This window comes from Crocodylus siamensis, chromosome 7 (genome assembly GCF_052110815.1).
Source record: "Crocodylus siamensis isolate JL-2025a chromosome 7, ASM5211081v1, whole genome shotgun sequence".
Lineage (NCBI taxonomy): Eukaryota > Metazoa > Chordata > Crocodylia > Crocodylidae > Crocodylus > Crocodylus siamensis.
In genome coordinates, this window is record NC_143401.1 from 81,881,708 (window position 1) to 83,035,140 (window position 1,153,433).

Genomic DNA, 1,153,433 nt, shown 5'->3' on the forward strand with positions numbered 1-1,153,433 from the left:
CAGTGGGGTCCCTCAAGGCTCTGTCCTAGAGCCTATACTGTTTAACATTTTCATCAGTGATGTGGACATTGGTGTCAGAAGCAGAATGGCCAAGTTTGCCAACAACACCAAACTCTGGGTTAAAGCATCCACACCTGAGGACAGGAGGGTGATCCAGGCTGACCTGGACAGGCTCAGCAAATGGGCAGATGAGAACCTGATGGTGTTCAACACTGAAAAATGCAAGGTTCTCCACCTTGGGAGGAAAAACCTGCAGCATACTTACAGGCTTGGTAGTGCTCCGCTGGTTAGCACTACAGATGAAAGGGATTTGGGGGTCATGGTTGACCACAAGATGAACATGAGCCTTCAGTGTGATGCTGCAGCTAGTAAAGCGAGCAAAACACTGGCTTGCATCCATAGATGCGTCTCAAGCAAATCCCGGGACTTCATTCTCCCCTTGTACTCAGCCTTGGTGAGGCCACAGCTGGAGTACTGCATCCAGTTTTGGGCTCCACAATTCAAAAAGGATGTGGAGAAGCTTGAGAGGGTGTAGAGGAGAGCCACAAGAATGATCAGAGGTCAGGAAAACAGACTTTCTGATGAGAGGCTGAGAGCCATGGGGCTCTTTAGCCTGGAAAAGTGCAGGCTCAGGGGTGATCTGGTGGCCACCTCTAAGTTTATCAGGGGTGCACATCAGGATCTGGGGGAATGTCTGTTCACCAGAGCACCCCAAGCAATGGCAAGCTCGAACTGTCACAAACTCCACCATAACTGATTCAGGCTGGACATAAGAAAGAACTTCTTCACTGTCTGAGCCCCCAAGGTTTGGAATAGACTCAAGCACCCACTTTGAATGCCTTCAAGACACATTTGGATGCTTATCTTGCTGGGATCCTATGAGTTCATAGACATTAGGGCTGGAAGGGACCTCGGAAGATCATTGAGTCCAACCCTCTGCCCAAAGAGCAGGAAGTCAGCCGGGGTCATGGGATCCCAGCAACATAAGCATCCAATTTGCTCTTGAAGGTGTTCAATGTAGGTGCTTGACCCACCTCCAATGGCAGACTGTTCCAGACCTTGGGGGCTCAGACAATGAAGAAATTCTTCCTGATGTCCAGCCTGAAACGGTCTTGTAGTAGTTTATGACTGTTCGACCTCGTCATCCCTTGGGGCGCTCTGGTGAACAAACATTCCCCCAGATCCTGGTGGTCACCCCTGATAAACTTATAGGTGGCCATCAGATCACCCCTGAGCCTGCGCTTTTCCAGGGTAAAGAGCCCCATGGCTCTCAGCTTGTCATCGTAAGATCTGTTTTCCTGACCTCTGATCATGCGTGTGGCTCTTCTCTGGACTCTCTCAAGCTTCTCCACATCCTTTTTGAATTGTGGAGCCCAAAATTGGATGCAGTACTCCAGCTGCAGCCTCACCAAGGCCGAGTACAAGGGGAAAATGACGTCCCGGGGTTTGCTTGAGAACCATCTATGGATGGAAGCCAGCATTTTGGTCACCTTACTAGCCACACCATCGCATTGCAGGCTCATGTTCATCTTGTGGTCAATGATGACCCCCAAGTCTCTTTCTTCCGTAGTGCTAGCCAGCATACCACTGCCGAGCCTATAAGGATGCTGCAGGTTTTTCTTCCCAAGGTGGAGGACCTTACATTTTTCAGTGTTAAACACCATCAGGTTCTCGTCCGCCCATTTGCTGAGCCTGTCCAGGTCAGCCTGGATCACCCTCCTGTCTTCAGGTGTGAATGCTTTGCCCCAAAGTTTGGTGTCATTGGTGAACTTGGCCAGTCCGCTCCTGACACCAATGTCCACATCATTAATGAAGATGTTGAACAACATGCCCGCTGACTTCCTGCACCTGGGGCAGGGGGCTGGACTCGATGATCCTCCAGGGTCCCTTCCAGCCCAAATGTCTATGAAAATCTATGAAAAAAAAATCTTAAGTGTTACATGTGCCAGGGGCTTTAGAGAAATTATTAAAGAAAGGCAATTAAGAGGAATAGAAATATTTACCTTGGTGCTTAGCTCAGAAGAGAAAAAGGTAGAGACTGGTGAAGTTGCAGACTGAATAGATAGAAAAGGAGGACAGATGGCATGAGTGGGGGGTGGTAAACTCAGCTGAAGAGACAACTTCTAGGAATGTGCCAGGGATCAGGGAGGTCTCTGACTGGGAGTAACAGCCTTTTTCCTTGTTCTCATGTTTTCATTCTGAGTCCTTAGCTACATCAAGTGGCCATGTAAAGTGACTCCAATCTTTATATGCATCATGGGCATGTCTCCTTGCCTTCCTAGTACAGTACTGCTATGAAGAATGGGGGATGTAGGTGTACATGTGCAGTACAGGCAAAGAATCTCATGGTACACAATAGCCTCAGTTAACAGCAGAGGAGGTGCAGAGAGGCAAATTCCCATGAGCTCTTACCCATAATTTCTGCTGTAATAACAAACAAGCACTCTGAAAAGAATAAAGCAGAACGTAGCTGAGCAGATAATACCAGCAACTTCCCTGTAGACACTCCACCCCCTGTGAGAGCACTGCCACAGCAAGGATTCATTTCCACGGTGCTTCACTTCATCCAGGAGACTATCTCCAGAACCCTGACCATGGTGAGCCTTTCCTGAGGCTGCGGTGGCCTCACCACATCCAAGCTGACTGCACACAACCTGTGTATCACTCATGTCCCAGGAATCATCACAGACTGTTTCCTAGTGTCCTTCATAATAAATCTGAACCCAGCCTTCACAACTACTACTTCCATTCTCCAGCCTTAGTGACATTTCTGTGAAAAACAGAAGAAAATCTTATCCTTCACTGGCTTTTATATTTTATAATTAGCTAACAAAATTTATCTTAAAAAGATTCAGTAATAATTATTAATCTATGTATGAATTAAAGATGTTTTTCATTCTGGACTAGCGCTTGTAGTTGGTTAAGCCCCCTAAGATGAATATTCATAAGTATTCTGCATAATAGAGCTATCCTTTAGGTAAACCCATAGTCAATAGCTGGACCTTACTTGCCTCAGGATATCCATTAAATTGAATTTTTAATTAAGTTTGCATACTTGAGCATGTGCACTGGCTTGGTTCACTTCATTCTTTATAACGGTACAAAGTTTTGGAAGATTAATAAAGAAAGAGATATTCCCCTGAAGTGGGTGAATGAGTAACATTCTCTTCATGTTTGTTGTTGTGATCATAAAGAAAGGCCAAGATATTTAGGACTTTAGTCTTTTTGAAGTATTTTTAATTGAAAAAACCGTTCAAATGAGAGCTCAGCTTTCAATATAGAAACCACCATTGTTCGCATAGGCCAAAAGGATTATTTTGCACAGGCGGGGATGGTGTAGCCAAGATGCTTTCTAAGCTGCCAACTTTCCCAAGTTCTGTGCACCTCATGCAGTAGCACAAGATCCTAACCCACACCCCAATATTGTAATTTCACTGTGATCCTTGGCAGAAACCCATAGAGACAAAACAAAGAGGCTATTCTGCCTTTGGCAAAAAAGAATTTTCTCATTTGAAGGTACTTAATACAAGTATAAAAGAACAAACAGAAAGCACTCCACAGCCAAAAAGAAAAATACCTTCCACATGTGCACTGAGAGGAGATGGTCAAGCCATAAAGGGGAGGAGATAATAGTGGCAGATTTTGGTTATGACAGAAGAAGAGTAAGGAAAATGTTGCGAAGGAGTGGGACTACACGTGGGGTCTCAGGTCAGAAGAAGGGGTGGAGACTATTGTAGAGGAGAGGACTGAGGGTGTTGGGCTATAGGAGAGGTAGCATGGGTTGGTTTGCTAAGGTGAGTGGGGCAGGAGGTTCTCCTGTTGGAACACTGAACTGGAGGGACTCTTTCCTCCTGGGGATATCTGGGCCACTCTTCCTGCCTGTGCCAGGATCTCTGCATATAAAACAGTCAAGACAGAGTCCTGCACTGTTAATATGTAACTGGGGAAATGTTGCTACCATTCCCTGAATCAAATCCTCTAGCTTACTACCCTAGAAGCATATCAGAGGTGAGGATGCACATGAGGACTGGGCATAAGATCCAAATCGTACTTGGCCACAGTTTGCTAAGCCTACTGCACAAATTTTAGTGTATTACAAAAGTGACAAGAAAATCTTACCTCGTATGCTAAGGTTTTCATATTGGCTACTGAGATCTCTCTTAGAAAGTGTAAAAGAAAATTCATAATCCATGAGCAAAGTAAGGTTGCTGGGGGTGTATTTACATCTTCCCTGCTTGCTCCCCCGGGACAGTGCTGGCACTCACAGGTGAGCTGGGGCAAGGGGGCTGGTGAGAAGGGACCTGGGATGCCAGGGCTGATTCAGGTTGGTGGGAGGTGTGCCCAATGTGGGCTGGTGGAGGGCTGGGGGGCCACCTGCTCCCCCCAGTCCTCTGCTAGCCCAAATCAGGTGGCAGCAAGATCTTCCTGGTGGGGGGCTGGGCTGGGCTGCACTCAGGGCAGGTGATGGTAGCACTCAAATGGGAGTTATGGGGGCGGGCTGCAGCTGCCCCCAGATTTTCTGTAGCTCCCCTCCCAGTGCTGCCACCACCTGCCCAAGTGCAGCCCTGACCCAGCCCTCCCCAATGGAAATATCCTGGCACTGCCCCTGGCTCCAGCCCACAGTAGGAGCCCACGCACACCCGATGCACAGATCCAGGGGCACACACCCCCATGCCCTACGGCATGACCCACCCTGGCTGTGTAGCACTTGCCCCTTCCCCAGCTCCACTTCCTCCCTCACCACTGGGGCCTTGATCTGCCCCCCTCCATGCCTCTTCCCTTACAACAGATTTACTAGCTGGACCTGGTTGCTCTCCACACTGTCAGGTTGCCCTGGTGTGCAGACACTCCTGGTTTAAGGTCCCTTAAGATATGTTTAAGCAACCAAATCACAGATCTCTTCTGAAAATTTTCCCCATGGACTTGGGGATATTTAGTTCCTTTAAACATGTGCTATATCTTTTTTTTTAGCTTTGGTATCAGTAGATTTTGAACATGTCAAACAGTTATTTAAAAATTAAACATGGTCAAATAAATGGAAAACTTACATGGTGCTTCAGTTCTTTCATGAGCTGAAAATTTAAAAAAATCTATACTTTTTCATTCTAAAAGTATCAATATTTCCAAAGTTAGAATTCTAAAGGCATATCCAAAATTTGACCTTGAAATTGATCTTTATAGGTCATAGGAAAGATTGGGAAGTTCTGAGAGGGATGACAGCATCTTGAATGGTTGAATACGATGGACCTTTTGAGACCCATATTTTACTTTCTACCAGATGATAAGAGGTGGGGGAGCAGTCATACAAATTTCTTCCATTCTTTATGTGTATTGTAGAATTTTTCCTCCCATAGGTCCTATAAAGACTATTGAAGGATACAGTGATTGGAGAGCTAGGCAAAAAGCTCGTGAGTTAACAGAGGGCCAAGTTACATTGCTCCAGCAACTTCACTATACCACCCAAGCGATGCAGATGTTGGCCATAATATTGTATTTACTGCTTCTGCAACTATAACTCTCACTGTGCAGCATTACAATGAAGGAAATAAAGCAGAAAGTACCTGAACAGATGACACCGGCATCTTCCTGGTGGGCACAGTTATGGATACCCCAGGCCCTGTGAGAGCATTGCTCCAGGGAGGATTCATCCTCTCTGCACTGCACATCATCCAGGAAAATATTTCCTGAGCCTTGACCATAGTGAGCATTTCCTGGAGCTGAAATGGCTGAGCCACATCCAAGTTGACTGCAAACAACCTGTGTATCATTCATGTCCCAGAAGTCATCACAGACTGTGCCCCACTGTCCTTCATAATACATTTCAACACGGCCTTCAAATTATGAAAGATGATTATCCCAGAGTAGTGCTTGGTGTAGTTTTGTAATGCTGAATAGGTATTCTAAATAATAGGGCTGTGCGAAGCTTTGGTTGCTGACTTGATTCAGAGGCGATTTGGTGGCTGAATCTCTGAATCGGAATTGAATTGGCAGACTAAATAAAAGGTCTGAATAGATTCAAAGCCTCCAAATCAATTTGGAAAAGATTTGGAGAAGATTCAGAGATTTGGGCAGTCACTCCTTGCCACCACAGGGAGCTGGACCTGGGCCCTGTGCCAGTAAGTAGGGAGTGGGAGGGGGTTGGAGGAGGGGGAAAGGGACCACAGGGGGGATGCCTACTAGGACCCATCTTCTGCCTGCTCTCCCAGCCCCCCTGAGTGCCCCCTGAACCCTGCCCACTTTCCCAGCCCTGTCAATGGCTGCCTCGTCTGGCCCCAGCATCTCAGTCTTTTTTTTTAAAAAAAAAAAAGCCCCACACTCACTGGCTGCTGTAGCGGCCATTGGGGCCTCTGGGAGCTTGTGCTAGTGCCCCCCCATGCAGATCAGAGCAGTGGGGGGCAGTGGAGATCACCCCCCTGCCTGGCAGGAGCCAGTGAGCGGTGGCTTCTTCTTCTTTTTTTTTTTTTTAAAGTGCCAGGAGGGGGCCGGGCAGGGCAGCCATTGACAGGGCTGGGAGAGTAGGCAAGGGATGGGACCTGTTCAATTCAGCTGATTTGGTAGCAGCTGAATCTCTACATCAGATTCAGCTGAATCAATTTGGGACAGTGATTCGAATCACCGAATCACATCACTGTCCCCTAAATCAGCTGAATCTGAAGCAAATATTAGCTGCTTTGCACAAGCCTACTAAATAAGTGCTTACTTCCATCCTCTAAAATTCAAACCTCTTTCATTTTCTCTCAAGTTAGTTGACAAAAACTGAGGAACCCATTAGTGTCTTTGAAAACTGAGGCCAGAGGCTTGTAATGAAGTATTCCCCTAAACTGTGTTGTATTTTTCCTCAACTTTTGCATTAGTGAATTGTTTAACATCTCAGAAGAAAACATATTTTGACACTAAAATGATCAAGTAGAGAGATATGACACCTACCAGGTGCATCAGTTCTGTCAGGACCTGTGAATGAAGAAGAACAAGATAAAATCTTAGTGGCTGTAATTAAATGTTCCCAAATGTTGAGGCAATTTGCACTGGACTTGCACACGAATTTCGGGCCTCAGCTTTTTTTTCTCACTAGCCACAGTCATTCATTCTACCTTCCATAACCTTTTCCAGACTCGATGATCTATTGAGGTCCCTTCCGACCCTAGCATCTATGAATCTATGAATCTATGAATTTTCCAAAATTGCATTTATATGTAGAACCGTGGCTGAACTTGATCTTTAATTGTGCTAAATGAAGTTTTATAGTTGAAATTGTATTAAAAATGCTAGTGTAAAAGAGAATGCACTGGAATTCACTTCCTTGACAAGATCATTTTTAAGACAGTAGGAGGTGGGTAGCTTTAGGAGACATGCAGTAGCATTTGATCCTGATTAACAACTGAGCCAGTCAGTTTGGGAAATCTGGAATTAACAAACAATGAAAGGCAACATGTTTATTCTGAGGCAATATAATTTGAGATCAGTAGGAAATTCAGGCATTCAGGCCACTTAAGCAAAAAAATTATCCTTGTGAATAGGTAGTGGGAAGGGACAGAAGGGAGATTAACAGACAGTGGAGTCAGAGGGGAAAGGGGAAGATGATTTTGGTGCAGTGGTACAGCGGCTAAGGGAAACTGGTGAAGGAAGAGGGAATGATGAAGGTGAAGAACAATGGAACAGAGTGGAACTGAAGGCCTCTGGTCCGAGTGGGCAGACGTTAAAAGAACTGGAGTGGCAAAGGAGGTTTAACATGGCATTGGAAGAAGGATGAATGGGACCTTGGCTCTAGGTGCCTACTAGACACCCATATGCCTCCCATGGTGGTTCAGGGTCTTAAAGAAAGGCATTTAGTACATTATGCAAGGTACCTGCACATATGATGTGCGCTGTAGAAAATGTCTCTCCCTGTATAAACTGCCTCAGAGAAATGTGATGTGGGAATTGGGTACACATGCAGGGTTGGCAAAGGATGCACATAATACATAGCTCCCAGGGCATCAACACACCACAGGAGTGTAGTGGCAATTTGTTTCCCAGGGTATTTTCATAATGATCTTTCATAATGCAAAATGTAATTCCCACTTAAGATAAAGGAAATGAAGCATAAGCTACCTAAACAGACAATGCCAGCATCTTCCTGGTGGCCACAATTATGGAAGGACCAGCCCCTGTGAGGGCACTCCCATAGGTAGGATTCCTCTCCATCGCAGTGCAGATCATCCAGGAAAATAGTTCCTGAACCCTTGCCAAAGTAGGCATTTCCTGGTGCTGAAATGGCCTGGCCACATCCAAGCTGATTGCACACAACCTGCGCATCATTCAGGTCCCAGGAATCATCACAGACTGTTCCCCAGTGTCCTTTGTAATATATTTCAATACGGCCTTCACATGCATTACTCCCATTTTCTAATCTCAGTGATATTTCTATGAAAGACAGAAAAAAATCATATCTTAGATTAGCTAACAAAAGATTTCTTATACAGTGGTAGATAGGAGCATTTGCACTGTTTAGATTAATGGAGTTCCCTTTACTCAAAAACACTGGAAAATTACTAGATAAATATGAATTTCTTTTGATTGGTCTGCACAAATAACATCTTTAATCTTTTGTAGTGATTACCATAAGTATAGACCAACATTTTTAAGTCACTAGTAATTGTTAGAGCTCAGCTTGAGATATCTTGAAGCAGTAAGTGCCAAGTATCCATTCTCCCAAAGAATCATGCTTTTCTAGGGTTCTTTTGAGGCGCATGTTCAAAATTGGAGACATTCAGTATCACAGAGCATTTAAAAAAATGCTGGCAAAGAGCTTGGAACTGTTCCTTCCCCTCCAACATGTGCTTTTTTTTTGGTGAATAGTTAAAGATCAGTTTTTAAACAAAAAACATTCTGAGAAAGTAATCGGAGATTGGACTTACCAGGAGTATCATGCCCTCTAGAACCTGTGAACAAAAGACAAACACAACAGGTTTACAGGTTAGTTACTTCCAGTTTATTTTCAAGGATAAACTTGATTTTTTTAAAAAGAAAATGAAGTCATTCCCCCAACTCCCTGCAATATAGTGTTCAAATATAGCTGCAGCTCCTACATTCATCCTCCTTGGTGTTTCTGACTCGGTCCATCAGTCTCTTTCACTGAAGATTTGGGGCTGAGAGAAATCCTTCCTCCAGGAATCTGCAAACATTTTAACTAGTCCCCTCTGCAAGGGGCGAGAGAGAGACTAGGACCAGGATTACTTATGCTCTGCCCTTCTTTGGCCCACTGCAGTACTGCTCTTGTGTTCGCCACGTAACAAAGTGTTCTGGTTTCGTGTGAGCGGCAGGACTTCTGCATAAATATTAGATTCACAAGACTGTCTTGGACATAGATATGAAAAATCAGAAAGTACCTGAGCAGAGGACACCTGCATCTTCTTTGTGACTACAGTTATTCACAGCCCATCCTCTGTGGGAGCAACACCATAGGTAGGATTCATTCCCTTGGCACTGTACATCATCCAAAAGAATAATTCCTGAACCTTGAGAAAAATGGGCATTTCCCATGGCTGAGACAGCCTCTCCACATCCAAGCTGCCTGCACACAACCTGTGCAACATTTATGTCCCAAGAATCATCATAGACTGTTCCCCAGGTTCCTTGGTAAAATACCTCAACTCGACCTTCACATCTATGTCTTCCATTTATCAGTCTCAATGATGCTTCCGTGAAAGATAAAAGAGTCAATGTAAATGGGAAATAAATAGCAAACTAATAGCAAACTTGCCAACAAAACCTCCTTTCGACTCTTTCTGGAGTTGATTCAGGTATTTTATTATATGTGGTTTTGGAACTTCTCTTACTGCTTATCTGTCACGGTTTTAATAATCAGACACAGGAAAAAATATTTCTAAATTATGCTGAAATCTGGCAGGCAAAGATGTGAGGTTATAGCGTGAATTTTGTCTCTCTCAGGAGATTTTTAATTCACCGTAGTGATAGACACATTCAGGCATGTGTGGTTTGTGGCGCTGCAAATCTCTTTGCAGTGCCACAAACCGCACAAGTTGCACATTAATGAGTGTGCGGTGCGGCTGATTTGCAGTGCTGGGGCCAGATTTGCTACTGGGACTGCCCGGTAGCAAAAAAATAAAACCTAGAAAAAAAGCACAAACCACACCAAAGTGGCAGGATCCAGGACAAATGCAGAGACAGGGGAGAAGGCAGACCAGGGTATCCTGCTCGTCTCTGCATGCTGTAGAGCCCATGTGTTGAGGCACCCTACACCCCAGCCATCCACTCCCTGGCTGGGTGGATGCAGGGTGCCTCGAGACAGAGAAGCTGGCAGGTAGGCAGGTGCAGCCCCTGTGCTGAGACAAGGGAGCAGCCCAAGGCTGCCTTCTCCTCCGTCTCAAGGTCCACTGTGCCCAGCCAGGTGGGGAGCACCTCCCCCACCCCCATTTGCTGTTCCCTGGCTGGCAGGGGCACAGGGTACCTCAGTGCAAAGGATGACTAGCCCATGCTGAGGCATCCTGTGCCCAGCCAGCCCCCTCCCGCATCCTGCAGCACAAGGAGAAGCGGGCAGGGGTGCCCACTATGGCACAAAGTAGTGGCATAAATTTGCGCCACTACTATTTGTGCTGCTGTACAGGCACACCCTTGCTGGTGTGGAACCAGCCTTTGTGCCAATAGACTAAATCACATTCTGGGATACAGACTGCTGTCCAATACATGATCATTTATTGTTTCATGATTCATTTTGTGAAACTGAGGCACAGTCATTCAGGTGTGTAGTAGGGTTTGAGTGCTGTTGTAGCGGTGACGGTCCAGGAAATGTATGAGGAGCATTTTTTATGATATATTTGTCATATCAAGCATGTAGTCATGGTTAGCACTTATTTGGGTGTATCTACTCAGTTTTTAACTCTCCAGCTCAATTTTGCTACTGTAATTAATAGAAAAGGGGGGCTGTGTAAGCAGGTGCTGTGATCTTCCCTTGTAATTAAAATACACAGAACTTCCAAAAGTCACTTTCTTCTAGGAATAAAGTTTAAATAATTAAATATTATTAAAATCGGTGATCACTAGGACAACAAGTTATTTCATATTTTAACATATTTTTACAATAGAAGTAATTAAATAAATATGAAAAAAATACCAGCTATTTCAGTTCCCATGGAAGCTGTGAATAAAAAAATACAAAAAAGTGTATATTTCAGTCATAGCCTTTGCTATGATTACTATATCATAGCAACTAAATATTTAAACTAAATATTTCACCCCATCTTATACATATTTTTGTCTTAGATAGTTTTAAATGACAAGGTTACCACCTAAGATATGCAAAACAATGAATTATTTTCTCTAATGATTGGGTAGCTGCAGAAGGTAAGCATGAAACTATGAGCTGGCTTTCTTTCCTAACAAACTGAAAGCCAGTGGACAAGAATATATTTTGCAACTCCTTTGGCACCTGGCAGACATGAAGGACACTTTTACACACGCTCCCACTCTGTGAGCCCCACAGTGTCTCATTTATCAATGTGCCCATGCTTCAAGCTGGTGGCAGGGGCCCTTGAACTAAAGCTCATTCAGTGAGCTTTAGATAAAGCTTTAGATAAATTACAAAGATGAATCAAGCCTCCACGCTCATGTATAGGCACTGAAAAAGTTTCAATATTAGCTACATTTTGGATCAGTATCAAGAAGCTCCAAGAACTCTGCGCAAATCACTTCCTTCTTAGAAGCTGTGGGTCTGCAAAAATCTGAGGCTCTTAATATCCTTAATATGGCAGGTCCCGACTGCCTTACTCGAAAAATCGCTCTAGAGGTGTCAATGGCCATAGTAAGTAAAAACATTCTTAATCTCTTCCTCCTTCCTCCTGTCTTGGAGGATTATGGAGCCCACGTTACTACCGTATGAAAAGGTGTCAGTTGTGTAAGGATGGAATGCCAGTCGCAGGTAGGGCTGACTTCCAGCTCGTTTCCATAACTTGGCATTGCCAAAAACAGATTGATGGCTAGCAGGTGAAGTAATGCAATGGTCTTTCAGAATGAAACAGTTGAGGATAGCAGAGTGACATCTTGCCAGAATTCCTTTGAGGCATAAGCAGAGCATACTCCTTGTGGGTAAAATAGTCTTGTAAGTAAGGGGAAACAGGAAAACTGCTTCCATATCCACATTAAACAAAAATCTGGGAAACATTCAGGACTGGAAAACCTAGGATTATTGATAATTAAGCCAGTAGATTAAGCTTCAGTATACAGTATCCTAATAATCACAAAATAAAAGCTCTAAGGAAATATTTTCCATAATGATAGTCATACTATAACTTGGAAATTAAGTGATTTTACAGCATTCAGTAGTATAAATAATGAAAAGAAATCCAAGAGAACTTGAACACATGACACTGGAACCCTCATGGTGGAGACAGTTATGTCTGTCCAGTTACGAGAGCACTCCCATAGGTAGCGTTCATTCCCTCTACACTGCACATCACCAATGAAAATACCTCCCGTGCTATGGGGAAAGCTGATGTATCCTGAAATTGATACAGCATGTCCACATTCAAGTTGATTACATAGGACTTCTGCATCATTTATATCCCAAGAATCCTTGCAAATGGGCCTCCAGTTTCCTCTGTAATGAGTTTCAACTCAACCTTCCCATCTGTTCCATCCATTCATCAGTCTTGGCAATATGTCTTTGAAAAAGAGACGATAGTTTCATTGAAAGTGGATGCTTGCTAGACATGATTCATGCTTCTGTAGAATCAAAGAAATTTCTTTTCAAGGAGTAGATTAAGTTAGTCCTGTGCCGAGCAGGTGAGTAGTGAGATTTGGCATGAGCATGCGTTTAAAGTAATTGTGGAAGCTTTTGACTTTCATGGACAGACATGGAGCAAGGCTATAAGCTCAAAGTTTATGCCACTGTTGTCTCGAGACATGTCAGATTCATAAGCGTGAACAAGATGAGTCATGTGACTCAGAAATGATCTACATCTTGACTGCAATGAATGAACTGGGGCTGAGCTCATTCTTTCTTTCTTTGCCAAGCTTCACGTGCCCAGGTCCAGTCCTTGCTTGGATTTATTTACAATTTGGATTGATTCTCAGCTTAATTTTGCTATCAAGACTATCAGAACAGAGAGTCTGATGTACATTTAATTCTTGCACTACTCTGACATAAAGGAGAGTAACTTCAGAGGTGAAGAAAAGCATGGCCTGGGTTGAAGGCTGTAAGTTATGAAATGTTAGGAATCTTCATTCAATCATCAACATCCCTGGTCACTGTAATTAAGTTCAACTCTTTCTGTGCCTCATGGAGAAGACTTGAGAGATCTGTGTTGCCATGCCTTAGCAATGTATCTAGGAAGAGATCTTGATAAGACAGACAATGGCCAAGGGTAACCAAAGGTTGAGCTCACTTCTCTGCAATTTGTAGTGCTGATATCCAAGCTTTCCTGTTGCCTGCCTAGCCTTCTCCTACAGCCAGATACTCACATGCATAGCTCATTTTTTTCCATGCAGGATTCAGAATAAGGATAATTCAAACTCTCTCCATCTCTTTTCTGCTTGAGTCACTGCAGTGACTTGCAGAGATTGTAATTATAATCCCTTCTCCCACTGTTTGCTTTATGGACCATGGCCTATCTCATACGAAATCCATAACATCTGATGCCCTCCATTCTCTTCTTGTGATTTTTTTTTCTTATGAAAAATTCAGTTTCAGTGAGATTACAATTTCCAAATGTGCTGTTCGAAATGGATTAACCCTTTCAAATGTTGATAGCAAAAGCAATTACATAAATATGAAAAAATTACCAGAGGCTTCCCATCCTGTGGCAGCTATGAATGCAAACAATATGACAAGTTCACATTCAGGAAGCATCTTCAGTTACATTTTGCAGTAACAATTAAATCTATTGATTAAAGATTGGTATCTTGCCTGATGTTGAAAGTATTAATGAAACAGGGCTGAACAGTATATTGTATGTTCATGTATGTCAGGACTATTACAAAGGTCTTCGATAGCAATGAAGTTTATTCATTTAGAAATCAGCTTATGATTTCAGAGAAATATGTATTTTTGGTGTATTTGGTGTTCAGAAAAAATATGCATGATGCAATTACTAAAAAAAATCAGTTGTCACAAAGCAAAGGCACAGAGAACAATTTGGCAAAGTCTTGTTTTGAAGTTTGCTGATGGAAATTACAGGAAGGTAAATATTGTTCAAAAAAGCATGGTGGCTAATTGTTCCACTGCTATAGTTGCTTGCTAATATGTGAAAGATCAAAGTTAGGAGAGAACTGAAGCATCTTGTAATGACAACAGAATTTGACTCTCCAGGGTACACCAGTGGCTCTTATTTGAAGCCAATGAGTAAAGTGGACTTGCATCACAAAGTAAATGACAGAATAATGCCAGGGTAACTCAACTCTAATCAATAGTCCTTTTTACAATATGTACAGTTCCTGAAGGTTTACCATCAGTTAAATGAATGACGAGGACATGGCACGATTTGTTGCATATAGAACCCAGTGTATCGATTTCCAAACAAATGGTTACTTCCTGTAATTCCCCCAGGTCACTATGTTTACTCCACTTCAAGGACAATAAAACTGTCGTGTTAAAATTCTCACAGTCATGCCTCACTAGGTAACTGTGTGGTGTCAAATGAAACTATCGTCTATGCCTGTGCTGGCAATTCTCCATTGAAAGAGAGAGCCACTTACTCACCTGCCAATTAAAAATGTACTTTTTCCGATGCTTACATTTAAGAGGACTCTGCCCTAGAAGATGTAAACATGAAAGCTCACAATGGGCAGCTTTCCCCTTCCTGGGGCTCTCCCCGCTGCTCCTTCACCCTTAAAGTAACAAGCTTCCAGCCCTCTGTTACACTGGTCTTAAGGTAATTGCACAATGAACCAGTTAGTAGCACGATACCTGTAATGTGGAGACGAGGCCTTACAGTCACTTAGGAGCTCAGGGAGGCATCGTGCTTTCCTGAGACCTCTTAACCAAAGATTTCCAGGAAGCTGCAACACGGCCCTACCCCAATGTTAAGTTGTGTCTTACAGTGTAACTGAATATTAAATAGATGATTAACAAGGGCTCTACTAGGTAGGAGTTAAAGTAAATAGGCCAGGCTTCCAGAACATAAGATTAATATGAATGCTTTTTTTCCCTGTAGTAATAAATTAAAATTTATACTCTATTTTTAAACTAAGGCCAAAAACTTAAGTCTGCCTGAACACCCCAGATCCTGTAGTGAATCACTTTAGCTCCTTGTCCTACAGCTTCCCAGGATGCCTTGTGGCACCCTGCTCACCCCCTCCCCCTTGCAAAATGGCAGCCTAGCTTGCTCTGGCCGACACAGGCTGGTTTCACCCCCAGGCTGTCCTATAGCTGAGACAACCGAGTCTTGCTCCCAGCCTGCATCCTGCCTGTGTCTCAGCCAGGCAGTGAGTGGGGAGTGGAGGTTTGTGTCCCATCTTCCACCCAGCCAGAGCTACTGGGGGGCACGCCATGAGGGGTTTCCTTCCCTTCTGTGCTGACTGGCTTGGTTCTGGCTGGGTTGGGGGGAGCTGGGCAAGCCAGGCTGCGGCGGAAGAGAGAAACCCCCCCGTGGTGCTCTCCCCACAGTGGTTCTGGCTGGGTCAGGGGGCACCGGGGTGGAGGCCTTTCCTTTCCACCCCCACATACCGCCCTCCCCACCCACTGCTGTGGGCAGCTGCTGGGGGGCAGAACTGGGGAGAGATTGTGGGGAGAAAATTGGCTGGGTTTGGCTGTTTTTGTGCCTGTCAGGCATGATGGGAAGGGCACATGGGCACTACCAGCATCCTGGCTGGGACTAGTGCAGACACCCTTCGCACCCCCCACTGATGGCAGAATGTGTTTTATTCCTTCCTGATCTATGTTTCACAGCTTAGAAAAACCTGCAAAGTTTTGATGGATTCCACCTTGGGCTTTTTGGTTGTCTGTACTTAGCCTAGAAGAACATAAATTTTAATTATAGGCGGTATGTAAACACCCTCTATGACTTTTTCAAGTATGCTGTAATTTATAAGGTTTGTAAATATTCCTTCTCATCAACTATACAGTAGTAATAACATCATTTTTCAACAAAAATTTTAAGCCAGATGTATTTTGTCAATGGAATCAATCAAAAAATTAAGTAAACATTACCAGGTGTATTAGGTCCCATGGAAGCTGCAAAAAAAATGTATGAAAAGATTACTTTTTGGTGTCTTCTGCTCAACTGAATAAGGACAAAGATATTATGTTTAATAAGAATCAGCATTAGCAATGTACTGTACTTTTGGCTTTTTACTTTTTCTAGTAAGTTTATGAGACCGTATTAGACCTGAAGATAATTTTTTATACAACCTAAATCAAACTTTCATTATTTTCTCAGTAACATGCGTTTTTAATCAATTTAATTAATCATGCAATTAAAAATGGTGTTGTGAGGAGTTATGTAGATGGCATGGTACTAATTAATGATAATGGATGGACTGGATCAAATAGCATAAAAACAACAATTCTGAATTCAAAAGAAATCTAAATATGGAGATTTATGGATCATTTGATTGTCATGCTCTTAAAAATTGTTTGCTAAAATGTGGAGAAACAAAAATAGTGAATATCAAACTTCAGTGAGCTAAGGAGGATAGTTGGGGATGCGCTGAGGTTCCAGAGGGGAGGGGAGCCAGATGTCCAAGGAGAGTGGTTGCTCCTTAAGGGGGCGATCCTCCAAGCACAAAGGAAGGTAATCCCAATGAGGATCAAAGGGAGCAGGAGAGGACACAAGCCTCCATGGTTCACCAAGAGCATCCGGGAATGTCTCCTTGCTAAAAAGGAGGTGTATACCCAATGGAAGGAAGGGGTCATCACCAGGGATGACTATTCTGCAGTTGCTCAGGGTTGTAGGGGAGAAGTTAGGAAGGCCAAGGCAAAGATGGAATTAGGACTAGCTTCTCAGATCAAACACAATAAGAAGTCCTTTTTTAAATACATAAGGAGCAAAAAGAAGGTCCCGGGTAACGTGGGGCCCTTGCAGGATGCATTAGGAAATTTGGTCATCACACCAGATGACAAAGCTAACATGTTTAATGATTTCTTTGCCTCCGTCTTCCTAAGTAGGGACCAGAACAGCCACCTCCCTGCTTGGCCCCCCTCGGGCCCCAGGGGAGGCACACCTGGGCCAAAGGTTAGCGTGGAACTAGTTAGGGGGCTTCTGGAGGGGCTGGATGTGTTTAAGTCAGCTGGCCCGGATGATCTTCACCCTAGAGTCCTAAAGGAATTGGCCGAGGTCATTGCAGGACCCCGGCACAACTTTACGAGCACTCGTGGTGCTCTGGTGAGGTCCCAGAGGACTGGAAGAGGGCCAACGTGGTTCCAATCTTCAAAAAGGGGAGGAAGGAGGACCCAGAAAACTATAGGCCAATCAGTCTTACCTGGATCCTAGGCAAGCTGTTTGAGAAAATTATGCTGGCACACATCCGTGAGGGGCCAGCTGGGGACTGCATGCTTAGGGGCAACCAACATGGGTTCATCAGTGGCAGGTCCTGTCAGACCAACCTGGTGGCTTTCTATGATCAGATCACCAGATCATTAGATGCAGGGGTAGCAGTGGACATAGTCTTCCTGGACTTCTAGAAGGCTTTTGACACTGTCTCTCACCCTGTTCTCATTAAGAAGCTGGGGGATTGTGGTGTTGACGCCCACACAGTCAAATGGTTCGCCAACTGGCTGGAGGGCCGCACGCAGAGGGTGGTAGTGGATGGGTCCTTCTCAACCTGGAAGGACGTGGGCAGTGGGGTTCTGCAGGGCTCGGTCCTTGGGCCCGCACTGTTCAACATCAGTGATTTAGATGAGGGAGTAAAAAGCACCCTGTTCAAATTTACTGATGACACTAAGATGTAGGGGGATGTGGGCACACTAGAAGGAAGCATCAGGCTTCAATCAGACCTAGACAGGCTACAAGGGTGGGTGGATGAGAATAGGATGGGATTCAACACAGACAAGTGTAAGGTGATGAACCTCGGGAGGAACAACCGGCACCACACCTACCGGTTGGGGAACTCCCGTCTTGTCAGCATGGAGGCAGAAAAGGATCTTGGAGTCATAATTGACTCCAAGATGAACATGGGCCGGCAGTGTGGGGAGGCAGTCAGGAAGGCCAACCGCACCTTGTCATGCATCCACAGATGCATCTCGAGCAGGTCCAAAGAGGTGATCCTCCCCCTCTATGCGGCACTGGTCAGGCCACAGCTGGAGTACTGCGTCCAATTCTGGGCGCCGCACTTCAAGAGGGATGTGGACAACATGGAGAGGGTCCAGAGGAGGCCACTTGCATCATCAGGGGGCAGCAGGGCAGGCCCTACGAGGAGAGGCTACGGGACCTGAACCTGTTCAGCCTCCACAAGAGAAGGCTGAGGGGGGATCTTGTGGCCTGTTATAAACTAGTCAGGGAGGATCAGCAGGCACTGGGGGAGTCCCTGTTCCCCCGAGCACCGCCAGGAGTGACCAGGAATAACGGTCACAAGCTGGCAGAGGGTAGGTTTAGGTTAGATATCAGGAGGCGCTACTTCACGGTCAGGGCGGCTAGGGCCTGGAACCAACTTCCAAGAGAGGTGGTCCTGGCTCCTACCCCGGGGGTTTTTAAGAGGAGGTTGGATGAACATCTTGCTGGGGTCGTTTGACCCCAATATTATTATTTCCTGCCATGGCGGGGGGTCGGACTAGATGATCTGCTCAGGTCCCTTCCGACCCTAGAAACTATGAAACTATAAAAATTTAAACTTTAATATATTTGTAGCATGTTATTACCCTGCAGACATAAATACATTACAATGTACCTGCACAGATGACACCAGCATCTTCATGATGAAAGCAGTTATGTACGGACCACCCATTGTGAAAGCACTGCCAGAGGTAGGCTTCTTTCCCTGTGCACTGCACTTCGTCCAGGAGAATTGTACCTGAGCCTTCACCAAAATGAGCCTCTCCTGGTGCTGAAATGGCCTGTCCACATCCAAGCTCGCTACATACGACTTCTGCATCATTTGTGTCCCAGGAATCATCACAAATTGTTCCCCACATTCCATTGTAAGAAATTTCAACACGACCCTCACATCTGTTCCCTCCATTCACGAGTCTCAACAACTCCCCTTTGAATAATAAAATCACATGACCTCAAATTAGAAAACATGGTTGCGTTCTCAATGCCAGTAGCTTTTCAAAATAACTGAGTGAGCATTAAGAATAGCTTGGTAAGTAAAATTTGGTCCAGATTGGTTCCTTGGCCACCTTAAAATTTTCTATTTTACCAAGTTAAAGTTCATTCAGAGTATGGAGAGTAGCGCCAATGAAATCAATGGATTTATATTTATATAAAACCAAAATCCTAAATGGGACTCATATATGCATGTATGTATTTTTCTGATTAGGGCTGTCTGGGGCTCTAATTAAGGAAGCTAAAATACACTAAAAATGTAAAAGGAATAGTAGCGAGGGCCTAATGTTGCTGTAGGAAGTAATGGGACAGTGGTGAAGGAGTGGTGGAAATGTGGGATGCGCTTCAGGCTGTCATGAGCATTGGAATGAGGGCAGACCATGAATAACAGAAAGAATCTACCCATTGGTGAAGAATCCTCTACATCCCAGATGTTTGATTGCATTACCATAGCAACCCTAGTCACAAACAAGAACCCTAGTCACAAACAAGGATCTCATTGTGCTAGAAGTTGTATAACTAAAGAACAAAAGGTGACTCTTACCACAGAACAGGAAGAGAAGTTGGGAGGAGAGAGCAAAGGATCAGAGTATGGAATGGGAACTTGTAGCGGGGAGAGGGAATGTCTTAAATGTTTGAAAATTCAGCTAAATTGTACTTCTCGATGAGCAAAGACCTCAACTATGGTCCTTAAATTCACTGTGCAACATACCACCATAATGGTAAATATCACTCCTTCTATATGCCAAGTCTTACATAAAAATACTACAGACCAGTGAATTATTTATGGTTTTAAAAACCAGTTTTACAGGAAAATTAACTAAATATAAATGCAGTAATTATTACATGACCTCGAGCTCATCAAACCTGTTAAAAAGTAAAAAAAAATTAATTCACATTTTAGGCAGCTCTGCTGAATGAATAAAAGTTTCAATCACCTCTCTCTCAAGAATAAGTTTTGGATATTTTCCACTAAAAAAACCTTTCTGAAACCCAAAAGACGTATTTGTTTACTTAATCAGCATTTTTTTCTCTTTATATGTGTAAGCGACCTGTAAAATGAACTCATTACAATTTGCCAATGTAAAATAAGAATGTATTCCTTCATTGGTTGTTGAGTAGGTTTCTGTGTGAAACTTAAGCTAAACCAGACACTTCATACTAGAATAAAGACACAATATTACAGAAAAATAACATTGCAGCTTCTTCAAGTCTTCAAGTACATATTTTCTAATTACATTTCTATGGCACGTTAATAATAGTGGTCTCTTACCGAGTCTACTTGTTCCATCCATGATGTTTCCTACAAAATAATAAAAATCTCAAAGCAACTTTGGCAGTCCTCATAGTCTTTTCTTTAGAGGTTCAGTCAATATAAGCTGGATGTATTGCCATAAGACTTACCCACATATCTTTTTTGACAATATCAAAATATACCTGATGTACTGAAGCTTATTAGTTAAGATCAGGTTTTGTTGAGAAAAGACAGATTGTGCGCTTAAAAAAAAGAGGTATAATCTATGAGTTAGGGCTAGATTCTGCCACAGTCAGGCATATCAGAGGAGCTATGAACACAAAACAAGAAGCTAAATACTAAATGAGAATTTTGATGGACTTTGAAGAGAAGCAGTTAGATAGCATTTAATTAGCTTAATAGCCTCAAGGCTGTAATTCTTAATTTAGTACGCTGATGAGGAAAAGAATGAGCAACAGAGGGGAGAGGTTCTGAACAGGGAATAGCTCAGCAGGGTCAAGCACAATCTGCAAACAGCCGGTTTCCTACAAAAAAACAATAGCATGCTCTACACTCAGTAATACAAATACTGGAGAGCTGGGAGATTGCCCATGAGTCCAAACTCACCGGCACTGTTCCCTTAGATTCATGGAGCCTCTCCTGCACTTAGCTGGGCTCCCAGGCTAGTGCTAATGAGAGTAAAAAATCTGTATCCTGCCCCGTTCCTGTGTAAGTGCTCTGCTGGACAACAAGCTACCTGATCACTCTGCCCTTCAAGCTCTTTTGCAAGCCCAGACAGATTTTAGCTCTTTGTTTTGTATTTGGTTGATGAATTCATTTCTTGAGTCCTGAAGGCCAAATCCAGAGCCCATTAACATTTAAAAAGACTCCTACTGATATCGATAGGTTTAGCACCTGTCTCCAGCAGCTTTTGGGGAACGGAAAAGATAAGAGAGGGAAATGGATAATTTTTATATACAGTACCTGACCCATGTAGATATCCTCCATGTGACAGCAGTATCCAAATACAAATCTGCATGGAACTCATTTTGATGAGGTTTCTTGTAATATTAATGAAAACTTGGTTCAGAATTTATATGCAGATAGATAATGAAGCGGAGTGGTTTGCAACTTGATCTTCCATTTCTAACATACCGGCTCCACACAACAGAAGCTCTTTCATTTAAAAAAAACATGCTTATCATTCTCTGGCAAAGGTGTGTTCACAACAGCTCCATCTTTTTGTATTCTTATTTATTTTCTTTAACAAAAAAGATTTCCTCCTCAATGGAAACAGAATTATACCTTCCCTTCAGTACCCAAAGAGCGGCCACAAACATCAACGGGAACTTGATACATCTACAAGAGTTATTAAAACATGAGACCCTCTTCAATTTACACCCTTTTTATTTCTTTTTAATTTTTTTTCTTCTTTTTGCTTTATCCTTCAGTGGCTGACTGCCTTCATTTCACCATCCTCCCCCCACCCTCATTTCCTTTCCACCTCCCATTTCATTACCTACCTCCATCCCATTAACTTTCTGCCTCCCAGCTTCATGTTCCCATCCACCCCCAACCCCTCTTTCACATCCCACCCCTCTTGAGCAGGGCTAGAAGCCTGTTCTGGTTCACCAGGCCTGTAGTGGCAACCCACAGCCCTAACATCTAATCAGACATGTGCTCACCAGCCCTCTAGTGGTAAGTCACAGCTGTGCAGATGAATGACAGTTCGAAAAGGTTCTTAGTTTCATAGTTTCATAGTAGCTAGGGTCAGGAGGGACCTGAACAGATCATCTAGCCTGACCCCCTGCCACAGGCAGGAATGAATGCTGGGTTCAGAAGACCCCAGACAGGTGATCATCCAACCTCCTCTTGAATTTGCCCAAGGTAGGGGCGAGGACCACTTCCCTGGGAAGCTGGTTCCAGATTTTGGCCACCCTAACTGTAAAATATTGCCTTCTGAGCTCTACCTTAAAACTATTCTCTATCAGCTTATTACCATTGTTCCTTGTCACCCCAGGTGGTGCTGGGGAGAAAAGGGCTCTTCTTATTTGCTGCTGATCTCCCCTGATGAGTTTGTAGGCAGCCACCAGGTCCCCCTCAGCCTCCTCTTGCTGAGGCTGAACAGGTTCAGGTTCCTCAGTCTCTCCTCATAGGGCCTCTCACCAAGCAGGTGGCCCTCCTCTGAACCCTCTCCAGGCTGGCCACGTCCCTCTTGAAGTGCGGCACCCAGTAGTGGATGCAGTACTCCAACTGTGGCCTGACCAGTGTCGCATAGAGGGGGAGGATCACCTCTCTGGAACAGTTTGAGATGCACCTTTGGATGCATGACCAGGTATGGCTGGCCTTGCTGGCTGCGGCTGGCCTAGCTTTAAGGTGTGACTACTCCAAACTCAAGCTAGCACTAACACCAATCAACATCTGAGCAGATCAGAGTGCAACATGTAACAAGGCCCTTAAATGAAGTTGCACCTATTTACACTAGCTGAGAACTGGCCCACTGTCTAAAAAGTCTACTGGGTGATGCCTGCTAGTACTGTCTTCTGTGCAAGCACAGACACTTTTCCCTTTCTAATTCAGCAGGCCATTTCTGGAAGGAGCACTGAAGGCTGTATACTGCAATATGTGGAGCTCATCTGCTGATCCATTGCCAACATTTTCAACTCACATTTTGCCTTCATGAGGGCTGAGCATGATCATTAGCTTTGAAGAGGCATTCAGAGTTAGGTTAACAAGTGGGCTTAGGCTTCAGTTGTAACACTTAACTCTTGGCCGCTCTGTCACCTAATGCAATTAATAACGTTGAGTCAGATGTCCAGGCTCCCCTACATAATACTGGGGTAGAGTTGGGCACTTAACAAAAGGATTCACGGGACCCACTTGAAACCACCCAAGCTACTCAGTTCAAATTCTGATGAGAGACTTGAGGCTGAAGACCTCTCATAGAATCATAGAAAATCAGGGTTGGAAGGGACCTCAGGAAGTCATCTAGTCCAACCCCCTGCTCAAAGCAGGACCATCGCCAACTAGATCATCCAAGCCAACATTTTTTGTCTAGCTGGGTTTTGAAAACCTCCAAGGATGGAGCTTCCACCACCTCTCTGAGTAACCTATTCCAGTGTTTTACTACCCTTCTAGTGAGAAAAGTCTTCCTAATATCTAACCTAAACTTCCCTTGCTGCAACTTGAGACCATTGCTCCTTGTTCTCTCATCTGCCACCACCGAGAACAGTCTAGCTCCATCCTCTTTTGAACCCCCCTTCAGGGAGTCACAGGCTGCTATTAAGTCCCTCTCAGGCTCCTCTTCTCTAGACTAAATCAGCCGAGTTCTATTCATCCAGCCCATACTTCCTTAGCTTGCCTGGGAGAATACTGTGGGAGGCCATATCAAAAGTGTTGCTAAAATCAAGGTATGCCACATCCACCAGTCTCCCCACATCCACAGAGCCAGTCATCTCATCATAAAAGGCAATCAGGTTGGTCAGGCATGACTTGCCCCTGGTGAATCCATGCTGACTGTTCCTAATCACCATTTTATCCTCCAAGTGTTTCAAAATGGCTTTCTTGAGGAACTGCTCAATGATTTTTCCAGTGACTGAGGTGAGGCCCACTGATCTGTGATTCCCTGGATCCTCCTTTTTTCCTCTTCTTAAATATGGGCACTATAAAGGCATTCAGGCCCTTTTCCAATCATCCAGGACCTCTCCTGATCACCATGAGTTTTCAATGATGAAGGTCAGGGGCTCTGCAATCACATCAGCCAGCTCCCTCAGCACCCTCGGGTGCATCCTATGTGGCCCCATGGACTTGTATATGTCCACTTTTTCTAAGTAGTCCCTAACCTGTTCTGTCACCACTGAGAGCGCTCACTTCCTCCCCAAACTGTGTTGCCCAGTGCAGTAGTCTGAGAGCTGACCTTGCCTGTGAAGACTGACGTGAAAAAGGCATTGAGTACGTTATCCCTTTTTGCATCCTCTGTCACTAGGTTGCCTCCTCCATTCAGTAAGGGACCCACACTTTCCCTGATCTACCTCTTGATACCGACATACTTGTAGAAGCCCTTCTTGTTACCCTTCACATCCCTTGCTAGCTGCAACTCTAATTGTGCTGTGGCCTTCCTGACTTCATCCCTGACTTCTTTAAAGCCTTATTGACACTTTAAATTCTCCTCAAGGATTCCTGTACCTACATCCAGGCCAAGGAAAGACACCAGTTTGCACTTGGGATTTACACTTGTGGACCCCCTCCTGGCATGAAGCAAATATACCTGCTTTGAAAATAATAAGACTTTAATAATACAAGGGGGCAAAATAGCAAATGTCTAGTCTATGGTTTACAAAACAGCAAAGTAGAAGTTTTAAATGATTAAGTTCATATTTAATTTTTTAGTTAAATTTTGCTTTCTCAAGAGGAAGCATTGCATGTGACATTTAGATTGATTTTTACACTGTTGGCGTATAACAGCTTGCTTCTCTCCCTTAGTAACAGATTTCATTGGGAAATCCATCAAACAAAGGAAGCCTGTTTACTGTGTGACCTATTGAAGAGTGCAACTTAAGTGCTTTGCACAACACATATACAGAACAGTTCTGTAGAAAAGGATCTGGGGGTTACAGTGGACAATAAGCTGAATATTAGCCAACAGTGAGGCTTTGTTGCCAAGAAGGCTAATGGCACACTGGGCTGCATTAGTAAGAGCATTGCCAACAGATTGAAGGAAGTGGATTGCCAACAGATTCCCCTCTATTCCATACTGGTGAGGCCACCTCTGGAGTACTATGTCGAGTTTTGCGCCCTCCATTACAGAAAGGATGTGGATAAATTGGAGATAGTCCAGTGGAAGGTAGCGAAAATGGTTAGGGAGCTGGGGAAAGTTACCTGGGGAAGGGGGAAAGGCTTCATTATGCTTTTATTTATGTTAAACTGAGAGAGGAGTTGGGTGTCTGCCACAGGGCTAAGGTGCTTTTTATTGAAGTTGCACAAGTAGTGTAACCTGGAGCTTGTTTGGGGTCAGCTCAAGGCCTACTCAGAGACCCAGTAGCACAGGAGGGGCTGTTAGTGGGACCTGAGGGTCCACAACCCCAGGGGAAAGACTATCAACAGAGATTGCCAGGACCAGGGCCCCTGGTGATCCCAACTGGCCTAGAGCAGGGACAAGGCCCAGGAGGGGCCAAGCATGTAGGAGGGGCCACTGCTGGAGACCAAGTCCAGGGGGAAAGTTGAGTCAGGGAGCCTGGAGGGCTCAACTGGCCTGAGAGTGGGGTCAGGGTCAAGGAGGGCCTAAAGGTCAAGGAGGGACCACAACTGGGATCTACCAGAACAGGGGAACCTAGATCTCAACTGGCCGAAGTTTGGGGCGAGGGCCCAGGAAACTGATAGGGTTAGGGACCTGCAGTCAGGGAGGCTGGAGCCTAGAAGCCTGGTCCAATATTGTGGGGTGCGGCAAGAAGACCCAGAGAGAGGGTATAAGGGGAGGAGGCCGATAAAACTAAGACCCCTTTAAAGATTGTACAACAATACCCACAAGGCATGGGTTGTGGTGTATGGAAGGATGGAGCTACACAATAATCCCATAAGGCTGCAGGTGCCCTGTTGAGGCATGGGTAGGCCAAGGGGGCCTATTGAACTTAAGGACTAAATTGAGAATAGTGTGGTCTGGGAGGTACCGGGTAGTGACATGAATGGACTAAGGCTCACTCTGTGGACAGCCTCCCTTACTTAATCTTCAGTAAGACCAAGGTGTGGTGGGCAAGCAACCAAAGGAGGGCTACAGTAAAGACTGAGCTAGACAGGAGCCACACAGACACCAGGGGGCATCAGTGCCACCCCTGGGGCTTCAACCTGCCAAAGCAGCCTTCAACCACCAGAAGGGTGATTATGAAGAGGATGGAGCTAAACTGCTTTCAATGGTGGCAGATGACAGGACAAGAAGCAATGGTCTCAAGCTGAAGCAAAGGAAGTTAAAGTTAGATATCAGGAAAAACTCTCTCATGAGGAGGGTAGTAAAAAACATTGGCACAGGGTACCCAGACAGGGTATGGATTCTCCAACCTTGGAGGTTTTTAAGGGACCGCAGAAGGTCATATAGTCCAACCCCTTGCTCATAGCAGGACCATCCCCAACTAGATCATCTGAGCCAGGGCTTTGTCACTGGAATGGTCTAGTTGGGGATGGTCCTGCTTTGAGCAAGGTGTTGGACCAAAAGGAAGTACTAACAGACAGCACGGTAACCAAGGCACCACAGGGACACATGTAGATGCGCCCAGTGTAATCTACAAGTTTTAGTGAGTTCATATTTCGTGAGATAGCGTGCATAGCTATTGCCTTCCGTATACTCTTTGAAGTATTAGAGAGAAATGGAGATGATTTCAGATACACTATCTGAGTAATGTGGATATCCAGCATTTAACAGTAGCATTCAAATCAAGGTTATCTGGCTACTAGGTTTTTTATCTTCTATTTCTTGTAAGATATCAATGTAGAAGAACTGTTTTAAGAGCCCTATGACTGTTTATGATCAATCTCTCACACACACACTTTTACTTATCTTGGTCACTGGGGGAGTTTCCTTTTATAACCTCCTGGGCCTAGACTGGCTCCACCCTCTTGTAATGGCTTTTGTTAGACACAGGTAGCAATCACCCAGCTAGCAGCATTCCCAGCTGCTCAGAGCACAAGACCAAACCCACAACCCACTGAAAGAAACATTGAGCAAGCCAAACACAGACAGCTCTGGCTCACTTACCTTCTCAAAGAAGGATCTGGTACCTGGTGGTTGGCTCCTTTTCTTCTTCCCCTTCCTCCTCTCACTCCCAGTGAATTGCTTGCAAACTGCTCTGTTTGCTGCCCCTGTTTGCTTGCTGATAAGCATCTATGATATGATACACATCCCACCTAACCAATGCTGTGTAGAGAGGTGCTATCGCCTCCCTTGTCTTGCACCCTATGCTTCTATTGATGTAGCCCAAAACCACATTTGCATTTTGTGTGGCAGCCTTATGCTGCAGACTCATATTGAGCCTGTGACCTACCAAGACTTCCAAGTCCTTTTCCATAGCACTGCCATTCAGCCAGGTGTCCCCCATTTCATGTTTTTGATTATTCCTCCAGAGGTGGAACACCTTGCATTTGTCCATATTGAACTTCATTCCAGTAGCTCTAGCCCGACTTTCTAATCTGTCAAGATCTTTCTGAATTACTCTTACATCCTCCATGTTCACTATCCTTCCCAGTTTCATGTCATCCTCAAACTTGTTCAAGAAGCTTTCTATGCCAGCATCCAAACTGTTAATAAACACGTTGAACAGCACCGGGCCCAGGACAGACCCCTGTGGGGCTCCACTTGGAACTTTCTGCCATTTTGACACAGAGCCATTACAAGCAACCCCGTGTAGTGCTCTGAATTGGTTTCTGAAAAACCAAGTGTTAAGCAAAACAAGCGTTAAGTGAAACCAAAGGTACTTGATGATCCAAGATGGCAACCACAAGGGTTTTTAATTACCCAAGATGGCAACCGCGAGCAGTATAACAAAACTCACTGAGCGCTAAGTGAAATCAGGTATCAATCTGAAACGAGTGTTATAGCAAAATGGCACTAAGCGGAACAGCGTTAAGCGGGGGTGCCTATAATAAGTGTCTTTTGCTTAGAGCTATTGAGACAGTTATCTATCCACCTTGTAGTAGTTTGATTCAGCCCATATTTCTCCAGCTGTTTATTAGAGAGTCATGTGGGATCTTGTCAAAAGCCTTGCTGAAGTCTAGATACAGAAAGAACAACATAGTAGCATGTTCTTAACTCCTTTTCTGTATAAGTAGTTAATTTGCATTCTGATCTTTGAGGGTCTACAAGTCACTTATGCATTGCATAAAAAATGTCTTTCTGTATGAATGTTGATGTTTAAATGTCACCTGATAGGTAACCTGATAAGTAACGTTCATAACAAAGGAACCACCATTTCATTTACCCTTGTTTACACGTTGTAAGAAAGGCCAAATAAGACTCTTCCCTCTGTATCCCTTCTCTGTGCTAAATGGTACCAGGCTGTTAATGGATGAAAGTCTTCTTATGTCTCAGATCACTTTCATTTAAGCACATGGGGCACATGCTTTCATTGCTTGGTCCCTGGTGATATTTGGTCTTTTCTCTGAATGTTTATTGTTAATCTAGAAATCCAGTGCTCTGTGAGGCCAGTGTTGTGTATATCAACCTATTATCCCTTCCAATATGCAGTATAACCATCTTGTATTAGAGAACAGCAGATTTAATTTACCAGTGTTATTCACCTAGGAATCAATGTTACTCACCACCAGTGTTGATTCACCTAGGAACATTAGGACTTCTGAAAGTTTTTCACGGTGAACAGTGCACAAAACTAGATGCTATATTTTTATGATAAGCCCCAAAGAAACTTACATATAAAATATTAGGGCAGATGATACAGACATTACATGGAAGAATGCTTCTCTTCAGAGTTCTTAACTAAACACGTCAGGGAACTGGCCATTTGTTATTATGCACTTTTATAAGCTTGTAAATGGGAAAGTTTCCATAATAGAGCTGTCAGTTTTAGATCCCTCCTGCAAACATGTACATGCCATGAATAGTGTCACAGAGGGTGAGCAATGGAATTTCAACAATCACAAAGTGGGGGCAATAGAGTAAACTGTATTCATGAGACTGGTTTTGCTCCATCAGAAGTAAATTGGCAAACTCAGGGCTGCACCTATTTTTATTATAGTCTTAATTATTAAAATGCTTGTGTACTTGGTGATGTGCCCACCATAAGTGGCAGGAGGAAATATTATTTGGGGGGGCTGGGAGTGTGGGGACAGTGCAGGGGGCACCTGCTTGACCCCTGCCCCTCCCCCTCCTGCAGGGCTGTTGCGGAGGAGCATGTGGAGGTGGCGCTGGAGCAGTGTAGCCGTGTTTGGCCGTGGTAAGCCCTGTTAGCCTTGGCCTTCCACTGCCTATGGTACCCACAGATGGGGATTGGTAGAAAACTAGCTACAAGTTCCTATTAATTAAAATTATATAATACTTATAACTGATTTCCTTTTAAAGTTCATATGCCAATATTTAAGGACTTTTTTTTTGCTCTTTGCTTTAAAGGACTCCTTTATAAAATAGCGTGCATACTGCATTGACAATGTTTTAGGATTTTAATAGATTTCAGATTTGCATTTCAACCAGAAACAAAACATACATTTCATACAAATTTTCACTAGTGATTACATCATCAGGTCATTCATAGCTTGGCGCTAGCAGGACTCTGCACACCTAAGAAGCTGCATGGAAGCATATAATAATAGTGGAGGAAAAAATACAAATGGTCACACAGCTAGAAAAATCTAGTTTCATCCGGTAGAAAATATGCATAAAATGGGAAGAGAGATGAGACGGAAAGTAGGAGCTAATACACATGGGGAAAAGAAAGTAGAGGAAAGATATTATTATCTGTTCTAACAAAGAATCAGAGAAGTTCTGAAGTGACCAATGCGGCCTGGTAGGTTGGACATCCCTAGGGATTTGTGGACCAGTACCAGGTTCCTTGTGTCTCTAAGTAAATAGGTAGCATACATTCATGTTATGTAATAAAATCTGAGTCAGCCTAATCTGCTGTGTTGCTGATCCATCATTATTTCTAAACACTTTCCAGCGTGTTAATGAACAGGCTTAGAATGATGCCTTTGTATTTTTGGTTCACTAACAAGACATTCACTAGACATACAATAAGTGCTCACCAAATCCTACATCAATCAAGTTGTTATATACATATCTCCAAGCTGTACATCTACCCACTTCAAAACTTAAACATTTGCTTGTTAGTCAAAAGCAAGTTGCAGCCAAAGCAACTGATGCATGTATACTTTTGTACCCAGCACCTGTACCTTATGAATCATTTGATTCTTCAGTCCGATTTAAGTGTGTGCAAATTATTTTGTGAACTGTATGTCTGCAAACTATAGCAGGATCTTAGTATTTATTGCAGGAGTTTTATTTATTACAGGTACTTTGAAAGACAAGTACTCTCCTTTTAAATCACTGATATAGCCTTTGTGCTGCCATAAAATATTTACAGCAGCACAAAACCCAAGCAAAGAGACATCAATGCCCTTTGTCACCCCTCAAGTCTTCACATTTGTGGTTGTGGCAATTTGTGGTAACAGTTGTGCTGCTTTTTTGTGGCTGAGGTCTGTTAGTTTGTGGGAGGAGAGAGAAGGCAACCCAGGACAGGCACTTTAGGGACCTGATCCTGCGAACCCCAGGAATCCCTCTGCAGGAAGATTTCCAGGGCATGTGTTTCAGACTGCTGTGCCCCAGGCCAAGCGCCTGAAGCCCTGGGAGAAACAGATCCCTAACCCTGTGGGAAAACGGTGACATTTGTTTTGGCTAATCAGATTAGTTGTTCTGGGACACACGCTGGTACAGATGATGCCACAACAAAAATGTCTGGTTTTAGCCTGAGGATTTTAAAGAATAAGACAGAGTAACCTGAAGCAATGGTTTGTGGTACTGTTCCTCACAGCAGCTGATGCTTATTTCTTCCTTTCAGTTTACTTCTCAAAAGGATCCCAGTAAGAACCAACACAGTTAGTGCCAAAAACAAAGTGGCAACAAAAAATGGGCCATGGATATTCTGTGTTCCCAGAAGCATGCTGTTGTCTGAACCTGCAAATGAGAAATGCAGTTTATTTGATTTGGTGTCATACAGTTATTGTCAAAATACCCGGGAAGTGCAAATTGGATAGCATGCTGAGATTTATAGGTAAAAATATAACCACTCTTTAGGATAAGAGTAACCTGACCAAATAAATGTGAAATAAATAGGCAATTGATTAATGCATGTTATATTAATACATTTTATGTGCTAGTTTAGTGTAAATTGCATTAGCTGCGAGAGTATCCTAGCTGGGAGTAATAGCCAGGAGGTTAATATCTTGTGGAAGGTATAGCACAAATAGCGATGCAAAAAGGTAAAGAACTTGACATATAGAAAAATGAGAGTTAAAAATGATATGGCAAAGTTATACTTAAAGTTATATGTAGCTGTTCATAAGAATAAGTTACCCAGTTTGGTGTCCTCTGTTTTTCTTTGAAGTTGAACTGGCCCCACAATGACATCCATTTTTTTCTGATAGGAACTTGTATCCCTCTTGTATCTAGCAAGACATCCCTGGTAGCATCGAGAAGAAGGATCATTTTCGGTGCATACAACCATCTTGCACTGCAAGTAAACTTCAGAATGTCTGTTCAGAAACTTGAAGGCATTAAATTTGAAACGAACAATGTTGCTGCTTGGCGAGTAGTATGTGTTGTAGGTGGGATCTATTGGGCAACTAACAGAAAGAAAAGACAAAACAAATCAAAATTCCTCCATGAACCGTAGAAAGGAAGCAATCAGAGTAATATTTCTGCAATGCAAATCATGTTCTTGATCAGTAGTATAAAACAAAATGAAAGATGTTTTAAGCTTTTTTTCTCATTTAAGACTAGAAGTCCTTACCCACTCTTGATTAAATCGTAAGTCAGATTTCTGAAGTTATCAGGATATGGAGATGCCACACACGTGTCTATAAATATCACCAGATTTGGATCAGAACTATAGAGAGTTGCTTGAAGAAACAAATCCTGATTTAGGTTAACGTAGTATGGTGAAGTATTAACTTGTTTCAAGAAATATGACGACTCAAAAAATGAAATGTTCACGTCAAATTTGCCATACTGGGTTTCTTGTATGTAAATAGCATCTTTGGCAACATATTTTATTTCTGACACTGTGTTCTGATTCATTATGCAGGTAACATGAAACTGAAAGCCTTTTTCCCTCATGATAACGTTACCAGACAATGATGCACTGATTACATTGGAGTAGGTGATAGTGTTATTTATTCCTTGCTAAAATATAAAAGAGAATAAAGTAAAAGTTAGGCATGTATTTTGTCAATATATTATAGTTAACATAATTGATTTAGATAAAGATATCAAGTCAATTTCACTTAAAAAAAAATCAATTTTCCAACTCACACCCTTTAAATATTATTTATCATTTAACAATTTTTAATTTTTAGTTCTTTAAAAATATATCCATATTTTTTTTGTTTTGTTTCTCTGTTGATGTTTATGGTCTTTGGAAAAAGAAAGAAATTCTGCCAGGAAACAGTTGTACCCAAAGTAATATTTCATGCTGAAAAAGTAGAGGTAAGTCATGTTTTCCCCCATCAACGTTTTTCAGATGAGTAATCTGGGATATCATTTAGGTGATATTAGGTATGACGTATAAGGTATGTCATTTTCTAACAAACAAAATTTTCAAATTAATGCCACAATGGTTGTGTCAGAACTGAAAGTTCAGAAAATGGCGTAGTAGTAAACTAGGCAACTGAATCTGACTTTTTATTATCCTTTTCAAAATAGGTTCTGTCTTTTCAATGCCTCCTAGGTTCCAGGAGAATAGGAAGTTTGACTTCATGGTTAATATCAATTTTGTGGTTTAGCAGGCATTATAGCCGAGCACTGGTTTTGATTATTTTTCACGTTCTTCAGTAGGCTTATGAGATACAGAGCTCTACAGACTGAAAGCTGCTTTCACACAGTGATCTACCACCATGATCCCTGAGAAGGACCACTTTTAGGAGTGAGAGTAGATTACTACCCTCTTGAACTGCTACTGGCAGGTTGTCACCACATTTGAAAACGAACAGAAGAATGTATACAGCTTTCACAGAAGCTGGTATTAAAAGATAACCATTTCCTCCTAAAAGACAAAGGAATTGGATTCTCATTTTTACCAGGTTCCCCTTCCCCCCTGACACTAGCATCCAGGTGGATAGCAGCATTCATCCTGGTGACCAAGATGTCAAAGGCTGTTGAACCGTGCACATTTCCATGACCAAAAGTCATCCGTGATAAATAAGAAGTGACAGGATTTAATGTCCCTCTGATGTAACAGATTTTTAAAAAATCTTGATCTAGTAAGGCACCAGTGATACAAAACAAACAGGCACACCAACTCGAACGAAGAAGGAACATTACTTCAACCTATACCCCTTACTTCATTTCGAACATTATTTGCTGTGGTGTGCCAGAATGATCTGTCTGAAGTCCAAGGCAGGCTGGTGCTAAGATCCAGCCATTCCTGTTTCTCCCTGTGAACCAGCTATGGCATGAGTGAAACCCAATATCTCTTGGTGATAGGGTGGGTGAAGACTGCTCCTGATGAAAGTTGCTGAAGCCCCATACCACTGAATACCACTAAAATCACTGCCACCTTTGGTCCTGGGTTTGCCAACTCTCTTTGAATCTATCAAGGGAGGTTTCCAGAACACCAGTGTGTCCACGACACACTGCACAAATGTGCCTATATACTTGCGTATGTATTTGTTATAGATTACAATGTGTAGACGTTACATCAGGAAGGCAAATGCACATTACTATTACATTTTGAAAGCCCACTGGAATACTGTATAAATCGGATTCAACATTTAATATTTATTTGAATGAATGTCCTATCATTTATCTCTCAGGTGACTCTCAGCAGTCTCCTGGAGATTTATATCTAATTCCTGGAGGCTCCAGGGCAATCCTAGAGGGTTGGTCCACAGGCTGAATCTAATGGCTTTGTAGGCCGGATCCAGTCCCTGGGCCATAGGTTGCTGACCTCTAATTTAGAACACTTAAACATTATTTCCAAATCTGAAGTATAGTCTTCTGAGTTTTGGTGAATCTAAAATATAATGATTTTTGTCCAAAGCTAATTTTAAATTACTGTGTCCAGTGAAAGATATCACTGTACACAGACGTGACATATGAATAAACCATTTCTTACCTCTTTCACTGTCCCACATCCATCCAGTGGTATATTGAATATAATATAGTTTTCTGTATACCTTGGCACACAGGAGGTGTCATTCATATGAACATCCCATGCTTGGTAGCCCAATGATAGGAGATAGGTTCTGTTAACAAATGCATGCATATATTCTCCAGAACATGTCAATGCTGACAGAGAGAGAAGAAAAAATAAATACTTTTAACATGAAATATGCACCAAACATTATTATGCGATTAATCCATGACTTACAGCTTGATCTAATGTCTGTTAAATAGAAAACTGTTCACTGAATTCAAAGGCACACAATCAGGATTTTACAGGCCAATTGCAATGGTTTAGGTAAGCCTACCTGTATCATTGTTGTTTTCTGGAACAGAGTAATAGTAAGCGCTGAATCCGCCCGCAGAGTAGTCAGAAACACTTGAAAACAGAACAGTCATTGTATTTGAAGTTGATGTAAATGAGTAATCTGAGCCATCACAAATCTTCCCAAGTAGAGGTGATGTATATAGAGGACCATCATAGACTTCGATGTAGTCATAGAGACAATTATATGAATCTCCTAGACTGTGGATTGAAATTATCATGTTACTATAAAATAGTGTCAAGGTTATACAACACTTTACATTTTCAAAATGGTGAAATGGAGCTTTAGCTAAATCACTCCCACTGATTTCAGTGGGAATCCAAACTCTTGAACACTGTACTCCCTTATTTGTATCATAGGAGACACTTCTGTCTGGTAGCAATACTTGGGGTAAGCAAACGGTTTGATGAACTAATGCACATCTGCAGTAAATTTCCCCTCCCAGATCTGCCATTATGATCTCTTTTGCATAATCACAGTAATGGAGACTCACAGAGAGAATTGGGGAAGAATGCTTACACAGGTTAAAAGGGTATATGTAGATACTCTTACTTTCCAAGCCATCCTTTTTAAAGTGAATTTGTTATTTTGGAAAGTATTGGACTGATAGCCATAGAGCCTAAAGGACCATAAACAGAAGTTATTTTAAAACAAGGTGTGCATCTACGCATGCTATTAGCGTGATGAAAAACTCTGGCTTAGTTTGCGACAGTCAGCTGCTGCTGGGCTCAGTGTTTACATGTGCACCCTGGACTGCAGCACTGGGAGGCAGGGTAGAGCAGGCCTGGGCTGACATGAGGCCCAGGGGGTCAGGCCCAGGCTCGAGGTGATAGCATCAGGTGTCAGAGAGGCTGGCTGGGGCATGAGCCCTACAGTACAGAGGTAGGCAGCAGGCAGCCCCCGCATTTTAGCACCCTCATGCCCCAGCCAGCCCCTGTCATCACCCACACCTGTGTTTCAGCAGAGTATTTTACTCGGCCATAGGATAATACTGACAGTACTATCCTATGATGGAGTTAATTAATTTACTGAGCCCTAATGCTGGCACATGTGTAGACTGTGATGCCTTACTGTCATGAACGGCTAGTGCCCCCGGCAGCTGGGGGAGCACAGCGGTGGTGGGAGCGTGGTGGCAGTAAGTGGGGGATCTCCTACAGACGCTGCCAGTAAGTGGCAGGGGAAAGGTAGCAAGTGCCAACCAAGGGTTGGCTCCTAGCCACAGCCACCAGCAGTGTCAGCAGCGGCCAGCAGGAATCACAGACCATCCGCAGACATTAACAGCGGTCCCGCAGACCACCCGCAGGCACTGCCTTCTTGCAGGGGGTGCACTGCCATGCTCAGGGGGTGCACGTGCACCCGTGTGCACCCCTACGTGTCGCCCCTGCTTACTATGGAGCTAATTAATCAACTCCACAGTAAAGGGCACATGTAGATGCACCCAAGTAATGGAGTTTAAGCTTATTCACAGACTAGTGCCTTCTTGTACTGAGTTGGTGTTTTCCCCTCTATGCAGACCAAGTTTGGATTCAGTGACAAAAACCTGCCAGATCATTGCTACAGTAAATTAACATGTACTAGTTGTTTAACATCTCCACCACCATCCACAATGTGTAGGTCTATAAAGTGAATCCATCCCATTAGCTGCTTTAAAACCAGAAAAGTACAGATTCAACATTTTTTGCCAGAATCTAAAACAATGTTTTTTTAGCATTGTTAGAACTGTGTTTCTCCCCCTGTGAGCTATTCCTCCTCTGTTTGATTATTCTGAAAATCTTTTTACTTCTGTTAGCCTAATTTCATCTACCATCAAGGGTTCAAACTGTGTAGCGATCCTTCTTGCCAATTCCACATGGTGAGGTGGCTTCAGGTATGAACATAGGGCCTGACTACAGCAGTCATGAGATAACAAATATGTATCTAATTTTTAGTGTCTGAATTATCTCATAGGTTACTTGTAGGAGAGAGTCCAGAGAATTTAAACCAACAAACAAAATGTACTGTGTTAAAAGGAAGGGCACTTAGTGTACATAAATGGATCCATAGTAGCTATGGCTGTTCTATTCCTTGGAAAATGAAATTAAATGCATGTCATAAAGCAGGTCCAGGTCTATAATTTTTGGATGTGGACAGATGAGCAAAATATACCAAGTTAAATGGAGGAGGATGTACATACTGTGTATCATCTGATCAACAGATACCTGCTTTGAGTATTTATTCTATCCTATGGCTAATAAAAGCTACATCATAGTAATTTAGACGCATTTCTTTTGGTTAACAAAAGGTACGAAAGACACATGAAATAGTAATTATAGAGCAGCTAATAAACATTACATCCTGCTTCCCACCCTTTGAACTTGATGTGGTATGTGGCTTCTGTGATTAAGCATTCTAATTTCCAGCCATGCCAGGAGTAAGGGAAACTTTAATATGATAGTAATTGCAACACTGCTACCAGATTGGCACCCTTCCTCTCTATTTGTTTGATAGGCTAGAATGAAATTAAATATAAACATAATTATAAACATTGGAAGATCTGGCATTTCTTTAAATAGTTTAAGGAAATAAATTAAAATGGGAGATTTTTCTGTGAAAGGGCAATCAAAATATAAACAAATGCATATTAATTATAAGATGGCAAGTTTGTGTTAAATGCTTAACAATTTACTTACTTAAGGTCTTGAAAGGTGAGTCTTATGTAGCAATTGTCCTGTATTTCTATTCTCCACACACATTGTATATTTTGTGAATAGTTTCCAGGATAGGAAGGACTAGAGAATGACCCAGAAGACCTGGTAAGGAAGCCACCACAAGAGATGGGAGTTTCTGGAAGAGAAAATGCACAGTACTATTTAAAATGCCATTTCTTTTTAATCCTGTGCAGATATCCAGGCATCTAGAATAAGATCTAAGGCTTTTGATGGGGGAAAGGTACCAATCAACCCATGCCTTGGCTTAAGTTACAGCCACCTAAGGGCTGCTTTAACTTTCACTAAATTGTAGAAACTGCTACCGTATTGCCTGGTGTATAAGACACAGATTTTTCCGGGAAAAAATAATTTAAAAGGAAGGAAGGCAGGCAGGCAAGGATTGCTGTACAAATATTCATGAAATATAATCCAATTTATGTTGAAATCTTTTCATCATATTTTTATCCTCTCTCAGAGGCTTACCATATACTGATTTATCTTATATGCCAGAATATATAGCATTATGGTTGAGAACTGCTAGTAAACATTGCTTTTCAGTTCTTCTTTCTCCAGCTGACACCATCTCCTGTTACTGTGTACAGCAGGGGCAAGGCTGGGTGGTATGGCATGAGTTAGGGTGGCTTGACATTAGCTGAATAGAATTATATCAAGAAAATTCCCAGATGCTCTCTTCAGAGGAGTTGCCATTGATTCTGCATGAAGCAAGTAGAATAAGAGTGGATGATGCACTTACCATATTTTCTCACATGCCACCTGCCCCCAAATAAAACACATACCTTGTTTTTGGGACGGCAGAATGAAGAATAAAATTATTTTTCCAGAGTTACGGCTGAATTTGGGTTATCACTGTGCAGCCAAAGTTTTTAACGCTCTCCTAACCGCTGCTGAAAAGGCAGCAGCTTTTGGCTGCTCAGCCAAAAGCTACTGCCAATTCAGCAGTGGCTGTAAAATGGTTAAAACTGTGACACTGCAGGTTGGACTTCCCTCTCTACAGCCATAGAGAGGACAAAAGTCCCAGCATCCATTACAGCACTCCTATGCTTCTATTCCAGTGCAGAAATCAGTTTCGCTGCTTATGACATGCAGTCCAATTTTGGAGAGCTGATTTTTGGGACACCTGATTTTTGGGACAAGAGTGCATGCAAGTTTGCACAATCAAAAAAAGAATGTGCACCTGTGTGTATAAATCAACTCCATAAAAAACAAAATGTATTTGGTGCAAGAAAGGTTCCCAGCAATGACTAATTTGTCCATCACAAGTCTTTCAGATACATTTCAACCTGTGGCTGAATGTTTATTCTGTTTTATGTGATGGACAAATACACAAAAAGACTCTGGAAAGTTTGGTCCAAGAGAATCTACCTAATCAGGTTGTGTTCCTATTTGCTAAGGAAATATCCAGCTATGCTCTTGGCTCCTTCCTAATGGCCTTTAGCTCACTCAGATTTACACATTCAAAACTCCACTTACATGTTTCCCCTGCACATCTATGTTTCTTGCAGAGCCCATTAGCCATCTGGCTTGGCCACAAGCCATTCCAGTTTGCATTTTGTAAGCTCTGTACAGCTGACTGTAATGCTAGAACTAACAAGTTGTAATGTATGGGCAACCTAGATGTAATATGTAGGGACATTAACTCCATAGTTGACCTTAAAATCCAAACAGGACAACAGTCATGTATAAACCGTTAGAAGAAAGGGGGTGTTAGAGCTTTGTGCAATTTTTCAGGCAAAATTATTTTCTGCCAAAAATGCCTACTTAAATTATTAGCAAATGCATGTCAAATCATTAAAGTACCAGGAAAGAGGAGGTAGAGAGGGGGGAAGAATTGGGAAAAAGAAACACAATTTTTTTTACATTTTGAAAAAGAATAAACTTTTTCATTTTAAAACAAACTTTAATCTAAGAATTTACCTACCGTGATCTTTTTTTAAAAAAGTAAGAAACCTTAAAATAAACATTTCACCTCAGGTTGATTGAAACAGTTAATTCAACTCAATCTGAAATAATGCTTGATTCTTTTTCCAGCAAGATGCTGAAGAAAAACCCCCAACCCTTTGCAGAGTCCTTTTCCATTTCAAAATTCAGCTACTGACCCAAGATTCAATTTTTCTAAAAGTTCCAGAAGTTAAAATTGTTACAAAAGACACTGCATGGAAAAGTAATGATTCACTGATGAAGGGGCTCCACAGACTTGGAAGAAAGCAGTAAAATCAACTTAAAACCTTCCTGCAACAGTCAACAAAATGACAAAATAACTAAAAAGAACAAAATGAGGAGCCCAAATACCTAAATGTTATGAAACTTACGATTTACAGGATGTTCTGATGTAGTTGCTACTTTAGCTGTTAATGAAAAAAAGTTATTAGTCAAATAAAAACTATTTCCCACTTTATCCATTTATTATGTACTAGCTACTTGCCCATCAAGAATGACAGGGGGTTGGGGGGCTGGCAGAGACAGGGTGCCACCACCCACTGGCCCGTGCTGCCACCATTGTGCCTCTGGCCCTGTGTGCCCACCCTGCCATCTGGCTCTGTGCACGCCCCCAGCCACCTGCTGCCCCACCCTGTGGTGCCACTACCTCCCAGGTGTGCACGTGAGGGGGGGAAAGCTTGAAGCTTGCACTCGATGGCTGCAGCAGCTGCCCAGCACCCCATGGTGCTGCCGGTGTGCGTCCATCCATGTGCAACCCTCTTCCCCCGGCTGCTCTCAAGGCCCAGTGGCAGCAGTGGGACAGGAGCAGTAGAGTGTCCATCGTCCCCTCCATCCCCCTCGGCCAGCAGCCCAGCCACCTCCAGGAAGCAGGGCCGGTGCGGGGAGGGGGAGGCCAATGGTGCCACCTCCAGGGACCAGGGCCACCGCTGCCTCCTGTCTGGAATGCTCTTGGAGCATTCTGATTGGTTGTTTCAGACAACCAATCAGTGTGTGAATAAAGTGTTATGGACAGACAGACAGACAGACAGACTAAGGCTTTTATAATATTACAAATTCTTCCAGATGAAGCTTCTACCTTGCTATATTCTAGGCCCAAATTACATAACTGAGGGACAAAAAGAAAGTGTAAAATGGTTAGTTACGGACTGATGCTCTATAGATCATGTAGCAGTTCTTCTTCCTTTACTTTCTTGCCCAAAATAAAGACATGAATAGCAATATGTGAAAACAGCAAATGTTAATGGCATAACATTGCTGACGGTACTGGGGTTCGATTTGCAGCTCAGGCAAACATCAGGTGTCCGTTTTCTTTTGTTTTGATCTAATCCATCCACTGAATTTACCCCACAGCCAAGGATTGACCACTTACTTGATGAAGTAAACCCCAGTGTGGTGGTGGATATAGCTGACCTTGTCAATACTGTTGTTTCTGCTGGCAGAAAATAATATATAAATAGTCATCTAGAAGTGGTATTCAACTCTTTACATTTATCATTGATTTATGTAGCTGAATTCACTACTGAATAAGTTTTGGGCAATAACATTTCAATAATTACTTAATAAATAAAAAACAAGATAAATATGGTGACATAATTAATTAATCCAGAAGCCTGATTTAGTTCTGGCTGTGTGTTTCTTCTCTGGCAGTGAAAAGATAAGTTATACCAACTGAATACAAAGGGATCTCCATTCACTACTGTTACCCAAAAAAAGTTGGTGGCATTTTTATTGCCTCCAGCCAAAGAAGGTATAAGCATGAAGCTATCTGTGAGATGGATGCAAATAATAAAAACCAAGAAATATATATTAGAGGAAATACCAGAGTGAAACGCTTGTAAATATTCCTGTGGGCAGAGGGAGGCATGTAACAAGAACAAGAGAAAATCGAAGATCCCTTACTGATTCCCCTAGTAGCCATTTAAGAGAAGTCTGAAATGATGTAAGATTGGCACCTTGTATTCCAGGATTCAGGCTAAATAAGAAAGGCATCCAATGACCTCTGGCAAAGCCAAGTATCTACCTTGGCCAAGTCTAAGCGGGGAGACCGCAATGACTAACTTTCCTGAAGGACTTTCAGTACTTTGTACATACAGATTTACTGGGCTTTAGTAGTGATGGCAGCTCATGGCAAGATGAAGCTGCCAGAATTCCTACATCTATACCAGAGATAACAAGTTAAAAAAGACAAAGAGAAAAATTTACATTTCTCCTAGCTTGCAAATTTGCATAGCCAGCAATCAGGTTTGACAGCTAAATATGATATCTGCACTGAAACAAAATGTTACACCTAAGTGACATGCATGGTTAAAAAATAAAAAACAAAATACAGGTATTGGCAAATGACAGCTAATTTGTGGTAAAAGTAGCTTTGCTTTTAATACATCATTTAGAGGAAAGATTTAATTTTGAAAAATTTTTCTCTACTTGAAAAAAATTATGAAAAATGTTTAGAACTACTGAAATGGTTCATTTTGATATTTTCAGAACAAAAAGATCTGATTTTTTTAAACAACATTTTTAATATTACAGTAAAAATAGACTTACAATAAAAACAGTTATAGTAAAAAAATGAGTAATGAAGCATGTCAAAATCACTTAAATGAAATATTTTGATTGGCCTGATCCAAACCTGGTTTGGAGTTTTAGTTTGTAACATTTTTTTCAATTTCTACTTCTCAGGCTGAGTTTGGATTGCAACTTTTTTCAATACTTCAAAAATGTTTATGGGATGAAAAGTTCAGGGTCTGCCATCCTCTGCTCAGAACCATTCAGAATTTGGTTCCCTAGTATAAAAAAAAGAGCTTTTACTTACGATTTGTAGTATTCTCTGTGGTGGTTGCTGTAGCAGCTGGCTCATGCAAAAAGACAATAGTAATATGGATGAGTTAGACAGGTTTATTTTCAAGCGTTAACTTAAAAAAAAAATAAATAAGTTTTGAAATGATATTTAAAAATGAGAAATAAAAGCCCATGTCTTGTCCACCTCTATTCAGAACTCTGCAGGCCTTCTATAATGAAAAAAATGACCTATGCTCTGTAACTTCTATCATACTCCATGGTGGCTATCAAGAGGCCTGTTCATATTAAAGGACAATAGGGTTATTAGAAGTAACTCCAATCCCTGTTAAGTTATATCTCATATTGAGATATGAAACTGATTGTTCCACCTTTAGATGTGTAGGCCACCTATCTGAATGAAGAATATACACTAAGATAGCAAGTAAGGAAAGAAAATAGAACCTAGCCACAGCACTAGAAGCCACACGAGATGTCGGCTCTGGGAGAGATGCTAATACAGATGGTAAAAATGACAAAATTAGAAACTGTTTTAAACGTTTGATTAATATTGTTGATTCTTATGAGGCAGTGGATTACCAAAAAGACAGAACAGCGTAGTTTGCCAAGGATTCATGTTAGACACAAAGAGTATTTCACAAGAATGTCTTAGAGTTTTTGTGGGACCTCGGTTCACATCTCTTCACCTGGTCTTGAAGCAATTTCTGGTTGAGAATTACTTTCTTAACTAAACTTTACCAAAGAAACATTAAATAAACACTCCAAAATATCCGTAATAAGGAATATTTTTGCTTTGATTAGAAGAGAGACAAACAGAAGAGGGTGTAAGAAAAAGCCAAACTTAAAAAGGGGCATAAGAAAATAGTTAATTAAAGACGAAGTTGTTAAACCTGAATGTAGCATGTATCCCCTGAAAATGAGAAGACCATGTTTTTATACTATGTTTTAACTGGTTAAAACCATTCTGTTTAAGTGAAGCTAACAGGAAAATCTGACCAAAAGGCTTGTTTGGGGTTTTTTGTTTGTTTGTTTGTTTGGTTTGTTTCTTTTTCTATTTTTCAGCAGAAAGTCGCATTCAACTTTGTGGGTTATTATTATAACCGAATAATACAGAAACAGGAACAAAATGATTAATTACAGCCTCATTTTAGGAAGTGTATGCAGAAAGTATTGTAAGATGCAGAAAACTAAGGTGATTATTTATTTTATTGATACATAATGAATTATTACCCTATTCAATAGAAATGTTAATGAGATATGTATATGAAAATATGTGTGATTACCACTAAAATAATCTTTTTCATACAGGCTTAAAATAATCATACTATATTGTGGCACATGGATATCATCTTTCAGTAGCATGAATGTAGCAAAAATGGATATTAAAACTAAGGACTAACTGTAAGAACCTGTTTATGCCCCTCCTGCCTTGACTTGCCATTCAGTTCAGTTAGTGTCATGTTGTTGGGAAAGTAGTAGCATCTCTCACACATGTGAAGTGTTAATATTATGTAGTGCATTGAATAGCATCAAGCTGTAATGAAGGAAAGCCCTAGAGTAAGAAGTGGAAATTGTTATCATTATCATATTAGTCACATTTTCAATAACAATTAATTGCGATATTATTTAAAGATCGAATGCAGAAGACCATGACCTTCAGGACAGTAAAGAACATCCATGATACAAGTTCAGTTTTAACCTGGTAATATTAAATGCTCAACAGCAATCTGGACAAGAGCAAGTGCAAGAGAGATGAAAGATTTTAGTTTAACATAGCTACTACATAGCTACATAATAGCATTCCCAGCGCATTTCCTGGAGTAGAAGGGAAACTATGTTCTTTTATTTTTAATGTTCAGTTTTCCATCCCCTGCCTGCTCTCCTCTTAACCTTAAATAACAGAAGCAGAGAATATCAACAAAGCACAAAGAATAATTTGTACTTATACAGGGCCTGATTCTCCTTAAATTCCTAGACATGAAGTCCATGGAGTTAGAGAAGTATATAAGATCATAGAATCAGGTCCATAGATTCAGCAAAATAAGAATTTAAAAGATGATTTTAGTTCAACGATCTAGGCTGCTAACATTTGTATCCAAATATTTCTCTCCTCTGGCAATTTAAATATTTCTTCAACTCTTTTATAGGCGAGAAAAAAAGTGGGAGAAAAATCATCATTTTAGTTCCAATACCTGAGTATAAAAGTAGCACCCAAACGAAGATCAGAGTGTTACCCATGTTGACTGGGCTTGGAGGTGAAAGAAAAGAAATGGACTGAAAGATATATCTTGCTTGAAAATATATAGAGGAGGCTGCCCTTGAAATTGGATCTTTATTTTATCATTAAATAAATTAAAATATTTCACATACATTTTTTAAAAGGCTTTGATGCCAATCTCTTTGAGTAAGCACGATAACAGTACAGGTACAGCCACTGCTGTTTTGATTTCTTATCATTCATTTTTGCTACTTCCTGTAAAAATTGCCAGCATTAAAAGTGAAGCTGAATTGCTATCTTATATTTCCCTATAATTTCTCCTTGCTTTTCTCAATAATTTTTAAGGCCAAGCTAGAAAGTTTGAGGATTATGGAACAGAAAGAGCTGCATGAACTAGAAAGAGCTTCAAACTAGGTTTGCTGGGGCGGAAAACTAGGTTTGCCCAGGCGGGGGTGGGGGAGGGAGTCAACGGTGGAGGCCTTTTCATTCTTCCTGACAAAATAGGGCAATGGGCTAGTTACTCTTGGTGTCTATACACAAATGCATGGACCCTGGGAAACAAGAAAGGACTGGAAGTCAAAGCACTATGATGTGATTGGAATAACAGAGACTTGGTGGAATAGCTTGCATGACTAGAGCACTGTCATGGATGCAGCTTTCTTCAAACAACTAATGGAAGTTTCCCAATTACAAGCTCTGGTTCTCACGGGGGACTTCAATCTGACATCTTCTGGGAGGGCAATACAGCAGTGTGCAGGCAATCTAGGAAGTTTTTGGAGAGTGTTGGGGACAACTCTCCAAACTAAAGTGTTGGAGATGCCAGCTGAAGGCCATGCTCTTCTTGACCTGCTGCTCAGCCTGGGGAGAATTGGTGGGAGATGTAGTAGTGGATGGTAACTTGGGCAGCAGCAACCACAAGATAACTGAGTTCAGGATACTAAGGAAAGGAATAAAGGAAAGCAGTGAAGTAAGGACCCTGGATTTCATAGTTTCTAGGGTCAGAAGGGACCAGAGCAGATCATCGAGTCCGACCCCGTGCCATGGCAGGAAAGAGTACTGGGGTCAAACGCCCCCAGCAAGGTGTACCTCTAGCCTCCTCTTAAACACCCCCAGGGTAGGAGCCTGCACCACTTCTCTTGGAAGTTGGTTCCAGACCCTAGCCGCCCTGACCGTGAAGTAGCGCCTCCTGATATCTAGCCTAAATCTACCCTCTGCCAGCTTGTGACCATTATTCTTGGTCACTCCTGGTAGTGCTCGGGGAACAGGGACTTCCCCAGTGCCTGCTTTTCAGAAAAGCAGACTTCAGTTTGCTCAGGAAACTCATGGGCAAGATCTCCCGTGGGACCAGTCTGAGGGTAAAAGGAGCCCAGGAGAGCTGGCTGTATTTTAAAGAAACTTTACTGAGGGTGCAGGAATGAACCATTCTGATGTACAGAAAGACTAACAAGTATGGGAGAAGATCAGTCTGGCTTAGCAGGGAACCCTTCAGTGTGCTAAAACACAAAAAAGAAGCTTACAGAAGTGGAAGCTTGGACAAACAAGTAGCAAGGAGTATAAAAATAGTGCTTGGGCATGCAGGGTTGAAATCAGGAAAGACAAAGTACACCTGGAATTGCAGCTAGCAAGGACATGAAGGGTAACAAGAAGGGTTTCTACAAGTTGTAATGGCCAAAATCAAAAACATTAATAAGCAATAAATATGTGCTTCTTGGAGGCATTTGGAACTTTTGTCTAATATGCAGCTTGTATTTTTGTAACCCGCAAATGTAACTTGTAACTGTTTGTGGAAATGACTAGGCCTCAAAGACAAAGCTCTAGCTGTGAAATTAGCTGACCTAATACTTCTTTCTCGCTCAAATTTTAGCCTTGATGATGATAAAAACTGGATTCAACTGCTCAGCTTATCTAGTGCATTTCAAAAAGAACAGCTCAAAAAAAGCATGGTCAAAGAGTTTTGAAGGGGACAGATTTATGTGGAGTAATGCTGATTTTAAACCTAAAGATGTTGTGTTGCAATTTGCTTATTAGATAAACCCCAGCTTAGGCAGTAAGTTATTATAATAATTTCTAACACCTTTTAACCCCGTAAGATAATAGCTATAAAGCAATCTTATGAATGGCTATATAACTAAAAAATTAGCGTTTAGAATATAAAAGAACACACACGTCATAGTAATCCTCGAGAAGGACGGAACAGAAGGGTCATTGCTGTCCCAGACCCCATAGATATCTCTTACTCCCTGTGAGAGTGAGGCCAAATCCTGACTGAGGGGCTTCCACCGGTATCCTTCGAGCAACCCAGTTCAGAGACGTCTGACTTCTCTGATTCAACTTGCCGTGCATCTTCTAACCGAGGGACTACCGATAAGTTACTAACCAAGTGGGAACTCTTAGTTAATTTCTTTATCTGTTTTATTATCACTGTCAATTTTAGTCTGTATTGTTATGTTGTCTGCTTATTAACTTAACCTTTTTATTAACTATTATATATGCAAACTATATCTTTTGTTGTCATAAGTAAAATTCATTCTTTTTTGTAAATGAAACTTGTCATTTCTTTCCTTTCCAACATCACCTTCTCGATCCCGAACCAAATAGCCCAGTGGCTAATAAAGTTGCAGTGCTCAGTCAGTCTGCAACTAAACTGATATACTCACAGTGCCCAGCTAGCCTGTGACAACAAGTATGTCAGCAACAAGAATATCAGGGAAAGTGTGGGTCCCTTACTGAATGGGAGAAGCACCCTGGTGACAGAGGATGCAGAAAAGTCTGGAGTACTTAATACCTATTTCACCTCTGTCTTCACAGGCAAGGTCAGCGGCCAGACTACCACATCTGGCAGAACAGTTCAGGGAGGAGGTAAGCAGATAACAGGTGTGGAAGAACAGGTTAGGAACTATTTAGAAAAGCTGGACGTGTACAACTTAATGGGGCCAGATGTGATGTACCCGAGGGAGTTGGCCAATGTCATTACAGAGTTTCTGGTCCTTATCTATGAAAACTCATAGTGATTGGGAAGGGTCCCAGTTGACTGAAAAAGGGCAAATATAGTGCCCATCTTTAAGAAAGGTTAGAAGGAATTCATCCACGGAACTAGAGACTGGTCAGCTGACTATGAGCCAACAATGTGCCTTTGTTGAGAAGAAGGCTAATGGCATACTGGGCTGCATTAGTAGAAGTGCTGCTAGCAAATCGAGGAAAGTGATTCTTCCCTTCTAATCAGCACTGGTGAGGCCACATCTGGAGTACTATGTCTAGTTTTGGATCCCTCCACTATAGAAAGGATATAGACAAATTGGACAGAGTCCAGCAGATGGCAACAAAAATGGTTAGTGAACTGGGGCACATAACTTCTGAGAAAAGGCTGAGGGAACTTGGCTAATATAGTCCGGAGAAGAGAAGACAGGGGGGATTTAATAGCACCATACCTGAAAGGCAGTTACAGAGCAGATGGAGCTAAAACAGGGGCCAGCAATGTTTTTGGGCAGTGCACCAAAAGCACTCACAACCTCTACTTGGAAGATGTTGGCATGCCAGGGGTGGATGGTGGGAGGAGCTGTGAGGAGCCTAGTCCTTATTGTGGCAGTACAGCCTGGGCCCCCTCCCTGCCATCTGCCCCAAGGCATGCATGCACCTGCCACTGGCTACAAGCCAGGCTGGGGCTCTGTAGACCCTAGTATAGCTGCTTGCAGCCTCACCCCTGTATGCTGCAAGCAGCCTGGACTCCATGGAAGATGGCTAGGGCCTGCCCCAGCTGGCTGCTTGCCACAACCAGGAGGGTGCAAGTGGCTGCACCAGGTCCACAGAGTGGCTCATTGCAGGCAGCAGGTGCATGCACACTTCCGGGCAGAGAGCAGAATGGGGTTGGGGCTGCACTGCCACAACAAGGATCTGGCCCCTCGCTGCTTTCCTGCCTTCTGCCACAGGTGTGCTTGCACCCACAGTCAGCAACAAGCCAGGCTGAGGCTCCGTGGACCCTCATGCAGGTTCTCGCAACCTCCCAGCTAAATATCACACCTGGCCTGGGCTCTGAGAAGACCCCTGCTGCCCCCTATGGCTTCTGGGCTGCTCACGGCACGTGTCAGGGAGGGTACAAGCAGCTGCACTAGGGCTGACAGAGCCCCAGCCCAGCTTGTTGCCAGTGGTGGGTGCACATGCATATCTGGGTGGATTGCAGGGGAGCTGTGAGGGGCCCAATCCTTGTTGTGGCATTGTAGCCCTCGTCCCTTCCCCACCATCCACCCCGAGGTGCATGTGCCAGGCAAAATACCTTTGTATGCCATGCTTTGGCACATGTGCCAGAGGTTGCTGACCTCTGAGCTAGACTGTTCTTAGTGGTGGCAGATGACAGAACAAGGAGCAATGGTCTCAAGTTGTGGCAAATGAAATTAAGGTTAGATATTAGGAAAAACTCTTATGTAGAGGGTAGTAAATCATTGGGACTGATTTCACAACTCAGAGAGGTTGTGAAATTTCCATTCTTGGAGGTTTTTAATAACCAGCTAGGCAAATCCTTGGCTGGGATGACATAGTTAGAGATGGTCCTACTGGAGCAGGGACTAGATGACATCCTCAGGTCCTTTCCAACACTAATTTTCTATGATTCTATTATTCTATTTTAGGGACAAAACCTTGCACACCAACTTCAACTCTGAACCAAGAAACTCCATCAGCTGTTCATGCATACATTGGTATGCAGCTACTGCAATTTCAACCACTTACTTGGAGTTAAGCTTTAAAGGTTTAAAGCATTATAAAAATTCTCTGTACCCTGGGAAAAACAGGCCATCCTGGCCTCTCAACATGAATGGTATTCAAGTAATGCAGACTTTATCTTCTCTCCCACATAAATGCGAAGCCTTCAATCACTATAGTAACAACACTATTGGAGCATCTATGAGAAAAAAAGAATAATTTTGAATTCAGTACTGGGTTTGGGTTGTAATTAATTTGCCAGAATCTGGGGTCAGATTCTGAGCGGAGAACAATACAAATAAACATTAAAAACTGTTTACAGAATGAGAGTGATGTCCCATGAAGGAAAACTAATTATGAAATTAAGGGCTAGTGTAACACACATATACGCCACATTGACACGAGACACTGACTGTGCAGTAATTTAGAACTCATACAAATGAGTACTAAGTGACTGCAGTCATCTGGGTTACTGTGCAGTAGCACCGACAAATAACTTCTTTGTGATGCTGACAGCACAGTAGCATCGCGTCACAGTTTCTGCCATGCAACACTGCTGTGCAGTAGCCATGGGGTACTGCGCAGTCAGCGACTTGTGTAGATACAGCCATAGAGTGGTAGAATTCAGCTTGTATGGCCAACATTCAGTTTGGCATTTCCTAATGATTAAGTCCTGCCTTTTTCACCTTTAATGTATTTCAATGAATCAATTCTGTATAATTTTAAATACCAGCTCTATATTTGAGGGTCTCAAGAGCATCCCCAAGTTTTTAGTTGGAAGATATTTTTGCATATGGATTTCTTTCTCTTTGTCCATGAAACATCCGGACCATTTCCTAAGTCTGCTTAACCACACAGGTCAAGACCTAATGTACAGCTCAATGTGGCATCTCTTCGAAATGTAAGTAGCTACCAGTTTCAGAACTCCAATAAATATGTTTGCTATATTTCCCTGAATCCAAGATGTGTTCAGTTTTGGGCCCCCGATTACAGAAAGGATGAGGACAAATTGGAGAGAGTCCAGTAGAGGGCAACAAAAATGGTGAGAGGGCTGAAGCACATGACTTATGAGAAGAAGCTGAGGGAACTGGGCTAGAGAAGAAGAGAATAATAGGGGATTTAATAGCAGACTTCAACTCCCTGACGGGGGGTTCAAAAGAGGATGGAGCTAGACAGTTCTCATTGGTGGCACATGAGAAAACAAGGAGCAAAAGTCGCAAGTTGCAGCAAGGGGAGTTTAGGTTAGATATTAGGAAAAATTTTCTCACTAGGAGGGTAGTAAAACACTAGAACAAGTTACCCAGAGAGGTAGTAGAAGCTCCATCCTTGGATGATGGTCTAGTTGGGGATGGTCCTGCTTTGAGCAGGGGGTTGGACTAGATGACCTCCTGAGCTCCCTTCCTAGCTAAATTTTCTATGATTCTAACATCTGACTACTTCCTAAGTCTGCTTAACCACACTGATCAAGACTTAATGTACATCTCAATATGACAGTCTTCAAAATTTTAGTAGTTATCAGTTTCGGAACTCTGCCAATGAATGTGTTTACTGTATTTCCCTGAATCCAAGATGACTCTGAATTTAACACGGCCTCCCAATAATCAGATTCCAGAAACAGAAAATCTATTAATGTTATTATATTCCATGTCTAGAATCTAAATATAGGAAGATTGCCTTAAATTCGTGCCCTATACTGCTGTAGTGGGGCAGCAAGGGAGTAGGGATTTAGCAGAGAATTAGTCTTAAGAGAAAGAAAAATAGTCTTGTTTTGTCTGTATGTATTTGTAATAAGGAAGTAGATTATATTACTTGTTTATAATTCTGCCTAATATGAAACACTTGATATAATTTCTGTATATTCAGTTATGAGATTAGGGGTCAGGCATACACAGGCATTACTGAAAGCTAATGTAAACAACTAAAGTGCTAATGGAAAATATCAGTTGGTCAAACTCTTTTTACTGACTGCAATGCCTGGTACTACCAAGATCAGTTCTGCAAGGTTTCCTGTCAAAATTTCCATTGACTTAAATAAGGGACATATGAGTAGGGCCAGGCTTAATGCTTGCAAGATTAATCAGAAGGATGTTGGAAAGACCATATGAATAGACTACTCTGTATCACTTGATTATTACAGTCTGACAAATAACCTTTAAAAATTCCACATATGATCAACATTGTTCCCTTCTTTCTTCTCCCTATTCTAGTGTGCCTTTTACTTGATTATACAGATTTTGGAAAGAATAAAATGAAAAACTGAAACCCATGTAGGAGCAACATGCCAGACTTTTCCCTATATTTTTGTTGCAATGTTAGTGTACTTTTGGGGCAGGACCCATTGTCTTCCTTGCTTGTACACTGCTTAGCATAATGGGATCTCGGCCCATTTGTAGCAGGGATGTGCAAAGCTTTGGGTGGTGATTCAATTCAGAGGAGATTTGGCCCAATTCAGTGGCCGAATCTCCAAATCTGAATTGAATCAAGGGACCAATTTAAAAGGCTGAATTGATTCAAAGCTCTCCAAATCTTTGGAAAAGGTACAGAGAACTTTGATGATTTGGGTAGTCCCTGGTGGCTACAGCAGGGAGCTGCTGTCAACTTGGAGCTAGTAAGTACTGGGGGCTGGGAAAGGGGGGTCAGGAGCATGGGGGGACCCTGCCAGCCCCTCCGACCCCTCCCCACTCTCCCAGCACCCCCAGCCCCTGCACACTTTCCCAGCCCCCGCCCATGGCTGTCCTGCCCACCCCAGTTTGGTACTTTAAAGAAAAGCCCCAGTGCTCACCTGGTGCTGCTGGGTAGGGAGGCAATCCCCATGGCCCTCCACTGCCCCATGCTGCATGGGGGGCTCTGCATGGCCCTCCCACCCCCCTGCTCCCCCAGTTCCCCAACAGGTGCCCCGCCTAGGCCCACTCTGGTTCTTTAAGGAAAAAAAAAAGCTGGAAAAAGCCTCAGGACTCACCACTCTTTCAGCAGCCTCAGGGTTTTAGGGGGTCATGCAGAGCCCCACAAATGGTGCAGGGCAGGAGTGGTGAGTCTGGGGGGAGTTTCAGGTGTTTTTGTTCTTAAAGAGCCGGATCTGGCCTGAGCAGGGCACCCATGGAGCGGGGGCTGGGGAACAAGGGAGGGGTCGGGGGGCTCATGGAGAGTCTCCCATGCAGTGGGGGAGCAACTAAGATCGCCCCCCCCACCTGGCAGCATCTGCTGAGGTAGGGCTTTTTTTCCCCTCAAGTGCTGAAGTGGGTGGGGCAGCCATTGCTGGGCTGGGAGAGCGGGTGGTGGGTGGGCCTGGCCTGGCCTGGCTGATTCAGAGATTCGGCAGCAGCCAAATCCCTGAATCAGATTAGGCCGAATCGAATCAGGACAGTGATTTGAATCACCGAATTGAATCACTGTCCCCAATCAGCCGAATTCAAACCCGAAGCAAATACTAGTTGCCTCACACAGGTCTAATTCTTAGGACCTGTAGACATTACAAGAATACAATAAATAATTGTCAAATAAGTTAGTGTTAAAATATAGAGAAGCAGAGAAAACAACAGAGAGAAACCAACAGAGAACACAAAAATCAAAGGATCAATACACGAGTCATCACAATTCAGAAAATCAAGAAGCAAGTATTTCAGGGGCCAGGTACAGAGAGAAGTAGGAAGACTGTAGAACGCAGTTTAGATTATGAAAAGGAAAAATATGCCAAGAGCAAAGAACAAAAAGAAATGAAAGCAAAAAGGACTGATTGAGCTAATAGGGGTCCTTTTCAAGGAAAATTTAAGGCAAGGGTAATTTAAAACGCAAAATGAAGAGGCATCTTAACCTAAGGAAGCTGCAAAAGAGAAAAATTGCTTCTACTATTTCTAGAAATGGGAAAAGAAAAATTTCAATCATGCTAGAGCCAGTATGGAAGTTTATGGAACTGGAACATCTTAGTGATTCTCATAGGGATATGGCATCAGACAAAAAGCAATCTGTGGCTTACATCTCCACTTACACTAAAATGGGCCCCTGCCCCTTACTGTAGTAGTTGAGTGACAGGCAAGTGCTTTCACTTCTCTGTGGGATAGAATCACCTCGTTAATCATTTTTACCTGAATCACTAAATTACAACAACTGATTATTAACTATGTTACCTACAGGCCCAGTCCAATAGACTTAGAACTTTACAGTCTCTAAAGCATACAAATCCATTGAGGGAGAATATTGCATTATTCCCTAGATTTCTGTTTGCTTTTCCTTATCTCAGGACTTCTCACACCATCAAGACTTTACCCCTTTCCTTCCCACTTGCACTGGTGCAGATCCTTCCCAACCGTATCTATGATGACACTTACTTTTGGCATGGCAAAGTTTTCATGTAAAGGTAAAAATAATATTATAGGTTCCTTTAATATGGTTTCATATCTAGATATTAGGGCTGTGTGACGCTTTGGGTGCCGATTCAATTTGGAGGAGATTCAGCCCAATTCAGTGGCTGAATCTCTGAACTCAAATCGAATCAGGAGACCAATTAAAAGATCTGAATCAATTTGAAGCTCTCTGAATCAATTCAGATCCAGAGAGCTTCAGGGATGTAGCAGTCCCCACTTGCTGCAGCAGGGAGTTGGACCCGGACTGTGTGCTGGTAAGTAGGGGGCGGGGGGGTGGAGAAAGGGGGAGGGGACCATGGGGAGACCCCTTCCAGGCCCCATCCCTGCCAGCCCCCTGACCCCCGCTTGCTCCCCCAGCCCCCACATGATTGCCCCGCCTGTCCCAGCTCCCAGCCCTTTAAATAAAAGCCCCTATTCACCAGCTGCTGCCAGGCAGGGGGGCTGCCCCCACACTGCCCTGATTCCCCCAACTGCCCCACACTGCATGGGGGGCTCTGCCATGAGCCCTCGGACCCCCGCCTGCTCTCCCAGCGCCCCCATGGCTGCCCCACCCCAGCTCCCGGCTCTTCAAAAAAGAAAAAAACAAGCCCCAACTCACCAGCTGCTGCAGCAGCCATTGTGGCTTCTGGGAGCTTGTGACAGAGCCCCCTCATGCAGCACAGGGCAGTGGGGGGCAGCAGGGATCGCCCCCCACCTGGCAGAAGCTGGTGAGTGGGGGCTTTTTTTTTTTTAAAGAGCCAGGAGCTGGGAGAGTGGGTGGGGCTGCAGTTGAGGGTGGGCAGGAGATGTTAGCCGAATCTCTGAATCAGATTTGGCTGAATCGATTTGGGGCACTGATTCAAATCACTGAATTGAATCTCTGCCCCCCAAATCAGCCTAATCTGAATCTGAAGCAAATACTAGCTGCTTTGCACAAGCCTACTGGATATATTGGTGACTAACCACAAGCAAGTGCTCTGAAGATCAGTGAGAGGACTCCGCCTTTTTTCTACACTAATTTACTTTTCCTTCTCCATAGAGATTAAGAGGACTTGTCTCCCACTAACACTCCATCACCACTACGGGATTTCCTCCAATCCTCCACCCAATCACCTCATGAAGTCCCACCTCTGAAAAGAAGAATTCAGGCCAGGTAATTGGTAGTGGAGAGATTAGAAAAACTAGCTTGTTACCAGTCTGGTCCTCTATGAGGCCCTCCTTTCAAGAGGACATGTGCCTTCATTTCTCTATGGGATGGGATCACTTGATGAGCCATTCTCCAGCTGGATCTCTGAGTTAAACCTGCATTCTCAAATTGGTTCTCAGACAGGCCCAGGGGATTTAGCTCTTGCAAATATTCTCCTTCAAAGGTCTGCGCTTGGCATGAATCTCAAGCCTGTAGGAAGTCAAGATTTTAACTTGGTGTTCTCATTTTCTTGTTGCAGCTCCTTACTCTCCCTACATCTGTCTCAGCATGCATCTGCTGACTGCTTCCCGGCACGCCTCTCTGTAGGCCAGACCTCTAAACAGATCTGAGTCTTTCCAGCTCCAAGTTCTCAGGTTTGGTGCACAGAACCTGTTACCAGCCCTTGGCTGAGGAGTGCCTTTCACAGCTGGGAGACTAGCTATTGTATCTGGGGAAATTCCTTATCCAGGACATTGTTTAATGTTTGCTGCTAGTTTTCTTTAAGCATCTTTCTGCTGGAACTCAATGCCCAATACCCAATAGAAAAACAAACATATGTATGAACATCATATAAAACAGTGCAATCCCCCTGTTCTCCATAGCATCAGCAAGATCCAGGTATTTTGTAGGAAAAGTCATCTGAAATACGTTAAAAAAACAGGGAGATGTGATTTGGTTATTTGGCAGTTCATACTGCCATTTTGACTGTCTGTCTTTGACCAATGATCACACCTGAGAGGCTAATGGAAAAATTAAAGGCAAAAAATTATAAAATAAACATCAGAAACAACTAAAACATCTATCCCCTAATATATCCAGGTCTTCAAGACAGTTTCTCCAAAATTCTATATGGCAGGAGAAGGAACAGACATAGCTCAATGTGCATTTTGTAACACCCCTGGGATATACACATGTAAGAAACCAGTACAAAGTGTTGCTTGGCAAAGCTTCTTAATGAGGGACCTAGGTCTGCAACAGGACAAAGCATGAGTCAGAAGTTTAAATGTATACACTGTATTTTTGCTGATGTACTCAGAGAAGTGCTTTATGACCAGCGTCTCTTCTGGTTTTCATTTAGACAATTTTTTTAACTAGAAATGTTACACATTAGGACAAATACTTTATATTTGTTGCTGTAAGTAATTTAAATTTAAGAGGCCCGTGCTGAAAATAATTTTGATATTATATTTGAGCAATGTAACCAGAGTATGCAATTTTAGATATCTGATATGTTAAGAGGAATGGGCCTTTGGCAGGAAACCTGTGTTTGAATCCCAGTAGGATATTTGGATATTCAGATGCAGAGTGAAATGGAGTTTAAAACTATTACATATTTGACTGATGTAGTTGTGCCTAAAAGTTATATTTAGAATATATAATAGAACATATATGTGTGTGCGCACTTTCCTGTCAAGGTGGTAAATTCATGAGATAGCATAATTTCATGCCAGTGCATTCAGGTTCAATTCAATTAGCAGGGATAAGGAGCTGAACTCCTCTGTTTCCACACACAGATGCTATCTTGGAATAAATTGCCCAGTTCTCACATAAAGTCCAAGAAACCCATCAAATATTCACAAGGAAATGAAGTGCTCTTAGGATAATCTCAGTTTCTACAGGTTATTGGACCACTATCAGACTAATGCTTAGAAAGGTCCTTTGGACCGTTTTGTTTTTATAAGCTGTCCTAGACAGGAATTTCTTAAACCACTTTGAAAGTGACTTCTTCTAAATGTAACTTCCGAATGCCCTGTTCTAATATTAACTTAGTTTAATTATTTTGGCCTTTCACTCTGTTTATTTTCCATTATTTTTATACACCTGGAATACCACAGCAAATTAAAAGATGTACATTGACAGCAGGAGCTGGTGGACATTTTTAAACAGTAAATTCATATGCATTTCAACTTCAACAATGCTGTCCCTGGAAATGTTCATGCAATTAGGTAACATTCATTTTGGTTGGAAAAAGAAAATTTGCAGAGAAAGACTCACAAAACTGTTGGGGAGATGATGGTGTCATGTCCCTTTCCCCACTGCAGCTATAGTTGGATTCCAAACAGTTACCCACCATGTAAAAGACCTATGTTAAAAATGTCCTGCTTTGATGAGTGTCCTTCCACTGACATGGTCCCGAGGTATAAAAATCAAACATTCAGTGGCTATTATCTACACTTGAGGCTAGTTCTATTCAAATTCTTCCAAAAATAAACACAGAAGTTAAAAAAAACCCCCAAACCTCGCCCACAACTGCAAATAAAGAAATTTTAACTGAGGAAGTCCTTACCCATGCCTGATTATATCATATGTCTCGGTTGTAAAATCACTGGGATCAGGGGATGCAACACATGTATCCACAATCACCATCAGATTTGTGTCAGAGCTGTGAAGATAAGCTTGAAGGTATCAAGTCTGGTTCAAATCAACGTAGTATGGAGAGTCGTAGATTAGCTGCGAGAATTATGACATTTCATAAAAAGTCAGGTTCACATCATATCTGGTGTACTTAGTTTCACTGACCTCTATAACATTGGCAGCAAGATACAGGACTTGTATCCAGGTGTTTTGGGGCATTTTGCAGTTAACATGCAAGTGAAGATCCTTTTGTCCTTTTGATTGTGTTACCAGAAGAGGTTGCTTTGATTAGATTAGTGTAAGTGATAGTATTGTTGTTTCCCTATTAGGCATGTTAGAGAAAGAGCACAGAATTATTTCATGCAGGTAAGTTAACAGTATGCATACTAAAATTTGGATGGACCCCTCTGCTAACACACTGCATACCACACAACACCAAACAAGACATGCACCTTGTTTTTTGGGCAGAAAACATAAAAAAAAGATATTTCTAGGGTGATGGTTGACTGCGTGGAGCAGCTCCCTTGCCCTCAGCCCATTCCATGGTTGCTTTAGGCACAAGCTACAGTGTTAAGCCTCTAACAGCTGCTAAAGATTGGTAGCAGCTTTAGTCTGTGTGAGGGTTAACTCTGGACTCCACCTGTGCTGCTTCCTGGGCCAGAGAGAAGCACAACCATCTGGGCGGTCATTCAGACACATTGTCTCCATGTTTCCATTCCAATTAAAAAATAAGCCTCCTTGTTTCAGACATGTATTGTAATTTTTTAGGGCTGAATATGGGAGGGAAAAGTACATGTGGTTGTGTGAGTGCATATGATATAAGATAATCATGTTGCTTCTATAGGAAGTCTTTCAAAGACTAGTAGACATTGGGATGGAAACGCAAAGTCTATTCAAGGGGATATTAAACAACCTTGTTGACTACATTGCATATAACCACCCATTATGTGAAAGATATTTAAACTGAATCCAAAGATATCTTTTGAAAGCTTTGAATACATAATATATAAAGGTTCCAAAATGTTCCAAAGCAGCGAGGTATTTTACAGCACATGTGAGTAATCTTAAAGAAGTGAATTGTAGTACTTAAGTGTTTACTGTTATTCATGAAGATCTTCTCATGCTTAGGAGATGTCATAAACTTGTTTTTATTTCTTTTTTTACACAAGTCTCTCCTATAATTTAATGTTTAAACCTTCAAACATCCTGCAGCCTTCGGTTCACTCCTCATCGTTGTGAATGGTGGTGCATGTTTCAATTCGCAGACCTGCAGAAGATGAGTTCTGCTTTTTAAATAGATCTGTTTATGCAGGTAGGTGTTCGGTATCATACCTCTCTCCTTGCACCACAGCCCTTGTCTGGTATATCGAATATGACATAGTGTGGTGTGATCTTTGGTTTACTGTAAAGGTCATTCAAGCTGATATCTGTAGAGTAGCCTTGTGAGTGGAGATAGTCTCTGCTAATTGCCACATGCATGTGTTCTGGCACGCATACAAGTGCTGGGTGATAAGGAAAAACAGATATCATTAATATAGCCCAGTACCTGGTAATGATAAACTACTGCAATTAGGCAAGCGCTGTTATTCATTACATGTGTAAATTGTGTGGGAAGGAGAGCATAGGCCAAACCACATGTTTTCACTTCTGTTCTCTTAAAACATTTTAACTCTTAAACAGATTAACTTTTTTAATGAAATCCAGCAAATTAGGCCTTCTGTCCTTGTGAACAGTGTGTTTCATCAGTGGCAATCACTATGGGCCTGGTAGACCTTCAGCTGGAGGACTCCAGTGTGTCTCTGTGCAGCTAGGGCTTATGTAGATTAAATGGGGGTCCTAAATTGAAGCAGTGGGCTTTTAAAATCACTGCTTTAATTTAGGGCTCTTTAAACCCTGCTGTCATGCATATACCCTAACTTACCTGCCTCGCCCATGGCAGGGAGGGGAGAGTGAGCTGCCGGCGGGTGGAGCAGTCCCTGGGCTGTGGTGGGGGCTGGTGCTTCCTTCCACAGCAGCGGTGGCCCCCCTAGGCAGCACCCACCCACAGGCACCCAGTCTGGGGGGCACTGCAGCCATGGAGGCAAGCACCGGCCCCTCACACACCTCAGGCAGGCTGCCGTATTTGCTACGAAGGTTGGAATTACTGCACAATATGCCGCTGACTTGTGCAGACACCAACGCCATTAAAGCGGTGCAAAAGCATTTAACTTGCTGTAAAGTGTAATGCACACAAGCCCCTCATTTTGTCTACACACGACCCTAGTCTCTAATTTGATAGCTGGAGAGCTCTTGGGAACTGAGGGAAAGAAAGAGGGAGCTGTGGGTTTGAATCCCCCTTGCCTGACACGGCCTCCAACACAGACTCCCTCTTCCTGCATGAATGCTCTAACCACTTGGCAGCCCCACTGCTAAAACCATTTTTGTGTGCCCAGGAGAGGGACTTGGTATTCTAGATCTCAGGCTGGCAGAGGAACCTACTTTAGGGCCTGAATTAGGTAAAGTTTAAACTTCAGCTCTGGGTTCATTTCAAGGGTTGCCTCAAAATATCCCAAAGGCATTCAAGCCACCCTCCTCTTTGTATTACTATTCTGTTCTGATTTTGTGACATAGGGAAACATTATACAGAGACCAGTGTCCTAGAAGGAAAGGAACAGGAAATTCAAGAAGAGTCCTTCTAAGATCCATGCCTTTTACTTGTCTCTCCTGCTGTGGTGGTGATTATTGGTAATGGAAGTGGAGTACAGAAGAATCACTGGCAGACCTCCCGTGACTCTCTCATCTCCAGTCAGTACAGAGCTCACAGCAAGGGAGCAGAGGGGAAGCTACAGGAAAGTTCAGCCTTGAGATCTGGTGCTGAGATGATCTTTACCCGATGTGGTGGATGGTCACTTTGAGGTGATGATTGGTAAATTAGGGCTGGAGAGTCCTTACTGCAGACTAAATCCTTTACTCAGACAAACCAATATTGTTTTTAAAAAGCATATCCTCAGATAAATGATAATGAATTAGTTAGGGGAAGGCATGCAGCCATCTCATACAGTGCAAAACAAGATGAGTCCAACTCCAATGGACATTTCCCTGGATTAGGACTAGGATCTGACCCAAAAAGCAGCACAAGCAAATATATATCATTTTATTAATCTGATTTTAAAGAAAAAAATTAGGCTGAATAACTTAAAAACTGTAAAAATAATTCGTGTTATACAAACTTACAGTTAGATCCTTTAAAATGTAGAGCTAATTATTACCTAAGAGTAGCAAATTGGTGATCAAATAGTGAATGTTTGGTCAAGGAATGGTCGCTATTCTACCAAACCTTTCAGTAGCAAAAAAATGACCAAATATTCTTATTCACTGAGAATCAAGGTACGGTAATGAACAGGAACTTACAAGGATTCTGATCTGCTGGTGTGGAGTAATAGTTAGCATGAAACCCACTGCTTGTATAGCTGTCGTCAGTGTGGAAGAGAACAGCCACCAAGTTTAAGGATGATGTGTAGGTGAAAACAGAGCCATGACAAATTCTCCCAAGCAAAGGAGAGAGATTTAGTGGGCCATTATACACTTCAATGTAATCATATTGGCATCCAACTCCTTGCATCCTGGGGAAGCAACATGAATATGCTGTAGTATGCATTGTGTGAAGTACAATTTAACCTCTTATCACAAAACAGTCTGTTAATATGGGATGACATTTTTTCAGACTGTAAAATCTATGGGGACAAGAAATTTTTCCCCTTTTGGGATTGATATGGAAGCAAACATATTTTTAAGGCTCAACAAAAGGCAAGAACAGAAATTATCAACAGCAGTATTTTCATTTTAAGAGTTATAGACACCTATAATTTTTTAACAGGATGAGCAAAGTGCTTAAACAGAAGAGGGTACGAATATCAAGAATCCAAGATTTTGACCCTGTCCATTGCCCAGGATGTCTGCCCTATACTTACACAACATCTCTGAAACCGAGTGTTATATGTCTATTGCTGTCTACTTGTATTTCCCATACGCAATCAGCACTGTTTGGATAATTTCCAGGATAGAATGGGCTAGTAAATGCCCCAGATGAGTTGGCAAGTAAGCCACTACAAGAATAATTTGCTGCAGAATGAAGAGGAGAAAAAAAGCAGACAGATAATTTACATTAATTTCTGTGCATACTTGCATAGATCCTGGAAGTCTGATCCAAAGCTACTAAAGCTAAAAGGAAAGTCTTCAATTGACATGAGTGGCCTTTAGGTAGGTTCTGCATGAAAGGAGTCAACCAAAGAGCTGCTGGAGTCTATACCAATCTATTTAATGCTCGTTAACGCTCCAGATTAGGCTCTAAATATATGTAAGTGAAGACAGGGAATATATATCAAAGAATATAACTTTCACTAAAGAAAAATTATGAATTTTTAAATAATGTTCTGATAGCTGAAGTCCATTTGTGAAGTCCAATTGCCATTCTTTTCCATTAATTTGATATCCTATGTGCCAAATCAATGAATATGGAATTTACCCTAGAACTGTTAATGTATTTTTAACTGGGCTAGTCTGTTTTTGTGAGCTGGGTGCTCTCTACCACTTCAGCATAAATGAAGCCCATCCTTACAATCTGAGATGCTGTTTGGGCTACTATAAAAATGTCCGGCTTAAAATACTTATCCTAGTAGCTTTTCAGGTTCTCACACCACTGGCTGGATCGTCAGACTCGAAGGGTAGTAGTCAATGGCTCAATGTCTAGTTAGCAGTTGGTATCAAGTGGAATGCCCCAGGGGTTGGTCCTGGGGCCAATTTTGTTCAATATCTTTATCAATGACCTTGACTGGGGCAAAGTGAAGCCTTCAGCTGCTGTGATAACAACACTATTGGAGCATATATGAAGAAAAGCAATAATTTTGCATTCAGTACTGGTTTTAGATGTAATTAACTTGTCTTGGGGTCAGAGTCTGAATGCGGAATGATACAAAAAAGCATTAAAACGTGCACAGAATGAGTGTGATTTTCCACAGGAAAAAAAATGATTATGAAGTTAAAATCTAGTGTAACACACACACTCTCTCTCTCTCTCTCTCTCACATACACGAAAGCACAGACACACACACACACGTAGAATTAGGGATGTAGGGCCAACCTTCATTTTGACATTTCCTAATGGTTAAGTGATGCCTTTTGAAACTTTAAGGAGAGCTGGCTGTTCATAGAAACCTTACTGAGAGTGCAGGAGCAACCCATCCTGATGCACAGGAAGACTAGTTAGTACAGCAGAAAACCAGGTTGGCTTAGCTGGGAATGCTTGAGTAAACTAAATCACAAAAAGGAAACTTATAACAGGTGGAAGTTTGGAAAAATAACTAGGGATGAGTATAAGAGCAGTGCTTAGGCATGCAAGGATGAAGGCAGGAAGGCCAAAGCACAATTGGAGTTGCTACTAGGGATGTGAAAGGTAACAAGAAGGGTTTCTACAAGTAGGTCGGTAGCAAGAGGAGGATCAGGGAAAGTGTGGGTTCCTTACTGAATGGGGGAAGCAACCTTGTGACAGAGGATGCAGAAAAGACTGAAGTGCTCAATGCCTTGTTCACCTCAGTCTTCACAGGAAAGGTCAGCTCTCAAACTATTGCACCAGGCATCACAGTTTGGGGAGGAGGTGAGCAGGCAACAGTGGCCAAAGAACAGGTTAGGGACTATTTGGAAAAGCTGGATATGTACAAGTCCATGAGACCAGGTGGGATGCATCCAGAGGTGCTAAGGGGTTGTTCAATGTGATTGCAGAGCTGCTGGCCATCATCTTTGAAAAGTCATGGCATTTGGGGGAGGTTCCAGATGAAAAAGGGCAAATATATTTCCCATATTTAAGAAAGGGATGGAGGAGGATCCAGGGAACTACAGACTGAACAGCTTCCACTCAGTCCCTGGAAAAATCATGGAGCTGGTCCTCAAGAAATCCAATTCTAGGTACTTGGAGGAAAAGAAAGTGATTAGGAACAGTCATCAAGTCATGCCTGACCAACCTGATTGCCTTCTGTGATGAGATAATTGGCTTTGTGGATACAGGAAGACCAGTGGATGTGATATACCTTGACTTTAGCAAGGCTTTGATGCAGTCTCCCACAACACTCTCAAGCAAGTTAAGGAAGTATGGGTTGGATGAATGGACTGTAAGGTGGATAGAAAACTCACTGGAGCATCAGGGTCAGAGGGTAGTAATCAATGGCTTGATGACCAGTTGGCAGCCAGTATCAAGTGGAGTACCCCAGGGGTTGATCCTAGGGCTGGTTTTCTTCAATGTCTTCATCAAAGACCTGGAAGATGGCATAGAGTGCACCCTCAGCAAGTTTGCAGACAATACCAAACTGGGGAGAGTAGTAGATATGCTGGAGGGTAGGGCTAGGATTCAGAGTGACCTAGACAAATTGGAGAATTAAGTCAAAACAAATCTCATGAGGTTCAACAAGGACAAGTGCAAAGTGTTATATTTAGATGGAACAGTCCCATGCACTGGTACAGGCTGGGGGCTGTCTGGCTGGGCAGCAGCTCTGCAGAAAGGACCAGGGGGTTACAGTGGAAAATAAGGGTTACAAGGGTGGGCGGACGAGAATAGGATGGGTTTCAACACAGACAAGTGCAAGGTGATGCACCTTGGGAGGAACAACCCGCACCATACCTACAGGTTAGGGAACTCCCCTCTTGTCAGCACGGAGGCGGAAAGGGATCTGGGGGTCATCATTGACTCCAAGATGAACATGGGCCGCCAGTGTGGGGAGGCAGTCAGGAAGGCCAACCGCACCTTGTCATGCATCCACAGATGCATCTCGAGCAGGTCCAAAGAGGTGATCCTCCCCCTCTATGCGGCACTGGTCAGGCCGTAGCTGGAGTACTGCATCCAGTTCTGGATGCCACACTTCAAGAGGGAAGTCGACAGCATGGAGAGGGTCCAGAGGAGGCCACTCGTATGATCAGGGGACAGCAGGGCAGGCCCTATGAGGAGAGGCTACGGGACCTGAACCTGTTCAGCGTCCACAAGAGAAGGCTGAGGGGGGATCTTGTGGCCTGTTATAAACTAGTCAGGGGGGATCAGCAGGCATTGGGGGAGTCGCTGTTCCCCCGAGCACCGCCAGGAGCGATCAGGAATAACGGTCACAAGCTGGCAGAGGGCAGGTTTAGGTTAGACATCAGGAGGCGCTACTTCACAGTCAGGGCGGCTAGGGTCTGGAACCAGCTTCCAAGAGAAGTGGTGCTGGCTCCTACCCTGGGGGTGTTTAAGAGGAGGTTAGATGAACACCTTGCTGGGGTCATTTGACCCCAGTACTCTTTCCTGCCATGGCATGGGGTCGGACTAGATGATCTGCTCAGGTCCCTTCTGACCCTAGATACTATGAAACTATGAAACTATAAACTGATTATGAGCCAACAGTGTGCCTTTGTTGACAAGAAGGCTAACAGCATACTGGGCTGCGTTGGTAGGTGTGTGGCCAGTAGGTTAAGGGAAGTGATTATTTCCCTCTACTCAGCATTGGTGAGGCCACATCTGGAATACTGTGTTCAGTTTTGGGTCCCCCCCTACAGAAAGGATGAGGACAAATTGAAGAGAGTCCAGCACAGGGCAACAAAAATGGTGAGAAGGCTGAAGTACCTAACTTATGAGGAGAGGCTGGGAGAACTGGGCTTATTTAGTCTAGAGAAAAGGAGACTGAGAGGGGATTTAATAGCAGCCTTTAACTACCTGAAGCGGGGTTCAAAAGAGGATGGAGCTAGACTGTTCTCGGTGGTGGCAGATGAGAGAACAAGGAGCAATGGTCTCAAGTTGCAGCAAGGGAAGTTTAGGTTAGATATTAGGAAGAATTTTCTCACTAGGAGGGTAGTAAAGCACTGGAACAAGTTACCCAGACAGGTGGTGAAAGCTCCATCCTTGGAGGTTTTAAAATGTGGCTAAACAATGCTTTGGCTGGGATGATCTAGCTGGGGATGGTCCTGCTTTGAGCAGGGGGTTGGACTAGATGACCTCCTGAGGTTCCTTCCAAGCCAAATTTTCTATGATTCTAACATCCGACTACTTCCTAAGTCTGCTTAACCACACGGGTCAAGACCTAATGTACATCTCAGTATGGCACTTCTTCAAAATTTTAGTCGTTATCAGTTTCAGAACTCTGCCAATTTACTGCATTTCCCTGAATCCAAGATGACTCTGAATTTAACATGGCCTCCCGATAATTAGATTCCAGACACAGAAAAATTATGAATGTTATAATATTCCATGTATAGAATCTAAATATTGGAGGATTGTCTTAAATTCATTTCCCTCACTGTTGTATTGGGGCAAGCTGTGGCAAGGGGAGAGGTAGTAGGGAGGTCGGCAGCATGGGAGCCAAGTAGCCTGCTCCCTGACCACTTTGCTGCCTGCCCTCCTATGGTACTGGCATGCCCCATACTGCCCCCCTGCAATGCTCGTACCTCCTGCCGTCTGCCTGACTCACATACCCCCTATAGGGTGCCTGCATTCTGCCACACCTTGCTGCTCACCACTTGCACCAACTACCTACCGCCACTGCCTGCCCCTGGGGCAGGGAGCACAGAGCACGTGCTACCTCTGGTCCCAGTCCAGTCATGCAGCAACAGTAGCAGTGGCAGCAACCCCAGCCCAGGCCCCAGCCATGATCCCAGAAAAAAGACCAGGGCCAGGGCCAGAACTGCTACTGTCACTGCATGAGCAAGAGCAGGGCCCCAGCCAGAGCCAGAGCTCTTATAAGAAGTGGCAGCAGCAAGAGAAACGGGGAGGAACAAAATCTTCAGGGAGAGCTGCAGCTGCAGCTCTGACTCTGATCCCAGGCTCTGGGACAGAATCAGAGGTCAAAGCCACAGCCGCCACCACCCACTGTGTGCTTGAATCTACAATGAGGGACTTTCTTCCCCTTATTGAATGGTGAGAGAAACCTCAGCTTGGATTTGTGTATATACAGTGCATTTAGTAGGGAATTAGTCCAAGAGAAAGAAAAATAGTCTTGTATTGTCTATATATTTATAATAAGGAAGTAGATTATATTACTTGATTATAATTCTGCCTAATATGAAACACTTGATATCATTTCAGTATATTCAGTTATGAGATTAGGGGTCAGGCATACACAGGCATTATTGAAAGCTAATGTAAACAACTAAAGTGCTAATGGAAAGTATCAGTTGGTCAAACTCTTTTTACCAGACTGCAATGCCTGGTACTACCCAAGACCAGTTCTGCAAGGTTTCCTGTCAGAACTTCCATTGACTTAAATAAGGGTCATATGAGTAGGGCCAAGCTCATAGCTTGCAAGATTAGTCAGAAGGGACATTGGAGAGACCATATGAATAGATTACTCCACATCACATGATTACTACAGCTTGACAAATAACCTTTAAAAATTCCACGTATGAGCAACACTGTTCCCTTCTTTCTTCTCCCCATTATACTGTGCCTTTTACTTGATTATACAGATTTTGGAAAGAATAAAATGAAAAACTGAAACCCATGTCAGAGCAACAGCCCAGTCTTTCCCCCATATTTTTGTTGTAATGATATATAAAGAGTTTAGTTGGTGTACTTCTCGGGGCAGGACCCGTTTCTCTTCCTTGCTTTCATGCTGCTTAGCATAATGGGGTCTTAGTCCATTCCTAGGACCTGTAGGCATTACAAGAATACAATAAATAATTGTCGAATAAGTTAGTGTTAAAATACAGAGAAGCAGAGAAAACAACAGAAAGAAACCAACGGAGAACACAAAAATCAAAGGATCAATACACGAGTCATCACAATTCAGGAAATCTAGAAGCAAGTATTTCAGGGGCCAGGTACAGAGAGAAGTAGGAAGACTGTAGAACACAGTTAAGTTTATGAAAAGGAAAAGTATGCCAAGAGCAAAGAACAAAAAGAAATGAAAGCAAAAAGGACTGATTGAGCTAATAGGGGTCTTTTTCAAGGAAAATTTAAGGCAAGGGTAATTTAAAATGCAGAATGAAGAGACATCCTAACCTGAAGCAATTGCAAAAGAAAAAAAATAGCTTCTACTATTTTCTGGAAAAGGAAATATAAAAATCAGGATCATGCTAGAACCAATATGGATGTTAATGGAACTGTGACCTGGGGTCCAGCAACCAGGGACTGCCAAGAGGGGAGCAGTTTGCAGGCAGTTTTGTGGTAGGAGTACACACTATGTAGGAGTACATAGGAGCTTCTGACAGAGACTTCAGGTAAGTGAATGAGGAGGGGGCTACTATAGGGGTGGTGAAATGGAGCACATCCAGGGCCCCTGCCCTGCTGCTGCCTCCGGCCCGGAGCTCTTGTGAGGCGTCCACCCAGACAGGCCCCTTGGTTGGGTCAGCAGTTCCCTGGCCCCCTGTCTCTGGGGGTTACCTAGCAGGACCTCTGAGGCCTGGGGTAGCGTGGGGACTGGGGGTTCCCTTGCCTGTCCCATATGTGCCCAGATTGAGGCCCTGGAGGGGCAGATGAGGGAACTCCAGGCAGAAGTGAGCAGGCTGTTGGGGATCAGGGTTGCAGAGGATGAGACTGATGGATACGTTCATTCTGTGCAGGACTAGATATCTAGTACAGAGACATCATGGGAGAGTCCCAAGACAGCTGAATGGAGGATGGTCACTTCCAGAGCCAGACAGTGTTCAGCTGTGACTGCTTCCCCAATGCAAATGGAGAACAGATACAAAGTCCTGGCAGCAGTGGAGGATGATGCAGCAGAGGAAGCGGCAGGGGAAGACATGTCCTCAACAAACACCAGGCAGGTTGAGCAACAACTGAGCAGCCGGAGGAAGTGGCTTATTGTAGTGGGTGACTCCCTGCTGAGATGCAGAGAGGGGCTTGGGAAGTTTGCTGCCTACCCGGAGCCAGGATCTGGGACATCATTGTGAGGATTTTTTACCTCATCCAGCCCTCTGATTACTATCCCACGGTTCTCATCCATGTGAGCATGAATGATGCAGCCAGAAGTAGTCCGGACTGCATCATGAGTGACTACAGGGGGCCAGGTTACAAAGTCAGGAGCACAGGTGGTCTTCTCATCCATCCTTCCAGTCAGTGGTAGCCATCAGCATCAGGATGCCTGCATCAGGGAAGTTAACCTGTGGCTCTGGAGTTGGTACCATTATGCAGGTTTTGGCTTCTATAACCACGATTAGCACTTCCATGAGAGAGGAATCCTAGGACAAGATGGTGTTCATCTCTCTTCTAAAGGTAAGAGTCTGCTCTCTTACAGGTTGGCTGATCTCCTTTGAAGGGCTTTAAACCAGGTTTGTCATGGGATGGGGAATCAAAGAATAAGGAGAACCAAGAATCAGAAAGCCACAAGCATGCACTGGATCTGCCCAGGTAAGAACTAAGGTAAGCGCTAAGGAGCCTGATAGACATCAGGACAGGCGGGTACCAAGGGCACACATCAAGGGGCTTAAATGTCTCTACACTAATGCTAGGAAAATGGCGAACAAGTAGGAGGAACTTGCACTCCTGCTTGCAAACAGCAACTCTGTCTTGGTTGGGTTAACTGAAACCTGGTGGAACCCTGTTCATGATTGGGCAGTAGGCATTGAGGGTTACGGGTTGTACAGATAGGATAGAGTGGGGAAAAAGTGGGGGGGTATTGCTCCCTATATTAAGGAACAATATACATCCTCTTTAATCAAGATGGGATCAGAGGAAGGCCAAACTGAGGTACTGTGGGCCAGGATACAAGGGGGATAGGTGGAAAAGGGATTTGGTAGTGAGGGTGGGGGTCTACTAAAGACCACCACACCAGGAGAATGAAATAGACCTGGAATTCTCCAGACAGCTCTCAGAGGCCATACAGTTGAGAGATATGGTTGTCATGTGTGACCTAAACTACCCTGACATCTGCTGGGAAGAGGTGTCAGCCAAATCTAACCACTCATGTAGGTTCTTACCTGCATACAGAACTTCCACCTAATGTAGGAGGTAAACAAACCCACTAGGGGAAACACCTTGCTGGACTTGGTGTTAACTACAGGGGATGACCTGGTGGAGAATGTGCAAGTACAAGGTAACCTAGGGGATAGTGACCATTGATTGATTGAATTTGCTATCCAGTGAAGGGTGAGTAAATTAAAGAGCAGGGCTGGAGTGCTAGACTTCAGAAAGGCTAACTTCAGTGTGCTCAAGAGATTAGTTAATGAAGCATTAAAGCTCAAGAGCACTGGCAAAATGGAGGTCCTGGAAGGGTGGTCGCTCCTCAAGGGGACAATCATACAGACACAGAGGGAGACAATCCCATTGCACAGAAAAGGGGGCAAAGGGGCCAAGAATCCTTCTTGTCTGAACAGGGAAGTCCAAGAAAGCCCAAAGGCAAAGAAGGAGAGATACAGGTTATGGAAACAGGGGTTAGCTACCAAGGAGGAGTATACCTCCTTGGCTCACACTTCCAGAATCAGTTAGGAAGGCCAAAGCAGGATTAGAACTTAGGATGGTGAGAAAAATTAAGGACAACAAAATGTCCTTTTTCAGGTATATAGAGAGCAAAAGGAAGGTGCAGGGTAGCAGGTGCAGGACCCCTACAGGACAAACTAGGACAATCGGTGACAGAGAGGGGGGGACAAAGCTGAGCTCTTCAATGAGTTCTTTGCACAAACCAAGACAAATCTCCCAATTGGATCATAGATAGACACAGGAGGGACACCAGCCCACCAACTGTTAGTGCAGACTTAGTGAAGGGGCACTTGGAGGGACTGGATGTGTTCAAATCTGCGGGCCCTGATGAACTTCATCCAAGGGTGCTGAACGAATTGGCCAATGTCATACAGAGCCACTGGACAGTTGTTCAAGCACTCACAGTGCTCCAGTCAGGTCCCAGAAGACTGGAAAAGGGCCAGTGTGGGCCCTATTTTCAAGAAGGGGAGGGGGAAGGAACCAGAAAACTATAGGCCAGTTAGCCTCACCTCTGTTCTTGGGAAGACTCTGGAAAAAAGCATTAAGGATCACATTTGTGTGAGCCCAGCAAGGGCTCACACAAGGAAATCAACAGGGGTACATTGCAGGTATATCCTGTCTGACTAACCTTATTTCTTTTTATGACCAAGTCACAAAATGCTTAGATGCAGGAGTCAAGGTAGATGTCATCTACCTAGATTTTAAGAAGGCCTTAAATATGGTATCTCATTCTGTTCTCATAAATAAACTGACAGTCTGTGATGTAGATGATTACACGGTCAGGTGGGTGGCAAATTGGCTTGGGGTCACACCGGAGAGTGGTGGTGGACAGGTCGATATTGGTCTGGAAAGATGTGGGCAGGAGTCCCACAAGGCTTGGTCCTTGGACTAGTGCTATTCAATGTCTTCATCAATGACTTGGACAAGGGCATGGAGAGCACCCTGTCCAAGTTCGCAGATGATACCAAATTATGGGGCAAAGTTAATACACCAGAGGGTAGGGAATGGATCCAGGCAGATCTGGACAGGTTGGAAAAATGGGCAAAATGAAATAGGATGCAGTTCAACAAAGACAAGTGCAAAGTGTTGCACTTGGGCAAAAAGCACCACCAACACACTTACAGGCTGGGGGAGGACCTCTCAGCATCACAGCAATGGAAGTGGATCTTGGAGTCATAGTTGACTCCAAGATGAATGTCAGTCATCGATGTGACAAAGTGATCAACAAGGCTAACCATACTTTATCATGCATTAGCAGATGTATGATGAACAGGTCCAGGGAGGTGATGCTTCCCCTTTATACGGTAATGGTCAGGTTGCAGTTGGGGTACTGTGTCCAGTTTTGGACACTGCACTTCAAGAAGGATGTGGAGAATCTTGAGAGGGTTCAGAGAAGGGCCACTCATATGGTCAGAGACCTACAGGCAAGGCCCTATGAGGAGAGCCTGAGGGACTTAGATCTCTTCAGCCTTCACAAAAGAAGGCCAAGAGGTGATCTTGTGGCTGCCTATAAATTCTTCAGGGAAGGGCAGCAGGGAATAGGAGATGTTCTATTTACTAGGGCACCCCTTGGAGTAACTAGAAACAATGGCCACAAATTGACAAAGAGCAGATTTAGGTTGGACATTAGAAAGAACTTCTTCACAGTAAGGATTGCCAGAATCAGGAACGAGCATCCAAGGGACGTGATGCTCTCCCCTGCCTTGGGGTTCTTCAGGAGGAGAGTGCACAAGCACCTACCTGGGGTCGTCTGACCCCAGCACTCTTTCCTGCCCAGGGCAGAGTGTTGAATGCGATGACCAGAAAACAATGCAGTTGAGGGGAAAGAGTTTTAATGGTGACGGTCTACTACAGACCACCCAACCTAGGCGAAGAGCTAGGCCAGGGATTGTTTAGTCAGCTCACGGAGGTAGTTAGGTCAAAGGACGTGGTCATCATGGGTGACCTGAAGCTTCCAGACATCTGCTGGGAAGAGCAGACAGCCAGGTCTGACTACTCACATAGGTTCCTAGCCAGAATGCATGGAGAGGGTCCAGAGGAGGCCACTCGCATGATCGGGGGCAGCAGGGCAGGCCTTATGAGGAGAGGCTGCGGGACCTGAACCTGTTCAGCCTCCATAAGAGAAGGCTGAGGGGGGATCTAGTGGCCTGTTACAAACTAGTCAGAGGGGATCAGCAGGCACTGGGGGAGTCCCTGTTCCCCCGAGCACTACCAGGAGTGACCAGGAATAATGGTCACAAGCTGGCAGCGGGTAGGTTTAGGTTAGACATCAGGAAGCGCTACTTCATGGTCAGGGCGGCTAGGATCTGGAACCAACTTCCAAGAGAAGTGGTGCTGGCTCCTACCCTGGGGGTGTTTAAGAGGAGGCTGGATGAACACCTTGCTGGGGTTGTTTGAGCCCAGTACTCTTTCCTGCCACGGTAGGGGGTCGGACTCGATGATCTGCTCAGGTCCCTTCCAACTCTACAACTATGAAACCTACTGAGGTCCTTTCTGACCCTAACATCTCTGAATCTATGGAATATCTCAGTGTTTCCAAGATTCTTCCAAGGTCTTCCAGGAATTTCAGGTTTAACATTAGGAAAAACTTCTTCACAGCTAGAGTGTCCAGACTGTGGAATAAGTTCCCTCCAGAGGTGATGCAACTGCCTACCCTGGAAATCTTCAAGAGGAGACCGGACAGTCAGCTTTCTAGGGTCAGCTGACCCCAGGTGTCTTTCCTGCCTGGTTTCGTGTTAAGTCTATGTGGTAGAAGAAGGAATAGACACATCTCATACCTAAAAGTGCATTTTGTAACATCCTTGGTCTGTACACAAATAAAAGAACAGCACAAAGTGTTGCTTGGCAAAGCTTCTTTATGAGGGACCCAGGTCTTCAGCAGGACAAAGCATGAGTTAGAAGTTTAAATGTATACATTGTATTTTTGCTGATATACTTAGAGAAGTACTTTATAACCACTTCCTCTTCTTGTTTTCATTTAAACTGTTCTTTAAATTAGAAATGTTACAAATTAGGACAAATACTTTATATTTGTTGCGGTGAGTAATATAAAGAAACTTTCAATGTTGTATCTGAGCAATGTAATCATGGTTTGCAATTTTAGGTTTCTGCTCTGTTGAAAGGAACGGGCCTTGATAGGATGAGAGAAACCTGTGCTTGCATCCAAACATCATATTTGTATATTCAGATGCAAAGATTAATGGAGTCTAAAACGATTATGTATTTGGCTGATGTAGCTGTGCCATAAGTGATATTTAGATCATATAATAGAACACAGGTGTGTGTATGTGTGTCCTATACATCCACACCCACAAGTCTGATTGGGATTTATTATGGCTAAGATGTTAAAGCCCCATAGTGCAGGGATGCAGCTGAGCACCTAGGGGGGTGTTGACTTCCAGCTGGCGGCACCATCATGACTGCAATCACATGGCTGCCAATAGCAGTCATTTTTTTCATGCTCCTCTCTCCCCATGAGCAGTTGCCCCATTCATCCCACCCTAGTTATGCCACCGATCAAAGCAACTTCCTTAGGTACTGACATGGCTCCCATCCCACCAGGCCTAACAAACTTGAGAGTATTCATGTCCTCGCAGCACTTCCATGAGGTTATCTCCATGTTAATGATCATCAGGAATGTGGAGACTGTTTTGCCCACGGTCACAGCTCGTGTGACCACTCTAGCTCATGTGACCACTCTAATTGCTGTGCCATCCTTCCTGCATGCTCAGGCAATACTTTATAAGGGTTCTCACATATACCCTGTGGAATGGCATTACAAAATACCAGGAACATGAAGGTAGAATAATTTCCATTTATCTAGATTAGAGATAGCTTTTGTGTTGCAAAGTCTAGACTTACTATGATGAGAGGGAGCTGGTCGCTGAGATACAGGCTTTGCATTGAGCCCATTATTAGAGATAGCAGCTGATTGAACAAAGGGATGCGGAGTCAAACTTTCCTGAGTCTCCAGCCTTTGTCAGGTGCAGATATTTTAGTCTCAGACCCATTTCTAGTCTGAACTTGTAAAAACAAATTCTTACACCTTTGCTTTTCATCTTTCTTTAAAGGTTTATTTGGCATTTAAAGGTAACAAGCACATAGGCTAGAAAATGTACCATTGGGAAATGCATATGCACTAACTTCCTATGTCCTTTACGTTTCTCTTCATCATCTCATAAAGAATCTCTTTCTTGAATTTCCTTCCCAAAAGAAAACTAGCAAAAGTGATAACAATAATTGCTAAGTCCACGGTACTAACTATAAGCAGCCTGTAATAGCTATAAGCGGAGATTATCAGCAGAAGGAATAATGAACGATGGGAATCCATGTCTTCCAGAAGATCTGTTGGGCCCAGCTCTGTGAGTGAAGAGAAAAATAGTTTGTTCAATTTGCTTTCCTGCTCTAGCTCTTTCCAAAGATATCAGATCAAAGGCAATGTACATTAAAATAATGAGTCCAAGATCAAACTTGGATATCGTTTTCTTTTGTCTTATTTCATACATGATCATAGAGACATGTAAAACAAGCTATAGATTAGGAAGGATTACTACAAAAAAACATAACTAGAAGTGGGGCGGTGGTTTAGGTTGAACATTGGAAAGAAGAGTTAGAGAATGAAGATTTTTCCAGGAATGAGAAAGGTATTTTTACTGGAATTATTAAAGACTCTCATGAACAGGGGTAATGAATTCAGTGGAGTTATGATATGGAACTGGAGTAAACATTGTAACTCTGACTCAATTAACATTTTTATATGTGCAGATTAAATCATTTGAAATTGCTAAATGGGGAATACTTTCTATAAAAAAAAATGAGTTAATATACAAATCCCTCATGTTTAACGTCAAACCGTCAATAAATCATAATAATTTGCAAAACTCCACTATTAAGTACAAAGAAGGTTATGCAACTTTACCTGCATTTCTACTTTTGAAGCTTCAGTGGCCCAACAACAAAAGGCAGTTCTTCCTCAGAAGAGCTAGTTTCTCTCCTGGCACGTCTGAGACAGCCCTGGTAGCATCGGGAGGAATAATCACCGTTCCTGCACACCACCATCTTACACTGCAGGTAAATAGATGGATGCCTGCCAATAAACTTGAAGGCATTAAATTTAAACCGGGCCATGTATGTGTGGGGTGAATAGTATGTAGCATAGGAAGAGTCTCTAACACACCTGAAAAGGAAGAAAAAAAATAAATCTAGTAAGGGTGAAAACACAAAATAATGAATCACTTGCAGCAAATAGATACATTTAAGCCCAAGTATAGAACATAAAATACAATATGAACAGCAAAGAGAAAATGTGTATTTATATGAAACAGTCAATAAGACTTGTAAAACTAGAAGTGATGGCTTCTCTGAAAGCAAAATGGGCAACACTGATTGCTCCATCCAGTAAGGCACAACCTTAAGAGTGAGTAGCCTTGCTGCATTCACATGTTTAAAGTTAAACCTATGCACAGATGAGGACAAGGACTAACAAATTGCAAAGAGGTGCCTTGGAAATATCTTGGCAGCTAATCTAACAGAGGAACCTGGTGCTGGGGATTCAGATATTTAGGCTGCCACATGAATGATCCCTATGTCGCAGCTGAAACTGAGGCAGATCTAACTTTTACTACTGGGAGAGAATGTGACCTTGATTTATGCTCTTAAATGCAGGAACAGTTTCATTACTAAGTGTTTATACAATGTTCCAACCTCTTATCTCGCTTGCCTCCACCCTTTCGATTTCTGTGTAGGGTGTGGGAAGAAAGTGAGCCTTTCAGTGGAACAAGGTTTCGACATGATCAGCTACAGAAGTACTTTCTATTCTCTTTTAAGTTTCATTTTCCTGTCAAGGTGGTAAATTCATGAGATAGTATAATTTCATGCCAGTGCATTCAGGTTCAATTCAATTAGCAGGGATAAGGAGCTGAACTCCTCTGTTTCCACACGCAGATGCTATCTTGGAATAAATTGCCCAGTTCTCACATAAAGTCCAAGAAACCCATCAAATATTCACAAGGAAATAAAGTGCTCTTCGGATAATCTCAGTTTCTATAGGTTATTGGACCACTATCAGACTAATGCTTAGAAAGGTCCTTTGGACCGTCTTGTTTTTATAAGCTGTCCTAGACAGGAATTTCTTAAACCACTTTAAAAGTGACTTCTTCTAAATGTAACTTCCACATGTTCTGGTTTTATATTACCTTACCTGAATTATTTTGAACTTTCACTCTATTTTCCAGTATTTTTAATTATTTTTATACAACTGGAATACCACCACAAAAAAAAAGTTGTTCATTGACAACAGAAACTCATTCTTAGACAGCTGAAATTTCATAAGAACATAAGAAACACCATACTGAGTGCGTCTACATGTGCATTAATGCACTTTTCCTAATGCACATTAAATTTACTACCTCCAAAGTGAGGTAATAAATAAATGCATATTCGATTGCCCTAATGCACAGTACTGAAAGCACACAGTTTTTAATGTGATGCTTAATGTACAGTAGCCTATTTACAGCATATTAGTGTAACTGTATTTTTTTATGTGATGCTTTAATTCTCCGTAAAATAGGCTACTGTACATTACTGCACACGTGTAGATACACCCACTATGTGCAAACAATGATCATTCTCCAGCCCAGCCTCCTGTCCCCAACAGTGGCAGGACTGGATGCTTTAGAGGGAGAGCATATGACCAGAGTTTCTATCCACTGTTATACCTGTCCTCACATCTACCATCATTGGTTTAGAGATACCAGAATATACATCCCTGACTGCTCTGATAGCTATATGTAATATCTCACCCCATATGCAGAAAAGTACAGGTTTTAGACTCTTTAAACACATGTCCTTGCAAGCTATGTCCTTGCAAGCATGGGAACACATGAACAGCCATGCTACTGTACTCATGCCAAAGTAGGGCGTAGCCTAGACAAGCTCATTGCTCTCTGAACAAGTTAGTGTCTGTAAAGAGCCACTTTGCCCTGCTTTCTGTCTTACTTCAGACTAACCCAGATCTTCTCCTCTATCCGAATTTTCCAGGTTACATGTTACATAGCTTTTAAAAATAGAGCAGGGTTTAAGCCAAATCAGATAAATCATTCTGTCACTGGAACAACAATAAACACTTTGATTTCAGCTGCAAACAAAAGTGATCATGAAAATAAACTGATAAGGTGTTTTAAGGCAGGTATAGAAAAGATGGCAAGATCAAACACAACACTACATATCAGCAGAAAGATATACACTTAGTTGAAATAGAGTTTTCAGTATTCTGCAAGGTATTCAGCCCCCAATACACCTGAATAATTAACAAAATAAAGCAGCAGGATAGTAGGAAAAAGCATAACTGGATTCCAGAGATAAACTCTTTGAAAAGAAATTCAATTGTGATCATAGATGAGCAACATTTTTAAACAGTAAATTCATGAACATTCAGTTTCAACAATTCTGGAAGTGTTCATACAGTTAGGTAAAATTAACTGGACTGTTTTGGTTGGAAAAATAAAATTTGCAGAGAAAGGTTCACAAAACTGTTGGGGAGATGATGGTGTCATCTCAGTTTTTTCCACTACAGCTAGGGATGGATTCCAAAGACTTACCCACCATGGAAGAGACCTATGTTAAAAATGTCCTGCTATAACAGAGCGTCCTTCCACTAACATGGTCCCACAATATAAAAATCAAACATTCAGTGGATACTAGCTACACTTGAGGCTAGCGCCATTCAAATTCATCCATAAATAAAAACAAATGCATAAGTCAAGAAAAAAACAAACTTCCACACAACTGCAAATAAAGACAAATTTTGATTGAGAAAATCCTTACCCATGCTTGATTATATCATATGTCACTGTTGTAAAATCACTGGGATCGGGGGATGCAATACACGTATCTACAACCACCATCAGATCTGGGTCAGAGCTGTGAAGATAAGCTTCAAGGTATAAAGTCTGGTTCAAATCAACATAGTATGGAAAGTCGTAGATCGGTTGTAAGAATGACGACGTTTCATAAAAAGTCAGGTTCACATCATATCTGCTGTATTGAGTTTCGCTAACCTCTATAACATTGTCAGCAAGATACATGACTTGTATCCAGGTGTCCTGGAGCATTTTGCAGTTGACTTGCAAGTGAAGATCCTTTTGTCTTTTAATTGTGTTACCCGAAGAGGTTGCTTTGATTAGGTTAGTGTAGGTAATAGTATTGTTGTTTCCCTGTTAGGCATGTTAGAGAAAGAGTACAGAATTATTTAATGCAGAAAATTTTTCCAAGGGAGATATTTGACTGCATGCAGCAGCTCACTTGCCCTCAGCCTGTTCCATGGTTGCTTTAGGCACATGCTACAGAATTGACCCTCTCACAGTTGGTAAGGATTTGTAGCAGCCTTTGTCTGTGTGAGGGTTAACACTGGACTCTACCTCTGCTGTTTCCTGGACCAGAGAGAAGCACAACCATCTGGGCAGTCATTAAACCACATTGTCTCTGTGCTTATATTCCGGTGAGGAAAGATCAGCCCCCCTCTTTCAGACATGCACTGTAATTTTGTATGGCTGAATTTTGGGGGAAATGTTTGTGTGGTATGTGTGTATTTTGGTATAAGATAATCATGTGGCTTCTATAGAAAGTCCCAATAAGTCAATAAGTGATATTGGGAATAAAAAAGTCTAGTCAAAAGGCTTTTAAACAACCTTGTTGGCTACATAGTATATAACCACAAGTTATGTGAAATATATTTAAATTGAATCCAAAGACATCTGTTGAAAGCTTTGAATACATAATGCATAATTTAGTTTAAAAAAAAAAGTTTCCAAAGCAATGAGGTACATACAAGGTATTTATGAAGACCTTGTGCAACTTTAAATTTGAACGATGTATCACAAAAGATGGCAGTTATGTCTAAGTCTAGAAATTTGCGCTGTATTGTGTTAAAGCCTAATGAATTGTGCTTTCAGTTGCCATTGATAGTTTGCTTCTATCGTGTGTACATCCACAGTTAAGAAAATTAAAGTTGCACAAGGACTTTAAACACTCTGTATTTTAAAGGGCATGTGAGTAATCCTAAAGAAGTGACTTAATTATTATACTTAAGTGTTTACTGTTATCCATGAAGAACTTGTGCTTGGGAGAAGTGCTTAAAAATGTTCTTACTCCTTTTTATACAAGTCCTTCCTACACTTAAATGTTTCAATCTGAACCTTCAAATATCCCTGCAGTCACTGGTCCACTTCTCATCCCTGTGTCTAGTGGTGCACATTTCAATTCGCAGACCTTCACAAGATGAGTTCTACTTTTAAAACAGATCTGTTTCTGTAGGTAGGTATTCAGTATCATACCTCTCTCCTTGTGCCACAGCCATTGTATGGTATATCAAATACGACAAGGTATGATGTCACCTTTGGTTTACAGTAAAGGTCAGTCAAGCTGATATCCTCTGTAGAGTAGCCATATGAGTGGAGATAGTCTCTGCTAATTGCCACATGCATGTGCTCTGGCATGCACACAAGTGCTGGGGGAAAAGGAAAAACACATATCATTAGTATAGCCTGGCATCTGATTATGATAAATTGTTCATAGATTTTATAGACATTAGGGCTGGAAGGGTCCTTGCAAGATCATCGGGTCCAGCCCCCTGCCCAAGGGGCAGGAAGTCAGCAGGGATCAGATCACCCCAGCAAGATAAGCATCTGAGCATTTCTTAAAGATATCCGGAGTAGATGTTTGCACCACTTCCATGGGGAATCTATTCCAGACTCTGGAGACTTGGAAAATAAAGTTTTTCCTTATGTCCAGTACTACATTTAAGCACGTTATCCATTGCATGTGTAAGTTGTGGGGGAAGGAGAACATAGACCGAAACGCATGTTTTCACTTCTGTTTTCTTAAGCATTTAAGGCATCTGATTAACTGTTATAATGAAATTCAGCAAATTAGGGTTTCTGTCTTTATGAGCGGTGTGTTTCATCAGTGGCAATCGGTATGGGCTGGGCAGAGCTTCAGCGTGCAGCGCGTCTCTGTGCAGCTATCCTCTAGTCTGACAGCTAGAGTGCTCTTTTGGACTGGGGGAAAGAGGGAGGGAGCATTCTAGATCTCAGGCTGGCAGAGGCATCAAATTTAGAGCCTGATTTAAGGAATGTTTAAACTTTAGCTTTGGGTTTATTTCAAGGGTTGCCTCCAAATATCCCAAAGGCCTTCAAGCCACCCTCATATTATGATTAATATTAGGCCAGTGCAAAGCAGCTAGTATTCGCTTCAGATTCGGATTCATCCAATTCGGAGGACAGTGATTCGATTCAGAGATTTGGCTGCTGCCCTGCCGACCCCATCTCCTGGCACTTGTTAGAAAAAAGCCCTGACTCAGCGAGTCCTGCCAGGTGGGGGGCAATGCCTGCTGCCCCTCACTGCCCCACGCTGTGTGGGGGGCTCTCTACAAGCCCTCCGACTTCCCCCATGGCTGCTCCACCCACCATGGCTCTGGCCCTTTAAGAACCCCCCCCGAGAAATCTCCAGACTCACCACTTCTGCCAGCAGGGGGGGCAACGGGCTTCCCGCACCATGTGTGGGCTCTGCATGAGCCCCCAGAAGCCTCAAAGCTGCTGCAGAAGCAGTGAGTCCAGGGGCTTTTCTCATTTATTTTTTCTTAAAGGGCTGGAGCTGGCCCAGGCGGGGCACTCATGAAGGGGTGGGGGAGTGGGGCAGGCATCGGGGGAGGTTCATGCAGAGCCCCCCATGCAGTGTGGGGCAGTGGGGGGGCAGCGGGGATCGCCCTCCTGCCTGGCAGCACCTGGTGAGCACTGGGACTTTTTTTGTTAAGTGCCAGGAGATGGGGCAGGCAGGGCAGCCGTGGGGGGGCTGGGGGAGCGGGCAGGGATCGGGGGGGGGCTAAGGGAGCAGGCAGGCGATCGGGTCTGGCAAGGGTCCCCCCCATGGTCCCCTCCCCCCTCCTCCCGCCCCTAGTACTTACCAGCTCGGAGTCGGCTGCAGCTCCCTGACTGCCTGAATCATCAAAGCTCCCCGAATCTTTTCCGAAGATTCGGAGAGCTTTGAATAGATTTTGATCTTTTAATCATTCCCCTGATTCAATTCAGATTTGGCAATTTGGCCACCAAATCAAGCTGAACCTCCTCCAAATTGAGTCACCACCCGAAACTTTGCACAGACCTAATTAATATGCTATTCTGATCTTATGACATATGGAAACCATAGACACCAATTTTTATTTTTTCAAGGAGGCAGGGAGGCTAACATGTGGAAAGTTTTACATATTTGAGATGATAGCCATCTTCCTGAGTGGGGGAGGGCCCTCAGGTTCCCATGTACTCGGCATGTCTTATGGAAACATTAGAAAAATAGCAATGTCCTAGAAGGAAAGGAGCAGGAAATTCAAGTAGAGTCCTTCTAAGATCCATGCCTCTTACTTGTCTCTCCTCCTGTTGGACTGATTATTGGTAATGGAAGTGCAGTGCAGAAGAGTCACTGGCAAACCCCCTGTGCCTCTCTCATCTTCAGTGATTACAGAGCTCACAGCAAGTGAGCAGAGGGGCAGCTAGAGGAAAGTTTAGCCTTGGCTTCTCATGCCCAAATGAGCTTTACAGTCACTGGGAGGTGATAATTGGTGAGTTAGAACTAAAGAGTCCTTAGTGTGGTCTGAATCCTTTACTCGGGCAAATCAGTGTTGTGATAAAAAGCATATCTTCAGATAAATGAGAATGAATTAGTTAGGGAAAGGCATGCAGCCATCTCATATAGTGCGAAACAAGTTGAGTCCAACTCCAATGGATATTTCCCTGGATTAAGACTAGGATCTGACCCAAAAAGCAGCGCAAGGAAATATATATCATTTCATTAATCTGTTTTTAAGAAATAGGCTGAATACCTTGAAAATTGTAAAAATAATTCATGCTATACACAGTAACATTCATATTCTTTAAAATGTAAAGCTAATTATTCGCTAAGAGTAGTAAATTGACAACCAAACAGTGAAAGTTGATGGTTGTTCAAGGATGAGTTGCTATTCTACCAAACCTTTCACTAGCAAATGAAATCAACAAGTGTGCTTATTCACCGAGAATCAAAGTACTGTAATGAACAGGAACTTACTAATATTGTGGTCTGCTGGTCTGGAGTAATAGTCAGCCTGAAACCCACTGCTTGTGTAGCTGTTGTCACTGTGGAAGTGAATGGTAATCAAATTTGAGGATGATGTGTAGATGAAAACAGAGCCATGACAAATTCTCCCAAGCAAAGGAGAGGTAGTTAGTGGTCCATCATACACTTCAATGTAATCATATTGACATCCACCACCTTGCAACCTGGAGGAAGCAACATGAACGTGCTGTATGTAGTATGCATTGTGTAAAGTACAATTTAACCTCTTATCACAAAACAGTCCATTAATATGAGATGATATTTTTCATACTGGAAACTCTCTGGGGACAAGGATTTTTTCTATTTTGGGATTTATATGGAACCAAAGATATTTTTAGGGCTCTACAAAAGACAGCAAGAAAAACTATCACCACTAACATTTTCATTTTAGAGTTTTATACACTTTCAATTTTTGAACAGGATGAGCAAAGTGCTTAAACAGAAGAGGATATGAATATCAAGAATCCAAGATTTTGACCCCATTTCTTGCCCATGAAACCTGCCCTATACTTACACAACATCCCTGAAAGTCAGTATTACATGGCTATTGCTTTCTACTTGTATTTCCCATATGCAATCAGCACTGTTTGGATAATCTCCAGGATAGAATGGGCTAGTAAATGTCCCAGATGAGCTGGAAAGTAAGCCACCACAAGAATATTTTCCTGAAAAATGGAGAAGGGGAAAAAACAGACAGATAATATATATTAATTTCTGCACATATTTATATAGATCCTGGAAATCTGATCCAAAGCTACCAAAGCTAAAAGGACATTAGTGGCCTTTAGGTAGTTTCTGAATGAGGAGGAGCCAACCAAAGAGCTGTTAGGTACTATACCAATCTATTTCATGTTCAGTAGCTCTCCAGATTGGGCTCTAAATATACATATATAAATGAAGACAAAGGACATACTTCAAAGAATATAATTTTCACTGATGGAAGACTATAATTGCCCGTGATAAGAATTGGGATCATGGCAATCCCCTATGTCCAGTAATCCCTCAGCATCAACAAAGCTGAGAAAGATCTGCTTCATTCCCCACATCCTTCTTTCCCAGCCAAAAATAACAGCTAGAGGCTGCCTACACATGGGCTCAGGTATGTGTATGTGTGTGTTCGGTGGGGTGCAGTTTAAATAGAGTAGCTACTGGACAACCACTCCAGTTAAAATGGCTCACCGTATTAAGTCCCTGTATGTTTCAAGATTACTGCAGGGCATTTTATCTGAAGCTGATTTGATGAGGTTTAGATAAAGTGCCCTCATGGCCGCCTTGAAATGTGCAGGGACTTAATACACATGACAGGGAAGCGATACTGGAGCACTCTAATTAGAACAGGAATGAGCATGTCTATAGGCACCCACAAGGAACAAACAACTTAACTAGAACTAATAATAACCCATTAACAAAAGGGAGTCAATGGGTCCAAAGTTCAGCACGATTAAGTGAACTACCCAAGGCCAGGGAGAATGCTGTCATGCAGGTCAACTCTTAAAATCTGAGACACTAAGTGGGCCATCGCACCAGTGTCCATCTTAAAATACTTGTCCCAGTGGCTTACAGGCTGCCTGCCCAATCGGCCCGTCTTCCAGCATGGCCCCCTACTCCAGTGGAGAATTCTTCTCAGCTCGTAGTGCTTTCATCCTCCTCATTGCCAGGCTGTGCTTGCTCTGCTGAGGCCTGAAAAGGCTATCCAAAGGATTGCATACCTGTGCTTGGTGCCCCTCTGTGTCCCAAGGCCCAGCTTTGCGTGGCCTGTTGTTGTGGCCACTGTGTGTACTATCCACATGGCAGGGGGGTTTTTTCCTGCTACAGCCTTAGTTCCCCAGGCCTCTCTTTGGAAATCAGATTGGATTCGCCCACGTGTAAGACTCAGAGAATTGCCTGATCTCCACAGGCTTCAGCTTGCATAGCCAAACCTGCAGCCCAATCTATTTATTCATGTATCTACTTTCTACAAGCCAGGTCCCATCTGAGAGGTGTTCTAATGTTCCCGAAATGGAAATAGCTTCCCTAACAGAGACAGCTGCCCCCTAGCTCATTCACATTCATTGCTTTTCCTGCCCTCTCCAAAGACTTTGGTGAATTTCAGACGGAGCAAAGAATTAAGGAAAAAATCATCTGTAGCTGGGAGAGCCGTAGTAGACAGTGCTGAGGTACGCATAAGTGGCGCTGCAATAGTCATAATAGGTGCTGCCGGGGCACTCATAGTAGGCAGTCCAGTGGTACTCCTACCTGTCTGTGCTGGGGTCCTTGTAGGAAGCAGGCTGATGGCAGTCATACCAGATGGCTGTGGGGTACTCATAATAGGTGAGGTGACCATACTAGTCATATGTAGTGGTGGAGTACTTACACTAGAAACTCCTGTTAAGACAAAGGGAAAAACAGGAAGGGAATGAAAAACCCTTTTTCAACTGGAGACGAAAGCTTGTGGACAAGGTACCAAAGTCATTATGGTGAAAGTAAAATCAGAAGGCCAATCTGGGGTAGCCCATTCAGAGAGGGACGATGCAAGCAAAAGCAAGTGAAATGAGAACAAAATAAAGCTTTATTTATCTCCATTCCATAACTGCAAGGCTGAGAAGCAAGCGTACAAGAAGGAAACACCAGTGGCAAACGGGAGAGCAGCACAAGCTAGCACCAGGGACTGGCAGTCTAGTGTCGTACCTCTTGAGCTGGCTTGGGGAGCAGGCACTGCCCTTTGGGAGCAATTCTATTTTAAGGCCAATGGTGCAGGGCTGTGCTTAACTTTTCTGCAGGGGACATTTTCATTGAAATCTAAGGGACTAATCATAGCTGTCAACACAAGCGTGCACCTGAGCCTCTGCTAGAGTGTGGCTTGAATTATTTGTCTCACATAGCTGGAGATGGGCATGCGTCCTCTGCCAACTGCCCATGGCCACTCCTGCTCTCACCATCCTCTCCTTCTCGCCTGATGTACCTTCTCCTGTTGCTCCTGCTCCATCTTCCACTCTCGTATGCTCCTGTCTCCCTTTTGGCATTGCCACTCTCATCAGTGCTGTCTCTGCCATTGTTCTTGCTGTCACCTTCTTTCTTCTCCGCCTTCATCCACTCTCCATCTGTCTCCAGATCTTCATTTCCACTCTTCAACTCTTTTTCCACCTTGTGCTCACTTGCTACCACTGCCATTATTCTGAGCTTCAGGTGTCCCTCCTCTACTCCTTACACCCTGATGCTTTGTTGATCCTTTTATCTGCCTTTAAGGTTTAGATTAGGAGTCTAATGCTCATGAGAGCCCAACACAAGAGCAGGCTAATGAAGCCAATCTAAATAAAATACAGTGCCCATTGTGCTCAGTCCCCCTTCAGTACCAACTCTTTTTTTTCCAAGTCAGGGTGACCCAGTACATCAAATACATTTAGATTTCCTCTTCATTCCCACAGCTGAGCAGTGCCTTTCTATCCCATTTCTGATGATTCCTGTTTCTCCACGAGCCTTAAACGCCTGGCAAACAGCAACAAACTTACGTGTAGCTGAGAGGCTCTGTTGCCCTTTCTCTCAATCTGTCGTATGTGATTATCGTGTTCCACCTTTTATGGGGTGAAGATGAACCAGGCAGTCCTGCATTGCATCTTCATATAAGTTTTGCAAGTGTCCCAGGATTTGTGACAAGAACACCTGGTTTCAGCCACAAGTAGAGGGTGGGGGTGGGCATTCATTAGCACGTAGCTGATTTGTGGGAAGTATCCGGAATTCACACACATACTGAGCAGTGCTGGGCTGTGGCATCACCGGGCTTGGAATGCTGTTGGCTCGCTGGGGACCATCCCAATGAACTATATGATCGGTCACGAGCTTTTTGCCTCTGGACTAATATTATGTACAGTTTGTACAATGGAGCTCCCCCTCCAGCTACTATTTTCCTTGCTATAGCAATTGAGGGATGAATCCAAGACAACACTGATCATTAGATTCTACACCTGGAGAAATATAACAAATTTGTAGATTTTCCAGATATAGAATCTAACTACTGGGGGGTCGTCTTATATTCAGGGTCATCTTGTATTTGCACAAATACAGTACCATGCAGGAATTCTCTACCTTGCTCATAAATCGATAAGAACATGACAACAGTATTTACCTTAAGTTGCCTGTTTTTGTGGGTTGATCTATACTTTCCCCATTATTCACCTAATAAAATGTTATTATCCCTGATTAACTGGGATCATGGCAATCCCCTATAACAGCATTGATATAAATGGTAATTTTTTCTAAAAAGCATAACATGGTTCATTCTAGCAGTTTACACAACATTAAAATGGAACATAGCGCATGATGATGATATAAAAGTTAAAAGGAAGCAGTGGACTGTAAGACAAAACAGCAGAATTCCATTTCATATTAGAGCCATGATTATATGCACACTGGTTTACCATTTATTTTCTTTTGCTCAGTGTGCCTACTCACAGATTACATAGACAGGCAAAAAGCCCAAGGCTGAATCGATTGGATCTTCACAGGTTAGTCTAAGCTGCATAGATTGAACCGGTTAGTAAAGGACCAGACATTCACTTTGGATTCTGGAAATGTAGTCACATGTCTGTAGTGATCCCGGCCACCAACTGGGGTGGTGGGGTGGTGGGGCACTAGAGCACAGCTCCCTACCCAGCTGGAGCAGACAGCTTGGGTCAAGGCTACCCCTGCACACCCTGCAAGGAAGGAGAGGGTTGGGAATTGCATGGGAGATACAAAGCATCCTGGGATGTCAGGGGACAGAGTTAACTTGAATCCGGAGTGTATCTGGCACAGAAGTTCAATAAACCAATTTAACTTAAATTAGTTAAGCCTGATACTACATCAGTCCAGGGTTATCTGAAACTTTTAGCTATTCTGAAAGCAATTTATGTTCACTGACCTTATGTAGTGTTACAGATTTGGACCGGTTTCTGATTGCCTGTGCCAGTTTACATATAATTTCTGTTCCTCACCTTATTGTCCAGTAATCCCTCAGCATCAACAAAGCTGAGAAAGATCTGCTTCATTCCCCACATCCTTCTTTCCCAGCCAAAAATAACAGCTAGAGGCTGCCTACACATGGGCTCAGGTGTGTGTATGTGTGTGTTGGGTGGGGTGCAGTTTAAATGGAGTAGCTACTGGACAACCACTCCAGTTAAAATGGCTCACCGTATTAAGTCCCTGTATGTTTCAAGATTACTGCAGGGCATTTTATCTGAAGCTGATTTGATGAGGTTTAGATAAAGTGCCCTCATGGCCGCCTTGAAATGTGCAGGGACTTAATACACATGACAGGGAAGCGATATTGGAGCACTCTAATTAGAACAGGAATGAGCATGTCTATAGGCACCCACAAGGAACAAACAACTTAACTAGAACTAATAATAACCCATTAACAAAAGGGAGTCAATGGGTCCAAAGTTCAGCACGATTAAGTGAACTACCCAAGGCCAGGGAGAATGCTGTCATGCAGGTCAACTCTTAAAATCTGAGACACTAAGTGGGCCATCGCACCAGTGTCCATCTTAAAATACTTGTCCCAATGGCTTACAGGCTGCCTGCCCAATCGGCCCGTCTTCCAGCATGGCCCCCTACTCCAGTGGAGAATTCTTCTCAGCTCGTAGTGCTTTCATCCTCCTCATTGCCAGGCTGTGCTTGCTCTGCTGAGGCCTGAAAAGGCTATCCACAGGATTGCATACCTGTGCTTGGTGCCCCTCTGTGTCCCAAGGCCCAGCATTGCGTGGCCTGTTGTTGTGGCCACTGTGTGTACTATCCACATGGCAGGGTTTTTTTTTCCTGCTACAGCCTTAGTTCCCCAGGCCTCTCTTTGGAAATCAGATTGGATTCGCCCATGTGTAAGACTCAGAGAATTGTCTGATCTCCACAGGCTTCAGCTTGCATAGCCAAACCTGCAGCCCAATCTATTTATTCATGTATCTACTTTCTACAAGCCAGGTCCCATCTGAGAGGTGTTCTAATGTTCCCGAAACGGAAATAGCTTCCCTAACAGAGACAGCTGCCCCCTAGCTCATTCACATTCATTGCTTTTCCTGCCCTCTCCAAAGACTTTGGTGAATTTCAGACGGAGCAAAGAATTAAGGAAAGAATTATCTGTAGCTGGGAGAGCCATAGTAGACAGTGCTGAGGTACACATAAGTGGCGCTGCAATAGTCATAATAGGTGCTGCCGGGGCACTCATAGTAGGCAGTCCAGTGGTACTCCTACCTGTCTGTGCTGGGGTCCTTGTAGGAAGCAGGCTGATGGTAGTCATACCAGATGGCTGTGGGGTACTCATAATAGGTGAGGTGACCATACTAGTCATATGTAGTGGTGGAGTACTTACACTAGAAACTCCTGTTAAGACAAAGGGAAAAACAGGAAGGGAATGAAAAACCCTTTTTCAACCGGAGACGAAAGCTTGTGGACAAGGTACCAAAGTCATTATGGTGAAAGTAAAATCAGAAGGCCAATCTGGGGTAGCCCATTCAGAGAGGGACGATGCAAGCAAAAGCAAGTGAAATGAGAACAAAATAAAGCTTTATTTATCTCCATTCCATAACTGCAAGGCTGAGAAGCAAGCGTACAAGAAGGAAACACCAGTGGCAAACGGGAGAGCAGCACAAGCTAGCACCAGGGACTGGCAGTCTAGTGTCGTACCTCTTGAGCTGGCTTGGGGAGCAGGCACTGCCCTTTGGGAGCAATTCTATTTTAAGGCCAATGGTGCAGGGCTGTGCTTAACTTTTCTGCAGGGGACATTTTCATTGAAATCTAAGGGACTAATCATAGCTGTCAACACAAGCGTGCACCTGAGCCTCTGCTAGAGTGTGGCTTGAATTATTTGTCTCACATAGCTGGAGATGGGCATGCGTCCTCTGCCAACTGCCCATGGTAAGAATTTGGATCATGGCAATCCCCTTGCCTTGCAAAAGAGACAGTTGAACCCATTTATATTGCCCATTATTTTCCTAATGAATATGCTGAATTTTATGACTAAAAAGTGCTACTTTTCCCTTGACTGTCGGCCTTCATTAACACAGTACCAGACCGTTTAAGGTAAATGAGAAGGCACCACGTAAATGATTGGTATTTAGTAAACATATCTGCTGCTTATGATGTGTTACTGGGAGTACAACATATGGAAGAAAAGGGGGAGAGGGGACACTAAAAGCCACTCATCTCTATGAGAACATACAGAGAATTGATTTGCTCAGTTAAAAGTGCCACAACTTCAAAGTACAACTACTTATAAAAAATGAAATGTATTCCTAATGCCATTCAAACTGGTAAAAATATTCCATTGTTTCACTATCAGTAGCAGTCTTTTTGATCATAGGCATAAATATACGTAGGGCAGGCTCTTCAGATTAAACCATTAATTTAAAAAAATCTGTTGGCAAAGGCCAACAGAAGCAAATTAGAAACAAGTTCTAATTTAAACATTTCCCTCCTGTTGATTCAGAACTATAAAGACCTCAAAGAGAAATGACAAAAAGTACCTGAACAAACGACACCGGCGTCTTCTCCATGGTTACAATTGTGTGAGCCCCACCCTCTGTGCCTACACTGCCAGAGAGAGATTTCATCCCCTCTGCACTCAACATCATCCAGAAAAATAGTCCCAGTGCCTTCACCAAAACGGGCGCTTCCCGGTGCTGAAATGGCCCGTCCACACTGAAGCTGCCTGCAGACAACCTGAGCGTCGCTGTTATCCCATCCATCATCACAAACTGTGCCCCAGGATCCGTCACGATTAATTTCTACGCGCCCCTCACATGCATGCCTTCCATTCACCAGTCGGAGACTGGCACCTTGAAAAAACACAGAACACAAACATGTTTTATTACAAGCTTACAAACACTTACTGTCAGTTGTATATTGGCATATTTATAACAGTAGCAACTATATTCCTGGCTCTTAATTCTCCTACTATTTCATGCCACCTATCTAACAGCCTGTTTCCCATTTAAATACAGCAGAAGCAGTAAACTGGCCTTCTACAGATGAAAAACTTGAAATATTATATGGAATTTTTTTGTCTCACAGACTTGAGTCTGTAATACTTGATTTAAACAAAACTAACTCCTCTCTGTATGTCTAAATCCAATAGTACCTAGTCTTCTTAACAGTACTCAGACTGGATTTGACATTATTGCATATGAATGCATTTACTTTCATATCCATTGGTGCCTGATATAATACTGATTTTTGCTGCTCCTATAAAAGATACATCTGACAACAATGCCAGCTTAAGCTGGGGCAAAGGAAGGGCATTTACCAAGGAGATTTCTGCAAACTGGATCTTTAAAAAGAGAAACTTCTGCTGGAGAAGCATACATATTTGTATGTGCTAACTTGCAAATGCCAAAGAGCAGTTCATGGGCAAGACTGTATACACAGAAGGGATTCTTAAAAGCAACACAACAACCTGAAATGATCAGCTTGCCGTGACAGATGTACTCAAAGTTTTCTTCATTTCCATTGCTCTTTGAGAGTTCTGCAAACTCAGCCTGAGTTATGGCCTAGCCTTTGCAGGTCCCCAGCAGCACTGCACAACCTTGGCAGCTTCCATGGTTTGGCACATCCATAACGTACTGGTATGTACTAAATCTGCTGATATTGAACTGGTATCATATGTTCAATATGTAAATTTTTGTGATCACTGAAATTCACAGACTTCTCTGAGGACTAGTAGAAGCTTAAGTCCAGCTTCTGCCCAAACAGTACAATAAAATGAACACTAAATTTATTTATATAGAATAAAGTAACAGCATTTATATAAATGGTAATTTTTACTAAAAAGCATAACATGATACATTCTAGCAGTTTACACAAAATGAAAATGGAACATGATGATATAAAAGTTAAAAGGAAGCAGTGGACTGAACAAAACAGCAGAATTCCATTTCATATTAGAGCCATGATTAACTGCACATGTATTCTTGAAGCGGATGCTGTCCCAAGGACCTTAAATAGGTCTTATATTGCGAATGATACATTGCTATTTGATCATGTGCAACTTCAGAGCTCACAAATACAAGCTGTTTCATTTTTGCTACACTGCACTCATGAAAATATTTACTCTAAATTGAGAAAAAGAAAACTATAGTAGAAAAATGTGATGGTTAAGATTTTAACACCTGACCCTTCAACACACATGAATGATGTTATAATAATTTCAGGCAGCAAGTTAGCAAATCAATTAAAGCAATTAAACAGGAATTTAACTTAGGTGAGCGCGTTTTTAATTCCTTTGCTAATCAGAGTTTGTTCTCAGCATATCCTTAAACATAAGCCTAAATGTCCTTTCAGAGCACCTGATGAAGTGAACTGTTGCTCACAAAAGCTTATGCAGCTCTGATTTAATTGCTCTATACAGCACACCTCTACAGTGCCACAAACCTCAATAGATGTCTGAACTGGGACTCAAGTAAGCAACATTTTCATAAGGTATTACTGCCTGAGGATCATAAACTAAGTGGGAAATTCATAATTTTTGTATTTTATATTTCACAGTATTTAGAGCTTGCATGGTACATTGAAATCAATGTGATTTAACCTCCTTCCACCACACCTACAAAGCCTTATGCATATGGTAATAGTTTAATTGCATGTGAAAAAAATAAAATATATGCTTAAGCCTTAGCTATGCTTAAACAATAGTATATGCTTACCCTCAATATGGGTGTAAAAGCAACTCATCTTACATTCACATACCAGCAACCTCCCCCCACCCCAAGCCATTAGGTACATTGGCTATCATTCAACTGCAGCTAGAAGCAGCATTTGCTCAGTCATGTAAACCAGCTGTGATGTTGACTGAATATAGCCAAGCTGAGCATGCCCATAAAACACATAGCCCAATTTGGCAAACATGCTGATAGGCACCTTTTTTATGCAAACACAAGTATTACCCTACACTTACAAAGTTTCGCATACTGAGCATCTGTGTTTTACCAAAACTTCACGTCTCAAAAACAACTACATATCCAAAAACATACAACTACATATGTTAAACCCTTAAACAACATACATCAGCTTCCCACAAAAAACCCTTACAGAACCCTTTTTCCTCCCCCCACCGAACCCCATGCAAAATCCATGAAAAAAGAGGAAGTCCCCTACTGTTATCTGCAGTCTCCCTCCAACCATATAAACTGCTAGCTTTCTAAGCAGAGCCTTCCTGTTCTCCACTGTGGTGGTGCACACACACTGAAAACTTCTAATTCTGCTCTCGTGACTGATAGTTGTATTGACTGTCTGTACACATGGTCATTCGCATGCATCAGAAAGACTCAATTAACTGTGTCTGCTCCACATTCTAATTAGAATACTTCAGTGTCACCTCACCATCACCTGTATTAAGGCTCCACGAGTCTGGGCACAACGCTTTAGGAAGGATGTGCAGAAGCTCAAAAGAGTCCAAAGGAGGGCCATGCATATGGTTAGGGGCCTAGAGACCAGGTCATATGAGGAGAGGCTGAAAGACTTGGGACTGTTCAGCCTGGAGAAGAGAAGACTCAGGGGGAATTTGGTGGCAGACTATCAAGATATCAAGGGCATATGTCAGGGCCTGGGGGAACATCTGTTCACCAAGGCCCTCAGGGAAGGACAAGAAATAATGGACACCAGCTAACTGAGGATAGCTTCAGCCTAGACATAAGGAAAAATATTCTTTACAAGTAGAGTGCCAAGGGTTTGGAACAAGCTCCCCCCCAGAAGTGGTACAGTTACCCACACCGGCAATCTTCAAAAAGCGTCTTGATGCCCATCTTGCTGAGATCATCTGATCCCATCAGTCTTTCCTGCCCAAGTGCATGGGGGGGAGGCAGGGGGAGGGTGGACGCAGTGCTCTGTAAGGTCCCTTCCAGCCCCTAACAATTGTGAAACTATGAAAAGTTCCCATACCCTTCTCCATCCCAGTAAATCAATTCCCAAGTCATTCAATCTGAGAAAGTAATCTTGTTGGTGAGATGCCATCTGCACCTCCAAAGTCCTAAACGGTACTTTTTCCAGGAAATCATATCTGTCAGTTGTTGATCCTGTCTGTCTCCCATCTCTGGTTAAAGTTGCCTATATCCACAGCCTCCACTCCTCTCCAACTGCTTTTGGTGCCTTTTCCATGTTTTCCCACTGTGCCACTCCTGCTCTCACCATCCTCTCCTTCTCGCCTGATGTACCTTCTCCTGTTGCTCCTGCTCCATCTTCCACTCTCGTATGCTCCTGTCTCCCTTTTGGCATTGCCACTCTCATCAGTGCTGTCTCTGCCATTGTTCTTGCTGTCACCTTCTTTCTTCTCCGCCTTCATCCACTCTCCATCTGTCTCCAGATCTTCATTTCCACTCTTCAACTCTTTTTCCACCTCATGCTCACTTGCCACCACTGCCATTATTTTGAGCTTCAGGTGTCCCTCCTCTACTCCTTACACCCTGATGCTTTGTTGATCCTTTTATCTGCCTTTAAGGTTTAGATTAGGAGTCTAATGCTCATGAGAGCCCAACACAAGAGCAGGCTAATGAAGCCAATCTAAATAAAATACAGTGCCCATTGTGCTCAGTCCCCCTTCAGTACCAACTCTTTTTTTTCCAAGTCAGGGTGACCCAGTACATCAAATACATTTAGATTTCCTCTTCATTCCCACAGCTGAGCAGTGCCTTTCTATCCCATTTCTGATGATTCCTGTTTCTCCACGAGCCTTAAACGCCTGGCAAACAGCAACAAACTTACATGTAGCTGAGAGGCTCTGTTGCCCTTTCTCTCAATCTGTCGTATGTGATTATCGTGTTCCACCTTTTATGGGGTGAAGATGAACCAGGCAGTCCTGCATTGCATCTTCATATAAGTTTTGCAAGTGTCCCAGGATTTGTGACAAGAACACCTGGTTTCAGCCACAAGTAGAGGGTGGGGGTGGGCATTCATTAGCACGTAGCTGATTTGTGGGAAGTATCCGGAATTCACACACATACTGAGCAGTGCTGGGCTGTGGCATCACCGGGCTTGGAATGCTGTTGGCTCGCTGGGGACCATCCCAATGAACTATATGATCGGTCACGAGCTTTTTGCCTCTGGACTAATATTATGTACAGTTTGTACAATGGAGCTCCCCCTCCAGCTACTATTTTCCTTGCTATAGCAATTGAGGGATGAATCCAAGACAACACTGATCATTAGATTCTACACCTGGAGAAATATAACAAATTTGTAGATTTTCCAGATATAGAATCTAACTACTGGGGGGTCGTCTTATATTCAGGGTCATCTTGTATTTGCGCAAATACAGTACCATGCAGGAATTCTCTACCTTGCTCATAAATCGATAAGAACATGACAACAGTATTTACCTTAAGTTGCCTGTTTTCTTCACAAAAGCCATCTTTTGTGGCTTGATCTATACTTTCCCCATTATTCACCTAATAAAATGTTATTATCCCTGGTTAACTGGGATCATGGCAATCCCCTATAACAGCATTGATATAAATGGTAATTTTTTCTAAAAAGCATAACATGGTTCATTCTAGCAGTTTACACAACATTAAAATGGAACATAGCGCATGATGATGATATAAAAGTTAAAAGGAAGCAGTGGACTGTAAGACAAAACAGCAGAATTCCATTTCATATTAGAGCCATGATTATATGCACACTGGTTTACCATTTATTTTCTTTTGCTCAGTGTGCCTACTCACAGATTACATAGACAGGCAAAAAGCCCAAGGCTGAATCGATTGGATCTTCACAGGTTAGTCTAAGCTGCATAGATTGAACCGGTTAGTAAAGGACCAGACATTCACTTTGGATTCTGGAAATGTAGTCACATGTCTGTAGTGATCCCGGCCACCAACTGGGGTGGCGGGGCACTAGAGCACAGCTCCCTACCCAGCTGGAGCAGACAGCTTGGGTCAAGGCTACCCCTGCACACCCTGCAAGGAAGGAGAGGGTTGGGAATTGCATGGGAGATACAAAGCATCCTGGGATGTCAGGGGACAGAGTTAACTTGAATCCGGAGTGTATCTGGCACAGAAGTTCAATAAACCAATTTAACTTAAATTAGTTAAGCCTGATACTACATCAGTCCAGGGTTATCTGAAACTTTTAGCTATTCTGAAAGCAATTTATGTTCACTGACCTTGTATTGTGTTACAGATTTGGACCGGTTTCTGATTGCCTGTGCCAGTTTACATATAATTTCTGTTCCTCACCTTATTGTCCAGTAATCCCTCAGCATCAACAAAGCTAAGAAAGATCTGCTTCATTCCCCACATCCTTCTTTCCCAGCCAAAAATAACAGCTAGAGGCTGCCTACACATGGGCTCAGGTGTGTGTATGTGTGTGTTAGGTGGGGTGCAGTTTAAATGGAGTAGCTACTGGACAACCACTCCAGTTAAAATGGCTCACCGTATTAAGTCCCTGTGTGTTTCAAGATTACTGCAGGGCATTTTATCTGAAGCTGATTTGATGAGGTTTAGATAAAGTGCCCTCATGGCCGCCTTGAAATGTGCAGGGACTTAATACACATGACAGGGAAGCGATATTGGAGCACTCTAATTAGAACAGGAATGAGCATGTCTATAGGCACCCACAAGGAACAAACAACTTAACTAGAACTAATAATAACCCATTAACTAAAGGGAGTCAATGGGTCCAAAGTTCAGCACGATTAAGTGAACTACCCAAGGCCAGGGAGAATGCTGTCATGCAGGTCAACTCTTAAAATCTGAGACACTAAGTGGGCCATCGCACCAGTGTCCATCTTAAAATACTTGTCCCAGTGGCTTACAGGCTGCCTGCCCAATCGGCCCGTCTTCCAGCATGGCCCCCTACTCCAGTGGAGAATTCTTCTCAGCTCGTAGTGCTTTCATCCTCCTCATTGCCAGGCTGTGCTTGCTCTGCTGAGGCCTGAAAAGGCTATCCAAAGGATTGCATACCTGTGCTTGGTGCCCCTCTGTGTCCCAAGGCCCAGCATTGCGTGGCCTGTTGTTGTGGCCACTGTGTATACTATCCACATGGCAGGGGGTGGTTTTTTCCTGCTACAGCCTTAGTTCCCCAGGCCTCTCTTTGGAAATCAGATTGGATTCGCCCACGTGTAAGACTCAGAGAATTGCCTGATCTCCACAGGCTTCAGCTTGCATAGCCAAACCTGCAGCCCAATCTATTTATTCATGTATCTACTTTCTACAAGCCAGGTCCCATCTGAGAGGTGTTCTAATGTTCCCGAAATGGAAATAGCTTCCCTAACAGAGACAGCTGCCCCCTAGCTCATTCACATTCATTGCTTTTCCTGCCCTCTCCAAAGACTTTGGTGAATTTCAGACGGAGCAAAGAATTAAGGAAAGAATCATCTGTAGCTGGGAGAGCCGTAGTAGACAGTGCTGAGGTACACATAAGTGGCGCTGCAATAGTCATAATAGGTGCTGCCGGGGCACTCATAGTAGGCAGTCCAGTGGTACTCCTACCTGTCTGTGCTGGGGTCCTTGTAGGAAGCAGGCTAATGGCAGTCATACTAGATGGCTGTGGGGTACTCATAATAGGTGAGGTGACCATACTAGTCATATGTAGTGGTGGAGTACTTACACTAGAAACTCCTGTTAAGACAAAGGGAAAAACAGGAAGGGAATGAAAAACCCTTTTTCAACCGGAGACGAAAGCTTGTGGACAAGGTACCAAAGTCATTATGGTGAAAGTAAAATCAGAAGGCCAATCTGGGGTAGCCCATTCAGAGAGGGACGATGCAAGCAAAAGCAAGTGAAATGAGAACAAAATAAAGCTTTATTTATCTCCATTCCATAACTGCAAGGCTGAGAAGCAAGCGTACAAGAAGGAAACACCAGTGGCAAACGGGAGAGCAGCACAAGCTAGCACCAGGGACTGGCAGTCTAGTGTCGTACCTCTTGAGCTGGCTTGGGGAGCAGGCACTGCCCTTTGGGAGCAATTCTATTTTAAGGCCAATGGTGCAGGGCTGTGCTTAACTTTTCTGCAGGGGACATTTTCATTGAAATCTAAGGGACTAATCATAGCTGTCAACACAAGCGTGCACCTGAGCCTCTGCTAGAGTGTGGCTTGAATTATTTGTCTCACATAGCTGGAGATGGGCATGCGTCCTCTGCCAACTGCCCATGGTAAGAATTTGGATCATGGCAATCCCCTTGCCTTGCAAAAGAGACAGTTGAACCCATTTATATTGCCCATTATTTTCCTAATGAATATGCTGAATTTTATGACTAAAAAGTGCTACTTTTCCCTTGACTGTCGGCCTTCATTAACACAGTACCAGACCGTTTAAGGTAAATGAGAAGGCACCACGTAAATGATTGATATTTAGTAAACAAATCTGCTGCTTATGATGTGTTACTGGGAGTACAACATATGGAAGAAAAGGGGGAGAGGGGACACTAAAAGCCACTCATCTCTATGAGAACATACAGAGAATTGATTTGCTCAGTTAAAAGTGCCACAACTTCAAAGTACAACTACTTATAAAAAATGAAATGTATTCCTAATGCCATTCAAACTGGTAAAAATATTCCATTGTTTCACTATCAGTAGCAGTCTTTTTGATCATAGGCATAAATATACGTAGGGCAGGCTCTTCAGATTAAACCATTAATTTAAAAAAATCTGTTGGCAAAGGCCAACAGAAGCAAATTAGAAACAAGTTCTAATTTAAACATTTCCCTCCTGTTGATTCAGAACTATAAAGACCTCAAAGAGAAATGACAAAAAGTACCTGAACAAACGACACCGGCGTCTTCTCCATGGTTACAATTGTGTGAGCCCCACCCTCTGTGCCTACACTGCCAGAGAGAGATTTCATCCCCTCTGCACTCAACATCATCCAGAAAAATAGTCCCAGTGCCTTCACCAAAACGGGCGCTTCCCGGTGCTGAAATGGCCCGTCCACACTGAAGCTGCCTGCAGACAACCTGAGCGTCGCTGTTATCCCATCCATCATCACAAACTGTGCCCCAGGATCCGTCACGATTAATTTCTACGCGCCCCTCACATGCATGCCTTCCATTCACCAGTCGGAGACTGGCACCTTGAAAAACTACAGAACACAAACATGTTTTATTACAAGCTTACAAACACTTACTGTCAGTTGTATATTGGCATATTTATAACAGTAGCAACTATATTCCTGGCTCTTAATTCTCCTACTATTTCATGCCACCTATCTAACAGCCTGTTTCCCATTTAAATACAGCAGAAGCAGTAAACCGGCCTTCTACAGACGAAAAACTTGAAATATTATATGGAATTTTTTTGTCTCACAGACTTGAGTCTGTAATACTTGATTTAAACAAAACTAACTCCTCTCTGTATGTCTAAATCCAATAGTACCTAGTCTTCTTAACAGTACTCAGACTGGATTTGACAATATTGCATATGAATGCATTTACTTTCAAATCCATTGGTGCCTGATATAATACTGATTTTTGCTGCTCCTATAAAAGATACATCTGACAACATAAGGAAAAATATTCTTTACAAGTAGAGTGCCAAGGGTTTGGAACAAGCTCCCCCCCAGAAGTGGTACAGTTACCCACACCGGCAATCTTCAAAAAGCGTCTTGATGCCCATCTTGCTGAGATCATCTGATCCCATCAGTCTTTCCTGCCCAAGTGCATGGGGGGGAGGCAGGGGGAGGGTGGATGCAGTGATCTGTAAGGTCCCTTCCAGCCCCTAACAATTGTGAAACTATGAAAAGTTCCCATACCCTTCTCCATCCCAGTAAATCAATTCCCAAGTCATTCAATTTTAGAAAGTAATCTTGTTGGGGAGCAGAGGAAAACAGGGTCACTTGACCACCACTCCCCCTCCAGCTACTATTTTCCTTGCTATAGCAATTGAGGGGGATGAATCCAAGACAACACTGATCATTAGATTCTACACCTGGAGAAATATAACAAATTTGTAAACTTTCCAGATATAGAATCTAACTACTGGGGGGTTGTCTTATAGTCAGGGTCATCTTGTATTTGCGCAAATACAGTACCATGCAGGAATTCTCTACCTTGCTCATAAATCGATAAGAACATGACAACAGTATTTACCTTAAGTTGCCTGTTTTCTTCACAAAAGCCATCTTTTGTGGCTTGATCTATACTTTCCCCATTATTCACCTAATAAAATGTTATTATCCCTGGTTATTTAAAAAAATGTAAAGTAAAAAAATCCCCTTAGCATATGTGAACACCTTTATTCACAGCTATGATTACACTGAAATCAGTGGGACTCATGTGTTTTAATTTACCTGTGTGCAGAAGCATCTACAGGATTGTGCCCTTAAGCTGATTTTCTATACTATGCTGCTAATTCTTAGACTTCTATTCTCATTGTGGAGGAGCTTGTCACCGCCCTACTCTCACTGCAGAGGGAATGTCTCTTACCTTTCACTATTCCCTTCAGTTCTAACTAAAATGTTATTAACCGTGTCTAAAGAATATTTCCCTTTGTAAGCAGGAAACCAGTAAAATATGCATTTAACTTATACACAGCAAAGTGTTGTATGTTGAGGGTGAGAGAAGCATGAAATTTTCCTGATGTTATATTCAGGTACAGCGAGTAAAACACAGGTCCTGTGGTTTATCAGATTAAATATGCTTAGCCCTAAAATATTCTGATGTGATATACAGGTACAAGTCTTACCTGAGAAAAATATCAGTAGACACAACAGCAATATTTTTGTGGGACCAAAGTAATGCAGGTGCCAGTCTAGATTAGGGCAATGCCAGAGAGATGATTTGTGTCTTCTAGAATATGCATCCTGAGGGAAAACATTTCCTGGGCTTCAACCAAAATAAATATTTCGTTCCTTACAGGAACTGTCCACATTCAAGCTCCCTGCCTACAAGCTCCACTTTATTTATGTTGCAGTAATAGTAAGAAATAATTCCCTAATTTCCTTTGATACTAATGTTCAACAAATCTGTTCTATTCATTCACCAATCTTACAGATATACCCCTATGTGGAGAAATCCTATCACCAAAGGTGTTTAAAAGAAATTGCCTGGAGCTCATCCGCATAGTCTTACTTCCCTGTTTTAACATAATTATTCATACATACACTGAGAGGATAAGAGCAATTCAAAACATATTCATCAGTCACAAAACTCACTTAACAAAAGGGCTGCTGCCCGCAAATAATGATAACGTAGCTGAAATGCTACTTGTGAACATTACCTGAAGTGCTTTCAGGGACAAAAAGTCTATTCTGCATAACTTGACCATAATAGGATTATTTACTATAGAGCCACTTAAAAAGGTTAGATAGGTTACTCAAACTAAACAGATCATAAAGAAAGAGAAACAGACACTGACAAATGTAAAGCAAATTTGATGCAGACATGTCTGCAATACTTCATTTGTTGTCATTGTAATATGATAACCTGTCACTGCCCTAACTTATAATTACATTTCTTAAAAATGAGAACTGGTAGTGGTTCAGTATGCACCTGGAAATAGTAATTTGTGCCACTTGAAAATAAATATGCATTGTGGCAAGAGAAACCACCTTGCTCCTCAAATCACACCCTGGACACAAGGATTTGGAGACATTAAATAATTAACCTGCAGCATTGTGAACAGCTTGTTCATTTGGTTTTAGTTGTGGTACAAATAGCTATGGCAGAATACTGGATGGTGAGAAAAACTTTAATTTTATTGCACTAAGGACTTTATTAAATAATAACTATTAATTAGTTGGACTGACTGCCTTTTTTTTCCACAGAAGAAAGCTGAACCAGATGCCAGAATAGACCACCAGTGGGGGGCGGGGTGCAGGCATCTACCCTGGAGAACTTCAAAATGAAACTGGACGTACGCCTTGCTGGGGTTATTTGATCCAAGGGTCTTTCCTGCCCAGAGCAGAGGGACTGGACCCGGTGATCTCACAAGGTCCCTTCCAGCCCTAAACTTCTGTGAATCTGTCCAAATTGGTGCTACAGTGCTGTTTAATTGTTGCACAAAGTTCCTGTTGTCTGAAGGTGAGCTCTGTCTCTACAAAACCAGAAAAAAGGAGCAAAACTGGTCTTTATAGGTTTGCAAAAACAACTTTGTGAGAATGTTAAGAATTTACCTGTGGAAGCCTGCAGGATTCCTGGACTCAACAGTAATGTCCAAGTGAGGATCGTGGCAGTGTCCATCTCACCAGAATTCCCTGCAGAAAGAAGCATCAGAATTTATAGGCTCTATCTAAAAGGGGGCATGGCTAAATAACTGGTTTGGTCTCTATGATGAATAAATATAACGTGCATTTCCTAAGTGACTTTACTTCATTCACAAATGAAGGCAACTTCCTGTTCTCCATGCAAAGAAACTTGAACTATGACATTTTTCACTCTCTGGATAAGATTACTCACTGTTATTGTTCAAAGTATTCCGATCATGCATTTGAAGGATGTGTGAACCTAAGCATACCTTTGGCATCTGTATGGTGGTTGCACATGCTTTATTTTTCCTGCTTATTGCTGAAGGGTACAGAGTATCTGCAAGGCAGATGAGAAGGTTAGGTGGGCTTGCAGACAGGCCTCCAATTTCCCTGGCCTTCCTCTTAAAGGGGAGCCCATCCTAATCCTTGAAGGGTTTCAGGGAGTACAAGTGTTTAATTCCAGATAGTTTCACCTTGTAATTCTGAACATGCTGCTCAATAACTTGTTAAACTTCACTGGAGAACCAGTGCCAGTGGGTATCCTTGCACAAAAAAAATCATAAAAATCTGTGAATTCTATATAATATCAAGTGAATCCCAGAAGAATAGGTGGTTAACCTATTGCTTGACACCCAACATAAAGCACCAGGAGATTGCTCTTCATTTCATAGAATCATAGAAAATTAGGGTTGGAAGGGAGCTCAGATGGTCATCTAGTCCTGGACCATCCCCAATGAGATCTGTTCAGCCTAGGTCCATCCTCTTTGGAACCACCCTTCAGGTAGTTGAAGGCTGCTATTAAATTCCCTATCAGTCTTCTCTTCTGCAGACTAAATAAGCGCAGTTCCCTCAACCGCTCCTCACAAGTCATGTGCCCCGGCCCCCTAACCATATATGTTGCCCTCCACTGGACATCCAATTTGCCCAGATCCTTTCTGTAGTAGGGGGCCCAAAACTGGACACAGTACTCTAGATGTGATCTCACCAGTGCCAGAGAGAGGGAAATGGGATTCTTCGGTCCTAACTGCAGGACTTTGCATTTGTCCTTGTTGAACCTCATGAGATTTCTTTGGCCCAATCCTCCAATTTCTTTATGTCACTCTGAATCCTAGCCCTTCCCTCCAGCATATTTACTACACCTCTAAGCCTGGTGTCATCTGAGAACCTGATAAGGGTACAAGCTAGCCCATCTTCCAGATCGTTAATAAAGATATTGAACTATTGGCCTCAGGACTGACCCCTGGGTCACTCCAAGTGAAACTGGCTGACAACTAGACATTGAGCCACTGCTTGCTACCCATTAAGCCCAACAATCCAGCCAGATTTCTATCCACCTTACAGTCCATTCATCCAACCCATACTTCCTCAGCTTGCTAGCAAGAATGCTATAGGAGACTTTACCAAAAGCCTTGCTGAAGTCAAAGTCTATTATACCCACTGCTTTCCCCACATCCACAGAGCCAGTTATTATCTCATCATAGAAGGCAATCAGGTTCATCAGGCATGACTTGCCCTTGGTGAATCCATGCTGACTGTTCCTTGTCACCTTCTTCTCCAAGTGCTTAGAAATGGATTATTTGAGGACCTGCTCCATGATTTCTCGGGGGACTGAGGTGAGGCTAACTGATCTGTGGTTACCTGGATCATATTGGGCTCTGCCCTTTTCACAGTTAAGACTGTGGCCATGTCTAAACTTCAAGCTCCCTAGGCCTGACCATGGCACCCTCAAACATATTGCACTGCTTTGTATGGGCTGCCACATAGACTTAAATCAATGAAACCATGCTCATGAGACACCAGGGGCGAGTTAATTAACAGGATGTGTTAGAGGGTAGTTCTGCAGTTTGAACATTGCTCATGTGCCCTTTAAACCTCAAATTCGGAGTCAATAAATTAGAGGCTGAACTGAAACTAAGAAACAATTTGGTCTGAGCCCTCATCTAGCACTCTGAGGCAAAGTGTGGGGTGGGGGGGAAGAGAGAGGGAAGACTGCTTACGTGGACTGCATTCATCTGTTGATAATATGGAGCTTTTCGATCTCCAGTTCCCAGCTTTTTTCTACTGTCTGCACCAAACTGAAAGCACTCACAGGTCACTTTCATTTCAAACCAGGTCATTTCTCACACCTCTCTCTGTCCCCTGTTGAACACTGACAAATTGCAGCTTTGAAGCAAGCCAGCAGCCAGCAGGGAGTTTATCAGAACACAAAACTTACCAGCTCTTCAAGCCCTACATAAGAAAACAAAAGCATCTCTCTCATTAGCTTCAAGCTCTTCTTATCTGCAGGGTACATTTGCACTTGTAAGCCACTGGCTTCTTGGCTGCAGCCCTGATTAGTTCCAGAAAGCCCTAAGCAGATACTGTTCTGTCTGCCTTTGTTCCAGTGAAATTGGTGACACACACACACAGACACTTCCCAGCATTAACTAGCATAGGGAGGGGAGGGCACAGGCAGATGCTGGCTGGGGTCCATGCTGCTGGGGTCCCTGCCATGGGAGAGGGGTAGGAGGGGAGAATTCCTGCTTGAGCAGCAAGCAGGGGCAGGGGGCACAGGGGAAGCCTGGCAGATGTTGCAACCCACCACCTCCTTCTCAGCCAGCTGGAGCTCTGGCTAGTGAGGAGAGGGTTGGGGCCAGCCAGCTCAGCCCAGAGCTGAAAAGCATGCTGGGATGCTGGGGGATTTTGATTTAACTTAAACTAGGAAGGGGTCAAGGACACAAGTTCCACGAACTGGTTTAACCCTAACCAGTTAAGTCTGATACTGCATTGAACCAATTTATCTTAAACCAGTTTCAGCCATTTTGAACCTGGTTTATATGCACTGAACTTATGTTCTGTTACAGGTTTAAACCAGTTTCTGATTACTTAAACCTGTTTATGTGCAATTTCTGTCCCTAGCCATGCTGGTTTATTAAACCTTCCTGCTACATCAAGGGGCAGTCCAGAGGGAAGGAGATCAAGTGCCAAAGGGTAGAGTGAGGTGAGGCAAGAAAATAAGGAAAATACCCCAGACTTCCTCCCATAGTGAACTGATAATCTTATTGAACATCTTCATTTCTGGATTTTTGTATGTTCTAAGAATTAGTGTAGAGTATTATGAAGACAGCCTCCTTTCAAGTCTGGACCAAGTTTCCCCACATCATGACGCCAGACTTGTAAGGGATTTGTAAGCCTTTGGAGGAATTAAGAGGCTAAACCTAAAGTTTTAAATTCTATTCTGGAGGCCCGAGCTAAAAAACCTTCGGTTCTGTGGCACTTCCTTGAAGGCACCCGTGACAGGAGTATTACTGCTGGAGTCATTCTAGGGATGACTCCGCCCTCCTGTTATGGGCCAGCCACCTGCTTACTCGCTGCCATGCCTTGATCTTAATTGATTGAAAGATGTAATTAGTGGGAGGCTGCCCACCTTCTATGCCCCAGTGCCAGGGGACGCGATCTGCGGCTCCTTTCCTCCCCTACACTGCAGCCCAAGCCTCGCAGATTGTACTGCCAGGATCTTGACCTGGGCCTTGCTGTAATTCGGTCTTCTCCTTTACCTTGCTCTGGGGCTCCTCGCTGCCCCCTCCCACTCTGGGGCTAGGGCCAATGCACGCCCAAGATGCTGTGCCCTTTCTGGCGCCAGGACCCCCACGCTACCGTGGGGTCCCTATGAGGCCTCCTCCAACGCCTAATAGCCTCACCCGGTCCTCTGGTAAAACAGTAAATACAAAGCACAAAGCCCCTGGGCTATAACATAAAACTAAACCGTACGGTCAAACAACATTTGATCCCTACCGGGAAAAGTACTCCAGCCCATGGCAGCAAACCAGTGGATGCTCATGCAGTCAATCCCTGGCCCTCTCTGCACTGGCCAAGCTCCCCACTCCTTGGCTGCCAGAAGGGAATTGCCACCTTGGCCTCCTGCCTGGGCTTAAGAAGGGCTAAGCCCTGCCCCTTCCTGTCAGCAGGTTTTGCTGGTTGGCCCAGCAACCAGCACCTATGCTGCCCCGGTGACTGGCAGCTGCACCTCCCCCTTCTTACCGGTAGGGGTGTCTCTTGAGGCTTCTCTGTTCTTCAGGCACAGGGCACCTAAGTGCTCTGCGACAGCACCCCAGGCTTTCTTTGAGGGCTGCCCAAAAGGACACATGAAATATATAACAAATCCAGTACTGTGTTGAAGAGTGCACCATGGTATATAACCAGTGAGAGTAAAAAAAAATATAAAAAGAGGGAGAAAGTATAAATGTCACAGTGAAAAAACCACATGGCTACTTCCTTAGATGTACACACAGCCTATTGACTTAATACATTTTGGCTGTCATCTTTACCATCTTCAATGAAAGCAGAGGATAGAAAGATTTAAAAGTGCATGACGAAGATGTCAAACAAGTTTGGGGATGTGTGATATATTTCAAAACCTATAGAAAATACACACAGGCAAAAGACAGCAATATTGTTAGAAGGACAAAAGCTGGCATTATATTGGAAGGAGGAAATATAATTGGTCAAAAGTCAGAGATGCAGTTAGAAGACTTCCGTGCAAGTATAAGGAGATTAACACTAGGGAACAACCAAGGCTGAAATAAGGAAAATGCTCAAAAGAGCAAACAAGTAAGATGATAGCTCTATGATACCACTGTACTCCCACAGAAATGAGGAAATGTATGTGCCAACAATGAGACTGTTCACAATTTTCTGACATCTTGATGAAATGCAAAACTATACCACAAGCTTAGCAGCCTGGGCATTCTTTCTAACGAACTCAGAACAACCTCTCAGCCTTTTAAATAAATTAATAAGAACAAAAGCAACTCAGAAATGAGTCAAGCTGAAGGACTGCATTGTCCAGTTAATAAGATGTCAGTCAGTTCTATTCTTCACTCTGTACTTCAAAGGGTCGTACTTGTTTGGAGAACAGAGAATTTCATTGCCAGGTAAAAAACTGCTTTCATGCAAATTTGTAACTAAACATGCAAGTGAGCAGCCTGCTGACCCATGCACTGAGACTAGGCTGAGGGACAGCAGCCTACTGTTCAAGATGTCACCAATCCAGGTTCCCCACCCGCAAAGCTCTCCTCAGGACCAGAGCCTAAGTGCAAACATGCCCCATAGCTTCCCCCTCAGCGCAGCGTGTTCAAAATGCTTCCGGGCACTGCAAGCTACAAAGGGAGGCTTATCAGCAAGAATCTCATGACCTCCAGCCCTCCCATACCACACTTGCTTGTGCACATGAATGAAACACCTCTTGAGGATAACAGTCTCCCATGTGCCAATAAGTCACTTAGGGCAGTGTAGCTCAACCTTTTCCAATGCAAGGCACACCTATACTAATAAAAATTTTCTGCAGCACACCTGTTAAGGCATTCCCCACTCTCATACCTATTGTAGCTCATTGCCATGGCAAAATTCAGTGGAATACTTGTTCATTTGTGACGGCACACTGGTTGGGAAACACTTACTTAGGGCATGTCAATACTTAATTCAAGTGGTGTAACTAGAGTGGGGAGACCAAGGTGATTGCCCCAGGTACTGATGTGGAGGAGGAGAAGCAAAAAGTAAAACAAAGGCTATTGCCACACACAGTAAATGCCAAAGTATGTCATGTAAGCATTACTTGGCACATGCAAAATACCATTCTCAAACTTTGAGTCAGAGGGGTTCAATATTAGAGCAGTTCTGGGTACACACCAGTGGCAACTGCATTACCTTGTTTTCAGCATTTGGAGTGTATGGCCACAAGTGAATGGATAGGGAATATTATCATGGCAGCCCTGCAAAGCACAGTTGCAGAGGATATACACATGGGCTTAACAGGCCAGTCTGTAGTGCAATCTGTCCCAGAGACAGATCCATAACAATGAATGAGGGGGGGAGGGAAATATTTTGGAAAAAAAAGTCAAAATAAAGTCTAAAAAATGTGAAAGAATCTCATAGCAGAATGAAGCTGAAAGGTAATAATTAAGAAAGAACTGAGAGAACTTTACATGGCTAAAATAAAATTAAAAAAAAATAAAATACATAGAGGAACAAGAAAAACAAAATTGAAGAAAGGATTTTGTAAGGCACACAACCATGCTCTGTGTGGCCTGCAAAGCCTCCATGTTGAACTGAGGCTGTTACATAAAACAGTGGTCTCCAAAGTGGGGTGCGCTCAAGATAATCCATTGGGGTGCAGGAAGAAAATACTAGAACTTCTATTTATATTTATATTTATATAAATATACATATACATATATTGGGGGGGTGCGTGCTCAAAATTGTTTTACTGATAGGGGTGCGCGAATATAAATATACATATATTGGGGGTGCATGCTCAAAAATTTTTAACGATGGGGTTTGCGATCAAAAAACTTTGGATACCACTGACATAGAGGACAGGAACAGGAAGCGTATGATGTCCTTTCTCTTCAGCTCAGAAAGTGCAGAAAAGCAGTGTGTGTGCGTGCTGTGCAAGTATAGCCATGGCAATGTGTTCTCCATGCTCAGGTGCTAGAGGTGTATGTGCATTCTCAGTGGAAATGTGCAATAAGGTAGAGCACACACTTAGCAAATTTGCAGATGGAACCAAGTTGGATGGCATTGCAGACGGTCTGGAGAGCAGGGCAGGATCCAGAATGACCTGAATAGATTGGAATGGTCTACAATCAACCACATGAAATTCAACAAGGACAAGTGCTAAGTCCTGCACTTGGGCCAAAATAATTTCATGAACAAATACAGACTGGGGAATGACTGATTAGGGTGCAGTATTGAAGAGAAGGACCTGGGGGTTACAGTAGACCATCAACTCAGTACAAACCAACAGTGTGCTTTTGTTGAAGAAAAAAAAAGTCAACAGTATACTGGGTTGCATTAGCAGGAGTGTCACTTGCAAATCAAGGGAAGTAAATCTTCCTCTCTATTCAGCGCTGGTGGGACTCCACCTGTAATGCTCTGTCCTGTTTTGGGCTCCACATTTCAAGAAGGATGTGGGACATATTGGAAGGAGTCCAACAACAACAATGATTAGAGCCCCAGAAAACATGATTTATGAGGAAAAGCTGAAAGAGCTCAGGTTATTTAGTGTGGGGGAGAGAAGACTGATGTGGAACTTGATAGCAGTCTTCAAATGCCCGAAGGGAAATTATAGAGAAGATGGAAATGCATTTTTCTCTGTGGCCCTAGGAGACAGGGGACAGGACTAGGAGCAATGGATTCAAGTGGTAGCAAAGGAAATTTAGGTCAGAGATAAGACTTTTCTGAATGTGAGGATGGTCAAGCACTGGAACAGGCCACCCAGGGAAGCTGTGGAGTCTCCATCCCTGGAATTTTCAAGACATGGTCAGACAAACACTTGGCTGGGATCCTTTATCCAGGAGTGATCCTGCCTTAAGCAGGGGGCTGGACAAGATGACCTTGCAACATCCCTCCAGCTTTACTTTCCTACGATCCTATGTGAACATGACCTCAGAAGGGGAAGCTAGCCTACTACTCATCTTACCTACTGTGGAAAGGTCTTACCTGGATGACTGTTTAACCTTTACAGAGTTTCTTTAGTCCTTTTGATCTAATTCCAAAGCCAACCAATGTGCACAAGGAGTCATGCATAATAGTCATTCAAGATGTTTTCCAATTTTCCATAGTAGCATCAGGAAAACCTTTGTATTTTACAGAAAAGTCAACTAAACTATTTTTATATATAATTTTGACCATATGTTCAGGAAAAGGATCCATTCAGGTGTTTTTATAAGAATTTCTTTGTTTATAAAAAGAAAACATCATGTAAAAAGACACCTTACTTGCAAGGTATAGTTTTTGCATATTATCGTAGGTGATTTCTTTAAAAAAAAACATCATGTAGAAAGACATCTTACTTGCAAGGTATAGTTTTTGCATATTATCATAGGTGCTGGAAAGCTGCTAATTATTTTTCTTGACCTTGGGCAAGTGTCATTCTGCTACAGGCACTCCCTGCAGCCCATGCCTTAGATGCTATAAACTGGGAGATGTTGGGTATATGGAATATGGGACCAGTATACCTCAACTGTGTGGGGATGTAGTCAGAAAGGCCAACCGCACCTTGGCATGCATCCACAGATGCATCTCAAGCAGGTCCAGGGAGGTGATCCTCCCCCTCTATGCAGCACTGGTCAGGCTGCAGCTGGAGTACTGCGTCCAGTTCTGGGCGCCGCACTTCAAGAGGGATGTCGACAGCATGGAGAGGGTCCAGAGGAGGCCACTCGCATGATCAGGAGACAGCAGGGCAGGCCCTATGAGGAGAGGCTGTGGGACCTGAACCTGTCCAGCCTCCAAAAGAGAAGGCTGAGGGGGGATCTTGTGGCCTGTTACAAACTAGTCAAGGGGGACCAGCAGGCATTGGGGGAGTCCCTGTTCCCCCAAGCACTACCAGGAGTGACCAGGAATAATGGTCACAAGCTGGCAGAGGGTAGGTTTAGGTTAGATATCAGGAGGTGCTACTTCATGGTCAGGGCGGCTAGGGTCTGGAACCAACTTCCAAGAGAAGTGGTGCAGGCTCCTGCCCTGGGGGTGTTTAAGAGGAGGTTGGATGAACATCTTGCTGGGGTTGTTTGACCCCAGTATTATTTCCTGCCATGGCGGGGGGTTGGACTAGATGATCTACTCAGGTCCCTAGAAACTATGAAACTATCCTTGAAAGCTGGATGACTGTGAGGACTATAGACAGCTGGCAGGCTTTAGACTTTTTCACTTTGCAATTTTACTTTGCAATTTTTTCTGTCATACCAAAGACAACACAAGAATGTTAAAAGAATTTCTGAGTCAAACATCAGTGACTTACAGACTTGAAACAGCTGGCTATTTAAAACCAAGTTTTCCATAATTTCACATGGTGAATAAAAGGAGAGATATCTATCATTTCCTTATAGCAGCCTACACAAGCACATTTTTAACATCCATGAGTTAGGAATATATAAAAGCGACAGTACACATTGTTGTTGGGACAAGTTTATGACAGAATGGGCTCTCTAAAGAAACAAAATGGAAGTCTGGTGTTCATGTACCAGATCAGCAGTACTTTCATTAAGTTAACAGGAATATTGCATTTTCCCTTCTATTTTTAAGCACAGAACTTACATAAGAGATGTATTTAATCTATAAAACATTCCACATTACAAATAGCACAAATATGTTACAGTTGTCTCAATGAGAAATTTAAACATAAAGCACCTATGGTAGAACTGGGATGGAACTACATCTCCTGGAGCCCTGCGCAGTCTTGCTGCAAAATGCCAGGTGATTTCAATCTATCTAGGTGTGATTACAAAATAGCATGATAATTTCAGTCCACCTAGATTAGAGAAAGCCCGAAGCTGTAATTTCGAGGTTTCTGAGGCCAGGGAGCTGGTTGGTAGGATTTGGGATTTACACTTAGCCCATTATTGGATGTGGTAGTTGACTAGATAGAAGGGGTCTGCAGCCAAATTTTCAATAGCCACCAGGCTTGTTTGCATGAAGTAATTTTGAGTATAGGCTCAACTCTATTTTGAATTTACGACAACACAGGGAGTTAACTTGTTACAGTGAGTTTTTCACACTTTTTCATAAAAATTTGAATTGTCGTGTAAAAGTTGAAATATAAATGCAGAAAACTGAAACTCTAACAAATCTCCTGAGATTCTGCTGTCTGTTGAGGACCAGTGCTTCTTGCATCTCACATCATTATCTTGTAGGGGATCTCTTTCTTTACTTTCCTTTTTAGAAGAAAACCAGCAAGAGTGATAACAATAACCGCCAGGACCACAGCAGTAACAATAAATGGAGCATGGAAATTATCAATAGGAACGATAACGGAGCGATGGGTATCCATATTTTCCTGAAGATGTGAAGAATCCATTTCTGTGAGGAAAAAGGAAGGAGAGTTTATTACATTTTCTTGCTGCTCTGCTCTAGATAATGCCAAAGATAACAGAGAGAATTTGAATTCAAATTTTGAATCTTAGATTATATATGAATATTAATGAGGTTTTTCACTCCATTTCATATCTGATACACTATAGACACATGAAATAAGCTTCATATTAATACGGGTTACTTTAACAACTTATTCAGAAGCATGACATTTTTAGATTAAACATTAAGAAATTATCTTAACTAGGAAAGGAAATAGGGAATGTATGTTTTGCAAGGAAGGTGAATGGTCTGCTTTTACTGGAGACATTCAAGACTGTTATAATGACAATTTGGACAAAATGGGCTGTTATACAGAGATAAACTATATCTAATTTCTCTCTGATGTAATCGGCCTTTGACACACACAGATTAAAATGATAGATTTGAAAGGTGCTCAACAGAAAATAACTTGTAGATATTAGTCAACGATCAACGCCTTCATGCTTATTATTCTTAAGTTGCCAATAAACTAGTTAAGTCATGAATCAGTACTAGAAATCAGAAGAAAACTGACCTGCAAAGATATCTTTATGAAATGTAAACTGATTAAAGAGTCTTATATTGAGTACAAAAGAAGTTTATTTAAATTTACCAGCATTCCTATTTTCGATGCCATCACTCTGAAGCTGAATGGGTCCAACGACTACATCTATTTGTTCCTGGTAAGGTCTGGCACCTCTTTTGGAACGAAAGAGACATCCCTGGTAGCATCGGGAGGAATAATCATATGCCCTACACACCACCATCTTACACTGCAGGTAAACAGATGAGTGTCTGCTAATAAACTGGAAGGCATTAAATTTAAACCGGGTCATGTAATTGTAGGGTGAATAGTATGTATAGTAGGAAGAATCTCTAATGCACCTAGAAAGAAAGCAAAATAAAATGAGTCCTTGTGAACATATGAAGTAATACATTACTTATGTCAAACAGATAAATCTATATCCATATATAGAACAGAAAGTCTAACAAGAATGGAGACAAAAAAGGGAGAAAAAAGTGCTCTTGTAGTAAGACTAGAAAAGCAAGATGTAAAATCAGGGGCAATGACTTAACTTACAAAATGTACAACATGAATGGCCCTGATCTAACGAGTAAATTGTGCATGTTCTAACGTCAAGGGTGTGAACAAGTGTTCATATGGCCCAGCTTAGTGTAAGGATCACTGCATCCAAGAATTCCTCACTTGCAAGGAAGATGCACATAGGCAGCCGAAGGGAAGTAAGTTGGGGCTGGCGGGGAAGGGAAAGAGTTGGCAGGATTAAGGGGAGGTGGTAGAATTGAGGGGGTGGGGACTAGAGTGTCCAGGGGTGGGGGCTTCTGTGTTCAAGGGGGTATTGCCCAGCCCAGAGGTTGGTGGGGGGAAACAGCATAGCCTGAGTGTGGTGGAGTATGATTGGGCTTTCCCAGACCCAGGGATGTCTGGGGGATACATGCAAGCATTTGTTTGATTGGGTCAACCCATTTTAGATTGGATGAACCATGCCAATCTAAAGTTCTTTCTCATTTGATAAGAATTAACTTTAGATCAGGTGCACCATTTTTAGGATGACTTAAGCCCTGTGAACTCAAGCATTTAGGTCACTCTAAACTTTGTTTAAAGTGATCTAAATGCAATGCTTGTACACACCCAAAGAGTGTAAGCAGCCTCACTGCACTTGCATGTGTAAAGTTAAGCCTCTGGTCAAAGCTTTGCAAGATCAATTCCCAAGACTGCCAAGTTGCAAAGAGATCTCTGGCAACTGATCTACAAAAGGATCCTAAAGTTACTTGCATCTTTGGACTGAAGGATGAATGATCACCATGTAGCAGCTGAAGTAGAGGTGGCTATTAAATTGTTACTGTTATGTAGAAAACTGTAACTTGGCTTATTTAAGCTCTTAACTGCAGACACAGTCTCCTTACTAAATGTTTATGTACCGGAGCAAAGGGGGTCCTGGTACCCATTGGTTCTCTTTGTATTATTTACTAGAACATAAATAACAACCTTCCTTCTTCCATTAAGTACCTCTTTGCTAACTCACTCCACAGCACTGATTTCTATTTAAGACATGAGAAAAAGGCAAGCAATCACAGTCACGGATATGATTTCTAAGTAGTCAGAGCCACTGGCGGTCTGAAGAACAAGGTTCTATTAAGCTTTACTTTCCTACTTTCCAGTCAGTGATGTGCCCCTAACAGAAGCCACAATTTCATGCCAATACATTTAGATTTAATTAAACTAACAGAAATAAGGAATGTAAGAATTGTGTGTAACCAGTGAAATTATTTCACAATAATGCACAATGTTCTATATCCTCTGCCTTATTTCCTTTTATATACCTTTCTTCTTGTCATCTTGGTTTATACAGTATATTATTAAAGGTCTCATTATGAATACATTTTAAAAAAATACAGTGCAAGGCATAAATGCCTAGGTAGAGTACTAAATAACACTAAATATGACATCTAGACCATGCATCTGATTATTCCTCAGCTTCTGATTGAATGCACTTGCATGCTCTCTCTCCTTCCCTCGCTCTCTCACAAACATACACAATGAAATTATTTTAAAAAGTAAAGTAGCAGAGTATTATTAAAAAAGCATAGCTGAGCACTATAGATGAACTGTTTCTGGCTAATCAACCCCAATTTGGGTTCGGCAATATATTTTTGTTGAATAGTAAATTTACATACATGGTATCTCCATAACCAGGGAGAACTGATTTACACTGGGTCTCCCTACCTTCCAGGTCTGTTGTCTAACCATTCAGCTGCTAAAGGGTTTTTTGAGGTAGGTCTTTCTCAACCTGTCTTGTCAAAGCAGTGCCACATTGTATAAAATACTTTTAAAAACCTTGAAACAGATAAGGACTCTTTAGCCACGTGATTAAGACATTCAGTCAGAAGCTGAGGAATAATTAGATTCATGGTCTAGATGTCCTATCTAGTGTTATTTAATACTCTACCTAACCACTTATGCCTTACAGTGTATTTTTAAAACTGTATTCATAATGGGACCTGAAGTCAATTCACATTGGCTGTATTCTCTAAATAAAACAGATACAGAACTACAGCTACGGAAACAAGACTGCAAATACAGAACCTTTTTTCACAAGTATTGAGAAAGTCCTTACCCATTCCTGATTATTTCATAGACCACAGTTGTAAAATCATTGGGATCAGGGGATGCTATACATGTGTCCACAAACAACACCAGATCTGAGTCAGAGCTGTGAAGATTAGCTTGAAGGAACAGATTCTGGTTCAAGTTAACATAGTATGGCGAGTCATAGACTGGCTGTGAGAATGATGATGATCTATAAAATGTAAGGTTCACGTCATATCTGCTGTACTGAGTTTCATTGACCTCTGTAACCTTTTGGGTATCAACAAGATACATTGCTTGTATCCAGGAATTCTGGAGCATTTTGCAAGTGACACGCAAATGAAGAGGATTTTGTCTTGTGATCAAGTTGCCAGAAGAATTTGCTTTTATCATATTGGAGTAGCTGATTGAATTGCCGTTTCCCTGTTAGAACATCAGATAAAATGCATAATTACCTCATTCAGTCATGTTTATGTTATGCATACTAAATTAAAGTAACACAGAGTGTAATAATGTCACTTCTAGTAAACAGGTATGAAGAGAAGTGCGATTTGGGTAACTTCTACCCTCAAGGCATTTTAAACAACTTGGTTGACCACATGGTATGTGACAAAATTGAGTTCTGTGAAAAACATTTCAATTGAACCCAAAGACCATCCAGTTAGTTAACATGCATGCAGAGCTTTGAACATCTGATGTATAAAGTTTCCATTAACATTCATATCTAATTTAAAGCATGCAGGCAGTCCTACTGAAGTCAGTGCTTTAAGTACCTTGTTCAGCTAGGGCCTGTGTAAATGGCAAGTCTTGATACTACTTATGAAGATCAGAAAATGTTCAGAAAAAAAAGATCTTAACGTTGGAGTTTTTTCACAAAAGCCTCTACTGCACACTGTGTGTCATAAAAGCCATCTACAATAAACAGAATCTCCGCAGAGGTGGGAGTACTTAGTTAGTTTGAATCTTTAAATGTACCTGCTGTCTCTGTTCCCTTTCTAGTCCCCACAAACAGTGCTGCATGTTACAATTCATAACCTTTCACAAAATGAGCTCTGCGATTTGAACCGGCTTATACAGGTTGCTAAATCATTCAGCATCAGCATCATCATACCTCTCTTCTGGTGCCACAGCGGGTGTATGGTATATCAAAAATAACAGAGTACGGTGTAATTGTTGGTCTACAGTAAGGGTCATTCAAGTTGACATCCCATGCAGAGTAGCCTTGTGAACTGAGGTAGGCTCTGCTAACAACTGCCTTCATGTATTCTGGCAAGCACAGAAGCGCTGGTGAACAGGGAAAACCAAGTATTAATGAAGTCAGGCATCTGATAGGGATTAGAAACTGCAATTTAAATAAATATTATCTATGGTATGTGTCAGTTTTGGATGGGAGGGGTTCATAAACCAGAGCACATAATTTTACCTCTGTTATTACTGAAATATTTAATACGCACTAGAGGTCTGATTAAGTTTCCTAGGTGTTGTATTGTAATTACAATGAACATCACACCATTAGGATTTCTGTCCTTGAAAAGCTACAGCATTTACTGACATTCACCATCTCCTGGAAGTGATTTAACTCTGGTTGGTCCCAGGTCATTTTTTTCCTTCAATGGCCAGTTTTACTCTTGGAGAATAAGCCAGAATATCTGTACAATCACAGTTTCTCCTGGGAGAGCAGTAACTCTCCCAGGAGAAACTGAATGTCTGTATGAGGCTCTTGTGATCAATATCATCAGTGGTAAAGACTATTACTGAGATTCAGATTGAACGTATGCAGTTTATTTTATGTCTCTATTTTGGACTGCACATTCTATAGGTGCCACACTGTTCTAAAGAAATCCTGTTTGATTAATTAACCTACTAACTCCTACCTCAGATAAACTGGGTTTCAGATTGGTACTGAACTGATGCTTAAATCCCTGGAAGTTCCCAATCCACTAGATGCTTTTGAAGTATATGTCACAGAAACAGTGGACTATTCAGTTTAAAAACAGGCTAGGAGTGATGTTAACCATATTATGCATAATGGGCTAGTGATCTGAGTGCTCACCCAGGATGTGGGAAACTACTTTCACCTCACCGTAAGGAGATTCACAGCTATATCTTCCACTTTGAAGAGAGGGCCCTAACCACCACTATCAAGCAGAAAAAGTAGAATAGGCATATATCATGTAATTTTCTTGTGTAATAAATTTCTTGAATCTAGGGTAAAGTTAACCTTGGAAAATGTGTTATAACTTCATTATGTAATCAAGTTACTAAATAGAAAATGCCATATGTCCACTTCCATAGACAATTTCATACCACCATAGAGATTTCCCCAATGCAAACTGACTCTTCACCAGCTAATGACATGGCATTGTCATAGTACCTACAGGAGACAGCTAAGCTTGCAAGAGATAGATATGTCTCTGATCCTTAGGAATAGATTTAGTACTAGTTACAATCTGGGATAGGTTACTCCATAGTGGACACATCTATATGAGACTTTTAATGTGCCTAATTAGCTCCACAGTAAAGTCTCAGTGTCTACATGTGCAGCCCTATTAACTCTGCCATAGGTTCATACTTGTAAATGCAAGTACTATCATGCGGTAATTCTTTAGTGTGCAGCAACACATTTGTAGTTGCAGACAGGGCTGGCTGGGGCATGAGGGTGCTTCAGCAAGAGAACTATCTGCTAGCTAGCGCCACACTAGAAAGCACTCTCATGCCCCAACCAGCCTCTCTGCAGTTTGTTGAGCTGGGTTGGAGCAGCCCTGGGCTGGCTGGCTGACCCCCCAAGACCTTCTGCCAGCCAGGGCTGCTCTGACCCAACTCAACATGCTGTGGTCCCAGGCCCACATGAAGACATGGTGCCAGGAGCAATAAACTCTGGCACAATATGCATCCAAGTTTAGTCACTTGAATTAATTTCACATGTAGACACACACACTAATTCTGTTGTGTGTTCACACTATGAAATTAAGGCTGTAATATCTAGCCTGTTATTAAGGCTACCAATCTATCAACTTTTGGAGAACAATATTTTGAACCACACTGACACAAGAAGAAGAGTAAAGACAGGATTGTGGTAAACTGATAAATAATAACAAATTGGGTTTCATAGTTTCATAGTTTGTAGGGTCAGAAGGGACCTGAGCAGATCATCTAGTCTGACCCCCCGCCATGGCAGGAAAGAGTACTGGGGTCAAATGACCCCAGCAAGATGTTCATCTAACCTCCTCTTAAACACCCCCAGGGGAGGAGCCTGTACCACTTCTCTTGGAAGCTGGTTCCAGACCCGAGCTGCCCTGACCATGAAGTAGCGCCTCCTGATATCTAACCTAAATCTACCCTCTGCCAGCTTGTGAACGTTATTCCTGGTCACTCCTGGCGGTGCTCGGGGGAACAGTGACTTCCCCAATGCCTGCTGATCCCCCCGACTAGTTTGTAACAGGCCACAAGATCCCCCCTCAGCCTTCTCTTTTGGAGGCTGAACAGGTTCAGGTCCCGCAGCCTGTCCTCATAGGGCCTGCCCTCTGTCCCCTGATCAAACGAGTGGCCCTCCTCTGGACCCTCTCCATGCTGTCCACATCCCTCTTGAAGTGCGGCGCCCAGAATTGGACGCAGTACTCCAGCTGCGGCCTGACCAGTGCCGCATAGAGGGGGAGGATCACCTCCTTGGACCTGCTCGAGATGCATCTGTGGATGCACGACAAGGTGCGGTTGGCCTTCCTGACTGCCTCCCCACACTGCCGGCCCATGTTCATCATGGAGTCAATGATGACCCCCAGATCCCTTTCTGCCTCCGTGCTGATAAGAGGGGAGTTCCCCAACCTGTAGGTATGGTGCCGGTTGTTCCTCCCGAGGTGCATCACCTTGCACTTGTCTGTGTTGAAACCCATCCTATTCTCGTCCGCCCACCCTTGTAACCTGTTGAGATCTGATTGTAGCCTGTTGCATCCTTCCAATGTACTCACGTCCCCCCACATCTTAGTGTCATCAGCAAATTTGAACAGGGTGCTTTTTACCCCCTCATCCAAATAGCTGATGAAGATGTTGAACAGTGCAGGCCCGAGGACCGAGCCCTGCGGACCCCCACTGCCCACGTCCTTCCAGGTTGAGAAGGACCCATCTACTACCACCCTCTGCGTGCGGCCCTCCAGCCAGTTGGTGACCCATTTGACTGTGTAGGTGTCTACACCACAGCCCCCCAGTTTCTTAATGAGAACGGGGTGAGAGACAGTGTCAAAAGCCTTCCGGAAGTCCAGGAAGATTATATCCACTGCAACCCCTGTGTCTAACGATCTGGTGATCTGATCGTAAAAGGCCACCAGGTTGGTCTGACAGGACCTTCCACTGATGAACCCATGTTGGTTGCCCCTAAGCATGCAGTCTCCTGCTGGCCCCTCCTGGATGTGTGCCAGCATCTTTTTCTCAAACAGCTTGCCTAGGATCGAGGTGAGACTAACCGGCCTATAGTTTCCCGGGTCCTCCTTCCTGCCTTTTTTGAAGATGGGGACCACATTGGGGCAGGACATGGAACTGTTTGAAAGGAAATGAGTGATGGAAGTTTTATCTGTAGTAGGACAATGATCAAGCCCAAAGGACAGTGGAAGAAAATAGAATAAAACCTAATTACAAATTCCAATGGGACTGAAAATAAATCTCATTTAAAGAAGGTGTTGGCTACAACGGGATTAGTCAGTTTGCTGCTTCATTCTAATGCAATAAAGCATAGGGCTGTTATAAGTAGGGTGTGTGTTAACATGAGCTTGTACTAGATAAGTAACATTAATGAGATGATGAAAAAGCAAATTTAAGATGAGTTTCAGAGAAAATATCTAAAAATAATTCCTTTGATAAAAGCTTCCACTCAGAACTTTTTTAATTGTTAAACTAAATATTGCCTGAAATAGGTCAATGCTCAAACAATATGAAAGGTGATAGCTACTAGTTGTTTAAGGAACAAATACATAAATACACTTATATTTAAAATCAACAATTAGGCTTGTCTCATTAGGAACAAAGTTCTTCATTGAATATAGACTTACTAGTATTCTGATCTGCTGGTATGGAGTAATAGTCAGCCAAAAACCCTCTGTTTGTGTAGCTGTAGTCACTGTGAAATCGAACGGTCATCAAATTTGAGGATGATGTAAAAGTGTAAGTGGAACCATAACAAATTCTCCCAAGCAATGGAGATGTATATAGTGGCCCATCGTACACTTCAATGTAATCATCTTGACACCAACTACTTTGCATCCTAGGGAGTAAACATGAGATTGTCATATTGTGTGAATTCCAATTTAACACCACAAAATAGGCTATAACACTTGCATTAAACCCTTAAAATCAAAAGACTTTGAGACAAAGATTATTGTAATTTGTGAGCATACATGGTACCAGCTATGCCGGGCAGGCAATTATTTTGAGCAGAGGGCTGCTTACCCAGTTTTGGCAAGCTGTAAAGGGCCACATGGGTAGCCCCACCCCTTGACAGGTGCCCCACCCCCTGGTCCTCATCTTGGGACCAATGTCCCAAAGTCTTAGGACCAATGTCCCAGGGCCAGCACTGGTGGGGCCCAGAGCAGGGCGCAGGCTGGCAGGGGTCTATGGAGTCAGGCTGGGCTGCATCAGCAGGGAGAGGGGGGAGCTGGCCCAGCTCCATAGAGCCCCTGCCGGCCGCAACCCTGTACCCCTGCCCTGGGCCCCATTGGTACAGGCCCTGTGCTCCTGTGCCCGCTTACTCTCAGTGCCGACCAATCCCACGGTACAGGTGGGGGGCAGCGCACAGCCCTGGCTCCCTTCTCAGTGGCAGGGAACAAGCTGGTGCACAGCATGGGGAAAAGCGGTCCCTCTCCTACCCAGTGGCTGGTGCCCTGCACTGCAGCCACTTGCAGCCTGTGCAGGGCAGTCCTGAGGCACAGGCAGCCCCACATGGGCTGTGAGCAGCTGCTGCACGGGGTGCCAGCCATGGGATGGGTGAAGGGACACTCTTCCCCCATGCTCAGCACCAGCTTGTAAACCTCCCCCACTGCCAGCCTGGGCCCCACGCTTTCTCTGGGCTCACCCATTGGGGCTTTGCTGTGGTGGCAGCAGCTGTGCCCCCCCCCGCTTGCTGCACTGGGCAGAATTTGCTGCTGCTGCCAGCCTGGAGCTCACACGCTGGGCAGCCCAGAGGCGGCAGTGATAGCTGCACTGCAGCCTACTGAGGCACAAGCTCCAGGTGGGCAGTAGCAGCAAACGCTGCCCAGCGCAGCAAGTGGGGGGGGGGGGCGCAGCTGCTGCTGCTGCCATGTGCAGCCTCAGTGAGCAAACCCAGAGTTGGCACGGGGCTCAGGCTGGCTGCGGGACCAGATTACAAGAGTGTGGCAGAAAACAACCCCTTGCCTGCCCTGTGGCTAGTGCCCTGCACTGCATCCATTTGCAGCCCACCTAGGGCTGCCTGTGCCTGCTCAGGACAGCCCCATGCAACCTGCAAGTGGTTGCAGCAGGGAGTGCCAGCCATGAGGTGGGTAAGGGGCCACTTTTTCCTGCGCTCCACACCAGCTCCTTCCCTGCCTTTCCACGCCCCGCTTACCTGAGCTTCCCACTCCAGGGCAGCCATGTGGTCCCAAGCCAGAAGCCCCTCCCAGGGCCTCTGGCTGGGGAGTGGGGCCAGGTGGGCTTCCCCTGGGTTTCCCACTGGGCTTCCCCTGGTTCCTGTCATTTTTGACAGGAACCAGGGACTGATCATTTTTAAGTTTCAAAAAAAATTTTAAGGGGTCCCACGGGCTGGATTGAATGTCCTCACAGGCCAGGCCATATTTTGCCCACCCCTGAGCTATGCAGTTAGGAAAGGTTTACAGTTTTAGATATACAGCTTATTTACAGTTTTTTAGAACATACTGAGAGACATCTTTGAAGAGGAGACAATATCAAATCTTAAAAAGTCCAATAGTAACAGCATTAATTATCCATGAAGTTAGTGCTGTGCTTTCATAACATCTCTGGATACTTACATAATATTTCTGAACGTGACAGTTATACGGAAATTGTTCATTACTTCTATTTCCCATACACAGTTGGCATTGTTTGGATAATATGCAGGATAGAATGGGCTGTGAAATGTCCCAGATGAGTCTGAAAGTACGCCACCACAAGAATAACTTGCTGTGGAATGAAGAAAAGATAAAAGGTATATATGCAGGTATAATTTCTGCTTATAGCTATATTATGTTGAATCCAAAGTCACTGAAAACTCAAGGGGGAAACTGAAGGGTCCATTAACAGAAGTCAACCTCAGTATGATCAAAACCAAAAAAGCTGCTGAGCATACAAACTATTATTTCAGACTCAACACCTCTTGAAATTAAATTAAATAAATTAAATGTATTAAACTATATTGAATTAGGTATTGAATGTATAAACAGAAAACCAGGAATTTGTGCTAAGGAATATATGTTCAGTGAAGAAAAATTATGATTTTTTTCCAGGTAACATTGTGGTCTTAATGTGGCAAGACATGGTGTGTGTAGATGAAATGGGGGCCCTAAATTGAAGTAGTGAGTTTTAAAAAACACCACTTCAATTGAGGGCTGATTAAACCCCCGTGTTGTGCACTTACCTGCCTCTCCAGCAGGGAGGGGAGGGCGAACTGCTGGTGGGCAGAGCAGTGCCTGGGCTGCAGGGTGGGGCTGGTGCTTCCCTCTGTGGAAGTGGTAGCCCCCTCCAGGCACCTTGCTCAGGGTGTCCTGGTGGGGCACCACAGCTGCGGAGGGAAGCACCGGGCCCCTGTGTAGCTCAGGCAGGCAGGCTTGGGGAGAGGGGAGGAAGGGGCAGGGGGATCAGGCTTGCTGCTTTTCTTGGGTGGAGCCTGCCTTCCCAGGCTGCTGCCTGCAGAGCTGCACGGACCCCAGTGCTTCACTCCATGGCTGTAGGGGCTGCAAACTAAAACTCTGCAAAGGCGTTTTAGTCTGCTGTGCCCCAAGTTGTTTAAGGGGCACTACACTACTAAATTTCCTACAGCAGCTGGAATTAATGCACAGTATGCTGCTGAGGCATGAAAACACCGACACCATTAAAGCAGTACAAAAGCATGTAACCCTCTTTAAAGTGTCATGCACACATGCCTCTTGTTTCATCTACCAACGGCCACAGTACATTTTTAAAGAAAAACCTAGTGAGTATGAGGCAAAATTGTGTTATGCCAAAATATCCCAGACCTGCAAAGAGCTTCAGTGAAGATGCTGAGACCAGTCACATCAGCATAGTTAAGCATGTGCACAGTGTCGGCACAGGTCAGGGACCTAACTGCTTATTCAGAAGAAGAACTACTTAATCACAGGACTATAGTTCAAAGGAAAAAGAACTATTTTCCTAGTTAGAAGCATGAGCTGTCAAAATGAAGAGTGTTCTCAAGAAGTATAACTTTTTATTAGCATACGATATATCACTATTTTCCCATCAAAAATTGGCACAATTTATACCCCCAAAATGGTATATATTGTGATGACATAGGAGAAAAATAAACCAAACAGCTGTAAATTACCTGTTGTAAATGGCCATGAATTTCTGGTAGTCTCTAGCAACAGAAAAGAACAACCATACATAAATGGAATATACCTTTACACAGAAAACTATACAACTTTCAGGGTAACTGGGTTATTCAAGATAATGCCAGGAAAAAGGTTAAACCAACCTTGGACCATAACCCAGTGCAGAAGAGAGTTTGAGAAAGAGATGAGAGCTATATTTCAGATGGCCCAAGAAAATACCAATAGTTCTCTCATCCTGTAAATATTTTACAAATAGAGATTTATACCCAGATATATAATGCACTAAGCCAATAAAGCCTGTGCTGTGTCTAGCTCATCTGATTAATAAAATAAAATTAGTTAAAGAAACAGTGAGCTAGGAAACAGCAATAAGAAATGCAGTGGTAAACTCTGTTGGGAAAAAATCCTGAAATAAATCTAGTAACATAAATGACAATACTCTCCAAAATAGTCCACCTATCCATTATAGGCCATTCATCATCATCATCATCATTTACTCTAGTGCTATGAGCCTAGTCATGGACCAAAGCATTATTGGCTGTAGAGGTGTACAAAGTGGGAACAAAGAGGAGTATTTGTATCACAATAGTTCATAAATGTTTTGATAGCAGTGCCTGTTTTGGTACACTGAACATACATGGTACTATCATCTCTCAAATGCTATGGCATTATAATATGTTTGCAAACCTCATTGATTTTCTTTCAAATGTTAGTTGCCTGCTTTGTGAAATGATTTCTAGGAATGGACATTTTTTCTTATAAAAGACAAAAACTAGAGAAAAGTTTTCAACAGTTCAAAAATTTTCTTACTTCCATATTAGTAAAGCAAACGAGAATTGCCTGTTCTGGTTACCCGTAATGGTAAGGGAAGTATCAGTGGTAGAAACAGTTGCTAAAACAAGAGAGAGCAGCATGCAAATGAGGACAATTTCATTCAAGATATATGCCTCATATACCAAAATCATTAAGATGGAAGGAAAAAGCAGAAAACAAACCTAAAGCACTGTATGTAAAACAGACAGGAAACAGATGGGTAAAAATGAAGAAAAAACATTTTTGTCTACTGTCTATAATATCAAGGCAGCAAAGGAGCTAGTTCACCAAAAGTTAAAGCAGGGTTATTATAATTAACTTGGGTCTAAAGAAGAATATACAGTTATACCTGTAAAGACACAAGGGTTTAAAAAACCTGCATATCTTCAAATCAATTTATTTGGGAATGAGAGGCTTGCAATGATCAACTGTAAATGTCTTCTGCAATCTGATAAATGCATGTGTTTAAGTTTAGGTGGAAGTCTTCCTAGATTCTGGAAGCCAATAGGATTAACAAAGTGTTGACAATAAAGTATGTGTTTAGTATTCAACTCAGCTGGGACCTTTTCAGAATCCTTGACATCCAAATATGCCACAAATATAAGCAACTGGTGGTTTAAGCCCTCAACAGGTGTATTAGTCAAAGCACTCCAAGCCCCTTCGAAGCTCTCCCAACTGTGAGCGTAGAGATGCTTGCAGCTAAAATATGTTTCAAAAAATGGTCACTGCACTTCAAAGAGTGATCCTCATAAAATGAGGAACATATTTGAAATGTTTCTATTTGAAGTGCTTTCTGGAAAATCTAAATGTTCCAGAGAAAAATGACAGGGGGAGGCTCAGTCTGCCAGTATCCCACAGTCCTCTGCTGTGGCAGACAGTCATTGCATTCTCCTCTACACTGGGCTGCCTTCAGGCACCACTAAAGACTGGATGCTGCGAGGCACGCAGTGAATCCTTCTCTATAACTCCATGGGCTGGAGATCAGGAATCCCTGCGTGTCTCAGCCTCTGCTCTCCAGAGGATGGCAAAGTACACAGGACAGCACCTACTGTCTCCCCACTTCTGCCCCCTGCTCCCCATAGAAGTGGAGCACTGTAGAATAAGAAAGGATCTAGCAACCCCACAGTGTGCCGCCTGGCTAGAAAGCACCCCTCTGCATGCCACTGTAGTGATTTTGAAGCCCTTTGGCAGGATTAGGAGGGTGGGATGAGTAGGCAAGAGGAACAGGACCTATCTGTACAACACCACAGCACTCCAAAAAGAAGCAAAATTTGGAGTGCTTCACATGCACATTTGTCCATGGCCTTAACTTCCTTACTATTCAAAGATAAGCACTTTAGTGTTTTCGAAGTTATTCCCCAAAGCTATAATGAGTGGATCTTTTAAATACATGACACAAACTATAAGGAAAAGAAAACAAATATTCAGGCTTTATTCAAATGCCTTGCTAAATATAATGTAGTAGTCTTTCTTCCCAAGATTATAAGGAAAATGGTTGTCTTATTTCCTCAAATCTGGTCTGGCAACCAAACTCCTTTTTCTACACAATCACCACAAAAGGAATACTAGGTATAAATTGGTCCCTTACTGACCCAGACGCAGCCCTGTTGACATTGGTTCCATTGGGCAGGCAGAGAAGAGGGAAGCCAAAAGGGGAAAAAAGAGAGTAAAAGTGAAGGAAAACTAAATGAAGCTACAGTCAATAAAAAGCAAGGCAGCAAACTCCTATTTAAACCTATTTTAACTTTCTATCATTGACCTTCCTTCTGACCTGCTGCTGCCATTCTCAAACCGCTATTCTTCCCCGGGGGTGTGAGAACTGCACAGAACTTTAAAAGTTACAAACTTTCATACGTTGTGAATTTCTGCAGAATTAGGGATGTACTGGAACAGTGTACAAAAGGTACTACATCCAGATCAGTCAGTATATCCTTGTTGGTAAACTGGATCCTAAAGAACTTCTATTATGTCTCTCGGGCCCTGCCAGATGTGGAAGTGGAGGTCCAATGGGATCTGATGTGGGATCCCCACAGGCAAGATCCTGCCATGCATGACAGAAGGTGTGATCCTAGGATTCAGCATCAGATCCCATGATGCCTTATTGCTAGTGATCATGATCCCACACTTTCCCTTCACTAGAAAGTATCAGGCTCCTACAGCTGCCAGCCCCCTCAGCTGATTCTGACTCCCTGTTGTGGGGCACACGGTGCATCCCCATGGGTGGGAGCCCCATTAGCTGATGTAACTCCTGGCGTAGGGGCATACCCCGTGCCTGGGAGCCCCCATCAGCCTGGCCACATTCAATTCAATTGTTAATTGAATAATTAATAGTGTGATAGGAAAAATAACACAAAGTTATTATATGTTTTCTGTATAACTTCATACCTTATGCCTTGTTTTACACACCATTAACTGCATTAGATATGTTCAGACACATCTTAAGATATGATAAACTGGTCCTTAGGATAACTTAGGCTAGGGGTCTCAGGCTGAAACACAACCTACCACATATCTGCTAGAATGCATCCGTAAAACATGAGAAAGACCTGGTGCAGAAATACATGGTTGATTTATGCTTGAATACATGTCGTTGTCACCTCTTAATGCAAGAATCAGCAACATGAAAAATAAGAAAATTTCACTCACAAGATATATATTTTCAAGCAACCTGCCAAAGTCATTAAGGTAAAAGTAAACTCAGAAAATCAAATGAAGGGAAGGAAGAGGAGACTATGAATAGTAAAAATAAAGAAAAACTAAGATTATTTACAGTTGGAAACAATTACAATGGCATAAGGCAGATTCTGGCTGTAAACTCATGGTCTCAGAGCAAAGCTAGCTTCCTCAACAGACCATATATACTTCTTCATAAATCTAACATAAAATAATACAGCTCTGAGTCTGAAGGACTGTTATACTTGGACCTGGACATACCCTTCTCCTGTTTCCAAAATCATTGACTTTCCCCCTTCTATTTCCCAGTCCTAGCTCTCTGGTATAATTAACATTTGAAGGGGTTGTAATAGTTCTTGTAAAAGCTTCTAGGTCCACACTACTGGGGAAACAGAGAAGGATGCAGCTAATTAGACTGCAAAAAGGAGAGGAAGAAATTGGAATTACCTCTTGTGGTAGTCCATGTTGGCCTCGTGGTTGTGTGTGGTGCATAACCACCTATAAAAGGAAAACAGAATAATATGCAAGTGAGAAACAACTGTATTATGCGGACAGTGTCATTAAGGGGGAAAAGAAATCAGAAATCAATCTAGTGTAGTGTACAAAAAAAAGAAGAGAATTCAGCTCACTGTCAGCTGTGCTGACTTCCTAAGTTAACTTGAAGTGAAGACAGGGAAGGAAGAAGTTCAGATCTTGATTGGCATGGAGGGAGTGTATCTCAGTGACAAGGTACCCACGATCAGTGACACTCTTGCTTTGCTGTTGTCAAATAACACATAAAAAGTGAAAGTCTCCACCTCAGCTCAACAACTCTCTTTTGATTCTGCAAGAGCAGCACACAAAACAAGACTGCTACACACACACGGCAAAACCCATTTTTGGCATAAAGTGATAGAAGGGAAGTGATAGAAAAGTGCTCTCAGGAGCTCAAATGCTAATTCATAAAGCAGAAGGTAATTCACAGGAAAATATTCTGAAATAAAACACAGAAATACCTGAACAGATGACACCAGCATCTTCACTATGTCCACAGTTATGGCTTCCCCAGCCCCGGTGAGGGCATTGCCAGAGATAGCACTCATTTCCTCTGCACTGCACATCATCCAGGTGAATATGCCCTGAGCCTTGACCAAAGTAGGCACTTTGTGGGGATGAAGTGGCGGAGCCACATCCAAGCTGCCTGCACACCACCTCCGCATCGCTGACATCCCAGGAATCATCACAAACCGTCCCCCAGGCTCCGTTGTAACTGATTTCAACACGGCCCTCGCATCTGTTCCTTCCATTCACCAGTCGGATGCTTATTCCTTCAAAAGCACAGCAAACAATATGTCATCTATCACAAGGCCTCACACTCACTTGCATCTTGGCATGTTCTTACCCATGGCAACCACAGTCCAGGAGTTCAGTCCCCTTCCAAAGAAAGACACTAACAATACCTCTGGAAATGGGTGTCATTTGTATTCTTGAATTAACCCGAACAGAGAACAGCTCCTTTCCCACCTCACCAATAAAATGTTCTATGGATTTTCACTGTTTTATTCATATAGGCCTCTAGGAAATGCCTACAGATGTGAACCACCCACTGAATGAATTCTCTGTACCTCCATGGGACTAGCTCAATAGTACTCTAGTTTGGTTTGAAATACGATCACCTTACTGTGCTGTCACAGCCCCATCTGCCTATCACTGATTTGTCTGAGGGTTTATGGAGACTGCCGGCCTTCAGTACTTGTTCTGCAACTACACCGGTCAACAGCAGGGGAGCGAGCCCCAGTGGTTGAGAACATGCACAGAGTGCAAGGCTCAGTAGAGTGGGAAGGCACCTCAAAGATCAAGCTCAGCTCCCTGAACAAATACAGGAGGAAATATTTCTAAGCCATTTGATCCCAATGTCTACCAAACACTTCTTGACAACCTCCAATGAAGGGGATACTGCATCCTCTCTCAAGGAATTTGATAGATTGTTGTACAGTTCTGACAGCAAGGAAGTTTTGAGGATACTTAATCTAAATAGGTTTTGCCTAATATCTAGGAATCCTGGTTTTCCATTTAAGAGAGAAAACCAGGATCCCTGTGTTATATCCTACCCCGATGGCAATTGCACACATCAGAGAAAACCACAGATTTCCCATTTTTATCAGAGAAAATGCAGATTTCTCCTTTTAGCAGAGAAACCTGTGGATGCCCTGCTTTTGCAAAGAGCTCTTCAGGTTGGTACAGCTCCAGCCTGCAAGAGCTGTTTGCAAACAAGGTGAGAAACCCCTAGCCCTGTCCAGAGAGGACGGGGGAGGAAGAAGGGTGGGGCCTGAGGCTCTCAGTCGGCCTCAGCACCGGACTCAGCTCAGCTTAGCTTCATTCTTCCGTCCTGGAGCCTAACTAGTCTTTATAGTGACCAATCAGTAAAGACTAGAGATTATAAATATAAATAATGTAAGCAAAACTAATGAGAATTACCTGTGGGAGTTGGCCATGGGTCAAAAGTGCCTGTAGTACGTCTGCCTGATAAAAGACAAGAGGGCAACATTCATACAAAGTTCAGTTTTATTATATGGGAACGTACCTTGGTGCTCAACACTGAATCCATTACGGCAAAAAAAAAATGGCTATACTCTGCATCCATCTGCCTGCAAAGCAGGCCTGCCTGATACAAACTCCTGCTTTGATAGCATATCACTGTAACAGTCAATCTGGAATCAATATTCTCAGGCCACTGGCTTTTCCTGAAGCCTGTGAATTAGCACAGGACTTTTTAAGTTGCGCTCTTTTCAATACTCTGCCCTTTCTGAAACAGCTGACGCAGGGCATCTCGTCCAAGTATGTGGTATTACCACAGTTTGTACTGAATCCTGAGTCCTTGCAGTATTAGAGTTTACATCCTGTCTTTAGGTAGCAACTGATATGGATTCTTCTAGATACTCCATCATATAAAGCTACATAACAGAGCTAACTATCTCTCTCCTTAGGTCATGTATGATAGTAAATAGTAGAAAAGCGCCTGAGATTTACCTGTTGTAGTCATCCATGGTGGAAATGTAGTGGTAACCCCTGTCAGTGCAATAGAGAACAACATGGAAATGAGGTCTACAAACTAATATTGCAAAGGACAGATTCCTATACCCAGTAACGTATCAATATAGCCTTCCTTCCAGCACCGACATTCTCTAGGTCTGGCTCTTTCCTGGGTGCTTTACGCATGCATATCATGTTGAGAAAAACAGGATTTTAGGCTTCCTCATTAGCGACCATGTTCCAGACATGCTTACTCACATTATGGGCAGTCTCATCCAAATCTATGAGGCTCTTGTTACTTAAATCTATGAAAACTACTTTCAGGAATTGGGGTTCAGGGCACAGGGCATTTGGATATCTTGTAATCCTGTAATCCATTTTTCTCCAGATGGGGGCTTTCAAACTCCTTGGCTCAGGTAGCACCAAGCCAGTCATTCATGCCATCTATTCCCCCTTATCGTTCATTTGGTAACTGCTAGCACCTCCCCATGCTTGCCAGCAGTGTAAAGTGCAAGGTTCAACAAGCTCCAGCTCTCTGCTCTACCCAAGCTAAGCAGAGGAATTTACTTCTTCCAAGTATTTTTGGAATTTCAAAGTAACTTTTGCAATTAGTACCCAGACTTTTTTGTTTCCACTTTATATATGATCACTGGTAATGATATTCTATACATTAAGTGACATTTTAACTGAGCCATATATGACCCCTTTGCTTTCTGTAGCATCTCCCATAGGAAGCGGACTGAAATTCAGTACACAATTCTGGTGACAATGCAGGAGGAGGAAGAGAACGGAGCTAACTTTATCTTCCCTGCTGATTGGGATTAATGACGGTGGTGACATCCCCACTCTTTTTGACTATATGCAGGGGTAGGTCTATTTAGAGACCAAGTGCCTATAAACAGCTGCACTTTTCCTTCTTTGATGTAAAACACAAAGTAACAAAATTAAGTACTCAGGTTGCATGATCCAAGCTGTACAAAAGCATCTTCCTTTGCAAAAACTGTACATCAAGTAGCCTACTGCACAAACTTGACAAACACCCCATTGGTGGGAGCCCCATCAGCTGACACACCCCGTGCCTGGCCGGACTCAATTCCACTGAAAACTGAATAATTAAAGGCGTGATAGGAGCCAACCACAAAGTTATTGTACACTTTGTAGTTTATGCCTTTTTTATAACGCCATTAGCTGAATTAACACAAGACCAGATACAAGACATGATTAACTGGTCTTTAGTGTCACATAAGCCCACGGCCTAAGGTATTGTATGGTGAGGAGCCTTGCTGAAATACCAGATATCTGCTAGAATGCATAAGTAAAACATGAGAAAGATCTGGTGCAGAAATACATGTACGATTTCTGCTTGCATGCACGCACACCCTTCTGCTGCTTCCAAAATCATTGAGTTTCCCCCTTCTACTTCTCAGGCCTAGCACTCTGGTACCATTAACATTTGCTGTGCTTGGAATGTCTTCTTGGTCCACACTACTGTGGAAACAGAGGAGGATACTGCTAATTGGACTGCCAACAGGAGAGGAAGAGATTGGAATTACCTCTTGATGTAGCCCATGTTGGCCTCGTGGTTGTGTGTGGTGCATAAGCACCTATAAAAGGAAAACAGAATAAAATGCAAGTGAGAAACAACTGTATTATGGGGACAGTGTCATGAAGGGGAAAAAGAAATCAGAAAATCAATCTGCTGTAGTGTACAAAAAAAGAAAAAGAGAGACAATGAAGACCCTTGTCAGCCGTGCTAGCTTCCTCAATTAAGTTGAAGAGAAGACAGGGAAGGCAGAAGTTCGGATCTTGACTGGCACAGAGGAAGAGTGACAAGGTGACAAGGAATGACAAGGTTCCCACCATCAGTTACACGCTCACTTTCCTGTTGTTATACAACACATGGAAAGTGAAAATCTCCACCTCAGCTCAGCATCTCTCTTCGCCTTCAGCAAGAGCAGCACACAAAACAAGACCGCTACACACACACGGCAAAACCCATTTATGACATCAATCTTAACTGGGAGTAAATGAAAAGTCCTCTCAGGAGCAACAATGCCAATTGAAAAAGGAGAAAATCGGAAAAGATTCTAAAATAAAAATAGGAAGATAGGAATATTCTACAATAAAAAACAGAGGTTACCTGAGCAGATGACACCAGCATCTTCACTATGTCCACAGTTATGGCTTCCCCAGCCCCGGTGAGGGCATTGCCAGAGATAGCACTCATTTCCTCTGCACTGCACATCATCCAGGTGAATATGCCCTGAGCCTTGACCAAAGTAGGCACTTTGTGGGGATGAAGTGGCGGAGCCACATCCAAGCTGCCTGCACACCACCTCCGCATCGCTGACATCCCAGGAATCATCACAAACCGTCCCCCAGGCTCCGTTGTAACTGATTTCAACACGGCCCTCGCATCTGTTCCTTCCATTCACCAGTCGGATGCTTATTCCTTCAAAAGCACAGCAAACAATATGTCATCTTATCACAAGGCCTCACACTCGCTTGCATCTTGGCATGTTCTTACCCATGGCAACCACAGTCCAGGAGTTCAGTCCCCTTCCAAAGAAAGACACTAACAATACCTCTGGAAATGGGTGTCATTTGTATTCTTGAATTAACCCGAACAGAGAACAGCTCCTTTCCCACCTCACCAATAAAATGTTCTATGGATTTTCACTGTTTTATTCATATAGGCCTCTAGGAAATGCCTACAGATGTGAACCACCCACTGAATGAATTCTCTGTACCTCCATGGGACTAGCTCAATAGTACTCTAGTTTGGTTTGAAATACGATCACCTTACTGTGCTGTCACAGCCCCATCTGCCTATCACTGATTTGTCTGAGGGTTTATGGAGACTGCCGGCCTTCAGTACTTGTTCTGCAACTACACCGGTCAACAGCAGGGGAGCGAGCCCCAGTGGTTGAGAACATGCACAGAGTGCAAGGCTCAGTAGAGTGGGAAGGCACCTCAAAGATCAAGCTCAGCTCCCTGAACAAATACAGGAGGAAATATTTCTAAGCCATTTGATCCCAATGTCTACCAAACACTTCTTGACAACCTCCAATGAAGGGGATACTGCATCCTCTCTCAAGGAATTTGATAGATTGTTGTACAGTTCTGACAGCAAGGAAGTTTTGAGGATACTTAATCTAAATAGGTTTTGCCTAATATCTAGGAATCCTGGTTTTCCATTTAAGAGAGAAAACCAGGATCCCTGTGTTATATCCTACCCCGATGGCAATTGCACACATCAGAGAAAACCACAGATTTCCCATTTTTATCAGAGAAAATGCAGATTTCTCCTTTTAGCAGAGAAACCTGTGGATGCCCTGCTTTTGCAAAGAGCTCTTCAGGTTGGTACAGCTCCAGCCTGCAAGAGCTGTTTGCAAACAAGGTGAGAAACCCCTAGCCCTGTCCAGAGAGGACGGGGGAGGAAGAAGGGTGGGGCCTGAGGCTCTCAGTCGGCCTCAGCACCGGACTCAGCTCAGCTTAGCTTCATTCTTCCGTCCTGGAGCCTAACTAGTCTTTATAGTGACCAATCAGTAAAGACTAGAGATTATAAATATAAATAATGTAAGCAAAACTAATGAGAATTACCTGTGGGAGTTGGCCATGGGTCAAAAGTGCCTGTAGTACGTCTGCCTGATAAAAGACAAGAGGGCAACATTCATACAAAGTTCAGTTTTATTATATGGGAACGTACCTTGGTGCTCAACACTGAATCCATTACGGCAAAAAAAAAATGGCTATACTCTGCATCCATCTGCCTGCAAAGCAGGCCTGCCTGATACAAACTCCTGCTTTGATAGCATATCACTGTAACAGTCAATCTGGAATCAATATTCTCAGGCCACTGGCTTTTCCTGAAGCCTGTGAATTAGCACAGGACTTTTTAAGTTGCGCTCTTTTCAATACTCTGCCCTTTCTGAAACAGCTGACGCAGGGCATCTCGTCCAAGTATGTGGTATTACCACAGTTTGTACTGAATCCTGAGTCCTTGCAGTATTAGAGTTTACATCCTGTCTTTAGGTAGCAACTGATATGGATTCTTCTAGATACTCCATCATATAAAGCTACATAACAGAGCTAACTATCTCTCTCCTTAGGTCATGTATGATAGTAAATAGTAGAAAAGCGCCTGAGATTTACCTGTTGTAGTCATCCATGGTGGAAATGTAGTGGTAACCCCTGTCAGTGCAATAGAGAACAACATGGAAATGAGGTCTACAAACTAATATTGCAAAGGACAGATTCCTATACCCAGTAACGTATCAATATAGCCTTCCTTCCAGCACCGACATTCTCTAGGTCTGGCTCTTTCCTGGGTGCTTTACGCATGCATATCATGTTGAGAAAAACAGGATTTTAGGCTTCCTCATTAGCGACCATGTTCCAGACATGCTTACTCACATTATGGGCAGTCTCATCCAAATCTATGAGGCTCTTGTTACTTAAATCTATGAAAACTACTTTCAGGAATTGGGGTTCAGGGCACAGGGCATTTGGATATCTTGTAATCCTGTAATCCATTTTTCTCCAGATGGGGGCTTTCAAACTCCTTGGCTCAGGTAGCACCAAGCCAGTCATTCATGCCATCTATTCCCCCTTATCGTTCATTTGGTAACTGCTAGCACCTCCCCATGCTTGCCAGCAGTGTAAAGTGCAAGGTTCAACAAGCTCCAGCTCTCTGCTCTACCCAAGCTAAGCAGAGGAATTTACTTCTTCCAAGTATTTTTGGAATTTCAAAGTAACTTTTGCAATTAGTACCCAGACTTTTTTGTTTCCACTTTATATATGATCACTGGTAATGATATTCTATACATTAAGTGACATTTTAACTGAGCCATATATGACCCCTTTGCTTTCTGTAGCATCTCCCATAGGAAGCGGACTGAAATTCAGTACACAATTCTGGTGACAATGCAGGAGGAGGAAGAGAACGGAGCTAACTTTATCTTCCCTGCTGATTGGGATTAATGACGGTGGTGACATCCCCACTCTTTTTGACTATATGCAGGGGTAGGTCTATTTAGAGACCAAGTGCCTATAAACAGCTGCACTTTTCCTTCTTTGATGTAAAACACAAAGTAACAAAATTAAGTACTCAGGTTGCATGATCCAAGCTGTACAAAAGCATCTTCCTTTGCAAAAACTGTACATCAAGTAGCCTACTGCACAAACTTGACAAACACCCCATTGGTGGGAGCCCCATCAGCTGACACACCCCGTGCCTGGCCGGACTCAATTCCACTGAAAACTGAATAATTAAAGGCGTGATAGGAGCCAACCACAAAGTTATTGTACACTTTGTAGTTTATGCCTTTTTTATAACGCCATTAGCTGAATTAACACAAGACCAGATACAAGACATGATTAACTGGTCTTTAGTGTCACATAAGCCCACGGCCTAAGGTATTGTATGGTGAGGAGCCTTGCTGAAATACCAGATATCTGCTAGAATGCATAAGTAAAACATGAGAAAGATCTGGTGCAGAAATACATGTACGATTTCTGCTTGCATGCACGCACACCCTTCTGCTGCTTCCAAAATCATTGAGTTTCCCCCTTCTACTTCTCAGGCCTAGCACTCTGGTACCATTAACATTTGCTGTGCTTGGAATGTCTTCTTGGTCCACACTACTGTGGAAACAGAGGAGGATACTGCTAATTGGACTGCCAACAGGAGAGGAAGAGATTGGAATTACCTCTTGATGTAGCCCATGTTGGCCTCGTGGTTGTGTGTGGTGCATAAGCACCTATAAAAGGAAAACAGAATAAAATGCAAGTGAGAAACAACTGTATTATGGGGACAGTGTCATGAAGGGGAAAAAGAAATCAGAAAATCAATCTGCTGTAGTGTACAAAAAAAGAAAAAGAGAGACAATGAAGACCCTTGTCAGCCGTGCTAGCTTCCTCAATTAAGTTGAAGAGAAGACAGGGAAGGCAGAAGTTCGGATCTTGACTGGCACAGAGGAAGAGTGACAAGGTGACAAGGAATGACAAGGTTCCCACCATCAGTTACACGCTCACTTTCCTGTTGTTATACAACACATGGAAAGTGAAAATCTCCACCTCAGCTCAGCATCTCTCTTCGCCTTCAGCAAGAGCAGCACACAAAACAAGACCGCTACACACACACGGCAAAACCCATTTATGACATCAATCTTAACTGGGAGTAAATGAAAAGTCCTCTCAGGAGCAACAATGCCAATTGAAAAAGGAGAAAATCGGAAAAGATTCTAAAATAAAAATAGGAAGATAGGAATATTCTACAATAAAAAACAGAGGTTACCTGAGCAGATGACACCAGCATCTTCACTATGTCCACAGTTATGGCTTCCCCAGCCCCGGTGAGGGCATTGCCAGAGATAGCACTCATTTCCTCTGCACTGCACATCATCCAGGTGAATATGCCCTGAGCCTTGACCAAAGTAGGCACTTTGTGGGGATGAAGTGGCGGAGCCACATCCAAGCTGCCTGCACACCACCTCCGCATCGCTGACATCCCAGGAATCATCACAAACCGTCCCCCAGGCTCCGTTGTAACTGATTTCAACACGGCCCTCGCATCTGTTCCTTCCATTCACCAGTCGGATGCTTATTCCTTCAAAAGCACAGCAAACAATATGTCATCTTATCACAAGGCCTCACACTCGCTTGCATCTTGGCATGTTCTTACCCATGGCAACCACAGTCCAGGAGTTCAGTCCCCTTCCAAAGAAAGACACTAACAATACCTCTGGAAATGGGTGTCATTTGTATTCTTGAATTAACCCGAACAGAGAACAGCTCCTTTCCCACCTCACCAATAAAATGTTCTATGGATTTTCACTGTTTTATTCATATAGGCCTCTAGGAAATGCCTACAGATGTGAACCACCCACTGAATGAATTCTCTGTACCTCCATGGGACTAGCTCAATAGTACTCTAGTTTGGTTTGAAATACGATCACCTTACTGTGCTGTCACAGCCCCATCTGCCTATCACTGATTTGTCTGAGGGTTTATGGAGACTGCCGGCCTTCAGTACTTGTTCTGCAACTACACCGGTCAACAGCAGGGGAGCGAGCCCCAGTGGTTGAGAACATGCACAGAGTGCAAGGCTCAGTAGAGTGGGAAGGCACCTCAAAGATCAAGCTCAGCTCCCTGAACAAATACAGGAGGAAATATTTCTAAGCCATTTGATCCCAATGTCTACCAAACACTTCTTGACAACCTCCAATGAAGGGGATACTGCATCCTCTCTCAAGGAATTTGATAGATTGTTGTACAGTTCTGACAGCAAGGAAGTTTTGAGGATACTTAATCTAAATAGGTTTTGCCTAATATCTAGGAATCCTGGTTTTCCATTTAAGAGAGAAAACCAGGATCCCTGTGTTATATCCTACCCCGATGGCAATTGCACACATCAGAGAAAACCACAGATTTCCCATTTTTATCAGAGAAAATGCAGATTTCTCCTTTTAGCAGAGAAACCTGTGGATGCCCTGCTTTTGCAAAGAGCTCTTCAGGTTGGTACAGCTCCAGCCTGCAAGAGCTGTTTGCAAACAAGGTGAGAAACCCCTAGCCCTGTCCAGAGAGGACGGGGGAGGAAGAAGGGTGGGGCCTGAGGCTCTCAGTCGGCCTCAGCACCGGACTCAGCTCAGCTTAGCTTCATTCTTCCGTCCTGGAGCCTAACTAGTCTTTATAGTGACCAATCAGTAAAGACTAGAGATTATAAATATAAATAATGTAAGCAAAACTAATGAGAATTACCTGTGGGAGTTGGCCATGGGTCAAAAGTGCCTGTAGTACGTCTGCCTGATAAAAGACAAGAGGGCAACATTCATACAAAGTTCAGTTTTATTATATGGGAACGTACCTTGGTGCTCAACACTGAATCCATTACGGCAAAAAAAAAATGGCTATACTCTGCATCCATCTGCCTGCAAAGCAGGCCTGCCTGATACAAACTCCTGCTTTGATAGCATATCACTGTAACAATCAATCTGGAATCAATATTCTCAGGCCACTGGCTTTTCCTGAAGCCTGTGAATTAGCACAGGACTTTTTAAGTTGCGCTCTTTTCAATACTCTGCCCTTTCTGAAACAGCTGACGCAGGGCATCTCGTCCAAGTATGTGGTATTACCACAGTTTGTACTGAATCCTGAGTCCTTGCAGTATTAGAGTTTACATCCTGTCTTTAGGTAGCAACTGATATGGATTCTTCTAGATACTCCATCATATAAAGCTACATAACAGAGCTAACTATCTCTCTCCTTAGGTCATGTATGATAGTAAATAGTAGAAAAGCGCCTGAGATTTACCTGTTGTAGTCATCCATGGTGGAAATGTAGTGGTAACCCCTGTCAGTGCAATAGAGAACAACATGGAAATGAGGTCTACAAACTAATATTGCAAAGGACAGATTCCTATACCCAGTAACGTATCAATATAGCCTTCCTTCCAGCACCGACATTCTCTAGGTCTGGCTCTTTCCTGGGTGCTTTACGCATGCATATCATGTTGAGAAAAACAGGATTTTAGGCTTCCTCATTAGCGACCATGTTCCAGACATGCTTACTCACATTATGGGCAGTCTCATCCAAATCTATGAGGCTCTTGTTACTTAAATCTATGAAAACTACTTTCAGGAATTGGGGTTCAGGGCACAGGGCATTTGGATATCTTGTAATCCTGTAATCCATTTTTCTCCAGATGGGGGCTTTCAAACTCCTTGGCTCAGGTAGCACCAAGCCAGTCATTCATGCCATCTATTCCCCCTTATCGTTCATTTGGTAACTGCTAGCACCTCCCCATGCTTGCCAGCAGTGTAAAGTGCAAGGTTCAACAAGCTCCAGCTCTCTGCTCTACCCAAGCTAAGCAGAGGAATTTACTTCTTCCAAGTATTTTTGGAATTTCAAAGTAACTTTTGCAATTAGTACCCAGACTTTTTTGTTTCCACTTTATATATGATCACTGGTAATGATATTCTATACATTAAGTGACATTTTAACTGAGCCATATATGACCCCTTTGCTTTCTGTAGCATCTCCCATAGGAAGCGGACTGAAATTCAGTACACAATTCTGGTGACAATGCAGGAGGAGGAAGAGAACGGAGCTAACTTTATCTTCCCTGCTGATTGGGATTAATGACGGTGGTGACATCCCCACTCTTTTTGACTATATGCAGGGGTAGGTCTATTTAGAGACCAAGTGCCTATAAACAGCTGCACTTTTCCTTCTTTGATGTAAAACACAAAGTAACAAAATTAAGTACTCAGGTTGCATGATCCAAGCTGTACAAAAGCATCTTCCTTTGCAAAAACTGTACATCAAGTAGCCTACTGCACAAACTTGACAAACACCCCATTGGTGGGAGCCCCATCAGCTGACACACCCCGTGCCTGGCCGGACTCAATTCCACTGAAAACTGAATAATTAAAGGCGTGATAGGAGCCAACCACAAAGTTATTGTACACTTTGTAGTTTATGCCTTTTTTATAACGCCATTAGCTGAATTAACACAAGACCAGATACAAGACATGATTAACTGGTCTTTAGTGTCACATAAGCCCACGGCCTAAGGTATTGTATGGTGAGGAGCCTTGCTGAAATACCAGATATCTGCTAGAATGCATAAGTAAAACATGAGAAAGATCTGGTGCAGAAATACATGTACGATTTCTGCTTGCATGCACGCACACCCTTCTGCTGCTTCCAAAATCATTGAGTTTCCCCCTTCTACTTCTCAGGCCTAGCACTCTGGTACCATTAACATTTGCTGTGCTTGGAATGTCTTCTTGGTCCACACTACTGTGGAAACAGAGGAGGATACTGCTAATTGGACTGCCAACAGGAGAGGAAGAGATTGGAATTACCTCTTGATGTAGCCCATGTTGGCCTCGTGGTTGTGTGTGGTGCATAAGCACCTATAAAAGGAAAACAGAATAAAATGCAAGTGAGAAACAACTGTATTATGGGGACAGTGTCATGAAGGGGAAAAAGAAATCAGAAAATCAATCTGCTGTAGTGTACAAAAAAAGAAAAAGAGAGACAATGAAGACCCTTGTCAGCCGTGCTAGCTTCCTCAATTAAGTTGAAGAGAAGACAGGGAAGGCAGAAGTTCGGATCTTGACTGGCACAGAGGAAGAGTGACAAGGTGACAAGGAATGACAAGGTTCCCACCATCAGTTACACGCTCACTTTCCTGTTGTTATACAACACATGGAAAGTGAAAATCTCCACCTCAGCTCAGCATCTCTCTTCGCCTTCAGCAAGAGCAGCACACAAAACAAGACCGCTACACACACACGGCAAAACCCATTTATGACATCAATCTTAACTGGGAGTAAATGAAAAGTCCTCTCAGGAGCAACAATGCCAATTGAAAAAGGAGAAAATCGGAAAAGATTCTAAAATAAAAATAGGAAGATAGGAATATTCTACAATAAAAAACAGAGGTTACCTGAGCAGATGACACCAGCATCTTCACTATGTCCACAGTTATGGCTTCCCCAGCCCCGGTGAGGGCATTGCCAGAGATAGCACTCATTTCCTCTGCACTGCACATCATCCAGGTGAATATGCCCTGAGCCTTGACCAAAGTAGGCACTTTGTGGGGATGAAGTGGCGGAGCCACATCCAAGCTGCCTGCACACCACCTCCGCATCGCTGACATCCCAGGAATCATCACAAACCGTCCCCCAGGCTCCGTTGTAACTGATTTCAACACGGCCCTCGCATCTGTTCCTTCCATTCACCAGTCGGATGCTTATTCCTTCAAAAGCACAGCAAACAATATGTCATCTTATCACAAGGCCTCACACTCGCTTGCATCTTGGCATGTTCTTACCCATGGCAACCACAGTCCAGGAGTTCAGTCCCCTTCCAAAGAAAGACACTAACAATACCTCTGGAAATGGGTGTCATTTGTATTCTTGAATTAACCCGAACAGAGAACAGCTCCTTTCCCACCTCACCAATAAAATGTTCTATGGATTTTCACTGTTTTATTCATATAGGCCTCTAGGAAATGCCTACAGATGTGAACCACCCACTGAATGAATTCTCTGTACCTCCATGGGACTAGCTCAATAGTACTCTAGTTTGGTTTGAAATACGATCACCTTACTGTGCTGTCACAGCCCCATCTGCCTATCACTGATTTGTCTGAGGGTTTATGGAGACTGCCGGCCTTCAGTACTTGTTCTGCAACTACACCGGTCAACAGCAGGGGAGCGAGCCCCAGTGGTTGAGAACATGCACAGAGTGCAAGGCTCAGTAGAGTGGGAAGGCACCTCAAAGATCAAGCTCAGCTCCCTGAACAAATACAGGAGGAAATATTTCTAAGCCATTTGATCCCAATGTCTACCAAACACTTCTTGACAACCTCCAATGAAGGGGATACTGCATCCTCTCTCAAGGAATTTGATAGATTGTTGTACAGTTCTGACAGCAAGGAAGTTTTGAGGATACTTAATCTAAATAGGTTTTGCCTAATATCTAGGAATCCTGGTTTTCCATTTAAGAGAGAAAACCAGGATCCCTGCGTTATATCCTACCCCGATGGCAATTGCACACATCAGAGAAAACCACAGATTTCCCATTTTTATCAGAGAAAATGCAGATTTCTCCTTTTAGCAGAGAAACCTGTGGATGCCCTGCTTTTGCAAAGAGCTCTTCAGGTTGGTACAGCTCCAGCCTGCAAGAGCTGTTTGCAAACAAGGTGAGAAACCCCTAGCCCTGTCCAGAGAGGACGGGGGAGGAAGAAGGGTGGGGCCTGAGGCTCTCAGTCGGCCTCAGCACCGGACTCAGCTCAGCTTAGCTTCATTCTTCCGTCCTGGAGCCTAACTAGTCTTTATAGTGACCAATCAGTAAAGACTAGAGATTATAAATATAAATAATGTAAGCAAAACTAATGAGAATTACCTGTGGGAGTTGGCCATGGGTCAAAAGTGCCTGTAGTACGTCTGCCTGATAAAAGACAAGAGGGCAACATTCATACAAAGTTCAGTTTTATTATATGGGAACGTACCTTGGTGCTCAACACTGAATCCATTAAGGCAAAAAAAAAATGGCTATACTCTACATCCATCTGCCTGCAAAGCAGGCCTGCCTGATACAAACTCCTGCTTTGATAGCATATCACTGTAACAATCAATCTGGAATCAATATGCTCAGGCCACTGGCTTTTCCTGAAGCCTGTGAATTAGCACAGGACTTTTTAAGTTGCGCTCTTTTCAATACTCTGCCCTTTCTGAAACAGCTGACGCAGGGCATCTCGTCCAAGTATGTGGTATTACCACAGTTTGTACTGAATCCTGAGTCCTTGCAGTATTAGAGTTTACATCCTGTCTTTAAGTAGCAACTGATATGGATTCTTCTGGATACTCCATCATATAAAGCTACATAACAGAGCTAACTATCTCTCTCCTTAGGTCATGTATGATAGTAAATAGTAGAAAAGCGCCTGAGATTTACCTGTTGTAGTCATCCATGGTGGAAATGTAGTGGTAACCCCTGTCAGTGCAATAGAGAACAACATGGAAATGAGGTCTACAAACTAATATTGCAAAGGACAGATTCCTATACCCAGTAACGTATCAATATAGCCTTCCTTCCAGCACCGACATTCTCTAGGTCTGGCTCTTTCCTGGGTGCTTTACGCATGCATATCATGTTGAGAAAAACAGGATTTTAGGCTTCCTCATTAGCGACCATGTTCCAGACATGCTTACTCACATTATGGGCAGTCTCATCCAAATCTATGAGGCTCTTGTTACTTAAATCTATGAAAACTACTTTCAGGAATTGGGGTTCAGGGCACAGGGCATTTGGATATCTTGTAATCCTGTAATCCATTTTTCTCCAGATGGGGGCTTTCAAACTCCTTGGCTCAGGTAGCACCAAGCCAGTCATTCATGCCATCTATTCCCCCTTATCGTTCATTTGGTAACTGTCAGCACCTCCCCATGCTTGCCAGCAGTGTAAACTGCAGGGTTCAACAAGCTCCAGCTCTCTGCTCTACCCAAGCTAAGCAGAGGAATTTACTTCTTCCAAGTATTTTTGGAATTTCAAAGTAACTTTTGCAATTAGTACCCAGACTTTTTTGTTTTCACTTTATATATGATCACTGGTAATGATATTCTATACATTAAGTGACATGCTAAATGACCCATATACGACCCCTTTGCTTTTTGTAGTATTGTATGATGAGGAGCCTTGCTGAAGTACTAACTAACAGATATCTGCTAGAAGGCATAAGTAAAACTTGAGAAAGATCTGTTGCACAAATACATGCATGATTTCTGCTTGCATGCATGCCTTCATCACCGCTTAATGCAAGAATTGACAACGCGGAAGTTAAGAAAATTTCGCTGACAAAATACATATTTCAGAGAGACCTGCCAAAGTCATTCAGGTAAAAGTAAAATCAGAAAATCAAATGAGGGGAAGGAAGAGGAGAATATGAATAGTAAAAATAGAGAAAAAGTTTCTCTACAGATGGAAACCATTAAAACAGCCTAAAACAGATTCTGGCGGTAGACTCATGGCCTCAGAGCAAAGCTAGCTTCCTCAACGGACCATATACACATCTTCCTAAACCCACCAGAACATAATCCAGCTCTGAGACTGAAGGACTGTTATAATTGCAGCTGGACACACCCTTCTGCTGTTTCCAAAATCATTGACTTTCCCCCTTCCACTTCCCACGCCTAGCACTCTTGTGTGAGCACATTTGCAGTGCTCGGAATGGCTTCTTGGTCCACACTACGGTGGAAACCGAGAAGGATACAGCTAATTAGATTGCAAACAGGAGAGGAAGAGATTGGAATTACCTCTTGATGTCGCCCATGTTGGCCTCGTGGTTGTGTGTGTTGCATAAGCACCTATAAAAGGAAAACAGAATAATATGCAAGTGAGAAACAACTGTATTATGCGGACAGTGTCATTAAGGGGAACAAGGAATCAGAAAATAAATCTGCTGTATTATACAAAAAAAGGAGAGACAATGAAGATCCTTGTCAACTGCGCTGGCTTCCTCAATTAACTTGAAGAGAAGACAGGGAAGGCAGAAGTTCGGATCTTGACTGGCACAGAGGAAGAGTATCGCAAGAACCAGATTCCCACCATCAGTTACACACTCACTTTCCTGTTGTTATACAACACATGGAAAGTGAAAATCTCCACCTCAGCTCAACAACTCTCTTCTCCTTCAGCAAGAGCAGCACACAAAACAAGACTGCTACACACACACGGCAAAACCCATTTATGACATCAATCTTAACTGGGAGTAAATGAAAAGTCCTCTCAGGAGCAACAATGCTAATTGATAAAGGAGAAAATCGGAAAAGATTCTAAAATAGAAATAGGAAGATAGGAATATTCTACAATAAAAAACAGAGGTTACCTGAACAGATGACACCAGCATCTTCACTATGTCCACAGTTATGGCTTCCCCAGCCCCGGTGAGGGCATTGCCAGAGATAGCACTCATTTCCTCTGCACTGCACATCATCCAGGTGAATATGCCCTGAGCCTTGACCAAAGTAGGCACTTTGTGGGGATGAAGTGGCGGAGCCACATCCAAGCTGCCTGCACACCACCTCCGCATCGCTGACGTCCCAGGAATCATCACAAACCGTCCCCCAGGCTCCGTTGTAACTGATTTCAACACGGCCCTCGCATCTGTTCCTTCCATTCACCAGTCGGATGCTTATTCCTTCAAAAGCACAGCAAACAATATGTCACCTTATCACAAGGCCTCACACTCGCTTGCATCTTGGCATGTTCTTACCCATGGCAACCACAGTCCAGGGGTTCAGTCCCCTTCCAAAGAAAGACCCTCTGGAAATGGGTGTCATTTATATTCTTGAATTAACCTGAACAGAGAACAGCTCGTTTCCCACCTCACCAATAAAATGTTCTATGGATTTTCACTGTTTTATTCATATAGGCCTCTAGGAAAGGAAGGCCCAGGGAGGAATAGGACCTCTGCTAAATGGGCAGAAACAATTGGTGACGGACAGAGGGGACAAGGCTGAACTCCTCAACGAGTTCTTCGTCTCAGTGTTCCTAAGCGAGAGGCATGACAAGTCTCCCACTGGGAGTGTAGGGAGGCAGCAGCAAGGCACCAGACTTCCATGCGTGGACCCTGAGGTGGTGCAGGGTCACTTGGAAGAACTGGATGCCTTTAAGTCGGCAGGCCCGGATGAGCTCCATCTGAGGGTACTGAAGGAACTGGCCGACATCATTGCAGAGCCACTGGCGGGAATATTTGAACGCTCGTGGCGCACGGGTCAAGTCCCGGAGGACTGGAAAAGGGCCAATGTGGTTCCCATTTTCAAGAAGGGGAGGAAGGAGGACCCGGGCAACTATAGGCCAGTTAGTCTCACCTCCATCCCTGGCAAAGTCTTTGAAAAAATTATCAAGGCTCACATTTGTGAGAGCCCGGCAGGACAAATTATGCTGAGGGGAAACCAGCATGGGTTCGTGGCAGGTAGATCGTGCCTGACCAATCTAGTCTCTTTTTATGACCAGGTTACAAAACGCCTCGACGCAGGAGGAGGAGTGGATGTCGTATACTTGGACTTCAGGAAGGCCTTTGATACGGTATCCCACCCCATACTGGTGAACAAGTTAAGGGGCTGTGACTTGGATGACTGCACAGTCCCGTGGGTGGAGAATTGGCTGGAGGGTCACACCCAGAGAGTCGTGGTGGATGGGTCGGTTTCGACCTGGAAGGGTGTGAGCAGTGGGGTCCCGCAGGGCTCGGTCCTTGGACCGATACTCTTTAATGTCTTCATCAGCGACTTGGATGAGGGAGTGAAATGTACTCTGTCCAAGTTTGCAGATGACACTAAGCTATGGGGCGAAGTGGACACGCCGGAGGGCAGGGAGCAGCTGCAAGCAGACCTGGAAGGTTAGACAAGTGGGCAGAAAACAACAGAATGCAGTTCAACAAGGAGAAATGCAAAGTGCTGCATCTAGGGAGGAAAAATGTCCAGCACACCTACAGCCTAGGAAATGACCTGCTGGGTGGCACGGAGGCGGAAAGGGATCTTGGAGTCCTAGTGGACTCCAAGATGAACATGAGTCGGCAGTGTGACGAAACCATCAGAAAAGCCAATGGCACTTTATCGTGCATCTGCAGATGCATGACAAATAGGTCCAAGGAGGTGATACTTCCCCTCTATCGGGCGCTGGTCAGACCGCAGCTGGAGTACTGCGTGCAATTCTGGGCGCCGCACTTCACGAAGGATGCGGATAACCTGGAGAGGGTCCAGAGAAGGGCCACTCATATGGTTAAGGGCCTGCAGGCCAAGCCCTACGAGGAGAGACTAGAGAAACTGGACCTTTTCAGCCTCCGCAAGAGAAGGTTGAGAGGCGACCTGGTGGCTGCCTATAAGTTCATCGGGGGGCACAGAAGGGAATTGGTGAGTATTCATTCACCAAGGCCCCCCCGGGGGTTACAAGAAATAATGGCCACAAGCTAGAAGAGAGCAGATTTAGATTGGATATTAGGAGGAACTTCTTCACAGTTCGAGTGGCCAAGGTCTGGAACGGGCTCCCAAGGGAGGTGGTGCTCTCCCCTACCCTGGGGGTCTTCAAGCGAAGGTTAGATGTGTATCTAGCTGGGGTAATGTAGGCCCAGCACTCTTTCCTGCTTATGCAGGGGGTCGGACTCGATGATCTATTGAGGTCCCTTCCGACCCTAGTATCTATGAATCTATGAAATGCCTACAGATTTGAACCACCCACTGAATGAATTCTCTGTACCTCCATGGGACTAGCTCAATAAGTACTCTAGTTTGGTTTGAAATACGATCACCTTACTGTGCTGTCACAGCCCCATCTGCCTATCACTGATTTGTCTGAGGGTTTATGGAGACTGCCGGCCTTCAGTACTTATTCTGCAACTACACCGGTCAACAGCAGGGGAGCGAGCTCCAGTGGTTGAGAACATGCACAGAGTGCAAGGCTCAGTAGAGTGGGAAGGCACCTCAAAGATCAAGCTCAGCTCTCTGAACAAATACAGGAGGAAATATTTCTAAGCCATTTGATCCCAATGTCTACCAAACACTTCTTGACAACCTCCAATGAAGGGGATACTGCATCCTCTCTCAAGGAATTTGATAGATTGTTGTACAGTTGTGACAGCAAGAAAGTTTTGGGGATACTTAATCTAAATAGGTTTTGCCTAATATCTAGGAATCCTGGTTTTCCATTTAAGAGAGAAAACCAGGATCCCTGCGTTATATCCTACCCCGATGGCAATTGCACACATCAGAGAAAACCACAGATTTCCCATTTTTATCAGAGAAAATGCAGATTTCTCCTTTTAGCAGAGAAACCTGTGGATGCCCTGCTTTTGCAAAGAGCTCTTCAGGTTGGTACAGCTCCAGCCTGCAAGAGCTGTTTGCAAACAAGGTGAGAAACCCCTAGCCCTGTCCAGAGAGGATGGGGGAGGAAGAAGGGTGGGGCCTGAGGCTCTCAGTCGGCCTCAGCACCGGACTCAGCTCAGCTTAGCTTCATTCTTCCGTCCTGGAGCCTAACTAGTCTTTATAGTGACCAATCAGTAAAGACTAGAGATTATAAATATAAATAATGTAAGCAAAACTAATGAGAATTACCTGTGGGAGTTGGCCATGGGTCAAAAGTGCCTGTAGTACGTCTGCCTGATAAAAGACAAGAGGGCAACATTCATACAAAGTTCAGTTTTATTATATGGGAACGTACCTTGGTGCTCAACACTGAATCCATTAAGGCAAAAAAAAAAATGGCTATACTCTGCATCCATCTGCCTGCAAAGCAGGCCTGCCTGATACAAACTCCTGCTTTGATAGCATATCACTGTAACAATCAATCTGGAATCAATATGCTCAGGCCACTGGCTTTTCCTGAAGCCTGTGAATTAGCACAGGACTTTTTAAGTTGCGCTCTTTTCAATACTCTGCCCTTTCTGAAACAGCTGACGCAGGGCATCTCGTCCAAGTATGTGGTATTACCACAGTTTGTACTGAATCCTGAGTCCTTGCAGTATTAGAGTTTACATCCTGTCTTTAAGTAGCAACTGATATGGATTCTTCTGGATACTCCATCATATAAAGCTACATAACAGAGCTAACTATCTCTCTCCTTAGGTCATGTATGATAGTAAATAGTAGAAAAGCGCCTGAGATTTACCTGTTGTAGTCATCCATGGTGGAAATGTAGTGGTAACCCCTGTCAGTGCAATAGAGAACAACATGGAAATGAGGTCTACAGACTAACATTGCAAAGGACAGATTCCTATACCCAGTAATGTATCAATATAGCCTTCCTTCCAGCACCGACATTCTCTAGGTCTGGCTGTTTCCTGGGTGCTTTACACATGCATATCATGTTGAGAAAAACAGGATTTTAGGCTTCCTCATTAGCGACCATGTTACAGACATGCTTACTCATATTATGGGCAGTCTCATCCAAATCTATGAGGCTCTTGTTACTTAAATCTATGAAAACTACTTTCAGGAATTGGGGTTCAGGGCACAGGGGATTCGGATATCTTGTAATCCTGTAATCCATTTTTCTCCAGATGGGGGCTTTCAAACTCCTTGGCTCAGGTAGCACCAAGCCAGTCATTCATGCCATCTATTCCCCCTTATCGTTCATTTGGTAACTGTCAACACCTCCCCATGCTTGCCAGCAGTGTAAACTGCAGGGTTCAACAAGCTCCAGCTCTCTGCTCTACCCAAGCTAAGCAGAGGAATTTACTTCTTCCAAGTATTTTTCGAATTTCAAAGTAACTTTTGCAATTAGTACCCAGACTTTTTTGTTTCCACTTTATATATGATCACTGGTAATTATATTCTATACATTAACTGACCCATATACGACCCCTTTGCTTCTGTAGCATCTCCCATAGGAAGCGGACTGAAATTCAGTACACAATTCTGGTGACAATGCAGGAGGAGGAAGAGAACGGAGCTAACTTTATCTTCCCTGCTGATTGGGATTAATGATGGTGGTGACATCCCCACTCTTTTTGACTATATGCAGGGGTAGGTCTATTTAGAGACCAAGTGCCTATAAACAGCTGCACTTTTCCTTCTTTGATGTAAAACACAAAGTAACAAAATTAAGTACTCAGGTTGCATGATCCAAGCTGTACAAAAGCATCTTCCTTTGCAAAAACTGTACATCAAGTAGCCTACTGCACAAACTTGACAAACACCCCATTGGTGGGAGCCCCATCAGCTGACACACCCCGTGCCTGGCCGGACTCAATTCCACTGAAAACTGAATAATTAAAGGCGTGATAGGAGCCAACCACAAAGTTATTGTACACTTTGTAGTTTATGCCTTTTTTATAACGCCATTAGCTGAATTAACACATGACCAGATACAAGACATGATTAACTGGTCTTTAGTGTCACATAAGCCCACGGCCTAAGGTATTGTATGGTGAGGAGCCTTGCTGAAATACCAGATATCTGCTAGAATGCATAAGTAAAACATGAGAAAGATCTGGTGCAGAAATACATGTATGATTTCTGCTTGCATGCACGCACACCCTTCTGCTGCTTCCAAAATCATTGAGTTTCCCCCTTCTACTTCTCAGGCCTAGCACTCTGGTACCATTAACATTTGCTGTGCTCGGAATGGCTTCTTGGTCCACACTACTGTGGAAACAGAGGAGGATACTGCTAATTAGACTGCCAACAGGAGAGGAAGAGATTGGAATTACCTCTTGATGTAGCCCATGTTGGCCTCGTGGTTGTGTGTGGTGCATAAGCACCTATAAAAGGAAAACAGAATAAAATGCAAGTGAGAAACAACTGTATTATGGGGACAGTGTCATGAAGGGGAAAAAGAAATCAGAAAATCAATCTGCTGTAGTGTACAAAAAAAGAAAAAGAGAGACAATGAAGACCCTTGTCAGCTGTGCTAGCTTCCTCAATTAAGTTGAAGAGAAGACAGGGAAGGCAGAAGTTCGGATCTTGACTGGCACAGAGGAAGAGTGACAAGGTGACAAGGAATGACAAGGTTCCCACCATCAGTTACACGCTCACTTTCCTGTTGTTATACAACACATGGAAAGTGAAAATCTCCACCTCAGCTCAGCATCTCTCTTCTCCTTCAGCAAGAGCAGCACACAAAACAAGACTGCTACACACACACGGCAAAACCCGTTTATGACATCAATCTTAACTGGGAGTAAATGAAAAGTCCTCTAAGGAGCAACAATGCTAATTGATAAAGGAGAAAATCGGAAAAGATTCTAAAATAGAAATAGGAAGATAGGAATATTCTACAATAAAAAACAGAGGTTACCTGAGCAGATGACACCAGCATCTTCATTATGTCCACAGTTATGGCTTCCCCAGCCCCGGTGAGGGCATTGCCAGAGATAGCACTCATTTCCTCTGCACTGCACATCATCCAGGTGAATATGCCCTGAGCCTTGACCAAAGGAGGCATTTTGTGGGGATGAAGTGGCGGAGCCACATCCAAGCTGCCTGCACACCACCTCCGCATCGCTGATGTCCCAGGAATCATCACAAACCGTCCCCCAGGCTCCGTTGTAACTGATTTCAACACGGCCCTCGCATCTGCTCCTTCCATTCACCAGTCGGATGCTTATTCCTTCAAAAGCACAGCAAACAATATGTCATCTTATCACAAGGCCTCACACTCACTTGCATCTTGGCATGTTCTTCCCCGTGGTATTATCACTTTCTCTTAAAGACATCTGAAGTGCCCTAGGATAGCCAACTCAGTATGCCTTCCTGCTGAGATACTGCGGGCCCCAGAATTATTTATTCTCGTTGTTTCTACAACCATATCACCAAACTGACACGTTAGACTTGACACTTGTATTAAATTCTTTTCTGTGAGCAATCAGTGAAGACTATCGATTAGAAATATAACTAATGTGAGGAATACTAATGAGAATTACCTGCGGTAGTTAGCCATGGGTCAGAAGTGCCTGTTGTACGTCTGCCTGACAAAAGACAAGACAACAACTGTCATACACAGTTCAGTTTTACTATAGGCGAATGCACCTTGGTGCTCAACACCGAGTCCATTCAGGGGAAGCAAGAAATGGCCATACTCTGCATACATCAGCCTGTAACGAAGGTCTGTCTTAAACTCAGCCCCCTGGCCAAATGCAATGGGAAGTTTTTCTAAGGCACTTGAGCCCAATGCTTATCCACCACTTCTTGATGAGCTCCAATGAAGGCGAGTCTACAGCCCCGCCTCCCTCCAGGAAGTTTTGAGATTTACTCGAAATTGGCTTTGCCTTGTATCCTGTCCCTTTTCAACACTCTGGCCCTTTCTGAAGCAGCCAACACAGGGCATCTCGTCCAAGTATGTGGAATTACCGCAGTTGTGTACTGAACCCTGAGTCCTTGCAGTATTAGAGTTTACGTCCTGCCCTTACGTAGCAACTGATAAGGATTCTTCTGGATACTACATCATATACAGTCGCATAACAGAGCTAACTTTCTCTCTCTTTAGGACATCTATGATAGTAAATATTACTAAAGCACCCGAGGCTTACCTGTTGTATTCATCCATGGTGGTAATGTAGCGGCAACACCTGTCAGTGCAATAGAGAACAACATGGAAATGAGGTCTACAGACTATTATCACAAAGGACAGATTCCTACACCCAGTAATGTATCTACAGTGCTAGTTGTAGGCATGCATACCATGTTGAACATTATAGGATGTTATGCTTCCTCATCTGGAACCATGTTACAGACATACCGACTCATTCTATTATGGGCCATATCCTCCAAACACTGAAACTACAATGTAATTATGTTACATACAAGAATTACCTGTTGCATTGAACCATGGTGAAATTGTGGTTATGCCAGCACCTGTTGATACAGAGGGAAGTATGTGGAAACGAGGAAATATTTCAATCATTTTGAATACAGAAACTCATAAAGGTAAAAACGGACTCCAGCAAAATATCATACTCTTAAGAGAGAATGAGACAGGATGAGAGAGGATGAGAGAGCAATGAAGATTAAGCCAAGCTTATGCACAGTTTGCAATAAGTTAGGCAATAAAATACAGATACTGAACACTAACTGCAAATGTCTCTAACATCTTCCTTGTAACGGCTTCCTGCGCTTTCCTTCCCCAAGCAAAGGACCTGGACTCTGTCCCTACACACCTTTACTTTAATCCCTCCACCAAGTCTTTTTCTCTCCTGCTACCATTGTGTGTGTGTGAATGTGAGTGCAGGAACCAATAACTTTGTGGAGCTGTGTAGTGTGTTCTCTGTTTAATAAACCTGTTATTTTGAAACCCCAAGTTGGGTTTCATCTTACTTACCTCCCAGCCCTACTCCAATCTCTGCTTTCTGCTCCTCCGAGAGGGAGAGAGAGAGAGAGAGAGAGAGAGAGACAAAGATCTTGGCTTCCCCTCTGTGCCTCCCAGCTATCTGCTCACCGATCCCTGGACTTGCCTCTCAAGTAACCCTGGGGCACAATGAATAACTCCAGGGGCCACTTTAATTTTAAATAACTCTATTCTCAAGTGACCCCAAGTAACCCCGGGGTACACTGACCTCCAGTAACCCCAGGCGTCACCTGACCTTAAGTAACCCCAGGTCCCTTTCCAGTCTGCCAGTTCTAATCCTGGCACCAGCAACTTTCACTCTCTTATTTTTCCCACTCTCATCTTAACCCCCATCCATCTCCCTCCTTATGGAAATCTTCGACCCTTGACTCCCCTTCCCATAGTCACCAAGCAACCTAGTACCCCAAGCACACACATACCACACTACCCAAGTTAGGAACTCACTTGTGTGTATGTGCTTGAATTGGTAATAGGTGGACATGTGTTTAGACAGGGAATCTTGGATGTGCACCGAGTGCATGTGTGTGTGCCTAATTGATTTTGGTGTTTGTAGTTGTGCAATTGGATCACACCCTCCCAGCGAACAGTGCAATTTTGAGATTGTGAGAGTTGGCCTTAAGTAACCCCAGTTCAGGACAACATTTCTATCCCAGTAGAGGTATTTTTCTCTTTGTGGTATTTATTATTAGTGTTGCTGTTCTAGGAGTTATTAACCCACACCTGCCCTCCAAGCATTCTTCTTGTGGGGAGAAGATCAACACTCTAAGTCCCGAGTTTACTGCTTTCCCTTCCGTTGCCTATAGTTTCTGTTTCAGCGTTTATTCCACTTTTTCTAGCACCGCCGGTGATTGTACATTAGTGACCAGCAGCAATGGCAGCAGTTCTGATTTTAAATACATCAAAGGAAAAGATGTTTTCAACAACAAGAGATCACATACACAGCCACACACCTACCTTTCGGTGTTAAACAACACATGGAAAATGAAAGCTTCAACGTTTTCCCAAGTAAGGTGTGCACAGATCTGCATCAGTAAGAGCAGCACAAAAGAGAGGAACAACCAAATGGACCCACATTTCCGGCATAGAAATAAAAGGTGCAAATAAAAGGTGAGACAGTAGCAGGAATTCTGAATTCACATGCACACATAGACAAAAGATATAATGCACAGGAAAGTATTCTATGAGAAAAAGGAGATCACCTGAACAGATGACACCAGCATCTTCATAGTGGCCACAATTATGTGAGCTCCACCCTGCGTGAGGACATTGCCACAGAGAGTATTCACTCCCACTGCAGTGTACATCATCCAGGTGAATGGATCCTGAGCCTTGGCCGAAATAGGCACTTCCCACTGCTGATGTGGCCCAGCCACATTGAAGTTGTCTGCATACAACCTCTGCATCACTTAGATCCCAGAAATCATCACAAACAGTCCCCCAGACTCCATTGGAATAGATTTCTATACGGCCCTCACATCGGTTCCTTCCATTCACCAGTATAAGGGTGGCACCTTCAAAAAGCAAAGAAACGATATGTTGAGTGATTCAGAAGCATTCACATTCACTTTCACACTGGCATATTGTTCAGTGCCAGCAACTTTTTTACACCATCTCATTTCCCTTTCCAACACACCCTGCTTATCAACATAGTTAGAAGTCAGTGTCATTTCTATTTAAAGGACCCTGACTAGAGAACAGCTTCCTTAGTGTCTAATCAAATAAACACACAACAGATTTTCATTTTCTTACAGATATAAACCCCTAGGAAGCACCTTATAGAAATAACCTCTCCTTTGGATTTCTTCTATGACCCTCCGTGAGTACATATCAATACTACTCTAATTTGATTTGAAAACAGAGCACCAGAATAGCTAAGTACAGAGGTTCACAAAGCATGAGGCAGAATCGATTCAACCTTCACGGGTTTTTTAAGCTGTGTAGACTGAACCGATAACAAACTCTACAGACGCTCAGTGTTCTGGTGGCCAAAGCAGGCAGGAGCCTGGAGAGGCTCATACATGCCTCACGTCATGCTGAACACTGCCAAAGGCTGCCAAACCCAGGGATGGGCAGCCCATGCCTGAGTAGCTGCTGGAGGAATGGGGAGAGCCAGCAGGTAATCTCTCCCCAGGCCCACCCCCTGCCTCTCAGAGGTGGGAGACAAGGAGGGGAACGTGCCCCTGGGCCGCCCACCGGGGGTCTGCATGTTATAGAGTGAGAAAGAAGCCCTATGGCAGTGCTTTTCCTACCCTGCAGTTTCTCAGCCTCCTACCTCCCATTTATTCTCACAATAATATTTTATGATAGAAGTATCATCGAAAGGAGCTGTGGTACTCAGTTCCTCCTGCTAGTGTAGCATCTACCTCCTACAGCTACAGTACAAAACCTCTAGCTGCTTCTCCTCCTGTTCCCAGGAGGGTTTTCTTCTTAGCTGCTCCATGGTACAGCTTGTGTTGTTCTGAATAGGCTACCATACGAATGAAGTAGGAGGTCAGAGCTAGATCCCTAATGAGGAGGCTGCCTAAGAACTAGGCTCCACTTTAGATCTCCTCTTCCCAAGAAACTTATTCTAATCAGTGGGCTGTCTGGGCAAAAGCTGTGCTGAACAGCACACACACAATTGTTTCTTTTGGTCAGCTCTAATTTCACACCTATTAACCCTTCTGTGCACACAGAAAGGGTTGCTCTTCTAATGTTGTCCTCCGAGCAGCGCCCATGCAACAATTGTTCTGCTCACCCATGCAACAATTGCCAAGTGATGGACTGCACGGCATCTTATTTCCGATTCCCAGACAGCACTGTAGGCTTGGGCTGTTGGCTATGGCATGCAGAGCTCCAAATGCCATTTCTAACCCAGGTTTGCCCTCAATTTACCTTTCAACCTCTGGGGCTGAGCTTCAGTGTGTTACGGGGATACCCAGGCCATTTATACTTCTCATGCACTAACTACGTCATGACTAAGGTTTGAGTCGCAATGGCAGCGTGATATCCAGAACTTGATACCCCACTCTTGAGGACAGTCTGCTGGCCCTCAAATTAACTATCATTTCTACTGCCTTATCCCAGAAGTCTGGTACTCTAGGACTTAGCAGAGGTGTCAACATCTCTTCTGCATGCATGCAGACAATTGCAGCCTATACACATTATTAAAGTAAGAGAAACAGCTAAGAATTACCTGCTGCCCCTCCTGTTGTGGTTCTCGTAGCCCTAGGGGTAGCTGACAGGAAAAAAAACAACATTAGTACAAGGGACAATTTAATTCTGAAGGAATGTGCCTTGGAGCAATATGTCCCTGTAGGGTAAGGGCTTCTACTACACCTCCCAGGTAGCATCTGAGGAGGATTCTTACTGAAACACAAACGGTGAATACAAACTGGACTCTAGCAAAAATGTCATGACTGATCATCACTAGCTTTGCTTTGCACAGTGTAGAAAAATAGAGCAAAATTATTTCACATCTCCACTGCAGGCCTTTCCAAGACCAAAAGGGGCCAGTATAGGCGTTTGTACTGCACCCTGCGCTATACCACCTAGTTCCCGGCTAGAACTTCTGGGCACTACTACAGCAGAGCTCCATGACAAAGAAAGCTGGAATCCAATACCTTGGGAACTAAATCTGTGATTTTCCTTGTTACTGGAAACAAAGTAAAGCTAGTCCTATTCTGGAAATGCTTTCTGCTTACTCTAAAATGGCCAGATCCATGAGCCTCTCTAGTCCTTTTTATTGTCTTTCCCTTCAGGTCAAGGAAATTCTTCAAATGAGTGGGAGGGTAGGATCTTTGGGCTCTCTCAGCTCTGCTCAGTCATCTATAAACAATGAAATAAAAGGCATATCTTTTCCAAGGATTATGGTTTCACATACTTAGTCCATGTTCTCTCTTTGTGTGATGATGTAGCAAAACCCCTAGTGTTTTCTTCTTTTTTCAATTTTTAAAATGCATTCCCTTCTCTTCCCCAACCATTTCTGGATTTGTCTCTCCCTCACTATTTCCTATAGATAAATATAAGTGAGCTAAGACATAAGATTAGCTTCAGCATTTTATTTTGGTAGCAAGTTGTATTTTTTTTGCTTTTTCTCCTTCTTTATATTGATGTTTACTCCTCTATATTACTGTTTTAATGATACTTTATGATTTAGGCCTACATATGTAAGTTAGCATAAGTCATGTCAGGTTTCCATCCTGAAATGTCAGGCCTCTATCTTATCCCCATGCCTGGCTGTGTAATCTATGACTCATACCTACCCCTCCAATGTAACTTGGATCCCGAATGAAGGGGGATGAATGAGGGTGCAGGAGGAATAAAAATAACTCCCTCTGACAACACAGGAGGAGGAAAAGAATGGAGCTAACTTTATCTTCCCCGATGAATTTCAAGGGCAGATTGCGATTAATGACGGTGGTGACATCACCATTCTTTTTGACTATATGCGGGGTATAGGTCTACTTAGAGACAAAGTGCCTATAAACAGCTGCACTTTTCCTTTTTTCATGTAAAACACACAAAGTAACAAAATTAGTTACCCAGCTTGCATGATCAAAGCTGTACAAAAGGATCTTCATTTGCAAAGCCTACTGCACAAACTTGACAAACACCCCATTGGTGGAAGCCCCATCAGCTGACACACCCCCTGCCTGGGAGCCCCTATCAGACTGGCCAAACACATTTCCACTGAAAACTGAATAATTAAAGGTGTGATAGGAGCCAACCACAAAGTTATTGTACATTTTCTGTATAACTTTGTAGTTTATGCCTTTTTAAATGCCATTAGCTGAATTAACATGTGACCAGATGGAAGACAATTCACTGGTCTTTAGTGTCACATATGCCCAGGGCCTCAGGTATTGTATGATGAGGAGCCTTGCTGAAATACTAACTAACAGATATCTCCTAGAATGCATAATTTAACATGAGCAAGATCTGGTGCAGAAATACATGCATGATTTCTGCTTGCATGCATGCCTTCATCACCGCTTAATGCAAGAATTGACAATGTGGAAGTTAAGAAAATTTCGCAGACAAAATATATATTTCAGAGCTACCTGCCCAAGTCATTCAGATAAAAGTAAAATCAGAAAATCAAATGAGGGGAAGGAAGAGGAGAATATGAATAGTAAAAATAGAGAAAAAAATTCTCTACAGTTGGAAACCATTAAAACAGCTTAAAGCAGATTCTGGCGGTAGACTCACGGCCTCAGAGCAAAGCTAGCTTCCTCAACGGACCATATACACATCTTCCTAAACCCACCAGAACATAATCCAGCTCTGAGACTGAAGGACATTTATAATTGGAGCTGTTTCCAAAATCATTGACTTTCCCCCTTCTACTTTTCAGGCCTCTGGTACCATTAACATTTGATGCGCTCAGAATGGCTTGTTGGTCCAAACTACTGTGGAAACAGAGGAGGATACTGCTAATTAGACTGCAAACAGGAGAGGAAGAAATGGGAATTACCTCTTGATGTAGCCCATGTTGGCCTCGTGGTTGTGTATGCTGCATAAGCACCTATTAAAGGAAAACAGAATAAAATGCAAGTGAGAAACAACGGTATTATGGGGACAGTGTCATGAAGGGGAAAACAGAATTAGAAATCAATCTCCTGTAGTGTAGAAAAAAAGAAAAAGAGAGACAATGAAGACCCTTGTCAGCTGTGCTAGCTTCCTCAACTAACTTGAAGAGAAGACAGGGAAGGCAGAAGTTCAGATCTTGACTGGCACAGAGGAAGAGTGACAAGGTGACAAGGAATGACAAGGTTCCCACCATCAGTTACACGCTCACTTTCCTGTTGTTATACAACACATGGAAAGTGAAAATCTCCACCTCAGCTCAGCATCTCTCTTCTCCTTCAGCAAGAGCAGCACACAAAACAAGACTGCTACACACACACGGCAAAACCCGTTTATGACATCAATCTTAACTGGGAGTAAATGAAAAGTCCTCTAAGGAGCAACAATGCTAATTGATAAAGGAGAAAATCGGAAAAGATTCTAAAATAGAAATAGGAAGATAGGAATATTCTACAATAAAAAAAAGAGGTTACCTGAACAGATGACACCAGCATCTTCATTATGTCCACAGTTGTGGTTTCCCCAGCCCCAGTGAGGGCATTGCCAGAGATAGGACTCATTTCCTCTGCACTGCACCTCATCCAGGTGAATATGCCCTGAGCCTTGACCAAAGGAGGCATTTTGTGGGGATGAAGTGGCGGAGCCACATCCAAGCTGCCTGCACACCACCTCCGCATCGCTGATGTCCCAGGAATCATCACAAACCGTCCCCCAGGCTCCGTTGTAACTGATTTCAACACGGCCCTCGCATCTGTTCCTTCCATTCACCAGTCGGATGCTTATTCCTTCAAAAGCACAGCAAACAATATGTCATCTTATCACAAGGCCTCACACTCACTTACATCTTGGCATGTTCTTCCCCGTGGTATTATCACTTTCTCTTAAAGACATCTGAAGTGCCCTAGGATAGCCAACTCAGTTTGCCTTCCTGCTGAGATACTGCGGGCCCCAGAATTATTTATTCTCGTTGTTTCTACAACCATATCACCAAACTGACACGTTAGACTTGACACTTGTATTAAATTCTTTTCTGTGAGCAATCAGTGAAGACTATCGATTAGAAATATAACTAATGTGAGGAATACTAATGAGAATTACCTGCGGTAGTTAGCCATGGGTCAGAAGTGCCTGTTGTACGTCTGCCTGACAAAAGACAAGACAACAACTGTCATACACAGTTCAGTTTTACTATAGGCAAATGCACCTTGGTGCTCAACACCGAGTCCATTCAGGGGAAGCAAGAAATGGCCATACTCTGCATACATCAGCCTGTAACGAAGGTCTGTCTTAAACTCAGCCCCCTGGCCAAATGCAATGGGAAGTTTTTCTAAGGCACTTGAGCCCAATGCTTATCCACCACTTCTTGATGAGCTCCAATGAAGGCGAGTCTACAGCCCCGCCTCCCTCCAGGAAGTTTTGAGATTTACTCGAAATTGGCTTTGCCTTGTATCCTGTCCCTTTTCAACACTCTGGCCCTTTCTGAAGCAGCCAACACAGGGCATCTCGTCCAAGTATGTGGAATTACCGCAGTTGTGTACTGAACCCTGAGTCCTTGCAGTATTAGAGTTTACGTCCTGCCCTTACGTAGCAACTGATAAGGATTCTTCTGGATACTACATCTTATACAGTCTCATAACAGAACTAACTCTCCCTCTCTTTAGGTAATGTAGGATAGTAAATATTAGAAAAGCGCCTGAGATTTACCTGTTGTATTCATCCATGGTGGAAATGTAGTGGTAACACCTGTCAGTGCAATAGAGAACAACATGGAAATGAGGTCTACAGACTAATATTGCAAAGGACAGATTCCTATACCCAGTAATGTATCAATATAGCCTTCCTTCCAGCACCGACATTCTCTAGGTCTGGCTCTTTCCTGGGTGCTTTACGCATGCATATCATGTTGAGAAAAACAGGATTTTAGGCTCCCTCATTAGGGACCATGTTCCAGACATGCTTACTCACATTATGGGCAGTCTCATCCAAATCTATGAGGCTCTTGTTACTTAAATCTATGAAAACTACTTTCAGGAATTGGGGTTCAGAGGACAGGGCATTTGGATATCTTGTAATCCTGTAATCCATTTTTCTCCAGATGGGGGCTTTCAAAGTCCTTGGCTCCGCTTACACCAAACCAGTCATTCTTGCCTTCTGTTCCCCCTCATCATTTGGTTGGTAACTGCTAGCACCTCCCCATGCTTGCCAGCAGGGTAAAGTGCAAGGTTTCACAATCACCACCTCTCTGCTCTACCCAAGGTATACAGGGAAATTTACTTCTTCCAAGAATTTTTTGAATCTCAAAGTAACTTTTGCAATCAGTACCCGGACCTTTCTGTTTTCACTTTATATATGATCACTGGTAATGATATTCTATACATTAAGTGACATGTTAACTAACCCATATATGACCCCTTTGCTTTTTGTAGCATTTCCCATAGGAAGCGGACTGAAATTCAGTACACAATTCTGGTGACACTGCAGGAGGAGGAAAAGAACGGAGCTAACTTTATCTTCCCTGTTGAATGTCAAGGGCAGATTGAGATTAATGCTGGTGGTGACATCCCCACTCTTTTTGACTATATGCAGGGGTAGGTCTATTTAGAGACAAAGTGCCTATAAACAGCTGCACTTTTCCTTCTTTGATGTAAAACACAAAGTAAAATACTTAAGTACCCAGCTTGCATGATCAAAGCTGTACAAAAGGATCTTCATTTGCAAAAACTGTCCATCAAGTAGCCTATTGCCAAAGAAAGACACTAATAATACCTATGGGAATGGGTGTCTTTTGTATTCTTAAATTAACCTGAACAGAGAACAGCTCCTTTCCCACCTCACCAATAAAATGTTCTATGGATTTTCACTGTTTTATTCATGTAGGCCTCTAGGAAATGCCTACAGATTTGAACCACCCACTGAATGAATTCTCTGTACCTCCATGGGACTAGCTCAATAGTACTCTAGTTTGGTTTGAAATATGATCACCTTGCTGTGCTGTCACAGCCCCATCTGCCTATCACTGATTTGTCTGAGGGTTTTTGGAGACTGCCGGCCTTCAGTACTTGTTCTGCAACTACACCGGTCAACAGCAGGGGAGCGAGCCCCAGTGGTTGAGAACATGCACAGAGTGCAAGGCTCAGTAGAGTGGGAAGGCACCTCAAAGATCAAGCTCAGCTCCCTGAACAAATACAGGAGGAAATATTTCCTCCACCTTAGATCTCCTCTTCTCAAGAAACTTATTCTAATCAGTGGGTGTCTGGGCAAAAGCTGTGCTGAACAGCACACACAATTGTTTCTTTTGGTCAGCTCTAATTTCACACCTATTAACCCTTCTGTGCACACAGAAAGGGTTGCTCTTCTAATGTCGTCCTCAGAGCAGCGCGTGTTCTGCTCACCCATGCAACAATTGCCAAGTGATGGACTGCACGGCATCTTATTTCCAATTCCCAGACGGCACTGTAGGCTTGGGCTGTTGGCTGTGGCATTCAGAGCTCCAAACGCCATTTCTAACTTCAGGTTTGCCCTCAATTTACCTTTCAACCTCTGGGGCTGAGCTTCAGTGTGTTATGGGGATACCCAGGCCATTTATACTTTTCGTGCACTAACTATGTCATGACTAAGGTCTGAGTCGCAAAGGCAGCATGATATCCAGAACTTAATATCCCCCTCTTGAGGACAGTCCGCTGGCCCTCAAATTAACTCATCATTTCTACTGCAGAAGTCTGGTACTCTAGGACTTAGCAGATGTGTCAACATCTCTTCTGCATGCATGCAGACAATTGCAGCCTATACATATAATTAAAGTAAGAGAAACAACTAAGAATTACCTGCTGCCCCTCCTGTTGTGGTTCTCGTAGCTCTAGGGGTAGCTGACAGGAAAGAAAACAATCTTTTCTCCTATGCCTGAAGAAGGGTGCCTGTCCCTGAAAGCTTCTAATTAAAGATTTATTTATTTTTTGGAGCAAAAATAGAGATGGTCTAACAAAAGATGCCATCTCTACCATGAGGTCTCATTCCTTTTGCCTCTAGACCAATACAGCTACAACCTAGATACCTTTCTTCTTCATTTACATTTGATTGTTCTTGTACTATACTGCAAAGCAGGTAATGCAAGGCCCTGTGAAATTCAGAACTGAAAATACCCTACCCTCCTGCTGGCCCCAAATTTATTCTCACTTATCTCTTCTGCTTCTCCAGCCCAAGTCTGATGCAATAATACTTTGGATTGTTTCAGCTGTGATCTTCTGTATGTAGAGGGCTTACTTTTAGCAGGCATCTTCATACCCTTCCATAACTAGTGCAGTCTCTTGCCCTGTTCACAACTGCACCTATGTGGGGAGTCCAGGGGCACCACATTCCTAGCCTAACAGAGGCAACTCTCTTTCAGTGGGAATTCTTACAAACTGACTGTTTTCCTAGGAAGTATTTATGACAGCTGTGCGAATAGGGAACTATTCAATTCAGGTTTGGAATCCGCCGAATCAGATGCCAGCGATTTGATTCGGCACTCCAAATTGGTTTTCCGCTTCGCTTTGGCCAAATCAGCTCCGAAGGTTGGGAGCCTATTCAGAGAGTCAGCCATAGGGTATAACAGGGAATCAATGAAATATCTATACCTTTGTTGTTTTTTGTCTGATTTGGATGAAACTTTCAGGGGTGGTAGCCTCGCTGAGAGCATGAAGCCTGCCAAGTTTCAAGATAGGTGCAGGGGTTTGGGGGGAAACTGCACCCCAAATTCTTGTAAGCAATACTCATGTCACACTTACGTATTACACCACAGGGGGGTGAAAACTGGATAGATTGTAGCCCCTGCTGAGGCCAAAAACCCTGCCACATTTTAGGGAGATAGGTGTAGGAGTTTGGGGGAAACTGTACCTCAAGCTGCATACAAGCAAAACTCGTGACATGGGGGTGACACTGTGGGTGTTAAGGCGCAGCAAAGTGAAAGCTGTAGGCCAAGGAAAAGGAAAAAAGAAGAATGAGTGAATGAAAAACTAAATTTACCTGCAATCTATAAAAAACCAAGACTGACAAAAAGGCATGTGAGGCAATCTCATATTTTAAATAGTCCATCATTATAGCCATCAGCCAGGCAGTGCATGTGGTGCATCTTTCCCTGGTGTGGGCGGGGGGGGGGGGGGGGGGGGGGTTGAAACAGCTTTGGAAGCAAAGTTAAAATAAGCCTACTAACCCTTCACAGACTTGCAGACATGCTTACATTTCCTGCAGTCCGACCGAAATTGTAAACTGTAAACTGAAGCTTATGCTGAAAGTCTCCCAACAGCTAAGACTTCTACTTTGCCTGTCATAAAGCATGCTTGCTAAAACTCTACATGTTGCTGTACACATAATCTCTAGGAAGAATTTCATAACTCATCATCAACATCAGCACTTGTGATGGAATGGAGAATACACAAGACAAAAGATCTGTACAACAGCACTGCCCCTCTCTCCAAAGCCAGAAATGCTCTTCTAGCCTGCACTTTGGGTGAGGACACTCTCCAACAAGCGCGAGCGGGGGAACTTAATAGTTTATAGTTAAATTTGCCAAGATGGGGGGGACCCCGCCAGCCCTTACATTTATTTGTACATCTATTTTATATGAGCCAGGTTGAATTCTGAAAGAGGCTATTCAAAATTTAAGCTATTCCAATTCAGCTATTAAAGATAGTCAGAATTTGAAATACTCTCCTGCAAACGGCATGATTCACTATCACCACTTCCTACTTTCCCAAAGGACTTTGGTCCAGTTAAGGCTTGGCAGGTAAATATCCTGGTGCATTTTACAGTGGATACAGAAAACAGTACAGCTTCCAAAGAAATAAAGGTCAATGACATAACTGAGAATTGTCAGTTGTTGTTGGCTGTCCTGTAGGATGACTAGAACAACTGTTCATGCCACAGAAGAACAACTGTTCATGCACTATACCAATGAGAAGCATTTTCATTAAGGGGCTGTATTTTCTGGCAAAATCCAAAAATGACTTAAAGACACACTCAAAAAGGAAGAGAGAAGATGCAAAACGTAAGAGGCAAGACAGCAAGAAAAGTATACCAAACAGATTCCAATTAATATACCTATTTTCCCCAGACTATGGCTGTGTGTAGTCAAAACAAGGGGCACGTGTGCACGACACTTTAAAGTGGGTTAAATGCTTTTGCACTGCTTTAACGGTGTTGGTGTTTGCATGCATCGGCAGTCTATTGTGCAGTAATTCCAGCTGCTGTAGCACATTCGGCAGCATAATGTGCCTTAAATGACTAGGGGTGCAGCAAACTAAATATGACCTTCGCCTGCCAGCAGCTTGCCCTCCCCTCCTCACTGCTGGAGAGGCAGGTAAGTTCAGGCATGTGCACGACCTGCGGGGTTTAAAGGGCCCTAAATTGAAGCAATGTTTTTAAAAACCCACTGCTTCAATTTAGGGCCCCTGATTTGGCTACACATGCCCTAATATTCTGAACCCCACACTCATTCTGTTACAGGCAGCTTTTATAATACTTGAAGTAATAATGGTTTAAACTTACTAATACTATAGATGGACATTGTATGTGTTAAGAAATAATTCAGTAGCTCTCTTGTTACGACACTGAACTTATTGCAAATGTTTTGGTCTGAATGTAATTGCAAACAAACGGCTCCGACAAAATAGTGGTTGGTGGGAACAAGTTAAATTTCTCACCAAGCAGATTATTAAACAATAGTAACAATTAATGAGTTTAGTTAACTCACATTATTCAACAGAACCCCCAAATGCCATTTAATCGTTGCACAAAATCACTGCAGGTATGAGTTCTCTCTGTGGAATCAGAACCAAAACAGTTTTTTTATATTTTTGTTATAATGACTTTTTTTTCAAATGTAGCAATTTACCTGAGACGTGCTGTAGAATTCCTGGGCAGAAGAGTAACATCCAAGTGAGGACCTTGGCAATGCCCATCTTGCCAGAGCTCCCGGCAAAAGGGAGCATCAACTTTTATAAGCTCCATCTGGAAAGGGGCATGGCTTCTTTGTATCATCACAGTAAATCAATGAAAAGTTCATTCCTAAGGTTATTCCAAGTTATTTTTAATCATAATTGACTGTTACTTCCTTGTCACCGAACAAAAGTACTATTTGAGCAACAGTATTTTCACTCCCTGGAGAAAAACCTTGGTGCTGCTGTTATTGCTATAAATTATACCAGTCATGCTGTGACATCAAAAATACCTTTGGAGCCTATGTAATGGTTCAAGATGCTTTGTTTTTGCAAGTAACTGCTGAAGACATGAAAGTGGGGGTTATCCTCAAGGCAATGTGAAAAGGCTTGGAGGGCTTGCAGAAGGGGTTCCAGTTGACTTGGCCTTCCTCTGAGAGGGATTCCCTTTCGGGTGCCTGAAATGTCCCGTAGAGTATAAACATATAAGTTTCAGCTAGCTTTACCGTGTACTTGTGAACATGTTGCTCTTGTGAACGAGTGATTACTTGTTAAACCTTATATACCATTCCAGAGAATCAAGGAGTTCTTGGAGACCAGACTCTGAGAAGCAGTATTTTATATCATATAGGACTGTATACAGATCAGCTGGAGTCACTGTTTAAGGAATGTATTGCTCTTTCTTTCCCTGGGCACTCAGAAAGATAGCAAGGGTGAGATTCAAAGAAAGACATGGGCAAACTTGAAACACCCGAGTCCAAAATCATGATCCAAAAAGCATTGCTTCAACAGTTGCTCCTCCTGCTCCTCCTTAACATGCAGCCTTTTTGAATTGTCATCCTGAAGTCCTAACTCTCCCACTGCACCCTATGTAGAGACAAGGTTTCTAACTCTAGAGTCTTTGGATTTCACTCTGGGGTCCTAACATCTAAAAGTTTTTCAAGTACTTTCTAATGAACTTCACAAGGGCTTATGAGTCAGGGGCACAAGGAGGGGGAATCCTCCATTCTGTCAGTATTTCATGACCTTAAACAAGTGATCATTGGTAGCACCTTTTTCTCGTCCCAGTGTCTTCAGTAGAGTTCACATGGGAACCACTTTAAAGAGCATATGAGATTACCCAGCTATTATCCTCTATTATGTTAATACAATATTCTTGCTTGGAAGAGGTAATTCACAATCTGTATTACTGGGGAATGGCACCCGAAATGCCTGTTGGGAGCCATCTCTATGACAATGTGCTGTGGCACTGTGATCTAGCAGTTACAGCATGGAGGTGGCAGTCTCTTGGTTTCTGCCCTGGTTCTGCCTGACTTTACTGGGCAGTAATCCCAGTAGCAAAGGGTGCCTATACATGAGCAGTGAGGTTGCAACATGCTTTGTTAACAGCGTGTCGGAGCAGACTCAATTAACTGCTGGAGCATGGTAATTACCACGCTCCAGTGGACTCAAGCATTTCATGCATCAGTGTTTCCGCACTGAAAAATGGCATTGGGGGCACTTTAACTAAAGCTTGTTCAGTGAGCTTTAGTTAAAGCACCCCCAGCACCATTTTTCAGCATGGGGATGCCGACATGCAAGACTTTAATTAAAACGGCTCTTGGAGCTGTTCTAATTAAAATACGCCCTCCCCCCCCCACTCTCGGAGCATGTGAATAAACATCTAAAATGACCTTGAGCACATCACTTCAATTGAAGTCATTGAAGACACTCCTGCTGAGAAAGCCCACGGGGACTTCAACCATACCAATAAACTTTATATGTTGTGAAATCCCGATTAGCAAGTCTGGCAGTTTATTTGAAGATACGTCACTGGAAGGCAAGGAAATCAACTTGGAAAAACGTTGATTACAGACATATCAGAGTCCATCCCTGATGAGATATCAGGAATCTGTGCTCCTAGAACGTCTATCTGGGTCAAAGCAAGTGGAGGTAATTTAGGAGAAAAGACATGACAGTGCTATGGAACATCCATTTTAAAACAAGTATCTAAAAAAAAAAAAACCTGCCCGCACAATACAAACATCTTCCAGCACAATTTACTCCATATAGTTATTTATCTCAGTCTGCCCTTTACTGGATCTATCTTAAAGTAATAAATGCTGCTTTATGAATGACTAGTAAAATGATTCAGCAATGACACATTTACAACAGTCCCAGGACATCAATCAGACTTTTGTACTGAACTGACATCTTCATCAAGCTGGTCTGGCTATAGAAAGAGATGCTTTTCCCCTTTGTGGCTTAGGCAGGGGGTTGGACTAGATGACCTCTGAAAGTGCCTTCCAGCCTGACTTCTCTATGATTCAATGATTCTCTACCAGTTTGAGAGGTGGAAAGAATCTGGGCAAAGACTAATTTCCCCTACAAGTCAACTGCTGAGACCAGGAATATGGTAACAATTTTGCAGATAATCGTTTTTGGTCACAGGTGTGATTTTTTACACAGAGAGTCATACCATTAAGGCCCCAGTGTTACTACAGTTATACCTGAGTAAATATGGCTTATGCTTGTATAATAGATCATTACCTTTCCCATATAGGAGTAAGTCCTACAGGTGTATAACTGTATCCACACTGAGGAGAAAAGGGGGTTGCAATGTTATCTGTGCTAGAATAATTATTTGTATAACTTCTTAATGTAGACATGTCCTGAGTAATATTCTGTGGTTTATAGAGGACAGCTAGGACTTAGCTAACAGAACATTTAAGCAAAACATCTGGTTTGCTGTAGTCTCATCACAAGGAAACATGCGCCTAAGGGACAACTCTCAACACTCTAAGGGACACTCTTTCAACCATACATACATTGTGTTGTAGGGGTATGTGGTAGTTCTTTGTCCAGCCTGCTTGTATGCAAAGTTATAACTGCTCAATTGTAAGAAAGCAGCCTGCTCACTCACTCATGTTCTGAGCCTAGGTTGAGAGATAGTAGCCTATAGTTCACGGCAGGAGGCAGAGGGGTCCAGGCCACACATTGCAATGTGGTGCCATGCAGGGGAATGGGAAAGGCAATGTAAAGTAGGTTATGGAGGCATGCTGATGGTCCAAAGGCCTCTGCCACCCAGAGGCCCTCACCAGTGCTGCTATGGGGCTGCAGGAGGATGCCTCTGACATGAACCTAACCCAAGCAGGGGAGGAACTGGAGTTCTTTGCGAACTAGGAACCTCCTTTTGCCTAGATACCATGTAAGGACTGAACTTGTGTCTTGGTGAGCCAAACACTTCACAGGTTTCCACCCTCACTAATCCCCACTGACAACACATGCTCCTTCCCCCACCATGCAGCACTCCACTCTCCTACCATATTTCAGAGCATCTGAATAAACTGATTAGATTATGCTGATCAGTCAATGACCTGGTTTCTTGCATCTTACTATATGATTCAGTTTTCTATTATAGTAATAAATATTACTCGTAAATATGCCATGTGCCACAGACAAAATGACATCTCTACAGGGGCTTTGCAGTCCTTCTTACAATCTCTGCCACCCTACCACTCTTCACTCACACTGAGTACTCCCAGCATTAAAGTATCCTTACTTTCAGCCAGGCATCTCAGAGTCCCAAGAGCCAGAGGCAACTGAGTAGAGGCTAGCTGCACCGCAACAAGCTGGCTGCGTAGGCCAGAATCCAGGCAGCCTGAGGGAAGCCACAAGTAGCTGGATGGAGCTGTAGCAGGGAGTGGCAAGCTGACCATTAAGCCCAAGGGGAAACCCTTGTGTTTAATTAGAGTCACCTGATTGGAAGGGGACATAAGCCCACACTAGAAGCAAGGGGTAGGCAGTCATGCTACAGGGAACAGATCTGGGAGAAAGGGACTGTAGCAGGCAGCCTGACAAGCATCCTCACCACCCACAAGAGGTGGGAGGTAGGGCTTGCAGGAAGGCATCAACCCAGAGTAGGGGGAAAATTTGTTGTAAGTAGTTTTTTGTATTTGTGTTGTGTTAAAGTTGAAACCAGAGGACCCAACTGTGGTGAAAAGATGGCAGGGAGGCCACAGGAGCACCTGAGAGGTACCCCACAAAGAGCCCTGTGGAGGGGGGGGCGGTCAAAAGGGGGCTGGCACCAGAGAAAGAAGGTGCAGCCTTGCCTGGGTCTGGGACCACAGCAGACCCAGAGCCCAGGAAAGCCAAAGCCAAGACTAGGAGCCCAGAGACAGACATAAGGAGAGAGCTGAGGCTGAAAAAGCCAGGCTGGAATAAATGGGCCACGGCTGGAGGCGAGCAGACAGAATACCAGTGGGCTAAAGCCAAGAAGGCAGATGCTCCAACAGGAAGGTCCAGGTCAAAGCGGACTAGGGCTTTCTCAGGGACCATGGGGCAGCCTTCCTTCTACAATAAAAACAACTGCATCAAGGCATGGCAGGCAAGGGGAAAAGGGAGGGTACCCTGAAAATTCAGAGCATGGCCGAAGTCATGTAGCCACCAGGTGGCGTCACAGCGGCCTCTTGGACCCAGTCTCACTACAGGGCATTTCTCCAGTTGTCCATGCTTTAAAAGCTAGTTTAGTAACATTTTCCTTTTTTTTTTCTTTGACTCAGCTGCAATATTTGGCTTCTACCATCAGTTCAAGTCCCAATATCTGTTTGTTTCAAGCAAGGCTTCATGTCATAACAACAGTGCTACTGAATTACATGTGAACACCTACACTAGTGCCAATATCTAGTGCCCTGCAAGTGTAAGGTGGGACTATTCAAAATGCCAATGTAACCTAGGAATGCAAACTCAAGGGAAGCTCAACTTGTACTCCAAAGTCATTTGGTTGCTTTAAAAAATGCCACCAAGAGATTTCATTTTATGCAGAGATGAAGAAATATCCAGTTCAAACATTTCTTTGTCATCATTCTAGAGTCAGCAGTCAGTATAAACAGCCTGAATAGCTTAGCTTCCTGCCTAGATATACCACATCATATTTCCCCCTTATGTTATAAGTTTCTCATCTCCAACTCAACCTGTTCATTATTTAAGGTATTTTCATAACTAAATTTCTACAATTACCAGTTTTAAGGTAATAGAAAAAACAACAACAACAATCCAAAGAAAATACAACAGTAGACAACCTGTAAGGTACTTGGCCATGGAGGTTCACACCAACACTACATGGATCTTTGAATGACCCCCTGACTCTACTGTAAGCACCTAGAATATCCCATATTCTCCAAAGCAATGATCTTACCAGTGGTGCTGAACTACATCTCTTCAATTCCAGCAATGCCTGCTCTCTAAATTTCCACTCAAAGATCCCTTAAAATACGTTAAAGTTTCAAGCATTACAAAAGTGCTTTATTATTCTGCATTATTGTACGGAGGGGGCAGTGGTCTCTAAAAATTCTCTCTGAAGGTCCTGTTCTTCTTAGCAAGTGCGGCACAAGCCTGCACTGAAGTTTTGTAAGCTTTACTTAATGTTGATGAAGGCACATAGGCACCATTCAAAACGCTGGATCCTGGGCCATTTGTAAGTAGGGCCCCTCTACATACAGAAATAGTGAAGGAAAATCTAGCTCTGCTTAAGAAATAGTTGGTTAGGAGTGGGTGCTAGAAGAAAGATGTAGTTAGCTGTGTCTGTTTGAAGTCAGGCAGAAGGCAAGGCAAGGCAACAGCTTCAGAAAGAAATTAAGAGAATGAGGTGGGAGGGGGGTAAGCTGAAAATTCTTAAACCTGTGAATTGATTTAGTTTATCAAATGTAATACACAAACATTTGTTTTAGTGATGTCTCAGGTTCAGAAAGTTTGGTTAATATGGAAAAGAGATTGGCTAGGATTTTCAGTCATATGAAGGTCCAGAGTAAAATGAAAAACAACTCTGTCATAACAGAAGGCCTGCAGAAACATGGAGCAGCAGCAAGACTTCCGTACAGGAAAGCTGTTTCTTCAGTTCCCATTACTGACTCTGAAATACAACACAGCCTCATAACCACAAGATGAAAATATAGCAATAATCATAAGAGTCTTCCATTAATCTTTTATAAGTAACTCCACCTCAAAATTAAAAATGAGAACTAGTCTTCATTGAAACCATTATTACAACCCAGGAAATTATGTGCATAAAAATTCAAAATTATACACAGAAAAATTCAAAATGATGTGCAGAAAATCTGAAATTATGCGAAATAATTATATTTATGTTTTTAGAAATTAAATAACACTATTTGAACCTTCTTTCGAAATATATGCAGGTACTTGTATGTGGGAGGTGGGGGCATCAGGTGCGCCTGGGTGTGGGAGTTTGTGAAGATGTTGGGGGTGTGTGGAGGGTTGTGAATAGGTGTGGGGTCCCCCACCACACACCCCTGCCACATGCCTCCTCATGTATAGCCTTCAGTACAGTCCCCACTGCCACATGTCACGCCCATGCACAGCCCCCCACCACATGCTTCCCCAGTACGGCCCCTGCCACCACCCCCCCCAAGCTCAGCCCCTGCAACTACATGCCCCACTATGCATAGCCCCCACCACCACACACCAACCCCATGCACAGCCCTCGCCAGCACAGCCCCACTGCCCACCATATGCCCCTCTCCCTGTGCACAGCCCCCCACCACATGCCCCCTTTCTTCCCATACACAGCCCCCACCACCACACACCTCCCCAGCACAGTCCCTGCCACCAGCAGGCCCTCAGGGAGCTCAGGGCCACAGCAGGCAGAGTCCCCAGCAGTGTGCAGCTCTGGCAAATCCTGGGGGCTTTGCATGGTGGCCCACACCCACTCCCCTCTCCTGCAGGCAGGACCTTCCCTTCCCACTCATCAGCTACACCCCCAGGAATTATGCAATATTATGCAATTATTCACAGTCATGAATTTTATGTGCAAAATTATGCAGATGCATAATACCCTGGGGTGTACATTATCTCTGAATGCATTCATTTGATACTGAATTAATACTTTACTACTTGTGAAATCCCTTCATACAGCTGTAACCTGCATTAATCTAATCTAATCAAGTATTTTTATTGACCGTTATCATAGACATTTCCCTAAATCCCACATTGTGTAACATCAGTACTACTGGTTACTTTTTAATACATATCCTGTTTAAAGGGCACATTTATAACAGCCATTTATTATACTGAATTGCCATGGATTTAAAACTGTCACCAACAGAAAACTTCACCAGCAACTCTAGCAAAGCATGAGTGACAGTTAAGCCAACCATCATTACAGAAAAGAAAATTTCCTGAGAGCATGTTACCCCACATATGCCTCTGAAGCACCTGGTACTGCCCATTGTGGCACTAAATATGGCCATAGAGACTGGTATGGTAATTCATAGAATCATAGAAGTCGGGTCGGAAGGGACCTTGTAGATCTTCAAGTCTGACCCCCCCGCCCGGGTGGAAGAAAAACTGGACTCAAATGAGTCCAGCCAGGTAGGCATCAAGCCCCTTCTTAAAGATCCCCAGGGCAGCAGCCAGCACCACCTCCCTAGGAAGTTGGTTCCAGCTGCTAGCCGCCCTAACTGTGAAGTAGTTCTTGCGGATGTCTAATCTAAACCTACTCTCTAATAATTTGTGAACCCATTGTTCACGAGGGGGCATTGTTCATGCAAGGGGGCGCTAGGGGAAACAGTGTCTCCCCCAAACCCTTCCAGTCCCCACTAGTGAGTTTATAGACAGTCACCAGGTCCCCCCTCAGCCTTCTCTTGTGAAGGCTGAACAGGTTCAGGTCCCGCAGTCTTTCATTGTAGGGTCTGCCCTATAGTCCCCAGATCATGCAGGTGGCCCTCCTCTGGACCCTTTCAGTGTTGTCCACGTCCCTCCTGAAATGGGGCGCACAGAACTGGACACAGTACTCCAGCTGTGGCCTGACCAGCGTCGCATAGAGGGGGAGGATCACCTCCCTGGCTCTACTCGAGATGCACCTGTGGATGCAGGACAAGGTCCAGTTAGCCCTGCCAACCATGACCTCGCATTGTCAGCCCATGTTCATCTTGGAGTCAATAATGACTCCAAGATCCCTTTCTGCCTCCATGCTCTCAAGAAGGGAGTTTCCTGTTCTATAAGTGTGCTGCTGGTTTCTACTGCCTAAGTGCAGCACCCTGCACTTGTCAGCATTGAAACGCATCCTGTTTATGTTAGCCCACTCCTGTAACCTATCCAGATCTTGCTGCAATCTTTCCCTCCCTACTAGCACGCTCACGTCACCCCAAATTTTGGTATCATTAGAGAATTTAAACAGGTTGCTTTTCACTCCATCATCCAAATCGGTGATGAGGAAATTGAACAACACAGGCCCAAGGACTGAGCCCTGGGGGACTCCGCTGCCCACTTCCTTCCAGGTTGAATATGACCCCTCCACCACCACCCTCTGAGTATGATCCTTGAGCCAATCTGCAATCCACCTGACTGTGTAGGCATCAATGCCACAGTTGCCTAGTTTTTTAATGAGGATGGGGTGGGAGACGGTGTCAAAGGCCTTGCTGAAGTCTAGAAACACTACGTCCATGGCGACACCTGCATCCATTGCCTTTGTGACCTGATCATAAAAGGCAATCAGGTTGGTCTGACATGACCTGCCCCTAATGAAACTGTGCTGGTTGCCCTTGAGCATCATCCCTGAAACTGGCCCATCACAGATGTGCTCCTTGAGGATCTTCTCAAAGAGTTTCCCTAGGATTGAGGTAAGACTGACAGGCCTATAGTTGCCTGGGTCCTCTCTCTTCCCTTTTTTGAAGATGGGGACCACGTTAGCTATCTTCCAGTCATCTGGCACCTGGCCGGAGCACCACGAGCACTCATAAAGCCATGCCAAGGGCCCTTCAATAACCCCAGCTAGCTCCCTCAACACCCTGGGGTGGAGAGCATCTGGACCCGCTGACTTGAACACGTCCAGCCCCTCCAGAAGCTCCCTAACCCGGTCCTCCCCAGCCTGAGGTCTGGAGGCGTTCCCCTTGAGTCCGTCTGGCATCACAGTGGGGAAGTCCCGGTCCCTGCACAAGAAAACGGAGGTGAAGAATTGGTTAAAGAGTTCCGCTTTCTCCTTTGGGGCATGCTGCCACTGCTCAGTCCAAACGAGCGAGTGCAGGGTACGAGGTTGGGGCTGCACGTGCTGGTCCCCACCTGTAGCGCAGGCCAGAGGGGATGTCTGTATGGTTACAAATGGACTTAACCTAGCCACGTTAGACAAACCTGCAAGGATTGAATCAATTCAGGCTCAGGCTTTTTGAATGTCTGTCCCTAGCCTTCCTGTAGCATGTTCAGAACCAAGTCAAACATAGGCAGTCCATCAGCAACAGTGCTACAGCTTCCACAATTGACTTTCACTCTGCTGTACACCACTTTTTCATGCATGTGATCTTGTGGTTCTTTTCTAGTCCAGCTGATGTCTGCACACACTGCCCCATGGCTGCAGCCTCCCACTGCTTGGCAGAAGCAGCATGCAGGGAGGTCAGGGTGCTTGTGCCCGGCACAGGCACAGCTCTGGCTAGCACTGAGGTAGGGGAGAGAGTGGAGCCTGACTTATCTCCCACCGGGGCTCTGAGCCTTAGCCTGAGCTTGCAGCTTCAGCACTGAAGTCAGGTGCTTCTCCCACTCCCCGCTGTGCAGTCCTGCACTCACACTCTGCTAAGACTGGAGGGAGCCCCACCTCTGCTTCCCTGTAGCATCCAGCACAGGGTTTCTCCTCCATCAGAGACTGAACTTCAGGCACAGCACAGAGCTGTGGGGATAGAAATGGCTAGGCAGGTTGCACAGGGCTGCACTCCTCACCGACCCCCACCCTGCGCAGCTGAGCTCCATATTCAGGGCCAGAGCCATGTGGGGGGAGTCCCCTACACCCCCACGCTGTCCAGCTGAGCTCCATGCTCAGGGCTGCAGCCATGGGGGGGAGTGTGCAATCTTGGGGGGAGTGAGCAGTGGTCCCTACACCCCCCCCGCACACCCCTCCCACCCAGCTGAGGGCTGTACTGCCACTGTCCCTGTGGAGGGAGGGGGGAGAATTATCCCCAGCATGGAACAGAGCCTCCCTCTGCCCTGGGAGGGAGGAGTGTGGGGGGGAAGCATCCCCCTCTGGGGCTGGGCAGCTTCACAGAGTCCCCCTCCCCACCCCACGGTGCTGGCAGGAGAGGAGGAGGAGAAGAGTGCCCCACACCAAACAAGGCCCCCCTCCTGGCCCCATGGCAATGGGGGAGAGGGAGGAGGAGGAGGAGGAAGAGTTCCCTTCTGGGGCCGGGCAGCCCTGTGTGCCCAGATTGCTCCCAGCCCCCTCCTTAGCTCAGCTTCCCTGTGGAAGGGAGGGCTGTTTTAGTGCCCCCAGGCTTCTGGCTTGAACTACTGCAGGCATGTGCCGAAAATCTATCCATCTGTAAACTGGTTCACTCTCTGCAGGTTACACTAACCTGCAAAGATTGAATCAGTTCAGGCTCAGGCTTTTTGAATGTCTGTCTCTAGCCAAGGTGGTCAATAGCTACTTGAGGGCCATAGCCAGCTGGCAGGATTTAACCGATTCCTGCTCCTACCTTGACCGTTCACCTTTTGTCTGTTATACTACGGAAGACATAAGAAAAAAGTGTCGGTGACCTAATTCTGCAGACACAGCTGTTTTTTTAAAACCAGGTTCTCCATAATTTCACGTGGTGAATAAAACAAAAGGTGTCTTTCACTTTCTTGTGTTTGCTTGTGTTTTACATCTCTAGTTTTAAATTTATAAAAACAGCAGCACAAATTGATGTTTGACAAAGCTTCTTTATGACAGAGGCAGTTCTCCAATACAATGAAGCGTGAGTTTGTGTTAAAATGAAAAGGTGGTATATTTTTGCAAGTTTATAAGCAGAAATAGTGCATTATAATTCTTTCCCCTTCTGATTTTGAATCACAGCATTTTCCCCAATTCATTTAGACGAGAAATCACCCCACACTGCAAATTAGCACAAAACTTTTACCATAAGAAATTTAACCTTAAAGAACCTTGCTGGAAATAATTCAACACATTGTAGTCAAGTATCTCCCCAGATAACTGTAGGTACTATTTTGTATTCTGTTCCCAATCATGCCTGATTACCAAAATATTTCTGCTAAATTAAATCTCTCTCTTGTGTAACTACCCATGCCACACGTATTTCATCCCCATCTCTGAATTTCTGAGGTCTTAGTACAATGGGCTTTGAAGGGATGTGAGGAAAAGGGAAAACTTGAGCTTGCATTCAAGTATCTTGGCTATCTGCAGTTACTAACAATATCTGAAACCATGACATAAGAATTAAACACGTCTTTGTATGCATGAAAGGTTCACTTTGAATTATTTGTTGTATCCAACTGGGCTTTATTACTGATGAAGATATCAGAGTAACTCTCCAAGTTACTTACATGACTCCCACACCACTGAAGAAACTGAGCTCTTCACAACTTTCACTATTTTACCATCGTCACAACACTTCTGTGCTCTTATCCCCATTTACCAGATCAGGGACTTGGAGAGTAAGTGACTCTGGAGGTTTGACATCAGGCAAGCTGCTGGGCTACTTGTCCTGCATACACAAATAATCCTTCAAAGGATGCCCAAACCTACTCTATGGAATCTCACTGCAGTACACTAAAAATGCTGGGAGTAATAGCTGGGTCTAGTTTGAGGAGGTGGAGCGAGTTGCTGAGATAGAGGATTTGCATTGAGATCATTATTGGAGATGGCAACTGATTAGGGAGACAGAGTCTAGAGACAACGTTTTGCTGAACTCCAGGGGTCTTTACGTGCAGGGCTTTCCTGCTCAGACCTCTCTAATCCAAGCTGAGTAGCTAAAACATCGGGTGTACAGTATGTTTTTCATACATTTCATGAAACCTTGATTTGTTGTGTAAAAGTGAAGAACAAATGCTAGAAACTGAATTGTTGAGTCAGCCTCCTAATATTCTGGTGTCTGTCCGGAGCCGGTGCTTTTTGCATCTTACATCATTATCTTGTAGGGAACCTCTTTCTTCTCCATTTTGTTTTTCAAGAGAAAACCAGCAAGAGTGATAGCTGCAACTGCCAGGACCGCAGCAGCAACGATAAATGGAACATAGTGATTATCAACAGGAGCAATAAATGAATTATCTGTATCCACATTTTTCTGAAGGTCTGACAAGTCCGGTCCTGTGAGCAAAGAGAAGAGTGTATTACATTCTCTTTCCCACTCTAATATTTGCAAGGCAAAGAGAATTTGAAATGATTCATTTTAGATGAGAACTGGAAATCAGTCAATCAAGTCTCTGACCACAGTTCATAGATGATGCTGTAAACGCATCAGACAAGGTTGAAGTGAATTCAAGCCCAGACATTAAAACTACCTAGAATAAACATGGGTAACAAACTCGATTGAATTAGCACACCGAGACAGATTCTTTTTTATCTAATTCAAGAAAATAAATGGATTTGAAACATGCCAAAATGAAATCGTGTACATCTTATTAGTCATTAAATGGTCCCATCATGTTTATTTTGGATCTACCATAGTACAAATATACTTCAGTGCTTTGCAGTAACCTACAGAGATAATGCTTCTCCTGCAATATGAAGTGATTTACAGACTCTTACACTAAACACAAGAGAAGTTTATTTAAATTTACCAGCATTCCTGTTCTGGCTGCCATCACCCTGAAGCTGAATTGGGCCAACAACAACAGTCACTTTTTCATGAGAAGAGCCAGCATCTCTCTTGAACCGAGAGAGGCAGCCCTGGTAGCAACGGGAGGAATAATCATATGCCGGGCACACCACCATCTGGCATTGCAGGTAAACAGTGGGATGCCTGTTAACAAACTGGAAGGCATTAAATTTAAACCGGGCCATGTAATTGTAGCCTGAGTAGTATGTAGTGTACGAAGAATCTCTAATGCAGCTGGAAAGAAGGAAAAAAAAAGCAAATGAGTCATTATGAATACACAAAATAATAAATCATGTTCAGGGGAGGGGAAGAAGAGTTGCTTTCAGTCTTTTCTATTAACAGTATCCTGTTGTACATATAACTAAGCATTCACTGGGAGAGGGACTATGCCAGGGACTATGCCAGACTGGCTGGCATGTATAGGTGTCCCATCTCTTCAATAATCGACCAGATTGAAGAAAAATTTTCTCTCTCTCGATGACAGGGGTACAGGAGGACACTCACTCAGGAGCACCCAATACTTCAGTTGGTAGGCCACAGCTTGGGAAGTGGGAGACCTTGCTTCAAATCCCTGCCCTGAAAACAAATCCACTTAAATTCCTGAGTGGATTTCAACTTGGCTAGGAGATTCACTTGGACTGTAAGACACGATCAGAGTCAAAGGTATCACAAATTCATTGGAAGAGGAGAAGAATCTCTGTACAAGTGGCTGAGATATTCAGCCCGTATAGGGGAACACACAATCCAATCCCTGCTCCTGGGAATATGTCTAATTACTCATATAAAGTGGAATGAATGTCTACAGAAAGGCAGAGCTCTCCATCCCAGAATCTCTTTGGCATATTGTCTGTGTCTGTCCTGTGTACTGCAGGATTCAGGTTCAAATCCTTCATGAATAGAAGGGATTTGCCCCCGTATCTCCCAGATTTTAAGTGTTCTAATGATGGGGAAACCAGTCCTTCATTTCTTTTGCTTTCTTTACAAGTGCACAAAATAACATCTCATTTCATGTAGCACAGAATAGATATTATCAACAATTTTTAAAAGGGCTTGTTTTAACAAAACAACTCCCAAAACAATATGATTCAAATAGATTTTTCCCCCAATATAGTTCCTAAACTGAAATATCAATTATTCACATAGCCATAGGTCTGTAAATGGATGTGAATCCTTTGATTTCCATGGAATTGCAACCCTTTGCATCAAAAGTAGCAATATTAGCTCCCTGAGTGGAATAACTGGTGCATAATCTAAATACCATTTCTAGAGTTATATATTATGTCTAGCCAAGTTTTGCCAAATGTTCTTGTCTCCTGCTAAATTTAAAAAATGTCTGGATAGCAAGAACTGAAATCAGTACAAATGGCTTCTAATCCACTAGTCAGATTCCTCCTTAAATAAAAGCTATGCGATACTTCATATCCAAAAGAATTTTTTTCATTACTGAGAAAGTTCTTACCCATTCCTGATTATATCATATGATACAGTTGTAAAATCATTGGGATCAGGGGATGCTACACATGTGTCCACAAACAACACCAGATTTGAATCAGAGCTGTAAAGATAAGCTTGAAGGAACAGATTCTGGTTTAAATCAACGTAGTATGGCGAGTCATAGACTGGCTGTGAGAATGATGATGATCTATAAAATGTCAAGTTCACGTTGTATCTGCTGTACTGAGTTTCGTTGATCTCAATAAAATTGTCAGCAACATACATAACTTGTACCCAGGTGTTCTGGAGCATTTTGCAGTTGACGTGCACATGAAGGTCCTTTTGTCTTTTGATTATGTAACCAGAAGAGGTTACTGTGATCTGGTTGGTATAAGTGATTGTATTGTTGTTTACCTGGTAGAAGGACATATTAGAAGGACAATACAAAATTATCTCATAGTCATTTTTATATTATGCATACTAAATTCTGATGTACCCCTAAGCCCCTGGCAGATGTAACCAGTAATTAAGATGTCATTTACCAGTTTGTTAAGTCATAAGTAGTAACCCAGCCACGCGTTCATGTAATTAATGGTGCGATAGAACAGGGAATAAGCCACAGAAGTTATTACACAAAATGCTTTTTAAAACTTTGTGGCCGTGTACCTTTTCTGTAATAACTTTTGGCTGATTCCCATTGTGCCTTAAATTGAACATGTGGCCAGGCAAATCAGCTGATAGGGGCTCCCAATCTCGGGGGGAGGGGGACATATCTGAGCCCTTGATTCTGGGGCATTCCCAAGGCTGGGAGCACCAATCAGCTTACTGGTTTGCTACCTGCCAGTGCAGGGGGAGCCCAGCAACATGATCCCATGCTCCCCCTGCAATGACAATATGGTATGATTGATACATTCCCTGGGTGCCCTGCATCGCTTACCCATAAAGCCCCCTGCAGAGAAGCACCCCTGCCCTCAGCAACAGGACCTGCATCTGGCTGCGGCGTGCCGCCTGGGGCCAGCAGCACCCACCACTCCCTCAGCCCCCAGGCACCTTCCCCAGCCCGGCCCCACAGCACCCAAGCCCCACTTACCTCTAGGATCCAGGGGCAAAGGGCATGGCTTTGCAGTGGCAGCGCTTGCCCACAAAGCTGCCCCCCTGTTCCCCCAGCCAGCACACAGCCACCACCATCCTACACCACTACGGACCCATGCAGCCAGTCGTGGGGCATAAGCAGCGGTGCAGTGGTGGCCACTGCCTGCAAGCTGCCTTTCCACCCCCTGGCTGGGCAGCACATGTGGCCCACACACAGTGGTTGCCACCAAACTGCCGCTGCCATGCTCTGTGCCACTTGCCCACAAAGCCATGCAGGTCGCCATGGGATGGTAGCACAGGGTGTAGTGGCAGAGTTGCGGTGGCGGCCTCCGTGTGCAAAACCCCTGTCAGACTGGCTGGCATGTATGTGGCCTGCAGAGTGGCTCTCAACCCCTAGCCCTGCTTCTGTGAGTGGGCACAGAGGCACACTCCTCCTTCTTCATCTACACCCCCAGCACCTTCCCTTTCCCCCCCCCACCCCTTCCCCCCCACACACTTACCTGCTGGGGTGGGTGTCTGTGCGTGCCTCTGTGCCTGCGTGTCTGTGGGTCTGGGAGGCTGTTGTGAGGGGCATCAGGAGGGCTGTTGAGGCTGTGGGGGGGAGTGCGGGGCACCAGCAGCACTGGGAGGAGCTGTGGGGGGCCTTTAATTTTTATCATGGATTTTGGGTTTTTAATCAGAGAAAACCAGGATCCCTGAATTGACTATCAGCTTTGCTTGGAAAAAACCTTCATGTCTGGGTTTAAGTTATTCAGACAGCTCTCTCCTGCACATTGTGCCTCATACAAGCAATGTACAAGCCATGAGATTTCCTGCAGGCAGTGAGCTTGAACGTGCAAACAAACCTAGTCCCCACAAACAGTGCTGCATGTTACAATTCATAACCTTTCACAAAATGAGCTCTGCGATTTGAACCGGCTTATACAGGTTGCTAAATCATTCAGCATCAGCATCATCATACCTCTCTTCTGGTGCCACAGCGGGTGTATGGTATATCAAAAATAACATAGTACGGTGTAATTGTTGGTCTACAGTAAGGGTCATTCAAGCTGACATTCCATGCAGAGTAGCCCTGAGAACTGAGGTAGGCTCTGCTAACAACTGCCTTCATGTATTCTGGCAAGCACAGAAGCGCTGGTGAATGGGGAAAAACAAACATTAATGAAGTCAGGCATCTGATAGGGATTAAATATTGTAATTTAACCAAATCTATTACCTATTGTGTTCATATGTTTCATATGCTGTAGAAGAAAGAGGTTCATAAGCCAAACCTCATAATTGCACTTTTCAATATGCACTTTGAAAAGAGAAAGTGTTGTTTCCATATGGAAAGAGGTTTAGGGCTTTGAATGACTGTTGGGAACAGTGTCAAGTTTTAAGTTTCTCTGTATCACAAGGCATGGAAAAAATGTAGAAATTTCAGAGAAAATCAACAAAAGTGAGAAAAGGGCCATAAGATATCTACACTGTAAAATGAGGGGAGTCCAGCAGAAATTTTGTATGCATTAGTACTAGGATTTAGTCAAAAGGAAGTATTCATAAGGCTAATGAGATGATACAGAGTGAATTTCAGGTGAATATTCAAGAAAATATCTAAAAAATAATTCCTTTGGTAACAACTTGCAGTTTTATTAAACGGAAAATTAATTATGGTCTGAAAGGGATAGGTTCATAATCATGAAATATGAGAGTAAAAGGTTATTTAAAGAAAAACTTATATACATATAGATCTAGAATTAGATATAGATATAGATATAGATAGAGCTATATCTATATATTAGTTACGAAACAAAATCAGTAGCTTGGACAGTTTGTTTAGAAATAAAATTCTTTACTGGACATGGACTTACTAGTATTCTGATCTGCTGGAATGGAGTAATAGTCAGCCCAAAACCCTCTGGCTGTGTAGCTGTAGTCACTGTGAAACTGAACGGTCATCAAGTTTGAGGACGATGTGTAGCTGATAACAGAACCATAACAAATTCTCCCAAGCAATGGAGAGGTATACAATGGTCCATCATACACTTCAATGTAATTATATTGGCATTGACCACCTTCCAACCTGGGGAATAAACATGAACATGCTGTATGCATTGTAAAAACTCCCATTTAAAAGCTTATCATAAAACAGCCCATTAATCTATGATGAGATACTTGATATTGTCAAGCCTTCAGGAGGAGAAAGGCTCTCTGGATTTTGTATGTAAAAAACATGTCGTTAGAGCTGAACAAACAAAAGAATACCATCAGTAAAATTTTCATCTTAGATTTGTAGTTTGCTTACATTGCAAGAACGTGCTGAAAAATGCCACTGAAAAGGAAAGAGTATTAAGGTTCCAAAACCAAGGTTTTGAGCCCGTTAATAGCCCATAAAGTTTTTGTTATACTTACATAATATCTCTGAATGTGACTGTTACACGGTAATTGGTCATTACTTGTATTTCCCATACGCAGTTAACATAGTTTCCATAATATCCAGGATAGAATGGGCTGTGAAATGTCCCAGATGAATTTGAAAGTAAACCACCACAAGAAGGCCTTCCTGCAGAATCAAATATAAGAATATAATGAAACATAAGAATCAGAAATATAACATTTATATTTATACTAAACGACTTACGCATAATGCTTGTTTATTTATTAGACAAGATACTCTAATTGTTTATATTTATGCGTTGTTTATATTTACTGCTGAATGTATTTTCGTATTCTTGATAAATCCAGTCCAAAACTATGGAAGTTAAAAGGAAAGTCTTCAATAGCCTTTAGTTCAGGCTACAGTACATTAGCCTCAGGACCACAAAAGCATGGATGACGATGGCCAGATCTAAATCTGAAAGATTATTTGGATGTTATATTTTTAGTGCATCATGAAAATAAATTTTTGAACAATCATCTAATAGGTTTGAACCAAAAATTATGTATGCAGTAAAATAAGATATCTATACTCAATTTCTGGAATGTTGCCATTTTTATTTAATGGCTATTTTTATGTTATATATGGCAAGCACAGTGTTTCTCAATTTGGTCTCTAAAAAGTCCTTATTTTGCATCTCTCATCGCATAAAGATAGATACTTGAAATATAATTTTATTTTACCAGCCTTAAAGGAAATACAAAGAACAACGATTAATTTAAGATTATTTAAACATGTTCAGTATGATCCAGCCAATTAATTTCAGTCTTCCAAATTTTTATGCAGCTGATTCATTTTGATGATAATAACAGTTTCACTAGTCTTTGGGAGTAGACAAGCAAAGTGAACAATATATTTAAGGGTTTGCAATACGGCAGTGCGAGTTCTTACTAGAAATTCCTTCATTTAAGTCTTTGATAGTTTCTTTTCTTTAAACTAGGTCCTTTTTTAAAATATTAGTTATGCAATCACTGGCTGCCCCCACCATGAAAACGGGGACTGAGGGGCGGGGGGACAGGGCTGCGAGCCTCAGCTCACTGCTACGGCGCCTCAGTCCCCCCTATCGTGGGGGGCAGGCAGGGATGGAGCCCCATGGCTGGGCCCATTCCCCCGACACCACACTCCTTCCCACCGTGGCAGGTCCAGAACTGTTTCCCTCCCCACCCCATCCCCCTCTGCCTCCAAGGAGCAGGGGCAAGGAGGGGCCCCTGAGTCCCCACTGCTCCGGCCCCTCAGTCCCCACTGTCACGGCGGCTGCATCCCCGCCATCCCACTCTGCGTCCAAGGAGCAGGGCCGTAGCGGGGGGAGCAAAGACAGTGCCACTGGCCTCACCCTCCCGCGCCCCACTCTCACCCATCAGTTCCCACTGTCCTGGCAGTGCTTCTGTCTCTGCAAAGCATTCCGATTGGTTTTAAGTAAGCATTGTGATCGACTGCCGAGACAACCAATCAGAGTATAAATAAAGCGTTATGAACAAACGGTAAGACTTTTACACTATTAGAACGCAAGCATTTGGGCCTATCTAATGTATTATAGGTGTAACAGTGCTTCGCGGTAGATTCCAACCAGGCAGCAGGAGATGACTGCTACAGGAAGAACAAGTAACAGACTTACCTGTTGCAGGCATCTGCGTTGTTGTAGTGGGAGCTGTTAACACAAAAAGAGATGGACTATGAAACTAAGGATGCTTTCATGTTACGATCTATTCGTACATATGGCCTAAAGCCAGAATTCCTCTGCTCATAAAGATGTTCATGTAATACAAAACACACACTATCACTCTCTCTCATGAAAGGAAATAGTCAGGTAAGTATTTAGCAAAGAACATTAGTGATTACCTGAGCAGATGACACCAGCATCTTCACTATGACCGCAGTTGTGTGTGCCCCATCCCCTGCTAGGACATTGCCAGAGGAATGACTCATTCCCTGAACACTGCACGTCATCCAGGTGAATAGATCCTGAGCCTTGGCCAAAATATGCATTTCCGAGGGCTGAAGAGGCTGGGCCACATCCAAGCTGCCTGCACACAACCTGGGCATCTCTATGATCCCACAGATCATCACAAACTGTCCCCCAGTTTCCATTGTAATAAATTTCTATGCGCCCCTCACATCTATTACTTCCATTCGCCAATCTGAGCTGGGTACCTTCAAAGACAGAGAAAAGGGCTTTATTGCTCACGAGCATTCACAGTCACATTCCTGCTGGCATATTGTGACCCTATCTTCCAAGAATTCAGTTCCCATGCCACAGCCGGCCCCCACGCGCCATGGCAGGGAGGGTTCGGCTCCTCTCCGCTGCGTCTGTCAAATACACTGGGGACAATCACTGGCCCACAGGTTTAAGGCCCTAAGGCACATCTCGGACAATACTCCATTTTGCAGGAGTGTCAGAGTGCTCTTACTTCCCCACGCTATGCTTCCCAGAAACACCTGGGAGGATTTTCCCGTAGGACCCAGGTGTTCTGACATATCCCACCTCAACATGGCCAGGTCTTAATAAATTGTCCTGCTGGCACTCAATGCCAAGAAAAGATTCAAACCGGTTTTTGCTTTAACCTCACATGTTAGATGCATCAGATCCTCAATTTCGTTTTGCCATTTTATACATGGTGGGTTGTCAGCCCGTCCTGTACGGATTGGCTCCCCCCCATTTCTTTGCTGTTAGGAAAAGCAGCCGATCAGAGCTTGATAGCCATTAATGGACTGCATCCATTAATGGATAGCAAATAAAGAAAAGGGAGTTGCATCATTAACTAGGAAATGAACTAGCATATGGAGTATATACTTACTATTGTCATATATGGGAAATGAATCATATTCTGCCCAGAACCCTCTTTTTGTGACACTACCATCACTGTGAAACAGAATCATCAGTTTGTTTGAGAGCGATGTAAATGTGCGCATGGAACCATTACACACTCTCCCAAGTAACGTGCGCTCATATAAGCCTGTATCATAGACTTCAATGTAATCATATTGGCAAGAACCACCTTCCAGCCTAAGGAGAAAAATGCAAGTGTGTTTTAATTTCACATTTCTCCCGTTATAACACTAGTTTGAAAATATTCTGCTAGGAATATTAGCACGCAAACATAATAATACATAGCGGGGCTGCAGAATGGAAGCTAGAGAGACAAGGTGTGCAAAGGGGTGTCCAATGGGGTTGTGACTTCTTGCGAGGATTTTCTCAAGCTAGGATGTAAGGATCGTTCACAGAAGGCAAGAGAGATGCGACTGGGGACCCTGTTCAGAGCCTCTGAAACCATGTGTAACCAGTACCTCAATAAAAGCTGACCTGAAATGATATCCGCTGTCTGGAGGATCATGCAGTCAATTCTGCCCTCACCTACTTGTAGGTTCACATTAAACCTGCTGGTCATATTTCATTATTTGCCTTTTCACCTCAATTCTTAATGCTACTGTTCCTATCTTATTGAGTTAATCCAGAATCAGATGCAGACTGAGACTCAGATAAAAACTTTTCATCTTTGAATCCCAGAAGGCTTAACTGCAACAGGACTTACATTTCAGAAACTCTTCAAGGCCAGCCCAGATTTCCATATATGTGTGGTAAAGACCAGGAGCACAATCGTGCCAGCAATACAAGCCCTAACAAAGCACAGTCACACTGGCAGGTCCACCGTAGGTTAAGAGTAGATTCTGACAGCACAAGGATGCATTCTGTGTAGCAGAGACCCTTATCCCCAAACAAGACTCTTTTACACTTTTCTAGGATGCTCTACTATTTTAATCATATTATTTAAACTACTTTCCCAATCATATTGCATATCCATGGGCATCTAGTACTTAAGATTTGTATGAGTAATGCCATTTTGGCCTGCAGTTTTATGGAAAACGGTCTTCATTTGTGCCTTTTATTCCTCCCCACAAGCATGTCCCAGGGCAGTCTTAAACTTTTGCATCATATAACCCAGACTAACTACTAGTACTCTTGCCTACATTAGATGTAATTGTAGACTTAGCCCAACGCTTACCTACCTTAACTCATTACTTTCAACAAAAAATCTATATTCTATAAGAAATCCATTTAATTGTTCCAAAAAATGTTCAGGGCAACAAGTACAAATGATCCAAAGGCTCACGTAGAGATGCTATTTGGGAAGGTGGCTTGCATACATGTCCTTCAAAGGCAGGCGTGGACTTTCTGCATAAGGGAAAATAATGCCACAGTTCTCTCCCCCGTCAATCTCGTCAGCCTTGCCACTGAACATAAGGATTAGAAAGGATGTTTGGATCTGACCAGGAACAAGTAGGTCCTGAGTCAGCAAGAGCGTTTATGAGAGGGAACCGTGACTTCTCCACAGCCCATTTCCAAAAGAAAAGAGAAAATGGGAGTGGGAGAAGCTGTCCAAAGACAGACAACAACTCCAAGAAATCTTGAAGGTGGCTTAGTTGAAAAGGAGCACACTGGAGCTTTACAGGGATCCCTGAAGGGTCAAACAGCTGCACAAGCCAACAGAGCATCTGTCCCCCTGGGAGAGAATATACTGAGCCCCCATTGAAAGAAACACCGTGCGATCAAGTTCACAGGTGTGGATGCCACAGATGTCAACTAAAGCAGACTTAAGGCGGTGCTTGAACTTCAAGACATGCAAGGCAGACCCTCGGGGAAAGAATTAAATACAAGTCTTTCCTTCTTAGGGAGCCTCTATTTCACCAGAGACATCTCCTCTTTACATGGAGCTTTTACATTTTTAAGCATCAGTGGAGGCTACATAAACAGGTGCAGAAGAAGTAATACCCACAAGTAATGAGAAAAGATGTTTCTGAAAGGAACAGGAGGTTTTTGTCTGAGAAGATGCGATCCTTGATATCAACACTTGTAGAGAAAGGAAGCATCACAAATTTTATCTAAAGTGTATTTTAAAAAGTAATCAGTGTGGGATGACCTGAAGGATCATGGGCATGTAAAACTGACTTGTGTTTCTCTTATGGACCCAACCCCAACCCCTGTATCCGTCTCTTCTCACTGCAGCAGCAGCAGTGCTGTTCTCCTGCTCTCGGGTTACCCCTGACACTGCAATTACTATACACATCAGGAAGCATTCTGGAGACATACTGGACAGCGCTTTAAAAACCTGATTCACTGTCGTTCTTTACTTACTCAATATCCGTAAACGTGAGATTTATGAGGCGGCCCCAGGATACTTGGATATGCCACACACAATCCATGCTGTTTAAATAGTTTCCAGGATAGAATGGACTGGAAAATGTGCCGTATGATTGTGTCAGCAAGCCACCACAGGAACGGTTCACTGCACAGTAAAAGACAGGGCATCAAAATGCTTACCAGCCATTCCCACCCATTTCTACATACGCTCTTCTAGACAAGGCATAAGATCAGCCTGCACTGCAATTTTCAAAGATACTCTCCAGGTAGAGATTGCAGAGGTCCCAGAATGACCTTCATTTCCCCCTTTTATTCACCTGGGCAAGCATTTGGGTCTATTTAGTAACCAGAGGGGGGACAATACTTCACGGTAGACTGCAGTCAGGTAGCAACACCCTCTTCTAGGCCAGGTAGCATCCCAGCCTGTGTTATGATATTCAAAGATACTGTCCTAACAGAGACTGGACAGCTTCCAGAATGACTTCTTTTTCCCCTTTTATTCAAATATGCAAACATTTGGGTCTATTTACTATATTATAGGTGTGACTATGCTGCATGGTAGATTCCAACCAGGCAGCAGAGATGACTGCTACAGGAAGAACAAGTAACAGACTTACCTGTTGTAGGCGACTGCGTTGTTGTAGTGGGAGCTGTTAACACAAAAAGAGATGGACTATGAAACTAAGGATGCTTTCATGTTACGATCTATTCGTACATATGGCCTAAAGCCAGAATTCCTCTGCTCATAAAGATGTTCATGTAATACAAAACGCACACTATCATTCTCTCTCATGAACGGAAATAGTCAGGTAAGTATTTAGCAAAGAACATTAGCGATTACCTGAGCAGATGACACCAGCATCTTCACTATGACCGCAGTTGTGTGTGCCCCATCCCCCGCTAGGACATTGCCAGAGGAATGACTCATTCCCTGAACACTGCACGTCATCCAGGTGAATAGATCCTGAGCCTTGGCCAAAATGTGCACTTCCGAGGGCTGAAGAGGCTGGGCCACATCCAAGCTGCCTGCACACAACCTGGGCATCTCTATGATCCCACAGATCATCACAAACTGTCCCCCAGTTTCCATTGTGATAAATTTCTATGCGCCCCTCACATCTATTCCTTCCATTCACCAATCTGAGCTGGGCACCTTCAAAGACAGAGAAAAGGGCTTTATTGCTCACGAGCATTCACAGTCACATTCCTGCTGGCATATTGTGACCCTGTCTTCCGAGAATTCAGTTTCCACGCCACAGCCGGCCCCCGCGCGCCATGGCAGGGAGGGTTCGGCTCCTCTCTGCTGCGTCTGTCAAATACACTGGGGACAATCACTGGCCCACAGGTTTAAGGCCCTAAGGCACATCTCGGACAATACTCCATTTTGCAGGAGTGTCAGAGTGCTCTTACTTCCCCACGCTATGCTTCCCAGAAACACCTGGGAGGATTTTCCCGTAGGACCCAGGTGTTCTGACATATCCCACCTCAACATGGCCAGGTCTTAATAAATTGTCCTGCTGGCACTCAATGCCAAGAAAAGATTCAAACCGGTTTTTGCTTTAACCTCACATGTTAGATGCATCAGATCCTCAATTTCGTTTTGCCATTTTATACATGGTGGGTTGTCAGCCCGTCCTGTACGGATTGGCTCCCCCCCATTTCTTTGCTGTCAGGAAAAGCAGCCGATCAGAGCTACCAACCAGCAGGGGAGGGCTGAATCTCTCAGCAGGCAGAATAGAGAATGACCTTGTCACCCGACAACTGCCTCCAGAATCAGGCAAAGACCAAAGCCTGGGACAGCACTGACATGCTCTAACACCAAGCTAGGAGGAGCTGCTGAACAATGTTGATGGTTCAACTCTCTGCTCCATTAGTGACACCTCCGGCTGTCTCTCCTGCCTGGGTGGAGAAAAGATACAGGTCGAACCCTTGGCAGCAAGGGAGCTCAACAGGCCAAGACAAGAGGGTCACAAAGGGCAGGAAGGACCTAGGCAGCAGCCAGCTCAGGACAAGAGTCCTGTGTGGGGGGACAGGGGACGGGGCTCAGAATTGCAAGTGGTGGGAAAGCAGGCATCTCGAACCCCCCCAGCTGGGGCAGGTGCACTGACGTCGCACAGTGACTACTGAGGGCCCCGGCTCCATCATTTGCCCAGCATGTGCAGCAGCCCTGACTGGCGGCCCCTCGTGTGGAGACGGGGAAAGTGGGCAATGGGAGTCTCTCCCGCTCATACCAAGACATAAGCATGCACACTGGTTCTCTTGTTATTTGCACATGCTGGCCGCTCGGGAAAGTATCAGGACTTTTCCTGTTTATTATATAAGATACATCACAATATTATGAGACATTTACAGTATCATTGGGGGGTCACATTATTTAGTCTCTGAAGCTGGTGTTCCTTGAAATGAAACCACTGAATGATGACAGTTCACAGGTATTTTCATAGAGCAGAGTTTGATAGCCATTAATGGACTGCTTAGCAAATAAAGAAAAGGGAGTTGTGTCATTAACTGGGAAATAAAATAGCATATGGGGTATATACTTACTATTGTCATATACGGGTAATGAATCATATTCTGCCCAGAACCCTCTTTTTGTGACACTACTATCACTGTGAAACCGAACCATCAGTGTGTTTGAGAGCGATGTAAATGTGCCCGTGGAACCATTACACACTCTGCCAAGTAACGTGCGCTCATATAAGCCTGCATCATAGATCTCAATATAATCATATTGGCAAGAACCACCTTCCAGCCTAAGGAGAAAAATGCAAGTGTGTTTTAATTTCACATTTCTCCTGTTATAACACTAGTTTGAAAATATTCTGCTAGGAATATTAGCACTCAAACATAATAATACATAGCGGGGCTGCAGAATGGAAGCTAGAGAGACAAGGTGTGCAAAGGGGTGTCCAATGGGGTTGTGACTTCTTGCGAGGATTTTCTCAAGCTAGGATGTAAGGATCGTTCACAGAAGGCAAGAGAGATGCGACTGGGGACCCTGTTCAGAGCCTCTGAAACCATGTGTAACCAGTACCTCAATAAAAGCTGACCTGAAATGATATCCGCTGTCTGGAGGATCATGCAGTCAATTCTGCCCTCACCTACTTGTAGGTTCACATTAAACCTGCTGGTCATATTTCATTATTTGCCTTTTCACCTCAATTCTTAATGCTACTGTTCCTATCTTATTGAGTTAATCCAGAATCAGATGCAGACTGAGACTCAGATAAAAACTTTTCATCTTTGAATCCCAGAAGGCTTAACTGCAACAGGACTTACATTTCAGAAACTCTTCAAGGCCAGCCCAGATTTCCATATATGTGTGGTAAAGACCAGGAGCACAATCGTGCCAGCAATACAAGCCCTAACAAAGCACAGTCACACTGGCAGGTCCACCGTAGGTTAAGAGTAGATTCTGACAGCACAAGGATGCATTCTGTGTAGCAGAGACCCTTATCCCCAAACAAGACTCTTTTACACTTTTCTAGGATGCTCTACTATTTTAATCATATTATTTAAACTACTTTCCCAATCATATTGCATATCCATGGGCATCTAGTACTTAAGATTTGTATGAGTAATGCCATTTTGGCCTGCAGTTTTATGGAAAACGGTCTTCATTTGTGCCTTTTATTCCTCCCCACAAGCATGTCCCAGGGCAGTCTTAAACTTTTGCATCATATAACCCAGACTAACTACTAGTACTCTTGCCTACATTAGATGTAATTGTAGACTTAGCCCAACGCTTACCTACCTTAACTCATTACTTTCAACAAAAAATCTATATTCTATAAGAAATCCATTTAATTGTTCCAAAAAATGTTCAGGGCAACAAGTACAAATGATCCAAAGGCTCACGTAGAGATGCTATTTGGGAAGGTGGCTTGCATACATGTCCTTCAAAGGCAGGCGTGGACTTTCTGCATAAGGGAAAATAATGCCACAGTTCTCTCCCCTGTCAATCTCGTCAGCCTTGCCACTGAACATAAGGATTAGAAAGGATGTTTGGATCTGACCAGAAACAAGTAGGTCCTGCAGTCAGCAGAGCGTTTATGAGAGGGAACCGTGACTTCTCCACAGCCCATTTCCAAAAGAAAAGAGAAAATGGGAGTGGGAGAAGCTGTCCAAAGACAGACAACAACTCCAAGAAATCTTGAAGGTGGCTTAGTTGAAAAGGAGCACACTGGAGCTTTACAGGGATCCCTGAAGGGTCAAACAGCTGCACAAGCCAACAGAGCATCTGTCCCCCTGGGAGAGAATATACTGAGCCCCCATTGAAAGAAACACCGTGCGATCAAGTTCACAGGTGTGGGTGCCACAGATGTCAACTAAAGCAGACTTAAGGCGGTGCTTGAACTTCAAGACATGCAAGGCAGACCCTCGGGGAAAGAATTAAATACAAGTCTTTCCTTCTTAGGGAGCCTCTATTTCACCAGAGACATCTCCTCTTTACATGGAGCTTTTACATTTTTAAGCATCAGTGGAGAGTATATAAACTAGTAAGCTTGATCCCTCTGAACACTGTAAGGGAAAGCACCAAGCCACAGAACAATTAATACCCACAAATAATAAGAAAAGATGTTTCTGAAAGGAACAGAAGGTTTTTGTCTGAGAAGATGCGATCCTTGATATCAACACTTGTAGAGAAAGGAAGCATCACAATTTTTGACTAAAGTGTATTTTAAAAAGTAATCAGTGTGGGATGACCTGAAGGATCATGGGCATGTAAAACTGACTTGTGTTTCTCTTATGGACCCAACCCCAACCCCTGTATCCGTCTCTTCTCACTGCAGCAGCAGCAGTGCTGTTCTCCTGCTCTCGGGTTACCCCTGACACTGCAATTACTATACACATCAGGAAGCATTCTGGAGACATACTGGACAGCGCTTTAAAAACCTGATTCACTGTCGTTCTTTACTTACTCAATATCCGTAAACGTGAGATTTATGAGGCGGCCCGAGGATACTTGGATTTGCCACACACAATCCATGCTGTTTAAATAGTTTCCAGGATAGAATGGACTGGAAAATGTGCCGTATGATTGTGTCAGCAAGCCACCACAGGAACGGTTCCCTGCACAGTAAAAGACAGGGCATCAAAATGCTTACCAGCCATTCCCACCCATTTCTACATACGCTCTTCTAGACAAGGCATAAGATCAGCCTGCGCTGCAATTTTCAAAGATACTCTCCAGGTAGAGATTGCAGAGGTCCCAGAATGACCTTCATTTCCCCCTTTTATTCACTTGGACAAGCATTTGGGTCTATTTAGTAACCAGAGGGGGGACAATACTTCACGGTAGACTGCAGTCAGGTAGCAACACGCTCTTCTAGGCCAGGTAGCTTCCCAGCCTGTGTTATGATATTCAAAGATACCGTCCTAACAGAGACTGGACAGCTTCCAGAATGACTTCTTTTTCCCCTTTTATTCAAATATGCAAACATTTGGGTCTATTTACTGCATTATATGTGTGAGTATCTGTTCACACCAATTTTTGATTTCATCTCACTTGTTAGATGCATCATACCATCAATTTTGATTTACTACTTTATACATCATGGGTTTTTGGCCCATCTTTAGGGATTGACTATCCGCCATTTCTTTGCTGCTAGGAAAGGCAGCCAATCAGATCTACCAGCCAGTAAGTTACGGCTTAGTCTGTCAGCATATATAATAGATAATGGCCAGTTCATAGGTATTTGCATGGAGCAGAGCTTGACATCGTTATACATAGGATAGAACGGACTAGATAACATGCCATACAAATACTCAAGCATGTCACTGCAGGACTAGTTCCCTGCAGAGTAAAATTCAGTGCATGAAAATATTTAACAGGCATGGCCATCAATTTCTACATGCGCTCCAGCCTGTGTTATGATATTCAGAAATACTCTTCTACCAGAGACTGGACAAGTCCCAGAATGAATTTGTTTCCCCCTTTTGTTCAAATATGCAAACATTTGGGTCTATTTACTATATTATAGGTGTGACTATGCTGCATGGTAGAGTCCAACCAGGTAACAGAGAGGACTACTACAGGAAGAAGACGCAACAGACTTACCTGTTACAGGCGTCTGCGCTGTAGTAGTGTAAGGATCAACTGTTGATACAAAAAGAGATGCTTTCATATTAAGATCTATTCTTATATGTGGCCTAAACTCTTCTACCATAGGTAGTCTCATGGAAATCTCCAGATACCCTCAGGGTGATAACACCTAACTCCTTAAGGATTCTGGTTTTATGTCCTGTGTATCATGTTACAGTGTTTGCTGACTTGCTTGAACACCAACAAACTTGGAGTGAATACAACTATTCCTTTCTACTTTTAATTATAAAAAATATATGGTGAATATATAACCCACCAATGGTGAATATATAACCCACAATTGTAGTCTGGGGTTTGTTGTTTTTTCCTACCAGATCTAAACACTATTTGATTGCACCCTCTTATGGAATCCTGAACTTTTCACTGACCACTCCATTAATTCAGATCATGCCCTTCTAAACATGACAATTTATTTCCTTTTTAGCAAGGACAAACTATACTAGCCTTTGTCCAACACCCTATTATTTACATTTTTAGAGCAGTGGCACAAATGCAGCTTTTACTGTAAATATAGTGCATATTACTTGAGAGCTACATTTTTATTATGCTTGCATTTAAAATGCATATGCACTTTACTGTATGAGTTCTGTACAATGCTTTTCAGCATATGGAGCTCAATTCTGTCTGGCTGTGACTTTTAAGTATAGTAGTAAACTATTCAGGAGTTTAAATTTAAGCCTGTTCTTCAGTCCTAAGTATCCTGTATCACCCTGCAGAGCCAGGTCTATAAACCATTTACACCTTAGCTCAGATTCTGAGTTACCTGTTTGTGGAGGTGATGTCACTCCAAAGTCTGTTAGTATAGAAAAATAAGATATTAGATACAAGACATTACTAATACAAACAGGATGCATATACACATGCACTTTAATGTGCATAAGTCTATTTTTACATGCATTAAAGTGTCACAAAAAAACTGTGCTGTTTAGCTAATGTGCGTTACAGTAAGATAGTGTGAATTTTTCTAGTACCTCACAAATGGGTGAAGGTATTAAATTTAATGCGCATTATCTAAAATGCATTAATGAATGTGTAGACACGCCCATAGTCCCTCATTGATAGCATGACTCAAAAGCAAAATAGCAAATGTTTGAAACCTGTTTACAAAAAATGTAATTGCATTCATTAAGATCATTATCATAGGTACAAATTTTGTAAGTGTAAGTCACACTAAGTTTAACTGAGAATTACTACTTGCTTTTATGGAGCTTGGATTGGGTCTATCTTGATCTACCTTAATATCTGCCTTGTCTATCCATACCTTAGGTTCCCTCTAAATGTTACATTTATGCTGTGATTGTGTTAATTGCACCATAAAATGGCAAGGGCGCTATGTGTACACCCAACTTAAGGTGCTGTAAATGGCAAACAAGGAATACAATTTTTCCATAGACCACACCAAGACCTAGAACTGGCCACAGTGTGGTCCTTACTTGGCTGGCAATCAACACCTACACTGAACACCTTCAAGAGTAAATTGGATGCTTATCTTGCTGGGATCCTATGACCCCAGCTGACTTCCTGCCCTTTGGGCAGGGGGCTGGACTCGATCATCTCCCGAGGTCCCTTCCAGCCCTAATGTCTATGAAATCTATGAAAAGGAGAAAAAAAGTGAAGACTGAAGACTTTTGAATTTTAAGAGCACCAGAATGAGTATTTAAAAGTGGCACCTTATTTATATTACCACCACTTCAAACCACTCTGACAAGGGAAAGTGGCTTTCCCATGAAGACAAACATACATTATGAGCACTTGATGGTTGTTTCACCCTTTTTCTGAACTCTCTCCTCCCTTCTGAATTACCTACTTTCTGAATTACCTACAAATTTATTGCTGAGAGAGATAAGAATTGAGAGACCAATATTTCTAGGTCACCAATTAACATTTGGACCAAGTTAGCAATGCAAAGCTATTATGAAGAAATAACAGCTATAACTTAATAGTACTTTGCTGTCAGGGAAGATTTGGTTTGGATCCAAGTAGAACATAACACAATAAATGTCTAGCAAGAGTCCTGAGTCTACAGGATGGTTTTTGAGGCAATATTGTAAATCAAAGGAAAAGCAAAATGTAAAAAATGCCATATATAGACTGACTCACCATCGCCTACAGTTTGATCTGAAAAAAGCATATGAAATAAAATACATTAGCACAACACACTTTGGTGTATTCAAAGCATTCCCTTTTTACTCCTCAAAATTGTTATCACTTGTTTGGGAAGTGCAAGTATGTAATGAATGTTGCAAACATGAATGAGACAAAGTGCCTCGTTCTACCAGAAAGCAATTTCTAAAGATGTTAATGAGGCAGAAAGGAGACATTCCAAACCTACGCATTTTGAATCTTTGCGTTCTGTACACCTTAGCCAGCAGAGCCATAGGGATCCCAACACCAGCCTACAGATTTCAAAAGATTTGGTCACAGATGCCTAGATTCGCTGCAGCATGTCCTCCTATCCATCCTCGTCAGAACACCAGAATTAGAGAGAGTAATAATGCTATCCAAGTTTTGGCTGTAGTCAGCTTCCATCCACCTTCAAGCCAGCCCTGGACAACTTATCCCGTGGGTCAGTGGGAAGATCGATCCTATTCAGTTCTAGGATGTATTCAGCATGAGCAAATGGGAACAGAAGGGAGTGGTTCTTCCCTCAGTCCTTCTGCAACCGGAGAAAGGTGAGCAGGCTGGGAAACTTCTCTTTTCAACTCTTGTATCATCCTGCTGCAGGAGTGAGGTTTTTACCATCACCTTCCTTCCGGCTGAGCTCCTCAGCTCCATGCAGGAGTTCCTAAACTCTCACAGGGCCCCTGTAAATCTAAGCTCCTACTTTGAAGAAGCATTCCCTATCCATGATACAAAAGTAGGTAAGTGGAATTGTCAATAATAGTGAAAGGCTGATATTAGCAGGACACTCAGATTTATTGGTTATATCTTGGTCAGACTGGTTTTCTCAGTCAGAAAATGTTGCCCAAGAAGGAAATATTATCAGATGACTTGAAAAGCTGTACAGCCTCTTTCACTGCATGAAAACAGCCCTTTTTGAAAAACAGCTACAGGGGTTTTTGCAATTGTACAATAAAGGATGTGTCTAGAAGAGATGCTTATAGCACAGTAGCCTGTTACTACTGTGCAGTAGCGTTGCTGGGCACAAACCATAATGCAACGTTACTGTGCAATAGTAACAAGCTACTGCACAGTCAGCGCACCAGGCAACCATGCCAGGGATGCCACTGCACAGTAACACCAGTTACTGCGCTGTCATTTAGTACTTGATTATGTGGTCATTTAGTAATTGGTTATTTTTTTGCAGGATTGTGTCAGTGATTTAAGGAGATATGATAACAACACAAAAAAAACTATACTACAGATTTGACTGATGGATATAACAAAAGCCAAATATGCGCAGCACCACTGGAAAATAAAGTTAAACAAGATGGGACTTACAGGTGGTAGGTTCAGATGTTGTAGTAAACTCAGTTGTAGTGATGGCTATAGATGCATCTTCAAGGAAACGGAATAAATTAGAAATTGTTTTCTTTTTTCAAGGATATTAGTTTCAAGATTTCTGTTACTTAGTACGTAATAAGGGTCTTTAGTTACCAGTTTAGTTTAGACCCTCTAAGGAAGCTTTTGCTTATTATGATTGTAATAAAATCTTACATTTTCATTCCTTTTACAAGGAGATGTAAAAATACAATGCAAATGTCTTGATGGAAAGAAAGGGCACTGGGAAGAAAGATATTTGCACAAATTTCAATCGTTGGGACAGTGGCCAGGAGGGACCACAAATATATGTTTCTGGAACCTGTTTGGTTAACTCTCTGCTTCTATTATCTGCTAGTTAATATCATAAACTCACCACATAATAACATTTCTCAACGTATTTTTAAGCTCTACTAATCTAATATAATAAAACCCTTAATCCATCTGTCTGTCTGTCTGTCCAGAACACTCTGGGCCAACAGCACATGTGCTGCCGAGAGGGCGGGTGGCAATTGGCTGGCCTGGGCACAACTTTGTGCTGGGTCTTAGGGGAGGGGGCAAAGGCAGTAGGGGGCCAGGGAGCCACCATGCCGCACCCTCCCCCACCAACAGCTGGCATGGAGGGGGAGGGGGGCAGGAAAGGAAGGGGAATGGTGGTGGCACAATGGCAGTACCACCACTGGGGGAAAGGCTGGGTGGGGGGGAGTGTAACTAAGACTACACCAGGCTGATCCTGGAGTAAGGGGGGGCTGTGCTCAGGCAGGGCTGAATTGTGGGGCCATGGGAGCCCAACAGCACCTCCAGGGGTGCAGGGTGGCAGCTCCCGCTTCTGCATGCACTACAGGGGAGCTGTGGGAGGGAGGCACATGCCCCCCACCTTGGCTTCTCCGTGCAGTGCCCCTGGATAACCCGCTGGGCTCTGACTGCCCTACAGCATGTGGCTCTGTGTGTGTGGCATGCCGCATGTGGCTGGGTATGTGTGGCATGCTACATGTGGCTGGGTGTGTGGCTGGGTGTGTATAGTGTGCAGCATGTCTGGGGGTGTGTGGCATGTGGCTGGGTGCGTGTGGCATGCGGCACACGTCTGAGTGTTTGTATGGCATGTGGCTGGGTGCATGGCATCTAGTCTGTGGCTGGGTATGTGTGGGAGGGGTGGTGTGTCGGGGTGTATGGCATGTAGGTGTGTGTGTGTGTGTGTGTGTGTGTGTGTGTGTGTGTGTGTGTGTGTATGTGGTGCCTGTGATGTGTGGCTGTGTGTGGGTAGCGTGTGGCTGTGTGTGTGTGGCATGTGGTGTGTGGCACGTGGTGTGTGGCACGTGGTGTGTGGGTGCTTGTGCGGCGTGTGGCTAAGTGAGTGTGGCTGTGTATGCAAGTGTGTGGCATGTGGCTGTATGTGTGTGGCATGTGGCTAGGTAAGTGGGGAGCTGTTTGTGTGTGAGTGGCATGTGGCTGGGGGTGTGTGGCTTGCAGCATGTGGCTGGGCACATGGTTGGGTGCATGCGACATGTGGCTGGGGGTTTCTGTGTGGATGTGGCTGTGTGCATGGCATGTGGCTGGATGCATGGTGTGTAGCATGTGGCTCTGTGTGTGTGGAGGGCCTGAGTCAAGCGGCTGGGTGCACGTGTGGGGCGTGCGGCATGTGGCTGAGTGTGTGGAGTGTGTGGGCGTGTGTGTAGCATGTGGCTGGTTGTGCATCTGGGGTGTGGGGGACACAGGGAGCCAGACAGGGGAGTTGCATGCCACTTGACGCAGAGTGCCAGCAGCACAGGGTGGTGAGTGGCAGTGCTCCATCCCCATTGCCGTCCTGTCGTTCTTGATGAGCAATTGGCTAGTATATAAATAATCTCTTCAGAGAAAAATGTTAATCAGTTTGTCTTTTAAAATGCTTATCTTTTAAGTCTGTGAAAGATTTCCATTTAAAAAAGGAATGTACAAGAGCAAAGTAAACTTTTGAACACAATGGGAAGTGATTCTTTTTAAACAACTGGGAGCTGGGGCGGGCAGGGTAGCCATGGGGGTGGGGCTGGGAGAGCAGGTGGGGGTCAGGGGTCACTCAGGTGGGCTGAGGGACAGGCAGGGAATGGGGCCTGGCAAGAGTCCCCCCCATGGTCCCCTCCCCTGGCCCCTACTTACCAGCACAGAGTCCCAGTCCAGCTCCTTGCTGCAGTGAGCGGGGACTGCCCGAATCACAGAAGCTCTCTGAATCAATTCAGAGAGCTTCGAATTGATTTGGACCTTTTAATTGGTCCCCTGATTCGATTCAGATTTGGAGATTCGGCCACGAATCAGGCCGAATCTCCTCTGAATCCAATCACCACCCAAAGCTTTGCAAAGCCCTATTGTTCAGTGCTTCAGTTTTATACCATAAAATAAAGACTTTTTCTTTCCTCCCCGCCACCCCCTTCTGTTTTGGGTTTTTTTTTTACTTCAGGTTAATTTTACTTGGAACAGATCACTTTATGGAGTGACTGCAGATTTATGATAACAGGCAATTTCCCTCCACTTTTTAGTCATTTAGAAGATGTCAGTCTGAAGTTGGCCTAACCATGAATTTGGGGCAAATTCAACTCTAGATCCAAACTTTGTGATCCTTTTTTTTGTTTTACCATAAATACAACTCCACTGCAGAAAAGTGTTGGTCTTTGGGATTATACTATGAAAGTAGGATATAGTTGTATAACAGTGCATAGTTTTCAGTTGTTCTTTTTGGGCTTTGGTCATAATGGGTGCCAGCAGACATGCTTTTTTATGTTGTAATTAGGGCACGTTGGAGCAGACCAGTTAATAAAGTCTGCTCCACATTCTAATTAAAACATTCCATCATTGCCTCACCATCACATGTATTAAGCCCCTGCATGTTTCAAAATCGCCATGGGGGCTGTTTAGCTAAACTTTGTTAAATGCGCTTTAGATGAAGCATGCCGTGGCCATTTTGAAATATGCAGGATCTTAATACATGCGACTGTGAGTGGTTATAATTAGAGCAGCTATCTGGGAACCGCTAATTAAAATGCCTCTCTCCACTCCTGAGCATGTGTATAGGCAGCCAATATGACACTGGGATGAGGGGACCACTAGCCGTTATGACCCATTTATTGCCTCTTCCTTACATTTACAGGGGGAGGGATCCTGTTGATTCACCTGTTAGCAAATTCTGTAATGCGGTATAAAGCTACTGATGATCATGTGTGCAGATTATGCAGGCTACTGGAGACCACAGACAGCTTGTATATGCCTCCGGGGTCCAGAACCAAGGATTCATAATTGGTTGCTGGTTCTCAGCATCATTTATGACTGCACAGATGAACTATTCTTTCTTAAGTATTTCAGTAAGTTTAGGGATACACTATTGCCCATCTACCCTGCTCTGTCGCTCTGCTGCCCAACAAGGAAGTGTACTACTCTGCTCTGCCTGAAGTGTAGTTAGTAGCCAGACCACAGGGAAGCAATGAGTGATAGATGCAAACTCTTAAACAGCAGGTCTTTCACAGGCCTGTGCTAATGGGGCTAATTCAAACACAATTAAAGACAGTAGGGGATGGATAGGAAGAGAAGCAGGCACAAAGAAGGGCGGCTAAGTCAGGAACTTAAGAGACATACATGGCCAAACACTTAATCGAGGGAATGGAGACATAGCTCTGATCCTGGGGGCTGTACGTTAGGAAGGATATTTTCTGTTGGGCAAAAGGCCCTTCTGTTTAGAAATTACATGGGGTTAATTTGTAGACCTTTACATCCATGTTTGAACATAATCAGTCATAAACACACTAAAAATATAAATCTAAAACATACTTATCAGTTATGTATTGTTTAATGAAGGGGCTGAAGGGAACCAAATAGATATAATGCAGCGCCCCATGGGATGACGAGGTCGAACGGTCACAAACTCCTGCAAGACCGTTTATGTCAGGCTGGACATAAGGACGAATTTCTTTACTGTCCGGGCCCCCGAGGTCTGGAACAGTCTGCCATCGGAGGTGGTTCAAGCACCTACATTGAACACCTTCAAGAGTAAATTGGATGCTTATCTTGCTGGGATCCTATGACCCCAGCTGACTTCCTGCCCTTTGGGCAGGGGGCTGGACTCAATGATCTCCCGAGGTCCCTTCCAGCCCTAATGTCTATGAAATCTATGAAAGCTTAAATAGTGGTCATGAAAATTATCTGTGTTTTTTCCAGGTACAAATGGTCCAAGCTATGTCATTTGAGCTTTATGGAATTAAACAGGTCAGTCAACCTTAGCACACATACAACAAGAATAAAAGGACAAAGGAGAAACTGACTGCATCCAGAAGTAAGCACAATATTTCATTTATTCTAAGTGAACTATGACATACTATTGCTTGTGATGGCGTTTTTCATATATTAGCTTGTGATGGTGTTTCACTATAAATGAGAACTGGATTGTTCCATGTGCACCTGGAAGTATTATTTCAAAGCATTTAAAAGATAAAAATGCAATTTAGCAAAAAAAACCCAATTTCTCCTTACACCACACTGTAAAAGTAAAGATTTGGAGACAGAAACCACCTGAATATTTATTTGATTTCAGTTATGGTTCAGGTCTATAAGGCTACAAACATATGTCACATTTGTCCTGGGAGAAACCATTTTGCCCTAGGTCAAATGCAATCATTCAGACATCCAGGTCTGTTGTCCCCGGACTGCATTGTTAAATCAGTAGTAGGAAAGTGACAGTACATACAGCCACTCGCTAACCCTGATCGGAAGGGTGATATGTACACACCAGTCCCAGGACTTTTTGGGACAAACACAGGTACAAGTTGTCCTGAGACAAATGCCGTGTTTGTTCCAAGCCTAAAACACTGGAAGGTGGTAACTGGATTGATTTAATTGCACTAGGCACTTATTGTTTCTCTTTAAACAACAATGATCTTAGCTCAATATTTCTATTGAACAACGTGAGTTAAAGTTCTAGCTAACAGAGTCTAGCTAATCTAGACTGTCTTTAATTTTTGCATAAAATTATCATTAGCCTTAGTTCTCTAAGTAAAATCAATAACAAAGAGCAAAAATGTGTCATTACTTCATGGTAAGAAATGCATTGGAAAGATTTTAAGCATGGTTACCTGTACTGGTTGCCAGAACGCCTGAACTTAACAATAACATCCAAGTGAAGACCATTATGCCCATTTTGCCAGAGCTCCTGTCAAAAAAGGGAACATCAGACTTTATAAGCTCTGACACTGAAGAGGTGTGACAAGAACCTGTTTTAGCTCTATAGCAAACTAGTATGAAGTTCATCCTCAGGGTGGTTTCACTGAAGCTCTATTGACCTTTTGTTTAACTTGGTATCCAACACTTTCAACTTCCTGGTCTGCCCAAAGACAATATTTGAACAGTCACACTTATCACTTCTTAAAGGAGCCCCACTGTGCCATTACCAAGGTTGCGAACTATCCTAACGGTTCATTTGATTAATGAACTAACTTACCTTTAGGAGAGGCATAGTTGGGCACTTGACTGCCCTGGGCAACAGTAGCGCATGGGGCAGAGTCACTGGCTGGACTGGCGCTGTAATGGTTGTGACAATCCAAACAGTGCAGCTGGTGCTCTTCTTATGCTCTCCCAGGGTCAGCACCTAGGCTGGTGCCCCAGTCACCATTCCTTCCCTATGCTATGGACATTTAGTGTCTGTACAGTGGATCCAGGTGTTCGATGTTTGATGAAGACACATGAAGGAAAAATGTTTGTGCCAATACAAGATGGCAAAGTGGGATTGCAGTGGGCCTACCAGTTTGCTCAGCCTTCTTCCAGGGAAGGCTTTTTAGTGGTACTTGAATGGTCTCATGTTACATACATAAAAGTGCCTGAATATTTTCAGGTAACTAGGGCCAACCAATAACTTTGCATGGAACCATGAAAAAAATCTACGGATTTTTATGCAAAATCAGGTGAATCTTATAGTTTCAACCAAATGTCACTGTAAGGACATGGCTGCATTGCCTCCCAAATGCTAGGGAGAATCGTGGAGCATGGCACCTGCCCCATACACACTCCACCCTGAAAAATGTAACCTAGTCAACACCCAGTGTGGCAATGGGCACTCCTCAGGCCTGCCTGGGACAGGTTGCTACAGGCACCTGCCTAGTGCTGCAGTGAGGGGAGCTATGTTGGACATTTTTGAGGTATTGGTGAAGAGTGCTAGCATTCCCTAGCATAGTAGTTCACACACTCCTGCATCCTTTGAACTGAAATGAAGAAGTATTTTGTATCTGTTCCTCAGTGAGTTATATAAATGCATAGTGATCTTAGTGTCACTAGTAAAGTAATAGCAAACTAATGTCTGTCACTCATATTTGAGTATGACGACCACTGATACTGAGAATCAATTTCCACACATAGGGTTCAGGAAACGTGCCAGGGCAAGTTGGTGTCTATGTTCCCTCCTACTGTCAGCCAAGGTGCCGTGATGATGTTCTGTCGCTTGATCGACTTGCTCGTAGTGGAGTGCCAGCCTCGCCTATCATGGGCCATATCTTCCCAGGACATTAAGTCTGATAGCACAGCATGAGTGGAAGTTTCTAACTGGGTTCTCCTTTCTTCCATGCAAAGTTTCAAAACATCAACAAATCCGTTTGGTTTTGAAGTAGCCTTCTGTCTAGGAGTATGAATCCTGACATTCAATTTAGTACAGATAAGCTGGTGATCCAGAGAGTATTCTGCACCTTTCATAGCCCTGGTAATGTAAACATCCCTGAGGTCACTGCGACAAGCGATGACATGGTCTAGAAGGTGCCATCTTTTTGGCTGAGCACCACCAAGAGTAGAGCATCCCACTTTCTGGCATGTTGAAAAAGGTGTTTGTAACAACAAGGTCAAACTCTATGCAGTGTGCTAAGAGGAATTCTCCATTTGTGTTTAAAGACACACATCTGAATTTCCCCATGACTCTGTTCCAAGTAGTGTGGTCATCTCCAATGTGTGCACTGAAGTCACCCAGTAGTAGGATTTTATCATTGTTGGGTATGTTTCTTAGAGTGGGGGTAGAGCTGAGTCTCCATTTCTTTGGGAGCAAGTAGTGCTGGGGTGAAGGCATTTCTTATCGCCAGAAAGATGTTGTGGGGCAGTGGTATCCACAAAGTCGTTAGGCACTTGGATATTGACACATTTTTTTGTTGTTGTTACTTCCAAATAGATTTGGGTTTCATTAATGCTGGGTAAATGTAGCATGTTTCTGAGTACTCAAGAAATAAGTGCTAGCTGGAAGGCATAAAGACACTGCCTCTGCGTTGAACAGCACACCAGTAGAATTCAACAGAAGACAACAGGTGAAAGTTCAGTAATGGGGGAAACAAAGCACAAATATCATACGCCTACTTCCATGAGATACGCACACAGCTGGTTGACTTCGTAAACATAGGCAGCTGTCATCTTTACTATGCTTCTTCAAGATTGATGACCCAAGTGATATCAGAAGGATCTGAAAGTGGCAAGAGAGGTGACTTGGCTAACAGGTTTGTGGAGTGGTTACATACATACAGGTGAATAAAAAAACCACAAAGACAAAAGGGCAAAAAGGAACAATAAGCACTGGTGTTATTGTGCTAGAAGACGGAAATGGAAAAGGCTAAGGGGAAAGCTAGCACAAGCACTTTAACTTATATCCAGTGTAATAAGGAAGAGCCAGGAGGCAATATTTTGGGCCAAGAGCAAATAAACAAGGTGATAGTTTTTTGAACAAACAACTGCATTTGCACACAATTCAGGTGTGGGTTTTGTACTTACATTGTAGTTAGACACTTTAGGAGAATTTCATTACCAGACAAACCCTGAACAGTGAGTCTGAACAAATAGAAATCATTATGACATATTATTATGAGTTTACTTTACCAACTCTATTTGCATGTTTCTTTGCCAGATGGTCTCTCATAACACCTGACAGGACTCATTTTCTTTGGCTTCTCCAAGTCCCCTGAAAATGTTTGCTCCCACTATACTGTAAAAAAAAAAAAAAAATCAAACATCATCACCTTGAAAAAACCCATTCTGTTCTGCCAATATTTCAAGTATTCAAGTGTTCTGTCAATATTTTGACTGTAAGTATAAATGATTATTGTTAGTGGCTTTTGTCCTGGTGTTTTCAGCCAAGTTTGCATGGGACCCTCTGCAAAAGTTTAACCAACCATGGGCATGTACAACTTCAAGAAAATATCTTGAGGTAATTGACAATCTGCAGCTTTAGGGACTGGCCTATCTAAGGCCAGCTTTCTGAAAATACCATGAGGCAGTGTGATCGAAAGGGTACAGCAGGTATTCAGAATTCTTGACTTTGCCTTCCTGATTCTGCCCCAGAATTTACTCTAAGACCTTGAGCTTATCATTTATCTTCACATTTCTGGAGACATTTCCAGTCTTCAATGACAATCCAAATCTCATCCTCATAACACTGATCCCCCGACCTATGGCTATGAAAAAGCTAATCATCCATAGCTTGGAATTCCCCTTCATTATTTCCTTGCCTTTTGCACTGCACAGCGTATGCAATCATGTTTAGCACAACAGGCAATTTCCTCCAAGATAAGGCCAGCAGAAGAGTGAAACCAGTCTTGGAAAAAAATCAGGATGTCACAGCTGTTAGAGCCAAGCCCTGATAGACTATCAGCAATCCATAAACCCAGACCTGCTACTAAATTCAGAGCAAGTGGGGATTAAACAAGACAGAAATGCCCCCCTGAAAGGAAAGTCCATTTAAACCCCAAACCAGTGAGGATAGCACAAACATTTTCCAGTATTTACAATAATAATTAATTGCTATAGAAAATTGGTGCCAGTTAATTCAATTTGTCCTGCACTGGATTTCAGTTAGTCAATAAAAATGTGAATTTATCTAATAATTACGCAAAACAATGTTACGTTTTACAGAAGCAGTTATACATTAGTTACGTATTTCTATTAAAATACAAAGGAAAATCTGGTTCAAGGACACTGAGCTGACTTTTGTACTCATCTGAAGCGTTAAGCACAGAGTTGGTCAGGCTATGAAAAGGAGTGCGCCTTTCCTTTGAGGCTTATTTTCTCAGGGCTGAAAATTGAAGGAATTTGGGTAAAGACTTATTTCACCTACTGACCATGATGGTCAATAACTTATTGTACATTTCACTTTTTTGGTTCCCACATTTCTTCTTTAAATAAAAGAAAATTACTCATTCCTGTACCTGCTTCCAAATCACCCTTTATTTCATCAGTCTCTCTAATTTCTCTGAACAGCTGAGCCCTTTGCTCCCCCCTCTTCCAAACAGGCTTCCCACTCACCCCTTGATCTCATACCCTCTCCTAGGCTTGGAAGAAGCATGTAATCAAATACTTGCAAACATTCTGCCAGCTTCAAAGTAGACTTCACGTTATCCCTACATGTGACAGTGCCCCAAGTTGCATCACTCTGTGTGAACTCGCAGGAAAACGATTGTTTGCTTACTTGAACATTTCAAAGCAAATATCATGCCCCTGGGCTAGAATGATTTTAAAGCAATCTGAAATTGGTGTCTGTGATTAAATGGAATTTGTTTAGGATCGACATACCTCCTAAAGACTAAACGATTCAAACCAACAATTAGAGAAAATGCATTTAGCTTTGGTAACTAGAACAAGAAATATAAATGTTGTCTAGTCACACTAAACAATTCAGAAACAAATCACTGGTTTACTGATCAACCTGATCTCAGAATCATTTTTCTATTTTATTTAATGATTGTCAAATAAGACATAACGCTATGTCCATACTGACATTTAGGATACACCAGAGGTTTGCTCCAGCCTGAGCCATGTCAGCTGCCCTTCCCGTTCTTTCACTTAACTTGTAGTCCACTAGCAAGCCAGGTAGACTATTAGTTTGTTTGTGGGCTCATCTCTCCTCCTGGGATAGTCTCAATTCATTGGCAATAGGTAGAGGAAGAAGGTGCAGAAGTGCCGGGAGTCAGAAACAGGGAATTGCGGGCTTGCTGGTTGTGAACTTTTGCATCTTGAGGTCCAACTTCCAGGGTGAGTTCTTGACATGCTGCTAAGACTAGGAGATACACTATGTGGTGAGCAAGGGTAGCCTTCTTATATACAGAAGTTCAACAAACCTTCTGGGTTGGGCTGGGTTCAGCTAAGGGGTTTTCAACAAAGGTGGTCAATAGATACAGACTTCAGGGGCCTACAGATCAACACTACCTATCAGTGTAGGCACTAGCCAAATACTAAATATTTGTATGTAGAAGATGGATTGTAGAAAGGGATAAAAACAGGTGCTGTGTTTGTAGACCTATCAGTGGCACACAACAGTCAACCACCAAAACCTGCTTGCAAATTCTACAATATGATGTGTGGCTACCACCTAGTGCACCTCATCTGATCTCTTTTGAAGAATAGATGCTTTTACACAGAACTGTGCAAGAAATGGAGCTGCTAGAAATACAATGAAACAGTGTCCCGTGGGGTAGCATGCTAGCATCAATCCTTTATAATATAAGACTAACCTATACAGAGTAATACGAGGAGCTTCATATACGCTGATAATGTATGTATCACATCACAAGAGAAGGACTAAGCCACTTTCAAGAACAGACAGACATGCACACTGTGCAACCTGTCAGATTACTACAATAAGAACTAGCTTTGCAACAACCCAACTAAGATGCAGGTCACAGATTTTCACCTACACCACTGAGAAGCCACGTGGAAATTAAACATCATCTGGGATAGAATCCCCCTAATCACCCAACCCCTGTGTACTCAGGAGTTGGACCAAACACTTACCTTAAAAGCACCTGTAGGGAAGACGAAAGGCAATGTCAGCACCTGCAACAACATGCTTCAAAAGTTGGTCATGTCAAAGTGGGAAGCAAATCCAGCTACATTACAAACCACTGTTATTGCCCTGTGTTACTCCACCGCAAAGTGTGCATGTCCAATATGAAGATGAACGGTTCATTCCAAAATAACAGATAGTCAATTCTAAACAGAGGTTGTTGTGAAATAACAGGATGTCTAAAGCCAACACCAAAGGATAGCCTGTATTTCCTGGCTGGCACTGCACCACCTGATATCAGAAGAGAGGTAGCAAGAAGATGGAAGACCCCAGGAATCCACTCTGTGGTCACACAGAAGTAACTAAATGACTTAAACATGAAAGAGTTTTGTGACTAGTGTTGGGCCAGCGGATACAATGGCTGACAGGGAGCAACTGAGGTTACAGAAAGAAAGATTACATGCAATCAGGTGCTCTAAAATGGACCTGGAACTCCATGAGAACCTTCCAGGAGGGGCTGATCAAGACTGGCCAATATGACGATGCCTGAATTGCCTGCAAATTGGAAGATCCAAAACAAACGTGATCAAATGGGGCTATTCTAATGACACGAAAATATACGAGTGCAGTGAAGCACAGACTATGGAGCACCTGCTTGCTTGCCCACTCCTTGGTGAGACCTGCATGACAGAGGATCTTGTTACAGCAACAGAAAGAGCCATTGCTTGTGCATGATTCTGGAAAAACACTGAGTTATGACAAGGACACAAGTAGAAGTATAGGCAAAACTATAATATCCAGCAGTTGCATCACATAACAACTGGTGTTAGTGATTAATGATTAACAAATGTACTTGAATGAATAAATGCAAGAGTGGATTTTATTTCTTAAAAAAGTACAATGAAAGATGGGAATGACTTCTTATTAGCAAAAAAAAATTCAATTGTTATTACTTTCACTAAAAACAGTAGCCAAAGATAAAAAATAAAAGCAATGAAGAGCCCTTTCATGAAAAGCTAAAAAGATAAAAGAAGCCATAAATCTATGTTTCATTACAAGAAGAAATGAATTATTGCACAAGTGCATTCTACCATACTGTTTCCTACTTCCTTATTACAATACAGTTTCCAACAGACCCATGGCAGTCAGCCAACTGGCTTAAAGACCAAGTGTAAATACCTGAAATGAAAGTTGAATCCTGGTCTTGAAAAATACACGTACAGACTCAGGCCAGTATAATGCCCTGGAAATCTCTTACTCATAGAGACATTGTATTTAAGATCAGGTAGGAAAAATAACCAGTTGTATCTGAAACATGTCAGTATTAGGCAGTTTTATGGTGGTTATTGAAAATAACTTTTTTAATGAAGGACCTCGTGACATCAAAGAAGAAACTTGCTATTTTAAAATATATACACATACTGCAGAACTTCACTTGAGGAGCCAGAAAACAGGAACAAAATCTAATTTACCAGGTCTGTCCCATGACTCTAAAGCTTACATTTTCCTTATGTCCTCTGCTCCAGGACAGGATATTGGAGTCACAATATAGCACTCTCTGTCATAGACAACTCATTTGATCAGTAACATTACCTGAACCAAGGTTTGCATTGTTATAAAATAGACCTACTACTCCGGACCAGAACTCTAACATGGCTCCATGTACTAATCCTTTACCCTGAGAGCTCTCTTTTGCCACAGTTGACTTATTTTAAGTGTTTACTGTATTTTCTCATGGTTTCCTATGCCCATATATCTATGTGTCACTGATGCTTCCTAATGGTCCAGAGAATTTCCCCCTGTGGAATCTCTGCTTCTCCTAGTTCATTGGAAATGTTCTTAAAGTCTTCCACTGGGCTGCTTATTTGTGCTTTCTGCTGTCCATGCAGCTGGCTCTCCATTTGCATAGGTTTTGGTAGTACCTGGGAAGGGTCCCAACTCAGCTTATAATAGGAGCTATTATTAACACATTGCATGGCCTTTGCAGGTTAATGTGATTACATCAATACCTGGCCTGCATTGGAGCTCAAGAATCCCATCTGCTAGTGGTTTTGGTGAGCCACGTCTCAAAGTAGTATCAATATTTCTCTAAGTTGTAAATCATACTGCAGCATTCTTACTTTTGTCTTGTTCTCTCGAATCCTTCTTTTCAAGTGTGTCCCTCAGCTACTGCCTAGACGGCAGCCCAAATACTGAGAAAACTATATAGGCCTGGGTAGCCTCTCTCACTATAACTACAGGGTGAGATAGTCTGAAATCCACAAATCTCTTGCATTAGATAAGATACAAAGTTGTTACCTAATTTGTCAGCATTTCCTGGGCAGCTATACCTATGGAAATATCTTTATTTGTTCAATTACCACAGGTGTTCAACCTTAGTGGCACTGCCTCTGGGCAGCAGGTGGCACAGACCACTGAAACAAGAACATGTTGATGGCCTGCCGTACATCTCTCCTCTGTCCCAATTGTGTACATACGTATGGCTCGACATGTATACAGGCATAAGGGGAGCTACTAGTATTTTGGCTAGATGCCACCAGCTCACAAGCTGGGCAGGATTAACAGAAGATGGAATCAGAAGAGGGCCAAATTGCGGTATTGTGGGTTAGGATACAAAGGGGTTGGGGGGGGGGGTTGGTAGTGGGGTCTACTACAGTCCGCCACATCAGAAGGATGAGCTAGACCTGGAATTCTTCACACACCTGCCAGAGGCCACACGGTCAAGACACATGGTTGTCTTGGGTGACCTAAACTACCCTGACATCTGCTGGGAGGAGCAGTCAGCTAGATCCAACCACTCATGTAGGTTTCATAGTTGGTCAGGTCAGAAGGGACCTGAGCAGATCATCGAGTCCAACCCCTTGCCATAGGCAGGAAAGAGTACTGGGGGTCAAGTGACCCCGGCTAAGTGATTATCTAGCCTCCTTTTTAAAGACCCCCATGGTAGAAACAAGCACCCCTTCCCTTGGAAGTTGGTTTCAGTTCCTAGGCGCCCTGACTGTGAAGTAGTGCTTCCTGATATCTAGCCTGAACCTACTCTCAGTCAGCAGAATCTGGTGGCTGTTATTCCTGGTAGTGCTCAGGGGAACAGAGACTCTCCCATTCCCCCCTGGTAAGTATATAGACAGCCACCAGATTCTTAACCTGTGTACAGGACCTTCACCTAACACAGGAGGTATATGATCCCACTAGGGGAAATGCCTTACTGGACCTGGTGCTGGCTACAGGGGATGACCTGATGGGGGGATCTACAGACACAAGGTAACCTAGGGGACAGTGACCATCATTTGATTGAATTCACTATCTGGCATCGGGTGGGAAAGATAACCAGTAGGGCAGAAGTGCTAGACTTTATAAAGACTACCTTCAGTGTGATCAGAAGATTAGTTAGTGAGGCACTGACGAAAAGGAGCATTGGTGAGATGGGAGTCCAGGAAGGGTGGTTGTTCCTAAAGAGAGTGATCCTACGGGCACAAAAAGAGAAAATCCCATTGCACAAGAAAGGGGGGAGAGGGACCAAGAACCCCTCTTGGCTGAACAGAGAAATCCAGAAAAGCCTAGAGGCAAAAAAGAGGCATATAGGCTGTGGAAGCAGGGGGTAGCTACCAAGGCACAGTATACCTATTTGGCCCATACTTGCAGGGAGGGAGTCAGGAAGGCTAAAGCAGAAATGGAACTTAGGCTGAAAAATGAAAGACAACAAAAAATCCTTCTTTGGGTATATAGGGAGTAAAAAGAAGGCACAGGGTAGCATAGGACCCCTACAGGACAAACTAGGGCAGTTAGTGACAAATAGGGGGGCCAAGGCTGAGTTCTTCAATGGGTTTTTTGCTTCTGTATTCCTGAATCTGGATCAGGACAAATTTTCCAATTGGATCACAGACAGGCACAAAAGGGACACCAGCCCACCATCTGTTAGTGTTGACTTAGGAATCAAGGTAGATGCCATTTACTTGGATTTGAAGAAGGCCTTCAATACAGTATCTTATCCTATTCTCACAAATAAGCTGAGCAGCTGTGACATAGATGATTACATGGTCAGGTGTGTTGCGAATTGGCTTAGGGATCACACAGAGATTGGTGGTGGATGGGTCAGTATCAGCCTGGAAAGATGTAGGCAGTGGAGTCCCACAAGGCTTGGTCCTTGGACCTGTGCTGTTCAATGTCTTCATCAGTGCCTTGGATGATGGTGTAGAAAGCACTCTGGCCATATTATCAAATAATACCAAATTATAGGGTAAAGTTAACACACTAGAGGGTAGGGAACAAATCCAGGTGGATCGGGACAGGCTGGAAAGGTGGGCAGAACAGAATAGGATGCAGTTCACCAAAGACAAGTGCAAAGTGCTGCACCTGGGCAGAAGGAATCACCAGCACACTTACAGGCTGGGGGAGGACCTTCTCAGCAGCACAGCAGTGGAAAGGGATCTTTGTTGACTCCAAGATGAACATGATTCATCAATGTGACGAAGCAATCAGTAAAGCTAAACGCACTTTATCATGCATTAGCAGGTGCACGATGAACAGGTCTAAGGAGGTGATACTTCCCCTCTATGAGGCTTTGGTCAGGCTGCAGTTGGAGTATTGTGTCCAGTATTAGGTGCCACACTTCAAGAAGGATGTGGAAAACCTTGAGAGGATGCAGAGGAGGGCCCCTTGCATGGTGAGGGCCCTGCAGGCAAAGCCCTACAAGGAGAGACTGAGGGACCTGGATCTATTCTGCTTTTGCAAGAGAAGGCTGAGAGGTGATCTTGTGGCTGCCTACAAATTCATTTGTGGGGGGCGGGGAAGGGCAGTAAGGAGAAGGAGATGCTCTGTTTACCAGGGCAGCCCTTGGAGTAACAAGGAACAATGGCCACAAACTGTCGGACAGCAGATTTAGGTTAGACATCAGGAAGAATTTCTTTACTGTAAGGTTTGGCAGAATCTGGAATAGGTTTCCAAGTGAGGTGGTATTCTCCCCTGCCTTGGGGGTCTTTAAGAGGAGGCTAGGCATGAACCTAGCTGGGATCATCTAACCCCAGTGCTCTCTCCTGCCCGGGGTGGGGGGTCGGACTCAATGATCTACTGAGGTCCCTTCCAACCCAAACATCTATGAATCTATGAGTCTCAGAAATCCTTACACATTATAGCCAAAAAAATATTATAGGTAAAAAAAATAGCTTAAAGTCTAGTCTTCACTGAGGTGATTTGCCAATTGGATTTCATGGGCTTCTTTTGAATGTTTTTAGAACAGCCTTAGCAGCCTGATGCAGAGGTATCCTTCTTCTAATTTAACACTTAACTAGTGGAGGAGTAACTAGTCTGTCATCTCAAGCCTTACAATGGTCTTATTAATATGGACTAGGTTGTCTTCATAGGTCCTTTAGAGGGAACACTTGTTGGTCTGCTCCTCCCTTTGGTCTTAGAGACTGTGGTCTTAGAAACTGACTACTAGCCTTGGCTTCCCCCTCCCGGTCAGCTTTGCTGTTTCTAGCTGCGTTGAAGACTCTAGTCTCAGTAAGTTCTGAATGCTCCTCATCCACGGTTAATGGGAGGAGAGCACCCAGAATCTCTCCCCCTTGGGCCCCGGCACCCTCAACTGAAGATTCAACACCCTCTCCCGCAGCTGAGGGTCCCAGACTGCTTGCTTTCATAGGTCACTTTTCGCCTTCAATTGGGAACCTTTGCCTTGGTTGGGAACCTTTATACTAGTTCTCTGGCCTCTTCCAACGTCTGGGCCTGAAGTTGTGTTACCTACTCGTGCCCCTCTAGCTCAAGGTCCCATAAAAATCAAAACCTCAAGGCAGTTACTGCCACCAGCTCAGTCTTGAAGTCTGGCTGCAACCACCATTCTGCAAAGTCTTTCCTTTTTTGTATGCATTTCTTAGTAGTGTTGCTTTATCTCTAATGGTCCAAATATTCAAGGGCAGATTTGTTGGGTCACATCTTTTACTGGGCCATCTATACAATACATTAAGTAAATAAAACTGTTCCCGTAGAAGGCAACTTGGCAATAAACCTGTGAAATAAAAAGGCAATAATAGACGTCATTACAAAGTACAGTTGAGATATATAAATCTTACTATGTTTAAAAAAAAAAAGGAAAGACCACAAGACGGCTTAGGTCCAGGCTGCAACTTGGCTGTACACATTTTTAACCCTTTTGGGATAACATTTCTTAACTACTGTTCACAGGAAGAGGGGCAAAAAACAAACCTCCAGTGAAACATATTGTTCAGCCCTCCCCCCCATACATTTATTTCTTCAGAGAGAGGAGTGTGACACCAACCCTCACATAACTGAGGTGCAGAAACAAGGAAACACTAAATATACCGCCCATTTCTAGTACTAGCACCACTCTCTCTGGTATGCATGCTGTCCCACAGAACTGTGCTCCTTTGCAGAATTTAAGTCCTGGGTCTGATATTCCACTTTTGGTAGCAAATGTACAGGGGACAGAATGGGATTTCCCTCTCAGGCCATCAAATTGTATATACAGGCCTCTTGGGAACACTTACACTGGAAGGTATTTTTTTCTGCAGCTGTCTTCTGCTCAGGGCGGAGTTGAAGATGCTTTCACTCCACTGCTTGTTCTACTGGATGCCAACACCTGTATCCCCTCTCAGAAGGGGACCCAATGGGATCAATGGGCAACCCAGGATCACCCTGCTCTATTGGTAGTCCATCGGTCTGAGGGATGGGTTAGGTAGGCTACACGCAGCTCCCTTTCCTGCCTCTGTCCTCCAGGATCAATAGTCTTTTCTCCCACATCCTGAAATTCCATTTTCTCCTCCCACTGCAGGCAAAAATCCTCTATGGCATGTGGGCCTTCTGAATGGTTTCTCCCTGGAAAAACTCCTTGCCTTGCTGGGACCCGTCCAGCTTATGTCTAGAGGCTTGGCACCAAATTCTACTTCAGATTCCCAGCCTGAGCTGACCTTCCTTCCATAGCTGGGTTTTTTTGTTTGTTTGTTTGGGTTTTTTTGGGTCCCAGAGAAGACAAAGCTAGAAGAGATCAGGCATCTGCATTTTAGGGTGCAGACAGAAGTGCAGCTCCCAACTGCACGCAGAACATGTTCTGCAAAGCGTTTGAGTTATAGCATTACCCCAAACCAAACAGAAGTTCACTGCTGGTTCCAGGGGGAGGGGGGGATCTAACTGTGCGCTCAGAGCCTGCAGCCAGCTTCCCATAGCAATGGCCAGTGCTTGCTGTTTCCAGAATGGGAGCAGGGGAAGGCAGTGGAGGGAGCTTGACCTTCGGCGGGTGTGGGGAGCTATATTTTAAAATGTCTTCATCCGATACCTTATGCAATGAGGGGGGTCAGATTTTTGCAGATCAGCCATTTTTTAAGCTGTCTGCAGCTGTGCAGTTGTGTTTGATCACGGCTGTAAACTACTTTCTGTGGCCAAATCAGGTGAAAATTGTTACTTCTGTCTGAGCCCTTAACAATCCCTCTATCTGGACTTCACTTGTGCTCCAGTCTTCAACTCCACAGAAAACATTGTTAGAAGTAATGGGATAGAATTAAGGGAAGAAATCACCACATCAGCTGAAAGCAGCTACCCCTTAGCCTTTCTGAACACCTCAAGATTGACTTTGACCACATCATAATATAAGATTCAAGCTGCTAAAATGTGATATAGTGAAAAAAAAATTTGATGCAAATGCCAGTACTAGTCTGTTAAATAATACATGCACAAGTCCATATCATATTAAATCAAAAAATTACCTTAAAAGAACATTAAGGATTATAGTCAAACTCAAGAATTTAGGAAATACTAAAATTAAAGCTGCCTGTGATATATCTAGACAGGTAACTATTTGAAGAGAAAAGAAACAATTGTGAAGATATGAATGATTATTCTGAAAGAAGCTGGGAGCCTTCAGTTCACAGCAAGTTCATCGTTTCAGCCCTCATAGGATGAAGTGGGTTCTTCTTTCTGTTGCCAGGCTGTTAAGCAGTAAATGTGGATGATTAATCAACTCTGTTGATGCATGGCAATTACCACACTCCAGCAGATTCTAGTGTCTTGTGTATCAGTGTCCCCATGCTTAAAAATACCAGTGGGGACACTTTAACTAAAGCTTGTTCATTTTTAAGCTCAGGGATGCTGATACACAAGATGCTCTGGCACTTAAAGATCCCCTTTCCCACTCCCAAAGCATGTGTATAAATACCCCTATGCCCTGCACAATAAGTTTTTTTAGAGATCAAATTTGGTTCAAAGTGTGGGTTTTTACTAGTAAAAGCCCTGATGTGAATAGAATTACGCCTGGATAAAGTTGTCTTAGTAACCAAATGATTACCTTTCTTACTGCTGCTGAAAGCAACTCTAGGTGTGCTCTACAGATATTAAACAGCTTTATAGCATCGACACGGTGAGCAGAGGGCATTGCAATTTTAACTACACCAGAATAATTTAATATTAAATGAATTCCAATGTAGATTCATAGAAAAGTAGGGTTGGAAAGGCCCTCAGGAGGTCATCTAGTCCAATCCACTTCTCCACTTAAATGGGTCACCCCCATTTAAACCATCCTAGACAAGTGCTTGTCTAACCTGTTTTTAAAAACTTTGGGAACGACCCTCACACATAAGTACCAGGCATAATACCCAAAACATCAAAAACATGCTTTAAACCTGCTACAGGTAAAAGCAGGGGTACAAGAGCACTATGTCCTGCCACTGCAAGGACAGGAAGTAGCTTGCTGAAATACACTCAGGAAAGCCAAAGAAGACGACCATGCCCCCCAACACTACAGAGGCAAGTGAAAACCCTCACAATCCCTGCCAAATTGACTATGGGCTTAAATTCCTTCCAGATCCCAAAAATGATGATCCATCTGGCCCTGAGCAGAGCTGCAAGGCGCTCTAATTTGAAACATCTGTTTTTAAATTCCTACCAGTACCATTTGTTCACCCTAATTGAAATCCCTAGTTATGGCTGTGGCCAACACCCAATCTTTCTGACAAAGGCAAAAAAAAAACCAAACCAAGAGCCAACAGTAAACAGGAAAATAAAAATCTCTCCTGTTCCCACACAGCAACGAGCAAAGCCTAAAAACATGGAATAGCTAGACTCCTTACAGTCTAGGCTGCAACCTGGCAGCTGAAAAATACAACTGCACACATTGAACACCCTGACTGAAGAGTCAAAACTCCCTTTTCTGTCTTCCTGTCACCCCCAGAAACTCGTCCCAAGTTCTTCAGTCTCTTTGACCAAGCCAATTGTGGAGCTTTGCCTCCTCCTCCTGCTGAGGATGGTGCTCTTTTACTTCCACTTGATCCATGCTGCAGAGCTCTTCTTGTGGTCCCAGAGTATGTTGGGGTAGGGAAAAAGGGGGGACTGGAAAGAAATCTCCCAGGCTTTCCAACTTTCGCTCTTCCTAGGACTCTCCAGGCACTGCTACTTCTAGGTCAGCAGTTTCCAAACTCCGACAGATTGTGTACCACCAATTTAAAACGATACAACCTAAGGTGCCACTGGCAATATTTTGTCATATGAAGTAATTATATTAAAGCTGTTGAAGCATACCACTGACAGGTTGTCTGTGTACCACTAGTAGTACCCGTACCACAGACTGGGAACCGTTGTTCTTGATAATTCCTGACCAGTGCTTATCCAATGTCATCTTGGAAGCCTTCAATAAAGGAGATTCCACAACCTCCCTATTGGTATCCTATTGCACCACCTCACTTCTCTAACAGTAAGGATTTTTCTTTTTGATATTTGAAAACTGTTTTTATGTTCCACCCTGCCAACTAAACATGCTTAGTTTTCTCAATCTCTTCTCGTAGGACTTGCTTTCCAAGCCTTGTATCACTTTTGTCACCACCTTTGGACCCTCTCTAACTTGTCTACACTCTTTCTAAAACTCAAAGGACAGAACTTGAATTATAGATTCATAGATGTAGGGTCAGAAGGGACCTAAGTAGATCTTCAAGTCCGACCCCCTGCCCTGGGCAGGAGAGAATACTGGCCTCATATGACCCCAGCTAGGTAATTATCTAGCCTCCTCTTAAAGACCCCCAGGGTAGGAGCCAGCACCACTTCCCTGGGAAGTTGTTCCAGATCCCAGCCGCCCTAACTGTGAAGTAGTGCCTCCCAATGTCCAGCCCGAACCTACTCTCAAACAACTTATGGCTGTTATTCCTTGTTACTCCGGGAGGTGCTCAGGGGAACAGGGACTCTCCCATTCCCCACTGGTCCCCCCGGTAAGTATGTAGACAGCCACCAGGTCCCCCCCTTAGCCTTCTCTTGTGAAGGCTGAACAAGTTAAGGTCCCGTAGCCTCTCTCTGTAGGGTCTGTCCTACTGCCCCCAGATCATGCAAGTGGCATCCTGTGGTTTGGAAAGCAGGGCATGGGATTTACTGACAGAACATTTATGTAAAAAAGAGAATCGTATCAGGAAGTAACACGTCAGGGAGATTATGATATGTGGTTCAAGCTGGTTTCAAGATATGTAAGATATAAGAGCTGGCTGACCTAGTGATTTCATGACATTTCCTGTCAGCACCATATTATTTATAAGTCGCTCAATCTAAGTTTTCTTAACTGAGCAATGTCCTCTCCAGCTGAAGAACTATGTCAGTATTTGTTTGTCTTTATGCTCCCAAATATTCCAGATTCCCGTCAGATCTATGCCCCCAAGTTCATGATTGCGCATCCAGTAACGCTTTTTTTTTGTTATATCACTGCTGTTATAACTGCACTGCAGTTCCTAAAATCTTGGTCCATATGAGTAGGGGTTGGCCCTTTTGGCAGGAAAGTCACTAAATTAAGCCCCACATCTTCCCACTCTGATCCACTCCTCCTGCCCAGTCTGCTGCTGTGCTGTCCATCCCCTCCCTGATCTGCCACCAGGGCTGTCCCTAAGGGGGGCGAATCGGGGCAATTGCCCCGGCCCTGCACTTTGGGGGGCCCCGCAGAGCCAGGCAGAGAAGCTTGGCAACTCTGCACCGCCACCGACTTCACATCCGGCTGCTCGCCACCCTCCGCCCCATTACCTAATCTGCCCCCGAAACTGGCACATCCAACCACTCGCCATCCCCCACCACTGAATCTGCCACCAGCTTCCTCATATCTGGGGGTGGAGCCCCACACAGGCTGATTTGCCCTGGGCCCCACACCCTACTCGAGTCATTTCTGTCTGCCCCATACTATACACATAGACTGCATGTGCCACTTGTGACGCATGCTGCAGGTTGCCCAACCTGATCTAAATCACGGATGTTTTCTTCAGGCTGCCTGCAAACATATCAAGGGTATCAATGACTGTCTGGCAGGGAAGATCTGGAAGTAGGCCTGCTTGCAAATTGAAGGGTCAGCTGTCATATCTATATGTCTTCACTGGTATGTCTGCATCTTGTGGGGCAGGGTCCATTGCTGATTGCATGGAGCTTTGGAAGGTGGGGATTTGATACTGGTGGAGAAGCATCTAACCAGCATCTGTAGTACCAGGAACAGCAGCGATGGCAGGTAGAGATGCTGTTGGCCTTGAAAACCAAAAGGGCAGGTGACCAGGGCACCATGATGTTGTTTTTGATGGCTGTTATTGATGCTGGTGGGACCAGTTCCAGCCAGTTCTTTCTTCATTTCCTCTCCAATTTCAGCCTGTGCCTCAAAGCCACTTCCATCACTGTCCCAAAGACTTTTCCACAGCCAGCAGCTAAATACAGTTGGATGCTGTATGCTCTGCTGCTGGATGCTCTCCTGCCAGGATCCTTGATGGCTCGTCACAGGATGATCAGGTGAGCCTCACCTCTGGTCAGGTGAACAGTCAGTGTCCCGTATTTCTTGCATCCGTTCTTGAGATCTTAGCCTTCTGGCAACCATGTTCCCTGTCCTGGTTGTGAATGTGTTGAGCAATCTTCCCTGCAATGGTGCAATAGGTGTCCTGATTGCGGTGTTTCCCTGCAGTACACCTGCTTACCCCAAAGGGTGAAGGTGCTGGTAATCTCTGTGTGCTTTTAGTTGCTCAACCAGCATTTGATCCAGACATGCTGCTGGATTGGCTCACATTTTCAATCAGCAAAGGGGAGATTGGTAAGGCGAATGGGGGTTTTCCAGCACAGAATGGTGATGCGACCCCCTTCATACCTCCTTTATCATGGTAAATATCAAGCGAGTTGCTCCTACTCCCTGAGAGGAGGCATCCAAGCCCTGTGGGATTCATTTTGGCTGACCTATTTACTACACCAGGGTGGGAACATAGACCAATGATGATACCAGCATATCCTAAGAAACTAGCTAGTTAAGAACAATCAGTGATAATCCTCCAGTGAAGTGGTGTAACTTTAAAATGCCTAAAGGGCACTTAGCACTAGTTAATCAGCCTAAATGTACAATCTTTCAAGTCTTAACAAGAGCTATTTGCAATGTGTGCTCTTACCCTTACACCAATATAATTTTAGCCCTGATTCTTTCCCAAGTAATCCTACACCAGATTTACATTAAACTTAGGGATGTCCATCATCTGTCTGCTACATTTTTACAGTTCAGTGCCAGCCACACAGAAGTAAACATGGTCTTTCCAAGACTTAAGCTTGACTTAATGCTGATGAGAACACTATGCCTTTATGCAGACAGATAGAGATGAAGGATACAATTTCCCTTAGGGGGAAGGATGCTGGGTGGTGAGTGGACCTAGCACTGGAATATTCTTGAGGAACTGCTTTGAAACTGTGAAGTGAGATGCCATCGAGAACTGAATTCCGTTCTCAAGAGTAAGAAATACCTATTTTTAATGCTTGTTTGTTTTGCAGTGTTTGCAAAGTGTGCATGTGTAGAATTAATGACTCATGAGCATGCTTCAGGTGATCCATTGCAACTGGTTCGCTTTTATAGTGCAGTAAGGTGAAGCTATATCTCAGTTATACTCAAACTGGCTTCTACAACACACAACCAGAGACATGGGAAACCCATTCTGTTTATGAATTATCCACCTTGAATCCTCAATTCCAGTGGCTTGGTAACCAATCGTCAACAAGCACAGTACATCAAGCTGTGACTGGCCAAGATGGCAAACTTGTAAAGAGGGATGTTATAGCTTTGTGACTCCACAGTGGTGGGGGAGACCAACACAAGTATCAGTGATGGTGGCTTTGTTCTGAGCAAGGGCTCAAACTGAAACCAAATGTGGTGCCTGGGGAGGCACACAAAATTATGTGTTTAAAGAAAGAGTACCAAATATAGTAGCTAATGAACTATATCGCGTAAGGGAAACAAGCACCAGTGTTACCCTTATAGTAGAGAGTTACACAGTATTCAAAGTAAAGCTAACACGCAAAACCAACATCCTAAAGCTTTAGGATCCTGAGATACCCCGAGCCCCAAACTTTGCATGCTTGATATTCACCACTATGAGTGATCACTCATGGAGAGAGATGGGGTAGAGTGCCAGGTAAAAGAAGTGCCACATAGTGTGGAGAGGAAGATGTATGGGACCAATTTTAACCCAGGCTGGGTCTCAACCTTCTTTTTTTGTAGGATGGGGGAAAAGGGGAAGGAGGACAGGGAGGGAGTACAAAGAACTTAATCAAAAGAGATAGCAATGATCTTAGTTGCGGGTAAACAAAAGGTCATAAAAAGGCAGCAAAAAATCCACAGAGATAACAGTAAGATTGTTATGGCCCACTGTAAGTCATCCCAGCGTACAGGCAGTCCTCGACTTACTTTATGACGTCCGTTTTAACTTACAATGCTTGATCCGATGTGACACCACGCCAGTGAACAACTTCACTGCATCACTCATCTCCCTGGAGAACATCTGTCCAAATTTCCTTGGGCTCTTTCTTTACGAAAGCAGACAAGACTCCAGAAAAACGTTCAGCCAAGACTCCTGAGAAGACTCTAACCAAGAGCCCTTCAAAAAGTCCAGCGAAGTCACATAAAAGAAGTCCTTCCAAATCAATATTATTGCTATTTACAATATTATTTACAATACATTAATGTAGCTCTATTACTCATCTATAATTGATCGAGTACAAAATTCGGGGGTATTTTTGGTGAAAATAGGGTATCGGGCCTTGGTTCAGAAATGAATCCCCCATTTATAACATTGTTTCTTATGAGAAAATTGGTTCCGAGTTACAAAGTTTCAATCTAAGATGCGGTTTTCAGGAACCAATTGTGTTGTAAGCCTAAGGACTGCCTGTATATAATTTCTACATACATTAATTTCTATATATTCATAGTAACTCCATGCCCCTTTCCTACGAGCTCCATAAAATATTTTCATACATCATCATATTGTCTGTTTTCTCTTTTCAACAGTGAGGCTTCTTTTTAAGATGTTAATTACCAACACAAATACCACAGGATCACAGTTCGTGTAGGGGCCTCTACTCATTTTCACAAACAACTTAATGCTACTTGTTTTTTCCATCAGTAATCCAGGTGGCAGCTGAGTCCATGAGATAGTTATAATCTCCCAGATTTGTGAGCAAATACCTTGCCTTTTCCTTTGACTATTTTTTTTAAACCCCCCACATTTTTTCAAACCCCCCTTCGGGTTCCTGGACAATGACCCACAATTTTGCGCAGGGGGCATGCTTGGAAGAGATGGGCTACATCTTTCACCTAAAGGCAGACGTGTCTTTTCTTCCAGGTTGGCTGATCTCCTATGGCGTGCTTTAAACTAGCTTTACTGGGGGATGGGGCCACAGGAGGACATGAGGACACCTCCCAGCCAAGACAGGTGACATGCACAAGGAGTACCCAGGTAAGTGACAGGGGTTTGGATACTCCTAAAAATGGGGGGAGGGAGGGTGCATGCACCAATATGAGGCCTTAAATGCCACTACACTAATGCTCATAGCATGAGAAATAATCAGGAGGAAGTCACCCTCCAAATAGCAAGTACAAACCCGGACATAGTAGGGCTCACAGAAACCTGGTGGGATTCATCGCACGACATTAGGGGCTACAGACTGTACAGGCAGGATAGAATGGGGAAGAAAGGTGGAGGTGTGGCACTCTATGTCAGAGAGCAATACTCTTCCTTAACTAACAGGATGGGATCAGAGGAGGGGCAGACTGAAGTGCTATGGGTCAGAATACAGGGGGGGTCATGGGGAAAGGGACTTAACGGTGGGGGTCTACTACAGACCACCCAACCAAAGGGGTGAGCTGGACTGCGAATTCTCAGGTCGGTTTGCAGAGGCAGTTAAGGCAAGGGATGTAGTCGTCATGGGTGACCTAAATTACGCAGACATCTGCTGGGAGGAGCAGTCAGCTAGGTCTGACTGCTCACGAAGATGTCTTGCTAAGATACAGGACCTTCACCTAACCCAGGAGGTGCACAATCCCACCAGGGGGAATGCCCTGCTGGATCTGGTCCTGGCAACAGGCGACAACCTGGTGAGGGGACTCCAGGTTCTTGGCCACCTGGGCAAAAGCGATCATCGCCTACCGGAATTCATTCACCATCCAACGCAGGGTGTCAAAGGCCTGCACCAAGGCAGTAGCCCTTGACTTCAAGAAGGCCAACTTCAATGAGTTGGGGAGATTGGTAGAAGGGGCACTGGGGTCCTGGAGGGTAGGGGAACTGGGTGTCCAAGACGAGTGGTTGTTCCTTAAGGACCCTCTGAGCCCAGGGGATGACAGTTCCAATAAGAATCAAAGGGGGCAAGAGTGCTCAAAAGCCCCCCTGGCTCGCCAAAGGCATTCAGGAATGCCTGAAAGCCAAAAAGGAGGCATACACCCAGTGGCAGGGAGGGGCTATCACCAAAGAGGAGTATACCTCCATCGCTTGGGTTTGTAGGGGGGCTGTTAGGAAAGGTAAGGCAGATATGGAACTAGGGCTTGCATCAAGGATCAAAGACAACAAAAAGTCCTTTTTTAAATACATAGGGAGTATGAAGAAAGCACTGGGTAATGTGGGGCCCCTGCAGGATACGCTTGGCAATCTGATGTTTGCACCAGAGGAAAAGGCAGACCTTTTTAACATATTCTTTGCCTCCATTCTTTTGTGCAGGGACTGGGATATCTCCCCCACCTGGATTCAGGACGGATCCAAGAGAGACTCTACCAGGCCTCAGGTCAGGGAGGACCAAGTTAGGAAACTTCTGGAGGGGCTGGACGTGTTCAAAACGTCAGGTCCAGATCCTCTCCACCCCAGGGTGTTGAGGGAATTGGCAGGGGTTATCGCGGTGCCCCTGGCACGGCTTTACAAGCACTCGTGGTGCTTTCACCAGGTGCCGGATGACTGGAAGAAGACCAATGTGGTCCCCATTTTCAAAAAAAGGGAGAAGGGAGGACTTGGGCAACTATACGCCTTTTAGTCTTACTTCAATCCTGGGGAAGCTCTTTGAGAAAATTATCCAGGAGCACATCTGTGAAGGCCCAGCTTGGGGGCGGTGATGCTCAGGGGCAACCAGCATGGTTTCATTAGGGGCAGGTCCTGTCAGACCAACCTGATTGCCTTCTACAATCAGGTCACAAAATCATTGGACGCATGGGTCAAGGTGGATGAAGTCTTTCTATGACTTCAGGAAGGCCTTTGACACCGTCTCCCACCCCATTCTCATTAAAAAGCGAGGCGACTGTGGCATTGATGCCTACACAGTCAGATGGATTGCAGATTGGCTGAAGGGCCGCACCCAGAGCACGGTGGTGGGCGGGTCATATTTGGCCTGGAGGGATGTGGGCGATGGAGTCCCCCAGGGCTTGATCCTCAGACCCGCACTGTTCAATCTTTTTATTAGCAATTTGGACGAGGGGGTGAAAAGCACCCTGTTCAAATTCTCTGATGACACCAAGATTTGGGGCGTGGTGGGCACACTAGAAGGGAGGGACAGGATACAGCTGGACCTGGACAGGTTACAAGGGTGGGCAACTGAGACTAGGATGGGATTCAATACTGACAGTATTGTGCAGTAAGAACCAGCAGCATACCTATAGGCTGGGGAACTCCCTTCTCGTCAGCACAGTGACAGAAAGAGATCTTGGAGTCATTATCGATTCTGAAATGAACATGAACCACCAATGCGAGGATACGGTCAGTCAGGCCAACCGCACCTTGTCATGCATCCACAGATGCATCATGAGCAGGTCCAAGGAGGTGATCCTCCCCCTCTATGCGGCACTGGTCAGGCCGCAGCTGGAGTACTGCATCCAGTTCTGAGCGCCGCACTTCACGAGGGATGTGGCTAGCACTGAAAGGGTCCGAAGGAGGGCTACTTGCATGATCCAGGGACAGCAGGGCAGACCCCATGAGGAGAGGCTACAGGACCTGAACCTGTTCAGCCTTCATAAGAGAAGGCTGAGAGGGGATCTGGTGATCGTCTACAAACTTACCAGGGAGGACCAGCAGGGAATGGGAGAGACCCTGTTTCCCCGAGCACCTCCTGGAGTAACAAGGAATAACAGCCTTACGTTGTTTGAGAGTAGGTTCAGGCTGGACATTACAAGGCGCTACTTCACTGTCAGGACGGCTAGGATCTGGAACCAACTTCCAAGGGAAGTGGTGCTGGCTCCTACCTTGGGGGTCTTTAAGAGGAGGCTAGATAATTACCTAGCTGGGGTCATATGAGCCCAGTATTCTCTCCTGCCCAGGGCAGGGGGTCAGACTTGATGATCTACTTAGGTCCCTTCCAACCCTACAACTATGAAACTATGAAAACACATCATCCCATGTCTTTCAAGGCATTCAATTAGTCTTCACACTGACTGAACTGTCCTTCATTGCAGGTCACATCTTCTTTCTGAGGCTTACATAAACATAATTCCACAACACCATATATTAAATAGGTGTAACAACTGTTCACAATAGAGCAAAATAAAACCCTGGTACAGCCTCAAAACCAGATCAGACCCAGGGAATAATATATGCTACGAATGTTACATATACTGGCAATTTAGACAGCTTCCATTTATTCCCAAATAGCTGTTTGCCAGTTGTGATGAAAGTAGATTACCGGGGCCCATTCTGCCCCTACAAAAGCTCTCACCATTATTTTCCAGACAGTTGCTAGCTCAGAGCATTAAGGACCCCACCTATACAATTAGCAACATATGGACTCCGTGCCACTCATAATATTGATTACTTTTCCAGTTTCCTCTGACACGTACCTTGCAGTTATTTGCAGTTATTTCCATGTGCTCCATAAAAACCATTATGGAACTAGGCAGCTGTTAGACTGTATGGATTAATAAATGCCTAGCTCCTTACTATGGACTTAAAACCAACATACACTCCTGAGTCAGATGATCTCAGCTCACCCCCTAGTGGACAGAAGTAGGTTATTATAAACAGCTATTACCCACGCAAGTACTACAGACACAAGACCATGTGCTGGGCTGCTGCATTCACCCAGCTTCTGAAAGAACTGTGGAAGATGCAGGCGCCCAGAAGTAACGGGTTAATGGAGAATAAATCCTAGTACCACCAAGCAAGCAGACATAATAGATCTACTTATTAACATACATATTATCTATATTATATATTAGCAATTACATGGCACTTTTCTATAGCTCAAGCCTCTTTATAAAGATCATATTATTTCCATCTTACACATAGGAAAACTGAAGCAGAGGGTGGGGAAGTGAGTTGCCTAAAGTCAGACATCCATCCAGTGACAGCTGGACTTTCCATTCCTACTTCACTGTACTACCCATAAGGCCATGCTTCCTTCCATGAGAGGCAACCACAAACTGCATATAGAGTTTGAAAAATACAGCAGCTTTAACATTTTCTATGCTAAGTGCTCTAGAGTCACTCTGAAGGCTTTGTAGCACATTGGTCAACTTTTCTTCCTTTTTTTTTGTTGCAGTGCTTAGCTGCACAAACTGCAGTTCCATGTGGCACAAGAGCACATGTTGTAGTCTTGTAAACCAATTTATTTGAGAATGATAAATTTATTTGGGATATAAAAGACTGAAATTGAGGGCTTTGGTTGAGCATTGCCCCTAAGAGAGGTAATCAAAATTTTCTCTGATTAAAGAAAAAACTCATGCAAAAAACTGCAAAAGATTATAGAGAATAATATAGGATTGGCTTCATTAACATGATAGTCTTGTTTTATATTCAAGTTCAGTGGAATTACAAAAGTAGAAAGCTTAAAAAACAGCAGTGAATATGAAACATAACACTCAAATTGTTGGATGGCCGGGACTGTGCAAAGGAAAAAAGTAGTTGGCATCTTATACTGATTACATTTTTATTTAGATCATTCAGTAGGTTTGGTTGTTTTTAGTCTGTTTATCAACATTTGAAACTAGGGAAAAATATTTTTAAAAACCATAAAAACTATACCACCTTTCATCACAGTTCACATCAAAGGTGATGACCAGACTGAATCTGCATTTATAATGATGATTCACAGATCAGTAAACTAAACTAAATGTAGGGGGAAACAAAAGCATCCTGCCTCAGGTTAAATGGAGTCTATTGTGTAGCAGGAAAAAACCCCAAAAATCAAAACAGACAGACAAGTCCCTGCTTCCTGAACCACTACAAGAGTCCTTTCTGAAATGCAAGTACTTACTTTTATATAAATACTAAGGGTGAGATGTATGGACCTATTTTACATCATCAAAAACAAGTTCTCGAGCATTTAGAATTTAGAACAATTCTAAATTTGCTAGAAAACTTATTGCTACTTGCCAGATCTTATGTACAGCATTTCTGATACCTATTTGGATGACATAAAACACTTTTTCCAATGCAGGTATGCCTACCTTCTAATACAAAATGTAATTTCCATGAATGCTGACATGGCTAGAGGACTTTTAAGCTTCTAAAACTCCGTTGTATAAAATGCTGAAGTGAACAAGAGGCAGAAGGAAACTAACAACTGATTTAAACTGAGCAGCTAGTCTCAGAAAAATGTTTGCAGTCTACCCAATGGAGAGCCTGCAGTATTCAATTCCACACCAAATCAGCCAGTTCAAAACCAAATCAGCAAATCTTAGCCTTTTAATCTGCAACTCTACCCATTCTCCTTCCTAACCAATGCACAGAAATAACTCATCTCCTCAGACTTTATGCAGTAATCTGTCACATTTGTACAGTACCCAGGCCAGCCCAGCCCCTCAAACCTGTCCACATGACTGCTATTCAAAACAACAAACATGAAAATTTAGGGGGAAAATTTGACAACCCAAATAGATTAAATAAAACAATTGCTCAGTCTAGACCAAACATGGTTCGCAAATTAAAGCATCAGATTAGTCTAACAGGATGTTTTACAAATCCAAGCCGACTCACTTGTCTTGAATGTACTCAGTTGCCTTGAATGTACATATGTACTGCCACAGTGTCCATAAATACCATCTCAAAAAGCTTTCCTGCTATGGGATGACATGCTAACATACATTTATTTTCTAAATGTTCTTTTCAGCTACTGAAAGTTAAAAACATCATCTCTTTGTACTATGAGAATTGGTTAGAGAATTTGAAATGATTGCTTATCAATATTATAATGATATAAACCAGGCACAACCTAAACTATATGTACTGTGGCCCTAAATTAATGGCATTAGAGGGAGACTGAATTTACTTTTTAAAAGGCATATAATTTTATAGCAGAAATGAAGATATTGAGGGAAAATGGCTATCAAACCTGGTTAAAAAGAATACGGACCATAGTCATGACAAAATGCCAGTCAATTGTCAGCCATAGTGTAGAAGGTTTTTTATTTCCAGACACTGAAAATCAACAGCACATTTGACATTTTTGCTTTAAAAAAATCACACCTTCCGAAGATGGGTAGGCCAGCAAGTGGTAGACAACTTTCAAAACCAGCTCCTTCATTGCTTTGGCTTGAACCATCGCTTTGACCATTTCTCAATAAAAGTTGGCAAAAATCCTATATTGCACTAGCTCAACTCTAAAGCCCTGATTGCAGAGTGTGAAACGTGCAAGATCAAATCTGACCTTCAATTTCATTTCCATTGTTTGTCTCTTTCTTCCCGCATATGAAGGAGGGAAGAAATCTCCTGGATTTTGTAAAGTGCGCTTCCTTGATGGCAGGTCAGAAAGTCAATCGTATCTTCAGTCGGTGGTGGAATTTCACCTTCCCACTAGCTGAAGGCTATCAGTAACAGTAACTTGGAGGGAAAATAAGTAAGGGTAAGGATATAAAAGAAAAAGGAGAGAAAGGACTCAAGCTATAAATAGTTATAGCCAAATTTCAACCTTGATTTATGGGTGCAAGTGCAAAGATCCACATCAAATGGAAACAGAAGTGGGAATTTATGTGGGCAGATACGTACCCAAAGTGAAATCTGCCAGGACAAGCCATGGAGTCATGGCTGTAGCTGATCTCTCCTCTGACAGGCGGTTCATGCAGTGGCACCTAGTAAATACCCATTTGGTAGCATTCATTAATTACTTCAGCTTGGAAAACGCTACCTACTGACTTACCAGCATTAATCCTTGCAGCAACCTGGGTTTCACCTGGACCTGTGTAGTTGTACAGCTCTAATCCACTATACACGTTTCCCTGAAATGTGGCAAGATCATATTCATGGAACATGCATATACTTTAAAACCTTATTGATAATTCATTTGCTGTGACTGACATGTAAAATGAAGAGAGAGCCCTTGGCCCTATTTCTAAACAAACATGAAAGAGTTATTGGGAGAAGGAAGAGCATTTCCTTTGGTGTTTGAACCACAGGACTCATTTGTCTTGTCACGCAAGCCAGAAGTGAACTAGAGGGTTGTTAGTCATGATCATTCCCATCACTTCGGTGATTTCTTTTCTAGTAATAACTGGATAAGCTATCTAAAAGTGAAGCTGAACAGAGATACAATTAGAGTCAGCTCACCGTCACACACATTATATCCAATTTCTATTTGCAACATCACCCTGTGTTAATTTTGCGTTTGTCAGTTTTTGCTATTTTTTCTTTCCTAACTTTAAACAAAACTGGCTGCAGAAGACTGATATTTAAGTAAACGGTCCCAAAACTAAAGTGGAACAAGTTCTTTCAACTGCATTAAAAAAAACAACCCTGCAGCCAGTCCATGCAGAGTCAATCTCTTCTAGGTGCTTAACTGATCCCAGAGACTACAGGTGGGATAGAAAGCCATCAACAGTACTTCGCTTTTGTATTCCTGTCCCTATCTCTCTAGTCTCCTTCTTCAAGTACAATCAGTGTCATTTGTCATCCATTTGTTAATTTAAAAAAATCGTAAAACATGACGAAAATTGTCCTTGTTACACAGGTAACCATAAACACGTTCAAATTTATGGAGGATTTAAGTTACTATACAAGTATTGCTTTAACCTAGGCATTGTTAGGTTAAAATATAGGGTACCCACAACTGAAAGAAAGATATTACTTTGAACCCATTCTCTTTTTGAATGTTGGAGACATGGAATCCTTCAACTACCACATTTATGAAAGGATTGAATATCCAAATCTTTGACAGAAGAGGAACCCACCAGCTTCCACTAGATGGAGCTCTAGAACATCATTATAATTTATCTATCAGGGACTGGTCAAAAAAATCCCATTAACTTCAGCAGTGCAAGATAGAGGTCTATACATGAAATTCATTTTTCCCTTCCCTTCCTAGCCCCATCTTTTCTTCTAGGAATAAATGTCTTTCACCTTGTGGCAGTGATTCAGACCAAAGTACAAAAAGAAAGGTACATTATGTGCTTCAGGAAGAAGTCATTATTTAGCTAGAACCACTTAACATGGCTTGATTTTTATTTTGATCTTTGTAATAAGGCAGAGAAATAGAAATGTGATCACAAACAACTGGGAGGAGCATCAGTTTACTCTGAAAGGGATGTTGTAGAGGCAGATAAAATAACAAGTTCCAAAAAAGGTTTCACGGAGCAGTGGAAGCTAATACACTGGGCAGCCAGGTGTGTATCCTCTGACATCCCTAAACCATTCATGTTCAGCGCCAGGGAGGTTATGACAGGAGATGGATCAGTCTAGACAGGCCTGGCTCATACATTAATCCCCTCAAGAGCATCTACTACTTGCAACTATCAGAGACTGGATACTGAGCTAAATGGACCATTGGTCTGACCCAGTATGGCACTTCATGTTCCTCTGAAATTATAAAGCCATTTGGAAGTTGTTGATTACACTACATACAGAGCCATAGCCATGATAAGCTCCCAGCACTGCCAACTCAAAAGATAAATAATTTAACACACAATTTTTATGCTTCTTTTTTCTTATTTACATTGTCTTATGATTACTCCTCCCTTTACTCTAACGAAAAGTCTACCCGCTTACCATTTTTGACTAGAAGACGAGTCCTATGCTAAGCAGCCAGACATCTGGGGGCAGTCTGCATTCTTGAAAGCAAATTTTGAATCTGAACATAGATTGACACCTTCTCCATCAAAGCACTAGTCAATACAACAGCATTCTGTTGCAGGGTGGCAATTTTTTTTCCTTAACGCTACGAAAAATCTTCAGTAAGATAGATAACAGACACATCCTACCCACAATCAATTTATCCACTACTGAGGAAGTGACAATTTTTGGAGCAATTTAAAGAAGTTATGATGCAGAATGGCAGCAATTTAACAATTTCATAGTAGGTGTGCAAATCTGTTCAAATATGGGGGAATTACTCAGCAAAAATTTGAGGAAATAGGGCTATCTGGAGTGGAGAGAACAGGCAGAACTTGCTAAATAGCTTTAAATTTTGCTGGGTTCCATATTATTCATCTTCACTCTTAATAGGACATACAGTGCCTGAATATTAATTAATTCAACAGAAAAGCAGGGCATGGGAGAATATCAATTCAACTGTATATCAACTATAGAAATCCAGTACAATATGTACGTGAGCAGGCAGGACTACTGATATCAGACTTTTTTATATATACACCTTCCATGCTTCAAAACATTGCACAGCTAAATAAGTGTTTGGCATGATGGATTGTAGCAGATTGCTATCAAATTAGTCATTAGTGATCCAGTTCATGACTAGCAAGCTGAAGCAGGACATAATTAGGTGTTGGGTCATGTTAAAGAAGAGAAAAAACATGATCTTTGCACCTGTGCTATCATTCTCTCATGTAAGAAGACCTCAAGGTATTATCTGCGGATGCAAACAGTTAAGGGTTATAAGGATTCATGCAGTGACAGGATATTCCTTACAGTTGTTTAGTCTTGTGTTGGCTGAAATGGAAAAGGATACACCCTATTAGAGAAGGAATGCATGGTAGGGTTATGGGCTTCAGAATTTCTCTTGCTATAATTGCAAACAATGGAAAGTTTCTGTCTGTTTGATCATCATAAATAGCCAGACTATAACGATAAATCACCTTTCGAACATTATCAACTCTCAGTGCACTTCTTCCAATTCACTAGAGGAATGGGAAGGGACACTAGTCACTCAATACCTACCTGTACTTAGACCATACATTTAATACCTATGACATCATTTGACCAAAAAAATTGCAATATTCACAGAAACCATGCTTGGAATATAGACCATATCTAAATTGTGAAGGTAAAAATCTGTGTTATTTACATTACGCTATTGCTCATGTTATTCAACTGGGAACCCACCGTCAGCCCAAATAGATGCATAATGGCTTCTACCATAAGGAAGTTTAAGGACAGAGCCCCACAAAAGATTGTTTACATGTCTAATGGCCAACACCTTGCTTTTATCACCAGTTTTCCATCTCCACACTAAATGGAAAGGCACATCTCATTGACCTTACTTTCTTCAATACCAACGTGTTAATGTGTATTATTTTTTTTAATGGCAAAAAACCCACTCCTCTGCACACCAGTAGAGGGAGGATGGGATGAAAGAATGAAACTTTCGGTAGATGATAGTGCCGTACTGGAAAACATTCAGATGCTACAGCGACAAACATGATACAAGAATCTGTATAAAATAGGCCACATTGTGAACTACTTCCCCTTCCCAGTCACAGCCAGACAATATTGTACACATTAAAGAAACCATATTATGAAGCTACTGAATGCATTACAACTGGTTTCTCTTCTAATTTAGCATCTAGAACAAAGCCATCATGTAACCACATAATCAAGTCTACCATCAGTGGTCTGTGTACCACCATTCAGGAACCTCTACTGTCAGCAAACTGTAAACTGCAACTGTGTTTCCGAAACTGGTGGCATACAATAAAATGAAAAGAAGTGGGGAAAAAATAATATATAAGTGGATGACTAGCATCATAATGTGCCATATGTGAGCAGACAAAGTTAAGAAACCGTATCTGCAGAATGCAAGTACTAGACTTTGTTCCCTTTTGCTGTTTATCTTGGATTCTGTTGTGGCATGTGAGAAATGAAAAAAATGAAGTGGCTTTGGCTTACTGGCAGTGGAAATAAGTGCATCACAAAATGGTTTGAGACAGACACGACACATTCAAAAGTAAAACATCTTATACAAGGTAAAATGAATGAAACCAGAGAAGAAAATATTGTAGAATTATTTTAATAACACTAGGAAAAAAAATCATAGTATTAAAAATTCTGCATGGATTCTGAAGAAAAGGTTATTTCAGTTTTGGGGGTTTCCTGTTTACAAGCCATTGTTCCAACTATTTGTTTTTTTTTAATTTAAAAACCAACAATCCTATTACAAAGGTATTTCCAGTTAAAGTAACAGCTAATCTATAAATACCTGAATACCACAGCACACATTGTGTGCATGGGTTTTCTTTAAATCTTAGTTGAAATAGTGATAAACCTATCTCACATAGGAAAACAAAGGTTGATTTTTTTTTTTAAGGAGCAGCAGCAGATGTAAAAGCCAGAAAAGAATATATTGCATACATAAAATACAAAAGGAAAATTATCATTTGCAGTATGTGACATAACGTGGGTTTTGCACTTTAAACCTATTGAAAAGTAATTTTTGGCCAATGCTAATCCACTGAACAAGCAGAATGTTGGGCAAAAGTCTAATGTTTCCTGTACCAGCACAGAGATAATAGAGGCAGTCCATTGGTGTTAAAAGAACATGAAATCCAGCTCATGTTTTTAGTTAAGGGTCAATTTCTTCAGGAACCACTGTTATCATAATATCTTCATTGCCTCTGCGTACAACCATGTTCAAAGTAGTGTCCTTTTTAATAATGTCACTGACATCATTGGCTGAGATTATTGCCTGTCCATTGATACTTATAATCACATCATTTTCTTTCAGGCCACCACTAAAATATAAAAGAGGGATATGTTATTGAAGTTTCCATTTTCTCCTCCTTGTAATGCAACTGAAAGAGAACTGAAGCGCCATAAGCCACCAGGAATGGCAGTCAAAGGATTGGATTCAATTGACATACAGAGAAATACAACAGGCATGCAATAGCAGGCTGGACAAGTTATGTGGTGATGCATTATTAGAATATGGTACTAAATCTCAGGTGGTAAGCATAACATTATTGAAACCCCTATAGTAACATTTTTACAGTATTTATGCATTTTTCATTAGGATCCTAGATACCAAATCAGCAGAGAAGACTGAGGCAAATCTGTAAGATTTGAGGGTTTTTTAAAGGTAGTTAAAGGGGTTTTGTTTCAGTTTTTTCTTTTGATCATAAATGGTAAAAGCAATTCAAGCTGCACACTGCATTTACAGGTATTTCAAGTTGTGGACAGATGAAGATATATACATCAAATATCCCACGCTGCTCTCTACAATATAGTATAATCTCATTATAACGAACCTTTTTAATAACCCTGCTCTTCCCTTTTTAACATTTCTAACAGCAGGAACTGATTTTTCTTATTGGTATGATGCAGCAAATTGATCAAGCCTATCATAGGAAACAACTTATGTTAACGAACTTTTCTCCTAGTCCCATGAGGGTTTGTTATAATAAGTTATATCCAAGTTGGAGCACCTGTATGATTTAAAACTAAACTCAAATAACATTCACAGGCATTTAATACATAGATTTACCACACAGAAATGCAGGTTGTTCCACCCGTTATTTTCTTGCAGTAGTTTTCTGAGGCCTCAGTTATGTACCAGATGCTTTTGTGCCATGTGCTATAAGAACAGGCCAAAAGAGAGAATCCCTTGCCAAACAGCATACCAAAGTAAAACAGAGGACAATAGGAGAAAGCAGTATAGAACATATTCCTTCTACTAAAGGTCTTTCACACTCTGCACTGGGTTCCTCTTGTATTTGTTACATAAAAGCTATCCAAGACTGCTGCTAGTCCTGAGGGATGGGGTAGGAGCAGGGAAGCGGAGACACTTTACATACCTCCTGGGCTTGTCCTGTCTTGCATGAAACTCTGGCTCTGAGTCATGGAAATACTAACCCAAGTAACCAGATGAGACATGATTCAGCCCTTGAGCAGAATCCTTTTACACAACCACAAAATATTCATAGGACTTTTCCATCCACAGATAAATGCTTTACAAAAGCTTTGGTCAACATTTTCAAACAACTAGAGATCTCCAGTCCCTTACTTGAAGGGCCTTAAATGAGCATGCGTTTCAGAGGTCTGTCAGGTGATCTGTACTTTAGGAAAACAGATCCCTTTAGGGAGCCAAAAGTTGGACATTCCAGCTCAGTCCATTTGGAATTGTTGGTCCCTATATGTAGATGATGTAACAGAACCCGCCTCTCTTCCTCTAGCTCTCAAAGGGTTCATCTACAAATGCTATTAAATCGTAGTATCTTTACTGCACAGTAAAAATACTGTGCAGTAAGCCTACCCAGGAGCATATTTACACGTGTTCCCTCTTCGGAGTTTGCTCCCAATGGGAGCAACCCAGTACAGTCTGCCTTGCTCTCCCCCCTGCAGCAGCCAGAGGGAGCTCCAGGCTTTCTGTGGATGCCAGCCAGGGGCCTGGCATGGAGCACAGGGCCAGTCCCCATGCGCATTGGGCCAGGAGAGCCCTGTGGGCTGCAGCAGCAGCCATCTCCTAGACCTGTACGCATCAGGAAGGATCCTGATGTGCATGGGGCCAGGAAAGAGCTGCTGCTGCAGAGCTTTCCTGCCCCATGCACATGGGGACAAACCCTGTACCCAGCGGGGCTTTCCCACACAGCCTGGGGTTGGTGAGGACCTGTCCTCGTCTGGGTCAGGTCGCAGCCAACTCCAGGCTGCCCAGACTGCTCTGCACATACCAGGGCTAGCCAGGTCCTGTCCCGGTTTAGGCAAGGTCCCAGCCAGCTCCGGGCTGCACAAAGACTGCTCTGCACAGCCTGGGACTGGCTGGGACCTACCCCTTCCCACGCAGCTCTTTCGCAGCCCCATGCCCAGATCTGGCAATCAAGACACAGGGCAGGGAAAGAGCTGTGAGAGAGGGGCAGGTCCCAGCCCCCTGCCCTGATCTGCTGCTGAGGCAACTAGCAGCAAGCCCCCAGCTAGATGGAAAATCCAGGGCCTCACTGCTAGCTGCCCCACTGGTGGGACAACTCCCTGCCTCTCTTGGCTGAGTGAGGATTCCCCATCCAGCTGGGTGCTCACTGCTAACTGCCCCACTGCTAGCTCCCCAGTCCCAGTGCTGCTCAGGTCTCTGCTCCTGTGGGGAGCCTGGATCCCCACAGTGCCAAGATAGGCGGGGGGGGGGGGGGGAGCGAGGGCAGAGAGGGACCCCTTCCCATGCCAATCAGCTCCTGGTTCCTGGAGGGAGCCAGGAGCTGAGCAGTATCAAGACTGCTGGTGTGCCTGCCTGGGATCAAATCTGCTCCCAGACAGCATCTACATAAGCCCTACTGTGCAGTATCTGCTGTGGGGCAGCTAGCAGTATCTACTGTGCAGTTAGTTTAGTACATGTATTTTACAGGTTAGTCTACTGTGCAGTAAAGCATCTTGTACAGAGACACCCCAAGAGTGGTATAAGCCTTATGACAACAAGAACTATTTGAACAACTTGTCCTGGTGAAAAAAGCAACCTTAATCATCTGATTTTCTGTGCAGTATACAAAGATGAATAATATTTAATTTCAGGGTAATCCTTTACTGCTCAAATATTCAGATTCTGAACTTGTCTTCATGACCTAAGATTTATTCAGTCTCAGATTTCTTCTTTTCTGCTTCTGCTTCTCTCTTTGCTACTATTTCCATTTTCACAGTCTAGGACTTCTGCATTCCTTAAAATGTAGTCTCACCCCAAGTTAAACCCAGTGTTATCCCCATGTCAAACAGGCACATTTAGAAATAGCACATTGAACAACTAAATTCATCTTGCACTAAGTGACTGCTATACTGCAGCTAGTTATTAGCTAGATATTAGTGCTAGATATTTGCACAGAGGCCATCAAAAACATGCCAGAGAGTATTAGTTCTAATTTGTTTTATTCCTACATGCCTCTAATACTAACCGTGCTGCTTTGTCACTATGGTAACTTTTGCTCTTGTCCTATAATAGCTCCAGTTTCATGATCTTGATAAGTTTTTTCCTCTTCTACCCAAACTACCAAGTAATTAACTGATTCATAAGAATTAAAACACTCATGAAAAATAACAGAAATATTCCGATGATTGGAGATCCTGCCCATAAAGAATACAGAACCTGGGCAATAGTGGCATATCTCCCACACTTCCAGACCAATTTGCCTAAACCAATTTAAGCATTAAATGGTTGTAATAGCGAAATTTATCCTAAGTAAAAGGATAAATTTAGTTATCACAACCATTTAATGCTTAAATCTTAAACTCTAGGCTGAGATTTGTGACAAGAGTTTCACTGTAATATTCATGTTGTAATATTGGTGGGTGCCCGTGAAATACTTACCTGAAATCACCATTTTAACCTAACAGTTATCAGATTGTAATCTGGTTACTTTAGAAACTTAATTTAGATGTGAAAGCTTCTTATTACTAATTCCTTAAACAGGTTGTGTTGGCTGTGTTGAAAGAAAATCTTTTAACTTACACTTCAGCTGGTGTATCTGGTATTACTTCAATAATATAGGCCCCAGAAATAACATCAGGAAAGTCTTTATGGTGATCCTTCAGCTCTTTAGCTTTGCTGAAAAAAGTAATAGCGATATTAATATATTTTGACAAATGGTCATGTAATTTCTGTTTGCTAATGTATGATATAAAAACTGAAGTGACATATATTGCAATTCAGTTCAATTTCTAAGGCTCAACAGTGTTTTAAGAACAATTAAACATTTTAAAGCATACAGATTTCTTGGTACAAGGGCTTGTTTGCTTTGTTTCATTTTTACTGGCAGTCATTTCAATACTTGCAAGAAAACAAAAATTTAAAACACCGACCCATTACTTTAGATCTTCAGGAGTAACTCCTTGCAAAGCACATTACAATAAAGCACTTACTGGGTAACAAAGGCAAAACAGTAATGACATCCAGATTCAAAAGAAAGCCACAAAGATTTATACCCATCACAGATAACACATTTTTGGCTACTCTTAACTAGACATCCAGAAACAGCTGCAAAGTTTAAGCTTTCCTCTACATATTATAGATACAGGAAACCCTCACTATTCGCTGGTTCGGCATTTGCCATTTCAAATACTCACGAATGCTGAACCTGCTTCTTAAATATACTTAAAGGAGCTCCTCGGGAGCTCTGCACTTGCTGCCACCAGGCTCTTGCTGCCACTGCTGGGCTCTCGTAGTCACCAGAGCAGCCGTGCCTCACCCCAGGGGCACTGAGTTCATGAATATAGACAGCGTTCATGAATGCAGTGCTTTATTCACTGATTTTGTCATTCGCAGGGGGGGCACGAGAACGTATTTCCCATAAATGGCGACGGTCACCTATATTGTGCAACGAACTGGTTAATCATGCAATTACTTTGGCTAACTACAGATAATCAAAAAGCCAAAGGTTTAATCAGTTCAACTGTCACAGATTAGTCTAAACTGTGTAGACTGAACTGGTAAGCAAGTGAACAGACATTCACTTTTGATTCCAGAAATGCAGCCACATGACTACAGTGGCCCAGGCCAGATGCTAGGGAAAGCTAAAGCATGCCTCCCTGCTCTGCTAGAGCAGACAGCTTGGGCCAAGGCTAGCCCACCCACCCTGCAAGGAGGAGCTTATGGGGGAAGTGCAAAGCATGTCCCATGGCTGGGGGACCATGAGTTAACTTAAATCTGGAGGGAATCCGGGACAGAAGTTCAATAAACTGATGTAACCTAAATCAGCTAAGTCTGATACTATATCCATCTAGGTTTATCTTAAACTGGTTTAGGCCATTTTGAAAGCAGTTTATGTGCACTGAACTTACACTGTGTTACAGATTAGAACCAGCTTCCAATCACTTATACCAGTTCATGTGTAATTTCTGTACCTAGCCCTTGAGACTAGCTATCATGCTATAAAAAGCTCCAAACAGCTACAAAGTTAGATCTCAATCCCACAACCGTGCCTCTTGCCATGCATGTGTGGCATGGCAGAAGAAGCAATTGGGCAGATCACACATTAGATCCCACCGCACCTTTATCTGTACATGTAAAGGGTCCCTAAAAAACATGGCTTGTGTTTTGGCAAGACCACATGTGTTACTCAAGTCTTGCTAGGGCAATTTTTATCTGAATGGGGTCTGAACCAACAGGACCTGACAGAACCACCAGTTTCAGTGATCTGGTCCCATCAGTCAGGTAAATCGTAGTCTTACAATACCATTTTTGTCCCTCCAAAAGAGCCATAAAACTTGCACTCAACTTCCAAGCAAGGCTGACCCCTACATCCTGACTTCTGTATTTGCCATGCTTTTGCCCATGCATTATAAATACCAGGGCAACATCTTTTTCAGTGCAGTTTTTATTTTTATTTAATTTACCCCTTTCAGTCCTTCCCTGGGTTATCTGTTTTTCCTGCAAGATTTTACAGAGACAATAGCAGCTTGCAATGTTTATCTATAGTTACTGCTTTATACTCAAGGAAAAAAAGCTGTATTTTTTTATTGAACCTGAAAATCTGCAGTTGACTTATATGTGGGGTTACCTTATAACTGAATCAGTATGGTATATATGAAGTTAGGTGCTATGATTCATAAGGATACCATAGACCCTGCTTCGCCCACCTAAACCTCACAGTAGATCCATGTGGATTGTCATATGTAGCATTCCCCCAGAGCTGAACAGCAGTTGTTTAATGCTCTTTCTTGTCACCTTTTTGGAGAAAGCAGTGGTGTTATTAAAAATGGCTTCCATGAAGATCCACTGAAGGTTTCATGGCACTTTATAGTCACACGCATAAAAAAGACAGCCAACTACTGGCAGAAATATCAGCAGAGTCTACAGAAGGCCAAATTCTGAAAACTTATCTATGAAGGTCTCCTACTGTTACTGTGGAGATTAGTTTGCTCACAATACATGAATAGCTATATCCAACTAAATATATGGATAAATGGAAAACTGACCATATCTACCTACCTAGGAGTGAGCGACATCATCCGTATGCCAATGTACTTCTTCTTAGTTACAGCTTTCCCTGGTACCAAGAAAAAAAGAAAACAGTTTTGACAGGAAGCACTGTGGGTCTCAAAAATAAAAAAACATTTTTATTTTGGTTCTCCAAAACATATTTTTCAAACACATAGTACAATACCTTTTGATTGTCTGTCATGGGATTCAGTTAAAAACTTTTTAATTTTATCAGATGGAATTGCAAAGGAGATTCCAGCTGTAACTTTTAACGTGTTAATCCCAATCACCTCACCATCCTGGAGAAATAAAAAAAAGATATTTTAGGAATCATAACATGCCATAGAGAAATAATGTAAGGGAAGAATTCTTACATGTAGTTAACAAAAAATGTACCTGCAAAAAATTATTGTGGACTATTCTCATTAAGAAACTGGGGGGCTGTGGTGTAGACACCCACACAGTCAAATGGGTCGCCAACTGGTTGGAGGGCCGCACCCAGAGGGTGGTAGTGGATGGGTCCTTCTCAACCTGGAAGGACGTGGGCAGTGGGGTTCCGCAGGGCTCGGTCCTCGGGCCCGCACTGTTCAACATCTTCATCAGTGATTTAGACGAGGGGATAAAAAGCACCCTGTTCAAATTTGCTGATGACACTAAGATGTGGGGGGACGTGGGCACACTAGAAGGAAGCAACAGGCTACAATCAGACCTAGACAGGCTACAAGGGTGGGCGGATGAGAATAGGATGGGATTCAACACAGACAAGTGCAAGGTGATGCACCTCGGGAGGAACAACCGGCACCATACCTACAGGTTGGGGAACTCCCTTCTTGTCAGCACAGAGGCGGAAAAGGATCTTGGAGTCATAACTGACTCCAAGATGAACATGGGCCGGCAGTGTGGGGAGGCAGTCAGGAAGGCCAACCGCACCTTGTCCTGCATCCACAGATGCATCTCGAGCAGGTCCAAAGGGGTGATCCTCCCCCTCTATGCGGCACTGCTCAGGCCACAGCTGGAGTACTGCGTCCAGTTCTGGGCGCCGCACTTCAAGAGGGATGTCGACAGCATGGAGAGGGTCCAGAGGAGGCCACTCGCATGATCAGGGGACAGCAGGGCAGGCCCTACGAGGAGAGGCTACGGGACCTGAACCTGTTCAGCCTCCAAAAGAGAAGGCTGAGGGGGGATCTCGTGGCCTGTTATAAACTAGTCAGGGGGGATCAGCAGGCATTGGGGGAGTCACTGTTCCCCTGAGCACCGCCAGGAGTGACCAGGAATAACGGTCACAAGCTGGCAGCGGGTAGGTTTAGGTTAGATATCAGGAGGTGCTACTTCATGGTCAGGGCGGCTAGGGTCTGGAACCAACTTCCAAGAGAAGTGGTGCAAGCTCCTACCCTGGGGGTGTTTAAGAGGAGGTTAGATGAGCACCTTGCTGGGGTCATTTGACCCCAGTACTCTTTCTTGCCATGGCAGGGGGTCGGACTAGATGATCTGCTCAGGTCCCTTCCGACCCTAGAAACTATGAAACTATTTCTAAACTGTATTTCTCCATTAAGTTTCAAGCATTCGTTTAACTTTAATTTTCAAGTTTAAACTAAAAAAAACAACCAAAAAAGCTTGTCCTTGAACTCACAACCAGCCGGATCTTATTGTATAGTTGTTTCCATTGTTTTCAATTCATTCCAGGGGTGTCCATTGCGGGATACTTTACTAGTCAGCATTTAAGATGGTGAGGAATTACTTTGCACATCAGTATTTCTGATGAACAACACTTAATCAACACCAGAAGCTTTTCCTAGGAATGAAAGTTGTGAGGAGGAATTCACGGAGAAGGAGTTATCAGGTCCCAGATGGAATTTTCTAGAAAGAGAGACATGCCACCATGGCCAAGAACCTGATGGCCAGTGATAGTGCTCAGCTGAGACGTAGGAACCACAGAATCAAACTGATGGTCAGGTTCAGGCAGACCTTCATCACTGATTTAGAGTCAGTCTCTTTGATCTCTCCTGTTGGAACAGTTTCATTTTGTGAAAATAATTAAATATTCGCTGGGCTGGAGAGATGGATTAATTCTACAGCCAACTGTCGGGACAAGGCCCTTGGATGCAAAACTATGACAGCACAAGGACCTGAATATGCACATCCCAGATGACTGCTCTAAATCTGTGGGGGCCAACCATTTTGGAAAGCATGCTATAAATTAGCCCTGCCACCTCCCCACATGCTACTCCTATCCCTTTCTTGTATCTGATCTGCTGCTCTGCCTTCTGCTCTCTGCCCTGTGCTCCCTGCATGATCATGTGCTCTGCTCCTTGCCCTATCTGCCACTGTGCCGTCTATCCCCTCCCCAGTCCACTACATGCCACACACAGACACTGCCTGTGCTGAATTCATGCTGATTTAGAGCAAGGTGGCCATCCCTGCTCTAAATCACCCAGCTGTGCAAGACCCCTTTTGCTATGTTATCTAGTAGCATTCACATCTGGATTTGTGAGAAGATGATGTCCATCTGTAGGGCACAGTCCAACAGGCAGTACAATGTCACAGTAAGAAAGGATGAGATTTATTAAAACAAATAAGATAACATTCAATCCAAGGTGAACCTGCTGCCCATAACTGCTTGTTGGTAAAGCTATAGCAAAAGAAATTTTAGCTGAAAAAGGCGGTTTCCACGCACCCAAATTTTTGTTTTGGAATTTCAAGGAAGTTTCTCAATAGAAACAAAATAATCTAAAAGCCAGCATTTCCTATGAAGCAGAATTTCTACTCCCAAAGTCCATCTGTCCCTAGATACCTAGTTAAAGGCTGTCATGTCTAGTACTTGTGCCTTTGTTTTCAACCAAAGCTTGCTCACTCGCTTGCTCTCAGCAACCCAGCTCTAAAACTTAGCTTTTTCTTGAGTTTGCTAGCAACTGTTTTTGAAGAGGGTCAGATAAGTTCCAGATTGTAGGCCAGGCCATGAACATCCACTGCCCTGATCCAGATTAGGATTCTTCCAGGCTATCAGAGTGTGGAACTGCAAGGAAGAACCAATCCCAATACCACTGACCTCAACTTCAGGATTCAGTGAGCTTGCTAGCATCACAGATTATATAATAGGGTAATTAATCTCACTTATTTTATAAAAATAAAAATAGTTATCATCTTTTACATGTCATATCAGGCATTACACTCATTTTAAAAACTTTGCAAATGGCAAACATTTTGCCTGCTGAAATCCAAATACATCCTGTGACTTGCCAAAGGAAACAGAGATGAGCGATTAGTAAGAGCCCTGTGATGTTTGTACAGTCACAGCCAATTAGCAACATCACTGAGCCCCTTTCCTTTGACAAATTTATTTAATAAAAAAAATTGAGTTTGTATCAAGCGCGCGCATGTAAAAAGGAATTCTTACCAAGTTCACTAATGGTCCGCCAGAATTTCCATACTAAAAATAATAGGAGAAATTTTAATATCACTACATGACTTTACTGTAAGCAAAAATTAAAGGCACTTTTGAAATAATCTACCACTTCCTAGCAGCCATTTAGGATCTTTAAATGGACCCCTTTTTAGTACAGCTTTCCCAAAGAGCTGGCCTTCCCTTGTCCTGCCACTGAAACTTAAGAAAACAACTGTGGTTTCTTAGCAGTCCTGCACTAATGATCCAGAGCAGGGCTGTCCAACTTCTAAGCAGCCAGGGGCTGCACATCACACAGGCTGCAATACTGCAAGCTATGGGGGCATCCCACCTGCACCATGTACACAGGTCCCGTCCCCCCCCACCATCCCTCTCCGCTACACCCTGTGCACAGGCAACTCTGGGAATAAGCGTTCTAATTGAAAAGTTCATACAGAGCTAACAGTAAGAGAACAAAAAGTATCACTTTGTCTGGGTGTAAAAGCAAACTTGAATCCTCAAATTCAAACTTTCTTCTTTAAAAAAAAAAAAAAAGATGGATTTTTAAAAGGTGTTTGGCAGCCAGAGACTACTTTCACCCTTCTGGTTTATAATAATTTCCAATTGAGGTCAGCAGTTATACATAATACTTGTTCAAGACTTTAAAAAAAATAATCAAATACTGCTGCATGGCTGCTTTCCACATTCAGACTGATAAAAATCCTTTTTTTTCCCCCCAAGAAAATTCATCAACACCCTCTTTCCTTAGGAAAAAATTATTCATGGACGTGTAGCTAACAGCTGGATCCAGAAATCTAAATTCAATGGAATAAGAATTACACAATTCTATGAAAAAGTGACCTACATTGATAATTGCATCGGTCTGGATGTAGTCCATGTCGGAGTTCCGAAGTCCCAGTTCTTTGCCTCCGCGTTGAGTGGTGCTAACAATCCCAGTAGTCACTGTGTTTTGAAGAGAAAATGGACTTCCAATCGCAACCACAAATTCTCCAGGCCTTAGGTCTGCAGATCGGCCAAGCAGCAAAACTGGTAATTTACCCTACACATTAATGATATTCAAAAAGAAAAAAAAACCATTCTGACACAGAGAAAAACAAAACCATTGAAACATGCATACATTGATTTAAACAAGGAAAAAATATACACAAACAATATTTCTGTGAACTTTTGAATCTGAGGAGCGTGCTCTTTAGACTGCAACACTTTTTTTTCCAACAGAAAGTACCCATTACATCAAAATCAATTATGGAACAAAAGAATCTCTACACGCTGTTCTCTAAAACAAACATCTGTAGACACTGGGGTCAGAAGCATTTCTGACAGCTTCTTGAAATAATTAGTAAACAATTACAGATGTAAAAATGATGTACTGCATGATAGTGAATACTAAAAAAAAAAAAAAAAAAATGGAAAAATGCAGAGAAAAGCTTGAATATGTTAACTAAACGTAGATATGGCTAAAACTAATTCCTATTGCTGAGAAGTGATGTGTATATTCTCCAACCTACAGGTTTTTCTATTGAAAAGGTATAAAAGAAATTAAATCTATCCCTACCCCCTTTAAAGGCAAACTCTTCTTCTGAGGGTCATTGTTAATTAAAGTTGTATAGTTTTTAATAAGGTTTTATTATAGGTTTTATAGCTCTGGCTTCTTTTCAGATTGCAAAAATCTTTCACCTTTTACTGTTTATATTATAGTAGTACATAGGATTCCCCAGTATACAACTGCCTATTATTTCAGTACCCTGTCTCTAACCCAGAATATTTATCCTGAACCAAAGAACTAATCCACAGACATCCATGAGAATCAGCAATTGCAATGAGTATTTCATTTTTGAAGACTTGATTATATTCTTCACTGCTTTCAGTGAACCCAGTCCCAGATAGTGCCCCTGGTAAATCAGCTGCATCTTGGCATCACTAGCTTCTCACACCTCACCCTGTAACTTAAAGCCATAGCTCTATGGGCTTCAACCTACATATGTGGGAGTTGGGTTGTGGAGAAAAAAGGCAGGAAAGACAAGTGCGGTGCATTTCCAGTGTACTGGACAGAAGGATAGGAGTATGTTCCTCCCTGATTAACAAGTGGGAAGAGACTGAGCTGGCTGGTTCCATTCCAGAGGGAGCAGAGAGGGACACAGATGATCTCCACAGGCAGCAGTCTGAGAAAGCAGCAGAGAACAGGGACTCCTTATCTCCCCACAACTCTCACATAAAAAAGATGCTTTTGATAATGTTACTTATTCTTTAGTTTCCCCAAAAGACATTTTGTAAGTGTGGTCCCAATTATATGACCTTTACAAATGTTTAATTCAGGAAGTTATCTGATTGCGCTCAATGACATCACTGAAATGCGTGTCACATGCACGAAGTTAGCTGCAGGCATAAGTGCTTGCAGATCAGGGACCCAGAATTTGGAAAGGTGGGCTAAGCTTCACTGATTCCTATAAGAGAGTTTAAAAGTGATACTATTAGATGTGATACTATTAGAAAAAGAAAGGCGATGGCCACAGTCAAGTATTAATTAAATAGGTAGGAATAACTAATCAGTCAGGAACACATGGATAACTTGATTTAAGCTTCTCATTCTGTGATGAGTCATCATCCCCACCAATGCACACTACACAGCTCTAAATGTTCAGAACTGGGAAGTGACACTGATTATTTTGTGAGACTCAGCTTTCAATCCCATCAGCGCCTGACTTTCAGATGATGCTTGCCCTGAGTGTTGAGTCCCTAAAACTTGAGGCATCCAAACAGATCTGATACTTCTGCGAGTAGCAGAATTTGTTTAGAAGCATATTCTATATTCTTTGGAACAAGAGGATGCACAAGTTGTCTAATTTAATAATTTTAGATTATGGGAGTGGCTCTTTTGATTCAAGAGCACCAAAATACATGTGCCTAATTTGAAAGGAGTAATAAAGGTATATGAGGTTCTAGTATAACCCAAATCTACTTAATATCAAGCATGCATTGGTTACTATTATGTAACTTAATAACTTTCAACTTAGTGATAATTACCTTTGGAAAGCAATAACAGTGATCAATTAACTATGATACAAAGCAAAATGAGTTTAAACTGGGGGGAGAAGGATAAAAAATCAGGAACCAGAACCTTAATAGTTTTCTTTTATTGGCAACTTTAAAAATTAGACAATCTAAACCATTAAGTGGTGCTTAGAGACTGGAAGTCACTACAGTGAACCAAACAAAATACACAGAACTCAAAATATATTACTTGGTGTTGTATTCCTCAAAATATTTCAACTGGGGTTGTATTTTATAGAACACGTTCTGGAATGCATCAAATATTTGTAGCATGAAAATAGCACCAATTATGTTAGTCAATACATGGTACGACAAACCACAGCAAAGACGGTGATGTCTCAACTGCCTATGTACTGGAGTTGGATGATGCAAGGAACTAATGAAGAAGTGGGACTATATAATTGTTGAACCATCTGTGACTGCAGCATGGAGCCTCAGACTATGGAAAACTTGCTGTCATGCCCACTGCTTGAAAGCACCTGTAAAATGAAAGATCTCACAAAGTACAATAAAGGAGCGTAAGGATATGTAACAAAATGGTCAAATGTAGTGCAGAGAAACAAGAAGAAGAATACATAATACAACATAGATACAAATCACAGCCCTCAGTTAATAAGCCAACTATATCCTTTTATCCAACATCACTTCAGTTCTACCAAAAAATCTTACTGAGATGAACATACTGTATAAAGACAGGACAAGTGCTCTATGGAAACTTCATCTACTAGTCTCAAGACAACAAGAAAATCATTAACCAGCTACTGACTAACCTGAAACAGCTAGATAAGCAACAAAGCAAGAGAGAAACTTCCCTTTGTATTTAATCATATTTCAAGAAACACTTTCAGATGTTGCAGTGCAGCTAAATGAACACTGCCTAAGAGCTGCAAAGACAAAAAACCCTGGAATTCACAGAGAACTCCATTAATATAACATGCAGAAGTTATTTATAAATTTTGACTTCTGGTTTCACTGGAAAGCCCAAGGTCACACCAAGCAGATAGCCCTGGACAGGACACTGTTCCGTTTCCTGTTTCTGTAATTGGTAGAAGTGCTAGCTACCCCTTTGGAAAATATGAAACAATTATCGTTATTCAGCACACTCCCCCAGATGCCTTATGGATTAAACAGCATATATTTGAGACTGTTGTTTAGACAGCATAACCCCTCTAGCACAACTCGTCTTTTCAGAGGCACAAGTTTACCCTGGGTGTCTCTTCCAAACTCCCGCAGATATAATCTTACTAAAATGTATACTGGTAACAATATATAGCCAAATACTTTGAGGACATGGTGACATTTAAAACTAATATATGCACGAGATAACTGACAAAAAAGATCCCGCAGAGTAAGCAATATTTTCCTCAATCAATAATAGGAAAAAAAGAACTTGATGTAACCCCAGCAAAATGTATTTGGTGTTTGACTTACATAAACATTTGTGCTGCCAGAATTGCATTTGGCAGCAGAAAGAAAAGGCATGAACAATCTCTGACTAATACAATTATTTTTGATTGTGCTGAGTGTTCAAGCCTGGGCCTATATTAGTTAAATTTCAGTTCAAAGTCCAACACTGTATGGATTGGCTGTGGATCATTTATGTGATTCAACATGCCTTCTGGAAAGAGTTAGGCTAACCTTTCATTTGCTTAAAACAAAAAATCAACTGTAAAAATGTCCTCTCTTTGCATATATTATGAAACATGATTCTGAAAACCATGTGCTCTCTATACTGGATGTTTCTGTAAGAAACTAGTAGTATCTCAAGAAAAAGGTTTTTGAACTAATGTTCTGTAACTACAGAAGTAACATATTCATTTATCACGGTCATTGAAGGAAGACTGATGTTACATATGTTTATGCCAATACTGAATTTTTAAAGTTAACGTGGAGTTGTGTGGGCCTCAAGGAACTCTTTGTAGGATCAGAAACAGGGAAAGGCACCCAGAGTAAAAATTTCAAGTGTGCTAGTGATTTAGGAAACTAGGTAGCAAATTAAAGTCAGTGGGACTTGCATGTTTTCCTGAACTTTACTGCCCATATCTATTTTCTCAGTAAGCCATCTTTATGTTTCTGGTGTTCAAGGAAAGATTTAAAAGCAGCCAAGTCAGACTCTTTCCAATTTGTTCACATCCTTCTTGAAGTGTGGGGCCCAAACTGGATTTTATTGAATTTCATCTGTTTGATGCAGACTATTTTTGCAATCTATCCAGGTCATTCTGGATCCTAGCTCTATCCACCAAAGCACCTGCAACTCCACCCAACTTGGTGTCATCTACAAATTTGCTATGTGTACACTCAGTCTCGTTGCCCAAATGATTACAAGAAGATATTAAACAGTACCAGACCCAAAACCCCTAGGGAACCCTACTTGTACTTGCTCCCAATTACACTTTGAGCCATTGATGCCTACTCATTGTGTGCATCTACATCTTTATTAATGCACCCTAGTTACTACTAACTAAATGCACAGTAACTTGCGCTACCACGCAGTAGCTCCAGCGCACATTTTTTTGGTGACGCTTAATGCATAGTAGTCTAATAACACTGTGCTGTGTTATTAGGCTACCACACAGTGTTATTAGACTACTGCACAGTAAGCATCTCGTGTAGATGCACCCTCTGAGTGTGATGATCCAACCTGTTTTGTATCCACCTTACAGTAATTTAATCCAGTCTTTATTTCCTTAGGCTGTTAATGAGATGTCATGGGAGCCAGTGTCAAAAGATCTTAATCAAAGTATATCACATTCACTGTTTTCTCTCATCCAGAGACAATATCACTTTATCAGAGAGCAAAATCAGGTTGGTCAGACATGACTTGCTCTTGGTGAATCCTTGCTGGCTGTCCCTGATCACCTTGTTCTCCTCTACACGCTTCACAATAGATTCCTAAAGGACTTGCTCCATGATCTTACCAGGTATCAAGGTGAGGCTGACTAGTTGGTAAATCCCAGGATTCCCTTTTTCCCATCTTAAAAATGGGCCTTTTTTTTACAATCATCTGGGACCTTTTAATAAATGGAGATTTTCCCTGAATTTTCCAATCATCCAGGCCTCTTAACTAATAGAGATTTTTCCTTAATTTTTACATAAGACCTATCATAGCACTATAACAACAAACAGAACATCAAGCTAGCCTATCAGAGACTATAGATCTGCCATGATGATTAATTAAAAGCCTAAATGAACTAATATGCCTTGCAGCATAATTCAATGCATAAAGCACAGGGCTAGAAGCCAGAAACATCCAACCCAGGTCTGCCAGTGACTCACTGTGTGGCCTTCAGCAATTAATAAACCGTTCCTTCCATTTTTCCTCCTATTATCTCTCAAGGGTGTTATATATAAGGATCACAGCATAAAATAAATCTGAAAGCAGGCAGGGCACAAGCAAGGGAAATACGCCTAAACATGTAAAACCATAACAAGAGCCTGATTTGCTGTTTACCCTTTGTCACGCAATGAGCCAACAGCAATAGCAATAGCACCATAGCCATTTTTCACTCCAAAGTCTTTACATTTTAAATATGGATTTGCCCTATAAACCCTTAAGCAGACATTCATAAATCCTGTATTGATTTAATCTTGCAGGTTAGTCTAACCTGACTAGGTTAAATCAGTTTGTAACAGCACAGAGATCCCAGAAATGCAGGCACATGCCTGCAGTGGCTTAGGCTAGAAGCTGGGGGATGCTAGAGCAACCCTCCCTTCCCTTCTATGGTGTTGAGATGAGGGGAGCATGGCTGGGCCCCAGCAGGGAATTGATAACTCAGTGTTTATCAGCCCATTAAGAAAGCAACACAGGGACATTACCACCTATCTGCTGATTTTGTCTTTGTCCATCTGCCATATCACAGACCATAGCCAGCACGTGGTCTGCTAGCTAATGCTGAGAGGTGTCTGTGTAAGGCAGAGGGAACAGGGAATCCCTGCTTAGCAGAGAGTGGGGAGAGGAGGGAGGGAGCAAGGGAAAGCCAGGCAGGTGCCTGCAGTCTCTGCCAAGCTCCAGCCAGGGAGCAGAGGGGCCAGTTTTACTGTGCAGCAGAGAGCCCCACCCAGCCCAGACAGCATTCCAGGATGCTGGGGGAGTCTGGATTATCTTAAACCAGCAAGGGGTCTGGGACAGAAACTGTATATACCAGTTGGACTCAAATGAGTTAAGTCTGATATTACATTCAACCAGGTTTATCTCAAACCAGTTTCAGCCATTTTCAAACTGGCTTACATACACTGAACACGTGTTCTGTTACAGGTTTAAACCAGTTTCTAATCACTTAAATTGGTTTATGTGTAATGTCTGTCTAGCCTTAATGCGCACAATTCCAAGCACTACCAACACAAGTTTAGGTAGAATTCATGAGCTATTCAGCTGCAGCAACGCTGCAAAAGTCTAGACCATGTATTAAAGAACTATGTACCAAACAGAGCCAGATACTCAGCTGGTGCGAGTTAGTAAATGCAGATATGGCAGCTGAGTCAACGGAGACTTGCCTATTTGCATCTGCTAAGGATTCTGGCCTGAAACTACAGAAACTATGTTCCTTTTGTGAAACTACAGAAAAGGGACTTCGCTAGACTAACTGCAACAACCACAATCAAAATCTGGCTTTGACACTGAGATGACAGTATATTTCAGAACAAATTTACACTGAATTGCAAATCTCTGCAAACATTTCACATATTCTTAAAAAGAAATCCTCTATCAGACCAAGCCTGTGAAAAATTTGTAAAAAGGACAAATATTATAAAATATGCCACTGTGACCCATGAAAATATTGATATTTTCTTCAAACATTAGAGAATCAATACTGTAACAGAAACACAACTACAGCCAGCATGCTACAAGAAAACTGACTGAACAGAAATGCAGGCTCAGTATCCAAGCCAGTGATATCAACAGCAAAATAAGAAAGATGAAATAGGAAAGGTTAAGACCAGAGACTTCAAGGAGAAAGGGGCATGAAATGGGCGAAGCTAAAAGGAAGATAGAAAAAAATTGTGAAGAAAAGATAAATACCCAGATTTGCAGATTTCCCCCCCGTTACTGTATTAAAAAAAGCTATCAGGAAAATTATAAAACATAAAAATGATTTAATTTGGATTTAAATTTAGCTTCTCATAAAAGGCTATTTTGCTTAATATTCTAAGTATTTCCAAGTACAGGCTCAAATACAACATTTTGCTTGTTCAGTACTTTACCAAAGTAAAGCTTCAGCAAAGAAAATACTTTAATGATATTTTCATACAAAATTTTTCATTCCTGCTTTCAACGTATAGGAAAACCTCATTTTGGCTGAAACACTGAAGAAGCCACACTATCCCTTCTTAAATGTGTAGTCTAAGACAGGGGTTTTCAACCGGGTGTACACGTACCCCTGGGAGTACTTGGGATCACCTAAGGGGTACTAGGCAGTGGGCACCGCCATTTCTTCTGCCACGCCACTGATTGGCTGCAGGGAGGACCCTACTGGTCGGCTGCTGGGGGACACCCCTCTCTCATTGACTGGCTGCTGGGAGACTCCTGCCTTCTCAACCAGCCACTGGGTGTACACTCGCTCAAAAAGGTTAAAAACCCCTGGTCTAAGAATTCAGCCAGAAAAGGAGTTAAATAGTCTAAGTGCAGCTCAGGCTCTGGGTCTTAATAACAATGATACTAACAAAAGGTGGACCCCTCCAGTGGCAATAAGCATACACTCTGCCAACCTACAAAGGGAATCCCACTGTTTCCCACATTTTTTTCCTTTAAAGGAGACAACCTAGTTTCTTCTCCTTAAAATGAGACAGCCCCGGCTTTACTGCATTTTTCTATGGCAAATGCAAAACCCAGATCCCTGATTAAGAGCCAAATCCTGCCAATGAGACAATTGGTGGCAAGAAGGAATGAGACTCTTTAGCCCAGCCTGGGCATGTTTTCCTATTTTGCCATGTCATAGCTGCTAACATAAGATGGGTGTCAGCAGCCCATGTTAAGCTTCCATGCAGGAGTTCAGATTTTCTGGAAAGATAATCTAATGATCATCATTAGAACACACTTCTCGTTGCTCAGCTTTACTTTCCCTCTCGTGCTAACCCTGCTTCTCCTTATTAGACCACCATAAAAGTTTCTTTCCTTCTTTGGTGTTTGTAGCTTCCAGGAGGCGGCTGGAATCAACCTGGTTTTTATTTAAGCGAGGTGTAAATATCTGACTTGCAATGCATTTCCAAATACGATTCTTCTAACGCCTCTATCATTTTAGTCTTCAGAGTACCCTCCAATTTGATAACTTTCTCTCTGAGAGAGTTTTATTGTGGCTTTACAATCATCAGTACACATGGGATGACCTATCACTTCACTGGTCTTTGAACTGATGTCTGACTTTGCAGCCCAGAGGATAATCACACTGTATCATTAGATCAAGACTGCCTCTTATAACCCTTACATCTTTTCCAGCATTACTATTTTCCAGGACTCCTTCCCAGAATAACCATTATCTGTGTTCAGAAATGTCTTCTTAAATATTATATAATTATATTGTCAGGGGGTTTTCTGGGATTGCCTTTGACACTATTGCCTGCTTTCATACTTTCGCAACATACTGCATTTAATCACAGAAATTCTTATTAAATGCAAGGTTTCTCTTCTCTAAACTGTAACAAAATAAATTATTATGCTCCTCCCCCCCCCCGCTGCTGCTTTTCATGGACTTAAAAGTTCTTTTCAGTGGAACAAGAGGGTGGGCAGTGGAAACCAGTTCATTCTACTGGTGCCTGCAATTTAATCTCTTATTTAATTTCCTATTCCATTCAGAAAAGCCAAATTACTTCAAGCAGGCTGTCCTCAGCCAGTAGACCATAGCTGAAAGGAAAACAGTATGCATGTCCCTGCAAGAACTGCTTTAGGGACACCGAGGGGAGTCTAGACTCATACTTCATAACTTCATGTCTTCCAGCGCGCAGACATATTTGGGTCTTTTCAGATCTTGCCTTAAAATGGTTGCACCAAAAGTGAGAATTTGTTCTTTGTCTTTAATGACATCTTCAAATAATTTCTCTAAAGGAAGTGAATATGCTTCCCGCTTCAGAAATAAAAGCCTATGTGGTATTTAAATATAAAAAGGATGTCTAAACAATCAAGCTGAAGGCATGTACAGTAAAATCAGCAGTGACTGTCCAAACAATAAACTGAATTTTCAGGAGACTGTATCCATTCTCTTTTTATTTCCACATGAATGCACAGTGAAGCATTTTCACATGCAGAATGATTTTTTTTAGCTGCAGTATTCACCAAATGCAAGTTTATTACTACTTCTGGTACGAATACTAGTGCCTTGAGGCCCAACACAATTAAGATACGACAGAGGCACAAGTTATACAAAGCAAAATAGTACGGTAATTAAATCTAAGAGGGAAAGGGTTTCTGCAAAAATGTCAAAGTTTCAAATTTTCAAAGTTTTTCATGGAAAAATACAATCTCTCTCACTCACACACAGAATAGTAAATCTCTGAGAACAGTACATTGTCCTTTTTCAGACATTCAGCTGTAATATGACAAACAGATTCAAATCCCTGTTCTCTCCAATTCAAAACCAGGAATTGATCCTGAGTCTCCCACATGAGATGAGAGCCCTTACCATGGGGCAGCTGCATAATCTGAGAGGGGGTGAATCTCACTGCTTTCCAGAGAAAAATTAACATCTATCCTGGACTTTAGCAACCTCACCAATTAAACTGACCCCTTCCCAGAGGAAGTCTGAATTCAAAAGATGACGTGTTTCCCAAAGAAAGTCTGCTTTGTCAAAAATTTCCCTACCAGCTTTAAGCACAACAAGGCAAGGACAGTCTAAAGAGCTTGCAGTTGAATATATGAATTTTAATCAGATTGTAAATTGTGGAAGTTACTGCCTGCCTGGTACTGGTTAGCTACATAAATCATCAAATCAATGCAGAACTCATACCACGTGAATGATGCAACTAAGCAGCATACTGTGAATGTTGAATGTTATATTGATTCACTAGGTAATAAGTTGCTACATATTAGTAGCATAACCATATAACATTGTGCCTGATCTACAACAAATTTGGAATGGAAAAATGCAAACATTTGCAAAATGGCCAGCTAACTGACGACTGTTTGCTGAAGAAAATTGTAAATAATTTCAAAACAATGAATGTGTTCAAACGTTAAAGGAATGAAATTGGTGGAATAAATTGTTGACTAACAATTCAAATCTAGCCCATCTATAATAACTACAGCATGCAACCAGAATGATTGTGCTTCCCACTTGTATAGGAACATTTTACACATTCCATTTTCTTTTTCTCTTTTCAAAAAATCAATGTATAAAACGCCTCAAAGAATATAGGAACTTAGCTGGCACATATGCTTAATCTGTCTGAATTTGCTGACACCAAGGAACAAAAACTCAAGAAACTTGTGCCAGAGGCTGCTTTTGTACAGTCAGTTAGATTGGCTCCCTCCTCCTCAATTCCAGCTGCTGCTGCAGACCTCCAGGCACTTCCCACTCAGGAGAAGCCTAGAGAAATGTGGGGGCAGCTGGAGATGAGAGCCAGCCAGCTAGTTCTCTGTGGGCCACCAACAAATGCTCTGCAGAAACAAATCTCAGCACTCTCTAAACTCCATGGTGCTCACAGTTTTTCTTTTCTAGGTTTAATAAAGCCACCCTGAAAAAAAAACCTAGCAAAATTCAGGTGTTAGATGTAGCACATGATGCAGAATGCCAATTCTTGCCATCTCTCTTACCCAATCTCTTAACCTTCCCCCCTACATTAACTGGTCTTTTCTGACCCAACCCTTTCAGCTGCCACTACACTACCTTCTTTGCATATTTTATCCCTCCCATACTCGTGGGCTTTTTTCTGCCTTCTGTATCATTGTCCTGCCATGTTTCCTAACATTTGCTCCCCTGCTTTCCATCTCACCAACACTGTCATTCCATCCCCTCATTCTTCCTTTATTTAGGATCCCTGTTTTCCTCCCATACCTCTCATTCTGTTTGTTTTCAGCCTCAGCACCTCAGGTCCTCTCCACTGCCTTGTCATAATTTTCAATTAATCTAATTCATTTGACCCATGAATGAGCAAACACTTTGTAGATGTATTGCTGCTGAATATATACATTTTAATCAGACTGCAAATTGTGAAAGTTATTGCCTGCCTGGTACTACATAAATTATCAAATCAATGCAGAATTCATACCATGCATATGACGTAACAAGCAGTATCTGCAAGAATAAAGTGAAACCATCTCAACATTTTATGTTACACAGTGAGATTATAGAATATTATACAGTTTCAGTAAAAGTCAGGGAAGACCTAGGGAAGAAAGTTTGGGATGAAATGAGGAATTTGCAGACCTGTTGCTAGTAAGAAAAAAGAAAAAGAGGCTTTTAAATTATACGGATAGCAAAGACTGGTAGTAACATTACAGTGCACTACATGAGTAATACACAAGTTGAGATTTAACTGGTAACTTATATATAAATGAAATCCCTTGACTCCAACAAAAAACAGATTTGAACTAAAATCCACAGGAAGAGGTATACATTTTTATCCATGTTGTTTCAGATAATGCCTGCTTACCTGTCTACCTGAATGTTTAAATCCCGCCCCCCGCAACCCTGAATAGAGGTAAATGTTCTTACACTGACTCCATGGTGGTCACTTAGAAAGACCAAGCAAGTAAAGCTAGTCTAAGAAGGATTGCAGGTAATTGCTTGCATCCAGTAACACTTACATAACATAATGAAGTTCAATATAGGATAGGAAAGGGCCTCCCAAGACACAGTCTACCCTGTTATATTTACAGGCCACCATTCATCAAAAAGGGTCCACAAGAATAAAATAAAAAGTAAATACAATGTAAAGGTTCCCAAGATCTAATGGAGGAGAAACAGGAGATGACCCATTTTTGCAAAGACATTTTTGCAGTAAGCACAAGACAAAACTTCATCTTACAGCTAGAGGGTTAAATTATATCCTGGATATAAAATGTCCAGGCTACTTTTCCTTTGGGAAGTCTACACAAACTTCAAATGTACTTATTTTTATTAGTTGCAGAAATAAACAATGTATGCGTATAACTTCCAATATTTATTGCAACTTAGCTTTTAAAAATGTACACAAATTTATCATATTACATACATACCTTATGATCTATGCCAGTGGTGCTCAACCTTTTTGTCCAGCGAGTCAGATGGGCAGGGCTGGAGCCCTCTATGGGCCAGATCTGGCTAGTGGTCCCAATCCAGTGCCCAGAGGAGGCACCGCAGGGTCCCTTTGGCTGGGGGGGGTGGGTTGTGGGGATGCAGCCAAGCCCCAATCCAGCTGCATGGGAGAAGGGGGCTTGCAGAGAAGGGCAAAGCATGGCCCAGCCCCAGTCCAACCTGGTGGGGGGAGGAGGTATGACCAGCCCCAACATAACTGGGCAGAGTAGAAGGGGACATGGCCAAGCCCCATGGGGGGGAGGAGGCGTGGCCTAGCCATGAACCAGATGCACAGGGGAAGGGGGCATGGCCTGGCCCTGCAGGAGGAAGGGCTGTGGTCCATCCCTGCAGGATGAAGGGGGGCCGGCCCAGCCCTGTGGAGAGAAGAGGGCATGGCCCAGCGCCCATCAGGCCCTGCCAAGGGTGGTGTGGCTCTAATTGGCCATGAGGGGTTGAGGATTTTGGCAGCAGGGAACGGTGGCAGTATTAACTGCCACTGCTCCCCGCTGCCGAATTTCCCAATCCATGAGGAGCCCAGTGGGCCTGATTCCAAGGCTTCACAGGCTGCACTGGGCCCAAGGGCTGGGGGTGGAGCATCTCTGACCTAGGCAATTAAGCGTCCTTTAAATATTACAATTGACAAGAACTTTAGAAAGAACAGTTTAGCATGAGGGGAAAAAAATGCTTTGGTTCCCCAACTCACCTGAGCATCTATTTTAATGAGTGCAATATCTGCTTTTTCATCAACATCTTTAATTTTAGCTTCATATGTTGCACCATTCTTCAGCTCTACTTTTACTCTATGTTTATTGGTAACTACATGGGCATTTGTCACTATTAGTCCATCCTCTGAGACAACGAACCCTGAACCACTGGCAACAGGAACTTCCCTCTTTGTAAAAGGAAGTCTAGAAGACATGGGAAAGAAACATTTACATTTGCAGAATATGTAGACTGTTCAGAGATAACAAATTATGCATTTCTTGTCCCCATTACCACAAAGCCAACAAGCGTGTGACATATTTAAATATTTTAGAAAATGTAGTATAATTTTTAAATAGCATCAATTTACATTTTATGGCATAAGATTAAGTACAAAAATTGTGCCAGAACTAGACAAATCAATACATACTCATTTACTTAAGAGTGTGAGGGTGATAAATATTTACCAGTAGCTTTCTTATAACCTATACCAGTATATCTCATAACTTATTCTGGCAGACTTAAGCCATGTGATCTACAGGAATAGAAAGTTAAATCTGGACATCTTTACTTGCGAAACAATTCGATGTGTACCACAGCAGGGGCTATCTTCTCTACCACATCTGCAATGAAGTTGTATTTGTGCCTCAAACTGTTGGGGTCTTCCTGGCCTGAAAAGGAAAACAGAAAACTTTTCAGATCTTCAAATGACAGGACAAGGATCGCTGTAAAACATCTGCATTAATAAAACAAAGCAACATTTTGACGTAGATCCCCTTTTCCAGCAAGCACCTATATAAGCAGAAGTGCAGTACAACAGCTAGAGCATGAGACTAGGACTCAGGAAATGTGAGTTTAGTTCCATTTCAGCCGCTGCCCTGCTGCGTTTCTTTAGGCAATGTATTTTATGAGTTTTTGTTTGTCCTCACTCACATTTATGCTGTGTATACTTTGTGTAAAAACAAACCAACCACATATACATGCAATATTTATTCACTGGAATAAAAGGCAGACCCATGTAAGAGAGGTATTCCAATTTTTAAAGGTCAGGCATATCTGACCTTCCATGAGCTGGGAGCACGGTTTATAGATTCATAGATGTTAGGGGCGGAAGGGACCTCAATAGATCATTGCGTCCGACCCCCTGCACAGGCAGGAAAGAGTGCTGGGTTCAGATGACCCCAGCAAGATACCTATCGAACCTCCTCTTGAAGACCCCCAGGGTAGAGGAGAGCACCACCTCCCTTGGGGGGCCCATTCCAGATTTTGGCTACTCTAACTGTGAAGAAGTTCTTCCTAATGTCCAGTCTAAATCTGCTCTCTGCTAGCTTATGGCCATTATTTCTTGTGACCCCCAGGGGCGCCTTGGTGAGTAGAGCCTCACCAATTCCCTTCTGCACCCCCATGATAAATTTATAGGCAGTCACAAGGTCACCTCTCAGCCTTCTCTTGCGGAGGCTGAAGAGGTCCAGGTGCCATAGTCTCTCCTCCTAGGGCTTGGACTACAAGCCCTTAACCATATGAGTGGCCCTTCTCTGGACCCTCTCCAGGTTATTTACATCCCTCTTAAAGTGTGGCACCCAAAACTGGACACAGTACTCCAACTGGGGTCTTACCAGTGCCCAATAGAGGGGAAGTATCACCTCCTTGCTTCTGTTTGTCATGCATCTACTGATGCACAATAATGTACCGTCAGCTTTGCTGATGACTTCGTCACGCTGACGACTCTTGTTCATCTTGGAGTCCACTAAGACTCCGAGATCCCTTTCCGCTTCCGTGTTACCGAGCAGGTCATTTCCTAGGCAGTAGATGTGCTGGACATTTTTCTTCCCTAGGACCAGGCACTTTGCATTTCTCCTTGTTAAATCACATCCTATTGTATTCTGCCCATTTGTCCAACTTAGGTCCAGGTCTGCCTATAGTTGTACCCTGCTCTCTGGTGTGTCCACTTCTCCCCCCAGTTTTATATCATCTGCAAACTTGGACAGAGTACACTTCACTCCCTTGTCCAAGTCACTGATGAAGACATTGAAGAGTATCAGTTGTTGGGAGGACTAATGTAATGCCTCATGTTTAATACCTGTACCAACCACACAGAGCCACAATGGTTTCAGGCATGCTAATTTGAAAAGTTTTCTACTTTTTGCATAAACAAATTAACTTTCTAGTACTTTTGTTTCTTCACGCTGTTATCATTTGTCTCATCACACAAATGAAAAAAGAAGTGTGGTTTTACGGTACTTAAGTATCTGTGATAGTATGTGTCCTATGTGCTGTAGGATCATATCGATAGATACAGAGGTAGCATTCTGACTCATTTCAGGAATTTTATCACTGCTACTTAAAATTCAGCACTAAAAGCAGAGAATCTCTGAGAAAAATAATGCAAAAATATTGCCAGTTTGGGAATATCACAGTGTGATCCCAAAAAGCAGGCTGAATTCTTTATCATCCACAATCTAATCTGCAGTGCATTGCAAGGGTGTTAGTCCTTTGACAGCATTGTGGCCAATTATTCATATAACTCTAATTACCCCTCTTTTTCACCTCCGTAATATTTGAAGCCTCCCAAGTGCTTTTAAAAAGCAAATTATTCACTGAACACAGACAGAAGCAGTAACTAGGTACTCAACTACAGTTACAATACGCAACAAGTTTGACAATCTGAGTCTTTTTTACAGAATGAGTATATTGGCATGGAAACTAGTTAACACCTTCTCTGCTACTCAAGTGGACCAGGTTCTTTAACTTTATTTTGGATTATCATTAGAGTTGGGCAAAAAGGTGCGTAACTAATGTATCATAGGAGGATTTATGTCTTGCTTATTCGATATATTGTGCTCACAAAACTATTATACATAAAGCTCTTCTAATGGCCATATTAGATAGAGCTGTTTTGGAGACTCAGTATGAGAACTGAGATTTTATTTGCCCAATAAACGTCACACGCTGAATGTGCAGTCTGGCTGGCATAATCATGCGACCAAAACTAAGTTCATATTGTGCCTTAAAAAATGTTAGGTAATAAAAGTGATTCATGGCATACTGACCTAAATAACACACTGCTACACAACCCTGCCTTTCCTCTTATGTATTAGAAATTCTTGTGTTTTATAACGTGGTTTTGCAATAGCAATTGAACTACTGCATGTTTAATGGAAAACATACCTGCGTTTTCTTTCATTTTTTTCTTTTTTTTAAACAACCAGAGTATTGCCTATAGAAAGATTTCACTGGCAACTGTTTACAGTAAATCTGCAAACAACAGGACACTTTGTTGAAAAGATTTTAAACCAGTAAAAGATTAGGAGAAACAAAAATTTGGTTGTACTGAAAGAAAAAATAATAAGAAACAGAGACAGAGTGGTAAATAGGGTCCCTCTTGCGTATACATTTAGTGCTTCTCAGTGCCAGTGGTCTTTTTGAAGACTGTTATACAACTGCAGAAGCATTACATAGCAACAATCAACATTTTCAGTGTATATTGCTTCTGTGATCCTACCCCAAAAATAACTGTACTAGCAACATTTTAGGGGAAAACCCATACATTTGAGATTGCTTCTCATGTGAATGCATATCTCTCTCTCATTTCCTATAACAGTAGCATTGACCCCAAATACAACTTCTGTATGAACAGTAAATACAGGCTAAACCTAGTGGTGTCTCAAAGACCTATATGTAAAATTCAGATTGCCTCATCTTTTATAATACAAATCTTACATAAGTGGTTGTTCATGACCAGGGATCCCAGTCATGTTTTCTCTGTCTAAAAATGGCAAATTCTCTGATTAAAAGAAACTCTCAGATTACAAAACCCAAAATCTGTGATTAAAATGAAATGCCACAATTGAACACAATGTTTTATTGATATATTTACTATTTTAAAGCAATTTGGAAGCCTACCAGTGCTTCAAGTACTAAAATAAAATAAATGATAAAAATACCTATACATTTTGGTATTTGATTTTGGGTTTATCACGAAAAATCAGAGATCCCCTTGCCCCCTTCACTCACCAGGACACAGGTTCAGGCCCCTCACTCCCAAGCCACAGCCTCTCAGTCCTGAAGGTGTCCCTCGCTCCCCAACCACAGCTCCCCCACCCCTACGGGTGTCCTTCACTCCCTACCCACACCCCACGTGCCCTGCTGGTGCCCCTCACTCCCCATCCACAGTCCTGCCAGAGGGGACCCCCAGCTGCCAGGGCTCCGGGGCCAGGAACCCAGATCTACAGGCCCCTGTCCCCCCACGGCAGCACCCCACTTGCCCCTGCCAGGAGTGCATGTAGTGGCAGGGAGCCAGTCCCAATCCCCGACCCCAGATGAGCCACCCATGGCTCCATCCCTCTCCCCACGGAGGCCCTGCTGCTAAGCATTCCATCCCCGGGCCCCAAGCTGAACACACCTCCTGGCTGAGCAGCAGTCCCAGTCCTGCCCAACTCGCTCCCTAACTATGGGGACCTCAATACCCTCCCCCCACAAGACTTACCTACAGGAGCTCCTCTCCAGGCTGCCTGGTGGCCATGTGCACGTGTGAGCACGTACAGGCACATGGCACCCCCTGCCTGACCATCCTCCTCCCGTTCCCCCGGCCCCTTGCAGCCTGGAACTCTTCCAGCCTGCAGAGAACTCTTTGCAAAAGTGGAAAATCTACATGTTTCTCCATTATGATGAGAAATCTGCATTTTTTCCAATTAGAAGGGGAAATCCATATTTTTTCTGTTTTTCCGTGGGAAAGGGAAAACCTGGATTCCTGTTCACAACCAAGTGTTTAAAAGGTAGTTTCCAGTCAGTTCTAACTATTGTAGAAAATGGAAGTGTGTATGTAAATAATAACCAGGGCAAAATTTTATGTTTCATTTTTCTCCATGTTTCAAATACTAGTTCTAGTGCCCACTGCAAATTCTTCGGGTAGGAGCTAATTGCAAGTATAATGTGCTTTGTGCAAGAGCTCTTTTTTGGAAGCATGACGATTATCCATATTCAAATAAAAGGTGCTGCTGTAAGCAACACAATTTTAGAACATTTTGTCAGGTCACTGGACTATCCTAAGACTATTAAAACAAATCTACAGTTTTGACTAAGGATAACATCTCCAAATGCGGAGGAAGGCACACAATACTTGTACCTTATCTATTTTTTCTCACTACTTCCAACCTACCAAAGCAGAAGGCAACACAGAAAGGCCTTAAATGGTAGTTTCACTATACTTAGGTCCTTCTCCTGAAATGTCTCCATCTTTAAGCTCAAACCTCTTCCTGCCTTTTAAGGAACCCAACATGAAATTGAGGTGCAAGTAAAATCATATAAATAGCTATTCAATTTCCATCTCTGTCCATCTCTCTTCATTGTTAAAATTAAAATGTATTGGTTCCATGTTGGTAAACTTTCTCTTTGTCTGTATTTCTTCACTGTTGTACCTCAATTGTTTTTTTCATCCTTGTCAATGTTTTTATGAGAATATCCTAAATTGAGACCTGGGCCTAAACAAGACCACTGTCCCAGAGGAGGTTTCAGGTCAAAGCAGATCATGCTTTTCACTGAATATAACCAGAACTGATTATTTGTGTTTCACAGTACTGCTACTGAAAAGTGCTCCACGCTGCCCAATGTTCCCGTGGGAGTGTTTTGTTAATAAAGTCTCACAATGAAGTTCCTGATGATCATCCTTGTAAGTAATTATGATGACTAATGACCAACTAATAAAACCACTAATGAGTCACAACAAAAGTTTCCTGAGGCAATCAAAGAATTTCAAAGATATGCATCAAACATCATCACATGAGTTACAAGAAAGTCTCTAACAGCTGTCAGTAGCATGCTTATGTTCCGTCATTAGAGGACAAGGTATTCACATCCAGTACTTCACTGAAAATATAGGAAGACCTGGGAAAATCTAGATCTAGATAAGTTACAGTGGACAAGGATGTCAATGGCAGCCTGCCGTAAAAGAAACAAGTTAAAAAAAAAACCTTAAAACAAATACAGATCTAGATCTGACTTAAGTTTAGTCATAAATTAGAGCAATATCAGGATTTTAAAGGCTTTACTGTTTTTGTAAGATTTTAGCCCAGATAGAAGAGAAACTTTGGAAATTATTCACTCCAATTGTACTGAGTGATGAAAATCTTTTTTTGGCTGCTTTTGTGGGCTCTCAGCCTGAACCAAAATCTCATGAGAAAAGTTGTACTCATATATTTTCAGGCACATTTTAACTGGAAAATAAACTCCATTCCCACACTGCAGGAGAGGTTTAAATGTAGGAATTCTAATTCCATCTGGTGTTAGCTAGGCAGCTGGCAAACTCATACCCACAATCACTACTACTGATCTTCTTCCTACACTTTCAAACGTACACTAAAACATCCCTGCTAGAGATGCATCGATACATCTGTCCGATATCGGATTGGCACTGATATAAAGAAAACTGACCATATTGGAAATCAACCTGATGCGGCTGATAATTTGGCTGATAGCAACCACAGCACAGCACTTAGGCAGTGAGAAGCACAGCCTGGCAGCTTGGAGAGCTTCGTGCAGCTGGTAAGTCTACTGTGGTGGAAGGGGAGGAGGGAGGGAAGGACTGGGGGGGGGGGGGGTAAATCAAGGCCCTTGCAGTGAGGGAGGAGTGGCACTGGGCCTCGGGCAAGCATTGCCCAGCTGGGACAAAGCAGGGCATGGGACAGAGCTGCGGCTCATCTCAGGGGGCGCAGCTCCTGCCACTGTGTACACCCCAAGGGGGCACAGGGGGCGGTGTATGCCCCTGGATCTGCACCAGGGCAGGGTGGCTGCCGCTGCAGGTTGAGGCTTGGGCTGCACTGGGGGCTGGGCAAGGCTGCACTCAGGGTGGGTGGCAGCAGCACTGGGAAGGGATTATGGCCACCCCAAAATTCACCATAGCCCCATCCCAGCACTGCCACCCCAAGCACAACTCAGCACAGCCCCTGCTAGGAAGAGCCCAGGCCCCAGCCCCAAGTTCACATAAGTGCAGTCCCTGTTAGTGCAGTTCTCAGCGACTTAGGAGCTGGAAAGTTCTGAATTAGATTCAAGGTTCGACTCATCTTCAAGTTTTGCGTTTTGCAGCACAGAGTAACAACAGTGTGTTCATATTAAATGTGGAAAGTATTCTAATTCAGGAAACAAAAAAGAAGAGTCTAGCCATTACTGGTAGACAAGTTTCCCTCTAAGCTGCGTGCGTGCGCAGACGCGCACAATAAAAAACCTTTCCATGCACTAACTTTTTAATGCCATGCACCCGCCTGGAGACGAGCAGGGCTGCGGCTTCCTGGAAGCTTTAGGCGCTGTCCCCAGAGTGCAACTCAGGGCAGAGGCACTGGGGCCGGCACAGGACACTTCCCGGTGGTAAGTTACCTCGGCTGCATGGGGGCCACTCTGATTAGCTCCAGTCCTCAACACACTGGCATCCCCAAAGGGAGGGAGAGCAGCATGGGGCAGGCAGCAGCTCCTCCCCGAGGTAAGGTGGGGGTGGGGACTGGGGCTGGGGCAGAGCTGGGCACCACGTGGGCTCCACTGACTCTGGGGAACTGCCCCACTCCCCAGGTGTAACCCTGAATTTCCCAAGTACATGTTTGAGGCCTGTCCTTCCTCCAGGATTTCAGGGAAAGCTGGGCATGAAGATAAACATTTTGCCCCAGGGGCATAAACTTGGAAATTTAACAAGACAGCTCATTTATCTTCCCGTCAGGGGCCACCTACGTGCCCTCACTTGGCTGTCTGGGGGGCATCAGGAGGGGCCTGGGCTCTTCCTGGGGATGACTTCCAGTTATCGGCCTTACAGTTGAATCCAAGTATAATAACTGTTCTTTAGTTTATTTCTTTAAGTTAAGGAAATAATCATCTTTTGATGTTATATTGTGTTACACTGTGGGGTGGACCAAAGTAGCGCATGCCAAAAGGGGGACTTGGGACCAATTCGGGAATGAACTGAAGCAGAGTGCTCACAGACTGCAGCAGATCGCTACACCTTAGAGGGAACATTGCTGGTAGAGTGGATAAGAACATCTGAATCTGAAGGCTTTCTGGTTACTTCTGTTGGGAGAATGGAAGAGATTCATCAGTTCTGGAAGGATGGCGGTTATGGTACTGGATGAAAAACTGAACAAAGAGAAGTTTCAAAATCTCGGAAGTTATTGTGAAAGAGAACTGGTATTCTCTGGAATGCTTTAGCGACCAGTGTCCAAAAAAAAAATAAAGGATAAAAGGCAGCACACAGCCACATACACATGCTATATTGTTTGAAGGGGCCTTTTTAATTATTTATTTCTTAAGTGCTGTTTTATTCACACAAAGGACATCCTCTCCCACAAACACCCTTGTGCTTTCAATGAAACTGATTATTTTTTAAACTTTGCTTAGGCATCTTTGTTGACCATTATCAGTCAAAACCACTGTTATCACCAAAGATCTGTGCACTCAGCAACAGATCCCGTGGTCAGCTAACACCAAGCTAGTGCCTGGTGGCAACTCAGCAAATGGGGCTGTTTCAAAGATCTAATGTTAATCTGTCTTTCCCTGTTAACTCTGCAGTTATCAGAATATCTTCCACGAGTTCTTTACAAAGAATACAAAACAAAATCATGAGCATCCTACTGGAGGGTCTGACTGCAAGCTAACAGTCTAACCAGTTTTGCACTAGCAGCCTTAGACTTTTCATGACAACTAATTCCTTCACATCTGGAGTATTAAACATATAGAGATTTCACAGGCCATACCTGGCCCGTTAAGCAACTGGAAGTTGTGGGGGGCATGACCTGCCACAGAATTTGGGGGCCTTTGACTCTGCTGGCCACAACTGTCACCACAGCTGGACCCACCGATACTGCCAGATCACCCCTGGCTAGTGTCATGACAGTAGCCATGGTGGCCACCCCACAGATGAATCCAGCCCAGGGCCCCAGATGAGTTTGACACCCCTGCTTTACATTAATTATATACACATTCCTAGCAGATATACGTAATATATTCTTTAGCCAATATACTGCAGTCCCAGCTGAATTTAAATGCAGGCTTAAGTCTCTCTGACATCAATATATTCCCCATAAAACTGAATCATTAGGACATGAGCACATACTTTAGTACTTGCTTGAATAAAAGGATGGATTGTTGATTCAGAGCCACAGAACCTTAAAAACAATATCCCCATAGTACAGGGATTTCCCAGTCTCTGGAATAAATTGCACTCAATGAGTTGGCATCTGAACAAATTTCCATTCATGCGAGACAGGTAGATTTTAAAGCCCTGACCCTACTGGGGGAAAAATAAAAAGACATAGTAAATATATGCAGCTTCCAGTGAAACGGGTGAAGAGAATGTAATGCTCTGGAAATCAGCAGGGAAAAAATGACGTTTGACTTTTACCCTCTTCTATTTAAAATTACATTGAACAGTAAGCCTAAGTATTCCACTTATTATTAATGGATACATTGTGTAATGCACAAAAAAGAAATAAATAAATAAAAGAGAAAGAATGAATGAAAAAGGCAATGACAGCATTAAAAAAAAAGGAACAAACCAACCAAAGAGCAGCAAGAAGCAGACAACTCGCTTTCCAACAGAGCAAAACCCAGGGAGGAAATACTGAGATGGTTGTCTGCGAACGGTGCCAGCTTGACTATGCTAATAAGTTCCTTACACCAACTGCTATTTCTCTACCACCTGCACACAAAGAAGGGAGATTTCACTGAGGACATATCTGTAGGAAGATATATGTCACCATATTGCGTAATAACCATAAAATGGGACATATTTTTGTGGCAGTAAATACTGGGGAAATTTCAAATGTCCTGTTGAAGTGAATAAGTCAAGCAAATCCAGCGTTCATTTAATAAAACATTTCCTGAAGCAAGAATCTTTCCCTACAGGATTAACGGAAGATTTAAAGTCAAGCTTCTTGTTTGGCATAAACACAATCTGTAGCAGAGTATACTGCCTATTCTCATCCTCATAATATTTACACAAGGATCAATTCCTTCTTGGCAAGTTCCTGGGTTCATTACTGCAAGACAGAAGTCACATGGGTGATTGTGCTTCTGCAGATATTAATAGGGGATCTACCAAAATCAAGGAGGTAGCCAGTTGATTTTGCAGGCAGATCCTGGGACTGGCCACCATTTTCATGGGCTGAGCATGGCAGAGCCCCCCACACCTATGATTGGCTATGGGGCCCTGACAGCCCCTCCCCTCCTCACAGATTACGACATTGCCCAAAACTGCTCAATTACCCTGATTAAGTCTAATCCACGGATTAAGTGTGGATTAATGGCTTCCCCAGCCTTAATCAGGGTAATTAGGCCACAGTTTCAGGCCATCCCCAAGCAGGCTCTACAATTTTGGTGGGTTTACTGAAAGAAAAGGGGAGCGGGGGAGACAGGGAGAAGGATGTGGGGTAGGAAGGGGCAGGAAGGAGGGCTGGGTGGAGTGGGGCTGCTTGCGGCAGGCGGCACAGGGGCTGCATGTTGCAGTTGCCTGCAGCCTCTTGCTATGAGCAGCCCCACCCCACCCTTTCCCCGCTCTCCCTTTCTCACTGTTCTCCAAGACTCTCTGCTTCCTGGTAAGGTGGAAATTGGGGGAAAGGGGGTTGCAGCAAGCCTGCAAAAATTGTGGAGCCTGCCATTTTTTTTTGTACAGCCCACACAAATTCACAGTTTCTGTGAAAATCGCACTATCGCAGTAGATCCCTAAATATTAGGCTCCAAACTCTTGCATTCCTAGCATACAAACACCCTGGCATCTTTAACTGTAGCCTGCTTAATAACTTGATGGCAATAGAAAAAGGAGAATTCATATAAAAATGGATAAATAGCTCTCACATCAACTTCTGAATACTCAGGCAGAAGTCTCCAGAGGCAAGGTTTAACTCAGGGGTGAGCAATTATTTTGGCTGTAGAGCTGCTTAAAAAGTTTTGGTGAGCTCTTGAGTGCCAGACGGGTAACCCCATGAGGGCCGCATGGGTAGCCCCACCCCTTGATGGCTGCCCCACCCCCTGGTCTCCATCTTGGGACTGGAACCCTTGACCTTTGCCACTAGATAGCTCTCCCCTTATCCCCTGGAAATACTCCTTTGGGGATGGGGTTGCCATCCTAGATCCAGAAAAAAAAAAAAATCAGGAAGTAAAAGTCAAACACCTACTAGGGCATATTTTAATTTTATTACAAAAAATATTTTTGTCATGATTTGTGTTTGCATTGTGTATGCAGAGGCAGCACTGGGGTTATTATTGCATAATAACTCAGAAATAAATTCTTAGACTTGTATATTTTTGTGTGCTTATGCATGTGTGTGTGTTTGTATGGCGAGGTATGGTTGTGGTGGGGTATAGGTGTGAGGGGTGTGGGTGTAGGGGGTTGGTGGGAGCAAGGCGCATTAGAATATGTTTGCGGGGATGTACATGTGGATGCCTTGCTCTCACCCTTCTGGGTGGAAGGTCTGGGAAGGGTACAATTTGTTGGTGGGTGCCATGGGCTGGACAAAAGTGCCTGGCGAGCTGAATCTGGCCCGCAGACTGTATTTTGCCAGGTTTAGATGTTACTGTAAAATGAGAAACCTTGAGCCCAAAAATTTAAGGTAGCTTAATTATACTAACTCAGTTAATGCCTTTAAGAAGTTAAGCCGATTAGTTTCTGGGAGGCTGATGAAATAAGCAACAAGTTTGTGGTTACGAAGTTCTGTGTTCTAACCCTAGTTCTCCACAGATCTGCTGATGGGTGCTAAAGAGCTGATTTGACTACTTTGTGCTTCAAAACTCCCTGGCCCAAGCTCTAAAATAGAAAATAACGCCCACCTACATCTCAAATGGACCTTAAAAGGATTAGAAATATGAAGATGTAAATTCTTAAGGAGCAATCCTGGGTAATGGGAATTTACAAATAATCAGTTAACACAGTGTGTCAATCCCCTCTGGCCCCATAGGCTGGATTAGTGACACAAGGCTGGGTCCCAGATCAGATCAGGCCAACATGCCCATGGATCTCAGACCCTGTCACCTCCCCATGCTGAATCCCCGTGCCAATGCTTGCAGTGTGCATCAGGGAATGCAGTTCCTTTGCATGCAGCATGCGCTTGGGCCCTGCTCCTGGTGGGGAAGCCCAGATTAATTCAGACCTAGAGGTAACACTGGGGACCAGATAACAAGGCTCCATGGATCATATCCAGTCTGCAGGCCACATGCTTGACACCCCTTACCATAAAGAAAACAATGTGGGAAATGCTCTTATGTATTTATAAAACCAAAATCAAAATGTGCAAACATCCAGAGCGAATTAAATCAACCACAGAAGTCTTTGAAGAATTTATTTGGTTAGTCCCAAGACTTACTCTAGGTTCTTAGTGAGGCTAAAATAAACTTGCACATGTATGTGCCAACTTCTAATATCACGACCAGCAAATATTCAAACTTATGACATACAAAATTATGTTAAGTCCAAGGATAAAATAACTTCAGCATTCATAATGAGCATTATGCATCTGACTAAAATTTTAATGTACTTTCAAACAGGTACAGTTCCCACTACTGAGCTGCAAGCTACAATCAATAGTGTATGAATCAGGGAAACATCCTCCTGACTGACTTCTCCTGAAGATTAAGAGAAGGATTGCTAGATAAAGGTCAAATAGTTGCAACATCCTGAGATGAAGGCAGTAGGTTCTGAGTTTACAATAAGTGGCTATAAAAGTCCAGATGTCAGGCTACTAATTCCAGCTGTGCCACTGAGCAACTGTAGGAAACTCTAATTTCTCAACGCTTAAAGCCGTGTGTGCACAACACTTTAAAGCAGGCTAAATGTTCTTGCACTGCTTTAATGGTATTGGTGTTTGCATGCCTCAGCAGCATACTGCACATTAATTCAAGCCGCTGTAGGAAATTCAGTTGTGTAATGCACCTTAGATGACTTGGGGTGCAGCAAACTAAAACTCCTTTGCAGAGTTTTAGTTTGCTGCTCCTACAGCCATGGAGTGACACACTGGGCTCCGGGCAGTTCCACAGCTCTGCAGGAAGCCCTGCCGGCAGCCTGGCAGCAGCCCAGGAAAGCAGGCTCTGCTCAAAGAAGCGAGGAGCCTGATATTTCCCACCCTCTCCCTCGCCTCCCCAGAGCCTGCCTGCCTGAGCTGAACAGGGACCTGGTGCTTCCCTCTGGGGCTGAGGTGCCTCCCAGGACCACTCGAGCCAGGTGCCTGCAGCTGCCGTGGAGGGAAGCACTAGCCCCCCCACAGCTCAGGGCTGGCAGCTCCCTCTACCTGCCAAAGAGGCAGGTAAGTCAGCAGGGTGGGTGCACAACATGGGGGTTTAATCGGCCCTAAACTGAAGTGATGTTTTTTAAAACATACTGCTTCAGTATAAGGCTCCCGTTTCGTCTACACAGGCCCTAAGTTGATAATACTTAACCTCAGGGACGGGATGGATCCAGAGGGGGTGCAGTGGTGTGACCACATCCCTCCTTTTTGAACATGCCACCAGAGCAGCAGCATCCAGGGATTTAAGTTTCAAAGAGGGTAAGTATCTGTCTACTCTCTTGCCCTCCTCTTCCTTGCCTACTTCTGAAAAAGCATGGCAAGGCTGGGAAAACTCCTGTCTACTCCAGTTGGGCTGCTCAGGGACACAACTCAGGCCAGAACTGTAGCAGTGGTAGCAGCAAGCAGCAGGCGCTAGCATTCTCCCTCCCTGGCTGCTCCCCTGAGGTGTTGTCTGCCAGCCCAAGAGCAGGCACCAGACGGGAAACATGTCCCCTGGCCAGTGCTGCTGCTGCAACAGTGCCTGATGAGTGCAGCCCACCTGAAGAAGTCCCTGCAGCTGCATCCCCCTTCTTACAATCCTGCATCCATTTCTACTCAGGAACTATTTTCAGGCTACAGTAATGTTTAGAGTACTTGATATAAAGCTACTACAAAAATACTCTTAAGATCTTCTGATTTTTTTTTTTTTATATAAAAGTGTAGTTTATTAGTGTGCCCTCAAAACCAAAGATTATCTCAGCAGAAACACCCCTATTATACCGGTTAATTTATGAATCAATGAAAATAAAGGATGGCCTGGGAAAAGAAAAGTAACTACAGAATAGTGACTTCAAATGGCTAAAACAGAGCAGAAAATAAAAGATTCTTAGTGTAACCATAAAGAGCAGGAAAGGGCAACTGGACTTTTGTAAAAACAAATACAAGAAATGATCTTAAATGTGCCAAGGTTCACCCTCTTCCTTACTGAAAAAGTTAGGTTCAGAGGAAGATCTGATGTAAGACTAAGAAAAAGTCCACAGAGCTGCTATTCAGAACAAAGGCAAAGTACATGGAACAGGAAAGTGTTATACTGACAGAATCCTGTCTGTATCGGAAACCTTAAGAGATGGAATTCAGGTAGCTATGGAAAAGGGTCTGTCTTAGATCCTGTAGACAGAAGTTATGAGTACTTTAGCTAGTAGGATCCAAAGCAGGCATGTTATTTTCTTCCCTGAGAAATTAGGAGACTATGATGGATGAGTCAGGAATTGTGCTCTCCGGCACTTTTTCCACCCCTACTCATTTTACATCCCCTTCAAGTTTCCAGTTCAGGTCATCATCCTGTTTGGTTTCCCAATTGTGTCTGTCTCACACAGAGAATAAATAAAATGTCTGTTAAAATGTCAATTTGGTAACAATGATGTGGGAGTTCATATCTTCCATGTCTAACCAAGAATAGTTCTCTCATGATTGTCTCTTTTTAGTCATATACAGTTTTTAAGGTCACATTATAAAGTTTCATTTAATATCAGTCCCTGTTTTGGACAGGCTTATTTTCTTCAAATTTTAGGTAAAAAGAACCAGAAGTCAAGGAAATAACAAAAACTGGAAGGTAACAAACAACATAATCCATAACGTACATGGAGTGTAGGTTCTTAACTAAGCTAAGAATTATAGTTGTGGTATAAATTGTTGTAATATTATAAACTACCTCTTACATAGCCCTTTTCATCCATAGATCTAAGTTACTTTATTGTTCAGAGCTTACATTGCACTCTCTCCATTTTACTTTTAGAATGATCCTCCTTGCCTGCCTCTAGCGAAAATAATGGGAAAAAATATAAAGGTAGTTTCTAGGGGTGTGCAAAACAGGCCATATTCAGCAAGAATTGGGGGACAGTGATTCGACTGGTTGATTTGGATCATTGTCCCAATTCAATTCAGCTGAACCTGAAGATTCAATGCTGATTTGGAGAATCAGCGAGTTGACCATAGACACAACTTTAAACGTTTTTTCTACATACCTCGAGGTACCAGGCATGCCTTGTGAATGGTGTGATGATGGGGGGGGGGGGATGGAGAGTCCCACAGGAGTAGGGAGGTGCCCCCTGCATGCTCCGGTACAGTTCCGGGTCCACCAGGGAGAGCACAGAGCCCCCCCCAGCCACTCACCCTGTCTTGGCAATCAGCCATGGGGGGACCCCAGGTGCCTCCACAGACCCAGGAGGCAACAGTCGCCGAGCTGGGGGGCAGGCAGGGGTCCCCTCTGCGCACTTCCCAGTGGACCCGGAAGTAAACCAGAAGCACTTCCAGGTCTGCTGCCGAGCGTACTGGGGAGCCGCCTGTGCTCCTGTGGGATGCTCCATCCACCCCAGCATCTCAGTGTTGACGAGTTGCCTGCTACATTTAAAGCCGTGTCTATGTCTGAATCACCAAATCTTTCCGAATAGATTCAGAGGGCTCCAATTCGATTCGGAGAAATTAAAGGGTCTCCTGATTCATTTCAGAGATTCAGATTCGGAGAACCACCGAATCAGGCTAAAGCTCCGCCAAAGCGAATCAGGGACCAAAACTTCACACAACCCTAGTAATTTCAGTCTGAACTTCACAGCAGCAGCAGTTCAGGGACATGCACAAAACTGAAAGGTAAGTGAGGAATATAGAAGACCCACAACTAAACCCATTTTACAGAAATGCCATACACTGTATGTTCTTAGTCATCCCTTCAGTAGCACAAATGCCCAACAATATCGGGTTCCTGATGACTGTTGTTTATTACTTAACAGTGATCTCTATAAATCACATCCTTTTACACTGCTTGCTGCAAAAATTAATGGGTCATGAATTCTGTCTACAGAAAATCTAACAAATTTAACAAATAAAGTAATGGCAAGCAGAGAGGCAGCTGGCCAATCCAGGCACCGGTCAGGGAAACATACGGCCTGGGTTTTCATCCCAGGTCTACCACTAGCCTGCTGGGTGAGCTTAAAAAATTAACTTCCCCTTATATTTCCCCAAACTGGGATGGTGATGTTGACCTTGAAAATGCTTTGAACTCAACAAGAACTGAAAAATAAGTCTCAAATTGTCAAATGACTCTAGACATGGATGCCTTGCATGGTATTTTATCCTTTACATCCCTTACATTAGTGACCTCTTACAAATATTTAATTGTGGAAACACTGTGCAAGTCCATAGAGCTGGATTTCAACCTCTGCTACCAAATGCCTGGTGAGATGAAATAAGACCAACAAAATGTTTCAAAGGTTCTCAACATCTAATAAAAAAAGATGCCATAAAATGGCTTTAGAACTTTTGTACATAACTAGAACTCGATGTCTGTGACAAATCCCTACCAATATTTGGTAAGGCACCAATCATCCGAACTTGTAGCCTCATATCTTTACTACCACAAATAGGTTCATTAATGTCAAATATGCATGGTACAGGTAAGCCTGTGAATATTTGCAGGATAGGGCCCCAATGCATAGGTCTGACTATTCTGTTTACAAGTTATATTTTGCAAAAATAATAATCTTGGCAGATGATTCATAAGGAGTTGCACAACCAAGCACAGTGGACTCCATTTAAGTACATAGTCTCACAACCTGAAAAAGACTATTCCTTTCCTGGGGTATGGTCTTATCCAAACATAAGTACACAGTGCTGTTAGTGCTGTGGTATTAGCATCTGGGAAAATGACTAGGTGCCTTCATTCTCAGCCTTTCTAGCAGCAGCCCTGTGACAGCTGCTTCCTCTTCACCATTTCTTGGAGTACAATTTGTAACTATTTATAACAGTTAGTATGAAGTTAATTGGAATACAGTTAAATTACAAAACACAGTGAAGCTGAAAGACTCTATACACTTAACCTGTTCATGAAGATAACCGTAATTTGTTACAAGGTAGAGGGGGAATAGTCCTACAGTTAAATTAATTATACACTTATCTGATGTGCACAGAAGTGGAGTGAACTGGAGTCAGTGGCTCTGACCTCTAAGCAAGTTGTGCTATAACCACGCAGAAATTCAAGGCACCCCTTGCCTGGCTGCCTAATTCATCTACTGCAATTGGGACACTGTAGATGTTGGGAACAAAAAATCTTTATGCTTCACTGATTCTCGTCATACCTCAATTAATTACCTGTGCCATTTATCACAGTACTGACACTCTTCCCCTTTTTTGTTATTTGTAAATGTTACAGACCAGCTCCTCACCTGGCATAAGTCAATATTATATATCATTATGCTCCTATATTACAAGAAAGTCAGGATTTTTGGACCTGAATTAGGAAATGCATGTGCCTGAATGTAGATAAAAAAGCTCCTCTCTTTTGCAATGTTCTGAACAAAATCACAAAAATAAAATAAAAATAAAGTCTATTCACTTTCGTATTGGACCCAAATATGTATAACTCCACCCCCCCCCCCCGGGTACTTGTACTATCACCAAGGCAAGCCAGAGATCCTAGAGGCCCTATTAACTTGTGGGAGGGAATAGTGGCTCAAACTTTATCTTCAACAAAAAATTCAGAGATTTTGAATGCCTTCCATACTTTTTATTTCTCTTTCATGCTAAGCACACACAAGTTATTTGTAAAATTATTTTCCAAGTTCTCCAATTTCTTGGACAGCAAAACATTTTCCTTAACCACTGAAGGTGTAAACGGCCTTACCACATTCAAATTTAACTTAAAATCCTTGCTGCATGCTCCTGTTTTTCACATACATATTGTCCTATAAGTTCCCAGGTGTTCTTAATTTTCAAGATCTAAGAAAAAAAGAGGTCTAACCTTGGTTCCCAAGCTTTACTTGTTGATAATGACCGTAGTTTTTGAAGGAAAGCCTAGAGATACTCCAGAACTGCTCCTGACCCCCGACCCCTCCCGCCGAGATGAAAAACCAGAATGGGAAAGAATCACAAACTGACCAAATTTAAATGAGATGCTTCTCATAGCTCGTTCTCTCTCTCCCTGAAAAACACCTTGTGACACACTGGGTGAGCAGCAGTACTTGGTATATCTCTTCAAAGAAGACACCACATTTTTTTTTGCCACAGTAGCTCCACTCACCTGGCAGGTCAGTGCCTGGTGAAAACAGGCTGTGGCAAGATAGACCCCATCGAACAGGGGGAGGACAACCCTACCCCAACTCAGCATGAAGGACAGAAGAGAGGAACAGAGCCTCTCACCCAGTGCACCCCTGCTTCTGCAGGGGCTACTGGCATGAGGGAGGCAAACTTTCCTCTAATCCACCCAACCCATTCAGGAGAAATCTCAATTCCTACTGCTACAACTGAACCCCAGGAGCAGAAAAAACCTGCCCCAGCTGGCTCAAAATCACCCCAGGACTTCCCTCTCAACCTGGAGGTAGCTGAGCTAGGGAGCTAAACTCCCCCAACCCAGCCCCGAGAGGTACAGAATGGAAGCAAGACTGAAAGCCAGAAGCATCAACCCAAGAAAATAAGGCCCCCCAGAGAGCTAGGTTTAACAGAAACCTCAAAGATCCCCCTGAGGAAAAATAACGTTCAGGGGAGGATGCTGACAGTCCCACCAGGGAGGTGACTCCCCTTCAAGACTCAGCCCCTACCTGCTCCTGCCCTGAACTGGATACTGATTCAGGGCCCAAGGACAGAAGGAAAGAAGGGGAACACAAAGGCTCTGGTGACCCCAATATGTTCAAGAGCCCATGCTTCAGAGGTAAATGATCCTCCCGTGGTAGGAGATGTGCTCCCTTGCAAAAGAACCACCAATTCTCTGATACTTCCTCAGGGGATACATTCAGGGAAGGTTCCTCCCTTGAAAACATTATGAGGTTCCTCAATGAAACCAAGGGATCCTGGAAGATTGAGAGCCAATTACCTGAATGGTTCCCTAACAGCAAACTTTTCCTAGCCTTAGCTTATAGTGCAACAAAGAAACTGCAAGCCATAGAAGCAACCAAACTGTATGATTTTAGACTAAAAAAAGTTATCCTGTTCAGTGCATTGTGTTATGAAAAAGAAACCCAAGAGGTAGCTCAGTAAAGAAGAAACCCCTTGACTGCCAAGGGCAACTTTCAGAGCTCTTTTCCGACTCACAGCTCTTCTTTCCTTTTCCATCTTTCCCTTCTGCCTTTGCTGTCACTTTCTCAAACCTCTCACAATGCTGACCTTTACCACTAGCTCATTCAACACAAATGGATGCAGAAGCCCCAGAAAGTGAGCGACTTTCTGAACCAAATACAACTGGACTTTACCTTATCACAAGAAACACACACAGACAGGACCAGTGAAGCAGACTGGCATGCTGCTTGAAGGGAAAGACCCTTCCTGAGCCACGGCACAAGCTCCACCACCAGCAGTGCCATCTTTCTTGAACTGAAACTGGCTGCAGTGGTTGCCCAAGAAATCATCCCCAGTCACCTACTAATGTTCTGGGCCACTTGGAGAAGTGCCACCTCATCCTAATTAATGCCTAACAAAGGGTGTGAGATGGTGCGCATTTTCAGAATGCTGACTGATCTCTTACAGACTGCAGCTGATGATAGCAACCTCCTAATCCCTGGGAGTGATTTTAATTGCACCCTTCAGGCAAGGTTTGACAGGAATGGCCCAGAGCCCCATCCACCACCGCTCAACAGTGCAGACCACTGTACAGACAGAAACTCTATCCAATGCATAGCAAAACCTCTGTGCTAACACAAGGCAATATACATGGGTGAAGATGAGCAGTGGCTTCTCTGGATCATCTCTAAATCATTGAACACCACCCACTTCTGCTGCACTGCATCCGACTTGTGCTAACAGGACTCTGAGATCACCACCTGGCCTGGTGCGAACTGGGTTTTCCTGACTTCACTTGCAGCTAAGCACCCTACTAGTGTCTGACCATTAGCCACCTTCAGGACGCCCACTTTTGAGACTGCTTCATGGACATGTGCCAGACCTGGGTAGCCTTGATAAGTGACTTCTCCTCCTGGAAACAGTGTGGGAAATGGGGAAAGCACAAATCAAAGCTTTCTGTCAACAAAATACAAAGCAGGTAGTCTAAGACTGCCGCTGCAACATGCAAGAACTAAATGAAGACATAGTGGAGCTTGTGGCTTCCCTGAGGCATGCCAGTAAGGACTGCGGGCTGTATGAGAGCCACAAGGACCAGAGAAAGCACTTAAGAGAACTGTTAGAGGGTACAGCCAGGGCCTGCTTCCAAAAAAGTCACAGGTGCTGGTGCCCCTACCCAATTCTTTTTCAATCCAAAGAAAAAGTGCACAGATTCACACAAAAAAAGAGGAAAAAAATCATCAGCCATGCTACAGCCCAATTGGAGCAGGTGCTCACAGACCCTGCCGAGACCTAAGAGTATGACATTAGTTTCTACATGGAGCTGTTTGCAGCTAAGCCTCCTCACCCAGAGGCCACTCCACACCTGCAGGAGGGCATCCCAAACCCTCTGCATCGGAGACTGACAAGCTCAAACAGGAACTATCCCTGGCAGAACTGACTGCTGCTGTTGAAGGCCTAACCATGCAGAAAATGCCAGGCCCTGACAGAATACCCATCAATCTCTACAAGAACTTTGGGCCCCTCCTCAGGTTGGACCTCTTGGGCATCTTCCAAGACAGGCCCGAAGGGGGATACTTCTGAGAGTCCTCAAACTGCTGGCAAAGGAAGGCGATCCCAAGAATATTAAGAACTGGTAATGGGCATTGCTCCAACATACCAATTACAAAATCCTGAACAAAGCCCTGGTCAACCAGCTCAAAATGATACTGGTCTCTGTCAAAAGCCCCAAACAGAGCTCCCATGTACCTGGCAGAACCATTCAGAACAACCCGTTTCTGCTACGTGACCTACCAACATCTACACTGAGTAACCTGTAGCATTCTCATAAAAAAACTCTCCAGAAATGCTAAGACACAGCTATTATTATCTTCAGGGAAACAGCTGAAAGCTCAGTTCACAAAAACAATATCAGCTTTCCCCTTGATAAATATCTGGCTAGGTTCCTGACCTTCCCAGATTTCTGAGCTGAGTTTCTCTTCCTGTCCTGACCATTGGTTTGTGCAATGTTTTCCACTCCCAAAACCATCTTGCTACTTCAGTCCTATATGCTAAGGAATCTAACCAGTTCTATTGACTGTTCTTTCCCATCATTTGTTGCACGGTTCTCATGCTTCTGTTGTTTTCAAAGTTTTCAGAACTAATGACACATGGCTTGCTGACCACTTAAGTCTTTTTTTTTTCTGACAGATGATTATAGTGAGTTATTTGGACAACATTTGTAACTGGTACACTTCCAAATGTCAAGCCAGTCAGCATGAACAAAACTAGATTTGAGTGGTGGATAAATGTCTTCCATTTCCAGTGTTATAGGGGTGTAGGTTGTAGCCGTGTTGATCTAAGGACATAGGCAGACAAGGTGCTTTGGGTGAATCTGGTATCTTTTATTAGACCAACTTAAATTTAAGTTGGTCTAATAAAAGATATCAGGTTCACCCAAAGAGGCTTGTCTTCCATTTCCAATTTCACATGAATGATTACGTGTTGAAAAGAGTTTATAAAACTTAGAAAAAGACATGGGGTAAAGTCTGTGTGTGTGAAAGAAAAAGGTGGGTTTTTTTGGCGTGGGGGGAGGGGATTAGTTCAAAGCTTATGAAGCTACCTGAAACCTCATCATCTTTTGCTCTATAAACCAGGGACACTTCTGCACTCTACACTGAGAATAAAAGAACCCCCAATGACAGATGTTAACTGCACTACATAAAGCACTATGGCAGGGAATGGATGCAGTGGTAAGTGTGGCGGTAAGTGTGGTTAAGAACCGTACAAAATATGAAGTATTCATGTTCCCATGTAAAGAGTACCAGAGGAATGCTGATATTTTACAGGCCTCATAAGGAACTTCCTGCATGGTTTAAATGTTAAATAGAAACCTCAGTTCATCCGTACTACATACAATATTCTCATCGACTGCCATGGGAATATTAGAAAAGGAAATGAAATTGTGGGCACACTGGCCTAAATATCTGCTAATGCCTGCTAGGAGAAGCAAAGCGGAGAAAAATGGGTTATTTAAGAAGCTGTCTCCAAAAGTCTACAATTTTCTTCCCTGTGATCCACATCCTGCTATGAGGACCAGTAAGAACCAGAAAAATATTTGCGCTGGAAAGAGTAGCAGTGAGAGGCAAACTTTCTGGTACCTCAGGGTGAGTGTTTTGGGCATTTTAATGCACCATCTCTGCAGTATCTAGATAGCAGCCACAGGATACCGAGATTTCATTGCATTCACCATGTTATTTTTTATTGTACTGTATATTAATGTTCCTTTAGAACAAGAACCTACAACCAGCAGTATTGTATTTCTTGTACACTAACCAATCCAATGGCATCCTAGTCAAAACTGGGCCTTGGAGCTTGACTTCAGTGTAAGAGCCCCCTCCTCAGTGACCCTGGGCACATCTACACAAGACACTTCAAGCGCAGTAGACTAATTCTACTGCACATTAGCGTGGTAGACAAAATCTACACCAATATGCCAATACGCAGTCAAATTACTCTACTGTACATTAGCGTCAACCCAAAAAGTGTGCAGTAGCACTGATTACAGCACATTCAGGTAGTATCTGTAATTACAGGTACTAAACTTAATTTATCATAATTAGGGCACATTAATGAATGTGTAGACATGCCCCCTGTAAGTATGACAGAGAAGATTTAAATAATCATCCTCACTCAGTGGGGTATGGTGCCACACGGTAAGCCTTGCACCCTCCTTGAGAGCCACTCCAGTCCCCTTCCCTTGCCTGATCTGTTGCTCTGCTTTCTGCCCTATGCCACACACAAAGGCTACCCATGCCACCTGTGGCACTTATGCTGTGAGCTGGCCACCCCTGTGTTTTCTGATGCCTATAACTATCTAAACTCTCTGCTGATATTTATTATGCTTATACAAAAGTGAGGATTTCTCTTTGTTAAAATGTCATATGAGTAAGTCAATGTAGCTTATTAAAAACTACCATGTAGTAAATAGCATGTACTCCACTTATATGCACACCGTAAGTACAGACAGTTTATGTATGTGTATGTATGTGCACTAGGTAAGGTCATACATACTGCAGATGCTTTTCAGAGGTGCTTTAATAGGAAAGAGAGTGTTTGTACCTATAGTGCTAGCTGTGCTAATTAGTCAGATGCCGGTAGCCTTCCCTTCCTGCTCCTAACAAGTACTTACAACAAACATAATTCAATCATACTTCTTTCCAGGGGTTTCCTTTAACAGTAACTTCAACAAACAAGGCTCAGTCAGAGCACTCTCTCTCTCTCTCTAGCTTGGCTTTTCCTAAGATTTCTCTTGGCATGCCTTCTTTTATTCTGGCTCCTAGTTCCCTTTGTCCTTAAAAATTTCCAAACCTTACTCTTTTGAATTAGACTAGCTTCCAGGGTTTACTTTAGAACAGGGATTCACAATCCCCAGGCCGCAGCAGGTCAGCTGCTGGTCTGCAACATGGTTGGCTGCTGGACCGGAAGTGGCCACGGACTGGCATACTGTGGCTCCCCAGAGCCGGGCAGCAAGGGTGACGCGTAGGGAGTGCATGGGGGTGCACACGCACCCCCTGAGAGTGCTGGTGCACCACCTGTCAGGCTGTGCTCCCAGAATAGCCAGTGGGCAGGGGGACAGGCAGGAATACCAGTACCCCCCTCCAAACGCCGGCCAGTGAGCGCAGCTGCCAGCAAAAGTGGCTGCACAGCTTCTGGAAATGGCTGCTGGACTTTCAGAAGTGGCACGACCACTTTTACTGAGAGTGAGATTGGTCCTCCCCCGGCCAGCAGGATTGGCCACAAGGGGACCCACCCAGGTACTGTGTCAGTGGGGGCCATGTGCTCCCCCCTCACCAACTCAAGAGGCGCCAGACACCTATGCCCCGTGGAGATGCCACAGCTTCTTCGTCAGAGCCTGCAGCAGCGCAGGGTTTGGCCCACTACTCTGCCTGGGGGGCAGGGGTATCCTTACTTGTCTTCTGGCTGGAAATTCTGACCATGGTTGGCTGTGACTGCTGGGCCGTGGTTTGCCAGGCATTCATTCCTGCTCCCCGATTTCAAATTTCTGGAACCATGGGGAGCCTCGTGGGCTAGATAACATGCCCCTATACACACTACTGCAGTGTTTGTCAACCTGTGGGTCATGACCCAAAAGTGGGTTGCAACGATATATGAAAGGATCGCAAAAAAAACTTTAAAAATGGCTTTTCCCTGGCTGGCTAGCAGAGTTCCAGCCTGCAAAGAGCTACTTGGGGGTGGTCCTGCTTTGAGCAGGGGGCTGGATTAGTTGACCTCCTGAGGCCCCTTCCAACCATCGTTTTCTATGATTTAATCCCTGCCCCACCCCACACACTGGGGGGGCTGTGGCCAGGGAGCAGGGGGCAGCATGTTGGAAGCGAGGGGCACTGGGTTGAGACTGGCCAATGTTTACAAACGGGTCCTGGTACAAAAAAGGTTGAGACCCGCTGCAGTAGTACATGGTTAGCTGGTCTATAAGGTCATTCCATAAGCAGATCAGGGCACATGGTGCCAGGCTGCATACAGGGTTGGGTTAGCACATGACTGGATCTGACATGACCGGACCCCACACAACTCATCCAGCCTGCGGCAGCAAAAGGTTGGGCACCTCTGTTCTACAGATATGTTTTTAGACACAGTCCCATGGCAAAAACTGTATTTCAATGTGCGGTTTCTAGAGGAGAAACAGATATCCTAAATTAACAACTATAAATGGCAAATAGGCCATAGGCCAAAGAGTGTTTATCATGGACTGCAACACACTTAAAATAAACAATGAGCAGAATTTGCATTGTATAAATATACAGTATGGAATAACTGATGACTGTTAAAAATTAAGATAGATCACTGTGACACCTAGATCCTGAGCATCCTCTGACAGCCATCTTATTTGAATTTCTGTATATGAAATAGAAGTACTATAACCCTGAAAAGGCTAGTACATATGCAAGTTTTAATGAAACTGCAATTAGACTATTCTGCATATGTAAATGAATATTTACAATCACCCATGAACCAAAAGAAAGAAGATATAAATATGGACCATTTCTCTTTCCTTTCTTCCACAAAGCTTGCCCCTGTGCCCATACCAACAGGCAAACTTCATTTCCAATCTGAGGCTTCTGGGTAAAGCAAAACAGAAGTGCCAATAGCACATCCTACAAAATTAAAGTTGGGATAGAATTTCCAGGGAAATGGTTTCCTGGGAAAGACAACTGGTGGAAACACTGTTTGCTGCAGTAAAAAGTGCATATCTTCAGAAGATTTCAAGTTTAAAAATAGTACTTGACTGTTGGCTTTACAGACTTATGGAATTTACTAGCGTGACCAAAAATAACATGAAATGTTTTTGTATTCTCTGAAAGAGACCCTTTTGTATCTCCTGTACCAATTCTTCTTAACCAATTTGGTTGATACTCACCAATATTTTTTAAGTGTTTCCTGCACTAATTTATACAAACCCTACATTGCTTTGCAGAAGTACAAACATCCTCATTAGAAATGAGATCCAACTAAAATACAGAGCAACACCTACATTTTTTGACTTACACATGAGGTGATGCCTTTTATCAACTAGGGCTCCACCTTCCTCCCTTCCAGGGGACCTACAGACTATTCTCAAATCTCACTCTTTATTTTGGGTTCTTTACATCTGAAAAACAAAATCTGCTTGCAGCAATGTTTGCTCTGTGCCAGGGATGAGATGTCAGACTACTGGTCTGCTTTTCGAGCACTTCCCTTTTGTTCTTACTGACACACACACACAGACATCAAACAAAGCACCAGAGCAGAATGTTATCCAAACAAACATCTGATGCTTTCTATTGACAGTTTACTTGTAAAGTTAATGTTCAATTATCTACTGAAAATGTAAGCTTGTGAAATGAGTTAATCCAGGCCTATGCTTCATCTTTATGACATAAATTGGTGTGCAGCTCAAACACAACCCAAATTCTGTGAGCATTCTGTAAGAAGACCATGAGACAACAATATTGATTTCATGAATTGCAAATACAATCACAAAGGCTGATATTGTGCTGCAGATCAGGAAACTGGGGCAATGAAAGCTTTAATTGTTTGCTGACATTAACTAGTAGAGACAATGTTCCAATAGAACACAATATAGCTTTTAAACCGAGAAACAGAGACGTACATATTTGTATTTGCTGCATAAACGAAAAAGTGAAGATCTGCTAGTTCTGGACCCACTGCGCCTCTCTTCTGAAAAACTTAACAGCTATGCTATAAAATATATATATTCTGACTCACAGCATAGCCGTTACACACACATGCACTAAGTCTCTTAGAGTATATATTTTATATACATGAAGTATTACAGACACACACATGTACATGCACTAAGTCTCTTAGAGTATATATTTAATTAAAATATTACAGGGGAGATGAGCACACACCAACTGCAGAGACTTCCTCAGCCTGATGAAGGGTTTTTAAACCCGAAAGCATGCTAAAAAATGTTTTCCAACTATTTAAGTAAGTCTAATAAAAGATATCAGATTCACCCAAAGAACCTTGTCAGCTGTTACTTTCTTCTGCCAAACCAAAGGGTTAATTATTGAGTTAGAGACCTTAAGTTTCCCCTTATTTTTTTTTTACCAAGGGGACTGACTGGTCTCAAACAGAACAGGATCTGATTCACAAAAGCATGACTAATGCTTCAGAAACTAAGCCATTTTCTATCCTAATTTTCTGCACACAATTCCAAAATGTGCTGAGTAGTTTGGAATGGATACAAAACTTTATACCGCAGGTTTTAAATCAATCTAGAACCATTAGGGATTAAGGATGAATCATTTAGGGGTTATTCCAGGGGACAGATTTTATCCTACATCTGCCTACTCGGGTGTTTTTTATTTTCTTCTTTTTTTTGGATATGCATACAAGAAACAGCTGCTCCTAGCTACTGAAGACCACAATAGAAGGGATCGCTGGTCTGGTTCAATGTTGCATTTCTCTGCCCCAAACAAGAACATAACCCGTTCTCGTACACCTTATGTCTTTATTACTGCTGTTAACTTGAGAAGAAAATTCTGTCATTTTTAAACTCTGAATTATGTGTGAAAAGAACAGATTTCAACGTGCACAGTGAAAGAAATTTGACTCAGATGTATTTAAATCCACTTTGGCATAATATTAACATGCAAATTTACCCAGTTCAGTTAAACGTTTGCCTGTTAGTTTCCCTCTAATTTGCCAGACTCAACACAACTATAAATACCTGTAATACTGTCAAAGGAGGGTGGGGGCAGGGTTGAAGGGGTGCAGAATTCTCCTTGTTATTTCTTGCACTATTATTTTCCCTGTACTAAATGCTATGCTCTTTTTGAAGGGAATTCAGGGGGTGGCAGGGAATCAACATCATATGCTTTTCGGTTTGCTTTACCCACTAATAAATCTATTATTATTGACCAGAGTATATCCAGTGAGATGGGTGACAGTAGCTCACTGCCAGTTCAACTGACATAAACATACTGCACCCATATAGTAATATCTGCTTTTACAAAATTACACTTTCCACAACCCTTCCTCATGAAAGAGTACACCGTTACAGGACCCTTCAAAAGCATTTCTGAAGACCTACATCAGGCAATGCAATTAAATTTATGTTCTGGAGCTTTTGGGTACTAAAACGCAAGCCAACTGCAAGCATCAATTCTACTCTCAGCATGGGCCAAAGAAGCTGTAGTCCTAACATTTTGATTTTCCTAAAAGCAATGAGGAGGGGGAAATTTAGCTCTTAAACTGAACATAGGATCTCTTTGCCTTCTATCAGTTTGTGAACTAAAAAAAACAACTGAATGCATTCGTGCTCTGGTTTCTGACTGAACTTGAATGCCCTACAAGAATCAAGGACAACTCTTTAATCCTCTCCTAATCATGCATATGTAATTAACTTATTTTACCCCTGTGCTGACTGAGTTTCAGTGCTATGAGCCACCTCTGGAAGCTGTGGATCGGTTTATTAAGCACTTTTGGAACTTCACAGATAAAAGCTCACATCCAATATGGACTTCTTCCTTGCCTAACAAGGATAGCTGATAAACTACCAAGCATCTATCTTTCTGAAATGTCTCAACAGCTCTGCATTAACTTAAGCGTTGTCTGAAACCTTTACATCACCACCCACAAGATGCATCAACTCCAGCTACAAGAGCATTAGCAAGAGCATTTCCCCCCTACGGATGTTGAGAATGTCATGTACAGTCGAAAATGTTAAGGGTCACAGTTTATTTTCTAGCTTTTTTTTTTGGTCACAAAGCTTCCAGAAGTGCCTAAGAGGGAAACCGAAGAGTCATTCTTCAAGTCACAATATTCCTGGCCACCACCCCTTATAAATACCACATTGGCACCCGCCGGGGACCAGAAATACCCCAGCTCATGCACTCTTGGGCCTGAGGGACACGGGAATGGTTTGAAGCACCCACGTCCCAGCCCGCAAGGCAAAGCCCACACTCCGCCTGCCAGCCACAGAGCGAACCACGCCGAAGCCGGGCTGTATCTGGGGACCTTGAAGAAGCCGAGCAGCCACAGGCTTGGGGATTCCCAACTAAACTTGGGAAGACACAAAATAAGCGCATCTGATGACGCGAGCCGGGGCAGGTCCACAAGAGGCATCTCTGCTTCGTACCCGACTTCGCCTCCTCCCAGCCTGCCCCTCATGCGATCTACCTCCCCAGGGCAGCCCCTGACCCCCTCACCAACGCCCGAGGGAGGTGGCAGGGGGCCGCACCCCTCCTTCGGGACTAGGGGCACAAATGACTCGACGCCCTGTCATGAACATCCGCGGGAGGTGGCAGGGGCCTCGGGGCACAGCACCTCCGGAGAAAGGCGGGTAAGAGCGGGGCGGCCTCGCCCGCTCCGCACGGGGCTGCGAACGGCGGGAACTTTTCCAAGCCCCTAGAGCAGGTGCAAAGCGTCGGCCCCCGCTTCCCTCTGCCTCAGGCCCGCCAAACCTCCCTCCTCCGCCTCAGCTCGGCCGCGGCCTGGCTCGCGCGGCCGGGCGCGCTCACCGTGCCCGCAGGCGCCGCGCTGGATGAGGATGACGGGCGGCTGGCGGAGGCGCTCGGAGCGGCGGCTGGCGGCGCGGAGCTGGCACGGGTTGCTGTAGGTGACGGCGTCGCTGCCGCACACGGGCTCGCTGCTGGCGCACGCGCAGCGCCCGGCCCGCGCCCGCTTGCGCACCGTGGCCGAGGCGGGCGCGCCGGGCGCGCCGGGCGGCGCGAGGCAGCGCAGCCCCTCTCCGCAGGGCAGCTCGCCCGGGCCGTCGCACGGCTCGCCCTCCTGCGCGGCGCACACGCGGCAGCAGCCGCACGGGTCGGGCGCGTCGGCGGCGCAGTGGGCCGGCAGCGCCGGGCAGCGCTCGAGCTCGCAGCGCTCGGGGCAGGCGGCCGAGCCCGGCGCCGGCAGCGGCAGCAGCAGCAGCAGCGGCAGCGGCAGCAGCATCCTGGGCGGCGGCGAGCGGCGCTGCGCCTCGAGCCGGGGCGATGCTGCGGGACGGCGCGGCGCGGCGCGGCGCGGCGGGGCGGCGCGCGGACAAGCCCCGCCGCGGGGCGGGCTGAGGGCTGGCCGCCGCGCCCCCTGCACGCGCCGAGCAGATGTCTGCCCTAAAACCGACTCGGTTTTTGCACCCAAAAAAAAAAAAATTTTTTTTAAAAAAGGTCTCGAATTGAAGACGCGCTTTTGCGACTCGAAAACGGGTTCCTGAAAGCCGCGCCTGAAGTCGGAGCATAACTCGGAGCCCATCTTCTCACAGGAAACAATGTTATAGAGGGGGGAACTGGTTCCTGAACCAAGCCCCATACCCTGTTTGCACCCAGAGGAAGACAACATGTTGTACGTGATCCATTGTAGATGAGCGCAGCCAGGCCTCGCACTTGCCACACGGTCGTTTGCTGGAAACCGCGTCTGAATGTCCTAACTCGGAGCCCATCTTCCCACAGGCAGCAGTGTTATAGAGCGGGGACCTGGTTCCTGAACCAAGCCCCATACCCTATTTGGACCAAAAGTAACCCTCAAGTTTGTACTCAACCCATTATAACTAAGTAACATAGCTACATTCATGTATTTGTTCAGGGGGTATGAAGTGAGCCTAGGTGACTGGGATTTGGATTCAGCCTGATTTGAGGGACAGTGATTTGATTCGCTGATTCGAGCTGGCCGAATCCAAAGCTGAAGATTCGATGCCGATTCGGAGAATCAGTGATTCAGCTATAGACACAGCTTTAAATGTTTTTTCTATATACCTCGAGGTACCAGCGCGGCTTGTGAACGCTGCGATGCTGGGGCAGATGAAGCACCCCACAGGAGCCGGGGGGGCCTCCACGATGGACCCGGAAGTGGACCGGAAGTGCTTGCGGGTCCATCGCCAAGTGCACTGGTGACCCCACCCTGAACTCCCGTGGGATGCTCCATCCACCCCCCCATCTCAGCGTTTACGAGCTGCTGGGTACCTTGTAGTATGTAGAAAAAAAACCCAAACATATAAAGCTGTGTCTATGGCCAAATCATCAAATCTCTCCAAATCGATTCGGAGGCTTCCAACTCAATTTGGAGAGATCAATGGGTCTCCTGATTCAATTCAGATTTAGAGATTCAGCTGCTGAATTGAGCCAAATCTCCTCCAAATTGAATCAGCGACCAAAGCTGCATACAGCCCTCGTATTTATATTGTGAATAAGCAATCATATTGATTTGGAAGGACTTCTTTGAGGTCACTTTGCTGGATTTTTGAAGGGTTCCTGGCTGGAGGTTTCTCAGGAGTCTTGTCAGCTTTTTTAAAGAAAGTGTCCAAGGAAGTTTGGACAGATGTTCTCCAGGGAGATGGGCAACGCAGCGAACTTGTTCGTTGGCGTGGCGTCGGATCAAGTGTTGTAAAGTCAAAACCAACATCAGAAAGTTGAAACACGGTGTCAGTTTATAAACGCTGTAAGTGTCAAACGTTGCAAGTCGGGGACTGCCTGTATATGAAATAGGGCTACTATAACCTTGAAAAGGCTAGTACACATGCAAGTTTTAATGAAAATATAATTGCAAGCTTTTGGGCACAAACGCCCTTCTCCAGACATCAGAGAAAAGACTGCAAAAGTCTTCCTGGATAGAAATGAAAGTTCATATTTCACAGGAGAGGTGAAGGTGTGGTTAAATCTCCTGTTTGAAACAGTTTGTTTTAGATGCAGATTAGGCTCAGAGAAAAGTTGGAGTAGTCTAGTTACCTCAAAGTGTTTTGGTGATAAGCAGGATGTAGTCACGTTCCCTTAAAACAACCTGGATATCTGACCCCAAGGCAGAAAGCGACTGGGGAAGGGTCATTCGCTGGAGAGTAGGAGCCCCCCTTCCTTTCAGGGGACCCAAACCACTGCCCCCTGCACCGTGATTCTTGCCCCCGGCGGCATCTGCACTCGCTTCCCAAGATAAAGGACAAGGGCTGCAGGGAGGAGTGCTGGGGCTGGGAAGCTCTGCCCTGCAGCGTCTAGGTTCATGGCAACAGCAGAATTGCTTTGTACTTTTCCAGGGTCAAAAGAAAAAGGGGGAAGGAAACTGGCATTTCCTGTCTGCTTCCATGAGTTGAAGAAAAAAAAAAAAAGTTGAGAACCACCATCCTGCATTTTTGCCTTGCAGCAATAACAGACTGTGACGGGCAAAACAAGTGCTCTGCTCCCAGCTTAAGATCTCATGGAGGCCTGAGGACAGCAGACAAGGACAGGTCAAAGGCAGACTTTAAGGAAAGGGAGCTAGCTGGCTGCCAACCAGATGCAGTGGCGCCTCAGCCTCAATCAAGTAACAGCCCGGTTCGAGGGAAAGCATCTTGTTCTCCAAGCACAGAAGGGAAAATTGGAGGAAGGAAAAGGAGAGAAATCCTAGCCGACAGCCTACATTCTCCTGCGGAAAGACCCGCAGCTTCTGCAGCTGGGTTTATGGCTCAAGGATTGGACTGTTAAGTCACCCATCACTGAGCCGTGGTAGAGATCATCCTGGAATCAGGAGGATTACCCATGAACAGACTTTGGGAGAATGGGGAAGGGGAGCAAGTTTCCACCCAAGGACAAGCAGGCTTCTCACAGTACTTGCCAGCATCACAAACACTAGGCTTTTGCAAGTGCATTTTGTAAGGAGGCAAAAAAAGCCCCACCCCTCAGCTGAAAAGCTCAGCATAGATGACATCCTACTTCGCTCTCTTTTACATGGGGATTTTTACCTGCCTAAATAAAGCACAAGTGTTGCAATTCAGGGTTGTTGGCAGGTTTTTGATACTGGCAGTAAGGTAATAACAAGAATTACAGGAGACCCTTGCCATTCGCGGGGGGATACGTTCTAGAAATCCCTGCTAATGGAGACATCCATGAATACCGCACTGCATTCATGAACATTGTCTGTGTTCATAAACGGCTATGACCCAGCAGCTGGGGGGGGAACAGCTGCACTGGCAGCAGCAGCAGCCCAGCAGCCGTGGTGGGAGCCCGGCAGTGGCAAGTGCAGAGCTCCCGCAGATGCCACCAGCGTTGTAACAAAGTGTCATTGTGCTGCACCGCAAGTACCCGAAACCACGAATGCCAAATCTGCAAATAGCAAGGGTTTCCTGTACAAGTTACCCTTAATCACACAAGCTTGCCGAGGTAGGTGTGATACTAATTTTTGACTTAGCACAGCATGACATCCTATTTAAACCTACCAGTGTGATGGACATAGTAAATGGATTTTACCTGATCTCTCAAGAAAATTAATAGGCAATCACCACCAAGTGGGGTACTGTAGGGCACTTTACTTGTCAGGATCCGTACTGAGCCAATACAATTCAACATTTTAATAACTGACCTGAAAGTAAATACAACATTTGCTGATAACACAAAGATTGGTAGAATGGCAAGCACTCAAGAGGATGGGGCAGTCAGTAAGCTCATTCATTCAAATGCAAGTGCAGGTAACATTAAAGAACAAAGAATGAAGGTCATGCCTACAGAACAAAGAATGAAGGTCATGCCTGGTCAGGATAGTCTGCTATTCTATAGGTATGGCCTGCACTCTTTAGGAGTCAGACTAAAGAAACAATTGAAGATGAACTCTCAAGCCCTTTGCTGTGACAAAAAAGGCCAATATGATTCTTGGATGAGTAAGCTGGAAGATAAGGAGGTAATTTCTCACTCTGTTACAGCACTGATGGGAACAATAGAATAGTGCGCATCTGTTAGGCAGCCACATTGCAAGAGGTGCAGAAAAAAGTCACAGAAATAATTTGAGGTGGAGAAAATGCCTTCAAGTGAAAGACAGCTCAATTCATTTAGCATCTCCAAAAAGATAGTAGAAGAGGTGTTTTTTTCATACCAGATAGATACCTTGGGGGAGGAAAGGGGGAAGAACATGTTCTGAAGGTCTCCGAACTAGCAAAGGGGCCTACCAAGAAAATGGCCAAAAGATATGCATTGAATTAGAAATAAGACACAAATTTCTAACAATGGAGTGATTAATCATCCAATCAAGATTGGATGCAATCCTGGAAGATAAACTTCAGTCAAATTAAGTTATTGAGCTTAATACATGGATAATGGTAAAATGTAAAGGCATGTAATTACCAAAATAGCCAACGATCCCTTTAAGCCATATGATCCAAGAATTTGTATAATAAGATATGGAGCATGGTTTCTCCCAAAAAATTCAGTTCAAATCTGGATAATTTCCATAACAGCTTAGTCCCCATAGACAGAGGGACAGTTAGAAACTTTAAAAAAGATTGACATAACACAAAAAGATCAACTTAGCTTGGAAGAGAGATGTAGTGCATTTTCAGTTATTTAATATGTTACAACCACGGATCCCTACGTATTTCATGAACCTTTAGAAGGACAATATCACTGGTATTCAGTTAATGTGAAATAAATTCTCTCTATCAGGTAGTCCACAGCACAGATACAGTGAAGAGAAACTGGGGCCAAGGATTCCAGGTCAAATCTCTAATGAAAATCTATATTGCCATGGAGAAAATTACCTGAAAAGAAATATTTTTTGCTGTTGGAGTCTGAACCTCTGGTTCCAGGGAACATAAACGTTATGAATGCATGATCGGTAGGCCCCTCTTAAAGGCTCAAACTGGAGTACGAGCAGGTCCACAACAAATCTTGTAGAGTCCAGTGAAACCTGAAAGAATCATTTAATCATAGAAAAGTAGGGCGTCCAGAGGTCATCTAGCTCAGCCCTCTGCCCAAGGCAGAACCACTACTATCCCAGCCACCACATAAAAGTTTCTGTCTAATCTATTGCTAAAATTACACAATCAACACAGTTGCATAACCACACCTACTCCTCACTTAACGTCGTAGTCACATTCTTGAAAAATGCGACCAAGTGAAATGACGTTAAGCAAATCCAGTTATATCACAGTAGTCACCTACTAGCAGGCGGCAGCCAAATGTTATAACTGAACGTTGCGTGACTTTAAACTAGCACGTTCTCTAATAGATCAGCAACGTAATAACGTAACGACATTAACCGGGTCGACATTAAGTGAGGAGTACCTGTACATGGCACATTGCCCAGAGACACTAAAAGCACCCCGATTTGCCAAAGGTAAAGCAGGGAAGTGAGAGCTATCAGCACGCACTTGAGAGATCCAAGGGAAAGGGCCATGCCTCCTGCTATGGAGGAACACAAAATCCCCGCCATCCTTACCAATTTGACTACAAGGTAAGATTATTTCCCAATCCCAAATGTGATGATCAGAGGAGCAAACCCTCTAAGCCAGGAATTTCTGGGTTGTAGTCCCAACAGAGCACTGGCGCACTCCAGGCAAAATCCCCAGCCTTGGCAGCAGGCAATACCCAATACTTGTGAGGAAAGCAACTCTCCCTCCTCCCCTTCACCCCCCCCACCAACACCTGTACTAACATGGGGGGGGGGGGACAATTTCATCCCACCCAATGTGGCAACAAGCAAAGCCCAGAAGCGTAGGGGAAAAAACAGACACCCTCCATTCTATTCTGCAACCTGGGGACAGCAAACATAACTCCACACACCACACCCTTTAGCTCACCCTTCAAAACTCCCCTCCACGAACTTATCCCAGCTGCTTTAATCCTCTTTTGTAGCTTAACCAGCTGTGGAGCTCTGCTTCATCCTCCTGTCGCCGAGCACGCTCACTTCCAACATCCACCTGCTCTGGACAAAGCAGACCCTTTTAAACTTACAATAAAAAGCAGTCTTAAAATTGTAGTTTCCAATGTACAGGTGAAGAAAAAGGGCTTTTCAAGAGAATTTGATTTCAGGATATAAAAGTGGTGAATCTTCACATGCACAGTAACAGTGTTTGTGGAAGCATTTCATTCACAGCAGATAAATCTTGTAAAAATATTTTGGCTTGGGCCATTGAAGTTCTTAGAACATGTGAAAAGTGACTTGAAATAGCACATTTTGTTACATTTTGACCACTCTGGTAATATGTGCCTTCTAAACACACTTGGCCTCTCTGCCCTGAGTTTTACTTGGTCATCTGATATACGATTGCCTAATTCTGATGAATGTTATTTTTTCTTTACTTTTGGAATAAAGGCAAATCCTCAAGGAATGCTGGGTTTATAGCCTTTTGAGTACATCACAGAGGAATTTTTCAGTTAAAAAGGCTGCTGGAAGCACAGAATTTTTGTGGCCGATATCTTTTATTAGACCAACTGTATTGCTGGCTCAAATGCAATGCATTCTTCTTCAGGTCTGTGGAAAAAGGTGGCACAGAAAGATTAAAAACACTGTTTGCAGGGCTCTTACAATTGGAGAAGTAAGAAATTCCCAGGGGGAGCAGACAGGAAAAACCCCAGAATAAAGGATAGCTTGATTAGTGGAAGATAATGACCCTTTCCTTTTGAAATGTCTTCATCACCTGCAGAGCTGAATTAACACATAGGCAAATTAGGCACATGCCTAGGGCCCTAAGTGAAGGAAGGGAACGGTTGTGCTTATTTTACATATTATAATTATTGAGTGAAAAAAGTAATATAAATATACAGTAGGGGCCAAGAATTTGTTGCCTAGGGCCCACTAGAGGGTTAATCCAGCCCTGATCACCTGCAGTGTGAAAAAAGATGATCTGGACTCAGGTAGATTATAATATGCCTGAAAATCAATATCAGGTTTCAGACAGACAACAGTGCTACCATATTTCCAGTTTCAGAAGAAAAAAAACTGTTGGCGGGGGGGGGGAAGGGGTAATAAGATGGGGCGCAGTGATATGCCCGTGCCCTGCACCTGCCCCTCAGTCCCAAGCCAGCCTCCCCAGACCATGCTGTTGCCCCTCATTCCCGACCCACAGTACCCTGCCTCCCAAACCATGCTGGTGCACTTCACTCCCAACCTGCACCACCTCCATCCCTGCCTCTGCCCTGCCCCCCTCATTCCCAAACCACAGCCCAAGCCCTGCCGGTGCCCTTCACTCCTGACCCGCAGCACCTGCCTGCCCCACCGACTGCCCCCCCACTCTTGGCCTGCAGCCCCCCCAGCCCTGCTGGTGCTCCTCTGTCCCAACCCACAGCCCCCCACCCCCCAGCCCTGCTACCCACACAGCTCCCTGCTGCCCTGAAAAAACCCTCCACCCCCTTCCCCTGCTAGAGGGGCAGGAACCTCCCCCACCCCGCTGCAGCCCCAGCGCCAGCAGGCACCCACCCCCTTTGCATGCCCATCCCTCCCCCACACACCCCTGGACAATCCCCAAGACCTGGCCCTCCAACCCCTGACAGACTTACCTGCCTGCAGCTGCTGGGACACGTGGGCAGATGGACAGGATGTCCCTGCCTCCAATCGTCCTCCCATGCCCCCCGTATCCCCCACACCAACCCCAAGCAGCTCCTTGCTGGGGCATGGCAGACAGTGCCAGGAAGACCTTCAAAGCTGAGGGAAGGCAGAGCAAAATCCTGGGCATTTGTTGATATTTAAAAAAAATGCACGTGAACGGAGATAGGAGGACCAAGGAAGAAGAGGACATGTCCGGGAAAACCCAGATGTATGGTAAAACCCTACATAACACTTGAACCCTTCCAAGAATGTCACTAATTGGAAACCAGTTCACAGCTGTCCCAGTTTACAGGGTGTCTATATGTATATGCCAAGGGATCTAAGAATATTTACCTTTTAGGCATTATAGGGCACATCTGCACATCGCCTTGCTATGATGCCATGCTTTAATACTTCCTTTTGTTGTCAAGCTGTCACCAGGGGGCCAGTACTGAATACCCAACCCACTGCATTTCAAGAGATCACCTAGTCCAACCTTAAATCAAACGTGTAAGCTTGGTGTTATTAGCACCATGATCTAACCAACTGAGCTAAAAAGGGCAGCTGTGCTTCCCAGCGACAAGTGTCTCAGTTTCCTCAATATTCCCTGAGCAGAGAAGGAAGACCCTCAATTGCCAAATGCCAGGGAAGAGGATGATGAAGATGTAATTGCCTCAGTGACATCAAATTGCTTGAAACTGCAATTTTCTGATCCCCTTTTCATGAACACTGAAGTCAATAAAGACTATTCCCAGTTTCCTGAAATTTGTGTGGTGGTACCTAGACTGAAGGCATCTGTGTGGGAGGGGCTGCTTAGGCCCCTGCTTCTGGGTTCCTGAGAACTGGGTGGTTGAGGGAGGAGGGGTAGTCTTTTATTTTAAATATACCATATATTTCATGTTTTCAAGAACACTCAGTTTTCTGCCCAATTACCCTGGTCTTTTAATAAGCCACATGTTAGTGTAAAAATTAAATAGTGAGTTACCAAGGTTGTTTTTTTCTAATCAAAATGCATTTGTTTATTCTTTCAATATCAAAATAGTTTGCTTCACCAGTAAAGTTTACAAATGTTAAAAGTAAATATTTTACTACACATAAGCTTTATTTTTTAAAATGTAGTACTAAACTACTGCCTGTCTGGAAATTAATACTTAAAAGCTAGGGTCAGCATAAACATTTCAAACAGCTATTACATAAGACCATGTTTTCCATTCTTTTGATTTATTCACAATTGTATAACTGTCCATGTTAAAAAATGATTCAAGTTCTAGAATGGGCTAGTTAACAAAAAAGCATATATAAATGCTTTCTAGCATTCTGTCTACCCTTATATTAACTATGCGGAGATGGAAAAGTATGCCTGTAGGCTGCATATTTAATAGAGGTCAAACATGCAGATAATCAGAATAGTAATAAGAGGACAAGGAGGTAATATTTGATCTGCACCTTAAACAGAATATAGCACAAAGTTTTATCTAAATGCAGACTAGGAGCCCAGTCCTAAATAAGGCATTTGCAATATAACACGTTCCATCTGTTGTTTTATAAAGATTTTCTTTCCCAAAAAATGATTTCACCAATACTTTGAGTAGTTTAAAGCCCTTGTTTACTTGAATTCCAGTTGTTTTTAAAAATATTCATACTAACTGGATAGAACAACAGAAAACTTTTAAAACAACAGAAAATGAATGCTTGGCTTTCCAAATATTTGGCAGAACCTCCTCATATTCATTTTTAAGGATTAAAATCCTAAAATTTGAAATAGGTTTGCTTTTCAATGTGCATATATTTATACTCAATTCACGGTTGGTCTTTAATGAAACAGTTCTCTCTCTGAAAACCTATGAATTCACTAAGGACTATATCCCGCTCGAGTGAGAAAAGGAACTGGAGTCTAACGAGGCTTTTCACAGCCACAGCAACCTATTTACGCAAACACAACAACATATATTTATGTTCACGTCCATTCAAAAATATATTTCCATACAATACTGCAACACCCTAGTATGTGCATCCTCACATCACTACCCATTTCTACTTTGCTGGAATGGAAAGAGTCTATTTTCACTAACAAAATAAAGTATATGTTTAGTGCAAATAGATCCCCATAAACATGTACCAGATTCAGGGTCACACCTAGGAAACTTACATTAGCTACCAAAAAAGTTCTGTTGAATAGGGCACTTACCAAATTTAGTGAATGTTTTTACTTAAAAAAAAACTCTAGAAAAGCATGCTATAATGTTACTGCTATGTATGAAAAATTAAGTGCAAACCATTACTGCAGAGATCTGACTACTGCCTTCAGAAAAATGGGTAAATTATGCTGATGCATAATTACATGATGATTTCAGCAATCAATAAAAGTTTCCATCAATACAGAAAAGCAGTCTAAAGCAAGAAGCTGAGGTAAGCATTTAGGGCCCTGATCTAACAAAGCAGTGGAACTTATGTTTAACTTAAAAGCAGGTAAGTTGCTTTTAAATTTGATAAGATTATTAAGATATTGAAAGCGACCCATGTTTCAGTGCTTCCTTCTTTGGCTTAATGGCTTAGATGGTTGTACATAGACATCTGTATGAATAATAATACAGATAAGTGTTAAAGCATGAAAGCCTGAGGTTCATACCACAAGGGAGACCAGGTATTTTACCAACACTTGTAAGTCTCATTTTTCGATTTGAGATACTTAACAAATATCTTCCTAACAAAACAAAAACAACAACAACAACAACAAACACACCCCAAGCTTACAACATATAGTGGTATTTGCACCTGCACAGCCTGTCCCACATCCTTTAAGGCTCACAGAAGCAAATCTCTCTGGCAGTAGGCATTCTCTAATACCTCCTTTCACTATATTTAGAAGAGATCTTTCAGAAAAGATTAAAAAAAAAAATCAACATTTTCATGCGATTTTGAACATTAACTTTTTCTCTTGACTTACAAAAATTTCCAACTGCCTTCAGAGCAGTAGACTTTCAACTCAAGTCTGTAAAATGGCAGGTTCAATATTGAACATATTCTACTTCATATTTTACAACTACAAAAGAGTTAAACATATCTAAAGAGTCATACCAGTATTGCTGCTGAAAAGACAGCTTGCCTTTCACTTAAGAAGTTAAGGGGAGGTTTAAAACTAATGATTTCTCTTTCATATCCCTACCCTGTTTGCCTCTGCACAAGCCACCTCTTAAGGCTGCCGCTATCTCTGTCTCCCATTATCTTCCCTGCTGTAATGGTCAAGATTTTTGCTTGTTTTTGAGGTCAGTAATTTGGTTGTTGGAGCTTAGATGCCTCATTGCAATAAACCTGTTGGCCACTTGTATTGCTTTGAATAATCAACGTCCCCAGCAATATTCTATCTAGACTAGCATTTTTAACTTAGAAAGTTAACTCCAACAAAAAATAATAAAAGCCCCTCTAAGTCTAGACAAACCTGAACAGAACAAGAACTAGCTCCAATAGCACTACTTATTAGATTTAAAACCAGTAACATTTTCTGATTTAACAGCAAAAAGCAATCTGCTTCCCTCTGCATAAAGTGTGAAATAAAAGTTGTTAAATCAAGAGACATGCATAAATCCTTACTCAGTATGAAAAATAATGCACACCAAAGCTTTAATATAGCTGTATCTTTTCACAAATGCACAGTATTTGAATGTAGTTATAAACATGTAAACTGAATCAATTTTATCTGAAATAGAAAAATATCTGAACCACAGAGGAAAGCTTATACTACTTCAGCCAAGCCAGATTACTATATTGCTATGCTAACAATGGAAAAAAATAGAACTGTATTCAATATTTATTTTACTCATAGATTCATAGATACTAGGGTCGGAAGGGACCTCAATAGATCATTGAGTCTGACCCCCTACATAAGCAGGAAAGAGTGCTGGGCCTACATTACCCCAGCTAGATACACATCTAACCTTCGCTTGAAGACCCCCAGGGTAGGGGAGAGCACCACCTCCCTTGGGAGCCCGTTCCAGACCTTGGCCACTCGAACTGTGAAGAAGTTCCTCCTAATATCCAATCTAAATCTGCTCTCTTCTAGCTTGTGGCCATTTTTTCTTGTAACCCCTGGGGGGGCCTTGGTGAATAAATACTCACCAATTCCCTTCTGTGCCCCCCTGACGAACTTATAGGCAGCCACCAGGTTGCCTCTCAACCTTCTCTTGCGGAGGCTGAAAAGGTCCAGTTTCTCTAGTCTCTCCTCGTAGGGCTTGGCCTGCAGGCCCTTAACCATACGAGTGGCCCTTCTCTGGACCCTCTCCAGGTTATCCGCATCCTTCGTGAAGTGCGGCGCCCAGAATTGCACGCAGTACTCCAGCTGCGGTCTGACCAGCGCCCGATAGAGGGGAAGTATCACCTCCTTGGACCTATTTGTCATGCATCTGCTGATGCACGATAAAGTGCCATTGGCTTTTCTGATGGTTTTGTCACACTGCCGACTCACGTTCATCTTGGAGTCCACTAGGACTCCAAGATCCCTCTCCACCTCCGTGCCACCCAGCAGGTCATTTCCTAGGCTGTAGGTGTGCTGGACATTTTTCCTCCCTAGATGCAGCACTTTGCATTTCTCCTTGTTGAACTGCATTCTGTTGTTTTCTGCCCACTTGTCTAACCTGTCCAGGTCTGCTTGCAGCTGCTCCCTGCCCTCCGGCGTGTCCACTTCGCCCCATAGCTTAGTGTCATCTGCAAATTTGGACAGAGTACATTTCACTCCCTCATCCAAGTCGCTGATGAAGACATTAAAGAGTATCGGTCCAAGGACCGAGCCCTGTGGGACCCCACTGCTCACATCCTTCCAGGTCAAAACCGACCCATCCACCACGACTCTCTGGGTGCGACCCTCCAGCCAATTCTCCACCCACCGGACTGTGCAGTCATCCAAGTCACAGCCCCTTAACTTGTTCACCAGTATGGGGTGGGATACCGTATCAAAGGCCTTCCTGAAGTCCAAGTATACGACATCCACTCCTCCTCCCGCGTCGAGGCGTTTTGTAACCTGGTCATAAAAACAGACTAGATTGGTCAGGCACGATCTGCCTGCCACGAACCCATGCTGGTTTCCCCTCAGCATAATTTGTCCTGCCGGGCTCTCACAAATGTGAGCCTTGATGATTTTTTCAAAGATTTTGCCAAGGATGGAGGTGAGACTGACTGGCCTATAGTTGCCCGGGTCCTCCTTCCTCCCCTTCTTGAAAATGGGAACCACATTGGCCCTTTTCCAGTCCTCCGGGACTTGACCCGTGCGCCACGAGCGTTCAAATATTCCCGCCAGTGGCTCTGCAATGATGTCGGCCAGTGCCTTCAGTACCCTCGGATGGAGCTCATCCGGGCCTGCCGACTTAAAGGCATCCAGTTCCTCCAAGTGACCCTGCACCACCTCAGGGTCCACGCATGGAAGTCTGGTGCCTTGCTGCTGCCTCCCTACACTCCCAGTGGGAGACTTGTCATGCCTCTCGCTTAGGAACACTGAGGCGAAGAACTCGTTGAGGAGTTCAGCCTTGTCCCCTCTGTCCGTCACCAATTGTTTCTGCCCATTTAGCAGAGGTCCTATTCCTCCCTGGGCCTTCCTTTTACTCCCTATATATCTAAAAAACAATTTCTTATTGTCTTTTACTTGGGTTGCCATCCTCAGCTCCATGGTAGCTTTGGCCTGTCTAACTGCCTCCCTACAAGCACAAGCAGAAGAGGTATATTCCTCTTTGGTGATCTCTCCCTGTTTCCACTTTTTATATGCTCCCCTTTTGGCCCTTAGTCTGCCCTGGATTTCTCTGGTCAGCCAGGGAAGCCTCCTGGCCCCTTTCCCTCTTTTACCTCTCACGGGGATCGTCTCGCTTTGTGCTCGAAGGATAGCTTCCTTAAGGCACAGCCACCCTTCTTGGGCTCCCATCATTTCAAAACTACTACTCTGTAGTGCGTCCTTCACTAATCGCCTGAGTTCACTGAAATCAGCTTTCCTAAAGTCCAGCATGTTCACCCTACTAGTTACCTTACCCACTCGACGACTTATGCTGAATTGTATTTTTAGGTGATCACTGTCCCCCAGATGGCTACCGATCTGTACCCACTCTATAATATTTTTTCTCCCTGCACATGCATGCAGCATATTCTTCTGGTCACATAACATCACACACATTGTAGCTTGGTCTTCAGCACAGATATAACTATGTCTATGCATAGATTGAATTACTTTTCAAGTATTTGAAATATTTTGCTCTTGCACCAGTTTACAATAGAGAAAAAACACTTGTTCGATTGCTGTTTTTGGCTGCAGTAACGTGATTTTTTATGAGAGAGAGAAAATAACATTACTTTGGGGGGAGAGCTTTTTAAAGATTGGAAAGGGTCAGTTCTCCAGAAGAAATGTTGACAGTTAAAAGAGGTTTTTTGTTTGTTTTAAACATGCCCTCTATTCTGACTGCTGCCTTTTTGCAACTGCCTTCCACAACCAGTAATTTTTTCAGGCAAAATTAATACAGTATTATTGAAGGAGAAAGTATTAAAGTAACTGCAGGGATACCAAATTGCTTGCATAGGTAGAGCTGAGGCTTTTTTTTTTTTTTAAATAAGTTGACTATTGGTACTCAGTTTGATGCATAGTGATTTCACACTAGAGCAAGGTGCTAAAAAACATTTCTTACAGAAAATGTTTACCAAGTTAGAAGAAAACGTTTTAAGTTCACGCTAAGTGTATGTGACCTCCAGGTGGTGTTAACAATCTCACTGTTCCACATAATCAGCTAAGGTTTTTTCTCTACCCAAAAGGTAAAGCTGAAAAATGGGGATATGCCAGTGTTTTAAATTAATATATATGCACACTACTGCACACTCAGTTACGTACAAGTATTTGGTCTGAGTGTTTGGTACTTGAATTTAAAAACATGCAATATTGCAATAAGGAAGTTTTGACCATTTCTATACCAGTGTAACCAACAGGATAATTTGTTTCTTTATTTGTTTAATAATTAGTGTTATCAACGTGCACCAATTTACAAACATTTAGCTGCACCACCAGTGGCAGTAAGACAAAATATCTGAATTGATTCGCATAACAGGTGAGGGTTAGGAAAAGGACAATTTTCTAAAGGCATTAGAATGGAAAAAAATAAGAATCGAGAGTTAAGAGCACACATGGGGGGAGGTAATTAGGTAAAAAGTGTGAACTAGGGTATGAATTTTTAGGTTTGGTTTGGGTAACAGATGCTTTGTCTGTTTGGCATTTACTACTTGGAAACATGAATTGGGTCCTCCAAACCTAAGAACCTCATATAAGCTTTTCATAAACTGGCAAAAATAATTTTGATTATAGCCATAAAAAGATAAATCATTAATCCTTTCCGTAGTACAGCACTTAGGTTTCCCTTGGAATATAGCCAGGTACTGAGCTGGATTGTATCTGCTCAGTTTAGATGAGATAATAAATGGAGGTAGTATAGCTGAACATTGAGCTTGGCAACCTATTTCAAACTAACCATGGCCAGGGTATAACGGTCATAATAAGGACAGCAGACCGTTGGGGAAAAGGCTGACAAATCAGTAAGTCAGTAGTAACAAGTTGGTGCAATACTTGGGTGGCACCACCTGCTAAAAAGTTTGACCCCCGTAGTGTTGCAGCTATTGTTGGTATTTACAGGAGTTTTAATCTAGGTGCCAGACAAGTACTTTGACTGCTAATTTTTAGCATTAGCAATCCTATAGGACCTTTATAAATTTGGCCATCTGAGATTTAGGATCCAGAGCTCAATTTCCTACTCTGTCAGACTTGTACTGTGACCATGGTTAGACAATTTCTCTGCTCCTACATGGGGAAAGTAGCTTCTCACTTCCTTAGATCACTATTGTGAAGATTAATACCTCTAAGACCAAGATGCTTACATACTAGTCTTCCCTAGGCTAGAAGATAACAGGACCAAGGAAGGAGGGTCATGTTATCTTTTAATCTAGGAATGGAATGGCCAACCTGCAGCACAGGCAGCCTTTGTGTGTGGCACATGGCAGATTGAGCCAGGAGCAGAAAGCAGATCAGTCTGGGGAAGGGAATCAGAGTGGCACTTGGGGGCGGGGGGAGAGCGGGGGGGGGGGATTGGTGACATGCCTGCAAAAACTGTTGACCCCCATTGCTATAGCCATTGTCAATACTTACAGGGGTCTTAATCCATGTCCTAGGCAAGTCTGAATTTGGGTAATTACCACTACATATAAAATTCCTTTATATATACAGTTCCTTTTATAATTTCAGTCAGATATTCCTTTATCTGACTCTCATGCGGTGTTGCCACCTTTAAACAAGAGAAATGGCTGTATTTTAGCAATAGGAATATCACATTTTCACCTACAGAGTTTGTAAAGCACTTGCATATAATTTAGTCAAACACACGCATACAAACGCACTCTTTTCAAACCAGTCATTTCAGAGACATTGTACTTATTGTGCTATGGTTGAAGTACAGGCTGTTTCAAACTTTTTTAAGGCTAGCAGAACTGACTGACCTAGAAAAGCCAAATAAAGGAAAAGATTTCTGCTCTCTCCCTGCAAAAGGCATTCATGTTCCATAATGGAAGCTGGCAGTGAAGACCCAAATTGCTAAAATAAAGAATACTTCTGCTTATTATGCAGTCATTACTGTGTTCAACATGGAAGAATTAAGGAAACGATTATGCTGAAATTTATCCTGCTCTGAAAGAGAACATGGTACAAAACAAAAAGTCAGCAACATTAGGATATCCAATTTATTGACAATTAAAACTGATTTATTGACAATTTAAATGTGACATATTTACAGGAAACAGCACTGGTTCTAAAATAATTTAACAATTCCATAGATTTATAAAAGTACTGATAAATAGGAGACCCTGACAATTACCAACAACAAATATTTTCCTATGCTACTGAACTACAAAGGTAGCTCTATGTTTTCTATAGTTCCATCATGGAGCTGTTTTACCTCCACCCCATACGTAAGATTTCCAATACTAAAATATAGTAAAATGAACATGCAGTGTAAAAGCTGTACCAGAGCAAATGATTTTAGATGTTAGAATTACAGTAAAAATATTTCAATGCAAAGTGTCTCCCACACAGAGCAACTTGTCAAAAATAAGCTTTTAAAGAGCCATTGTCTTATTTTGATACAAGATAAAATCTATAATACGAGTTGAAACTTGTACAATAAATTTCAATTCTGTGCTAGTTTTCACATATCCTTGGAGAGACAAATGAAAAGTGTAATTTACAAATACCATTGTTTCAAAACAGCATTTAGCTTATGGATAAAAAAACTGAAGGTGCATATTTAATTAATGGTTTTCAAACTCACTCATAGCTGATTCTTGCATTAAATCAACTTCTCTACTCTCAAAAATCAGTAGGTTCATATAATAAAGCCATCTGAGTCTTTCAGTTAAGAAGTCAGTTTGGAAGCTGGAGAGATGGATATGACTTTGTGATATGTAACCTAAGTTCTAGAAGACAAACAGTATGGAAAAACTAGAAAATCTGAATCACAATAAGCAGCATCATGAGAAATATGTAGGGTTTTTGGTCGAAGCAAACATTTTCAGAACTTAACTATGGAATAATACATGTTTGATCTACTCAAATATTTGAAATGTAAAGCTTCTGAGATTTTTCACTTGTATCACTGAAGCCCCATAACACAGTCATGTATAACAAATATTCAGTTTTAAAAAAACACATATTGCACAGCTAGTAGATGCAACACCAATATGCTGGTATACCTAGCATGAGAATTTCTATTTTAAATAGTTGTTTTGAACTATGCTACTCAAAAGAATTTCAACCCAAGGTTCAAAATCATTAGAGTAAGGTCTGTGTATACACCTATCCTCAAACATTTAACGATGAAGAGAAAACAAACAAACAAAAACCACAGGCACTTTAGATTATTAGTGCACCAAAAGTTACAGGCCACAATTGCATGACTATGAACAGTTCAGTACCAATTATGACAAACTAAATAAGAAGGTCTTCCACCAATTGAAATACAGAAACAAGAACTGTTCACAGATCACTGATAAGAAAACCAAATCTCAAATAAGTAAATCTTAAACAATAACTTTCGACATTTAATAAAATAACTGCTGCAGTCTAATGTAATACAATATAAAACCTGTTTAATTCAAAGGTCTAAGATGCAAGAGTCTGATTTCCCTTCTCCCCCTCCAAAATACCATTTCAGGTGGTCCATTAAAATCCAAATGTGCAAAAAACAGCAACCCACCTTTAGGAGTGCATCAAAAATAGGCTTACTATTCAAAATAGTATTCTAATGCAAATTTTACAGCACCATATATTTGGAATTCTAAGGGAGTTCAGAATTCTTAGTTTGATAATATTTCTATAGATACTGCTGATCTTGTAAGAACAGAAACTTTTTTGAACTTACCCCAAAATCTGAAAAAGTCAGACCAACCTTTTCAAAACAGCAGAGCAACAAGTCTCACATATGTCTAAAATCTTAACCTAGTTTATAACAAAGTTAAATAATCATATTTGTTGGCAATACATTTTCCACAGCATAGCATTAAAATATTTAATGCAGTTTTGGGTTTGCCAATTTGAGGATGAAGAGTGCTGGTACCTGGTTTACTGGCAGCAGTACATTTTTGAATCACGCATTTTTGGCCCCTCCCTAGTAAGTGACAAACCATCAGGCTTTGAGAAGAAGCATAAAGGTCCATTTCTAACCCTCATTTAAAAGGCAGTATATAATCATTTAAACATATATATAATTATAAGTGTGCGAGTGCACACACACCCATATGCAAAACAATCAGTGTTCCATTTTCTTTGTTCTTTCTTCTTATAATCTTCTTTGGCTAAAAGTCTGAGCAAGGGAATTATAAGGACCAAGCAACGGATCATTCTCCAAACACTTCCATTATTACACATCACTGACTGGAAGGCTTGCATCATCCAGATCCACTGGGCCAGGATCCTGTTCCTGAGTGCCATTTTTACTTTGAGGTTCCAATAGGCCCTGCACAGTCACTTTGGAAGCTGGTTCTCTTGTAGGGACAGTCTGGACCTTGTAGTTCCCTGGCTTGGTCTTGGTAAAAGATTCGTGAAATCCTCGCTTCTCCAAGACAGAGTGTTTGGAGTTAAGGTTGGAGACCAGACTGTTGTTGCGAGAGGCTGTGGAATGTGAGGCGACTGCTGTGGTGTTGGCAGAACAGACAGCGCAGCCGTATTCTGAAGAAGAGTCGGGATGCTCCTGTAAAGGAGGAGTGTTTGTCAGAGTCATTAATGTGTTAGTAACAACTTCAGACTTTGCTCTCTGAAAACAAAGGGAAAAAAAAACCCCATGAAGCAAAGCATCAGCCATAGCAGCAGGAGGCAGGTGCTTTCCAAAGGCAATGCACTTTTAAATGTGAGCTTACAGCCGTATGTGATAGCAAATCTCCATTTTAAGTGAAGAAATCAAGTTAAATTTCTGAAGTCAAGTTTGGTACCTCTTTACATTTTGTAACAGGAATATAGAAAAGCAAATCAGCTTGGTTTTGCTAATATGTTTAAATGACAAACTGGCTGAAGATGTGAGCTTCAATATCTATTGGAAACGGTGTCTTAAGATGGAAAAACTAATTGCAAGTGGAAAATGTATTCAAACACGTTTTCATGAAAATATATGTTTCCATTCAAAATGCTAAAACAGAATGGAACACTCGCTTGCTGCTCGTAGTGAGAATACCCTGCTGAGTCAAGTTAAAGCAGGTTACAGTTCTGCTCACTAGCTACTGATCTCTTTCCTCCATTGTACGCTACTTAACCACAACGCAAAATATTCTGAATAACCCACTACTGTTAGAAGCTAATGAGGCCTCTTTTGGCAAATTACTTACTGAAATCTGGAAAAAATTCTTAAAAATAAATGTTTTACAATCTAGATTTTTGGCCTAAATTATTCTTTTTAGAAAAATGTAATAGCAATATTTAAAGAAATTAAGTATGCAATTACTTCTAAAAACTGACAGGCAAGGCATTTTCAAATAAAGGTTTATTATTTGTACTTCCATTCTGCTGACTCTTTCCAAAATTGTCGTTTGAGGTAATGAGATAATATATCATCTTTAATAACTTGCAGCCAAAAGGTAACCAAACTATGCTTGTAAACTTTGACTATGATACATCATGCTGTTTTAAGATATTTACTTCCAGACTTCACTATACGATGTCTGTCAAAGATGCAAACATCCTATATGAAGCATAAAAATATTTTCACATCATTTGTACAATTTAAACTGAGGTACTGACATTTTAAATTTCTAGGTACACATTTGCAAGTTCATGTTTCCAAACCATCAATATTGCCAATACATTGGAGCAGTAGTAAATATTTGTACTTTAAAAGCTATTGTGCTTTTGTGCATACAACAGTTATTACCATCTGTATTAATAATTTCATCTTGCTCAGCCTTCCATTTTGTTTTTGGCAGCAATTCAAGGAATAATTTTGTAGGCTTTTTATGATTAATAGTTGGCTTGCCACACCACTTTTCCTTCTTTAAATGAGAAAGTCGCTTTGCTGTGTGGCTCAGTGGCTTATTTTCATTAATACTTTCAGTGAAGGAAACTAAAAACCTGAATTTAAAATAAACCTCTGTGGTCAAAACAGTGAATAATTACATCAACTTTTTTAATAAGATATTTATTAAATCACATCTAAAAATGATCAGATTCTGCTACCCGAAACTGGCTATAAGTTCATAGTTAACACATTATGCTCTTTTACTATTTATAGTGTATATAGCTTTGAATAGGATACCAATTGCAAGTTAACCCTTCTAAATTTTCACTAATATCATTTCATGCATTTGATCTTAAAAGACATGCAAATCAGGCTACAATATTATCCTTCCCAATATTATTGTAGTTATAATGTGCATGTGTGCACGCACGTATCTGAGCATTATTTCAGGGTAGCTGTTACTTTTAAATGTTGCTTTTGCAAGGTTTGGAACGACGTACAGTAAAATGGAAATATGAACTCTCATGCAAATTCAAACAACATTTTAGTATTTTCCCTTTTACACAGTGTTGTATTCAAATTTCATATATGTAAAATTTATATTTTAAAAGTGAGGAAACAGTCTTGAGTGCAAGCACAAGTCTGACATTTCCAAGTCAATTTGATTTTTTAAGTAAAGAGGAAGTAAGTGCAAATCTAATAAGTGGCGTGAAGTAGTGAGTTAGTTTTTAATAATGGTAATGATGGAACTGCAAAAGGCAGCAAGATTAACTCTTAGTTTTACATAATGCAAATTACTGCTTTAAATTCTAGCCCTCTCTTAAGAAGGCAAGTTTACATGAGAGCCCACATACGTGCTGCATTCACCAGTTCTTGATGTATACCTCTGTATACAAGGATTTGACAGCCTTCTGGCCTGCCGCATCTGGAACACAGTGCAAAGCTAAGATTAGAGTAACCTACACTTGGGGAAAGAGGGGAAAAAAGAGAATGTGTTGCCGAAAGTCATTGCAAGATCGCTCAGTTAGCCCCACCACAAAGCATACACGAACAAGATGACTCTTTTCTATACATTCATCTCCCCCAGAAAACATTTTTATAACCGAGTATATTTTAAAAGGTGGCAGGGTTTTTTTATATATGTAAAAAGGAAAGAACTATTAAATTACTGCCAGGGAAAAATGTACAAGTCAATCAACAGCAAATTGTATTAGCACATCATCAATATAACAGCATTTTTAATAGCCAGATTTCAGTTCCTTGATTTCCAGTGTCTTATGTATGGGAGCAATATATTAATCTTATTACAAAATTTTCCAGAGACAAAAGATGAAAGCCATATCTTACAGCATCTGAACTGTAAAGCATCCCATGATAAATCTGGACTTAAGTGACACTATTTAATTATCAGCATAATTTATAATAAATATGTGAAAACATTGAAGTATTTAATTTAGAATTAGATTTACAAACACTGTCAAGCATAGGCTCCACAAACACCAAGATTTACATCGGTTGCAGAGACTCAGTTCAGTAATGCTAGATGGTGTTCACATTAGGCCTCCCACAGCCAAACTTCTCATTCGCATGAGTTCGCAATTTCAGAATCATCTACATTAAAACTGAGATGCCTACCTACTAACATGACAAATGGCCATGGCTGATCCTGAAGATGTGGAAGCTTAGGTCAAAATATTTGAAAATCAATATACTGGCATCTGATTGCAAAATTTAATAATCAAAAGTATCACATGAATTAGATTCTACTTAAGTCCTAAAACTAGTAAGTTTAGTGAAAAGAGCTCATACTGAATTGACAGAAGAGTCTTCATATATGGCACTTGTACTATCTACCTATTTAAGACAATACAGTGCACACAAAGGTACATACAAACTGCACTAAGGTAAGCAGTCAATTAGAAATGAAAATGTTTTATGCAAATCCAATTTCTAGGAAAGTTCATGCAGATATGTTACAGTAAAACTGGGGGAGGTAGATGAAAAGAAAACAAAAGAACTTCAGGTACAAGACTGACCACCACCTAAAAGGAGCATTATCTAAGGCTCATAAAAACATACAGAAGCTGCTGATCTTCCAGGTCCCCGCTGTGCTACTATGGCACCAGATATTGCTTTTATCCAGCTGTGCATATCCTCTGGACTGTCTGCCTAAATTCAAAGACAAATCAAAAGTGTTAGCCCTTCATATCATAGAGCTGTTTAAACTTGGTGAAAATGCTTGCAATTGAGAATAAAATCAATTAGCTAAAGATGAAGCACTTCAAACGCCTTGCAAGATAGACGTATACATTCTTTGAAGTCCTCCAAAAACGGCTGGCATACTCTAAAAATAACCCCAAATGAAGCACAAACTTTGTAAGTGCTTCAACAATGAAGTGCTTCCTGTATATGCACAAGATTTACAAAGTACAACTGGGGACCCCAGGGTCCTCCAGTATCCCACGGTGCTTTGGTCCCTTCCCCATCTCTCTTCAGCTTCTACTTTGTCAGAGAACTGGATTCCCATGGAAAGGGTATTGGGATTTGACACTTCCCACCTATTACCCTGATACAAATCACCCCCCCTCAGCCAAACTAGCAGCAAGAGAAAAATTCCTCTGCAGGCCCAAAAGACAACTAGCCCAATCCCAAAAGGGACAGAGGGAGTTGCTACTACAAATGAGAGGATTCAGACTAGAGGGAGGGAGCTTCTGAACCCTCTCCTGGGGCTACCTGAACTGTACTGGCCAGACCACCAGATCAATTCAGATGATGCTCCTTTCCAAGTATCCTCCCCTAAAAATGCTGAGAAGGAAGGATATTGTTAAAGACAACACTATCCTTTTTTCCTCGCTAATGCAAATTATACCTCCTCCCAATGCTTCTGGGGTTGCAAAGTGGTCAGTGAAACAGATATCAACAAAGGTCAGGGAAACACTCAAGCATTTTTCCCTTCTCTTTCAGTAAGCAACCTCTTCTAAACTCATGCTGATTATCAGACTAATTTCACAACCATCAGAGATGATCAGACAAATGGTACTCCATTCGTCCATAAGACAATGTTGATTATGATGGAAGTACCCACAAACATCGCTTATAAGACTTCCCTGCCCCAGTGAGTTTTAAATAAGCTCAGACTTTCAGCCCAAGGGAAGTAGGAATGAATAGAAGGGTATGCAGGAATCTTACACTAACCAGTTACTATTGGTAACAATAGTGCATATACAGATTGTTTCAGAGAGGACCAGCGGAAGAATCCTGGTCATAATCTACTGCATATTAATCAAAAATAGTATTTTCCACCTAATAATTTTCAAGTCGACTCGAACTGGTATACAAAACATAAGAGGAAATATATTCTTCATCATCATAAAATAACTGAGCCACTTTTTCTGTTGTGAAACTGCAAAGAAAATGTAGACATTTGATATTTTTGGTAGTTTATCTAAAATACATTTTTAACACCAAACCCCAACTGCAGTAAAGTCACATTAGTTCAACATCAGATAGTTCAAAGTATCAGATTCTTCTAAGCTATTGTCACTCCCCAGCTGAAAAGACAGATTTTTGGAAGGTTTACAATTTGGATAATTCAAAATACAACTACTTTGAAATCTGAAACTGTTTTCTGATCCCTTGGACCAGGAAAATATGTTATCTGTCATTAAACTGCTGCAGCATGTGCTCAGTCACAGAAAACAGCTATGAAGTTGACTGAACGCAGGCTGCGCTGAGGATGCCCACAAAACAATTGGCACAAGGCAAACACCCACATGGGGCAAAGATGCTGGTGGAACCTACCACAAGTCTGGGTTAGTACAGCACACCTGAATCAGAGAGAGTAGCCATTGCACTCAGTCCTCCTCAGCACTGATTTTTTATTCAAGTCATTGTGAACCACTATGTCAAATACATTTAATCTTCCTCTTCATTCCCACAGCTGAGCGGTGCCTCTCTTTCCCATTTCCAATGTTCCTTCTCCAGCCTTAAATGTCTGGCAAACATTTCCAAATGTCTATGCAAATGAGAAGCTCTGTCACATCTGTACTTGGCCCATCACATGCGACCCATGTAGCCCTGCCCTCCATGGGGTGGAGATGGACCAGGCAGCCCCATGACTCATCTGCATATACATTTTTGGAGTGTCCCAGGACTTGTGACAAGAACACCCCATTCCAGTCATCAGTGGAGAGCTAATTAGCATGTGAATCTTTTGGGAGAGGGAGAGGGGATATTTGAAGTACACACATAGTGAGTAGTGTGGGGCTGAGGGATCATCACGGATAGAAATGTTGTTGACCCTGATGTATAATAATAATAATTAACAATGTACATGTGCTGAAACTGCCAACATTTTGCAAAAAAATAAAAAGCATCAATTGTGGGTGAACTAAGTTTGTGGACACCAATGTGCAAATCAGCACACATACATTTATTTCAAACCCGTTTATTTTAAAGTCAATGGCGTTTTGGTCTCCTGCATTCTGAATTAATGAGGCTGAACTGTACTGTTTTCTTTCCCTGAGAATTAATTATGCAAATTTTTATGCATGCATATTACACTGATTGCTGCCTGAATCTAATTCAACAACCATGAATTAAAAGATGGGACACAAGAGGAATTGTTTATAATAAGAACTATATTGTTAACCAGTTGTTCACAATAGGACAAATCATTGTTTTTCAAACTCCACTGCTTCATGTTATTGGGGTAACACAAATACAATACTTTTCCTTGTTTCTGTGCTTCTGTTTTCTATCACTTGCTTTTAGGCACAGAAATTAGTCGGTGTTTTTGAGAGAACAGAAATGAACAGTTTTATCAATCTGTACCAACAGGTTCTCAAAGCAGTTATCATCCGCTGCTGGCAGCAGTTTATATAGGAGAAACCATTCCTTTTAGCAGGTTCTCCGGTAGACTCCTGTCTCCATCCCACATCCCAACTAATTGACACCAATTAGGAGGGTTTGGAGGGTTGGGGTGGAGAGGGAGAGTTTAACAAAAACTGTACGGACATTTCCACTCTTAAATGCTTTGAGTATGATCTTTGTATTTGATTTTTTATGCATTAATGGCTGAAAGTTTTTGTTTACTTGTTTTTGGAGGGCTTTTTCCAAATCTTACATTCCTACTCCCCAACTGACCTTCATCAAATGGCATATATCTGGGATGCATCACAATACCACCATTTATCAAAACTTCCTTCCAAATGAGTATTTTCTATATTAGGATGATAATTTGCTATACCTTCTTTATAAAAGTATGCTAATGAACTCATGATGTGCTTTAAAAAGCTCCAGTATGTTATCATCCCATGGAATGATTATTTAAACCTACTACCTAAAAAAAACAAAAAATCAGGTGTACAAGGTGCAAAACCCCTGGTTTTCAGTAATAACTAATATTAATATAACATTAATTAGGTACAATACCAAAGTAAGTGTGCAGGCAACCCAGAATGACTCTCAATTGGGTGACTTTAGATAAGGCAATCATATTTGTCAGAGAATCACAGCCACCACCAAAATGCTTTATTTGGGCATTTTTTTTACACTAAGAAATTGCCAGGGATCATCCCAATAGTGTAAACTCTCAATCATTTTGACATATAATGAGTCTGGGGGAAAAGTTTATAACTCTAATTTTACCTCCCCCTCCCACCACATTCCACACCCCCTTCTACCTCAAATGTAAATTCCTCATCTGGATAGATCCATAGACCAGAATATTCTAGCTAATATTTCTTCATTCAAGCTACCTTGCAAATTTTAACTCTCACACTTACACAGAATAAGAAATTTGGTACATTTTGTCAGGTTAAAAAATAAGTAAAATATCCATAATTTTCAAAACCATCATGGTAAGAAGGTGAGAGTAGATTTTCAGCATGTACTTTTATATGTATATACTATTAATTTTCAAAGAGATGGAAAGAATCACTAACACATTTGTTATGAAAGCATCAAGTAACCTAACAGAGTACACAAAGACATTTTCAAAAAAGAAATAGGTCCTAAGCCTAATAATTACTATAGCTAGACTGTAATAGATGTTGTGAATGAATGAAGGCTATCAATTTAAATGGTTGACCACTGAACTCAAAGTCCTCATACTTTAAATTCACAAGCGACTAAATAGAAATATAATTTACGAAAAGTCAAATATATTGAACTAATAAGGAATTCAGATAATTTATGTCAACTGATAATTCACAATTTTATAAACATCAAGGTTATTCAATTCTTGCGATCATTCTGAAATTTCTTACATGTATTTTAGAAGAAAACTGAAAAGAACGGCTAAATTAAAACATGACAAAAACAACTATTGTAGGTTTTGATATACTGTCATATTTCACAAGGAATGTATGTTAAAAAGGGAAGACTGGAGTTTTTTTCAAGAAAACTGTGGGGCATTTAAACAAGTTTTTAAACAGCAAAAATGTTCCTACTTAAATTTTCTTGCAGAAAGATCTGGTTTTATCCAGAGAAAAAGATTACCTGCACATAAAACGTTCGAGAAGCTGTTACAATTTCAAAGAGATTGTCTCTCATCATTATATCACTGTAAAAGAAAACAAAACAATACAACGCATCTAAAGATAGTTAAAGCAAGTTATTTTTCCCTCTGCTATATAAAAATAGAACAAAAAGTATGCGAGGGAAAATATTTAAGATTTCTATATAAAAGATGATCATCTGAAAATGCTTAAAAGAGGTTTCAATGAACATGGTATTATGAACCCAAACTGCACAAGCAGATACTTTTTCTCACTTAGATGGTAATGCACTACTTGAAAACTTCACATTTATATTTTCAAACTTTCAGCAAGTTGCAGTCTTTAGCAGCCAGCTGCACACCACCTGTCATAGCTTGTGCAATGCAAATGAAGTTACTTTTTTCTCAAAATCTTATTTGAATTCAACCTCAGGATGTATACAACTGTCAATTTCCCTGTAATAACCATAGTTCAAAATGTGGTCAGCATGGAATCCACTGTTTAGTGCACATGGACTACATGAAGACAAAAGTAGTCTTTTGAACAGCATAAATATCAGTAATCTACATGCAACCTGTCTTCCCCATGCTTTCATGCAAGAGATAAGGGACAGAGCAGTATTGACTTAATTTTATTGCTATTTAAAGCCCATCTTGATAATGATTTCAAGAGTAGGGAAAAGGAGTGTTGCCCAAATCCACAGTTAGACATCTATGGTCCCAAAGACACAGAGCACTGATCAAGTCTCACTGACTTCAGCAGAATCTACCTGTACCCAACTTTGTGTGTCCTGATGTTAAAAAAAATGCACTCTAAAACCTTGGCTCCAAATTATTAATACAGTACTTTCTCTCATCAGTTTGTACCACACAATTCTTCCAGTCTAGTGTACTAGAAATCTGAGAATTAACCCCACAAAATGAGCTTTTAGATAAAATTCAGTGCATCAGTTCATATGCTCGGTTTAGTGATGTTTAGAGAAAATGTCTTAAGGACCAAATATTTGTGATATTGTATTAAAAAAATAGCACAATATTATAAACCCACTTAACCAAACTATAATGTTTATACCAATAAAGAATTCACCGATTTACTACATCACAGGAAATTTCCTATCAGTACTTTTAAAGTCACCTCAGTTAGCAAGATTTCACATGATGGGAATGGGAAGGAACTTCTCTCTTATTAAACAGGACAGCATTAACCTACATTAAGGAACTGCAGCATAATCACACAGAAGAAGCGGGATTGTTGTAGATGTGATGATGCAAGAAATGTTCTGATAAATCTTTATCAGTTCTCTGATGCATCTGCTGTTTGAATGCACATTAAAAGACAACATAAGCCACGTCTGCCTCTCCTCCACACCTAAAGGGCACCATGTGCTCCTAAGCTTGTCAAAATTCTCTCCCAGCTATACAGCTGGCCCACTAAAAGGTATCACAAAAAAAAAAGTTGCCTATTCACAGGGAGTGCACTTAAATTCACTTTAAGTCATTTCACATCACTATTTTTTATTGTGCTCTGGGATGGGGAAGGGGAGTAATTAGAGCAGCTCTCAGGAGCCACTCTAATTAAAACACCTGTAGCATCTCGTATATTCCATGTCCTGCGTTTCGAAACGGCAGCGGGGCAAGCTTTAGTTCGACAAGCTTTAGTTCAAAAATGCCCCTGCCTGAAGCCATTTTCAAACATGGGGACGCTGAATACGCGAGGCACTGCAGCATGCTGGAGTGTTAAAATGCTAGAGAAGACTTGATTAATTGAGTCTGCTCTGGCACATTCCAATCAGAATGCATTGAAGCACATGTAAAAGTGCCTTTAATTTTACTTTGAAAACTCCTAGTAAGCTTATTTCTAAGTAGACATCCAAAAAAGGTCATCAGTACTTAACATAAATATGAGTAAAAAATAAATGACCAAGAAAGCATTTCTGCTTAAGCAGATCATTCTTCTAAAGTACCAAGTCGCATACTACTTAACACCTTTTCCCTAATAGACTCAGCATGCTTTACAAAAAAGGTGTTACTCTCATTTTTGCATTTAGGAACTATTAAGAATCCAGACCTCCTGACTGGTTCTAATCATCACAAAAATACTGTTTATCCCTAGACAGACTAATAATCACATATATATCAAACCTGACTATTGGTTTTTCCTACACTGTAGCCATAATAAGGCACCATGAATTACACTTTAAAATGTTTTGCACAAAGGTTTACTTTTCCTGACCTTTGTTTACATTCCTGGACTTTATGGACCTCTTTAAGTGGTATAAGCCGGAGAGGTTCTTTTTCCTGCAAAAAAGGAAAAGGGCTTGAGTAAATCATTATTTTAATGACTAGAAAAAATAATATTCTGCAGCACTGCTCTTATATATCAATTCTGACATCAAAATCCTATTATGTACGTAACAGGATTTTGATGTCAAGACTGAAATGCAATAGGTAGGCTGCAAAAGTGATACTTTCAAGGCAGCCAGTTATGTTACAGCTGACACAGTCAAGAGCACTGAGTTCACCACAAACTTGTAAGGACATGAACTTGTTTTGTTAATGAAGCAGATGACCTGAAACTTCTTATGTACCTAGGCATGACACTGTGAACAGGATAAGGCACAGAGGAACCCAATGCTTCAAATCTTTCATCGATACACTCTTCAAAATGAGACAAAATGACTACAAACAAATTAGAATGCTCCGAATTAGGTTCTGCTGCGAAACATTAACCCAAGGTTAGGAAGAGTTTCTCTCTTAAACAACAAAACAAAACAAAAACACAAATACACACACTGAACTCATCAAAAAGACCAAAAGGTAGTGAGTGTCTAACGGTCCAAAAGACCAAAAGGTAGTGTCCAATGGTAAAAAATTATTGCTGGCATGAATGGGAACAAAAAGCTATATACATAAACCATGAATAAATCTGACCCTCCAAATACTATTTATCCAGAGATAAGTTGTAACCAAAATTGTCACTAGACAAACATTTAAAATGCAATGCCATAACAGAAACATACCCTTGTTAATTGCATGGCAAGACACTAATATAATTAAGAATACATTCATGTTAACTGCATGCTTCATTCTGTAACAAGGAGATACTTTAAAGATATTGGTGGAACTCTAGACTTTGACAAAGCATAAAAGTATTCTTTAGTATCTAAGAAAAGTTGATCGCTACATCCTTTCACAATGGCAAAACCAAGACAAAAATGCTGAAGTTTTAAATCATGTATAAACGTGAAAATATTAAAATAAAAGAATGAACTGAAGAATTAAGTAACGTAAATTCAGCTCAGTTTGTTACACTTTTGGCAAAGAAGGAGAAGTAATGTCATGTATCTCCCTATTTTCTGAACAATATGAAAACAGAACACTGGTCTTTCAAATACCAGTTTGATGTGCCACCCTGTGGCTGCTATAGGGAATAGTAATAATGTATCCATGTTTACCCCCAAATTTCTCTTTTCCCTACCAGAAAATAGAGTATTTTAATCTGCTTGCAACCTGGGGGTAGAAACACATTCATTATTTACTGGGATCTGGAAAATGCCCTGGTCTTAAGATCCTTCCAGCTGAGGTAATTTCCACAACCAGAATTATCCAAATCTACTTTCTACAAAATATAGGTAATACAATGTATAATGCAAGAGAATGGTTTCCTCCTCCGACATAATACAGTTAAATCTACTTAACTACAACGAACTCAATTCCATGAATGTCAATTGCTATCCCTATTCTATATGACCCATTTGTTTCCATGAAGGGTCAAAGCTGCCTAACAATTTGAAGTAAGAAAATTTTAAGGTAGCATGGATAAATTTCCTATTCTTCTTTGTGCTAATTTCAACAGACACTTCACGTTGGAATTTTCATAACAGTGAGAAGTACAATCATTCTCCAACTGGAGGGTACTGTATATTTTCTGAATGCCAGTCAGAGGATACAACTGAAGCTTGATGTTTCCCAACACAAGAGAAGATGAGAGGAAGAAAAGATATATGAAATACTGGATGCAACGGTTATGAATTCTAGATCGTGAAAGTATGCCTGTGTATTAAATCAGAATTCTCTGTTTGGCTTCAATTTGGGAAAAAACAAAACCAATGGAGCAGTACCGTTAACTGTGAGCCTTTTTGAAATGAGGCCTTGTAGTGTTTGGTCTTAGCTAAGCAACTCCCCACCACAAATGTCTATTTATTCTGAATTCAATATACTCTAGCAATCATGTCACTGTTTGCTTTAGCTTTCCCCTCATACTTAAACCGATCAGAAAAAAGTGGCTCAAGAAGCAGCAAATTTTCTTCTCTTAAAGTCAATACTGTTGCTATCACAAGACTGCAAGACCCTGTAACAAGACCCAGAAATACATGCAGTATCAAATGGTAATAATTTGGGAGTTGTGAAAAAGGCTGCAAGATATCTGCAAAACATAGGATTTTTCTGAGAATGGTAAGGACATGCTTTCAAAACATCCCTCTTTTGAAAACTCAGATGTTTTAAGAGAGGGCCCTGCTGTTTATACCCAATTCTGCAGCTACCAATAGGATGAGGAATGAGCAAGCCATAAATACTCTTATCTGAAGTGGATGATGATTTAATTCATGCCACAGCCTTTCCATGAGCTGCTGTAACTGAAAATAGGACAGAAGTGTCATAATTCTTGCAGAACTCCACATGGCACCTCCTCTGGAAAGTGTCCAGTGACCCCACTAACCAAAGCTATATTCCCATTTATTCTAAAATTGAAATAGCTTGGTGCCAATCTGAATCCAGCTTTAGACAGGACTGGCCAATGGTCTGACAGAACTGATGTAACAAGCAAGGGTAGCTACTGAACCTGCACTTGTTCCAGTTACTATTTGAAAAGCATTTTCTCCTGCTGTATTTCACAGATTGCTTCAACTTGCCATATGACCTATATTGCTTTTATTAGTGTCTGGCAGGGGTTGAGATTTTAATTTCAACTTGCCTTGCTCTGAATACCCTCACCATTTCCATAGAGCTTTCCAGTGTATCGGTCAAACAGCTAGAAACTGATCTGAGTGTCTGATCCAAAGAACCAGATCCTCATACTCCTGCATGAAAGAGTTGAAGTTTCATTTGCCCCTCTTCTTCTTCCCTAAAGAAGAAGATTCAGTTCTTTTCCAGGGAGAAGCAAGGAAAGAAGAATGTCAGATACTAAATGATACACAATATGGGCCATCCCTGTTAACATTGTTTGTGAAAACTAGCAGAGGGTGTTTAGAACGCAAGATAGCTTTCACATTTATATTTGAGCAAACTGAGGAAAGACTAAAGAGGCTAGGCCTATTCAGTTTAGAAAAAATGCTGGAGGGGGTACAAAGTACAGGTTTACAAAATACTAAATGGTGAAGAGAAAGTGAATAGGGATTTATTTACTAATGTCTCAATACAAGAACTAAGGGTCACAAAAATGAAACGAGTAGGTAGTAAGTTTAAAACTAACAAAAGGAAGTTCTTTTTCACACAGTGCAAAATTAAAATGTGGAACTCATTGAAACCAGATATTGCGGAAGCTGACAGTTTAGCCACGTTCAGAAGAAGGGACTGGAGAAATTCTTGGAAGATACGGATATCGGTAGCTATTGAATATGGGAGTTAAGGATCCAGACTCTGAATCAGAACTTCCTAGACCTTAAATGCTGGAGGCTGCAAGGGGGAGAGGAACAGTGGAAAACTCCCTGGTCTCACACAGTTCATTCTTGCTTTCAGCATCCACTCTCTGCCACTGTGCCACACAGGATACAAGATGGACCTATGGTCTGACCCACTAAATGGCAGTTCTTGTGTTCTATATTTTCAAATGATGCCACCTAACAGCTGCCATGAGAAAAAGAAAAGGACTGAGGCTTGGTTGCCTTGGAAGGTCTGTACAAGTGAAAACACATCACTTTCAAGAAAAAAAAAAAAAAGTTTCCTCAAAGTTATTAAACATCTAATCCAGTGCTTTTCAACCTTTTCAGACTCAAGGCACCAGTTCATCACTTCTATAAAATTGAGCAGCACCCGATTCCAGAAACTAATTTATTACCTCCTTGCAGAGAGCCTGGGCAGGGAGAGTGACAGGCAGAGTCTGCTCTTATTTGCTTAAGTCTTCACACCTGGAGCTGGACTCTACCCTTCTAGGAAACATTTGGTCAATGAATCAATTACACTAACAATGACCAAAAAGTTGTTTAGCTTAAGAAACTAATTTGCTATTAACATGACAAAAAAACCTGACACTTTTGCAATCCCCTCACCCCCCTCCAATACTGACCAGTTTCATTGTTTGAATGGGAACAGGATAACTTTATTTACCATCACCAAAAGTATGTTGCCGCACAGGAAAGCTTAGACATGAGATACTTCAATATCAACTGTCCTTAGGACAATTTTCATGAAGTTCACACATAAGCCTGAAAAGCACATATGACTGATTAAAATGAATGACAATGGTGGGGTATGTTTATAAATTCATTCTCTCTCACTGAAAATCAAATTTTCACAATGACATACTAGTCTCCAAGGCAGCAGATTCCTAGGTCAGAGAATTACAAAAGCAGCAACGGGCATTTACAGCCTCAAAGAGAGAGTTCAAGCCCAAATAGGCTTTTGAAATTTACTTCTATACATTTTGAAAGCAATGTAACATTTTGAAACGTACCAATTCAGATTTGAAATAACGAATTGCGTTTTCATCTAATTGAAAGTACCTCCTCTTCCAGTTCTTCATCTATTAAAGAAAGAAAAAGAAAATTAAGACTAGACGAACTGCTTGATCTTCTTTCAGGAATCAGAGAAGTTGAAAATTTGGTAATTTTTATTTATTTATTTATTTATTTATTGCAATTTCTACTAGTGTTTCTGGGTATTCTTTAGTTAGCCTGATATACCCCATCTCTCCCTATAGCCAAGCATCTTACATTTCCTTCAGTTTCCTTTTAAACTACATATACTCCACTCCACTCTGAAAGATGCCTAACTCTGCATTCTTCTCACCTTATATGCAAAAGAACTAATCCAATTCTTTTGGGACCGGTCAGTCAATTTTTGGGGGTCCAACTCCTGAAAACTTGGTTATCTATTCAGATTAAGATTATTGAAGCTCCTGGACAGATATAATCAATTTTACATCTCAGCTGGTGAAATGTGAAAATGTTCTGTAGTGAATGTTTTACTCCTTCAACTCTTTTAGGTAAAACTCTACTTCCTGGGTACAGAGGAATGACACTGGGGCTATATTCCATTAGAAAGAAACCTGAGGCTGACAGCTCTGAAAATGATGAGTACCGACTAAATAAAATATGCCACCTGAGAGGAACTATTCTTAAATTGGATCAGGCTTCAGAAAGAAAGGATCCTAAGAGATCTCCTCAAGCAGAGGGTCTCTCCAAAGATTGCAACTAGGAGGAGGAACAGCTGAAAGAACTGGATTTGGAAGAGCAGACTAGAATGAAGAGAAGAACTGAATGGTGGTATCAAGCTAAGAAGCCTGAGTAATAATTTAATAAGTTTTGAGAAGGGAGTAGAAGCAGGAGGAAAAAAAACAGAGGGAGGTAGTAGGAACACAGAACGTAGCATTAAAGTTTTCCTTTTTTCCATCCCTTCTCCTCTTATTGCTCAACTTAGCTCTTGCTGCCTAGCTTTACTGCTTCTCCGCCAAATCCATATCTTTCCTTGTTGGCACCCTCTCTGTTTAAAGGAACGCACTGTTCTTTGCTTTCAGAGAAATCCCATGGACCTTTTATTTTCACTGTTTGCCTCTGCCGAATCTGGGACAGTAGGTGGAAAATTTCATTAGCTACTAAGATTATCCCCCTTCAAAGCTGTCAACCATCCCTTGCCCCCTCCCCCATTTTTTCTGCAAAAAAAGATTGGGTCCCAAATGTTTAAATGTTTTCTTTCCAAAACTCCTCAGTCTCAAATAATACATATAAATTACTGCATGGGAACTTCATATTTTATTTTAAAAAAGGATAGTTGGTGTTAAAAATCATGGTAAATGTATTTAAGATGGAAGTTAGTGGTGACTGACAGAAAGCATGTTTTCTGTACTGCATCACTATTAAAGCAGGATGGAAGCTAGTTTAGAAACCAACACTGGGACAATTTCACAAGCCTCTTCAGAGACACAACTGTATGGAAGCAGGATTAAAATGCTTACTATTTGTGCTATACACACACCACACAGAACTTGGGCCACTGTACTCCTCAATCCAAGGGGGTCATACTGTAGCCTTCACTTTCCAGAAGATTGAATTTAGATGTCACCACCACCATTCATAATTCACTTTTGATCATCTCTGTCCCAGGCAAGTGAGGGCTAAGACTTCTATTAAATACCTTTACGAACAGCATCATAAATTCTTAGGCCAGCCTTTAAATGCATTTTAAAAATATAATTAAATCTAGAATTAATTCCATAAGTAAATAATCATGGAATCTTAATATGGTCTCTTGTTCATTCATATACATCTTATTATACAATCTTAAAAAATGTTACAATCCATATTTTCCAGATGTTGCACACTTTTTTCTAATTCCTTAAGTATACTGTGTCCAGTATTTTATTAATCATTTTTAACTCTTCCACTTCGTCAGTAGTATTTTATTTTTTATTTCATTTTTAACTCTTCCACTTATTAAGTAGCATATTCTCATAATGTACTTCAATAATTTTGCCAGTAATACTGCACTATAAAAATATTTTAGGCTTAAATTCATGTAGCCCATATACTGGATTCATACAATTACTTTACACTATATGCTACTGAACGTGTGCACTTTAAAATGCATAGGCATGCAACTGAATCAAGACTATATAGCCTTATTCAGGGTACACACTTATCTAACCTTAATGTAAAAATTGCACTATAGCACTATTGACAATACAACACTAGTAGCCCTAAAACTAACCAGTTTTATTTTAATCTATTTTAATAGTCATTACTATTAAAAGCCATGAAAACAAAGGGAGATTTGAGTTTGGTAGTTTCACAGCTGCTGTTAATTTCAAGATTTCCAATAGCTGCTCTTTGACAACTTCTATTCCAGGAGTGTGCAAAATACAGCCCACAGGCTGGATCTGGCCCACCAAGGGATTTTATCCAGTCTGTAGTCAGTCCCTCAGCCCCGCCTGGCCCAAGCATGGGGGGCAGCCCAGGCCACATGCATGCAGCTGGTCCTGCTGCCCCAGGGTGCTCAACAGGGCTGGGGCAGAGTGGCAGCTAGATTTGCTTCACCAGCAGCCCCCACAGCAGTAAGTCCTTTCAATTGTGGCTGCCAGTCTCTGCCACTGCCACTGGACCCAGCCCCATTGCCCAGGCACTCCAGTCCACCTACCCTACACCTACCGCCAGGGGAGCTGGATGCAGCAGGCAGGCATGGTCTCCAGGAAGAGAGGCCAGGGACTCGCAAGGGCATGACATGCTCAAGCAGGCAGATGGGATGGGTATGCAGGTGAGTGGGGAGCGATATCTGTAAGCAGGACAGGCAGGGCTGGGGCCAGGACCAGCATCAGGATCATGGGGCACTGACAGCACAGGGCTGGGGCCCAGAGCAGAGCCATAATCTGCTACCTACATGTCCCTCCGACAAGCACCAGTTCTGCAGGCAGAGGCGTGCTGACTGGCTCTGCCATGGGCCCTGTGCTGTCACCACCCTGCAACTGTGATCCCAGTTCCAATCCCAGCCTCAGCCCCACCCATTAGTCCCTCTCCTGGATGCTGCTCCCCACCCAAAGCCCCATCCCATCCCATCCACTCGACAGAATGCACTCTTGCCCACGCAGGTCCTGGCCCCATCTTCACAGAGACCCCCGAATCGCCAGTTGGTGACAGCACAGGGCCATGCTCCAAGGCAGAGCGACTTAGGGAGTTTTAGTGAGCTGTTGCAGGCACCAGGGGGTGCTGGCCCTAAGTGGCCCTCCAGTACAAATATTTGCTGACCCCTGCAGCTACTCCTTCACTCTCACACTGTGCAGTTAGAGCAGAATTAATTACAAAGTAGAGTGTGGGTTAAAGTACAATTAGTTACAAAGCGGAGTGTAGAGCAGAAAGATGCAATGCAGTCAAGCAGTGTTTAATGGGAATTTGTTAGAATGTAAGCAGTAGGCAACAAGTTGGAATTGGCAACATTTCATGCAGTTAATTATATGTATCCTGGATGAATGCATAAGTAGAGTACAAAGTGTACAAGTACATCTTAGGGCATACTACTCATCTTATGAAGTAGATACACAGTATACATTAAATCATATCAACCTTTAAGGTGCACAGAAGCTGACTGAACGTTACACTATTTTCTTCCAGCTTACAAAACAGTATAATGGAAAGACTACTGTAATGCATGCACAGAGTAAATTTTGCAGATGCACCTATAACTGATATGTCCTACTTTTTAAAAGGACATGACTGTTTAGCATTTTTCCATGGCATTTCATAGGTATCTTTTTAAAATAAACATTTGGAATACAACAAGGAGTTTCACACTTCCAAAAAAAGCAAAGATCTGCAGATTTCCAAGGCCAAAAACAGCACATGTAAATTATTTAATCTTGAATTATTTGGCCAGATAACGGTGGAACACCTGAAATTTTAGGTATTTTGCAGAAGACAGATCTTCCAAGTACCTTAAAGAGTTGCACAATTTTTCTTCAACTCCATAAAATGAATTAAAACTCCTTCACTACTTCAATGCCTTGTAAAACATGCAGGTGTTGAGCACTTGGTTCAGCACAGATATTTTTAGCACACCCTTCACTAAGAATTTATCTATACATGCTTCTTAAAACATGTATTAAGGGGTATTCTGTTGAAGCTTCATCTAAAAACCATCTGCAGCAATGTTTTCATCTCCAAAGTGTCTCCAATTTTATTAGTGTTAAAAAAACCCTGCAGAAATACTAAAGTAAAAAGCAGAAGCCTGGCAATACACAGACTAGACATATACTACAGGAGAATAATTCATGAAATAACGTTCTAATTTGACTTAAGCTCAATATTTTAATACAGTATCGTTTAGTAAAAATGTTGCTTGGTTAGCATCTACTTGGTAATTGAATTTACAATTTCAGGATGTGTTCTGGACAAAGGAAATGAATAGTTCTACAATTAATTACCACTGCTCCTTGTTTAACACAGTAGCCAGCTTTGATAACAGCATTATCTGAGGGATGCTTAGCAGTAAAGTAAGGAAGGTGGCTTTGTGATCGTTTCAAATAGTTCCTGTCACCTCCTTCACCACAGTCATTTAGTTCTTCTTTCTGAAAGGAAGCGGAAAAAAGTTCAGGATATTCACATGTTTCTCTAAAGACTAAAGATTATTATTTAGTAATACAAGAACACAAAATAAAAGTATATGCACATTCCTAAATGTCATCTCCTACCCACAAATCCTATCTTTGGCTTGGTTAGAAGGATCAAATACTTGACACTGAAAATAACACTGGTATGACAACTATACACAAAACTTCCTGGCAAGTCATAAGCACTGCTCAAAAGCACACAGTCGAAACAGACTGTGAACCCATTAAGGCAGAACTACTAAAACAAAAAATAGACAAGTAAAACTGCAACACACTGAAGGCTTTAGAAACAAAATCACTGCTGCTTTTTTTAAAAAGTGCACATATGCTATGACCTTTAGAGATGGTACACTATCCAGCCAAGGTTAAAATATTACAAACTATTATCTGCTCCTTCTAAGTGCTTAGGGTTGGGGGTAGGGAGAAATCACACTGGGGAAGTAGTTGGAAGTAGGTAAACACAGAAGACAGTGCTTCAAGATCAGGAGAATTACTGTAAACATATGCCAAGATAACCTAACCAGTTCAGGTTTCCTTCAATCTATGCGGGTTCTTCATAAGCGAATTCACTCTTACGCGATGAGCATATTTAGACCCATAATTCATTATATGCAAGGTAAATTCACTCTTAGGAGATCAGTATAGATGCTACCCCTGCCCAAGCAGGTAAGTCTGTGGGGGAAGGAGAAAGAGCCATGGCTCCACTTACCCCAGCCCCAGCTGCAGCGACCCCAGGAGTGGCCAGCACCAGCAGCCTACACCTGCTGGGCTGCACTGTGCTTCCCTGTCCCCCCCTCGTGCCTGGGCTCTGCTTGTCCGTACTCACCTCTGCTCCTAGGCTGCACCACGCCTTGGTGCAGGCAGCTGGTGTCTACTGCTCCCAGGACAGCTCCGCACAGGCTGAAGTGAGTAGAGACAAGCAGAGACCCTGGCATGGCACTCACCCCAACCCCAGAAGCAGCCGGGCTGCACTATATCCCGAAACCCCTAGGATTCTGCTGGTCCCCAGTCACCCAGGCCCATGCTGGAGAGGCCCTGGGAGTGGCTGACTTCAGCTGCCTGTAGCAGCTGAGCTGCACCGTGCCCTGGTACAGGCAGCTGGTGTCAGCTGCTCCCAGGGCTGCTCTAGCATGGGCTGGGGTGAGTGTGGACAAGCGGAGCCCCGGGTGGCACAGGGTGCGGCACTCACCCCGGCCTTGGAAGCACCTGGCACCAGCTACCTGTAGCGCCTCACGCCACCCAGGGCTCTGCTTGTCTGCACTCACCCCAGCCTGTACTGGACCGGCCACAGGGATAGCTGACACCAGCTTCCTGCACCAGGACACAATGCAGCCCAGCTGCTACAGGCAGCTAGTCAGCCACTTCCGGGGCCACTGCATGTGGGGCTGGGGTGAGTGCCGCTCTGTTCCCTCTGCTTTGCTGCCTTGTGCAGCCCTGGGAACGGCACTCCTCCCCCTCACCCCCTCCCTAGTCCCAGCCTCACTCCCTCAGCACCATGGGGACCTATCCCTCTTTGCTACATTGTAAAGTGGGTTTGCTTTATGCAAATTCAATTTAATATGCCGTTCTCTGGAAAGGCATGTACTGCATAAAAATCGAGGGAAACCTGTACTGAGTTATTTTTAATACCAGTTCTAGCACACCTTATCTAAAATCTCAGACAGGTAAGGAAGATAGTGGGTGGGGTTTTTGGTTTTTTTGGGTTTTTTTTTTTTAACTACAAAATATAATCTCTTTTAACTTAAATAATCAACTACCTCGGAAAAGCTTAAGCAGGCAGATATCAACATTTAGCTTTTATAACATAGCTGCAATGTATTGTAACAACTGAATGTCCTTTTACTTGGTACACAATATTAAATAACAGTAATATTAAAAACCCAGCGTATGAAATTAAGTATGATGAGACCTCTGAATAAGGATGGGGATGGACAAGTTGGCATTCTGACAGCCAAAACATGCCACAAATCACTTCCAATTACTTTTTAAGTAGTATTTATTAAACAGTCAGTACCTGTGTAGGGGTAATGATAGGAACACCACCAACAATTTCTGTTCTATAAGACACTTGCTTCTTTCCAGCTGGACTTTCAATTTGGCGATTTGGGTTATCAGACTGACACAGTGAATCAGACTGCTTTGGTACCTGAAAAGTTAGATGTGATGAATAGACTGGAAAGTTCTATGCAAGTCTCTCAATTCTTAACATAAAAACTTGAAGTTTCTAAGAATCCTCAATTATTACTCAAATATTCACCATTTGTATCCCCCTAGGACCTCAGAAACTGGCTTCTAATGTAAAGACTTAATAATAATTTAACAAACCACTGGTTATATATTAGCTTTTTTCAAAAACTGAAAATATCTGGTTAAAGTACTAGACTCTGACTTGAGAACTGGTTTCCATTCACATCTACCACAAGCTTCCTGCCTCACTTTAGCACACCAGTTTCTCTGTGAACCTTTTTCCTTTGTAAAATAGAGTTTTCTTTTTCTTTCTTTCTTTTTTCGATTTCACATATTTTAGTCACAAAGCTCTTTGGTGGCAAGGACTCTACAGGTCTCTAGAGTAAATGGGGCCACAAACTCAAGGATAAGATGTAGACACCTGACAAAATAGTTGACACCTGACACCTGCTGCTTGGTAAAAATGTTTTCACTTGCAACAAGAAATGAAATTTGGAGTGTGTACTATAGGATAATCACAATTAAAACCACCTGTATCCAAATAAACACAAAAAGCTGTCCAAAATTTCTTTACAGAATGACAGCACACAGGGTTGCAATCTTTTTTTGGACTAGCTGCATGGTTGGGATTAAAGTTAGACAAGCTTTTGAATGCAAAACATTCTTTATCAGGTCTAAGGGAAGAGACCTTAGACCTAATGAAGAAAGCCTTGCATTCAAAAACTTGCCTAACTTTAATCCCAACCATGCAGCTGGTCTGATAAAAGCTATCACCCACAAAAATCCTCACTTCTTGCATCATTCCTGGACTGTCATGTCTACGTAAGCACTGCAAAGCTACCAAAACCAGGTTTTAAATCAGTGTAAATTCTACTCTGCTAAAAAGTGCAATGGTAAATGTTCATTAAATTGGGGTATTTTAGGTAATATAAAGTCATCTCACATTCTGTTACTTAATATAATACCAGAACTACTATTCTGCTGCAGTTTCAGGGGCTTGAGGAACTGTAAGCAACTTATGCTAGTTACTGCATATTGTATCACATTGAGCAAAGAAATTAATGGACAGCGGTCAACCCTGTAGGAAAAACCGGCATGATTTTTCCTTTTCCCCCTTCTTTAGTAAAATGTCATGTGTGAGCTACATAGAAAGAACACAGGATTCTACTAAATAACCGTACTTACCATTTCACATGCTCTAAGTCTGCTGAGGCAGATCACTTTACCATAACACCAAAGAAAAAAAAAAATGGGAGTTCTAATACTTTTCAAATTAATCTATAAAAGTGCCAAGTGGAATAACTAAGGCATAACCTTTAAGTGTGTAAAACAAACTCAATATTGTAGATATAGGTAGCAACATTCCTGTGAGAATATGGTAAATCTTGTTCCTATAACACAACTAGTAAGCATTTTAGCCCTGTTTCTACACAATTGTCTCTCTGAAGAGACTTGTGAAACTGTGTTTAATATAGATGCAGTACAGAAAACATGTTTTTTGTCAGTCACCTCTAACCTCCATTAAGGGTACTCAAGTACTACTTCTCATATAGGACAGGTATTTAAAAGCAGTCAATGTTGTAAATGAAGCTACGTCTGGAAATGGGCATGTCTATATTAACTTAATGCGAGTTTAATTAATTTTAAAAAATCTTTATATAAAAGGGACTGGGTGTCCAAGTACTTCCCCTACTAGACACTGATGCTCAGAATCAAGATATTCAGAACCTACACTCAAACTGGAGAAAAGTCCTGAAACTTCCAGGCCTGTTTCAAGAAATAATTTTAAAAAGCTTTATCTAAGCAGAGATTAAAACCAATGGTGTTCCTTAACTATTGCACTACAAATCCCACTCACTCTTGAACCAATGGTGTTCCCTAACCAAAAGTCATGCTTACTGTTTCTCTCTCATGTCCATTTAATATTTAACAGTTCCAAGGAGCGTGCTAGTATTTACTAGGAAAATATCTGAATCATCCCAAAAGGCCTTCCCAACTCTATTGCAACTCAACGTATCTAGGATAAAACTTCATGATTTACTTCAATTAAAGGAAAATACAAATAGGACACCATTATTTATAAGGCCTGCTTGTCCTTAAGTATCAAATCTGAAAATTGAATAAAGGAAGTCCTTCCAAAAGTAGGAAGCCAATAACTCCAGATCCTAATGGTAAAATGTTTAGGAATTGTACTAACTATCTTCCTAAATAAACCAGAATACGGAACAAGGGTCCGGACACTTATTTTTTTGGAAAGGCAGAAAGTCTAAAAATATCAAAGGACTGATCTAAAAATGTGGCTATTGTGGGAGCAGCTTCCTTCATGTTTTTTTTGTGCAGAAAGTATCTTCCTTAATCTAAGGACAGGCTCAATTTTTACAACTTCTGCTTATAACCACAATGGGAAAGGCAACTCCTTCTTCCAAGTGGCTTTGATATTTGGGTACCAAAAATAGTTTATCAAAATAGAATTTAAATTACTAAGAGCTATATGGCAAAATATTGGCCCAGCTGTTTGAATGCAGAAAGTACAGTAGAGCTAGTCACCGGATCACAGTACTAATGAGAGTTTATACTTGCTTCTTCTGATACCTGTACTACTAAATCATACTATACGACACAAAAACAAGAAAGCAATGCAGTTTGCCATTGAAGATTTATTACTTGAAATCAGGACTCTTATAAGGCTTAACAATGCTATACAATGAGAATTAAATATGAAGTAATTATGCCACATAATGCAAAGATTATAATCTAATCTTTGTATTAATGACTGGCTGTGAAGATTAATCAAAGCTCTTATAGTGCTAGATAAACTGGATTCTATGCCATTAACAACATTCAAACTCATGTATTTTGGAGCTTAGTATCATTAAAAGAAGACAGCATATTTAGTTTTCTTTAATTTGATAACTATATTGAGCCTGTGTAATCTTAGTCTTTTTCCTTTGGCTCTTCTAGTGCTGCTATTTTGTTTGTATTTGGGAAATTAACACATGAAAATGTCATGGAGCAAGTCAAACATTTCCCTTGAGACTTTAATAGAAAATATTTTTAAATATATGGCATTACATATGTACCATACCTGCTCATATAAGCCAGGCCCTTTGTTTCAGACATATGTTCTGCTGTTGTGAAATGTTAATGGATCTTTTCAGCTACAGACAGTGAGCTGCCAGCTCTTATCAAACTCCTCTCTGCAGCTCCCAACAAAAAGGGGCACTTTATGTAAAATAGCAGGTAATAAATACATCCTCAGTGCTCCTAGTCTAGGTTTCATGAACAAAACAGTTTAAAGCAGTCTGCAGAACTAATGAACTCAGACTCAAAATGTTGCAGATGGTTCACACTGCCTCCAATGGAAAGCGTGCAACTAAAATTTTGTCATTTTGCAAAAAATAAAAAGTGATTTAAGTCACATGAAAAGAACTAAAGGACAGAAAGAGCAAATGTATATAAAAGCACTATGCCATGTTTTTCTTTAAAGAGGTCAAAATCTGCTCACTGCTTCCCTCTACACCCTCTCAAATCAGAATAATGTCTTTGCTTGTGCCATCACAGCACTTTCTACAGCACAGGTGCTCAGCCCACAGAGTCATATGATGTAGCTCAGAGGACTTCCCAGAGGCCTGGAAATTTGGTAGCAAGGGAGTTGTGGCATTTTACGCTGTCACTTTTCCCCTGCAACAAGATTCCCGAGCCCCACAGCCTGATCTGGTGTGCAAGGCTGGAGCTGGGGCGTCCAATCTGGTGTGCATGCTGTCAGAGCCAGTGTCACAGGCCCAATCCTTCTCACATGTGGCTAGGACCTGATCTGGCACACGAGTCTGGGACCAAGCTCCAGCTCCGGGGTGCACCAGATTTGGCCTATGGGCTAAATCCAGCCTGTGAACAGATCCTGCGCCATTTCTAATCATCTGGGTGGAAAGGCTGGGAACTAATGTTCTGCACAATCCAACCTTGCCAGTTTATTCTTTATTTATTCTATCGCTCTTTTGATTCGTTGAAATTTCTCTCCATATAAACTTATTTACAAACAGAGTCTAACCAATGAGGTAGCCCAACTACACCTGGAAATCTCACATCTCAAGGTAAAATATAGAGACATAAATTACAAAACTGTAGCAGGAGTACAAACATATGTAGTCTTCACATTCCTAATCAACCCATGATGTTTCTTCCCTAAACTGCCAGAAATAAAAAAAATAAAATTCATGAAGCAAATCAGACATAACACGTGGGGGTTTTCTGTTGTGCAGTCACAGCTTGTTCTGATACAATATAAAAATGTAATTTATCTTACTACAGAACAACTTATTTGTTGAAGTAACTTTTCATTGCACGTTTTTTAGGAAATGGCACAGAATGCCTTAAAAATATATCTGAAGATAAACGCCTTTACAATATATCACTATTTAGTCCCTCGAAATAGTAATCAAGTAATGAACAAATTCAGAACTGTTAAAGTTACATGTAAAAATTGTTTATATGAACAAGTCATGCAAGACACCAAATTCTTTCAAATTATCAAAATAAAACAATAATACATATACGGTTACAAGATACAATTTCTGCACCTGGAAGATTAACCTGGCTTGATCAGCTTTTTCTGTTTGTGCGGGTCCTATCAATTAGGCAAGAAACAACTTTAAAAAATAGAAAACTTGACTGTAAAAACAAAAACAGGGCACAAAAGCAAATGTAAATATTGAGGCCGAGTAGCTTTCAGTTTGAGACTACGTCTACATTTTTTTTCCCCCTCAAAATGTGGAAAACACAGAACTACTTACTGTGATTTTGGTAGCTTTGTTCAAAATATTTACCCATTCTACCAGGTCTTGTTGATCATTGGCTTGTAGAAAATATTTTCTCATCCCTGCATTCATTACTGTTAAGATATTAAAAAGCAATTATAGTTTACTGAATTAACAACTGAAATCAGGACAGTTACATTCTCACCTTCACCAGAGGACTTCTCCACTCTATTCATCTTTATTACAAAACAAATCCCATAAGGAATGCAGGTTAATCTTATTTCAACTATAACTTCTCCCAATTAATATAATTAAACTAGATTTTTTTTTGAAAGTTACTTAATAAGAATTGCTGCAAATGTTTTATTATTTCTTCATCTTAGGCAGTCTCTTCTAAGATTCCTTAGTCTCAATTTTACTTGATAGCAAGCTTTGATGTTTCCTGTAATTTGGCTGTATCCCCTTCTCTTCTAACCAAACCCTGCTACCATTAATTATGCTATCAACCTTGACCAAGTTGTTTAGCATTGGTAAAACATTTTTTTTTTTAAAAAAAAAAAAGCCTTCCTGAGTGTATGGTCAGACAAAGTCAGTTACCCACCAGGGATTTACTGTGGATCAGGCCATGCTGGAGTAACAAGCGCATGCTCTTGCCCCAACACTAAATGAAAACTGCTCCACAGCAGTTTCTCTCTCATCTATCACTAAAGGCACACCAATATATGGGTGCCATATTGGATCGGTACCTACAAGAGGAAAATTAAGATTATCGGCTTTTTTTGGCCAGTGAAGCCAATAATGTCACTGATAAATATAATATGCTTTCTGGCCAGGGCCCCTGGACACCGCATGCATGCGCACAACCACACGCATGCATATGGATAGGAATGCAGCCAGGCAGCATGGAAAGCAGAGTCCTGCAGATAATTTTGTAGAGGAGAAGGGAGTTGGGGGGGCAGATCAAGGCCCCAATGGTGAGGGATGGGGTGGGGCAGGGGCTGGGAGCACTGCTCAGCCAGGGCACTGGATAGGATCCAGTGGGACAGGGAGCAGGACAGAGCCACTGATGGCTCGTCCAGAGGGCATTTGGGGGAGGGAGACAGCTCCCCGTCATTGCGTACAGACCCTGGGGGAAACATGGGGGGGATATGTGGCCCCCAGATTTGTGCATGGGGCAGATGCTGGCTACCTGCTGTGGGCTTGGGACTCTCCACTCTGCTGCCTTTGTCAGCCACATACCCCCTGCCCACACTGTAGCAGTGGGGGTGGTGAGTTGTGCCTCCTGCTGCTGGGCAGGCAGGAGACGTGGCTGACACAGAGCCCCTATGGCAAAAGCAGCAAGGCAGAGAGCCCCGAGTCCACAGAGGGCAGGTTGCACCCATCCTTGCTGCGCTCCGGTTAAAAGCATCCCAGGACTTAAAAATGGTGGCAACAACACTTGAACTAAAGCTCATTCAATGAACTTTACTCCAAGCACTCTCACTGCCGTTTTGAAGTGCCGAGACACTGATCCCCTGGATGAGCCACCCACAGCTCTCTCTCACCCCCTGCCCCTGCCCTAGGACCCATTCACTGCCCTGGCTCAGCAGTGACCCCAGCCCCACTCCCTCCCTCACCATGGGGGCCTTGACCTCCCTTCCCCATGCCACTTCCCCTCCACAGACTTACCTGCAGGGAGCTGCTCTCCACACTGCCCAGCCGCATTCCTGTAAATTGGTTATCAGATTGGCATCGGCAGAACTGGCTGATTAATAATCAGCTATTGGTGTCAGCCAAGAAATCTTTATTGGCGCACCCCTATCTACTACCAAATAAGAGTGCACACAAGAGCGATGCACCTTGTACCTCATGGTAACTATTTCATCTGCCTATACCATAAATAAAGACCATAGTAGAAGAGCTCACACATGTACATGGTACACAGCATGTACCATCAGTTTCTAACAAATCTGCAAATTCAGCTAAATACCTTGTCACAAAGACATGAAAAAGGAAGGAAAGGAAGGGACCATACATAACAATTCCAGCTACCCACTGGGGCCACAGTATGCAGACAGAAATTACAGTAGCCCTGAACAGCACTTAGGAGTAAGGCTGCTCTAATTTGCACAGATGATTCAAAAGGGCTCTCCAGCAGCTTCAAGGATTCCAGGAGCCATCTTTTCCCTCCCACCTCTTCAGGTGCTGCACTGGGCACAGCTCATTCGGACATTTAAACTAAAGACCAACGCTATTATAATCCTTAGAAAAGAAAAGCAATATTTGTCAGATTTCAATTTTTGATTTCTTGTAGTAATTTTATGGGATTCTGACATAGCAGTTCTAGCAATAAAGAGCCAATGAGAACAAACATAAGAGGTGTTTTCAGTAAGAGGATGTTTAATATATTACGTTGCTTTTGTCCAGAATTTATCATAATCTAAAATCATATGATAACAGGAGTTGCCTCTATCATCATAGACAGGACAGGTCCAAGTGAATTCCATCAGCTGCAAACTGTACCCAGCATATAGCATGCTGAGAAAAAAACCGCAACAGATAGCTAGCTACCTGTTTTGCTTTTTGCTGGAATAGAAATCTACAGCTCTTCTCATTAGGAGTATGAAACAGAAAAAATAACATATACTTACATTTAGTATATTCTGAAAAATAAATCTTAAGTGTAGCAATACCCAACAGTTAAGTGTTTATTGACCGGTTACATCAGAGTTTAAATGTGGAGATACGAATAGGTTGTTTACAGACAGCAAAATCATTAATCCCAGTCTTTGCCAAGGATTTTTAGAATCCAAATTGTTCATCATGATTCTAGATTATGATAAAATGTCAGGAAAATGGGAAAAGAAAAAGGAAAATAAACATGTTCTCCGGGGGGGGGGGGGGGGGGGAAGAAATCAGAGCATTATTTTCTTATGTTAAAGAAGTAAAACTTCCAGTAAACAAAGTCAGATTAACAACACTTTTTCCTGACCACAGTACACAAATTAAAAATCAAAAAAACCAAAAACAAACTAATTTCACCTGCATTATTAATAATCATATGCTCACCATAAAATACCCACATACTCTCGCCTAAAATAAAGAATGCAATAGTTAAATTACTTCTGTTCATAGCTGACATGTAACAGGGCATCTTGAAAACAAGCATCGCTAATTTGATTACTTACCGATTCAAAAAAAGCCCACCAGAAACAGCTGTTGCCTGGTCACTTTATCTCTCTAGATTGCAATGTTAAAAAGCTATTCAAAACCATTCCTTGTATAAGGAAGGAAGCAGACTATAAATAAACTCTTCAAAAAAACCTCACACTACCGGTGTTATCTAATAATAGAACTGCAGAAAGTATACTGGCTTCAAATTGTAAAAAGAGCAATTTGACAGGTGTGCAATACACACAAACTTACCAAAACAGAATTCTGCCTTTGGCCTTAGCTTAGTTGCATCGCTGACCTAATGAGAAAATTAAAATTTATAATGAATAGTATATGTGAAATTACATAATATAAGGTATATAACAGATACTGTTATATACACATTCAGTTTAAAATGTATATTTCGTCATTAAAAATTAACATAAAACGTTGCTTCCATTCCTAAAGTTTAAGGATCTGTCACTTTTGTAAGTGACAGTTGCTCCTGGTAAGTAGCTGAGGACCAGTAAATCATTATTCAAATAAAGTTGAGGAAACTGTTTTCATCTCTGTTTTTCACAGCCCTCCAAATGCAATAACAGAGCAGTTAACGACTTTTGCCATGGCTCTGGAGTATGGACCTCACGTTGGACTTGTGCCAATGGGCACCCCAAGTCAACCCAGCTACAAAATGCATACCTGGTCATTCAAGCTGGAGAGTCAAAGGCAGCTATATCATATACTTGCCACATGACTCTTATGTGCCACTGACTAGGTAAAAGGCATGCCTTACACACACTAGCCTGATGGACTATCTGGATTCAGCGGGCCTTTGACCTTTTGGTTTTAGGGTTTTATGCTAGCATTCATCCATAGAACTTAAGCAAATTAAATGTATGTTCAACTGAAATAATGAAGTTATCAGTCCATAACAGGGCCCCTAGGTGAGTGAAGGGTGCAGGCTATAGAGAGATGACTGTAAAGCTGTAAGATCACTAACCGGTTCCCCATTAGGGAAGGGGAGCCAAGTGACTGGAAGGAATGAAGCCAGGAAGGATATAAACAAGAGTTCCTAGGTTGAAGAGTAACCTTGCCCATGCTAAGCTCAGGGAAGGAGTTCTGCAGGGTTAGAGACATGAGCAAGAAGATAAAATTGTTTAGATTTTGGTTTTCTGAGTGTATTTGCTACACAACATGGGAGTGGCTACTGGACAGAAGGGAGACCACTGTAGCCATGTGGGGTAAGTACTAAGAATCTGTTTAACTGGCTGAGAGTAAGAGACTACAGGCCAGTCAGAGAGAGACCCAGGTGCAAGGGTGACGATTGAAAGTCCTAACTGAAAATGGTTATTTGTGGGGACCAAATACTGAGCCCTTACTGAGGACTACCTGATTTATGGAGAAATGTGCAGAGGTCCTCTGAGGAGAGATGCCCTGTTCAGTTCAGATTAAAAGATCAAGCCAGAGCATGGTGGCTTGATAAGTAGCTCTGAATGAGGCACCTCAAGGCTCACTCTGGTATTGAGGACTGCCTACCTAATTCATAGTAGTTTCCCATTGAGGTGTGCCAGGTGAGGACAGGGCAGTACCCTGGTGGGAGCTGGAGTGAAAGACTGGCTCAGTGTGGCCATCAGGGGGTACCACAGCCACCTTCAGAGGAAGGGTCACTTACAGTAAGCTTGAAAGAGTCTTAAACATTTCCCTTTTTGGTCAGAAAATACTGTTGGATTGTGTTACGTTTTTAAAGAATTTTATTAAACCGTCCACCTTTTTCACTACAGTATTTACTTAACCAGAAATCAGATTTGTAGGCGTTTACAGATTTAAGGTTTCAACTTTCTAAAGAGAGAGCTGCATGATTTAGGGCAAGTTAAACGGGTTGGAGAATTGATCAAAGATAGCTGGTGAAAGTGATCCACTAACAATGCCACACAGAATTTACCAAAATAAAATGACTTGAGAATGGGAGGCAGGTGGCAGTTCACAAAGGCTAGGGACAGAAGTCACACACAAACTGGTTTAAGTGATGGGAAACTGGTTTAAACCTGTCACAGAAGAGAAATTCAGTGCGCATAAACTGCTTTCAAAATGACCAAAACCTATTTAAGATAAACCTGGTTGGATGTAGTATCCAATTTAACTGATTTAGGTCTCACCAGTTTACAGAAATTCTGTCCCAGATCCCTTCCTGGTTCAAGTTAACTCACAGTCCTCCAGCAAACCAGAATGCTTTGCAGCCCTGGGATACACTGCCTACTCCAGTGGAGCAGGAACTGACTGCCTTGCCCCTCTGTTTCTTAGTCTGTGTCCATCAGCCCATAGGGATGGGGGGGCAGGGCAAGGGAAGAGACCCCCCCCAGGAGCCCTAGCCAGGGTCTACACAGCACAAGGGGGGAGGGAAGGCCCCTGGGGTGTGGGCTTTTCAGATCCCCTCCCAGTGGCTGATTGCTTCAGTGGCTGCCACAGAAGGGAAGGAGGAGTCATCCCAGGCAGGTGCCTGCCCATGCAGCCCAGCATGGGATCACTGAGGAGCCCCTGCCTTGGAGGGCTTCCCCCCACTCCAGCCCAGAGTCCCCCAGCCTAGGGCAGCCCCAGGGAGCTGAGGGGAGTTTTTCCCCTCCCAAACTCCACAGTTGCTTACATCAGCCCCTAAGAGTCTCAGGCAGTTTGAGTGAGTGAAGGGTAAGTCCGCTCCTCCCAGATGGTTTTGCCTTAGTTGCTTTGAGTCTGAGGCAAAACTAATCCAGGGAAGCAGACGAATTTCCCTCCTCTCCCTGGGCTATCCCCAAAACTGCAGCAGCTAAAGCAAATGGGTGGGGTTGGGAAGAATTCTAGGGCTGCCTGGGACTGGTGGCCCTGGCCCGGGTGGGGGGGACCAGCCCCAAGGTGCAGGCTCCCCAGTGCCCCCATGCTGGGCTGCAAGGGCAGGCACCTGGTCAGGAAGACTCCTCCCTGGCTCCTGCAGCAGTGGCTGAAGCAGTCAGCAGCTGGGCAGGGAAAAGCAGGGAGAATTCCCCTTGGCTCCTCAGGGCTGCCTGAGCTAGGGCTCCCGCCTGAGAGGGGAGGCTCCCCCAAGGTGGGCCAGCACTTGGACAGAGGGCTCCTTAACCCCTTGGTGAGAGACAACAGGGGTCTGGAGACACTGGGCTGGGCTGGCAATGGCCAGCAGGCTGGGAGATGTGCCTTGCCTTTTCCACCTGAAAACTGAATGTCAGTTCAGTTGATGAATCAGTTCAACCTACACAGCTTAGAGGAAGCTGCCTAGTTTGAACTCATTCAGCCTCAGGCTTTTTGACTGTCTGTAGTTAGCCAAAGAAAATAAGTATAGTATTTATGGTATATAAGAATGATGTATGATGATACAATTATTCCCTCCATCTTCTCTTTTAATATCCAGTAATAAACTTCAACCTTAATAAAAAAAGCAGAAGGGAGGGAATCTTATTAGAGTTCTTTGCTTTCAAATAGTTCCTAAAAAGCTTCTTGCTCAATCTTCTCAAAACCATATGCCTGTCATATGCCTAAACCTACCACATCCAATGACTTCCTTGTAAATGCTTTCAGTTTTCCCCAATGATAAGTAGGCTATAAATTAAAGTCTGCACCTCTGCAATATTAATTCCATAACAACCACATGCAGAGTTGGAATCTCATTTTCTGAAGCTAACGCAGCATAAAAATTAAAGGAAAACCTAAATAGATTTCTAATTTTCACACTGCTTTGGGTGGCTCTAAAATGTTCAGTGTTTCTGAGAAAAAAATATATTATAGCATTTTTCTAAAAATGTTATTAGATATAGAAAGTTAAAAGTTAAAGCAATTTGATAAGTCATCATTGCTGCAAAGAATTAAGAAACTATCAAGAGTTTTAAATTTAAAATATTTCCCCACACTATTTGTATCATTTCTATTCCTACTGACATACCTTTGAAATGTAGGTAAGTTTAAGGGCTCCAACAGGCGGAGATCCAGCAGGAAGGTTCTAAAAACAAGGCATATTACATAGGTCACCCTCCAATTTGTATATTGTACAAGCATCAAAAGCAGAGCAGCTAATACATTTTAATTTTTTTATATTATATCAATTTTTTACAAAACAAAAGAGTTCTACATGCTTTCATCTACAATAAAGCAGTCAACATAATGGACAGTATAACAGGATTGAAGCTACTTGGTCTCATTTACTTAGCGTGCATCTGGTAGTCAACTAAAACTGACTAAACCTTGGTAACAATGTTGGTATTAATTGTTTTGCAGGTTCACATATTTCATTGTATGAAAAAAAATTATTGCAGTTTTGTATTCAGGAAATCCTCCTAAAAGAACATGATTTCCTTTGCAGATGTTGAGTCAAGGTGATGGCTTCTTATATATTTTGACAGAAGAGATATTCATCCATTAAAGTTCCTCTGGTACTTCCAAGACGGCCTCTTATGCCACCATAATTTTTCTCATTTTTAAAAAAATATACTATTTAAGTACAGTAAAAGCCCTGATATCCGGCACGAGTGGGAAACTGGGGGTGCCAGCAATGTAAAAATGCCAGTTCCCTGAGGGCACAGGGTTTCTGCCCGGACACTAAACAGGGATGGGGGGGATGGTGGCAGCTGCACACAGAGCAGCAACAGCACAGCATTGTGGGTGATGGTGGCCATGTGCAAACTTTCCCCTCTCTGCTCCCCTGCATCTGGCCAGCCAAAAATTCACGTTACTAGTGTGCCAGTTAGTAAAATCCCAGATAACAGAGATTTTACTGTATATTGACAGAAAGTCACTTGTAACAATCTTAAATATAGCCAGGGAGGCAAAGTGGAACACTTTCCAAGTTATAAAAGTTCCTCACCAGCAGTGTTAAGCCTACAAGCCTGTTACAATCCAAACTGCAGTTACCCAGATCTAGAAAGAGCAACAAGTGCAGCAGACTGATCTACTAACTGGCCCACAATATTTACATGTATTTGTGCTACTTTTCATATCAAGTTAAATTTAAGAGCACCTGTAATGTAAGAGAATTAAACAGTTGTGCACTGTTTATTGCGGTGGTTAGTAAAATTTGCCACCTTTCTATTGAATTAAGGTGTTTCAGGTAAAAATGTCTTTTTTGGTTTTGTCACAGCTTTGCATCATTTCCTTAATCCATAACAGAACATAGAAATAGTACATGAACCAGAAAAGCGTGGAATAAAAGAGAGAGCTCCCACAACAAGAGGTCATGACCCAGGGACAAAGTGGAATGAAGTCACAAGTATTACATTTTTAGCTATATTATGCTCTCTGTCCTCATTTGTATTTATACCCTCCTCCCTCAACAACTTATGTTCTTTTCTAAATTATAAAGTCACCACTCTTCCACATCCCTCAAGGTCAATTTCAATCACAGCAATCTATTTGTCCGATTCTGACATAAGCTATATACAGGCTGCTGAACCAGGATAGGTTCACCTGCACTGCCTCTACCTTCCTCCTGGGATATAGGCTGGGATGACTCCATGTTGTGCAGGGCAAGGGATCCTGCAGAGTGTTGGGGCTTCCTTGTGGCTCCATCTGTTCCCTGTGCCCCAGGCACACGTGCAGCTATGCTAGCTCTGCTCCTTGCCCTCCACTCACCATGCAGGCTGCAGCATCTGCCACTTCTCAGCAGCTACCGATTGCCCATTGACAGCCTCCCCCCTTCCCAACAAGCTGTCAGTAATTAAGTTCCCCTTAGAGTGGGCCAACCCAAGAAGCAGCCTTCTCTTGCCCCCTGGTTGGACAGCTTGCCTGGGTAGCTCTCCAGTTGGGGAGATGGCATGCCTGTATGCCCCAAGTCCTGATCTGTTTTTCCAGTGCTGAGAATTTCATAGAAATTAGCAGAACTGGAAATGAATGCCTGTCTATAACCAGAGATAAGGAATGCCCACAAAAGAAACACCACCCCCTCCAGCAACTGCTGGGACTCCTATTACACGCTGTTTCTGGACCTTCTCCCTTTCATCACTAGATAAATAAAAAGAGTTTCTTTTCTATTTCATTGTGCGAGCTGAGAGGCAAGAACAGCCTCTTCCCCTTTCTCATTGCAGAGCCTCCTCTTGCCTGTTCAGAAGTTGGTGGCACATGTTATCTTACCCTCTTCCCTGCAACTACAAGTTGTTTCTGCTGTGCTAGACTCTTCTCTAACTCCCAAATCCTTTCCCCTGGTAGAGATCCTGTCTTTTCTGTCTGTTGAACCAGCAACATAAAAATCGACCTTGTTCTTGTGATAAGACTAATCAGTTTTTTACACATTTCCAGCTCAAAAAACCCAAACAAACACTGTAGCAAAGACAGTTAAAGATGTCCTTAGGCAAAACAAGCTGATGACACACCTGTTCATACTCTGGTCACATTTGGAAGGTTGTCTCTGTAACCGTAAAAGACTAGAAGGTGTACTTTTGTTTTCACATTAAAAAAAAAAAAATCAATAGCTTACATGCTACACGATTAGATGATATCCTAATGTGCACTACTATCATTTAAATTTTGGAATAACAAACATTAGGTGAAGCTAAAGACATACTTGGGAACATCAATTTCCTAGCATATCCAAAAGGCAAGCTTCTTCTGTAACCACAAGGATCCCCTTTTACAGGAGTTATATGCCAAATGCAGAGGCAAGCAGAGTTTACATGCCATATGCCAAAGTCTGCTTTATTTCAAGTAGCAAATGCAGTCTCTGCAAAGCAGCTCCATAAGCACACTGCAACCAAAGAGGCAGAAGAAAAACCAGAATAATTTGGTTTTACTGAAAACACCTTCACTTCAGTGTGAGCACTTCTATTAAAATATGAATGCCTGAGGTAAAACTGCAAAATACACAAACAGGATGCACTCTTAAGAACCCAAACTTTATAAAGAATTCCACTTCTGACCATATTTCTTTAGGTTTCTCATTCATGTGGCTGGGATGGAGATATATATTACGCACACACACACTAAAGAAGCTACTCTGCTCCCCTTAACATAAACATCTGAAATAGCTCCCCTTATTTCCAGAAATTATTTTTCATTTACTCCCCTATAGACTTAAAGCTGGGGTAGATGGGCATCTCGACTGGCCTTTGCGGCATTTCTTTTCCATCCCTGTTTCTTTGAGATCGTGAATTCCACAATATTTCAAATGTGGTTTTACTAATGCTTAGCAGGGTAGCCGAAGAACTTTTAAGGCATAAATTAGTTCAGCTGATTTACATTCCAGGCCTTCACTTTCTAAATAGCCTATACTTTTAAAAATGCTTCTTCCTCCATATCCTAGAAATAATATTGATACAACATACTGAGTGAACAGCTTTAAAACAGTAACACTCCTCAGCATTACAAATTTATAAGTATTCCAGGTTCACGTGATGGATGGAGCATGTACCTCAAACACAAACACAGTCTATAAGTTTGGGCATTCAGTGGCTGATGCTGCTGTAAAGAAACTACTGTTGAATGAACAAGATAGGTAGAGGCAGGAAAACAGTACAGTTTTACAAACAGTTAAATATGAAATATCAGGCCTGCACAGCAAAGCCAGACTCAGAGATATCACTAAATTAAGTTCAGAGAAAGCAAAGGGTGCAGCTTGGTTTCTAGAGACGACCATTGGCCTGTTGGTTAAGACCCTTCCAGAAGCAGGAGGAAAAAAATCAAATATCCACCCCAATATTACTATCAGTCAGCTTCCTTTAATACTATTAACATGAGGTACTATCACTTTTGCATGGGTAACCACCAGCATAGTCTTCTGTAGTTCTAGGTCTACTTCTCCTTGATGTTCTCAGAAAGTTGTGTCGGTTAACTGCTTCCTTTTATTGAACACAGTCTTTTACAAGGCTCTGCAGCAGTCAATCTTGCCATTATACTTATTTAACATGCTGAAGAGATTAGCAGAAAAGAGAGTAGGTATCATGAACTGGAACAATTTCAGTAAAGTTGATGATTCAGCTAGAATAGTTGATCGGCTCTCTCAGAAACTGGGAAAAACTAAAACATGTCTGGATTGTTGTGGTTAATAAACCCATGTTTCTGGCTAGGTAGCAAAAGCCAAGCAAAATTATGGTGGGGTGGGCAATTATTTGGGCCAGCCATCTACATAAAGAGTTTTGGTGAGCTGTGGCAGGCCGGGTTAAGCACCCTCCCCCACAAACACAGCAGCTCACCAAAACTCCCTAAGCAGTTCATCCCATCTGCCTAGCCATGCACCCTGCCAGCTAATCTCCATGGAGACCCCAGGATTGCAGGGGGGTGACCAAGCAGGGCCTGGGTCCTGGGCAAAGCCACAATCCACTCTCTGCAAGCCCCTGTCTGCAGAACTGGCACTCGAAGGGGCATGCAGGCAGTGGATCATGACTCTGCTCCACACTTGGCCAGGATGGGGCCAGGGCTGGGATCCAGGGGCATGGCATCCAGAAGCAGGACAAGTGGAGCCAGGGATCACAGGGTCCCACCCCCATGCTGTCACCACTGTGTGACCCTATAAACTAGATAAAATCCCTTGGAGGGCCACATCCAGCCCATGGCCATATTTTGCCCAACCTTGAATTATGGCGTATCAGCCCCTTTGTCTGAGTTCATGCACACAATCTATAGGATGGTTGAACTCCCAGGAATTAGAAATGCTGAGATTGAAGAACTTGCTGCAGCCTTTTCCACAGGGCTGTACCTTACTCTGACACCGCCAATAACTATTGTTAGTAAAAGCACCTGATAAAAAAGGGCAGTTGAGTGAAGAGTCAATTATTTTTCCCTGTATTTGAATTGTTGCCAGGCAGCACACACGGTGAATTTTTAAGTGTTGTCAGAGATTGCTTCTGCAGAGTTTGACAAATATGACCTTAATTTGGAATGGTTGCTTTAACATCATCATTCCTCCAGTTATAAAGTATATGTAATTATGAGAATTAGTTCTGAAAGCTATATACCACTACAAAGAAAACAAGTCATTTATTTCTAACTAACTGATCTGCAGAACAGATCTTAAAATATCATTCAGTTAGGTCAGATTAATAATTTTCCATTCCTCACATATGCCAAGTTGATTTTAAGCACAGTCATTTCAAACCTCAAGACTTGGAGCCAGGAACCACACTTACCTATAACAGCTTCAGATAAACCAATTTTAAAATAACAGAATTACAGCAGAGACAAGCAAGAGAGTATTTATGGTACATAAGGTTTTGAACTACTGAAAATGATTTTTGTTCATGTTTTGGAAAGTTAATGCCTAATAATAGTTCCCTCCACAGCTGCAATTTTAACATCTAACCTTAATTTCTGGTATGAGAACGAACGAACAAACTTTAGTCTGCACAAAAAGAAAAGCCACCACACTTAAGAACTAACGATAGCATGTGGACAGAATTACCTTTAGGTGGAAACAAGCTAAAAAACCATGAGCAGAGAGTAATTCCAAGTGGATTGATGTCAAAATGGCAGTAGATGTGAAATGGGTTCTATAGAGTCTGTCCAATGCTATATAACATTTTTCTTCATGATTAGGATAACAGGATAGACAGCTTCCTGGACCATGTATGCAGAGGACAAAAATGGGAGGTGTCAAATTTACAAAAATTGTGTGGAGCCCACAGGGCTGGTAGAGGAGCAAGGAATTCAGGGGCACAGCCTGCTGCCAAAATCTGGTGTGAGCAGCACTGGGCAAGCAACCACTCTGGTAATCCCAGCAACTACCACTCACCTTGCCACCACTATTGCATCTAGATCTGACCCAATGGGTGTGGCAAGTTTGATACCCCTTCTTCAGAGGATAATTCAAAAAGATCGTAACAGGCTTTCAAATGAGGCTACAGACAACAAAATGAAATTCAACAAGGATAGTTAAGGTGCTACACTGGCGGGGGCAGCAAGAGGAAGAGAAAGGGAGATGATCTGCTAAGCAACAGCATTGCAGAGAAGGATCTGGGGGTTCTGGTGGGTCACAGATTCATAGGCCGCATCCAGACGGGTGCGGATATTTGGTTCCTCAGGGACAAGCAGCTGCATTGTGAGATCTAGTGTGTTGGTACAAAGATCTCCGTGAATTTTCAAAGTTCGACTGTCAACTTTAAATGCTAACAAAACTATCTACGCTGTGAGATATGAATTATGATTTTCCCTTTACACAAGCAGTTTTACATTGTAGCATAATCAAGAAAACAGGATCCAAATGACTTAACTACACATTAATAGTTTACTCAAAAACTTTTCCTTCAAGCTTCTGCTTCTATAACATTCCCATTGTATCTGTAGAAGTGTTTTAGCATATCTCCTACAGGATAAAGTATATTTCACTTCTTTAAACAGCAACAATTTTATCCTAGCTGTCTTACCTGTGGATTATCCATGTACCATACCAGACTATCCTCTGTTGTGTCCAGTATGAAGTACCTCCGTAGAAATTTCCCACTATTTTCATTTTCTTCGATGTCTAGGAAACCACAAATGCGATTCTGACGATCCACATAAGGCATTTCTGACCCTGAACATTACACTGCAGAACAAAAATAATGATCAATCAAGAAGTCTGCTTTTACAGATTTGAAGACTGTTCTGTGTCTACACATCTTGAATGCAGCCCCTACTAGCCAAATTTTCAGTTAAAAAACAAAACAAAACAAACTAACAAAAAAACACACTTCCATGCAGCAACAAGTCAAAGTGAACATAAGTATTTTTCCCCACCATAGGAGTAAACTTTTACATTTGTCTTTGAAATGAGAGCTATATTGTCCTTAAGTTTTTGTGTGCCATGAGAAAACAATAGCATACGTGTTTTTTATATATATATATATATATATATATGCATGCAGAACTGTAAGGCTGCTAAGTTTTCAGAAAAATCAGCAAAAAATAATCAAAGACTCTTTCACATAAGCATAACCAGGTTCAGATGTTAGATTTACATTTCCTCCTTTTAATGATTGATTTTTTGTGGTTAAGAAAAGATCTGTCAGCAGTCCTGCTGTCTCATACTGCTTCTCATGCTCTGCCTAAGCAGAGGAAACTCAGCTGAGAGGCTCTTGTACAACCTTTGATATTAATTCTGTTGCAAAGTGAACATCAAGCTCAACTACAGTAAAATCTGAAATCTCTTCTGCCCATGCTGGTTGCTAAGTAGGTGGATAAGAGCAAAACTCCATATATAGCAGCAAGCAGTTGCACACCCCACTCTACAGAACCAACTAAAATCCTTGACTTGATCTGTGATGCCACCGTGCACTTCTTAGAAATCAGCTCTGAACCTTTGTACTGCTGATCACCTATTTCCGTTATGCCTTCTTCATTTTTGACTGTTCCAGCTTGTACAGGCCACTACATGATCTGCTTGCTTTTACCTTCATAAGCCAAAATCACAGACTCTTGAGTACCAGGTTCAAGTTTCCATACTGAGGGACTACTCAACCAAACCCAATATTTAAAGCACATGTATTAAAGCTGCTGTGATGTCAATCTTTACTAAGGAAGTGCAGAAACCATTTGTGTGATGCTTCTGTACTCTGTTAGTATATATCTGAAAGTGCCTGTCCCAATTAACTTCTCAAGTGCACAATTCAGTTCAGGCATGTGATGCTACTTTGCACCATGAGAGTTTTCAACTTCCTCTACTAAGTTGAATGGTGACATTTTCTTTTAAAGTTTATTCAAATACGACTGTCTCCCTTTCCCCGCTGCTTCTTTCCTTGCCAAAAATAAATAAGTTTCCATTATTTTATCATCTTTTAGGATACTCTGTCATATGTTTCATGGCATGATATGAAATATTTAAATTATTTACATGTCAAGTTTCTGAACTGTTTACTACTACTATTCCCTGTATGTCAGGGGTGGGCAATAATTTCAGGTGAAGGGTCACTTACTGAGCTTTGACAAGCTGTCAAGGGTCACATGGGTAGCCCTTGACAAGTGCCCTGCCCCCAGTCACCATCTTGGGACAAGAAGTCCCACCCCCTAACCCCTGACCTCTGCCACCAAAGGTCCCTCCCCTTGCCCCCCAGTAGTACTCCTTTAAGTACGGAGTTTTGCCATCTCAGAACCAGAAAAATACTAAATTATATTTTAAAAAGCAAGCATCCAAAACATTCATTAATTTGATTTAAAAAAATATTTTGCCTTGGTTTACCTGTGTTTGTGTAGTCTACACCAAGCTGATGGCACAATAGCTTAAAATGAAGTCTTACGCTTGCATATTCTGGGGGGATGGGTATAGGTTTCTTCAGGGCTGTGGGTGTGTGGGAGGAGAGAGCATGTGGGTGTGGATGTAGATGTGTGGGGGGGGACGGTGGCTACACTACATGCATATGGTGGGGTGTGCACATGGTACACCCTACAAACACCCACGCACCCTCGCCCCCCACCCCCACCCCCACACGCAGCCCCTTCCCCCACACGCAACCCCCAGCCCCTGCCCCCCCCACAGGCACACACACCTCCTGTCCCTGCCTACGCACACACCCCCATAATGGCACTGACCCGTGCTTCATTGTTGGACCACGCAGCCAGGAGCCATGTGATGGTGGAGTACGGCAAGGTCAGGAAACAGGGAAATAGCTAGGAGAGGGCGACGGAGCTGGGCTTGTGCCTCCTGCTGCTGACTCCCCCTGGGTCCTACTGCCCCTGTAGTCTTTGACAGGAAGCCAGAGCAGATAAATATTTTCTAAATTTTTTAGGGGTCCCACAGGCCATACAGAATGGCCTGGCGGGCCCTATTTTGCCCTTCCCTGCTGTATGTCTTGAAGTCCTGGGGATCACCAGGTGAGTTTAGTGTTTGCCCAACATTTTTATTCACGTTGAGAAAACAATAAATAAATCATTTTGATAATCACCATTCCGGGGGGGGGGGGGCCAAGGCAAAAATAATGTACCAGCAATACTTTACCTTCATTAATTGTCTCTATCTTCCTTATGTTCCTCATAAGTCTTTAGCTGACAAAAACTTGGAACAATCTGCGACATAATGGTAATTGGCTGCTTTATAAAGGACAACATTGTTGGCAGTGAAACATTTCTTAAAAAGTTAAATTGCAAAGTTACGGCATGGTAGGCGCTTCTTTCTTGGTGAGAGGTTGGAATATTTCCAATGTAGCTCCAGGAACACTCCAAGGAGTTTAAACTTAAATCTAGTAAGCAGGCTGCCTTTTTTTCCCCCCAAAAAGTAAATTATTTTCTGCCTTTTAAAAAAGTAACTGGCAATGTTGCAAAAATTTTGAAAACCTCAAGTTACATCTTCAAGCAAACACTAGAATTTCCCAAGAAAACGTAATTATTTGAAATGTATACACTCATGTACATAGGATGGAGAGAGAGAGAGAGAGAGAGTGCATATTTTATTGGCAATATGACTAGTAGTGGACCAGATGTATAATTCTTTAGACACGATTAACCTAACAACTACTATTAACAGTTTATATAAGCGCTTACCCAATAGAAACATCTTCCCATTCCAAAGATATCTGTAATTAATGCCAGAATCAAGGGTGAATTACACCTCTAATTTGGCAACACAGTATCAGGGCTATTCTCATTCAAATAAAGCAGTAGCAATAAGGCTTATGGGTACTCTTCTGAATTGTACCACTGATGCCCTCTAAAGTCACAGGCCACCTGTGGATACAATTACAGCTTAACTGTTTGACACAACTACAGAGAGAGGAGGCAAATGTAATGTCTACAAAAAAAGTCAAATATTGCTGGCTGGTTTCCTGTTTAAGCAGGTTGAAGCTGCATTCTCCGCACACTGAAGAAAGTGAAACAAGGAAAACTAGTCATTTTTGTTCTCAGCAAGATATAAAATGACATTTAAGAGCTACTGTATAAAGCAGCTGAGTAGTCAGAAGTTTTTCTTTTCAAAAGAACAAATTCAAAATGAAATGGAAAAGTGCTTTTTCAAGATTTTAAATGGTTTTTTTCCCCAGAAGTTCCTTAACCTTAAAGCAACATAAAGAACACCAAATATGTAAACATACAATCACACTCAAGAAACTAGAAAGGATTTCATTTGCAAACAAACAACCAAACAACCAACACAGAAGTCAAGTTTTTAAACAGTAATGGGATGTTTTACCCCCAAATCTGTCTCTAAAGCAAGCCAAGTATAGGAACAGTTCAAACCTGTGCAGAAGTTTTATATAATTTGGCAGTGGATGCATTTAATAAGACAAAGATATTTAATGAGTGAATTTCTAGCTTTAAAATGTCACCATCTAGTTACTGGCTTGCAAAACTGAATTACTACTGTTCTTCGGGTTTTTCAATCACAGACAGAGGAATTAGCCTAAAATATTTTTCTGCAGTTTTATTTCAAAGTTAGGAACTGTGTTAAGAATCTACACCATAGCTGACACTTTCTAAAAGAAATCCAAAGAACACAGAAGTGCTCTTAAGCTTAGGTTAATAAACTGAGAAGTATACAAGCCTAAATTTGATTTGCATCTGGGGCAGGGGGAGGGATCATGATGGGAGATGTATTCAATTTAAAAACACCTCTACAATATCATGCTATAGAAACAACCGACTGTAGGTTTTGCTGAGATAAATTCCTATTCTATTCTATATGCTCTATTCTACTTCAAGTAAATTCTACTATTAATTCAAGGTGGTATTAAACAGAGGTTGTTACTGTCAGTGTAAGTTTAGTTAACCAATGTGAAATGATTTAGTGGCTTCATTTCAACTGCTAGAGCCAAATGACCACACCACAAAACCCTCACTCTTGCAGTCCTACAAAGGGATGCAATAGATACTCAACTACCATACTACCACAATAAGGAGTCTTTCAAGACTGCTGGACATAAAAGTGCAGCAACTCCTGTATGACTTCCACAGCATTGGAACCGAGCTTCCAACATAATCCTTCAGCTGCTGTGCTAGGGAAATGTAAAAATGCTGCTGCAGAAAATGCCTATTTTTTTTCACTGGTATAACAACATATAATAAATTTGCTAATGTGTAACAGATTGAACACAAGGCCTTACATAAATCTATAAGCCTGTACTGCAGTCACGTAACTTTGAAAGTCTCAGCCTTTGCGATTAAAGATCCCAATCTAGCAAAATGCTTTAATCTTGGGCTTAATTAAGAATAAATATTCCAAATTTAAAAGTTTTGCTGGAGCATACCAAATCCCTAGAGTACAATATTAACTTCTTCACATACCTTTAAATCCCATGCAATTAAACTAAAAAGTAAAAATAAGTCTGAGAAGTCATATTCCCTTCCAGTATCTCCCATTATAACAAACAACATCTACTAAGTCTAGCATTACTAACATGAACCCAAAGTTTTCAACAGAAAACATAGGAGGCAGAAAAAACTGCCTTAAGCCCTATAACAGACTGGTCGGGTAACATTCTTCATATCTGTTTATATGGCAGAGGGCTGTCCCAGAGCACACCCCTTTGAGGCAAACCATTCCCTCAGTCCTTGTAACTGCGTCAGACCAAAGTGTTTAGAACAAAATCCCTTTTTATGATGTTTTATTTACTAAATATTTTCCAAAATGCAAGCCCTCCTTCATCCCCTCACACCCAACCCTTCTCCTTTATTAAGACGACCCATAGCCGCAGCCTCCTAGGACTGCGCTATAATCTAAACAGGCTTCCCCTCCTTACTTCAGGAGTCTCGCCAACCTCTTGGTGGTGTCTACCAGCCAGCTAATCCTGGCAAGCTGCAGACCTTAATAATGCAGTCCTTCCCCTTCAGGCTTGGCAAAGCACAGACGGATGGTGAACCATCTTCCTTTTAGTGAGTCTCATTAAGAAAAAAAGAGACTGCATCCTGCTTGCTCCCTTTCCAAAAAGTCATCATTAGGCAGGGAGTTGGGAGCTCTGGTCTAACCTAGACCACCAGGCTGCAGGTACTGAGCCCATAGAGAAAAAAATAAAACGCCTTATCCACAAACACAATTAGCCCCAAAGGTCCACTGGCTATCTTTCCAGTATGTCTCTCCTACTCCCATACCAGGAGTGGCCAAACTGTGGCCCATATGCCACAAGTGACCCAGGCAGCCTGCAAGGCATGAAGCAGACCAAGGAGGAGGCAGGCAGTAGTACAGTAGAAGATGGAGCAGGAACCAAAGCAAAGCAGCCGACTGAGTAGGGACCACAGGGCAAGGAGCAGAAAGAAAAGCAACCAATTCAGCAGAGCAAGGGGATCAGTGACAGGGAGAAGGTGCAGAGCTAATTTGTGGCACACCCGCCTAAAAAGGCTGGTCCCCTTGCAGCCCTATGCCCGCTTGCACACCAGAATTCCTGAATGCTTTAGGAGACAAGCTATAAAACGGGTAGGTTGGCCCTCTAGGCCGTGTGTAGACAAAACAAGGGCCGTATGTGCATGGCACTTTAGAGTGGGTTAAATGCTTTTGCACTGCTTTAATGGTGTCGGTGTTTGCACACCTCGGCAGCACATTGTGCATTAATTCTAGCTGCTGTAGGAAATTCAGCATGGTAATGCCCCTTAAATGACTTGGGGCGCAACAAACTAAAACTCCTTCGAGAAGTTCTAGTTTACTGCCCCCAGAACCATGGAGCGAAGTACTGGGCTCTGTGCAGCTCTGCTGCTCCGCAGGAAGCCCTGCAGGCAGCCTGGCAGCAGCCTGGGAAGGCAGGCTCTGCCCAAGAAAAGTGGCGAGCCTGATTTCCCCACCCCGGAGCCTGCCTGCCTGAGCTGCACCGGGGCCCGATGCTTCCCTCTGCAGCTGTGGTGCCCCCCAGGACTGCCTGAGCCAGGTGCAGCCTGGGGGGTGGGGGCTGCCACTCCTGCAGGAGGAAGCCGCAGCCCAGGAACCGCTTCACCTGTCAGCAGCTTTCCCTCCCCTCCCTGCTGCCAGAGAGCCAGGTAAGTCAGCAGGGTGCATGCATGACATGGGGGTTTAAATCAGCCCTAAATAGAAGAGGTGTTTTTAAAAACCCACTACTTCAATTTAGGACCCTCCTTTCGTCTACACATGCCCCTAGTTTCTATATGCCCCTTGATGGTTTACCATATATACTTAGAGGATGAGGTATTTTCCCCCTCATTTAACATGGGGCGTGGGAGGGGGAAGCCCCATACCTTACACTCAAACACGAGGCAGCAGGCGGGGTGGGGAGGGAAGCAAGGCAGGTTTGGAGCTCGAGTTGGAAACACAGCTGTCACCTGCCCCACCCTACCTCTGAACACCCTACTACTAGGGTGGAATAAGGGAAGGGGAAATTGAAGCAACCTGAGGCTTTGATGGGGCGGGGGCAAGCACAATGAGGGGTGGGAAAGGACAGGCAGCAGGGAAAAAGCTTCCTGTTTCACTGCTTGCCCAATTACTGCCCCCCCACCTGCCCTACTACATGCCCCCTATACTACCTCCCCGACTGTCTGTCCCCTACCACCTGCCTCATTACTACCCCCCTTATCACCTCTCACCACCACCAACTGCAGTTGTGGGGGGATGAATTTTATATGATCCTCCAATACAGGTTTCCCTCGCTTTATGCTGTACATGCATGGCACATAACCTGAATGTGCATAAAGGGAACCTACTTTACAGTGTAATAAATAGGCACTCATTCCAAGACCTTGACTGTACTGACCCCCAGACCCATTTCTACCACTTTTACAAGACAATTTTGGTACTCACCAACAGCAGACAGTACACACAAGAACAGGGCACTATCATAGTGGGGATGGCAACTACAGAAACATGTTGCAAACAACAAATCGAGGAGCGCAGATCCACACAGGAGACTATATTTTAGTGCATGTCATTCCCACAACGCACCACACAAAGCAGCTGACTGTAGGCTTCCACCACACCCATTGCATAAGAGTGAATTTACCTTGTATATAGCAAATTTTTGTTATAAAAAGGGTCATCACATACTAGTGAATACACACATACAGAACCCGCATAAAGTGAGGGAAACCTGTAATTAGATCCCTTACATGAAAAGTTATAATAAATTTATAACTCTTTTGATGTAATTATTGGGGGGTCATCTTACACTCAGGGTTGTCTTGTAGTTGAGTAAATACAGTATATCAGGGGTGAAGATAAGGTCAAAACTCCAAAAAGTTGTGACCTCTGGTTTACAAAGAGGTTTGTTATTTATGTATTCATGTGCACAAAAGAACCTACACCTTTCCTGACCCATTACAGAAATAAACTACCATTTTAATTCCTGTATTAAGTCTCAACTCCTGTTCTTTTGTTTTTATCAGGCTGCTTCTGTCCAATCCCCAACACTTTCCATAAAAGACTGCTAAAAAACAGAGGCATGCAATACCTTCTCACAACAATTTCATAAAATGGCTTGTCATTTGCCAGCTAAGACTGCGATCCTGCACCTACAACAATGGGGCACAGTCTTCTAAACTTACATGAGGTCCATTAAAAAAAAAAATAAAAAAAAAAAAAAAATCAATGGAACTCTATATGGGGGCAAGGATCAGATCATGGTGCTCTCAGTACAAGATCAGAACATAAATTATTGCTGAACTACCACTGTTAATGTAAGTGCGCTCAAGTAGCTGTCCAACATGCTAAGGTTACCATTCTTTGCCATCGCCAGCAAACTTTTGGTTTTATTTTACCTTCTCTATATTTGTTCCCTCAAATCTTTCTTTATTCATGTGTAATTTAATGTACTATTTTCTATTCTTGTTATTTGTGTCAGGCTATTATTACTTCCACTTCCTGCAGTACTTTAAATATGCCAGCATTTAAACCCTAGATGTAACATAACTCTCCAAAAGACCTTTTCTTAAGAAATAGCCAAGAGTACAAGAGGAGAAATGACTAGTAGATAAGTACTGTATAAGACAGGGGCAAGGCAAAATATGGCCCACGGGCCAGATCCAGCCTGCCAGGCAAAGTCCTTTGACCTGTGGGTGCCCCCCAATTAACTGTACCCTGCCTAGCCCGTATACCTCACTCCCACCTTTGCGAGCAGAAGGGCCCAGCCCAATCAGCACACAGCTTCCGGATGGGGCCGCTGCTGCCATTGCTGCAGATGCCAGGGGACCTGCTCAGCTTCCCCAGCATCCTGGTCACTCCAGGCACCAGGGAGGGAAGTGGCCAGACAGAAACATGGGGCTCGGGCTGGTGGCAGTGCAGAGCTTGGGTGGGCAGGGTGTTGTTGTAAGGGAGGGTGGGGGGGGGGAAATGTGAGTACCCCCTACACACTCCCCCACAATGGCACACAGCCCCTGCCCCCCAGTGGTGGCAGCAGCAGGTCACAGGTGCTTGGGGTGCTTGTACCCAGCACAGACACTACTGCCCAGAGGCACACAGCTCTAGCCAGCGCTGCACATGGTGACAAGGAGAACAGCCCAGCTGGACAACCTCTATTGGCGTGGCTCCATGCAGCACATGTGCAGCTCCTGGCACTCGTGCACCACTGGGGAAAGCCCTGCGCAATGGAGCCGGCTGCCATGTAGGTCATGGGACATCACCAGGAAGCAATAGACAGGGGCCCCTCCACTTCTGGTGGAGTCCAGGACCTGCATGGCAGGGAGTGCCAAAGGCAGCCGGCTCCATTATAGAGGACTTCCCTGGTGGCTTGCAAGTGCCAGGAACTGCACATGTGCAGCATGGAGCCCCATGCAATAGAGGTTGGGCTCCTTGCTGCCAAATGCAGCACCAGCTGCAGCTGCATGCCACCAGGTGGCAGTACCTGCATGGAACATGAGCACCCCAAGCGCCCATTGCCTGCTGCTGCCAATGGTGGAGGCTGTGCACTGGGGGGGGGGGGCACACCCACACCCCCACATCTTCCCTAACACCATCAAGGAAGAATACTCTGCTTTAGTCCGGACTTGCAGAGAGCAAATCACGAAAGCCGAGGCTGCGATGGAACTCCAGCTAGCTACAAATAGTAAGGACAATAAGAAGTCCTTTTTTAGTATGTGGGGAGCTGGAGGAAAAGCAAGGGCAGCACCGGACCCCTGCTAAACCAGATGGCACAACTGACGCCTATGAAAAAGCAAACTTGCTAAATGGGTACTTTGCATCAGTTTTTCATCAGCCCCATGGGACAGCTCTGCCCAGTATGGGTCAGGGAGGCCCGGGTGAGGGAGATTCCCTGCCCTCCATTGAAGCTGACCTCATGAAGGAACACCTTGACAGGATGGATACCTTCAGGTCAGCCAGGCCTGATGGGTTACACCCAAGGGTACTCAGGGAGCTGGCGAGCATCATAGCTCAGTCCCTGGCACGGATCTTTGAGAGCTCTTGGTGCTCTGGTGAAGTGCCCAATGATTGGAAAAGGGCCAATGTCGTGCCTATCGTCAAGAAAGGGAGGAAAGTAGATCCGGCAAACTACAGGCCCATCAGCCTGACCTCTATCATGGGGAAGGTCTTGGAAAAGATTATCAAGGAGGCCATCCTTAACAGGCTAGCTGAAAGCAATATCCTGAGGGACACCCAGCATGGGTTTGCTGCGGGCAGGTCTTGCTAGACCAATCTCATTTCCTTTCATGACCAGGTGACTTATCACCTGGACAAGGGGGAAGAGATCAACGTTGTATACCTTGACTTTAAAAAAAAAAAAAAGCTTTCGATCTGGTATCTCACAATCACCTCTTGCCTAAACTGGCAAACTGTGGCCTTGACGTCACCACGATCTGCTGGCTGGGGAACTGGCTCCACAGTACGACCCAGAGGGTGGTGGTCAACAGGAGCCAATCATCTTGGTGAGCTGTGACCAGTGGGGTCCCACAAGGCTCTGTCCTAGGGCCTATACTGTTTAACATCATCATCAATAATGTGGACATTGGTGTTGGATGCAGACTGGCCAAGTTCACCGATGAGACCAAACTCTGGGGTAAAGCGTCCACACTTGAGGACACGAGGGCGATCCAAGCCAATCTGGACAGACTCACGAAATGGGCAGACAAGAACCTGATGGTGTTCAACACCGAAAAATGCAAGATTCTCCACCTTGGGAGGAAAAACCTGCAGCATGCTTATAGGCTTGGTAGTGCTACGAGGGTTAGCACTACAGATGAAAGGGACTTGGGGGTCATGGTTGACCACAAGATGAACACAAGTCTTCAGTGTGATGCTGCGGCTAGTAAAGCGACCAAAACGCTGGCTTGCATCCAGAGATGCTTCTCAAGCAAATCCCAGGACATCATTCTCCCCTTGTACTTGGGCTTGGTGAGGCTGCAGCTGGAGTACTGCGTCCAGTTTTGGGCTCCGCAATTCAAAAAGGACGTGGAGAAGCTTGAGAGGGTGCAGAGGAGAGCCACGTGCATGATCGAGGTCAGGAAAGCAGACCTTATGGTGAGAGGCTGAGAGCAACGGGGCTATTCAGCCTGGAAAAGCACAGGCTCAGGAGTGATCTGGTGGCCACCTATACATTTACCTGGGGTGCTCATCAGGATCTGGGGGAACGACTGTTCACCAGAGCCCCACAAGGGATGACAAGATTGAACGTTCACAAACTCCACTGTGACCAGTTCAGGTTGGATATATTAAAGAACTTCACTGTGTAAGCCCCCAAGGTTTGGAATAGCCTGCCACCAGAGGCGGTTCAAGCACCTACTCTGAACGCCTTCAAGGCACATTTGGAAGCTTATCTTGCTGGGATCCTATGACTTCCTGCTGGGATCTTGCTGACTTCCTGCTCCTGGGGCAGGGGGTTGGACTCAATGATCCTCTGGGGTCCCTTCCAGCCCAAATGTCTATGAAATCTATGAAACACCCCACACCAACAACCTGCCCCAACAATCCCCCCAACATACAGCCCCCGCAACATAGCTGACTGCCCTCTCTACAGAGCCACACTCACTCACAACCCCCCCCCCACATACACACACCATACACACCCACCGACCCCCAACCACACTCCACACACACAATATACAAGCGGAAAACTTTATTTTTGAGTTGTTATGCAATCACTTCTATATACAGTACACAAATCATGACAAAAATACTTTTTGTAATAAAATTAAAATGGGTTGTAGTAGGTGTTGACTTTTAGGATACAATTTGGATTTTTTCTGGTTCCAAGAGGGCAACCCTCCCCTCTGAACAGAAGTATTTCCAGGGGCAAGGGGAGGGGCTCCCAGTGGCAAACTTCAGGGGTTAGGGGTGGGATTTCTGGTCTCAAGATGGCAACCAGGTGGCAGGGCACTTGTCAAGGGGCCGGGCTACCCTTGCAGCTGACAATAGCTCAGCAAAAATCATTAAGCAGCCCTCCAGCAGAAATAAATACCTGCCCTTGGTATAAGATGTCCTGGAATATTAAAAGAATCGTATTTTGAAACCTCAGCTTCATGCATCCAATATTCCATTTCAACCATATTCAGTAAAAGGTGTTGAACTGAATATCCTCGTTAAAAAAGTGTCCATAAATCCAGTTAGCCTTGAGAGTTCTTACTACAAAAATAAAGAAGTCTCATGAATCTCTGCCTTTAAAAGCCATGATTAGGAACTTGAAAATGTAATACATCAAAGCACACAAGACCTCTACTAGACACTGAAGGAGCAGAGAGAAGAAAGGAATATATTCTGCTTCTTAACTTCTAACTATATCCACTGACAGTTTTAAATACAACATGTTAAGCCCTCCAACTAGAAGAGCGGAGAGTGCTGGACACATGCAACTATTCCAGCTCATAGGCTGCACCAAATACCTCACTAGCTACTGTTAAGAGTTTTTCCCACTTCTACTCATACAGGCCGCCTGGACTCCAAGGCCGCACCCACGTGTGCACGGACATTTGGTTCCCTGGGGACAGCGCACCTTGGGCTGCCAATTGTCCCTGGGGAATGCCTGTGCCATGTGCCCTCCGGTGCATGGCAAGTTACTCCAGTTGGGGTACGGGAGACTGGGGCCGGCACTGGGATGGCCCTACCAGCCTTACCTAGTGGCCTTGTGGGACTGCAGCAGCAGTGATCCTGCTACACAGAGCCTGGCCAGCAGCTGGAACATGGCTCCCAGCCAGCCAGGCTCCAGTTTTGAGTGGTGCATGCTACCCCCACATGTGCTGCTCCACTTTCTTTCCCTGTAGGGTTTTGGTTTTTGACCCCTGGATATGCAGGGGGCAAAAAAACCCAACCCCCACACTGCTCCCTTGCAGCACAGAGAACAACCGAACATGCAGTACGTGGCACCACAGACATGTCTGCAGCACCACATACAGCACAGCTGCATTTGTCTGGACATAGCCCAAGTGGTCAGTACCAAGAGAACTTTTTCCAGTACAAACAATAAAAAGTCAACACATTTCTATGAGAGAAGAGGCTCCCCCCTTTTGACTGCTGCCACAATCACTGCTGCCTGCCTGGGTGGGCATCTGGACCCACCACATGCTCTGGGTAAGAACCTGCACAGGGGGTACAGGCACAACAGCAGGTGGAGGATTCAGGCCACTTGACTCTACCTCCTGCTCCCCTACCGCTATTTCCCCACTGCAGCAGTGTGGGGGAGGGACAAAGGATACAGTTAAGACCATTCTCCAATAATTTGATTCTATGCATAGAAAATTCTAATAAATTTATCATTTTTTCCAGGTAAAGAATCTAATTATGAGGGAGAGGGAAGGTCATCTTTAATTCAGAGTTGTCTTGGTTATGAATAAATATTATATATAAATATAAGAACCCAGGCCTCCAAGAACAGAAAAAGTTCAGTGCCACTAGCATTACTTGCTTGAATCGTACTTTAACACTAATTCTTGGACAAGAATGCTGAGAGGGTGAAGCACCTCCAGTAATAATGTTAAGCATTTGTTTTTGCTTCAAACCAGCTCACAGTACAGCGACAGTACTTCCTGTACTGATGAATAAATCCTTATGGGGAGAGGGAAAAAGAGATCTAAATTGAAATTATTCTACCCCTACTGTGCTTCCCAAATATATCTGACCTGCCTATACCGCCTGGCAGAAGTTTCCTGAAGGATACTAAAGAGAGCATTTTCCTTCCTTTTCAATAAGCTCCAAAGAGTCAAATAGTTCCTATTTCTCCTATACAACACTGATTTTCCAAGCCTTGCAGGATTCAACCTTATCTTTGGAATTCATATCTAATTAGTCTACTGCAATACAAGATAAGGTATACCACCACCAATAATGTGAACTGCACCAATTTACGTGCATCTTCATTCAGCATAAACTGTGCAAGGATTTTGCTTTGTGATCTCAGTTTGTGACATACAGAAGGTAGATTAAAATTTCTTAGGAGTGATACGAGCTAGGAAAAAGCATGCATTCAGAGGACTAGCACATGTTTGATTAAACACATCAACTATTAGACTCTAAGTTCCTGAAGCCTTTATGACCTTACCAATGACTCTGGATATTCAGTTTGCAAAAATATTCCATTTATTCCTTACAGGTGCCAACTTTGTCACTCCACATGCATTTCATCAGTTTCAGACTGGATTATTATAATTGTATCTAGACCTAGATAGGAATTCCAGAAAGAAATTACAGTTGGCACATAAAGGAAAAGCTCTCATTGTAAGTGAGATGTTTCTTAACCTATTTTGGTTTTTCATGTAATATTTCACATTTTCACTGCTAATGTACAAAAACAGGCAGGTGCTAGCTCAAAACTTAACTCTCATTCAGTAACTAACCAACAGCATTTATGAATATCTGGTTCACTCAAGAAAATTCAGTCCTATTCATCTGTATTTAGAGAAAAATTCTTTACAATATGAAGTCAAACCCATCACATTTTCCCTTCATATTAAATTAGAATACCTGGTCCACTCACCTCTTTATCATTGCCTTGACTCTTTGAAAAAACACAAACAACAATGCCTCATCCACTAAGGCAGAGGCCAACAGCTAAACTAAGCAGAAGAATAATTTGGCTGTTCCATATAAGAAACACTAAATGTAAATTAAAGCACAGACACAAGTGCAGCTCCCCAGTCTAACTCATGGCGCTTTACAGAAAGTGTCACAAGCTAGACTGAACCTCCGGACCCAAGAGATGTTAGCTGTTGCATTGGGAATTGACCTCCAATTTGGAGCCAATTCAGGGAGCCAATTCAGGCTGTGTCTCTGCAGCCTATTTTCCCCTAGCTCCACCCCTCCCTCTCGCAGCCCCCAGTGCGGTCTCTAAGGATGGGAGGGGGAGACAGCAGGGGAGGGAGGTCTGGTCTAGGGTTTCTCCAGCCTTTTCGGGAGAGTAGATTGGAGCCCAGTAGTTTGAGGGGTCCAATCCACCCATCCCACCCTCCAGCGCTGGCTGGACAATTCCCAAAACAAGCTCCCTCCCTCCCTTCCCATTCTGAAAACATCACTGGGAGCAGTGCTGAGGTGCATCAGCTGAGCCCTACACCTGGTGCACAGAGACAAGTTAATGAAGGCGTTCTGCTTTGGAGAACCTTCATCTGAACCCTCATGGAATGAGGATTCAGAATGTCACAGGATCAGGCCCTTTTAAAGTGTTCTGCAGCCATGCACTTGTGCTAGACCATGACTGCAGAGCATTTTCAGGGGCCAGGTCAGGCGAAAATTGTCACTTCTGTGCCTATTGCCCCGATGCTACAATATGACACTCCAGAAATGTCTACCACATTCATGAGCTATTGATAGTGTTTAAAACAACTGCCCCTCATGAAACAGTCTCTACCCAAAGGGCTTAAAATACATAAAGGAAATAAGACAGGTGCATGCACAAGCACACACACTGGGTGTGATTAGACAAATGTTTTACACAGTTAAGAGGATTTTAGAAGTTTCCTGAAGACCTGGGCAGCTCGAAAGGCATAATGAGACAACAGCACATGAAAGACAAACAAGGTACAAAGAGGGATATTTGGAAGATAAAATAAGGGGGAACACGAAAGAAGAGAAGAAATGTGCCAAGGTATTTTGGAAGCTTCTCAAGTTCTATAGTTAAAACAGAGTTTGGAAGTTGTATTATTAAATCAGTGTTGGAGAGAAGCTAACAAGAACATAAAATACTGTCTCGGAAGTCAAGATTTTATAACAGGGAACAAATGAAATTAGTGATAATAAAGAGGAAGAAATAAAATGGAAGGAAGGATGAGGAACAGATGGGGGATGAAGCAAGCAAGCATGGTTTTAAAAATAATGGGGGGGAAAAAATCAATTAAATATATTAATTTTTAAATTAAAGTTTTGTAAGTTAAAAAGATTATATTAAAGTTCATACTTCCTAACAGTTGTAATGCCTCTAGTGGTAAGATTCTAATTTTTAAATTTTAGAAAAGTGCTAGATGCAAAATCCAAGATACTGAAGAACTAAGGCACTGATATTGTAAATACTTAAACAACTATATAATTTATTCACCGATGTCAATGGGACTATTAACATGCTTAACGTTAAGTACATGTATATGCATATTTAAGTGCATGCCTCTATGACTGAAAAAAGCTATGCATTTATCCAAACTTGATGTAAGCTATGCCTGTTAAGCACACAGCATTGACCATACTGGTGTATTAGTAGCTTCTGAAAATGAAACTTCATGTCATAAGCACCCAACCCAGCCAAGCTGAGCTCCAATAGTCTAGTCTGACACCAACACCAGGGATAACCAATTTGCAGCACATGCGCCACAAGCTCAGCTGAGAAGCTGCCTGTGCCACCTGTCAGACAGGGAGGGTACAGGCAGCGCAGTGGCAGATAGGGCAAGGAGCAGAAAGCAGAGCAGCAGACGACACAGGGGAAGAAGACTGAAGTGGAACTCAAGAGCTGGAGGTGGGGCAAGAGGGGGAAGAAAGTGGGGTAGAGCTAATGTGTGGCATGCCTGCCAAAAAGGTTGGTCAAGCCAAGTTAGCCTTTTCCTAGGACATATCTTAACCCACCTCCAGTTTCAAATACGAACTTTCATTTCTACCCAGGAGAACTTTTACAATCTTTTCTTGAATGCCTGATGAAGAGTGTTTGTGCTTGAAGGCTTGCAATTAAAGATTTTTTTTTTTTGCAAAAATCTTGTTGGTCTAGTAAAAGATATCATCTCTACTACGAGTCCTGCCTTTAGTACAGATGAGGCAAATCAATTTAAGAATGCTCCAGCTGGGACAGAACCTCAGCTGTTCCAACAGAACACGGGCCTCCTCCGAGCTCTGGCTGCCTTGTCAAATCACGTTACTATCACCTCAGATACCCGCAAATACCAACACACTGAGATACAAACAGAACCTGCATTAATACAGCTTTAAGTCTCGGGTGAGTATTAGACAGGACTGGATCCCTCATGTTATTTGGATCAGTCCACACTTAATAGTATAAGGCAGTCCCTTTTTAACACATGCTGGAGAAAAGGTATCCCAGTTCCCGTAAATCAAAACCATACTTTCAAACTTCACTCTTGTGAACGTTTTCAGCTTCACTCTTGTTTGCACCTCCCATAAATTCACAAGTCAATTTCCTTCTCTTAGGTGTCAATGGGAAAAGCAATATTTCATGTAAAGTAAAAAGAAAGAAACACTCAGAAGATAATACATATATTTTGTTTAGTCCAGTGGTGCTCAACCGACAGCCCACAGGCCAGACCTGGCCCCAGCATGGGGGATCAGCAGCAAACAGCTCCATCTGGCATGTGCCCTTCCCTGGCTTACTCCATGCCACTCTTCCCCTCTCCCAACAATCCCTCCTTCTGACATTGGCAGCCACCACTCCCATCTTTCTCTCTCTCCTACCAGATGGGAGCGGTGGCCCGCAGTGCAGATGCAATCACCCAGCCCAGTACTCTAAAACGTTGAGCTCCCCCTAGACTAGCCTGATACTGCACTGATTTGATAAATACATAGTCTGTTACAAGGTATAAACAGACTACAATGGCAAAGTGATCTGTGTTTAAATTGAATTAGCTTGAAAAAGTCTTAAAAGAACAAGTAGGGTAAATTTTTTTGGCCCTATCCAAAGGAGACCTCACAGGCCAGTAAGTAGAAACGTTGTTTAACAAACATAACAGCTCTTTAATTTCCCTGTTAAAATCTGGGATGATGCTATAGAATGCAGGGTTGAAAGGCAAAGGTTAAATTTACACTGAATTTTTTTTTTAAAAAGTGACATATCAAATGGAGGCAGAGACAAAATTCAGTTTACTATACCTCTCATAGACTTGCTAAGGAATGTACCCGACTATCCTTAAAACTATGCTTTAAATGATCATTGTTCATTCTTAGAACAAACATGACAAGTAACAGTTTAGCATAGAATGCTGGAACATTTTGTCACTTGTCTGAAAACTTAAGACGTTTTACTACCACATTTTCTTGAAGACTTAAGCATACAGTGTGGGTATTTGAAAACCTATGTAGGCATGGACAGCCCAGGTCAGTGGTTCTCAAACTTTTTAGACTCAAGCCACCTCATAAAAATGCCAGCTTTTAAATCTTTGTTTGTTTTTTGACTACATAAGAATTGCTGTATTGTTTTCCTGATGCAAAGAGTTGAGAAAGACCACAGCAGGAGATGCAGAAGCTCAGTGCAGTAGTGTTGTGTAGCACAAAGCCTGATGCGAGGCTACTGCTCAGTAGTAACAAGCTACTGCACAGTCAGCATCACCTAAAAGCTGTTCAGCGAACCATTAACTTTGGTTACTGCACAGTCAGTGTCTTGTGTAGACACAGCCACATATTCCTATTTGAAATCTCTGGGTTTATCTTGTGAATCAGGTCTGCATACTGAACAGTACTACCAGTGTGTGGCACCTTACAGCACCCTCGAAAGGATCTCAAGGCACCCCAAGCCACCTCTGGTTGAAAATCAGTGGCTTGGCAGCACAGTATGTGTACATTTGGTATGCAAATGAAACTTAAATTTCAGTTCAGTCAAAAGAATGCATTGTTCATTCTCAAAGTGATTTGTAAAGTCCCTAGACCATGCTCTCAGTGCATGTTAAAAGCAATACTTCCTTACATTCATATAGCACTACTGTTGAATGATTTCCAAAACATTTTAGACACTTTATTACTTCCGCTACCTGTAAAATTGAGACTATTCCCCATGTATTCAGAAGTGGATGTGAACGTTTCTAAAAGATTACATATATACCCCATCACTTCTTTAGAACAGAACTGCAATTCTACTACAGGGGAGCAAAAAGTAGACATTTGCTGCTTTCTTCTTCCCTATCATTTGAATCTCCATTCAGCTCTTTCCCCATCACCACCACTCTACCTCTAGCTCTTGTGCTTTTCCCCACTCTGCTTTCCCACCAACCATAACAGCACCTGTCCAGAGCATCCCTTACCCCTCAAAAATTTAGTGTGCTTATATTGCTCCCATCACCATCTGATCATCTCAAAATTGATGTATTAATCATCAGTGCTCTGCCATATTCTCCCAATTCCAGATTAGCAAATGAAATCACCGAAACACCCTTGTTCTCCATGTAATCTCTCAAACTATTCCAGTTTTTTTTTCCAATCAAATTTACTTCCACCCTGAAAACTGCTTAAATCGTTAAACACCATAAATGAACACCTGGCTGGGAATTCCCACATCAAATAACATCTTTTAAAAAGGGCAGCATTATACAGCTTAAATCCATACTCTCTCCACAACTAGAGAACACCTACACATTCTAGGTGCTTCTGCAACTCCCTTGAGGAAGAAAACAGTGCTTAGTGTTAAGACAATGAACCAAATTTCCTTACTTTAAAAATAATAGCGGTCCTGTTGTTTTACCTTGCACTAACAGGAAGGTCTTACTTTTAAAATAGAGCAGTATATCAGTTAATATTTAAACATTTACAGAAACAGATAGTTTTCACCATATATCAAGAGTTTCTTAAGTCTAAAATATTTTTTTAAAGTTCTTCAAAGCCCTAATTTTAGAGATCTCTCTAAAAGTCAGAAAAATTGTTGGAAGTATCCCCTTTCCTAGTCCTCTTGTGGCAATTCTTTCTGAAACAAACAAAAAAACATTCACCACTTATAAAACTAAATTTGATTACGAAACATACAGAAATGTTTACTCAGCACTTCAGTTTATACATGGAATAAACTTTTAAAGTTCACAATTATAACATGAACACTTTAGAATTCTACAGCTGTCACTAGAAATCCAATATATTTTTAAACTAAATTCTGCCAATTTTGAAAGGACTGATAGCATCTCTGGAAAGAGATGTGGGTATGTCAGAAATTAATGTAACAGAAAACCCCACATCTACATATTAAAACACAGAATATCGTTAGCATCCTTGGAACCTAATAATTACATTTTAACTATTTACTCCATTTTGTATAATAATCGTATCCTAACTGGGACACATCTGAACTACTATATTTATGGCACTAAATAGCCTGAATTATTCTGTGTATTCTCATGCATCTGTAAAATATCTGAGTACAAGTAATTATTTGGCTCCAAATCTGCTGAAACCTTTGTAAAGTTCTTTTTTTTTATATATATACATTATGCTAATTATTCACCATACAAACAGTTTTACAGAAAAGACGCACTGTCTTGTATCACAAGCTACTATTAAAGTCAAACAGTGACAATCAGAGCATTATTTTGACAGACTGTTGGAATCAGAAAGAGTGCACACTTGCACAGGCTCAGAAGTCTCCCTGTTTGAAAAGTTTCCTTGTTTTAAAACTTACTGACCTTTCGAAAAACTCCTACTTTGTTTTATTTTGAAGAAATTGTGTTTAGTATTTCATACATTATAAGTTTTGCAAACCAAGGCTCCAACAACATGAAATAACACTTTAGAGATATCCATGGAATGTTTAGAATATATACACTTAGCTGTCAAATTTCAATATGCCTCTACTACTCGTTATTGTCAAACTTCACATATGTAATGACCTTTTGCACGTTTACGCAATGTCCTAAGTTTGCATGAATCTTTGTTATATAAGCAATCTATAAAAACTGCCCTGCCCACCCCCCACCCTCCTTATTATTCTTGTTGATATAGGCTCTTTCCTTTTGAACTAAGGGGAACCATAGCCTTTACCCTGTCCTTGAGCATTTCCCACATAATTTTCCATCTTCTTTTCAATCTCTCTTTCTCCAATTAATTATTAAGCCCCGGCAGTTAAAAAACAAACAAACAAACACTCCCTATCAAACTTTTTCCCCCATCGCATGATAAGGACATCAAAACTTTCCTTTTATTAGACAGAGAAAAGAAAAACCTACAATAAAACTTACTTGTTGTCCATAATGACTTTATTTAATAAAGTAGCAATTTTTTTCCCCATGTTAAACATTTTTATCCATGGCATCACATACACTTGTTAATCCACTGCTACACACCCGCCTACATACCATTAGGTCTTATTAATTTGCAACTTCCCCTTCTTCACAGAATTTATGCTGATAATTGTGAATGGGAGATAACACCACAACTGCAACAGAATAAAATCCTAATTTATAACAGGAAATGAAGTTTCAGTAGGACAATTATTCTTCACAAATGACTTAACTGAGTAAAAAATTTCCCTATTCAAACATCCCTATGCTTGCAAAATAATACAGCGATCGTTAACAACTGCAAGTAAATTACAGTGGTCCATAAACAGTTTTGATTAATCCCAAACAACCTCCTAATGCCAGGTCAGCTGTTAGTTCAATACTGATAGATATGGTATAGTAACTGCACAAAGTGAAGTCTCAGTCCATGATCTAAATCTGTTTCTCGAGGACTCTTCCCCCCGGCCAATTGCTGACACACCTAAATGCTGTTAAGAAGTATATACCTTTCGTTGGTTGCAAGTCACTGTCCATTTTTAAACTACTATTGATACAGTGATGTAACACTGGAAGAGTTTAAGAAAAAGTTTATATTTTCCAATTTTAGGAATCTGACAAGCATTTCAGATACTTGTATATTCCAAGTCAGTTTTTTCATGGTACATGGAGCTCTCTCAACAGGGGAGCAAAATGTTTCCAAAACTGGAAATGGTTTGGTTGCAGAGCCATAAGAATTGGCACACATACACAGAAGCAAGTGGAATGAGCACCTACAGCTATTTTGAAGTCCGTTCTTTTAAAATGACTAGATTTTAGGAATATTTCCTTAAAATTTGCCCTGTGTGAGACTCATAAGAACAGTGGTACAGCTGAAAGAAAAATCCCTAAACCTTGTTTAACATTTTCTCTAGAGACAGTTAAAAACCATTTCAAAACAATGGAGTAAGGATAGGGAATGTTATGAAGTAGGGAAAATCAACAGAGAGACACGGTAATAAGCTTTCAACTCCTAACTGCTGTAGAATATCTTATCTGCTTGTAGGTGTTGTGTGGTAGTTTAAGAAAATCAACTAAGACCAATTTTATCTTTAGTCCTACAATAATGATTTGAAGCTTTGTGCTTCATCATAGTAAAGCACAGCTTAAGCCTATAAAAGGGAAGGAGATAAATCCAGCAGTTTCATGCTTTGTGACTTAATGGTACAAACATATTCCTGTCACCTTTGTGCCCAAAACTGTATGTCCATATATGACCGTTTTCTAACATAACATATTTCATTATGAGGAGAACGAGAGAAAGAACAGAAATGCCTCTCTCCAATTAAAAAGACATTTAAGGTGAGCTCTGTCAATCTATAGAAAAATGTAACAACAATTGGACACGCAAATTGTTACCATTACACATGTATGGTCCTGTGGGCCTTCATATGCAACAGAACTACTGCAACTTTAACACCATTTTATTTCAAATGCAAGATACAGCATTTGAGTTGTAACTTTTATTGCTACAGTCCATGGGGACTTAACAGATGAGGTGGGTTCTGGAGCAGCATGTTCCCCTCCCATTTTAAATCAGTCAAAAAAAGTTATATCTATCCACCATCTCATAAATTAAAAATTATTCTAAGGCAAGCAAAGCCTATTGGAAATGCCTACATTTTCATAAAGGACTCACACCTGTAAAGTTCTAAATAGATGTTCCCAACTCCCCGGAGCCGCAGCCCTCTACCAGGGTATGAAGGGTTGGCTGTTGGACCGAAAGTCTGGAAGTCTTAGGACCAGTATACTTAGGACCAGCAGCCAACCCTTTTTTATACAAAGTCCAATATATACCAAGTATAAAAGAGGATTGGCTGCCAGTCTGCAGTACACCGGTCACTTCTGGTCTCCAGTATGCTGGTCCGCGGTTTATCAGTCCACGGTCACTTCCAGTCTGCTGGTCCACGGTCTAAAAAGGTTGGGAACCATTTCTCTAAATAATCAGAAGTTGCCAACATGAGTATTTCCCCTCTCAAGTGTAGGTTTGGATAAGGAACAAACTCATCCTCACAATACTGTTGTCAAAGCCTAATAAAGCCAGTAACTCCTGAAGCCCCCAGTTCACTTGGAACTGAAAAGTATCTGTTAAATAAATGGCTTTATACTAACCACAAATATTAGGTACAACTTCATGTATAAAACAAGTGACAACTCCAGCTTTTCTCTACCACTACCCGACCCTCAGCAGAACCACCAGTTCCAATGCAATCGTAAAACCAGAGACGCCGGGCTGGGAGGGAGCTCCAGAGGTCTTCTAGCCCAGTGGCTCTCAACCTTTTTTGTACCAGGACCCTTGCTAAACACAGTAATGTGCCTCCCACCCCCAGACCTCCAGTGTGTGGGGTGAGGGAGAGGAGTAGGGGCACGGGGAGCCCCAAGCACCCCTCACCAGCCTGCAAGGGAAAACCCAGGTCCCCACCTTTTTCTTCTTTAAAATTTTTAAGTTTCAAATTTTTAAAGTTTGTCCGCAAGCCTTTCATATATTCTCGTAAAGTTTGACTTTTTAAAGTTTGTCCGCAAGCCTTTCATATATTCTTGAGACCCACTTTTGTGTCCCAGCTCACAGGTGAAGAAACGCCCAACCCCCTGCTCGAAGCAGGATCCTTCCTAACCAAACCCTCCCGAACCAACGGGAACCCAGCCCCTATGGCAGGTGCCTGCCAACCCCAACCTAACACCCTGGCACAGCTCACACAGGGACACCCCTCAATACCCCGCTTTTGGGAAGGGCCAAGAGGCGTGTATGTGCCACTGCCAGGGGCTCGGCACCCACAACGCCAAAACACGACGTGCGCCCCAGAGGGGGACAGTCGGGCTCATAAAAGCGATGGGATTTCCCTCAAGAACCTGGCCCACCTATGCCCCAGACCCACAGGGCTACGACCTACCCCCCTTCATTTTGGAGATCTGCCCCCCACCGGGGCGATGCGGCCCGCCCGACCACGTGCCCGGGAGCAGCGGGGTCAGGTGCCCCAGGCCAGCCCCGGAGGCCCCCGCGCCGCGGCCAGGTACTCACTGCAGCACAGCCCGCACCGGCCCCACCGCCGCCCCCGCGCACTCGCGCCTCCTGCTCGCTCGTCTGTCGTTTTTTAAAAACAAACTTTATTCCTCTACCCGGCAGCGACACAAGCACAGCGTACTGTGCGCGTGCGCTGGCAGCCCGCAGGCGCTGCGGGCTGAAAGGCTGGGTAGGCCTCGAGTCGCAAGGCACTCTGGGAGCTGTAGTCCACAGGGAGGGGGCTGGCGCGGGACATGCTGGGACTGGTAGTGCCTGGGAGGGGATGAGTTTGTGCCGGGAGCAGTGTGTGCATTGCCTACCTTGCGGAGAGGCGGAGGGGGGCGTTGCAAAACGCATGGTCCTTAAGGGGTATTGCAGACAAGCATATGGGGTTACATGTGATCTTTTAGTAGTAGCTCAAATAGTTGGGGGAGAAAAAACATTTCCAAGTATTTGAGTTGTCTAATAAAAGAGAGGATATACGCAAATAAACTTGTCTGCCTACGTCCTTAGACCAATGACTTATAGCGGTGGGGCTTTTTGTTTAATTCAGCACCGTACCTCGACTGCTGGCAGCCCCGGGCGAACTTTTAGTACCCGGCCTGCCTTCGCCAGAGATAATGATAATCATTAAAAAATTACCATTTTCAGGCCCCCTCCCCAGTTTGCCTGTGCCTGTGTCCGGCCCTGATTTAACTGGGAATATTTGAGAGTCTAAAGTCAAGCAGAAGGCAGAGGTAGATCTGCCCCTTACAGACTAACTCAAGCAGGTGGATAGGTACAGAGGTAGATACATATGAATATATATAGTACGTGGAGATCCTCTCTCATGCTTGGCTCCTGCGAGCTCATCCTGTAGATAGCTCTAATTCAGTTAGTGTAAACGGTGCAGATCCACTAGGGTGGCCACTCGTCTGTTTTTATGGAGGACAGTGCAGTTTTCTGGTCCTCTATCCTCTACTGGATGCCATTATGTCCTCTATTTTTCACTGCTCAGCACCCTCACCTCACCGCTGACACTGCTGCGGCCACCTGCGAGAGCTCCCTGCTCAGCCCATCACTGACACCACTGTGGCTGCCTGCGGGAGCTCCCTGCTCACCGCCGTCATGGCACCACCACCGCCACCTGCGGGAGCTTGCCGTGACCCCCAGCCTCGGGAGGCACACAACATTCATGATAGCGGGGACAGTTGCACTAAATGCAAGTGTCCTCTATTCTTGAAGTACCTTGATGGCCACCCTAAGATCCACCCTGGCTTCTATAAATATCAGAGCCCATATTGTTCCCATTTTCAAGTAGTTTCCTAAAATGTTAAGATTCATGTGATCAGATTTTCAAGTCCTGCCTCTGCACACATTGGGGGCTAGACACTGACACTTGTGAAAATAAAACCTGAACTGAATGGCAGAATCCAGGGCTTTAAAATCAATAGAACTGATAACAGAGGGTGGCATTTAGCCTTCTTCATTCCTGTTATTTTAATGAACATATACGTTAACCAGATATATAGTAAATGACAGTACCTGATCCAAAGAATTTACAATTTAAAAAACAGCAATAGTGCTAGTTTGCTAGATTTCTCCTTGCCTCACAACATCAATTCATGTGGAGAGAGAAAGTTAATACTTCCCTGGGATGGGATCTTACCATTGGCAAAATATACTTCTCATAGTATAGTTGGCAGCAATCACAGCTTACATGATGACACCAAGAAAACTTTCTGTTTTTAACTTTCATGTTCTTTTCTTGAAGCATAATCACCCTTGCAACACCTAGGTGAAGCACAAAAGTGGTAGCACACAAATGATAAGCATCTGCTTTTTATTTTGTAGCCACAGATGCCTGATGCTGATTAGAGTAAACAAAAGGTTATGTGCCCGCCCCTTGAAAGGATGTGGTAACAACTTGCTCTCATGCTTATAATGCTAGACTATATTATTGGTCCCAATTTCCAGATGTAGAACTGGACCAAGAACTGAGAGACAAAATTTTCAGGGAGTCGGTGTCACAAGGAAAAGTCAGAGTCATTTCAAGAATCAAAATTAGAATCCAGGCTTTCCGGACTTTAGCCAGGGTACCATATTTATGTCCTCATTTCTGGCAGTCCTTTAGTAAATGGTCCATTGTCTTGGATTCACAAAATAAATGTGAATAATTTAAATTTGTTATTTTTTCTTCAGAATACATTATATTTCAACAAGATTTAGTGATCCCATTTTACAAAAACATAATTTACCATTTTCTGCAAAATGAAACAAATTCAGCAAAAAATATGGAGTGCATTGTATGAAAGCTTTGGTTCTAATCTGGCAATCGACTCCATGTCTGCCAACCCAGATGCCTTTATGGGCCATATTTGCTTTTGTTGCTTCAAAACTGGTTCCAAATGGGCAGCTGTAAAGTAGGACATAGTATAAACATCCATACAAATAGATTTTATTTTAATAATGGCAGTGCTATTTTTTTGCATTACAACAAACCTGAAGTTTTTTAACGTCACTGATTGAGCAGCTCTCATTTCTCAGATATATAGGGAGGGGTCAGTAATTAAGGAATGATCAGCTCAAACAAGTGAAAATATAGAGACACTCTTTTTATGTTTCCTTCTGGGATGCTTAAGTCATATCTGACATTACCTCAAAGCCTTTGGAAGCCACTTGACATCAGTGGTCTGAATGGCCAACAGCAATCATTTCCAGTAATAATTTTTAACTAGTTTTAATGATCAACTCTTCTTCTAAGGACATAAATTTCTGCTGAAATATTGAATGTTTTTCCAAGTAGTAAGAATGAAAAGCTTTTTCAAACCTTAAAGCAGTGACATCTCTAAAAATATAATTAATTTTAACTCAGTCCCATCATGTAAAGTACATCTTTGTTCCAGGCCAGCATTTAATAATCGTGCTTCATTGTGAAACAAAAGCTGCAATCAGAGTACAACAATGAAAGCTGAAGTCAGCTATGAACAATGCTTTACAATTCCCATGGAAACTTTTTCCTATCAAATCCTTGATAGTCACATAAGCTGCAGCTGTGTAAGCCAAAAGCTCTTCAAACTGTACTCTATTCACAATCATTCATACATTTTTTAATTCTTTTTAGTTAAAAGATTCTCTACTAAAATTAATATAAGACAATTAACAGTAGAGAAGCAGAAAAAAACAGAGAACATGATTTACCATTATTTGTGGGTAGAGAATTGCAGTGGGAGGATTGATTATGAAGGAATGCAGGACATAACCCTCAGATGTACTTCGCACAGCATGTAGTGAGGGGGTGGGGTGCTGGAAAAAAAGTGCGTGAGCACCAGAAGACTCTCCCTATACCTGAAGAAGGGTGTTTGTGCCCAAAAGCTTGCAAAGAACAATTTCCCTGGCTATTTCATTGGTCTAATAAAAGATATCACATCTACCCAAAGAACCTTGTCTCATAGTTTCATAGTTTCTAGGGTCGGAAGGGACCTGAGTAGATCATTTAGTCCGACCCCCTGCCATGGCAGGAAAGAGTACTGGGGTCAAATGACCCCAGCAAGGTGATTGTCAAGCCTCCGCTTAAAGACCCCCAGGGTAGGAGCCAGCACCACTTCGCTTGGAAGTTGGTCCTAGATCCTAGCCACCCTGACCGTGAAGTAGCTCTTCCTGATGTCTAGCCTAAATCTACCCTCTGTCAGCTTGCGACTGTTATTCCTGGTCACTCCTGGCAGTGCTCGGGGGAACAGGGACTCCCCCAATGCCTGCTGATCCCCCCTGACTAGTTTGTAACAGACCACTAGATCCCCCCTCAGCCTTCTCTTGTGGAGGCTGAACAGGTTCAGGTCCCACAGCCTGTCCCTGTAGGGCCTGCCCTGGTGCCCCCTGATCATGCGAGTGGCCTCCTCTGGACCCTCTCCATGTTGTCCACATCCCTCTTGAAGTGCGGCACCACAACTGGACGCAGTCCTCCAGCTGCGGCTGACCAGTGCCGCCTAGAGGGGGAGGATCACCTCCTTGGACCTGCTTGAGATGCATCTGTGGAAGCATGACAAGGTACGGTCTGCCTATGACCATCTCCCCATTTTTTTCATAATGTATATATATCAGCGGGAAGCACTACCATTATACCAGTTCCTATATTTAAGTTGTTTGCTTGATGTTGTGACCTAAATAACATCATTTTACACTATGCTACAGGCAAGGATTTTTGTGGCTGCTATCTTTTAACATCCTTTTACAATAACTGTTTTGTATATAGGGTTTTTAAAAGGAAAAAGTTAAAAACATGCTCTGAAATACAAAACTGTAAACCCGTCATATTGTGCATCCTCAGTAGAGCCTCAGTTCCAAGTCATCCGCACTACAGCACTGCAGGGGGTCTAGGGCTCAGTACATTAGCTGGGACAGAGGACTGAGTGGAATGAGCTGCTAGGGTCTATGCTTGCATCTAGAAATAGCCCGCCTGGCCCCTTCTCTATCCTAACTGAACAAAAATTTGAGAAACTTGGATCCAGTATTATGAGATCATAAATGGCTTAAGAAAAATTAAATTTTACGGAGAGGTGGTAACAAGGCCCATATTTAGGATGCCAAATTTTTCACTATATAAGATTTCATTTTTCCCCACAAAAAGTTGATACCTCTGAATTTGGATGTTTGCATGTCTAAAACTCAAGTCCACAGTATCTAAAGAAGGGCATGTGAAATCATGAACATTTTTTAAATTGAGGATCTGGCTGTCTTATGCTCAAACTGAAAACCAGGGAAGCAGAAACCACTCAATACCCTTTAAACCTGGGCCCAATATATGAATACTAATTACTTGTATTTGGGATTTGGCCTATTCCATGTATCCACATGGTGCTTGCTCCTCTGTGGTGCAGAGCTCCAGAACTCCCACAGATTTTAATTGGGGTGTGTAGTACTGAGCCCAGGCTCACAGTATTTTATGAGTCCTTTTAACATTGTTCTCTTTTTTTCTCTATTGTTTGTAAGGGATAAGAAGAGATCAAGAAGAACAAAGGTAAAGGTTTTCTTCCCCCACAAATTACACACAGTGCAGGTGGGTAGAATAGGATTTCTCTGCAGTGAACCATTAAAATATCAGTCCTGGCTTTCAAAGACCACCCTCTGTATACAGAAACTTAAATATAGTCATCTCTCACCCCTCTATTTAGTGCAAAAATTCTTTTCAATAACAGACTGTTGACTGTACCAGTGCTATGGCATTATACTATATGCTTCAGGTATACAGACTATTAAGTTTGATCTCACTGAAATCTTTTGACTTAGAGGCCATTCATCATTTTAATCATTCTTCCCTATATAACATGTTAATCAGCAAGCAAAAAAAAGAAAAAGAAAATCCTAGTTTCAAGGCAAACAGGTAACTTCCTTTTTTTTGTATATTGAAATTTATCTCTCATCTGTGCATATTTTCCCATCCTTGTCCCCACCCATATCATGTATACATACCAAAACTGTATATATAGGAAGCACACAACTGATTTTTCTAGCTAAATCTCTATCATTTTCCATCTTTGTGCCTCCCCAAAATTTTATGCAGGTAAATTCTTCTCTATCTTGTGCCCCATGCAATGCCATTTATTTCGGCAGAGAATCTGGCTAAATGCCCAGAGTGTTCCAGTGGAATTAAGAGAAGCATTTATTTTCTCTCCAACTGTCCCTATTTATAGTTTTCAAAAGCTGGCAGGTATACGTCATATTCATGAAAAAATGTCAAGAGGCCCCTCTTTTTATCATCCCTTATTTAGAAAATTCCTCATGAGTCTCATCAGTAGAACAGGGAAGGAAGTTAGGGGACATTTTTCTTAAACTAAAACCAATATTTATTAATAATCATTCATAACAATCATTGTACCATGACTGTCAAGTCAATTTACATTGACTGATATATAGTTGACTAATGAATGAATGTTAACAGCACTTCCTTGGTCGTTTGTTACTTCTTTTCTTTTTTAGGTTTTTATTTTGTACTTTGTACTTCTTCAGTGTTGATTTCCCATTGTTGAGGATCATCTATTATTTTTAAAACTGTAATAGGAAGAATAGGAAGAAACTATGACTACAGTTTTTGTTCAGCAGAGTGTTTGTTTGACTTGGGAGGAGAATTGCCATGTAAAAGCAAGTAAAGTTTTGCCCATTCTATTATTTTAAACAATTACACATCCTTGAATCATTCCATCATAGGTATGTCAGCACTTACTACATCAGCAATTACTTGTGGAGGAGTGCTTTCTTTATCGCAATCCTGTGGGCAGGGAAGGGCAAAGTGCTTTAAGCAAAGGGCTATATTCTGAATTATGTAGTTTAATTCAGGTACTAGACTTAGATGAGGATGTATTGCTCATGTCCAGGCCTATGCCATTTTCTTGGTATTGTAAACAGGAAGATCTGCTTAGTTGTTACCTTTCTGCTTTCTACTTTTTCACAAGGATATTGCAAAGGTGAGCAAAGAACTGTAACTATTGCTTGAAGGGTTTTATTCTAATTCATGCCAGTGTCATTTACTTGACTTCAACAACATGGAGCTGTTCCTGTTTTAGAAATGAGATCAAAGTGACACTCCACAAGTGAGACTCTCACAGCTCCTCCAACCTCGTTATACCACATAAAAGGATGGTTTGAAAGTATTCTAAAAGTACCCGAAGAAATGCTCTGGTGCCACAACTGCAGAAGACATCCTTCCAAGCCCCTTCCAAGGTTGTCTTATTCAAGCTAGAAATGATTTCAAGCCCAGGATCAAGTGTACAAAGGGGGATTCACATAGACCAGGGGTGAGCAAAATGCAGCCCAGTCGCCAGATGCGGCCCACCAAGCCATTCCATCTTGCCTGCGGAGCCCGTAAAAAATTTAGAAAATTAATATTAATCTGCCCCGGGCTGCCTGTCATGCGGCCCTTGATGGCTTGCTGAAACTCAGTAAGTGGCCCTGTGCCCAAAATAATTGCCCACCCCGACATAGACCTTGATCTAACTGAGTTCTGTGCTGCACTCCTGAAATTCTGTGCTTTGCCTCTATGTCTAACAAGTTAATTTACCATCCTATTACTGACATTTCATGTTGGGTTTACTTCAGTTATCCATAAAACCACAAACATGTCACTTTTGTGGTAAATCCCATTCTGTATTACAGCATGCTTCTTAAGTAAATTTAAGAATTATACTGAAAAAGTATAAAAACATCTTTTAAAACAAAGGCACCCACCACTAATATCACCAGGAGTAACCCATTTTAATACATATCCTGTATTTGGGAAATAAAGTATGAATGAAAAGAAATCCACAAATATCATGATTTTTAACCTTTCTTACTTTATTTTCATGAGAGACAGGCAATTTTCTCCAGCTGAGGAAGTTCAGCAACTTTGCATATTCACTGAGATAAAGAACTAAGAACAAAATATCACTTCATTGCTATAAAGAAATTATTCTGTGTCAGACAAAACATTATTGTTAAAACTAACTTTAGATTACAGTGGAAAAAAGGGAAGAAGGAGGTGAGTGAATTACTTAGCACGCAAAATGCCTACACTACTTTGATTGTCCAATCCTGCAAACCCTGCGCCTATACAACAAGGTACTTAAGTATATATGTTGCTGTAAGCACAAGTCACTGAAGTCAATGGGATTACTTTCATAGTTTTATAGTGGTTAAGATTAGAAGGGATCAGTACATCTTGTGACATCCTGTATATCACAGACAGCTGCATTTCAGCACAAAGACTTTAGACTAAAGCTTCTCAGTTTTTAGGTTGTGCCACCAGAGACCGAGGTGCTACCGATACCCGAGGCCTCCATGATGGCAGAGACATTTCCAAATGGTCCCAGAAGTTCAGCTGTACTCCACACTGAAGTGATAGGTGAAAACTATTCCCAGGCTCCAGGCTAATTTGACCTAAAGAAAAATCCCTTCCAAACCTCAGATCCATTGATCAGTATGATCTTTAGCACACAAGCAAGATATACCAGCCAGTCAAGCATCTAAGAAGGAGGGTTGTCTCTATCATCACAGAGCACTGGGCCAAGTTATTCAGTGTTATGTTTCTAATGCAAAAGAGGAAGTAAAAATAAGTAAGCCCGGTATGAAAAAAATTTCTCCCTGACCTTTCAGGAAACTGGCTGAAACCTGAAGGACAAAAAGGATTATAATTATGTTAAGGCAGAGCAGTGAGTATTATGAGCATGGTGAGGGTAATAAGAATACAAATGAAAATAAGATACTCCCTATTGTCTTTTATATGTGTAAGGGCAAACACATAGTGATCAATCCACCTCTCAACCTGCTATTTGATCAGCTAAATACGTTTAAGTTTCTTAAGTCTCACAACCCCAGGCAACTGTTATGACCTTCCTTTGAACTCTATTTGGTATTTTCATACCTGTATTGTAAGGCAGAGACCCCAAATTGTCATAATATTCTGGCAGAGGTCTTATCAATGCTGTGAAGAACCAAGATTACTTTGCTGTTACTATTTTATTCAGTCAAAATTACATTAATTGCTTTGGCTACACCATTGGATTAAGAGCTTAGATTCAGCTGATTTTCTACAACAACCCTTTAAAGAGTCCTTCTCTCTCTGCATTCTTTGTTTCCAGGTGTGTTACATTGCATTTGGTTATAATAAAACTATGATTTCTTGGATTGTAGTAATTTAACTGAGTCATTCAGATCACTCTTTAACAGTAATTTTCCCTACTCATTATTTTCTGCCCACCAATCTCTGTCTCTTCTGCAGATTGTATCAGGAGATCTTATTCATTGTCTGGATTCCTTGTGGAAATATCATATAGTTTTTTTACTAAGACAACCCCTAGAGAAACCTTACTAGACACAAGTGCATTCACTACCGTTTTCTTATTAAACAATATATTTTAATCCATCTAATATGTGCCCTGTTTATTTGATATAATATTGGGATTTTTAACAAAGGTGTTATATGATACTTGGTCAAATGCTTTGGAGCACGGGTTCTTAACTCCAAGCCTGCAGGCCAGATCTAGCTAGCTTGCAGTGTGGTGTCATCGGGCCAGCAGGGCTCCTTACAAGTCTGGAAATTTGGTGGCAGGGGAACAATACCACTGTTCCCCTGCTGCCAAAATTTTAGACCAACAGGAAGCCCAATTCGACCACGCAGGGCTGGGCAAAGGCAGTGTCGGGCCCAGGACACAATCTTGGTGTGGGGGGCTGGGAAGGGGTAATGCTAGGATCATGAGACCCAATCTCAAAGCAAGGGGGGCTAGAGGGAGCAATGCCAAGACCACAAGATCCAATCCCTGCATATGTGCAGGTGGGAGGGACAGCACTGGGCCCCCAGGGCCTAATCCTGATTTGCAGGACAGAAAGGGGACAGTGTTGGGCCCCAGAGCTCAGTCTAGCCCACAGATCAACCCCACATCACTCATCTGGCCCACAGGACCACACAGTTGAACACTACTGCTGTAAAGAAACCCAAGTGTTCTGCATTAACTCAATTACTTCTCTGAACTAGACATGACATCCTATCAAAATTGACAATGGTAGGAAGGTAATAAGAGCGGATCGCCTCCGGCAGGTTTTAAACTAGGCTCATTGGGAGAAGGAGAAGATGAGGCCGGAGGGAGCTTTGGACCACTAAACCAAGCAGCACCCACAAGTACAGCCCAGCCTACACTGATGATGAGCGGAACAAATACCCAGGTAAGCAACAGGGACCAAGACAGTACTGAGATTAGGGGGCCAGTGCACACATCTTCAGGAGGCCTCAAATGCCTCTACACAAATGTTCGTAGTATGCGGAACAAGCAGGAGGAACTTACCCTCCTGCTAGCTGACACCAACCCAGACACAGTGGGGCTCACAGAAATGTGGTGGGACCCAACACACGACTGGGCGGTGAGTATCAAGGCCTATAGGCTGTACAGGAGGTACAGAATAGGGAGGAAAGGTGGGGGTGTGGTGCTCTATGTCAAGGAGGAATACACATCCTCATCAAGTAGCACAGGGTCAGAGGAGGGGGTGAAGTGCTCTGGGTTAGAATTCAAGGCAGTCGAGGGCAAAGGGACTTAATGGTGGGGGTCTACTACAGCCCACCCAACCAAGGGGAAGAGCTAGACCGGGAATTCGTAAGTCAGCTCATAGAGGTAATTAGGTCAAAGGATGTGGTATCATGGGTGACCTAAACTTCCTAGACATCTGCCTGGAAGACCAGTCAGCCAGGTCTGACCACACACGTAGGTTCCTAGCCAAGAGACAGGACCTCCATCTAACCCAGGAGATGCACAGCCCCACCAGGGGAGATGCCTTGTTGGACCTGGTGCTGGCCACGGGCGACGACCTGGTGAGGGGGCTGCAAGTGTTCGACCACCTGGGTGACAGCGATCATCACCTGCTGGAATTCACCATCCAGTGCAAGGTGGCAAAGGCCTGCAGCAAGGCAGCAGCCCTGGACTTCAGGAGGGCGGACTTCAATGAGGTAAGGAGAATAGTTGGGGAGGCACTGAGGTCCTGGAGGGGAGGGGAGTTGGGTATCCAAGAAGAGTGGTCATTCCTTAAAGAGACAATCCTCCAAGCCCAAAGGGAGGTAATCCCAACACGAATCAAAGGGGGCAAGAGGGCGCAAAAGCCCCCAAAGCTCACCAAAAGCATCCGGGAATGTCTTCTAGCTAAAAGGGAGGCATACACCCAATGGAAGGGAGGGGCCATCACCAGGGAGGACTATACCTCGGTTGCTCAGGGCTGCAGGGGGGTGGTCAGGAAGGCCAAGGCAGAGATGGAACTAGGACTAGCGACCTGGATCAAGGACAACAAGAAGTCCTTTTTTAAATACATAGGGGGCAAAAAGAAGGTACTGGGTAACATGGGGCTCCTGTAAGATACACTAGGAAATCTGGTCGTCACACCAGATGACAAAGCTAACCTATTTAACAATTTCTTTGCCTCCATTTTCCTAAGCAGGGACCGGATCAGCCCCCACACCAGGATCCCCTCAGGGGAGAGGCACCCAGGCCTAGGGTCAGTGAGAATCTAGTGAGGGAACTTCTGGAGGGACTGGACATATTTAAATCAGCTGGTCCTGATGATCTCCACCCCAGAGTGCTAAGGGAATTAGCTGAGGTCATCGCGGGACCCCTGGCACAGCTTTACAAGCACTTATGGTGCTCTGGTGTGGTGTCAGAGGACTGGAAAAGGGCCAATGTGGTCCCCATTTTCAAAAAAGGGAGGAAGGAGGAACTAGGAAACGATAGGCCAGTTAGTCTTACCTCGATCCTGGGCAAGCTTTTTGAGAGAATTATTCTGGCACATGTCCACGAGGGGCCAGCAGGAGAGATTATGCTTAAGGGCAACCAACACGGGTTCATTAGAGGCGGGTCCTGTCAGACCAACCTGGTGGCCTTCTATGACCAGGTCACCAAATCCTTAGATGCAGGGGTAGCAGTGGACACAGTCTTTCTGGACTTTCAGAAGGCTTTCAACACCATCTCTCACCCCGTTCTCATTAAGAAACTGGGGGACTGTGGTGTCGACACCTACACAGCCAGATGGATCGCCAACTGGCTGGAGGGCCACAACCAGGGAGCGGTGGTGGATGGGTCATTTTCGACCTGGAGGGATGTGAGCAGTGGGGTCCCTCAGGGCTTTGGCCTCGGGCCCGCACTGTTCAACATCTTCATCAGTGACTTGGACAAGGGGGTAAAAAGCACCTGTTCAAATTCGCAGAAGACACTAAGATGTGGGGGGATGTGGGCACGCTAGAAGGGGGGAATAGGCTGCAATCAGACCTAGACAGGTTACAGGGGTGGGTTGTTGAGAATAGGATGGGATTCAACACTGACAAGTGCAAGGTGCTGCACCTGGGGAGGAGGAACCAGCACCTACCTACAGGCTGGGGAACTCCCTTCTTGTCAGTGCAGAGGCAGAAAAGGATCTTGGAGTCATCATTGATGCCAAAATGAACATGGGCCGGCAGTGTGGGGATGCAGTCAGGAAGGCCAACCACACCTTGTCATACTTCCACTGATGCATCTCGAGCAGGTCCAGGGAGGTGATCCTCCCCCTCTATGCGGCACTGGTCAGGCCACAGTTGGAGTACTGCATCCAGTTCTGGGCGCCGCACTTCAGGAGGGATGTGGACAACATGGAGAGGGTCCAGAGGAGGGCCACTCGCATGATCAGGGGGCACCAGGGCAGGCCCTACGAGGAAAGGCTGTGGGACCTGAACCTGTTCAGCCTCCACAAGAAAAGGCTGAGGGGGGATCTAGTGGTCTGTTACAAACTAGTCAGGGGGGATCAGCAGGCACTGGGGAAGTCCCTGTTCCCCCGAGCACTGCCAGGAGTGACCAGGAATAACGGTCACAAGCTGGCAGAGGGTAGATTTAGGCTAGACACCAGGAGGCGCTACTTCACCGTCAGGGCGGCTAGGATCTGGAACCAACTTCCAAGAGAGGTGGTGCAGGCTCCTACCCTGGGGGTCTTTAAGAGGAGGCTAGAGGTACACCTTGCTGGGGTCGTTTGACCCCAGTACTCTTTCCTGCCATGGCAGGGGGTCGGACTTGATGATCTGCTCAGATCCCTTCCGACCCTACCAACTATGAAACTATGAAACCAAACCATGATGACTGGGGTTAATAATATTTTTAGCAACTACTTTTCCATTGTTAGAGTAACGAACTAAACATTCAGTTATCTGTTACCAACATCAAGCTAACCAGTCTATAGTCCCCAAGTTACCTGTTTTACTCTTTTTTAAATACAGGAGCTACATTGGCTGCCTTCCAATCCTTTGGCATTTTCTTTGTTTTCAAAGATCTGATAAATATTACCACTAGTGAGTTAGAGAGAGTTCCTGAGCAGGTTCCATTCTTTGCTGCAAGATATTCAGTCCGTTGATTTGAAAATGTTTAATTTTAGATGCTGCCTCCCACCCTGCATTGTTGCAGATGGTAAACTTCTGTCTAAGCCACAACATTATATCAGATGGATACATTCTTCTGCTTTGTTCTAGATAGACATACTTACTTCTTCTACATCACTATTTCTTTTATTTTTCCTAAAATATTTGCATCTAGCAGTGAATCTAGACCCAACTGCTCTGTTCTGTTCTGATGGCATATTTAACATGAACAAAATCAGTGTAGTCGGATCATTATCACTAAAGCATTGTCAACTGCTGATTCCTACATCAGTGATTAACTAATCTTCAATTATGCATCCAAATGCATAAATGGCCGAGGACTGTCTATGTTAAATTACCATTCATTATTTTTTAAAACTCTAAGAAAAATTTGTTATTGACCAAATAAGTTGCTTGAGTAAGCGACAGTAAGAGAGGGGTTTTTTTGTTACACATTACAAACTGTGTTTTGTTCAAGTCTCTCTCCTCCACTTTCCCAGACACAACTTTCTCTCTAGAAGACATTTTGAGTGTCTGTTCTTTGAATCTGTTTCCATTTACATCTAGTCCTAAAGAATGTTTTTTTCAGTTGTTTTCTTCAGGCCTTACTTTTAAAAGTCAGATGACTGAGTTAGTGACTGTCCTTTTTCCAAGAATTTAAATAGTTGTTTATTAAGGTTATTTTCCAAATTTCTATGTCCATTTAAATTAAGCCAAGTAATATCTGGGGTTTTCTTCAGTAGCTACTAACCTCTACATTTCCAGCTTTCTTCCAGTGGTTATCATTTTAAAAGAAAAAAGAAATTCCTTATTTTTCTACAAATCATTAAATTAACAGATACAAAAATTCTTTTAAAGGACTTTGGGTATGCAACATAATACCTGCTCAGTTGTGAACTTCCACCCTATTTCTACCGTTTCAAAGATGATGATTATCCTCTTTCAGTGAAACATCTATTTTGCTGAAATGTTACAGCTTGCCCCAAGGGCTTTCAGGTGGTTGTTAATCATTGTTGCAGCCACTTAAGTGTTCAACTCAGTGTTGCTTGCTTTCTTATCATTATTATATTTAATAGTAAAGTGCTTAGGCAAAAGTCACCATTTATTAGTTCAGTGGTCTCATGGTTATGATTTAGAATGGCTTCATTTCCCAGTTCTAAAATTTGTGTCTCCTCTGTGTCTCACTTTCACTAGCTATAAAATGGGTTTAGCAATACCTTTAGGAAAGGTTTGACATCTACGGATGGTGAAATGCTATGTAAGAACAATTAATTAAATGTTTTTACTAGAAAAGGAGATTCCCCTTAGAAAAAGCAATATGCCCATTGCAAGGAAGTGTGCGGTGCACAAGATACACTATAATGAATCTGCTTCTGAGACTTTCTGAGCTGTTTTCAATATATTTTCTATATATATTTTCACCAGGGAGAGTGACCCTCAGAATTGAGCTGGACAAACTTGAAGCCACAGGGCAAGTGTCTGAGTTGTACCACTAACAGGTGCAACACTAAACTTACTACCTAAAACAAAGAAGGGAAAGATGGCTTTACAACGTGATTGTGTCTTCCAAGTTCTAGGCTGTTCTGAGCGTGGGAGAGGCCCAGTTTCACAGCCTTGCTGTAACCCTCCCCCGACACACCATGGCATAGCTGCAGAGCTATAATTTTAAGACACCTGACTGTTCAGAGAATGTTCTTATCTCATTTGACTCATCCTCATGACCACAAGACTGAAAGCTGAATTGCAGATGGTTTGGGTGAAAATTAAGAGCATAGATGTGAATGTTTTCCAAATTAGGGACAAAATCCTCCCTTAGGCTAGGGACAGACACTACACATAAACTGGTTTATGTGATCAGAAACTGGTTTAAACCTGTAATAGAACAGATGCTCAATGCACATAAACCAGTTTGAAAATGGCTTAAACCAATTTGAGCTAAACCTGGTTGAATTTGGGTCAAACCAATTTATGCAATATCTGTCCCAGACCCCTTCCTGGTTTAAATTAAACCAGACTCCTCCAGCATCCCAGCATACTCTCTGGGCTAGGCGGGGCTCCCTGCTCCCTCCCCTCAGCTCCTTGGCTGGGACTCCGGCAGAAACTGCAGACATCTGCTTGGCTTCTCCCTGCCAGGCCCCATCCCCTGCCTGTACCCCCAGCTCCCCTGACCCCCACCTGCTCCCTCAGCCCCCCCATGTCTGCCCCACCCGCCCCAGCTCCCGGTGCTTTAAAAAACACCACTCACTGGGTGCTGCTGGGTGGGGGGGAGATCCCTGCTGCCCCCCAAAGCCCCAAGCTGTATGGGTTACTCTGCATGAGCCCCCAAACTTCCCCCCCACTCCCCTAGCCCCCCCATGGCTGTCCCACCTGCCCTTTAAGCTCCACCCCTTTAAGGAAAAAAAAAAACAGAAAAAACCCTGGGACTCACTGCTCCTGCAGCAGCCTTGGGGCTTTAGGGGGCTCATGGAAGACCCCCAACACAGTGCAGAGCAGTGTGGGGCAGGGGGGATTGCCTCCCACCAGGCAGGAGTGGTGAGTTTAGGGTTTTTTCTTGTTTTTTTTTCCTTAAAGGGCTGGAGCTGGGGTGGGCGGGGCTGCCATGGGGGGGGGGGGGCTTGGACAGCAGGGGAGGGTCAGGGGGCTCATGTAGAACCCCCCATGCAGTGTGGGGCAGTGGTATCGCCCCCCGTATGGCAGCACCCAGTGAGTCGGGGCTTTTTTTTCCCCAAGTGCCAGGAGCTGGGGTGGGTAGGGCAGCCATTGCCAGGCTGGGAGACCTGGCAGGGGATGGGCCTGGGTGATTCAGAGATTTGGAGATTCAGCAGCAGCAGCCAAATCTCTGAATCAGATTCAGCCAAATCAATTTGGAACAGTGGTTTGAATTACCAAATCGAATCACTGGCCCCTGAATCAGCCGAATCCAAACCCGAAGCAAATACTAGCTGCTTCACACAGACCTATTATCCTGTTGTTGTTTAGGGGAGAAGGTCTTTAACAAGAGCAGGTGCACTCACATTTTGAGCATGTAAACTGTAGTGTGGCCTAGCATTTAGTATGACAGGGGGTGGAAGTTCAGGAAAGATTCTGCACGAATTTAAGAGACTTTCATCCTGATTAGTCCTTGCTTCAACTCCCCTGAAAGTCAGAGGGAGTCTTTCATGGGAGTTGGATCAGGTACATAGGCTTCATTTATACTGGCATCCAAATAGTAACTACACACATAAATTGGTCCCAGTAATACTTGTGCAATGTGTGGAGGAAGTTAGCTGCTGGAAAGAAAATTGTGTTGTTTCTGGGTTTGGTAGAGGAGCTGTAGTCAACATTCAACAACAGATTAGACTTTATTAATAAACAACCTAAAGGCAAGAGTTGTATCTGGGAAACTATTACACAAATGCTGGGAGCTTCTTCACCTGACCAACTGCCCCCAACCAACCAACATGATTACATGCTAAAAGCTTCTTCAAGATGCAGCTTCCTAGCTAAACTTACATGTTCTAAAAGTTTTTGAGGGCAGTGTAAGCATATGTTCTGCTGTAATTAGCACTATGACTGAAAAAGACTTGGGGGTCATGATTGACCACAAAATGAATATGAGCCACCAATGTGATGCTACAGCCAGCAAAGCAAATAAAACTGTGGCTTGCATCTACCAATGCATCTCAAGCAAGACCCAAGATGCCATCTTCCTGCTTTACAGGGCCTTGGTGAGGCTGCAGCTGGAGTACTACAACCAATTCTGGGCTCCACACTTTAGAAAGGATGTGGAGAAGCTTGAGAGAGTCCATAGGAAAGCTACATACATGATCAGAGGTCAAGAGAGCAGGCCTTATGAGGAGAGGCTGAGGCATGGGACTCTTCAGTCTGGAGAAGTGTAGGCTCAGGGGGGACTTGGTGGCAGCCTATAAGTACGTAAGGGGTGTGCATCAAGATCTGGGAGAACGTCTGTTCACCAGGGCACCCCAAGGGAAGACAAGGTCTAATGGTCACAAACTCCTGGAAGACTGTTTTAGATTGAACATGGGAAAAAACTTGTTTACCTTCTAAGTCTCCAGAGTCTAGAATAGACTCCCCCCAGAAGTGGTGCAAGCACCTACTCTGGGCACGTTCAAGAAGTGTTTGGATGATTACCTTGCTGGAGTCATCTGACCCCAGCTGACTTCCTGCCCCTTGGGCAGGGCTGGACCAGATGATCTTGCGAGGTCCTTTCCAGCCCTAATTTCTATGAAATCTATGAAATACTCCCTAATGCTTGTATCTATCTTTTTACTGATGTGGAAGTAATGTCTAATGAAATTCGAATTTATTTCTGTATTTACCTTGCTCACATATACAGTATATATGTGAATTACTTCTGTAAGGCTTTTCCCCCTCTTCTTCCTAATTTTTTTATTTTTGTCATATCCTTCTCATAGTGGAGATAGTATTAATTACTTTCTCAGCTTCTTCTCCAAACCCCTACAACTTTACTTTTTAAGTTTGTAAAACTCAGCAAATCTCTTTGGTTATGAGGCCTCAGAACCCTAATTCTGTTTTTTGGGTTCTTTTTTTTCCTTAGACAGTTCAGGGCTCCCCTTTGAATCCTACTTACAGATCTTTTTTTCTTAAGATTCCAGATTATTTTCTGTCTAGGAGAGCTGGCTCCCCTCAGACCCCATTGCTGCTCTACCATATGCTAGAGCAGTTGCTCTCCATACAAGACAATCACTGTTGGGCCTGTCTCAGTGTCTCTGGGTACACCTACATGTGCAAATTCTGCTGGATGGTTTTACTCCGCACTAAATTACTGTGGAGTAAATCCACCTTGGGCAGGTGTCTACATGTGCAGGCATTTGGGAGCAGATTTGCTGGAGACAGCTGCTTACACTCTGCTCTGCCTCCCCTGCAGGAGCCAAGGGGAGCTCCAGGCTCCCCCTTCATGATAGCCCAGGGGCAGGCAGGGAGCACGGGGCCAGCAGACAGTTGTGTTCTGGCAGAGGCGGGGAGATTTCTTCCTGCCCCTGAGAGCTGCCTGCTGCTGGGGTGGGCTCCAATGGCAGAAGCCGGGCTGGGACAACGTGCCCCTGCCATGGCAGCAAGGAGCTCTCAGCCTTGGCTCCCTGATTTGGGGCAAGAGGGTTGGAAAGAGCTGCAGGGTAGAGGCATGTCCTAACCCCTGCCCCCATCTGATGGGGCAGCTAGCAGTGAGCAAGACTGGGACAGTTCCTGGCCAGCCCTGGGTTGCACAGGGCAGTCTGCACATGCAGCCCAGAGCTGGTTGGAAACTCCCATTCTGAGCAGTTCCCAGCCAGCTCCAGGCAATGCATGCAGACTGGACAGTTCCCAGCCAGCCCTGGGCTGCACAGGGAAGTCTGCACATGTAGCCCGGAGCTGGCTGGGAACCATTTCGTTTCAGACAGTTTGCAGCCAGCTACATGTGCAGACTTCCCTGTGCAGCCGGCGTCTAGCCAGGAACTGTCCCAGTCTGGGGCAGGCCCCAGCTCTGCAGATCTTTCCCAACCCCATGCCCCACTCAGGGGATCGAGGCATGGTGCTGGGAAAGAGCTGTGGAGGGAGGTGCGGGTGCCTGCCGTGATCCACTGGTGGGACACCTAGCGGGTAGCAAATTAACTTTGGAGTAGAGCAAATTACTGCACATGTAGATGGCGATGCTTACTGTGCAGTAATTTACTGTACTGCACAGTAAAGCCTCACATGTAGATGTGTCCTCTGAGGAATTACCTGCCTGAGTCTCATACTATAATCACTACTTGTTAAAACCCCATTGGCTTCAATAAGGATACTCATGATTTATACTGGATTAAGTGAAATTAGAATTAGCCCTAAGTACTAAAAAGTGTCCAGTTCCGTATTTACTGCTTTTTACACTGAAAATTTTTAATGACTCATTTGGTCCAAGGCTTCACACTGGGAGACAGTTAATAATACCGTCTAAAATAAAGAACATTCTACTGCTGAGGATAATTTTTTGGGCCAGAGCTCTGCTGGAGTTATTTCTGATTCACACCATTGTATTTGAGATTAGGATCAGCCCTCAAATGAAAATAACATCTCCCATTTTAAATATTATACCATCTAAATCAGCAGGTTTTATTGACACAATATTTTAAACATTATCATTCTGTCCTTGCTGGGGGTCTATCTATCACTAAGTTGGTGTAATTAAATTAGCTGTAGCTACAGTAAGAAAAAGGACAAAGTCTTTAGAGCCTCACCTGTAGTAGGGAACTCACCTGTTTCTGAGAATATTCATTTAGAGGTGCCCCAAACTTATAACTGTTAATGTAGGCAATAATAAATAGTTTACTCTCACAAGGCTTATCACAATCAAGGAATTTACCCTTTAATGGCAATGAGTGCAGCTGAACTTATGGTGAAAACTGCTTAGCTATAAATGTTCCCAGGACTAAACTGTGTTCATCATTATTTCAGAAAATGTGCTTGGGTGTTTCTGGCTTTATCAGCACTATTTTTGCCCACGTCATTTTCCATTCTTGCCAAGACCCCTGCTGGTCATAGCAGCACTCATAGCAGTTGCATAGACAACAGGCTGCTTGTAAGAACTACTAAATATCAAAATCTACTCTAGACCAATGGCAATATTAGCTTCTGTTTTAAGTGCAGTCTCTCACAAAGACACCCCAGCTCGAAACCAATTTTAGTAATTTATCTTGTGCTAAACACTACTTGTCTCCTCAAAGCAGTCCCACTAAATTCTCTTCTTTGCTAACCTGCTTAGGACCAGATTTTGCAACTTCCCCAGAGCAGCTTTTATTTGAACAAAGGTTAAAAACTATTATTAACCAGTCTATGTTTCCCTTTATACTTTACCACCATTGCTTACTTTTTTGTAGATCCATTCTAAGTTAGGAATACACTACTCAAACTTATTGAGGGTCACTTCCAAGAGATACGTCCTAACAGAGGGCTGCCACCTGTGGGATCCACTCTGATGAAAGCCCTCAGTGTGTTTGCAAGTAGGAAAGTAGACCACACATACAGATTAACAGTTAGATCACTGGAGAGCATGGGATTTATTGTTTTGCTTTTCAATTTTTTTTTCTTTTAATAAAGTGGTTTAATAAAGAATTATGGCAAGTCATAGATACTGCCCTGGCAGCCCACATATGAATCATGAATGATTAAACCTATCAAGGATTAACTCACTGGCTTTAGTGATTTTTTTTCTTCTGCTACATTTTCTTTCTGCTAGCACTGTGGTCAATATAGCCATGGGCAAGAAAGGTCAATTCCACTCTAATTTGTGCATCATCAACACTGATATCTAAGCTCTGAAGGTAGAATTTTGTTTTACTTTCAAGTAATGAATCATGAATATAAAAGGCCACAGATTAATTTTCATTTCCCAGATTAAATGGGTAGATGACACATAGGGAAATAAAAATGTTTAACTATAAAGAAAGATGAGCTGATCTAGAATCAAATAAAGCATTAATCTGTAATCTCTCTGTGTCATTTTTTAGTTACTTTCCAGACTGTAGCTGTACTTTCAGAAGTTCACTGCACTATGGTCTTCAATAATCTGACAAAAATAAAGCACCAGAAAGCTGATTTTGGCTCTGATTTGCAGCTGAAGATACAGTTCACAATTAGTTTCCTCTTGCTGATGCAGGAAGTCTATGTACATCTTGAGTAAACTAGAAGCCACCAAACCAAAACTCAGTTACAAAGAGCTACAATCTGTTGGCTGCAACGCTACCGAAAAGAAATGTATTCCATGAACATGCCACAACGCATTGTTGCAATTTTTCTTAGAAAAAAATAGTGGTGTTGAAATTTGGGGTCCTAACTGCCAAAAGTGCACACAGAATATAACTTGATAAGACACTTACACCAGGAAAATTATTTTCTTGCTCTACATGTCTTGATAACACTAGCTATTATCAAGAATGTCTTTTGTGGGAACTAAATCTTACCAATGCCACACATGATTTAGAGCAGGTGTTGGCAATATTTTAGGAGTGGTGGGTTCAATAAGTGCAGCTTATTCTGAAGATGGGCTGCTGCTCTGACCCAGCCACTGCTTAAAAGGCTTTTTTTAACCCATTCTTAGATTTTTCACAGCTTTTCCAGGGCAAAAGGGCAGCTTCATTATTTCCGTACAGGTCCAGTTTTGTAAGAGACACACCTGGCTCAGAGTTGAATATAAAGTTTATTTAAATTTTTTCTCTTCCCTTCAGTGGCCATTGATTCAGATTCTAATTTCACTGCTAAGCAGGTCATACTACTTCCAAAAGTTAAAATAAATTTAACTGTACAGTTTTGTAATTAAGAGTGGTTCTGATATGGATAGCAAAGGAATGACTGATTTTACCCATTCTATTGTTGTCTTGAGTGTGAGAAAATAGAAGTGAGTCATGCTTTCAGTCACTGTTTGGCTGCCTCACCACACTGTCCCTCAAAATTTAATAGTATTAGGTAGTGGCATGGTCCAGCTCTCTGACCAAAAATGACCTCAGTGCTTTGAAAAACCCCAAACTTCCCTAAACATTAGACAGCATAAGCATGAAGAAACAGCAGGAGTGATTTAAGCTTAGCATGTGGTGAGTCAGACAGGCTTACTGCAGTTAGACAGACAGACAAGAGTATAAAATATATAGGTGGTGGGTGGGAGAGAGGTCGTATTTCCTATTTATGAGGATTGTTCTTGCTAAGAAGTGCTGCCATTTTTGGATGTTAGCCTAAGGTTTTTAATTACTCGTATTTTATAAATGAATTATTAACCACTAAGAATAACTGAGGGACATTTGACTCATAAATTTATAAATAATAAAAGTGTAAATAATATCACCACTCTGCTGTATACCTGTCTCCTTTTTTGAAATGGAGTCTTTATGGTTGCTTTATAGCTCTAGGCTACCAGACAAAAGGGAAGATTTTGCCTGGGTTTACTATATGTGTGCTATTAGTTTTATCGATACCTTGTTTACAAATGGAAGAGGAGGAAAAGGAATAAAAGTAGAAAATAGCACTGAATGAGAAGGATTGAACATTTTCTAAATTTGAACTATTTCCTTCACATTATAATCTAAGGCCCTTTAACCAGCGTTAGCTGGTAGATTATTAACTCTGATTGTCAATGTGTGTTGATATGTCTGCACATATCCTGCCATCTGGGGTATCTCTGCACTTAAATGTTATCAGACTCCTTATTCCTCCTTTCTCTGAGGCCTAGGAACCCAGTTTGGGGCCAAGAGTACTTGGTTCTTGGTATTTACTAATCAAGAACCCTATGATTTCTAAGCAAATAAATATTGGAATTAAAGGACAAACAGATTACAATCATGAATATTTTACTCCATAATAAGGGATCAATAACATAAGGCCTTATTAGGAGAAGCTGAGATTCATGGGACTCTTCAGCCTGGAGAAGCGAAGGCTTAGGGGTGACTTGGTGGATACCTGTAAGTACACAAGGAGTGTGCATCAGGACCAGGGGAGGACAAAGTCTAATTGTCACAAACTGCTGGAAGACCATTTTAAACTTGCCGTAAGGAAAAACTTCTTTACCGTCCAAGTCTCTAAAGTTTGGAATAGACTTCCCCCAGATGTGGTGGAAGCACCTACTCCGGATACCTTTAAGAAAAGCCTAGAAGCTTATCTTGATGTGCAGGGGGCTGGACCCTATGATCTCCCAAGGTCCCTTCCAGCCCTAATGTCTATGAAATCTATAAGGGGAAAGCCACAAACAAAGGACCAAGTAGAAAAGGCGGAAACTATGGGTAACAAGTGAGTAACCAACCAGTCCCAATGCAATAATTAAACACTCAATATCCACAAAATAAAACTTCTTAAAAATTACATCAAGAGACTGCCCATTGCCTTTAGCTTGGTGATGAAGTTGGAGCTCATAGAAAAGGCATGATGCCCTTTACTGGGAATTTGTTAGCTCTCCTGTAGTGGTGGAGTAGCCTCCAGTCTTGGGTGTCCCCTGGGACTCTGTGAAGAGGAGGCCCTAGCAAGTATAGCAAAATGCTGAGGGCTTGGAGATTGTGGAGCCAAGAGTACTGGGTTGGTTTCTGATCCTCTGGCCAAGAGAGCCAGAATGATGCATCTTTTTACTACAAGAAGCAAATCTGGTGTTGGGTCTACTTTGGCTCCTATCACCCAATCCCTGGTTACCTCTCATGTATCATGTCATTTAGACGCTGTCTGTTGTCTGCAGATGGTAGCCTGGCCAGGTCAGGTTAGCTTTTGCCTGTACCACTTGAAGACAAAGACATAGGTTTAGCTATCTACAGTTAGTTCACATATGATCCCAGCCATGTGCATGTTACTCATTGTATGTGGCTGGTTTTCCAGCTTGCCAGGTAGGTTGCTGTTTCTATTTCTTATAGACAGAAAGAGCAGGTAGTCCCTGCAGTTTCAATTGCATAGTCTGGGTCTCTATACTGTTGCTATCTATATGAGCTCTTTGTTCCTATATGAAACGTACCTACTTCCCTGTCTTTTCTAAACAAAGGAATATTACTTTTTCCTATTTCCTATTTATTAAAAACAACCTTTTTAAACATCTGAGGCTACATTCATAAATGCATTATTCTGACTTCACAAATGCAGAATAAGATACTAAATAATAAATGGAGCCTGCTGTCATTTGGCTCACAGAAGTTTTGCCTCTGTAAGAATTGCAAGATTGAGTCTGTTAGAGCATATGGACTCAGGCACCATCTTATGCAGGAAGGAGTTATTGAATAAAACAGGTACAGCTGCAAACTCAACAATCAGGCTTCCCACACTGCTTGAGTCCTAGCTTTGTCTCCACTGCCTGCACAGAACCACTCCCTCATATGGGGATGCGCAGTAGCTGAACAATGCAATAATAAACATTATTACAACGGCTCTGAGATATTGTGTGTCAGCTGAGCGAGATTTTGCAAAACTTTAGAGCAGTGATTGTCACCCAGGGTGCTGTGGTACGACAGGGTACCGTGAGATACTTTGAGGGGTGCCAGCTCCAAGAGCACGGGAAGAGCAGGGAATGAGCTGTGCTGAAAACTAAGCCTCTGTGCCAAGCACCTCATGCTCTGAGCAGTGCTCCTTGCCATGGGCAAGCAGACGGGCAGATGTGGAGCTGCACTTTTTCAGCCCAACTCCTTCCCCTGCTTGTCCCATGTTCCCAGAGCTGGGGAGCAGTCAGACACTCATGTCCCCAAAGGAGAAGCTGCAGCAGCAGGAGTGGCACTCACCCCCTCAGGTACAGACTGGGGGCAGGGAGGAGGCAGAACGTAGAAAGAGCAGGGCATGGAAAGGTCCTGGCCTCTGCACCGGTGGCCATGCTCACTCCCTCCCAACTCCTGCTGGGACACCTGCCTCCTTCAGCTCTCCAGTCTGCCCCATCACCAGCCCATGCTGTGCTCTTAGGGGTGCCCTGCCTGCCACTGCCCACCCTGCCACTTCCTGACATCCTTTCAGAGGTGCCAAGAGGTACAAAGTAAGCACTGTAAGCAATAAACTAGTCTTTAAATGGGGTGGCACTATATTCTGAAAAGTTATCAAGAGCTGACTTGAGTCTCAGAAGAACCAAATAAAGTCATACTGGCAGTGACAGGTCAGCAGAAGGCAGTTTGGTGAACTGGCTGCTGTCCTTTGCTCTCTCCTATAGAGGAAGTTGAATCACCAACAGGAGAGGCTCTGTGGCATTTGGAGACAGTCAATGACCAGCAAGCTGTAGTGGGCTGTTTGGGAAAGCGACCCACCAAGTGTAAGAGCCCAAAGGTCTTTAACAGTCAACACCACATCTCAGCCATAGCACCCCTACTGCTCTACCAAGAGACTGGAGCAAACTGTACATAGCAGGTGGTAGCTTGGACAGGTCAATTTAGCTTTTACCATGGAAAAGATATGCTACCCACTTTGGGCATTGAGATACAGTAAATGCAAAGGCACTGTGGTGGCTAGATCATTTCTGCATGAAGCACATGAAGTCATGAAGCAATCACAGTACATGGAGATGTATAAGTGCTTAGGCCTTTGCACATGCCTTGTTGTACGCAGTTTTTGAAAATACACAGTTTCTGAAGCTTACCTTATTGTATATCATGGCTTAAAATTGAAAAAGAAAAGCATTTAAAGGAACCCTTACAGGGCTAAAAGGTTATCACTATTAATCATAAATATTTTCGTGTCCCATGAGATAAAAAAGTGTGGCTTTCCAAGAAACAGCTAACAATTTATAAGTGACTGAAGTTATACATGGACTAGAAACTATTAGGCATACCTAAGGGTGATAAAACAAGAATGCCAATTAAGAGTCATTATATTGAGTGAACTATGTAGTACGGCTGTGTGACGTGTCGGGTGGTGATTTGTTTCAGAGGAGATTCGGGCCGATTCAGGGGTCGAATCTCTGAATTCGAATCAAATCAGGGGACCAACTGAAAGGTCCAAATCGATCCAAAGCTCTCTGAATCTTCGGAGAAGATTTGGAGAGCTGTGATGATTCGGGCAGTCCCTGGTGGCTGCAGCAGGGAGCTGCAGCCATCCGAGCTGGTAAGTACTGGGGGGGAGAGGGGTTGGAGGAGGGGACCATGGGGAGACCCCCGCCTGCTCCCCCAATGCCCCCCATGGCTGCCCCGCCCACCCCAGCTCCGTACTTTAAAAAAAAAGCCCCAGTGCTCACTGGATGCTGCTGGGCGGGGGGAGGATCCCTGCTGCCCCCCCTGCCCTATGCTGCATGGGGGACTCTGCACTCTCCCGTGGGGCAATGGGGGTGGCAGGGATCGTCCCCCCTCCTGGCAGCACCCGCTGAGTTGGGGCCTTTTTTTTAACAAGTGCTGGGAGCTGTTAAATATGATGCTAAAATTGCCACTTTTAAATAAATGGTGGATTAAAGCACAGCCATTTCAGTTCAAAAATGATGTCCCTCTCTCACAAAAATTTCCAACAAGGGCAGGCAAGGATAAAAAAACAACCGTGCTGGTATTTCTGCTGCATGATTCAACTTTATTTTCCTTCATTTGACAGAGTTTATGACCTAGATATTTTTCCACTTGCAAAGGCCTGGCTTGAGTGTCCAACTGTTTGTTTGTTTACCACTACAGAAATATCTCCAACATCTGTCTGCATTCTCCCACTTACTACATCATATTTCTTGCCATTTCCCACACTCCCCTGCTAACTCTTACTACAAGTGTAGTTTAGTTGTGTTCGCTGGAACACCCTGAAGCTTAACTCAGTCTTTTAAACATTACAACCAATAGAAATAGTTTTCATTAAACTTTACATACATATTTGCAAATTTTACGGGACAAAATTGAGATGGGCCTGATAGTAAATCATCTGGGGGGATAATTAATGATGAAGAAGTTCTATTGCAATGGGAGAGGATCACTTCCATGGCTAAAAATTATCATTACAAAATCATCAACTACACTGATGTAGCCAAGAGCATGAAACCATCCTTTTATTGCCCCTAAAACACAGACAAAATTTGCCCCCAACCCAAAGCTAAAGCAGCTGGAAGGATGCTCTAACTTACAGAGCTAAAAGGGACTGTACAGGGTGGAGCACTTTGCATATTAGCCCTTGAAGTACTTCCCTAATGCTGCTAGCATGTCTCCTGCATCAAGGAAAGCAGAACTCCCAGCTGACCAAACAGGGCAGAACTAAGTTTCCTTCACATCATTCTAGCAAATGGAGTGAATCTGGAGAGTTTCAGCCTTGCAATCTTTCAAGCGTAGAATTTTTCTAAAGACAGCATTGTCTAGAGTTGGACTCCTCTGAAATGTGCCTTCCATTTTAACACTACTTTAATGACAATCTTTAATTAGGAATATGCGACCCAAAAAAAGTGTAAACTCAGTGATGTAAACAAATGTGGATCTTCTTTCCTTAAATGCTTCTTCATTTTTAGTTTAGCTTATTAGGCAACAGCATTCTTTAGGAAGAAGAAGAAAATAAAGAATGAACTGTGGATAAAATGCTGGCTTGTAGTGGAGGAAAGCAATTGAAAAGCAAAATGATTGGCTGAAATGTTATGTCACAATAAAATTTGATAACTCAGCAACGGTTCATTGCATGGTTCTTAGGAAAAGTTGAGACTTGAACACTCAGCCATCTGTTAAGTGGAAACAATGTATGAATATTATTGCAAAATAATTTGGCTGTATTAAAACTTGTTACAGAATTCTTGATTTTGTGTTGGAACAAAATAGGCGCAGAACTCTCTGCGTTTTGCATTGAGAAGTAGAAAATAAACTTCATGCTGCAGAACTGTGCAAATCCTCCTAATGAGAATGTTTTTCTGACCCTGTAATTACAACAAAATTGCATTTGATGTGCTGAAAACTTTGAGAGCAAATGTAGTTGCAAGAATGCAAGTCTGATTGGAATTACAAATGAAGGGACTCTCAGAAATAAAACACAGTGACCTATTCATAGCTGTTATGAGAAGCCAAGAACTGTGCAGATGCCAGTGGGTCATACTTTATAAAGAGAAAGAATGGGGAGAATGTGTGAGAGAATCAATGAAATGCCTCACAGAAATATATTTTGTCACAATTTAGCAACATTTTCCTCCAGTGGGATGGTTGCAATTTTATTAGTATACAGTTTGAAGTGTTGAAATAAACATTTCTAGTGGTCCTATCTGACAACCTGGACACACGGGAACTTGGGGTGATGTTTCTTGATGCCCCAGACAAAACGTTTTTGACTAAATATTAGGGCTGTGCGAAATTTTGGCAGCTGTTTTGTTTCATTTTAGATTCGGCCATGTTGATGGTTGAAACACTGAATCTGAAATGAAACACAGGGCTCTGAAACTGCTCCAAAACAAAATGGGCCGTCCAAAACGTTTTGGATATTTTCTGGAACAATTCAGATGTTTCCGAAACATTTTGGGGGGGGCTTGCAGGAAAACAAAAATGGGGGGGGAGGGAGAAGGATGGCTCTGATATTGACATCTGTAGCTGGCCAGTGACAGTGAACTGTCTCTGAGGTCTCTTCCAATCCCACTGCTCTGGGGGAGGGACAGAGAAGCACCAGAAAAAGGCTGTTTGTGAACTGCTCTCTGCCATTTTGCAGCTACATCTGCTCATGTCTGGAGCAGCAGCAGAGAGCAGCATCTGTAAGCTTGGCTTGCAGCTTGGTAATACTTTGCTACCAAGTTGTAGCCATTACCATTAATCCTTTCCTATTTACCCTTGCTTACCCTTCCCCCAAAATCCTGTTATTTGTTGTTCTTATTCCCCCCTCCTCCCCCCAAAACAAAAAGAAAGCAGTGCTTTGCTTGGAAAGCACTCAATACACATATATTTATTACACATGCACTCACAAAGACACAGACACATTTTTTTCCAGCACACAAAATATGAAGTGTGCTGGAAAGACAGGTGCCAGATCTTCTGGCTAGGGAGGGAGAAGGGGCAGTTCCTCCCCCAAAATGTAGTCGCAGCCTCTTCCCTAGCACTAGCAGGCATGAGGCTTCTTCTGGTGCTAGTGGCAGCAAGGAGGTGGGACCAGTGCCTGCATCTTCACCCCCTCCAATAACACCAGCCATAATAATAACCCCCAGCACCACCAGCATGATGACAGTTTCCTCCACCCCCATTTCAGTTCCCAGCCTGAGCCTTCTGGTGCCAGAGGAGGAGCTGGATCTGGAGGTATAGGACCTGAGCGCCCTAGTAAAAGAAATTCTGGGAACAAGGAAGAATCTGAGTTTGTGCTCCACTTGCTCCAAGTCCCCTAAAGCCAGGTCTCCTTCCCTGGAAGGTGGTTCAGAGGAGGTTGAGGTCGTGAGACAAGTGGCTTAGCTGAGTCTGCTCTTCCTGTTGTTGTGCCTCTGCTTGCTGAGGAGGGGTATGAAGCAGGATCTGCACCCGCACCCCAAAAGCAAGGGGGTAGTGTGGTGTGAGATCATTTTGAGGTGGCAGATAATCCCAGGTATGATATCTGCCTGCACTGCAGGCTTAAGACCAGCCAGGGCAAGGAGGAAAAACACTACAGTGCCACAGGGATGTTGATGCATCTCTGCAGGCACCACCCCCTTGGCCCTTTCTCCTTTTCAGCCTGGCATCAGTGGGAGCATGCCCCAAAAGAAGTCCCCCTCTTGCCCCAAAGCCCCTGTTCCCCCAAAGCAGAGGCAGGCCACCCTTGACCAGTGGGGGAAAGGCAAAGACAAAGGGGTGTGCATTCCCAGGGCAAGTGAGAACACCAAGAGCATCAGGGAGATACTTGCTTTGGATGGCAAGCCCTTCTCCTTAGTTGAGTGGCCAGGATTCAGGCAGCTCATCCTACCAAGTGCCCACATGCACCACCTTCAGCAGGACATCCGCTATGTGGCACACAAGTTCCACCTCATAGTCAGGGATGCCTTGGAGGGGGACAGGGCTTCTGGTGATGGTGCTGTCACAACTGGCCAACTCATTTCGAAGTGCAGGAAGGTGGCAGACTACTTACGCCATAGCATCAAGTGGGTCAAGATGCTGCAGGAAAAACAGGCAGACCTGAGTGCCCCACAGCACAAAATCATGCAGGATGTGGAGACTCAATGGAACTCGACATGCCTGATGCTAGAAAGACTGGTGAAGCAACAGAAGGCCATCCATGAGATGGCCTTGCTCAGGGAGAATGGGATCAGTGGCCAGCTTACCAAAACAGAGTGGGATACCATCTCCCAGATCTTAGTGGTCCTCAAACCATTCCTTGAGGCCACTGGGAGTCAGTGCTGGTGAAGTCCTCCTTAGCCAGGTGATCCCCATAGTGAGGTAACTTGAGAACCAAATGGAGAAATTCTGATGTTCCTGGCTGAGGCACGCCGCTTTCACCAGAGGTGCAGGCATTGGTGAAGCAGCTGAGGAAGGGCATCAAGAAATGGTTGGATCCATTGTGGTCCAGTACGGTCCACATGCTGGCAGCCATGTGTGACCTGAGGGTGAAGAGGAGTGCGTGCACCAAAAAAACCCTGAATCATTGGGCGGAGGTGCTGGTGAACAGTCCAGGAGGCATAAGGGCGCAGGTGAGGGGATGTGGAAGAGCAGGGTCCACATTCCCGTGCTACCACTCCTAGCAGCGGCCAATCTCCTCCATGACAAGCACCACCAATGTGGGCCAAGGGCATGGCTTCAATGGTGGGGTCCAGACACACCAGACCCCAGCATTGGGCAGGTAGCACCAAGACCTCAGTGGCTCCCTATCTCAGCAAGGGTGTGGAGCCACTAGACTGCAACCCCTTGGCTTACTGGGCAAACTGCAGACAGATGTGGCAGGATCTGGCCACGGTTGCCCAGAAACACCTGCCCTGTCCACCCACCAGTGTTCCAAGTGGGAGGGTGTTCAGCATTGCTGGGGATGTTGTGACCCCCCACCGCATCTGCTTAGATCGTGGTTTGGTGGAGCAGCTGGTGTTCCTCAAGGTGAATCTCCCACTGCTGGGGTTCTCCAAGCTCCACCTGCAGATGGAGTACACCCTCCTCACTCTGTCCACACCTATTTCCTCTGTCTGCACCTATTTCCATTTTTTTAAAGCATTTAATGCCCTGCTTTCAGAGCTGGAGGCAGCACTCACTGCATCACCAGCCAGCAAGGGAAGAACATGTCCCTGCTGAGCTCCTGTGCCAGGATGAACCTGGAGGTATTGGCTGGGACTATGGGGAAGGAGGTGGCCTCAGGTTCTGGACATGACCACTCAAACTGCACCCTGCCAGTGTTGCCCTGTAGGGTCAAGCCAATGCTCAGGATCTCAATATCATGCTGCTAGACAGGAGGGCATGGTGTACAATTGCACTTGCACATACTCAAACATTAATTAGGTACATACACACACATTAGGTGTATACACCCACACACTAGACATCAGTTGTCAATACCCACACACCCAATACACATACACAGATCACTAATTCATATATCTCACACACCCATGAGTTCCTAACTTGATGTGTGTGTTTGGGGTACCTGGGAGAAGGTTAAGGTGAGAGAGAAAAAGCATAAGGAGTAAGATTGCTGGAACTGGGATTAGAACCAATAAACTAGAGAGAAGCTGGCTGAGGAACTGAGGCTTGGGGTTACTTAAAGTCAAGTGGCCCTGGGGGTTACTCAGGGTCACCTAGTGCCGGGGTGGAAGCGGGGGGGTGGGGGGGAAAGCCCAGTGGCAAAGAGGAAACAGCCAGAAGACAGAGGCATAAAGTTGGGAGATCAGGGGAAAAGGCAATAACAGTGGCAGAGATCGGGGAAAAGGCAGTGGGGGTGAGACAATAGCTGTGGCAAAGATCAGGGGTTGGGGTGAGACAATGGCAAAGAAACACAGGCTTGCAGGGAGAGAAGACCTCAGGACAGCTGGAGGCACAGGAGCATGGGACAGGTATTAGAGGTGGCAGTGAGCCAGAAGCAGGAGAGGAGAAAATGAGACAGAAGTTAGAGGGGCGAGGAGCAGAGATTGGAGCAGGGCTGAAACACAGTAAAGCAAAACCCAACTCAGGGGTCCAAATAACAGTTTTATTAAATGAACACTGTATTGTACAGCTTGGTTCCTACACACACTCACCATGGCAGCAGGAGAAAGAGACTCAGTGGAAGGGTTGGAGTCCAAGTAGGGAAGAGAAAAAGAGTCCAAGTCCTTGGTTGAAGAGCGTGTTGGGGGGTGATAGCTGCCTATCCAGGCTAGAAAGGAGTCTTTGTCCAGCAGGTATTGTCCAGAGGGGGTTGCCAGCAAGGCCTCTGGGTGGATAGGTGGTGTGGCGTGGTGCTGGTCCAGATGGACAAGGAGTCAGTCTTCACTACCTCTGATCTCCTACAGGGAGGGCCTGTCCAGGCAATGGCAGTCTTGGCACAATGGTGGGTTGCCTCATCTTTTGTTTCTTGAATGCTGATGGTGGTTCCAATGGCTGGGTCATTTATCCAGGTATTGGTTTTGATGGTGGGGTGATTTAGTAGGGGGTCCTGCTACCATTGTGTTTCACTCATCCATTCACTCTTTTGTTTCAGGCATTCAAAGAAAACCAATTTACATGGGAGAGGTTACAGAATTGCCACGTACTTACCCAACAAGGCATGGGGACAAGATGGGAATGGATAATTAACATCACTTTACAGACACAGGCCTAAACCATACAATATTTATATGAAACAATAAAAAAAAACAATGCACAAATGATAAGAATACAATTTAAAACAGTAAAAATCAATACAAACATAACACAACACTATTTACAATATATAAAAAAAGGGGCTTATTACAATAATAGTATACAAGAATTTAGCTTACCTAATACTACTTGTAATTACTTATAAAGGGATAGAGAGGGCAGAGAGAAAGTCAGAAACGGCTGGGGAAGGGGTGGGAATGTATTTTAAAAATAAAAATCAATCAATCAATCAATAAAAAAACCCACCAAAACCAAAAACAGGGTTTGGTACACCAGGGTCGGGAAGCCTGATGGGACTGACACCAGGAAATGTCTAGGAAATTGGTTTGTAAATTCCCTTTGAGGATCAGACCTGAGAGACTGGAGACAGAATGGTTCTCTTGTGAGAAACGTGCCCCCACAGGTAGTTTGGTATTCTTGTCTTGTCTTGGATGGATTCTGGTGTGCAGTTTGTGGGAATATTGGAGAAATGTTTGCAGGTTTTGCATTTCTTGTCATGGCATGGCCTGGATCCATTCAGTGTGTTTTGGGTTGTAGGGAGTTGGCTTCTGGTGAGGGAGTTAGTGAGGTTCAGTGCTTGTTTGAATTTACAAACCACTTTTCACAGACGGGACTATGAATTTAATGCATCAAACTCCTAGATACAGAAACTCATGAACATAATATAGACACTGGATTTAGGACACACTACAACCTTCTGGACATCTGACTCCCTAGGTAGCAGCAGGTACCTCTCCACTTTTACCTGCTACATTTCCCCCACCACCACCCCTCCCCAGCCTGTCTTTCACCCTGTGACACCTCCATTTCCATTTTCACAGACTGGTTTCCTTGTCTGCATTACGAGCCAGCTTCTGGCTTCTTTATTCCTTCCATCCAGGAAAAGCACACAAACACACCCTCCAACTAGATGCTTCCTCAGCCTGCCAAAGGGTTTTAAAACCCAAAAGCTCACAAAGAAGAATTTCTCCAACTATTCAGTTGGTCTAATAAAAGATATCAAGGGGCTATGTATGTAGCAGGACAGATGCTAACGAAGGCAGCCATTTAATGTCCTGCTGTCAGAGCTGGAGGTGGCAGATTAGTTTCTTACCAGCCAGCAGGGGAAGAACATCTCCCTGCCGAGCTCCCGTGCCAGGAAGAACTGGGAAGTTCCAAAGCTGAGGCTATATGGGGAGGAAGAGACCCCACATCATTCTGGGCTTGACCTAAAACTACACCCTGCCAGGGTCGGGAGACCTGCTGGGACTGCCAGTGGCACGTCAGTCCCATGAAATGCCAGGACGGTGAACCTCCCTGGTAAAAGGTGGGTAGGAGCAGGAGGTACGTGATAACCTCTAGCCACTGCACAGTCCTGGCTGGGGAAAGCCCAGACCTGTAAGATCTTTGAGAGGGATGAGGATTATTGTTTGTAGTGGAGTTGTGAGGGTGAGAACAGGGGCTACCATCCCTGCAGTTTTTACCCCGCTGCGCCTTACCACACCAAGTCACAGGTCACAAGTGTGAGGTGCAGTTTCCCAGAAACCCCTGCACCTATCTCTTTGTAACCTGGTAGGCTTCATGGCCTCAGCAGGGGCTAGAATCACTCCAAGTTTCATCCAAATCAGGGAAGAAATACAGAGTTATGGGCAGCTTTGTAATTCCCCATTATAGCTTATGGCCGAAATAGTCAAAATTCCAAAACAGCTCTGAAACAGTTTCAGCCGAAACAAAATAGGACAGTGATTCAAAACACCAAAATGAATCATTGTCCCTCTGAAACACTGAATACAAAACAAAACAAAACACAGCTGTTTCAGACAGCCTTACAAAACACCGAAACGAACACTGACCCTCTGAAATGCTAACCCGAAACCAAAACAAACTGTTGGCGTTTTGCACAGCCCTACTAAATATGGGGTTCTGTGCAGATCTGCATGTGGTGGGGATTTCACACCAAGGGCAAAATCCTGACATTACACTAGTCAGTAGAAAAATCCCAGGGACTTCAGTAGGACTAGGTTTTCAACCAGGTGCTTCTTATTTTGTCCATTCTGAATGAAGCTAAAGAGATCTTATTTACAGACAGCAAATGCTGCTGTAAACTATGTAATAGTGTGCAAAGTACACAAACTTTTTTTACCAAGGGTAAAAAGGCATTGGAGGGTAGAAATAAGTAAGTTCCACTACTGACTTAGCTCAGCCCCATTTATGGCTTTCTAGGAGTTGGAGGGGGTCTTTTTTTTTTTTTTTTTTTTGAGGTTGCAGCCCACTTGGAAAATATTATTCATTTACCTTAAACTAAAAAACATTCCATGGAGTTGTGGGAAATACCAGGTCTGAACTCCCTCAAAACTTTCTGCGACAAGATCTAGATCTTGGTTTGTAATCTGAGTCCATATCTAATAAAAAAGGAAATTGACAATTTGCAGCAATATGGGTAATGGAAACAGGCTGTTGGCTGAATTAATTTCTGAAATGAGCATGACTTGAGGAAAGGTTGCAGTTGTTTATTTTCATGCTCTGACAAATGTGGTTAGTTGGCTAAGCAGAATGCACCCTTTACATAAGACATTCTACTAGATGATCATATCAGGTACTGGAATCAGTTCTTCAAGCAACAGAACCCTAGTATACTTTTAGTGAATTAAGACGATGGAAAAAGAAGAGCATACGTCACATAGATGGGAATTGATGGTATCCATGCTTTGAGGACCTACACACAAAACAAAAGTTAGCAGCACGGTATTTATCAAACTGATCATTGGTGAGTTAAATACAAAACAAATAATTATTTAATGTTTGGTTCAGCTATAACATTGCAATATTGATTTCTTGAAATAAAATGGAGAGCCAGTTTCCCTCTAAATGAAAAAGTGGTAACTCTGGGCATTGATGCTTTTTTAGGAAGGAGTGAGAGCTATACCTGGTCTTTGGAGAGTACTGAAGGTAGAATGAAAAAAAGACTTTTGGATTCTGAATTAGCCAAAAGTCATGGTAGGGACACCTGCAGATGAACCACAGAATTCTTAAATGGCTTTTTGCCTGAAGAGAGGTCTTGACATTTAAAGGCCATGTGTTTTCATAGGGATTTGTAATTTGCTCCTTTTATCCAGATAAATTAGGGTTTAGAGGATTAGAGTACAAGACTAGGAATCAGGGGAACTGCATAATGCTGAGCACTTTTGTGAAGTGTTAGATGTGCTCCATGTTCATCTTCATTAACTTCAGATAAAGACTGTTCAGCTTGCCACGGGGATTGTTAGAAATAGTGGCACTGATAAACAAAACATACGCTTTCAGGAAGATTACATTTATATCATTACACTGTGATCTTGTTCCTACTACAGAACCACCTTGAAGCTTCAAGTCAGTTAATTGTAATACACAGATTGCTTAGGATAAGTAAGTGATGCAACGAAATACATATGCCATAAAAGAAATTGCTAGCAGTCTGAATGAGATAGCTGTTTAAACTAACTGCTGCTTACTGGTAGTGACTTTTAAGACATTCATACTCATACTACCTTGCAGGTGTCTATCCATGCAAGGTGGTATGTGCTACCTAAAACGCAATGTTTGTGGTCCCTGTTTACTAACACATAAAACAGAATATTTTCTAAATACTTACCTGGCTTTTGCAGGATGGTTTTGTAACTCCAAATTTTTGGGTAAGTTTATCAGTACTGAATTCCCTCCATTTCCCATTGATCAGGTAGTGTGCTTTTATTTCATATTTAACTTCACGCTCCTGCCTCAGGCTTACACAGTTACATTCAGCAGCAAGAAAAGATAAAACTGGGTCTGTGTGTTTTACTCTCTGGAAAGACATTGCAGATATTTCAGTCAATAACGGGCAGTGTACAATGTGGCAGTGATATTTGCTTATAAAAGGGAAAAATAAAGTACACAACCATGCTAACTGACCTAAATAACAGCTGACCAAGGATTGCTTGAATTAGAGCCCTCCAAGAACATCTGTCTCTATGAATAGTATGGAATTTCATCACTGACTCAACAGGTTGTATGCCGTTCCCTAATTCTCTACTGCACTGGTGACCGTGTCCATGCTTGTGATAAACAAGATGAAATGCTTCTGGTGCTATACTCTAGGTCTGTGTGAAGCTTTGAGTGGCGATTCAAATCGGAGGAGATTCAGCTCAATTCGGTGGCTGAATCTCCAAATCTGAATTGAAGCAGAGGACCAATTTAAAGGTCCGACTCTTCGGCAAAGATTCAGACAGCTTTGATGATTCGGGCAGTCTCTGGTGGCTGCAGCAGGGAGTATCAGCTGACTCCAGATGGTAAGTACTAGGGGTGGGGGAGGGCGATCTGGGAAGGGACCATGGGGGACCCCTGCCAGCCCCCCCACTCCCCCCAGCCACCATCCAACCCTTGTCTGCTCCCCCAGCCCCCTATGGCTGCCCCCACCCACCCCAGTTTCCAGTACTTTAAAAAAAAGCTCCGGCTCACTGGGTGTTGCCAGGCTGGGGGACAATCCCTGCTGCCCTCCACTGTCCCATGCATGGGGGCTCTGTACGAGCCCCCCGATCCTCCTCACTCCCCTGGCTCCTCCACAGGTGCCCTGCCTGGGCCAACTCTGGCCCTTTATGAAAAAAACCCAAGAAAAGCCCCGGGACTCACCACTCTGAGTTGGGGCTTTTTTTTTTTAAACAAAAAAGAGCCAGGAGCTGGGGCAGCTGGGGTAGCCATTGCCGGGCTGAGAGAGCGGGCAGGGGGATGGGCCCGGCTGATTCAGAGATTCAGCAGCAGCCGAATCTCTGAATCAGATTTGGCCAGATCGAATCAGGACAGTGATTCGAATTGGCTGAATCTGAATCCAAACCAAATACTAGCCATTTTGCACTGGCCTACTATGCTGTTGACTGATGGTAAACTCAAGGCGAGTGCCCTGAATGGTCATTAACGTTCTTACAGCTCTTGCCAAAAGTGGCACTTTCTCATGCCAAATATTGGGTAATTGCATTTTGCCTGCCTAAAAACTCTTGTAATTTCAAATGGAAGCAGTTCTCAAGCGATCTTATCCTGAGTTTTGGCATCCTTTAGGACTGTTGTGAGCTATTAAGCAGTTAAACATGTTTCAGTGATAAGTGTATATAGAGGCCCTATATATTTGCAGGCCCTCTGTATAAGATGTCTGAATCCTAGTTTAAAAATCACTTGGAGGCTGATCTGAGTAAGGGGATGCAGGATTAGTTAAAAATTTCTAAAGCACTTGGTAAGCCTTCTGAAAGAAAGACACTGGATTCAAGATTCAGAGTTACATAAGTGTGTGGGACTTAACTGATGTTGGTTGTGTCCCAGCTTTTTATATAACAGGGATAAATCTGGTTGTAGAAATGCAAGTAATTAAATGTCCATATAACAAAAGAAAATAAATTTGGTCTAGATTCTGTACAGTAACTTTGACCTTTCATGTTACTTTGGTGGCGCTCAAACATTTTTCAGCATACCTCCTTAATTGCTAATCTTGGGCTAAACTCTGAAAGTGTGAAACTCCCAGGCTAAGAACAGACAGTCAAAAAGCCCAAGGCTGAATCAATTCAATCTTTGCCAGTTAGTCTAAACTGAACTAAGAAGCAAGTGAACAGACATTCACTTTTAATTCCAGAAATGCAGCCACATGCCTGCAATGGCTCATGCCAGAAGCTGGAGGGTGGTACAGCATGCCTCCTTGCCTGCTGGCTACTGCTGAAGGGAAGGGAGGGAAGCAGAGAGAGAAGCCGAGTGAGGCTTTTTCTCCTTACCCCACTCAAGCAGAGGAGGGGTGCGGCCAGGCCCCACCTGGCCCTCCAAGTATGATATGGGGGTGTTTAAATCACCACCCTGACCCACACTGGCCCCCGTCAGGGTCTGCCTGGCAGGGGCAAAGCAGCCCCTGTCAAGCTTTTCCCTGCTCAAGCAGAGAGCAAGGAGTTGGCCAGACCCCAGCTCGGGCTGGCATGCCAAGGCAGAATGGGAAGGGATTGGTTTTAGCCCCCTCCTTGGCCTGCATGGGACCCCAGTTGGAGTCTGCAGGGGGAAGGGGGAGTTTAAACACCCCTCCTCCCTTCCACCTCATCCTGCCATGCCCCTCTCCCTGCCACTGTCTACTTGAGCAGGGAGTAGGGATAAGCCTGGCAAGGGTTGCTTCACCCCCACCAGGAAGACCCCAACTGGGGTCCCATGCAGGCCAGTGAGGGGGGTTTAAGCCCCCCCTCCCCCTCCTCTGCCTCAGTGTGCTGGCTTGGGCCAGGGCTTGGCCATTCCCTCCCACTCTCTGTTCTAGCATAGAAAAAGCCTGTGAGGGGCTGCTTCTCCCTCACCAGGCAGACCTAGCTGGGGTCCGGACTCGGGTTTCTCCCCCACCCCCTTCTCAGTCAGCTGAAGCAGTGGTAGTGCTCCAGCTAGGGAGCACAGGGGTCAGGCTAACTCTGTTCTGCTGGAGCACACAGCATAGCCCAAGGCTGCAAAGCATCCTGGGATGCTGGAGGACTGAGCTAACTGGAATCAAGAAGGGTTCTGGGACAGAAGTTCCATAAACTGATTTAACATAAATCAGTCCAGTCTGATACCACATCCAACCAGGTTTATCTTAAACCAGTTTCAGCCATTTTGAAAGTGGTTTAAGTGCACTTAACTTTTGCTGTGCTACAGATTTGAACTGGTTTCTGATCACTTAAACAGTTTATGTGTAACTTCTGTCCCTAGCCCTGATGATTGCTGGGAATTTTGACTGCAGGATTACTGTCTGTAAGTATTAGAAGCAATGGAAAGCTCATTATGCTGTAGACTTGCAGGATTAGGCCACATGTACTGTGACCTCTGTATTTACAACCATCACCAAACTTAGTAACGATTTAAAGTGGTCATTTTGGCTAAACAAATGAAGCCATTTAAAGTAAATGGAAGCTAAAAACAAGTCACCGGATTCAGAAATAGAAGTGAGCACCATGTAATAGCCCACAAAGAAAAGTTACTTTTTTGACAGTTTATTAGAACCAGACTCTTTACAGGAAGAAGAACAGTTGAAGTGGTAACTATATCTACCACAATATCATTTTATTATTGATGCTAGGGAGCTTTTAAAAGCACACTTCTGAACATTTACCTGTTACAGGAAAAAGAAGTAGAAGCTATATCAAGTACTGGATCATGCCAATTCTTCTTTGCCCTATTGCTGATCCAGTACAAAGAAAATGCAAGAAGATACATTTTCACGAAAAGGAGTCACTGGTGCATATCTACGGATATTTAGACACTCAGAAACCTATTATTCTCAAAACTGGCCAAGCAAATCATAAACAGATAGTCTGTTTATAGATTTTCCAGTATTTCCTGATTACCAGCTGTTTAAATAACCGAGAAAACACCCTTCCTCCTGGTATTTTAGTACTGCCAGTTCTGCAACTAAAATCATGGTATGTTTTGCACATGTGAAAAATCATTTTGCAGCCAGAAGGAAGGGAACACATGAAGACATTTGTACTGTACTATACCCTCACATAACCCCGCAGTACAACTGTCTACCTTTATTCTTAACCTCAAATTATTACCTCAACCTCAAATTATTATAAGGCAAGGTCGTTTCATAAAACAGAATTTACATAATGCAAATGATGTTTCTGTCTTACTTTAATGTAAAAACTGTACATTGAAGCTTCATGTCTGATTGCTTTTATCTCAAAGAAGAATCCATAAATGGAAATTATTTCCTCATGATATCTTGGCTCCTAAAGGGCAATTAAAATAGAAAAAACCTCTATCCAGAGTAATCTCAAAATTATGTGGACAAATATCACAAAGAAGCCAATAATAGGAAAGCTATCATTCATTATGATTGTCACATAGAAGAAAACAATAGATCCTCCCAAATTATCTTTAAAGTAATAGAAAAGTATAAAAGGAATTTATTAAAACATTCACATTATAACAAATAAGGACATATAACATTGTTAAGTTGAAACCATGCTGTGCAAGGTCGTAAGAGACAGTTTCCTAAAGTCTGGGGGAAATCTTAGGTACGTGGGATTGTCTCTTGAAGCTCGTGGTTTGTGACCAGCTGTTCTGTGCTTCTGCAATCTTGCTAAATTCAAAAGTGTTTCAGCTATATTTAGCAATTAGGATGGAGAAGTATCAGGAGATTAGCATGGGATGGTCAGAAGGCCTTGAACTGTGACAGACTAAAAGCAATGAATCCAGTGTTAAAAGTACCCCTCCATCTGCAAAAGGCCAACACAAGGCCTTTTAAATCTTAAACCTTCAGGATTTAAGTTAATTCGTAGTCAATTGTGACTGTGAATTCTGTCTTGTAGACATCTGGACTACTTCGAACTGGACTCAAACTGTCATACATTAGAGAGATAATCAATCACCCAGCATATTATGTAGATACTGTCAATTCATACAAAGCTTGATTCAGTGTCTGTTGAAGTCAACTGGAAAGTTCAGCTCATGTTGGTTGCAATGGGCACGGTCACACCCATACACTTCTGAACACTCATTTTTGGTCACTGCCAATCCAGACTGGATTTGGGCTAACGACTTGTAAATAAAGCAGTTCCCATTACTATTTACTGCTCTCATATAACCCTATCTATACTTTGCCACTACCAAATTACCCTCTACCTTCAGGGTCCATCAATGTACTGAAAAGTGAGATTTTGAATTAGGATACATATTCTAGCAGGTCTACTCTGTCTCATACTTAGAAAATACTTTTAATTGTCCTAATGAATGTAGCTAGTCCTACTTCATTTGTTTTGACATTAGGAGCTACAGATCTGAGATCCTAGCAAGCAGCTGTCATTTTGTACAGTAAAAAGTATGTAATTCACAATTTTCCAGGAATATGCACATTACACGCATAACATACTTGTTATCCACAGAGAAACAGAATAAAATCTAGATATTTTATTATTTATTTGTTTACATACCTGCTTAAGTACCAGACCAAATCTCACAGCTTGTGTGGAAAAATCTTTCTGGAATGGCATGTCACCACCACTTTCCAGCTGAAAGGAAAATAAAGTATGCCAATAATTATGAAGTCTATGGATTAAAACATTCTTTAAAATAAATATAAACCTAGGTACATCTTTTCTGCTGTTTTCACAGTGAGGCAATCTAATTAGCAACAGATCTAGCACTTGGTGGGCATGTCTACATGAGACACTAGCTGCTCGGTAGCCTAATAATTGTGCAATAAGAGCCACTAAAAACCCAGGTGCGGGTGCTACTGCTAGTAGCATGAGTTTAGAACTATACGGTGCATTAATGAATATGTAGACACACCCAGTTAGAATCTTTCCCCATACTATGAATCAGTAAAGCAATTAATGACAGGAGGCCCAATTCTCTTACAGCTTTGCACCTTGTGTGGTATTTTACACCTCTGCAAAGCAACTGTGAGTGAGTTGGAAAATTACATCTAGTCATAATGGCAGCATTAAACACTTTGTATTGGTAGATCCTGCCACAGAAGGTGTAAGGCAATGGAGAATAAGGACTTTTGCAGGTAAAAAGACTTCCAAAACATTGAGCATTTATGCTGTAAAAAGCTAGGGTAAGAGAGTCTTGATTCACATTTCTATTTCATGATAACTTCACTGGGGGTTTTTTTCACAGCAGCACCGAGTTCCATACATGATATATCCTCATCAGAAACTGTCTGAGATCCACAGTGCTACATGACTGCAACTGCAGCAAAGCTCTTGAGGGAGATGTGGCAGGGGATCAACATGCAATGGAAGTGCATCCTTTGTAATGGTTCAAGTTAAATGCTGTTCCTCTTTTTCCTTCCCCATTTTGGAAGGGTTCTTGACTTTAATGGGAGCTGTATCTGCCTACACAAAACCTGAATTTGACTCCACCTGTGAAAAGTGTACTAAAGCAAAACAATAGAAGTATCCATTAAATTGTTAAAGGTAATAGTATCTCTCCAAAAGAATAGTTGGGTGTTTATATATGGAAGGGCAAATCACCGTTCTTCATAAACTTACAGAAGAATAAAGAAGTCATGGCTGGACAGTCTGTGACATGTAGCACTCATCTATATAATCCAAATTATTTTTCTCATTTCTCTTTCCCTTTACATCAACACACCATACTCTCCTCTATCATACCTTCAGTTCAAATGCAAAGTTTGACAAAGCAATTTCAAGTAGGAGAAATTCAAAGAAATGAGACTACAAGCTTTTTCAAGGCAGAGGTATTCACCTACTCCTTGTTTGTACAAGTTTCTGTACACAGTGCGTGCATCTACATGAGATGACTATGCAGTAGCTGAAAAAATACTGTGCAGTAGCACATCACAGCATGGACAGTGCTAATATGCTACTGCACAGTATTATTAGGCTACTGTGCGGTAGCATCCCCTAAAAGACGTTTGTCGGCATTACTGTGCAATAACTCCAGTTACTGAACACTTATTTAGTACTTGTACTGGAGTAGTAACAACTGTGCAGTAGCATCTTGTATAGACATCAGTGAGGCCCAAATCCTGATTGGACCCTTGAAAAGCTACCTCAGAACAAAATACAAGTAAAAATAAAATAGTCTGAACTACAGCAGCTAGGTATATACTAAATATTTCCCATTTTTGAAGTGTGTAAAAGTATACCAACTCACTGCATGGTAATGGTTGGACAGGATCTGTGTCAGCCATGGCACTGGGAAGAAGTTAATCTTCTGTAAATCCTTTAGATGCTTACCTTAGTGGATGTAGATGCAAGGAGAGAGGATGTTCAATTAATAAAGTTGTAATAGTAAAAGGAAGTAAAACAGGTATATTACTGATAACACGCATGTTTAGACAAAAAAAGACATTGCAATGCATCAATATCTCAGACATACTGCCATGTGTGAAACCCAGGCCTGGAATTTCTCACACCAAAAAAATCACAAACCCCTGTCACTTCAGGGTCCAGCAGAGGGCAACACAAATGGTGAACGGGATGGGGAACATGACTTATGAGAAGAGGCTGAGGGAACTGAGCTTATTTATTCCAGAGAAGGGAAGACTGAGAGGGGATTTAATAGCAGCCTTCATTCAGCTACCTGAAGTGGGGTTTGAAAGATGATGGAGGTAGATTGTTCTCAGTGGTTGCAGATGACATAAGAAGCAATGCTCTCAAGTTGCAGCAAGGAAAGTTTAGGTTAGATATTAGGAAGCATTTTCTCACCAGGAGGGTAGTAAAACACTGGAGCAGGTTACCCAGAGAAGGGGTGGAATCTTTGTCCTTGGAGGTTTTCAAAACCCGGCTAGGGAAAGCTTTGGCTGGGATGATCTAGTTGGGGATGGTCCTGCTTTGAGCAGGGGGTTGGATTAGATGACCTCCTGAGGTCCCTTCCAACCCTAATTTTCTATGATTCTATAATTCAGCTGAAGGAATAATTTATTTGAGCTATAACTAAAAGGCTTTCATGTTTTATGGAGGTAGCCCCCAGAAGGTATGCTGATTCAGCATTGATGATGGGTGATTACTCGCAAACTAGTAAGATTGTCTTCTAAGGATCTCAACAGTGAGTCCACAGGTGGCTCCATAGCCCAATTCTAGATCCACATGTCTTGTTGCAGTAAGGACAGGTGTTTCCAGGAGGGATGGGTACTGCGTTGGATATTCTTTTTGTCTGTTCCTTTTTTCCTCTTCTGCCTGTCAATGAGTCGTTTCAAAGTATTAAGGTCCCTCCCAAAGAGCCTTCCTCCATTTTGGTTGGTCCTGAGCAAGGCTCTCCCAAATGTTGTTGCCGATGTTACACCTCTTAATGTTTGCTTTCAGGGTATCTTTGAAGTGCTTTCTTTGCCCTCCGCTACTTTGCCGACCTTCTTTCAGCAGTGAGAAAAAGATTATCTTTGAAAGGTGGGAGTCAGGCATGTGAATGACATGACCTGTCTAGTGAAGTTGGTTTTGGATGATCATGGCCTTAATGCTGTTGGAATTTGCTTTGGCCAAGACGCTGATGTTTGTGCATCTATCCTCCCAGCTAATCCGTAGGATCTTGCAAAGGCGCTGTTGGTGGTACTTTTCTAAGCTCTTTAGATGCCTTCTGTATGTAGTTCAAGTTTCAAAGCCATCCAGCAGAGCTGGAACAACAATGGCTCAATAAACCAAGAGCTTCGTTTCAGCAAGGATGTCGTGATTTAAGAAGACGCTTACTCAGGCATCCAAAGGCTGAGCTCGCACATTTCAGGCAGTGTTGTATTTCCGCGTCAATGTCTGCCTTTGATGAAAGACGGCTTCCATCTTGGAAGCCGTCTTTCATCATCTGTAAGAGTAAGAGAGTCTTTTTAAATCATGTCTTGGATTCAGCATTACACTTCAGTCAAGTATGGAAGTTGTGACATTGTCATGGGTTTTGCTCAGGATTCTGAAAATATCCATGGAAGGATGCAGTGTAAGGAGTATCTATGGCAGGGTATCTAGGAATAGTCAGAGGGGTCAGGGGCAAGATTTACACATCATTTTGCATTCTGTCTCTGGCATGTTAGTAACTCTCATTGTCATCCAAATGTCCAGTTATTGTTCCTATTTCGGTACAATTATTCCTCCTAGGGTGCTATGTGCACATGCATGTGAAAGCTCTGAAATAAGAACATATTATTACTGGTTTTAATAGCAGGTCATAGCTACACCTATTTTGGAAGTATTCATGAACTGAAGTAGAATGTGGTTCTATTTTGCATTGTTGGATCTATAGCTGGTTTTACAGGAATACTGATGGGAATGTACATTTCAAGGATATAAAAAATTAACTAGTGATAGATATTGATTCTAACTCTGACAAGTGCACCAGACTGTAAAAAATACACTTTAAAGTATTCCTATACATTTTGTGTGTAAGCAAGAGAAATATATGCCTCTGTAAACCAGGTAGATGCAGAGTTGACCAATATAGGGCTTTTATAGATACAGAATTGTTAGCATGATTTCAAATGCATGTTTGAAAAAATGTTAGACTGGGTTTCTTCAGACACAAAACACACCTTTAACTTACTTGAAGTGATTCCATGTAAACGAAGGGATTGAAAAATAGCTATGTATCGCTGTCCTATGTCCCTTTCCAAGAAGGAACATCTCTTGGGTAAACTAAAAACAAAACAAAATAGCAGAAAACTTTACTTAACCTCAAGCTGATTCCCTATCTATGCTCTAAATATAGCGGTTTAATTTTTTGTTTGTGTGAATGCACCTTTTTACATACTAATTTTAAAATAGAACATTGGACACATTAATAAAACCACTTTTACTGCCTGAAGATTTAAAAGTTCTTTTTCCCTGGTCCTCTCATTGACTTTTAAAGTAAAATTCCTAGTGACCTTTTTTCCAAAGTTGCACTTGTGCACTGGTGGCTGGATTTGAATACGATCACCAAATTCTACATGTTCAAACAAAACCTAAACTGCCCATGTACTAAATTAGTTTCATAACAGCTCCCTTCAGGTGACTGTTGCCTTTCAAAAAGAGGTGAAAACAGCATGCAGTGTCTCAGGATTCGGAAAGTGTAACTTACTCATGGAAGATCAAAGCAAGGGATAGCTCAAGACACCTATAATATTTTTTTCATGAGTCAAGAGTTGTAATCCAGACAAAATTATCCAACCCATATCAAACTCCTGTTGACACATTAAGCATTTCCAGGTCAAGCCACTTTTGCCATCCTCCCTGTTAAACAAACCTAACAAACAGTTTGGACAGTTTTAAAAACTTCCTTTTCTCTTTCCTTGTCTTCTTATCTCTTCATTCTAAAGCTCTTTTTAATATCATGAGGTCAAATGTGCAGAACTTAGTGAGGAATATTATATTTAAAATCTCTCTCAAAATGACCCAAAATATCTTTTCAAGGCTTAAGACTATTAGGCCACATCCAGACAAGTGTGGCTATGTGGTGCTGCAAACACATCTGTGGTGTCACATGCCACACATTCAGATTCAGATATCCAGGGGTCAAAAAAACCAGTGGGGAAAAAAGGTGGAGCAGAGCATGCATGGGCAGCACGCGCTGCTCAAAAGTGGAGACAGCCTAGTCAGAACCATGGGTGTTCTCCAAGGACAACTAGAGGTGGCACAAAGTTTGCTGCTGCTAGTTGTCCCATGGGAACCAAACGTCCACACCATTTGTGGACACGGCCTTACAGTTCAAAGGTTAATGCAGGTTTGGCCCTGGTTCAGATACCATTCCAAAACTTCTCTTTATTTCTCTTCTCTTAATCTTTGTTTTGCTAAGATAAGCTCCTTTAAATCTTCTTTCATAAAGCAAGATCTAGGGGTGCACCGATAGAGATTTTTTGGGCTGATACTGATGGCCAATTTTTAGCAAGCCATATCAGCTGATACCAATCCAATTCCAATATGCAGCTGAGCAGCGTGGAGAGCAGTGTCCGGGGGAAGGGGCAAGGACAGATCCAGTGAGGGAGGAAGTGGGGCTGGGGCAGGGGTAGGGGCAGGTGCTGCACAGCTAGGGTGGGGTGTGAGATGGAGCTGGGGAGGCATGGGGAGGGGGCTGTGGCTCCCGCTGTTGCATGCACCCCAGGAGGGCATGGCAGGGTGCGTGTCCTGCATGTGCATGCAGGGTGAGGGTGGCCTCCTGCTGCAGACTGGGGCCAGGGGTGGTGACAAACTCTTTCCAGTGGGGAGGGGTTGGGCTGGAGCTATGATGGGGGCAGGCAGTGGTAGCACTGGGAGGGGATTACAGATTTGCAGCCACCCCAAAATTCACCATTGCTTCCCCAGTGCCACCTTCCCAGCACCACTGTTGCTTGCCCTGAGCACAGACTGGCCCAGCCCACCATTAGGAAGAGTCCAGTGCACCCCCCAGCCCTAGGAGCAGCCCACCCTTGCCCCACACAGATACAGAGCCACATACCCCTCATGTCATCCCGAGGTGTGTACAGCAGCAGGAGCTGACCTCCCTGTGCCCCCTGGATGAGCTGCTAATGGCTCCATTCCACGCCCCACCCCAGCTATGCAGCACCTGCCTCTGTCCCAGCCCCAGCCCCAGCCCCAGCTCCACTCCCTCCCTCACTGCTGGGGCCTCATCTGCCTCACGCCCCTTCCCTCACAACAGATTTACCAGCCACACCTGGCTGCTTGCATGCTGCACTGTGGCTGCACACATCCACAGGGCATTAATTGGCCACATTAGCCAAAAAAAAGACAATTGCCAATATGAGACCAATGTATCGGTGCATCTCTAGCAAGATCTCCATTCCTTCAGCCATTTTAGTGGTCCTTCATTGTATCTGTTCCAGTTTATGTTTTTTGAACATCAGTGACCAGAAATGCACAGTGTTCTAAGCACAGTTTTATCAATTTGTTGTACAGTGGTATCAGTAGACTAAACAGAACTGTCAAAGAACCGGCTACCTATCCAGAGGATTTATTGGTACTTTAAAAACTGAAATTGCATTTCTCTCTATATTTTCCAAGTAGTTGTTAAGTTGTTACCTCCACAGCCGGAGGTAAGCGGGCTCGTGGTGGGAAGGGGTTAACTCCTCGCTTGCTGGGAGGAGGCTGCTGCCTGCTGCCGGCTGGGTCAAGCCCCCACCCAGGCCCCTACTTGGCCCAGCCCCCCCAGGGAGCCACGCGACCGGAGCCGCGCGAACAGGCTGCGTAAACAGGCGCTTGAGTTAGCGTGGAGTTTGCGCAGGGGAGGGCGTGGGAGGGCATGAGACCCTGCCTGCGACCCCCCACCCAGCCATAGCCAGCCCCAGCCGTAGCCAGCCTACCAGAGGCATGACACGGATGGGCACGCACCGCACCCCGAGGGTCCCCTCGGGCTCTGCGGCCCCTCCACTGGGCACCTCAGAGACGGCCACCCAGACGGAGCCCATGGTTCCGGGCTCCACACAGACGGAGCCCCTGGCTCTTGGCTGCGGGGGCTGCCTGTCCCTTTTTCAGGCTCTGGGGCCCGGGAGCATGGCCACCTGCCCTTGTGGGGTCTGCTCCCTACTGGGGTCTCTGGCACGCCAGCTGGAGGAGCTCCAGGCCACAGTCCAGAGACTGCGTGCCATCAGGGACTGTGAGCAGGAAATAGACTCCTACTGCCAGGCCCTTCTCCCCCGGGAGCCGCAGGGGAGAGCTCCGTCTCCCTCCGTGACTAAGGAGGACTCTGGGACCTCCCGCTCTGCCCAGTCAGGGGCATGGACCAAGGTGGTCAAGGGCCCCAAGGCCCGCCGCACCAAGGCCCCTGCCCCGCCGGAGCTTAGCAACAGGTTCGCACCTCTTGCAGCCCCAGCAGAGCCCACGCAGTTGCCAGCTCCCGCAGGCAACCCAGGCTCGACCGCAGCTACTGGCCCCGCTCTCCCCAAGACAAAGCGTAAGGTGTTTGTTGTGGGAGACTCCATCCTGCGGGTCACTGAGGGGCAATCTGCCGCCCCGACCCCTTAACCCGGGAAGTCTGCTGCTTCCCGGGGGTCCACATCCGTGATATTGTGGAGAGGATCCTGCAGCTCCTCCGGCCTACAGACCACTACCCCATGCTCCTGATTCATGTGGGCACCAATGACACAGCTCGGAGCACCCCCAGCCAGGTCATGAGGTGCTACAGGGAGTTGGGAGCAGGGCTTAGGGGTCTGGGAGCTCAGGTGGTGTTTTCGTCGATCCTCCCAGTCTCGGGCTATGGGCTGAGGAGGGAGAGGAGGATCCATGCAGTGAACCAAAGACTGCGGCGCTGGTGTTATCGGGAAGGCTTTGGCTTCCATGACCACAGCCCGCTCTTTGGCGAGAGAGGCAGTGAGCTGCTGGGAAGAGATGGCCTCCACCTCTCTCCCCTGGGGAGGAGGCTCTTCTCAGCCAGGTGGCTGACCTGCTCCACCGGGCTTTAAATTAAGCCCGCTGGGGGATGGGGGGACTACTGCCCCTGCTGGCCTGCTGAACGGCCCTTGCAAAGCCAGCGGACCAAGGCACTTAAGGGAGCCCACCCCTGCCCCAGCCCTGGCACAATCTGTGGGCAAGGCAAGAGCCCCCAAGGGCACACTTGCCTGCCTGTACACTAATGCCAGGAGCCTGGGCAACAAGCAGGATGAGCTCGTCCTCCTGCTCAGTGCAAAGAAATATGATGTCATTGGGATAACGGAGACCTGGTGGGACTCCACCCATGACTGGACCACGGGTATAGAGGGCTATACCCTGTACAGGAGGGATCGTGTTGACAAAAGGGGCGGGGGTGTAGCTCTCTATGTGAAGGAAAGCTACATGTCCCTGCAAGCTGATGTTGGCGACCGGCATGGACAGCTAGAGACCCTCTGGGTAAAAATTCGTGGGGAATTCAGCACAGGGGACACAACGGTGGGAGTCTACTACAGACCTCCCACTCAAAGTCCCGAGCTTGACCAGGAGTTCGCCCGGGAACTGACTGAGGCCACTTGCTCCAGGACCTTGGTTGTCATGGGTGACTTCAATTACCCGGACATCTCGTGGGAAGATCACTCAGCTAAATCTGAGCGGGCGCAAAGCTTTCTCTTGTGCGTGGATGACCTCTACCTGACTCAAGAAGTCTATGGCCTGTCTATGGGCCAACGAGAGGCAAAGCGCTGCTTGACCTGGTACTGGCTACGGGGGACGACCTAATCGGCGACCTAGTGATTGATGGGAAGTTGGGTGACAGCGACCACGAGCTGATCACCTTCACCATCCGCCATAAAGCTGGCAAGTCAGTCAGCAACACAGAAGTCCTTACTTCAGAAAAGCCGACTTTGACAAGCTCAAGAGGCTAGTCAGTCAGGCCCTCAGGGACCATGACCCCAGGGAGATGGGAGTTCAAGAAGAGTGGTTGCTTCTCAAGGAAGCGATCCTCAGTGCACAAGCTAAATCTATTCCAACACGGAGGAAAGGCAGCAAGAAGGCACAGCAGCCCCCCTGGCTCTCCAGAGACCTAGCGGACCTACTGTGGCTAAAAAGGAAAGCCTACAAAGGATGGAGAATGGGATTCACCTCCAAGGAGGATTACTCCACTCTGGTCCGGTCCTGCAGGGACCAAACCAGGAAAGCCAAGGCTGCAACTGAACTCCAACTAGCTTCAGGCATCAAGGACAACAAAAAGTCCTTTTTCAGATATGTGGGGAGCCGGAGGAAAAGCAAGGGCAGTGTTGGACCCCTGCTAAACCAGATGGGGCAACTGACAACTGACGCCCAGAAAAAGCCAACGTATTAAATAGGTACTTTGCGTCAGTCTTTCATCAGTCACACGGGATGCCCATGCCTGCTATGGGACAGGGAAATCTGGGTGAGGGGGATCCCCTACCCTCCATCAATGCTGACCTCGTGAAGGAACACCTTGAGAAGCTGGACACCTTCAAGTCAGCTGGCCCTGACAACCTGCACCCCAGGGTACTCAAGGAGCTGGCGAGCGTCATAGCCCAGCCCCTGGCACGGATCTTTGAAAACTCCTGGCGCTCTGGTGTAGTGCCCGAAGACTGGAAGAAGGCCAATGTGGTGCCGATATTCAAGAAAGGGAGGAGAGTGGATCCGGCTAACTACAGGCCCATTAGCCTGACTTCTATCCTGGGGAAGATCTTAGAAAAGTTTATTAAGGAGGCCATACTTGATGGACTGGCCCAGGCTAACATCCTAAGGGACAGCCAGCATGGGTTTGTTGCGGGTAGGTCTTGTTTGACCAATCTCATTTCCTTCTATGACCAGGTGACCTATCACCTGGACAAGGGAGAAGAGATTGATGTCATATATCTTGACTTCAAAAAAGCTTTTGATCTGGTATCCCATGATCACCTCTTGGCCAAACTGCCCAGTTGTGGCTTTGGCTCCACCACGATCCGCTGGCTGGGAAATTGGCTTCGTGGTGGGACCCAGAGGGTTGTGATTGATGGCAGTCACTCATCGTGGTGCCCTGTGACCAGTGGGGTCCCTCAAGGCTCTGTCCTGGGACCCATACTGTTCAACATCTTCATTAATGATGTGGACATTGGAATCAGGAGTGGACTGGCCAAGTTCGCCGATGACACCAAACTTTGGGGCAAAGCAACCACGCCAGAAGATAGGCGGGTGATCCAGGCTGACCTGGACAAGCTCAACAAATGGGCAGACGAGAACCTGATGGTGTTTAACACCGAAAAATGCAAGGTTCTCCACCTTGGGAGGAAAAACCTGCAGCACCCTTATAGGCTCGGCAGTGCTACAGTGGTTAGCACTACAGAAGAAAAAGACTTGGGGGTCATCATTGACCACAAGATGAACATGAGCCTCCAATGCGATGCTGCGGCTAGTAAAGCGACCAAAATGCTGGCTTGCATCCATAGATGCTTCTTGAGCAAATCCCGGGATGTCATTCTCCCCTTGTACTCGGCCTTGGTGAGGCCGCAGCTGGAGTACTGCGTCCAGTTTTGGGCTCCACAATTCAAAAAGGATGTGGAGAAGCTTGAGAGAGTCCAGAGGAGAGCCACGCGCATGATCAGAGGTCAGGAAAACAGATCTTACGATGACAGGCTGAGAGCCATGGGACTCTTTAGCCTGGAAAAGCGCAGGCTCAGGGGTGATCTGATGGCCACCTATAAGTTTATCAGGGGTGACCACCAGGATCTGGGGGAACGTTTGTTCACCAGAGCGCCCCAAGGGATGACGAGGTCGAACGGTCACAAACCCCTGCAAGACCGTTTCAGGCTGGACATAAGGAAGAATTTCTTTCCTGTCCGAGCCCCCAAGGTCTGGAACAGTCTGCCAGCGGAGGTGGTTCAAGCGCCTACATTGAACACCTTCAAGAGTAAATTGGATGCTTATCTTGCTGGGATCCTATGACCCCAGCTGACTTCCTGCCCTTTGGGCAGGGGGCTGGACTCGATGATCTCCCGAGGTCCCTTCCAGCCCTAATGTCTATGAAATCTATGAAATCTATGAAAGCAAATCAAGGGCGGGGCAGTGGATGTGGACTTGTGTTTGATTTCTGATGTACCTGGCCATTTGTTTTCAAGCAAAGCTTTCCATACATTGCTTTCAGATTATGTATTTTTCAAGCAGCCCCAGTGTCAACACCGCCATGAAAACACATGCAGATCTGCAGGTCAATGTTTGCAACCGCAACTTATAAAGGAAGTTATAAAGTGAAATATTAGTGGCTTATTGCTCAGAGTTACTGTGCACTCAAAACTGCCATTTACTTCAACCCAGTCAGTATGACTCCATAATGAGGTCTTTACAAATTAGAAAGTATTTCTTGCCACTCAGGCTCGAAGATGGTAAGAACACATAATCATCCCTTCCCCCACCCCCACACTTAGCAAACAGCCACCCAGTACTGATGGCTGGGCCTCCCACATTAGTGTATCACAGATCAGAGAGTGTTAAAGGAACTTAGAAGTTGTTTTGTCCACAGGCAACAGTTATGGACCACTTCATTTTTAAAAGAGGAAACAGCTACGAGTTTCAGTTACAGGATAGCATGTGAGCAATACCTACCTTGGTAAGAAAAGGATTTTGCAAACAGACAATTCACATATGCATTACAAGCAACTGCCTGGGCTGCAATTGCTCCCTTCTAGGCTAAGCAAGAGATGGTGTTTGATAACTGTTCTTCCTCTTTTTGCTATGGCATATTTTCAGACTTGCCTGTTTTTTCTGTACCTTCTCATGCATTACATTTAATAAGGATATAAGCCAGACTCTAAAAAATGCAGCCCTTTCAAAATTCTCAGTGAGTCTCAAGTTAATAAACATAAAATGACCTAACCAAAATAAAATAAAATAAAATAAAATAATAAATGGGTTAAATCTTGAATTTAGTCTAAACACTTCTTACATTCTGTTCAACTAACAGAAGAAGAAATGGAGGCACAGAGCAATTAGCTAATATATCCAAGAGCACACGAGTCAGAGTTAAAACTGACTAGTACACAAGACTCCCCTTGCCGTATGACCTCCTTCAATTGCTGTAACAACAGAAATGGCCTGGCAAACTCTGCATTCAAATTGTGCAGAAAAGCTGCAGGCTGTCTCACAAGGCCATTGGGCTGGAAAAGCAGGAGGAGATGGGCTCATAGCAGATTTGTATTTCCCTATGTCAAAATAACTTCCTTGGTCAAAATACTTTCTTGGTTTGTGCCTGGTTTCACCCCCATTACCTTGGTCAAAATACTTCTCTCTTTGATTTGTATTTCCCTGTGTTTGCAAAGGGCTTTGCAATGCTGGGGAATGGTGTTACATACTTTCAGATATAATTTGTATAATTTATAAAATTAGGTCTGAATGAATCATCTGTCTTTCACCCCGTTCTCGTTAAGAAACTGCGGGGCTGTGGTGTAGACACCCACACAGTCAAATGGGTCACCAACTGGCTGGTGGGCCGCACCCAGAGGGTAGTAGTGGATGGGTCCTTCTCAGCCTGGAAGGATATGGGCAGTGGGGTCCCCCAGGGCTCGGTCCTCGGGCCCGCACTGTTCAACATCTTCATCAGTGATTTGGATGAGGGGGTAAAAAGCACCCTGTTCAAATTTGCTGATGACACTAAGATGTGGGGGGACATGGGCACACTGGAAGGATGCAACAGGCTACAATCAGACCTAGACAGGTTACAAGGGTGGGCGGACAAGAATAGGATGGGTTTCAACACAGACAAGTGCAAGGTGATGCACCTCAGGAGGAACAACCGGCACCATACCTACAGGTTAGGGAACTCTCGTCTTGTCAGCATGGAGGCAGAAAGGGATCTGGGGGTCATCACTGACTCCAAGATGAACATGGGCCGGCAGTGTGGGGATGCAGCCAGGAAGGCCAACCGCACCTTGTCATGCATCCACAGATGCATCTCGAGCAGGTCCAAAGAGGTGAGCCTCCCCCTCTATGTGGCACTGGTCAGCCGCAGCTGGAGTACTGCATCCAGTTCTGGGTGCCGCACTTCAAGAGGGATGTCGACAGCATGGAGAGGGTCCAGAGGAGGGCCACTCGCATGATCAGGGGACAGCAGGGCAGGCCCTACGAGGAGAGGCTCCGGGACCTGAACCTGTTCAGCCTCCACAAGAGAAGGCTGAGGGGGGATCTTGTGGCCTGTTATAAACTAGTCAGGGGGGATCAGCAGGCACTGGGGGAGTCACTGTTCCCCCAAGCACTGCCAGGAGTGACCAGGAATAGCGGTCACAAGCTGGCAGCAGGTAGGTTTAGGTTAGAAATCAGGAGGTGCTACTTCATGATCAGGGCGGCTAGGGTCTGGACCAACTTCCAAGAGAAGTGGTGCTGGCGCCTACCCTGGGGGTGTTTAAGAGGAGGTTAGATGAACATCTTGCTGGGGTCATTTGACCCCAGTACTCTTTCCTGCCATGGCGGGGGATTGGACTAGATGATCTGCTCAGGTCCCTTCCAACCCTAGAAACTATGAAACTACGAGAAGAATGAATATTGTGGTGACTTGTAAAATTAATTCATTTTTCAGTGGTCCAGCACTCCTATTTATTAGCCTTCTGGGAACATTCATGCAAGCCAATATATTTTCTAAAAATAGTAAATTTGTTCTATGATTAAGTTAAAGTAGTTTCAGGCAGAAGTAGCACGTTAAATTTTAACATAGTGATGAGGAGCCCTTACTGGGATCATGGCCCATTTGCTTTAAGCACTGTAAAAAAACCAGGTTCTTCCACAAATAATTTGTAATTTAGATAAATAAGACAGACACTGAGTACCAGAGGGCATTTATACACGTGCTTCACGAGTGGGAGTAGAAGCTGAGCTTTAATTACAGCAGGTCTGAGAGCTGCTCTAATTAAAGCACCCAGAACATCATGTGCATCAGTATCCCTGCACTAAAAAAATGGTGATGGGGGCACTTGAACTAAAACGCATTCAACAAGCTTTAGTTCAAGCACCCCCACTGCCATTTTTTAGTGGAGGGATGCTGATACATGTAATGCTGGAGTTGGCTGGAGCACAGCAATTACCACGCTCCAGGAGACTTGGTATAGGCTGTTCCAATGTGCTGTAATGTGCACATTACATGTGTATGGGCACCCAGAAAGATTGCCATGTTACAGCTGGGAGACTGAGGCAGGAGACTGTACCCAAGATCACATAGGGATTGAACACACCCTCATGCCTTAACTGTAGGATGAAGCTTCCTCATGTGACTCTTTAATGACCAGACACAAAGGAAATTATACACAAAAAGCTGCATTCAAAGAGCATTATTTACGGTTGCAGCATCAACTACACAGATATCAGGAAATGCCATGATTAAGATTGGCTGTCCAGCCTGAAATCAGTCTCCTTGTGTATATACATTACAACACAGCATTTGTATGATCACAGACTATCACTTCCTCCAGGAGATTCAGTGAACAGGTTCAGGGTCATGTGACAGTGAATCAGCATTGTGTAGTAAAGGATAACAGGTTGTCTGTCAGACTTCTCCTCCCATGTTGCATGACTTGCAAAGGACATAGTAGCAAGACAGGAAGAGTAGCTAATCTTGAGAAGAAGGTAGTGGAGTGCTAGAGAGCTAAACTCTAACTCTGCTCCTGCTTTAGAGTTCTGGACCGTAATACACATGACAGTGAGTCATTTTAATTAGAGCGACTGTCCAGTAACAGCTGTAATTAAGACGCCTCCATCCCCTCCACATTCAAGCGCATGTATAGGCAGCCAAAGACTATATAATAATGCATATGCACAAGCAAGACAGACAAGTTTTATGCTGTCATTTCCTAATGTTTGAGTGGTTGACTTTGCAATCTTCATAATGCTCTTTTATTGTAGCCTTGTTTAGGTTGTAATATAGTACATGCTGGCTATATCTACATGTGCACTTTATCGACTAATTAGCTTCAGAGTAAAACAGCATTGTCTACACGTGCAACAGTACTGGTCTTCAGTAAAGTAATTAACACCACTGTTAGTGGTGGAGTATGGTGGAATAATTAGCTGCGATTAAATGTACAAGAAGACACTGATCACAGGGGTAAATTGTGCCCAGTCAGCCAGAGGTCAGACTCCTGCCTGCTGCCTAGCCACATGGCTCTGCATTTTCAGCACCTTTGTGCCCCAGTCAATTCTTCTGCCACCAGATGATGCCACCCGGAGCCTGGTGGCATCATCTGGTGCTGCTCTACCCCATAAACTGCTCTACCCCAGCTGCTGTCCCAGGTGCATGTGTAGATGCTGCACCTGGGAGTAGTTTACTCCGGCTCAAACTGCTCTGGAGTTTATTGCTTCAAATTAATTGCACATGTAGATGCACCCACTGTCCCATATGGCATTTATAACACATTCAATTATTAGCAACATTTGGCCTGAACCTAGGAAACTAAATATAAAAATTCTGCATTTTTCTCAGCATTGCTTAGAGTGGAAGTATGCTTTTCTACATATTGCTAATGCTCAGAAAAGGAAGACAAAAGTAATTGGCTTGTTCAGAAATGAGACAGAGAAGCCATAAATATTTAATTTCCAGTAAAATAGCTTGCACAAGCAATATACATTGTTACTCCTACACCATGGCTTTAATTAGTTTCTAATTTTGTAACAAATACTTAGCCCATCTGAAATATCTGCTGCAAAATTCAAGAGACTGAAAACAGGCTTGCTTTTCAATTAGTGATGTTATCTTAGAGCCGATCATCAGACAGACTGAGCTCATAGCAGTTTTGTGGACTAGTGAGCAAAGGTGACCTAAAACCCCCTCTGAATAGTAGTAATACAACCTAGTTTAACTGCTCTGGTAATAGGCTCTAATGACCAACCCTGAAATATGAGGTTTGTGTGTGTCACTGGTTGTTCCCTGCAAAGGAACACAAAGTAATGGAGTAGCAACCAGGATCTGGGGGGTCAGGGAGAAGACTGCTCAATTACTGGGACATGTAACAATTAGTAACTGCTCCCTTTTTAATGGGGAATCTGTGTATGTGTGAATGACCACTGGATCAGCTTTGGAAAGGAAACAGAGACATGGAGGTCTGTAACACTGTACAAAATTTCCCCTCGTGACTCCCTTCTCCTCCCCTACACTCCCTGCCCTCCCCCCTCAACAAGAAATACCCTCCAAAAAAAAATTGAAGATGATATTGGTACGGGTTCTTTTCTCAGTAGTACAAGTCAGGTTTTGCACATCTCCATATTACAAAAGGAAAAATTAAATTGCCCCAAAGCCTCACAGGAAAACAAGACTGAATAGTGCAAATTTTCAACACAAAGTACTCAACTTCAACATATTGTACTGAACCCCACAACTCCAGGAACTGGCACAGGGAGCCAGCAAGGGAAGTTCCCACTTTTATATGGGTGATGCTAGGGATTAGGATCACAAGCAAATGGGCTAATGAGAGGGGGAGAGACACAAGTAAATAAACATTAACCTTAAGGTACATACACTTAGGAACTCGGTAACAGGGAGTAAACAGTTACACAAATCAACACATGTAGACACACCCAAAGTCACATTAGCCATTTTTAAGGTGCATTAAGGATGCAGGTCTACATGTGCGCACTCTTAATGCACCTTAAAAATGGCAATTTTAGGCTATTCACCCCTAAATTGGATACCTGCAATACCTGCATCCAATTTAGGCACAAATAGCTAAACCACCTTAATGTATGTGTAGACGAACCTCAGACTAACACATGTGTGAACTAACTTTAGTCCCAAGTCAGTCAGCACACCGTATTAATAAAGCATGTGGCCTTGAAGAAGTGTACCTAAATCAACTTAATGTGCATTAGGCAAATGCACATTAAGTTTAGATGCATGAAAAAGCATGTATAGACATGTCCATTGTGTTGAAATCACTCAAGAACAGGTAACTAGTAGAAAACACTAAAACTGCGACTTATACACTTGACAACCGTAAACCTTCCCACAACTCTGGAGGGATCTAAACCAGTCTCTGGTCCCATAAAATGCTTGACTGCCATTTATCTGGGCTCCACAACTGAGTGCCACTGCTGCTGCTGCTCTGTCCTAGCTCCGCCGCTTCTTCTGATTCTCAGCCATGCATCTTGCCTCCTTGCTGCAGTGACCCATGCTCCGATGCTGCTCCTTCCACTTCCTCCTGCCCCCTCCTGTCTTTTGGGAGCTGTAGTGCACATGGTTCATCCCTCCACTCCCATGGAAACTTCTGGGAGTTCCGGTTCACACTACAGTCCTTTTCTCCACTCCCCTTGAGGCCGCTGGGCATTGTAGTTCACATTACATTACAGGACATGACATTCAACATCACAGTACGTTATAACATTCCATAGACATAGACATAGACATCATCAGGGCTGGAAGGGACCTCAGGAGATCATCGAGTCCAGCCCCCTGCCCAAAGGGCAGGAAGTCAGCTGGGGTCATAGGATCCCAGCAAGATAAGCATCCAATTTACTCTTGAAGGTGTTCAATGTAGGTGCTTGAACCACCACCGCTGGCAGACTGTTCCAGACCTTGGGGGCTCGGACAGGAAAGAAATTCTTCCTTATGTCCAGCCTGAAACGGTCTTGCAGGAGTTTGTGACCATTCGACCTCGTCATCCCTTGGGGCGCTCTGGTGAACAAACGTTCCCCCAGATCCTGGTGCTCACCCCTGATAAACTTATAGGCGGCCATCAGATCACCCCTGAGCCTACGCTTTTCCAGGCTAAAGAGTCCCATGTCTCTCAGCCTGTCATTGTAAGATCTGTTTTCCTGACCTCTGATCATGCGCATGGCTCTCCTCTGGACTCTCTCAAGCTTCTCCACATCCTTTTTGAATTGTGGAGCCCAAAACTGGACGCAGTACTCCAGCTGCGGCCTCACCAAGGCCGAGTACAAGGGGAGAATGACGTCCTGGGATTTGCTCGAGAAGCATCTATGGATGCAAGCCAGCTTTTTGGTCGCTTTACTAGCCGCAGCATCACATTGCAGGCTCATGTTCATCTTGTGGTCAATGATGACCCCCAATTTAGTCTTAACATCTGCTCACAGAAATAGGGTCTCTTTTAGACCAGTGCTCGCATTGTGAAGTGATGGAGATCTGAGAATATTTTGGAGCTGGGAGATTTGTCATTGCCTAAAATGAAAGCCAGGCTGGATCCACAGCACTTGATTTCCCACAGCACTACCCTCCATTTTACCAGTGGTGTACATGTCCAGTTAGTGGAAGACGGACATTAAAACCTTCCTTGCACCACACACCTCTGAAGTGATTTTCTCCTTGTTCAAAGCACTTGCAGCCAAGACACAAATTCCCAAAGAAGCATGGCTGAACTAAAACAGGGCGTTATTAGATACTGTTCTTTTATTAATTGCACTAATATATTGCCAACCCTGAGCTTTCAAAAATCACGAGTCGTGCTCCAAAAAGCCATGGGACTGACTTAAAAATGAGGAGATTCAACACAAATAGTTTTCAAGTTCTTTTTATATGTCCTCCGATCTTTGAGCCTCAGGGAGCTACTTGTGTCAGGTTTTAGCCTTTTCTCTGCAAACATCAGGGCTAGAAACTTAGCCCTCCTACCCCGCCTTTTTTTTAAAGTGAAATTCTCAGGGAATCCTATGCCTCCAGGAGGCTGAGCTTTGAATCAATCAATCAATCAATAAAATTACACAACACCAAATCCTGTGAGAATTGGAAGAATTGGTGACATTGCTTGTATGCTATTAAGCTCCATTCTGCAGCATCTGGGTGTCAAGTGGGAAAAGGACACAGATAGCTTCTTCCTTCCCTTTGTCGACTTGTGTTGCAGTGCAGCAAGATAGGCTTTCTGGCACCTTCCTGGACATCACAACATGGCCATAAGATTGTTTGTACCAGAAATGCCAACTTTAATTTTAAAATATATATTGAAACCCACTTCATGGTGAGAAGCTGTTCTGGAGTGAGAACATGGTTAGGAATTTTGCTTTGCTTAGGAGGAAGCCTTTTTAATAAGACTTTTTTTTACTAAGGGTTTTTTTTTTTAATATATTGTTTCATTGAATTTAATTCTAGGAAATTAACTCTTTTTTCATGAGGTGACTGAAGCCATGAAAGAGACTTCCTCATCCCAGATGTGCTGTGCTTCCTATAGTAAAATTTTTTTTTTTTCCCCTGAACTTCTGGCAGGGAGGCATCACAGTGCTCAAGAACTGTCTGCAGTTAGTCTGGGTCTAAATGAATAAATCACAAAAAATGGGAAAAACTATCCATCATTTTGTACTTTGTTTTTATTGGCAACAATACAAGAATAAGTTCTAGCCCAAAAAATTTGTTGGCAGCATATGTTTTAAAATGAGCTAAAAATGTCTAAATCTGGTTTTAGAAAGTGACTTTCAAATCGTGGAGGCAACAATCAGGGATTTAGTCTGATCTCATTTTTGCTGTGTAAATCAAGAACTGATCCATTGATTTTATTGATTTAGACCAGTGCTATATGAGACTGTTATTTCTGTTCCCCACTCTCCTCCACTGTACCTGCTCCATGCACATCAGCACATTGGGCTACAATGTCAGATGGTTTAAATCTGCACTGACTTGAACAGAGTTTTGCTGATTTACCACAGACATGGTTCTAGCCAGAGTCAAAGATGCTGTACTATATGGTAGCAAGTTTTTCAGTGTGATTTTTTAAACTCCCTCTCTGCAATAACTATTAAATGGAGGGCTAAATTTCAAGTCAGCCTTTCATTTTGCCTCTGTCTCCAATTAAAGCTCATGTGCCTAGACTAAATTATCTGCCTAAACGATGATCTTTGGATATCGATCTTCTCAGCCAAATATGTGATCAAGAGATAGCAAAGGGCCATCCTTTTCTCTAAACTGATTGCACTCATGATCCGGCAGTTACCAGAATGGGAAGCCAGAGATACATATTGGGTCCTGTATTTTACTATACTAATTTGGTCTGCTTGGAACAAAGCATTTAAGAAAGCAGTAAATATGATAGCCCTGATTCTGCCAAGAGAAGCTCTGGGTCAGAACTTGGTGGGTTCGTGGAGTCTCCACTAACTTCACTGACATCCTATTTACCAGACTGGAGTATATATAAAAATATAAAGATAACAGTGCATGGAAGATCTATATCCACTAGTATTACTGAAGGGGAAGCAACCAGGGTGGAGCTACCCAGTTATGCTTCTGTCCACACCTGTCACCAATGAAGGAAAAATATAATAGGCCACCTTCCAATTAATACTATAATTACCCTTTTGAAAACCTAGTCATTGCATCCTGTTCTGCCCCCAGTTATTCCTATTCTTGTTTGTGCGCTTCTACTTGTTTTTCCTTGTTGAACCTGAGACTGTCTCCTCCTGCTGTAACAGCATGTTAGCTGCCAGGCACTTGACTGATGTGATCTCCCTGATATCTGGAACTCTCTTTAAATTACTATTTGGGTTCCTTATCCTAATGCCCAGTCCAATTGTGCACATTTTTTGCTTTTACAGCCCAGATAAACACAGTCAAAAATGCTTTAGATCTCAGTATGTTTATGCCACATCATATTGGCATAAAAGAATGTAAAGGCTTAAAGAGTGCTATGAGACTGGGTGATTTAAAGCAGTATCTGCTCTTCAGAGGAGACTTTAAATCAACCCTGATTTATTTTTGGAATGAAAGTAATCATATGTATAAGGCTGCTAAAATGTAAACTCCATGTCAGAAATAAAAAATGCATCTCTATATTGCTGTACATGATCTAATAAAGGAAACTGTTTATGAAAAGTGATGTATTTAGCATTCTGAGTCATGTTTAATATGCTTTTCTTATACAAAACACATCTCAGGTCAAACTAGTAAATAATGAATCATCCACAAAATTCAGCTCATTTCCTATCTCTTGGTGCAAAAAAATGTTGATTCCAGGCATGGGAGTGTAACTTTGAGCCAAACAGTAATTTCTTTATAGTGTGCATGACTCATAGGAAAGAATGTCTCATGAGGATAGAAATACGAAAAAAAAAATCCCTAAGAACATTGGCTTTAAAGAGATATACAAGCAGATTCTGCATCACCTTTGTACCAGGCCCTCCAGCCTAGAAATGGGATAATGCCTCTTTAACTGCTTCCCATGTAATTTTTGATGCAAGAGGCATCATAAAACTGGACCTGGGCACAGAAGAGGCAGAGCGTATGGATAGAGTGCACTGTGCTCAAGGACCAGGACAAGCCGTGCAGCTGGAGAATCATACAGAAATCTGGCTGCAAGGGACCTTGAGGACATCAACCCCCTGCCTGATGTAGCATCATCCCTACCCAACCCATTCCATACAAATCCATTGTCTGCCTCACTGGTCTAACAGTGAAGACTTTTTTTTCTGATATCCAGACTAAACCTACTTTCCTGCAACTTCAAGTCACAGGTCTCTGTCCTGCTTTCTGCAGCAAGAAAGAAAAAGTGCCAGCCTCATATTTATGGCAGCTCTTCAAGTATCTGAAGACTGGTATCATGTCCCCTCTGAAGCACCTTTTCTGCAAGCTGAACATGCTTATTTTCTTCAAGTCAGAATTTGGGAGGCACAAAGGTGGCTCAAAGCTAGTTTTTCACCCAACACAGGAAAGGAGTAGTGGCCCAGGTGCTTCATTTTGTCTGCCAGGGAAGCATATTTACTCTAGCTGCCTTTCCTATAAATTAATTAAATTAAGGACTCCTACAGAAAAATATGGCAATACCTATATTGGTATACTGGATAGGCACAGATCAAGGAAGCAGGAGATTCAGTCTATTTCTGGTTTCGTCCATGTCTTGAGGAGATTCTTCCCCTTTTCCACCCTTTTCCAATTTGTGAAATGGGAATAATGCTACTCAACCTCATGCCTAAAGTGTTTTCAGATCCATAGATGAAAAATGCTAGCAATTCATATTAATCAGTCATTCTCATTACTGTCGCCTGCCCCTGCTTGAGAATGAATCCTCTCCGGGAAAAAGCTGCTCCTGCCAGTATACTAATGCCAGCAGGGGTGAACTGAGCATAGATCCATCAAATATGTATCCTCAAAATGCCAAATCTCAAACTGTAGAAATAAATAGGGTTTCAATTTAGCTTCCAAGAGCAATGCAGCTGACACCACCTCCCTCATTTTTCAGGTCACCACTAGAAGATTAATTTCAACCAATTTAGTATGTTTATAGTCTGTAATACTGGTAATTGTACCATTACAGCTTACAATCGCAAGTGGGTACCAAAATTACATTATAAAGAACATACAAACCTGGACATTAGAAATACAACATAAATACAAGGGGTAGTTTCTTTCTACATGGCAAATGTAGACAATTGCATTTTATAGTGAATATGATGTAGAGAAAGGACATCTGAAGTGCCAGTTAATTACCATTAACATACACAATCACAGTATTACTATTTTCTGAATATGAGTACACTTTGTTACTGTTGCTATTATTTAATACTTTAATCCCACTCCACATGTGGCTTAAATTGTATTGTGATTAATGCTGGACCGTGAGCTAACTTGTTTGTATAATACCTGCATCACGCAGGTACATCAGAAATGCAATGCTAAATGAACTACATGCATATATTACACTTCCCATATGAAGAAAACCAAATTCCTTAATTCATTCCCCCAAATTTGAAAATACGCATTTTGCAACGGATTCTTATTTAAAGACTAATTCAAAAGGTATAAGAAGTGATACAATGGTACTTTACAAAGTCAAGTTTGTGCTTAATAATAAAGTTGATTGAGTTATATATCCACTGTGTTACCTGCTAAAATACATCAAGACTTTTTCATGTGATGGAATTATCTGAACCTTTGGGTTTAGCTGTAGGAAGACCCAACACAGCGTAGTTTTCAGTAGGCTGAATTCACTGAATGTAAATAACCTGCCAGGGAGAAAGGATTGATGAACAAGATTGGCATCATCTATTGTATTATTATGTAATGAAAAGAACAAATACAAAAGATCACTTGGGACCATTAATCCAGGGGCATCAGGAGTGAAATTTTAGATTAGGCATCTGAAGGTATTTGGAAAATGGTAACACTGTGCATCTAAATTCAACTTTACGATGTAAATTTGATAAATATTGATGTGCTGCAATGCCTGGTAATAATCCATGATAATAATTGTCTAAGGTAAAGGGAAAACTTTTATAATTCAGTTATGTTGGATGAAATTCAACCAAGTGCAGTGAGCGCATTATGCTATAGCCTTCAGTGGTCTTTCACATTGTGTCTGCTGCTGCTGTTGTAGTCATCAGCAGTCCCTTCATATAAGGATGACAGTTATCCGGCACCAGTGAGGAATACATCCTTGGTCACAGTGAAGGATGGTGATAGTGTTAGGCTGAATGAGTAGCAATAATGCTCTCAAGCAAGTGAGTCCCAGGACTACCCTGGCTATTTCAACTTGTCAAACTTGCTTATTTTTCCTAAACTAAAGACTAAATCCTATTTCCCCTTCATATGCCTATTTGGCGCTGACATAACCACGTAATTGTAGGTTTGGGCATTACACATAGCCTGGGATTCTATTTCCATCTGTGGCAGAAGAGGCCTGCCATGAGCCCGTGCCTGGAAAAGAAACTTCTGTCCTGCACCCTGCTCCCAATGGGGCAGAAAATATCCCAGTGCTGTTCATTCATTTTATCCAATGAATATTGCAGTGGGTCAAACTTTAAGGGGAGGGCTAGGGAGAGTCCTTTGGACACTGCCTAGCACAGGGCCTGTTGGTTAGAGCACTAAGAAGCAGGAGACGCAGGTTCAAACCCTCTGGAAACCCTGGTCTCGTGCTCTCTTGATAACAGCCCTGGGGTAAAAGGTTGAAAGTCTCACAACCTGCTCCTCTTCCTCCAGTGTCTAACACTGGAAGGGAAGCATAGCTACAATGAATCCTAAACTGCATAAGAGCCCCAAACTGCAGTGTCACAGTTTTGGGTCCCCTACTACAGAAAGGACATGGACAAATTGAAGAGTCCAGCGAAGGAAAACAAAAATGGGTAGAGGGCTGGGGCACATGGCTTATGAGTAGGGAACTACCTAAATCACACCAGAAGTACACTGTAGAGTGGCTGCTTTAATCTTGTTCTTTTCACCACATGCCCCCCGTCCCCGGCACTGATTGATGGAGGGACCGCAGTGGCCCCACTGCTTGCTGCTCACTCCTGATCAGCCAGAAGGCAAAACCCACAGTTTTAAATATGCCACTTGCCACTGATTGGCAGAGGGGCCCCAGTGGCCCTGCCATGTGCCACTGATCAGCCAGGAGGTGGCGGGGGGGGGGGGGGGGGCGGGCAGGAGGCTAAAAGTACATGATTAAAGTAGCCACTGCACAGCACTTTTCCAGGATGATTTTGGTAGATCCCTACTTAGGAGAAGAGGCTGAGGGAACTGGGCTTACATAGACTGGAGAAAGAAGATTGAGGGGGGATTTAACAATGACCTGAAGGGTGGTTACATAGAGGATGGAGCTAGACTGTTCTCATCTGAGTGGTGGCAGGTGACAGGACAAGGCGCAATGGTCTCAAGTTGCAGCAAAGGATGTTTAGGTTACATATTAGGAGCATTTTTCTCACTACGAGGGTAGTAAAACACTGGACCTGGCTACCCAGAGAGGCTTTGGATTCTGCATCCTTAGAGGCTTTTAAGACCTGGATAGACAAAACCTTGGCTGGGATGATTTCATTGGGGATGGTTCTGCTTTGAGCAGGGGGTTGGACTAGATGACTTGCCAGTCAGTGACCTCGGGGGCAGTCCATTCTGCAGCCGATCGTGCCTACCCAGAAGTGCCAGCGGTGTGCCCAGAAGTGCCAGGGGCGCTTCTCCTGGTGCGCCCACTGTCTGGCCAGTGCTCTCGCGCGGGGAGGGGGAGGCACCAGCGGTCCCACCTCCCTCCGGCCTGTCACCTAAGTGGGAACGCTGGCTGTCAGGGCGTTCACCAGCGCTGTCAGGGGGTACACATGAACCCACTACATGTTGCCACTGGCCTGAGGTCCTTTCCAACCCTAATTTTATTTGATTCTATGATCTCATTGACATCACCCCATTAAAATCATAAATACAGCTACACTTTATTAACAATATCTTTACACCTCCTGGAATAGCGTTACCTTCCTTCATGTATTACATCATATTTTCCTCCATGTTAAGCAATAAAGTTTTATGTTATACATACATTGCCTTAGCATTAGGGAGAGGCAGGGTGTGGTGGCATGGAATTAAGGCGTTGGAAGGGTAAAAGAAATAGGTTGGATTTGTGAGGAGTCATAGCATGGGAACCACACACCAACTTGCCTGTTGGGCAGGAGGATATCAGATAAGGGTGGAGAAAATTGGCAGCTTAGAAGGAGGTGCAGAGAATAAGCTGTGGTTGTGGTATAAACTAGCACTAGATATGTGTGGAAATAGAGGGGAGGCCCCTGCAACCTAAATAAAGACCTGCATATTGTAGGAAGAAAGGCCACGGTCTCTGTATTCAATACACCACACAAACAGAGAGCCAGAATCTACAGTGTTCAAATACATGGTTGAGAAGATAAAGTGAAAAGGAAAGTTTCAAGTTAGGGTGAACTGGCCTTCTTTTGGACCATAAGGGAGCTAAATGTATGCCAGTGAAAAAGAATGGGTTATTCAATGATGTGAGCGAAGGAACTCCATGATGACAGGCAGGTGCAGATGGCACATGGGACTAAAAGAAAAGAAGGTCGTAGGCAGTCCTGAACTTCCAGCAGAAGAGACTTTAGTACAGGATCAATCAGTTCAAGGAAAAGTATAGCTTTACAATGTGGGAACTGAAATGGCCACATTATTAATAAAAAAAAAAAGGGCAAATGTCTTCGTGTTACTGCTAAAACCCAGATGGGGTTGATGCAAATGCCTGTCTTCAATAGGAAGAAGATTGATGTGACTGGTATCATCTAAGATCATCTAGGACCTTACAGATCAAAATGTTTCCTGGTTACAGCATGCAGGAAGAATAGGTTAGACTGTGGTGAGAACTAGATTTTAATGTAACAGTGCTTGACACTATCAAAAGATCATGAATACAGAGACTAGACTACAACACAAAATCTATTGGCTAAAAGTCCCAGTAACAATATAAGGAATAGTTCTAGGACCCCAATCAGAACAATTATCAGGATACTATTAGATTATGAAGAATTAAAGAGAATGAAAATATGGTGGCAGCACAACAGTGATGTTCTTCACTAGTCTAATACTAGGCACTTGAATTAGCATGCACATAAAGGAGACAATTTATTATATTGCCTTTAAAAGCAGCTAGTTTCAGAACTTAGAAAGGAAAATAAAAATTTCAACCTTAGGTCATAAGAGTTACATGGAGTAGAGTACAGTTAAGTTTGCAGAAACACAATTAGGTTTCACATATTAATAGATGGCTACTCCTCAAAGAGTAGCATGGGGCACTACATTTTAAAAGGCCACATTTCAAAACCAAGGAGTACTTAGTTGCATATTGAAGGGCCTTGAATCATTTTAAAAACTAGAAGCAGAGAAATGTCGCACAGCTTCAAACAGAATCAGTGACATACAAATAAGCTGTGATTGGAAAAGACATATTTTCAAACGTGTCTCTCTCTCAAACAATGCAAATAGGCTTGAATACAGACCAGATAAAATAAATATTTGAAACAAAAAGGGCATTTCTAATAGCCAAATTATAAAAACCAAGCTACTTTAAAATTAATTAATTAATTTAAAAGTCCTAGAAGTACTGAAAGCAATGGATGTTAGTTGTGTGCTTTCATTAGCTAGGTAAGCAATAATCTCATTAGTCTCACTATCTAGTAAGCGTATTATTGTAAATCTAGAGGCTCTGAGGAATATCAGGGCATTGTACACTGTTAAGAAGAGATGCATATATATTGAAGAGCTTATTCTCTAAATAGAGAAGACATACAGGCAGATAGTGGGAGGGAAAGAGGAACACAAAGAAGCAAAGTGAATTTGTTGAAATCATGCAAAAAGGTGAATGGTAGAACTAGAAATACAACCCAACTCTGATTCTTGGTTCAGAATCCTATCCGTTAAGCCAAGCTCCCTCTGGTTTTACAGCATGACTCAGTACATAATGAAGACATAAACTATAACTGTTAGCAAAGGCTTGAATATGTGTGGGTTACTCTTTGCTGTACCAGGAAGTCAATTAAACAGGATAGTGAAAGTGCAAAGGAGCTAAATTAATTTTTGCAACACTCTAGGCTAGAGAATGTGGGGAGAATTTCTGCTCCCAGAGGAATTTTCAAAGCAAGCTAGTTTAGTCTTAACAAAGATTAACATATCTCAGGCTGAAATGATGGAGTATTCGCAGCTTGAGAAACTCCAGTGCTGTAACCCCCTAGGACTCCAATAAGGAAGCCAAAGGGAATAAACTGTGACGGAGTTACTTTTCGGAGCCGTTAGATCTGTGTTACAAGGCTCACCATCTGTTGGATTAACTGGGGTATTCTGAAGAATATATGTTACAGAGAACAAACAGTTCAGTCGTAATGGGTAAAAAGAAAAAAAGACAATTTTTTTCCATTGATCTGTGCTGGTGAAGGAACCTGACTGCCAGGGCGCCATTAAATGCCCGTTCTGAGACAGTATAGACATATACTGGTTCCTTCTTTCCATTGGTTCCTTTCAATTCGAAAATTCTAGGAAATGCCAATTGTATTGTAATGAAAATGTATTATAATGTGGATAATGTGCATTTACACTGCCACTCTGCTGAGCCCAGGACTGCCATCAAGAAGCATGCACCTTCACTCACTCCCCAAAGGCATGGTCCCAAGTACTTGCCTCAGCTCTAGACTCAGGCAAATGTACTGGCATGGGTGCAAGGCTCTTCTCAGATGGCTGCGTTGCTTCAGTTCCAGGGTTTGGCAGAAACGCAGAGGTTTAGCATGCAGGCCAAGCAAGCAGACAGGATATTAGGCCTGTGTGAAGCGGCTAGTATTTGCTTTGGATCTGGATTTGGCTGATTCAGGGGATAGTGATTCAATTCGGACATTTGAATCACTGTCCTGAATCGATTCCGCTGAATCTGATTCGGAGATTTGGCCGCTGCAAAACTAGCCAAATCCCTGAATCAGACAGGATCCATCCTCCGCCTGCTCCCCTAGCTCTGTCAATGGCTGCCCTGTCTGCCCCAGGTCTCGGGTCTTTAAACAAAAAAAACAAAAAAGCCCCCACTCACCCACTGCCGCTATCTCCCTGCTACCCCATGTTGTGTGGGGGGCTTTGCTATGAGCCCCCCCATGGCTGCCTTGCCCAGCCCCAGCTCCCAGTTCTTTGTGGAGGAAAAAAAAGCCCTGAACTCACCAGCTCCTGCCAGGTTGGGGGGGGCAACCCCCACTGCTCCACACTGTGTGGGGGGCTCTGCCATGAGCCCTCAGAAGCCCCAACAGCTGCTGCAGCAGTCCCGCACTCACCGGCTTTTTTTTCCCCTTCTTTTTAAAGAGCTGGGATGCTGGGGCCAGGAGGTTCAGCCATGGGGGGTGGGGCTGGGAGAGTGGCTGGGGGTTGGGGGGCACTCAGGGGGGCTGGGAGACCAGGAAGGGGATGGGGCCTGGCAAGGTCCCCCCATGGTCCCCTCCTCCCTCCTCCACTCCCCCTCTGCCCCTACTTACTGTCATGGAGTCCAGGTCCAGCTCCCTGCGGCAACGAGCAGGGACTGCCTGTATCTCTGATGCTCTCCAAATCTTTTCCGAATCAATTTGGAGAGCTTTGAATTGATTTGGACCTTTTTACTGATCTCCTGATTTGATTCAGATTTGGAGATTTGGCTGCCAAATCAGGCCGAATCTCCTCCGAATCGAAAGAGCACCCAAAGCTTCGCACACCCTACAGGATATGCCTTACTGCAATGGTTATGGGTTTGTTGTAGACAAGCGCTATACACCAAGAACTTGGCTATTATCTTCTGCCTTCACACAGATTTCCCAAACATCATAGAACCCCATTTTCAGATTCAAACCAAGGACTTGGAGGTAGAGAGCCCTCCACCATATTTACCCTCAGCCAGGCAGTCTATTGCAACGAAAAGAATATGGTACTATTTGCTCATTTTTAACTGTCAACCTATTGAATGCAAGTCCTCACTTCTATTAACAACAGCACTTACCAGATGGGATTTTGCTGAAGAAACAGAGCATGTACCACAGTGAAAATATGCCCATTTATGTCAGACAGAGTTCTTAGGAGCAAAGTGTTTAGTAGGCCAGGCTATTAATTTATTTTAACCTATTTACCAGTCTACAAGTTGTTTTTAAAATGAAACTAATAGCAATTTGACCACAGGTTTTCAGTTTTATAGCTGTCATAATTTTTTTAGACAAACACCCTGCTCTTGGGGTTCTGCTATGTGACGACACAGTATTTCCAACCATGTCAGAATGTTTTTAAAACTTTGGGGAAAGTCTTAGTTATCTCTTAAAAATAGATTCTTTTTACGTCTCTGCCTCAGGAAGTTGGAGAGTGACATGTGAATCACAGCTGTATTCAAACAGCCGCTCCTGTCTTCTGGGTTTCTGGAACTACATAAATAGGGGAGAATTCTTAGTCACTTCCCTTTGAGTTATGGTGCTCAGTTCCAGAAGATAGGACCATAATATGCAACTCCCACCTCCTTCGCCTATATGCTCTGAACCATGACCACAATCCTGTCTGTAAGCCCCAAAGTATGCGCAAAGTGGGGCTGGGAGGAGAGAGAGGGGGAGAGAGTTTTTTCTGGCATTCACTTGAATAAACCTGTTGGCTTCTCAGAAGCCACTGTGAATGCAATACAAGATAGAGAAATAGGAGAACAGCTCCCATGTGATATTATGCATATTGTATGACAGAGAGAGGTGGTTAGCCCTGCTACTCTGTATGACTCATGATGTAGGACATGATAAGTTAAACATCAGGTCCTTCTCTTCATTACAGTAGTGTAAATCACTAGTAAACTTGTTGAAATCAAGATTCAGCTTTAACTGCTCTATGCACTCATAAAGAGGGAGAGGGCAAGCAAAATCTGATAGAAGTGGACTGTTCAAAGGACTTATTCCTATGCAGCAAACAGATTTCCTGGAGAGGCATACAGACAAGATTAAAAACTAATGCTCTGTCCTTACCCTCCTTGTCCTGCACTGGTGCATAGTGCACTCTATGTAATCCTACCCAGTTAAAGCTAAACTGCTGCAGGAAATTACAACTATAGAAGCACAGTTTCTTCCCTTGCTCTGGTCTGGCACAGCATAGTGTACAGATAACCCAGTCTAACTTATCAAAGTCACTGCAAGAGGAATCTGAATTAGGTTCCAGGAAAATGCTTTATGCAACCATCCTATAGCTTGTAGGGAGAGGAATTCCACAGGGATGTTTTAGATAAGGATGATGCTGGCTTGAGCAAGTGGTTGCACTAGATTACCTCCTGAGGTCCATCCATTTTTCACATGATTATATGATTGTGTAAAACAGGCACCTTTTCTACTTTAACTTTGGGGAATAAACTATAAAATAGACACCAGCTCCACAGAACTCAATTAACTTCAGAACTAATGATTTATCTAGTACTGATGTAATACTTTCTACCTTTTTTTCTAAAACCTGAAAACCTATAATAACAACACGACAAGGTAGCTATAGAAGTCAGGACTTCAGTGCAGCTGGTGAACTAGCTCCAGACTGCATTTTATATACAAGTAGGGACCTACTGGCGGAAGGAGAGTGTGCAGCAGCTCCTTTAATCTTGCATGTTCCCCAGCGTGCACCTCGCCCCCCCCACTGGTGATTAGCGGAGGACCCCGCTGCTCCCTCCTGATCAGCAGGGAAGCTAAAACCATAGTTTTAAACATGGCGCTGGTTTTGCCTCCCCATCAATCATCAGCAAACAGCAGAGCCAACCGGGGACCCCCAATCAACCAGCAGTGGGAGGCAAAAATGCTATATTTAAAGCCACGGTTTTTGCCTTCCCACTGATCAGGAGCGCACCGCAAGCCGGGCTCCTCCACCAACCAGCTGGGGGGGAGGGCGGGGTGCCCAGCAGAACCTACAAGATAAAAAGAGCTATAGCGCGCCCCACTTCTGCCATGAATTTGGTAGGTCCCTACTGTGGACAGAGAGATCAGGCAAGTGTGTAGTTTAGCTTTGGCACAACTAGATGGCTCCAAGTCAAGTGAAGTTGTGTAGATGGTTCTCAGTCATGTGGGTGCAACCCCATAACTGTACATGATATGAAGCAATTTAGTAATATTAAGTTGTATGATCTCATTTTTATTATACAGTTGGCCTCCCTCCTTTTGTTCATTGTGCTCACTTGAGGGGGTCTCATCTGTGATTAAATTGTACACTTATCAGACCCACACGTATCCTGTATATTTATACGGCACACTACACAGTGAAAACTCAGGCACAATCCGAAAGGGTCCATAGTGCACTTAAAGGTAGTGCCATGGGGTGACTGTGAGGAATACAGAAAAGTCATGGAAGGCACAGCATTCTGACCTGGGAGATTTCAGCACTTTATGCAGTAGCTCTTGTGGCACATTCTGCAGATGGATCTCAAAGCCAAGGTGAGAAACCAGGTTCAGCTCTAACCATCTTTCACAGTCTGTTTTCAGGTTTTCCTGTTTGTACTAATTAAAGAAATAGCAGAAGAGTTAAGCACATGCAAAGAAATTTATAAACCCTGGGTACCACCTAGTGGTAGAAGCTGACAGTATTCAAGCTTGTGCCTAGAGCTCCAGCCAAAGGAATAAAATAAAAGAAAATACTTCCTATTTCACTAGAAGGTGAAAATCTAAATGAAAAATGCTTCCTATTTCAGTAGACGGTGCAAATATGAAGAATAGAAGCTGTAAGCACACAACCGATTGATGTCATTGTATTTTACTTCACCAGATTAGTCCAACCAGGAAGAACTGGACAGTTTCAAAACTAGAGGGAAAGTGCTTTATAAAGCTGAACGTTGAAGTAAAAAACTTCATTATAGTCCCACTTGGCTGTTCAACAGAATTCAAAAAATAATCTACCCAATCCTTTAATTTGCGTTAGGCAACACAGACACATGCTGACTGTAGCAAAGGAATTAGCATAAATGAAAGAAATACCCATTACAATATAACAAACCAGTCACTGCCCATGACTTCTTTCTAAGAGCTATCTAAAAACTTTAGGCCAGTCTAAACCTTCTTTAAACAGGTCTTGTCTCTCAGTCCTCTGAACTAAAATTCAGCTTGAAACAATACTGTTAAAGCCTCAATAGCATTTGTACCTCACCTTGCAAGCGGCAGAGTAATAGCTACATACATTGGCTGATGAAATACCATTCTTCATTATGGATACACACCTACCACAGAAAGAAATACCTTGTTTTAAAAGAAAAATATAGCATATTAAAGTGATCTAGAAGAAAAGTTTCCAGCTATTACTGACAGCACCACTATGTCAGCCTGTGATAACAGGAAACTTATTTCATTTATATGATAAACATATAGACCTAATTTAAAATAGTCAAGACATTACACAAGATGTAGGCATGGAGAAGGTTTCAGTATTGGGGATAATGAGAAAGGAGAAGATTTTGCTGATCCTGAAAGGAAGAAATAACAACACTCAACAAGAAACTAGATACGGAGAAGGGTTGTATTACAGGAAGGATTCTGAGTCATCAGTGGTTACATAGAAGGACACAGAAAGAAAAGAGTTCATAAGAAAAGGGAAAGAAATGTGGAAGAAATGAGCAGGAGACTTAATACAGGGAGTACATGTAAAGTATTGTAAAATCCCAAGGTGAAAGAGATCATAATTACTGACATTTTTATGTCCAAAAGGTAGTTTTACTTTCATACTACTGAGTCTAGATACCACTGAAGTCACTTTAAAACATGAATAAATGAATTTCAGTGTCACCCTGGTTTACTCTGTGGAAAAACTGCTGCATGTATTTGCTTTATTCTAATAACCCAAATCACTCGATTCAGTCGGATCAGTGAGCCTATGTCTTTGTGCGCATGTACTGTTTTCTTTGGAGAAATAACATAATCCTATTTTTACTTGTGACTCTTAACCACAGCATGAAAGTTTCCAGTATCACCTTTAATGAGCTTTCCCTTTTTCTTTGGAGAACTTCTGGCATCTCCCTGTAAAGTGTTGCCTTTAGCCCAGATGGCTCAGCTATTTTAAGGCAAATACAAAGATGTAGAAAAAAGCTGTTAATTATTTTAAGAATTACATTTTACCTGTGAGAATTAGGTTGACCTGTTCATAGCTCCTGAAGTCAACTACTTTTTAGCAAAAAATGTCTCACAGTCTGACAGCTCATAAAAATATATTTAATTTTAAATATAAGTAATATTTTCCAGTAAAATAACACACCAAGATGATTCATGACATAGCTGTTGACAGATCAATGTGTGTCTCCTTGTGTTTCCGTAAGGTGACAGAGCCACATATTTTTGCCATTCTCTAACCCTAAGAGTACTCGAGGCAAGGCTTTTGTGCCAAGAGACACAGAAACACAGCCCTGGAGAAGTAAAATAAACCATGTGTAGCATCTGGGCTACAGACAGTTCAAAACACTATTTTGCCATTAGGCTTCTGGCAACTGGCAGTAGTAAACCACAGTTTTATAGCCTGCAGAGACAGAAGTGCTAGTGCAAACCAGTGAGCATTTCAATGTATGCCTTCAGGCAAATAAATAAGCAAATGAATAATAAACGTGTATGTGTGGCAGGAACTAATTTTGGGTCTAACTGTATCATTAGCAGAAAAATCAGGTTAGCTTGCAATTGTGCTCCTATTGCTAACTTGGAGCTGGCACGATTCCCAAGCGGTGGGCAGACAGAAGAACAATGACTGCATGAACTGTGACACAGACTTCTCCTCCAGAGGCAGCACATTTGAAAAATAGTTCCAACATTACTTCAGCCACACAGAAGAAACCTTGCCTGCATCAGATGACCTGACAATTGAATATGTTTATAGTCTTGAATAGGATCACATGACTTGCAAATAACAGAATGATGACACTTTGAAAATCCAAAGTTTTATCAGAACTGTGGAACTGGGTGAAAGCCATGAGCCACGCCCAGAGGCTGCATCCAGATGTGCGCAGACGTTTGCTTCCCTGGGGACAAGTAGCAGCAGCACAAGGTGCATGGGCATGCCCCGGGGAAGGCGTGTCCCCAGGCAACGCCCATGCCACCCACGCTCTGGCATACAGCAGGTTACCCTGTGGGCGGGCAGGGGAGGTGGGACCCAGCAACTGTGCTGGCCCCGGCAGCTGTACCTGGGGTCCTGGGAACCTTGGGGAGTTGCAACTGTGGCACTGCTGTAGCAGGGTCCCTGGGCAGCAGCCTGAGTGTGGCTGTAGCTGGCCAGGCTCTGGTTTTGGGTGGTGTGCACTGCCACCACTTAGGCCACCCTGCTTTTTTCAGCATGGGTTTTTTTGACTCCAGTATCCCGGGGTAGCAATCAGGGGACACCGGCATGTGCAGGGTGTGGTGCCGCAGACGGGTCTGCAGTGCCACGTACTGCGCGTCCACACTCATGTGCACATCGCCAGGGTGTGCTGTGTCTTTTCAATGAAACTTTCCACTGTCTTTGCATTGTTAAATCTTTCTCCGTGCTGAGTGATACAGCTCCTATACTTGCTATATCTACTGGATACAAAAAATCATGAATTCAATATACATATTGAATTTATGACACATTACAACCTGCCTGACATCTGATTCACCAGGTACCTGCCAGACCTGACCTCTTATGCTTTACTTTTCCCCCCTTCCTCCCCTCCTTTTCTGCCCTCTGTCTTCCTAATTTCCAGCTATTTACTTTTTCACAGACAGCCTCTTTCCTACTGTGAAAATCTGCTATGTAGAGTCCCTCTTACTCATTTTTGGCTTTTCTTCCCCTCTTTTTCTCCCCCTCCCTTCCCTGCTCTACCTCTTCCTAATTTCCAGCCATTTACATCTCACTGGCATCCTGTCACACTTTTAGCTTCTTCAATTCCTTAGAGTCTCGGAACAGCAGAACTTCTTAAGCCTGAAGAAGGGTGACTGTGCTCGAAAGCTTGCAAAAAACTTTTTTCCAACTACTCAGCTGGTCTAATAAAAGATATCATATCTACCCAAAGAACCTTGCCTGCCACAGCTCCTATAAAAACATTTAAAAAAGATGCCAGGGATAGTCTTTATTAATACATTTTCATACTGGTCAAGAATCTCTAACTTTTCATAAAAAAGCTATTATCTTCATGTTAGTCCTCTGTAAAGTTCTGAGAAGGAGATGCCGATAGGTTATTTTTCATGTTTGCTATTCATTTTGTATAGCATTCTTATTACTATGCTAAGTTTGGATGATTTAATGAGGCAGAGTCCACACCCTTACCCTGAGATCAACAGCTTAACTGTTTAATTGGAACTAAGCGGCATTTGAAGGATCCTGACCAATGAAAGAATGGCACAACAGTTGTTGCTTGTCACAGCGGTGGATAGGTGTAAATTGGTCTTTGCTGGTATAATTGCCTGCTGTGTTATTCTTCGTATGCTGCTTCCCAACTATAAATGAAATTATTGTACCTGTCTGCAGGAAGATGAGGGTTAATTGATTGCTTTGTGCACTATGCAATTTCGAAAGCTAGCACAAAGTAATTGCATGGTATATTCCCATGAGTCTTTGCTAATCAGAAGGGTTACCTTAAGATAGCTAACACATATTTGATCCACTGATACGTGCCTAGTGCAGTTACAGTAGGAGGATTTTTGTTGCGTTTTATTGTTAAGCACGACACAATTGTAACTCTCACTGGGAGACAGGTTATTCCAATGCAACTGCGCAACTGAAATCACTTTTCAGGCAGTGCTCCCCTGTAGCACCGATTATGATCTGTTAAGTTTACCTTAACATCAAGAACCAACTTAAATTGCATTTGCAGTGCAGTACAGTATCAGTGGCTGGCAAATGAAACACTATTTCTTCTTGATGCTCTGACATACTGCTGCTCTAATTCTAAAAAGGACTAGATTTTACTCTCTTTCACCTTTGAAATGATTATATGTTGCAAAAGGTGCTAGGAAGTACCACAGAAATAGCTAATGCAATCAGCAAGCATTATACTTAAATACCTGCTTGGAGGTATAGGAGTTTTGTACACAAGCCTCTAATGAAAAGCATTTTATGTTAGTAGCTCTACTCCCTTGTTTTAATACAAAAGCTATAGGTATAGGTGCATGAATAATCATGGAAAAACAAAAAAAAATAACAGGAAACCTAAAGTTATTTGATATTTGAGGGAGTTTTATGTCTTTATATAAGTGCAAAAGAGAAGAGATGCAAGGCAAGGGCAATGAACTTCTGTGAGGGTTGGGCATTGTTAGGTTTGGGGAGAGGTATTTAGGACACAACAGGTATATCTGCACCTCAGTGGCAGAGCACAGTCTCACTGCTGTCTCCAGCCCCCCACTCCTGCTCTTCACACTTTGGCCTGGAAATGAGTCAGTGGGGTGGCGCGGGGGCACTCAAGATCGGGAATGCAGCGTGCTCAGAAGCACTGCCTCACTGCCAGGGGTCACGCAGACCAAGTGGGAGTGGGTAGGTGGGCATGATATGCAGTAGTGCCAACTCTTATAAAAAAAACCACAAGACACCTGATTTCCAAGTCAAATTAACTCTGACTCATGATCTCCTGATAGAGAGATCAAAGCTTGGGGTTTTTTTCTGCTGGTGCATGTAGAAAGCACCGAGCTGGTAAGTCTGTGGAGGGGGAGGGGTAGTGGGGTCAGATCGAGACCCCCCTGGAGAGGGAAGGGAATGGGGCTGGGGTGAATGGGACCCCAGGGCCAGGATGACTTATACAATAGAGCCATGGATGGTTGTCTGTCTGTGTGCATGTGTCCATATGTGTTTGTATACATGTGTCTGCCCCTCACTCTGAAACCATAGCCCCACCAGCCCTTGCTGCTGCCCCTCACTCCTGCTCCACAGTACCCTGCTTCCTGCCAGGGTGTGCAGGGACCTGCGTCCTGGGCTTCAAACCTCTACAGCCCTCCACATCTTCCTAAATAACTCCCCCCTCACACACACACACACACACACACACACTTCAAAAATAGCATCTCATCATTTATATTCCAAATCTCTTGATTTTTAAGAGTTTGTCTCATGATTTTTGACACAGTGGGGTTGGCAATACTGGATATATAATGAGATGCTGTGAACTACCTGTACTGATATTACTGAAAAAAATCCAATCACCCTATTAGGGCTGTGCAAAGCTTCATTCCCTGATTCAATTTGGTGGAGATTTGGCTTGATTCAGTGGCCAAATCTCTGAATCTGAATCAAATTAGAGGACCCTTGAATCTCTCCGAATTGAATCGGAGCCCTCCAAATCAATTTGCAGAGGTTTGTAAAGATTCGGTGATTCGGACATAGAGACAGCTCTAAATGTTTTTTCTACATACCTCTAGATACCAGGGGCTCGTGAGTGCTGCGATGCTGGGGTGCATGGAGTGTCCCTCAGAAGTGTGGGGGGCTCCCTAGGATGCCTGGCAACAGACCCGCAAGTGACATACTTCTAGTATTTCCGGTCCGCTTCCAGGTTCACTGCCAAGCATGTGGAGCCCCCCCGCACTCCTGCAGGACGCTCTATCTGCCCCGCATCGCAGCGTTCACAAGCGGTGCTGGTACCTCGAGGTATGTAGAAAAAACATTTAAAGCTGTGTCTATGTCTGAATCACTGATTCTCCGAATCTGCAGATTCGGACTTGGTCAAATTGAATCAGGGACAGTGATTCGAATTAATGAGTCAAATCAGTGGCCCTGATTCAGGTCAAATCTAAATCTGAACCAAATAGGGCCCACTTTGCACACCCCTCCTATCTATGCACAAGGCTTCTCAACAGAATTAGCATCCCCGGTCCACACCTAATCTATCACAAACATCCTATCATGTCTGAAAGAAGTGGACACTTATTTTCTCTTTATATCCTTCTTATATAATATAAAACCTAGGGTCCCTCTTCTGTTCCTAAGATTCATCCAGCTTCTGATGCAGATTTTGTATACCTTAATACGCTGATAGCAAGGCTCCTTAAAATATACACATTCTAGGTGTTGTTTTATAAGGAATCCACATGTGGAGACAACAGACACAATACTCATACACTGTGTTACCTGAGAAACCAGGAACAGGGTCCTGATCTTTCATTTTCAAAAGCACATGTCTCTACCCCTTCACATAGAGGGAAAAAAGAGCCCTGCAGTGACAGGAGAAGCAGACCCAGCACCTTCAGGAAGGAAAAGTCCACTTACTTCTGGAACAGGCTAGGGAACTGCAGCACTGACGCAGCTGCCAGGACTGCCAAAACATCAGCTTCTTCTACTTCTGGTTCTGTATTGTATAAATTCTTGAGTGCTATGGCAAAGCCTTCCCAATGCATGCAAAAGAAAAAATAAAGAGCTTCAGCATTAGGTTTCCCCCCCTTCAACTGGGGATAGACTTTGCATCGAGCAAGCTTCCCCTTTTCTGTCTGGTAAATTATTCACTGGTTAAAAAAAGTGCTGGTGCAGCAGGGCCTTGCTATTAGCATCATGCTTGCCTAAGTTATGAGTGAGTAACCCAAGCCTTATATACGGGGCTGCAGAATTGTTAGTACCAAAATGATACCATCTGAATGATAAATCCTCCCAGAAATTCCTGTCTCAAGAAAAATAAAGATGTTGAAAAAGGCCTTCTGAATTTTTCAGTTAATAGCTATCAGAAGCCACCCCACCCTCTTTCCGAGGTAGTCTATGTTCTTGCTCTCACAATGGCATGCGACACGCGTGCGGACTCTAGGCCACAAGCTAAGCACAGAACTGCACCTGGTGATAAAATTCACTCCTGTGCAGTGGATCAGCACTAGGCCTCTGTTCTCCTTTAATAGGATTAAATGATATTTTGTTGGTCACACTAGCATGAGACTTGGGAACTACTTTGTGGAGCCTACTGGACTGAAAGAAGAAAGTGAAATCTGAAATATACCCCTTTCACAGGTGGCTTCATTTCTAATGGAGAGGGAAGCAAGAGGATTTCAAAGTAAGCTTAATCTCTTGGATTAGGCCAAAGGGGAACAGTCTTGGAATACTGAATATATGAGGCCATAAAACCCTGCTACATAAATATTTGGAGGGCTGGGAGAGAGGTAGACTACTGCCCTGCATACCCCTGGGCCCTTTAAGAACATTTTGGTCTGCCACTTGAAACCCCATTCTGATATCTGCTTCACTTGCATTTGGGACCTGATCAAAGCACCAAACTTCAGTATCACTTGTAAGCCATACTATTCAGAAACCCCACTAAAAATAAGCAAATATAACAAAATGCCAAACACTTGTTTTATTCTGGCATTTCAGAACTGTCAGAAGAGAAAACAAGTGTATTTTTCCCCCTAGAGCCATGACAGTTAAATTAATGCAAGCATGTTGCTGACCTAATGAAATATCCACTATGTCTTTGGGTGATAGTCATGATTTAATAGATGGTTTGATATATCTACATTACCAACTCTAGTGATTTCTGGGTCTTGAATGTCCAATGAAATAGTGACTGCTCTCAATTTTGGGTTTTCTTTAGCATATTCTTTACTTTTCTGGGCAGCCAGACTAGACTGATTATTGTATTTGTTTCCTGCCAAGAAACAAGTGTAATATATATGAACATTTGCATGGTATTTATATGGCATCATAATCACCATAAATATTCTAAAATACTTTGCTGCACAACTCACTCTGGCATGCAGTAATTCAGGCTTAAAGAAACATGCAGTGCACAAAAACCAGACATTTTTCCAGCAACAGAATTGCCAGCCTTTTCTGGCACTCATAACAAACAGAGAAACTAATTGATCACGGAAACCTAGCCACTTTCTCACTGAGCATTAATCCCTCCAAAATTAGGCTGAGGGCATTGGCCAGGGTTTCCATTGACTTCCTTGAGCAAGGAGTTAGGCTCTATATTCTTATTGTAATAAAAAATAGACAAAGGAAAAGCCTTCTGTAGTCTACATCCATTTATTTTTCTCCTGCTGAAATAGTAATCCAGAATTCAGGAGCTTCCAGAAGTCACAAGAACTCCATGTGATGCACAGTGTTGATCAATGAGAAGCAGACACTGATCAAGAGAGCCAAACCTTAATTCTAAGGGATACAACCTTGATTTCTATTTATCTTTTCCTTTCCCAGAAAACAAGAAAAGGCTTCCCTATATTTCCATTAGAAACTGCTTAGAATACCTTTTATGCTTTCCAAATCACTTGGGCTACTTGACTCGACTGCTGTAATTAAAAGCTGTGACAGTGTCTTGGATTTAAATAGATAGATACGATGAAGATCCCACAAGAAGCCCAAGCATTTTAAGGACACATCTAAAAAGACAGAATTCCTTGTTAATTAAAACTTATGTATTAAAATGCAGCTAATAAAACTGAAGATAGGTACCCCATTCAGAATGCAGGGAAATCCCAGGGGAAATCTCTTCAGCTCATTATTTCTGTGGCAGTATCTGAGATGACTCACCGGGATCCATGTCTTCACCCAGCTTCTGTGTGTGGGAAAAGAGGACTTCTTTTGTACTGGGTAGATGGGTTTGCAACCTTCAAGAAGAGAAAAGGAGGCAAAACTTTAACCAAAAGTTAAGTTCACTTCTACTTGTTCCAACACGTGTTCCTTTTTAAACTAGGATAAAAAATGTAAGCATTTTTTCTGTTACCTATCCAGCTTGCTGTCCTTTTGAACCTGTTGTGATAAGGCTGTCTTAGTCTTACAGAGTTGTGTCTGAACTTTCAGATTTGGTGCCAAGTCCTCTGATTCATCAAACAGAGATACAGGTGTATCAGCTGAAGAATTAGAGAAAGCATATATTAGTGACTGAGTGGAATGTAAGCTAAATTTCAGGCTGGAAAACTTGAGACAGTGGGTTGTGGATTCTGTTTAGAAAAAGAAGGGTTTTTTTCCATAAAGAACAAAACCTGGATTGATTACGTTCACTTAACAAGATCCCCAAGTGTTGAGTTCTTGACTGAGAATTAGATGGCTTACAATGTTGGCTTCATTTCCAGAAAAAAGACACTTTAAAATCTTAGGAAGAATTAAAACACAGCAAAAATAATTAACAACTATCCAAAATTAAGCACCTAATGAACACCTATCCCAAATTAAGCAAGACATAAAAAAGCACTAGAAGTTGAGATTCATGGGTTCAGCTCCTGGCCACAGACTTTGAGGGTGACTGTAGGATCAGGATCAGGCAAAGCATTTAACACCTTTCTTTATATTAGCCACATACTTAATCCTTTTGGCTTTCCCAAATAGGTGCCTAAATCCATCCTTGCCTCTAATGGAAAAATAAACCCAATGCTATACTTGACTAATGTATAAGTGTACAATACAGTGGGGGGAAAAACGTTGAAAAGTCTGTAAAGGTAATATACCTCTACTCTGGACAAGTTAAAAGCCCATCCTCAATTACCCCCAGCACATGAGCTGCCTCTCCCTGTCCTTTCTACATTATTGTACTGCAGCAGTATTTGGGAACCTCAAAAGAGGAGACAAGCAGCATGCAGACTGATTCCCAGAAGAATAGGAAAAGAGCATGGAGTCATGTAGGACTCTAACGTGCTGCTTTTGTTTTCCTATTGTACTTGGCTCTTACTATGGCCATACCAAAAGCAGGGAGAGGAAGGCCTGGTGGTGGATTTCCTGGAGAAGCTGAGAAAGCACTGCAAGGGAAATAGGCCACGAAAGTTCAGGAGAGAGCCAGAGTGGGACTGAAGTCAGAGCAAAAAGATAAATGGATAGGTTGGATGAAGGGCCAGCCCAAATAGCACCACAGACGTCCAAGTGCCTCAAGGCTGTTCCCATGTCCTAGCCCCTATATGCTTAAAGGAGCAGTATCTGAATTTTTGTGTCTTATTGCCAGTATAATCATATTAAAACATTGAAACATTATGAGTCAATCCCAAAATATTGGCTCCAAAACATGAGATTAAAAGAAAAATAATAATCATTTTTTCTTTGCCATCTGTTTTTTTTTTTTTTTTTTTTTTGAGCTTGTATGGGACTCTCAGGACACATTTTCAAACTTGTCTCAGCAACCGCGCGGGCTAGACACTTACTGTAGTTTTTGAACTGGCTAAATCGTCCAGGCCATTAAGTCAAACATCACATACCACAGGACTCCAAATAACATCATGAGACCTAGCAACACCATTGCAAATTGGGGAAATAAGCAAGCCATTTGCCTTTAGCAGGAGAGCCCTTGAGGAGGTTGCAAGGAAAAGGCCAATCACCTGATACCACACACAGATCATGCCTTGCAGATCCACTCCAGATCAGCAAAGAAGGAAAATGGAGATTGTGCAGGGTCCATGAATTTAGCCCAGGAATGTAGTGCCCTCTATTTGTCCCTTGAATACCAAACCAAAACTAGAGGACGGTTTTGGTTACAACAGTTTTCCACAAGGAGAAAGAAGTACCCTGGGATGAGATGTGATCTGGAGACACAAATTTCAAATTGATTTTCCATAAACATCAAGTCTTGGGAGTTCTTATCCAATTTAAGTCTAAAGTCAGATAATGCCTTGCTATTTTTGTGCAGCTAAATTGGAGGATAATTTCTGGAAAAAAAGCATAATGTTCAGTTTGACAGCTGGATGCTGAATCCACACCCATTCAATGTTCAGAGGCATTCAGTACTGCTTTAAGACCTATGTCTACTTAAAATGCGGAAATTACATTTCCCCCCATTTTCCTACCTGTCATCATCCTTCTGAGGGTCTCATTGAGGCCAGCTCTATAAGCCTTACTGGCCTGTGCAGCTCCTAAGAGATCACAACTTAAGTCATAAGGAAACTGCCAGCGATTGTTCATACCAGCCTGTATACGGACGCAGCGTTGTCTCAAGGGCCAGGCAGCCTTAAACAAATATATGGACAGATCCTTGTCAGACATGTGCATAAGCAGGGGGATTCCACCCCACAAGATCGTACTTGTAAGAAATATTAAGCTAAATCTACAAAATATACAACAGTTATAATTTCTCAGAGATAGGGTAAAACCAGGATACCGCAAAAACCCTTCCCTGACTTGGATTCTGAGAAGACGTGCTAGAGCTCACTAACACACCAGACTTCATTCAACCATCCTGCCTTCTCTGTGGCCATTCTGCACCTGTACATTGAAGAGACATCTATACTACCCCCAACCATTTGTAAGGAGTGGTTCCATTAAACATGCCCTGTCCACAAGCTGCTAGCCATCTCAACCAAATAGCAAAACAAGGTAGCTACCATTAAAGTGGGGCTGGGTGCATGGCTCCAGCAAGCACACCCAGCAAGTCTGAGAAGCTGAGAGCAGAGCTGAGCGTGTCCTAGGCACATTGTTGGCATTTGTTGTGTGTTGAGTGAGAGCAAATGGACCTTGCATATTTTCAAGGTGGTGCTCTTCAGCATAGCTGAGGGCAATGTAGACATACTCTAAAAGGACTGTGATATTAGAAAGAAGATGCATTGATTGGGTTTGAAAGGAGAACTACATCCTTTGTATGACCACATGCAGTAGAGGTCTCAAACTCATCTGGCTCCGTGGGTTGGATGACTGGTGCAGAACTTGCCCACAGGCATATCAGGCCCACAAATCTCCCTCCACACCCATGTGCTGGATCCAGTGCATGTGGCACCCACCGGAGTGAGTGTGCTGTGCGGTGCAGCCCAGGACCCAACCCCAGTGAGTGCTGTGGGTGGCTTGGCCCAAGACCCAACCTCAGAGAGCGCTTCATGCAGAGCAGGGCCAGTCAGGTACAATGTGCAAGTCAATGGGGCCAGTCAAGGGACCAGATTATGGTGATCCAGCCCACAGGCCATGTGTTTAACACCCCAATATAAACTTTTATACAGGAATTCTTCCAAGATCATTTTCAGTGTTTCATCTTTTTATGTGCATGTGGAAGTAACATTGTCTCTATTTTATTTACTTACTATATTTCACTTCTGTTGTCATCATTCAGTAGGCTGATAAAGTATATCAGTGGTTGGGGTGAAAGTCTGTACTTTTGGGCATGTTTATCCAATACATGGACAAATATGTAGTTAAGTGAAATAAGGGACCGGAGTAAAAGGGGAGAGATGCCAGATGGTGAAGTAGACGGTGCAATGAACCTAATCACTACTATCTCCAAAGGCTGATGTCCAGTGAAGATGGCCAACAGGCCCAAGGGATTCATGTTTACCTCTGGAAACCCTAAAAATGACTGGTGGGCCATATTAGTTTAGAGCAGGGGCAGGCAATTATTTTGGGCAGAGGGCCACTTACTGAGTTTTGGCAAGCTGTTGAGGGCTGCATGACAGCTGCCCAGGGCAGATAAATATTTTCTAAATTTTTTAGGGGCCCCGTGGGCTAGATAGAATGGCCTGGCGGGCTGCATCCGGCCCCTGGGCCGCATTTTGCCCACCCCAGTCTAGAGAAAGAGAGGGTGGAGTTCCCTAAAGCTTTATAGACTGAGCTTTCAGGGTAAAAGGTGAGAGGATTCAAAGGTAGGCTGGATTCATGTGTGGGCCAGAATGAGCCAACACTGAATATTGGTTACTTCGCTTCAAGTCACTGAATGCTGCACTGGGCAGAAATAACTGGCTTGTATTTGGGGAAAATAGGGTACTTATTCTTTCCTACAGAATGAAAAGGGTAAATAAGGGTGTAACCTTTGGCTCTTAAACTCACCCGCCTCTTTCATTTTCCTATGTATCCTGAACCTTGTGAACCTTATGATAACTTATGACACCCCAAAACTGGACCCTACTGCCAACTGTCATGATTTGCAATGGATGCGGCTTGAAGCACAATTGCTGTATTTCTTGGATGATTTCTACTCTATGGAACCTGAGACTTCTCAAGAGCCTGTCTGCATAAATATTACATAAAAGATACATATGGGTAATGATTTTTATCCTTAGTACTTAACTACCAGCACGCAATGGGAGGATAGATCATAGTCTCCAGTTGCAAGAATCAGTCATTTGGGAATAATGGTTTAGAGATTCTAATGTTATTTAGCCATTAACCCTATGGCCAGTAAGAGATAAGGGTCTATCTGAAGCTGCTGTACCTACCTTGGATATTTTCTTTTCACTTGGTGAAAGTGCTCCAAGAGCTGCAAAAGGAGCTGCAAGTAAATAGCTGAGGGGTACAGGAACAGAGTCAACTTGTCAAGAAAATACACTCTTCGCCAAGGTTATGTGCATGTAGGTAGAGCAAAGCAAGACAATTTTAGCATGTATAGTGTTACTCGGATCTGTCTAATGAACGGGGATCAAATTCTATCCCTAATTAAATCAACAGGAATGGTAATTGCACAGACAATTCTGAAAACAATCTGATCATTTTTTCAGTTAAAACTAGGGACGGCGGGGGCTTGGTATCTTTGTAAATTGGGTCCTAGCTGTCTCTCACCGAAGCACTATGCATTAGCAAGCACCTCCGAAAATTAGGCCTTTGCTTTGTACCTAGTTCTCCATATTTCTACAAGGATAATACTTGCTATCTCACAGGAGCGTTCTCAAGGAGCCAGGAGACTCCAAAACAGAACAAAGATGAAGCAGTATGTAAAAAGGCAGAAGGATATTTCTCTACGTTATGACTGGAGCAGTTTTATAGTGCTGTAGAACTCAATTAAAGGGAAAAACAAAGATTACTCTTTATGGTACAAAGCAGTGTCTATCACTAGACATTCAGTAGGAAATCTCCCTGTTCCTTTCAAATGCAACTGAGAACCTTAACTTGTACTTACAAGTTTTTTGATTTACTAGCTATAGTAGGCATTTGGGGAACAAAAGTTGTCAGCTGTGCTAAATCTAGTGCTTTCCGATCATCCATGAAATTAGCAGTGCTCCTTCGATTCGCCATGATGAGTAACACTAATAATAGTATACTTCCTTAAGCAGTGCAATGCCAGCTGGGGCGTTGCTAACTGACTGCAGAAAGCTCCCAGTCACCTTTTCTCCTCATTCCCCCGCCTTGCTTTAATTCTAGAAAATCTGCTGCCTCACGTTTCCATGGGCGACAGGAAACAGTCTCTATGGCAACACGAGAAACCATTCTGATGTTCATCAGCGGTCCATCTAGAAGCAGAATCTACAAATTCTACCCAGTGTGGCATCACGACGTTCTTGAAGAAATTACATATAAAACATGCTGCATTGACAGTACTAGAAACACTGTATTTTGATGATAATTCTTGATTAACAATCAATTTTGGGGATGTCAGTTATCTAGCTCTTAAATAATCCAGCATACATTTTATTTCTATTGGATAGTGCTAAATTATTAATCTGAATGTTTTATCATACTAATCTAGTTGTGTTACTGCAAAAGTCTAAGTACATTCCATCTCCACACTTACCTTTATTGGCCAAACCGTCTAAGCTCAGAGAAGAACATCAGGTTGGTTTAACAAAATCTGTTCTCTGTAAAATCATATTGACTGGTATTAATTGCGGTCAGATCCATTCATGCCATATGAATTATCTTTGTTTTTCATGGGAGTGATACCAAACTAATGGACCTAGCTGGCCTTTCAGCAGAACTGTTCTAGCTATACTGTATGTAAACACTGTTGTTGCTAACATATTTAACACGGTTACTCTAAGTAGAGTGCACAGTAGTACAATGCTTCCCAAGTATACTATAGACTTTTTTCTGCTAGCTGACCTAAAATACTGATATTTTTACAAAATGATTCATACACCAGTGTTCTGGATCATTGCTGGGCAAGTGCATGTGTTTGTAATGTGGTTAAATTCATTTGTGCCCAAAAGCTTGCAATTAAAGATTTTTTTTTTTTTGCAAAAATCTACTTAGTTTAATAAAAGATATCACCTCTACCATGAATTCTGATTCCTTTGTAATGCGGTACCTTTTGATAGGCTGGAGGGTCCTGGAAACTGAGCCCAGGACTGCTAATTCAAAAAATAAAACCTGACTACGTAAGCTAAAAGATTTACCATTAGTTCATACCAACCAGCGACCAAAACGCTGGCGTGCATCCATAGATGCTTCTCAAGCAAATCCTAGGATGTCCTTCTCCCCCTTGTACTCAGCCTTGGTGAGGCCGCAGCCGGAGTACTGCGTCCAGTTTTGGGCTCCACGATTCAAAAAGGATGTGGAGAAGCTTGAGAGAGTCCAGAGGAGAGCCACGCGCATGATCAGAGGTCAGGAAAACAGACCTTACGACGACAGGCTGAGAGCCATGGGGCTCTTTAGCCTGGAAAAGTGCAGGCTCAGGGGTGACCTGATGGCCACCTATAAGTTTATCAAGGGTGACCACCAGGATCTGGGGGAACGTTTGTTCACCAGAGCGCCCCAAGGGATGACGAGGTCGTACGGTAATAAACAACTGCGAGACCGTTTCAGGCTGGACATAAGGAAGAATTTTACTGTCCAAGCCCCCACGGTCTGGAACAGCCTTTCATTGGAGGTGGTTCAAGCACCTACATTGAACGCCTTCAAGAGCAAATTGGATGCTTATCTTGCTGGGATCCTATGACCCCAGCTGACTTCCTGCCCTTGGGGGGGGGAGGGAGCTGGACTCAGTGATCTTCCGAGGTCCCTTCCAGCCCTAATGTCTATGAAATCTGTGAACTATCACAATTTTATCTGGCCCAAACACAGATAGAAAGTTTGAGCTACACTCGCAAAGAAACAGCCCTACAATTGAATTTTTATGTTCACTATGGCACTATAAACAAGGTACACTAGGTACAAGTTTTTATTTCATTTGCTTCTCTACAGTGGTGTGAAACTAAAGCACCACGCACAATTTTTTATATAGAAGTTTGACTGTCCAAAACAAACAATTTCCAAATCTTTGACTTGAAATGCACAACCCATTTTTAAAATAACTCCTTTATTCTAGATTGTAAAAATTCCAAGCTGCTGCTGTCTCTGTCAGTTCCCTATCAAGAGCTAGGGATTAATCATGCTTTGGGTCACAGCAAAATTTACAAATGTTGTAAAGCTATGGACAAAGTCAAATACATGTTTAAAAGGGGCACTTGTCCCATAAATTAGGGGACATTTTAAAGCTTTAACTAAACCAATAAATATTTTTAGAAAACTTGTAATCATTTCATTTATATGGCAAATAAACAGTCTTTCTGCTTTGAATGGAGATTTATTTTATATAGTTTTTATAGGCATTCTTTTTTTATGTTTTCTGCCTGTCCCTTAACACTCCCAACCTTCAATTATTGTTTATATCTAACCCCTCTTAAATACCTCTTAAAAGTTCTCTCATTTATCTATCAATGATCAATGTGTTGGCTGACAATCTGTCAATTACGATAATTACACACAATTTTTAGTATTTCTAATTAGGAAGTATGAACTGTTGTGTGTAGATAGAGGAAAGTATCAGGGCAATGCATAGGGGGTGCACACAGGTGCACATGTACCTCCTGTGCGTGGTGGTGCACCCCCTGAAAAAAGGCGCTGCTGACAGTGTACGTGCCACCTGCAGGTGGTTACTGCTCGCCACCCTGCGGTGACTGCGGGTGGTCACCAACCCATGGTTGGCGCTCATCATCCCCTCTCCTCCTCCCCCACTGCCAGCAGTGCCAGCAGCATCTGTGGGATCTCCCTGTTCACCACCGCTGGGCTCCCACTGCCGCATTCCTGCCACTGCCGTGCCCTGCCAGCCACTGGAGGCATGCACTATTCATGGAAAGTATGATGCTTGAATACTGATTGGTAGTAGTGGATGAAGTTTTAGGTTGATCTACAGGCCAACTCCAATGGCTAGATTCTAGAGTCAGGTGTTGGATAAATATTCTACCGTCATCCTATACTGGGCTATATTTAAACAATAAACACCACCATACACACACACACACACACTAGGCTATATTTAAACAATAAACACCACCACACACACACACACACACACACACATATATATATATATACATACAGCTTGTTACCTAATAAAATAAACTAAAACCTTGTCTATTAAGCAGTGTTGTTAGTAAAAAGTCCTTCAAGAAAACATAGTTTAAGAGGTGACTTGGAATCCCAGTTCACAGATGCAGTTTTGGTAACTGAGATACATTATCAGATTCCTCACGTTTTATTTTCTCATTAAGAAAACATACATCTGTTTTATTTTCTCATTAAGGAAACATACATACATACAGCATCATGTATTACATCACTACGTAAGTGTCTCCAAAGGTACAATTATTCCATAGTCTAGCACAATGTAACAATTTGTCTGTAGAATCCAATGAATTACTGTGTTGCAATGACTTTCACGGAATTCCTGAAAAACCCATGCTGAAGTGCCAGTGAAAAATGCATTTGAAGACGGTTCCATTTGACAAATGAATTTCATAAACATGATGACTATACTTTTTACTAAGCTGAGTACACAAAGTTACACATTTTGAATCAAAAGTGAAAAGTATCCCTGGGCATGTCCCCATGAGTGGTAATGTGCATTCCTCGGGGACGACTAGCAGGGAGTGCCCCTGCATGCATGCTCTGGCACACAGCAAGTTACCCCAGGTGGGGTAGGAGAGGCTGGGTGATTTGGGGACACAGAGCCTGGCCAGCAGCCGAAGTATGGCTCTGGCTGGCCAGACTCTGGTTTCCTGCAGTGCATGCTGCAGCCATCTGCACCGCACCTCTTTTTTCTGGCACAGGTTTTTTTAACACTGTGATTTCCCAGTGCCAAAAACCCCCACTTCACTGTAAATTAGCAATGTAGCTACCACCTGCATGTGAGGTGTGTATGGTTTGTGGTGCCACCAATGGGTCTGCGGCACTGCAAGCCATATGCGTGCGCTTGTCTAGACGTGTCCCTTGAGTTCAAGTACACCTATTGGACTCCAGACCGAAATTAAGCCCTGTGACCTGCATTATATAGAAGGGTAAGCTTAGATAATCAAAGTCTCTTTGGGTCATTAGCATCTATGAAAATTAAGTCCCTACCTAAGTAGACTAATAATAAGACATATGCTACCTCCGTATAAATAATCAACAGGAGTTGTGGACAAACATCTAAAATTAGTCTCAGGACCCCAAATTTGAAAGTATTGGTGTGATGGGTGATAATTAATATAATCAGAAATATTTTTGGAACCTAATCATGTTTCCAGTTGAATTAGTGGCAAAATTCCCATGAGCTTCAGTGGAAGCAAGATTGAAAAGCTATTAGTCTCTTCCTGGCCTCTACAAAAGGTAACATTTGGGTTAACTGTACTATGAAAATATTAGTACTAATTGTGGACTATATTATAGAAATACTATATTGCAAAAATACATGACTGATGGATCTAATTTCTGAGATGCTGGGCTATTACTGCTTCAGAGAGGAACTAGCCAGAGATACTAACTGGTAGAAGCAGTTGTAACAACAGCCACATCAACCATTTAGGCACCTTTTGTTGTTTTGCAAGCACTTTGTCTTCCTGGTGTTGATTAACTGTTTGCTCCAAGCCCCTATTCTCTTTTTTTCCTAGTTAGCATATTACTTTCTAATTAAACTTACCCTTCCACCAACAATAGTGAAAGTAACATGCCACTGTTCCCTCTCCTTTCTGTCACCCTGTGTTAATCTGTCTATTCAGGCCATCAAATCTTTAGGGTACAGGTTTATTGAGTGCCCAGAACAATGAGACTCCCCTTCGCACCCCATTCTTGGTTGCTTGTAATGAACAACAGTAACACCCAATAACTATATAGTGCCTTTCACCTTGAAAGATACCAGCATGCTTTTTCCTTTACTGTACAACTTTAAACTAACATGCACATTATTAAAGACCAGTTCCTGCTCCTATTGAAGACCAATGCAAAAAACAACCACATATACATACAGGTTTACTTGACCCACTACCAAAACACATAATTTAGAACAGAAAAGAAAGACTATTATATCTGGTTGAGACAGCAGAGGGAATTTAGCTAGGCCAAATGTCAATACTCAACTGGAAATTATGTCTACAACACAGGGATTAACTCTCTTATCCTTCAAATGTGTTGCAGAGAGAGAAAGCAAGCTGATCTTTTGGAAGGAAGCCTACTGGTTGAAAACTATTTTGCAGTTGAATCTGTTTTTCCAAGGTTCTCACACTATTGGTCAACAGCAGAATGGAAACATATCTGCAAAAATATCTATCACAGTGGTTTTCCATACATTTTTCCCCCAAGACCTTGTCTTGAACAATTAATATCAATTATAATCTCTCCTCACTTCACATTTGCCACTTCTGGCAGGATTGTGAGTACTCTCCGCAGGCCTGTTAGACTAAATCATGGTTTACTGGAATTTTCTATAATTTCTCTTTGAATATTTTAGCTTGTTTCTGAGTCTACTTATACCATCACTAAGAAAAAAATCTGGAAATTATTTATCGTTTACCATACTATAAGGCTGCTACTAGCCAAGTTTTCTTCTTTTTTCAATGATCAATATTCTGCAACAATATGGAAGTTCCACTGGAATATTATATACAATCACTACTGGTTTTTTAGTGTGTGTAGGGGCCAAGTGAGTATAATCCACATATAAGTCACAATGACTTGGTCTATACTAGGTACCCTGACCAGCAAAATGATGCATTTGCTACATTCAAAACTGCTCTTCGGCAGCAGAACCTCTTCTTTCTATAGGCAAAGTAACATTGCCTCTCCCATTGAAAGAAGGTTTCTGCCAATCCCCTCCACCCCAGAGTACGTGTGGGCCACTGGAAAAGGTGATTATCAGAGCTCTGTGGATCCAGCAGAAGCCACGTGGAACCACCAGAAGTTGCATGAGGATGCAAGAAGTCTGGCAGCTTCTCTCAGGTGGCAGAAAACCATTCCACCCCAATAAAGCCAGTGAATTTTATCCGAGACTGTAAATCCCCTTTCAACCTTCAGCTTTTTGTGCCAGACATCCCCACTTCTTTCTCAGCTCTCTTCAACTTCTGCTGATTGATGTGTTATATGCAAGTAACATTTTTAGAATTTCTTTATCATTTTATTCTAAAAAGGCAGTCTTGTAGCTTTGGGGTACTAATTTTTCATTTCACTTCACGTTAAATAGCAGGTGCCACAGCATTGCAGAGACCAAGAGAGGTAAGTAGCTTGCAGAGATGGTGCTTCTTGAACCCAGGCTTTTTGCATTGCAGTTGTCTGAATAACAGCAATGAACACTCATCCCTGGCACTTTGGATCCTTCCCTCCTTGCCTGGTCACAGAATGATTTGAATGAACAGGACTTCATAACAGCGTCTGGAACAGATCCACATTTAATGCAAAAGAAACCAAAATGTTCAAGGTTTATGTAATTGTTTCAAGATCTTATTAACATGAAATCTCAAGCATCCAGGGGTCAGGTATAACAAGAGAAATGGTTACATCATATATAATCAGTAGGTGTTGCTTATCTGCATAATACCCCAAACACAATGATATGTTAATACCTTTCCTCCGTAAACCACAGTTAGAGTAACTTGGTTTTAAAAATACATTATTAAGTAATGTTTGACTAATATTTAAAATCACCCATTTATCAATTCCACTTTAGTGTGGAGAGTGAACCTGACCAGCTGCATTAATAATACGAACTAAAGAGCTTACTGGAAGCACTATTTATGTCAGATTTCTACTAATCCAAAAACAGAGTTAAGGTGCCTTAAAGAGTACTTTAAAAAATGACAGAATATATTTAACTAGAGATTTGTTTCCTCACCTAACCAACCTCTTCTCCTAAAATATTCTTTTAAGAATACTGAATTCTGCTGGCTGAAGTTAATGAAAACGACATCTTTTGTTACAGTTTTGTAGCTACTTACTTCCTTGCCCTCTGATGAGGGAACACGCATCCGATTGTCCCGGACATCGCTGAGTTCCTTGTCGGTTACACTCTTCTTCACTTGACCCTACACAAGTATAACATTGCAGTGCTTCACCTGTCATTAAGAAAAATCATTTTATGTAGGTGTTGCTGAGACATGCACATAAAAATATGTTAGAAGCAACTACACATGTATCACTGTTTTCTTTCTGTTTGAAGTAAGTAAAAAGAGGCTAGTGACTTACAAAATGCCTGAGAAGTCTACAGGTTTTGCAAAATTCAATCAAAATTTTCCTTTTTTTCCTTCTCTGAGATTGCCATTGAAAGTAAAAAGTTAGCTGTTACTTGGACTTCAGTATTTTTCACATAATGAATATTTAAGCTTGTTAAATGCATTGCAATTGGAACCACACCTTCTTGGAACATTTAAGAAATAGATCCCACTAAAAAATTAAAAATATCACGTGCCTTTTCCCCCTCATTGTGTCTTTCAGCTTGCAATGCTAGGAATATAATACATTACAGCAGACTTATAAGGACTTATATTTTACCAGGATACTGAGATTAATTTCTCCCGAACGCCTCCATTCAGGTGGGATGTTGTGACAGTGATGTTGGGCCAAACTTGAGGTGTTGGCTTTAATTCCTGAACCTCCCTTTGCTTAAACTTTAGTCATAGTCTCATCCTCCTTTTGCCCAGGACTGAGCAATAGTAAAAAATTGCATGGTAGTTTTAAATGTAAGTGTGAATTTGCTAAAAAAAATTAAACAATGCAACTGAAACTTGCAAAGCCCAAAAGGTATAGCAGATATCCACAGGGGAAAGTGTATTAAAATCTCAGTATTTTACTATAAATGTCTTAGACAAGAGTCTTCTCTATTATCTACATTAACAAACTGATTCTATAACACAAAAACGGTGGAAAAGGTAACACTGGAAAAAAGAGGCTGAGTTTTTGCATGGCATCTAAACTAGGAATCCATTAAAAAAGAGTCATTTGAAATCACTTACTTTTGATTACAAAAAGCGAGCTGAGAAAAACCACACTGAAGACCGTCCTCATCATGGAGATTCGAGTGATGTACCATTAGACGAAGAAGCAGTTTGTTTATCAGTAAAGCCCTAATGCTTATCTTATGTATGTAATCCTGCACAGAGGATGACTTAGAGGATGAAGAGGTGTACAAGAATGCTACTTATCTAGCTTATTCTGATTATACTCCTAACCAGATGTTCTTCATCCCTGTGTGGGCACATTCTTAAAGTAATAGCAGGAGGAAAATGTGTTCAGTATCTACCATGAATATACTTATATACCTTCTTCAGTGTTTTGCTGAACGACAAGAATGGTAATGGAAGAATGCACCTGGCTGAATGGCAAGAATGCACCTGGAAAGATTAAGTCCATGCTTAAGTACCCAGTGGATTCACCCCTACAGATATTGATGTGCATAAGGCATGTTAATCTTTTGAGCAGTTCCAGGAAATACCATGACACTGCTCAGGTGTATAAACTTACTTGGGTAAGTAAGTTACTTAAGTAGAATTTGTACCTCCATTTACAGTGTGTCTGGCACTGCATGCGGAAAAAGCAAGTAAAATAAAGCCATGCTTCTTTCCAATTTTCAACGAAAATTTTTATTTACAGTAGAGAAGTTTATTTAAGAGACATGCAGTTTTCATTTTTTTTATTTTTTCATTTTATTTTACAAATCGGCAAATGCAGATCAAGTTTACACTCCTTAAGGCAAGAGTCCCCATGCAAGTAATACATGTTTATATTAAATCCAAAAGACATCCAACATGGGAACTCATGTACAAAGGGAAGGCTAGGTTCAGCAATTTGTCATTTATTAGAGAACTTGACAATCTCCCTGATACAGGAACTTTGAGATCAACTTGCTATGAATTATACTATGAAAATGCAAACAATAGCAAGAAATTTTGATAGTCATCTTAGTACTGCATACAATTAAATCAACTTTATTTAGAAAGAAAATACAGTAGTGCATACGAAAAAGTGAAAATATAACCTGTCCACATAAATGTATGGACATCAGTGTGCCAATGGTCATATTGCACTCAAAATTGAAGTCCAGAAATTTGGTTAAAAGTTAGCTTTTCCCCATTTTGGCAATCAGTTCATCACAAATCTTTGTTAATTCTTCTATCTCTTTATTCTAAAAAACAAACAGACAAACACAATTAACAGCAAAAAACACTATCTTTTAAAACGAAACATTAATCCTTCTCTTTCTTTTATTTGATCTTAGAGGGAGGAAAGTAGTATTTTTACTACTGGGAACAAAAAACCCCATCTCAAATACTGAACTCTAGCATGTATGAAATACAGTATATTCCAACAGTGTCCTTCATCTCCACACAGAACATATGCCTACTTTAATATGGCTAATTATGGCAATCCCCACTAGTAGTTTAAAATAATGATTTGGAAAATATTTAATATTGTATTGGTCTTTATTACATTGCTTTTGTCTCCTTTTCTAAAGGTTTAAATCTATTGGGATTGATTAAGAGTATGGACAAATGGCAAACTGCAGTGAGTATAAGGGGGGCAGGGACTTACCGTACAGCAGACAAATACCCGTGTGCCTGTTCTTACTTCACAATCTTCTTCTCATGTCTCTATGCCACAATCCGTAAATACTAAAGCAGGGCAGCTTACCACTGAATGAAACAGGGTTACAATGCCAGTTTAGCCTTCACTTACTGAGGGATGAGTGGGCAGATGGAAATTTATTATGGACTGGCTGCTCTGTGCTGTCCCAGCCCCTTTTAATCACTGTACATTGCTTGTCTGTCCATACCTCAAGTACAAAACACTGAAAGCGAGCAGTTCCCTTCCAATCACAGTGCTCTGGGGGACGATGTAGAAACAACATACTTCATTTCATCCACCTCCGACGTACAAAACCTCATGGACTCAATATAGACATTGGATTTATGACACACTACAACCCGCCTGACATGTGACACCCCAGGTACCTCTCCACTTTCACCTGCTACATCCCTCTCCCCCCCAGCCTGTCTCTCACCCTATGATGCCTCAATTTACATTTTCACTGACTGGTTTTCTTGCCTGCACTGCATGCCAGCCTCTGGCTTCTTTACTATTTCTTCCATCCAGGACCAGCAGACACATGAACTGCAGGTGCTTCCTCAGCCTGACAAAGGGTTTTTCAACCCAAAAGCCTGCTAAGATGCATCTGTCCAACTAGTCAATTAGTTTAATAACAGATATCAGATTGACCCAAAGTACCTCGTCTACCTATGTCCTTAGACCAATACGGCTACAACCTACACTCCTTAACACACACACAACACGAGTTTTGCTACCAGAAACTTGAGGTACACTTTCCCAGAAACCCCTGCACCTATCTTATCTCCTTGAAACTTAGCATGGCCTCAGAAGGGGCTACTATCTCTGCTGTTTTATCCCACTCTGCCTTTACACTCACACATGACATGAGTTTTGATTTCAACAGTTTGAGGTGCAGTTTCCCAGAAACCCCTGCACCTATCTCCTTGAATCTTGGTAGACCTCATGTCCTCAGAAGGGGCTACCATCTCTGCTGTTTTCATCCAAATCCACCAAAAATTGACAAAGTTATAGGTATTTCAGTGATTCCCCATTATAGTCTATGGCCAAATCACCAAATCTCTTTGAATCAGCGCCAAATCTTTCGAAGCTGATTCAGCCTAATTAATTCAGGACAGTGACCCAAATCTCTGAATTGAATCACTGTCCTCCAAATTGGCCAAATCCAAATTGAATTGTATACATCCCTATTTGCACAGGCCTAATAACCACCACCCATCATTACTGGTGATGGCACAAGGCATCACTGTAATAATTAGCTTTAGGGCAGCGATATTAAATTACCTTTTGTTCCAGTGTTCTTTCCAATGCATCCACTTTCAGCTGTTCTTTGCGGAGGCTGGCTTGATATGCTGCTTGTTCTTGCTGAGCCTTGCCCCTGACTTGTGCGATTTCTGCATTGGCTCTACAAAAATATAAATTCCTCTGGTTTATTTTAAAATACGTAAAAGTGAGGATGGAGGCTACCTACAGATCGGATATGACAGATGAGTATGGACAGAAAGGCTGCTCAGCATGGGTTTGAATGTGCCTGTGAAACCTTGAGAGCTGCTACCCACTAAGAAGAAAAAACCTTTTGCTACTCCAGCTGTCACTTAAACATGGTTGTTACAAATATTTTCGTAAACTATGTTGCACATCAGCAACTGTGCTAGTACCACAGAACCTGTTGAACATTTCCTAAGCCTTTAACCATGATGACTTCTGGTGTCTGGATTAGACTGACGCTGGGAGAGCAGTTGAGAAATGAACTGAAAAATGTGTTTCATTATAAACACTGGTCAGTGTTGATATTATGGAGATATTAATTACCTCATGCAATTATTATAAGAGATTTACAGTGGGCTCTAGAAATGCTAACTTGAGCTTCACAGCCCAGTGAAGAAAACCAGATCCAGTGCCTGGCTTACCGAGTGAAGTTTATGAAACTAAAAGACTTTCTGCAGCTGCCTTGAAAAGCACATTAATTCAAAAAGTCTCTTGGTATGGTCTAGTCCAGAAAGGATCATTTATCAAGCGGTATTCTCTCATTCTCTGTGATCTCTTAGTACAAGTTTGGTGATTAGTATTCAACTGTGGTCATTGGTTTCCTCCTTTCTTCCCCCACAGAAAAAGCCTAGTATCAGGTCATTTATTTAACCTCCCACTCTTCCCCATGACAGATTAGCATGTACTTGATATGATATAATATTCCCACCAAAAAGTGCCAAAAATCGTAAGATGCTAGCCCTACCGATACTAAAAAGCACACACACAGCAATTACCTGTCCAGTTTTTCCTCAGCATGGACTTTGAGTGCTTGGTACCTCTGCTCCTCTTTCTTTACTCTTGATAAATACTCCTGCGCACATTTCTTCAACACTTCTTCATTCTTAAATACGAAGATCAAAGGGTGTCAACAGCAAGTTTGTTGTCTGTGGTGCTCAAATGATTTTAGCTGCTGTAACAATATTTTAGCGCACGCACGCACACACACACACACACACTATTGTATGAGCCCAAAGCTTACAATACAGCACTTATTACGCTGTATTTGAGTGTGTATCTATGTTACAGGAGGGGACTCCACTGTGCTAACTATACCATGGAGAAAATTTAAAAAAACCCAAATAAAATAATGGTCCTTAACCAAAAAAAACAAAGTCTAAATCCTGGTGAGGCGACCAGCATATAAGCCAGTGGTTGTCAATTGGGGGTACACATACCCCTAGGGGTACTTAAAAGAGTTGCAGGGGGTATGCTGTGGGTCGATGTGAGCTGGGGCCAGGGCAGTGCTGGGTTCCCAGAAGAGATGTTGGGCGAAATGGTGCTGGGAAGAGGTGTTGGGGGTGGGGGGTACAGGAAATTTTGGTGTGGCCGCAGCCCCTCCCATAGCCCCCTCCCACCCCAGGGGGAGGATGCAGCCACTACAGAATTCACCATAGCTCTCTCAACCCCCCCCTCTAGCAGCACTGTCACCCGCCCTGAGTGCAGTCCGGCCCAGCCCCCACCAGGAAGAGGCCAGTGCTTCAGCTCAGTGGCAACCTGCCCGCCCGTCCCACACACAGATCTGGGGGCACACCCGCCATGCTCTCCTGGGGTGCGTGTTGTGGCAGGAGCCATCCCAGGCCCCACCCCAGGTGGGCAACCCCTGCCCCAGCCCCACTCCCTCCCCTGCCGCTGTGGTTTGATCTGTCCCACCCCACCCCCATAGTGGCAACCCACTCTGCCCCACGCAGATCCAGGGATACATGCCTTCCCGGGGTGTGCACAGTGGCAGGAGCCACCCCCCTTCCCCATGCCGCCTAGACGACCTGCTCACAGCTTCATCCCACGTCCCACTCCACCCTGCCTCAGCAGTGCCTGCCCTGGCCCACTCCCCACGAGGCCTCAATCCGCCCCCCCTTAAAAACAAGAAAAAAATATAAAGGGGTACATGAACTGAAACTCTGAGACAGAAGGGGAACATTTGTTAAAAAAAGGTTGAAAACCCCTGCTACATGCTATTGCTCAGAAAGTGCTAGAGAATTCAAGTAATCTTTCACAGTATTTTCTGCAACTTCAGCATGGCATATATGCCAGCAAATTGGTTTTCTACAACATTCTGGTACTTCTGAAGCTATCTCCAGATAATCAAGAACAAATGAGCGTGTGAACAAGTACAAACACACTATGTGCACCCTGTGCAATTACAACTGAACCTTGACCAGTGGACTCATGATTGAAAGCAACAACAGAGTAAAAAATTGAACAACATTGTTATATGGCTACCTAAGGATTTGTTTTGCTTGTTGTTTTCAGAAAAACAGAGTTTAATATCCTACATTTTTTTAAATTTGAAGACACCTCCTGACTTACTTTCCGAAATCCTTCCAGAACTTCTTTCATTTTTTCATATCTCCTAAAAAGGTCTGCAAGTGATTTCTCCACAGAGTTCAGGTCTGCCAAAGCTTGTTCCTTCTCCACTATTAGCTGCTGGACAGTATGATGGGAGACAGATTTCTCTCTCTGTTCATCCTCTGTATAAAAAAAAAAGCAATTGACAGAAGGGTTATATTAAGAACGTGTTTTTACAATGCTATGCTGTTTATACAAGTAGCTAAATGGTTCTTTAGACCTGGAAAAGACATGATACAGAGGCATAATCCTGTGTTTGATAGTGTGTCTAGTTATCTTGCCTCTTATTTTCTAAGGCATGGAAAACATTTAAAAACATCTTCATATCGATGATTTATAGCACTCTCAACTCAGTTGTTTATTCTGAAGAAACAGAGGTTGGATTTTTCTCTTTCTTCAAAGAGGAACCAAGTGAAAAGCTACTAGGTATCTGTGCCACTGATGCCAGCCATTATCATTTGTAATGCTCACCACCTGATTCTGGATAACACTGGCTCATCCACTGCAAACTAGGGGCCTCATTTAATTCAATCCAGGTATTGCTCATGCAAAATTAGGGCCTTAGATTGTACAAAGCTGGCTCACAAATTTCACTGTTGGGTAATACCAGTCAGGAAACTTGGCACCAGATTTAAGTTCAGGAATATTATAAATATACGAGCAAAGTAAAACTAAACTTTTTGAGCTTCTCATCTCTAAAATTAAAAGAAGAAACCAGGCAAAAGTAGACATGTGTTGGGATTAGTATTCCTTTACTCAAGGTGATCACTGGCCAGGACACAAAGTGGCATCTCTTTGCAGCTCCAGAAAGGAAGTGCTAATATTCTGCTTAATAAAATGCTTTATTTTTCATACCAATGAAATATGATTCCCATGATCCATGTTTTAAAGACCATTTTGAATGAAGTTGAAATGATAACATAACAGTGAAGTGAGACCGTTTTATTACATCCATGATGAGCTAAAAGGTTCTCCTGAACAAAGAACAGGCAACATTTTAAAGCCTGCGACTGTCCGTTGAGGTCTACTACATTCTGAACTATGGCAGAGGTCAGGTTTTCATCTCAACAGAAGCCTTAGCTTGAAATAAACATTTAAAATTCAGCTCAACTCAGACATGGACCTTTCTAATATGGCACCTTCAAATATAAAAGATTTGCTTCTTTGGGGTATTCAGAGGTTTGTCCTGCCTTTTCTGTTAGCCAACACAGTAGAGCATCAACTGCATTTCTACGTTGCACCTCAACTTGGATTTGTTGATTGAGTAACACTTTGCAAACCCACAGAGGTCAACAGAGTTACCCAGGTATTGCCTGATCTGCAGAGACTTTATGAGTAACAATGCATGACATGGAAAGAACCCAGGGCAGATTTAATTTTGCAAATTGAAGTTAATTTCTTTGTGAACTGAACACATTTGATAAAGAAAAACTGAGGTGAATGCCATGCTAGTTTTCAGAGGAGAATTTCCTTTTAAGATTGTTTTGGAAATCAGTATTAGGATGATTCGCTGTGGTCTTTTCAACTGTGATCTCAGAAACATGTGCTGTGTACCCACTGTGACTAGTAAATACAGGAGAAGAACGTGCAATCCTTCATTTGTTTTCCTCTCAGAAGCCTTCTTCTTCAATCCCACCACAAGGTTAGTTTTTATGCGTCCTGAGGACAACCTGATCCTCAAAGCCCATCAAAACTAAGTTGATCTAATAAAAGATATCAGATTCACCCTTGTCTGCCTATGTCTTTAGACCAACACAGCTACAACCTACACCCTTGAGGACAATCTATAATTTAAGGGCTGAATGCACAAACTCATACTCCCCAAAATGATCCCACTTCATTGTGACTGTGCAGGAGTGAGGGTTCACGTGCGTGGAACCACATATGATCAGGTGCTAGCGACAGATCAAGGAAATGAAATGTTGCCTCGTTTGAGGCAATTAAATTAAGTCCTGTTGTATTTGAGTGATTTTCTTCTCATCTGTTTCTATGGCAGTTGAGCCTGTGAGTAATTCACCATGGCCCCTTCAAATCCCTATAGAAAACTCCTTTCCCATCTCTTCCTTGCTCCCTGGCAGCTTTCCCTCTGTCAGGAAAGGCTCAACCAGCTCCTTTCAATTATAAATAACATTGTTTCTTCAGGTGACCAGATGGGACATCAGAAGAGTGCGACATCAGGTGTTCAGGTCTTCTGACCCATGTGTTAAGTGCTATCCCTGCCAAGTCTTTGACCTGTCATCTGGCCAGAGAGCAAGCTTCAAACCCAACCTTAGTCTCCAAAGGAGAAAGGAAATATTTAGGTAAAACGAAAGGAAATATTTAGGTGAAATGAGGTAAAAGGAATAAAATGAAAGGAATGGAAATCTAGCATGCATAGGAAAAACATACTGTGAAGAGTTAAATCTATCGAACTGAAGAATAGCATCACAAGCAATGGTAGACCCTTCACTGCCTGAAGCATTTAGAACTAGACCGAACAAAGAGTGGATGAACACAATGGAAAACCTGCCATCATTGTGAATGGGACTGGCAGACTTGAGAGATGTATTCTTCAATTTAGCTGCAAAGATATCACTGCTCACCAGAATAATACTGCCAACAAGACTGCTGGTCAAATCCTAGTTAAGGAATTACGAATGCAAACATTTTATATAAGCTTATATGATTCTTTAATTGCCTTAATGAAGAGGCTTCTATGTCTCTTGAGAACACCTCTCACAATTCAAAAATAATAATTCAAACAAAAGTAAAATTCCTAGATATATTTTTAACGAACAAAGAGCTAGAGAGAAATAGTTCAAGAGTAGCAATAAAAAAGATGTTATTCAATAGCTTTTAAACATGTTTTCAATATCTAATAGGAATATTTATATCATTTAATAATGGGGATGCAGCAAATACAAAGTATAAAAGCAACAAAAATGCAAAATGCAGGTGTCAAAGGTGGTGAAAAGCATTACTTACCAGGCTTGCCTGTTTGTTTGTTTGTTTTGCAAGCAAATAGCAAGAAGCAACAAAAATGGAAGCAAAATAGAAAATCAGGGAATTTGTTAGGAAAGCAGAAAAAAAGTAATGCAACAACCTTAAATGCAGAAAGCACACACTTCTTTTATTTTCATAGTGAGATTTTAACAATATCCTCAAACTTAGAAATATATGGAGACATTTTTGAAGGAAAAAAATTAAAAAAGACACTTCATAATCAATGATAAAAATTAAACACAAAATGGATCCATAAAGAAAAAAATATGGACAATTATGCCACTTCGGAAAGAGAAAGATGATACGTAAAATGCATCCCTATGCAAAAGAGAGCATGATGTTTTAGGCCTCATGTTCCTGTTTCAGGCCTCATTTGGTGCAGAGCGGTAAATTTTACCATAAGCATGCTGACATGAGCCCAGCACAGCGAAAACAACGGCTGGGTGAGCTTTCTCACCTTGCTCTGTTGATGCAACCCATTTTGGAGTTAAACACTCAGTAACTCATTCCTACCTGGAAAAACTGTACAGCAGGACTTTCTTTTTTTTAGGGTAAAACATGCAATAAAGAGGTGAAAGCAAACATGAAAGGACAGAATGAGAAAGGAAACAAATGAGGACAACAGTCAGAAAGTACTTGAAAAGGCACCGGTTAGCAGCTACTTCCTGACTACTGTTATCCAGACAGTACATATCTGCAGACCTCTGCACGGAACTGTGTATGAGTTAAGTAAGTAGAACAAAATTTAGCTTTCTAGGTATAGACTATTAGTACTGGACTTGCTCCTGCTCCCATCAAAAGCAATGGCACTCACTGGGTTTTATGTAAATATACATATGCATGACAATCTAGAAAAGCTCTTTGAGGACTTAAGGACCTAAATGAATATTCCTTCAAAAGGGATTAGTGAAAGAGGGTCAGGTCTAACTAAATCCTTTCTAGTAGATGGCTTTACAACGAGCAAAGAATGTAGTCATACATACAACAATTCAAATATGTATTTTTCTGTTGAAGTACATTCTTTTCCTCATTTTGTTTTATTAGCAAGGAGCATTGTGTGCAATATATATATATAATAATTGTTTTTTCATGTATTTGTGCAGAGGGCATAGCCAATCACCTTCTTCTACATGCCAGATAATCCTGTTCTCTATTTAGTTACGTGAAATCTCTTTTCTCCACAGCAAAGAGTGTGGCAACAGAGAGAGAGAGAGAGAGCAACCTTCAAACTGGGCTTCTACATTAATGATGAAACCCTGTGTTAAAAATGTAATCAGATATCCTGCTGCAGAATGTAATGCCATGCTAGTCAATACCATTTGATGAAAAATAGAAAATTACATTATGTAGAACTCTCTCTAAAACCTGCTATAAATTCTTTTAAAAATATAATTTAAACTGATTCAGGAAGAGTCATTTACTACTGTGAATGCAAAGCATGAGGATCTTCCTTTTTGTTCTGTGATCAGGAATATTAATTATTCTTGATTTGTCTGAAAGGATGTTAAGGAGAACAGCTGCATAACTTGAGAATTTACTCCACAGGGACATTCTTTCACGTGATGGCATCAGTTTCAATTCATCCAATGCCTCATCAGATAAAACTGTGATACTGTATATTGCTGAATGGAGATCAGACACCATGATTACGGGGCTCGCAACATCCAGGTTATACAGCAAGCAGGGGCCAGTTCTGAGAAGCCTTTCAGACAACTTTTTATCGAAGCTATAGTCATTAAATTAGCTTTATAAATTAGTTAATAAATAAATGCATGAGACTAACAGCATGGTCAGATAACCTGAAATATTGGCTGCAATTTAAAATAAGCCACCTGTACAATAACTCATTTGCTGTTACCGCAAGAGCTCCTTTTCTTTGTGTCGCATTACAACAATGTGACATTGCCACACTGAAACCAAAGGAGAAATAAATAGGTTCCTCAACCAGCAGAAAATAAAAGCATCCTAGGTAGATGAATGGCTGAATTTGAAATAACAGCAGTTGAAAAAAATAACTGTAGGAGGAGGTTGAAAACAGGTTCAATCACTGGGACATAACACAAGACATGAGTACATGCTCTCTGTCTCTCCGACTATGCACCGCAAAACCCCAAGATGCCATTTTGTCTGTGTTACTGAAAACACTGGGGACAGAAAAAGTAAACTCATTTTTGGTATGTACCAATCCCAGACATGAAACAGAGAAGAGACCGGCCAAGTAACATTTGGAGGACTCTAGGCTTGAACTTCTACAGCACTGAACCAGCTTTCTGTTGGGTGGCAGAGACACTAGTGTGGATCTAATGTGAAAAACTGGAGCGCTCAGCAGACAGGGTGTTCTGGCCGTGCTTTTATGAAGACTGAATTATAAATGTGACAGAGATCCTACCAAAGGCAATCAAATGCAATAGGTATCCAAACCCCTCAAATTCCAAGGGGAATAGCAATTACCGTACATATTTGAAACAGTTTGAGACCTTATTTTGGGGTTGATTTCTGTCCTTCATTCATAATTCAGTTCAGTTAATCTGCAGGGCAGGGAACATCGTTTTTAGGGTTCTCTTGATTTGTATGAAATCAAATGAAATCAATCAGTGGGATCTGATGGAGATTGTGGGAAAAGCAGAACAGCAGAACCTGTCCAAAAAAGGGTCAGTCTACTTGTTTTTGCCTTTGGGCAAAAACAAGCATGTTTGCTGCACACACCTACTTATTTGAACATGACTAGTCTTATTGATATCAGGTTCTGAGCTACTAACTTGTTCTTTCTGCAGCATCTGCCTATAAATCCATAAACCTAGGCAATTCATGCTGGCAGTATCAACACTATAAAATATCACTCTAAGAATATAGGTATTCATGTAGAAAAATCTAAAAATAATCAAAACATTTGTCATCATGCAGTTACAATATAGAAATGATGGATGCCAATTTAGACAGAGAAACACAATACATTCATACATATCATCAATGATCACATACTAACAGATGCAGTGAAAACTTTCCTAATTATAAATTTACATTAAGACAGATTCACATACACACCAGATACCTTGTATTTTCTATGACCACTCTCTGCTAGAAATGATGCTACATTGTAAAGAACAGTTGCAAACACCCTGAAAACATCGTAATGCGATCATCCTCCCCACTGTCTGATGAAGTCATTCGTTTGAACTGGCCTCCCTTCTGAATCTTATATTCCAAAAGAAATAGACATAAATTCATCTCCTATAAGCCTTATATATTTTTTAATGTCTTTTTTATGGGCGTCTCAGAGCAGTTAGTAGGGAGACAAACACATACAACCATCTTTTAAATAAAATAGTTACCCCCTGGAAAGTGGTTACCATGACATGCTTTCACTTGGTGCCCAACTTGCCTTGAATTGAATTATGTCCTACACTTCTCATCAGCCCCTGGTTCTAATTAGTTGGTTGCTTGTAGTGCCCTGAATGTCATAATTTAGTTTCTGGTCCCTGAGAGAGAGTCCCAAGTGAATAATGCTGGGGAACATACCACTAGTGTGCTATGATAAGAAAGCAAGAATCCCAAGACAAGGAAGATGCTGAGATTCTCTAAAAAGGTTTTTAAAAATAGTAAGCATTTGAAGTTTGACATTTTTCTGTTTCTGCAAAAATTTTGCAAATAACGTTTTATTTTCTAGCTGATATGCACACCAAGATATTTTTCCGGCAATTCTAGGGCTAGATCCTGTGATTATCTAAGAACCAAGGAACCCACTGATTTTAATCAGCTATTGAGGCGGGGGGTTGGCTTTTCCAGCCACTGAATTGGGTTGGAGTTAATCTGGAATTTTGTTGGAATAAAAATAATTCAGAAAGATGGCCTCTGCTTCTGGGAAGAAACATGAGGGGGCAGGGGTGGTCCCAGAGCTAGTGCAGTGGCACAGACCCACCCTCCTTCAATTGGTGCTGCTGCATAAGTAACAGCTGGAGACTTCTTTTTTTTAAGTCCATAAATCAGGTAAGAATTCCACCTCCCTCCCTCTCCTCTGTGCTCAGCAGCATGAGGGGAAAGGAGGGCTCCAGAGGGGCTCTGAGAGAAGCTGGGCTCAGACAGGACCAGCCGTGGCAGGCAGATTCCTCCTCTCTGCCTAGTCACCCCAGCTGTGTCCTGGAAGCCAAGGAGCAGGCTCAGGGGACGAGAACCTGCCTGCTGCTGCCATCGCTTGTCACTGCCACTGCCACTTCTCTCTCTGGCAAAACCTGGCTCCATGTGCAGCCCAGGTGGAGCAGCTCTGGAGTCTCCCTCCCCACAGATCATCCAGGAACAGTGGCTGTAGTGAGCAGAGGAGAGGGAGAATGGGAGTGGAGGGGACATGCTGCTGTGCATGAACAGGAAGGGAGGGAAGAGAGTAAGCAGTCTTACCTTACTGAGGAACTTGAAAAAAGACCCCGGCTGCTATTGTCACGGGGCAGTCTGCTGGGGTGGTAAGGTGGGCTGGTAGCAGGGGTGAAGCCACCCGTGCAACTAGCTGCTGCTAGCACACACTCCCCCTTTACAAAATCCTGGATCTACCCACGTGTGTGGATACTGGACGTCAGGATGGCAGCTGTGTATGTGAGAATAACTGAAATGACCCAAATTCCTTTCTGCAGGAGATATTCATGGATCTCGGCCAACATATTTTTACATCCTAGAGATGTATAAGCAACAGAAGAAAGACGTGTGACCTTCCATATTGCCTCAAGTGCTTCAGAACAGAGGACTTGTTTTTCAGCATAAACTGGCAGCACATAATTCCAACCTCAGATTATGTCCGGTTCTCATGAAATTCAAAAACATTCAACAGATATGCCTAAGGTCAGAATTATGGCCATGGAAATAACCACATTTCTATGCTCTCTTCACAAAATCAGAGCACAGAATAGCATCTTCCAAAGCAGTAACACCTACCTATCATCTGAGCAATCGTCTTCTCATATTCTGAAACTATTTTCCTATAAAAGAAATGAAAAGAAAATCTGTATATACCAATGATGGCAAATCTTACAGTTGCTAATGGCTTACTTGGAAAATAGGCTATTAAATAACTGCACTGTATTATGGCAAAATTCAATACAAGTCTATTCCCCACTTTTATACAGTCTGTATAATCTCTTGGCTTTTTTGTTTGACGCTACTGCAAAATGGACAATATGAAGAAAAATAAAGCAACCAATTCAGTAAAACTGAAGAAGTCAAGGTGTTTATCTTTCCATCCCCCTTAAATTCCCGATCTGAAAGTAATTGGAAGCCAGGACAAATTCATTTGATCAACACCAGCTTTTATTCAAAATTTCCCCCCAAATACTTCAATCATTAATGAGATCCAGGGTCATATATATATTTTTGATCTGAAACCTTGAGGAGTTAAGATTTTTTTGCAACATATTTGTTCCCCCTCCCAATCTTCCCTGGCCTGGACCCTTTTTATTTCTTATGTTTGTTTTTAAAATTTCTACTCCAGGAAATTTAGGTTTATTAGGGAAAAATGAGAGGACCTTGCATGACTGTCATTTGAAAAAATATCTGGCTAATCCTATACACTTCATATATGCAGTAAGAATTGATCAGCAATTAAGACAATTAGACAAAATAGTTAATTATATAGCACAGAATCCATTCATTCCCTATTTTAGTGAAATTGCAATGGAACTAAGGCAGCTAAATGATAATTTTATTAAAATGTCCCTATTTTATTTCATATATTTACATCACACTTTATATTTTCCTCCTGAAAAGAGGTTAGCTAAAATAAGCAGATTAAGAGTGATTTAGGAAGCTGAGCTACTCCTCTGCAGAGCCAAATCAAGCTAATGAAATGAGACTAGCTTTATCTATGCTTTTAATGAGCCACACATGACTGTCTACAAAAATAAAATCACCACAACCTTAGTTCCCTTGTGGTCCACATTCAAAATATTCCTTCGACAATGTTTTACTTATATTCTTTAGTCTTTGCTTAATGCGATTGCTACATTTACGCTGCAAATGAGTTAGGTGACTTGCAGAAAGAGAGATCTCACTTTCAAAATCTGAGAGTAAATGAAACCGAAATTAAAGCTGACTCCAGAAATGCTTTAGAAGTCCAGCCTTCAGAAAGCAAAAGTCTTTCCTGCCCATTGCTGAATGCATTTGTCCTAGTCCTGCAAGGGCCAAGCTCTGAGAAGCACAAATCTTATATGCACGTGTAATCCTGCTGACCTCAGGGAGACTCCTGGGAGAAGTAACAATCTGTGCGTTTGTGGAGCTTTTTGTAGCACTGGACCACAGTGCTCACGTGCTGTGCTCTTTGTTGGAAAGTAGGGCAGAGCTGCAGCAGGACGAACAGGACTCGGTACTATCTAGAAGGACTGGCCACTTTGGAGATTTGCTCAGAGTTCCTGAGACTTCTCTTTACACTTTCAGTACTTGAGTTTCATTTTTAAAAAAGCAATTTAAATTCAAACCTAAAAGTACCTGTAAGGATTTTCCCTTGAAAGGAAGAACTCAATGGATATTCAAAGAGCTCCATGATTTCTGCAATAGGAACACTTAAAAAAACTGTAGGCCTTGTCTCCACTGGGAAGCTACAACATGTTAGACAGGAATCTGAGGACGTTAAACTTAACGTTAAACCCTGTATTGTAACAGTGTAAATTCTCAGTCCACATTAGCCCACAGAAGTTTAATGTGGAAAGACCCCCCACCCAGCCCACTTTCTTGCCAATTTAGGAGTGCTTACTACAAAAAAAAAATGTTCTACTATTTTGCTCAGTCATAAAGTGGTTGGCTCAGTTTGGATTAAAAAGTTCAGGTGAATTTTGAGAGAGACACTCAGAGATTTCACTGTCAAAAAGATTTTCTTTACATTCAGCCTAATGTTTTTTCTTTCCATTTGACCTTGACACTTACAATAATACCTGCACGTAAGCATACTCAGTCATTTCCCTTCCTTCTTGGTGTGTACACCCTTCAAAACATCATCAAAGACTCTTTTTTTAAATCAGACTTAGCCAAACTTTGTTGGCCTTTATATTTTTTCTTAACAGGCCAGTTTCTCCATTCTCTGCTCATTTTGCATCGCTCGCTTCTGAATTCCTCCCACCCTGCTCTGCATGTGAGTGAACGTTGTATTCAATGTGTAGTTGCCACTGTCCACAGAGCAGACTGTAGCAAGGCCTGGCAATATTTTTGGGCAGAGAGCCAAAAATACCCACAACCTCAACTTGTAAGATGCTGGCATGCCGGGGTGGGCAGCAGGGGAGCCTCAAGGGGCTTGATCCCTTCTATGGCAGTGCAGCCCACTCCCAGGTGTGCGTGCCAAACAAAATGCCTTTGCTTGCCATGCTCTGGCACCCATGTACCCTACCCCTGTACTACAGCTTCTTTTTGGTGACAATGCATCTTTATGTACACAGCTTAAAGTTACGTTGCTTTTTTGGGTACTACAAAGTAATGTTTGCTTGTTGCAATTCTCATCTACTGTGTCAAGACTGTTCCAGCATTTAATTTCCCAAGAGTGTATATCTCCCACTGAATAGATGCCTTTTGGACAATTTATTTCAAGATGTATTAGCTAAGACTTTTCAAACTAACAACTGGGATATATTCTATTCAGTTTTCTAATCTTTCCCTGTTCCTCAGCTTATTTTTGTCCTGTTTAAGGCAGCTCATCCCAATTTTGTGTCATTCTTTTTTTCCCCACATTAAAGTGTTAAAGAAAATTACTCTCAAAACTTAATTAATGCAAAACTCCCTTAGACATCTCTATCTGAACTCTCATCACTCTCAACTGAGGGCCACAATTCTCATTCATATCACCAAGAGTTACACATATAGATCAACATTTGATAGAACCCTAGATTTGGCTTTACCATGTCTGGTTAAACAATGCATTTGCAAGAAAAGATATTGAAAAAAGTAGCCAAAGCTTTAAAACCTCAGAACTGATGCTAAGAATTTGTTTCTTAGGGAAGCAATGGATTAAAAATGGCCCAAAATAGTTTTCTTTCATTTACCAGCTAAAAATTAAAATATACTGGAAAAAAAGTAAAACCTTGAAGCCCTTACAGAAAGTCTGCTACTGGTCTCTTTTCTGGGTAGTCCTGTTCTCAAATTTAGTTTGGTGCAGACAGCATTGGTATCATATGCAGTGATACCAATAATGGGAAAAACAAAATCATTATTTATACAGAATAGCATAAAGATAAAAATTTCAGTAAACTACAAAGGAAATCTTTTGACTAGTACATCTAATATAACAGCATGGTGAAGCTACAGTTTATTATTACCCTTTGAAATGATAGCAATAATCCTAGAAAATAACATCAAGGCAGAATTTGGCCTCTTACACAGCTATTTCAAATCATATTTTCTTTAACAACCTGTGTTGGGTGAATATTACCAACAACTTTGCTACTAAGACACCTGAATCCATAAGAACTACTTCACGGTCAGGTCGGCTAGGATCTGGAACCAACTCCCAGGGGAAGTGGTGTTGGCTCCTACCCTGGGGGTCTTTAAGAAGAGATTTGATGCCTACCTGGCTGGAGTCATTTGAGCCGTTTTTCTCCTGCCCAGGCGGGGGGTCAGACTTGAAGATCTACAACGTCCCTTCCACCCCTACTTCTATGATTCTCTGATTACTTAAAATGAATCTCTTTTGCCAGTACTACTCATGCTCTCTCTGTGAATATTCACGTGACTGAGGTTTACCAGCCCAAACACATAGGAAAATTGAATTTTAAATTGGCACATGTGATTTACCTAGTTAACAACAGGTAACCAGCACAGTTTGTTGGGAAACTTGTCACCCATAGAGGGTCTGCACGAAATACTGTATTATTAAGCCCCACTATTCTGCCTACTTAAAGGACTTAATTCAGGGGTGGGCAATTATTTTGGCTGAAGGGCTGCTTAATGAGTTTTGGTGAGGTGTTGAGGGCCACAGGGGTAGCCACACCCCTTGACAGATGTCCCACCCCGGTCACCTCTTGTGATCAGAAGCCCTACCCCCTAACCTCTGATCTTTGCCACTGGAAGTCTCTCCCGTTGCCCAGGAAGTACTCCTTTTGGCGGGGAGCTTGTATATTGTGTGGAGGGGTAGGGAGTGTGGGTATGCTGCAGGTGTATGCAGGTGTGGTTTAGGCCTGGGGTGTGTGGGACTGCTGGGTGTGTGTGTGGGTATGCTGGGCGTGGGGTGTGTCTGGGGTGTGGGCAGGGTACAAGTAGGGTGTGCCAGTGTGTGTGTGTGGAGGGGTGTATGTGTGGATATGTGTGGTGGGGGTGTGGGGTGTATGGGACTGTTGGATGTGTGTGTGGATATGGCTGGGGGTGGGGCATGTGCGGGGGATGTATGTGGGGGGATGTAGGGGTGGGGATGGTGCGTGTATGTGCACGTGCATGGAGTACGGGTGGGTTGGGTGTGCGCATGGGGGGCTTCCCCCTGCCTGCTCCTTGCAATGTGGCTCAGCCTAGCCCAGCCCCTCTGCAGGCAGGCTCAGGGGAGGGAAAGGGGGATCAGCACTGCCTGCCTGGCTTGCAGCACACTGCAAAGGCAGGGAAAGCAGCTGCTGGCGGGCAGCAAGAGAAGCCGCTAGTAGAGAGAAGTGGGGGACAGGGTGCCAAGCCTGGCATCGCCAGCTCTCTTGATCTCTGTCCCATACCTGCCTGGTAGGACTGCAATGGTACCTGCGCTGGCTCCTGCTGCTTCCACCTCACGTGCTGCCCCAAGCTTACACGGACTCCTGCTGCTCTTCCCACCCTACCTGCCTATCCCGTACCTGCCCAGTGGGCTGAACCAAGCCCATGCTATCTCCTGCTGCTGCTGCTCCCACCTCACCTGCCTGCCCAGCGGGGCTTTGTAAGCAGCCAAACTCCTTTTTCACCTCCCTTCACTTGCTTCCCTGCCCAGCCATGCAAGCTGCAGGCAGAGTTCACCCCGCTCCCCACAAATGCTGTAACTTCCCCTCCTTACCTGCTGCCCAGAGCACTGCAGCAGGGACAGGGGGAGGAGTTGCTGGAGGTTGGTGGAGTTCAGCAGTCCTACCTAGCTGTGCCTCCTGGCCAGGGCTGGTGCCCTCTAGCAGGGGGAGGCTGGGAGCGCACACATACTGCCCCAAGTGGGAGCAGGCAGGACTTGGCCCCATGCAGAGTGCAGGAGGGGCAGCCACTGGCCAGGCACAATACAATTAATTGGTGGGTATCTGCCTGAAAGCCAAATTTAATCAGCTGGTGGGCTGCATCTGGCCCACAGGCCATATTTTGCCCACCCTTGACCTAACTGGTGCAGTGTCGCCTCAGGGCTACCTCAAGAGAGATAAATTGCCAACTGTGTATAGAAAAGAGTAAGTGAAAATGGGATAGGAGCCATCTAAAGAGTAGTTACAAAAAGTATTAAAATAATATATATGGGCAAATTTATCTCAATATGCTTGTGCAAAAAGAGATCTGATTAATTTAATCAGTGACTCAACTGTGTTAGTAACTCACCTCATTTCCATCACTTCCCTTCTGCTTTCTTCATATTTCTCTTTCCACTCAGACACTTCTCTTTCTTTGGCCACAATCTGATACAAAGAAGGCAGAAACAACTGATAAGGGAAGTTATTTATTGAAACAGATACTTGGCTTGACAGATTAACTGAATTCTGCCTTTTAATGAACATACACAGCAGAGCCTAGAGAAAGTTCTGGTCTTCTGATTTCAGATCTAGATCTGGATACAGTGTGAACATCCCCAGAGAACTGTTCTGTTTCAACCAACTATAAGGCCTCAGTTAGGAAGTCTAAGTGAGGAACCAGATCAAATGAGGAACCAGATCAAGTTTCCCCAATCTCTTTTGAGGGCAGTAGGGTTATGTTCAACTGCTTACAGATGATCTAATCCATGACAAATGCAATGCTACTGTTCTTGATAATTAGTGATGCTACTGTTGTTGATTCACCTAGACACCAAATCATGAAACCTGAGGAAGGCTTTCAGGATTTCTCCTCTAAGACGCCCTATCATGCTTTGCAAATCTGTCAAACCCAAGTGATCGAAGAATAGGATAAACCTTAACTTGTGTTCCTCACTAATTATCACTGCACATGGCTAACATAAAAAAATAAAAATTTCCACATATGGGGATTGGCTCTCATTTCCATTAAGTAAACAGAATCTATTCCCTCTTTTTATCCTTCTCCTGCTCCCAAAGCCCTAAATGGTATGGCCATAGCGTAAAGGAAATTTAGACCCACAAAGTACATCTCTATCAGGGGAATGCCTTTTGAGAAAACAAGAAAGAATCAAACCAACAAAAGAAATGTTTCTTCTTCCCACACCCCATAAGGAAGTTACCTCCTCTCTGGCAAGTCGTAGTGCAGAATCTATATCTTGCTGTGGGTAGTGCAGATTTGTGGTGTTTTCTGCGTCCGAGGTGCCAATCCGGGAGTACAGTGCACTTTTAGAGATGGGAATGTCTGCTGGGATACCAGGATCTCTCTGTTTGGTTTATAAATACACAGAAATTCACCATTAAATATGCGCTTTGCTAATAGGTCAAGTGAACTTAAAACTTAGGAAGGTGAGGGGGGCAGTGGGTCCTGATTCATCACTAGGGTTCCTTAGTACTATGTTAATACAAGTAATAATTATTTTAAAGGAGAAAAGGAGTAATGAGAAAATGTGAACTTAGAGTACATGGAATATATCAGAGTCAATCTACAGGGAGCAGTAAAGATAATGCTGTGAAACCTAAAATATTTAGACTAGGCGTGAGAGTTGTTTTGAGAAAGTTAATGTCAGAAAAGGTAAAAGAACTAGGACAAGAACCGTTGTGCAGAGAATACAAGAACAAAATGGATGCGGGGAACCATTACGTGAGAAAATAATTATTTTCTCATGTATTCTATGACTGTCAGAGCAATGTAATGTTGGTGTTAAAGGACTGCAAATTAACAGCAATCTGGTAGCACCCACTAAGGCACAGATGGGTCCTGAAGAGGGAGACCAAGCAACTCATTCAAGATAATACAGACTGTCAGTAACAGAGCCAGGAACTGAACTTGTATCTCCCCAGGTCCTGCTTAGTACCTTTTCCCCTGAGCCACCCATCCTCCCTAAAGGATCCTGTTTCATTAAAAAAAATATATATATGATACAACACCGCAGCTACCTTAGCTTGCCTGGTCAGTGTCCTGTCTCCAGCATAAATTATATTCCACAGAAAGAGTAAAGAAGCCATATTGTTAGTGATACTACTGCCTGCTTGTATACAAATTGTGATTAGAAGCTAAGTGCAATTTGTATGTAAAAGTCCAATTTTAATCATGTTTCTTATATAAATAGTCTAGATCAAATGAATGGCCCAAAAGCACAGTTGAAACAAGAAATGAGGAAAATGGAAATACATTCAAGAACAAACTGTGAAAATCATGTTTTATCTTGTAAATAATATGTAATAGGCACAATCAATTCAAGTTCAATGCCTGACATGTATGAGTACCAGAGGATGCTATATAATGAATGATCTTTTAAAAAAAATGGGTGAGGGCTGAAAATGGTACAAGACACAAATAACAGCAATTCTTTCATGGAGGTACGAAGAGGACTATGAAACTGAGAGTATGATGCGTCTTTAATAGCTCTGTTGTACTTTCAGGTCTTTTTGGAGCCAGGGGAGAAATGGGAAATTGGGTTCTATTGGCCTGGGAATCCATCCCTCTAGCATCTGAGCACCATACAAACATTGATGATTTAATCCTTACAATAGCTCAATGAGGTAGGCCAGTAGTATCCTTTACTTTAGGGATAGGAAACTGAGGAACTTGGATGTTAAGGGCTTGGTCATTCACTGCCTTGTATTTGTGCAATTATTTACAGCAGTACAAAACAAGTGCAAAAGTAGTATAAACTACCAGTTTTATCTGTTAGCATTTCATGCAGTTGATGTTAGTGTAAATGACTGTGCAAGGTGTAGGGCAACAAAGAACAAGACCCTACATGACTTGCCTAATGTAACGTAGGCAGTCTCTGAATATATGGGGGGGGGGCTGAACCCAGGTCTTCTCAATCTTAGTTCAGAGCTTTAACTAAAATGTAAAACGCACATTGATGAGAGGCTTCTAGAAGGTCCAGAAAACTAAAAATCGGCAAGTTCCAACAAATCTCCAATACAGAGTTGAAAATGATTTCATTTTGTTCAGCCCTAGTTCATTTAGGCACTATTAAAAATAATCTTTATTGGAATGGATGGGATCTGGAGTGAAGGAGACGTCAGTGAAATATACAGAATTCTCAAGAAAAAATGACTGATACTAGTAAGGGTTCCTGTCCGCTGTTGTATACAATACCGGCGAATGTAAACTGTTAAAAAAGGTCTCAAGTATCAAGGGACTTCAGGCAAATATTTTATTCATGGAACAACTTACATGGTAAATAAAGGACGAATCGTGACAATAGAAGCTGTGTATTTTAATGCATATGCAGCCAAACAAATCAGAAAGATTTCCTTGGTAAGGACTTAGAATGATTGTGATACAATTTGTGATTGCCAATTAGTAGTACATATAGAAAAGTAACTAACCAGCCTCTGGATTTTTTTACTTGAATTTGATCTGCTGTCCATGTCATCAGTCCATATTCAGAAGCGAGTGTCTTGTTAATTCACTCCAAAAAAGTAGCATTCCTCATGCTCTTTGGTTTACTAGCATCACCTTTACATCGAGAATGAGTTTAGTTTGCTGCGTTCAAAGAAATTTACAAAGCAATAAACGGTCATTCTACTGAGGTGAGTTGTCCCAATTAAATGGCCTACTGAAATAAAATAAGTAGGTGTTGGCCTATTGACTAATCCCTCAAAAACAGCCATTTGAAGTATCTAAGTATTATCCTCATTTTAACCAACAGGGAATCAGAGTGGTGAAATGACTTGCCCAAAAATGAAAACCAGTGATTCCAAAGCAAAGATAAGGGTAGAAATCATGACCTTCTGACTCACTGCCCTACTCTCATGCCCTCTAATTTGCTGACCTGGCAGTGCACCTTAATTAGCTTAGAAACTGATAGAACCGTCTCCGTATATATTTACATTGAAAAAATAAAAGCAAAATTTGTTCCTATACTAAAAACTTTGAAACATTTTTCATGTATTTTTAATATTGTGACATGCTGCTTATTTTCCTTTATTTATATAAATTTAGGCACATCTGTGGCATTTATTGGTTGTTTTCTGTTTAGTACACCCAAGGGAATAGTTCATCGCTAACAATGAGCTCCATTTTTCCCTACCTCCTTGTTCACAAATTATCCTGAAGCAGAACACAATTTTCTTGTAGTCATTATTCTAAATATTTACTGTGCCAACCAGCGGTTCTTGTGTGGTACCTCACCGGATGCCAGTAGTTGAAATGTAAACTGTGAAGCAAGGTTTGTTTGCATACAAGTCACACATTTCTGTTTCTTGTTCTGGTTGGATGAATGTAACTCTTTAGTTTCACATTTCTGTTGTGCATACCAGGGGTGTGCGAAACGGGCTGTATTCAATTTGGATTCAGCCCAAATCGGGGACAGTGATTCTATTTGTTGATTCGGATCACTGTCCGTGACTTGAATCGGCCTAATCCAAATCTGAAGATTTGATGCTGATTTGGAGAATCAACGATTCAGACACAGGCACAGCTTTAAATGTTTTTTCTGCATACCTCAAGGTACCAGGCACGGCTTGTGAATGCTGCGATGCTGGGACAGTTGGAGCAAGCCACAGGAGCATGGGGGGAGCCTCCCACATGCTCAGCAGCCAACCTGGAAGTGGACTGGAAGTACTTCTGGTCCACTTTCGGGTCTGCTGCCGAGCGCACTGGGGACCCCCCGCCATGTTCAGCAGCAGACATTTAAAGCTGTGCCTATGTCCGAAGCAATGAATCTTTCCGAATCCCTTCGAATCAATTCGGAGGGTTCCAATTCGATTCAGAGAAATTGGAGGGTCTCCAGATTTGATTCAGACTTCGGGCCAAATCTCCGCTGAATCGAATCAGTGACCAAAGCTTTGCACAGCCCTAGTGCATACCCCTACCAATGAACTTCAAGTATTCACTCTCCCAGCAAACATTCCTCCTACCAGTTGTTCGCTAGAACATTTACTGAAAGCACAAGCAAAAATGGATACAAACAGAAACAAAGATTTTAATTATCTGAACAAGCATCTGAATAATTTTCTGTACAGCTCTTCTGAGCGGTATTTCAGACATACACCAACACTAACCAATTGTGCAGGAAAGGTAGTGGACACACTTTGAGATGGAGAGAGCATACAGCAAACTGGTTAGCTAAGTGATCATGGCAGGCATAGGGATGCCTTGGAAGGGGAAAAAATCACTAAAACTAAAAACTACGATAGGAAAAGAATGAGAAACTACAGCACCAACAATTCCAGCAACTGAACACTGTTTTTCTTTGCTGAAAAGCAGTATTTCATATGGTTATGTCCACCTTGGTATTTTAAGCTCTTGATGCACTTGATGGCTATGTCAAAAAGAGAAAACAACATCAAATTACTCAGACTTCTGATGATCATTTCCTGCTACAGTCTTGACCATCTAACATGTCATTGCCTTGTGTGAAGGGATTATCATTTTTTTCTCTCCCCATGGCCACTCAGTATTAATCAAGAGAAATCAACCTGGAAGGCAGGAAGTTTCCTGAAGAGTAGGTGGAAAGTTAAGGACTTGGGCTACACCTGAACTGCAGCAAAGCAATGCATCTCAAACCCCACAGTAACATCACAATTAACAGACAGCAATAATGAGGAATACAAGGTATTTTACAAATAGCTCACTTATGCTTCAAAACAAGCATCCTGGAAGAAATATGGACTATTTTTCAAGGTTTTCTGATACTACAGCAGCTCATATCAAGCAGAATGCTGGCCCTGAGCTGTGTCTGTTCCAAGTACCATAATTATTAAGTTATTTGTACAACAGAATATACTTATAGAACATTTCTTTTAGGCCAAGAAATTCCCTGCCAGCCTCATTTGTTGTATGCAGCATTTCAAATTATGATTCATTTTCATAACACATCACTATTTAATCTCTATTGATAAACCACTTCAAACCAGCCTCTCTATATAAATAAAAACAGCCTCTCATAGGGTAATGAGATATCGGTATATATCCATTAATGACTGCTCTATATGACGAATAAAAGAAATTCTGTCCTCAGATCCCTATTGCATACCTGTTTGCTATCTTTGCATGCAAAGCTTCTATCAAACTACATTTCAGATGTTAGACCATTTTCTGACACACACTTGAACTCTATCTCACCCCACATATGTCACTGCCTGGTGCAATTCATAATCCCCAAACTGCATTCTGGAATAGAAATTTTAATCTATGCTTTGTGCTGCATTTTAATCCATACTGGAATATACAGTGAAGTAGTCTATGAGGCAACCAGCAGAAAATTCAAATACCTTCTTTATGTTCAATAATTTGGTCTCTCTGACTCTCATTTTGATGTGTAATGATTAGAATAAAGCTAGCAGCAGCAGCAGAGGGCTTTGTAACTATAAAGCATTGCATTACATCACTTACAACTGCAAAGTGCAGCTGAGTATGTAATGTTCACATTCAAGGAGCTGCTCTTTTCTTCATCATGCATACACATGCAGATTTCACTACCATCAACAGCACACACCAAAGGAAGAACATCTTTGCAAGCACTGACGGTAGGGGTGACATCCTAACCTGCTTTTGTATAAGCATCATCATTTTCCTCTAAGATGATTATTAACAAAGTGGAATCTTTTCATCCATTGTTCTCAATCACTGTTTCATGGGAATAAAGTGATGGAGGAAGGCATTTATCATTCTTACTCTATCCTAATGTCAGATTTTGTGCTGAAGAAGCTATCACAACAAACTATGTCTGGCAGTATGTGTAGTGTCACTTAGGACCAAATATTTTGTATTCAGTGTTTATCTGTATAGTTCTTAATAACAACGGTGTGTGAACCCAGCCTTACGATAATGTCACTGAGAAATATGCCTTGCCCACCTGCACCCACCTCATATATGAACAGGTTTAGTAGTCTGCTGAGTAAACAGGTCAGTGTTGCTTAGGCATAGTGTTGCATAGACACTGACTTTGGTTTTTGCCAGTGGGCGCTTGCAAATGTAAAAAAATAAAATAAATTAATGCCTCCTCCCCGGCTCATGGCAATTTAAACTCGGAGCATTCATGGGCTGAGCCCAGGAATCAGCTTGAGCTAAAAGCTCCCAAAAGCCCTGCTGAAGCACCTCTTCTTTACAGACACTGCAGAGCCAGGTTAAAATAACGTGCTGCTACTTCCAGTAAAGCGTAGTGGGTTTTTTTATTTTGTTTTGTTTTTAAAATCTGTGAGCAGCCTGTGGCCGTGGCTCATGGGTACTGAGCACCCGCTAATTTATTTTGGTGGGTGCTGGAGCCCCAGAGCACCCATGGGGTCAGTGCCTATGGCGTATGCCGTGGTCCTGTGCTTGTGGTCTCTGTTTAGAAGAGCCTGACACAGTCTCAGGGCACGCAGCCTTTGTGTAGCCACACTGACCTGGCTACTCAGCAAATATGCAATCCTGGGCCACTACAGAGAAGACATAAGTGGACAGAGCTTTTGTCTCAGTGGTGTGCCCAATCCCACTCAGAAGATCATATCGATACCTCCTAACAGGTCAGGTAAGGAGAATTTAATAGCCCAACAATTAAGTAAGGGATTTGCAAAGTATCACAGTTCATGCATTAAGTATCTCCAGTAGAAGCTTATTGATTTGTTTAGGTAAATTTTTAACTTTAATAGTTGGGAACCAAACACAATCCTTCAAGGCATGTTTTCTGCAATGGGATTCTGAGCACACAAAACAATGGAAAATGAGATGACATGTAACCAATTCCCATTTAATAATTAAGTGCTACATCAAATCCACTGGATTTAACAATGACAACATCAGTGGATCCCTGCACTATCTTTTAGTACATATTTGAAAGTATATGATATGCTTCAGTACACAAAGTGTGATCAAGTAAAATACATTTCGGACACAAGTCCAGCTCACCTATTCATAGTATATTAATTTATTTCAGATGGCCCAAAACTTTATAAATGTAAGGGTGAAGAGAGACAATAAAAGAAAACAAAACAAAAATTCCTACTGTTTCTAGTTCAGTTCAGTATTATCGGAGGGGAAAAAATCATTTTATTTCTTCATCCAATACAAAGACAAAAAAGAAATTGAGAGAGAGAAAAAAGCAGTCATCAAAGCTGACATCTCTTCTCCAGGCAGACAGCATATTGGATACCAAACTCTATGCATCCTATTTCAAAAGCTCCCTGCAACTTAGATTTGCTGTGTCTCCCCAAAGCAACAGTTGGAAAAACCTCACTGGGGAAAAAACCCTTATGCTCAGAGTAACAAAGGAATCAAAGCAACTGCCCAGATAATGAAAAATATCTGAGAAAGGAGGAGGACGAAGGGGAGTAGGAACTTTTAAAGTGCTTTATGTTACATGGTATTGTTGTTTTTTTACCTGCTGTCTTATTTCTCACCGTCTTTTTATATAATTATGCTTTGTCAGTATTTGCCTTGGAATTTGAATAATTTTGTAAAGAGAGAAACACTCGCAAATATAAAACCTACTATGTTTAGAAATCTCTACCATAAAAGCTCTTGGGAGTCAGCCAGCTAGGTGAGAGCGTTTCATACACAGTCTGACACACTCAATTAGTCAAGGTCCAATCCTGTGAACTCTGACATCCATCCACAGTCCAGCAAGGCCCTTATACTGCCTGCCTACCAGAAATATCATACTACAGCTGTTCTGGAATGATTATTTTCAGTCCTCTGGGCCCTTACCTTGCAAGCCACTTTCATATACTGTCCAAAAGGATGCAAAACACAGAAAGTGGTAGGGCTGTGCAAAGCTTTGTTAGTCAATTTGATTCGGAGGAGGTTCGGCCAGATTTGGGGGCCGAATCTTCAAATCTGAATCAAATCTGGAGACCCATTAAAAGTTGAATTAAATTGACTTGGAGAAATTCAGCACAGATTTGGAGATTCGGCCATAGGCTAAACAGGCAGCAGTCTTCGAGGATGCTGGAAACAGCGGCCTCCAGCCGGTAAGTCTGTTGCTGTGGGCATGGGGGAAGGCAGATCAACCCGCCTACAGCAAGGGTGGGATTGGAGCTGGGGTTGGGACTGGGACAAGCTGCCCAACTGGGGTGGGGAGGCGTAGGACTCAGGGAGGAGGGCTCCTGCCACTGCGTGCTGCCAGTCTGGGAGGGCACGGGAGTGGGCATGTGCCCCCGGACGTGTGCAGGGCGGGCTGCGCTGGGCTGCACTCTGGATGGGCAGAAGGCACTGGAAGCGGGGGCTCTGCCCTGCCGCCGCTTGTCCAGCTGGGGGAGGGGAGGGAGGCAGGGTGCAATGCAGGAGCAGCTCACTCCAGGCAGAAGGTGCTGGGAGTGGGGACTATGCCGTGGTCCTGTGCTGGGCGAGCAGCAGCAGGGCATGGCAGTGGGTGTGCGCACCCAAACTGGGGAGGGGCCACTGGCAGGGGCTATGGGAAATTTTAGGGTGGCTGTAGCCCCTCCCCCCCGCAAAGCCCCTGCTTCACTGTGCTCTGTGGAGCTGGCGGAGCCAGGGCTGTGCCCCAGGCTGTGGCTGGGGCTAGCTGCCCAGAGCACACCCTGGCTCCACCCACCCAGCACAGATCTGGGGGGCACATGCCCACTCCCATGCCCTCCAAGATTGGCAGCGTGCAATGGCAGGAGCCCACCTCCCCAAGTCCAGTCCCCTTTTCTCCCCCAGCTGGGCAGCTTGTCCCACCCCCAGCTCCTCCCTCATTGTGGGGGTGTTGATCTGCACCCCCCATGCCCCTTCCCTCCCCCCTCCGTCCATAACAGACTTACCAGCTGGAGGCAGCTGTGTCCAGCGTCCTCGAGGACAAGTGCCTGTCTAGTCTATGGCCGTATCTCCAAATCAGCGCCGAATCTTTGAATCCGAATCGGCCAAATCAAATTGGGACAGTGATTCAAATTACCAAATTGAAATACTGTCCCTCTGAGTCAGCCGGATCCAAAACCAAATTGAATACTTGCTGCTTTGCACAGGCCTAGGAAGTGGCACTTTTCCAGTTTTAAATTTTCCTGGTTTTAATGCCTAAGAAAAAAAAATAAAACAATCTGACCAGTAAAACTATGGTATTCACTCAAATTGATTTTGTCCATGCTATGAATTCAGTATAAGACCTCAGCAAGGTAAAAAGTTAATTAGGGCGCTAACAAGCCTGCGGATTTATAAATCACTGAACCTCACGGAAAGATTAGCGCGTGCAGGGATTATTCTTAAATGTGGGTCACCACCACCTTATTATAAGTATCTGAAAGTTATTCATTTCCTTTTCTGTATCTAGCCTCCCTTAGAAAAATCAGCTATTTGATTAGAATGTGGCCTGATGCATCTGATTTGCCAAGTGCAATATTTTCACTGCACAACTAGAAGCCAAAGTGAATAAAGATAGGCATGGACGTTACAATGGGATCAGAAAAGTTATTATTGCTACCATGTTCACAGGAATATGTGCTCTCCTTATCTGAGGTCTGGCTTTCCCTCACCAGCAAGATTTTTGTACTCAGAAGTGCACCTTGGGCACAAACTCACAGGAAGAGCCATACCTTTTAACTACTTGATTTGTACTTGCATGCCGGTCAGTAGGAATGCAACTAAACAGTTCTGCACCTGAACATGTTCTGCTGACTCCAAAACAAAGCACTAATTTTGCGCTTACATCTGGCCAAAAAGGGATGTACCTCTTTGAAAGAGATGGGCCTATTTCACTATGTCCCACCCTTTCCCCCAACATCACTTCAAAATGTTGCCCACATCTTTCATCCCGATGTGTCTTTCCTTTACCCAGTAAAGGTGCTGGTTTCAACATCATGCCCCTGCGTCTCAACACCACAAAAGAATGGCTGTCGTGGGCTCTATCAGCTTTCTGTTCAATCGCCACAACACAGCGGTCTGCTAGTCGATCATTAAGTAAGCAGTGCTTATCCACTGGAAAGCTAATGCCACATTTCCTGTTAAATGCTCTTTTCTTCTAATGTTTTCACTCTAATTTTTTGTGTGTACCCAAGTAAACTCTACCTGCATTGCCTACGTATTTGGTGAAGGAAGACTAAGGGACTGCTGTTGCTGCCGTTAAAGTCAGCAGTGATTACAGGTCAGAAGCGGACCAAGCACTGCCTCTCACAGAAGCCTCGGCCTCAGATGGACTAAATTCATGTTGTTCATTAACGCCGCAGCTCAGTTATTATAATCCCTTGATTAGCAGTAAATTCTGATTTTCATATAAAATCCAGCTGTCAGCAAAACAGGAGGTGATTTTGGTTTTATTACTGGTATTACAGAGTTCTACTTCTGTAGGCGCAGTTAAACATCATCGTACCATATTAAAAAACAACCAATGCCAACCAACCAGGAAGGGTTCCAGCCAGCCACTATCTTCTGTATCTGGATTAAAGTCACTGCACTCCTCTGATGAATCCTATTATACTAATCCACTCTGATTCCATCAGTCATCGTAAGATACTCAGCATTAGTCACAAGGGTTCTCATCATGGGCTAATTACACATTATCCATGTCCATTTAAACACTGAGGTTAGCCAAGGATAAAAGTCCTTCACCACCTAACTGATGTCCATTCATTCAGCTGAAACACTGCACACTTCCACTATATGCAGGGTCTTTCTAGGTGCCAGGATTCCTGTGATCATTGGTATGAACTGGAGATGTCACTTACTTAATTCTCTCCTCATGCCTATCTATCACCTCCCGCTTTTTGCTACTTTTATATTATGGTATAGGCACCCCCTATGGAAATCTATTGGTGAATTTATTAGTACGGAGGAATTCTGTAGGTACTGTGCCTTGTACTTTAATGGCAACTGTGCCTTGCCATTCTCTCATTGTTTCCCTGTCTCCATCTGCCCTGGGAAAAAATGTCTGTACTGATTTAAAAAACAACATCAAACTTTGACAACACAAATATTCAAATACATGCAAATATATATCCCTTCAACCTAAGTTAGCATAGGATGTTTTCAATTTAATGCATCTCTTGTTTATTATCTTGTTTATTCCACCCCGGCATTTTGAGAGAGACATTTGGATAATAACAGTTATTTAACAAGACTCTAAGCAGCATCTACCTCTTTTACATTTCAGCTCCGCTTATCCTAGCCCATTGGTGAGTCTTATCTGCTACAAATTCTATAGTTTGGTGCTACAAAAAAGAGGGCTGAAACATGGTAAGTGGAAGCAATTCCATTTTCTGTGACCTTTTTCTCACAACTACAGAATGGTAAGACTAAGTCTGCAGATGCACAGCACAATTATTATCGAGTAACACACCCCTTTTATTCTGAAGTAAATTTATTCCATAATAAGAAGCATTACGCATGACCAGCTTTCCAAGGCCAGCCGCCCACAGTAGCTGTTAGTATGGCACTTAGATGACAGTACGGCCAATTTTTACTGAGCAGATGACCAACCTGGGATAAAATCAGAGCTGGCCTTAGGGAAAATGGTGCCCTGGGTGAACTTGTATTTTGGCACCTCTTCCCTCCCCACCAAGTTAGTGCTGCTGCTGTGGCAAATAGAAGCAGTGAGGCAGAGGTGTGGGGTGCAGTCCAGCAGGGTGCATGGTGTGCTTGAGTGCATGGCATGGTGTGCCGGGAAGGTGGGCAAGCAGAAGTAGGAACCACCTCACCCACACATGCCCAGCTTGGCTTCTCCTGAGCAGCGGCTGGAGGCAGGGGGTGGGCTGGGCTGGGCACCTCTCCCCCTGCCTGGGGTGGAGATTAGCCAGGATAGGGAAACATGAACTGCCTACATGTGTTTGTGCATTTGGCACCCCCTGACCATGATGCCCTGGGCAGTCGCCCACTCTGCCCACCCCTCAGGCTGCCTCTGGATGAAACTGAATACACACATTATGCTCCAAGTAGTAACTTGCTTGTAAGATAAGGGCCAAAGTTATTACATATTTTTCAAGGACTACCCTTACCCAGGATTTGAGTGATAAACTCTGTAGTATGGCTATATCACGGGTCCATTCTACTTTTGGTACATAGTGAAGTGAAATGATTAGGTAGCAAGTGTGTTGTGTACTGCACATATTCACATTCTACATCCCATCAGGAAAATGCCCGTACATTACTTAGGAACAAAGAACTGGAAGGCACCTCTACTTTCCTGTCTGTTCATTCGGTTTTTAATAAAAAACACTGGGCCTGAATCTGATTCCACTGAAGTCAATCACATCATTTCTGAATTGCTGCATTAAGAGCATGCCTGGATTCACATACTTAGAAATAATTCTATTTCCTCAAATAATGAATTATTTTATGGCGTTATTTAGCCAATACTGCGGCTAGTAAAGCAACCAAAATGCTGGCTTGCATCCATAGATGCTCCTCAAGGAAATCCCGGGACGTCATTCTCCCCTTCTACTCGGCCTTGGTGAGGCCGCAGCTGGAGTACTGCATCCAGTTTTGGGCTCCACAATTCAAAAAGGATGTGGAGAAACTTGAGAGAGTCCAGAGAAGAGCCACGCGCATGATCAGAGGTCAGGAAAACAGACCTTACGATGACAGGCTGAGAGCCATGGGACTCTTTATCTTGGAAAAGCGGAGGCTCAGGGGTGATCTGATGGCCACCTATAAGTTTATCGGGGGTGACCACCAGGATCTGGGGGAACGTTTGTTCACCTGAGCGCCCCAAGGGATGATGAGGTCGAACGGTCATAAACTACCGTTTCAGGCTGGACATAAGGAAGAATTTCTTCACTGTCCGAGCCCCCACGGTCTGGAACAGCCTGCCAGCGGAGGTGGTTCAAGCACCTACACTGAACACCTTCAAAAGCAAATTGGATGCTTATCTTGCCGGGATCCTATGACCCCAGCTGACTTCCTGCCCTTTGGGTGGGGGGCTGGACTCGATGATCTTCCGAGGTCCCTTCCAGCCCTGATGTCTCTGAAATCTATGAAATCTACAAAATGTATTACACCCCAGGAAACAGCCATTTAATTATTCAGACAGCTGCAACATGGGCCATACTTTACCAAAATAAGATAAACTAATCAAACTTATTCTAATCAGCCATCAAATCATACAGAGTTCAGCGTAAATTTTTAAACTTTAACTTTTATGAGCTAACTAGTTAACCATTAGCCAGAGCACGTCTAATCTCTAAGCCAGACACATGCAGTTAAGCTGCGATGAACAGCTGCCACTTAAATATTCAAGTGACATGGGATTAGGAGTGGGGCTTTCCCACTGATTTATTAATCATTAGTATAATAAAAGAAAGGTCACTGGAGAATGACATGTCAGAATAATATTCCCCTGATTTGGAACTAAATGTCTCATTGCAGTAGGACATTGTTGTCCTGTCAGCTTTCTATTCACTTGACATCGCCTTCCAAGTATACCACTGAGTTAAATCTCCCTGGGGATATTGTGACCTTTCGGTTAAAAGCACCATAAGGGTCCTTCAAAAGTGGCTACACACATCTGACTAAACATCACATATTATAATCAGGGCTGATTTCAGTCTAGTTGCAAATACAGAGGCCACATGCATCACTGGAGCAGCCTCACTCTGATGATGCATCACACTGACAAGGCACTAGCTAACATGCTGTAGAACTATCAATAAAGAAAAGCTTCAGATCCTGATGAATAAAGAGGATTTATGCTGGGGAAGCTTTTTCCCTCTGGAACCCTTGGGGTCTTTTTTCAACCCATTTGAATCCCATTGTTCAAAAGCCTGAAGCCTGGACTGACTGAACTTCTAACTTTTGAACTTTAAGGGTCAAGTCATTAGATCTCATGCTTAAGGCAAAATGCACCACCAGCCAGGGTCTGTTATATGCAAAAACCACCCATACTTGTTATGCTAGCCAGCACATAGATCAAATTCTGCTATCAGATACAAAGCATGTGGTCCTCTATGGGCAGAACCCTGTGTTATAGGGCTGTCTCTTATCTGCCCTCACCTAATTTTGGAAGCACAGGAGTCCTGCAAGGAGACGGTGACAGCATACTTTGTGTAGAGACCAGCTATCAGCATGCTTTTTGATTTCAGATACTCTGAGGTGCACACAACTTCAAACTTCACTCTGAGAGGTTTAGTCGCCTTATTGTTAACAAAAAATAGCAGCACTCTGGTTCTTAATCTGTGCACACTCACACACATATTACAGGCATAAAACAGATACCTCGGTATCTGAGGAGGAGAAAGAAGACAAGGTAATCTGCCTGGCTAGCTTCAGTGCTTCTATCCTCATTGCAGCAAACTCTAACTCCTCCTGTCAGTAGTTTGGTTGTGAACAATTCACAGAAAAATGGGTTAAAAACACGATGTAACCATTTTACACATTCAAAAAATGAATGTCATATTTCAACATAGCATGAGGACAACTCTTGGATGACACACACATGCAGTGTCCCTTTCAGAATTCAAACATCAGCAAAACACAAAACCAGGTTTACAGTTAGCTTTGACATGGTTCTGTCTAGTAACACCTCCATCAGGGGCCAAACATTACGTGCTTTTGGGTACAAGAATATTTTCCAAAATGAAATTAGCCATAGGACCTTTTTTTTCCAATGGATTTGTTACTTCTTCCTTTCATTAGTCACTATATGTTTGTTTGCAGCAGCAATTGCAACATTAATCAGCAGTTTTGAATGTAAATCTTGGAATTATTTTGGAAAATCTGCCATGATGTGCACAGATTTGCTTTCAAAAGTTATTTCCTTTCTTTGGAAGAAAGCAGGCAAATTACATACTGGGCACAATTAATAGGAAAGAATGCCTGACTGGCATCTCCACAAAGTAGAATTAGGTCCTAAAACAACTGTCTCTGTGCTTTTTGATAGATTGACTAAAGTAACGTATATGACATCATAAACTCTCCATCCTGAGGCCTGTGTTCAAATTTCTGAGCTTTTTCTTTTTTTAAATAAAATGTTTTATGGAAATGCATAAAATTAGTAAGATCACGTTGCCGAGGTAAAGATACTAACGTTCCTGAACTAACATTTGTATTCTATTTTATTCACTGACAGGTTCATCTCACTCCCTCTTAAAACTTTCTGCAAGGCAAAAGGAACTTTGGAAATTGCTTGAAACTTAGTAAGTTTTTGTAAGATTAGGAAATGTGTTCTCTACTGATGTTAGACAAACTTAAAGGAACACTAACATTTACACTTTTGCTACAAACCTGAAGTTTCTGAGCAAATACTGGGGGATTCTTTTCTGCTAAATCAGGGTCTAGATATTCAGGCTGATTGCTTAATGAAGTTTGCTGGGATATCCTATTGAGAAGAGCATCAGCAGAGACAAAGGAGTCCTCAGGAGAAGTCTAAAGGGTAAGGAGGATATAGAACAAATCAGAGGTTGTCAACATGTCTTCAGGCTGAAAACCATACACCTGCCTTGGTTATGTTTTCTTTTGGGCACAGATTACTGACGAGCAAATACAGACAAAATTGAACAAGGGTCCAGTCATTATATTCCCACAAAATTGAGGAGTGAAATAAGTGATGTCAAAACCTCTAAAGCAGTGATTCTCAACCAGGATACCAGCAGATTCTTTGAGGGGTCTGCCACTAAGTGCGAGGAGATAAGCAGATAAGGGCAGGCTTACACTTGTTCCTGCCTTGCTGATATGACACCCCCGCCTCCTGCAAGGAGGTAAGCAATGTAATACATAGATTTGTTTTTAAAATTGAGTTCCAATCAATTCACAGAAGTTATGGAGAGTGCCTCAGATCCAAAAAAGGTTGAGAACCATTGCTCTAAAGCAATAGGTCTCAGACTGTGGTTTACTGACCATATCTTGGTACCAGGCAGTCATCACAGTCTGTCCGTCTGTCTCCAAGCAGTGAAACTTTCTGAAAGCTGTAGCTCAATTGAGGACTCTTCAAAGAGTTCCAGTGGCTTGTTTGATTAACTGAACTGAAAAAACTACCACCATTAAACTTTTTGAACGTACTACAGTGTTCTTGCATGTTTCTTTAGCCTAAATTTAGCGAGAGCCAAAATTGCAGGTGACTCCAAGCCTGAAAGCTATCAACAGGGGACAGAATCACACTGTTACTGTCAACAGTAACTTTTTAGAACACAGCAGGGTGTCCCATCAAATGCTGCTGTAACCACTGAAAATGAAGCATCTTTATTAAGGGGAGACCAAAGCCACCAAACTGAATTTTTGCCTGGCACCAAAATGTGGATACACTTTCTACACTGGAACCTTATGTGTAATTAACAGTAATTATATGCATGTTCTAGCTGAAGAATCTGTATGTTCTCCCTTTCAAAAATGAGGACTGGTGTCATAGGAAAACGTTTCCATCACTCTACTTGCAATTACTTACTATTTCGATGGTCTCTGAAGCTGTTCCTAGGGTCATCGGCTCCAAGTCTTTCTGTTTAGATTTGTCAGGTGCTTGTAAGTGCGTCTCTTGGCTAGCAGTCAGGGCACGAGAAGCTGGATGCTGTATTTTCATTCCAGAGGAAAGCTGGGCTTCAGTTTCCTCGAAACTTGACCTGAAATAAGATAGCACAGTGGTTCTCAAACTTTTTTTTTTTGCAGCCCACTTGAAAATTTATGACGGTCTCGGCAGACCGCTTAAACTTCTTTTTGTTTTACAAATCAAAGTGCACGACTCATATTTTAGTATCAGTAGTCTTACCTTACAAGTACAGATATTCTCAGTTGTTCCTCAGCCTTTCTGTGGACTACCTGAATGGAGCTCATGGACCAGTGGTGGTCCGCGGATCACAGTTTGAAACCCTCTGAGATAGCATATATATTTTCGGATTGAGTTAGGAGCCCTATGCAGATCAATCAAACGCTGCTACAAATGTAGCAAATCCTTTTTAATTAAACAGCCACCCTCTCAGACTCACAAAAGCTAGTGTAACATGATACTACTACAATAATTCAATCTTGTACCAGTTCTATCTTGCAAGATTTTGAAATATACTTTTCAAAGCCCACTGATTTGAATTCTGGTTGGCAACTTTGAAATATGTTTCTCAAAGTAATACACCAAAATAATCTCGATAAAATCAGTTCTGGTGGAAGAGACATGAATATCTCATGCATCACTAAATATCTGCTGGGGTTTTGGTTGTAGCTGTGTTGGTCTAAGGACATCGGCAGGCAAGGTTCTTTGAGTCTTACAAAGAAGGTCTCTTTTATTAGACCAACTGAGCAGTTGGAAAAAATTTCTTGGCAAGCTTTCGGACGCAGTCACTCTTCTTCAGGCATATGGAGTCTTTGCTGTTCTGAGATTTCATTTTCATTGACAACCTGCCACTTTTAGCTTCTTTCATTTGTTTGAGTCTCAGAACAGCAGAGACTCCCCATGCCTGAAGAAGGGTGATTGCATCCAAAAGCTTGCCAAGAAATGTTTTCCATCCACTCAGTTGGTCTAATAAAATATATCCCAGCTACTCACTAAATATTTAGGACTTGTCCCTTGTTTCTCATTTCTACATGTATTCATTTATTTATTTACCAAATAACAGTTTTAACCAGAGCCAATGACATTTGTAAAGGTCAACACAACCCATAACTCTTATCATCATTAGAAAATGGATGAACTGGGGAGAAAACGGTGTTAGTTTAGAAGTATCAAAACAAGAGTTACAGTCTGGAGGTTCTACATAAACTGCAATGAAACTAACTTTAAACTTCAAGAAAAAGCTATAAGCATTGAATCACAATAAACATTGACAAGAGCACTTAGCCTGAGTACAGATTTAGAAGTAATCGGCAAAGCTATGCCACAGAGATACAAGGTTTGATTCTCCACTCACTGTGCTACTGACTAGTTTTCCTTATACTCCAGACCTCTCGCTGACATGGGCTGTTTCAAAATAAAGGCGGCAAAAATAAAATACAGGTTTCCCTCGATTTATGCTGTATATGTGATCTTGGAGAACGGCACATAAATCAAATTTGCATAAAGAGAATGCAGTTTACAGTGCAATAAACAGGGATAGGTTCCATTGGCAGGGAGGGAGGGAGGGAGGGAGGTAGCGAGGCTGGGACTAGGGAAGAGGTGGGAGAAGGGGTGCCGCTGCTGGGGCTGCACAAGGCAGTAAACCAGAGGGAACAGGGCGACACTCACCCCAGCTCCCGCTGCAGCAGTCCTGGGAGCGGCCAGTGCCAGCTGCCTGCAGCCACTGGGCTGCACCATGCTCCGCCTGTCCCCACTCACCTTGCTCCTGGTGCAGGCAGCTGGTGTCAGCTGCTTCCGGGGTCTCTTCTGCAGCCAAGGCTGGGGTGAGTGGGGCCATGGTCCTTTCCTCACCCCCACAGACTTACCTGCTTGGGCAGGGGGAGGCATCTAAGCTGACTGCATGAAAGTGAATTTACCTTGCATATAACAAATTATAGGTCTAAATATGCTCATTGCATAAGACAGAATTTGCATATAAAGAACCTGCATACATCAAAGGAAACCTGTACAGAAAGCACTGCCCAAAGCAGAAATTATTTAACTGTAATCCTTACCCCAACACTCCTTTATAATGAACTATATTTTACTTAAGTGACATACCCTGAACATGGAGTTGTCGAATCAGAAAGTCTGACTGGAGGGGATTTAACTGGACTCTCCTGCTGAGCATCAAACATAAGATACAAAGACTGTTTCTTCTGGGTACTATCATCCTTCAAAAGACAAGAAAGGACATATTAAACAACTTCCCATATTATACCAATTCACTGACTCCAATGACTGACAAACAGCATTTCCATCTGAAGCTCTCAATCTAGGGTCTTCAGATTAGTATTTACTATTTGGTGCTAAAACACAATGTATAATACGTCATTAAAAGAACTGCCTATTTTATTTAAAAAAAAAATCACCAGTGAACACACAATTCACTTTTAAAATTGTTTTTCACTGCCATTTGGGATTAATTAGAATTGAGGTACTGTCTAAATTCTGTAACCTGTTCTTTTGAGATAGATCACATAGCACTCACTGACTGAAAGCGTCATCAAAAATTAATTGGAACTGACTTCCCTTCATCAAATCAAATACCCAAGGGTTTCCCATTGAAGGAATGCTTCACTCTTATGTGAACTATAGAGAACTTAGAAATTAATAAGATTCTAAATGTCTATCTAATTAACCAAATAAATATAAGACAAAACAATCTGATATTTTAAAATCCTGTATTTCCACATTTTACACCAAGTCTGTGCTTTGAAGAAAAGCACTCACTTCCCATTTCCTTCCACAAAAACATTTAGTCATGGTTTGTGGATTTCCATGCACTGTTTAGTAACTCAACAGAGATTGCTCTGGGAATTTTTAACTGGTTTTAATTTGCAAAAAGGGCAACTGAAAATTTATCTCAGATTAACCAGCCTCTACAAGCATAGGGGCAAACAAAGTGCATACAATTTACCTGACTAAAAGGAACTGTACATACAATCTGCTTCAGGCAGATGTACGGTTAATTCAGTGTGTAGCTGGGAATTGTCCAGATGGCATTACCACATCAGTTCATAATGACTACAGCTTGGAAATAAATTGAAGTGGAAATTCGCAAGTGAAAACTTACAGGCACAGAGGAGCCTATTTTCTCCATATACTCTATTTCATATGAGTTGCCATAATCCAGCTCTGCAACAGAAAGAAAAATGTTCCTAGTATAGGGGGGGAAATACAGTTTTTGCATATGTGAATGAAATATTAACTACACATTTTTAAGTGTTATTCCTGCCCTGAGGCTTTATTAGTGATGCTTTTCTAACAAGCATGAGAAACAAAATACAAGCCCTATAGCAAAAAAAGGCAAAATTTGATCCACGCTATTATGAATTTGCCTGCAAAACTCCTACTCAGTCTGTTTTCTTTGTCCAAGACGCACTTGCACATCCAATGACTATTACTGAAGTAGCAAACCCACTGTGCAATTTTCCACTCTTACGGTATCTTAACCATAGCTCATTACAAATCATCAAAAATATTTTTCTTGATAATTATTTCCTTCAGTGAAAGAAGAAAGATTTTGCAAGTTCATGAAAGATCAAATTTGTTCATATGTGAAAGTATGCAGATCTTAATGACAAATTATAATTTTGTTACTTGATAAAAGATGGATTACAAATCCAGAAATTCACTTGGCGAAAGATAATTAAATAGCATTGCTATTTCAAATTGTTGTTAATAGGGACAGTCTGAGGAATAAGTATTTACAGAGAAGCTTTGTTCTCCCAACCTCTAATAAATGCCTTTACTGCTCTACTATTTCATATCTCTTAATTATTCATAGGAATTAGCCAGCACTGCTTTCATGTCCTAGTCACACAGGGGAGAATTGATATAGACAGATACACAGACAAAGAAACTGCTGACACAGACAGGAGATAAGTGAAACAAATATGAGATTAGGGCTTGATCCTGCCAATACATGAGAATACCTTGCGTGAGTAGTCCCACCAAAATCAACAGGTTTATAACATTAAGAAAAGAATTTTGCTCAGCACGCCACAGCTGGCCTGTGCTCTGGGCCAGCTGCAGCTGGGAGGCTGTAAACAGCTGCACTGGGCTCTGAGTCACTGGCACTGGATCTGTAGTGGTGGCAGCTGCACACATGCCCCTGGGCAGATAGCATGAGAGGAGCCTGGGGCAGCGCAACCCTGGCATCTTCCCAGAAGCACGGGTGCACCTGTCATCACCACAGAGCCGGTGCTCCAGAGCCTGGTGCAGCTGTTTGCAGCCTGCTGACCATCTACTACACCTTCTCAGAGCCTCGGTCAGCTGTGGTAGGCAGCCCCAGGAGGCTGCAAACAGCTGCACTAGGCTCCAGACGTGGCTGCATGTGTGCCTCTGGGTGGATGGCAGTGGAGGGAACGAGTTTGCACTGCTCCAGTCACTTCCCCTTCTGTCCACCCAGAGCCATGCATACACCCACCACTGAGCCAGTGCTGGTGCTCCAGAGCCCAGCACAGCTGTTTGCAGACTCCTGGCTGTCTGCCACAGCCAGCCCAGGTGCTGGGCAGCTGCAGCTGGTGGCTGGGGGGCTGCAAACAGCTGCACTGGGCTCTGACGCCTCTGAACCCGCTCCGTGCTGATGGTGACTACATGCATGCTTCAAGGCGCAGGGCAATCCCTCCCCTGCTCTCTGCCTCGAGGCACACGTGCAGCCGCTGCCAGCAATGAGGATCAGGCCCCCCGCAGCTTCCACGCGGTCTGCCCTTTCCATGCCAAGTCAGGGTTGGGGTGTTTTTGCCACTTCAGCCCTGCTGCCATTGTACGCCATACCAGGTAGACTAATTGTTGTTAAAACCAATGAGGCTCATTTAAAAAAATAGCAAGTAAGTGTAAATGTCTTAACTGTCTAAAGGAAACAGGAGGAAACTACTAGGCCTGAGCAAAGCAGCTAGTATTTGCTTCGGATTCAGCCGGTTCGGGGGACAGTGATTCGATTCGGTGATTCAAATCACTGTACCGATTTGATTTGGCCAAATCGCTCATGCAGAGCTCTCCATGCAGCATGGGGCAGTGGGGGGCAGCGAGGCTCGCCCTCCCGTCCGGCAGTACCCAGCAAGTCAGGGCTCTTTTTTAAAGTACTGGGAACTGGGGCCTGGCAGGAGCCCCCTCCATGATCCCCTCCCTCTTCCTCCAGCCCCCCTCCCCTACCCCCTACTTGGAGTCTGGAGTCTGGCTCCAGCTCCCTGCTGCAGCAGGCAGGGACTGTCCAAATCACTGAAGCTTTCCAAAGATTTGGAGAGCTTCGAATCAATTCGGACCTTTTAATTGGTCCCAATTTGGTTCAAATTTGGAGATTTGGCCACTGAATCAGGCCGAATCTCCTCCGAATTGAATCAGTACCTGAAGCTTCGCACAGCCCTAAAAACAACATGTATTAAATATATACTCCCTTCTACCTAGAGCAAAAAAATAAATACAAATACTGGCATTAAGTGTGAAATAAGATCATGTAGCACCTGTGCAGAAGAAATCAGGAAGTAAATTACTAAAAAACTTCACTGGTTTGGAAATACCTCTATTTGTTCCAACTCCTCATCCTGCAGTCAGCTATACAAACTAGCTCCTAACTCCTGGTGAATAACCTATTTGAAAGTGTACACCGAGGGACAGACTGTCCTCTGCTGGCAGATAGGGTAACAACTGTATGTCAATTTAATCCCCACTTTAAGGGCCATGCAAATATAATCCATGTGATTTGATTTTGGGGTTGATCTTCATTTAACCTCATTTGGTTCCAAGTGTAGTTTGTGGGTAGAGATGCATGAACTAGAAACAAAAGAAATTATTTGGCTCATTAAAGAGGATTCTTTTCTGATATCCGTGGTTTTTCACACACAATTAAAGTAGATGGCAAGATGAGGGCCATTCCAATGAATTAATGAAGTGGTATGAATGAGTCTGAGTGAACAGTATGTACTGGTGGAGATGTCACTGTACAAAGACAGCTTTTGGTGACAGGAGAATAGCCACAACATCAAAAAATGTTTAAACAGATGCATCAGTAGACATCCCTGGAATCAATCAAAGATTTCCCAAAGCAGCATGAGCAGAACTGTCAAGGGAAAGAATGATTATTTTTAAATGATTTCAAAGAGGAAGTACTGTTGATTATAATTAATGTGCAATCTGAAACTCTGCTCATACTACCCACACATGTGAGGCAAGAGGATTAGCATTTAATTAGGAGGTCTGTTCACTTTCTGTTAATAGGTACAAGCTGAAATGATGGGTTTTAGTGCCTCCATAAAGTGGGTTGTTTGTTCAAAAAATAGTTTTTTGCTGCACCTTTTCTTTAAAGACACAGCATGAATGTTATATGAAGCAGTCACTTAAAATGCATTTGATTCCTATATTTATGCATTAATCCATTTAACAATGGTAGGGAATAAATTATTCAGAGTGATCCATCCAAAAAGGAACATCAACAGACCTCAGAAAGGTCCTAGACATAAAAACAGTCAAGTGTACACATGAATATTCATATGCACTGTACAATTAAACCCAGTACAGTCACTCCTATACATAGTTAGGCACGTGTTTGCTAGGTTATGCTGTAGAAGCCTACCTAATCTGGCTGTCTTTAACAAGACTAAATTTCAATATTATTTTAACATCCCATTGGGCCTTTGGGCAGAAAAGATTAATGATGGAGAAAATGAAACCAGCAAGGTCTGAAAAAGATGCCTTGGAAATGGATTAGCCTTTTCATATTTATAACTTCCTTCATTTATAAGTTGCATCCTTAGGGCAGATCTGCAAAGCCCTTCTTTATGCGACTGTGACTCCCTGCAAGAGTGAGAAACGCTCATTCACAAGAAATAGCTTCTGTCCCTTTCTCGTTTCACAGGCTATGAACAGTATCAAGAATTAATGATAATATAGAAAATTCTAACAGGATCTTACAAATGTTTGCTTCAAAAAATTGATGAACAACTCTTGGAACAACAGAACAGAATAGCATAGCATAGAATATGTGTTAGTGAAAGCTAATCTAGACATTGCTGGATACCCTGGGCTTTTATATATTTATAATGTATGATGAAAGCTGAGAGTTTAGAGAAACATGCTGCATTAAAGAAGGAAGTTTATATATATAGCAGACAGATTTATGGCAGAATGTGAATCTGGATCCTTCAGTACTGACGCTCAATTCTCTAACACTTGAGGTCAAAGACTACAGGCCCAGACAAAAACCAAAGCCATTTCTTTCAGTGGTCTCTGGACTGGGTGTAAGCACATTAGCCGAGAGCAGTATCAGCCCACAATTCCTTCTGTTTAAGCCACAAGAGGTCAAAAGAAATTTCTCCTTCAGTTCCCCGCCCCCCACCACCATTCTTTCTTGCCTTTGCCTTGAGAAGTAAAATGTTGACTAGTGTAGACTGGTGGTATATAAGCTTACCCTCTGTAGGAGAGTTGAACTTGGTCTCGTTTACAAATGTAGATAGGTCAGATGGCTCTGGGTAATCCTGTTTATCTGAATTCAGATCCACAGTCATGCACGTCCATTTCTGACTGGTCACTGAAGATGCCAGTTTTTCCTCATCTGTCGCGTGAACCACAGTAGATATAACTGGGGGTGTTTCTGGAGTAGGCAATGGAGTAGAGTCCTGCAGAGGAACAAGGCAACTTGGCTTTATCGTTCTTTGTGATCATGCCGAACAACTAGAAAGAAACACTTCTCTGAATTCGTTCACCAGGTTTAATTTCCCTCATAAACGCTTTAATTTCATGCAACCTACTGCAGGTCCATATAACATACCTGAGTAGTGAGAGTTGGAGAACTAATTTTTCTTGCTAATCAAATTCTTGCTAATTAAAATCTCTTTACCCCAGCGGTGGGCAAAATGCGTATGTGACCCGCCAAGCCATTCTATCCAGCCCGCAGGGCCCATAAAAAAATTTAGAAAATTAATATTAATCTGCTCCAGGCTGCCTGTCACGCGGCCCTTGATGGCTTGCCAAAACTCAGTAAGTGGCCCTCTGCCCCAACTAGTTGCCCACCCCTGCTTTACTCTATGCACTGCAATTCTTTTAGAACAACGATATGGCAACTTGTGTTGATTATGAGGTAAACTGAAAATGTGCCAACTGCATTTTACTTGTTCTGTGAAAAAATTACTTCACCATACAAGAGGAACCGTTGTAGATTTTCTTTGTTGCCTTTACTGCACACTCTTTTTCATGTTACTCATGCTCCAGGGTGTACGTGGAAGTTTATAAATTCTGCTAATGCAGAAGACTGCTAATACATGGAGCTGGTGGCTAGGCATGTAAATTTTGAGAAAATTTCAAGAGTAGAAACACCTTTTTGCTGGTAAAGCTCAGGCACGTGATGTAAATAAATGGCACATAACATATGTGGTTTCCCAGAACAGCTAACTTGAGTATTTCCCTTATGGTGGCAAATACTGTATAAACATGGACCTTAGAGGTCTTAAGTCCTCCCCCTCCTCTACAATGTCAGCCAGCTTAAATGAAAGGTTAGGAGAAATAATATGGGAGATGAACAATAGCATGAAAAGAAATACCCCAGATTAAAGCTGTTATCTCATACATGGCACAGCCATTGTTAACTCCAAGCTCAAGAAAGGCCACCCGCCTGTGTTTTACAATGACAAATAAAATTGCTGTTTCAGTGCAGACACATATTCCCTGCAGACTAACACACTTGCTTTATTTCTACTTCCCTTTCAGCACATCATTTTTATTTTGTTTACTACGTTTACAATTTACTGGCCTAAAAATATCGGGGTTAATAGTTACTTTAGTACTTTTCCTGAGCCACAACAGACTTTTATTTATAAATGTTTATCATTATTGTATTAATATCACAGCACAGGGTTTCCAAAAGAGAACTCTGCAACAATCCAACTGGAATTCTTAGGACAAATGCTCGGCCTAATTAGCACTGCACTAATGAATCCTGAGACTATAGATTTAATAAAGTATTATGACTGGAGGCCAAAATGTTCACAATCCTCACCAAACCACAGACTTGTTCATTTATACCAATGCTGTGTCAATGTTTTTTTCCTGCAACAAGCAATAGGTATGTATTAAAATAAGAAAGTACTTTACCTGTGAGGGAGGATCAGAAAGTGGAGATCTTTTTGGTGACTTTTTCACCCTAAATGTATCACTAAAAACAAAGTTAACACTGTAAATATACCATACTTCAGAGAATCATCAGCATATTACACTTAGTAATAGAGAGCTAAAGAAAAAAACCCACCTCTGCATAACTTCCTTATTTAGGCATCCTTCCAACTGACAGCAACCCCACAACCCCATGCTTTTAGCATGCATTTTGGATAGGACTTAGATCCCCAAAACAGCACAATAAACTAAGTATAGTAATAGAATTAAACAGGCTTGCCAGAGGTCTAAATCCAGAGGGAAAGCTTGTTCAAATTAAATATTGATGACTGTTGACAGAGAGAATTGTCCAGTGGTCAGGGAACTGGCACAGGACTTGAATTGAGGTTCCTACTTTGCCACAGCCACAGCAACTGTGAGAAACTTAGGGAACTTAAGTTTGTCCCACGACTGGCCCCTTGAAAGCACCCTACAGCCATGCCGTGACACAGCAGTGTGCAGCTGCAAAGCACTTTAAAAGTGACCGATCGCATGACAAATAAACTCTTCTGTAATGAGGGCTCAGACGAATGTGCTCCAAGGCTTGCAAGGAAAAACTTTTTTTTGCAACTATTTAGTTGGTTTAGTAAAAGGTATCATCTCTACCCAAAGCGTTTTGTCTCTAAGGCAGTGCACCTTCATTAACTTCTGTCTAGCCCAGCCCAGCCCCACCCCTGGTGCCGTCTGCAGGAAGGGCGGAGGGAATCCTTTTACCCCTACTCCAGCTCAGGCTGGGCATACCCCAGTCTAGAGCTCCCTCCCCTCCCTTCCTGCAGACAGCACCTGAGCTGTAGGGGGTGGAGCGGAGAGCAACGGAGGGAGGCCTTAGGGGAGTGAGGCTGCAGACATGCAGCTCTTCCTGGATCAGCTCCAAAGTGGAGCTCAACCCCTCCCCACAACACAATAGCAATGTCTGTTGAGTCGGGGGAGAGGGAGTCACTCTAACACACAGTGCTTTCGGTGAAGTGCCATGAGTTAGAGTGAGAAGCTGCACATCTGTCAGCACTCTTAACTAGTTCCTTTGTGCTTGAGCTCCCCATTTGCAAATCGAGCATAATGGCACAAGGGTGATATGGGGATAAAAACTGGGATGCCCTGAGACACTATATTCAGGTCCAAGTACCTTAAGAAATCAATATGTCCTTGATGAACTGCCCAAAAAGTTTGGTGGTAGGATATGCATCACATGAGGGCCAAACTATATCCTCAAACACATGTGATAGGAAAATGAAGAGTCCAGGACAGAACTTGAATCTACATGGTATTTTAAAAGGAATATATGGACTAATGCAGCAACTGTGATTCTGGTTTTAATACATCCCACAGCATAAATTTAAAATGGAACAATCTTAAACCCTTCAAGATTTCACATTTTCCAGTCAAGCACAGGGAAAAAGGAATTTGCATATGTATTATTATGTACAGTTACAGAATAGTGGAGGCTGGTTGGTTTCAACCAAAACATTCAACATATTCCCTAAAGAAAACAGGTCCAGATAAACTGGGGGTCTGTGAGTTCTCCAGAAGCAAGTTGCCCAACTTGCCCAAACTCACATGGAAGGAGCAGGAAAACAGGCTACATAATCTGAGGTGGAATTATTCAAAAAAGAATTCTCCTATTTTATTTTATTGTTCACTGCTTCATTTGATCTTTTCTCTTATATCAAAATACTACATATTCTGTTTGCATTTTGTGTAAACTGGTAGAATGGATCTCCTTACTGTATGCTTTCAGTAAAAAGTATGACTCATAGAAATGTCTTATTTATTTTTATACATAATTTTTGTTGCTCATTTTATTGTACTCGTTTGGCAAAAGCTATATATAACGTACTACTAGTAGTACAATACTTCTTAGATAGGTTTAGGTGCAGTTGTGAGCATAGCTGACCAGCTCTGCCCCAATTGATGACTACTGTTTCATCAAAAAAAAATCACAATAAAGGGTTTCACTTGCTAGAGGATAAATCAATACTGCACCTAGAGGCATATATGATGGAACAACTGACCAGCTGGTTGGGTGGGTGTTCTATGCCAACCATAAATTACTACATTATGAAAATGTAGATAATGAAAACAATTTATACCTTTATAAAGAAATTATAAACTTTATCAAATGTCTAAGAAATACTTCATTACTGTGTTGTATATCATCACAGCATACTAAACAAGCTGATAAGGAAAAGGAAATTTCAATGCTTTTACCTAAGACATCAAATATATATAGCTTGAATTAGCTAATCTTCCTTGACAGGCAACCAGACATGGCTATAATAGTTTCCTCAAGCTCATTCACAGCCAGGCAGTGTCACTTAAAATAATTTCTACATTAGCCAGAAAAAGAACACTGGTAATATAAAGCTTCATGCCCAATAATAATTGATCATGCTGAAAATAAATGCATAAGTAAAAATTAAAAGGAAAAAGCCCAACATTCAAATAAGGCACTTTCACCATAACAGCCACAGTAGGTTAAAATTACTTACAACAGAGAACATACAGACATCACATCTTCTACCATCCTAAGACAAATAAGATAAAGAAAAGAGAGACAGACAGAAGGAACTGACAAAAAGGATAAACCTGCAGACACTATTAATGTGTTAGAGAAAAATCATCATGCACTTTTGATATCAGCACAATCTTAAACATGTATCTGGTGGAAGGGGAGGATGAGGAGAGGGAACATTCTTAAGCCAGTTTGTTTTAAATCCAGGCTTATGATTTATGCCATTTCACCTCATAAAAGCCATTTTCAAAGGTAAGTCAGTTAATCTGCTTTCAATGTTTTGCCCATGCTTGCCTTTTTTGAGGCTGACCAACTGTTTTCTTGTCAAAATAAAATATTTGTTACTATCAGTTTGTAAAAAACATTCCCAAGGAAATCAGTAGCCATTAAAGTTTAAGTAAACCACATGAATAGTTTGGGCTCTTTCATGTCCATTGATCTACAATTAAAGTGACAGAAAAAATCTCCTTGTCTGTGTAATAAAGGCCAAGAAAAAAATTACATTTCTTGATGTTTTCATAGTTTCAGCTCTTAAAAGAACTCAAGTTTGAGTTTTGAGAGTTCAGTTGATTGCTCTGAAAAAATGACAGAAAGCAGAGTAGATTTGTACCTTACAGACTAAGAGAGGAATAGCATAAGCTTCAGAAGCAGCAGGCTTACTTTGGATGAAGCCCACTGATTTAGTTGGTCTATAAGGTGCAAATCTACCCTGCCTTCTGCTTGACTTCAGACCAGAACAGCTGTCTACCGCCCTCTGAAACCTGAGATAGCTCTACTTGAATATCCTACACTAGCCAGTCTTCAGGCATGTCCGTACCTGTCAAATTTCATGCCGCACTTTTCAGGCAGGACGGGATCTTGAGACTGAGCACTCTCCCTGGCCAGACAGTCTTTTGAAACACTGGATGCTTCCCAGTCATCAAGTACTTGGGAGAGCTGAGTTGGATCTAAAGGGGCCACCCACTCTTCCTTCATAGCTAAGCAGGCACTGAGGGAACAGCAGCTGCTCTTTGTTCAGTAACATGTGAGCCAGATGATCCATCTGAGAAGTGCAGTTAAATATGTATACATGATTGGAAAGCAATCTGAGTCAAGCTGCAGCCTCTTTTGGTACAGTGGTGGATGTGGGTTTACAATGGTTATACCTGCATTCAAGAGAGCAACTGGTTCTTTGTGGGGACGCCGGTATGCACGATACTGCATGGCACTGTGACATCAAAGTCCTAGAGAAAGACTAAGCCAGTGACTGGCTCCTTCACATCTCATGGGGATAAGTTGGAAATAACTGTGCACACATTAGAAAACACACTGAAGGATACAGTTTCAAAGTGGTCAGCAGGGATTTGTTTCTATGGCTCTTACTAATGTTAATAACTCCTGGCTCCTCAAAACTACCCCTTGGATCAGTTTAATAAAATAAATGAAATCTTTAAATGTTGACGTAGCAAATTAAACTAAGCATGATGATTTCTGAAATGAAGACCAGGAGATTAGTTCATGCTTAGAGCTTCCTTTCTGCCTCTAAACAACTCCTCTGGAGCAATGTCACCTTTCCTTGCACTTCTTGCGCAGGTGAATCTCCTTCCGCAGCAGGAACCCTGTGCTCCTGTCTCATCCTTCCTAAATCATGCTTCTTCTGAAATGTATCTTGTAGAAAACTTTGGTGCTTTTGGCATGCTAGAGACAATGGCAAAGATCCCATCTCAATCCCAACGTGCTCTGTAGCAAATCTCCCCAAACTGTACTGTCGTCCTAGGCTATTCCTAGGATATAACCATCAGCATGCAGAGTCTTGGCGAAAAAGGAGACTCCAGAGGCTTCTGGGGACAGGTGAATCCTGGAAGCACAACTAATGAAACGAGTTACCTTAGGGAAAACAACGAGTGCAGAGGAGCTCCGTGCCTCCTGCAGAGCCCTGACAATAGGGGCGGATTAACACGTGGGCCCCTGCCGACCTAGACGGGCACCCTGGCCATGGGCACCCAGGGCAGACAGCGTGCACCTCCTCCTCTCTTGCCAAGGCCAGAGACTAGGGGGCAGACACAGGGCTCCATGCGGGTGGCAGCATCTTTCTGGAGCCGTCTGTTGCCAGGAGGCCCCATGGGTGGCTCCGCTCCCACGCGCCGCTGTCTGCAGACAGCCGCTGGCACCTGCACTGCTGGGATAGCTCCACCCCACCAGTGCTGGCAGAGGAGTCGGCGGCCCTAGCCCTGGCCCCAGCCTGTCCTGCAGCGCTGGGGGACCATAGCCCCGGATGTGCAACACCCATCGGGTGGAGGGGCGAGCTGGAGCTGCCCACACCCCAGCAGTGCTCGCACCCCCTGGCTCGCCCCAGCTACACTGCGGAGGCTGCAGCCTCCTGGTGGGCATAGAGGCAACCTGCCCTTGCCTGGTGGGGGGCCTCCAATTTTCTGCTTGCCCAGGGCCCCAATAACCCTTAATCTGCCACTGCCTAACAAAGCATTTCCCTGCTTCTTTTTTTTTCTACAGGGAAGAAAATTTTACTCCAGAGGGCAAAAGCAGGAGGCAATTCTCTAGTAAGAACTCCATGCAGTGTTTTCTATTCAGACTCCAACTTCTGGAAGTACTAAGGCATTTAAGGACCAGCCTGTCCTTTTCTATACATCTGGTTTTGATGACTACTGAAGTAGGCTACTGCTCCAGCGATTCACAACATGTGCACAAACCTAATGGCTTAATTTCCTACATACTAACACAGGGAACTTCCTGCTAGTTGTAAATTGCTAGTGTAAGGCCCTGGCTGCTGAAACCCCATCTAGAATGACATTTGAATTCCCTTCCCTCAATTACCATCCAGAATGACTTCTTTAGACTTGGTCTTTTTTGGGCCAAAATGGAATGCTTTATTTTGGGGCATCCTTTGGATTGCAGGAGGATGAAAGATGCCCTGGCTCTACATTCATCTTCCTTTATTTTCTAAATTGCTCTGAACTTTGGGCGTTTCACAAAATGTAAAGCTAGTAGGAAAAAAAACTGCACCTGTAGAGTAAGACTGGAGAAAAAACATCACCCATAACTTAACTGAATAAGCTAAGCACTAAATTGTTAACTAACTGAACAAATGTGGCAGATAGAAGATTCTCCTCACAAACTTAGCAAATGGATATAGAAAGAGAAGATTTGCCTAATATGTAGCAGTCAAAGGGTATTTTGATCCTCTTGTAGACCGGTACAGTATTTTTAAGGAAACAAAACTCAAGCCTAAGGACTATGTACAGGAGTAACAAGTCACAAGATCAGCCTCTAATTAATAGGGCAGGGAACTGTCCGGTCTGCATTGATGAATTCACTGCATACATTGGTTTCAAACATGACAATGATACACAAAATGAACCTCAAAAATTTGGCACTAAATTTTTAAAGTGCAATTACAGACACTTTGAAATCAAAAGGAACATAGCGACTGTTAGACCTGGTCCTGCTTAAAATAATTCAACCATCCATCCACCGATCTAGTTAGTTTTGACATATTTCCATATTCACATCAAGTCATTTTGTGCTGAATGCCTCGCTACATCAGGACTAACACTGTAAGACACAGACGTGAATTTACTTGTCTGGTAATCTATTCCTTATCACGTTGTTCCTAACCTGAATGAAGCTTCTTCGAATATAAAACCAAAGTAATTATGACAGGATGTGTCAGGCTCTTTCTATCCAAGAAACATCTCTACCCTTTAACTTACGTCTTTAGTGGTGTCTTCTTCTTCTTCGCAGGTTTATTTAAGTTGTCTCCTTCAGTTCCATTTGTTTCACTGGCATTGGCTGGTATCTCAAAGGAGGCTGGAGACTTAGAAGGTGAGCTGGCTATCTTACAAGACGACTTGAAAGGGTCAACAGAGTCCTCACACATATCTGGATCAAAACTGTATGTTTGTTGAGGCAATTTGGGAGATTCTTGCATTTTTGTACTGGAAGAGAATGGGTTAAAATTGGGATCATCCCACTTGTCGATATCAAAAGTATAAGAGCCTTTTGTGATAGGGATATCATTTGGATCAGTGGGTGACTTGGTTGGTGTGGTAGGAGCATTGTCAAGCTTTTCCACTGTCTTTTTAGTCTTTGGCCTCCTTAGTGGCATTTTGGCACCAGGCTTTTTGCCTACTTTTTTGGGTGGAGGAGTGCTTTCCGGCTGGTCGTCACCGCTGCCCTTTTCCTCAGAATAATCGAACTCCAGCCTCACAGCAAGGCCTTTGACTGGCGGATCCTCTTGCCCGCCAGTGTCAGAGGGAGTCACCTCCACAGCCTCTGGTGCCGTTGTAAGAGGTAGAGTTTTCTTACTGGCAGAGGGAGAGTTTTGCACTTTGCTGCCAGTACTAAATGCACTAATCGCTTCAAAATTATCTGGATCAAAAGGATAGGAGGCTTCAGGCACAGCAGGGATCTCCTGCTTTTCAGCAGAGATTTGGGAAGGCTCAGGACATTCAGGTTTAACTGAATCAACCTCTGCCTCAGAGACTGGCTTTTCCTCACATGGGGGAGAGACTGCTATACTAGTGTCTGATGGCTCTTGTTGGACTTCTTTCACAGGTGGGGCATCTGCAGGTTTTTTTGCTGGCTGCTTCTTCTTTAAGGAAGCGGGTCTGGGTTTTTTTGTTCGCTTTAGGGTACTACACGCACTACTCGAACCTGTATTATACACATCTGCTGCTGGAGTTACTGTCTCATTATTGCCAAGATAAGATGCTCCATCAAAATCACTAGCTTGCAAACTAAGAGATCGAGATAACGTGGACCGGGCAACTGGAACAGAATCTGTTGATTTTCTTCGAACATTCGCTTTGGGGTCACGATTCTTTGTGTCTGAAGAGCTTGGTCCTAAGGTATGGAAAGAATCTACCAACTCAATGTTGTCAAAGTCTAAATTGTATGTCCCACTGCTAGCTATGGGTTTATCCTCATCAAAGACAGCAGAAAATGAATGGGAGGGAGGACGAAAAGGGCTTTCTTCAACTGATTCACTATGGGATACATCAGTTACGGACACAGTATCAGAACAGAATCCTATGGGGAAAAAAGGAGAAAACTCAGTGAATTAAACAGATCAGTCACTGCAATAAATTATTACGCCCCTGTATAAAGTTTTATTACATTTCACCTTCTGCACATCCATAAACAAAATTGAAGAAAAATAAATAAATTATACAAAATGAACCAAGCCTAATTGAAAAGAAGTCTCTTTACCATTTTTGAGTGTTCCAAGGCTAGTGTATTATGTATAAACTATATAGAGAGGCTTGATAAAATGTTTCTGTTTTTCAGTTACTCCAGATGTAGTTTTCAGGAGATCATACACTGTGAATGGAAGAATATGCTAAATACCCTAAATTGTTAACTGATCTACCCTGCCTAAATGATTATTTAACCACATTTTCCACTATGATAATGGTTTGAAAGTTTTCACTTAAAAATGTATCAGCACTCTTTTTAACAGTTTAGAGGTTCAGGTCTCTTAAATTTCGGTAATCTGGACATTACTCTCCCAGTTTAATGTCCTACATTCCTCTCTTGATCATCACTCACTAGGAATGTGGCTTTCTCTCCTGAACACAAACACTACTTCAGTACTGCCCAAAGTGGGGATAATTCAAACACCACATCTGTCCACGGCCCGAGTTTGATAACTCTACATTCTCTTTCCACTGCTTTCAATATAAAAGCTAACTGTTCAGACATTTCCAAATTTTCTGTGAGAAATAACACTGGAAACCATGCTGAGGTTATTTCAAACTCACTTCACGATATATTTTTAATCAAGAGTAGGAATAATGTTAGAACTCTAAAACCAAAAGCATGCATCTATTCTGATTAAAATGTTTACATTTGGGTTCCCAAAATGATCAAATGAAACGCTACTGAGACATTTAAAACAAAAGAAAGAAGCAAAAAGATGTCGTAAGGTACACGCGCAGAAGGGATCATGGAGTTAGTGATCTTTTACTTCTTTTCCATCTTTAATATCCTGCATGTGACTTAATAAATGGCCTTGAATAGCCTCACCATGATGTACTGAAGTCAAAAGGCAAATGCCATGGGCTAGATTTAATCTTGTAGCAGGATGTGGACCAAAGATGACTATCAAAGAGCAGGATAAGGCTTTCCAGTGTAAGTCCAAACAGCCAAAATGCTGCTCTACGTTTAACTGACTGCATGTAGTCAGTAAGATACCTACCATACACCAGCTGAGAACTGAAGTTGAAGCCCTCTACATCAAGGCAAGTAGTAGTCGGCACAAGAGTTGTGTGTGTTGGCTTCAAGCCCACAAGAACTCCTCCACTCCCAGACTAGAGATATTCTCAGCTGATCAATTAGAGCCAGACCTTAGGGGATGGTGCAAAGCCAACCTAACAAGTTATTTTCTCCTTGGATCCTAAGGAAATACTGCCAGATCATGGCCTTCTTTACTTCTCTCTTCCTCAAATTCAGAGACCCCATCTTATCACAGGGCTTCCAGGATCAGGCTTGGGGGCATTTGCTCAGATGGAATTGAAGACTGGAGTACGCAACAGGCAGACAGACCATCTCGCTCTGTTGTGATGGTGTGAATCTGTCAAATTCCTACTTACCATATAGGATGAAGTCAGACAAGGATCATTTGAATAGGTTTATATTCCACACCCCCAAACCTATCTGTCCCAGGTGTATTTAGCAGGCAGATGCCCATCTCACAACCTGACACTAATTAGAAGTCTAATTTAAAAAACATTCTCTATCATTATGGTCTCACCAAACAAAAACAGTCATAAAAAATTGTGACGGGCATTTATAAAGAAGATACGATATACTGACCCTCTCATTTTCTCTTGCTTTATATATTGGCTAGGGTTTTGAGGTTGATGTTTCAGTAGGACTGTGCCATTAATGACATCCATAAACAATGTAGCTTCAGAATGTACATTTGGGATAAATGTTACTCATCACATGGTACGTTTAAGTAATGGTGTTTAACACAGCCAAAGCTAAGTGCTATGGACTTTGCACTGTGTTCTCAGAATATTTTCATACAATCGTATTACTCCACACCAGTGTGTCAGACTGGTTTGGTCCCCCAGCCTGGATCTGGACCAAAAGGCTCCTTGAGTGCCAGATCTGAACTGTAGGGCTTTAATGGGCCAGGTCTGAACCCAAGTCTGCCAAAGAGGCAAGCATTAGCAGGGGAAACTGCACAGGTTAATGCAGCTGTTGCTCACTTTGCAGACTAAAGGTGCAAATTGCAAAGACTCTGCAGGCAAAGCATACGATTACAAGTTACTAACCTCTACATTTTGGATGGTTGCCTTGGTTTGCCTTTATTGCCTGGCAATTACTTTGCTCTGCAGGTGGTTCAGTGAAGTGCCATATACTTGCAAGAATGAAAATGCATTCACTGTTGGTTTACGTATTTGTGGCCATCTTATTACAAATACCTATTATCCTGTGAGTTGATCACTACTCTGTAAGACATTTTAAGACTTTTTCACCAATGTGTTTTAAACAGCAGTAAATCCAAATATGTTTAGTAAAGCAGAGGGCTACAAAATATGCATTCGATAGTAAACAAAAAGATATCGTCTGTCTGCTGTCTCTTCATTTGTATCCAAATCAAAGGTATTTATTATCCATAAATAATACCTAAAATAAAATCAGATTGTTCTTTGATTTTGTTCAAGGAAAACACCAAAGTCTTTCAGGCAGAAAAGCACTATGGGGTCAGATTTGGATTATGTTTATCTTGGGACTTACATATCTTCTTTTATAGTACAGTGCACCTGTTTAACTCATCAGAGATTAATGTATTTGACTGTCTTTTTTCAGATTTTACTAAAGACAGAATTTTAAACAACAGTTTGCTACCACTTTTCTTGTCTGGACCTGCCTGTCATTAATTCCTGTTAGTACAGCTAATTTCAAAAGTGTGGCTGGCATATCCATCCAAAAGTGTGGCTGGCATATCCATTAGAAGCGTCACAATCACATCAGCATGATTATGATTTGTTAACAACTGGAAGCATTTAAACAAAACATGTTTCCTTTCACTTTGAAATTTTGTATCATGTTGCATGCTTTTGCACATGTTATATGCTCAAACACCTACCCCGTGGGCTGGATGAGTGGCTTGGGGACAGTCTGCAGCCTAGGTGGGGCCTACAGCTTTCCTCCCTCCAGCATACTGGATCTGGTGCCTGCTGCAGCAATCTGGGACCTATGCTGCAAGCGGCGTGGATCCTAGACTGGTTGGAGCAGGCATCATGCTGGACGCAGTTCCTGCCCCAGCTGGACTGCACCATGCACGGTGTCCATTCTGGGAACTGAGCCACACAAGCGCCCACTACAGCCAGGCCGGGACCTGCGCTGCCCGTGGTGCTCACAGGCATCACATGCAGTATGGGTCCCAGACTGGCTGGAGCAGCTGCTCTCTGAGGCACCATCCCAGAGCTGCCGCTTCATGTGGCATAGTCTGGTTGGGATGCGCACCACATGTAGCGCAGTGCCCACTCTGGCTGGTCCGGTGTCCGTTGCTCCATACGTGGCATCATGTTTCAGCCACTCCAAGGTCTGAGTTGCACAGGTCTGCTCAGTCCCAGAGGCACCACTGGGGCTAAATGGCAGGGCTCCATGGGCCAGATCCAGCCTGCAGGCCATATATTCAACATCTCTGCTCTAATATAATATAAAATAAAAATACTGAAATCAAAATGAAAATTTTGATGAACCCAAAACATGCATTTTAATTTTTTTGAATGTAAGATTTCAAAATGTTGGGATTTCATTCCAATTTCAAAATTTTCCATGAACTGAATTTCCATTTTCTGTACAGCTCTGCTAATTAACACTTCTTCTCATTTACCTGTGCTATCTTTGTACAAAGAAGAAATATTTACTACTCCAATTTCAGCCCTGCATTTTATTTGTGAATGGGATGAGATCACAGAAAGCAGTTCCTCTTTGTTTCAGAGGCAATTGTGTGTCTACAGAGGGACCTAGCCATAAATATTATTGACAACTATAAAGAACTGGAAGGCTTGAAGACACTGGATATTTCCTAAATCAGCATTTTCAGACTGAAACCTACATTTTCATTTTTGTAGGAATAGTAACTACAAAATTCCTGTTTGCACTTGGAAATTTCATTGAGCCATGTGAACCAAAAATTGTATTTTTGGTTTTTTGGATTTTCTTTAACATGAATGCCAATAAAGTAGCACTGCTTCCTGAAAGTGTTTATTTCCTTATTCAAAGGATTATGTTTGGATTCAGTCTTGCTGGATGTTTTTTAATTAGACTTGCCATTGCCAGCTGAGCTGGTATTCACTTTTCACACAGAGAGATCCTTTTTTAATGCCAGGCAGGTTCCTGCTAAAGACACGCCAAGTAGAGTTATAAGCCTCCAGTACTGGTCTAATCTACACATTTTCCATGGGGAGAGGGTGGAGAATAGCTAAATGGAAATCAGAACAATAAACCATTGCATAGCTCTAATATGTTGATGGGGTATACAATTTATGAAATAGATTACAAGGAATTGTCACAAGTAAGAGTTGTTTTTATGATGATTAGCCAATGCTTTTGTTAATGCAGACACCAAAAAGCACAGAAAGGATTGAGGCCACATTGTGCTGAGAACTGGACAAACATGTATTAAAAAGTATCCCTGCCTTGGAGTGCTAAAAATCTAATGAAGCCATACAAAAAAGGCATCATAGGGTGGTGCAATGGCTTTGGTAAGAATATGCTTTACTTTGTTGCCTTAAAAAAAAAAAAAAAAGGATTTAAGTTCTCTTGAAGGCAGCTCTAAGTAACAGATAAAGCTGCAGTCATTTCCTACGCTTTGAAGTCAGTGTTGAAATCCTATAAACACAGTTCTACAGAGAGTGCAGAGGTCCTACTGCCTTTTTTTTTTTCACAACATGCTCCTGACCCAGCCCTCGGCTTCTTCCTATAGGATCGATGTCTGCTTAATACATCAAGGGGAAGCACTGTTGATATTTTTATTGCTGCTGTCTGAAAACAGGCAGCCCATCAGGAAAATATGGGCTTTTGGTAGAAATTAATTGTTATGCAGCTATAGAACCCCTGCCTTGTTACAGCAATATCTGCTCAGCCCCTCTAATGAGAGACATGATGGAGAAGATACGAATTGTATTCACTGTTGCAAGACAACGCGGCTGTATTATTACAAAGAGCTTTTTAGAAGCTGCTCTTTTGACATTAAAGTGCTTCAGCAGCGCGGGGAATTCTGGCCTCCCAGTTCAAAGTGATCTAAACAAAGATTACTATGACGATGTTTTGTTACAAAGCTGGCAGTTTGATAATAAAGGAACACATTATGCAAAATACATATTATGCAAAATGCATATTATGCACTTGTTGGAGGCAAAATGCACCCCTCAGTAAAGGGCTATCACAAAGCCTTATAAGCCAGTTGCGTTCCATTTTTAGCCCTCTGTTGTACACTTAAACAGGCCTCAGTGTGGATGGATATTAGTTACTATTCAGTGGGTACCTGTGATTCCATAAGCCACAATGGAGTAACTCGTTTTTTTTGTAGGACCCTTCACTTTCTAGTCAAACCCAAGTCCTTACTCAGACAGCAATCTTGAAATGAATGGTGGTGCCTAAGTCAGTCCCTACAGCTGTTGTTTATTTTATACCAATCTAAGGCCTATTATACAACATTAGTCATGACTCAGGATGTTGCCCAAGCACATCAAGCTCACACTGATATAAAATAATCAAAAGCTGGAAGGAATGATGTAGGCACGACCGTTCATTTGGAAGGGAAAAAGGTGCTCACACAGTATGGAGCTGGAACTCGTGAGGCACTAGGTTTCTTCTAGAGGTCCCTCAGGCACCGTCTGGGTGGGCTTCACCGCTCTGTACTTCTGTCTGTCTTGTGTATTTAGCTATTTAAGTTCTGGATTTTCCCTTACTCTGTACTGAAACAGAACCAAGTTCAGTGAGATCTCATTCTCAGTAGAGCTTCCAGGTACATCTGTAATATAAATAAGAAGGGAATGGTAGCAAAGATGAACACCACTTCTACAAATTCTTCACGGATGCTTGTATGTTAAAAAATGATGAGGGTGTCTAATGCCTGTAGCCTGTCTATAGCCTGGAATAGAAGAGAAAAGGTAGTGCAAAGAATTAAACTGCCTACACTAATGTTGGGGAACTATTAGGGTCCTTTGCCCCTACCCCCCCACCTTTCCCTCATTTCAGTAAAATAAATTCCTGCTTGATTTTTTATAGTCACTTACAGAGAAAAAAATGAACCACTAAAGGATATTATCAATCTGTTAGGTCTGGAGGACAGTTGAAACTATGACAATAAAACTCCAATGGTCTCCAAGTAACAATAGCATGGATTCAAATCCATTTTTGTCAGTTCATCCTTTTTAAAATAATACACAGAAAAGTCTGATTTGTAACCAAAGTTACTTAAAACAACTCTAATGCAAGTGATAGGAATTCTTCAAGCTATGTAAAATCGGAAGTTTTACTGGCATTATCATTACTTTATTGTTATCTTTTGTTAGAGATGGATGAAAGAGGCAGCATTCAGACTGAACCTACAGTAGCACTGAATGTACAGTTCATATTTGACAGGCCCCCTATAGTGACAGAAATTGTAATTTGGAGATGCTCCCTTACTTGGAAGACTACAGAGGTCGGGAGTTGGAAGATGGTCCCTCAGACCAGTCAGAGACTGAAGAACAGCAGAAGTTTGCTTACTGCTCCACAAAAAAAACCAAACAAAAACCCCCAAACTTTCTTTTTATTCACCTACGCCTGTGTTTATTAAACCCAGTAAATCACTACATCCTCTCCCCCCTGCCATCTGTCCTGGTGAAAAAAGTGCAGGCAGTAATCATCCAGACTCCAGCTGATGGAAGCAGCCGCAGAAGCAGTCAAAGGAGGGAACTTCAGACGTTCAGAGAACTTCCTACAGTTTGAACGAGGCTTTTTGTGCCTTGTGTTGACTGGTTATTGTCTTCACCACACTCCCTCCCACTCCATTGCCACCAGACTATGCAGTCGTGCTCTGTCTCCAGCTCAGCCAAGACTGAAGTATTCCATGCAAAGTGAAAAAGGAACAAAGGAAAAGATTGACGCCAGCCCCCCACTCTTTCCTAACTGGTGAGATATTTAGGTTCAGATCCCCCAAGGCAGAGGAAGGAACTAAACCTAGGTGTCCCATAACCTGGGTCAATGCCCTAACTTTTGGCTACTAGCTCAAAGGGGAGGACCTCCCCCATGATCAACACCTTTGCCTATTAGACCTGTATTTATAAATAGTTACAATGGTTTGTAAATAGTTGCAATATTGTAAATAGTTAACTATTAACAATATTGTAAATAGCTACAATTAACTATTGTAAATAGTTAAAATGGTTTGTAAATAGTTACAATAGACACTGGAGACGTGTGGGGGGTGCACATGCACCCCCTGAACGTGGCAATGCACTCCCTGTGAACAGGCGGCGCTTGCCCCCTGCCCCCCCGACAGCGCTGCGGCTGCCTGCATGAGCTTGCTGTGCCCCCACACTCCAGCCTCCGGGGGCATGCAGTGTTCATGACAATAGAAATCCCATCTTTTCAGACTATAAAGCATTAGTTTAAAACAAAATTGCTCATACCTAGTCATATTGCTCATACCTAGTCAAGAGGCTTTGGGCTAAAACAATGGTTCTCAACTGGGCTGCAACAGCACCCCACGGTGCTACGAGGCCCTTTCAAGGCTGCCACAGCACGGACATGGCAGCTATAGCCACTTCCAGGTAAAAATGCCTCACACATCTCCTCTGGAGCTGGAGAGGGGAATAGTTGAGGCAGGAGCAAGCAAGGAGGCACAGCTAAGGTGCAAAGTGGCCCTGCATGCTGGCCCCATATGGTATGCAAGACTATGTCACCTGGCGTGCAGGGTTTTCTGCACAGCTTTCCACAGGTCCAGCAAATTAGCATCAGGGGAGCAGCAATGAATGCTGCCACCGAACATCTGGACCCACGGGGAGTCCCTTAGGCCTGATGAAATGACTTCTGCAGGCCGGATCTGGACTGTACGCCAGAGGCTGAGCACCATTTCCGAGAACTACCCAGGTACTTACTCAAAATAAGGCTGCCTGGTGACTTAAGATGCCCAAATCCTATCCTTTTAAACTCTACCTGAACTAAATAGACTAGTACTGTTGACAAGTTTCAGCTTCCTGGAAATGTTTTACCTCGATGCGATAGTCCCTCAAGAAAACAAATTGTGGAGGTGGAACTGGAAAGGAAAAGAGCCCTAGCAAAGGCTGCTGAGAAGAGTCACTGAATCAAAGCCACCACGGCCGGCTCTACTTCCAGCTTCTGGTCTTCCCAGGAAGCTTCAGGCGACTGCCCCCTACTGCCATTCAGCTCCTTCCCGTGACCGCAAAGGAAGTTTCTGTCTCACTGTCTTCTCTCCAGTGATGGATGGGATCCATGCAGCAGGGTTTACACTACCAGATGCTGGCACAATCCCAGGCTCAATCTAGTCATAAGGTTTAGCTATATTTTACTTTTAATAACATTTATTAAACTTACACCGGAGTTAAGCTCATTAAAAACTCGCACCATGTCTCCTCGGCAGTAGGGTCCAGCTGTTGTGCTAATGATATCATGGGCATAATTACAACTGTCTGCATTAATAAGTGTTGTTAGCCCTACGTGGAATAATCGATTCAAAACTTCCTAGATCTCCCCCAACCCAGCAGTACCCAAACACACCCACCCCTCCAACCTCACTTTGAAGACAAAGGCACCCAGTCTTTAAACTGGAAAGCACAGATTTACCTTGTCTTCTCCCTTCCTGCATGCCAGGCTCTGCAGGTGCCCCTATTCCTCTTTTAATGAAACGGCACCAGTGCAAGCTTTGTTTGCTAGCTTTATATCGCCAATTAGGAGCTGTGCTTCAGCTGCACAGAAACCCCATGCACGGGACTGACTTTCTTTGTGTGCACGTATGCAGATTTCTCAAAGTGGCTTTTACAGTACAAACCGTTTCATGGCTCACGCTGCGCAACAAGTATGCAATTTCGCTACACAGCCATTTCAGGGGCACAAATATCTTCTAACGGAGTCTAAAAACAAACAAATATTGCTGCGTTGTTCTCCTGTGCTTAAATTGTTAGTGTTTTAAAACATCTTCTTTTCCTTTTCCAAGTCACCCTGTTAAATAACTGCATTTTACGTAATTATGGACTGCTACACGTTCCTTCATTGGTTTGTTGTAACCTGCCTCCCGCAGACAACTTACGCATGCAAATAATATTCATACACCTCCAGAACAGCTAAACAGACTAAACGGCCTTTAGCCCAGTAGAGCACATGTCGGTTACATATTCAGTCGCCCGTCTTTTCTTAAGATATCCGGGAGAAACGTGGAGAGGAAGGGGAGAAGAAAGAGAAGCACATGTGACAGGAAAGTACATGTGTAATCAAGGGTGTGAAGTGAATGTGAATCTGCTGCAGTAATTAAAGACCACACTCCAAGCCTGCTTATCTGTTCCTTTCTTCTCTCTGCATTTAAATCATATTTGCAATCAGGGAAATTAAGGTTTTTCTTTTTTACAGAAATGATAAAGGAGGAGGAAGTCTGTCTGGATTTTCCTCTTCACTATAGCAATGTGGAAAAGAATTCCTTAGTATTTTATCTTGATTTTATGGCATCTGATTTTATCTTAGTATTTTATCTCGACTTGGTGGTATCTTAGACAATATTCTGGACATTTGCTAAGCTAAACTGAAATATAAACAAAACTCAGCATTTTGAGGATTTATAAATCCCAGACATGTCCAAAAGAAAACTGATTATCTGGAGATGCTTCAGGTACTTATATTACCTTACAGGTTAAGGTCCATCAGAGCTTAGATTTTACAGAGTGCCCACAGCTTATTGATATCATTTCATTTATCAGTGAAATGCAACCACTTCTGTAGCTGAAGTTGGCAGCTTCGGAGCAGCGCACAGCAATGCTACTCATCTGTTCAGGATTAAACATGAGAAAACGATCCAAATGAAACACAAAGAGAACTTTGAACAGACAAAACAAACCTATCTTTATGGACCAAAGCCAGGTTATTGAGCTAACTGACTTTCTTTTACAAACAGTCTGATGGGGAATATCATGGGCATAAGATGTCAGGTTTTCTCTTTTAATGCACAGATAAAAGCTACATTAAACGTGCTGCTAAAAGAGTTCCTACGCTCATACCTTCTAGTATTCAATTTGTCAAACAAAAGGAAATGAAGCTTCTTTGGCGAGAGTATGCTAACTCTAACATGTGATATGCATATTTTAAAGAAAATAAATTGCAGTATTGTTACAGACATGTTTTATACACACAGCCATGCTCCTGTGTTGCACTTTACAATGAGTAGTCTTAACATTCCTAGTAGCCCAGTACGATTTTCTTCAGATGACATTAGCATATCATTACCTTCCACCTCTGTTGAAATAAGGCCCGTAATCAACTTCCTATTACTGATCCATGAGCATATCATTATATTTATAATGATCTATAAATACTGGACTAGTTTTGTACTATTCACACAACACTGGAAATAAGGAAGCTGATTTAATATAGAAAACCCACAGGCAAATTCTCTAAACGCCTTTGTATTTCTTTGTTCCATGAACAATGTTATAAACCTGACACTCCACTATGTTACTGCAATGTAACTCCACAGGAGAGAAGAGTGCAGGAAGTTGCTTGCTTTCATGACAGAAGTCTTACGACCCCAAAATAACAGCACTAACAAGTTAAGTTCTAACTGGAAAACTGGACAGCCTACAATGTTTAAAACATACAAAGTATAATATTAAAAAAAAAAGCCACAACAAAATGATTCTGGCAACTGCAAAATATTTCTCCTTGCAACATCTAATTTTCCAGAAGACACTCCAATATGCAATAAACTGACAGCTGAATAAAATACACCTTTGCAATCCATTCTCATATCACCTAGCCTTTGGAAAGACAGTGAACACCTATTTTCATAAGTGATATACTCATTAGAAATCCTGCAAAATAAAAACCATTCTGTGAAGGCACAATGTTTCAAATATGTAGGTGTGTGACATAGTCCATCTTTAAAAAACCGGTGAGTGGACTTATATTTGCATGGACAGTGGGATATTTTACAATATAGCTATGCTTGGTTCTTTCAGATTGTTTTCCAAAGACTGCCAACACTAAAAAAAGGTTATTTTAAACTGTTGGTAGTTACAAGTAACACCTACAATTACTAAAAGATTAAGGGAAATCTTTTTTTTTTTGCAGCTGACCATCTCATTTTACCCTCCTGCATAGCCATATTTTCCTATGGACAATATCCAAACCCACAAAACCTGAGAGGGGCCTGCCATATTCTGTAATGACATTTCTGTCTTTTGTCTGAATTTTAGTTAATTTTCATCTGATGGTTGCCCTTTCAAAGTACTGTAGAGAAGTGAGGGGACTTGGCTGGTGTTTCACTGGGAGTAACCTCTGGACAGTTATGGACTGCCACGAGCCCTGAGGACAAGAAATATAGTGGCAGCTTACGCAGAAGACAGAGGCCTCTTTTGGACCTCTCCTTTCTCACGATTGCTGAACCCTTGGCTCCACTGGTGAATGTCTTATATTTGAGAGAGCAATAGTGAGCAGATAACCTGCAATTTGGGGGTCCCAAAAAGGTAAAATAGAAGTGCATGAAAGGTTCATCTGATACAACTGTCTTTCGAAAGACTGTTTTTTCACACCCTTACATAAGGTAAAAAGGGGAGGTAGAGTGGACCCAAACCTGAACCCCTGCTTTTTATACACTGCCTTGCATTCTACAGAGGGGAAATGACCTCCCACGGGCCAATGCAGCTCAGAACTGGGCCTGGAGAGAGTGATTTTTTTTTTTCCAGTATGAAGGTCTGACACAGGCTAACTAATCTTCCAGCAATCATTTTATTAGCATCCTTTCTTTGCTGCTCTTAGCAGAGATGTGTCCCTGCAGTCCCATCCTCCAGAGTGATCCAGCCCATTCATTATAGGCTCATTACCTGTGTCTTCTGAAGGCAACGGTTGCCTGATTTCCTGTTCTGCGGTATCAGCTGCCGGGGCTGCTTCCGGTGGTGGCTGCGGGGGGGCAGGTGGAGCCTTTACTGGAGTCGTGGATTCTGGTGTCTCAAATGCTTCTTCAGAGTCGGAGCTCCTAAAACAGAAAATAAGAGCCTCGTTAACAGCCTGGGCTTATTGCATCGAGTGGGCATTCAAATTTGGAAGGGACAGGTTAGACTATTAAATGCAAGACTTTCTGAGTCGAGGGAAGCAAAGCTCAGTCGTCAGTCTGCCTCTGCATTTCCCAAAGGCAGACTACACCCAGGTGACTCTGCAGTATGATGTCCAGGGCAGAACATCATTATTGCAGGTTCTCTTTGAAGAAATCTTTTGTACTGCTGAAGATTTCTGCGTGTCTCAAAAGTGAACATGCACTTGAAAAGTAAACACTTCCTGAACAGCCTGCTTTGCAGTGTAAAGGAGGCTTGAAAAGGAAAGACAACAATGGAACCTTTTGAAGAGTTTCTGAAACTTTTCTTGGCATGATCATATGCAAACCAACTCAGGGAAAAAACAAAGGGAACTTCTCAGGAGAGTTTCGGGGCCCTATTAAAGACGCACTCAAAACTGATCTAGTATTAGGTTTCTACATGTGTGCTTACAGGCTAGCTAGCACATACACTATAACTGGAAAAGTGACTGAGCAGCAAACTTCTGCACCGCCCAACCCCTCAGAAATATCACATTTCATTGTAGTGGCATTTTTACACAGCACTTTAGGCAGTAGTAAGCGTACTGGTTTGTTATACGAGATAAGACAAGGCTGGTAAATGAGCAGAGTTTTGTATGCTGTCAATAATACATTTCTACCCCTCCTTCATTACAAACACATAGAAAACAGAAGGTGCGCAAGAGGTGAAAGCACATAAAGGAAGCTATGAAAAATGGTGCCAACCAAATGAAATGCAAGCTTAAAAGGCTACAACTGTACAAAGAGATGGTTAACCTAAAAATGTAATGGGGGGAGAGGGGATATACAGAAGGACATAACAAATTGTACTAAAGGAAAGACCACTTTAGGAAACTGTCCTAGCTATTTGCTTTTATAGGCAAAATGAAACTACAGCATAACATTTTGATTTCTCTTTACGTAACTTTGTTGAGCAAATAATGCTGTTACAATACTGTCTTGGTAATTACTTAGCAAGCATTTCTGCTGGTCAGATGCAGTTTTTCCCACTGGTCTATAATACAATGAATTGAATGGGGTGACGGTTTCCTGAAAAACAGGACTGACTTGCCTATTTCCAGTGAGTCTCTGCATGGCTAGGAGACTGTAGTCTCCGGTACTTCTCACAGCTGTCCACATCCATCGCGCCCACTGCATTGGGGACAAAATTTGCCATGAAGTGAAAGCCATTTCATCCCAAAGAAGTGCTCTACAAGTCGTCCTCATACAGTACGTGGAATCAAGGACTTCTTTGACTTAAATAAAATTAAAAGAAAACTCCACACTGCCAAGCCATAAATTCTGTTTGCATTCTTGAAGCTTTTGGATTATCTTAAGCAGCTCCCTGTCAGACAAAGAGCAAGTGCTCGACTTGCTTTCTGTTACATTTGCTTAAATCTCTCAGCATGATGCCTGCGTGGGCCAGAGTAGAAAAGAGCCCAGCGTTGTTCCTGACAGCTCAAGGGGCTGGATGGACCGGATTCCCTCCGACTAGCTCTGCAGAATCCCAATGAGAGCTCGGTCTCGCTAGCTATGTTGTCTCAGCACACACAGCTGCTTGGACTCTGCCATTAACTCCGCAACTATTTGATTCCCACTACACCTGCGCAAAGCAAAAGGATTTTAGCTACGTATTATCCTCTTTTGTTTGGTTGATGGGGTTTTCTTTTTCTTTTTGTTTTATTTTTGTTCACTGGCCAGGCCTCCTGTAAATAAAGTTACCTCCTGCCAGGAGAAATGCACAAAGATTGAAGTACTGCATCTGTTTATCCATTATTTTTATGTCAGCTTCTCAACATACAGTCTTTGTTTCCAAGCTCAGATCATATTTGTTCAAGAGGCTACGAGACCGAGTGAGTTAATGGGAAGCAGCGGGCTGTAACTTTTTTAATTACCTCCCTTCAAATATGCTTCCCCCTTTACGTTTACAATAATGTAAAGACCAAAAAGGACTGTAAACAAAGAGCTTCTGTAAATTGAAATAGAGCCACACAATGAGCGTCCTTAAAACCAGGGCAATGTTTTTCCTTTCCCTGACAAATTTAGGAAACTTTAACCGGAATCGAAACATTTCAAGGGAAAACAGCTATTGTTTGATTATTTTTAACAGAGAAAAAGTAAATGTTTCCTAGCCTAAACCCTAAAATTAGAAAGTTACAGTCTAAGCAAAGGACTGACAATTGCACAAATTAAGAGTGCAGTATATCAATTCCTTGATGTTTTATACACCACAGAAAGGATTTATTTTCTTTCCTTCCCCCCTCAGACATATGAATATAACTTTATTACATCAGGATAAATATACAGTAGTCCTAAAACAGTAATAGCATATTATTTTGAACATTTATTTTCTAGATACATTATATACAGCACAAGTTATATGTATTGTGTATGTACATATATAAGTCTATATTATATACAGTGTGCTGAAGAAGTTTCCACACCTTAGTCACACTTATCATCAATGTATAATTGTGCTTGATGGCACATGTTCTATTTTTATGGTGGCACTGTTGAGAGGTTACTTCTGTTTGTTTCTCTTTATAGCAGAAGTACCATAATTGATCTCATGTTTTCTATGCGTAATGGGGCCACCACCCACACTCCAACTGTTGGATGAATCTGGAGGAAACACCAGGAATTCCAATGGACTTTTCTACTGAAGACAAAGGAACGCCCTATTCTTATGTCAATGAAGAATAAAACCACCATCAAATTGTGAAATCAAATTCTGTTGCTTTCATGAATCTGCAGGCAGTTTTAATGCCAGTGCTGAAGTTCATAGTTTTCTTTATTATCATCAGCAGCAACAGAACAACAGCGAAAAAATCCCTGCCTCTATCACTGCTGCTAAGCCAGCGAGCAACATTAAAGCCAATAAATATCATATTAAATTCATTCTGATGCTGCTGGTGATATTATGACTAGCAACACAGTCAAGAAATTACACTATTCAGAAGGAAATGGAAAGAACGATCTAATACCAAAGAGGTCCTCCCCATCGCAGCCAGCAGGTTGTGGAAGGAGCAGAGCTATGGATGTCTGTGCATGCACAGACACACACACACACACACACACACAGAGCTGGACTTCCAAAACTGCCAGGAAGTTTGGGAAGTGGCAAAGGGTAGATAGAGTAAGAAAACATCAATTCCTCCCAGTAGCCAAAATGATGCAGGATTCCTTGAACTCCGGGATGAATGATGGAGTCCAGCCATAGGTCCAGCCATGATCCACGACATGGGTTCAGGTCCTATCTTTCAGTTCCAGCTTTGGATGGAGCTCTCCCCAAGTGAACTCACTGGTTTAGTTATTTTTCCAAGTGATTAAGGAAATCTAATGTTCCAGTCAGTAGGTAGATTTTCAAGCATTTGTTTAAAACGCAAGCATAGAAACCCTAAGTGGAGCATTTACTCTTAAAATAGTATTTTGTATTGATAACAACGTTGCTGTAACCTTCACAGATATGGGTGGTTAAGGAGCAGATGACTCCAAACTACCCCTACTTTGCAGACTACATTAAGGCCAGTGACCTCAGTGCATTCACGCTCCCTGCCATGATGTCAGTCTGAAACCTTGCCTCCAGGTTCAGATCCCAGCTTTGCATCAGGAATCCTGAAAGCCCTGAGAACCGCAGTTCAAACCAGGGTTTCCAGAGTCTCTGCCACAGGACTGGGAGGAGTGGGAAGGGGATTTTCTCAGGGCTTCCAGGCTCCATTTCACACCGTTGGGAATCTGGAAGCTCTTGAAACTTTGCTTGAACACAACTCCCAGACACCCTCCTTATGGGGGGGGACTCCTGAGTCTATCCCTGACTTTAGGGGTAGCCAGCTCCATTTTTATTGTATAAAAAAGTGGGTATTTCCCTTTCCTTTCTGACATTTTACTTTACTTAACAACTCATTCAGAATTGTTAAAAAAAAAAGCAAGAGGATGAACCCCGTGATTTGCTCAATGCCTTGCATCAGCATTAGTGGATCTTATTCCCCTTTTCTAACTGCATTTCCTTTGGAAATATTAATCCAGACAGGGCACGTCTACACGTGCATTGATGCGCTTTCCTAATGCACATCAAATTTGGGACCTCCAATATGAGGTACTAAAATGTGCATTAAGCTGCACAAATGTGCAGTAGCAAGAGCACACTCCTTTTCAGTGATGCTTAAAGCACGGTAGCCTATTCTGCCGCACCTCAGTGTATCAGCACAGTTTTTTACATGCCTCCTTAATGTGCAGTAGAATAGGCTACTGCACATTCAAGCGGATATGTAGACATGCCCACAATCCAGATAATTACTTCTCCATGATACAGCAACAATTAAAATACCAAAAACACTCCAGAGCTGTGATCCAAAGGAAGTTCCTTCTTGAAACAAAGGCAGCTTGTTCTATTCTGCCAGTACACAAAATTAAGTGATGTGTTCTCCATGGATTTAGGCTGTCAGGAATGTGAGAATATCATCACACTGTAAACCAATACGAGATGTGAAACATAAGTCTCACATTTAACTGTCAAATCCACCTTAAACGTTTACTGTTTAAGATAGAATCAGGTTCCAGAATTGTAACATAACCATATTTTCCTTCTTAGAGAGAGAGAGAGAGAGAGAGAAAGAAAGAAAGAGAGAGATTAATACATGCACATATATAAAAGAAGGATAAAGATTAAAGTATTATTGCTTCTCTGTGCAATCACTGTGCTTACAAAATGAACAAGGAAAAATAAGTAAAGTTTATGTAAAGTTTATGTAAGCAGGAGCACAGTCTCAGTACCTCAATGGTTTCCTCTAGGATTTGCTTGCAAAATATACAAAGGGAAAAAGGAATAAGAAGGTATAATTGTTTTTTTACCACTTCTAACATTAATAATATGAAATACAAGTAATGATTATAAGCAATAATGCATTGGGTTGACTATATACTACTTTTTAGAGGTGGCAAGTTATGAGAGATTTTTGGAAGTCTTCTAACTTATCTGCAGCATCATTTTTATATTGATCACTTACAGAAGTGATTTAAAAAACATGGGAAGTGGTTCTTACCATTTAACAGACATATAAGCTAGTCAGCAAGTACATCTGGTTGCCCTGTTTGGTCAAGGCACTTGGCATTGATGGTAAAGGGATCACTTACAAATATTCAAAAAAAATTAAAACACAATTGATTAAATGATATACATGTGTATTTATTGATAGAAAGGAATATATTTAAAATCTACCTGGAATTATTTTAGTCTAACTGTACTAGGTTATCAAGAACAGTCTGTAGGGTACAATTCTTAACTGACATGATAATGGTCTAAGTAGGTCTTTTTCATGTCTCCCTGCCAGGATTCTGTGTATCTGTAAATAACACACGTAAAAACCAATGCAAGATGGAACATGAGAGTTAAGTGAAAAAGGAAAGAAAAGAAAATAGTGAAGACAGTACGGATGGTGGAAGCTTATCTTGCTCTACAAAGTGATTACAATATGACCAGAAAAGATCTTTCGTTTCCCATAGGTTTAAGATATTAAATAAACAGAAAAAGTAGTGCACATGCAGAATTTTTTCGACCAGAGAGCATGACAGGAAACGTAAAAATAACACTGGATCAAACACATCCTGGCATGCACTATAATGAATGGGGAAAATTCACTGTTCCCACTCTCATCTGGAAACCTTGGGATTTTGTCCAGCTATTACACAAATCTCAGGAGGAAATAATAAAGGAAATGACTTGGGCTCACTTCTCTTCCTCACCTTTGGCCTCATGGAAACCCCTCCCCATGAGATCCTTCACCCTCCCTTTTAATAATGCAACTGAAGTTTGCACTGGAAAAGCATGTCATCAGTTACTGCAGTCTCAGAAATAAAGTTCATTGTCTATATAGCTGCAAAATATTCGATAAATGAGAATTTCTCCTTTTATTTTCTCTCTTCCCTGTTCACTCCATTAAACTGCTACAACCACTAGAATGAAGTGAATCCAGGTGTCACTTGCAGACAAGGTTCAATAACAAATCTGCTACAGTGCTGATAGGATTTTCTCAGCCTCATCAAGAATGTTGTATTTTTTCAGGCTTTTCTTGAAATTTATAACCCAGCAATAGATACCATGCAACTGTGCATGTAGGACACATCCAGCAAAGCAAAGATAAATGGATATCTTTAAAAGTGAATCATGACTGGGCAAAGGACCAAGAGATTTAGCACAGGTTTTGTTGCATGAGTGGTTTAAATAAGGTTCATCATCCTTAATGTTGAGTACAATGGCCCAGTTTTCAGAACTGTTGTATGCGCACATGTGGCATCTTTTGCCTCAATGGAGTTGCTTCCCTTGAAGCAAACTCTATGTTTGTATCATTTTTTTCTCAGTATGCCAAAAAAAATGCCCTTCCCATCTATCCAGAAGCTTTATGCAGCTCTCATCTGCTGGCTACCCTAGCCCACAATTCAGTGATGCATAATTGGATGGGATTTTAGAGAGGGAGAGTTCAAACCCCTTCTAGCACACCGGCAGCACTGGAATGAAGAGATACCATGCACCTCTTCCCCTGCACAGAGAGATGGGGGAAGGTAAAATGATGCCACAATACTAGCTGAACGCCACTTAAAGATTGGAGACAGCCAAAACATCAGCAACGCCTACTTTTAGGCTTCTTTGTGCCACTAGAATTACTAAAAAAAGCTGGACCACTGAGTAGAACACAATCCTCTCTATTTAAAGTGTGTATATCTTCTCCCTAAACCTCACAATTTATTATTAAGGAAAGAATAGACAAATTTGCCAAAAGTTGAAGGATGGCCCAGAACTAAACTCTCTCTCACAGGCTGGGTACATAGACATTATCACTTTAACCTGCAGCTTTATTGTATCCACCACATGCTCCACCAAACTTGTCCTTAACTTGTAAGTATTCAAGTAAACCATATACAATATTCATTTATCTGTATGCAGATATCTTGTTTTAGTGATACCAGCCCACACAGATTTGAATAAACATTGTGCAGCCAATTCATAAACTGGAAAATAATCTGCTTCACACATGTACTGACTTTAGTATTCTCCAACAGAAAATACAGCCTATACATCCCACCCCTGTGCAAAAAATTTTTAAGGGTAATAAAATTAATACAACACTCTGTAGGTCTATGGAAGTCTTCTACATTCTTACCCAACCTTGATCTGGCAGGACTAACCGGACCTATGCAGGAAAGAAAAAGAAGAAAGTCCCAAAAAGACGGTGGAGAGGGAGTTGAACTCTCAGCTCTGTCATTTCTGCCCACCTATATTCCCCTGAAGCTTCACTTTAGTCATCCCAACAGAGCCAACCAGCTCCAACACCTACTTCTGTAGATGTTTCCTGCAACCTGTCTGCAGTCCTGGGTGCTTAAGAGGAAGCACGCCACTCTGGAGCTTCTCCACCTCATATCTCCACATACAATTTTAGGTGACCCCTAGTTTGTTGTGTCAAACTATGGAAGTACATCCCACCAGGGCCATTTGCAGCTACAAATTATGATGAGGACATGTGGTTTGATCTACAGATGTGGTGTATATGCGTAGAAAATCTCATGAAGTTACTTTTTGTATTGAAGTTTCTGTGAAAAAACACAGTGGTTCTCAACCATTTTAGAACCAAGGCATCCCTTGGAAAGTACCACTCTAGGTTTTCCTTGCTTTTTTACTACAGAAAAACAATAGAGCTTTTTTTCTGCTGCAAAGAATTGAGAAAGATCACAGTAGGTCAGAATGTTTTTGACACTATGCAATCTTATTTGAAATCTCAGGGTTTATCATCTTGTGAATCATGTCTGCACACCTAACAATGCTAACACTGAGTAGCACCCCACACCACTCTTGAAAGGATCTCAGGGAACCCCAGGGTGATGCAGCACCCTGGTTAAGAATCAGTGCAATAAATGCTCTAGTCCAGAGATTGGAAACATCTTAGCAATGGTGGTCTGAAACAACCCACTAGGGCTAAGGACAGGCATTCAAAAAGCCTGAGCCTGAACTGATTCAATCTTTACAGGTTAGTCGAACCTGGCTAGGCTGAACAGGTTTGTAAATACACAGACATCCCCTCTGGACTGAAGAAATGGAGGCATATGCCTGCAGTGGCTCAGGGTAGAAGCCAGGGGGGTGATAAAGCAGCCCTTCCTTCCCTTCCTCAGGGCTGAACTGAGGGCAGGGTGGGGGTGTGGACAGGCCCCAGCAGGATGCTCTGATCAGGGAGGGGTGTCCCCCCGCCCTGCTCCTGACCAGCCCAGCAGGGAGTTGATAACAGTTTTATCACCCCTAACTCAGTGTTTATCAGCCCATCAAGAAAACAAAAGCCTCTCTCCATTAGTTCCAGCTCTTTTTAAACAACTTTTTCGGAGGAAGGAATGGAGGGTTACCAGCTACTTCTGGATTAGCTCCAGTTAGCCCTAAGCCAACACTGTCCTATCTGCCTTTGTTACCTCTCCCACAGCAGAGACTGCAGCCAGCATGTGGTCTGCTAGCTAATGCTGAGAGGTGTCTGTGTAAGGCAGAGGGGAGGGGGGAATCCCTGCTTGAGCAGGGAGTGGGGAGGGGGAAGGGGGGAGCAGGGGGAAGCCAGGCAGACCCTGTTGTACCTGCAGTCTCTGCCAGAGCTTCAGCCAGGGAGCAAAGGGGGGGCAGCTCTCCTGGGCTGAAGCAGACAGCAGAGCCCTGCCCAGCAAGGCATCTGGGATGCTGGGGGACTCTGGTTTAACTTAAACCAAGAAGTGGTCTGGGACAGACATTGTATAAACTGGTTTGACCCAAATCAGTTAAGTCTGATGCTATATTCAACTAGGTTTATCTCAAACCTTTTTCAGCCATTTTCAAACTGGTTTATGTGCACTGAATGTATGTTCAGTTACAGATTTAAACCAATTTCTGATCACTTAAATTGGTTTATGTGTAATGTCTGTCTCTAACACTAGGGTCCAAGGTGAGGTGACACTTCTGACTCAGCCGCTGCTGTAACCACTGCATCTCTCCACTGCCTAGTTACAATGTGGGAACAGCCTCCTGCTGCTGAAATACAGTTAAAGCTACCCATCCCCAGGGAACAGATCCAGTCCATGGACAGTAGATTGCTGACCCCTACTCTAAATCATGCAGAGGAAACAGAATGAGAAAGCCTTGGAACTGAAGGCCCACTGCAAACGAACAGCCTAACACTGATTTGTGTGCAACGTGTGGCAATATCTGAAGGCAAGGCATACATCCTACTACACCAACCACTAAAATGTCCATAGCTGTTGTATCATAAAATTAAGCTATAAATTTAATGTCAGTATTTATTGAACTATTTGTCAACCACTCATGGAAGAAGTTAAATCAGCAAGAGAAGGAGGAATGGTTACAGTGTTCAATTCAGTATTCCTGAAGACAGATTTAGTTGTTCTTATCCTTGAAACCCCATTGAGGAATGAAGTGAGAATATAAAAGCAAAATGAATTTCTCAGTTTTGCTGCCATCATTTTCAGAAACATTAATTGTAAGATCACCGTGCATAATTCAGAGCAGGCCCTGTTACTGAAAGTGGAACTGGAACACAGCTAGTAGAGATAGCTAGTAGAGATACCAGTTCTGTGTCTGCTCTAATATGAAGCGATATGGAGGGTAATATAAATAGACAAATAGCATAGTATATGACCAGAATCCATTAACTTTTAAGTAAGCTTTGGATACTCTAAAACCTAAAAGCACTGCAAAACTTTAGCGAGGCACTGAAGAAATGTAAATTAATTTCTATCAAGCCACAATACCCTTTACCTCACCTGTGCTTTTCAATTCTTCCGTGTTATATTATTTTTATATTGATAGATTTCACCTTTTAATTTTTGTACAAAAATATTGAGAGACAGAGTGGTTAGGCCCCTACCCTGGAATCTGGGCTCCTAGCTTCACCACTGGGCTATACCATGACCATGGTCAATTCACTTCAGCTCTGCCTGTGTCTCCTATTCCCTCCCCATCTTTGTTTGGCTCCTCTTATTAGACTATTAAGTCTCATAGGGAAGGACTTTCCCTTACTGTACATTTTTGTACAGAATCTAGAAAAAAATTTGGCATAAGGCTGCAAAGACTTGTGGTTTTCTGTTTTATTTAGGAATATTATATGAATGGTGGGTTTGTTATTAAAAGTTGATACCAAAAAAGTTTATTAAAATGAAAGTACAGAATTCTAACCCAAATAGGTAAATTCTATTTATTTATGTTCAGGCTGTTCTGGATACAGCCTCAGCTTCAAAACTGTCACAGAGGACCCCGCAGCAATTTACTGAGCCTTTTATAGGGATGTAATTAAAGCCAAAGTTGATTTATTGTTTCTAACACAAGATGTGGGTAATATAATAATACAATGCCAAACTAACCGTTATTTTCTTGCATAATATTTACTCACTTGGTGAATTCTAGTTAAATATACTAATGTAGTATTCAGCATCAAAAAAGGCAGTTGAATAGTGTGATTGCTTGCCTTACAAGTATATTGTGGGCAACAAAAGTATGTCAAGTTTAAAAGCTTTGTAATATATTTGGTTAGGGACACACAGGAAATACTGCAAACACTGAGGTAATCTAATTGCTGAAGACATATTACAAATCCTTAGATGCTACAGTAGTGAATAGTGTAGAGAATTTGAAGATGGAGAAATCAAAAAAAGGTTTGACGAATATATGCAGACACATAATGCTAGAGCGAGCCTGTATCCCCTCCCCCACTTTATTTTGATTTAATCAAAATGGCAGAGACCCTCAGATATACTGCAACAATACAGGCAACAGAGAATCTTTATCATACATAGTGAATGCACTGACTTTAGTCTGGCTTGCAGAAGCTGAGGGGACAATAATTTATTAGGTACCACATAAAGCCTTCTGCCCTGCTCCCTCTTCCATCTCCCCTCTTCTCCTTTGGGGACCATTTTCAGTACCAGACTTCACAGTTATCCTGGGTCAAGAGATGGGAAGGGATGCATACTAGCTGCATGTTACTGGAATCCATTTACAAGATACTTCCTTTAGGGACACACTTTTTGACTATTAACTATTAATGAGCTGTTATACCATTGTAGGGATTTTCAGTGATGAGCCCATCTACCTTACAAATAAATAAGCCCACCAATGAGTCCATACTGTGAACAAATAAACTGCAAAGCCAGTCATAATGTCTAGACAACAGCGGTAACAAAAGAGCAGGAAGAGGAAATAGCTGAGCAGAAAGCAAAATTAGGTGCCTGATCCTAAGTTCACTTACACTCCTGTAACTTGACTGTCTCATATGGATTGCAGTGACTGATTTGCACATGTGTAAGACCAGAATCAGGCTGTAGAGTATGTGTTTTATTTAAAAAAAAACAACTATGGCTTTAATGCTCACTAGTTAGCAAAAAGGGAAAATTACCAGTGAACTATTCTATAATGGATTCTGACAAAGGTGGATCCAGTGGACGGGCTGTAGTGCAGGCACCCCCTCACCTCCTTTCCATGGTGTAGATCACATGCCAGCAGCTCCAGCTCCCCCCATTTACAGACAGTTGGGTCCCCTGTTTGTCTGAGGCATAGCTGGAGCCCTGGGCTTGCCGGGGATACCTGGGGGGACCAAGCAGGGAGCAAGTGAGGAAGGGAGAACTGGTCTCCCACCACTGCTGTCCATCGCTGACTGCGGCCGGAAGAAGTCCCAGGCCACTTATGCCCTGCTCCCGCTGGGAGCTGCCAGGCTCAGCAGCAGTGGCAACAGGCAGGTACCAGCTCCCTGTCCCCTCTCCTGGGTTTCCTTCATTAGCCCAAGGGCTCTAGCTACAGGAAGCAGCTACATAGGTTGCAAGGCTGAACCAGGGACAGCAGTTTTGATGGGTGGTCCCCTCCTTTCAGAACCTGCTCTGGGCCAGACAAGGAGCAAGCACTGGAAGGGAGGACCTACCTACTGCTGCCAGGCACCCCATGCAGCCACCAGCTACAATGGGGCAGGAGCAGCTCTTGGGGCTTCCCCTTAACCCAGGTCAGCCAGAGACAGTGGCAGCAACAGCAGCAGGTCGGTCACCTCTTCCTATGCCCAGAGGCAACCCCTGTTTCATAGATTTCATAGACATTAGGGCTGGAAGGGACCTCGGGAGATCATCGAGTCCAGCCCCTTGTCCAAGGGGCAGAAAGTCAGCTGGGGTCATAGGATCCCAACAACATAAGCATCCAAATTTCTCTGGAAGGAGTTCAATATAGATGCATGAACCTGCCTCCGGTGGCAGGCAATTCCAGACCGTGGGGGCTTGGACAGTGAAGAAATTCTTCCTTATGTCCAGCCTGAAATGGTCTTGCAGGAATTTATAACCGTTTGACCTTGTCATCCCTTGGGGCGCTCTGGTGAACAAATGTTCTCCCAGATACTGGTGGTTACCCCGATAAACTTATAGGTGGCCATCAGATCACCCCTGAGCCTGCGCTTTTCCAGGCTAAGGAGCCCCATGGCTCTCAGCCTGTCGTCGTAAGGTCTGTTTTCCTGACCTCTGATCATGCGCGTGGCTCTTCTCTGGACTCTCTCAAGCATGGAGAGGGGGAGGGAAGAATGGGAGAGGAGGGGAGACAAAATGGAGAGGAGAGGGGCCCAGAGTGGGGTGGGGTGGGTAAGGGAGTCATACTTATATAAAAGTTCCCAGCAGCTGCTGCCATGGGGAGGGGGGAGACCAGGTGGCTGCAGCCATCCCTGCCACACCAGTCCCATTTATCATATGTCTCTCTTCAAAATCTTATGTCCACTTATGGATTTAGAGGACCAGATCCTGTAAAACACAGAATGCCCTTGGTCCACTGAAGACACAAGAGCTGAGTCTGCTCAATCTTGCAGAATTGAGCCCTTAATAAGCAATTATATCATTCGGTTTGCTTAGCGATGCCAAGCACTAGCACGTTTGAAAATCAGTGCATGGCCTCTCTTACAGACATGCTTCCCAACAAAAGGTAAGTCTGGGTGTCTTTTTTTTTTTTTTTTACAAAGCCTGATTACCAAAGAACAGTGTTGTTTCATTTTGCCATGGAACAATTTCATTATCACCAGGTTGCCTAGAGTCCTCATTACACAGTGTTCATTTAATATCCCCTGGAAGTCACCTCTTCTTGGCTCCACTTTAAAATGGGACAGAGTTGTGCCAAAACCAGCCACATCTGTTGCTTCCCACATCTCCAGCTTCCCAAACTGAGGCAGATTAAAACATTTCCATAAATGATGTGTCAGACTAGATTGGACTCCTCTGATTATATTAAATTATCCAGATATCGTTATTTTTTTATCCTGCTTCCAGAAACTTCCTGTTACAGTAAATCCCATTGAAAATAAAAAGTATTAGGAGGTTAAACCATGGCTAAACAATTAAATACTTTTTCTTGTTTTGTCCAAAATATATTCTTGTCCAAACACTCAGCGCTTGTGCTACTTAAGCTGAATCTGCATTTTTCTCATCCCTGGATTTTAAGGAGGAAAATACTCAAAGAAAATACATGCATTTCCTTCCCCAACTGATTGTTTTGCCAAACATAAGTTGTTGAGATATATCATGCAACTATTTTATGGCATGAACTAGAAAACAAACAAAAAATGAATAAATTGCAGTTTTCTTTATTCTTTGTTTTTGTAAAGGCTCCTTGCAAAAAATAAAACCCTGTTCAGCCAAAAACCCATTTTAGTGTAATGCAATTATACAAGAAGTAGTATTGGCATTGATGTGTACAGCAAGCAGGACCAGCATTGGTCTCCAGAGAAGCATGTTAAGATTATTTCAGCATAAATATACCTACAAGACTCAGGAAAACATGGCTTCCCAGAAGAATAATCAATAGTATATTGAAGCTGAAGCTTCCCAGCCCATAAATGATAGTTCATGACAAGCACAAGGTTTAACTCAAGGACATAACGGGGGAAGATAATTCTGCATCACACTTACAAGTGGGTCAGGCAGTGGGTACTACCTTCCTGTTTTATGCATATCCCATTCTCCTTACTGAAAAATCAAGTGAGCCTCATCCTGACCTCCACTATACCAATGTAAATCAGGAATAACTCCACTGAGATATTAACCAGTTATGCCACTGTCAATTCAATGGGATTGAACAAATATGGCCCAATTATATAGCTCTGCTAATGTAACTCTGCTAATTGAGTGGTTTCACTGCTCTTCTGATAGCGTGTAATTTTCAGCCTGTAATCTTGGGACAATTTAGCAGCTAAACTAACATACGAGACTATACATTTTCTCCTTTCGTGATAATAGAAACGCAGATGCTATTGACTGCATTTTCAAAGTACTGTTTGGTATTTTAGCTCTGGAGAATACTGGGAGTTGTACATCAAAACCATCATACAAAGCATTTTGAAAACACAGGAGTCTTTTAAAACAGAACACAAAAGAAAACATCTGAACCTCTTGAACAACCACCTCATGCTGTGAGAAAAGGATGGCTTTCACATGGACTCCTTATATTTTGGAAACAGGGTCATTAATTTAATACCGCAGCTGAAGAGATTTAAAGGGACACGGTCAACTTAAAAAAAAACACACAATTTTTTCCTTCTGTTTTCCTATTATTTTCATAAGCAGCCTCTTCTCTGTAACAAAATGAGACAAGAGAAAAAATTCTATTTCTTTCTTTCTTTCCCCCCTGTTTGCTTACTTTGTGCGTCTGAAAGCATTTTGTGTACAAGCCCTTTGCATTCTTTCTCCCAGAAAGGTCAGGTCCCAGTTGTGCGTGTTTTTCACACAGCAGAGGGGAAGCAAAAATAGAGAAAACAGAAAGCCATAATGGTAGAATCAATAACAGTGGCTAGGATATGTAGACACAGGAGTACCCAAAACTGCTTTTAACTCATTTTTCTTTGAATTCACTAGACTTCAAGTTTGCTTTAGGTCAAGAGACCCCAGCCCACATATTAAAAACCTCCTTTTGTACATGACATCATTTTTCCTGTGTGTTACCAGCGTACCACTGCAACCCCTCTAACAGCATTTGCTTTTCAGCACAAGCAAGAATATATGAATGATGAAATGAAATGGATCTCCATGCTCTCTCATGTACCATTTTTTTTTCCTTTTCTTTACCCTGGTTTTATTTTGAATGAACACATCATTGATATCGCAGAGGCAAGACTGATGAATCTGTACAATTTTCCAGCCTCAAATAACTTCTTAGCCCACGTTTCTTTTTCAGTGGAACAAAAGACAAAAGAACATTTAAGCAACAGAGACTCTTCTCAGCAGCATCACAAAAAACGTCTTCCGTACAATTCAAATAGGCATACTGCTGTGATATACATAATATAACTGTACTTAAGAGGTGGAAGGAAATCCAAGACCTATTTAGGATGCCCCAATATCAATGGAAAATACTCACCAAGAAGGTAGTTAAAGTTTTAATCCAAGTTCCAGGGGCATCTCGTTCATGGTTCTCTGGCTCAAAGTGCCATGACATCAAATGGGCTTCAGCAGAGGTACTTCCTACTCATGATGGACACTTCCTACTCATGACGGACACCTTGCCTTTTCTGCTTAGTACCAAGTTTTAATCCAGGAAACAAAAGCCTGTTAACTATACCTTTGCTAAGCATACCAGGTCACTGTTCTACAGTATCATTCAAAGACCTCAGAAGAAAAGAGTCAAGAATGCATTTGGAGCCACTGCCGTAAGTTTTTGTTTCTTTGTTTATTCAAACTTCCTCTTAAATCCTGCCAGGGACAGGCCTCCTATAGCCCACATCTTAGCTCAACCACAGAGTTCAGCAGGCAGCACCAGAAAAGATATTACTGCAACTGCAAGCTGTAGAGATGAGAGAATGAGATCTCTTCTCCATGGAAACTCGCGGGCTCTGGTAAGGATGAAGAGCAGTAGAGGCTGTGATGCAAAATGAAACGTTTCCTTACCAATCTGGCCAAAAGTTTATACTGATGAGTGGCACCTTCCAGGAAGGGGGATCACCCAAAAATAGAAAAAAAAAAAAGGAAGAGAGACTCCCAATGGCATGCTCAGAAAGCCAAATTCCCTCCAACGTATCCCTGCATGACCCCTTTGAGGTCAGTGAATGCACGGGATGCAGGCAGGGCAGTGTTTGAGCACATAGTCTGTAAACTTCAGCCCTTCATGGCCAACGTGGAAGCAACAGCAAAATAACAAAACTGAGAGCAAGCACAGAAGCAGCCAAGGTAAGACACAGCATCACTACTGAAGCGATATCCCCTAGGTATGTTGGCCAGAAAAAACAATGGCTGCTCCTTTAGTAATTTTGCGTCTTGGCAAAAAGGCAGTGCTGCACACTGCAGGCAAAGTCACAGTCGTATTGAAGTCTGTGGGAAATCTGCCATTGCTCCAAATGGAGCCAGGATGCAACTCGCAGGTTTACAGACCAGAAACTGCTCCAGTTCTCTCAATAGGAGCTGAGACGAAGCCCTGCTATGAAAAGTACTCACTCAGTGTACCAGTGGTAGATGATTTTGACTGGCAACACATTGGCTTGGACCCTAAATAAAACTCCCAAGAACAGAGAGATATGGGATATGTTTTTGTTTTTTCCCACAGCTTTCTGAGGAACCTGCACTATGGTAAATATGGTAATTCTCAGGATTCATCACCCCTTTCCATTGCCCCTCAAAACAGAGCGCCCTTCCCCAGCACCTCACTGATGTTACACCAGACCAATAAGCAGCAGGCAAGCTTATTGTGATTTCTGGGCAGATGAACTCGTAAGCAGAGGTTTTCTTTGATCCCAATTTCTTCTGAATTTCAATTAATACCTGGGCTATATTTAACACTAGAAATAGCATCATGCTGTGCAGGGAGAAAAGAAAGAGATTCCTAGAGTCAAAGAAGCTTGCAAATGTGAACGTAATTTTAATGTTAGAATTCTCCTTAATGTGAATCGTGGGAAAATGAAATGGAAAGAACCAGGATTATTATTTTTTTACATCTCGTGTCAAGACAACCAATTGCCTTGATTCTGGGGCTCTTGCTAAGGGGGCGCCGAACTCCCACTCACATTCAGTTGGGTCCTAATGGCCAGATAGATGGTAAGCTGTAACACAGAACTGCAATATGGAAAAGCAACGCTCTAAATGCAGCGCTGCAGAAAAGTCTATGTCAAATGGTGACCTTATTCTCCACATTCACCATGCCTCCAAATCTAACATGTCGAGTGTTCAGACTAAAGCTTCTGATTGCCGATTTTTCCAACTGTAAGGAGTTGGACAGTTGGGTTGGGATCTCTCCATCTTGCACGTTATCCGCGTTAATAAGGATTCCATAGTCCAAGTTAGGTCCCTGGTGATATATGCGTACTCTCCTCAAAGGCTGTGTGCAGTCCTGTCCAAATAGAAGTTGCTACACAGTTCTTTTGATCGCATGCAAGACAAACAGAATCTGCTCATTGTTTCTGCGGTGTTGGTCTTGCAGGGCTAATGGGGCTACATACTTATTTTGCCCCTAAACTCAGAGGACGCACTTCTAAGTAAACATAGACCTCGTCGAGTAGAAATGTGCCATTTTTTCTCGCCACTTTTTGTGATAAAAGTGCACTTCAGTGCTTCTTTAGGTAGTCAGAGGACCCTAAGGATTCACCAAAAGAAAAACAGTCTCCAAAATAAAAACAGAAATGAATCACCTGTTTTCTAGGATTGGTAAAAGTTTGCATTACATTTATTTTCATCATTCTAATACACGCATGAAACACATTCTGGCCTCTGTTAACCTCTAGGCAACACTTACTGAAGAACTCACCCCACTGATTTTAAAAAGAGGCACATTATGAATCGAAAAGCTTCAAATGGTTTTGAATATAAATGCATACAGGAATATTCTAATATAATAAAGGGCTTTGTCCAGGTGTCTGTCTGTCTGTAACACTCTTGGAGCACGCTGATTGGTGACTGAAACAACCGATCAGTGTGCTCCAAGAGCATTATGGACAGGAGGCAACAGTGAGGTGGAGTGCTGCCGTGACAGCAGGGATGGAGTGGGGGCGCGCACTCACACATATTTAATTTATTTAATAAATATCAAAAGTCAAAAAAGTAAAATCTGTCTGATTTTTTTTTGTTATTCAAAATTCATCCATCATTCTTGATTCACTAGTGTTTAATAAATACCAAAACTCTGCTGTGATGTCAGGGTATCAAAACAAGGGGAATGATGTCATTTTTAATTTTAAGCAGATAGAGTGATTTTTCCATGTGCTATCAAGGGCTACACATTTTTTAAAAAGTTCTCAGGCTTTCCTCTTTCAAGATGCACTGCAAAAAAATGACTCTGATGTAAATCTAAAAAGCAATGACCCCATCTGCACATTGGTTTACATAAATTTAAAACATAAAACTTTTAAATGGCTGAGCTATTTAGCTGAAAGTAGTGGCTATCATAACCATAAATAAATGCCTCTTTCAACAAAACGTCACTACTGTCTGTACCTATATGAACTGCCAATATGAATAGTTATATAACAGACCATTATCATTCCAAGGGACCCATTATGGTCTACATGGGAAAAAGAAACACATGATGCATACAGTTAAGAATATGTAAGTTTGCTGAAGAGGTGTATTGTGCTCCTTGATAATAAAGACATTTTATTCATTTGCCTGAATGCCCAGTAAAAGCTTCGGCCAACCATCCTCCCACTCTTGTCTTCCCTGGCAGCCCTGACCTTGATGCAGCTACATATACAGAATGAGGCAATACCCTCTGAAGTCAGTAAAAACGTTTCCTCTGGCTTCACTGGGCACTGGATCAGGCCCTCATATTTCAAATCAAGGATGCTGGAATAGAAGGAAAACTTCCTGGAAGGAAGCATGTGGCATTTCTCTTTTGCCCATCACTAGATGAAATGCTCTTGTGATTTCAGACAGGCCACTAACTAGGAGAGGGGTGGGCAAAACATGGATTTTGTCTGGCCTACGACAGGTCCCTTGGCCACGCCTGTCCCAGGTGCAGGGGGCAGGCTAAATTGTGGTGTGTACAGCTGGCCCTGCTGCCCCTCCGCACGCAGTGGGGCTGGGGCAGTGCAGCAGCTGGTCTAATTCCTGACAGCCCCCGTGGTGGCTCCTTGTGGCTGCTGCTGCCACCAGACCCAACCCCACTGCCTGGGTACCCCAGCCCAACCATCCTACACCCGCCATCAGGGATGGGACCTGCGCTGGTGGAGCCTGTGGCCAGACAGATGGGATGGGGCGTCAGGTGGGTGGGGAGCAACATCTGGGAGTGGGGCAGGCAGGTGAGAAAGGAATCTCTGGGCAGTGATACTGCGGGGCCCAGGGCAGAGCTGCAATCTGCTGCCTGCACATCCCTGCAATGGGTGCTGGTTTGAAGGGCAGGGGCATATGGGCAGTAGACTGTGCCTCTGCCCTGGGCCCTGGCCCTGCACTGTTACTGCCCCATGATCCCAGCCCTGGCCACATCCACCCATCCCACTTCTGGAGGTAGCTCCCTACCTGCCCACAGCCCCATCCTCTCTGCCCAGCTGCACATCCTGCCCACACAGGTCCCAAACACTCTCCATGGAGACCCCAGGATTGCTGGGCTTTGACATGGGGGACTGGAGCCCAAGGCAGAGATGCAATCCACTCTCTGCACACTCCTGGCCATGGAACTGGTGCCCATCTCATAGACATGCGGGCAGCAGATTGCAGCTTTGGGCCAGACCCTGACACCACATTATCACTGCCCTGTGGCCCACCCTGTGATCCCGGCCCTGCCTGTGCATCCCACTCCCAGACATCACTTCCTGCTGGTCCATGGCTCCATCCCATCTGCCAGGCCCAGTGCCCAGCAGAGCCACTTGGGGAGTTTTGGCAAGCCATTGGTGGGGGGGTGAGGGCAGGGTGCTGACCCAGCCTGTGACAGCTCACCAAAACTGTGCCTCCAGCCCAAATAATTGCCCACACCTGAACTAGAAGAAGCCCCTACTATACTAAATTCATTCCCCTTCAGGGCAGGCTTAACGATTAAGCACAGATCAGAAATTAAGTTGAGGCTACCCCAGAACTTACTACAATTATGGCTACCCCAGATCTTACTACAATTACGAACACAGTCACTCAAATCAGGATCAGTGACACACTTTTGATTTCTTAATAGAAAAAATATCAGTATCACTAGTATATGTTAGCATTTTTGATTGACTCAGTCCATGGAAACTATTTTCCTACAAATGTTACATTAACTAGAATAATTTATTTACTCGAAAGCTTTAAGAAGCAAGAGCTACATTCAAAAGTATTTTCCCTCATTAAAAAGAAAAAAACCAGGAAAATTAAATGGTAAATAAAAGTTATGATTTTGTACATCATAAACCTATGCACGAATGCAGGAAGAATACAACACCCAACAAACTAGTCATGTTCAAGCTTTATGTGCTTTTTAGGCAAAAGACAGAAAAAGGCTGCAGACCATGGAAAGAAATACTGAAAAACAACTTGCAGGGTGCCAACATTTTGGCCTGATATCAATGGTCTGTAGCATTTAGTTCCTTTCTTGGAGTCTGATCCAATTCCCAATGAAGTCAATGGGCATTTCACCATTGACTTCAGTAGGAGTTGGCTCGGTCCTTAGTTGTTTCCCCTTGGATTGGCTAAGGGTGAAAATATTAGAGGCAGCATATAGAGCTCCTGTTGAGAGGAAATAACACATCCTCAACCCTTTGGCTCATCAAGGAACAGGATCTGAATGGAGGCTGAGGCTGTCCTCACTGACTACCAGGATGGTGGTTATGATTTATCTCAAAAGCAAGGTGTGGTCAGTGCGAAAGAAAAACGAAAAATCTTTTGAATTGCAAACATTGCTAAGGGTTGACGGGATAAGAAATAAATAAGTATCTGCTAAGACTTCTCTTCCAATATTTATGAAAAGATAAAACAAAGATTTAGAAATATGGTATTAAAAAGAAAAAAACCCAAGTGTATACATAATATGTTAGCAACAGGATCTTCAGCAAAAGAAAAATGGCTCTGAAGTGCAACACATTGTGTGTGCGTATATGAGAGTGTGTACACACATATACCCAGCATTCAGATATTTATACATAATCTTTTACTCTTATTTTAATCAAGACTATTATTATTATTCTGACTGAAACAAGGACAGGATTTTGCTATCCAGGTGACCACCAGGGTGCATATTACAGCTTGTACAGCATGTGACAGAGCTTAAAATGTCAACAACAAGATCTGGATTACACAACTTTTAATTGTAGCTACCTTCTATTGTCATGGGATTCCCTTGGATTTTTCCCTTTTATCTCATTCAGAATTTTGACCTTCCCTACTACAGGACAACTGTCTAATGCCAGTGACTGAATTACTAATAATCCAAGGCGGAAGCAACAAACTTTAATCAAAATGAAGACTGAAGCTGTATTTTTTTTTGATTGAATTAGTTTGGATTCTGAAGTTTTAGTCAAATGAAGAGAGAGGTACAAATTAATAATGCAAAACGTGTGCAAGCCATGCACACATACATACAGACGGAGGACATAAATACTGCACGCTAAATTTTCAACCCATCTTTAGTTATGTTTTCAGTTGATTATGAACGTACAGTATTTATTAGGTGTACGTGGAAGCCTGTACAAAAGAATAGCAAGATCACAGAAATGTAGGGTTAGAAGGAAATTCAAGAGAACTTGTAATGCTGCACTGAAAAAGGCTCAAATACACCCTAAACCATCCCCGATGGAAGTTTTGTCCACCCTATTGCTAAAAACCACCAATCAGTAGATTCTACAATCACCTTAAAGACAGCCTTTCTCTTGTTTCACTACAGCAGTTAAAAAGTATGCCCTCATATCCAACTTCAGTCTCTACCACTGTAATTTAAACTGATTACTTCTGGTACTTCCTAAGTAGGCCTAGAGAATAATTGACCACTGTCACCTTTAAAACAACAAATTTTTATGTATTGAGTACCTGCCCCTCCTCCCCGCCCAGTCTTCTCGGTTCTAGACTAAACAGACCAGTTATTTCAACCTTCTTTCAAAGGCCATGTTGTCTAAATCATTTTGATTGCTCCTCTCTCTTTCCTTTTTCTACATCTTTCTCCAAGCATGATGCACAAAACTTGGTATAGTACTCCAGATAAGCCCACGCTAGTACCAAGGAGAGCAGAATCCTTGTTAAGAAACCTATCATTTTTAGAGGTTGCTACAAAATATCCCAACGCCTGGCTCTCCTCTCACACTTGCTTGGCATTAGTGAAATGCCATCAGTTTCAGTAACGACTCCTGAATTATTGTGATATAATTGGGTAAAGAAAGGCATGCAGCAAATACGGTTCTTTACCACCTTTATTAAGAGGCTTATCTGATTAAGCAGTCTATCTTTAGCGGTCACTCAAATGCTATGACTGGATGACCATCTACTTCCTCTGCCTGGGTCAGTCAGACATTCAGCTATAAGCACTGTTTGCAGGTGTACGGTACTGTGGGTGCAATTTTCGAGGAGCAAAATGCACTTGCAAGAAGGGGGGACAATCCAAATTGCAGCGAAAAGTACAGTCTAAATAATCTGCAGAGTTTAACTTCATATCCCAGTTGGTATTCACAGAATAAAGCACCAAGATGGTTATTATGTGAACAAGGACCACATACAACCAGGGAGACAGAGACACCTCCATGCTTTAATATCTTAACTTCGTAGCATGTAAATCAGGTTCTTTGTGGCATACTGTATTTTCTTAAACCAATAGTCTTTATTATTGATTTAATTCAAGATTACCAGCCTCATTCACTCCTTTCAAGTATTTCAACAGCTTTCTAATAGCTTATTATCTGAAGGTTACATCTGTTACTAAAAGTAGGCCCTAAAGGATATTGTTCGAAGTCCATAAAGGCCCTTTTAAGTACAAAGAATTTAACATACAGCTTTTCTATACACAAACATTAGTAAAGGATGCAACAGTCCAGAGTACAAATTAGCCTTTGATTAATATGTTCTCTTGTTGCAACACAGTGACTTATAAAGGCTATGAAAAAACCAGATAAAACAGTGCTCTACTCTGATATCTCTTACTGTCTGATACTTGGGTCAGTGTTAAAAATGGACAAAAGTGTATGTGGATGAAAATGTAATTTAAAAAGGTTGTAAAGCTATTAAGACATCACTTCATTCCTACATACCGTACTATTAAAAGGGAGATTTATTAATGAAATGTTAGCATTACATTAAATAAACTAAATGGAAAATATTTCTCTGGTGTATCTGTACCAAGAACAAAGGCTGTGTAAATCCACCTACGCTTGTATTTTATGAACACAATCATACAGTATCAAAGAAAGGTATCTACAGGGTGCACTGGAATTTTATAATAAATGGGGTAGCTGTAGGGCCTTATGAAAGGGGCTAAAAATAAACCCGATCTACTCTTCTATCATTCCCCGTTGATTCTGAAAAGATTCCTTTCTGAAACGCACACAAAATGTTTTAAAAGAGTGGAAAGATGCAAGATTTGCATTAAGAGGAGGAGGGCACATTAAAAAAATAATAAAACAAATGAATGTGGTTGGTTTTAGAGATGAGCTTTTGTATACTAGTTTTTCATGCAACTTGCCTACCCATAAGCATGTCCATGTCAAGTAAATGTCTAAACACATTATTTAAATAGAATCTGTATAATAGAAAACAAAGAATAAAAGAATGGTAATTTAAATAAAATCCATTGGGAGGTTAAGGCCACTTCCTGGTATGTCAGCTTAGTGGTTTATAGGAAAAAAAGGAGTGTTGGCTAATGGAAATAAACAGTACACAGTGAATAAATGGTAAAATTTAGTTTACAAATGGTAAATGGCTTCTTGTTACTGGGTAGCATCTGTGCACTTACACTGTATATGCATGCATTCATACATGCAATATAATCTTGATAGTGAGCATTAATTTGGTCACCTTTTTTCCTTTTGCAAACAAATCTATCCTAAATAGTTTGAATTCAGTGTAAAAAGATGTAATGACACCTTGTTCTTATGATTCATCACAGGAAATAATACCAAGACAACAGAGGTGATGCTGACAAAGGTGATATGACCTGAAAAACAATGTCTGTATGGAGAAGGCTGGAAAGGAGCTTTAGAAAACAGTGAAATGCAGATACATGCTGTGCATTTTAAACAGAAACACAGAGGTATTTTTCTTTTTGCCGGAAATTGTCATTGGATTTGATTGATTAGGCATCCAGAACATATAAGGGACAAACATATGCTAAACAGCTACTGCCTGATATAAATGAATTGAGATGGTCAGTCAAATCAAGATGCCCACATGCTATGAAGTATTAAAAAATTAACTCGATTGTCTCTGGCTGAATACAATTACTACCGACAAAGGCCCCCTCATACAAGAGTCATCTTCTGTTAACATGCCGGGTAGGTAAAGTGCAGAAAGGTGGCAGGCCTGGCAGTGCAAAAAGAGAAAGGATCAAAGGGATTCTACACTTACATTGCCTCTGAAGGTTCCCGGTTCAGGCTACTTGTCTGTGCCTGCTGCAGAGACTGCGACCCTCCCATCCTCAGGATGCCCTTGAGTTGAAGCTAGCTGCGAGCAGGGCCAGCTTCCTTGTTAATTCCACCAGCAAGAAGCCCTGAGAGGTCTGACAGTGTAGGGGCTGCAATACTGCAGTGCAGATGGAAACAGCTGCTTGCATCAGTGGCAGCAACAGCAGAGACACTTTAGCAGCAGCTTCTCTTCTCTGAACTGTTGCCAGGTTTTTCCTTCCCCTGTTCAGATGAATATGGTTTAAAAAAAGGATAAAATAAAATCCCAGCCACTGTGGCAGGCACCGATGTGTTACCAGCCGCTGATCATCAATGGCTCAATCAGCTACAGTACAAGCACCAATACAAACAGGACTAGTGGCTATTGAAACTGGCTTAAAAAAAAATGAAGACCCTCCCTTTAAGCACATATTGTCAGCTACTGTGGTTCCCTAAGGACCTAGAGGCAGGACCATTATATTGTGTTGACTCAGCTGATTTAAAATGCAAATTCACTTGTGTACTAGATCTCGCGTGTACATTTCCCTTTAATAGTAAGCAGGTTGCATATTTCAGAGTGACTCAAGCAGAGAGGATTCGTATGGATGATTTGGGGGTTTTTTTATTCCAACAAAAGGAACTCATCCCTCTTGCACAAATGGAATCTTCCATCAGGAAAGTAGGGAGAAATGTCATGAGCAGCCAAGGTAAACAAGGCAATGTGTGCGCTTTGGGGAGCAGCTTGATCCAAAGATATGGCTACAGCTAACCACTTTGCTTCTTGCCGTGGGGGAAGTCTGTCCGGGGGCTAAAATATTCTGCCAAATGATAAGCTGGAGAAACTTTGGGGATGGTGCTGCTCAAAGGAATTATGCTATGCGATTCGTAAAAAGACTCTGTGAACTGAGGGCATTAAAGAGCAATTCAAAAATCAACGGAGAAGTTTACCCTTTTGCTACAGCAAAGGGTCCAGGGATATCGTGGGGAAAAATTTCAGCACGCAAGCCGGGAGGCCTGGGTGCCTCCACATGACCATATTTGGCGAACAAACGGATGCTTCATAAACAAATTACATTTCACAGCTCTCCAGGAGCAGTGTCACCGGCAGTGCCATGGGACCATCTATGTTCAGAACAGGGCTGCTAACTCCGGGTCTCAAATGCCTTGAAGCTACAGGCTAACCTCAGATAAATGGAGGGCAGAAAGGGGGGACAGATCGGGAGGGGAGAAAAATCAAAAGATCAGGCACACATAACAGACGCATTAAATTGTCCCAACTTAAAAGCAGTTACCATGTATTTCTTTTAGATTGCAATAAAGACCTAACCATGCACACAAGACTTAACCGGTGGATAATTTCCATATGTTTTTTAAAAAAATAGACTCCTTTAGAGCTTGTCAAGCCTACAAAAATAACCGACCATTAAATGTGGCTTAGTTCTGTGCGAAAGGATAAAAGCATGCTGTACAGCACTTCAGGAACTGGGGTTAAAACAGACCAGCAAGGCTTTAGTTGCTACAACTTTAAGAATAATTAACAGCAACACTTAGCATTTGTGTGGAGTTACTCATCTTCAAACGACTTTCTAAAGTGTAACTACTTCATCTTCATAATGCTGCAAATGAAACATATGTGGCTCATTTTATTTTAGATAAAGGAAAAGGAAATGAGACACAGAAGGTTAACCCCAAATGCTGAAACTGGTTGATATCCTTTAACTGTGAGGTAGAAGTTAAATATCAGAAATTAGGAGACAACTTTTCAAACTTTGGTCCGACTTGTTTTCCCCACAAAGTAAAGCGTGTGTCAATGTCAAACACGATACTCAAATTTAAGACTCTGACTTCTGGCCTAGTTTCCAGACCAGTGGACCATTTGGGACACAATAAGTAGTTACAGGTCTTTAGAAATCATATGCTGTGAATGAGAAACTATTTATATTGTTTAATATTCCTTTATATGTTTACATGCTTGATACTCTAGCCTCCAAAGGATCAGCATCACCTAATAAAAACATGGCATAGTTGTGCTAATATTTAACAGTAATATCAAATATGCAGCTATCAAATCGGGAGCGTTCCCAATGACGTGCAACATGGAATTTCAAGATGGCAGTGAAAAGGATTTACTTCAGCATTAAATGTGAAATTAAGTTAATGACTCTGGCATGTCAGTCTAACACAGGAAGTAATAGAAAGCCAGCAGGCTAAAACTGTGTTGCTGTTTTTGGAGTACTCTGTTATGTCGAGGCTGTCACTCAGTGTCAGTTCTGCACGCTATTTTTATACCCAAGTTACTGGTTAGCGCTCATTTGGATGCCATAAGAACTACCCACTGTTTCTTTTCCTTTTTTCTTTCTATAATGGGTGATAGGAAGAAAGTAGACGAGCTTATCTAAACAAAAACCGAGGGGGAGGGAGGGGTTATCGGCTCACCGGTTATGCTTCAGCAGTTCTTCGCAAAGCAAGTATGTCTTCTGCTAGCGGTGGAGAAGTGGAGGATTCCATGCCTTGGTAAACGGAAAATTAGTAAAACACACCTTGAAAATGTGTTTCCTACCTACATCAAGTTTCAAGTGTATTACCAAGTAAATGTATTAGAGGTAGTTAGCTGTGCGAGTCTGAAATTAGGCCAAAGGCAGGGCAGTCTGTCACCTTATAGCAGAGGGCTAGGTAAAATATGGCCTGCCAATTGATCCTATCCAGCCTGCCAGCTGCTGCTGGATGCCTGAGGAGCAAGGGCTATGTCCCACACTTGGCCGTACCCCCTCATTCAGCTTTCTGTTGGTGCCCGATGCAGCGTGCCAAGTAGCTGGCCCACCCACCCACACGCTGCAATGAGCCACTGCCACCGCGGCACCACTAGGAGGTGGGTCTATGCTGGCTGCAGAAGAGGGGCTCAGCTTGGGGCAGCTGCCCCTGATTTTTCTGGTGTAATATGGTGGCAGCAGCTTATCACAGTGGGAAGATGGGCAGGATGGCTACTCAGCATGCTGCATCGCACCCCGTCCTGTATGGGCCTGGATGCTGGCAGCCATAGTGCCGGTTCTGTGCAGAGCCAACAGAAAGCCGTACATGGGGGATGGATGCAGGGGGGTAGAGACATTTGCGTGCCACACAATCCAGCCTGGTCCCGGCTGTGGCAGAACAGAGTGGTGTGCAGCACAGCCCCCCCTCCTTAGGCTTTCAGTGGTGGCCAACATGCCAGATAGGATGAATTGCCCTCTCCTCCCCTCCCCCCACTCTCAAGAGCTCACCAAAACTCATTAAGTGGCCTTCCAGCCCAAATAATTGTCCACCCATTATAGCCTAACCTGTTCAGAGAGGCATGAGCTTTCAAGGGCTACAGCTGACTACATCAGATTCATAGCGACTGATGAAGAAGGCTGTAGCCTATGAAAGCTCATGCCTCTCTGAACAAGTTAGATTATACGGTGCCACGCTGCCCTGCCTTCTGTATAAATGTATCGTCATGCTTAATTTGGACCGACCATGGCAAAAGCATGAGATAAACATTAACTTATGCTACAGATTTAAATCACACACTGAGCGGTGGTGTGGATGACAGAGAACAGAATATTTCTCCCATTCCCAGCATACCAGTATGTCAGGACTCTTTTACCAGCACTCACCAGTCTGGCCAACACATTTGCTGAAATTCAGTAAGTTCAGGGTCTTGGTTTGGCTGAAATTCAGCAAGTTTTGAGGTGTGGTCATGCTTCTGGCCTACCTGAACATCTAGGGGTTGCACCCTGCTCCCATCGGAAGCAGCAATAAGGTGCATTATGGAACATAACCCCTCAAATCGGTCTGCCTCTGTACCAACAGCATGACTCAGACACCAACTGTGAGGACAGCTCCCCGTCATCCACCCTTCTACTTCCAGAAAATACAGGATTTTGCCCTGAACTCTGAGAAAGAACTTTCTAAGCAATTTGGGTGCACCTTAAAAACAGAGGGAAAAACCTATAGTGGTCATGCAATCACTGAGTGATAACAGCTGGAAAACTGGGGTCCATCCTGTGGCTCTGCTTTTAAAAGCATGATGAAAAACTAGAAAAGGGCTCAAAAGAGAACTGTTTTGAAGTCTGGAAAGCAAGCTTATAATCAAAGATAATGAGCACAATATATTCTGCTTATCAAAGAGATGTTTAACAATGGATCTGATCATGGTCTTTAGGTATCTGTGTAAGAAACAGATATTTGACCAGCAATGCAGAGGACTTTAATCAAGCCCATGAAATCAAAACATCATCTATCAATGGAAACTTAAATTAGGAAAAATAAGTTGGCAATTATTTGCAAACTTATAACAGTAACTAACCACCAGAGCTGTTTACCAAGGGAAATATTTAATCATTTGAAGTCTTTAGACTGAGACTGGATTTCTTCTGAAACAATACAGCTCATCTCAGCTACAAACTACTGGGCTTGAAAGAGATTGGTTCTGTAGTAGGACAGCATATTTCTCTTCCATGCAAGAAACGCTAGATGAAATTCTTTGGCCTGTATAGCACAGGAAATCAGACTATATAGTCCCTGTGAAACTGTTAGTCATCCAACACTGGGAGGAAGTTTGGGGAGATAATCTCATTTCATTGCTGCTGCACTCAACTAAAATGTGGAGTCCTGAATCTATTCCAGGAGTGTTCAGCTCCTACCCCTTGGGCCAAATCCAGCCCAAAGAATTCCCCACAGGTCAGGAAATCTGGCAGTGTGGGAGTGGTGGCAATTAACGCTGCTCCCCCTCCCCTCTCCGCTAGCCCTGTGTGGCTAGATCTGGGCCAGACCTTTGCCAAGCAGCTGGATCAGGCCCCAACCACACCAGCCCCATTTGCCAGATCACAGCATGAGGGATTGGCCCATGGATGGACCTGGCACAGGCCATCTGACCTGCAAGGGAAGAAGGCTGAGCATCACTGATCTGTTCTAATCACGCTAAGCATCCTGCCTCTCCTATTCTCTTCCAGTTCTCTGCCACTTAGCATAGCCCTATTAAAGAAGCTAAAAGAGCAATGCAGGCCTTACTTATCTCCTATTTTTCTGTGGGAGATGAACATCATGGTCATAAAAGACTGATAGCCTTGGAAACCAAAGTTCAGTGTACAAGCAGCAATGCAAGACTTTTTTACATCCTCCCCATGGATGTGCAAGGAGCAGCTCCGCCGTGAGAGGGAAGCTTAGTCTCCCCCTCTCTGGCCTAAAGCCATCCAAAGGGACTGTCAACAGAAACATCAACTGATACTAAATATAGTGTTAGCTTTAGTCTGGATGGTGACTATGTGCACAGGCTGCAAGGACCTAGCTGTAACCTATGGTATACAGTGTGCTCAGTGCAAAGCGAGCCCTATTCGATTTGGATTCAGCCCGAATAAGGGACAGTGATTCAATTAGTTGATTTGGTTCTCTGTCCCTGATTCAATCTGGCCAAATCTGAATCTGAAGATCCCATGCTGATTTGGAGAATCAGCAACTTGGACATAGACACAGCTTTAAATGTTTTTTCTACATACCTCGAAGTACCAGCATGACTTATGAACACTGTGATGCTGGGACGGGTCGAGCATCCCACAGAAGTGCGGGGGACCCTCCATGTGCTCAGCGGCAAACCCAGAAGTGGGCCAGAAGTACTTCTGGTCCACTTCTGGGTCCACAGGGGAGTGCACCAGGGGCCCCCTTCATCCTCCCTAGATCGGCAATTGGCTGCAGGGGGCCTCCAGGTGCCCCCCTAGTCCCAGGAAGCACCAGTCACCGAGCAGGGGGGGGCACAGGGGGGAGGGAGGGGATCCAGCAGTGGACCTGAAGTGCTTCTGGTCCACTCCTGGGTTTGCTGCTGAGCTCGCTGGGCAGCCTCCCACACTTCTGTGGGACACTCAATGCACTTCAGCATCGCAGCATTCATGAGGCTCTGCTACCTAGAGGTAAATACAAAAAACATTGAAAGCTGTGTCTATGGCCGAATCTGCGAATCTTTCCAAATTGATTCGAAGGGTTCTGATTCTATTCAGAGAGATTAAAAGGTCCTTTGATTCGATTCACGTTTGGAGATTCGGCCGCCGAATCAAATCAGGGACCGAAGCTTCACACAGCCCTAGTATACAGGTACACTTCAAAATCATCCTCACTGGGGTTTTAGGTGACATGGTTGGTATCCCATACTGGACCCATCCCCTTCAGCTTAGAAGTCATTCAGGCCAACATACTGTGATTCCAACATCAGAAAGCCTTTTTTTAAATCACAGCCTTTACTTTTCCCCACCCATTAAAAGGGCACTTTTTCATCTCAAGCCAATATAACTTCTGTAATGTAACTCTTCGCACTACAGAGGCAAAGTGCATGACAGTTTTCTGAGAGGCTGGTTTCAGCCTGTGAGTCTTACTGCCCCAGGAACTAAGGGCTGTCTCAAACTTCAGCACCTTCTACTTGCAGGTGCAAGATGCACTTCTTTGACCAGGTCCTACTTACCATAAATGAAAAGCATAATTAAAAACAAACCAACGAAACAATCCACAGCCCAAAACAACGCACATAATTCTCCCTCTGGATAAGGAGTGTGAGAATGTACATGGCAGATGTTCACTCAACTGTTCAATGTGCTCCTGGAACATGCTCTGATACGACTACAATGGTGAGCATGGTACAAAAACCAGAAGAGAAGACATTAAAACAGAACATCCAAATGACAAAAAACATATAGTTCTTCTAGGACACCTTTGTGTCTAGTGCTGAGGTTTTTAGGGATGCTAAAAATTACCTTAGAAAAATGTGCCAAGAAAGTCAATAAATAGAAGTCAGACCTTGAGACTGAATCCAAGGGGGTATGTGCATGGAATCGGCTCAGACTCCTAAGAGGTAGAGTGCATCATAAGAAAGAAATTGGGTGTCATGGGGACTGCCTTGCTAGTCTGTGAATGGGTCCTGGTTCACTTAGCTCCTAGGCACTGCACTATAGAGATCACTATGGAGGGTCTACCAGGATCAGAGTACCTACAATCCAAATCATGCACTACATGAACTATGTTATGGAGCCCAGGAAAGACTACCCATGCTTTGGGAACTGGTCAGCACACAGCAATTTTTCCATCTTTTAAAACATAGATCCAAGAGCCCAGGTAGTGCTCATCTCATTGGATACTCATCAGGCTATTCAGACTGGGTCCAAACACACTCTACCCTACTCCTTTGATTGGAGTAAGCTGCAGAACTTGGTATTTCTTTGGCTTTTCTGGCACACTTACTTAGCAGTCTTTTTTCTATTGCTCTTTTGGGGAACCATGACCTTGTATGTCAGCTGCTACAGGCTTCTGTGCTAAGGGCATAGGTATGGCGGGGCAGGAAGGGCAACTGCCAAGACAGCCATTTGTTTGAGGGGTGTTAAGCAGCTCAAGGGTTCAACAGAGCATCTAAACCCCTGACCAGTGCCAATTTCCAAGACTTCCCACTAATTTAGGTACAGTACACCCTTACCAAGCCTTTGGGTTTACAGCTCAACTTTTTGGGGACCAGGGATAGCTGAAGCAGACACAAAACCTTTATGATGCAAAAACCAATCACTATTCATTTTACTTAGTACAAGAAATACACAGCTCTAGACAGAACAATAAAAAATACCACGTTTTCTCCCCAGTTCTTCGTGCTCTTTGGAGTTATGTCAGACTTTCTGGATAGCTAGAAGTCCATCTCCCCCAGCTCTCTCTCTCAAAACCAGTGCTTCTCAGCCTGTGGCCCAGTCAGCCCACAGCCGCTGCTCGTGTGACATCCAGTTAAAACATTTTTAAATGGATACAAAGGAAGTAAGTTGTGTGGGTGCAGCCCACGTAACATTGAGAACTGCAAGCGTGGCCCACTATGGCAAACAGGTTGAGAACCGCTGCTCTAAACAGAGCAGCAAGAGATCTTCTTTATATATATATAATCCCCGGGCTTCTTTCTTTTGATCACCCCACATGGCTTTCTGCAGGTGATCCAATTCTCCCAACAGATGATCAGTTGCTTGGTTACCTCCCTCCTGGAGTTCAGATGAAACTGGTTTGCTCTAGGCAGTAGACATGTCCTTGTCTAAGAGTGCTGCATTTGAATGGCTAATCAGTAAAGATTAACAATCCTCACTGTCAGACCCTTGCCAAGTACAAAACTTACTTTTACCGTTGCTATGAGTTTTAACTCAATGTAGAGACAAAAGAGCAGGCCAGCACAGCCCACATCCAAAATGGAGTTTGATACAGATGGCATCTTAAATATCAAACAGGAGAGAACATGAAATATTCCTCCAGTTACTGCAACAGCATTTTCAGAGCTATGCAAAGAATGAGCGGTAGCTGATGCCCCAACATGCAGTCAATGCCCTTGGCTCCTTCCCTCCCTGCCCCCTACAGAAACCCTCTCTGCCAGCTGCTTCCCCCTTCCTTAGTGACTCACCGTGCCAGCTTCTCTCCAGTCTCTGCAAAGATCCACATCTTGACCTCTTCTTCTCCACAAGCTTTTAGAGCATCTCTCCCCACCCACTCTCTCTCTCTCTGTCTCGCGCACAAACACGCACCCCGTCTTGTTTCCTCTTGGATTTAGTGCCCATTAACAAATCTCCAATGCAGTGCAGACTTTGATTCTGCCCAAAATGTGATTTGACAACTGCCAACCACACCTAACAGGTACATTATAACTAACTTAAAAGTCAATGAAATGACTCTAGATTTACTTTGGCTTGAAAATTACCAAGAACAGAAGCTCTGATGCAAAGACCATCTTTTTTGCTGTTTGTACAGTGCCTAGCACAGCACAGTCCTGGTCCAAAACTGGCATTTCTAGCTGCACCCACAATACAAATAACAGAAGTATTACACACAGTGATCAGTGAATCTAGGGGACGCTTTGTATTCTGAGCACCTGACTGAGGAACGTCTTTTCATATGTGTGTACAGCACCCAGAACGGGGCCCTAATTCTGCCAAGGACTTCTACACACTACTGTCATTCAAATAACAACACCACACACTGATTTAGGGCAGTCCTTAATTCAAGAAATTACTAGTTGACTTAAAGATTGTGGATGCCATGAGGAAACTATTACGTTGTAAAGTTACTGCTGTATCACTCCTCTAGTTTACTATGTGACAGGCACTGAATACTTTGTAAGCTGATAAAAAATACAGACCATCAGGAATTACCACGTTACCATATTCAATCTATTTTCCCCTATCAATTCAAAGAAAAAAACCCTGAATATATGATACATACACTGCAACTCGCAAGCACAGACAGCCTGACTGATTAAAACACATTTCTAAAAATGCACATATTGATCAATGGTTGGTTGCTAAGGCCCCTGCTGAATCTAAATTGAACGTGAGATCAATAGCATTAAAAGTTATGAAACTTCCACAGCACCAGCTTAGCCTTTGAACCCTTCTGTGTTTGGACCTTCCTGCAAAGCTAACGAAGGTGCATGCACATAACGTTCTTTGGGGACTCTGCTGTCAATTAAATGTTGACAGATAAAACGATAGGTCCACATGTTAAAGGGTTTCACGGAAAAGGATATTTTAGGAAGGGAAAAAAGTTCATCTACAAGGTGGTTAAACATCTTATCCCCTGCTATACAAAATGCTTCAAAAGCTATAGCTTAACACGGTACCTACAAGTCTGTGGCAGGGGAGGGGGGCTGGAGGGGAGATTTGTAGAAGACAATTTCTCATGTGGCACAAGGGGTACGGCCTTCTAGTCATATGGCTGAGAGGGGAAGCTTAATTTACGTCTAACGGGTGTCCTCACAGCCCTAAGAAGCTTCCTTCTATATGTTATTCCTGTTTTCAAGTTTCTTTATAAGCACGAATGACGCATGCCCCCTGCGGCTGGGGGGGCACGGCGGTAGCAGGAGCGCAGTGGTGGTAAGCGCGGAGCTCCTGCAGACACCGCTGGCGCTGTCAGCGGGAGGGTGTGGGAGGGTGGTGAGCGCCACCCAGGAGTTCGGCAACCACCCACAGGTGCCACCAGTGGTGTTAGCGGTGGGATGGCGAGTGGCGACTGCCCGTGGCAGTGCACGCTTTTTGCTGGGGGTGCACTGCCACGCTCAGGGGGTGCATGTGCACTCGTGTGCACCCCCTACGCATCGCCCCTGTTTGCAAGTATTTTCTATGGCTTTATGCCTAAGGCCTGTGGACCAGATTGAACCAAGACCACCGTGAAAATAGCACCCAACTCCTGAAGGAAATGAATGCCTTCTGGGGCTTTCAAGAGGATGCCCTTCGGTTGCTGCTCCAAGTAGCAGCTGCGTTCTCCAGAGGGAACCCTCTCCCACCGAGCCGCGTCAGAAGTGAAAACAAGAAGATTTCCAAAGGCCCCTTCCTCTGAGTGCCCTGCGTGAAAAATTAGGCAGTGAAGCAGGGTGAGAGGAGCAGATTAAAATAATACTTTCACTGGTGTAGCTCACTGTTACGACTCGGAGAAGGAACAATTATGCAGGCCAGGAATGCGAGCAAGGTTACAACTCAGTCTGGTCAACTTTTGGCAGAACATCTAGCTTTTGAAACATTTTGGGTTTGCAACTGAAAAAAAAAATATTAGTTTCAGTTTTTTCATGAAAAGTCAAGATGTTCCAGTGAAAAGTTTGACAAATATGAGAAAGCTGCTTGTTTTCCACCTCAACAGAAAATGTTGGCAATTCTGACTCGTTCGCTTTTTCCTCTTTCTAAAAATACTGTAAATTCAGTCCTTACGTTGAAATCCAAAAGAAACTTATAAACTCTTCTAAAAGTCTGGAGATTATCTCATGTCCAAAGCTGAGCATGTAGAGGAGCTCTGCTGAAATAACCGAGTTCCTTTAGCTGGTGCTAGGAATAAAAGGATGAAACCAGTCTTCTACATAAAAGTGAACCGAGAACTTTTTCTGGGTTCACCGACATAATTTGTTTAGGCTAACTGCAGCCGCAGAGATTGTTTTAAGATATCTTTAGTAGGTCTGTTCTTGTTGATTTGTTCACGCAGTATTTTAGCAGATGGGTAAAGAGCAGGTAGCCACCCTTCCTCTGAATTTGTCATAAATGAAATAGTTAACTAAGGACAATGAATCTGTTTTTATCAACCCCTGCAAATTCTAATCCCTTCAGAAGGACCGAGAGAAATTAGAGAGGATCCAGAGGTGAGCAAAGATGATAAAGGAATTGGATAGTAAGTAGTATGAGGAAAAGCTGAGGAAAGGTTGAGTTTAAAGATAAGGAGATTGAGCAGGGGACATGATAACATTTTTCAAATATTTGAAAAGCTGCCATACAAAGATAGAAGAACACTGTCCTTCCTAGCAACAAGAGGCAAGTCATATGGCAATGGGTTTAAACTGCAGTAAAGGAGATTTTGATCAAATCTCAGGGGAAAAAAACAACTTTAAGTGTATAAATAGCAGGACAATGGGAAAATCTGCCTAGGGAAGTTGTGCAATCTCTTTCCCAAGAAGAGGCTGAACAAGCATCTTTCTTGAATCATTTAGGATCAAAGAACCCCGAATCTGTGAAGCAGGTTGAACTAGATTATTCTTTGAATCTTTTCCAGCTCTATAACTAAGTTTGCTTCCTGCGTGCACATAAGCACACTCTGACAAACTGCCTATATCATGCCTCATATACAACTTCAAACTGTAATGGAAACAGCAAATCATTTAGGTTTTTTTTAAATGTATCATTTTTTTGATTAGCTTGATTATTCGCAAGCATAGGATGCTCTTACCCATAACTAACTACATTAACAGTAGCCTGGCTCCATAATGTGAATTGATAACACTGACTCAAGAAAGCCCCGACAGCTTGGAGCTTGCAACCCCACCCCGCTGATGTGAGCCCAAATCTCCATCCCCTGGGCAGCTCAAGCCACCAGTGTTTACCCTTGCTGCAGATACATGGCCTCTCTGCAGCTAGTAAGCACAGGCACAGAAAAGAAAGAAGGAGGGCTGCAGAGGGGGTACTGCAATGGGGAACAGGCAGTTCTTCACATCTGTGTGCTCCTTGATCCCTTGTGCTGATCCAGGCCAGGCCAGGCCAGACCTTCCCCAGGGCCTGTTTGCAGGATCTGGCCCATAGGGAGGTAGGTGGACAACCTCTGCTCTACATGAGCAGTTTTCAAACTGGGGTAATACATGGGGTACATGATGCTTTGCCAAAGAGTATGGGACTGTCTTAATAAAGGTGGTAGAGCTTCTGACTGCTGTGCATGGACATCTGTGGCAACTCTTCTCAACAGACATGTCAGGAGTGTGGGGTATGAACAGCGATACTTTATGGGTAAAGGGGTAGGCGGTCAGAAAAGTCTGAAAACCACTGCTGTAGAAGAAGAGCAAAATTACATGCATGTCAATAATTTGCCAAAAACACTGGTAAAAGACAATTAAAATTATTTTCTTTTCAAGCTCACTTACACATATCAATAGGCTAAAAAAAATTAGACAAATGTCATTTTTTAACTTGAATCTCCAAGAAAATACAGCAAAGTTAAAATGAATAAATAGCTGTAATATGAATATGTAAAATGAATAAATAGCTTTGTGAACCTGTAAAAAGGACCACAAAATTAAGCATATTTAGTACAAACAGCCATTAAGACTACAAGACTAAGTTTACACAAGCAAAACTGATCCCCATAATTTTCTAGCACTGGAAGCTGAAGTCAGGAAAGGACACCAATATTATTAACATAATTTCATTTGACCCTGTGAGGAGCAGCACTAGATACTTGAGTTGTGACTTACACTGGATTTCCAGCTTTCCTACTGCTGGCACTGAATTGGTAGTCCACTATGTAGCTGCATTCTCATAGTGCAAATCAGCCCTCATAGTCTATTCCTCTTACTCATAGGGTTATTGACTTTTGTACCAGATCACACCATGCAGGGATGGCAACAGCCCAGTGTACAATGTATTATACAAATTTAGAAGAAGAATGCTGCCTGAGAGGTTGTGACCCCATCCAACACTCCTGGTATAGCATAATGAGTTTATCTCCCTAGTGCGTTTTGAACCAAATCCATACTAAAGCAAATGCCTCCCATTCATCATTAGAATGCTGCTTGCCCGAACACAGAGTAAAACACTGCATAAAAACCTGAACAGCTATGCATACATATTTGGGAATATGGCGCCCATACTCTCGCTATGCTCTAAGCATGCTACTTATATGCTCACAGCTGTAATGGGTCAGAACTTCCAACCACTTGTCCTAGCAGCAAAAGTCATTACCAAAGTGCACGAAAGAGAAATGTTTATTAGTTGTTAGTTCAGACTGCACCTGACAGAGAACAGTAGCTCATATGATGTAATACTGTACAACTGTACTGTACTCTTCTGGATCTGAAACAGATGAGTGAGCCTACCTAGGCCCCATTTCTCTATCTAGACCTCTATCTAGACCTTCTTCTGCATAGCAGAATACTTCCCAATGCACAACGGAAACCTGTAATACATGCTGTATGTGGTGCACATGAATGTGCAACACCACCTTGAAACAATAGAGTAAACCAAATGTAGAGAGCCTGCTTAGAACAGTGCTTCTCAGCCAGGGTGGTGTGGCACCCTAGGGTATCTTGCGATCCTTTCAAAAGTGCCTCACTATGTTAGCATTGTTAGGTGCATGGGCAACTGGTGACACCTTAGGGGGGGCATGTGCCCCCCCAGCGACCAGTCAGCCACCGCGGGGGTCCCTCCACAGCCAATCTTGCTGACCAGGGAGGGGAGGGGGTCCCCTGAGGCCGATCACACGGGCGCTCCCGCCTGCCCCCATTACCCGTCGCCTAAGTGGGGAGTGCAGCCTGTCAGGGGGTGAACCAGCACTCTGAGGGCATGCATGTGCACGTGCACTCCCCACACTGCCACTGGTTAGGTGTACAAACTTGATTCACGTGATTCGTGATAAACCCAGAGATTTTAAATAAGAATCCACAGTGCTGAAAACAGCCTGACCTATTGTGATCTTTCTGAGTTCCTTGCAACAGAAAAACTGCTCTAACAATTTTCTGTAACCAGATAACCCTAGTGAAAGCTAGGAGCTGGCATTTTCCAAGGGATACCTCGAGTCTATCAAACAGTTCCTTAAATCTAAAAAGTCTGAGAACCAGTGGCCCACAGTCTGCATTGCCATCCGTTTGTGGGATTAGGGCAGGTGATTAATGTCATTTGAATATTCCTTGTGGATGGATTAATTAGTGTAATGACAGATTCATTTTCATGCTGCTGAACTCATTTTAGAAGCAAAGAAATTACCATATACTGCCTGAGGGAACCTGTAAAATACACAGTAATAATGAGGAAACAGGGGGCTACTGAACACCATTTTGTCCTTTGCAGCATATAGATAAGAGGTTTTACCACTGAGGTCTGATTTACACACATATGCACAAAAAACTGCTTTTCTCCCATCACTGTGCACAGAATACATCTACAATATACCTGAAGTGGCACACTTTGAGGAGGGGGGAAAAAAGAAATGAAAAACTGCATTACATTTCAAATAAGAAGCATGTCATATTCCACCGTTTTCATGTGAAATACAGCAGCCACAAAAATCCTGCTTGTTGAAACCATTTACCATATTGTTCCATATGCATATAGTACATCCCTGTACATATTACACACCTTAATTATGAAGGGTAGCCTGAAAAAAACAACTTCAATTGATGTAGTAAGTGGCAGCACCTAGGAAATCAAGTGTGCTCTGGAGGCCGCTGCCAGCCCTGCACACTGGCTGGGCCCACAGACTGCCTGGGTGCACTGGATCTAGAGTTAAACATCAAGTCTGACCCTGCACACTGGCTCTGGAACCACTTGCTAGGTCAGACCAAGCAGACCAAGTCCAATACCATGCTGGGTCTTGAGTCACACACCAAGTCCGACTCCATGCATTACGCTCTGGAGCTGCGTGCACCACGCCTAGGACCGTACACAGGCTCTGGAGCCACATGGTAGGACTGACCCTATGCACTGCCTCTGGGGCGGTGTGTCAGGACTGGGTCTGTGTTGAGTCCAGGTCAGATTCAACACATGGCTCCAGAGCCAGCGCATGGTCCCAGGCTCAGTGCACAGCCCCAGAGGTGGCACATGGGGCTAGACCCAGCACGTAGCTCTGAAGCACAACACAGTCTCTACTGGGGATCGGTTCTGTAGGTCCATTGCACACCACCACTTCGGTGCCTGGTTTCAGTGGAAGCTCCACACCTGCAGAATCCAGCCCCTAACCCTGAGGACCTTGCTATTTCCTAATCCAGAGACAAGATACCATACTGTGTCTATAACTGCTTTTGGCTGAAAGCCAGACAGGCCACACACTTAGATTTGTCAGCCTTACCTACGAGTTGTATTGAGCAAAACAAGGCATTCTGTTCCCTGGGGATAAGTTCTGCGCATGTATCTCAGCTTTTCTTGGCCCAATGAGAGCCTGACCAGACCCTGGAGAAAAAAGTTACTTTAAAAAAAAAAAAAAAAGCCAACAGAAACTAGAGGCAAACTGCAATTCATCATTATCCACTTGCTGCAATCACTGACGGATCATATGGAAAGTCCAAATGATCTCAGCAATGATTTCTATTGCATGGGAAATTGTGGGAAGCCCTTGAGGGTCTGGATCACTGTACCCTCAGGAAAACAGTATTACTTCTTTTACGCAAAACAGCCACCATTTACATGTACCGTACACATTTAAGCTGTTGGCATTATAGATATTTGCTTCACTTATGCTAGATGGCCATTAGAGGTTTATTACAGCCCAATTCACACAATTCTCCTTTTTTAACAAAAAGCCACTTTATAACACAATAAGGCCTTAATGATGCATTTCATTTCCCTTTTGGAATTTCCAACTCATATTTGCTTTGTGCAGTTACAAATTAAGCAGAATGAATCATTCCCTTTACAAAGGGTCAAAACTCACTCCAGAAAAATCAAAAAGTGGTTTTTCAATTGCTTGTAGGCATTATAATAAAAACCAGGAGGCATGAAAAGCACTGGTTCTTGAATTACTTGTGCTGATTATAAATGATGGCAATGTGACAATGACAAGGGGCTGATTTTTTTTAAGATGAGTCATCCTCCAAGATTTGAAGAAAGCAGGAAAACTTGCTTCCACTACGACAAAAAGTAAAAGTTTCATGAAAATCAAAGAAACAGGCTAAGCTCTGTATGCAAAGCTATGAAACATCTTGAACTCCTAGGAAGCAGTATGGAAACAGATTTTTAAAGCCAAGAAAGAAAAGGAGGAACACATTGTAAAAGTAAAGGTCTTCCAAGTATTTCTTCATTTCACACAGATGGATTAGATACAGTAAACCTTCAAATTTATTCCATATTCATTTAATAAAAATCCAGCAGGATTAGGTTAACTGGTGTATTTAACTGCTGAGACGCTGATGCAAGCATCAGAGTAAGCAGGATGGGGGGACCCTACTTACCAAGCTCAAGATCATTGTGATTCATGAGTCTTAAGGAAGAAAACTGTCATCTGTTTCATTTATCACTTTAATCCGTTGCTCAGTGCGGATCCAATGCTCACTGAAATCAGTGATGCCCCTCCATTGTGTTTATCTGCAGGGGTGTGGCTGCCCACATAGAAGCAGTGTTCAGCACCTGTACTCAACAGCAGAGACACCTCTCTTGGTAGCTCCTCAGTGCTGATCCTTGCCCCAGTCTGAATCCCTGTTCAGGTCAACCCCTACCTGAACCCCTGCTTTCTGCTGAACCCATCTACTCCCAACCACATGACTCATATCTCCAGTTCAGACCCATGGCTTCTGACCTGGATTTACTTCCTAGATCCTGACCTTGACTCCCAGACATCAAGTCAAACCATCCACATCATGGTCCTTTATGCAGAGTTTGATGGATATAGGACTGAGTCCATGGTGAGAATGTCTAACTTTTTTCATCATGTCCCTTCATTGGTCCTTGTGGATATATCTACATGGGGTTTCCTGCATATCCTGAGCAGACATGACCCTACCTACCTGCTTCTGCTTTCACACCTCAAACCCAGAAATGTAACAGTGAAACCTTTACCGTTGCTCTGAAGACCTCAGCCTCCACAACACTTGGAGCAACTGCTGGGGACACTACTGAAACAGTTTAACGAACATATTTCTGAGTTTGGTACACACTAGTGGGAGTTGGTGTGCAAAGTATTAATATACTTTAATACTTTACTCAATACTTTAACTAATATACTTTAATAATGCTCAATATTATCCCTGCTGGACACACTGGGAGTGTTTACATCTGCAATTAATGCAGACCAGTAAACTGCAGAGCTTATTGCTCTGCAGTTTTTTGCTCCCGGGCACACGGTTTGAATGTGAAAACTAGTTTGCTGCGCAGTAAAGCATCTTGTGCACACATGCTCACTGAGGACTGGTATCTCCAAGAGTCATTCCAATTAAGACACTAATAGCCAGATATGGAACACAGGTAGTTTGGGTTGGTTGTACTCTATACAGAAGCTTGTAAGCTTCAAAATCAGTTTTTTCTTAGTCTAAATGCAATTTATTTTATTGTGGGAACAACTCTCCCCCTAGTCCTGACTCCACTTAAAGAACAGGATCCGATTATCACTAGGGCAACACTTGGGTTTTCTAGCAAGTAATATATTCAGTTACATGGCTAGGGACAAGTTTAGTTTAAAAGCTCTCCTGTAATGTATCTTTAACTTATCTCCCAATCTGTTTCGTGCTTTCGCATTTGCAGTGTCATCAAAACTCATTAAATGTAATGTATCTGTAAGGTAATAGTCAACACCTGCATAATGCCCTGACTGTGTATGACACAAAACATTGTCATCCAAATGAAATGGCTGTTGATTTTTTATTCTTACATGTAACTTTAGGATAATCAGCACAGCCTTTGAACTGATCCTGGAAATACCACTTAACTTCACAAATGTGATGCTGCTGTGGGTACTCAACAGGATTAAAGCGAAGGCTATGCCTGTTAGCTTTATTTACAATGAAACAGTGGGCAAGATAGATTCCCCTTGTTCTACTCTAGTAATGTGATAGGGACAGAGGGTAGCTGAAATACTGTGGAAGGCACTCTTAAAGCAAGTTTGAAGCTGCTTGAACTTGCACCACAGACCAAATGGATTCTAATTATCCCGGACCACAGAGTCAGCGAAGGAATGGCAACAATGGAAATCCAGATTTGCTCCTAGTCCTTTAGGTGCACTGACCAAATCTTTGGTTCATCAGCAGACCTGCCGCTGAAGTTATTTAAAACATTTTAGAACTGAAGAACTGTGAATTTGATGGTTGGCTTTAGGTAACGACAGAATATGAAAGTCTTGTAGAGGTCATTGTTAATGGTCATACCACCAATACGAATAATTTGGATCTCGCCATAGTAGCTAGAGAACTTTCAAGATATGACATCTATGTTGTTGCCCTAAGCAAGACCCACCGGGCAAATGAAAGCCAGCTGAAAGGAGGAGGAGGTGGCTACACCTTTTTTTGGAAAGGAAAGCCACCAAAAAGAGGTGCATTCATGGGACTGACTTTGCCATCAAGAATAAGATTGTCAGCTAGCTTTCAGAACTCCCTGTGGGCAATAATGAATGCCTTATGACACTCCACCTTAAGCTCACTAACAACCAGTATGTTACAGTAATCAGTGCATATGCCCCCACACCTGACGATGAAGATGTCAACAGGAAACAGTTCTACTGTACTCTTGATACAGTCCTAACTACACCACTGCCAAGGAAGACAAGCTCATCCTCATGGATGACTTCAACACAAGAGTTGGGAGATACTCTGAACTCTGGAGTAGCACCATTGGGAAAGAGGGGGTGGAGAAAGTCAACTCTAATGATATCCTCTTCCTCAGCTAATGTGCAGAGCATGACTTGCTCATCGTGAATTCCATCTTCAGACAGTGATAAATATAAGACCACTTGGAAACATCCATGCTCCAATCACTTGCACCTTCTTGACTATAATACTGTCACAGCCTGTGATTATTCTGATAGCCATAACACCCCAGTCCTGAGAGGTGCAGATGCTGGACAGATCACCGTTTAGTCAGATCAACCAAGGGCATGAAGCTTGCACCCCAACACAGTAAAAAACTGAAAACGAAGTGGAAGAGATTTAACATCAAGGCACTCCAAAACCAAGATAGATGTGAGGCTCTTCAGCAACACCTTACTGAGAGACTGTCTGACCTATCTGATGACAGCAAGGATGTTCAGGTACATTGGAAAAAGCTTAAAAACATTTTTCACAAGGCATGCATTGAATCAACTGGATACTCCACTGACTGTCACCAAGATTAGTTTGATGAGAGCAGTGAGGAACTCCTAGCACTTATCCAGCAGAAGAAAGCCATGCTCTGCAGTTGGAAAAATGAACCCTCCAACCAGCAAAAATGAGAGGCTCACCACTGGCTCAAAGCTGTAGATCAGAGGACATCAAGAACCAGTGGTGACAAGTGAAAACCATGGAGATCCAGAGTTTCACTCACCAACATGAGATGAGAAGCTTCTTTCAAGAAATAAAAGCCATCCACGGGCCATGTTCCAGTGGCCCAACCCCTTTCCGATCTTCTCACGGACAACGTATCCATCAGGCAATGCTGGAAGGAGCACTTCAAGACTCTACTCCACCATGAACCTGATGTCTCAGGTGCCATGATGGAGTCCATCCCTCAACACCCACTAACAGAACCTCCTGCTGATCCCCCATCCTTCAAGGAAGTCTGGTGTGCCATCACTCAGACCAAGAACAATAAGACACCAGGTCCAGATGGCATCCACGCAAAGATCTTCAAACCTGGTGGAACAGCACTAGCGCAAAAATTTCACCAACTTTTCTTCAAAATGTGGGTTAATGAGAAAGTGTCACCTGACTTAAAGAATGCCAACATTGTGGCCATCTTTAAGAAGAGGGACAAGCCAGTGTGTGGGAAATACCGAGGCACTGCCCTCCTCTCTGTTGCTGGGAAGATTCTTACTCACATCCTCCTGAATCGCCTCCTCCCCCTGGCCAGAGACGCCCTTCCAGAATCTCAGTGTGGCTTTAGACCATCTTGGGGTGCCACTGACATGATTTTTGTTGCATGACAGATCCAAGAGAAGTGTGGAGAGCAATACCAGCAGCTGTTTATGGTATCCATTGTCCTAACCAAGGCCTTTGACTCCATCCATCGCGAAGCCTTATGGAAGGTCCTGGCTAGGTCTGATTGTCCACTGAAGCTCAACAGCACCCTCAAGCTACTCCATGATGACATGACTGCCACAGTCCTGTGCAATGGATCAGAGACAGACCCATATACCATCTCTACTGGTATCAAGCAGGGCTGTGTCATTGCCCCAACCCTTTTTTCCATCTATCTTGCTGGGATTTTGATTCTCATCCATGACAACCTTCCTCCCAGAATTGAGGCTGAGTATCTAATGGACAGTCAGCTTTTCAATCTGTGGTGCCTTCACAGCAAAACAAAAGTTACCAAGACTGGCATCACCAACCTTCAGTATGTTGATGACTGTGTTATCCTCGTAAACACTGAAACTGTTCTGCAGTCCATCCTTGACCTTTTCTCAGGTGCCTATCACAGTCTGGGACTCTCCCTTAACATTGGGAAGACCAAAGTCTCTTAGCAGTGGGAAGACCATCAGCCTGCCCCAGCATAAGCTGCTCCCCTTCCCCCACAAATTATCATCTTTTGCATTAGATGGGATGACCACTGCACCAAAGCCAGCATCCTCTCTGCAGCTAACATTACCAGCATTGAGGCAAAGATCATGAAACAACAACTTTGCTGGGCTGGCCACTGTGTGTGGATGGCTGATGCTTGTCTCCCAAAGCAAGTCCTCTTCTCTCAATTTAGTCACAATAAGAGGACCCATGGAGGAAGCACTGTGAGGACACCCTGAAAACTTATCTTAAAAAGGGTGGCACCGATCCTACAAATTGGGCAGGGCTGACTGGTAACAGGTTTCAATGGTGCTGCACTGTAATCAAGCTACAGCCCACTTTGAAGAGAACCATCTTGCTCAGGAAGCCGAGAAACAGCAGAGGAGAAAGAAAACGGCACAACATCCTGGCCAACAGTTGTACCCCCACCAAGGCATCGCTTGTCATATCTGTAGAAAAACTTGCAGAGCATGGACTGGATTCCTCAGCCACCTTAAAACTCACCGGTAATCCCTCTCCCCTCCCTCTCCCAGAAGACATCATCCTCATATTGAGGGATAGCTGATATACAGACAAGCTCTTGTATAAGATGGTTTAGACACGGGGTACTATCTAGATCCATATAGGGATTAGATAACCTCCTGAGATCCCTTCTAGCCCTACTTTTCTATGATTCTATGGTGTTTGTATGAATGAGAAATTATTTATTCTCATTAGCAGTATTTCAGCTCCTAAATCAATTTGTGACATTTGTGATGCATCTAACATCATAATGATCATAACTGAAAGCAAGCCTGAAAGGCATTGAGGATCTGTCTTCCAATTTAGTGGAATGGCAAAAGCTTTGTAGAAGGGTAACACTTTCCTATTTGAGTTACTAGCCATAAATGTGTCAAGAATTGAAACGTGGTTTAATTCTTATACAGGTGTTTTGTATGGGTGATTTAACAGGACTTGCCTGTGACTGAACAGAACACACATTCATTGGCTGCATTTTTCAGTGTAATTTTTTCCAGTTCAAAATGGGCTTGATTATAGTGGCAAATAGAAATACATTTGCTGTGCATCAAGTTGCAGGAATTTCATTTTTTTCACTCTATAGAACCATTCCATAGAAAACACTACAATTCTCATCTCAGTACACTTACCCAAATCCCATTCCCATTAGTGTGGACCCCATATTCAGTGAAAGCATACATCTGTATTTATCTTTACTCAGAAAACATTATGGATACCAAGACTGCTATCTACATAGTGCAAATACAATTCTTGTCAGCATATATTTCTGAGATTGTCGTGTTTACTGGAGTTGGTTCTGTTTTAAGCAACTGTATTAATACAATAGAACTGATTGATTATGATAATGTGTTAGGGCTTTCTATTTGTGTGAATATACATTATTGCCATCAACTGCATATAGTCATTTGAGTCATTATTAGGGCTAAATGAAACTTCAGGTTACAGGAACTAATCTCTCTCTTTCTGGGGTTAGTTCTGATGACCCCAGATTTAAAGCCCCCATACAACACTTTTTCTGGATTTGAGATGGTAAGCAAACCTCTGTTTTTTACATGGTATCTACCTTTAATGTAAAACTAGAGTTGACTTTCAGCTGAAACTCATCCAAGGCTTTTCATAACAATAAAATACCTGCAACCTTTGCAGAATGGCCCATATTTCTGGTTTATATTTAAAATTGAGCAGGGTGAACAGCAGGAATTCCTCCCATGCAGAGGATTCCTTCGGGTCCTGGGAGACCAGATATGTCAGTAACTGAGAAACAAATGCAATAAGAAATGTTTCCACCTAGCACAGGAATAGTTGCATTTTTACAAAATGTGTGCAACATCTTCCACTCAGGGGATTTTCCTCAAAGCCTACAGATCTGTAATCCAGGCAAGTCTCACTTGAGAGCCTCTTCTTCCTTTTCCTTAGAAAATACCCATTTGGATCTTATGGATCATAAAAAGCATCAGAAAAATGGCCAAATACACTATCACGGCAGGCCCACTCTGTCTTTACGCTATTATAAGCATGTATACAAGCACTAGAAAACATATAAGCAGAGAATAAACCAATGAGCTAACAGTTCAGGGTAAATAACAGAAATCACCACAGCCACAAAAAGCAATGCAATAAATCTACTGATAAAACCTAAAGTGCGCATCACACCAGGAGGAACAAGAATTGCCCATTACGTATGTAAAATGACACCACTTATACTCAGCCATGTCAAGCACAGCACAAGTAGCAAACTCCTGACTTCTTGAACTAATGCATCTCTGAGGACACTTCACTGATGCACAATCCACATACCTCAGAGTATTAATACAGTGGATGATGATGCTATATGGTGGCAAACAGCTTTTTCGCACTGGTTTACAAACTCGTTTTCCCCCATTTCATTTGCCAGCGAAGTGCAAATATTGCAGCAATTACAAACTGTCATTTTTATACGTGATTCACATAGGGTGTTTCTGCTGAGAGCAGCATATGCTGATGTGAATAGAATAGATACATTTGTGTGATTTCTCATACTACACGCAGTATTCGTCACAAGCTGCCAACCTATATTTGTAGCATGGGGGAAGACATCTAGATGTCCACTTGGTGTTCTGAATTATATTATGACCTTTCCATTAATAGATATCATAATGTGGTGCGCCTTCATAACCACACTATTACAGCACAATCACTCACAAGCTCACTGCCATTTAAAGCTCTTGAAATAGCCAAATACGTATCTCCTCTTGACTAAAGTTGAAAGAGGAGAATCAGCTGAGAGGGATTTTCCAGGAAAAAAAATCCCTACACCGCCTGTCAAACATTGTAGCAGAGCTGATGTGAATTAATTTGGACAGGTGAATTACTTTGGACAGGTGAATTAATTTGGTAATAAATGGCATTTTTTTGGGTATGAAACTGACATTAGGTTTTTACCTGAAACGTCAAGCTAAACCTCCTCCACAAACAGCAGCGAGAATGCATCAGGAGACATGATAATGAGGAAAACAATCATCCTGTCTTGAGCCTGAAGTTACACAATTTCATAAGGAATGCAGATTCAAGAGAGAAAAATCTGGCCTGACAATTGACTTTACTAATAAAAATAAAAGCATGAGAAACACCCGAATTGTAACAACCAGTGCAGTCCAAGCTCCCTCTTCTGGCCCTTGTGAATAATACATATCTGAGCAAAAGAAGTTCCTACTCGGGCACCTCTGACCAAAATCAACCAACAAGACAGTATCCCATCACAATTATTTACATGTCAGCATTTTAATAGTAATTATATATTCTAGGGCAAGGGTGGATCCAGAGACAGGTGTTTCATGTTCAAGTTGGATAAAATACAACGTTACACAATACCTCTTTATTTCCCTTGTCAATCCCTCGCTGTCTTGAGCAGGCGGTTCTACAACAGTAACGGGAGGAGGAGCCAAAGACACATCCTCAGGAACAGGTGCAATTCCACTTTCAGCTTCTTTGCAGCTACCTGGCTCCAAAGTGCTGCAAAACAGTACGATTATCATAAATAATAAACCCTGTAAAACTCAACTTGGTGCCACAATGTTTTCAACGGCACTTGTAAATTGCTGTAACTCTCATTAGCTGGCAGACTCACTGTTAAGACTTTACTATTTTGTTTTCACACACAGATACTACAGAATAAATAAATGACTGCAAACAGTCACAAATGGCTTTGTAAATTCCCTGGATCAAGTCTCCAACCCCAAACTCCAAAAGCACGCTACAAACACTGAATTAAACTTTCGAATAAAGCAACATCCGGCAAGGTTGACAGCTAATGGGATGCAACTTTTAGTAATAAAAACACATTCAAAAAGTTCCCTGATGTCAACTATTCACTACAGTGCAGAACTAGAAATCGTGCAGTGTCTTGCTATATAAAAATTAAGGGGAACTGTGGTGTTGCTATTGTTTTAGTATTAAGAACAGCCTCTGTACTGTTGTGTCCTAAGAGAGATGAGTAGAGAATAGGTTGCAGATTTAAAATCATGAGTTTCGAAGTTTGTAAATATAATAAGGAAAGGTGTTTTTCATTACCCAGTCAGGGTGGTGCAAAGAAAGGGAGTTTAGTGAAAGAGTGCCCTCTCTTGTCCACACACGGAAGAGTACTGGGGACGGTTAAAGTTCCAGTTGCAATTTTGTCATAGCATTTATTTTTTCATGAAGAAAACAGAGGGAAGTATATAGTGAAAGGACAAGGGAGATGAGAAACCAGCAGTCAGTCACAAATCACAGGCACTGACATGGAAGGAATGCAGAAAATCATTATTTTATTGACAGAGTGGCCAGCACACAATGTGCTCTTTTAACAGGGAGTCTCACTGAACATAAAAGTTGAGAGAATGGCATTAGTCCTGTCCAGCTGTTGGTATTTCTCAAGTTGGTCTTTTGCTAATGTAGAAGGGGGAGGAAGGGTGCTTTCGATTTGATCCCTTAAAAGAATGAAACACTCCATGAGGACAATAATATGCCTCATATATACTTACACCCCTGCCAAATATTCAGCACATCTGTACCCACAGGAATTGTTAGACAGAGGTACCCACGTGCATTTGGCAGGCCTCACAGCCTGTTTTGATCTCAGGGACGGTAACTCAACTGTTCACCACCACAAACTCATTAACTCATGTGGAAGCGGATGCTTCAAACAAATTATGCAATGGCTTCCATGACAATTCATAGAAAGTTAGGGCTGGAAGGGACCTCAGGAGGTCACCTAGTCCAACCCCCAACTGTAACAATAAAGAAGAATCTCTCAGACAGACCTTGAAGGGCTGCCTAGCAGGCTCACAACTGGGCCCATTTTCAAAGCAGCAGCAGCAAAATACACATTAAAGCTGTTGAATGGAGAGGCAGAAAGGACAAGACAAGCGTGCTTCCAACTGAGTAGGAAGAAAGATAAGATGTGTAATTAAAGGGAAAGAGGCAGAGAGGTAAAGAGGGTGTGTGGTTGGGACTAAGGTAACAAGGAAAGGAAAGCCAGCTGAAATACTGATAGGTGAGCAAAGGAATAAGCAGCCTTCCTCCTCAGTTACAGCAGCCCCACCACACAGCTCCATCCAGCCTCTACTAATGGGGGTCCGCATTTTACAACTTACAAAACGCAAGGAGGAACAAAAAGCACACCGGAGAACTCGCACTGCAGGTTGCAATAACAAGGGGCAAAAGGGTTTTGTAACCAAACACTTCTGTAGCGTCATAACACTAAAAGCATCAACCAACCACAACAGTAAAGAAAGCTCCATCCACCTTCAAAAAAGCAACAGCAGCTTAATCAGCCGGTACAGGGAGCTGTAGCACAAATAAAATCTGCTTGCCCTGCAAGCTCAATCTTCCTTTCTGCCAGATGCTCCAATGTCCTTAAGGACCCAGTGCCTCCAAAACAAGGTCCTTCCCACCACCTGAGTCCATCTGTTACTGATTTTAACCCTTTAGTAACTACTATGTTTCCTGTAATTGTCTAAACTCATTACTCTAATGAAGGAAAGCAACTCCCAAAGATACTTTGTTCCAGTCAGAACTTTCCATGCAAGAAAACACCAGGTGTAACAAAAGCTTATCCAGATCAAACCAGATCAGCTTATAGTTAACTGAGAGACATAAGGTAAAAAGGCACCGACTACGACATAGAGATTTTTCTCCCCCCACCCCACGTGGTTGTATTTAGAGGAGCAAAGTTTGCTTTTGTGGCTCATAGGACACGGCAGTCACTGAAAGCACATTAGAGATGTACAAATAAGAGTTCAACTGCGAAAGTGAAAAATGTTAGATCAGAAGACTTTTCAGTTTTGAAAGACAAGAATGAGGCACGATTCACAAGAGAGAGAGGGAGGAAGATTGTGGTGCTCCTACCCCTTTTATTCAGTAGCATGATGGAGAGTTTCAGCCAACGAAAAAGTTTGGAAGGTTGATTGCCAAAATGGTTGGACCAGCATGGTGCTAGCTGGGATGACTAGTTCCGTGGGGAGGCGTTCACCTAATCTGTGAGAGAGCCAAGATCAACTCCCTCCTCTAACCAGCAAGGTTTGGACCAAATGTCTGAGATCTTCCGGGAAACACCATCTTTTCTGGAAGCGGAGTTGCTCCTCATTTTTCCCTAAATATTCACTGGAGAAGGGACTGGGATCTAGGTACTTCACTCCCTGCTAAGTGCCCTAACAGCACTTGTCAGAGTCATCTTCACAGCATGTCTCTGTCTCTCTCTTAAAGAATTCATACAAAATTGATACAAAGTGGAACAGTTTCACAAGGAAAGGCTGAGGGAGCACTCTCCTCCGAGTCCCCTGCAGCCGGTGATCACTAGAATACCTTCCTCAGAGATAGGAGGATCCTGATTTACATCCCTCTGCTAACTCACAAAGGCTAGGGACAGACCTGACACATAAACCAGTTTAAGTCATCAGAAACTGGCTTAAATCTTTAACAGAACGTAAGTTCAGTGCACTTATGTGTCAAATGGCTGAAACTGGTTTAAAACAAGCCTGCTTCAATGTAGTATCAGACTTAACCGACTTGAGTCAAACTGGTGTGTACAATGTCTGTCCCAGACACCTTTCCGCTTTAAGTTAAACCAGAGTCCCCCAGCATCGCAGATGCTTTGCAGCCCTGGGCTGGGCTGTCTGCCCTTCTACTCCCTAGCCAGAGCAATGGCAGAGACTGCAGGCACAGCAGGGTCTGCCGGATTCCCCCTGCCCCACTCCCCCTCGCTGCTTGCTGCTTAAGCAGGGATCCGTCCTCCCTCCCATCCCCCCACAGCACAGACCCCAGGCATGTGGTATGCTAGCTAATGTTGAGAGGTGTCTGCGTGTGCGTGTTTCCAATTTCACTGGGACAGGGAAACCAAACAGTGTCCGCTTAGGGCTTTTTGGAGCTAATCATAATGTCAGCTGATAATGTTCCTCCATTCCTTCCTTGGAAAAAGCTGTTTAAGAAGAGCTTGAACTAATGAGAGAGGCTTTTGTTTTGTTGATAGGCTGATAAACGCAGTGTTATCCGCTCCCGGCTGGCTCCCTCACCTGTCAGGTTTTCAGACAGTATGAAGAAACAGGGAGAGGGAAATCGAAAAGCTCAGTATCATCAACAGATTTATGCACTGCCTCCCCTCCACTTTACCTCAGAGTGCTCGCTGAGGCTGGCATCTGGAAACACTCTCGCTCCTTGAGCAGAGAGTGAGGAGAAACCTGGAACTGTGAAGGCTAGGGTGAGGGTTTACACCCCACCCTAATCAGAGGTGTCCTGCTGGGCCTGGCCATGCCTCCCCCTCAGCTCAGCACTGTAGAAGGGAAGGGAGCGCTGCTCTAGCACGCCCTGGCTTTTAGCCTAAGCCACTGCAGGCATGTGCTTGCATTTCTTCAGTCCAGAGACAATGTCTGCACAGTTGCAAACTGATTCAATCTAGGCAGGTTAGACTGACCTGCAAAGACTGAATCAATTCAGGCTCACGCTTTTTGAATGTCTGTCCCTAGCCAAAGACAACGTCTTTCAAAGGGGCTTTTCACTAGCGCACTGAGCTCTGACTGCCAACACCAGCAGTCTGAATCTAGCTCAATCTTTATTTCAAATGAAATGTCCAGAAGTATGAACTAATGGCTAATCGTTCCATGTTTATGGAAACTTCATTTTCGTTGTTTAATTAACTATTTTCTTGACAAAATTACCCTCCTGGCCTAAGTATGAGCTTCCCCACATGTCTGAAAGCAGGCGTTACATTTTGTCTCATGAATGCTGAAGTTTGTGACAATTTTTTATCTTTTCTGGTGAGGTTAGGGGAAAGGGGAATTTGTGATTCTGATCCAATCAGTGGGAAAGCTCCATCTCCAGCACTCACAAGTCCCTAGAGGAACAGATCCAGTGTCCCACTAGAATACAGATATGGTAGGTGGCTCACACATACAGGAAGGAGAGGATCTATTTAATGACTTGGCAACAAAGGCAGACAAGATTATTTGGATAAATGTGATATCTTTCATTAGACCAGCTGAAGAGTTGGAAAAATTGTTCTTTGCAAGCCTTCATGCATGGGTGCCCTTCTTTAGGCATGGGGAGAGTCTGCTGGTATATGTCTTAGCTCAACAAATGGCTTTGAAGATTAAAATCCAAACATGGTTTTAATTTTAAGGATGCATTTTGGAAATCTATCTGTTCCACTGGTCCATCAAGTGAAAACTGAAGTTTCTTCTAGGTTCTCAACAATTCACAAGAGAGTCATTTTAGCTATTCCCATTAAAATCTCTACTGTCTAATACTAGAATTACTCTGGCCGCATGTGGGAACAAGTCTATCTTTGGGATACATATGCAAAGTCAGAACGGCAAAAACTGCCATCACATCCCTAACTTCAGTTACAGTGCAATATAATACATGAGCATGAGAACCTGTAGTTCCTGAAGTATACACCCATTTTCTTGCTAAGACCCTCAAAGGTAGTCCTGCTAAATTCTTCCGTAATTAAAGCCCATTCAGTTTTCTGACCATCTGGAAGCCTCAAATGTTATCATAATTGTCTTTTATTAAACTAATTTTCTCTGTTTTGTTTCCTTCTTTCCCCCTTCCATCCTGAAACAACTTAATATAGAAACTGGCCTCCCAATACTTTCAGTCATATTTTCACAGAAATTAGCCACTTCCATTATCATGTGATAGATTTTCCTTTTGCTAAAAATTGGCTTCGCTAAAAATTGTCCTTATATAGTAATAATATCAAAATATATGCAGCAGGAAGCATGACTACATAGAGTGACTGCAAGATTAGAGGAAAACAAGACTTTAAAGCACAAAAGTAAACTATTGAAAATAAGCAACTCTAGAACAGCTGTTGGAAGAGTAAACAGAGCATCACAAAAGCAAAGTCATGACAGCTAGACAAGGCTGAACTACCACAGGCAGATAAAATTTTGGACTTTTTTGATTGGGGTTAAGGGAGGGTTACATATCCAACTTCCAAAAAACTCTGAAAGTATTCTGTAGCTATACCAGTAAGTTACTTACAGTAACACCTGTCCTCATACTGTCTCAAACACAACCCGCAACATTCACAAACATGTATATGTGCATTCCTTTGGATTCAGCATTGCCAGCATTTTCCCTCAAGTCTGCACGTAAAGGCTAGGGAAAGACATTACACATAAACTGGTTTAAGTGATCAGAAACTAGTTTAAATCTGTAGCAGAACAGATGCTGAGTGCACATAAGCTAGTCTGAAAATGGCTGAAACCAGTTTGAGATAAACCTGGTTCAATGTAGTATCAGACTTAACTGATTTGGCTCAAACTGGTTTATGCAATGTCTGTCCCAGACCCCTTCTTGGTTTAACTTAAACCAGTCCCCCAGCATCCCAGATGCTTTACAGCCCTGGGCAGGGCTCTCTGCTCCAGAGCAGGTCTGGCTCCACCCCTCTGCTCCCTGGCTGGAGCTCTGGTAGAGAGGGCAGGTACAGCAGTGTCTGCCTGGCTTCCCCCTCCCCCACTCCCCCACTCTCTGCTCAAGCAGGGATTGCCCCCTTCTACCTCCCACAACATGGACAGCAGCCAGCATGTGGTATGCTAGCTAATGCTGGGAGGTATAGGTGTAAGGCAGACAGGACAAAGGCAGACAAGACAGTGTCTACTTAGGGCTTTTTGGAGCTAATCAACAGATCAGCTGGTAATGTCCCTTTGTACCTTCCTTGAGAAAAGCTGTTTAAGAACAGCTTGGACTAATGAGAGAGGCATTTTTTGTCATTGATGGGGTGTTAAATACTGTGTTATCAACTCCTTGCTGGGCTGGTGAGGACCAGCAAGAGGGGGGAAGGAAGTCCTCCCTAATCAGAGAATCATACTGGGGCCTGCTCACACCCCAGCCCCGCTTCATCTCAGCACTTTTGAAGGAAAGGGAGAGCTGCTCTAGCACCCCCCGCCCCAGCTTCTAGCCTGAGGCACTGCAGGCATGTGCCTGCATTTCCTCAGTCCAGAGGGGATATGTGTGCAGTTACAAACCAATTCAGCCTAGCCAGGTTAGACTAACTTGCAACGATTGAATCAATTCAGGCTCAGGCTTTTTTGAATGTCTGTCCCTAGCCAAAAGGGAAACATTTTTTATGGAAACATCCTTTGGCTACTGTCATTTCTAAAATGCTTTGCAACGTGAAACTAACTACCAAACCTGATTTTATAAATGTGCTTTGCCTCGGCCTTTACAAAAAGAAAGGTTTGCTCTTACGAGCTATAAGATTTATGATGATCAAAAAAGAACAAATCAATAGCAAGCACTTTGTATGTGGATTGGGTTCATTGGTTGTGTAAATGATGCTGGAATGTTTTCGAGAAAGGTCAAATAATTACTTGGGACATGTACATGAGCTGAAATACAACTTGCATGATTTGTTGTTGGTATAACTAATCCAATCACCCTTGTGTCCAGTTTGGACCAGCAGGAGTGCAGAAAGGAAAAGGGATGTGGTCAGTGTAAACTGGAGTATATCTGCCATGACAAGTAATGCAGTGATGTACAGGTAACAAACCTCATAGTCTAAAGTGAAGTACATTCCCTGCACTCTCCAGTTTAATCCTGGCATAACTGTGATTTTTCAGGTGGCATGAATCACCTGCACTAGGTCAGACACGCTAATTAAAGTGCCTCTGTAAGACCCCGAGCCTCTCAACAGCCATTACTGATACACAATATAGTATTCTCAAAGCAAAAGGGCAATAAACACAAATGGTACAGCTTTGCCACTGCCAATCCTCTGAGATACCCAAGGGAGCCAGTAATCTCTCAGACCTTTATAAACTCCCAGCTGCCCAGTAATTAGCCCACTGAGTCAAATGAATAGAAAATCAGGAATGTTTCTCTAGGTTTGCTTCTTGTTTTTTATTTAAAACATTCACTCTGAACAAACTTTTTCACTCCCTCCCCCACTCCTCTTAGAAGCCCCCATTGCTGCAAAGCGGCATTGCTCACACAGAGGGATAATCAGACAAACAAATGATACTGTGTTGAAAGGTAGCAAGAAACCTCCCACACATCTGCTGCTCCACGTGTCTGCCCCTATCCTTCTGTAAGTGGAAGTTAAACTGGAGTGAGCTGCCTCAGGTTACCTTCTGCTTGTTATAGAATAAGAGTGGACATACAAAGCAATTGCCGAGGAACAGCTGACACAGTAAGTCCCCTCCCTCTCTCCTTTTAACTCTGTATATTTTGTTCATCTAACCATATGCTCAAGAATACACCCCCAAAAAGCTGTGTGAGCACCACTGATTCTCAATTAGGGTACCGGGGCACCCTGGAGAACTGTGAGATCTTTTGAAGGATGCTGCGAGGTATGAGGAGATAAGTACAGGCTCAGGTTCATCCCTGCCTGGCTGTCCTGCCCTACTGCCTGGTTCCTCTGCAACAAGGTAAGCACTGTAATAAATGAATGACTGTTGAAATGGGGTGCTACTCAATTCGCAATGAAGGGGTGTCTTGAGTCAAATGAGGAGAGCCACAAGTTTAAAAAGGTTCAAAACACTGCCCTATTCAGTCCGGCTATACCCACCTCCCAAGACCACAGCAGATTTTATATCACCAACATCAATACTATCACCTCTGCTTGATTCATAAGCAGAGTTATAGTTTGCACAAATAGCCCCACTTTGCAGGTGAGCAATGAGAAAGAAAAATGAAGCCATTTTTCCCAAGGTCTCACAGTGCATCAATTGTGTAGTCAGGCTTACAGCAATTGATTTCCTACCTCCTAAGACTGAGCTTTACTAGCATGCCTTGCTTCTTAACATTTATTCTGCATCTCATACCTTCTTCCCTCTCCAGCACTCAGCTGCAGTACCTGACCTGGGTGCTGGGAAAGAAGAGACTCAAGGGACTCTCCTGTCAGGCTGCTGAATGACGGCTGTATTACTTCACATGGCAGCTGCTACTCCAGTTTAATGGCTACAGCAGAAGTTCTCTTCAGTATGCAGAAAAAACTAGAGGATTTCCACAGTAACAGACTCTTGGGTCTACATCCCCACTAGCTTTTCCACAAGCATTGCTTAGCTCTACAGGGAGCATTCACGGAGCTAAGCTCTGTACTACGGAGCGGCCACCTAAACTCCTCCTGGCTTTCTTGGCACAGGAGGGCCTGCACTTTTCTATAGATAGTTGGACTGCTGTTACAAAGCTCTCTGCACCTGCAGCAGAGAGGGAAAGACTTGCATTTGGCTTTATATGCATAGACAAAATATAGTCTAATGTAGCAGATGTATTAAGTATGGATGGACCTGAAGTTTTCATTTGTTTTGCAATAGAAATGAAAATGCGTGGCCTTCTAATAGGTGAACTCATTGCCTATTTCATGTCAAGGAACAGAGCTAAGGATTTGGTAAATAAAACCCACCTTCAGGAACCAGACCATGTACTGCTCCCATTGATCAATATGTTATCACCAGGGAGAGGCAAGTGTCCTCAAGAAACAAAGCAAAGATAAAATTTCTTGAGTGGACAGATGGAGGGACAGTAACTGATCCCTTATTACACACTGCCATCTGGAAGACATTTAACACAAACTGACCCCTGCTTTACATGCATCATTATTTCTCCTGTCAAAGTGCAGACCATCTGTATTATAAGAGAGCCTTTATAAGCAAATATTCACATGGAAGCAAAAGGAACTAAATATAAGTAACTAAATATGTTGCAAAAAAGTACTTCATAATTATATTTTATTGCAGCTGAACTGGAATATCATCAAGCCATCTGTCTTGAAATGCACTACGCTTTTAAAAGATCAACACACAAGCAAAACCAGTGAGAAGGTGTACTGATGCAGAGAGGTTATATGTACATGCCATAAAGAAACTTTTCAAATTAATATTAGCAGCAACTCTGGACCAATTCTATATGAAATGCTACAAAAGCAGTAGCAATATCACGCCTTGGTTACCTGAATAAGCGAGCATCAGGAGAAAGTTAGGGGAGGTGGTGAGACATCAGCAAAAAATAAACTTGATATAGGTATTTCTCTGGGTCTTGGCATCTGCTGGAGGAAGAATCTGATCATCGGTGTGAGTTCGTGTGGTTTCCAGGAAACTACTAATGCAAATCCCATAGAAGGTGCTCAGAAGTGAGCTAATTGGTACTGTATAGACCTTCCTGTTTCTGTTCCAGGAGGAGCAGAAAACTACATATAAGACAGCAGAGTATCACTTACAATTTAAATAGTGCTCAAGAGCATTGTGGATGCTGCTAGCACTGCTGGTATGACCCTTTCTCATGTCTACATTCAGAAAGAGGCCCCTAGCTAAACTCATTAAGAGTTCATTCTTTTTCTAACCTGCTCATCATTACGATTCAATCAATAATGGTGAGGGAGCCCTGTATCAGTGTTAGCCATAATCAAGTATATTCATAAAGACTCAAAATAAATGAATTAGTTCAAATCTTACAACACCGGAGGGGGAAAAAATCATTATCTGCTTCCCTAGCATATCTCCTAATTTCTCCCAGGTTTGTTGGGAATGGGTTTTTTTGTCCTCAGTTCTCTTTCCAGCCTCAGTGTTCCTTCCTGAGATTAAAGGAATGTAAGATCTGAAATGCAAGAGAAGGAAATCCCACAATACTAAGGGTTAACATATTTAAAAGTTTCAATCATTATAGCAGCCTGAGTCCCATTTTCAAATGGGATTTGGATACTTTTGAAACCAAACCTAAGAGGACTCAGGTTCCTTGGGCTCAAATCATTTTGGGAAGTGGGACTTAGGCTCCAAAATTGTTTAAAATCTGAAAATGTATCCCTAAACAGTAACTGAAAAGTAGGTAGTTGGGGTACCCACAGAACCTAGCCATAGCAGCATGTAGTTCAGCTTCAGCGAAGCTCCCGTGTCCATAAGGTTTTGCAACTCATGCTGATTTCTATGTAGTCACACTACTGGTACCCCAGCTAGCCAGCTGAACCTAACTTGGGTATGTGTCCACTCCAGTACAGTCACAGTAGAGATACAATAGAGACATATCCCTAGACTACCTCTGCAGCTGGACGTTAAAACCTGAACTTGGATACCACAGGCCTTTCCTCTCTGGACAACTCAACTACAGACAACGTAACTAAAGGCAACAGTAATCGTCATTCAACACAATAATAACGGGACTTTCCAAACCATTCTAGGTGACTGACTTTGATAACATTAGTATGGTTCCTGCAGAGACCTCATCGCAAGCAAAGAATCAATATAAAAAGGCTTAAGCAAAAACGGCCAAGGTACCTCGCACTGACAAAAAGATACAGTATGTTAGTGAAGGTATAAATTTCACTTGCCTGTCCCATCCAGCCTTATTGTGCCCCACAGTTAAGGTATTTTCTCCCCACCTCCCCATCCTCAAGTAAATGCATCTTGCTAACTTCCTTTGGAGTTTCTGCCTAAAAGGGCAGAGTGAAATTCTAATACACATTCCACAGACGCTTGAGGGACGGAGACTGCCAAGTGCAGGCACAGATCCTGCATAGCATTTGACTGTCCTGGGCACACCCTTATCCCACAGGCATTTCTTGGCAAATGATAACCCCCGTATTCCTCCCCCACCTATAGCAGGAGGAAGTTTGCCCCTGCTACCCACCACCATAGCGGCACTGAATTGCCTACCGTACCTTGCTGCAGTCAGCTCACTGGTAGCCAGAGTAGCAGCATGTTCACAAGACGGAGAAACAGCTAAAGGTTGTTCGGAGAAATCAGAGGAAGAAGCCAATTGTATGTCATCACCTGGCACAGGAGAACTGCAGAGGAAAGATATGGAAAAATGGCAGACTTAGAGGCCTCTGTAGAATTAGTCATCTGTAATCTCTACATCTGGAGCTCTTGTTTAGAAGAGGGGATATATAGCTATGTTACACATACACTATGCATATATGAATATTAACCACAAAGGGAAAGCGTTTTTTAAACAAACGACACATATATATACATACATACACATATAAATACATACATACATATACATATATATATATATATATATATATGTATACACACACACACATATATCCCATTTACATGTGTTTCCCTCTCCCTGAAGTCAACAGGACTTTGGCCTGAATGAAGACTCCCGGGAAAGGGAGATATTATAAAACAGGGAGACTTAACACTAGCTGTGTTTGTAAGGCAAAAAATGAATGACAAATAGTGTTTGAATGATAGAAATGATACCATTCCTCATGTCGAAGCATAGTGGGGGAGGATGTTTGGAGGGCTCAGCCATGAAGAAAGGACTGCATGGTAGTAAGTGGATTATAAGATGCTGAGACAGCCAGAATCCCTGTTAGGACTCCTGTGAAATGCATGCCCAAATCTAAGAGGACTCAGGCAGCAGCAACAGCAGCACCACAGGCCACATTTTCAATGACTGAAGCATGCCTCTTGCCATCCACCAGTTGTATTAGCTGAAGGAAGGAGCGCTCTGGTCCTTTCACTTCCCTTTTAGGCAGCACTCCGGTCCCTTTCTTTAATGGTCACCTCCATTTACAATGCCAAGCTCTGCACCCTCTCTTGCTCATATATGCATGGAATAATGCAACCTGGCTCTTGGTGACATTTTCTGGTGCGACTGCTACACAGGTAGGTGAAAGTATGGTTATCATCAAATGCATTACAGAACATACAAGAACAGAAGCTTTGCTGAAGAAGTTTTTTCTATGAAGGCACTGTGGCCATGTCTGAATTGTCTCTGCGTCACACCCAGAAGCAGCACCATGAAATGCCATCCCAATTTGCACATACCACCTGGCAAAAAATGAAGCACCGTAGCTATCTTAGAAAGGTGCCCTTAGAGGCTGCCTTGGCGAGCCCTGCATCATCCCACATGAGAAAAGAACATTACTCTGCTTTATATTGTGCCTTCATCCAGCTTTCAGACCTTGTCCACCTAAAACCAAACCCTTGGCCATGCCAAGAAGCTGCAACTCTGAGAAGCTCCTCAGCTGTGAACATTTGGGCAATTAGCCTGGGGCCCTAATTATAGTACCAAAAATTGGACTATCCCCTTTCTGCACTTTCAGAAGCATTTTTGCAGGTTTCAAGCCTTTCTAATTTAATGGGCAATAGGAATTTCTATTGCTGATGGGTCCAGATCTATCTTATTAGCTTGATTTTGTTTCTGCAAGCTATCTTAAAAATATGGTTTAAAAAATATGATGCCTGACCTCCCCATCCCCCCACCTCCCTTTAAGGGACAGCAATCACTTTACCGCCTTTTGAAACTGCCATGTGCTGTTAAAGGGCAAACCACCCAACTAATCTCTTCTGCAACTCTTTGGTCCCACACCTTCTATGTTGATGTCCTATCTTAAGTAATGAGATGCAAATCAAGCGTCCGTTTCTCAGTCTCTGACATCTCCTGAGTCTAACCACAAGAGTTTCCAGGGGTGCACAGCTCAAACTTCGAGGTCCACGTCTGCAAGCTGAACTTGTCACTGAAGGACTGCTATTAGCAGGATCTACACTGATCTTATCACATGGAGAAGCAAGAAGGCAAGCCACGCATGCAGGCACATGCACAGATTAATACATTGCTGCACGTTGAGGACGTAGGACTCGCTGCTCTGCCTTTCAGATCTATTTTTGTTTCCTAACGATTTAACAAAGAATTATGGCAGGCCACTGGAACTCCCTAGTGGACTGCATGCAAGCCACAGCCTGTATGTTGTACACCACTCACACAGATTGAAATCCATTTTGAAACAGAAAAAAAGCCACGCTGTTAAGTACAGGCCTAAGAATCAACAGCACAAATGCGAAAGGTCATTCAGTCTATGGCCGCGGGTGAAATTCTTTTACATAAGAGTCTAATATACTCGCTGCACAATGTCACCACTATGGGCATATCTAAAAATGCCCGTAGTGCTGTGGTATGTAGGGATACTCAAGTTAATTTAAAACATGCCACCTTGGCGACTGGAGACAGTATAGCTGCATTAACATGGCATTATTTGTGAGCTAATTATTTCGGAGAAGAACGGGGGCACAGTGCTGAACACAGCTAGGCTGTTCCCGGAACGGAGATCACCTGGTCAAAGCTCGCCTGGGTACCTCCACCTAGCACCGAATACTGCTGTTGACATAAGCTGTAACCCTTCCAAGGAACTAACCAGTCTTTCAAACGACTTAGGTCTCAAGCTCACAAACTCTAAATAAAAGGGTGTGATTATTAATAACGCTTGCTATTCCACTGCCTGAGTTCCAGGTCAAGACTGGAAGAACAACTAAAAATTACTTCCAAATTCTGCGTATGACTAGCATGTCTGAAATATTTTTCAAAGAAAAAAAATACTCCACATTTTACCAACCAGTTGCTTAACAACAGCTGCAGCTAGCACACTATAAATTGAGTCAAAAGACCAAACAGTTCAGTTTGCTACCAATACGTCACCGGGGCAAGACTTCTACCAACATGTGTCCTTCGGCTCTAGAGTTTCATACTTTTAATCTTAAGATAGTTTCTTGACCTTGCAGAGACGCATTTTCAAATCATTGCTAGGGAGACACATATATAAAGTCACTAATGAGTCTTAGCAAGTTTCACCTGTATTCCTGCTCTGCATTAAACATCACTGAATAAACAGGAAATAACTACATGTATCCACTGGATTTTAAGAAGAAATGCTATGGTTCTAGCGCAATGGTAAAAAAATAAAATAAAATTGCTAACTTTAACTCAAGTAGAAATTGTGCTTTCAAATAAGTAAAAGCAAGTCTTAAGTGAGGATAACTGAGGAACAGCAGGCATGAGATAGCTCCTCGAGTGCATCTTCTCTCACAAAACTAGGGTCAGGTTCTGTTGTGGAGCTGTCATTGCTAGCACCAAGTTCTGAACTCTAAAATAAGAAATTAACATTTTAAAACTTTACAAAAATCTTAGACTCGGGAGTTGGTATGAATCAATCTTCCAGAATGGTCTATGTTTTTTCCCTTTCATTCCCTCTCCTAGATGGGCAGGCTATATATATGGCTACCTTTGAAGACTGCCAATAAGAGATTCACACATACTCTGTGGCAGTGATTTTCAACCAGGGTGCCACAAGGTGTGAGGAAGTAAGCAGGTAAGTGCAGGCTCAGGCTTGTCCCTACCTGGCTGAGCCCCCACTCCCCTTGCCTAGCCCCTCTGCAAGGAGATAAGCACTGTAATACATAAATTATTTCTTGAAATTGGGTGCCACTCAATTCACAAAAGTTATAGAGACAAGTCTCATGTCCAGAAAGGTTAAGAAACATTATTCTAGGAAAACCAGCAAACTTTCTATCTTCCAGCCCCCTATGTAAATAACTCCAGAACATTTTGCTGCTCTTAATATGACACAGCTCATATTCATATGACACAGCTCAGCATGACTACCGATTTTCCCTATGTTTTAGGTATCGTCCATCCTGGGGTAGTTAAGAAAATACTGGAAAATACCACTGAATGCTTGAAGGGAGAACCCATCGGGGATGCTTCCGTTGGCCCAGCATCGTATTTTCCAAGACATGTGAAAACAAAGCGAATGTTGTTCTGTGTTTACAGCAAAGACTGGGCAGCAAATCTTCTGAGTGCAATATTAATATTAATTCAGGAAAAGACATTTTAAAAATCAGTTCTCTTTGCCGAGCCTCAATTCACCCATCCACAAAATGGGTACAAAGCAAAGCTCCCAACTTTAGACAGCTGTTGGAAGAGTTAGCTACGTGTGTAAAATGTAACATTAATTATCATCTTAATAACTAGACCTCATGGGAAAAGATCTAGTAGTTGGTCTTAGTCCAACAATACGTCTAGCTCCCATTTCAGTAAGTGCTTGTGTCACTTATTTTAGACTATGCTTTTCTTTGGTAGTTTATTCCATTTATTAGCTACCCTCACAGATACTGAGTTTGTAGAAAAACAGGGAGAAAAGACGGTAATCTGTTAATCTGAACACCCTAAATAATTTTATTCTCTGAAAAAAAACAACCCCACACGTTAAGATCCTTGTGACACCTGTTAATATTATTTGATAGCTTTTGGAGGAAAGAAGCAATTTCTGCGGAAAGTTAACTGTGCTGATATCAGTAACAGAGACAGTATCTCAATCAGATAAACATATCACAAGAGTTGTCTTAGCAGCCAAGGATGCCAAAAAACATTCTGCCTTTTCTATAATACCTCCTTCAAGGTCATTTAAGAGAGCTATCCTCAACGCCACAGCACTCTGGTGAGGAATATCAGCTACTTAGGTTATTTTCCCCTATTATATCCATTCAACTGTACCCATGATTTTTAAATAATAGTAATAAAAACCATTTACCATTTTTATTGAGGGAACCCCTGAACACTTTGGCCAAGCTGGGTTTCATTGTGTTCAATATTGTATAAACAATAATGGATCAGTCTGAGAGAGACGAGATGTAACAGGTGGCCTGGATAAATAATATGTTTGGGAGCGCAACAGCGTTACAAATGATGCGCGGTGCAACATTCCTCCTATAACAATCTTTCCCCGGCTGTCCACAGAAAACTACACTCATGTTAGGATATCAATATCTGCTCCTGTAAAAATCATTCCGGTTTCGCTGATTTATAAGCCCTTAGGGTGGGGATCACAACCAGCAGGATTCTTAGGAAACAAGGTTTCTCTACCAGATTGGGTCTGGACCTAGGATTAGTACACAAAACGTACCTAGATAGGGAGAAACTCCGGCCACAACATATCATTGTGGATAGCAGCCGGGCTCCAGTGCAGCCTGGGTAGGAGCATAAGAAATGTTTCTGATTAGCACTTCTTGCCTGGGAAAAAAAAGCTGGAGCTGACCTAGCTCAGTACAGAGCACAAGACCTCACCTTCCCGACGGTCAGTGCAACGGCTGGCCCACCTGGAAGCACCAGGAAGCATAATACCTGCTTGAAACACTGGACTGCCAGATACTGCTGCTGGGATGCAGCTCCACATCTCTCAGGCCTGTGGCCTGAAGGGACAAGGGGGTCCCTTCTCTTGCAAGAAATCTTTGTTATAAAGATTCCCTGGAGCGGACACACACAAAATGTATCACTCAGACACTAACCTCTTCCAAAACAGAATCTTTTCAACCATTTCTTCAAGTGTAAACCCCTCTTACTAAAGACCTCTCTAAACTAAAAACTTTGCTACATTTTGCAGTTCCTACAGGTAGTCCCAAAATACCGCAAATGGCATCCTCATGTCAGCCATAGGGAGCACTCAGTGATAAAAAGTAATTCTCAGAAATGTTTCTTTTCTGGCAAGGTGATGGAAATCCTGACAAGGGAGGGAAGTTTCCCTGGCAGGTGGTAACATTAAGTCATAAATTACCTGGATGCCTCTATAAATTACCTGGATTACCTCTATACCATAACTCTATCATGCCTCTGTAAATTACCTGGATTACCTCTATGCCATAACTTGAATAGATACCCTATTTTAAGAGTCCTTCAATTTTTCTGAGCACCCAGTTTGTATTAGAAACAGGGAAAACCATGACCACTCAAATAGAAACAAAAATCCAGCTGCGTGGAACTCTACACCAAGATGATCAAATCACAAATCTCAAACTTCAGGTGGCTTAGTATAATCAGTATAAAGCCATTCTGAAAAAAGCCAGTTGAATAAATATACTGAAATAGCATCGTACACTAAAATAGCTTTTCTGCTCCAGCTGTAACTGGAACAGCAAAAAGCTTCCCAGAATGCTACAATTATAGATTGTGAATGTACAAGAGAAATAAGCATAATGCATTTGCGATATTACTACCACACAATAACTGTCAAACACCATAAAAACACTGCTTGGTTTAGGTGTTCAAAAGTACTTGGTCACATTGTGACGTAATTGTTTTAGAATTTAAAAGTCTCTAAATCCTGGCTAGGAAACCTCAAGCAGAAATTTCATTGTGCAATATAAGTAACCGGTAAATCTCCATGGAAGTGCTAAACACGCAGTGATAACTCTAACAGGAATCAAACCACGTTCTTCAGTAATATTCACAAAACCAAAATCTTTTTCAGCTACTCTGGGGTAATGATAGTTAAGCCCCAGCTACGTCAAGATTTTTAAAAAGCTCAGTCCAGAGTTATAAGAAAAGACATCAACAGTATGAAACTACTGTGGAGAAGTTTCTCTTCAAAAAGCAAATGCGTGACAATATGAAGACAGTGAATATAATGAAACGCGATATCGTTTCAACGATACAGAGGGTTTGTACAGCAGGACAAAAAACAAACACCTTTTCCTTCCTTTTAATCCCCACGGGCTCTTTTTGATACACTTCCTTCAAAACTTAAACCATACCTACGTTTTTAACTCGTAACTGTTCTCTTCCAAAAAGGCACTTACCACTCTCAAGACACAATCCCCAGCTCTGCCATTCTCAATTATCCTCAGCTCCAAAAAACCAAACAAAAACCCGCCCACCAAGTTAGCATGGATTCCTTCATGGGAGTAATTTCTAAGCTTCCCCCATTGCAGCCCAGACTTCAAAGTTAGGCATTAAAAGGACAAATTCCTTCAGTGTATTCGCAGCTGAATTCACTGAAAGCAGAAACTGCTCCCGGCCTGCCAAAGAAATAGTCCAGAAATCTGTGTTTGGTGCTGCATTTCCCAAGTGCTCCCCTCCTGCATGGCAGGCTGTTTGAAAGTTGAAACACACAAAAGGCCAATGACTATAAAACTGGAGCCGTCTGTCAGAGGCTCCTCCCACGAGGCTCTCCAAGGAAAGGCCAGTGTCTAACAAACATGCAATTGCTCCGAAGGCATCCGATCCGGCTTGGGGTCAGAGGAATGCAGGGCCGCCTTACTGTGGCACGCCCCTGCATTGCTGAACATTTCCAGCACGCTTCCAAGGGAAGGGCCTACCCGATCATTAGACAAAGTGCCCTGAATTTGTAGCAATTTGAAGCGTGTATTGGACTTCTGGTTATCTCCCTCCCTCTCCCTTCCCTTGCACACGCAGGATGCCAGAAACTACTGACACGTGGTTTTCATTCTTTTCCCTTCAGCATGTTTCTTCCAGGGCTCTTGAGTCATGACAACCTGGGAGCTGTTTTGCGTTTTTGCAAGGCTCTCCACTATATATGGCCATAAAGACTTGTACAGATTCAACGATCACAAAATAAACAACAATTCCTGGGGCCAAACTGCATAGAGCCCTGCTTTGATATTTCATTTTTTCCAAGCACTTCCTGGAACCCTGCTCATTTGCTGGTAGACTGCTGGGCCCAGCTCCATAAAGGTCATCCTTTAAAAGTTACAGAATGAAAGCAAAGCCCTGCTTTGTTTTAGTAACTATCGCCAAAATCTCATTTGTTTGGAGCTGTAAATCCAGGTCCCCTCCGTTACGTTCCGAGGGGGTGGATGCATTTTACACTGGTGTAACTTAGGCTTGTACGCTGATGTAAATGACGTTCAGATCTGGATTCGACAGACGTACAGAGCTGGATGCATTACGTTCAGATCTGGATTTGTATCCTCGCAGAGCTGGATGCATTAGAAAGCTAGCACAGAGCTATTCCAGGTGGAATGGGAACAGGTAATATGCAAAGAGCTACCCTGAGATAAACTGCAGACAAATGACACAACCACTGGAATAATTTACACTGGTGTAGTTTTATCACCGATTCTTTTAGAGGTTATTCAACACCATAATGGGTGAAACTACTGCAGAGTATGGATTTATGTCAACTCTCTGCTCCTCTCCTGCATTAATGTAAATGGCAATTATACGGTGTAAATGCATTATCTGCCTGGACTCCTAGAAGCATATGCTACAGTAACTAAGAGGAGTTAGAAAGGATTTTAGTTAATAGGGAGCTGAAAAGATTAATGTCAGTGCTATGCCCACATGACACAAAATACTAGTATGGATATTTGAATATAGCCTTGTTTTGCATGCAAGCTTACTGTTTCTACTATGGTAGGTAGCATATGCACAGGTTGTAGTTTGTATGTCCATTCATATAGTAGAAAGTTTAGCAGGCTGAAGTCAGGGATTTGATATAAATGCTGAACAACAGAGGTTCAGTTCAGCAAAAATTAAGAGTCCCTAACTGCGACTCCAGAAGCCGGCAGGCTCCCACAGCTCTCTTGCGCTGCCTAAGCCTTCTCAATTGCAGATCTATCTCTTTTAGGGCTCAGTCTGGGCCGTGGTCTTGCCCAGAACTTGCAGAGTATGGTAAATGTCCTGCTTGTTCAGAATTATTTTATATCAAGGCTAATAACAGTAATTAAATTATTTGGCCCCTTCCAAGCATGACATGAGGTTAGCTGCACATTTCTTGGGAAGTTTTGAACAAATATCTTCATGAATCCTGAATCCCTTTTCTATGCACATTTTCAACCACATTCATAACCCTTCTCCATAGATTTCCTACAAGCAAAAGGGAGAAAAGATTTTGCATTCAGACAAATTTTGAGTAACAGGATGATCTGCCTGTGACTGTTCCCTGAAGAAATAACAGCATTTGAGGGTGAACATAAATGCTCTCTCCATGGTCTTGGGATCACCAGCTCCTCCTAGTATTTCAATCACCCATTCATAAATCAAGAAAAAATATCTTGTGCCTTCAGTGACCCCTTCATGAATATTGGAAAACGATCAAAGTGAATAGCTCCCAAACAGCAGTTTCATGAAAGTCATTGTTAAACAATTAAGTAAAACACAAAACTCGGCACAATGACAACAAAGAAAAGGCTAAATTTAAATAAAACTGTTTGCTGAGGGTAGGTCACTCCATTCCAGTACTGAGAATGAGCATCCACTGAGGTGGAGCAGAATTCAAAGAGCTGCCACTGAGGAGCATCACTATTGTTTCATATCCCACCTGTACTTAAGGAACATGAATTTAGGAATGGCACAAGAAAAAGGTAATGGACCTTTTTTCTGATGCATTTATGTTCACGCTCTCGCATACAGGCAATTAAATCTGCTTTTATGCAGAATCCACTAACTTGCAGGTACAGAAAAGTACTCCCAAAGTACAACTAATTCAAGTCCCTTCTTCCCAAATACTCCACAAGCAACAGAGAACTGACTCCTGATTATCATTTTCACTCCTCTCTCTGCATTGATTTAAAGGAAAAGCACCAACTCAGAACTGTATAAAGCAGTGATTTCCAACCTTTTTTTTCTGCAACCTGCAGCTGGGAGCAGAGGGTGGGGGTGGCCCTGGGGTGGGGGAGCTCCCAGCATGGGGCACGGCTTGTCTTTTGCGTGCAGTGCCACCAGCATTGCTCCTGCGACCCTCATTCGGGTTGCAACCCAAGGTTGGGAACCATGGATATAAAGAATGCTCTGGTCGTAGCCCTTAGGAGTAGCACTGTAGGTGTTGAACCTTAGTCCAGCACACCGTAGTAATCACGGTCAGTATGGACCTGCAGTTGAATATGTTGCCTGAGAGTTGTCGAATTGCCTGATTTCACGCTGAAGGCAGTGATCTAAGAGGGGGACCTTCCAAGAGACCTGGACCGTCACAAGCAGGTTATACATGAAGTATAGTACTGGAACTGCATCAGAAAACCACTCACATCTTCTCCTTACAGAGCTCTCCAATAACGTTTTTTGGGACACCTACAAGAAATTAGCCAACCTAAAGATAGTTAATGTGTATGTCATCACTGCCCCACTCAGCACTTATTACTCCTAGACTGTATCCTCTACAGGCGAGAGACTTTATGTATGGGCTATGCACAGCATTTTGTGGGCAATACCATTGTACAGCCACTTTAATGACAGAAGTTTACAGAAGACGCGAATGTTGGGAGTGCAGGCACCTCTGTCTAGTTCTGATCTCCTAATTTCTAACTGTAGAAGTAGACTCCAGGGCTCCATGCAAGGTCTGTATGCATTACAGATTGCAAGACTGGAGCCTAACAAAGCCAGCGATAATTATTACTATACTTCCTCACATACAGCACAAACCTTTTCCCCAAAACCAGCTGCTGAAAATTGAAGCATGTATTATATGTGAGAAACACAACTGAAGCGTGTATTATATGTGAGAAACACAATAAGAGCAAGATCTGCCTTACCAAGTAAAACCAAAAGTAAAAGCTGAAGTAATGCACAGGGAGAAGAACAATTAGCAGGCTTAACTCCCTAGCTCCTGCTACTCAGCTACTTACTTCATAGATTTCATAGACATTAGGACTGGAAGGGACCTCGGGAGATCGAGTCCAGCCCCCTGCCCAAAGGGCAGGAAGTTAGCTGGGGTCATAGGATCCCAGCAAGATAAGCATCCAATTTACTCCTGAAGGTGTTCAATGTAGGTGCTTGAACCACCTCTGATGGCGGGCTGTTCCAGACCTTGGGGGCTCGGACAGTAAAGAAATTCTTCCTTATGTCCAGCCTGAAACGGTCTCGCAGTAGTTTATGACCGTACGACCTCATCATCCCTTGGGGCGCTCTGGTGAACAGACGTTCCCCCAGATCCTGGTGGTCACCCCTGATAAACTTATAGGTGGCCATCAGATCACCCCTGAGCCTGCGCTTTTCCAGGCTAAAGAGCCCCATGGCTCTCAGCCTGTCGTCGTAAGATCTGTTTTCCTGACCTCTGATCATGCACATGGCTCTTCTCTGGACTCGCTCAAGCTTCTCCACATCCTTTTTGAATTGTGGAGCCCAAAACTGGACGCAGTACTCCAGCTGCGGCCTCACCAAGGCCAAGTACAAGGGGAGAATGATGTCCTGGGATTTCCTTGAGAAGCATTTATGGATGCACACCAGCATTTTGGTTGCTTTACTAGCTGCAGCATCGCATTGCAGGCTCATGTTCATCTTGTGGTCAATGATGACCCCCAAGTCTCTTTCTTCCATAGTGCTAGCCAGTGTAGCACTGCTGAGCCTATAAGGATGCTGCAGGTTTTTCCTCCCAAGGTGGAGAACCTTGCATTTTTTGGTGTTAAACACCATCAGGTTCTTGTCCACCCATTTGCTGAGCCTGTCCAGGTCAGCCTGGATCACCCGCCCATCTTCTGGTGTGGATGCTTTGCCCTGAAGTTTGGTGTCATCAGCAAACTTGGCCAGTCCACTTCTGACTCCAATGTCCACATCATTAATGAAGGTGTTGAACAGGCTGGGTCCCAGGACAGAGCCTTGAGGGACCCCACTGGTCACAGGGCACCACGATGAGTGACTGCCATCAATCACAACCCTCTGGGACTGACCACAAAGCCCATTTCCCAGCCAGCGGATAATGGTGGACCCAAGGCCACAATTGGCCAGTTTTGCCAGGAGGTGATTATGGGATACTAGATTGAAGGCTTTTTTGAAGTCAAGATATATGACATCAATCTCTTCTCCCTTGTCCAGGTCATAGGTCACCTGGTCATAGAAGGAAATGAGATTGGTTAAGCAAGACCTACCCACAACAAACCCGTGCTGGCTGTCCCTTAGGATGTTGGCATTGGCCAGTCCATTAAGGATAGCCTCTTTAATAAACTTTTCTAAGATCTTCCCCGGGATAGAAGTCAGGCTGATGGGCCTATAGTTATCCGGATCCACTTTCCTCCCTTTTTTGAAGATAGGCACCACATTGGCCTTCTTCCAGTCTTCGGGCACTACACCAGAGTGCCAGGAGGTTTCAAAGATCCGTGCCAGGGGCTGGGCTATGACGCTCGCCAGCTCCTTGAGTACCCTGGGGTGCAGATTGTCAGGGCCGGCTGACTTGAAGGTATCCAGCCTCTCAAGATGTCCCTTCACGAGGTCAGCATTTATGGAGGGCAGGGGATCTCCCTCACCCGCTCCCTGTCCTGTAGCAGGCATGGGCGCCCCATGGGACTGATGAAAGACCGACGCAAAGTACCCATTTAATAGGTTGGCTTTTTCCTGGGCGTCAGTTGTCAGTTGTCCCATCTGGTTCAGCAGGGATCCAAAGTTGCCCTTGCTTTTCCTCTGGCTCCCCACATATCTGAAAAAGGACTTTTTATTGTCCTTGATGCTCGAAGCTAGTTGGAGTTCAGTGGCAGCCTTGGCTTTCCTGGTTTGCTCCCTGCAGGACCAGACCAGTGCAGAATAATCCTTCCTTACTACAAGGAAAGATCTTTTTTCTTCATTCTTCCTGACAAAAACAAGGTATGTATTACACATTAGGGCATGTTGTACGTGAGAAAATACAGTGTCCTCTAAGACCAAAGTAAGTAGTAGCATTCGGCCCATTTCACAAATGTGGAAACTGAGGCACGGTCTTCTTCGTCACGTCTCCAATCCAACTTTTCTATGGTCTGTTCCCAATATTCTGCATAGGCCACTGCTTCTGGTGTTGGTGTTGCCGGATCTTGTGGGGTTCACTGTGGTTCTACAGGTTATCGCAGGAGATGATCCATGGTTTGCTTCTCTTGCCAAACACATTGGTTGGTTGCACAGAGCCCCCATGATTTCATGAGAAAATTGCATCTTCCAAGGCCCACTCTCAATCTCTTCAGGCTCTGCCACATATGCCATATGTAGTTGGAGGTGGATGGTAACTTCTCACTGGCGGTAATTCCTTGCTGGCTCCATTTAACAGATTCGTCACCTAGTTTCTCCCATTCGTTTTGCCAGAGGGTAGTTCTGGCTGATTCTGGTGATGTGGTCAGTGGTATGGTAGAGGAAAAACGCTATTTCTTGATGAGAGACAACAGTACACTGGTTGATGTCCATATGGCGGGTGGCGGTCGTCTGACTCTTGTACCTGCTGGTCAATGTCACCTGTTACTTTCCTCCCGATGTAAGGGGGCGCTATGATGGACAGTGTGTATAGGCAGGGAACAGGGGTGAGTTTTAGGCAGCCTGTTATAATTCTACATGTATCATTTAGGGCAGCGTCAATATGTTTACTGTGACCTGAGTGCCCCAGGTGGCGCAGGCGTATTCAGCCACAAAGAAACAAAGTGCTAAGGCAGTAGTGCACAGGGTGTATGGATGTGGTCCCCGCTTGGAATTTGCGAGCTTACACAGAACACTGTTTCATGTGTTGACCTTGGCTTTGGTATTTAATATGTGCTTTTGTAACAAAGTATATGATTCAGTGTTACTCCTAAATAGACTGGGTGTTTCTGATGTTCAAGACTCTGGTCACCCCAGGTGACACATTCAGGTGTCGTTACGTATCCAAGTTTCTCAGATGGAAACTGCAGATTTGGGTTTTGCTAGAGTTAGGTTAGGGATCATTATTTAGGTAATAATTTGATATCTCATTCAGTGGATCTTCTCTGTGTCCTCAAATTCTTCTGCTGTGTGGTGATACAGAGATCATCAGGATGGATGAAATGCTGACATTTGGCAGGAAGTAGGTGATCATTAACGCAGATGTTCAATAAAAGTGGGGTGAGAATACTGCCTTGCGGTAAGCCATTCTTTTGGGAGCGCCTACCTTTCTGGCCATTTAGTTTCATTCAGACATGCCTGTTCTCCAAGAGGCTATGGATGGTCTGACCTAGATCTAAGTTGTCAGTCCAGTCAAAAGATACAGTTTGTGGATCATGATGCAGTGCTGGACAGGATCATACATAGCAGATAGGTCAACAAACGCTTCACCAGTGATGAACTTCTGTTGGAAACCCTCTTCAATATGCTGTGTGAGGTTTAGCAGCTGGGCTGCCCAGGATTAACCTCGTCTAAAACCTGCTTGGTCTCACGAAGGTTTGGAATCTACCAAGGGTGAAATTAACTGCAAGATAAGACGTTCATAGAGTTTATAGGTGGGAGATCAGTCTATAACTTTTTGGTGATGAAATGTGTTGCCCTGGTTTGGGCAGAGCTATAACTCCTGACTTCCTCCATACTGATGGTACTTGTTTACTCGTCGTGCATGTGTTGAATAGATGAAGAACCTATTGCCTTGCAAGGGGTCTTAGGTGTTGTATCATCTCAGTGAATACACTGTCTATTCCTGCTGCCTTCCCATGTTTCAGTAGCCCTATACCAACTGTCAGCCTGCGTTTATGATGCTGTCCATGCATCTCCTGGGTAGACTTGGTTGCTGAAATCTGGTTTGGTTTTGGAGTGATTGATAGATTTCTCCTTCTACGAGATAAGCCTTCAGGAGTTGCCCAGGATGAACTGTGGGGAGGTATCTATCATGAGGCACACTTTCAACCTGCATGTATAGAGTTAAGTGCCTAATCTATAGTTAACAGAATAAAGTTGATAATTTTAAGCATCCAACATTATCAATTATGGACTATATCAGTGGTTCTCAACCTTTTTCACGCTGGGTCCTATTAGCATAACCAACCCGACCCACAGAGTCTCTCTCTCTCTCTCTCCTCCCTTTTTTCCCCTCCAGTTGCTGCAACCGGCCCCCTCCCTCCCTCTCTCTCCTGCTCCTTTATGCTGCCCTGCTGTCTGCTGTCTGCTTGCCATGCCCCCTGCTGTGCACCTGGCTCCATGCAAACTTGCAGCATTTCCCTCAGACCTTCCCCGTGACCCTTTAAAATCTTCTTGTGACCCACTTCTGGGTCATGATCCACAGGTTGAGAAATGCTGGACTATATGACTTAACAAAAGCCACGGAGGGAATCACCTTCAGAGCAAGAATTCCTTCGCTTAGTCCATGGGGACCGTATTCCTACAGGGCCATAAGATCTAGCTGAGTGCAGACAGATGAGCAATTAGGGGCTTACCATAGCCCTAGTATTGTCAGTGGTAGCCCAGCCAGGACTACTGTTTTCAGCTGTAAAACTGATCTGAACTTTTTCCATGCACTATTACAAAAATGTCAACACCAAGCATACAAAAAAACCCCCAAAATCGTGAGTCAAACCTAAAAAAATTATCAGGTTTGTTGAAAAGCCATTTTTTAAAATAACAGGTTTTTTCTATTTTCTGTATGTTTCCTCAGTACATAGGATGCACATACATTTTCCATGCCTCTTTGCAACCAGGATAACTAGAGTCTGAGGCTTTAATGCAATCACGTGATTCCAGGACCTGAAGCATTAAGACACTAAATATCACAGATAATTCATGATAAAACTTCAGGAACTGGCAATTCTATGGTGGCTGTATCCTTGCTGTAACCCCAGACTCAGAACACAACCCCCCAGTTTTGTTTCTGCTTCATTTATAAGGCCCTTTACAGAAGAGAAGGTCATAAACTTGCCTTCTGTTTCAAATCAAAGCTGGGATTCTCCTTTACACAGGGTGCCATACTCACATGCTTTGCATTACCATGGAAAAACTGCTTGCTATATAGCTTCTCTGGGTACACAACTCACTTTCACTGCACAAACACTTACGAGACCTCTGCTGCAGAATGAAGCCTTACTACTTCATGAATATGAATATAAACCCCGAGACTGACTGCACCAGCTAAAAATTTAGCCGTGTAAATCTCAGACATTTTGGTTCGCCAACATTTTTTCAAGCTTCTTTGTGCATTAGCAAATTTGCATTTGAAACCCCACAATCACACTCCTGAGTTTATAGTTTGAACAAATGTTAGAAACTCAAAGCGAAATTCAGCTGAAACCACTAAATTTTGTCTGGTTTGGGTTCAAAATCATGGGAAACCACAGAGTTTTGCATAGTTTCCAGCTGAAAACAAAAACTGGCCCAGGTTCTCTTGAAAATCAGCTCAAGTTTGCTGAACTTCTGCGATCAATTCTTCTGGCAGACCTAGCTCTTATTTTGGACAGATGACAAAACCCCAAATGAGTGGGACCCTGTGGAAAGAAACTCATATTACACAAGCTTCACACCCCACTGCAGCATGTTCACAAAACCAATCCAACTGCTGTGCAAACCTGATACATTATTGTCACCAAGACCAAAAGGAATGAGCTCAACATTTTCCTTGAAATGATGACAAGATATAAAAAGTGAGCTAGTCTGTTTTAGAAAAAAGATGAACTGCAAAACTATCCCAACTGTCAAAAAGTATCCAATGCACGTGCACATGCACGTGCGTACCCACATGCACACGGCCTTCACTTTGGAAAAACAAAAAACAAATCCAGTCTTCTTGTATGCTGTGGGTTATTCTTAGCTGGCTCTGATATTTCTATCATCAAGAAGCGTATAACAATGTTATCATACTAACAAATTCCAAAGACTTCACGTAAGCTGGTGAGTGCCATAAAAATCAAAAGGGTCTTACTGATCACATTGTTTTAGTTTTTATTAGCCAGACTAAAGCTGTGAAAACAATGGGACTGGAAGGAGAAAAGGCAGTTTGATGAATTGCAGGTGGCTACAGATAGGAAGGCAAAAAGCAGGCAAGTGCTCTGAATTTTTCTGACCTTTTGCACAGCTCCAACTTGCATATAGCACAGCATTTACAGACTGTGCGCCTGTACCTTCTAGGTGATTTCCCTGAATTATTATAGTAAATGACATGAAGGTATAGATGGGTAGCAACTATTAGAAGGCAGGGTAGATTTGCACCTTATAAACTACTCCTTCCCAGGGGGCACTAGGCATCCTGCTGGCTACAGGAGCCTGCTGAAGGCAGAAGCAGAGAGGGGCCTGATCCTGCTTTTAGCAGAGCCTCCCTGCCTGTCCTGTGGCTACGGGGAAAGCTGCCGGTGAGCCAGGCAGCCCCTGAGCTGAGGGAGGACCCAGTCCTTCTCTCCGCAGTGGCTGCACCCCAGGGCTGGCCAGGCAGGCTGCCAGCAGGCCACGTGCTGCCCGAGCTCCCAGGGCACCAACGCAACTTCCTGCCAGCACACTGCCTGTCCCACAAGCCTGCCTGGGTTTCCAGCACCTCGCACACCAAGGCGAGTTGGACTTCTACAAAACTTATATGCTGTATTGACCAGTCACCATAAAATACGGTAACTAAATCAAAGCTGCCTATGCTTTTATAATATCGAGCTTATTTCTTCAGATGCTGAGAAGGGACTGTAGGAAGCAGAGTTTCTAAACAGAAAGCAGTGATTAGAATATAAAGGGTAGGGAAGGGGAGGAAAAAGGAGGGAGCACTGCGGAGAGAGGCAGGGTAGGTAGACGAGAGGAAAAAAAAATTAAAGCAGTACCTGTCTCTGGAAATCACTACCTAGTTTCACCAGGCTAGACATAAGGTCCTGCCTACCTTACAGACTGCCTAGGCTGCGGGCTGGATCTAGTCAAACCTCACTATGGCTGTGCTGCATGTGAGCTCTCAGTGTGGGGTCTCACTAGAGCCCCTGCTTTTCTGAGGCTCTGCAGCCCAGGGGATGAGCACTGTCACTGCCACCTGGCCCCCTTTTTCTCCTGCTGCTGGATTCAGTGGGGAGGGATGGGGAAGGACAAACAGCAGCAACATTCACCCCTTGCTGCAGAGCCACATGAAAGCAGTGGCTCCGACCAGACCCTACCCCGATCAGCTGGGGAGCTCAGAGGTCAGCATGTGCCCACACTGACCACACTGTGAGCTCAGAGATCGTGGCACATGCACGGCACAGCCGTAATTGGGGGAAGGGTCAGTCCTCTTGCTCCATTCCTGTATCTATTGGCCTCTGCCTACGTCTGCCTACGTCTCTCTGAATCATTTAGGTGCCGCCCTGCCTTGCCTATTTTCTCATCTGATACTGGGGCAATTGAGATAAACTGAAGGGTTTAAATTAAGAGAGCCCTGGCTGAAACGTGAAAGGAGTGTCGACAGGAAGCAGACTTGACTCTGCAGTGCATTTTCTCTCCAGGCCAGGGCCCTGATTCCCTGCTGGTATCACCACTGGGGATACAAATTGTGGGATCTCCATCCCGGGAAGTTTTCAAGAGCAGGCTGGACAGACAGTTGTCTGGAGTGGTTTAGTCAGGGACAATCCTGCCTTGAGGAAGGGGTTGGATTAGAGAAGCTTGCAAGGTCCTTTCCAGGCCTTCTTTCCTCTTATTCTATAGCAGAAGAGTGGAGTGTAAAATCCCAACTGTAAGGTATGCTGCAGCCCTATCCATTTTTCCAAGCTCTCTCTAAGGGGAAGTGTCAGGGTAAAAGAAATGAAGTAGAAACTAACACCCCGGAGACCCTTGCTCATCTCTGTGATTTTATATTGAAGATTTTATATGGGGGAAGGAGGTAATGGTTATCTTGACAGAAAGGATTAGGCAGACAAGAGACAAGATTAGGCTAAAAGCAGTGTGGTGGGAAGGTAGGAAACTGCACCAGTATGTTCAAAATAACCAGACTTTGAGGTTAGCGAGATCAACAATTTGGTCCTGAACTGGAATACAGGATGAAGTTAGGGTTAACAGGGCTAAGCCCATGGGCTAGGGACAGAAGTTACACATAAACCAGTTTAAGCGATCAGAAACCAGTTTAAACCTGTAACAGAAGACCGGACCCTGCCTGGTAGGAGGAAGGGGAGGAGGGAAGCCCTTGAAGGCTTTTCCTTACACTCCCACTTGAGCGGAGGGGGGAAGGAGTGTAACCAGGCCCCAGCCCAGCCTGGTCAACTAAGTATGATGGGGGGAGTTTAACCCCCCCCAGCCCACACCGACCCCAGCTAGGATCTGCCTGGCCAAGGCTGGGGGGTGAGGGGAAAATCCTCAGGGACTCCCCCCCACCACTCCAGCAGAGACAGAGTGAGTGCCCAGGCACTGGCCTGGCTGGCTGAGTATGATGGGCGAGGGGGAACTCAGCTGGCCATGCCATAGCCTGGACCTACCCCCCCATTTCCACTTGAGCCTGCGGCGGGGGGACTTCGGAGGGCTTCCCTCCCCTTTGGCAGTGGCTGGCAGGTTGGGAGGCATGCTCTAGTACTCTCAGCTTCTGGCCCAAACCACTGCAGGCATGTGGCTGGATTTCCAGAATCAAAAGTGAATGTCTGTTCCCTCGCTTATCGGTGGAATCTATTCAGCTTAGACTAACCTGCAAAAATTGAATCGATTCAGCCTCAGGCTTTTTGACCGTCTATACTTAGCTTAGACAGTGTAAAGCAAAAGGCTCTTTGTAGCGGAAGACTTCTCTGACACACTTGACTTCCTAGGTACAGTGATTTTTCCAAACAGGGAAACAGAAGTAAGAATTAAAAACATACTGACGGAAAACAAATGCATGCAAAACTTCCCCCACGGACATGAAGTACCAGCAGCAAGCACTGTCTGAATGTTAATGCTTAACAAATTTTGCATCAGTACCAGATATTAACTACACACGCTTCAGCTTCCATGCATCTCAGACAATAAGATTATTTGTAAACAAAGTCTGTCATCACATTGACATGTGAGTCACATGGCATGCTAATTGGAGACTTGCTGATGTCACATTCAAATTTCCCATGATTACGGAGTGTAATGCAATGCGACAGGCTGAAATAATTACATGCTGCCTGCCTGGGCCGGATTTGCTTCTCGAAGTGCTGTGCTGCCTCACGAACGCATCTGCACACATGTTGAGGGCTAGCCCATAAAAGCACATACAAATGTGAGTCAACTCCACACATTTATGACTCTTGAAATGTCAGATGTACTGACAGTTGTAGTCACTTTGTATAAAGGCACTGGTCCATTTAGCTCTGCAAATCTCTCTGACCAGCTCATTCCAAATACTACCTATATATGCTTGAGCTTGTCCATGTGATCCAGCTTTCCACCTCCAGAAATGCTCAGCAACGGGTTCAGAATCAGAAAGGCAAAAGAGGGAACCGTGACAGAATGGAGACCGAGTAAAATCAGAACGTAAGAGTTAAATATTGGGAGTTCTGTCACTCTGGACCTCTCCCCGAGCAGGCTTCGCTGGGAGATGCTAGCAAAATACAAGTGTGCTGAAAACCTGGAAAGGAGCCACAACTCAAAGCCACAGAGAAAGCGCCTGTCTCTCTAATTGCTGTGCTCAGAGTTATCCAGCACAGGGCTCAGAACTCAGACTAATCCTACTTTCCATATTCCAGAGAAAAGCAAACTAGTTCATGTCCAAATATACAGAAAGTACAAAGGGAGGAGTGATATCTGGCATACAGGAGACAGGGTTTGCAAGAGGCCTTGGATAGGTTTGGGAAAATGGGTGCTTACTGGACGGCACTTTGCAAAGCTGAAAAATGCATGTGAGGAAAACTAACAAGAAAATACAAGAAAAAGAAAATGTCTTAGTTAAGTGGGAAAGAAAAAGAAAGAGCATTAAAGAGTCCTGGCAAAGAGACTGTCCAAATATTGGAAGATACTACAAAGCACTCACTTCTAACAAAATGTTTACACTTTATTGATCTTCCTCTAGAGGCCCAGAAGATACCTTTTCACTGGAAAAAGGGACAGACAAATCAGTGGCAGTACCTGTGTTAAAAGTGTGAGTAGTTTAATATACTTGCAAAACAGCAAGAGGTACTTGCAACTGGGCAAGGGAATGGATTATTTGAATACTTTGTTTTTATATTCATGTACGGCAGCCCTTTACATTTATTCCTCAAGTCACAAACAGCTTAACTGATGCCAAAAGTTCAACTAGGCTGATTCAGAGCCTGGCTCTCTACTCCTTTGTGACTAGCGTAGTTTCCGACAGCTAAGCCATGGACGGTTAAATACTGTAAAATCCACCCGCTTCGCTCCCTCGGCTTCGGTGTAGGGGTGCAGTGATTCAGACCCAGTAGGTATAATCCCAGTTCCAATGCAGATAATGTCAAAACTCCTATTAAACTCTCAGGGGCATGCTAATTCTTTGAGCATGGTGAACCTCTTACCTTAATTTAGTTTACTCTTAAGTGGGAACTTCCTGAATGTGTCAATTGTGGGCTCAATCCTGCAGTCCTTATGCAGGCAAAAGTCTCAGAGAATTCTCTTTTTTGATTTCAGTTGAGACTCAAAAATATGTTCCCTGATAACTAGAAAAATATCACCTTAACAATGCTTATTCTTGAGGGACAGCAAGGTGGACGGGCTGAAGAATAGCTTGAAAAAGAACGCGGGCTCTGGAGTGCAGGGATGGGGAGAGGAAGGTGGGGAGGGAGGCAAATCCATACTCAGATGCAGTAGTGGTGTGCCTGTGCTGGCTGAGGGGGGAAAAGCAAGGAAGATATGTTTGGTCACATCTCTTCTTGTCAATGTAAAGGTGATCCAGTTAAAGATATGACCAGACAAACCTTCCTTCTTCATAGACTCAGCACACTTTAATTACATGTAAATCAGCTTCAGCTATTTTTTCCCTTTGTGTTGTAATCCTTTGTGCAATATCCGAATGAGGCACAAAAGACAAATTAGCTCGTTTTGAGATGAGGAAGCTGCAAAATCACACATTTTGACACAGAATTCATTTTGATCCCCCAAATCCCATTTTCAAACAGCAAAGGACTGTAACAGCATGGGGCCTCAGCTCTCAAAATCCCCGCAAGCAGATTATCTGGGAAGGAGGTGCACGTGCCATATTTCACTCAACAAGACTTAAAATATTTAATACAGTATTTACTGGGCAGGCAAAAATAAGATCAAGTCAACTATTTTCTAAGGAGTCAACGTTCTTTTCAGGCTTCTTACTAATCTTGCCAATTTCCAGCTGCAAGAATAGTGCACTGCGAAAATTAAAAAAACATGTCTAGGTCAATTTTAACTTTTTGGATTGTTGTCTGGCCTACACCTATGGAAAAAGAAACAGATTTATTTTTCCAAGTAGCACTGCCCTGATGCTAATGAAGATTTTTGTGATTTATTTTACATGGAATAACACGGCTTAATTGCGTAAATGATCTGGCTTAATACAGGTATGAAAAAGAGCCCAAACCAAGGACCTGACCAAGGAGAAATTTCAGCATTTGAGCACAGGCTCCAAGAGTGCCTGGACAGCAAACCAGCTCTTGGCCCATCTTTTAAGAACTGTTCTCAGGAGACATTATACCAATATACAAAGGGGGAGAAGAGCGCAATCTGGCCCCACGTCCATGAACTGTGAGTATTTCTAAGCCCATGGAAGGTTGGAGGTCTATAATAATGGTGATATTTTGCCAAACCGATTAATATGGAATATGATACAATCTACTCCAAGCACCTAAAGGCAGCACATCTGGGAATGACATCATGACATTTAGTCATGAAAGCTCCCATGGTACTTTTTGAAGAATGAGTATTAGTTCTCATGTCCCAGCCAGATTCCAGTAGTTACAGGAATTCATCCAAAATTCTCAAACCAATTATAAGTGGATAAAGAATTGTCTTTGTGTCCTGTCCTAAAACAGTTCTGGTGAACTATCCAATAAGTGCTTTTTCCTTTGAAATGGAGGCCTTTCAGTGGTAGATACTGTATATAGTGTAGATACTATATATAGACAAGACCTGTGTTTTTCAGCTACCTCTGCTGGGGAGAAGAGGACTGACTGGGGAAGCTTTTCCCTCAGCACATCTGTGCAGCAGCAAGACTGCAGGATAGTACTCAAGCATTATGTTGAGCACAAGAAGACGCCAGCTAATGGACTATGCATCATTCCTGCATTCCAAGGACTTGCGTTCTGCCATGTTTTATTGGTCTCCTTGTTTTCAAGCTTTTCCTTGCAACTACAAGCACTAGAAATATATTTATTTCATTAAACAAATGACTCCAAGAGCTAAGTCTTTAAAGAAAGACTCACCATACAACTGCAAGAATTGGCAATACTGTATGAACCAATAAGAGAAGTCTGCTATATCTGAAGAAGAGGAGGGAGAGGAAAAATGCCCTCCCTCTCCCCTGACTATGTTGACAGCTTAGCTTTTATCAGAAACTCATTGATGCAATTCCCACCTCTCCATCCCTCGCCTTCTGGTCCACTTCTGGGTCCACTGCTGAGTGCATGGAGGGGCCCCAGTACGCCCTCCCAGCTTGGCAATCGGCTGTGGGGGGATGCCAGGTGCCCCCCAGACCCAAGAGGCACCAATTGCCAAGCTGGAGGAATGCAAAGGGGGCCCCCAGGGTGCTCCCTGGTGGACCCAGAAGTGGACCAAAAGTGCTTCTGGTCCATTTGTGGGTCTGCTGCCGAGCATGCTGGGGAGCCCCCCATGTTCCTGCGGGATGCTCCATCTATCCCAGCATCTCAGCATTTATGAGCCGCCTGGTACCTTGAGGTATGTAGAAAAAACATTTAAAGCTGTGTCTGTGGCCGAATCATCAAATCTTTCCGAATCTCTCCGAATCGATTCGGAGGGTTCCGATTCAATTCAGATTAAAGGGTCTCCTCATTCGATTCAGATTCAGAGATTCAGCCACTGAATTGGGCTGAATCTCCGCTGAATCGAATCAGCAACCGAAGCTTCACACAGCCGTACTTTCTAAGGCAGGATCATCCCTATCCAAATACATTGTCTAATCTATTAGCCAAACTACCATCAACACAGACCCAACCACAACACATAACACCTTAGCCTGCCACAGGTAAAGCAGGGGGACATTGGCAACCAATGTTCTGCTGCTGCAAAGGTTGTTAAAATATACCTCCATTACAGAGGAGGCAAAATCCCCCACAGTCCATAGTCTGACCACAGAATCCCTCCGAAACCCCGAAGGCATAAAATCCATGAAACCCCTTAAACACAGGACACAATATTTTCTTTTTCCAAAATCCAAGCATCCAAAGCCATTCAAAACATCTTCGCAGAATTTTTCATTAATTGAATCTCTGACACTAATTTAGCCCTTAGAAATGGATGTTTTTCTTTATATCTGTAATGGTTACCATTGGACTACACACAAATAAAAACTGCTTTGAGCAGAGGATTCTGGGACCAGTACACATGGCCCCTGCTGTGATATTAAACTTCAGGGTATATGCTTGCTAGCAGTGAGATCCAGCAGAACTATCAGAAAGAAGCAGCACAAGTCTCTATTTACTACAAACGGCCAGATCATAGCACTGAAACAGCCGAGGACACATTAACTGACTCAACAAACATTTTCTAGCTCTCTTTATCACTGTAATTGCATATACCTATAAGAAATTATCCGGAACAACGTATCTTTTCTTTACATTCAGAAGTCTTTGGTGTCTTATTCTATACATTCAGCTACTCCACATTGCTCTGTACAGAGCATACCATACTTGCAAATGCACACTCGCGCAGCTACAAAAGTTGCAGTTGTGGCACAGAAATGACAGCTGCTTGATGGTACAAATATCCATACTGGAAAAACAGGTGATAATAAAATCTTAAAGCATACGCAAGTACTAAGCAACCCATTTATGATTTGCCAGCAGCTGTTCTAATGACCCCACCCTGCTTGCCACAGGTATTAATTTGAAGTATGCTACCCACCCTAAACTTCCACATACAGACATGTACCCACAAGCGTGCTGGCTTTTACCCACCCACCCACCCACTCTCCCACACATGCGTTATCCCAACTTCTTTCAAAGCTTTTGAGCTACTCCAGACCAGGCTGAAAATGAATACAGAAAAGTTCAACACAATCAGACTATTAAACCTCCATTCTGTATAGAAAAAGGAAAGGAAAGGAAGAGATTTTGGGGGAGAAGTGGGGTGGGGAAGAGAATTATGAAAGATGGGTTACAGTTTCATGTTATCATTTTACAGAATGAAATTTCTAAAAGAGACTAAGAGAAAAACCATGCTATTAATTAAATCTTTTTGCAGTCTTGTGACTTTTATTGTGCACTTTTTGTTCTGAAAATTCTAACATAACTGTGCAGAATTACATAAAAGTAAAGTAAAACCCCTCCTTTTCCACCGTGATGCATAATATTAAGGGGTGGGGAACAGAGATCTACCTATTCATGGGGAGCATATTCTCTATCTATTCATGTAAGGTGGTCTTTTTCTCTTTTTCATAACACCAAGAAAGAATATAACTAAGTAGAGCATTATTGCCCTCTAAAATACATAAGCTTTTCACTGTACCTTTCTACTCTGATGTCATTTCTTGCTTCCTCTGAGATGGCCTTGGCTGTTACAGCTATGGCATCCTTCTCAGGTACAGGAAGGAGTGAGTGACAGGGCTCAGGAAAGTTGCTGAGGTTATGGAAAAAGCAGTGACATGATTAGTTAGTAGGGAAGTGGTCATTCTAAAGTCGTATAATTTCGAATTAGCATGTATATCATAGCAGCAATTCAAAAATGATGCAGAAATCTACAAAAGAAAATAAAGTTCATTAACTGGTTTAAGTAGCTACTGCTTTACTTTGAAAATAAAAGCATTCTTAGGCTCCCAGAGATGTTCTGTACTTACGCAAACTTAGATTAAGAAAGTTACGCCTCCAAAATCCTGCCTTATTATAGAGAAAAACCAGCCAAATGCAATAAAACTAGCTACCTGGCATCGGGGACACTGAATAATATCTAAAATAAAAAACAGTGACAATCTGGCTAGCATATGTCAAGGGATAGCACATTTTGGACAGCATACGTTTGGTCAATTATAGTCGAATAATCAAGATTGTGCAGTAGTTGATTTTTTCCCCTCTTTCGTATTGCAGCCCACAAAGAGAGCACTGCAGGCCTGATTTCATTTGATCACCTAAAGGTGAGCAAAACACATCGTTTTAAGGCTCCTAAGGACCTTTTGCTTGCCTAACTTCAAGAAACAAAGTGTGAAAACTGGGATCCGTGAATACTACCATTACAGATGAGTTACAGAATCAACAAAAAAATGTAAATCGAGCTGTTTAAAGTCAAGCTCTTCACATGCCTTCAAAAGTCTCTTGCTATATTCAGGCTTTAAAAACAATTTCAGACATTACATTTGGATCCAAAATAGAAGTGGAAAGTATTCAAGAGCAGCTAAATGAGGGCCATACTTTATAATTACCAGCCCTAGAAACAATGGATTTATCTATGTGAAGTTTCTATCAACCAGGCTACTGGCAACTCTTGTTTTATATAATTAATTTCAAGTAAGTACCTTTCAGCTGATATCCTGGCTTCAGCAGTCTGAGATGAGCTTTCATGATCCGAATGCATTTCACTCTGCTGATTTTCAACATTAAGATCTGTACTGGCAAAATGCTCCTCTTGCTCCATCCCTGTTACAGTCTCCCAGAAATGTGTTTTTCTACATGTCCCTTGATCTTGAATGCTGGCTTGAAAATCTGCGTTGTCTTCGCCAGTGAATAATGCCCCTGCAATAATACCTGCTTCCAGGATGTCTCCTTGTTGCTTATCACTGTACATAGAAGCTTCTATCTCTGCCGCGCTTAACGTGGCGTCACTTTGTTCTTTTACATCTCTCTTATTCACACTGCCAAGTGCTTTTTTAGAGTCATCTCGGGAATGATCAACATGGCTTACTTCATTTATTAAGTAATCTATTAACCCATGGACTGTTGGTTCTTTTTTCTGCTGTGGATCTTGAATGTTGTCTAATATTTCCAGGCGTTTTTTATTTTCCAAAGCGTCCAGCATCACTTGCGTGTCGTCTTCAGACTTAACGTCATGCATAAGATTGCTGGGGATCGGTATTTCCTGATTTACACTGGGTGACATAGGAAAATCATTCTTTTCTACTTCACACTTGCAGAAGTCTCCAGATGCTTCTGTTGATGCTGACATGTCACAAGTGCCCTGGGCAGTGTGTGGTGGTTCACTTTCCTTACTTTTCTTCTGCTCACTTGGCATAAGTTTCTGGCACTGATTTCCAGAGAGTATTAGATCTTCTTTAACTAAGACTGGTTCTGCATTAGCTTGCCTCATTAAATTACAATTCTCTGCCTCTGGTACTGCAACACTTTCCAAATCCCTCTTCTGAGCAGTGCCTGTACGTTCTGAAGAGGTACCCATTTTAGCGCGCTGCTGGTTATTGTCATGAGCCACGATGACGTTCATAGATGTTGCTTCATCAAATGAGGCCGATTCCAGCATTTGTACCTCTAAGCTCACCTGAGCTCCATCATCAATACTGCTAGTACATGAGTTTTCTTCTCTTTCCATCTTTTCACTGTTTGGGCTGTCATCTAGCTCGAGCAATTCAGTTGGAGCCTGCTCGACGGCTTTAAAGCCATCCAATTGGGAATCCTTCTTTTCTGAAAGGGAACGGGGCTGCTTCTGTTCCTCAGTGTCCTGGACCTTTGTGTGCAAGAGCTTATCTTCTTGCTGAACAGATTTCTGTTCAGGAACCTTGCTGGAGATCTCTGAATCTACAGGCAATTCTTGCCCTTCTATTTTGAGGTCACTGTCTTGTCCTGTATTATGGATGTTTCCATCAACCTTTTCATCAGTGGGTTGTGAAAAGCTCTCAGCACCTTCGCGTCCTGGTGCATCTTTAAGCCCAGAACTCTGCCTGCTGCCTGCATGGTTTTCAGATCCAAGCTGGGGCAGTTCGGGATTCAGAGCACCATGTACCGTTTTCTTAAATATTTTGCTGATGTGCTCCCTGAAGTCTGGCAAGCTGGCACCGAAACCAAAGGTCTTGGAAATGGGAACCTCATGCTCCCTTCCAGAGTCCTCGGCAGACTGTGTGGAAATATCTGTGTCTGGCTTGGTTCCGCCGTTAGCCTCTTTCAGAACATTTTCCCTTTTTTCTGAACTCCCAGGCTTTTCTAAGATCTTAGTGCACTTGTCATCTGTGCAGGTATTTGTTGCAATTTCCTCATTACATCCTTCTTGTTTACCAACAGATGAAAGACTCGGAGCCCTCTTTCCTAGGGTAGGCAGACTGAACAGAGACTCTGCTGAACTGTCACTCTGCAGTGCTTTGAAGTTTACATCACTTTTTGTTCCTTTAGATTTAATTGCAGAGATCTCTTTCTTCAGCTTCTCAAAATTAAACTCTGATAAATTTCCTGAAAACTGTCCTTCATCAGCAGGCTCAGGTGATGTTAAAATGCTCTCCCCTTCAGGCTGGCAGCTCAGGGTATGAGTAGTTGTTTCTTTCGCCCAAGTATTCTCCACCAAAGTGGTTTCTAAATGTACCACTTCAATGCTGTTTTGAGCAGCTTGGCTTGTATGCGGTGACGAGCCCTCTAAGTGTCCAGCTAGAATATCCTTGCTAGCATCTTGCAAATCAGAATTGGCTTCCAAGGCACTTTGGCATGTTGTAGCTTCCAGTCCATTATTTAGCAATTTGCCTGCAGTACTATCATCCTTAATGTTTAAAGGCTCCTGGCTTGCTGTGCTCTGATGATCAAGTGCAAAGACTGACGTGGGAAGAAAGGGGATTTCTGTTAGGCAGCTAACTGGCTGAGGCTCATTCGGTGTTTTTTTAACGCAGTCTAATTTACACAAAGCATTGTTGGCAGCTACTTCCAAGTGCTCCTGTAATGTAGGATATTCCTGTGCCCCTGAAACTGTATCAGGATTCGGATGGCTTCTTTCTGTGACAGCAACATCCCGTTCAAAATGTGTTTTTGTGCCGTCATCTTTTTGCATGATCTCTCTATCAGAAGTCAGCTCCTTTGCCATTTCCAGAGCTGAGCTTTTTGCTTCTACTTGTATTTTTTCTTGGGTTTCTGTACTGGGTAGTTGAGTATCATTTTTATTTTGCTCAGGACCATTACCAGCATGTGATACTTTAAAATCAGTTGGCACTGTCTGTGGTATATCAGTGGCATTTACTGAATTCTGGGCCTTTGCAATGGAGTCTAGAGCGTCAACCCCACTTTCACCACTTCTGTCTGCTGTCCTGACTACTTGTACATTTATGTCGGCTGCTTGGGAAAATGGGTCGTTCTGACATGCTTCCTCCTGGTTACTAACTGAGATCAAAGAGTCATTTTCCTGCTTGGGCTTGCCTAAGGCTTGCCCACTGACGCAAATTTCTTCTGCCTTTGGATCTGTTTTAGTTTGATCATTGTATTCTTGCAAAGTAGTCACCTTGAGATCTAAATTTTTCTGCAGATGCTCGCTCTGGCCTATCTTCCTCTGCACTCCAGCCATGCTCAGATCCAAGTCATTTCCTTCTGTAGCATCAGCATTGCAGTTGAATGGTTCTGCCCCTAACACAGGAGGCTCTGTTTGAATGCTGCCTGTAATATCTAGTGATGTTTCTGATATGCCCTGGAGGTCACTCTGATAACTTTTCTCCAATACATGCTCATGTTTTGGAGCTACTGCCTTACACTTGTCTCCACCCATAGCTATCACAGTTGTCAGATTGCTTTGGTGCTCCTTCTTTTCAAGTCCCACACAGGAAGCATGCGGCTGAATGCTGTTGGCAGCAAAGTCCGTACTCTCTCTTTGCTCTGCATATAGCAGGGTTACTGAAACTTCAGTCATTTCTGGCATTTCTACAGTATCGCTTTCTAATGGCTCTGGGCAACCACTTTTGTCCCACTCAGAGGGTCCTATTTTGCCACTGATTTCGCTGTCATGCAGTTCTTCTATATTCCCTTGTGTTTGCTGAGAACTGAGCTCCACGGTGTTTGCTGCTGCTTTGGGGGTTTCAGGCTCAAATAGTGGCACACTTTTGTTCCTTTCTGCGGCCCCTTGTTCCTGCCAAACTTGCATTAGCGTATCAGATTTGCACGCACCTGTCAATGCCAAAACTTGGTCATCCACAAAACTTTTCACATCCACTCCACATTGCTCCTGTGCCGTTCCATTATTGTCTTTAATCTCTACAGTACTGCTTTGTTCAATAACATTTACATGTATCTGCTCAGGATCACTCTCAGGGACTTTAGTTACTTGATTGTTCTGTTCTTTGTTTTCACATACATAAAAGGCCTGTTTCATTTTTACAGCAACGCAGTCTGCAGTTCCTGCCAATTCACATAAGCCCTCAAATTCAGGTTCTATTTTGGGTGTTTCTACATTTTCTTCAGGCCCTCCATCGCTCTGGAATAGTTTGTGATGCTTAGCCTCGTACGCTGACTTCAGTGTAGTTTCTTTAGCACAAGCCTGTTCCCAGGATTCGTCCTGCTTAGTCTGCATAACGTTATTGTTCTCAGGGTGCAGGAGCAGTGAACTGTGTGCATTAACTAAGCAAACCTTTTCAGTCATCTTACTGCCTGGCACGTCTAAACTATTGTCTTCTTTCTTACTGTTAAAATGATCACAACTCGGCAGGCTCTCTTCCCTGGGTAACTGCGGTGCTTCCAAAAGGGGAAAGCTGCACTTATCCTCCAAGTTATGCATGGCAATTGCTTTATCTTTGCTCACTTGTTGAAGTTTGCAGTGGAAATGGAGTATGTTATCTTCAAATACCTCCAAGCTGCTCTCTGAATTCGCAGGCTTTTGCTCAGCTTTTTCACCGACATTGCTTTTTAAACTCTGTTCTGAAAAGTTGATTTCTTTGGAAACGTCACCCAAGCTGGCATGCTTCATGTCCTCCTTGTCACTATTAATAAAGTTTAACAATAGCCCTTCTGCCTCATTAAACCCTTCAGGTAATCCCCTGGCTTCTGCCACTTGTGCTTCCTCCACTCGGTCTTCCTCCATAAAGACTTCATTTTTTTCTCCGGGTACTGTGGTGTCCATTTCTTTTAGATGCAGTTCTGGGGTTATGTTCCCAGAAGTAAAACTTAATGAATCATTTTCCAGTGACAGTCTTTCATCCACCAAGGTGGGATTCGTAACATTTTCTGTGTTAGAAAGTGTAATGCTTTCTCCAGACCCACTCTCAGGTTTTATGATTCTGTTGCTGTTGCCTTGATCTTCTCTGCTACCAGATGCAACATTTAGTTTTTGCTCTTCATCCACAAGAGGCAATGGAGGCATGTTGAAAGGCTCAGAGTGAACAAACAAATCTACCTTGGGAGCATCTCTTTCAAACATGGGTTCAGGTGTTTTGGAAGTTGTTTTTTGTCCATTGGGCCTGGAAGACTCTTGGCACTCATTTACGAGCATGTATTCCCTTAAAGGATCTTCTGCCTTTGGTACCAGGAACAGCTCTGGAAGGTTAAGAGCCAAGCCTGGCATTAAAGTGCATGCTTCCAGTTGCTTCCCATTGTTTTCAGAAGGAGGTTGGTTTGATTCAACCCCTTTACCTGCCGTTATATCTCCGCTACCTAAGCTGATGATATTTCCAAGCTCAGTATTATCATCCAAATTCTGAGCATTCACAACTGTTCCATATTTTTCACTGTCTGGGCCTTCTGTTGTTGGATGATTTAGGATTAAGGTTTCCTCTTTCATTAACAAACCCTCTTTACCATCTGTGTTCTGTCCACCTAGCTGTATTACATTCTGCTTCTGATGACCTACTTCCAAAAATCCCGGCTCCTCTTGAGTGGTAAAATAATCTTCTGCGGCTTTACCCTGGGGTAATGAGATGACATGTGGCTCCCGCTTGTCACCCAGCTGCTCACTCTGCCATAATGGTTGCAATTCACTTGAATTTGCTGCGATAATGCCTTGTATCCAAGTAGCTTCTGTAGAAGGGCTGGATTCCAAGCTTGCAATTTTTGGATCATCGTCACTCTTTTTGAGAGGATAGGCAGCGGTATTGTCATGTTTTGGGCCACTGTCCACAAATAAGGCATGTGCTACTCCTAGGTCTTTGTCATTCACAGGGGAAAACACTATTGCACTGCTGTTTGGGACTGGTAAATCATCACTGCTGCCTGTCAAATCAGCTGCAACATATTCACTGGCACATTCTGCAAAAGGCATTGAGATAGGCAGGCTTCTCTCCTTAGCATCTGCTCCTGCAGCCTGGATTAAGAAGCTGGAGCCAACTTGTTCTCCATGTTCTTTCAGGATATTGCTCTGGCCTGTCACCGCTGAAGACACTGCACATGAATGCGGATTGAGTAAATCTTCAGCAGTGTAGCTACAGATGCCTTCATTACCGATGCTGCCAATAATGGAAATGTTTATTCATTTCATGTCAGAATAGGAAATGGAGCAAAACATAAAAACAGCTCATGCCACTGAAGTTTCAAAGCCATGCAGCACATGCATTGAAAAGCTAACAACCTGTTCTCAAGAAGCAAGGTGTCAGAGAGAGACACTGCAGTTGCTCAGTCATTACACTGAAGCTAACTTTCTCAGCTTTGTCTTGTTGCCATCACACTTACTGTTACCGCTCCAGAAATGCATTTAATAAAGGGGTTCCCCTTCAAAGTGCTACAGAGATACAAGAAAGTCCTAAAATATTAAAAACTAAGGGGTCGGGGGAGGGGCGAATTACACCACAGAAAAGTTTTAATTTTTTCTGGAAAAATCCTATCAGCAAAGTTAAAAAAAAAAAGGTGGTGTAGCATTAAAAGAGTGTGATGTCCATTATCATCACCATTATTTCACAGTGCTTTGCTTAATCTTCAGTTAAGCAATAAAGGTCCCATCTGTCAGACACGCCCTTCCTGGTATAGGGCTTATTTCTGTGAGTTTGGCAGTTCCACTGATTTTATTTGAACTATTCATAGTAAAAACCACTACACCTGCTGTAAAGAACAGGCACGTTTTATGATGAAGGCAAAAGTCACAGCACATAGAGCTGCACTGTCATGAAATACTGTACAACTTGCCAGGTCCTTCAATGTGTATAATTGATTATGGTATGAATTTTTCCATCAAGAAACAGAAGGTCACGGCAGAAGAAATGAAGGTAGGTAGGTAGGTAGGTAGTGTGTGTGTGTGTGTGTGTGTGTGTGTCAAAGGGATGGGGTGGGGAGTGTGTCTATGATTCTTCATCCATGTGTTTCCCAATTGACTAAATATGCTCATTAAACAGTAATCATCACCAATATTATCACAAAATGGTATCAGTAATGATTCAAAAGAAATGTCATGTTGCTGAAAGCAATTGGAAATGTGTGTGCAGAATGTCTGGACTGGGGAGAAAACAAACCTTTTTTCTGCTCAGAGTGTGTTAATGGTGAACTCAGGCATAGTAAAGAAAAATAGCTTGTACTAATATTTAAAAGTGATATGCTGTGCTCCACAAGTTCAAAGCACTGTACAGACTTTAAAGTCTGATTTCCTGCAAAGTGCTCAGCATCTTCTGCAAACTGGAATATGAACTGCACTCTAAATAGTTCATCCTCAGAAGACTGTGAGCCACATAAATTATCCCCAGTTTGCATATAGACCACCTGAGACAAAGCATGGAAGTGAGTTGTTGGCAAAAGCCAAAGGTAGAACTCATCAATTCCTGGCTTTTAGACCTGCACTTAGATCAGATCAACACCACTGGGGCTCAGATGGCTATTGAAGCAGACAGACAGAAAACCTGAGGTTGTTGTAACATACAAGTTGCCCAACGTAGTTCCAGTTACATTATACTGTGAATAGTCCTGTTAGTAAAATATGTTTCCTTTAAGAGTGCTACATAAGCCAGGATGTCATCCTTCCAAATGACATCATTTCCTCAGATCCCTAAAACCAATCTGACTTTTGCAGACTATTTTGTTTTGTTTTGTTTTTTGATCGGGCTTTGAAAATGGTTATCCACCTGAATGGTATTGCTCAGACAAGACCAGATGTGTTTAATCAGTTTCAACATAACTTTTAAAAATTATTTCTCTACTGTGAAGTCTCTCTGACACTTTTCAGGTTGCTGAAGATCCTTCTAAATACATTGGTTGCTGTCCTTAATGTTGACATAGATAGCAATGATACTTGGGATATCTCACAGATTCACAGAAGTTTAGGACTGGAAGGGACCTTGTGAGATCATCAGGTCCACCCCCCTGCTCCGGGCTGGAAAGACTGCTGGGGTCAAATAACTGGGGTCTTCATCAAGCCAGGAAGTATCAGAAGGCTCTTACTGAGGTAGGAAATCATTTCAATCAATACAAATTTATTTTATGCTAAATACAGCCTGGGTGGGAAGAAGTGGAGCAACACCCACATAAATCTGGGCCCAACTCAATTTTAATTTTAGCTTTCTGTTCTGTTAGCAGCACAAAACCCCCTTAAAGACACTAGAAATAGAAAACAGAAAATAGAAAGCATGGTGGAATGGCACCTTAGGGCATTTGTACACACGCTTGCACCACAGCACTGGGTGCTTTGCACATACATGAATGGCAATATGCGCATCGGTGCTAAGAAACTGGCAGCAGTGCACTTTTGAACTAAAACACATCAAAAGTGGACCACTGCCATTTTCTGCGTGCTGACATGCATTTCTCTGCTTGTGTTGGATCTCAGGCACAGTGTAGCACAAAAAGGTATACGTATAAATGCCCTTAGAGACTAATTAGTTCAGAGAGTCATGAGCTTTTGTAGGCCAAAGCCTACTTCATGAAGGCTCCAGCCTAACTTAGCTAACTAGCAAGAAAGTAAAAAGAGTCCTCAAGTTGACCTGGCTGTATTCTCTGCCTCAGCTTCTGCACCTGCCTTCCAGTGTCAGCAGCTGCCAGAATGGGTCATCAGGAAAACCACAGCATCTGACAAAGTAGGTAGCCACTGATGAAAGCTTATGCCTCCTGAACCTGTTTCTCTAAAGTGCTATCCTGCCTTACCTTCTGCCTCACTGCAGACCAACAGTGCTAACAACCTCTGTATTTAATAGGAGGTGTTATGTGCCTATGGTTCTGGAAGTTTGTTCCTAGAGAAGTTACTTGTATCATATGAAAACAAAGAGGAAAACAGGTTTCTAAATCTGTCTCCAGAAGACTGTGCGTGCTTACAGCTATAGATAAAGTGCCATGAGTTAGAGCCCGTCCTCCCTGACCCAACAGATGTTCACATGCTGGGTCACAGGAGGGCTGGAGCCTGCCTGCATGGGCCCTGGCCAGCCCGCAGGGGCACTCCAGCAGCCTTGATGGAGGCGGCCAGACTGCCCCTCTCCCCAGCCCCGCTCCCAGCTCCAGGGCTGTCAGCAAGGGAAGGAGGGGGAAGGGGGAGTGGCAGCACAGAGCTGCTGGCGGCTTTGAATGGCCAGGGCCAAGGGGGGAGCAGAGTATAATGGAGCCCCCTCACCTCACATGCCCCCCACCCCCGCAAGGTGGGGTATGGGGGGGGAGCCAAGCTCTACACTTCAACTCTGGCCATTCAGAAGCAACTGGAAGCTCTGTGCTGCTGCTGTCAGGAGCCCCACATGGGAAGATGGGAGAAGGCAGCCCCCTCCCCCTTGCCCAGCTTGGCTCCCCCCAGTATCCCAGCTTAGGTAGCTGGGGGAGGCCCATGAGGCAAGGGGGCTCCATTTCACCCTGTCCCTCCACTCAGCTCTGGTTATTCAGAAGCAGCCCACAGCTCTGTGCTGCCCCTCTCCTTCCTGGAGGGAACACAAGTTCCCTAAGGAGCTCTGCTTTACAGTGCCTTAACCTAATACTTCATTTGGCCAGGGTTATTTTTTCATGCAGTCACCATTTTCAAAGTAGTTATGCACGTGTATTAAGTCACAGCTGCAGAGCACTTTCTGATTGTGCAAAAAATTAACCCTGTGTGTAAGCACCCTGTATGAGAGTTAGATATAGAACATAGTAGGCTCAATGGTTTGTATAATGAATGTTGCCAACTTATTAACCCAGCTTTATTAGCTGACTTGCAACAAAGCAAAGTACTTAAAAAGATTAATTGTGTGGAATAAAAATAAAGACTCTGATAAAGATAAAGATAAACAACAAGGGTGCAAACTGTAACAGATTCCTGCCATTGACTGGAGACCCTACAGATGTCCACATTGTACAAGCCTTAGCAAGTTCACAGTGGGTACATCTCCTTGAATAGGGGTTATGAGTTTGCGATCTGCCTAGCTGCATGCTCATAATAACTTTTAAGAGTTACGCTACCAGACTCATTCCCCAAAGAAGATTTGCAGCAAGGTAAGGAGCGGGGAGGGAAAGGGGCAGCAATTCTGCAAGCAAAGACACTTAATACTGTGCACTCATTACAGCACACAATATCCCTTTATGATCCTGGTTTGGACTACATGCTGGATCTTGCTCATTTCTTCCAGGTGACGCACATGATTTGAACACACGTTTTAACCTTTAATGTACACTAAGCAGAATCAGATAGACAATGCTCATATGTGCTATACCAGTAGGGGGATAACCTATTTGGCAACTGTGCCACAAATTAGCCACACACCCTTCGAGTGCCACTCTGATCCCCATCCTCTATCCAAACAACTTCTCTGCTTTCTGCTCCCTGTCCTGTGCTCCCTGCCTGCTCTGCTGCTCTGCTTTCTGCTCCCTGTCCTATCTGCACTGTGCTGCTTGTCTCCACTGTCTGCTGCACCCCAAATAGAGAGGCTGACCTCACCATGTGTGAAACACATGCCACAGGTTGGCCATGTCCATGCTATGCTGACAGTTTAAGTGTCTGGGTTTTCTATGGCGTAAATGTCATCTTCTACCCTATGTCAATTTGTTAATTTTATTCTTGGCTTTAATAAAGTCTTTAGCCTAAAGCAATTTTAAATAAGGAGCAAGAGGCAAATTTGAGACTTTTTTTTAGACATTACTTGGAATACAGAACATAATTCCTTGAATTTATTCACGAGCAATTTATAGCAATCTTTTCTATCTTACATTATCCTGTTCGTCTTCCAATAAGATTATCAGCTCATCAAGGAAGGCCTGCAGATAACTCAGTCCTCTGCTACTATGAGTCTCTCTCTTTGAAAACGTATTAGGAATCAATAATTACCTGGAGGCAGGATGCATTTCTAGCCAATCTTTTCACCATATTTTGATACAATCAAAATATGTTCTCTCCCTGAAAGTCTTCTCAAATATGGAACAAGTGCACATTGTTTGCTGGGATTACTTGGTCTGTCTTTGTACAGAATTTGTACTTGCTTGAAATCCTTAAGGAAAAATTAATACCAAAGGGTAGCACTGAAAATGAGCACATACAAATGAGAAAATATAAAAGAACAGAGGAGTTCTTGCAGTTCTCAAGGCCTATAAAGTCATTTTGCTGAGGTTAGTTGCTGAAAGATATATAAGGCTGTAATCCTGGAAATGTAGGTTCATGTTGAAATTTAATCTAGGAGTGTCCCTTTGCACTTTATGTGTTTGATGGGAATTACTCAAATGCTTAAAGTTAAGCACATGTTTAAGCCTGTGCAATACTCAAGTCTAAACTATAAAAAGATTGTAAGTTGTTTTGCATAAGAAATAACTATAAAAAACATAACTTGCCTGCAGCCAAACATCTCAAGTCACCGACTACACAAGTTAAAATCATGTAGTCTGCTCCAAATTTTAGAAGTAGGGTTGGCATGTTCTTGTAGTCACAATGGTCCAGGAAAGATGTGAGAGGCAAGGGGTTTTTGTTTGGATTATGTGATACTATTTGCTGGACCGAAGGCAGGGCAGCGTGGCATCTCTGATTGGTTCAGAGGCATAAGCTTTTGTAGGCAGCTGCTTACTTTATCAGATGTTATGAATGGGCTTTCTGCGCATCCATTCTGCGAGTACTTCTGATTAAGTAGGCTTTTGCCTATGAAAGTTTATGCCTTTCTAAACCAGTTAGTCTCTAAACTGCCACCCTGCTTTGCCTTCTGCCTGGCTTGAGGCTAACACAGCTAATCATCTCTCTTGTGTTGGAGCAATAAGACTAACAGACATGGAGATGCTTTGTATAAATGCATTCATGCTGTATGTTACCTTAGCAGTAGGGATGTTTATTAAATGATTATACTGGGGTATTTATTATGGTAGTAAGGTTGCTTACAGACATTAAAAAAATCCCCCAAACCCCCCATGCTTTACCAGAAGCAGTAGCACCTTAGTTCAATCTGGCTTCACAACATCTGTATAGATCAAACACTTCAGTGGGCCTTTTGGGCACTTTTATTTAAAGCTGATTCAGTCAGCTATTAGACAAAAGTGCCAAAAAGCCCCACAAAAGCAACCAATCTATACAGATGTTGGGAGAGACAGGTCCAACTAACATTATGCCTCTTCTGGTTATGGCTAGGCTTGGTGCGGGAACGTGCCCAGTTTAATGTAAAGCTGAGGTTTTTTTGTTTGCTATTTTAACATCTGTAAGCAGCCTGAATGGGCCTAAACAGCAGGGCTGTCGGGGAAAACAAGCAGTAAAGGAAACAGTGACTCAAGATAAGCCCTCCCACAGTACACATCTCAGGTTGTTAGAGACAACGCCCAAACTATTAGGTTTCCTGATATGTCATGACTTCAGCTCAATTACAAAATGACTTCCACCGCAAAGTATTGGGGCTGGGAGCTAGAAGCTCAAAAGGTTTATGGCTGAATTAAGAGAAACTCTGGTGTCCTTGTGTGTTCTCAAATGTGTTAAGAAACAACCACGAGCAGAGAGAGGAGTTAGCCGTATTAGTCTATAGTCAGGCAGAAGACAGGGCAGAGATGCGCTTAGCTAGGTACAGACATTCAGAAAGTCTGAGGTGGAACTGATCTAAGTTACGCGGCTTTCTGTAAGCAGCGTAGTTTAGAAGGGTAAGAAACAGAACGCACAGCCGCCCTTCGGTGCGGGGAGCAAATCTTAGACCAGATTCTGCCATTTTTAAACCAGTCTGTGCGTGCTAAATTTCTGTTCTGTATAGACAGATTTCTGATCACTTATACCAGTAAAAGTGTATTATTGTCTGTACCTGGCCATAGTTATACATGTAGTTAGTATACAAGGTATATTGCTACCATGACGTCTGAACACAATTAAATGCATGACGCTATTATAATTCTAAATTACAGGAATTTGTTTCTAATCTTTTGCTTTGCCAATAATTATACTGTTTTGTAATTATACATGCAAGAAATGTTGGTTTTAATCTAAAACACTGCACACACATTACATGGTCAGCTATAGTCGTTCTGCTATATTCACATTTAGCAATTCTATACCTGCTTACAGCTGGGGTCTGTGAACTTGCATCTTCCTTAATATCCAGACCAGCAAAAAGAAGATTATGGCGCCTAACTCCTTGCTGGGGATCATCTTCCTTCAAATCAGACACTACTGACCAGCTCTCTCTGCCTGGGCTGGAGCAGGAAAAAAAGAAATACTCACTATATGGGATTTTAAATGTATGTACTTGTTCTTGTTAATCTCAAGGTATCAAGAGCCTATCAAGTTTCTATAGGATGCTTTTGGAAAGAAAAAAAAAAAACAACTCCTTCCTTCCTGTAGTCTGTGAAATTCTGCTTGAATAAATATTGGAGTAACTCTACTGGAGTAATACAGACAGCACAGAATATGGCCAACTGTATTGTTACATTCTTGGAATAAACCCAACATCAAAAGCCACAAGGAGGTCAAGCTAGCTCTATACCACAAACTTTCAATTTTAGGTAGCAGTGATCTTAAACACACTCCATATGGCCTACCTCTAGAACCAGTAGCAATGTAGGTCTCCCCATTCATGTGATCATGCAAGCAAGCTAATGAACACTGCCAATCTAGAGGGGTAATTAGCCCAGTGCCATATGAACACAACTACATTGCTTCTGGGTCAAATGGTAGCCTGCACAAAGAGCTATAGGTGTTCAAGGGTATCACTCCCTGGTACAAATGAGTTACCTAGTACAGACCTGCCCATGTTAAATCAGAAGATTATTTAGCAGCAGTTTGCTCCTCTGGGTGGCAATAATTGTCATGCACCAAAGAGCAAAAGGAGAAAAGTTAAAGTTGTAAAAAAAAATTAAGTTTAGCTGTGAAGTGTGCTATTTTGGTAAACTCAAGTCTCTTCCCTCTAACAGATTCATGGCCATTTGTGTCACTTCTCTTATTAGTTCTATCCTCTCAACGACAAAAATAGAGAGAGGTGATGTGGCCCTGAATGAAGACAGTTTAAAGCACAAATGGAAACCATTTTGACAAGGGTTAGTACAAATTCCCTAATCTCAGTGTTCCTCCCCCTCTTTTTCAACCCACTTTGGGGGTGGTTATGTATTTTAATTTTCAAAATTCTGCTGAAGTTGTACTCTAAAATGTGGTGGTGAGATGGGCGTATATAATGGAAAATTATTAAGAAAATCCTTTTATTTCCTCAGAGCTCCTAAACAAGATCCTAATGATTTAATGCTCCTGAGTTTCTCACACTGTAAAGGCTACAGTCCACTGTTGATTTATGGAAAGATTTAAAACTTTTCAAGATATCAACAGCTGCTTTGAGCAACACTTCCCACTTCAAGGACACACCTGGGGATCTCAAGCTTTTGCAAATATTTAACGCATTAAGTCCTTCAACATCCAAATATTACTACTTCCATTTTACACATATCTAAAATGAGGTGCAAAGAGTTTAAGAGCCTCTCCCAGGGTCAGCCAAATGAGTCAGTATTAGATTCGTAATAAAAGCCTGATCGACCAAGTTTTTTTCCCCATGTTTCTACCACAGTTCCATCCCCTTCCAATATTTTAATGTTTCTGTGATGAATTAAAGTGGCTCTTACATATGGATCTCACAGGAATTTTTCCACGTGATCCTTAAAGTAAAACACTAAAACTTCTGACAACCCCCCTGCTTTCTGATAAAGGAATAGAGGAAATATATTTCAGAAATATTCTTTTGAGCTAAGAAAGAAGCAGCAGGATATCAAGGATGACCTACATGAGAAGGTCTCAGAAGGTCGTAGGAATGAACTGTGTTACAGATATTGGTGGTAAGTTTATCTCAGTAAAAAGATGTGCGAGAACAGTGGAGTTGTAGTTTCAAATATATGGTTCTCATTTTACACAGTAGCCTTACAAAAGGGGGGTGACTGGGTACCATCCCTGGTTTCCCACTTAGAGGCAGTGCAAGAACAGCAGCCACCGCTACTGCCAGCCCATCTCTTGCTGTTGCCACACCGGGTGCAGACTGTGGTAGTCCCACCTAATTTTACAGGTTTATAGCAACAGTCAACTGTAGAAATGCTACTATGTTAAAATCAGGGCCATCTATCTAGTGCCAGCCCTGCTAGTTTATATCTATTTCTTCTTTCATTTTCTCCTTTCTGCTAATATATATTCCTCTGTGTATTAGAAATTAAAGTGACAGGTCAGAAAGTATCCACATCACAAACAGTAATTTACAACGTGTTTCAAGTAATTTACAAGAAATTTAAATTTTCATTAATTAAGATAGCTTGGTTACACATCCTCAAATAAGCATACAGTATAATGATTACACCAGCATACACTGTCTAGGGAAACTAAATCTATGTAGCTGCACATGGTAGTTGTAACAGAAAAGAGAACATGTGCCTCTGAAATTCTCTTCCTCCTCTTCAAGTTTACATCACTGATCCAAATGTAATGTTTTTAAACTGGCATCAGTGATATCTGGGGCTTAACTGATTTGAAGATGCAAGCAAGGACACACTGAAAGATGAGAGGAACTTAATCCAAGCAAGTACAGGTTTTTCTAGTGCAAACCTGGTCTAAAATATTAAAGTGATTCCCTGTGAAAAACAATCATTCCTGCATCTTTTTATTTGAAAGCAAAGTTAAACTGATGATGCATTGCATTTAAAAAGAAAATGAAAGAAGAAATAGATATAAACTAGCAAGGCTGGCACTAGATAGATTATTATTATTTGTTTTATTTGTTCTTGCACATTTATGTTTTCTTTGTTTTCAATATAACCCCACCCCCTCACCCCCCCAGAATTGGTCCCACAGGAACTATATCCTCTTATTTATTCAATTAAACGTTTTTGAAGGAAGCCTTCTTATGAAAATCATTTTTGACGAAGATGGTCTACTTGGTCTGTTTGCCAATTTTGCATTTGCCTGATACACTGAGGCAGATACTGAATAAATGAGGAACACGGGACTGAAAGAACTCTCTCCTTAACTCATCATGTCCAGATTCCTGCAGGTGCAGGAAGCCATTCAGTACAATTCTGCTAATGAACCTTATCAGCTGTGACATGGAACTACTTTGGTTGGTTTCCCCTCTACACCTATTAGACAGTTGCTCAGGAACTGCACATATTTGACGGCTCAATACATTTTCCAATTTCCAGCCTAAATTTATTCATAGATGTGGTAGAAGCCTCAGACTCTTTCAGACTTAGTTCTCTCCAGTGTAGACACTAAAAACCCTGTATAGATGTGCTTATCAAAAGAACGAGCTACAATTCAAAAAAGTGTATATCAAAGTATGACAAATCAGTGGAAACATAATGCTTTCAGTGCAACAAATGCAACAGCAGCAATAAAACAGGAGCCAAAAAAATATTAGAAACTTCTTCTCCCTCAGGGAGCAGGCAGTGATGGCCCTACCACAAGTCTATGCACAGGGGCATAAAAAACATTTTTGGTCAGGCAGGGGCACCCAGACCATCAGTGGCGGTGGTTACCAATTTTGTGCCTCCTGTAAGTGGGGCCCAGGGGTCGCGCCCCACTCACCCACCCCTATTTACACTACTGTCTGTACTTGTGGGAATTTCAATCCAAACTGCAAGTAGACATAAGCAGTTGGGCTTTTCACTCAATGTTTATTGTTATTTTTAAATTACTATGGGTATTATTTTTAAAAAGATAGGAATTAAATGTCCTGGATAATTTGGGATAGTGCCATACTTCAAATGTTGGAATTCTACACTTAGCTTTTGCTGAGTGTTGGTCAGGAACCAGCTGGGAAATTTGTAACAGAGTTTGAATTTCTAAAGCGGGGCTCTGTTAAATTACGTGTGCCACCACCCGACTTTTGTAAGTTAATTGCAATTCATTAGTGCCTTATTAAGCTAAATGCAAGTTCAGACAGAATGCATTATCAAACACATTAGAAGTATTTTTTTGACCATTTTGTTTGATCAGATTCTATATCAAATAAACAAAAAAATCAAAGAACCCAAGAAAAAGTAAGTTCCAATTTTACATCTGGAAATACCTCCCAGAATGAAGGGACTAATATACTGTGAAGTTACTGTATCTTGAGTGAGACCAAATTATTCATAAAACTCTCACATGTTGCACTGGGCTAATAATAGGAATCATATGCAAGAAGACTGAGAATGAGTCCACTGGTGGTACTGGGCTACAGAGGGCAGGGCAGGTTGCCACTAATAGACTGGCTACGCTCGCTGACTAAACTACACCACATCCATCCATACCATAAGCTGCCAAGAGCCTGCAGAGCATTCTTTCTCTAAGCTTTCCGCAGTTCAAGAACCTGAGTGCTGTCCAGTGCTATCATTGCTAACTATGTTCTTGCACATTTATGCTTTACCATCCAAAAGTTGACCCAAAGATTTGGTCGGAACTATATAACCTTGGAAATAAGCAAGAACATTACAATAAATAAATAAGCCTCAACAGGTAAGACTTATCATCACGTACTAAAATCCGCTCCATAAAGAAGAAAGCCTCAGAGTAGCATTTTAAAAAAAGCACCAAGGACTGGATTTCAAATATAGTTCTTGGGATAAAATAGCAGTGATTAAAAGGAGATATACTAACATGATACCTGTATAAGAACGTAAAATGAATTACAATAAAATGTAATACATCTAGTATAGAAATAATGAACCTATCTTTCTGTTTTGTGTAAACGAGTTTAAAAAAAAATCAGTATTTCCTCCTTCTAAAGAGGTTTTTAGTTAAAAAGTTAAAAAACAAAACATTGCTGAGACAGAGAAAATGAACTATAGGTGCAAACTAGGTACAAACAGAGGAAGGTCTGTGCATATTCTATAGTTTTCATTACTGTTCAGAACATGCAGTCAAAAGGTGTGTGAGTTTACTGAAGGTGCTGTGTAAATACAACTGCAAAAATCCTAGCTGCTTATCAGTAAATCACTGTCACTGCTTATGAATTATATGTACTATTCATATCCTGACTCATGCTTGTGATTTGGAAAAGAATGAAACCCTGCTGAAATCAAGCTGTTATTAAACAGGTAGTCCATTGTAGCCACTGAAGACTGTGGTGACATCAGAAAGTAAAATCTGAATTCTCTTCACATGGCATTACTGCCTGAAAGAAAGCAGCCCCCCCCCTTGTCATTCAGTGCATTTCAGATCATGTTACCTTCTGCTACCCTGAATAGCACTGAATAGTAATCTCAGTTCCTCAAGTAGTCCCACTGATTTTATTTTTTAATTTGTTTAAATTGTTTAAAATATTTTGAAATACCATGTTTCTCAAACTCAGCCCTTGCTCAGAGCCATATTTTAACACCTTATATGTATTTCTCAATCTTCTTGCATCTCAGACAAGGATTTAATAATATGAACAAAGAGTAAAGAAAATTTAGGTCAATAGTTATTATAAACAGCTAGAGAGGACTTATTTACAATTATGTAGTTAAAGAGAAAGACAGCCTGGTGAATAAAAGCCACTTTTTGACATGTGTTATTGTGCAAACCACATCATCATCCATCAGTAAGAGTTTAAAAATTGACTGCACACTAACATACTTTATTACACCCCCCCCCCAAATCTCACAAACAGAAGAGCTTATGTTACATCCTGCATATAAACCCTAAGTAGGAAGTTTGTTCCCTACCTTGAACACCCTGTACTCAATGGGGAGACATCAGCAGCCAGCGGTGCAGCAGTATCAGGTAAGAAATTCAAGGTGTCTTGACCACCAGATTTTTCTGTGCTCTTCTTTTTCCGATGTTTCTTTTTTATGTCCTGACCATTACCAGGAGGTTGGCCTGATTCTGGAGTCGAAGTAGAAGAAATGCTCTGAAACAAAAAGAAACAATATAGACACTTAATGGCACGTTCAGATCGCAGCAGATTTTGGAGAGGATTATATTGCTTATTCTATTTCATCCACTGACAAAAACTTGAGTTAATAGCAGAATTCACTGACCGGTGGAATTCACAGATTCCAAACCTAAGCCATTTTCTTTTCCAAACTAGGTACTGAACAGAGAGAAATAGTAGAGCCAAAAATAAATATAAGAAAAAGAACACAGAAGAATGCAGCAACTGTTCTAAAGTCCTGCTCAGGGCCTTATCTGGCCCGAAGAGGGTATCATCTTCCCTTTTTTCCAAGTCCAGCAAATGCTTCCTTATGCTAAATAAATTTGCAAGGACCAGAGAGAAAAGCTCAAAACTTTTTAGCCACTATGGTGGCAATATTTTTGGAAGCAAAATCCACTTCTAAAACAACTCTGGAAGTACTGATTTCTCATAGAAAGCCTTTCAAGTCAGTCTCTATGAAGTGCCAGGCATTTCCCCCTAAAGGAGCTCTGCTTCTTTTGGTTTCCTTTTTTTGACAGAGAAGTATCCAACCTTTAATATTTGCACTCCTGCAGAGACCAAAAAAAAGCTGTTGGATACCTGGGTCAGTGTCTTTTCATACCCTGAGCGAAGGGCTGCTGTGTTATCATGAAAACGTGCTAGTGCTGTTCTCTGTATGTTTGCGGACAAGACAATTCTGGACACACTGATAAAACACAAAGCATTACACCTGGCTGCATCTTCAGGGAGCAAGGAAGGGAATTTGAATGACGGGTCCTGCATGAAATTTGCTGAGAGATCTTATTACCAAAGTGAGGACCAGTGTTGCCTTGCCTGTGACTAATGGGGAAGCAGGAAAAGCAAACCACATTACTGATGATTCAAGGCCTAGAGACTTAGTCCATGAAGACCACCAGCGATGACTAGAACATTAATGCACAACTTTACATATCAGCCAGCATTCAACTAGCCTATAATCTTTCCCTATAAGATTATCTGTGCTTTACTATGAGTTGATGATCAAGCAGTAAGAAGGAGCAAGGTTCTCCATATCTACAGATGGACGGTAGGTCAATAGTACATTGCCACGAGCACAACATTTCACAGGGTGTAGTTACATGCGAGCCAGAAGATGCCAGGAAAAAAATACAGATAGAGAAAAATGATATGACCATCTAGGAATGAGGCAAGATGTGGCTTTGTAAATGGAAAATACTGACAGGATAACATCCCAACGTACTTTTATTTCTTTTACAAAACCCAAAACAGCATTTAAGAATCTGAACATCTTATCCTTGCTGATACACAGAGCTAAAGCTTGTCTCTTTGTCACACATTAACAACTGGTGCATAGGTTCATTGCAAAAAAAGGGGCTAAGACAAAAGAGGCCAACACCAGGAGACTTAACAGCTATCCAACAGATGCAATATGAAATGTGGAAACAGGTCAGCAGATTCCTACAGCCCATGGTGAGACACTGGTTGTAGGGGAGGAAAATACGTCCCCCAACCTCAGAACACTGCAGTTTTCAACAGATATCTGCCCACAAGAAATGGGCCTGGTTTGGATGGTTTGAGCTCTGTACTTGCTGGTGGCCTGTACCTAACAAGTAATGTTCCAGTGACTAAATACAGGACTTAATCATGCAAATAAATCTGTGTGAATGGCAGACCACCTGGATATTTAAGAAATACAACAATAAAATTCTTGTTTCTAAATTCTATAAAGCTCGAGGATAGAAAGTTATAGGTGCAGCATCTACACCAATAAGTGGCACTATCTTAGTGTTCAGTGATCCCTTTGTTTTAACTGATGTTGATGTCTGGCCTGGGGCAGAAGAGATCCAAGTCTTGCCTGTGGCATTCAGAAACATCTTGCTGTGTTCCTATAAGCCCATATTACAGCTTCTCTTTTCACAGGAAGTCCCATCAGTACAGCATGGGTTTTATTTGCATTAACTTTCCATAAGCCTGACAGCATGCCCACGCGGCACATCTATTCCATGTTGTTACAGTGGTGAAGGTTTTTAGAAAAGCCAGCATATTAACTCCCTGACCAGCGCATGCACGTGCACACATGCACACACACACGCACACTCTCTTCAGTTATACCAAAGAGCTGCCCTAAGTATTAACTCTGATGAGGAGCTTCCCATGAGTCAGTCAGCAGCACTGCCGGGAAGGACAGCCCTGCTCCCAGAACCCGGGGTTAGGGAATGGGCAGAATAGAGACTGGTTTTATCCCCACCACTGAGCCCTAAAGAGTTGGCAGGAAATATCACCCCTGCTTCTAGCTGCCTGTTCTGTTTTTAGAAGCCAGAGCTGTCACCTGGGGAAGGGATACTGAGCAGGTATCTCTGGGAGCAGGAGATCAACAGCCCCACCAGGTGCAAGTCCAGAGCTGGAAGACAGGCCCACAAGGCAGCCAGGGCATGGTCCCCAAGAGCCTATCATTGACATCAGGCTTCTCTGCACCCTGGTAAAAAGTACTAAATAAATCTGCATTGGGAGATACTCCTGGGTACATCCTGGATACATTTCTGTCTTTCCAGGGCACAGGAGTTTGGGATAGTTCACTAAGAGGCAAGCTCCTATCTCAGTTACTATGAAAAGGGTTGGGTTTTTTTTAATGAGCTTGCATAAACCTGGTCAATTGGGTGCATTCCTACGTGACCTAACAGCTATATGGCAAGTTATCCATTTTGAGTCAATTTCTGCCTTGTTATTCATCAAAAGGAATTACACTGCATTTTCCTATACTTTATATCATTCAGATAAAGGATACCGAAAAGAACAGATGGGGAGGCTATGGAAACATGATTTAGGCCCTGCTAACCATGGACCATAGGGTCAGTGGATCTGCCTAGCTGCATGAACTGGAGAGAAGGAAGATAAGCTGCATTCAGAGGCAGGTATACACTCTGGGCACTAGGATGCTTTGGTTGGAACTCTGCTTCCAAAAGGAAAAATGCTGCCTACTTTTCCCCAGGAAGCCCAAAGAACCTAATACCAAATCAGTAGCCACTAACCCAAATCCCTGTGAAGTCCCATGGATAAGAGCATAGGAAGCTGCTTTGACACATTTCCTGTCCATATCATAGCATCACAGGAAGTCAGGGTTGGAAGGGACCTCAAGAGATCATCTAGTCCAACCCCCCCCTGAAAGCAGGACCATCCCCAACTAGATCATTCCAGCCAGGAAAGGTGCGACTCGTTATTTGCTAACAGAATAAAAATATGAGGGAATAAGTAGTGTATTTGTATTTTTATTTTATCCATTTACAAGTAGAATTAGCAAGCTGCAATTACAGAACATCTTTAAGATTCACTTGCATTTATTTCCGCAGTATATATGCAGTGCTGTCATGCAGATACACAATTTTCATGGCCAAAGCTGGGTGATGACCCCCAGCGGACAAAAGTAAAACGTCCCTGTAAATGTAAGCAGCAGCTGAAATTTGGTAAGCAATTCAGAAAGGACCAACAAGGTGAAAGAAAGTGATTGGGAAACTTTAGGCTTAAGGCAAAAGTTGATAAGCTGTCAGATAATCTATCTTTCCTAGAAGGTGGGAACAACTTTATTGAAATGGCTGGGTTTTTTGGTCCTGAACTTCTAAAGCGGGGTAGGGTGAAAGCTGAAAGTCCATTTGCTGGGACTGTCTGCCTTGCATGCACATATAGACTTCTGGGATTCTTATTTAGCAGACTACATTTATGGCTGCTTTCACTATAGGATCTGAATAGTTTCCAGATTAAGTTAATGTACTACAATTTAAATAACAAAACCAAAAAGGAAACGTTAAATAAAATGAAATAAAATGCTTTTATAAAACACTGATTGTTGCTAATGGTAATCCAGTGGATTATAACCATCCTGGAGATTACAGGCATGGAAGACAAAGAAGGTAGGGCTAAATCTCTTGAGAAACTGAATAGGGCATACAAAACCTTTAAACTACACTCCGTTCACTGGGAAAGCAGTGTAGAGTATGAGGGTGATAAGTAGATAAATGACCATGTTTTTCCTACTTTACCTTTTTTCCCAACATGTGAGGTTTTATTTCCAGATACAATCAGTCACCATGACCAAGTCTGGGGTAAATAACAAAACCAGGTTCTGTGTCCATCAGAATGGAGAGTGAGATGCACAAAAATAAGATGCACAAGAGCCCAAAGGTGATAGATCAATTTAAAAGTGTCATTGCTTGTACTGGTGCTGTCCAACTTCTGGGAAGCTGGGGCATGCATGCAGTGTGGGCCACAGACCTTGAGCCCCCCTCACTGTATGCATAGCCCAGTCCTCCTGCCTGCCACGTGCACAGTACATCCCCATCCCAACCCACACCAGGCAAGTGGCCTGGCTCACCCCCACCACATAAGCCACAGCCCTAACCCCCTCCTGGCCGTGCAGGTCACAGCACAGGCAGCCTGGGCCCCGCTCTCAGGAGCCGGGGCATGAGCCAAAGGACCATGAACTAGAGGAGGGAAGGGGAGCCCGAAGACCCCAGTCACCTCCACCCCTAAAGCCCTGGCTTCTGCCATGGGCAGTTGGGGGTATTGCAGGGGAAGCTGGTTCTTCTGAGTATTTCACTTGTCCTACAAGTATCACCTGCATTGTGTTTAGGTTACTCTTTAATCTACTACTTTCTTCAGCTTGACAGTAAAAGAAACAACTGGAAAACTACTGTGATATAAGCAGGATGTCTGAAGTAAGCCATTGCTAATGAAAGCTTATGCAACTCTGATTTAGTCCGTAAGGTGCATCTCTACCCTGCTTTCTCCTGGTTTTAATGCCTGTTTTGTCTCCCCAGGGTGAACCATGTAGTGAAGAATTAAGTTCCTAACCCACTGCTCCTAGTATCCAGAAATGGTTTCTAATTAGCTCCTCTTTCACAAGGTCAGCTACTTAACTCAAAGGTGTCTTTCCAGTTACAAGTCTTCTATCTCCGACTGACATGGAGCCATTTTACTTTAAATGCCACAGGGTAATGAGAAGGTTAACCTACACGCAAAGCATTTAAATCAAAGTTTTTTTCCTGTAGAGCCAACTAATACTCTCTGCAATTACAACCAAAGCCAGTGAATCCTGACATCAGAATAATGAACCTGATAAATATGCTAGGATAGTGGTAGTAGATATCACAATATATTGGCATATATTCTGTTTATTTATAAGGTAGGACTCTAACCTAGACCTGCAAGAATTCTTATTTTTCTGCATCATGTTGTAAAGTAGATCCAGTTCTAAACTTACCATATCCAAAAACATTTTGGGGCCATAATCATTTTGGTTTGCTTTATTTATTTATTTATTTATTTTTGGGGGGGGAGGGGCGCAATTATTTTACTTCCACTACTCATCACCACCACTTATAAATTGTTTATATACAACTTTTATAAAAAATATATTGTATTTTCTATATTAGACTATAGATGTTAACCATGTGCACACATTCACAATGTGCATGTTTATATAACTGCAGCCCCAAGAACCCTAGTCAAGGTTAGGGTCTCTTACCTGAAGGCATATTGATTCCCTGTCCTAGCCATTTTATAGCCTATTTAAAGTAAGAAGTAGTGAGTGTATACAAAAAAACAACAAGAAGGACAAAGGCTGAGGAGATGAAAGCAACGGGTAGGGAGAATATGTAAATCTGTAAATTAGCTCTGTGTGCACCAGTTCAAGTAACATATATTGTAAAATAAATGTCAGCACTCCATTCTGTCATCAACCTAACATAGTTTAGAAAGCTTACTCTTCTTTTCTAAATAGCTTCCTATTTTCATTCATTTAGTTTATGAGATTATGGATGATTATGGATGGGCCTTTAGCTATACCTGAACAACTTGAATTGGCTGGGGTGGAATTTGGCCATATATTATTTATGTTCCAAATAAATATTACCCCAACTTCAAATGATCTCTTTCCATCTACAGACCACCTAACTGCAACTCTCACCAAGACACCAGACCTTGCTATAGACCAATGGTGCTCCACCATTTGGTCCTGAAGGTCAGATGAGTGGTATGGGGCTAATCCAGGGGGAGCCCTGCATGCTGGATTACACAGAACCAGTGGCTGGATCTGGCCTGCAGGCTTGGGGTTGAGCATCCTGGCTACAGAGTAGTGATTCTCAACCTTTTTAGACTCAAGGCACCCCTTAGAAAATGCCAGGGCTTAGTTTTCACTCGTTTTTTGACTATAGTATGGTAATATTTCTGTTGCAAACAAAATGATCACAACAGGTCAAAATGTCTTTAACACTGTGGATTCCTATTTGAAATCTCTGGGTTTATTTTGTGAATCTTGTTTTCATAACTAACAGTGTTACTGTTGCATGCCACACCGCAGACACTTGAAAGGCACCCCAGTTCAGAATCACTGCCATATACCCAGATAGGAGGTGCTCTATCTATGCATCTACCCTGCCTTCTGTAGACCCAGATGCCGGCTGTACTACCCCATCAACACAGCCCACACCATCATTGGATCAAACAACAGGAATGATAACATTCATGGTTCAATCACCTGCTTCTCCACCACCTTCATTTATATCATCACCTACTAATAATGGCCGTCTGATGTTGCACAGACAAGGTGATCCCTACACAAAAAGAAATGAATGGGCACTGACTGGACATCAAGTCCAGAGATGCACAAAAGTCCATAGCAGAGCACTTTAGCCTTCGGGGCACTCCACCTCTGACTTCAGAGCAGATGACCTTAAAAAACAGAGTTTAAAAACCCACTTGAAAGCCAAATTGTGGAACAATAAATTATCCACGGACAGGACTCCATTAAGCCTTGCCTTAACAGAGACTTAGGATGTGTACAGAAGTCACATTTTTGTGTGTGATGGGGCCCCCAAAAGCACTCTGTAGCTATAGGATGACAAACATTCATGGCTGCAGAGCACTTTTGAAATGGCAAATTGCATGAAAATTGAACGTGTGCACTGGTTCCCTGGGAAGGTTAATACTGGGCATTTTCACTTGCATCCCATGCTGCTTTGTGGGGCAGTGCTCGTGTGCCCACAGGCAAGCACCAGCCCAGCCCCGGGACAGAAAATCTGCCTCCTCTCGGCACAGCCAGGCAGCGGTGGAGGTGGGGAGGGGGAAAGGAGCCCTGCCATGCATGCCCCCCTCAGCTACTCCTGCTCAGGTTTTGTAAGGAACTGGGCCAGGCCTGTGCGATCGGGGGTCTCCCTTCCACTGCCCCCGCACATGTGTCTTGACAGTGGCAGCTGTGGCTGCCATGCCCAGAACTGGGGGGGAGGGGGAGAGAGGGAAAATGAGCCCCCCCCCCCCCTTGCTACCCCTGCTGAGGTCTTGCGGGTGGTAGGCCCAGGTCACATGGGGAAGGGGCCCCCTCTTCCCCCCACAGCCCCCCATGTGAGCATCTGGAGCTAGGGTGGGGGGGACCCTGCCGTATGGTCCCAACCTGGCTACCCCTGCTGGAGGCTTGAGAGGAGCTGGGCTGGGCGTGCATGGCCGGGGGGACTCCCACCCTCCGCTCCAGCTCTGGTGTGGCAGCCACGAGGCTGCTGCTGTCAAGATGCTCGTATAGGGGGTAGGAGGAAAGGAGTCCCCCACTGCCGCACCAGCCCAGCCCAGCCCAGCTCCTCCAACCACCCCAGCAGGGTTAACTGGGGGGGAGGCATGTGGAAGGGGGCTCTGTCCTACCTCTCCTCCCCCCACAGCCATTGCTCACAGTTGCAAACTGGCAGGGGTTGGGGGGGCAGGGATGGGAAAGTCCAGCAGACTTTGGGGAGGCTGCTGGAGCTCCCCTGCCTGCTGACCTGGGCCAGTAGAGGCAGGCGCGAATCCCCCCACCCCACATGCAACAAGCAAAAATGCCTTTTGGGTTCAATGGTGCTTGGTGTAAAGCGCCATAGTTAGAGCGCCTCCCCGACAGGCTGCCGAAACGTCTGTACGCAGCCTATGGGTTCTGTTACCTCAACAACTGTTAACTGCACTATTGTGCCAGGCAACCCAATTCTGCCCCTCTCAGCCGTCTCTCTTTCCTTTCTATTTAAAACCTTTCATTTCTGCAAGTCCATTCGTAGCATCTGACAAAGTAGACCGCTATCCATGAAAGCTCATGCCACTCTGAACCAGGTAATGTCTAAGGTACCACCCTCTCCTACCTTTTGCCTATAATCCAAAATGGATCTGGTGTAGCAAGTGTAGGGCGCGTGTGTTTACACTAAATCAAGATCAGCGATCAGTTTGACTTCAGATGTCATTCTTTTCCCTTCCCACTGCCCATTACCAAATTGGTACGAGTTTGGGATATCGTGTATAAAGAAGCAGAAAGTATCCCCCACCTAGTAAATCATGAGCACACATCTAGCCAGGTAATTACATTTTCACGAGAAACAGATTGCAGTACCTTAAAAAACCTAGCCACAGATCTTGGTAAGCAAATAGGTTTTTTGCTTTTTGGTTCTAAAGATATGGGTTTTTAAATTTATCATAATTTTTTTTTAGTTCATTTATACTATTTTGTAAAGGAAAAATACTGTGCAAGTTCATGCCAACCAACAGAGAAACAAGATACGGTTTCTTTATTCTTTAATCCTGAACAATCTGACAAAGATATGCAAATAACTCACAAAGTTTTTCTACCGAGTACCTTAAAAATGTGTGGAAAGAGTCTACTTTGCACTTGGTGATATATTTAAGTTGAAAAATGACAGGGTCTGACTCTATTACAGCTGTTTTTCTTATAGCTGAAACGTATCAGTAGAGTTTGTTACTGCTAGTCAACGTCAAAAGAAAGCATACATATGAAATGAAAGATTACTGTTCACGTTTGAACTCTTGCAACCTCTGGAGTGATTTGACACTCAGTAGTACAGAAAGAGATATGAATGATCAGTAAAACATGGTATTTTCTTTACTTTTCTAAAGCAGTGACCACTGAAGATACATATTTTCAACACAGTTGTTTTAAAACAAATCAGAAAAATGTTACTGAGTTGAGAGTCCACTAGTGAACTCCCCCTCACCCCCCCAACAGCTGCATATTTTTCTCTTAGGAATCAGAAGAAAATTCTGTAACTAGATGATGATTTTAAAAGTCAGATTAGCATTAACTTAATACATGAGTGATTTGGACATTTTCATGATGTAGGACACATACAGCAAATAACCTGAATATTGTATTATTCTTTAAGTCTATATTGGGTTTAAAGAAAAAAACAATTCTTCTGAAATAGGAAATATAATGGGTTCGTATTTTTTCTTGCAAAAAGAGCCCATTAGACAGCAAAAAGACAAATATACAAAGATCAGCTTTAATTTTCCCTAGTTGCTGCTTTCTTGTGGGGCAGACTGTTTGAGCAGTAACTAAAGGGACAAAATGATTTACAAAGACCCTCTATGAATAATATCAAATGATCCTAGACCCTGGAAGAAGCAACCGATCCAAGAAAATGCATCACCATGCAAGAAGCAAACTTTATTAAATTAAAATCCGAACTTTAACACAACAGAGGGAATGGTCGTTGCTGTGAACTGAATCCTAAACTCTCACTCTGCCTCCCTGTCTGGTTTAAAGCCTTAGCAACAGCATTATCCACTGCCACAATCTAGTGTTACAGAGCTCCAAGGAAGCTGCTCTTCCCACCAGATCATCAGGCTGTCGATCAGGCATCACTAAAAAGTTTCTGTCTTAAAAATTAAGATTCCTATTTCAAAAGCACAAAGGATACTGTGCGTCCTTTTTAAATGGAATAAAGTTACTTTTTAAGTCTCTCCCTATGGTACGCTAATCAACTGAAAACACACACATCCTTTTATAGCGTTTATTGGAGCATACCATCGTTCTGACAGGACCCGAAAGCAATCTTTGCAGGGTTACACTAAGTTTCCGTTCCCAATAACCCTCTGCATGTATTGGACGGGGGAAAAGAAAGTTGGAACAAATCTTTCTAAGCCTCAATCAATAAACGGGGTCTTACCTTTTAGATTCTCCGCATTGTCCGCTGCTGTCTCCTAACACGAGCTACAAATTCTCCCTCCTATTGGGTTAGAAGTTTGCCTGCTACAGTCATCGGTCCATTCACCCAAGTCAACCACTTCTCTGTAAGGAGCTTATAGTGAGCAATCTGACTGCAGGTGAATGCTGGGAAGCGGACCAAAGGTCATCCCCATGGCGTCGGGAATCAGATTTCAGAAACAACTGCCAAGCTGACCAAATAGGGAGGACGAACACATGTGAACTGTTAAAGACAGCAGGCCACGCATCTTTCCAGCCAAATGATTTGCACATGTGTGATTCAGCAGTGAACAAAGTGTGTACATGATAGTCTGGGGGAAAAAACGGTTTAACAACAATACGTGACAGCCAATCCCCTGCTTCTGTCAATGCCCCGGCTGCAGACAAGAGCGATGAAGACTATGTTCATCCGATGCACAAAACAGGAGAGGCTCCTCATTGTCTTTGTTTTACTTCTGAGTTAAACCCGCTTCTTAAACCAGGAATGAAAGTAGCTGGCTGCAATTCGCAGGGCACCCAAGTAAACGGCATGGGAGACTGAGGTATGCCTGAAACCCCAGCCTAATACCCCGAGAGCTGTGAGAAACAAATGCCAGCCCACAGCACAACGTGTTTCACTGCACCCCAGAAAAGGGCCCGGAAAATGTTTTCCAAGTTGATTCTTGAGAAATCCTTGTAATAATAGTAACGTCGTTGTGCCGATTACACAGATTTTGCAGCACAGCTTACTGCAGATCAGACAAGTGTTTATCCTGTCCCTGCAGCCCAAGACACTTTGTTTTGCAAAGGCCCCTTAATTAAATGTTACTTTCCAGTACTTGTTTCATTAGTGTCTCTTAACCTGTGGTTAAAATGGGACGTTATTGTTGCATATTATATTTGCATAACTGCTGGTAGTTGTGATAGCTTTTTGTAAGCACACAATTTTTTTAAGTCAGATCCCTAACTAACAGTGCAAAAATGCTAACTAAAGATGCAACCAAAGAATGAGAGAGAGGGGAATAAGGAAGCTGGTAGCTGGCCTGGCTTGAGGGCAAAATGAGTGGAGGTTGCACAAAGATTGAATGTGGAGCTAAATTGTGCTTTTAACAAATGCCTTATGCAACAACCAGCTTTGGTTGTTGTTAGCGCCTGTGGTGGAGCAATTTAGAGGTTACACATTAAAGCTAAGTACAGACAGTCAAAACACCTGGGACTAGATCGATTCAATCTCAACTGCCTAGATTAAAATGATAAGGAAGTGAACAGACATTCACTTTTGCTTTCAGAAATGCAGCCACATGCCTGCAGATGGTGCCTTCATAGTCTGAAGGCATGACCTTTTTGCCCTCAGACATTCTGGAAATAGAGTGACCACCTTTTTAAAATGTACAGGTGGGATGCATGCCTGCTTCCCCCGACCCCCTCCTCCACTGTGAGAGTAGAGGTGAGCAAGGCAGGGAGAGATCCAGGCTCCCCGCCCTCCTCCCCTTCCCCCAGGATCCCTGCACCAACCATGGACCCCCTGCAACCTGGCAGCAGCACAAGGCACAACTGCATGCCACCACTGTCCCTGCTGTTGCCAGGTGGGCAGGGGGCGCGTTGGTCCCGGGGAAAGGGCAGCAGGGCAGAGGGCCCTGAGCCTGCAACAAGCAGTCTGCATTCACCCCCGCCTTGCACACAAATCTGGGGCAGCATGTGCTCCCCATGTCTCCCCTGAAGGGGTGTGTCCTGTAGCACGGAGCCATCCCCTGTGGCCTGCGCCTCCTCAATGAGACACACGTGGCTCTGTCCTGCTCCACACCCTGGCCCACCCCCAGCCCCTGCCCCAGTCCCTCCCTCACTGTGGGGGCCTCAATCTGTCCCCCCTTCTCCCTCCTCTGCATAGACTTACCTGCAGGGAGCTGCTCGTCATGCTGCCCAGCTGTATTCCTGGCCACGTGCATGTGTGTGGGCATGCACATGTATGTGGCACCCCTTGCGCCCTGCACCCAGCGGCCCCAAGCAGCCCCTTGCAGGCTTGGATGCTGCTAGCTTGCAAGGGGAAACCAACCATTTCCCGCAGATCCATGCACCATGCTGCAAATCTGGGATAAATGCTGTCCTGGAGTAACGCTAGCACTATTTCCTGGGACTGGGACTTGAGGTTTCAATTCTGGGACTGTCCCACCCAATTAGGAATGGGTGGTCACCCTAGCTGGAAGATGAAAAATCATGATTGCTTAATGAGGCAAATAGCGCTAGTTAGAATTATGAAGTGGTCAGCAGAAGGAAAAAAAAAAAGATTTCACCTGAATTGTGCACCTAGTTATCTGCTGTTACAGGTTAAGTGGAGGTTTCATATCAACAACATGTTCACATGCCTTCATCTCTAGCTTTGTAAGGCAGAACTTTAAATTAAGAGATTCACAGAGGTGCTTGGGCACCTAGCCATCCATGAAAATCTCAGTAAGTTTTAGTACCTAAATACCTTTGTGCATCTTGTCCCTAGTGAATACAAGAGTTGCTGCTTTGATGGAGCTCCCAGGTAAAGAGCTCTCTTCCAATGCTAGTAAAAACAATAGGAGCTTTTTGAGATGAGGACTGCCTTGTTGTTATGTATTGACCAGTGCCTGACCAGAAAGAGTCCTGATCATTTTCTAGGAACCCTAGATATAGCAGTGGCAATGACAATAGCACAAGATTTTTGTCAGTGTGCCTTCCACATAATCTGGAGGGATGTTTTCAGGGGTAAAAAGAGCATTCAACCTCCCCTTAATGCAGAGTTTAGTCTTCCTATGGAGGCAGAATTATCATAGAAGGTTTCTATATCGTAATGAACACTAATAGGACAAACTTTAGAGGATTATGGTAACACAAAAGCAGGAGCAATTTTAAAATTCTGACCAGTCTTCTATTTTATGTCCCTGTAGTCTTAAACCGGTTTTCCTCTTGAGCAGTAAATACCAACCAACTGAAATATCGGTGGCTTTAGATATACCACGTCCATGCTGCGTACTCCAGTTCCATGCATATGAGATACATGCCCAGTTAATTCATTTAAGCACATAAACCAATCCTAGTCACAATTTGTAGCCTATAGCAACAAACCTTGGTTTTTGCATATTGGATAAACTGGATAAATTGCTTAAGTGCATACCAACTCTTCAGCCCCACTGCCTGCTATTGGCTTAACTGTACTCTGGTTACCTCCATTATTAATAACATTGACTAGGAGCCCCCAAATTCAAGGCTTCTAATTCAAGCCCTGAAAAGATCAGACACTGCCCATATCAAGGCTGCTATTAGAGGCATTGGGTGCTGTGAGAAAAAAAAATAATGAGGTGCAAAAAGCTTATCCCCCCAGCCCTTCCTATAGTGAAATGAACATTATTTACGCTGAGTTCAGTTCAATTCAGACTCTGTCCCAAAGCTATTCAGGTTGAATTATGTCAACCTCAGGATCATATATTCTTTCAGAAAGACAAGGAGCAGTTAGATATAGCTGCTGTTTGCCTTGCACTGTTCATGTTTATGACCTTTCTTGCTTCTTATGACCTTGAGCTAGTTCTTTCCAGAACAGGTGCAGCACAGTGTTAGTGCTTCGCCATGGCCACCCACCAGTCCGTTTCAACCTTGATCTGAACAAATGCAAAAGACAGGTGCTTAACTGCACTTTGGGATGCAGGCATTATGGCTAAGAGCTGCTTTCATATGCCTTGAAGGCTTTTGGTAGTTTTTTCACCTTTTCACATGATCTGTGCTACTTTGTTATTGTGCAGCAGATGGAAAAGCCAAAGGTTTCCTTGTTGTCTCCATTAGGTTTACAGCAGGTTTTTACCTCACTTTACTCCTTTGATGACAGTTGGATAAAGTGCTTTTTGAGTATCTAGCTTGGTTCCCTTAAGAACATAAGGGTAATAAAATATAGCTGGAAAGTTAAAAGGCTATATCCTCCCATACCCCCTCCCCCACTCCAGTAGGAGCAGAAGTAGGCCGTAATGATTTAGCTTGCAGTTTTCAAGGGAGCTAAAGCATTGACCTGATACATTTATGTAAGCGAATGCAGATTTTGGTGTGCAAGATGATATCCCTGAAGTTGCTCCAACTGCCAGCAAAATAATCCCCTCCAAAGCGATATGCAGAATAGCTGGTTAGTGAGAGGAGTCTGTTTCAGATTTGAAGCTGGAAGCTGCTGGGCTTCTAGGATCCTCGTCCTGACAGAAGCCACAGCAAGCCTGGCTGCAGGCAGAAGCTGCAATCGCCAATTATATTTTCTAATGAAAAATATTTTCATGAACACGGATGAAAAGAAAAATAATTACATTAATTAGAAAAAATAGCCTCTATATTTGGAAAAGGGTGGAGAGAGAACAGCATAGTTACAGACCCAAGAGCAGCTTTTCACTTTAAGTGGAGAAAAGAGCACCTGTTGTAAGACTGTTTGAAGGGTATGCATTCACACAGGTATTTGTATCATACTTTATTAGTGGAAATTTGCTTGCCATTTCACCCATGAATACGGAAACTGAAGGCTGAAGATCTGCCCATTAAGGGGCACAGGCAGTATACACTATGCAAAAATGCACAATAGCAATATATTACAACAGCAAAATCATGCCAACAGCTGGATGTGGACTCAACACTGAGCATTAACTGCTTGGATAGGGGACTGACTTGCAGTAAAGTAAGAATGCAAAATATTAGAGAATTGAACATCCAGTTTGAGTTGCACTTGGGATAGGGACGAACATTACGCATAAACCAGCTTAAGTGGTTTAAAATGGTTTAAACCTGTAACCGAACATAAGTTCAGGGCACATAAACCAGTTTCAAAATGTCCAAAACCAGTTGAGACAAACCTGTTTGAATGTAGTATCAAATTTAACTGACTGAGCTCAAATCAGTTTATGCAACTTCTGTCCCAGACCTCTTCCTGGTTTAAGATACACCAGAGTCCCCCAGCATCCCAGCATGTTTTCTGGGCTGTGCTCTCTGCTCCAGTGGAGTAGGGCTGGCCCCACCAGCCTCCTCCCCAGCCAAAGCAGGGACAGGCAGGGGCGGGGGCCTAGTCAGATGCTGGCCCCAAAAGGGAGTTTATTCCCTCCTCTCTCCCCTGTCCCACAAGCACCAACCTGCATTTCTCACTGGTTGCTCTAGCGGTGAGAGTATAACCAGGCCCCCGCAGTAGCCTGGATTGAACTGCCCAGGGAGGGGTTTAATTCCCCCCCTTTCCTACCCACACAGAACCAAGCTGTGGTCCACCAGATGCTCCCCCCACACTGCCACAGTGGTGGGGGCATGGCCAGATGCCAGCCGGCAGGTTCCCTGAAACAGGGGGCAGGGAGGGGGGTTACTGACCCGAGGGGACTGCAGCCAGGGTCTGCCCACCAGTGCTGATCACTCTGTGTGGGGGGCATTTGGCAGAATAAGCCCACTCCTGGCCCCTCTACTGGACGCCAGAGGGAGGGGGCAGTGATCCCACCCCCTGGTCCCATGGCTAAGGGGCCCTGCTGGCTGGCGTCTGGCCAGGCCCCACCTGGCTGCTGGAGCCACAAGGGGACAGGGTCCTGACAGGGGCTGCAGTCCCTATCCTGGTGTCCAGGGAGCATGAGCCACTGCCCAGGGGGGGCCAGGAGCAGAGGCCTGAGCTACCATGGACTGTGCAACGTGAATGGTGGCACCAGGGCTCGAAGGGGGCCATCAGTCCCCAACCCCCCCACCATCGTGCACCCCATACAGTCTGCAGCAGCTTTCCCCACCCCATAGCTCTGCCCCAGAGCCTGGCAGTCAGGACCCTTTAGGTGAGGGAGGGTCAGGGAGGGGGATTATTCCTCCCTCTGGCCCCAGGGAACCGCAGCCCACTCCTGCCCCCTCCACTGGATGCCAGAGGGAGGGAAGAATAACTCCCCTGCCTGCCCCCTCGGCTAAGGGGTCCTGCCGGCTGGGCTTTGGCTGTGTCCCACCCTGCCACTGGAGCAGTGAGGGGGGAGTGACTGGGGCCTATCATAGTGCCCCAGAGTGTAAGCCTCTTCCTGGTGGGGGAGGGGGAGCACTGCAAGGTGGGGAAAGCTGCCAAGGACTGTGTGGGGTGTGCGGTGGTAGTGGCATGGCCCCCTCTAACCCCCAGTGCTACCATTTGCACCACACAGTCCACAGCCACTCTGACCTCTACTTGTGGCCCCCATGGGGAAGAACCTCACGTTCCCTGGACACCAGACAGGGGGCTGCAGTCCCCATCAGGGCCCTGCCCCCTTGCTGCTCCAGCAACTTGGCGGGGGGCCCAGCTAGATGCCAGCTGGCACTGCTCTTTAGCTGAGAGGACAGGAAGTGGCATCTGGCAAAGGGGGCAAAAGGGAGCTTATTCTGCCGCTTGCCCTATGCACGGACTGATCGGTGGCACCGGTCAAGGTAGACAGATCCCAGCTGTGGTCCCCCAGGGGCAGAGTGGGGAATAACCCTCCTCCCTGCCCTCTCTGCTTCAGGACAGTGTCTGGCTATGCCCCCACTGCTGTGGCAGCAATGGGGGAGTGCCAAGTGGAGCCTGGCCCAGGTTCATACCAGTGGGACAGGGAGGGGGGAATTTAACCCCCTCCCCGGCCAGTTTGGTCCAGACTACTGCTGGGGCTGGCCATGCCTCCCCAGTACATCTGCCCTGCAGCCAAGGGTATGCTCTAGTGCCCTCCAGCTCCTGGCCTGAGTGAGCGGGCATGTTCCTGCATTTCCTCAGTCCAGAGAGAATATCTGAGCACTTGCAGATTGGTTCAACTTAGGCAGGCAGGTTAGACTAACCTACAAAGACAGGCTCCAGCTTTTTTAATGTCTGTCCCTAGCCATAAAGCTTAGATGGAAACATCCAACCATGAAGAAGCCAGTCTCAAAAACTCATAGTTGCTTTGGCAAGACTAACTAGCATATGTTGCACATCCTGTATGCGTTATAGTACTGATAAAGCTCATTAAGGCTTATGTTTAAGACGGAAAAGAGAAAAGGAAAATACCAAATGTGAAAACAGTAGCTGTGTGGATTTGTTTGTTTATTTATTCAGTTATTTGGAAAAAATCGGAGAAAAGGAAGTGAAGGAGCAAGGAAAATATTAAAAAAGAACCCCTGGTGGTTATTGGCTTTAAGATTCCTTGATCGTGCCGGTTCTCCTTGGGGAAGTCCCCAGACAGTCACTACACTTTTATATGTAGCAATGCTTTTGACCTTCAAAAGCAATCTACAAATACTTATCATCTCAATATTTCTGGAACTGAGAGGTGGAATGGCCTGGAAAATTCAAACTGCGTGTTGCAAGTATATAAGAATTACCACGTTCAGAACTGCCAATTACAAGAGTTCAAAAAATGGGAGTCTGGGCCTAAACATCAGGAGATTGGATTAAAATTTCATGAGGTTTAAAAAAAATGAATAAATTCTGGTATTGAAATATTAAAGCTTCATATTTTCAAGTTTTTCTAACACCAAAGACTGCTAGAAATTTTCTTTTTCAATCTTGCACTAAGTATCATACTATCAACTGGAGCTCCAAGAAAAAAATGGCAAATATTATGAGACTTGGGATAAATATCACAGAAATTGGCAGTGGCCCATTTGATAATTGGAGGTGGAGCTGGATACTGATGGGATGTCTGTACTGTATTTGTGTTACTCCTGAAAGCGCTGACAAGAAACATACTCCACCCACCTTTTCCGCATGCACCAAATCCAGGAATGAGGCCAGAGAGCCATCTTGAGGTCACCCCCTGCTATTACTCAGGAGAGGTCTACTTAAAATGTGCTTGATGATAGCTGTTCAGAGCAACTCCATTTCTGGGTTTGGACCATGTGGAGCAGAAGGAAGCAAATGGGGCCTTTCTTCCAAACTGCACCCTTGGGAACACCACAGAAGCAGTCACCATGCAAAGTCACAAAGCAACAACATCAGAGTTATGGCTAGAACTGTGGAGTGCTGAATTCTTGCTTCCATGCACAATTTTATCTGATGATGCTCTCTCGTGACCACTTAATTTAGCAGGTTTATTCCTTGGTTCCTGCACATTTATTTGCTTCATTTTGGAAGCTGGTCATTCAATTCAGATTAACACTGAATCTAGAACTGAAAGAGCTCAGGAGTATGATATGCTTTATGGAGCCATAAAATGTTTGCCGTTTTAGAAGGTCATGCTATGTTAAGCCCTTGCATAAGTGATTAAGCAAGTGTTTTTAACTTTTGAATAAGTTCTACATTTAGCATAGAGGCTCTGAACTCTCAGCCGCTGTACTTTTGTTTAAAAAACAGTTTGTTGCTGTAATTGTGGGATGTTGCTGCCAGGTATATGCCTCAAAGGCTAGGGACAGATATTACACATAAACCCAATTTAAGTGATCAGAAACTGGTTTAAACTTGTAACAGAACAGCTTTCTTGCCTAGAATGGTGGACCACCTGGATAGGGCTTTAAACCGAGATCGCCAGGGGATGGGCCATCCTACTACTAACACAAGCCCAAGAAATAGTGACCTCAAAACCAGCATCCTGGGGTACATTAGGAAGCTTTCTCCAACATCAGATAAAGGACAGGTCATTCCTCAGCTCACCATAAAGCCTAGGGCCTTCAATAGCAAGCGTAGTTGCCTGTACACTAACACCAGAAGCATGAGAAGCAAGCAGGAGGAACTGGCCTTCCTACTAACCAACCAGGAATATGATCTTACAGGGATCACAGAAATCTGGTGGGACTCCACCTATGACTGCACAACCAGCGTAGGGGGATACACCCTGTATAGGAGGGATCGTGCTGAGAAGAAGGGAGGAGGAGAGGCTCTCTGTGTGAAGGAATGTTACACCTCCCTAGAAGCAAAGACTGGAAAGAAAGAAGGTGACTTGAGACCCTCTAGGTCAAGATACAAGGAGAATGTGGGGAAGAGGATTTGACCACAGGAGTCTATTACAGACCTCCAAATCAAGAGGAACAGCTCATGGGTGACTCCAACTACCCAGACATCTCATGTGATGAGCACTCAGATAGATCAGATCACTCAAAAACCTTCTTCACTTGCATTCAGGAGCTCTATCTAACTCAAGAAGTCTATGGGCCAGCCAGGGGCAAAGTGCTCCTAGACTTGGTTCTGGCCAAAGGGGATGATCTAGTGAGCAACCTGAGAATCAAAGGGAAACTGAGCAACAGTGACTATGAAATGATTGCTTTCTCCATCCACCATAAGGCAAGAAAATTGGCCAGTAGGGTAGAAATTCCTGATTTGGGGAAGGCTGATATCCACAAACTCAGGAGATTGGCTAGCAAGGCCCTGCGGGACCATGGTCTGATGAGAAATGGCATACAAAAAGTGTGGTTGTTCCTCAAGGAAGCCATCATACAAGCCCAAAGGAAATCCATCCCCTTTTACAAGAAGGGCAGCAAAAGAGCTGGGAGACCCCTTTGGCTCAACAGGAAAGTCACAGACCTCCTGAAATTAAAATGAGAAGCCTACAAGGGGTGGAAGTCAGAAATAACAGCCAAAAAGAGAAGTATTCAGAAACAGCCCACACCTTTAGGGAGCAGATGAGGACAGCTAATCACTAACTGAACAACACAAACTGACAACTAGAATCAAGGACAACAAAAAGTCCTAGATACATAGGAAGTTGAAATAAGAACAAGGGAAGCATAGGGGCCATGATGAATGAAATGGGACGGCTGATAACCGACACTCAGGACAAACCAAAATCCCAAATGAAGACGTCATGTCAGTATTCCACCAGTCTAAGGGTGTTAGCCTGCTTGACATGTTGCTGGATCATCATAGTGGTGGTGAGCACCCTCCCACAATTGGCATAGATCTTGTAGGGGAACACCTACAAAGGCTAAATCTCTACAAGTCAGGAGGACCAGACAAACTATACTCAAGAGTGCTAAAAGAACTGGCTGATGTCATCGCACAACCAATGGCAGAGTTATTTGAAGACTTATGGCAATCAGAAGGGGTCCCAGAACACTGGGAAAAGGCTAATGTGGTACCTATCTTTAACTAAGGAAGAAGGAAAGACCTAGGAAATTACAAGCCAATTAGTTTGACCTCAATGCCTGGTAAAATCCTGGAGAAAATTATCAAAGAATCCATCACACACAGGGTAACTGAAGGGAGTATTCTGAAGGGTAGCCAACATGGCTTTGTAATAGGCAGGTCATGTCAGACCAACCTCATTTCCTTCTATGATCGGGTAGATAGGGGAAATGAGGTTGATGTCATATACTTGGAATTCAAAAAGGCCTTTGGCTTGGTCTCCCATTATGTCTTCATGGTCAAATTGGGAGAATGTGGCCTTGACTACGTTATGTTCTGGTGGCTAGGCAACTGGCTCTGTGGTAGGACCCAAAGGGTATTGATTGATGGAACTGAGTCATCACGGTGGAAAGTGACCAGTGGCATCCCACAGGGCTCAGTACTTGGACCAGTGATCTTCAACACATTTATTGATGATTTGGATTCGAGTATTATAAGCAAACTGGCAAAGTTCGCTGATGACACCAATCTATGGTCACACTCCAAGACAGGGTAGTAATGCAGGCCAACTGGACAGGCTCATGAGGTGGACAGACCTCAGTTGAATGTCTTTTAACACAGAGAAATGTGAAGTGCTCCACCTGGGGAGAAATAATCCACAACACACTTGCAGGCTTGGCAGCGCTACGCTTGCTAGCACCACAACTGAATGAGACCTGGGTGTCATGACTGACAACAAAATGAACATGAGCCACCAATGTGATGCCGTAGCTGGCAGATCTAATCAAACACTGGCATGCATCTACTGAGGCATCTCTAGCAGGACAATGGATGTCATCCTCTGAGTCTACTTGGCCACGGTGAGACCACAACTGGAGTACAGGTTTCCCTCGCTTTATGCTGTACATGCGTTCCTGGAAAACAGCGCAGAACTCAAATTTGCATAAAGGGAACCCACTTTACAATGTAACCAATAGGGATACATTCCAAGACCTCAACTGTACTGACCCCCAGACCCATTTCTACCACTTTTACAAAACAACTTAGGTGCTCATCAACAGCAGACAGTATACATAAGCACATGTGTATGATCACTTCATTTGTGGTGGTGAGTGTTTAGTTGATGTGAAGAGAAGATGGTGAAGGCTTCATTGATGGACCTGGGAGAGGGGTAGGAGATAAGGTAGTGGGATGCTTAGAAGCCATAATGGGGACGGCAATTACAGAAACATGTGTCGCAGACAATGAACAAGGGGCACAGATCCACACAGTAGACTATATTTTGGCGCGCATCCCAGATTCATAGATGCTAGGGTCAGAAGGGACCTCAAAGGATCATAGAGTCTGACCCCCTGCCAGTGGCAGGAAAAAGTGCTGGGGTCATGTGACCTCAGCCAGGTGCTTGTCCAGTCTCCTCTTGAAGACTCTCAAGGTAGGGGAAAGCACCATCTCCCTTGGAAGCCCATTCCAGGTTCTGGCAACCCTAACCATGAAGAAGTTCTTCCTGATGTCCAACCTAAACCTACTCTCCGTCAGCTTGTGGCTGTTGTTTCTGGTTATTCCAAGGTGTGCTCTGGTAAACCCTCCTGCCCGGTGAATTTATATACTGCCACAAGATCCCCCCATAACCTTCTCTTGCAGAGGCTAAAAAGGTCCAGGTCCCTCAGCCTTTCCTCATAAGGCCTTCCCTGCAGGCCTCTAACCATATGAGTGGCCCTCCTCTGGACCCTCTCAAGGTTGTCCACATCCTTCCTGTATTATGGCACCCAGAATTGGACTCAGTACTCTAGCTGTGGCCTGACCAGTGCCGCATAGAAGGGGAGCATCACCTCCCTGGACCTATTCATGATGCACCTACTAATGCATGACAAAGTGCGGTTAGCTCTGTTAATCCCTTCATCACATTAATTACTCATATTCATCTTGCAGTCGACAACAACTCCAAGATCTCTTTCTGCCGCTGTGCTGCTTAGAAGGTCATCTCCTAGCCAATAGGTGTGCTGGCGATTCCTTCCCTCCAGGTGTAGCACCTTGCACTTGTCCTTGTTGAACTGCATCCTATTGTTCTCTGTCCACTTCTCTAACCTGTCCAGGTCCGCCTGGATTCGGTTTCGTCCCATCATTGTGTTTGCTTTGCTGCATAGCTTGGTGTCATCTGCAAACTTGAACAGAGTGCTTTTCATGCCCTATCCAGGTCGCTGATGAAGATATTGAACAGCACCAGCCCAAGGACCAAGCCTTGGGGGACTCCACTACCCACATTTTTCCAGGTCAAATTAAAATGAAATTAACCACCACCACTCCCTGGGTACGACTCTTAAGCCAATTTGCCACCCACGTGATTATGTAATCACCTACGGCATAGCTGTCCAATTTGCTTATAAGAATAGGATGGGATACTATGTCAAAAATCGTCTTAAAGTCCAAGTAGATAACATCTACCTCAACACCTGCATCTAAGCTTTTGGTAACCTGGTCATAGAAAGAAACAAGGTTAGTCAGGCAGGATCTACCTGCTATGAACCTGTGCTGGTTGCCCTCCAGCATTATATTACCCACTAGATTCCCACAAATGTGATCCCTGATAATTTTTTTCAGGGTTTTCTCAAAGATAGAGGTGAGACTAACTGGTCTATAGCAGATTTCCCCCTCCCGTCTCCCACAGACCATAGCCAGCATGTGGTAAGCCAGCAAATGCTGAGAGGTATCTATGTAAGGCAGAGAGGACAAAAGCTTACAGGACAGTTCCCACTTAGGGCTTTTTGGAGCTAATTAACAGGTCAGCTGGTAACATCCCTCCATTCCTTCCTTAGAAACAGTTGTTTAAGAAGAGCTTAAATTAATGAGAGAGGTGTTTTGGTGCTAAATGCTCCGTTATCAACTCTCTGCTGGGCTGGTCAGAAGTAGTGAGGGCGGGGGGACCCCTCCTTAATCTGAGCATCCTGCTGGGTCCTGGCCCCAGCTCAGCTCAGTACTGTGGAAGGGAAGGGAGGGCTGCTCTAGCACACCCCACCTTCTAGCCTGAGCCCACTGCAAGCATGTGCCTCCATTTCCTCAGTCCAGAGGGAGTGTCTGTATGGTTGGAAACTGGTTCAGCCTAGCCAGGCTGGACTAACCTGCAAAGATCAAATCAATTCAGGCTCAGGCTTTTTGAAAGTCTGTCCTTAGCTAAAAACAACAGCCATCATTACCACCCACTGGTCCATCTTAAGCAATTCAGAATGGGAAGAAAATCTGGCATGCAATAGTTTATTAGCATGGGATGCATCTAACCCTCCCATAAAATACTACACAAAAACTGAACAAGGTATTTAACAGAAACTGGATTTTAATACATATTTTTTGCAACCTCCTAAAACTTATAATCAAAACCTAGAAGCAGAGGCATGACAAATAAAACAGTTAAGACTTATGCTAAAATATTGAAATTCAAACCATGCAAATGAAATGTCATTATCTACTACTACCTGTTGTGTTCCTTGATTTGGTGGCATTAGGATGACATTATTTGTGCCAGCAACCTCTGACTGAAAACAAAGATGGTTAAACATTTATTATGCAAAGTACATTAGTTTAGTTCATTTGTTAAGCAAATTTAATAAACCTTTCCAACAAATCCTTTGCAGATTTAAGTACTTATTTCTAATTGTAATGATCATTTCTTCATGATATCATTGCTTAATGGAGTGTTTTGTATTAATAGTGACCTGGGAAATAATCTGGATTTGTATTTTAGGCCTTTCCTGCCATCAAAAAGGGAAAACTTTTTAAAACTTTTAGTTAGAAATTCAGGTTTAGTCTTTCCAGAAAGATGCTCTGGTGACCAGTAACCTAATGAATTTATCTATATTGGTACCAGAGTCATGAGGAAAATGTGTACTTTTTTTTTTTTTAGTTATAATACTTAAAATTTTGGGAGCCAAATCTTAGCATGTTCCTGCTCATTTAGTATTCCTCCAGCAGCAAGCTGCAGATAGAAAGTTTAAACCTTTCATTGGGCAATTCCCGAGTTTCGAACTACTATGTAGGTGGCATAGACTCAACATAATCAACTCTATGCCACCCAAGGAAGAAATGCCACCCAAGGACCAGAAAATTAATGGGCTATAATAATATTCAGTTGCTGACACAGGACTCTTATTCAAATTTAAATCAATGGACCAAACCATAAGTGTTGAGCACTGACAGAGTTACAGTCAACATAACTAGCAAAGGGTCGAAAACTTAGCAAAGAGAAAGGCTGCCGATTCTGTCTTGGTGTTGAATGATAAATTAAATCTTCGAAAGATGAACCTTTTTTATAAATGTTTCAAATAATTTAGGTTCGCCATTCAAAAATGAACAACCTTTGGGCGAAGCCAGGTATAAATGCCTGGATCCATACACATATACATATATACACACACACACACACACAGAGTACAGGGGAATCTTTGAAGAGGAAGAAACTGATGTGTAACATTTTACTGTAAAAATTCTGCCCTTGGTTCCATTGAGGGGTAAGGAATTTCATGAGTGGGAGCTGCACAGGTATAATTGAAAGCAGAAAGCATGAAAACAAGCAAGCAGTCTTGTGAAAAGATTTGCAATCAGTAGAAGGGAGGGAAAATTTTGTCACACCCACCTGATTTTCTGCACTGCTGTTTTCATTCCCCATTGCGATGCAAAAGTTCCAGTGTCAAACAACAATGAAGTTAAGAAAGGCAACTGAAAGAAATGAAACACTGTAAATCTTCTGGCCAGGGACAGAAGTTACACATAAACTGTTTTAAGTAATCAGAAACTGGTTTAAACCTGTAACAGGACAGAAGTTCAGTGTAGATAAACCAGTTTCAAAATGGCTGAAACTGGTTTAAGATAAACCTGGTTGAGTGTAGTATCAGATGTGACTGATTTGGATCAAACCAGTTTATGAAACTGTCCCAGACCCCTTCCTGGTTCAAGTTAAATCACAGCCCCTCCGCATCCCAGCATGCTTTCCAGCCTTGAGCTGGGGTGCGCTGTCTGCTCCAGCAGAAAAGGGTTCAGGGGTGGAGCCAAGGACTGTCCCCCACAGGCAAACCCTGACTGGGATCTGGGGCCAGGGACAGGGGGTTAAACCCCTCTTCCCCCAATTAAACCACTCTTCCTTTGAGTGCAGAGCTGCCCTGCCCTTCCCTGCCCTGCTAAATTTACTGACACTTACTGCTGGCTGTGACTGTGGACTACAAATCCCAGAGGCACCTGTAAGAGGAAGTGATGAGCAATCCTGCAGAGTCCTGCAGATGTGATTCTGGACCGCAAATGCTAAAGACCTCAGGGGCAGTAGGAAGAGGAAGCGAACACACAGCCCATGCTGGCTACATGCCACAGAGCCATGTTCTAGCACCCCCCAGCTTCTGGCCTGAGCCACTGCAGGCATGTGGTTATATTTCCTGAAGCAAAAGTAAATATTGTGTGTCTAGTTTTTTCTCAGTTTAATCTCTGAAGTTTAGACCAATCTGCAAAGACTGAATCGATTCAGCCTCGGGCTTTTTGACTGTCTATACTTAGCCCCAGTGACTTGAAACCTTACACTGTATCCTTAGCCCCCTTATCACCTTCTTTTAAGCTTAGGACTGATAATGTTGGTCTCACTGACACATAAAAATAGCTGTCTAAGGTTTCTAAGATGAGTCTAACTGATCCAGAGGTGTAACTGGCCAGTACTACACCCTGGACAAAGGCAGCATACAGTGCAGAAACAGTTGCTGACGTCACTTCCATATTTTGCTGCCAACAGGTGTTGAGCAGCCATTTAAACAGTTCTCAGCAGCAAAAAAAGGTGGTGGGCTCTGCCACTACTACTCTGTCCTTCCTGCTGCCAGAGCTGCAACAGGGAAGGTGCAGGCTGCTGGGGCTGAGCGGGAAAGGGGGTAAATGGAGGATGGGAGAGTGAGGTGCCCCACCAGCTCCATTCCAGCACCCACCCCTTAGGCAGCCCCCAAGCTCATGCCTTGCTTGCCGACCCATCATTAGACTTCTGCCATGATCTCCTTCCCAACAGTGTTTTAGCTAACGTTAACAGACTGTCCTTTAAATATAGTCTCTCCACTGTGTTTCTCAGTTATGGCAGGTACTGTACTTCTATCATCTGAGAGGGATTTTCTTTACTGGTTAGCTTTGATGGTCAGCTGCTCTGAAGCTTTTAAGTTTTAACGATTTTAAAATCCTTGGATTAAGCAGAAGTCCTACATGAGCAGGATTTGTATCATTATGTGTGCCCACTTAACACTAAATCAAAATGTATGTTTTGCTAATTTTAATAAGAGCGTTTGAGTTTTTCACCCTTAAGCACTGGAGGCCTCTTCTGCTTTCTTAGCTAAGACAAAAAATCCACTTGCACTCAACAGGCCCATTTCTGAATTCGTACTGATTCTAAATTTACAATGTCTGAACTCCCTGAGTTTGCTTGTTTCATAAATCAGCATAAGTAGTATAGCCGCAGAGCAGTTAAGGTATCTCACTGTGACTCCAGAGGCATGACTTGAAGCCCTGCTCTGGACTCATGTCCCAGGTGGAGCCAGCTGTAACTGAGTACCTTGCTAGTAGGCTGAGAATCAAAGGCAGGTGATGTTAGCCACACATTCTGTACCATTGGCTAAGAAACTGGATCACACTAGCAGCCCAATGGGACATTATAGCTTGGATGGACCAAAATTCCTTGTACAACGTAACTCCACAGATCTTAATGCAGGGGTGGGCATAATGCAGCCTGCAGCCTGCCAGGCCATTCTATCCAGCCCGTGGGGCCCCTAAAAAATTTAGAAAATTAATATTTATCTGCCCCTGGCTGCCTGTCATGCAGCCCTAAATGGCTTGCTAAAACTCAGTAAATGGCCCTCCTCCTGAAATAATTGCCCACCCCTGTCTTAATGGAATTACTCCTCACTTTCAGCAGATGTTACATGTGAATTAGGCCTGATGTATTACCCGCCACCCCTTAAGAAACTTGGAACTGGACCCCTGTCAAGTGTCTTCCTGTCTTTTTAAATCAATCAGCTGAGAATGTTGCCTTGCAAGAGGATTCTCTGAAACATTTCTGTGAGTCATTCCAAAATGGCAGGTAAATATACTTTTGTATAAGATCAACATCCTCACACTCATTTAATACATAGAGAAACATCTCACCATGCATCATGCTGCCTTAACAATCAGCAGGTTATACTGGCATTTCCCTGCTGCTGACCAAACAGTTTTTGTTCCCATGGAAGCTGTATGACAAAAGCCAGCAAGTTCAAAGCTCTTAAGTCTGCCGGCTGATGGCCACCAGCTGAAGGGCAGAATTAATCCTATTGATCTTAAATGAGTCCATCACTTCATTCAGTCCCAATGCCTTGCAAATACTCATCAGGAACAGAGCTTTGGCCTTCCTCCCTCCCTTGTATTGATTGAGCTGTGTTGTATTAATGTTTAAAATTCATTTGACTCTTGCAAGTCTCTCTGCGTCACTTCAGTATTGTTGACCTTTAAGAGTAGTGGTGGTTCATGGAAACTAAAGTTGTCATACGCTTTTACAGCAGAAATATATAACATTGTTTACAGGATCTTGCTAAAATTTACAACCACTAAGGTACACAAAATGCAGCAAAAATGTCATAAGTCACCACTCCAGTTTTTTTCCCCCTTTTGCCAGTGCCCTTTCCTTTCTTTTCCTTGCAATATGAAGCTTCTGGACTTTCCAACTCTTCCATCATCATTTGCTCAATTATTATAATTAAATGGGAAGAAAAATCAAAGCTCTACAACTTCTTTATTAGTAAATGAAGTGTAGAGTGAAGAATAATTAATAAAAATCTATAGGTTAAAATATAATCCCAGTGGTTTTAATTTACATTGCTCCATAGAATCAGCAGAATCAGCAGAATCCACCTCCAGTTCTTAAATATTTCCTCACTGAAAATCAGAACTCAGTTCTTCAAATGTGTGTACTTTATAACCATTTTTCTATTAATTTGATGTCATATTAATGGTAAAAGCTTGCTAAAATACCTTTAGTCAATTTAATAATAATAATAATAATAAGGCCAAAGTGTTTCTTCCCTAAATATCAGAACTGTTAAAAAAACATCCATCATTACTAACATAATTTTAAAATTTTACATTTCAAAGGGTCCCTCTGGCAAGGTCAGACTCCAGACACCTTTTCCCCCGCACAATAAAATCACTTTCCTAAAATAAAGAGAATAATTTATTTTGAACTTACATTCCAGGACCAGATCTGATTGCTCTGGAGCAGTTGCCAGTTTAAACCATCCTTTTCAGCTGCACCTCACTAATCTCCACCTCTTTTTCCTCCTCCTCCTCTTCTCAGACACACATGAAATTTTGGCTTTGTTTCAGGGACCCACCTTAATTCAAACATAACCAGTTAAGCAAACAACTCTGCCTCCACTCCAGGCATTGAAGAAAACAAGATACACTGTCTTGCAGGGTCCCACTATATGGTTCAAGTGAGAGATCACCGTAGATTTTTATTTTGTAAGTAAACACTACTGTCTTGCACAAAACTACCATTAGAGAAACCTCAGGTATCTCTCCATCTGTAACATTAGCAATGTTTCTTACATTAAAGATTTCCTCAAGGTGAAAAAGTATCAATAAGATACACAAGTGATGTATATATAGGATGAGGTTTTAGGGGGCTTTTTTAATTTAAAAAATAGTTTTCACTTCTTGTTTGTTTATACTTTAAGTTTGTTTTTCAAGTTTTAACGTCAAAAAGGCCCAGAAGTTGTTCCCAAGCATAGATGTTTGCCCTTAACAATAATGAAACTACGTGCAGGCTGGTCATCAAAGTAATTTCCCAGTTAATCATCTGGAAGGTGGAGGCTTCTGACAAAAGCTCTTTGAAATGCAATGGTGCAAGAAATACAGGTTTATGGTGTGAGATAATTGCTGTTGTTAATGCCTGTTTTCTGTTCCAGCCAGTGTATGCATAAAGGAGTCTTCACAAAGCCAGAGTTTCTCTCTAGTTACAATATCAGGTGATTAACAGGCTTCTATACACACGGTCTGATGATGCCACACAGCAGAACAACAGCGTGCTGGCTTTTACTGCATCCTCAAGTAGCGCAAGCCAGAGCACTACTAACTTTTGTGCAAGTGCATTGCATTTGAACAAGCATCAAGACTCTGCTATTTTCCAATGGTAACAATCAATCAATCTGGGTAAAACATTCATTTTGTGAACATGCATAATTTTATGCGTGTAAGTCATCTGACCTAAGCATTTGTAGGATGAAGCTGAACTGAGGTATATAGCTTCTATGTCACACAGTTTTGTTACAGATGCACTGAAGCTGTGGAGACTCGTAATGTTCAGCTGCTTTAAAAGGGGAGTAAGGCATTGCTGCTCAGAGCTTATCAACTGTTATGATGTAACCAGTAGGTGTATGCGCTCCTCTCCAAGCACAAGTAGGTTAGATCACTGTAACAATAACCTTGAATGAAACAGGGTTAAAGTTCCAACCATTTTACTACACTAGTATCACTAGATAAACATGTTGCAGCTACATTACAGCATCTTAAATCGGTATCGTTACATACCTGTGTACGGTTAGATCTTTCTATACTTTGGGAGATATTGTTTCCCTCACTAGCCCCAAATGCCACATTAATGTGCTGATATCAATCAGAGAATTTTCTTTGGTGGGGGCATAAATGACCCTTCACTCCCCAGTGCTCTTTGCAAGCCCTGCCAGATGGGACATGCCAAAGGTGGTGTTCATAGCACATAATACTATGAGGTTTCTGTTCCACAAGTCAGAGGGAGCCTGGAATGGGCTATGATAAATTTAGAGAAGCCAAAAGCTGTTTTGGGTTACTTGAGTAGCCTACAAATGGAAGAACACAATGGGCGCCTATACATGTGCAGTGAGGGTGCTCCAGCAATTACAGTGCATTGGAGCAGACTCAGTTTCATAGTTTCTAGGGTTGGAAGGGCCCTGAGCAGATCATCAAGTCCGACCCCCTGCCATGGCAGGAGAGTACTGGGGTCAAACGACCCCAGCAAGGTGATTGTCAAGCCTTGTCTTAAAGACCCCCAGGGTAGGAGCCAGCACCATTTCCCTTGGAAGTTGGTTCCAGATCCTAGCCGCCCTGACAGTGAAGTAGCGCCTCCTGATGTCTAATCTGAATCTACCCTCTGCCAGCTTGTGACCGTTATTCTTGGTCACTTCTGGCAGTGCTCGGGGGAACAGGGACTCCCCCAATGCCTGCTGGTCCCCTCTGACTAGTTTGTAACAGGCCACTAGATCCCCCCTCAGCCTTCTCGTTTGAAGGCTGAACAGGTTCAGGTCCCGCAGCCTCTCCTCATAGGGCCTGCCCTGCTGTCTCCCGATCATGCGAGTGGCCTCCTCTGGACCCTCTCCATGCTGTCCACATCCCTCTTGAAGTGCGGTGCCCAGAACTGGACGCAGTACTCCAGCTGCGGCCTGCCCAGTGCCGCATAGAGGGGGAGGATCACCTCCTTGGACCTGCTCGAGATGCATCTGTGGATGCATGACAGGGTACAGTTAGCCTTCCTGACTGCCTCCCCCCACTGGCGGCCCATGTTCATCTTGGAGTCAGTGATGACTCCAAGATCCTTTTCCGCTGACGAGAAGGGAGTTCCCCAGCCTGTAGGGTATGGCGCTGGTTCTTCCTCCCCAGGTGCAGCACCTTGCACTTGTCAATGTTGAATCCCATCCTATTCTCATCTGCCCACCCTTGTAACCTGTCTAGGTCTGATTGCAGCCTATTCCTCCCTTGTAGCGTGCCCACATCCCCCCACTTCTTAGTGTCATCAGCGAATTTGAACAGGTGCTTTTTACCCCCTCGTCCAAGTCACTGATGAAGATGTTGAACAGTGCGAGCCCAAGGACTGAGCCCTGAGGGACCCCACTGCTCACATCCCTCCAGGTCGAAAATGACCCATCCACCACCACTCCCTGGTTGCGGCCCTCCAGCCAGTTGGTGACCCATTTGACTGTGTAGGTGTCGACATCACAGTCCCCCAGTTTTTTAATGTGAATGGGGTGAGAGACAGTGTCGAAGGCCTTCCGAAAGTCCAGGAAGACAATGTCCACTGCTACCCCTGCGTCTAAGGATTTGGTGACCTGGTCATAGAAGGCCACCAGGTTGGTCTGACAGAACCTGCCTCTAATGAACCCATGTTGGTTGCCCCTAAGCACTATCTCCCCCGCTGGCCCCTCGTGGACATGTGCAAGAATAATTCTCTCAAAAAGCTTACTCAGGATCAAGGTAAGACTAACTGGCCTATAGTTCCTGGGTCCTCCTTCCTCCCTTTTTTGAAGATGGGAACCACATTGGCCCTTTTCCAGTCCTCTGGCACCACACCAGAGCACCACAAGTGCTTATAATGCCATGCCAGGGGTCCGGCAATGACCTCAGCACTCAGGGGTGGAGCTTGTCCGGACCAGCTGATTTAAATACATCCAGTCCCTCCAGAAGTTCCCTAACTAGATCCTCCCTGACCCTTGGCCTAGGTGCGCCTCCCCTGGGGCCTGAGGGGGGCCCAGTGGGGGTGCTGATCCAGTCCCTGCTCAGGAAAATGGAGGCAAAGAAGTTAAATAGGTTAACTTTGTCATCTGGTGTGACAACCAGTTCTCCTAGCATGTCTTGATCAAGCCTACACTCCAGCAGATTCCAGCATCTCATATCAGCATCCCCCTGTTGAAAAAATAGTGGTGGGGGCACTTTAACTAAAGCTTGTTAGACAATGCCCCTGCTGCCATTGTTCAGTGCAGGGATGCTGATACATGTGATGCTCCGAGCATTTTCATTACAGTTGCTACTGGAGCCACTCTAAAATGTTCCCCTGCACTCCTGGAGCATGTCTATAAACACCCAATAGTGGCCTAAAGTCATCTTTCACTGAGGTACCACATCATAGTTTAGCATTTATATGTTTCTTTTAGTAAGCCAAAATCTTGGTCCTCACTTTAAGTGATTTCCATATTTTTAATTAAACGGGCCATTGTAACAATGTTCTGCCTGGTAGATAACAGAATTATCTAATGTTCACATGGAAGTCCTCTTTCATGAGCTCAAAACTCAAGGTCTCCACAAGAGCTTCAGAAAAGCTAAACACTAATAATAATAATAATACATATTACATAGCTAGTATTTAGATAGAGGTGTTTTTCTTAGGCTTCTGTAGAGACCTTGAGCTTTAAGTTCATGAAAGAGGACTTCCATGTGAACATTAGACAATTCTGTTATCTGTATAGCTAGTATAACCTCCCTCTCTGCCAACTGCTACTAGGCAGTGTTACTCATTCATGTACACAGAGCCAGTCTACATTATTAAAAAAGGGAAAACTGCCTGACAGAACACAAACGTCTCTAGTATGAACTGAGGAAAGACCTAACTTGTGTAACTGTTGACTCAGACCTTTATTGCCATCAAAACCTGTGAAAAAGCAGCATTCCCTTTTTTTACCTGTCTGAAAAATGTTAACAAAAACCACTGCTCACCATTTTACTACTGTCAGAAGCATGAATTAAATTAATGGCAGAGAGGAGTGCCATATGAAGGTAGGTGGCTATGTGCTAAAAACATATTAACTACACTCCCTAACTTTGGACTTCCTCCAAAAGCTTTCTTAAATTGAGCAAGTGTAAAAACATAGGTTTGTGGGGAAACTGCCTCCGAGACCCAGAAGCTACATCCCAGTTGGTTTGTTTTACATATTTGTAAAAGGTGACTTAGGTTTGATCCTAGAATAATAGGTTCTTGGTAGCTCTACAGGCTACAGAGATAGCGTAGCTTTTTAAAGACATAGGACATGTAAAATCTAATGTCTTTTGGAGAAACGTTTAGTTTTACGTTACTTTATCTTACAATTTCATGTTTACTTTATTTTACAATCCAAGTACCATCATGGGAAGGTTGGATCATATGGGGCAACCTTTCCTCAGCAGTCAAAATGCGCCAAATAGCATCACATAGGCTGAAATACCATAGATAAGAGTTATGCACCTGCTACACTCACAGATGGGATACAGAAGGGGCGTGTTCAGATGAGATGGAATTGCAGCATGACATAATCTGAAAGTAACCAATGCATGGCTCTGATTACTTTCTCTCGGTATCTTAAACAGCAGCTTAAAGGTCTACAAAGGAGAAATGCCTCCCTATGGTAGAATTTCATCTCTAATTCCCTGTCGCATATTCCACGACGACAAATAGAAGAGCCATATCTTGGGGGGGGTGGAAAAGCACAATTCTTACAATGGGTATTAGGGGGTTACTCTTGTAATGATTTAAAACAGCACAAATGGATGGGAATGCACGTTGCTTAGCAACACAAGCACCTGGATCCACTATAAAAACTAAGATTGCACTGTTGCTTAGCAACCACAACCAGACCTGAACTTTAAGAGGGAAGCCTATGAAATTATAATTTGCTGCCCCTCCTCCAAATATCCGGTAGCCAGTACTTTTCTGCCATGGTTGTACCAGCATACACTAAGTTTAGAAAGTATTAGCAAGATAGGCAGGTCTGGGATCCCAAAGGGCTGAGATCCCAAAGGGCTGAGTCAGAGTAAAAACAGGGATCGGGGGAATCTTAGGTTTCTGTCCACCATCCTCTTGCTATAGGAATATATTGCCTTAAAAAGAAGAAACCTCAGATTATCTTTAAACATGTCTACTTTTGTTGCCATCAGCTTCGTGAGAACAGAAGGAACACTTTGACCACAATAAAAAAAGGCCTATTATATGGTCATACTGTATTTGGAAAGTGATGTACACTGTTACAACAAATATTGTTATAACATTATACTGTGGTGATACCAGCATGCTATCTTGTAATGGGGCTATTTCATTGCAAGTTTATTACTATAAGCTACTGTATTGTGTATAAAACTATTATTCTCCTTTAGATCTCCTTCAGTGATAGCTAACATAAATCATTTACATTGTTGCTGTCATTAACTAGATTAAACATCAGCTATTAAAGATCAAGTATTTTAGACCTGCAAGATCAATAATTTGTATGCAAGAGCTGAGCGGTTAGAAAGTCTCTAGCAAAAAAAAAAAATCATTTTTTTTTTTTTCACTAGAAATTCCCTTTTTAGAAAAACATTTAACTGATGTGTATCTGTTTATTTAAATGTGTACTTTTACATTGTCTTCAGAAATGTGAAGCTTTTTTCATTGGATATCATGATGCCTTCAGGTTTTTTTTCCCAGCTTGATTACTGCATTTTCAAAATGAGTGTGAGGGTTTAAGGAACCATCTAATCATGATATTTCTTCTGGTGGTTGTGATTTCTGCGTGACTGGGAATGTGTATTGAATCGAGATTACTGATTAAGTTGCAAAAGAAAGTAGGCTATATGATTAAAAATATATATATTCCATGTCAGCATCTAAAGTACTTATATGACACATCCAAGTCCCTTTGACTTGGGAGGTGGAGTGGGGAGGAGATGGTGGGGGAGCAACCAGCAAAGCCAGAAGCATGGGTAGTACCCATGGTAGAAAACAGTCATAGCTAGGGTTACCATATGTCTGGGTTTTCCTGGACACATCCTCTTTTTTGACCCCTTGTCCTCTGTCTGGGCGGATTTCTTAAAATTCGAGCAAATGCCCAGATTTTTGCTCTGCCTCTGGCTTTTCCTGGGCACGAGCAGCTTGGATGCTTGAGGCTGGGAGTAGCAGGCAAGGTGATTGGCTGTCGGGGGTCATGTGCTCTGTGCCCAGGGCCCAGTAAGCTGTATTCAAGTAAGTGTGTGTGTGTGTGTGTGTGTGTGTGTGTGTGTGTGTAAGAGAGAGAGTGTGTGTGAGTGCGAGTGCATGCGGGAGCGAGTGGGCAGCAGGGCCGGTGGGGAGCAGGGGGCTGTGGGATGGGAGTGAGGGGCATCAGCTGGGCGGGGTGGGGGCAGGGTGCTGCAGGTCAGGAGTGAGGGGCACCGGCAAGCCTGGGGGCAGGGGCCTAGGAGTGAGGGGCAGAGGCAAGGCACAGGCATATCATGCCCCCCATCATATTTCTTCTCCATCTTTCTTTCTCCCCTCCCCACATAGGTGTCCTCTTTTTTGGTTCTGGGAATATGGTAACCCTATAGCTAGCTACACCTAGATCATCCCCAACCAGTGGCTCTCAACATCTTGAACACCTCCAGTGATGGAGAATCCACTGCTTCCCAAAGCAGTCTATTCTACTGCCACACTATTCTCACAGCGAAGAAGAATTTCCGGATATCCAATCTAAACTTACTTTTCTGTAACTTCGAGCCATTGGTCCATGTCCTCCTCTCTGCAGCAAGACAGAAAAGGTGCTTTCCTTCTTCTTTATGGCAGCCCTTTAAGTATCTGAAGCCTGCTATCACCCTCCCCTCTTAAGTGTCTTTTCCGCAAGCTGAACATTAGGGCTGTGCAAAATTTTGAGGTTGAAACAGCAAAATCAGGATGAAACAAAGGCCGTTGAAATAGCTTCGAAACAAAACAAGGATGGTTGAAATGTTTGGAGAGCCTAAACGTTTTGACCATAGGCTGGGGATGGGAAGTCCATCCAGCTGGGCTGACTTCCCATCCCCGTGCTATACTGCTCCAGCGGCGCGAGGCAGCACAGTGGGCTGCTTCCCGGCCCTGGCACAATCTAGCATGAGGCAATATTTTTTGTGAAGACTGAGGCAATATAGATGTTGAGTAGCTCCACCCTCTTTGTATCTTCAGTTAGGCGTTCCCCCTACCTTGTTAACAGAGCACCCACAGCTTCCTTGGTCCTTCTTTTTGGGCCGACATACTTATGAAACGTCTTCTTGTTGTCCTTAAACTCCTTTGCCAAGTTCACCTTGTTCTTCATCTTTGCCTTCCTGATTTTGTCCCTGCAGGTTCTTGCTATTTCCTGGTAGAAGTCCATTGTAATCTGCCCATTCTTCCATTGCCTGTATGCTTTGCTTTTGCATTTAAGGCATTTTAGAAGCTCCTTGTGCAGTCACATTGGTCTTTTGCCATTCTTTTTGAGCTTCCAAAATTTTTTGTTTATGGTGCCCCTTAGAAACTCCCAGTCCTCCTGGACACCTTTATCCTTCATTCTGTCCTCCCATGACACTATGCCTATTAGCTCCTTGAGTCAAATGAAACCTACCTTTTTGAAATCTAGCACCATAAGTTTGCTATCATGATTGCTTCTTTCCAAGTTACCTATCACCTTCACAACCTCCACCAGTTCTTCCCTGCCAGTCAGGACAAGATCCAAGATAGATAATGCTCTAGTTGTTTACTTCACTTTCTGAAAGAGAAAGTTGCCCTCCACACAATTTAGGAACTGGCTTGTCATTTTATGTTTGGCTGCATTTTTCTTCCAGAAAATATCCAGAAAATTAAAGTCTCCCATTAGCACCATCCCATAGCTTTTGGATAGATATGTCACTGACTTGAAGACTACCTCATCTACCTCCTCTTCTTGATTAGGGGGCTTCTAGTAAATCCCCATTATTATATCAGTGTTGCATCTTTCACTTTTCATCTTCACCCAAATGCATTTTGCTTTGCTGTCTTCTTCCTTCTGAACCAGGGAACAAGCATATGTATTTTTTACATATAAGGCAATACCACATTTTCTCCCAATCCTGTCTTTCTGAAACAGAGTGTAACCCTTGATGTTCACATCCAGTCATAAGAGCTGTCCCGCCAGGTTTTGATGTTACCAGACAGATCATAGTTCTGTTCACAGGTTGAAGCTTCCAGCTCATCTCGTTTATTCCCCATACTTCTTGCATTTGTATACATTCATCAGCTGCATTTCAACCTTCTTGCTTTATTTTTGCACTCCTTTTTTGCTCTCTGGCCCTCTCCTAGAGTTGAGTTTCTTCATCGAGTCCTTTGCCATTTGACTGCATGCTCTGTTCCCTGGAAGGTTTTGATCACCACCACCAATGAGATGCAGTTTACAGCCCTCCTTACTGGTTGGCCAGACAGTGCCCAAAGAGGCTCTTCCCCATTCCTGTCAGATAGATACCACCTCTTGATGGTGGTGCTCCCCGCAAGAACATCCACCCATCCATTGTCAAAGAAGCCAAAGCCTTCATGTTGACACTGCCATCTCAGTCACATGTTCACTTCCAGGATACAGCGGTCTCTGCCTGGACCCCTGCCTTCCACAGGAAGGACTGATGAGAAAACCACTTGTACTCCAAACTCCTTAAATCCTCCTGCCTAGTCACCTCTGAGCTGTTCAGCATCATTCCTGGCAGTATTGTCTGTGCCTACATGGACAAGCAGGAAGGGGTAGTGGTCCAAAGGATGGATGGGCTTTGGCAGACTCTGTGAGGTCCTGAATGCAGGCTCCAGGCAGGCAGCACACCTCCTAGGCCCCCAAATTTGGACCATTAATCTGCAAAAGAGAGTCACCAATCACTACCACCACCCTTCTCTTCCTTCAGTGGTCCTGGAGCCCCTCTCTGTCCTTGTGGCCCTGCACTTTCTGCTCTCTGAGCTGCTGTCTCTTCTGCCTCCTACCTGCAGATGTCCTCTCCTCTGCCCCTTCCTCAGCAGTTCCACTGCTGAGTGCCTGAAAGAGGTTGCTGACTTCAATCCACTCCTTTTCAACTCTGGGGGCCCTCCTCCTTTCAGTGGTCACATGTGGCCAATTCTCCTCATTGCCCTTTGGCACTCCAGTACCAGCCTCTTGTAACTCTTGTCCAAGTAATCTTCCTGGTCTCAGATGCAATACAGCATGAATACCTGTGCTTCCCATCTGTCAATCTTGTCCTCCAGGGCGGACACCAGCTTACACTTGGGGTAGATGAAGTGATCCTGAACCTCTGGAAGGAACACAAATGCAGCAACTTCCATGCAGGTCACAACAGCTGACCCAGACTCCATTTGTACCTCCTTTGCTACTTGGAGCACACCTATGCTACAAGGATTAAAAAAAAAAAGAGAGGGAGGGGAGAAGGGGGGAGAGAAACACACCACAAGAATCTGCCACCAACCACCCACACCCAGGTCCTTGCCTATGCTCCTACCAATACACACATGCACCGAGTCTCCTGCTCCCTAGCTTCCCCCTGGGACAAACTCCTTCTGTTTGCCACTCCCATGGTTCACTAGGGCCTGCCTTTTTATAAGGCTGCCTATCCTAGCTCCACCCCTCAATTACCTAACCAGCCCCACACAGAGCAAGCCCTATCACTCAGTCACTCCAGAAAAGGAAAGGACAGGAAAGGAAAAAAGAAAAGAAAAAATATCCCAAGAATCAATCTCACATCATAGTGGGGAATCACACACCACTTAGTCTCCCAAGTTTTAAGCCAACCTGCTAAACATATTTCCCTATTTTATATTGAAAGATAGCCATGGTAGTTCACACAAGAACTTTAGACAGGAATAATATTTTCTATATTGGGAAAATAATCTTCACAACTATGTGCACAATCTGAACCTTTATAAAGGCTTTAATGATACAAAATAATCCCGGGTCAATATGAAAGAGAAGTCTTGAAGCTTCCTGTGCACAGAGGGTATATAGTTCCCATTTTCTTCTCATCAGTGAGTTTTAGATGTCATGTTAAAGCAGAGGGCCTGGTCTTTTAAAATGACACTCTATTTTGTCACATAATAAGTGAGTACATTAATGATGTCCAATAATTGTTAAGGATTCTGTGGCTCCTGCAAAACTACCCCACATACTGCTATAGGCAGTTTTTCACTTGACTAGGCACATACTCTTAGTTGTAAGAGACAGATTAGTGTACTTCACTATTATATCTGTCCCGTCCCATATTGCATATTATGATTTCATGAGGATTCCCCCCACACCCACCTATGTCTTTAGAAACATGACTATAACTAGATAATGGCAGTTAGCATGGGTGTAACACACAGGACGTTAGAAAATGAAGGATCCTAAATCCTACGTTTCTTAGTTTAAATCAGGTCTGAACATTGCTTAAGCCTAGTGAGTAGGAGGTCAGAGGTGACCAGCAGGGCTCCAGCCTTTTCCAAGTCCCTGCCTGTGTTTTTCCTTCCTCAAACTACAGCATAAGGAACATTTCTGGGGCAAAAACCTATGGGCAGCTGAAGAAAATCTCTTATTCTCAGGCAGAAAGAGAAAGATGACGTGTGTTTTTTGAAGTCACACACAGAAATGGGAAAACCTCGTTTCCTTAAAGTCACGCATGGATGTAGAACAAGGAGTCTTTTTCCTGAACTCCAGCCTCTTTCTTCAAAACCCCTGCTTTTGAATTTATACGGTTCCCTGCCCACTCCTTCAGCCCAGAGACCCTTTCCCATGGACGGACAACAGAGAAGCAGAAAACAGCTGGTACAATGTTGTGATAGCTCTCAAGAAAGGTAGACAGGGGGAAGGGAACAAGGTTGCTAGGAAGATGAAACGTTTCTCCCATTTCTTCCTCCTTCCATAAGAGCAAAGCTAGCTCTTAGCAGCTGCCTCTGACATGAACTGGCAGCTGTTTCTTCTTTCTTGACCTCTTTGAAGTCTATATTAGCACAGCAGAGTCGCCAGAGTGCAGTACCCCTTTAACTGCTACCTTGAGGGCCTCCCCTTTCACTCCTGTGCAGGGCCACACAGATAGATCCTTTCTGGATTTTATCCTGAATCCACTTTTCTTTATCCACAAAGGAGTTGACAACTTCCTTCCTACAGGAGAATCTCAAATTTGCAAACTTGCAAACAATGACAGGACATTCATTTAGTGCTGAAAACTGGACCACAAAGTCCAAGTTGTGAATGAGAATGTCAATGGGCCTCTTTGACCTAGGGGCAAGGACATATGTTGTTATAAATGAAAACTACTAAATAGTCTGCCTCCTGAAAATGCCCTGGTTCTATTCATATTGAAGACAGGCCAGCAAAAGAGGTGTCTCAGAACAGAGTCATCAGCCCATGACTTCAGTTTAGCATCCAATCCAAGCACAAATAGTGATCAAAGAGCATGCTTGGCTCTGAAATATAACCCATGATGTATTTGAGATATTTCCCCCGCTTCCTCCTGGTGTCCAGAACATCCTGCGCCAATTGTGGAATCATTATTCAAACCGACGTGGAAGCTGACTGATGCCACTTTCACTTGCAGAACCTTTGCCATTGTCAAAAAGTTCATATTTTCATAATATTTATGCTCAGTGCTCAGATAGCACCATTCATGCAGCGATATCCAGCAATTTACAGAGGATAATGCCACTTACTAACATCTTAGAGAAGGAGAAACCATGGCCTGGAAAAGTTAAGCATCTTGTCCTCGATTACACACCAAATTACTGGCCAAGGCAGGAAACTAAGATTAATTCCTATCCCCCCCACCTCCCTGAGTGTCACTGCAGAAAGGAAATAACTACTATTTCTATCCAAGATAACCATCATGAGAGAAGAACATTTGCTGTGGGGAACAGAAAGATATATTTCCTGAAGTGCTTATATCAGGTTCATTTTGTAAAGAAAGCAGTTAGGACTTTCCAAGCTTTATTTCACAGGGGGAAATACTTGGTTAATATTGATAGTTAACTAAAAAGTATTTAGGGAATTCAAATTATCAAGAAAAAGGAAATCACTGAACACAGTCCTTGAAGTGTTTGTTCTGATCTAGTGCACAAGGCTGGCCACTCATCCACATTACTGCTTCCTAAGCCGAAACACTGCAGCATGTTTGTTCATGTGATAGGAAAGCTTTTTTTAAAAATGACGGGAAGCGACCCTTGCAGATCCCACTGTGACTGTAAAAGATAAAGTTAACTAAGCCAGTCCGTGTTGTCACAGATGGCACAAGTCTTCATCCTTTAGACTGACATGAGACCTAACCAGCTTCACCTAACGACAGATTTAAACTCCCATAACACATTGCCTTGCCTAGCTGGGTCTGGAACTATTTATATTCCCGTGATCATTTTCCAGTAACACAAACAAACTGCTGGGCAGTGAGAAAATATCCAATTTCAGAAGCTTACTTTTAGATGTACTTTTCCACTGGGGCTCTTCACTATGGTTAGGAAATGCATTGGGTCTGGACCTACCAGTGCCTTAACCAAATATTACGGTTGTTTCAGGAGAAATGCACCAGAAATCAAAACTGATTCTCAAAAATTACCCCTTTTAGTTTAGTTATGTACTAGACTTAGATAATTTAGGCAGCGATTATCATCTTGAAGAAAAAGTTGGTATTTGATCTAAATCTATGGTTACAGTATTACAAATAGATATCTAATATTTAAAAACTTGTGTATTTGAAGACTGAATATAAAGTCCACATGGTAGTTGCCCTAAATTGTGCATACGTTTTTTTTAACTAAGTGCTTCTGAATAGGGCAAAGAACTGAAAAAAAGAACAACTAACTAAAAGCCAATTTACTACCACCAGAGCCATGTTTTACCTCCCCCTGGCATCAGCAGAATCACTGCTAAGCTCTTAAGAGTATAGTCTTAAATATATAAGCCAGATCATAATGCAAAGAGGAATTCAAGTCTTCACCTCTGCTCTTAAGGAACAGCTGAGAGGATGTCACAACAGTCTGTTTTCCTCCATACTAAAGAGAACTGGAGTTCAAAAGAGAACCACAGCCCTTTGAAGTGGGCAAATTATGTTTTCTCCAAGTCTGTTGACCCTCCAAGATGAATGCGGACTAAGGAAGCATGGCAAGTTTATTTGTCACCATGGCGCTCCCTGAAACAGAATGCTCCATGAATATTTAATAGGTGCATGCAGTCTGGCTACCATATAACATTCGCATTTATCATTCTGGTATCTTTTTTTACCCATCCTGATACAATTATTCTATTTTGTAAGAAGCCGCCAAGTCATGAACTGGCACTGCAAAGAGACTACAGCCTTATTTTTCTCTGGGTGCAGAGGAAATAGTTATGCAGCCTGTCCAGTACAAAGAGCTGGAATGGGTCATTACTGGGATGGGGAACCTCAAAACAGGGTCACAAAATGCTTAGCACAGGAGTAGAGGTGGCTGTCATTTTCTTGGATTTTAGCAAGGCCTTAGATATGGTATCTCATCCCATTCTCATAAAAAAATTAAGAGGCTGTGGCATAGATATTTACACAGTCCACTCACTGGGTGGCAAACTGGCTTAGCGGTCATAGCCAGAGTGGTGGTGGATGAGCTGGTACCGACCTGGAAGGATGTGGGTAGTAGTGTCCTGCAGAGTTCGGTCCTTGGACCTGTACTTTTCAATATCTTCATTAGTGACTTGGATGTGGGTGTGAAGTGTACTCTGTCCAAGTTTGTGGACAATACTAAATTGTGGGGTGAAGTGCACACTCTGGAGGGTAGAGAATGATTGCAGGCAGGCTTGGGCAGGTTAGAAAAGTGGGCAGTACACAATAGGATGCAGTACAACAAGGACAAGTGTGGAGTGCTGCACCTAGGGTACAAAAATATCCAGCACAACTACTAGCTGGGAAGTGACCCTCTCAGCAGCACAGAAGTGGAAAGAGATCTCCAAGTCATAGTGGACTCCAAGATGAACATGAGTTGTCAGTGTAATGAAATCATCAGCAAAGCTAACCACACTTTATCATGCATCAGTAGATGCATGAGAAATAGATCCAAGGAGGCGATACTTCCCCTCTATGCGGCATTGGTCAGACCGCAGTTGGAGTACCGTGTCCAGTTTTGGGTGCCGTACTTCAAGAAGGATGCTGACAGACTCGAGAGGGTCCAGAGGAGGGCCACTCGTATGGTTAGGGGCTTACAGAACAAGCCCTATGAAGACAGACTAAGGGACCTGGACCTCTTCAGCCTCTGCAAGAGAAGGCTGAGAGGTGATCTTGTGGTCACCTACAAATTCCTTAGGGGGACGCAGCAAGGGATAATCAGGGGTTACAAGGAACAATGGTCACAAACTGACAGAGAACAGATTTAGGCTAGATATCAGGGAAAACTTCTTCGTGGTAAGGGTGGCCAAAATTTGGAATGGGCTTCCAAGGGAGGTGGTGCTCTCCTACCTTGGGGGTCTTTAAGAGAAGGCTGGCTAGGCATCTGGCTGGGGTCATCTGACCCCAGCGCTCCTTCCTGCCTAGGCACGGGGCTAGACTCGATGATCTGTTGAGGTCCCTTCTGACCCTAGTATCTATGAAAAGTAGCAGCAATGATTCAGTAGGTGTTACCCTTCCCTGAGAATCTTTTAGTCCTAAAACAGCATCTTCGCACGATGCTAATGGACCGCTGCGCTGCAGAAGCAGCCAGCTGGAATACTGAGAGTTGTAATGCTGCATGGTTGTTAGGCAGGCTACCCCTGAAATGAAAGTACTAAATCTGAGGAAGCACACGTCTTGCCTGTTATACTGGAAATTAAAGATGCAACTCTGAACTGCTTATTTTGGTTGTCTGTCAAATGCACATTCTCTTGCTAAAGCAGATTCCAACCTCTGGCTACATATGGGCCACTGACATATAGAAACTGTTTGCCACTTTGGCCTACAGCTAGTTCAGTTGCACTGACTTTGTTACAAGGTATTGTGTGCAAATACAAAGAACATTTAAAATACACTATACTAATGTGAAAACATGCAATAATGTATAATAATATCAACTGAAATCTCCGCAACACTAACAAGTTTCCAGTTCAGTTCAGTAAGCACAAAATGAAAGCCTAAAACTGGTAATCTAGTTTAAAGATTACATTTGACTTCGGCATAAACAAATGACTGCTGCAGTTAAAGGCTTGATTCTCCAGTTACTTAGACTCATGTGATTCAGGAGTAATTTCACCAGAGTTAATTGAATTATAATGATGTAAAACTAATATGACAGAAGAACCAGGAGTTGCACCACGGCTGAATTTTTTCCGAGATGAATAAACCCTTTAAAGAATTAATTAGTGAAATCCAATAAATGTGGAAAGGTATTGTGCCCTGAAAAAAATTAAAACCTCTGTGGAAAGAATGAAATAGCTTTTAACCCAAGTTAGAAGTCTGCTATGGAAAACTAGAATGTGACTGGCGGTTGACTGGATTAAATCTCACGCTGTGCTCTCTTGAAAGGCTTAAAACCACTTTCTGAAACTCCTGGCATCATTTTTTAGTAGAAAAAATTGTTTAACATTGCTGTGGTTACAACTTTGGCTTTGGGCTGGTAATTCTACTTGTCAAGTGTACATGGCGCAGAGTAGATTTAACAAATTTTGAAACTATTTTGATTACTATGTTAAGTGTTGTCACTAGTGAAAAATATCCTGATGCCTACGTTCCCTAGCACATGGAAGAATCTGGCCATCACGCTCCAGCCGAAGAAACTGAAAAAAGAAATTATGTTGACCATGAATTTCAAAACCCACGGCATGGAGAGTTTTTCTTTTGGTTTCAGTAAGACTGTGTAATGCTCCAATCTTGTGGCCAACAGCAGCTCTCTCTCATAAAGCAAGTGGTTAAATGTGATGAGCAGTTTACCATTTGAAATGGCATGGAAACTGTGAGTAATAGGCAGAGCTAGATGTTGAACAGACAACTTGTTCCAAAAAAAAAAAAAAAGTGCTATAGTTTTGATTTGCTAATATGCTAGGCATACCAATAACATGGGAACACAAACAATTTCACTCTATCCCCAGCCATTTGTTAAAATTAAGCATCAGAAAATATCCCAACTGCATTGGCTTGGGATAACACTGCATAAAAATAGGGCCACTGCTCTGTATGCTATAGTCGTACATTCCTAAAGCTGTAGCAGAGCTCAGCGTTATCTTGAACAGAAAACACCAAAACACAGTAAGTAGATACAGAAACCTTGCAACTGTAAACTTACTGATCTTGCCAGAAAAACTGGCCTATTCAAACTGTTTCATATCTTCTCTCACAGTAGCAATGACAGCTTTTCTACTGTTTACTGCTCTAATGGCTCACCCCCCGCTCCTCGAGTTCAGTTAAGTGATGCTTAGTAAGGGATGTACAGAGACAAAGGGGAATTGAAGCTATCTTTGTGCTTCTTGGCAGCACTCATAAGTGGTTCAGTCCCTTAGTAGCTATTATATAGCTGAGGACTGTTGGAGAACAAGACGGTCCAGATGGATTCCCTAGCTTCTATACTAGGAAGTAGTATAGGGATCTATCTTGCCCTGCAACCCCAATTATAACAACAAGAAGCATAAGGAAGTGGTACTGCTCAGCTACGCGTGTTGGTGTATTGTTAGAAGTTACCTATCCTTCTGGAGAATTTTGTTTCTGTACTGATGGAGCAGCATAGTTTTCTGCTTGTAAACTTCGAAGCGAGGGGTGAGTGGAGGCAAAGTGGAATCCAGAATGATCCTTCCTCAGGCCATATTTTGCCACTACAAGCCACTTGTTCTAATGCAGTCCATTTCATGAAACAACATCTTCATAGCAATGCTGTAGACATATTTCTACCATTCACAAGGATGGGTGAGTGGGAGCACTCTCAAACTTTTCCAGGGCCTGAACTGTCCCTTGAGAGGTATTGTTACCTACTCTCGAGGACATTAGCCACATCCTCTTTTATTGGGGTTCAGTAACTTTTCTGCAGCAACTGCAGACCTATCAGAAATGACTGGGGAAGTATCTAATGCACATCAGTGACCTTTTAATTGTGGTTCAGCAGCAAAATTTACAGAAAAGCACCAATACCCTGTAGCTAGCTCAGGTACCAGGCCCAACATTTAGACTCCTTTTCTGAATTAGCAGCATTAGAAAAAACAACTTTCTTTAGGGACTGCCAAGTCATCCTAACTTTCCCTTGAGTTAGGTAGCAGAATTTTTGGAAAGCGACCGTACAAACTTCCCCAAAATCCCTGAAGCATAGTGCTGCTTTATACAGGCCTAACTGTTATCACCACAGAAACGTGGACCTAAGCCTAGAGAACTATAAGCCTCCTTTAATTAGGGAGGCGGGTAGGATCACAAGAATTGAGCTCTTGGGCAACTGAAGTGAAACAGGGACAGGAGGGGAACATGGGGAAGGTTAATAACAAGTGTCCAAAGGGGAACACCGAGCAGCCCTCCTATCCCTTGAATGAGTCTAAGGAACCAGTGGATACCAACCAGGGAAACTGTGCTGGAGATGTGCACAGATGAGCGACAGAAAGATAGCCCCACTCACCTGTGTTCCCCCTGGCTAGAGTTTCCTTTCTGCTTGGATACATGGCTAGCTTAGCTACTTCCTTATCTAAAGGACAAACAAATCCCAGTTCCTTCACTGTGTCTCAAAGGATTTGATATGCTTGTGATATTCGCTAGTGGTAAAAATCTGACAACTGAGGGAGTTTGTCAAGTCCCAACTAGTACTTTATAATTAAATTTAATTTGGCAAAGCATAGGTCTGCATAGTTTGAGAAACCTGCAGAGCAGCACGTTCCAAGAGCATGTCATAACCAGGAGAGACTATTTTTTTAATATGCTTGATGAAGAGAGTCCAAAGTTATACAGAATACAGTAGACAAAACAACTTATGTTCTGCTCTGCAACACTTAGGTTTTAAGTACTGCTTTCTAACTTGCAAAAAGTTACCATGAAAAAGTGCTAAAGAATTGCTGGTCTCACATTTGCTTTATACTGAGATAACCACTTTGAATACAGTAATTACTTTTGACTTACACAGATGCAAGCAAGGGAAGAATCAGTCCCCCTGAATTTCTGAAGTTACAGCACTGGGTCAAAGTTGAAGGGAAGAAAGAAACTAATAAAACCCTTTTAACATTAGGCCCTTGTTTGAGACCCTTCTGGACAAGTCCCACAGCTTGTGTGAATACAAACCCACAAGTAGCAACTACTACACAACACAAAGACTGTCTGAAACTCTATGCAGAACTTGTATTAGATCTAGCAGTCACAGAAGCAAAAGCCTCCCTTTCTACAAAGCAGTCCAGGGAAGTTAAAAGACAAGGACTTCTCCTCACCACGAAGAGTGATAAAATGTTGAGTAAAAAGCCATTTTCTATCACTTCTACTTCTGAACACTGAAATTAACCAATTAAGATTCTACTGAAGATCTAGCAGAAGAACAGGGGAGTACCTTAGAGACTAACTGGCTCAGAGAAGCATAAGCTTTCAGTAAGCTTATCATAAATTAGGTAACAGCCTAATTCATCAGGCTTTGTAACTGGACCTAAAGAACCAAAAGCCAAAACTTCACATTCCCTTCCAGGTCAAAGGCCATAAAGCGCTTTCTGCTCCCATAGTCATCAGGCATACCTGCAACTTTTCTTCCACCTGGGGGAACGGCATCTATTTGATTTCTTGTCACAAATTACAGTAGGTTTCACGAGTTGTCATTTCAGAGAGTCTTGGGCTCTTCTCATTTCTGGGGGAACCTCTAAACGCATGCTTTTTTGTGCAGCCCCTCTCCTGTTCCCTCATTTCCAATAGGCCAACGCTCAGGGATGGAAATTATATACTGCATGATGGTGACTCATGTACTGGGGGAGCAGCTGGATTATCAGCATTCATATTATTTATCTGAACTGTAGCAGAATGATTTAGCTGATTGAAAAGGTGTTTTTCCCAACCTGCTCCAGACAGTAGTATACACACTACAGTTTAATCTCACCCACACTTTCTCATTTGATTGATAAATAAATCAATGCTAAGACAACCCACAACAGCTGATGTCTTCTTCCTAGCCTTTGCTGCTCTTAAATTTCTTCCCACAGTTCTGCCTACCCCGCCACCCAGACTAGGAGTGTCATATACTCAAGCAACAGTCAGGATGTGATCTGCTTGCTGTAGTCTGTCCCTCCTGACATACTCAGATTTGTGGAGTCTCAGCTGAGATTTAAAAAGAATAGCTTAAGTATTCCTACTTGTAAAAGTGGCAGAGGTGAAACTAATGGAGACTGATTTGCAGCAGTGCCTTGCTGCATATATTTAATGTTTCCAATGATAAAAAAACCCTGCTGATGTTGTTGAAAGTTTTGTTTTGTTCTTTTCATCAAAAGCCCTGTTGTCATTTTTGTTAAGTGAAAAGTGACTTTTAACTAAAAAAAAATATTAATAACCATTTTATAAAGAACGAAGGCATGACAAGTTCATGAAAAGCCACTACACAACAAAAACAAGCTGTTATCCCTATGAAATGGAAACAACTTTGAACTGATTCCACGTTTGGACCACCTCTTCTATTAATATCATTGGAGTGTTAATACTGTAGCCGTATGATGATGATTCAGCTATCAACGCTAACTCTTCAATTGCTGATCATTTTAGCAATGAAATGGGAAAGGCAGTGTCAGTACTGCAGCCCACTAGATGAGAGAGTAGAGCTGGGAGCCACTACAAAGGAGACAAAAATGATAAACCAAGAAAGAAAGGAATTAAAAAAGCAGAAGGAAGTAAATCACAATGGTCATTAAAACTAGTATGTTTTCCTCAGTGAGTGATTAATACAACACAATTAATGGTGGTATTAAACTCAGTGTCGCCAACTCTCATGATTTCGGGTGTTGTTCTTAAAGTCTGTGCTTCACGAATGTGAAAAACTTAGCTCTTTCTTCTATCTATATTTGTATTTTTATATATATCGATAAAAGAAAGAGCTAAGTTTTCCACATTCCCAAAGCATAGGCTTTAAAAACGACATCAAGCGTCAAGGGAGTTGGCAATGCTGTAAACCACGCTTTTAATTATTACACAAGGACTATATTCTAGTCTAGATATTTGTGCAGACCTCTCCATGTCATTTTGAGCACTTGGGAAGGACAAAATTAAAAAACAACAACCCCAAAACAAATACTTGCACGAGTGTCATCACACTGTTCTAAATACTCCTCCTGTACATCCCTTCTAGATGGGCTAATTAGTCATCCGGCCTCAGTGAGTCAGCAGAACCCACATCACCCATTCCCGGAAGGCTTGGCATGAGCTGTCCCAAACAAATATACCGGATTTTTTCCTTGGAATAATTTTTTGGTTTCAGTTTCTTCCTATGTTTTCATTTTAATAAAGCCATTTACAGAGGACTGTTCTCCTGCTTTCCAATTATCCGTTAACTGGATTCACCTTGATTCACCGTTTCAGTCATCAGTTTTCTTTCCTCAAGCCAGAAGAGTCCTTGTCTGTGTGCCAGCATAGAGAGTGTTTGTTGGGGAGGCACTGGGTAAGAGCAACATGTGACCCTACTAAGGAGTGGCTATAGGCTATACCAGTGTAATACTACAAAGGTCGTGGACTCTAAAAAGGCCACGGACATCTTTTCATCAAGACCTTCAGTGGCTAGATTCTGGAATTGGTCCTGCTGGTCAGATGAGCCCCTTCCCTAACAGCAAGTTAGATTGCTTTAGGGGTGGGAGCAAAGATGGGAGCTATCCTGAGTGAGAAGGAAGTAGGCAGCTCTCTGGCCATGGGAAGCTTTTGGAACTGAACATGAATGAAGAAAGTCCCGAGTTAGGGCATTTCAAAGAAAATAGAACGGGTGGGAGGAAAATTGCACCTAGAGACTGCTTTGGCAGACAGCCCTGGCACTGGGTAGAGGAGGAGCCGTTTACTTCTCCAGGTGGGAAAACTGGGGTGGCGGGGGGGGACAGCACCCCACCGAGGAGCAAACAACCCACCCCTACCCAGTGCCAGCAAGCAAGGCCTCTGCTGCTGCAATTCAACTTGCCCCCTCAGCCTACCAGTGGGCATGGGCACCACAATCTGGGCACAAAAATGGCAGCTTCTGCCACAATCAGGCCATGGTATTAGTGAGTTGGGCCTGAAATTTAAACCAGGCCCTAGTGATAATCTCTCTGATTTTTAAAAGGAACAGACCTTGTAGCAGGGCAGTATGGCAGGGAGAAGCTTGAAAACAGGAACTCAGAAGGCAAATAACATCCTTTCCCATGTTATTTTAAACATGTCATGATTTGGGGGGAGCCTAAGTGCTGTTTTTTTTCTAATTGCTTGGCATTGGCTGTATTCAGTCTAACCTACAGAAAAAAGGTTTGCCAGTATAGTGAACCTGCAAACCTTCCTAGCGTAGACTTAGCATAATGTTATGGGTGCTTTTGCTGGCATAGTCTGTACCAATTTTACAAACTATGTGAGCAAAAGCAGTTTTTTGTCATTGTAATGGTTACTGATCTGAAACGGTCATGCAAAACTCATGTTCTGGACTGAGTTTACTAGGGGTGGCCCGCGTTTATATTGTACAGGTCTGGAGGTGAATTCCAAGCCCTGTGGACCCAGAATGATCCATAACAAATGGATTTCATTGCTAGTGTGGACCTAGCACTGGATATGTTAATGAAATTCAGATCTTTGCTGTTGTTGTAACTAAATTTGCACAGAAACATCCAGATTTCCCATCATCTGCTGTTGTCATCAAGACAGCATCATTCTTGAATGAACCCACTAAGAGCTTTAGCTGGCTCGAATCCTGGGACTTGCCACAGGGTTTGTGATATACTTATCACTGAGCATTGGGTATCAACCCGAATGAAGGTCAGAGCATCGCTGCTCAACCGGTATATAAGCTGGGAAAAAAGAGGATTGGTTATGGTATCTTACAGTTATGAGTTTGTGCTTGTCACTGACATCTGAAACTTAAAAGTGACCCATCCTAAGAGGCGAGCAGATATTATTGGCTGCTGCCAAGGAAATGGAGTTTTAATTGGACTTTTACTTCATGATAATTTCATATTTATCAGCACTCTTTTTCATGAAACAATCTCCTTTAGCCTCACCCCACCCTGTGCAGGGAGCAAACTGAAGATGTTGGAGGAGTAGCCAGATGATCATGTGGGACTTTCTGCCCCTCCACATGTATTTCCCAATGTCCCTGGTGCAAAATGGAGTATGTTTAGGTAGGCCCAGGACTTATGCTTTTTGGGGCTACCCTCATCCCTTGACTCCATGCCATCAGCCTTAAGAGGGAATACCTGGGATTTTGACTATTTTGTTCCTTTCTGTGAATTTTGACAGGAGAGAGAAACGTGAACTACAGTGATTGCTACCTTTAGTTCTGTGGCAGGGTCTCTGCTGTACCCACTCTGTAATTTTCCAACACTGTTATTATCAACATGTAAGACTGACCAAGGGGGAGAGCGGCTGTTGTCCCCACAGGGACCAAGCGGTTATGTATAATTTCCAACAACGTGCGTTAAAACCTCTCTAGTGTAAAATTAAGAACAGCAAGCACATCCATTTTTCTACCTTTCCAACTCTAGCACTGTTCTTTTCTTGACTGACAATAAAGAGAGCTCATTTGAGTGCAATGTTAGCATAAGGAATTTTAAACCTTATTCTGAAAGATTAAATTTAGAACCAAATTTGGCAGAACAAGTCCTTCTAGATCCATGGTAGTCAATATTCCTGTTGCAATACACAATTGCAACCTATCTCCCAATCAATTTCTTTTTTACTTGATGGCATGTTGGATTTGTCTTGTGGAATTTGATTTTGAAAAAATATCAAAATCTATCAAATCCAAAAAGTAGTTACAAAGTGTTCAAAGAATGGGATTGAAAGAAAACTTTGCTTAGATAAACCTTTGCTCCAGACTCATTTTGGGAAGTGACAGGAGAATTTTGGAGTATGTGCAAAGTGACTACAGATATCCCTCAACAAGTAACCAAGCTCACTATCATTGCAGCTCTTTGTTTTTAAGGAGGCATGTGTGGATGTGGGTAATTTAGGTTAAAAAACGCTACTGGAAGGATTCATCAGAGATTTCCTCTGCTATGATAATAGCAGTGTAGAACTTCCTAGCATCAAGGATCAGGTTTTCCAGTCTGGCTAAAAGCTTGTGAGGACTATTATGAGCACAACAAGAAATGCAGGGAATATGGGTGAGATGTAACACAACCTCAAAGCTACAGGGCTTTGGTGGCAAGGTGAATGATGGCCAGTCATGAGGGTCCTATGTGGATTTATTGGTCAACAGCCTGCCCTTCTAGATTTCCTCTCCCCTGTGAGGTTACAACTTGGGCAGCCACTTCTGCTCTGCAACTGCAATAATAGATGATGTAGTTGCACCATAGCTATAGAGATGGTGAAGATTTTTACCTTCATAGAGGTATATATCAGCATACCTCAGATGCACCAGAACTCTAGCCCGTTCCAGTTGCACAAAGGGAACAAGAGTAGAGGCCTGCTCATGAAGAAGTCAGGCCTATGGAGCAGGAGCAGGAGCAGGCTTTTAGACCATCCAGTTTTGCTGACGCATTTGGATAGCTTAGGTCCTATGACCTACACCAAGGGTTTTCAACTTTTCAAACAAGTGTACCCCTTCTGTGTCAAAGTTTCAGCTCGTGTACCCCTTTATATTTTTTCTTGCTTTTAAGGCAGGAAGGAGAAACAGAGGCCTTGCGGTGGGGGAGGCAGTGGGGCAGGGGCAGGGGCAGGTGCTGCCTAGCCAGGGTGGGCTGCAGGACAGCTCCTGCTGCAACACGCATCCCGGGTGGGCCTGGGGAGCATGTGCCCCCAGATCTGCATGCAGGGGGTGGGCAGGCTGCTGCTATGAGCTGTAGTGTTGGGCTCTTCCGAGTGGGGGCTGAGCCAGGCTCCACTCAGGGTGGGCGGCAGCAGTGCTAGGAGAGGGGTTGAGGGGCTACAGTGAATTCTGGAGTGGTTGCAGCCCCCCCATGGCCCTGCCCCCGTAGGGCCCCATGGTGAGGGAGGGGCTGGGGCAGGCACTGCCCAGCCAGGGTGGAGTGCAGCACAGAGCCGCAAGCATCTCATCTGGGTGGTACTGGTGGCGGGGGGGAGGCTCCTGCTGCTGCATGTACCCCAGGAGGGCACAGGGGGATGTCTGCCCCCGGATCTGCACACCGGGTGGGGTAAGCTGCAGGCACAGACCCAGGGCACACCCCTCCCCCCCATGCCCTCCTGGGGTGTGCGCAGTGGCGGTTGCCACCTCCCCCACATGGCTCAGTCCCATGTCCCACCCTGGCTGGGCAGCCCTTGCCCCAGCCCGACTCCCTCCCGCCACAACAAACTTACTAGCTGGACCTGGCTGCTCTCCATGTGGCCAGGCTGCGCTCTTGGCCGCCGGTGTGCTGCGCTGTGGCTGCGCGCGCGCATAGAGTTCCTCCTGGGACCCTTTTAAGTACCCCTAGGGGTACTTGACCATTTACTTCTGTCAATTCTATACTTCATTTCTCTACGGCAAATGATGACATTTTTTCTTTGAGGCAAAGATTAAAATAGAGTAAACGATTAAAATACAGTAAAATAAAGTAAAAGATTAAAATAGAGTTCCAAAAACCTACTTGATAGTGGTAGCTTAGCATTTTTATGTTAAATGCCAGAAATACTTGAAACAACGTAGTGGTCTTGCACATTAATATTATACATCAATTTTACTGTGGCGGTGTTCAACATAGCAGTATGATAATCCAAGTCTAATGTATCTCAGACTATTGGAGAAGTATATTAAACTGATTAGTGATCCCAAATGAAATGCTGGATGAAACGTCAGCTGCCTGACAACATAGAAAAAGGTTTTGGATCACCAAGGGTCAAATTCTGCCCTTGCATGTTTTAGGGCCAGAGATGACCTTACTTGTGCAGGAAAGGGCAACATTTTATAGGCCATTGTCACTTAAGAACATGGATTAAAATATATATAAGCTTTTGAGTGAGTAGTCAGCTAAAGTAATTACTGAACTTCTGTGTGAGAAACACACATTCTTGTCCTTACACCATGGCAACTTAAAGTCAACAAGCAAAACTTTCTGAAATAAATCCTAGCGCTATTCCTGGCATTCTAGGAAGAAAAGAATAACAGTGGGGTACTGTCATGAACAATAATAATAAAACAGTCCAGCATTTGCAGATAGCTTTTACTGTCTGTAATGCTGCAACATGTTTTAAAAAACCTGTTCTAGGACATGCATGCATTCTTATTAGTCTCCTTCTGTTAGAAAGAACCTAAAGTTGACTCCTGCTGAAGCTTTACTTTTTAAGTTATGCAGATTATAAAACAAGCGTTGCAAAAGTTTATGAATTCATAAAGCCTGAAATGAGCCTTTAATTTTTCTGGTAAGCAGAAAAGCTTTGCCTTTTTCTAATGCTCAAATCCACGTTAACAAGCTGTGCTTTATGAAGAGGATTAGTGAAAAGATGACTTACCCAATTTTTTCTCTAGAGTGAAAATCAAAAGAGTATTCCACTCTGTCCCTGAGGTTATAACCTTCTGCGGTGCTTTGCTTGTTGGTGGATGGATCTTCTTCCCCCTGGATCACATGAAAGTGTTCTATTAATGTGAATTGGCTTATGTTTGAGAACACTATGCAATGAAGTGCAAGGAATCTGACCCTGGGAGCTCTATGGCTGTAACACGTCAGTTTGCTACAGGAATTCTCAGTTGGTGGATGGGAATAACATGAGGGACGGGCAGCCCCCAGGTAATGCAAAGTGCAGCTTGTTTTTCTTTCTCTGTTTTAAGAGTGCGGACCATATTCTGCACTTCAAAGGCGTGACTCCAAAAGGAGTTTTGCCCACTATCGTTTTATCTTATATCTTGGTGGCAATAACCTATTTGCCTTCCCTATCATTTAAATTAAAATTAGGGAAGCTAGCTAGCAGGGGACGTGCCAAATGAGTATACAACCGTATTGCTGCTAAAAATTATATCCGTCTTAAAAACAATTAGTAGGGGTGGAATAATGTTGTGCTGTTCTACTGGTTTCTGCCTGCTTCATGAGCTGTTTAGGACTGGCATTAGGGTTTTGGGGGCTGAGTGAGGTTATTTTGGTGGGAAGCTCATAAAGCACTTCAACTTCCAAAATATTTTGGTCATCTCCCTCTTTTACCCACCCCTCTCCTACTCTACTTAGGAATTGCTTGCTCACATCCTTGGAAGTAGGGACAGAGAAGCTTGTCACTTCCCTCCTATGGATAGGGCACAGCACCGCTTCCCATTTAAACCTGCCTCACTTGAATGTGTTGGATGGAGGAAGGATAAGGTACATTTGTGGGGTTTATTTTTCCCCAGAAGCAGCTAGCAGTGACCATTACTTATGTATTTAAATTTACTTATTAACAAATGCAACTTATAACAAATTTAACATTTAAATACACATCCAGTCCCCTAAAATATATGTACAGACAGCAACAGTCAATGTCCACAAAAGAATTGTGTGTTCTTTTCTTCCCTTCTTTTCATTTTCTGACAGTTTGTTTATGTTTCAGGCTAGGGCCAAATATTCAAAAAGCCTGAGCCTGAATTGACTCAATCTTTCCCGGTTAGTCCAACCCAGCTAGGCTAAACCAGTTTGTAATCAACCAGACATACCCTCTGGACTGAGGAATTGTAGGCATATGCCTGAAGTGGCTCGGGCTAGAAGCTGGGGGCTAGAAGGCCTCCCTTCCCTTTCACAGGGCTGAGCTGAGTGGGGGCATGGCCAGGCCCAGGCAGGCCACTCTGGTTAAGTAGGGGTTCCCCACTGTCCTGACCAGCCCAACAGAGAATTGGTAATGCCATGTTTATCACCCCATACTCAGTGTTTATCTCCCCATTAGAAAACAACAGAGGGACATTACCAGCTACCTGTTGATTCTGCCTTTGTCCTGTCTGCCACAGCACGGACTGTAGCCAGCATGTGGTCTGCTAGCTAATGCTGAGAGGTGTCTGTGTAAGGCAGAGGGGTGGTGGAGATCCCTGCTTAGCAGGGAGTGATGGAGGGGAGCAGGGGAGAGCCAGGCAAATACCTGCAGTCTCTGCCGGAGCTCCAAGCAGGGAGCAGAGGGGAGGGGCCAGCTGTGCTGTGGAGCAGGGAGCCCTGCCCAGCCCAGACAGCATGCTGCAATGCTGGGGGAGTCTGGTTTATCTTAAACCAGCAGGGGGTCTGGGACAGACATTGCATAAACCAGTTTGACCCAAATCAGATAAGTCTGATACTACATTCAACCAGCTGTATCTCAGGCCGGTTTCAGTCATTTTCAAACTGGTTTATATGCACTGAACATCTGTTCTGTTACAGGTTTAAACCAGTTTCTGATCACATGAACTGGTTTATGTGTAATGTCTGTCCCTAGCCTCAATGTTGAGCTTTTGTGTTTCTTCATTTCTATATGTAATCTGAATTATCTCAATAATTCACCGCCTCTTTTTTCTTCAGAATTTTGAATAAAGCAAAGTTCATTCACTCTCTTCTACTCATCTGATTTTAGATTTTGAGTGTACTCCAAAATTGTTAACAGTTACCTGATAGAATGTGCACTTTCCTTCAATATTCAAAGATGTTTCTTTTTAACAGACGTTCTTTTTCAGCTAATTCCAAGAATTTCCACCAAACTTCTAAATTTCTTTTTTTCTTTCTCTATTGAAGAATACTGATGTGATAGGGCATATTTTTCCATTACTAAAACTTCCCAAACATTTTAAAACCAGTCAGTGATGTTAGGGGTGTCACTTCTCTCCCAGGCTTCTGAGACTGTAATTCTTGCAGCCCCTCAAAGGTGAGTGATCAGTTCCTTATGATTCGTATATGTTGTAGCGTTCTCAGGAAAGTTCAGTAAGAACACCAAGGGGTTAGTTGTTAGTGGGCATTTTATTATTTTCCTTAGCACGTCTCCAACCTTTTTCCAGAACAGTTTAGTGACTATTGTTTATAATGGGTGACTGCTGCACTCTTATCCATGCACTCTTATCCCAGCAGCAACCACAAATATACTAGTGTTCAGGATTTTTCTCCCAGAGTAAAAATAGCTGCTCAGGGAGAAAAATAACCCAGGAACAACCAGGGTTAAATCACTCCCATGAGACTGTGTCACTTGCTGAGCTCTACTGCTCCAGCTGGGCAGGAAGCAGAACATACCCCCTTCGCAATCCCCACATTGGGCTATAGGGAGACAAAGGCTGACTCTGAGCAGTCTGGGACAGCCAGTCGCCCTGTGCAGTGCTACTATTCTGTCTCTGAACAGACTGAAGGAGCCTGAAGAGCACACTGAAATCTGTGCGTATGGGCTCCTTGGCTGCACACTGCAAGCCCTCTGCTTTTCAGCATTCAAACGACTGTTCAGGAGTCTCCAGGTGACCTTTTCTACCAGGAAAACAAACCCAGGAGAATTCTTCCAGATCATTTGAATTAAGAGAAAGCCTTAAGAGAAAACCGTCATTGTGCCAATGACATTATGTCCATGTTAGGACCACAGGATTGGGCCTAAATAAGCAACAAAATTCAAACAACCAGAGAGGCATAATAGCCAGGGGCTGTGGGAGCTGCTTTCAGTGTTGGTGGCTGTGGGGTTACTCTCTTAATGGGTGTCCAGGGTTGGTGGATTGGTTGCTCACTACTTAGTGCAGAGCCATTAAAACTACTCCTGTTCTGTGTTCACTTGCAGTACTGATATGTGAGTAATTTTTAGTTTGCCTTGACCTCCTTCCTCATTAGGGCCCCCTTTGCATGAGAAAGCTGTTTTTGGGCAGCATTTCCATTGTGCAGTATTTAAACGTAAGGAAGTTTCTTCAGTAGTGGTACACTTGTTTTGTCCTTTCTTCCTGAATATGCACATTTATTTTGGCATATACTACAACGAAAGGGTGAAGGTTCTGTACCTGAGGGAAGGAATATTGGGGTACTCTTTGAATTTTCTTCTAGGTAAGAGGGGTTGGTTTGCACACCATGTCTCTTCTAATAAAGCTGCAACAGCAGCTTAGGTATATATAGTGGAGGTATATGTAGACTTGTCATTTCAAGGAAAGTATACTGTTACAGAGAGGACCTAAAAAAGTTTTATGGACAGAAGATAAAATATCTGTCCTAGTTACTTTAAAAAATTGAACTATCTTGTTTTTATTAATATGTCACATGAACTGTCTCTGCAGAAGCAGTTTTGCATATGATGGCTGGAAGCGTTCTAATTAAAACAGAATATTTGTTTTGAAAGTTGTAATGTGTTTTGCCAATCTGTGTATCACTGCCCTCTGCTGGATAGAAAGTCAGATTTTCGTCTGGCAGTGCCAGATAGGATTTCTGGAAACTAGTATTTCATACTTCTGGAATCTCTATTTTATGGAAACCAAGGCTTTATGTGGGAGATAAACATTGGACAGTGTTGTAAAAGAATTATGAAATGGAAAAAACCTGTTGCCCTGGGGAATGCCCGACCAAGCTGGGATCTTTTGTAAACAGTTTTCAAAACTAAAAAAAAATAGCTGAAACTTTCATTTAAAAATGTATACAAATGTTTTCTTTGATGGCAGTTTATCAGTCTTACCCTAACATTAGAAACTGTAGTCAAAAGCTCTTCACTGATTCAGTTAATCAGGATTCTTGTTTGCTTGCCATCCTTTGTTTCTTAGGATGGCCTGATTATGTGGAGCTCTAATATGCAAAATAGAGATGATTGTGGAGGTCTTGCTAGCCATGGGCTCCTTTTGCTTAACAGTAAGTTGTTGGTTTTAAATTCCTGTGAACTGCCTGGAGATTAGCTTTGCACAAAGTCCTGATTCTAATTTATGTAGGTTCCCATACCAGATTTGTCATAGCAGCATCTGAACACATTCCAGGACTGCTTACAACACTATAACTCACATCATTACATGCTTTTTCCATCATCTTCTCCTAGTGAGGGAGCATTATTTGCAGTGGAGTGCTTACTTTTGGTGCCAGTGTTTTCGCGCTTGTTTTTAGACAAGCTTGTTGCTACAGACTGATCTTAGTAAGGCTCCCTCTACATGTGCAGATAAAGGCAAGACTGGATCTAATGGGTGATCCACACAACCATGCCTCCTGCTATAAGCAAGTTGCAACACACGCATGGTAGGAGGCGCAATTATGGGATCATGCATTAGGTTGAATCATGCCTTATTGCCAGTGTAGAGGGAGCCCAATCCTGGGTTCCCCTGCATCAGCAAGATGCAGGCTCCCAGCCTTGGGGCCAGGCGCAGCCGGGACCGAGAGTCCTTGCACTTGACGTTGCTATCAGTCCCAGCTGTGCCAGGTGCATAGCTGGGACTGAGAGCTCTGTCACATGTGGGACTCTTGGTCCCAGCTGCACGTACGGGCCTGGGGGTTTCATGCACCCCAAGCCTGAGGGGTCATGGCAGCTGCAATCCCCAAGGCTCAGGGGTTTCATGGACTCTTGAGCCTTGGAGATTGCTGCTGCTGCAATCCCTTGGGGGTTTCATGCTGGGTATGGTGTACCCTTGCCACTGAGAGCCCTGTCAGCTGAGAGGGCTCCCAGGGTCAGGGCAGACCCAGCTGCACATGCAAATTAAACCTCAGTAGCAACTAACTATAAAGCTAGTACACATTTTATAGGCCTAACTTTATAGCTGGTTTAAGCTTTTTATCGTGTGATGAGTACTTTGCACGTGTACCTGGTCTCCAGACAGGCACCGACTTTTGGGTTTTTTGCCACCGGCAACGCACCCCCCCAAAAAACAAACAACCAAACAACCAACCCAACACTTTACTTTTAACTCAGTGTGTTCCCATGGTGAGCCCTGCACATGCCCAGAAGAGGCAGTGTGCTAATTCTACCCTGCTCTGCATTGTCTGTATAGATCAGGAGCTTTAGTCAGGATTTTTTGGCATTTTTATGTAATAGCTGATTGAATCAGCTTTAGCTAAAAAGGCCAAAAATCTCTGCTGAAGTGCCCAATTTTTACAGACACTGTAGAGCTGGGCAGAAGTCACACGCTGCTTCTTCTGGTAAAGAATGTTTTTTTATCCATTGTTTAGCATCTGCAAGTGGCTTTGTGGGTACTGAGCACCTGTTAATTTTTTTCAGTGGGTGCTTGAGCCCCGGAGCACCTTCAGTCACCACCTATGTCTCAAGGCAATTGAGGCAGTACGTGTAACGGGTGGAAAGAACAGATTCAAAATAAATACAGTCAAAACTAAAACTGAGCTTCCTCAGACATGATGTAGAAGTCGCCTTCTAGGTAGGCGTGTGCCAGCTGCTCACTGCACACAGAGAGCAGTCTTTATGGGAAGACTGTCGTCAGACTGGGAGATGGCTGCTGCCAGCTGGACATGCAGGACTAAAAGTGACTTGGGGCAAGAGATACAGCCCCCAACCCCCAGCATTAATGACTTTACATCAGGAAGGAAAATGCACATTACTATTACATTTAAAAAACCCCATTGGACTACTGTAAGGTTACCATACATCCGGGTTTTCCCAAACATGTCCTCTTTTTTGGCCCCTTGTCCTCAGTCCAGGCAGATTTTTTAAAATGCAAGCAAATGTATGGGGTTTTGCTCTCCATCTGCTTTTGCTCAGAGCTGGGGACAGCGGGGAAGCTGATTGGCTGTTGGGAGATCACATGCTCGGCATGCAGGCCTCAGCAGCTGCTAGAAGGGTGGGTGGGTGGGTGGGTGTGTGTGTGTGTGTGTGTGTGAGCACAAGCTGCATGGGCAGCAGGGCTGGGAGGGAGCTGGGGATGCGGGTCAGAAGTGCAAGGCGCTAGCAGCACTGGGAGGCAGGGGGCTGCAGATTGGGAGTGCAGGGCACTTGCAGGGCTGGGGTGGGGGGCAAGGACCTGCGGGTCGGGAATGAGCTGCACTGGCAGGCCTGGGGAGTAGGGGGCATATCACTGCCCCTGCTATCATATACCACTTTCCCCTCTCCCCCCACAGGTGTCCTCTTTTTGGAAATTGGAAATACAGACAGTCCTCAGACTTACGATACAATTGGTTCCTCAAAACTGCATCTTAAGTCAAAATGTTGTAACTCGGAACCAATTTTCTCATGAGCAACAATGTTATGAATGGGGGATTGGTTCCTGAACCAAGGCCCAATACTCTACTTTCACCAAAAATACCCCAGAATTTTGTACTTGATCAATTATAGATGAGTACTATAACTACATTAATGTATTTATACTGTAAATAGCAATCATATTGATTTGGAAGGACTTCTTTGAGGTGACTGTTGGATTTTTTGAACTGCTCTTGGTTGGACTTTTTGAAGGGCTCTTGGCTGGAGTCTTCTCAGGAGTCCTGGCTGCAGGTGTCTCAGGAGTCTTGTCTGCTTTCTGAAAGAAAGTGTCCAAGGAAGTTTGAACAGATGTTCTCCAGGGAGATGAGCGACACAGCGAACTTGTTCGCTGGCATGGCATTGCATTGGATCAAGCATTGTAAATCAAAACTGGCATTGTAAAGTTGAAACAAGGTCTCAATTTATAAACGTTGTAAGTGTGAAATGTTGTAACTCAAAACGTTGTGAGTCAAGGACTGCCTGTATAGTAACCCAACACCCAGAAGTAGCATCAAAATGCATCAAAACATAGACAAAGCTTCTCCAGAAAAAAGAGAACACGCACTGGTTCTTCCTATGCATTGGGCATGTCTGTGTGCTTCAGCACTGTGCTAATGATTGCCGCAATGAGGAATGGGCATGTGCTTTGCATAAACTGTCCCTCCCCTGAGAGGCAAGTCAGGTGGTGTGTGTGCATCAGTAGGCTCAGCCAGGAGCTAGAGCTGCCTAGATCCCACCAGCACCACACTAATGGGTGGTTACATGGCATCCGATTGGGAAAGCAGCATGCACAGAAGCAGGCACCACGTACCTCACTGCAGCATTCCCTGCTGCGGTACACTGCCACCTAGACAGCACATTAGCGCAAAAGCTTGCAGGACGCTACTCTGCAGTGATGCTAAAACAACAGCTGAAAGCATCGGTCATAGAAGTGGAAATGAGTCCCAGGTGAGCTGACTGTGGATGTGTTTTTGTTTACAGGGGTTTATGCTGCCATGTGCCAGGCCTGGGATACAGAAGACTCTTTATACACGTCAGAGGTAAATAGCTTGTAAAACCCTTGCTAACACAACCCCAGGAAGTTGTCCCACAAAAGGCCTCTTGGCTCCCACAACTGACCCCTTGCATTTTGCAGGCTCTTCACTATTTCATCCAGTTGCTATATCTGCTCTGTAATCTCTACACAGAGGTCACCTCTAGCCATGCAGTGGAGTCTGTTCCCCAGCCCAGTTGCTTTACCTCTTAAGATCTTTGGCTCCAATCTTGCTATCCCTGAAGTCAAGGGGTATTTTTCCAGTGGTCTCTATGGGAGTAGGACTAAGTGTTTTTCCCTAATCTCTGTCCTAACTATTGCTTCTTTTACTCTAGCCCATCATATGTATTATGACCTTAAAAACTAGTTGTTACCTGTGATGCATGTAGTCTTTGTAGGCCCACCTCTTGCAAACTTAAGTATGTGCTTAAAATCATCTACTTCACATAAAGTAATACGTTACCTTAGGAATCATCATTTAAGAAGAGTATTGAAATCTTTGGATGCATTGGAACATAGATCACAAATACAAAAGCAATATTACTACTGTCTATGGCATCAGTGAGCTCATTACTGGATGCTGTATCCAGTTGTCATGTTCACACTAGATGGAAAGCTGATAAACTAAAAAAAGGTTCATAAAAGAAATAAGAGATTGAACTTAGATCTAGAAACCGTTCCTCAGTGTGGGAGACTAAAGAAGTTCTACTGCAACTTAAAAAGAGAGAAGATTTCGCAGCAATTTGATCACCAGCTAAAAGCACCTCTACGTAGGGAAAGTTTCTAATCGGTAAAGCTCTTAAATCTTCCAGCCAGAGGGAGAAGAGAATGCAGTGGCTGGAAGATGTAACTGCACAGATTCATTCTAGCAATAAGGCGCATGCTATTTTTTGTTACACAACAGGTTTTTAACTACAGGAACAGCTTACCCAGGGGTCTGATGAATTGTCCCTCACCGGAAGTCCTGAACTGAAGGCTGGGGGTCTTTGTAAAAGACAGGTGGGAGCATGACCTGAAATTATTTGGATAGATGCTGGTAGCACTTGCTGAAGTTCTGCAGGCAGGTTCAGTGGGGATCAGACTAGGTGATCACGGTCTCGCTCGGCCCTTCAAATCTATGACGACTTTGTACATTTGAGGCCTTAGGGCATTTGTAGACAACACGGGGTTTAATTCTCTCTAAATTGAAGCAGTGGTTTTTTAAAAACACCGCTTCAATTTAGGACAAAGCAAACCCCCATATTGTTTACACCTGTGTTAGATCCCAATCCTTACCTGCCTCACATTATGCCACCAAGTGTGCTCCAGTGGCTGGACTTAATGTGCAATATGCCACTGAATGTGCAAACAGCAATGCCATTAAAGCGGTGCAAAAGGCATTTAACTCACTAAAAAGTGTTGTCTACAAATGCCGTTAGTGCCTATTCTGTCCTTTCCATCCTTTGGATTGCCCTTCTCAGGACTTTCTCTAGCTCTTCTGTCATCTTCTTACATGTTGGGAACTGGAACTGCTCTCCCCTCCCTCATCCTAGAGGAGAAGTTTTCCCTCTATCCACTTTTCTTTGCAACAGTGCCCATGCTGTTTACCCCTAGCTACTTTGCTCATTCCTAGAGATTCTTGGTCTCGTTGCTTTCTGGATGCCAGTAGTGTAGATGAAGGATACCTGTGCTGGGTTTTTCCTCTGCTCAGGTTAGCTGGTTCTGCAGGACTAGTATGAACGTCTCCCCTTCCCTGCAATCTGCTGCTCTCATCTTCCCAATACAATGGGAAGCTTGGGTCTGTTCCCTTAGTGCTGCTCAGAGTGATGCCATATGGCACATTTCATTGATCAGGTGCCATGTCCAAGAATTGTGCAGGTTGGGCAATACTTCCTGACCTGGGCGTTGTAGCCCTGCCAGTCTGGACATGAACAGAAAGGTGCAGAAAGGAGCTAGCAGAATGGCAGGTGGACAGCAAAGGCCATGGTAGAGCTACAAAGCATTTTCAGGGGGAGCTAGCAAGTGCAGCAGGAGTAGCCAGGAAAGAGATGCACATTGGACAAGGGAGGGGGAAGCACAGAGAAATTATGAAGATGTTATGAGGAGAAGAGACAGCAGTGGAGGCAGGCAAGGGGTAGCTGAGGCTCCTGTACGGAGGACGGTTCCACACTTCACTTCAGCATGCAGGACAGAAGGGGCCCTTATTACGTCCATGGACTTGGGCGTCACCTGGTCATCCATGGCATCACCAGGAACTGTGGCTGGGAGGACAGCCCCACCGCCACTGCCTGCCCCTCATTCTGTGGCTGTGTAATCCTGAGGGTCCCCGATCAAACAGGACCCTGCCTGACTCCATTTTTTTTTTTTACCCTTTCCATGGAACAGTTGGAAACACTGTCTGAAGATGCCAGAAAGACAGATCCTCCCATACCAGAAGACATGGGGGTTGATACAGGTATGTATGGGAAAGTGACACTGGCTAAGTCAGGCGAAGTGCTCAAGGTCACATGGGAAGTCTGTAGCTAAGCCAGGAAGTGACTCTAGGCCTTCTGAATCTGGACTGACTGACCTACCCAGAGACCATCATTAATGCCCTACCTACCATCTCACATGCAGCACTGCAGGAAAGAGGTCGTTAGTTCCTGAGCTTCAAGCATGAAACTGCAGAGCTTGGCCACAGCAAAGGGTCTAGTCAAGCTGGTTATCACTGCCATAGCCTAACACACACGTTTATAGCATACATGGTGTAGACTCCATGTTGGCCAAGTGCAATGGCTGAGTGGTTACAAGGCTGGACTGAAAATCCAAAGGTGTTTCCTGATACAAAATCAAATCCTGTCCACAGGAGAGCCTTGTTTCTTGGGGAAGGACATTTGGATTAAATGATCTTTGGAGATCCTTGCCTTATTCTTCTGTATCAAGTGACTGCTCTTTTCTCCACAGCAGCTCCCGCCAATGTTCCAAAAAAGTGATCGTCCTTTTTTAAGAAAGATACCGGATGCTCTGTCCAGAGTGCGCTCTCTTTTTGCAAGTTGCCTACCACACCACAGGGAATTTCGGAAAGTCGCATCAGAGATTACAACTATGTGCTAAATTGTTTTAAAGAAAAACAGAAAATATACATAGAGTTAGGAAATAATGTGGTGTGGTGGAGGCTGCTAATTGTACTTTGCGATCCAACTTTATTCGGATGTTGTTGAACTCAACAAAGAGGGCAGACAGAGAAGGCAGACAGGAGGCCTACACTACAGGGAGGAGGGAGGCTCCTTTTAGGATGCATTGTTCAGGAGTTAAGGTGCGCTCCCAAGCAGTTGGCTGTGCCACAGGAGGGGTGTTGGAGAGAGAGGCCAGGAACGAGCCCAAACAGCAAGTCGTGCCACAAAGAACCATAAAACTCCTGGAGATAACTTGGAGGTGCCACCTAGGAAGGGTGGGGAGCTAAAGTCGGCAGATAATGCCATTTGGAGGTGGCAGCGTTCTCCACAGGGTAATGAGAAAACCCCTGAAATCACAGGTGCTGACCCGTCACTCTCAGCACCAGGAGAGGGAACAATTTTCCCAGTCTTTAGCTGCAGCGACTGGGGTTTAACCCAAGTTCTGTAAGGAGAAGAACAGCATGGCACAGCTGCCTGAGGGGAGCAAACACCCAGGACTGAGGCCCAGTCTGTCTTGGCCTGGTAGCAGGGAGAGGTGAAGGGAATGGTGGTGTCCCGTCCCCTGCTCCCCCCTGGGAGCTCAGGGCCACCAGGGGCTACCAACGAGTTACCGCACAGTAGCATCACAGTTCGTGCCCACCCATGCTACATTGCCATAGCGTCTCATGTAGATGCACCCAGGGAGTAGCTGCTGAAAGGGAGAATGAACAAGGTATGACCAGGGTTTTGTCCACTGTTCCTCTCTTACTTACAGCCTGCAGCATTTAAGGTCTAGGTAGTTTTAATTCAGAGGCTGTGCCACTAACTCCCAGGTCTGCCACTTAGTTTTGTCACTTGGGGAACCTATAGACATGCAGCAACCTGCTCCGATGCACTGTAATCACAGAGTGCGGGAGCAGACGCGAGTCTGCTGGCGTGCGGTAATTACCAGACTCCAGCAGCCTCCAGCATCATGTGTACCAGTGTCCCTGTGCTGAAAAATAGTGGTGGGGGCACTTTAACTACGGCTCTTTCAACAAGCTGTAGTTAATGTACCCCCACCACCATTTTTTAGCGTGGAGACACTAATGAATGTGACGCTCCAGGGGCTTTAATTACGGAGCCACTCTAACTAAAGCACCTCCCTCCTCCACACTCCCGAAGCACGTGTATAAACACCCTTGGTTTTGTCACTCGCACTGCTGGGCAGCTCGCACTCACTACATGGACTTTGGCAGAACTGTCCCGTCTCTGGCCAGACTAGTCCCCCCACTCCAGGATGGGGTTCTCTTGTCCTGCTCTCTCCAGCCTCTGGCACTGGGCACTGGACACTGTCAGGAATAGGATACAAGATATGGTGAAGGGGCTGTTACGGGTGGGGGATGAGCCCGGGTGGGGCAGACAGTGAGCTCACAGAGATGCGCTGGTAGGATACCAGGCATTGGACCAGAGAGACAGTGACCTCATAGAGGGCTGACATCAGCCTGCTGGGCACGTTCCAGGACCCCAAGCCTGAATTGACCTTCATGGTGGCAGGACTCTCTGGCTGAAGCTGATACAGGTGAGGGAAAATCTGATCCCAGGGCCACCTCACTTATCTGTCTATCGCTCCTGCCCCACAGGTACCACCAGGTTTGGGCCAAGTGGTGCAGTTGGGTCCCTTTCTCTGCCGAGCCCTCAACTCTTCCTTGTGGTTAATGAGTTAAGGGTGTTGGCCCTTCTCAGTCACAGTGTAATTAGGCCCAGGTCACAGGGCCCTACTATGCAACAACATGGTTGTAACTTTGGTGTAAAAGCCAGTTGAGAGCTCTGCCAAATCTCAGCCACTTCAGGCCCCTGGGAAGGTTTGGCCTCAGGACAAAATACCCAGCTGTGCCCTTTTGATGGGCGGGAGCTTTGATCCCCAGATTCCCCTGCAGCTCTGTCCGTCTCTCCAGCTGTCTGTCACTCTGCTGCACTGAAAAGAAAGGGGCTGCTCCAAGTCTCAGCCCCTGGGGATTGAGTACGGACTGCTGCAGACCCAACAAGAGCTCCCCCCCACTCCTCTGACTTCCACGGGGGCCTTTCCTCCCTGCTCTGGTTCTCTTTTCCCTTCTCCTCCTGCCATTTCCCTATTCCTATGCCTGCTTCTGCAGAGCAGCTGAGCTGTGCCTGAAGGGATCTGGGGGGAGGCAGTGAAGGACTGGGGTTCTCCGCAGGTTCCTTCCAGGGAGGGCTCAGGGGGGTGGCAGAGACTCAGGGTCAGGAAGGGGGAGGGGGGCAGGAGGAGGAGGGGTTTGAAGAAGTCAAGCATGTGGCTAGGGACTCTGTGTCTCTGCGGCTAATAAAGGCAGTGCAAGGGGGAGGGGACTTTTGGGGGTGTCTTTTATTGGACCAGGTGTAAAATTTGGGAGCGATGTTAGACAAGGGCACAGAAGACAGGCACCTGGGGCCCAGAAACTTTTCGAACTAAGCAAAAAGACTGTGACTGGGAGAAAAACATGACAGAAAACATAGAAACTGAAGTGGGGAATTCTTCAAGAAAAGATGTCCCTAAAATCACTCTGATCCTTGCATATTGCCCAGACCGTCATGACTACAACAATACTCCAACCCTACTGGGAGGAAGGATATGGCTTCTATTCAAATGAGACAGACATAGCCAATCATGGGGCAGAGCATTTGATGCTACGAGACAATGGCCAGGTGGTTGCTTAGTGCAAGGTGATTGTGATCCAATTACATTCCATGTTGCCAAACAGAGGAGAGATTAAACCTGTAATTATATGCCCACGACATCACCTAATTCCCCAAGGTAAAGCTAATAAGGAATGGACAGGAGGAAAACATTACAAAAAATACAAATGGAAGTGGAGAATCCTAGGGGAATAGCTCATTATCTGGCCAAAGAGCCATGACTCCACATTCAAGAAAGAGAAAACTTTGTCTCTAAGCCCCTTCAGCAAGAAAGGGAAGGCAGCAAACAAGGACTAAGCAGCAGTACATTGCCAGGACAAAAGGGGGCAATAAATGGCACTTGGTAGAAATTAGGAAGAGTAAGTTCTGCCATCTGAGTTGACTCAGGAACTGACAGCAACAATGGGTTGGTCCACCTCTCTGTCCACCAGCTGAGAGAGAGAGAGGAAGAGAGCAAGAGAGAGAGGGAAAGGGGGAGGGAGGCACACTTTCCAAGTAAGCCTCACAGAAATTTCCTGACAGTAGAAGAGTAGGGAGACTCATGGATCTATCCCAGGATCTGGACAGGGCCCTGTGCCTATTCTCTCTCCCCAACAAGCCTGACCTCTGCTTTTGGGTCCCCTCCAACTTGGCCTTATCCCAGTTTCATTTTTCCTCATTCTTGGCTCCTTGCCAAGAATTCAAGCTTGCAGTTGGATCTCTAACATCCCACTGCAAGGCATTACTACAAAATGCACGGATAAGGTGACTAAGAACGTCTCATAGTAAAGAGAGATATGGAGCATGGTTCCCTTCCTGACTCATAAGGCAGAGGTGCATCCTTCCACCTCTCATTCTGCTTTCAAAAATACAGGATGTGGCTTGTGATAATTCATCTGCAATATACGCCACTGAAACAGTCTGCAAGCTATAGCTCACAAATGTTATTAGCAACTTCTTGGGATCTGTTAACAATCACTTAAGCAAAAAGAAACCCAAATGAAGGAGGGGGTGGAGCAGAAACTGATTGCAGCAGAAGTGATAGTAACCAACCGTTTATATGTTTCTCAGGAGATGTAGCCAGGGTTTACATGCACTATGAAAAACTCAAAAGCTTCTTAAAAGAAAAACATCGGATGGATGGACAGAGAAAGTGACAGAGCAAAAGGAAACACCATATGCTTCATAAAGTAATAAAGGTTAGAAACAAAGCCACAGTACAATGTGTGTGTGTATGTGTGTGTGTGTGTGTGTGTATATATGTGTGTGTGTATATATATGTGTATATATACGTGTATATATATGTGTGTGTATGTGTATATATATATGTATGTGTGTATATATATATACATGTGTATATATATGTGTGTATATATATGTCTCTCTCTCTCTTAATGAGGTAATTGGTAAATGGCTAGAGTCAATAATAGCCGATGGATTTGCTGGCAGTTCTATTTTGAATTTCATAAAGAAGTTGATGACTACAGCCCCAGTCTAACAACATGTGCATGCTTGATTGCAAGAATGCCTGTGATCCCAGGGAGCTCAACAGGACTGTTCCCATGGTTGTTTCTTAGCAAGTTGCATCAGTGTTTGCAGGATCAGGGTACAGCACAGAAGGAAACCGGACCCTGTCGGTTTTTAAAGTTGATGAGCAGAGTTCTATAATGCTTGAAGGTCCTGATCTCCAGGTATTGTTTCTACTGTTATATTTGTCTTTTCACCGTCTTTCCATTAAAATGGTTATGTACCTCAGGGAAAACTCTGAAGTCAGTATCAAAACTCCTATTTAATTCAGTAGGACCAAACTTTTACCCTTACTCACCCCCAGAGTTGGGTTTTTATAGCAGAGTCTGGGACGCAGACTCCTAGACCTGCAAGGAGTTTACACTCAACATTTAGGGCTATCCTAGAATGTATTGCTTTTCACCAGCAGCCTAGAGCTGTGCCAATCCGTAATAAAGGCACAAACAAGAAAAGATCCTCCTCTAAGGTATGAATGTCAGGGCATGGGGAGATCTCAAAAGTGGAAGCTGATGATGTTAAAACTGAAAGATAAAGTGCATCCTGCCACGACGTGTCTTGTTGCGCAGGAGCCACCAACTGGCATCGTCCCACAATCTTACACATTCTTTTTGGAAACAAGCGAGCAGGATACAATGCTACAAGATGTGCTGTATTGTGATTGCTTGTGTAACAGATACTCTTTTCTTAACACCAAGGGAAACAACAGTGACAAAACCATAGAAGGCACTACAGCCTGCTGGCCACAGATTTGTAGATAGTAACTTTTACAAAACCTATATGCTCACAACAGCACAATCCTTGGAAGTGATCCTTCAAGATCAGCATGAATGTGGTTTATTCAGTATTAAATAAGCTTTCCATATGTCAAGCACAGACCTATGGCCTCCTGAAGATCAGGGTCTCTCCCCTGATATAGATGCATTGATGGCCAAAATTATTCACTCCAGTTTACCTGACCTTCTGCAAGAAAGTGCTTCCAAAGTTTCAGTTCATGCAGACATGAAAAGCAACAAGAGTGTGTCAGCAGAGTTTAGGTGTTTTCATAAGGAGAGAAATGACTGATTACCTACAGGAAGAGCCCTTAGCCAAAGCCCCCTCTTCAGCTTTGTATAAGCCTCTAGACCCTGGGGAAATTGATGATGAGCTTTTAGAAGATGCTACCAAAAGCAAAGCCCAATGCCAAAGTCCCACACCATCTACTCTGGGGGTATGCCACAGATTTTTGGAAGATATAATTAGCAGGCTTTTAGCTAACATTCTCCCTGCCACTGTCAGCACATCTTCCTCCACAAAAAAGAAAATGGAAAATGCGGAATTTGACTTGGCTCACATGAAGGTAATCAGTAAAGTTGGGGCAAAAATCTGTAAAGCTGAGAACTCTTCTAGCCAGCTATTGAACATCCAGGGAGGATGATATGATTCAAACAATTGCTGATTTGGTCTATAACAAGTTTTTGACACAGTTTCAGTCCAAATTCAACATGCAGAACTGTTTAAGAAGTGGGTGCACGATTATTTCTGAAGCTCTTTGTGACTTGGTCTTCCAAGAGATTTCTGGGACTCCATTGCATAACTCTCTTTCTGGAGTATTACCACTTCACCGCTGTGCTAAAGCTGACAGTATTGTTCAAAATACACTAAGAGATGTTACTGAGCCTTCAGATAACCCAAACAGCTTATCATCAGATCTTAGTAAGATACTTCCTCTTATCATAGAAAAACTAGCAGCAAATCTTTTGTCAACATTTTTTTCCCTCTTTCTCATTGCAGATTTGGTTGCAGAAAGGACTTTGTTACTGAATGATGCAACTAGAAAAACACTACATGCTTTGCAAGTTCTCTTGTCACAACATCAGAAGAACATGAATGAACAGACTGAAAGAGAATTTTTACACACTGAAGATGGCCAGGCTATGGGAGACCTGTTCCCTTCAGCTTGCACAAGCACGGTAGATCATTCTGATTCTGACATTTTGGTTTAGACACCTAAAAAACAGGAAAGATATTTTAGCTCATAGGATAGCAACTTCAATAGCAAAACAAGTTGCCAAACCTGAATTTCAAACCAGTTCAGAGGAGGAGACATCGCCTACTTCATCTTCAGCAACAGAAGGTGTTGGGATTGTTGAAAAACTCCCTATTGACCGTGGCACGATAAAGAAGATTCCAAAACCAACTTTAAACCCACATATTCCTGTGGTGCCCATGACATTTGTGGAAGAAATATTAAGTAGATTCCTGTCAAAAGTCTGAAGTTCAACTGATGACAGATGCCCAAAGTACCGAAGACGTTTATCAAGAGCTGAAGTGAATGAAATTGCTGAGAACCTTAAGCAGGCCATGGAACAAGGGCTCTTCAAACATAAAATCAGCCTTGTGGCAGCTACAGATGAAGAACATCATCTACTCCAAGAACACAAAGAAGCAGTTAATCAAGTTGTTCTTTCTATTTCCAGGAATGTTTTACAAAAATCTGGATCTGATCAAGACTTTTATGATGATGTAGCAGGTTTCAGTGCACTTTTTCCTCAAGAAGTTGCTGCTGTAGTAATTGAGGAACTCTCTGATTGTCCCTTTTTACAGGCTGTTAGTGACAGTCCACCAACACAGAGCCAGAGCGTGATGAACCCAGACAGAATTGCTGACAAAGTTCTTTCCCAAGGGTCTGCTAGTGCAGAGCCTAAGACAGGGAGGTCTGAAAAGGCAATCCCAGGTTCAAGTGTAAACGAGACCCCGACAGAGACAGAGGAGGTACCTGTGAAAATAATCCCTCATATTAGAATCCAACATGTACCCATTGCTCCAGGCTTGGTACCTTATCATTTATGAGTCATTTCCATAAAAACAGAGCCACTTGAGGAACTGCAAGAAGCATTCATTGCTCAAACTGGGGATGGCCTAAGAGTATCACTAGCTGAGAAGTGTTTTGAAGATGGAAGTTTGAGATCTGAGGCACAAAGAAAAGTCAGTCATTTCTCTCTAGGTAGCACAGGACAGCCAGTTATAAGACCAGGGGAGGTAAGTGGAAACAATAAGGCAGGGGCAATTCTGTTTTGTGAATGCTATTTTGCTTCTAATTGGATCTTTTGTTAAGACATTCATGTAGCATTGAAAGCCCACCTACTATGAATGCTGAATGCTCTTATAAAGGTGGTGGACCATCTCCTAAAGAGCCTGCAATGGGTCGTCAGTGTGGAGGACCCTGGGGTTAGTGGTCAGTAAATTCACTAATCTCGAATCTACTCTCTTTCCAAGAAATCTGTCTGGGGATAAGAAGAGGGCTGGAATCCCTCCTTGGGTTAAGCATATGGACAAGACAGCCACAGCTCTTTGCTTTGCTCACTGATGGCAGAGACTAGTTCAAAGGCTTTTCAAGCCAAAAGGGCCATTTGATCACTAGGAAGAGAAGGCCATGTATGACAGAATGAGGGGCTTTGCCTCCCCTGAAAGGCTTGGGTCAAAACTAGAGACTGATAAATACGGGGGCTGTGGTGTGGGTGTCCAGTGTGATGCGGATGGTTTCAGGAGCTTGTTGTCCATAGAGCTGCAACTCTTATCCTCTTTCAAAGTAAAACACAAAAGGTGTGTAAGAAATTATTTGCTAAGCCCAGTTTCTGAGCTTTGGATGGCTTGGAAAATGGTTCCAAGATCTTACTGCTGTGTCCTGCTGCCCAAAATAATGATATCAGACATGGAGTGTAAACCAGGAAATCAGTGCAGGTAACCCAGATGTGAAAGCAGTGACCTGTACCCCAGACCCAGGTTATTTATCAACCTATGGGATTGAGTCGTTGGGTCTCATCATAACACCAGAGTTTCTATTTAGAGAGTGGGAACTGACCAGTTTGTGACACAGGCATGTTCACGTATGGATTGATTAAAAAACAAACAAACCCAAAAAAACTTCATTTGTGACCTTGCTAGAGCCTGATCTAGGAAAAGACTTAAGTACAGAAATCCAATGGGAATTAATAGAAGTGCTTACAGGCTTCAATGATTTGCAATGTTTGGACCTAGGACAAAGAATAACTTGATGCCTGAGCTAGTGCCCAATTGGAATTAATGTCACCTGCTTAGAAAAGTGCATTTAAATGCCTTCCTGAACTGGGGCCTAGAAGTATTTGGTCTTAATAGTTGACGCTCATAGTGGTTCCTTAGTATTTGTTTCTGATTTGCTTTCAAACAGAAAGTTGAAACGCAACAGATGGACAAAGCGGTTTTCCTTTAACAGAACTTGTCATTGCACAGTGCCGATTTTTCTGACTGCTCAGCTGAAGTTCATAGGATGGATCCGAATGCAAGTCTAAAAGGGGTTTGGTTTAGTTCACTCCCATTAGTTTCCTATAGGAAAAGCTGGTTTAGAAAGGATTCTAAGGAGATGCCCTCTTCAAAAGTTTTCTCTTTGATTTCAGGCCTTCAGCAGGACCTCATTTGGGAGGGTGCTGAATGAAGCCTGCGTTGAGCGTTCTGAAAGCTCTTCAGCACAAGGTGGACCCCTTTGCACAACTGGTAGCCCACTTCACTGAGATCGAGGAGGGAGAGGAGAAGGTGGAGGAAAAACTTGAAGCAGAGCAACAATGGGAGGAAGAAAAAGAGCGGCAGCAGACAGAAGAGACCATTCGTAGTTTCATAGTTGGTCGGGTCGGAAGGAACCTAATCAGATCATCAAGTCCGACCCCCTGCAATGGCAGGAAAGGATGCTGGGGTTAAACGACCCTGGTTAGGTGATTATCTAGCCTCCTTCTGAAGACAATCTAAATAGGTATAGTCTTTCTTTAGTCTAAATGATTTCAATGAGTAGAACTGGATTATTGAAAAAGAAAAACGTGCATCTGTTCTATTAAAGAGAATGAAATATGACTGGGTTGAATTCAGTTATTAAAGTGAATCTTTCAAGATGTCTGCCTGGTTACGATGTGTATCACAATAAATACTTGCATGCATGATTGCTTAACCTATTTCTGACACTACTGCAGGCATGCACTGCAGCAATTAGAGCCAGGAGTCCCCACAGGGTTGCTGGTGCGGTGGGTTGGGGAACACATGCAGGTGCCTGCCTCAGCACGGGGAGGGGGTGCGGATGCGTGGTGCAATGGGGGCCATCCATGTGGTGTAGAGCCCAGAGGCCTATGATCCTCAGTGGTACAGCCTGCAAGGTTTGCAACCCATGAAGTATGTGGCCCCTGGTTGCTTAGAAGTTGGACAGCCTTGTCCTTAAGTCTGGCTAAGATATCTGTGGAGAAGACCCCAACTAAAATATACTTCTATAATGCAGGAATTTTTTGGACATCCTCTCTGTATTTGGGGAGCCTGTTGGCTTCATCCCTGGGCAGTGAAAAGTTAAGGTAACTTTTCTGGTGGTACAGCAAGAATGGCAGCTGTGGTAGAGTGGGATCATCTGGGATCTCTGGACGGAGCTGTCCCTACGTTAGACTATGTTCAGCAGGGCTCTGTCCAACTTTCTGCTTGCTGGTAACCAGACCTCTTCATTGTTGCTACACAGTGGGACCAGATTGTGCCAGTGACTCTGACCTTCCATACAAGGCTAATATACTCTGCCACCATGATACATGCTTCCTTCCTATCCCCAGATCAATCTACATAAACACAGTTGATGGGAGGACATGTTCAGCAGAGGGGCATTAGAGCAAAGGCATCTCTCTTAGCTACATCTGCTTGTACATCCAGAATCCACTAGGATAACATTCTCAAACTGGGTGCCACAGCACTGTGGGGTGTCTTGAGATCCTTTCAGGGGTACAGCAGGTTGCCAAGCAATGTTAGCACTTGTAGGATTGCAAACATAATTTACAAGATAAACCCAGAGATTTCCAGTAGAAATCCAGAGCATTTAAAACCATGCTGGCTTATTGCGATCCTTTAAGGGTCTTTGCAACAGAAAAATTGCTCTAATATTTTTCTGTACTCAAGGAAATGAAGACTAAGAGCTTGCATTTTCCAAGGGGTGCCTTGAGCCTAACAAGGTTGAGAGCCACTGCACTAGGGAAACAGTCTATAAAGTCTTCCCCGAGCTGGAGAACTGGGCTCCACATATGCAATCCTGCCTTGCAGCTGGGCTGCAGACAGAGGATCTTGATGCTTTCTCTTTCCATAAGGCTGTGGAGGACCTGAGGGCAGATTTTGCCCAAAAGTATGAGTTCTGTGAGACTGGGGGCCTGGTCATGGCCCCTTCAATGTTTTCAACTGCTTCCAATTGTTTAGTTCGAAGCAGTAAATATTTCCAGCTGTCAGAAGGGGGGAGTTCCCAGGTGCGTCTTTCCCAGCACACAAGGGCGTCACTAGCAGCATTGTCATCGGAGCAGTACTGGGCCCGACATGTAGCCACAACAGGTCACACCTTTTGATTTCTCAGTTTCTGATTGAGATACAGCTCTGACAGAGAGCGAGCTTGAGGACCGTCTACCCCTGCTTACCAGAAGGGCATTAACTGGTGTACCCACTTGCCCAGGAAGCAGCAGACCATGGGTCCTAGGTCCGGCTTACCCAGGAACAGTTTGAACCTACATCATCTTTTTCCAACACAGTGCTCTAACCACTAGGTCATAAGTTAGGCTTTGCCTAGAGCTTTCTCCATCTCTCCTCTCTAAGCTTTCCCCCTGGGCAGCCAAAACAGGGAGGTAAGTGAGGATATGAGGTGGTCCAAGGTTTTATCCTGCTTCCAAATGTAAAGAAGCAACCCCTGTGTTATGTAGCCATTTCAGCCACCAAATGTTAAATTAAAGGTACGGTGGCTGGTTCAAAGGGTGGTCCTATTCCGCCATGGAGAATTAGAATCCCAAACTGCATAAGGCTGAAGAAATGTAGTCACATGACCGAACAGTACATAGGACTGGGCCTAAGAGTCCATTCCAGAGAGAGAACTGTGAGATGAAGTGTGTTACCCAAGGCCGTCCAACAGATTAGTGGCAGAGTCGCAGGCAGATTTCCAGACGCTAGATCCCCAGCCACATAGTATTTCAGTAGGACATGGCTCTCACCTCAAAGCAGCTGGATGTGGGCAAGAATCTGTAAAGTACTATCAGTGATTTTTCATTGTTTTTTAAAGCACAGACAACGTGCTAGGCACAAAACAGGGTGCAGAACAAGAACCAAAGATGAAAAATACTGGTGAAATGCTAATGCTATGACCCTGCACTCTTGTTTGTCTCTAAATCCAAATGACTGTTTCCTTTTTAGTGAGAATGTTGAGGAACCAAACCCAGCACTGGAAGCACAGAGAGCAGGTGAATGTATGAGATTTCACTTTTTTTTGAGTTCTATTTTTTTCCCTTAATGTCTTTATAATTGTCTATAATTCCTTTAATTCTTTCATTCCTTTAATCTCAGTGATCATTTGGATGGTGAAAGACTGCCCCAGAAATCCAGTATTCTAGGGAATAGTTGTGCTGCCGGGCTGGATTTATCCAGCACAGACTTTTTCTGGCAAAGAAAGGCATGTTTTCAAGGGGGAAGCTCTTCACACTTTCCATGTGGTTTTCATTCAGTCTGGCAATTCCCTGCACAAATTCCACAAAGAGACACTCCACTAACAGCCCACAAAATGAATCCAAAGCTGTACCTAATCTGTGGGTTTTGAAGAACCAGATCTTTCATATGTGCGGATTCCTGTTAGGACAGCACAATGGGACCCTTGCTTCCACGCACTAGGCACTATACAAACATACCAAAACATAGAGAAACCTGCTCCAGAAAAAAGAGAGAGCACGCACTGGTTCTTCCTATGCATTGGGCATGTCTGCGTGCTTCAGCACTGCAGCAAGGATCACCACAATGAGGAATGGGCATGTGCTTTGCATAAACTGTCCCTCCCCTGAGAGGCAAGTCAGGTGGTGTGTGTGCATCAGTAGGCTCAGCCAGGAGCTAGAGCTGCCTAGATCCCACCAGCACCACACTAATGGGTGGTTACATGGCATCCGATTGGGAAAGCAGCATGCACAGAAGCAGGCACCACGTACCTCACTGCAGCATTCCCTGCTGTGGTACACTGCCACCTAGACAGCACATTAGAGCAAAAGCTTGCAGGACGCTACTCTGCAGTGATGCTAAAACAACAGCTGAAAGCATCAGTCATAGAAGTGGAAATGAGTCCCAGGTGAGCTGACTGTGGATGTGTTTTTGTTTACAGGGGTTTATGCTGCCATGTGCCAGGCCTGGGATACAGAAGACTCTTTATACACGTCAGAGGTAAATAGCTTGTAAAACCTTTGCTAACACAACCCCAGGAAGTTGTCCCACAAAAGGTCTCTTGGCTCCCACACCTGACCCCTTGCATTTTGCAGGCTCTTCACTATTTCATCCAGTTGCTATATCTGCTCTGTAATCTCTACACAGAGGTCACCTCTAGCCATGCAGTGGAGTCTGTTCCCCAGCCCAGTTGCTTTACCTCTTAAGATCTTTGGCTCCAATCTTGCTATCCCTGAAGTCAAGGGGTATTTTTCCAGTGGTCTCTATGGGAGTAGGACGGAGTGCTTTTTCCTGATCTCTATCCTAACTATTGCTTCTTTTACTCCAGCCCATCATATGTATTATGACCTTAAAAACTAGTTGTTACCTGTGATGCATGTAGTCTTTGTAGGCCCACCTCTTGCAAACTTAAGCATGTGCATAAAATCATCCACTTCACATAAAGTAATACGTTACCTTAGGAATCATCATTTAAGAAGAGTATTGAAATCTTTGGATGCATTGGAACATAGATCACAAATACAAAAGCAATATTACTACTGTCTATGGCATCAGTGAGCTCATTACTGGATGCTGTATCCAGTTGTCATGTTCACACTAGATGGAAAGCTGATAAACTAAAAAAAGGTTCATAAAAGAAATACGAGATTGAACTTAGGTCTAGAAACACTTCCTCACTGTGAGAGACTAAAGAAGCTCTGTCTGTGGAACTTAAAAAGAGAGAAGGTTTCACAGCAATTTGATCACGGGCTAAAAGCATCTCTACGTAGGGAAAGTTTCTAATCGGTAAAGCTCTTAAATCTTCCAGTCAGAGGGAGAAGAGAATGCAGTGGTTGGAAGATGTAACTGCACAGATTCATTCTAGCAATAAGGTGCATGCTTATTGTTACACAACAGGTTTTTAACTACAGGAACAGCTTACCCAGGGGTCAGAAGTCCTGAACTGAAGGCTGGGGGTCTTTATAAAAGACAGGCGGGAGCATGACCTGAAATTATTTGGGTAGATGCTGGTAGCACTTGCTGAAGTTCTGCAGGCAGGTTCAGTGATTTTATGCACATGCTTAAGTTTGCAAGAGGTGGGCCTACAAAGACTCCTTTCCATCCTTTGGATTGCCCTTCTCTGGACTTTCTTTAGCTCTTCTGTCATCTTCTTACATGTTGGGATCTGGAACTGCTCTCCCCTCCCTCATCCTAGAGGAGAAGTTTTCCCTCTATCCACTTCTCTTTGCAACAGTGCCCATGCTGTTTACCCCTAGCTACTTTGCTCATTCCTAGAGATTCTTGGTCTCGTTGCTTTCTGGATGCCAGTAGTGTAGATGAAGGATACCTGTGCTGTGTCTTTCCTCTGCTCAGGTTGGCTGGTTCTGCAGGACTAGTATGAATGTCTCCCCTTCCCGGCAATCTGCTGCTCTCATCTTCCCAATACAATGGGAAGCTTGGGTCTGTTCCCTTAGTGCTGCTCAGAGCGATGCCATATGGCACATTTCATTGATCAGGTGCCATGTCCAAGAATTGTGCAGGTTGGGCAATACTTCCTGACCCAGGTGCTGTAGCCTTGCCACCCTGCACATGCACAGAAGGGATTTTGAAATGGCCATAGGGTGCTTGAACTAAACCTCATAGCATGAAGTTTACCTAAACGTCCCATACCCATTTTTAAACATTTGGGGACTTAATACACATGATGGTGAAGCATTTCAATTAGAGCGGCTGCCCGGGAACTGCTTTAGTTAAAATACTCCGCCTCCCCCACCTCCAAGCACTTGTGTAGGCAGCCATGATTTGTTTAAGTTTTTGCTTTTTGAACTACCCCCTTCCTCCCCCACCTCACCCCCATTAAGTGGCGACAGTTTCCAGGCTGCTGATTGCCATATGGGCAGAACAGGAAACTCTGATGCCTGCTCTCACCAGGAGCTTGCACCGCTTGCCTGAGGGCAGAGCTTCTCCACAATGATATTCTAGTGTAAGCCACAGCCTGGGGGCTGCTGAGGCCTGTTCCAGTGAGTCTAGTTTTGCTCTTTGCTGTTCCTCCTGCACCTCTAGCTTCAGGAGTGTTTCCCATCCTTCCCCAGGCCAGGGACAGGCTCCACTGAAACCCCCCATATGCATTCTCAGGCCTCTTAGCAAGAATGGGCCTGCCTGATCCAGGGCTCACAGGATGGGAGATGGAGGAGTGGTAACGTCTGCACCGGCATTCTCCATCATCCTTCCACATGAGGAGTGTTGGGTTACCAGAGCAAGGAAGGAGACCTGCTGCCTCCTGACGAGGGTTACCATACATCCCGGTTTTCCCAGACACATCCTCTTTTTTGGCCCCCTGTCCTAGTGTCCAGGTGGGTTTTTAAAATGTGAGCACGTCTGGGTTTTTGCTTTGCCTCTGCTTTTCCTGGGCAGCAGCAGCTTGGATGCTTGGGGCTGTGAGCAGCGGGCAAGCCAATTGGCTGTCGGAGGTCACGAGCTCTGCATGCAGGCCCGGCAAGCGTGCGTGTGCGCAGGAGCTGCACGGGCAGCAGGGCTGGTGGGACAGGGGTCTCTGGGTTGGTAGTAAAGGGCACCACCAGTGCGGGGCAGGGTGGGAGGGAGGGGGCAGGGGATTGGGAGTGAGGGGCACCCGCCGGGCTGGGGTATATGGGCTTAGGAGTGAGTGGCTGAGGCCAGCCCGGGCATATTAATACCAATTGGTGACGCATAGGGGGTGCACGCGGGTGCTTGTGCACCCCCTGAGCCAGCCGCGAAACTGGAAGTGCACTTCTGGTTTTGCCATTGGCTCAGCTATCAGCTGCTGGAGGACCCCCCCAAAAAAATACGGTGTCCCCCCAGACTTAGGAGGCACCAGCTGCCCATGTTAACCCCCCACCCCCAATTATATACCCCCCCCACCAAATGTCTTCTTTTCTGATCCCGGAAATATAGTTACCCTAATAAATCGGATTCAGCATTTAATGAATGCTCTACCATGCAACCCCCGGGTGACTCAGGAGTCTCCTGGAGATTGATATCCAATTGCTGGAGGCTCCAGGGCCATCCTGCGGGGCTGGCACTCCTCCAAGCGCGCTTTCTTTAGAGGCAGGATGGAAGGGGGGAAATCCAGGCTCCCGCTGCAGTGGGGCTGCCCTGCTGGCTGGTGCGGGCTGCACGCACGGGGAAGGGGCATAGGGACCCCCGTCGCGCTGCACCCAGCCTCCGGCCGGCAGGGGGCGCGCTGGCCCTCGCCCGCTGCGGTCGGGAGGCTCTTGACGGCGCGGTTGCCTGGGAGACGCCCTGGCGGGGGAGGGGCAGGGTCATGGCGGAGGCAGCAGGGAGCGGTGAGGCTGGCATGGGCCGTGCCGCGGGCTCCGGCTCCGGCTCCGGCTCCGGCCGCGGCCGCCCCGCGCGGCCCTCCACATCCCGCAACGGCGGTCTGGGCCCCGGCGGCGGAGACGAGGATGGCGACGAGGAGCCCGAGCGGCAGCGGGTGGCGAGCCCCAATGGCGATGACAGCAGCCGCCGGCTCATCCGGCACCAGTACCGCGAGCTCATCAACACCGTGCAGCGTGAGCGGGGCCGGGGCCTCCCGGGAAGTGGCCTCGTGGGCCGCGCCTGGGGATGGTGGTTGCTGGGAAACGGTCGTGCCCGGGGAAAAAAATGAAAATAAGTGTAAATTAGTCGTCTTTACATGACACGGTATGCTCGCTGTAGCAAGTGAGACATGAGCTGTCGAAACTGAAGGATTTCTCTGTTCACAAAATAAAAAAAAATATATATATATATAATACACACACAAATATGTATATGTGTGTGTATTTTTTGTGTGTGTGTGTTATGTATTACACACATATATAATACACACATGTATAATACACACACACGTGTATATATATTATATATGTATATATGTATACACATATATTTAATACACACACACGTATACATATGTGTGTGTGTTTGTGTGCACGTGTGTGTATTCTCCATCTGAAGGCAAGCAGCCATACGAAAGGGCTCACAGCAGACCCCAGAGTGGGTCCAGGCTCCCCGAGAGCGACTTGGGTTCTGCATCTATTCACTGCCTCCACCGTCATTGTGTGTTTTGAGCACTTTGCATGTTATTGGTCACGCATCACACGAGGGTTGAGATTACTGTACGAATGCAGTCATATTGTTCTGTACAATAGTACGTGATTATTGTACACCACAGCACCACACAGCAAGCTACACAGCCCAGAGGGTTGAGATTATTGTACGAATGCAGTCTGTCTTACAAAACAATACAGTGATTGCATTCGTACAATAATCTCAACCCTCTTGTGATGTGTGGCCAATAATATGCGAAGTGCTCAAAACACACGATGACGGTGGAGGCAGTGAATAGATGCAGAACCCAAGTCGCTCTCGGGGAGCCTGGAACTACTTTGGGGTTTGCCATGAGCCCTTTCGTACGGCTGCTTGTCTTCAAATGAAGAATACACACACATACATCTACACAAACATACACATATATGTATATGCATGTGTATTTATCATACATCCCTTTGGGATGGCTATCATACACCAGACAGCACTGGCCTGGGAAGGGGCGGGTGTGATAGGACAGAAGGTGAGGGCTGCTGTTCGGTGCTAAGGAGGCCTGTGCACTGCTGAGGGCCACACGTAGGAAGCCAGTGCTGAAGGTGTCACTTGAACAAACGAGAGAGAGAAAAGGTTAGAGGGTTAAGAATCAAACACCTGGTATAATGGTTTTTACTTGTACTTCAAAAAGGCATTTTTGTGCTGAGGGGTGTGGAGGGGCAGTTGTGTAACAGCTCGGCATAAAGTCTCTGTCCCCAGGGACCTGAGAGCAGGCAGCAGGACACACGCCGCCGCCTCAGCAGAGCCCTGCCGCTGCCCAGCCCCTCCCAGATCTCAGGGGAACTTCTGCCACAGCCTGTGCACCCCGACATACCCCTTAAGAGCCACCTGCCCCCAACCCTTCCCATCCGCGCTTGCCCCCACAAAGCCTGGGAAACCCAGCAGTCCCCTCCAGCCTGTCCCAGCTTTCCTCCAGGGCCTGCTGTCTGCACCCACCTTCCTTCAAGAGGAGCCTCAGGCCCAGGGTGCTGTGGGCAGCCTCACCTTGGTAGATGGGATGGGATGGGATGGGAGCTACGCTGGGTGCCTCTGGGAGGTGGCAGGTGGCTGGGTTGGCTTGGCTGCTCCATGGGGTAAGGTGAGAGTGGGGACTGGGATCATGATTAGTGCTTCACATGCTGGGAAGCGCCAGGGAAATTCCATCACCTCTGGGTACGGGTGCAGAGTGCCCACTGCATGGTCCTAGTTAGGGGCTTGAATTAAACTCCGACTCTTGATGGGGTCTGTGGCGGTGGCAGCTATAAGGAGTCGCCACCACCGGAGCTGTTTAGAAAGGTGTGGGGCAGGCCAAGGGGGCTCTCATCTCTTATGGAGGAGCTCAGCCTTCTTGAGCCTCCCTGTATTTCAAACCCTGGTCCTAGCAACTAAGGCGGCTTCTTCCAGTTTCAAGCTGCAGGTAGGCAGAGTGCTGCTGGCCCAGCCTGAGCAGGGGTGCCAGGGCCCAAGTGCAGCTCACCCAGGGCCTGCCTTGTGGAGCTGGGTGGGTGCGCAGGACTGCTTCTGCTCAGTGTCCCTCAGCACCAGCGGAAGCGAGAGCTGGAGCTGCTGGTTCCCAAGTGCAGCATGCCCAGGTGCAGCTTGCTGTGTGGTGCTGGGTTGGTGGGATTTGCTTCATGCCCTCTGCAGTGCCAGCAGAAGCCAGAGCTGAAGCCACTGTCTACCTGTGGGCTGGATAGAATCAGCTGGTGGTCTGGATGTGGCCTGCAGGCTGTATTTTGTCCACCCCTGCAGTGCATCCATCTGGCCCAGTCCCCTGTGTCACGCAGTCCCTGGTGTATGAGCCCATGGTCTACCCTGAGCCCATGGACCATCAGGAACCTCAGCTGGCAGCTCCTCCATGGAGCCATTGCCACAGGCATATATATATGGTACACTTCACAAACACTTGTGATGCCTTAACTTTGTGTGAGCAGAGAGACACCATGGTGCACATCTGTCTGGAGTTTACCAGGCTGCAGCCCGTTTACTGCCTCCTCCAGAGCCTGCTGTTGAGGCTCTGGCTTTCCTACTTCCCTGCACCTTTTTTTATTTACGTACTCCCTGTCTGTGGCTCCACCAAGACCCAGGATATACCTGACCAGGAAGGTCCCTTGGGAACTCTGGGCAGAGATTCACTGGGCAGTATCCACTGTCTTGTTGAACTCGTTTGAGGGCAAGTGGGCACTGTCTGTTGTGCTCTGCTCTGCGTCCATCCTTTTAGCACTTGTTTTAAACTTGTGATAACTCCCATCCCTGTTTTCCCTTTAGTTGTCCCCCAGACTTAGTTGATGTCCCCACCAGTGGCAACTTCCCCTCTTCTTTTAAAGGGCCTCATTGTGATTCTTGCTGTACTTAGCAGTTTTGAAGAGGATCACAACATTTTTGGAGTAACTGAGCCAGTTGCCAAAAAAGATGATAGTGTCTGGAACCTTATCAAGAATTTAAAGTAGAGGTGCACCACTGATATATCAGTCGTGTATCAGATTGGCATTGATAAAAGGAAAATTAATGTAATTGGCTTTTTTTGGCCGGTGTAACTGATAATGTCCCCCATAAATGCTATGTGCATGTGTGCAGCTGCATCATGCATGTGGCCAGGAATGCAGTCCAGCAGCTTGGAGAGCAGCATCTGGCTGGTAAGTCTGTGGGGGGAAATGAGTGTGGGGGAGGGAAGGGTCGTAGGGGGAGTGCGCAAATTGAGGCTTCCACAGTGAGGAAGGGAGTGGGATGGGCAGGAATGAGTGACATGTGCCCCCTGGATGTGTGTGGGGCGAGAGCGGGCTGCTTGCTGCAGGCTCGGGGCCAAGGGCTGCTCCAGTCTCTTCAGGGTAGTGGGGGTGGGCCAAAGCTGTGCTCAGGGTAGGCAGGGGTGGCGCTGGGAGGGGCAGCTACAGGGTGGGCTATAGCCACCCCAAAGTTTGCTGTAGTTCCCCCTCCCAGCACCTGCCCCACCTCACCCCAGCCCAGCCCCCTGCTGGGAAGAGGCTAGCGTAGCCCATGAGCCCATAGGGGCAGCCCACTCTTGCCCCACACACAAATCTGGGGGGTCACATGCCCCCCGTGCCTCCTCCAGGGGTGTACACAGCAGCAGGGGGCTTCAGTCTGGCCTCCCCATGCCCCTTCTCCCCCACAGTACCAGCAAGGAGTTGCTCTCCATTTTGCCAGGCTGCATATCGGCTATGGGATCGGTATCAGCTGACATGGCTGGTTAATAATTGGCCACTGGTATCCACCAAAATGATCTTTAACAGTGCACCCCTAATTTAGTCAAATCATTTGACACTTTGAATCGGGCACGTGGATCCTCCTCGTGTGTCTTTGTTCATTTGACGTGTTGTGTTTATCCTAACATGGTGATCTTCAGAAATCAACAGCCATGCGTGTTTTTATGGAAATGTTTAATAGATGAAATAGTATGCATCATTGGTCTTGCCTGAAATTCACAAAATCCAGTTAATCCTCTGATATAATCCTTGTTAAAAATTTTAGAGCCATCAGTAAATGGTGTGTAACTACTTGGTGTAGATCTATTCAAAGATCTAGTAAATTGGGAGGTCTTTTTTTAGAGTTCCAACTGCAGGAAATAGAGTGGTTATGTAGTCATATTAGTGTTTGGGGGGAAAGATGTATGTTTTTACTCACCCTTTAGTCACATTTTATCAATTGGAGCTTTTCAGGAAAGTTCATTTTACAGTAATAGTGTGCATAATATGAAATGTATTGGTTATAGGTGCTACAGTATTGATCCACAAATACCTCTTTGTATACTTTAAGTCTGAGGAGTGCCCTATAAATCAGTGGGATGCACACTTAATTTTAAGCGTGTGTACAAATGTTCATAAGAACAAGATCCACATAAATGATTACTTAAGTATCTTCTTTTTGTTGCCAGTGTTCTATGTAGTAAGTAAAGATCTGACTAATTTTCCTCTCAGAAAATCGTGAAGCTATGCTGAATTCAAAAAGCAATAAATTGACAGAAGCTCTGGAGGAAGCCAATAAATTGTTCACCGGAGGTGAGACTTTACCTTTAGCTCTTTCTAGAAATTTTTCCTTGACCATCAAAACAATGTAGATGATATATGGAATGAAAAAATGATATGGGTATCAAATTGAGGCCCAATACTCTGCATCACAAAACCTACAACTCTTGAATAAATTGTACAGAAAATGGAACTGTCTGAATGGGATAGATTGGAATTTTAATTTTATACTTGCAAAAGATGATTTGGTTTAATAAATGACCCTTATTTCTTTATTTAGGTTCTGCAGTGCACCATGAATGAAAATAGTGTAATGGCAAAAGGCCATTGAATAAAGTTTCAAGATAATGTATTTTTAGGGAGCAAAAATGTAAAGGAAGAAAATTCAACTTTGCATTATATATGGCTTCCCAATTTTGCAAGTTTTCTGTTACTAGGGGATGTTACTTTTTGCTGAATTGTCAAATGAATTAAATCAGTGAATTATCTGAAATGTATGAGTTGTGCAACTGAATCTACTAAGCATTACATTTAAAGCATGCTTAAGTGGGTTTTATGGGTAGTGTGCACTTTTACATCTATGTAATCACATATTGCTAATGCACGTTTGTTGTCTTCTTCCATAACAGTTTCCCAGGCAAGGGAGGCTGCACTGGATGCTCAGTTTCTGGTTTTGGCATCAAACCTAGGAAAGGAGAAAGCAAATGAACTGCACTCTGATATGACAGCGTTTGACTCGCCAGCTTTTGCTGAAGACTTGGTAAGTTCGAAGCTGCTAGCTTGTTGTAATGTAGCAGGGAACTGTTCTATTTGTAATAGAGATATAAAAGAAAAAAGCTTTACGGATTTCAGATCAAATTATACTTTTCCAGTGAAACTTAATGTTTATTAATTTCTTCACTCAATTTTCCTCCAAGCAGGATAGATTTTTCTCATAAATTTTTTATAAAGACATAGTAATTATCTTTCACTTTACATTATGTATTTATAGGTTTAATGAGTGAACATGTAACATTACAAATGTAGCCTCCAAATGGGGGGCTTACTTGGACTTCATTACAGGATCATGATTTTACTGCATCAAATGCTAATTTATGAGAGAATCATTTTTTTCCAATCCTGTTTTCCTAAATGAGATTCTTTTCAGGAGTGTTTAAATGACTGGCTTTTAGTGCTAGATAGAAAGGAATAGGTGCTACTTTGTGTGTCTCTTTTTTCCAATTTATCATATACTCTTTGTCATTTGAACTGCCATTTAATGTATAGGCATGTGAAGATATTAAAAAAAATTCTATGCAAACAAAATAGGCAACCATTGATCCTTTTGGATCCCTTTGGATGGTGTATGGGTGACAGGTCACGGGACCTTTGACAGAAGCCTATTCAGGCAGGTGTACAGAGGAATAGAGTGCCCAAGCGTTCCATCCACCCCTTTAGACCACTGAGACAGAATCCAGAGGTCAGACTGAGTCTGCACGGTCGGTGTTTCAGTGGCCGTAGTTCTATATACATCTGGGAATTGGACCAGGTTTCTTGTGTGGCAGACAAGGATTCTACCACTGAACCACAACTGTAGCAAGTAATTGTATACAGGTGTTGGAATGGTGAATGTAGGATTTTCTTCTGTTGCTACCTCTAGAAGGAGGCCAGTTTAGTTTGTATTTGATTTTTTTTGTTAGGTTAATTTAGATAGAAGTATCTAAATGCTTTTTGTTTTAGTAACGTTTTACATAGTATGATTCTGTAGTTCAATGACTCATGAGTCTACCCATCCATTTTCACTCGTTACTCTAATTATAAGAAAACAAAGAGATTTCTTTTGTGCAGTATTCTAAAACTCAGCATTGATCCAGCAGGATGGTCATGATAGATGCTCAATCTTAAGAATGAATATTCATTGATACTGCTGTAAGTGAAACTTAAATGTTTTTCAGTAGCTTTTGTTGTCTCTTTTAGCTAACATTCATGGGCCTGAATCGTATAGAAGATAACGACTGTGATGAAGAAGGCAGTGCTGGTGGATATTTACCTAATGATGCCTGGTATAAACTGGGAGCAGAAGCAGAAACATACTTCAGAAGAGCTCCTTCTTTTCATTACATGTAAGCCTACTCGAGGAAAATCTTCATGTGTATTTTGATGCAGCACATGATCTTATATTAAGGATAAATTCCTTTGAGAGCTGGTTCATCAGCCTTTAGGTAGTGCATTGTATTGGAGTATAGGGATGAATGCAGAAGTCTCATTTGGAGATTGAAGTTCAGAGCAGGCTTTTTTTCTAGCATGGCAGTGCAGCTTTCTCTCCTTACACACATCCTATGCACTGAAGTATTATATGATGCTCACCCCCATTGATCTGTATTTGATTTATTAAGCATTTGACGTTAAATAAACAGTATTTATATTCCTCTGCTGGAATGCCAGGTGACAGTTTCTTCATTTGGGCAGATGCAACCAGACGTGTAGTACAGGAGCCAGCTTTTCTTCCTAAGGCCTTGCCTGGTCATTTAAGGTTGTGAATATTATGAGCTCCACGCATTGGCCTCTTTACCTCTTGCTGTTGGTCTGCTTTAATATGTCTTCCTGAGGCCAGTGTAGTCCATTCTAGCGTTCTGTAGCTGGATTGCTTCTGAAGACCTTCTCCTTTTCCCAGCTCCTTCAGAGGAAACAACCTGAATATTGGCAAGCTTCCTTATGCTGCCAATGTCCTAGCTCTATTGTGGATGAGCCTTCCTGATGTTTTCTCTCTGTGAATGGTCATCCCATCTTCTGGAGGTGCTGTCTTCTGGCATTTGTCAAATGACCTATGGTTGTGCAGACCCCAAACTTAAACTTCATGTAGGAACTGCCATAGGGTAAGCTGGGCCTAATTTAATCAAATCTTAAAAAGAGAGGAAGAAGATCTGTGTAGTCATCCTGTCCCTGCTAATGCATCTTTTTTCCTAACCAGTATCATTTCAGGTAGGATGACGTGTTTAATTTAACCATTTTTACTATATGGTCTGATGACTACATTGGATAATAATAAATTATTAGTAGTATGTTATGAAAGATAACATACTTTGTGTGCCACCATTATCTCAGATTAATGTTTATATTTTTAAAATGTAAGGCCCTAAATTTTGGACATAGCGTTTTTTAAATATGTAAAAAATGATCAAGGATAGTTGAGTGAGTAAAAGTCTGATTTGGATTCCTCTCTACTTTTGAGGTTTTAAGTAACTTGAAGTGTTTATGATGTGAATGTTGATAACATGTATATATATGTGTGTGTGCGCATACGCACACTAAAACGTATATGTAAAAACAGCTGTACTTGTGTTAGTCCTCATTTTAAGAAAAGAACTACATATTCCTGGCTCCAGCTATGGTTCCTTAATGCTGTTATTTTGTAAATATCCAAATCCTGGAGGATGGAGCGAAAATTTTGCATGCTTTGTTACCTACTGAGTTGGCCCAAATTTGAACCTTGTGAAAGGAAAAGTTCTACATCCTCTGTCCACTGGATATATTGTGTCCTATTTTGAATGTTTTTTTGTTTCAAAATATGGTTCCTTGTAATTAAATCCACTTTTACTCAGAAAAAACATTGAACAACTTTTCTAGTGCATACTGTAAAAGCTGCCTTTCTGTTTGGAGTAGGTTAGGATCTTTCAGTGCTGATCCTCCTGTACCCAAGCAACGGATTGAGAGGCAGAAAATGAAAACGGGGAGAAAAGAAAGAAGTACCATGCCTGCCCAGGTTTGTAAATTAATATTTTAATCATAGTTTTTGGTAGCATACTACGTTATTTTTATTTGCCCATGTTACCTCTTATTCTGTTCTGGTTAACTGTATTAGAGAAGGATTATGATTTAAGGATTGGTCTCTTGATTCATCTTGATGGTAATTTTATATGAGGTGAAAATATCAACAGACTCATTTTTTACCAAATGATCTATTTTTCTGTTCAGTGTGATTCACTGTAGATTTCAGGTGGAAGTGTATAAGCAAACATTATTCTTAAGAAAAATAAATGACCAAGGTAAGCTTTATTTTTTAAATTCAGAAGGGCCAGATCCAAATAGACTTAGGTAGCTAATAGCTTTCTCAAATAGCATTCTGCCTACATTTGGTCCTCCTGCTCAGTGCAAAGAAATATGATGTCACTGGGATAACGGAGACCTGATGGGACTCCACCCATGACTGGACCACGGGTATAGAGGGCTATACCCTATACAGGAGGGATCGTGTTGACAAAAGGGGCGGGGGTGTAGCTCTCTATGTGAAGGAAAGCTACATGTCCCTGCAAGCTGATGTTGGCGACCGGCATGGACAGCTAGAGACCCTCTGGGTAAAAATTCGTGGGGAATTCGGCACAGGGGACACAACGGTGGGAGTCTACTACAGACCTCTCACTCAAAGTCCCGAGCTTGACCAGGAGTTCGCCCGGGAACTGAGTGAGGCCGCTTGCTCCAGGACCTTGGTTGTCATGGGTGACTTCAGTTACCCAGACATCTCGTGGGAAGATCACTCAGCTAAATCTGAGCGGCCGCAAAGCTTTCTCTCGTGCGTGGATGACCTCTACCTGACTCAAGAAGTCTATGGGCCAACGAGAGGCAAAGCGCTGCTTGACCTGGTACTGGCTACGGGGGATGACCTAATCGGCGACCTAGTGATTGATGGGAAGCTGGGTGACAGCGACCACGAGCTGATCACCTTCACCATCCGCCATAAAGCTGGCAAGTCAGTCAGCAACAGAGAAGTCCTTGACTTCAGAAAAGCCGACTTTGACAAGCTCAAGAGGCTAGTCAGTCAGGCCCTCAGGGACCATGACCACAGGGAGTTGGGAGTTCAAGAAGAGTGGTTGCTTCTCAAGGAAGCGATCCTCAGTGCACAAGCTAAATCTATTCCAACACGGAGGAAAGGCAGCAAGAAGGCACAGCAGCCCTCCTGGCTCTCCAGGGACCCAGCGGACCTCCTGCGGCTAAAAAGGAAAGCCTACAAAGGATGGAGGATGGGATTCACCTCCAAGGAGGATTACTCCGCTCTGGTCCGGTCCTGCAGGGACCAAACCAGGAAAGCCAAGGCTGCAACTGAACTCCAACTAGCTTCAGGCATCAAGGACAACAAAAAGTCCTTTTTCAGATATGTGGGGAGCCGGAGGAAAAGCAAGGGCAGTGTTGGACCCCTGCTAAACCAGATGGGGCAACTGACAACTGACGCCCAGGAAAAAGCCAACCTATTAAATAGGTACTTTGCGTCAGTCTTTCATCAGTCACACGGGATGCCCATGCCTGCTATGGGACAGGGAAATCTGGGTGAGGGGGATCCCCTACCCTCCATCAATGCTGACCTCGTGAAGGAACACCTTGAGAAGCTGGATACCTTCAAGTCAGCTGGCCCTGACAACCTGCACCCCAGGGTACTCAAGGAGCTGGTGAGCGTCATAGCCCAGCCCCTGGCACGGATCTTTGAAAACTCCTGGCGCTCTGGTGTAGTGCCCGAAGACTGGAAGAAGGCCAATGTGGTGCCGATCTTCAAGAAAGGGAGGAGAGTGGATCCGGTTAACTACAGGCCCATTAGCCTGACTTCTATCCTGGGGAAGATCTTAGAAAAGTTTATTAAGGAGGCCATCCTTGAGGGACTGGCCCAGGCTAACATCCTAAGGGACAGCCAGCACGGGTTTGTTGCGGGTAGGTCTTGTTTGACCAATCTCATTTCCTTCTATGACCAGGTGACCTATGACCTGGACAAGGGAGAAGAGATTGATGTCATAGATTCATAGATTCATAGATGCTAGGGTCGGAAGGGACCTCAATAGATCATCGAGTCCGACCCCCTGCATAAGCAGGAAAGAGTGCCGGGCCTACATTACCCCAGCTAGATACACATCTAACCTTCTCTTGAATACCCCCAGGGTAGGGGAGAGCACCACCTCCCTTGGGAGCCCGTTCCAGACCTTGGCCACTCGAACTGTGAAGAAGTTCCTCCTAATATCTAATCTAAATCTGCTCTCCTCCAGCTTGTGGCCATTATTTCTTGTAACCCCCGGGGGCGCCTTGGTGAATAAATACTCACCAATTCCCTTCTGTGCCCCCCTGACGAACTTATAGGCAGCCACCAGGTCGCCTCTCAACCTTCTCTTGCGGAGGCTGAAAAGGTCCAATTTCTCTAATCTCTCCTCATAGGGCTTGGCCTGCAGGCCCTTAACCATACGAGTGGCCCTTCTCTGGACCCTCTCCAGGTTATCCGCATCTTTCTTGAAGTGCGGCGCCCAGAATTGCACGCAGTACTCCAGCTGCGGTCTGACCAGCGCCCGATAGAGGAGAAGTATCACCTCCTTGGACCTATTTGTCATGCATCTGCTGATGCACGATAAAGTGCCATTGGCTTTTCTGATGGTTTCGTCACACTGCCGACTCATGTTCATCTTGGAGTCCACTAGGACTCCAAGATCCCTTTCCACTTCCGTGCCACCCAGCAGGTCATTTCCTAGGCTGTAGGTGTGCTGGACATTTTTCCTCCCTAGATGCAGCACTTTGCATTTCTCCTTGTTGAACTGCATTCTGTTGTTTTCTGCCCACTTGTCTAACCTGTCCAGGTCTGCTTGCAGCTGTTCCCTGCCCTCCGGCGTGTCCACTTCGCCCCATAGCTTAGTGTCATCTGCAAACTTGGACAGAGTACATTTCACCCCCTCGTCCAAGTCGCTGATGAAGACATTAAAGAGTATCGGTCCAAGCACCGAGCCCTGCGGGACCCCACTGCCCACACTCTTCCAGGTCGAAACCGACCCATCCACCACAACTCTCTGGGTGCGACCCTCCAGCCAATTCTCCACCCACCGGACTGTGCAGTCATCCAAGTCACAGCCCCTTAACTTGTTCACCATATGTCATATATCTTGACTTCAGAAAAGCTTTTGATCTGGTATCCCATGATCACCTCTTGGCCAAACTGCCCAGTTGTGGCCTTGGCTCCACCACTATCCGCTGGCTGGGAAATTGGCTTCGTGGTCTGACCCAGAGGGTTGTGATTGATGGCAGTCACTCATCATGGTGCCCTGTGACCAGTGGGGTCCCTCAAGGCTCTGTCCTGGGACCCATCCTGTTCAACACCTTCATTAATGATGTGGACACTGGAGTCAGGAGTGGACTGGCCAAGTTCACTGATGACACCAAACTTTGGGGCAAAGCATCCACGCCAGAAGATAGGCGGGTGATCCAGGCTGACCTGGACAAGCTCAGCAAATGGGCAGACGAGAACCTCATGGTGTTTAACACCGAAAAATGCAAGGTTCTCCACCTTGGGAGGAAAAACCTGCAGCACCCTTATAGGCTTGGCAGTGCTACGTTGGTTAGCACTACAGAAGAAAGACTTGGGGGTCATCATTGACCACAAGATGAACATGAGCCTGCAGTGCGATGCTGCGGCTAGTAAAGTGACCAAAATGCTGGCGTGCATCCATAGATGCTTCTCGAGCAAATCCCGGGACGTCATTCTCCCCTTGTACTCGGCCTTGGTGAGGCTGCAGCTGGAGTACTGCGTCCAGTTTTGGGCTCCACAATTCAAAAAGGGTGTGGAGAAGCTTGAGAGAGTCCAGAGGAGAGCCACGCGCATAATCAGAGGTCAGGAAAACAGATCTTACAATGACAGGCTGAGAGCCATGGGGCTCTTTAGCCTGGAAAAGCGCAGGCTCAGGGGTGATCTGATGGCCACCTATAAGTTTATCAGGGGTGACCACCAGGATCTGGGGGAACGTCTGTTCACCAGAGCGCCCCAAGGGATGACGAGGTCGAACGGTCAGAAACTCCTGCAAGACCGTTTCAGGCTGGACATAAGGAAGAATTTCTTTCCTGTCCGAGCCCCCAAGGTCTGGAACAGTCTGCCAGCGGAGGTGGTTCAAGCACCTACATTGAACACCTTCAAGAGTAAATTGGATGCTTATCTTGCTAGGATCCTATGACCCCAGCTGACTTCCTGCCCTTTGGGCGGGGGGGCTGGACTCGATGATCTCCCGAGGTCCCTTCCAGCCCTAATGACTATGAAAATCTATGAAATCTTTCCCCATAGTGCAAAAGCCTGAATAACCTGAGACTCTGGATTGCATTTAAAAGCAAATTATATATATATATTCTGTAATCAACACAGCTCAGCTTCTTACTCAATTGGTAATGTTAGGTTGGGAAAATGTTAAGTGTTTTTAAATATAGCTGCATACAGAGCTCTTTGCAGTAGTCCAATAAAACAGCACAAAAATGGTTGTGAAAAGGTTAGTACTAGAAGGAGATAATTATGTTCTTTTCAGAAACATCAGTTATATCAATTAATTTTATGTTTGTATTTAGTTAGGAATCTCCAACTTCCAAGTGGCCGGGGTCACAAGTTCAATGACCCGAAACACCAAGGGCTGCACAGTGTGCACCATGTGCAGGCACACTCCCACCTTGCCTTCAGCTCCCTGTGGGCTCCTCTGTGGCAATGTGCTGCATGAATGCTTTGGACTGCTGGCTTCCCTGGCACAGTGGGCTGACCTGTGCTGTGCCAGGCTGCCCCATCTCCTGGGGTGGGAACATGCACCAGAAGCCAGTGGAAGGAAGGGGAGCTCTGAGACTGCTGTTCAGCCAGGGCTTCTGTTCAGGCAGGTGGGAGCCTGTTGGACAAGCCTGCTTTAGACTGTTAATGATCATTATAATTTTTAGTATGTACTACCTAGAAAGTAATGTGATAGCCTAGTTTGTGCAAGTAATAAACTATCCAAAAGAGTAACAGTTACTTCTTGAAAAAAAAACTTGTCTATGATGAAACATTCTTACTCCTAGTCTTTTGTAACAATGTTTTATATACTATTGGTATACTCTTCTTGGGATCTTTTTCAGTTGAAAAGAATGGAGGAGTCTCATCAGGAAGCCACAGAAAAAGAAGTAGAGAGGATATTGGGATTGTTGCAGACTCATTTTAACAATGATCGTAAGTATGTCTGCAGTTTAATTAAATGTAACATTAAGCAGGAAGGTTTTATGCTCCAGGAGATACTTAATGATCCTTTTGTTTTGGAATTAGGAGAAGATGCTACAATAGAAGCAGAAAAACTAATAGGGTCTAATGGCCAAAGTCCTTTTGTGAAGGTGGCGTGAAATTTTTTTCTGTATCTTGTGCTTAAGATCCATATTCTTTCTCATGTGTGAGGGCCAATAGAAGAAAAGCACAGTTCTGATAAAGACTGACAAGTCCTTGTCTTTAAGAAGAACTGACACTTTGCCTTGAAGAGGTTTTCGTGGTGTGCGTTTAAGAAACCAGCTTTGTGTAGACAGTCTGTTAATTTATCAGACTGCATTGTACTCTGTTTAAGTGCATGACCCTGGAACTGGAATATACCCTATGGTCGCTTACAGGTATCAAAAAACCCAAAAAACAGCGCTTTACTTTAAGCTCGGTACGCCCCCCCCACGCTTCCAAAGTGCGTGCCCAGAGAGGCATTGTGTTAGTTTGACCCAATTTGCCCAACATCTGTATAGAACGGGCACTTCAGCGGGGCTTTTTGGCAATTTTATGTAATAGCTGACTGAATCGGGTTTAGATAAAAGTGCCAGAAAGACCCGCTGAAGTGCCTAATCTGTACAGATGGGGGGGGGAGCCGGGTTGAATTAACACTCTTCCTCTTCCGGTAAAGTGCTGTTTTTATTTTATTTTTTTAATTTTTGTCCATGTTCATCAGCACTTTATATGCCTTTCCCTGGAATATACTCTTATCTAAACTTAATGTTTCTCGTATAAGCAGTCTAGAAACTGACTGGCTCACCTTTCTATATTCAAGTTCTCTAATAGTCCAATTAGGCTGATAGCACTGTGTACCTAATGGGGATTGTTTTATAGTGTTGTCAGTGGTGTGACAACCTGGGAACTGACTGGCTTCCTTTATGGCTTTGAATCCTCAGTTTGGGGTCTGCAACTGAAACTTTGAAATTTAATGGAAATGCATGGCTACTACCTCCTTTCTTTTTAAGATTTCTGAAAGTCCTTTGACAGCTGCTTTTACTTCATTGTTTCTGGTGCAGTTAACTATAGTACAAATAAGATAAAAACTAGACAGTGGAGTTGGATTTAAGTCGATTTTGCACTTAACTGATATCCAGTATTGTTACCATATAAACAGTGCGTGATGAATTAGGTCTAGCTATATGCTGTGCAATTATGCATTTATGCAATTATTGCAATTTAAGTGGAGTACTGTATATTGAATTTTTTACTTTTGGTTAAAATCGTAGATGGTTGTAGCATGACAGTTTTCACAGTGTATAAATATCTTTGATTTCTGTTCTTTTTTGCACTGGATGATGGCACTGGACAATGATCCCTGTTGCTTAGTCCATAGAAGAGATCCTTTCTCCTATTTAAGCTCTGCCAACTTCCTTTTTCCAGTTGATTTTGAGGCAGTATTGCTGCTTGTTCAGACTTAAATAAGAGTAGATTGGGGGATCATTTAACAGTTTTAATTTTTTTTTAATCTCTGAAGGCAGATTTGTGTGATTGGTTTTCAGCCCTGGACACGCTTTTTCTACAGTCCCATTTGATCACTTGTCTCTTTAGATTTATGTATGTAACTGTTAGCAAGAAAATAATGCAATTTGAATATACTAGTGACGCTCAGTTTTAGATCTCTGTTTTGTGTGACCCAGACATTGTGCATAAGTATGTGTCTGTGTTGGGTAGAAAACAGCATAGACGACTGTCGGTTAAAACTAAGCAGGTTGGGATAGGCTAGAAATGAAGGTGGTAGTCAGGATGTGGCAAAGATTATAGTAGTCTCTGAAAGTTTTGATCCATCAGTTTACATTCAGATTTATTTTAGGTTGTATTGGATTTGTCAAATAAAATTGGATTTTATTTTTAGAAATTTATATAGTATCAGTAACAAGGGTTGGTTTTTACAGCTTTTATAGACTGTTGCAAGATTTTCTTTCGTGCACTTTTCTAAATCCAGTCTTTAGTCTCTACAGGTTTAGAGTTACATGTTTTACCGAAGCTTCAGTTTACTCCAAAATTGAGTCCAATGTAGGTCTCAGTTCCTTACTTGTTAAGGAAAGTGTCTTGTCATGTAACAAAAGTGCTTTGTAATTTGCATTGTCTGCCCATTCTGTGGTGATGGTTTAGGGACGCAGTTCAGACCTATAAAGCCATAAGTAACTTGGGTCTTGTCATTCCATAGGTCCAGTCAGCAGGAGTGCTGATGTTGGAGTTAAATGGAGACCCTTCAGGTTCTGAATTCACTTTTCTTACTTTACTCTGGAATGGCATGAATTTATTGGCCATTAGAATATACTAAAAGTCCTCCTAAATGAAGTAGCATTCATGGGGTGTTGGCTTTTTTCAGGGTTTGCAGCCTGGGGTTTGTCAAAACAGAGAGGAATGTTTATTTTTTTTCCTGCCAGATTTTGATGTTCCTGGACAGTTTGCTTAGTAGCCTGTCACTGTGGTTGGTCTTTTTCCTTATTCCTGTTTTTGTTTTTTGCTTGTTTGTATTTTCTGTCTTGTATTCAGTTTGTTGGGCTATCTTAAAACAGGAGCAGGTGTCTGTTTTAGTTGGGTTGAGCAATTTTGTTTTTATTTTATTCTAAATGTGTGTTTTTCATATTGAGTAAATATGCTGTTTGTGAATGCTGGCTGCTCATGATGTATTACTGTATTTGTAGAAAAGGATGCCATTTTGGCATTTCTGATCTATAATAATGGTGATAATGATAATTGTTGTTGTTAATCATCTGCCCATCTTCCTGGAATAACCTATGATGAAAAACCTTTACCATATTTTCTCGCATACCACATGCCCCCATGTTTTTAGAAAGTAGAATTTCCCCCTTGCCCCCGTCGTGGCCTAGAGTTGGCTTTTTCATGAAGACACTGAGCTGCAAAATGCCTACCAGCTTCTCTGCCTCTTCCAGAAAGTAGTGTGTGTGTGTGTGTGGGGGGGCAGTTCAGTGTTTAACCCTTTCACAGCTGTTCTCAAATGGACACAAATTTTTAGCAAGTGTTATCCCATAACAAAGATAATGGGAATATAGAACACTGCAGTGTGTGCCATCTTGCAGGACGGTGTCTTTATTTTTCTGTGTCTCCATGCAGTGAATTACTGGTGAATAAAGTCAGCTTCCCTGCTGAAAGTAAGCATCCCAATTTTGGAGGGTTGATTTTAGGGGGAAAGGTGAGTGTTGTATGCAAATAATTATAATATATGACTGTTAGACTAGAACAGTACACACGTATTCCCCAGTGGGAGTGTTTTCTGTTCCATAGGGTATTAAGTCCCAGAATAGCAGAGTTCTCTAAATAAAGACAGGAAAAAGTCCATACTGGATTACCGATTCTTCAATAAATTGACTATTGCAGATTGTTAACGACAGAAACAAAGCATTCTTATCCAAGAAGATACTTGTGATCCCTGTGGAGTGAGAACACTGTTGTTTAAACTGTAACATTTGACAACAACAACTAGAATGAAACCATAACAATTTGAACTTTACTTCCATTCATGTGTGGGAGAGTAGTAGAAAGAGGGGGAAAATATCTGTCATAAAATCATCAGATTGCACATTTAGTTGTATTTTCAAATTAAAACTGTTTTATAATTTATCTCTTTTAGGGATTTAAGCCCTGCATGGATTATGTACTTTTGAAAAAAAATGTGATCAAATCTCTGTTAGCTTGTATATATAATCAACAGTTTTTTGATAACTACTATTTTCTTATGTCTCTAGCTGAAATACCTATTTCCTTCTTTGATTTTGTGATTGATCCAAACTCTTTTGCACGCACTGTGGAAAACATCTTTCACGTGTCCTTCATTATAAGGGTAAGGAGCAATATCTTCTTGAAATTTTATCTTGTATTCAGGAATGATATCACTAAGTCAGGTTCTTATATTTTTTTTAATTGCATCATTCTTTTGGTACAAACTAACTTGATACCTTTCTACGATAAGTTAACTCACTTTGTAATAAAAAAGGGAATATAGTTGACATCAATCACTGAGACTCCAGCAAAGCATTTGATGTCATCTGGGAAATATATTACTTAAACTGGAAAAGGTGGGGGTTAGTATAGGAAATGAGATAGATAGAAATGGCTAAAGTATATAATTGGTGGTGGGGATAAAGAAAGTGTTTGGTTTAAGTGAGGTTATTAATTGTGTTCCTGGAAGAGTGGCCTTGGGACCAACCTGATGTAATATTTCCTTTACTGACCTTGGCACACAATGTGGGAGCCGCTAATGAAATTGTCAGTAAGGTTCTAGATACAAGGATATATAGTAGAATCCAGACTTCATATTCTCTTTCATTCTTAGCAGGTTTCTGTATTATGGACAATCCACTCAGCTGTTTTTCCTGCAGCTGTTGTGTCACAGGGCACTACTTCTCCACTCAGCTGGAGCTCATTAGGAATCCTTCACATCTGCTCAGAGAAGTGGAGCTCTTTGAAGCAAAAGCTGTAGCAAACAGCTGGAGTACCTCAGTGGTCCTGCACAGCTGTTTGCTGTGGTAATATACCCCTAATTAGTCTTCAAACTCTCCTCTGTATAGGGGGCTAAGGAAACTAACCATGCAAAAAATCAGTGTTCTAGTGCATATACAACTCCACTGGGACTGTATTGTATAATTCTATATGAAGAAATTTGATTTGTAATACTCATTTCCTATTTCAGTGTGTTAAATTAACTGAATAAATCCAGTTTCTGTATTGTCAAACAAATTGTATTGTATTCTAGGATGGCTTTGCAAGAATAAAGCTGGATCAGGACAGACTCCCAATAATAGGTAAAATAACATTAACATTTTAAAAGAGACAGCCTACTGTTATATCATCAAAACAATTGTATTTCTAGAGGATTGATGATATTTTGAAGAATAGACATGGAACTTAAGATGAACCAGTACTCATTGAATTTCCTAGTGAAATTCCAGTTGCCTTCAGTGGACATTGTATCAGTCCCTAAGTGATGTGGCTACAAAAGAGACATTTTGTAGGTTATGTTGGTGTAATAATACTTGTAGGATGGCTACCTTCTTATAATTTATGTTCCTTCTCTTCCCCTCAGCCAAAATAGTTAAATAGCAAGGTATATAAGTTTATGGAACATGTCTCACAAGCCATTGAAGTGGTCTTAAGATGAGAGTTACCTTTAATTGGCTCTAAGTGATCTTAAGACTTAGAGTTACCTTTTAATTGGCTCTGTATTCAAACTGTATTTGAGCCAAAAAGTTATCTGTATCTAAACAAAACAAGGGAATGTGACCAGAAAGGATATGATGATGGACAACAAGAAAGATGGGAATTGAGCAGGTGAAGAAAATGTTGAGAGGAGTACATTAATAAAGATTTTAAAAAACTATTTAAATGATAGTGTGTAGTGTGTAATGCAGGAACCCTAAAAAAAAGATGGGTGTCATAGACTTTTAAGGGAAGAGGATGGACTGGGGTGAGTTTGATATCCTTGATTTAGGATGTAAATCAACCACCTTCTGATGGGTTCAGGTGTCCATGTACATTTCTAATGAAGTGTTTGGTACAGGCCTCTGTCAGAGACAAGATACTTGCCTAACTGAATAGTTAATTTCATCTGATTTGGTACTTTTCTATGTTCCTGAGGTGTACTGTAACATTTTAAAAGGTCTCTAACAGTGTAAGTTCTGAAAACATTTTAAACAGAGCCCTCCAAGAGCAACGAAGGAAGAGGAAATGACCCGAATGCTCAAGTACGGCACCAGGCAATCATCTCTCTCAGCCACCAAGAGTGGAAGGTAAACTAGATAAAATGCCTTTGGCTTCTTTCTTTTATTTATAATGAGCCTCAGAAGAGCCGTACACTTCTGTTATGTGAAACCAGAGTAGTACACCTTATAACTAGTTGTATATTAAGATATCAATTCAGATCATTTATGGGCCATGTAACATGAGTAGTTACAATCAGCATGTCTGTCTTTCTAGACGCAAGAAAGATCCCAGTGAGAGATGGGATGGAGACTTCATTCCAGTCCATTGACATCCTGTTACATTTATATGACAGGGTGCCAGTAATTTTAAGGTTGTTTAACTGTAAATTATTTGCAATTACTGAACTAAATGAAGGCCAAGTAGATATGGGCACTTAGACCAGACTGCTACCTAGCTTCCTGGCATTCAGTTATGGATGAAGAGAATGTTTCTGATACTAGAATGCATCATCCCTTTGATTTGATTGTATAAAAATCCTTAAAGCTAACAGGGTCTTGAAAACAGCATGAAGCAACAATATTTGCGACATAAAGTGATGAGATGAACTGCCTGCTGGAGCTGGTACCCAGGCAGCTATGCTGTATATTCCCCAGCTCGGTGGTTTTCAATCTCTGGTCCATGGACCCCTGGGAATCTGCAGAATGTCTAAGGTGGTCATCAAAAGATGACTATGATCAATCAAAAGTATGTGAATATCCACACGTACAATTCAAAGGGGCCTGCATCTCCATTTGAAATCTTTTATAGGTATGCAAATGTAAAAAGACTGAAAACCACTGCCAATTATTCCTTTAACTGATAGCTGTTATACATTTGTTTTGCAGAGGATGGAGGGGACAGAACATAGCGGCCCGGATTATAATGAGGGTCAGCAATGTTGTGTTAAACTAAAGGATCTTGCTATCTTTAACTTTTAAATATAACTTTTAAATACACCTCAAACAAAAAGGTTTTTTTTCCCTTTGTTTTAGGGGGTGGGGGAGAGAGGGAGGAATACCTCTTGGATCTTTCTGTATCCTTTGCTGCTTACATAGTGTACACATAGAAGACTTAATATGCAGAACGGAAACCCTTCTATTTCTGGTGAAAATATTACTGTTATGTTAAAATAGCTGTTTGACAATAATGTTAAAAATGATGTTTTTAATATTTTTTCTCCCTTCTCAGGATATTGTTGAAACATTTGAAATTACAGAATCTATGATTGATCCTCCCACTCACAGCTAAGACAATGAAATGGATCTTGCTTAATTCTTACGGTAAGTTTTCACTTAATTGATTTAGGAGAGGTCACAACCTTCTCAGTGCATGTTTGTATATTTGGAGGATTTGCAGAGAAGCTAGCTATGGCTTATATATAGCACTTAGCACACTTGATGGTTGTTTAGGGCAGTTGGGTTTTTTGTTTTCTTTTCTGTTGTTTTTTTTTGCTTCAAGTATATCTGGGAAGTAGTACTAAAGTGAGCCAATCTAGTTGCTCCACAGTGCCTGCAATGGTGGGTTCTGTACAAAAACTTGTGAATTTATCTCTCTGCTTTGGTGATCTTGTTCTTATGGATCAGAATTCTCTGCATCTAATTTTCATCTAATTTAAGAGTTAAAGTCTTCACATTTGCTGGTGGACTAAGTAGATGCACTTTTGTTACTTGGCTTTCAAAGCATTGCAAAACGTAGTGCTGTGAAGGATCAAGGATTAGCAGCTTTGTATATTTACTGATTTTTTTTAAAAAGCAGTAGCAGCTTAAAGTATTTGCTGGGACATTCAGGTTAATAAATTGACATACTTTTAAGAGTCTCAAAATAAAGAAGCTATAACAGTGTGGCTATTTATAGGGGTATAGGTTGTTGGTGTAGCCATGCTAGTCTAAGGACATAGGCAGACAATCTGATATCTTTTATTAGACCAACTTAAATAGCTGGAAAACATTTTCTTAGCAAGCTTTCGGGTTTAAAAACCCTTAGTTGGGCTGAGGAAGCATCTGCAGTTGGTGTGTGCTCTTCCTGGATGGAATGCTGGATGAAGGGTTTTTAAACCTGAAGATACTGATGAAGGGTTTTTAAACCCAAAAGCTTGCCTAGTAGTTTCCAACTACTTAACTTGGTCTAATAAAAGATATCAGATTCACCCAAATAACTTTTTTTGGCTATTTATAGAATTTTTTTAAACTCTGATTTTGAATACATTTATCCAGTGCTGCAATGAGATATAGAAAATATTGAACGGTCTTACTCTTATATCTCTCTTCCAGGTGCCTTAAAGAAAAAAGGATTTTAAAATATTTACTTCAAATATAAGTTTTATATGTATATATTGTATGATTAAATTGATTTTGATGAAAACAATTTAAATGACAATTTTTATATAAAAAATATATCTTTTTTTTATTTGTGTGTGTCACTTACTGTGGTAGGAGCAGTCACAAAACATAGTGTGCTTTCATCCTATTGTGATATTCTGTAATAAAGTTCTTTTGTATTGTCTGCTAATTCTTTTTCAACTTTTCATAACAAAGGAAATATACTGGATATTGTAATGGTCAGGAATACACAAGGTTTATAATGATTACAAATTAGGTCCTGTTTGTAGTTATCAGTGATTCTTATCAATGATCTAGTAGTAATCATGGTGAAAGTGAGGAATCAGGGGAGTGGAGCTCCTTAAGGGTGCGGAGAGGGACTTCAGATGTATTTGTGATTCCAGAGCTTCTGAATCAGAGAAGACTGGAGAGATCATACACCACAGGAAAGTGCAAATTTATGAGGGAATCGTAGAAGAAAAGGGCTGGAGGGAATCTTAGGAGGTCATCCAGCTCAAGATGGGCTCTTTCCAGATTAAACTGTCCCTGTCAAGTTTCTTGTCTAACCTGCTCTTAAAAACTTCTAGTGATGGAGAATATACAGCAAGGATATGCAACCCCTGGCATGTGTGCCAATTAGTGGTATGCGGAGACATTTTCTCCAGCATGCCAGGAGGTGTGAGAGGAAACTGTTTAAAACAAAAAATGTTTAAGTTGCTGCTCTAGGCTCTCCGGAATAGTTGCAGGTGGCAGCACCACGGCTGGCACCGGGGGCAAAGTCAGGAGAACAGAGGCAGAGATGCTGTCTGTGTTCTTCTGACCCTGCCCCCTGTCTCTGGGCTGTGCCCTGAGGCCTGGGCTAGCCCCTGGAGGGGAGCTGTGGGTGGGCTGGGCCAGGACCTAGGCAGGTGCTGCACAGGGCTGTTGCACTGCCTGGCTGGGGTTGGATGCTAGGCTCAGGGTGCTCCAGGCTTGACCTCCCTGCGTGCTGGGCACAGCATGAGCAGGGTGGAGCTGCTTCTGGTATGGGGGCCCAGCTGTGGGAGACCCCTGGACCCCCCAGGAACAACCACTGTGGCTGCTGTGGCCTTGGCCTTGCCCCCCGCAGCTCCCCTTCAGGGGTTGGGGCCAGTGCTGTGCAGGACCACTGTGCTGCAGGTTCCCAGCCATCTTGGCCCTGAGTGCTGCCCACGAGAGGTGTTCCCAGGGCCTGGGGGGCTCTTGAAGCCAAGCCCTGTTACCGGGGGTGGCTCTTCCCCACTCACAATGTGCTCAGTGCACAGAGAGCCCAACCCCAGAACCAGGAGTGTCCTGAACATGGTGTCCTGCCTTGGCCAGGTGGCATCCCCTCATGGGCAGGGCGGCTGTCCCCATCCCTGTGGAGCTGTTAGGCCAGGCCAGGCCCTACCTTGGGTGCCACTGGGTACCCACACTCACCCACCAGTATTGGCCTGTGCCCATGGAGTCCCTGCTTCCCACCCAGCTCCCATCTTCCCAAGGGGCCAGGCAGGTCAGCCTGCCAACAGTGTCTCCCCCTGCACCTGCTTCTGTGTGTACTGCCTGGACCATGGGCCAAGCACCCATCCTTGCCTCCTCCTGGGTGGGATGGGGCATCTGTTTGCCCAAGCCCTGGCTGGGCCCTCCCTCCCAGCCCTGGGCCTGGGCTTCCCCACTCCGGGACCATGGGGGAGGCCTGAGCCCCCCAGTCCTGGTTGCTGCTGTGGTAGCAGTGGGGAGACATCGGTGGCGAGGGACACCAAACAAGATTCTCTTCTTTTTTTTTTCTCTTTATTCTTTTTCTCTCCCATTTTTCTTTCTTTACCTCTTTTTTCTCCCTCTTCTTTCCTTTTTTCTCTATTTCTTTCTTTATCTTTTTCTTTTTTCATCTTTTTTCTCTTCTCTTTCTTTCCCTCTCTTTTTTTCTTTCTTCATCACAACATGCTTTATAAAAAAGAATACATAAGAACAAAAGTAGACGATGAAGTTTTATTTACTGTCACCAGTGTTTACCATAGAAGGAGCAACATTTATGATTATTAACTTATGAATATGCAGTGTGTCCTGCCATATACCCCTGACCCCAGTTTTGTTTTTCTGGCATGCTGGCACTCTGGTACCTTATAAGGTAGACATTGGGGGGGGGAGGTTTGGCACTCTAGCCAAAAACGTTGCCAGCCCCGGTCTACAGTCTCTCTGGTAATCTGTTCCTGTGCTTAACTTTTAATTACTTCTTCCTAATAGCTAACCTAAATTTCACTTCTTGCTATTTAAAACAGTTCCTTCTTGTCCTGTTTTCTCTGGATGAAGAGAAGAGCATGTCAGTGTCTTCATCACAATGATTTTTTTCATAGACGTTTGGGCTGGAAGGGACCCCGAGTCCAGCCCCCTGCCCCAGGAGCAGGAAGTCAGCAGGGAACATAGGATCCCAGCAAGATAAGCATCCAAATGCATTTTGAAGATGTTCAATGTAGGCGCTTGAACTGCCTCAGGTAGCAGTCTGTTCCAAACCTTGGGGGTTCAGACAGTGAAGAAGTTCTTTCTTATGTCCAGCCTGAACTGGTCACAGTGGAGTTTGTGACGGTTCAATCTTGTCATCCCTTGCGGGGCTCTGGTGAACAGTCGTTCCCCCAGATCCTAATGACTACCCCTGATGAGCTTATAGGTGGCCACCAGATCACTCTTGAGCCTGCGCTTTTCCAGGCTGAATAGCCCCATTGCTCTCAGCCTCTCATCATATGGTCTGTTTTCCTGCCCTCTGATCATGTGTGTGGTTCTCCTCTGCACCCTCTCCAGCTTTTCCTCATCCTTTTTGAATTGTGGAGCCCAAAACTGGATGCTGTACTCCAGCTGCGGCCTCACCAAGGCCGAGTACAATGGGAGAATGACGTCCTGGGATCTGTTTGAGAAGCATCTATGGATGCAAGCCAGCGTTTTGGTCACTTTACTAACTGCAGCATCACACTAAAGGCTCACGTTCATTTTGTGGTCAACCATGACCCCCAAGTCTCTTTCATCTGTAGAGCTAACTGGTGTAGCACTACCAAGCCTATAAGCATGCTGCAGGTTTTTCCTCCCAAGGTGGAGAACTTTGCATTTTTCGGTGTTGAACACCATCAAATTCTTGTCTGCCCAGATTCGCCTGGATCACCCTCGTGTCCTCAGGTGTGGATGCTTTACCCCAGAATTTGGTGTCATCGGTGAACTTGGCCAGTCCGCTTCCAACACCAATGTCCATATCATTGATGAAGAAGTTAAACAGTATAGGCTCTAGGACAGAGCCTTGTGGGATCCCACTAGTGACAGCACACCAAGATGATTGGCTCCCGTCAGCCACCACCTCCTGGGTCCTACTGCAGAATCAGTTTCCCAGCCAGCAGATCGTGGTGACGTCAAGGCCGCAGTTAGCCAGTTTAGCCAAGAGGTGATTGTGGGATACAAGGCTTTTTTAAAGTTGAGGTATGTAACGTCGATCTCTTCCCCCTTGTCCAGGTGATAGGTCACCTGGTCCTGAAAGAAAATGAGATTGGTCAAGCAAGACCTACCCACAGCAAACCCATGCTGGGTGTCCCTTAGGATATTACCTTCAGCTAGCCTGTTAAGGATGGCCTCCTTGATAATCTTTTCCAGGACTTTCCCCAGGATAGAGGTCATAGTTAAAGTCTCCCATGACAACCATACACCAGGATTGTGCAGCCTCAGCCAATTCCCTGGTGAACTCCTGGTCAAGGTCTTGACTCTGGGTAGGGGGTCTGTAGTAGACCACCATAGTATCCCCTGCGCCGTGTTCCCCATAGATTTTAACCCAGAGGGTCTCAAGTCGTCACTTGTATTTCAAGACTGTTACCACATCTCCCCTTTTATCCAGATTAAACGGTCCCAGTTTCCCCAATTTTTCCTTGTTATGACTTGTTTTCTAGAACTGTAATCTTTTTAATTGCTGTCTCCTGGATTCCTTCCAGTTTGTCCGTGTCATTTTTGAAGCGTGGGACCGAAAACTAGACATGGACATTTTGGTGACATCTCACCAGTGCTAAATAGAGTAGAAGAATAATTTCTATTTCTTGTTCCCTCTCCTTCCCTGCCAGTTACTTTGTGCTAGCTCTTCTATAGTTCTCATACCATTCTCGCTCTCTCTCTCTCTTTTTTTTAAATAGCACTCTCCTTCCCAGTCTTAAAGAACTTGCCTTACATAGTGCAAAAAGCAGAAGTAGTTATCTTTACCTTGCAAGTGTTAGGGCAACTTACTGGAACTAAAGGCAGGCAGAACCAGGCAAGGAAAGAATTGGACTCCTGCTTATCCTGCATGCAGTAATACCTACTATTAATGCTCTAGATTAGAAGTACCTCCCTCCATTATCGCTTACTCAACTATCCATATTCAGCAAAGCATTTCAGTAGTGGTGAAGTCCCATAGATTTGAAGCAATCAGGGCTTCGGGCAGGTGTGATATCTTTTACAAGATTTTTGAAAAAAAGTGGCTTGAATTGCAAGCTTTTCATGGATCATCCCGAAGAAAATGTCAAAGTTGAGGAACTGCCCCAAGTTTGTGAGGCAGCTCCCGCAAATTTGTTTTTTTGCAGGATTATCCCGGTTAGAACGATCACTTTTCCAACATAAGGCGGGGGATACTTCCTCACTATTGCTGTTATGATCAATCAGTGCAAAATTGTAACCAGATGTCTGTCAGTCCTTAGGAAAGAAGTGAGGGGGAGGTAGTTTAGCCACTTCAAAAAATGAGTGATTAAAACACCAAAAAAAGGAGGAATGGGGCTGAGGAAAGAGATGGGCTAAAGACGAAACACACTTGGCTATTGCAGGCAGTCTGGCCCATAGCTATCTAGTTTCTTCGTTAAACCAGGGAGGCTTCTGCCCCACTTTCCAAGTGAGAAGTTGTTGCAGAGCCCTGTTAAAAAGGGGGAAATTGTGCACGGATCACCACGAGCGCGCCTCAAATTTTCCCACATATTTGCAAAAAGGAGCACACGTGTTGCCGGCGGGAGGGAGGGAGGCAGGGACGAGAGAGGCGGCATGTCCGGCGGCCGCACCGTGGTGGAGTACCGCGGCCCCAAGCCCGGCTCTCGCTGCGGCTACTGCGCCGCCCCGCGCGGCAAAGCCTCGGCCGGTGAGTTGCGGGGGGAGCGCCCTCCCCCTTCCGCCGCGGGGAAGCGGCTTCCCCTCCGCCGCGCGGGCAGCATGCCAGCCGCTGCCCTTAGTCAAGATGGCGGGCGGCGCCGGGTTTCCCCGCGGAGGCTTGCCCGCAACCAACATGGCGGAGCTGGCGCCTCGCACCGGAAGGCCGCCGCGCTGCGCCGAGCCGGCGCCGGGGCAAGATGGCGGCGGCCGGCGGGTCGGCGAGTATCGTGGAGTACTTCGGCGGCGAGGGCGGCTACCGCTGCGGGTACTGCAAGACGGCCACCGGCAACCTCTCCTGCGGTACGGCCGCGCTTGCGCTGGGGCTGCCCGGGCCGCGGGCAAAACAGCCCTCTCCTCGGCCCGGGCGTGCAGCAGAAGGACTTTGCCCCAAGCGTGCAGGGGAAGCCCGAGGTGGCCTTTTCTGAGGGCTGCTTTGAGTCTGGGAACCACTGGTTTCGGGCTCCCCCCCCTCCAAGGTGCAGGCGTTGTTCGCCCCCCTGCTCTGGGCAGGAAAGGCCGCGGGGCTTGGATCACCCTGGCAAGGGGTGCGTCCGGCAGAGCCCACCCCAGCCGCGTGTGGGGCCTCTGCACCCGCGGTGTGAAGGAGCCGGGAGGGGTAGCGAGCGGCTGGATGCGAAGCTGGCGGCGGGCCCAGGCGTTCCCCCAGCTCGATCCCCCGCCGCAGCTCAGGGATGGCCCTGGCGTCTGGTCCCTTTTTGGAGATCTCCAGGGCAGGTCCCTGCGCCGCCCCCGCTGGGAGTTTATTCTAGCCGGTCTCGCAGATCGTGAAGAAGTTTTTTCCTTAATGCAGGCAGTCCTCGGACTTGCAGCACAACTGGTTCCTGCAAACTGTGTCTTCAGTTGAAATGTCGTGACTCCAACGGATTTTCCCATAGGAAACAATGTTATAAATGTGGGATTGGTTCCTGAACCTAGGACTGATAATCTGTTTTCACCAAAAATAACCTCTAATTTTGTACTCAATCAATTATAGATGAGTAATATAGCTACATTGATGTATTTATGTTGTAAATAGCAATCATATTGATTTGGAAGGACTCCTTTGAAGTGACTGTTGGACTTTTTGAACAGCTCTTGGTCGGACTTTTTGAAGGGTTCATAGCTGGAGTCTTCTTGGGAGACTTGGCTGCAGGTTTTTCTGGAGTCTTGTCTGATTTCTTGAAGAAAGTGGCCAGGGAAGTTTGGACAGATGTTTTCCAGGGAGATGGGCGAAGCAGCGACTTGTTTGCTGGCGTGGCGTTGCATCAGATAAAGCGTTGTAAAGTCAAAGCTGACATTATAAGGTTGAAACAGGGTGTCAGTTTATAAAGGTTGTAACTCAAAATGTTGTAAGTTGAGGACTGCCTCTATCCAGTCTGAAACCTTCTTCTGGGAGTTTATGACCAGCTCTCCTTGCCTTGATCCCATAAAGAGTGAAATCTGGGACACGGTTGACAGGCTGCAGAGAGTAGCCTTGCAACTGAGGGAGGCTGGTCAGGTTCACGGCTGATAAAGCAGCAAGGAGCTACGGACAACTCAAGGCGGGTTAGAGTTGGCAGGAGACGTGCTAATGCTGGTCCTAATAGGGCTGCCAGGTGCTGTTCCTGGGCCAGTCTTCAAATTCAGGGTGGGAGTGCCCTTTGGGGCACTTCATAGTACAGTTGTTCTTTTATGTAGGTGTGAGTGGTGGTTGCTGACAAAGAAAAATGGGGGGAAAAAGGCTGCATGTGCTTAAAAACAAAGTGTGAAGGAGCAGTACAAGAAAAAATATAGTCAAGGACCAGCTTATGGACCTTTATAAAAGACCTGATGACTCAAGTAAGATAAAAGCGCAGAAAATGAAATGGATATTATAAGAACCGATGAAGGAAGTCATGCAAGGCAGTTTTCGTAAGCTGCAGTGGAGGGTGTCAGACCTCAAGATAGACCAAGGCAACAATGGGAAGATGACACTCAAACTGGTCTGGAAGGGGTAGGTGGAAATGCAACAAGGTGGGAGGAGGTTGCACAAGACAGGCTGAGATGCAAAGGCCCTGAGGTCTGTGAGGCCAGAGAGAGAATGCCTTTTTCAGGGGTGTGGGATGCAATCGTGATTTATTACCGGTAAACATTATCCACCTCTGCTTGGGGCTTCAGATGCTGCCAAATCCTTTGACGGGCATCTTGCGTGTAGGCCCACGCCCAAAAGCTTGGGGTTCAGAAGCCCCTGACTCTGTCTTGCCCTTGGCCAAATAGCTGCAGGAACAAGCTAGGGAGGAGTCTCCCATTTCCATAAAGTCAGTAGGTAGCCAAGGTTGTCCCACTGGAACCTGGCCAGAGGAAGCCGACTATGGAGGATCTCGTAGGGAGTCCTGCCCTCAAGCAGACAAGGGTGCGACCCTCCACTACACAGTGCCATTTTAATTGCATTACCTCGGTCAGAGTATTTCCTCTGCCAGGTTGGTGACTGTGGCATTTCTTCTGCCCTGATTTCAGGATTGCCTAAGGAAAAAAAACCCATGCTGTGGTAGGGTTAGAGTGTTGTATATGTGACAGCCTAGCAACTGTGCAAGAAGCAAGGGTTTTTATGGTAATATCTTTTATTGCACTAACTGTATAATTGAGAGAGATGTGACAAATGCTTTCAGGCATAATAGCTTCTGTCTAACATCTCTTCCAGCTAGATAATTGGTTCAAAAAAATACAGCACCAAAAAAGCCTCTGGCTTGTGGATAATCCAGAAAGTTTGGTCGTTTAATTAGTTGCTTTTGCAGGTCTGTTTCTGTCCTGCTGTCTGCTTATGGCAAACCCGTCTTTTACTGGCTGTTCTGCTACCAGATGTGGGGCAGTGTAGTTAGCATCTGTTGTGGGAGCTAACTCGGGAGAACTGATCATCTCTAGTTCAGACATACTGTGCAAGACTGATGGAAGTTATATGGATGTTACCCTGTTTCCAGGTCCTAAACGCTATTAGTATAGTTGACACAAAAAGCGGTTCGTTTCTCTGGAGGCATGCAAAGAAATCTCAGACACACACTTATTAGCAGCACAAAAAGTGTATTTGCAAATAGGGTCAGAGCAGAGCCAAAAAGACTCAGATTACTCTGAACCCATGAGGAACTTTTTCAGCTGGTTTTTATCCTTCCCCTCCTGGGCACGCGTGCAGAAACAGGAACTCTTACAGCTCATTTCCGTTTCATACAAACATGTATGTGGCTACGTCACTTCATCCATCGCATGTATATTATAATTAACTACTTAAGTATGCAGGGCGGATAAGTAAATATGCATCAGCTAATTGCGCATGCTCAGAAAGTTCTTTAGGTCACCAAGAGTTTAAATGCCCCCCCCTTTCAAGGACACGGTCAGTTGAATTCCAGCTTCTGTAATCTGCATGAGAAAACCAGGGGGAGTGTGGGGGAGAGAGTGATTTAGTATGAGAAGAGCTGTGGCAAAGCTAGCTAAGAAAGAAAAGTCCTTGGCAGTGTTTTTTGCTTATCAGGTACGAGATGCAAACTGTGCATTTCTAACAACACTCCATTTCTAACAGTATTCTAACAATACTCCATTTCTAACATAGTGAAAGAGGCAACATGGTCCTCTGTTCATAAGTGTGTCTTGCACTTACAGAATTAAGAAGTGTGTGCATATAGGAATAACTTCCTCTATTATGAGGATCCAAACACCTCTTTGATGGAATGCAGCAGCCACTGCTACTGTTTGCAAACAAAATGTGAACTGCTGACGTAAAAGAATATGTGTGTTTTCATTCATGTGGCACACACAATATCTGTATCTTCTGTACAGAACTGTGTTTTTAGTTTTTGTAAAACCTGAGGAATATAAAAGAAATTTTACTCCTATGAAATGAGACATAATTTGTCTCAAGTACCACAAACTGGAAATCCTGCTTATATTGTGTAATATAATCAAATGAACAACAGACATCTTTAAAGAAAGACGATATACCTTTTACTCATATTTCCTTCAAAATACTTCTTGTTTTGTTGGCTGAGAGCTTCACTGTAGACATTTCTTGCTTCTATGGGTAATGTAATAGACATTATTAAAAAATATCTTTTTGTAGAAGCATTTATTTTTCATGCAGAAAATAACACTCATACATATCATGTTCAACCCTTGATTTTGCCAGCTCAGAGCACTTAAATTCCCAACTGCATTTTTGTAATTGTTGACCTATCTAACATGCAGCATTTAATGTGGTGCTTTGTCCTGATTCACCGAAAGCTGAGCAACAGAGATTGTTAGCTGCTGTCACAGCAGGCTTTTCAAGCTTGAGCTTGAAAGTAAGTAGAGGCATATGCTTTTAGAACTATAGGGCCAACATTCAGCACTTGTCCTGCCTTGGGCAGAGACTTACCCCCGTAGAAGTAGTTTCAGTGTTTTCAGTAGCCGGCTCTTGTGAATAAAGACTATTATAATAGGATATAATAGTTAAGATTTGGATATTATGTCTGTTTGGTCATTGAAGTGGTACATGTGAGTAACTGTTTCCTAGAAAGATGCGTGTTCAAAAAATTGTAAGTTAACTGTTGGATTTACTGAAATAGTTCTATACAATTGTTCCTATCTTAATATTTTAAGGAAATCTGTTAATCAATTGTATAACTATTTATTACAGGCATGTGGGCGCATTCGATGACAGTTCAAGATTACCAGGACCTTATAGATAGAGGATGGCGAAGGTAAATTAAAAAAAGCAACTCCCCCCCCCCCCAAAAAAAAAAAAAAAAAAAAGAGACTGCACAAAACAGAAAAGGGTCATTTCATAGAGCATTTAATAGAAATGTTTATTTCCAATCTTCACACAGTTTTTAAACAAACCTCCAGAATGAAAACCTCATATGCAGCACTGAGGACCTGAAGAATGCTTCTGGTTCTCGTTGTCCTAACTAATATAAATGTAAAGAATATATATGGTTGTGGTTTATTTGGAATTTTAAAACTTTCAAAGCAGAGGTAAAAGACTATTTCTTTAAGCATAATGGGCACATCTACATGAGACACTTAATGTGCATTGGGCTAATTCTGCTGCACATGAGTGCAGCTGGCAAAAACCATGCTAATGCGCAGTAGCTTTAGTTCAGTGTGCATTAAGCGTCACACAAAAAACATTCATCTGCACTAACGCGCAGTAGTGTCAGTTATGGTGCATTAAGTTAGTACCTGTTATTACTAAACTTATTGCGCCATAATTATGGTGCACTAATGAACGTGTAGCTGTGCCCATCGTGTCTTAAACTGATGGTGTTCCTTTAATACAGAGGTTTAAATGTAAGGCTTAGGGATTTATTTGGGGGGTTAGGGGTATGGTAAATGACCATCATCCTTTTAACAAGGATAAAAAAAAAAGAGTGCCAAAGGCTCCTAAGGTTGTATTCGGTCAACTAAATAAATTAGGGTTTTTTTTTTTATTTTTTAAAAAGGTCAGCTTGCAGCTCTTCAGGACTTTTGAGTGTCCAATCATTATTTGGATGATTGCTGCTGGGGCTTAAAAAAAAATCCATTTGTAGTGTTCAAGAACACTTGTGATATCTTGTACATCTCCCACTGTACTCTATAATTCATATAAACTGTTAGTAAGAAGACTGAGAGAACTTGGGAAAAGTTATTTTCAGAATATGTGGGTTTTCTGCCTTATGAAGCTGGAAGATATGGTTGAATTTGAAATTTATTTTTCTATTTGAACAAAGAATTTTGTTCTTGTTTCCTTGTCTCCCAAAGCAGTCTGTTGGTTTCCACAAGAAGGATTGCAGCATCTTGCTACTTAACTTTTTCCCCAGTCTCCATTTTGGGCACTTTCCTGTTGTGGATATTAGTTCATGCCTGTTTAACTTCTCATACATCTTCTAAGGAGCAGTAGGAAAAGTGTGACACAATCTTTATTTTGCCATAGAATCATAGATCATAGGACCAGAAGGGACCTGTAAGATCATCAAGTCTGATCCCTTGCCATGGGCAGGAACTTGTTGGGCTCAGGTGAGCTTGACAAGGTGCCTGTCCAGCTTCATCTTGAACACCTCCAAGGAGGGTGACTTCACCACCTCTGCTGGGAGCGAGTTCCAGATTCTGGTGGCCCTTACAGAGAACAATTTCTTTCTTATATCTAGCCTGAATTTACCCTCTAGTAGCTTATGCCCATTGTTTCTCGTTCTCCTTTGAAGTGCCTTCCTGAAGAGTTGCTCCCCAGATCTTGATGCTCACCCCTGATATACTTGTCGGCATCTATCAAGTCACCTCTCAGCCTTCTCTTACTGAGACTGAATGCCCAGTGTCCGGAGTCTCTCCCCGTAGAACCTATCCTCCATGCCCGTGACCATACAGGTGGCCCTTCTCTGCACCCTCTCAAGCTTATCGATATCCTTCTTGAAGTGCGGTGCCCAGAACTGTATACAGTATTCCAGCTGAGGCCTCACCAGCACCAAATAGAGAGGGAGGAGCACCTCCCTGGATCTATTGGCCACACAATGGCTGATGTACCCCAGAGTTCAATTTGCCTTTCTGGCAACTTCATTGCACTGCTGGCTCATATTCATCCTCGGGTCGATTGTGACCCCCAGGTCTCGTTGAGATGCTGTGTCAGCCAGTGGACCACCCCCATTGTGTAGTTATGCTGAGGGTTCTTCCTACCCAGATGAAGGTCTTTGCACTTTTTCCTGTTAAACCTCATCAGATTGCGTTCTGCCCATGAATCCAGTCTGTCAAGGTCATCCACAGCTTGGTATCATCCGCTGACATAATCAGTGAGTTTTCCACCTCCTCCTCCAAGTCATTAATAAATATATTAAAGAGCAAGGGTCCAAGCTTCGATCCCTGGGGCCTCCAGGATGAGGCTGTCCCATTGATTACCACCCTCTGGGAGCGGCTTCTAAGCCAGTTGTCCACCCACCTCTGTAGATTGCTCCAGCCTAGTACCCACCAGTTTGTTTGAGAGGATCCCGTGGGAAGCAGAATCAAAGGTTTTACTGAAGTCTAAGTAAATCATCTCAACCTCATGTCCCTTGTTCAGATGGCTAGTTATTTGGTCATAGAAGGACACAAGGTTTGTCAGGTTTTACCCAGGACTGAGGTCAGACTGACCACTGTGTAGTCTGCAGGATCTTCCCTCTTCCCTTTCTTAAAGATGGGTACCACATTGGCCTTTTCCTAATCGTCCGGGACCACTCCTGAGCTCCATGACTCCTCAAACAACTTGGCCAGTGGCGCTGCTGTAAGCTCAGCCAGTTCTTTCAGGACGTTCGGGTGCAGATCTTTGGGCCCAGCACACTTGAAAATGTCCAAGTGTTGTAGGAGATAATTGGCCTGTTCAGGACTGATTTCATGTAGTCTCTTGTCTTCCCCACATTCCCTAGGGCACTGGTCAGGTGGAAAGCCCTCGTCTGATTTCAGTAATACTTACTGATGTCACGGAGGTATTTAGGAGTTCTACCTTTTTGCAGACATCGACTGTGGCCTGCCCCTGAGTATTCAGTAGGGGTCCCACAGTGGAGCCCATTTTTTTTTCTGCTCCCTGTGTACCTGTAGAAGGACTTTTTGTTGTATTTTATTCCGGTTGCCAGCTTGATCTCCATGCCTGTGTTAACTTTTTGTGTCTTGTATCTGGAGGCCCTGGCAATATAGGTGTATTCCTCTGTGGTTGATGAGCCATTCTTCCATTGCATATATGCTTCTTTTTTTTCCTTTTCAGTAGCTCCCTAACATCCCTTGCGACTGTAATTTTCAGTTCAGTCAGTGATTTAACTGATCAGAGTCTTGTTAACTTTATTTTGCTGCTTGCAAAACTTGGGAGCAAGCACTGATGCTTTGGGTCTATATGCAGGTAGAATTAAAGATGATCCTGTAGTAGGAAAAAAAAATCTCGTAGTAATTACAAGTGCTGAAAATTGTATATTTTTTAGAAAAATGAAATCTTAGATTGTCAGAAACAGGGAAGTAGGCCCTTCCAGTCTTCAAGAGAAGCTTGCCACTGAATAAAAAAGTTTGTCATATTCCGATGGGAGCTCAGAACAAAAATTACGTCTTGGAGAGACATGGTTAAGATGGGAGACTTTCATAGTTGTGTTCTCATGTCACCATTCGCATTGTAGAAAGAGCTAAATATGAATTTTCATGTTAAAGTAAGAATGTGGAAATGCTGCATGATAGCAAATGAATGAACCTGCTATGTAGATATTATTGCTTCAAGGAATAATTTCATTTACTTTAAAGTAACTTAGGCTTTTCAGTGAATGAATTTTATCTGATGCACAAATTAAAAAGTAATAAAACTTTTATTACTTTTAGAAGTGGGAAGTATGTCTACAAGCCCATTATGAATCAAACATGTTGTCCTCAGTATACAATAAGGTAAGATCTTATTGCATATAAATAATATACTTAATATTGTGGTGCTTTTTGGACATTTCCAGTTGTGATGTCTTTCCATCATAGGCATTCAGGATGTATGTAATACCTCCTTCTGTTTGAAATAGAGTTTGATGGTAAATTTACTTTTTACTGGTGTTGAGTTTCTTGAATGTTAAATGTCTAAAAGGATTCAAATTATGTATACACCCAGGCCTGTCCTAATTAGTTATCAACACAGATGCTGCCATAAGTTGGTTGTCTTTTAAATTATTTGGTGGTTTTATACCAGCTTTTAATAGATATGTGAATGCCTCTGACAGGCAGCCTCCCTGGCTTGAGCTGCAAAGATGGTAAATAGTTTGAATGAAGGTAAAAATGATTCCTAGGTAATGGTGAGAATAGTGGTAGTGTCAGAAGACTTTGCATTATCACCACCAGTGTGGCATCTAATACATGGGTAGCAAGGAGTTCAAAGTGCCAATAAGCACTTATCTTGAGCAATATACCACACTTTAATTTATTTAGTGGGCGTGTAATTTCCTTCCTTTTATGCAACTGTAAGGTTGGATGGGGGTTTGAATCATGCAGTACAAGGCAACAGAATATCAGAAACATGAAAATGGATCTAATTGAATAGGTGACAAGGTTTACAAAGGAATTTAACAGACAAAAAAATTGAAAAAAATATTTTCATGAAATAATATCTGGAAAGTTCAGATAACTTTTTGTATTTTCTTTGAGATGCTATTTCTTTAGAGACGGACATTTCTTTAGAATGCTTGTTTCATTCTTTTAGATGTCAAGTTCTGCATTTTCAACCTTCCAGATCTCACAAAAAAGCTGTGAAAAAAGTGCTGAAATTTCTTTCTAAAGGAGATGTTTCAAAAGTGGCTGGTGAAGGTAAGAATTATAGTAGGTGATGTCTTTTATTGGACTGATTGCATGGTTGGGATTTCTGGACAGAGTTATTTTTACAAATTGATAATGAGCCATTGGTGTGTGTTCTTTTACAAAAAAAAGTGTGGTCAAGTAATTCAAGGGATTTGAAAAATTTTACAATCTTGTGGGTGGGAGAAGTACTCTGGAATTTAAGCACTGTATCTGTTATTTCTAAACCAGTTAATAGAGCAGATAGATCATATCTACCATTTAAGAGGGGTACCATATAGCTCAGGGGCAGGCAATTATTTGGTTGGAGGGCCACTTAATGAAAGATTTGGTGAGCTATTGAGGGCCTCATGGGTAGCCTAGTCCCTTGACGGGTGCCCTGCCCCCTGGTCGCCATCTTGGGATTGAAAGTCCCACCTTTGCCACCAGAAGTCCCTCCCCTTGCCCTGGAAGTGCCATCTTGAAACCGAAAAACCCGCAAATCATATACTAAAAAAAATATCAAACATCTACTATAACTTATTTTAATACTATTTAAAAAATACCTTTTCCCTGATTTAGGTGTGTTTGCATAGTGTATATAGTGGTGATTGCATAATAGCTCACAATACAGTCTTACTCTTGTATATTGTGTGTGGGGGGTAAGGAGGTGGGGTTGTGTGTTTGTGGGGGTATGTGTTGGATTGTGGGAGTGTGTGCGTGTGTGTGGCGTTATGGTGGGGGGTGGCAGTGTGTGTGGGGGGTGTGGGAGGGTGCAGGTGTGTTTCGGGGAGTGGAAGGCTGTGGGGTGTGGGGAGGGGTCCGTGGAGTCCCTTGAGCGTGCCAGTCTCTGGATCTGCATATGCTGGTAGTGAGCAGGGCCAGCCCCGCACAGCCCCATGGCGCTTCTGCCCAAGTCCCCGGTTGCACTTGGTGGCAGGGGGTGGATCCAGCCCCACCTGGCCCCATAACATGCAGCTCCCATGCTCCCACCCAAGTCCCTGGCTTCAGGTGGCAGCAGCATGCAGGGCCAGCCCCTCCCGGCCTCATAATGTACGGCTCCCTGTGCTCCATCCCTTTCCCCCAGCAAAAGTCCCTGGCCCCAGCCCAGTGGGGCCTGCACTTGAATTCTGACTCTTGCAGGCAGGGAGGCTGGGAACAGCCACGGGGCGGCCAGCAAAAGCCTTTGCAGGGCAAAGTCTTCTTGTCTCTCTTACCTCCTAGCTCAGGGGTAGGGCTGGTCAGGCCAGGCTGGGGTGAGGGGTGCAGAGCTGGACCTCATGTAGGGACGTACTGGCTTGCAGAGGACAGCCCAGGGCCAGGGCTTACAGTGGGGCTCTGCAGGCCAGGTGAAGTTGCATGGTGGGCTGAATGCGGTCCACGGGCTATATTTTACCCACTCCTGATTAGGCTACATTGCCCCAGAAATAGGGCAGAGAACAAATTATTTTTCCCCCTTCTTGATCCAAAGCAAAACAAGTTTCCTTACCTTTTTTTTCATAGCTTGTTTTCCCCACCTGCATTGTGCAGATGGCTACTTTCTTGCAAGGGATGTTTCAGTCAGCTTAGGTTCACAACCCTGTTGTTGAAGCTGCAATCTGAATATCATTGAACAGATGAGTGGGGACAGGCTGGCTCTTTGTCCTGTACATTTGGACAGTCACTTCTTGGTTTAGCATCAAGAAACAAGAAACTGGCTGCTATCTTTGTGAGGTTCTAAATTATTTCTCACTGCTTCTGTTGGCAGTGTAGCACCTCTTTATTACATCATAAAGTGAACATATTTCTCACATATCCTGTGACAGTAGAGAATGTTCCACTCTAGTAAAGCACATAACTTTTCTCACAGATGTATTTATATTATCAGTACAAATGTGGTCTATTTTCAGGGTGAGTGGATATGGGAACGAAAGAACAATATCTTTGTCTTTATGTTAAGAAACATTAAAGTTGGAAATATCTTGGATATTGGCATGAGCAAAATATGAGCTATAATTACATAGTGAATTTCGCTCTGCAATTTTCCCCCTACCATTTAAACAAGTAATGGGTTGGGAAACTGGGGAACCAGTTTCCTTTGTTTCATATTTTGATAACTTTAAAATTCATGGTGTTGAGATCATAAATCTGTCTGCTTTCTCGATAGTCATTGTAGTTTATTTGGGTTCTTTTGAAAATAAATTATTGCAATGTGTGGGTGTGGCATCTGTCATTTGATCTACATTGTCAATTGCCGCTTGTCTCATTTTCAGAAGAGCCTATGGATTCCCATGGAGGGGATGCAGTTGCTAGTGATTTCATGTTAAGAAGTACATCTGATGTCAGTCAGCCTGAACTGACACCCTTGCACGTGGAATCTGAAGAGAAGGTGGAGACTGAAGTCCAGGAAAAAGAAGAAATGGACAACGATGTAACTGAGGAGAAAGCAGAATCTGGATCTCTCCAGACACATGCAAAGGAGGAGAAGCCAGAGTCCAGTGAACCATCCAATTCAACTAAAAATGTCCATGCAACACCAAAACCAGGTAATCAAAATTTCTTTGGAAATTAGAATATTTATTATCACTGCCCTATTATTTTCTCTTTATTATTGTTGTTTTACAATCTGTTTTTTTACCCAGACTGAAGATCTTGGGCTGTTCCTTTGTTTCCCTTATAGTCTCAACAATCAAAGGAACAGTAATATGTAAATCAAAATACAGTATACAATTAATTTACTTTTTTAGTACTCCCAGTATTTTGCTATTTTTGTTTGGTTTAATTTATGGTCCCATACAGTAGGCATTTGACTAGGTGGCTGCTAGGAGCTCAACGGGCCACCTAAGCTCCTTAGTCACTTATTGACTGATGTGCACATTTTGTAACAAAAACTAGCAACTATTTAAATATGAATCTCAAGTGCTTTCATGCTTTTAGCGGTGCTGTGATCTTATCACAGATAGATAGTTCTATAGGCAGAGAGAGGTAGTTAGCCACGTTAGTCTGAAATCAGGAAGAAACCAGGTAGAGATGCATCATACAGACTAAATAAGATGCATATGAGACTAAAGGAAGAGGGAGAGGAAAAGGAGAAAGATGGAGTGTAGTAGGGGCTGGGGAGAGGACCCTGCAGGAGGGACTAGGTCGGGGAAAAGTGCCCCTTTTGGGGCTTGGACAAGTGGTGCTGTCTTGGCTCATAAGCCCTGAAAGGGAAAAAATGACTCATCTGGGCAGGTCCAGGAGACCACGCCGCCCGACACGCTGAGGGAAGCCCAAGCCTCCTGGCAGCTTCTGTCAGCAGAGACAGAACAAATAGTACTCCCCTGGTGCTCTGGGGGGTGGGAAACTCACCTGGCAGGAGCTGGGGGGACTGGGCTGCTGGGGAGATGTGGGGGGAGAGAACTCCTGTGGCAGGGTCCTAGGCAGGCAGTACTTTCCCATCCCTCATGGGATCCCAGGAAAACTGCAATCCTGACTGAGGAACCAACTCCAGAAATGCTTGGATGCTTATCTCGCTGGGATCCTTTGACCCTAGCTGACTTCCTGTCCCTGGGGCAGGGGGCTGGGCTTGATGATCTTAGAGGTCCCTTCCAGCTCTAATGAGTATGATATATGAAATCTATGAACTTGACTTATCCCTTGGATAAGTAAAGCCAGATGGTGGGGGCTTTCAGGTGGCTTACTGGCAGGGAGACAGGGGCACCAGGAGGAGGAGTACTTCAGAGAGAGTACTGCATCCTTGAGAGAGCGGGAAGGGACACTGATGGCAGCCAGCCTTGGAGACCCCTGGATAGACCTGGGTAAAGAAGGAATTTGCCCAGAGGAACTGAGCTAAAGAGCCCCGGCTCAGGATGGCTGTGGATAGTGCAGCTGAAGCCCAGCACAGACCCAGAAATTTTTCTTTGTGTTGTAATGTAGTAGTCACTAGCGAGGGGAGTATAGCAGGGGAAAAGCCCAATTTCTTGCACACCTAAGTTCTGGTTAATCAAGTCCGGGGGCCAACATGTTAGACCCAGTAGCACCTGATTTTGAATCCTGTGATGAGCAAGCTGAGACGATCTGTCCTGGACCCGCTGATCCCAGAGAGAAGGAGGACTATTGCCTGAGGAGGAGGAGACATTCAAAGGGAGCGACCCATCTAGAGGACCCGGCCATGATCTCTCATGAAGCTCGCAGTCCGCCGGGCTGGAGAGGCTCTAAGAACTGGCAACTTGCACTCAGTACCAGCAGGAAGAAATGACTTGGCACCCAGGAGGAAAAGGGCAGGGTGTGGGGGTGGTGGAGCCCTGTAGAAGACCAACATTGCTCATAGGATCATCACACCAGATACCATCTAGACTCCTGAGAACTAATTTCACATCAAAGGCATGGCAGGAAGAGAGAGGAAGAATGAGGTACAGGTCCCTGAGATCCCAACGCGACAAGGAACAGCTGTTAAGCCTGCTCACTCACAGGCAGCAAAGAAGAAAGGATCCCGTAGGAATCATTAAGGTGTGCATTCTGGTTGGTGAGATCAGAGCAGATATGGTTGTAATGTAGAGCTTGGCTACATACGATGGATCTTGTAGTGTGCTTAGAGCAAGGGTGGGTAAAATATGGCTCCAAGGGTTGGATCTGGTTTGCCAGCTGACTGGATCTGGCTCGTGGCTGCCACTGTGGCGCAAACATGAGGCTGAGCCCTACATGCTGCTGGCAGGGCAGCCTGTGCTACGCTCCTGCTAGCGTGGGCCCCGGCCAGCATGAAGCTTCTGGTGGGGCTATTCCTGTTGTGGCTGCAGCCAGCCAGTTGCGCCTCTGCTCCCCTCAACTCCAGCAGGACCTTACTGCCCATAGCAGTGCAGCAAGGGAAAGGAGGAGCGGCCACTGGAGATGAGGAGAGCACAACAGCATCTGGCTGGGTGTTGCCACATCAGGAACAGCACCTTTCTCACCTCCCAGAAGCTGCGTGCTGGCTGAGGCCTGGGCCAGTGGGGCTGTTCTGCTCTCCTTGCCTCCAGCTGAGGCTGCTGCTCCTGCCACACTGCTCTGGGCAGGCAGGCGGCAAGCTTCAGTTGGCAGCTTCTGCCCACCACATGGAGCTCTAGCACCCAACGGCCTTCCACCCGCTCTGTCCACTCAGTGCAATGAGCAGCCACCTGCAGGCAGCCAGAGCAGGTGGAAGGTGACCTGGAGCACGAGCTCCATGCACTGGTCAGGAGCTGCCAACTGAAGCTTGTGCCATCCTGGAGAGGCATGGCAGGAGCTGCAGCTGGAGGCAAGGGGAGCAGAACAGCTCCGCCAGCCCCGAGCCTCAGCCAGTGTGCAGCTTCCCGCAGGGCTGTTCCTGGTGTGGTTGCAGCCGGTTTGGCGCTGCTGTGCTGCCCTCACCTCCCAGTGACAGTGTGAGTGTGGCCGACTGTGGCCATGCTGAGAACAGCCCCGCCAAAAGCTGTGCGCTGGCTGGGAGCCGGGCTGGGGCCAGGGCTGGCGGGTGTGGGCAGGAGCGTGGAACTGCCGTATGGAGCATCGCGGGGGCAGCTGCTGACTGGGTGAGCCCTGCTGCATGCGCCCCCACCTCCTCGTCCCTGCCCTCGCTCCCAGGCAGCTTCCTCCCACACAGGCACACATCACCTCCACACACCCCCTTACAAGCTACATACTTCTAAAAATCTCTGTCTTGTGAACATTTATAAAACGTGTTAAAGAAGCAAAGATTTGTAATTAATTGGACAAACTATATTTTCCCACGAAGCAAGTTGATGGAAACTGACAGGAGATGGCAGCCTTGAGTAAAGATTATTAGTGGAAGCTGCAATTTTTTGAATTTTTTTGTTGAAAAAGTCAAGGTACAGTCATTAGTTGACATTAAGAATAACAGTAGGTGAAACTTTAAACAATAAAGGTGCAGATATAGGAAGTTTGAAACATGATGTTTGTATTCACTATTTAAAAAATTAAGGGCATGTTTTTATTAACAGAAGTGTCCAGTTTTGTACATCTTTCTTTTTGGCAGAGTTTTTAAATGATGTATTAAAGGGAGTAAGAAACACCAAAATGCTTATTCAGTTTACCCTTTTTATTTTATTAAAGTAATTGGTGAGAGAGGTCACCTTTAGTTTAAAACTTTCCAGATTGAGGGATGTTTAGTTTTTGTCTTGGAAAAAGTAGACTTTTTCTATGATAACTTGTTTATAGAGGAATAAAAACCCAATTAAACAAATGGGTCATTGTCCTGACAGAGTGGCTGGCTGTCTCTGTTTACTTTCTTTTGGAAAAAATGCTTTGCATGTTTATACAAAAAAAAGTACTGATTTTAAACATTATCTTCAGTGAGTTACTGTCACGCAGTTACACCAGGTAGGAGACCCCAAACAGATGGTGAGACTAGGCTAAGTATTTGAAACAGTCTTCAAATATGTCACGAGTATTTCAAGCAAACAGTACTGAAGACTTATTTGTGGCTAATGGGCAGGTCACATAGGGAAAACTGCAAAGACTGCCTGCTAAATGGGGATAACAGCACTTGTCCACCTTTTCCCAAGTGCTTTTAGATCTATGAATGAAAAGCCCAGAGGAAATATAGATGTAAGAGACAAAAAAGGAGAACACATTTGCAAACTGTGGAAGGGAAGTAAGGGGTCTCCCCAGACCATGGAATATGGTGGCCTCAGTCTGTGTGCTGAACAATGGGTCTCCTTCTCCCGCTAGTAAGTTTCCCATTGTTTAATGGACAGACTGAGGCCACCAGACTCCACAGTCTGGAGAGAGCTCTTACTTCCCTTTTGCATTTTTCAAATCTGTTCTTTTATGTTCTCAACTTTTCTCCCTCATCCTGGACCTATTTTTGCAAGGTCTGCTAATGGACATCAGGCAGGATCACACTGAGGAGCCTTGCTCGTGCTGGAGCCTGCATGTATCATAACATCAACCCATCCCTCCTCTCCTTCCAACTCCCCTCATTCACGATGATAATGCTTGGCTTACTGGATCTTAAATTTACATAATTTTCATGACATGGTGCGCAGGGCCTGGCCTGGGTGTCGTGGGGACCTGCTGGTTGGGACCATCTCTACATGTAAGAATGAATGAACTGATCTGACATCAGCTGCAGAAAGAAAGGCAGCACGGTCTGTCAGCAGTACAGAAAGGCAGCTGGAGGCCCCTGGAACCAACGTGTTTAATGGCACTGGTGAAAAGTGCCCTGCTTTCTCTCTGATTTCAGACTAACACCTCTCTCTACTCAGCTTACAAGCACAACTTTTTTCTGACTGCCAGCATTTTAATCTTGTCCTTGCTAAATTTGGCTTGCACATCTTCACTGGCAACAATTTGCATCTGGGTTTTAAGTAACAAAAGTATGTTGCGTATTCAAGGAAGGAGTGAAACCATCTTGTTCTCCAATAAGCTATCCTGACTGGTAGTAGAAGAAGTAAAAAGTGATAACCTAATTTTTGTCCCTTAAGAAAGAGACTACTGTTTCTAGATTGTAATATTCAAATCTTAAGGAATCTATTCATCAGTGGCTAATAAGAAACTTTCTTTGGTGAGTGCAGGTAGCGTGAGCTAAGCTATTACGTTTTGGACAGTCTATGCATTATTTTTAAATAAGATTTGTAGGATTCCTCACTCTGGAGAAAAAAACATTCAACTAACCCAATCCAGTGCTTTATCAACATCTAACTAAAGTTGGTTTGCTACTGAACAAAGATTTCCCAAGCAGCAGCACTGGATTTATTCACACACAAAATCAAACTAAGTTCCTCTACTCCTTGGAGGGTGAGAACAGCAGAAGAGGCCATTTGCCTCTCTCATCAGTCACTACAGTCTGACTGGCAGAGACTGAGAAAAAGAAATTCCCTTGTTGCTAGTATGTGACAGGATGTTATTTATTTATTAATTTATTTTTAGCTTTGATCACTCTTTAACAAAAATCCTTTAACTGATTTGATATGGACATCCCTGAGAGCAAGGAGCTGGGTTAGCCACAGAAAGAAGTTAGTGGTTTGAGTATTAGATTCATTTAGTTCTTACACTACTGTATAATAAGTGTAGTTGAAACGATCCTTTCCTTTGACATTTCTGATGCTCGCACTTGTTATGCAAGGCATTGCTCCCAATACTTAAAGGTAAATGTTTTAGATTAGGCCAGCATGACTGTTTTATCAATGTATTCTTCCCAAGGAAACACCTGTGGCAGTGACAGATTGTTTTCAGAATATTTTTGGTGAAACAGTCGAGGGGAAAAAAAAAAAGAATTGGGGGAACCCTCCATGTTTCCATATGTGAAAATTAATAGGTCTTCCCATAGCCTCCTGGTGATCCTTTCCTTAAATATAACGGTATGGTTCCTTTGTAGTCTGTAACCTCAGATGATTCAAAATGTTGAAGGTGGATGATGCACAGACATTGTGATATCATTTGGGAAGAATATAATGTCCATACCAGTATACCGTATAGGGGATCTTCAGAAGAGCTCTGTAGGATTGGGGATAGGATTGATGGAGAACTTTTCATGCTTGCCTTTTGCCCACATTCCCGTGACTGCAGCATATGATTCTGGCATCGTCTTCACTTACAAAAGCAGAGCTGGTTATAGGACACTGTTAGTCATCTGTAGTCTTTAAATGGTTATATAAATGGTTATTACTGTTATGTTTCTTTTTTTAAAAAAAAAACGTATGGAGGCAGTAGGTGAAATATTAGAAAAATATCTCTTTATCATGTTGCCTCTGGGGTTCTCTAAGGACCTTAATTTACTGTTTTACAACTGACACAGACTGTTAAAATTACCGTTTCAATGTAGTCAAACTGCTGCTAATAATAAATTGATAATTTACTTCAGGATGTTTGAAAAAAACATTAGCCTGTAAGTGTTCCTTTGAGAAAAGTACAGGAAATAACTGTCATTTTCTCAATTGGATGAAATTGGATGTTAGTTTTCCAACTACTGATAGTCTCTTGTGTTCAGCTGACCTTCAGTAGCATGTAGGCTGTGGACAAGGCTGGGTTCGTGGCGCCTCCCTGCTGAAGCTATGCTTCAGAGCAGCCAACAGTGAAAGAGTCACGGGGTCTGGCAAGCACGTGAGATGATCCCTGGTTCCTGCTGCCAGAGTTCAGATCATTCATTTAAAAACAGACATTTATGTAAAATGCATGAGCAGCGTGGAGGGCAGGGACTGGAACTCGGGTCTCCTTTCTCAACTAAGCACTCTGACCACTAGTCAACAAAAATGCGATTGCTTTTTCATGTTACCCTTTTCATCACTAATAGGTGATGAACACTGCAAAGTGTTTCAGCTCCAAGAGGAGGGTGATTATGACCCCACCTCCTGTTCTGTTCTCGTGGTGAGGGGGTCCTCCTGCAAGATGTCGAATCGAACCCCTGAGGCGGATGTTGAACCTAGGTATCCTGTTCCTTATGCGAGTGCTCTAATCTTTAAGCTGTTACTTAAATTGTGGGCATCTGGCACCCCTATCTCCTCTTCCAGCTGCCATGTTTCTGAGTGAAGGTAATTGTGGTTGCTTCAGTTTGCTAGCAGGTATTAGATGTGCTCACAGCACACTCCTGGTATCAGGCCCCTTCAGAGGCAGAGCTTAGACACTGTTATGCCTCAGATATGAGTAGCAATACTGCTTAGGTGAGAGCAAAAAGAGACTTCATTTTAGTTTAGTTCACTTCCATCCTCGTTTGTTTTGACAATGTCTTGATAAAACATTTGCCATGTTTATGAATAAACATAAATAATATTTCCTGCTGGAAGTGTAATATCTGTGTTACACGCACGATTTAAACTTAAGAATGCAGTTCAACTTCAGTGTGGACTATAAAGTGATATGATATGTAAAAATCTGGAAAAAGCGTTTTGGAAAGAGGCGTGAGTAGGAATTCACTAAGTTTAGCTCTAAGCTAGTTTATCAATTAACATTGCAAATATTGCAATTGATTAACATTGCAAAACATGATTAACATTGCAAATATTAATTTTGTTAAGAATATTGAAGAACTTTTATACAACAGTTTAATGTCTCAGTGAAAGACAAAAGAAAGGGTACAATAGTTCTCTTGCAAGTAACAGGATAGTTAATTACTATGAAGAATTAGTTGTTGTTGTTTTTCCAGATAAATCTAGCTGCTTCCTACAGAATATTGCATGAATGTGCTTTTTGTATTTCTCCAACTTACTGGGATCAGTGTCCCAGTGCTTAAAAATGGCAACAGTGGTGCTTGAGATAAAGCTTTAGTTTGTGTCACTTTCCCCATTTTTAAGCTTGGGGATGCTTTTAGGAGTGGAGCCAAGTAGATTGAGAGCAGGTGTGGGCTGCCTGCTGCAGGCTTGGGGCTGTCTGCCCTCTGTCCTGGGAGTTGTGTGCTGAGTCCCCAGAGGCACAACTCATTGCCCCTACTGCTGCTGAGTGAGCAGGGGGTGCACAGCCAGTGCGCGGCTCCTGGGGCAAAATGCAGGAGGGTGGACAGCCCCAAACCCACAGCAGGCAGACTGCATCTGTCCCATGCGCAACTCTTGGAGGGCACATGCCCCCTTCTGCTTCCCCCATGGGGTGCATGTAGTGGCAGGGAGCCGTGCCCCCTGGACAAGCCACCCGCAGCTCCTCCCACTCCTGGCTCTGGGGTCCATTCATTGCCCTGGCCGGGCAGTGCCTGCCCCTGCCCCTGTCCCACCCCGCTACCTCCCTCCCTCACTGTGGGGGCCTCGATCTGCTCCCCCATGCCTCTTCCCTCTGCCACACCTTCCCCCCAAGGCTTACCTGCAGGGCGCTGCTCTGCACACTGCCAGGCTGCACTCCTGGCCATGTGCAGCTGCACACATGCACATGGCATCCAGGGACCCCAGGCAGAAGGCATATTGTATTTGTTGGCATATTATCAGCTACTCCAGCCAAAAAAAGACAATAGCCAATCCTTTTATCGGTGCCAATCCAATATGACACTGATATATCAGTGCATCTCTAGTGTTAAAATCACATTTCTTCAGATTAGCCTTTCCAGTCACATGAAATAAGACTGGCTATGTTTAGGGCACTTTTTCTAGCCCCTTTGTATGTATGGTCATCAGAGTGGATCCTAAGAAGGGCTGCTCAGTCATGATGATTGAGCAGGCCTATTGGACATTTTCTGTTGCATCAAAATAAATTGCAGGCCTGGAATTGAATATGTTCAAAGGCACAAATAGGGTTATGGACAACTTTAGTTTTAATGGGGAAGGGAGTTGCCACTCAGGTGGCTGTTGTATTTGCCTGCTCTTATAGCGGTAGCAATAAGCTGTAGCTGTAGCTTGCAGATCTAACAGTTATCCTGTAACAGCTTCCATTTGTATTATGTGATGCTGATACAACTGTGGATGTGTACTCTGTCTGTGTATGCCCTAGTGATTGTAAGATTGTTCCTGTTTAAGTTTTGTGCAGGTCATAGCCCAAAATGACTCTGTATTTTTACAAGTACAATATTTCTATATGGTTGGAAATATTCCAAAAGACTGTTGTTATAATTCCTTTAGAAAAGAAAAGCCTACTGTTTCTAAAGCATGTGACAGTAAATGTAAGTTTAAAAAATAATAATTTAAATGATTATATAAACATACCACTATTTATAAGTGAGAGACTTTTAAAACAAGGCTAAGAGTATTTAACTTTTTCTTTGCTGTAATGTAAACTGTTTTAAAGTTGACGTGTCATGTGTTTACTGCAGAAGAAAATGTTAATAAAATAAGTTGGAGGGAAAGAGTATTTTTCAGAACTTGTACTTTTATAGAAATCCTAGAATAACAAAATGCTGTTATAGAGCGCTATTATAAAACATTAGAACTCTTGTCCTGTAATTTTGTCTATATGTTTGTTATCTCACTTGATTTATATTTTAAAACAAATTAAGGGGCCAGCCTCAGAAAATCTTGTATGTATACATATTTATTACTGTGCAGTTCCTACTAATGTAGTCTAGAGCTGTGAGATTATATTTAGAGTAAAGGTATTATTTTAAAAGTGGCTGCTGGCCCTTAAGAACATAAAACCCACTGAAAGTCAGTTTGTCAAATCATACTTGCTTTATGTCTACCATCATGTCATCTGGTGATGAGAAGCTCAGGTGGCAGCCAGTACCTGTGGGCTTTTGGTGGCTCTGTGTGGCTTTAATTTAGCATCTGTACTACCAAAGTGTGAACTGCACTGTGGGATAGCACCAGTTGCTGAGCATCTTTGAGTCTTTCAGTTGGCCTTTGAGTAGTAGAAGCTGCCTTACTTGCTTTCAGCAAAGCTAGAGAAATGTTGCCAGCAGAGTGAAGGGCTCTGTTACCGTAGAGGGGCTTGTACTCTTGCCTGCAGAATTGCTGCCAAAACTTTAGGCAGTAATATAGCCTAGTCCTTAGGCTTCCAAGTCACTTATGGCATGTTTATGCTGCCTCTATGTTGGACCCAAGTCTACTGCTAAAGCAGCACACTTCACCTACTCATTCTCAGTCAGGTTGAATAAACGTATTTAAATGATCTGGAAGAATTCTCCCATGTTTGTTTTCTTGGTAGAAAAACTTGCTTTGAGACTCATGAACAGATATTCAAATGCTGAGTTCCTGAAGGCCAAAGAGCTTGTAGTGTTGATGCTGGGCACCTAGAACCCCTGGTGCACCCTTCTTATTCTGTTCTGCGTGCTCACTTAGTCTGCCTGGAGGAGATGGGAGCAGTGCACAGGATAGCCCTGATTGGCTGACCAGACTGCTAAGCATCAGTTTGTGTCCCTTACAGTACAGTGTGTGATTGTGAACTGGGTGCATTTTGCTCCTTGCTTGACTGGAGTAGTAGAGTCCAACCTAAGCAAGACTGTCTGCCTGGGGTAAGTGGAAGGGAGGGAGCAAAGCAGCCCGTATGCTCGATGACTGTGCTTTGTTATTGAATCCAAGTGTTCATTTAAAAAAACCCAGTAGTCCTGATGGCTTTGTGGTTGTGAAACTAAGCATAAAAATGTGAATGAGTCTAGTGAGCATTTTCCCCTCTGATTTGCAAAAATGTGAACCAACCAATAGCTTTTGGCAGTTTGAACTGCCTGTTTGTATCAGAGGAGCATTCCCTTTTAACCTGTTTTATTGGTTGATCATTTAATCTGAAACACCAATGTAATTTCTAGAGGTACAGTGATGCATCAGTCTGATATCGGATTGGTACCGATATAAACAAAATTGGCTGTATCGGAAATCAGCCTGAAGTGACCGATTCATTTGGTCAATTTAAATGCCTGTGCATGCACACAGCCTCAGCACAGCACAGCACACAGGAGGAGCAGAGCTCAGCGGCATGCAGTTGGTAAGTCTGTTGTGGTGAAAGGGGGAGAGGGAAGGGAAGGGACATGTGGGTGGGAGGGGAAGATCAATGCCTCCCACAGTGGGGGTGGGGCAGGGGCAGGCGCTGCTCAGCTGGTGTGGGGCAGGTGCTGGATGGAACTGGCTCATCGGGGGGGGTTCTGCTGTTGTTGCATGGACCTGTGGGAGGGCATGAGGTGTGCCCCAGATCTGCGTGGGGTGGGATAGGCGGGCTACAGCTGCGGGGTGGAGCTGGGGCTGGTCTCGGGGTGGGCGGTGGTGGTGCTGGGAGGGGGCTATGGAGGGCAGCAGGAGCACTGGAAGTGGAGCTATGGCGAAATTTGGTGTGGCTGCAGCCCCCTCTGTAGCTCCCCTCCCAGTGCTGTCACGGCCTGCCCTGAGCACAGCCCCTGCCAAGAAGAGCCCGGTGCAGCCCTGGCTCCACCCCGCAACTGCAGCTTGCCCACCCTGCCCTGCACAGATCCGAGGGCACCCCCCTGCCCCAATGGCCGCCTGGGTGTGTGCGGCAGCTGCCCCTGCTCCCTCCCTCCCTCCCTCACCGTGCTCCCTCCCTCCCTCCCTCACCGTGGGGGGCATTGATCTGCCCCCGATGCCCCTTCCTCCCTCCCCTTCCATCACAACAGATGTACCAGCTGCACGCAGCTGTAACAGAAATCAGATTGGTATCGACTGATATGCCTCCTTAAATATTAGCTATCAGTATCAGCCCCCCAAATCTCTATCAGTGCACCTCTAGTAATTTCTATTGTCTTTGATTGCAAACTGACCTAAATGCTTACAGGTGCCCGTTTCCTTCTCAGCTGCCAACCCCCCTGATAACTTATAATGATGCAACTATTGGTATAAAATAGAATCCTAGGATAACAGATAATTCATGTCAAAAAAAGAAAAAGGATGGGGAACTACTGTATTTATTGAACTGAGATTTCCAAATTAATTGCATATAATTTAAGTGAAGATGCCATATTGATTTCCAGACTGTCTCAGAAGGATCTTAGATAATGATTGTAGAGTATTCTGAACATGAAAGAAACTGCAAGGTAAATGCCATGTTTTAAAATATAATTATTGCAGTTTTAATCAACATATTATTTGTCACTGACTTAAATCTTTCATGCTGCTGCTGCTGTTCTTGTTGCTGTAAACTTTGATTATTTTTTTTCTTTATGTCCCTCTAGGCAAAGGGGCTGATTTGAGCAAGCCACTCTGTCGAAAAGCAAAAGATATACGGAGGGAAAGAAAATTGCAGAAACTACTTCAGAACCAGACACGCATGGTTGAAGACCCTCTACTTCAAGTGGAACCTCAGGTTTTACTCTCTGAAACCTCAAAATCCAAAACAAATCAAGCAAAATGCATTGAAGATTTCATTTTTAGCTCCTTACCTGAGGATGCCATACACCAGCTAGAGGTATTGGTGATTACATTACTACTGATTTATAATAATCATATGTAAAATAACTATTTTACCATTAGAATCAGTTTTTAGGGAAAAGGCTAGATGAAATATTTGACCTGGAAGAGACTCTTTTAAAATGGAAAAAAAAAGTTGGAGCACTGATAAGTGCTTTGTAGAAAGGTCATTTATTTATTTTTTCCTGCTTCTGAAATTTTTTTTTTTTACTATGAAATATGTACTTTTAGAGGAAGACAACTTTTGTCAAAATTTCTGTAATATTTTCAGAATCAAAAGTTGCATAGCTTTTATCACCAGGGTTTGCTGACAGTCTTTCTAAACTTTTAAATATACTTTAAAAATGCCTTTCAAGATTTAAAGATCTTAAATATGAGGGGGTAGAAAATAGGGTGTCAGTCTTTATGGTACTGTACTGAGTAACTTCATTGGGACACTAGAGGGCGCTCTGACTCTTATTTTCTGAGTAACTCATATTAGCTGTGGCTTTTACATCAGTTGACAAAATATTTTTAGTCATGGGGTATGAAATGAATTTTCAAATAAAAGACTGAATTCTCTGAGTGTTGAGAGAGAGATTCACCATGTTTTTCTGAAGTACCTTATTGTTTAGCCACCTTTAATAATGAAACTGGTGGGAAAGCAAGGCTTATTCTTGCAGATGGATTGATAGGATAACACAGACATCTGTCCTGTAACTGTATTTGATATAGATAAAGGTCTTTAGCAGGTCATAGAGCTTATGGGAGTAAATTTTGTTTAGCTAAGTGTATTGACTGCCATTATAGCTATTTTATAAATTATGAAAGACTTAATAGTATAATGGGTACTGGGGTGGCATGTTTTGAAGTCTGGAGAACTTCTTGAGCTTTCTTTCTCTTTTTTTATACTGGACAAACTCTTATTCCTGGAATATAAGATAGGACATCTTGCAGGAAATCAATAGCTTGGGAGCTATTGACCGCCATGGATAGTATCACTGGAAAATATTAACTGTAGTTGGAAAGTACAGTGCATTTTTTTTGTACTAATTGCATAAAAGAAAATTCACCCACAGTAGATTATAATGAAGATTTGAAGTGCTTTGTCATGTGTTTAACTTCTTTTTCCAAGTCTTCTAGTTCTTTATGGGTTAAGTTTCAGAGGAGTTGGGGAGAAAAGGAAGGGGTGTGTGTGCTCATTTTAAAAAGGAAGCAAGGTTGGCAAGCGGGGGAAGCCAGGCATATAGGAGGTGGAGATATAGGAGCTGAACAGGACCTGCAGGAAAGCAAGGATGGCTATAGAGAGATTATTTCATGGGGCACAGTAGATTGGGTGGGCAAAGACAGCCAACCCAAAACTGAAAACCGCATTGCATTTAAAGTATTCTCAAAATGAACGTGGCCTTAATTTTCTCTGGAGACCCAGACTGGAGGTTCTGTTTGTCCATGTGATGTCATATTTCACTATAAACTAAAAGTTCCAGTTCAGGTATTTTCATTTTATAATTTAAAAAGTTGGAGTGAGGGTAGAAGAGAAGGGACAGATGCATTCTTCTGTAACTCCTTGGTAATTTGTGATTCCTGCAACAGCTAACAGGTAGGAAATAGAAGTGATGAGGCATCAACTTTCATTCCTTTTTAACAAAAAAAAGTCAATTCCTTTGGAATTATCCCTATCAGTGGGTGGTCTCTGTCCAAAGACAGTAGTCTTCAGACTTGTAAGGCCTTGTGTGCTTTGCAATACTTTTCTAGCATGATTTGACCCTTCAGCATAAGCACATTTAAAACTGATGTGGGGGGCAGTGTTTAAAATGATGAATGATGCTTCACTTCTTGGCTTTAGTTACTGAACAATATTTACAGATTTCTGCTGTAGAGGTTTTGTTAAGTTTCATGTTTCATGCATTGAAAATAAAAGAGAACCTATTCCAATAATATGTATTTTAAAGTAACACCTGAAAAGTCTGAAAGGTTTGAGAGCTAATTTATTAATTGGCATGTTAAGTTTGATGTTTTAACACTGATCTTTCTTTCAGCAAGTACAAATGTATTTTTGTTTGCTGTTTTTGTTAAAAATTTTTATACAAAAAGAACTATGTAGTGCATCTGCTTATTACATGATATAGCAGTAAAAAATATTTTAACCTGTTTCTGAAGGTGAGGTTGGTGAAATCATCTCCACAAAGTTTCCAGTTCAAAGCCACATTTCAGGAGTCTTACCAGGTCTATAAACGTTACCAGATGGTTATTCACAAGGACCCACCTGATAAACCAACTATAAGTCAGGTCAGAAGGCTAAATACAATTTTATGCAAAACCTCAACTTCCCCCTTATTTTATGTCTTGCATGGACTCTGGGAGAAATAAATGTGGATTTCATATCCAATATTTACACTATATACATATACATGACCAAATGGAAGCCTGGAAAACCAAGGGAACAATGAATTAAATTCAAGCAATGTCCTGGAAGTGCAACCTGTTTGTATGTCTTATTGTAGGTATCACAGATCTGCAGCCAGAAATAAAAAGATATCTTTGTTTTGTCTCAAAGAATTTGGAAGTGTTCTATAGTAGAGCTAATAGGCATGGTTTAATACTGTATCACTTGCGCAGTGATATGGTGAGGGCCAGATAAAACCTTAACTTCAAAGCAGCAAATTCTGATCAACTTCAATGGGAATATTTGTGTGGGGAAGACAAGTGCAATATAAACGAAAATATGTGCAGAATGATTATCACTTGTAAAAAAAAAAAAATACTAGTTTAAGATTTACAGGAGTTGTTTAAAGCATTTTACTTCTCATTTAAACTCAAAGAAGAAATAAGTGCATTCCATCTAAATTACACATTGTTATAATGAACAGACAGCATGTAATGGTTAACCTTGCCAGGCAAATTATTTCTCTGAGACTAAACAGAAAAAAACTGCAGGAGTTTGGGAAAAGGCAGGGATATTTGATCACTAAATGGGAGACAAATAATTAAACCAATTTAAGTAGGGCTGTGCCATTAAAATAAGACATTTGTTTTCATAGAACAATTTAGAAAACAGCTAGGAAAATAATGTATATGTTTTATTATGCTGTTCATTACCACTAAGGAAAATAATAGTACCATACTGAGGATACATCTGAATTAAGTAAATTTTAATTTAAAATATCAGTTTAGTTAATATCACAGTTACAATCGCATGGGGTTCCCTTGCTTTACCCCATGTAAGATAGAATACTGATGGCTGAGGCTTTGAGATGGATAGGAGGAGATCTTACACTAGCCTTACCTTCAGAAGCTTGTAATATGAATATATACACTTAAACATTATGCTTGTATTTTCCTTGCTCTGAAGGTGAGGTTAGTACCTGTCTCCTCTGAGGACCCACAGTTCATATCATCCTTCAGCCAGTCAGCTGCCTTATTTGCCAAGTATCAGATGGCTATACACCAGGATACACCTTCTGACTGTGATGAGCATCAGGTACAGTTCACTGCATGGACCTCTACCAAGGTTTTTTTGATAAAGGTCAGATAAATAGTAGCACATGGGATTTCTTTGAACTACTCTAAATATTAAATCATTGCTTTTACAATTTGAGAAGGTTGGCTAATGTTCTGTGCCAGGTTTCAAAACAGACAAAACTTTCTCAGGTGAACAATGGACAGTTATCACAGTCATAACTCAAAGCAAAGTTAGTATTAATACTTGTAATTACATCTAACAGTTTTAAGGATATAAGATAGTCAAATCTCCACTTGAAAGAATAGTTAGCAATATGGTAATATAGATAATGAATAAATATGCTTTGTAAATCTAAAATGTTTCAGGTTTTAGATGATTTGTTTTGTCATAACTGTATACTTCACTATTTCACTTGTACTTCACCAAATTTTGACGTCGTATTACTTCATTTTATTACCTTATCCAGTACATTTTTTAATTATTATTTTAATCTCCATTTGTTCACTTTATGTTGCTAATAACATCACCTATGGTCCATTTGTTTTTCTCCTGAGAAAATCAAATATATTGCATTAAGAATATTGCTACTGTCTCCTAGTGGCAGACCTGGTCTGTTCTAAGAAGTCTGTCCTAGCCTAATAGCCCGCAGCTATTCAGTATGATATTTATGCTGTGTTTGAACATGTATGCTCAGAGAGAAAGACCAAGCAATGGTATTTTGCACAGGAAGGTAGAGTGGTTTATTAACTGTTAGGAGAAATGCTGGAGAATAAATGCTTTATTTTAAATCAAGACAAGTTTTACTTTCCTAATAAACAATTTCTTTAGTGGCCCATAAACTGCCTCTCTACCTTGCTGCTCTGTCAGGACATTGGGACAACAAGACTAACACTGTTTTTAAAATAAGAATGGCAATCTCTTTCAGTGACTGACTGAAAAAATGAACAGAAAAGAGCTCTATGTTACTCTTGTCTGGTTCATCTAGCAGTCAAAATGTTCCTTTAAAGAAATGTGTTTTAACATCCTCCAAATGCAAAACAGTCCTTTTTTTTTTGTTTCCCAAATTTCCGTATTATATGATTCATGTAAAATCATATAATCCTGAGTCGGGGGTGCATACCCAGGTTTAGCTAGGGTACATGTATAACTGCTTTTCACTTGCAGCTAGTCTGAGAGGTGTTATATTTTGCTATTTTGGTATTCCAGTCATAGCTAATCTTTGATATGAATTTTTGGGTGTTAATGCTTGGGTAGCTCTGAGAATACTGCCCCCATCTTTTTCCTCGTGATAAGTCAGAATTTCAGTAGATTTGGCAAGGGCACGATTATGCTTCAGCTGTGGTCACTGGTAAATAATCAGACAGCCACTTCTCTCCCTTCCTCCTTTCCTCACCCTCAACCCCCCCTTCCCCCCGATCAGATCAGAGACATCCAAGACTTTTTTCCTTATCTAGTCAGCAACACAAAATTTAGCCAGAGTTTTAGCTGTACATGAAATTTCTTATTGGCATGGGCTAGTAGGAAGAGAGAGAATTCCAAAACACGTTGGGGATTTCAAGTTTGGTGGTAAACTTCCTTTAGGGAGCCGTGTTGAATTCAGTTAAGTTGCATTCAGTTCACTGAGTTACTGTTATAGACACAATGGCACAGTGGCATTTTGACTTGCTTGGAGAACTGTTTGCATTGGTACACATATCACACCGAGTACTAGTAGCGCTGTGCCATTAGAAAACTTACCTTGGTCATGGATATCATTTAACTTGGCCCCAGAACCTCAGGGTTTTGTTTACAGGCAAGAAAAGTTATGGACACCCAAAGGTTATGTTGACAGAAGCCAAACTTTATACTACCACTTAGTTTGTTCCAAAAAAGGTCAAAACCTTCTCTTTTGATATTTTTTTGGCACATTTATTACAAACCAATGTTTTCTGATGGAAAAAGTGATGGAATGTTTCTGTAAGAGTAGAAAATTTAGTATTTGTCTATAGCTTCAATTCAATTCTGGTGTTTTCTTTTGGAGCAGTTTTATCCTTTTGCATTATTTAAACATAAGGTATTCCCCATCCCCCCTTGTTTAATAACATTTGGGTCCCCTCCCTCCCCTCTAAATATGTGTTATGGCAGAATAATTGCTGTTCAAGAAATTTAGCAGCAAATCTCTAGCAAACCCCACTGAGTGAAATACAGGCAGGAAATGATTTCTGACAGTTTATAATGCACATCTGAATGGCTTTTTATAACAAACAAACAGAAGTAACCTTTCTAATTCCAGGGCTATCATCCTACTGAATTTAAAATTCCTGATGTTGAAGGTGTTACATCTCCTTAAAAAAACAAACAAAGTCATTTAAATATTTAATGGGAAGTGTTAGGCTGTGTAAATAATGGGTTTGTTGTCTGTCTCTTACAGTAAATGTGCTATTACACTACACTTTAATTTCTTTTCATTTTTTGCTGGAATAGTGGAAAACTATACTGTTGCGTTTAAGTGTTTAGTAAAAGATGCAGATGAAATCAGTGTTGCAAAGATTTATTTACACATTTAAATTATATGTTTATTTGTGCTCCACTTGGGTGGTGGTTACATGCATATGATAAGCCATGCTAAGGAAATGAGTCAAGCCATAAAGTAAGTGCAGAAATTATTAAAGGTAGGAAAAACTAAGTATGGAGGAGGTTTGTTGTTATGCACAACAAATTTATCATAGTGTTCATGCTTATGCACCAGAGTGTTTATTTGTGAGGTGTATATTTTGAAGACATTTAGCATAAATAAATGGATAATGGATTTTGGGGAGTCTTCTATTGATTGTATTGTCTTTTATTCTGTATGTTCTGGAGCAGAGTACATTATCACTTAAAACACAAATTATATAGAGGCCCAGCAGCTCATGAGTACTTTAACTGTGCAAATGAACTGTAGTAAATCACATTTTGTCCACGTGTGTTTTCGGAAAAGGACGTACTCTTTTGCATTCATGTACAATATTGATTTGCTAGGATGGAGAAATGGTTTATATGGGTTTTTGAACTCACATTTTTCATTAGTGATCTGAGTATTTCTTATCTTTTTCTGCAAAATAGGCTCCTTATTTTTTTAGGAACATTATCCTTAATTTTCTGAGTACATTTATAAAATATTTGACTAAATATGTATGTGAAAGTGTTGGTTTTCTTTCAGCTGCTCTTGTTATTTTCTGCACTTCAAAATCACCCTGAGGTCAAACTCAGATGAACCATTCACTGACATATGTTTGAACTAGGCTATTGTTACCTGTTGATTTTTCTTCAGTGTTTTTCAATATATAACTGTAGCAGACTATGGCAATGATAAAGTAAAGTGTTAGTTAGGAAAGATAAAATAACTAGCTGTCATGCTGTTGCGACCAGGCAACTCTTTATTGCCTTTACAAATAAGGAATCAGTACAACAGTGTTTGATTTATACCTAAATTATATTTTGCCAAGTAAACTTGTTTCTTCTCTTCTTTAGGTAATCAATTAAGTCCAATTAAGTATCCAAGAAAACATTGTATTGCAGCACTAAATGTTTTGCTGTCAATTTACAGAGAAAATATTTTCCTTGGTTCCTCTAGTGATATCAGCTGAATTTCAGAAGAAGAATTTCAAAATAAGCAATACATAATTTTAATTGTTTACTAAGCATTAGTTTTAACATCAGCATAGAGGGCTGTGACGGAGTGTAACAGCATTTCCTAGTTCAGGAGGGCAAGGAATTAACGTAAGTTCAGCCTGTCCTCTCATGTTGGTGCTAAGAAGGATTCTAAATGGTCTTTGAGACAGAAATTGGAAAGAGAGACTTTCTGGTGGTCTCAAAGTGTTATGAGAGCTAAAATGAAGCCATGGGATTGAGCACAATCCCTAGAAATGACATCTTGTGCATGTCTCTGGGTGTGGCCTTGCTTTGGTGTTTAATAAAATGAAAATAAATCAGAATGAAAGTTCAGTTTACGCGAAAGATTGGTCAAGTGGTGCTTAGGGATTTATCCATGTCAGTGATGCTATTGAAAGCCACTAATCTTGCCAGTACTTTCAAAATTTATCCTGCATAATTGGATTGTGGTAGTTAATAATATTTATGTGGTATTTTTCTAAGGCTTCCCAGTGATTGTAGGTGTCCATAGCTTTTACATTTAATCTGTGGTACCAGATTAGCTACTGTACCATGGTTGTAGTGGAGACAGAAGAGTAAGCTGTATGTACATCTTGTTTCAACTAATTGATTTGGCTGTTTTAAGTAATAGATGCATACATATAGGCTGTTCTCTTTACTTTGTATAGTTGGTTGGCAGCAACTGATCAACAATGAATCATTGAAAATGTCGAGATTTATGCATCTATACAGGCCTTCAGGATTAAATTCTGTGTTGATAGCATTGAGATTGGCCCCATAGACCCTTTTGGGTGCATTGCTGGCAGCTGTTGCTACCCGGCCACAGTTTCTGATGATTGGGTGAAAACTTACGATTTTATGAAAAGACTATTGTGCAGTCCAGAGCATGCTAGACTGTGGCACTATGTTTTAATGATTGGTTAAAGTGTCAAGTACTGTGTCAGTTTCCAGTATGGAATCTTCAGAGCCGTTCTGAAAGCAGATCGTGATAATGTTGTAACCACTAAACACCTGAATGCACTCATTAGCAAGAAGTCATGTTTATGAATATTAAAGTACCAAAATGGATTGAAGTTCCTTTTCTTACACATGATTTGCATGCTAGTTGGCAATTCATGTGACTGTTTTTGAGATTAATTGCCTGTATTATGTAACCATCCAGAAAGGCTGTGTAAGTGTATTGAAGAAATTTTAAAACTTTTCTACGACACCTGGCCAGACTTTAACATGTCAGTTTCTTTTCTCTCTGCATTGACCTTAAATTAAGAAACATACCTAAACTGAGAAGTAGGTAGGTAAATGCTCTTTTATACTTCATATAATTTCTAAGGAACAGCAGAACTTTCACAATGAAATCCAGTGCATGGAAGTGAAATGGGTTATTAGTCCCTGCTGTATTCTCTTTATTTGGAGAGATCGCTATTTGTTATTCTGGCTGAACTGTAGGAGAGAGTAGGAAACCAGGGTAACCAGATGGTACTAGATGCTTTCACTTTATAAATTCATAGTATGCAGCTATGAAAGACGAGATGAGACAAGACAAGAAACTAGTTTTCCAGGTTGTGGGCTGCCTCTTAAGGGGGATATTCTTCCCCAACCTGAAAGAGGAGAATTAGTGATAGATATGCTATATTTTTTTTCGTGGGAGAAGTCTTTAGATGCGTATGTGCACATGTGTACACGCAGATGTTATTTGTAAGCCTAGCAACAGATATTACACACAAATTGATTTAAGTGATCAGGAACCAGTTTAAACCTGTAAGAGAACAGAAGCTCAGTGCATATAAACCAGTTTCAAAATGGCTGAAACTGGTTTAAGATGAACGTGGATGAATGTAGTATCAGACTTAATTCAGTCTGATACTATATTCATCCAGGTAAAACCGGTTTATGGAACTTCTGCCCCAGATCCCCTCCCAATTCAAGTTAACTCACAGCCCTACAGCATCCCATTCCCCAAAGCTGGGAGCCAGGTGACTCCCCTGGCCCCACCCCTTCCTCGGCCAGGGGGATCGGCCTGGTTCCCTGCTTGGGTGGGGGGAGTAAAGCCCCCACTCTGGGCTTCCCCCCCACACCTCCGCCCTACCCCCTTCCTTAGCTATTGCTGCCAGACACAGCCTGGCCAGGGGGGTCCAGAGTCGGGGGCTGGGGTGTTCCCTTCCCCCCCTCGCTTCTCCGCCAGCCTGCTGGCTGAGAAGGGGGCATGGCTAGGTGATCAGCCTGGGTCCTGGCTACTGCTCGAGTAGGGGGATTAACGCCTCCATTAAGAACTTCCCCCCGCCTGGCTCTGGATTTCTAGCTGGGCTGTGCCTGGCACGGGTTGGGTGAGGGCTCTACTCCAGCCTGAGCCAGGCTGATTCCCCCGGCTATGCTCCCTCCTCTGGCAGCAGAAGAGTGTGGGGGTATGCAAACTTTCTGCCCTGCCCATGCTGGACACAGCCCAGCTGGGGGTCTAGAGCTGGGGAGGGGGAGTTCCTTCCCACTCCTTCCTCAGCAGACCACTGCAGGCTTCCTTTCTGCCCCCTTCCCTTCTGCCAGGAAGATCCAGCTGGTGGTCTGGTGGGGCACTGTTTCTCCCAACAGCCTATCCTGATCCTGCCTGGGCTAAGGAGGGGGTATGATGAGGGGGACTCGGGGACTGAAGGAGAGAGGGAGAAATGCCCTGCTGGCGGCTTCCCCCTTCCCCTGTGTTGAGGAGACCCCAGCTGGGCTAGGCTAGGCTTCGGGCTCTCTGCAGTGGCCGGCGGGCTGGGGGACATGCTTTAGCCTCACCTTTGGCTACTAGTATGGGCCACTACAGGGGTGTGGCTGCCTTTCCAGTTTGAAGAGTGAATGTCAGTTTACTTTCTTATTGGTTTCATCGAGGCAGTTTAGAGAAGCCTGCAAAGATTTAATTGATTCAGCCTTGGGCTTTTTGACTGTTTGTACTTAGTCTTGCTGTTTTTGGACAGCAACAATAATCTCCATACTTCTGGGTAGGAGATTGAGGGGCATTTTCACAGAACATTAGTGACTCCGCTTCTGTACATAAGGCACTGTGACCAGTCTTCATCCCTATCCTGACTCCCTCGCTTCTAAGACAAGACATGTAACAGGTATTTTTCTGGCCCCCCCCCCCCCCCAAAAAAAATCAATAATGATATGATTGTTAAATCATGCCAGATATCAGCGTATGATCTTCATTTATAAAACTTCACTAAAAGCTAAAATATTGAATCTAAAACTACATCATTAAAATGACAATGAAAGGCTTTTGTAGTATGCTGAAATGCATAAGTGGGTTTTGAGTTTACAAATCCAAGTATTTTCACTTTTTTCTTAAAAGTAAATATCAGGATTGACAAATACTTATTTTATAAAACAATAGGCTGCCTTTACACATGCAGGTAAAAACATGATGGGATCTTTTGCATAATTCATACTATTGTGCTTCCTACCATGCCACATGTGAATGGCAAGTGGTAGGTTTGTGGGATTATGTATTAGATCTTATTGTGCCTTATTGTTGGCGTATGGAGAGCCTGATTACAGGCTCCCTCTACACTGGCAAGAAGCAAGCTTCCATAGCTGGGAGCCCCATGCACCCCAGCTGTGAGCTTGCCCCTTTACCCCCAAGCTGGAGGATTGCTGCTGCAGCAATGATCCCCTCTGCCCTGGGGGTGTGGGAAACTTCTGGGGATCACTGCAGGGGCTAGAGAATGTGTGTGGTTTCCTGCACCCTGGGGGGGGATCACCCCTAGAGATCATGGCAGCCAGGATCCCCTGGGTCTGGGGGTGCATGAAACCCCTAGAACCTGATTATTGCAGCTGCTGCAATCCCTAGGGCTCAGGGGTGCATGAAGGGGATTAGAGTTGCTGCAATCCCTGGGGCTTGGGGTTTTTTAGCTAGGCATGGTGCACCCCTGCAGTTGGGAGCCATGTCAGCTGACAGGGCTCCAAGCTGCAGGGAAGACTTTGCTACATGTTCAAATTAAAGCTCCACACCATTAGCTATAAAGTTAGTACACATTTTCAAGGTCTAACTTTATAGCTAGTTGGAGCTTTTTATTGAGTGATAGCCGCTTTGCGTGTGTAGCTTGTATCTAGGTAATTGCATAATTAATCATGTAATTGCATAATACCTGTAACATGTAGAGGTATTAACATTTACCATTCAGTTACAACATTGTTTCATTTATTAGCAAGTAAAGCTATTAGCATCATTTGTCTCATTTAATAAGAACTCAGGTAAAGTTCTCTTCAGTTTCTATTATCTGTTCTTGTGAAGACTTTCTAGTTATCATCTCTGCCAGTTGTGTGTTGGTGCGTCATTGTAGTTTTATCCCTATTTCAAGCTTATCTTCCATTTATTCTCTTTAAAGTTATGAAGGCTTATAATTGTGCCTTTATATCCAGATGAGCCTGCGTGTACCTCTTGCAGCGTCTCAAATCCCTTTCAGAAGCCGCAGTAGGCACATATGGGAAAAGGTTCCCCATGCTGCAGGTTTGCAGAGCAGGGGCAAAATTAGACCCCTGGATATCCAGAGGTCAAAAAAACCCAAAGTGAAAAAAAGTGGGGAAGGGCATGGTCATGGATCCCCGATCCCTTCCCCACCTGTGCCGCCCCCAGTTACTGCCCCCAAGCATCCCCACAATTAACCCTCCCCCACCAAAAACTAACCCCCTACCCTGGCACTCACTGCAGTTCTAGCTGCCTGTTGGGATCACTGGGGGCCCCCACACACAGCTCAGGGCAAGCTGACAGCACTAGTGGCCCCAAGCCAGGCCCCGCTACCCCCCACTGCCCTTTGCTCTGTGTGTGTGTGTGTGTGGGGGGGGGGATGCTCTGCCAGCAGGCCTCAGAGCCCCTGCAGCCCCTGCTCCTGTGGTGAGTAGAGACTTTTATTTATTTTTTTAAAAAGCCGGAGCCTGGGGTGGGGAGGGCAGCTGTCAGGGAGCTGGGGGTGCAAGCGGGGGCTGAGGCTGGGCAGGGCAGCCATTGGGAGTCTGGGGGAGCAGGGGGGTGGGGCTGGGTAGGATTGCCATTGGGGAGGCTGCTGGAGCCAGTGGGGGATGTGGCCAGGCAGGGCAGCAATTGGGGGGCTGGGGTGGAGCTCATGGGCCCTGCTGGGGTGGGGTGTAACCCCTGTTTGGGGACAGCAAAAATATAGGTATTTAGATTTCATTTTATAATGATGATGGAGACACTGGTAGGCTTCCAAATTGCTTTAACACTGTAGATATATCAATAAAATATTGTCCAACTGATCGCACATGCTCTCTGTCTTTTTCTGTGTCTCTGTCTGTCTTGGTTTTTTGTTTTAATTGTGGAGAAACATGGATTTTGGGGTATTTTACAGTGCGACTTTGGGATTTTTTTATCAGGGATTTTTCAGTTTTCAATAGGGAACACCAGAATTCCTGGTAGCGAGGCCAGTGGCAGGACCCTGCCTGCTCAGAGCTGTCATCTTGGACCCAGCTGGAGGCAGCTGACCTCCTGGCCAAATGGGGCCAGGAGGACATGCTTTGACAGTTCAAAGCAGGCTACCATACTGGGAACTTCTTCCAGGCGATAGCTGCCCAGATGGCCAGGCAGAGGGCACACATGGCAGTAGTGCCACACAAAGGCCAGCTGTGCAGCCACAGCCCGCTGGAAGTTGGTCCAAAGGGGCAGATGCCTCTACTGGCTGTGTAGTCTCCATCCGGGTCTGGCAGGTGTGCAGCAGGTCACAGCCAGGCAGCAGCCCCCACTATCATACTGCTGTAGTGGGCAGAGGGTGCAGGGAACTCTCAGGGCTGCTTCAGCAGTCCAGCTGGCACAAGGAGTAGTGTCCCCAGGTACCAATTGGCTGGGCCCCAGAAGCTCCTGAGAGTGACTAGCCCGGAGCTACTTGCCAGCTTTTCGTACTGCTGGGGTCAGGACAGGGCAGCTTTTCATACTGCTGGACACCTGTGCTGTCCCTGGGCTCTAGCTCCCCACCCCTTGCTGCAGATCCAGGAGAAGCCAGGCAGGGTTATTTTGCCCCAAGTGTCACAATTTGCTCCACAATAAAGTGCATGTCCGAGCACGTGCGCCGAGGCAAAAAGCCCTGGCTCAAATTTGCGCTGCTTCTATTTGAGCTGCTGCAAGCGCATGTGCTTGCATGTGTGGGTGCTCCCAGTGAGTCCATCTTTAAGATAGCTTTGAATCTTTTACTATAATTCAGAAATACTTGCATAATTTTCTTTTTTATATGCAATTATTTTTCGTCCCTTTTTCCTTCATATTTGCCATTATCAGTGTGGTTATTTTTGTCTGTGCCACATGCTGTTTTCAGTGCAACTTTTAGGCTTTAGGACTTCGTTAGTCTGTCTTTAGGAAACGTTTGCAGCTGCAGAGTAACCAAAACAAACTGTGTGGTGGCTACATAAGTTAGAAAACATTTCCATACATGATCATAAAACTTCAGCAGTAGTTTTCACAAAGAGCAAGAGTGAACAGTTTTATAGCCATTTAGACCTACCGAAGCAAGTATTTCATTTCAGTTATTTGGAGTATTTTATAATGACAAGCTTGTATAAAAAATAGTATGTCCCTCAGTTTCCACTGCAAAGGTAACTGGACAACTTCTTTACCGTGAGCTTAGTTAAATATTAGTCTTGGAAGAAATAATTTAATGGCATACAAAGATTCACTGTTCAAAAAGGTGCAAAAATGTTACTGATGTAGTCATTAATAGGTTTCCTTCCCTTTCCCACCCCCTACCCCCCTTTATTTTCATTACCTCCCTGGAAAGACAGTTGAACTAATTTAAAAAAAAGTATGTTGAAATCCAGTGAACATTAAGGGAACTATTCTGTTTTTTAGTAACCATATATCTACTTGTATGCAAGAAAACAACTTAAAAGATGATGCAGACTGCAGATGTCAAGGCGTAAGATTTACCTATGCATTAGCTTCCCACTTTCTTTTCTCCTGAGCATTCAGTGTGAGACTGATTAAAACTCTCTTAGTTATTAAGGCAACTTTTTAACTTTCTGGCCTATTCATAGGTGTACTTCCCATATTGATACTTTCATGTTACAATGTTAGTTTGTCAATTGCTTTGTTACTCGGTCTGGTGACAGAACTGTCAACTGTTATACATTGCCAGCACTTGATTTTTTTAACTGCTACCTTTGGGGCTGTGAATCTGCTGTTCTGTATCCTTATAAATTTCCAACCCATGTGTCTGATCTTCTCTGTACAAAAACAAAAAACAAAACAAAAACCTGGAATTATCAATATGCAAACTGTTTTCTCTAGTTATTTACAGAGCCCACATCACTGTAGTATCTTTTTGCCCAGTAATAATTGTGACAGATGGAGATAGTTCTATGAGAGATGGAAATAACTTACCCATGGGGACCTGAGGCATGGAGGAAATAAAGTAACTTACCCAGGGTTATACAAGAAGTTCGTACAAGGCTGAGAGATATTAAGCAGTTTTAAGGAAAAACTGACCAAATAAAAACCTTAGCAATTTTGGTTAGTCTATCATGGATTTGAAATTCTGATACGATAGCTTTTTTTTCTCAAGTTGAGTTTTCATCCAGGTGTGAAATCCCCTGAATGTAATGGCAGTGCTGTTGTGGGAATTTATTATTTTACAATGATGCTGATCAGGATCATTTGTGCTCTTTTTTTGACTTCAAAATGGTACTTTGCCGCATTTTCAAATGTAGTTGTTTGTCAGTTTGAGCTGTAAAACCACGGGTCAGTGAAACGATGTCCCAAGTACCAAATGAACGAATGCTGGCTATGTGACGAGGAACAAGACATTTAAGAACCTCTTGGGTTGTCAAGTCCTCTCCCTTGCTACTCCTAGCAGCCATGTCTGATTGGCATTCATAAATTTATCAAGGTCCATCTAAAGTCTAGTTAGGTTTTCTTTCCCATTAGTCCTATTGGAAGGCTATTCTAGAAGTTTAGTCATGTGATGGCTGAGAACTTGATACATGTTCTTGTCTTTTCACAAGGTGTCACATAGGTGCTTATGTAACATCTGTCGGTAGTTAAGAGATTTTCTCTTCTGTTTGTTTCCAGTTAGATCCTAGCATACAGCAGAAATTCATATTAATTCCTAAGCATGCGATCTTGCTATTTGTACTATTAACTTCTAGCCCTTTTCTGTTATGCCAGTTTTCAGTCATGTAATTGTTTTTTTTTATATGATATTCCATGCTGCTGATCCCTCCCAACTTTGACGTAACAGAAAAAGTTCCTACTTTTATCAATATCAAATAAGACTGGTCTCTGAAAAGCTCTGCTAGTAACCTTTATCCAGCTACACAGTTCCTTTTTTTTTTTTTCTTCACGCTGTCTGTTTTTATTTCCTTATCCAACTACAGATTCTACTAATCCTCATCTTCTCCAGTTAAATGTAGAATTTCTCATATAACACTTAAACAAATTGTTTTTGGGGTTCTGATAGATTTAACGGTGGTTTCCTAAAACAAAAATAATTAGCAAAAAAACTGAGATCAGGGTAAATTAGAATGATATGTTTTTGTTAAATCCATGTTGCATTTTATCTCATTTTCCACTTACTTCCACAACTTTAATTATCTTTTTCTTCAAAATTTGTTCTAGGACTTTGTGTATTATTGAGATTGGCACCATAAGTTTGTAGCTGCCTTGTTCACTTTTTTCTCTGTTGTTATCCAGCTGTATGGCACCTCTAAATGTGATGGATTTATAAAAAGTTCTTGCCAGTGTACTTAAGGTTCCACGTAGCTTTTAAACAATGTAGAACTTTCTGTTATTAAAACATTGTTGGTACCAAAAATAACAAAAGAAAAAAAAATAATGCAAAGGGTGTCTTCCCATGAGGCCGTTATGGATCAAACTAAAATCCTATAGATACAGGACTCCAAGTGGGTTGATATAAATTCACCAGGCCCTTTAGGAGCTTCTTTATTCAAGGATAAACATGGCATTGAATTCATAAGTGTGTGTTCTTACTTTTAAAAAGACCAAAAATTACTTGGTTTGGGAATAAAATTAATAGTGTATATTGATCAAAGCATGTCCAGAAATACTTTCAAGCTGAGTAGTTTCTTTCAATAAGTGGCTGTAAACTCGGTCCATATTTATATCCCAGTTTATAGCGGTGCGTTATAAATGTGTACACAATTGTTTTGTGAGACATGCATATCAATTTTGAATTGCACGTTTCTGGCTGACATCAGAGCAGTTGTTCTCAACCTTGTTAGACTCAAAGCACTCTTGGGAAAATGTCAACTGTTAGCTTGCAGTCTTCTGGTGCAAAGACCTCTGAAAGATCACAGCAGGGCAGAATGTTTTTGACACTGTTGGGTGTGTCTGCACAAGATGCTGACTGTGCAGTAGCAGCGTCATGTGGCACAAGCCATACCAAGACGCTACAGAACAGTAGTTTTAGGCTACTGTGCAGTAATGTCACTTAAAAGGTGTTCGCCGGCACTGCTGCGCTGTAGCTCCAGTTACTGTACATTTATTTAGTACTTGTTTATATAGGTACTAAATAAATGTGCAGTAACCACTGTGCCATAGTGACTTGTCCAGATGTGCCCAGTGGGTTTGAAATATCTGAGCATCTTATGATTCATGTGTAGGTGTTTGCAAACCAAATGGCACTAATATTTTGCCGCATGCTGTGGCACCTTTAAGAGGATCTTAGTGCTGTGGCAGTCTGGTTGAGAATCACTGCATTAGACCGTTTCTTCCAGTTGGGATTTTGCAAAGCTACCAGTTCTGCCAGTTTGATTACACTTTCTGTGCAACTGAAGAGGAGATGATGGTCTTGAGTTAAAATCTAATACCTTTTCTAACGCTCACAAGTCCTGCTGGTGCCAAAACGCAACACAGTTGTACCATCACTTTTGTGTACGCTGATTACAGTTCATGGTGCTGTTTATTTTTAGGTATGTTCTTAGTAAAATAGATTGAAAGGGAGTTTGTGTTGTGCCCAGTGTAGATATTTCAGTATATACCTCTTGTGATGTTCTGTTTTGCTGATGAAACATAACCATGGGGGAAGTTTAATTCTTAATTGTATTCATGTCCTATATAGTTTGTTTCTATTAACTGAGTATTATATGAAGCAAATAAGGAAAGCCAATCTAAAAAGTATCCTATTAGTCCCAAAACTAAACTCCTTTAAATTTACTTACTGTGGCTTATGTTCCTGGATTATAATGAGCAGTTGTTTGGTTGATTTTTGACATTATAAATGTGGAGTTCATAACGTTTTAGAATACCAGAACTGTAGGTCTCTCTGCAATAATTAGTTCCTTGCTTTTGTAAGAACTTTCATTTTCTTAAGTGAAATGCCCAGAAAATTAAACTAGGACATGTACACTTAGGCAGATGAATGGTAACAAGCATAAATGGAGAAAAAAATAAAAGTGATTAGATCAAGTAGAAGACCTGAAATAGTTTCTCAGAAGATTGTGAAATGGTTCCAGATTATTGTTTCTTTCCAGCTGGAAGGCTATTTCCTTTTTTTCAATATTCTGTTGGAAGTTGACTTCACAAAACTATTGGGTAGCAGTTGCAATGAGAGTGCATTTCTGACAAACCTTATAGAAAGCTGCAACAACATACATACTGGCAAATGGAAGTTATGGTTATGTAAACTTTTAAGACTTCGATTTTAAAAAATCTTTTTATTATAGTAAAACAAAGGACTTGCACAGCAGGGACTTGAGAATCATTAAAACTGTTTGAAAAGTATCATTGGCTCAGTTTACTCACCCATTGGGTATAACTTGCACTGTAAAGCTAGAGTTACAGATTAAGAGCTATTGGGCGTCTTCTGACATCAAAATTGGTAACACATGGTTTATTTTTTTTCTGGTGCCAGAATATTTGAAAACGATTGGCCATAATGATTGATACTGAAGTCATAAAAAATAGACAAGCAATGTAGGAATTTATAAATCTCTTCTTGCATTATAATTAGTGTGCCTCAATTGAGTAACTCTTTTGAAAATTTAAAATATTTACTTTTTTGAGGAATGATCAATGGAATTAGAATATTACAGCCATTTGTTTTCCTATGCTCCTGTAACAAAACTCAAAGGTACTCAGGGTATCAAACACCTTAGTTGTGAGTAAATCTGAAAGGGCTAATTATAGAAAACACACAAGATGCCTTGTCCTCTGCAGCTGCTTGTAGAAATTCCTTTTTATTCCATTAAGCACGTCCAGATATTTTTACTTTTATCACTTTTAGCTCAACTAGATATTACTTATTTGAAATATCTGATTTGAAATGTGTATTTGAAAGAGAACTTAAAAATAGTGGGCTAGGAAAAACCTTAAATTTGACTTCGCTCATGCTCTTGATTAATTTTGTCATTTATTTTAGAATCAGTCTTTTTTAATATATCTAAATACTAGGTTATGACTTACTGCTCAGTTGGTACTACTCCATTGATTCTTCAGTTAATATATTGCAGATCCATGCAGTTTCCAGGAGATGGAGTCAATTTTTAAATGATCTGTTTTATAGTAGTTCTGGTGAATGAATGTGGACTTCCATAAGCAAGAGGAAGTTAATATTTAGTATACATATATTGATTCTGAAGTCAGCTGTGTTGGGGTATTTTGCATTTTGGCAATATGGGCAACATTGTTTTTTGTTTTTAGTGCCTATTTTACTCTGCTGTTCCAAGGAAAGAAATGTCTGCAGCAAATGATATATCAGATGATTACTTGCATACACGTCTCTTTTAACGAAGAATTCCTCCATAGCATATATAAATTGAAATAAGTTCATTAGGGAGTGAATCAAACTTGGCAGCATCTAACAGCTGTTAAAAAACAAATAAAAGAAATATGTACTTTTTTAAAGACATAGCTTGGACATAACAGACATTTTGTTGTACTTTTTAAAATATTGGCAACTTCCACATAATAAAAATCATGCTTGTATTTACAAATGAATAGTTTTTAGGTAAGTCACATAATTGCATTTTTCTAGTATTTTACTACCCTGAGCAAAATCAGAATTGCTGTTTTGAATTTCTCCTGTAGATTATTTATAATACTTCAATATAAGTTGAAGGAAGGCTCTTGCTTGCACTTTCAGGATGTTGGCATTTCATGGGATTAAGTTGGCACACTTATCTGTGATATACTTATAAGTAACCAATCTCCCAGCAGATAAGGCTTAACAACCCCAGCTCTGGTGATGGGAAAAATGCCAGTGGAGTCAGGAAATGCCATTCCACGACTGAGGAGCTTGGAGAGAGATGAAGCAAGGGAGGGGAAGGAAGGGAGAGCAGAGACTTCGAACTTGTGTAGAGTGTGAATTTAGGATAGGAATAACTCGGAAGCACGTTTTATGTTATGGGTCCATAATCTTATATAGCTTTTTCAGTTCCTCCTAGTATGGGCCTGTAAAATTAATTTATAGTTTGTTTTTCAGAACTAGGAGGCAAGAAGCGTAGTATGTTTTTAGAAAAAACGATGCAATTAATTGAACTAATTTATTTTTGCTTATCGGCTTTAAAACATCTAATAGTCATAGAGTTTGCATAGACTGTTAGTAATTGAAAAATAATACATGCAAATAATAAAGATTGTATGCAAATTTATTGTTTCTTTGTTTTGTGTATTCTGTTTGTTTCGATGATTCTTTTGGACTGTGCTTCTGGCAAACCCTTCCGACCGATGCAGTTCACAAGATTCCTCTGTGACTCTCCACTTGAGGTAAGAATTTAATATTAAGTCTAAAATAGCAGAAGTACTTAATACTGGACTGGTGCATCTTTTTGTTTCTCCTACCTTCTGTAAAAAATGTACAATACACATACATTAGTGTTTGCGTGGCCACTGACCCATCCCCAGAATGTAGGACGTACTCTTGGGCAGGGGGCACCAGCCCCCTCAGCCAATGAGGGATGGAGCCGCCACCTCCTTGGCCAGTTAGCAATGAGGGAATGTGTACATGTTGTTTTAAAGAGATTGATTTAATGCGTATCGGTTGTGGTTTATTGTCCTTTGAACTAATTCTGATTCTGGCCATGTACTGGCATTACATTTTGTGCCAGGAGAAAAGCCAGAAAGACAGCACATAGCTATCTGAGGGCTTTCTTGTAGAAGAAAAATGGCTGTTCCGCAAGAAATTTATAGCTCTTTTAAACATGAAGAACTTTTCCCCTTCTGCATGAAGTTGAACAGCTGTTTGTTTCTTGCAGGTTTTGAGGACACCCAGTATCCCAGAGTCCTCTATGTTCTTTCCCTTCCTCCCTCCAAGGCTTACTAGAACTGTGAAAAAGGGTTTTGGGTTTTTTGTTTTTTAGGGGGTATAAAAAGTAAATTAGTCACTGCCTCTGCTGCCTTTGCAGAGATGTGGTAATCTCTCCCATCTTACTCTGCTTACCTTCATCCATTGTTAGGTCCCTGCAATATGATTTTATTTAATTTTTTAACTCTTTCAAGATTCATTTTGTTTAAAGTTGAGGTGTACCATCTTATTGGGCCTTAAGAGCTCTACGATCTGCATTTTACTCCTATGCTTATGATCCTATACGATCACTAATTTTGAAGGTGTAGCTTGCTGTTTTTGTTGGCTGCGGTATCTGCACACAGCTAGCTGTGGCTGAGAGAGAGAAGGAATGAATAATGGGTGAGTTGGGGTGTATGGAGGAAGTTGATTATACATTTTTTATCATTCCCTGAATTTTTTTTATTGAGTAGAAAGTTCAGTAGAAATGATCAAACAGTAAATTCTATCTCAAGGAAATTTTGCAGAAAAATATGTGCTAAAATGTAGCTTGCATGAAAATGTATTTTATTGTGTGAGAAAAATAATGAATAAAATCATTTAATTTTGTTGTTCCTTTTTTTACTTTATTTTATTTGGAGTTGATGGCTTAGGCCAAGATATGGAATCAGTTCATTTCTAGTACACAGCGTCCGAAGAAAAAATGTGGTACTGTGGGACTGTTGTCAGTCCTAAAGAGTTAACTACCACGTGACTGTAATGAAATTGTCAGGTCATTGTAATTACACAAGTAATTTGATATGTTGCAGTTTGAATGAAGCCATGTGTGGAGAGATTGTTACTTTTCTCTGCTGAGTTGACCTCCTTTACATTCCTGTAAGCTGAAGACTAATAGAGCTCATTTCACTTTATAGGAAAAGGCCTTTTATCACCTCGTCAAGTCAGGCAGCAGATTTCCATTATATTCCTAATTTTGTATGGCTACATAGATGCTGATGTACACTTCCCTACTAGGTTATACCAGTATTCTTTCTTACAGACACTTTTTATTGACATTTTGAAGCTTGAATTAAATTTTGTGTGGCACCACTTGCAGATGTCTTCAATTAGACAATGTTAAATAAAAGGAGTTTTATATCAGAGGCCAAAGGATTCTTGAAATTCTCTGTTCTGAAACAGTTTCCACAAGCCAGTCTCCAGTGGTGTGCAGCCTTTTTACCATTTCGAACAAGAGTAATTTCAAAGCAAAACTAAACCTTTACTTTCAGCTTGTAGTGTCACAGCTAGCTGCATTCAGCACCAATATTCAAATTATCTTCCTTCCTTGGTTTATTTTGCATTTCAGTCAGAGCTACAGCCATCATTTCTTAAAGAAGAACAGAAAATTTTACTTCTTTTGAGATGCAATATGTGACAATTCCATGGCAAGAAATAGAATCCTGTACCATCTTTTTCAGTTGGATGCAGTAAATGAGCATTTAGCTGTTTCTTATCCATAAGGATTAGTGTCATCTCAGACTGGATAGAGAAGATAACTGTTGGTAGTGTGATATAGAGTATGGCAATATGTCATGTAAATATTAAAATAGTTGAACATTATTTAATGAGTACAAATAAGCATATTGCCAATAAGACTTGTGGTATTCAGTGTTTACTGGAAGGAAATACATAGCTGTTAAAGCAGAGACATACAATATTCTTTGCCTACCAGGTAGCACTTCATATTTGTAGTTCTTTCTGCACACAAATGATAATTGTTGTCACTAAAAGGACAAACGGGGGACTGGGAGCAAAGGAAGGATGGCTGTAGTGAATAATACTCTGAAATTCCAGCTGCTGGGATGGCAGGGTAATGCTTTTGATTTTAAACTTTTATTAAGCAGAGATGTTAAAAATAGATGTAAAAAAATGTTTCCTCTCTTTCCTTCTCCCCTTTTACTAGCTCTCTCTCTCTCTCTACTCCTCCTTGGGCTTCTGTGCTGCTTCCATCCCATTCTGTTGCTGCCCTTTCTTCTCTTTATGTTTCATGACCTTTCATGCCAGATACCTGCTACTGCCCTTGTCATTGCCATGCTGTACCTTTGCGTCGTTCTTCTAGGACATAGCAGAGAAGTAGTTCTCGCAGCAGGCATGCCTTTATGTGTGGCTAAAGCCACAGGTTGAAGAAAGAATGTGCTTGTGACAGCTGGTTTGTTGGAGAGCTAACTACTTTCTTCACTGATCAGCTCTTCTAAAAATATTTAAACATGCTTAGTAAATCCAGGAAAAGTCACGCATTACTACTTAAGAAGTTTAAGGATTGATTTATTATGGAATGTTTAAAATGTGGGTTAGAAGAACAGAACTAGCAAAAAATTTTCATTCCAAAGCTAATTCTGAAATTTTTATAGGTGACCCTTTTAATTTTCAGTGCTGTTCAGAAGACATCTGTTGACTATTAATGAATTCTAGTGTTTTAAAAACTAAGAATAATGGAATTGGTATTTATAGGGATTCTACATTACTTTTATTAGCTCTTATTTACAGTTTGCAGCAAGATAGATTAAGATTGCATTTAACTGCCAGTTATTTGCAGTTTCTTCCTTTCTTCATTGATTACAAGTGTAGATATAAAGATGTTCTGCCCTACTGGTTCAAGACCTCATACTTGGCCAAGGCTGTGCTCTCTCCAGTCTTCAGTTACATTGCTGCTGCACAGAGTACCACAGAGCCGCTCTGGTGATTGTATAGTGGCCATCATTTTTAAATATCTCTTACCAGTAAGTTAGGGTTTGGTTAAGGGAGCTGAAAAAGAGACCTTGGATGTAATTTTTCTTTTTAAGTTTTATCCTCCCTTCCTAACTGAGCCTGAAGTTCAGAGGTCTCAAAAATAAGTACAGAACTCCGCGTGCTATATTTTAATAAAAACATAGCCACAGGAAGAATTATTATTTACTAATAATCCTTATTAATTCTAATAACTATGAATATTATGAATGTGAAATTTGGCTTTTTTTACTATAAAAAGTATAATAACCAGTTTCTAGAAATTTGCAGTACAAGGTGTGAGGGATGTGAATGTGTTGAATCTGCATGTATGAATCCTCAGTTACTTTCTGTTGTATCTGCTAATGCCAATGCAAGAGTAGTTTTACTTTGTTTATAATATATTTTCTTCCTGCTACTCTGGCAGCCCTCTTTCCCGCACTTGGCTGGGAATGCCTTGGACCAACATAAACACAAGAGATTGTTGAAAATAGTGGAAGTATGCACCTTTTAACTGGTTTTTGATGTCTAAATGCTCATTAATAAGTTTTGATGCACAGTAAGAAATAAAGGCTTTGGTAGAGGTGGTTCCTCTCTTTCACTTTCTCCAAGATGCCATTGCTTTGTGAATTAAAGCTGTAATTTAACTGCCAAGAGGTGCGATGAAGATCAATTCAGCCATTCAGTCAGTTTGTAGTTATGCAAGGTGCATCAGCACAGGAAAAGGATTGGTAGAGCGGGCAGGCTATGAGTTTTGCAGATAAAATGATCCTTACAGATGAAAATCATCCAGCTGTTGGGAGCCTTAGGAGTTGATTTTGCTACAAGTAGGAAGGGTATGAAGAATTATCTTTTCTCTGTGAGAAGGATGGCTTGGTTTAGGACACATTTTCCATACCTCAGGACTTCAAGCACCGGGTGGCCTCAGAACATTGTTACTTTAGTTCGGATGGAATAAATGGTCTTGGAGGTGCTAGTGCAGGCTTGTCCAACATGTGGCCTGTGGATAGCCATCCGGGCCTCCAAGCCTTTTTCTGAGGCCCGAAGTGCTGCGACGGGAAACAAAAGTAAACTCTGTACTTTCATTTTGGCGGGGTGATGTGATACCGGTTCCTGTGAGGTCTTTGAATATGTCTCGCCAGCCCACTAAGTGATAAAAAGTTCATGATCTGGCCCCACATTCAAAAAGGCTGGACACCCCTGTGCTAGTGTGATCCAGTCACCATTCGGCATTAAACAGTTGAACTGATTTAACATTTTGAGTACAAAAACCTTAAACAGTGCAGATGGCAGTCAATCACTACTGGAAAATCTTTTATTTAAGATATAGGAAGAAGGAAAAAACAATTCAAGGAATTGAAAAGTAAAATAATAAGGTCTTTTTTCTTTGGCCTTGGAGGGCTTCTGTAAGAGAACTCCCTCTTTGGCAGTAGTACAGCCATATTAGCTTGGTGCTCTGCCCAGAATAATTTACCCTTTGGATGTAATGATACTGTTTCCATTAACTGAGCTAGTTTGATTTAGAGCTACATCATATTGTGCTGTGCAGTGTGGATGTGTGGCATAGAATAAGTATATTCACCATTCATACTGTAGCTTTTTCTGCTATAACTTCCCTGTGTAGATAGGCACTTAAAGTGGGTTTATTTTTATGGTTATCACTCCTGCCATGACTCTCTGAATGAGTCATTTGTGTTTCAACCTAGGCAACAGAAATCAGGTTAACTGATAGAAAATACCATTTATAACTTTGATTTATAACTTTTAAAACTGGTATAAATGATATCACTGATGTGTACAAAGAATATTGAAGCAACAAGTACTTTTCAGATGAAGACCAGCATTTTCTCTTTAGATTTCCAGTCTCTCTCTGGTCAAAAAATAGAAGGAAACTGAACCTTGGAAACATTCTTATATAAATGCTTTTTTTTAAATTGAAGCATTTCATCTTCTGTTAGAAGTATTTTAAAACTAAAGTTGGTACACATTAGAAGTGCCAGCCACTGCATTGGTTCCAGAATTGGAAAGTTACAAATGTATTACAGCGGTACTGGAGATGATGTCTGTATGCTTGATGATACAAGTATTTTACAATTTGGTCCATTCCAAGACCCTAATCCTGCAAAGACCTTAGTACCTCTTTCCAGTTTTACACTGTGTAGATGACTCCATTTACTTAATGTGACTGTTCAGATTGAATAAACCTAAACATTTGTAGAAGTTTTTTGCAGCATCATCTTTTGTATAAAATTTGTAGCATCAACATCACCTAAACATTTGTATAAGTTCTTGCAGCATCATACTTTCCAGTCCAAAGACTAATGACTTTGTGAAGTCTGTCTTGTAACAAACTGTTGTAGAAAAGCAGCAGCACTCCCTATTTGTTAAAAATAAATATTTCCCTTAACTAGCCCATAGGAGCATATTTCCCACTCCGATTAGGCTGACATCTGTAATTAATCTTCACAATTTTCTTTAGCTTGATTTCTTCCCCTTGTATTTTCTAGACTAGTAAGTACATTCTGAAATAAAACAGAGGTAACACTATCATTTATTCAATACCAGTTCATGTAAAATTATTTTTTTCATTGTTTTTGAAATTGTTTAGAGAAAATAGTTTCTTTGTTGGCAAACAGAGTTATCTAAGGCAAGCCAGAGGACTGTGCACTAATACTCCAAATACACTGCAGTGAGTTTGATATTTAGTTTTTATATAATATTGTGGTATTTGGAAGATTATCATAAATAACTGAAAGTTAGTTTTAAAGCTTGTAACAGTCATATGAATCCTTATTGATGCAAAGAACTCTGAAATGTGGTTTAGTGGTTTATATTGCAAGAGGAGAGAAATAAAGATGCATAGCAAAACTGTGAAGTCATCCCAAATGTATTTCCTTGTAGATATAGAGAATTTTTGCCAGCTATGAGAAGACCAGCAAAAATTTTTAAATCTAGTCTAGCAGCTGCTTTTATCAATGACCCTTTATTTAAAATGTATAGCCTAAAAATTATAAAAGATTGGCTACCCATTGGCCATATAATAAGAATTATTGGTAAAAGCCACCAGAACTAGAGAAAATATAATGAGCAAAATTTTATTTCCATATGATTGTGGAATGGCATAACATTCCTTTATACAGGGTCTTCATAAAGTCCTTGTGCACTTTTAAACTTTAATAACTTAGCTTGTGCACAAGGACTTTATGAAGACCCTGTATAATGTTATAATGTACAATCGTACCATGTGGTGGAATGACACATTAATTTCCCTGCTAGAGATTGGATAATAGACAGTAGATGGGTGCAGATATTTCTGGAAAGTTAGCTGTTCAATTTTTGTACTGAACGGACATTGTACCCACAAGAGGCAAAATCACCTTATGCCTGCCATAAAAATAATAAAAAAAGTAGTAAAATGCCTCTAAGAAAAGTAAAAAAGCAACTGAAATGCTTTGAAGGGAATTGAGGCATTACTTTATCATTATAATTTGAAAATCGTACAGTTCACTGTAAACAGGTTTTACTGTATGACTTGAGTTGTAATAGAGCAATATATTAGATAATAGAATTTCAGTATTCATTGTGATTTTTAAAATGCAGGTAGTACAACTTTGAGTTGTCTTCATAAAGTCCTTGTGCACAACGTAAGTTATTAAAGTTTTTAAAAGTGTACAACGACTCTGAGAGCTGCTCTAATTAAAGCGCTGCCACATCTTTTGTATCAGTCTCCCTGTGCCTAAAAATGGCAGCAGGGGAGCTTGTTCAACGACCTTTACTTCAAACGCCCCCACTGTCACTTTTAAGCACAGGAATGCTGATACAAGAGATGCAGCAGGCTGCTGGAGCATGGCAATTGCCCCACTCCAGCAGACTATTCATTTTAAATCTAGCAGCTTTCGCGCTCATGTATAGGCGCCCTCTGGTACTACTGAGATTGGTAGCTATTAGAATAAATAGCTAACAGAATACATTTTGTATTAGTTTTTGCAATAGGCTAAGCTTAATATTTTGATTTTATTTAGGTTCAGGATTTGGGTCTATAACCTAAATTGTTTTTATTGGCCCATATCTGATTTTTTTTTTATAATTTCCGTATGAATTGTCACTTACTTTTTCATATTGATAACCAGTATTCACATTTGACACCTAATAGCTTGTGTGGAGACATACAAAGGAGGGAATTTAATTTTATAATTCTCTTGTATAAAACCCTGAATCATTCACTACAGGCATGAGGGGGAATATTCAAATGCTCGTGTTATGAAACAGACAAGGTTCTTAGGGTAACTCTTTGGGTAATTTGTGTTACAAGGTAGCTCTTTTTAAATAGCTCTTTGAGAAATTAAAATGTGTTCGGGTATAGAGAGAAATTTCTTGGTACCAGTAGTGCTGTTTTTCGTGAAATTTTTAAACTAAAATAGGATCCTTTTTCTGAATAATATATGCTATCATTCCTGCATACATAATAGACCTTAATACTAATCTATTTAAGTTAAATAAATATTTGCATTTTTCCTCTCTTCCCCTTTCCTTTATATCTTTTCATTATTCCATGCACTTAAAGCACAAAAAGTTATTACTACATTATGCTAAATAATAAAAAAGGATATTTGTAGTAATAATGTCTAGTTTTTAGGTGTGAATTTTACATTTCTTAACTCAACGTTGCTTTCTTTGAGTTAAGTGTTAAGTTTATTGATCCTCTGAGAGCGTGACATTTGCCTGGATGGCTCACTGTGGCATGTATACTTACAACTTTTCTACCAGATGGCCCAGGTTCAGAGGCAGAACAGTTTACCCTATTTTCTCCTATCGAGGGTTGAATTGAGCCATGTCTCTTAAAGTACATTTTAAAATTTTTACTTTATTGTTAGATCTTATTTGAAGAAAGGAGAACACTAGAGGTCCCTCGCCTTATTGGGCACATCCACATAAACTCGCATGTGCGTCTTGCAGCATCTCAAAGCCCTTTGAGGTGCTGCAAGATGCATGTGCAGGAATGAAAAGCGTTTGTAGCACGGGGGGGCAAAATTTTACCCCTGGATATCCAGGTGTGAAAAAAAACAGCAGGGGAAGAAAGAAGGGCAGGGCATGGTCCTTGACCGTGCCCTAAGACAACTGGAGGCTTGGTCCTCCACAGAGACTTTCTGGTAGCCAGCCAGAGCATCTCTGTGGCTCTCCCTCACCCCGGTGCTGAAGCATGCTGCTTGCCTACCCCCAACAGGCCTGCCTGCTCCCTCAGCCCCCCCGATTGCTGCCTCCCCAGCCTCCCCGATTGCTGCCCTGACTTGCCCCGCCTAGCCCCATCTCCCGCCTGACCCACGAGTCCCCTGATCACTGCCCCACCCAGCCCCAGCATTCCAGCAATTTAAAAAAAAAAAAGCCCTGCACAGTCCTCCCCCACAATCCACCCACACACCCCATGGCCCCCCACACCCTCCCCCACCTCCTTCCTGCAAACCCCACATCCCCCCCCAGCATACAACCTGCATGCCCAGCTGCCAGACAGGATGAGACCTGCTGGCAGGAGCTGTGGCTGCATGGGCAGCTGTCCCCACATCCTTGTTAGTGAAGGGTTCAGGGGGAGCGCTGGTTTTAGTAATGCCACATGGCAGGTATTAGTTAAAAAAAAAATTGGTGAAATCTGTGCAAAGAGAAACTTTTGAGGTAATTTGGTTTTAGGTCTCCGAACCTTGAAATTGGGTCATTAAAAGGCATGGGTTATTTTATGTGACTTTTTTCTGAAAATGGGGGCATATTTTGAAAATACAGATGTAGGACTTTTCTGAATGCAGGGTAACTTTTCTAAATGAGAGAAAATTATCCTTGCTAATGTACTCCTGTCTTAGCTCTCCAAGTACTGATTCAGTGGGTTTAATTTGAAATGTCTGTAGCTAAGTACTTAATTTTGTGCTATATAAATGCTTAGACTGTAAACATTACTTACATGGTCTTTATCTTTGTACTTGGTGTTCAGATAACTTAGTTGAAGTGATTTTGCTCAGGTGATTGATTTCTTTTGAGACATATGGTAACAATTAGAATAAGTTTTACTGCCCATCATCTCTTCAGCCTAGGCTACTGTATCAAAATACTTGATTAAACCCACCTTTTGTTGCTGTAATTTGAAACAGTTGGCAGAAGTAGGCAATACCATCAGATTTATTGAGTGAGAAGCAGCTCTTTCTGAAGATCTGGCTGTACAGTGAAAAACATGACTAGATGGATAATTAAGTTGAGCCCTGTGGAATTCAGGATTAAAGTGAACTAGATGGTAAAGAAAATGGTATGCCGAAGGTAATTGTGTAATAAATTTTAAATTAGGAGATTATTTTATTTATGATTTGAAGAACCAGTCGGCGCCTTCAGATACTTTACCCAATACAGATGCATCATAACTGCCCATATAAGTAAACCAAGAAGCCAAAGCAGAAATAAATTCCATAATGTTTCTATAGTTCAGGGCTTTCTGAGTGGCAGAGACTTCACACCCTGCGGGTCACACCAACAGGGGCCTCCCTCCCATCCCTCTCCGAACCCCATGCTGTATGCAGCAACCCTCCTACCTTTGCTGCTGCATCATGTACCCTCACGGGTGTGCCCTCCCTCCCATGAGGCACCACATCCTTGTGCTACATGCTCCACGCTCCCTCTCTGCTCCCTGTGCTGTGCTACACTGCTCTGCTCTGTCCACAGGGGTGTGAGCAGGGAGCGGAGGTGGAAGGAAAGAGGAGAAGCTGGGAGATCCTCCTGTTGCAGCTACAATGATGGGGAAACAACAGCTGGAGGCAGCCTAGGGGCAGCAACTTGACCTCTTGTGGCCTGCATGTTGGATAGCCTTGCTGTATAGCAGATCCTACCTGCCATATCCCTATAGTGCTGCAACAAATATGGTTGGGATTCTGAAGTGAAAGTCACTGAATCATTCAAAGTGAACATAAGCATGAAGCCTTTCAGCATAAATGTGAAGCTCTTTTCTGTCTGAGAAAAGGCTTATAATAGTATTAACGGTGAGTAAACTGTGAAATAGGATATCTGTGGTTACATAGTGAACCTCTTGGAATAGGAATCAAGAATGGAATGGAATAGGATGAAAATGTGCACTCCCTTTTCGTAGAAAAATGAAAATTTGGAAATCCCTTAGAGACTGCTGGAGCACAAGGTTAATAACGTACAATGAAAAGAGAGCCTGTGGTTCTCTCATTAATGAGCATGTACCTAAACAGAGGCAGAGCCTGGGCATTTCTGTGCCTTGGGCAGCAGTGTGCCTGTGGCCAGCCACCAATTGCAGTACTTTTGCTCCTTCCCCTTTTCCCTCGCCCCGCTCCCCAAGACTCATGTCAGTGCCCCAAGTTCCCAAGATACATATATCAGCACCCAGAGCTAATGCCTCCCACCCCCTCCCTGGGCTCAATTAGGATGTTATGGTCTGTTTTATATTGTGTTTATCCCAGATTTATTTAAATTAATAGTTATCTACAGATATATGGCTGTGGAAAACAGGTGACTGTATTTGTAATTTTATGTAATACTGATTTTTCTTGTTTTTCTGTAAACTACCTATTTTCATTTTTTAAAAATGTGCATATGAAGTCAGTATTCGGCTACTCAAATTCATACACTCCCGGTTTATCGTGTTCCCTGCATCGTAGTTTTGATGTACACCTTCCAAAAAGATGGAAACACTTCATAGAAAAAAGTGTGTGAACTGTCCGCTTGAAAAGTAGATTTTTTTTTAAAAAAAATGTAAGGCTTTTTTTTTCTTTTGAAGGTGCAGTAGAAGGGAGAGGTGCATATCTAATTGCATTCAAAGGGGATTGAGTTTGTCCCATTCAAATCTCCATAGCTTGAGCCTAGTTACAAGGATTTGCATAGGCAGATGAAATATAAAATATATGTTATAATCTTCCTTTATGCTGAAAATGTAGTCAACTCCTGCAGGGATTTTTTTTGGGTTTGTTTTTAAACCAAAAGTTTTAGATGCTAAATAAAGTAGTACTTTAGTATGGGGACAACACAAATTCATTTAAGCTATCTGGACTTTTATTCCTGGAGTAATGTATTGAGGAAGATGATAGTGACATCTAAAAGTTACTTAAATGATTCAGTATACGAGTCTTGGAAAGCACTGTGTCTGTCCAGTGCACAGCACTCTTGTTGCTCACCTTGGCAATTTTCAAAGGACCAGGTCAAACTGCAGAAGTATGGCTGAATTGGAACTTAAAGCCTGTTTCTGAGTGACTGCGATCACCCTTCAGCTAAACCAGGAGTAAGATCAAATTAAACAGAGCAAAGGGCTCGAAAGGATATCTTTTATATAAGAAGGCCTTACAAATAGATTATATAAATATACTACCTCGTAACTTTAGCTTAAAAATGTTAGTAGGTGTGATTGATTTAACTCAATGCACTGCATGTAATCTCTTATAATAGTAATAGTTCTATTAAGTTTCTTACGTAAGATGTGAAAACAAAGTGGCCTTGCCAGTGAAAACCATAAACCAAGGTGAAAAGAAAACAGGATGATGATAAGCTGGGATCTGGGTTTTCCATTTCCCACGGAAAAACAGAGTAAACCGCAGATTTTATCTTTTACCAGAGGCAAACGTGGATTTCTCATTTTACCAGAGAAACCCACAGATTTTAGAGCTTTGCAATGACCCCTCTGCAGGCTGGCAGTTTCAGGAGTGGAGGGGAGGGTGGTCAGGCAAGGGGTGCCATGTCCATGGCTGCCAAGGCAGCCTGGAGAGTAGCTTCTGTAAGTAAGTGGCGGCAGGTGGGGGAAGGAGGCCCCCACACGGAGGGAGTTGGGCAGGGCTGGGGCTGCTGCCCTTCCAGGCAGTGTGTGGAACTTGGGGCCTGAGGCCACAATGTGCAACCGCAGCGCCCCCACGGAGTAGGAGGGGGCCGCAAGCACCTTGTCCGGGGCCTGCGGGGGCTGGCTTCGTGCCACTGCATGCACCCCTGTGGGGCAGGGGAGATCTGCGTGTGGGGCAGGGCAGGGGGTTGTGCGCTTTGGGCTCAGGCTCGGGCTCCCACCCTACTGCCCTCCACAGCCTGGTGGCTGTGACCCAGTATGGCAGGGCAGAGTGCAGCCATGCAGGAAAGCTACTTGCTGCTGCCGGCTCCACGCTGCCCTGGCAACATGTCCCCTGTGTACGTGGGGGTGGCAGCGCCGGGTCACACCAGCAGGCTGCAGAAGCCATGTGGGAGGGCAGGAGCCTGAGTCTGCAGTGTGGACCCACTCCGCCCACCACCCCACACAGATCTGGGGGGCATGGGTCACCCCTGCCCCTGGGAGTGCCCCATCTGCCCAAGCCCACAGTAGGGGGGAGCCAGGCTCCGTGCTCTGCTCTGCTGCAGCAGCTGTTGCCTTCTGGCGGGGCAGGGGCTGTGGACCCGGGTCCCTGGCCCCATAGCTCTGGCAGAGTGGGGAGGGAGGGGCACCAGCAGGGCTGTGGGGAGGGAGTGAGGAGCACCAGCGGGGCTAGAAGGGCTGTGGTGGGGTGTCTTTCATTTCAGTAATGGATTTGGGGGTGTTTATCAGAGAATTTGCAACTTTGTTTTTATCAGGGAAAATCAGAATCCCTTGTAATAAGCAGTATTCAAAGATGGTGAGGGAAGGAGCTAAGAAATCCTCCCTTCCAGAAAATTAATTTTCACTGGGACATAATTCCCATCTAATTAATGCTTCCCAAGTCTATAGAAAAACTGTTTCAGTTTAGTTCCCAAAGTCTCAGTGAAACAAAGAAATCTGACTAAAACATGCAGCTAATCTTATTCAAGTAAGCCATGTATAAATACTGGGTATAGGCTAAAGGGAAAATTGGTGAACTCAATAAAAAAGAGCTACTCCTAGTCTCCCCCCTCTTCCAGCCTGCTTAGTCTCCCTGAGTGGTATAGTTGAGAAACTGCATTAGGTTGTCACAGACCACTAGAGCTAGGGGAATTGTTAGCTTTACCTTAATTCTGTATAAGCTTGCAAAAGAGGTCCTGATCTTGTGAGAAATAAAGCTGTGTTTTGATGATCTCTTTTATTGGACCAACCGTGTAGTTGAGGAGCAGGCAGTAGGCATGTAAATGTTTAAAAAAAAAAAAAATTGTTTCACCTCCTGTAATTATATTGGTTAAATGATTAATGGATATCACAGCAGCTTGGATAGCTGTTGCTGGGAGCAGCTCTGGGCTTCTGGGGCCCCTTTGACTGTAGGGAGGCAAGGAGGAGGCAAGCCCAGCCAGACAGCACAGCCCAGTGAAGCCCTGCCCTGGGAGGGAAGGGAGCACATGTGAAGAAGCAGCTAATTTCTTTAATTGATGAGTCATTTGGTTGCTTGCTGTTTTGCTCTTAGGCAAGGAGTAGAGAGCTCTGAGACTTCCAGGGGAAGTGAATGGCGAAGCAGCAGCTTTAATTTTGGAGATTTCCCTGTGTGGCCCCCTGCTGCTGATTGGCAGAGGAGCCTCATTACTTGCCTTTCATCACCTGTGCCTTATGGCCTGGAAGTGAAAACCAGTTTTAAATAGGCTACAGTTTTCACCTCCTGGCCATGGGGCACAAGCAGTGGGTGATGGGACCCCTCCACCTATCAGCAGTAGGAGGGAATGTAGGGGAAACTCCAAGATTCAAGAAGTCGCCACGCTGCGCATTTCTGGTGCAAATTTCCCCTCACCCTCCCTTTTTTCTTCCTTCTCACTCCTCCCTCCCTCCTATCTGCCCTGCACCACAGGGCTTCCCTCTCCACCCCCCTTCCCCTTCTTCCCTGCCAGACTGCACCCAGCCGCAAGGTAAAGGATAACTGGTAAACTAACTGGTTATCGCTGCACTTATCGGTTAAATGTTTAACCTTGATCAATTAATTGTTTAACGTTTCACATCCCTAATGGGCTGTTGTCTGTCTTGCTGAAGGTGAAATGGTCCCAAGTTTATTATAATAAAGTATAAGATAATATGCAGAAAGTATGTGACTTTTAAAAAACAAAAGATATAACTGAACAGTGTATAGGTCTTTCTGACAATAAAGTGTAAACCTCCTATTAGAACCTGTGTAATGCATTGAAATGTAAAACCTTGTTAATTTCAGTGTTCATCAAGTGTAGAACAAAACAAAAATCCAGTGTTCATTGTTCTGTAATAGGCTTTTTAGTTCTTTTCACTGATAATTGGTTTAATTGATATTTATCCCTATTTTTGGTTTTCCTTAGGCAGAGAACCCTACTAATGGACCTGATTGTGGTTATGGTTCTTTTCATCAGCAGTATTGGCTAGATGGGAAGATAATTGCTGTGGGAGTAATTGACATTCTTCCATACTGTGTGTCCTCTGTGTACCTGTACTATGACCCTGACTATTCTTTCCTGTCTCTGGGAGTCTACTCTGCATTAAGGTAAGAGGATACTTTTGGCCTTCAGTTAGCTATAATAGTGGTTTATATTTATTCTGAAATATGAGCTTTTGTTCTTTATCTGAAATGAAATCTTATAGTGGAAACATTAAGAAAGTGTTTGTTTAATTGTGATGATGGAGAAATTTCTATTAGAGCAAAATCTTGACAGTAGCTAGTTGAAATTTAGGTTGGGCTCTGAACTTTTTCAGCATTGTCTCTTAGGATTCAAGCTACTATGTAGATTGAAAATACAGAATTAAATTTAGATTGGGGGGGAGGGAGGAGGCAGGGGTATTTAATCAAAACATTTTTTTTGCTCCCTCTTTTTACTATAGAGAGCAAGACCCAGTTTTAATTAAGTGCCTATGTTTAAATAAACTTTAGGTCAGCAATAGATTACATCGGGGTGTGTAATTATTTTGGCTGGAGAGATGCTTAACGAGCATTGGTGAGCTTTCAAGGGCCCTGCCCCTTGACAGGTGCCTCCCCAATTGCCATCTTGGGACTGGAAGTCCCGCCCCTAGCCCATGACCTTTGCCACCTGAAGTCCCTACCCTGGTGCCAGAAGTACTTCTTTTGGAGGAGGGATGTTGCCATCTTGGAACTGGAAAAAAACAAATCATATACTAAAAAATCAAACATCTACTACAACATATTTTAATTTTATTTCAAAAAATATTTTTCTCCTGGTTTATGTGTGTTTGCACAATGTATATAGTGGTGATTTGCATAATAGCTCAAAATAGTCTCACTTTTGTGTATTGTGTGTGGACAGGTAGTGGGGTATGTGGTTGGGGGCTGCGTGTAGGTGTAGGTGGGGAAGTGTTTGGGGTGTGGGAGTGTTTGTGTGGGAGGGTGCGGGTGTGTGTGAGAGTATAGTGGGGGGTGGGAGAGAATGTAGAAGTATAGTGCAGGGTGGAGTGTGTGGGAGGGTTTGGGGGGGTGGTCCTCGGAGTCCCCAGACTGTGCGCAGCCCTGGAGCTGCATGTTGTGTCAGCGAGTGGGGCCAGCCCTGCCCAGTCGCATAGCGTGCAGCCTCTGCACTCCCACCCAAGTCCCCAGCTGCACATGGCGGCAGCGTGCGGGGCCAGCCCCACCCGGCTGCATAGCACACAGCTTCTGCGGTTCCACCCTAGTCCCTGGCCACAAGTGGCAGCAGCATGTGGGGCCAGCACCACCTGGCCCCGTAGTACACAGCTCCTGCACACCCCTTGAAAGTTCCCAGCCGCATGTGGCAGTGAGTGGGAGCAGTCTAGCTCAGCCCCATAGTGTGCAGGTCCTGCAGCATGTGGGGCTTGCCTGCCCTGGCTCCATAGCACATGATTACTGTCACTCCCAGCCCCCTTTCCCACAGTGGGAGTCCCTGACCCCCATCCCAGGGGGGTCTTACCTCAATTTCCACTGTTCAGGGAGGGAGGGCTGGGAAGCATCCACAGGGCAGCCAGGCAAAAGCCTCTGCCAAGTGGATGCTTTTCATCTCCACCACCCCCTGCCGTGGGGCTGGGGACAGGTCAGGCTAGGCTGGGGGGGGTGTTGGTTGCTTAACAACCAGAGCTGCACCTCCTGCATGGAGGCACTGGCTTTCTGAGGGGCAGCCAAGGGCTAGGGCCCATGACAATTCTTCCAGCTTATGGAGGAGCCTTGCAGGCTGGATGAAATAGCTTGGTGGGCCGAATCCAGCTTGCAGGCTGTATTTTGTGCCCACACCTAGATTAGATTCTGCCCTTACTCATCAGGTCGTCTAATTGATTTTGGTGTTGCTTCCCTACATCCACTCCACTCCAGAACTACTAAATGAGTACAGTTTTGATACATATTGCTACCAGTTCTAACATCTGGATACAAAGAAAAACTTAAGCATTCTTTTGTAGATTTTCATTTTTCTTGGTTTTATCACATTTTTTCAGCCATATTATTGCTATTAATAAGTTTTAAAATACAACTCCAGCTTTCAAAAAACAATGCATTTGTGTAGGTATTTATATAGTTATACAAACAGCGTTTAACCCATTTTAAACTTTCTGCATCAGAATTTAAGAAAGGCAGTACATCTCTTCAGAACTCTATCACTAATGTTTAATAAGTAATAACCTAAAACCAATTTTAAAAAGTTGACATATGAGAAATTGAAAAAAGGCAAGTTACAAAATGAACAATTCTTCACAGATTGATTTTTTTCTAGTTAGGACTTTAAAAATTAATTAAATTAAAATAGGAGTTAAATATTTTAAAGGATATGAGTTCTAATTAATTTGTCACACTTCATCAAGATACTTCTTTAAGAAAAGGAGACAAGAAAAATGTTGATTTAAAATTAGACCAAGGTCACATGTATTGACTACTGCAGTTTATTTAATATAGGTAATTTTATGCTTGAACAGCAAGGCCCTACTCATTCAAAGTCTTATGCATATACTTTACTCTCAGCGCACAAGTAATTCCATTAACTCCATCTCCTAAACATTAGAGCAGTTTTAGCTACAATTCAGTTAAGTAGGCATGCGAGTATTGGCAGGATCAAGGCAAGCACTTACCTGAGAATTATGCTTAAATGTTTAAGTGAACACCATCAAGCTGAAATGTAATCGTTCCCAGATTTGCAGAGAAGGGTCACAAGGGGCTCTTTTTCTTTTTCTCTTTCTCCATATATCATGCTATCTGCAGGTGATGTCATTCAAAACATGGCTTTAACTGTCATCTTTATATTGATGACTGTTCTTTCCATCCAAACTAAAATTTGTGGTGGGGTGCGTTGCATCTATTCATCAGTATCCAGCTTTCAGTTCATGCCTGGCTATAGCTAATCCTGCTCAGTCTCTCATTTAGTCCCTTTACCTCTGCTTCTTAGATTCATAGATGTAAGGGGCTGGAAGGGACCTTGCAAGATCATCGGGTCCAGCCTCCATGCACGAGGCAGGAAAGACAACTGGGATCAGGTGAGCCCAGTAAGGTGACAGTCCAGTCTCCTCTTGAAGATTTCCAGGGTAGGTGATTGCACCACTTCTAGGGAAAGTCTGTTCCACAGTCTGCACACCCTGACTGTGAAGATGTTTTTCCTAGAGTTGAGCCTGAAGTGGTCTTCCAGGAGTTTGTGGCCATTACTCGTGGTTTTCCCCAAGGGTGGCCTGGTGAACAGTTGTTCACTGTGCTCTTAATGAATTCCCCTGATGTAGTGGTAGGCTGCTACCAAGTCCCCTCTCAGCCTTCTCTTTTTTTAGGCTGAAGAGACCCAAGCCTCAGCCCCTCCTTGTATGGTCTGCCTTGCAAGTCTCTGATCGCTAAATTTGCTTTATCAGACTTGATAAACTGTCAGAAAAATCCAGTGCATTTTTAACCTTTTGCTGTCACCCTAGTTTTGGTGTTCCTGGGATCATAGACTGCGGTACTACTCAATAGAGTAAGATTTGGAAGGTCTCAACCATCTTGATTAATTTCCATCTATGTATATATGACACCTTATTAGAAAAAAAAATTTCCATGTTGGGACTAAGGGAAATTAAGCTGCTGAAATGTTATTCCATCCATTTTATTCCTAGTTGTGTATGTATGCTTTTTATTAACATGGAAACTTAATTGTCACAGTCTTGCTTGAGCTCCCTTGGTAAACCGGGCAGTTGTGTTTGGATCTATGCACTTGATCAGTGTGTTTCAAAGTCCTCCCTGAATTTGAGGAGTCTTGAGTTTCATTTTTTCCTCTCTCAAACGTTTATTCGAGTCAGACTGTCACTGCTTCCACTTCTGTGCGTGGAATCCAGTTATCTGTCTGCCCTGGTTCTCCAAGACAGCCAAGTTGCTCAAATATATCCTTCCCAAGAGCTTCGTCTTCTAGGATAATTCAGAAAACCTGCGAGTTGAAGCAGGAAAAACCCAACCTTGGAGATAAATTTCTAAATCAGTTGCACGTACCAGAGCGAGCGTGGGAGGTCATAAACACCTGACCATAGTTCCCTCTCTCAGAATCCTAACCACTCTTCATGGTTTTCTATGTTCTGTTTTGTGCCTTCAGAAAACCAGGTCCCATTTTCTGGATCTGTTTTTCTCTGCCTCAGGTTTTTCCTCCCAATTATGAATTTTTCTTTGACTCTTGCAACAAGCTCCCCTAACTTCTTTAGGTCTAGCACCCAAGGCTTCTCTTGAACATCCCCTTTGAACAGCAGTCTTTAACACTTTAAATGCTTTGTCTTTTTTGCCTTTTCTGCCATCACTTCAATTCTACCTCCTGTATACAACCTAGGGAGAACTGTCTTTGGGCTTTCTCTCTCTTCTTCGGTGCTTCCATTGGAGTGGAAGGCTATGAAGATTAAAAACTCTTAATTGTGCCTGTGGTACCTCCCTACTCCTGAATTGGACTATATGGCTGTATGACAGGACACTGTTTGTGCCGGCCACTTTAAGTGCCTGGAGCTAGCAGCTATCAGGTGGCTGATGAGGGCAGCCGTTTTGAATCTGGGGCTGCCCATATAAACAGGGCAGTTCTGCTGCTGGAGGTCAGGCAACAACATCGCCTGGCCAGAGGGCTGCTGGTATCATCTGAAGGGAAGGGAGGAGCTGTAGGGGATGGTAAGGAGGCTCCTGGTCCTGGGCATGACTTAAAACTGCACTCTGCTGGGAGTGGGTGGCCTGGTGGGGCTCCCAGTGGTGCAGGAACCTCCAGGAAATGCCAGGCCAGTTACCACCCTGGTGAAAGGCAGGTCGGGGCACCTTAACCCCTAGCCCCCACAATTGGGTGGGTTACCCTTTGTTTGGAGGGTCTGGAAGGTGGACCCCAAACAAAGAGTGTGAAGCCATGGACTCATGAACTTGTCTGACATTTCCCCTGACAGGTCAATGCTGGAGCCAGGACTGGAAGGGTCAAAGGGCCAGGGGCCTGCCGCGAGGAACGCCCAAGAGCTGAGCGCCTGGGGTTCCCACTGGCCTGGAGGTGGACGAGGGCTAGTAGCCCCAGATCCTGGGGGGGGACCACACCTGTGAGGGGGAAGCAGCTCAGGTAGCCATGTTTGCCGTGGATGAAGGTGGAATAGGCTGCCGGAAGAGAGGAATACAGGCGAGGTTCAATTAGTAGGATTCAGGGGCCCAGTGTGGGGGCCGGTCACTGTGAGGATATCTAGATGCCATCTGCGAGGCTTGGGCTGTGGTGTAGGGGAGGAATGGAGCCGCAGGTAGTGCCCCCGGCAATGGGGCAGAAAATGGACAGCCTCCCCCTTAATTGACATCTATTAATTTATTACCAACAAGGTGTGGCGGATGAGAAGGTGGGCGGTTAGTTCAGAAACAGATGGGTGGGCCATGGTTAAATCAGCCCCAAGAAGGTTCCCTGTTATAGGCTGCTAGGTTACAGACGTAAAAAAAAACTCCCAAAACAAAAATACCCCAGTGTTTTGCTTTAAACTCTGCACATTGGGTTGAATTAATTTAAGATAAAAGCACCAAAAAGCCCTGCTGAAGCACCTGATCTATACAGATGCTGCAGAGCCAGGTTGAACTAATGTTCTGGTTGTGTGTGTGTGTGTGTGTGTGTGTGTGAGATCCCTTTTAGTAAGTGCCTGATTTCTATATTTACTGAAGTATCTAACAATGACAGCAATTTCATAAAATTAATTGGAAAGAGTTCTGAAATTACTAGTAACAACAGTTTTTTAAGAACATTCACAATATTATCTAAGTGACCATTTTGTTTTTGGAATCATTTACTACTTTACTGGTCTAGCTTTTCCAGTTTTTTTGCCTAAATAAAAATAATCTTTCAGCGGGGTTCAGCATATGCAATATGCTGTATTTTCAAATGTGTGGGGTTTTTTCCTTATTTTTTGTATGTATCATATTACTCTGTGAAACAGTAGAGACACAGGCCAAGCTTGTGAATGCTTGGAATGATTTTGAATTTCCTACATAATAAATTCTAAACTTTTATGTAAGTGCAACATGTTTTCATGGTTCACCTAACTATGAGGCCAACTTACAAATCCTGCTACTTTTGAGGCAATAAAGATGTATTCTAGCACTAGTAGAATGGGCCAGTCTAATGTTACTCTTCCTTCAAAAAAATTAGAGGTTTAGAGAGAATTTAGGAAGTCAGACAAGGAATCTGATAGCATGAAAGCGGTTGCCAATTTTACTCTGAGGAGGCCGAAACTGCACTGCAGTCTTGTCCCTTCCACTGCATGCTATTGTGAGAACTTGTGGAGAAAGAGATTCAAGTGAGTGTAGAAATTTAAGTAAAGAACAAGGAAAGTTAGAAGAAAGCTACCTGAAAAGTTGTATCATTTTTAATGATTTTCATCAGAAGATACAAACTGACCACAAGATGCACTGAGAATTTCTCTGTTTCCATTCCCAGAATGAAGTTCAGTCTCTTGAAGATGACCCGAATTCATGAATGCTAAAGCATGTATTCTCAATCCCTTCTTTTTATGAAAGAAAAAAATATATGTCAGGTTCTAGTAGAACTGTTTTACATAGCATTGTAATCCTGCTTTAAAGTTTTATATTCATTTCCTTAACAAAAGAATGAAAGTCGTTTTCTGAGCGTTGGTTGGGAAGGGCAGCATATAAATCCTAATAAAATTGATGTCTATGTAGTAGTAGTGTATGGTCAGCAACTTGTACTCTGTTTTGCCAGAGTTTGCCAAATTCTCACAATCACTTTCTAACTGTAACATTGGTTGATTTCATTTTTAAAAGGTAATTAAAGGGCTCTGCCATCCCTTTTACATATGCACTTTATATGGTTTGCAGAGCATAGGTAGACTGTCGGCCTTCTGTAACCCTTGTTAGCCTCTCTGTCCAGGTGTGGTAGTATGGAGATCTGCAAGAGGCTAATTTACCTTAAGTTTTAGCCCATGCAGAGCTCTGTACCACCACAACTAGATTGCTTCTTAATTTAAGTTAGCACTACAGTATATGGTGTTGACATACCCTTTCGCCATCCTGCTTTTATCGGATTAAATCACAGTCAAGATTTAGTCCAGGAGGAAATAAAATTTAATTACAGATATGAAGATGGTATTTTTCCTTTTAAACCCTTTTCTCTTTCAGTTGATTTGCAGTAAAGTACTCATTGAGCTTGGTATAGCATTACAGTTGAAAATATAAATATGCAATGCATTTAATTTCCATTGTAATTAAATTTCATTTTTCAGTATTTTCTAATATTCCCATTGCTAATTTAGTAGTTAAAGCCATTTTTAAATAACTGCTTTTTAGACCATTCTTCCCCAAACGCATGTACTATTAGGCATTGAAAGTAGGAGCTAGCATCCAAGTTCCAGCCTGATGCAAATTTATACTGCCAAGTTACAAAATGCCTTAAAATGGGCCTTATAATGGAAACACTGACAATCTTTGCTACAGCAGCACTTGCCCAGTACCCGTATTGTAAAAAGGAAAAGTTATTGTGGAATACTGTGATGCTTTTCGCTTTTAAATTAGATGAGAAAATTGCACAACAGACAGATAGGTGAAAAATAGATTTTGCTGCATACAGATGGAGATATTTGCATGTGAATTGCCAGACCACATATAATAGAATAAACAAGAAGCTTCTCCTTGAAACTTGTTGATTTAAAAAAATACTCTGATGTGTGCCTGTACAGTTTTAGCCTGTCTGTATACAATGACGGGCCAGATTTCTATAGAAGTCCAGTGTGCATGAATATTAACAAGAAACCTGTTAAATGGGCACCTTTAATCACTTGCTATTTGAATTTCAGATCAGCCACTTGGCAGGATAGAATGCAAAAATGAGGGCTTTTTTGTTTGAAATGGTTTTGTGAGGTTTTTGTTTGGTTTGGTTTTTTAAACTTACTTTTGAATTTATAATTTTCATTCTTCACTTGGTAGGAGTTTGGTCTTTTAAATAAGTCCTGAGATGTATAGATCTGTGTAATATATTTCCTTTATACAAATACGATATACAAACCTATATTTGTAATTAATTGTTCCCTTTTCTTTTACCTTAACAGAGAAATTGCTTTCACTAGGCAACTCCATGAAAAAGCTCCTGATCTATCTTATTATTACATGGGTTTCTACATTCATTCATGCCCGAAAATGAGATATAAGGTAATGTGTGTTTTTAATTATTCCATCGGCCTATTTGATGCTGTTTTGAAATGTTTGTCAGTGGTCATGGAAATATAAAAATTATGAAAATACTATGTTGAATTTTAACCTGGACTTTACATGGTTAAATCTCATGTTGCCTACTATTTAACTTGGCTTAAAAATTCAGGGTTTTTTTACAAATTTCTCTGCATGTGGTATTTATTATAAATTGGCTGGAAACCTATAACGCACGGCAGTTTTCAGGGTTGTCAGTATGTCACATGACCCTAGTTACCTGGATATTTCATATTTACAGTAAGTCATTCCATGTACTGAGGTTTTCTTTTTCATGTTTGACTGAATGTTTATGGAAATGTTGCTCACTGACCCTTGGCAATGATCGCATGCTGCCTGGGTCTTGGGTACATTTGGGTTTCTCTCACTTCATTTTTCTATTAGGGACACAGAAGCTGCTATTATGGAGCAACCAGTGGACAGCTTGCCATTAAACAGTCTAGTACAGTGATTCTCAGCCAGCATGTTACAGCACCCTGAGATGCCTTGAGATCCTCTGAGGGGTTTTGCAGCATGCCACATGATGTTAGCACTGTTAGGTGTACAAACACAATTCACAAGATATACCTAGAGATGTCAAATAGGAATAGATAGCATTCTGTTCTGCTGTGGACTTTGAGTCTTTGCAGCAGCAAGATTGCACTATTATTTTTCTGTATTCAAAAATCAAATGAAAACTAAAAGCTGACATTTTCCAAGGGTTGACTTGAGTGTATAATGGTCAAGAACTGCTGCTCTAGCAGCAGCAGCTTCAGAGCAAGATGCAAGAAATCCCCTGGTGTAAAGGTTTTTGGGGGGAGTGGGAACAAACTCATGAGGAGAAGGTTCTTCCTAACCCTCATTAGTAAAAAATTAGATTGTGACCTGGCTCAGAAGGATTTAGATCCTTTCATTACAGGAAAAAAATGGAATGTAATTCAGGATTCTCTTAACCTCCATATAGATGTATCGCATTTTTTTTAATCCTATCAATCTGCACTTCTACCAAAAATTTACAGTACAGTTAAACAGAATAAAATTAATGTCAGAAATGTTTCTTTTGCTAGAGTGCTTCTGTTGGTAGCTGAAATAATCTTTTTCTCACTATAGAAAATAATATATTTAAACGTAGAAGGTTAATTGCATTTTTTTTAGTAGGTCTCTCATCAAGAACAAAAGAGCAGTACCTTGAGTTAACAGGAAAATGTCAAGTGTGAATAAGAGTTGCACTTGCTTTGGGGGCAATTATTGATGGAGAGAGTGCTAGTCTCTTTAAGGAAAACAAAAAAAAGATTTTCATGTCCATAAAGCTTGAAGAGATGACTGTCTAAATGAAAATGAAGCAAGAGCCCAATGCCTTTTACTGTGGCCCGTGATGATTCCTTCCTTCCTAGCTGACAAAATAATTCTGGTTCTGTATTAAAAACATTCATCCCTTTTTCTTCTGCCAGCATAAGTTTATTATCTTCATGGGCCAGCCAAACCAAAAAACAGTTATCAGTAACTTCTAAGGGAGGCACACAAGTGAACACCAAAGTGCCATTTCTGTCTTCTAGTATCTCTATAGTGTGTCACATCAGTAATTGGATCTATGGGTATCTGTCTATACATGTGCTCTGAGGTGGAGGGGGGAAGAGGGTGCTTTAATAAAGTGCCTGCAGCATCACATGTATTCAGTGCCCCATGCTTCAAACTGGTGGTGGAGGCACTTTCGCTAAAGCTCGTTTGACACACTTTAATTAAAGTGCTCTCACTACCATTTTGAAATGCAGGGATGCTGAATACACATGATATGGAGGCTGCTGCAGCGTGCTAATTAGCACTCAAATCTGCTCCATCACATGTATAGGTGCACTATCTGTTTTGACTGTGATCTTTGGTATGCTTTAGAAGTTTAGAATCACTTAGGGCCTTTGAAGCATCAGTTTTAACAAGTCAGCAACCAGCACTGCGACATTTCTAGCAGCATGTATCTAACTTGATAAATCACCTGAATAATAACCGAATTCTGTTTCTCATTCGTTTGAAGACAAACGTCATGTCCCAGTTCCTCGAGATATTATTGCTAAGAACATCTGTCTTTTGCCACTGACAATAACTCTAATATACAGTATAAAATTTGCGTCCCTAATTGAATAAAGCTCGTGCACACTTCAGCATATTAGACTAGCCAACAAGCTATTGAGCTATGAAGAGTAAATGTTTTAACATATGACTGACTTAAATAGTCGTTTTATAGTTTTATTATGAATGACAATTCAACCTGTCTTCGAATCAGATGGCCCCGTGAGTTGTGCAGGTAATTGAAATGGACTCCAGCACAAATTTGATCTTCTGGAGATGCTTCCAGTTTCCATGGTGTTTCTTATTAAGTTCGCACTAGGTAGTATGTTTGTTTTGAAATGCTGTATCCAATTCTTTATTACTTGGAACAAAATTCTGCCCGCACTTACATTGAAGTGACTCTTCCAACCTCAGTGGGGTTGCTAAGGTATAAATACAAGTAGAATTTGGACTTTATCCAGTTTATATTTCCTAATCCTCTTAGAAAACTGTGTCCCAATTTGTAATTATTCTGTATTTGCACACAGAGTAGAATTCAAAAGTAGAGATAATTATGCATGTATTACATTGCAATAGCAGAAGAGGTGGTGCTGCTTCTTTTGGGTGAGTGCAGATTTATGGAAGGATTTCAGGTTTTTCCACTGTTTAACAGTGACTACATGTGATGTCATTGACAACCAGGTTGATGATAATTCTATAATCACTCCTCATCACTTTTCTGAGTAATGTTCTGGAAACTAACTTGAAAATTGGGCTTTGAAATGGATAGTGCTTATGAAGTGATTAGTGGATTTATATGTGGGTGGGTGGTAGTTTTATAGATTAAGTAAGAAATTCCTAATTTGTGATATTGGTGTTATATCTTGAACACTTTGCTTGGTCCCAGGTTTAGTAGTAAAATTCATGCCACCTTCTCTGTGCTGATGTCAGTCTGGAAAAATAATGTGATATGGCTAGAGGTTGTTAAACTGATTATGATAAGCACAGTTTTATGGTAGAAGATAAGGAGGTGTTTGGGGTGGAGGTGGCTGGGGTGACAGAATCACCATTATGTGTTTGTTGTTGTCCTGTATTCTGTTGTCCAGGATTACACATCCTGAAGCCATTTGGAAACCTGAAGCTAGTGCAGAATGTGATTGTTCACATCAGTGGTGAATTGTTATAGAAGCACGTATGTTACAGCTTGTTGCCAGTCAGTTACCAGGTGAAGTTTACTTTTAACTGATAAAGGTAGAAAAGGCTTAGAATAGGATCACCTGGATGATGTGCCATGCTGATGCAGCTGTGTTCAATGGAAGTGCTTGAGCTGGGATTTCTCTTTAATTTTTTAAGTAGGGACTGCTAATAGGATATCCCTTATGAAGGTACCACAGTTTTGGAATTCAGTCGCCCTGTGTCACCTGGTCTGTGAGGGTTCGCATCTTTTAATTTTTAAAGTGCTGTGTGAGCCCCATCTTTTTTCCCCACAAGGTGATTGAGGGTGGAATGTCTGAGCTGGGAATTATGGATTATTCTGATGTTACTTTGGTGATCTTGTGGTGATTGCTTTCACTTTTATGTGGATCTGAATTTGAAGGCACTGATCTTGTGTTATATCCTGTGTGGGCAGACTGCTTTGCCTCTTCAGGACTCTGTTAGAATAACTAGGGTAGTGGTCCACTTGTGTGTGGTACAATCCAGCTTTGGGGCATTTTAGTGGAGGTGTTGTGTATTCTCTGTCTGTGTAAGGTACACATAAGGTGAATATGTTAAAAATAATCATGGCTGAAAAGTTGAGAAATACAAAACAATATTAAAAAAACCCACCCAAACCTGATTCAAGTGTGCATACTTCTATGAATGGGAGGTTAAAAGTGAGATCATGCAGGAATCTCAGCAGGCTAAGAGAATGGGCCACTGATAAAGTTCAGTGTTGACAAGAACAAGGTAATGCATGTGGGGAAAAAATTACTTCAATTATACTTGTACAGTGCTGGGTTCTAAACTGGCTATTACAGTTTAAGAAAGAGACCTTGGAGCCATTGTTGATAGTTCTTGATGTGCAGTGGCCACCAAAAAAAAACCAACTATCAAGTTTTTTTTACCTGAAAATATTAGGTATCATTAAGAAAGGGAACAGAAGCCAGAATGGTCAGGATTACAAAGACGTTACCACATACTATGAGAGACTAAAAACCTTAGGGTTATTCAGCTTGCAAAGAAGGAAGCCGAAGGGGGTATGATAGAGGTCGATACAGTCATTAAGTGTTTGGGCAAAGTGAATATTCACCAAATCCCAGAATTCTATAACTAGGGGGCATTCACTGAAATTAACAGGAGATGGGTTTAAAGTTCACAAGAGAAAATATTTTTTTTTACATGGCACATGGTTAATTTGTGGAACCTCACAGGAGGTTATAGAGGCAGATAGTAAAGCCAAATTCAGAAAGAGACTAGACAAATTCATGAATGATACATCTATTAATAGCTCTTAAATAGAGCCATCAGAGATGTATCCTCTCATCTCTTACATCTCTACCGAATGATGGTTGTTGCCAAGGAGTGTAATGAACAGGACTTAACTTGAATTCAGAGGAGATCTGGGACAAGTTCAATAAGCCAATTTAATTTAAATCAGTGAAGTCTGATACTACATCCATCCAGGTTATCTTAAACTGGTTTGGCCATTCTGAAAAGCGGGTTATGCAGACTTCTGTTATGTTACAGATTTGAACTGGTTTCAAATCATCTATAGTAGTTTGTGTAATTTCTGTCCCTAGCCCATATGTTCTTATGCTACAGGACACATTTTTTTTGGATTTGATTTTTTGTTATTGAGGCCAAGATCTATTCGGACATTAAAAACTAAGCGAATAGTATTAGGCAATCGTTGACTGGTGCTTACCTAACGATGACTTCCTTTTTCTGGATAAGATCATTGTGGTTACAGTGTGTGCTGTAAGGCAGCCTAAAGTGCTGACAGAAGGTTGTCCCCTCTGCAGTTTTTATACTCATTACTCTGATAGTTGAACACAGATGGTGAATTGTACTGAAGCAAAAAAACAAAAAGTATTAAAAATGTAATGTACTGTTTTAGATTGACTCAATTTTAATTTCATTCTTTGGAGTACTAGATTTTTGTGTTTAATCTAAATCCTAATGTAAGATTATCTTGCTTTTGTTGACTTTCTTCAAGTATACCCTGGGTTTAAAACCAATTACTCAAAGCACAGTGCAGCTGCAGACTGTTTTTACAGAACTGCTGAGCAAGTTGGAGTACTGTACTGGCAAAGAACAAATTACATTTTTGGTGGTAAATGTGTGGCCTTTTCATGCAAAAGATGCTGTTTCCACAAATGCTGATATAATTTTTGGCATGCAGTGATAAATAGTGTGTAATGCCAGTTGAAGATCAGAGACTAGAATGTACTGAAATAGAATCTTCTGAAATGGAATCTCATGGCAATGTAGTACCATTTAATAACTCTGAATTTCCAGGCAAGAGTTGAATGGCTAAAGTGTAGTTTTTCAGCCTTGGGAATCAGACCTGTAACAGCAGTAGTTATTAAAAAGGAGTTATGTTTGTCCACCCACCCCATGCACCATTTGACTGTAAAGGCGATTAAAGCAGCAGTCACAGCACCAATTAAATTATTGTTAGGTTGCAAGTGGGCGAAGAAATGTTTAAAAAATATTTCATGTTAGCTTGTTTTATGTTCTTGACCCTCTAAAGATTTATTCCCATAATGGATTAATATTTATTAATGAGTTGAATAAAATCCACATCAAGTACAGTCATAAGGGTTTCTATAGTCTTATTAACTGTGTCAGTGTGGAAAAGTTTCTTCCAGTAGAAAAGTAGCCCAGGAGCTGGACTGTACAGGCATTCCTTTAGCCCAGTGATACTTAACCAAGGTCCTGCGGCACCCAGTGGTGCCCTGAGTTCTTTTCAAGGTGCATCTGAGTTTTGCACAATGTTAGCACTGTTAGGTATACAAACATGGTTCACAAGATAATTCTTCATTTATTATTCTGTATCCAAAAATGAGTGAAAACAAAGAGCTGGCATTTATCCAAGCGGTGCCTTGAGTCAGAAGTGTGCTTCCAGTCAGAAGGGAGCCTCGAGTCTAAAATTTTGAGAACCACTGCTCAAGCTTCTGAAAAGTAGAAACTGCCAGAGACAGCCAGGGGCAGTTCTGTCCTGGGAGAACACCACTTTTTCTGCCAACCAACTGATTGCTTGGTGGAAGCTCTCCTAGTTGTCCCCTATAAAATGGCAGTCCTCACTCTTTACACTCCTCTAAGCTGGCCCAGAGGACTGCAGGGAAGGGAAGGTGCAGTATCAGCCACTATAAAAAGGCTCTAGGTGCCTTATGGCAGGGGGATAGCATCCTGCCTTTCCTTGCACTGCTTTGGGTCATCGGGGTGGCATGGGCAGTAAGGGGAAATCAGAGGAGCTGAGAGCCAGGCTGGGGCTGGAACTGCGCATGAAGAGGTTTTCCCTGCCCAGCTCCTGCTAGCTTTCCCTTGCCACCCCACCCCTCAGGTGAGCAGTGGGGTGACAATTTTTAAAGGGTAGCAACTGGGAGCAGGTGTTTGGAAAAGCCTCTCTGATCCAGCTCTTGGTTTCCTCTTGTCACCTCCTCTTGCCAACAGCTGGGAGCAGGACTGGGAGAGGGAGTGTCTCAGCTAGGTGAGAAGGAAGCAAGGGGGAAACCAGGAAACTTTTCTGGAGCCTTGCATCTGGCAGCTTGTAAATTGCCATCCACAATTCAACTGGGCAGCAGCCTTGGCAAAGGGAAGCTGGCAGGAGCCAGCAGTGCCTTTTCCTGTAACCAGAGACTGCCTGATTTTGGGAAGAGACAGGGAGTGTTAGCTGCTGCTCCTCCCCTCATCACCTTGTCTGTGGGAAGAAGGGAGCAGCTGCCCCCCATGCCTTCTCAAGGCCAGTGTGACCCCTGTCTTGGGAAGGCAGGGAGCTTTTCCTCTGGCACCTAGTCCCCCAGGAGGAGTTAAGCTGTAGAAAAGTGTGCAGATGCTCAGTCTCCTGAGAGAAACTCTCCTGGGAGTAATTTTAACCCTGGTTGTTCTGGGGTTATTTTTCTCCCGTTTGCCTGGGGAGAAGAAGCCAAGGCGGTTTATACACTTTGGATTTCTACTGGGACAACAGTAATGAACATTCATAATGAAAAGCATTAATGAATATCATTATCATATTTATGTCAGGATAGGTTACGGTGCTGCTTCTCAGCCAGAGTGCCATAGCTCTCAGAGGTGCCTTGAGATCCTTTCCAGGGTGCTGTGGGGGACCAAGCAATGCTAGCATTGTTGGCTGTAGAAACACCTAGAGATTTTAAATAGGAATTCATAGTGTTAAAACCATTTTGTGGTCTTTTTGAGTTCTTTGCAACAGAAGAATTGCTCTAGCTTTTTTCTGTACTAAAAAATGAGTGAAAACTAAGAATGGCATTTTCCAAGGGGTGCCTTGAGTCTAATGAGGGGAGCCTCAAGTCTGAAAAGGTTGAGAAACACTGGGTCAGATTATCTTGTGATAATATTCTTTGAACTCTATTACTGGTATATACAGGCAATTATAAACATGCTGGGGGGGGGCACGGGTGGAACTGTGCTAATTAAAAGCACCTGGAGCATCACGTGTTCTGAAAAATGGAGCACCCCATTCTGAAAAATGGCGGCAGGGCACTTTTTGCTAAAGCTCATCGAATCAGCTTTAGTTTAAAGCATCCCGCTGCCATTTTTCAGCACCGGGACACTGATACACCTGACACTGGAGTGTGCTGGATCATAGTGATTACCACACTCCAGCAGACATAATTAATCAAGTCTGCTCTGACACATTGTAATTACAGTGTGACAGAACAACTTCCCTGTATGTATATAGGAGCCCTATGTTGGTCCCTGTGCTGGAAAAAACGCAAACCATTGGGAAGTCTGAGAAACCGTCTCCAAGATTCATAATGTGAGATGCCTTTTCTTAAGACCTTTTGGACTCTGTTCTAAAGGCTTTTTGGAACTAAGCTTCCATGTGTTGCTTTGCCTGTGTTAATTGAGGACTGAGAACTTTTACTCAGTGGCTATATGTTCTTTGACATGCCTAGTCTTCCAGCCTGCCGAACTTGAGAAGGACCTAAAAGTGTATTTTATTTCATAGACCTTTTCTTTGAAAGTGATGATGGTAGTGGTGGTGGTGGCAGTGATGATAATTGATTCAACTAGTATCTGGCCTCAAATTGCTTTTCATTTCTGCTTTCTTGGTGTCAAAACACTGTGTGTAGTTTGCTGTCTTAATGTTTAACTTGGGTTACCCACTGACCTTAAACTGATGGTCCTGCAAGACTCTTTTATGTTTGGTAAGGAGGTTTTTATTTGGACTAAGTGTGCTTACCCTCTAGCTTTTCCCAAGCTCCTTCAGTGCCATTATTTGCCTGCAAAGTACCTTTGGTTTTAGTTTACTTTTTCACTTATTTTGGCCAATAGTCTGCTTTTACAGAAACTGTTCTATTAAGTTTGTAAATAAAAACTGGAATACTTTGAAATGTAAAACACAGCTAATAGCTCCTTGCCATGTTATCACTCCATGTACTTTTTTAAGGCCATTCTGTGATTTGAAGAGGTGTTTTGACTGAAATCTTTATCCAGACTTGTATGCAGGCCAAAGTAAATGGAAGTATTTCAAACAGTCTATTTCAGTATCAAGTCATGGCCAGACATCAGATAGATGGAACGCTAGAAAGGGTTCTGAAATGTCAGAAAAGAAACTAAAGACTGATTCATTTGTGATTAATCGTTCTTAAACTAAATGCCTCAGACTAACTGTGGTCATAAGCAGTGCTTCTGAAATTCTACAGAACTTTATAACCAATTTTAGGGAATTCAGCATCACTTCTACAGAGCTGGAAATATATACAGTAGTAGTTTGCAGCTCCATATTCACAGAATCCAGAGTTGGCTGTCTCATATCCAGGAGTCTTGACTTCTTCATAGTTCCCTGACCATGGAATTTAGTTAACCCTTTCAGTAAACTCAGATTTGCTCCCTTAGGCCAAATGAAGAGAAATAAAACACAACAGGATATGGTTCAGTAGGATGCTGCTTACAGCCACATGCTGTTGGGGGCTGGCCACTAAAGTTCTAGTAGGCTTGCAATACATCTCACCAGCCCCGCAAACAACTGAGCTGGTGAGATGGATTGGTTACCCCGGTGATGGACTTTTCATTTATCATCTACTTAAGTTGATGTCAGATATTAAACAGCTATTCTCTGCTATGGTTTTACTACATAGTCTGATAATGAGAAAATGAAATTAGTTGCAAAGCTGGCCTGAAGGGAAGTTAGGAGGATTGGGACCAGGCCTGCTCAATTCTATTGATTATTACTAGATACCCAGTGCTGAATGTTTTATTTGGTTATTTATAATAATAAATGTACGTTAAGATGTACACAGATGAATTTTGACCTAGTGCAATTGCCACGGTGTGCCACAAAAACAAATTAAATATTACACACAAATTACCTTGTATTATATGACAACAGTCTTTTTTTTTTTTAAATACATTTCATAATTTAGAGACTAAAAAAAGGTTTTTTTCATTTTTTTGTTTGATATATGTTTTGATTTATCACAGGATTTCTAAAAGACAAATGAAAATTGTCAGGTGCTGTAGGATCAGAGGAAAAAAACATACTTTTGCTTAATTCTTCAATAGTACAACTTGATATCTGTCAAAGTGACTCTGTTCCAATAGCAACATTAGTTATAAGGAAGGGTTTTTCTTTTGCCTTTCTCAGCTAATAAGGATACTTTTCTATATTAAATCAGCAGCTAAAGGTTAACATTCACTCCTGTTCAAATCCCATACTTTGGAGATGTGAATATACCCCATGTGTTCCACCAGTATTTTGGAGCGGGGTCACAGCGATGAGACTTCTTCCGAGTTACAGTACCAGTTTTTAACACTGAAACATTTAAGCAACTTTCCCCCAAATCCCATTACTATATGTTCAAGGATTTCAAAAGTAAGTTTGGAAGACTTGTTTGTTTGTTTGTTTGTTTGTTTTAATTTTCCCCAATGTTAGAGGCCTTAAAGGATTCTAATTTAAAGAAGGTGGATATGTAGGACTTTCTGGAAATTTGGGCTGTTCAAGTTGGACAGATCATTTCTAGTAACTTCAGAAAATGTTAGTTTTCTGTAAAATAGGGATGATAAGCTATGTGTTGTGTTCCTGTGTAGTGCTTTGAGATGCTATGACTATTTTGGAAGTAGCTTAGCAAACTCAGTCTTAACTTTATTTTAAATGAAAGATTCTGTGATGGAGGCCCCCCATTATCATATAGGGAGGGATAACTGGAGTCTGAGCAGGAACTAGTGAGCTCATAAAGAAGTCCCACCAGGTACATCTGGAAAAGGCATGGTCTGGGTGAGGGAATAACATGAGAAAGTGAAGAGCTGTTGGAAGAGAAGAGACCATGAGAGAGAGAGAGACAGTCTACAGGTTTTTTTCCCATTAGAATGGCCTTCATTTGCAGAAGTAGCCTTGTGGGTCAGCATTTGGCAAAAGAGTAAGAAGCTGAGGAAAAATTAAAGTTGGCTAAAAGTTCAAGTGTGGCGGGGGGGCAGAGGGAGTGTGATTGAGATTTATATAGAAGTTAGAACTCTTGGGTTTTAAACCTTTTAAAATATTATTTTTCTCTTTATTTCATATTTTTGAAAGGATGAAAGTTTAGTTTTGCTTTGACTAGTTTTACATACATTAGAAATTTGTGTTCTAACAATAGATTATATTTGTAATCCTTCAGAATTCCATGTTTTTTCTCTTGCATGCATTCTTCATGAGCTGGTACCGCAATTACCGTACAGACATTGTTTCTCTCCTCTGCTGAATACACAATCACTTACAAAATACACAATTAAAATGTAAGGAAATCAAGTGCAGGGTTGTTTTACCAGAGGACTTTTTATCATTCAGCTCTGGTAGAGCTGTCCCAGGTGATTATTCAAGCAGGCCATTATGTTTGGGTCCCATGCGCTTTTAAGCTTCCTTTCATCTAAGTATGCTTCAGTACTTTCTTTCCTTGTTTTGCCTGACAATTTTGGGCAAAACTTGTTTTTTACCCTGTCATAGGAATGGAACTTGGTGGCCAGTTGCCTTTTGGTCCCCTGATGCAGGGGATCTCTCTTTTTGGCCCATGGCCCAGGGCTGATCATGGCACAGAATACCTGTGTTCTGCCTCTCAACCTGGATGCCTGGGTTCCATCTTTGTGCTGTGGGAGTTGGGAGGGCTGAGAAACTCAAGCATCAGGGCCTGGAAGCATAAGCCTTCTCTAGTTGTCTGTGAGGGGAGGGAGGGGGAGGGAGTGGATGGGTTTTGCTCAGAAGAATTCCCATTTCCTGCTATGCTGCACTGCCAAGTGGTTGCCTGGAGGATCACCAGTGAAAATGTGCAGTTTTTCCTGTTGGTTGCACCTTGGCTGAGGGGCTTGAAAAAAAACTTTCAGTGTATATTGAGGTCTATTTGAGTTAGGGTCTGTCAGATGGATCTGGGTAAACACGCTGATCTCCCTCAGGAAAGCAGTACGATCTTGAGGAATGGGGTGGTCATTTACCCAGATTTGTGGCCCAACACAATGTAATACGAACCAGTAAGCCTCCAACAACAGTACGGGGGCCCAAGCCTGGCATGTCTACTTTGTTCCAGGCCCGAACTGCAGGGGTTCGGGGTGTTGTTTGAATGACACGGGGTCAGTGAGGAGCATCACTAAAACAGTATCATCAGTGGACAGTCGTCAAGCCAAGAGCATACTGAATATCAGAGTGAGCAACTATGTCCTTTCTGTCTCAGGGGGATGGAGATAGAGGGCCCAAAGACCCTTCCTGTGGCAGGACCCAGGGTAGGACCAACCCATCATGACAAGAAAGAGAAAAGCCCTGAAGATGGGGCAAGCTTACCTTTTTTTAGGGGAAAAGGAGCCAGACAAACCACAGCGGGATGGAACGCCTGTGCGGTTCGTCAGCCGCTTTTATTAACGGCTGAGAGTGCCACGGGCGGATGATGTCATCAAAAAATGCTGCCTGGATGAAATAAAAGCTGGAGGCGGGGAAATGCTTGGGGGAGTATTGCTGGAGGCAGGCAGCAGGACTGCTTCTTGAGATGAATGCGGGCTGCACTGGCAGCCAAAAGAGAGATTGAGAGAGGACCCATCAGAGGGGTCCAGCACCAGTTAAAGGGGCTACCATGTCAGCCCGGCAGTGTAGCTGGACGAGGGAGGATGGTGTCAAGGGACGCAGGAGCCACAGACGCCAGAATCATGAGTGGGATGCGCTGAGGCTCCGTCCCCTGTTTTTTTCCTTCATATATTTTATTTGTTCTGTTACCTTGGGGTCCTAAGACAGGGAGCAGGACCACGAGTGACCTTCAGAGATCAGGAAGAGCTGGGATAGCGCAGCAGGCAGCAGCACAGTGGGGTAGACCCAGGGTATTGTCGGGGCGGCCTAATATCCCATAATCATCCTGTGCAAGGGAAGACCAGTGGGAGATGAGCAGGTGAACAGAGGATAGACGACGACATCAGAGGGCAAGCTGGCGATCCATCATCTTGCTGTCTTAGAGGCGGGCACGTGGCTGAGGTGTAGGGGAGGTGGAGCCCCAAGAGTACCCGCTAGGGATTGCGCCCAACCTGCAAGGAGCCACAAGAAGGAGCCCCACCACTGAAGGAAGAGATCAAGTTGTGGCAGGCAAGTATTGGGGTCTCCCTTGGGGTGAATGCGACCCAGCATCAAGGTCACAGGAACAACCCCCACTGCTGACACTGGGTGCATGCTCCAAGGCGGCAAGGGAGAGCCTACACGAGGCCAGGTGGGTGCACTTTCCCATGAACATATCCCAGTTTACCAAGGAGTCACACTCTGTCACTTATAAACATCACGTTCAGAAGGTCAGCAGTAAAGTCTCTGTGTGGGTAGTTGCCTTGAGATATTTTGCCAGCATGACATTAGATTACTGTGCTTCTTTATGGTCTCAAAGTTGTTGCACTAACAAGCTTCACACTGTACTTAACAGCATGCAGAGACTTGTAACAGACTGCACAACTTGCACACATGCAGATACGTTCCCTGAACTCTCGGACATTAGACCAAGTGACATAAAGCAGACCCTAACCATTCCCCTGCTGCCAGGTTTCTGGGCCTATGGAGAGCCTGGCAGGCTGGGTACTGTGGCCTTGTGCAAGTAATCCGGTCTGAAATCTATTCCTATAGCATTTTATACCAACACCAAATGAGTCTCCCATTGGGCACGAGCTTGACAGACAAGCATGGGTCAAGCTGAACAGACTGAGATCTGGGTACAAATACTTCAAAACAACATCTTGGGCAGCCCCCCGTGTGTGAATGTGGTGTCCACAATCAACATGGCAAAAGCTGCAATCTTTGCAAATGCCCAGTTGGGGTAGATGGAATCTGCACACTGAGCAATAGATAATATCAGAGAGTTGCTTATAGCTGGCTGAAAGGAGCAAGGGCTGGGTGGCTTGGAAATGGGGGCGTTGCTGATTCTAGCCAGTGACAGCCTGGGAGGAAGGGGACAGTCCTAGAGTTTGGGCAGAGGAGTTGAGCTCTGGCTGAGGCTAGACTGCCACCGCGTGAGTGAATGTGAGCGGGGTGCTGCAAAGCTTCATGGCTTGCCAACAGAATGTGATGTAACATGAGTCGCGAGAGGATCTGGTACAGATGTTAGTTACAGCACTCTAACTTACAGCACTGAAGTGTAATACCGGATCAATCCAGGGTTATCTTAGAACAGGATCTGCCAGTTTTACAGCGCTCCATGTGCCCTGACTGTCTGTGCGGTTACGGTTGTAGAGCGCTTTTTGCATGCCTACCATACAGTAAGTGTAACTTCTGTATCTGGCCTTTATTCCTGCACTTTTAAAAGGTTCCTGAATTGTAGACAAATTCAGTAGGGGTTAACGGTTCCAGAGTTATTAGAGGTAATTTGACTCTGCTTTGAATCACTGCTGTCAAAGTGAGCTGCCAAAAAGATTAATTGAAGATCACCATAATAAGCCTCAGACAAATTGTCCTATAAATGATACACTAGGGAGAAGTTTATCGTGTCGAATTCATGACCCTATACAGTCATAAACTCACTGATTACAACTAAATTCTCTTAAATCTTCTTTGCAGGCATATTCATAAACTTCATGACAACTATAAGGCAATTAATAAGAGCACAATGAGAACTATACTCTGATTTATATAGCCAAAAGCTTTGATTTTTTTTTTTTAATGTAACATTAATGTAGCTTACAATTAGCAAGTTGTTTGTTTCCCACCATACAACTAGTACAGCCCCAGTTTTCAACATTTATACCATTTCAAATTATAAGCTTTCATTATGCAGTCCTTGGACTTGCGACACAACTGGTTCCTGAAAACCATGTCTTAAGTCGAAACGTAACTCGGAACCGATTTTTCCATAGGCTACAGTGTTATAAATGGGGGATTGGTTCCTAAATCAAGGCTCAATATCCTATTTTCACCAAAAATACCCCAGAATTTTGTACTTGATTAATTATAGATGAGTAATACAGCTACATTAATGTATTTATATTGTAAATAGCAATCATATTGATTTGGATGGACCTCTTTGAGGTGACTTTGCTGGACTTTTTGAAGGGCTCTTGTTTGGACTTTTTGAAGGGTTTTTGGCTGGAGTCTTCTCAGGAGTCTTGGCTGCTTTCTTAAAGAAAGTGTCCAAGGAAGTTTGGACAGATGTTCTCCAGGGAGATGGATGATGCAGTGAACTTGTTTGTTGGTGTGGCGTCACATTGGATCAAGCATTGTAAAGTTGAAACTGATGTCAGAAAGATGAAACGGTATCAATTTATAAAAGTTGCAAGTGCAGAATGTTGTAATTTGAAATGTGGTGAGTTGAGGACTGCCTGTATAAAGATAGTATGAGTAAGTTTGCATAATACATATTTTTAAAGTTGTAATAAGCAACTAAATAAATGCAGTACTGTTATGTCAGAATTCAGTCCAATTAATTGGATCATTTTGGGGAAATCCCAAGACGCTAGCTAATCTTTCTCACTTTTTTGTGTGCCTATCTTTTTAGACAGACTTACATAAAGAGAAATGTCAGATAAAGAGAACGTGGGACTATAGAGACAGATGCTAGATGAAAAGCCATACTGGCTGTGACATTAATGTGAAGGTGTTGGTAGTTTTGCCCTCCCAAACGGTGATACTTCCAAAACCATCATTTTGAGAGTATGTGAGGTAATTTGTAGGCCAAGCGTATGGCTGTCTTTACAACCCTGAGCAAGTTATTTTGACATCGGAGATTTGGTGTTATAAAAAAGAAAATAGCAATTTAAAATGTTACAAAGACATTTATGGTGCACACATTCACATACCTCTTGAATCCAGTGACACAGAATGCAATATCTCTTATCTCCAGATAGTATGGCTGATAGTGTTTTTTTTTATAGTTTTGATGATTATGTTAATTTATAATTGTTTTAACTGGGCAATATTTGTCTAGTGGATTTTGAGATTAGAAACCGGGAACTCCTGCTATTCTTGGCTCTATCAGGCCTCACCTCGTGGCCTCCACAGTAGGAATTGACAGATGGATTTTGTATTGTAATCTGGGGGGAAAAATAATACTTTCTCCCCACCTTTCAGCAAAAACTAAATAGCAGATGCTTTAATGGTGTCTTGAGCTACTAAGACTTGATTCATTTTACAACTATATTGCATTATATTTCTAGAAATGTTGCACTTAATTTCACTGCTCAAATAAATTAAGTGTTGTTTTGTGAATTATTATGTTTATCTTTGTGCAAATTTGTTTATTTGTTAATTTGAACAACTCTCCCAGTCAGTCCATATTAATGAGGTTCGGTAGTTTATCCACAATCCAAAGACTGGAAATATTCTGCCAGTCTTACAGCCTAGCTGACAGCATTTCCCTAGTGCTTAGAACATTTACTTTATTACTTTGTGGCATTGTGATATTATTATTTGAATAGGAACTTGAATCATAAAACTCAGTAAGAGGGATGGATTTAGAAACCAGGAAAGAGATGCAGTATATAATTTTATAGCGACAGTTATTAATTGGATAGGATAGAAAACAGATTTGAAGACATCAATTTACTTGCTATTCTTATCGGAGACATGGATGATGATATTGGTAGACTTGGGATGTTGTTCTGTATGAAGGGGGAAGCGTCTTAGTGAGAATACTATACAAAACTATAGGAGGCTCTCAGTTGCAATTTGGAATGACCCACATTACTTTTAGTGTTTACACTTGTGGTTAAATTGATCTGAAAATGGAATGTACTTGGGATTTGAATCTCCAGCTCTTCCATTCCTCGAGCTATAATCCGGTATCTGTTCAGACAGGATTTTTCCTGAGAGAAGTATTGCAGGAAGCAAAGTGCCAAAACATAGAGAAGGTTGTGCTTGTTGTTTACAACTGCTGGAGCAGGTGTTTAAGCAAGTTTTATCTTGATTAATGTATTGATGGAGGAAAGAGTTTTTTAAAGAAAGTAACAAGTTAAGAAGGATTAAAACAAAATCCAGAGCAAATTTTCTGCGATACTGAAATTGCAGCTAGCAATTAACTGCGTTTAGAAAACAACAGAAAATCCTTGTAGGAGGAACTTATTCCATAACCCTGTATGGCAGCTGCTTGAACTTATTCTGGCACACGTAATAGAAAAAACAAGATCATAGCTCCAGTACCCTTAACCCAGGGGCGGGCAATTATTTTGGGTGTAGGGCCGCTTACTGAGTTCTGGCAAGCCATTGAGAGCCACATGATAGGCAGCCAGGGGCAGATGAATATAAATTTTCTAAATTTTTAGGGGCCCTGGGGGCTGGATAGAATGGCCTGGTGGGCTGCATCTGGCCCACGGGCCACATTTTGCCCATCCCTGTCTTAACCATTATTAGAGACACTGCATCCCATTCCAGGATTGTGAAGCCTCTCAGGCTTCTGGTACTTTTTTTGATAATAGTATCATGAAGGCAATAAAGCATTGTCATAATTGTGCAAATAAGGCCCTGAAGAAAAGAATCAGTCATTAAATATTTTTTTACACGTTTCCAGATGTTGCCTTGGGCTTCCAGATTATTATAAATGAAGTTAGTTTTCTCTATATTCAGTTTGTTTACTATTTCAGCTGAATAGTTAGGCTCTTACATTTTAATAGAGTTTAACTCACTGTTTCAGTGCTAAGCACTCTTAGCGATACCCCTTTGTGCTGATTATTAATTATTCATAGACTCATAGATATTAGGGGCTGGAAGGGACTTCATAAGATCATCATATTCTCATAATATGTATCTTTAAAAAATGATGCCCTTAGTTCTTGGATAGCGTAATACTGGCTTCTGTTTTCCCTTCTCTTTTTTCCTCCCCCAATAAAAATAATGAGTAGTTCTGAAATGTTTTCATAAGTAAGATCTGAAAGAGAATGGGGAGGAGGGCAATTGAAAATGATGCTGTTGTTCTATAGCTGAGCAAGAACAAGTGCATGGCACAGAAGCTGGAATTAGAACTGAGTTGTATTTGTGCTGGGATGTACAAACAATATTGTTTCATGGGTGAGCAGGGAAGTGAGGAAGGAAAGGATGAACTTTCTTTATTGTTGACCTAGTGGTTTAAGAACTTTGGTTCTAAAAAGAAATAACTTTAGTATCACTATATACAGTTAAGAAAATCTTTCTACCATCTTACCTGTTTTTCCTTTTTTTTGCTCACTGTTGTTAACTCTTTTTAGTTGTCCCCTATTTTCCACTTTTTTAGTGTTTGTCAAGTGTAACAAGCACAGGTGATATACTGCTTTTTTGTAGTACTTGGTGAAAATGTGAAGAAAAACCTTGCTGTTCCCTAGACCCACAATTTATATTTTATAGTAGTAAAGAAGGAAAGACTATATAAAATAAAATACTGTACATTTAAGAATACTAAGGACCACAGTGATGGGCTCAGTACTTTGAATCCTGAGCTCATTCTTTCCTTTTTCATTCTAAGAATATTGTGGAATGAAGAGTTTTTCCCCATGGGGAAAGTCCCATTGGCTGTTCCTTGACAACTCTAAATAAGTCAGAAGTGGCATTTATGGGACTCCAGAGGGCAGCAATGATATGACTATAACCATAACAATGTGATGTTTTATATGTGCTTCTCCTAGTAAATCAGTGTGTTCCTCTGGCAGAGTGGTTTGGTTCTTCATCTTCATGGAAGGCCTTATTAAACTGCATTTTAGAATGTAAACCGGTATTTCCTTCTCAGAAGACTATGTTCTATATTGGTGTCTTTGTTTTTATTAATACTGTAAATTGTTTTATATACAATATATATAACAAGATCTTTATCGTATGGCTGAATAATGAAGGGTTAGTCTCAAATACATAGATTAAAACTAGTTTTCATGTTTTGGTAAGGTTTTAGATCCACAGGGCATTAAAACTTGTAATCTGTGCTGTGGAAGGAGTTGTAAAATCATTCAGTACTGAGAACCCCACATAAACTCTGCATTTGTTCAAACTAATTCACTTTGGGCTTGAGAATATTGAAACTTGCCACAAATCATCCTAAATCTGTAATATAATAAGAGCAAAATGTCCTATGTGCTGTATGGGTTGATTACAGTCAAAAACAATGATGAGTGTAAACTTACCCCTGGGAGCCTTTTAAAATTGGAAACTGTTCATTTTCCGAGTTTTATGCATCTCGTTAGGCTCAGGACCAAGCCCTTAGCCCCTTGCTTTTGGCTGCTTGGACAATAGGGCTGTGCAAAATAGCTGTTTTGATTTGGTTTCAGATTTGGCCGTTTCGGAGGACAGTGATATGTTTGGTGTTTTGGATCACCATCCTATTTTATTTCGAACAAATCTATTTCAGAGATTCAGTTCTACCGAATCTCTTCCGAATCTATTTTGAACAGGCTGCAAAGGGAAGTTTGGCACAGTGCTACGCAGCTGGGTGGGGCTTGGGGCCCCAGCAGGGAGCAGAACAGAGCGACCAGGAGAGGGCAAGGGCCGCTGCCCTCTGTGCAGGCACAGAGACCCTGGTGTGGATCTCTGATCCACGTCATGCTGGGTTGCAGGGCAGGAAAGCAGCACAAAGTGGCAAGCAAGCCTGCTGGTCCCTACCACACGACTCGGCTTCACAGGGAGTAGAGATCCGTGCTGGGGTCTCCTCGCTGCCACTGCCCACCCTGTGCTGCCCCTTGTGGCAGAACGGTGCTGGTCCCTGCTGCGCAAACTTGCTCCGCAGGGAACAGAGATCTGGGGCTGCATGGGGTAGGCAGTGCTGGGGAGGAGACCCCACCGTGGATCTCTGCTCCCTGTTTAGCCAGGTCACACAGCAAGGATTTCCCAATCCCCAGTTCAATTGCCCAGCTCTCTGATCATTCCCTTAGCTCTTCCCCAGGGTGCGTGGGCCCCCAGATCTGCATGCCAGGTTTCAACAGGTACCTTTGAATTATTGTAAATTCTTTTGGTATGATGAAAATGCTTATAACGCGTAGTTGCTGGTTTTAATGGTTATGGCTCATTATTCTGTAAAACTCACCATTTTACAGCGCTATAGCAATTTAAAAAACAGAGACAAAATTATGAAATTAAATACAAAAGCAAGCACAAGGTAGTGACATCATTTGACTCTAACCATAACATTTCCAAAAACTGTTAGTAGTCACTCCTGTAGATTTTAAGGCTGTACTCAGAGTAAAGAATCAATAATGAATCTCTTGTAAGCATTCAGGAAACAGGTATGGAACTCAGACAGGTTTGTGTATATGTAGTCACTTGGGAAGGGGAGAGCATGAATTTCCTTTGCCAAAGCAAAAGAAAATTTGCATGCTGGATTTCTGTGCCACAGAATTTACCTACGCTATTTTCATTTTGTTCACAGTAGTATTTTAATTTTTAAAGTTGTAATAAATCCAACTTGATTAATACTAAAATCTTGGAAGCTGAACATTTTGTTTATACTGAAGGAGACATGATTCATTAAAATAAGAAGAAATTTTGAAAATAAATCAGTTAAAAGAAAAAAAAAAGACACAGTGAAAAGAAATATATTATGTCCTCAGGCAGTCAGCTTGGCAAAAGCTCAGTACATTTATCTTCTTGCTTATTTCAGGTCATATTATCTGTATGTTGTTCCTACATTTGTTTAGCATTTTTGTATTTAGATTCCTTTCCCCTTCATACATTTAGTATAGTCCCAGAGAGGCTCAAGTAGGTTGAAGTCCAGACTCCAGGGCCCCAAAGCTCAACATTTCTTCTTGCAGCTAATATTATTGCATTCAGTGTTTCAATTTCAAGTTTCTTCAAGTTTGAGAAGATGAATGGAAGCTTGTATCGAATGTAACAGTTCAGAATCTGCCTTCTGCAGTGATCGATCTTTCAGCAGTTACAATAGGTACATTTATTGAGCCATAGGAAGGGCATAATATTAATATCTAGTCTTTTGGGAAATAGTTTAAGATTAAGGAACCTAATACCATATCTTCCAGGATGACTTTTATGCATAATATAAGTGTTGTCAGATTGATTGTGCCTGTTTTTAACATGATTAGTAATAATTTAGTGTCAGTTCAGATTTTGTAATTTATTGTATTCAGTGGTTGACAGATCATACATAATGTAGAATATTTTTGTACCATAAACCAGATTATTTAAGCAAACAAATTACCTAAAATTAGAGTGGTCAGCAACATAAGTATTTTCAGTCCTTTTGCAAAAGACAGTCCTTTAAACTTACATCCCTGGTAGCTTTAAGTGATGTCAGTTCTCTTTTATATTTGGTAATTTGCTTGCAGGTTTTCAGGTTTAATTCAAACATGTAGTGGGAAGTGCCTCCAAGTATTCTAAAATAAGCCTGTTGTCTTGAGGGGGGGGGTGGGTTTCAACAAACTGTACCATCAGATTTGTACTAACAGAGAGATGTGTATTAATCTGGTTTCTTTGGTAATCTACTGACACACGTGTACTTCTTTAAGTAAGCACAAGTGGGTGCTTTTTATTATGGTGTTTTACTAGTGCCCTAGTTCCACATTTTTCATCCTCCTTTTGTTATTTACTTTAATTTTATATCATTGGTATCAGAATTTCTCTAGAACATGTTATCTATACAGTCTTTTGTGCCCCACACAATTTATGCACTGTGTTCTAAATAACAAAATAATCTTCACACGATGCTGCCCCACCAGAACCTTTTAGATGAGCAACAGTACTTTGAGTTGACGTATCAGGTGTTTTTTGAAAAAAATCATGCATAAACTTATGTTGTCAATATTTGTAAATTTAAATTTGAAATGTTTAAGCAAAAAATATTTAAATACAGGTAACACTGAATATTCATGAAACAAATTAAACTGAAAATCTTCTGTTTATTTATCAACTGTTTATCATTTCACATTTATACGTTTGTTATACTATGCCCGTTTATCAGGTGTATCATAATTTGGTATAAACTATACAGCTAATACTCTATTGAGTTACCTGTTTAAAATAACAGTTCCTTGTAAATGTGTGTGGGTAAACATACATTTCAAAGTAACTGACTGGGATTTTCAAAAGCAACCACATGATATAAAAGCACAAGTCCCATTTACTTTTAGTGGGTCTTGTGCAACTAAATCACTACTTCTTCTTTTCCTGTGGACACTGCTTCCTTTTGTTAGATTTGCCATAGCAACAATCCTTTCTTTTTCCTTTTTTTCCCTCCCCTGTTTTTCTCCAGTTACTGGTTTTTTTTTTCTTTTGATATGCAGAGAACACTATTCAAATTGAAGGGGAAAAGAGTTTGGTGGTCTGTTCACTTCAGCTTAAGTGTACACATTTAATTTTGTTTGCTAATTAATTATTTCTTTACTTTGCAAATAAATGTGGTTTGTGGAGTGGTGTTATTTTGACAACTCAATAGAAGTAACATCTTTATAGATTTTGCAGTTAGCTTTTTGGAGATTATCTATGCTATTTCTATGCTGCTTAAATACAGACTGTTTTCCAAGACCCATCTAGGTAATTAAATAAACCCGAATTTGATCATAGTCTTAGAATCTTGCACGCATGTGCTACATGTGTGTTTCTATACTGTGTATGTGCACAAAATAGTACAAATTATTAATTATTCTTCTATTGAATATAAGAATAGCCATCTAACTGCCTTAGTCATCTGTTTTGTTTAACACACAAAAGTATTCTCTAGTTGGCTTTTGCCAGCTCTGGGAAGGAAAGATATGGGTCCATGTGATCAAGGTTTTAATTTCTTTTTACTTTTCACAGCTGCCAAAATAAACTCCTTTTGAGATAGACATAAGTCAACATTGTTGGCATATGTCTCTACTGCAGCATTTCTCTTGAGGCCCATAGTTGGGTTTATCGTTAGTCACAGTTCTGTAATTTTTTTTAATATCTATTTCTGACTTTAATGCCAGGACCTCTGTAGGATCTTCTGCAGTAAAAGATTTAGGGTAGATGCATTCCACTTGACTAATCATGTGCTTTTTATTTTTGACTGTTCTCCAAGACCTTTGTTTTAGAAGTAAAAAGCTTTTAATTAGCTCCACTGTTCTTTTAGTCCTTTACTGGACTTGATTTTTATTGGTAAAACAAGCAGAGTTATGAAATTTCAAGAACTTATGTTATTCAGCACACTTACTGTTCTAGCTCTACTTTCTTCCTACTTCCCCCAAAGACTTCTGCTGTAAATATAGCACCTTTATTCTAAGGCTGCCCTATAGCAGGATCAAACAAACTTCTTAACTCTTCTAGCTTGAAACTCAATTCTTAACATGACCAAAACTGCAGAATATAGCTTTTAAGATGTACATTCCCCCGCGTCAATAATTTTCTTCAGGAGCCACAGTAAAACTGGGAGTTGTGACCTGACCACATCAGATCTAGGTTCTCCCATTTATTCTGCAGATGCATTTCCTCCTTTATAATAATTTGAAAGAATGACTCAAAGAATAGGGTTCATCCAGGGCTTTCTCAAATGTGTGCATGCTATAATGCCTTTAATGTGTTTTCCTTCCACTTGAGTTATCTTTAATAGAAACCCCCTCCAAAAAGATCTCTTCTGAAATATTTGAAACCACTTGGTATTGTTCTCCTCTGTGTCAGAAACAGAAGTTTTGTTCATGCAAATTCTCAGTAAATCTAGCAGCATATGATGCCAGTCATCATCCAATAGTATTACCTACAGGCAAATCAGGCCAGCAGCCATTTTAAGATTACAATATTAAATCCTTGCTGCTTGAACTGCCACATTTATGTTGGTTCTTTTATACTGTCCGCAGCAATTTTCTGTAGATTTTTTTCTTCAAAAGATTATTTGTTGTTTTGCTCTTGCTTTCTAAAAAAAATAGCAAACATGCTTTAAATTTTCATGATGCCTATAATGGGGTACATGGCTCAACAGCAAAAGCCCAGTTGCAGGGGGTTAAAAAGATTAATAGTTTGTGCACGGAGGTACAGGGCTCTGGGGCTGAAGAGGAGTCTGCCCGCTTAGGAGCTTGGGGTCAGCTGACCAGGCCGGTTGACTGGCCCTAGGGAGCTCCTCCTTGGGATGGTAGCAAAAGGAGGAGGGAGGTGGCTGGTATGCTGAGGAGCCAGCACCGAGCCAGGATTGCCTCTCTCCTGAGGTCTGAGGAAAGACTGGAGGGCTTGCTTTTGTTTACTAACGGCATATTGCTTTTGTGATTGTGTACCTTATTTGTTGTGGGGATACGTGTTCCCCGGCGGAATAAATGGATTACCACTGAAAGCGGGTCAGACTTCGAGTAGGGACCGCTAGAATTCACGCCAGAAGTGCACTACATGGCGGCTCCTTTCATCTTGTAGTTTCCTCCATGTGCCCCGCAGTCATTGATTGGTGGAGGGGCCCCACCACTTCTCCTTGATTGGTTTTAAATATACCCCGGTTTTTGCCTCCCACCACTGATGGGCAGAGGGGCCCTGGTGGCCCCGCTGCTTGTTGCTGACCGAATGGGAGGCCAAACCCACCACATATTTAAAACTGGTTTTTGCTTCCTGGTCCTCAGGAGCAAATGGTGGAGCCGACAGGGCCCCTCTATCAATCAGTGGCGGGGGAAGGCACACGGGAAACTTCAAGATTAAAGGAGCTGCCGCGCAACAGACTTTCAAAGCGAGTTCCAGTGGTCCCTCTTTATGCGGAAACTGGCTTTGGGGTCAGTCTAATGGAGGGACAACATGCTGTGGTGCTTTTGGAACTGTTCCTTGCCCAGAATTCAAAACCCATTTCTACTTTCTTCTCGGCTCTGACATGTTCAGATACTACTTTCATGACTAGTGCCATTGTGTTAGATGTGTAAAGCAAGAATTGAAATTGGGCATTGTGATCTCTGAAAAGCTGATACTGAAATATTAGCTATACCTTTTTGCTCAAATATAAGACAAGGTTTTTTTTCCATAATCAGCATGGGGAACAATGCTCTTAGTTTTACATTCAAATGCAAGGAAACCTCACTGAATGCATTGTCTATAGTTAAACTGTTGCCAAAAATAGCACAAAGAAGTGCTCAGTCTTGGAGACCAACTATGAAGTTGATTAAAGCCAGCCAAGACTGAGCATGACTATAAAACACATGGCTCATATTGGGCAAACATGCTGATGGGAACCTACCTCAAGGATGGGCTAGTGCAACCCCTCTGAATAAGATAGGTTGGAGTGCCCATTGGGCTCAGCACCAGCTCTTTTTATGTCATAGCGAGCCCCTACACTGAATATATTTTGACTGTCTCTTCACTCCCACAGCTGAGCTGTGCCTTTCTTTCTCATTTCCAATGATTCCTGTTTCTTCACTAGCCTTAAATGTTTGGCAGAAATCACCAACCGGGTCCCTGTTCAGTACACCCAGAATCCCTCTGGTGGCCTTCTTTAAATCTGTCACGTATGCTTAGTATGGCCTTGCCTTCCTTGAGGTGGAGGTGGATCAGGTTGCCCTACACCTCATCTACATATGCATTTTTTGATTCGACTGATGACGAGAACACCTGGTTAAGTACTGCTTAAGTTTTTATGGCGTACCTATGCTAAAACTTCCAGCAGTTTCCAAAAAAAAAGGTAATGCATCAATTTGGGTACCTATCAAGAAGTCTATGGGTATCTATTGTAATTTGCCTATATGCAAATTACTATAGGCATGTTTAATTTAGAGGCAGTGTTTTCAAATTGTCTGCTCACTTCCAGCTGCTCAGGGGCCAGCAAGGTTTGACAGTGGAGGGTAGGGAGGGCTGCAGGTGGGGGCAGAGGACAGAGGGGCCACCCAACCCCCAGATTTATTTTCCCTGATGTAGCAGTGGGAGGGGGGTGAATTCAAGACAAATCTCCGATAATTAGACTGTATAACTGGAAAAATTGTAACAAATTGATAACATTTCCATATATAGAATCTACTTACTGAAAGAGTCATTTTTTATTTGATAAGTGTGGTATTAGGCCATTTTTTCTGGTTTTCTCTGCATTGATGCAGTCAGTTGCGTCTGTGTGAAATCATTCTGCAGAGGTTATGTGTTTCTTTGATTTAGAATAATGTTCATCTCAGTGTCTTGGTATAGAAGGTGATAGGTATTATTCCAAACTCTGTTCCTCTAATATGTTTTGTACAGTAATTTTCTTTGTATTTATCATTAATGTTTCTGTAGTTGGCTCAGTTTCTTCATCATTGGCTACTGGAATTGGTGTAGTACAGTTTTTTGACATTTGGTAAAAAATTCTTACATTCGTATAACTCTTGATCAGTTTTCTTCTATTCTAACAAAAGTGTATGATGTAGTTCTCTGGTGACATGTTCAGTCTAACCATGTCATATTTCTGGTCTGCCAAAAATAAACCTCTGGAACAATGTGTAATCACATTTAGAAAATAATTTCAATGGAAAATAATGGATATTTTAATTAAATGCATTTGTTGCCTTGCGTGATTCTGCAGATATTAGACATCTATCTTTTTAATCACCCACCCAAAAAAAGATGGGAAGGAAAAGTGAGTAGAATCTTTGAAAATTACAAAAAGGAAAGGGAATATTAAAAGGGAAGAGAAAATATTTTGAAAAAATACTTGTACAAGTCTTTTGTTTCATGTAAGCCTATTTGAATCTGTGCATACTTTTAATATTTGTCTTTGCTTCTCATCTTAAAGATCTGTCCTTCTCATACCTGTCTGTCATTTGGATATTATTCTTTCAGTTCGGATAAATATTCAGTCAACTCAGTTCATAATCCATAAACTTAGTGTTTCTGTCATCAGCAGGCTGAAACCAAGGTACATTAATAATTGCAGACTAAATAACATTATATATTGGTCTTGAAGGGGCCATTTATAATCTTTCATTCTATTGTTTTAACATAGTGTGAAACACTAAATATATTGCTTTGGGAGGTCTTATACAACATATTCACTGCTTTATAATTTATAAGCAATTACATGACAGTTGCCAGAGTGGAAGTGTGATCTTGAATTGTTTATATACTCCTCCCTATTTAGGCTTTGCAGAGGCATTTTGCCACAATTTCTGTTTGTTTTTGTTGTGCAAGCTGAGAACATGAAATAGTCTAAGATAGGCTTATGTTGAGAAGGGGAAGAAAATAGCAGTAGTCAGATGAAGAACAGCCCACTAATGGCAGAGTCAGCATTTTTGTTTAGAAGTTAAAAAAGCTTTCCATACTACTTTTTGCTCTGGGGAAGTGATGGACATGCTTTCAGTTGTATAAACTGTAGAAATATTTATAGATCCCATCTAAAAACCTTCATTACCCAAACAAAGATTAGAGAAATCTAATTCCAAAACTAGTAAATCCTAAATTTGTTAATGTGTGCTTTTAAAAATCTGGTTACTACAAGCATGTATAAATTACAACATAGACATACTTTATTTCATTTTTTGTAGACAAGTAATTGGGTATATTTCTAAAGATCCAGTCTTGCAAAAGAGTGCGTGTGTGTGTGTGTGAGGGTCTTGGCTTCCAACAGGAGTCTTGTTGTCAGTGCCCTAATTATTTTCATAGTGTATTCCTACATCTTCCTGATATTCTCTTTTAATCTGATCTCAGTCATATGTGCGTGCATGCATTTGTGCATGTGTAAGCTTTGTTGCACGTTACCCTTAGATTATGCTAAAGGAACTTCAAATACGAGTGTCCACATATTAAAGCAGGAAAACTCATGCCAAATGCACTCTGGCTCTCTTAATGGTATGCGGCTTCAGATGAGGAGTATCTCTGGGTCAAATTACCTATGTCATGTTATAGTAATATCAGCCTGCTTCCATGGAGATAAAATGAGCAATCTAGGGCCTCCAGCGTTCTAACATGCACTGCTGTCAGCCCCTTCCCCTTTGCTCCCACCTCTCTGCAGTTAATCTACCTAAACACCCAAGCTCTATTGCCCACAGGGTGGTACTGCCTGGAGGCCAGTGGGGCCCCACCAGTGCTAGGGCTGCCCCAGCTGGGTCCCCTGTGCAGTATAGCAGCCTCAAGCTCAGCAGGCAAACACAGAAGGCTTCCCTGTCCCAGTGGCTCTATGCTCCACCTTCACTTACCAACACTGAGCTGCAGCTACTGGGAGTGGGGTTGGCATGGTGGGCACATGGAGCCACCAGGAGAGGGAGAGCCATACCCCATGCTCCTGTTGCACAACTCCTACTCCCTCTGCACAGTGGCTATGGCTCCATACTGGTGGGGAAGCCAGAGCACAGCGCTAAAGAGGCGTGCACTATGCTTCTGCCTTGCAAACCCCACTCCTGGCAGCTCCATGCTCTGGCTTCCTCTGTGACAGAGCTGCAACTGCCAGGGGGGTTTGTGTGGTGGAAGCATAGAGCATGCTTCTCTGGCTCCTGGCAGCTTCATGTTCCCACGGCCACAAACCCACTTCTAGCCATCCCAAGCTCTGGCTTCCCTATGAGAGCAGAGCCGTATCCTCTCTGCAGCACAGCCTTCCCCGACCCCAGCCACTCCAGAAAATGGACAGAACCCGGAGCAGCAAGTCAGAGCTGCGCAGGCCAGAGATCGTAATACCTTTTAACATGCAACTTGTCACAGCATGTTCTGTAATACAGCATAACATCTTATAGTTTTAGCACATGCAAATTGTAACATGTAACAACATCCTCAGTGTGTTTGTATACATACACTATATATCTGGTCTTAAGTGGAAAATCTGTTTTTCCGCTTAGGTGGTGAATCTGTTTTTTGGTCAGGGGTAGAAGTGAATTCTCTACAATACTGGAAATAGACAGAAATGTGCTAAAGCTGAATGAATAATTGAAATCGTGCAAAATAAAGCCATGATCCAAATTTAAATAGCAGAATAGGTGTAGTGTTTACAGACTTCCAGCCAATACTGCAACACTGACAAAAAGTGAGAATGTGAGTTAAATGACAGTAAGAAGCAAGTGTCGAAGGATTTCATTTTCAGTCTCTCTTTATTGCTTTGAAACAGCACAGTACTTACTACTTTGAAGTTTAATATTTGATGCTACATACAATGTAAGCATAAGTATAAAACCATTATGAAGTTAAAATACTTAAATAGAAACCTAGAAGAATGACCTAGGTCTGGGTGTGGGTCTGTGTTTGTATTTAAATATGTATGTATGTTTGAAACTGTCTCAAAATATTTTTTTCAAAATGTTCTACCTCTGCTTGTCATGTGTCATTTTCCACAGTGGGTTCAGTTTGATCCTCTTCGCCCTTCCCTTTAACATTTCAATTACATCCCACGTCACTTCTATATCTTCTTCCACAGCCTTCTAGCTATATTTTTTCCTCCATAAGGAACACCACACCAGTTCGTATGGGGGGGAAAGGATGTAAAGCATAAAAGGAAAGAAAGCCATAGAAGCACAAGGTCATCATAAACTTATGAAGTACGTGACTATGTACAATGAGTTTTTTAAACTATTTTTATAGAAGTAAGAAAAGTCTGTGTTAGGCAGTGGTTAGGATGGTGAAAGAGCCATGATAAATAAACCCTCACTGGTTAGCCTTTGGGAGATGGAACTGACAGTAATGCATATATTTCTGAGTTGTGCCAAACCAGAAAAGGTTTTCTGGAGAGAGGGAGTCCAAATAATAGCAATAAGAATGATAAAGGAAGTGGGGGAAATCAGTAAATGGAAATTTGATAGAAACTAAATAATATTCTTAACCAAACTGTAACTAAGGGTCATGAAAACGGATGAGAATTCATAGATATTGAACAGTGAGAGAATGTTATAGCAGGGGTTGGCAACATTTTTGGGCAGAGTGTGCCAAAAACATGCACACTCTTGATTTTTAAGATGTTGGTGTGCCAGGGGCAGATGGTGGGGAAGCTGTGAAAGGTCCGATCCTTGCTGTGGTAGTGCAGCCCTGACCCCTTCCCTGCCATCTGCCCTGAAGTGTGCGTGCCTGTCATGGAGCCCAGGCTGCTTGCAGCAAGTGGCAGGGAGGCTGCAGGCAGCTGCACCAGTCACAGAGCCCTGACCTTGCCGGTGGGTACGCACACACCTCAGCAGATGATGGGGAAGGGGCTGGGGCTGCAGTGCCACAACAGAGATATCCGGTCCCTTGTGGCTCCCCAGCTGTCCTCCCCATGGTGCACGTGCCAAGTAAAATGCTTTTGCATGCCATGCTCTAGCACACATGCCAGGCGTTGCCTACGTCTGTGTTATAGGGTGATCCAAGCAAGGGTATAACAGTAATTGATAAATTGCAACTTAGCAAAGAAAATTAAGACTGCAAAAAACTTTCTAACTTATACTCTAAACTGTATACCATTGTCCCAAGGCTACAGATAATGTGGGAGTCTTTTTGCTTCAGATATATTTAAGATAGGATATACTGAAAAATTGAGAGCATGCTGTTAAGAGGCTCTCTGCTTCTCTATGCCAAAATTACCTAGCTGGTCCCTTCCATTTCTTATATCTGTCCTCCTGCTGAACTTCAGTTTTATACAGAGTTCACCGGGCAGTCATTGATACCTTTGTAAACTTGTAAAAGATGAGTCTATTACTACAAAACCTAGAATGATTACATTTTACTTGGGTAATGATACATTTTAAACCATTTTTAGAAGTCCTGTTGTTTCAGTCTCTTGGGACCCATTCTGATTTTCAAGCTGTAGTGCTTTACATACAGTAGTTATTTTCCCTACTTTTCCTGGGCACAACTTGCTAGTTCTCTGGAGGGTTAAAGAGAAAATTGAACAGGCCAGTGATGTCAGCTCCTCCACAAAAAGGAAATGAAAGTTGTACCCTATCTGATTTCTCTCAAGGGGTCATTTTCATGGAGAAACAGGATTGAGAGCACTTACCTCAAAACAAAAAGGAAGCAGATTGTTTTTGCTCCTTTTCATTACTGCTCTTCCTTTTTGCCTTTTACATAATCCACTTAAACCTTTTTGTTTTTAATTTTCCACCTGTCCCTTAATGGAACATAGTGTTGAAGTTTTTTTGGGAAAAGCTTTTTTTCTTCCTGACTGTAAGTTGATTTCTCATTATTTGTCCCTGTTAATATTATCCTAATGCAGCACTTTAGGTGAGAATCACATCAGCTTTAGTATACCTTAACCAGAGCTAATACACTGGATCCTGTTACCCCACATTCTTCAGATGAGAATGAAATGAAAAATTAAGCTCATTTTTGACTCTTGTAGTAAAAGTGTGTTGGAAGGTATTCTTTCAACTTTCAGTTAAGAGAATTAGATGTTCTGGTTTCTTTGCTCTCATTTGCTAGTACTGCAGTAATGTTGAATGCTGAACAGAAGAAGGTCAAAATCTGCCTTCTAGAACTTGTGTTTGGGCACCATGGAGAGAAGTTTCATAAAAATACAGTGACAACCTAGGTTCTGGTGGCAGCAGCAGCAAAATAAATGAAAGGATCTTACAGCATGGCTGATAGCACTGTATGATATTACGGTTGCCTGACACGTCCCAGTATATGGCCCTCTTTATCTGCTTATAACGTTGTCAGATTTGAACTGGGTGGATTGAAATTTACAAGTAGAGTTTGATGGAAGGTGATTGCAATTTCAGCCAAAATGGTTCAGCTGTTTCCAAAAACAAGGTTAGGGACAAATAAGCTCTTTTACCCACATTGAAGTCATGTTTTGGAGCAGAGGCTTAAAATTTAGTAAGGACGTGGCTCTTTTTCTTTTTTTCCTACCTGACTTAGAACAGTGTTTAGCCTTTGAAAAGCTGTCATTCATAAATGGTCAGTAGAAACTTGCATTTTAGTAACTACGTCCCCCAAGGTACTAGCTATGCCAACCAGGACTTTCACTGGGGGCTAGGATGGCACAGATGCGAAGGCATGTGATTGACAGCTCAGAGATTGCAAGTTCAAGGTCATACCAGAAGTGTTAATGGCTTCGCCATTTCAGATTCCAGCAGATCTGTGAATTCTGCTAAATACCTTGTCACAAGGACATGAAAAAGGAAAGGACTTTCCTTCTAGTTGGTCCCCTGGTCGGGTTGGATTAAGAACCTGAATCCTGAATTAAGATCAGGGAGTGTGATGATTCTGTGAATTTAGGCCCCTAGCAGACATTGCAATTGAGACATGGGCAAGGGGTTAATTTGCAAAAGTGCTGAGGATCTAGCTGTAACTTAAATCACTGGGGAAGATGCCTAAAAACACAACTGTTAAACAATACTCTGAGGCAGGATTCTGCAACCTATAGTCCACTGACGAGATCTGACCCATGAAAATATTGGATCCAGCTCATAAATTTGAGGTTTCAGTGGCAGTAGATGGTAGGTACTTCTCCCGTGCTGCAGTGGAGAGTATTGGCAGCAGCGGGCTAGGGTGGCAGGTGGGTGTTAACACCTGTGTACCTCTAACCTGAATTAGTCATTCTAGTCCCCGATCTGAAAAGGTGCTATGTGCTGCTCTAAGGAATTGGTTCCATAAATTCAGGACTCAAAATTAGTGAATGTTTTTTACTTTAATTTTGTGCGTTTCAGTTTCCAACTGTAAAATGTGGATGCTAAAACTTGAAGATAAATTAAATGGCAGTTATGAAGCACTCCAGCATCAGTGGTGAGCACTGTAGAAAGCCCCAGGAGAATTAAACAATTCTATCTTTATTGTATGACTTGATACAAATAAAGTAAGGAGCCGTGGAGAGCAGCCTGGGGACCCCCACAGGCAGGGCATGGGACTGTGGGCGGGCAGGGAGTGGCGTCTGGGAGTGGGATGGGGGGTTGGGGCCAGGATCACAGGGCAGTGACAGCACAGGGCTGGGCCCAAGACAGAGCTGCAATCCACTCCCCACACGTCCCTGTGATGGGCACTAGTTTCTTGTCTAATGTTTTGTGCCCAAAAGCTTGTCTAATATCCCTCCCAGGTCCAGTAAAAGCTATCACCAAAACAACTTTGCTTCTCTTATATTTTCTGGACCATTGCTACTAGTGAGATGCGAAGCTTCAGGTGCTGATTCGATTCGAAGGAGATTTGGCCTGATTTGACGGCCAGTCTCTTAATCCGAATCAAATCAGGAGACCAGTAAAAAGGTCTGAATCAATTCAAAGCTCTGTGAATTTTTTCAAAAAGATTTGGAGAGCTTCGGGGATTCGGGCAGTCCCTACTCGCCACTGCAGGAGCTGGACCCGGACTCCATGCTAGTAAGTAGGGGGCAGGAGAGGGAAGGCTTCAGGAGAGGGGACCATGGGCCAGGCCCCATCCGCCAGCCCCCACCCACTCTCCCAGCTCCCCCCCACATGGCTGCCCCGCCTGGCCTCAGTTCCTGGTTCTTTAAAAGAAAAGCCCCAACTTACCAGCTGCTTCAGCAGCTATTAGGGCTTCTGGGCCCTCATGGCACAGTCCCCCCCATGCAGCACAGGGCAGTGGGGGGCGGCAGGAATTGAACCCCTTGCCTGGCAGAAGCTGGTGAGTAGAGACTTTAAAAAAAAAAAAAAAAAAGGCTGGGATACTGGAGCTAGGCAGGGCAGCTATGGGGTCTCTGGGAGAGTGGGCAGGGGATGGGGGCTTGTGGCAGAACCCCCACACAGCACTGGGCAGTGGGGATCTCCCCCCCGCCCCCAACCTGGCAGCAGCCGGTGAGTGCTGGGCTTTTTTTTTTAAAAAGAGCCCAGAGCTGGGGCCAGGAGGGGCAGCCATTGATGGTGCTGGAAGAGCAAGTGGGGGATGGGGCCTGTTTGATTCGGCAGCAGCCTAGTCTCTGTATCAGATTTAGCCGAATCGATTTGAGACAGCCATTTGAATCACTGAATTGAATCACCGTCCCCTATCGGCCAAATCCAAGCATCTCTGTGTGACACTGATCTGGCCACAGTTGGAGTACTGCATCCAGTTTTAGGTGCTGCACTTTAGGAGAGATGTGGCTAGCATCGAGAGGGTCCAGAGGAGGCCACTCGCATGATCCGGGGACAGCAGGGCAGACCCTATAAGGAAAGACTATGGGACCTGAACCTGTTCAGCCTTTGCAGGAAAAGGCTGAGAGGGGACTTGGTGGCCATCTACAAATTTGCCAGGGGGGACCAGTGGGGAATGGGAGACACCCTGTTCACCCGTGCACCTTCCAGAGTAGCAAGGAATAACAGCCATAAGTTGTTTGAAAGTAGGTTCAGGCTGGATATTAGAAGGCGCTACTTCACAGTCAGGGCAGCTAGGATCTGGAACCAACGTCCAAGAGAAGTGGTGCAGGCTCCTACCTTGGGGTCTTTAAGAGGGGGCTTGACAGTTACCTAGCTGGGGTCATATGAGCCCAGTATTCTCTCCTGCCCAGGGCAGGGGGGTTGGACTTCATGATCTACATGATGTGCCTTCTGACCCTACATCTATGAATCTATGAATACTAGCTTCTTCATACAGGCCTAATCACTGCTATAATACCACAACATGGAAGTCTGTCTCTGACAACCAAGAACATACAAACCAGTTTTAAGGAGACTAAGGTGAAGTTAAGGGAATCCAGTTTTGTGAAGCAACCAAGGAAAACTAATCCCTGTATATGAGAGTGTGAATGGAAGTTGGAACAGAATTTTTTTCTAGACTGAATGAAAGTAATTCCTGCATCTGTATGGACTATGCTGATGTTTTTGCTTATCCTTGTTACAAGATTTATTGCTGACTTGTTTTAGAACTGATTTAGGCCAGCAGTGAGCATTGCTGAAAACTCTACTGTATACTAAATGGGTTAACTAGAGGAAGTAATAGGGGAGTAAAAGGGGGAAGTGTTCTTTCCCCTTTCCTTCACACTTTTTCCTTTCTTTCCTTTCACCTTGAATACTTCCATTGCATTTTGGGAGGCCATTGCACATCAGGGTTGGGGAGAAGTACTTGAAATATAGTCATACTTTATTGCTTATTTGATAAAATTCCATTTCCTTTCTTTCATTTTTTTTTATTGCTTACACACTGGTCTGATTTATGCAAATATGTTGTTTTTTCTGTGTTTCTTGCCTAATCTTTCCCCAGTATTGTCCTTAAGAGCTTTATTGGAGTATCTATAATAAAAGCAGCCTAAAGAGAACGTACTGGGATCATGGTCAGGCATAAATCAAAAGGACTGGTTATTAAAGCTATTTATATCTTGGATCAAATTCATGGTAGTTTTTGAATTCAGCAGGGAGATTCTGAAAGCCTGGCTGTGATGAGGTAATTCCTAAAGATGCATAAATATCTTTTCCTCAGTGAAATAGTTAAGTAAGCCTGATATAAAAATACTATTTCAGATCTAGAGTCTCTTAAATCACTAAAAACATATAGTTCATAACTTTCACTTAATACTGCCGGTCTTTGTGAATGAAGAAAAATAGATTTTTGGCAAGAAACCTTGAAGAAGAAAGGGATGTTTGCATGGTTAATGTATTAACTTAGTTTATTTGGACTTGTGGCACCAGAAGCTGATAAAAGAACAGACAGCAGTGCAGGCATTGCACCACATACTGTAGTCCAACAGCTATTTATAATAATGAAACAATGGTCTCTTGAACATACTAATTACTCTTAACTTTAAGTGAGAAGTTAGAATTATCTTATTGACTAATGGGGTGCTGTCAGTGTGGATAATGGGATCTGTTTAATATTAGCATATGGCCCTCTGTAGATACAGATTATCTAAAGCAGCATTTTGATTGGTTAGTTGGGTCTTTCTGGTGTCATAACCATATGCTAATGCTCGAGCAGTTCATGGCTTGGACCTTGTCTCATAAACACACGCAGATTTCCAAAGGTCATTATATTCAGTGGATGAGGCGGGGAAGAGATAACATGGGTGTGGAAAAAGAAGAGGGACAGCTGGAGGGAGTATGGGGTTGACTGAGAAAAGTCACTGTTAACTGCCCCCTCCCCAAACTGCAAGACACTCCTTTCTGCACCAATATATGGAATCCTTAGACACTTTCATCCCATTTTCTATGTCAAAACAAATATGGGAGCTGCTAAAATAGTTCATTTTACTTTTCTGTAAGAGAACAAAATTGAAAGGGACAGCTTAGGCCACAGGGTGTTTTATTTCCTGAAAACAGGAGGGCAGAAAGAAGCAGATCTGAATAAGGAGGGGTGCCTTAAAAGAGCAGAGAAAAAGAAAACAATGGTTGGAGCATTCAGAGTACTCTTAAACTTTTGCTGCTTTATCTGTCTTACGCTATTTTCCAAACTACTTTTTATTAAAGTCCCTGGCAGATGTTATATTTATAGGACAACTGATGCATTTATCTTGCCATAAATTGTAACATGCCACAAAGTTACAGGACAATAAAATAGCAAACCATTTGTTCGTCTCTCTTTCCAAATGATATAGGAAATTTTTCCAAGATGTCACTGATAATGTTCTGAAGCTTTTACATGTTTCTGATATGTCATCCAGGTTTCTTACCCATAGAACGGGATAAGGATACACCTACCTGGTATACAAGAAGTTTGGTTTGGGTCAATCAAGAGCTACTTGCAGCTCTTTAATTGAGTGAGCACACACAACACAATCATCAGTGTATTGAAGGTCAGTAATGGAGGTGTTGGTTATCTTGAATTTGAAATGCAGCTGTTTGATGTTAAGGAGATTCCCATCCATATGAAATTGGATGCTGCTTCCAGATAGAAGTCTGTCAGCAATGATGCGAAATGGCTGTGATATAGATGGAAGATAATGTTTGTTCAATCACACATCCTTGCTTGACCTGAGTTCTAATAGTGATGGGGTCTGTTTCTGAGCTGTTACTTAGGATAGTTGCTGTCATGTTGTAACAGTAACAAATTTTGACTGGCATCCAGGTCTCACCAGGTTCTCCTGTAGGGGCTTTCTGTTTATTGGATCAAAGGCCTTGGGTCAGGGGTGGGGAAAGTCCAGCCTGTGGGCCTGATCCAGCTGGCAGTGGACTCCATTTCCCAGCAGCCCCTGCCCACATGGTTGGGGCTGGTCTCGGCAGAGACCCCAGCTGCAGCTATGCTATGAAAGCGCAAGACTGAGGTTGCCATGGAGACCAGCTCCAGCCATGCTGGCACAGTGCACAGCAGGACAGGGTAAGGGGCTGCTCTGGAGCAGCTTGGCCTGTGGCCAGGGCTGACCTATGATCTGCAGCCTGCATGCTCCAGGCAGGGGTGTGCAGGCAGCAGTTCAGTGCTCTGCCCTGGCTCGGGACCACGTTGTCACCTCTGGAAGGAGCCAGAGCATTTGCAGTCTGTATGCTCTGGGCAGGAGCGTGCAGGCAGCAGATCGTGGCTGTGCCTTGGCTCTGGACCAGGCTGCCCCTGCTGCAAAATCCTAGCGGCTGTGGACATGGCATGCAGCAGCCCCTGCCCTGTCCTGCTGCGTGCCATGTCAGCGTGGCTGGGGCCAGTCTCCATAGCAACGCTAACCTTGTGCTATCATAGCGCAGCAGTGGCTGGAGTCTCCATGGAGACTGGCTCCAGCCATGTGGCCAGGAGCTGCTGGAAAAGGGAGTCCAGTTGCCAGCCAGATCTGTCATTTTGCCTACCCCATCTTAGATCAATGAAGGCCACATAAAAACCTGTGTTTCCTGTGGAACTTCTGCCACTGTTTAGCAACAACAGTCATATCTATCGTACCTCCGAGTGGTCTTAAACCACATTGGGACTTGGGTGAATCTCCTCAGTTGTCTTTGATGTTAGAATCTCTGTTCAGGAGCCGTTGAAAGTGTTCCTTCCACCATGTTTTGATATTGGAGCTATTTTTGAAGCATGTTATTCCATCCTTGGACCTCAGAGGGATGGCTCTTTGTGCACTTGGCCCATCAATAACTTTGAACTGAAGAAAATACTTGTGTCATGGCAGTTAGCAAACTTTTGGATCTCTTTTACTTTGTCCTCTGACCACCTGTTCTTTTCCTCTCAAATTTTCCTTTGGATCTTGGTTTAATATGTTGATAACTGTCTTGCTTCTGTTCAGAGATGCTGTCATTTTGCAAAGCTTTTCAAGGATCGCCTTTTTTTTTCAGTGTGAATTTGAATTTCCCTATTACTCTCATTGACCTAGTTTTGATGTTTCTTTGTGGAGAAGCTTTGGGATTCTTCACCTGCCTCATGGGTTCCTTTCCTGAGGCTTTCCCAATGATCAGCGGTGTCAAGCTCATCAGAGAGTTTGAAGAGTTTCTCACTGAGGCACTACTGGATATGCTCACTTTAGCTGAGTCTTTCAAGCACTCAATATTCAACCTCTTCTGTGGTAGCTTCTTTTGTTTGTCACTTTTGGAATGATACAAATAGACATGATGGAGCTTATCAGATGACAATCCATCCAGCTGTTGTCTGTGCTGGTCCTGCGGACATTGCACTATTCCTGAGTATGCACTGTGATGCAGTCAGTCAGGTGGCAGTGGTTTGTGTGGGGGTGCATCCATGAAATCTTCCACTTGCTGCTTTGTTGTTGCATAAAGAGTTTATGACGATGAGATCAAGTGCCAAACGCCTGCCCAGTCATCAGGATCAAGAGTTGGGGTGTATGCCCTGATGACTGTTGTATGTTGTCTCGGTAAGCGGAAGATGAAAGGACACGAGATGCTCGTTGATGCCAACTGGACATTCTGGCATCTGTGTATCAGTTTTGGTCTTGGTAGCAGAACCAACACTGGGGATATATGTCTTTTTTGAATAAATGAAAAAGGTGTAGGCGGCAGCATGCTCTGTGAACTCCCCCTTTCCTGTATCACCAAGTGCAGCAATGTGAAATTGTCCAAGTTCTCTGAGCACAAGTCCTGTCATTCACTCTAGTCGTTCATTGTTAGGGTTGTCCATTAGGGTGTGGAAGCTCTGGGTTGCAAACCTTATTACTTCATTTGGGCCACAGATAGAGTCATCCCATTAGACACAGTTTTCCAGTCAGGTAAAATGAGACAGGCTATGTATACAACACCTTTTCTAGCTACTTCCACATATGGGGTAGGCAGAGTGGATGCTAAATAGGTCTGCTCAGTCACGATTGCAGCTGTTAAATTACATATCTATCTCAGATCCAAATACAAAATGACTATCATACAATCATAGTCTCCACAGAGGTACATGACTAGTGGTTTCCGATAATCACTAGCACTTGCCCCTGTTACTGGTCACCCAATTACCTTAGGACTTGGTATTGAAGGGAGGTACCAGTGTGTGTATGTGTGTGTCTTCTTTTAACGTGGGGATGTTGTTGCATATCAGGAACCACTCAATATTTTGTGGGAAGGAAACCTTAATGTGATAGCAAGGAAAACTTAGATGAGTGGAGGTTTCTATTCTGCTGTGGCATTCAAGTGCCTTTGCAGTCATTGTGAAGTAGTCTTGATTCATCCACACCTGGTCTGCTATTGAAGACTTTTATTTTTAGTTTTGGATTGCTGTTAGTCTGGAAACCTTGTTCTTGACCTTGCCACTATGAGTAACCCTACCAGAAGTACAAAACTCCAGATGGCATTGCTTTCGAGGTCTTTTGTAGTACACCAGCCTTTCCCCCACATAAAGGTTACAATCCATGGAAGGATGTATAATACTGATATCAGGTCAGCCATACATAGAAGTAATTGATCTGCAGGTCATGCCGTATCTGTTTGAAATACACATTTAAAGTATGCGTGATCTTCATAACTGCAGGAAATAGCAGTTCTTATGCTGGAGCAAAAACATGAATATGTTTTTATGTATGAAAAGAGAGGAAACTCTGTTGTACTTTTAGAACATTTTGAGTTACTGATAAACTTTTTACTGAAAAGACTGTTCCCATGATAGAGCAGTTAATAAAATGTAATTCAGCATATGCTTCTGGATTGGAAGGCCTTTTTCCTTGAAATTTCAACATTGATCAGTAATCAGGCATAAGTATAACATCAGGCATAAAAGTGCTTGTGCCTAAAAACATCCCTTAGAAATTTATAAATTGTGAGGTATGGCCTCAAGTATTTCCAGTCCCTTTGTGATATTCTTTAAAAGCAAAAAATGTGTGGATTTTCAAGAACAAGGTTTTTAAGCTTAAAAGTCTTGAGCATATAATTAATACTAAACTATTCAGTTTGCATAAAAGCTGTTCATTTACACTTTTTTTAGTAGGTAACCAAGAATTATGTTCAGTCTATTTACTTGTGTAAAGCTATGTATGCTATAATGCTTAAATAATGATTTTTATTAGTTGCTTCCTATATCTCCTAGATTATAGTAGGTATTGTACAACTGTCCTTTTGCTGATTTAACTGCTTTTTAATCTTTAAATTATGCTAAAGCAGGCACTGAAATGTTGATTTCCATTTGTAGTCGTGTGTGTGTACATATATAACTGAAAATCTTGCTTACAGTATATGGAACCAGTGAAAGACTTTTGCCTTCAGTATTCCCTTCATTTCCAGCAAACTAAAATTATAAGGGGGGAAAAGTGTGATTTGGTTTAATCAAATCATTTTGTTTTGGATTTGGTATTTATACTTTATATTTGATCATTACAATAGTGCCATGAAAATTCTTTTAAAAAGGGAAATTTTTGAGATTTTCTGTTCTGAGCAGGACATGGAATGCTTTGTCCTAGTCAAGATGCCTATTTCAGTTTTTATTTCAAAATGGATTTGTCAAATTCACTTTCCCATAAAATGTTCCACTTTTTACAACTCTTCAGTTTCTAACCGTCTCTTTATTGTTGAAGCTTTACCACATATTAGCAACCTCTTAACCTTTCTTGATTTCTGGGAGGGAGTTTTGTGGATGTTTTGCATTTCTGAGTCTTTTAGGGCCACCTTTTTGCACATGGAATACATATGTGGGGTGTTTTTTGTTTTTTTTTTACTTGAAAAGTACAAATGGATTCAGATGTTTAGCTCTTTGTCTCTTGCTAGTTCTGGCTCACCTCAGTGCTTCAGCATGGCACAGTCCAAACACGGTTTGTGAAAACAGAGCAGCTAGAGTTACTTGCAAGGCATTCTCTTGGGTATCGATAAAGTCTATCTCTGTTTATGTAATGAAATCAGGGAGCAAGGGTCTGCTGTAGTACTTTGCTGATGGGATTCCATCGGTGTTGTCTTTCAATGAAAAGACTGAATTTAATAAACCTTTAGTCTGCTTTTCTCTTTCTCATGGTGTGCTGCCTAGCCCTAATGGATTGCTGTTGATAATTTGGGGCTATTTTGTTTATGTAGTCTTAGAGCTTCTCTTGAAGCAGCTGGCTGGAAACTGAGATGAAGGCTGCTTTAATTCGCTTTTAATAAAAGATCAATGGGTTTATTGTGGAAAAATAGAATACAGATGTAAACTTTACCTGATAAAAGAATTAAATGTGTGTTTAACCTTTCTTTCATGTTTGTTCAATGCTACTGGTACTTGACCCTCTTTGTTTTGGAGCCTATTATCTTTGGTGCTTTTCCATTTTAAATTTGACTTGGACTGTAAAAATAAACTCTGCTGACATTTTTCATATCAAATGCTCACCAAATCCCTTGGATTTTTTCAAAATATTTAAGAAGTAATCTCCAGACTAAAGTCTTTGCCCTTGCTCTGGGACAGAAGTTCAGAGCAGCTTCTGATTGGTTTTCATTTGGAATCTGTCAAACAAAAAAGGTGGTCTGGTGAGAGTTGTTAATGTAAGTGTGGTCGTGAGCCTGCCAATCCTGGCTCGAAAAGTTTCTAATGAAAATCCAGGAATGTCGAACAGTATCCTCAATGAACGTCATATTTACTTTTGAACATCCTAGATTAGCTCGAATGGTCTCCCTGTAAACACAGGGAGAGTTGCGCTTGTCCCGTTTATGTAAAACCGAATGTCATTACCTATTTATGTGGCAATAACTTAAATAAATAAAATACTTAAGAAAGTCTTTCTGTTATGTTTGTATTCGGTATACTTTTCATAACAACCAGTTGGGAAGATATGCAGGGTTTTTTTTTTTCCTTTCTTAAGAGGACACCAAAATGTTTTGGTACTGATCCCTGTTGTGTATGTGATTCTAGCAAGAGGTAGTGAAGTGCTAGATGTTTTATTATCTGGAAATTTAAACCAAACTTTTTGTAACACGTAGTACAGACCTGAAGTACCCTGTTATTTTATGTCCCAAGAACATGGATTTGCATGTTCCTTTTGCATGACAATATTTAGCCCTTATACAAAAAAGAAATACTTAAGGGATGCATTTTAGCACATGCAGTAAGGACATCTTAAAGATGGAACTGCAAGCTTTACTTTCCAGAAACATTGTGTGCCTTCCTTATTGCATGCAAAATGCTATATGTAATGAGCTATATGTACATCATATTGGCAGGAGAAGAGGCTTTAACATGTGAAACTCAAGATATAAGGAGTCAGAATACAAGCATGTAGAGGTGATCTGTGAGGTGGTGGGATTCTTTTCCTTTGGAAGCTTTGCTTTTAAGAGTACTGAAGGAGGTCACTTCAGTACCCTTCTACTTGCAATGCTAGCAAGCTTTTTAACTTTCAAGGTTAAAGTAGCCAGAATGTGTTTTTCCATGGATAAAATGAAATTAATACTGAAATAGACTGTGCTTTAATAAGAAGCCTAAGGGAAATAAATCTTTTTGGAAACTTGTTTTTGAAATTGAATGCTGTTGTGATAACTGTAAATGTAACTCTGTAAAAGTTCTCTCTAGAGCTAGCATCCCCATTTGTGCTGGACTTCAAGTATGTTCTTAGTATTATTGAGTTGCAGTTTAGGAAGTAATAAAGGTTGTGTCCTTGCAGTTCCTTACTGAGATAGAGGAAATATAAAACCTGTGTGTGTTCCAGCAACTTCTAAAAGAACAGGTGCTAAAATACATACAGTCATATCTGGCTAGATACCATGAGATTGATGTGCGTTTTCAATGCTGAAAGGGAGGTGTTTGCAAAATGATTTAATTTCACATTGAGATGTTCAGAATTAAATTATGTTGGGAAGAATATCATGCTTGATTTAAAAGAAAATGCACAAAAACCAAAAAACTCCAAAGTATTGTTATCAGAAGCCACAATAAAAGTGATTTTAGTGCGTGGTAGAGTTGTGTAGACTTTCAGGAAGCTGACCACTAAAAATGTTCCATGGATTCCTTGTTTTGAAAATTAATGTAAGAGTGCTAGCAAAGGGACTGTGTGGGAAATGCACAAACATGCCCCTGCATGCATCCCTTCTTCCACTGTCTGTGACATCACAGAATTTAGATTTCGATAATAGAGTGCATGTTAATACTGTAAAATGTGGTGAAAACATGTACGTAGTGTGTTTGAGCGAATACTTTAAAGGAGAAGAGAGGCTAACAAGAGAGTACTTCTCCTACATTTTACCCTATTTATAATGCATGGTGAACTAAATGTCATAAAGTTATAACATTAGCTGTATTTTACAGATCCTTTGCAAGACAGGCAACTTTCAATCTTGTGCCAGTGAGAGGCTAAAGTTTCAGTATCTTATGAATTACCAACTCAGACATAAATGGCTGATTACTTTAGGATGTGTAGGAATCCCTCTTCACATTTCTAATATAAGGCATTTGCCTCTTGTTTTATTAGACGGCTGGGCATCTAGCTTCAACTGGACAAACACTGTGAGATGGTTAGATTAAATCTTGAAAAAGGATGCAGAATTTTAACTAATATAAAATAAAGATGATCCCTTTTTTATCTTCTGTTTAAAGTGTTTGGAATTTAAATCTTTTTCAGTCTTAAAAATTGAGATATCACAGGAGAAAGTATATAGGGGTTTCTGAGATGATTCTAAGGACTGCAGAAGACTTATTCCTTCAGTACTACATACTTGGAACAATATCTTTGTGAACACACTTTGAATATCATAGTTTGTTTTTCTACTAAGCTTCTACCTTGTACCTAGGAATGGAGATATTTGATGTCTTTCGCATGACTTTTATAGGTGCAACTTTGTACCTTCTTCAAAGGGTGTTTACTAGACACACTTTAAATTCCTATTTCAGTCATGTGATTTCCAGGGATCCTGGTGTTCTCTGTTTAAAAATTGTGAATTCTCTGATTAAAACCTCCCAAATCCATGTTTTTCCATGATTAAAATGAAACACCACTAATATATATCAGTTGAAAATAATGTAGTTATTGAGATATTTACAATTTTAAGGCAGTTTTGGTGCCTCAATCATTATAATAAAATAAATTCTAAATACCTATGCGTTTTGGCATTTCATTTGTGGGTTTTTATCATGAAAAATAAGAATTGCCCCTTCCCCCTTCATTCACCAGAATACAGGTCCAGCTGTGTCAGTCCCCTCGCTGCTTTGTGGCACACAGCAGCTCTGATAAGCCAGTGCCCTGCCCCGATCGTGCTGTTGCCCCTCACTCCCAACCCAAAGCCCTCTAGCCCTGCCAGTGCCGCTCACTCTCAACCTGCAAACCCCCAATCCTGCCATCTCTCAAACCTGACCCCCAGCCCTGCCAGCGCCCCTCACTCCTGACCTGCTCTCTTCCCTCCCCAGCTCCTCAGTGTGTAAGGAAGGGAGTAGTTGTATGGGGTAGGTGGGGGGCCAAGGCGATGTGACAGGAAGGGGAGGGTATGTGTCCCCCCAAAAATTTCTGCACCCACAGTGGGGTGCAGGGCTGCAGCCAGGCTGAACCAGCTCCGGGCAGGAGCTGCCTCCACAGCCCAGTGGGCAGGACCTGGTGAATGAGGGAGTATCATGCCACCATGGTGAGATGTGGCAGTGGTAGTGTGTCCTTACACTGCTACTTTGAACATGAGATCTGATATGTTTGATGTAAATGCCTTTTTCACCTTTCTGTTCTGAAGTTTTTTCTTTCTGTTGTTCTGGACATATCAAAAGACAGACCTTTCCCCTTCCTTTAGAATCTCCCAACCTTAATTAGTTAGTTCTGTGCCTAAAATGTCACCATAAATCTTTAGAAATAATAATCACTGTAATTTTATAGAGATATACATTTTTTATCTTAATTTTCACAAACAGGAGAAGTTCTTAAATTCCATACATTTTTAAGATCCAGTGAAAACACTTTTTTTGTGAAATCTTAATTTAGATAAATAACCGAGGAGTCTTTGCTCTAAGTGAGCAAGAGTTCAACTGCCCCTGTGCTTTAACTCTGTTGGAAAACAGCTCTGAGTGACAGCTACTAAATTTTTTTTCTTCTTTTGAGCATTGGGAGAAAAAAGTTTCCAAATCCATAAGTAATTATATATTTAATATAGACAGGTTTTTTTAATTCTGTCTAGCTGAAAAGGTGGTTTGTTTTCCAAATCCTCAATTTGTTTCATTTGAGAGCTAGTGACTTAAATGGTGCTTTTAATCATTGCACTCGCATATCTTTCAAGCGTTTCTCTTTAAAAGTATAACATTTCAAAGTGTGGCAAATAGTTGGCTTTATTTATATAATAAAACAATTTCCATTCTTTGGCTTGAGAGAATGCTCTAAAGCCATGAGGCTTAAGCTTATGCTTGAAATTGCAAGAATATTTTTTTAATTTACTGTAGAAATTTGTTTTTAATAAAGCAGAAGTAGTTACAAGTTGATCCTATTTCTTTTTCAAATAAAAAAAAGTCAGTCAGGGTCATGTAGGGAGTGTTTAAAATACATATTCCATCATTTCTTTTAGGCAGCTGCTGTCTGCAGTATAATAGTAATGACTAGCACTCATCTTCAACTATGACTACTACTGATACTGGAAATCAGTTTCCACATGTAGGTTTCAGGAAATGTGCCAGGGCTAATTGGTGTCTACATTCCCTCTTACTGTCGGCCCAGGTGGCGTGATGATGTTCTGTTGCTTGTTCTGTGTCCTTCATAGCTGAGTGCCAAGCTGTCCTATCATGGGCTGTATTCTCCCAGGACATTAAGTCCAGCCTGGCAGACTATATGTGCCACTTAATGCAGTCCTTGTAGCAGAGTTTGGGATGCCCAACCTTCCTCTGCAGTAGGCCATCCTATATAAAAACTTTCAGGCTTGTTTGTAAGTACAAAATCATCACTATAAGTTAGCAAAAAGCATTCATCCACAGAAACCTAAAAAAACCCCTAAATATAAGATGAATTGGTGATTGGAGTGACAAGTGTTGCTAGTGCATGGATTGACTGTTTGATCTTTAATAAAAAGAAGTGGAAGGAGTTGTAAAGTGTCAGAGGGACTTAACATTTCTAGAAACTTTAGGATGGTGAAGTGGGCAGCTGGATATAGTTGTCTGAAAGCTGGCTAGCTCATCCAATTTTTTTTTCAAAGTTTAGTCTTTGAAATGACCTAATGGATTCTGTAGCATCCTTCCTCATTCTAACCGTTGTCTCTGTGTGGACATATGCATATGAAAGTTGCAAATCAGTATTTCAGTTGATGATTACTGTTTAGCTATCATCAGATGTGGTACTGTTAGGGTTTTGAAGTAGTTGTTAGGAAGCAATTTATTGACAGTAAGAAAAATAGGAGATTTTAAACCATGTATAGAGTTAAGTTGTACCAGAGTAGAAAGGAATCATGAAATCAAGTCTTCTGATTATTCAGGATCAAATGTGTCACAGCATAAAACTTCGTTGGAAGTGGAAGAGCAGAACGTTGATGAGCTGGATCTTGTGAAAGATGTTTTCAAGGAGATGTATATCATTGAACTGTGGCTGTGTATACCACTGAATAACTTAAATTATTTCTATAAAAGAAGCTTCTATCATTTTGGGGGGCTAGAAAATGAAAAAATCAGCTGACTTTAAAAGACAAAAAAAGTGCAGTTTGTTTTCTGCTAACACTTGCCTTCATTAAATCATGAAATTGTCAGAATCGTTGAGACAAGACCTTCTGACTGTCAGAAGGATTTGTCATAATTTGTCTTTACTTGTAGGTTTCCAAACCTGTAATAAACCCTGTGACAGGAGGCCTAGGCTTTCTGTCACTCTAAGGGGAGAAAATGCTGCAGCTAGGACTGAGGGCAGCTGGATAGATGCTAGCTTGGAGAGGGTAAGCAGTCAGAGATCACTGCTGACCAGGCAGGGAGCTGCACATTAAGAAAAAAAGGGAAACACCCACTGCCAGTCAGAAGACTATCATGTAGCATAAGCTGGCTGTAGGAGAACTGACAGATAGGAGCCAAAGCAGGCTCCCAGGGGCTTATGGACAGCACATGACTATTGCAACGCCAGAGGCTATGGACAGCACATGACTATCGCAATGCCAGAGGCTCGGCCACAGTACAACAGGGAGGACCCTGCAAGACAGACAAGGCACAGTGACTGCAACTAGGCTAGCAACAGAGTTCTCCCACCTCCTACCCCTGCCCTACTCCAGCCAGTCTAATAAGCTCAGTTCAGAAGTGCCTGTGGGAAGGTGTGGAAGATGCATGATGGCAGGACCTGGGAGGCATTTAAGCCTGGGGTCTGAGCCAGATGAGGCAGCTTGGCTTTGTAAGAGGCAGGGGAAAGAGCTCCAGGCTTGGAAGACAGCAGGAAGGTGTCCTGACAGACTCTGGAGCTGCCTGGGCAATTGGAGCAAGGCGCTGAAGCATTTTCGGGGAATATAGGCCAGGGCAGAGGGGAAATCTGCCCAGGTATGGCCAAGATGCTGATTTCAGTTTGTGTTTGATGTTTGGACCCAGTGCAGAGTTTAGGTGGCAGCTAGAGGGCTTATTCTTTTGGAATAGTAAACCGAGCCACTTCCTTTGTGATAGCGTACTAGTGGTTCAGATGGGACTGGGAGGAGTGGTTTAAAGGTCTTGTTAGTGCCTGAGGAGCACATGACTGCCTTAAGCCTTGCCAGAAATCGGGCTCAAGGCACTGATTGGACCAGAGGACCCAAAGCCCTAGCAGGGCAGAGACAGGTCAGGAAGCCCAGCATTGCCCTAGAGAGGTGAGAACCAGGGCCACAGGCCTGAAGCCATTAAGGGGCATAACCATTGCCCGGGAGGGGTGAAAATCAGGGCCAAGGTCCCAAAGCCCACAAGGAGCATAACCATTGCTTGGGAGGAGAGAGAACCAGGGCTAGGGACCCATGGTCCAGAGGGGTGAGAGAGGGCCAGGAGCTCAAAGCCTTGAGGGGCAAGAGCAGGGCTCAGGGCCAAGAAGGGATGATAAGGGCAAGACAGTCGCTGGAGTCCAGAGCAGGTCCAGCATGGTGGGACTAAGCAGAAGTGTTCAACAAGAGAAAAGGGGCAGAGGTCAAAGAGACCAAGGCCCCAACAAGGGCAGTGGGGACCCCCAGGGCTTGGTCCTCAGGCCTGCACTGTTCAACATCTTCATCAGTGACTTGGACAAGGGGGTGAAAAGTACCTTGTTCAAATTAACGGATGACACTAAAGTGTGGGGAGAAGTGGGCATGCTAGAGGAGAGGGACAGTCTGCAACTAGATCTGGACAGGTTACAAGGGTGGGCGGATGAGAATAGGATGGGTTTCAACACTGACAAGTGCAAGGTGCTGCACCTGGGGAGGAAAAACCAGCAGCATACCTACAGGCTGGGGAACTCCCTTCTCGTCAATGCAGAGGCAGAAAAGGATCTTAGCGTCATTATCGAGTCCAAGATGAACATGGGCCGCCAATGTGGGGATGCAGTCAGGAAAGCTAACCACACCGATGCATCACGAGCAGGTCCAAGGAGGTGATTCTCCCCCTCTATGCAACATTGGTCAGACTGCAGTTGGAGTAGTGTCCAGTTCTGAGCTCTGTACTTGAGGAGGGATGTGGCCAGCATCAAGAGGGTCCAGAGGAGGGCCACTCACATGATCAGGGGGCAGCAAGGCAGGCCCTACGAAGAGAGGCTACAAGGGAAGGTTGAGAGGGGATCTGGTGGCCGTCTGTAAACTCGCCAAGGGGGACCAGCAGGCAGCGGGAGAGTCCCTGTTCCCCCAAGCACTGCCGGGAGTAACAAGAAATAACGGCCATAAGTTGACTGAGAGTAGATTCAGGCTAGACATCAGGAAGCACTACTTCATAGTCAGGGCAGCTAGGATCTGGAACCAACTTCCAAGGCAAGTGGTGCTTGCTCCTACCCTGGGGGGTCTTCAAAAGGAGGCTAGATAATCACCTAGCCGGGGTTGTTTGACCCCAATACTCTTTCCTGCCCGTGGCAGGGGGTCGGACTTGATGATCTGCTCAGGTCCCTGCCGACCCTACCAACTATGAAACTATGAAGGGATGTAAAGGTCTAGAATGGCCTGAGATGGGACTGGAGTTGAGTTTCTCTAAATTGACTAAATGGTAATACCTGCAAGACATGGCCGTGGCTGGAGCGGAGGTTACGGGCTGTGATTAGCCCATAAGCCAACAGGTATGCTGAGGCACATTATTATTGCCAACCCTCTAGGATTGCCTTGGAGTCTCCAGGAATTTGGTATAAATCACCAGGAGACTGCTGAGAGTCACCCAAGAGAAAAATGATAGGACATTCATTAAAATAAATATTAAATGTTGAATCCTATTTATACAGTAGTCCAGTGGGTTTCAAAAATGTAATAGTAATGTGCATTTGCCTTCCTGACGTAAAATCTGCGTGCCATAATCCGTAACTGTTATCCGCAAGCATGTGGGCACATTTGTGTTGTGTGTTGTGGGCATGTTGGCATTCTGGAAACTCTCAGAATAGACTCAAGCAGAGATGGCAACCCTAGGCCACATACGAGCCAGAAGGGCCATCTAGCAAAGCTTTGGGTTTGTGCTAGCAGGGTCTGGGAGGAGAGCCACTGGTGAAGATAGGACTAAGGCCTACTTTAGGACTTTTGAGCAGCTTCCCTTTGAAAATCAACCATTACCGTATTTTTCGGACCATAAGACGCACTTTTTTCCCCCCAGAAGTGGGGGGGAAACGAGGGTGCGTCTTATGGTCCGAAGGTGTGTGTCCCGGGGAGACGGGGCGGAGCTTGCCCGCGGAGGCGGTGGAGCCCGAGCGGGACACCCGCCGCTTGTTTACACTGGAAGCCGGCGCCCGTGCCGGTGGCCGGGAGCCGGCAATAAAAATGGCCGGCCGGAACACACATAGTCTCTCCTGCCATAAAAACTGGGTGCGTCTTATGGTCAGGTGCGTCTTATGGTCCGAAAAATATGGTACATTGAAGTGTGGTAGGTGAGGGTAAAGGGAGGTGGGGTACAGGGATCAAGTGCAGAGAAGTAGCCTTTGGGCCACCAGGGGACATTATGGCTGCCCCTGGGGCCCAGTCCAGCTACAAACCCCTAAAATTTTGTTTTGCCTTTTACTTTATTTGTTGTGCTTAGCATAGCTTTGTTGACGCACACTGTGGCTTTTTTGTCTTTATTTGATATTGCTACTACAATGTTTGGACTGTTTGTGGAAGTTTATAAAATGTGGCAAAAGCAAATAACGGGTCAAAGTTGGGATCGTAAAGTGACAGTGCAAAAAGGAGAAATTTTAAATCATATGATTTGACAGTTCAGAGTAATATTGCTGAGGTGATAATCTCACTGAAATAATTCTGTCTGTTGAGGCATTTCTAATATTACTTTCATGACATATGGGAATAATCTATAGTGAACGAGAGAAAAATATTCCATTCCTTTTCTTTTTAGATGTCATACAACAAAGTAGTATGTCACTAATAAAATAGAAATACTTGCTGCACTGATCCAGTAAGTTTTGTGTTTGAAAGATTTGCAGTTGTATTTGCTAGAATGTACAGCATTTCAGAGAAGCTGCTTTTGAGTTGCTGAGTGCTTTAGTATCGGCAGCGAGTCAGCACTACTCTAGGCCATAACAACAAAGCCCAAATGAGTCTGTCTCGTCATCGATATCATAATATGCAAGTTAAATTTAGATATATATTTTTAAACACTGTGCAGGTTAAGTTTATACTTCTGAGGTGATGCTAACGTCACCAAAAGGGTGACATAGTATTTACAGTGAAGTATCTGTGGCTAAATCCACTTGGAATTGATTAAAACCATTCCTTATCCATAGTGAAATTGGGAGTCATGTAGTCGAGATGCTATTGTGCAAGTGATATGACTTTTTTTTTCTTCTTTTTTCTAGGGTCAGTACAGGCCCTCTGATTTGTTGTGTCCAGAGACTTATGTCTGGGTTCCCATTGAGCAGTGTCTACCCTCATTGGAGCACTCGAAATACTGCCGCTTCAACCAGGACTCAAATGCAGGTAGGTTTAAAACTTAAGTTAGATCTAGAAATTGTCTGTCTTGTTTTTACAATCTATTTGTGTCATCTGCTGTTAAGGCTTGCTGGAAATCTCATCCGTTTAAGCAATGTTGAAAAAACGAAACATTTCCAGGAAGCCTAGGAAATAGAGTGTGTGTCCTGCGGCTAAAGGATTTCTGTCTCCTAATAGTAAGTTCTATGAGTATGTGTAGTTTAAAGCATGTATTTTCAGATGATAGTTTTTTGTAAAGGTGCGAGTTGCTCAGCCCATTTAGATTACTTAAATGATGTACATTTACCTTTAAAAAGTAAAACGAAAGTAATTTAGAATAACTACCTAAAACTAAAAAGGGCACAAAATTAAAAGTTAAAGGGGACATCCAGGGGCAGAGAAAGAGAGGAGAGACATTCAGTACCTGTAGGATTGTGTTCAATATGTCAACCCCCTTCCTCCCCCCACCCCCCGAAACTAAACAGACCGTTGAGCACATAACCAAATCTTGAATGTTCCTGCTATTTCTTCCCTTTCATTCACCAGCACATGCCAGTCAAAACTGTCAGTTTAAAATGTAAAATAACAATAATGAAGTTAAATATCAGTATATTAGAATATAAAATGTATTACAGGTATTTACTCCTACAGCTCTTACAGACCAGATCCATGGTCCACAAAGTTCTGATGTACTGCTTCCGGTTATTATTGGGCAGTCAGAAATTCCTGTTTAGGGGAGATGCTATTTATTAGAGAAGTTAAAAAGGGTTGTTGGGTATCTTTCTTTCCTATGTCTCATCTCCCTACTGTATGTGGTCACACACCTTCAGAGAAGTAAAATTATTAGATTTCATAGATTTCATAGACATCAGGGCTGGAAGGGACCTCGGGAGATGATCGAGTCCAGCCCCCTGCCCAAAGGGCAGGAAGTCAGCTGGGGTCATAGGATCCCAGCAAGATAAGCATCCAATTTACTCTTAAAGGTGTTCAATGTAGGTGGTTGAACCACCTCCGCTGGCAGACTGTTCCAGACCTTGGGGGCTCGGACAGTAAAGAAATTCTTCCTTATGTCCAGCCTGAAACGGTCTTGCAGGAGTTTGTGACCGTTCGACCTTGTCATCCCTTGGGGCGCTCTGGTGAACAAACGTTCCCGCAGATCCTGGTGGTCACCCCTGATAAACTTATAGGTGGTGATCAGATCACCCCTGAGCCTACGCTTTTCCAGGCTAAAGTGTCCCATGTCTCTTAGCCTGTCATCGTAAGATCTGTTTTCCTGACCTCTGATCATGCGCATGGCTCTCCTCTGGACTCTCTCAAGCTTCTCCACATCCTTTTTGAATTGTGGAGCCCAAAACTGGACACAGTACTCCAGCTGCGGCCTCACCAAGGCCGAGTACAAGGGGAGAATGACGTCCTGGGATTTGCTCGAGAAGCATCTATGGATGCACGCCAGCATTTTGGTCGCTTTACTAGCCGCAGCATCGCATTGCAGGCTCATGTTCATGTTGTGGTCAATGATGACCCCCAAGTCTTTCTTCTGTAGTGCTATCCAACGTAGCACTGCCGAGCCTATAAGGATGCTGCAGGTTTTTCCTCCCAAGGTGGAGAACCTTGCATTTTTCGTGTTAAACACCATCAGGTTCTCATCTGCCCATTTGCTGAGCTTGTCCAGGTCAGCCTGGATCACCCGCCTATCTTCTGGTGTGGATGCTTTGCCCCAAAGTTTGGTGTCATCGGCGAACTTGGCCAGTCCACTCCAGTGTCCACATCATTAATGAAGATGTTGAACAGTATGGGTGCAAGGACAGAGCCTTGAGGGACCCCACTGGTCACAGGGCACCACGATGAGTGACTGCCATCAATTACAACCCTCTGGGTCCGACCACGGAGCCAGTTTCCCAGCCAGCGGATCGTGGTGGAGCCAAGGCCACAACTAGCCAGTTTGGCCAAGAGGTGATCATGGGATACCAGATCAAAAGCTTTTCTGAAGTCAAGATATATGACATCAATCTCTTCTCCCTCGTCCAGGTGATAGGTCACCCGGTCAGATTACATAGCTGGATTGTAGATCTCATGTGTAGGATTAGTGTTGAAATGGCAGTTTGTTTTCAGTGCTCTGAGAAGGGTTAATGCAAGATGAAAAAACATTGCATCCTTCTTTTGAGCTCTTTGGCTGACTAGATGTATTGCACTAATGGTGGCGCAACACTGAACCCTACTCGTTGGTGAAGCAGCTTTGGCAACCCATAGAATTTCAAATTTAGCAGGTCCCGGAGGAATTTTCTTCCTTTCTCCAGTGCTTGATAAATCTACACTATTCTGATGTGGAATAAAGTATTTGAAAGGGAAATATGAATGGCTATCTTATCTCTAAATCTAATTTAATGGAAAAAAGTATCTTGACAAATTCTGGGCTGAGTTTCGTTTTGATATTTTAAATCTTAATTTGAGAAACACCACAAAAGTGAATCTCATAATGGAAATCCAGTCAAATCAAGAGTATTGTGTATGTATAGTGTACATGCTCAGCTATTCCTTTCACATAACCACCGGTTCTATATCTCATTATGTTATTAGCTCCTGTCTACAGCAGGATTTAATGTTCAGGTGACTTTCATTCTCTATAACACAAACAATTGCAGGAAAAGAGTGATACAAGATTCTTTTTGAAAGGTGTTGTATTAGTGAAGTAGTGAGTTGGATACAAGAGGTTTTAAATGAGGATATCATTGAGTTTCAAACATTTAGAGGACCCTGAATTTAGGATGACCCCCAAATAATTCAGTTTGTTATATGGAAAATCTAGAAATGTGTTATAATTTTCCATGTATAGAAGCTAATTGTTAAAGGATTGTCTTAAATTTGCACTGCACCGTCCACTGCAGCTGTGAAAGCAGTGGCAGAAAGCAAGTACTATGGAGCTGGCCAGTGGGGAGGTAGTGGGCAGCAGACGATAGGGTAATCAGCATGGGGGAAGCAGTTCAGGGGAAGGCAGATGGTGAGGCTTGACCCCTGCCACCCTTCCCCTCTGTTTCTTGCCCCCCACAGCAGTGGGTCCCCTTTCCCTTCCCCAACCCAGCTGCCTCCCATTGCTCTGGCTTTCACTGTGGCTCTGGCATACTCCATCTGTACTACAGCCTAGAGCACAGAGCATGTTTGCTGCACCTCCAGCATGGCCTGATAGCAACAGCAGTAGCATGGCAGCTCCAAGCCCCAGCTCAAGCTGCTACTGTCTCGTCTACCAGGCTGGGCTGGGGCTGGAGTAAATATGTGCTCCATGCCCCAGGCTATAGTGGGGATGGAGCTTGCTGGAGCAAGGGTAAGTAGTGGGGGGGCAGAGAGGCCCAAGGTTGTAGTGGAGAAGGTGAGGGACAGGCTGTGGCAGGGCTGAGGCTGCAGGCCTCTACCTATTTCAGGTTGGAGACAGAGCTACAGCACTGCCTGCCCCACTTCCACTTTCTACCTGAATCCAAAATGAGGGGCTTTTTCCCCCATGTCAAACAGGATTCGTCTTGGATTCAAATAAATATGGTAAGTTTTGCATCGTTCTAGTGAGATAGCTCAGTAATATCCCCATGTCTTTATCACTTGATGACCAGATTACTATAGATGTGTTTTATAATAGATGCGTTGACCCACTTAAAAACTGAAATCACAATTTCAGGATGGCAATATGACATGTCTATGATCTTCTAATCAGCCTATTATTATCTGTCACAGGGGTGACAAAATAAGGTGAGATATAGAAGAAGGAATTTGCCTGCAAATGTTTTTGTTCTGAGCTTGTGAGCACCTGGAGACAAACAGATTTGGAAGGGATTGGACTGAAGGAAAAAGCAGCGCTTTGACAAATCTGATTGAGAGGTCATTGAATTTGTAAGAGGAAGCATGGTAAAATATACAAAGGTGGAAGGAGGAAATGAATGGGTTTTGAGGTGACATTGTTCATACCCCAGTAAAAGAAAACATTATGCTTATTAAGTAGCTAACCAAACAAGCAGCTGTGGGGCAGTGACAAAACTAGAGTCTTAGTAGGGGAAAAGGAACATCTGCTTTTGAAATCCCTGTCACATACCAAAGGTTTGAAAATTATGAAATGTAAAACTTTACATCTTTATCAATGCTGTAGTTCTTAGTCCAGACACTGGTTGAAAACTGTTTGAACAAAAACCTGCATTTTGCAAATACTTACAGATGATTATGTGCATATGTGAGATGTCCTGCAGACAGGAGTCAAGAAGAACATGAAGTAGATGATATTGGCAGTGGTTACATTTGCAACTAACTGTTTAAATTCAGAAGTCCTTCTCTTTTATGTGACATCACAGTCTGGTAACTAAGTGTAGTATGCATCAGCCTCTGGAGATAGTCCATGAAAAGCTCCAGATGCTCAAGATCTCTCCAGCTTCCTGTATCCAGTACCCAGTGTGCTGTCTGCAAAAAGTAAGAAATCAGTTAACACACGTTTTGGAAGTTCAACAATAGAATCCTATAGCCAGCTGACAGTATGGACTATCAAGATGTCCATACTCGATGATCTCCCAAGGTCCCTTCCAGCCCTAATGTCTATGAAGATCTATTAGAATTCAGTTGCTGAGTCAACGTTCAGCAGGTTGGTAACTTGGCCCTCTGTTCACAGCTACATTAGGGAAATTGTCATTAGACTGAAGAGGACCCTAAAGCACATGAATTACAACCTGAGTTATTAGAAAGCCAAAGATGCCCACAATAGTTGCAATCTGAAAAAAACCCCCAAAAAACCCAATGATTTAATACATCAGTGTGTCCAGCACTTGCATCACTTAACCATCCCTGGTAAAGACCTGAAGTTGGTGAGAACAAGCTAATAGCTGATCTGTCAGGACATTCACCATCTTGGTAACCTTCTCCATGCACTCTATTTGAAGGTTATCTTTATACAGTCTTAAGCTGCGACCTATTTCATTTACTTGACAGAAGTTTCCTTTCAGTTCTCACAGCACTATTATAGCTAATATTCATAACTACGGCTTTCTCTTTTTTCTGCACAACAGCACCTAGAATTCTGCTTTTCCCTTGACATTTTTTGTGGTGATTTTTATCTATAGTACTTATTTTACTTTGATTAAGCACCTGCATATTCAAAGTCAGATAGATAGAATTCCATATCATGGAGTTAGATGGGAGATAAAGCAAGCCAAGTATAACTTTGCATGTTGTTTACTGACAGTGTTAATTATCTTAAACCAGTTACTAGGGTTGCCTGAGGCTTGCCATTGTAAGACCCAGTTTATGGTTGTTTTATCTTGGCCAAATGTTAACTGTTTGGGTTGTAATTTCCTAACCCCTTATATCAAGAGTCAGCCTCTGGTGCTTTTTAATTTTTTTCTTTTAATTTCAGATGAAATGATTTAGTTGCATCTGACAAGGCTTGGGGAATACTGCATTTTGCCTTTGAAAATTTCCGGCTCGAGAACTTTGAGCTCTAGCATTTTCATTAGGGAAGGGATTTGAAATGTAGCAGGAAGAGCCTTTCTTTTTTAGATATGCCTTTTTCTCTTTCTTTGAAAATCCCTTCTAATTTAGCCTAGTTAAGTCTGTGAAAAAAGTGCAGTTTGTATGTGTTCTAAATCATTATTTTGTTGTCTGTCAATATACCTAGAAGCCCTAGTCTTAGACCCAAGCTCCCCTGGCTCAATGAACAGAATAAAAAAGCCATCACTCTTCCAGAGTTTACAACTCAAAACACGAGTTAAAATAAGGAAGTTGGGGAACACAGAAAATAATAAGATATTATTTAATGTGATAAATTGACAGCTTAACTTCATAGCAAAGGAGAATTTTAAGGTCAGGTTTAAAGGAGAACAATGGGGAAGCTTTGTAGAAGTTTAAAGGGAACTGTTCTCAAGCATAAGGGTGTGGGAGAAAAGCATGCTTATTTGAAAATTGAACAAGTAGATAGTGGATCAAAGAATGGTGGGAGTCAACTTCAAAACACTCAAGGAGGGGCAGGTACAGCCAGTATAGGCTGCAAAAGATGTTGGAAGTGAATGCAAGCTGCTTGTTTGCATAAATAAAGGAGTATTGATAGACGGATTCATGTGAAGAGTAAATATGGCGTTTGCATTTTGGACAGATATATATGTGCAAGCTAGTATTTGCTAGGACCAGCGCAAAGGATGTTGAAGTAATCCTTACTTGAGGTGATAAGAAACTGAATTAGAGTTTTAGCTGTGTAGATTGCTAAGAAAAGCCTTTGTTATATGTGTTATCCAAAAGGATTCTGAATGTGCAGATCTAATGAGAGATCTGAGTCTACCATAGGGGCCAGTCGAAATTTGCTAGTGCTTTAATAGCTACATTTCCTGAAGGTTCAACATTTACTTATGAAGGACATGGCATGCTCCATCCTTTTCCAGCATATGTTGCTGACCAGGGTATGCATTTGTATTCTGACAGAGAGTCTGGCCATGTGGCCTCCAGTTTAGGACTATGGGATCACAGAAGGATTTTGCTTGTAATGGTTATTCTCAGATTCTTTGAGGAAGGATGGGGCTGGGCGCCGGAACTGAGAGAAGGAAATCTGTTTCTTCTGGATTTTCAGTAATCCTCGTCTTAGCACCAGAGCAGCATGGAAGAGGAGGCAGTCTGATTCCAAGCCAAGCTTGGGGGCAGAGAAGTAATGATAGAGAGTTGAAGGTGGGAGTTTGTGCCTAGTTGAGTGAGGAGGTTTGGGCCAGGAGCTGAAGACTACGTACACTTTCAGATGATCTGAAAGAATTCTCCTGGATTTGTTTTTCGGGTAAAAACCTTACCCAGAGACCTCCTGAATAAATATTTAAATACTAAGTCCCTGAAGAGCAGAGAGCTTATAGTACTGATGCTGTTCAGCCACAGAGCACACATCGCAGTATGTCCTGCAGGCTCACTCACTCTGCCTGAAGACAGATGGCAGCAGTGTACAAGACAGCCCCGATTGGCTGACCCAGACTGCATCTCCCTGCTGCACAGTGTGGGGATAGTGAAGGCGACGTGTTCTGCTCCCTGCTTGGCTGCAGCAGCAGAATCCAGTGAGTGACATTCTGGAAGTCTGCTGTGACTTCTCAGAAAACATGTATTGACATTCAGTTTCCCAAACTCTCATGGGAGTGCTGTAACCCTAGTTGTTCCCAGGTTATTTTTGCTCCTGGAGTGGCCATTTTTGCCCTGGGAGAAGAAAAATCCTGAATATTTTTCAGAGCAGTGATTCTCCCAGAACAAACTGAATGGTCTATACATGGCTGGAGAGGGAACTGGGAGCCAGCTAAGTGGGAGGGGAACACACAGATCAGATGAGGTGGTGAAGAGAAGAGAGAAATGCTAGAACTGGATAGACAAAAAGATGAACTAGAAATGAGGCATAGGCTGATAAGCCGGTATGTGGGAAGAGAACTGCTAGGACAAGGGATCTGGGAATGGTGCTGAAACCAGAAGGGCTGGGAGTGAAGGATGCAGCAGAAACAGAGTTAAAGTAACTACAGAATGCATTGGGCATGGCAGGAGATTTAGCAGAAAAGCCTGTGCCTCATTACCACAGCCTGACTGTAATCCAGAATTCTCCTTCCTCTGCTGTTAACAAGTCAGTGAAACCCACAGGCAAAATGGTCCAGATAGAAAATGACAACTTATTTTTACTGCTGTGGGTTGCTGTCAGCTCCTCTATTAGCTCATTTGGCTTTTTCACAACTTTGCAGACAAGTTTCAGGATAGAGGTGAATATGTATGTTTGCTAGTAAAAGCTTTGACAGTATTAGCTATCTTGATCATCTCCTTCTCCATCATAGACTTCTTGTGTAACTTTGGACGGGGCACTTAGCTTGTGTGTGTGCTTCAGTTCCTCACTTTAAAAAAACAAAACAAAAAACCCCAACATAATAGCACTTCTGTACTTGACTGGACTGTTGCCAGGATAAAAACCTTAAAGATTGTGAAGCACTCTGGTACAGAGATGGAAGCTGTTTAGGAACCATAGACAAAAAATTTACATAGGATGGAAAGAATTGTGAAGTCTTATTTATATAGAAAGCACTTCTTGTCTGTAATTTATCTAGTATTTACAGTATGCATTAAAAGTAAAATGACTCCAGATTATTTGACATGCTTTGGAGGGCTGAACTTGGGAAAGGATGTCATTAAATTCCAGTTTTACTTACTTAAAACTGTGAAAGGGCTAACCTCTCCTTCTCTAAACAGAGCCAAAGGAGTAGATTCAAGTAATATAATCAGCAGGGGAAAGACAGTTATCAGTTACCCCAGTAACTTTTCCAGAATTGTGTATCTTACCAGTTCACGTCTGTTTCTAATTAAGCTTATAAACACTTGAAACCAATTGAAGTGCATATTTCTAAATCCGTCCTGATCCTTGATTATAAAACAGTATTTAAACGGGGAAGATAGTGCTAATGAGCTGTAGCCAAGCAAATTTGTCAACTTCATTTTTAGTGTGTGATAGTAAAAAGAGCTAGTGTCTAGATTACCTTGAAATTATTGGTTGTGGGTTTCGCATCTCTCTGCCTAGGTTTTTAGAGTTAGAAAAGGAGGAGACGAGACCATCTTCTTGGATCTTAAATGTTCCAGTGTTTCTGTAAGGAAGGAAAGGAATTTAATCAGTTTGGTTATTTTTATTCAGCTTCTTTTACAAAGGGTAGAATGTCATGAAGAAGTTTGAAATATGCAGTTTATGGATAGCTTATAGGAGCAAGCCCTTATAAAAAGAAAAATTTTACATCTGTTATGATCATGTGCAATGTGCAAAAACCATGTTGTGCATTGTTTTGAAATTGTTGAATTGTCTTCAGATAGTTCATTAAAATATCATTACACCTTTGTTTTATCAAGAGAGTTAAATCAAGTGAGTCCCTCAGAGCATATTTTGTTCATTTTTATATGCATTCATATTTTTCTAGATAATTTGTTTTGGAATAGTTGTATAAAAATTGCAAAGTTAAGAATTTGTCCAGATGTCAGTGAGATTTTCATCCAGGTTTAAAAAGTCTAGAAAATACACTGGTTATGGGTTTACCTTGGACTAATGAAAAGGAGGAGTGGAGGAGGCAATGTATTGTGTGTTTGCAAAATTTTCCTTGGAACTAAACGTTGGTATTTCAAATGGAGTGGGGAAGATGATTTTTAGCTTTGGGCCATACTGTGTTGGTATCCTGGCATAGTTGTGAATCCATTTTTAAATCCATATTCCTTTATAAACCTAGTGAGCTCTGAAATCAGTGTGTCCAGACCTTCTAAAAATGTCTGCCTCATACTGAATTTCTGCAAATGCATAGAATACCCTGAGGCCCTCAACCATGATTCTCTGTAAACTTTTATAGTTTATAACTTAACAGAGTGCTCTTAAGAATACATCTTTGGTACAATATCTTATCTTACTGATTTATTTATTCACAAGTATATTTCAGCATAACTTGTGCCAAGTATACTTTAAGAAGCCTAGGGAATGTAGTAAGTTTGCCATTCCTGGATAAAGACAACTTTGTGAAATGTGATGAGAAAATCATTACTTTGAAATATTGTGAAATACTTTTAATTTTTAAAGTTGGATAGCTTTTCTTCAGATGTTGTTAGAAAATGATCCTCCTGAAATATCTTATTCATGTAAAATACTGAAAGTGTTGAAATATTTGAAGGAAGTTGGGGTCAAAATCTACCTTATCACAGTAAGTATCCATTGTATGTGGTTGTTTCTCCAGTTCCACAATATCTTCAGTATTTTGAGGCAAGTGAACTAAACGCTTGTCGCTTTTTTGTGTAGTCATAATTCAATCCATTTGCTGATATCAAGGAATCAGGAAAACAATTGGTAAAACTCCTTTTCCACACGTGTATGGCCTGCAGAAACAAAGGGAAAAATTCTAATAATAACTTTAGGTAAATGGGACCACTGGACAGTTCAGAAAGAATTGTTTCAGGCAGAGGATAAGCAGCATATGGACTTAGTTACAAAATGTGATAAAAGTTTTGAGGTTAATTGAGCCCAGATACACAGCAGCTGTAGTTAGTGACTCCAGGGGTACATGCCAGTTCCTCCTTCCTCTCCCACCAGCGCTAAGAAGAAGCCACTTGTGGGGGGCACTAGATCCCAGATAAATAAAAATGACTAGCTAATTCTAATGGGACAGACTGAAAAAAAAAGAAGAAAAGAAAAGAAAAAGACCAGCATAGCTTCAGAACATGTTTACTTTTTTTTGTTTACTTGTTTACTTTTTTCTGTGCAGCTATGACATCATCCACTCTGTCCAGGCAGCCTTTTTTGGAACATAATTGATTCTGTTTTTAATCATTTTCACTAGGAATTGATTAATCAAATGTTATTTATTTAGCTGATTTGCTACTGCCAGTCGCTTCATATTTTGCCTATTTGTCTTTGTGCTTCTCAACTTGACTCTTTTTTTTCCTCCTTCTCCTGGTTCATTCCCCTCTCTCCATTCTGTACCCTAATGAAAACTCTTTACTCCCAACTTCTCTAAAGATTTTCCTACCGATTTAAGTTCTTTTTTTTTGTGTGTGTGTGTTCCATGTTCAGCTAAGCCCAGTTCAAATAACTAATATAACTACTAGCACTTCATTTTAAAAAAAAAACAAAAAACCGAACCAGTAACTTCTCAACAGGCACAGTATGTTCATATCTTAGCAAACATAAAATCTCAGCCTTACTCCTTTCTCGCACTCCAGTAATACTGTCTGTTTAAAATTGGGGATCTGTATTATGAATTGTAACTATCTTCAATACTTGAAAATGTTTTGTATTTCATAAGGCTGGAGTCCTTGACTCTTAAATTGTTTGGGCAAAGGCAAAGTGAACTACATTATTACCATTTGTAGGTCTACCTTATTTCTTTGTTAATCTAAAAAGTGCCTGTCATGTACAAATAGAATACACATTCTTTCTGGAAAGAGATGAATTTTGAATGATGCAGCAGGAATCAGAAAGATAAGTCTCTAAAATTAACCAAAAAGAGCAGCTAGGTTATTCAGCACAGCACTTCTTTCATGATGAACATTTTTATTTTATAAGTATTAAACTATGCCTTGCATCAGCTCCCCAAAACAATGTCATTTCTTATCTGAGATCTTATTTCCTTAAAATTCAGAAGAGTAATCACAAGTATTAACCATTTGAATCCATACAGCATATTTCCATAATTTGTTTTTCCTTTGTAAAATGGCTCAGAAATATGCAAAATGACCTAATAAATTGGTTCCCCTCAGCTTTAGGCTCTGGAAACAGCAGCTGAAAAAGTTTTACATGGTATAAGTATTAACTAGCTTTGGAATCCTTGGAGTTACAAGAACTCATCCGTCTGTAGGGACCTCATTTAGATAGATACTACATTGTATTTAAGCATTATTCATGGCAACATAAATTAACAGTCAGATTAACATTATTTTGTCATGGAGTAAATTGTTTACAGCAGGGAAGGATGTTTCCATCTTACAGTGGCCTCTTGTGTAATTCACAGAGTAAGGATTTAATTTAATAGCTAATGTTGTTTCTATATGTAGTTTTCATCTTCTGTACTGCATTCATTTTTTTTAACAGTTCCTTAAAATGTGTTAAATGGAGCAATTTTGCATTTATCACAGGAGGGCTACTTCATTTTAATACTCTCGACTTCAGGTTTAAAAAGCTTTTTCTATGTTTATTTTGGCAAATGATTTTGCACAGTAAATATCATGTAATTGTTGTTTCCTCTTATGGTGAATCCTCACTGAGGACATTGTCCACCAGGCTTCCTGATTCCTAAGTGGAATCAAACAATTCAGAAATTGTTTACTTCAGTATACTTCAGCTTGTAGAAGTAATGGTCTGAGTGCAGTCGTAGGGGGACCTAGCCTCATTACAAGAACTACGTACCTTTTTGCCAAATCAGGCAACTATCACTTTTGGTTTGTTTAGCTGATGTTCCTGTGATTGGGGTTTCTTCATAGTAAATATGTATTAAGGTTCTGTGGTTACAATTGACCATTTTGGCAGATCTGGTCATGGCAGTACTGCTTGAGATGTACTCGAGCTCTTCTTGTGACAAGAAAATGTCTTGGAATTGGCATATCATTTACTCTCTGAGAAGTGAAAGGAACTTTCCATCTGTCCATAAATTTACAGATGGTCCATAAAAAACCCTAAAATCATCTGTCTGTAAATTCTGTAAAAATAATTGAGCCTCCATAAAAATAAGAAGTCCTAAGCTTGTTTTAAGATTCATCATCTAAATAAAACTGCATTCAAGCATTTGTGCTGAATAAAGAGCATGGAACAGTGTCACCTGAGTGGCAGGGTTTTCTGGCTTACTGGAGCCTCTGTAGTAAAAATGTCAGTAAAAAAAGTTTGGTTGTTAGTAAAAAGTTTAAAGATTGTCAGTTATATATATAACTATAAATATAAATTCTGGCTGGCAACATTGGTAAAGGGTTAGTGGTGTCTTCTGCATGAACTTAGACATTCCAATTACTGCAGTAAAGGAAAAAGTGAACACATGTATAAGCATCTTGAAGATGCAGTTATTATTCCTGGCGGAATCTTTGTTCCCATATTGTGTCTGAAATCAGCAGGTCAGAATCTTGACCATAGTTACAATTTTGAAAGGATTGCATAGTTTTGCAAGTCCTCCCATTTCTGTCCGTGGCCTTTAAAGTGTCTAGAGATTGTCCAAGAAGATTAAACTCTGCATCGAACCTTCTATCAGGTGGGAAGATTTTGAGCACCACAGAGTCTAGATAAGAGCACTACTATTTTGAGCTGAAATCAAACTTTAACAAAGCCTTAGTGACTTGATTTAAATCAGATTATCTTGTCAGATAGGTAGCCTTTATTTACTCACTGTTTCCTTTGGAGGAAGATAATCACTGAGGGTGTGGAGCCTTTCAGAAGTGATTTCTTTTAGAAAAGAAATTTACTTCTAATAATTAGTGCCATTGAAATACTTCTACAATTCTTCACTAGTAAGTTTTTTCCCCTATTCACATTATAGGGTGTTAAGGTAGGTTGTATGTTAGGATGATTATAGAGATGAATCGCTTATAAACTTAAACAGCATATTTTTATTTTATGTGAATTCTAATTGTGGTTGCCGGGCCTCAAATAGCTGCTCTCGGGCGGCCTTCGCTCTGGTGGTAGACGTCAAGTGCCTTACAGACTCGTGTCGCAGACTGAGTAGATGTCTCCCCCTTGAGTCACCTCCCCCGTTCTCGCCTGCCACGACTTCGTTTCTCGGTATGCAGGACTGGTCATTAAGTGTACTCGGTGGCCTGTGGTTTGCCCGGTGGTCATTCATGGGGCTCCACCACTCCTACACCCCGGCCTCACGCCTCCTTTGGTGCATCGTCAGACTGTTGGCCTCATCCCCGCCGTTGGGATAATGCCTCCCAACTTAGCATCTAGGTGCCCTTGGCCTAAAGCCACGTTCGCCCGTGTGGGCCTACCCCCCGCCCTTCTTGCCTCTGCCCCTTAGTTCAGGGAAACACAAAAGAAAGGTAAACCTTCCGAGGCTTCTCCACAGCCCTGTCCCTTGGGGATACCTGCACTCTCTCCCTATGCCCCTTCTTACAGGCTAACTAAATAAACGTAGTAAGAAAACACAGAATAATAAGCCATTTCCTGACGTGGTGGTCCTCTGCCCCTGTACTATCCTTCCCCAGACTCTAGCGGGGGGGTTGCTTTACTTCTGACCCGTCGTCTCCAGTATTCACTCCCGTCTGCCTGTCAACCCGGCTGGGACCGACGGCGATACCCACCCCGACTGTAAACCCCTCAGGGCTCTCCCGGGGTCTTCTCCCCCTGGCGTGGCTTCTGCCTTGCCCCCGTCGTCCTGGCAGTCCCACTTGGGGTCAGCTCTGCCCCTGGGTGCAACTCCAGCTCTGCCTCTGGCCGGTGTGCTTGTCACTCCCTTGCCATCCCGTGCGGGCTCCGGTCAGGGTGCTCTGCCTTCCCCTGCCAGCATCTGCCCCAGCTTGCCAGGCTCTGAGGGTCCAGTGGGAAGGATCCCTTTCACTCCCTGCGGCTGCTGCAGCTCCTCTCCTGTGCTACCCACCCCCTCCATGGCATTGGCCACCATTTTTATTTTCGCCAGCCGGCGTCTGAAGCTGATGTCATCAGCCAGCCGTAATTGAATAAAGAGGCAGCTGATGAGCTGCACGGGCTCTTCATTCCACCCCTTTTGCGCTGCATCTTGTGCTGCCAGTAAATATCCTCCATTATTTCTGTCCCTGAGACACTAATAATTAATATTTAAATTGATTTTTAGAAGGTTTCCAGGATTATATATCACAGTATAAAATCCTTTTAATATATCTCTGCATAGGCAATGTGTATGTGTGTGTGTGTGTGTGTGTGTATATATATGTGTGTATATATATATATAAAAAGAAATTACTAGTATGTCAGTCTTTTTCAGATTGCTGCAAATAACTTTTGAAAGCTGAAACTTCTGTGTTATATAGGAAATATCCTTCATAGGCCCCCATTCATCTTTAGTACTAAAATAATAAGATTCAATATAAAATGACTTATTGTTTCTGTTACAGCAAGTCAGGTTTATCAGATTTTGGGTATCTTTGTCAAGTGTTTAGTCTGGGGGTTCCTAAAGTCTGAATTCCAAATCAAAAAGCCTTGATATGATTTCAGATCCAAAGCCAGAGGGTTTTATATCCTACAACTTCGGCACTTAACCCTATTGCATTTTCTTTTTTCTACCCATTCTGCTTTTAAAGTTTTTAATAAAAGTTGTGCTTGAAATATATATATATATATATATATATATATAAAAATCAATTTTTTTTTGTTTAACAAATTACCTTTAGATAAGATTCATTTTTCCACATAGATAGAAAGTTTTCCTTTTGAATAGCCATTTCGAAGGTTTGCCAGTTTTTTGTGTTTTTTCTTTTTCTTTGCTGGAGAAACTCAACTGCAATGAGTTGGCTGAGTCAGAATATCCTGAACATTTTACTGTACTTCCTTTGTGACTTGTTCTTGCTGTTTTTAATTAAAAACTTTTTTCCCTGGTGAGGTGTTTATGTTAGCTAATGCTTTATGTTAGCTGTACTTTTATTTTGGTCTGAATATAGTAGTTTTACACCCTGAGGAAAGTAGGATAGGACATTCATTTTTCTTGATGAATGACTTCTTTATGAAAGAGATAACTGAAGAAAGAACAAATTAATAATTTTTTGTTTTACACAAATATGAATATTCTTGTGTGCAGCCTATCTTATGCTTATGCCCAGCATATTTTTAGTAACAGGGCATGTTATTCTGCTTTTTCGGAAGGTTTCCTGTATTTTGAAGATGAAGCAAAAGAAAATGTGTTTTACAGCTACTAAAAACAAAGTAAAATAGAACTTAAAGGTCAGCTATGCCAGGCTTTCAAACTAAGTAGCAAAATTAATAATACCATTGCCAATAATTAATGTCTCTTCCAGAGTTTATTTCAGATCTTTGATATATCATTTAGAAAAATACTAATATATAATTAGGTTTCTTCTTGTAAGAATGTTGACTATGGAAGTCTGACATGGCCGTGTAAAACCAGATATAAAATTTTGAAATGAAATACATTCAGACAGTTTCTAGATTCCATCAACAGCTAGTAACAGTGATACAGTGCTCTGTTTCATTTGATCAGTTTTGTTCAGAATTTAAAGCCTTACATGGCACAAAGCTTTTTAACCAGATATAAACTGCATTTGTATCTGAATTAATTTTTTGGTCATCTGAGTTTTTTACAAGAATTTGCTTTTGTTATAAAAGAAAAAAAAAGGCATACATTGTGATATTGGTAGTGTCAGGCCACTGATCATGAATTGCTGTATAGTGTGCTTAATGTAACTCATCTTCAGAGTTTGTTTTGGCAATAGCTTTCAAGCAAAATGGAACCTGTTGATAATCATTTACGTGGCAGTTGCCTTCACGAGTAGCCTTAAGAAATCAATCACTTCATGTGGTTCAAGCTTCCATCATTAAGAACATAATTAAATGTCTCCCACCTTGATTTGGAGTGATATACTGGATTGTATTGTCATTAATTCTTCATTTATTTCGTCCTGTGTTAAAAAAAATGGAAGTACATCTTGAGGTCTGATAGGTTGGTCCATCCAGCTCAGGCATCACAAAACCATCAAATCTAACAACCTGAGAATGCTTATTTCTATGAAAATCTGAGTGGCATAGAGCCAATTCAGTTGCAACAGAAGCACTGTACATTTTTACCCAAGTAGCTAACAAATGAGGGATGGAAACTTATATCTGCCAGGACAGCACTATGTCTTTATCTCCAATTGGAGGAACAGTTCTCTGGGGCTATGGGCAGCCAGCATGGATGAAGACAGACCTAAGAACCAAGCTGAGGTTGCATATGGAACCTTAATGTTTCCCTCTCTCCCCTGTCTTCAGTGTGATGTTCTGTGTATAGTAACCGAGTTCTTGTTTGTTGAAATAAAGTTTGATTCCCTCTTTACAAGTTATAATTGTTTTCAGGCGTTTCTACACTGTAGCAAAGCCTAAATTATAAACCATAATATCTGCCTATAGCTTTGATATAGGAAATGTAATCTTTCAAAATGAAGCCAGCTGATTAGCTCTGTTTATAAAATAATGAGCACTTCTAAATGGGCTTACCTTTCTGAATTTAAGCATCTGTCACAGGAAAATATAGGTACCTCCATACATAAAAACCTGGGCGGACGAGAATAGGATGGGTTTCAACACAGACAAGTGCAAGGTGATGTACCTTGGGAGGAACAACCGGCACCATACCTACAGGTTAGGGAACTCCCCTCTTGTCAGCACAGAGGCAGAAAATGATCTGGGGGTCATCACTGATTCCAAGATGAACATGGGCCGGCAGTGTGGGGAGGCAGTCAGGAAGGCCAACCGCACCTTGGCATGCATCCACAGATGCATCTCGAGCAGGTCCAAAGAGGTGATCCTCCCCCTCTATGCTGCACTGGTCAGGTCGCAGCTGGAGTACTGCGTCCAGTTCTGGGCACCATACTTCAAGAGGGATGTGGACAGCATGGAGAGGGTCCAGAGGAGGCCACTCGTATGATCAGGGGACGACAGGGCAGGCCCTATGAGGAGAGGCTACGGGATCTGAACCTGTTCAGCCTCCACAAGAGAAGGTTGAGGGGGGATCTCGTGGCCTGTTATAAACTAGTCAGGGGGGATCAGCAGGCATTGGGGGGAGTCGCTGTTCCCCCGAGCACCGCCAGGAGTGACCAGGAATAACGGTCACAGGCTGGCAGAGGGCAGGTTTAGGTTAGATATCAGGAGGTGCTACTTCATGGTCAGGGCGGCTAGGGTCTGGAGCCAACTTCCAAGAGAAGTGGTGCAGGCTTCTACCCTGGGGGTGTTTAAGAGGAGGTTAGATGCACATCTTGCTGGGGTCGTTTGACCCCAGTACTCTTTCCTGCCATGACAGGGGTTCGGACTAGATGATCTGCTCAGGTCCCTTCCGACCATAGATACTATGAAACTATGACCCCGTGCAATTAATGTGGCTGCACACGGAGCTTCCTGAAGTGCAAAAGGAGAGCAGACAGGCAATGGAAATCTGGCCAGGTCACCAAGGAAGCATATGAAGAAGTAGCAAGACATACAGGGGCAAAATCAGTAAGGCAAAAGTATAAAAATGAGCTTCAGCTGGTGAGGGAAGTTAGTGAGGGGAAGAAGAGGTTCTGTAGATATGTTGCCCAGAAAAGGACCAAGGAAGCTGGAGGTCCATTGTTAATTAGCCAGATGAAACTCTTAACAAAAGATGCAAAGAAGGCAGAGCTGCTCAGCTGCTGCTTTACCTCAGTCTTCACAAAAAAATTAAGCTGTAACCAGATACCTAATAAAGATTATTTGGATAAGGAAAGGAGAGATAAGATAACAAAAGAGACAGTCAGCTAGCTTTTGAGGAGTATGAATGAATTCAAGTCAGCAGGGCATGATGAATCTCACTGAAAGGTACTGAAGGAACTGGCAAAGGAGCTCTCAGAGCCCTTGGCAATAATATTATGAAGTTGTGGGAGACAGCCAGCAAAGCAAGGGACTGGAAAAGGTCTAACATAGTGCCTCTTTTCAAAAGAATCTCAAAACAAGGACCCAGGGAACTACAGACTGGTTAGCCTCACTTCAGTAACCTGAAAGTTACTGGAGCATATCTCAAGGAAGTCCATTTTCAAATGTGTGGAGAAAGAAAGGCAGATCACAAGCAGCCAGCATGAACTGTGAACAAATTGTGCCAAACAGACTTCATCTTCATTTTAACAAGATAATTAATGGAGTGTATGAAAAGAATACAGTGGATATAGTGTACCTGGACTTCAACAAGGCTTTTGACAAAGTCCCACATGACCTTCTCATAAACAAAGTAAGGCAATATGGGGTAGGCAAAATTACTACAAGGCAGATAGACAACTGGTCTGATAACTGCAGGCAGAGGGTAATTATCAATAGATTATATGAGAATGGCAGGAATTTTTAAATAGACTCTCACAGGGGTCTGCCCTGAGTCCAGTGCTGTTCAATGTGTTTGTTAACCATATGGATGCCAAAATAGAGACCTTCTTGAGCAAATTTGCAAAAGAGACCAAAATGGGAACATTGTGAACATACTGGAAGGCAAGAGCGCAATTCAGAAGGATCTTGGCAAAATGGAAAGCTGGTCTGGAGCTAACAGGATGAAATTCAGTGCTGATAAATGAAAAGTGCTCTGTCTTGGGAAGAATAATCAAAAACCAGCTATAAAGCGGGTGACAACAGGCTGGATGGATGCATTACAGAGAAGAATTTTGAGTGTTAGTGGATCAGTGACTAAATACGAGTCTGTAGTGTGATGCAGCTGCACGTAAGGCAAATTCAGTTTTGGGTTGCATCAGTGCAAGACACATGAGGTCGTAGTGCCTTTATACTCAACACTGATTTGTTCCCACCTAGATGGTTATGTGCAGTTTTGGGCTACACATTTTAAAAAGGACATGGAGAAGCTGGAGAGGGTCCAGAAGTAAGAAAAAAGATAAAGGACTTGCAAGACAAGCCACACAATTAAAGGTTGAAGGAAATAGGTATATCCAGCTTGCAGAAAAGGTTATTTAGGAGGGGACCTGATAGCAGTCTTCTGTCTTCAGTCAATTATGATGGGCATCAAGGCAGGTAATGAACAAGGTGTAATCACTTTTGATATACCCAGTTCAGTTCTCTCCCTGTATAGCATCCACTTCTACTGCTGTTGGAGACAGGATGCTGGGCTAGATGGACCATTGGACTGATCTACTATGGCACTTCATATTATGGACGACTGGTGCCGCCTGATCCTGGGGCAGGGCACCAGCAGCCAATCACTGACCGGGTGGGTGGGGGTTTCAAACCACAAGTGCTGCCAGCACTTCTCTCAGCATCCCCACATTTGGGGGGGGACTTGCCATCACCCCCAACTCCCCAGCTGGTGAGGGCCAATCTCAGGGGGAGCATATGCTCCCCCCCGTGTGTTGCCTATGCTTTATATGTCCTTACGTTCAAATATCTGAAGAGCTACCACAAAAGAGGAGAATATTTTTTGTCTCTTTCTGTAAATAGCAGGATGTGGACCAGTGACTTGAAGCTATAGCAAGTAGGGTTTTTTTGGATGTCAGTATTGACTTCTTCACCATTAGAGCATGGAATAGACCTTCTAGGGAAGTTGTGAAATCCATCATTGGAGGTGCTCAAGAAGAGGCTCAATAAGGATTGTAAGGGATGATCTAGGAATAACTTTGCCCATGCTATGGGTATTTCCTGTGCTTCTGGGCTTTGCTGGTTGCCACATGGGCCTGGGAAGGAATTTTTCCCCCCCACTTCATTTGCAGCATGTGTTTGAGGGGGATAGATTTTACTTCCTTGGAAACATTGGGTGTTGGCAACAGCCAAGGTGGGGATTTTGACTGAGGTGTGGCAAAGCTCTGCTGGAGTTAAATCTGAAGGTTCCCAGCTAGTGGGTCTTACCGCTCTACTCAGTCACAACAGTTACTGCATTTGTGGTCAGTGTCAGCGTGTCTGCTTGGTACCCCGCCATCCTCGAGATTCTCGTCTGCCACGACTTGGATCTTCAAGAACAAATAGGGAGGAGGTGAGTGTTATGCCAGGGGGTGCCTGCAGGAAGTACCACGCTGGATCGGATCTATTTTAGGTGCTTTCATTCTGACAATTTCTATTATTTACAGGTAGCCCCTTTTCTGGGAGTATGCAACTTAGCAGATAGGTCTTGGGAACCCCCAGGTCTCCTGGCCGGTCCCAGTCCAGCAAGGCAATAAATGGGTGTTGCACAAAGTTCCGGTCTCCGCCGTCAATTATTCTGTTAGCGGCTTGTTGCTGCAGCTGCCTGCACGGCTTCCGCCGCTAATTATCTTATTAGCGGCTTGTAACGGCTGCGGCCTGTATCTATCTCTCTGGCAGAGCTGGTGTGGAGGCTCCGCAGCCCTTTCTCAGGCTGTCCTGCCCTCTCAGTCCCCGGCATCTCTCTCCCCTCCTGGAGTCTTGGACTCACCCAGATGCTTTGGGGTCGGAGCAGGGTCGTCTGTGGCCTGAGTCTCTCTCTGACAGAGCCGGCGTGTAGGCTCCACGGCTCGGCTCCGCTTCTCCCAATCCTCACCGCCATTCCTATTGACTCCAGGTACGTCGCAGCGAGGGCTGTGTTCCGGGCTCTGCCTTCCTGGATCCTTCTCTTCAGAAGGTCTCCCTTTAGCCGCTCCTCACTCTCTTGCTCTCTCCCTCTGCAGTGCCTGAAGGCAATCTCTTCTCCACCTTCTCCCCCTCTTATCTGAAGAGTCCTGGTCTTCATTGGTTCTCTAGGGGTGGGCCCCCCCTCCCCCTCCCCCTCCCCCTCCCCCATGTCATAATTGTTTTCAGCTGTCCCTGATCCTTTAGTGACAGGGTCTCAGTCGGGATCCTGTTACAGTCCGGAAGGAATTACCCCATGGTCAGATTGGTATGGACCGTGGGGGGGGGGTTGCCTTTCCCTGTAGTGTGGGGCATGGCCCTCTTCCTTGGATCTCTAGAGCATATTTTAACAGTCCTTGCAGCAGCAGGACACTGACTGCCACTGTCTCTCTACTTTGTATGGCAGGGTAGGGTGTTATGCCTTGTAGTTCTGTGATGGGGTTGAACGTGTAGGTTTATTAATAAGTTAGGCAAGGATTTGTATGAGATGGTGTGGATAGGGGTAACCCTGCCACAGGTAGAGGGCTGGACTAGAGTACTTCCAGAGATCTCTTCCAGCCCTGCTTTTCTATGATTTGCTGTATTGAAGTGTGACTCTTTTACCTCCCTGAGAGCTCCACTTATATCCTATTCTGAGATATACTGATATGTATAATGAAATCATTAGTAGATCTCCCTGTGAGGTTCACTTGTAACCTTAAATATATTTCTCAAGACAGATGACTACAATAAAAAAAAACAAACCCAAAAAAGTAAGTTTCCTGGGAGGGAAAAACCATCTTAATAGCCAAATATTTTGGATGTTCCAGTAGTTTTAATGTGGAATTTAAACAAACCATGAGTTATGATCTGAGCCAACATCATATCAGAGTTTAATGGGAATATCATTTTTCCTTCTTCATTATAAATAACATTTTTATAGTGAGTTTACATGTCCTGAAAAAATCAGAGGAAGTAATCTGAGGAATCAGTTCCTCATCAATCAGAGCTTCAAAACAAAAACTATCAAAATACAAAAATTTTGCAAAACAAAACAGCAGTCCATCCATAGCATCTGATAAAATACATTGCTGCCTATGAAAGCTCTTGCCTCTGTGAACCATTTGGTCTCTAATGTACCACCCTTCCCTGCCTTCTGCTTGACTTCAGACTAATACCTAACCACCTCTCAAAAACAAGCTGATTCAGTTGTTTTCTCTTTTTAATTAGAAATACATCTTCAGTACTCATTTTTCCATCATCTTTCTACATCTGCTCATTTCTTCCATGGAGGGCTTTTATTGGGACTTTTCTTCAAGCAGGATTGATTTAAAAACATACCTGAACCCAGAAGTGCAGCACTGATTAAGATTTAAAATTTGCTTCAATAAGTTTGGAACCAAATAATTTTTTATGTTGTGCTGCTGGCATAAAACACGTGTACAGGGGAGCAGAGAATTATATGTCTTTCCATTCTCTTGATCTTCCATTGTCTTGCCAGAGTCCTCCCTATTAATTCATTTACCACTCTGTCCACCATACACATGTGCATGTGTATACAAAAAAATCTAGAGCATGTTTTTTCTTACCTTCTTTAAGAAACAGGTAAATCTGCTAGCTCAGCTGATAGTAGGTAGTAGTAAAGAAAGTAAAAATAACGATTTGGATCAGATTCTGGAATAACATCGTCAGAGAAACAAAAATTTAGACTTCAGCTTCTCAAAATAATCTTTATAGAAATAGTAAATACTTAAAAAATAAATAAATAAATAAAATAAAGAGAAATCCCATGGATATTAAAATAACGTCCCAAAGAATAAAAGAAAGCCAAAGCTTTTATCTTTTCCAAATGCACTTGGAATGCCCATTTTATTCTTCATGTGAACAAAACAGTAAAATAATATGGAAATTTTTTTAATTCACTGAGCAATTATTGCTGTTGTTAACAATGTCATTGTTCCCAGTAGATCTATCAACATTTTTCAGCAGGCTGGTTTTCTCTAAAAAAAAATTTGAGGAAAGTATTTTATCTGCCTTAACAATTTTTTTTTTTTTAAATGGTTGAAACCCATTGTGCTGAACTGTATAATCCGAGGCTGGGAGCTGTCACCTGATTCAGATACAGGGGTATACCATGGGTCCCTGAGGCTGGCAGCCCCAATCAGCCTGGCCACATGTTCAATTAATGGCATGATAAAATTGTTAGGATGCCACTTTTCCTTCAAATGTGAGTTGGCCCAACTTCTGCATCCCACCTCTGTCTCCTTTGCATTGAGCATGTAGGGCATTACTCTCAATGATGCTGAGATCTAGCGCACTGGAAGAGCACATACTCTCTGGTACATTGAGACCTGGGAGGTTCCTGTATTTATAGCTTTCTCATAACATGACAAAAGATGTGCAAAATAGTCATAACAATACCCTGTTATTTTGACTCTAAAAGTTTAAATAAATAAAGTTTATAGTATCTTTATCCAGCTTGTTGAACATACTACTCTGAAGCACTTTTGCAGCCCCAGACAAAATTCTGAGGCAAAACCTATGCTAGGTAGAGTTTGGGATGGAGTGAAGAGAAAAATACGCATAATATGCAAGTAATTCAATACATACTATGCCAGGGGTGGGCAAAATATGGCCCATGGGTCGAATCCGACCTGCCAGGCCTTTGGCCCAGAGGGCCCTCCAAAAAATTAGAAAATTGTTATCTGCCTATGGCTGCCTGTCTAAGGGGCCAGTGGCAGCAGGACCCAGGAGCTTCAGCAACAAGGCCCACCTAGCCCTAGCCCCCTTCTGGTCTAGCGACCCTGGGGCTGTTCCCCACCCTCCCTCTGTCTGGGAGTGCAAACTCAGCTAAGAACAGGGGGGAGGGGAGAACCACCAACGATCGCCCCAGTCCTTGGGGCCAGGCCAGGCTGGGCTGGTTCCTGCTGTATCCTGCAGTCCCAGACGCAGCCAGGAACTGTCTCATGCCAGAGCAGTGGCAGGGAATGGGAGAAATGACAGTGGCAGTGAGCAGGCAGATGGGAGCGCAGCGAAAGCTGGGCAGGAGTGTGGGTCCTGTTCCTGTGCCCAGGGCTAGCAGGAGGCCTGGGTGGTGTGGCAGGAGCAGAGGGCCTGCGTGTGCAACCTGGCTCAGTTCCATAAAGCCCCTGCCAGCCCAGGCTCCATGCTTCTGCCACCCTGCCCTGGCCCCAGGGTACTGGCACAGGCCCCATGCTCCCTCCCAACTGTCACTATGCTCCCTCCCTCCCACCCACTCACTGCCACTGTTCCTCCCCATCCCTGTGCCCACTAGCCTCAGCCCCTGTGATTCCTAGTTGGCTTCATGTGGTGCTGGCTAGACCAGACTGACTTCTGTGTTCTGCAGTCCCAGCCATGCAGCTTAGGACCGCATGGTGCCAGAGTGGTGAGCAGGCAGTGGGGAGGGAGAGAAGCGGGTGGAAGGGAAGCAGCAATGGTGTGTGGCAAGGTGGGGAAGTGGCAGGAGAATGGCAGTGGTGGCAGGTGGGGGAGGAAATGGCAGTGGGTAGGAGCGCAGGGCCCATGCCAGTGCCCTGGGTCTAGGGGCAACAGGAATGCAGAGCCCAGGCTGGCAGGGGCTCCACCTGCTGTGGACTCTGAACGCCCCAAGGCCTCACCACTTGCTGCTGCCACTGGTGGCAGGAGCTGTGGGCAATGAGTTTTCAAAGATGAGGGTATGTGTGTTGGGGGGAATGTTTGTAGGGGGGAGTTCCACACTCCCCACTATACACATGTACCTACACAACCTCTTCCACCACCATACCCACACACCCACTGACCCCTGTACATCCCTCACCCCCATACACCCTCACATACCCCAGCTACCCTCCCCCCACAAGCCCCATTCCCACCTATACCCCATTTATCCATACACACACCCACATGCTCCCCCACCCCACACACACACACACCCATACCCCCCAAATCCGATATCCATCCACACCTACTATATTTATCCACCACCCCACAAACCTATTACCACCCATACCTCCCACACCCCTCCACATCCACAATATACAAGAGTAAAATTTCATTTTAAGCTATTAATACAATCATATCTATCTACATTATGCAAACACATGTAAATCAGGACAAAAATATATTTTTAAATCAAATTGATGAACGTTGTAGATGTTCCGTTTTTAGCATACAATTTGTTTTTTCTGGTTCCGAGATGACATTCCCCCTTACAGAAAGGAATACTTCTGGGGGCAAGGGGAGGGACATCTGAAGGCAAACTTCTGGAGTTGGGGTGGAATTTCTGGTCCCAAGATGGCAGCTAGGGGGCAGGACATCTGCCAAGGGGCAAGACTACCCATGCGGCCCTCAACAGCTTGCCAAAACATGTTAAGTGGTACCTGAGCCAAAATAATTGCCTTATGCCATTGCAGGATATTATCTCAGAAATGACAATTTGTAAGAGTTAGGGTTATTTTTAAAGGAATACAGACATGTTAAGATACAGAATAAATAACAAAAATTTTAAACAACTTTATCTTTGTCCCTAACTATGAAGAGGATGAAAAAGAAAGGTGATTTACCTGCTACATAGAATCATAGAAAATTAAGGTAATCTACTCCACCCCCCTGCTCAAAGCAGGACCATCCACAACTAGATCATCCCAGCCAAGGCTTTCTCTAAAAACCTCCAGGGATGGAGATTCCACAACCTCTTTGAGTAAACTATTCTAGTACTTTAGTACTCTCCCAGTGAGAAAATGCTTCCTAATAACTAGCTTAAACTTCCCTTGCTACAACTTAAGACCATTGCTTTTTTTTCTGTTATCTGTCACTGCCGAGAACAGTTTAGCTCCATCCTCTTTCGAACCCCACTTCATGTAGTTGAAGGCTGCTATTAAATCCCCTTTCAGTCTCCTTTTCTCTAGACTAAATAAGCCCAGTTCCCCCAGCCTCTCCTCATAAGCCATGTGCCCCAGCCCCTGAACCATTTTCATTGCTCTCTGCTGGACTCTCCAATTTGTAAACATCCCTTCTGTAGTGGGGGCCCAAAACTAGGCACAGTACTCCAGATGTGGCCTCACCAGTGGTGCATAGAGTGGAATAATCACTTCCCTCGCCCTGGTGGCAACACACTTACCAATGTAGCCCAGGATGCCATTAGCCACCTGGGTAACAAGGGCACACTGCTGGCTCATATTCAAGTTACTGTCCACTGTAACCCCCAGGTCCTTTTCTGTAGCCCCCAGCCTGTACTGGTGCATAGGATTGTTCTGTCCTAAGTGCAGGACTTTGCACTTGTCCTTGTAGAACCTCATGCAGTTCCTTTTGGCCCAATCATCCAGTTTGTCCAGGTCACTCTGAGTCCTAGCCCTACCCTCTAGCTTGATGTCATCTGCAAACTTGCTGAGGGTGCACTCTATGCCATCTTCCAGGTCATTGATGAAGATACTGAACAAAACTCCAGGACTGACCCCTGGGTCACTCCACTTGATAACAGCTGCCAACTAGTCATTGACCCATTGATTACTATCCTCTGAGCCTGATACTGTCCACCTTATAGTCCATTCATCCAGCCCATACTTCCTTAGCTTGCCTTAGGAGAATGTTGTGGAAGACCATATCAAAAGCGTTGCTAAAATCAAGGTCTACCACATTCATTGGTGCCCCTTCATCTACAGAGTGAGTCATCTTATCATAGAAGGTGATCAGGTTGGTCAGGCATGACTTGCCCTTGATGAATCCATGCAGACTGTCCCTAATCAGCTTCTCCAAGTGCTTAGAAATGGCTTCCTTGAGCATCTGCTCAGTGATTTTTCTCAGGACTGAGGTGAGGCTGACTGATCTGTAATTCTCTGGATCTTCCTTTGGATCTTCCTTTTTCCCTTTCTTAAATATGGGCAGTATGTTTGCCCCTTTCCAATCATCTGAGACCTCTTCTGATAGCCATGAGTTTTCAAGGATGAGGGCCAAAGGCTCTGCAGTCGCATCACCTAGCTCCTTCAATACCCTTAGGTGCATCCCATCTGGCCCCATGGACTTGTATACGTCCAACTTTTCTAAATAGTCCCTAACCTGAGTCTGGGAGCTGACCTTGCCTGTGAACACTGAGGTGAAAAAGGCATTGAGCACTTCAGCCTTTTCTGTATCCTCTGTCACAAGGTTGCCTCTCCCATTCAGTAAGGGACCCACACTTTCCATGACCCTCCTCATTACTGACATATTTGTAGAAACCTTTCTCATTACTCTTCACATCCCTTGCTGGCTGCAACTCCAGTTGTGCTTTGGCCTTCCTCCCTGCATGCCTGAGCAATACTCTTAAATTTTATAGATTTTTAGGGTCGGAAGGGGCCTCAGTAGATCATTGAGTCTGACCCCCTGCCCTGGGCAGGAAAGAATGCTGTGGTCACATGACCCCAGCTAGGTGCTTGTCTAGTCTTCCTTTTGAAGACCTGCAAAGTAGGGGAGAGCACCTTCTCCCTTGGAAACCCATTCCAGATTTTGGCAACCCTCACCATAAAGAAATGTTTCCTAATGCCTAATCTAAATCTGTTCTCAGTTTATGACCATTGTTCCTAGTAACCCCAAGGGGCTCCCTGGTAAATAGAGTATGCCCTATTCCTTGCTGGCCCAGATGAATTTGTAGATAGCCACAAGATCCCCTCTCAGTCTTTTGCGGTGGCTGAAGAGATTCAGGTCCCTCAATCTCTCCTCATAGGATCTTGCCTGCAAGCCCTTAACCATAAGAGTAGCCCTTCTCTGGACCCTCTCAAGGTTATCCACATCCCTCTTGAAGTGCAGTGCCCAGAACTGGATGCAGTACTTCAGCAGCAGTATTACCAATGCCGCATAGAGGGGAAGTATCACCTCCTTAGACCTGTTCGTGATGCACCTTCTGATGCTTGAAAGAGTGTAGTTTACTTTGGCTTTACTTACTACTTTGTTACATTGACAACTCATGTTCATTTTGGAGTCTACTGCGACTGAGATCCCTTTCTGCTGCTGCGCTGTTGAGAAGGTCACCTCCCAGTCCATAGGTGTGTTGATGATTCTTTCGCCCTAGATGTAGCACTTTGCCCTTATCTTTGTTAAACTGCATCCTGTTCTGTTCTGCCCCTTTCCCAATCTATCTAAATCTGCCTGAATCTGCTCCGTGCCCTGTAGTGTGTTTACTTTCCATAATTTGGTGTCGTCCACAAATTTGGACAAAGCGCTTTCCACGCCCTCATCTAAGTCATGGATAAAGATATTAAACAGGACTGGTCCAAGGACCAAATCTTGGTGAACTCCACTGCCCACATTTTTCCAGGTCAAAAACAACCCATCTTCCACCACCCTCTGAATGTATCCCATAAGCCAATTATCCACCTACCTGACCATGTAGTAATCTATGTCACAACCACTTAATTTATTTGTAAGAATGGGATCTGTCACTCTATCAAAGACTCTTTCAAAATCCAAGTCAGTGACATCTATCTCAACTCTTGCATCTAAGCGTTTTGTGACCTGGTTGTAAAAAGAAACAAGGATAGTCAGGCAGGATCTACCTGCTGTGAAGCCATGCTAGTTGCCCTTCAGCATTATTTTTCCTGCTGGACCTCCACCAATGTGATCCTTAATGATTTTTCAAAGGTTTCACAAGGACCCTTTCAATTCTTCCCTAGTTGTTTGTCCAAGTTTCCACTTCTTATAAGCTTCCTTTTTGTGATTTAGTTTACTGAAGCATTCCCTGCTAGGCCAACGTGGTCTTTGGCCATACTTGTTAGTCTTCCTTCACATCAGGATGATTTGTTCTGGCACTCTCAGGAAGGCTTCTTAAAAGTATAGCCAGCTCTCTTGGACTCCTCTCCCCCTCAGACTGACTTCCCAGGAGATCCTTCCTGTAAGTTCCCTGAGCAAGTCAAAGTCTGCTTTTTTTGAAGTCCAGGGTCCTTACTCTGCTTCTCTCCATTCTTCCTTTCCTCAGAATCCTGAACTCAATCGTTGTTGCTGCTGCCCAATTTACCATCTACTAGTGTATTCCCCACCAAATCTTCTCTCTTTATGACCAGCAGGGCAAGAAGAGCATGGCCTCTAGTTGGGTGCTCCAACACTTGCACCAGGAAGTTGTCCTCAACACTTTCCAAAAACTTCCTGGATTGCCTGTTTACTGCTGTATTGCCCTCCCAGTAGATGTCAGGGTGATTGAAGTTCCCCATGAGAACCAGGTTCTATGACTGGGAAATTTCTGCTGGCTGTTTGAAGAAAACTTTATCCACCACTTCCTCCTGGTCTGGTGGTCTGTAGTAGACCCCCACAACATCACCCTTGTTGCTGTCACCCCTGAGCAGCCGGAGACTTCTGAGAGGCCTAGCTCTAGTTTCATACTGGTGCTCTGAGCAATTACATGACTCTTTTACGTAAAGTGCAGCTCCTCCTCTTTTTTTCTGCCTGTCCTTCCTGAACAGTTTATACCCATCCATGACAGTGTTCCAGTCATATGAGCTATCCCACCAAGTCTCCATTATTCCAATCATGTCATAGTTCCTTGACTGCAAGGACTTCCTGTTCTTCCTGCTTGCTTCCCAGGCTCCGTGTATTTGCATACAGGCATCTGAGGTAACTAGTCAGTTTGCCCTGATTTCTCATGAAAAATGAGAGTGCCTTTCCTTTTGCCCCTTCCTGCTTGGTCTTCCTCCAGGTCACCTGCTTCCCCACTTACACTTGCTTGGCATCTCTGTGTTGTATTAGGTGAAAAAATATTAGAGAAGTAGTATTTTTTAGCACCTTAAATGTTTATTTTTAGGACTGATTAGATAAAGTATGCAAGTGGAAAAGTTAGTCACAGCTAAAAAAGAAACACCGAATTTGGCTAAAAGAATAACTGTAGTTGAGTGACTCGCTAAATATTAGTGACTGCAAAATAATTAAAGTCAGCATCCTCAGGAGAGAGATTACACTAAAAGTAGGCCCATTGCATTACACTTTAAAAAATAGAATTTGAAAAAGTGTACTCAAAAAGACCCTAAAGTCAAAGTGAGGAAATTAAAATCCTTATGCTCAGCATGGAAGCTTCTTAAATATACTAGAACTGAGTCCCAGAAGGTATGTATGACCTAAATAATGGGGAGGACAAAGGAAAGGAATCAAACAGTATGGGTAAATGGCAAGGTCTAATATATGAGTTAAACAAGGATTCCTTAAAAAAAAAAACCAATCCAGCCCAAATGACACAAAGAACAGAACATAAAGTATGACAGATGTCAGATGAAAATTAGAAGAACCACGGGAGATTCTGAAGAACAATTACTTAAAGTTTTTTGTCATCTTTAATTATACTACAGGCCTGTGAAAGATTCAGTGGGTCTTTGAACAATCCAGGAGAGAAGGAGGATAAGCTTCATTGCAGAGAAGCTAATATTTACTTTTCATTGATCTTTTTATCTTTGGATAAAACTTCATCACAGTAATGTGTGGATTACACTTCTGGAAAAGTGTGTAGAACAGAGAAAGAGAAGACTTTAAAAACTGGGCTGAAAGCGGGGAGCACTAAGAAATGTACTCAACAGTAATTGTGAACTGTCTTGAGAATGTCTAACATCCATAATTTTATTAGGCTTTTGAGACTGTAGAATAATGTATACAAAATTAATGGGGGAAGCAGGCGGTAGTAGAATGGCTCAGGAGAACATAACCTAGTTTTGTGCATCTACAGCTTCTTGACTGAGGTTGCTGAACTGTTTATATGACTCCTGCTTTTCGCAGATGGTGACTTTCATGAGATGCTTAAAATTTGAGTGGGGAATTAGGAGAATACTAGTTTAAACTATTTTAATAAGAATCAATATTCATTGATAACAAGAGTATTTCCTGATTTATAAAGACATTGTATTTAAATTACCATTCCAAATTGAGGAGGGAACAGCATGCTCTTGCTCCCTTACCACAACATCTCAGTCACACAGAAGGAAAATTGTACACAATATTTACAGTAATTCTAAATACAAACTTAAGGGTTTTTTAAAAAATGTATGCATTTAAATGTAATACTTGTCACTGTGCAAGAGTAAATTTTAATTTTTTTCTGTTTTTTGTGTCATTCCTATTTTAGAAAGACATAGTTAGCTTTGTTAGTCTGAAGTCAAGAGGAAGGCAGGATAGATTTGCACTTTATGGGCTAACCAAAATAGATATACATAGTACAAGCTTTTGTAAGGTGAAGCCCACTTCATCAGATGCTGTGAAAGGATGTGCAACGAGCAGGGTGTAAGGAGAGAAAAATTAGGAGAAGAAGATGGGACAAAAGACAGGGGAAGGGGAAGAAGTGGGGAGAGGGGACAGTGCTCGGAGAAGCAAAGAAATAATCACCAAACCCATAAGTACAAAGCTAATCCAAGTAAGTGGGTAAGAGTCCAAAATCCCTGCTTAAACCATACTTAACACAGCCCAGTCTGTGAATGATTTTTTTTGTTTGCAGTTTCCCATTGAAGTTGCTTTTTAAGTTTACTGTCCAAGAGCAGCCACACTCAGATCAGTAATAGAATGTCCAGGGAGGTTAAAGTGTTCTGTCACAAGCTTGCTTGCCTTTCTGCAGTTCATGTCAGAGCAGTTGTAATAATCTGTTGCATAGGGATTGCCTTCTGTCCAGTGTAGAGAGCCAGAGGGACACAGTAAGCAGCGATAATGTTATTGGTGGAGTTAGAAGTGAATGACCCTCTTATGTTGTAATCCAGGGGTACGCAAAATACGGCCTGTGGACCAGATCCAGCCCTTCAGGCCATTCTATCCAGCCCTCAGGGCCCCTAAAAAAAATTTAGAAAATTATTATTTATCTGCCCATGGCTGCCTGTCAAAGACAACAGGAGCCAGGGACAGTAGGACCCAGGGGGAGCCTTCAGCAGGACCAAGCAGCCCAGCAGTGAGGCCTGTCTAGCCCTACCCCACCCTTGCCCCCCCCAACTGGAAGCCCATGCCTACCAGAGGCTTCTGGCCTGGGATCCTAGGGTTATTCCTGCCTCCCTGCGCTGGAGAGGGAAATTCAGATGTGGAGGCAGGGGAGAACCATGGGCGATTGCCCCATCTTTGTGGCCAAGCCAGCTCCTGCTGAGTCCTGTGGTCGTGGCCATGCAGCCAAGCAGCCACGTGATGCTGGAGTGCTGCAGCAGTGAGCAGGAAAGTGGTGAAAGTGGCAGCAGGTGAAGGGCACACAAGAGCGCAGTGACAGTTGCGTGGGAGCACGGGGCCTGCACTGGTGCACTGGGGCCAGTGCCGGCAGAGCCCAGAGTGGGGAGGCAGGAATGCAAAGCCAGGCTGACTCTATGGAGCTGGGCCTGGCTCCATTGGTGGGGAGAAGGGGGAGCCAGCCTGACTCCATAGAGCCCCTGCCGGCCTGGCCCCTCACTCCTGCCACCCCGCTCTGGGCCTCACTGGTGCTGGGACACCAGCGTGGGCCCTGTGCTCCTGCCTAGCTTTCACTGTGCTCCTGCTTGCCTCTCTTCCTGCCTGCCACTGCTTTCAGCCCTTCCCTATCCACCTGCCAGCCACACCAGCACCACGTAGCTCCCAGCTGCATTGCCGCCTGGGCAATGAGGGAGAGACGGAGAGAAAAGAGTTCATAAGGCGAGTCCCACGTGCACACCCCACCATACACGTGCACCCACACCCCACCTTGCACTGCCATGCACACAGGCCCCTTCACCCACATCTCACATATCCACACACACCTATCCACCCCCCACAGACATGCCCAGAGCCTCCCCCACGTACCCACAGGCCTCCACAAACCTATACCCACTGCCCATGCCTCCCACCTCCCCACAATATACAAGAGTAAGATGTCATTTTAAACTATTATACAATCACTGCTATGTACACTACACAAACACATGTAAATCAGGACAAAAATATTTTTAAAAATCAAATCAATGAATGTTGTAGATGTTCAAGTTTTAGAATATAATTTGGTATTTCTCTGGTTGTGAGATGGCAGTGCCCCTTGCTGAAAGGACTACTTCTGTGGGACAAGAGGAGGGACTTCTGGGGGGCAAAGGTCAGGGGTTAGGGAGTGGAACTTCCAGTCACAAGATGGCAACCAGAGGGTGGGGAACCTGTCACGGGGCGGGGCTACCCACGTGGCCCTCAAGAACTTGCCGAAACTCAGTAAGTGGCCCTCCGGGTCTGTTGGAAGGTCTGATTCCTTGGTGAGCCTGGGAGTTAAATGGCCTGTTGCTTGAGAGACACTGTTTGAGACTGGGGGGAAAGGGGTGCCTGTAAACCAGGACAGGTTTGTCCCATACCAAAACCCAGACTGTTTTCATTGTCCACTAAATCTCCTGAAAGCTTTCCTATTTAAGAGTTTAAATGAATAAAGTGAAAACTTTCTTGTACTTGTACATTCTGGCACTAGAACAGTAACAACCACAAACTGCCTACATTTTAACTTACGGATTTGATATCGTGGTGACAGGACTTATTCACCCTCTGTAAGAGGTTAGCTATGTACCTGAGATTAGGTTAGTGATGACTTAAAGTTGCAGTGAAAAGGCTTCTTTTTCAGGTGGAATTTAAACCTTATTTAGTCACTTAAGTACTTTTACAGCAGGCTATTTTTATTACATAGGCTTATTCTTTTTGGAGAGTTGATACATTTATGTTCACAGAAGCAGATAGTCTTTTCAGTTAAGAAAAATAAAAGGAAGAGTTATGTCATTTTTCTGGCTTTTTTTTAATGCCCCTGAATAAGCCTATAAGATGCTACCCTGCCCTGCCTTCCGCCTGACCTGAGACCAACACTGTTGATTCCCCTTTTTCTTTTTGTAGGAACTTTTTTAGAACCTTGGATGTTGAAGTGAAGAGCAGATGAAAATATATTTGCCTAATTCTATGTATTTAGCAAGTCACGTGTATTGGATTTAGAGCTTTTCCCCCTGTGACAAATTTTTGTGTGCGAGTAGTGTTCGAGCTTGTCTTGATACAGCAGTGTACCGGATAGCACTATACCATGTAGCTACTTGGTTTCCCAGATTACGCTGAGAGATGGCCTGAGGATTATTACATAAAACCATGCCACAATCCAAGTTTGGATTTGTCTGCAACATGGCTTGGCAAGTATTGTTCTTTTACAGGCATGGGAACTGGTGCCTCCTGAGTCTGGCGGGGGCGGGGCACCTGCAGAAGCTGGCAGTGTTGGCAGGAACAGGGCTGGCAGAAGCCAGTGGCAGAGATGGGGCTGGTGAGCACCTACAGAAGCCGCCAGCAGTGTCGACAGTGGGGACGGCCCTGTCAGGGGGAGCACCTGCCCCCCCCATACCTCCCTACCTGTTGCCTACGTCCACAGGGAGCTCTTGACCACAGTCATGAGTTCAACTGTGCTAGAGCCCTGGTAGCAGCAACTATGTTAAATACAGCTACAAGGGCTCCTGCTAGAATGGCTGATTCCAGAGAGGATAATGCTTTAACCATGCTTCACATAATGAGTAAAACCAGATTAAATGCATGAAAACACATGTTGAACAACTAGAATAAAGCTCAGTGGTGACCAGAGACAGGCTGGAGGTATAGCTGGACAGGCAAAAGTTACTGAAAGAAACAGACTCTGAGGCCAAGAGCAATACAAACCAGAAAATTAATTTACCCATAGTATCTGGTTTCAGTATAAATAAAAGTAAAGTACTGACAGTAAGTAATGCACAGCCTTGGAAGTGCTGTTGTCATACAACTTTTTCTGAAGGCAAGTGTAGCAGGGCACTAGGGTGCCTGCTACTGAATAGTAGTAAATGGGCTCAGCTGCCACTCACCAGGGCAGCAGGTGGGAGTTGCTATGGCAACAGAGTGGGTCAGCTGACCACCAGGGGGCAGGGCCTGGCCTTTATAAGCAGAGAAGGCCGAGGCCAGAGTCAGTTCCCCTGCTGGCAGCCGAAGAGGAAGAGGGAGCTCTGTTAGAGCAGAGCAGAATATAGAAGCCTGGTGGCTGGAGAGCGCTGGCTTGACAGTACTGGGTGGAGGAAACCCTGATGAGGAGATGTGAGAGGGAGCCAGATTTGCTTGGAGTTTATGTTGGCATCCCGGAGGGGGAGATTTCTGTTGTGCCTGGGAGTTATGTTGTAACCCGGGAAGGGGAGATTTTGGATTTGTGTTATTGTTACACCGGAGGACCGGGTGAGGCTGTAGGGGTGGAGGAGGCCTCATTAGGAGCTCCCCAGTAGGGTGGGGGTGTTCCTAGTGCCACAGGGTGCTGCGTTTTGGGGTGTCCCGACCCCAGCCCAGTGTGGGCAGCTTCGGGAAGAGCTTGGTGTGTAGGCAGACGCTCCAGTGGGGCATAGGCCCGAAGAGGCGGGTCTGGGGGCCAGGTAAGGCTAAGGGCGCCTGAGCCCCAATCCAGGGAACCCCGAGTCGGGCATACAAGGCCCCGGTGCGGGCGGAGAGCACGAGAAGCGCGAGCAGGGGCCCCGGTGCGGGTGGAGAGCGCGAGAGGGTGCATTCAAGACCCAATTTGGCACGGTAGCCGGGGGCGCTAGGGGAGGTCACGGCACCCCTAGAGAGCCTCCTGTCACAGCGAGGTTTGACATCTGTCTGGTTCAGGGCAGAACTTAATCCTGGCCTGAAAGGTGTAGTAAATACAAACTTTTTTCTCCCACATAAGTTGAACTAACTTTATGACTGTCTCATCTTTTGATGCTAAACTTGCAAATTTTGCTTCTCTGAACTTTCACCAAGAATGGGAATGCTGTAGAGGAGTGAGTAGAAAAACAAACCCATTAGGATACCGGAAGATGTTGGCCACACATCAAAAGACTAATGGATTTCAAAGACAGAGAAAAAGACAAAACAAAGTGTTTTGACTTCATTGTTTATCTTAAGCCAGTGCCAGTAATAATTAGTGGAGAAAACAATCTTAGCATGTACTGTTCAGATTTTTTCCTCTCACATCACTCTTTCCTTGTTAAGACTTAAGAAGTACATTGTACTTTCATGTAAGAATCAAAACACAGATAAAAGTAATGAAGTCAGCCTGAAATGTAATGAAACTCTATTTTACATATTAATATCCCCATTCAAACAATCAGCAGAAAAATGCTTTTGTGGGATTCTGCAGAGTTTAAAGGTGACTTAAAAAAAGAGTCCATGAGGTCCTTGCTGGTGATCTTTTGTCTTCATAATGCACAAAGAAAGTACAAAATGGTGTTTTAGACTTAATAGAGTGGCCCGTATATCAATAGAGGTTTGTTTTATGAACAATTTCCTACTCCCTATCACACAAGCTACCACTTCTGTCATTCTTGTTCAAACAGCCTACCAGGTACATCCACAAGGGTTGCTTATACGAAAAAGCAATAGATTAATGTACTTTTTGGTCTTAAGTGCAATTTAGGTATTGGAAACAAGGCAAACCAGCAGCCTGTGACTAGTCAGCTTTCCAGAGACTAACAGGAGGTGCTCCTGATTGCCTGCAAAGAATCTGATGTACTTTAAAAAAAAAAAAAAAAAGGCGCCTCATTGTTTTTCCTTTTTAATTAAAATACCGACTGATTTTATCTGTGATGTAACTATTGATATAACCTGACTTTCCTTAGCACTTTGTTTGATTTTGAGTTAGACTGATGAATCGGCAGAAGACATCATCCCAGTCATTTGTAATTCATAATGTATGGGAGACAGGCCAGTGTAGAATAGATTTCATCCAGATTGATTGAGGGGTCTTAGATCTATAACTTCTGAGAAAAGGTTTGCTTCTTCTTTTGAGTGACAGCTTTCTTTTCAAGGAAGCACAATTCTTTAGACGCAGGTAAATTTGCAGTATTTAAAATTTGGACAGAGATAGCTTATTACAAAATTTTAACCCATACACCTGATCCATGAATGACTTTATATATGGCTATATGAACTTTTCAGTCAAAATAATCTCTTGATCCGACAATGATGTGGGTGTTGTTTTGGGCTTGGTTTGGGGTTTTTTTGGACAGCGTAAGCTCAATATTCTAGCATTTTAATGAACATCCTTTTGCTGCATTTTCATTTTGTATTTCTGTAGTTCTTGTTTCTGAGACTATATGTATACATTTTACGTTTGTTTCTTATCTTAGTAGCTGCATGAGCCTGGAGTTCAGCAAAGTAACTATTTTCTTTTAAACAGTCCTGTGAAAGCATCTTACTAATGTATCCTGTGCCTGTTTCAGTTATGTGGCTAATTTTTTTCATCTGCAAATAAGAAGTTTGCTACTCTAGAACCTATTTGCCTGAGATGCAACTGGTGTTCAACAACAACAGCCTTAGCTGGCTGCAGACAAACAAAGGGTGTTTAAGCTTGTTCAGAGAACGCTAACAGCAATAGTTTTCTAGGTGAGAGTGGTATGTGTAGGTTAGGTTAATAAGATAGAAATATGATGGGGCATATTGCGTGTCTGAATATTGAGAGCCCAGAGAACTGGGCAGGCCCACCCAAACAGTGCTACTTTTGTCAATCCTGTTTATGGATCTGTAGGCATAGACTGGGAACATGAGATCAATGTATAACGTAGGGCACATCTGCATCTCCTTACTCTAGAGAATTTGTATAAAGGGAAGAAAAGGATTGTACAGGCTAGGAAGATTGGGGGGCTGGGATAAGATATTCTTTGCATCTTTTTTCCTTGGAAAAGGGTGGAAACAGACATCACCTGACTTCTTATTTGTGCCTCCATAAAAAATGTGATGGCAGCACACATAATGAGTGAATAGACTTTTGTATTTGCCTCTGTCCTGCCACATTAAAGGAAAATCAGTGGTGCAACCAAAGATCGCAATAGGCTTTACTCCAGCAAACATCTATTAGCTCTGTGGTGGGAGAGTAGGAATAGCTTCCACTGCAGTCACCCCATCCAGGTGTTCTGGGCCCCTCAAGGCCCAGGGAATTTTGGGGTGCCTCTCCATTAGCAGGAAAATCGGGACTCTCTGTTCAGCCAGACCCCTCCCCTAGCATTGCAGTGGGTGGTTCTGACTAAGTGCAGAAAGGCCCTTCACTGCTCAGCCAGACCCACTCCCTCCCATATGACAAATCCCATGATTATGGGAGAGCGGATCTGGCTGAGCAGGGAAAGTGAGACCGGAACAAGGGGCGGCGTGTGTTCTGGTGAATGAAGCGGATCAGCCGCGCCAAGACTCATCACGGCACAGCTGATTGCTTTGTTCGGTGATGTCAATTTTTAGCTTATGAATATAAACCTTATGTATCATCTAAAAACAAGACAAACCTATTCTTTAGTGTTATATACAGTGGATATGTGTGTTATACTTACTCATAAAATAAAGTGGTGCAGTGGATACTAATGCTGACAATATTGGTGTATTAATGTGTGTGTTCATTGTTTCTTTTTGTAGTTGATGACGGTCGCATTAAGGAACTGGACCGAGTGAAAGTTCTTCACAAAAGAACCATAATGCCGTACAGCGTGTATAAGAAAAGACGGAAGGGGCCAAGTGATGAAGCCAGTGTTCAGCAGTATGCAAGTTTGGTGGGGAAAATGTGCTCCGAAAGAATGCTGCTGTTTAGAAGTTGAAGAGTTACTGAATTGCCCTTCTAGGGCACTAAGTTGTGTTACACTGTTTTTGGAGAAACTAATATAATACTGGGCTGAGATGTCTTTTAAAACAGATCAGTATAAAATTAAAATGCTTGTGTGACTGTATAGTACTATATTTAAGGGCAAACTTCATTAATTTGTCAAAATTTAGAAGTAAGGCTTTAGCGATACGTAGAAATCCAAGGTAAATTTGTTTGCAGGAATTTTTTTAAATTAAAGTATTTGGGCCCTTCTTTACATTCTGACTAATTTTAAAGTACCTAAGTGAATTAAAAAACAATTTTTTTTTCCATAGAGGCAAGGTAAATAACATGTTTATTCTGAAAGCTCTGAAATAATACCTTGGAAGTCTGTGACAAAATTGCAGGAGGTAAATGTATGGGTAACACTTGGATTAGTACATTCCTTAACTACTGCAAGAGAATTGAAGTGTGCAATTACTTCATTATATGGAATGCAGCTCTATTATATTATACTTTAGTATAATGCAGTGTAAATATACAGTGAAGCTTGCATAATTTCACTAAACTCGCTTTATATTGCTTTTAAATAGCATTTATTGTCTGAGACCATAGTGGAATTGGTAATGGGTTTATCTGGTAGTGAAGTAAACTTTCCTCTTTGCTGGTGAAGCCAAGAATATGTGCATTACAGATTATCAAAGAATGCAACTCAATGGCAGAATGGGTTAAAAATGGTAGTCAGGTATATCTGTTGACACGGGTTCATATCCTTATGTGCACCACAACTGAAAATGATTTTGGTAGGCTTATCCTAAAGTTTATTTGCACACATTACAAAACCACACTCAAAAGCCCTTAGCACTCTTATGTGAAATACCTCTGCTACTCTGCATCAGTGTTCACCTGAAGAACTGTATGGGGAAGCTTGCTTGTTATTTACCTGTGCTGTTGATGTCCCTGGCTCTCATTTACATTGTAGCCATCTACCAATTAACACAGTTAATAACATTTTTAAATAAATATTTGTGTTAATTGAAAATTCAAGAGGTTATGGTGCTTTGTTATAAGCGCTGTATTATCTCTCTATCCATGTTATCATACTTGTGTGCTTAAGCAGGCTTTGTAGTAGCTGATACAATTTTTAGTTGCCTAATACTATATCAATCAATTTTAGTATCATAACACTCCAATGCATTTGGATTTTGTTAATCCTTACCTAAAAGGATCTAGCCTTTGTACTGAATCAGACTGAGGTTACTTATTAATCTTTGAGGGAAGTGATGCCTGTTTGGGAAAATTGTATTTAGGTGCCTACCCAGTGACACGTATTCCTGTGGGATAAAAATAGCCTTTAACCTTCAAAATTTAAATATACTACCTTTCATTATATTGATTTAATTTTAAATGCAAAACCACCTGCAAACATTGCCATTAATAATAACTAAATCGTTTTAAGTGCAGCCAGTTCTGAAATTCAGGTGTAATACAAAACAGATTATTTCCTTTCCACACCCCAATTTAGGACAGTTATAGTATTATGGGGTTTAAAACTAAGTCCATTAACATACATATTCAACGTGATTACTGCTTCTGAGGTGATCAAAGTGGCAGCTTATGTTATCATTACATAGGAAGTAAATGGCCAATCAGTGAGTATTCAGAAGCAACTTTCATGTGCTGTAAAATACACATAGTTTATCCCTATTTTAACTGATGACATCTCCACAAAAGAATCATATGGGCTTCTTGCAAAAGTTACAAAACAAAACAGAACAAAAAACCCGCGCTTTACCAGTCAAAGCAGCATGTTACTTCGACCCAGCTCTTCGGTGTCTGTAAAGATCAAGTGCTTCAGCGGGGCTTTTTGGTTTTTTTATCTAATAGCTAATTCAGTTAGTTATTAGATAACAGTGCCAAAAAAAGTCCCACTAAAGTACCCAATCTCTACAGACGGGTGAACTGGGCCCAACTAATGCACTGCCTCTTCTGGGCATGCGCTGGGCTCAATGTGGGAGCGCACAGAATTTAAAGTAAAGCACCAGGGTTTGTTGTTTTTTTAAATATCTGTAAGCAGCCCTAGTCTTGTTTTTGAATGTGGTACAAACAGTTGATTTTTCTTTCTAAAGAAGAGAATACTCTTCCCCCGTTAGGTTAATGACACTTTAACTGAAGCATAGTGAAACTGTAAATTGCAGTATAACTCTCTATCCACCACTTTATACAACTTTATACCTGCAAAATGTATTGAAATGTAATAATATCCCAAAATAACTTAATGTAATATGAAATTATATACATTTTTCAGAAAGGCACCAGCCCAGTGGGGCTTTGATGTTAAAGCAAGATTAAGCAGAGGTTTAAAATTAGATTTACCAGCTCTGCTGTTTTGCTTTCTAGATGTATGGATTTATTTCATACTATGCTTCCTCATTGTTTGTTGTTCACTTAGAGCCAAAACTTAGTCATGAGTTTTTTTCAAAAGCATGAAATGTTGGCCTTGTGCTCCCATTAATTTTTTCAGAGAGGAAAATGCTGAGAGCTTCTGAAAATCCCATCCTTAATGCTCAAAGTTCTTACTGACTTTCCTTCCAGAGAGAGAGGATTTGTTTTAAAATGTAACATCCTATTTCTTTGGGAGACGCTAAGAGGAGGTACACAACTGAAAACAGTGGGCTAGGGATGAAACTAAAAGCTGAGGACTTGCCAAGGATGTTGTCATCTTGTTTTCCTATATGAACTTTGAGAAGATGCTTCCCCTGACCTCCATTTAAACTTCAGTACTACAGCCAAGTGGGCTTTTGATTCTTTTTGTTGAACTAAATTGCTTTAATCACCTGATCTAAAAAGTCAAGATACAAATTTTATTTTTTAAAATGTCTTTTAGCTCAGGAGGAAATTACTATTACAGTATTTGTCAGTACTACTTCCTCCGTTCTTATTTGGAAACCGGTGAAAAATGCCTGTGGTTAAATTGTAAGTTTCCTTGCTAGCATTAGGAGAGCCAGAATTTTACCACTGTTTATTTTTAATTTAATAAAAGGTTATGTCAGTGAGAACTATTGGTATTATAAAATCTTAATTTTAAAAATCACTTTTATAAAACTTCTTTTGGTCAAGGTAATTTGTACCAGTAACTTCCCTGGAGCAAGACTGACTTGTTTTAATCTCTCCATGGTTACTAAATGAGCATAAAAAGAACATGCAAAATTAAGTTAGTACAAAATATTTTATTTTAGTTAGAATTAGCTTGGGAGCATATTCATTTCCACCATCAAAAGCTTTTAGCAAAAGTAAAAGAAAGATTTGCTCGATTATTGTTTATTACTTTTGTAACTGCTTTTCAGCCAGTCTGTTTGACATTTGAATACAATAAAATAAAATAAAGTGATTTCCTGTGTGCCATGAATTATTATAATTAGTAGCCGTTTGACTATGGCTTTTAGTCTGGCTTTTTCAAAACAATTGAAACAAATATCTTTTTCTGAAAGAGAGAAGTTAAAAGATAGCACTGAGGGCAGTGCATATCAATACAAAAGTATGCGGCTGGCTTTTCTGTAAAACTATTAATTCCTATTGATAATTTTTGTCCTAGCTAGTTAAACTAGAACAGGTACCTGTTCTACCAGAAAGCCTTGGTACAATCAGTTCATTATTCTGAGATGAACAGAATAAGGCTTAACGGCAAAAAGGAGTGGTAGGAGTTGGAATTCATGTTTGTCACTTGGCTGGGGGATTGACCCCTAAAGCTAGGTGGTGTAGAAGTAGTACTATGTTACTGCTAGCTCGTGTCATTACTCTACATAGTACCCAAGTACTGATTCTGATCTATACATCAAGCTCCTAAATAAGTTTCTCATAAACCAGTCGCATGCTATAAAATACACCATTCACATGGAATATGGCAATATATTTCTTTTATTAAGGTGTCAGGACTCTGTGGCACAAATGAACTCCCCAGCCAGTGATCTTATTCCTACAGCCATTTGAACTGAGTGAGGTTTTTATCCTTCATTTTTTAATTTGCAGGCAGGAGACCGTTTGCACTAGAGCGCTGAAATCTGTTCAGCATGAGCTTATTTTTTTAAATGTAATTACTGTTAAATGAGGTGTGATGGATTCTTTGCGGAGTTCAAACAGTTCTCAGTTGTTAATTCTGTGCTCTAAGACTATGTAGGAAAAAGCATTTCATGATTAATGGGGCTGTTTGATAACATGTTTAAAAAACTACCTTCAGAAGCTTCATTACAGGTTTGTGATTGAGGACATCAAGTTCTTAACTGTATCCTGTCTGAAAAGCCTCACTGAACCATCCAAGGATGACAGAGGAGCAGGTTATGCCTGAAAATGGGTGGAAAGGACGCAAAGTATTTCCTCTTATAAAGAATCTAACATCATAAACATTGGCTTGTAAACATAAGTTTAGTACCAGCACAGATAAAACCTCTATTTGAAAATGATATTATATGATGCAGTAGTCCTGATCTACTGGTCTACTTGACAGTCAACAAGACAGAGACAGAATCTGAGTGATATCTATCAGTACATCAAAAGGGTGAACACCAGTGACACAGAACAGCTATTTAAGCAAAAGGCCAATGTTGGCATGAGAATACACAGCCGTGAATTAACTTAGGCTGAAAACTATTAGAATAGGAAAGCTTTGGAACAGCCTTCAGTCAAAAAACCCTAAACACGTTTAAGATGGAGTTTGATAACTTTATGAAAAGAGTTGTACAGCATTTTGCCTGCAGTAGCAGAGAGCTGAACCTTGATCCAGGACTTCCCATCCAGTCCTACGTTCCTAAATGTTGATAATGAAATACATAATGCCAAGGAAAGGAGCTTTTTAAAACTGCAAAGCTGGTTTTCATGGAAAACACTGCAGAACAAGACTAAACCTTTTCTTCCAACACAGCACCACAACCACAACCGTACATTGAAATAAACAGTCTAGGAAAACCAGTAGAAAACTGGTCTCTTCCTATGTTAATGCTTGACTTCTTAAATTCATAAATGTTATGATTCATTATAAAGAAAATACAAAGCAGTTCTGTTTTATCTCCATCCTCATTTTGACCATTTCCCTACAGTACATTTTTCAAATAACCATACGTTTATACACATATGAATGCCCACATACATTTCATTGGTGTTTATAGATGAAATTTTTTCTGTCCTCAGTGTAATTTATATTTTATTTCTTGACATAGAAGAGTAATGTTCCAGTATATTATTATTGCAGGGCTTATCCAGCATATTGGCTGCATTTTAGTATTACCATATTTGTCTGAATCCAAGACAACACTGAATTTAAGATCACCCCCCAATAATTTGATTTTATACATGGAAAATTATAACAAATTTATAAATTTTCCCCTTAAAAATCTAATTATTCGAGAATAAATTTATTCTCATCACCATTGCAGTTGGTAAAGCAGTGGCAGGGTTCAGGCAATGAGGGAGACGGGTGGCAGGGAGTAGGAGTGTAGAGGCAGTGAGGGGTGCAAGTAGTTTGCCCACTGCCACCTCCCCTGCACCCCCACAGCCTCTGGGCCCTACCCCTCCTTGTCCCTGTCTGCACCTGCAGCCTCAATCCCCTGCCCCCCTTCTCTCATCTCCCTCTCTCTGCAGCCTCTGCCCCCTGCCTGCTGTACCTCCCTCCCCTGCCAGTGCCAGAGCAAGTGTAAGTCGGGGTGAGGGGAACAGGGGGTAGGCAGAGGCTGCTAGGTGGGAGATAAGGAAAAAGGGAGTGGGGGCAGTGGGTTCGGAGGCCTGGGGCTGTGAGGATACAGCAGGGATCAGGCAGCACCCCCAGCTCCAGCCCCAACCCCGCCACCTCATACTCAATTCCAAGATAAGGGGCTTCCCCCTCCCCCATGTTAAACAGCAAAAACCCCTCTCTTGGAATCAAGTAAATAAGGTATTTTTTTGCAATACCCTGGAGTCCTGAGAATTTGTAGAACCACAGTGTTCTCGGCAGTTTAAACTCTCAAAAAAGCAAACTCTAACCATATTAATCCTTCCAAGAAAATATTCTGTGTTAGATGGGAGAGGAAATGGAAAATGCAACATGTATTTATACTCTGTGCACGCAATACATTAATGATGGATGAAACGTTGGTATAAATTACCGACCAAAAAAAAAATTCAGATGGGAAATTTATAAAATAAAAGATCCTGAGCCTTTTCCCCCCCCCCCTTCCAAATGATTACAAATATAGAGTGGTTAACATTGACTGAGGTTAACTTTTTGCTCCCTTGTGTGCTGCCCTAATAGAAAAACTACTCTTCGGAACAAACAATATCATGAACATCTTCATTCAATCTTAGTTTAAAGTTCAGTGTCACTTCAGTTGTGGGAGAGTTAGATGAAGAATTGATAGGTTTAAGAGTTTGTGAGACACATTTTGGACCTACCATCCTACACTTAGGAAGCTGCACAGAATGAGGCTCTGATCCCATAGATATTTACATGAGTGCTTAACCTTACCCACCTGGAGTGTTCCCATTGCCGTTTGTAAATTTTACATGGAGCACGTGGACATCTTAATTTATTATGTTTTAGGGGTGGCATGTGATTTCTGCTTAAGCATCTTGTGTTTTATTTTAAATGGTTTATAAAAGTCCATTTATTTATGAACTTGTCTTCAGCTAGGTTTCTGACACCATCTGCCATCACATTCTCATCAACAGGCTATGAAAATACAGACTAGGTAAAAATAGTGTAAGATGAATACATAACTAGTTGGATCTTCTTGCTCAAGTAGTCATCGACAGCTCAGCGTTGAGTTGGTAGGAGGTATCAAGTGGGGTTCCCCAGGGGTCTGACCTGTTTCTGGTATTGTTTGATATCTTCATTAATGATTTGAATTATAGGATTTGAGTGCATGCTTAGCAAGTCTGTGGACAATGCTAAACTGGGTGGAGCTGTAGATGCTCTGGAGGGTAGTTAGAATCCAGAATCACCTGGGTAGAATGAAAAAATTATCCTCAACCAAATGAAATTCAGTGAAGACAAATATAAGTCTTTTGCTTAGGGAAGACTAATTGCATGCACAAATACAGGTTGGAGAATGAGTAGGTATGCTCCAGTACTGCAGAGAAGGACCTGGGGGGTTAGAGTAAGCTGAGTATGAGCCAACCGTGTACTCGTTGCAAAAAGAGCCTAGCATACGAGGCTGCAACAACAGAGAATTGAGGGAAGTGATTTTCCTGTTCTGTTCAGAACTGGAATATTTTATGCAGTTTGGGGCCTCGTGCTTCAAGAAGCATACAGACAAGTTGTAAAAAGTCCAGTTCAAAGCAATAAAAATAACTAGGGGCCTGAAAAGCGAGACTTATACGGAAAGGCTTGAAAAGGGTTATTTAGTTTGGAGAAGACTGCAGGGGGATTTGATAACAAATACCTTCAAATACCTGAAGAATGATTTACCTAGAAGATGAAGATGGGATTTTCTTTGTGGCTGTAGGGGATATGACTGGGAGCAAGAGCCTTTAAGCATCAGCAGGGGAAGTTTAGTCTGGAGGTTAGGAGGAACTTTCTGAATATAAGGGTGGCCAAGCACTGGAGCAGACTGCTTGAAGAAACTGGCATCTCCATCCTTGGAAGTTTTCAAGAGCAGGTTAGACAAACACTTGGCTGGCAGAGTCTAGTCAGGCGTGATCCTGCCTTGAGCAAGGGACTGGACTAGATGGCCTCATGTGGTCCCTTCAAGTCCTACTTTCCTATGATCCTACCCACTATGTTTGAAATAGCTTAATTTGTACTCTGAGTTTTCTTTTAGTTTCTGCTTCTCTTCTGCATCTACAGATGGATGGTGTCGTGCAAGATACTATGTAGTCTCTGTCATTGCTTTTATGCCAATCGTCCTGGTTTTTTGGAAAATAACGTGTACTTTTATTTGTTGTCCTTAAAATATGGGGAAATATATTGAAAATTATATCCTTAAGTACACAGGATTCTCCGGCTCTCTTGTGTTTTCTCCTTCCACACTCCAAGACTAAGAATAGAATTAGCTGCTTTAATATTTTACAGCAAAATCCCCAGAGCTCCTAGCATGCCCTAAACATTTCCCACTTGATAAATTGCTATATTTTTGCAACCCCAATTTTATGTTTTCTAAAAAGGTGTTTGAAATTCTTCGCTGTAATATAACAGCTCCCATACTGTGCTGCACTGATGAATAACACTGGCATTTCTTTTTTTCCTGTCTGTCTACCACAGTGGATGTGAAAACACCCTCCTTCCAAGTGCATTGGGATAACAGATGTGAATAGACTAGTGGGGTGGCAGAAAGGAGGTTCTTGTTTTCAGTCTAGAGTGACTCTGTGCAGTTTAGTTGCCAGACACTAGATAATATTGCCAAGATCTGAATTCTCCACCTCAGCAGCAGAGTGGCTTTGAAGCTGCGGGTTGTCCTCCATTGCCATCAAGCTGGTGCAGATGTCTCTTGCCACAGCCAAGACAGAGACGGAAGGAGGATATGTAAGAGCTGAGCTACATTTGATCCCTTACTGGTATTAGTTAGGCCTGTCCTGGTACACAACTGGTTCCCTGCAGCTGCTCTTTCCATTGCACCTTAGTAGAAATAGAGGCTCAAATGCTTGTCTTCCAGGCAATTGCAAAATTCTCTCTTTGCAGTGAGGGCTACAAATCATTGCCATCTTATTCTGCAGTCCATAATGCCTGTTCCCAGCACACTTGGGTAGCCAACAGACTGCTGTGTCCAAGAATAAATCTACCCTAAAGAAATGCCTGAGCTTTCCAAATGACTTCAGCCAAAGGGCTGAATCCATTGTGGAGGCAAATGGAAGAAACATGGCTTGCCCAGAAAACTTAACATCCTTGAAGGAGCAACATAAACTGATATGGACATGAGTGGACTCCTCTTCCTCTGTATGAAGTGGGAGGACAAATGCATACGTAATAGAATGACTTAAATCAATCTGTGGCTGGCCAATGATGAGGTAGATGTCAGAGCCAGACAAGTAAGTTTGAATAGAAATCACAAAGGTGCACAGAAGGGGAAGGAAATTTTTCCCCATGTGCTGGCCACTTGGCAGGCCACTGGTGATAGATGAGAGTGCTGGTCCTATGTTCAAGGCTTCGGCCTGAGATGCGGGGATCAGCCCGCAACATTGCTTTAAACTTCCGTTTGTTCTTAGCACATATCTTGGTTCTGTATGTATGCAAGTGTCTCAGTTCTGTATACAAATCATACAACTATGATTGAGAGAGTGCCTCTCAAAGGTGCTGCGAGGATAAATTCCTTATTGCTTCTGCAATGCTCAGATACTAAATATCTGAGAAGAGATGCATAGCACGTAAGTACCTAGAGAGAAAATCAAAGCTTTTAAGGAGGGTGTGCGCTGTATTGTGGCCTCTGTGCATGTGTCCTGTTTTTATGCCACTTCTTGCATAATAACTGTAAACGTAAAAGTGTTGTCTTTCAGATTAACAGAAAACGGTGGATGTGTCCCCATAAGTAGGAATGTACGTTTTCCCTGGAGACAAATAGTAGCAGTACATATATGTGCCGCTACTATTTGTTCCTGGGGAATGCCCCTACACCTGTGCTCTGATGCTTTGGGTGGGGTAGGAGAAGCTAGGGCCAGTACCTGGGTTGCTCCCTGCAGCCTTACCTGGGGTCCTGGGGGCCTTCTGGGGCTTCAGCAGCAACAATCTGGGCAGGCAGAGCCTGGCCAGCAGCCGGAGCATGACTCTGGCTGGCCAGGCCCCAGTTTCGGGCAGCACATACTGCCGCCATGTGCTCCACCCCGCTTTTTTCTGACCCAAGTTTTTTTGACACTGGAAACCCCGGTGACAAAACTCCCCACTGTGCTGCAAATTAGCAGTGCGGCAAATGCCTGTATGTGCAGTGTGTGCAGTTTGTGGCACCCCAGGCAGATCTGCAGCACCACAAACTGCACATGCACACTCATCTGGACATGCCTGGCACGTTAACTGTTTGAACGGTGTTTCATTACCACGTCTTTTGGTTGTTGAATTGTGCGTTTTAATTTTCTCCTAAGCCAATTTCTGTTGCTGCAAAAGATGAAAATTAGAGCTAACAGGCTTAAAAGCTTTCCTGACACATCAGTTCTGCAGCTACCTTTTACTAATCGACACCTGTTCACGGTTTCATTGCAACTATTTTTGTCAGCTATCCTGCTAAACTGGTTATTTACAATTTACTTCTGACATTCAATACACATGTGTAATCTCCCTGTGTCCACCATGGGGGAGGGTTTCTGAGGGGAAAAAAAAAAGTGTTAGAAAATCTATTAAGTGGTGAGAAGAGAGTTAGCATCTGTAGGGGAAAAGTCAGCTTAGAATCCATCTTTCAAGAAAAGCAGGGTTCATTTGTTCGTTTGTTAACTGGACTTCTTTAAAAACCATTGTTTGGCCTGGCATGTGAATAGATTAAGACTTACAAAGCTTACGGGAAGCAGGTCCCTAGTAATCCAATTCTGAATATTTTTGCCTTGCTTACGATGTTTCAGTCAGCAGAAATTGATAACATGCATGCATTAGGAGCATGAAAAGAGCAGAATGGATTGTAGAATGTAAGGAAAAAGACATTCAAGTCTCGATGCACTGAGCTTGTTTCAATAAAGAATTTGAGTTAGTTAAAGGAAGAAACTGCATTAATTTCGGTGGAAGTCTTGGGCTGCATAGAATTAAAGAAGGGATCTCAGGAAGTCATCTATCTAGTCCTTCTCCCTGCTCTGAAGTAAAGTGTAAGTATATCTAGACAATCTCTCTGACAGATGTTTGTCTAAAACTGGTCTTAAAAACCTCCACCAAGAACTGATATTCTCTCTGGGTTATTTGTTTTTAATAACTTTTCCTGTTATCTGACACAGATCTCTTGCTGCATCCTCTTGCAGAACTGTCTGCTCAGTCATTCCCTATCAAACATTTGTGCATTTGATTTATCCTTCTTAAATATAGTCTTCCACATTTCCCTCTATTGAAATACATCTTGTTGACTTCAGACCATCTTGCATCATATCTAGAGCATTTTGAATTTTCTCCATGCATTTTGTAAGTGTATATTCTATTCAGTTATCAGATTTGCTAATGAAACTATTGACCAGAACTGGACTCAAGGTGTACCTCTGTAGGACTCCTAAAATGTTCTCAGTTTGACTGCAAATGAAAACACACAAACTGAGCACAGCTGGGGCACCCAGTACATACGGTACCAGCTGCAAACATGTTTGATAAATGGTCTTGGAGTATTAATATGCAGAAACTTCTCAAACTAGGAAGAACGTGTACAGGGAGAGAGAGACAAGAGTTTGGAGATCATGATTTTTCACATATATCTTCAAAATAAACATGCAGACTGATTTCTCAATCCGATCTAACTGGTTTGTTACCTATTTGACTAACAATAGCTCTATCTTTCTCCACACAAAACTATATCTTTCCAAACACTTAGTCCATCTTCTGTTTATATCAGACCCATCTGCAGCCTTCTGTATATAATCGCTTCTTTGACATTAAAATAAAAGAGTACTACAAGCATCACATTGTTCACAATCAGTGCTTCTGCACAGTCTAACATCTAAAACGAAATGTCTCTAAAGCAAATAATTACTGTAATTCTTCCTTTTGCCAAAATAATTTCCCCTGTTCTAATTTGAATTTCTGGTCCAAAAATTGATACATATTCACCTTTTATCCATTATACTCTTGGTTCTTTGTCAAATCCTACCAATCCTTCCTGCGCTGCTACTTTTTTCTATTGCTTTGTTTTAATTACCAGCTGATTAGGTTATTCATATGCAGCCACTAGAGGGCATATTGCAGCTTGCAGAGTACATGGTAAATCCTATAATATGAACTGGTGCCTGAATAATAGGATTATCGTTTTCTTCGTTCAACCCCATTCTGGATTTCAACTTTTCTTTCAAGGGAAGGTGCTTTGTGCTTTGTCCTCTGTCCTAGTTATTCCTAGAAAAAATATTCTTGATGGCAAAATTTAGTAACCTGTAGCTGGATTATCCTCTATTTGCTCAAATCAATCAAAATAGAACCTGAAGGTAATTTTAGTAAAAATAGTCTGGATTGTGAGGTTTTGGCTGAATAAGATATGATCAAAACTATCAAAGATGAAATTATGCATGAAGGACCACACATAACCAGAAAACAACCATCTGATATAAGTAACCTCTTTAAGATATCCTCAACTTTCCCTATACTAAACATTATTTTTTGCTGTCTGAATAGGGCTTTTTGTCCGTTTGTTTTTTCTCAAGCATAGGCTAATTTCTCCCTGAGATTGCAAATTGCCTGGTTCTGTGAAGTGCTGAGGCCTGCTGTGGTGGATGCTGTGCGCCTCCCAGAAAAGATCGTTCTTGCCCCAGAAGTCCTTTAAATGCTCCTTTCCAGATCCATCTCAAGGAAATAAACATGGGGTGGGGGAACTTGGAGCCCCCCGTGTAGAATCCTGCAAGTTCACTCTTTAACATGGAGCCTACACGTCTACCCTCTTGCAGCTGTTTGGTGGCTCACGTGAAATGATGCAACTGTTTCAGTGTAGGCACTAGGCACTTACTCTACAGGGTTTCTTGGAACGTGAGTCTGAGTGCTTACAAGCAAGTAAATTCTTGCTCTTTCCTTCCCTCAGTGGAACCAGGGTATGGACACAGGTGTGACTCAACTTTCCCTGCTCTTGGCCAAAATAACTAAACAAGTTCAAATGTTGGGTCCTAAGAGACTATTAGTAACTGTTACTTCCTAGAAGCATAGAGGAAGCCACGAAAGGATCACGACTCAGAAGCATCTCTGGGGAATGGGTTCCTGGTGTTATACTTGAGTTGCAACACACAACCCACTAGTAGTCCTCAGCACATAAAGAAAGGATTTTACCCTTTCTAGCCTCCCAAATTATTCTGTTCTACTTGATGATTATAATAGTATGCTTTTTCTTCTATTTAATATTCTCAAAAGCTTGCTTTTTAGATATTTTTATGGAACGATGTGCTTCGGTGTACCTTTATAGCTGGGGTTTCCTACGCCTCTAGGCCTGTGCGAATAGGGAAGTATTAGATTCAGATTCGGCCGATTCAGAGGACAGTGATTTGATTTGAAGATTTGGATCACTGTCTCAAATCGATTTAGCGAATTGGCTTCAGAAGATTCGGCACTGATTCGGAAAGATTCAGAGATTCAGCCTGAGAACTATAATGGGGAATCACTGAAATACCTATAACTTTGTCATTTTTTGGTAGATTTTGATGAAAACAGCAACAATGGTAACCCCTTCTGAGAGCATGGGGCCTGCCAAGTTTCAAAGAGATAGGTGCAGGGGGTTCTGGGAAACTGCACCTCAAGGTGCTAACAAGTAAAACTCATGACGTGTGTGTGTGTGTGAGTTAAGGCACAGTGGGATGAAAACTGCAGGGATGGTAGCCCCTGTTAAGGCCATGAAGCCTGCCAAGTTTCAAGGAGATAGGTGCAAGGGCTTCTGGGAAACTGCACCTCAAGCTTCTGAAAGCAGAACTTGTGACTTTGTGTGTGTGTTAAGGCGAAGCAGGATGAAACCAGCAGGGATGGTAGCCTGTTAGAGGGGTGCTCAGGCAGAAACAGCTCACAAAAGGGACAGAAAGGGTGCCAGCAGAGGCTTATGTGCTGTTTCTATATCCCTCCCACAGAGCACTGTGATTGGAAGGGAACTCAGGGAAAGATTGCAATCACTGGCCAGCTACAGATGTCAGTCTTTCTCCCCTGCTCCCCCTCTCTCTTTTCAGTTTCTGTTCCCCTGCAAGGATGCCTTCTGAATCTCTCAGTCTTTTCTGAATTGATTGGGAGGGTTTTTTTGTTCTCCCAATTCAATTTGGATTCGGTGATTCAGCTTCCAAATTGGACCAAATCTTCTCCGAATCAAACAGGCGACCGAAGGTTCGTGCACCCTTATATGCCTCCCAAGAATTCTTTGGATGGAGAGGGTGTGATTTACTGTTGTCTAAAAAGGAATTAGTCAAGATCAAACTGGGCATTTCAGTGATTAATAGATTGGCATGGCCTCCCTGGGAGGGCAGTTAGGGAGGTGCACCAACTAAAATGAATTTGGCAGCTGCATAAACAAACTGTGACAACTTAGAGCAGGACATAAAAGAAAATTGCTATCTGTTTCAGACTGCTGGAAGATTTAGAGGGACAGGTTGTCACCACCACACTTGGGACACTGAAGGCGATGCCACCTATCCTCTTTCAAAATGTGCCATAAGAGCTGTACTGACCTCACATGTATTCCTCATCCAAATGACAGCATCACTAGCTTCTCTGGCACATAATGCCTCAGTATTAAAAAGCACCCTCAGATCCGCTTTCTGCAAATTAATCAAACATTGGCCAGGACCATTCCTGCTTAGCTGAGGACATAGTTGGGGGTTCTCAGCGTAAGGTAATGAAACCTGTAGTTTATGTATCTTTTTGTTCTGCTTCTAATACACGAAAACTGTATTATTTTTATTTATTGCCTTTTATTATAAAAGAGATTTATTTCCTCAATGGGAATAAAACCAGAACACCAAAATGCAATATGGTGACCTGCTAAAAGCAAAGCAAACTGTACTTAATACAACTGAGCTCTTATAACCAAAACACACTTTACCCAAAGGAGCTAGATTGTCAAGGATAAACTGTCTAGGCACAAAGATTTTGATGAGTTTAACAGGTGGGGTTTTTCCCACTTTGTATTTCATTATATTTCCTCACTATGTCCCTGGTCTTTTAGTTCACACACATTCATTCCTTTTCATTCTTTTTCAGCTTCCATAGGAATTGATGTATTTATTTAGACCTAGTAATTTGAAAACACATTTAACCATGTGATATGTGCTTGCTTAGTACCTTGCAGAGTGACCTCCTTGGCAGCAAACAAAGAACACATTGACTTTTACAGTTAATAATCCATTGATTTATGGTGGAATACACATATGTAATCAACAGGAGAGCAGTAATTGTTTCAGTAAATCCCATGAACAGCCCCAGTATACACTGATCCACAATGCCCTGGAACTGTATCTTCACAATGTCTTGACTCTCCCCATGGACACTCACAGACACCTTGAAAGTGTTTTAATAGTCTCACAAGGTTCGCAGCATCCTATCATTTCACATCACCTTTCCTTAATATGATTGTAGTGAGGATAATCTATCAACCCAAATGCCTGCAAAAACTAGCTAGCTGAGCTATTAGTGATTCACACCTTTCTCTAGGTGTTGATGCCTTTGGAATTAGTTCTGCTTGTCACCGGAGTCGATTCAGACAAAACAGACTTATGGACCTGTAGCACTGATTATTATGCAACCTAATAATGTGCTGTTTAGAAATACAGAGAAGGGAAATAGTCGTGTGCTCAACCCACTGCACTGACCCTCAAGAGACTTGGGTTCAGTTTACAGTTCTGTGACTGACTTTCCATGTGACCTCAGGTTAAGTCTCTTGATTTTTCTCATGTCCCCATCTTAATAGTTCTTCAAGTTTCCTATCCTTTACCCATCTTCTTTCTTTAGGTTGCAAACTCTTTAGTCTAAGACCGTATTTTAATTTGGGTTTCTACAGTGTCTACTTCAATCATCTCCTTTAGGTATACACGTTATAGTTTTTTATAGTTTACAGCAGCACTTAATAACCTCAAAATGAGTTTTTTGGGGTCAGAGACAGAGCAATGATACAAGAAGGCTGTTCCTGATGGCAGAAGCTCTGAAAGAGAAGTACTATAGCGGTGTTGAGGAAAGGGCATGGTTGCAACCTGTTTACTTAACTGAAATAACTTTATAGAAGATAATCCCGGGGTAATACATTGTTTAAGTCTGTAATTAAGGCAAGAATTAGCAGATATAACAGAACTGCATAACGGGCCACTTCAGACATCCGTTCATCTCAGGGGAATTTGCTTTGCTCCCTGGTGCCTCTTTGGAGATTCGACATTGCTCTCATTACTCCTTTCTAGTCTTCACACACATACACCATATCTTATATAAATTTCCCTTTCACCCAATCAGGACCTTTTTTGTTATACAAATTACCCAATCATTTTTATTTCATTTAATTTTTTATACACAGTTTCTAGAACTAAGTTCATTGTTCCTTATTCCAGGAACTGTTCATTTCTATCCATTTTTCTTATTTTGCATAGTAGAATGTGTGCACCACCCAATCAACAGCTAAAAGGGTATTGTAAAAAAAAAAAAAAAAAGGTCATTTCATGTAAACCAAAATTGAGCCACATATTGCTATGAACAACCAAGCAATATGTGAGTTCCACTGAGCAAAACACTAAGCATTTTGCTTACGTAAGTGTAAGTAAGAAACATCCATAAAAAGCAATTTAGAAGATGTTTTAGTTCACATGACTCACAGTCAAACCTCATGGTTTTTTTCCTCTATCCTAAAGGTTTGGAAGAATGGTGAGTGGCCAGCTTGGCCATTTAGTGCAATTTGGTCTCTGCTGTCAAAAGATTCTTGCCAAGTCTTAAAAGTGCACCAGCGAGTCTTCATCATCATCAATCCCTCATTTCGAGGATGATCTCTACCATGGCTCACTGATGGTCCTGAGGTGACTTAAGAGTTCAATCCTTGAATCGCAGATCCATCTGCAAAAGTTGCCTGTCTTTCTGCAGGGGGGAATAGGCTGCAGGGATTCCTCTCCTTTTCCTTCCTCTGATCTTTCTTACCTGCTTCAAGGGCAAGATACTTTACCTTGAAACAGGCTGCTGCTTGGTTGAGCTTCCAGCACCGCTGGAGTCAGTTGGTAGCCAGGTCCTCCCAGCTCTCGATGTCAGCATCCGTTTTCCTGAGGTATGCTGCCAACGTGTCCTTGTAGCATATCTTCTGGCCACCACATGATTTCAGGCCACTACTAGCTAAGAGGAAAGCACATTTTGGGGAATCAAAACTCCAGGGAAATACCAGTTTGGAAAATGAATTGTCTGCAGTGTATCCCTTGTTGCTGATGTGGACCCAGAGTAATACAATGCAAGCTTTTCTGATCTGAGCTAATCATTTGATTAACGAGAGTTTAAAGTGAAGATCTGCTGTTTTGATTTGCGAGGCTTTTCCTGAAGGGCTGACCAATCACTGGACTTGACAATCTTCCTGAAAATCCTGGATAAAAGGGGCTTCGCCCTTCGTAATGATGGGGCAATCATTCAAGGAGCTTCTAATGATTCTGATGTTTACAGCTTGGAATATTTTCCACACATGTTCCAGCTTTGCATTCACAGCATCGACTAAACCAACAGCCTGGAACAGACATGATAGCTACCAACAGGAAACTTGTTTGACAGTTTAAACAGACAGCATGTGTGTTTCCTACGTTTCATAATGCACATAAAGAATTGGGTTTGCCTGCAGCCCAATTCATTCAAGATGTGGTCACATGATGGAGCTCTGTTTTGGAGAGCTTAAAATGTCTAACTGAAAAGAATTTGCATTTAGTTGAGCTTGCTCAGCATCGCTTACTCAGTGAAACATTCTGGGAAGCAATTGGTCAACTTCTGGGCTTTTAGCTGTGCCCCTGTTGAAAATGAACTGGTCAGTTCTGAAAAATCACAGTCAGGAGACTTGGGCGCCCAGTTCCCATTTGTTACAATGGGAATGGGTGTGGCTTATGCATTGTTTGAAAAGCATGTCCCAAGGTACACGGGTTGCTAACAAAAGCAGAAATCCTGGGCCGTGGTCCATCTCATGTGAACCTTGCAAGATTAGAACAAGGTTACGCCGCTGCACGAGTGTCGGGTCCCCTATTTGAAGTACATTTTTTTTGTTCTTATGATGGCCGTCGGCTCAAGGACTGGCGTGGAATTGTTCAGCCGTGCCTTCTGTCCCCAGACTATCATCATCTCTGGCAGTGAGTTAAAATAAGCCAGATATGAGAGAAGTGCCCATCAACCTATTATTGGGCCATATAGTCAGCTGGCGCAAATGAACATGCGTCATGGGAAGACAGTGGCTTGGTTGTGACAAAGTACTATACCATGCCATGTGTTCAGGAAAGCATGTAAGCAGATGTTTCTGCTTATATTAAGCATATAAATACATATTTTGCTGAATCTGGACAGGGTTAAGCATGTACCATATATGCTTATGAAGCAGGGATTCCTATTCAGAGGAAGTCCCTTCCACTCCCTTGTGGGTGAGGTGTTATACAATAGCCGTTTGAGTTTGCTAGGCAGTAAAGCGATTACGTACCAACATTTTCACTGGAACAAACAGAACTACTGCTTCTTCACTTTGTCTAATGACGCTGCAAAAACAATATTGTTTGGAACCAAGTGATGATTTTGATCAAAGCTCATAGTGAATAATAATATCTATGAATTTGCTTTAAAACCAGTGTTGGGGGACTTAACAGTTACTCTAAAAAAAGCCACAGAAGCTAGCAATAATGTTTGAATCTGGGTGTTGCTATGGAATCCAAACAAGCTGCTTTTTTTTTAAAATTACATTACTGAAAAAGACCAACTGAAAGAGAAAAAGGTCTTTCAAGTACCAATACAAATCTACTGACTCTTTTAAGATGACTAGCTGTAACTTGTGTAATAATTTGTACTGAAAATTGGGAAAGCAGAAAAAGTATTAAGAAATATGTATAAAAGAGGAAAAGTCATTCCCAAAAAGCTAAGTTACAGGCTAGATTTTTGATACACATGTCGGGTAGCTTTTAATCCACTAGTTCGCCCATGGATTTCAGTGACACTTCTCAGAAAGAGAGATATTGCTCAGTGTGATAACGTTGGCCTTGACCCAATAGCATAACTACATGGGGGATGATTGGGGCAGCAGCTCTGGGCACCAAATGGTAGGGAGCAGAAAAATAATAGCTGCCAGCAGCAGAAAGGGGTCACCCCTGCCCAGGACACAGAGCTGCCCTATTATGCCTCTGTCCTGACCAGTAACATCATCTTTTCCCTTGTACCAAAGAGAGGCTTCTAGGTGGACTGTTTTCTGCGTCGTTTCTGGCCTCTTTGTTGAAAGAGTCCAACTGGTACCAATTCCAGTTGGTATCTTTATGGGACTCTGTTCAGAGGTTTTCAGCCACACAACTCATAGAGATTTCAATAGGGGACATGCAGCTAAAGCCATGCGTGATTATTTGAAAATTTATGGGCTGACCTGTGTATCCTCTCTGGGGAGGACACCTTGGGTCAGTCAAAGTGAATTGAAACCAAATGTCTCCGTTTTCCATGTTTATTTTTTTCATAAACAGAGCACATGTGCAGCGTACAGCTGCTGTTGCAATGAAGTTTTCTCTCGTATTTGGGTGATCTGTACTTTAAGTTGTACTGATACTGCTATAGAAAGGGCAAGTGACACTGGAGCACTTAACAGTTCATTTATCAAACTGCCTGGAAGAGTTTCAAGGAAGGCAACTGAATAATAAGGAGAAAGGCTATCAGTACCCAAAGAGCTGGAATAAATAAGAAGTCACGAAGCAAATCAGTGCTGACTTCCTCAGTGCCTGAGAAGGATAAAAATTACAAGACACGGAATATTTGTTTGGGTGGTAGGCTGCTGCTGTTTCTTTTATTGCCTGGTATCCCCACGGGCCTGGTCCATAATGACCTTGATGCTTTCTTCCATCTCAGCAGCTCCTGCTTGTGTCTTTTGTATACATACTGATGTCCCTTGACAGAGTTGGCCCATGGAGCTCTTATTGTAGCAAATTTTAGTCTCAAGTGTGTTTCTTCAGGGGATGGGTATGCTGTTCAGAGCATGGGGACAGAGGTATAAGAAGATGGATTTGCTAATCATTTATCATTTAATCTAAGACTGTTTCCACGTATATAAAATGAAGCTGATGTTCAACAACATCTGCGAAGTGCTTTGAAATCCACAGATGAAAGGCTGAACATGAGCACAAAGTATTGGTGATTTGGAATAAGGAACAAATGCTTTATTGTACCAAGATGAGATAAATGACAGTAGAGTAAAGCTAAGCTACAGACAGACTGAAGGACAGGCTTGGCAAAACAAGGAAGGGGGCACCCAGGAGAACTCAGTGCTGGGACTGTAGAATGAAAAAGCTCATTAGTGCTTAATGGGTGTACTTGGTAGCTGTGTTGGTCTGACGTACAAAAAAGACATACAAAAAACTAGAACTCTTTGGTTCCAAAATGATACCTTTTATCATTTATTAGATCCAGCTGATCTAATAAAAGGTATCATTTTGGAACCAAGAGTTCTAGTTTTTTGTATCTTTTAGTGCTTAATGGGAGCATGTGAAACAGGCTAATAGTATGTACTGGGGGGCGTGATCTAAGGGCTAAGAAAGTGAATGGAAGTGCTTCCGTTGATTGGAGGGAAGATATTTAAGAAATGATGTAAATACTTGATAGACCCATAGAAGAATTCATAGGATCTGTTCCTCTAGCAAAATAAAGGTCTAATACATGGTTTTGAACTGATGGTGGAAAAAATGAGACTGAATGGCAGAAGAGGCTTTTCCACAAAGAGAGCGATCAATTTGTGAAACATTTGGTATAGGCGAGAGAAAGGAATTTAAGGTTACATGGGAAAACTAGCATGACTAACTTGGTGAAAAACAGAGTGCAGCTGTTGTAATATAAGAGATGGAGTATGGGGACTTCTGTTTTACCCAGTAATAATGCCTGGTTTTATACAGTTATCTGCCAGTCCTGGGTACCCTGTGTGGTGCAGCTAACTTCTCCCTTCGACCAGCCATCTCAGCCATTTTGATACACAACTTTGAAAGCTGAGGGAGATACCCTATAAATCCCTTATAAATGTGGTTCGTGCAGCAATTATTCAGATTCCAAATCCTGCTTTTGAGCTATGCAGGCCAGACTATTTGCTGATATAAAATAAAGATAAGACTTTGCAGATTATAAAGGTATTTCTTCAGTCATCGTTAGTTGCTAAGAAGTTCTGTGAATCATGCTGCGAGAATTATTCAATGCCTATTCTGGCAAAGAAGTTCTGAGAATGCTGAATATTCGTAATAGAGCTTGGAAAAGCTGACAGGATCCTAGGCAAGGGTTGATGAAGACACTGATTTCTTTTCCTAGTGTTTACTCTACAGGTAATTAATTAGCTTTCTATTAGAATGCAACCCATATTCCATAGTAAGAAAAAGGTGATAAAGAAATATTTGCAAAAAGCATCTTTTTTAGACACATGAAGAAAGTTTCACTGGACTATTTAGGATATAGATTTGTTGAGAATTTAGATTTGGTGAGAATGCACTGCAGTATAAGTAAAATGTACTAACCTCATTTTTTACATAAAATGTGCCAGAGTAAGATATGCACCTTGTTTTTAAACAGCAGAATGAAGAAGAAAAGGTCTTTCCTTGTACTAAATAACCGACTCGAGGCAGCTAGGCAGTCGAGCCTGCTTCTTTTTCTGTCCCCATGCAGACTTTCCTTTCATACTTGTCCAGTGAGCAGCAGAAGCTGCTCTTACCGTATTTCCTCGCACATAATGAACATTCCAATTTCCAGGGGAAAAGATGTATGTTGTATACAAGAAAACATGGTATCTTCTAATTTCACACCACAGATAATGAACATAGCCAAAATTTGGGAAGAATGACTGAATGTGTTGAGGTTTACTATTGGAAAACAGATTTTGTCACTCCCACCAAAACATCGTTTTGTCTTTCTCAGAATGAGGCTTGTTAAAGGAGATCTAGTCATGATCACAGCCTACATCTTTAAATTATTAAAAGGCAAAAAAATCAATCTATACTTTTAGTGTTATTTTTTAAGTGGGTTTCCAAAGACATGTACAGTGATGTATTCTAAAAACGATAAACAGTTTGTTTTTTCTTCTTAAAGATGCACCCAGCAATCAAAATGCCTTTCCTCTGGACTATTTGAAAATGACCCTAATACCCACAGACAAAAATGGATATATGGAAACATAAACCTAACATATCCTATCATGGGAGAACAAAAAGAAAAGGAATTGCAGGACACTCATTAATTTAAGTTAGTAAATGTTTCCTTGTTAAAGCATATTCCTTCACTGTTTACTTGACATTAACCACTGAACTCAGCCTGCCTCTGTAGGATAAGAAAAATCTTATTTTCTTGTTGGGCTGTTTCTTTGTTCTAAATCTAAGGACCTATAAGACTATAAGAAGACTGTAACCTGACTTATTTAAAAGAAGACTGATTTGGTCCTGTGGAGCATTGTTATATATTAGAAATCATATACAGCAGAAGCATAGTGCCAGTGCTTTCAGCAAAAGGGGCAGAGGTGGGGAGCAAGCAAGTCACTAATACTCTCATTTCAGCGAGCAGCCTTTTGGCTACCTCAGAAAGCCAATTTCCATGGTAGTACCATACAAGAAGCATGGGGGTTTTGTGACTCTCCCTCTATTCACATGGGATTTGCCACTGTATTGCTACATACTATTTATTAAATCTCCTATAAATCTCTCTCAAACAAAACAAACTCATTGTCCTTTCGATTTTAATGCAAAAACATGAGAGGTGTCAAACTTAGCTGAGAGTTTTAGAAAGCTATTAATGAACCTGTTTTGAATGACGTTGGTCTAATGACAAAGTTGTCCGAGGCCCTTTGCAAGCATGTCTCTAGTTCTGCTCTTCCTAATCCTTTGGCTCAACCTAGTCCTCTCAGTGGGCATGATGCCACATTGCAGTAACCTCAGGACATGGCGGCTCAAGAGAGACACCTTGTGTGAAGTGGGAGGACTGAATGAATTGCTTAGAAATTTTCCCTAGGGATGGGAAGGAAGGTGATGGTGGAGGGTCCACATTTCAAACTGAGTCTCACCTACCTCATTGCCTTAAGCAAGCTTTGGCCAGGCCCGCTGCTCTCTCTATGACTATGCGGTACTCGTTCCAAACCAAACCACTCTGGAAGGGGTGGGCTGGTTTCATGGCAGTGGTATGAGCCCGCCATCTCCTCGTTTCCCCAGCAGACCCTGGTCTGGCGTTGCTGGGCTCTGAGCTGCTCCAGAGAGTGAGGCTGGTGGCTGCCCTCCCTCCTCCTCGTGACTGCAGCAGGCTCCTGCTTCCCCTTTTCCCTCTGCCCAGAGCCAGCAACCACAAGCTTCTGTTCTCCCTCTCAGCTGCCACCAGCAGCCATTGCTGGCGTCCTCCTTATGTACAGGGGATGCAGCATGGATCTTTCCCCTCTCGTGGCTACAAGCAGCACCTGTCTTCCCCCACTACCCTCCTCCATGCCATGGCCCTCTCTTTCCCTTTCTCTTTTTGTCCTGCAAGGAGCACCCACCTCTGTATATGAGCAAGAGGGGTTGCTACTTCCTTCCTCCTGCCTCCCCAAACTGCAATTGCTGAGCTTCTTCCCCTCCTACTAGAGCTGGGATGGTCTCCACTCATAATCCTCCCCTTTTCTTCCATCTGACTGATCTTTGTCCCTCTTCCCCTCCTCCCATCCTGCCTTAGTCCTGATGGGAGACGGTAGGATCTAAAACAATCAGCTTGGACAATAAATTCCTTTCTGGAATTGAATAAGTTTGCAAAGTGTCAGCAGAGATCCCCAGGCAGACAGGACCACAGCAGTCAGTCTACATCCTTTTGTTGCTGTTACCATGGCAAAAGACAGTACTTCACCACAAAGAGCAACTTAACCAAATTAGCACATCATTCAGTTGTTCGTGGCCTGCTGGATGTGTTTGAGATGCCTGCTTCACACAATATTTTAATCTAGCTACTATGGAGGTTAATTATCTAGTCTGCCTGTGAGGGAGCTAATTAGAACATCATATGGTTTCTGTATTCTTATCAACTCCAATGGCCTGGGAATAGATTTTAAAAAAAAAGTTCCTTGTTACACTTAATGTACCAGCGTGTACCTCTGTTTAATGTAAGGGATCCTTTATGTAATTCCAGTCTGCTTGTGTCTTCAAAAGAGTAGGTATGAAGAGCTGTTGGAGGAACCTAGAAACACTCTTTGAACACCCTACTGATCTTACACTATTGGAAATATCCTTTCAGTGGTTAAATTGAAGTGCTGGATTGGGACACAACAGTAAACTTCCAGGGCTTTTATCTGCCCATGTGCAAATTCATAACTAGGTTTGTGTTCTGCCTGCAGGATTGTAAAGAGCAAATTGTCAGTGCCAGTGTGTTTGCTGTGAGCTGATCTGCTTGACTTGTAACCAGCAATGAATTATAAAATAAAATAATACTTGCTTTTGCTTTGGGGAAGGTATTGAGACAGTCCATGCCTCATACCCGAAGGCTGACTATAAAACCTTATGGCTTGGAATGCTTTAAAAGTGCTTTAAAAATGCTTCAGGAGTCTGCTTGGTTATACAAAGCAGAGAGAACCAGCAGTGAGGCAGCACGCCCGGTTGAAGAGAACGGTCCTTCCCATGTTTCGTTCACGAAGACCGTGTTTGCGGTCGTGTTGTTTGGTTCCTCTACACGCTCCACGAGAATTATCCCAACGCAAATAACAATGATGATTACGTCCTAGCCGCTATCACGTCACTGCTAAGCAATTTGCCTTAAAGGCAAAAGCAACTATACTGTTTAAAACTAACGTTTAAATATTAGATTTGTGAATGAGGTGCAAGACCTCCATCGTTCTCAGTCCTGTGGCTGAGCCCCTGACTTTTCGAAGCATAAAAGCATTTGATTTAAACCTAATTTACTCGGGGGGTTTCTTTCCTAAGCTAATCAGCACACAGATGCTTTAAATGGAAACTCTCCCCCTTTCTTCTGATAAACATGTGGCTGGTCAAAAGTGTTTAAGTGCGGTGCCCAGTGCTGCCCTTTGGTCCAGGGCTCCCCATGGTAACAGGCAGCTGGTCTCTAGAAAGGCCCTGTGTGCTGCCAGGGGGGTAGTCAGCAGGAGGACGGCTTCTCTGGGCTGTGTTTGGGATTCCCTCATTGTCTCCCAGGCATCAATATTCTCAATGGGATTAGAATGGTTAAGAGGCTAAAGGCTGTGGGAAAACTTTTGCGGGCCATATTTATCTCCTCTGCTGTTGTCTCTTAACGTTTCCATGCGGGGAACAATAGGGTTAAAAAGTAAGAGCAAATGTTTTGGTGGCTTGATTTTGAATTATATATTCATGAATCTACATAATGGCCTTTCGGCTGCGCTATTGTTGCTTAATGCGCAATCTAGGGATGGTGAAAGGGGCCGGGGAGGGGAGAACTGGGGGGACTCAGGGAGTGAACAGGGAAAAGTAAGACTTAATCAAAGGGACTTGACAAACAGTACGAAGCAAGAGGGTTTTTCCCCCTTCTTTACATCGTGCCGGAGAAACAGGTTTGCACTTGATAACACTGATGTTTTTTGTGAAGCTAGTGCTACCTCCAGTGCCTTGTACTGCTTGGTGAGATTATTGGGAAGTAATAGAATAAAGTTATAAGCACAAAGCCCCACTTCTCGGGCCTTTGCCCTGCGCATTGTGTTGGCTTTCCCTGCGTTTCACACGACAAGCTGAGCCCCCTGGATCTGCTGTGTTATACTCCCCGGCAGTTTGGCAGCGGCAGGCTGTGGCAACCACATACCATGGAGAGGGAGGTAGATCGTGTAGAAAAGGGGTAAAACGGCAAGTAGCCAATGTGAGCAGTTAGATGGCCCTTTTCAATGAGAGGACCACAAGAATGTCGTAGCTGATGTGATCCCCACTTATGGTACGGTACTGGGACAGTTCAGTGTCTTTAGTGACAAGAAAGACTGATGCTGTCCTTTCAGTGTCAGTACAGCACTCCAGCATATATCCCCAAGCCATAACTTGCTACATGTATATATTTTAAAACACAGCAAAGATGCACAGATTCAGTCTCTTTCTCCCCCTGATATAACCACAAGATGTATTTATTGCTTATGGTACCTGAAGGCACCAGACAGGATCAGAGCCCCACTGGGTAGGAGCAGTAGAAATTTGCACTGGGGGTAAAGTCCCCCTCCCCCTTGTCTCCCTCTCCAAATTGCAATCTAAGCAGGCACAACAGGCAAAGGACGAGGTAAAACTCTCCTAAGATACTGGGGATTTTCCTAAATAGGCTAAGTGCTGTATTACACTCAGAAAGTAGATCATCCTAATGCTGCATTATTGGAAAATAAAAAAGACTTTATTCCTGCCCCAATTATACCCAAGAGCAATCATGGATATACCCAGCATTAGGTGATTTGGCATGGTGAATAGAACTAATTAGTAAAACATGTATTATAGCCTCCATAATTATCTGGATGTGTCCTGCCTTACTGATTTCTAACTGTGCATATTGTCTGCTGTGATAGCCTCTGGCAGTTGTCCCAAGTTGCAATGATTTCATTTACAAGGGTTTTTCATAGAAACTATTCCAGGATAATTATGACAGGAAAGGGAGGCCCATATATCTGAGCCTTCTACTGTCTTCAGTATATCTTTCCTCGTAGCTCCTGCCCCTCCCATGGTCTGAGAAGCACGATCATTTTCCTTCCATGTATCAGGAACTGTGGCAGGGAGAGAATAAATGCCAGCTTTTTAAAGTTACGCCTAGAGGCTCACCTAGGTGCCCAGCAGGATTTTCAAAAGAGCCTAGGTACCCAGCACTCACTGGTGGAGCATAGAAAAAAATGGTGTTTTGTCTATTTTTTTTTTCATGTAAATGTTCAGGCTTATTTAGGTTTCCTGAGCAAATTCGGTGCTGCACAGAACCCAAAGGAAAAAGCAGCCTCCGTTCTACAGTGTTTACAACCTATAAGGGTTCAAATCTCGGGGCCTTTGCGCCAGCCGCTTAGGGGAAGTAAGCAGGAATATAGTCTATTCTTACTCTGCTGCTCTTGTTTACCCCTGATCACAGCTCAGGTTGTGGGAAGGGCGATTCACTGCTCCTCTTTGAGAGTGTTAGAGGGCTGGAGTGCAGCACCTGTAGTTTTGCTGTGGTCTTTTGTATTGCTTATAAAACCCATTTCTTATTCTTTGGCTAAAGACAGACAGCCTGTTTATCCTTGAATAAACCATTTTATCCTTGTACAAAGTGCAGCCATTCAGGCATCCATTTCTGTTGTACCAGGATAAATCCTAAAAAGGTTCATAGGATAAGGAGTACTAACAGTGTACCCAGGGACATCACAAAGTATGTCTGAATGGGTATCCTGGGATTGCACCACTGACTCAATGGCAGAAAAGCAGCAGCGCATTCAGCCGCTCAGCAAACCTTGATTAGAAAGATGGTGTGTGTACACACTAATCCTGGGATATTTCTGTTAAGGGACAAACACAGGCACAACTTATCTAGGAACAAATGCAGCATCTGTCCCTACCCTCCTACATTGGCCAGGTGATGGCTGGAGCACTTTCCAAGTCCTTTGACTCCTGTCTTGGTTCCTTGGTCTGCCTAGGTGCTCTCCTACTCTTCTGTTGCCTTTTAACTGTCTTCACCACTGTGCTGAGTCCATAGATACCCCATAATGCCCGTGTCCCAATACAGTGTGTCATTGCTTTGGTTTGCTATTTGACACATGGCCTCAGATCTAAATAAACCACTGTGTATTGTGGCCTCAGCTCCTTGGCTCCTTTGTAGCAGGATGTCTGCTTGGCTTGGCATTCTCTTACTTGCTTTGGTTTCCTGCCCACTGTCTCTGCTGGGGTAAAGTAGGCTGCCCTTCATGGGAAGCCAACCTGTGATTCTCTGTCCTGTCAGTCTGCTGAGCTTTTGCAGCATGTAATAGGGAGCCAGAGGCTCCTGTTACTTACGGGGAACATGCATTAGACCAACCTTGCAGTGTGGGCAGGCAGCTGAGCAGAAGTTAGCTGCACTGCTATAAGCAACCGTGGGGCGGATCTCTGGATCAGCTGCAAGTAGCTGGGTTAGGCTGTAGCAAAAAAGGGCAGGCTGGCCATTAGGCAAAATGGAAAAACCTCTATGTGTGGCTGGGAAGCCTCATGACCAGAAGAGAGAGAATGCTTTGGGGGATATAAGCTCAGTGCCTAAAGCAAGAAGACACCATAAGGAAAGGAGCTCCTGGGAAGAGAGGCTGCAGGAAGCAGGCCTGCAGATACCTAAGTTACCCTAGAAAGCTAAGGGGGAAATATGTCTTGTGGTGTGGCATTAACCTAGAGTAGGGATGACGTTAGTCTGCTTGTATTTATGTTGTGTTTAGCTTTGGCTGGAAGACTGGGTGGTGGCTGTAGGGGAGGTCCTGGGGGGCTACCTGGTGGCCTGATAGCATCCCAGCCTGGGGTCAGGGACTCAGAGGGCTGGAAACCAGCCAAAGTTGAGAGGGCTAAGGCCTGTGTAGCGGAGCCGGAGCTCGGGAGGGGCTGCAGCCTAATCGAGGCTGAAAGCCTGGAGACAGCTGGAGGCTGTGAGAGCTAAAGTCTGGGTTGAAGCCTGAGCGAGGCCGAAGCCAGAATAGGATCAAAGGCCCAGGGGCAGGCTCAGCCCAAGGGGCCCCAGGAGCAAAGGTCTGGGGAAGTGGACTCAGCCAGAGTAAAAGGGCTAAGGCTGGGCAGGCTGAAGTCTGGACAACAGTTCAAGACCTGAGGGGCCAAGGGTTGGGCTGGGCTGGGCCAAGGATCCCTCTCCCAATTAATATTGAGTTTAGTGTCTGAGGTTGCAAGACTAAGACTAGCTGGGCATGGGAAGTACCCGCTGGCTGAGGTGAACCGAGGCACCATGGGACAGCCTCCCTAAAGCCATAACTTCCATCAAAGTAGCAGGCAAGGAGGTAAAAAGGGAGGGTACCCCGAGGAGCCGGGGTGGGGCATGAGTCACTTGCCACTAAGTGTCGTCGGGACCAGACCTGCTACACAGTGGTCCCGCCTTGCCAGGTAGATGTTCTCTTCCTATTTTGCATTTCCCATCAATCCTTTTCTAATTGTCCTTACTGCTGCTTCTGGTTTCCCATTGCTTTGTGGGTACCTAGAAGATGTTTTGTGTTCAAATTCCCATTCAGCACTGATTGTTGAAATTCTGTACTGTGGCGCCAGATCTGAGAGCTGGGTGCCCCAAAACTTACAAGTTGCACCTCCGGCTAGCCTGATCACAGTTCCTCCTGAGTGTTTTGCAGGTAGCCCGCCCCCAGAAGGTAGAGCACTAATTTACAGTGACAGTGCACTTCATGTCAAGAAAAGCACAGGTGCCAACCTTTTCCCAGGCTTAGCTTGGGGTTTCGTGAGGCTGTAGTGTACAGGCTCCTGCTTTTGTCAGTCCCTGTACCACACCTCTTTGCATTCCTTTCCTTCTCGGTCAGGTATTTGTGCCTAGCCAGCAGACATGCACTCCGGCTTATTTCAGGCATGCTGCTCTCGCCACGAGTACAGTGCGTGACCCTCTCACAATGTCTTCTCTTAAAACTGCTAGGATTAGTGCCTGGTTCCTTCAAATAAAAGCCAGTCTTTCAGACGGGGCTTATCCTTTGCCTGGCATGTAGATAGTAACCTCCTGTGACCCTGGTTCGTTGTGCTCTGGCCAATCCTGTAGTATGGTTCTGTTGTACAGCCTTAGTTGTGAGGCTGCAGCCTCAACCTGGGACCTCAGCCTGGCCAGTCTATCCCAGGTTACCACTTTACATCCAGATTGACCCAGGCTAGCCTGAAGCCTGCAGCAGGGCCTAACCCTCTACCTGTTTCCTGTCACCGGAGTGGCTGGTCCGGGTCAGAGGACCCGCCCCCCGATAAACCCCCGTACAAGAACAGGCAGTGTTTAGGCAGCAGGACTCAACTTGGTTCAAGACTGCTTTCCCATTCCCTACAGCGTGCTTCTCAACTTTGCTGTCTGTTTGATCTCCCAGCTTCTTGACTCAGCTCACTCCTAGACTCTTGGATTCCTGACCTAATTTATCCTCAGTTCTGCTCACCCATCCTGGCCCTGGTAGGTACCTCAGTCTCCCAGTGGTCCCATACCCAGCAATGCGTGTGCTGGCATGACATCAGCACCCCATCCTGCTTACTGCTTTGTAGCACTGCTGGGAGCCCCACCCCGCATCAGAAATGCAAAGTTGTTGTGACTGTTGATAAATTCTGCTTCCTTCAGAGCCATCCACGGTGTAGTTTGGGATTAGAGAGTTCCTTAAAACATATGCGTCATTCAGAGCCTTTAATTCTTTGACAATACGCAACAAAATAAAATTATTAAAATTTTTTGAAAGAAGGTTTAGGATGCAAGTATAATTAAGGAAACCTCAGGACTAAACTGTAATATTTCCAAGGGATGACTGATGTTAGTAGAATATAATTTCTGGATCTAACAAATATGATGACTTTCAGGCTGACTTAATTTTTGTTGTTTAATCATTGAATGAGACTTCTTGTAACTAACTTGTAACCTCTTGTAATTTTCTGGAAAAGGATAAATGCCTCCTTGGCAATACTTAAGAGAAAACATATGGACAGACTTTAAGGTACAAAGTCCAATGGGCTTGTCACTTGGGGTTTAAAAAAATGAGGTCAAAATGATTTTTTTCAAAGTTTTTAAAAAAAACGATGGGTAAAATATTTTGGAGAATAGCAATTTGCTTGTGTACTTCGTGCTGTCTATTACATGGATATTGACTTGGTTCCCCTAATGACTGATTAAGCAGAAGCAGAAAATAATAAGGAAAAGAGAAGCATACACCATACCCACGATGGCAATGATTTTGACAGCTCTTAATATCAGTGTGCATTTTACTTTAACGCTGGAAAATAATGTGGAAAGTGTAAAGCGTGTATTTGTATTGCACTGCAGGGTGCACTGTGATGAGTATTGGTAGTCTCATCTGATTGCCTTTATTTTTCTTAGGCTTGCCTTTCAGAAAAGAAAATCATTTTAAGAGGGACTTTTCACTGCAGGTTGTTACACAGAGTAGCACCGGATTGCTATCCTCTTAGATCACCTCAACTGCATTGAAAATAAAGACAACAGATTTCTAATTCCTGTCTCCCAGAAAATTATTTCCAAGAGGAAGGGGTCATAATTTAAAGAAAGATATAGGAAGGGCTTTATTTAAGTGATTTTGTTTAAATGGTTGAAACAATTGCTGTGGGCCAGCCTTTAAATGAAAAGCACAAGTGCTTTTTCTGACTAGACATAAGAAAAAAGTTCTTTACAGCGCATGTGTCCAGGGTCTGGAACAGACTCCCCCCAAAGGTGGTGCAAGCACTTACTGTGGACTTTTTCAAAAAACATCTAGATATTTTTCTCGCTGGGATCACTTGATCCCAGCTGACTTCCTGCCTATGGTGGGGGGGGTAGACTTGATCATCTCACGAGGTCCCTTCCAGCCCCTAATGTCTGTTAATCTATAAAGCACTGAAAATGAAGACACATACCCTGAACAGGATCTGCAGGACTATCAAGTCCAGTTCAGTCCCGTGCATTTATGAGTGAGCATTTTCCCAAATGGATCTGCTGGAACATTCTTGTTATCTCCTCTGAGAAGAGAAGAATTGCCTTTTACTGGGTCAGGCCATATTATCCTGGATTTTTTTTTTAGGGGTGCACCAATAAAGATTTTCTTGGCTGACACCAATAGCTGATTATTAACCAGCCATATCAGCTGATACCAATCCAATAACCAATTTGATGCTGGAGGCTGCTGGAGTATACCCTGTGTATTGTGTGAGCTTTAGTTCAAGCACCATCACCACCACTTTTAAGCACAGGTATGCTTTTAAGAGGAGGACAGCTGAGCGGGGCAAGGGCAGATGTGGGCTGCCTGCTGTGGGCTTGGGTGCTCTCCACTCTGCTGCCTTTGCCCCAGGAGCCTGGCACAACACTGCTGCCAGGTGTGCAGGGGACAAGTGGCTGGCATGGGGCTCCCGAGGGAAAGGCAGCAGAGCAGAGAGCCCTGAGCCCACAGTGAGCAGCCCACATCTGCCCTGTGCATAAATCTTGGGGGCGCATGCCCCCGCATGCCTCCCTTGGGAGGTGCACACAGTGGGGAGCCACCCCCCCATGCTCCCTAGGTTAGCCACCTGTGGCTCCATCCCACTTCACTCCTGGCCCCAGGTCCCATGCACCACCCTGGCTGGGCAGCACCCCCAGCCCCTGCCCCTGCTGCACTCCCTCCCTCACTGTGGGGCCCTCAGTCTGCCCCCCACCATGCCCCTCCCTCCCCTGCATCTTGCTCCTGGAAGCCCCAAGCAGGATGCTGCCCGCTTGCAAGGGGAAACCTGCCATTTCCTGAGGGACCCCAGGCACTGAGGGGCTCTGGCCCCGCAGGCAAGAGGGAACCCAAGCATCCAGGGGCCCTGGCCAGAAGGCATAATTCATTATATTTATTGGAGAACATTAGCAGCTACAACAGCTAAAAAAAGTCAATAGCCAATAATGTAAATTTCCCTTTTATTGGTGCTGATCCAATACGCAATTGATATGTTGGTGCACCTCTATTATTTTTCCACTGTTCCTCTCTCACTTGCAGCCTCCAGGTCAGTGAAGTTGTGGTTCAGAGGCTGTATCCCTAAATCATGGGCTGAATAGCTACGAATGTCCTCTGCCTCCATAAATATGTCTAATCCCTCTCGTGTACCACAGCCACAAAACACAGCTCAGTAGGAAAATGGAGGGACAAGGACACCGCCAGTATGGTTCATTAAAATATACTCAGATGGTCCTTAGAAGTGGACAATGCTCATCCCTGCAGAAAGCAGTAAGCCCTTAACAGTCCTTGCCCATTTCACCTGTAGGAATACTTCTTCCTGACCCCAATTCTGACAATAGGGGAGAAAACAAAGTCTTGCAAGATAGAACAAATATAAAATATCCTAGTGTACCGCTGCTTTCTGTAATGGACAATTTTGTGCTATGTTGATTTTAAACAACTTCAAATTTAACAGTAAAAAATCTCCCTTTTTGTCTTTTCAGACTACAAGAAAATTCCCACTGATTTCAAAGGGCGCATCCCTGGGCTACAAAAGAAGAGAGTATTATTCCTGCAGAATAAGAGGTGACTTAGCTGGGGCATTTCTTATATGTGTTTTGCATCATTAATATGACGGCTCTCCACTTGAAGTTACCTCTGTGGCGGAATGCCGGGCTAGCGATTCCGGCACCGCTTGGGGAGCCGCGGGCTTTACGGAGCGGGCGAGCACGCGGCTTGTGGGATGGGATCGGAGGTAGCTTTATGACCGCCTTCGAGGTTCGCCGAGTTGGTGCAAGTAGACGACTTAGAGTAAGTTGTTAGTTTTCTATAATAAGTTTGTAGGATGTCTGTTGGTTCACGGGGTTCTGGAGTAAGCCCTTGTGTTCTAACCCGATGGGCTAGATGCGGCTGCCAACTCCTTAAGTCCCAGAACTGGTCAACAGCTCATTGAGATAGGGTGTTAGTGGTAGAAGTTATTACGGAGTAAATATAAGGTAAAGTAAAAATTTGTTTTATTCGCTCACCTGGGCTCACCCTCTTACGAATAAGAGGGGAGACCGGCTGGAACGAAGTTGCAGTAAATATAAGTATAGGAAGCGTAGATATGCTGTCTAAACTACAAAGAGAGGCAGTCAAGAGGTGGAGTCTCCGATGTTTCTTTAGTATGCCAGATACAAAGGGGGTCTGTTGGCCCACAGGGTTCACTAGCAAGCCCTTGCTTTCCATCCCTTGCGGGATGGGTGCGGCTGCTCACTAGTTAGTCCTAGGGCTGGTCAACAGCTCATAAACGGGATGGTGGATACAAAACTGTAACATGGTGAATCGTTGTCGATTGTTGGATTTTCAAGGCCTTGGTTTTCACTGGGATACACCCGGGCAGAGAGCTGAGGACCGGCTACAGGGTGATCAAGCCTGAAGGGTCGTCCAGTCGTCGTCTCTGCTACTTCTTGCCTCTATGCCTCTTTATAGATGTTGGTTGGACTGCCTCTGTGACACTAACTATGATATAAGCTAAGCATACAGGGATAGGATAGTTTCTTTTACATAATAGTTACTAGGTAGATTTTCTACATAAGTTTCGTTTCTGCAGGAATGACACTTATAGATAAGAAATGAAACTTACAAAATACGCATGTGCAGCTTAATACAAGCGTGGGAAAATATAAAGCTTTCATTTTGATTAGAAGCCAAAACTACAAGGTCACATAAATGTGAGAGCGCTGCGTGGCAGTTATACAGAAATAAAATAAAACATTTACAACCTCCACAACAATAATTACAACAAAAGGTATTTAAAACTGCCCTGGTCTATTCATTTTGTTTGTCATTTTGTAAGGTTGGCCCCAGATATCAGCACAATAGTGATGGTTACACACACGCCCTGTTTTCAGAGGCACTGAAAATGTTCAGATGAGCTTTTAACTGTATTACCAGTCAGATAGCAGAATGTAACTTTTAAAAAGATTTGACTTCAGCAAACTTTGACCCCAGTTATTTAGTGAAGACTCGTGGCTGCAACATAATTAAGGGCATGCTTAAGAGTGAATGAGTACAGCCTAGGCTTTCTACGTATGTACACAGTTTCCCTCTAAACATTTAACATACTAACCAGCAGTGGTCTGTAAATAGCTCCAGGTACTGTTGTATCCCGCATGCTGCATGTCTGTATCTTGCACTGAAATACAAATATACTCATGCAGTGTTAGTGACTGATGAGAGGGTTTCCAAAGCCACTCAAGTGACTTAAAATCAGTGGGATTTGTGGTCCTAACCCTCTTGGGTACTCTCTGAAATCCTAGCTTGAAATTTTGACACGCAAGTCTGAACAGCCAAAGATGTGGACCCTGCACCACCTGTTTCTTTTCTCTTGTACTAAGTTAAATAGGCCTGCACCTGTTTACTCCAGTTCTAAATGTGGTTGCTCGTAGTTGGTGGACTGTTCATTTTTAATGCCTTTCATTTCCTGTGTAGTAGGACTAATTCCCCATCATGCAAAGGATTCTGTACTGAGACACGGGCCCACCCATCCAGAGTCCTAACCTTTGGATGCCTTTATGGTGGGGCCTGTTACAGCTATGGGGAATACCAATGCACTGTGATATTAAACTGTTTGTTAGAGTAGAACAGCCTGTGCCCGTGAAATATATGTTTGAAAACTATATGGGGTTTGGGAATCACTTCAGAAGAACACGTTTTTAGAACTCCATTACTGCAGCCATGCCATGTTTTACAGTTGTAGCCTAGTGCTGATTAATGGGGAGTGATTCCTCCGCAGCCCTTAACCTTGAGTTCTTGAATCACTGTGACACATCTATAAAATACAGGAGTATCCTGCCTTTTCCTACCTCTGCTCTACCCACTTGTAAAGAAACTTTTTGAAGTGGAATAAATATTGCCTTGATTTGTATCTCCTCTTGAAAATGCTGAGGAGAACTGGGTGAAGAATGGTGAAAAAACCCCAAGTAATGGTATTTTCTTTAAATGCTTAAGTTCATTGAACAGACTTCATTATTCTAACTGGGCCCCCAATCTAGGAGAAGAACAAAAACGTATTAATTGAATAGTTTCTTTTGAAAAGGTATCACATTGGTTGAAAGATTATTCCGTGAATACCAATTCAATGAGACCTGGTATTAATGTCGAGTGGCTGCTTGTCGTAACTGGAAAAGCAAGACCTTTCCTCTGGTGCAGTTGTGTTCCCAAATCCCTTCAGATACAGTATTTGCAAACTTAATCAGGAGCAACAGGGTTTTCTCATGACCTGCTGTATAGTTTCCTGCCTGAATGGGCTGTTGTGCTAGTACATCTGCAAGTAACTTTGGCTTCAACATAAAGAGCTCTGTTCTGCCCTCCTGCCCTTGTGTATTTCACACTGGTGCGTAGAAATGGCACTACACATCTCTCCCTTTCAAGTTCCACCGAATGGTTCATTTTCTTCTTTATTCACTGAAGATTTAATTACCCTACACATCAAAAGAAGAATATTCCCCAATTACCATCCTCCCTCTTAGAATTTAGTTGCTGTGTGTCTCAGGAAACTTGCCAAAATATTCAGGGACAGGGGAGGGAGAGGCATGTGTCCAAACTAAGAGTTGTGAGAGGAGGGGGAAGGCACAGCTACTGGCACAAGCAAGCAAGCGCTAACGTGTTCTTCTCTTTCCTATACACGTCCATCTGTTAATGGCCACAAGAGACGTGATTCGTTTTCACTCCGTGTTACTTTGGTGTGCGTGTAGCCATGGAAGAAGGCAGGCATAAAAGCTAGCAATTTGGTAGCGTTCCCTTACAAACCTCATAAATGAAGCTGCACAAGCTCTAATCTATTCGTTTAATGCTACTGCAACATTTTTGTAAGTTGTTAGATGCCTGTGGCTGTTAAAGATCTTTCTTGAACTACCAGCTGGACCTATAGTCTTTGCTAGTGAGTAACAAATATTTGGCCTGATCCAGACCTCCTTGATAACCATGGCAATAGAAAAGCTTGGATTTCAGTGTGATACGGCTTTTGAGGTAGTATTTCAGATAATGAAATCAGACCTCTTCTTTCTGGCTTTGTCTCTATAGCCTCACACGCCTTGGGGGCCTATAACTGCTGAACTAAAGATTTCTGTCTCCTCCTGCCTTAGGCTATCTCCTTCCACCTTGTTGCGTCTTCACCTATTCCTTCCAGATCAGTTTTTTTTAATCTTCTCGTCATTGCCTCGGTCTACCTCAAGGTCTGATACCCTCCACCTCAGCTTCCAAAATCTCTCTCGTGTGCCTTCTCGTTGGTTCTCATGGTACGTCCTGCCCATTTTATTCTCTGGAGGTCAGGTCTTTTGGAAAGGTCCACAAGCTTTTGATTGTCTTCTCCATACTACAGCAGCTATTTTCCTTAACACTCTGTTTTCAAACACTTGCATCCAGCCTTTTTCTATTTGTCTTTGTCAGCATCCAGGATTCAAACCTTTATAAAAGTACAGGTTGAACAATAGTACTATGAAGCTGGATTTTAAGGTTTCTTGAGAATTTCTTTGATGCCATTATTTTACCCAGGCTCAACAGGCATATATTAGCACTGTAAATATACTTTTCTTGATTTCTTCAGTAATGCCCTGAACATTAACACAAGAAGTTCAGACTTTTTTTTTCCAGAGACTAACAAAGTGAAATGGAGGCACATGGGTTTTCTACTCTGCTTCACAGGCTGATGAACTCATCCTAGCCGGCCATGCTGGGAATAAGCATGTGCTTCCAAATGTTGTAGATTTGATTCTCTAGGGAACATGTCAGTTGTGTACCTTCTTCAATCTTTCTTAAAGTGAAGTGCCTATAGAAGATAGAATATTGACCCGAGAGAATTGAAAATTCTCTCTGTCTATAGAGAAAGTGGAGGAGCTTGTCATAATGGAAGAAAATGTCTTGGCGAAAACGTGGAAGATCTGTTAATGAGGGGTGCCTTATAGATGAAAAGTAGAGCTGCCAAACAGTTTTTTTGCCAGCAGATAACATTACTGTAACTAACAAGATGTGTGCATCTTTCATCACGTGGCCTCTACTCTTGCAGGCGCATATTCATACCCTTCACTTTATCTATGTGATTGCTGTTGCAATTAAAAGTGGGATTAAATCTAGTGCAGTTAAGGATTGGCATGAGACCTCATTTGATTAATGGCAGAAAATCTTTAATAATAATACCATACACAAGCTATAAAACTAAATGACAGAAAAAGACTCCTTCCCAATCTTCAGTAAATGAGCCATCTCAAAAGTCCTAGTATATGTCAGCTGCAAAAGTGTCTTATCTGGGTGTACAGCTGGGTGCAGAATGATTTATCTGTCTCTCCTGGAGTGCACACCTTGCTGGCAACTCAGTTTCATTCTTATACCCTTCAATTGTATAGCTTCAAAGCATTCCTCTTTGATAGTTAATTAAAGTCCGAATAAAGCAGCTAGGGAGGGATCATCACATTAGCATTGCTAATTTCTCAGATCCTGTTTTGGTTCGTCCAGGTGTGAAACTTGTTTTTGCAAGTTTGTGATCAATCGAATGGGATCGGTCTTGATCAACTGAACGAGATACGTTGGGGCACCGATCACAGGACACTGTCTTTGGGTAGTTGCTTTAACAACGGGGCAGAATCCACAGTAGTCTGCACCAGTGATGCTCTATGGAGTTATTTATGAATGGTTTAGCATAATAAATCATTAGGTATATTTGCAACTAGCACAGGTGAGGAAACCAATTGGGATTGCTTTGTCCCGGTCACAATCTTGCATTCCTGTGCAAGATGCATTGTTATTTTAATTTGCTCATTTAAATTTTATGTGTAAGTTCGACCAAGCTTTCACAGTCATCAATTGGCAATGACTGAAAAAAACTGCATGTTCTTGTGTGTCGCTGAATCAGGTCCCGGTCCTTTTTTATTGCATCTTCTATTCCTTTGTTTTTTTATTTTAGGTTGCACGCTCTTTGGTGGCAGAGGCCTTCTCTTCTGCTCATGTCCCTAACAAGAATTGTGATCTTGATCTTAACTGTAGCCTGAGGTCATCTCTATAAGCAATAAATAAATAAATAAGAAATAAAATATTTCTACTTTATGGGAAGATTGTTTGACATTTTCCAAGATTTTTCTTCTCAGATAGGCTTTAATATAAACTTCAGCTAGGAAAGCTGGTGCATACAGTGCTGTTGTTTATGCAGACAACGCCTCAAAGGAAACCACAAATTTGTAAAAATCTTCACTGAAGAGGCATACCCTGGTGATAAATCCCTTCAAAATTCAAGAAAGTGATGATGAAACAGTTGTATTAAAATCCCAAATTTTTGAGTTCCTTGTAAATAATTCAAATATTATTCTTCTCAGTTTAGGATAACTCTTTTTTTTTAAGATAAGAAGAAATCCCTTTCTTTCTTGGACTCAATATCTTTGTAAATGGAAGATCCTTATCACTGCAAAGCGTGGCACTGATTCTGCAAGCACATTGGTGTGTAAGAAATGTTAACGTGAAGCATGTTAAGTATGTGCTTGAAATTTAAGCAGACAAGTAGTCCCATTAATTGTAACTCTCAAGTCAAACGTGCACCAGTGTTTGTAGGATTATAGCCATTGATCACTCACTTGAGCATGTACATGAGTAGGTTGGGTAATTATAGATGTTTATTTTATAGTAAAATCACATTTTATAAATCAAGAAATGGAGCAAGATATTAAAGGGTTTTTTGTTTGTTTTTTTCAGTAGGTCCAGGGTTCAGACACACATAAGGAGATAGCTCTTCAGTGGGGATGGTAAACAGCTGGCAGAAATGTCATTGTCAAAGAATTATGAGAGTCTAGGCTAGTGCCTGAAACAGCAAATCCAAATCATAACAAGTTAACATGTTAAGCTAGAAAATATTTTTCAGATTTTAATAAATTAACAGATCTAAAATTTCTGTTATGGTGTCCTGTGTGAAGCTTCGGGTGCTGATTCGATTCGGAGGAGATTCGGCCCAAGTTGGTGGCCAAATCTCCAAATCCGAATTGAAGCGGGGGACCAATAAAAACATCTGGATTGATTGGAAGCTCTCCAAATCAATTCAGAAAAGATTTGGAGAGCCTTGATGATTTGGGCAGTCCCCACCTGCTGCAGCAGGGAGCTGGAGCCAGACTCAGAGCTGGTAAGTAGGGGATGGGGGGGGGAGGGAGGGCTGCAGGAGGGGGAAGGGGTCCATGGGGGGACCCCTGCCAGGACCCATCTCCTGCCTCCTCCCCCAGCCCCCTGCATGGCTACTCCACCCACCCCAGCTCCTCATGCTTTAAAAAAAAGCCCTGACTCAACAGGTGCTGCTGTACAGGGGGGTGATCCCTATTGCCATGAGCCCCCTGAACCCCACCCCACTACTCCAGCCCCCCCCCAGCTGCCCTACCTACCCCAGCTCCGGTCCTTTAAGAAAAGAAAAACAACCCCTCTGGACTCTCCTGCAGCAGCCTCAGGGGCGGGTGGGGCCATTGCCAGGCTGGGAGGGCGGGCAGGTGGGCCTGGGTGATTCAGAGACTTGGAGATTCGGCTCTCTGAATCAGATTCGGCCTAATCGATTTGGGACAGTGATTTGAATTACCAAATTGAATCACTGTTCTCCGAATCAGCTGAATCTGAATCCAAAGTAAATACTAGCTGCTTTGCACAGGCCTAGTGTCCTGATTGTCAAGGAAAAGTTAGTGTTGATATAGTCACTGGCATCTGCACTATAGCTGTTTAACTTTCAGACCAAAGATTTGTGGGGTTCTCATTCCAGCTGATTTAAAACCATTCTTTCCCTGTAGCATTAGACTGGAAAAAAATAGCAATTGTTCAGACTTGGATTTGAGACAAGCAAGTGGTACGCTGAGACATCACTTCAGTAAACTGCATGAACGGGCAAGCAGAGCTGAGGATCATCTCCATAAACAGGATAATCAAAGTCAATTATAAATCACCTTTTAAGTTTTTACACATTTGTCTTGTGCTACTTTAAAATGTTTAATCCCTCTCTCCTCCCTCCCAACTCCCTGACAAGGAGAATGGAAAGGAGTGGGCCATACTGTTGCACAATGCTGTACATCATTGTTGTGGCACTCTGGTTAGCTGAACATTTGTACAACAAGCACTTCATAATTTTGCATATCAGCAACCCATGGTGTCTTTACTAAACATGCTGTTTTCATTTGTTTCTGGGATCTATGCAATCATCTGCCTATTAACTAAAAAATCATGCAGACTCTTCACAGCTGCAAAAAAATAAACCTTCATTGTCTATTAAAATTATGGCTCTTTTAAGCAAAGTCTTGTGTGGGGAAGACTTAAAGAAACTTATCGTGGCATTTCCTGTTGTCACCTTTTTAAACTCTCTTGACCTGTTTCATTAAATGCTATTCCCCTTCTAAAACCTCTGCTGGTTGTGCTGAATGCCAGACTTTCACTGCTAGTGTTGGTTTCATTATTGGGCTTTGCACTTCTAGCATCTGGGAGCAGCATATACAGCATATGTTCATATAACTTATTTATATTTAGAGAAAGTGTGGTGTGGGTTGTACAATGTAAAATTCCCGTAGGATAGCTGTTTCCTTGATGTGTTAGCACAATGTTTTCAGAGTATTAGTGTTTCCTGTAGTAAAGACTTGATTCACTGTTGTGTCATAACGTGAATTTCCTTGTTGCCACTGTAGTGATATTTTTAGTTTAAAATGAGGATTCTGATGTGTGCAATGTGCTGTGGTCAAGGAACTATTTTGAAAAGATTATTTCATCTCCCGTCTGAAGCTGTATATGCTATTTTCACTGAGGCACCTGAAAGAACTGTGGCAATTACAAACTAAAAGCAGAGTTAGATGAAGGTAGTTATTGTCCTGAATCAGTGAACAGATAGGACCATGGGTGGCTTTAGGGGAGTGCAACTGGTGTGTCACATCATCACGTATAACATAATATATTTTTCTCCAGCTAAATAGGAACTAGAAGCTTTACTAACATGCTAGGGGAACAGCACATTCCTCAGCTGAAGATATTATTCAGTTTGAGGTCAAAGCAAAAATAAATATAACTATTGGAATGTCCCCTCATTTACTACCGTATATACGTTAAAAAATTTAACTCAGCAAAAAAAAAAAAAGTCAAAATAGTCAAAAGTTATGGTATCATTCATCATTATAATTAAATGCATGTCTCTTATGTAAATTCATAAAATAAAACCTAGCCTTCCTTGAGTGTCTTGACAGTGCCTCCAATACTTCAGTGTCAGTCACTGAGTTAGTATTACCCACCAGAGTTAAGATTTTTAGCTAGAGCTAAAAACAATCTGCAGGGCTGTGAAACAGAAAAAAAGACCTTACCATGAATGGCTAACAGGCAGCAAAATTGCAAAAGAAAGGATAGTTTGAATACTGGAACTTCAAGATCATTAAAAAGGATAGAGGGTTGTTAACACCTGTGGAGTGGAGAGAGATTAGCAGGAATCAAGGAGATTACAATAAACCATGAAGTCAACTGACTCTTTCAGTACTGCCTCAATAGAAATGCCACTTCCCCTTCCAGGCAGTTGGTTTTAAAGTTTGGGTGGAGCAGGAATTAGAGGAGTGCAACTGCCACTGCAGCTCCCTTGATCTGCCCCTGGATTGGACTTTGATCACGGCTGTTTTTTTGTGCTCAGTTGTTTCCTTATAATGAATGACGGTGCTTCTGACAAGTAGCTACAAAGGTAGTTCAAACCTTAAAGGTGCACGTAAAAAGTCCTGTGTCCCTCTGTATATTTATTTTTACCCAATCCATCAGAAAGTTTTCGAAATACATGTGCTCAGTTCACATCAAAGCTGCCAGAAATGGTAGGCCTCTTCCTTACCAAAAAGGGGGCCTTGTTAATAGTTGCATTCATCAGAGTTAAAATTAAGTTTCTGTGGTGTTGACCTGAAGCCAGCTTTTCCCACAGGGCTATTTATTTAAAAAAAATCTAAAATAGTAATGTGCATATGGCATATGCTGTAAACTTGAGAGTCATGATCTCCATTTGGACTAAAGCTTTCTTTGTATTTCTTTAGCACTTGGTGGCCTAAAGGAAAAATGAAGCAGTCAGGTGATTTCCTTTTTTAACACATGGAACAGCACTGCATTTTGTACTTATTTGGGGTTTGAATTTCTCAGGGTATTCTTTTGTTGTTGTTGTTGGGAATAATATTCTGATCTGACATTTAAAATCTAGACCTTGTAGGGATGAGTTGATGTATAGCTTCATTTGCTCTTGATTCAAGATCTTGGTCCCCTTGTGTCTACTTTTTAAAAGATCCCTTGTGTGTGCCTACTTCTAAAAAAAACCGGCCTGAGAAAAGCAAATAAAGTCTAAAAGGTGACTAATAATTACAGTGCATAAGGAGAGCAAGTCTTCTAGATTTAGTATTGTATGGTGAGTGTTTAGCATTCCTGAAAGGTATCTTGTTGGCTGAGTGCCCTTGAGCCACAGAACCATCCAATATGGGCTGCGATAATCCAGGTTTCTTCCCCCTTCCTGCCCATGGCAGAAATAGCTTGGGAACATGCGCCAAAACACTCAGGAAGAAGGGAAGGAAGGTAAGGTTCCTGTGGAAGGAACCACGGTTCTGCCCCCATAGAGCCCTGGTGTTAATGTGCATGTCCTCAAGAGGCAAGGGCACTATGCAGTCGTGCATCATACACTATTTTTTTAATGTAAAATGTTTCTTGAATTGGAAAATTTTTGATGAGCCCTGCCTGGCATATGTGAACGTGGAGGAGGGTAGTATAGATTAGCAGGCACTGCCCTGGACTGTGTCAGAGACTAGGATTGTATTCTTGGCTCTGCCACCAGTCTGCTGCATGATTCGTGGGCAAGTCCCTTCTGTCCTCGTGCTTCAGTATCCCTATCTGCTAAACGGAGCTAATGATTATTAACTGCTTGGAAAGCACTTTGAGATTTATTGTTATAAAGTAAAACATGAGAGCGAGGGAGTATCATCATCATCATCTGGTTATTCCCTCCATTATACTGCATATTTCAAAGGAAAAACAGAAAGAAATTTGGTTTCCTTCATAAATATTCCAGCTCTGTAGAGCATCAATCTTCTTTATGGCTCTTTTCTTCTTCGTGATTCGAGAAAGCCTGACTGCACTAGCAGATTAGTAATGCGCAAAACAAGTTCACGTACAGTAAACTCTAGGTAAGTCCCTGTTCCAGGAGCGGTGCAAATTATGGTGACTTATACAGTAATGACCAATTAGCAGGAGTTGAAAACTGGGTGTTAACAGAATTGCAACACTAGAGAGTTATACCACAGCGGCAAATTACCGCAAAAGCTAATTAACCAGAGTCTAATATATATATATTCCCAGTTTTGCTTCAATTTGAGCAGAGAAGAAGGAATGAAAAGAGATAAAATCTTGATCCAAGCTTTAACTTGTGCCAATATCCTTGTCTGATGCAAAGCCACAACTGAAAATCATAGGTTTCCCTGAGCAAAGTCCAACCAAGGTAAGGTCTTAAAAATGGTCATAAATCAAACCAGGGTACAATAGCATTGTTTCTGACACCTCCGTAGAGCCCCTCTTCGGCTCTCTGGATTAATTTGCATGGTATAGCTTAAACAAAAACCATGTATTGAAGTCTGTATCATTGAAAAGTAATTCGTAAAGAGCAGTCAGGCAGAGACATTCAGAAACCCTTCCCCAAAAACTTCAAAAGGACCTGTGTCACTGCCACGTATAAAACAGATGCATGGTGCTTTAATGATCAGAATCTTATAAATTATATTATGCTGTATCAAAACAGTAAAATTAACTCAGCAATGAAAAGCCTTCCAGTAAATTAACAAGTTTGCTGAGTTTTAGTGGTAGCAGTCCCAATCTTCTGTACCCACTGACTCTAACTCAGGAAAAAAAAATCCCTTTCTTTAAGTGTACGTGGCCACACAGTCATTGGCAACTAAATAATAGGAAAAACATGGAATCAGTAATACATGATCTTTTTTTTATTTCTTTATTGGTTGTAGTAAAGCAAAGAGAAGAAAATATTTTGTGTACTTATCCACCACTAGTTTTTATTTTAAAATAAATCTTGAGATCTTGAAGGATGAGCAGCTTCATAAAACCAGACATAGCCTTATTTTATATAGCCTTTTTGTAGTCTTTAATGAAAAAAAAAAAAAGTAAGGAAGCAGAAAGGAAAATGTGTGGAGAGTCCCTAAAGGAGGAGTAGTTCTAAGTTTTCCTTGCTTGGCATCCTCACCATTTTGGCAAGTTCAAAAGGCCTGATCCTGAAAAATGATGGAAGTCTGTAACTCTGGCTTTATTTAGCTAAAGATACTGGTTGGCAAATAGGACCAGGCACAACATATTTACTTCTCTGTTTTTTGAAAGCTTTGTGTATGGCAATCTGGCTAGAGAGCCTAATCCATATCTGGAGAGTGTAGAATGTATCCCACATTTTTCTTTCCCTTTTTTTTCTTCTTTTTTTGCATGGAAAACCAGGTAAGTTAATGCTTTTTCCCATGGAGCATCCCTCATGTTAAAACAAATTAAAGCAAAAAAAAAAAAAGAATAATATCGAGTCTGAAAAGCAAGTTATTTTAACATTTTTAGGTGTGCAGAAGAACCTGTTTCTGTTTGTATTCTGCACATACCTTTTAGTAAGAACTTTGAAAATCCCGTCCCCCCCGGCTTGTTTGTATTGGCACACATCACACGAGGCAATTGAGCTTCAGCCATGAGGCTCGTGTTTTTAAAGAAGTTGGGACTGAAAGAAGATGTGGGGAGGGGGAAGTGTTTAGACTTGGGTTTAGTAACCAGTAATTCTAATCTTTTAATTTGGGTCTTTGCTTGCTTTGTAGGCAAATGCATAAAGAAAGGTCTACTGTATGTGACAGAGAGCTGAGCTGCATGGGGCAGGATCCCCCTCTCTGCTCTGGAGCTCGAGTCCTCAGGAATCCTGGCATTGCTAGCAGAGGCAGAAACGGCTCTCCGTTCCCCGCACAACCTTTTGCTTCGGCAATGCCAGCAAAAATAAGAGAACAAGCTGGCTTCAATAGCAGACCTCCCTCCAAATAACTTTGTGGTCCTGAGTTGAGGGCAGAAATTGTTCATGCTCTTTAGCATGTATAAGATAAAATGTTCTGCATGATTATTCTTTTCCTGTGTTACTTTTGAAAGAAGGGTTCAGGTTCTCAAGTGATTTCCTATGAGCATGATTTTCCTTTGAGATATTGTGAGGGACCTATAAATACGTATTTGTGTTGGAAATATCACTTGGACTTTCTTTTTCCTGCCTTGGAAAAAAACACAACTTCTTAAATTCTTCTTCTTTTTTTTATTTTTCGAGAGACCTAATTAGAATATTTCTATTCTTTTTGTTTGTTTATTTGTTTTTGTATTAGTTAAAAGTTAACACACAGGAACAACCGATTTTGCCAATGCAAACTTTTCCATCTCGGAGAATTTCCCTACTTTGTTCCTCTCACTTACCCAATACGCTGTGGAATGAAGAACGCTGAAGTACTTCTCAACAAGTCCACTTACTGGGGTCCTGAGATTAAAGTGCTTCTTTTCATCAAGATAAAACCCTGACCTCTCCATTTCCTTGTAACTCTGCATCCTCTAGATGGCCCTCAGGCGTAGCTCGCTGCTTGATATGTGAAGATAGCTTAATAATAGAACTTCCTGCAGTGCGGTTCTTATGGATTCAAAAAAAAAAAAAATCTTTGAGGGAATCAAGGAAATCTGCATTATAATACGTTGTTTGTTACAGGTTTGTGCACTGAGGGGATACACAAAAGGTAATGGGAACTAAATGTGTCAGGCATCATCTTTCTAATCCAATGTGCAGTCTGTTTAATCTCTTTCAAAAGATGTCTTAAGAACTCCCGGTATCTTCATTGACGGCGTCTTTGCTATTGATCGGCGAGGGGGATGGGAGTGTTGTGGAGCTCGGCCGTGCGGACTGCATTGATCTCCATTTGAGCACTTGTTGAATCAATGTGGGTGGAATTTAGACTTGATTAATATATGTAAGTGCTATATGTGCTAAAGTGCCCCTATCAGATGGCTCAATATAAGCTCAAAAAGGATGCCAAGGACTGTAGAGAAATAGGAGGACAGCTATGCTATTTTTAAGGGGGTTAACGAAAGAACTGAGGATGCCTGCCTATTCCTTGCCGAACAGAAAGGTTCAAACACATTCGTTTCAAAGCGATGGGTACTGAGAACAAAGTGCCAGAACTTGAATAGTTTGAGACTGCTCCTGATGCGGTGGAAATGCCCTTAGTCAGTCCAAGATTCATTTTATGTCCCTCTACAAGCCTTGAAGTCCTAAGCCACCCACAGGGGATTGCATCACAGGAAAGGAAATAAGAAAGGTGTTCAGAAGCAGGGTGCATGTGTGTGGAGTAATAAGCAGTCTTATTTCCAAAAGTGGAAGACTTGATATAAATATTGATTTTTCCTAGGGTTGACCTGGATGATGCTGACAAACCTGCAGCTATCGGCAATCTTTGGGTCTTGGGGACTGCTCTAATGCTGGTGTGATGTTTATCACTGAAGCCCCTTGTGTCCCATCCATCTGAGAACTATATGGGGATGACATCTGGGGGTTTTGGGGGGTGAGCATAGGACACTTTCTGTTCCTTTGGTTTAACATGAAACCCATGAAAGCACAAGATTCAATGCAAGTAGAAAGCAGATAAATCCAACACGCAAACTAAAATGAGACAGAAGTAAAGAGGTGATATAGGCAGGTCAAACTTTATCAGTATTGATCCTCTGCTTGCCAGTATAATCTCAACAATCTCAGTCCTTGGATAGTTTGTCCTTCATCATGGAGAGAGGGAAAAGGAAATAAATGAGCCAAGAGCAGACAATGAGAATAATCAATAAATCAAGCAGCCTTCCCTTGTCAGCTTTCACAGATCATTTTTACTGGGTTTAAAAGTCTTTCAAATGGAAAAAAACAGCAAAAGCCCAAATATTGCAGAGCAGCCCACCAGATGTGATCAAGAACTGGCTGTATAGACTGTGACAGTACAGTACTGTCTCTATGGAAGCTGTCAGCTTTGCAAGTGCCCTCCCCAGTAGGCATGAGGGAAAAAGAAATACAGAATCTCTGTAAAATCTCTATTCCACTTCCTTAGACTGCCCATACTTTAAAAGATAACAGAAGAACACCATGTATTTATTAACCAAATTCTAGAATTTGTGTAAAAAAGTCTATTCCAAATAAAAATCACAATTCTGCTTACGAAACTACTCGTGTTTATCCCTTCCCCTGCTGGTATTAGAATTATCAGCTCCAACCAATTTGTCTAGCAAGTTTTCAGCTACGATTGCAAGAAACGATCAGTCTTTCCCGGATAGAGATCATCACAAACCCGTTTGATTAAAATGAAACAATCTATTTATCTTGCCTAAAGAATCTTCCCTGCCAGCCTATATCTGTTAGCCAGTCAAACCTTGCATTGATGTTAATGAGAGCTTGGTTAAAGGGGGCAAGATTTGTTCCTCCATTTTTGTGCACTAATTGGAATACAAAGGGAGAATCACCAATATTTTCTTTTACCTGTATGGAGTCGTATGCTCTTCTATTTATCCGTCCAGCGTCAGGCTCCTACCCTTAGAGTCTGCATCTCTATCCAGACAGTGCGCAGAATCCAAGGGCCAGGTTCTTGGCTTTGCTAAGCTGGTACGTGGCCTCTGTTGTCAGTAGAGCCTACCTCCAATATGCCATACTACAGTCTTCATAGGCACTCCAGAGGAGCCTCTGTAAGCATTATAAATATCAGATACTGAAATATTTTGGAGTCTCTGGGTTCACTCCAGAATTCAAGACTAGGAGGTCCATACCACCTTTCCCCATCCTGTTCCTTAGCCATTCTGTATTTGGCATTGTCTTTCCCATCACTTCTATATGCTTCATTATATGCCCAGTATTTATGAAAACAGCAGTTAAACTACAATGAGCCTAACATACATGGAAATTCAAATCTCATGATAACGTATCTTCTAGACCTAAAACTGTTTTTTATTATAATTGTTGAAGTTTTTTTAATATTATTTATTATTATTGAGGTTATTTTTGAATATTTTGGCATCTCAATAATACACTAACGGATGCACTAGAAATGAATAGATAGGTAGGGGGCCAAACTTATTCTTGCTGATTTCAATGGCAAAACTCCAATTCATTTTAAGAGGATCAGCTGATGTATTAAAACATTATTTGCAAACTTTTGTTTTAGGACAGGGAAGTGGTGATCAGCACCAGCACAAGATCTGCCCCATAAGATTATTTGGCAGAGCTTTTTATGGCCTCCTCCACTTTCAGATGGCAGAAGAAGATGAGAAAGTACAGTATGTTTTCCAAAAACGTATCTGCTATGTATATCTACTTATTGCTGATCATATCATATGTTTAGTGGAGCTGGCTGAGATGTTTCATCTAACACCTTTTTTAAATGAAAATGTTCTCATTTGAAAAAGAATAGTTTATTTTTTAAAATTTATGTTTCAATTTTATTTTAAATTTAAATTCATTTCCTAAAATGTTTGTTTTTTTCAATGGAAGAAGTAAGAGACAAGGTGGAGGAAGGAAGAAATAAAGATGAAAAAACAAAATCTTGGCAAATTTGAAAAATCACTTCCAAACTATTTTGAAAAATAATAGCCTTTTTTTCTTTGTAATTAACTGTACTATTTTGGACAAACGAAGATTTTGATGACCGCAAAATATGGTTGGTCAGCAATTTGGCAAATACACAACCGTGCCTAGTTACCGTGTTGTTAGGACAGCAGTGTTCACAAAATAATATAAAACAGTGGATGAAAATGTGACTGAAAGTTTTAGGTTTTCTCTAAATCGGGGGGGGGGTCATACTTTTGTTCATTCTTTGTCTGCCTATGTGCGAGCGAAAGTCAGAGTTTTGGGAAAGTTGTGAGTCCTTCATCTCTGGAGTCTGCGTGATTCAAGGGTTCTTCACTTATTCAAATATCCTTTAGTAAAAACCATTTGGACTGAAAGGCTGTGCAAACATTAGCTGAGTATGATAAGAGTTCACCCAGAAATCCTTAAGATTTTTCTGGAATGTGACTCTTTCAACACTTGCCTTCCTATGTAGTACTTTTGATCTCCTACTGTGGTTGTATGTTGTTGGGGGGGGGGGTTGGTTTGTGGCCTCTGTAACTTTGACACAACAGTTTTATGACATTAAATCATTGTAGTTCAGAGTGATGGCCTCTATCGTGGGTTTATCTTACTCGATTAGGGCCATACAGATTTAGCCCTTGCAGCTACAGAACCTGTGTTAATGGAGGTGGAAACAAGTCTGTTTGAAGCCTGTTTCCTGTGCAGACCAGCAAAGCTTATTTGTCTCAGAGATGCACATAAAAATGATAACGTACCGTTCCATAAATTAGAGAATATCACTGTGTCTTTGCTAAAGATAAAGAAGAAATGGAAAACTCTGTAAGTAGTTTTGACGGGGATCAAAAAATATTGTTTTCTTTTTCTTTTTTTGTTTGTAACTATCCATCTTCTAAGAATACCTCTACGTAGTCAGAAATTGGGCTAATTTTAGCCATCATTCTGTACATGCTTGAAGTCAAAAACATGCATAAATCCTAGCGGGCTTGGGGCCTCAGTGGTGGCTCATCCAGAATGGGTATTAGCAGAAGGATGTTTTTCCCATATTGAATTATTTGGAACATGAAAATACACTTGTTATTGCATTCCAGTTAGCAGCAAAACAATACTTCCAAAAAGCCTTTTAAGCATACCGCTGTTTACTTTGAACTCAGGACTTTTTTCAGTGAGATGATTCATCTAAAGCGAAGCTCACCTTCACTCGTCTTGGTAATCATCCACGGTGAGGACAGCTCTGAGGCAGGAGAAAAGGGAACGTTTTACTGCATGCCTCTGGTAAAGGCTCTAATTAATAACATGCTGGTTACTTTTCTGCTCCACCCGAGTTGCATAATTGCTCAGAATATTGCACAGAATTAATTTCATTTAATATTTTGATGAGTAATTTCAGTCAAGGTCATGGAGAGATGTCTGTCAAGTCTGGAAACATAAAAACTTGCTCAAGTAAACAAACGTTGGGGGTTTTAATATTTTCTTTAATTTGATTTTTCAGATAACAGAACATGTTCCTCCTGTAGCCCTTTGGTCTTTTAAAGCCTAGGAACACATCTGAAGCCTGGTTTAAGTGATTCCTCCCTTAAACCAATTAAGGGGATGAAGGGGATATAGCTTTCATCTTTTCCTTTGGCAAAGAAGGTGGCACTCAAGTCTATCTATTCTATGTCTTACCTGTCTTTGATGGGAAAAGGGCTGAGCCTACAGTACCGTCCTATGAAAATTAGCAGTTCCTTTGGGAATGGTGATGGGTGAGCTTCCTGTAGAAGAAATAAGTGGGGGAACTTGTAAGTTCCCATAGGATCTGAGCCTTTTCAGCACATGCCACTGCCTGTAGACGCATGGAGCCCAAAGTCTCAATAGTGTAAGTCTCTCGACTGTCAGTAATTACAGAAGGGATGAATTTGGCTCATAGGTCTTAAGTTTAACTTTTGTTGCAACTCCTGAGCTGTTTTGTGGTCTCAGGGTTCCCAAATACACATACTCCGGTCCTATTTTTCCAGCTCATGAAAACAGTCACCGTCTATCAGTTGCAAAATGAGCAAGCTAGTAAGTGTACTTCTGTTCTCCAAGTAGTTAAGAAAGCATTGCTGTTTTCCTGGAAGAAAGATCCTGACCTGTGAAATGCTCTTCTCAGTCTTCCTGGTATATCTTGGGGACAAAAAAGTTAGGCTAATAGCCTTCTGGAGAAATCATAAATGATACACCTTGAAAATAAAATGTCCTTTCAATGGCAATATTAATCATACAGTAATTTAAAAGGGGCAGCAACATTTGTATTAGGGCACTACAATGTGAGAGGCTATCAAAAACTGGAAAGATTTTTGGATTATTCAGAAACCCTTAACACTTATGATGAGGATAAACATGCAGTGCATACCTGCTGTGTTTTATATCTTCTTGTTGCTGTTCAAAGAATAACTAGTTATGGTGTAGATAGCTTCCTTGCTCAGTTTCTAATTAGGGCCATTCATTTGCCACAGCTCTGCCTCAGCCAGCCAGTGGCTCAGAAGTAATGGGCCCCACAGATTTTCCTTAATTGCATATCACATATAGGGAGACAAAGAGCACTTCTGTAACAAACATTACTCTTTACAAATGGATTTCTGGGGCAAATTTGATACATTACATATTAGAAATTCATATTTTCACAGATTCCTCCCATATTCACTTGGAGTTCTGCTTTCAAAAACTTTTCTTTTAGTAGTGACCTCATAGTCAAAGGGAGTTAATTTTTAAATACGAATCAATATTCAGTTGCAATATTCAGCAAGTCACTTACCTGGGAGCAAAGTTTAAAACATTGACCTTGAGGCTGAAAATCCCCAAATCCATTGCCAGTAATTTGAGATGTTTAGTCCCTCTTCATTATTAACTTGTTTGTTTTGGTTACATCCACTTGTAAGCATATTACCTATAGACAGATGATGAGGATAAGATGGCAAGACAAGATCCCAGACACTGAGGTTCTTACCTGGGAAGCTATTCCAAGTATCCACCTGCTGTTGATGAAATCATGGATGAGATGGGCAGGCCATGTCGCCAGGTTGTCAGATTAGCGACAGCCAAAGAAGATCTTTTATGGTGAGCTGAAGGAAGGAAAGTGCTCTCAGTGAGGCCAGAAGTGCTTCAAGGACCCCCTCAAGTCATCCTTGAAACATTTCAGCATTGACTCAAAGTCTTAGGAAGATCTCACTCATGATTGTTCCACCTGGTAAAGACTCATCCATGTGGGAGCTATCACCTATGAGCAGAGAAGAACTGCTGAGGCAGAGCAGAAGCACAAACAGCATAAATCTAATAACAGTAGCATGCCTGCTGTTGATTAAGCAACCCAGAGCAGCATCTCTTGCTCAGTGTGCTATAGCACAAATTGGCCTGATCTGCTACTCATGTATACAAAGGTAGATTAAACATTTTTGGGGCCCATGGCAATAAGAAGATTGGGGGTCCTTGGATTGGGGGTCCTTTTTCAAATATATATATATATATATATATATATATATATAATTCTACCTCTAACACTCTGCCAAGTGGCCCTTGTGGTTCACTTGGCAGCTCAAAGCACACTAAAAACCCATGACAGTTCGCACTGTGCAACCGTTTCTGCTTGCCGGTGGCAGGTCGGCCTTGGGCAGCTCAGTGGATCTCTTTGCCCTGTGCTGTTTCTCTATACCCACACGGGGAGTGCCCGGTGGGTTGCCTGCCAGTTCAGGTCTCTGCTCCTTCTACAGGCCCTTGTGGAAGATTCACTCCCACATGCCCTAGCAGCTGTCACCAGGTAGTAAGTCTACAGGTGATGTGGTGTCTCTTGCCCTTCCCACCTCCCGTATCTTGTGGTTCACCAGGGTCGCTAGGGTAGCATCGTGCAGCTTGTATTTCTCTTGAAAGCACTTGAGGATCTTGTAAAACCATGGGGAAAGCATGGTCCGTGGGTTCTTGTTAGTCATTGTGTGCACTTGCCACTGTCGTAGCAACTACCCCGCAAAATACTTAACAAATCTGGCTGTTTTACATTCCACCCCTGTTGCTAGTTTGCAAACCTGGCTCATGCACTTGGCCCAGAGGAAGAGGAGGATGTCTGGCATCTCTCTGCTTCCAAACCGTTTTTCTTTGTACAGCTTGGCCCTTGCCACTTTCTCCCATGTGGAGCTCCAAAAGAAAACACACCTGGCTCTCTGGATTCTGCAAATGACTTGTTCTGAGGAGGGGAAGACTAGAGCAGTGTGAAGCCAGGTGATCCAGGCTGATCTGGACAGGCTCAGCAAATGGGCGGATGAGAACCTGATGGTGTTTAACACAAAAAATGCAAGGTTCTCCACCTTGGGAAGAAAAACCTGCAGCACCCTTATATGCTCCTTGTACACTGGCTAGCACTATGGAAGAAAGAGGCTTGGGAGTCATCACTGACCACAAGATGAACATGAGCCTGCAATGCGATGCTGCGGCTACTAAAGCGAGCAAGACCCTGGCTTGCATCCATAGATGCTTCTCAAGCAAATCCCGGGACGTCGTTCTCCCCTTGTACTCGGCCTTGGTGAGGCTGCAGCTGGAGTACTGCGCCCAGTGTTGGGCTCCACAATTCAAAAAGGATGTGGAGAAGCTTGAGAGGGTGCAGAGGAGAGCCACGCGCATGATCAGAGGTCAGGAAAACAGACCTTACAACGACAGGCTGAGAGCCATGGGGCTCTTTAGCCTGGAAAAGCGTAGGCTCAGGGGTGATCTGATGGCCACCTATAAGTTTATCAGGGGTATCAGGCAGGGCTGCTCGTTCCCCCCAATCCTGTTTATTTGTGTAATGAAACCATTAGCACAACGCCTCAGCCAGGTCCCGTGGATCAGGGAAATGGAAATCCCTAGGAGGAATGGGGAGGAGACCAAAAGTCCTCACATACATGGATGACTTGAACATCATATGCAGAGACAAAGGGTCACAACACACCCAGGTATATGGAGCAGCAGCAGGGGACAAGCTCAACATCAGCAAAAACATCTGCCTAGTCCTGGGTAAGCTCAAGGACCTGTCACCCATGGGGGTTTCCATCCCCTGGGAAGTGATAAAGATCCTTGAGGTGGAGTTTGACCCAGGATTGAGTCAAAATTGAAGAATAATTATCATATAGCTGGCAACACAACCCAAGTATTTGGAGGCTCATGGGCCTGGGCCCTGCTGACCTGTGCATTAATCCACCTATGTGTATTCACAGAAATCAAACCAGCCAGTGATGTAATGGTCATCTTGGAATATGAAGAATGAACAACAAGCTAGCAATCTAATTGAGAGAAGCCCCAGGGAGTTAAATATATTAGGCATATTTAATATTCCACCTGAAAATTACTGAGGCAATCAAAAGCTGCTTGCTATTCCAGAAATTATAGGTTTACTTCTGGCCAGGCTTCAACAGGCCTGGAATTAAAGGGAGTGTCTGCTGAGGTTGAGTCTGAAATAACAACAGATTTCTTTTCATCCAGCATCATAGTAAATTTGGAAGTATAGCTTTTGCTACCATGCTGCAGTAATGGCCCTAAGATGGCAAATACAGGCAATGCTTTCATTTGCGAGGGCTTACAGTATAGAAGAGGAAGGTTAGGCGACAGCTCTACTTTCTCTCAAATGACATTTTCTGGAAACTGTGGTATTAAAGCTTCGCAGACCCCCAGAACACAGAAGTTCCTTCAGTCCTTTCAATGAGTCTGTTAAACATATAAAAGCATTCAGATTGTTTTTTTGTAGATAAAGCTGTGACACACAGGTCCGCTAGTAAGAAAATGATGCTCATTCCCTGGTTTCAGTCACACGAGGTTAGGAGAAGTCCAGCTCCCTCGCGTGACAGGGCTCAGCATACTTCGATTTGAATCTCGCTGTTGCATGAAGTCACTAAAATTTGCCAGGGTCCGTTTGGTAGGAATAGGTTGCAGAAAACACTTCAAAGTGTCAGCAGAACGTGGATTTGGTACCTCTACAGCCCCCATTACACTTAATGCACCTATTTTTACCTGGCGCTGCCTGTGAAGCAGGACAATGTCATGATCCTCATTGTATCGATGTGGCACCAAGGTGCAGAGAGCACAAAGGGTGCATCTACACGGTGGCAGCAGTGTCAGGGCTGTGCATTTTCCAAGCATGCCCTGCCCACATCCTTGCCTGAACTCCCTGAACCTCCAGGGTGGCCCTGTGCAGCCACATTTTAGACGTCAGAGCAGTTGCTGGGCGTGACCATGCAGCAGCCACACAGTTATATTTCTGGATATTGGGCATGAACAGGAGTGGCTGGGCAGGGTATGCTAAGCAGTGCCCTGGTCTGGGCATATTACTGCTGCAGTATAAACATATATCTTAAGGTGCTCACCCACAGAGAGTCTTGGGCAGAGTTGAAACCACATCTCCCAAGCCCCTGGACCTAGCTCAACCAATGTATCATGAAAACCATTGAACCATCCTTCTTCTTGGAGCTGTGGTTACTGGTTAAAAATAAATTGAAAAGATTGAGGAAGATGGGGTTGTCAGGCAAGGGAAAAGGCCACTTCCAGCCTAGCCTGCATGCTTACTAATTGGTGAGGTGGTAAGGCTTTAGTTTTTCTCGGTGTTTGCTATGGCATACATCACATCTAAAACACGCATCAACGCCCAGCAAAATACTATGGTGTGTGAAGATTGCAAAATAGCCATAGAATCATTTGATCTGGAAGAGACTTCTAGGAGGGCAGGCAATCCATACTCTGGATTACGGCAAGGTGTTCATGAAACATCCTTAATGGATAGGTATAAGAATCTGACCTTAATATTCCTTGAGTTGGGTGATTTCATAATGTCCCTTGGCAGAAAAGTTTGTCGCTGAGTCTGTTTTTAATGGATGTACAGTTTCCCTTCAGATATCTGTAGACCAGACGCTTGTTATACCTTGACCTTCATTTCATTAAAGGTACTACACTTACAGAAGGGGTGCTTTTGTCATCTATTTTTTTTTATCTCAGGAGTCTACTCCAACATTGCCCTTTGCTAATTTGAATACTCCACGAAAAGCTTCAGAGGCTGCAGGAGCTTCTGAGGACCAGCCAGTTGTTGTATGGCAGGGCCCCTAAAAAATTTAGAAAATTAATATTTATCTGCCCCTGGCTGCCTATCATGTGGCCCTCGATGGCTTGCCAAAACTCAGTAAGCGGCCCTCTGCCCAAAATAATTGCCCACCCCTGATAAATGGGGATACTAGACCCCCTTTGGCAGCTGGACTGCTGCAGGAGCTCTGACCTAGAGTGGCCCATGTATCTTCTACCCACTGCAGCAGTCTGGCTGTGGCCTGGCTGTGGCTTGCTGCCACCCGCGATAGCAGCCAGCCCCATGGACATGCAGCCCCAAGGCTGTGCCCCTGCCAGACCTGGACAGGAACCATACGACCACCAGGACTGTGGTATGGGCACTGCAGCAAAGCCGTCTGCACCTCTGGGCTAGCTGCCAGCGGGCCATGGCTGCACAGCTGGCCTCCGTGCAGCACTGCTGTCATGTGTGCCGCTGCCCTGCCGTCTGGCCAGCTATCATCTGGCAGATGTGCTCATTGTGGTGGCCCACTTAGAACTGTCAGAGCATGTTCTCTTGGCCCCAAAGGGCTAGGAGGTCAGCCGCCTCATTTGCCATCCAGCTGGGTCCCTGGTGACAGCCCTGTACAGGCTCTTGTCTGGGTCCTGCCACTTGCCTCATCAGCAGGAATCCTGGTGTTCCCTGTTTATAAACTGCAAATTCTCTGATAAAAAAAATCCATAATTCAGTCATTAGAATACCCAAAAATCCATGTTCTTCCATGATCAAAAAGAAATGCCACTATATATAAAAAGAGCTCAGTCGGGCAATGTTTTATTGCTATATTTACAATTTTAAAGCAATTCGGAAGATTACCAGTGCCTCTTTCATCCTAGTAATATCAATTCTAAATGTATAGGCCAGTATACAGGCGGTGCTGTGCTGGATCTCAGATGGTGCCGCGCCGCTGGGGGACTGTGCCTGCAGTGGGCCATGAGTGCCCCAACGGCCTGGCTGGTTGCTGCTGCTGCCAGTGCCAGGGGCTGTGTGCTGCAGGGGTGTGGGGGCCAGGCATGTAGCACCCCCTTCAGAAACTCCAACACCCACCCGCAAACCTCACATCCCCCCATATCCCCTACACCCCCCCCAAAAACCCACATCCGCAACCCCCCCCAGAAACCCCAGAGTCCGTCTCCCCCCCCCAGATCCCTGCTTACTGGGGACAGAGCCTGGGTCCAAGCCACTGCTGCAGCCTTGAGCTGCTTCTCTTTGCTCCAGCGCGCTGAGGCAGCATGGGCATGCGGCAGCCATAGAGACACTCTGGCGGGTGCTATGGCATCGCTTTGGAGGACCCAGTCTCCTGGTCTTTCAGGACACGCTCCAGGAGGGTGACCACTTTTTTCCCAAGGTGTCTTTTTTGTATGCTGGGATTTCCCGGTATCAGATTTAGAGCCTGTGCTGCAAATATGCAATGCGGGAAACATTTTTTTATTCATGAATAAAATGAATAAAACTGCTTTGAGACACTACAACAGGCATGCACTTGCTTGTCTGGACGTGGCCAGACTGTCTATTGAGTGCCATCTTATTGATTTGAACCCATTTCCCGAGTTTATCACTTACCAGTTCTTGACTATTAATAACAGAATCAAAGTAATGAAAAAATTCCTAAGGGTTTGAGGAGATTATTTCTTTGGGACTTATAATTTAAATAATTGTAAATAATAATTTCTAACTAAATGCCTTAGTTATAGTATTTGGTCCTCTTTTGTTCTTATTAATTAATACAGATCAAGCTTAGCCATTTACATCTAAAAAAGTGATTCACAATGGTTTCAGGCATAATAGTAATTAAAACTGTACAACAATATATTAAAATACTATTAAGATTTCAAACCAAATTATCAAATTCAGTGGATATCTAAGTGAAGGCTTTCAGTTTGTCCATAGTTTACTTTTTTTATATCATCCCTGTGAAGAGAGAGATGAAGAGTATTTATATTCTTTTAATCCCCTTCCTCTTTTCCCTGGTGAAATAGCTCTGAATCAAACTCACATTGCCGACACACCCAAACTGAATTATAAATTCTCCTGAGCGTAATAATTAAATGAACCAATAAGACTGATTCGCTTTCCTTTCTTAGCCAGTTGTGCATGTTCCTAAAACAATTAAACACATGCTGTTGTTACCTCATCCCATCTCTATCCCTTTTCTATTTAGTCCCTTTCTGTTGTCACGTATTAACTCCATATTGTGACCCTTTAGAGCCGTGCATGTGTTTGTCTTGCAATGTATCTGCCTTACATATGGATTATATTGAAATAATAGTAGGGTTGTAGTATTGTTGTAGCATTGTGGTGGTCCAGGGCAAAGCTTTTTGGTGTACTTTTTATTGGGCAGACCATCAGAGAGCTGTTGGACAAGCCTTCAGGCATCGAGTGCCCTTCCTTAGTTTGAGATAGTAATACAAGGAAATACAGGATATTCAAGAACGTGGACTTGTTCTGCATTGTGATTCTTTAGCTTATCTCTGGTAAGCATGGTGGGGAAGGGGGCCCAGTTCTTGTGAAGATAAAGCCACCAGAGCAATCATTAAAATCCATGAAAATTTCAGTAAGCCAATATTCAACCGGTACTGACTTCCACTCAGATAAATTACCACCTGAGCATCTTGCTACTCCAGCTCCCTGCTCTTTGATATGCCAAGGGATTATAGGTGACTGAGGATATACTTGGGCATGAGATGGCCAAGAGCGGCGTGGAGATTTCTGCGCAAAAGGAAACTGTGGTGCTAGCACTGTGCTTGGCATCAAGCGTTGGGGTAGTGCAGGCTCCGCATGCACAAGCAATGGCTCAGGGGACGGGTCATCTTTTCCTCTCTTGCCGCCCTATAGCACGTCCTGCCTCTTTGGGACACTCTTCCTCCCCAGCTTCATTCTTACATGCTTGTCACACTCTACCCAATCTGTCTGGGTTGGGTGATATTACCCGAACCAATAATGAATATCATCTGGGTTGGGTGATATTACCTGCCCATGAGAACTTTCTAGCGCCTCTGTGGTTTTTATCTACTGGAAGCTGAAAAATAAAAAGGTGGTTCCCACTGCATTTCAAAATGGGCTCATTTCTAAACAGGATTTCCTCTGCCGCCCATAATAAGAGCTGTGAAGAAAAATACATAAAGTGTGATTATTCTAGGAGGAAATAGTGGGGGAAAACTCAGGGCTTGAAGAAAGGTGAAGAGGGCGGATATTAAAGTAGTATGATGACGTGTGATTCCAATAACTTGAATAGAGTTTTCTAGGCTCTATGTGCAAGACCTTAGCTACTGAATTGCTACCAGCACCTCTGTAATTAGGATGTGTGAAACTATGGCAGATTGTAGATTCTGATACCAGATGTAATCCTGTTAGTCTGGATATTATAGCACGCATGATGTTGCAACATTTTGGGCAGAGAAATAGCAGTGACTTGCTTTGTTTGTTGTCACAAATGTAGTATTCTCCCAAGCATTTCCCCGCTCAGTTTTATTTAGCTTAAAAAGAAAAGTCTAAAATTTCTGATACTTCCTGACTATAGCTGTGCCCGAAATAGCAAAGGAACACCTCTATTTGCCAGTCACTTGAGTGCGGATGCCCCAAGGGTTTGTGCTAAACTAGCTGAAAGGAAGTCACTGCACAGAGTAGCACATTGCATTGCTCATGAAGAATAGTTTGTGATCCCATATTGCTCTCCTCCTCCAACATAGCAGCCTTTGTGGGTCTATGAGTCCCCATTTGATGTCCTCTTTTGAATTTGGACTGGTGTCCATGTGCTGTTTTGACCCAGATAGCTTGTGTCTTCTTGCTTTAACAGAAGCCCAGTCCTCTATCTGCCTTCACGGGAAGAAGTGAACTTCTATAAAGTGGGAAAGAGGATGGGGTGAAGTCTCGGGCAGTATCAGTGGAGCTCCAGCCTTCACACCTGTCTTTTTTTCACCCTATATTGAGTGGTAGGAAAGAGATTAATGGGCTGGAGGCAGATTGTAAGTATAGAAAGGAGCTCGAGTTGTTGTGCACAGTGCCATGCTGAGCTATGTTAATGCAAAGCATATTTGAAAGCATGTCTAATATGTTAGTTTGAGGGGGCTAATGGGACATCTGAAGACCAAAGCACTGTCCCAGTTTTCCTTTCAGCATCAAGAATATTTCTATCTACCACTTCTGCTTTTTGCTGTTGCTTCGCTGACTCACCAACTTCATTCTGCTCCTGCCCTGGCTGAGGCAGCTGGGTCTTAACCACATTACTGGTTGTGGGGGAGGAGGGGAGCAGGTGGACCCCAAAACCCCACGCCCCGTCGCTAAACAGCCCGTCTTACGCCCCTTGGCACAAGTTGCCAGGGTGGGAACACTCACCGTCCACAGGTGTGTCTGGAAGAAAGGCCCTGAGGCAGTTCCGTCCACTATAAAGGAGATGCTGAAGGTGGCTGGAGAGGAGGAACCGGAAGCGAGCGGCAGTGGTGCGGATGTCGGCGGGAGCGCCCGGGCGCGGACAAAGGTAGCCCGGAGGCATGGGTGGACCTTCTGGGGTAAGAGCAAACCCCAGTGAGACCCGGGATCCGGGATGGAACCGCCCCAGAGCAGACACTGACAGATCTGGGCCAGGGAGTCCGGCTCAGCTCGGCAGGAGCCGGCGAGCCATATTCCATCTAATAGGGGGGTACTCACAGCAGGGAAGGTGCCGCCGCTGCGATGGAGAGGGGCCAGTGGACCCTGCAAGCCCTGGAGCAAGTTGATTACTTAAACAGAAGCCCAAGGAGGGGTGTTAGCCACACAGTGGACAGGGAAAGACTGGGGAGGCACGCAAAAAGGTCCAGGCGGCCTCCAGGCTCTGGGGAATCCCTGGCTGTTAGCATTGAGTTGTTTTTGCCTGCTTTGATTTACGGATCCCGGGCATGATATCCTGGCAAGGAGGCTGAGCAGACTGTTGCTCAACCCCATGGAGGTACGGGCGAGGGTGTAGGGGAGGAGGAGCCCTCGACAATGTGGGACCCTCAGGACCCAGAAGTCTCATCTGTGGACTGGCACACACCGGATTATCAACACTGAACCAGGAGATCATCAAAGTCGTGGCAGGTGGTCCGGAGGCATCCAGCCTGCAGAGGAGCGGCTCCGGGTAAAGTACCCTGAGGACGGTCCCCATATCAGGGGGGTGGAGACTGCGGTGAGTAGCAGCGTCATCGGACCCACCCCCTGACACTGGTGAATGAATATGTATGGAAGGAAGGAGAGAGCTGGAAAAATGAAATTAGAGTCACAAAAGAGTAGTTGGGTTGGGAAGGCCATGTGACAAGCAGTGGGGCACAGTCTGCTGACTCTTTTCGATCTGCACTCTCATTTTAACCCAAACGTGATCTCTGGGGCTTGGCATGAGACAGTCCTTCCCCTCGGCTCCCTCTCATTCCATCGATGTGGATTAGCCAAAGTCTGAGATGATCTGTTTATTAACCTGTAGGTGGCTCTGAGATCAGTGCCCTGGCACTGCTTTCCCCTTCAGCACTCAGCATGGTGAGGGAGGTTTCAACAGTTGCTCTGGGTCTTGGATCCCGGAGTGGAAAGACTGAGTGCTGCACACCACTAGGCAAGCCTCCTTGCATGCCTCTGGCCAGAAGCTGCTCTCCCTGTGACAGCTGTTGGCTTTGCCCAGCTTTCCCACAACGGCAGGCAAAGCCAACCTAGCCACAGCTCAGTTGGGGAAGACGCAGTCCTGGGATGAAGTGTTTGCTGAATACTGTCTCTGTGTAGCGTAGGAAAAGGATGTTGAAAAGCTTGCAGAAAAGGCTCCCCTAAAGTGATCCATCTAAATCTGTAACTTGAAAGCGCAAACGAGCCTGCTGATGAGCTGCTAATGCAGCAGGAATAGCTTTTGCACAGGGCTGCCAAGCAAGAGAGGGAAAGAGCTTTGAAGATGCTTTCAATCCCCTCTGTCTGACTTGTGTTGCCCTGCTGCTGTTTGCTGCATCGTTCTTCATTCTCCTTCTGGAAGAAGATGGAGAGCAGCCCTGCTGTTTAATCACTTGACTTTACTGCTCGCTTGTGGCTAATAGTTGCTCCTCCGTGTTGGGAGTGGAATGCAGCAGCGTGGCTACACTTTGCTACCGGGCAGCGGCAGAGCAAGCAGATATTGGGAAAAGTCATATAATTCCTTCCAGAATGCATGTGATGGGGAAAATCCCACTTAACCCTCTGCATTCCCCACATAGAAACGATGCTGGAAAAGCTGAAAGATCAGATATGGGAGGACGTGGTGGAGGGGGGAGAGGGTGGAAGGAAGCTCTTTTTTGACTGCTTGAAGAAAATGTTTGTCAGTGGGCTGGAAAACCGGCTTTAGTGTTTAACACACCATTTTGCACCCACAACAAAATGTGAGCGCCAAACTGCAGCTTGCTTGCTGGGGCACAAATGACAATACTCCATCTACTGTCTACTCCAAGGGACCAATCTGATGTCTTAACTGCCATCATTTGTGCCCACAGTTAATTGTGGGCAGAGAATTAGAGGCCATTTTAAAACCTCTGCCCCAACTAAGCAGATTTTTGCATTCTTTCTCCTCTTCTGGTCATAAATTATATATCAATACATTTTCCCAGCAGCATGCCTTTTTGATTTTAAACGGCTCTCATGGCAGTGGGCTAGCTGGAACTCTATCACGAGAAGAAATATTTGTATTACAACTTATTAAAAAAAGAAAAGCAAGTAAGAAAAACTCTAAAAGCCAAATTCTACACCGGAGCAATTCTTTAAAATCTATTTTTTAAATTTGTTCCTTTAAACTCAAGCATAAGCTTTTTCGGTAAAAAAAATTAAATGCAGTTTATGCTTCAGGGCTCAAGGCTATGCCTAAAAGCAAAACTGATCCTGCATGGAGTCCTTAAGAAGAATATTTGGCAATATATATTTCTAGCAGGTGCAGGAGAAACCCATCAGTTATGTTGAAATCCTCACCGTCACAGCCTGTGTAACGTTCTGTGATATTAGGCAGTTCTGAAAAATATATTGAAATAATATCTGAAAACTGTGGAACCTATGCTTGAAGCACATTGAAAATTAATTAAATCAATTAAATAAAAGGTTAAAACTCCTCCCTCTTTCTTTAAGAACAGAAGAATAGTTCATAGGGTACTTCTTTGCATGAAAGTTTGGGGTTGTTTTAAAAGAGGTGTTTAGAGGATTCTTTGCTGCCAATGCACAACTGTACAGCATTGTGTAGAAATTAACAGAACTTTCTTGCTGTTTCCAGATGATCTGGAATTAAACAAATTGCCAGGATAATCCTTGAGCTCAAATATGTGCTTTCTACTGTGTAGCATAACTACCAAAGGAAGAATAAAAGGAAGCTGCAGATGGCAAAATGACTTGCTTTGTTCTGATGTATGATGGTTTAATGAATGAATTTATTTTGTAAGGGAAAAAACATTTCAATATAGAAAAGGCTGGTACCCATTTATGTGTAGGATGCCCATAAAACACTCCCATAAGCTTTGCAATACATAAAGATTGTTAGATGTATTTTTCCTTTTATTTTGTTACAGGAAGAGAGTGTTTTTTCACTTGCAGTCATGATATCCAGTCAACATAGATTTATAAGATTGTTGCCTTTCTAGACTTCCTCACAAATTTTCTTGCCTGTAAGGGCCAATAAGCCAGTTTACAAAACAGTTTCATGAAAATGAAATAGTGTGTTCAAAGCACAAATAGACTTAGGTATTTTTGTCCTGGATCTAGCTACACTCTACTCTCAATGAAGTCAGAGGACAAGGTTATAGCACAGGTCCATTTTATTTTGTGTAGTTTTTATATTATTGAGCACTTCAGCTGTATAAAAGCCACTTTCAAGGCTTTGGCTCAGTTATGGAATGTGATTAAAGTCTTGTCTATATTGCAACTTTAGTATCCTCATAACCAGGACAGATGAAAATTGTTCTGCTTGACCTGTTTGTAATTGTCATGTACATTGACTCCCCTTCTTAAAGCTCTCTTCAGATCTCCAGTCACTCCTTTTGTAAGCTTTCCAATTCTGATCTACTAGAACTTGCAAGGTATGTATGTTATAATGAGTACATACTAACCATAATTTTTTGGCCCCCATATACTTACCTCTACCCTTCATTTACATGCTTTTGCTTTTTAGTATCTAATGTAGATTGTTCACTCCAGGGAGCATATATTTTGCAAGACTGTGCGGTGCACACCTAGGCTAGGGACAGACATTGTACATAAACCAGTTTAAGTGATCAGAAAGTGATTTAAACCTGTCACAAAACAGATGTTCAGTGCACATAAACCCTTCTGAAAATGGCTGAAACTGGGTTGAGAGCTGGTTGAATGTAGTATCAGACTTAATTGATTTGGGTAAAACCAGTTTATGCAATGTCTGTCCCAGACCTCTTCCTGGTTTAAGTTAAACCAAACTCCCCCAGCATCCTGGCATGCTCTCTGTGCTGGGCAGGGCTCTCTGCTCCACAGCAGAACTGGCCTCTTCCCTCTGCTCCCTGGCTGCAGCTCAGCAGAGACTGTAGGCTTTGTTTGGCTTCCCCCTGCTCCCAACCTCTCCTCCTTACTCCCTGCTAAGTTGGGATTTCCCCCATCCCCTCTGCCTTACACAGACACCTCTCAGCATTAGCTAGCGGACCACATGCTGGCTACAGCCCATGCTGTGGCAGACAGGACAAAGGCAAAATCAGCAGGTAGCAAGTAATGGCCCTGTGTTCTTTTCTTAATGGGGTGATAAACACTAAGTTAGGAGTGATAAACAAGGTGTTAACAATTCCCTGCTGGGCTGGTCTGAAGTCAGGGGAACCCCTCCCTAATTGGAGAATCCTGCTGGGGCCTGGCCATATCCCCTCAGCTCAGTGCTATGGAAGGGAAGGGAGGGCTGTTCTAGTGCTCTCTGGCTTCTAACCTGAACCACCTGAGCATGTGCCTGCATTTCTGGGATGTCTGTACAGTTACAAACTGATTCAACCTAGCCAGGTTAGACTGTAAAGATTGAATCAGTTCAGACTCAGGTTTTTTGGATGTTTGTCCTTAGCCCTACAGTGCCATTTTGTTCATTTCCAGCTCCCAATATAGTCTTAATATGGTCTTTGTAAGAGGAACAAATAGGATAAAAACAATTTTAAAAGGAGTTGTTGGGGGAGTTTACTCCTTCATCAGTTAACTCCTTCAGAAATATTACTTTGGACTGTGATCATGCTAGCTCTCTCTACATTGTAAGAATCACCAAGACTGAGATTACAACAGATTCCACAAACCAAGCGGGTATAGCCATAATCAAAGGGAAACCACCATGGGAAAGCAATGCCATTGGTCATTCAATAAAGGTTATCTCCCTTCTTTATCAGTTTAGTTCAAATGTCCATTGTTTACTAGTGAACATTTAGTAGTCGGAGGGACTGTCAGTTCAGACCTAGCACTGAGAGGCCACATGACTTGCAGTCCATTAAAGTCCCCATTAATGGAAGTTAGTTCCATTTTCCTAGCTATCTTCCCAGGGAGGAGACTTGATTTTGCCTACCTACATTTTCCTGACTTTGTAAATTGGATACAATATTTATTCAGCACTTGTTGACTGTCACGCCTAAGCAGCATGCACTATTACACATCCCAGAGGTGGTAGTGTTTCAGTGGAAGTGCACCTGCATATATGTGAAGCTTGTAGGGCTGCGTTGGACCCTTTGGAATGAAAAGCCCTTTATAAATGTCAGGCTTTGTATTTATTTAAAGAACATTCTCATGACGCTGCAATCCTATTCCAGCATGTTAAGGCTAAAATAATAGCATGTCTCTGTAGAAGACTATGTTTTAGTTGGCAGATTTGGGGGACTCTCATTACAAAGAAGGAAAATTAAGCTGCAGGTTTGTGGCAGCCAGTTCTGTGACTGCGTTGGTAACCAGTCGCCATAAATAACTGCTTCTTGGTGCTTATACATGATATGTTAAGAGCTGAGCAGAGTAAAGCAGTGTGGCATCAGCAATATTTAGTGTCCTATGCTGGCTACTGAAAAATTGTAGAGGCAAATATTGATTGAAAATGAAGCTCGTTGCATTCTAGTCTTTGATTTAAGGCCTGCTATCTTTCAGCAACAATCTCTGTCTCTCCTCTTCTCTCTCTCTAAGCCAGCTGCTGGTGATGCTAGCCCTGGTAATTTTCTTCCATGCCAGCCCCTCTTCCCAGCCACACTCTCTCCAGACCCACTAGCCAAGCCATCTCCCATATTCAATTCAAATTTCCTCAGGGTAAGTTGTCTGAGACAACCAAAAACAATTTTTAGTGGATCATCAAGACGTATATGTTCATGACTGAGCAAGGAGGTGATCTTAGCTCTTTAGCCCTTTTGCCTTTCACCCGTCTCCTTTTCAGCCTAGTAATTTTTCCTTCTAAGCTGTGTTTTTGTGTTTCAGGAAAAGGACTATGTCTTCATTTTCTGGTATGCCTGCATGCTCTTTGGGGGTACTGAAAATCATGCTAGTACAGCTTTGTTCATGCCCTCTCACTGCCTGCCTTTTCTTGATCCGCTTAGGATGTGACACTCTGTCTGTAGCCCTGAGCCTCCTTCCCTCCAGCGTGTAACAGGAAACACAGCAAGCAAGAAACCCAGTTAGTAGCTGACTGTAGAGTGTGTACCCTTTACAAAAGAGGGCGGGGGGAAGATATTCCAACATGTTTGGCCTAGCTGCTCCCAGGGAAATCGATTCTCAAACGTCCATGACAACAGCAAGAGCAGTGCTGGCTTGTTTTGGAGAAATCTCACCTGGGATCTATTTGCAAAATTCAGAGCCAGGTTTGGGATCTGGATTTTGAATTTCCTTAAAACCTGACCAGTGTTTTGCTTCAGGCTTTTGACTCAGGCCCTTCTATTCTGTGCCACACAATAATGAAGGAGAACAAAATCAAAAGAGTCGATGGATATTAGATAACTATTGAATGATTTAAACATCATTCTGCATTCAGAGTAACTGGAATGATGGGTGTGACAATCAGCTGAATTTTTTTGCATTGAAACTGTGTTTTCTTTCAGGTCCAGCATTACAAAACGTGGAAGGGAAAGGGAAGCAAAGACAGACCGTTGCTTCAGAAACCTCATTTATCTTGTCCTTTCTACCAATTTCATTTTGGATTGTTCCCATACAAAGAGGCACTGATGAGCTGTTTGTTTCAACCCCTTATTGAGGGTGGCAGTCATGGCAGTCGATGCTTAGCATTGCTAGTCACCAGATGTCATGATGCTGCTGAATTGTAATATGCCCATAGCAAACAAACAGTGACAATGGTAACGCTGAGAAGAAGAAGAGTGTTTGTATCGGGGCTAGTAGCTGTACCTGAAATAACAAAGGGATAATTGAACTCGCTGGGATGACATACTGCAATGCAGTGAAAAAGGATAGAAGGAAAAAGATTCGCTTGTGAAGGGTGGCACATGATAACGTTATTGGTTCTGTCATTTGATGTTGGATAAAGAGTGCAGAAAAGAGAAATTTTCATGCTCTAAGCTGGCAAATAATAATAGGTGTAGGGGCATCTCTGATATTTTTTGTTTCATTCTTTTTCCTCCTCTTCTATTTATTTCTCTCCTCTCTTCATTACCCTTAGTGGTTGCGCAGGTGATACAATCTCAATTAGTGGGTAGCAATATGATTACAGGATTCCTTGCACGGCAGAACCAGTGCTAAATCAGGTATACTCAGTAAGTACAGTTATTCACTTCAATGAGCAGAGCCAGGGACGGGCTTTGAACAGAAGAGGAACCAGATGCCCGTTGTAGTGAAGGAAAGGTATTTTTAAAAGCCTGGATTAAAACAAAAAATACTTTGCAGAAAATAAATTATCTGACATATTAGCTTCTCTTGTGCTCTTACCATGGAGGTCTGTTCTGTTTAGGTACCTAAGTGTGTAATATTAGGCACTCAGGTCCGAAGATATAGCCATGTAGAGTCTATACTTCCCACAGAGTACTCTGTGACAAAAAAAATTGTTCTGTAAATTGTACAGATAAAAATGGTTAATTGCCATGATGGAAAAGCATGAAGCAAGAAACAAACCTGGCCTCAAATGCACTCGAAGGGTCCCATAACTCACAGTGCACTTTAATTAAGCCTGCAACAGAACCAGAAGCTAGGAGCTCTGCTTTAAAAGACAAAAAATGGATATAGATGTTCTTCAGCCTCATGTGATTGACTTTTTCTGTCTTCTCTTCATCATTTAGATAGAATAACCAATTTGAATATGGAAGAATTCACTTTAGTTGCTTTCCTCTTGCTTACACTTGGTTTTTCTATTTCTCTTGAAGTTTTGCACTTAGCAGTCTTAATTCTGTTTGGTTTAACAGCTGTACTCACTGTAACGGGGCACTAGGTGTTGGGGCATGCAGGAGACCAAGAGTCTGAAGCAATAAAATAGTTGCTCTAGGAAGAAAAGGGCTTAAATTAGTTCAAAGGTCCTATGCTTTAAGAGGATTGAATACTTTGGGCCTCAAGGTATGCAGCAAGGGGGGGACACTATTTAAAAACATTAGTTTGGATTAGTTATTTTAGGAGAAACCAAGAGGAAACTGAGACAGAGTGTCTGCAGTGCCATAAGGTGTCATGCACTGGTACTACATTCTCTGATATTAAGGCTATTCAGGGAAATAACAAGGTTTACCAGTTAGACCTTTCTGTTATCTATAATGTACCCTTGTTGATTTAGTCTACTGACAGGCCAGGCCAGTGCATTGTTCATTAGCCTAGTTAGTGTTCTTCAGGATTAGTCTTAAGTAGATCACAGGGTCTGGCGGGGAAGCCCATGGGTAAATGTGCCTTGGAGAGAAAGGAGGGTATAGTGGTATTTGTGGCCACTGAGATACAGTATGGGAACCCAAGAGCAGAACTGCATCTGGAAAGACCTTGAGATTGTGAGGTTGTGAAGCAATGCCTCAGTCCGCTGCTGCCAAAACATTGCTGACGTCCTATGGCTCTGTGAGCTGGATAAAATGGCTCTGTTGGGCATAGTTTGCCAAGCCCTGTGTTGGCGTGCTTGCTTCAGATTAAGACAAAATTAACAAGAGGGTGTTTTCCCCGGAGTGGTATAGAACTACGCAGAACCTTAAAATCCTTGCATCTCCTCCAGGCAGTGTGTTGGACATTGGCTACATGAAAGCAAGATGGAAAAGACAGCGAGAGCTGTGTGGTGTCATCTTATAGACAGCACTGACCCTATCATCTCAGAGCCTCCCATGGGCTCGTAGGACTGAACTCCCGATGCTTCCCAGCTGAGCTCCCTAAAGGACGATAAGCAGCTGGCGGGCACTAAAGGACTGCTATACAAGGAACTTACAGAACCATTTTGGGGCCCCGTGTAATGCAGGCTTTAATCAACTGAGTGGCACCTTACCATCAGTGCTATTACAGGCCATTGAAATATTGGCAAACACAAGCTTCGGCCCCACTACCTTGCGGAGAGCACATGGTTAAAACCATTTCATTGTTTTACTTGGGTCTGACGTCCAACTGGAAATCAAAGTGTGTGTATGCTATTACGGGTGAACTTGCACTGGGAAAGCAGTCTCCGTTTGTCTCATTTTTCATGAAAAGCCATGCTTGGACTCCTTTATTCCTGTCAATTAGCACCTTGCTCTTCATGCTACACCAGCAATAGGACTAGGCATGGGAAAACTGTTACTGGCTGGAATGAGGGTAGTAGGGCATGTCTTAAGGATGTGTAGGCTGAAAAGCAATATTTGGTATGTTTAGGGAAGGGGGAAGGTATCTGGGAGGGTGTGGAGAAAGGAAGAGCAGACAGCTGCTTTTTGAATGGTCCACGTATCTGTCTAATGAGAGTAATAAAGAGGGATTAAGCGTGTCAGTTCTGGATTGATGACTGTGGTAATAGCTAGATATTCTGCCTTTCTTTTGTGAATAAATGCAGGTGATAACACTGAAATTGCTTCTGAAAGCTAGTGAATTGGGTGTTTCATTTCATCAGCCATCTAATGTACGGGTCAAATTACCCAGCAGATTTAACCGCTGTCTCAACTGATAATCGCCACAGTAAAATTATTGTGTTTCTTTTAACTTGCTAGCGAGGGGGTAAGCCGTGTTTCCGAGTAGGGGCTGTAACAGAGATTCGTCTGGATTTTGGGTTGCTTCCAACCTGCCTCTGCCACCACAGGCACGGTCGCTGCCTCCTGCCCGCAGCGCTACCACTTCTTCCTGCTGCCTGGCCACTGCAGATGTAGCCTGTCACCAATGAAAGGATGCTGAAGCTCACTGCTGGTGCAACCACTGAAGCCCCACAGCCCTGTGGGCTGGAGAAAATGGCTCCAAAGACCACATTTTCCCCATGTTGGTGTGCTTGCTTCAGATGAAGACACAATTCATTCATGAATTGGTTTCCATCAATGGCAGAATGCATTAGGCGGCTTTTCCAACAGGAAGAATTACTGTTCTCAATTCCATGGACTTCACCCCCCTTTCAATAAAAAGGCAGGGCTAGGAGAAAGAGGGAAGGAGAGTGGTCACAATGATGTCTAACTAAATTCCCCGTAGGAAGCCCAGCAAAAGGGAAAGTTGGAGCCTTGTAACCAAACTCAGTGCATAGCGTGCAATACAAGTCATCATAAAAGATACATCTATATGGCCCAATGCAGTGCTGTGTAGAGATATTGGAGCTAGCTAAGTTATTGGAAGCAGTATAACTGCCTTCGGATGACACTGTGCTTGGACCTATATACATCACCTGGAGACTGACGGTGTTTCAAATTACTGTTCCCAGGAGCACCAACTCAGGGAGGGCTGGTGGCTGCTGGAAGGCAGGATGGAAAAGCAGGGGAGACTGTGGAGGAGGTGAGGAAACTGGGAGAAGGGAAGATTGATGGAGGAGGTCAGAGAGGATAAAGATAGCGTCCAGGACCTGGAGAAATTAGAGGTTATGAGATGGCTGTATCTATCTGTTCTGTGGCTTTGGTAAGGAGCATGGTAGCCAAGAAAAATCCCCATATGAGATTAATCCTATCAGTTAGCATTTTTACCATGATATGTAGGTAGTAAAGCTTATTATTGTTGCTAGTGGTCTCTCCTCTAAAACTTGGGTGATGCAGCTGGTTCCTTCTGTTGTTGCAATTTATACATGCATGTCTTTTAAGAAAGAGCATTCTGTTCCACCGGAGCTATTTTTTTTTGAATGACACCTGTTTGACATGAATGTGAACTGGAGAGACCAGCAAAGAAGTGAGATACTAACCTTCTCCTTGATCTTACTGAGCTTCTCTGTAATGCTTTTTGGCTTGTGGTGCTCAGATCATTCATTAAGATGGCAAATCTGTGGTCAGCTTAAGAGCACTCATTTGCTTTTGACACCTTCCAGCTGCTCATCTGACATGGAAGCAAGTATCTTTTTGCGATACATATGTGGCACACTGCAGTCCTCCTGCTAATTGACTGTGGGAGTTTATTTTGGAAACTGTTAATGGCTTAGTTTGCACATTTATTTCCTATGCTCAAAGGTACTTCAAAATGTTATTGTGACCTTTTGCATTAAGCTACTATGACATGAAGCTGTTTCAGTTGAAGGTAGCATCTAGTTCTCTGCCAAACTCCTCTGGATACCTAGAAGTTTCTGCCAAGGCCTCCAGACCATCTGCTCAGTGGCAGGATGCTGTTACTTGATGACTAGAATCAGTACAATGAGCAGTATTTAGCATGCAGAAATTTTGGAAACTAAGACCTGCCTATTTAAGATGAGCACTATGCAATTCACTTCTGCCAATTGTCTCTATAATAGAAAAATCAAAATAGGAAATAAAAAAAGGCATATTAGATCATCATTAATTCCCTGGAAATTACTGGATTTACACCCATGTGTAAATATGTGTAATAAAAGATGGGAGAGAGGAGGAAGGACCCACCCAAAGAGGTGGCACAACCAGTTGGAGAGGTAAAAGAGAGAGGAGCCCATTCAATCCATTAGAGTGGGTTGCCCGTGCAAGTGCCGCCTTCCTTGTTCAGGCAGCATCACAATCCTGCCCTACATGAATTAAGCCTGTGTCACAGCGGAGTGGTCTGAAATGGAACTTCTATATGTCACAGTAGAAATAAAATAGCCAAAAGATGTTCCTCTGACTTCTGGGATACCCCAGAAGTTGTGCTAGTGGTCCCGTTCTGCTTACCCCAGAAAACAGCAGTATTACAAGACCCAAGCTTCTCAGATTATGTCCCATACCCTTTGCAGCCAGTCATGTACAAGAAGGGGTAAATGACCACAGCTTTCACTGTTGGACCTCCCTCACCCTCCACAGCTCCCTTAAATGTGTCATTTTCAGCATAATTCAATGACTCCTCCTAAATGTTGTTGTAACAAAACCAGGATTTTTCTGATTTCCACTGCATTTCTTTTCACTGCATGTGGCTAGCAGGGGTTTTACAAGCACCGGGAGTTGCTCTTCCTTGCGATTCCACCCATGGACTTGTCACAATTTCATTCCTTGGAGTCGTTAAACTTATAGTAAAGCACTGACATTCATACAGGGAAAATTTGCTTCCCTTTCGTCCTAGCTGTGGAGCTGTGAAGCTGTCAGATGCCAAAGAACGAAGGGGCCCACAGTTCATAAAAAGGGGAAATGGCGAACCACCACAAAGCAGCAAAGCAGCAGCAGCAGCAGACCTCACAAAGTGTTTTTGTGTGTTGAGACTGTCTTTTAAACAAAGCTGCAAAAATTTAAAGTTTTAAAAACTAATTTTCTTCTGAGAAACAACCTATAAACTGGCTTTGTTCTTTACTTTGGCACTGAGCTGCAAATAGAGCATGCCACGCTGCCTTCATAAACTCACCCAAAACAATTAGTTCTAATTGACTTTCAGTCTTTAATAACATTGGATTCCACATATGTCTCCAGCTTCCAACAATAAGAAAAGCCTGGTTATATGAAGTATAATTTATAAGAGGAAAACCAAAATATGAAGACGCACTTACTCAAAGTTCTGCATGGTTTATACTTGGGAAAATAAGTAGCTTTAAATTGGTCATTAAAAAGAGAAGGGAACAGTTTGTTGTTTGTATAATGTCGTTTTGGATCTTGCATGGAATAATATATAAAAGCAAAGCCAATTCAATAGAAGCCTTTTTAGCATGAATAAAGCTTATTATTAGATGTCTAGTCTCGTTTGTTTGATTTGAACTGAAGTCAGGGGGACGAGTGCATACTTGACATTTCTTCTCAAGTCAAATGTCTAAAGCAATGCCAGCTCAGGTTCCATTATGGGAAGCTAGGAAAATCCATTCAGTATGTTCAAGAACAACAATAGTAACTTTTAATAAACTTACAAAGCATGTAACCACTTTTGGCCAGATACACTCAAGTTTGTCTACTTCTTGCTGAAAAACAAGAAGACATTTTAGTTTTTTAGTTGTAAAAAAATACAATCAAAATCCGCAGTCATTTTACACAGCGCTGTCTTTTTGTATGCTCTATCCTAGGACTATCTGTCCACAAATAGCGAAGGAGAACCTTGTCTGCAGTTGACTCTGAGCACCATGTCCGTACCAACCTGATGGATGTAAGTAAAGAACTTCCAGCAATAAAGGAAAAAAGGAAGAGGAGCCTAAAAGAGTAAATTTACCCTTTGTGATCTTGTGCAAATCACTTAGATGGGGTTGGCAAACTACAGGCTACAGAGCTAGTTGATCTAGCTTACAGATGTGGGCTTTGGCAGCATTTGGTGGAGGGGGGTGACCAGGTGGTGGGGAGAAGTGGCAACAGCAGACACTTATACACATACTTAAAGATTTTAAGTACGTTCTTAGATTGAATTCTTATTCAGCAAAGCACTTGTGCATGTACTTAAGTCTCACTGAAGTTGAAGAAGCTTTTCTGTTAAGTAAATCTTATCATAAAAATGTTTATGGCCGCGCAAAAGTCAAGCAAACAGATGTTCACATGCCTGGTCACACCACAAATGCCCAAATTTTTTGGATGAGACATAGATGGTATCAATTTATGCCCCTTTATTTCAGCAGATGCCAGTTAGGTTTCTGGTGAGAGAGCACGGTCAGCCTGGAGCTGCCTGTACTTTTCTGCCACCCCATACAGACGCTTCCAGGGCTTCAGGGGCCTGAACCTGTGCACGCTGGGAATTCCCATCCCTAGCACATGCAGGATAAGGCCCCTGAGGCCCCAAGGGCACGTGCCTGGGTTCCTTCATCTGGGATTTCCTGGGCACCCATCGACACTCCACTCCAGCACAGTCCCAAGGTAGAGATCACCAGTCAGCTGATTGTGCTGATCCTGTGGAGCAATGGACAACATGGTCCCTGCTCGCACAGATGCTCCCCAGGAATTTCTGGGGAGCATCTCTGTAAGCAGGAGCACATCACCTGTTATCTTACAAGATCAACAGGGAGGAGAAAGGGTGATATGGTTGTCACCCAGTTGAGCAGATCAGCTGCACCGGGATGCATCCTGGCCCAGCTGATCCACTCCTTTGGCAATGTCTATTTCTAGCAGAAGTGGCATTGGGTTGGGGATAGCACAGAAGAAATATGTAGCCCAATATCTGAACTGGTGAGTATGTGATAAAGGGGAGTGCTCTATAAGTTAGAGACTCTATAGCTGTATTTATTGCTTATTTACCAATATCCATGAGTGTGATTCAGTGTACATTACTTGCCACCTTCATTTTTTTTTTTGACAGAGGAAAACAAGGAAACAAGGAAACAAGATAATAGGCCAAATTATGAGGCATGGCTGAACTGTACAGGCTGGGGAAATGTGTCTGAGGTTCAAGCTTGTATCAGGAAGCCTACCTTTGTGCTGTGTCAAAGATACCTGAAGGCTGCTATAATTCACCCCAACTGCGAACAGGCTCAGGGTTGAAAGCTCATCTGATATCGGCGTGGCAGGAGTATCCTGCTCACGCTTTTTTTACTTTTATACTGATAGCAGGCAGAGGAAATGGTATTAGAGCTCCTACATTACTGCCCTAGACCTTGGGTGTTCTTCCCTGGTCTTTACAGCCAAATTTTCTAACTGATGCATCACATCACCTGATACGTTGTATGTTATGGAGTGTACACACTTTTTGTGTGTACTCTCCATAACAAGGAATTGAAACACGCTTTCTCTTGAACCGTGGAAGAAGCTGGTTAGCTGAGAATGTCTCTAACCTTGTATTAAAGTCTGAACTCTAAATGTGAAATGTAACTCAACTGGTTTCATTTCAAAATATGAATGGCAAGATTTCCCTGAAGCACTAATAAACCAGCAAATTAAAGCGCTCAGTCTCTGCCAGTCACATTCCCACTATCTGGCAGTTATTGGTCTGTTTCTTAACTAACAGAAGAATCCTAGACTGATGTCCTATTTTTTCTAACTGCTTGGTTTTGATGAAAAGAGAACCAGATGCTCCATGCACAGAAGGAGGTTTCTAGTCATTGTACATTTTCACTTGTACTCTTCCCTGAAGCCCACACTGGCCAGTCCAGATGAGCACAGCTGTTTGTTTCCCTGGAGACATCTTGTGCTGCTGCTACTTGTCCCCAGGGAACACCCATGCCATGTGCGCTCTGGTGGGGTAGGGGAGGCTGGGACCAGCAGCTGTGCTAGCCCTGGCAGCCTTACCTGGGGTCCTGGAGGCCTTGGGTGGCTGCAACCATGATACTCCTGCACCTGTGAGTCTGGCTGGCAGCCAGAGCATGGCTCTAGCTGGCCAGGCTCTGGTTTTGGGTGGTGCACACTACTGTTGTCATGTGCACTACCCCACTTTTTTTTGGTATAGATCTCAGAGTCAAAACCGCCCCTGCGCTGCAAGATAGCAGCATGGGGAATGCCTGGATCTGCAGTGTGTGGCACTGCAGATGGGTCTGCAGCACCAGATAGTGCACATCCATGCTCATCTGGATGCAGCCACTTAGTGGTACTTTTAAGGTAGTGGTCATTTAATTATTTAGCTGGAGAGAGGGGTGTAACTGTTTTATTTTTTTTTTCTTCTGTATAACTGCTGCGCAGCACTCTCACATTTATGTAACCTGGAAGTCTTAACTAGTAAGCTAAATGAGCGCTTTGTATTTTTCTCTGTTGGCATTAAGCGACACACGCGCATTTTATAGATTTTATTTCTTATCTAGAAGTGTTATTTTTGCAGAAATGAAACTTATGTAAAAAGTCTGCCTAGCAATTACTATGTAAAAGAAACTATCCTATCCCTGTATGCTCAGCTTATATCATAGTTAGTGTCACAGAGGCAGTCCAACCAACATCTATAAAGACGCAAAGAAACAGAAAACAGCAGAGATGACGACCGGAAAACTCTATAGGCCCGATCACCCTATAGACCGGTTCTCAGCCTCTCCGTCTGGGCGTACCCCAGCGAAGACAAAGGCCTCGAAAATCCGACAACTAACAACGATTCATCGTGTTACAGTTTTGTACTGTATATCCGACTCATGAGCTGTTGACCAGTTCTGGGACTACGGAGCCGGCAGCCGCACCTAGCTTTGGACTAGCTCCACTGTTGGAACGCAAGGGCTGGCTCTGGAACCCCGTGAACCAACAGACCCCCTTTGTATCCAGCATATTGTAACTGAAGAAACATCGGAGACTCCACTCCTCGACTGCCTCTCATCATAGCTTAGACAGCATATCTACGCCCGCTATACTTGTATTTACTGCAGCTTCGTTCCAACCGGCCTCCCCTCTTATTCGTAAGAGGGTGAGGCCAGATGAGTGAATAAAATCTTTTTACTTTATCCTATATCTACTCTATAATAACTTCTATTACTAACATCCCATCTAAATGAGCCATTGACCAGTTCTGGGACTACGGAGCCGGCAGCCGCACCTAGCTTTGGACTAATTCCACCGTTGGAGAGCAAGGGCTGGCTCTGGAACCCCGTGAACCAACGGACACCCTATAAATTAAGAAACATTAACAACTTACTCTAAGTTGTCTACTTGTCCCAACTCGGCGAACCTCGAGGGCGGCTATAAAGCTACCTCCAATCCCGACCCACAAGCCGCACGCTCGCACAGCTCCGCAAAGCCCGCAGCTCCCCTAAGCAGTGCCGGAACTGCTAGCCCGGCATTCCGCCACAAGGGGAAAGAAGTACTTGGCTCTTTCTACAATACCTCACTACTAGTAAATGCTTCTAGAAATATTTTTTCCTTAGTCCTGGATATCAGACAGGGAGAGTAACATTTAGCTATGTACAGTGGCGATGTGTAGAGGTGCATGGGGGTGCACGTGCATCCCCTGAGAGTGCCAGTGAACCCCTTGACCGGCCACGTTCGCCACTTAGGCAATCTGCAGGGGGGGCGTGCAGGAGCATTGGTGCCCCCCTGCAAACGCCAGGTGGGAAGCAGAGCACCATTGTGCTCCCAGAAGTGGCCACAATTATCAGCCATCTCATGATCAGCTGGACCCCCCCCACCCCAGTCCGTGGGATATGCCACAGGAGGATTCCCCCCAGTTGCTTACTGGTTGCTTGGGGGCACGTGCCCCCCTCCGACTAAGGCAGCACCAGTTACCCGTGACTATGTACCTGATGCAAGGTTATCCACCTGGGGAAGAGAAACCTGCACCATGCATATAGGCTTAGCAGTGCTACGCTGACTAACACTATGGATGAGAGCGACTTGGGGGTCAGGATTGACCACAAGACAAACATGAGCCTACAACGTGATGCTGCAGCCAGTAAAGCAAGCAAAATGCTGGCGTGCATCCATAGATGCTTCTCAAGCAAATCCCAGGACGTCATTCTCCCATTGTACTCGGCCTTGGTGAGGCCGCAGCTGGAGTACTGCCTCCAGTTTTGGGCTCCACAATTCAAAAAGGATGTGGAGAAGCTTGAAAGAGTCCAGAGAAGAGCCACACATATGATCAGAGGTCAGGAAAACAGACCTTATGACAAGAGGCTGGGAGCTATGGGACTCTTCAGCCTGGAAAAATGCAGGCTCAGGGGTGACCTGATGGCCACCTATGAGTTTATAAGAGGTGTCCACCAGGACCTGGGGGAATGTTTGTTCACCAGAGCGCCCCAAGGGATGACGAGGTCGAAAGGTTATAAACTCCTACAAGACCATTTCAGGCTGGACATAAGGAAGAATTTCTTTACTGTCTGAGCCCCCAAGGTCTGGAATGGTCTGCCACTGGAGGTGGTTCAAGCACCTACTATGAATGCCTTCAAGAGAAACCTGGATGTTTTTCTTGCTGGGATCCTATGATCCCTGCTGACTTCCTGCCCCTCGGCCAGGGGGCTGAACTCAATGATCTTCCGAGGTCCCTTCCAGCCGTAATGTCTATGAAATCTACTGGTTTGATAGTTGGAAGAAACTCTGCAGCTTTCTTTAAGTAAATCAGGTCAGTGCTAGTAATTAAATATTCAGTCTTAGTGTTGCAGGACAGTGAAGTGCCCTCCTCCTAGGAAAAGGTACAGGTGCTGGTTGCTGGGGCAACCGCAGTTTGGTCAGCTGACCAAAAGGGGGCAGGGTCTGGCCTATTTAAACAGCCTGGGCTGAGACCTAGCAGGTAGTTCCCCATTAACATCCAAGGGAGAAGGAGCTCTGCTGGAGGGTGCAGCCTAGAGCAGCTTGATGGCCTGAATAGCTTTGGCTCAAGGATACTGGGAGGAGAAAGCCTTAGTAGGGATTTGAGTGATGTTTAGCCAGAGGGCTAGAGTTTGCGTTTTAGCCAGGAGGCTTAGTTTTGAGTTGTAGCCAATTGGCTTATGTTATTGCTTTTGGTTGTTACACCGGAGGACCAGGTGAGGCTAATAGAGGTTGGAGGAGGCCTCATTAGGGGCTCCACAGCGGTGTGGGGACCCCAGTGCCAGAGAGGGCACCGCATCTAGGGGTGCACTGACCCCAGCCCTGAGAAGGGGCACAGTGCATTGGGGGCCAGGTAAGGTCAAGGCCGCTTGAGCCCCATAGGAGGTGCAGACCAGAGGAGGGGATTAAGGGGGCCAGGCACGGCTACGGCCACCTGAGCCCCAAGCGCGAGGGAAGCCCCAGAGCGGGCAAGTGCACCTAGGACTTAATCTTGAGGTTAGACCCCAGTGCAGACAGGGTCATGAGTGAAGGCCCAATCGTGAGAGAGGCCTGAGAGCGTCCGCGGGGAGCGTGGGCGACTGTAAGGAAGGAGAGGCCAGAGAGCGTCTTTGAGGATGCAGGCCATCTGAGAAAATGGCTAGACAATGTCCGGGACATCCGTGAGGCTTGGGGCGTGGTATTAGGGGTGGTAGGAGCCATGTGTAGCCTTTAAGGTGGGAGTGCACAGAGTCATCTGAGGAGGGACACAGACTTGAATACATCAGGGGTACCATGTCCAAGGGGGTGAGAAGGCAGCCTCCCATAACACTGATAACATCAAAGATGTGGCGGGCGAGAACGAGGGTGCATGGACACCAACTTGGCACGGTAGGGGACGCTAGGAGAGATCACGGCCGCTCCTTAGGACCCTGCCCCATGACACTTAGCAATTCAATCTTTCATACACAGAGATAAACAAGGTATATTAGTTATTAGGGGTGTGCAAAATGGGTCGTCTTCGATTCGGATTCGGCCTGAATCAGACACAGTGATTCAATTAATTGATTCAGATCACTGACCCCCGTTCGATTTGGCTGAATGTGAATCTGAAGATTTGATGCTGATTTGGAGAATCAGCGATTTGGCCATAGACACAGCTTTAAATGTTGTGGACGTACCTGGTACCCTGAGGTATGTAGAAAAAACATTTAAAGCTGTGTCTATATCCGAATTGCTGAATCTTTCCAAATCTCTCCGAATTGACAGCCAACGGCCGTAAGTTGACTGAAAGTAGATTCAGGCTAGATATCAGGAGGCACTTCTTTACAGTCAGGGCGGCTAGGATCTGGAACCAACTTCCAAGGGAAGTGGTGCTGGCTCCTACCCTGGGGGTCTTCAAAAGGAGGCTAGATAATCACCTAACTGGGGTCATTTGACTCTAGCATCCTTTCCTGCCCATGGCAGGGGGTCAGACTTAATGATCTGCTCAGGTCCCTTCTGACCCTACTAACTATGAAACTATGATTCGATTCAAAGAGATTAAATTGTCTCCTGATTTGATTTGGATTCGGAGGTTCAGCCACTGAATTGGGCTGAATCTCCACCAAATTGAATCAGGGACTGAAGCTTTGCACTGCCCTATTAGTTATGTCGTACAGTCCATATGTATCCATTCCTCTATAAGAGTGGTTTTCAATCTTGCTTCATTTGCAGACCCCTAAAAACTTTTGAATGGAGGTGTAGACCCATTTGAATTGTAAGTTTGGGAATTCACATACTTCTGATTGATTATAGTTATCTTTCATGGACCACTTATACATAGTCTGTGGATCATCAGGGGTCCACACACTACAGCTTGAAAACCACTGCTCTATATTGTTTTCTTCTGTTTGGTTTTGATTCAGAAAATTTTCCAGAAAAATGAAGATAAGTGTGTGGGATGGTAGTGCCATGAATGACCTTCACTATGCCTCGGCTCACTGTCAGAACACTTTTTAATAAAAAGCCAGAGATGTTAGCACTAAAGGTACAAGGTAACAATATATCACCAAAAAAAGTTAATTGCAAAATGCCTGTTAACTTGGAGAGAACCAGGATTTCATCTGCATTTATAGTCAGCAGAGCCCCATGTGGGATAATCTTTAATAAAGAACAGTTATAACAGTTCCTTCAAGTGTGTTCATTTAAAGTATTTTTTTCCCAGGATCTGTGGAGATTTTGGGGGCACAGAGTGGGATCTTTGTGTTTGGAATATTTCTCACCTGTTGTGGGCGCTGAGGGCGAACAATAATACTCTGTCTTCAATCACCATTGGACAAGCCAATATAATGGGATTAGGATCAGACCCACAGTGAAGACGGTGGCAAAATTCCCACTGATCTCACTGGGAGTTGGATCATGGTGTATATGCTCTTTAAGATATTTGTGGGAAAAATGCCTACTGTAAAAAAGAAAGAGAAGAATGAAGAATAGCGTGAGTTTCAAAATGGTTTTGTGGTTTAAATAAAGCCAGCTCCAAAACCTACTGAACAAATAGAAACCCCTTGATCACCTTTTCTCCTTGGTTTGTACATACTTTTCCATTTTTCAGTATTAATATTTCAATTAATTATTCATCTTAGAAAATACCCTTTCATCTGATTCTCCATTTGAGTCGGGTCTCCTAAGTGTGCTGCTACATATGAATAAGATGCTGGAGTTCTAGTAAGTCAGAAAATAAATGTATTCATGTTCCACAAGTGTCTTTGTATTTTTTTCCCCAACATCCTCCTTCAACTAATTCACAAAACCACAGGTCTTATCCTCCTTCAGTCCAAGATTGAGAGAGCTTTTGTTGTGTCACCCACAGGAAATCAGGCAAAAAATGACATGAACTCTTCCGAGTAAGGACCCATCTTCCCGTGGCTTGTAGAGTGTAGAATAAGAGGGACATGATCCTGAGGGAGACTCTGGATGTTGCTGCAGTACAAAGTATGTAATAAGCCTCTGCAACTTTCAGCATCTCACAAATACTAGATATGAGTTTCCGGAAGTATTCATGTACTAGAAGGTTGTGAAAAATAAATTATATTTTGGATTTGAAATGTATTGTGGAAAAGGTTGAGATTTTTAAAAAAAATGCTCTAAATAAAAGAGAGAGGATGGTATGATGGTTCCCAAAAGTGGTACTGAGTTAATGATTCTCACATTTTTTAGAGTCACATACCCCTTTTTCAGTTTGTTCTACATGCCCCAATTCCATGCTATGGATAATAATAATAATAATAATAAGGTGATCTAACATTTTATGTCACTATAATAACCACACTAACACAAGAGCAACATAAGAGATATTGTAGAATTGAGGGTTTTTTTCCTGCCCCCTCCCTTGTCCTTCATTTATTTTCTCTTTCCTCTCTTTGCTTTTCCATTTCTTCCTCACATGTTCTCTCTCAAAGTTTTTCTTGTTGCCCAGTGTGAGAATCACTTATCTAGTGATTATCTAGTGAAGTTGTTACCGTCTGATGGATATTTGCAGTTTATATAACCTGACTTTGGTCTCAGGCCAATTTTCAGTTGACAAATGTGTAATACACAACAGCAGGCAGCTGAAAAGCTCAGGAGTGATTGCAAATGGAGGGTAAGACATGTAGAGGGTGCCTTCTGTGTCTGGCTGGTGGGGCAGGATGGAGAGGTTTGCTGTGCGGCACTCCAAGTTTTATCAGTCCTCTGGACAAGAAAAGACGTTCAGTCTTTGGTGCTTTCAGGAAAGCAGTCTTTGCAAGCACTAAACTCACATGAAATTATATGGGATAACACCCTTTCTCTGGAAATGTCCCGAGTAGCATTCAAAAAGAAAAGATTGGATTAATATGCCCTTCACAAGGCAATGAGCATAAAGAATACAGACTTGCGAGAAAATGACTGCTTAGGATTTTCAAAAGAACTTGCTAGAAGCCACAATGCATTTTGGAAGGAACAGGGATCATATTTCAGACTTGGATTTTAGACACACGTTGTGACAGCCCATGGCAGACATGCCAGGAACTTCATTCCATAAATCACATTTCTTGAAAAGGAGGCCTCTGTACTCAGTAGTAGTAGCATTTGTTTCTTCTTTTTCTTGGCTGCTTCTCTTGGAAGTGGTGTAAAGACTTAACCCTAGTTAGGAGGACCTGCAGAGACATAATGTAGTATGTGAGAGCTCCAACTTTTGCCTTGTTAAATGAAACTTAGTCTATATAAACATGCTTGGAGGAAAAAAAAAAAGACCCGGTAATGTTGCAAACATGGGGATTCAACAGTGTACTGTTTTCATTTAGTTTTTTTGGCAGCATTTTTAACAAGAATATGTTTTTGTGACTCTTGAATCAAACACATCATCTTGGATGGGCTACAGCAGCAATAAAAGCATCAAAATATCTCTATTTCTAGCAGAGGTTTTGCTGGAAACATCCTTACCAGATATAGGATAAATAATGTATCCATAATAATATTTTAATAATTAGCTTAGAATTGATTAATTCTAACTTTCCATATTCCTTTGCTTAACCCTTTGGATTCTTGTTTTCTCAAACAGACATTCATTATGTATAACACTATATATAGATATAGATATAGATATAGATGTGCGTGTGTGTGTCTGTATTACCTGCTGGCAATTGAAATCCTCTGTTTATTTATGGAGCCGGTCCATCAGGGCAAGGTGTATGCTATAACTCCTGGCATTACCGAAGTACCAGGTCCTGTCCAGAAGACTGTTCTGCAAAGGAGCAGAGATGGCCATAGTTTGGTTTTCATGCCTGTTCATTCACAGGAAGAGATAACAGGAAGAGTTCCTCTGAGTCCAAGTCCAGTCCTCTGCTATCACAGGCAAACTGTGCCACACAGTTCCTTTTGTACATCTCTAAAACTGGATGGATATCTTGTTTCCACACCTCGTACTGGCAGGCCCTTTCAGTCTGAAACCTTTTTCTCTAATGGTTTGAAACCTTCTTCTGGTCTCCAGCTAAATTTAGTCCTAGCCCATTTGTTCTGACGGCGTAGTCCTTTATCCCTGATGCAGTAACAGAAAGCAGTTGTATCCCTTTACAGTTCTCATTTGGCTACGAAGAACAAGGCAGGCACTTTTGTTTTCCCCTCATATGACAGATTCTCCTTAAGCCCCAGCATCCTAGGGACCCTTCTCTGCACCTGCCCCAGCTTGAGTTTATTTTCCTGAACCCGAGTACCCAAAATCACACATGGCAGTCCGGATGAGGCCCCATCAGTGCCTTGGCATTAATAGTTCTTTGTTTCTGCTGAAAATCCACCATTGACACATCTTCTGTTGCCTTTTTTTCTCAGCCATATCACCCATTATTGGGGAACATTACCCAGGTTTGTCTTCTCCTGTTGACTGTCTGTCCACTGGGATCTGGAGTGGAAGCGCCACTTTATTTCATGATGTAAGCTACTGGGCAGGAATGTAACAGTGGTTTGTGACTATTGATCCTGGGCTGGATTCAAAATGACTGAGAGGAAAAGCTCGGTGGGTGAGATACTCTGCTCCACTTCAAACACTTTGTCATATTAAAGGGTCTAAAGTTATACAAAGTGGCCCTACCAGTCAGGATTTTAGTCGTGGTGGGGATTTGTCTCAGTGTAGGCACTATGAAAGACACCCTTAATTAAGGCTGCTCTTAGAGGACTTTTTCACATGCTGGGCTGGCAAGATAGAGGGAAACACTGGAGACAGAAATGTGTGTTCAAGCTGGGGCTGCAGCATACAGCATGGTTCTGGTTCTGAGTAGTGCTTGTAGGTGGCTCCTGTAATTTAGAAAAATGCCTCTGGGGGGTGCAAAATATGCCAAGGACCTCTTGTACCCACTGGAACGAGCCTGGAACAACCCTTTTCCACCAGCCCTGAATTCTTAGAAATGCAACAAAGCATCTCACCCAGCATCTCCACTAATTCGCAGAGCTGCTTGATCTCTCAGTTCTGTCTCCTTTTCCCCCTATAAATGCGTCTCAGTCTTTCATTCGTCACAGTGCTGGGCCAAGAAGCACATCTTTTTTAAATAACATGGACCAGAAAATGTGGAAATTTTGAAGTCGTAGCTCCCTTGGAAAGAGCCAAAACATGTTTACTTTTTTATATTGTTTGATAATAAAGAGCAGAGCATGAAAACAAAATGCAGCTTTGTCAAGAATGTTGATTATATAAAAATCAATATGTAACTGGGGCGCTTACAACCGAACATAACCATCGTCCTTCTTGGTTTAAAACACAAGGATTGCAGCAGTAAGACCTTGCTTAACTTGGGGGCAACTTCCAGTTACAGCATGCAATAATAATAACAATCCAAGGTATATACAGTGTGGTATACTTACACTGGTATATACTCCAAGTAAAGATTCTGCTTTCATCAGTAAAGCTTATCCTGGTTTCAAGGAGAGGCTAATTCTGTGGATGCAGATCATATCTGTCCTTGAGCCCATTAGTATGGCTATACGGATGGCCGAGACTTTACTCCCCACTGTAGCCAAGATCTAACCCTCAAAAGTCAATTGAGGCCCCTTTCCTCGCAGAAATCCAGAGGCCTCTCCCCACCCTTCACCCTAGAATCGGGGGGCTTTTCATGTATTAATCAGTAAACATTGTTGTAAATTCGATTGCTGCAATATATACAGGGAGATGGCTTGAAAGTATTGTTTTGCAGAGCGTTACTTTGTGGTGTACAGTTCATCTTAAGGCACTCAGTGAGTTAACTTTGCATTGTGATATCATTTCTGAGTTACAAGTCAGCCTCTTTGTATGAATTCCACCCACACAATAGGAGAGAACTGTCAAGCTGCAACATGCAAGAGACACCTAGACACACCTATTGAAGCCATGCTTCGCCTGCCTTGGTGTGTTGCATTCCTTTAGCCTTCGCATATCGAATGGAAAAAAGCAATCAGGTACCGTACACTTTATTTTGAAATTTTCTCTGCCAAACGCACTAGACGTCCTCTATACTGAAACGTATAGACAATCATAGGAACAGCATCTTTGTAGCACATTTTCCTGCCGGTTCATAACTGCATACCGTACATCAGTTTGTATGTTATGCTTGTGGTGAAAACAGCTGCTTGCATGTATATCTCGTGCCACAGTGTTTTGCCTTAGCATTTTGATTTAATCATGCTTTATACTATGTGTTTTATTTTATTAGCTGAGCAGTGGGAAATGCAAGGAAAATGTGGGTTTGATATTGTTTTTCTGTGCAAGTTCCAGATGGACGAATCCTTTAGTAACAGCACTGGGTTGAGCACTGTACTGGAAGCCGGGAACTACTTTGGTTTATTTCTGAAGCAGTCTTACATTTGCTGGGTGGCCTTGGACAAGCCCTAACCCTGTGTTTGTTTCCTTAACTTCAGGATGAGAATGATACTTTTCTTCCTTATAAAGGTACTAGACAATTTAGTTTTAAAAAAAAGTGCTGCTGAAGAATTTCACTCATACGTGTATAGATGGAGGTAGAGGCACAGTTATATTATTTGCTCCTGGATGTTAAAGTCATACAGACAGGAGGAGAGATGGTATTTGGACAAGCAGCAACTCCGACTGGAACATAGAGTTGACAACCGACTGCAGTTCCAGCCTGGTGGCTGAGAGAGCTAAAGCACTTTTTGGAGATAAAATGTGGGGAGGCAGAAGTAGGAAAGTAAGAGTGCTGCTGTACATGACATCAGTGAGACAGCTGCCAGAAACCTGTCCAAGCGTGGTTTCATTTTAAAAAGAGTATTGACAAATTGGAAAGGGTTCAGTAAAGAGTTACCAGAGTGATCTGGGTCCTGGGAAACTGCCTTACAGTGACAACTAAAGAAGCTCAATTTGTTGAGTTTGTCTAAAAGCTGCCTATGTAAGGAAATTTGGGTACAGTAAGCTATGGTATGAATCTACCGTGCACAGGATACATTGTACTAACTCTTTGAGGACACCCTTAGTGGACATCAGACTATATTACATGTTTCTGTGTAGACCAGCCCTTTGACAAAGTATTTTGATTGTGGTCTAAAAGGTACCTACACAGGGAAGAGACTTGTGATAGTAAATGGCTCAGTAGCATTGAAAAGACATAAGAAAACTAAAGTTGGTCAAACTCAGTATAGGAATTAGGAATAAATTGGAATAGGAATGAGGAATAAGGTTCATATTCCTAATAGCTAGGATAATTGACCACTGGAACAGTTTATATAGGGAGAGGAAGGATTCTCTGTTGCTTAAAGTGTTAAATCTAGATTCAATATTTTTCTGAAAGACACAGCTAGACCAGAAGTTGGTTGAGGTGGCAGCTACTGGAAGAAGTTTTTTGGGTCACGTTATGCAGGAGGTCAAATTAGATAACTGAATTGAAACTTCTGGCCTGAAAAATCCATTAAAACTGTTTAAGATGTTATATTGAAGTATCACTTTCCATGATGGCTTGATTTTTTCACTTATGGTTTAGTTAAATCTCTTACATGGGCAAAGAAATGGGGAAATAAATACAGTATAGTTGCAGTGAAAATAGATTTCCCAATTTGTAGTGTTTGTGATCACCCCTTCCCCCCTCCCATTTTCCCTAATTGCCTCTCTGTGAACTTAAATGTTCCTCACTTAGAAGGAATACACCACAAACTCCTCTAAAGCTTTCTGTCACCCTTTTCTTCCATTTTTCTCATATAGAGGTTAGATCCCAGGTTGGATCTTGGTAAGGGATCGTGATGGACAGTAGTTCACTAGGATATGTCCTGGATAAAGTAGCATAGTCCAATATACTTCAGAACTCCATTCTGTTCATCCTCCTGCAGAAAATGTTTGTAGTCATGGAAGGCATCTTAACTGTGAACATATTTTCCTATTGCAAAATTTATCCATGTGTTTAAGATTCAGAGGAATGCAAAACGATTTAATGCTAGTTTCTGCAAGTTATTTAGGGCATGAGGGTTTTTTTACTTCCTTGACTGTCTGTGTCATGTAGTATATACATACACTTTCTGAAAGTCACTATAGCTGCTGTAATGTAGACTTTGGTTGCAATATTTTTACACTCCAGCAAGTGCTAAACACCAGAATAGTCTCTGGAGCCATAAGCAACTTGATGGTTGGAAAGAACAGAGTTGAAAAACACAGTATGTTACTGAATGTCTGGAAACCTGTTTTGTGCCCAGGTGGCTTACAGCATTGTTAGAAGAATAGGATAAAATGATGTGGGGTGGGAAATTTTTGTCAGAAAAGGACTGATTGTTGTATGTATTTTTTTTTATTTCTGTAAACATTGGCGATGCATAGGGAGTGCATGTGTCTGCATGTGCACCCCCTGAGATCGGCCCTGCACCCCCTGGAAGCGCCAGCCACAAAACCGGAAGTGCCAGCAGAAGTTCACTTCCGGTTTTGCTGCTGGCTTGGTGATTGGCTGCTGGGGGACCACCACCCCTTCCTGGTTGGGAGTCGGCTGCTGGGGGTCAGCAGTTGGCCATGGGAGACCCCCTTGTTGGTGATCTGGTGCCCCCCAGACTCGGGAGGCATCAGTCGCTTGTGCCCACAGAAGTATAATTCTTTAGATTCTGAAGTGAAAATCATGACGACTCCTCTGTGTGGATCTAATCAGTCATCTTATTACCTTTTAGGACAAATGCTCCAATTTCTGTTGGTTTTTCTTATACAATTGTCATGACCAGCTTCATGTACACTGTTGGGTGTTTCTATAGGGAAAATATGAAGACACATGAAACCCCTGTTTAAAATGTCCATTTACTTTTTTTTCCTCTCTTATTAATGACAGCGGTGAGTGAATGTATACACAAGCTGTGAATTGTCAAATTTAATTGGGTTGTATATGAATGATGACTCTTGTTTTAATGCTCTGGAATTAGCTGCTAGATAAGAAACTGCTTTCTGGTAATCTGTGGTGGTTCTAGCATTTCCTGTCATACAAACTCTATGATACAGAAGTTTATTACTTCTACAAGCAAGTCTGATTAACCCTTAAACTTGTTCTCCTCTACTCAAGCCATGAGTCTACTTTAGTCATGTTGGCTGCTTACACACTTAACCCCCCCAAAAAAATAATTGCACTTTAAATTCAGTGCACCCCCAACCCAAGCCCAGAGGCATCACATTAGTTGGGCCCAGCTCACCCAACATCTGTATAGATCAGGTACTTCAGTGGAGCTTTTTTGGCACTTTTATCTAATAGCTGATTGAATCAGCTATTAGATAAAAGTGTCAAAAAGTCCTCATTAAGTACATGATCTATACAGATGCTGTGGAGCCAGGTTGAACTAATGTGTTGCCTCTTCTGGTAAAGCACTTTTTCTTCATCTCTGTCTGCAGCCATTATGCTTGAGATATTATGTGGCTTGCTCATTTGTGAAGTGGAAATGTCAAAAAGGAATATTTTGTTTTCTAGATTAGTCCTAGGAAAGGGAATTCCCCTTGTTCTTTAATATAAAGCCATGATTATAAACCAGGGCGCCAGGCTACTCTGGGGTTCGCAAAATCTTTTGAAGGGTGCTGCAAAGTCTGAGGAGTTAAGCAGATCTGAGAAGATAAGTGCAGATTCAGACTCATCCTTGTCTGACCGCTGCCCTGCCTGCATTGCCTGGCTCCTCTGCAAGGAGGTAAGCACTATAGTAAATTGTTTTTTGAAACGGGATGTCATTCCATTCACAAAAAATTATTGAGGGGTGTCTTGAGTCAAACGAGGGGTGGCTCACATCTACAAAGTTTGAGAACCGCTGTGACAGGGTGGCCGAAGCACCTTGCCATAAGAACGTGAAGAATAGAACAAAGGAAATAAACTTACCAAGGGGACACCGAGGAACCCGTGGTAAACCAGGCTGGGAAAGACACTGCACCCCAACTAATTAAGGGAACCAGCTGGGGCCGTGGCAGATCAAAGGCTGCCATGGCAAACCCAGTTGTCAGGGTTTGAGTCTAAGATAGGGAAAATGGCATGGACAAAGAAGAGAAGAAAAACTGCACTGAAAAATTAAAGAGAAAACAGCAGGGTCAGGAAAGCAGCAAATTGGACACTGCTACAGTGGACCCAGATGGCCAGAAAGGAAATTTAAAGGGATGCTGAGGGAGAATTAGGGGTCGGACGGAAAGAGAGAAAGACAAGGCAAGAAGAAAGAAGACAGTAGAGACTGGGGAGAGAGAGAACTGACCCTGGGGCTTAGAGGAAAGTTCTGGTCCCCCAATTTACCTGGTGAGAGCCACTGAAGAGGCAGAAGAGGCTGTCCTGTTAGTGAGAGCCAGTGCAGAAATGGAGAAGATTGCTCCATTGGTGAGTCCAGTCCTGGGGAGTGAAGCCAGGACCCTAGAGGAGAGCAAAGACACAAATGAGATTACACCTAAGGAGGGGTAAGTCCGTCCTGACCCTGAAGATAAGGGTGGGATTAGAACTAAGAAGTGGCTGCCTCGGGACCTCTCAGGGAAGAATAGGGGAAGCAACCAACTTAAGAGGAGGACCCTCGCAAAGGGTTCCATAAGACTGAGACCAAATCCTCAGCATTATAGGTGAGCAACAACACGCCCACAACATCTGGTTTGGTTAGGGCAGGGTATGGGGATGGTGGAGTGCTGTGAAGAAAAGCCGACTCCTTGAGCCTATAACCAACCCTTTTGTCTCCCAAGAGTGTTTTGGCACCTCTCTCTCAAACATCAAAGTCGTGGCAGGAGATTTTTCGGGGGACAGAACGCTACAGAGACATGACTCAGCTCCAGGCGGCACGACGCTGACCTCCTACAACCACTGATTTAAAGTAAGATCTAATGGAAGACACCTAGTGCATGGATGCTAAATCAGTGACAGAACTGAGGTGAATAATGGTGTAGTGCTTGCTCAATACTAGACTGTTCTTCATTGTGTGTAGAATATCACACATTCACACTGTTGTATAAAGAAGTGATCCAGAGCCTGTCGAAGTCAAAGGCAAGACTCATGCTTTCCTGCTTTTCAAAAATAGTACAATTTTGAGTGAAATAAAAATGTTTATTTTGGAAAACTACCACTTCCTACTGAAAAATGCGTTCAAGGAAAAGCTTTTGTTCATTTTTGTGTCTCGTGCTTCTGTAACACTGTCACAAATTAATATGTTCAACAAGTAGATGGGAGAGAATATATTGCCTAGCTGAATTTTCCCTTATGATTAGTGATGATGCACAAGTTGCTGCAGCTAATGACAGATAATAAATGTGAAAGCCCAGGATGGCATTTTTAGGCTTACAGATCAGCACCGAATTATCTACTGAACAGGAAGTATTCCAAAGGGAAAGATAACTGTTAGGACAGAGGAGTACTGTGATTTATACAAGGAATTTCAAAGTGTACATTTAAGAATAGGCAGTCAATTTTGTTGTGAGTAGGTGTAACTATATTAGACTTAGACACACATAGTAAGTATGCATTTCTTTAAAAGAAAAAGTATTTTCAAATGTGCTTTGCACCATTTGTCTAGGAAATTATTTTAGTTTTTATGTGAGAGTTTTTACACTTAGTCTTCCTCCTCCATTTTTCAAACTCATGCTTAATGAAACATGAATTTGAAAAGTGAGCAGTCTCCTCCATTTCTGCTGACAAACCAAACAATGATTCTTACATCTTGCACTTACCCCATTACAGTAGTGTATTAGCCCATCAGCATTGTAACTTTTTATTTATTAAAAATGCCAAGCCTGCATGGGTGACCTGCTTTGCCTTAAAAATGTAAATGTTGTCTTACAAGGACACTGTCAATTTAAATAGCTTGAAACTGAATGAGAAAAAAGTCTCCCACAGGCTGTAAATGGTGATACACCCTGAACTTTTGGGAAAATAAATTATTTCAGGTTTTTGTTCCCTTCTTGATTTCATAAATTTCCAAGATCAGAAGAGACCTTGTAGATCATTGAGTCCAACCCCCTGCTCTAGGCAGGATGGAGCACTGGGGTTAAGTAACCCCAGCTAGGTGCTTGTCTAATCTCCTCTTGAACACCTCCAAGGTAGGGGAAGCATCACCTCCCTTGGGAGCCCATCCCTTATTTTGGCAACCCTCACCGTAAAGATTTCTTCCTGATATCCAATCTAAATCTACTCTCCGTCAGTTTGTTGCTGTTATTTCTATTAACTCCGAGGGATGCCCTGGTAAACAGAGTATCCCCTATTCCCTGCTGACACCCCCCACCCCCGATGAGTTTGTAGACAGCCACAAGGTCACGTCTCACCCTTCTCTTGTGGAGGTTGAAGAGATTCAGGTCCCTCAGTCTGTCTTCATAGGATCTTACCTGCAGGCTGTCAACCATATGAGTAGACCTCCTCTGAACCGTCTCAAGGTTGTCCACATCCCTCTTGAAGTGCAGCACCCAAAATTGGACACAGTACTCCAGCTGTGGTCTTACCAATGCCACCTAGAGGGGAAGTATCACCTCCTTAGACCTGCTTGTGATGCACCTACTAATGCAAGAAAGAGTGCGGTTAGCCTTAGAAATTACCTCGTCACATTGGTGACTCATGTTCATTTTTGCATCAACCGTGACTCTGAGATCCCTTTCCGTTGCCATGGTACTCAGAATGGTACTTCCCAGTCTATAGGTGTATTGGAGATTCTTTCTCCCCAGGTGCATCACCTTGCACTTATCCCTCTTAAATTGCATCCTATTCTGATCTGCTCACTTCCCCAGTCTGTCCAAATCCTCCTGAATTTGCTCCCTGCCCTCCAGCGTGTTTACTATATCCCATAGTTTGGTGTCGTCTGCAAATTTGGATAGAGTGGTTTCAACACCTTCATCCAAATCACTAATGAAGATATTGAACAGTACTGGTCCAAGGACAGAGCCCTGGAGGACACCACTGCTCACATCTCTCCTGGGAGAAACTGACCCATCCACCACCACTCTCTGGGTGTGTCCCATAAGCCAGTTTTTCACCCACCTTACTATGAAAAAATCCATACCACAGCTACTCAGTTTGCTTGTAAGAAATGGGTGCAACACTGTGTCGAGAGGCTTTTTAAAGTCCAAGTAACTAACATCTATCTCCACCCCTGCATCTAAAGCACTTCATGACCTGGTCACAAAAAGAGACCATGTTAGTCAGTCAGGATCTGCCTGCTATAAACCCATGCTGGTTTCCCCTTAACATTGTATTACCTGCTGGCCCCCCACAAATGTGATCCTTTATAATTTTTTGTAAGGTCCTGCCAAGAATAGAGGTGATGCTAACCAGCCTATAATTACCCGGGTCCTCCTTCCTCCCCTTCTTGAAAATGGGAACCACATTGGCCCTTTTCCAGTTCCCTGGGACCTGGCCTGAGTGCCACAAGCACTCAAACAGTTGTGCCAGTGGTTTCGCTATGACTTCGGCTAATTCCTTTAGTACCCTTGGGTGAAGATCATCAGGCCCCGCTGACTTAAATATGTCCAACCCCTCCAAGTGCCCCTTTACTAGGTCAGCGCTAACCATAGGTGCATTGGTATTTCTCTCACGCCAGACTAAAGTCTTATTGGGAGGTGTGTTTGTATCCATGTCCAGGAGCATAGATGCAAAGAAATTATTTAAAAGCTCCACTTTATCCATCCTGTCTGTTATGAGTTGTCTTAGTCCATTCTGTAGAGGACCTATGTTACCCTGCGCCTTCTTCCTGCTCCCTATGTACTTAAAGAAGGACTTTTTGTTACCCTTAACCTTTGTTGCCAACTTTTCTGTATCTGCTTTGGCCTTCCTCACTGCTTCCTGCAAGCGCAAGCCAAGCAGGTGTACTCTTCCTTGGTGGCCACCCCCCACTTCCACAGTCTGTAAGCCTCTCTTTTCCTCTGAGGCTCTCCTGGATTTCCCTGTTCAGCCAAGAAGGTTTTTTGGCTCTTTTGCCTCTCTTTGTGTGAACTGGGATTGTACCCCTTGTTGCCCACAGGATCAGTCCCTTGAGGAACTCCTACCCTTCTTGGACCTCCCAATTCACATATGTGATTACCTCTCAGTCCCACTCTAACTAATCTCCTGAGCTCATTGAAGTTGGCTTTCTGGAAGCCTAGCACTTCTGCCCTACTAGTTTTCTTTCCCACCTTTTGCTAGTCTGAGGAATCCTATCAACTGGTGACCACTATCCCTTAGGTTAGTGCTTCTCAAACTGATGTGGCAGACTGGCAATTTTTTTTTCCAGTGGGCCAGAGACCGGTTCAGCCGGTGGCAGCAACTGCGTGTAACAGCGCTACACAAATGCACGACCGGTTGTTTCTTTCTCTTTCCTCACCTTGCATGACATGACATCACCTGGAGTGTTGGAACATACAAACTGTGGCGCTATGACATATCAATGTTATGCTTCTGAAAATGTATTTCTTTCTTTCCTGGCAACTCACTGTGGACTGGCGAATATATTTCTTTCTTTCCTAGCAACTTGCTGCAGACCGGCGACCGGTGGCCCATGGACCGGCACCGGTCTTCGGACCACCACTTTGAGAAGCACTGCCCTGGGTGACCTTGTACCTGTAGATCACCCGCCAAGTCCTCCCCTGTGGCCAGCACCAAGTCAAGTAGGGCATTTCCCCTAGTGGGACTGCATACCTCCTGTGTTTGATGTTTAAAGGGGTAATTTTTAGCAAAAGAGAAGCTGACTAAAAGGCCATACTTGGAAACAAAGTTTTCACTGACTTGAACAGAGAAAGACAAACCCTCTTGGTAAGTAGAAAGACAGCACTTCAATGAGTAATCTCACAGACTTACATATTCCTATGTATTTGCATAGTACCTAGTACAGACCAATACTGGAACCAAACAATGTGTAACAACCCATCATAAAAGTATAAAGTATAAAGATGTAATGGCAAAAGTAAAGGTGTTCATAGGAAGCTGCTAACACTTTTTATGGTAATGGCTAGACCAGTGGTAGAAAGCAGGGTAGATGTGTGCCTTATAGATGATCTAAGTCAGAGATGCAGAGCTTAAGCTTTTATGAGCCTGATATCACTTCATCAGATGCTGTGAAAGGACGTGCACAGAGCAGCATATTAAACAGAGAAAGTAATCTGCATAGTGAAGCCTGGGAAGGGAGAAAAGAGGAAGGGAAGGCAGGAAAGAGGAGGGGACGGTCGACAGTGCTGAGAGAGGCAAACGAGTAAAACCTATAAGGACAAAGGGGTCACAAAAGCCAATCCAGGTAATGTAGATAAGAATCTGTAGCACAGTGGTGGCCAATCTTTTTGACAAACATGCCACATGTTAAGTCCAAAATATGAGAGAGTGCCACTCGAACAGCCACCACTGTCACCCAGTACCACTGAATTTCATCACCACCAGACAAGCAAACTGTAAGGCATTCACATCTATCTGAAAGCATAGTAGGAAAATCCCTAGCCGAGCCTTTATGTCTACAGCAATGCTAACAAAAGGAAGAATTCTCCAGCTATTAAGGAACTAGTCTGAGGCTCTTGAGGCACAAGTTCAGTTCCCTACTGTAGCAGGTGCAAGCCACAGGGAAGGCCGTAATACCCCCCGGTGGCCACATGGCTCCTACCCAGCTTTGACTCTAACATCACCCTCTGTCGATTGGTTATCTGCCTCTCCTTGCTCTTATTAGAGTTTAAGAGAGGCTACCCACAGGCCTTAGAGTGAGCGTCAGTTGTGGCAAATCTCCATCAGGTGTCCCCTGGACCCCACTAATCTCAACTTAGCCCTCAGGCTCAACAGGTCCTCCCAGGCTACCAATGCCGCTGCTGGGTACCTGTAGCCTTAAGAGGTAATTGAATGGCTCCATTCTACCCCTACACCATACCCCAAGCCTTGCAGGTACAATATTCTCTGAAATATTCTCAGCCCCTTCCTCTGGGGTGTTGGACCCTCTGGTCACCTATATAGCCCACCTCTGGACTGTTAGACCTTCAGGTCCCACACATGGCCATGTCCTGGGCTCTCAGACTCTGGTCTCATGCTCAGTCCCTCCTCTGGGTTCTTGCACCCTTGTCCCACACTCAGCTCCCCTTTCTACCTCTTCTCTGAGCTCTTGGACTCTCATCAGGCTCACAGCCCCTCTTGGGCTTGTGTCCAGCTCTCGGCTCTTCTCCAGGCCCGTGGACCCATGGGTTCTACTTTCAGTCATTCCCTGACTCCTGAACCTCCAGATCCTGCATTCAGATACTCCCCCCTGTCTTTAAACTTCCTTTGGTCTCTCTTACTCAGACTTGTTTTGTGCACCTGGATTCCCTGATCATAACCTCAGCCCATCTTGGGGTCTTGGGCTTGTGGATCCCCTTATCCCTAACTGCTGGGCTCCAGTACCCCCTGCTGGGTTCCACTCTTAGCCACTCTTGGGCTGCTGGACCTCTAAGTAGGACTTGCCTGTCTTTGCAGGGCTCCAGGCTAAATTATTGATACAACTGGCAGGTGCTCAAGCCTTCTCTGGGCTTAACATAAACCAGGGCAACCTGCCCTTATAAACAAGCCCCTGTCCGCCCCAGGTACCTTCTCTTTCTCTCCATGTTGCACAGTTGCTTTCTTTCAATATTCAGGTGTTCTGATGCTAGGAGCTCCTGACTTCATGGCTCCCAGGGCTGGACTGCCTTACTGGCTCAGACCCAGGTCTTATATTGCTCCAGCCCACTGCTTATATAGGGCTTATATAGCTCTAGTTTGCTGCTAGTCAAGTGAATCTCTTATTAATCCCCCTTTGCCACCTACAAGCTGCCTCTCCAGCTGCTTGTTCTCTTAAAGGAGTGGGTGCAACCCAGTGTCCTGCTACACTTACCCTACCATAGTCTTCCTATGCCAATTTATTTAACCTCTTTGAGCCTCCGTTCCTGATCTGAAAAATGGGGATGATAGATAGTACTGTCCTCCCTTACAATCTTGTTAAGATTGTGAGGTGTTGAGACAGAGCTAACAGGGCCTCTATAAATAATAAACTGGTAGATACACCTCAAGGTTATATGTTGTTAGTATAGCAGGCCTAGTTCTCTCTCCCTCATTAAATTACTTACCCTGAAAACAATAAAGATCACACTATACTCCTACCTAAGTAATCCCCATTACTTACATAACCAGGCTCCATGAGTGAAATGAGGTCAAAATATTACAATGTTAAAGGCAATTAGTTGTATTTCACTGCCCTGAGTCCACAAAAGACAAGACTTTCTATCTAATCTGAACCACCAGTACCTCCCTTCTTCACTCCCTCATATGCATTCTATGCATTACTCTTCTGTAGAAACACATTGCAGCCTGTTTTAGCATTCCCTCTGAAGTCCTAGGAAGGTTATCTACATATACTGCAACAAGCAGAGAGTGTTTCCAGAGAACTGCTTATGGCAGCAGAGCAGAGGTCCATGGGAATTTATCCCAGAGGGCTCAGGTCCTTCACACTTTCGTCTCAGAAATGGTGCAGCTAGCAGGATCTCTAGAATGCCATTGAAATACCTACAAGTAAAATGTTGGATCCTGGGGTCCTTACTCATGCCGAGGAGTGTCTTTATCATGGGAATTAAGGTACTGCTCTGCATGGGCCAGAATCGTGATGTAGAGCTTTAAGAGGTTCTCATAGCATGGAGGTCCTGCCTCTACTCTTCTTCAGGATTGCCTGAAATAGGAGCAGCTCGTGTTGCCTCACCCGAACTGAGTGAAATGTGGACAACATATCAGAAATACCTGAAAGCCTTAGAATGTGACCATCAGTGATGTCTTTGGAAAATCCTTCACGTTGATTGGAAGGACAGAAGAATGAATGCTAGTGTTTTGGCTCAAGCAGACACCACCAGCATTGAAGCCATGTTTGTGTGGCACCAGCTGCATTGGACAGGATATATAAGGATACCTGACAATCAGTGCCTGAAACAGGTCTTATATTCCCAACTCACCAATGATCATGGCTCCAGGGGTGCACAAATGAAGAGAGTCAAGGATACCTTGAAGGCCAATCTGAAGTAATGCAATATTAACGTCAATACCTGGGAGATGTGAGTGCTGAATTATCCCCAATGGTAGTGTGGTGTATAACTAGGCATTGATCATTTTTGGCTCACTACGGAGTTAGATGGATAAGAGAATCAAAGGGAAAGCGAAGTGACTCAGCATCACCAGGACTCGCTCTGTCCTCCCAGAACTGTTTGCCATGTCTGTAGTCAAACACATGAATCTTGGATTAGCCTTTTCAGTCATCTCTGGACTCACTGATGACTTCTCTATTTACTGGAAGACTGTCATCCTCAAATCAAGGGATTGCTCCTGCTTAGAATTGAGGCAGTCTGTGCTTCCTGGAGTCAGGAAGAATGGTGAGCATAGCTGCAGAGAGCAAGTGAGACACTTCATATGAGCACAACTGAGTGGAAATCTGGAGCATATCTCTGATTTACTCCCAAAACTTCCAGTGATCCAATGAGTTCTCTCATATAACGCCTGCTCTGAGAACCACACAGTACTTCAGTGGCTACGACAAAGATTGCTTACATGGAATAGGGGTAGGAGGAAAGTGCCAAATCCATTTGTATCTGTCTTCATACAGTTTTGCCGCTGGAAACAATGAGGAGTCAGCACCAGGTGTTGTCCATCCAGCCCCCCTCAGCGTGCTAGAAAACACTTTGCAGATTGCCTGTGGTCCACAGACCATGAGACCTCCGAAAAGCTCCCACCCCTGTTTTCACATAAATCCAGAGGCGTTTTTATTCCTCGTTACTTTACTCCTCCTTACTTTACTCCCATCAAGAGCCACACTGTCACAATGGGTTCCCCCTTACTGGAAAGCACAGGGCACGTCTACACTACTTATTGCTGTGTAGTAGAGGGCCTCACATTTTTTCATAGTTTCATAGTTTCATAGTTTGTAGGGTCGGAAGGGACCTGAGCAGATCGTCTAGTCTGACCCCCTGCCATGGCAGGAAAGAGTACTGGGGTCAATTTTTACCAGACCTGTCTAGTTGTGGCAGCTTGGAACTCAGGGCAGACTGATTTTTTTCCTGTTCTTCCACAGATAGCTATTTGAATGCTACTGTGGGTATCCCTAAGCTATCCTGCGGTCTGTTCTTTAAAGGATGCTCTGTAATGATTTGGAAGAAGGCTTTTCACCATGGTAAAGAGGAAAAAAAAATCTGTCATCAACCCATTCTTTTGAAGAGGGCTGAAAAAGAGATTTTTGGATCTGAGCCTATTTTGCTACAGTCTTGAAACTATTGTATGTTATCCACCTACGTTGGAGATTGTGTTTTAACCTAATTTAAACTGGTGCTGCATGTAGCCTATTTGCCTCCTTGAAAGTACATTTGTTTCAGTGTTAGGATACTCTTCCGTTAAGCATCTCTTACTCCAGAAAATTAGATGATCACAACAGTTCCTTAAGAACAAAGATATTTGATGGGGGCATGGAGAATAATAAATCTTCTGAACGGCTGATGTCTCGTGACACAGAATTTTAGCTATAGGAGGATCCTGTCAAACAGCACTTTTTGTTTATTTTTTAAATGCTTCTGAGTGAATGCATATCTCTAGATGTTTAGAGAATAGCAGGACTGGAAAATTAAGTTTATTTATTCACAAGATATGTATCGTGCCAACAGCTGCAAACTGCTTCCCCTCACTATTCTGCTAATGGGTTCAACTCTGACCTCAGAAGACCACCCTATCTGAGGCTGGGAAGCAATGTAGACTCTTTGCAAGCTCATTTACTGCACTGTGTTGAGAGGACAGTACCATTCATGATGGCTTTGTATGCTGATTACCTCCTAGCAAGAATCATATTACTATACTTATTAGCTCTTTAAAGCAGGAGTAGGGGAACGTTTTGGCAGTTGCACAGTAAGAAGAGGCTTCTAAGATGACTGCCTGGCTTGTAGGCAAAAATCTCAACTGGTGTAAACTGGTGAAAAAATCAGCGAAGCTATTCTGAGTTGCACCATTTGGCTTGATGTCTTTTCATTAGCATCAGTTACTGTAGTATTTAATTAGTGAAGTAGCTGTAAATAGGAATCATAGGAAAGTAGAGCTGGAAGGGACCTCACAAGGTCATCTAGTCCAGCCTCCTGCTCAAGGCCGGATTGTCCCTGACTAAACCATCCCAGACAAATCTGGTCAAGTGCAATACTCTAATAAAAAACCTAGTGGCAGTTGCTAACGTTGAAAGGTCCAAAGTGATCCCTGATTAAACAAGTGAATTATCAGAATGACTCTTGAAGGAGCCTTCTTGTGGGGCAAACACTGGTAGCAATCGAGAACGCGGATACGGCAATCAAGAGATTTACAGCTGCTTTTTTCTAATGAGTAGTATTGTTTCTTTTCCCCAGTCCCTCTTTAAAGGGGGATCTCAGGTGAGGGGTGGACTGATCAGGTTTTTAGTTGAGAAAGATGAAGGGGGTATTTCTCTGGAGTCCATTCTTTATTCTTGGCACCCAAGAAATGGAGAATTTCAGAGTTTAGATGCTGGTTTTAATGTAAAGAAAACCTGTCGGAGCGCTAAAGAGAGTCACACAAAATCACTATGTGGAATTTTTCCTAGTGCTTCATGGGAAGTGTAGACTCCCCCCCACCCCTTTCTCTCTCACACTCACATTCACACCCCCACCCCCACCCTTGCAGAACAGGTTGGACCCAAACGAGAGCTAGCTGTGCAGAGGCCTCATGTTTCCATGCCAGTTCTGACTTTCCACATCAGCCTGACTGCATGATGGTGTGAAAACCCCATTCATAGATTCATAGTTGTTAGGGGCTGGAAGGGACCTTACAAGATCGTTGGGTCCAGCTCCCCTGTACTTGGGCAGGAAAGACTGCTGGGGTCAGATGACTCCACTGAAATGGGTGTCAAGACACTTTTTGAAGATCACCAGAGTGGGCAACTACTGCCTCTTGGCGGAGTCTGTTCCTGACCCTCGGCACTCGACTTGTAAAGACGTTTTTCCTTATTGTGGTCTTTTGTGTGTACTCTTTGTTGTTCACCTCAGCCCACTTGCTCCTTACCTATCTATCCACTGCGCACTCTTTCATTTCATGAAACTCCTTGGACCAGCAGATAGTTCTCAGTGGAGGAATGGTGTAAATGCTGCCCTGGAGATTGCTGAGCCCCCTTCTGCACAGGAGAGAAAGAGCCAAGTGCTGCTTCAGAGTAATTCGAGGTGGCGAGAGTAATTCGAGGTGGTGAGCAGGAGGTCTTGTCCTGTCCTGTGATACTGAAGCATTCCTTCATTTCTCAGTGCATCCTCCTACAGACATTTTTTCTGATCCTTGGTGAAGGAATATGTACTTCCAGCTCTTGCCTTTGTTTTTTAGCCTCTGAACAAACCTGTTGTTTCCTCCCTCACCCATATCACAAGGCAAGCTGAACACAATGACTAATGAGCTGTGAAGCCAGTGGACACATCTACCATGGTGGCTGGCATCAAGGTTTGATATTTATATAAACTTATGTTTATATAAATGTGTAAATGGATTGGTTATTGTGCACTGTTGTATGCAGTTATTCTTGTCTATTTTGTCTGTGGATGTAGACAAGAACAGTGTGTTATTTCATACCTGTAAATGATTTTTTGCTCCTGCGCCTTACAATCATTAACGGAGTGACCTGGCTTATCTTTACTTTTGTCTCTACTACATTTTCAGTTTTCTCTTCTACTGTAACGTATAGGGAGTTTTCGTCTCTGGAGATTACAGCCGTTTCTGTTTAAGATGTGTCAGCTTCTCTGTTTTCCAGAATTTAATTGGTAGCCTGTAGAAACATGCTGAGTGGGGTGGGACTGCTGATTTTTCAGAAAAGTGGATTGCTGAATGTAAGGCTTGAGGGAATATAATTTGCAGGCAAGAAATTGCCCTTTACTGTACTTCAGTTCCTGCTACTGTATAAATGCTTAGTTAGACCATCATGTTATTTTATTCTCTAAGCATCATGAAGAACTCATATGAATTCAAAAATTCTCTACAGTCAAATTTTCAGTAATTCTCTTCTCTAGTTCTTGACTTAACATCTGCTTATTTTTATGGACCTCTGGTCCTCTTGCCTCAATAACTAGAAATGCAGGCTAATCACTCTCTGTTTCTTGGTTGCATTGCTTGGGTCCAGACTTAAGAGGGATGATTTGCCAATTAAATATTGGCAATGATTTTAAAATGTTACCATTTTTATTTGCAGTAGATCTATCCTGTGTCTGTGGATGAGCAATGTCTGCCCATCCTGATGGGTTGCAGCCTAAAATATTCTGAGAACCATCTAGCAGGCAGACTGAGACACTGGGAGGTGAGGAGATGGTCCGTGTGTGAAAATCTCTCATACAGAGTGGTCATATGACTAATCCCTGCCACACACTACAACAGGGACTCCCAACTGAATGCCATTTTGCTTCTGTGATAAATTGTAGCTTGAGTGATGTCCTTGTGCCTCATTTGAGAAGTGCTATGTACAATGGTGTCATTTTCAGGTCTCCGTATGTGCACCAAATGCCCCGACGGAAAATATGTAGGAAAAACCAAAAAACAACTGCATACCAGAATGAACACACACCAAAAATCTATCAAAGACAAGAATACCCAATTACCTGTGGGTGCACACTGCTCACAAGACAGTCACTCCCTCTCTGATCTCTTAGTTCTAATCCTCAAAGGGAACTTACAAAACACCTTTCATAGACAAGCCTACGAACTTCACTTCATAAATCTACTGGATACAAAAAATAACGGACTCATTATAGACATTGGATTTATGACACATTACAACCTGCCTGACATCTGATTCACCACGTATCTGCCAGACCTGACCTCTTCCATGTTTCTTTCCCCACTTCTTCCTCCCCTCTTCCCCTCCTTTTCTGCCCTTTGTCTTCCTAATTTCCAGCTATTTACTTTTTCAGACAGCCTTTTTTCTACCTTGAAAATCTACTACTGTAGTGTCTCCCTTACTCGGTTTTGTCTTTCCTCCTCCCCCCCCATTTTCCCTTCCTTCCTTTCCTGCTCTACCTTTTGTTTTCCTCATTTCCACCTTACATTACATACATTCTCACTGGCATCCTGTCGCACTTTTAGCTTCTCTTATTCCCCGGAGTCTCAGCAGAGACTTCCTATGCCCGAAGAAAGGTGATTGCACCCAAAAGCTTGCAAAAAACTTTTTTCCAACTACTCAGTTGATCTAATAAAAGATATCACATCTACCCAAAGAACCGTGCCTTCCTAGTGCATGCTGCTTCATAGTTTCATATTTGTTAGGGGCTGGAAGGCACCTTACAGATCATCGGGTCCAGCCCCCATGGACTTTGGCAGGAAAGACTGGGTTTGTGTAATATCTTAACGTGAATTTTCTTCTGGTGACTGGGATCTTTGTTATCAACTCTTTGGGTCAACCCAGGGTCTGGGGTCAGGATCATCAACACTGCCCACTAGAGGGCAGTGACTATGTCATCAAATTTCATGGGATCTGTGGAAAGGATGTGTAAAGCTTGTTAGGCATAGCCACTTGGAACAGGGCACTCTTGTAGCATGTTAAGCACTGAGAATTCATTGGAGACAGCACAACTGATGGGGATGAGGACCATGAATGGTGGAATGAGCAGTGTCAATGCCTTGCGGCTTCCTAGGAGCATCAATGCTGACTGGATCTTATGACTTTGGACCTAAAGACATCCCTCTTACAGTATTCCAGTTAGGGTTCACCATGTGCTTGGCAGTTTTCTCCAAATCAACCACTTTTATGTTACTCTCATTTTTAGCAGTCATGATTTTTTCAGATCAAATGATGATCAGATCTAAGGCTTCCCATATTAAACCTCAGTTATACTATTCATTATACCTCGATTGATTTGGATTAAGCCCAAAGTGCCCACTGACAAGCTTGTCCTCCTTGATCTGTGAGTATGTCCATATGGACATTGTGGTCATGTATAGCTAAAAAAAAATCAGAAACTGAACCTTTGGCTTTATGTGATAAGCTAAAGAAGCAGTAGGTCTCGATCATGTATTCCTTCCACTAGAGGGCAGTGACACACATATGCAGGCATCATCGTACACAAGCTCTGATAAACCAATCTTGCCCTTCCTGTAGGAACATGCTTCTTTCTAATGCATAAGTGTTATCCCAATTAAAAGTTATATTTCAGCCTTCCAACGTCCGTATTTGCATTGACTCTGCAAAACATTTCCTGGTTTGGATTATTTAACAGCCATGGAATTCCACAGCAGTATCTGCCAGTGCATCCATCTGGTCTTCATCACAGTAGTATCTGAGCACTGCAGAACTGTCGAATTTTATCATCCCAGAACCACTGAACTTGCCTTTATTATGTATAAAAGATTGACAAGAAGGTAGGGTCCTAAACTTGGCCACACTTAACAGCAGTCTAATAAACAGGTCTTCTCTTTGGGGTATTCTATCAACTGTTGCTTGAACTAAACTTTACTGCAGCATTAACTTAAAAGCACAAAAAAATTATTCAGTGCTGAAGAAAAATCAGTATGCATTTGTGTGATAATTTGGAGGCTTTCTCTGTGCTGCTTAAGAATTAGGTTACTAGGGGATTCTCTACGTCAGGCAGCCATCTTCATTTTGTATTTGGGGCTTACCTACTTTCCGTCTCTTTCTTTACCTCCATGTTGTACTGAAATTTCAAGAGGTGGTGACAGGTTAACAGCTGGGAGGGGGAAGGGGTGTGAAACCTTGAGGGTCTGTTGCATGGAAGTATTTGACAAAGTGTTGGATGCTACCCAGTTGAAACCAGTTTTAGAAGTCTGAATCCTGGAGGGAGAATGCTAGACAACTAAGCATTAGATAATGTGGTGAATGACAGATCATCTGACAAAGGAGGTTTCACTGAGAGAGAGCCGTCAGAAAGTGCGAGCTTCCAAAGGATAGACGGAAGAGAAGCCATGTGTTAGAGTATGGAGGCAGGAGACAGGGTGGAGAGAGACCCTGACTTTATTAAAGGAATTGGATCTAAACCTAAGACATTGCTTAAGAGCAATGAGAAAACCAATTCAAAGAAATGCACATTAGTATTTCTCATTTTATTTTGATCTGTATGTTCCTGTGCTGGCTAAACAACAATTGGCTTTAGGACCCTTTACAAAGGGTGTGTATCTGTTTTCACTATTAGGTGCCTGGAGGTTCTAGCTGGGATCAGGGTCGGATTGTGCAAGGCCATATGTAAACACCTGGTAAAACACGAAGATGTTACAAGCTAAATAGATAAGACAGACCTGGGCAAAGATGGCTTCTATTAGCCTCATTTTACAGATGGAGAGCATTTAATATATGACTAGTTGAGGCTCACACAGGAGACCTGAGACAGCTTTAGGAATAGAATCCATGTTTTCAAAGTTCAAGAGCAGAGCTTTTAACACAGCTCAATTCTTCCCATTCTTCCTGCAACAAAGTGAGACTAAAAGTATTATTCAGGAGGTTTTATGATCACATGTCTTAAAAAGTATGTAGAGCATCCAGAATAATGGAACCCTGATCCTTGACTAGAGTAGAAATGCACTGCGGTGATACAGTGCTGACTTACCTTTGTCGAAACTATCTTGGCACACAAGCTGAAATAATTTTATTTCTCTTAGGAGAATCTGGTGTGGTAAATGAAAAGGGGAAACCAAAAATGGAAGGGTATAAGCAATCATATTGCTACAAACTGTGGTTTAAAGAAAAAGGTTCTTACTCTTGCTGGACACGCAGGATTAATTTCATCTCCTTGTGGTCAGCAAGCTGATCCCCTGAAATGTCCACTGGCATATTCTGCTGAAAAAAATAATTTGGTAATTGGTCCATTCTAGACTTTTATGGGTAATGACTCTTTCTACTGGCATTAAAATAAAGCAATTCTTACCACATAAGTTTTTTCAATTCAGCATTTTCTTTATATAATGTGTACTCATAGAAGAGCCTACTTCCAAGCATGGTGAAAACTGCTTATGTCAAGATTTTGAAAAGTTGATGATTGTCATTTGGTTCCTAAATTAATATTACTTAGGCACCTAAATGATGGCTCCATTTGCAAAGCAGCTGGGCATCTAAAATTTCCCTTGGTTTTCAAGTTGCGTTAGAATCTGTGGGAGCTGCAGGCTGTCCTTTGACAGCCGACAAAATATTTAGATGTAGACATATGGATTTAGATGCCTCATTTCAGGCAAGCTTTTATTTTTTAAAAAAAAAAATTTTAAACACATTTAATGGTGTGTATAGCACTGTCAGACAGCAGTTCAAAGCAAATTACTTAGTGCAGAAGAAACTTTGCTCCCATTGCTTTTAATGGGAGCACCCAGTAAAACAGTCCTGAATATTCCAACATCTTGTTTATTTGCAATGGGGGTAGTAGGGTAAGTTACTTCTATCATGAGAATTTTTCCAGGACACTGAAGTACATGGTTGGGTTTCCATCTTGAGATCTCAACTAAAGGGTTGTCACTGAAATTGTTTCTGTTGATAGCCAGTGCATAAGATGTAAGATATGGTTACAGTCAGGGTGAGATTTTTAGATGTTCCTAAGGGAGTTAGGTGATCAATTCATATTGTTTTCCAAGGGAAGTTGGGTATTTTACATCCTTTTGGGTTTTCAGTCTCTCCCCCCTGTGTTATTAATCTCCATCTGTAGTAACTTGAGGTGGGCTACAGCTGCAGATTTTTAGACCCTGATCCAGCTCCTCATAGACATATTGGAGTCAGCCAAAGTTTTGTGTCTCTCTGCTATAAATGGGATGCGCCTGGTACAGATATGAGTTCAGATCTTAACTTCCCCCAAGTCTGAGTTTTGTTCCAATCTAGGGACTGGAGTGAATCCATCTCTAATTACAGCTGTGCTTTCATGCACTACTTGCATCATATAGGTTTTTTGCCATCCCAATGCTGAATAACAATGTATCAACGTCTAGTTACTGAGTGAGAGAACAAGAAGGCTGGTTGACAGAAGAGACAAAAATATTGAACACTGAAAGGTTCAGTTTTACATTTTTTTCCTCCCCTGCCCCCTCACTCCCATATGCTAGGAGACAGCACTGTTCTGGCTTTTAAAACTTGCAGTGCAAAGGGGTATTGGTGTCCTCATTTTCCTTCCTCCCTATTGATGTATCATTACCAGAATGAAAAAGGACGTCTCAAGAGCTTTTGAAAAAATGGGTGACTACTCAAGACATTTTATAAAGAGGGAAGAAAAGGAAAGAAAATAGAACTCAGTAGGGGGTAGAAAGAGGCTGAATGTGTGCCTTGTCTGTCTTTTCTTTTGCTGGAAACCTGGAGCTGTTGTTCCTATTTCAGTTCAAACTGTCACCTTTAGTTCTTGATGGCTTTACTGCCCTTGCTCCTGAACCTCAACAGATTGGGTCTTATTTACCTATTCACACTCCACTGTGGAACCTCATTAATAGGCTTATTAGCTACACCATTCACGTGCGGCAGGGTTGACAAAAAAGATTCCAGCCACTTTGAGGGGAGAAAAAACTGTAAAGAGATTATGCTCTCATTCAGCAGCCTAACTGGTATGAAAAGCTCCCTGGGCCCACTGAGATCACTTGAAGCCTAAATATGATGACAGAATTGGTTTTTTTTTTTTTAATTCCAAACATGCTTCTGCTTCTCTCCGATTGAGGAGTTTTGCTGTTGTAAACCAGTTTGAAAACTGGCTCATTTAAGAGAAGAGAATAGGATGCTATTGCTAGACTGCTGTCTTTTCATCCCACAAAAGAATAAATTAAAAATAGGTGTTCTTGTTTGTCATTTTTAGTGGAATACTTCCTTTTCTTTCAGAGTATGCAAAGATATCGATGAATGGTGAAAGGTACTGCAGCTTCCTGTGCAAGACAATAATTTATGTGAGAATGTATTAACCAAGTTTTCAATGGGCAATGGACATGCTTGGAGCTGAGAAAATTGGATCTTGACTGTGACATTTCAGCTTCTCAATTACAACATTCAAATGTCCCTCACTTCGGAAACAAAAACATTAAAACTGTGTTTCCAATAAATTACAAATGTGTCCGCCATCCTACTCATGGCTCATATTGATGGCATGACAATATAAAAGTACTTTCTGGGAGGTATGTCTGTTTCACAGGGAAAATTTGAAAACATGTTGAAGTATGTGCAGAAGTATGTTAATAGACCATGTTGCCAGGTCCCAGTCCTCTAAGGTCCCACTTGTCAATACCGTGCACAGATTAGAAAATATGCAGGAGCTTAAATAAAGTAACATTAAATTGATCACCGTTCTCATTTAATTTAAGGCAACTGCTACTTATTGATTTTGGTGTCAGGCTGATTCTACAAAACAAGCATTATATAGAACCCACGTAGACAAGCTTTTTGTGAACATTATTTAAAAGAAACATTACATTAAACCACTGTTGGTGTAAGCTGCACTCAGCTTCAAAATGCTATAGTTATGCATTAGCTATGCCCACGTGTGCGGCCAGGCAAATAACTGAAATTGTTGAACAATTTGACCAGGCTTTCCTTTATAGGAAACACAAATATCAGAATGCACTTTTAGTGAAATTTAGACCGCAGTTTTATGGTTTGAACACAAAAGCCTTCTCAGAGCTCATTTTATATATATATAAAAATATATATATTTTATATATATAAAAAAAAATATGTATATAAAATCTCTCTCTCTAATATATATTTAAATAAATAAAAGAACAGCTGAAGTCCAATGCAATAAAGTGTGTACACACACACACACACACACACACACACACACACACACTTTATTGCATTAGAATCCAAAGACCCCAGCTATTCTTGGGAGCTTATCACTCCCCGGGGCTTTGCAATCACACAAGTAGATACAGGCCTTAGCCCCCGAACCTATTCAGTATAAAATTGTCAGTGAATTCTTTTGCTAATTCCATTTTCAGGTTTGAAATTAAACTTTCCTCTGCCATGCTTATTTCACATTATACTGGTTACCGCATGGCAGCTGAAAGGACAAATATCTACAACTAGAAAGGAAACTAATGAGCTTCCAGATCATAAGCAGTACAAGTGGTGAAAAATAGATGTTTTTTAACTGTAAAAAATATTTGTAACATGGGTTATGATAGAGCTGCCTGTGAAACGGTTTTTCCATCCTACAAAAATGGTTGAGATTTTCAGTCTGTCCCTCCTCTCCAGTGGGGTGTAGCTGACATAATTTAACAAATATTACTGGAGAAGAGAAAGAGCGATGTTCCTGGAGCAGCCCACAGCATGGGGATGAGGATATGCACTGGGGTGTGGTAGACCTAGCTCAAGACCCTGCTCCAGTGGTTCTCAACCTTTTCAGCACCAAGACCCATATGTAAATGTTGATGGCCAGTCCCAACCCAGTGGCCCTCACTCCCAGCCTGCTGCCTTCCACCCCCACAGTGTGCGGAGCAGGGGGTGGGCGTGTGGGGCATGGGGGCCCTAAGCAGCCCCTTGTAGGCTGGAGCTCTGCCAGCCTGCAAGGGAAAAGCCACAGTTTCCCATGTATTTATTCTTTAAAGGATATCCATTTTTAAAGTTTGTTTGTGACCCTTTCATATAGTCTTGTGGCCCACTTTGGGTCACAACTTGCAGGTTGAGAAACATTGCTCGGCTCAACCTGACTCAGAGCAGTGACTCCAGCCCAGGTCTCAGCTCTCAGGGCAGAGCCTCAACCTGTGGTTTATTGGCTGTACTAGAATAGGGACGTCTCCTTCTCCACTCTCTCTTGCTCAGCTACTGCCTGTTCTGGGATAGAGGGCAGGTTTTTCTCCGTTTGGTTTTAAACTGAAAATGCATCATGGAAATTTTGTCAAAACTGGCAAGTTCCAAGGAAACCTTTTGCTTTTGATGAACCGGCATTTTTCAATTAAAAACTCTTTCACTGGAAATTTCATAGCCAGATTTAGTCCTTTTTTTTTTTTTTTTTTAGCTCTCTTTAATGTGTGCTAACTACGAGCTGGAATTGCAAAGCTTGACAGTCATGTGCAAGCCACATATTTTTCTGCTTATGTGCCTAGAGTCTGTGCAGTCCAAAACTCAGCTCCTTATCTTGGGCATCTGCTGAATTAGCAGGGAGCCTGGCTGTTTTGTCCAATGGGTTTCCCCATTAAAAAAAAGAAGGAGGATCTGATTCAGCACGGCTCTCAGGCACGTGCTAAAGCCCATCTCTGTCCGCCAAAGAATTTCAGCGTGGAAGTTTTTGGCTATAAATAACTCCTTGTGTTTAATGTAAGACCTGAGGGTCTAATTTAAGTGCTTTCATAGACTCATCACAGAAAATGAGGGTTGGAGGGTACCTCCAGAGGTCACCTAGTCCAGTGGTTGTACCAGCACCCCTTTCAACCCACTCCCGACCTGCTGCCCCCCACCCCAGCCCCCCGTGTGTGGGGCAAAAGGGGGGGTATGTGGGTCATGGGGGCCCGGCAGCCCCAAGCACCTGCCAGCCTGCAAGGGCAAACCCACAGCGTCCCCCATTTTTCCCCTTTAAAGGAGAATTAATTTTTAAAGTGTTTGCCCCTTTCATATATTCTTGCGACCCACGTTTGGGTCCCCACGCAGGGGTGGAGAAGCCCTGCTGTAGCCCGGCCCCTGCTCCAAGCAAGACCATCTTCAACTAGCTCATCCCAGCAAGGCTTTGCGTCTCCAAAAACCTCCAAGGATGCTTTGCTGAATCAGCTGGAACTTTTTACCTGTGTGTTTTTTGTTGTATTGCAATCTTCTTCCCCGCATCCCCCCACCCCTTTTTTTTTTTTATTGCCTTACTGTCTATGGTAAGGGTGAGGATTTCGGAGGCAGCCGATGCCAGGCAGAGGTCGCTGGCGCTCCCCCCGGCCCTGGCACACGCAAGGGGTGACAGGCACGAAGTTAGGTAGGTTGGGGGCGGGGAGGGGGGGGTCAGATCCTGGCTGCTGTTTGCAGCGTGAGGCCGGGAGCCCGCAGCGCAGCTCGGGGCGGGAGGGGGAGGTTTCGCTCCGTGCCACTTGGAGGCGGTTTGCGAGCCGGCGGGGAGGCAGGGGGGCCCGGGGCCGCGCGGAGCCGCCGCGATTGGCAGGGGAGCGGAGCGGTCCAGGAAATGGCTCGAGTTTCAAGCGGGGGGGAGTGACCGGGGGAGGCAGAGGCGGCTGCGAGGAGACAGGCGGCTCGCAGAGTTGACAAAGCTTCGGAGCTTGCAGCAGGGATCGCGGCTCTGCCTCCGAGGGACCCTGCCCCGCGCGCCTGCCCCCGCGCCGCTGCCGGCTCAGGCGAGGGGAGGCGGCCGCAGCCCCGCGCCCCGCCGGGCCCGCACGCGGAGCGCGGGGGTCATGCTGCCGCCCTGCCCCGCGGGGCTCCGCCGGCCCGGCCCGGCGGGGGCGGCCGCGGAGTAGCCCGGAGCCGCGTCAGTGCAGGTAAGCGCCGCCCGCACTTCCCCCGCGCCCGGGCGCGTCGCGTCGCCTCACGTCGCGTCCCGCGCCCCGGCTCCCGCGCCGCCACCTGTCGGCGGGGCCCCGCGCCCGGCGGGATGCTCCTGTGGCGCGAGCGGCGGGCCGGAGGGAGCCGGCATCGCGATTTTGTCCCCCCCCCCCCCCCGCCCCTTCCTTCATGAAGTGTATTGAAACGTTCAAGCTGCCCTTTCACACGGCCTGTTCTGGGCTGGGTGTGAAGCGCCATCGACGTTTAAAACCTCATTGTCTGCTTTTGTACCAAATCCCTGTAAATCTTCCACCCGCCTGGGCTCATTTTCATCTGAATGGCCTGGTGGGCGCTGAATAGACGGCAATCAGCAGCCTCCGCGCTTCGCCCGCGCTCCGGCATGTCAATGAAGGCGCGGGTGCCCCGGCCCGGGCCGGCCGGCGCGCAGGGCCCTGGCCCGTAGTCCCGCAGACTTCGCCTCAGAGCTGCGCTTCCCGCGGCCACCTGGCCACTGGCTTGGGAAGTGGCGTCCTTGTTCTATACAACGTGTGCACACGCACACCACGAGCGTACACACGTCTGATACGTGTCCACGCACAGTTGCATGCGCGTGTGTGTATATTTGTGCGTGCATGTGTATACACACACATAGAGTGTGCCCATGCGCGTGTATACGCACGCATACAAACGTATAGTGTGTCCGTGCGTGTGTATACACGCACACATACATATATAGCATACATGCACACAGAGATATATACACCCAGTATAATATGGTTACTTGGTTATAGATGATATATCCATGTGTGATGTATACAGTTATATCGATGTGATATTATAATATAGTACATGCTATGAACGAATTCAATATGGGATGCGTTATAAGATGTTGTTAATATGCCGTAAAAGAAGTGGAAGACGCCTCGTGACCATTCAGTTGCCAAGTGGCCCTGCGTATCCCCGCTGTGAAACGCCGCTACTACACCGTGAGCTCCATGCTATGATCACTTTTGAGCTGCTCTGCAACTCCTTCCCGCGGGGGAAGCTCGTAGGCTGCGGTGTCTGCGAGGGGGAAGCCTGATTTTTTGGTGTCCTCCTTTGACTTCCAAACAAAGATGCCTATGGGGGATCGGCAGTATTGATTTGGCTAACAGGCCCTCTACAAATTGCGGGCTCTCCAGACAAACAGCAATGGGAGGAGATTACAAGAACACCGAGCAGGGAATATAATTAATGCCACTGCTGAACAAGTACTACTTGTTTATGTGTGTTTTCTTTTTAAAAAAAAAAAAAAAAAAGTGGAACTACAGCTTGGAGGAATTTGGTCCCATTCCCAACCCCGGCTGTTTTCCCATGCTTGTCAATTTGGCACAGAAATTTGGGCAGGTATGTGAGGAGGTGAAAATGGACTTGATGAGCGGGTGGCAAGGAGCAGAATCAATCATTGGAGGCTGACAACTCCTCCCCAAAGTGGAGGCTGAGAGAAGAGACAGAGTTCCCTTTCAAGGAGAAAAATAAACACTACGTGTGGCTTTCACTGAGTCTGAGACTCCAGGAGGGATTATGGTATTGTAGTCAGGAAGCCAGAATTGTGGAGGCCAAAAGCATGCTGGGGCTGTGTTCCCAACATTGAGATGGAGGTACATAATTACCCGGGATAGGGGGGCTTTCCAAAGAAATGTCCACCAGCAACGGTGGCAATTAAAATCTGAAAAGAATTGGGTTTCATGTCATAGGGGTCCCTTCTCTGCTTGGAGATGAGGAAGTCTCGCACTGTGGAAAATGGCTGTAATTGGGTCTCACTGAATTCAGATAGAGGGACCCCAGAGCTAAGTTCAGCTTTGCTGTGATGTAGGAAAGGCTTTGCTGCTTTTTGAATCCTTCCTTAAGACAGAGCATCTTCCAGAAACGGTGGTAATGGTTAGGTGTTCAGGGGGGTTGGCAGGAGCCTCCTCTTGCTGCGGTGGAGGTCCACATTTTAAATTCATTTCAGAGGCTTCATATAGCCTAAAAACTCTGAGCTTTAAATACTTTTTAAAGGGCCTGGAGTTTTTTTGTGTGTGTGCAAATATCGTGTAGGTCTAACAAAAAATGTCATCTCTGCTGCGAGTCCTGATTGCCTTTTCCTTTAGACCAATACAGCTATTATCTGAATACCTGGAACTGAATTCAGCATTTTTATGTGTTATTTCTTGCCAGTGATGTCCTCTGGCTGTGATTAGAATTTGCATGGCCCTTGATCACGGGAGGCTTTATGGGAATTAGTTAAGTTAGCTTCACACCCACCTCTTAATTAGGTGCTACATTGATTGGGCCAGTGGGTACACTGAGGCACAGAGCTATGGGTTTCCCCAGGTCATGTAGTGAGTGAAATGGCAAAACTGAAGAGTCAGAGCCCAGGTTTTCTTGCTCCTACCAGCGCTAACAGAGGCAGCCCTTATAAAACTGGCTGCAGTTCCACACTCCTGTCATTTTTTTTAATAAATACAATAACTTTCAGCACCCTCTTCCATGAGCTGCTGTTGTTTTCTTTGAAGGCTTCATGGCGATGTGAGATGAGGGCAGTGGGAGAAGCCTAGGGCTTGAAATCTCATGTGATAAGAAAAAAATCCCCAAACCCTTCCAATGGCCTTTTAAAAATATTTGTTAATATTAAACATCTTTCTGTACTCTGTGCAGTATCCAAAGCTGAATACACTACAACAGAGCATTCACTCCTCAGCGCTAGGGACGGGAGGAGTTGTAGCTGAACACTTTTTTTTCCTCAGCTGGAATTTGAATGAGCTCTTTAGTACTTAGCAAATGAAAACTACATATTCTTTTGTCTGACTACCTGTGTTGCTGGATGTACTGTAGGTGGAGAATGAGCAGACTTTTTTTTTTTTAGATGTTTCCATTAAAAACCGAATGGGAATGTGGGTATGGGAAGGGGGAGAGAAAGAGGAGGAGGAGGAAGATAAGAAAGAAACTTTAGATTCCTCCTCCTCCCTTCATTACTACTGCCTTAGAAGTTTCAGCTGGGTCTTAATACAACTAAGATTAATCATTGACTAGGTCACACAGATCAGAATAATTGATGCATTTACTTGATTTATTCGTTCCCTGAGGTCTTTTGGTTTTTGAGGGGAAAAGAAGATTGTTTCTGGTCCAGTTGCTAAGCCATTCGGTGGTGGTGTTTTGATTCACATTTGACATGCCATTGTAGTGATAGCCCAGTCCATTGTGGTAACTGCACGTTTCTTTGGCACTCGTGCTTTTTCCCAGTACATTATTACTTTAAAAAGTGTTTTCTTCATTGTTTTAAATAGCTTGTTTTAAGCATTGTGAAAGAAACCTCCCCTAGGTCTGCAAAATGTCCACTGATTTAACAGATTGCGGTAAATCTGATTTTGCATGTAAACTAATAAAAATGCCAGCTGATGTTGCTGGATGATCTCTAGGAGGAGTGTAGTTCTATGGTAGTGTAAGAGTGATGATGTACCTGTGACGGTCTAGATAGCAACTGCAGGAGAGGTAAGGATTTCTTATTGGACCAACTGTGTAGTTGGGGTACATTCAAAAGCTTTTCCAACTTTAAGGAGACCTGAGGAAGAATGCCTTGCCATGTAATTCTATAGCAGTCTTTATTCAGATTTTTATATTCTAAAAAAAGTGGAATTAACAAGTGCAGCTGCAAAAGCTGAACCCTTTTAATCGTTCAGGACCTGCAAACATTTAAATTGCAGGAAAGTTAATATAGAAGAATGTTGTTACACAGGAGAGCTGGAATCCCTCAGATAATATAAAATCACGAGACCCAGCTAACTGTAAACAATATTTCTCAACTTTGTGCTTTGTAGAAAAATCACTGGTTTATTTTAAAACTTAGCTGACCACACAACTGTCTGGGGGAGGGTCTGAGAAGCAATGCAAAATCTTCTAAATATTCAAATAATAGCAAGAATATAATTTGCATAAATCGTGGTATTTTGCAGCATTAAGAGTTAACGTGTCCACACATGTGTGCGCCTTTGTTTTTCTTACCAAGCTATATATTTTTCTGTGATTAAAATAGTTATCTAAACATGTGCTGAGAAACAGCTTTTTTTGAAAACAAGGAGACTTGCTTGTGCCTCAGGTGATGATGGAAGCTCGCTTACATTTTTCCTGTGTTTTTGAAGCTGTTAAACTGCCCCTCCCCAGCCCAGGTTTTGGGAAGCTTTTCAATTGATGTTCAAGATAATTTCACTGACGCTGCTAAATCTCTCTCCCCACAGCAGCAGCAGTTCCGAGTGAGAAGGTGCTATCAAGGCTGAAGGCACAGCTTTCAGTCCATGCTTCTGTAGAGGAGTTCAGATGGGATTGAAGTCCACATGGAGATATGGAAAAGAACCAGGAACTTGCACTAAAAAGATGGTCAGCTGGGATTCGGCTTGCTTTATCTGCCTGGTGGTGGTCACCATGGCGGGACTTGCCCTAGCAAGACCATCATTCAATTTAGTTGTTGAAGATGCCACTTTGGAACCTGAAGGTAAGTCACCTAAGCGAGTTTCAGCTTCAAGAAGAGTTTATTTTCTAGCTCTGAAGTACAGTCGGATTAGCTTAATAGCTATGATAAATGTAAATCATCTGGCAAGTTTAGCTTAGAGTGATTTCATGTATTTTAAATTGTCTCGTGATTGCATGTCTTGCAACTCTTATGCAGGTGAGTTAACTCAATGACTTCACTGGAGCTATGCACCAACGTGTATAATGCTAACAAATTCTTGCACTGTGCAAGACCATACTGAATTTCTATGCAGCTGTTAAACATTGCTGTTTTAAAAAACAAACGCTTTTTAGAAGCAGGTATCTCCTTGATTATGTCTCTTGACAGTTCTTCAGGTACTTAAACCTAAAATGTTGTTTCTAAATGCCATTTATTTTTCATCATTTTTGCTGGCATTAATTCTGAAGATTGTTCTTCTTAGAGGATTACTCCCTATTTTGGATATTGCTGGTCTTTGCTAAACTTCCCTTGTTGCCTTTAGCTGCAGCACACTCATTGCAGGCCTGAGCTGTAACTTCTAAAGTACAATGTTTGTATCTAAGCAATGAAGATGCATCTTAGTTAATTCTAATCAATGCGAGAACTAATGGAAATGTTTCTGTGGATTTATATAAAACATGTTTTACTAAGAACTAATGTTTTGAGCCTAAACCTGTCAGACTTTTAGAAAGATCTTTGAGCCAGATGTCACCAAATTGCTTTATTTATTGCATTTTAAGATGGTGTTTTTAATTGTAATATATTTCTGTATTTTAAAGATGGTTTTTATTATGTAGTACAGCACCTTCTCTGTCCCTCTAAGCAAGTCAGTGGGGAATTGCCCTGTCAAAACAATCTTGTCAAAATAATTATGCATGGAACATTTCTAAGCTACAAGCTTTCTATAGGAAATACGACTGTTACCTGTTTTACTGTTTATATAGAAGAATACAGGTTTGATTTTACTTTACACGTGTTAGCAGAAAGCATATTGGTTTCTGCTGATCATGGCTAGCTATAGGTTTTTCTCATTAGCAAATTTCTAGAATCCCTTCCATGTAAATTCCTATTGATGCTAAAGGGATTGATTACTCGGGTATAAGGAACTCTTCCTACTGTCCATTCATGAAAAATGTTAATCAAGTATTATAATATTTGTAGTCTGTCATCAGTAGAGGTTATCAGTAGCAAAGTTATTCTCATATTACCGTCAGGATGTTGGGGGAAAAAAAAGCCAAATTCTCATCACTACTTAATGAACTTGTTTCTTAATAGCCCACCTGGTGTGTGTTTGACTTCTTGGGAGCCTAACAATAACAGGAATGATTCTGATTTCAGATCAGTAAGGCCTCATTGGTTTTAGGGTTGAAGCAGAAGGTATTTATGGTATTGCCAGGCAGACTGGCAGTAGTAGAGGGAGAAGATAAATATTATTCTTTCTCCAGGAAAGTGAAAAATGATTCTTCTGACTGTGATTTGATAATCATGATTATTTTTAAAAGTACAAGTTGAAAAGACATCACCTCCAAAATGAATATCCAATTAATGGAATCTATATCTTGCTGGAGTGTAAATTATAGAAAGGGAAACTTCATCCCTGGGCAGAAATGTTACTTGAAACAGTTTCAGATGTGAGAGCACTGAATCATCATCAGCAAAGAGAAAATAGGGTTCCAAATTAATGGCATAAAGAGTTTTTATGTTGTAGAATAGAGGGAATTGCAGGATTTGGGAAATAACCTCCTTTATGTATTTTATTGAACTTGAAACGCACCAAGTTTTTGACACAATCATCCTCAGTGGGCTCCATCACTGCTCCCACATCTCCTTCTCCCCTAGTCTCCCTCTGCCAAAAAAATCTTCACAGCAGAAGTTGACTTTTTTTTTTTAAGACCCAATATCTTCCTGAATACGTTTTTAGGGACAGATCCTCATTTGGTGAGAGTTGGACATAGTGTCATGTATCAAAATCAGTGGAGCTGGGAGAATATATCAGCTGAGGAAGTCAGTGGAACGGTCACCATTAACATAAGTTGATGACCTGCCCCTTTGCCATAACGTAGGAGCCCTGATATTTTCTTTTTGGGGGGTGGTGGTGGGCTGTTTTGATGTGTTTTATTCTTTTTTTACGGCTCTTTTATTGCAATCTTAAGAGCACTCAGAAATGTTGTAGATACTTTACACAACATAAAACAATCCCTCTGCCTTGAAGATTTTACAAGCTAAGATATCTCACACACTTAGATGTATGGTTTTTTATTCATTTAAATTGTAAAACAAAACCTTTTAATGGTAGCATAGTAAGGAAGGGCTGGGAGGGCTGCAAAGAAGCTATTCTGGTTTTTTGGCTAAATATGCCTTTAGGAACCTTTGCAAACATGTTGTGTACAATGCCTGGTTAAATAGCTACTTTAGCGCAGGGAATATTTATCTAGTAGAGCAGTCACCTTCATAGGTTTATATATAGTATGTATAATAAGTGCGAGACATCCAAGTATTTGTTCTTTTTTTGAAGTAAATTGAGTCATTTGATGCTGATCTTAGTCTGGATTTGTAAAACAAGTGACTTACTGGAGACCAGCATTGGATCTGTGGCCATTAGGCGCTACTGCAAAATGTGTTTAAAAATACTTGGGAGACTACATGTATGGTAAGAAAACCATTGTGTATTGTGGTATCAAGTTTGGTGCTATGCTTACTTAGAGAGTGGTATCGTGCAGAATCACAGGGCACTGACAGATGTGACAGTTTGTTGCACGATCGGCCCTTGAAAGTGCTCTGTGGCTGTGCACAGTTATAGAGCTCTTTAAAAATGCCCGGTCCAGTAACAGTCTGAACCTTCACTATATGAGGTTTCAGATGAAAGTGCTCCAAAGCAGAGCACCTTCATTAACATCTGTCAGCCTGGGGGTTAAGAATGGGGAGGAGGAAGGGAGTGGAGGGAGCTTGTCCTGTGGGTTGCCCAACTAGCATTGGAGGGTGGGGCAGGTGGATTGGAGCCTTTCCCTGAGGCTGGGCGGGACGGGGTCCAATCCATTTCTCCCACCCTCCAGGTCCCACCCTCCAGCGCTGGCTGGGCAACCCCCAGAACGAGCTCCCTTGGCTCCCTTCCCTGTTCCCATTCTGAAGACAGCACCAGGGCTTGGAAGGAGGAGAGGCAGGGCTAGGGCGAGAGTGGCTACAACAACGCAGCCGCTCTAAGCTACAGCTCATCTCTCAATCCCCAGGACTCAACAGTGAACATCTCTTGGGTCCCGTAGCGCTAGTGGTTTGGTTTGCTACCATGACTTGTCCTATAAGAACTGTCCATTAGTAGACGTAGCAGGAAGAAGAGTTTATAGACTCAGTTTTAAGGCTGCAGATTTATACCTAGCCCTAGATGTTCCATTTTTGACTCTGTTTGGAGAAGGGAGAATAAAATAATTTTCTCTTTTATGTTATTGCAGTCTTCAGTAAGTGCTTATTCAACCATAGGACGGGGTCTTTTTTTCCCTGGTTGTCCACTGTAATGCAATTCTTTGATTATAGCCAGCCCTTAAAATATGGAGGGCTTTGACTGTATGCGTAGACGGAAGGGTTACTTTGTCAACTGAATAATTAGTTTGGACACACACTTGACCTTCTCTTGCCCCATTTGTCTGTGCTAAATCTAGAAGGCTAACTAGAACCCTACATAGTGGCTTGCTACTTTGTCCTGTGCTTCGTTCACAGACTTGCACCCTTTCCCCTCCCAATCTAATCTAAGATCTCTGAAAGGGGCAATCTAATGCTGCACCCTGTAAAAACGCAACCGTTTCAAATTAGTCCTAAATGTGTATTCATTAGTTTTAAAAGGAGCAGCAGGTTATGTAAGCTGTTCAAGTGGGTGCTGGCTATTTACACACATGCACAAATGTCACTTGATATTTAATTCAGTAACAGCTATTCAGGGAGGTAAATAAAAAGCTTGTTCAATTAAATACCGAGGACAATTCGTTAATATTTGTAAAACATTTCATAATCCATGGACAAAGAGCTGTGTTTAAAGGTTAATGTCACGTGATTATCAAAATCTAGTCATGAATTCAATCATATACACAATCTAGACAGAGTTCTGTTAATCCCAGCTCACTGGCCTGAAAGGTCTTGTGAGCTATGTATTTGCAGTTGGTCATGACCTAGTTGTGACTCCCACTCTCATTTTATAATTGCTAGGGGGCTTGAAGCACCAGAATCCTTCTTTCAGCTCCCCTAAAAATAGAGCAAAGGAAATAGATGGGGATTCCTATACATTCCTTTACTAAGTGGTTATTGAACAAGCCAGCAGTCTCACTGAAGCTGCTATTTCATTGCCACTTTTAGATCTTTGAAGCGGTAGTTGTAAAATCCTTCTCTGAGCAGTATTAAAACTCAAAGAAACTTACCTGAACTGCTACAAAGATTTTTTTGCTGTCCACCAGGAAGAGAAAATTCACATCAGTTGTCACGATGAAGGAGTTCAATGCAATGTATTCCCATTTGGCTTGCACTCTTTGTAAAAGGGAAGGCACTGTAGTTATCAGAATGAAAGCTTTTTGGTTTGATCTAATTTTGAGCCATTTGCAGTCAAGGTTTTGGACCTTGAGGTTTTGTTAAAGTTGAAGGCTTAAACTGGTAGCAGAAGTTATGGGTTTTTTTGATCATGGCTTCAAAAGAGTTGGAAGCTGAAGTTAGAAAAATTTAAGCTGAAATGAGGATGAAAAATGTTTTAACAATGAGGGTTTAACCACTGGAACTGATTATGAAGGCACATAGTAAATTGTCCAGCAAAATAGTTGGATGTCTTTTCAGGGCAATCATAAGTCTTTAGCCTAGCGTAAAGAACCAGTGAGTGAAGTTCTGTGAGGTTATGGAATAGGATGATCTGGATGATCATAAGGGATCAATTTGATTTAAGAATCAATAAGCATTTAGCTTGAGCAAGGCTTAAATCTACAGGCTGTTGTTAACGGTGTATATAATATGTGCACGTTTTATTATTATTACTGTTATAAAGGTCAGCTATAAAGAGAGATTATAACTTTAACACATCTGCTCTTTTCACTTGTGTGAAAATATCAGAAGAAATTACACAATTGTGGATGTTTTGCCACATTTTAAATTCCAATCCAGTTTATATATAAATTTCTGGCTCTTTTTTCCCCAAACTTGTTGAGTTCTATTTTTTAACTCCTTGTATGTCTTAAAATAGAAAATAAGACTGATTATTTACAGTTTTCAAAATTTTCAAAATAGTTACTCCTGGGCAGAGAACTTTATAACTAAATTTCAGCCTGTAGTAACATTTTACTGGCAAGTAACAAACTTATGAAAACTGAAATTTGTTGCTTACATTTACTGTGAAAATATTTACATAGGTGTATCTGTGTCAGGTTATAGTATATACAAGACAACAAGGTATTTTAGCAGAGAAATAATAAATAGAGTAGTCCTTAACAAATAGCTTTCTATATCCAGCTTTCCAACTGCAGTAGGAATAGAATGATCTCCTTCTTTTTATGCAAATACACATAGAGATTAATATTTTCCTAAAATAAATATTTAGCTTGGAAATAGATGGAGATGTGAAGATGATTGTTAACTGTACATTTTCTGTATTGTTAGGAGAGTAAACTTTCTCCTGGGGAATGACAGATTTTTAAGAGTTAAAAATTTTTGAAAGTCTTCAAGTTTTAAATTGTGGGAATCTTCATTGGAAGCTGTAAATCTCCCTAACTATGTGAGATCAGCTATTCAAAAGAGGCAGCACTGATTCAGGCAAGTTAGACTGTCTCCATATTCAAAGCTGGAGTAGGTTAAATGAAAGGGATTATTTTAAAATCAGTTTATAAACTCTTTATGTAACCTACATGTAGCAACTTTCAATTTGGTTTCATATGAAAAGTGTATGTTTATTTGGCCAACTATGATTTTTTTTACTGCATTAAACTAAATCAGTGTAGGTGTGACCTTAAATCTATTGAAGTCCATGAAAAGCTTCTTATTCAGTGGGCTCCGGTGCTAATACTTAAAGTATGTGTTAATTAAAAATCATTAATAGTGCCTATGTGATCTTTTCATCAGTTGTATTAATTGCTTTTTAAAACTCCTCTGAAGTTAAAACTTTGAATGTGGACAAGGCATAAATAAAGATCCAAGTTTCAAACCCAGCACATCCCATCATGGCGGTCTAATGTGTACCCAGTGAGTTGAGCTTGCCTGAAAACCCCACTCTGTTTCAGTTGAAATATATGTCATACCATTGAACTATTCTGTGCATTGAATATTACATGAAGATTAGGTACAGATATTACCCTCATTGCATGTTAAGTGCACACGGAAAGCGTTTTACAGCTGTAACAGAGCAGATGTTCATAGCTCACAAAGCACTTAAAAAATGGCAGATCCCACTCTAAGTTAACCCTGAATGGATGTGGTATCAAATTAAAGTGCTTTTGGTTAGAGTGCTTTATTGAATGTCTGTACCACATCCCATTGTGAGTCAAGGTAGGTTGCATTCCCCTTGACTGCAACCTTGGCCAAGCTGCCTCAGCTGGTGTTCGTCTGCTCTGGGTGAGCACCAGCTCAGACTCCTTGCCAGGCTGTTCTGTTCTGACTTCATTTTGAACACTCCTCTTTGTATGGCGAGGTTGGGGATGGGGGATTGGAGCCCCTGTGCCATGCAGGCCCCACTCAGATTGCTGGGTCAGGTCTTGGGGTGGGGGGCGGGAGGCCAGGCTTGGTCTGTGCAGCAGGGGGCTCTCTTCCCCCTGCACCCCTGCACCAGCCTCTTGACATGGGGTTAGCCCAACCCAGCCCAGCTTTTCCCCACACCAGAAACTGCTGCGTGGACCCAGCTCAACCCCCCCCCCCCCCCAAGACCTGACCCAGCGATCTGGGGGGCCCATGTGGCATGCCTCCCCAGCTGCTGTTGACAGTTTGCTGGTGGGGCAGGACTATGCGGAGGGGCCACTCCAGCAGCCTCCTGGGTGTCATATGAGAGCTCCCCCAAGCTGCTGGCCATGGCCAGTATGGGCAGGGTTCAAGCTCCTTCCACCACACATCTAGTGTCTGCTCTAATTTATCGTGCTTTAAGTAAAGTGTGATAAAGCTCTTCCACCAGGTGCTTTCTGAATATCTGTACAGCTTAGGGCCTTAATTTAGAAAGTGAGAATTGCAAAATTATATGCTGCCTAACATTAAGAATAGGGGAATCCTGTCAATTTTTCACTGTGAAAGATGATAATACATCACTTGCATTTTAACCACACTTCTCCTAAACCCCTTTAGGAAAAAAAAGTCTTAATTTAGGGCCTAGTTTTTGCTGGGAATAGCTTCTAATGTCATAGTACTCTCATTGATTAAGCATTTAAAGGAATGGGCTCTTTTTTGTGTAGTGTCTTCCACAGAATGTTAGCTATATTAAGGGATGTTTGTGAGGGGTACACTGAGTGGGGCACACTAACTGACTACAGCAATTCATCTTTCAACCATCATCACGCTTTATTTTAATTGCTTTTCTAAATGATTATTGAGATCCATTAGTAAACTTTAGGGAAGCCCTGAAAACCTAGGGGTTTGAAATTTGACCTGCTTTAATTTCCTTCATCACGTGTGTTCAGAAACCCCATATAATTATTAATGCTTTTCTTTCCTTTTCCCAAAGCCAGTGGTTTACTACAGTTCTGACTGCTGAATGATTTCTCACCATCTAGCTTAGTATTCAGTAAGAAACTTTGCAGTGACAAGTCAGTATGTTCATATAACAGACAAAAATACTTTTGGCAAAGAAACAGGTTTTGCTTGACTGCTAAGACACAGTATGTAGTGAAATACATTATAGTACAGGGCTCGGCAACATTTTAGGACAGAGTGCCAAAAACACCTGCAAACTTGGCCTGTAAGAAGTTGGTGTGCCAGGAGCGGGTGGCAGGGAGCTGTGAGGGGCCCAGTTCTTGTTGTGGCAGTGCAGCTCTGGCCCCTTCCCTGCCATCTCCCCCAAAGTGCATGTGCCAAGGAAAATGCCCTTGCATGCCACACTGGCACCCATGCCAGGGGTTGCCTACCCTTGCTATAGTATTTTACATGGTAAATTTTTGTGATACAGAGAAAACCAATTTGGTTATATTGTCTATAAAATGATGGACAGAAGTTTCTGTTTTGCTAGTGGAAGGTTGGTGGAAAGGCAGCAGAAAGAAGGACCTTGTACTGATATGGGACTTGTGCTTGTTTGTGATTTTCTTATTCAGTGTCCACATTGCAATGCTTAATTAAAGGAAAGCAATTTAATTTATGGTGCTTAATGATACTTTAATGCTGCTTGAGGCCACTGGGATCATTTTGAGAAATCCTTTTACATCTATGCTTATATTTTGAGCAGCTCTTGAACACAGTTCTGGTTAAAAAGTAGGGAAAAATCTTCTTGCTTAGGTTCTGGATCACCAGTGTGCCCATTGGTAGGTCACACAAGTATTTGATGATCTTCACTCATCACTGAAGTACAGACCCTTCTTTTGTATGTGCAGGTGATATACACAGCTTCTTTCATTAGCAGCTCAGAAAAACTGGAGCAGTTTTCCATTTATATTTCTAGCCTTCTAGGAGACATTGCTGGAATAAGAAATGATTGATATTTATTTATGCTAAAGAAACACTTATGATTCTGGACAATCAGGTTGTGCAGATAACTAGCCTAGGTAAATGCTCATCTTGTTCTACTGGTCCTCCCTACTCCTGGGATCCATTTTGTGTCACTCTTACTACTCTGAAATTAGGTCTTATTTGAGAGCTACACAGACTTAGTCCTGCAAAATATGTCAGGCTTTGCATAGGTGAAGGGGGTCTGACTATACATAGCACATGGCTCTATGTTCTCTAGAGCAGGGCCTGTGTCTTGCTGTGTGTTAATACAGTTTTTGGCAGTGTGGGGCCCTAAGTATTGCATGTATACTAATAATGTTATATATAAATGTGGGAGAATGGTTTGGTTTTAGTCATGATTAACCAAAGTGGTTAAACTTAACTAGAAGCTGGCATATTGGGAAAGTGAATACTTAGAAGACTCAACCCATCTTTGACTAAAAAAGAGAAAAGGCTCAGGTGAAGAGGCTTTAGCTGATACTTAGCGCTGATATCTGGAGAAATGTCATTCAAGTGAATGAGTTGGATTTAGGTCAGAATTTAGCCCAGCGGTTTTGAACAGTATGTCAGACTGGGTAGACTAAATAGTGTTACTAATTAAATGCACTTTCAACATGATGATCTGCTCAAAATATTTGGGACAGACTGAAATGAGAGGATATCCCATCCATTTACGTAGAGAAATATACAGTAACATGGTTTGTTTGTTTTTAAGTGTAAGGTTTTCCAAAGATTCTGAAGAAGTTATTGGCACCCAATTCTAGTGATTTGTGTAAATCCCACCTAAGGCATTGAAGAGAGATAATTTTTACCAGTTCATCCAGACATCCTACTCTGCCTAGGCACTATTTTCTTTGCAAAATAAAGTGTATTGCTATATTCATGTAAAAAGATCTCACGCACAGATGTCTTGTTAACAGACAACCTGAGTAGGGGCCTTGTGGGACCAGAGATGACACTTAACGTGACATCATTCAATGTCTAATCATAAAATAGGAAACTATCCCCATTGTCTCTTCATAGTGATGATTCCAACTACTGCCTCGAGTAAGACTGGAAGAAAGGCTTAATTCCATTTATATACATATTATGAAATGGGAGATGGAGGTGTCTTCCTCAGTCTTTCAGTTGGAAATGGAGGATCAAAATGAAGCTGCAATTTGGAACGTGTTGTCAGCTGGCTGAGATGTTTCATAATATTTTGGATGTTAAACCAAATAGACCCACCCTTCCTGTCTCCCCTTCCCTGCTCCCCCCAGTCATGTCTCTTGCACCGTGTTTCTCAAGTGAACAAGTAGGAGCAGGTGGCTAAATCATTTATAGGTCATGCACAAAACATTCCATGTAGGAGTAGTAAAGAATTGAAGTTTGGCTGCTCTGTGTATCTTTTCCTTTCTTCCCAAGATGCGTGCATTTCATTTAAAACAAATTGTTGCACTCCTGATTGTAGGAAGGGATGAGGTTCTCTTGTACTGTTGCATTTTATAATGTGTACAAGGTCCTACTATAATAAACTTCAAATTTTGTTCAGCTTTTATGGGGTTGCTTTATGGATGTGTTTAAATTTGTTTGTCGTCTCCAGCTGTATGTTGCCGGCATGGAGGCTAACAACCTACTACTCTGCCCAACTAGTAAAAGGGCTTCAAATACCCAAAGAGATGCTTTTCAGCCATCAGAACAGTCCCTGTAATAGTCCTGGTATGTAGGATTTCTTAGTAGAAGATCTATGAAGTCCAAGGACCTGCTGGTCCACACTGCTTCCACAACCTGCATCTTCCAAAGCCTACAGGAGGGGGTGCAGTGCTGTGTGCATCCCCTACGCATCACCCCTGCTAAGTACAGACATTCAAAAAGCCCGAGCCTGAATTCATTCAATCTTTGCAGGTTAGTGTAGCCTGTGTAACCTTTGCAAATGAATAGATGTTCACTTTTGATTACAGAAAAGCAGCCACATGCCTGCAGTGGCTTAGGCTAGAAACTGGGGGTCGCTATAGCGAGCCTCCCTTCTGTTCCACAGCAGCCGCAGGCTGGAGGGAAGCTGACCTGGGGGGTGGCATGGCCAGGCCCTGGCAAGATGCTGAGTATCTTGGCCTGCAGAGACCCCAGCCAGGGTGTGCCTGGAGAGGGAAGGGGGAAGCAGCCCTTGCCAGGTTTGTCCCCAGGGAGGGAGTGGCATGCCCAGACACTGGCCAGGGCAGTGGCTCAGGTGAAGTGGGGGAGGGAGTGGGATTAAATTCCTCATCTCCTCTCTCTCCCACTGGCATGGGGACCCCAGCTGGGGTCTGCCTAGTTTCCCCTGCCCTCCCCCACCCCTCTGCTGGGTGTTCATGCAGCAGGGGGCATGGCTGGAGCCGGCCCAGGCAGCTGCTGTTAATCCCCTTGCCTTCTCTCCCCTCTCCACCCCCGTTTGCCTGAGGTTGCTGCCCAGGTGGGCTCTGGCTATGCCCCCTGCTGCTAGAGTGGCGAGCAGGGGGGGGGGAAGCTGGGCAGACCTGGACTGGAGTCCCATGTGGGTGGGAGAGGGGAGGCAGAGGGATTTAATCTCCCTCCTTCCCCTTGAGCATGCTGGCCCATGCCTCCTCTGCTTCAGCAGGGAAAAGTCTAGCTGGGGCTGTCAGCCAGCCTTCGCTGCTCCAGCTAGGGAACAGAGAGGCAGGGTCAACCCTACTCTGCTCAAGCAGACAGTCCAGCCCAGCCCAGCCTAGGACTGCAAAGCATGCTGGGATGATGGAGGACTCTGATTTAACTTGAACTAGGAAGGGGTCTGGGACAGAAGTTCCATAAATCAGTTTGACCTGAATCAATTCAACCAGGTTTATCTTAAGCCAGTTTTTGAAAATTTAAATCAGTTTATGGCTATCTTCTGTCCCTAGCCATATACTTCAAAGAGCTATGAAGTCACCATGCATGCTCTTTTTGTTTCCTTGGTCAGGGGAAAGTTTTTTTTCTTTTTTTTTTTTTTTTTTAATTTTTCTTTCCCTCCTCCAGTGAGACCAAAAGCATGACTCTCACACATTATGAATAAGGGTACTTGGTTATCAGATCATTTCCAAAAACTGCAGTTGGTTGTTTAAACGCTCTGTTCTACCAGGCATGATCCATATCCTGGTACCACTAGCCAAGATTCAGTATTGCTGAGAGTAGTTACTTACCTACAGGAAAATGCAGCCTTAGCACTTTTTTATTAATAACAATTTTCCAGCCAGTATTATTTGAGGTAGAGAGTGTTGCATAGATTCATTTTTTGTGAAGTTTCCCTGCTTTCAACTGATGGAACTCTTTACTATTCCCTCAGAATTATTCTTTGATGCTTAGGAAAACAAGTCAGGAGTGTAATATTTTCCCTTTCCTATGATGACATTGGCAAGTATTTCTTCTGAAGGAGATTAATTTTTTTCCACTGTGTTAATATATGTAGTATGTGGTAGAATATGACATGTTCCTGTATGCCCATACTGTAACTATTTGCTGTTGCTGTAAATTATGTACTCATTAGGTTCTGGGTGTGTAGGATATAGGTTAATTTATCATCTTCTGCAAATTTTGACTTGTAAGGCAAAATAATTCTCTCTCTCTCTCTTTTTATATATATATATATATATATATATTTTTTTTTTTCTCTCATCGTACTGTTTTCATCTTACCTCATCTGTTGATAAATCATCAGATGAAGTACACACTTCCTTTCAGAATAAGGATAGTAGCATTAAGGAAGATGTCAGGGGAAAATATCCTTCAATATATTTGGGAGTCTGCCTTCTAACACTTTGTAAAAGTTTCTGTGTTTTGAAGTACAGCAGCGCATGTAATTTTGTGCAGCAGCCTCCATAAAAGATTGAGCGAGAACTCGACTTTATGAGGCTTTTCTGCCTGTAATTATTGTAGTGAAGTGCAGTTTCCATTCTTTGTTGCTGTTTCTTTGGCAAACATTTAAAAAAAGGATAATCTTCTGATGATTTAATATTTGTAGAGAAAATAATGGTGTGCGCTCTTGACGGCAGAGAGGTGTTTGTGTTCCCAGACGATGCTTATAAGGGATTGAGATGTGAAGTATTGAATCAGAACAGCAGGAGGCATCTTAGTTATGCCTGATGGGGCATTTGGAAGAGACTGGGATATAAATGAGGAGTAGATGGTTGAAATTCAATAGATAAAGCTGAAAGGATTCTGGTAGTTTTGGGGAAAGTAAGTGAATGTAATATGCCCAATCTTCCTTCTCTTTACCAGGGGTCTGTTCACTCCTTATGACCTGTGTTTGAAGTCTAAGGTGCAGGTGGGTCCCTGGGTTATGCTGGATGATCAGAAGGCAGCAATGATTGGAAATGCCCTGTTTCTTCTGTGACCGTTCCTTTTGGATGTCGAATTTTCTACTTTAAGCCATGACAGGGCATGTTTTGACAGGACACAGTTGGGTCATGCTGGAAATCAGCCCATCAGGTTGGTAGATTCAGCAGTGGCCACCGTGGTAAATGTTACTTTCCTGGGTGGATGGCAGGATATGGCACCCAAACTCTTTTATCAATAGTGGCTGTCAGTTGGTGCCCCACAGCCCCCTCCCCCCTGCCCCCACAGGGGTAGGTGGGCTATGCGTGGCCCAAGCTCCAGCTGAGCAGGGAGGCGTGCTCTAGCACCCTGCAGCTTCTGGCCTAGGCCACTGCAGGCATGTGGTTGCATTTCCAGAATCAAAACTGAATGTCTGTTCACTTGCTTATGGGTTCAATCTGCACAGCTTAAACTAACCCGTGAAGATTGAATCGATTCAGCCTCAGACTTCTTGATTGTGTACATAGCCTAGTTGTTTGGAGAGAGAGAAGCTTTCTGGGGGAAATGTTTTTTTCTGAGTCTTGTGGATATCTTTGTTGAGGTTAGGTGTTAGCTATTTGGCTCTGTAATTTAGTATCTGAGGTGCCTACAGTCTTAAGACATCCATCTTTTCATTAATATTAGCATTATTCTCAATTTGTGAAAATAAATTAAGAAAAAATGTTGATCTTTTAAAAATGGTATCCTTAAATAGAAACACACTAGGAATATAGTCAAGCGTCTTACAGTTATGTAAAATAAAACTTTAGAAACGTTCACAGTCCTCACGTCTGGCCATTTGGCTCTTAAGCAAAGAGGGTTTCTATTTACTCTCTCTTCTGGATGGTTGGATGGTGTAAGCCAGTGAAATAGCTTGCTGTGGTACCCTGGGGTGCCTTGAGATCCTTTCAAGGGTGCTGTGCAATGTAAATACTGGTAGGTGGGTAAACACGATTTACAAGATAAACCCAGAGATTTCACATAGTGTGAAAAACATTCTGACCTGTTGTCTTTTGGAGTTCTTTGCCACAGTAGGATAGCTATGTATTTTTACATTTTTAAAAAATGAATTACATAATTTTAATAGCAGAATTTTAATATAAATAGCCTTATGCCAGAACTTCCTCTTGCACAAAAATATGTATCAGTTTCTGATGAAGAAGTGGGCATGATGGGGTCTGTGGCCATAAAAATAGGAAATAATTAAGAGTTGCAGCTCTGATAGGTTTCCTTTTTCACTTAAAAACTAAATTAAGCACAAGCTCTTATTTTAATCTAATCCCACCCACATTTTTGACTATGTGAACGAATGAAAACTAAGAGCTGGCATTTTCTGAGAGGTGCGTTGAGCCAAAAAAGGTTGCAAACCACTGGCATAAACTATGCTGACAGACTGAGTGAGGTGAAGGAGAAACCCCAGTCTGTCTGTTTAATGTTTATCTCTTGACAGGCCCAGTTTTGCAAGGCAGTGTTGTACAGTACCTCCACCTCTGAAATCATAAATATGCTTAAATGAAGACATTGCTTTCATCTCTGGCATCAAATACTGTTGTAACTAAGGGTAGACGGTTTGTGCTAATGTACGGGAGAAGGGAATTTGTTCAAGAATTAAAAATGTTAACAGAACTGAACACACACATTTTTTAAAGCAAAAAGACATGTTTGTCACATCGCTTAATGCACCTCTGGAGCTGCCCTGATATGGTAGTGGTAAGTCTGACGCAAGACCCTGACTAGGAGAGAAATACTGACATAACCGTGTCTGCCTTGCCAAGCTGGTTACAGTAAATGGGCAATTAGCAAACTTGCTGTTACAGACCAAATTTGGCCTCAAAGATGCAGAGCTGTGGAGGAGGGAGTTCGTAAGGCTTGCTGCTCCAGGGGGGGAGAGAAACATAGCTGCTATATCACCATTTGCAAATTTGGCTGGTTTTGTGTGAGGGCAATGGTTTGTGGCCCTGCCTTGCCCCCATAACCCTGCCTGGGACCCCTAATATCTAATACTTTGAAGCAACTCTTATGTGTGGAGAAACAAAAGGCTACAGTTGAAGCAAATGCCATCAAAGAGGCACGGGACAAACCAGGTATATGAGCAGCCTCATCTGCCTCACAAATTCGCATTGGGTGGGATTTGGGGAAAAGCCACAATGTGAGCTGAAGGGCTCACTTTAACTAGGTTGGGCAACATTGTGTGAGTGCAACTTTTGGCTCTATTTTCTTGGCCATCAATCTCATCTGAATGTAAAAATGTTTATTGACTGGGTGCTGAGTGCTGGGGAGGGGTTAATTTGGTCAAGTAAGGTAGCTTAGAGGTTGGCTGGAACCTTTAACAGTTTAAACTTGCAGACCTTTTGCTGTGAAACTCTTGGAACAGGATAATGCTTCGATATCCCACCTGTTCTCTGTTTGTATTTGGGCACTATTTCAAAACTCACATTGGAAAAGTTTATAGGCAAACGTTATAAAAAGTGACAGTCTTAAGTGCTGCTATATTCTAGTTTGGCAACACAAAGCCTTACCTGAAATAACTCACTATTTCCAAACATTACTTTATTATTTCATGACAACCCTTGATGCTGTTATCTTTCTGCAGATGATATTCATAATAAGAGAGAAATGCATAAGGTCCAGCTCAATATTTGAGCAGTCTGTTATTTCCTTGGTTTACTAGTCATTTTCCTTTTAAAGCTGTTGTTAAAATTGGACTTTTATTTTTGTGTTGACAGATTCCATCTATATTTTACGTTAGTAACTGCAAAAGGACCATAGCTAGGGATGGATTCCAAATATGGTTTATCTCTGATCACAGCATGAGCAATCTACTGGATCCAGAAATTTCTGTCCGTTCGATTTTGGGGCTAGTAAGTAAAAGCCCCATTTAATGAAGGGAAGGGAGGTTGAAGAAAGCTATCTTCACCCATGCTGGTATTTTAAAAATGTATATAAAGTCAGTTTTAAAGACCTCTGTGAATTGTTGGCACAGAATAAACTGTAAAAGAAATTTATTCCTGCTAGTACTGTGCAGTGGGGCCTTCACAGCAAACTCTTTGAATCCTTTAAAGTATACGGGTTTACTGTTGGTTTTTAAATTTTACACATTTTCTTTTTTTGGGAAAGGGCGTGAGGCTTTTAGATGCAGGTGGTGGTATTTATTTTCTTATATTAACCCTTTATTGATATAAAACACATGGAGAAATAACTTGTGCTCCATCAAGAGATTTTTTAACCATAATATCTGGCACACAGAACAACTCCAAATTCAAAATCAGAATAGTACTCTGTGATTTTATGAATTGTTAATGTTTCTAAAAATGCTATCTCAAAGGTCTTGCCTAGAAAACTCTGTACTAAACTAAGCTGCATTTTATTTTACAAAAATCTTGTTATGGGAGTGCCAAAAGTGGAGGCAAAGTTGTGGTGAGGAACATTTTGTGCTCGGAAAAAATTGTGAAGGATGTTGGGCTTGCTTTCATGGAGGAAAGTCCAGTGGACCCTTTTGTCCTTAGTTCAGGCAAACTCCCCATGGAAATCCATGGATTTACACCTCTCTAAAATATGTGTAAGGGAGAGAAGAATTATGACCCGTAGGCTTTAAGTCTTTTGGTATACTACGGGGCAGGCAATTATTTTGGGCAGAGGGCTGCTTACTGAGTTTCAGCAAGCCATCGAGGGCTGCATGACAGGCAGCCCAGGGCAGATTAACATTAACTTTCTAAATTTTTTAGGGGCCCTGCAGGCCAGATAGAATGGCCTGGCGGGCCGCATTTTGCCCACCCCTGGTATAGTATGATATTTAAATGCAGAACTGTGTCTGGTTGTTTTACCAATGCTTGTTTTGGCAGAGTGGCAATGCAGCAAGTCTCCATCATTGACCAGTTCAAATTTTGTATTAGCCTCTTCTAGAGAAGACTTGGATGCACAAGGAAAATGCTGTGTCTTGAGGATGAGGGCATCTGCCTCAGGACTCTTCAAGAAAATTTGTTCAGGCTGTGTCCCTTCTTTTACTTCCGACTCCATTTTTGGGAAAGGAAAAATAAAAGAAGGATAGGAGACAGGGGACCATGACATCTTCAGGAAAAATCTCAGTGGGTCCCAGCTCGATATCGAGTCCTCCTTGCTGCTGCTGAGGGCTTAGGACTTTGTGGGTTTTTAATCTCTGCTGCATTTGTTGCTGAAAAAGGAATCGGTTCCAAGTGCGAGAAATCACTGAGGGAGCTGAGAGAGATTCACAGACTTCTTTGTGGGTTTCTCCTCTTTTTGACCATAGCAGCTATGGAGAAATTACAGTTTTAAAGCAGTTTTTTTCTGAGGCAAATTGCTATTAAGATTGTTGAGTAGTCTTTTTCAGTAAGCAAACTGATGGACGAGCTGCATCATTTTGAACTTGTGTACATCTTGAGCTTGATAGCTTCATTCAGTGTTACTGGGCTTATATTCTGCTTAGAGACTATATAAAATAAAAGGTTGAGAGAACAAATTTAATGGAAGAGAGGACTGTGCGTTGGAGCAGAGAGCTGGCAGCACAGAAGACAAAAGTGGAGGCTTTGAAAAGGGTACAGAAGGGCCAGAGAAAAGTAAGGTGTTTTATATTGAGTATAACAAACCCATTTAATCCAGTTTAGGTTTCTGTGTTTTTTGTATTTTCCCCCTTCCCCTCAAATGAATTTTTATGGGAGAAAATATCTGTTCATTTAAATTGCATATGTGAAAGGTAAATTAGCTTGGAGCCGCCCCCCAGTTTTTTTGAGATCTTCAGAGTCTCTGACTCGATTTCATTCATCTGCCTATCTTAGGTTGTTTCACCTAGTAGTAGGAAGCAATTGCCTGTGCTATCTATGTCTTTTGGTAAGCACATAGCTACATCAGTGAAAAGAGGAAGGGCCAGTACTGCTTTGGTGCGGGCTACCTTTGTGATTAACGTCTTGCACATAAAAACTGTTCCATATTTTCATGTTTTCAGTTTTATGAGGCAAGTTGCTGGGAGAATCTGGTAATAGTATATAGATTTTTAAAATTATTTCTATGGATAAAAGGGGCCTTCACTGACTTTTGTTGGAAATTCTCTCCTTTCTTTTCTCTTCCTTCTGTTTCCTCCTTCCTTCCACCTTTGCAGAGCCACCAACCAAATACCAAATCTCTCAGCCAGATGTATATTCAACACTTCCAGGAGAACCACTTGAGTTGCGCTGTCAGTTGAAAGATGCCATCATGATCAGTTGGACTAAAGATGGGGTCCCATTGGGGCCTGACAATAGAACAATGATTATTGGGGAATATTTGCAAATTAAAGATACTACACCAAAAGATTCGGGCCTCTACTCTTGTACAGCTGTTAGGACCTTAGAAAGTGATTCTCTGTACTTCATTGTAAATGTCACAGGTGAGTGAGCTAAATGCAAGCAGTAGCAACATCTTGCATGTGGTAGCATTTTTGAGTACAGAAAGTGCTGCATAAAACGATCCTCTGTCATAACTTGCCTTTCATGGTGTTGATTCATGCTTCCCCTTCAGATTCTGAACTAGAGTAAATCTGCAAATGCTTTACACCAGCTGAAGATGTAATCATGTATTTTATGGCTAAATAGAAATATACACTGTGATGATAAAAAAGCCCATTTTTGTATATATTCAGATTTTTCATGTTGGGAGATATTTATAAATGTCTCCTAGAACTATGCACCCATTGGTACTGATAGCTTTGCATGGGGCTGTGTTGTTACCCTGTGAGACCATTATATCTGATTGGACCTGTTAGGAGAAGAATTGGAGCTAGGGAGAAATAGATTTTTTCTGGAATTAGCAAACTGGCTTTGAAACCGCTATAACAGTTCAGAATCATTAGCCCCTTTTAGTAGCTTTTGTTAAATCTAATCAAAATGGACCCTGTTTAGTGGTCTAACATCTAGAAAACTGGTGCTTATTCCTATAAAATGCATTAAAAGGTTTATTCATCTTTGTGCAGATGCTCTATCATCTGGGGATGATGAAGATGACAATGATGCCTCTGAGGACTTTATGAATGACAACAACCAGAGGAGTAAGTAACAGGCCACTGCTGGAGCTGACTAGTGGGATTCATATACAAAATACCTTCTAACTCTTTGCATTGCTCCTTTTGCTTCTTGGCTGTTATATGCATGTCACATCAAATAACAATAACTTTTCTACCACTTTCTCTGTTTCATGACTCTGAAATACAAAAATCAATTAATAAACTGATACTTTTCTATACCCAGTTTACTAGTCTGTTCTGTCTTGCTCATTTAACTTTTCAGTAGTTTTATTTCTTTCTATGCTTAAGTCCTTTTTGTGATATGGGCTTTTAACCTGTCATCTGTCTAACTTCCTGCTTCTGCATCTGTTTTGACATCTATTAGAGAGAAAAAATCAGACTGAAAATGAGTTAGTTAATGGTGGTTTGGAACTTTTTTGTTTTTAACTGAGCTTTAATTAGTCAAATCCTGCAGTTGTTACTCAGTTTAAAAAAATCCCATTGGAGACTGTAGACAATGGGAGACAATAAGACAGACTTCTGCCTACTAAGGACTTGAAGATTTGGTCCCAAAGAATGCACTCTGGCTGATTAGCAATCCAAAGAAAAACTGATATATTTATGGTAGTTAATTAAGGTGAAAGCAAGTTAAGAATCCTAAACCTATATGGACATTAAACTTCATTCCCTTTAGACTATTTATAGAAATATTAATAGGGTCTAACTGGAGAAGTCACTAGAAAGAAAACGGTAAAGCATGTATTAGTTACTTATTGGTTTCATGGTAAAATGATCAAATCCCTGTGGATTACTGGTAGTGTGTCATTACTTCTACTTTATACAGTCAAGTGATATAAGGCACTCAGTAAACTAATATGAAATGTAATGGTCATTACATTGCAGGTGTCATATACCTAGAAAGTGTAACAGTTAAGTGCTACATTCATTCTTCAGACTGCTTGTAATTAGTTCTTGGTTGGCATATATTCTACGTAGTTGGAGTATTCATTCAGGTGATTAACTACCAGGGTTATTTCAACTGTACTAGTTAGATACTGCCATATATAACTGCCTCTATTCTGAAGCTGTGAAACATTAGATGCTATTTAAAATGATATAAGTTCTTAGCTGACTGTTTGGCCCCTGCCATCTGTTAGTGTGATTAACTCAGTCTGATTCACAGGTGCAGCTTGAAGGGGCTGAGATTAAGCAGCTGTAATGCTGCCTTGACAAAGGAATGTGGTGGCAAGAATAATTGGCAAGTTTGGAAAAGGGACATTGCCTTTAAAAACACATCTATGCAGTACTTGGGAAAACCTCTTTATTCTTAAAACGATGCATGAGGGCAGAATTCCTTGTTGTCTCTTTAGAAGGACACCCATGTTACTGTCCTCTTATTTATTTATTTATTTATTCACACACTAATATTGCTGAGTTAGTAAGTACAGTGCAGCCTTTCAATCTGCACTAAAGCTGGGGAAGAATTGCTGTGAATAAATGAATTTTGGTGACGGGTAGAGCCGGCAAATGGAAAATGCACAGAATAGCATGCTTTGTCTGTTTACTTAACACATGCGACTTACTCATATTTACTCCTCTTCAGAGCAAAAACAAATGTCTAGGCGTATATTTTTGTCACACAAGTGATGCCCTTGTAATATGAGGCTTTGTTATAAGCCACTGCTAATAAATCTTTGCTGAGAGGAGGGTGAAAGGCTCGTGATGATTTTAGGCTGCCATTGATAGATTGTGCAGATTAGCAAGGGTCACTTGTACTCCCCCTGCTCAAAAAGGACGGTCAGTGATGGCTTTTCATATCAAAAACTCTTAACATGGGAGCGGAGGGTAAAGAAGCAGAAACTTTTTAAAGTACGGGGGGATGGCATCCTCAGTCAGACAGACAAGCCAGCACTAGAGTTCTCTCTCTCTCTTTTTTTTTTTTAACAAGGTTTCCACACAGGAGACCTATCTCCAGCTGCAGGCTAGCGGCTTGTTGGCACGGCTCTAAAACCAGGGGTTGAGTGCTCCCACTGCCTATCTCATCCTCACTTTTCTCTGCCATCGATTTATGTTGCCATTAGTGATCAAGGCCCCCAAATCTGGTAGCAGGCAGTGAGATAAAGGGGGGTAGTGATAGCTGTGTTTTTTGCCCCTGGTTTCCAGAGCTGCACCGGTGAAGTAACTCCCGCAAGTGCACTGACAAGTCCTGCTGGCCACAATTAACCCCTTGTATGATGCCACTTAGACAACCCTTCTGTAAGGTAGTGGGACTCTGCCTTAAAGAGTTGAGTCAAGAAAAGGTCCTGAACTTGTCTGGTGAAGCAGCCCTGCCACATAATGAAAGATGCCAATGCAGGGCATGATTGTGGTAGTGCTGCAACTCAGTTTGGCAGTATCAGAGCTGTGTGAACTCTAAGGTTACATTCAGGGTTTGGTACCTTTCAACTTCAGCAAGTTGAACATGGGCTGAAACTAGTGTACCCGGGATCCTCCAACCCTTATGCTTTGTTCCGTGTTCCCTTTTAATATTTTTACCTTGCACCCAAATGCTGTGATTGAGATAAAAAATATGAGTTGAAAAGCAGTTTGAAGATAGCTGCCTGAGGAGTTGGAAGGCTAGAACAAATTTCCCTTTGGAGTGAGATGCTGGTTAGGTTACGGAGATGTTAAGGCTACCTGAGGCTTTCCCACCGGCACTTGATCTCCATGCAAACTTTTGAAGGGATCATACCGTAAACCAAACTTCTGGATTCAGTGTGCACTTGCTGGGTGAGCAGGACCCTGCAGAGCCTTTAGAGCCGATCCTTGGACTGGGCGATGTGGTGCAACCGCCCAGGCCGCCGTTGTCAGCGGGAAGGCCGTGCTCACAGCAATGGGCTTTCCTGCCTCACCGCAGGCAGGAGTAGGGGTGCTCAGCCCAGCTCACGCCGCCACCTCGAGCTTCCTGCCTGGCGCATCATGCCACTCTGCTTTGTCGCTGGACTTTGCCCTGTGCCCCTGCCTGCCTGCAGCAGCACTGCTGACAGTAGAGGGGGGGCAGCATCAGCATCGGGGGGGGGGGTGCAGGGGGGGGAAATTGCAAAACACAAGTTATCTCAGGGCACCATTAAGGCTGGCTCTGGCTGTCCTGTAGCCCTACAGAGGATTAGGTTTTCTAGGTTCCCCTTCCTGGCTCCGGTGAAGGACAGAGGATTATGGCCTTCCTGTGCCTTGTATGCGTTAGGCACAGTATGTTGATCCCACGACCGTGACTCTGTCTGAAATGAAGCAGGGGAGCTCTGGTCAGACCTGCTGACCTCCCTATCATTACAAGTGGACCCTGAAGAACTGCGTGCATTTCCTGAGCTGCATTTTGAACGCTGTAGATCTAAGATAGTTTAACTGATAATTTGCATATAAATTACAGCTGTGTTCATTAAGGGTAAAAAATGATAACTAGGGCCATTTTACATTTGCTGTTGAAAACAAAAGGTCATGCTCTTCAAAGGTTGTTGCTTGTTGATGAAACAATTCTGATAAAGTGCAGCTGGCCTGCCATGTTAATTATGATTTGATGAAACAGGAAATGGCTGCAGTGCCTTTTAGGGGAACTAAACCTTGGCATTCTTAACCCTGCATATGTAGAAATAAAACAAAGCTTTGGGGGGGGGATATTTTTATTTACTGTTTTAAAATGTTTGTTCTTTTTAAAATATTATATATATGACTCTTCAGTTACAAATGTATTTCTTGTGGCCACAGTTTTCTAAGGCAGGTGACTATATTTGTCAGTAAAAGCCTAAATTTTTAAAGGGCATGCAACTCCATTTATAGTTGGTGAGTGGTTTAAGAGTTCAAAAGCTTTGAAAATCAGGCTGACTTCATTTACGGGACTGTGTAGAATTGGGCACCTAAATTTGGCAACTCAATTTGATCATTTTGACCTGTAGGCCCTTTTTAGTGAATGGCATGTACCGAACAGAGCAAAATATGCTGCCTTCTATTTTGATTGTCAGAAAACAATGGAACAAGTTTGTTCCAGGCAGCATCCTGAATGGCTTTTTATTACTTCCAGCTTTTGTTTAAGTGATAGGACATGTGAAAAGTGTGAGTTGATTCTGCCCTAACATGAAGTCCTCCCTTCACAAAATAGCTTTGGCAGCTCAGCCTTCCTCTGTAGTGTGCTAGTGATTTGCCTCCATCTTGTTCTTTAGAGATGCCTCTAGGCGATGCAGGGCTATTCATCCCTAATGCTGAAAATGTAATCACTGTCATTTTCTGCTTGATCGCATTATGATGAATACACCGTTGACACAATGGGAGTTGAAGTGTTCTTGTCACCTTACAGAATTATGTCCTGGCTCCCAACTTGACACTTGATTAGTACATGAATACTACCTGGGATAATCATCCATATGACATGTACACCTGTCTGTTTAGACCTGGACTGGGGTCACTAATTGCCATTGGCTGCTGGGTTATTAGGCTGTTACTAAATTGGACTGAATTGTAAATCAATGAGAGGAACCGAATCTAAGACCAGTGCCATGAGCATCTGCTTCCTCCCTCTCCTCCTTTTAAACCATTTCAGTCCAGCTAAGTTGTTTTATATTGGCCATATAAACCTTTGCTTTAAAGCGGACTATATTTAAACCTTTCGGTGTCCTTATTAAACACCAGAGGATATCCAGAAGGAAAAGCTCTGTCTGTCTATGGAGCAATAACAGTCATAAAAAGGTTCAAACTAATCAAAGATTATGGAGTGGAAACCTGCATGAGGGAGCATCAAAAATTGGATGTCTTGTAGACGTGGTCTTCATTTAAATCTCAGATGCAATTGTACTAGAGAACTTGGGCTATTTTGATGTGATCACTGAAGACGCTGAGTGTCACCAGCTAGAGGTGGTCTGCAGCCAAACTTCACTGTAGCATGTCTCTTGTACTCCTATTTGTTGGGTCCTTTTTTCTTTAAAGCTGGAATGTGAAAATGCTCTAGCAAAATGGTCCTTTGGCTTGTTGTTTTATTTATTTCCATTTTGCGTGTATAGGATTTGCCTGATTAAGTGTAATGTGTTGGCAGTCAAATGCAGAAAGGTCAGTGGGATTTTTTTTTCACTAATGAGAGTTTTAAAAGCAATCAGTAATTTTCACTAGGGCACCCAGTGCTTATGCTGTGATAGTACTCTGAGCTTTAAATAGATGAACCATAGGGCTATGCATTTTCAAATGTCTTGTTAGTAGAGATGGTATGCGATTGGTATAACTTGGAAGAGGAGCCCATGGATTCTTTGGTTCAGCAGAGCTGGTTAAAAACAAACAAGCAAACCAACCCTAAGCCAAAAAACCCACTCATGATGCTTTTACAGCTTGAGGAGTTAAAACAGACAAACCACCATGTTTTTTCTTTGATTTCAAGAAATCACAAAATGAAGATGGATGCCACAAGTCTGGAAATATTGCTGCCTCCCCCAGCCCGGTGAAAAATCAAGGCTCATCATTTTAATATGAGATGCTTCACCTACTACTCTCTTAAAAAATATTGACAATCAGGCTTTGTTTTAGGGACTTTGTTTTCCCAACTGAAGTTTGGATCCTGTCAGTAGTGGTTCCGAAGTCCCTGGGGGAAGTGTTCTGCAGATGGTTTTGGTCCTATACGAGGAAAAGCTTTGAAACTTCCTTCATGGCAATCTGGAGGGGATCATGAGGAATACAGATATGGGGGTCCTGTGGCCATCACCAGCCAGTTGGTCCTATGCTCGCATTGTATGCCTGAGTCAGTGCATGCCATGGACATGACCATTGCACGCGTGAGCTGCGAAGCTGATGGCAAGGGTACAGAGATGGAGCTCTGTGCCCAGGGCAGCTGTGGGGCATGATCATGCAATCAACAGCAATGGCTGCTTTTACATCTCCTCACCAAGGTGTTGCCTGGGGCTGCTGCCCTGCTTTCCCTCCTTTGGTTATGTTACTGCTGCTGAGTTGGTGCTCTGCAATTAATAGGGAGAATATCCCTATTAATTGCTTAGGGATATGCTTAGGTGGATGAGCAGTTGGATCACTTGTGCATTTTCAGTTTGCTGGGCTCCTAGATTAGGCCCAATGACCATATTTGCTTGGTTATGTTGCACTGCCTTATGGAATATGTATAATATTCTTTTTAGGTATTCCCACTTTCATGTAACTCTGTGTTTGATTTTGTTAGTGCCTTTTTTTTTTTTTTTTTGCTAGATGCAGTTAATTCCTTTCCCTCCCATTTCATTTTGTTGAAGGAGACTTTGTTCAGTTAGCGTAACCCTGATTTTTAGAAAAGATTGAAGCTTTCCACTGCATCCCTATTTACTTTGGATCATTTAACAATTTCTTGTTGCAGTTTAATTTTAAATATTTATAAGTTACCCGATTTTTATGTTTTGGCTACATGTGTGCATTTGCTTTGCTTTTCTAGTTCATTAATTTTAACACTAATTGCTTCTTTGGGCTAAAACAAAAAAATCACTTATCGTTTTTTAGCATCATTTTATGGCCTGCTGGAATGTTTTCTTTTGCAGGGGGAGCTGGGGGGGGGGTTGTTAAAGGATTTATTCTTGTATTTCTGTTCAGCTGTATTTTTTTTTATATGAAGCGGGGGTGGGTTTCAGGATTTCTGAGTTTACACTGATTGTAAGAACTGCTATAAATATTTGAACAACGGAAGAGTTTATTTATAGTGGAGTGCTAGGCTGCTAATGAAGGAAATGAAACAGGGCTGAGAGAAGTAAAGTTATTTTCTGGATTCCCTCTAGTCCTAAAAATTCCACCCTAATCTGATTTAGTTCAGGAAGAAGCCATTGTAAAAGAAATTAATGTTTCCTACTGGTAAACAGATCTTGATTCTACTTTTTTTTAAACAGGTAAGGAGGTTCAGTTAAAACTGAGTTATGAAACTACTCTGCAGTTCAGCTCAAGTAGCACTGTCTGTTGGAAAGGACCAGGCCAAAATACTAGACTATGTTTAGTGTCATTCATAAATGGACTGCCCTGATAGAGCTCTATGGGGAAATTTGTATTCTTGGCTCATCTAGTTAATGCTAATAGATCTTCATGGATCAGGGGTATAGAGTATTCTTTAAATATGTTCCAGACCTGGCATTCAGAGGGTAAAAACCAACTGAAAACTCCAGTTCCTGTTTTACCATGATTATAATTTTGGGAAGTGACATATTAGAGAGAGAAGAGAAAGAGAACAGCAGTTCTTTTATATGTACACGCACACACGGATGCACACATATATTTATCTCTCTGGACTGCAGTCCAAAAGGGATGTATGATATCTAATCATCTGTTTGAGCATGCAGCAACAGTAACTATAGCTGTGAATGTAGGCTCACAAATGTATGTTTAATTTGTACAGCTGTGTTGGGCTTCCCTGTCCACTGAATATTTGGGGTTTTGATGCGCTTCAGTAGTGAAAAAATCTAGAGGTTGAATTTACAGGGTTATTTTTAAGTGACCTTCCATACGTATGGTGCTAAATTGGCCAATAGCTCCATCCACGTACAGCTAAACAGCCAGGCTCCGTATTTTTATTTTATTTTTCCACAATAATGCATACTTTTTCTCGATGTCGTCCAACTCCTCTCTGAGTCAATATTGGAGATTACCGCTCTGCTAGCTATCTTCACCAAGATGAGAGAGGATGTTGTTGGATAGGGTCTGTATATTTGGATTTGGCTGTGTGAATCATTCACGCACCTAGGTCTGTTTTGATGATTCCAGTTATGAGAGGTACTGTTCATAGAGTGTACATAGTCATAATGCAGAAATGAACAGGGTCTAAACTTACTTCCCTTTTTAATCTCTTGCAGTGCCTTCGGCTCAGTGATGTAAATTAAAATACGGTTTTCCTCTGGCCCTGCATTTAACTAATATTTATAGCTTTAATTTGGACTTTGATACTTTTTGATCATATTTATTATTCTTAGTCTTCCATGTTGTTTTGATGGTAGAAAGACAAAAAAGTCTCCTGACAGAACGAAGAAAATGATTCAATGCAGGCTAGGAGATATTGTACAGATTTGTATAAATATTTTTAAATAATCTGCTGTATAAATATTTCTCAAAGCAAAATGCCTCCAACAGAAGCTTCTGGTCTGTATGTCTAGTTTGGTTTACACCATCATGTACATACTATTTATTCTAGCATCATTGAGGTATGTTGTGAAAGGACTCACAATTTTTACTCTTTACCTTGGTATTTCATAATTTAGAATTTAACCTTTGTATGGTTTCATAACAAATTGATGGGGAATAAAATTGTGTTGCACGGATGGACATACTTTTTTCAATGGTAAATATGTCCAATTATATTTTGGAAGAAAACATGTAAAAACAGCTACCTCTAAGTGATGGGCTTTAACTAAAAGTTAAAGGAAAAATATACAGGGAAAATGTTGGTGCTCTACCTTAAGACAGGGTCTTACATCTGAAGTGCTTTTAGAAGAAGGCTTTCTGTGGATTTGAAAAGAACAGCATGTATGCACTCAAGTTACAGTCACTACTTAATGCCATTGCTGTACATGTGTGTGGCAGACTTGTCTCTCTCTAATGGACACTACAGAATTTGGGCAATATTTTTAGGAAATATCCCAGCCTGAAAAACCCGGAATTTGGGGGCATTTCTGAATTCCAGATGCCATTCAATATTTGCCGAATGACTACCTTCCTTATAATTAACCAGCTCAAACCTTAGGTTTTAGTGTTCCTCAGCATTGAATTATTTCAGTTAAATTAGTTTTTATTGTACTTTACTGTCTTTGTCTCATCATGCAATGGCCTTCTGGGTTGACAGCATGTAGCATGTCCTCTTAAAAATATATATTTTAAGGTTTGAAACTTGAATACTAGAAAATGGGTTTAAGAAGTCAATTAACTCGATGCCTGCCTTACAGTTTGTCTTCCTGCTCTTTGGTTAAGACTTCATAAACATGTTTCCACTGTAAATACTTTATTAGTAGTTCTCATATAAACTGATGAATATTACTGTTTGTACAGTGCCTTCATAACAGGAATTATGTTAACAGTTCCTTAGACTCTGCTGTCTAATAAGCAAATACATTCATCTTCATTTTTAACAGATAGGGAAACTGTTTTATATAGGCTCAATACTCTCTCTCTCTCATATAAAGCCTTTTCATTTTGGGTACCTAAAATGCGGTATCTGATTTCTAAGTGTATGGAGCAGTAACTCCATGTGAAGTCAAAAGCAACTGTGAATGTTGGGGTCCTGTGAAAATCAAGCCCTACAGTTCCTCAGTCACTCTGATCAGTTTTGTGCTAAGTGACTTGTGTAAGTCCAGTGAGTCTTTTGCCATGGTGAGGTTACAATGTGTGACTCCTCATCATGTGCTAACTCTAAGCCACCCAATAATTCATATAAAGCCTCAGGACAATGGGTGGGCTTGATAAGAAAACTCACTACCACTTATAGAGCTTGCTTTTATATGTTTGTTTATTTTTCTGTATTTATTTCTGGAAATAGGAGCACCGTACTGGACACATACTGACAAAATGGAGAAAAGGTTACATGCAGTCCCAGCGGCTAACACTGTTAAGTTTCGTTGTCCAGCGATGGGAAACCCAACACCAAGCATGCGGTGGTTGAAAAACGGAAAAGAATTTAAGCAAGAACATCGCATTGGCGGATATAAGGTCAGATTCCACTTTGTTATATTGTTAATTCTCATTCATCATCTCATGATCTTGAGTCTACTGAATGCTATAGAAAGGCTGTCAACAGGCATGTCTACACATGTGCTTTAATGTGCATTAGCCTATTTATAATCCGCATTAAAGCATCACAAAAAACCCTTTACAATAGGCAAATACCCTTTTTTTTTTTTTAGTACCTCACAGTGGAGATACTAAATTTAATGCACATTAGCAAAAGTGCATTAATGAACTTCGGATTGGATATAGAAACAGATAAAGTAATTAAAGATGGTTCTTTCACCTTGTGTTCTTTCATGAAATCATTTTCTTCTTCTTTTGGCTAGTATTGGACTTGCAAACTGTGTTCTAATTCCATGCCAAATACAAACTCATTGAATATAGATTAGGTGAAGATATATATGAAGACCTAGCTGGAAAGCTGAATGAAGCCTAACTTTATAAAACTGAAGGTGGTGGGATGGGGTTTCTGATTTTATTATTTTTTATTTTTTAAACGTGATATTTTAGCAGTTAAAGCTTTCTTTTGTAACAAGCTGGGATATTCACCTCTCTGATTAAATACAACAATTGTGTACTTTATTACAAGGAGTTTAATAAAGGAGGTTCGGAAGTCAAAAGTTGTTATTTTCTACCGAGTTTATGGCCTGTGAAACTGAAATGGGAGGCAGAGTTTGGAAGAAAGTAGCAGCAATTATTTGTCAGGGTTTGTTTGAATTTTAAATAGCTTCAGATTAAAAGTTTCAGCTCAAACTAGGAGTTACTGATTAAATGGGAGGTTTATGGAGGCCAGTTGATGCACTGGGTTACTGCAATAAGCTTTAACCTCTTGGTGTCTACTTAGGTCAGGCCCTAAGTTAGAATTTAGTTATCTTATCCGAGCTCTGGTTAGACATGGATTTGTTGATACATTTGTTCCTAAGTGAAGGTTGAGAGCAAACAACTACTTAAGTGTTGTCATTCCCATATTGCCCAAGGGCTCTATGCTAGCTCTAAGCCAGCTTGGCCTCTACAGGAGCGATGTACTCTGGCTTCCTTGACTGGAACTTCCTATAAGGGGGAAAGAGTTCTCTCGACTGTACAGGGGCAACATCCTACTAATAAGTTATTTCAGACTTCGGACTAAATCTACAACACTGGGACCACTTGAGCTCCTGAAGGAGTGGAGGGAGTGCAGATGGAAGTTGTATTTCTCAATAATCTTTTACCAATATTAGAAGCCACAACCCCTTGCAAAGTTGTGATCTGCACACAAAAGTAGATGGGAACACAGGAGGAGTCATTATGGGCATATACATGGTGGATGTCAAGGAGTTTGCTTCTCTTTAACACAATCTGCATCTAATTCATGTCAGTATCTCTGGAAAAGCATCAGAGGATTGCTTTGATTAGAAAATATTACTATGGTTTCAAAGCTTTGCTTTAGCATGCAGTTACATTGCTTCATATTTTACAGTAAAGTAAAAGGGATTGTGTTGGTTTTGACCATCCTTAATCTGTACCTTACACTGTTGAATTTTAATTTGAGGAACCCTAATCACATTGCACGTATGCAAGAGAGAATGAAGTGACTTGTCTGAGCTGACTGGGCGAGTTCGCTTAGGAGCCAAAGCTGAAACGCAAGAGCAGGGATGGCCTCTTCCCTGTTCTAATGATGCTACTTAAGTGCTCCCCTACTCACTTTTGATAGTTACCTCCTTCTATTCCTTTTGCTTTACCTGCCTCAGTTATTAAGATGTAGTGTTTTAAGGGCCTCACCAAAGCAAGCACTCTCTTTGGCTCTCATGCTGTTGACTCAAATCCTCCCTATTAAAATGTGTTTTCCAGGGCTAAGGAGGGCAAGCTTCAGGCTCTCCTTTTCCTTTTCTAACCAGATTTACTGTAGAAAGTGTCAATTTTTCCGACATTTGTGTTTGGACAGAGTAAAGCCCAGAAATTTTTCCCAAACAGACATTAATTATCTAAGTAGACTTTTCCATGTCTTTGCTTACTCCATAAATTGTTGTTGCTTATGTACACCTGGCAACATCCTCTGCCTTTCATAACACAAGAGTGTTAATGAAATGGCTACAATTCAGTGGTTTACACCTTGCTAGAGTTGTTAGGAAAAAATGAAGCCAATTAAAAAACAACTAATCCTGTCCTGGAATACAGTAGTAGCTGTTTTCAGTACTAATGGGGCCATTGTTTAAACACTTTACAGCTCATGTCAGGGACACACAGATCCTGAAATCATTCTGTGGTGCAGAGTGAAGATAGTGGAGCTGGCTATATATGAATTACTTTTGCTAGCAGGGTAAATGAGCCTGAAGCTCTTTGCTGTGTCTGATATCCAAGTTAGCTCATTCAGAACCAGCTCTGGTATTTTTATGCTGTACTAAGCATACCCTTACATTGGGTAAATTTGTATGTAAGTTGCACGTACAGAGCTCAGGAGAAAATGAAGGAAATTGCAAATATACTTTCTAAAGCTAGGAAGATAAGGTGCAATATATATTAAATCATGATATCCTATCTTAAGATAGGAAAACAGGGTTTTTTGTGTGTGTTTCTCATTGCAAATGTATTTTGAAATCATTTGGAGGCACTGATTTACCATTCCCATCCTTCAATAAATGCAATTTTTACTTTTGATAACTACTTTTATCTCAGCTTCTCTTGGTTTTCTGAGTAAATACATGGACTACCTCTTGCTTAAGTGTCACTGAGTAAGAATAAATGTTACAATATGAAGTCCTCAAAACTCTGGCGGGTTTTGTTTCTAAGCAGTTCAAAAGGGAAAGAAAACATTTTGAAAGCTGTGTAGGTTGTAGCCATGTCCATCTAAGGACATAGGCAGACAAGGTTCTTTGGGTGAATCTGATATCTTTTTGAAAGTTGTGGATCTTTTTAGATGGGTTAATTTCCGGCTAGATTTAGCAGCACCTTGTATTGAGTTTTGTAAATTGTATTGAATGCCAGGATGAAAAATATATGTTACATGTTTCTACTTTGGAATTTAATATTAAGGGTGCCCAGTATTCAAGGACTCAATGGTCAGGACAGGACTTTCACAGGTTCATTGTTGCCAGTTGAAATTGCATTCAGTGCCTAATGCTCTTGGAAGAGCCAGTTACACAGCTATAAAGAGCAAACCAGAGGAAGGAAAACACAACATTGTTCACTAATCCTTCAGCCACCTCTGTATCTCTCTTTCTCTCTTGAACTAAGGAATCTATTGCTTTCTTTTAGCTCTCTCTTATCACAATCAGATAGCAGCCTACAGCACTTTGTCCCTTTGATTGTGGGCTGGGGAGAGTCGATTTTCATTCAGATGGATAGCAGAATGGGTGCTTGTGAAGAGAGGTAGACTCCAGAAGGAATTCCTCCTCAGTGACTAATTCTGCCTTTTTAAATTCCTGGAAATTGAAACTTGTATGTTTTCAGGATATATTCAAGAGTTCACGTATCAAAGAAAAATGGACCCTTTTATACTTCTCCAAGCCTTTTTGTTCTCTTCTGTCGCCTCTAAAATGACTGTAATATTTGCAAGGTCACTTGAAAAGATTTTATAATTTTTCACTGTGTACCTTACACACCCTTTAAGAGGTCACAAGCTCTTCACATGTCTGTACACCACCCAGAAAACAAATTTACATCTTTCAGTTGCTACTGCATTAACAGGTGTTTGTTTCCACCCCTCTGAGTTTTTTTTGATGAGCTGCATCCCTGCAACCTCACCTCTCCTCTCCCTTCCCGTAAATAAAGGATAAACGAAGAGTTTATGAGTTTGTCAGTCTGATTCTGTGAAAGCCCTCTGAACCAGTTAGTTTCTACCGTGCCTGACCCACATTATACCATCTCAATTTCTCATACAGCACTGTGCTCATTTGGGATCAGCCTCCGTTCACTTTGCATTTTGGTTTTAATCTCTATATTTGAAACCTCCCACCCAAATGTTTCTAGGATATAAATGTCAACCCAAACCCTTATTTACCAATGCAAATTTATCATGGGTGGAATGACACCCTTGGAAATCTGGGTCTGTAGTTTTGTGTCATAGGCTCATTTCTGCTTGATACTCGCCTGCATTCACATCCGGTATGTGGGGATAATGACATCATCTTGCAGAAGTCTGGCTGATGATCAAGCAGGGTCTAAAAAATGTTATGTAACAGAGTTGCCCCAACTGTGGGGCAGCTCTAGCCCAGTAATGGGTTGCGACTAGAATTTGGCAAAACCTCTTTAGAGAACAAGTTTTGCTTTTTTTTTTTTTTTTTTTGGCTGGATTTTTTTTTTTTTCTTAAATAGAAAATTTGTCTTCCCCCCTCCCCCCACCCAGTCTATCCATACAGGGCAAGAGAAATCTCATAAAGAATATAGAATTTGTCTTTGTGAACAATTTTAAGTGTTTGTTCACTATGGTTGTCTTTTTCTTCCCTTCTCCATTTTGGTCAGTTGGTGGGTGATTTTTGTCAAGGGAAAGAGAGAGCATTTTACATGATACTTTCATTGTTTTAGGGCTCCTGGGCTTCCTGCATATTTTTTTTTTTACTTTTTAATGCATTGTAGCCTGGTTTTGTGGTAGTAATCTTCATTTTAACGATAGGACTGGTCAAAATGTTTCTCTGGAAACTGATTTTAGATGGGAAATTGAAACACTGGCCAAACAACGTTTTTGTGAAGTATTAGGTTTCTTTAAAAAAGTGATGTTTCTTTCAAGAAACAAAGTATCCACAAACAGAAAAGATTCTGATTTGGGATTGCTGCCCACAGGGTCTCGAGTGATTTTTGTAGTTGGGCTTTTACTTGCTTACATTCTTCCTTATGAGCTGGGGTCACCAACTAGAATATATAACCTACAGTGTATGGTGGGGTACTCTATGCACTAGGCTGCCTGAGCAAGAAGAGAGACTGGTGCTGTATGAGAAACGGGAACCAGGCTCATGAAGAGAGTGGGGCATTAAACACTTGAATGAGGAGACGCAATTTTTTTAATAGACTTTTTCACCTTTTAGCCAAATATTTGATTTTTTTTTTTTCTTTGCCCCTGTCCCCTGCTGAAATGTCAAAACTTTCTGCTGAAGAAAGAATCCCACTTTTCTGACCAGCTCTCTCCCTACTTTTTGGTTCTGTCAGTCTGGAAACAGTTTAGACAACCTAGTAGTGTAGATAGTGGTTAGTTGGTAGGATTCTGTTTAAAAAACTGAATTTACTGGCTAGGAATATTAGCATAGCAAGAAAAAAATAGCTGTTGGGATAGGCAAAATAGCCCCTCATTTAATTAGGCTGAATATCTTTTGTAGTCGTTAAAGATTTCTTAAATTTTATTTTCACATTAATGATAGTTTCAGAGAAAGTAGGGGAAAGTGCAACCTAATAAAAACTCCAGTGCATAGAAAGAAAAATAATTATATTCAACACGTATACTGCAAAACATAGACCTATAAACAGTTAATACTAAGAATGCAAAAAACCAAGATGATGCTTAATAAGCATAATAGCATAATAAGCATAATAGTAGATTGCACATTAAATATCAGCTTGAAGTAAAGTTACATGTCGAACACATTTTATACCAGTGATAGGATAATCCTTTTATATTTGGAATACTGTATGCCCTTGGGATAAGGGAGCGACACATTGAAAGGGATATAGTAAAGAACAAAAAAGCCAGTTATGGTCTTGGCACCTGTTGGCATGTTTTAAAATAACTTTAAGGGATTTGACATAAAGTAGGGCTTTGGGGACAGATCACTAGATTATAGCAGGCAGGATAAAAACGGACAAGAAAGCATTAAATTGGAAAGGAAGAAAACGTACCTAACATTTGAAAATCATTGCCGTTGCTCCTGCATAGGCTCCCTGCGCACTGGCACCCCCTCATTTAAATAGTAAACAATAAATAAATGCTACGGGCATCCATAGCAATTACTTATTTTTATTGCAAGAGACTTAAGTTGTGGGTCTCAGAAGATACTATTTCCATGACATATGTGGTATGAGAGAGGAATTTCCACTGTTGCTTTTTAATATTAACTTCGGATATGTCCACAGTGAGCTATCTTATCAAACGTTATCTCCTTGATTACCTTCTTCCCAAATGAATTACTTCAGTAGCTGTTATTTTTGCTAAACTACAATACCATATTTACTTGAATAGGAGACGACTCTGAATATGACCCCCCCCCATAATTAGATTCTATATATGGGAAAAATTATAAATTTATTACAATTTTCTAGATATAAACCCTGATCATTGGAGTTATGCCTTGAATTTGTCCCCCTCCCACTGTTACAGCAAGAAAATTAATTTGGGGTATTAAGTAGTTCCTTTATCTTCTGTCACCCAACTTCTTCCCTCTGCAGCTTCCCCTCCTCCCCCCACCACCTTCTTGTTAGATCCTGCTCTCCCTGAACACGTAAGTGAAAACACTGACCTTGAAATAAGTGTACGTGCATATAGTACCCATAGACTTAGTTCATCTATAACTGATACATTTTTACCTTTTCTGACGTGGCAAGTTTTAGCAAAGGTACTCTGGAAATGCAATTTTAAGGAACACATTTGTATCTGCTTATAGTTTTATAATATATTTCATGTTCCAGGTGAAATTAGCCAAATCAGTTCCAAATCATATTGAATGAGAACTCATTTGTTGCAAACCCCACTGAGTGAGCAGGCAGAACTCAATCATTCTAAACACGTATGATGCTACAACCAGTGAGCATCCTCTGTCCCAGACCTATTACCAGGGAACTTCAGATGCTTCCAAAACCATTGCCTATGTGCAGACCCTGGTGGTCTCGGAGTTCAGATGCCCTCAGGTGCTATAGACAAGCATTCTCCATCCCGAACACTTTAGTTTGCGACTTCAGATACTCCCTAAACTTGATCTTAGCCCACAAGAGGCTGAGAAGTGATAGGAGTGGGGTTTTTATTATTAAATTTTCCGTATTCAAAGCCAAATTAGCCAAAACAAATTCCAAATCCAAGAGTCAGCCCAGAACCATAATTGGCCCTATTACTGGCAAACATCCTCCACCCCCATCCGGGGCTTCAGATGGTTCCAAAACCTTTGGCGGGCATCCTACTTGCAGGCCCAAGCCTGGAGGCTTGTGGTTTGGATGCCCCTGAGTTTTGCTTCCTTCAACCGTAAGGCCCCAAGGGCAAGCCAGGGAGGAGTTTCCCATTTCTATAAAGTGGGCTTAAAGCCAAGACCTTTCCACTCCAACAGCTAAGTGGGAGGCTTACTGTACATTACCTTGGCAGGTACTATCCCCATGATAGGATAGTGGTCTTGCCTGGTGTGGCTAGGAAGACTGTTTCTGTTGTCACAGTGTTTCCCTTGCCAGGTGAACACAGGCTACACTTGATCTGAGCCTTCAAGAGGCCGAGAAGTAACAGTTAGTACAAACGGCATGATATTAGTTCACAACTGAGGCTCATAATTTACCAAACAGTTCATTGTACTGGATGCCATCAGAGTCAATAGCATTTCAAGCCAGGGTGACCCCATACACATACTGAAAAGTGCTGGGCTGTGTGTGTACTCCAGATACTGGAACCAGGTGTTCTTGTTATGAGTCCTGGGATCCTCCAAAATGTATATGCAGATGAGGTGCAGGGCAACCTGGTTTAGTTTCAATCTCATGAAAGGTGGGACCGCACTAATCATATGCAACAGTCTGAGAGAGTGGGTGACAGAGGGATTCTGGGTGAACTGTTTGGGGCCCTGTTTGATGATGTTTGCTAGACATTTAGAGCCAGTGAAGACATGGGAATCATAGAGAATAGGTCAAGTGTTTTATAATCGTACTCAGTGTTGGCTGCATTCAATCCACTTCATAGTTGGTTTCCATTATTGAGCATATGTTGCTTTTGGAAGCAGTTTAATAATAGACAGTATATTTAAGGAGGTTTCCTTGTGTGTAAATAAGAGATGAGGGGCTTTCCCCCACATGCTTATGGTATATCCCTCCTGTTTTGCTCTCAGACAGGCTGAAAACACTATATTGTAAGAAACAGTCCAAAAAAATAAACTTGGAAAAACAAAAAGCTGAAATAACTTTCAATGAACCTTCTTCCTGATATAAGTCATAAAGCTGTAAAGCATCCAAAATGCATGGCTATTGCTGCCATCATTCTCTGGCAGTATTACAGCAATATCCACCCCTCCGCAAACACGTAATGTGAAAGTTGCTTTTGCACTGTAAAAATGGAGCATAATATTTATTGCTATACATTCCTTATGCCATGGAATAATTGTAAATATGTAATGTTGCTGCATAACATTTTTATTCATGTAGAAGAAATTAAACACTTTGTATAGAGCCAGTACAAGTCCTGTAAATTGTCTGAATCTGTCTCGTAGTCCATTAAAAGGTGCATAGGCCTTGTGCAGGCTTTCTGCAACAGTTAAATTCCTTTCTTGGGGGCAAATGCTGAGCTGGTTTCATTGCCATGATAGGTTCCAAGTACTTTTCCACTGCTTTGATATGTTAAGCCAAGAGAGCACATATCAGCACTCTATACCCCATGCAGGATTCAACAGAATTTCATAGTAGTTCTGTGGATGGTATTAACAGAGGTTGGTAGTCAGTGGGTTTATGTTCATCATGAATCTTATAGGAAGCTTATAAGAAGTGGAAACTTGGACAGATATCTAGGGAGGAGTATAAGAGCATTGCTTGGGCATGCAGGGATGAAGTCAGGAAGGCCAAAGCACAATTGGAGTTGCAGCTAGCAAAGGATGTGAAGGTTAACAAGAAGGGTTTCTACAAGTATGGTGGTAGCAAGAGGAGGATCAGGGAAAGTGTGGGTCCCTTACTGAATAGGGGAGGCAACCCAGTGACAGGATGCAGAAAAGGCTGAAGTACTCGATGCCTTTTTCACCTCAGTCTTCACAGGCAAGGTCAGCTCCCAGACTACTGCACATGGCAGCACAGTTTGGGGAGGAGGTGAGCAGCCAACAGTGGTGAAAGAACAGTTAGGGACTATATAGAAAAGCTGGACATATACAAATCCATGGGACCACATGGGATGCACCTGAGGGTGTTGAGGGAGTTGGCTGATGAGATTGCAGAGCCACTGGCCATAATTTTTGAAAACTTATGGCTATCAGGAGAGGTCCTGGATGATTGGAGAAGGACAAACATAGTGCCCAAATTTAAGAAAGGGAAAAAGGAGGATCTAGGGAACTACAGACTGGTTGGTCTCACCTCAGTCCCTGGAAAAATCATGAAGCAGATCCTCAAGGAACCCATTTTGAAGCACCTGGAGGAAAAGAAGGTGATTAGGAACAGTCAGCAAGTCATGCTTGACCAACCTGATTGCCTTCAATGATGAAATGACTGGTTTTGTGGATGCAGGGAGACGAGTGGATGTGACATACCTTGATTTTTTTAACAAGACTCTCCCAAGATAAGGTCACCCACAACATTCTTGTAGACAAGCTCAGGAAGTACGGGCTGGATGAATGGACTGTAGGGTGGATATAAAACTGGCTGGAGCATCTGGCTCAGTAGGTAGTAATCAATGGCTCGATCTCTACTTGGCAGCCGGTATCAAGTGGAGTGCCCCTAGGGTCGGTCCTGGAGCTAGTTTTGTTCAATATTTTCATCAATGACCTGGAAGATGGCATAGAGTGTACCCTCAACAAGTTTGCAGATGACACGAAGCTGGGGGAAGTGATAGATATGCTGGAGGGTAGGGCTAAGATTCAGAGTCATCTAGACAAATTGGATGATTGGGCCAAAAGAAATCTCATGAGGTTCAACAAGGGCAAGTGCAAAGTCCTGCACCTCTAAGATGGAGCAATCCCATGCACTGGTACAGACTGGGGGCTGACTGGCTGGGCAGCAGATCTGCAATAAAGGACCTGGGGGTTACAGTGGACAATAAGCTAAATATGAGCCACCAGCGTGTCCTTGTTGCCAAGAAGGCTAACAGTATACTGGGCTGTGTTGGTAGGTGTGTTGCCAGCAGATCAAGGCAAGTGATCATTCCCTTCTCTGCAGCTGGTGAGGCCACATGTGGAGTATTGTGTCCAGTTTTGGGCCCTCCACTACAGAAAGGATGTGGACAGATTGGTGAGAGTCCAGCAAAGGGCAACAGAAGTGGTGAGGAGGCTGAGGGACCTGACTTATGAGAAGAGGCTGAGGGAGCTGGGCTTATTTAGTTTGGAGAAGAGAAGACTATGGGGGGATTCTTCAGCTACCAGAAGGGGGGTTCAAAAGAGGTTGGAGCTAGACTGTTCTCAGTGGTGGCAGATGACAGAACAAAGAGCAATGGTTTCAAGTTGCAGCAAGGGGAGTTTAGGTTAGATATTAGGATGCATTTTCTCACTAGGAGGGTAGTAAAACACCTGAACAGGTTACCCAGAGAGGTGGTGGAATCTCCTCCCTGGAGGTTTTTAAGCCCCGGCTAGACAGAGCTTTGGGTGGGATGATCTAGTTGGGTATGGTGCTGCTGTGAGTAGGGGGTTGGACTAGATGACCTCCAGAGGTCCCTCCCAGCCCTGATTTTCTATGATTCTATGAATCCACAGGTCCAAAAGCTCACCAGTTGTTGAGCAGCTCAATTAGATGATGACTGTTGTAAACTAGAGTTGAAGGTTTTTTGTCCCCATAATTCTGTGATCTTTCTGAGAGGCTTGGTTACCATTCAGGAGTTTACATAGATTTGGAGTCTTTTCCAGGATTTGATCTTTTTTTAAGCACTAATAACCAAACTGACTATTTTCTGGTAGCTAATAACTAGGTGAAAGCACAGTGCTCTGTCAAGGACTCTTGGCTTTGCTAACTGTTACATTATGGAAAATGCCAGGCCTAGGCATTTTATTATTCTCACAAGTGTGAATGGAAACCTGCATGGAAATCAATATTAATATAAAACATTAGTTGTCCTGTCTGTCGGATAAGTACCAATATAGTAACTGGAGAAGTAGAATTATGTACCTAAAAGCTTTAATCCTGGTTTAGGTTTTTTTTTAGATGTGTAATTACTGCCAGTATCACTATATCTTCTAAAATTTATCTCAGAATGTAATGTTGAGGGAGAGGTAATTTACTACTTTCCATTTTGCAGGATTAAAATGACTGTATCTGACTGCAGTGTTCCATTTTCTAAAACTTGTACATTATAGCTGGTATGTAGTGCAACTGTAGCGTAATAAGATGTCTGTCTCATAAATTGCCAGTTGAAACAATAGTTTGATGGAAGTTCAAGGGGAACAAAGAGCCAATGTCACTTTGGGAGTCGATTCATCAGAGAATACATATCTGTATGTAATTAACTATTTTCATGATGGTATATGGCCCTGATCCTTCTTCTAGCAAAATCAGTAGCCAAATTCCCCCTGCATTTTGGGGAAGCAGATCAGCCCAGTAGTTACTCTTTCACGCAATCCACTTTCTCTGAATAAAATGTTTTTGCATGAAAGAATTATCAGCCCTGCTCAGCGTGATTGTCTTACTCATTTTCCAAAATCTGTCATTGTAGTTCCTCACGTCCTTGTATTTTGTACCAGTTAGGATTTTTTTTTTAATTTGCTTTCTGGAAAAAGCTTCACCATTTCTATGAATTGTATTCTTCCAGAATGACAAGACACGTGCCTGCTACCCAAACTTGTGGGACTGTGAATGTTGCACTTTTAAAAAATGTTTTGTTTTATTTCACAGAAAATCTCAGTATATGATTCAATTATTAAATTAGAGCTTTTAACATTATAGAGGTCTATGCTGCCTGGCTTGTGAGCAATAGTCAGTCCTGTCCAATAATTGTTTGGAGACAGATCTGGAGCGTTGGTGGTCTGAGTTGTGTTTAGGGTGGACTGGTGTCCATGTCATAAACCCGTCAATGCAACTGGCATTAATTGGCACTGTTGATGTCAGTCAAAGACTGAATGTGCATTGAGCATTAAAGCTGATGGTAAAGTACATTTATAAATGAAGCTTTCACTGAGACTTCTTTTCTATTCTTGCTGCATGCATAAATAAAATATTTCAGACTCCAGAACTGTCAATCTAGCACTGCAGTTGCTTTTAAAAAATTATGTAATGAAAAAAAATTAACTTTCTTTGTGTGGGTGAAAGGAGAACAAAATTGTGCTATTAAGTTTTTAAAACTCTCTCATTGCAATCCTATCAGGTACGAAACCAGCACTGGAGTCTCATTATGGAGAGCGTAGTTCCATCTGACAAAGGAAATTACACTTGTATAGTGGAAAATGAATATGGGTCCATCAATCACACATACCACCTTGATGTTGTTGGTGAGTAAAGCTCTATTGGCTACAAGACACGTTTTTAAATTGCTGGTTGCATTTTCTTTGGTTTTTGAGGACTAAGCCACAACGACTTTTTGTTAAGAGTGGTATTAGATTAAATGTAAGGATATCTTCAATTCTGTCAGACTGCTTCACCCTTCAGTCGCGGCAGAACCTCATTGAATAATGCTCCTCCTGTTTCTCCCTCTCCTGCTCGCTTACACCTACTCAAACTCAGCACACTTGTAGTAGTGAAGTGTGAAAGGTGTCATTGATTCATTAATGGTGTGAGTTTACCTGCTGTGTCCTGAAGGCCAGCTGAAGAGATGACTGTGATGCTGTCAAACCCCATCCATGTACAGACATGAAAATCTCAGAAATTGGTTAACCTGAGCTGCACTGCTCACTTCATCTGTAGCGTTGGTTCACTGGGAGAGGTTCTCTTCCTCGGCTACCTAAAGCCCAAACAAATAGAGAGATTTTTAGAGCAGTGGCAGCACTTTGTTGTCTGAGTAAAAATATACTTACAGTTGAGGTGCACTGACCTATAGACAAAGCCATTTTTGTTTGAACACTTGTTTAAACAAAGTTTATTGAGGGTGCAGCACCAATGACTGCCAGGAATTATAGTAAATTGTATTACACACAAATCCCTTTTGCACTGCCCAGCTGGTGGGAGGGTACAGTCTCAAGCCATGTTCACTAGCTCAGGAATAGATTTGTTTTACCGAATGTATCAAAGGAAGAACCAAAAGGGTGCAGTGCTCCTTGGAGATTTTTCTTTTTCTTTGGTTTAACTCTGCTAGTGATCACAAGGAGGTTTAAAAGGGGATTTTCCCATTTTAGAAGTGCCAGGTATGTTCTTTGATAAAGTAAAATGGGTTAATAAATCTCCGAACTAGTCAACTTTGTGTTTGACTAGCACTTTCACCCAGTTCTTATAGCTAAAGTGTTCACCATGGATGATGCTGTCACTTGAGCAAATATTTGCTAGGAACCCCCTGCCCCTCTTCCCTCTTTTAAGCCTTTTGAATGTCATGCATTCAAGAATATTATGCAGAAGTTTATTTTTCCTGGCAGTAAATTACAGTGACCTGTTTGAATGAATGGAATGGTAATAAGGATTATGTCATCTCTTTAAATATCTACTCCTTTCCTTTGGAGAAGCAGGAAAGTAAATAATGAACTCAAGATTTTCAAAAGTAATTAGTGATTTTTGGGTTTCTCATTGCCTGACTGACTGGAGATCTCTAAATGGGGTCTGAGATTTGGAAGGGGACCATTCAGTCCTTTCTGAAGATCAGGCTCTTGTAAATTGGGCACCCAAAATTGCCAGTTACATCCAAAAATCTTGGTTGTGTTTGTTGGTGCAGTTGTTACATGTATTGCTTTTTTGGTACACAGAAAGGGCTCTAAAGCTGTAACTGAACTGACATTGGTGGCTCTGAGAGTGCTTTAAAAATGACGGGTTGTGCTCCAAGTTAACCCTGCATGGAAAATGTTTTGTTAGAGCTCTTGATCGAATTTCTGTTCCAGATCCCATTGAGGGTTAACTGAGAGCACAATTGCCACGTTCCTAGGTGGTGCTGGTGTTGCAGAGGGCTGGGCAGAGCTTGTTTGCCTCCTTGGCTGTCACTGACCTGAGGCCATGACTGCTTCTGATCCCAATTCATCTTCTTCCTCCACCCGGAAGCCGCAGGAGGGTGGGGGGGTATCTGTCCCCACAGCTGCCCCAGCCCTGCAGTGTGCTGCAGCCCATCCAGGGGGGGTGCGGGGACACAGCCCTCTCCTCTTTCCCCTGCAAACCCTTCCTTGGGCCACAGCCCACTTCTGCCTGGCTCCCCAGCTGCCCCCCACCCCCCCAGCTGCTGCTGACTGCCGCCAGGTGTTGCAGGGGGACGGTGGGGCAGGGCTGGGGAGAGGAGCCACTCTGGCAGGCTCCTGGGGGGCATGTGAGAGCACCGCAGTGGCTAGTGCAGGCAGGATTTGAACCTCCCCCCCACTGAACCTCTGTTTGTTTCTCTCGTGCTTTTATAGTGCTACAAGTAAAGTGCATGTGACATGTCCTAAATTACCCATTTTACACTGGCTTTCGGCAATGCATATCTTCCAATGCCGCATTTCTGGTCTGATGGTGAGGCTAGTATATACAAGTCTATGCACTCTAACAGCACTGCTGAAGTCTCCAGGAGTTTTCATTAATTTGTTTTTAAATGGACATTGAATTATGTCTCTAGCTTGGATGGGAAATTGGTGCAAAGGAGTAGTGCTGCTTCTGGACTACTGACACGTACAGCTGAGGGCCGTGGTTGGGTATGGAATAGAATGGGAGAGTGAGTTTAATACAGGCAGTGAGGGAGGCTCTGGCAGCCCTTTTCTAGCCAAGATACTTCTACAGAAGTTCAGTTTCTACAGACATCCCCTTCGTTTACATTTCTTTTCAGCTTCCATAGCGTGATGGAGGGTCGTGGAGGGGTGTTTCGAGTCAATTATACTTGCATATCGCCTCTCTCAAGCTTCAGCCCATAATTTTTACTTGAGTTGCATACTTAAAACATTTGAAAACTGTCAACAGAAAACCTTTGAAATTTGCTTTTCCTTTATGATTTAACTAGTTCTAGAGTTGATTAAGTGTAAGGACTAGCAAACGGTATTAAACGTGGTAATGCATTATATGAACATGAGCATCTGACTACATGGTGTAATAACCTCTGATTATGTCACAGATTTTGGAGGTATCCCAGCAAAATCTGTGCCAAGTAATGACACAATGCTTGTTGGGAATATCCATTATTACTCGACACCAATAACTTTCCAAACCTTGAACTCTTCTGGCAATTAGAAGCCGACAGCCAGCAAAGCCTGAGATTTTCAGTGCAAATGTTTGTGTGAAGTATTCTTGTTTTTATGTTGTAATTACTCAGAAGGACCTTATTAAAGCAAGGATTTGGTCAGCTCAGTTGTGCTCTCTCTCAAATTTACAAAACTAGCAGAATAAATATACTGAGTTTCTTGCAATGGGAATAGAAAAGGCTGAAGGTTGTACAATGGTAACTTGTAGCTGTGCAATACAGCCTGTCTGGAAGCTTTGATGGAAGGTGTTATTCTTGTGATATTTTCTCCTGTACCGCAAACTTCTGATCTAGCTCTAACAAAATGATGGTACACTGAGGGTGAAGTTCATATCATGTAGAGGGACCAGTACAATGACTAGGCGGCCACAAGCTTTCAAAGTATTAGGTTTTGTTCTGGTCCATTGCCCAGGGACAGCTTTCACCCAGAAGGAATTAGACTGCAATAGCAGGAGATGATGATGATGCAGAATTCTCCATATAAATCTTTCGGTTCAGGCCTTGTGCAGGGGAAAGAATTTATTATTATTTATTATAGTAGTACTGGAGACTCCAGCCAAGATTAAGGACTGATTCATTGTGCAGCGCACTGTGCATATCACATAGTCAGAGTTTACAATATAAGATGGGGGGGAAAAGGAATATTACTATGCCTGTTGTACAGAGACACTAAATAACTCGCCCTGGGTCCACAGAAAGCCTGTAGCAGACTGTAGAATTGATGTTCATTCTCAAGTCTCAGTTCAGGGCCTTAATTACAAGAATATTCTTCCCCTCTAAGTGTTAGCCTAGCAGCAGTTACTGAAATACCTTTATATTCTGCTGCATTTAATTGCAGGTAGAAACTTGTATTTATACAAATCTCCCTAATAGAGACACTTGGTACTGATCAAATATATAGAAGTCATTGACTCCTGAGTGATTAGAAACTACAGTTTGGACCTGCGGGTTCCCTATAGTGAACCTGGGACCTTAGCACTGTGTGAATGTAGCTGCTGAGCCTTGTCTGTAACTAGATCATCTCTGGATTGCAATTATCACCAGAAAACAACGTCGGTAGCAGTTGCTCTGTTTAAGCATCGAAGGAAATGATTGAATTTATGTTTTAATAGCAAAAATATTAGTCACTGAACATTGAGGCTTGTAGGTAGCAGTTTCTGTTCTATTAATCGTCATCATCTAGAGAAACAGAAGATTGGTTTGGTTTTAGATGAAATTCTTCGTATTGCCACATTTACTAGGTTTTATTAGCAGCTGTTAGAACACAACACATCCTCCAAAAATGTAGAAAAGGACCCTGATGTTTATAATAAAAACGAGTATAATTTGAGACTTTTTTTAAAAATACTCATTCTTGCCTTTTTATCTACATTTTAATCAGTTTCTAAATTGTACAGCTCACTCATTCTCTAGATTGTATTTAATAAGTACAGAAGTATCCAAGTACCTAAATAATTATTATTTTATTATGAAAACCGTATGAGAAATGAATTTCAAACCGGGAATTGTTTAAGGACACATTCTCCATTTTTAAAACACAATGCTCCAAAAATGCATGGAGGCAAATCGTTTTATTTAATAAAATACATAACATTAATAATAGAAATCATTTTATTTCATAAAGTGCTTTCATAAAAGTATTTTCACAGAAATAATCACGTACTGATCCTTGCAGGATTTGACCCATTTTTAAGCAGTTTTTTTTTTTTTCCCTATCTATTTTCATAATAACCCATTATAACACAAGGAAAGATTTTTTCTGAAGTGTTATCAACTTTTCACAGTTTGTGATTTTGTTCTCTCTTTATCTCTTTCAGTTTGGGAATGAGACTATCACTTTTGTTTCTAGATGGTTTAATTGGGAGGTATTTGTGTGCTGTCAGTGTCACGGTGTTTGGCTTTCAAATAAAGTAGAAGTTTTTTTGGTTTTGTTTTTTTCTGTTCTTGTTTTAATTTTTTTCCCTCCTAAATTTGTGGACAATAGGCTTTGGTCTCAGGTCCCGTACAAGCAAATAAGCTAATCCCCGAAAATATGAATTTTAGGCTAAGTCTGACCTGTGTTTCTTTAATTTAATGTATTCAGTTCACATTTTAAGAAGTGACTGATATCTAAATCCATATACCTCATGCTGTGCATCTCATGTCTGGCAGGAGTTGCGTGTAGGTATTGCAACCAAGCCCAAACCTGTATTTCTGGCAGATGTGTCTGTAGTTGTTGACTAGGTCTTTACAAGAACATGCTTTAGCTTGACATATTTACTGAGTGCTTAGCCTGGGATGTGATGGGACAGGGACTGAAAACACAAAAGAATCCATATGATGCTTGCCCTCAGGTATTGGTTAGATGGAGAAGGAAGAGGCTTTTATTCAAAGCACTGATAAGCCTGACAGCGGACTTTATACCTGGCATTGGGCTTTTGGCACCATGTATACAACTCGGAGGTGAAATTACACAAATTGGCTAGTGCTTGCTTGGGGCTTTGCGCTTCACTGTTGAAAACAAAGACGGCAGCGTGATGGTTCAGTAAAGGGAAAACGAAGGCTGGCTGCAGCACCCCCTCTCCCCCTCCACCCTCCCCTTCTGTCAATAAAGTCAAAATATTCCAAACCCCAAGTTTTATAGCATGGAAGCTTCTGATTTCATTGGAGTTGCCTGCCTAAATTATATTTTATGGACAAATACTAGTGTCATTACTTCATCTTTTGGGTGATTGCTGGGTTTGTCATGTTTGGAATGCTTCCCACTGAATCTTTTGTGGGGAGGACTGGCTTCCCTGTCCCACTTTGTCTTACAGCCCCAAGGCAGGTATTTCTTTTTCTTTGATGAATGATGAACAGGATGTTGTGTCAGCTTCTGGGTGGATTATTGTTATAATTTTTAATTGTGGCTTTTAGTTCATGCAGCATCACCCTCATAAAATTCCCAAACTGAGGCTTGCAGGAGTTGTCTAAAGATGCTAGGAAAACCCTTTGCATAGGTGCATCTACCTTAGGGACATGCTGATGGAAGAGTAGAGAAAAGGCCATTATAGACCATAGAATTTCATCCACTCATCCCTACAATGAGTCCAAGAGCTTGTTTTTGCTAACGCATGCATTCCAGATCCAGTCTTGATTTGAAGACGTTAAGAGATTGAGAAAACACTACAGGGAACCCATGAGTTTGTGCTTCATCCTTTTGAGAGAGATCAGTCGAATGCCACACACTCTGGTGGGTGAGGTAGCTTTGATAAAACCTTACAATGGGAAATACTGTGGACTTTAAAGGATGCAAGGACAAGCGTTTGCCATAGCCATCATGAACACCCTGCCATGCCGAGTGCTTTGTTCTCCAGACTTCATAGGTGGCCTCCTTTTTAAATCATAAGACTGGTATCTTCCCCAGCAGCTTCAGTAACAGTTGTTACATTTGAACATGAAAGCGTGGTTTAAGCTAAATTCAATAAATTTAAAGCAAACATTAGAAAGAGAAGGTTGTTAAGGACTTCCAAATATTTCAGAAAGAAAATGAAAGCAAGGCTTTTCTCAGCTATATCTTTTTATTGGACCAAGTATATAGTTGGGGGAGAGGTTAGACAAGTTTGGGGGCACAAAGTGACCTTCTTCAAGTCTGGGCAAGACCTGAGAGGGTTTTGAGGAAGGGCACCCTGTGCCTGGAAAGCCTGTCTAATATCTCTCTCAACCATACAGCTGGTCCAATAAAAATCTTGTCCAAAGCCCCTTTTCTCACCTGTTTCCTGGACCATCACAAGTAAAACAGAACTCTGATGTTATGAAGATAGGTACATCCATAGTATTTGAGAGACATTAAAATTCATAGATAGCATTTGAGAGACAACTGGAATGGTGTCTGTTCTTTCATAAGACAATGCATATTAACCAGCATGACTTGGTTAAATGTCAATCTCAAGTATAGATTTGTTTTCAATGGCTATTTGAACATTTGATCTTATCTTTGCAATTTGTGTGTCTTTATGCTAATAATTCCTTTGGTTTGAAAATATATGGAAAGCTCCTAGGTTAAATCAACATTCATTTTCAAATTCAAACAAACAATTTTTTTTCCAATCTCTGTTTGGCTGTAGTCAGACAGCAGTTTCATCAAATATGTTTTGGCCAGAAGGCTGGTGACGATGCTTCTGAGTCTCGGGGGTCTAGCGTGTAAATCCGTCAATTAACAAGCACCACTAGCATGTGGAATGTAGGGGATTTTTAGTAAGCATATGTCTCTTGTTCACTATAAACAATTGATAGATGTTCAGATGAGAGGAAATAGCTGTGCTGTTTCTGCATGCATCTGGTTTCATGTGAAAGTAATGATATCCTGCCATTAGAATGCTTATGCTAGAAGTCAAACAAACAGACACAGAAGGGAGATTAATAACAGAAAAAATTACATAAGAGAAAAAGTCTCTCTCTTTCTTTGGCACATCTATAGTATCTTTGTGTCCAGGTGTAGCCAGCTTCACTGCTTTTTATTTACTTCATCTTTGGTTCATCTGTGTTTAAAGCCACAGAGTTTAAAAAAAAAAAAAAAAAAAGCATTATGAGCAGTGTGGTGTTTGCAATAGGTCTGTCCTTACGCTGATAAGTTTGTGGGAAGCCTAGCATTTTTCAAGAAGCATATAGCATCCTTGCCGGGGTCAAGTCCTATATTTGGGAAGTGTTATAGATTCCATACCATTGTATAAGAAAAGTGTCATAAAGGAGAAGAGGGGAATATGTTGATATATAAAAGGAACTTAAAAAGCGTAAATGGTACAATTAAACTATATCATTCTTCTTCTGGTGGGAAACAGGTATAGGAAAGTTGCAACATGATCGAGTTAGACAGTAAATCCTTTGGCAAGCAAGGTATAGGGCCCACGCTCCTCCTCCTCCTCCTCCTCCTCCTCCTCCTCCTCCTCATCATCAACATCAAGCAGCTGAGCACTTGGTTCTGTAGCAGTGATTCTCAACCATGGTGGTGTGGCACCCTGGGGTGTCTTGAGATCCTTTCAAGGGTGCCATGGAGTCTCACACAGCATTAGCGCTGTTAGGTGTGATGATTCACAAGATAAACCCAGAGATTTCAAATAGGAATCCATAGTGTTAAAAACATTTTGACCTGTTGTGGTCTGTCTTAGTTCTTTGCAACAGAAACCTGCTCTATTATTTTTCCATAGTAAAAAATAAGTGACAGCTAAGAGGTAGCATTTTCCAAGCGGTGTCTTGAGTCTAACAAGGGGTGGCCTGAGTCTAAAAAGATTGAGGACTGCTGTTCTATACCCAATACGGAACATGCGATCCATATCCCAGTAAGTTCAATGCACCATCTGTGGATAGCTTGAACAGTTAATTTTTTCATCTCTCTTTCCTACTGTCCAGCCTGTGAAGTTATCTACTGTTTTGCACACATCAGCTAAAAACTTTTCTTCGTTGCCATATTTTTTATATTTTCCCAGAGCAAGTGGATGCATTTGCTCAGATGTGGCTAAGGCTTTGCTTATGTACATGCTGTATCTGGTATAACACAAGTTAACAGTGAGATTAGTATAGTAGGCATTAGAGTCTTTTCAGTTAAGACATTTTTGCTCTGGAAAGGCTGATGAAATGCATACTATGGCAGCCTAACAATAGGGTTTTGCAGTAAGGACAGACTAGTATTAAGGCCATTAGCAAGTGCTGACAATTTCTCATTTTAAACAAGAATGTTCATGTTCCAGGCCTTGGCTTTTGAATGTTGGCTATTCCTTTGTGCCTTTTAACCCTCTGCTATCCACACCGTTTTAAAGAACAGGTTTTCAGTTAGTTTGATACAATTTTACTATTTTTATTAGCTTTACTGAGCTTTGGATCAGACCTCATAAATCAGCCCTGCACTTACTTAATTGCTAGAAATATCATGTTCCAGTATGTTTAACTACCACTTTCTTATCCTCACCCTGCAGGGAACTACAGAAGTTTTAGGCCTTAATCCTGAGACTACTCATGCACATAGTTAACTTTATGTACCTGAATAGTCCTTTAGGAGTCAGTGGATTCAAAAAATCAAGCATGTGCATAAAGTTAGCAAGACTGAGATCTTACTGGTAATTCTACTTGCCAGAGTAGGGTAGCCTTCTGGGTAGGCTTTACAAGAGGCTTCCTACTTGGGATGTAATCCTGATCGGATTTTACATTTAAAAACATCGATGTGGACTGCTGAAAAGAAAACCAAGTGCTGGAATGCCTGTGATATCAGAAGTCTTTGATAAAGAATGTGATTTTAATTGTATTGAATTACTATGGTTTCCTTGTTCTGTGCTGGACTGCATTAGCTCAGTCTAAGTGATTTTCAACCAGGGTGTTGGGGTACTCTGAGGTGCCGTGAGATCCTTTGAAGGATGCCGCAGGAAGTGTGAGGAGATAAGCGGATAAGGTCGGCTCAGGCTTTCCTTGCCTGGCTGCAAGGCACCCCGCCCCCACTGCCAACTCCTCCTTAAGAAGATAAGCATGGTAAATTAGTTTTTAAAATGGGGTGCTGCTCAGTTCACAGAAATGATGCCTCAACTCTGATTAAGGGTGCCTTAAGTCTAAAAAGGTTCAGAACCACCGTGGTCTAAGGGTATGTCTATATTTTACAAGAGTCTGAGCACTCAGCCTGATTACATATCTTCTCACAGCAAAGCCATACTGGGTTCATAGTTCATATACTTACCATTTTGAGATCTAGGAGCATGTACCACAGGTCTTTGTGCTTATGTGCTCTGGGATTCCATCCTCATTAGTTGTATTTAATTGATGCAGATTTTATTTGTCCACTGGGGGAGGTTGTGAGGTAGGTGCCAGAGTGCTATCAGCTTTCTGTCGTGTGTCTTTATAGCAAAGTGGGCAGATTCCAGCCTGAGGTAAATGACAGCTTGGGTTTTAACCCATACCCTTGGCCGTGTAAGTAGTCATGGTTTCAAAGGGCAAAGACAACAGGGTTTGAGAGTCTTGGTCATGGATGGTCAGAGTTTGCTAGCAAAACTTTGTGTAGGAGTGCAAGAGAAGATGTATGGCATATACATATCCGAAGAGGCAGACAGGATGACATCATTGGAAGTTTGTAAAGAAGATTGTGCTGAGGAAGGCCCATGGTTTCAAAACTGAAATGAAAACTGAAACAAAAGGCAAAGAGTTGAACTACTTTATCTGCTTCTGTGAAAACTAAAAAGGTGCTGTCATTTTCTAACCAGATGTAGATGAGAATATTTTGACTCCAAGGATTTAAGTTATTCATTGAGAGCTGTCTGGTACTTCTTGCACTGACTTTACTGGAGTTTTGGAAAGGAATATTTTCACCAGTTTACCATGCCAGTACCTCAATCTGTACAAAGTACATAGTTTATGCTTATTTTAATATACAGACTGTGATGATAGGGACTGCACACAGTCCCTGAGTGCCCTGGAAAAACCTGGCCAACCTGGAATGAGTTGGGTGGGGAACCCTGGGAGAAAAGGGAAACTTACTGGCAGAGCTAGGAGAGTTGAAGCTGAGACCATGCACTGTAGCGCTACCGTCGCAGTTTATAAACTCCCTATCAATCAAACTAGGTGGTGCCTGATGATGTCAGCCACCAGTGTCACCATGGGAGATTTAAAAGGCACCAGTGATGCTGGTGACAAGAAGGGGGGAACTGCTTTCAGGCCTGCAGAATCTGGGGCAGAGAAGGTCTTGGGGCACCAAGGCAGAGTGGGTCTAGGGCTACAAGAGCCCAATTAGCCTGGGGCAGAGAGGCCCCACTAGGATGAAGCTGGGACTACAGGTCCAGATGAATTTAGGGATCAGCTCCCACAGGGAGTGAAGAAAATAACATAAATTCGACAAGGGCACCAAGCCCTGAATTGGTAGTTCCTCTGGAGTGGAAGTTTTTTCCTCCTCTTTGAACTGGTTTGATTTTTTTGAAAGGCAAGGGCACCAGTAATCCCCTCTCTAGGCCCACCATGGTGAGAAAATGCCTAGAGGATGGGGAACAGGAAGCTGGCCATAAAAGAACCAGGGAGGTGCCATCTGGCTCAGCCAGCAATCCACTGAGGAAGTGGACATGGGACTTTGGTGGATGAGTACAGAGACTGGATAAGGCTGAAGTTGCCGCAAGTGATACTAATGCATCAATATCGATGGGTGGGGTGTAGGGGAGGTGGAGCTCCAATGTGGACTGCCTCAAACCCGTGAGTACCCCTAGCGGGGACATCCATATGTATACCACCGAACTTCTCTTTAGAATTCTATTAACATCAAGTTGTGGCAGGACAGTCGAGGGTGAAGAGCCTGCTTTGGGTAGTTTAGAGATCAGTTGCTGAACAGGCGAAGGCTTGACACAGAGGTATAAAAACAGAAACTGACAGTTCACCAGAGCTTCCAAGCTGGGCATAAACAACATGTTATGCAGAAGGAAACCAAACAAACACACAGCTGGTAGAAGCAACTCCACTCTTGGCTCAATACATAGTGTATGATATTAATTAGTAGAGGCACTTTGCCTATACTTGCTTAGTTGTTCCTAGGCTCATGAAGCAGCAGCCATCCCTCAACTTTACCTCTTCACATCACTGAGTAAACACAGTGGAATTAGAAGTGCTTTCCTTTCTAACATTTCAAAGAGTACAGGTCCCAATAAGCCTTTGATTAGTGCTGGAATAAGGAAATTGAGACTTAGATTGCCCTTCACAAAGGAGTGTGTACTCTGAAGAAGGAAATTTTTCCAAAACATCCTGTTGTTTTCACTTCTCCCCAGTCATTAGGAATCGGAGAGCAGGTGCAGATTCTACAAATTAGCTTGAGTTCTACAGGTGCAGGGTCACATGCAGTGTTATGCTTCTCCCTCTGGTTATAGTTTTGTTGGCTATGGCTTCCTGCAGAACTCTTCTCGAAAATATTTCCCAGTTCAGAGAAGGTGCCAGCAAAAAATTAATGCAACTTAATCCTCACAGGAGGTGAGAGGCTTCATACTAGCTATGAATGGACTGCCCAGAGGAGTTTTCCATCTATTGACTCCTGTGAAATCCTATGAAATATGAACTTTCATTTCTACCCAGGAGAACTTTTACAATCTTTTCTCCAATGCCTGATGAAGGGTGTTTGTGCCTGAAAGCTTGCAATTAAAGAATTTTTTTTTGCAAAAATCTTGTTGGTCTAATAAAAGATGTCACCTCCACTACAAGTTCTGATTGTCTTTTCTCTAGACTAATATGGTTACAACCTGGATATCTAATGCAACTTAAGGCTTTTTTCACTCGGCTTGCCAGTGTATAGGTGTCTACAACAAAGCACCCCAAGCATATGCCTCATGATCCTTCTACTTCCATTTCTTTCACTTCTTCCAGCTGGTTCCTACCACTTTTTACAAGGTCCAGAATGAATGTGATATAAATGTGGAGGTTGTTGCAAAGACACACATCTCAGACTTTGGCTCTTCTGTGCATCATGAGCCCCTTGTCTCCTGATTTTTAGAAGAGCATTCCCAACAGTGAGTTCATAATTGTTAAACTTCTTTTTAAATTAAGCTTTCTTATATTGACTTCAGAAGCAGAAAGTAGACAATTTCCAAAAATGCAATTTGTTAATGAGGATCAATAGTATAAGTGCTGGTAAGAGACTATGCTAAAATGATCAGAGGAAACAATTCTCAAAAACTTCAGGATTTTTCTGTTTGGAGCTCTGGAAAAGTTGGTCACTGCACAGTTGGACAGAAGATCTTTTAAACCTTCTTTCAATATTTAAAATTTGTCTCAAAATGGTAGTTATTTGTGGACTGTCTCTCCCTTGGTTTGCTCTCTGAAGAGTTAAGGATCAATAGTGGTGGGTATCCACATCACGAAAAATACCAGCAAATCTGGAAATAAATACCATATTTGTTTAAAATTTCAACAGAGATGACAAAAAACCCCCCAACCCAAGTGAACACGGTTTGAGCATCTTTGTCTGCCATTCAAGTGGTCCCTTTACGATGTGACGTAAGCTTCCTTAATGGTATTGCATGGCTAATTGTAGGCTACCGTTTTGTGCCTCTTTGGTGAATAACCAGACAAATCAGTTTTTAGCTGCTCCTCTATCAGCCTTGTTTTTCCTCTCCAGGTAGAGAAAATGAATAGTCAACCTTATAAAGGAGTCGGGGCAGAGAATACATATACTTTTTATGTGCAGTGTTAGTACTCTTGAGTTGGGCACAGAAGAGGGAAAATTTCCTTGTATGTATTATAGCCCTACATGGAATATATCCTGGAGTGTGGAAGGCAGGAGGAATTTTGAAAAAAAGTGTTGCTGAAAGCTGCTTTTTGAGTTTGTGCTGTCCCTACCAAAGGTAAATTGAGGGGAACTTTCCTAGAGATCAGAATTGTAGCATAGTCATTTAGCTCCATTGTAGACTCTTCTCAGAGCTTCCCAGTCCCTTGGAAAATCTCCTCAAATTCTTGGCTGTTTTGGTCCCCAGCTCCTTCAGTGAATGCCTTGACCTTGATAAAGCCCAGGGTTTGGCATACTTTTAAATGCAAATTAAGTACTATGTCATCATGCTATTACAAATGAAACTATTCGTTTTTGTTTGTTGTTTAGCTGTATATCTAGTTAGTTTATGACTTTAGTGGAAATAAACTCTTCATTGTAAAACATAAGTTTTCACTTCATGTGGTTTTCTTAAAGTGCTAATAGCACTATTTCTTGCGATATGCTGGCTTATGTGCCAGTGTCCAATTTAGAGGAAGAAAAGTCCCATTTGCTTTCAGTCTGACGGTCTATTCATCTTCAGTTCCAGAACTGTCCATTGTTCTTATATATTAAAAAAAAAAAAAAAAAAAAAATCATCTGTGCTAGCAGTGAAGTTGTCATTTTCCTTGCCCGCTTTCTGGGGCATGCAGACTCCTGTAGTAGTATAATCCATTGTGTTTCTTATCTCCTTTCGCATATGGTAGGTGTTTTCCTGGCTTTTTTGTAATTGTCACAGTATGTGCAGCTTCTTATGCTGTTCTTGTTTGGCTTTCACGTTCAGCTTTCTTCTTCCAGGTTTCTCCTTCTGTACTCTGGATTCTTTGGAATCATGTCTGTAGTGTCCATTTTTTACACCAATATTTCTCAACCTACTTAGACTTGAGGCAGCCCCCCCAAAAATGCCAGCTTTGACTCATTTCTTGGAAAAATAACAGAGCAATTCTGTTGCAAAGAACTCAGAAAGACCACAATAAGCCAGAAGGTTTTTGATGTTATGGATTCCTGTTTGAAATCTCTGGGTTTATCATGTGAATCATGCACAAGTATTTGCATACCTAGTATTGTGCAACACCTTTAGAAGGATCTCGAGGATCACTGCTCTGCAAGCTCCTTTCAAGATGGGTATGGGCCTCCCAGCAGTCTTTCTGATTTTTTTTTTTTTTGTTCTGGATTGCAGTCACAATGATCTCTTCTCAGAGTCTCAGTTAGCTCCCTTCAACATTGCAAGATTGACTCTTAAACTGTAGATCAGTCACAAACCCTCCTTGAATTTCACTTTGCTATGCCCCACTCCAGGTAAAAACATTTCTCTCATGTTTCAGTGTTACTTGGAGGGATGAACTTATTTACTTCTCATAATATTGTTTTACAGTTGGCTGCTTCTGGCTGATTTGACTGAAAACTGTTAAATGTTACTGTAGCAAGTGCATGCAAACCTGCTTTTATAGGAATACCTTTTGATCATCTTCCTCATCTCTTGTGTCCCTCACTGTCTGAGATAATGAAGCAGCATTTCAATCTTTTGAAGTTGGCCTCCATATTTCTGGAGGTTCATACTGGGGCTGTGCAGAGCTTTGGTTCCTGATTCGATTCAGCGGCCAAATTTGAATCGAATCAGGAGACCCTTTAATCTCTCCGAATCGATTCTGAGAGATTTGGAAAGATTTGGCAATTCAGACATAGATGGAGCTTTAAATGTTTTTTCTACATACCTCAAGGTACCAGGTGGCTCATAAACACTGCAGTGCTGGGGTGGATGGAACATCCCACAGCAGTGTGTGGGGCTCCCCAGCATGCTCGGCAGCAGACCTGGAAGTGGACCAGAAGTACTTCTGATCTACTTTTGGGCTTGCCACCAAGCATGCAGGGGGGCCCCCCCATGCTCCTGTGGGACACTCCATTCACCCCAGCATCGCAGCATTCACGAGCCACACCTAGCACCTCGAAGTATGTAGAAAAAACATTTAAATTCTCCAAATTGGCATCGAATCTTCAGTTTCGGATTCAGCCAAATCAAATTGGGGACAATGATCCAAATCAATGAATCAAATCACTGTTCCTGATTCAAGCCGAATTTCAATCCAAATTGACTATGGCCATCTTCACATCCCCCTAGTTCATATCTAATGGAGTCTTTTTATGCACCATTCTTCACTCAGAATATTTCATTTTATTTTACCTTACACCTGGGTACTATGAGATGTTCACTCTGAACCTAAAATGCTTGAAAGAGATCCTGTGTTACAGAGTCACAATTGCCTTTTTTTTAAACAAAATACTGGCATCTTCAGTGTGCTGTCTCTGGAGATCCTGTGTTTGGCAATCCAAACTATATTTAAAGGGAATGTGGTAGAGTCCCACTCAGTCCATTGGAAGGCTCCATCAGCTCTTCAGGGTTAGGAGGTCCTGTTCACTAGCCAACTGCCTCTGAAGTGACACTTTAAGCAATTTAGTGAGGCCAATCCTATGGAAAAGTCCTGGAAGATTCTTCAGATAGCTGTGCTGGAGGAAGGCATTCTAGCTTGATGCTTCAATGGCAAGTTTCAGCCATGCATCTTTTAAAATATTACTATTTCTTATGAATTGTGGGGAAAGCATTTTTGTTCATTTGCTCATTTCTAATAGCCAGGGACCTACTCAACATGCAAAATCGGGCACTGTTCCTAAAATGTGTGGCGGGGAAAAAGGTTTACAAAAAACAAAATGCTGGCTTCCCAGTGGGAACCAGCAGTCCTCATGGCCAAGCAGCCTGCTGAGGAGGCAGGACTGTTGGCACAAAGGGGAGCAGCCAAGATGGTTGCCACCCCAGCCCTTTGCTGCTGAGTGGCTGAGTGCTGCCTGTTGTGTGGCCCCACACCCTCCACCAATTGGTGGGGGGGAGACAGAGCTACATGATGGACAGCCTTTTCAGCCAATCAGTGGTGAGGGACAACCCCCCTGGGGGCCCCCTAAGGCAATCAGAGGCATGGCACCCCCCCCCCCCAATAAGCCCACAAAAATGGTGGCTGGCCTTCCGCCCTGCTTATGAAAGTGGCCACCTGCCTCCTTGATTTGGGTAGGTCCCTACTAATAGCTATTTCAAATATTGATTTTTGTTATTCATCTACATCTGGGTGAGGGAATGCAAACCTTGTAGATACATTGGTGTGTAATTTAGATACCTAACCTTGAAATAGGACATTACATACGCTGGTGATTATTGTGGCTCTACCTTTTGTAAACACAGTGACTGAACTCTAGTAAATGATTGACTCCATAGTTAGTAGAGCATCTTTTTCTAAACTGCTTTTTGGGGGGTAACAGGCTACTTTTGCTTCTCTTTTGGATGTGGATTACTTGCCTTCATACATATAGTTATTGAGAATTAAACAAGCTTTTGCATGCTCATTATTGCATTGTTTGAATTCAAGGCATTCAAAGGAATGGGAGATTTAATATACGCTGACTCAAATTCAGAAGTTTGATAGCTCATTAAACTGGTTTAGCTGGTTTAAAAAGCAGGACCAGTCCATGACGTACTGAACCAAATTCTGTGAGGTAAGCAACTAAGGTTCCTAGAGCTTGAATAATGGCTCAGATTCAAATAAGTACCTCCTAATTTTTTTAGTGTCAGTGTTATAAGGTTTAATACTCTTGAGGACATTATAACATCTTTCTAAACTCTGGGGCACTTTTCCACGTTAGAGCAGATGTTGTTGACCTGTTTTTTTGCAAACAAGTTACGTTAGCAGTGGGAATGGAATGTTGTAAACTTTCAATGGTCAATTAGCAAAGATTTATTTCCCAAGAGCCAGATTCACCTCTCACTCTGGCATAAATAAAGGAGAGAAATCAATGGCGTTGCACTCACTGACCTACATTTCTTGCTTGTTTTTATCAAAACATTTACTATTTTGAACAGAATCATAACCAATGAATATACACTGTCTAGTTGGGCTTACCTGCAGTGCTTAGCTATATACTTGGTTGGTTATACAAGGCAAATCAGCGGCCTTGAATATCTTTCTTTCAGGCTGCCTGATTATTCCAAATGTTGCTCCTCTAAGGGTTTGTTTTGTTTTTCTTTTAAAAAGCACTTTAACTCTTTTGTTTGCATTCATAGAGAAAATGTGATAGCCTCCTCATGAGGCTAGTGAGGATATCTGCATACTAATGTAAGGCTCATGCTTTGAATATACACAGAGACATGGAATCCCTGTCCAAACTCTGAGGCTGTTTCTAAAGGTACACGGGCTCTCTGAATACATTTTGTGCACTGCACAGAAACAGCACATGAAAGCAGCTATTTCCAAAAAATATATATTGCACAGAAATATATTGAGTAATATGGTAGGATTTTTTTTTCAATTTTGCTTTTTTTTTTTACCTAGCATTAAAAAAAAGTGCGTGATGTGTTTTCATTTGTACTATAAGATCTAGTTTCAGACATGAACATAGATGTGGAATCCAGCATTTGCAGGAATGAAGTCCCATTAAGTTCATGTTATATGTCTTGACTTCAGGAAGGCTTGATACCAGAACAAAGGTTCTCCAGTGTTAAGTGTGTGGTAGGATTTGGGATGAACAGCACACCATATAACGGTCTGAAACAGAGATCAGTTCTAAATATTTTCCTGTCTAGGAACTCTTCCACCACTTGAAATTGAGGAATGGGAGTTGAAACACTGATTGGTTGTTTCTATGCTGGTGGCCAAATGTTAGTTTACTGCTAAAGCATTTACACTAAATACATTTAGGGATATAGTAAGAGGAGCTTTCACAAATGCCTGCCCATGGCCTTACTTTATTCCTTCAGGAATTTAAAATCAGGAGTACAAACATTGCTTTTACTTCTTGACTTAGCTTTTTTAGTATGTGTGGAGGAAATGTTTGACAGTCATCAATAGAAGATTAAATCATTGATGGCTATTGAGATAAACTAAACACTTTTGTGTGTTGATGCTGGCATAGTAGGAACCTTTCCAAGATGTTTCAGGCCTCATTCTCTGGTTTGTTTAAGGGCAGGGAGTAAGGTCGCAAAGGAAATCAAACCCTGATGTGGAGAAATGAAACATGAGGCCTACTGACTTTTTAAAAACATTTTAAATAACATTCTCTAAGGTTTCATTTTATACTGAAGGCAGCTGTAATAAGTTTTGGAAGATGGTGTAAGGTTTCTATTAAAGAGAGCTCTTGCTTGCTGTTTTTGTACCTAAGCAAAGGAACGAGGGAGATGGAATTAGAGCTTATTTAGTAGAAGGTGAGAACTGTTATAAGTTCTCTCCAGGACTATAAAATAGCAATTTATACATTCTACTGTAATTTACAGATTAAAAAATATTAAACTGTTCCTAGATCTTTTGAAAATTACACATGCAGCCATGGAATAATTTAATAATTGCAATACAAATGCACTTTTGCCACAAGTAAAATAAGACTGCTGCTTTGTAGTGTGCTCCCAGTGTTGCGTCAGTGAATAAAAAATTCCCAGTAGATGTTTGCTGCATGCCAAATGTATTGGACTGCATGAAAGATCCCATTGTTCAATGGGCATCATTATTTGCTATTACACTCACAATGTTTGCTTGTGGTACAATTTATTAGAAACTTGTACGTTTAAGAAAGAACACTTGATTTAAAATTCAGTGTGTTTGGCTCGTAACATTCAAGCTTTTATAATACATTGCCTCTATTCTATATCTAAATATTTAGCTCTGCTATTCTTTACTTATCTTGTAAACAAATGTTTTGAAGGGGGCTGGGCAGTTCAGGAAGGATCTTTTTCCTTTTAATTCATGGATTCTAATCCATTGGTTCAGATTTGGTCTGGGTTAGTATAAACTGTAAATTTTTACCGTTTGAAAGCTATGGCCTCAATGCAGCAAGTTATTGGTTTTAGTCCAGTTGTGATGCTTTAGGTATCCACATCATAAGAAAATTATGACTTGAGCAGTGACCCATGGGTATGGAGAACATCCTGTGTTCCCTCCCAAAGTGGCTGTGGCTCTACGATCAGGAAGTTTGAGTTTCTCATGTCTGTTCTACTCTGTGGGTAATTGGAAGACTTCAGCTTCCAGGGTTGTCACAATGACAATTTTCCCTTATACATAACAAAGATGACATGTTTTTTGGTAGCTGTTCTGGTCAACCCATAAGCTCCGCTCCTAGCCAGTGGAGGACTTGGGGGTGGGAGGATCTGATCTTGTATCACTAATGTCAGTGAGCATTTTGCTGTTGACTTCAGTAGGCATTAGTCCAGGCTCTTTGTGCACAAAGAAATATAGGTACAGTGAAAAGCTGTCTACACTGAAGTCCATAACACAAATGCTATGGATTTCAGTTTAGCCAGTACTTTACTTTTGCTCCTGAAATGCCTCATCCCTAATATTTTCCTAGAAACATTGGTTGTGGTAGATCTTCAGATGCTCTTCAGGAATGTGCAGTGCAGTCACATAAGCAGGATTATCTCCTCAATGACAAATGTATAATGAATGCCTAACAGGTTCACAGGCTGAAAGTCATCATTAACCAAAAGTAAATACGATGGGGTATCTAAGATAAGGCTCCATTCTTAGTTTCTGATGTAGATTCCTAATAGTTGGTGCCTGTGGACTTTGTAATATTGATTAAGTCAAGTTTGCTTTTTATACCTCTTAAAAAGCAGGTGTTCCTTCAGCTGCTACTTTAATGATTCCTATCATTCTATTCATTTTAGCTAGTATCTTGGTAAATGCTATAAATTAATGAATATTTGCTTTTTTTCTTGTTTAAAATTAAATAGAATAGTGGAAAACTCAAAACACATGCTGAACTGTGCAGAAAAAAATACGCTTCCCTTCCTTATTAGAAAGGTGGTCATACCATGAAAAATGTGTAAATTTTAGTAGACCTTTTTTTTGCTTCTTAAATGGCCATTCTTTATACTACAAGTGTAGTGCTCAAGTGATCTCCTTTGAAGTGTAGTTTTTGTTATATGTTTTGGCTGCAGTGTTGTTTCATCGGAGTCAGCCAACAGGCTTACAGGCCTTTTGGCTTGAGTTCACTTACAGTTTTCTTGGCAGCACCACTTATTTATGCATCTTTATTTTCTCTCTCTCTCTCACATTCACTCTCTTGGTCCCTACAGAACGATCTCCACACAGGCCTATCCTGCAAGCTGGTCTACCAGCCAATGCCTCTGCAGTAGTTGGAGGTGACGCTGAGTTTGTCTGTAAGGTCTACAGCGATGCTCAGCCTCATATTCAGTGGATAAAACACATCGAGAAGAATGGCAGTAAATATGGGCCAGATGGATTACCGTACCTTCAAGTTTTAAAGGTGAGTCTTCTCCGAATATTAGGTCATCTAGTGCTTGAATTTACTTTGTATAAAGCAAAGAATTTTGAAATTGGGACTTTTTAGCTAACTCAGTTTTGAAAACAAAAGTACTTATAAACACAGTTGAAAATCGTTTGCTTGTTATGCCTGATCTCAGCAAGTCTTTTGTTCTTTCATAGTTACAACTATTTCTCTCAAAAATTTCAGGCAAGAGTTATTCAAAGAGATGAGAGAACCACTACAAGAACATAATTTGACATGCATTTTATTGGTAGAGAACATCCAAAGCAAACCAAAGAGCATCTGCTGTAGCTCTTGTGTTTCTTTAGCCTCATTTCGAAGGCCCTTTAATAATGCAATATCTCCTTTCAAGGGCTGTTGACAGTATGAGGTTCTTGAGAGGCAGCAGCTCTAGAGGTGTCCACTTTTTCACCAACTTGATGAAGAATATTAGTGGGACAAGGTTATTTATTTATTTATTTTTATTGGGAGACAAGCCAAGTTTATTTTGGAAATTCTCTACTGTGAAATTTTCCAGAATGGTTGGTGGTGCCAGGAATCCAACAAGTTGGCATTCAGAGTAGGCAGGCCTATCCTATATTGTTCCATTCAGCTGATATGCCCCCTCAGATGGCCCTCCTCCCTTAGCTCGCCCCCCGACAACTCCCTGTTCTCTGAATACCTTGGACGTAGCCTCTACTTAACCAAAAACCAAACAAACAGAATACTATTTTTTGTTGATAGTTTTTTGCGTGGAAGTCGAAGGCATTTTCTTATGGAGTGTTGGTGGTGGGACCATAGACAGATTAATGTCCTTATTGGGCAGCAGTTACATTGTTCTCCTATGTTATTGGTCTATTCTAGCGTTCGGGGATAAATAGTTCCAATGCTGAAGTGCTGACACTGTACAATGTGACAGAGGCGGACGCTGGAGAATATATTTGTAAGGTCTCCAATTATATAGGGGAGGCCAACCAGTCTGCCTGGCTCACTGTTCTACCAAATACAAAAGGTAACAATGTTTTTTAAAGCAAGCTGGATGTAGAAGCTGAAAAAAAATGGTGCTTTGGGAGACTGCAGGCAGCTTGTAGGATAACTCTTTGGTCTTGGTGTATTTATAATCCTTTTCTGGTGATGCAACTGGTATTCCACCAGCAGCCATGGAAAAATTCCCACAATATTCTGTCTGTGCTACGAGCAATGGTTTCCAAAGTCAATCTTTACTCTCTTGTACTTGATGTCTGTGTCTCTGTTTGTGTTCAGGTGTGTTGTCACTGTTTTCTTTATAACAGGAAACTTATTTATAATGCAGTTAAGGTCCAATTTTAGCTCTGGCAGATGTATACTGAGACATAAGATGGCACTTGTGATGCTTCTGCATTACAGGCTCACAAGCTCCATGTGAGCCGTGCACACCGTTTAAAACAATTAAAATTAAAATGAAGGCTTGCAGTTTACAAGGTTTGCACTTTACAACTGAAATGACTGAAACTATTGACTGATATACATTTACTCATTCTCTCATAATTTATATAACCTTTATTTCAATTTAATTTTAAAGTTTATTTTCAAATAATTTCTCTAGCTCTGTGACCCAGCCAGCCCCAGTGTGAAATATCTGTTTCTGAATTAATTCTATATGTAAATAATTGTCTAATAGACTATTCAACAGGCTATTCATGACACCAATGAGTTCAGTTAACTGAAAACTTTCAAAACTCATGGGTCGGACAACAAACAAATCATAAAATTGGAGATTTTACACAAATATATATACACATATTTTTGCCTTTGGGAATTTTGAACATTTTGGAATGTCTAGCCTTCTTCTATAACCTCAAAGTGTCAGAACCACCATCATCATCACTATCATTATTATTGCTATTATTATTATTAATAATAATATTCATCCTCATTATTACATCGCTCCAGCAGCTAGGTCTTTAAGAAAAAAATTGCTAGACCCCTGCTAAAATTGTGAGGGTTGGCAGTGTAGCACAATAACAACTCTTTAAGTTGAACACAGTAGATACTTAAGAGCTCAAAGCTCTAGTCATTCAGGGTAGTGAATAAGCTGTGCATCAGAGGGCAGAATTTGGCTCTTAGGTTTCATGTTCTCAGTGCTTCTAAGAAATTCTCTCTCAAACAGGTCTCCGTATGTGAGTGATCCTGGATACTGTCCTATTTTGTTTTCTCTCCGTTTTTCTTTCAACGCACTTAAAAAAACAAAAACAAGAAAGCAAAGTTTTGTGGGTTAATTTTTCCATGTTATCTGATTGCATGCATATCTAGGTGGTGAGTTTAGGTTCTGGTGAAGGGTGTTGATTACTCTTTGAGGTGAGCTGGGTGCTGTTGGTCGACATCTTTTGGAAGAGGGATTTGTGGATGGGGAAGGAGCTTTGGATCTGCGCACCACTGATTTTTTACGAAGTGCAAAGCCCTGTGGCTCCCTGGCCCTGTCCACAAGAGTCCTCTCAATGTCTAGCTTTTTCTCTTGCTTCCCTTTTTTTTCTAGGCTGCCGGTGTTAACACCACGGACAAAGAGATTGAGGTTCTCTATATACGGAATGTAACTTTTGAGGATGCTGGGGAGTATACATGCTTGGCGGGTAATTCTATTGGGATATCCTTTCACACTGCATGGTTGACAGTTTTGCCAGGTATACACTGCTTTCTTTCAAGTGGTTTTTCTCCTTTTTTTCCCTTTGTTGATTGCTGCAGAATTAGCACTGCTTCTGTCTCAGAAATGGAATTTTGTCATCCTCAAAATTTTTAGCATGTTGATTAGTTGTAAAGAAAGCTGGGGATGTTTGACAAAACGGCACTTAGCCTATAGCTAAAAAAAATGTGAAGGGCAAGCGGTGCCATTATTAAGCTTAATTTAAATATCTTTAAAACTGTCAAGTATTCATCAGCCAGGTGAAGTAAATGTGTTTCCTTACCGCTAAAGCGAGATACTAAAGCAAGACAAAGTTAATCATAATCAACTTTTCCCATCAGAGGAAATTTCAAATTACTTTGGGAAGTTTGGATCCAATCTGGCCATTATAAAGTAATGTTTCATCAAAATACCTAAGTTGTCTAATGTGCTTGGGTCTCACTTTTGCTGATAGCCCAAGTCCTTCATGCAAATCATTGGCCTGATTTTTAAAGCTGGCAGAGTGTATGCAGAAGCAGTGCAATATGTACCTTGGGAATCGGCTCTGTGAATCTTTGTGTTGCATGTTATAAAAGAATAAATAGTTGATTTTTCTTTTACTGCAAAGCATGCCCTGCCATGCTAGGGTTGATGTTGTTTCTAACCTTAGGAGAAACACACATCAATGCGCTTTATTGCCTGAAAATTGTCAGCTGTTGGAAAATGTAACCTTAGTTTATTTCTGCACTAGTCAAGCTTTCTTGTGTATAAATTAGCTATATTGCAACTGCCTTGATATTTCCTTTGAGAAAACTTGAACAATCGGTGGTTTGCTGGGTCATCATGTACTACAGCATTAATTAATTCTTAAGCCTCACAAAAAGGTATAGTACCCGCATGTGCGTTTTACATAATTGTATCGATTGTTGAGGTTTGTGCAACACAAGTGAAATGTTCTCAATATTTATAGGCCAATTCTCCTTTATTATGAGAATGTATTGGGCAAAACAGTGCCATTACAGTCCTCTCTGCTTTCCCTGTGAAAGAGGTCTGCATGGTTCATCCATCACCAAGCAGTCAGACCGTACTTTATACACAGCCGGCCCCTGCTAGCAGTGTTTGCATTTCGTGTGCTTCACCAGCATCTTTTTAACCAATTTGCTTGAATGGAATATTACATTAGCTGAAATGTAGTATAAGATCACTGAACATGCACTGGTTGTAGAGTGACCACTGATTGCTATGGAATGCTGTTTATCTCGGGGGGATGATTTCCAAATAAAGGATTAGGTAAAGATGAATTAAAAATATCTGCATGTGTAATTGTCTTGATGTTAATTTCAGAATGATTCAGCAGTTAATTTTATGCCCTCTACCAAATGTAACTGTAATCTTAGTGACCAGTTAGCATGAATGAGGTTATTGCAAAAAGTGCACTGTTAGTATGAAAACTATTACACCTCACAGAAGGAGAATGATTAAAATATACTTAATGTACAGTGAGTACTTCAGGCTTTGTCTGATGCTAGCCTCTTCAGAGTAGTTTAAGGTTGTAGTTAGGCAGTCAGCTTAAGCTGAAACTAAACAGCAGCTGGGCAGCCAGATCCCTTAAACTCTTGAAAATCCCAGCCTGAGTTTAGAAACATAATGAAGGACTGATCTGTCCTGCATTCCTTCTATACTGCAGGGTCCTTGTGCATAAGCAATGTGGGCTCACGCCCAAACTTCATCCTGTTTAGGAGTTTTATAAGTCTCTCTCTCTTTTTTTTTAAAGGCTAACTAATTAAATGAGGGTTTTGTTTTTAGATATGTGTTCAGGTGCTTAACAGAGATAAATACAATACTCTTGAAAATGATTTTGACTTGAGCCTGTCATTTGCTGCTCTCCAGACATTGGCTTAAATATTTATTCATCTGGAGTGAATTATGTGCCCATTTTTTCCTTTTCTCAGAGCTTGACTTAAGTGCAGAACTGACAGATAAACCTAGATACCCAGTTTTAATGTTTAGCACTTTAACTCATTTTCTTTAATTATAAATGAGCATAACTTTGACTTTGTGTGTATGTGTGTGTATCTACACACACAGTTCAAAATTGACATGAAGCAGTGATCTGGAAAGAGAGACCTGTGTTCTGATTTGTGAGAGATCCTCACTAAATCCTTTGGAAATGCACAGCATTCTGTATTTCACGAAGTCACTGCAAGATCTCCTTATCCTCTTGTAATATCATATTGCTCCAATTAAGGTACTGAAGTATGCTAATGCTGTGTGCTGACTCTGTGGCATGATTGTTCCTCCTCCAAACCTGCAATCTAGCTCCTGAGAAAGAAAAAGAAAACCCGACATCTCCAGACTCCCTGGAAATAGCCATTTACTGCATAGGGGTCTTCTTAATTGCCTGCATGGTGCTAACAGTCATCCTGTGTCGTATGAAGAACACCACCAAGAAGCCCGACTTCAGTAGCCAGCCTGCTGTTCACAAGCTGACAAAGCGCATTCCTCTCCGCAGACAGGTAACAGAAAGTAGATAAAGAGTTTAAAAACCTTTTTCCAGAAACGATTGGCCAGCAAGTCATTTTTATAAGATCAGAGTTTAAGTGTAGATTTAAACAGGCAGGAAACCATTTTTTAGACCATTCTTAGAGCCTGGTGCTCTAGGACGCCAGAATGTGGAGGGCTTCATGCTACAATGAGTGCAGTTTCAAAGCACAGAGAAAGCAGGAGGGGAAAGGAGGATAGAGGAGAAATGTTTTTATATTAGCAGTCATTTACAGTCTTTAGGGCCTGATCCCAATACTTGTTTGAAGTCATTAGGAAATTTCCTATAGACTTAAAAGGGATTTGGAGTAGTCCCTATATTTAATTATATTTATAAAGTTTGTAAGGTGACTATCATAGTAACCAGATACAGAGGAGATACAAATATTGGTACCAGATACAGAGGAGGAATTTTTAGGAAGAATTTTCTAGGACCAAGAAGGTGGGAGGACAGGGGCATCTTAACACTAACCAATCAGAGTGTAAGAATTTTTAAAAATCTTAATCAAACAGAAATAGGTGAGAGACTACATGCATGTTCAAAGGTAATTGGATTATGCTGTATTTAGAACCTGGCTTTAGGACAAAAGTAAATACCAAATTTGAAACATACATGCTAAAAAAAATACACAAAGCATTTTTTTGCAGCTCTAAAAGGCAAACTTTGGCTCATCATTGGCAGTAAATGTCTCTGCGGAGGGCAGTGCCATGAACAACAAACCAGTTGAGCAAGTAATAGGCCTTTGGCATGGTCTTAGGCCATCACTTGCCAAATCAGCCCATATCTTCTCTTGAAAGACTTGTTTCTTTTGTAGTTACATTTTTATAGTTTGAGTTTCTTGCTATATGTTTTCAGAAGAGATGAGCCAAAGCTTATCCAGGCTTCCAGTACCTTAGAATTCAGGTATGTTTTGATTTGAGAGTTGGGTTTAGCTTGCTATAAAAATAGGGACCATCTGCAAAACTTGGGTTCAGATTCTGGTGTCCAAGGCTGAAGGGGATTTGGATTTAATTCAGGTTATTTCAAAGCTCAAGTTTCACCACAATTTCTGTAGGTTTTCTGTATGCCTCCTCTTCAGAATGTCATGCAATTCGTAATGATGTATAATGGTTCTTCAGTGTTGCTAAGCCTCTAACAGTTTAGATGCGTGTTCATAGAAAACATACCAAACCTCAAGAAATTCCAGGCCGCATTCTCATACTCGAGCCCTGGAACTTCTTGAGGTTTGGTATATTTTCCTGGAATTGTAGTTTCTTTGGTTTAGCGATACACTGGGAAGTAACTTTTACTGCTGTACTTTAGCCACTTGCTTGTGAAAACAGGAAATGTGGTATTTCATGGAACTTCAAGGCTGGAGAAAAATGAGAACTTTTTCCAAATCTTGAAAAAAGGTTTGGTTTGTCAACTGGCAGACAAGGTTATTTGGGTAAATGTGGTATCATTTGTTTAGTTTGTCAACTCTTGTACTCTCTTTGCCAGTCACTTATTCCATTTGTAGACAAAGCTTGCATTTAAGTATAAGTGAGTAGAAGGAGGGAGAGAAAGTTTGGTGTGAATCCCTAAGCCATCCCAGTTAAGGCTGTAGAACGTTTATCGGTCTCCCAGAAAGCTATGTCACGTCACAGCGTTGTATAGCCAGGTATTAAAAAATCTACGTCAATAGCTTTTGACAAAGAATGCCTTTCAAATGCAGCCCACTTAGACATAGGAGGAGATGCATATCAGCTTTGAAGATAAAAGACATTTATTGGACTGTGACCTGAATGAAAAGCACATAATGACCTGAAGATATGTTGATGACAGAGAAATACCTGAAGAATCCTTTGCATGCCTTCATTGTCACAAGTCAGGCTTATGCCTCATTCCAAGCCCCCTTTTTTAGTGATGGAAAATGTTTTTTTTTAGATTGGTGGGCTGTTAGGTATCTTCTACTTTCATGTGACTTCCAGTGCCAGCCACTGACCTCAGCTGAATTATTTGTTATAGAATTACGGAATGTGGCACTCCTTCAAAGCCATTGTTTCAAAAGAAGAAGAAAAAATATTTTATGACAAGTTTTTCAAGCAAGGTTTTTGTGTTTTCCTAGATAGCCTATGTAGAGATGACATTTTAATTTTAGAAGTAGGAATATTTTTATTTTTTAAAAACAGTGCATATGAGAAGGGGAGCCCTGTGAGTTAACCCCAGGATGGCAATTCCATCACTCTCAATTCTTCTGAGCATTCTCCGGTTAACAACTCTCTCGTGTTGTTTTGATGTTTGAAAACATGTCTCCTAAGTGGGCTAAGGAAAGCTATATTCACATTTTGATGATCTCACTAATTGTTCGTATTAAATTACAAAGGCAGGAGGAGACTAGCAGGCCCAGCAAACTCACCTTCCTGCAGCCAAGGCTGCTTAAGTTTTCAGTTCACCCTACGGTCACTCCCTATCTCTGCAGTAACTGTTTAGTTTAGAGATGGGGCTGGCTTTCAGAATTGTTGCCACAAATCAGGAGGGGGAAAAAAAGGGGGGGGGGAAGCAACAGAGGGTGTTTTGTTTCAGAGACGTGTTTCTGAAATAGTTGAACAGATCTTTTCTGTTGGGACATCAGATTTACTTTTGCTGCGGCTTATTTGTATCTGAGAGGTTTTTGGGTTTTTTTTAAATCTTGCAAAGATTTGGCTGTGAAGCTACATTTATCTGTTCCCTTAAATAAAAGGTGAGGAACGCAGAACATTTCCCTTTGTGCTCTGCTGTGTGGGCAAGGGTGAGGAGAATGATTAAATTGTGGAGAGGACAGAGGCCAGGAAAGATGATCAGGTGACAGCGGAAGTGGTTGTGACAGGCTGATCGTGTTAATCGGATACTCTTGATGGATCGTGGGCTCGGGTCACCTACTGTATTTGATTAGGATTTCGGTGAAATGAGGACAGACGTATGGGAATTCTTAATATTATTTTTAAAATTCTGAGCTAATGGGTCAGATTCCTAAAGGGCCGACTTAAGCATGACTACAAAACTGGAACGAGAAGAAGGAATCTTAGGGCTGTGAATGGCATCTTCCCTAGGTGAGGTTTCTGCTGAGTTGGTTTGGATTGCGATTCGTAATTCAAACTAAATAGCAGAAAATTTCCACTAAACTTTACCCTGTAGGAATCTTTTCCCTGCCAGAATTCAGTTCTTTCTATATTCCAGAGAAGCTACAGGACATCAACAGTCTTTGAGTCTTCTTCCTCCTCTTCTCTCCACAAATAAAGTGACCAGCTTTCAGGGGAGAAAAACTGGTAGTCTGTCCCTGGTGCTTTGTAGACCTCTGGGACTAAAAGGAGTTCACACCACTTTTGGTTACGGTTACTGTAGTTACCAAGGTGCGATGCTGAGGACAGGGGAATTAGCTGTGATAAGCATTCCTGTTGCCTGGAAAGGTAGAGCTGCTTAGTTAGTCTGGGTGCCAGGTCTCAAGAACATGTAATGTGGCTGCTGGTTTAAGTAGCAGCTTGTGGTTCATGGCTACCTCAAAGTAAGTATAATGGTGTTCCCACCACTCCAGGCAGCTGCATGGAGTCCCTGGGCACATTTGAGATGTGGCTTGAAATTCAGGCCTGTCCCTGGATATTTGGGATGATACCAACAACTTTTAAGCTCCATGTTGCCTTTGGAAACACAAAAGCTAGGAACAGATGGGACAAGTTGTGCCTGTGTTTGCCCAGGAACAAAAATAGTCCAACATTGTCATAAACACACAGTGTCCTTCTAACCAGGATTTAGTTCAGGGGTGGGCAAAATGCGGCCTGGGGGCCAGATGCAGCCCACCAGGCCATTCTATCTGGCCCATGGGGCCCCTAAAAATGTAGAAAATTAATATTTATCTGCCCTTGGCTGCCTGTCATGCAGCCCTCGATGCCTTGCCAAAACTCAGTAAGCGGCCCTCTGCCCAAAATAATTGCCCACCCCTGATTTAGTGAGTGGCTGAATGCACTGCCACTTGATTCAATGGTACAATCCTGGCATGAATGTTCAGATCCATTTTACAATGTCCTGGAACAGACTCTTAGTAGTTCTTATCCCACGAGCCTTTTTAGGATTTATCCCGAGGCAGTGGATGTTGATGTGTGAATGGTTGCACTTTGTCCCAGGATAAGATGGTTTTTCCCAGGACAAATACAATTCCTGTTTGTAGCCAAACTGCCTATGGGCCTAGTACTGCAAACAGCTACTCCCTCTTGGTTAATCAAGTATGGTGTCCATTAACGTTAACTGAGTTCTGTGAGGGACTAACTGTTTATGGGCAGGAGATGCAATGTTTGAAGCATTGTGACACCTGTCATAGCATATGCTGAAAATAACCAGATCACAGAAGAGGGGAACCAACAGTAAGAAGTCAAATAGCAGTTGTTACGCTTATTTTCCAGACTGTTTTTATTTAAAAAAATGTATTGTTAAAAGATAGATGGTGCTGTATGTTAGTGCCCGGTACTTTAAGATCCTGTGTCTTATGACTTGCCAGTTACAGATGTATGCCATTATGACCAGACCTTTTTTTTTCCAAGTAAGACTCCTAGTTTATATATTAAGACACACTTTCAATTCCCCTCAGTGTGGATGAAGGGAGTGCAGTTTATAGAGAGCTATATTTTAAATGCACATAAATTAATTTTATCAGACTGTCCAGTGATTTAGAAGCAGAGTGTTGAATCTAAAACTCATTTGTTAAAAATATTGGCTGATTTAAGGCAAGACTGAGTTCATCAAATGAAGGAATATTATTGAGCAAGGTTCTGGCATCTGAATAACTTTTTTCGTTTTTTAAAAGGAGTGAACAATAGTCCAAGATTGGGAACAGTCTTAGTATTCCATTGTATTCCATGAAGCTTTTTTTATTGTAAGAACTTAGGTCTTCACAAACACTGACACGCATAGCTCTGGACAAGATATGGCCCCGGGTAGTTTTACTTTAATATATACTTTAAAAATAAAAGTGTATTTCTTCTCTCTATATTAATGTGTGCCTCGGCAGAAAAAGCTACCTTGTTTAGTAATGTTGTTCAGATTTGCGTTTGGTTGTTTTCTTGAGCAGCATCTGTCTTTCTGAAAGCTGTACAGCAGTTCAGTTTTGGCGTATGCCTTGAATGTTGTACAAGAAATCCTTGCTTTGCCTTAATTTAGTTTGTATTTGCTTGGGTGCAGTTATTCCAATGGAAAGTGCTACCAGGGTTTCTGTCAACAGCTGATATCATTACTTACTTAATAATTATATATGTATACATGGAACTGCAAATTAACTTTTATAGAAGGTCTTTAAGGAGATAGAAAAATGATAGGAAATCAGTGTGTGGCTGCTAAAACCTCACAGCATGAGTGCCAGAACTGACAGATCTAGGCTTCAGGATACGGTAGAAATCATAAACAAAGGAAAATACCCCTTCATAATCAATTACTGAAAATTACATGCTGTTCTGCAGCTGATTAAGCCACACTGGATCTGAAGTTTCCATTGATGATTTATGTTTTAAATGTTACGCTACTCAGGATGACTTTGCAAACAGCACATAATGCATTTTCTTTGAACTGATTAAACCCAGTGTGTTCAACCCAAAGGCCATTACTGAGTTAAAATAGTAGTTATAATAATTTGTTGATGTCCAAGAGTTGAGAGAGAGGCAGCATGGAGACTTCCTCTCCATTTTAAACTTAGGTTGAAGGCCAGCCCCAGAGCCTGGACAGACCTTTGAGAGGGGAGGTGGAGTGAGAGCAGTAACCATGGGGGCAGTCTCTGCCACATTATCCAGAGGAGCTGTGGGTAGAGTATATACTGCTCTGGCCATTTTGAGGAATTCCGAGTCAGGCAAAATTCTGCCTTGGGGTTGTGCTACAGCAGGGGTGGGCAGTTGTTTTGGGCAGAGGGCTGCTTACTTATTTTTGGCAAGCCATTGAGAGCCACATGATAGGCAGCCAGGGGCAGATAAATATTAATTTTCTAAATTTTTAGGGGCCCTGTGGGCCAGATAGAATGGCTTGGTGGGCCACATGTGGCCCCTGGGCCGCATTTTGCCCACCCCTGTGCTACAGTGACATACTCTGCACCTCTTAACATAGGGCTATGCCTTGAACACACAGTCCAGTCCTGAATATGCTGTAACTTCATGTGTTTCAGATCATTGCATGATTTGCAGCCCAATTTCTGCAACAAATGAGAACAGAGTTCTTCCTAGATGTGTCCCTATTGGGGCACATCTAGGGCAAGTAGCCATTTCAGGGAGAAGGCTGCCCTGTGGGGATGTGGAGCAGTGCTGGAGTTTAAAAAAAAAAAAAAATTAAATAAAAAAAAATATGGAAATACTAACAGATCATAAAAAGTGGATTAATGTGTACTCCTTAAAAATGTTTGAGTCGATTTAAAGCTTCAGTAGGCTGGGAGGATTCCCATGGTTCCAAAGTGTAGTCTCATGCCCATTGAGCAAAGATCTGAGGTATGATTTATTTTTGTTACTACAAAAGAAAGAAATGGCCCTTTTACAACGTGGTCTTCTCAGACCATGGGCCAGCCCAACCTCTAGTCTTTTCTAGAGCAAGGCTTTTATAGCCCTTCAGCTCCTATAACTTCCCTCATTGCTCCAGTTAATCAAGCAAGAATATATTCCCTGTGAGCATAGCCCACTCCTTTCCTTGTCACTAGTACTGAGGAGTCCCTCTGGGTTTCTCTCATTGTTTGCACCTGAGCCATTACACTTTAATTACGCATAGAAGTTACAGTCAATTGCACAATTGCTGTATGGAGTAAACCTGCTAAATTATTTTAAAAGAGAAATTGGCTATTTTGACAGCATTGCTATTTTGACAGCCATTTAATTCTTCCATCCATGTACTCTTACGGTTTTGTGGTTTATTATAAGTTAGAGAGAAAGAGAAGCAAATGATCACACATTTCTAAAGATGAAGATTTTAATGCTAAATTTACACCCTTATAAAAGTATCATCTGTGAGGACATTTCTCTGATGTGCATAAGGTATCACTGAACTAGAGGATCACACTTTCACTGGGCAGTGCCATTTGAAAACAATGGCTGGCTTGACAAAGTGGATTGGTAGATCCTTGTAAGTTTTCCTTGTAGGTCTAGAAATCACTACGTTGTATATAAATGTTTTTGGATGATAAAGTGGCTACAAAAATAAGCTAAAAGACCATTTCCCAAATCTGGGAATGGTAACACTTGTATTTCTGTGAGTTCAGCATATTAACACATTTTGGGAGAGGACTAGAGTAATGAACTTTAGGGAGAAGGAAAGGTAGAAGGATGACAGATTAGGTAAGGAAGACATTTTAAGGCATAAATTCTTCATGGAAAGGCATAAGAAGTAGCCACCAGAAAGCCCTGGATGTGAGAACAGAAAGAAAATGAAAAGTCCTAGGTGTGGGAGGGAATGAAAGGAGATGAGAAAAGAAAGGGGAACTAATAGATTGAGGACATGGTACTCATTACCTTTGTGTCAGGTAATGGAAATCCTGTAATGAGATTTTTACAAAGGACTGGTTGTAGGTGGAGCAGTAGGTGAGGTGCATGCTTTGAGAGAGCATTCAGAGCAGCTTGAAGAAGCCTGTGTCTGAGGGTCCAAGAGGCAAATTAAGGGGATTGAAATTAAAAAACAATTAGGGCCTTCTGTAAGGGCCTTGGCAGTATGGGTGGTGGATTCTGAACATGTATAGGAAATTCAGACAGAATTCTAGTAGTGGCATCAGTGTGGGAGGATGGCAGCAATGTAGGCAATCGGGCACAAAACCTGAGGTGATAAGCTAGAGAAACATGGAATAGTGGCGTTACCATTTTGCTTGGGCCAGTCTGTATGTTACTGATTATGTCCTCTGTTCCTTTTATGCAGTGTGATTTTAATGTGTGCTTGATAAGTAGTGAAAATTAAGAAATAGATGAGTAAAACTGGAACTTAAGTTCCTGTCCTAGTTCTTGCCCAGAATCATGCAGTAAATCAGTTTAAGTCATTCAAGTTCACTGTGCCTGTTTGTGTCTGTAAAATGGGGATAACATCTGGTTCACTGCAGTGTTGTGAGATTATTTTGTTGAATGTTTATTTGTTTCTTGGTAGAGCCCTGTAACTGGTATTGACATCTCCTGATCATAGCCCCAGTTGACAAGTTATTTATTACTCACTAGTGAACAGTGTCCCATGCATTCATGTCCTCTAATAGGCTAAGGACAGACATGACATGTAAACTGGTTTAAGTGATCAGAAACTGGTTTAAACCCATAACATAACAAACATTCATTGCACATAAACCAGTTTGAAAATGGCTGAAACCAGTTTGAATACCGGTTTGAGCTGGTCTGAGCCACCTGGTTGAATATAGTATCAGACTTAACTGATTTGGGTCAAACTGGTTTATGCAATGTCTGTCCCATACCCCTTGCTAGTTTAAGCTAAATCAGACTCGCCCAGCATCCCGGCATGCTCTTCACAGCAGAGCTGGCCCCTCCCCTCTCCTCCCTGGCTGCAGCTCTGGCAGAGACTGCAGGTACAGCAGAGTCTGCTGGCTTCCTTGTTCCCCCCCTCCCCCTCCCCACCTTCTGCTGCTTAAGCAGAGTTCCCTTCCTCCTCTCTCCCACAGCACAGACGATAGCCAGTATGTGATATGCTAGCTAATGCTGTATAAGCCAGATAGGACAGAGTCTGCTAAGGGCTTTCTGGAGCTAATCAACAGGTCAGCTGGTAATGTCCCTGCATTCCTTCCTTTGGGAAAAGCTGTTTAAGAAGAGCTTGGACTAAGAGTCTTTGTTTTCTAATGGGGTGCTAAATGCTGATAACAGCTGATAAATGTTGTGGGGGGACCCCTCCCTAATCACGGCATCCTGCTGGGGCCTGGCCACATCCCCCTCAGCTCAGCAGTATGGGAGGGAAGAGAGGGCTACTCTAGCACCTCCTGGCTTCTAGCCTGAGCCACTACAGGCATGTGCTGGCATTTTTTCAGTCCAGAAGGGGATGTTTGTGCAGTTACAAAGTGATTTAGCCTAGCCAGATTAGACTAATCTGCAAAGATTGAATCCATTCAGGCTCAGGCTTTTTGAATATCTGTCCCTAGCCATAATGTTCAGTAACCTCAGTGAATTGAGGGGAAGAGGTTGGGAGTCTTTGAGCAGCTGTATTCACTTGCCTAGTATATCACTGATTCAGAAGCTGGACTTGACCAGTTATACTTATTTTTCTTTTGAAGATGAGCCTGCCAGTCCAGAGGAAAGTGATTTATCAGTATCTTAATATTTTTAAAACAGTCCACAGCGCTTTTCTGTCCATCAGAATCTTTCTAGTTTTAGGTTTGGCCACTTCACACAGCACCCTGGGGCCACCTATCTGCTTTGCATCATTAATTTGTGGATTTTCTCCTGAAAAAGACATTAAAAACCAAATAGAATTCCCCTTTAGGAGATCCTGACTCAGACCTAGAAATCTTTTCCCCAGAGGTTTAATCTTGTCTCATCAAAATCTGTCATGTGAGAGTATCACAATCCGAGTCCACTTTAAAACCCCATTCTCAGAGGCCATATAATCTTTCTTGGTATTGCTGATTTATATCATAATAGTGTGAGGAGCTGCATTATTTGTAACTTATTTTCATTTAATTATTTAACTGTATATGTGAAACTAATGAGAAATGATGTTTGGCCTACTGATACTATACACAAATAACATTTTACACAGTCATGTGTGAATTTTGGGTTCAATAATGACTTCAAGCTCTTGTCCTCATGTGAAAAAGACTGGATCTGTTAATCTTACTTCTACATCTACTGTCTGGCTGGTGGTGGAATCAAGCCATCTCAGTGTCTCTGCACTTCCTGCCAGAAGATAGGACAACTGCTACCGCTGGTAATATTGCATAATGGCTCCATCCGTCCCTGGCAACAAGAAAGGGGTGAAGACGGTCATCCTCTGGAGAGAAATGGTGGATTCGAAGCATCTTACAACAACATGATTTAAAAACAGCAGGGTACATGTGAAGGAAATAATGTTTGGAAGGTGGCATTATTTCTTAATGTTGTGCCCAAAGCATTTTTATCATGCAAATATAAACCATGACAGCCAGTGCTGTTTTTTTGTTTAGTAGTTATCATTAAAGATTTCAAATGTTTAAACTTATGAAAACCTTTAATTCTGTATGTGTAGGCAGTAGAACTAGTTGGAACATGGAAACTTGATTTTGTTGGGAGACGGGGATAGGAATCAAGACTTTGAAATTGCTTCAATTTGGAAATGTTTGAAATGGAGCCATTTTAACTTTTTCATGAATTGCCTTCAATATTTTTTCCTGATTTCTCTTTTATTTTTTATGAGAACATTATCAAAATGTTCGTTGATTGTTTTCAGTGATTGAACGAGTTTTTTCAGTATACCAGCCACATTGATAGGAATTTGATATTTTCAAAATTAATATAGTGATAATAAAAAAAAAAAGAGGCAAAAATTTCTCTTCAAAATGGAACATTTCATTAACATTGGTGATTTTTGGTGAAAAACTTGTTTTATGCCAAAAATCCATTTTTCAGAAAAATCCATTTTTCCTAGTTTAATGGTAGGCTTGGAGAGCAATAGTTAAATGTTCTCAGGAAAGCTGCAAAGAATGAATTTGAATCCTGCTCCAAACTTATGATGAAGGCTGCTGCAAGTTGAACCAGTTGTAAAAGGACTTGTAGTCATTTGGGAAGTTCCCTTGGCTACATAGAAACTTACATATCTTTACTAAGCTAGGTCAATGGATGCTGCCTGAACATGTTGGTGATATCCTGACCCCATTGAAATTAATAGCAAAACATCTGTTGACTTTAGTGAGGCCTGACATTTTCCCTTTACTTGCTTTGGGTTAGGAGAATGGTATTTTTTAACTTTGTATATATATGTTGCATGGTGCCACAAGTGACCCTAGGTGGGATGTGTTATAAATATTATAATTATGTTCATCCAAAGAGGTATTGCTCTGAAACTTTCCCCACAGACTTTCTGAGTTCTGCTGAGTTCTCAAACTTCTCGTGCATAGTGAGCCCAGTTTAGCACCAAGTCATTAATTGTTCTTAAACCCTTATGTCCAGGGTTTTTTTGTTTTTGGTGGTGGTGGGGGTTGGTTCTTTTTTTTTTTTAAGTTGGGGAGGCAGGGCATAACTCTGACTATATGTGTTTCAATGACATCATTTAAAGAAAGGGAGAGGAGAACTGATATGAACTTGGTTAATGGTGAGTGGTTATACCCCTGTAGTTCCATCTGTGTACAACCATTCTCTTTTATTGGTAACTGAATTAGTGTTAGTACTTTATATAAAAGGGAAGAAAAATATGTCAAAAATTATACTGGCACGTTTATTGTGGTTTCAAACCACTATTTTTTTCTTAGTGCCTTTTATATCAGCTGGCTTAGTAATCATTTACTGCCATTGTCCAATAGCTGGGCCAAGACTACATCTTCTGTTTTTGCATCTTGTATTCCAACAACAGGTGTCTGCAGATTCTAGCTCCTCCATGAACTCCAACACACCTCTAGTAAGAATAACCACTCGCCTCTCCTCAACGGCAGATGCCCCAATGCTGGCAGGTGTCTCCGAGTATGAACTGCCAGAAGACCCCAAATGGGAATTCCCAAGAGATAAGTAAGTACATTTGCTTCCACTATTATCATTAAAATATATTGGAGAGTCATGACAATCCCCTGAGGAGGCTTTCTTTCCAGCTGTCTACAAGGATTATTTTTGCTGTATGCTTTTTTTCCTACTACAAACAAATGAAAACACCAGGTACCTGAATCCTTGCTAAACATCAGATGCATTTCTTTGAAATCAAAGTTAGTATGGACACCAAATTTTGTGTGTAGAATAAGTTCAAAAGTTTCAGATGTCCTGGAGGGACATTTGGATGTTTGGAATTCACCTGTAGAAAGTTTTTCAGTAAACTCCTGTAGCAAATTGGTTAGTCGTTAAGAAGCATATTTTAATTTTAAATTAATAGTGTATATACAACATGGATCATCAATAAGACCCACACAATTTGTCCATGAAATATTCCTAATCATCAGTGATGACTATTAAAGACCTTTTTTTGTTTTAATATAGTAATGTAGAGGTATCTTTTTGTTTTAAAACTGTTACAAAGTATAATTACATTTGATATATTCAGATTTATCTGTCAAAATCTATTCAGTTGAAATTAGGTTAGTGTATATAAGAAGGGGACAGGAGGAGAGAGGTGTAGTAGCAGTCCAGTTAAGGTTTCTCCGTACTTTTCCCAAGTGTCAAGTCCAGTTCCTGTCTTGTGCCAAGATTACTCCCAGTCAACCCAGCTATAAATGGACAGGTTATTTAGGGAAGGTTATTTAAGGGAGTCTGTGGCCAGACACGATGGGACCTACATTACTTTCTCATGTGCTGATATATCCAGTCCAGCTGCTGTTGGCTATAGAAACCAACATACCTTAATAGTACTAGCATTATAGGTTGTGAGGCTCAGGACATTTTGATGAGCAAGATGAGTAGGAGCATAATTTAAACTATAAACGTCATCCTGAATATAAAATGTATGCATGTAAGACATAATATTACTACAGGTGAAATTTAAGGATATATTAGAGTTAATATTAATTAAAAAAATATTGGAGGAAATGACCTAATTTAACTATGAACAGCTTTCTCTGAAAGCTCAGTATTATGAACTTAGATGGAAGAGCTGTAATCACATACATTTTGACAACCGTTATGGAAATTATTTAATTATGTAGCTGAAAACCAGTGTAATACACTGTAATTGCCACCTGCAATATTCTAGTCAACAGTGAGGGCCAGTATACATAATTTTGTCAGCCCTCACCCTTGGGGAATATGCTACATGCGGAAAATGTTAGCGTGCTAAACATTTAAAAACAGCATTGAGCACAAATGTAGGTGAAGCGGGTTTCCAATGAAAGGAGGCTATTTAGAGGCAGTTTAATAGGTTGAGGGGAGCAGGCACACAATGAAAGGATTGTTACACTCGTGCTAGCAGTGCAAGAACACATAAATTAACCATTTTCCAATGCAAAAGTTTGTTCTCTGCCAAGATCTTAAATTCAATTGAAATTCTGGATAAATTGCAGAATGACCTCAGCGTAGCATACGCTGCCCTTCGGTCTTTGCACCTTTTCAAACCGGTATGCGCTTTAAAAACAGGCACACAGTGTGCTGTTGCATTTTTGATACTTTTAAGGCAATATTTTTAAAGGGTATCTGAAATTCCCCAGCAAAAATTTTTTCTATTATTAGCTGTGTTATGTCCAAGGAGACAGGTGGATTTTTCATACGGTTTAGCATTGGTCTTATCTCCCCCTCTTGATGTGAATATTAAAACCCTCTTTTACCTCAGTTGGGAGTAAATGCAAACCTGTGATCAGAGCTTTGCTCCATATGTCTGTTTATATTAAGTGGTTGCAGCTCCCAATCCTTGTGAGCTTTTTTGGTAAGTGACTTATATCTCAGTCTAGATTTTGATTTCTTTAAGTGAGCAACAGCAATGAAATCCTGGAGTGGTTTCCATGACTGCTTCAGCAGAACCATCTGTTGAGGAATATGTTGTTCCACCTGAGTAAAGGCATCAAAATCTGGCCTTAAGCTATTTGGCCAGAATCTGGCTATTTATTATTTGTCAAGGCTGATCGCTACCTTCCTGGGCATTGTTTGATTATACATGAGACCCTATTTTTTTTTTAGCTCTCATTGTTTTGAAATCTTTTTATTTATTTGTCAGCTTTGAGATTTAAGACTGTTTGTTAGTGGGCTTTGCTATCAGATAAATCTTGGCCAGGCTTCATTTTGCACACGTTGGTAAAATAGGTACTGATTTGTTCTTACCGTGATAGCTCAGCTAGAGTCAGACTTCATGTTCCCAATTCCTGCTCCCCATAAAGCCAGGATCTGGGGCTGTCCTCTGTCTCTCATGACATCTGGGGCCACAAAAAGTATACAGCAAAGAAACAGTGTCCTAGTAGCCTCTATACTAGGTAAAGGTAACGCTCAATTTCTTCCCATGAAGGATCAAGATATCGGTTGTCACATCCCCACTCTTCTCTTCACTAGTTGTTTGATTGTTGTTGTCATATTCCTGTAATCGTACCTCGTCCCATGATTTTCCTTCTTTTTTTCACAAGGAGAAGGTTGTCTGACTGCCCTGGTATCCACAAGTGGGAGAAATGTGGGCTATACTTGCCTAGCACTGTCCATTGGATTATTGTCTCTGTCCTATCTATTGCCTTCAGCTGAAGAAGTCATTGGAAAGAGAGCCCTTATCCCTGCCTTGAACAGGAAATGGAGAGCAAACTTTGATTTAGATTATAATTATTTGAAAAAATATTTTAATGTCTAGATTATGGATGTGTACCACATGAACCACCTGAAATGGTTCTGCAGGTGCTGGTATCATCCTGATACGCACAGATTGTGCCATTTACAAATTAAAAAGCTGAACTGAAACCACACACATGCATGCAAATAAACCCTTCCCCATCACCCTGTGCTCTGGCTAGAAAAGAAAATAACTGTATTATAGCGATGTGAAAAGTTCTGTTGTTGTTTGGTTGCATCATTTTTTTTTTTTTTAGGACATTGCACTCTGTATTGTGAGCCCTGTACATCTGCACATCTGACCAAATGTAGGCTCTGTTATTACAAGTATAAATGGAGTTTAAAAACTGTTTAGTTAACTGTTCTGCTTGTATTGGCCTCTTGCTGTACTGTCACTACACAAACATATTAGAGCGTGCATGAAAACTAGTCTGCACAAGAGTTTCATTAGTTCCATGTGATAAATGCTTCATGCTACAGCAAGTTGTTGAAAGCTTTTTATACGGAGCTCTGGAATGTCACTGGTTCCATCCCTCCACCAGATGCTGTGTGCTAATCCCCTGTTTACACCTCCAGGCTGACGCTAGGTAAACCCCTTGGGGAAGGTTGCTTTGGGCAAGTTGTCATGGCAGAAGCAGTGGGAATCGATAAAGACAGGCCGAAAGAATCAGTTACTGTGGCGGTGAAGATGTTGAAAGGTAAGAAGATTGGAGGGGGTTGGAGATTTGGGAGGTTGGTGGGGGGTGGGAGCGAGGTGGTAATTTTTATCAAGAATGTTTCTTTTGTTGCCTCTGAACTCAATAATTGTAGAGGGTCAGGGTTCACATAGTTGACCTCCGCCTTCAGCAGTTTTCAGTATAAATCAGTGCTTTTGACAGCCTATTTATCTTTAGCAATGTGTATTTACAAGGAAATCAATGTATTGTTAGAAATTGTTTGGTTCTTGTCTCTGATATAATGAAATCCACAGTTGGTATGTATTGAGGTAGCTGATCACAATTGTCCATTTCTGGATATATGCACATTAGTAATTTAGTTACAAGGTTAGTTTTTAGAGAAGGCTTAGCTGTTAATGTGCTTGAGAGTCCAGAGCAGCTTATATAATTTCAAGGCAGTTTTGCCATATTCTATGACTCCTCTTAAAATATTACAGAAGGGAGTTGGTGGGCCAGACTGTATCTGGAGAGTGGAACAGCTGCTTAATGGGTCACGTGACTTTTGTCACATGACACAAATCCTAAAAACCCACGTTTATTTCTAAACGTGTGAGATTTAGATGGCATCACACCACCTGATAAATGTCTAATGGGCTCCACTGAAGTTCTTCCAGTTGCTGACTGTATGTGGCAGTCCAGAAAACATGAGCTGAACTTGTTGTGACTTGTGTAGATGATGCTACAGAAAAAGATCTGTCTGACCTGGTGTCAGAAATGGAGATGATGAAGATGATCGGGAAGCACAAAAATATCATCAATCTTCTTGGAGCCTGCACACAGGATGGTGAGTACATAACAGAAAGCTGCCCAGCATGCTCACTTGAACAGGCCTTGGAAAAAAAAATCTCATTTATCATCATTTTTTTCAAGAATTCTTTCTTCAGGAAACAGACATGCTGTGATGGGATTTTTAGATATTTCTTCAGCTTAGCGGCAATATTTCCCCCTTCTGTATCTGATTATAAAGATGCTGTGAAGCTTTTTATGTTAAGAGGGACTGTATTGTGTGAAACCTTTTAAAACTTATTTTGGCTTTTCTAGTAGTTTTGCACACTTGTTAATCCTAAGAAACGTGTCCCTTTTAAACTTGGAATGGCTAGCTTTATGATATGCATGTCTAATCACTCTGTTAATAGCAGCTAATTATGAGCTATGAGGCTGATCAGAGCTGTGACAGGAAAATTAACATCTTTGGAAAAGCAGTTACACCTTTTCTGGGGGGTTATGTTGTTTTTGCAGTGAAAATATTTTAGGTCAGAAGTCAGAGCGGTCTGGAGAGAATAATCTTTGAGCTGTGATTTAGGTGCTTCAAAATTCTTATCCAGGGTCTCTCCGACAGATTTGCTCTGTACTGGGTCAAGTTAATTACTGCTATCATTGCCTCAGTTCCTCATCTTTAATTTAACTCCTGATTTAATTTTAGAATGTACTAATTTACCTGGGCTCTTGTGAGGATTAGATAATGAATGCTTGTACAGCACTACAGGAATGAAGAGCACAATAAAAAACCTTGCATTTCACTCTTAATCATGGGTTGGCAACCTGTGGCCCACAGCCCAGATCAAGCCCACTGAGGACGGCATGCAGGCTGAGCAGCTGGGATCTCGGTGGCAATTCTGGGGGAAGCAGAGCAGTCTTGTTCCTCTGCCCCAAACAGAATTTCTGCAGCACTGCCCCAGCCTTCCCTGCCCTCTCTTGTGCCCCGTTACTGCAGCCGTTGCTTCTCTTGCTGCTAAATTTGTCACTGATTGGAATTGGTGGCTACTGGAATCAGTGGTGTAGACTGAGTCAGCAGCAGCTGCAGTAGGACATGAGAGAGAGCAGCCCTTGGCCCAGAGCAGGGAGGATTGGGGTGGCATCAGATAGCTCAGAGCAGAGGTAGGAGCAACCAGTGGCACAGCTTCATCCCTCGCTGCCTTATTTTGCCTTGCCACAGACACCTGGTCTAAATAATTCTTTTCTTTTATACGTGTTTGAGTTCTCATCCCATATGTTCTCTTTATCTAAAGGTCCATTGTATGTAATAGTAGAATATGCTTCTAAAGGGAATCTGCGTGAATACCTGCGAGCACGGAGACCTCCTGGAATGGAATATTCATTCGATATTAACAGGGTACCAGAAGAACAGATGACCTTCAAAGACTTAGTATCATGCACGTATCAGTTGGCAAGAGGCATGGAATATTTGGCTTCACAGAAAGTAGGTGTAGCTGGGCAAATACTCTGTAAAATACTTTGCTTGTTTTAAAATAAGTTGCTTCACTTTTGTTCTCCCCTGTTTGTATTGGAGAATGTATTTACCAATAGAAAGGCCCCAAACCAGCAAGGTCCTTAACTGGGCGCTTGATAGGCTTTATTGGTCTCAGGGTGACCACTTGTGTTCAGAGTTTAAATTAGGTTCAAGTATCTTGCAAAGCAAGGGCCAAGACCACATAATTTAAAGTAAATATTAGAGTGTATTTGCCTAAAATGAACTTTGAAGTCATAAGCACAGGTACTTGCCAGGTAAGCGCTATGTTCCCTCCATTTGGGAATAACGCTACACCAGGTGTCCTATGTTTCCAATCAAAGCTATAAACCCAGCTCAAATATTGAATATGCAATATAAATGGAGTCTGTTATCAAAATTATTTGCCTAATGATAACAAATGTTATTAAAAAATTGTAAGGTGTTTGTGGGGAATTTGTGAATGGAGGAAACAGGAAAAGCAAATTGAATAAATTATTCGTTGAAAATGATGAGCTGAACTACCTGAAACCAGTACTTGTAAGAAAAACAAACTTATTTGTTTGTCTCTACCCTAGAGACCTATTTCTGGTAAAACCTTCTATAACTGGGGCCTTGGATTAAATTAGAATTAGGAAACCCGTAAATGGTACCATATAACCAGCTCTGTAAACAGACCATATTGCTAAGTTAATGAAAGAAATTCATTATGGTGGATTGTGTTTGAGACTTACGGTGAGATTCTCAGAAGTAGTGAGTGTTTCCTGCAAGGTGCTGAGCATATTATGGGCCCCTTGTTAGTTCACTGGGCTAGGGCTGTTTTGCAACCACCAAGAAGAATGAAGCATCCAATCCTGCTCCACACAGACCTATTCAGTTTAATTACATGTGTGTATATTCCAGTACAAATCTGATAGCAGGTGTAGTGTCCAAATGTGTTTTTACCTGTGTATTTTAGAAAGGATAAAAGCCAAATTACAACAAGAGAGACTGGAAAGGAAGCAGGTCACCCATGTGAAATTGACTGGCTAATGGATTAAGTGTGAATGTAGGATTAGGCAATGTACCCTGGGGCACCCATCTTGAAGAAACACTTTACTAAGGATGAGCCGTGATCTTGTAGTACAGGGTGTCCGGCCAAAAAAGGAGGCAATCACTATGAAAGGAATAATTAAAAAAGAATAAAAAAATCCAAGCATCTGGACTGGCACATTCTGTGAACATGGGCGTGCCCCAGGAGCACAGACACTGGTATGCTCTTATAGCTTATTGCCAAAAAAGCATGCATCCATAGGAGAGTCACTGTATCCTTCAGCCAGTCCCCATCCAGGAGGGGCTGATCAGTGTAGTGCAGAACTGACAGAAGGTAAAGCATTACACAAGGGTGAGAGCAGAGAGAAAACAAAGGGAGTATATACTAGGACTATGCATTCCGGTTTTTCAAATATCTCACTATTTACATTTGTATTTCACTAGCTCTTTCCCCCTCAGGGAGCCATTTGTTGAGCTGAAATAATAAAAGCTGATCTTCTCACGGTATTTCCACCATCCAGGAACTAAAACACCGTGAGAAGACCAGCTTTCTTGTTGTTTCAACCCAATGAACAGCTTGCCAAGGCATTAAAAAAAAATAGCATGAAAAATGTAAATGCAAATACAAGGAACTTTTGGTCAACACCCATAGTACGCAGGCTTTATGAGTTAAATTTTCAAAAGTACCAAAGAGACATGAGAGCACAAGTCTGGTTTTTCAGAAGGGTCTTGGAAGTCAAAGGCTCACTGACTTCAAGGCTCCTATGGGGCTTTGGTACTTTTGCAAATGGGATATTGAAAAGACATCTTCAGAAATGTCTGTTTCTGTTCCTTTGAATACTGTCTCTTCGAATTCCTAAAGCGCACCACTGAAGTGGTCATTTTACCAAGCACAGTTTGAGACTAACTTGGATCAACTCATTAAGAACACAGAGGAAATTAGTAATGGAGAGGGCCAATCAGATTTTGCTCTCAGTGGCAGCAACGTTTGGTGGGATGTTTCACCTTGCAATGTTGATGATCCGAATTTCTGTTAGCAATAGGTGCTGGGGCTCCTGTGAGCAGAGGTCCCTGATCTGGTTACCTTAGATCAATGATTCTCAACCACGGTGCATCAGTTCGGGGGTGCCTTGAGGTCCTTTCAAGGGTGCCATGCACTGTTGGCACTGTTAGGTGTACAAACATTATTCACAAGATTAAACCCATACATTTCAAGTAGAAACCTGTAGTGCTAAAGACACTCTGCTGTGTTGTGGTCTTTCAGACTTCTTTGCAACAGAAAACTTTCTCTTTTTTTTTTCTGCATTCAAGAAGTGAGTGAGAACCTAAGAGCTAGGGGTGCCTTGAGTCAGGTGAGGGGGGAGCCTTACATCTAAACAGATTGAAAACCACTAGATTGTGCAGGAATGATGGGCAGAGTACCTTCCACTGAGCTAGATACCTCTTAGGAGTTGTCAGGTGCAACACTTGATTTCCAGACAGCCGCTTCTGAAGGTTGGTTTTATGTATCCACAAATGCAATTAGTGAGGTCACCTATGCTAACATAGGGGAGCGCAGAAGATAGGCAGGCCTACCTTTTACCTATAGAGGGTAAGAAATTACAGGGAACTCCCAAGGCATGCTACAGCATATAAGAGCCAGCTGATATGGTAGAATTCAGCTAATGGCTTTGTCTTGTGCGCCAGGAAGTTGCATATGCCAGCATCAAAAGCAGTCACAGAAGAATAATCCAAAATAATAGAAAAAGGGTTAAGATATGTAGCTCCAGCAGAAGTAGGACATCCTGGGGAGAAATGCAAGTGGAATGTTTCTTAATGTGTCTTTGATGTCACCTTGTATTACTCATGATACAGCTGCTTTAACTGAGTAGGGGTAACCATAGCAGCCAAAATTTCCTCTCCAGGCTTGGAAAAGATCAATTACAAATTTTCAGAAGTGCCAATGTGAAGAAGAAAACAATTGAGATTGGGAGAATTTTGCAGGGGACTTCTAGAAACCAAATGGACTGCACCAGATAGCATCCGTCATTTTAGACTGGTGGACAAAATAAGGACACACCGTAAATACATGTTTACTCTCTAGACCAGTGGTTTTCAACCTTTTTTCATTTGCAGACCCCCTACACAATTTTGAATGGAGGTGCAGACCCCTTTGAATTTTTTGTGTGGGTGTTCACATATTTTTGATTGATTATAGTCCTCTTTCACAGACCCTTTAGACATAGTCTGTGGACTCCATAGGGTCCATGAACTGCTCTAAACTACTGCTCTAGACCCACAGAGCATGTCATCATCAGTTCTTTACCAGATCATATTTTTATTTATTTTATTCCAAACTCTTAGGTTCAAATGGTTGCATTGATCTAGGCTGTCAGTTTGGAGCCATATAAATTCAACGTAATTTGAGGAAGCCATAATAATAAAACACTCAGTAACAAGATTTATAATAAAAATCTGGAAAACCTGTATTGGAGCAGCCTAGACTGGGGATAGTGAAGCAGCTTTGGTTCAGTTTGGCTAAGCAATCAAGCCTCCCTTTGCTGCAAAACTGAGCTGTAAATTTCCTAAAGATGGGCTTTCCTGAGCAATTTCTAGGTTTAAGAGCTGCTCTGAAGATCAATTCTAAAAACTGGAAATGATGAAAAAAATAGGTATTACAATCATCTCCCATGTGCCCTTTGCTTGATCATGTTATCATAATTATATGACTTTCTCACCATTTAAACCGTAGAAGAAATTAGAACTGTCACCACTTGTTAGAAATAATTTTGCTTTTTAAAACTATTTATCTTCTGTTCAGTAATTTTCCCCTTCCCCTCCTCCTTTTTCAGTGCATTCATCGAGATTTAGCCGCAAGAAACGTTTTGGTAACTGAAAACAATGTAATGAAAATAGCAGACTTTGGCTTGGCCAGAGATATCAACAATATAGATTATTACAAAAAGACTACTAATGTAAGTGGATGGTTTTCTTATTGTTGGAACCAAGCGTTTCTTTAAATGGTTCATTTGAAGTACTGCAATTCTAATCCTAATGGACTTCTTGTACAGCAGCCTAACTTTTAATCACAGAGAAGAAAATAGTGATCAAGGGCATAAGTGTCTCTGTCCCCTCTTATTGAGCAATGAAGGTTATCTTTCTACATAACCTGAGAGAAGATATGTATTATGCAATTCACTATAAGTGATAAAACGAAGTATTGCATTTCACTGGGCTTGAGACACAGCCCATTGAAATGGATGGAAAGATTCCCATTGATTTCAGTAGGCTTTGCATCAGGCACAAGGTCTCTGAAAACGTGTAGTAAACAGTACAATGTTTCCTTTAAGGTGCCCGGCTACTGCATGTTGCTGTATATATTTCTGTCTGGACTTGTATTGCAGGCAGACTTGTGAACATAGTATAGCAATGGCAGCAAAGTGGGAGATAGAAAGCTGTAAAACGGTTTTCATTTTCCATGTTGCTGCTGCTGTTGTCTGATCTTCAGCAAAGCAGATAGGTTCCTAATTTCCAAAAAGACCATTATTTGAGCTAATTAATATGAGACACCTTGTACCTGTTTTTTTCAGAAGTCCTGAGTAACCACAATTTCATTTGAAGTGCTTTCAAAACTCCTGATTCAATTGGCTGCATCTCTGCAAAGGATTCGTTATGAAAATGTATTCCTTTAAATTGTTAATTGGTGAAAATAACTTGCACGTGTACACTCACAGGGAAACCAGGCTTTCTACAGGCACTCACATACCAGTTGTGGTGAAGGAAGTGAAACACCTTCTCAATTCAAGATCACAAATCCCAGATTGCATACAGATTTGTTGCTGGAAATGCAAAGGCTACAGGCCTATGTAGTTCCTCTGCCCACCATGCAGGGATCTGGCGTATGGGGAGCAAGTAAATCCAACAGCCCTGACCTCACTTGTTCTGCTTCTCTCTCCACTGGCCTGTTTGTTAAAGATTTATTAACATACATCTGTTTATGGAGGACCCATGTGGAATGACCTTCTGCACATTAGACTACTGACCCCTCTCCTCCTCCTGCTCCCATCAGTGGACAATGTGGGAGTTAAACAGGCATGAACTTACATGCCACTTATTTGATCCCAGGATGCTAGAGAGAGGAGATTCTTGTGTTTTCTGATATCTGATAGCACAGAGGTAAACTGTGAGCTGGTGGGGGTAGTGGTTTCAGCAGACTGTTGACCTCTAGTTATTTATGTTTAAGAATAAATTAATATTTCTACAGATCCATCATGGAAGCTGCCTTGTAAATTGCTACAGTTTTAATGTATTGATTCTTATTTTTCCCCTTTTCTATTGCCAGGGCCGGCTGCCTGTGAAGTGGATGGCTCCAGAAGCCCTGTTCGATAGAGTTTACACACATCAAAGTGATGTGTGAGTAACTTCATTTAATCGTTTAACCTTTCTACTTCAGCCTTTTTTTTTTAAGGGACAGCTTTGAAAATCTTCATGTATATTTTCTTCCTGCTTTTTTTTAACCTTAAACTGTCGTGTTTACTGTCTGTGTTTCACATATTCATAAAAGAGTGGGAGTCACCCTTAGAAAGTGAGGATTTTATGGTAGACTGCTAGCCAGTGCTCTGTTACTAATCTGCCTGGCTTCAAAGCACATGAAAAGTAGAAAATGCTAACCTCCTTCTGCCAATGCGGAAGTTTCCCCTTCTTGAACTTATTTACAGATAGGCAGCTACAAAGCGTCTATCTAATTTGCTCGAACTTCCTTCAATTTTTTTTAGTAGTCCTGAACCTTTTTTGTTCAACATTTGCGTTAAAAATAGGCAAGGTATATATAAAACACAGTGCTTTCACTTAAAACATTTGTTTTAGTTTTAAAAGTATTGCTTTTGCCATATAGAATCCTTGCAGTAGAAAGTACGTTTAAAGCTAGAACAATCCTTTTAAGTGTGCGTTCTGAAGCTAGCTGGCAAGACCTCTTGAGGTTTATTCCACTTATCAGTATTTTTCTTTTTCTGTCTAATATTCACATCCCTTATACTGGGATTGATAATTTTTTTTTTTTTTTTTTTTTTTTTTGAAGACCAGAGTTCCCATTTTCCAGAGTTCTCATGCTTGGGCTATCAGAACCCATTTTTTTTCCTGTCATTTTTGGAGCTCAGAACTGATTTACAGTGTTCATAAATGTTCAGTTAAGAAGAGCTTTATTGAGTACTGGTAGAAATTTCATATTTTTTTTTTATGGAGATACCATGAAGGACTGGACTGTAACAAAAGTATGCAAAGTGGGAAAGGTTTTGAATGTCAATGTAAGGTTAAAAAAAGGATATGGAGGTACAAAGAGCTGGATCAGAATGTTTGAACTTTTGTGCCTTCATATCTACTTGGATTTACAGGACTGCAAGAACCACGTGAAATACATGAGGAGCTTCGGGATTAAAGCTAATGGATAAGATTTTTTTCAATGTACCAAATGATTGTCTCAGTTTTGAAGCATCTGATTTACCAAACTGAACCTACTTGGTTTTCCACACAAGAATCCTTAAGAGCAAAACTTCCCTGTGAAATATTTTGCTTTTTGACAAATCTACTTTTTTTGATATGTGTCATTGAAAAATTTTGGAGCTTTTTTACTGGATGCATGTGTCATAAATAATTTTGGCCAAGGATATAATTCCTCACAAATGGCATGGATACTTGACCACTTGGGAGCTTGGAGAACACCAGACAAAGACCAGGAAGGCATTTAGGAAAGTGCTTATGTTGGTCCCTTTTCAATAAAGTCTGGTTAACTTTAAGCACATGTTGATTTCCTGTTGTGTAAATCAGCCTGTGTAAAGTTAGGCTCTTGCTTATCTTGCATCTTTTTTCTGAAGAGTGATAGGCTGCTTTGCTGGGTCTACCCGTTTCCCATGCTCGTTATTGCTATACTAAGGTACCCCAGTGATATTAATAGATACAAGAAAAGATCTCAGTATGAATCAGACTGGCAGAGCTGGATCCTTAACTAGCAATGCTATAGGAACTTCCAAACAATGACTAGGGTTTCCTTAAGATGAATTTAATAATGTGCTCTTCCCTTTTTATCCCATAGTTGGTCATTTGGTGTGCTAATGTGGGAGATCTTCACTTTAGGAGGGTCACCTTATCCAGGAATTCCAGTGGAGGAACTTTTTAAGCTGCTTAAAGAAGGACATAGAATGGATAAGCCTGCCAACTGCACCAATGAACTGTAAGAACCATTATTCACTGTAAGCGGGTAGAACAGTACCAATACAATGTAAGCACTGTCACACAGTGAATGCTGATTTATTGTTCTCTCTCTCTCTCATATTATAATGATATAATTATAATGTTGCTATGTAGATGTAATATACACACGCATATAGATATATATAATCTTTATATAAAGAATATCTATCTATGCATATATGTATGTATGCATGTATAGGTCTGTGTGTGCACGTGCATATGTATGTATGTGTATGTGTGGTGGGTGGGTGTGTGTGTGTGTGTGTGTGTGTGCGCGCAAAGTGGGTAGTATTCAATTCAGATTTGGCCCGATTTGGGGCACAGTGATTCAACTCACTGATTCGGATCACTGATATGATTTAGTTCGGCCAGATCTGAAGATTTGATTCTGATTTGGAGAATCAGCGATTCAGCCATAGGCACAGCTTTAAAGTGGTTCTCAGCCCAGGTGCCACAAGATCCTTTGAAGGGTCTCACAAGGTGTGAGGGTATAAACAGATTAAGCGCAGTCTCAGGCTTATCCCTGCCTGGCCATTCTCTGTTCCCATTGCCCAGACCTAGTGTAAGGATGTAAACTCTGTATTAAATAAGTTTGGGAAATGAAGTGCCACTCAATTCAGAGAAAATTATGGAGGAATTCCTTGAGTCTAAAGAGGAGCACCTTCAGTCTGAAAAGGTTGAGAACCACTGCTCTAAGAAGTCAGAGGTTTGGGGCAGTAGCCAGCACAGACTTTAAGCCAGGACAGGCAATTATTGTGGGCAGAGGGCTGCTTACTGAGTTTTGGCAAGCCATTGAGGGCCACATGACAGGCAGTCAGGGGCAGATAAATATTAATTTTCTAAATTTTTTAGGGGCCCCACGGGCTGGATAGAATGGCTTGTCAGGCCGCATTTTTCCCACCCCTGCTCTAAGCCTGTGGTCTCCAAACTTTTTTGATCGCGCACCCCTATCAGTAAAAAATTTTTGAGCATGCACCCCCAATAAATGTATATTTATATAACTATAAATAGAAGTTCTAATATTTTCTTCCCACACCCCAATGGATCATCTTGCACACCCCGTGAGGTGCGCGCACCCCACTTTGGAGACCACTGCTCTAAGCTACTGCTCTGGCCCCCAGAATATTTTGCTTGGGTTAAAAGTATTGGATTGCAGAGTTAATGCTACATGCCTCTGCTACAGAATTTTGAATCTACAGTCACCAGTAAAGTCAATCCTATAATGACCTATTTCTCTGTATGTGTGAGTTCTTTTATCTATGGTATATTGCACTCTTTTTCCAGATCTGTTACAGTGCAGTATAAAGTGCTTGGCTATTTGGTCAACATAGTTCTATATTATCCATAAATAGTCAATGGAGGGCAGGGGCATGAAAGCGATACCATATTTATCAAAGAATCTCTCATAGCCCAAATCCATAAATGTTGGTTTTATATATGACTTTCTACTTGCATCATTTTGTGTTCAGATCGATAGATTTACCACCTTTACTCTCTCCTGGCTAATCCGTGCAGGTGGAACGTAATAAAAGGTATTACAATTAACTTTTAGTAGAGAAGAACAAGATTTACAGTGCACAAAGGCCAAGGAACCAAACTTGGCAAAACACTTGTGTTTAGGTGCATTAGTGAATCAGAATCCAAATACTGTGATGTAGGTTCTTGATTTTTACTGTTGTTTGTAGTAGTACAAAAAAGAAAAAGAAAGAAACATACGGTTGCTGAATCTTGAGTATTGTACAGCACCTAGCACAATTAGGTTCTGCTCCATGACTAGGCACTACTTGAACACACAATCAGATGATTAATAATAGTTGGGAATGAAATGACTGTCTAACTAAGATGTATGAGGTGAATTAACTCAGTGAAATGGCATATTTCTGCAGCTATATGATGATGAGAGATTGCTGGCATGCAGTACCTTCACAGAGACCCACTTTTAAGCAGTTGGTAGAAGACTTGGATCGAATTCTCACTCTCACAACTAATGAGGTGTGTAAATTATTCACTCTTAAGCAGCAGATCAGAGCATATAGTTTATGAGATAGATGTAACTTATTAAATATGAAACTCAGTTCCCGTTATCTTATAATTCTATTTGTCACTTTTCCTCTGGGGTCACACACAGATAAATTGTATCCTAATGAAATGGTGGTTTTTCTGCCTGCGTGCACTGATTTATGTAAGAGAACAGAGACCTATATTAAAGCATGTTCATTTACTCATCTACGTATCTCATAAGATTTTCAGCATTTCAGCATCCAGGAGATGTCAGGGGTAGGTGGGAGGGGGAATAGTTATATTTCAACTTTAGTTTCATGTTGGGGAGCAACCCAGAGTTCATGGTATGTTGGATTTATTATCTTAATTTGATTTTAAGCCATAGTAACTAAGACAGAAAAGAAAGCAGAGTAAACGACGAACTCTAAATGATCTGTCTGGGGGTGAATTAGGCTAACTGAAATATTTGTCTGGGAGAGAACAAAATCCCAGAGGGTTATTACCATCCACTTACTGAGACACCTTCTACCCCCATTCCAAAAAAGGTGTGTTACTTTTTAAAAAATCATACTGATTTTTTTATTTTAAGGCCTTAAAATCTATTCCTTGTATCAAGCCATAGATTTGTTCATGTATATGTAAAATTATCTTATTGTTTAAGCATAGCTACTTCTAAGGATAGATTTTTAAGAGCAAAAGGAAAAGACAAGTAGAGCAAACTCTTTTTTGGCTGTAACATTTTTCAGTGAAAAAATGCAGGTTCGGCAACACAAACTTCTTTGTGAATCTGTGTCAATTTTGTCAAATTGTTCATGGGGGGGTGCTACAAAATTGTTTTGACATTTTGAAAATAAAAGATTTTGGCCTTTTAGATTGAAAATTAATTTTGCTTTAGAAATTTCCCTCTTTGTTGGACTTTTTCTTGGGACTCTCTCATTCACATAGATGAAGTCTTTTTCTGCATGATTTATACAAGCTTTCAGAAGTGCCAGATCTGAGGGGATCTGCCAGATCTGAGGGGATCTGGCTTCTACCTGAGAATATTTAGATGTTGGGATTTGACTAAGTACTAAAAAGCACGGAGCAGAATTCTGGGCTGTATTAACTAAAGGGATAGCGCATGGGTGACTTGTGCCTCCCGAGTCTGGGGGGCACCAGATCACCGACGTGGGGGATCTCCCACCAGCCGATTGCTGACCAAGGGAGCAGCTGATCACCAAGCCAGCAGCAAAACCAGATGGGATAGAAGATTTTACACTTCCTTCTCCTCCAAATTCTGCATTGCTTGAGGAGTTTAATAGGCCTTCAGTGTAACTTTTAACAAGTCTTCAGAATTATCTTAGTTACCGAGCTCCCCACAAAGTACAGTGCTCAGGGGTGGATCTAGAAGGGGTGCAGCAATACAGTTATTCCTCTCCCCCTTTAGCTGTCACACGTGAGCACTCAGCATTGGAGGGGTCTGCTCAGAGCCCCTGTTTTTGCATGGCTCCAGAAACTGGGGGTAACTACTGCCCCCATTGCTTGTCTCCTTTTCCCCTGCTGCATAATTTAGCAGAGAGGGAGATGCCATAAGGTCCATCCCCTGGGCTCCGGAGCCATATAAAAGCAGAGGCTCCAGACGGACTCTGAACTGATTAGCTGATTAGCTCAGAGTGTGGGCAGGAGCCCATGCTGAGTAGGCAGGGAAAGAGGAGCTTGCTGCGTTTGCATGGCACAGCCAAACCTGGGGAGGGTGAGGGCACCTACACGCCGCTTGGCACATCCGGGATCTGCTCCTGACATTGTTTCCCACAGTGCAGTATGTCAGGCTCCTCTCACCACTGCCACAATCCCTCCACTAAGCCTTTCATGTCCAGAACCAGCACCCATCACGGGCGCATGCAGGGAATGGAGCCAGAGCCACAATCTGCTCCCCGCATGTCCAGAACCGGCGCCCATCGCTGGCACGTGCAGGTAACGGATCGCAGTTGTGCCCCAGGCCCCAGCCGTGTGTTGTCCTTGCTGCACTGTCACCACCCTGTCGTCTTGGCCCTGCCTGCCCATCCTGCTCATCTCATCCACCTGGCTGAGCACACCCTACCCACAGTGATCCTGGGCCGTTCTCCATGGAGACCCCTCCCACTCTGTCTGGCATCCCCAGCGGTAGGTATGGGGCAGACGGGCTGAAGTGCCAGGGCAGTGGAGACACTGACAGCCATGGCCGGAAGGAGCTGCCACCATAGAGGCTGCCAGGAAGCTGAGTCTGGCCATGGTTCTGCCCTCACCCTGCCACTGTACCACCCATCCCCATGGACTACAGTTCCCAGCATGCCCGAGAGCCACGTGTGGGGACAGGACAGGCTGTGCTCCATGCCAGATGGCATCTCCATACCCAGGGGCAGTGGGATTGGCCACACATACCCAAACCCAGGCTGTCCCCAACACCTGGGTATGGTGGGGGTAAGGGACCCACCATGGGCCACTTGGAAGGCCACATTTGGCCTGTGGTCTGCATTTTGCCCATCTCTGCTCTTGTGTGTTCCAGTCATTCCTGCACCATTTGCAGGAGAAATGACCTGACCATTCTCAACCCTTAGAGCCATTTCCTTAACATAACCATTTGAATCAAAAGTTTCCACAGATGGTCACAAAGGTTACCTAAAAAAAAACAACCCCTGCCTGTAAGGTACGGAGCAGCCTTGGCTCCAAACTGGTGAGGTACTTTGCTATCCACTGCATTTGAAAAATACTTTAAAGCCTTTCTTGTTGCCCATACTTAAAATGATGAGCATAAAGGCTTGGTATTTTAAGATATAATTATGATGATTGCATTTCTGATTTTAAAATATTTTAATCAAGTCATTAAAAAAAAATTAAGTGCTATAACATACTGACTGAGGCAGAAGACATGTCTCATCAATATGACCATAACTTGTGGTTTAGCAAAGAAGCACTTGCATTTAAATGAATACAGCTGCCTGTTAGAAGTTGAAAGAGAGAGAACATTTCAAGAGGGAAATGGCTTTATTCTCCTGCCAAAACTCTTGTTTTTAGCAAAAGTCACTCAACCCAAAACTTGGATTAAACATATATTATTTCCTTTTTTAATGCTTGTTTGGTCATTGCTACTCTAGGATATGTACAGGCACACAAAATAGCAAAAATTATAGAGAAACCCAGGTCCATTAAGTTGTTTTCTTGATTTTTCATTTTGGTTCTTTTGGTAAGCATGTCACTGCATATTTAAATATAAATTTAATATCCAATTATATAAAACAGATACACAAACTGACCAAAGGAATATAACATTGGAAGCATCTTTTCTTCTCCAAATCATTACCATGTGCTAGAGAAAAATGGTTGTATTTAGTATAAAATTTCATTTTTATCATTGTAAGCGAAAATGCCGCGTTTGATGTGGAGAGCATGTTTATTTCCACTGATGTGATTAATGCTGATGTTGGAATTGACATTTCTTCTTTCTTTTTTTTTTCTCTCCACCTCCCTCCCCCGCCCAAGTTTCTCTAATGATCTTTGGTTTTATCAGCTGTAAAGAAAATGGTCACTTTTGAAGATTTTTTTTTTTGGTCCATGAAACAGACTGATTGACCAATAACACATTAACCTTTATGCCATATATTTAAGAAATTCTTTCTTCTATTCCAGGAATACTTGGATCTCAGTGGACCCCTTGAACAGTATTCACCCAGTTACCCTGACACTAGGAGTTCATGTTCCTCAGGTGATGACTCTGTTTTTTCTCCTGATCCAATGCCTTATGAACCTTGTCTACCTAAGTACCAACATATAAATGGCAGTGTTAAAACATGAAAAGAAACTATTTTTATTCCATAGAGGAACAGAGAGACAAGAACGCTGACCTACCTACCACAAGAAGAAAAAGATCTTTTCTCCAGGACCCCTATGTTTCTGTTTGTACATATGATATATATAAGGGAAAAAAATACTTGGAGGAAAATAGTCAGAACTTATGTAAAGAATTATATAATTTGGAACTCTAAAATATTCTGCAAGAAGAAGAATGTTTATGGGCCATGTATAGATTCGCTTAACTGCATCAATTTTCTGGCTTGTTTTAAGCCATAATAGACTTTATTTGTACAATGGACCAGTTGGACTTAAGGCAAGCTCTGGGTCTGCCTTTCTTGTTTATTTTTGTAAAATTTGGAGAAAATATATGTTGGCACACACTTATAGAGCACAAATGCAGTATATAGGTGCTGGATGTATGTAAATATATTCAAAATATGTATAAATATATATATATATTATATTTACAATGAATTATTTTTTGTATTGATTTAAAAATGGATGCCCAATCCACCTAGCAAATTAGTCTCTTTTTTAACAGCTATTTGCTAAATGCTGTTCTTACACCGAATTTCTTAATTTTCACCGTCCAAAGGTGGAAAATACTTTGCTTTCAGGGAAAATGGTATATCGTTAATTTATTAACTAATTGGTAATGTACAAAACAATTAATCGTTTATAGGATTGTTGTTGTTTTTGTAATTTAAATGGCATTTCTATGCAGGCAGCACAGAGAACTAGTAGATATATTGCTCAGACTTTACTAGTTGTCAGAGCTTTAAAAAAAAATATTTACAGTATATAACTAATTTTGGGAATTAAACTTTTGATTTCTTTGCATTTTAAACTTCAGTGTCAGATGATTGTTCTTCTCAAAACCAAATCCTTTAACAAGAAGTTATCTTATTTTCTCTATCTTTGATAAGTAGGTCTCACTAAAGTAATAAATTTTAATAGAACTTCCAAGGCCAAAATAGCACCATTATTCTTTGAAAAAAGGAGTGCTTTTAATGAGTTTCTATAGAAAAGAAAGACATTAAGTTGTCTATAACCATAGCAGAAAGTACTGCTTTAAAAGGAGCTGAGCTTCTACACTTGAGTTGCACATGCATCAAATTAACTGGTATCATTTTCATTGATTTTGATAATAGATTCCAGATCTTTTGGCCTAATAGCATCTTTTCAGGATGGTCCTGTATTGTAACTTACGTTTAAAGAGAAAAGTTATTATAGTGACAATTGCCATTGGAATATTGCCATCTTTTTAAGGGATTAGTTAATGCTGGCTCCGGAATACATTTTGGAATCATTCCATAATATCAGGCATGGAGCTGGTGTCAAACAAAATGTTGCTGCATTTTTGTCAATTGTATTTAAAATAAAGTATTGTGTTTTTTTTACTTTCAAAACACCTACTCACACTGGTATAGCCATGCGATATGAACGCAAATTACACTGCTTTACATATTAAAATTGGGGGGAAAAAGTATTAAAATCTGTTAACTTTTGTACTGACAATAAAATGTTTCTACAGATATTAATGTTAACATTACAAAATAAATGTCATGCAACTTATTTAATTTTTTAAATTTTTTATGTTTTACCAAAATGGTTCTGTCCTTGAAGTGAGGGGTCACTTCATTCTGGCTTCGTTGTATACTATTGACATGTTCAGTCAGGAATGGGTTTTGGACCCAGTCTTGGAGTTGAGAGAAGATATGTATGGGTTGGGCTATTACAGAATTGGGACTTAAGGTTTAAAACCTTTTGAGTATTTGAAAAGATCACAGATTAATATCAAGGGAAACTTGGTTTAAGGTATCCTCTGTTTTATATCCTCACCAGGTTGTATATACTACTCGTAAGCTTTTCAAAGAAATTAAATTTTAAGAATTCATGCATTTTTTTTCATTTCCTCATTAGGATAATATTGATACTTTTTTAATGGAAAACAAGAGAGAGCCTGGGCCATTGGGTTTAGGCCACTTACATGAAATGTAGAAACCTCAGGTTCACATTTATACTCCTTCACCCCTTATCTTGTGTCTGTGCCTGTGCCCTTGTCCTCTCTCTAGCCCATAAATTTCATTGTATACCTGGTGAAGATTTCTGACAAAAGTTTCTTCAAACTAATATACTGCCATCTACACGATATCCAAGATTGTTCCCCAGAGTATTTTTGCTGGTGCTTTGTTCATTTTTGCATTAAATGCCCTAAGGTTCTAGATGTCTGTGACTTATCTGAGGAAGCTCTGCAACAGTTGTGTAAATCTCACTTTTGTTGCTGTATAGTACACCATTTTCCTTATGTTTCCCTACCATTTCCCTAGTTGAATTCCATAACCACTTTATACTTTGCCAAGTATTCCTTCTCAACCCCCTACTGATAATTTATGCACATGGATGCTGTCACTTGTGGAGCAGAAGTAAAGTACAACCCCAGACAAGTGATATTGAGTAAAATAGGTCATTGGAATCACAGGTTATCTGTTAAATTAAGCAAAATTATAATTATGCTTAATAGAGAAAATATATTTTGAATACTTTAGTCTGTTAATTGGCCAGGAGATCAAAGTACTCGCTTTTTAATCTTGCGAGAGACGTTTGCAGCACCACAAATGTCTTATCTGACCAATGGAACTGGGACTAGTTAAATTGTTTTGTAGCATTTTGGTAGAAAATGATTCAGTAGCAGTTTGGGTAGGAAAGAAATGTACTTTGTATACCCCACAACACTTCATCTAATTGTTCTTCGGATATCACTCATCCAAATATAGGTGTAGTCCAGCCCTGCTTAGCACATAAGAAAAAAGGATTTAGGACGCTAGGTATGTGACTGCAGTCCATAGTGAACCTTTCTGCCCTCATTTTTACTTGCCAGCCTTTGTTAGGAAGCTCCACTTAGAATGGAAAACCCTTTCTTCCCTAACTGTTCCCGCTGTTCCCCAAATGGCTTTGACCAGCATAAAAGGTTTGCTTTTGTCAAAGCCTAATATGTGACACACACAAGCTGAATACTTTTTTCAATTTCAAAATTATGTTTGAAGGTGAAAGGATGAAGGTTCAGAGTAGTTAGTTCATCCAAGAGAAGGTCCACTGTTGACTTGATCCCGGTATGCAAATAACGATATGGGGCTCTTTAGCAGGAAAAGGTGCAACAGGATCCAGTAGCTAGAAGTTGAACTAGATACATAATTAGAACACCTTACCCAGAGATGTGGTCAATTTAACATTACCTGATGCCTGTATCTTGCTAAAGAGTATCAAGAAGAAAATCAAAGATTATCCTCATCTCTTTGGGTGAATGATGAAGGCACACCAGACTCTGTAGACAAATGCACATAAGGGAGTAAGTCATGCAATTACCACTGCAGCCAGCCACCTTTGAATTACTAGGCCAAATGACCAAGTTCCTATTTATACGCGATTCATTCAGGTGTGGCCTTAAAAGAGTGTCTAGTGCATGGCTTGGACTCGTGCTTCTGAAACATTAACTGTTTTGTCACTGAAATATGGTAAAGGATATACTGTAGCTCAAACAAAAGTTATACGCTTGGGTGCATATTGCTAAATGTACTTATAACATAATGCAGGAGGTTAGACTTTTGTTATAATGGTTTTCTCTAGCATTAAACAATCCTTGCATTGCAAAACTTAGATGTCTTTCAGTTTCCTAGACAATTGCTGATAGACATCAGCTTTTCTTTATAAGCAGCTTTTCTTCATTACTGATATAAAGGGGAAAAATTTACTGAGATACAAATCTCTCAGGAGATTTTATTCTGTTTTATTTTCTTTTTAAAATCATTTAAACACAGTTTTAAAAACAACCGTGGTACAACTAAAAAAAACAACTACTACTTGTGGGAGAGGGGAAAATAATCAAGGTTTTGAACACAAAGATTTACTGTCAATGTACTTTAGCCCTTTCCTACAAGAAGGAAGTTATAGTCCCATACATAATAAATTTCAAATAAAATGTAATTTCTCCTTAAATTAATCAATGCCTATTAATATGGCAAGCAGGAACTCTAACAGTTAATGTTAGTAAGAGGTGTTTTCCCAGCCTCTCCTATAAGTACAGCTCCATACTATACATTTTTATGAGTCATGCTGAAAGTGACATTCATGTTAAGAAGTGAATGGATTTTGCTTGGAGAAGAACTAAGTCTTTTTCTTCCCCTTACATTTGCAAAAATCTTGATGACTTTTTTTCTTGATTTGCATAAAACTCCTACCATGGTCTTACCTCACTTTTGGAGGAGAACTCAGGAAAACTTTGCTGTTCTTTGTTGTACTTATCAGGTGTAGTTCACTTTAGTGCTAAATTTAACAAAACAAAGTGGTCTGATCACAGAAATGAAAATTGAAAATTAAGTACTACTTCTTGATATCAGTAAGTAAATGGAGAGGGTAAACCACTGGGAACAAGTGCAGTAAGAAATATTAAAATCACTGAGATCATATTTTATTACAATTTAACTGTAAAGAAAAAAGCCCCAAACCTAGGTGATTTTTAATTTGATAATACCAAACCATGTGAGCGGTTTGCAAGGTAGTTTAGATGTGGCTGAACTACAGGTTAAAAAAAAATTGGCCACTTCAATCTTTTGATATGACTTTAAAGATAGGGGCATGTATGAATGCAGGGATTTGAATCTGACCCTCTACTGCCACCGCTTATTCCCCCACTCCCAAACTCCTGAGAACTTCAGACTGAAGATTAATTTTTTACAGCTGGCTGATAATTTTCCCATGGAACATTTTATGATTGAAAAATAGTGTCATGTGAAACTGAAAACCATCTGCAGGAGTGGGTCTACCTGAATGAAATTTCATTTTGAAAATACTGAAACGGAGCCTTTTGATCTTAGCACATTTTGTTTTGAAGTTTATTTTATGTACTATAAATAAAGTCAAAATTGGACTGAAACATGAGGGGCTTTTATTGAAGTTACCCCCAAATTTATCCAAATATTTTTTTTTAAATTATTTTGCTGAACATTTTTAAATGTTTTGGTTTTCATTTGACTCTGAAAGAGTAACATTGGAGTTTTCCATAGAATGGAAATTCTAAATTTCAGCCGGATCTGCAAGTTTTTATATTTTACAGAGCTACTTAGTATTTTACAGAGCTACTTAATAAGTGTTGGACATGCTGCATTTGTGGTGAGGTACCCAAGAGACATGTTATACCCTATAAGCTGAAGATAAGGATGTACTATTTCCATACTTCCATTGGATGCAAGACACCTTGAATGGTAGTTAAGGAGAGAGAAAGACCATAATCACAAGTCAACAATGTATTCTCAGGCCATATGACGCTGCCTCCTAAGATCCTAAATAAGGATCCCCCCGTTGCTGGAACAGTTTCAGGATGAGATTTAGTACTTTTCCTTCAAATACAATGGCTTTGCACCAATTCTAATGTGGTGCTACTCCTTGAAGTTCAGCCTCCAGTATGTTGTTGTTCTGAGGCAATAAAGAGAGAAGATAGAGGAATAGAAAGGGAGACAAAAATTCTGACATCCCTGCTGTCTCGAGAAGTCTACAACATATATCTGAGCAAGACGGAATGAAAATTTATGGAAAAATCTTGACTGCCAAAGACTGCGTTTTAAAGACATTTCAGAAAGAAGGTAGCCAAGGTACAATATTTTGTCTAGACATGTTTCCCTGGCACAACTATAGCTTTTGAGGTCTATTCAGCAGCGTACAGTGGTTTCTTTTCCAAACCTATGTTGCCACAGCTCTACAAACTGAAAGTTTAATATTATATTGCTGAACTGAACACAATGAGTGATGACTTGAATTAGTATCTGGCAGATCATAATACTAAAGTAAATGTGGTCCTGGAAGAAACGGGTGCAATGGCCCAAAAAAGATGGAGGTCCACAGTGGCTGAGTGGCAAATTTATTTCATAAACCATAAAGTAGCTATAACAGTTGAGGATATACTTACTACAGGAGATGTTAATGCCAATATTTCTGAGCTAAGTTATAAACATTTGTGGCTGACGTTTGCCCAGATGATCTGTACTGGGGAAAGAATCAACCTGCAATGGAAGAAGGGTGCGTGGTTTTTCAGGTTCTTTGTTTGTTTGTTTCTTTGCCATTTTACGATTGAGGACTGTATTTTGAGTACCTTAGGCTAAGAATAGACATTGCCTATGTCTCTGCATGAATTGTGTCTGTTTTTGTCCAGGAACAGAAATGTTCCAGGATTGGCATGTGCACACATCAGGTCTAACTGGGGTTTAGTGGGCAACTGAATGCACTCTCTTTTCTGCTACTGATGTAATGATGCAATGGTGGAATAACCTTTCAGACATACTTTGTGTGTACTTCTTATCCTGTGTACCTTTGTAGGATTTATTTCAGGACAACAGACATGGATGTCCAAACAGTTGCATTTTGTCACATGGTAAAACGGTTTAATCTGGGAGACGTGATGTCTCACAGAATCATAGAAGTAGGGTCAGAAGGGACCTTGTAGATCTTCAAGTCCAACCCCCTGCCTGAGCAGGAGAAAAACTGGGCTCAGATGACTCCAGCCAGGTAGGCATCAAGCCTCTTCTTAAAGACCCCCAGGGTAGGAGCCAGCACCACTTCCCTTGGAAGTTGGTTTCAGATCCTAGCTGCTCGGACTGTGAAGTAGTTCTTATGGATGTCTAATCTAAACCTACTCTCCAACAACTTGTGGCTGTTATTCCTTGTTATGCCAGGGGGTGCTAGGGGAAACAAGGTCTCTTCTAAACCCTTCTGGTCCCCTCTAGTGAGTTTATAGACGATCACCAGGTCCCCCCCCTCAGCCTTCTCTTGTAAAGGCTGAACAGGTTCGGGTCCCGCAGTCTCTCATTGTAGGGTCTGCCCTGTTGTCCCCAGATCATGCGGGTGGCCCTCCTCTGGACCCTCTCAATGTTGTCCACATCCCTCCTGAAGTGCGGCGCACAGAACTGGACACAGTACTCCAGCTGTGGCCTGACCAGTGTCGCGTAGAGGGGGAGGATCACCTCCTTGGCAGTTGTAACTTTTGTAACTTTAGCTTTCTCTGACATTGAGTGAAGCATTTGACTTCAGTGGTCCAAAATTTTTTCAATTGTTTTCCAAATTAAATGATCTCATGAATTTGTAGTAAATGCAGCATGGAAGTAAAAGGAACCATGATGCACACAATGACTCAGAAATGCGAACACACTCCACCTTTCCTCTACTGATACTCCTTGCAAAAAAACACTTAATAGCACACACATTTGTGGATATAGGTTGTACCAGTCAACATAGAACAAACTCATCCTTGCATAACTCCCTGGTGTAACTTATGCTCAGAATTTACACATGGCATGAAACTGTTTTGGTTGAAGATTTTACATGGGGTATACAAAGGGCACTGCGCAGCCTGTTCTCCTACCAAAGGCAGATGGAGTTTTGCTGTTGGTCTCACTGGGTGCATCTATATGTGAAATTAAGGTGAAATGATAAACTCTGGAGCAGTCAGAGCTGGAGTAAACTGCTCCAAAGCATAGCATCTACATGTGTGCCCAGAATGGCAGCAATTTGAGCTGGCAGAGGGCACAGGGGGTCAGTCCTGGGTGGTTGTGGAGCTGGCTGGGACACGAGCCAGCTCCTACAGAGCTGTGTGGGTGGGTGGCAAACAGGAGTCTGGCCCCCACCCTTTCACCATTTATACGTGTGTTTCAGTACAGCAGAGTATTCTGTGATAGTGCTATCTTTGACAGTACTATTTCATGGCAGAGTTAATTAGTTTACTGCACCCAAATGCCAGTGCATGTGTAGACTGTGATGCTTTACTGCAGAGCTAGTCCACTTCATAATAAAGCACATGTGTAGATGCTCCCACTGAGTACAAAATGAACTCCATAGCATGTAGTTATGAAAATTAGTTCAGAAACGAGAACATTCTCAATGCAATATGGTTGCTGCTTTTTGGTGTCAATGATCACATCATGTCTTTGTACTCCTGTCAATACAGTTTGGACTGTCATATGGCAAAAAGAAGTCATTTCTAAAATCACAACAAAGCCACTGCACAGGACTGCTCAGCACTTCCTATAAAAACATAGAAAGTGATCCCACTCCTCCAGAGACTTTTCAAGAAAGACTGACTTAAGGACTTGAGCTCAGGGGAGAATGATATTTGACTCCCAAAATGGACACCATGCTCAAAAGAAAAGGTGCTACAAGATAATCTTCACACTAGGATTTGGTTTCAATTCAAAGTCTGCACTTACGAACGTTTCTGCTCATTCTACCTCTGCTGGTGCTGTGAAGCTGCCAACATGAATGCCTGTATGATTTATCTACTGTGAAATTGCCAATAAATATGAAATAAATTTGCCCTCTAGGCAACTTTGTGCAGACAACTTTTTGTTCCATTTATTTTCTTTCATTAATCATTGGTCTTTATTTTTTATACCAGCTTTTTTACCTGCGCTTCATTTTTTTTTTTTTCAGTATTGAAAATTATTTACATTTTTAAATATGGTGAGTGGAAGAAATTTATCATGGTTCTTGCTGATTTGCAAAACACTTCTTGCCTGTTTATAAAAATGTTGTTACCTTTAAAAATGATAAATTAGGTAAAAAGGTCAATTATTTCCATAACATTTGTTTAAACTTATTGGTAGGGCCCTACCAAATTCACGGTGAAAGTAAGCTGTGCTGAGGTTCCTTTAATCTTGCAGGTTCCCCTGTGCGACCTCCTGCCCCCCACCCCCTGCCGCTGATTGGTGGAAGGGACCCACTTGCAGCTCACTTCTGATCAGTGGGGAAGTGAAAATCATGGTTTTAAACATGGCACCATTTTTGCCTCCCTGCTGGTGATTGGCCAAGGGGCCCTGGTGGCCCCGCTGCTTGCTGCTGATTAGTGGGGAGGAAAATAGCACCGTGTTTAAAACTGCAGCTGTCGCTTTCCCACCAATCAGGAGTGAGCTGCCAGCCAGGACCCCTCCACCAATCAGCGGTGGGAGGGGGAGGGGTACAAGGGGAACCTGAAAAATTAAAGGAGCCACAGTGCAGCCTGCTTTTGCAGTGAATTCGGTAGCACCCTACTTATGGGGATAGCTGTAAATCAGCCTAATTTCAGGGGTGCTATACTGCTTTATGCCAGTTACAGATCTGGCCCATGAAGTTGACTCTAATTTTTTTAATATTCAACAGCACTCCCAAAGTGTGTGTAATTATTGAAGGATCTGCTCCCTTCTTAAATATGCATAATTAATATTAGATCCTGTCCCATCTATGGACTGCTAAATCATGAAGCTACATATAATGTAACTGCTCAATATTCATAATACACAAGCTTTTCAGTTATTTTAGTACATATTTTGTCAACAGAGTCCGTAATAGAAATGTGTGCATTTGTGAATTAAACATTTTTTCCGTAGTGCTTGGCAATGTTTTGTTTGCTACTTTCACTTGACTCTGTGTTCACACACGCTCTGCTTATCCTAGGTTTAATGATCCGGAAGCAGCATTTATAGCTCAGGCTAGTTCTGACAACTCTTTAAAATCACTCCCAAATTTTACATTCCGTCTCCTAGCCAGCACTAACTGCTTTATATGTGAAGGATGTCAGCTCCAAACCAAACGGTGAAATCATCCAGTTCTGGGCCTTCTAAGAGTCGATAAACTTTTTCACATACTGTATTGGCGCAGCCACCTTGTGTATCTGTGCCGACCAGCCATCCCTCCTGCCCTGCGATGTTGCAATAAACATGAAGGGAGAATCTGCTGTGGTTTCCCTTATGCTCTGGCTTGTGGTAAATGGATAAAAAATGAAAATACAACACTGTTAATTGCTTTTGATTGTACTGTACATGCTTTCTGTCTGGGGCCCTCCTCCTCCCACACCTTCCCCACAACTCCAATCTCCTACCAAAGCACGTGCCACATCAGTGGTTCAAAAACATTTGTCTTCAAAGACTTTCATATTTTGGGAGATTTCTTTGCAACTCTACAGACAGCTGGTGCTCCATTAATCACCCTGCTGTGTTTGACAATTGGTAGATTTACGATGCGTTTATGAAACAATGCAATTAAACATAATCAATCAGTTCAACCAGGGTTTCCAGATAGTGCTCGTGGAATCTATTTCAAAGTTCCCTACAACTGGAGTGGCCCTTCTAGAGGCAGTGCGGAAAAACAAAGACAATATGTTAACTTTAAATACTGTTTTCATTCACTCAGAAAACAGATCTTAAATGAGGCAAAGAGGAAAAAAAAAAAGAGCTTTCTGCTGCTTCAGTTCATTTCACCTTGTGAGGGGGGCACAAAGGGGACCAGCAAAAATAGTAACTCTCCAGGACTTAAGCAATTCCTTTGCTGTCCTGTCTTGAGTAGGACAACAATCTCGGATAGTATGTTCCTTTGGGGAAAAGGTTCCTCGCTAATACACACCAGCAAAAAGAACTTATGCAAACCCTGGAAAGCCATTTGTCACCCGTGTAAACCTTTGTTTGGAGTTTCAGTTCTTTTGATTTCCACAGTATTTTTCTCCTCGGAGATCTCTCTCATTTCCAGAAATCTTCCCAGAGAACAGAAGCAGCCTAACTTCTTGTTGCCATTAATTACAATATTTTTTCTCAAAGTAATTATAACAATTATGTAATAATATAAGTTTTGAAGATCAGATCCTTTGTTCCACTGTTTATCCTGGGAGGAGGAATTTGCAGAGTTCTGTGATATCATACTATAACAAATGCAGTGTCAATATTATTATGGTGGTGGTTATACCTACTGGCATGTGATAATCTGTGTGTGTGTGTGTGTGTGTGTGTGTGTGTGTGTGTGTGAAGGAACAGTTCTGGAGGAAAATGGAAGTTATTTGAGAGTAAAGCCTGTGTTATACATGTTCTTTCCTTATTGAAATCATTCCAGGAACATCCCCATATAGAATGGTGCTGACAATGCCCCAAACCCTCTAGGCCAAAGGGAAAGTTTCTGGCTATTATAATATTGGTGAAAGAGGACAAGATTCATCATACACACGTGTGAGTGTAGTTATATATATGGGTTCTTGAAATTGTATATACCCAGAACTGAAAGCCTTCCTGACTCCTATTTATACGTTAGCTCGGTGGTAAACCTTTTGCACTCTATGGCTGCATCCAGATAAGCACGGACATGCTGCACATGCAGGTGTTCCCCATGCTGTACTTTGCAGCATGCGTGGGTTTTTTGACCCCAGAATCTCTAGGAGTCGAAAAAAATCCCCCATGCCTAAAAAAAAGCAGGGTGGTGTGTGTGGTAGCAGCACGTGCTGCCCAAAACCAGAGCCTGGCTGGCTGGAGCCACAGTTCAGCTGCTGTCCAGGCTCCCTGCTGCAGGACTGCCATGGCTGCAACTCCTGGAGGCCCCCAGGACCTCAGGTAAGGCCTCTGGGGCCAGCATAATTGCTGGTCCCAACCTCCCCTACCCCCCAGAAAAACATGCTGCGTGCCAGAGCGCATATGGCAAAGGTGTTCCCTGGGGACAAGTAGCAATGGCACAAGGTGTGCTGCTGCTACTTGTCCCCAGGGAAATGCATGTTCCCACTTGTGGGGATGTGCCTTATGGGTTCTTCATTTGAGAAGTGAGGAAAGACGGCCCTGAAATAACTGGGAAGTTGCTTTAAATAAGTCTTGTTCAGCTACTTTATTGCTCAGCCTACACAATGCTATTGTTCCACTTGTATTTGTACTTCCAAACAGCCTAATGTCCTGAGGCAGCCCAGCTCAGACAATCACAGTTATAGGGGTCTAGATAGGATCCAGCATGTGTGTATAGCAAATGAGAGGTGGTTAGCTATACCAGTCTGAAGTCAGGTAGAAGACAGGATAGATTTGCACCTTTACAGACTAACTGAATCAGAGAGATATTTCTGATTCAGTTAGTCTATAAAAGAGAGCAGCTTCTCTAAGCAGCAGACTTACTTCATCAGATATTCATCCAGATGCCCATAGCATCTGATGGAGTAAGCCATTGTTCATGAAAATGTATGCTACACACCACATCTCTAATTTAGTTACTCTGTATGATACAAATCTATCCAGCCTTCAGTACAATAAATGCCATTGAAAACAGGCCATTTGCCACTTACATTTAACAGAGTATTTGCGAGAGATGATGTACTAAGGATGTACTAAGATCCTGTACAAAAGATGTATGCAACAATATAGTCAAATCCTTTCTTAACTGTTGGCAACTTGTGTATGTATTCTAGTGTTTTACTTTGAAAGGTGAGAAATATTTGAGATGTGGAATGCCATGTTTTTAGAAAGCAGTTCTGAAAAATGTGCATCATGGACACAGTAAAGTTAATTTTCAACATTGCTATAAAAATGTAGCAATTAAAGTTTCCGTACTGTATTGTGAAGCATGGAATTAGCCCAAGAAGTTAGGGTGCAGCTTTTGCTCCTGTGGAAATGTCTAAACATATTTGATAACATGATGAACATCTCAAATATTGAGACATCAGTCTGCATGGAATTAGCATCATATATGTATCCCTCATGAGTTAGTGTTCAGGGATAATTAATTACATACGAGTCCCAGACAAAAGCAATATGCTGACCTTTAAATATTCACCCACCCATATGAGAACGTAGTGCCAACAGCTGCCTGGAGAATTGTTACAACTCTGCTAGGCATGCCAGTTTTTGGCACATATGGAAGCAGGACAGTGAGAGGTGGAAAGGACAGTAATGTACTTTAGACAATTATTGTTTCACACAGTTAGAAGGAAAAGATTCCTATCAGCCTGGGATCTGTAGGGCAACCAGTATGTCTTAACTTCACATACAACTTGTCTTAATGTTAGTGTGACTTACATGCCACTAATGCCATGCTGGTTCAGGCCATTGTCCATCAGGTCTAGTGTCTTATTCCTAGCAATGAGCAATATCTGATGCCTCAAAGGAAGGGATCAGAAACCCACAGCAATATAGGGGCCAAATGTCCAGTGCTGTACTTTGGGAGATAGGGTAGGTTTCTTTCTGACCCTACCAGTTTATATATACCTTGGAGCCTGAAAAACAGTGATTTGAGTTTAGAATAAATATTGAAATGCAAATGCTAAATCAGACTTGAAGTTCTAAATCCAGCCAAAGTATTATACTTTGTGACCCGAGAGAGCAGCGAATTCCACAGGCTGGTACCTGCTGTGCAAAGGAATTATTTTCTTGGATTTGCTCTAGGTTTACATTCATTTTGCTAAGTAGCCCTTGAGTCCTTTAATAAGAGACAGTGGACCAGGGAGGGTTGAATTACTTTCTACTCTTCATTACCTTGAAATACCTGTGACAATTTCCTCTGAAATGTCTATGTTTTATAATCTTCATATTTAAATTCCTCCGTACCTCCTAAGCAGCCAGGATCACTCAGAAAATATTGCAATATAAGACCTAACCGCAATAAAATTACTTAATTGTTGCTCTGTAAAAAAAAACAACCAAAAAACCCCCCACCAAACAACCCCCCCAACCCTCTATTTTTTACACAGAAATAAAATACCAACAACAAAAAATGCCAAAGCCTAGGTTGTGATTAGAGGCACAGGCTAATGGCTGGGCTGTAAGCTGTGTTAACTAAGTAGTAGTAGTATTGGCAGATGCTGAGATTCAGAAACATGTCTTCAAATCTTTCTATTACTGCAGAGAGGTCTCAAGGCTGCTGTACCTCAGCAAATATAATAGTCATGGGAAATCCCATTTCCAGTTAGCTTTGTCTGACCTGTATCACATGCTGATCCAACATCTGTCACTTAGGTTTGTCAGCCAACGTTTGTGTGGACACTTCTATTTATTAGAAGGCTTACAATGAGTTCTGAGGAACTACAGAACAGCATATGTTAGAAAACAATGTTCTATTAATTTCTATATTGAGAGTGAGCGTTCAAAAGAGAACTTAAATGCATATTAATTCTTGCAGCAACTATCAGTGTAGGATATGATGGAAGTGTGCTTAATAGACTGCATCACTGACCACAGGAAGTTACACCAGCTGATTCACCTGGGCTGAATTTGGCCCTTACTCTGAATCCTAAAGCAGGGATCCAATTAATTAAATAAATAAACCCAACTACTTAATTTGCAGAGGCTTATTTTCATTTCAACTTGATTTGACGTGGTATTAAGACGTCTTAGCTGCCTTACGGGATTGATCATGAGCAAAAGAGAATTCAGTCTTTCCCATGAGCCATTCTTCCTCTGTAGTGGAGGGAATGCAGCAGGATGCTGGCTGTCATGACCCCTCTGCTTTATCCATGGTAGATTAAGGTATTATGTCTTTCTACTGTGTTAGAGTTGACTGTGTGTGTTTGCTAATAAGTTAGACCAGAGGCATCAAACTAATTCAGATGAGGTTTGCTGGGCTTATCTGTAGGCTGGATTGAGACTAAACTTAGGGCTGGTTTAGCATGGGCACTGTATGCAGCATTTGTCACAGACCGACTCCCCTTGCTGTGTGCTGTGCCTCTGGCACCAGGTCCATTTAGTGCACCAGACTGGTTCTACCAGCTTACAGGGTCAAGAAAACCAGTCAGTTAACAGCTATTCTAAGAGCAGAACAAGGGGTTACTGATTTCTACTTGCTTCTAATGGCTAGCCAGCACTTGTAGTGCTTTGGCTTCCTTGATGTTGCACCTCCATTCTCATCTAGCATGAGCTATCTCTTTTCAGTCCCTGAAGGTATTAAGTACCTTAAGGTCTTTTTTTTTTTATGTTGTCCATCAACCATTGGTAAGGCCTACCTCAAGGATGTTGCCCTATCAGCTGATGATAATAGATACTTTTGATGTTTCTCAATCCCTCTGCTCTCGCCACATGGCTGAGCCATGCTAACTGCTGTGCACACAACACGTGTAATGAGGGACAGTTCCATGACATTTCATAGTTCTTCATTACTTCTTTGCCACCATTTTCCCCTTATTGGGACTTTCACTGGTTTAGTGGGGGTTAACTTGGTCTAAAAAATATTATTCAGTTCTATTACAGTTACAGAAGTTTTAAATGAACAGGTCTCCTTTTTTGGCCATCAGTAGGCACATCCACACATGCAGGCATGCACACTTCCAGAAACTCAAATAGGAGTGGCACAAATTTGAGCCAGGGATTTTTGCCTTAGCACACGTGCCTGGGCATGCAATTTGGTGTGGAGCAAACTGTGCCACTTGCGGCAAAATAACCCTGCCCAGCTCCTCCCAGATCTGTAGCCAGGGGAGCTCGAGCCTGGGGCCAGCACCTATGCTGGCCCCAGCAGTATAAAAACCTGCCCTGGTGAGCAGTTCAGGACTATTTGACCTCAGGAGCTTCTGAGGGCCATCACCACAGGCATGTATGTGGTGAGCTTCATGGACACCACATGGTCTCCTGCCCCTTCTGCAAGTGGAGGGAGACCCTGCTGCACATGACCCTTGAGTGCGCCAAGCTGCAGCCCCTCCACCTCCGCCTTGAGCCTCCTCTTGAGGTTCTGGTTAAATTTCACCCCCCGGCTTTTTGTTTTTGGTCACCCCATCCATGGCCCCACCAAGTCCCGGGACCTCCTGGTCAATCTCCTCCTGGCCCTGGCCAAGTGAGCCCTGTGCTTGACCAGGAAGGAGGCTCTGACTGGGAAGGTGCCTGGAGATTGTGGGGCTACTTTCCTTTCACTTGTCTGTTCATGTTTCTGGGCAGAGTACCAGTGGGTGGCGTTCACTAGCTTCTTGGATGCCTTTGAGGACTGGTGGGTATGGCCCAGGGGGGCTCTGCTCGGTGTCCCCCTTAGGTGCACTTATTTTCACATTTTGACCCTTTGACCCACACAACACTCCTATCCTGTTTTTTTCATTAGTTGTCCCAAGAATTTAGTTGTTTCATTTGTCCATTAGCCCCCATAAAAAGGGGCTACTAGTTAGCAAGGTGGGCCTTCCCCATGGTAATCGGAAGGACATATAGGAGCTTCTGAGGCCCAGCCACTTAGTATCGGGGTCACTACCCCTTATACCAGCTGAACTGTTGAAGCAGCCCTAGCCTGGAGTGGCTCCTGCAGCCTCTACCCACTGCAGCTATTTGCCAAATCATGTGCTCCCTGTGGTGTCCCACTCTGAACTGTCCAAGCATGTCACCTTGGCCCCAAATGGCCAAGAGGTCAGCCACCTCGTCTGCCCTCCAGATGGTCCCCAGTGCTGGCCCTAGACAGGCTCCTCTGTACAGGTCACACCACTTATCTCACCAGCAGAGATACTGGTGTTCCCTGCTTTTGAATTGCAAATACTTTGATAAGAAATCCAAATTCTCTCATTAAAATACCCAAAATAGTATTCTTCCGCTACTAAAGTGAAACACCACTATAGAGAGAGAGATCAGTTGGGCAATGGTTTATTGACATATTTACAAGTGTAAAGCAATTTAGAGGGCGTGGTTTGGGAGAGTTTGTGGGTGGGTGTAGGTTTGTGGGGGTGAGGTTTGGAGAGTATGGGGCTTGTGCAGGGGTTTGGGGTTTGTGGCTGGGTATGAGTGAGAGGTTTGTGAGGGTGGCTTGGGTATGATGTGGGTGGACTGTGGGGGGGCTGTCTGGGGGCTGCTGCTCAGGAAGGGTGGGTCCCCTGTCCCTCCCACAGGGTGCAGCCCCTGCACATCACATGGACTGCCCCCCCTGCAGAGCCCACAGCTTCTCCCCACAGGGACCACAGCTCTCGCACAGAGTGCATGCCCCCCCACAGTGCCCACATGCTTCTCCCCTGCAGGGCTCCAGCTCTGCCCGCAGGGCTACAGCTCACCCCCGCAGCAACAGCGGCCATGGGGCACTCAGGGCCCGCTGCGTCCAGCGCCCCCGGCAGTGCAGTGTGGCCCCAATCACTCCAGAGCTGGTGCCACCTGTGTTGCTCATCACAGGGCCAGCCCAGCGCAGTGCAGCACCATGCCATATGGCTTTAGGAAGCTCCAGGACTGTTTGGGCTGTCACCTGGGTCCCAGCCCTGCTCACAGGGTTCATGTGTCATGAAAGGCTGGGTCCTGCCTCCATGGATCCGGCCTGGCTTAATAGCACACGGTGCCCCTGGAGGCAAGACCTGATCCAGTGTAACACATGGTCCCCACGAGTGGAGCCAGGCCCTGGGTGACAGCCCAAGCAGCCCCAGGGCTGCCTAAAGCTGCACGGCCTGGCGCCGAGATGTGCCAAGCCAGTCTGGCCCCAAGACAAGCAGCACAGGTGGTGCCGGCTCTGGGGTGATTGGGCCCATACTGCACCCCTGGGGGCTCTGGCTGCAGCAGGCCCTGAGCACGCCATGGGCACTGCTACTGCAGGGGGATCTGGGGCCCTGCAGGGGACCCACGGCCCCCCGACCAGCCCTCCACACAACCCCCACAAATCTACAGCCCCCCCACACCTAGGCCCTACTTACAGTGCCCCAGTCACAGCCTTGTGCCATTCCTGCTCACCCTGCACGTGAAGGTAGCATGCGAGGGCAGCAGGGGGTACCACAGAGATGCTCTGGCTGGATGCCAGAGTGTTTCTGGAGGTCTGAGCCCCGGCTTGCCTCAGAGGAACTATGCCCTGCGCCATTTTTTTCTGGGGTGTTTTTATTTGATACCTGGATACCAAGTATGCAGTGTGGGGAACATTTTTGCATTCTCAGTGTGCCTCTTGCGGCATCTAAAACCAGTTTGGGATGCTGCAAGAAGCACATGCATGCTTGTCTGGATGCGCCCAGTGAGGTTATTAGACACCTAAATGAATCGGCAGGTAAAATTACATTAGAAGCCAATCTGCTGCTGTATGGCTCAAAGCAGAGATCCCAGCCAGTTTAGGAGGTCATAGCTGCACAACAACCTTACTGTTCTTGCTAACAGCCCCCTCAAGCTTACCACACTGTCCAGGTGGACTGACCATTACCGGAGGCAGTTTAGCCACATCTCTGAGTTGCTGCAGTTGGGCTAATTAGTACTGCCCTTATGCTAATTGCCCTACCTGTTACGCACCTTCCAGTTATACTCCTTCATTCCTGGAACAGTATAGTGTGCATGAAGTCAGGCTGATGCACATGGTAAGTTAAATGTGGCTAGGAAATTGTCAGAAGTGATAAGAACTCTATTGCCTGAATCATTCTGCAAATAGCACGCATAAAGGTTTTAGAAGTATAGCCTTGGGGGACACTCCTGTTTCAGTAGGTACTAGACTACCTAATAAGTCTTTGCTCAGTGAATCATAGATGCAGAAAATAATAGACTGAGAATTGCTGGAATTGCCTGATGTCTTCCAGGTGATGGATTTAGAGCTCAAGCCTCTATGCCAGTATGGGACAAATGACCTCAGAGGCATCTAGATGCAGCAGTTGTGCTTGGCATGTTGTAATCGTTTGATAATGTTCCCCAGATGAACTTTAAACCACTCTTGCATGTGACTTTGTGAACTTCTTGCCACACCCCTTTACTTCACCTCATTATTAGATTTTCTCCCATTTGAGTGTATCTTTCCATGCAAAAGCTATTGTTACCTTAATTACCTTTGTAGTAAATGAGAAACACCTGTACTGCATGCAGCTCTGAAAAGCAATGCAAATTCCAGAGGCATTTGCTGACAGCAGTGCCATGGCTTCAGATTTCAGAAACAGTGGAGAGGGATGGAGGGGATGAGCTACTAGCACTGAGTTGGGGTTGCTGCTGATCTTTACTATTGTTTACCCTGAGGTTGAGGATCTTTTGGGTTTAGGGGATTGCTTTAGTTTGTAAACTGATTTATTTTGTAATGGCTCCAGGCTCATCTGCTGTTGGTGCATAGAAAAGAAACGGTCACTGAAAGCAGCCAAACAATAATGACGATGGCTCAAAATCTTTTGAGACTTTGTACCTTTAAATCTCTCAAGAAACCTAAGGCTGGCGAGATTCTTGATTATGTTAAAGACCCCTTATGCCCCTCTCCCTGTAAAAGTTAGCAGATCCTGTCACTACAGAGCGTCTCAGTTGAGGAGGAGTCCTTGAATACGACAGAGTACATATAAAAGCTCTGCATTGCCATGTTTGAACTTTTGGCATTGGGGTCACACTGAAACGGCATGAAAGAATGGAAATATCTGAACAGCATTGCTTCTCTGGGCTTATGGAATGACCTCTTGAAGGTGCTTCTTTCTATAAATGTTATAGGGTTTGATTATAAACATGTGTTTTGCTTTACCCTATAGACCCCACAGTTCAATGATTTCAGCCTTATTTCTGTTATAGGGACTTTGATCAAAGAAATACACTTAACCTACTACCCCTTAGACTTTCAATACTGTTATAAAGAGCCTAGGACTTAAAACACTTACTCTGGAATTGGGAGACCCAACTCTTAATTCTTTCCTCTGCCTGAGGGCATTGCAATCGTGCCACTGTTGAGAAAAGTATTCACTGCACTATGTAGACATGCCATCTTCCTTGAAGCCTCCACAGGTATCCTTGTATGTCATTACATTGTGTCATGGAGTGGTACTTCTAATAGCCAATAATTATCAAACTAAAAAAAAGAATGCAGAAGAGAGTAGCTTAAGAGCTACTTTTCCTCCTTGTGCATCAGCAAAATTGCTTTTCCAACCTCTGTTCTTTTTATGCCTTTGAAACCCACAAATGGCAAATAAAAACACTTCCAGAATCCTCAGCTAGATTCTGCAGCTGGCTACCAGATTTGCTGAAATAATTAAAACCTTTAATTAAATAATGTAAAGCTGGAAACAAAGTCTTTGCATTTGGTTCTAGCTTTTTAACACACCCACAGAACACAGGGACAATAACTCACATGTCATGTGAGTTTATTTGCTCCCTTTGTAAGGAGTAAGGCTATAGATCTGAGGATCCGAAGTACGCATTTAATTTAAGCTTCATTAAAGCCCCCTTTGAATGTTTACTCATCACCAATTCACTTATAAATACAATTCACTTGGCTGCCTGCCTTGCTGCCTCAGATTTTAACCATCTTCTCACCCCCACCTCCTAATGGCTGGATATTCTTAGTCTTACATTGGACACTGTGTACCCAGGAAGAAGACAACAATTCACTTTTTGGAACTCAAAATGGCGAAAAGTTTAAATCAGACTGTGGCTCATAGCAAGTGGCTTTTTTTCCTTCAGAGAAAACTAACAAGCTATCCAAAACCCAGCAGATGTGCAGGTATAAATTAGTAATCAAAATGTAGCTTCAACAGCCAAGTACATTACTGTATGTATCCATTATAACTCGATAATCAAGCCCTTTATGCTGCCTGACATGTCCAGTAGGGAACATTCATTCTTGCATTGAAACTACCTTTTGTGGCTGTACTCCATCACTGGAAAGTCTTCTGCTGCAGCAGTGTCAGGCAGTCTCGAGTTCCTTCTATCCAGGTACCCTGCAGGTAGCCAGGACAGATCCACCATCGCAGATAAGATGTAGGGTGTTAAGCAGAGAGAGGAAATGGAAATAGATTCAGATCATGTCCCCTTACAGTTTCATTGGCTGGGTGTTTATGGTGCACCCAACAATATTCCCTGGCAGGTTCAATGGCCTTCCCTGGTACCAGTAAATGTGTACAGTACTGGAGGTCTATCAGGATAAATAGAAAAGTTCAGTTTTATTATAACAAATACCTTTCACATAAAAGGAAACTATTAGGGCTGTGTGAAACAGCACCGTTTCATTTTGACTTCCATTTCACTGTTTTGATGGGACAGAGTTTTGAAAGTACTGTTCTGTTTCGTTTCGTTAAAACTGTTTCGATGCTGTTTTGACATTTCACCCATAGGCTATAAAGGGGAAGCATGAAACTGCCTACAACTTTGCATTTCTTGCCTGGTTTGGATGAGACTTGTAGGGATGGTAGCCCCTTCTGAGGGCATGAAGCCTGCCAAGTTTCAAGGAGAGAGGTAGGTGCACAGGTTTCTGGGAAACTGCACCTCAAACTGTTCAAAGCAAAACTTGTGACGCTTGCCAGTAGCAGCAGCCTCCTGTCGTCTGGTCAGCAGATCTGGGGGCCTCTACCCCCAGGAGGGCTGCAGGGCTGTGCTGGACTCCTCCAGGGGTGTGGGACTCCAGATCTGTGCCAGATGGCAGGAGGCTGCTGCCGCCGCCGGGGACTACTGGAACTGGGCACAGCCTGCATCCAGCATCGGGAAGATTGGTGCTGCCACTGGCCTGAGGCAGCAGAGACAGCCTCCTGGCATGTAAATATGGGGGCCTATGCCTCCCAGGAGGAGTCTGGCACAGCCCCACAGCCTTCCTGGGGATGCAGATCCCCGGATCTGCTTGCAGGATGACAGCACGCTGTCGCTGCTGGCTGGGTCAGTGGCAGCACCAATCTTCCTGGCACTTGGCACAGGCTGCACCCAGAGCCGGTCCCAGCCAGCAGCAGCAGCAGCCTCCTGTTATCTGGTGCACAGATTGGGGTCCTGCACCCCTGGGAGGACTGCAGGGCTGTGCTGGACTCCTCCCGGGGGGTGCTGCCCCTGGATCTGCACGCCGGATGCCAGGAGGCTGCCGCTGCCAGCTGGGACTGGCGCTGAAGCCAAGTAAGCCTGGTTTGAAACTCAAAATGTTTTGAAACTTTTGAAACATTTCGAGTGCCTTCTTTTGTTTCAAAGCTGTTTCAAAGGCTTTTCTTTTGTTTCAATTTCGCTGTTTCAAGCTCAAAATGCATCAAAACAGCTTTAAAATGAAACACCTGGTGAAATTTTGCACAGCCCTACAAACTATAACACAGTTGAAAGGACTAAAAAAAAGCCATAGTGGCTAAAGGTAAGGCATCTTGGGCAAGAAACGTTCATCTTAAACTGCCCTCACTAAGATAACTCTCTGTGTACCATACTTCACTTTCATAAGGGGAAGGTAGACCTCCTTTTGCACTCCCACTCCCCCACATCTCTATGAAGCCAGCAGATTGACTGCTTTCTGTTCACCTCTGTAGAGTGTCTTCGCGGCTATGAGGTGATCTGGTTCATATAAGATGACTTGTATGAGCCCATCCTCTCTTTCCTGTCCCTTTACTTTCTGTCCTTTGCTGTAATAAGTTTTTGAATGAGTTCCTAACTTTTCTTCTACAGCTTTCTGGCTTGCTTGAGGTGTCTGGCTTTTCTCTATAAGTTGGCAATACAGGTAGTGCTTCCAGGTCTTACACTGCTGGTTCAGAAGACTGTCTGGCCTTCAAAACTAATGATTTTTAAAAGTATAGCCATCCTGGGTAATAGCAGGTGCCTCAGCTACCTTTTCTGCTTAATGGATACTATTATTTTTCATGGATAACAAAGCTAAAGTTCCTGATATGGTGAAGATCCTTTCAGAGCTATTAACTTCTGAGAACACAACTGGAGAGGCACAAACTCAATGGCCTGGTAAAGGTTGCAACAGAAGACTCTAAACAGAATGGAGAAAATACAAAAAATCCAGCCAAGGGAGCATGACATTTGTGGAAGCAGTGCTGTTTGAAAGGGATCCTTGTCCTAGGGCCATTATGATTCTTCTCGGCCTTCCCTTGTTACCATGTTAGCATGCAAATATTATTAAGGCTTAGTATTGCTGCCCTGTTGAAATACATAAGGGTGACTACAGAGATTGACTCCAATCTCAAGAGTCTTGCTGAAGCTAGCTAAAATGTGTCTTTAATATTTTACCACATTACTCAAAAAGCCTTTTTTACTGCTCCAGCCATCCCTTCCAAAAGTTCTCTTCAGCTGTAGCTGACCACAGGGGTCTGTTCTCATTTAGTTCTTTCCCAAGCCAGCTTGGTTTTAGCCCTGCACTTTGTTACCATGTTTAAAGGTTACCAGCTCTCAAGCATTGCACTATGAAATGTAGGCTAGTTTAAGGAAGACTAAATATGAAGTAGGCCCATAAGTTATAACACCTTGTATTGTCCTGGATATTTTTCACAATTTTGTTTTTTTCTAACTGAATGTAGAACTCGTTTGATTGGACCAGCGACAATGACTTGATGCAGGCATACACCTGAATCATAACTTGCCAATCTCTCTCTTTGATTCAGATATAGGCTTCTTAAGACTTTTCGTTGTGTTCGCTGAAGTCACGGACACTCTATGTTGTGACATACGGAGCAACAGAACAGGAATGACAAATTTAGATTCATTTGAAAATTAAACAAAAGTTTCTGCTATGGAATGCAGCAGACGTGGCCCATGCACTAATTAACTATCTTGGCTGGACCATATCCCACATTTTGAAGAGAAGTGTTCCATGCAAAGGCATTGGCTAAGTATCCCAACGTTTCCAAAACGATATCAAAACTATCAAACCTAAAGCTCATGTGATATTGTGCATCTGACCTTTGTAAACCACTCCTGTAAGTTCCTTTTGCCGTGTAATTTGCTAACTGTATTCAAATATATATAACAGGAGATTTGGAAGAGAGCATGTGTGTGACTTTCTGACCTCACAGCTGCATTCAGGGAATCAAATCCTTCAGTGATTTCTTTTATACAAGTCTGCATTCAGTTAATTTTTTAAAAATTTATTCTGGGCATTTGCCGAAATGAGAGTCAGATACGGAGTGTCTTCAGTGTGTGCTAGCAATGGATAAATGGCTTCAATAGGAATGAATGAACCTTATTTCAGAGAAAAATGAGTTTATTTTATTTTCTTTAGAACACAAACATTGCTTGTGCCCATAAAGTCTCTGAACACTGTGAATACGGTAAATATGTCATTTCTAGGTGAGCTTCGCTGATGTTCTTTGGATGTCACATTCCATGAAATAAAGGTTCAGTGAATCATTCTAGTTCGTCGGAGCAGCAAGGATTTTGGGGATATTTTGGACCAACTGTATGGTTGGGAGAGCTATTGGAAGAGCTTTTGGGGAACAAGTGCCCTCTCTCAGGTCTTAAAAGCCAATTTTACTGTTAAAACATGCATCTATTATATGACTGGGGGTGCATCTACACGTGTGCTGGACTGTGAAGTCATTTAGGACTTGCTTAAGCAAATACTAAATGTCTGTGCAGTAACTGGTGTTACTGGTCACGGTTTGTGCCCGCCAATGCTACGTTGCTGTAGCAATGACACTGCTATGTCCTGTTGAAGGAGATAGGCACTCAAACCCCATTATATTTTAATGGATTATCTAACTGTCCTCTGGAACCATTGAAGATCCCAGACGACAAAGACACGAGAGAGACACAATAATTTATGTTGGTGTAAATCCTAAGTAGTTCTTTTGATTTTAGTAGACTTATGGTACTTATCAAACTGAATATGGTCGCAACATAAAATACACAGCTGATGTTTGCTTGCATCCCTTTCTAGTTTGATAATACAAAATGTCCCTAAAGCTAGAAGATCGACAATGGGAACTTGAATTAACACTTTCACAGGTTTGCTTCTCCTGCTCACCTATGGGACTGTGGACATCTCAATACATGTGACTTTGGCCCTACTCCTTATGAATAAGTAAGGTAGGCCAAACCCATATGTTTCCAATGTCAGCTTTCTGGTGTGCTAATGAGCAATGAGGTGGATTCTATTCTTTTCAGTATATGTCCTCTCTTTCCTAAGTGCTGCCCAGTGATGATAACTGCATCCTTCAATAAGTCCTTTATGGGCAATGCTTAGTTCTTATGTGAAGACCCGCTGAAGCCAATGTCTACACAAAGTCCATTGCAAAGCTGACACCTAAGAGCTTAACCACTCTTCACTGAACATGCTTAACAACCAAGCACTGAGGCCCCTTATTCCTTTTTTATCCATCTGCTTCTCTAGGTAGATCATAAACTTAACTGTCATGTCATTTTAAGGTGATTCTAGGGGGAAAGAATAAATCTTTTTAACATCAATATTGTCAGATACTTGAGCTCTTGCTTTATACACTACTAGTAAAATGAGATAGTGTGGGTACAAGAATGAATGTTCAAATAGTGTGGGTACAAGAATGAATGTTACGTGGTTGATAAATCATGCAAGGAATTCACTATCTATATATTTAATCTGAATTTGTTAACACTGGCAAGATAAAGGTCATTTTGATTTCATGCCAACTCCTGAAACTGGGACACTGTTCAGAAATTCTGGGTTTCTGTATCCAGCTGCATACATGTGCCTGTTATCTAATACTTTAATTGCTAACAAAACAGTGGGCAGCAGAATGTATACTGCTTTGTGTCAATATTTAAGCAGAACTTATACTTACAGTTCAAATTTATTCACCTTGGAAAGGGATTTTTGCTTCAGTTGAATAAATGAGTAAGGCTATAATCAAGGCTACAGCATGCCTTTTTTGGTTTGTCTCAAAATGTAACCAAATGGGCAGACAATATCTGTGAGCTACAGTCCCCTATTTCCAGGCCAATTCCAAGCACATTTTCTGATAGTTCAAGAATAATAGGGTATGGATGGACAAAATATACAAAACATCATACAGACTAAAACTGTAACCCTGGGTTACTTCTCCCAATCCAGCGCAGAGTTACCCAAGAAAGAATTAGGAGCAAAGCTACTGATATAAATTAGTCCAGAGAAGAGATTAAGGTTTTCAGTTCTCATTAGAATAATTGTTGCCTATCATTTGTTTTCCTTCTTCTAGGTCTCCTGTTCTTCTTGAAGGGGTCCTTCTTTGCAACTTCTTTTTAAGACAAGAACAATAGGCCTGACCACTAAGATAACTCAAAGTAAATTAAAGCTTTACAACCTTTAGAGCCAAGAAAAGCTTTTTTAGTGCCTCCTTTGACCTTGTAGTGTTCAACTATTGGAAGTAGACATAGTGTAGGAAATATGGGTTTTTAGGAAAATAGGGACTCTGCTACAAATTCAAATTACAGCGGATAGAAACCAGCTGTACAGTCGTTACACATTTTTTAGCACTAGCTTTATAGCTGGTTGGCTCTTTTTATACCTGCATGATAATTTTTATGGTGTAATAATTTGGATGCATAGCTGGTCTAAATTTATTACATAACAAATTGCCCGTCAAGAATGACGGGGAGGAGGGGGGACGGGGACGCTGCTTCAGGTCCGCTCTGCTGTTTCAGGTCCAGTCCCGCTCTACCCCACCACTGCTCCAGGTTCGGCCCGGCTCTATATCTTTACCTAATAGAAATAAAACAAAGTTGCAAACTAAATGTAACATGTCATATAGTCTTACTGTGTATACCAAGGTTGTAGAAATAAAGGAATTTAGATGCCAAACTGCTGCTTATAATGCAAATCTTACTATTAGCTTAAAACGTTTAGCATTTATGCACATAAAACCTATTTTAAGCACAAGAAATGTGCAAAAGGTGCACATATGTAATATAAGGAAATACAAAAAGGTATCTGAAGACCAGACGAAGAGGCAGTGTGCGGTGAACTGTAGGTTTTATCCTGCTGTGACATGTATGCACACGCTAATGTCACTTGAACTGCTGTCAAATCTACAACTTATTTGAGACTTATTTGAGATACAGAGCAGAGCTAATTCTGGATCTAAGTCTGTAAGGAGGATGGAGCCCAAGAATCTTTAGAGAGGCAGCCCTATTATTCAGGGGAAAAAAATATTTGTGGGGGAAGTCAGGTGGAAGCTGTCAATTATGGAAATATAAAGTAGGGGAGAAAATGAGTTCAAAGTATCTGTGCTAATTAACCCACAGCCTGAGAAGTATTTAAACTGTGAATGTGGAAGGAAGTAGGTTACCTGGCAGGCTAGCTTCTCCTAAGATGATATGATGGCCAGTCTACTGCTTCAGGTCTACAGTGGCCATCAGACCTGACATGGAGCATCTTGCGTCTTTTCATGCAGCAGTGGAGTTGCTCATCCAGAATGTATTGTCCCTGGTCTTCTTGCAGTCTTATACAGGATCCAATCTAGACCATCCATTGCCTTTCATGGGCTTTGGATCAGGCTTACAGTTCCTTTAACCTCATTTGATTAAGACCTATATCAAACTCGCTTCTTAAAATTCTTGCTCCTTCTGTTCTTGCTTTATCTTGAGACTCTGAAAGTTAGAATCAGGTTTTCATTCTATTTGCTTTTTTTCTCTTGAACTTCTGAGAGCTCTGGATTGTTATCAACATTACAGCTTCTTCCAAAATTCCAGAAAAATATTGTTTGTTTTTTGGTTGGGATTTGGTAATTCATCAAAATAGAAATGTTCAGTGGTGATAGGATAATTTAAGCAGAGATTTGAAAGAGTCTGGGCTGAATTCCAGTAGAAGATTTTCTACTAACCCACCTCTGTGTCCTGGAACCCAAAGGATTCTTGTTCCAAATCATCTCACCAGACAGATTATCTCATAGCTGGGCCTTCATACCATTTCTCAGATAAACTTGCAATGTTTCATTTACCCCATACTGGAACAAAATCAAAGTGGAAATATTCAGCTCCTATGCAAATTGAATTACTTTTCTTTCCTTACCCCTGCTGTTCTGATAGATATTTTCCATTATCTAGCAACATTTCTCTTTGACATGCCAGTCTTACAGCAGACCTGTTCTGTAGGATATGATATCACTTCCCATGAACTTTTCCATTAACTCCAGTGGAGCTGGATTCAAGTCATACTGCACAAAAATTATGTGAGTTGGGTTATTCTATTTAATTTCTAGCACTTCAATTTGCTTCATTTAGAATGACTTCAGGCAGACTGACCCCATCTAGGTGTTGGCTGAGGAGTGCTGTGGAATATTTTAGCATTATCTCACTCTACAATCCCAAGCTTATATGAGTGGTTGCTGCACAATCGAATCCCTAGTGCTTTAATTCACATCAGGAGATTCATATAGGGATGCTTTAGGTGGCCTCTGAAAGTTGCATATTAACTTTTATAGGGTTTTTGCCTAGTGGTTCTGTAAAATTCGGCAGCAGTATATGATACACCCCTCTTCTTGCTGCTATTGGGAAACAGGCTAAGAATTCCAGTAGCCTAGTCAGGCATCAGACTTCCTTCATGAAATCATGCTGGTTTCCTCTAATCAAGGTTTTGCCTTATAAATGTGTTCTCCCATTTGACTCTCTCTCATAATGGATATAAAACTATCTGGTCTTTATTTTCTAGCGTGTCCCTTAGGCCGTCATGAAAGGAACTGATTTTCCAGTCTTGAGCAGAATAGAAGCTTCTGAATCTGTGAGGTCTTGTTAGCGAATGCAGTATCTGCTAGCGCTACTCCAAGCGCTTTGCAAACTTTCACCGATATTCCTCAAGGAGCTCACTCTCAGAACTCTTGTTTAAAGGTTTTAATCGTTTTTGTACCCACTTCAGAGGTCATCTCTCTCTATTTTCTTTCAGCAGAGTTGTTTATTTGTAGACGACACGGTTGGAAGGACACCACACCACAAGGAAGGTCTGGATTATACTGGGCAATCGAAAGTCTGATCAGGTTTAGTGCGGATAAGGCGTGCTGGTACCTGTAGCCAGTGGCACACAAGGGAGTGAGGTAGCCAGCTGTGTAAGCTAGAAGTGGTTTTTCATATGAGCCCAAAATGAGGCTCAATAAACTTTCTGCTGTATGGAGAACTGAAACGTGGTGGAACAAAGAATTCTTCCTAGGTAGTATACAATGGATATTCATCCAGAAAAACATTGACACAGAATAAAAACCTAGCTTTCCTGTGTTAAAGGGGAAAGCCTGTTTGCTTCTAGTACTTAAATCCTCCCATTCCCTAGGACAGCTTTTCTTTGGAAACCAATTTTTCATCCTCTCATAGATCTGTAAAGCGGCTATATCTATGATATTTCAAATTTCCTATTTTGTTAATTTGCATGTGCAGTCTTTGTCTTTTCTTCACATCTGTATGTTTAAGGAGCACCAGTTGTTCTAAATCTTCCTCTGTGACCAAAAATATCCCTGCAATGATGCCAAAGCAGAATCTACATGGGTTATCTGTTTCTTAATAGCTTGTATTACTTAATTTAAATATACTTTGGTCAGCTTTAAGGTGTGTACGCAAGTTATTCAAGCATGTTAAGAAGGCTGTTATTCATGCTTTTTTGCTGTTGTTGAATTCTCTCCTGTTTCCTCATTCTCTACTGCATGGCATTTGCCAGCTACTAAGAATGAAGCAGGAGTCATGCTTTCATCCCACAGTGGATTAAGTGTGTAACAAAAACATCAGCTTCTATTTGTGGGCTACTTCTCCCCCCGCCATCCTTTTGGATTTCAATCAAGCTAAACTGCTCTGAGGATCTGGTTTTGTGGGTTTCTCTTCTCTTAACTTCTGATCCGTCTATGCGAGAAGTTGTCTAAGGTGATGCCTCTACAACTTCAAAGGTGAGTCTAGAAGCGCAGCTACCAGAGCAGAAACCACTCACCCTTGCTACATGCACCCAAGCCTGCAAATTAGCAGCATAATACATGGTTTGGGAGTGTAGCAGAGGGTTGGAGCAACCCTGAGCATGCACCTCAGGTTTTCCAGACATGGCTGCCCAGATCCATGCACTCAAACTTATCACGTGAGCTCCCAAACCATCTTCATTTCCTGATTTATGTGAGACTGTGGCGTAGACATGAGCGGGAAGGGCACATCTCTTGGGACCACTCGTAGGTTTATTTCAGAAGCTTCATAGGTACAACCTAAGTGGGCCATCAGTGTCTATAGGTATTAATTTGATTTATCATGTCTAGTTCTTCAGAGTTTTACTCTATGTAAATAGCCACGATCTTTGAAGGATTCTGGATCCAAATTTTGTAGCTAGCTCTTATCTCCAAATGTCTCAAACTCAGATGTGTATCCCCAGAGTTTCTGGGGCTCAAGATACACATCTGTACTCATAGCATGAAGTGTGGGTCTGTCAGAGCACTGCTTGATCTTATAGCTTGGTAGAGCTCTGGTTCAAGGAAGCAATTTCTGCTCTCAGTCTATAAATCCCAACATTTGTTCTTGCTGACTTCTTATTCCAATGCAGTGTCCAAATAAGCACCTACACTACAGCATGTGCAATACTGTATTGTAACCAAGATTTAAGAGTTAAAACCCTGTGAAAGTTAGCTCTGGCAGTTTTCTTTCTAGAACACATGGATTATTCATGTTAAGAAAGTCCTACTGACAGCATTGCCTTCATAACAGAAACTGAGGTTCCCCCCCCATCACCCTCTAATTATTTTTCTAGGTTTTAGCCCCAGCTGGCATCACTGTACAGCAGGGGTAGGCAACCCCTGGCACGGGCACCAGAGTGCGGTACTCAGAGGCATTTTGCTTGGCATGTGTGCCTCTGGGAGGGTGGTGGGGAAGGAACTGAGGCTGCATGACCACAAGTAGGATTGAGCCCCTCCTGGCTCTCCTACCATCAGCCCCGGGCCCGCCAACATCTTACAAATTGAAGTTGTGGGTGTTTTGGGCACACTGCTGAAAATATTGCCAACCCCTGCTGTAAAGAGTATCTTAATGGATATGTGTTAAAGGGACCACCACACCAAAGCATTACTTGCTTGTGCTATGTGCACTATGACCCAAAAGTGATATGGCCCAGCTGAGCGACCCACTGGTGTCATGTCAATAAGCACATCCAACAAAAAACAAGCCTTATCTAGGCTGTAAGACTCCCCAGCTCCCACAGCAACTGAGTGCTTTAGAGCTGGGGGTCCCAGAGCGTCTAGCTCTCCAGTTTCTGAAACTGCCTGCTTCATCACCTGCTCTGGGTTTCAGGCAGGCTGAGGAACCTTGGAAATATTGAAATTTATCTCAGCCTTTTTGAGAATTCCAGTTTTTGGGCAAATATATATCACTTCCATTCTAAACGCATTCTTTTGGAAACTTCAGCATTTTCCATGGAAATAGAATAAGAGTAGCCCTAGATGAAAAGTTGCATTCATGGGCTCTGCTATACTCTCTCTCTCTAACCTAAAATTCCCCATTGTTACCTCTTGCTGTCAGTGCTTTATGACTTTTTCTTCTAACACGGCAGTTCCATTGCTGGGGTTTTGTCTACATAAGCACCTGGTCCGTAAGATTCCCCAACGCCGTGCATTGCTATCAGGCGATTGTAGTTGTCCTTGAGCTCAAGTGGAAGAAACCTGTGCGGATCGTTGCAAGGTCTGTTCCCACTGGTAACCTGAAATGAAGGATTGTTACGTCAATCTATTTCACGGGGCTTAGTGACTATATCAGATTTCTTTTTCTGTTTGCTGGCTTTGTGATCTGTGTTCCAAAGAGGCTTTCAAAGCATTCCCCCTATGGGAAGGAGCTTTGCGCTTACCAATATACGTAACTATCGTCTTTTGGCAAACGTTTACAGTACAGTTTACAAGGGATTAACCAAACACAACACTTGCTACTTGGACTTCAGTTTTAAAATGGCATTTTCACTCACGTTGCCTTGGCACTTCTTTCTCGCTGCTTTTTCTTAGATAATGAGAAACTGATAAGCAGAGTGGCTGCCATTATCATGTGGCATTTGCTGATATTCACTTTCCCTGGCAGTGTGGTACTTATATTTAAATATAACTATGCAGCCGTTGTTTACAAGTGCTAATCATTTAATGATGGCCCCTATAGTTGGGTTTTTCAAATATGCATAAGGGAGTTAGGTTTTCATCCATCTCACACTCAGTCTCAACTGGCAAGCTATTTTGGTGGGCTTTGAAAACCCCAGTCTACTATTTTTACCCGAAATAGATAAGTTTCTCTTACCCTTGTCACTTTTTATCCTTCTGTTGTTGCCTCTCCTTAAATTTCCATAGAAATAGTAATTTTTGCAAGAGAGAGAGAGAGGAGAAAACACTTCCTCTGCTATATTTCTTTGTGGCTCCTTTTTGTTATCCCCTCTCCATTGAATACTTGTTGACTTCTTTTTCCTACTTGTACATTAAAGCAAATATAATTTATTAGTCCCCTGCTCTTCCTGTTCAGCTAGTTTGTCTGTATTTCATCAAACAGTCCCATCTACACAAGCTTCCCATGCTTTCTGACTTTTTTCTTTTCAAAACAACTGAAAAACAAAAATAGGGAAGAGGTTCTCTTTGCAAAACAACATGCCAGGCCTCAGAAACACCTAATTAGCCCTATATTAACAAATGGCTTTTTTCTTCTTGGTATGTAGCCTCACTAAGCGAACAGTCTCCTTCCCTTCTGAATCACTGATGTCCACACACACAACCTTTATATGTATTGGAAGGCTGCACTAAAAAAGGTTATTTAGCTTGGACACTAAAGTACTTGGAAGTTAAAAATATACAAGATTTACAGTTGCTTGTGGAACCTTAACCCGGCTGCCTTGATATCCCATTGTTATTTTGGCAGGCAGCCAAAATTTCCCTGAGAAATGCAAGGAAGAAAAGGGAAATGGCTATCTTTAACAGTTTCTCTCTCAATATAGGCTGTGAGGAATTTGATGGGATGAAGAAAAGAGACTTCCCTAACCTGAGGACGGTTCCCCTTGCCAAGTGCCAAAAGCTTGCTGCAAACATCAGCGGTGGGATATTTTCTAGAAGAAAGGCTTGTAGGAATCCTTTATAAATGGACAAGTGTACACAGTCTAACCATAGAGAGTGCTTCCATTTCCCCCTGCGGAGATGTCTACGCTGCAGCCTGTAGCATAGCTACTTTAAATAAACTCTTTCAGGTAGCAGAAGCAAGCCTAATTCTGGAGTTCTGGGCTATCTAATTTCCCTGGCCTCTTGTGTAGACAGCTTGCTAGGCTGTTTCTAGTCCCCATATTAACTAATTGAAAGCCAGCTTGAATAGCTCTACAAAACGCTGCAGGTTGCAATGTAGAGATGCCTTATAAAGGGCTGTCCCTATACAGCCCACAAGCAGTTACTCATGGATTGCAAACTCCTACCTGGGCACCTCTTCCCACACTGCTCCTGCTGTGTCTGTGGCTGGGATCTCCAGGCTTCAGGTCCCTCCTCCAGCTTTTACCTCCTGGGGCTAAGTACAGACAGTCAAAAAGCCCAAGGCTGAATCAATTCAGTCTTTGCAGGTTAGCATAAGCTGCACAGATTACACTGAAACAGAAGTGAACAGACTTTTACCTTTGAATCTGGAAATGCAACCACATGCTGCAGTGGCTCAGGCCAGAAGCACTAGAGCACAGCTTTCTGGCTGTGTGTTCACTTCTTCTTCCTATTGCTCCAAGGTCTCTGGGATTTGCAGTCCAGAATTCTAGCAGCAGGACTCTGCAGGGTTGCTCATCACTTCTTCCTGCTTCCAGGTGCTGCTGGGATTTATAGCCCACAGTTGCAGCCTGCAGTAAGTTTGAGCAGGGTAATGGGTGTTTAACTTCTCTCCGTGGTCCTAGACCCCAGCTGGGGTTTGCCTCGGGGAGAGTAGTCCCTGTCACCCCGTAGACTGGGCTGTATCTCCAGCTGGGCTTGCCCCCGATCAGCCAGTACTCAGTAGTCCAGCTAGGGAGCAGGGGGGTGGGGCCAGCCCTGCTCTCTGGAGCAGACAACCCAGCCCAGGGCTGAGAAGCATCCTGGGATGCTGGGGGACAGTGATTTAATTTGAACCAGGAAGGGGTCTGGGACAGACATTTCATAAATTAGTTTGATCCAAATCAGTTAAGTCTGATACTATATTCAACCAGGTTTATCTTAAACCAGTTTCAGCCATTTTGAAACTGGTTTATGTGCACTGAGCTTCTGCCCTGTTACAGGTTTAAACCAGTTTCTGATCACTTAAACTGGTTTATGTATAACTTCTGTCCCTAGCATATGTAGTATGCAATCCATGCAACATGTGGCCCCCAGCCACTCAGAAGTCAGACAGCCCTGGCTTATAACATTACATGATTTCATCTCACTGTACTATTTTCTGCTCAGGATCGGTAGCTTCAGCCTTAGCAAAATGAATCATTATCAGTGAAGAATGTTCTCTGACCAAAACTGTCTGTTGCAGAACATGATACAAATTGTTCACCAGGGGAGGAGGAGGTTTTTCTATTAACGTCCAACCTATTTTAAACTTCTACTTAAATTCTGGAAACCTCAGAAGCAGCTACCTCAGTCAGTTATAAAGTGCTCTTTGTTTTCTGTTTGCTTTATCTTTTAAGTATAATGCAATCTTAAGGAAGCACACCCACTCCTTAATGTTTTCCTTGGGAACTAGGAACATGTGCTAGAGAGCATTTCAGTGCTGACATGTAAAAGTTAGGTGTATATTATGAAAGCAGGAGGTGCGGGGGTTGGTGGCAATGATGGTAGCAGAGGAAATAATATTTATATTGAACTTTAATGGATGCAGGATCTAGATTGCAAACTAAGTTGTAATCCTTTGTTCTTGGTACAGACCTAGTGATAGACTGCAACTAACTCATGGGGAAATTGTGAACTTGCATTATTTGATGATTGCTTTTTAAAAGGTTGCTACAGCTCACATTTTCACTTAGCTGAAACTTTAAAATTTCAGCAGCTAAACTATTTGTTGCTCAAATGCGTAAGCAGAGAGTGTATTTTGTTTGCCTGAATTACTTTGCCTTCCATAACAGAGAAAATGCTTTGCTATCATTTGTAAAAGCCATCTTTCTCCTTTCTTAAATATTTAATTTTGCTTTACTGCTGCATGTGGCTTTGTCAAATACCAATTGTGTAACAAAGCAGGAGTGGGGGAGGAGGGGGGTGACTGAGACACCAGCCAAGGGCTCACAATCATCCAGTTACACCTATGTCAAATATTAAGGTCTCTAGGAACCTCTAGAGTTTATTTTAGCAAATGTTCACTCTGTTGCCCTACAGAAGTTGATCCTGGCCAAATGACAGGAGTAGAATATTACATGTGTAAAATGATGAGGATGAGATGCACATGTAACTTTATTTGCACATGTAACCTGTACTAGCCCAGGTGTGTGCTATGTCCCCCTCTCAAGGCTGATTTGTGAGAGGATGGCAGCTTAGTATTGTTACTATGCGGTGTGGTTACTCCTTCAGCACAGGCAGCGGGGCTCTGTGCTGTAATTCTGAAAGTCCCAGGATCAAAGCCTTGAGGGATTAATTGAAGCAGCCTCTTACTTATGTGTCTTGGAGGATGACTTTGTGCATACTGGTGCACAAGATTGCAATGACTAACAACTTAAGAAGACTTAAAATTATATGCACAATCTGTCCTTTATTTTAAATTTATACTAAATTAGACATAAAAAAGAAGAGATGGCCAAATCTGATAAATTATTTAGTAATCTCTTCAATTTCACCAAGGTTCAGAGTTGAATCTTCAAATCCAGACCTGCGTTTAAGGCTTTTGGTTCCAGATGGTCATTAAATGATACATGGTTCAGGTCAGATGCACTTAAAACCTCAGAGCCTGAGTACCTGGAAGAGGCACTGTAAGGAAAAAAGGTTTGGGGATTTGCAAGTGTCAGACTCAGCTAATGCTCTTATATGTCATATACATAAAGCTAACTTCTTTCATTGAATAATTGTTTTCATTTATGATGGGATAAAAGTTTACACATGGGCAATTATTGTGGCTCAACTGGCATACAGTAAGGTTCTCCTTCACCTTCACCTTGTGGTAACTAGCCCTTCATTGTCTAGGTCTTCAACTGAACAGCGATCTTGTAAGAACTCTGCTTTTGAGGTAGAAATGTTATGCGGTTTGGAGATTTTGAAATTGCTTGTAATCCTGATTTGAATATAAAGCTGAATACTGAACTCCTCACCAGACCCAATATTGGTTCCAAAGCTGCCTCCTTGGCTTATATCTAACAAAAGCAAGGATCAGACTAGACTGCTTTCACCACTGAGCAAACAAGTTTGATCATTTTAATGTTAATGTTTTGACAAAGGTCAGCTCTATTGTTTCCAACAGTACAGTGCATGAATCTGAAATTCAAATTGTTAGTAGCAATAATGGAATCCGTGGTTTAGCTCAGGCTTAACTGGCAGCGATACATTTATATTAGTGGAGGAAATGTTTTCTTGTCCAAATAGCTTGTGTGCTATTTGAAGCCAATAACATAATGAGAAAGTTAACTAATGAATTCTGTTTTTCAGGATACTTCAGAAGACTGGGATTTCAAATATAATTCATGTTTGAAAGAATTTGACAGCTTTTAAAAATGTTAATGGGTTAATTGTGAAAATAGGGACTACCCTGCTTTACCACTTTTCAGCTGGAAAATTCCAATAAATTGAAAAAGTCCTCCCTACTTTTCACTTCTCTTCTTCTATTAGGAAAATTGTGATAGTCGAAGAACAAGAGAGGGAGAAAACCCTGGCAGTCCAAAACTAGAAATGGAAATTGGCATTTTCAGTTTTCAGAAACTGAAATGAACCGTTCGAAATCGAAATGAAATTAAAGCAAAGACCCTGAAAACAAATCAAAATGTCTGTTTCCCAGTTTTGGTGTTGATGAAACACATTTTCCAGTGGCCATCAAAAATACCACTATAGTGATAGCTTGTAGTATATAGAGTTCAAATAACTTAATATCTCTATATCCCTTCAGAACAATGCTATATGCAAATGACATAGTCTTCAATTTCAACCCATTTGTCAAGGGTCTTGCAAGGCAGGTGAAATGATAATAAAAACTAAGCAGGAAAGTAAAACTGTATTCAAAGTTATTTGTCAAATACGAAACTCACAGCAGATGTGTGGCCATTTCCTACCTTTAGTGTTTTGCAGTTTTGACTGCTGTTGGTGATTTCATTTTTTCTATACTTTCTTTTTGCTTTCTACATTTCCTTCTCTTTCTGTCCTAATGCTCTAATTGCCTGGAAGTCTCCTTCCAGTCCTGTGTTCCTGTATTTATGGTTTTCGTCCTGTGGACATTACGCTTCTTATGCAAAACCAGTGTAGGAAAAATCATTTTAGCAAATAAATATATATGATTTATTGAATTTTATTTATCCTAACTAACAGAAAAAAACCTCATGTTATATATGCCATTTGGGTCCTACAGCCTCAAAAGAATAACCCAGTTTGTTGCAAGAAAGAGAATATTTCAAAAGTTATTGAGTAAAAATGGAAATATGGCTGCACTAAGTGGTAAGTGCTGTGTAGTGGTTACAAAATTACTTTAGCTTTTGTTCTAAGCTGTGGCTGATCTTTATTCCATTACTGTAGTTTTACTCTAGTATAGTGGTTTTCAACCTTTTTTCATTTTCAGACCCCTAAACATTTTTGAATGGAGGTGCAGAGCCCTCTGAGTTGTGGATATTTACATACTTTTGGTTGATCATCATCATTTTTTGCAGATCCCCAGGCCACAGGTTGAAAACTGCTGCTGTAGTGTAACTCACTAGCTCCAATGGAATAATTTTTCATTTTCATAAATGTTCATGAAACAGGGATAAAAAACTGTTGCATGTGTTTTTTCAGCAACCCAGTTTGTACGTGTGTGTGTGTGTGTGTGTGTGTGTGTGTGTGTGTGTATGGATATGTGGATAGGTGGGTATTCATTTCATTTAAAGCAAAGTGTAAGTGCTGATGATCATGCCAATTAATTTAATAATTCAGTTACCAGTATCAGCCCTTTCCCCCCAGCTGCCAAGAAACAGGTTCAAACACAAAAAGGAACTTTGTGCAAGAATTTTAACTCTCTCCTAACTCTGCTCAAGGGTCAGATCAAACCCCTAGGCTGAGCCCCAAAAGGCCACAGTGAATTTTAACTGTTCCAGGGCTTGCTAAGTACTCTTACTGAGGGAGAACTAGCAACAGCTGTTGACCGTGCGTAGACCAAATGAGAGGCGTGTGTGCATGACACTTGAAAGCAGGCTAATTGCTTCTGCACCGCTTTAATGGTGTCGGTGTTTGCACGGCTCGGCAGCATATTGTGCATTAGTTCCAGCCCCTGTAGGAAATTTGGTGGTGTAATGCACCTTAAATGACTTGGGATGCAGCAAACTAAGACTCCTTTGAGGAGCTGTGGTGCCCCCAGGACCACCTGGGCTGGGCTGGGTGCCTGCAGATGGGTGCTGCCTGGGGAGGGAGCAGGCAAGTCAGCAGGGTGAGTGCACAACACAGGGGTTTAATCAGCCCTAAATTAAAACCCACCACTTCAATTTAGGGCCCCTGTTTAATCTACACACGCCCCGTACAACTTTGGTAGCACATAATGGGAAGACGAGCAGTCACATTGTGGGCTGGGTCCGAGGCCATTCAGAACCCACACCTTCAAATCTGCATTATTTGCCTGTGATTTTTTTCAGAGTACAATACCATGTCCCACTTAGCTGTTAGTGGTGGCAGATGCTTGCTTAGAGAAAACATGGTACTTCTTTGAAAGACACCCAAACATGTCTTTTAATAGGCATTGCTTTTGTATTTTACAAGCAGCATAAATGTAATTTCACATATGTTTCAAGGGAAAATAATGTCAAGTATGTGCTTTTGCTCCTTAATGAGTATTTAAAAAAATATTATAATTAACAAAGCAATGTCATCCTTAATGAGATGTTCTTCTGTCCCCTTTTTTTGAGTTTGGTAGCAGAATGGTGACTACCACTGTTCTCTTAATTAGGAATTCATTTGGTTTCCTGCTGTTGACCACATGGCTACCTTTAAAAACAGCCAATACTTTCTTGCTTTTTTGAGGTTTTCAAGTCTTCATTGGACTTCTGTGTGTCAGTGCCTGGAAACACTTCTCCAATACACTCCTTAGTTGAAACATACTTAAGAAAGAGAAGTTGCTTTAGGGAAGGAAAGCAGAAATGACAGAAAGTTTGGATGATATTAGTGCTAATTTTGGCCTTGAGCCTACAATCAGGTCCATGTGCACCTACTTTTTCAGTTTTGACAAACCCTCTTCTATGCTCAGTAAAACTCTGTTCTAGCATAGATGTCTAACTTCTGTAACTACCTCTTGCTACATTTTAGTCCTTGATGTATTTCTTTTAAGCTGAGCTTCTCGAGAAATACGGATTCTCCACTGCTAGTCACGTCAAAATTATCCAGTGCAAAAGAGGAAACATTTTTTTATTGACTGTAACTGTGGGAAAGTATCCCATATTTAGACAAGCTGTAATGGGGAACACTTATTGAACATATAAGTATAGTGTATCTTATCTAATTTAATTAAGGAGTCTACAAAATTATTGGAGATTCTCAGGTGAAAAGAAGTTATAAAATGTCTCTCTCAAAGTTTTATTCTGCTGCCCATCATTGTAGTAGTTAAGTACTTTCCATGTAAAATCAATAGCAATAATGAATTTCCTAGGAGAGTTCATGGGATCTCTGGCACTTTTATGCGGAGGGTAGAACTTCCCTGTAGTAGGTTTTGAAATAGAAGGGATGGTTTGCACCGGAAAGGCTTTAAAATGGAAGAAAAAAAAGCACACGATTGTTTTTACTGTATTGGATTCCTGATTACATGACTGATTAAGTGAAGTGAGTTCCTTGAACAGTTTTCATGATAAAAGCCCTGATCCAACTGGATATTGTACTCCCATGTCTGATCCGACATGCTGTTCAGATAGCTGTTTGAGCTCTGCAAATTATTACATTTTTGTGTTCCAACAGGCAATTGGGGGAGGGGTGAAGCCCTTGTAACGTGGGCGCTAGCTGGTGTAGCCTGCAGTCTGCAGTAACGGTCCATAGTAGAAAGTCATCTGTTACTCTCACTTTCAATAGATTGTATTATAGTTTCTGGACTCTGGCTCTCTAACTTATTGATCAAGCTACCAAACACCTCACACACACACTCTTAAATATTTTATCTACGTTGGCTTGTTTTTCAGGCATGTTTCACCATCAGAATCTAGTTGACAAGCATAAACAATTTTGAGTCATGGCACTATGCTGCTTCAGAGGAACATGAATCGGAGCAGTATCAGAAGATGCACAAGGGCCATCCATTTTGTCTTCCTTTTTGGGTTCTTATGCCTAGACAACGGGCTCATGAAACCTAGTTCATCATTACTTAACAAAAAAAAGTCGAGGTTTGTAAGACATGGCTTTGTGGTTCCTTGTGATCGACACGCGGGTTCTTTTAGAAGTACTACAAGACACGTTTTCTCATGAGAAAACAAATCACCAAAAAAGCACAATATCCTCCATTAACTAATTGCGAATTTCTAGCCCTGCCAGGTTAGGTAGGGGGAAAATATGTAGCACAGTCCTTTGTGCAGCTTGCAGCTATGAAGTTTGTTGAACAGTCAACGTTGTTAGGACTTAATGGCTTATCTCTAAGCAATGGGGATGGAGGAAAGTTTATAATACAGCTGCAGACTTTTACTGTCTCTTCAGTGTTACCATTGTCTGCATGAAAGGGCTTCATACCCTCTGTCAAATGTTTTATATATTGTTTGTCATTTTATGCCTATTTCATCCTCGTACTCCTTGATATTCAATTCAGTATTCCCCGCTGGCTTCGCTACCATTTTCTTAGGAATAACCTTTCCCATAGGAGTGACTTTATTCCTCTTTCTTTGACTGTTTCGTTTGAGGGATGCAATCTCCAGATCCCCTTGAAAACAGTCTGTATCTCTTCTCGTGGTTTCCCCAGAGAAGAAAGGGAAAAAAGGAGTAAAAAAACCCCAATAATGCCTTCAAAACCTCTCTCCCATTTTAAAGATGTTCTTTTCCCACTCCATTTTGGCATCTGATGATGCCACATAGGCTATAGAGTGGTAATTTGTAGTTGTCTTAATATTTCTGGATAAAGACCCATTCTCTGAAAAATTGATAGTTGACATGTCACCTCTATACTAGTACTTGAGCTGGTATTGTTGAGCTGGGGCCTTTAGTCAAGGGGAAAAATACATTTTCAGATATAAAACTATCCTCGGTGGCAGAAAGGGCAAGGCCAGCTGTGGCACTGGTGGCAGTGGCTGCTATTCTTAGTCTCCCTCTAAATGGGTGCCCAAGGATAGTGGTCCGGTCTCTCGTTATGCTACTGTTCCTCTTGACCAATCTGTGGTTTGCATTAGGCCCAGGAGCAACTTGCCAGGAGAAGTGAAAGGGCAGGTTGCTAATGATAAAGATTTATTAAAAACTGGTCCTAGGTATTTTACAGAAAGATTCGCGTCGGCACGTGAATGATATGGTGACTGCACCAGTAAATTTTAATGGGTGATATAATCTTCCTCTGGAATAATTTAGCTACTGTACTAAAAAGGCTATTTTTTGTTTGAGCGTGTGTGTTTATACATGTGTTGGTGTGAACATATATGAGCAAATATATGTATACATGCATGCACAAATACACATACACCTACATATATTTGGGCCTAAATTCTCTGTTAAACAGAAGGCATAGGTATTTTGAAGGCTTGTAATACGGCGCTCTTTAGCCAATACCAGAAAGCAAATATTTCAAATACATGTCAACTGGGAGGCTACTCCTAGCTGGCACAAGTCTTTGTACACTGGTGAGGTCAATTAATAGTAAAACATATTTGGTGAGGACAACTCCTTGCAAATATATTGGAGGTCCTTTCATGAAGTAAAGCTGCCCAGCTTTCCTGAAGGATGTAGTTGACAAAGCTTTTAAATCAGTGATTTTTTTTTTTTTAGAGCACAGGAGAAATCTGGTGCTTTGCTGGAATCTATGCCCTTCATTTATATTTATTTTCTTTCTGGTTCGTTGTCCTCTGTATTTTCTTATAACAAAGACCTACAGAGTTCTCACAAACTTCTAACAAGTACATAATAGATGAGTATCTCTTAAATTAAATAGAACTTAGGCTGACCTGTCTTGAATTTCTGAACACTATGAAACACACCCTTTCAAACCGTCCGTGGCCTGCAGTTCCTTAGTATCAATCTAAGGTATGATTAGTGGTTAATGAACCCTGAAAAGCACTTTTATTAATCGCCACAGCTTGTTGTTGTCCAAAGAGCAATTTCCAGTTTGTTTTGTCTTGAAGTAATATTTATAATAATGGGGAGTATATTTTTTGTAGCCATAGTACATATAAGTTATATTTCCTTTTAGAAACTCTGTTCTTTGGAGAATGATGCAATATGTATATTTCTCTTACACTGGAAACAATGCCCTTCTATATGCAGTCATTACTGATAACACAGTATCTGTTACATAGATAAACTCAAGTATCAGCTGCCCCTGACCATACCTTTCATGGACGAGAACTTTTGAATCTGGGGCATTTTCTTTAGGTCTAGGGCGATGCAGTCAGGACAAAGGAAGGACACTGAGCATGAGATTGGTCTTGTCTTGCCACCAGAACATCTCAAAGCACTGTGCCATCTTAGGCAACATGGATTCTTGCCATGTGAGTCTGGTGAGAGGTATCTAGACCCAATGCTGTCTAACAGTTGTCTGAATGGAGCTTAAGAAATTGTTACTAGCGATTTGATCCTAAATCCCTTGAAACCAGTAAAAAAACTTTCCATTGAAGTCAATTAGATGGAAATGATCTTATCTGCTGCTGTTGCTTTTTTCCTAATCTTCTGGACAAGGCATAGAAGCCCAGTGATGAGCTGATGTGATTCCTGTCAATTCTCCCCAACTCACCCCAACAAAAGCTTCAACCTTCAATCTCTCATAACAATGAAGCCTTTTGAAATGGTAGGAAATTCTGTGGCCATGAACAGAAGGCAGCCATCCTTGCTAATATTGTGGAATTTTTTTTGACATACTAAATCAGGAAGTATTGGAGATTTGGCTTAGTAGATCCAGCAGGTGTGAGCAATTGACCAAGCATATTTCTCAAGAATAGATTACGGCTAACTTTCTTCATCCTGGTATTGAACCTGAATACAAACTTCCTCCACTCTTGGGGAAAATGAGATTTGGACTTACTTATAGTTTACAATATTATTATTAATATTATTATATTTTAGTAATATGATTATTTTTTGTAATTTTTTAGTAATAGTGCCTAGAACTGAAATTGCAGCCACTTTTACAACATGTTTAGGGAATACCAAAGAAAAGATGGTCCCTGACCAGGTAGGACAAAGGAAGTGTTTAGCTCCATTTTACAGACTGGGAACTGAAGACACAGCAGGTGCATCTACACATGTGCTTTATTGAAGAGTAGATTAATTAGCTTCATAGTAAAGCATTACTGTCTACACATGCACTGGTAATAGGGTGCAGTAAACCAATTAACTTTGCTGGAGGATTGTATTGTTGGGGACCATGCTATTTTATGGCAGAGTGTAGATGTGTAAATGCTGACCAGGGGTGTAAATTATGCCTGGTCATCCCAGCTAGCCAGGGGCCTGGTCATCCCAGCCAGCTCAAATTGCTGCTGTCTTGGGCACACGTGTAGATGTTGTGCCCAGGAACAGTTTACTCTGGCTTGAACTGCTCCAGAGTGTATTGCATCACTTTAAATGCATATAAACGTGTACCTAGCATGATTAAGAAACCCACACAATCGTATATTTCTGTGGCAACACTGGAAAATAAACTGGGTGACCTACAACCAATCTAATGTATTTAAGTACTTTAACCACAAGACAATCCTTCTTCAGATCCTATTTGTTGTATTGAAAAAATGCTGATGGTTAGTGTTTAATATATAATCAATAATAACTGCTCACGTAGCATATGCACACCTATTTATAGATATTATAATTACCCATTAACCAGAACCTTGTAGCTGTGGAAATATCAGTTTCTTTAGTGCCCACCACCTTACCATTGAAGCACCAGATTTAAAAAAAAAAATCTCTGCTGGACACCTAAACACCTATAAATGCTCATGTTAATATTTTTAAAGAGTTTCCATAGATATTCAAGTGGTTTAATTTGAAATGTCTTTTCAACAAATCTTTTCTCCATTTTAAAACTGTAATTGGAATATTTGTCCTTATACCTAAGTATAGACAGTCAAAAACCCCAAGGCTGAATCGATTCAATCTTTTCAGGTTAGTTTAAACTGCATAGATTGAACCAATTAGCAAGTGAACAGACATTTACTTTTGATTCTGCAAATGCAGCCACATATCTGCAGTGGCCCTAGCCAGTAGTTGGGGCATAACGGTGTGCTAGAGCAGTGCTTCTTAAAGTGGTGGTCCGCAGATGGGTGCCGGTCCGCAAGCCACCAGTCACCGGTCCACAGCGAGTTGCCAGGAAAGAAAGAAATATATTTTCAGAAGTATAACATTGATATGTCACAGTTCGTACATTCCAACACTTCAGGTGACATCACGTCTTGTGAGGTGAGGAAAGAGAGAGAAACAGCCGGTCGCGCATTTGTATAGTGATGTTACATGCAGTTGCTGCCACCAGCTGAACCGGGCACTGGTCCCTGACCCACTGGAAAAAAAATTTCCGGTCCGCCACATCAGATAGTTTGAGAAGTGCTGTGCTAGAGCATACCTTTCTGCTTAGCTAGAGCAGACTGCTTGGGCCAAGGCTTTTCTACCCATCCTGCGGGGGGGTGTTGTGAGGGAGGTGCGGGGGCCTGCTGTGGGGTGGTAGGTGGCTGCTAGGAGCCCTGCAGAGCCCTGGGCAGGGGCTGGGTGGTGGGGGGCATGCACATGACTGACAGGCCTAGGAGGGTGTCCAGGGTCTGGCGATTAATCATCCATGGCCTCCACTGCCCAGCACAGGATGGCAATCTCTTTGCACAGGAGCCACAGATGCTCCCACCCCAGAGCCAGGAGCTTGGCCGGGAACACCTCTCCACAGGTGAGGTCCTCTTGGTGCCAGGTCTAAGCTTTATTCTAGTCAGCAGATGTATACTTGAAAGCAGAGGCCTTTTCATATGAGGAAGTTAAGTATGGTAATAATGCAAGAATTGTTTTCATTTCAACACCCCCCCCCGGCAAAGCTGGAAGTGGAATATGGCTAATATCCACATTATAAAGATTTTGGTTGGCCAAAAATATTAAAATGCAGTATGTCTTCCTTCTTCTTATATAATTTTCTGACAAACAAAATACGTGAAATAAATTTGAAAATGAAATGGACTGATTACTGCAGAATATATTCCTTTAATATATTCCTTTTTTCATGCCTTAATGCTATACGTTCTTGAGCTTTTGAGGTAAAAAAGGATATTTGAAATGCAGTGTTTGAAAGGGATAAATAAGCCGATTCAAAGGAAATATTTGTCTGTACATGTCTGTATACTATGCATAGATGTATTATCTTGTCCCAAGGAGTTTTTTGGGCTAATGAAGACAAGACAAAAAACAGGATAATATTGCTGCACAAGGAAAGCCTGAAAAGATTTTAGGTGGTCTGGGAGTAGAAAGGATTCATGGATTGTGAAGGATTTTGAGATGAGAGAGTTAGTTAATGGATGGGAGATGAGAGACTGTAACATAGACACAGATTGTGCAAGTCCATGAAAAATTAGGCTCGTCTCAGCTTCATCCAGTGCTGTAGCAAGGGTGAGCAAGTGGGGCGACCACCTCAGGCACCGAAGCGAAGGGGCACCAAGAGGCGCTGCTCAGCCGGGGCAGGGGGTGGAGTGCAGGGTGTGGGATGGAGCTGTAAGTAGCTCATTTCTGGGGGTGTGAGGACAAGGAATGGCAGCTCCCACTGCTTCTTGCATTTCTGGGGGTGTGAGGACAGGGAAGAGCAGCTCCCACTGCTTCATGCACTGCTGAGGAAGCATGCGGGGGGTACCCCCCAGATCTGTGTGTGGGGCAAGTGCTGCCACTGTGTGCTTTGTCCTGGGCACCAACCTTTTTGTTGCTACTGTACTGGCCTCATCTGTTCAATCTCAAAGGCCGTTGTATTTGGCGGTACCTCTCTTCTTATCCACTAACTCTATCCTCATGCCTGAACCCTGCTTGAACCGAACTCATGATTGATTTTTTTTATCTCCGCTACAAGTTTTCAGGCTTATCAGTTAAAGAATCAATGATTCTGAGCCATATTAATCCACTGTACTGGGCATTTGGGGGGTCTGGTGGTATCATGGATTGGGCACACAGAAAAATCAAGTATGGTTTAATATGCACATCTGAAAACTCTTATTATGAAGGGAGACAGAACCTCTGGTGATCAAATGACTCTGTATTGACCCACGCTATGTATTTCAAGAGTAGAGCAAATATGCTCCCAGTAGCCTTTATAATATAGGCCTCCATGAGCTGAAAGCTTCAATGTTTTCTGATAGAAGACAGGATAATAGAAAAGCACAGCACACACTAGATCAAATACAGAGAAAGTACATGAAAAGAAGTACACTTGGATTTATCAGTCTTTATTGCAGTGAACAATTCACTGAGAGACACCACTTATAAGCTGGAAATAGTTACATCCTTTGAATATATGAGAAAGGAAACAAATGCAGTGCTTATGCTTATTATGGTTTAATGTTTCTTTTTTCAGCTGCTACTGTATTTGATTTTTTTTTTGTTCCTGTTTTCTGATATTTAGGGAATTTGAAGCATGCTTTGCACCTTGAATTTTAAGCTATATTTAACTCAATGCTTATACTGTGTACATATAAATTATTGATAAGGTTAAGGATAAGGATTTACTCCTCAGTGAAATTAATATTTTTAACCTAGCTATTAAAACCTACCATGTTAGCTGGCAGGAAAACAAAAACACTGAAAAAGTCACAGGGGGAAGATTCAGGAAAGCTTTTCAACTTATTTTGGTATCCTGGCTACTTTCCCTATTGCAGGCCTCTGAGTGGGCAACAGGTAATTAGAAACTTAGGGCCAGAAACACAGCTGGTACAAATCAGTGTAACGCCATTAAAGAACCTATATTAATGATGTCATTTAGAACTGCCCTGAGAAGAGTGGGGGTGGGCTTGCCCCTGAGAATCAGGGACCCATTGGCCTTTTTTACCACTCAAAATGGGTTTGCACTGGCAAACTACCTTTTCTGAATTTAGATTGTGAGCTCCTTGAGATGGGACCTACTGTTGGCACTGGATTTATGAGACAGATACCTTTCTGGGTGGACCCAAACCCTCAAACTGACCACAACTTCTTTCATTTGATAAAGGCAAATTTTATTGATACACAGTGATAAGAGTAATGTAGACAAAGTGAACAAAATAACCCCCCTTATCTACCAGTTCCAGGGTTCACAGAGGAAATGTATGCTTGGCCAGTATGTGAACTTTACCGTGTGGTTCTTTCATGAATGTCAGATGTCAACAGCCTTGGAGGTTGAGGGTAGAGCTCTTCCCCCCCCCCCCCCCCCCCGCCATGGGGTGGGGGAGCTGGGTTGGTGGTGCATCTTCTGCCCATAGTGGCCTCTGGATATCCCCCTTGGGGACCTTCTGTTGCTCTGAAATCCCTCCTTTTATATTTTTTCCTCCTCTGATGACACTTAATTTCCAGGTACCATTGATTGGTTTTCCCTGTGGTCATCATACTGTCTATGTTCTGTTCTGTCAACATACTGTTTTGTTCCAACAAACCCATCACAAGCATACATCTTAATTTGGTAATTTACCAGTGTCTTAATTTGGGCATGCCTGGCCTAAGTTGTCTGCCAAAGCTGGAAGGGGCTTTGCAGCTGGGCACTATGACCTGGCACCAATGCTGCAAAATCCCTTATCTTTGTTATAGTTTTTCAGGGAACAGTGTGTAGCATGTCTTCAGTTTCCTAGCCTGTTTGTCTGCTGGCTTCGGATACAGTGGGCCTTGAAGGAACCTTTGTCACAAATAGGCTTTTAGAAACCAATTAACCCTTATGATTGCCCTGGACTATTGTTCTAATGAAATATCTATGTTACCTACAAGCCAATTTCTAAAAGTAAATCTCTAAACATCATTTTTTAGCCATCACCTAC

The 1,153,433-nt window shown here is 42.6% G+C and overlaps 10 protein-coding genes, 4 long non-coding RNA genes and 1 pseudogene across 53 annotated transcripts; 6 read left to right on the top strand and 9 right to left on the bottom strand.

Moving 5' to 3' along the window:
* Positions 1 to 2,408: 2,408 nt before the first annotated feature.
* LOC149860037 (scavenger receptor cysteine-rich domain-containing protein DMBT1-like) lies at positions 2,409 to 19,110 on the bottom strand. Its single transcript, XM_090058727.1, is given in 8 exon segments — positions 2,409 to 2,806; positions 5,562 to 5,831; positions 6,928 to 6,951; positions 8,092 to 8,403; positions 8,898 to 8,921; positions 9,369 to 9,677; positions 14,443 to 14,560; positions 18,820 to 19,110. Coding segments are annotated over 8 exon segments (1,746 nt in total).
* Positions 19,111 to 29,612: 10,502 nt separating this feature from the next.
* DMBT1 (deleted in malignant brain tumors 1) lies at positions 29,613 to 192,187 on the bottom strand. The gene is given in 63 exon segments (XM_090058728.1): positions 29,613 to 31,099; positions 31,499 to 31,767; positions 31,935 to 32,178; positions 34,543 to 34,548; positions 57,027 to 57,117; positions 57,119 to 57,187; positions 58,198 to 58,367; positions 60,256 to 60,467; positions 60,816 to 60,966; positions 77,154 to 77,481; positions 78,601 to 78,773; positions 81,365 to 81,576; positions 81,927 to 82,077; positions 83,648 to 83,776; positions 84,328 to 84,588; positions 87,614 to 87,742; positions 88,885 to 89,196; positions 92,540 to 92,767; positions 95,839 to 95,967; positions 97,110 to 97,430; positions 100,461 to 100,541; positions 104,553 to 104,640; positions 110,218 to 110,366; positions 111,013 to 111,284; positions 113,537 to 113,931; positions 114,620 to 114,792; positions 118,548 to 118,759; positions 120,498 to 120,648; positions 121,116 to 121,159; positions 121,848 to 121,854; positions 126,515 to 126,877; positions 130,663 to 130,983; positions 132,135 to 132,179; positions 132,687 to 132,725; positions 134,243 to 134,293; positions 134,830 to 135,141; positions 136,293 to 136,337; positions 136,845 to 136,883; positions 138,401 to 138,451; positions 138,979 to 139,292; positions 142,914 to 143,237; positions 144,574 to 144,592; positions 148,839 to 149,150; positions 152,084 to 152,395; positions 154,433 to 154,444; positions 156,926 to 157,237; positions 157,551 to 157,591; positions 158,157 to 158,195; positions 175,244 to 175,427; positions 175,901 to 176,172; positions 177,398 to 177,786; positions 179,426 to 179,598; positions 180,315 to 180,526; positions 180,856 to 181,006; positions 182,496 to 182,528; positions 182,720 to 183,031; positions 183,676 to 183,884; positions 186,012 to 186,162; positions 186,635 to 186,667; positions 186,859 to 187,170; positions 188,562 to 188,770; positions 190,940 to 191,090; positions 192,079 to 192,187. Coding segments are annotated over 63 exon segments (11,157 nt in total). The 3' UTR covers positions 29,613 to 30,950.
* Positions 40,645 to 44,336, bottom strand: LOC149860039 (uncharacterized). Its single transcript, XR_016443546.1, has 3 exons — positions 44,264 to 44,336; positions 42,088 to 42,123; positions 40,645 to 40,704 (listed from the first exon to the last, which is right to left on the bottom strand). It is a non-coding gene; the product is annotated as an uncharacterized LOC149860039 (long non-coding RNA).
* Positions 192,188 to 192,895: 708 nt separating the features above from the next.
* On the bottom strand, positions 192,896 to 201,248 carry LOC149860040 (uncharacterized). The gene is made up of 5 exons (XR_016443435.1): positions 201,059 to 201,248; positions 200,694 to 200,770; positions 195,565 to 195,621; positions 194,224 to 194,241; positions 192,896 to 192,916 (listed from the first exon to the last, which is right to left on the bottom strand). It is a non-coding gene; the product is annotated as an uncharacterized LOC149860040 (long non-coding RNA).
* Positions 201,249 to 231,729: 30,481 nt separating this feature from the next.
* On the bottom strand, positions 231,730 to 285,788 carry HTRA1 (HtrA serine peptidase 1). Its single transcript, XM_090057226.1, has 9 exons — positions 285,276 to 285,788; positions 256,551 to 256,650; positions 255,981 to 256,185; positions 242,866 to 243,060; positions 242,016 to 242,048; positions 238,806 to 238,920; positions 238,631 to 238,688; positions 236,153 to 236,248; positions 231,730 to 232,466 (listed from the first exon to the last, which is right to left on the bottom strand). The coding sequence occupies exons 1-9, from the start codon at positions 285,706 to 285,708 to the stop codon at positions 232,298 to 232,300; spliced, it is 1,404 nt and encodes a 467-aa protein (XP_089913352.1). The 5' UTR covers positions 285,709 to 285,788; the 3' UTR covers positions 231,730 to 232,297.
* A 15,956-nt stretch (positions 285,789 to 301,744) lies between these two features.
* PLEKHA1 (pleckstrin homology domain containing A1) lies at positions 301,745 to 367,725 on the bottom strand. Of its 6 annotated transcripts, none has more exons than XM_090057169.1 (13): positions 367,574 to 367,725; positions 343,728 to 343,888; positions 337,328 to 337,384; positions 333,676 to 333,721; positions 330,307 to 330,404; positions 325,344 to 325,475; positions 323,144 to 323,287; positions 318,689 to 318,757; positions 314,249 to 314,313; positions 312,018 to 312,081; positions 307,596 to 307,685; positions 306,401 to 306,441; positions 301,745 to 304,262 (listed from the first exon to the last, which is right to left on the bottom strand). In XM_090057169.1, the coding sequence occupies exons 2-13, from the start codon at positions 343,866 to 343,868 to the stop codon at positions 304,037 to 304,039; spliced, it is 1,173 nt and encodes a 390-aa protein (XP_089913295.1). In that variant the 5' UTR covers positions 343,869 to 343,888; positions 367,574 to 367,725; the 3' UTR covers positions 301,745 to 304,036. The 6 variants fall into 6 exon arrangements, with proteins under 6 accessions (XP_089913295.1, XP_089913294.1, XP_089913298.1 ...); XM_090057168.1 differs by having other exon boundaries at positions 306,371 to 306,441; XM_090057172.1 differs by having other exon boundaries at positions 306,401 to 306,475.
* A 31,198-nt stretch (positions 367,726 to 398,923) lies between these two features.
* BTBD16 (BTB domain containing 16) lies at positions 398,924 to 454,261 on the bottom strand. The gene is made up of 18 exons (XM_090058729.1): positions 454,146 to 454,261; positions 453,469 to 453,535; positions 451,120 to 451,279; positions 449,076 to 449,202; positions 448,883 to 448,959; positions 448,640 to 448,731; positions 447,870 to 448,116; positions 446,639 to 446,753; positions 440,603 to 440,672; positions 439,829 to 439,959; positions 431,101 to 431,220; positions 412,494 to 412,596; positions 411,667 to 411,775; positions 410,138 to 410,220; positions 408,445 to 408,522; positions 407,143 to 407,241; positions 403,140 to 403,328; positions 398,924 to 402,224 (listed from the first exon to the last, which is right to left on the bottom strand). The coding sequence occupies exons 1-18, from the start codon at positions 454,259 to 454,261 to the stop codon at positions 402,156 to 402,158; spliced, it is 2,052 nt and encodes a 683-aa protein (XP_089914855.1). The 3' UTR covers positions 398,924 to 402,155.
* Positions 454,262 to 457,415: 3,154 nt separating this feature from the next.
* LOC149860044 (uncharacterized) lies at positions 457,416 to 462,670 on the bottom strand. The gene is made up of 3 exons (XM_090058549.1): positions 462,202 to 462,670; positions 461,188 to 461,304; positions 457,416 to 460,624 (listed from the first exon to the last, which is right to left on the bottom strand). The coding sequence occupies exons 1-3, from the start codon at positions 462,254 to 462,256 to the stop codon at positions 460,419 to 460,421; spliced, it is 378 nt and encodes a 125-aa protein (XP_089914675.1). The 5' UTR covers positions 462,257 to 462,670; the 3' UTR covers positions 457,416 to 460,418.
* A 193-nt stretch (positions 462,671 to 462,863) lies between these two features.
* On the bottom strand, positions 462,864 to 685,647 carry TACC2 (transforming acidic coiled-coil containing protein 2). 13 transcript variants are annotated; one of them, XM_090058535.1, is made up of 27 exons: positions 685,505 to 685,569; positions 684,374 to 684,557; positions 659,736 to 659,880; positions 656,136 to 656,218; positions 654,979 to 655,038; positions 631,375 to 631,559; positions 625,780 to 625,917; positions 613,023 to 618,851; positions 612,023 to 612,133; positions 586,953 to 587,078; positions 575,693 to 575,833; positions 526,965 to 527,116; positions 513,618 to 514,935; positions 507,345 to 507,405; positions 505,666 to 505,873; positions 501,331 to 501,392; positions 500,316 to 500,428; positions 498,120 to 498,291; positions 496,964 to 497,104; positions 495,956 to 496,045; positions 481,998 to 482,141; positions 481,148 to 481,224; positions 475,589 to 475,632; positions 467,648 to 467,808; positions 466,075 to 466,181; positions 465,095 to 465,215; positions 462,864 to 463,370 (listed from the first exon to the last, which is right to left on the bottom strand). In XM_090058535.1, the coding sequence occupies exons 4-27, from the start codon at positions 656,166 to 656,168 to the stop codon at positions 463,305 to 463,307; spliced, it is 9,660 nt and encodes a 3,219-aa protein (XP_089914661.1). In that variant the 5' UTR covers positions 656,169 to 656,218; positions 659,736 to 659,880; positions 684,374 to 684,557; positions 685,505 to 685,569; the 3' UTR covers positions 462,864 to 463,304. The 13 variants fall into 13 exon arrangements, with proteins under 13 accessions (XP_089914661.1, XP_089914660.1, XP_089914664.1 ...); XM_090058534.1 differs by lacking the exon at positions 684,374 to 684,557 and having other exon boundaries at positions 685,505 to 685,647; XM_090058538.1 differs by lacking the exons at positions 654,979 to 655,038; positions 684,374 to 684,557 and having other exon boundaries at positions 685,505 to 685,647.
* Positions 685,648 to 685,728: 81 nt separating this feature from the next.
* On the top strand, positions 685,729 to 696,301 carry LOC149860046 (uncharacterized). Its single transcript, XR_016443440.1, has 4 exons — positions 685,729 to 685,779; positions 693,068 to 693,126; positions 695,484 to 695,553; positions 696,042 to 696,301. It is a non-coding gene; the product is annotated as an uncharacterized LOC149860046 (long non-coding RNA).
* A 5,594-nt stretch (positions 696,302 to 701,895) lies between these two features.
* Positions 701,896 to 703,360, top strand: LOC149860047 (fibrous sheath-interacting protein 2-like; annotated as a pseudogene).
* Positions 703,361 to 711,868: 8,508 nt separating this feature from the next.
* On the top strand, positions 711,869 to 733,921 carry NSMCE4A (NSE4A component of SMC5/6 complex). The gene is made up of 11 exons (XM_090056732.1): positions 711,869 to 712,152; positions 716,638 to 716,718; positions 717,315 to 717,445; positions 718,642 to 718,787; positions 720,328 to 720,427; positions 725,545 to 725,635; positions 729,421 to 729,515; positions 730,428 to 730,476; positions 731,369 to 731,460; positions 732,602 to 732,693; positions 733,684 to 733,921. Exons 1-10 carry the CDS (start codon positions 711,903 to 711,905, stop codon positions 732,659 to 732,661), a joined length of 1,095 nt encoding a protein of 364 aa, XP_089912858.1. The 5' UTR covers positions 711,869 to 711,902; the 3' UTR covers positions 732,662 to 732,693; positions 733,684 to 733,921.
* Positions 732,600 to 897,415, top strand: ATE1 (arginyltransferase 1). 12 transcript variants are annotated; one of them, XM_090056727.1, is made up of 13 exons: positions 732,600 to 732,693; positions 743,486 to 743,549; positions 747,148 to 747,210; positions 748,007 to 748,110; positions 750,330 to 750,602; positions 762,539 to 762,771; positions 764,913 to 765,041; positions 766,105 to 766,233; positions 782,513 to 782,545; positions 797,007 to 797,188; positions 805,150 to 805,249; positions 855,742 to 855,862; positions 893,853 to 897,415. In XM_090056727.1, exons 1-13 carry the CDS (start codon positions 732,666 to 732,668, stop codon positions 894,029 to 894,031), a joined length of 1,638 nt encoding a protein of 545 aa, XP_089912853.1. In that variant the 5' UTR covers positions 732,600 to 732,665; the 3' UTR covers positions 894,032 to 897,415. The 12 variants fall into 12 exon arrangements, with proteins under 12 accessions (XP_089912853.1, XP_089912848.1, XP_089912845.1 ...); XM_090056722.1 differs by lacking the exon at positions 732,600 to 732,693 and adding an exon at positions 738,739 to 738,853; XM_090056719.1 differs by lacking the exon at positions 732,600 to 732,693 and adding an exon at positions 738,910 to 739,129.
* A 7,245-nt stretch (positions 897,416 to 904,660) lies between these two features.
* On the top strand, positions 904,661 to 967,495 carry LOC149860050 (uncharacterized). Its single transcript, XR_016443427.1, has 3 exons — positions 904,661 to 904,758; positions 926,792 to 926,873; positions 967,416 to 967,495. It is a non-coding gene; the product is annotated as an uncharacterized LOC149860050 (long non-coding RNA).
* Positions 967,496 to 979,280: 11,785 nt separating this feature from the next.
* On the top strand, positions 979,281 to 1,114,333 carry FGFR2 (fibroblast growth factor receptor 2). Of its 12 annotated transcripts, none has more exons than XM_090057917.1 (19): positions 979,281 to 979,380; positions 1,008,960 to 1,009,213; positions 1,027,263 to 1,027,529; positions 1,028,112 to 1,028,186; positions 1,037,638 to 1,037,807; positions 1,049,956 to 1,050,079; positions 1,070,241 to 1,070,431; positions 1,071,296 to 1,071,443; positions 1,075,389 to 1,075,591; positions 1,087,087 to 1,087,238; positions 1,090,530 to 1,090,651; positions 1,091,343 to 1,091,453; positions 1,092,679 to 1,092,869; positions 1,096,760 to 1,096,882; positions 1,098,250 to 1,098,320; positions 1,099,996 to 1,100,133; positions 1,102,040 to 1,102,145; positions 1,105,800 to 1,105,875; positions 1,105,989 to 1,107,539. In XM_090057917.1, the coding sequence occupies exons 2-19, from the start codon at positions 1,009,039 to 1,009,041 to the stop codon at positions 1,106,153 to 1,106,155; spliced, it is 2,610 nt and encodes an 869-aa protein (XP_089914043.1). In that variant the 5' UTR covers positions 979,281 to 979,380; positions 1,008,960 to 1,009,038; the 3' UTR covers positions 1,106,156 to 1,107,539. The 12 variants fall into 12 exon arrangements, with proteins under 12 accessions (XP_089914043.1, XP_089914049.1, XP_089914042.1 ...); XM_090057923.1 differs by lacking the exons at positions 979,281 to 979,380; positions 1,105,989 to 1,107,539 and adding exons at positions 1,004,441 to 1,004,699; positions 1,113,958 to 1,114,333; XM_090057916.1 differs by lacking the exon at positions 979,281 to 979,380 and adding an exon at positions 1,004,442 to 1,004,699.
* The last annotated feature ends 39,100 nt before the right edge of the window (positions 1,114,334 to 1,153,433 follow it).

Coding starts and splice junctions, on each gene's coding strand:
- ATE1 (XM_090056719.1), top strand. CDS start 738,925: ATGCCAGCCGCTGCCCTTAGTCAAGATGGCGGGCGGCGCCGGGTTTCC. Junction 747,211..748,006: donor TGTCCTCAGTATACAATAAG/GTAAGATCTTAT, acceptor TCATTCTTTTAG/ATGTCAAGTTCTGCATTTTC. Junction 748,111..750,329: donor TTCAAAAGTGGCTGGTGAAG/GTAAGAATTATA, acceptor TCTCATTTTCAG/AAGAGCCTATGGATTCCCAT.
- HTRA1 (XM_090057226.1), bottom strand. CDS start 285,708: ATGCTGCTGCCGCTGCCGCTGCTGCTGCTGCTGCCGCTGCCGGCGCCG. Junction 238,921..242,015: donor GCGGACCATTAGTGAACTTG/GTAAGAATTCCT, acceptor TTATTTCTCCAG/GATGGTGAGGTGATTGGGAT. Junction 236,249..238,630: donor ATGATGTCGCTCACTCCTAG/GTAGGTAGATAT, acceptor TACTTTTTTCAG/CAAAGCTAAAGAGCTGAAGG.
- TACC2 (XM_090058534.1), bottom strand. CDS start 656,168: ATGGGGAATGAAAACAGCAGTGCAGAAAATCAG. Junction 575,834..586,952: donor AGTGAGCTGACTGCAGCAAG/GTACGGTAGGCA, acceptor ACTGTTTTGCAG/CACTTTGGAGCCAGGTAGCT. Junction 467,809..475,588: donor GACGATTGCTCAGATGATAG/GTAGGTGTTACT, acceptor TTTTTTATACAG/AGGATGAACAGAGAGAGAAA.
- LOC149860044 (XM_090058549.1), bottom strand. CDS start 462,256: ATGATGAGGACGGTCTTCAGTGTGGTTTTTCTCAGCTCGCTTTTTGTA. Junction 461,305..462,201: donor CTCGCTTTTTGTAATCAAAA/GTAAGTGATTTC, acceptor TCTTAATGACAG/GTGAAGCACTGCAATGTTAT. Junction 460,625..461,187: donor CCTCATCAGAGGGCAAGGAA/GTAAGTAGCTAC, acceptor GATCTGTTCCAG/ACGCTGTTATGAAGTCCTGT.
- FGFR2 (XM_090057917.1), top strand. CDS start 1,009,039: ATGGGATTGAAGTCCACATGGAGATATGGAAAAGAACCAGGAACTTGC. Junction 1,075,592..1,087,086: donor CTCTCCGCAGACAGGTAACA/GAAAGTAGATAA, acceptor TTCCAACAACAG/GTGTCTGCAGATTCTAGCTC. Junction 1,091,454..1,092,678: donor TGGAGCCTGCACACAGGATG/GTGAGTACATAA, acceptor CTTTATCTAAAG/GTCCATTGTATGTAATAGTA.
- BTBD16 (XM_090058729.1), bottom strand. CDS start 454,261: ATGGCGAATCGAAGGAGCACTGCTAATTTCATGGATGATCGGAAAGCA. Junction 412,597..431,100: donor GTCTTGATGTATTTTAGCAG/GTAACACAGTGG, acceptor TTTTGTTTTTAG/TTTACCCAAGAGATGTTCCT. Junction 408,523..410,137: donor TGTCCAACCATTACCATGCA/GTGAGTTGGTAT, acceptor TTTTCCTTTCAG/CTGGAAAGTGGTGGTGACAT.
- PLEKHA1 (XM_090057172.1), bottom strand. CDS start 343,868: ATGCCTTATGTGGATCGTCAGAATCGCATTTGTGGTTTCCTAGACATC. Junction 333,722..337,327: donor AACTTACCTACATTTCAAAG/GTATGTCAGTAG, acceptor TTTTCTCATTAG/GTCAGCGATGCAACTAAGCT. Junction 330,405..333,675: donor AAAGGCAGAATTCTGTTTTG/GTAAGTTTGTGT, acceptor ATATCTTAACAG/TAATGAATGCAGGGATGAGA.
- NSMCE4A (XM_090056732.1), top strand. CDS start 711,903: ATGGCGGAGGCAGCAGGGAGCGGTGAGGCTGGCATGGGCCGTGCCGCG. Junction 720,428..725,544: donor GAAGTACCATGCCTGCCCAG/GTTTGTAAATTA, acceptor GATCTTTTTCAG/TTGAAAAGAATGGAGGAGTC. Junction 725,636..729,420: donor GACTCATTTTAACAATGATC/GTAAGTATGTCT, acceptor TTATGTCTCTAG/CTGAAATACCTATTTCCTTC.